This window comes from Anabrus simplex, chromosome 2 (genome assembly GCF_040414725.1).
Source record: "Anabrus simplex isolate iqAnaSimp1 chromosome 2, ASM4041472v1, whole genome shotgun sequence".
Taxonomy (NCBI): Eukaryota; Metazoa; Arthropoda; class Insecta; order Orthoptera; family Tettigoniidae; genus Anabrus; species Anabrus simplex.
Genome location: NC_090266.1, coordinates 929,160,656 through 930,038,630, shown reverse-complemented (window position 1 = coordinate 930,038,630; position 877,975 = coordinate 929,160,656). Strand labels below are relative to the sequence as shown.

Genomic DNA, 877,975 nt, shown 5'->3' with positions numbered 1-877,975 from the left:
TCACGGCTTTTGCCACTGACTGGAATCATGAATTTCAAAGAGTACCATTTGGGCTGGCGACGGGAGCCGCAGTCCTCACTTGGCTGCTGGATAACATGTTGTCAGACATTAAATTCAAATTTCATGATAATTACTTGGACGATTTGCTTAAATTTAGTGAAACTTTTGAAGAACACCTCGTTCATCTCAATGAAGACCTTGAAAGACTCCGTAAAGCAGGACTGACCCTTAAGGCTAGCAAGGTTACTTTTGCACAGCCCCAGATGTCCTTCTTAGGACATATTGTGTCTGAAAAAGGTGTCTTGATTGACCAATCTTGTACTCCAGCAATTTAAAATGTCCCAACCCCTAAAAAACCTAGCTAGGTTCGTTGGCATGGTCAATTTCTTTCATAAATTCATCCCCAATTTCGCTGAAAGAGCAGCTCCATTAAACGCCTTGAGGAGGAAAGATGCTAAATTTGAATGGGGTGATGCTCAACTTGAAGCTTTCTATGATTTGAAATCTGCCTTATGTAACGCTCCTGTGCTGGCGATACCAGATTTTTCTAAACGTTTCATTCTCCAGACTGATGCCTCATCTACTGGTATATCTGGTGTGCTCCTTCAGCAATTTGAAGATGGACGTCGTCCAATTTCTTATGCTTCCCGTAGTCTCAATCCTGCTGAACGTAATTATTCGATCTATGAACTAGAAGTCTTAGCTGTGGTTTTCTCTTTGGAAAGATTCATAATGTACCTCGAACACCTCCCATTTGATCTTGAAACTGATAATCAGGCACTGAGTTGGGTACTGGCCAGACCAAGAAGGACTGGTCGTCTTGCGCGTTGGGCAGTACGCATCTCAGCTTTTCAATTTGAAGCTCGTCACATTCGTGGAACTCAAAATGTTGTTGCTGACAGTCTCAGTAGGATGTTCTACCCTGGCAGTTCTGATCCTGAATCAGAGCCTGCAGATCCCTCTCCTGAACAAGTTTCGGCCTTTATTAATGTAGTGTTGTCCAATTCCCCTTTCCTTTTCAAAGATATTTCTAAACATCAGGAGGACGACCCTGAATTGAAGGCTATTATTGACAGGATTAAGTCTGGTGAGCATGTCAAACCCTATGTCATTAAGAATGGTGTTCTATGTTGTCCTGCTCGTGGTCGCAGAGACCCCAAAATTGTTGTTCCAGCTAATTTAGTTCCTGTTCTTTTCAAATATTTCCATGAATCTCCTGTTGGCGGACACCTTGGTGTATTCAAAACTAGAGAGAAAATTCATAAACACTTCATTTGGAAATCTATGGATGGTGAAATGCGCACCATGGTCAAATCTTGTAAAACCTGTAACATTAGTAAACCCGCTCATAATACCCGCCTTGGTCTGTTTTCATCTGAGCAAGCTTCTCGCCCGATGGAGAGACTATTTATAGACTACATCGGACCATTCCCGCGACCACGGACCGGCCATCTTTTCATACTTGCGTGTGTTGATGCGTTCTCGTGTTTTACATGGCTGTTTCCTACTGGCATGGCTAATGCTAATACTACTATTTCTTGCTTGAAACAGATCTTTGCTTCATTTGGATCCTGTCAATTTCTGGTGAGTGATAATGCTAGAGCTTTAACATCTGTTCAGTTCCGTAATTTCTGTTTTGACCTATCTATTTCTCATGTGACTACCACCCCTTATTATCCTAGGCCTAATTATGCTGAAAGAGTCAATCGAAATTTAAGATCTCTGCCGAGCTGAGTGTCTCAGACGGTTGAGGCGCTGGCCTTCTGACTCCAACTTGGCAGGTTTGATCCTGGCTCAGTCTGGTGGTATTAGAAGGTGCTCAAATACGCCAGCCTCATGTCGGTAGATTTACTGGCACGTAAAGGAACTCATGTGGGACAAAATTCCGGCACCTCGGCGTCTCCGAAAACCGAAAAAGAAGTTAGCGAGACGTAAAGCAAATAACATTAATTAATTATTAATTTAAGATCTGCTCTTATTGCCTACCATTCTTCTGACCATTCTAAGTGGGATTCCTCACTTAATTGATTATCATTTGCTTTCAACACTGCCGTTCATGAAAGTCATAAGCAAACTCCTGCTTCACTGATGCTAGCGTTCACCCCCAATTCTCCACTCTCTAATCTGTGGTATATTGGCGATCTTCCACCTGATGTCACAAATCCAGAAACAATCCGTGCTGCTTGGCACCATGCGCGTAAGAATTTGCAAGTATATTACGCTAAAGTTCAACGTAACTATAACCACGGGCGAAGACCGCACAATCTGTCTGTCAGTGACCAGGTTTATTTAAAGACTCATACTATGAGTAGTGCTACGGACCCTGTTATTAGTAAGTTGGCTCCCAGATTTCAGGTCCCTGCACGATATTGAAATTTTTAACTCCTGTGTCATTGTTAATCAGCGATCCTGAAAAGAAAAGGATCAGTTGAGTCAATTTGTCGCAAGTCAAGATCCCCTAGTTATGAGATGATGCTTTAGTATCTATTAGTAACTTAAGGGAACTTAGTTGTAGGCAAATTTTTGGGGTATATATCTGGCTGGATACATTGGCAAGTTTAGAGGTTATTTAAGATTTTTGTTGAAATAAGAATGGTCGTTTGAGATCATGTTAGGTATAATTTAGTATGTCCTTTAGGTTAAGATTTTCATTCATTGTCATAACTAGGGATCCCTTGTAAAATTTCCGGTATTAAGGTAAACTCCAGTAAACTTTCCTAATTTTGTTTGGTCTGTTATGTTTGGTAAATTTTTATATATTGCTTGCCCTGGGGGAGGCCTTGGAGTTTCCAAAGATTTGGGGCGAGGTTATCCTCCTCGCACAGAATATTAACAGTTTCTGTTATATAGTAATAGTCTTAGAAGAAAAACCGCCCTTCAGTCTAAAAAGACTTCTGCATAGCTGAGGCTATGGCTTTTCCTGTATTACTTCCTTTTCTGCTACGGATTGATCTCTGTTCCAGTGATCATGATAACCTGGTCCAGACAGGGAACCTGTCGTGCCTGTTGGAAAGGGCACTATGAATTCCTGACCTGTTTGCATCCAGCCTGGGAGTGAATTGTTGCAGAATTCCTGGTGGTGGCAGTTGTCCAGTACTGCACCATGTCTTACTACATGTTCACTGTGAGTTCACTATTCGAGTGAACTGAATGAAGCTTCATTGGAGACCCTGGTGGGACTGAAAAGGGGAAACCGTGTTGGCAGGCGGCCAATGTCAGCGATCCTATGGACAGCAATACCTGTAGTCGAGCTTAGGAAATTCTGCTCCCAAGGTACTCTTAGTAAAAGTCGCATCAAGATGTGGGTGATACGTGTTGGTCTCAGTGTGTTTTCACAAAATTCAGACCTCTAGTTAAAGCCGCCATTTAATGTAAAGTGTTGTTTTTTAATTTATTATCGAGCAGAGCTCGAGATTCGGCGGTGGAAGATGTCGCCGGTGGAATCATTTAATTCTTGACCTGTCATGAAACCGTCATTGAAGGAAACTAAGGAACTGCCATTTTGTTTTTTTGTTGCTGTAAATTCATGTAAATTTCTATGTGTTTTAATTTTTGTGAAATTTGTGGATTTAAAGATTTTTCAGGACTTACAGGAAAGACTGTGAACTGTTGATATTTAATAATCATTATGAGTGTTGGAAGACATTGATATTGGATATCTCCAGTAATATGTTTGTTGTAACCCATTTTTTGTATCACCCTGTAGTTGCCACGTGGAGGCTTCGATTACGAAAATATCATTGGCTGACGTTGTTCTTTCAGGTTTGTTATTTTGGATTATTAAATCATTACCTGTTTTATATGTACCTTGTATTATGTGTTCTTTTCTGTAAAGGGGGGGGTTACAAATTTCATCACGTACAAGAAAAATTACTAGTCATAACAATTAGTGGAATACGTAATATTATGACTTACTATCTGAAAAAAATACTGCCGGGGGTAAAGCACCCCTTGGTAAAAACAAAATACAACCTCAATGTTATACTGTATTGTTTTACTGAATGCTTTCGAAATTTTATGGAGTATTACATAATAATAAATACAAAAAGTGAACCTACGCAGAGAATATTTTCATGAAGCAAAACACCCATTTTACCCTCAATTCTTTATCTTTGGGTAGCCATGTGTTTAAAATTCTTGGAGGGTTGGGTGATTTGACAATGCAAGACAAACACAGTGAAGGGAAGTAGTAAATCAGTCAGCATTAATAGCACTGAAATAAAGCATGTTAGCTAATGAAAATATCTGAGGAAAGAAAAGTTAAGATAAACACAACCCTTAGATAAACGTATCTTAGCATAGTATCACCATACTCTTCGTTGGTTTTCTTTTCTTGTCTGAGTGTAATATTCGCTGGTTTTTAGGAGTTCCTTTGTCTTGTATGCAGTGATATGTTAATATAATATGGCTTTAGTCTCTGCAGCACCAAGACGACATTGTGTGAACAAACTGAACTCTTTCTATTATGTATGTGGTTCATATTTGTTATGGAGGCAGAAACATATTACATCCTTTATTAATCAATCAATACTGACCTGCATTTAGGGCAGTCGCCCAGGTGGCAGATTCCCTATCTCTTGTTTTCCTAGCCTTTACCTAAATGATTTCACAGAATGAATGAATATTTGCCCCAGTTTGTCCTCTTGAATTCCAACTTTATCTTCATATGATCTATCCTACTTTTATAAATGCCACTCAAACTTATTCGTCTACTAATGTCATTCCACGCCATCTCTCCGCTGACAGCTCGGAACATACCACTTAAACTGTATATAGGATAATATCTTTTGTTTATTTCCACCTATTCAATACATTACAAGAAGTTGGCATTTACTTTAAAACATTATTCAGATGAGACATGTTTCGCCTCTCACTGTGAGGCATCTTCAGTCATTATCAAAAACCTTATTATTTTACCAGGCATCTGGTTAAAGATATTCAAAAATGTGTTTGATGATTATAAGAGAGGTAAAATTTACGTTAGTTATAAACATGTTCATGAAGTAACTAAACATCTAATATATTGATAAAAACATATGTAGTTCTTTGTTGAATAGGACTTGTTTGATTGTACTATAGTAAAAGAAGGTGGCTTGAAGCCGTAGTCATTAATAGATGTCTAATACATAGTGGAAGGCATAAAATATCAGTTCTATGAGAATATACATTACATTCAATTGATACTAGAAACTAGTGGATTCAAAGGTAGTAAATATAAAATGTTCAATGAAATAACTATAGATCTAATAAAATGATAAACACATATGTAGTTCTTTGTTAATTAGGACGTCGTAAGATTGTACGGCTTAAAGCTGTAGTCATTAATAGATGTCTAATACATAGTGGAAGGCATATGAAATCAGTTCAATGAGACTATATAATACAAACAATTGATACATAAAAACTGGTAGATTCATAAGAGGTACATTTAAAAATGAAGGCGTCATGTGACTATAAAAGACAGTTGATGGCTTAAAGCCGTAGTCAAAGTTTGAAATGTAGGTCAAATAACTGCTAAATATATGGTAAAAAGATATAAGTCAAAATATACAGCTTAGTATAAAAATATGAAGGAAAAACATTCCAATTGCTTGACAAAAGTTACTTGACGTTGGCATGCGTTTGTCCGTGATATTTATTGGTCAACATTTCGTAGGTTATTTTAGATTTATTCGGCAAGATTGCGTTGACAAGAAGTTCACCAGATGTTTATAGTTGGCCTAATTTGTAAAAAAAAAGTTGCAGAGATGATGATGGGTGGAAATTCTCAACGTTGGTATGGTTTTCTGACGTGAAGGTTGGAGAGCTGTTGTGTTCTTCTTCGATGACAATGTTTTTTTTTTTTTTTTTTATAAAACGTTGATTGTAAATAATTTATACTTTTGAAGAGTATTATGGAAGTTTGATGAAGCTGTTGAATTATTGTTGTTATAGAATGGTTCTGAAATGAAGAAAAAACTGTAGTTAATTTTGACGAGAATGAAAGAAAACATGGGAAGGTTTTGTTTAAGTGTTGTTAGTGAGAAAATGTTGGTGCTTACCTATGGCGTTGTAGGCCCATTTAACAAGCTGTGTGAGGCGCTATTAGGATACTAATGGTCACTAATGGTTTTTACTCCTTGTGTTGTACGTATGTCGTCTGGCTAGAGGGGGATGGGTAGGAGGGGGCGGAGTTGTAGGCTTGTGATTCGTGAACGGGAGGGAGTTGTGAATGGTAGGGGAAGCGGAGGGGCGTGTATCATTTATTGGTTTATGAATGGCGCGTGGAGGGGAATTACGTAAGATGGGAGGGGGAGGGGGGTATGATGTATTTGTTGACGTAGGGGTGTTTGTTGATACTGTTTTGAAAATATTAAAAAACTTTTTGTCCTGAAGATTTACATTATTGAATAATGTTACTATTTGGTCATATAAAGGGCTTCTATTGTCTATTGGATCATTTAAATTCTTATTAGCATTGAATTTTTGGTCCAAAAATATGTATAAATTTTCGAATTCTGTCATAAGTCTACCTTTTTTTATTGTTTTTAAAATTTGAAGGTCCTGTTCAATTGTGGTAAAGTTGTGCCCCGTTTCTTTCATGTGATTGCTCATTGCTGAGTGTTTATTATGTTTCTGAGCATTGAAATGTTCTGTGTACCTAGTTATGAAGCTTCTTCCTGTTTGTCCTATGTATGAGCTGAGGCACTCATTACATTTTAATCTATAGATACCGGAGCCTGAGTATTTATTATTTTCTGAATTTATTGTATTATGGTTGAAGAACATTTTTTGGTTTGAATTTTGAGTTTTGAAAGCTATTTTGATCTCTTGATTTTTTAAGGTGTTGGTTACTTGGTGTATGATTGGGTTGGTGTATGTAAAGGTTGCGAACTTTGATTTTTCATTTTTTATTGGGGAGAGGTTTGTGGATAGTTTCAATTTAACTTTATTACTTAGTTTGTCTATGATAGAGGGATTATATCCATTAAAACTGGCTATTTCTTTTATTGTATTTATTTCTTTTTTAAAATTGGTCGCTGAAAGGGGAATTTTTAGAGCTCTGTACACCATACTATAAAATGAGGACTGTTTGTGTGATTGTGGATGAAGGGAACTTTGTTTAATAGTTATAGGTGTGAATGAGGGTTTTCTGTAAATTTGGAAATCAAACTTATTGGAAGTTCTTGTTATTGTGATGTCAAGAAAATTAATTGATTTGTGGTTCTCGTCCTCTTTAGTGAATTTAATATTGTTATCCAGATTATTTAAATAAGTTAATATGTTTTCACTATTGTTGAGATTTTTGTCAATTATTACTAGCGTGTCATCAACATAGCGTAGCCAGAGATTTAATCCATTGATGTTATTTATTATTTTGCTGTTTTCGAGGTTTTCCATATAAATTTCAGCAAGTATTCCGGATAAAGGGTCTCCCATGGCCAGGCCTTCCTGTTTGTATATTTTATTGTTGAAAGTGAAAAAGTTGTTTTGTAAGACGAAGTTTAGTACTTTTAAGAATTCTTCTATTTCTATTTTGCTTAAATTGCTATGTTTGGAAAGATTGTTTTTTATATTATTTCTATAGTTTTTTTAGCGGGAATGTTTGAATACATGTTAATGACGTCGAAAGAGCACAATGTGTGATTAGGTTTTAAGTTAAATTTTTTTAGAGTTTCACATAGTTCTATTGAATTTTTGGGGTGTTTGTTATGGAATTTGAAATGTTTTTTGAGAAATTTCTGGAGGAATTGTGAGGTTTTATATGTCGGGCTATTTTGGCTGTTTATGATTGGTCGAATGGGAACGTCCTTTTTATGTACCTTCGGTAGTGATCTGACGGTGGGTAGTTTGGGGTTCATATTAATGAGACTTTGGTATTCATGTTCATTAAATAAAAATGAAGAGTTTTTTAAAAGTGTTTTTAGATTACGTTGAGTTTCCTGGGTGTGGTGTACAAGTGCTTGCCATCTCCTTCTGTCTTCATACATCTTCTGTTCCAGTACATCCTCCCATTTGTGTCCTCTCTCCTCCACATCTGACCTTATAGTCTCTATCCAACATTTTCTTGGTCTTCCCTGTGGTCTTCCTCCTACGAGATTAGGGTCAAAATATTTTCTGGCAGGTCTTTCCCTGTTCATTCTCATTATGTGCTCATACCACTGCAGTCTGTGTTTCTTTATGACACTGGTAATAGGAACCTCAATACCAGCTACTTTCCTATTTACTTCATTTCTGATCTTGTCCTTTCTGGTAGTTTAGTTCATGGTTCTAATGAATCTCATTTCAGTTGCTTGGATTCTACTGAAGTCTTTGTTTAGTAGGGTACATGTCTCTAAACCGTACGTGAGGATTGGTACGAAGTAAGTGTGGTACATGATTGTTTTCGCTTTTTGTGGTATTTTGCAGTCCCAGAGAAGATTTCTGACTTGACTGTAGAAGTCTCATGCCTTCTGTGTCCTGCTGAGTATTTCCTGCCTAACAGTGTTGTCTTTCGAGATTGTGCTTCCCAGGTACTTGAAGTGGGAAGCTGATTCGATTTTTGCTCCTTCCAGAAATATATTTGAGCTTGTTCCTTCCCTGTTGATGGTCATTTCCACTGTCTTTGTTCTGCTCATCTTCAGCCCAAAATTCTTAAATGTGTTGTTCCATTCATTAAGTTTCTTCTGAACTTCAGCTTCTGTCTCTTAAAAAAAGGAAAGATCTTCATTGGGGTAACCACATAAATATGATTGTAAATAAAGGGTACAGATCTCTGCACATGATTATGAGGGTAATTAAGGGTTGTAGTAAGGATGTAAAGGAGAGGGTCTCTGGTAAGACCCCAAATAGAGTATGGTTCCTGTGTATGGGACCCTCACCAGGATTACTTGATTCAAGAATTGGAAAAAAACCAAAGAAAAGCAGCTCAATTTGTTCTGGGTGATTTCTGACAAAAGAGTAGCGTTACAAAAATGTTGCAAAGTTTGGGCTGGGAAGACTTGGGAGGAAGGAGGCGAGCTGCTCGACTAAGAGATATGTTACAAGTATTACAAGTGTTACAAGCAACACATCAACGGGAACAATTTTCACACAAGACTGTATCAAGTGTCCAGGATGTTTCTTCTCAATTAAGCAGCAGCCTAAAACTATGAAACAGCTTAATATTGTACTCTTGTCAATTCCTTGACGTTACATGAGACCCAAAGTCAAGACGCTAACAGTTTCATTCACAACGTACTTGACCAGTCTACCTACAACAATCGGCTTTTTAAATCTCCACTTGTGCATGATAACACATTTAAATATTAGTTACGTCAAGAACATGAAAATGAAAATCGTGGGTCAAATAAGCCCCATTTTAATATCACCCTTTCTCAAGACATATGATTTAAAAAAAAAAAAGATCCGTTTCATTTTACACTGACTGACAGTGACAATGCAACACCAAGGAGGAGTGGTTCGAAAGGGATGAAAGTTGGGGAAAAAAACCAGAGACGGCACGGATGAATAATTGATGTTTATTTCAAACCGATATGCAGGTTACACAATGCGCACGGCATCGACTCAGTAGGATGTAGGACCACCGCGAGCGGCGATGCACGCAGAAACACGTCGAGGTACAGAGTCAATAAGAGTGCGGATGGTGTCCTGAGGGATGGTTCTCCATTCTCTGTCAACCATTTGCCACAGTTGGTCGTCCGTACGAGGCTGGGGCAGAGTTTGCAAACGGCGTCCAATGAGATCCCACACGTGTTCGATTGGTGAGAGATCCGGAGAGTACGCTGGCCACGGAAGCATCTGTACACCTCGTAGAGCCTGTTGGGAGATGCGAGCAGTGTGTGGGCGGGCATTATCCTGCTGAAACAGAGCACTGGGCAGCCCCTGAGGGTACGGGAGTGCCACCGGCCGCAGCACATGCTGCACGTAGCGGTGGACATTTAACGTGCCTTGAATACGCACTAGAGGTGACGTGGATTCATACGCAATAGCGCCCCAAACCATGATGCCGCGTTGTCTAGCGGTAGGGCGCTCCACAGTTACTGCCGGATTTGACCTTTCTCCACGCCGACGCCACACTCGTCTGCGGTGACTATCACTGACAGAACAGAAGCGTGACTCATCGGAGAACACGACGTTCCGCCATTCCCTCATCCAAGTCGCTCTAGCCCGGCACCATGCCAGGCGTGCACGTCTATGCTGTGGAGTCAATGGTAGTCTTCTGAACGGACGCCGGGAGTGCAGGCCTCCTTCAACCAATCGACGGGAAATTGTTCTGGTCGATATTGGAACAGCCAGGGTGTCTTGCACATGCTGAAGAATGGCGGTTGACGTGGCGTGCGGGGCTGCCACCGCTTGGCGGCGGATGCGCCGATCCTCGCGTGCTGACGTCACTCGGGCTGCGCCTGGACCCCTCGCATGTGCCACATGTCCCTGCGCCAACCATCTTCGCCACAGGCGCTGCACCGTGGACACATCCCTATGGGTATCGGCTGCGATTTGACGAAGCGACCAACCTGCCCTTCTCAGCCCGATCACCATACCCCTCGTAAAGTCGTCTGTCTGCTGGAAATGCCTCCGTTGACGGCGGCCTGGCATTCTTAGCTATACACGTGTCCTGTGGCACACGACAACACGTTCTACAATGACTGTCGGCTGAGAAATCACGGTACGAAGTGGGCCATTCGCCAACGCCGTGTCCCATTTATCGTTCGCTACGTGCGCAGCACAGCGGCGCATTTCACATCATGAGCATACCTCAGTGACGTCAGTCTACCCTGCAATTGACATAAGTTCTGACCACTCCTTCTTGGTGTTGCATTTGCTCTGTCAGTCAGTGTATTTATATTTTTGAACATTTTAAGTTAACCAGAATAGAACTGCCAAGTTAAATCACATTTAATTTAAATTTATATTTTCAATCTTGACCAACCTACAAGCAACAATCAGTTCAAATCTCCACTTATTGTTGACGACACATCCTGTCACCAGACACGGTACGTCAAGAACTTAATATGATATAGGGGTCACATAAACCCCGATATGTAATCCTCTTTACCGAAAAGAAGATCCATTTTAGTTTTGGACATTTTTCATATTAGATAGATTAGGACCAAAAAACTTAACTGTATTAACTTATGTTACCCATCCTAAGAGTTCGTTAATGTTTGTATATATTGTATATAATGTATATATTGTATATAGTGTATATATTGGGTATGTTTATATTGGTTAAAAAGGTCCCAAACCTTGACCTAAAGGTTGTTTACAGGCTGAAGATGCCCAAAATAATGGGTGAAACATGTACCTGACCAAATAAGTCTACATAAAATCATGCAGATAATAACCACATTAAACGTGGAAAATATTGAATAGGTGGTTTTTTATTAAATTATCCTTGATATCTATGCCTAAGAGATATGTTCCGAGCTGTCAGTGGAGAGATGGCATGGAATGACATCAGTAGACGAATAAGTCTGAGTGGTGTCTTTAAAAGTAGGACAGATCACAATATGAAGATAAAGTTGGAATTCAAAAGGACAAATTGGGGCAAATATTTGTTTATAGGAAGGGGAGTTAGGGATTGGAATAACTTATCAAGGAAGAGGTTCAATAAATTTCCAATTTCTTTGCAGTCATTTAAAAAAAGGCTAGGAAAACAAAAGATAGGGAATTTCCCACCTGGGCGACTGCCCTAAATGCAGAGCAGTAGTGATTGTTACTTGATTCAAGAACTTGTGGAAAGATATGAGAAGTTACAACGTATTTATGATGAAGTCTACAATGAACTGCTGCAAAGGGAAAATCTACAGTAAAAGATATTGTGCTGGAAACAGAGATCGAAAATTGCAGTGAATACGAAATGAAATTTTTGTAAGGTCAGAGAAAAGATGCAGGTCTTACAAGTTGTAGATCAAGCTGTTTCTGAAGTCAATAGTTACTGTTCACATTCTTCCAATCAGAGGTTATGAAGACTACCAAAACTAGAGGTGAAAAGGTTTGATGGGATTGTGAAAGGTTGGTTTGAGTTTTGGGCAAGATTTACTAAAATACATGAAGATGGCAGCCTTAAAGATGAAGTGAAATTTGTTTATTTGATTCAGTGTATGGAACCTGGTTCACCTGCTCAGAAGGTGGTAGAAAATTTACTCCTTCCATGGAAAACTATAAAAAGGTTATAGAATTGTTGAAATCTGGATATGGGAAGGATGAGTGTACAGATTTTCTAAATAAGTTACTTTAAATCAGTCAACAGATCTGCTAAGGGCAGAATACGTAGTATCTAGTTTAAATCCCCTCTTATAGAATACTATGTTAAAGAACTTTATCTTTGGTGTTAAACAAAGACAGCTTAAGATCCATACCACTACTGTATGACAGTCTGGAAGGACAGTTGAGAGCGCTTGATTCATTAGGGGGTGACCAAGGAAAAATATGCGGCAATGGTATTTCCCCTTGTGGAGAGTGCCTTATCAGAGGTTATGTTTAAAACGTGGGACAGGTACCGTGTATCAAAATAAACGTCTACCAATGAACCTGACTGTTGCTTGACAGAACTGTTAGCCTTCTTAAAGACTGAGGTCGAAGGGGAAGAACGACTTAAGCTAAGGCAAGGTTCTTTTGAAGCTAATGAGAGGGTAGATCGAGTTGAGCAAGATGATAAAATCCAGATTAAGAAGAGGGAAGTACCTTTAGCAGCTGCTTTAATTTCAGTAGAGGATGTTTCGATTAGGGAAACAAGAACAGAGAAATAGCGTAGTGTGATAAACTGACATCTTATAATTTTTGTGTTTCTGTCTACAAAGGTACAGACAGGGTTTAAGCGTACAAGCTATGATTTACAATTCCTTGGAAGGGAATGAGAGTATTTCCATTTAAAAAAGAGGAAAATTCCCGTCATTCATTAAGCAAAAAGTAATACATTTACATAGTTCAACAAGTTTACTGTTTAATTTTGTATAGTGTTGCAGTGTTGGTTTTTACAACTTGCTTTATATCGCACCGACACAGATAGGTCTCATGGCGATGATAGGTTTGGAAAGGTCTAGGAGTGGGAAGGAATTGGCCTTGGCCTTAATTAAGGTACAGCCCCAGCATTTGCCTGGTGTGAAAATAAGAAACCATGGAAAACCAACTTCAGGGCTGCCGATAGTGGGGTTCGAACCTACTACCTCCCAGATGCAAGCTCACAGCAGCATGCTCCTAACCACACAGCCAACTCTCCCGGTCTCTTGTAGTGTTGTGTGACTTTCCCTGTTCAATGAATTTCTGAAAATAGGATTTAAAACTTAACAGGCATCCCATTATAATAGCTAGCCATCACCATAAGACCTATCTGTGTTGGTGCGACACAAAACCAATAGCAAAAATAATAATAAAAATAATAATAATAATAATAATAGCTAGCCTCTAATGGCGAGAGAGTTCCATCATGAGTGAAGACATAGATAAAGTATTTACTATCCAAGATTACAGTACAACAACAATGCAAATATACCTACCAGACAGATGTACAATATGCCTTCAAATAAGTAACCTGGTGATGCTATTCCCAATAAGAACGGTCTCCCCAAAGATGTGGTTCAAAAGCATCTCAAAAGGAGGGAAATTTGTGGAGCAGAGAATGAAAAGGGGGTCAAAATAATTAACTGGATGGGAAAGAGGAGAGTGTAGATGACATCCACTGTACCTGATCATGGCAATATTCTGGAAGACACCGGGAAGAAAGAAAGAAAGAAAAACAGGGAAGGAGATCCAATTTTGAAGCCAAAATCTGTGTTGCACTACAAGAAGATAAAAAAGGGTGTTGATCTTGGTGAACAAATGTCGTGTGTGTAAAATGGTGGAGAAAAGTTGTTACTGAACTTCCCTGGGGCTTCAGTTGTAAATGCCTAGGCAAGCGCAGTTCTGGAAAGAAAATATATTTCCATCATTTCAAGGAATCTCTTGCCTTCTCTATACGTTGGTACATTACTGCTACATCTTGTACACCTCCACCAAGGAACAGGGCACATACACTGGGCAAAGTGGAAGGACCAGCCAGAAAAATACCGCAACACTGCACAGTGTGCTACAAGAAGATATTTGCACAGCACAGTAAGAAAACTGTCGACAACAAAACGAGGAAGGTGGTAACATTCTGTGCAGATTGTCCAGGAGTACCAAAAATGTGTATCGAGTGCTTCAATGAAACCCATGTGAAAAATTGCCAGTGAATGTGTAAAATGCAACAGTGACAGTGTTTGTGTTATATTTCTTCCAAAAATCTGTAATTTTACTTGATGACTTTTCTGAAAATTATAAGCAAATAATTTTACATTTTTGTTCTGTTTTAACAGTAAATAACTGTTTAATTGGTTCTTTCATGTTTAGTAAATATTATGACAATGCCACTCAGCTATTATGCACCCCATTTAGCATCTTATAATCTATTTGGAAACAAACAGGAAGTCTGAGACGCTCCGTATCATCACTGATGTACTACATTTTTTGCTAGTGGTTTTATGTCGCATTGACACAGACAGGTCTTATGGCGACGATGGGATAGGAAAGGGCTAGGAATGGGAAGGAATCGGCCGTGGCCTTAATTAAGGTACAGCCCCAGCATTTGCCTGGTGTGAAAATGGGAAACCATGGAAAACCATCTTCAGGACTGCCAACAGTGGGGTTCGAACCCAGTATCTCCCGGATGTAAGCTCACAGCTGTGCGCCTCTGACCACACGACCAACTCGCCTGGTGATGTACTACATAGATTCAGTTTACACACTATTGACTACCAAGGCAAGTTCAGAAGTAGCATACCAGACAAGAGAAAGAGAAAGTTCTCCCGTTTTATCTGCTATTGAGACTGGGATCCTCTTCCGCCATCTAAACCGTTGACCATGTTCTACTTTCTGGTGAATTTATATGTCATACCCTACAAAGAGCCTTCATCTGGCCTCCAGAAGGAGGGCTCCTCTGCCCGTAGCCGTTAGTCCCCCCTTTGGGTGTCAAGTTTGGTAATGGCCACTTGACCCAGGACCAGACAGTCACAGGTAGTACCATCTACTGTCACATATGGTAGCAGGATGATCCTTTCGATGGAGATGATGTTTGAGGGAAAGGGAGCAAGAGGGAGACCTAGAATAACGATGAGTGATTCAATAAAGAGTGCAAGAAGAAGAAACCTGAACGGGGACAAAACGACGGAAGAAGAGAGGAAGGTGAAGTGCCAAAAATACCCTGACATGGCAGGAGCTGGATAAGGGGAAAGAAGGAAGGAACAATGCATCCTTTATAATGAAAATCCACAGCCTGTTTCCAGTCATTCGACCGGGTTAGGAATGGAATGAATGAAGCCCCACACTAGTGGCAAGGATAGGATTTGTGCCAGCTGCTGAAGCCTGTCACACTCCTCTGGGGCTAAGATTAATGAATGACAGATGAAATGAAATGACATTGGAGAGTGTTGCTGGAATGAAATATGACACGGAAATCCAGAGTACCCGGAGAAAAACCTGTCAGGCCTCCGCTTTGTCCAGCACAAATCTCACAAGGAGTGACCGGAATCTGAACCTCGGAACCCAGCGGTGAGAGGCCGATGCACTGCCGCCTGAGCCACGGAGGCTCTGCATCCTTTATATCCAATTTAATGGACATTCATTCTGTTTTATCAATACTTTCCAATTACAACATATTGTTTAAATTACAGAATGATTAACAGAACCAGAAAAACTGGAAGCTGGTATCAAAGTTTTGCTATCGCTACAAAGATGTAAGCTGAATTTTACTTACAAGCAAACAGATTTATCATTTCTTATACCAATGCTGGCCTACAATATTGTAAAAAAAAAAAGTTCTTGAAAAAATGTGAAAATATTATCCATTTAATTTTATGGTTGCTCCCTTTCAATGTAGTACTTGTATGAAGGGAAAGGAATTTTGACCGAAATGTAGCTAAGAAAGTAGATAGGATTAGAAATTACCAGAATCTCACCAACATCATCTTCAAATTCAAGCCATCAGTGATAGAAATTACATCAAGAATTGCACATTGTTCCACTCAGGAACTCATGAAAAATTTCTGCTCAAATTTTAAAAAAATACAGTATAGTAATTTATGTTAAAATGGTAAACAGGAAGCATTTTTTTAACATGAATATCAGTCACAAACTTGTGACCCTCATGCATGCTTTTCATTGTTACCTCAAAGTTCATGTGTAAGGCTGTCTGAGCACTGGAGAAAATTCACACTGGGAAGATGAATGGCACTGAGCTTTTTTTATATATTTTATTAACAATTGGTTTTATGTCACACCGACACAGATAGGTTCTACATAAGATTGGATGCCCTGTGGCTGCGATCACAATATTGAAACACATAAATTTTAAAGTTTACTTGCTATGCTTGCCATCAAGGAATGTATCACTGTTTAAATCATCAACAGACTTTTGCTTCAGCCCTCTTTGTTACACTCAGAGTCTCTAATATTATGCATCAATTCATTACAAACCATTAATCTCATCATTACTCCTTGTGTAAACTTTGTGATTAGCATCAATTCATTCCGAAGAGAAGGTTTGATCATTTGTTGGCATTACTCTGGACGCACTTTTAATTGTTCTATCCAGTTCTAATTTCTCCTCCTACCTTAAAGGCTACCTGGCATTCCAATTTACAGTGAATATCCTTTTACTGCTTAATTTACAACTGCAACCACATTGTGGTCAAGATGTCAGTATAGAAAGTCCTCACTTGGTTGCCCCAGGTTTGATTTTCACCTTACCAGGCGAGTTGGCCATGCGGTCACAGACACACAGCCGAGAGCTTGCATCCGGGAGATAGTGGGTTCGAACCTATCTGTCTCGGTGTGATGTAAAACAAATAGCAGAAAAAAAAAAAAATATATATATATATATTTTCACCTTTGCTACAAATTTAAGACTGGTTTGAAGGTCTAGTATGAAGTTCAGCCTCAGATAACACACTTGAAATGAGCTACCTCTACTCTCAGCCATTCTAAAAGTGGATTTCCGAGGTTAACTAACTTTAACTCCAGGTGAACAAACAATAAGAACATCACATTCTACTGGAAACTTTTCCCTCCACTCTGATAAACAGTCAACATTGAAAATATTATTTCACTTTGTTCTATTTTTGTGCATGTCAATCCTATCCTGTCTTGCAAAACTGCTTTTTCCCATCTAATTTATTTCTTTTCTAGCTTCAAAATGCATCAATTCTCCCTTTGTTTGACAATTTGTATTCATTACTACCCAAACATTGCTGCAAGTTCTGCTCCATGCATTTCACAAAAACCTATTTCTTATTCAATCTCCTTTCAGTAGCCCTTACCATATAAATGCTGCCTACAAAACCAAGGTGAACTTTCTCTTACTGACTCCTGTACCATAAATTCTTATTGTTACACTGAAATCTTCTTTTATCCTCTCAATGTACACTCAGCTGTGGGATACTCCCTTGATGATAAGTTCATGCTATAAGTAAGGTCCACAATTCACATTCTGTACTCCGCAATCCTCAGACACCATTGTAAAAAGACTATTTACACTGAACTTCCCATATGCCTTACCACCTTATGAAAAGACCTCTTTTATTGTTAGCTGATAAAGTAGAAATATACACATTTGCAACAAAAAAAAAAAAATGTGTACCGTACCATGAATGAATCACATGAGTACAATTAAGGTAGCCACACAGTATCGCCATAGGCTGATGTGTGCCATTTGCATTTAATGCTGACTGCTTGTGAAGATGTGCCACTTGAGGGCATACATGTCCCTCCCTTATTCATATATGCAAGAGACCGAATAAGGTCTTACAAGCAGTATGAGCTACAAAGCTAAGTTGTGTGAACATGGAACATGCCCTCCAGGCACATTTGACAAGCCTTTGACCAGCTAGATAAGTTAGAGCCTGCATCATTGGACTAAGCAGTAGTGGCTGGTGGTATCTGAAGCTGGATGTTGCACCAGAATTTTCAGTGTCATATTTTTATAGCGTACAGAAACAACAAGAAACTGAACTATCGTTTAGTAATGAACTAAATTCCTATTTCTTTTTTTTGCTAGGGGCTTTACGTAGCACTGACACAGATAGGTCTTATGGCGCCGATGGGATAGGATAGGCCTAGGAGTTGGAAGGAAGCAGCCGTGGCCTTAATTAATGTACAGCCCCAGCATTTGCCTGGTGTGAAAATGGGAAACCACGGAAAACCATCTACAGGGCTGCTGACAATGGGATTCGAACCCCCTATCTCCCGGATGCAAGCTCACAGCCGCACGCCTCTACGCTCACGGCCAACTCGCCCGGTTAAATTCCTACTAAAACTGAAATATATCTGGCAATTACAACCCAGGAAATAAGAGGCTAATTATACACTGTAACTACAATTTACTTTTAATAATAATGTTATTGGCTTTTCGTTCCACTAACAACTTTTTACGGTTTTTGGAGACGCCGAGGTACCGGAATTTAGTCCCGCAGGAGTTCTTTAACATGCCAGTAAATCTACTGACATGAGGCACCTTCAAATACCATCGGACTGAGCCAGGATCAAACCTGCCACGTTAGAGTCAGAAGGCCAGCGTCTCAACCGTGTGAGCCACTCAACCTGGCTCACTTGAATTGAAAACTTGCCGTCCTGTTTTTCACTGAGGCAAGATGTTGGTAATATTGTGGGTGGTCTGGTATCGCGTGGGAAATATATTACACAGCAAGTTCGCCGCGCGGTTCGGGTCGTGTAGCTGAGAGCTTCCATTCGGGGGATAGTGGGTTTGAACACCACTGTCGGAAGCCCTGAAGATGGTTTCCCGCTGTTTCCCATTTTCTCACCAGGCAAATGCTCTGGCCGTGCCTTAATTAAAGCCACGGTCGCTTCCAACTCCTAGCCCTTTCCTATCCTATTGTTGCCGTAAGACCTATCTGCATCGATGCAACGTAAAGCAAAAATTGTAAATTTAAAAAAGCGGAAATGAATTTACCCTCGTGAGAGGAGAGAAGTAGGAACGAATTAATTCCACAGAGTGGCGCAATCTAACGGGGACATTTGGAACTCTTTCTTGGTAGGGGACTTGCTAGTCTCATGCAACTCCCTGAGACCGAAACTGGCGAGTATGCTACCTGATGCTATGCAGACATCGGCTCGTCCCTGCTGAGGTACACTGCCCGCGCTGTCTGCTAGGGAGTTGCCGTAGGAAAGCAAACCCTCCTGAGTGTGATTCGAAGCCAGCAGCGTTTATTGGTCCGTTACGAAGCATTAGTACAGCGAACGACCAAAGGTGGTTGTTTTTAACATGTTTTCGAATATATGTTAGCTTTATTAAACTTCTTTTTTTTTTTTTTTTTTTTTTTTTTGCTAGTTGCTTTACGTCGCACCGACACAGATAGGTCTTATGGCGACGATGGGACAGGGAAGGGCTAGGAGTGGGAACGAAGCGGCCGTGGCCTTAATTAAGGTACAGCCCCAGCATTTGCCTGGTGTGAAAATGGGAAACCACGGAAAACCATTTTCAGGGCTGCCGACAGTGGGGTTCGAACCTACTATCTTCCGAATACTGGATACTGGCCGCACTTAAGCGACTGCAGCTATCGAGCTCGGTCTTTATTAAACTAAAACATTAGAAGAAAAGATGACAAATGAAGTGCAAAATTATTGGGAGTTGTGCAACATTGCAACAATACCACGCACCGCCCCTGGAACTAAGAGGGGAAGTTTTGACATGTCGGTGCATTGCTCACCACTTGAAAAATTCTGACTGCACTGTGCATTGGTGTCAGACGCAATGGGAATGTGAGTGTACATGCAACCACACATTGAGAAGGCTCGGGTTGACCCCGGCGGACTACTAGCAGGGAGGATCATTTCGTCGTGTGACATCGCTGCACACCATCCAGAGATGTGTCACTGCTGCGGAGGACATGCCTGTGTCCACCAGTACAGGGAACATTTTACTGCAAGCAGTTTTCTTTTTTCATTTCTTAATGTTGGTAGTACATATCAATGAAACTGGTGGCTATGGAACCAACACCAAGACATTCTAAAAGGGAAAAAAGCAGAAGAAATGAAAAATTAACCAAAGCCAAGGTGTCAAGTGCTTCAGAAAACAAGTGTGCTAAAGGAGGCAAGCAAACTGATAGAACCTATGAGGGAAAACACTGTCCAACGAGTCCTGGATTTTGTCTGAACTGTCATACCATTACACATGATAAGAATCTGTACAACAAACTCTGTTTTATTCTTTGCCAAAGTTTGCATTTTGTTTTATTTTTCTGTCTTCATTTTATTTTGAATAACGTTACATAGTTTGGAGTATTGTTGATCATGTGAATAAAAAAACATCTGAAATAACAGCATGACACTTAAAAGTGGCAAACAGCATACATGGATTACCCCATGATCCCAGTGCGGCTGATGCTTATAAGCGTTCTAGCATTTAAGGACCCCCTGGTGTTAAGAAATTGTTGAGAGTCATTATTTAGTACATACAGAACTCTTATTTTATGATTTTACATAAATATAATTTCAGCTCTAAGGTGACACAAGGGTTTAAATGAATAGCTGCAAATGTGTTAAGAATTTCATCAAACACTTGTGATGAAAAGTTTATTGATGTTAAGGCTTCTGAGTTCAACATTATTAGCTTATATGTTAACAATAATTTTTAAGAGCTAGTCTGATTCATCATCATCATTGTATGGCCTTAGCTACTGTGTGTATAGACAAGAAAAGGTTCCATCTTATCAATACAATTTTATTATTGTAAGAATTAGCTTACAGGACCGGTTTCGACTTTAAATAGTCATCATCAGCTGTACATGAATACCTTTACATATGTGTCAAGCATTAGTTAGTATGCCTTTTTCTAAAGGGAGATGCCATGGGGAAGCATCATGTCTAAGTGCCCAAATTGGGCATGTTGAGTGTAAAATGGTTATATATTATAATTCGGGTACTTAGGTATAGAGCTGTCTCCTTAAGACTAGAATTTGTTTGTGGAACCTAACTTAAGCTTGAATCTAAATTACAAATACATTAAACACATTAAAATACACAGTACATGTTAAAATCACACATTAAAATACACAGTACATGTTAAAATCCTTTAAAATAAAGAATATAAAACATTTCATAGAAATGAAAATATGCGTCTTGCGTGTATCTATGTTCTCGTTTTGAGTCCAATGTTGTAAATAAATCATTGCTTGCGTTTATAAGGAATGCTGTAGTTCTCTTAGGAAGTACATGTATTTTAGAAAAAGGCATACTAACTAATGCTTGACACATATGTGTGATTATTATATATAATAATATATATCAGCATACAGTTATAGATGAGGAAGGAGCCACCACTCTGCATCAAGAAATATTTACGAACAACGAAGACCACAACTTCCTCCAATACTTAAAGATAATATTCCACTCACAGCTGCACATACTTACCTCCATCTTTATAACTGGATTTTGTTAACAATAGAGGCTTTTCACCACACATACAAGTGGAGACATCTAAATATACAATAAGGTTTCCTAAGGGAACCATAGCATTGCCTATGAACGCAAGCACTGATTTATTTACAACATTGGACTCCGTGGCTCAGACGGCAGCACGTCGGCCTCTCACCACTGGATACCGTGGTTCTAATCCAGGTCACTCCATGTGAGATTTGTGCTGGACAAAGCAGAGGCGGGACAGGTTTTTCTCCGGGTACTCCGGTTTTCCCTGTCATCTTTCATTCCAGCAACACTCTCCATTTTCATTTCATAGCATCTATCAGTCATTATTAAATCACTTTGGGAGTGGCGACCCCATCGTACTAATAGCCTATATCTCCTTCATTCATTACATCCCTGATCCGGTCAATGACTGGAAAACAGGTTGTAGGTCTTTTCATTGGACTCAAAACGAGAACATAGATACACGCAAGACGCATGCATACATTTCTATGAAATGTTTTATATTCATTATTTTAAGGGATTTTAACATGTACTGTGTATTTTAATGTGTGATTTTAATATGTACTGTGTATTTTAATGTGTTTAATGTATTTGTAATTTAGATTCAAGCTTAAGTCAGGTTCCACAAACAAATTCTAGTCTTAAGGAGATAGCTCTACACCTAAGTACCCGAATTATGATATATATAACCATTTTACACTCAACATGCCCAATTTGGACACGTAGACATGATGCTTCCCCATGGCATCTCCCTTTAGAAAAAGGCATACTAACTAATGCTTGACACATATGTAAAGATATTCATGTACAGCAGATGATGACTATTTAAAGTCGAAACCGGTCCTGTAAGCTAATTCTTACAATAATAAAATTGTATTGATAAGGTGGAACCTTTTCTTGTCTATACATAAGTGAACTATCAATACGGAAATGAAACTAGTAAATCAAGATTAGCTACTGTGTGCAGGAATTTTGATCTGATGTCATCTTGGCTGCCTGCATGTCAGTTTTGACATTCTGCTTTACTCTAACAGATAGCAGGGAAAAGGACCTCTGTTCAGTGATCAACAGCTGGGTTTTAATTAATTTTGATGGGTAAATATCAAATATGCCACCAAAGATCTTTCACATGCTGACATTGTACAAAATGGAGTGCTGAATGAACTATTTTCTTCCTTCAAAAATCGGGCTACCTCTGTCGGTTTTGAATCCATGATCTTGGGATCCACAGGCCAGCAGACAGAGGAAGCTATTCTCTATTATGAGGGGGGATCAAATATAAACGGGATTTTATTTTTTATTTAAATTCATTTATTGAAAAACACAAGGCAATTACAATTTATTTTTCCACATAATTTCCTGCTTTGGAAACGCACTTGTCCCAGCATATGGGTAGCTTTTTCATGCCCTCACTGTAAAAAGAACAGGGTCATGTCACCAGCCAGTTGTGCACAAAGTCTTCCACACTCTCGTCATCTTCAAATCGTTGCCCTCCTAGAGCTTCTTTAAGCGGTCTGAACAAATGGAAATTACAGGGTGATAAGTCCGGGTTGTAAGGATGATCAAGTATAGTTCAATGCATTTCCTGTAGCTTGGCGACAGTTAGAGGTGCAGCATGGGGCCATGTATGGATGAACTGTCAAGTCGGTTGGTCTCGTCTTCTGCGGCGGTACGCAACCCTCGCTTTGTTCAACAGCTCACAATAGTAAGCAGCATTGATTTTGCATAGCTCATACAAAAAAATCGATCAGCAAAATGCCTTGCAGATCGAAAAAATACGGTTGCAAGAACCTTGCCAGCTAACAGCCGAGTCTTGGCTGATTTTACACACGTTCTCGTCCTTCCTTGAAGTTTTATGCCAGGCAAACACACGCGTCCTTGACAATGTTTGATCACCGAACTATGCAATCAATCTCTGGAAAATTTCCGCCGCTGTAACTCCTTCACGAGCAAAATTTTTTATAATTATGCATTGCACAGTGGAGGGGTGCACCTGTTGCTCCGACATCATGAGCATTACTGATGAAATGGTGGGAAATATCTAGCTCTCCCCACTCCTAACGGTCCTGCCTAATCATACCGGAAGGGCAGGGCCAGTCCTACCAACTGTTGATGTTCAGGAACAAAAATCCCGTTTATATTTGATCAACTTTCGTAATCTATAGGTGAATTATTTGGAAAGGAATGTTCCTTCATATATAAGCCAGCTCTCTGCAAAACTAATGACTAAACAAAGACTCAAAAGTACCAAATTAAATTTAGGATGACATCACTGTTCAATGATATATATTATATTCCAGTAATAGTAACAAGGTTAAAATGAGTATCTATGATGGTTATAATCTTTTACGCTACTTCAAATATGGTACATGAGCGAACATGGGCACATTTAAATCATTAAAACATGGATGTATTAATATTACAAAGATATTTCATATTTCACTGCTGTTGCTGAAGGAGATCTTCTAAGTAAATACATCGCTGTCGAGCTGATTTGTGTTGAGCTGTAAGACGCTGGATTGTTTCATCTTTCTTTGCAACTGCTATTTTCACCCTGCAATGAAAATCAGGACTTCATACAAATGTTTAAGTCTTCTAACAGGAATACAATAGATACCCATTATCAAGGAATGTAAAATGAAACAATCCATGCCTCCAATGTTTAAGCTTGCAGGACTAAACACTGCTAGTGTTGGCCAGTATTTGATAGTGATTAAGAGTGAATACTCTGATTTAGTTGATTTACTGGAAGGTTCAATGCCCTATCAAGGTAAACTGATCTTCTCATTTTATCCTGAATTTCAATGCAATACAGAAATATTATAGTTTGGAAAGGCTTTCGATAATATTATGTAATATTACCCTGAACAAAACAAATTTTACTTTACAAAAAAAATACATTTACCTGCTATAAACTTCCTGTAAATCCTCTTCTTTCCCTTTTGCCAGTCTATGAATTTCTTCTTCCCTATTAGCTATTTCTATCTGATGTTTCATTTTCAGGGCAGCATTATCCTCCCTTAATTTCATACTCTCTTGTTCCAAAAGAGTCATCTGATGAATCAATTCTTTCTTTACTGTCTCTCTCAGATCAGCTCGTTCAGCTGATAATCGGTCGGCAATCTTAACGTGAGATAAATCAGTATTAAAAATTATCACTTTATAAAATATAAATTTAAAATGATTAAAACACAGAGGTTTGATATCACATACACAGTGTAACAAAAGCTACATTTCAGCCTTAGGTGTAGAACTTAATGAAATGGCATTGAGACAGATTTCCTTAAATAATAATAATAATAATAATAATAATAATAATAATAATAATAATAATAATAATAATAATAATAATAATAATAGTTTTTTGCTAGTGGCCTTAAGTCGCACCGACACAGATAAGTCTTATGGAGATGATAGGACAGGAAAGGCGTAGCAGTTGGAAGGGAGCGGCCATGGCGTTAATTAAGGTACAGCCCCAGCATTTGCCTGGTGTGAAAATGGGAAACCACAGAAACCATCTTCAGGGCTGCCGACAGTGGGATTCGAACCCACTATATCCCGGATGCAAGATCACAGCCGTGCACCCGCATGGCCAGCTCACCCAGAAATAATAATAATAATTTATTATTATTTATTTATAATAAAATCTTATTACAATTTATAATAATATAATAAAATAATTTATTATTATTATTATTATTATTATTATTATTATTATTATTATTATTATTATTATTATTATTATTAGGGGCTGCCTGACCGAGGAGGTAAAGGCGTGCTCGGTTCACCCAGAAGGACGTGGGTTTGATTCCCTGTCAGGAAGTCGTAAAATTTAAGAAAAAAGATTTCCAATTCTGGAGGTGCAAATGGCCCTGAGGTTCACTCAGCCTACACAAAAAATGAGTACCAGGTTAATTCCTGGGGGCAAAGGTGGCCGGGCGTGTAGCTAACCACTCTACCCCACCAAGTGCCGAGGTTACGGATAGTGGAAGCCTTTACCTTCCACCCCTCCAGGGGCCTTCATGGCCTGTGCGGAGGTGACTTTGCCTTTTATTATTATTATTATTATTATTATTATTATTATTATTATTATTATTATTATTATTATTATTTTGAACTAGAAGGAAAATAAGGCTTATAAAACACACATGTTTTTAATGCAATGGCAATATTTAAAACATGATGATGATGATGATCACATAACTGGTGTGAAGAAACTATATAAGCACTAAATTACACAATCAATTATAGAGCAGTGATACTCACCACAGAAATTCTCTTCAGAATAATATGGCAGAGTTATATGTGACAGGCTTAGAGTAATATCATAATGATGTGCCATTCTTCCAAATTCCATTCAGCTACTATTTAAAGAGCTACAAACTTCTCACCTTCCTAGATTCATGAAGTTCCTTTTCAAACTGTCTTATGATTGTCTTCAGGTTAATAATCTCATCATCCTTTTCAGACAGTTTATGTTTATATTCATCAAATTTGGTTTTAAGAAATTCTTCTGAAGCTTCTGAAGCTTTCATTTCAGTATCATGCTTTTCTCTCAGCCTCCTACAAAAAGGAATATAATTGAAGGGCAGAATAAAATAAACTCTTCAAAGAACAAATATAAACATGTTGTCATGGCTGAGAAATGTAAGTGTAGAGACTGTGGGTGTGAACGGGCATTAAGGAGCATGAGGGTACAGCCAGTGAATTTGAGGGAAATAATTAGTTTTCTAACAGATGATAGAATTGAAGATAGGTTTTTTCTTACAATCTGCTTTAAGTGGCACCAACACAGATAGGTCTTATGGGGACAGTGGGATAGGAAAGGGCTACGAGTGAGAAGGAATGAACTGTGGCGTTAATTAAGGTACAGCCCCAGCATTTACCTGGTGTGGAAATGGAAAACCACAGAAAACCATCTTAAGGGCTGTCAATTGTGGGGTTTGAGCCCACTATCTCCAGAATGCAAGCTGATAGCTAAGTGACCTAAACGACGCAGCCACTCGCATGGTAATGAAGATAGGTCTCCCTCAAACAATGTACAGGATATGGTAGGTATACAAGTGAGGAAGGAAAGAGAGAAGTTGTGGAAGGCTAATGATTTAAGAGGAAGGCATTGTCTAAGGGGTCTAGTCAGGAAGAAAGTTCAGGAGAGATATTGCTGAGGAATAAGTATGAGTCAGTGCTTGTAGAACAGCAGAAGGAAGATAAGGAACTCAGAAGAATTACAGATGATGGGTGATGTAAGAAAAAATGGAAAGGAGGAAGAGGAAGGTGAAACAGAGTCATAAGATGGGGAAAGAAAAGGAGGAGAAAGTAGGTTCTGCAGCTGTCAGGGAATATAAGGGAGACCAGGAGGGGAGGGGATCTAAGGTGAGTGGAATTGAGGCTCTTGTCATTAGGGACTCCATTGTTTAGCATGTGGGGAATGTGTGTGAAGGAAAGGGAACCAGAGTAGTGTGTTATCCAGGAATTAGTTAAGGCAGATGTTGAGGAAAGTAGAAGGGAAGGAGATGGTAGTAGTTTTTCACATTGGTACAAAAAGCATAGGGCAAGCAGAATTAGGTACTAACATAGTTTGTGTTGGAGATTCATAGAAAAGGACTCGTACACACTCTAACGGCGTTATGTGATTTGGATATGCAATCTCCCTGTACATAGTTTAGTATTTCAAGTATGAGCTCCAGCTATCTAGCGGAGCTACTGGGAACTGCCATATCGCTTGTATTTATGCTTTTGTTTTGTACTGGTTTGTAGTAAGTAAGAATAAAGATGGCAGCCATGACGAAGTTAAGTGATTCGGTGTTTAATTTACTAGTGATATCCCCAACATTTAGTGATGTGTGGTTAATACAGTGTGGGAGAAGTTTAACGGAGCAGAGATTGTCATCAGTAGGATACTGTATAGAAGAATACCAAATAGAGCATGATCAGAGATTTCAATGAGACTATGAAGTGCGTATGTGTGAAATTGGGAGTGAGATTTGAAGATCCTAATGGGTGGGTAGGTGATACGGATTTGCGCTCAGATGGCCATTACTTGAATCATGGTGTTTATAAGGATTATAGGAAGGCACATTCAGGAAAACAGGGTGGGCTAGGCAGCGGTGATGAATGTATAGGGAGCTGGAAGTGAAATAAGGATGATATAAAGTGTTGGAGTTAAATTGTAGAAGTATTGTAAGAAACGGAATAAAGCATTATTCTTGATGTGGTGCTGATAAGGCCAGATGAGCTCTATACAGAATTTTTTTTACAATTTGCTTTTATGTCACATCGACACAGATAGGTCTTATGGCGACGATGGGATAGGAAAGAGCTAGTGGGAGTGGGAAGGAAGCGGCCGTGGCCTTAACTGAGGTACAGCCCCAGCCACAGAAAACCATCTTCAGGGCTGCTGACAGTGGGGTTCGAACTTGCTATCTCCCGGATGCAAGCTCACAACTGTACGCCCCTAAGTGCATGGCAAACTCACCTGAAACTGAAATAAGGATGATATAAAGTGTTGGAGTTAAATTGTAGAAGTATTGTAAGAAACGGAATACAGTAGAATGAAGTAATTTAATATGTATAGCAGATACTATAATAGTAGTTGAATCATAGCTGAGAAATGATGAAACTGAAGTGTTAGATGGTATAAGTAAAATGAAATAGAAAGGAAGGTTGTAAAAGTAGGACTATTATGCAGTACCATATTTATGATAAGACACTCATGAGTGAGTTTAAAAGAAGTAATTATGTCCAGGTAAAGGAAATGAATAATACTAGCGAAGTAATGAAATTTATCTATGATAACAAAAATACCGTACTTAAAGAAATATACAAAAGTTGAAAACTAGAAAAGCAGCTGGAATTGATAAGATTATTGAGTATATACTAAAAGCAATGGGTTGGGATATAGTACCATATCTGAAGTACACTGTGGAGCAGAAAGTCTCCCAGACAACCTCACTGAACATGCTCTGTGTGATATCCAGCTTTGCACCCGAAGGTATATAAGTGCAACAATAGTGTGGCAAAATCACAGACATGTTTTCTGTCAGAATAAGTCAACACAGAGAACTGAATAAGTTCAAACAGGGCATGATTTTAGGGACCCACAAGATGGGTATTCTGTCAGATTTCACAAGAGTTACATCTGCCTGGGTCCAATGTTAGCGATGTTATTGTGAAGTAGGAATATCAGGAGAGCATTGAACCCAATCACTGCTCTGGTAGGCCTAAGAAATTAAATGACAGGCACTACCAAACTCGAAAGGATACTGTACAAAGCAATCATCAGACATCCTCGTCAACTACTGCAGAGGACTTCCATTACAAATCTGTGACAGAACAATCCATCAAGATGTGATAGGACTCACTTTTGAGGGTCATGCTGCTACATGGTAGTGACTGATCACATTGAACACTTGAACAAATACATGACATTGCTGACAGTGGTGCAAACTATGCCAACATTGGTCTGTGGAGCAGTAGAAGATTATTTTATGGAGTGATGAGTCAAGATATATTCTGTAGCACCCATATGGCCATGTTTGGAGCAGCAAAATGAACACAAGTGTTCATAAAAACATTTTAGACAATAGCAAGTTTCCCACATTGTGGCAACAGTTTGGAATCATACCTTTTCTGTATCAGCATGTAATGCTCCTGTCTGCAAAACAAGGATTACTGCAATGTGGTTTGAAGAAAATCAGGTGGATGTGCTGAACTGGTCTGCTTAAAGCCCAGACCTGAACCTCATTGAAAATCTCTAGGATGAACGAGATCGGCAGTAGTGTAACAGGTCAATTTGTCCAAATACCCAGCAACAACTATTTACCAGGTTTCAGGAAGAATGGAAACAAATTCCACATTCAGTGTATCAGAACTTAGTGGAAAACCTTTCACAACGGTTAAATGCTGTAATGGTAGCAAAAGGAGGTCTTACACGCTATTAGCTACATGGCTGGCATCTTTGGAACAAACAGCAAAGTGTACTTAGTCGATTACTGTTTGCAAGAAGGAGCTATACTGCTACAGTAGCCCCAATGTAAAAAGGAAAGAGTGATAAACATTAAGCAGATAATTACAACTTGATGTGTTGCATGTAAGCTCTGGGAAAGCATTCTTTCTGATTATATTAGACACGTCTACAAAGTTACCAACTGGTTTGATGGAAGGCAAGGTTATCCAGTGAGATTCAACTTGGATTCCTGATTCCAGCAAGATATAGCAGATATTTTAGGTTTAGGGGGTCAAATGACCTGTATCGCTATTCATCTATCCAAGACTGAGACAGTAGATCATGGGAGACTATTGAAGAAAATGGGGGCTATTGGATTAGACAAAAATGTGATTGAACGGGTGGCTAAATTTCTAGAAAATAGAACTCAGAGAATTATTGTGTTGTACGTGGAGCACTATCTGATCTTGTAATGATTTTATAGGGGGGAGGGAGGAGTTCCGTAAGGCAGTATTACTGGACCTTTATGTTGTCTGAGTATATAAATGATATGAGTAAAGAACTGGAATCCAGATAAGTACTTTTGCAGATGATGCTATTCTCTATAGAAAAGTAATAAATAATTTACAGGATTGTGAGTGATTGCAAAAAGACATCGACAAAGTTGTGAGATGGACAGCAGACAATGGTATGATGGTAAATGGACTGAAAAGGCATGTTGTAAGTTCCACCAAGGGGATATGTCCTCTCGGTTTTAATTACTGTGTTGATAGAGTGAAAGTATCTCATGGGGATCGCTGAAAGTACCAAGGTGTTAACCCAGGACCGCAAGAGTTTTCTGATTTTCAAATTTGTTATTTTGCTTTTATATGGAGTCTATTAGGGAGTCTGAAAAATTATTTTTTTGGAAACTAGTTGCCAGGTTATCCAATGGGGGGACTGATACCATACAGCACTGCATGGTGTTTACCACAGATCTTGGATAAAACAGTATAGAATGTATCTTATTTTGTATTTATTTCCTTATGACACATATTAACCTTGATGAGTGGCACTTAAATACCTAAACGTTATTCTACAACTAATACACATTTCTATGTCTATTTATGACACTTTTATAGAAAGTGAGAATGATCAAGTAACTAAAATCAAAATTTCCTGTTAGACATATTTTATTTTAAAGTTTTTTGATCTAGATTAGTGCTATTGGACTAGACAAAAGAGTGATTGAATGGGTGGCTAAATGTCTACAAAATAGAACTCGGAGAATTAGAGCGTCGTACGTGGAGCATTAGCTGATCCTGTAATGATTTAAGAGGGGGGTTCCACATGGCAGTATTATTGGATCTTTATGTTTTCCGAGATATATAAATGATATGAATGAAAACCTGGAATCGCAACCTTTCGAGCTGTGTGGAATGTTAAAAACTATTTATGCAGAAGCATACACCACACTCAATGCACTCTGTGCAGATTCAAGATTCACACCAAGGTGCTGCATAGTGACGCTGTTAGGTAGTTCGGAAAATGGAAAATGTAGTCGTGCAGGCCATCCAACTTCAATGCGTTGGATGCTCTTTTTCCTATGGTACTTCCACATGATATCGGCAGATGTTTCACCAGTCTTGGCGGGGAATTCATAGACCGAGGGAGGTAGATTCATACAATCTCTATCCTTAACTACAACTGTCCAATCTCAAGGCCAAACTCCCTCATTTATATCCAGTAGTTGTGGAGTTTGGTATCTATGAGCTAGGTGAATATTGCCCAACACCATTTTTATTCTAGATTCCAAACATGTAAATGGATATATTTTTATCCACATGATCAGTGCTGCCCATACAGAGGTTGTACTACTTAATAGATTTGGATGTGGGACCGAGATTTTCTTCTTCTCAGCTTGACTTGACTTGCTTACACCGGTAATGAGTAGAGATGGGAATTATAGGCACAAATAGGTTAGAATGCAAACGTATGTAACCAAGGCGCAAGTGTATGTTACCCGCATGACGGTTCTGCGGTGAGATTTGCATAAATATTATCGATCTGAACTATCACAACCCCTAAAATTTATGCAACTCACCGACATAACTGTAGAGTTGCTACATTTCATTTGCACCTTGTTCAAATACGTTTACATTCTAACCTATTCGTGCCTATAATTCCCATCTCTAGTAATGTGCCATACACCTAAACATGATGATGCCACAGTAGCAACTGCATTATCCACCCAGCGAGCGACAACTAGCCCTTCCTCTTTACCTTTAGTAAACTCAAATCATCATCATCATCATCTTCTCCTTCCTATTCTTCTTCTTATTCTTCGTGGAAGTGGTCAGAGGGTAGTCCTTTGAGACCTTGGTTTTTTGGATGGTCCTTCTACAGCCATATTCTCTATAACATAGGTGTGTAATCAACTTCAAACCTGTAAATAACTTATCAAAGTAAAGTCAGTAGGGTAGGGTTTATACGGCAGCCGATAGCTGGTCAATCATGGATACAAAAGGTGCTGCGCCTTTACAAAAATTAGTCTCATACTCTATGTTTGGAAATTGGTTCTTTTCTTGGTAAACTTGAAAAGACATTAGAATAAAGAGCCAGTAGGAAGGAGGGTGAACGCTAGCTGCTGATTGTCAGAGCCAACAGGTGTCAGCAGATCATTTCCTTTACATAAATGCAGTTCGTTGCACATGTGGTATTTGTTGTTGACATTCTTTCTTGAGTTCACAGGGTGACAGAGAGAAACCATGCCAAGTGTTACACAAACAAGCTAGAGTGATAGTGCTCCGTGTGTATAATTTCTTCAAGCATGAGTAAGACCCCGCATCTGAAGCTGCCCCAGAAGCATTGCCATTGGTATTGCGAAGTGTCAGGAAAGAACAGCTGACACATGCAGCGTTGGATTGGGAACTGTACAGAGGATTACGAGTGAAGCAAAAGTCTCTATTTGTCGCCGGTGGTGAGTTGATAGAATCTATGGAATCAGTTAATACTGAAAATTTGTCATGAAACCGTCATTGAAAGACATTTTTGAAGAATTCAATTGAAGATTTTTTTTGTTGTTGTTGCTGTAAATTTATGTACAATTTTATGTGTTTTATTTCTGGTGAAAATTTGTGTATTTAAAGAATTTTCAGGACTTACAGGAAAGACTGTGTACTGTTAATATTTAATTATCATTATGAGTATTGGAAGACACTGATATTGGAGATCTCCAGTAAAATGTTTGTAACCCGTTTTTTGTATCACCCAGTATTTGCCACGTGAAGGCTTCGATCACCAAATCGTTGAGTTTCGCAATTGAATCCTCTAGAATAAATTTCCCACATTACCACATATGGTGCTGTAATGCTATTGGCAAAAATAACGCCAAATTGTATTGGTGAAACTTCGGGTCGAAATATAGGTAACTTCCCTGATTGGCTGTTTGAGTATTTCTCAATTTCTGGCCTTTTGGCTCCTTAGCAGGAGCAAGGCTCTGTTCAGCGTCTTTGGTTTTTGTACGTCTTAACGATCGGACGCACCTTGTAAGGTGGTCTGCTCAGCGGCTCCAGCCATCTCGGGGTAAGCATGTATTCTTTTCTCAAGTGTTAAATTAAAATGTAAATTCATTTGTTCGGAGTTTAACTTAGACCCTGGTTTTCACTGTTTTGATTTTGTAATGCCTTAGTTCATCAGCTAGGCATAATCTTTGTTTTGAAGGCAATTCCTCTTATTAACCTTTTGTGAATACGTAAACTTTAGTTTTTTTTCTTCCGAGTTGCCTCCAGTAATTCCGCGTCAATTTAGTGCACACCTGTTGAGTTATGCGTCCCTCACTGATGTATATTTGGAGAGGACTGCCTCTCTATAGGCCTCTGCGCTAAATTTGGTTTCCGTTGTTTCCTTTCCTTGTAACATTTTTCTACTTGCCTTGTACGATGTTTGTAATTATGTCATATTCCCCTTTAAATCTTCATTGTAAGTTTCAACATCGAAATTATGTTCACTTATCTAAAGGTAATAGTAATTTTGTGTAAATATTCACTTTTCTGAAGAAACACTGATAGGAACCTCGTGGTTCGATTTAAATTTTTTAAATTGATGATGTTATCCTTTTACTTTGTGATCTTTATACCTTGTTTAAATTCTATATGTTGAGTAAAGTCAGACAAAGGGTAAATGTTCTCACGTTTCTTTCCCTACAACGTCACGTAAGATCTCATCCTCTGTAGGGTTTCCTGGCCTGCTTCCCATACTTCCTTTCTCTAGTTGTCATTTTGGTTATCCTGCGTCGCCATGTGTTGTTGAAATTTAAAAATGTATTTCCGAGTGTATTGAACCCATGACCTTTGTGCCCAAAGAACATTATACATAAATTTGACAATCAATTAAAAGTTCGATTCTTGATAGCATGGATTTGACACGTGACGAGGGGGTGATTACCTTCGGTCCCACGCTCTGGGGTACGTGACGTCAGCCACACGTGTCGACGGCGGAAGAATCTCAAGTAATTTTTGTGAACTATTTCAAAGCGCGTGTACATGGCGTGACCCAAGCCAAGTCAAAAAAATATAGTGCCTATCAAAGGAGGTCAATCATCTCACAAATCGAACCCGTATAAATTTTAAATGTCCATGAACACTACCGCCAGAGATGTAGCAAGCATGTAGTCACTTTCAAAACTCTTGAAATTACAGTTTAGTTAAGTCAGAAAATTTATAGAAATTTTCTTGGCGGCAAAGGGAGATACTCGAAGAGAGGGGGTAACTGCTATAAATATGAAGGGACGCCATGACGAAGTCTCCTTCTCCGACATTTAGAGTACGAAGCGGATGAAAAACTGTTGAGCTGCTCTGTGAAATCAAACAACAAAAGTAGACTGAGTTCAACTGCAGATTTTAGCTATTGCGGCTGGGTTCTTGACTCCATGTGGAGATAGTTTCTTGAGTGGAAATAATTGTACCAGATAGGACGGTCAAAGTACTGAATAAATACTAATGTGATAAAGTAATTCGTGTGCAGAAGTAATTATAGTCCATCGTGTGCGCTCCACAAACAAGTGAAGGGGTTTTTTTTAATTTTTTTTTTTATGCTTTATTCCAGGAAACCTGAAGAAATATAATAATGGTCTGTAAAGCCATGAATGTAAAAATGGCTAAATAAAATGCCAGGGTCGCAGGTGAGCCCTATGACGAACACTGGCGTGACGACATGAGGTAGGTGACTTTCCATCTTACTACCTCTTATATCTTGTCTCATGATCTCTAAAAGTGTATTTGAATGGGGATATACGACGCAGTGGTCACCCCTACTAAGTTTTGTAAATGTGAGAATACGACTAAAACAGTCATTTGTTTTATTTTCCACTTGGATAAATTTTTGAAGTCTTGTGAGTGCCGTATGATGTTGTAAAAAGTTATTGAATAGGGTTTCGAAGTGATATCACGTCCAATGTAGATCGTCATCCGTGTGAGTGTACTGCCTATATTTTGTGATGTCAAATTAAGATGTTCATTCGACGTAAATTTTTCCTGCCTGCAATTTGACGTTAATAATGTAGGAATCCATGGTTACTCATTTTCAATCGAGTGGAAGCGTGCTGTCGGGTGAGAATCTAGGGTGATGAATTTGGTCACGGAGAGAAATGTTTTTCTGGGCCCATTTTAAACTGTGTCTGACTGACAATAAAAAGATCTAGTAGAATGTTTCAGTCATTTTTTCGTAAAATTCAAGTTATTAAATACGATATCATTTATGCGAAGTTATTCATGATTAATGCATTGTGCGATATTAGACGTCGAGATTTCTAGTAAGGATTTTATTCCAGTTCTTTGTCGATGATAATTGTGGAGCTGGGAAACAGAGGTTAGTTTTGTTGATATGAGATTTGTGAATCAGGTTGGACCTGTCATTGAAGCCGGGACACGATAGCCCGAGGTATATTTTATAATGTTGGGAATGGAAAGAAATACATAGAAATCCATAGCGGTATTAATTTGCGACGCGTATATTTATTGTGGGCATCTTGAAGCATAATCTGTGCATTTTGTTGGTTAGAATATCGTATTTGTTTAATTATGTCGGTAGAGTTTAAAAGGGAGCATTTTGAGAAGCCAGTCAACTGGAACAAACCAGGTGTTTCATGTTACTGCCAAGCGAACTTGGGGACGAGAAGCCTCAGCTGAGAGGGTTACACCATATGATAACGGGACAGGCGTGGAACTGAGATTGTATTCTCGGCCGGGGAGAACGTTAAAATGCTGGATTTAGTTGAAATTCATAGCCGGTAATAACCTGAGTATTGTGGAATACTGTAAAATTTGTTTAATTGGGGACGTAATGAACATTTGAAATCACGAACTTCGAGTATAAGGAACAGAGTAACCAAATTCAGGGTTGTCCAAAATATAGAGCGATGGTTGTGGTTATGGTTTGTCTGTGAGGGGTGCACAAAATTTATAAATGGTATGACGAGATATGACATCGTAATTATATGGCGAGTTGTTTGGTTTGTGCGTGGATTATTAGGATATCCAAGTGTTAATAACGGTTAGGACTACATTAGATTTAAAGTGTGAGATCATGAGACAAGATATATAACTGGACATGAATTATGTAACAATTCTTTTCCAGCCAGATAAATATCACAAGACTGAATTTACATCACAGCTGCGTAGGAATTTGTGAAGAAACCAGAGTCCGCGGAGATAGAATTTGTTGTTCTTTAACATTTCATTATATCATTTAATTTTATTTAATTATTAAATTCAGTGAAACCGCATTTTGAAATAACTTTAATCAAGTGAATAACTTGGAGATGCATTCTGGAAATGTCAGTTTGTTTTCTGGGGAATATTTAAATGTTAAGTAACGATTAAGGGGACATATCCGAAGGAAATGGATTTTACTGCCACAAAGTTTGTAAGCATTGCTATTGTTGTAATTATTGAACTTTGATTGATTGAGTAGTGAATATGCTGGGGATAGTAAAGTGGAAACTTTGGTCATCAACCGATGTAACTTAATTGTGTTTAGCCCTCAGCCTAGAAACTTGGATGGTCAGGGGGTCATCAACCTCAGTGACTGAGATTAGGGCCATATGCCACTGTAGCATCATTTTCCTTGCGGTCATCATCCACAATGACTTTAAAGTAACTTAGAAGTTTAGATGTCGGTCCATGACATAGACACAGGTCACATCGATTCAATTAAGGGTCCATGCCGTAGAACTACTGTATGGCACACACCGATTGGACTGCCTTAATTATACCCAGAGTCCAGAGTTCGTGTTACGAGGGCTGGACCATAACGAATCACTATGATGGTACATGTGGTCTCACATGGAAGCCGAATTTAAGGATTTCCAGACTTTCCTTTCTTAAATAATTAATAATTGAGACAATGGTTTCTAGTAAGAATGCCCATCAGGCAGTTACGTTAAAGTCTCACACCAGTGTTCTGACCTTTATGTAAAAATGATTGTGGTGTCCAGTGGACACAATTGACTTCTATGATACCGTTGACATATCAGATTGCTTCAGAATTTTCCTGAATAAATAGGAATCTTTTAAACAGACCTTTCATTCCAGTAGATAGATTAGAATTACTGAACCCTACCTTTACCTCAGCAAGTGACGAAGAACCCGATACGACCCAAGAGACAGATCTCATGGACTTTGCTGATAGGTAAGAAAGGTAGGTATCCCTCAATATGGACCAAAGGGTTCAGTATCATCGGCTGACGTTATTCTTTCAGGTTTGTTATTTTGGATTATTAAGTCATTACTTGTTTATTATGTGCGCTCTTCCATAAAAGGGGGGGTTACATCTGGTAGCAGAGCGTGGTTGTAGAAGAAAGAGATGAGAGAGCAGTAACCCTTAACTAACCTAAAATAACCTGGTATCATCTCCTAACCTAATGCCAGTGATGCTTCTTGTACACAAGTTGGCATATCTACCATTCCTATGGGAAGTGTTAATTCTACTGTCTTTATCTCAACCTTCGGTTGCGACCCAAGTTGTTTCTCTTCCTATTGTGCAAAGATATCCCCATGTCCAAGTGTCACCTGTAGCAAATGCTTCGGTGGTGTCACAAATGTGCGAAAATGTTTTGCAGATGCGAATATCTGTGCCGGTTTCAATGCAATCTAGCTGCAGTCCTAACCTCACTTTTAGTACTCCCACCCTTTCCCAGGGGCGTTCAAATCAAGATTTCTATATAACTGTGATGCCTTCTCTTAATCAATCCAGTCCTGTTCAGGTACCTCCTACACCTGTGGTTTCTCAAATGTTTGCTAATTTGCCTCACCCATTAACTGCTCTATCTGAGGGCGTATCTAAGTTCACCGCTAATTCAATCAAAGAGATAATTACATTTCTACGTTTCTTGGTGAAATTTAAAGATCAATGTATAGTATATGCTTTAAGTAGTGATAATTTCTTCCAAGTGTTACATCCTCATGTATCTGGAGCTCTGTCTGAACACATCATAAGAGCTATTTCTGAAAAGTGGACAATTGACCAATTTCATGCGCATGTGCTCGAGTTCTTTATTCCTTCCCGTGCATTGTCTTCCTTGGTGCAAAAGCATTATTTTCGTGTACAGCATTTGAATGAAACATTGTCTGAATACATTCAGGACATTAAGTTCAATGCCAGGATTTTTATGCTCAACTATTCTGAGTCTCAAACAGATGTAACCCCCCCCTTTTACGGAAGAGAGCACATAATAAACAAGTAATCGCTGTTATGAGAGATCTGACGTTTTGATATTAATTCAGCTGGGGCTTGAAGTTGATGTCCATTCAGGTTATCTGCCTCTATCCTGCTGAGAAGAATCTTCATCTGTAACTACAGTACATGTATGCTACGTTCTGCTCTGCTCTAAAATGCTGAAGGCATTTTACCTCTATCATATTTATTAAAAGTCTTGATTTCCACATTTTGTAATCTGAACACAGGCTGTTGTCTGTAAAGTGAATTAACCTCCTTATCTAAAAAAAAAAAAATGGCCTCCTCTGTGAACCATGTGACCTTGCCGCGGTGGGGAGGCTTGCGTGTCCCAATGATGCAGATAGCCGAGCCGCAGGTGCAATCATATCGGATGGGTATCTGTTGAGAGACCAGACTAACGAATGGTTCATCGAAAGGGGGGTAGCAGCCTTTCGGTAGTTGCAAGGGCGGCAGTCTAGATGATTGACTGATACGGCCTTGTAATAATACTCAACATGGCTTAGCTGTGTTGATACTGCTACACGGCTGAAAGCAACGGGAAACTACAGCCGTAACCACCTCCCGAGGACATGCAGCTCTCTCTGTATGAATGATGTACTGATGATGGCTTCCTCCCGGGTAAAATATTCCGGAGGTAAACTAGTCCCCCATTCGGATCTCCGGGTGGGGACTACACGAGAGGGGGCGATCATCAGGAAGATGGATACTGACATTCTGCGAGTCGGAGCGTGGAATGTTACAAGTTTGAATCGTTGTGGTAGGTTAGAGAATCTGAAAAGGGAGATGGATAGGCTAAAGTTAGATGTAGTTGGTATAAGTGAAGTACGTTGGCAGGAAGAACAGGATTTTTGGTCAGGTGACTACCGAATTATCAACACGAAATCAAACAGGGGTAATGCATGAGTTGGTTTAATAATGAATAAGAAAATAGGGCAGCGGATAAGCTACTACGACCAGCATAGTGAAAGAATTATTGTCGCCAAGATAGACACCAAACCAATGCCCACCACAATAGTGCAGGTCTATATGCCTACTAGTTCAGCGGATGTGTCCTATCATTCTATCTCTTCTTCTCATCAAATTTAGCCAAACTGATCTCCTCTCACCAATTTGATTCAGTATCTCTTCATTTGTGATTCGATCTATCCATCTCACCTTCAGCATTCTTCTGTAACATAACATTTCAAAAGCTTCTATTCTCTTTCTTTCTGAGCTGGTTATCATCCATGTTTCACTTCCATACAATACCACGCTCCAGATGACAGTCTTCAGAAACATCTTTCTAAGTCCTATATCAATGTTTGAAGTGAGAACATTTCTTAAGAAAGCTCTTCCTTGCTTGTGCTAGTCTGCATTTTATGTCCTCCTTACTTCTGCCATCGTTAGTTATTTTACTACCCAAGTAACAATATTAATTTAATTCTTTTAAGATTTCATTTCCTAATCTAATATTTCCTGCATCACCTGCCTTCATTTGACTGCACTCCATTACTTTTGTTTTGGACTTTTTCATCCTGTACTCCTTACCCAAGATTTCGTCCATACCATTCAGCAACTTATACATAACAACACAGTTCAAATGAAGTCCATCTGTGTATAGAACCCTATCTCCTGCCCACCTAGGAGGATCTATAAATCTCACTCCCAATTTCCCACATTCCCACTGCATAGTCTACTTTAAATCCCCAATCACTCTCCAGTCAGTATCCCTCCTATGCAGTATCCCACTGCTAACAATCTCTGCTTCCTTAAACTTCTCCCATTCTTCCGTAACCAGATCCCACATATACTCAGCTATGTTAATACATATTCCTGCTTGCCTTACGTTGTTGGTACCAACGAGGAAAATTATCACATTCTCCTTTCCTTCTATTTTTCTCAACATCTTCCTTAACCTAATTCCTGGATAACACTCTACCCTGGTTCACTTTTCTTCCCACATTTTCCTCAAATATCTAACAACTGAGTCACCTGCAACCAGAGCCTCATTCCCCCCCACCTCATTAGACCCCTTTTTCTCCTGGTTTCCCTTAACTTCCCTGATGCCTGATGAATCTGCTTCATCCTCCCTTCTCTCCCTCCCACTACACTGTTTCACCTTCCTGTCCCTAACCTCTAGTCCATGTTTCCCTTTCCTACTGTTCTCTTTCCTCTTGCCCAGATGAAACTGAGACTTTACTATGAGCATCGTTATTCAAAGAAAAAGAACACTGCAGATGTGTTGGTGGATAACTACGTATGTCGGGAAGAAATCTGGTATCATCAGAAAGTGGTAACGTGCTGTTTGTACAAGTGGAAGAAAAGAGACTAGGTATGGTTTTAGTGTGAATTTATCCAGAGCTGCCAGCGTTAGTTGTTCAGTTTATGGTGATAGACTGTATTTGTGGAGCTGACTTTTACCGTCATATGAAAGATGTGAATGGGAATGAGCGTGCATCATGTTGTAGAGTGTTCACATGGTATTGGAACTTCCCTCATAGAGGAGTAAGGATAAGCCAAAACCAGGTCAGACACAGTGGCGGCCTGGTGAGAAAATGAAAAAAAGAAAGCAATCACGGGATGCTTGTTCATAATCAAAGGCTAGTCTGAAATGCTGTTGAAGAATGGATCCACCATCAACTTGGACGCTGTTTACCTGAGGTATCCGTCATCAAGCGGACTGCTGGGACACTTGCTGGAAACAACTAGGTGACTATATTTAGGCAGATATGACACCCATGCATCACTCTTTACTTGCTGTATGTTCATGCTTTCTGCACAATAAATCATTACAGGAACCATCAAAAGTATCAGGTTCATTTAGGCCATCCTCAAAGACACAGCAAGTACTTGGCACAGGTGCAAAATAGTGTTTTCTATATTATAACAATTTTAAAATTCGGTATTTGTGATTCAGTATGTCCATCTGAATTTTCTATAGAAATTAACCAGTTCCCTTTATTCAGTTGTAGGTACTAAACAGATTACAATGATCTGGGGTAACATCATGAAATGCAAAACTATTGCTTTTCACTCTGTAGCAGAATAATTGGTTCATTCATACATTCATTCATTCATTTGCATGAACATTTAATTTTGTACATTCGTTCTCTTATGCAAACAGTCTGTCACATTTTATCATTTCATATTATTGCACGATATAGTGCATCGTATCATTTTTAAATCAGTCATTCATTTCACCCCATTTAATTCTTGCATATTTTTCTTTCCATCCTCCATTTCTTCCTCCCGCCCCCCACCCCCCACATACCCCATGTGGTGCAACAGCCCCGAAGGGCCATGGACTGCCAAGCGACCGCTGCAGAGTACGAGGTGTTGTGTGGTCAGCGCGACGGATCCTCTTGGCCGTTATTCTTGGCTTTCTAGACAGGGGCCGCCATCTCACAGCCAGATAGCTCCTCAATTATAATCACGTAGGCTGAGTGGACCTCGAACCAGCCCTCAGATGCAGGTAAAAATCCCTGACCTGGCCGGGAGTCAAACCCGGGGCCTCTGTTTAAGAGGCAGGTACGGTAACCATACACCGTGGGGCCAGCTTTCTTTCTCCTCCATTTTCATGTAAAAACTTGATAATTTTGTGTCTTATCTGATGTAATCTAATAATTCAACCCCAATACTCAGCATTTCATAATTGTTCACCACAAGAAGGTGGTGGTGGCGGCGGTGGCGTTAAATGGGCATAACATCTAGGTCATCAGCCCCACTACAAGAACATATTTATTATTTAAAAACTCATATCTTTATTGAAGTCTCTCCTAGAAAGAATGAATTATTAATAAAACTTACCATGGAAAACAATAATTTGTAAGCAAAGAACTAAAACTGCACGCTTAATATTCATAATGGAACAGACTCTCTGCCCCTTCACTTCTCACCTGAACCTGCTTTCTGTGGCTTTTTCCTGCTCTGTTCTAACCCACAAAGCATCTTTTTCAAACCTCTTAACCAAAAGTTCAATTTCTCTCTCCTTCTCCCTTTTACACTGTTGTCTGATTTCTTCTTGTTTTTCTAAGACAAGAGTTGCTTGTTTCTTCTTGTTATTATGAATCAATTCTTCCTTTTCTGCTTCAAATCTCTCTTTAAGTAACTTGATGTCAGTCTGAAAAAGATAATTCTTTTATTTGAAAAACAAGAGTAAAATTTATTACATTTTATTAAATATTATGAATAAAAACCGTACTAAAATTAATTTTAAAAAACTGAACATTAAATCATTTCCCTGGGAGGCTTGCTGACACAACTTATTAAAACATCTCATTGTGTAACAAACTTTAAATTAAGTTAGTATTAAGATAAATAGACCAGATGACCCATTTTCGGCAGGAAAGTCTCCCTTTTTGTAGAAATATCCCACTGCCCAATGAAACAGTTTACCCATCATGCTTTTGCAAAATTCAGTTTAAATTTCCTAGATGATGACACAGCTCCCTTTGGTGGATTCATTTTTGTGTTAAAGTATGTGACAGATGATGAAGTTACTGTGAAGAATGATTGTAAGGTACCTGTTGACAAATGACGGTTGAGTTATTATTGTATCTAAAATCAAAGACTCTGAGACATTGAAGTATGGTCAGTACTGTGCAGTTTCTTTTTTTCTTGCTACTTCCTTTACATCGCACCGACACAGATAGGTCTTATGTTGACGATGGGACAGGAAAGGCCTAGGATTGGGAGAGAAAAGGCTGTGGCCTTAATTAAGGTACAGCCCCAGCATTTCTGCGCAGTCTCAGGTACTAATGCTACTGCAGAAAGTGTTTTTGCATTAATTAACAAAGTGTGAACAATTGAAAATAATAAAATTCCATTGCCTACCCTGAAGACAATACCGATGAGTTGTGTTCAAATGAAATTTCACACAGACCTGAGTCAAATTTCATAATTTTCTGATTCTCAAACAAATATTTTTATAATGTAAATTAACTCTGCGACTGGTGCACATATGGTATATACTGTGTAGCAGACTGTCTGCGGTATTTATTTCCTACCACACAGATCTACTTTTTAGTATTAGAAATAAGCTAAAAGGAATGTACACTGACCTGACCAGGAATCAAATCCGGGGCCTCCGGGTAAGAGGCAGGCACGCTAACCCTACACCGCGGGGCCAGCTTTTTTGCTCCTCCATTTTCATGTAAAAACTTGATAATTTTGGATCTTATATCTGATGTAATCTAATAATTCAACCCCAATACTCAGCATTTCATAATTGTTCACCACAAGAATGTGATGATGATGATGATGATGATGATGATGATGATGATGATGATGACAATGATGATGATGATGATTTGTGTCATCAGCTTCACAGATTGGGTGTCCCACTTTGACATCCAGAATTTCTGGCCACATTATACAAAGAAACACTGAACTCTCGATTTACCGTAACTGGATCAACCGCGTTGTGGCTTAACCGCGATATCAAAAACACTAAAAATGAATGAGTGTTAGCAGTTACAGTAATACAGAATTACAAAGGGTCGGGATAATATTGCCAGGATGATGCTCTCATAACCAATAAACTTGTTTTGAGAAACTTGAGAAGCAAAATAAAGAAAAAGTGTTTCTCGGTACAAAAGCAGAAAACCATACCTGATTATTTTCAGAAACAGTAAAGTTAGGTAGTTTGAATATTTTCCTTTGCCATATTAGTTGCAACAAAAAGTGCTGTTTATTTTTCCATTTATTAATTTTACTAAGTGCTACTTTTACTGCAACGTATTTGTAAGTTAATAAAAAGCAATACAGTAGTATCATTTATTATCATTTTAACTGTAATTTTAGTACGCCTGCTCTATTTGTAACTTTTTTTCGCGTTAACTGCGATTTTATTTATCCTGGGAGCCTTAGCCCTACATTATCCTGGTTAATCAAGAGTTGAGTGTAAACACAAAAAGTTTCCAGTATTATTCTTCTCTGTGCACTGCTGGTTGAAAGAAAAATTGAATTTATTTTCTTTTAGAAATAAACTGTCCAGATTTGCCAAATATATAATGTAAACTTTATTTGATGGTATCTCAGAGAACATTGTTACTTTGAGTCATTATTATCTTCTATCTGCAATTTGTAATTAAATTAATTAACACCAGATGCTCTGAGATTTAACTGTCAAATTTTCTGATACTTAAAAGATAATTTGGTAAATTTTATATTGACTATATGCATTTCATTACCATCTCTTTATTAATTCACTGATATAGCAGAGTACAATTCAAGATACTTTGTCAGGATAAATTTTCATTAGAATCAAAATGGTACAGGAGGGCCGAGAATTTTCAAGTTAAATTGAAAAGATCAGATCTACAACCTGTTCTAAAACAAAATAAATGTGATGATGTAATCTATATACTGTATGTAAATAAAATTACAATTTTGTCTGTACATTTCAATTTTTTGCCTCATACTTTTCTTGTCTAGGATTAGGCACCCAGAAGTCGAAAGTATGTTCAGTTCACACCTTTTATCTTGTCTGTCTGTCTATCTACCTGTCCATGCAAAACATCATGAGAAAATAGCTAAAATAGTAATAATAATAATGTTATTTGTTTAACGTCCCACTAACTACTTTCTAAGGTCTTCAGAGACGCCGAGGTGCCGGAATTTAGTCCCGCAGGAGTTCTTTTACGTGCCAGTAAATCTACCGACACGGGGCTGTCGTATTTGAGCACCTTCAAATACCACCGGACTGAGCCAGGATCGAACCTGCCAAGTTGGGGTTAGAAGGCCAGCGCCTTAACCGTCTGAGCCACTCAGCCCGGCAAGCTAAAATAGAATCTCTTGAAACTCTGTATTTAAATTTGAAGATAGCCAGGTTCTGCACTACGTTATAACAGGTGGCTCATGGACGCCGTACTTTCTACTTATAAATGTCCCGCATGCATAAGTGATGTGTAGGGTGTCTACCAACTGATTTTAACAGAACTACTGCCAGCAGGCAGGTTACGTTAGAATATGAAGAGATAAGAAACAGAGTCACACTCGCAGCATGTTACTCAGAGCTGCCGGTCAAATGCACCCCTTGCATTAGTATACATCGTTTTCGACCGCATAGTTCTAGGCTGGTGTATGCTACAGCTGTACTATATTTGCTGTCTGCATATCGGCAGTAGCTAGTGTGATCAGCAGCGGTGAATACACAGACATTCATTTAATCTGGACAATCTGGTCGGAATGCAACAAAAGCTCCAAACAGACGTATGCCTTCTACATACGTACTTCACCGAACAGTATTAGTTTTTGTTTCATACATGAAACTCTTCCATCGAGTGGAATGTCTACACGTGTATAAATAAATAAGTTATTAGATTTCCTTTTCTACACCTTTGGCGTGTCTACAAACAGTAGCGGCGATTAGGGGGTGCGGCAAGGAGGGACAGTCGCTCCCCCCCTTTCCACTTTGTGGAGTACACATTACATTTTCATTCCACTTTAGCCAGCTGGAACTAGGAATTGTTTTAAAAAGCTGTTTGTACAAACCTTGTTATCTTATCTGCTAATTCCTTCGTTTATTTTCTTTAATTATTAACAAAATTATTGACGGAAATACGCACAAAATGCTGTTCGTCACCGCTAACCAATTTGTATAGCACTACAGCAAGTAATGGAGACTTTGCCTGTGCTGTGAGGAAGGGTAGTAGGGGTATATATTGTTTGCCGAGGTCGTGGCCACTGAGTTATAATTCACCCACTTGTCGCACGCATTCATCAGTCTGGCAGTCTCTTTAGTGTCTGTTAGTTTCTTAGTGAGTATTTAAATACTAAATTATTTTTAATTGCATAATCATGCCGTATTTCTATGTAATTATACCGGGCGAGGTGTCGGTGGGGTTACGGGCGTGCAGCTCTGAGTTTGCACTCAGGAGATAGTAGTTTCGAATCCCACTGTCAGCAGCCCTGAAGATGGTTGTCCGTGGTTTCCCATTTTCACACCAGGAAAGTGCTGGGGCTGTACCTTATTTAAGGCCACGGTCGCTTCCTTTCCACGCATAGCCCTTTTCTGTCTCATCGTCGCCATAAATCCTATCTATGTCGGTGCGACATAAAGGCAATTGTAAAAAAAAAAAATCAGTTGTAATCGTATTTCAACAGGAGCTAATACCAACGTTCCTAAGTTATTTCTTTGTGTTATGTTATTTATTAAGTAAATGCCCCGTAGTATGTTTGTGAGACCTGGTGAAAATGTTATTATACAGCATTGAATCAAAATATCAAAAAAACGATTATTACGAATAGGCCTAATCCATGGGGCTGATTAATTACATTTACTTATGAAAAGGCATAATACAAATGAAATAATTTAGTCCGGTGAATGTAAAGTTGGTATTCTCTCGCGTTGAAATTAAAATTACAATTAAATATATCTGTTTTTACAACTGACTTCATGTCGCACCGACACAGATAGAACTCCAATATAAATGGTCCGTTATTGGACATTATAAATTTTCCAGCTAACTCATTCTTGGTTGCCAGCGTTTCGCCCTCGTGTGCTAGGGTGGGCTCATCGGTTGGTACCTAGCACACCTACCAATACGCTGGCTAGTGCATACCGTGGAGGCCACTGCGTAGGCTAACTGGAGCCACCGGCAGTGCCAATGCACTAAGAGACTTTGTCTCATTATCAAAAATTGATGCCTGCTTGGCCATCAGATGATATAGATGTTGATTCCCATAGGGAATCTGAAATATTTGTCCTGAATGAGTAAATTTATAATACCAATATAAATGGTCCGTTATTGGACATTATAAATTTTCCAGCTAACTCATTCTTGGTTGCCAGCGTTTCGCCCTCTGATGGCCAAGCAGGCATCAATTTTTGATAATGAGACAAAGTCTCTTAGTGCATTGGCACTGCCGGTGGCTCCAGTTAGCCTACGCAGTGGCCTCCACGGTATGCACTAGCCAGCGTATTGGTAGGTGTGCTAGGTACCAACCGATGAGCCCACCCTAGCACACGAGGGCGAAACGCTGGCAACCAAGAATGAGTTAGCTGGAAAATTTATAATGTCCAATAACGGACCATTTATATTGGTATTATAAATTTACTCATTCAGGACAAATATTTCAGATTCCCTATGGGAATCAACATCTATATCATCTGATGGCCAAGCAGGCATCAATTTTTGATAATGAGACAAAGTCTCTTAGTGCATTGGCACTGCCGGTGGCTCCAGTTAGCCTACGCAGTGGCCTCCACGGTATGCACTAGCCAGCGTATTGGTAGGTGTGCTAGGTACCAACCGATGAGCCCACCCTAGCACACGAGGGCGAAACGCTGGCAACCAAGAATGAGTTAGCTGGAAAATTTATAATGTCCAATAACGGACCATTTATATTGGTATTATAAATTTACTCATTCAGGACAAATATTTCAGATTCCCTATGGGAATCAACATCTATATCAACAGATAGAACTTACGGGAAGGAAGCAACCGTGGCCTTAATTAAGGTACAGCCTTAGCGTTTGCCTGGTATGAAAATGGGATACCACGGAAAACCATCTTCAGTGGTGTTGACAATGGGATTCGAAACCACAATCCCCCGAGTGCAAGCTCACAACTGCGAGCCCGTAACCCCACGGCCAGATCGCCCTGTACAATAACATAGATGTACAGCATGATTATGCTAGTTGCTTTACGTCGCACCGACACAGATAGGTCTTATGGCGACGATGGGACAGGGAAGGAAGCGGCCGTGGCCTTAATTAAGGTACAGCCCCAGCATTCGCCTGATGTGAAAATGGGAAACCACGGAAAACCATCTTCAGGGCTGCCGATAGTGGGGTTCGAACCTACTATCTCCCGAATACTGGATACTGGCCGCACTTAAGTGACTGCAGCTATCGAGCTCGGTCATGATTATGCAATTAATAATCATTTAGTATTTGAATACACACTAAGAAACTAACAGACAACAAAGAGAATGCCAGACTGACGAATGAGCGCGGCAAGCGGGTGATTTATAACTCCGTGGCCACGACCTCGGCAAAAATTTGTACCCCTACTACCCTTCCTCACAGCACATGCAACGTCTCCACTACTTGCCGTACCGAGCTCGATAGCTGCAGTCGCTTAGGTGCGGCCAGTATCCAGTATTCGGGAGATAGTAGGTTCGAACCCCACTATCGGCAGCCCTGAAGATGGTTTTCCGTGGTTTCCCATTTTCACACCAGGTAAATGCTGGGGCTGAACCTTAATTAAGGCCACGGCCACTTCCTTCCCACTCCTAACCCTTCCCTGTCCCATCGTCGCCATAAGACTTATCTGTGTCGGTGCGATGTAAAACAACTAGTAGAAAACTACTTGCCATAGCGCTATACAATAAAGGAAAGATTTAGCATATAAGACAACAAGGCTTGTACAAATAGCTTTTTTAAAATAATTCCTAGTTCCAGCTGGCTAAAATGGAATAAATGTCATATTTACTCTACAAAGTGCGGGTGGGAGCGACTGTCCCTCCTCACCCCACCCCCTAACTGCCGCTACTGTTTGTAGACACGCCAAAGATGCAGTAAATGAAATCTAATAACTTATTAATTTAGACACGTGTAGACATTCAGCTCGATAAAAGAGACGATTGCATGGAACAAAAACTAATACTGTTCGGCGAAATATGTGTGTAGAAGGCGTACGTCTGTTTGAAGCTTCTACTGCATTCCGACTAGGTTGTCCAGCTTAAAATAATGTCTATGTATTCACCGCTGCTGATCACACTAGCCATTGCCGATATGCAGACAGCAAATATAGTGCGGCTGTACCATACACCAGCCTAGAACTATGCGGTCGAAAACGATGTTTACGATGCATTCGACCGGCAGCGCCGAGTAACATGCTGCGAGTGTGACTCTGTTTCTTATCTGTTCGCCCATTGGCAATAGTTCCCCTGTTAAAATCAATTGGTAGACACACCACACATCACTTATACATGCGGGACATTTATAAGTAGAAAGTACGGCGTCCGTGAGCCACCTGGTATATTATTTGATTAGTACACAGCAGTGTAGCAATATTAAGGGGACACACTGGAAATGTTGAATTTCTCTGTTAATATTAGCTGCATCAAAAATGGTGCAAAATAAAAGGTGTGCTAAATGTAAACAGATTTCACCGAGAGAACCAGTCGTGATGTAAACATAAGCACGTGCTTGGGTTAACGTTTATTGGTTAGTGCTGCCGCGGGACACCTACGCGGACACATGAAACTAGTTCGTATAGCCACATCATGGCTAATGCGATCCTAGGTGCAAAATGTCCGAAATATAATTCCTCAAATAATTTAAGTCAGAGAAATATACAAAAAGCTATTTGTATTCAAAGTTATTTAAAATAAACAAGCATTTCAAATTGAAGAGCACGAGGGACGCATTCGCTCATGCTTGACCCGCCATTTTGTTAAGCTGTGAGCTTGGGAAGCAAGCAGTACAGTGCGTGAGTGAGTGAGACATTACTTGTTCTTGTGCAATGTGGATCACCGAGTTGAGATCGTTAAGCATCGCAAAGGGAAATCTTTGAAAAGTGGCGAGAAGGCAATTGCATTGAATATGTTTCAAAAATTTTGTAAGAAATACCCGACTTTTAACTTTAAAGGATTTGTGAAGCTGACATCCGATTTCACTTGTGTTTCGGAGTGGAGCACTAATACCGCACGTAGCGAACGACTGCACCAAGGATTGGTAAGAACACCTGGGAAATCGAAGAAGCGCTTACTTGGAAGGCGTTCGTCCTTTATCATATTCTGATTAGGTAAAGTACCGGTACTGTACATTTTATTGTTTTAATATTGCTTCTTCTAAGTTCCTCGCTAGAATTTTACTTGATTAGAATATTAAATGTGTGAAGTTTTACTTATATGCGCTCTTATGATTGATTTATTATGTATTTACGTTTCGGCCATAAATTCAAATCTATCTTTCTTTTCTGATATGTTAAATATCGAGATGCCATTTATCATTCATTGTTGTTTATTTTTCGTGGACAGTGAGTATAATTTGTGCCGTAATCCGCAACACAATTGCCTGTCAACTACTGTACATGTTGACGTCAGTGGTATCCGACAACAATCTATATGTAGAGCTAATCCTGATGTAATAGCCGCAGTCAAGCGAAGTAACGACAGTTTCAAGACTGCCCACGTGGTTCCTGCCATGTGTCCGGAACTAGCCCAGTGATTCTCCAATCAGCATTTAGACCGCGGATGGATACATACGGATACACATTTTTCTTTGTTTACGTCAGAGAACATAGCAGTTATGATTTCTTGTTTGTCTAGAATTCTGCTTTGCCCTTACCCATTAAAGAAAAATTCCTCTCCCCTGAGGAGTCACTCCACAGAGTCAGCAGAATAGCCATCACCATCTAATTCGAGAAGCATCTACGATATCTGACAATTTGCACAAAATTCTATACGCTATTTCTCATTATCAGAGGAAACAATAACAGGAGATGACTAAATTACATTTCAGAGGATTCAACTGGCCACTAAAATCATCATTGGCTTCTCACTGAGGCGAAGACCAAGTTCTTCCCCTAACGACACACGCTGAAGCAGGCTTTGAGAAACGATTGAAGAGTGAACCTGCTTTTGTAGATCTAACTGCTGTATATGACACAGTCTGGAGGGAAGCTGACAGGGTGTAAGTTGCTGTCCCACTTAATAAACAACATGTTAACAAATAGATCACTCCTGCATAATAGGCATAGCAAAGTTTTCTAAACAATGGTCTCCCTCAAGGATAGTGCTATCTCCTCTGTTATTTAACCTCTACATTAAAGATATGCCTAACACCATCTCCCAAAAGTTTACATATGCTGACAATCTAACATTAGTTACTCAACACACTTGTAAGAATGTGATAGAGGCAAACTTAAGTATAGATTCTGCAACTCTAATGCAGTACTTCTGGAAGTGGTACTTATCACCAAGCACCAGTAAAACACAAATCTGTTTTTTCCACCTACACAATAGACAAGTATAAACTAAACTTAAGGTTTCAGTCGATGGAATTCATCTGCCCCATAACCCCAATCCCTGGTACAGTGCTGCTAAATTAAGGACAAGAAATTTCTTATAATACCAATATAAATGGTCCGTTATTGGACATTATAAATTTTCCAGCTAACTCATTCCTGGTTGCCAGCGCTTCGCCCCCGTGTGCTAGGCTGGGCTCATCAGTTGGTACCTAGCACACCTACCAATACGCTGACTAGTGCATACTGTGGAGGCCACTGCGTAGGCTAATTGTAGCCACCGGCAGTGCCAATGCACTATGAGAGACATTGTCTCCCATTAACAAATTTACTCATTCGGAACAAATATTTCAGATTCCTTTTGGGAATCAACATCTATATCATCTATATCAAGAAATTTCTTATTACAAGGGGTGATCAAATATAAATGGGATTTTATTTTTTATTTAAATTCAGTTATTGAAAAGCACAAGGCAATTACAATTTATTTTTTCACATAGTTTTCTGCTTTGGAAATGCATTAGTCCCAGCATATGGGCAGCTTTTTGATGCCCTCATCGTAAAAAGAACAGGGTCATGTCACCAGCCAGTTGCGCTCAAAGTCTTCCACACTCTCATCTTCAAATCATTGCCATCCTAGAGCTTCTTTAAGCGGTCTGAACAAATCGAAATCACAGGGCGTTAAGTCCGGGCTGTAAGGAGGATGATGAAGTGTAGTCCAGTACATTTCCTGCAGCTTGGAGACAGTTAGAGCTGCAGTATGGGGCCGCACATTGTCGAGGAAGAGGATGACTTGTCGAATCAGTTGGTCTCATCTTTTTTCTTTCTTTGCTAGGGGCTTTACGTTGCACCGACACAGATAGGTCTTATGGTGACGACGTCTCATCTTTTGTGGCGATATGCAACCCTCGCCTTGTTCAACAGCTTGCAGTAGTAAGCAGCACTGATTGTGTGTCACTCATGCCCGTCAATCATCGACAATAATGTCTTTATCCGCACAAAGGTTTTTGTCTGTAATGCTGGTCCGAGGACGGCGATTGTGTTGCAGATTTTCCACATGTTCTCGTCCTTCCTTGAACATTTTATGTGAGGCAAACACATGCATCCTCGACAATGTTTGATAGCCGAACTGTGCAGTCAATCTCTGGTAAAGTTCCACCGCTGTAACTCCTTCACGACCAAGAAATTTTATAATTATGCGTTGCGCAGTGGAGGGGTGCACCTGTTGCTCCTACATCATGAGCGTTACTGATGAAGCGGAAGGAAATATCTAACAACATGCTCTCCCCACTCTTAACGGTCCTACCTAAGCAGAGCAGAAGCGAAGGGCTAGTCCTGCCAACTGTTGATGTTCAGGAATAAAAATCCCATTTATATTTGATCGACCTTTGTATATAAACTTACTGGTTTGACATGGGGAACTTCTGCTTGCACCCTACATATATCAGCTTTGGGTTTGGTTCATTCTTCAGTAGAGTATTGTTCTTCAGTCTGGCTGAACAGCCCTCATGTTAAGAAAATTGATAGTCTTGAACCAGGCTATGCACCCCATAAGTGGTAATGATAATCCACCCCTCTCCATTGGCTGCCCGTGCTGTGTCCTATGTCATAAATTGACAGCAGCAAAGCACTGGGGAGTCATAATATCAAATCTATGTTTTCCAGTCATTCTACAGCCTCTTCAAAAGCTCTCACAAAGTCTTCTGTCAGACTGGCAAGACTTACCAGTCTGACGCGGTTGTATGGAAAAATATAATTGAATTGGGCTCTTCCCATTCAAAGTGATATAGCTGTAGGACTTCAGCAATTGAAACTAGACCTCCAGTAGCCTGAACAGCACAAAAACTGATCTCCACAGATTTCAGAATGGCAACTGAGTGGCATTTGGAATGGTGCAATAAGAATTCTCGAGAATGGCAATCTCCGTTTAATGCCCAGTACCCTCCAAAGGGATTTGATCTACCATGGAGAACTTGGGTTGTCCTCAACAGAGTCTGAACAAGTCATGGACATTATAGCTCTTTACTACATAAATGAGGTATGCGACATTACCCTACATATGACTGTGGTGATGAAAATCAGACAATCCAACATATTGTTACAGATTATATGAAAAGGTCATTTCCAGAATCTCCAGAGGACTTCGTGAGAGCTTCTGAACAAGCTCCATAACTAGCTAACTAACTAACTGAGGCAATCACAGTTCCAATCATGGCCTGTTGATGGGAGATTTTAAAAATAAAAGTCACATCCTATGATCACAATATTAACTTCTCATGTAAAACCGCAGCTAAATTACTTGCTTGCTTGCTTGCTTGCTTGCTTGTATTGTTCTTAGAACTTGCTGACTGAGAACACTCATTACTGACTACACAGTTTCTTTATTTCATGCACTTAATGAATTTGGTTCACTACTTACATGAAAGAGCAGACTAACATTGCCCATGTAAGTAACATCATGGCTAACTAATACTTGGAAAGTAATGCTAGGAGTAAGCACAGATTAAGTAGTATAATTCAGTGGAGATTAACAAAAGAAAAGTAACATTACAGTCAAGAAAATACCTGATATCCATCGCTAATTTTTTCCAGTTTCTGCTCATACTCTGCTTTAACGTATTCAAGATCTTTTGTATGTTCCCGTATTAAATTCTGTTTATTCATTTTAAAATCTTCCTTTATCCTTGACTCCTCCTCAATTAAACACTTTCTGTCTTGCTGAACTTCCATTAAAAGATGCTGGCATTTTTCCTGATAATCTAGTTTATCCAGTGCTGTCTGATTTTCAAACCTGAAATTTATGAAATAAATAAATAAATTAAAAAGATTTTACATACATACATACATACATACATACATACATACATACATACATACATACATACATACATACATACATACATACATACATACATACATACATACATACATACATACCTACCTACCTACCTACCTACCTACCTACCTACCTACATACATACATACATACATACATACATACATACATGTGTGCAATGTTTATACATTACATACAGTAAAACTTCCTGTATATGTTTCTCAGAGGCCTTAGTAACAGACAAACAAAAATGGTATAAGTGCAAAGAAGCTTAAATGAAAGTGTACACTAGACAAAAAAACACAGAAATAAAATTATACACACCTCGTATTAAAACATACTGTAATGTCCTATATACAATGGAAATTTAGACAGCAAAAAATATTATTTTGAAAAGGTCCCTTATCTTAGCTTGCTTTTGCTTTGCATGCAGCCACAGCAAACATCATGCCTTGAAATCATGATAACTGAGTTATAATATCCAAAAGACACTACGACATGTCAGGAAGTGTTTGATCATCTCTAAAGCATTCACAGTATCATTAAAATCCATGGGAATGTCTGTGGGCTCCCTGTCGTCATCATAACATTAATTTTCATTTTTATCAGCAGGATTGCACTGAATGTCTGGAACTATCTTGGAGATAGTCATGGCTTCAGTAGTTAAGATATTTTCATCAACATAAAACTAATCTTCAAATGATGCCTGGTCTTCTATTTTGCTTCAATACTAGTCATTGATAGAATCATCATCATCATCATCATCATCATCATCATTACCACCAGCTTCATCAAGACCTTAGCTGTCTCGAAATTCAGCTTTACACAAGCAGCAGAATATAAATTCCAAATATCATTACCATGCAGCCAATTATAAGAAAGCTAAAGTTTGTAAATTTACACAATTGAAAATAACTTTTAGATTGCAGCAATTACTTATTACAGAAAGCAATTCAAATTTAGGATAATATAGTGCAAAACCCTAGGTAATGAATTTTATTTAAATGCATTTTTCTAACACTATTTGTGTGTTTCATGGACTGCATAAACATGTGACTGCCTTAGAAATAATTACGAACATGTGGGAATAATGGAAAAAATTTACCTTAAAACATGCATTTTATAAATTTTATTACAACGGTTTGTATTGACTCTAATTTAACTTTGATTTAGAGATAGTTTCTGCCTTTCAATACTTGTTTATTATCTTACATTCACATATAACTAACAGTATAGATCCCACAATATACTTCGAGTCGCACATTAGCCAGGCCTAAGAGGTGGCCGCCGAGAAGTCGATTTACCAGCCTACCGTGAACTATGATAAAGACTTATATCACCTAGACAATATTTCCATCCATGGCCTCATGATCAGAGCTCGAGGCACAATCCCTAAATTTCTTGTACAGGTATGGGATTCTCTCGGTCTCAACCGGACATGATCTCACGACATCACTATCGCTGCAATACGAGGTTCAGTAACCATACTCCGCAACCATCTATATAACACTTGAAGAACCATACATCATGCCAGATTCCAAATCCGTTCCAAACTAATTCCTGAGCCTTGTGATGGGTATTTCTATCTGGCATACTAGCAAAATACTGTGTAGTTGATATACTTTGTCCTTGTGGCAGCCTCCTTATGGGAGAAGTTGTATTAATAATAATGTCTATCTTAGGACATCTCCTTTTGAGGGCAACTTCAGCTAAAAGCATACAAAATGTATACAAAAGAATGTATTAAAGCAAGTTTAAAATCCTTAAAAACTTGTGAAACACTGATTATATTGTACCCGTCCAAATGGTGTTTTATAGGATTTATAGAGGTTTGGTTCAATTCCCGTAAATTGATACAGGTATATGCACAAACAAGCATCAGCTGGTTACCAGGCCGTTCCGCTGCGAGCGAGCTAAACTAGGTCAGGCGGCCAAGGACATAGATTACGTCATACAGCAAGCGCCGGATACGAAGGGACAATGAATTCCAGAAACATCTGTACCAAATATGGAACGACGAATCACGTTGCAGAATAGCTGTCAACCAATCAGAAGCATCACTTTCAGCAAGGTTTCTTTGACTTAATACAACCCCTTTCCTCTTTCTTTCAGACTCCTCAATAAAACTATTCTTCTTCTTCTCCTTTTATGACTGCATAGGATCACTTTAGTCACTCCATCATTCAGGTCTCCTTGAAGGGATTGTTTGGGCTTTGCGGTCCTCCCAGTACTTCTTCAGATACTCCGATCTTCGTGTCCTTTCCTCGGTTGAAAATGCACGTTGTTGGTTTGTTTTGTGTAAGGATAAAGTAGAGGTTTGTATTCTTGAGTTTTGTATTCAATTTTATCTTATTTGTGGTGTCTTCTGTTGTAAGGCCTATATCCTTCAGATCCTCTCTTACTTCTCTGATCCATTTATATCCTCTGTGGTATTTTTTGAGACAAGATTGTGTTGTACTAGTTGTTTCAGAAGTCTTGAATTCTGCATCCTCATGATACGTCCAAAGAATCCCAGTCTCCTCTTATGCATAGTATCTGTAATGGGTTCTAGCTCTTTGTACATGACTTTGTTAGGTATTATCTACCACTGTCCATCTTTCTGGTATTATTTGCTGATGCAGGTTCTTCCAATCCTCCTTTCAGTTTTCTGAAGTCTGTCAGTCTTTGAATGTTTATTCTGGTGAAAAGGTGTTTCTGCTGCATATGTAGCTTCTGGTTTTATAACTGTGTTGTAGAGTTTTATTTTTGCATTGTAGATATCCCATGTTAATTTTTGTGCTTTAGCTAATCTATTTGTTCTTGTTTGGATTTAGGTTATGTGTTATTACTTCTCCAAGATATTTAAATTGAGTTACTATTTTGATTTTATTACCATTTATGCTAACTTCTTTTAGTTGTGTTGGTTTTTGGGGCATAATTTCTGTTTTTTTTTTTTTTTTTTTTTTTTTCAAATGATATTCTGAGGCCAATTTTATCTGCAATGTTTTGAAGTTCTGATACCTGGGTTTTTGTTCTTTTATGTCCCCTGCTAGTAATGCTAAATCATCGGCGAAACCCAGGCAACTTCTTTTGATTTTTCGGCCAATCTTTATTTTTGGGAGACATTTCCTAAACCATTCCCTCATTACCATTTCTAGAGCACAATTAAATAATAGCGGTGAGAGCCCATCTCCCTACCGTAGTCCCGTTTTAATTTCAAATGACTCTGAAGTTTCACCCCTAAACTCCACTTCTGATTTGGTGTTAGTGAGAGTCAATTTTATCAAGTTTATTAATCTGGGGTGTAGTCCAAGGTGTCTTAAAATTTTAAACAGAGATTCTCTATGGATGCAATCGTAACCTTTCTTGAAATCTACAAATGTTATCACCATATCTCTGTTTTTTCTCCCGTTATAGTCCATTATCAATTTAAGACTCGTGATCTGATCAGGACAGCTCCTCCAGGATCTGAAACTATTATTAATAGATAACACATTTCCTGCCAATAGAAATTAGACTGTTCCATTTAGAACTCCAACAAACAGATACAAATCACACATTAGAGGAATCTAATTAAGACTGAACATCTTATTATATCATGTACCAAGGATAAAAACACTTTACAACCGGAAGAAGAAGGAGTAGAAGAAGAAGAAGAAGAAAGGCAAATATCAACAACAAGTATAATATCAAGTTTTTAAGAAGAATTTTCAAGTTGATTTAATGCATTATTTATTTTCTGTGTCATTTTGTGTATGCTTTTAACTGAAGATGTCTCCAAAAAGAGAGGAAACATGTCCTAAGACAGACGTATATATTAAGTATTAGTTATATGTGAATATAAGATAATAAACAAGTATTGAAAGGTGGAAACTACCTCTAAATCAAAGGGTTGTAAAATATATGTCACAATTTCATCTTCTTTCCCAATGTTCACACAGTGGGTGGCATCCTGCAGGAGCATCTTGTGGTTATGCAGCTTGAAATTCTGAATCATGCCATGGTCCAACTGCTGAAGCTTACAAGTGCAATATGGAGGAGGTGCAGCACAGAAATGACATTCCAATCTGTTGGGCCTTTTTTGCATCCACGCTGCATAGCCAGTCTTTAAAAAACCTTTGCTGTTTTGCAAATTCTCCTACTGCTGGGCGTAGCTCTTTTCTTCCATTGCTATTAGTGCACAACAGAAGAGTCACATGCTGTTTGCTCTGTTTGCCCCCATGGAATTTTACACCTTAAAAAGTTACTGAGTGGTCAGGCATTATGTTAAAGAAAAACCTTGTCTCTTTTGCATTAAAAATGTCTTTAAAGAGCATACTGGGATGCAAGTTCCTTCAAAATATTTTTCTTGCAATCTGTTACAGTCTATCAAACGTTTGTTCCCACCGCACATACTAGGTTACTAATGCAATACCTAAACTTAAGTTTATGTAGCTAGCCCAGACAAGCTAAAACTAGCCTGCTGATAGGAATGCCTCCTCGTCACCATAAGACCTATCTGTGCTGGTGCAACGTAAAGAAACTAGCAAAAAAAAAAAGGAATGCCACCAGCTGTGTGCTGCTGGAATCACTGTAACAGGCATTCTTCCAAGTGCTAATGCTCTCTGCCCTGAATGTGTATTAATTTACTCTTAATCACATTAAACACACATGTGCTTTATTCAATTTCTGTTATTTTTTAAACAATAGAATTTAAGGTAGATACTCATGTTCATGAAAAACAGAACACCTTGAAAGGCTAGGGATAGGAAGTTCATATTCACAGGACATGTTCATTTTCTGCAGAAGCTTAGCATTTCAGTCACCTAGGTGCAGCATATATCCTGTTGCCTAGTAGAAACTGGGTCCTCCATGGGCACTGATAACTTGTTCCATGCGCGATGGCATCGACATGCATATGGCGCGAATGGCATCCTGGGATATAGCCATCCATGTTGCATTCACCTCGGTCCAGAATTCATCTTTGGTGGTTGCACTGGGTCACAGAGCCGCACCCGTCGTTTCACCATATCCCACACATTTTCGAATGGCGACAAGTCCGGTGATCGGGCAGACCAGGACAACAGTCTGACATCCTGTGACAACAAGAAGGCACGTGTTCATGCAGTAACGTGGTCATGCAGTGTCCTGCTGAAATATGGTATCTGGGGTGTCATGCAGAAAGGGTATGGCTACGGGTCGCAGAATGTCATTCACGTAGGTCAAACTGGTCACAGTGCCCTGGACACACACCAACTGTGATTTGTGATTGTACCCAACAGTACCCTACACCATAAGCAAGACCTTGAGGCATCCTGCATGTCTGCTCATCCGCAGGCACATTTTACCAGTCGGTGGTGGTGCGCCAGATATCGATATTTACCTTGAACCAGACGGCCGACATGGTTCAAATGCTAATCACTTATTCAGAACAAACTAATGCACATGTCCTGTGAATATGAACTTCCTATCTCTAGTCTTTCAAGGTTTTCTGGTTTTTACGAACATGAGTGTATGTCTACTTGCTTTCTTGGTCAAGAATGAAGCCATACTTTTCAGTGTCGACTTAATTAAGTATAACAAAAACTTTTCAGTCTGTCGAACATACTGCAATTAGAATTAAAGTTATATAACACTATAAACATACCTGTAAAAATACACAATATTATACAAAGAATGACATGTTTCGTTCTACAAGAACATTCTCAAATTCTATCAAATCACTTACAACATGCTTTTATATATATATATATAGTATTGTTTATATTACGTGAACTTGTCAATGATGGAGAGTTTAGTGATAACATGAACCAGTAATGACAAAAATAAATTTACAAGTATTAATATAATGAAAAACTTACGTAGTTATCTAGACCGCTGATGCTATGTCCGTTGTCACAAACCACAATTTCAGGTCTGTGGTCATGGAAAGTTTTGGGTAAAGCACACTGCTCGCGGAGAAGGAGGGGTCGTGTGGAGCGTTGTGGATCTCTCCTACTGGAAGTTGAAAACTAGTATACTGTAGCATGGAGAGGGGACGGGGAAGTAGGGCGGAGCAAGTAGAGCGCTGTGGAACATTCTATCAACACTGGAGAGGGGAGAGAAGGTTATTAACCTACTTCATGTTAAAATGTACCTTTATGTAATATGGATGAATGCAAATTCATGATTTTAGGTGAATAAAGTAAGGAATTGAAATAGAGACTAACTGAAAATGAAAAAATGAAAACCTACAACCTGTTTTCCAGTCACTGACCGGGTCAGGGATGTAATGAATGAAGCAGATAGCCTATAGGCTATTAGTACGATGGGGTCGCCACTCCCAAAGTGATTTATGAATGACTGATATATGCTATGAAATGAGAATGGAGAGTGTTGCTGGAATGAAATATGACAGGGAAAACTGGAGTACCCGGAGAAAAACCTGTCCCACCTCTGCTTTGTCCAGCACAAATCTCACATGGAGTGACCGGGATTTGAACCACGGTATCCAGCGGTGAGAGACTAACTATTAAATGTTATTATGATAAAAGCTAATTTAATGACTAAGTGTTGTCCAGGTGTTATGTGAGTAGAGTGAAGAGGGGGGGAACTTTTTAAGTGTGTATGGTCATTTAGGTTAGTTACATTAGCACTTTTTGCGATGTAAATTTTGATTGCTTCCTTTATATTCAAAGATTTACTTTTATTTTCAATGTGTAACATTTTTATATCTATGTTGATGTCTGTGAAATGGTGTGCTCCCTGAAGGGTGAATGCCGATTATATCTGATCACGTTTTTGAGTTCTTTGTATCTTGTGTGGAAATTATGTTTTGCTTGGCATATTTATGTGGCATTGCGGTTAGGTTCTTGGCACTTGAGTTCATATACTACTGACTTTGTGAAAGTTCTTTTTTTTTTTGTTTAGGTTGCACTTACTGATGAGTCTCTGTCGTGTGGTGTCATTCTAAAGGCTACTTATAAACTTTGTTTGTTGAAAATATTAGCTACTTTGTATGTGTTCTTGTTAGTGTAGTTGAGAACCACGTATTTTTCTTTCTCACATGTGCTGATTCCCTGGCAATTTTTCTTATGTTTATTTAATAGTTTATCTACTGTGCCTGGAGGGTGGTTGTTTTCTTTTGCGATGTGTTTAATGATTTGTATCTCTTCATTGAAATCCGTTGTGCTCATTGGTACGGAAATAGCTCTGTGTATCATTGTATTCAGCCCTGCTATTTTGAATGCGTGTGGGTGGTTTGACTTGTCAATAGTGTGCAATGTCTGAGTGGGCTCTCCATATACTTTGTAAGATAGGTTGTCATTATTTCTGTTCATTGTGATGTCTAAATAGTTTATTTTCTTGTTAGTTTCTGGCTCCATTATGAAACTGAGGGACTTGTGTAAAGAATTTAGCGTGTTTAATAACTGGTGTGCATTAGTGATGTCATTATCATACATGCATATGACGTCATCCACGTATGTACTCCAGTATAAGATTCCTTTTGAATGATGGCCCTTTAAGAAGATGTTTTCAAAGTTATTCAGAAAAATTTTGCAGTGGGTTTTTTTTTCAACTTGCTTTATGTCAAGTCATTCAGAAAAATGTTGCAGTGTTTTTTTTCAACTTCCTTTATGTCGCATTGACACAGATAAGTCTTATGGTGACGATAGGATTGCAAAGGCCTAGGAGTGGCCATGGCCTTAATTAAGGTACAGCCCCAGCATTTGCATGGTGTAAAAATGGGAAACCACACGAAACCATCTTCAGGGCTGCCGACAGTGGGGTTCGAACCCACTATCTCCCAAATATTGGATACTGGCTGCACTTAAGGGAGCTACCGAGCTCGGTACTATTTAAACTCACTTCTGTTTTAGTTCCTCTCTTTCCCTGGCAACTGCTTCTTCCTTCTCAAGAGCCAATTTCTCATGAAGCTGTTGCATTCTTTCTGCAGCATGATTTGAAACTTTATATTCTAATTGTTCCAGCTCCTGCTTGTGACACTTCCTTAGTTCTGAGATTTCTTGTTGATGAAGAGCATTCATTCTCTGCAGCTTAGGCTCAAATTCTCGAACTGCCATTTCCTGGAAGTACAAGAAAGTTACAATCACAAAAACTCTTAATTTATTCATTCAACAGAATTTCACTTCTTAAGAAGAATCCTTATTTTATGCAATATGCATGTAATTACTCTTTAATAAAATCAGAAATATCCTGAAGAATAGATTATACACTAAACAAGTTGGCTGTGCAGTACAGATTATGTACCTGTAAAACTTGCATTCCGGAGATAGTGGATTTAAATCTCATCTGTCACAGGTGAACAATGTAGTGGAAGTGGAAAATGTTTATTGAAGACTTTATTTGTAAAGTGTAGTGATTTGTTTTATTTGTAAGCCATGTAATGACCTAACCTATACAGTGTAATATTTGATAACAAACGTATTTGTAAATAGTAGCATTCAGTTCTATATTTACTGGAAGTATCCAGAAACTTTTGTTACATAAATTTTTGAACAGGGTGTGTTGCCTTTTGTTGGTTAGGTATTCTAGAATGTATTTTCTGACTGTTCTGGAAATGGAAGGCTCGCGATCGCGTATTCGAGAATGTAGGTCAAGTCCGCGACTAAAGTTGGAGTTGTGATTGGTGAATCTAGTGGCGATAGGGGGGCTCATGCATTCTGATTGGCTACTCCAAGGCCAGGGTTTACCTTTATAAAGAGCGCGAGGCAACTTTCGTTATGAATTCTGTCGGTCTTGGTCTATCTGTCTGTCTGTGAGCAGCCTATATGGTTATCCGAAGTTTTGACGTCGCCTCGCTACCGGGATGGCCCACCTTCGGGTAAGCACCCTTGAAGAATCCCGTTCCTGCTAAAATTTTCGTAATGTTCGTTTTGCTTTTTCATACAGGAGTCTGCCCTAGCCTAACCTAGATTCATCAAATTTATTATTTATGACGCCTTAGCTTTTCTGCTGGGCTTGCCTGTTCGTTTTCGAGGCATTCCTATTTCTTGTTTCACTAAATATGTAGATTGTAGTTTAATATTTTTACCTTGCGGTTTGCCTCTGGTAGTTAAGTGTCACTTGATGTACGCTAGAGTTTAGGAGAGTACGTTCACTTCACTGTAAATTGTAATTGCTTTTTACGTTGCTTTGTACAACTGGATTTGTAACTAGATGTATAGTTGGTTTGAAGTTTGAAACTTGTAGTGAAGCCATTATCAAAGAACTTCCAAGATATGTGTATCATGGAGCATATAGTTTGTAAGTTGCAAGTTTTTTTGGATTGTATTTGTAAAATTCATTTATAAATAATATTTTTCAAATGTAAGGATCACGGCGAATTATTTCGGAGTCTGCAAACTAAGCCATGTCCATGCCCTCGGTAAAGTCCTAGCTCCTTCCACCTTCCTGGTTTATTATCCACTAGTTGGCCCTACTGTTTACGTATGTTGTCGGCGGAGACCCGCATAGTTCAGCTGATGTTTCGCTGAGTGTGTAGTGGTTTCTGATATTGTGTAGTTGCTCATACTTTCAACCTTTATTGTGTTTGTGCTTTGTTTTTGTGTAACCACTGTAGTAAAGGTTACATCATCGCTAGCAGCACTTAAGATATCTTCCACGCCCGCTATATCTGAAAAAAGTTTTCTTCTTCTTCTCCCTGGCCTTTTCCAAATTATTTGGGGTTGGCACAATACGTGGATTTGGCCCAGTTTTATCACCAGATGTCCTTTCCTGATGCCAACCCCGTGTGGACGGATGTATTCACTAATGTGTGTTACTGTAGTGATCGGTAATGTGATGTGTTTTGTTGTGCATATATGAAGTGGTATGTATTAAAATGAACACAAAAACAGACCCGGAGCCAGAAAAATTAATATGATGTGGCTAAAATCTTTGGCTTGATCAGGAATCAAACCCAGGACCCTCTGAAGTGAAGGCCACTATGTTAACCATTCAATTAAGGAGTTGGACAAGGTAAATATACCGGAAAATTCTATAGTGTCTTTATTCCAACTTCGGAGAGAGAATTGAAAACAGAACTTCTCTAACAACCGCATCATAATACTTTTCAATGTCTATGCAGCCTCCAAATAAAGTCAATCAAAGTTAGAGAAGCATATTTTATATGACTCCTGTCCTGCTCCATAACTAAATGGTTAGCATGCTGGGCTTTGGTCACAGGGGTCCCAGGTTCGATTCCCGGCAGGGTCGGGAATTTTAACCGTGATTGGTTAATTTCGCTGGCACGGGGGCTGGGTGTACATGTCGTCTTCATCATTTCATCCTCATCACGACGTGCAGGTCGCCTACGGGAGTCACACAAAAAGATCTGCGTCTGGTGAGCTGAACTTGTCCTTGCACACTCCCAGCACTAAAAGTCATATGCCATTTCATTTTTTTAAATGACTCCTTTCTAGAAGATATGTCTCAACATGAAATATCCATCGCTACAAAGATATTCAAAATCAATACAACCAAATCAACCCATTTATTTTTATTGGTGAGGCTCTCAAGTATGTGGTTGTCTTCACTTATTAATATGTTATTTAAGTCCCACTAACTATGTTTTACAGTTTTCGGAGTCATCAAGGTACTGGAATTTTGGCCTGCAAGTGGTCTTTTACGTGCCAGTAAAACTACCGACACGAGGTTGATGTATTTCAGTGCCTTCAAATACCACTGGATTGAGCCAGGATTACCAGCACCTGAGCTACTCAGCTTGGCAACTTCAGTTATTTGGGCCTAATAATTGCCAAAGATTTAAGATTCAGATTGAGTGACACAGAGGTCTGAGTCCAAGATGACAGGTTTGATCCTGACTTGTTCCAGGGGTATTTGAAGGTGCTCAAAGCCTGATAAACTGATAATGGTCTATATTTCCAGCACCTTAATCTCCAAAAAATGCAATCGTAGTAAGTGGGATGTAAAAACCAGCAACATTATTAAAGATGGAAAAACTGAGCAAGCCACCTCATAAAGTACTCAAAAAGTATATATCATACATTTTGTCTGGCAGCCCTTATAAGGCAGATCCTCCAACAAGGATAGAAACATCTCTCATGTACGGTGTTGTGTGTCCTTCACGATCTCAGCTCTGCGCCTGATAGCTCCGCAACACGCCGCAGCCCGGATCTTTCCAGACTACGAGGTTACTGCAGTGCGCTTGCATGTGACGTCAGCCAGCGCTATAAAAGGAGCAGCATTCCGCTACTTCCCAGGACTCCCCAGTGTCTAACGCCAGATTACACTGCAAGTCGAACACAGAGGCTATCCCTCTTAAACATGTGTATCGAACAGGTGGACTGAATTCTGGTGATGAGGTTTCACCTCTGGGCACTGCCTCACCTCCCGCTTCCTGTAGCCACGTCGAGCCCCGATGCCAGTATTCTACTCATCCCTCAGTCCTCACTTATGCTCCGACATCAACATTAGTATTCTACTAATTGTGAATATTTATGTCAGCTCCTGACAAGCCTACGGCAATTACTAGCATTCTGTTAGTACGAACTTTCATTGCAAGTTACACTAGTCATTCTACAAGGCAGATAGTTTTCGACTATCTTGAACTCTCTCTTATTTGACGGACTATCTCCTCAAGATAGATTCGTGTGTACATAGAACTCTCATGTGTATAAAGTATATATTTCAACAGACCCTCAGTCTACTATTAATATCATCATTAATTGCGTGCAGGTTAATCCAGCTTCAAGAAAAGTTCAGTTATATTTATGTACATATTGTGTAAAATCTTATTGAAGCAATAAATTTATGTTGTGTTTCTGTATACCGATTCCTTGTATACAACACAACAAAATTTGGCAACGAGGTAAAAAAAAGTGCTCTGTATACTTGCCACACTTAACAAAAAAATTTAGGCAACGAGACAAAGTCATCCGTACGTATAGCCAACACATTGGGACCAGCACACATTCTACACCGGCACGCCAGCAACTTTAACGTCAAGCACACGTTCTGAGTGGTTTCGCCATTTCAGCACTCTAGCTACGGGACACAAGTTAGCAACTCTGCCAACAGTTCGCAATTCTACAGTACAACTCTGCCCAGTGTACGCCCCGTTCGAACTACGGACAGCCAGCCTACATTTCACGGCTCTCTCCCAACACCTGTTCAGCATGCGCCAGCTCTCTCGCTCTCTCTCACTCCCAGCCGATCGAGTGACGGTCAAGTTCACAGCCAGTCTCCTTACACGCTGCTTCACAAGTTGTGCTCTCTATCGCAAATCTCACCATGGCAACGACAGAACAATTCGCCGCTATCTTACAAGCTTTGCAACAGCAACAACAGCAATTCATGCAGCAACAGCAAACAGCATTGCTTACAGCCATACAAGCTCTTTCTGCTTCTGCACAGCCCACAGCAGTTCTTCAATTTTCTGCTTTCGACCCGGCCAAGGAAGAATGGTCAGTGTATTTAGCCCACCTTCAGCAACACTTCATCTGCCATTCAATCACGGACGAAAAGCGCCAACGTGCTCTCTTTCTCAGTTCGGTCGGAAATTCTACATGTAAATTACTGCAAAAATTAAGCCCTGAAGAGCAAATCTCAGAAGTGCCTTTCGCGCAGCTATTAGCTCGTATCAATGACCATTATGCTAAAGATCCTCACATCGTAGCCGCTCGCTACAAGTTTTTTCAAAGCAGGAAACAACCCCACCAGACTCGCACAGAATGGAGAGCAGAACTACGTGGTCTCGCCAAGCCCTGCCAGTTTATCTGTTCCAAGGACGGTTGTAGCAGGCCCTACACTGATTCCCTTATTCGGGACATGGTCATTCTCCATACTCCCCAGGACAAAGTTCGTTTCGATGCTGTAAAAAAGAGTAACCCTTCTTTAGAAGAAGTACAGCGTATTGCCACAGTCTACGAAATGACTACCAAGACTGCAGCGGAAATAGCTACTAAACACGAGGTCGCTCAAGTCTCTCAGCCAGCCCGCCAGTCGTCTGCTCCTTCGAACCGCGCAGTCAGATCGCTCTCTGCCAAGCGTTCTCGACAGGTTCCCTCTAGCTCTTCTACGCAGAAGCACACTTCTCAGAAAACGTCTCAGCTCCTGCCTTCCTGCAGAGGATGTTTTAAACATCACGAACGCCGTGACTGCCGTTTCTTCAAAGCCACTTGTGATCGCTGTCATAAAGTAGGACACATCAAGACTGTATGTAAAAGTTCGCTCCGCCCTGCCCATACTCATTCGGTACGGAAGCCTAATGCACAGCCACGACAGGACATGGAAATAGATCAGATCAATCTCATTCTTCCTACCAGGAATTCTAGCAAGATAATCGTTCCAATCTCTTTCTCTGATCGCTCTACTAATTTTCAATTAGATACTGGATCACCTGTCTCTATCATCAACCTTGCTACATATCACGACTTAGGCTCACCGTCGTGCTCTCCGGCTGACATGCAGCTTGTTACGTTTAACAAGAGGAAGATTGATATTAAGGGACAAATCACTCTTCCAGCCAGCTATAAAGGTATTCAGAAGGTCATTACCTTACTCGTAGTCAACAACTACACGGCATCTAACATTCTCGGCATGGACCTATTCAATTTATTCGGATTCCAAATTCATGACAACGTCAATGTAGTCTCGGCCTTGCAACCTACCTCTGAGGTTACAGATCTCCTCGAGCAATTTCCGGAAGTTTTCGACTCTACACTAGGCATATAATAATATAAGAGAATTTACTGGACTCCAACCTCCTAACAATTAGGTAACAGCTCAATAGCTTTCAAGATTTCCCTCACATGTAGGACAGCTCAAACACCGATTGCACTGCACAACATTTTCGACCGTTGCCCATTCAACCAACAACTGACTTTCCCACACTTCAACAACAAAATATACGCAAACCTTTAGTCAACTAGGAAGAACCTAATGATGTTTTTAACTATCTTCATTTGAAGGTGGTGTTGTTTTAACTCTGACTTAGCACAGCCTCATTTTATAATCAACAAAAGCTGTTCACTTGCACTGTGCACTTCATTCAAATAGAGAGTGACCAACGGAGTTGACTACCTCATGAATCCTAGGGCGAATTATTTTGGTTGGAGCCAAATTACAAATAGACAAATTGGAATGTTTTACCTCATCAATTTTAACAATTATAAATAAGTGTACAGTAATTATAAATTGTGTTTTATTTTGCCAACATTTGTATATACTACATAGAACTACCATCGAACTCAATATCATATAGACTTTGATTACTTTCATTTTTATACTGTGCATATGATGGCCTCATTTTAATATTAATAGTTTATAATTTTAATATACTTTGGATGAGGTAGTTATCCCAAAAGATGGCAAGTGCGAATACTTAGGTGTGAGATTTGAAAGTAATTTGCACTGGAAGGGTCATATTGATGACATTGTTGGGAAAGCATACAGATCATTACATGTCATAATGAGGCTACTTAAAGGATGCAACAAAGAATTAAAAGAAAAAAGTTACTTGAGTATGGTTCGTCCATTATTGGAATATGCAAACAGTGTTTGGGATCCTCACCAAGAATACCTAATAAAAGAAATAGATAGTGTGCAGAGGAAAGCAGCAAGATTTGTAATAGGGGATTTCAGGAGAAAGAGTAGTGTATCAGAAATGTTAAAGGAACTTGGGTGGGAAACTTTAAGTAAGAGAAGGGAGAAAACTAGACTTACAGGATTATATAGAGCCTATACAGGAGAAGAAGCATGGGGAGATATCCGTGAGAGGCTTCAGTTGGAAAATAATTATATCGGCAGGACTGACCACAAATATAAAATTAGAAGGAATTTTAGCAGAAGCGATTGGGGTAAATTTTCATTCATTGGGAAGGGTGTGAAGGAGTGGAACAGTTTACCAGGGGTAGTGTTTGATCCTTTTCCAAAATCTGTACAGATATTCAAGAAGAGAATAAACAGCAACAGAGAAAATAAATGAAGTGTTAAAGGGCATTCGACCGGTGCAAAGTAGGGGACTGCCTGTAGGGGTGAAGTACAGTGGGGACTTCGAGGGCCCTGGGACCGCTACGGTAGCTGTGAAGGCCCTTCAGGAACTCTGAAAAGTGGTGGCAAAAGGGGCTCTGGTTAAGACGCAGCAGGTCGTTATGCTACTTAGGATCCAGAACGGGTAAAAAAAAAAAGTAAATAAATAAATAAATGCAATGTAAATATTAATGTTATACCAGTTTTATAGTATCATTTGAAGCAATTCCACATACTGTATATCAGTTGACCATATTTGTAAGTAGTACAGGAGATATTATAATTAGAATTTTGTAATAATAATGTAATTTGTTTTACGTCCCACTAACTACTCTTTTACGGTTTTCGGAGACGCCGAGGTGCCGGAATTTAGCCCCGCAGGAGTTCTTTTACGTGCCAGTAAATCTACCGACACGAGGCTGACGTATTTGAGCACCTTCAAATACCACCGGACTGAGCCAGGATCGAACCTGCCAAGTTGGGGCCAGAAAGCCAGAGCCTTAACCGTCTGAGCCACTCAGCCCGGCAATAGAATTTTGTAAACAATATAAATTTATTAAGGATGAGCTGTGTGTTTAATAGAAAACATTGTTAGCGTAAATTGTATAATATTGTATTATAGGAAAAATTTTCTTCTCTTGTTAATTTAATATTTAGTGCTTGACAATAATGTATTTTAGTGTACCATTTGCCACCGAGGTAGACACCTCATTTGCAAATAAAGAGATTTTGATTTTGATATTAAGAAACCACTAGCGTATTTTACTATGTGTAACTAGTCTATTGTTATTTCGTTTAGGATAGGACTATGTACGTGTTTTTTTTAATGTATTCTTTCTTACATATTATGTTCATAATTTCCAACCAGACGTCTGGTTTAATTTTGAGGTGCTTTGATATGACTGATGATGCCCCACATAGAGGGCGAAACATGTCTCCATTTTAACGATGTTTAACTAAAAATGTTAACATCCTGTAATGTATTGAATAGGTTGGAGTCCAATAAATTCTCTTATATTATTATTGAGATTCTTTCAATACGGAAAATAAAATGATTTTCTACACTAGGCACCGCCAAAGACTACACAGCTCACATACAGCTGAAATCAGGAGCCAAGCCTCGCTTTTTCAAAGCCCGTCCATTCCCACTTGCACTTCAAGACCAAGTTACTAAAGAGTTGCAAAGATGGATAGAAGCCGGTATAGTGGTACCTGTCAATTCCAGTAAATGGGCCACTCCACTTGTCGTAGTTAAGAAACCCAATGGCAATATATGCATTTGTGGTGATTTTCGTTCTACGATAAACTCGCAGATTGAAACCGATGTCTTTCCAATTCCCCGTCCTGAGGACTTATTTCGCCGTTTAGCCGGTGGTCAGTTCTTCTCTAAAGTGGATCTCAAAGAAGCCTATCTACAGCTACTTTTAGACGAAGAATCCAAGCAATGTCTCATGCTGAATACTCCTCTTGGACTGCTCCAGCGTCTCCCTTTCGGCGTCTCTTCCTCCGCTGCTATTTTCCAGCGCTACTTAGCACAGCTAACCGCCTCCATTCCCGGTTGTGCTAATTACCTTGATGACATTCTTGTGACTGGCAAGGATCATCAAGAGCGTCTACATAATCTGCGCCTCCTTCTCACTAAATTGAAAGAAAATGGCCTCCAAGCGAACCTCGCTAAATGCAAGTTCTTTCAACCCCAAGTTCACTACCTAGTTCATATCCCCGATAAGAATGGCATTCGACCTAGTGAAAGGAATGTCTCTGCGATTGTCAACATACCTGCACCGCAGAACATCAAGCAGCTCCAATCCTTCATAGGCAAAGCAAACTATTATCACAAGTTCATTCCACGCTTCACTTCAGTGGCAGCTCCGTTGACCGCCTTACGCAAGAAAGGTGTTAAATTTCATTGGTCTCAACAATGCCAACATGCCTGGCAAACTATCAACAAGGCCCTTGTTCAAGCTGTCAAACTCACACACTTTCAGCCCGGCAAGCTCCTAACGCTCGCCACGGACGCCTCTGATTCCGGAATCGGCGCCGTTCTCTCCCAGAAGGATCGTCACGGACAAGAACGTCCTATCGCTTTCGCTTCAAAGACACTCAATGAGCATCAACGTCGTTGCTCACAGATCGAAAAGGAGCTTTAGCTATCATTTTCAGTATTCGCCGTTTCAACGAATATCTCTATGGCAACCATTTCCTGATCATTACTGATCACAAGCCTCTTGTACACTTATTCCATCCTGGTAATAAGATCCCTGAGCATTCTCTCAGAAAACTTCAAAGATGGTCCATGTTCCTTTCTGATTATTCCTATCAGATTGCCTATCGTGCCACATCCCAGCATTGTAATGCTGATGCCCTCTCTCGCTTACCAGTAGGTCCTGATACTGCCTTCGATTCTCAAGAATCAGGATGTCTTCAGTTGGACATCGAACTCGAGGACACAGTACCCAGCTTTCCCATTGACGCTACCTGCATCGCTACAGCAATGGATAAGGACAGTACACTCGCTACAGTACGTGCTTACATCCGCAACTGTTGGCCTCTTCAACACAAGCTTCCTTCCAGCCTTGTGCCTTATCATCATCTTCAGCATGTCTCACGACTCGTGCCGGAGTCATCTTATTAGAGACAGGCACCCTCTTCCGAGTGGTTATCCCACTTAGTCTACGACAACACGTTCTCGACTTGTTACATCAAAGTCATTGGGGCATATTACGCACCAAGCAACTCGCCCGTCAACACTGCCATTGGCCCGGTATTGACGCCGCCATCGAGAAGCTCATCCGCCATTGTGAACCATGTCAGATTCATCAGAACGCCCCGTCCTCTGACCTCGCTCCATGGCCTCCTGCTACTTCTCCATGGGAACGAGTACACATAGACTTCGCCGGACCTTTTCTCAACTCCATGTGGCTCATAGTGATAGATTCTCTATCCAACTTTCCCTACGTTGTTGACATGCATTCCACTACTACTACTACAGAAGCTACCATTCGTGAACTTCAAAAGATATTCACAACTGAAGAATTACCTCAAGTGCTCATTTCCGACAATGGACCGCAATTTACTGCTACTGCTTTCCAGAACTTCTGTACACATAATGGCATTCGGCATATTTTAGCACCGCCTTTTCACCCTCAATCTAATGGTGAAGCTGAGCGTTTTGTGCAAACTTTTAAGAAAAGTATGAAGAAAGCCGTATCTTCTGGTTTAAGTAAAGAGCAAGCCTTGTTACAACTCCTAGGAAATTACAGAACTCTGCCTGGTGCTGACAATGTCACTCCCGCTCAAAAGCTCCACGGACGCCTTCACAGAACTTTACTTTCTCTGTTGCAGCCTCTTCCTGCCCAGCCAAAGCGCTCACAACCTAAGTTCATCGTCAACGACAAGGTCTACATACGGACTTTCAAGTCCGATCCGCTCTGGCTACCTGGTATCATCTGCCGCACCTTGGACCATCGTCTCTACGAGATTCAGACTGCTGAGAAACGCATCTGCCACCACCAGGACCAGATATGCCTCCGATACCGTCCATGTCCTTCTATTGATTCTCTTGTAAAACCTGACAAATCTATTGCTGAACGAGTTCTAGATCACTTAATCAACATGGGTTCCTTTCAGGACGATTCTGCGCCCCTTCGCCCAGTCCAGGCTCCGGACACCACAACAGAGACGGCCGATTCTCCTCCCCAGCATCGCTCCCGCCGCCAGCGTCGCCGCCGCTTCGCGCCGTATCGGCGTAATTAGGAGGGGAGGGTGTTGTGTGTCCTTCGCGATCTAAGCTCTGCGCCTGATAGCTCCTCAACACGCCGCAGCCCGGATCTTTCCAGACTCTACGAGGTTACTGCAGTGCGCTTGCTTGTGACGTCAGCCAGCGCTATAAAAGGAGCAGCATTCCACTACTTCCCAGGACTCCCCAGTGTCTAACGCCAGATTATACTGCAAATCGAACACGGAGGCTATCCCTCTTAAACATGTGTATCGAACAGGTGGACTGAATTCTGGTGATGAGGTTTCACCTCTGGGCACTGCCTCACCTCCCGCTTCCTGTAGCCACGTCGAGCCCCGATGCCAGTATTCTACTCATCCCTCAGTCCTCACTTATGCTCCGACATCAACATTAGTATTCTACTAATTGTGAATATTTATGTCAGCTCCTGACAAGCCTACGGCAATTACTAGCATTCTGTTAGTACGAAATTTCATTGCAAGTTACACTAGTCATTCTACAAGGCAGATAGTTTTCGACTATCTTGAACTCTCTCTTATTTGATGGACTATCTCCTCAAGATAGATTCGTGTGTACATAGAACTCTCATGTGTATAAAGTGCATATTTCAACAGACCCTCAGTCTACTGTTAATATCATCCTTAATTGCGTGCAAGTTCATCCATATTGTGTAAAAACTTATTGAAGCAATAAATTTATGTTGTGTTTCTGTATACCGATTCCTTGTATACAACATACGGGAAACTGCATGTTATCATAGTGAAGGACAGTGTTGTGTGTGACGAATGAGTTGCAGGGGAACAGTACAAACAAACAGTCCCCGAGCCAAGCAAACTGACAGTTTAAAATTAAAATCCTCAACACAACCAAAGGCCACCACGCTGACCATTCACCATGGAGCCGGACACTCAAAAAGTGAATGGTGCATTCAAGAAGCTCTATCTAGAGTGGAAGAGCAACAGAATCTGCATCCGTACTATTATGAGTCCAAGACTTGGAAAGTACCTAATAATAATGATTATTTGTAAGTTGTAGAAAGTTGCCAACCATGAAAAGCACATTAGAGACTGAGATGACCATACATATAAAAAGGTAGAAAAGGAAATGGAACATGTATACACTGAGAAAGACAAATGATGCTATCTAGAGAGAGAGGCATCAGATTAGAAATTACAAGATGGAAAACAGAGACAGAGAAAAGTGGTGGAAATCTATCCACATTGAGGCAGTGGAAGTATGCAAGGAAATAAAGGGCCAGATAGAGATTCCTTACTAATAACCCATTTTTAACAAGGAATAACATGAATTATGTAACCAAAAATAAAATCACTTTTGTTACACTTCTCACCAATTCAGCTACACAATGTCGATAGGCTGACAGAGAGCTGAAAAGTTATCTCCTGTGTGCATTGGTAGCTTGAGAAAGCCCAGTGAATCCTTTATGGGAACCTATCTCGCTTATGGCCATGATAACTAGGGGATGTATTCAAGAGGACAAATTGTAGCAAATATTCATTTATACTTCCGTGCATTACTGAAGTTACTATAGAGGTGAACAATTGGACGGTCTATCTCATTCGTATCACCAGAAATCCCGCGCACTTGCCTAACCGCGACGATGGTGCTGGTCACATTTTCAGCAATGACAATGGCAGCAGATGTAATTTACTGCCAAGTAGCCGTCTTGAATCTTGCTGTGGGTTCCAGAACAATAATAATAATAATAATAATAATAATAATAATAATAATAATAATAATAATAATAATAATAATAATAATAATAATGTCTTGGGACCATCGTCAAAATGTGCGGACCACGCTGGAAATGTGTCCTGGATGGGTAATGACTACGAATGCAGTCCGGCCGCAGGTTCAGTACCTCCAAGGCACCCAAGACGACCCTACGCCGGATCTCCTCAAGGATTTGATCCATATTATAAATGCTTATAGGAAAAGTTGGCAAAGATTTAGGGATCCAACAGACCGGCTGGAATACCTGGACGTAGCCCGGGAAGTACGAAATCGATTGCTGGAAAGAAAGATTGAACAATGGGAGGAACTTTGCCGTAATCTACCAGAAAACGAGTCAGATTGCAAACTTTGGTGGATTCCCTCAGAAAACGAGTCAGATCGCGAATTTTGACGGATTATATATAAAACATACAGCATCCAATTATAAATTTCAGTATAATACTGTAGCAAAGCACGGGTATCTTGCTAGTTTCAAAATATTTTCCCTCATCCTATGACAATTTGCTAGTTATCATCTGTGAAAAGAATATGTGGTCGAGCATAAATACATCACTGAGTTACACAAAAAATTAATATTCATCAATATTTACTGACTGAGAACAGGAAAAATATCAGGGATGCTATATTTCAACACTACTAATCATCAGAAATGTAAGAATATCATCGGGCGATTGGACATGTGGTTAGGAGCATGCAGCTGTGAGCTCACATCCGGGAAATAGTGGGTTCGAACCCCACTGTCGGTAGCCCTGAAGATGGTTTTCCGTGGTCTCCCATTTTCACACCAGGCAAATGCTGGGGCTGTACCTTAATTAAGGTCACGGCTGCTTCCTTCCCATTCCTAGGCCTTCCCTGTCCCATAGTCACCATAAGACCTATCTGTGTCGGTGTGACGTAAAACAACTAGCAAAAAAACAAAAAATAAGAATATCAGAATCCTGTCCCACAGAAATTATTTTACACTAATAAAATTCCTTACATGAGTTTCTCATAGAGGTTACATCCCAAAATAATTTTCATCCAGGCTTAGCTAAATCCATTATCTCACACAAAGCTTGCCAAATGAGTTGAACCCTGGTGTATACAGCTAATAACACCCTTAATATTCCCCATTTTCACAATGCAGCCTCTGTTTCCCATGCTACTTCATCCTCATTTTCTCTTTATTAGGGGTTCTTTACAACATTGCCACACAGCTCAAAAGATGTTTGTGTACGATTACCTGACTGGTTCTCTGTTCTGTGTTTTTCTACAGGTATGTACACTGCCGGCCAAAAGTTTCTGGACAAAACATATGTGCCCACACGAATATGTTTAATGACTGTTTAATGACAAAATATATTAATGTAACCAAGTTTCGAAGGTTTTTGGGCAACGGTGACGAGTTTATGTTCGACGTTCAGCATCGGAAAAATGCATCCTACTGTATAATATCTACAGTGAAACATGGAGGGGCTCTGTGATGGTTTGGGGTTGTTTCACATTCAGTGGAGTTGGTAGACTGCACTGAATTCAAGGAACACTGGACAAGAACGGCTACCAATCCATCCTATCTCGTTATGCTCTTCCGTCTGGACAGCAACGTGGGTTTGTCCTCCAACAAGACACACGTCTCACTATTTCATGAATTATCTGCAAAACAAACAAAATTCTGGGGAATTGTTTTTAATGGAATGCCCCCCCCCCCCAAATGCCCAGACTTAAATCCAACTGAGCTGCTGTGGGAGGAGTTGAAATGGCAAGTCCAAAAAGAGTGTCCTTCTTCATCGGAAAAGCTCTGGGTCTCTTGCAGAATGCCTGGCAAAATATACCTGCATCAGCGTTAGAAAAACTTGTTCTGAGAATGCCAAGGATAGTTAAAAGTTTACTTGCAGCAAAGCGGGGTTTCTTTGATAAGAAAAGAGTTTGATGTGTTCTGAGGATCTGTGAGAGTAAATGTGTACATAACGCCTATTTCTTGCTCATATGTAATGTAAAAACATAGTTTTATTGTAAAATATTAGTTTTAGAATATATATTTGTCAATTCCCTGTACAGGTATGTTGTTTTCTTTTAATCTCAGTCCATTTTTTAACTGTTCAATGCTTGTCCGGAAATTTTTGGCTGGCACTGTATTTGATCTATTAGTATTCTGAAGTTTGTGTGAAAAGAGCTTCCAACAATGCACATCCTATAAAGGAAACCCTCACAACCTGAGAGTACAATATTTGGCTCATGTTTTGTCACATAAGTGAAAACAACCACAAATGTTTTCCTCTTAAAACATCATAATTTTGTCACATAATCTGTAAACATACATGGAAATAGTGACCAAACTGTCTCAAACACCTTATGTGAAACAGCAACAACTAGAACTATCAACTATACAACAACAGAAAACAAACAAGCACAATATTTCACTCTGTAAAACTGCTATAGTGCAAAATTCTGGATTCCTAAAATCATTGGTTAGAACCCAACAGAGGTAGTCAGATTTTTGAAGAGTGAAAAAAAAAAAAAAAAATATATATAAAAATTTTGCACTCCATGTCATGCGATGTCAACACATAGAAGGTGTCTGGTGACACATTAGTGTTTTCCCGATACAATTAACTTTGGAAAGACAGGCAAAGATCTGTTTCTCTGCCATTTGGTAAAGAAACAGTGCATCAGAACTGACACACAGGCAGTCTCAATGGCACATAAAATCGATATGCCTACACACAGTAGATGAGGACATAAAATTATTATTGTTATTATTATTATTATTATTATTATTATTATTATTACAGACATATTCATAAAACATTTTTATGCCACTCAGCATTCAGTCTGCAAGACTCTGTGAATTTACTAAACGCCACCACAATGCTCTGTTTGTCACTAGCTTTGTGGCCCCATTTAATTCTATACCTGTTATTTTTAATACATTAGAAAGTGAGACTAACCATCACTGTCTTGATTTCCCTCTACTTCTTTTGTCCTCCGTGGCTGAGTCCATTATTCTCCTAGGTAACTTATTCTACTCCATTTGCATGAATTGAACCCACCACCAAAGCCGATTAATACGTACAGCTTCATCAATTGAGTTCAATCCTAACTTAGCCTTTATCTCCTCACTGAGTACCCTCTTGCCATTTTTCCCACCTGTTTGTATCAGTGATCATCCTTGCTACGTTCATGCCTAATACTTCTAACTTACGAATAACATAACTGAATCCACCCAGCATCACTCCTATAAAGTTGGTCTGAAAACAGATCAGTGTAAAGGTAGTTTGGCGAGGGAAATGACTTCTTTATTGAGCACAACTGCAAGCTCACTGCATTAGCTTTGATGCTGCATGATTCAATCTCACCACTCTCTAGGCAACCCCGTTTCCCTGAGTGTACATTTCATGGAGCGCAAACCACTGAGTGGGTGGGAAAATGCAGCAATATAGCAGCCACTTCGTTGGACAATTCTGAGTAATCTCTCAATGCCAAAAGGTTTTCCATTTGACACAGACTCATTCCAGCATTCCTTAACCATCGAATGGAATTTTCATGACATAAACAAAGAAACCTACAATGCTAAATGTAAATGCTATTCACAAATCAAACATTGTTCACAAATTAAATGATGATTGTGATTATGATTATTTAACAATGAGAAAACTTAATGGTCATCAAATTCTTCTTTCAAACTTATTGCTTTAACATTAGTAACAGGTGTAAAATTCACCTTAATTTCTTCAGTCTTCTCGTCAAGCCATCGTTCCCATCGAAGTTTCTCAGCTGCTAAGTACAGATCCTTTGTTCTATGGAGCTCAGCACTGTGCTTTTCTGTCAAGTTTTTCATGCTAGATGTATAATGGTATTCATTTGTCTTTAATTCCTTACATACAGATTCATACTGTTCACTGAGACTTTTCTTGTCAGCAATCAGCTGAAACAAAATCAAGAGACAAATGTAAATGGCAAATCACCATCACCATAATAATAATAATAATAATAATAATAATAATAATAATAATAATAATAATAATAATAATAATAATAATAATAATAATAATAATAATAATAGTAGTAGTAATAATAATAAGTAAAACTATATATCTAGAGAACAGTTTGACTGCTTACATTTTATTCTGAGATGTGTAATTATCTTGATTTCATACCATGATGAATAGGAGGATTGGAAACACTAAATGCAAAGAAGAATTCCATAAAATCTCTCCATGTTTATGTACCTTACAGATGCTTGAATGTGCACTTTTGGTGACATGGCAGGCATTAATCCTGTATTCCAGTTAATGCCATACAAGTACCAGCAATTTATGGTTGATATCAACGAATGTTCGCGTGATCCTTTCTTACAGTTCTACTAAGTCCCGTGGCATAGGTGACACATACACACGATCTTTGATGAAACTCCATATGAAAAAAATTGCATGGGATTAGGTCAGGTGTTCATGGTCTCAACAGATGGTCCTGGCCAGACTGTACATTTAGCATCATACAAGCAACCACTCTCCAGGAATTTCTTTAACAATGCATGCATTGTTTAGTCTGTAACTGTTACAGTTTGATATTTTGCACAAAATCCCCATTGTACCATCACAACCAATTTATATTTAGCAAATTCTAAGATATAGTAAGTTTTCTTGTCACAACTGAATGCCACCCTGTTTATAATGTTCATTGTTGACTGCCCTGTAGTGACTAAATCTACAAGCATGCCATGGTACCTATTATGGATGCAAATTTGGAGAGATTTTGTATCTGTTGATATGAATAAATTTTCTATGTCTGCCATAGTTATTGCACTATGAAAGCTTCAAATTCCAGAGGAACTTATGAATAAGCCTGTATATTCAAAATTACTGCTAAAGGTTCTGAGAGTATTTAAATAATAAATTATGTTAAAAACTTGGACATAAATATTTTTGTGCACTGTTCAGAACTCTCAGAATGAATGGCTACTATTTGGCAATAACGACTGCACACTCTTACCCAGTCTTACCCATAACACCTGAAAAAGACATGCTGATGAAAAATACATAGAGTGCTACAGTCAAAACATACGCCCCTGTGATCCCATCTCTCTTAACAACATTAATATATTTTCTGCGTTTGATTTTACGTGCCCCAACAAATAATCATGTTCTCAGCACTAACAGTAAGAGCAAGATTGCCGGGCTGAATGGCTCAGATGGTTGAGGTGCTGGCCTTCTGACCCCAATTTGGTGGGTTCGATCCTGGCTCAGTCCGGTGGTATTTGAAGGTGCTAAAAAATGTCAGCCCTGTGTCGGTAGATTTACTGGCACGTAAAAGAACTCCTGTGGGACTAAATTCTGGCACCCTTGGCATCTCCAAAAACCATCAAAGTAGTTAGTGGGACTTAAAAACAATAGCATTATTATTAAGAGCAAATTTTACAAGCTTTGTCATTACAGCTGTTATCTGGTTATTCTATTGGCAATGAAATAACATACTTTTCATACACATGGCAGCACAATTACCAGCGCACACAACTAATCTAAAATTTGCATTTAGCCCTTGTGAGAGGACATGTGAATAGCCTGTTTGTTATAAAATGTGCATGATGATTGTAGCAGAGAGTCTTAGCTCTTTGATGGAATATTGTCATTGTGGAGTGTAAAATACTACAAGCAGTTATTTTTAAACCCCTGATATGATTTTTTTCTAGACATTAGATGATATACTCTCAACTGAAGAACACCTGACCAACAAATACATACAAGCATGTGAAAGGAAGTAATTGGTGAAGAAACTGGAGCTCTTGACATTGTGAATACATTCTACGATGAAGATAGGATAACTGATTTCATGGTTAATGAACATGATACAATCTGATATGATTAAGAGGTAGAATCTCCAGGATCATCTGACACTGAAGAAGGCAGTGGTTGTTCATAAACAACAAAATTGATACAAAACCAATTTTTCAAACTGTTATTCCATGGATGTGTTGAAGTTTAAAAGAAGCAGCTGAGCAATAAGAAAGAAATCCTGGCTCCACAAGCCTTTATGTCCATGGAAAGTCTATTGACGTTAACCCATCACTGGTTACTATATCTAATGTCATGCACTCAGTTTTCAGTGAGCATTTTTCTGCAACTGAGTTTTACAAGATTTGGCAGTTATAGCTATTATCTAGTTTATCTACTGGCAATGAAATAACATACTTTTCAGACACACTTATATCTGATACAAAAATACATACCACAAAATAAATTTATATTACAATGTGAATATTAAAATTAATTATGAGCTTGCTGTGTTTAGTTCAACTAGGGGTAACTTAGAATTTTTAATGCCTGACTCCTTTTATAAACTTGAATACCGCTACTTAAAATAATAAATTATACATTTGACATAAAATACTGAAACAGGAAGATAGTCACACCACTGGTTGTACAGTGAGGGAAATGCTCCCACACATGCTCCAAGTAAAACAACTAGCACCCTGAAGAAAAATGATTTACCTTTGAGAAAATTCCTTTCAACAAGTAAATGACAACACTACAAAAGTGTGAAAATGCAATTCCAAATTCAATGTGAGCAAAATGCTCATATAGCAACTCGTAAAAGTTTAAAGTTAGAACATTTATGGAGAACAAATGCTTGATCAAATATTGGTAGGTCTAGTAAAAAATTTACATACATTAACTAAATGAAAAAAAGTGACAGAATTGTAACAATTTGACATTATATAATGTAGGATAGTGTGTTCGGCAATGGTCTAAGGTACTGCTTACCAATGAATGTTGGATATGTCTTGTTTCTGACAAGTGTCAGCAACATGTTTGGAGAAAACCTGGAAATACTGCATGTTCCAGCCACAGTGTAAGGCAGGTGGACACCATACTCCTCCCCTGATCATTTAAAGCAACTTAAAAAAATACATAATAGCAGGAAAACATCCTCCAATCCATAGAGGAGCCCTACTGTAGATATACGGGGGGAAAAAAATTCTTACACGTGGACAACAACTCAGGTGTCAATCATATAGGCACCATCAAAATGTTTCTTTGCAATAATGATATCATCTGATAAAAGTGGTGTCATCTGAGGATGGTTGCACAGTTGTACTTCCTATTGAAGCAATTATCACCACCACTTTACACCAGCCCTGACATGAAACTCTATTGAGCATGCATAGAAACTCTTTCTGGATATCCTGACAGACTATTAATTTCCAAGACCTATACTGAATCACCACTGAAGAGTGGGTAAGATTGGAACAACATGGACTTGAAGGGCTAGGTAATAGTAGGGCAAGAAGATACCTGCATACATCACTGCGAGGAGGCAAGTTATTTGGTACTGAAGCTATTGAGGTTAGTGTGAATAACAGAATCTGAAAAAAAAAATGCTCTGTTCTTGTACAGATGTTTGTTCACTTATGTGTTGGTGAGCAATAAATACACTGACTGACACTGACAATGCAACACCAAGGAGGAGTGGTTCGAAAGGGATGAAAGTTGGGGAAAAAACAGAGACGGCACGGATGAATAATTGATGTTTATTTCAAACCGATATGCAGGTTACACAATGCGCACGGCATCGACTCAGTAGGATGTAGGACCACCGCGAGCGGCGATGCACGCAGAAACACGTCGAGGTACAGAGTCAATAAGAGTGCGGATGGTGTCCTGAGGGATGGTTCTCCATTCTCTGTCAACCATTTGCCACAGTTGGTCGTCCGTACGAGGCTGGGGCAGAGTTTGCAAACGGCGTCCAATGAGATCCCACACGTGTTCGATTGGTGAGAGATCCGGAGAGTACGCTGGCCACGGAAGCATCTGTACACCTCGTAGAGCCTGTTGGGAGATGCGAGCAGTGTGTGGGCGGGCATTATCCTGCTGAAACAGAGCATTGGGCAGCCCCTGAAGGTACGGGAGTGCCACCGGCCGCAGCACATGCTGCACGTAGCGGTGGGCATTTAACGTGCCTTGAATACGCACTAGAGGTGACGTGGAATCATACGCAATAGCGCCCCAAACCATGATGCCGCGTTGTCTAGCGGTAGGGCGCTCCACAGTTACTGCCGGATTTGACCTTTCTCCACGCCGACGCCACACTCGTCTGCGGTGACTATCACTGACAGAACAGAAGCGTGACTCATCGGAGAACACGACGTTCCACCATTCCCTCATCCAAGTCGCTCTAGTCCGGCACCATGCCAGGTGTGCACGTCTATGCTGTGGAGTCAATGGTAGTCTTCTGAGCGGACGCCGGGAGTGCAGGCCTCCTTCAACCAATCGACGGGAAATTGTTCTGGTCGATATTGGAACAGCCAGGGTGTCTTGCACATGCTGAAGAATGGCGGTTGATGTGGCGTGCGGGGCTGCCACCGCTTGGCGGCGGATGCGCCGATCCTCGCGTGCTGACGTCACTCGGGCTGCGCCTGGACCCCTCGCACGTGCCACATGTCCCTGCGCCAACCATCTTCGCCACAGGCGCTGCACCGTGGACACATCCCTATGGGTATCGGCTGCGATTTGATGAAGCGACCAACCTGCCCTTCTCAGCCCGATCACCATACCCCTCGTAAAGTCGTCTGTCTGCTGGAAATGCCGTTCGCTACGTGCGCAGCACAGCGGCACATTTCACATCATGAGCATACCTCAGTGACGTCAGTCTACCCTGCAATTGGCATAAAGTTCTGACCACTCCTTCTTGGTGTTGCATTTGCTCTGTCAGTCAGTGTATAACGGACATGTTACATTTGTATTTCTCATATTTATTTTCATGTTAAATATCTTTAACTGTTCTGTGAATAGGTAATGCAATATTTTATATGTTTAAAAACACTTCTGTCAATGATCCTCATGTTGATAATTCTGATGAAAAATGAAATGAAGGGCTGCCGGCAGTGACGTTCGAACCCACCATCTCCCAAATGCACGTTCACACCTACAGGACCCAAACTGTTCAGCCAACTCACTTGGTATATATCACTAGTTTATATTTGTTGTTTATATGTATTTTATGTACTTGTGAGGCCATACAATGATGATGATGAAGATGATAAGAACATAATCATGAGATGTCCTCCAGACTATAAGCTATCTCTTCACAGCGAGCGTAATGTATGGGTAAATGTTCATAAGAACTTCGGAAAGCTGTAAACCTTTCCAAAGCAAAGAATAACTGGGCATCTGACAGTGAGTGTGAACAAGGGTAGAGTTAGAAAGAGCTTCACATTTCCTAAAGTTACTCTTCATAGCTTCATGGATATTGCTTCAAATTCTGAAACCTGTAAACTGTTATCTGTTATTTCCAACTTACTAAAAGCGTCCAGCTGCACAGAAGAGTTGTTCTGAATAAATGCAGGACGGGTGGAGTTTAGGGAAGAGGAGATTATTATCAGTGGAATACTGTGTAGGAGGGATACTGACTGGAAGGTGATTGGGGATTTAAAGAAGTCTATGGAGTGGGTATGTGGGGAGTGAGATTTCAAGATCATAATAGGTGGGTAGGAGATAGGGATCTGCATTCAGATGGCCTTCACTCAAACCGCAGTGGTACATATATAAGTTAGGCAATTCGTTTAGAAGGGTTATAAGGAGGTACATTCAGGGAAGTGGGATGGTCTACAGAGTAGTGAATAAGGGTACAGGGATCTGGAAGTCAAATAGCGACAACATAAAAATGTTAGTGCTGAACTGTAGAAGTATTGTAAAGAAAGGAATAGAATTGTAATAGGAGTTAAATCATGGCTGAAAAATGATATAATGCATGCAGAAATTTTCTCATGGAACTGGAGTGTGTATCATAGAGATAGGATAGGAATGGTAGGAGGGTGAAAGAAAAATTTGAGAGCTACGAAAAAAAAAAAAAAAGTTGACAAACAAGAAATTCTAGGTGTATGGCTCATCTCTAAAGATAATAGGGAACTTGATGTCTTTAGAGAGTACAGACCGTGAAGGGTAGCGCTGATGCTGATTCTACCAAGATCTATAGCTGCAGTCGCTTAAGTGCGGCCAGTATCCAGTATTCGGGAGATAGTAGATTCGAACCCCACTGTCGGCAGCCCTGAAAATGGTTTCCCGTGGTTTCCCATTTTCACACCAGGCAAATGCTGGGGCTGTACCTTAATTAAGGCCACGGCCGCTTCCTTCCCACTCCTAGCCCTTTCCTGTCCTATTGTTGCCATAAGACCTATCTGTGTCAGTGCGACGTAAAACAAATAGAAAAAAATGCTGATTCAGAATTATTTGATAAGATAATCAGCTTTGTGGGATATGGAAAGGAATGTGATTGTAGCTGGAGATCTCAATTTAACAAATGTCAATTGGGAAGGTAATGCGAACGACAGGAAGCATGACCAACAAATGGCAAATAAGTTAATATGGGAAGGACAGCTGATTCAGAAAGTGATGGAATGAACTAGAGGGAAGAATTTTCTGGATGTGGTGCTGGTAAAACCAGATGAGCTCTATAGAGAAACTGAAATAATAGATTGTATCAGTGATCATGAAGCTGTTCTTGTCATAGTTAAAAATAAATTTGATAGAAAGGAATGTCTTAAAAAGTAGTATTATTAGGCAGTACCGTATGGCTGATAAAACAGGCATGAGGGAGTTTAAAAAAAGTAACTCTGATCAGTGGAAAATGGTAAATAAAAATGTAAACAGACTCTGGGATGGGTTCAAAGCAATTGTTGAGGAATGTGAAAAGAGGTTTGTACCTTTAAAGGTGGTAAGGAATGGCAAAGACCCACTATGTTATAACAGAGAATTAAAGAGACTGAGAAGGAGGTGCAGATTGCACAGAAATAGAGTTAAAGATGGCTGTGGAAGTAAGGAGAAATTGAAGCAACTTACTAGGAAATTGAATCTAGCAAAGAAGTCAGCTAAGGATAACATGCACCTGGGAGATAGTGGGTTCGAATCCCACTGTCGGCAGCCCTGAAGGTGGTTTTCTGTGGTTTCCCATCTTCACACCAGGCAAATGCTGGGGCTGTACCTTAATTAGGGCCACAGCCGCTTCCTTCCCATTCCTAGACCTTTCCTATCCCATCGTCATCATAAGACCTATCTGTGTCGGTACGACACAAAGCAGATAGCCAAAAAAAAAATTAGGATACATGATGGCAAACATAATTGGAAATCATGGACATTTTATTGAAAAATTGAAGGGTATGTATAGGCACTTTAAGGCTGAAACAGGTTCCAAGAAAAACATTCCAGGAATCATTAATGAACAAGGGGAGTGTGTATGTGAGGATCTTCAGAAGTATTCAATCAGCAGTAGGTAAAATTATTGGTTACAAGGATAATGTCCAGATAGAGGAGGTAAATAATACTAAAGAAGTATTAAAATTTACGTATGAAAACATTAACATTTACAATAAGATACAAAAGTTGAAAACTAGAAAAGCGGCTGGAATTGATAAGATTTTGGGGATTATACTAAAGACAATGGGTTGGGATATAGTACCATATCTCAAGTATTTATTTGATTATTGTTTGCATGAAAGAGCTATATCAAAGGAATGGAGAGTTGGTATAGTAACCCCTGTGTATAAAGGAACGGGTGATAGACATAAAGCTGAAAATTACAGGCCAGTCAGGTTGACATGCACTGCATGTAAGCTTTGAGAATGCATTCTTTCTGATTATATTAGACATGTTTGTGAAATTAATAACTGGTTTGATAGAAGGCAGTTCAGATTTAGGAAGGTTATTCCACTGAAGCTCAACTTGTACGATTCCAGCAAGATATAGCAGATATCTTGGATTCAGGAAGTCAAATTTATTGTATCGCAATTGACCTGTCTATGGCATTTGATAGAGTGGATCATGGGAGACTACTGGCAAAAATGAGTACAATTGGACTAGACAAAAGAGTGACTGAATGGGTGGTGATATTTCTAGAAAAACCTCAGACAATTAGAGTAGGCAAAGCTTTATCTCACCCTGTAATAATGAAGAGGGGAATTCCTCAAGGTAGTATTATTGGACTTTTACGTTTTATTTTATATAAATGATATGAATAAAGAAGTAGAATCAGGAATAAGACTTTTTGCGGATGATGTTATTCTGTATAGAGTAATAAATAAGTTAGAAGACTGTGAGCAACTGCAAAATGACCTTGATAATGTTGTGAGATGGACAGTACGCAATGGTATGATGATAAATGGCGTTAAAAGTCAGTTTGTGAGTTTCACAAACAGGAAAAGTCATCTCAGTTTTAATTACTGAGTTGATGGGGTGAAAGTTCCTTATGGTATTAATACAACAAAAGATCTTCATTAGGGTAATCACATAAATGGGATTGTAAATCAAGGGTACAGATCTCTGCACATGGTTATGACGGTGTTTAGGGGTTGATGTAACGGCGAGGGCATATAAGTCTCTGGTAAGACCCCAACTAGAACGTGGTTCCAGAGTATGGGACCCTCAACAGGATTACTTGATTTGAGAACTGGAAAAAATTCAAAGAAAAGCAGCTCGATTTTTTCTGAGTGATTACCAACAAAAGAGTAGCGTTACAAAAATGTTGCAAAGTTAGGGCTGGGAAGGCTTGGGGGAAAGGAGACGAGCTGCTCAACTACGCAGTATGTTCCAAGCTGTCAGTGGAGAGATGTTGTCGAATGACATTAGTAGACTAGTAAGTTTGAGCGGTGTCTTTAAAAACAGGAAAGATCACAACAGGAAGATAAAGTTGGAACTCAAGAGGACAAATTGGGGTAAATATTCATCTATAGGAAGGGGAGTTAGGGATTGGAATAACTTACCAAGGGAGATGTTCAATAAATTTCCAATTTCTTTGAAATCATTTAAGAAAAGGCTAGGAAAACAACAGATAGGGAATCTGCCACTTGGGCGACAGCCCTAAATGCAGATCAGTTGTGATTAATTGATATGATTGAATAATGAAAAAGGTTGCAGGTATTTGGATTAAAAATTCCTTAAAAATAAATCACACCACAGCTGATATGAAACATTAGTTTGGTTACTTCAAATTAATATTTTTCTCCCACTACAACTATTATACATTTTCTTGAAGAATATACGCATGATGTACTGATTTAACTGCTCTAATTTCATATCTTCTTATCTCCTGATTCTACTGACATCACTTTTGTCTCTCCAAAAACCATAAAAGTAGTTAGTGGGATGTAAAAACAATAACATTATCTCTTTTGTCACTGAATTTGCCCCCAATTCTAATGACCATAGTATTGAAAGCTTTTTCATTGAAATATTGAAATATTAGTCACAGGGTCATCGTTTTATTCCGCCAATTTGCAGCTGCACGTGGCCTTGGGCATGCAGAGCTCACCTGCCAATGCTCCAGTTCCTCAGGCAACCGATGTGCACACATTCTCGTGCATCAATATAAAGCAAATGAACAGACAAGGCTAATTTAGTGATGTTGTTTAGCAATTTAACACCTTAACAAATGATCATAAATTCAAACACATTACAATGCCTCTTATGAGATGTTGGCTAATTCTGTATTGCATACGCACAACTGAACGGCACCCCAAGCCGGCTGCTGAGTGACATAGTCCCATGGGCACAGACAGTTTGCTTGTCCATTAACAAATAGCAATAAGTTTTTTTTTTTGCTGGTTGCTTTACGTCACACCGACACAGATAGGTCTTATGGTGACGATGGGATAGGAAAGGCCTAGGAGTTTGAAGGAAGCGGCTGTGGCCTTATTTAAGGTACAGCCCCAGCATTTGCCTGGTGTGAAAATGAGAAACCATGGAAAACCATCTTCGGGGCTGCCGACAGTGGGATTCGAACCCACCATCTCCTGGATGCAAGCTCACAGCCGCGTGCCCCTGACCGCACGGCCAACTTGCCCGGTTAGCAGTAAGTTCAGAATGCAAGTTCAGCCAAGTACAAGGAAGTGAAGCAGGCCACCGAAAGGATTGAAGTGCCGGCAGGAGAGTGGTGTGTATCTGAGGCCACAGTGCAGCAATTAGTGGGCCAAAATAAAATGATCCTGAATCATACTGCTTTATTTGCATTTAATTTCTAACCTTTTAAGCTACAAGTATTTGAAAGAATTTTTAATCATAATCAGGTCACAAGCTGTCAAACAGCTTAGCCTCTATGATTTTACACATAACTGAATTCCACCATTCGAATATTGTTTTGCAATGAGTGATCTGCATTGCATAGAATAATAAAAATGTAACTTTTTATTGACTTTCACCACTACTTTAGACCAAGAATTCATTGCTTTGCTGGCCTTCACATCACCCATATTTTCAACAAGGGAACATCTAATTCTTTATACCACTCTCCTTCTAAATTATAGCATTAAAAAAAACCTAAATATCCCATCCATTAGTGCAGTTAATATATCAATATTTACTCCTCCCCTTTTATGTCTCAAACTTTCCATCATGGTATGAAGAACAATCCATTTCTGATATACACATCATATAATCTGAAACAATTCTGGAATTCATTAATTATTTCTATCCAGTTCTATAATACTTTACAACAAATTTCTACTAACTGAAAGAGTTTATTTACAAGCATATTATTTAGGAAACCACATAAAATTAGGTGACAATACATTAAAATGTAGAAAAAACAAATTATTTCACCGCACACTAACATACTGTATCACGTAAGTAGCCCACACTCATATGTGACATGAAACTCACTTGATCTATGAACTTTTGGTGATGCTCAATCATCGATTCATACTCTTGTTTTTGTTCTTTCAATTGAAACTGCTTATCATATTCAGCATCATAACTTGTTTGAGCAACTAGCTTTTTCTGCTGGTTCAGAGTTTCCTGAAGAAGGTTTAGTTTACTGGACTTGTCTTCAAGCTGTAGTTTCAAATGAAGTACCTCATGAGCTAAGTCCATGGTACTCTGACTAAGCAATTCCTGAAAGCTAGAAAAATGAATAATCAATATTTCATGATAATTTACCATGATAATTTACGTCGCACCAACACAGATAGGTCTTATGGCAAAAGATGGGATAGGAAAGGGCTGAGAGTGGAAAGGAAGTGGGTGTGGCCTTAATTAACGTACGCATCTTGCGTCCGTCCCGCCTTGGGTCCCCGGTCTCTCACAGTAAGTGCTATGTTATTGCCTTGTAATTAATTTAAACTCATTCTTATGTTTCGGTATTTTCCCACTTAACATAACTTCCGTGATTATGTCGAGTTTTATTTTGGTGTGCCGGAGTTTCCCCTAGATTTCCACTTATACCAAAATCTAGCATTAAGCTAGTCTGCAATGTGTTGTTTTTGCAGGCAAACCTTTTTTTCTTCGCTCAGTATTTTATAAAGAAAAGTAAATGTAACACTCTTTCTTGAATAACTTATTGTAATTTCGTTTCTTTCGAGGATGCCGTCATTCAATCTGTGAATGTCTTTTGTAAGTCTATTTAAATATCCTTTGTTTTAATGTGTGAAGTAGCAGCTACTCTGTCATTTATTTGTTTTATTTCATTTGAAATTGTATCTTTTCATTTTGTTAATTGTTACAAGTGAACTATGTAGCATGAGTGGAATGTAATTTTTTTAAGACTTTATTGGCGAAGTACTATATAATGTTTTATTTATCATGACCTAACCTGTACTGTTATTTGTAGAGCATAAGATAATTTAATGACCTAACCTGTACTGTATAATGTTGTAACATAGGCATTTGTAAATAGTAGAATTCTGTCTATAGTTCCTGGAAAGATCCAGAAAGTTACATAACTTTTGTACACGGTGTGTTACTTTGTTGGTATGTGTTCTAGAAAGTGTGTTCTGTCTATTCTGGAAAAATACGACTTTCGCGATCATGCGTATTCTAGAATGTTAGTCAAAGTTCTCGATTGAAAGTAAGGTTGTGATTGGTGAGTCTAGGTAGCGATAGGGAACACGTGCACGCTGATTGGTTGCCTCCAAGGCCAGTAATTCCTATATATAGCGAGCGAGGCAGTGTTCGAATGTATTCTGTATCCTGAATTCTGTCGGCCTCGGTTTATCTGTCTGCGAGCAGCCTATCTGGTTGACGTCCCCCGGCTTCGGGGATGACACTCAGCTCGGGTAAGCACTCTTGAATTCCGTGCCTGCTAAAATTTCCGTAATGTTCCGATTTGCTTTTCATACAGGAGTCTGCCCTAACCTCGCCTAGATTCACCAAATTAGTTACTTATGACGCCTTAGTTTTTCAGCTGGACTTACCTGTTCATTTCCGAGGCATTCCCGTTTTGTTCCACTAATAATAAAAAATTATTAGTGGAACAAAATGGGAATGCCTCGGAATAATTTTTTATTATTCTCTGTCAACCATTTGCCACAGTTGGTCGTCCGTACGAGGCTGGGGCAGAGTTTGCAAACGGCGTCCAATGAGATCCCACACGTGTTCGATTGGTGAGAGATCCGGAGAGTACGCTGGCCACGGAAGCATCTGTACACCTCGTAGAGCCTGTTGGGAGATGCGAGCAGTGTGTGGGCGGGCATTATCCTGCTGAAACAGAGCATTGGGCAGCCCCTGAAGGTACGGGAGTGCCATCGGCCGCAGCACATGCTGCACGTAGCGGTGGGTATTTAACGTGCCTTGAATACGCACTAGAGGTGACGTGGAATCATACGCAATAGCGCCCCAAACCATGATGCCGCGTTGTCTAGCAGTAGGGCGCTCCACAGTTACTGCCGGATTTGACCTTTCTCCACGCCGACGCCACACTCGTCTGCGGTGACTATCACTGACAGAACAGAAGCGTGACTCATCGGAGAACACGACGTTCCGCCATTCCCTCATCCAAGTCGCTCTAGCCCGGCACCATGCCAGGCGTGCACGTCTATGCTGTGGAGTCAATGGTAGTCTTCTGAGCGGACGCCGGGAGTGCAGGCCTCCTTCAACCAATCGACGGGAAATTGTTCTGGTCGATATTGGAACAGCCAGGGTGTCTTGCACATGCTGAAGAATGGCGGTTGACGTGGCGTGCGGGGCTGCCACCGCTTGGCGGCGGATGCGCCGATCCTCGCGTGCTGACGTCACTCGGGCTGCGCCTGGACCCCTCGCACGTGCCACATGTCCCTGCGCCAACCATCTTCGCCACAGGCGCTGCACCGTGGACACATCCCTATGGGTATCGGCTGCGATTTGACGAAGCGACCAACCTGCCCTTCTCAGCCCGATCACCATACCCCTCGTAAAGTCGTCTGTCTGCTGGAAATGCCTCCGTTGACGGCAGCCTGGCATTCTTAGCTATACACGTGTCCTGTGGCACACGACAACACGTTCTACAATGACTGTCGGCTGAGAAATCACGGTACGAAGTGGGCCATTCGCCAACGCCGTGTCCCATTTATTGTTCGCTACGTGCGCAGCACAGCGGCGCATTTCACATCATGAGCATACCTCAGTGACGTCAGTCTACCCTGCAATTGGCATAAAGTTCTGACCACTCCTTCTTGGTGTTGCATTTGCTCTGTCAGTCAGTGTATTTCCCTTCGGGTTTGCCTCTGATAGTTCTGTATCACTTTAGGTACGCTAGATTTTGGATAACCTGTAAATTGCATTGTACTACTGCATTGGTAACTAGATGTACAGTTGATTTGTAAAAGCCCTGAAGGCTATCATTGATCAAATGCTCGCTGACGGAGTGATACGCCCGTCCAAGTCAGCCTATTCTTCTCCCATGTTTCTGGTCCCTAAACCACAAGGTGGTTATCGGCCTGTAGTGGACTAACAGATGTTGAACCGTGAGGTAGTCCTCCAATCTGTCCCACTTCCTGATTTGCACTCTTGTTTTTCTTGGTTTGCCAATGCAAAAATTTTCACCACTTTCGATTTAAATCAGGCTTATTACCAGATACCCCTTGCCGAAGAATCCAAGCATCTCACTGCATTTGCAACCGGTTGGAACCTATATGAATTCGAACGCGTCCCTTTTGGCCTAGCAACTGGAGCGGCTGTCCTTACACGGTTACTAGATTATGTCTTATCGGACATTAAGTTCAAGTTTGTTTATAATTACCTTGACGATCTCGTAATTTTTAGTGAAACCTTCGAGGAACACCTACTCCATCTCAAGGAAGTGCTTGAAAGACTGCGTAAAGCAGGTCTAACCCTCAAGGCATTCAAGGTTTCCTTCGCACAACCCCAGATGTCCTTCTTAGGACATATCGTGTCGGGGAGGGGTGTCTCAATCGATCAGTCTCGTACTGCCGCCATCCAGAATTTTCCCCCTCCAAAGGACGTCAAGGCTGTAGCCAGATTCATTGGCATGGTGAATTTCTTTCGCAAGTTCATTCCTAATTTTGCTGAACGTGCAGCCCCAAATGATTTGAGAAGAAAGGACGCCAAATTTGTGTGGGGTGATGCCCAATGTGAAGCCTTCATGAACTTGAAATCTGCCTTATGTAATGCTCCTGTACTGGCTATGCCAGACTTTTCTAAATGCTTCATCCTTCAGACTGACGCCTCTTCCTCAGGCATATCCGGAGTTCTTCTACAGGAATTTCAAGAAGGGCATCGTCCTATTTCTTATGCTTCCCGTGCCCTGAATCCTGCTGAGCGCAATTATTCCATTTATGACCTGGAAGCCCTCGCTGTTGTCTTCTCCTTAGAACGCTTCAGAATGTACCTGGAACATCTCCCTTTCGATCTGGAAACTGACAATCAGGCGTTGAGTTGGGTACTGGCCAAGCCGCAAAGGACCGGTCGTCTAGCACGATGGGCAGTGCGCATCTCAACCTTCCAATTTGAAGCCCGCCACATTTGTGGCATGGAAAACGTTGTGGCTGATGGCCTCAGTAGAATGTTCCATCCAGACAGCTCTGACCCTCAATCCGAGCCAGTAGACTCATCTCCCGAACAAGTATCAGCTTTTGTCAATGTTGTTCTCACTGACTCTCCCTTCCTTTTCAAGGATATTGCCAAACATCAAGAGGATGATCCTGAGTTAAAAGCCATTGTCGACAGGATTAAATCCGGTGAGCATGTTAAGCCCTATTTTCTTAAGAATGGTGTCTTGTGTTGTCCTGCTCGTGGTCGCAGAGACCCCAAAATTGTAGTCCCAAATAACCTGGTCCCGGCTCTCTTCAAATACTTTCATGAATCCCCAGTGGGCGGTCATCTGGGCGTTTTCAAAACAAGAGAAAAAATCCGTAACCACTTTATTTGGAAATCCATGGATAATGAGATCCGTACCCTTGTCAAGTCCTGTAAGATTTGCAACATCAGTAAACCTGCCCCGAATACTCGTCTAGGTCTCTTGTCTTCTGAGCAAGCTTCTCGCCCCATGGAAAGACTGTTCATAGACTATATTGGTCCTTTCCCGAGATCTCGGAATGGTCATCGTTTCATACTCGTGTGTGTTGATGCCTTTTCGCGCTTTACGTGGCTGTTCCCCACTCGGATGGCTAACGCCAACACCACCATCTCGTGCTTGAAACAGATATTCGCCTCGTTTGGACCCTGTCAATTCTTGGTAAGTGATAATGCAAGAGCCTTTACTTCTGCCCAGTTCCGGAATTTCTGCTTTGATCTATCCATTGCTCACGTAACCACTACCCCATATTATCCGAAGCCCAATTATGCTGAGAGAGTGAATCGTAACCTGCGATCTGCCCTAATCGCTTATCACTCCTCAGACCACTCCAAGTGGGATTCTTCATTGAATTGGTTGTCATTTGCATTTAACACTGCTGTCCATGAAAGCCACAAGCAAACCTCTGCTTCCTTGATGTTGGCTTTTACTCCAAATTCTCCTCTATCTAACCTGTGGTCAATTATTGATCTTCTGCCCGACGATGCCAGCCCAGAAAAGATCCGAGCTAATTGGCACCGTGCACGAAAGAACTTGAAGGTTTATTACGCTAAGGTCCAGCGTAATTACAACCACGGGCGAAGACCGCACGATCTCTCTGTGGGTGACCAGGTATTTATTAGAACACATCCCGTCAGTAGTGCTGCGGACCATGTTATCAGTAAGTTGGCCTCCAGATTTCGAGGTCCCTGCACCATCTTAAAGTTCCTTACCCTGGTGACATTATTGGTGAGCGATCCCGAAAGGAAAAGGATCAGCAGAGTACATCTCTCCCAGATCAAGGTACCTTAAGTCTGGTAGGGAAGGGTAAATACCATTGTTGGTGACCTTGTAGATTTAGTTGTATGTTATTTGTAAGAATTTAGTTATAAAATAAGTTTATTGTAAGGTTATTTATAAGGTTTCAGTTATAAGATAATAATAAGTTTTATTGTAAGTTAGTTGTAAGTAATTGTATAAGTGAATACTTTAGGCATCCTCTAGTGTAATCGATTTAGTATTATAAGTTAGATAAGTTTTAGTTTAGGGTCACTACTTGGAATTTTCTTCCTTTTACGGTCAGGTTTAGGGCACCCTCCTGTAGTTTCTTTTCACCCCCACCATAATCTTGTCACGTGAATTGTAGATAGCAGTGCTTACCCCGGGGCTAGTGCCCTAATATCCCTGTGTGCGAGGGAGAATCCTTCCTGCATATTCATTAAGCCACCCATGGGGTGACTACGCGATCTTGAGCCCAGCAGCATACTTTTACCCCAAAGTATTCCCCTGTCTGCTGCGGTATGTGCGTTACAGTGGCTGCAGTGACCAGTTTCTTCGGACAGCAACCTGAAGTGCCAAATTGGGAGGCACACTGTGTGCCTTGGGCGTCAACATCCAGCACCACTATCCTGCGGGGAACATCCTATTGGTGGCAGGTGGACTGGACGGTGTCTCACCCCGGCTTATTTGGTGCAAGAGATCACTGAACTGCATCTCACTTAGGTGTCGGGTTTGGACTGACATTGAATGGAGGCTGACGGCAAACGGCCGTGTCGGCAGCCGCATCATCAGCAAGAACCTGTGGCCTAGCTGTGCTGTGACTGTTGTGGGAAAGTAGTGCAAAGTGTTAGCAACAAGTGAGAAGTTTTGGTATTTCTAACATTCGAAGAAAGTATGGTGTACATGATTTGGTAGACAGACTACAAATTGTCTAATGATATGTGAAAGAAGGCATTTTGAAGTGCAATGTGACAATCCATGTGGATTTTGTGATATTTATTCAAGAGGTGGATCTATATTATTTTTGAAAATTATGTGACAGTTTGTGTTGTTGGTTATGACAAAATTAATTTCAAGAAATTACGTGTGTTAAAGTAATGTACCTTTACTATCGGTACTGTGTGAAAACGTTCTATCGCTTGCTCCCCAGTGAGGTTATATTATTGGTCGAGCTGGGCTCGACTTTCGGGGGGAGGAAGATGTTACAAGTGAACTATGTAGCATGAGTGGAATATAATTTTTTTAAGACTTTATTGGCGAAGTACTATATAATGTTTTATTTATCATGACCTAACCTGTACTGTTATTTGTAGAGCATAAGATAATTTAATGACCTAACCTGTACTGTATAATGTTGTAACATAGGCATTTGTAAATAGTAGAATTCTGTCTATAGTTCCTGGAAAGATCCAGAAAGTTACATAACTTTTGTACAGGGTGTGTTACTTTGTTGGTATGTGTTCTAGAAAGTGTGTTCTGTCTATTCTGGAAAAATACGACTTTCGCGATCATGCGTATTCTAGAATGTTAGTCAAAGTTCTCGATCGAAAGTAAGGTTGTGATTGGTGAGTCTAGGTAGCGATAGGGAACACGTGCACGCTGATTGGTTGCCTCCAAGGCCAGTAATTCCTATATATAGTGAGCGAGGCAGTGTTCGAATGTATTCTGTATGCTGAATTCTGTCGGTCTCGGTTTATCTGTCTGCGAACAGCCTATCTGGTTGACGTCCCCCGGCTTCGGGGATGGCACTTTGCTCGGGTAAGCACTCTTGAATTCCGTGCCTGGTAAAATTTCCGTAATGTTCCGATTTGCTTTTCATACAGGAGTCTGCCCTAACCTCGCCTAGATTCACCAAATTAGTTACTTATGACGCCTTAGTTTTTCAGCTGGACTTACCTGTTCGTTTCCGAGGCATTCCCGTTTTGTTTCACTAAAATATGTATATTGTAGTTTAATAGTATTTCCCTTCGGGTTTGCCTCTGATAGTTCTGTATCACTTTAGGTACGCTAGATTTTGGATAACCTGTAAATTGCATTGTACTACTGCATTGGTAACTAGATGTACAGTTGATTTGTAATTTGAATTTACACTGCTACGAATAACCTAAGTATATCACTGAACTTATAGCTCATAACTTGGAATGTATTTGTAGAATTATCTTGTAAATAATATTTTTAAAAAACTAAGGATCACGGTGATTCATTTCGGAATCCGCTATCTAAGCCATGTCCATGCCTTTGGTAGGTTCCCAGCCCTTCCATCTTCCCGTTTTGTCGTTCACTAGTTGGCCCTACTGATAGTTACGTACTTGTTTTGTTGGAGATCCGCATAATGCTAGCTACTGTTTTTCCGAGTGTGTAGTGTTTTCTTATATTGTGTATTGTACTCTTACCTTCCCCTTTTAACTGTGTTTGTCCCTTGTTTGGTGTTACCACTGTAGTAGAGGTAACATTAATAAGTAAGAGTTGAGGGTGAACATCATGAACCTCTTCTTCCCCATAACGTCATACTTTCCCACGGACCTAAATAGGGCTCCTTCACATTGCACAATCCTTTCTGTAGTTGTCGTTGTTAAGCCTGTAAGTTATGATTACCTTGCGTATGTTTCGATTTTGCGTGTTTGGTAATTTAACCGTCTTATTTCCAAAGTTTAGATGTGAAACACTGTTACATTGATACTCTTCTATTTTCTCTATTTATTTTATTACTATTATTAAGTGTTCACACTCATTTTCCTAATTCATATTATTATTATTATTATTATTATGGTGTATGCGCTCCCCAGGTGCTACAGAATACATGGCGAATGAATGAAGAAACTTAATTTACACCATGTAACAATGTACCGGTAGTGTGTGTGTGCAGTACACAGAAAACAAAAATAGCAGTATTTCCTGCTTGTATGTGGCATACACTGCCCTATGTTTAAGCACAGAAGCTTCATATCAGTGTAAAAATATTTGTATGATGTAGGATTCAAACTATCAATATTACGGTCCATTAACTGGTAGGCTAGTGTTTAACCACACTGTCTGTGCCACAGCTGTGAGTTAGACTTGTATTAAAAATGTCTTTGTGTATGTTATTCCACCAATTCACTGTTTTGTATACCCTCCACGTCACTGTATGGTAGTTTTAAGAGTTTATTTCAGGTTTTGCTATATCCTTTTACTTGTCACGAAATCTTAATATAGTTACACAGTAGACTGATGTACATAAATGATTGGAAGGGTGTCATATATTTTGAACAGTATATAGTCACATGGAGGGAATGATAATAGTGTTCAGAATCATTTGCATGATGTGCTTACAGCGCATTAGTTAGCATATGGGGTGCTAGCGGATAAATATCAAACCCATGACAATTTCACATGTTTGTTGGACTGCAGAACAAAATATTGATAGGGGCAGCTGATTCCCCTGGTATAAACAATGATTATTTCTGACTTTCAATACAGAGAACACAGAAGAATAAAAGGACATCAATGATTGACGTTGCGGCAGATGGACTGAACTTCAAGAAAGAAACTCCTGTGTTAAATTAAATCTAAACTGGCACACCACATTAATAATAATGCTGTCAACAGAATTGTAATTAATTTTTGGGTACAATAGTTGCAATAATAACAACAGAGGTATGGAAAAAGGCATAGTTGGAGCAATAGCTCAATATTTGTAAAAATAATGAAGTAACAACAATGAAACAATGTGCTACATCTTATCTAAATGTGCAACTGATCATAGGTTAAAGACCACATAAAAGTAAGTAGGTAACAACCTGGGCACATTAGGTAGTTTCATATTGCTGTTCCCTGATGTAGAATCTTTCACTGGCTGCAGATATGTTTTAGCTGATCCTATTACTGCATCACAAGACTGGTCCACTTTGTCCAGATATCCCAGAATGTCTCTGTAAAACATATATATAGTTTTCAAGAAAAATAAGTATACAAAAATAAATAATTCAATCCATGTTATATAAAACAATAAAATTTGACAAATGTAATGGTAGAATTTCTTACTTCAAGTGAAATATAAACTGCTGGTCATTAAAATCACAACATTAGTAAGTACATATCCAGTCAACTCAATATGTACACAATACACTGACTAGGGAGGAGGACAATGACAATCAAGAGTGCTGTAGAGCTGTGCGTTATGTCTCAAGTACCCCCAGAAAGAAAATAAGAGGTGACGACAGAGAACTCTTGTCATGTAGCACATCAAAATCCAGTCGTCGTCGTCGTCGTCGTCGTTGTCTTGGACTATGGTATGGGATCTACAATCTGCTCACATACCCTGCAGTTAAATGCTGGAAAGATGTTGAGTGACCCCTTTTGAAAATACTGGTACTGCATTGTATCAGTTGTGTGCAGTTCTTATTCTGTTCAGCTTCATCCAGTCCTTCCTCTTTAAGTCAAATCCAGGAAGCACTGTTGTTGGATCTTGGATGTAATTTTGTTTTATGGGTGCAGCCTTTTATATTTGGCACCATTCTTCCTTCTGATGAAATTATAATTTGTATGACTGCACCAGATAGGTTCCGGGATTCGAGTTGATTCCTGGAAGGATCATTTAAAATGTCATGGGTTAAGGGGTCCTGTGGAGAATTAGGTCTGGATACTTTTTTCCATTTCTTTAGAGTTGCTTCCTGCCATTGTGATGGAGGAGTATTGCTGATGGCAGTGGCACAGGCAGAGCAGGAGAGAGGCTATCCCGGCAGAAGCCTCCTCTATTCTTACAGAAATACTAGCTGATGTACCCGTGCTTCGCTACGGGATTCTCAGAAAGACTGACTTGGTGGTTTTCCTAACTGAATTCAACATAGGTCATTACAAAAACGTCAGTAGGAATGTAGCGATTGAAAGGAATGTTATCATATAAAAAGCTCGTTCAAATGAAAAAAAACCCCCACACTTTCTCACCTTCAACGAACAGTACTACGGTGCCGATCTAAGAGTCCAAAGTTCCATTGCTGGAATAACCACCAGGTCGCAGACTGCCGTGAACACTCCTTTGTCATTATTCCGTTAAATATGCACACTACTCATTCCAATCAGTGGCTCAGAGTAGGGATTGTATAGCTCGAATATTATGATGAACCAGTGTGTTACGTACCAGATATATCAGAAAATGTATGAACCAGAGGAATGGCATGCTAAAGAAGAAAGTTATCTTACACCCCAGCTACTTCCCACCAATACACAGGCAGGCTGTTACAGCCGGTACGACCAGGCGAGTTGGCCGTGTGGTTAGGGGCGCGCAGCTGTGAGCTTGCATCCGGGAGATAGTGGATTCGAACCCACTGCCGGCAGCCCTGAAGACGGTATTCGGGAGATAGTGCTTCGAGCCCCACTGTCGGCAGCCCTGACGATGGTTTTCCGTGGTTTCCAATTTTCACACCGGGCAAATGCCGGGACTGTACCTTAATTAAAGCCACGGCCGCTTCCTTCCACTTCCTACACCTATCCTATCCTATCCCGTCGTCGCCATAAGACATATCTGTGTCGGTGCGACGTTAAGCAAAGAAAAAAAAAGAGATGTTATTCCGTGGTTTCCCATTTTCAGACCAGTCACACCAGGCTGTACCTTAAAGCCAAGGCCGCTTCCTTCACACCACTATTCATTTCCTATCCCATCGTAGCCATCAGACCTACCTGTGTCGTTGCGACGTCAAGCAAATTTTTAAAAAACCTCGGTGCGCTGCAGTAATCCTATCTATAGGGGATGAGAGGAAACAGAAGTCAAAAAGCACATCACAACAAACAATGGTCAATGTAATGTTATTGTTGATAAAGTTTATGAGCTTTCTATATTGCAGGCCTTCACATTAGTTTTCTTTCGACTCTGTGATATTAGGGTGTCTTACAAAATTATATATATCGTAGACTGTAGTTCTTTATTCTCAGACTTTACATACTGATTTTCACTAAATTCTGTTTACCCATTTTCTCGTGACTCGGCGCTGATTTGGACTTAGTAACAAAAATCCAAATTCATGAATATCTCCGATTATATGCGGTACGTAACAATGTATAAGACATAAGTGATCGGAAATTTAATAACTTCTTACATAACTACTACTAACTTACGACATAACTAAAGTTATGTTAGTTATGTAGTATCAATACGACCACTAATAACATAAATAACTTATTTGAGAATTACATTTCAGACCTTCCCCATAACTACCATTTCACTCAGTGTGAATAAAATCATTTCTAGCCTAGATTGCAGTGGTTCATCACCCGACATTACATACCGATTTTCATTAAATTCTCTTCAGCCGTTTTATCGTGATGCGTGTACATATATACACACATACATACAGACAGAAATTACGGAAAAGTAAGAAATGCATTTCGTTGTTACTGTGGACATGACCGATACAGAAATACCATTCTTTTCCAATTCTGAGTAATGTACAGACAAAACTCTTATTTTATATATATACAGATTTATCGATACGACCACTAATAACATAAATAACATATTTGAGAATTACATTTCAGGCCTTCCCCTAAACTTCCATTTCACTCAGCGTGAATAAAATAATTTATAGCCAAGCTTGTAGTGGTTCATCACCTGACATTACATACCGATTTTCATTAAATTCTCTTCAGCCGTTTTCTATTGATGCATGTATAATCATACATACATACATACATACATACATACATACATACATACAGACAGAAATTACGGAAAAGTAAAAAAATGCATTTTCTTGTTACTGTGAACATGACCGATACAGAAATACCATTCATTTCAAATTCTGAGCAATGTACAGGCAAAACACTTATTTTATATATAGATTACATTTCAGTCCTTCCCTAAACTACCATATCATTCAGTGTGAATAACACTATTGATAGCCTATATTATAGCGACCTATTCTCCGACTTTGGATACCAATTTTCGTGAAGATACAACCACTAATAAAATAAATATTTGACAATTAAATTTTAGGCCTTCCCCTAAATTACCATTTTTCTCAGCCTGTATAGCCTATATTGTAGCGACTTATTTTCCATCTTTGTCTAGCGATTTTCATTAAGACACGACCACTAATAACATAAATATTTGAGAATTAAATTTCAGGCCTTCCCCTAAACTACCATTCACTCAGCGTGATTAAAATAATTTATAGCCTAGATTGTAGCAGTTCATCAACCGACTTTACAGTCCGATTTTCATTAAATTCTCTTCAGCCGTTTTCTCGTGATGCGTGTACATACATACAGACAGACAGAGAGACAGACAGACAGACAGACAGACAGACAGACAGACAGACATTACGGAAAAGTAAAAAATGCATTTTCTTGTTACTGTGGACTTGACCGATACAGAAATACCATTGTTTTCAAATTCTGAGCAATGTACAGACAAAACTCTTATTTTATATATATAGATATTCAAATTTTAATAAGATTTAAAGCATGAAGGAACATTCCATCTCTGGTGTTTCTACCAACAATGACTTAACTGAAGAGTCTATTAACAATCCCTGCAGCTATCTTATCTGAAAATGAACTTACCAAAATTAAATCCATATGACAAGTGGGATACTGTATAAACATAGATTACTTTTGTCCTACACCCGATCAGCAAATTTATTCCTTTTCTGTCAACTGCAATGGGGGTATTATTAATTAAATGCAGCATCCTAAACCAAAGGAATTGGTTTCCACCCACTTATTGTATGTCTAACCCTTGTACCGTTATCGTATGGGGTCAGGCATAAAGTGAGATGAATGTTTGTAGCGAGTTTTTACGGCTGAATGCCATTACTGACGTCATCACATCGGAGGAGTTAATGAGATGAAATGAATGATGTGATATGTGATAGTAGGATGGGAGAGGGTAAAACCTGGTGCTGGCACATAGCCTACTCCTGTCAAATAGCACCGAGAGGTCTGTTCAAGGTTTTAAATCTCCACCCGACGGACGAATCACCATGAACAGTGCCATACGCCCTCACTCCGTATGAGCACTGCGCAGAGGTTTGGAATTTAATCCAGACTTTTGGTAATTTGGCAATTTAGTGCTGGCCAACATTCTGATGGTAACATTTTTTCGGCCAACGGGACTCGAACTGGCTAAGCACAGTGTCAGACTGTATAGATTTCACGTCTTAACACTCATGACCACTAGGTGGTATATGGTCTCCAGCTGCCTCTTAAAAGAGTATTGTAGACATGATATAGGCTTTTGGGCTTATGCCATGTGAAGAAATTAAAATTCAACAGAGAAATTTGCTCTGCGTCATGTGGCATTAAGATAGTATCAATATAAATAATGTGGATCTGACCATATAAATGAGAAGCCATATATGTGAACTACATGTCGGCAGGGCACAGCTAACCTTATATGACAAAATGTATTGAGCGCCTGGCATTTCCATGTTGGCAATACGTGTGTGCATCGGACTGTAAAGCGTATTCTGAGGCCCCCTATCCATGAACAGTGGAACTAGTATTGTGTACTGACTCTGATCTCCAGAGCGCGCAAATATTGCTAGACTTTACCGCTTCACGCGGGCTACCTCATAAAGTGTGTGTCTGCTGTGAGAACTGGTAGCGAGTGGACAGTTTGTAGCCATGGCCAACTTCCAATCTTCTAATATGGAGCATCAGCCAACTGGTGTCGGTTAAAAACATAGTGTAAATCCCTTTTAGGGATTAGTTTATTGTTCGCTTCTAACATTGATATGTAGTTGTAACTGATTTTGTTTTTATTTGTTAATACTCCCCTTTTTAAGTGTTTATAGCACATAGGTTGATTACCAGTAAGTTACCTTGGAATATCTCACTACGATGTAAGTACTCATTTTATAATACTTCTTCTGGTAATGTAATAGTTTTTTATTTGTCATTTATTTTATTTGTGTGCTTCTTGTGGTGGGATTTTCTAGGCCAGTAATCTCTTCTCTGTACGTCGTTTATGTGCCATGTTTGGTAACATTTAAATGATATGATATTGTTTGACTTGTAACCTTAAAATTTGCTTTGACCTTTCTGATTTTCTTTCCCCTGTGATATTTTTATTCTGCTCGTCTGGCGTGTGTTTCTTGGTATTATTTCCTTCAGGCATGTGTTGTTGCTATATCTAATTTATTGCTGGCCGTTTCTATGTAATACTTGCCAGTGTTCGTGTTAAATTTTATTTTCTCCTTCTGTTCTGGTTTAATAGATTTTCATTCAAATATTTCGACTCCATTATGCTCGTGTGCGCTGCATAATACTATTGGTCACAGTTTTTTACTTAATATTATTATTACTAATTAATTTTAGCCTAGTAAAGTTATATATCCCTTTTATATTTATAGCTTACAGTTAATCAGAGCTTCATATTAAATACCAGATTTCTGTCCCTATACACAGAGTGTTAGGGGTATACGTGCAGATATTAAGCTAGTCGGCAAAGAAAAATACATCTCACAATAAGTGCTATGTACTTTTTACCCTGTCCTATAAGTCTGCCCATAACTGAGCCAAATATTTCAGGACCTAATGTGTTTTGAACGGCCGTAGCAGGATACGCCGGCCATGTCATTCTGTCCACGCATAGTGGAAGTACAGTAGCAGAGTATAGGGCTTGTTGAACCTGTTTCTTATCGCAGGCCAACACATGTTGTTGTGCACTTCCCCTACAGGCTTGGCAAGTAGGAGGGGTTGACTCACTTGACAGGCCACTTGCTGCACTCGAAAACCGTTCTAGGGTACTCTGTGTGGAATATATACAGAATCCTTACAGTGACGTCAAAGATCCCTACCAGCACATACATGTGAATCAAGCGTTGTGTAGTTGTGTGTGATTTATAAGACGCCAGTGGCATTACTCAGTGATCCAAGCTGACAAAATGAAAGGAAATAATTAATAAGTAAATGAAAAATGGGCGCAACATTTCTGTGCTGTTATTGCGACAGTCTACGATGAATTTCTGACAATAGACAATGCGAGATGTCTATGCTTATTCATAAACTTTTCAGGTCAATGAAAGGACGGTGGACACTGAAAGAAAAGGCTATAAGTATTCAGTGAAATTGTTATTAATGAGACAAATTTCAAAAATCGTAGCTGCATCCATGCGTGAACATGGGAAAAAGAGTTACTGTGGAATTGCCGCCGGGCATTTGTAATAGAAGGCTTATTCTTCTTTTTCTTAATCTGTTTACCCTCCAGGGTTGGTTTTCCGTCGGACTCAGTGAGGGATTCCACCTCTACCGCCTCAAGGACAGTGTCCTGGAGCGTGAGACATTGGGTCGGGGGGGATACAACTGGGGAGAATGACCAGTACCTTGCCCAGGCGGCCTCACCTGCTATGCTGAACCGTGGCCTTGTGGGGAGCTGGGGAGATTGGAAGGGCTAGACAAGGAAGAGGGAAGGAAGCGGCCATGGCCTTAAGTTAGGTACCATACCGGCATTTGCCTGGAGAAGTAGGAAACTACGGCAATCCACTTTCAGGTTGGCTGAGGTGGGAATCGAACCACCTCTACTCATTAGGCTTAGTGGACCCCGTTCCAGCCATCGTAACACTTTTCAAATTTCGTGGCAGAGCTGAGAATCGAACCCGGGCCTCCGGGGAGTGGCAGCTAATCACACTAACCACTACACCACAGAGGCGGACAGAAGGCTTATTACTGGACAGTAAGTGCCGATAGGTAAAATGTTGACTGTAATGGACCCGTTTAATTAAAACTTCTGTAATAATAATGTTACTACTACTACTACTAATAATAATAATAATAACAATAATAATGTATTTACGTTTCACTAACTAATTTTCACTGTTTTCGGAGACGCTGAAGTGCCAGAATTTTGTACCACAGTATTTTTCAAACGCAAGTAAATCCACAGACACGAGACTGGCGTATTTCAGGAACTTCAAATACCACCGAACTGAGCCGCCTTCGAACCTGCCAAGGTGGGATCAGCAGACCAACGCTCTATCGCCCGAGCTACTCAGACCGGCATTAGAGCTTTTGGTCGTGCGGTTAGGGGCGCGCAGCTGTGAGCTTGCATTCTGGGGATAGTGGGTTCGAACTCCACAGTCGGCAGCAGGGAAGATGGTTTTACGTAGTTTTCCATTTCCACATCAGGGAAATGCTGGGACTGTACCTTTATTAAGGCCTCGAACGCTTCCTTCCCACTTGTATCCCTTTTCTCTCCCATCGTCGCCGTGAGACCTATTTGTGTCGGTGCGACGTAAAACAATTTGTATGTACATGTTTCGGTAATTTCGGAGACATGTCTGCAATTATAATATTCATAATAATTCAGGCTTGTTAAAAGTGCACTATTTTATTTAGCGTTTTCTGACAGATTACGAGCTACGAAGTTTGAGTGGGGCGATTAACTTTTATTTTCATAATAATTAGTAAAAATACACTAACACAGTTATTATAATAATATTGCCAGTGGCTTTACGATGGATGCAAGCTGACAGCCGCGCGCTCCTAATCGCACGGCCAACTCGCCCAGTAATAATAATAATAATAATAATAATAATAATAATAATAATAATAAATGTTTACGTGCCAATCGAGGCGCGCGGTGTCGCAATTTTGCCCACAGGTATTCTTTAATGTGCCTGTAAATCTACCGATCAGAAGTGGACGTATTTGAGCACCTTCAAATACCAGCGGACTGAGCCAGGATCGAACCTGCTAAGTTCATGAAATCAGTGCTTGAACCGTCCGAGCCACTCAGCCTGGCAACGTTAATTTTGATACGTTCAATAGGCACTGCAAAAGAAGCAGTAAGCTAGAATGCTTTAATTTGCCATTAAACATGTTCTTTTCATTTGGAAGCACGAAAGGAAGGTACGTTTAATTTATTTATTTTTATAACATGTCCATTATTGGTGTGAAGCAAAACGTTCGATGTGCTTTGACAATTCAATTCCGATACTACTCATTTGGAAATCCTATCCCATGCATTCTTTCGTTGAGGTAAGAAACTTTATTTACGTACACGTCAACATGGGCTGTTTCTGCATCCGGCGAGATGGGCTCCCAAAAATTCATGATATTGAAATCACACTGTGGGAGAATATTCCACGCAAGAAATTCGACAAAAACACTAGACCTGTCACGTGCCGGTTCGGTTGTCTGCTGTTCCTAGCGACGGGGATGTGGTTGGACTGGTTCCCGCCCCTACATGAAACCGGACTGGAGGTATGAGCTGTCTGTCTGACCTTGACCTGAATAACAGCTGTCAGAGATGAGAATTATCGACCGTACTAGTACGCGAGTTACTTCGTAGTAGTAGCGTCAGTGGTAGTAGTAGTAGTAGTATTTGAATAATGCCAGTGCATGAATACCACGAATACCATGATTTGCTGCTAGTGTATCGTGTGGCAGAACAGAACACGGGTCGCTCTCCATGAACCTATTGGGAAAGGCTTCCCAACAGACAGGTGCCGAACCAAGCAACGATAATTGCTGTACTGCAGCGTATTCGCGATACAGGTTGTGTTACATCGCGCTTTGAAAAACGAGGGCTTAACGGCCACGTGTAATCTAGACGCGGAAGAAGACATCCTGACAATAGTAAACGATGATCCCGGGCGCCGTACGCGTAGTATAACACGAGCCGTTGGTGTACCAACTTAGACCATACGTAGGACATTGCATGAAGAGCGAGTGCATCCTGACCACCTTCAACGGGTGCAGTATCTTTTTACGAGGGCCACGACACAGATAGATCTTACAGCGACGACGGGACGGGAAAGGGCTAAGACCGTGAAGAAGCAACCGTGGCCTTAATTAAGGAAAGCCCCAGCATTTGCCTGGTGTGAACATGGCAAACCACGGAAAACCATCATTAGGGCTGCCGACAGAGGGGTTCGAACCCACTATATCCCACTCATGGGCTGTGGAATATCCCCATTCCAGCACCGGTTATGAATTAATACCCGGATGGCTGTAGTAGGGGGTCGGTTACGTGGACTAATCATCTTTTTATTAATGTTACCTTGCTCCTGTAGATAGAGTACGTTACTGGAGCTTTCAGAGGACGTGTCGCTTCGACTACGCAGAACCACGTGGATTTTCCACAATAAAAAGCAAAGCAAAGTCATCACCATACAGGCCATGAAGGCCCTTGGAGGTAGGTAAGGGTTATTCTGCCCGAAGGCAGGTCCGAACCTCCGCAGAGGTGTTCCTGAGCCGGAGTTTACGTGCGATAGGGTGGCCAGTTCCTTTCCGCTCCTTCATTCCCTTACCCCCCACCAACAGCGCGTGGCAACCCATCCAACACATGGCCACGCCCAATGTTGCTTAACTTCGGAGATCTCACGGGATCCGGTGTTTCAACACGGCTACGGCCGTTGGCTGCCCTTGGAGGGGTGGAAGGTAAAGGCTTCCACCATTCGTAACCGCGGCACGTGATCGAGTAGAGTGGTTAGCTCTACGCTCGGCCGCCTTTGCCCCCAGTAATTAACCTGGTACTCACTTATGGTGTAAGCTGAGAGAACTTCAGGGCCATATGCACCTCCGGAATTGGAAATCTTAAATTTTAAGACTTACTGACGGGGATTCGAACCCACGTCCTGCTGGGTGAAACGAGCACGCCTTTACCGCCTCGGCCAGGCAGCCCCTGGATTTTACACGATGGTGCAGACATTTCCTCAACGGTGAACAGGACGATGTGGAACTATCAATTGGCCAGCCAGATCTCCAGACCTTATTCCAATGGATTTTTATGTCTGGGGAACATGAAACACAAAGTAACCACTTCGGATGACTTCCGTGAACGTATTGTTTAAGCAGCAGAGGATATTCTGAATAACCCTGGTGTCTAGGCTCGAATGCGTCGCAACTGGATTCGAAGAAGTGAAGCCTGCAGGCAAGCCCAGGGTATCACTTTGAACAATTGCTAGGAGTTTTACTTTGGTATGTCAGATGTTACGCCATTTCTGCAACGTAATGGCTTGGGAGTACAGTACAGTATTTTTTTTTTTTTTTTTTTTGCTAGTTGCTTTACGTCGCACCGACACAGATAGGTCTTATGGCGACGATCAGTACAGTATCGATATAGTATTTTGAGTCTCGATAGTTCGATATTCTCATAAATCCGAGCAGGAAAATTGATGTACCGGTAACAAAAATTATAAATCGAGAATTTCAGTGCACGAGTGCCTTCTACGTGCCGAAAGCTGAACACAACACACGGAAGACGTGCTTGTTAAAACGCTAGATATTCACCTTGAACGCATTTCGGCAGTCCTTCAATCCTACCCTGCATGTGGTTTTGGATCTTTACGTGTGTTCGAGCAATTTATACTTTGTTTCTTATTCACTACGAGTTAAAACAGAAGACACTTTGCGTTTTAAGGGCCGATGACCTTAAAACAGCAATCATCATCATCATCATTAACACGTATAAAAATTCAATAAAATGCTTGTTTTATATTCATCACTACTGAAATAGGAAAAAAATCAATCAAATTAGTTATTTCATTCCCACACCTCGTAGAGGGGTGGGTGGGCTGTCAGCTACGTGTGTGGCTCTTGGGTCATGGAGTACGGAAATAGAGTTGTGAGGATGAAATAATTCAAGTTGAACGTATGTCATGTACATACAGTAAATTGAATTGCAGGCCCGGTTTCATCAACACATGTTAGTACTTAACAAGGTGTTAAATCATTTTAACATACGATTTAAGAAAATTTGCGTTTCATCAACAACTGTTAACGTTAACAAATGTTAAACTGCGTATTAAAGTTAACATCAGCAATTTCCCATGTTAAATGGCTAACATTAGCATTTAGCAACCTGTTCCAAAATGGCTGCTGTGAATCTCCCTTTAGACGCGGAATCTCTATTTAGATCTTTTACACAATAATCATGGTCGAAGAAACGTTCAGCGACGTAATGACTTTGAAAATTTGATGGATACAAAATTTCTTAATAGACAAAGGTTATCGAAAATAGTCGTTGCTAAGATTGTTGACGAAATTCGAGTAAGTTTGGAATATCCTACGAAGAGAAACTTGCCTCTTTCTCCAATGTTGCAGGTACTGATAATATTACGATTTTATGCTCACACAATGGTCGGAGACAATGCTGGAATTTCTAAAGCCACTGTTAGTAGAGCGTGTGCAGCAATAACATCCATGATAAAGAGGTATATAACCTTTCCTTCAGTAGAAGAGCGTCAGTAAATTATCCGCGACTTCTATGAAATAAGCCGTTTTCCTGGTGTTTGTTCTAGGTGCAATAGAATGCACACATGTAAGAATCCAATCACCTGGAGGCAATTGGGCCGAAATATGTCGTAATCGGAAGGTATATTATAGGTTAATGTTCAGGTGATTAGTGAGCCTAACCTCCAAATCAGGGATTTACTTGCTAGGTGGTCTGGTTCTGCACACGACAATACAATATTTAATAACTCCCATATCGGAGCACAGTTTGAAGTGGGACAATTAATGAAGTGATTTTGTTAGGTGACAGTGGATACCCGCTACAAAAGTATCTGTTAACCCCATTGAAAACCTCGCGGACTTTCACACACGCCTCGTCCTTTTCTTTTATCGTCAAGCCATCTGTGCGCTTGCACTCAATAATTTCTATATATTTACTAACTAATTCAATTAACAACTCTTTTTCGAAGAAGGAAAAATAAGAACTACGATTCCGTTTCACTTCACGCGCCATATTTTACAGCTGTGCTCAAACAAAAGCGCATCGGAGCGCGCTGTAAAACAGCATTTTCGTACCACTGACTCCTTGATACGCACCAGTTCCCAATACAGGGAGAGTTAACAGTCGATTAGTTAACATTTCACAAGAAAAGTTTGATGAAACGCAAGAAACCTAACAAGATGTTAAATTTTTAACTCCGTATTAACTAACTACTTGTTAGTATATATTTAACATGTGTTGATGAAACCGGGTATATGTTAGTAAATACCTGACCTCGCAGAGAGGTAACCGCAGCAACAACACGGACCCCAGAGGAGGCCCGCAGAGCACCCCACCCAGGACAGAGACCCCCAAGCACCCCGTTTATTGAGTAAATTTTCATGGTACGATGTTGAAATAGTACAATGTTGACATACATACATGGGTAAATAAACAAACAAACAGACAGAAGTGGCTGGCCTTGAACTTGCTGGGCCGAGTAAGACGAGTTCTTAGTCCAGATATGTGAACAAAACAAGCACTGAGGTCATTGACCATGCTACACTCTTAAAGGCTACAGAGCAGATTAAAGGCGATGTATCACAAGGCCAAACGTAAACATGTAACAGAACGTAAGATGTAAGTGTGACATATGAGAAACGAAACACAACCCGGGCTGGGGAAACAAACACAGATCTTGCAGCACTGTCTTGAAGCACAGGACAGAAACATAGAAGTACACCGGCACACGACACAAAAGGTGAATTAAAGACGGAAAAAGTATTGTGTCACATGAAGCTAAAGAGAAGTTATAAATAAATGGAGGTCTCACAATGGTACATCTTAACTTAAAAGAGCAACTAAATCTAAATAATAAAAATAATAATAATGTTAAAATAACAATAATATTAATAACAAAACATCAAATATAAATAACAAGTATATGACTTAAAAGGAGAGTAAAAAGAGGAATAAGACGAAAATATTAACAGCTGAATAATAATAATAATAATAATAATAATAATAATAATAATAATCGGAGGGGGAAAACAGTAATAAGGAGAAGTTCAATATGAGTAGTAGCAATAATAATAAGACTGAAAATAATAATAATAATAATAATGATAATAATAACGGTAATGTTATTTGCTTTACGTCCCACTAACTACTCGTATTGTTTCTGGAGGCGCTGTAATTTAGTCCGCAGGAGTTCTTTTTACGTGCCAGTAAATCTACCGACACGAGGTTGACGTATTTGAGCACCTTCAAATACCACCGGACTGACCCAAGATCGAGCCTGCTAAGTTGGAACCAAGAAACCAGTGCTTTAACAGACTGAGCAACTCAGACTGGGCACTTTTATTTTCATAAATTTATTAAGCACTGCAAAGGCACCAGTAAATTATAATGCTTTATTTTACCATTACACATATGCTTTTCGTTTGCAAGCACGAAATAATAATGTAATTTTTTACGTCCCAATAACTACATTGACGGGTTTTGAGACGCCGAAGAGCCGGAATGTTGTACCGCAGGGCTTTTTTAATGCAAGTAAATCTATAGACACGAAACTGGCGTATTTTAGGACCTTCAAATACCCCCGAACTGAGCCTCCATCGAACCTGCCAAGATGGGATCAGAATACCAGCGCTCTATCGTCCGAGGTACTCAGCCCGGCATTAGAGCTTGGAGTAAGTTGGTCGTGCGGTTAGGGGCGCGAAATTGTGAACTTTCATTGGGGAGATACTGGTTCGAACTCCACTGTCGACAGCCCTGAAGATGGTTCTCCGTGGTTTACCATTTTCACATCAGGAAAATGCTGGAGCTGAACCTTTATTAAGGCCACGAATGCTTCCTTCTCACTTCTACCCCTTTTCTGTCCCATTGTCGCCATAAGACCTATCTGTGTCGGTGCAACGTAAAGCCAATTTTGAAAATCATCATATTTAGGACATTATACAACTGTAGAGATCCATAGTTATAAACGATGAGAAGTATTTTTGGGCAGACATTATTGGCGAGTAGTCTATAATAATAATAATAATAATAATTGTACCGGGCGGTACACCTCTACACCGTTTATTTAAAAGTTGCGCCAGTTGAAACTCCTCTTCTGGAGGAAGGTTGAACTTTATCTACTCTATTAATTCTCTACTTTCTCAGAAGATGTCACCACGTGGAAAATTTTGAGTTTTTGAACTGTGTCACTTTTGATGTGTTTTTGTTTCGCTTGAAGTAAGAAGTGTGAACTTTCTCTTCTAGAGGACACTACTGAAGATCAACAATAGTGCGACCTAGTGCGGAGTCAAAGAACTATTTTGTTGGAGAAATTTTTATTTCAAGAGTTTGTTCTTTGTTAAATTTCCTTCTGTCATTGTTTAAGTTGGCTGTATACCCCTCTTTTTCCCCCTAGTTTGGATCTAGCCAATCCCGAATTTCTTTAATTAATTTTCCACCAATAATGTGTTTCTTTTTCCTCTATGTAGGGGTTTCTTTTCCCGAACCAATAAAAAGTTTGAGGGAGGGTGTTTTCTTTCCCCTAACGACTAGAATCTTCCGCGAGGGTATTTAAACTGCTGATTTTAGGGTCTCCAGGCCACTTTTGTTCCATCTCTCAGTGTGTAAAGTACATAGCAGGAGGCGGGAAGCGCCTCTTTCTTCACCAGCTGTTCAACTTCAGGTAATGGCCTCTTAATAACATCTTTTCTAGCTAGAGTTGGCAGTTTAACTCTCGCGGCGGGTTCTAGGTCTTCCACCATGTAACTTTCCTTTCAAATGTAAAAGCAACTGGTATCTATTCTATCTTTCAAACTACATATCGGGATAGAGAGTGCTTAACCCTCTCGAGCTCCCACTCACATTGTTTTGAGGTGAACTTATTTTTCGCAACCTATTCTTCAGTAATGTAATGTAAGTTTGTGTTTTCTTAAGTCACCTCAGTAGTATGGGATTAGCCCTTGCATCAGCGGCCTAAGAGCCAACGTAGGTCTTAGAAACAAAGTGTATTAAGGAGTGCAAGTTCGCCTCCTCTCAAATTGTGATTTTAGAGGTCACGTAATTAACCTTCTTTTATTAGACCTCAGTAGATTGGGTATTTCTCCCCTGTGTTTTGGTCCGTTGAGGGCAACTTGAAGGTGGAGTTTGGTGTAGCCTTTGAGAGGCTTAAATTTTGAGAGCGTGGGGCTCTTTTGAAAATCGAGTGTCATATGCCTCGTGGAGGCTTTTTAGTGTAATTTGGAGCAAGGGCTCCGAGGTATGAATGGGGTTTTCTGCCCCTCTGTTGGAACTAGTGTCTTTGAGGAAAAACTGGGCTGATTGCCCAAGCATTGTGTTTTCGGGGCTCGAAGCCCAAATCCTGTAAATATTGTGACTCCCCGTTGATTTGCTACATTGTACCTGCCATGCTTGTTATATCTTTGTTTTGAAAAGAAAATATAACCTTGTTAAATTTTGAAATTAATTTCTCTTTAGTAGCTTGAGATCCATTCACCACCCAGCACCTTCTTTCACGCCTACCTACCGCTAAAACACGGTAACAAGTGGTAGCAGAGCGTGGTTGAATGGGTCTCAGTTTAGCCCCTTTTGTCGGCTAAACATTGCTTTGATTCGAACTCTAACAATTTTCTCCGTTGCTGGAATTTTTTGAGTTTTTCAAAATTGTTCTGTCATCATGCCCGGCCCTCGTGATGTTCTCCTCCTTAACTATTTGCGCAAAGAGGAGTTGATATACGAGTTAACTATTAGAAATGTGCAATCTGGAGGCACGGTTGCAATCGACACCAACAAGCTTAGAGAGTCCCTTGATTTGCCCATTTCCATCCCCAATTTGGGAGAGAAAGAAATTGATGACTCTCTTTCCACGATCGTCGAGAATATTACTGGGCTAGCATCTGTAGTCAGCTTTTTTGATGAAAACGATCCGTCTCCTAATCAAATTAAGCGGGTGCAAGGCAGGCTGTATCACTTTGCAAATAGAGTTAATGATCTGTTGTCTCTAAAGGTGAATGACGTTCAGAGGAAGGACGCTAATACGCTCCTTGAAACTATTTCTGAATTGTCTAATAAGGTCACTCAATTGCTAACCGGCGAAGTTCCTCCCAAAACTGATCCACCCGCCACGGTGAATGTAGGTAACGAGGAAGAGCCTCCTCAGGGAGAAGTCAATAGGAAAACCATAACTGCTCAAACTATCTCTGCCCCATTAGACAGCGGGTCTGAACGCCGTGCATCATTGAGTAACATCCGTTCTGATTTAACTTCGTTGCCATTGAAACCTTTACCTACTATGTCACCTGGGTTTAGCAGCTTGCCTCATCCATTGGCAATGTTGCTAAGAGGTATCTCTAAGTTTTCTGTCAACACCACTAGTGATGTAATTTCATTTTTAAGATTTCTAGTGGAATTTCAGGATCATGCTCTTGTTTTTTCTCTTTCGCCATGTCAAATCTTGCAAATTATCTATCCGTATGCTATTGGTATTCTCTCTGATAAAATCGTAAGAGCCATTGCCGAGCAATCATCTATTGAGGATTTCCATGCCCATTTGCTAGCTAACTTTATCCCGGCTAGGGCCAGGTCCTCCCTGATTCAGAAGTACTATTACCGTGTACAGCGCTTGGATGAAAACTTGGCTGATTTCGTACAAGATATCAAATTCTACACTAGGGTGTTTGCTCTGCACTTTCCTGAAGATCAGATTGTACAGGCTATTGTAGAGGGAATTTCACCTCCCTATAGGTCATATTTGTGTTTCGCGGCGTGCCCGCAAACGTTCTCTGAACTTGAAGCGTTAGCCGTCTCTGCGGAAGGAGTTAGGTATGCCGATTCCTTGCGCGTGGCAAAAGAACCCCCGCCTTCTTTTAGTAACACTCGGCCTCCACCTCGCCGACCAGTCAATCCCCGTAAATGTTATGCGTGCGGGTCGCCTGACCATTTGCGTAACAAGTGTCCACTGATCAAGTCAAGTGGGACAAGGAATGGAGCAGGGTCATCACAAGGCTGTTTTAAGTGTGGGGCCTTCTCACATATCGCCAAGAATTGCCCAAACTCCAATAGCACCCCCTCCTGCTCAACTTCTGGTGCAAATTCCACCTATGCCAATAATAAAAAGTGACTAACGGCTTCGGCTGAGTCGACTAATTCTGCTTTCCAAGGCTCAGCCCCGGGCAAAAAGGTCAAGAATTCAGGGAATGAGCAATCTTCAAATTCATTTTTTGAATGCCCCAGAGAGTGTCTTAGGATTGCGGCGGATACCCCCGCACCTGTTCCTTTTCTTAAGATTGAGTTAAATAACGAGCCTATAACAGCTCTCTTAGATTCAGGCAGTGTTTGTTCAATTATTTCGGCTGAATGGTATTCTAAATTGAAATCTGTTTGTAAACTCCCTAACTATGACTCATCTCCTGTTAAATATGTTTCGGCTAATTCATCTCCATTAGAAATTCTAGGTTCCTTACATGTCAAAATTCGTGTTTTTAAATTTACATGGAAATTCAAATTGTTTGTGGCCAAGCATTTGTCTTGCCCCATCATACTGGGAGCGGACTTCCTGTCTCACACTGGTCTTGTGCTCGATCTTCAGAGTAAGTCGTGCACATTCAAATTTGCCTCTAACTGTAAAATCCCTCTATTAAAGTGTAATTCTGCATCATGTTCATCTATTTCGCCTACCCAGGATGAGATGTTGTTAGACCTTAGACATCTACCTGAGGAGCAGGCTGATAGTATTCGCAAATTGTGTCAGTCGTTTCCCGAGGTGTTCTCTGATACTCTTGGTGTTACTGACCTTATTGAATACAAAATTGAGGTCACGGATTCGATTCCTGTTCGCTTTCCACCTTATAGGCTGTCTCCTCCTAAAATGAAAGCTCTGAAAGAAATCATCGATCAGATGTTGAAGGATGGTATTATTAGGCCCTCTAAGTCAGCGTATTCTTCGCCTATTTTTCTAGTCCCGAAACCCCAAGGAGGCTTCAGGCCTGTCATTGATTACAGGGCTCTCAATCGGAAGGTGGTGTTGCAATCTGTGCCCCTTCCTGACCTTCATTCTTGTTTTTCATGGTTTCGTAAGGCCAAGTTCTTCACTATCTTGGACTTGAATCAGGCCTATAATCAAATTCCCCTTGCCGAAGAGTCTAAACACCTTACAGCGTTTGCCACGGACTGGAATTTATATGAATACAACCGCGTGCCTTTCGGGCTCCCCACGGGGGCAGCTGTGCTTACTAGGCTACTAGATAGGGTCTTCTCCGACATCAAATTCGAGTACTTATATCACTATTTAGATGATGTTGTCGTATTTTCAGAGACTTTTGAAGAACATCTAGATCATTTGCGAGAAGTTCTCGATCGCCTTCGTAAGGCTGGGTTAACTGTTAAGTTGTCCAAGGTTGCCTTTGCTAAGCCCTCTATGTCTTTCCTAGGGCATATTGTGTCACCTGATGGTGTAGCAGTCGATCATTCTAGAACACAGGCCATCCGTGATTTTAAACCTCCCAAGGACATTAAAGGTATCGCCAGGTTCATTGGTATGGTGAATTTCTTCAGAAAGTTCATTCCTAACTTTGCTAATAGAGCGGCGCCCTTAAACCTTCTTCGTAGGAAAGGCATCAAATTCGAGTGGGGACCTTCTCAACAAGCCGCTTTCAAAGATCTTAAATTAGCTCTCTGTAATGCCCCTGTACTTGCTATGCCTGATTTCTCGAAGAAATTCATCGTCCAAACCGACGCGTCGTCGTCAGCAGTAGCTGCAGTCCTTCTTCAAGAGACTGAACTAGGGAGGCGACCCATCGCCTATGCGTCTAGGACATTGTCGGCTCAAGAAGCCAAGTATTCCATCTATGAGCTTGAAGGTTTGGCAGTCTTATTTGCCTTAGAAAAGTTCCGTCTCTATCTGGAACACGTTAAATTCGACCTGGAGACAGATAATCAAGCCTTAAGCTGGGTCTTAGGTAGGCCGCGTCGTACTGGTCGTATAGCCCGCTGGGCTATTCGTATTTCCGCCTTCCAGTTTGAGGTTAGACATATCAGAGGTACCGAAAATGTTGTTGCTGATGGACTCAGCCGTATGTTTCATAACGACGTCGAGACCCACGAAACGGTCGACAGTTCATCACCTCCCGAGTCCATACTATCTGGTGTTAATGCCATCTTAACAGATGCTCCCATGCTTTTTAGGGATATTGAGAAATACCAACGTGAAGATCCGACGCTGGCTCCGATAATGGAAACCCTTTCTTCTGGGGAACATGTTGTCCCTTATGTTCTGAGGAATGGTGTTCTATGTTGCCCATCGAGGCATGATAGGATGATGAAAGTTGTCGTTCCAGCTGTTCTTGTACCTATGATCTTCAAGTATTATCATGAGACCCCATTAGGAGGGCATCTTGGAATCTTTAAAACTCGTGAGAAGATTCGTGAAATGTTCATCTGGAAAGGTATGGACGGTGAAATCCGTGAACTTGTAAAAGCTTGTAAATCTTGTTTGATCAGTAAACCCACCATGTCCACTAAAGTAGGCCTTTTGTCTTCTCGTCAAGCGTCGCGCCCCATGGAACGCCTGTATATTGATTATGTAGGATCCTTCCCCCAGTCGAAGGGAAATGCCAACAAATTCATCTTTGTATGTGTAGATGGTTTTACCCGATTTTCTTGGTTATTTCCGACTAAGCTGGCTACCGCTCAGTCCACCATTACCTGTCTAAATTCTATTTTTGCTTCCTTTGGTCCGTGCCAATATATTGTATCTGATAATGCTAAGGCGTTCACATCAAATCTTTTTCGTAAATTCTGTTTTGACTTGTCCATCTCTCATGTAACCACTTCTGCTTATTACCCTCAACCATCTCTGGCTGAACGGGTTAACCGTAATCTCAGGTCCGCACTTATTGCCTATCATCATGAAGATCATTCTAGGTGGGACACGTCCCTGCATTGGTTAGCTTTTGCTTTGAATTCAGCGGTTCATGAATCACACAAGTTTACTCCAGCTTCTTTGATGTTTAAGTTTGTTCCCAACACGCCGCTCTCTAACCTCTGGTCTCTGAGTGACATTCTGCCCGAGACAATAGATCCGGATAATATTAAAGATCTTTGGAAGAAGGCTAAAGCCAATCTTAAGGTATCTCATGAAAAGGTTAGGGAAAGGTATGATCGTGGACGGAGACCCACCCCTTTGAAGGTAGGCGACCAGGTTATGGTCAAAAATTTTGTTCCCGCGGGCAAGCTTGCCCCCAGATTTCATGGGCCTTGTGTCGTTCTCGATTTTCTCACACCGGTTACCTTATTGTTAAGTAATCCAGCCACCGAGAGGATATTTAGAGTTCACCTGTCCCAGGTGAAACCGGTGTAAATTCTGTGTTAACTTGCTTCATATTATTTTGAAAGGATATGAAGGTTATATTTTTTTTGAGTTTCACTTTTAAGGCATTCGGCCCCTTCTGTAATATTTTGGTTTTAGATGTAAGCCTTTTGTACAACCTGCCCCGATCCGTTAAACTGCCATTCTGTCCCTTCCACGGCCATTACCACGCTCCCGTCTCCTGCTCCACTACACTCAGTGGCTGGCTTAGATGAAATGCCATGGATATCTGCACGCCGCTGGCCCCTCAATCTCTTTTCATGCCTGTGCCCTTAAAAGAAACATGATGGTCCAACACAATTCTGCCGCCTAGCTTTAATGTTTCAGCGCCCCCGCAGCCGCGCAGCGCCGTGCAGCGACTGGGGAGGGGGATGGGCCCCCTCCTCTCCAGCGAAAACGACATGTGCACGGCGAGCCGGAGCTCACCTCCCGGCCAAGGCTAATGTGCGGCGCACGACCTGCTACATGCCCGCAGCCTGTATCTGTTCACCGCGGGCGCGGCGTACTTCAACACCTCTGCTCCCCTCATAGTGCGGGCGAGCGGTATCTCAGGGTACTTGAGGGGTCCGAGCGGCCTCCGTTGGACGCAAGCTGCAACGGCCGGTCTGGCCATTCAACTTAGCCTACATCAACTACATAGACATTTCTGTTCAACCTTAATTCCGCTTCATGGGAATTCAACAGCAATATTTGGTGGACATTGCAAATTTTTCCTTCAATTTCAAGTATTAAATGTTTATCTTCAGAAATTCAACTTTTACAAACATAAAGACTTTACTTCACCTGCAACAACAAAATTTTGGAACCGAATTAAGAAATTTCTCAAATACTTCTGCAAGTTATCTTAATCTCAACATCAAAACTTGGAACTTATTTTCAAACAAAAGTTTATGTTCTTCTGTGTTACCCCTTGGAGGAACTTTTGGGGGGGGAGGTCTGTACCGGGCGGTACACCTCTACACCGTTTATTTAAAAGTTGCGCCAGTTGAAACTCCTCTTCTGGAGGAAGGTTGAACTTTATCTACTCTATTAATTCTCTACTTTCTCAGAAGATGTCACCACGTGGAAAATTTTGAGTTTTTGAACTGTGTCACTTTTGATGTGTTTTTGTTTCGCTTGAAGTAAGAAGTGTGAACTTTCTCTTCTAGAGGACACTACTGAAGATCAACAATAGTGCGACCTAGTGCGGAGTCAAAGAACTATTTTGTTGGAGAAATTTTTATTTCAAGAGTTTGTTCTTTGTTAAATTTCCTTCTGTCATTGTTTAAGTTGGCTGTATACCCCTCTTTTTCCCCCTAGTTTGGATCTAGCCAATCCCGAATTTCTTTAATTAATTTTCCACCAATAATGTGTTTCTTTTTCCTCTATGTAGGGGTTTCTTTTCCCGAACCAATAAAAAGTTTGAGGGAGGGTGTTTTCTTTCCCCTAACGACTAGAATCTTCCGCGAGGGTATTTAAACTGCTGATTTTAGGGTCTCCAGGCCACTTTTGTTCCATCTCTCAGTGTGTAAAGTACATAGCAGGAGGCGGGAAGCGCCTCTTTCTTCACCAGCTGTTCAACTTCAGGTAATGGCCTCTTAATAACATCTTTTCTAGCTAGAGTTGGCAGTTTAACTCTCGCGGCGGGTTCTAGGTCTTCCACCATGTAACTTTCCTTTCAAATGTAAAAGCAACTGGTATCTATTCTATCTTTCAAACTACATATCGGGATAGAGAGTGCTTAACCCTCTCGAGCTCCCACTCACATTGTTTTGAGGTGAACTTATTTTTCGCAACCTATTCTTCAGTAATGTAATGTAAGTTTGTGTTTTCTTAAGTCACCTCAGTAGTATGGGATTAGCCCTTGCATCAGCGGCCTAAGAGCCAACGTAGGTCTTAGAAACAAAGTGTATTAAGGAGTGCAAGTTCGCCTCCTCTCAAATTGTGATTTTAGAGGTCACGTAATTAACCTTCTTTTATTAGACCTCAGTAGATTGGGTATTTCTCCCCTGTGTTTTGGTCCGTTGAGGACAACTTGAAGGTGGAGTTTGGTGTAGCCTTTGAGAGGCTTAAATTTTGAGAGCGTGGGGCTCTTTTGAAAATCGAGTGTCATATGCCTCGTGGAGGCTTTTTAGTGTAATTTGGAGCAAGGGCTCCGAGGTATGAATGGGGTTTTCTGCCCCTCTGTTGGAACTAGTGTCTTTGAGGAAAAACTGGGCTGATTGCCCAAGCATTGTGTTTTCGGGGCTCGAAGCCCAAATCCTGTAAATATTGTGACTCCCCGTTGATTTGCTACATTGTACCTGCCATGCTTGTTATATCTTTGTTTTGAAAAGAAAATATAACCTTGTTAAATTTTGAAATTAATTTCTCTTTAGTAGCTTGAGATCCATTCACCACCCAGCACCTTCTTTCACGCCTACCTACCGCTAAAACACGGTAACAATAATAATAATAATAATAATAATAATAATAATAATGATAATGGTATTTGCGTTACGTTTACGGTTTTTGAAGACGATGAGGTGCCGGAATTTAGTCGCGCAGGAGTTCTTTTTACGTGCCACTAAATCTACCGGCACGAGTGTGACGTATTTGAGCACATTCACAAACCACCGGACTGGGCCAGGTTCGAACCTGCGAGGTTGGAGTCAAAAGGCCAGCACCTCAACCGTCTGAGCCACACAGCCTGGCAGGAAGCACGAAATGTAGGTACGTTTAATTTATTTTTATTTGTATAACATGTCCATCATTCGTTTGAAGTAAAACGTTGGCTGTGCTTCGCTAATTCAATTCAATCCCATGCTTGCTTTCAATGGCGTAAGGGACTGCCTTCTTTCTTCTACCTTTACGCAATGCACAACGGGGATAGTACCGTATTTTACGTCCCGGCGCGCCTATCCCAGACAATAATGATATCACACGCTCGTACAGGTCCAGCACCGACACAGGTTTTCAGGTCATTTCCATACTCACTAGACCATGGGGCTGATGACCACAGATATCCCAATCCCCTAAAGGACGTAACAGCAAATGAACCAGTATTAACGCTGACAATTTGATACATCTCCAGGGTCCGAAACCGATAACTAGGGTTGTCTGAAGCCCCTAAGACGGAAACTAAATACTAACAACAACAAAACCAGTCTGGCGAGAATGTAACGTAACATGGTGTACACTGATAGCAGCCTTCAGCCGTTATCGTAGTTCAGTTACTCATAAACATAAAACCAGTTTTCAGCCGTTATCGTAGTTCAGTTACTCATAAACATAAAACCAGTTTGGCAAGTATATTACGTAACATCTCGTGGCATTGCATAGGTAGCGTTCAGCTGTTACAGTAATACATTTGCTCTTAAACATAAACAGGAACCAGTTTGGCACGGATGGCGCGTGACTTGCCTGTTATCAACGGCAAGCTATTCATTCACAGAACAAGGCATAATACCTATTCTAAAAACATCGTATCCCTTTGCTCTCGAAAATAACTTCCGCAGATTACTAAAAGTTTTGATAGATAGTGGTTCGTCACATTGTTCGCTATTGCTACAAGAAATATCTGCACGTATACCCCTAACATTCTGTATATTGAAGTAAATTCTGGGACATACAACATTTTAAGTTGGTTTAATTTCAAGTTTGTAATCTTAAACTGTAATTATCTCAAGAAATTATTCATTTAATATATATTGTTTAGTGGGGTTTTATGCAATACCTTGATGGAGGGTTTTCTAACATTCGGTATCATTATCTGCTTGGCATAATGCTGTATTATCTTGTACTGCCAGGACTAATTCTGTACTGTGTCATTGTTGGTTTATCTTATCTCTCCCTGGGCTTTACGTAACTGTGTCATTATTGTCTTATCTGGGGATTGCTTCTGTTCTTGCGTGGCATCGCTTATGATTATTATGATTTTGGTTCTGGCGAGAGATTGTTTTTGACTCTTGGTATAAATTGACGCATTGTGTTACCTGATCTGACTTGGTTTTGATTGCTAGTGGCTTTACGTCGCAATGACACAGATAGATCTTATGGCGACGATGGGATAGGAAAGGCCTAGGAGTTGGAAAGAAGCGACCGTGACCTTAATTAAGGTACAGCCCCAGCATTTGCCCAGTGTGAAAATGGGAAACCACAGAAAACCATCTTCAGCGCTGCCGACAGTGGGATTCGAATCCACTATCTCGCAGATGCAAGCTCACAGCCGCGCGCCCCTAACCACACGGTCAACTCGCCCAGTGGTTTTGATTGTACAGACTATGAATATTAATTTTCTTGGTTTTCTTGTCTGTTAAATTTTATGTGGGATTTGAGTTTAATTAATTTGTGTTGATAATGTTCTTATCTGGGGCCAGCTAATATGTTAGATATTTTTTTGTCGGGATGTTCTATTATTTTAATTTCGTGTGATGTGTTATTGAACTGTTTTCTGACCGTGTTCTGGTGTAAGATTCCTCCACTATGAATTGTCCTAAGACACTCAACATCATCTCCTTGTTAGGTATGGGTAAAGAAAACAAATTTTATGTTAGTTTAAGGAGCTCCTTACCTAGTTGTTAAGTAAATTGAAGATGTTCATTTTAAAAAAGCTATATTTATTTTAATTTCGTTTCATTTTGGTTGAAAAGTTTTTATTTATATCAATTCAGATTTGTTTATTTATATTTTAAAATTTTTCATTTACCTTGTTTAGTAGCTGAAAAACCTTCTATTTTACGCATTTACTACCACTAAAGGTTTTCAATTTTTATGTAACGTAAATATTATTTTAGGAATAATAGTGTTTTTTTTTAAATGGTGTTATATATTTTGGGTAGCTAGTTCAGTGAACCCTGTAGATCTTAGACCTTTCTTTGGGGGTAATGGGCCATTCACCACAATATTCATACTTCCATGCATGTTCTGGTAAGTCTTTTTTTTTTTCCTGTGTTGCTGTTTTGTATTATTGTTGTTTGTTTTTTCCTCCTTGTCATGCTATGGCACCCTATAGTGTCTGCTAGCCTAACGTCATTCCTTGATCAAATCAGGGTCGCATTGCAGTCATCAGAAGATAATCTCGACTGTGCACAAGAAAGACTTCTTGAACAATGAGCCATCTGGTCTGAGCTTTGAATTTAGACGTTATAATAGAAGTGGAAATGGTACATTTGTCCGTCACCAGATGGCTCATTAATTAAGAAGACTTTCTCATGGACAGTCAGGATTTTCTTCTTATGACGCAGAGCAAAGTTCTCTGCAATACATAAAGAATTTCACCTTATTTTCTTGACATGGCATAGGCCTAAAAGCCTATATCATGTTTATAAGTACAGGCCATGAAAGCATCAATGGCAAGAGTATTGTAGTAAGCTCCACCTTGTCGATCGATCATGTAATATTGCTTATGGAGAGCTCAGTCAGCTATAGGTTTTAGTGTTGATAGTTCAGCTTGTAATGAACTAAAAATAAGCACAAAAAGGAAAAGGTCACCAATTTCTTCTGAAAATTAAAAAATTAATCACAAGCTAGTGGATGCAGTAGCGAGTGGTTGGTTGTTCCAAGAGCTCGGTATTATCATAGCGATAAAGTAGCTAATACCTGTAGAAATGTAGGTAATTTTGTGTGTGTGACACAAATATTGGTGTTTAGTGCATGTTTGTAGTAACTGAGATTAGTGGTATTTATTTACAATTTTTACAATGAGTAGTTCCACAGGTGTTCACTAGATTGCAAGTTGTAGGTTAGGATTGCATGAAAGAAGAAATATATATATTAAATATTATTATTTAAATATCAGTAGGCTTGTTGATAGTATACCTAAAAAGATGGGATATTAAAAAGAATTGTAACTTCCGCAGCAGTTATGTGGCTGCAGGCAATAGACAGCGTATTTCAAACAGCAGTTCAACTGTTCCGCGTATCACAAAGATAATAATTTCTCTAAATAATACAATACTGTAGTAAATTTTGTTTAAAGAAAGGATTTCAACAGAATATACAGTATTTCATTGGAAAAATAGTTAACAGTCATTGTATTGTTATCGATTATTGTCACTCATCATTTACAAATATTGCATTGTTGGCTACAATCATGAACAAAGGGTATGACATAGATGTTGATTCCTATAGGGAATCTGAAATATTTATCCCGAATGAGTAAATTTATAATACCAATATAAATGGCCCATTATTGAACACTATAAATTTTCCAGCTAACTCATTCCTGGTTGCCAGCATTTTGTCCCCGTGTGCTAGGTTGGGCTCATCAGTTGGTACCTAGCACACCTACCAAGAAGCATGGCTAGTGCATACCGTGGAGGCCTCTGCGTAGGCTACTTGGAGCCACCGGCAGTGCCAATGCACTATGAGAGAATTTGTCTCATTACCAAAAATTGATGCCTGCTTGGCCATCAGATGATATAGATGTTGGTTCCCATAGGGAATCTGAAATATTTGTACCGAATGAGAAAATTTATAATACCAATATAAATGGTCCTTTATTGGACATTATAAATTTTCCAGCTAACTCAGTCCTGATTGCCAGCGTTTCGCCTCCGTGTGCTAGGTTGGGCTCATCGGTTGGTACCTAGCATACCTACCAAGACGCATGGCTAGTGCATACTGTGGAGGCCTCTGCGTAGGCTATTTGGAACCACCGGCTGTGCCAAACCTTTGAAAATCAAAGGGAACATACACAGAATGGACAGCGTCTACTTTCGCCTAGGTGCTTTGTGTAACTGACGCGAACCGTAGTATTGCCAAAGTTTGACAAAAATAAGTAAAGCAGGGAATACAATGTCATGAATGTGGAAATAATTATTCTAAAAAATTAACTAAACAATATTTCGTTCACAAAATATTAAGGGTACACGCTGTCTACACTGTCTCCCCTGACGCTTCGCCCCTGAGTGTAGTATCTTATTAGAAGTCAGTGTGCTTATTCTATAACCTGTGTCTGAAAAGTTTGGTGAATGGTCTCATGAAATAAAGACAACGTAAGTTACACACAAAACTCTTTTACTAGCCTTCAAAGTAATCTCCAATAGCTACAACACACTTTTGACATCGACTGTAAAGCTGCTGGAAGCTGGCAGCACACGTTTCTTTTAGAATCATCAGGAGAACCCTTGTCACGCCTTGTTGAATACCTGCTACACTAAAAGGAGAACAATAAAACTTTGATTTCCACCTATTCAATACATTAAAAGAAATTATAAAATTAGGATCTCATCCTTATTTTATTGCTTAGTTGTTAAAACATAGGACATGCTTCATTCATATTTTAAACATCTTCAGATACAAATATTCTTACCAGGTTAAATTGATAACATTGTTCTAGAACTTACGCTTATGGGTTGCCATTAACAAACTTTTATTGTTCTCCTTTTAACAGACTTTCAATATGGAAAAAATGAGGATAGTCTCTTGCAACCTGCTACACTGTCGAACCAGTGGCCTTTCAGGGCTAATTTAAGACAGGGGAACAAAAAAAAAAAAATCTGCCGGTGCAAAATCCGAAGAATACGAAGGGTGTGGAAGAACAGTCACCTGGCGTTCAGCCAGAAACTGGGTCACGCGGATCGCAGTGTACGGATGGGCATTGTCCTGGAGGAGCTTCCACTGTCCACTCCGGTACATTTCAGGTCGAATCCGTCTGATGCGTTGCAGTAGCTGTTTCAAAACTCCCTCGTAGAATTTCGCGTTGACAGGTGTTCCCTGGGGTACAAATTTATTATGAATGACAACACCGCTGTCGTAAAAGGCGATCAGCATTATCTTAATCTTGGAGTTAGTGCGCCGACTTTTCTTGGGAGGCGGAGAAGACGCTGAACACCAAGTCACTAACTGTCTCTTAGTCTCCGGATCATACTGGTAGCACTACGACTCATCTCCTGTAATGATGGTTTTCAAAACCTCCAGATTTTGGTCACAAACGTCAATGAAATCTACCGAAGTTTCCATCAGAGTTTGCTTCTGCTCATCTATCAGGTTGTGCGGTACAAACTGGGCACAAATCTTCCGCTTTTTCAAATGTTCGTGAACAATGGTTCTTACACTGTCCTTGCCTACTCCCACTTCATCTGCTGTCATTCGTAAGGACAGTCGCCGATCATTCGCAAGCATCTGTTGCACCCGTTCGATGTTGTCTGGAGATGTGCTTATGGTTGGTCGACCCGAACGCGGCTTGTCCTTAACACCTTCCTTTCCATCTCGAAAGCGTTTAAACCAGTCAAAAACGAACTTTTTACTCACTGCTTGAGCGTGGTAAACTTGCACCAACATTGCGTGTGTTTCCATTGCCGATTTGCCTAGGTAGGAGCAAAACTTCATGTTAACACGTTGCTCCGTTTCGCACTCCATTGTGCAATGACACGAGTCCTCACGATGACTCCGTGCGATGTGTTGCAGTGTTCAACTCTATTGAAAACTGTGTTGAGTTAATCAATAGGGGGTACTTGGTGTCATGTCTCGAAAAACGTATGCGCGAGCGCATCATCCGAATTAGCATCGTGTACAACCTATGCGAACATTCACTGAACTTTTCAGACACAGGTTGTATTATCGTGAAATATTTATGTAGTAGAATCTCTAGCAACTCTCTTACTAGAATTCTGTTGTTGTAATTAGGATAGGCTCAACTGCAGTTTAGAATGGTGTAATTCTTGTGTATTCCTTTTGGTATTCAGTAATTAATGGCAGTTTTCATCCTGTTAGGGTGTTGTAGGATAAAAACATAGCACGACTAAGTAGTATTGTAGTGTAGTAGTATATTAATTACCTTATTGTCGTGTGATTTTTGTGTACTATCCTAGACAATATTTCTTTTTCATTTTTTTTGTGCACAGAATAAGGTTTTTTCTTTTTTCCTTTCATTATCCGTAAAGATTGACTAAGAAGTGCAAGTGTAGGAACTGTGTGTGTGGCCAGGCATTAAGGAGTATGAGAGAGGAATTGGAGAGTTCGAGGGAGATTATTAGAATTCTTTCAGAGGACAGGAAGGAAGGTAGGCCTCCCTCAAACAATGTACAGGTTACAGTAGGTGTAAAAGAGGGATGAGAAGGAAAGGGAGGGAATTGTAGAAGATAGGTGGTCTAATGTTTTAAGGGGAAGGACAATGCAGGCTAAGGGCTCTATTCAGGACAGAATTCAGGACAGGTGGGTGTGAGAAATTGGTACAAGTCACTGCAGGTAGAATAACAGAGGGAAGTTGAGGAACAGGGAACTGTTGCTGAGAAATGTGAAAGTAGGAGGAAAGGAAAAGGTAGGAAAGGGAAATGTAGAATAGACGATAGGAAAAGACAAGTGGAGCAGGGTCATGGGAGGGAGAGAAAAGGAGGAGAAAGTACCTTCTGCAGTCATCAGGAAAGGTAGGGCTGACCAGGAGTGGAGGGGATCAAGTGAGGTGGGTAGGGTTGAGGCTCTAGTCAGGGAGGATTCCATTGTTAGAAATGTGGGGAAAGTGTATGGAGGAAAGGGAACCAGGGTAGAGTGCTATCCAGAAGTTAGGTTAAGGCAGATGTTGAGGAAAGTAGAAGTGAAGGAGGAGGGAAAGGAGAAGGTGGTAGTGTTTCACGTTGGTACTAACAACATAAGGCAAGCAGGTATAAGTACCAACGTAGTTGGGGATGTGTGGGATCTCGTAAATGCACCATGGGTGAAGTTTAAGGAAGTGGAGATTGTTATCAGTGGAATACTGTGCAGGAGGGATACTGACTGGAAGGTGATTGGGAATTTAAATGTAACTATGGAGTGGGTATGTGGGAAACTGGGAGTGAAATTTCTAGATCCTAATGGGTGGTAGGAAGGGATCTGCACTCAGATGGCCTTCACTTACACCACAGTGGTACGTATAAGTTAGAAAATTTGCATAGAAAGGTTACAAGGAGGCACATTCAGGGAAATGGGATGATCTAGGGAGCAGTGATAATGATACAGGGATCTGGAAGTCAAGCAGGGATGACACAAAAAATGTTAGTGTTGAACTGTAGAAGTACTGTAAAGAAAGGAACAGAATTAAGTAATTTAATAGATATATACTTACCAGATATTGCAATAGGAATTGAATCATGGCTGAGAAATGCTATAATGCTATAATGGACGCAAACATTTTCTCACAGAACTGGAATGTGTAGCACAGAGATATAATAGGAATAGTAGGAGGGGAGTATTCACTCTGGTGAAAGAAGAATTTGTAAACTACAAAAGTTAAAGATGACAAGCATGAAATTGTAGAGGTAAGGCTCATCTCACAAGATAATACTGAACTTGCTGTCTTTGGAGTGTACAGGCCAGGAAAGGGTAGCGCAGATGCTGATTCGGAATTATTTGATAAGATAATCAGCTATGTGGGAAACGATACGGAAAGGAACGTGATTGTAGCGGGTGATCTCAATTTACCAAATGTCAATTAGGAAGATAATGTGAACGAGAGGAAGCATGACCAACAAATGGCAAATCAGTTAATGGGAAGGACAGCTGATTAGCAAGTTATGAATTTCATTTCTTGTCCATATTGAAGATCTACTTATGATACAAAATGATTATAATTTTATTATAGACCACCTATTCAATACATAAGCTAATGTGGAATTACATCCTTATTAAATAGTAAACATGGTACATGTTTTGCTCCTTTTAGTGAGCATCATCAGCCAATTAACATTTACTCAAGATTTTGATAAGATCATGAACATATTCTGTTGAGCTAAAATATGCTTCACAAGCATGAGTGATATATCTTACAATATTTCACTGATCATGTGACAATACAAAATTAATTCTTTAAGCTAAAACAAAATTGTCTAAAATCTTGGTATTAAAGCTTATGGACGAAACTCATCTGTGGACCATCTTTTTGAAACCTTTGTTTTAGATCTAGCTAATTATATTGATTCAATATTTCTTGAATTGTATAGTTGTCCTTGAACCTTCATTATATATTGAAAATTTTTATAAAGTTAATAAAAGCCTGTGTTATAAACCTTTGTTGTATTCCCAATATTCCTGGAGTAACACTAGTGCAATATGTATTGGCTGAAAATCCAAATATTTGTCCTTATGTCAGTCTTGTTATTCTTGAATGAACTTGTTAGTAAAATGAAAACATTCTAATGTGAAGTAGAATACGAAACAAATTTGACTCATATTTATAGAAAACCGATGTTTGCCCCGATAACAATTAAGAACGAGTCACTCCACCACAATTCTCACAAACAAGCAGCTTTTTAAAATTTAGTTTAGAGAGCCCTAAAAATTCCACTAGCAAACAATAGTTTAAAGAAAGAACTTAATTTTATAAAGGACCTAGCACTCAATAATGGTTATAAAGTAGAGATGGTTAACAAAATCATTAACAAGGTGAAAACAAATCTGGCCACAAACCTCATTCCAAATAAAAACAAGTAATTGAAATTTGCAACTTTTACATTTACTAACCCAGCCATATACGAAATTACTAATACCATCAAGAAACAAGATGTTAATATAGCCTTCAAATCCCAAAACGCGAACAGAAATATTTTTTGCAATCTTAATCATGTTAATGTAACCAGCAATCAATATCAGGAATCTAAAGGCTTGCGCGTGCAGAGTGCAATTATTCGTATGTTGGCCAAACTGGCCGAAGCTTTCTTATAAGATATCTTGAATATGTCAATGCACCGAAACACAAAAAAACATTCTGCAATGAGTGCTCACATGCAAGAAACTGGACACCATTTTACAAATAATGAAAGGGATTTAAGAATTTTAAGAAGGGTAGAAAAGAGAAAAGTAATGACAGAGTTGGAAAATACATTCACTTCAATCAGCAATACAACAAAATAAGAACTTAAATTATGACACTGAATTAAAGGATCCCCTCTTAGAACAATTACCAGAATGAATACGAATACTTAAGTCTGATATAAATAAATTCTATATTAATTTTAATCCGACAAAAGTTAGTAACTCACTGACGCTAGCAAACTCAACTCCTCCCACCCCACTAACCCTAGGCAGTCCCCTCGACCATCTACATTAGCTATCAATGCACCGCCTACCTTCGCTTCCCCTTCCCACTCCCCGCCAAAACGCAAGCTCACTCACACTCACTCATACAATCAAGGAGCACAAACGGAGCAACAAACAGTTTCACGAAGTTGTGAGTAACACTAGACAATTACACAGCAACAGGAAGGGTAAGTGATAATTCTCTCACTAAGGAGCATATACAGACTTATAGTTGAAGTCTTATACATATTTCTTTTATTACAGATATATCAACAAGCTCAATTCGAAATCTGCGGTGTTCATGCAAAATTCTACTTCTACAAGTTCATTCAAGAATAACAAGACCGACATAAGGACAAATATTTGGATTTTTAGCCAATACACATTGCACTGGTGTTACTCCAGGAATATTATGAATACAACAAAGGTTTATAATACAGGCTATTATTAAATTTATAAAATTTTTAAATATATAATGAAGGTTCAAGGACAACTATACAATTCAAGAAATATTGAATCAATATAATAAGCCAGATCTAAAACAAAGGTTCAAAAAGATGGTCAACAGATGAGTTTCGTCCATAAGTTTAAAAGACAGTTTTAAAACCGAGATTTTAGACAATTGTGTTTTAGCTTAAAGAATTAACTTTTTATTATTGTCACATGATCAGCAAAATATTGTAAGATGTGTCACTCATGCTTGTGAAGCATATTTTAGCTCAACAGAATATGTTCATGATCTTATTAACTCTTGAGTATATGTTAATTGGCTGAAGATGCTCAATAAAAGGAGTGAAACATGTACCATGTTTAAAATTTAATAAGGATGTAATTCCACATTAGCTTATTATGTATTGAATAGGTGGTCTATAATAAAATTATAATAATTTTGTATCATAAGGACAGCTGATTCAGAAAGTGATGGAACGAACTCATGATGATGATGATGATGATGATGATGATGATGCTTGTTGTTTAAAGGGGCCTAACATCGAAGGTCATCATCGGCCCTGATGGAACCAACTAGAGGGAAGAATATTCTGGATGTGGTGCTGGTAAAACCAGATGAGCTCTATAGAGAAACTGAAGTAATAGATGGTATTAGTGATCACGAAGCTGTTTGTGTTGTAGTTAAAAATAAATGTGATATAAAAGAAGGTCTTAAAATTAAGACTATTAGGCAGTACCATATGGCTGATAAAGCAAGCATGAGGGAGATTTTAAAAAGTAACTATGATCGGTGGAAAAGGATAAATAAAAATGTATACAGACTCTGGGATGGGTTTAAAGCAATTGTTGAGGAATGTGAAAACAGGTTTGTACCTTTAAAGGTGGTAAGGAATTGTTAAGACCCACTTTATTATAACAGAGGAATAAAGAGACTAAGAAGGAGGTGCAGATTGGAAAGAAGTAGAGTTAGAAATGGCTGTGGAAGTAAGGAGAAATTGAAGGAACTTACTAGGAAATTGAATCTAGCAAAGAAGTCAGTTAAAGATAACATGATGGCAAACATAATTGGCAGTCATACAAATTTTAGTGAAAAATGGAAGGGTATGTATAGGTACTTTAAGGCAGAAACAGGATCCAAGAAGGACATTCCAGGAATCAATAATGAACAAGGAGTGTGTATGCAAGGATCTTTAAAAGGCAGAAGTATTCAGTCACCAGTATGTAAAGATTGTTAGTTGTTGTTGTTGTTGTTGTTGATGTTGTTGTTGTTGTTGTCGTTGATGAAGTATTAAAATTTATTTATGATAACAACAACATTTACAATAAGACAAAAAATTTGAAAACTAGAATAGCAGCTGGAATTATAAGATTTCTATGGATATACTAAGACAATGGCTTGAGATATAGTACCATATCTGAAGTACTAATTCGATTACTGTTTGCATCAAGGAGCCATACCAAATGAATGAAGAGTTGCTATAGTAGCCCCTGTGTATAAAGGAAAGGGTGATAGACATAAGCTGAAAATTACAGGCCAGGTTTTTTTTTGGTCTTTGTTCTTTTGTTAAATTATATTTTTTGGTGCCGTTGATCTCTACAGATCTTTTGCCATTACTTTCACCATTTGAGAGTAGCCTATGTGTAAGTGAAATTGCGGAAGTGTAGAATGTTGAATGTGAGGAAAGGAACGTTAAGGACGACACAAACACCCAGTCCCCAGGCCAGAGATATTAATAATTTACAATTAAATACCACTGACCTGGCCGGGAATCAAACCCGGGGCCGTTGGGTGACAGGCGGACACGTTGCCCCCTACACCGCGGGGCAGGTCTACAGGCCAGTTAGTTTAACATGCATTGCATGTACGCTTTGGGAAAGCATTCTTTCTGATTGTATTAGACACGTTTGCAAAATAATAATAATAATGTTATTTGCTTTACGTCCCACTAACTACTTTTTAAGGTCTTCGGAGACGCCGAGGTGCCGGAATTTAGTCCCGCAGGAGTTCTTTTACGTGCCAGTAAATCTACCGACATGGGGCTGTCGTATTTGAGCACCTTCAAATACCACCGGACTGAGCCAGGAGTTTGCAAAATTAATAACTGGTCTGAGTGAAGGCAGTTTGGGTTTAGGAACGGTGATTCCACTGAAGCTCAACTTGTAGGATTCCAGCAAGATATAGTGGATATCTTGGATTCAGGAGGTCAAATGGACTGTATCATGGTTGAACTATCTAAGGCACTTGATGGGGTAGATCATGGGAAACTACTGGCAAAAATGAGGGCTATTGGTCTAGACAAAAGAGTGACTGAATGGGTGGCTATATTTCTAGAAAATAGAACTCAGAGAATTAGAGTAGGCAAATCTTTATCTGACCCTGTAATAATTAATAGGGGAATTCCTCAAGGCAGTATTATTGGACCTTTATGTTCTCTTATATACATATAAATTATATGAGTAAAGAAGTGAATCAGAGATAAGGCTTTTTGTAGATGATGTTATTCTGTACAGAGTAATAAATAAGTTACAAGATTGTGAGCAACTGCAAAATGACCTTGATAATGTTGTGAGATAGACAGTAGATAATGGTATGATGGCCTACAGGTTGTGAGTTTCACAAATAGGAAATGTCCTCTCAGTTTTAATTTCTGCGTTGATGGGGTGAAAGTTCCTTTTGGGGATCGTTGTAAGTACCTAGGTGTTAATATAAAATAATGGGATTGTACATAAAGGGTACAGATCTCTGCACATGGTTATGAGGGAATTTAGGGATTGTAATAAGGAAGTAAAGGAGATGGCATATAAGTCTCTGGTAAGACCCCAGCTAGAGTATGGTTCCAGTGTATGGGACCCTCACCAGGATTACTTGATTTCAGAACTTGAAAAAATCCAAAGAAAAGCAGCTCGGTTTGTTATGGGTGATTTCCAACAAAAGAGTATTGTTACAAAAATTTTGCAAAATTTAGGCTGGGAAGACTTGGGATAAAGAAGATGAGCTACTCGACTAAGTGGTATGTTGATACAGATGTTGAATCCCATTGGGAACCTGAAATGTGGTATGTTCCGAGCTGTCAGTGGAGAGATGGAGTGGAATGACATTAGTAGACAAATGAGTTTGAGTGGTGTCTTTTAAACTAGGAAGGATCACAATATGAAGATAAAGTTGGAGGTGAAGAGGACAAAATGGGGCAAATATTCATTTATAGGAAGGAGAGTTAGGGATTGGAATAACTTGCCAAGGGAGATGTTCAATAAATTTCCAATTTCTTTGCAATCATTTAAGAAGAGGCTAGGAAAACAACAAATTGGGAATCTGCTACCTGGGCTACTGCCCTAAATACAGATCAGTAGTGATTGTGTGTGATTGTGAAAACACAGATACAGGAATCCGAAATAAGTATCTCTCCCATTATTTGTGAATTCTCTGATGCAACCAACCCAAGGTTATATGTCACAAACATCTAACATGTAAGTTAGTGGGCTAGCCCTCCCCATCTTCAATTCCTGGCTATGCTACTGGCTGATGGTATAAGACTAGGGGATAGTGGTTGATCTTAGAATACCAGTTATTATTCCTATTAATTCACTGAAGCGGACATATATTTTTCTAGTGTGGGTACTGTGTTGCTAAACAGGAGCAGAGTATTTCACAGCAAGGTATATGAATCTCAAAGCTGGAGTGAAAAGCGTAGACGCTTCAGCTCCCCATGAGGTGCCAGCTTGTTTCCTTATGGTGTTATTAAGGGTCTTTATTTTCTGTCTGGTGTTTTCCCGATGATTTTTGTAAGTCAAAGACTGGTCCAATGTCATATCGAGTTATTTAGGGCTAAAATTATATGACTCTATGTTGGCAAACATTCACATTGAGCTGTTGATTTGGAATTCTATTGTTATATGAAATGCACAGACCTCAATTTTATATGAATATGAACAAAATCTTACAAATAGCTTTTTTAGTTCATTAACACACATAGCTGACACGATCCTAAGAATCACCTCCTGTCTGGCTACGATGGAACTACAGTAGATGAACAATACCTCAGTGGATTTCTGACAGCTAAAATAACCTTATGTTAATTTCATCGCCAGATTGAATGTGTATGGAACAATACTAATAAGGATAACATTTGTCACTTTTAGGATCATCCTGATGATAGATGCGAGTCTGGATCATTGCTCAAGAAGGCACCATAATACAGTACACTCATTTTATGAGGAAACTACATCGTTCTGCCACTGGTGGCACTTCTGTAGCATGGGATGTACAAAACGAAGAAACAAGACTATGCCTACAACCAAGCCCTGGCTCACACTTTCACACGTGTACTTGCACTGGCAGGAAGTATTGTACCGGTTATGACCTGTACATGAGTATTTTTTTAGTATAAATGACATTTAATTATCACGCGTAATGTTCTGAGCACGCCTGGTTTGTTTACTGTCAGCGGGGCAAGTAAGCGAGTGAAGGACAGCTGTGAGCTGTGACGTAGCCACAGGCGCTAGCTAGACCGCCCGCCCGTCACACCACGTGTTCCCAGCCTGGACTCGTATATTCTAGATTCCATGTCACATCTTCCAGATTGTTCGACGGGGAACATTTTGTAACTCCCGTAATAATTACGCTAGCGGCTTGAGCAATATGTCATCTTGTTTGGGATCACCTGAACGTCGCAATGCCCGAGTTTCAAGTAAATCCATCGAGGGATTCGGGAGATATTCAGTCAAGCCGTATTGTGACGTAGACGTCCCGGATCAAATAAAAGGAGGGCCCACTGTAGCCTGTTCACTCAGTTACAGCTGAGTAGTCAGCGTGGACACTCTCGCTGCTACTATTGTCGTGTAGTGACAGTCCTGACGAGGAACTCTGTAATTTTCTAAGTATTCATAAAGTGAACTTGTATTTTCTTTGAGTGTAGGAGAACGAATTCTTCCAAGTATTCTCAAGTGGACTTGCAATATTTCGAGTGTTAAAGAACATTTTCTAAGTCTTCATAATTGAACTTATAATATTTATGGGTGTTCGAGACTGGAATTTTTCCAATTATTCATGAAATGGACTTGTATTATTTGCGTGTGCTAAATTCATAATTGGACTTGTGTTATTTACGTTAAAGCACGAATTCTTCATAAATTGAACCTGCAATATTTGTGAGTGTTAAGAGACTCATTCCTCTGATAAACAGTGATTTATAAACTTTGCTAGTGATGATCTCTGAATGTGCTCAAAGTTCCCGTAAGCATAAATTTGTGATTTTGCCTGTACTGATTCAAAGACTTATAAACTTCGCCGGTGATGAACTCTAACTTCATTCAACGTCTTTAAAACATAAATTTAGGATTTCACCTGTGTTTATTCAAAGACTTGGATATCTTGCCAGTGATAGACTGCAAAATTTATTCGTGTGGATGGACTTGTGTTTTTCGTCCATGTTCACTCAAAGACTTGTACATTCACCAGTGTTGATTCAAAACTTATAAATTTTGCCAGTGATAGACTGTAAATTTATTCATGTGGATGGACTTGTGTTTTTCGTCCTTGTTCACTCAAAGACTTGTACATTCGCCAGTGTTGATTCAAAACGTATAAATTTTGCCAGTGATAGACTGTAAATTTATTCATGTGGATGGACTTGTGTTTTTCGTACATGTTCACTCAAAGACTTGTACATTCGCCAGTGTTGATTCAAAACTTATAAATTTTGCCAGTGATAGACTGTAAATTTATTCATGTGGATGGACTTGTGTTTTTCGTACATGTTCACTCAAAGACTTGTACATTCGCCAGTGTTGATTCAAAACTTATAAATTTTGCCAGTGATAGACTGTAAATTTATTCATGTGGATGGGCTTGTGTTTTTCGTGCATGTTCACTCAAAGACTTGTACATTCACCAGTGTTGATTCAAAACTTTATAAATTTCGCCAGTGATGAACTTTAAATCTATTCAGATTTTCATGTGGATGGACTTATGTTTTTCGTCCGTGTTCATTCAAAGACTTGTACCTTCGCCAGTGATAAACTTTAAATTTGGTCATAGTTTCATGAGAAGGGACTTGTGTTCTTTTTGCCAGTATTTATTCAGAGATGAGGACTTTGATAGTGGTGAACTTTGAAAGTACTCATAATCCTCGTATACAGAGACATATCATTGATAGACTTGACGAATAATAACCAGTGACTTCGCTAATAGGTTAATCACCCAAGGTTTTTATGAACTCAGATTTATCAGTACTGCGAGTGACCTTGGAGACATCAACTCTCTCAGTCACATTGGACTGATGTAGCAAATGATTATCTGCAACATCACCAGGATCATCGGGGTTCAACCTGGGCCTCGAAAGTTCGAGTCATCTCTACCTTCTACCAACCCAGACAGTCCAGCCGCTTCTGTATGGAGTCCCTGGAATCTTCTGGAACATGTTCCAACCTGCTCGGCTTGGTGAACTGGAGAATCCGAGCCATATTATAGGACTATGTGGAAGACAACTCATATCTGCCTGGAGGTGATGTGCAATTTCATGTCTTATATGAATAAACACATGTTCATTCAGAGTCAAAGTTTTCTTGTAGATAGGACCCTACCTCCTGTACCGAGCCCTAGCTACTAGTCACCCAGTTTTAACCCTGAGAACTTTATTCTTGCTTACTTTAAAATATTATCTGAGAGTCGGGCTCTTTTACCGGTATAGAGAGGAGGGTAATATACGTGACACCCTACACGTTGGGGCACGATAGCTAGGTTAACAGTGCTATCAATTAATAAACAATCACAACACCCTGGACGTGGTGTTCTTCTTTTTTTTGTTTACAAAGTGAAACTTATGCCCTGGACGTGGCAAATAATTTGTGTTTTATGTGTTCTTTGTCATATGGTTGATTTCTATGTGTTGATATATGATGAACTGAGTGCTTTTGAACTTTTAAAGCCACTGATATTGCAATTTCTATTTGAAATTTTCTAAGTGTCACATTTTGAAATATTTACATTGCTCTAAATATGGAAAATATACTAGCAGCAATTGAAGCCCTTAGGCTTAACATGAATGAGGTTAACGCCAATTTAGAGACTAGGCTTACTGCAACATGTGCTAGCTTAGAGAGACGTATTACCGAAACTAATACTAATCTTTCTAGCTTGGCTGAGGCTTATATTCAAACTAATACTAATCTTGCCAATGTAGACCAACGTTTAAATAACTTAGCCCAAACAAATGTTGAATCAAATACCAACCTAGATAGGCGCTTAAATAATTTAGCAGAATCAAATACCAACCTAGATAGGCGGTTAGCGGAAGCTGATGCCAGGTTAGATAAGCGCTTACATGACGTGGTTCAATCCCAATTTACTGAAATGAACATGAAATTAGAATCGCGTTTCGACCAAGCAAGTGTTAGGATAGAAGAAAGATTCTCTGAGTCCAATAAGAAAATTGATGACCGATTTACGGAAATTAATTCTCAGCTTACTCGTAACATCGAGGAGATGAGAAAAACTATTAAAGATAAAGTCTTAGAAGTTGTTAAGGAAGATTTACAGAAGGTTGTTCCTTCCGTTCAACAGCTTTCACAGGATATTGAGGAATTCAAGGCCGAATTTCAAGAGTCACATGGTCAGCTTTCGCAAATGCAGGCTAAAATTGTTTCTGTCCAAGAAACTCTTCGAGACACGGTTAAGAATGACATTTCCAGAGTTGGAAATGAAGTCACTTTATTAAAAGCTAAGCAGGGCGAGTTTGACAAAAAGTTCACTCAGCAAGCCGATAATACGACCACTCAAATTAGTCGTATTTGCAAAGATGTTGGTGAACTTAAAAATGAATTGAAGAACGATGTCAAACAAGTCGAAGGAATAGTCCAACTCCAGTTGGGAGATGTCAAAAATAATCTCGAACAACTAGCCACTAAGGTCGTTAATCTTGAATCTCGAGATACTTCCAGACCTATTTCTAGTTCGATAGAAGGAGTCGAAGGAACGTCATACCAGACGACTATCGTTAAAATCCAAGAGGAAAAACCTCCTAAATTCTCCGGTAAAGAAGATTATACTGCTAAAGAATTTCTGATTAATGTAGCAGAATATTTTCAAGAACATAAGATTAGCGAGGATAGAAAGCTAAGAACAGTTGCCCGATTACTCGAAGGCAAAGCTCTTTCTTGGTATTCCGTATTCAAATCTAATTTCAAGACGTACTCTGACTTTGAGAAAGCTTTAATTGAATGTTTTTGGAACGCAGAAACTCAACACCTTATCAAACTTCAACTGTATTCGAGAAGGTATAACACCTCCATCAATACTTATCGATACGCAGATTTTTTATTATCTCAGTTGAAGAAGATGCAGTATTTAGATCCTCCTCTGCCTGAGAAGGAACTTATTCAGGTTATTACATTACAATACCCTTCTCACGTTCAAGAGATCTTAGTAGCTGCGAACATTCAGAACTTGGATCAATTTGATGCTGTATTACGACGTCTTGACACTGCTCATGCACAGGGTACTTTGAAACCGAGCAAGAGTAAGGACATTGCTGCTCACCCAGTTCAGGTTAATGCTTCTGAACAACCACGACAAAGTCCAAAACGAACGGATAGAAAGGCAGAAAGGGATACTGAATCATCACCTACGCGGTATAGAGGGTTTAGAAAACACCCATACCGTGGCCAGATGCCATACCAAACCAAACCTACTTGGTTAAAACAAGAAAAAAACAAGATAGTAGAGACTCAAATAATTCGGACTTGCACAAACGATGGCAGGAAACACAGGACTACCTCCATCAGATGAAACAAGAGGGTCATCAACCTGGAGCGACTTCTCTTGAATATCAAGAATATCATAGGAGAAACAACACCTTTGGTCAAAATCCAGAATCCACAGGTGCTGTTACAAAAAAAAAAAAAAAAAAACTTAAATTTTTCAAAAATAAGATTGCCTGACAATGAGGAGGTCGGGTCATTTCACGTAGACATAATAAATTATTGGCACATCGATGATGACTTAGTGTTTGAGGACGAGTTACCTATTCGTCAACATGTCCAACGAAGTTTACCCATAATTAGTATTACCATTGGGGGATTCCAAGTATCATCATTAGTGGACTCGGGAGCGCAAGTGTCCCTAATTTCTGACAAACTGATAACATTGATTAAGGATAAATGTGATCTTCTGATTTTGCCAGTTGCTCAAGTGAAGATCAAGGGCATTATTCCTGACCGGAATATCAAATGCAAGCAGCAAGTATTCCTTGAGTTCACCATTAATGAGGAAGTGTGTGAACATGTCTTTCTGATAGTTTCGCCTATGAAATTCAACCTTATCTTGGGTTCAGACTTTTTATCTAAATATAAGGCTACTATTGACTACTCTGCCAACACCATTCATCTATGTAGGATTGGATCTGTAGAGTTGCAGCTGGTGGATGGTGAAGATTTTAGGCTTCAAGGGATTGATTTACCCTGTACACAAGTCGATGGTGTGATTGGCGATGCCGCCCCAGTCAACCAGGTACTGAAAGAAGAGGGTGATCCCGAGGAAGAAGAGGGACCCATGTCAGAAGAAGAAGGAGATCCCGATGACGAGGGACCCATTGATGAAATTTTAAATGACAAAGGGCCCGATTTTCTCACCTACATCTCCAGTGTAACTGAAGCCCCAGATTACCACCCTGACATAGCAGCGGTGGAGGAAGAAATCTATCAGGCTTATCCGGACGTCTTCGATGAGATGCCCGGAGAAATTAAGAATTTTAAGCACCACTTCAACGTCAAGGATGCTTCGCCTTATAAACGCAAAACGTATCCAGTGCCCGAGAAGTACATGGATGAAACCAGGACACTGATTCGTTAGATGGAGGCTGACGGAATTATCTCAAAATGCGTTACGCCTATATCAATCCACTTAATATAGTAAGGAAACCCGATGGTAATCTACGTTTGTGTTTGGACGCTCGTGCCTTGAATGACCGACTGGTCCTTGAATATGACCATACTCCTCCGCTTAAAGATGTCATCAAGAGATTTTATGGAAAGAAATATTTTTCAGGACTTCTAGATCTTTGGACAATGGTGCTTATGAGATCACAAGATTAGATGGCAACCTTGAAGGCATCTACAATGTTTCCAATCTCAAAAAATACTTTGAATAAGGTTAACTAAAGAAAATCCTCATCGTACTTTCTTTTCCCTGAGAGGGAGGGATATGTACCGGTTACGACCTGTACATGAATATTTTTTGAGTATAAATGACATTTAATTATCACACGTAATGTTCTGAGCACGCCTGGTTTGTTTACTGTCAGCGGGGCAACTAAGTGAGTGAAGGACAGCTGTGAGCTGTGACGTAGCCACAGGGGCTAGCTAGACCGCCCGCCCGTCACACCACGTGTTCCCAGCCTGGACTCGTATATTCTAGATTCCACGTCACATCTTCCAGATTGTTCGACGGGGAAAATTTTGTAACTCCCGTAATAATTACGCTAGCGGCTTGAGCGATATGTCATCTTGTTTGGGATCACCTGAACGTTGCAATGCCCGAGTTTCAAGTAAATCCATCGAGGGATTCGGGAGATATTCAGTCAAGCCGTATTGTGACGTAGACGTCCCGGATCGAATAAAAGGAGGGCCCACTGTAGCCTGTTCACTCAGTTACAGCTGAGTAGTCAGCGTGGACACTCTCGCTGCTACTATCGTCGTGTAGTGACAGTCCCGACGAGGAACTCTGTAATTTTCTAAGTATTCATAAAGTGAACTTGTATTTTCTTTGAGTGTGGGAGAACGAATTCTTCCAAGTATTCTCAAGTGGACTTGCAATATTTCGAGTGTTAAAGAACATTTTCTAAGTCTTCATTATTGAACTTATAATATTTACGGGTGTTCAAGACTGGAATTTTTCCAATTATTCATGAAATGGACTTGTATTATTTACGTGTGCTAAATTCATAATTGGACTTGTGTTATTTACGTTAAAGCACGAATTCTTCATAAATTGAACCTGCAATATTTGCGAGTGTTAAGAGACTCATTCCTCTAATAAACAGTGATTTATAAACTTTGCTAGTGATGATCTCTGAATGTGCTCAAAGTTCCCGTAAGCATAAATTTGTGATTTTGCCTGTACTGATTCAAAGACTTATAAACTTCGCCGGTGATGAACTCTAACTTCATTCAATGTCTTTAAAACATAAATTTAGGATTTCACCTGTGTTTATTCAAAGACTTGGATATCTTGCCAGTGATAGACTGTAAATTTATTCGTGTGGATGGACTTGTGTTTTTCGTCCATGTTCGCTCAAAGACTTGTACATTCACCAGTGTTAATTCAAAACTTATAAATTTTGCCAGTGATAGACTGTAAATTTATTCATGTGGATGGACTTGTGTTTTTCGTCCTTGTTCACTCAAAGACTTGTACATTCGCCAGTGTTGATTCAAAACGTATAAATTTTGCCAGTGATAGACTGTAAATTTATTCATGTGGATGGACTTGTGTTTTTCGTCCGTGTTCATTCAAAGACTTGTACCTTCACCAGTGATAAACTTTAAATTTGGTCATAGTTTCATGAGAAGGGACTTGTGTTTTTTTTGCCAGTATTTATTCAGAGATGAGGACTTTGCTAGTGGTGAACTATGAAAGTACTCATAATCCTTGTATACAGAGACATATAATTTTTTTTTTTTTTTTTTGCTAGGGGCTTTACGTCGCACCGACACAGATAGGTCTTATGACGACGATGGGATAGGAAAGGCCTAGGAATTGGAAGGAAGCGGCCGTGGCCTTAATTAAGGTACAGCCCCAGCATTTGCCTGGTGTGAAAATGGGAAACCACGGAAAACCATCTTCAGGGCTGCCGATAGTGGGATTCGAACCTACTATCTCCCGGATGCAAGCTCACAGCCGCGTGCCTCTACGCGCACGGCCAACTCGCCCGGTACATATCATTTTACGAGTGTTAAATTTTGAAAGTCTTGACGAATAATAACCAGTGACTTCGCTAATAGGTTAATCACCCAAGGTTTTTATGAACTCAGATTTATCAGTACTGCGAGTGACCTTGGAGACATCAACCCTCTCAGTCACATTGGACTGAAGTAGCAAATGATTATCTGCAACATCACCAGGATCATCGGGGTTCAACCTGGGCCTCGAAAGTTCGAGTCATCTCTACCTTCTACCAACCCAGACAGTCCAGCCGCTTCTGTATGGAGTCCCTGGAATCTTCTGGAACGTGTTCCAACCTGCTCGGCTTGGTGAACTGGAGAATCTGAGCCATATTATAGGACTATGTGGAAGACAACTCATATCTGCCTGGAGGTGATGTGCAATTTCATGTCTTATATGAATAAACTCATGTTCATTCAGAGTCAAAGTTTTCTTGTAGATAGGACCCTACCTCCTGTACCAAGCCCTAGCTACTAGTCACCCAGTTTTAGCCCTGAGAACTTTATTCTTGCTTGCTTTAAAATATAATCTGAGAGTCAGGCTCTTTTACCGGTACAGTATATCCCCTTAATACTGGAAAATCAAAACATATAGCAACTACAGAATAAAATAAGTTTATGAATTTAAATATTATTGTTAAAAATACTGTACATGTATACAGGTATACACCATTTATTTCAGATACTGTTTAAAATGACCTCCTTCTGCAGGAAAACATGCCTCACATCGTTTAAACAAATTATTTGCCACTTTCTGTAATTCCACTTCAGTAATAAACTATACTGCACATGTTATTTCAGCCTTCAGTTCTTCTATGCTACATGGATTATGCTGGTAAAAGTTAGCACTTTAATGTGTCTTGTGTATCATCGACTGAAGATGTTCATAATAGTGGATGAAACATGTCTTGATAAATAACAATGTTGTCTTGAAAATAAAGACAGATTATTGGTATTGTAAAGGTGGGGTTTTTGAAAGAGGATTTCACAAGTTCATACTTTTGAAAAAATGAGCTTTGAAATGAAATTTATTTCATGCAAAATTGTTCCCACATAAACATCTGAATTCACAGGGCCATCGAAAAATATAGACCGAATTATCAGTCATGCATTTACTGCACACAATACTATTTTAATGAGATACGATGGCACTCCCTGTACAACATATGGATTCCTACTACTCCACAATCACATATTTTGAGAATTTACATGTTCCAGGAAGATGGAAACATGCCCTGTCAAATATAAACATTTGCTGTGGATACAAATTTCCACTGTAAACACTTTCAAAAATCAATCACAGAACCTTATTCTAGTGGCAAAATCTGGCTGGTAAAGTTTCTGCACAAACCTTTATTTTATATGGCCAAAATTTCTGCATTCTGGTCACTTTGTGGGTCAGCCAGAAGGATATGTTTATTAACTGCACTTAACGACGTAGTGATTTTCTAGGACTTACTTCTAACCGCACCTGAATCTATTCCCAAGTTTATCTTCTGTTAAAATGTTTTGTGTCCCCTTTTTCTGTATATCACAAAATTAACCTGTTTTAAGCCACTTAATCATTAACTTCAAAACACAAGATTTTGTAGGAATGCTGGTTTCAGGATATGTATGAGTGACTCTCTGAATGCATCTTCTATAATTACCTCTTTTCAAGTAACATACCAATTCAATGTTGAACCGTATACTGTACTTAATTTTCCAATCGATTTCTCAATACACAAGCAAGTCACACACAAATTCCTGTACATTACTCAGAAGCAACTATTTAGCGTATGGCTTTTTGTGCCGTGAGTGTATGAGGGCATGTTCAGCTTGCATGATGCAGGTCTTCCTATCTGACGCCAGTGGGTGACCTGAACATCAGGGTGTGCGGAGGAGGAGGAGGAGATGATGATGATGAGATAAGGAGAGGGTGAAACCCGGTGTCAGCACATTGCTTTCTCCTGTCAAATAACACCATGCAGTCTGCTCAATGCTTAACATCCTCAACCGACAGACAAATCACAATTTGCTTCTTCTTTCTCCACCGCTTTTCCAACACATGTGGAGTCACGGGTGCGAACTGCGTCGCACATGTGGATTTGGCCCTGATTAACGACCGGATGCCCTTCCTGATGCTAACCCTATATGGAGGGATGTAATCACTATTGCGTGTTTTCTGTGGTGGTAGGTAGTGTGGTATTTTGTCTGAATGTGAAGTGGCAAGTGTTGGGACAGACACAAACACCCAGTCCCCGAACCAGAATAATGAATCAGAAGTGATTAAAATCCCCAACAGGCCGGAAATCGAACTCAGGACCCTCTGAACCAAAGGCCAGTACACTGACCAATCATCCAACAGGTCGGCCGGACAAATCACAATCAACAGCATCATATGACCTCACTTCATATGAAAACTGCAGAAAGGTTTGGAATGAATACAGGCTTTTAGCATAAAATCTAGTGATTAGAAATTGTATACCACCACCTCTCCTACCCTGCCAGCTAACATTCTGATGGTGAAAATTTCTTTCACCAATGGGACTCGAACCAACTAACCACGATACCAGACAGTATAGACTTGACGCCTTAATGATCATGTTCACCAGGTGGCCTAGAAACAAATATCTGCTGGGATATTTTATACACTTGACTTCCTATGCTGCAGTTGGGAGAGCTAAAGTCGTCTGGCAGAAGAATGATGCAAAGTTTCCTCATAAAATGAGAGTATACATACTGACAAGGTATTTAGGATCTTATTTATTCCTACATCTTCACAACAATCATGTAGTAGATAATACAATGGTTCTTGCTAATCTCATTTCTAATCTAAGTCTTATAATTATTCAGTGTGTTCCTATCTCAGTTTTGCACATGATAGCTCACTCAAATGTAACATAAGAAAACACTGGAAAATATTAGAACATCTGTCAAAACATGTCTGTCTGTTAGGTCATTAGCCCAGAGGCTGGTTGGATCCTCAAACAGCACCACCAAAGGCTATGCAGTTATAGGAAAACCTCAAAAACCAATGGCAGTACCAAAATGAGGTGTACTAGGCAAGACAAGGAGTGAGGTAGTTTGCCATTGCTTTCCTCACTGGGCCAGGCAGTGCTATTGTAGCACGACTGACCCTATGAGCAACACGTTTCATAACACTCAGGCGCACTGGTTGAACTATGAATGCTATTATTCAGCATCACCCGTACCCCATGTAACAACATATCTCTAGTGAATTATCATCTAATAAATGCCCTTCTACAAAAATATTTTGGAAAATCCTTTAAAATATTAGTACATACATGACAGTTCCAGTTCTGAGATGCTTCCTGATTTTCTCCAATAGCAATAAATTGTGAAATGCATCTGCCTGCTAATTCACACTAAGATAGTAAGTAAACTCATGTCCTCATCCTGAGGTGGTGCAGCTCTTTTCAGGCACAGCCCCATGGAGGCGAACTGCATGTACCATTTTAACCACATACCAGTCCTCCTGCCATTCTTAAAATAATCTTTGGCAATACTGGGAATCAAACCTGGGTCTCCAAGGATGGCAGCTTATAGTGCTAACTGTTATGATATTAAGACAGACCACACTATGGTGAATGATTTTGAATTTAATATTTTACAATTTGCTTTACATTGAACCAACACAGGTAGGTCTTATGGCAACTATGGGAAGGAAGGAGTGGGAAGGAAGTGACCGTGGCCTTAATTACGGTACAGCCCCAGCATTTGCCTGGTGTGAAAATGGGAAGCGACTGATTTAAATCAATTTACAAAGTGAAATATTTGGTACATTTAAGTAAAAAATTAACTCTAGAGTACTTTTTACAGGCCTTATTTTATAGGAAGTAATATTAAAAGGGAAATATAGCTCACTTACTCTAGTTTGCCACAAGTGGATGCAAACTTCGGTTTCAAAATTTCATCTGAAGACTGAGCAGAATATGAAGAATGCACATTATTGCACGTTTCCTGTACCTCCATGTTATGTACTGTAAAAGACATTTCAAAGCATGAATGACAGATAATTTCAAGATAAACATAGGAAGAATTAAAGCACATATGAAGAAGGCATATTGACTGACTGTTTCCTGTGCCTCCATGGTTTGTATTGTAAAAGATATTTCAAGGCATGAAAGACACATACATTCTAAGATAAATACCATAAGAATTAAAATCCAGATAGAGGGCTGAATTTTCCCTTACTCTCCTGTTGTATAGCATAGAGAGGTTACCAAAACTCTATGTAACTACATTGTGTATATATACACTTAAGTAATACCGTACTCAACTTGATATGAAACTTGTAAATAGAATGTTTTATATTTTGATAATTTCTTCAGCTATACCCCTGGTATATTTAGTGCAAACATTTCTTCGAATATGCAAATTTTCACTTACAAAAAAATTATGAAAATCATATCCACTATAGTTTCAATATTTTATTTATTTGCAGTACGTAAAAACCTATAGTTATAAGCTAAATTATTTTGAACATGCACTTCAAGGGCCTCAGTTATAGTGAAGAACATCATCAGATTAACACTGATGTCCATCTACCAAACAGCAAGCCCCATATTTTCTGCTATAATTGTCTTCAATAATATGGCTACATCCTCAGCCATCAGTCAAGAATCAAACTTGTAATTTTATAAGATTGTTGAGATAGTGATCATATCCAGTTCTCAGTGAAAATACCAAATATTCATCACACCTCTCATGGAAGATAATAGTTTTGTAACACTAGTTTAGTAACCAGAGAATATTTTAGTTCTTCAGAAAAAATAATCTTAAGATAATCTTGTCTTTCAAAAAATTAATCTCAAAAATGCTTGTACCATTTCAGCACCGTATATTCAATCTTAAAAAAAAAAAAAAAGAGGAGTTGTACAAGGTAAATGGAGAGAGAGTTCTATGGAAGGTCAGAATTGTTGTGCTGAGCAGGACTTATGTTAAAGAAGCTATTAAATATTTTTCTGAATGTATAAATATTCATTTCCTTCAATCTGAGAGTAGATGAGCAATGTATGTTCTAAAACAATGGGTGCTGAGTCAGCATTTTCCCACGAGGTCATTGACCCCTAGTTAAGTAGTAAGGCTATATAGGTACGAGAACAAGGTCATTGATCCCTAGTTGAGTAGTAAGGCTATGTAGGTTCTAGACCATTGAATGTGGAATAACGCCATTACCTTGCATATGAGAGCAAGCCTAACCTCACAGACTCCATTGGAGGGGCCTAATTGGTCAGGGGAAAAAATGGGGTGCTTTTGACCCCCTTAGGTGAGGTTATGACATCATACGCATATGTACGAGGGCAATGCTAACTTCACTGGACAACCTGCAGTGTTTTTGACCGCTAGGAGAGGTTATGACATCATACACTTACGTACGAAGGCAATGCTAACTTCACAGTCTACTTTGGAGGAGCCGAATCGGAAGAGCCCCCTTGGAAGAGCCGAGTCGGAAAGGTCACGGACCCCTTTGGAAGAGCCGAATCGATCGGGCATCCATGGAGGAGCCACAAATTGGTTAGGTGGCCTTCAGATGAGGTTAAGATGTCATTATAACATGTTAACCTAACCTTGCGCACGAACACAAATCTAACCTCACACACAGCCTCCCCGTGGAGGAGTCCAATCGGTTAGGTGAATGGTAGTTGAGGTTATAATGTGTTTGCTACGAGGAACGCCAACTTAACCTCAGACAGGTTCCCCTTGGAGGAGCCGAACTAGTGAGATGACTTGTAGGTGTGGTTAACACGTGTGTTAACCTAACCTTGGCCACGAACGGTAACCTAACATCACACACGCTCTTTGTCGTCTCCCCCTTGAAGTAGTAACGTAATAAGTGTGGGCGACTTTAAAATGTAGGCTTATCTTTATATAACCGATCACACAGGCCTTCTCCTGACAGAGCTGTGATGTCACAGTGTGCTAAATGACTATCAGATCCCGCTACAGACATATCAGTGTGCTCTCGCGGTAACTTCCTGAGTTACTGTAAACAAATGACTTTTAGATCCCGCTCGAGACATAAACAGGGGGGAATAACTAGTGCTCATGTGCGCATGTACATCAGCTTGAGGTACACTCTAACGGCGAGTTTGCAAGTTACTGTAAAACGGATTACTCACGCACTCACAGGCTCTTTGCCAGTCTCCCCCTTGGTGTGGTGACGGAGCTGTGACGTAATAAGCGTGAGCGATTTACACGTGCATGCTTATCTTTACATAACCAAACACGGAGAACTTCTCCTGAGAGAGCTGTGATGTCACAGCAAGACAAATGACTATCAGATCTCGCTACAGACATATCAGTGTGCTCACACAGCGACTTTGTGATTTACCGGGCGATTTAAAAATGCATGCTTATCTTTACACAACCGAACGCGCAGGCCTTCTCCTGACAGAGCTGTGACGTCACAGCGTGGGCGATTTGAAATGCAGATTGCTGGCTAAGGGTGCATGACGTTATAACCTAAGGTAAGTCCATTCCTTGTCCCGTTTCTCTACGGTGTCTGGTTTGTGGTGAGATGAATCTGTTAAGATGGATTTTTAATAACCAGATGCCCTTCCTGACATAAGCCTCATTAGGGAAGATAATAAGATGAAATGAATGACATGAAATATGATAGTAGGAAGGGAGAAAGTAAAACCCGGTAGTGGCACATAGCCTTCTCTCCATAACATATAAGCCAACTATAACTCATGAAGAGGTGTTGGAGAGGAGTAGAAGTAGATACAATTCATCGATAGAGAGCAAATATTATAATAGCTTTGGTAGTCTTGAGGAGAGAATGAATTAGTCTACACCTACTAAGCTCACCAGACAAAAAAAATTAGTCACCCCTGGAGAAATCATTACAAGCATAATTTAATACCATGTAACTCTGTTTCTGGACTTGATAACTGCCTGGATTTGGTCAGGAAGTGAGTCCACAAGGTTGTGCAGGTACGATGCATCCAGGTTAAGCCACTCACTGAGGTTTGATCACGCAACTTCACCAAATTGCGGGGATGCTGATGTCGGCGTTTTACCCGCTGTTCCAACACGTGCCACAGATTTTCAATGGGGTTCAAGTCAGGTGATTTTTCTGACCAACTGAGATGTAATAGGGTGGGCAGTGTTCATAAAACTGATCACATATGCGTCCAGCCCGATGAACTTTGCTGTTGTCATCTTGAAAAATCAGGGTACCAACAGCATATTCATTATGCAGATGTTGAATTAAAGAAAACACTTGATCATCCAGAATGTTTAAATAAATATGCTGGTTCATGTTAGTGGTCATCTCAGTTAGCGGGCCTAATCCATGACATGAAAAACACCCCCAAAACATCACAGACCCAACTTTGGCTTGAACCTGACCTTGCACAAATCGACAATGAAATGCTTCATTTGGCCTTCGGTGCACTCGATGACATGCGTCATTGGAATACAGGCAAGAATTTGATTCGCCAGATCACCTTACGTTCCACCAGTCAACTACTATCCAACGTTGAATGATTTCTAGCCCACCGAAGACGTGCAGCTTTATGTGCCTGTGTGAGCAATGGGCTCTTGCGAGGTGATGAACTCCAAATATTCATTGCATGCAGTTCCCATCACAATGTTCTCTTGCCAACAGGTTGAGATGGACCTTCATTCACTGACTGCAGCATTTCTGTCGGGTTTGGAAGCGAGATTTTGATTCACAAGCCATGAAACGCGTCTCCGTTCCCTCTCAATCAGAATCTTTTTTCTCACCACAATTCTGACATTGTATTTCATGGCCACGTGTGGTACACCACTACTTGTAGACACATTGAACAGTACATTGCAAAACACCAACAAATCCAGCAACTGCACACACCATGGACAAGGGCACAGAAAAACACGATTGTCCTTTTTGCCACTCTGTCACATTCTTACATCTACCCATGTTGTCGTACATTGTCTGCTTGAAACATCAATGTCTCACTGATTGCTACTGCCTTTTTCTCATGTGGAGGCAGTGCATGTGTGGTTGAGCACGGTACTCATTTGCTGTGCCATCTATACAGGCTTAACGATCCATCTGTGCATGCGCACTGGGGTGGCTAATTTTTTGCATGGTGAAATTTTGAAACAGGGACAAAGTTCTTACCTACAAGTAAAGAGGATCTGGGGTTTCATTCCTCGTTACACTACTTGGACCAGAGCCTTCTGCCTTGCTTTCTTCAATAAGGGAACACTAATCTATGAAATATTCTAAACTAAGATATTTACATCACACTTTAACTTCATCAAGTAGACCTATAGCATTCACATGTAAGAGTAAAATTAAATAAGGATAACTTACACGGGTGGACTTCCTCTTCATCTTCCAATACCTTGAGAATATTAACGATATCATCATAAGTAGAATTCATGGATCCAGTTTTAAGGAGATCAAAATTCGGGGCATTTAAAGCTAAATTTTCCTGAAATTCATTTTCTCCCAAGTCATTCTGTTTTGGAAGTTCAATTGAAATATCTCTTTTATTTATATTGATTTTGGATCCCATTCCTGTGCAACTTCTGAGGGAATTGATGAAGATAGGTGCTGTTCCATGACATTCCTCTGAAAAGGTCCAAAGTACATTCAGAAAACTTTAAAGAAATAGTCTATATATTATGTAAATATGGTAACATCACTAAAATTGTGATGCTCCAACAGTCACAGTCACGTCAAATTTCACTGTCGCTATTAAAGCAAACTACACTGACTGAGCAAATGTCATGGGATAGCGGAGCACTGATGCGCAGGTGTGTTGTCTGCACACCACATGCCTTCTGTGCCAGCGGCAGTTGTATAGGAGACCTTGTGAGCAGTGGCTGTGCATGTGACAGGTGTAACATGGAACGTCGTTGTGAGCTGACACCGTTCGAACAGGATATGGTGGTCGGTGCCTGACGGATGGGAAGTGCGATTTTCGAAGTGGTGCGGGAATTCGGCTTCACATGATCAACCGTGTCCAGGCTGTATCGTGAATGGTTGAATGCGGGTGTCACCGTCCACAAAAGATGAACGACCAGCTGTCCAGCCACCCTCGATGACTGTGACCAGCGACATCTGAGACGGATTGTCAATAGTGCAACAAATCACGGCTCAATTCAACACAGGCCGTGCTAGACATGTCTCCCAGCAGATAATCCATAGGAACATAGGTTCTATGGAGTTTGGGAGCCTGCGCCACACACGGGTGCCACTGTTAACCCAACGTCATCGGGCACGACGACGCGCATTTGTCGCCAGTCACCAGGGATGGACACTGGAACAATGGCGTAACATGATATGGTCGGACGAATCACGATTTCAACTGCACCATGCCGATGGGAGGCACCGTGTATGGCGCAGACCACATGAAACGATGGATCACGCCTGCCTCGAAGGTGTGGTCCAGGGCGCTGGGGTCTCTGTTATGGTCTGGGGTGCATTTTCCTGGTATGGAATGGGCCCCCTAGTTGTTCTGGAAGAGACTTTGAACAGTACGCGGTATGTTGAGCTGCCTGGAGACCATCTCCACCCATTTTTGGCCTTCCAGTGCCCAGACGGTTCTGCGGTGTTTCAAGATGAAAACGTGCTGCCACATCGCCCCCACGTCGCACGGGAATGGTTCCAGGAACATGCAGTGGAGGTTCAACGACTGCCATGGCCACCCAGGAGCCCTGATATGAACCCTATCGAGCATATCTGGGATGTCCTGGAACGCAGGCTCCATGCCATGGATCCTGCACCCACGAACAGACCAGCATTGGCGGCCGCTCTGCAAACGATTTGGTGTCAGCTGCGTCCAGAGGACTACCAGGGACTTGTTGACTCACTTCCACGGCATTTCACTGCAGTTCGCAGGGCCAGAGGAGGCCCCACACGCTATTAGGTGACTATCCCATGACATTTGCTAAGTCAGTGTATATTTTATGGCATCATGAAAAAAATCTATTAACCTAAATAACATTATTTTCAAACAGTCACATCTCATTTAACAGTCACTACTAAAGCAAACTGTCTTATGGCATCTTGCAAACAATTGTTATTTCTAACAGAATGCTTAAAAACTAGTGATACTCTTGACCAAAGCCCTCCTATTTTTTGTCCAACGATTGAAATCGGGTAGTGTTTGTTCATCTGCATTCAAATTCTTGCCTCAACGGTCAGCGTCAATGCCACCGGTTCACAGAATCCTTGGCTCAATTCAAAGCCAGGTCAGGTATTTTAACCATCTGGTTAATTCCTCTGACTTGAGGACTGGGTATTTATGTTTATCCCAATACACTCCTCTTCATACACATACAACACACCATACTACCAATCCCCACAGAAACATGTAATAGTTAAGACAACTCTCCACATATATAGTAGGGGTCACGAAAGTCATTCGGCCATAAAACAGGGCCACATCCACATGTGTGACACAGTTCGCACCCATGATGCCAAAAAGGTGTAGGATAAGCAGTAGAAGAACAAGATAAACAGAATTGTGCAAGCTCAATAAAGTATGTAAACCACAACGATAAAGCCATGCCAGATTCAAAATTATTCAGAATATTTATTTTAATTTGTGTGGGTACTGACTACTCAAACATATGTATATTCAAAACTGATGCATAAAACTTCTGAAGATGTCCTTTTGTTATCTTTCAACTCACATTTGCTTCCACGAAAATGTTTGATGAATATTTGTGTTCAATCTCTCTTCCCACACAAAGTCCAAATTTTCTTTTTCATTCCTGGAAACATATTTACATAAAGCATTTGCCTTCCACTGGCATTCCATCATGTAGCCATGTTTTGTGTTGTTAAGTGATTACTTCGTCCCTTTGGTTCCTTGGCTGAATGGTCAGCATAGTTGCCTTCAGTTCAGAGGGCCCCGGGTTCGATTCTCAATTGGGTGAGGGACTTTAATCTTAAACGGTAAATTCCTTTGGCCCGGGGACTCGGTGTTTGTATTGTCCCCAACATTCCTACAACTCACTCAACATACACAACTGTATCCTCCACCACATTAACACGCATTTTCCTATACATGGCAAACGCTGCCCGCACTCATCAGAGGGTCTGCTTTACAAGGGTAGCACTAGAGAAACAACAGCCACACAAAATTATTAAGATTGCCCCTTTGGTATCTATTTCTTCATTTTGGACAATGTTCTTTTACATGAAATCTCATAGGTAAATTGACTCTGATCATAGTGCCAGACATTATACGCCATTTGAGACATGTAAATGTTAGCTTGCACTCAGGAGATAGTGGGTTCCAATACCACTGTTGGCTGCCCTGAAAATGGTTTTCCATGGTTTCCAAATTTCACAGCAGACAAATGCTGTGGCTGTACCTTAATTTATGCCACAGTCACTTCCTTCCCAGTTCTAGACCTGTCTTACCATATCATTGCCATAAGACCTCTTTGAGTCAGAGTAAAAAGCAAGTAGCAAAAAAATCCATTGTTCACAGGATTGTTCAGTGAAGCAAAAGTATCTCAGTGGAGGATCATTAGCTGTGTTCACAGGAACTAATATTCATGAAAGACATAATGTTAAGAGACAGATTTTGAGAGAATCAGAGATTTCTCTGTTTCACTGAGAAAAATGTCGAATGAATTACTTCCACGCAAAACAAGATGCCAATTTACTTTGTAAATAGAGAATAAACCTGATAAAGATATACTGTAGATTAAAATTCTGGATAGCTGCTGACGTACAAATGAAATACTGGTACGTCTATAATGCTTTCCTACACCTCAGTACGGCAGATGGGCGTCCTATCAAGCAACCATTGGGAGAGTGTGTCACAGTCCGCCCTGTGGAATCTTTTATAAACAAAAGAGGAAAAGAGACAACTAACAAATTTTTCATATCTCCTCAAGTACCGGTGGTCATGATTCACCAAGAGAAACTTTGCTGGTAGGGAAAATAATTTCAGCATGCCGTAAAATACCTGACAAAGTGAAGAAGTCCAGAGCTGAACTTCATTCCACCATTATTTTATGACAGCCTGTGAACGCACTGCACACCTTGGCCATGTACCAAGGAAAGAAGAAGTAGAACTTCCTCTTCCTTAGCACAGTGAGTATGACACCTACTGCCACTGAAGTAGTCAAATCCATTGACTGTCAAGTTTTCCATTATACATAAATCTTCCTGCAGAGTAATCAAGTAATAAAACAAAAGTATACTAATTAAAAATAACATTATTATTTGAGAAATGGTGAATGTAACATAATTTCACTAACGTCTTTGTTTCTTCAAAATAGCCTCCCTGTGCTTTTAGAAAAGCCAAGCAAACTCCTGGCACTATGTTCCGAAATGTAGAAGCTAGTCTATCTCCTTCCACTACACTTGTAAATATTCCCATTGTAGGGTCTCACATTTCCTGCATATTTTCCGATTTCTTTATTAAGCTCATCCTACAAACGTTCAAAGGGATTGAGGTCAGGCTCTGAGCTGGACAGGACATACATTTCAGCTCCTTGTTTATATAATTTCTACACATATGGAAAGTATGTTTTGGGTCACTATCCTGATGTGGGACAAATCCATGACCAATGTGTCTCTTTCCAGAAGAAACGAGATGTCTCAACAGTACTGAATAATAATTTTCCTTTGTCCTAGCACAATCATCATATTTATAACCTGAAAATCATTCTCCATTATGCTTAAAAGTGGAAACAATGTACTGGCCCTTTGTGCGCTCTCTACGCTACTGATGAACATGAATGGCCTCCAAACACTTAAAACTTCATTATTCAGTGAATAGGACCTTGGCCCATTGCTCAGAACTACAGCTATTGTATTTCTAATCCCACTGTAGCCCTTTTTCTGTTCTGTTCAAATAAAAATGGATTATTTATACCTGTGCAACCAAAGAGAATATGATAATAAAATCTGAATTGGACAGTTAAGATAAAAACCAGAGCAGCATGCATAGAATTCAGTTCCTCTTTATCCAGATCCACAACAACAGCACGTTACTCATTCCTAGTCTTCTGATATCGACCTATGACAAACAGGCTGCATGAAAGGTAAGAAACACAAAACTGAAACAGGAATATCATTGCACAGTAACATACAGGGTGAACAAAAAATGCCGCACTTGGAGGTCGGCATGCGATTCCTCATCCCATTGCAAGACAAAAGTTTCTACAGCCAAATCAGATCTGGTGTTGTTGGAAAACACGTAAAAAATGAGATGCTGGCAACACTGTCACTCCTGTAGCGCATCAAAATGTAATAGAGAAACGTGCATCATCCCACTCTACCGTACCCACCGTCGCAGCTCACTGAGTAGACGGCTGGGTTATCAAACCCACATACACCATGGAGCTATGGCTCGAATCTACGTCGGGATTTTTTTCTTTTGTGTGAGTGATGTCAGGTCCCTAGTTCCTGTCGTGTAACTGCGTTTGTAAGCATGACAACCTGTAGTCACATGACAATAGTCAAACATATGACAGTGTGATCCATTCAACTGAATGCATGCATCGACTAACCACGCAGTGCACAATCATAACTGGTCCTATCAAGTGCATGTAGAGCGGCGACCTGATGGAGTACACAAACGGTGAATACGTCGATATGCTTTTAGTGTTGGGTGCATACGATAACCAAGCTTCTGCTGCTGCTCGTGAATATGCAGCATGGTACCCTCAAAGGCACCATCCTGATAAGAATGTTTCTCGCCGCCTTGAGCAACGCCCACGGGAAACTGGTAATCTTTGTCCACAAGTAGTGGACAGAGGTTGTCCAAGGACTAGACATACTCCACAAATAGAGGACGACATTCTTGAAGCCATTCACCAATCACCTCGGTAAAGTACCCGTAATATTGCAAGGCAGTTCCAGGTATCTCAAAAACTAGTTGTTGACGTACAGCACGACGAAAAACTGCATCCATATCATTACACTTTAACTCAACACCAGCGGCCAGAAGACCACATTCAACGAGTACAGTTCTATGAATGGCTTTTGCAACAAGTTGAAGATAACGAATATTTTATAAAGAATGTGATATGGAGTGACGAATGTAGCTTCACTCGGGAAGGTATTTTCAACCATCACAACAGCCATTATTGGTCTGACCACAACCCACATGTTACCCGTGAATGTGGCTTTCAAGCACGCTTTGGCATAAACCCGTGGGCTGGAATTGTGGGAGGAGTGCTTTTAGGCCCTTACCTATTGCCGGGAAAGTTGAATGCGCCCCGCTATCGTACGTTTCTGGGCAATACTTTGCCTGATGCTTTAGAAAATGTTCCACTTGGTGTTTAGCGACAGCTATGGTTTCAGCATGATGGTGCACCGCCACACTCTGGAAGGATTGGTCATGGAGGTCCAATGTTCTGGCCTCCACGTTCCTTGGACCTTAATCCACTGGATTTTTATTTGTGGGGACACTTAAAGGAACATGTTTATAGTACTCCACCCATGGACGTACAAGACCTAATAGCTCGCGTGCATGCTGCATTGGCAATGGTGGATGCAGGTGTGCTGCGTAGGGTCCGGCAAAGTATGCTCCAGCAAGTGGCGGAGTGTTTGCAAATCCAAGTTGGTCGCTTTGAACATCGGCTGTGAGGTAAACGTTGCTCGTAAGTGTACGTACCTGCTCTGTGAAGATAAGACTGGACGTCACACCTACACTATGGAATTATTGTGCGTAGCATAATGGGCAATCCAGTGTAGCCTACCTACTGTACTGTAATTGTGTTTCCTTGTATCACATTGGAGAGATGATGTTACTGTATCCACTATAATGTTCTATGTACTGGCTTTATTAGTGCCATGGAAAAAACAAAGTGGTCGTTTACGTCTGTAAGGAGTTCATGTTACGTTTGAATGTTTAACCCCTCAAGCGTGACATTGTAAAACTGCATGCTGCACCCACAGCGTGCTTTATTTCTAGCCTACTCCCAATGCTGAGCGTGGTGTCTAATGAAGTTCTATAATTTTCAAACAGGTGGATGAAAAATGATCAAAGAAACACACAATAACAATAACATATTACACTATAATCAATACTAAATGCCTATATTATGTATCGTAAAGCAGGATTCAAGGGTACACACTTGCAATTCAGGATAACACTGCTAGACCAAATGATTGCCAAATACTTGGCCAGGAATCTTGTGAAAAAACCTGGTTATCCCTGGACAGCTGGACATCAATACTGAAACTTTATGTGATAGATTTCAAAGCACGGGTCCACCCAAAGGCCTGGTTGTACTGGGCAATTTCTGCAGTCATACTTGGTGTCCTTTCTCTGTCCCTTCTTTGTGCACACTACACATTTCTTCCTCCCAATGGATTTGTATGTAGTTCCGTGGTTTTCAGCTGGAAAATGTTGTCCCGTAAGTCGCGTTATGTCCAAGTCCACATCAGATGGTCTACCTGATTTTTTCACAAGATTCCTGCCTAAGTATTTGGCAATCATTTGTCTACCAATGTTATCCTGAATTGCAGGTGTGCACCCTTGAATCCTACTTTACGATACACAATATAGGCATTTAGTATTGATACACTGACGAGGTGTCTGAAAAGTTTTTTGTACCAAACTTCAGTTTGCTTCTTTTCCAAAAGAAATGCCTCTAAAATTTGATCCTTAACATCTACCCCACCCATAAATGTATTGTATTCAGTAATACAAGTGGGTTTCTCTACTTCCTCCTGTCCCCCCTTCACATACATTGATACAGTGGTGCGTGTGTCCCCGTGACACGTAGTTAATTATTTCCGCATCACAAATCACTCGGCTTGGACCTGCCATGTTTACAAACTTGCGGTCCTTTAGCGCGAAACATGTGTGCAGATCTCTACGAACTGATAAGATATGCTACATCTCTCGGGAATAATTATTAGCTCTGAGTGTAGCTAAAATCTGCCTCTTCCTGTCATCTTACAATGAAGCAGATAACTATTACAAAATTCATGTAGCGGGCATTTCAAATGTCATGGCGCACCATTGCGCCGTACACGCTGTGACCGCAGCAAACCAATGGGCGCACCATTGCGCCACACACGCTATGGGGGTTAATTAAAGGTAACTGTAATGGTAAGACAGAACATTAGTGTATTGCATAGTGGAGGTGTACACTGCATACAAGCTGATGCATTAACTGAAAAAAAAAAATTGGTGCGAACGCGACTCGAACATCGGCGCATCCCCACAACTGGCATTTATGGCATTACCTCATCTCACTGAGCTAATGAGACAGCTCCAGCAGGGTGCCGAGTTCATGCGACCTGTGCTTGGGCACGCTGCACGCCGTTACAATGTTGCCAGAGCCTCATTTCTTAACTCGCATTTCTATTAAACCTATTGGTGGGACTAGGTTTTGCAAGATAACTTTTGTTGTGAATTTCGACGAGGAACCGCATGCCAACCTCCACGTGCGGCATTTTTTGTTCACCCTGTATAGACCTACTGTAAACAAATGTGCCTTACTTCTACAAGTGCATCTAAAAGACTGAGGCAGATTCCAATACAGGAAAATACTTCATCAGTTCCAGTACTGCTGCTGTCTAACGAAAACAACATGTACATTGAACGATCACTTTATTTCTAACACCTACTTAACACCTGCCTTTGCTGGTGATCACAGCTTGTAAACAGTGGGGGACAGATTTCACAAGGTGATACAAGTCGTCCAATCCAAGCCAGGCCTGTTACAGTATCTCGTGTAGTTGACTCACGTTTTGTGGAGGTGTAGGAGCAACCCTCGCAGAGCATTCCCGCGTATGCCAGGCATGTTCAAAGGAATCTACAGGCTGGGGAATTTAGGAACCATGGCAGGAGAATTAATTGTCAAGTTTCTCCAACCAATTAATTAAAGTACAGCTTGGTTGAAAATGGGAAACCATGGAAAACCATCCTGAGGACTGCATACAGTGGAGTTCGAACCCACTATCTCCTGAATGCAAGCTGACAACTACATGACCCAAACCGAGCAGCTACTCATTCACTCGGACGCATATTATTGGCTAACAGGTTGCTGAAGCCTTCACCTCTCAAAGTGTGTGTTATGCAGACCAATGGCCCTAGGACATTCCAGGAGAATGCTCCCCAGATAATGATACTGCCACCATCAGCCTAATGAATGCCCACAATACATGCGGCGAGGAGACCACCTCATGTTGCGTCGGTGCGATATAAAGTCAATTGCAAAAAGAAAAAGAACTTCTAATCTGTATAGTATAACAAAAGCACATGTATAAGATACATCCCAAGTTAAACAATAGACAAACTTGTGTATACCAGTGCTTCGGCAGGGACACATGAACAAGGATATATCACATAAATGCAGCTATTAGACACAAGAGCATACGTACATAGTACACAACCTTCTGCCTTGCAGAGCTTTGAAACAAGAAAGAAAAAAAAGTATTCAAGCAGAGAGACTGATAACAAACATTACTATAATTACTGCTAATGGTCATAAGGCAATAATATATGTACAATTTAGCACAAAATACAATAATGATTTGTTTTTACAAATAGTGTATCTCAGGAGATACATTGCCAAGCCCTGGGACATTTGTAACTATAACCTCAAATTGTAAATTAGTTAGTTGTTATAGTTATAAATTAATTATTTGCATTTTAATACATTATCTTTGGTGAAAATATGTTTAATTAATGTGTTTTTAGATACTGTTTCAGAAGAAGATTTTTTTTATACGTCACGTTCCAACAAGATACTCTCAATGCTGTCAGTACAAGGGGCAGAATCTGCCACAGAAGATGATTTAGATGGAAATGCAGCTGAAGGAAGTTTATTTCAAAACTAAGAAGAGGTATATTATCCTAATTTTGAACTTCAGGATGAAGACGTTATACACTCGGAAGATGAAGTAGGCCTAAGTGATGATATCGACATACGCAATGTCTTTGAATCATAAATATGATTCAGTATTTTTGTTAAGCATGGTCATTTATATGATTTTAGGTTTAATTAATCAATATTGTAATATTTTATCCAATGTTTGTTATATTTAATTAATTTGGTCTGAAGCAAAAGTTACTTTTTTATAGTTCGCTATTCTTATTTATTTTCCACTAATTGTAGGTACAATTTAGGGATGGTGAATGGAGAAAGACCATAGCCCCACGTACATGAAAGTGCCTCCATCACGACTTAAAATTACAATATTAAAATATACAATTACATTCTACATAGTGAGCTTATATACAGTTACCATATTTACATGGGCATATTTACATAATATTCACAAGACCTGTTCAACATTCAGGTAATACGACACACACTCTCTCTAGAATCCCCACTTATACTTTTTTCCTACTTGTTTTACGTCGCACCGACACAGATAGGTCTTATGGCGACGATACTTATACTTAAGCTGGGCCGGCTCACTCATAGCCACATACAGTCTCACTCACTCGGGATCCCATAAACTTTCATCCGTCCTCTCACTCATACTGAACATTCACACAGTAGAAAAATTATGTTATGTACAAAAGGTTTCATTATATATCCATCCTTTTTACCACTTTTACAAACATTTTCTGCAGGTAGTTCTTTTATCTGTGGTGAGAGTTCATTCCACAGCCGAGCAGAAAGAATAAAGAAGCCACTTTGATACGATGCTGTTCTTGCAAATGGAGGGAAAAGGGACACACATTGACTTATTTGAGCGGAACGATAGTTCAGCTGTAAGCGGTTGAAAGGGTTTATATGAATGTTACCTGCGAGGGATTTTCTCAGAAAAGCAATATCTATTTATTTACATAGGGTTGTTATGGGGGGCAGTGACCTGGCTGTATTTAAATGACCGTGTTGAATAATTAGTCATTCTGCTCGGCGTTGTACTCCCTCTAGTTTCATCATGTTCTCCACTGTAGTAGGGTGCCGGGAAGGAAGCCTGTACAACAGTTTTGGGCGCACTAATGACAAATAGTCTGTCTGAACTGCTTTCTTCCTGGCTCCCAGTAGAGATCTGCGGATGAATCCCAGGACTCTGTAGCTTTGCACCTTATTTCCTCAATATGGTTGTTCCATTTTAAATTGCTGCAAATGTGAATGCCAAGCCATTTTATTGAGATGCAAGGCATCAGGTTTTTACCACACAGTGAAATTTGGTGTTGTAACTCTAGTTAAGTGTACATTCTATTTATCAGAGCCACATTATCCAGATCTGACTGTAACTTATTTATGTCTTTCTCATTGCGAATGGCTCTGTAAATGATGGTGTCATCAGCGTACTGTGCCATAGAAGACGATACACAACCTGGCAGATCTAGCATAAATATCGTGTACAGAAGCAGCCCTAACACACTACCTTGAATCACACCCGAGGTGACTGAAATTTGTTCTGACCTGGCCCCACTGAACACAACGCTCTGCGTCCGACCTACCAGGAATGATCAAAACCATGACTGCACGTTGCCTTGAATGCCATACTTGTTATGTTTTAATAACAGCCGTTGATGAGGTACCTGATCAAAGGCCTTACTCCAGTCTAGAGTAACGCAGTCCACTTTGGATATATTAGACTGGTCCAGGAAATGTTGCCACTCATCAGTTACTGTTGTTAAAAGTGTAGTACAGGATTTTCCAGGGAGGAATCCATGTTGGTTGTTATTCAACAGGTTTCTCTAATTCAGAAAATCCAGCAAATGTTTAACAATTAGGCGTTCCATGCATTTACATACGCCAGATGTAATAGAGACTGGGCACTAGTCATCTACATTTTCCCTGTCACCGTCTTTGAACACGGAAACGACATTTGCTTTCTTCCATTCTTCTGGCACAGTCCCACTGTTCATTGAGATGTTAAATATTGTACAAAGAGAAGGTGCTAATGCTTCTTCACAGCGATGGAGAATTCTGGCCGACATGTTATCCGGGCCGTTCACAGCATGAGGCCTGTAAGATACTACTCAAAAAGATCCTAAAAATAAAAACTTCTAATTTTACACTATATTTCTGTATATTATACCTGTTTTCTAGAAAAACAATAAATAATAATTTTAATTCCAAAATTCTGGATTTACCAAGTTTAGAGTTAATAAGACAAGCTGTTCCAATATAAATAATAATAATAATTTATTTTCAGCAATCACTTACCAATGTTTATGGTATCACACTATCTTGAAACCAAAACTTCATCAGACATGCACTATTTACTGGAAACTGTGGAAACACTTACATATCATGCCAACTCTGACGCCATCTTAACATGTATCTTAAATTAAATTTTTTTTTGAATCAGGTATATAAAATAGCATGAAATAAAGGATTCTCGTTAAATCTTTTGGAATGTGCTCCATATTAATTCAGTTCAAAAAGACGTGGTCGGGAAAAAGCCACGTGTTACCATAGCGCAGGAAAACTCTTGCTCATGATTGGAGAGACACGCCTGAATGAGTTGGACATATTGAGACGGAGTGAGGATGAGGAAGGTTACATATATGTAGGAAGAACACGATCCAGTGAACATTATTTACTTGCTGTAACTGTTAAGCATTAATTAGTTCCCAATGCGATTTTATTTTGGTGTAAATAAATATCACATGAGATACGTCACTTCCTTGCATAAAAACACTTTATTGCCGCTACACCTATTCCTTAACAAAACACAGTTATACACAACACAACACTATTAAGGGAAACACACTGAAACAATTTACAGTTGATTCTGTCAAGTACAGATATCAACAAGTCCTTACACTGATCGTTCACTTCACCATCACAGTGTCGATTCTGAAAAGTACAGATGTTAACAAGTCCACACTCTGATTATTCACTTTACCATCACAAGGCAAGACTGACTTTCTTACTCAAGTCGATTGTGACAAGTTCACATATCAGCCAAATCCTCAGCTCACTGTAACAAACACCTTAACCCACACTCTACACTCTAAGCCACACTCTAACTCCAACTCTCCGGCCTCTAGGCCTGTCAGCTCGATATATATACCGTTCAACAAACAGTCTAGAAATATTGATTTCTGGAAATGTTCTTGCAACACACTAAATGGAACATATCCGAACATACAAGGAACAATCAATTGACCGCCTCTCGACTGTAGTAGATCAAACTCAAATATTCAATTATAGGTACACAAACCATAGTGACAAATTCTACAAAATTCCTAATGTTTCTACATGCATCTGGATAATAAATCATTACACTAAGTTTCCAGAAACCTCCATATGTATCGGAATGATAGTGGATTATACCCAATATACAAATATTACAGAGTTTTCTACAGTTTTTAACTAAACATATTTTAAGGTTAGATGTATTCACAATACATATTTGAGGTTATACGAACTTACAATACACTTAGCATTTAATAAAAGATAACTAATATAGGCCTATATTAAACATAATAACTGAAGGTTTTACAAGAGTTGGGTTATGTGCAGGATAGCGTACATATGGCAAGTTCTCAAGAAGATACAAACTGTCCAACAGTATCTGGGACATTGTGCAGGAAAAATTGATCAAGATATTTGTGAAAAACTGAAAAATGTTCTGCAAAAGAATTAAGGTTACCAGCCAATGTGTGAAATTGATAAAATACTGCACGGTAAAAATTTCAACTTTGGTGTACTTGCGGAAGACTTATTTGCCAGGAGACACTGACTATTTCAACTATCCACCCATGACATAAGGTTGAATTAGAAAGAAGTACTTCAATGTACAGAAATATTCTTCAGGACAACAGGCGATCCTTGCAGTTCAGGACACTTCAGATGGCTACGGTTGGTTACTACAGTCTTCATTTACAGTAAGTAAAGATTTTTACATTTTAATGTAATATTTTCATAAATTTAAGGTGGTTTTATAAGTCATTTTTCAGTATTTTTAGGTCATCTTTTCATGAATTTAACATCATTTTTCAGTAATTTTTAGGTCATCAACTTCTGAGCCCTAGTTATCACAGAAGATGGGAAGATAACTGAGGAGAATGGAAAGAGAGTAAAACAAGCAAATAGCTTCTACTAGAATATGAAGGGTATACTGACGATGACTGATGATGATTGCTGTTTAATGGGGCCAAACATCTAGGTCATTGGCCTGAAGTGTATAATGTGGAACCAAGAAGTTCCAAGGAAATGGAAAGAAGTTCTGTATTTGACCTATGTGTACCAAAATTGACATATGCAGCAGTTACATGAACAATAACAAAACTAGGTGAGAGTAGAATTCAGGCAGCTGAAATTAAATTTCTAGAGGTATTGTAGGGAAGACAATGAAAGGTAAAATCATAAACAGAGAGATTAGAAAGAGGACTGGAGTTTCAAATCTACAACAGGACAAGATAGAAACAAGCAAGCTGAAATGCGAGTAGTATGGACATATGATGTGAATGGGAAAAGACCGAGCTCAAAAGGAAGTATCTACAGAGACATCAGGAGGAGAGAGACCACAAGGAAGGCCTCGAAAGAAGCGGATTGATATAGTGGAAGAGAGTATAGAGAAGAGAGGAAGAAAAATACAAGAAATATGGAAGTAGGAAAAGAGTGGTGGAGAGACAAGCAACAATGGAGATCCTTGACTAATAACCTGACCCAGAAGAGAACTTTAAATGGGAACGGAAGATGATGATTATTATTATTACCTTTTTTTTTTTTACAATCTGCTTTTAAACTGCACTGACACAGATAGGTCTTACAGTGACGATGGGATAGGAAAAGGCCAGGAGTGGGAAAGAAGCAACCATGGCCTTAATTAAGGTGTGAAAATGGGAAACCACAGCAAAATATCTTCAAGGCTGCTGACAGTGGGGTTCGAAGCCACTATCTCCTGAATGCAAACTGATAGCTACGTGACTCAAACCGCACAACCACTTGCTCGGTATTATTATTATTATTATTATTATTATTATTATTATTATTATCAGGTATTATATGGTGAAGAAAACTTAATCTGTCTACCAGGACAACACAAGCTGTCAGAACACTTGCAGGAATAACAAGCCCTGTAGGAATAAACAACAAGTCTAAGACAAAGTAGAGTCTGTCTCATCTCTTTATCACTGTGATGAACGGGATTCAAGAATGAGTAAGTCATGTCACTGGTGGTGATAAAATGAAAGTTGTACATTTAGTTGGTTATGTATTTGTGTGGAATGACTTCAGACATACAGTACAAGAGCAGGCCAATCCCCGGACAAAGATAGCAGAAGAATATGGTCTCATGAAACATGAAGGAAAATGTTATTTGGTGATTAAGCACAGAAATGGTCAGTCTATAAACTTCAAATAGATGGGAAACAACTAAAAATGACTGATATTTTTTTCTTTACATCGCACCAACAAAATATAAACATCTTGGAAGTAATGGTGGAACTGAGTATTATGAACTCAACAAGTCCCAGCAGAAAGAAACTTGCAGGTTTGAAAGAGATCTAGCACACAACAGGGAAAGTGACTCTGAAGTGCACACAAACAATCTGCCAAATTTATTTCAAACCAATCTTGACCCATGGGTGAAAAACATGAACTACGAGAGAGAAAGAAAGAAAGAAAGAAAGAAAGAAACAAACAAACAAACAAACAAACAAACAAACAAACAAAGAACAAAAGAAAAAAAAGAAAGAATGGTAAGGTAAGCAGGATCCAGGCACCTGAAATGAGATTTGTCAAAAAAGCATGATTGGCAAGACAAGACAAGATAAAATAGAATAATGAACAAAAATCTGAGAGACATGTCCAAAGTAGAGGGACTGCAGGATGAAACAATGATACAGAGGTTGGTATGGTATGGATACACGTGAAGAATGAGTGCAGAAGGAATACCTAGGAAAGTGTTTGAGCTGCAGTGGGAAGAATGGTGGTTCAAAGTATATCTTTCAAAATGATTGGTCGTAGTCAAAGGAAAACAAATAAAACTAACTGGTTGAAATCAGTTTCAAATAATTTAGTGGAAAACAGAAAGCTAAAATTTAAAAGCAATTCAATTTCTGTGTGTACTGCAAATAATATTGGTCTCCTTTTTATGGGAATAAAAAAACCTCAAAGGCCATAAGATTAAACTTTCCTAATTTTATTGTGAATGATTCAACAGAGCACTTCAAGATTTCTGTTGTATTATTTCTCAAAATTACTGATTTCTCATTCAGAGCACAAAAGAAAGCTGCATTCTTTCCAAAAATTACAAGATAAACATTACAAGATATTTTATTTCTTCTTCTTCTTCTTCTTTCCCCCTATTTCTTTGAGTCGGTACTTTAGCCCAGTTTTATGGCTGAATACCCTTCCTATTTGCAGGGATGTATTCACTACGGCAGCTTTCTGTGGTAGTAGGTAGTGTGGTACGTTGTGTGTAAATAAAGAGATGTGTAATGAAACGAACACAAACACCCAGTCTTGAGCCAGAAGAATTAACCACACATGGTTGAAATCCCCAGTACAGCTGCAAATCAAGCCCAGCAAACTCTGAAGGCCACTATACTGACCATTCAGCCAAAGAGTTGGGCAAAGTATTTTCTTAATATTATTCCATATGGTTGGTTCTTTCTTTACTCATTACTGATTTGTAGAATGCTTTTTAGACCTTAATAATTACTTCAAAATCATATTAATACAATTTGAATGGAAAGAGGAAATGTGTTATATATACAGAAATGTGAAAATATGAAATTTTATCAACCAAATTTAGTCTTATAGAAAATAATTCCCTGACTAACTGAGACATCCCAAATTATCTAACTGCATAACATCAGAAGAAACACTGCTGAATAAATCTACAGTGCAAAATATTTATATAGTTCAGTGGCCAATACCGTGAACAAGACTTCTATTTATTCTAAGAGTGCACAAGTTCAGTCTGAAATAATGTGTTGTCAATTATAAAAGGAGACAACATGATGGTGATCCAAATTAATATTCATATTTATAAAAAACTGGTATATATTAAAGATACACTGAAGTACTCACCACCACTAGCTGATTTATCTAATTCTACATCTGAGCTTAAGTGACTTCCTCTTTGAAGTGTGTTAGAGTCCGTTGTTAGTGGTACTGTAAAAGAACATGCAGTGTTATCACATTTTCCTCTTAGATCTTCTTCTATAGGCTCTAACTCTCCTAATTCACAGCTGCTAATAACTAATGATTCACATTTTCTGTAGCAATCCATATTCTTCTCTGTATCACAATTGGACTGATTTTCCCACTGGGTATTGTAATTAGTAAAATTATTTTTCAGCACATTCTGTTGAGTTGTACCAAAATCTTCCAGAGATATACCTCTATCTCCACAGTCAGGACTAACAATTCCAACATCTTCATCATACTTATGTGCAGTATTGAACCAACCGTGATATTTTATATCAGTTGTACTATTTAACCCCTTAGCATTTGACTGATGAAATTCATGAAAATTGCTACCAAGAGGTGATTTTGCTTCTAAATGTAAACAAGGCAGCATATTTTCTTCTTCCATATCATCCCTTTCTGTATATTCTCGAAAATTGCAATTCTTTGATATAGGAAAAAACCTTCTATTAGCAAACGAATTCTCTCTCTCCCCCGACTGGATACATGAATCATTGATACTCTTCAGTTCAATTTCTCTCACACATGAAATTTCATTTGATGAAAATGATCTGACATTCTTGATGGTATTCATTCCCTTATGATCACTATTGATCCTATTTCTATTTTCAGGATTAAGAGAAATTCTCTTTGTTTCTTTCTCATGGTCCAAAGTAAATTTGTTATTTAAAACTTGTATTCCAGATTTGAACTGAGGTAATGGAGGCTTTGTAGTTAGCCCTGGTTGCAGAGAATTTGAATTCATATGCTGTGCCATTGCAATAATTCTTTCCCCAAGACTTGTTTCTGAATGACAAAGCTCATCACTTCTTATACTCTCCAAGTCATGTTCTGCTCCAAGATCAATGTTGATTAATCCAAATTCAGACCTCAGACCTGCAAAAAAAAATGAAAAGAAAAAAATCAATTACTACGAACAATTAAAATTACAATTAAACACTCACAACAAATTTAGAAACTACTTTTGTAAAAGACTTATTCTTTGAAATGAGAGGAGCTTTAAAAATATTTCCATCTCAAAAAAAGTACCTCAAACTATAGTATTTAATAGATACACTCCACCGTAATATATATGATTTTAGTAACTTTCTATTACTGAGCGAGTGGCTGCACGGTTTGGGTCACATAGCTGTCAACTTGCATTCAGGAGATAGCGAAACCCCACTATTGGCAGCCTTAAGATGGTTTTCCATGGTTTCCCCATTTTAACACCAGGCAAATGCTGGGGCTGAACCTTAATCAAGGACATGGATGCTTCCTTCCTACTCATAGCCCATTCCTAACCCATTGTCGCCATACGACCTATTGTGTCAGTGCGACGTAAAAAAGAAATGTAAAAAATATATTAAAAAATAAAACATTTTATTTACAAATATTCATACAATATTTATATCTTACTAATATGGTTAACTTCAGTGATGTCCAGCTCCATGATTAAATGGTTAGCATGCTGGCCCATGATCTAAGGGATCTCAAGTTCAATTACCAGATGAGTTGGGGACTTAAACTTTCATTGGTTAATTCCTTTAACTCGGTGGCTGGGTGTCTGTGTCATATTCAACATTAGAATTCATCCTCACAGACGCTCACATCAGCTATAAGGCATCAACTCGAAAGACCTGCACCAGGCCTCCCTGAAGGCCACACGCCATGCTGCACAACAGCTTCTCCAGGCAAAGGATGACACGATCTCAGTGAGCAATGAATTTAGTACAATCATGTGTCACCAAAAGATGTCAAAATGTTGAGGTTTATTCCTTACTAGCAAGATACCCGTGCTTCGCTACGGCATTACACTGAAATTATAACTGAATGCTTATCGTTATATATATAACCCGCCGATATTCGCAATCTGACTCGTTTTCTGACAGGTTCCCCCAAAATTCGCGATCTGACTCATTTTCTGAGAGATTACGGCAACATTCCTCCCATTTTTCAATCTTTTTCCAGCAATCGATTTCGTAATTCCAGGGCTATGTCCAGGTATTCCACCCGGTCAGTTGTGTCCCTAAATCTTTGTCATGTTTTCCTATAAGCATCTTTAATGTGGATCAAATCCTTGAGGAGATCCAGCGGTACTGAACTGGCAGCTGGACTGCAATCATAGTCATTACCCGTCCAGGACCCCTTTCCAGCATGGTCCGCGCATTTTGACGACGGTCCAGAACATTATTATTATTATTATTATTATTATTATTATTATTATTATTGATGTTCTGGACCCCACAGCAAGATGCAAGACCTCTACTTGGCAGTAAATTACATCTGCTGCCACTGTCATTGATGACAGTATGACCAGCACCATTGTCGCGCGTAGGCAAGTGTGCGGGATTTCTGGCGATACGAATGACATACTTCCGTGCATTATTGACCTTATTATAGAGGTGAACAATAGGACGGTCAATCTCATTCCTATCGTTTATTTCAAATGTGTTTAAATTTTTATTTATATGCCAGGAGAATCTACTGTAATCTAAGAACGTACTCCGAAGGAAAAGATGGCTCTTGAAAACGAACCCAGGAAACATTAATAATGATCGGTTTATGATCAGAATAAGTACATCGAAAAACTACAGCCTGTTTCCAGTCATTCCACAGGGTCAGGAAAGGAAAGGAAAGCGGCGACAACAGGAATTGTGCCGGCTGCCGAAACCTGTCGCACTCCTCTGGGGCAATGATTAATGAATGACAAATGAAATGAAATGATATTGGACAGTGTTGCTGGAATGAATGGTGACAGAAAAAACGTGTCCTGCCTCCGTTTTGTCCAGCACGAATGTCACATGTAGAGACCAGGATTTCAACCACGGAACCCAGCTGTGAGAGGCCGGCGCAATGCCGCCTGAGCAACGAAGGCTCCTTATAAATACATTATGAACAGTAAAATCAATTGGTCTCACCTCCGTTTACACCCCACCGCCGTTAAGTTTATTTACACCCCCCCCCCCAAAAATAACTAAAAGAAGGCGTGTTTCTTTATGTTTAAAGGAGATTCCAAACACCAATGTTCACGTCTATTACCTTTAGTTTTGAGATAAAAATAATTCACTATTTTCAATTTCACACTCCTCCCCCCCCCCAAGTGAATTTTCCGGCAAAAAATACTTGTATCTTTAATAGAAAAGGATCGTCTAAACACCAATTATCACGACTCTAACATCTTCAGTTTTTTTGATTTATGTGTCCTCATGAAAGGAATTCAATTCCTTTTCACTCCCGCCCCCCAAGATGATTCCCCCCCCCAAACGGGTTTTTCTTTGTTTTTAAAGGAGAACCAAATACCAATTTTCACGTCTGTAGGCCCTAACAACTTTAGTTTTTATTAGATGTTAGTATTCTCATACAATTAAGTCAATTAATTTTAAATTATCTCACCTCCCCCCCCCCCCCCCTCCCGCATTCATTGGATTTTCTGACAATAGGTGTTTCTTTACCCTTAAAGCAGATTCCAAATATCAAATTTCACGTATGTAATAACTTCATTTTTGAGATAACAGTAGCCTAATTAAAATAATTCAAACCGAGCTCGATAGCTGCAGTCGCTTAAGTGCGGCCAGTATCCAGTATTCGGGAGATAGTAGGTTCGAACCCCACTGTCGGCAGCCCTGAAAATGGTTTTCCGTGGTTTCCCATTTTCACACCAGGCAAATGCTGGGGCTGTACCTTAATTAAGGCCACGGCCGCTTCCTTCCCACTCCTAGCCCTTTCCTGTCCCATCGTCGCCATAAGACCTATCTGTGTCGGTGCGACGTAAAGCAACTAGCAAAAAAAAAAAAAAAAAAAATAATAATTCAACACCATTTTCAGTCCCTTTTACCCCCCCCCCCCCTCTCCACCCAAGTGGTATTTCCGAAAACTAAAAATACACGTTTCTTTATTTTTAACAGAGATAAAAATACCATTTTTCACTTCTGTAACATGTTACGTTTTTGAGATATACTGTATAAAAATTAACCCCCCCTTGTCATCCCCCATTAATTGGATTTTCCAAAAGCAAAAAAAATGTTTCTTTATTTTGAAAGGAGATCCCAAATACCAATTTTCAGGTCTGTAATATCTTCAGTTTCTGAGATTTCAGTATCCTCATTACAGGCATTCAACCCCTGTTTCACTCCTCCTATTGGGATTTTCCGAAAACAAAAAAAATTAGTGTTCCTTTCTTTTTAAAGCAGATTCTAAATACCAATTTTTACATCTGTAAACTTTTAAAGTTTTAAGATATAGACACACTCATTTTAAAAATTCACCCCCCTTTTCACCCCCCATTATTTGGAGTTTCCAAGAACGAAAAAATTCGTGTTTCCTTATTTTTAAAGTGGATCCCCAGTTCCAATTTTCAGGTCTGAAATATCTTCAGGTTCTGAAATATAAGTAGCCTCATTAAAGGCATTCAACCCTTTTTTCACCCTTTTCTACCCTTCCTATCGGGATGTTCCGAAAACAAAAAAATACGTGTTTCTTTATTTTTAAAGGAGATTCTAAATACCATATTTTACATCTATAAACTTTAAAAGTTTTGAAATATAGATACACTCTTTTTAAAAATTCATCCCCCTTTCACCCCCCATTAATTGGATTTTCCAAAACCCAAAAATACGTGTTTCCTTATTTTTGAAGGAGATCTCAAACACTTAAATTCACGTCTGTAATATCTTCAGTTTCTGAGATATAAGTATCCTCATTAAAGGCATTCAACCCATTTTTCACCCCTTTTCACCCCTCCTATTGGGATTTTCCGAAAACAAAAAATACGTGATTTTTATTGTTAATGAAGATTCTAAATACCAATTTTTACATCTGTAAACTTCAAAAGTTTTGAGATATAGAAGCACCCATTTTAAAAATTCATCCCCCTTTTTACCCTACCATTAATTGGATTTTCCGAAAACAAAAAAATACATGTTTCTTTATTTTTAAGAGAGATCAAAAGTACCAATTTTCAGGTCTGTAACATCTTCAGTTTCCGAGATATACGTACCGGTATCCTGATTAAAGGCATTCAACCACTTTTTCACCCTTTTTCACCCCTCCTATTGGGATTTTCCGAAAACAAAAAAGTACATGTTTCCTTATTTTTAAAGAAGATTCTAAATACCAATTTTTACATCTGTAAACTTTTAAAGTTTTGAGATATAGATACACTCATTTTACAATTTCACCCCCCTTTTTCACCCCCTTAGCGACGGAATATCCAAAAATCCTCTCTTAGCGAGCACCTACGTCTTAGTATAAATGTATCCCCAAACTTTCATTTCTTTATGTCCAGTAGTTTTGGCTCGGCGATGATGAATCAGTCAGTCAGTCAGTCAGTCAGTCAGGACAAGTTATTTTATATATATAGATGATATCCCACAATATTCTCATAGGTTGGTGAGTCTCCATGAGTGAGTAACATCATCCAAGTGATTTCAGAATAGGCCACTAAATGCTACTTAAATAATACCAGCCATCTTTGTTTCTGTCTATTCGATTACATTCTATGATCATAACTCCCGTTACAGGTCATGAATGTTAACTAGGTTCAATCTTCACTACAGCAATAACAATGCTATCCATTCAATGTCCATTCTAATTGTCTTAACAAAAGCATGGTAGCAGAATCTTTCCCTGAAGATGTTCTTTAATGTGGCATAAGCCAACAACAGGCCTTTGAACTGAGCAACAGTCACTGGCAGTCCAGGTTGTAGCGCCACGGTGCTTTTTTCTTCTGACTTATCAAAAGAAAGATGGCAGTTCATAATCCAAAAAATACTTTCCAGAAAGTAATCAACTGAGTCAAACGAAATGATAGTACACTATGGTGGAATGACGGCAGAAAAAATAAGGTAAATAAAGGACACTCAAGCCCATTGAATCTGTGGCTGCCAAGTACTGCCATTTTTCCAGTGACACCATTTGGTGGCATACAGAATCTCTCCACTAAACAGTCTACATTAAACTCTAAAGTGATTCTGTCGCATACAGTGATACAGTGCCTTGTAATCATGAAAGGTGGTGATTCTGAAAATCAAGTCATAGTAATAGTGCTGTACAAAGTAGGAAGACAGCATTCAAACATAATTTATATCCTTAAGAACTTGGTTTCTGGAGAATGTTTGTTTACTGAAAAAATGCTTTGGTGAGACTGACAGCATGTCTGACCACCCTTGTTTGGACCATCTGAGATCCTCTACAATATCACAGGCCATCACTCTTGTGAAACAAAGAATCTGCTGAATTTCTGTATGAAAACAAAAGGTAATGGCAAGAGAGATGAACATTTCCAGAAGGACAATGTTTAGAGTGCTAAGGTCTGAAAGCACTTTTTTGCCACATGGGACACTTTCCAACAAAACAACTGAAGGAGCAAAGACTGGTCAAATACCAAGCCCTACTTAAGCAGTGTGCAAAATAGTCACTGGAATATTCTCTTTACCGACAAGAACGTCATAATTTAAGGCACTTTAACTCTCAAATTTAACATGTCTATGCTCCAGATGCAGTCACAGCTCACCATGTGGTTCCAAAAATCCAGAGAACTCATCATCCAGCATCACTGATGGTCTGGTGGGGAGTTTCTAATGATAGAGTGTCTGCCATTTGCTTTTGCCAGCTCTTGCATTATCGTAGTGATAAAGTGGTTAAAACCTATTCATATTGTTTAATTTTGTGTGTATGTGTGATACATTTAGCGCTATTTATATATTGGTGTTTAGTGCTTGCTGGTAGATATTGGGAGTAATGATATTTATTTGAATTTTATATCAAGCAGTTCAGTTAGTGTTAATTAGATTATGTTTTCTAGGTTAGGTAGGCTATCTAGGTTTACTTTGTTTCAAATTTAGGTTTAGGAAATAATTTAGGTAATAATATTAACTTTTAAAAATGTAAATATCTGTAGGTTCATTGATATAATAGTTACGAAGGCAGATTAACATAATGAGTTGTAACTTCCGCAGCTTTTATATTTGTGGAGACAACAGACACAGTATTTCGTATAGATATCCGTTCAAACTATCAAGGAGGTAACAATTTATTCAATTAAATAATACAATACGCCTGTAAACTTTGATATAAAAAAGAAGTTAAAGAGAATATATGGTATTTCACTGGAGAATTACTCAACAGTCTTAGGATAGTTGACGATTGTTAATGATTGTTTGCTGCATTCCGACGAGAACAAATAGTATAGGGTAGCTCAGAAAACAAATACAAGAATCAGCTGAATACTGTATTCCAATAATTTGTAGTTCCAAGTCACCTGACATACTTTGCACCTTTGATTATTCATTGAGTAAACGTTAATAATCAGATTCCTATATCCCAATAACTGCAATTCAAGTCCCCGGCATAGTTTTGACAGAAGTACTTTGAGAAATTATTGTAGACAATCTCTTATTTTTCAGCATTTAAGGACACTTTTTTGTTCTTTTTGCTGGTTGATTTACGTTGCACCGACACAGATAGGTCTTATGGCGATGATGGGATAGGAAAGGCCTAGGAGTTGGAAGGAAACGGCCGTGGCCTTAATTAAGGTACAGCCTGGTGTGAAAATGGGAAACCACAGAAAACCATCTTCAGGGCTGCCGACAGTGGGATTCGTACCCACTATCTCCCGGATGCAAGCTCAACAGCTGCGTGCCCCTGACCACACGGCTAACACGCCCAATAAGGACACTTTTATTCTCTGTCCTGTGGAGTTGTATGCATTTAGCTTTGTTGGTAATCCTTGAGTAGTTCTTGCAAATTTCAAACTTTAATTGCAATTTTTATTTCTGTTTGTGATCAGTATACAGTAATAACCTATTGTAATTAGGATACATCTGAACATAGTTTACAAATTATTGTACTGTATTGCAGTATCTTATTAGAAATTAGCATGCTTATTCTATTAATGTGAAATATTTGTGTAGTAGAAGTATCTTTTGAATCCCTCTTGCTAGAATTCTGTTGCTGTAATTAGGATAGGCTTAACTCCAGTTTGGAATTGTGTAATTCTTGTGTACTCAGTCATTAATGGCAGTTTTCATCCTGTTAGGGTATTGTAGGATAAAAAAGTACTACAACTAAGTAGTATTGTAGTATATTAATTATCTTATTGATGTGTTATCTTCGTGTACTATCCTAGACAATATTCCTTTCCTTTCCTTTCATTTTTTTTTTTTTTTTTTTTGCACAGAATAAGTTATTTTCTTTTTTCTCTTTTTTTCATTATTTCATAAAGAACGGCTAAGGAGTACAAGTGCAGGAAGTGTGGATATGGCCAGGCCAGTATGAGGGAGGAGTTGGAGAGTTTGGGGGAGATAATTAAAATTCTCTCAGAAGACAGGAAGGAAGGTCAGCCTCCCTCAAACAATGTACAGGATACAGTAGGTGTAAAAGAGGGATGGGAAGGAAAGGGGGGAATTATAGAAGACAGGTGGTCTAATGTTTTAAGGGGAAGGACACTGCAGGCTAAGGGTTCTATTTGGGATCAGAATTCAGGACAGCTGAAAAATTGGTATAGGGATCTGCACTCAGATGGCCTTCACTTAAACTGCAGTGGTATGTACTGTATAAGTTAGGAAATTTGTTTAGAAGGGTTATAGGGAGGTACATTCAGGGAAACCGGGTGGTCTGGGGAGCAGTGATAAGGATACAGGGATCTGGAAGTCTAATAGGGATGACATAAAAATGTCAGTGTTGAACTGTAGAAGTATTGTAAACAAAGGAATAGAATTAAGTAATTTAATAGATATATACTGGTACTTACCAGACATTGTAACAGGAGTTGAATCATGGCTGAGAAATGCTATAATGGATGCAGAAATTTTCTCACGAAACTGGAGTGTGTATGGTAGAGATAGGATAGGAATGGTAGGAGAGGGAGTATTCATTCTGGTGAAAGAAGAGTTTGTCAGCTAGGAATAAGTTAAAGATGACAAACATGAAATTCTACGTGTAAGGCTCATCTCTAAAGATAATAGGCAACTTGATGTCTTTGGAGTATACAGACCGGGAATTAGATTAGGAATTATTTGATAAGGTGGGAAACAATATAGAAAGGAACATGATTGTAGCAGGAGATCTCAATTTACCAAATGTCAATTGGGATGGTAATGCGAATGACAGAATGAATGACCAACAAATGGCAAATAAGTTAATATGGGAAGGACAGCTGATTCACCAAGTGATGGAACCGACTAGAGGGAAGAATATACTGGACGAGGTGCTGGTAAAACCACATGAGCCCTATCAAGAAACCGAAGTAATAGATGGTATTCGTGGTCACGAAGCTGTTTCTGTCGTAGTTAAAAATAAATGTGATAGAAAGGAAGGTCTTAAAAGTAGGACTATTAGGCAGTACCATATGGCTGATAAAAAATGCATGAGGGATTTAAAAAAAATTAACTATGATCGGTGATAATGGTAAATAAAAATGTGAACATACTCTCGAATGGGTCTAAAGCAAATGTTGAGGAATGTGAAAACAGGTTTGTAACTTTAAAGGTGGTAAGGAATGGTAAGGACCCACTATATTGAACCATATCAATATACACTACCGGTCAAAAGTTTTCGATCACCTATCACAACTATGGATTTGTGGTTAAAACAGAGATGTAGTCTTAAATAATCTATCATAGCCCTGTTCTGATAATAAAACAATGACGTGTCTTTACCCAAGACGTGTCCACTCGAATAGGCCTCATTCTTTCAGCTGTCTGTGTAGCAAGCAGTTCACATCAGTTTACAGTACACTGTGTGCAGCTAGCAGTGTGTTTGTGTATCTGATCAGGTGCATACCATATTACCTCCAAACGGGACGGAAGCAGGAGATTGGAACTGAAAAACATGCTATATTGTAGCTCTGCATCATGAAGGGTATTCTAGTAGGACAATACCAACAAACGTTGGCGTAGCCCAATCTACAGTGGTATATACTGAACCCTTTAGGTCCATATTGAGGGATACCTACCTTTTTTACCTATCAGCAAAGTTCATGAGATCTGTCTCTTGGGTCGTATCGGGTTCTTCGTCACTTGCTGAGGTAAAGGTAGGGTTCAGTAATTCTAATCTATCTACTGGAATGAAAGGTCTGTTTAAAAGATTCCTATTTATTCAGGACAATTCTGAAGCAATCTGATATGTCAACGGTATCATAGAAGTCAATTGTGCCCAATGGACACCACAATCATTTTAACATAAAGGTCAGAACACTGGTGTGAGACTTTAACGTAACTGCCTGATGGGCATTCTTACTAGAAACCATTGTCTCAATTATTAATTATTTAAGAAAGGAAAGTCTGGAAATCCTTAAATTCGGCTTCCATGTGAGACCACATGTACCATCATAGTGATTCGTTATGGTCCAGCCCTTGTAACACGAACTCTGGACTCTGGGTATAATTAAGGCAGTCCAATTGGTGTGTGCCACACAGTGGTTCTACGGCATGGACCCTTAATTGAATCGATGTGACCTGCGTCTATGTCATGGACCGACATCTAATCTTATAAGTTACTTTAAAGTCATTGTGGATGATGACCGCAAGGAAATGAGGCTACAATGGCATATGGCCCTAATCTAAGTCACTGAGGTTGATGACCCCCTGACCATCCAAGTTTCTAGGCTGAAGGCTAAACACAATTAAGTTACATCGGTTGATGACCAAAGTTTCCACTTTACTATCCCAGCACATTCACTGCTCAATCAATCAAAGTTCAATAATTACAACAATAGCAATGCTCACAAACTTTGTGGCAGTAAAATCCATTTCCTTCGGATATGTTCCCTTAATCGTTCTTTATTTTTTAAATATTCCCCAGAAAACAAACTAAAATTTCCAGAATGCATCTCCAAGTTATTCGCTTGATTAAAGTTATTTCAAAATGCGGTTTCACTGAATTTAATAATTAAATAAATTTAAATGATTTAGCGAAATGTTAAAGAACAGTAAATGTTATCTCCGCGGACTCTGGTTTCTTCACAAATTTCTACGCAGCTGTGATGTGAATTCAATATTGTGATATTTATCTGGCTGGAAAAGAATTGTTACATAATTCATGTCCAGTTATATATCTTGTCTCATGATTTCACGCTTTAAAATCTAATCTAGTCCTAACCGTTATTAACACTTGGATATCCTATGAATCTACGTACAAACCAAACAACTCGCCATATAATTACGATGTCATCTCTCGTCATACCATTATGAATTTTGCACACCCCTCACAGACAAACCGATCATCACAACCATCGCTCTATATTTTGGACAACCCTGAATTTGGTTACTCTGTTCCTTATACTCAAAGTTCGTGATTTCAAATGTTCATTACGTCCCCAATTAAACAAATTTTACAGTATTTCACAATACTCAGATCATTACCGGCTATGAATTTCAACTAAATCCAGCATTTTAACGTTTTCCCCGGCCGAGAATACAGTACAATCTCAATTCCACGCGTGTTCCGTTATATCCCCGCTGTTTTCCCCCTATCAGCTGAGGCCTCTCACCCCCAGGTTCGCTTGTCAGTGATGTGAAACACCCGGTTCGTTCTACCTGACTGACTTCTCAAAATGCTCTCTTTTACACTCTGCCGACATAATTAAACAAATACGATATTCTAACCAACAAAATGCACAGATTATGCTTCAAGATGCCCACACTAATTATACGCGTCGCCAATTAATACTGCTATGGATTTCTATGAATTTCTTTCCATTCCCAACATTATAAAATATACCTCGGGCTATCGTGTCCCGGCTTCAATGACAGGACTCTAACCTGATTCGCACATCTCATCTCAACTCATATAAAACATTCCTCGGGCTTCCATGTCCCGGGTTCAATGACAGGTCCAACCTGATTCACAAATCTCATATCAACAAAACTAACCTCTGTTTCCCAGCTCTACAATTATCATCGACAAAGAACTGAAAAAAAATCCTTACTAGAAATCTCGACGTCTAATATCGCACAATGTATTAATCATGAATAACTTCGCATAAATGATATCGTATTTAATAACTTGATTTTTACGAGAAGATGACTGAAACATTCTACTTGATCTTTATTGTCAGTCGGACACAGTTTAAAATGGGCCTAGAAAAACGTTTCTCTCCGTGACCAAATTCATCACCCTAGGTTCTCAACCGACAGCGCGCTTCCACTCGATTGAAAATGAGTAACCATGGATTATTATTATTAACGTCAAATTGCAGACAGAAAAATTTTACTTTGAATGAACATCTTAATTTGACATCACAAATATATAGGCAGTACACTCACACGGATGACGATCTACACTGGACGTGGTATCACTTCGAAACCCTATTCAATAACTTTTACAACATTATACGGCACTCGCAAGACTTCAAAAATTTATCCAAGTGGGAAAAAAAAAACAATGACTCTTTTAGTCGTACTCTCACATTTACAAAACTTAGTAGGGGTGACCACTGCGTCGTATATCCCCATTCAAATACACTTTTAGAGATCATGAGACAAGATATAAGAGGTAGTAAGATGGAAAGTCACCTACCTCATGTCGTCACGCCAGTGTTCGTCATAGGGCTCACCTGCGACCCTGGCATTTTATTTAGCCATTTTTACATTCATGGCTGTACATATCATTATGTTTCTTCAGGTTTCCTGGAATAAAGCATTAAAAAAAAGAAAATACCCTTCACTTGTTTGCTGAGCGCACACGATGGACTCTAATTATTTCCGCACACGGATTACTTAATCACATTAGAATTTATTCAGTACTTTGACCGTCCTATCTGGTACAATTATTTCACTCAAGAAAACTATCTCCTCATGGAGACAAGACCTAGCCCCAATGGCTAAAATCTGCAGTTGAACTCAGTCTACTTTCGTTGGTTTGATTTCGCAGAGCAGCTCAACAATTGTTCGTCCGCTTTGTATCACAAATGCCGGAGAAGGAGACTTCGTCATGGCGTCCCTTCATATTTATAGCAGTTACCCCCTCTCTTCGGATATCTCCCTTTGCCGCCAAGAAAATTTCTATAAATTTTCTGACTTAACTAAACTGTAATTTCAAGAGTTTTGAAAGTGACTACATGCTTGCTACATTTCTGGCGGTAGTGTTCATGGACATTTAAAATTTTTACGGGTTCGATTTGTGAGATGATTGACCTCCTTTGATAGGCACTATATTTTTTTGACTTGGCTTTGATCACGCCATGTACACGCGCTTTGAAATAGTTCACAAAAATGACTTGAGATTCTTCCGCCGTTGACACGTGTGGCTGACGTCACGTACCCCAGAGCGTGGGACCGAAGGTAATCACCCCCTCGTCACGTGTCAAATTCATGCTATCAAGAATCCGACTTTTAGTTTAATTGTTAATTTATGCATAATGTTCTTAGGGCACAAAGGTCATGGGTTCAATACATTGCAGCAGTTCAAGCAAACCGATGCCAATGCAAGTGTTTCGTGATCTGGAAGACCCTGTGTAACATCATACAGGGAAGATCAGTTCATATGTGTACAGAGTAAACGTCAGAAGACTCGTACGGCACCTGAAATTCGCGAGGAAGTCAATAATGTGCGAGCTGCTCTGACCTCTGTCTCAACAGTGCAACACTGTCTTCGTGAACGAGGTTTAAAAGGGTGCATAGCAGCCAAAAAAAACGTTATTACGGACACAAAATAAGGTGAAAAGAATGCAATGGGCACAGCAACATAAAAACTGGAGCGTGCAGCAATGGTCAAAGGTGTTACTCATGGATGAATCAAAGTTTGAAGTATTTGGGAGCCATCGTCGAATGTTTGTTTGTCGACTTCGTGGAGCACATATGAAGAGTCAGTGTGTGACAACTACGGTGAAGCATGGTGGATGGTCGGTTGTGGTGTGGGGATGTTTTGCGGGTGATAAAGTCGGTGATCTAGTGCGAATTAATGGAATATTAAAGAAGGAAGGATATCACAGGATGCTGATCGAAATGCAGTTCCATCTGGCAAGAGGCTTATTGGTCGTGTGTTTGTTCTGCAGCAGGACAATGACCCCAAACATTCTTCTAAATTGTGTAGAGGGTATGTCAATAGAAAAGAGAAATGTGGGGAACTGAAAAATATGATTTGGCCAAATCAGTCACCAGACTTAAATCCCATTGAACTGTTATGGGATGAACTTGACAGGGAGGTCCGAAAACTGAGGTCAACTAATTTTGAAGAGCTATGGAATAATTTACAGAGCTGTTGGGCTGCAATATCTACACAAACACTACAAAATCTTATTTCCAGAATGCCAAGAGTTTGTGCAGCTGTTCGGAGGGCAAAGGGTGGATACTTTGAAGAGGCTAAAATATAAACCATATTGTATTGTACTTAATGATAGAGAGAGAAAATACATATTTTGTTGGTCTATTTAGTTTTTACGATGTGTTTGTACAGTGAAATAAAGTATCTAGTTTTGTGCATAGGTGATCGAAAACTTTTGACCGGTAGTGTATGCTCCAACTGTATACCATTTATTTATGGATAACACTGTGGGCTTATTTAATAATGCATCATTGCACGGGAGTCAAACAACGGCGTATGAAATCCTGCAGATCCATTAAAATCAGTGAGTAGCAAGAAACCATTCAGATCGTGCTCGCGGATCATGATAAGTACATGTGCGTATTGTTAATTGCCACTGAGAAGGACTGATATTGCCTACGAATAACTCCCCTAAATTAATGGTGTTCAGATCGGACTCATATCCGTACACAGGCTGTAGTCTAGTGTCAGCCAATCATTAAGGGCAAGATCCAGTACACGTGTACTACATGCAGAAGCCTGATAAATCATCTGTACTGCAGGAGTTTTCAGCATTCCAAGGACAATGATGGCAGCACCCAGAGTCGACAGAGTGATCGCTAAAACCCTGGATTTCGTCGTCATGATGGCCTAAGCATTGTGACACTAGCGGCCATGTGAACGCCTCTGATGGCTGAGAATCGACCAATCGATCAGAACAGGAATGAGAAAGCTTCCCCCTCCCTGCGTTCTTTCTTAGCCTTGCAGATTTCGGTTAGGACCGGGGAGTCCCCGTGGTATACTAGCACATGTCTCCAACGGCTACTCATGTTCGAGTGGCTTTCCATTAAAACTGCAAAACACTCTCAGCAAACCCAAGTAGTCAATATTTTCGCACACATGTATTTATAAATTCTCATCTATCTCTTTGAATAGGTCAAAATATGGAATATCGGCGCAGTGAAGGATTTCTCATGTAATATTTTTATGATTCCACTCCTGTGGTAACGAAATTGGTTAACCTGGTTGCGCTGTCTTGTGAGTCCCAGTCTTCAAATATCAGCTCTTGTTTTTTTAATTCAAACTCGAGGGACAAAGAGCAATGCAGCGGCACTCCCTCAACGACTTGTTTTAAACTTAAAAATAAGCGTTGATACTGGCTCGGTTTCGACTTGTCCCTTATACAGGCGCAGTCTAGCACTCAACAGGCCATCGTTCATTTTGTTGTCATTTGCACTTAATTTTATTCATGTGCACAGCACATATTCTGACTTTCCTGACCATTTTGGGTCAAACTTAAGGATTTTATTATTCATTTGTGATTTATAGTGTGAATTAAATTATGTCTTAGTTAATAAATCCATCTTAGCCCAATATCTTTTTTCTTATTCACGTAGAAATGTAGTCGTTATCTTGTCCATATACTTGATAGTATGTTTTAGCTATTGCAGTTTGGAAAGAAATAGAGTATGAAACGGCTGTGGAAGTAAGGAGAAATTGAAGGAACTTACTAGGAAATTGAATCTAGCGAAGAAGTCAGCCAAGGATAACATAATGGCAAGACTGGCAGTTATACAAATATACAAATTTTAAATTTCATTTCTTTTAGGGAATAGCTGTAGGAAGTTTCTTCATCACCAAAAACTTTTGTAGGAGGCTGTCCCATTGTTCACATATTAAGTTATCTGGCTTCTGGAGAGAGTATTCACCATCAACAGCACAGTCTATTTTCACCCATGTTTCACCAAGTTGCACGAATTTGTTTACCCGTGTACTGCTTTCTTCACATTCAATCAACTCCACTTCCAAATGGTCAGTAAAAAATTGACCTTAATGTCACTCATTTGTGCAATATGAGGTATTGTAATAAAGTGCAATGTTTTCTCCAAATCTTGAAATAGAGAAAATCTCTGGGAAATTATTTGTTTTGAATTTTGCGAGACGTCGGTGTACTTCTTACAAATAATTTTTGTGCCTTCAAAAGTTAACTGATTTGCAAAATTTGACATCAGTTCAAGTTGTACTTTAAGTGAAGAAAGTACTTAAAATTCTTTGTTTCAACATCCCTGACGAATACACATTTTCTCTGGAATAATTTTATGATCTCACACAATCTATCTGCAGTATGTCCCTTTCCTTGCAGTTCCTTATTCATATCATTGTATACTGCTGTAAAATCACGGAGAAATTCACACAGCCAAATATGCTCCATGAGTATTGGGAATTCTTCGTGCTTTTCTGTCATGAAGAAGCGAATTTCGTCCAAGAGCTCGACAAGCCTCTGAAGTACTTGCCCATGACTCAGCCAGCGAACATTATTGTACATTACAAGTACGCCACAGTGAGATTCCACTTTGTGTAGCATTTTCAAGAATTGGCGATTATTTAGAACATGGGCAGGTATGAAGTTCACAATTTTAGTTACCACCGAGAGTACTCTGTCAAATGACTGCATACCTTCTTTCACACATAGGGCTTCCTGGTGTAACATATGATGGAACTGTAAAATAGGGTGTTTTAACATTTTCTTTAAGAAATTGCACAAACCCATTATGAATACCCACCATACTTGAGGCAATGTTCTGTACGTCAAACCCCATTTTTAATACAAGTTCTTGCTTCACATCCTTCATTACATCTTTACCTATTGTTGTATTTCATAAACACAACAATTTAACTAATTACTCCCTCATCACATTTCCACAAGGAAATCAGACAAAAACAGCAATCCTTTCTTGTAAGGTCACATACGTGCTTGCATCAAGACATAATACATCTGGGAGTTATCCGAATCAGCTTTCAATTGCTCCGAAACATCTTCACTCATTCTTATTATTCTACCCTTGATGGTATTTTGGCTGGCTGGCATTTCTTTAATTCTCTTAATTATTTGTTGTTTATTAGGAAAGTCTTCAATTAATGTATCGGACATCAATAAGAAAGTCTCTTTCAAGAACTCATCGTCAGAAATCGGTTTCCAATGCTCTAATATGCAGTGAGACAGATGGAAACAACTGCACTGATATTATTCCTTGGCCTGAAAGATGATATAAAACAACTAGTTTGTTTTGTGCACTGTTCGATTTTCTGTGAAACGAGCTCTCTTCTTTCTTCATTTGGCATGGAACGAACATATAAATGATTTGTCTCAAAATGGTACTTTAGACCTACATTAAATGTGCGGGACACGGCGGTTTTCAAGCACAGGCAACACAAAGTTTTATTGCTTCTTTCTATCACTCCGAATTCCCTTGTCCACTGTTCTCGAAGAATCCGGTCACTACCTTTGTTAAGTTTCTGTTTTCTTCGGCACCAAAAACATGTTTGTGAGGTCCGTATACAAACGACATTCAATTAACAGTAACACACAACAAATAATTACGTGCTACTTGCTACCACACACAAGTCTGACTTCACTCACTGACTGACTGACTGAAGGCCAGGTTTTCGATATTTATTTCTTACACGTGAAACACTATGACTCTACGATCCATGAAATATGTATAGTCTGTAGCACAAGACTTATATAAAAAAATTTAATATGTTCATGTGGAGTGCAACCAAAATCATGTTCGCGTGTCACCTAGTGACACGCGTGGCATAGGTTTGCCATCCCTGACCTAGGAGAATAATGGGCTCTGTTATGGAGGGTGAGAGAAGTAGAAGTAGAGGGAGAATAAGACGATGATGGTTAGACTAATTTTCCAATGATTTAAAGATAAGAGGTATAGAACTAAATGAGGCCACAGCACTAGTTGCAAATAGAGGATTGTGATGACATTTAGTAAACACACAGAGGCTTGCAGACTGAATGTTGAAAGGCATAATGGTCTATAATGATGATCTATAAATGTATGTTTCTTTTGTTGGATCCGCTCTTTCAATACCTACATATACAATCACGAAAATTTCTCTTCATCAGCTTATAAATTCAAAAAACTTTATCTAAGACATTTAAAATTACATGATCATGAAATGTGCTTAAAAATACAATCTAAAAACTATGGTTGTAAGGTTCTCGTGGTTCTTACGCTTCACAAACACAATGAATTACAAATTATTATAACTTTCTATAAGATCATCACATGCCGTTCATCATGATAAAGTAACTTTAAGGGACTAAGTTTCTGAATTTGTGAGCCGATGAAGGGAATTGAAGGTTCTCGAAACATGTGCACTCTTTACAAAAAACAATATGTATATGAGTTTCCACCTTATCAATACAAATTTATTTTACATTAAGCAAGTAAAATGTAAAATAAATTTGTATTGATAAGGTGGAAACTCATATACATATTGTTTTTTGTAAAGTAATATCTATCAATACGGAAATGAAACTTATAAACAACACATGTGCACTCTTCGAATTAATGTAAACAACAATCATTGTGACTGTATATTTAAAAAAAGGAACACTAATATCATGTGTAATGTAATCGATGCGTGACCACAAAGATTTAAAGGTCTGTGTTCAAGAAAACGGTGTACATTTTGAATAATATACCAAAATTTCTTAGCATAAATACATGTTCTTTCATATCAAAAGTGGTATTTCTCTTTTCCAATCTGTGTTTCATATTATTGTATGTTGCAGGTCCAACCAGTCCTACTATTTTCAGGTATGTTGTAACCTAATTTAAAGAAATAATTTGTTACTGATGATGGAATTTAATTTCCAAAACCTGGTTCTAACAAAGAAATATTATTGTGCTGATATACAGTAGACTGTGTTTTTATTACTTGACTGTATTGTTAATCACCACCCAATCTGGACATGGGGTTAGGTTTGCTTAGCTGTAAGCTCGCATGTGGGAGATGGTGGATTTGAATCCCACTGTCGGTAGCCCCGAAGGTGGTTTTCTGTGATTTTTCCCATTCTCACACCAGGCAAATGATGGGGATGTACCTTAATTAAAGCCACAGTTGCTACCTTCCCAAAGCTAGATCTTTCCCATCCTTCCACTGCAGAAAAACCATCCAATGTGTTAGTGTAGAGTGAAAAGATTTTCAAAATCAAAATACGGCACAAAAATTAAAAGTTCACATGAATCAACATTTTATGTAAGCATTTGTTATTACTATATCTATATAGCTTTTATAGCAGATTTAAATTAATATTATGTTAAAATACAGTAGAAGTCCACTATAGCGAGTACGGTATATAACGAGAACTCCGTTATAGCGACGACTTTTTTCTGTCCCTTCAAAATTCCTATATTAAACTATGTATCGTCCTTCGGTTACAGCGAGAACCCTATCACTGCTGCATCCGTTATTACGAGCGATTAAGCGCGCGCGATTTTTTCCGTTACCAATATTTATACACACCAGCGATGATATTGCATGCGATAGATTACCTTCGGCATAGTTTCCTCTCTATGTGCACTAGCGATTTATCTCGTCAACATTCAAAGGCGATGTCGGAGTCGATTAGTAATACCCGTTGACAGCTGTTCTGTAAAGAAAATTCGAAATGAAAGAGAACATATTTTCGTAATGAATGCGTAAATAACGTGTCCGATAACGGTTGTTAACTCGTTAAAAATTAAGGCTGACTAAACTACCGCTTAATTTTGAGGCTAAATACTGCAGATAAGTAAGAATGGGAAAAACCTTGAGATACGGCAGAGTGCTTAATTGATTTCAGAGGTTAGTTTACATTTTGTTGCGTCTGGTTAAATTATGGAAAGGCTATTATGAAAATTTATAGCGAGAAAGTTATAATTTCTCTACTGGCGCTTGAAGTATGTTTTCATCATACATATAGTACGGTTCAGTTAGGATACGTGATGCTGTTTGAATAAGAAAACTGAAACGTTTGCAACTAAATGTGATCGATCATCTTCGGTACGGTACAGTTTGCTCACTTTGTGCATTTGCGATCTCTCTCGTTGACATTCAAAGGCGATGTTGGAGTTGATTAGAACCTAGTAACACCCATCAACTGCTGTTCTCTAAAGAAAATTCGAAATGAAAGAGGATAACACGTTTTCGTATTAAATGCGTAAATAACGTGGCTGATAGCAGTTAACTTGTTAAAAATAAAGACTGAAGTAAACGATATCTTCATTTTAATGTTATATACGGAGATTAAGTAAGAATGTGATACACCTCAAGATATGGCAGAGTACATCACTGATTTCAGAGGATATTTCATATCTTCTCACGTCTAGTTATGGCTATTTACATGTAAATTTTTCGCGTAGAGGTTATTTCTCTACACACGTTTCAAATATGTTTTCATGATAGGCTACATATACGGTTAGGTTAGGTGACACTGTTTGAAGAAGAAAGCTGAGGTGTTTGCCACAGAAATCTCTGGAGTGATACCGTATTTTTCCGAATCCAAGACTTTTTTTTCTCAGAATCTCATGCAAAAACTTAAGGGTTGTTGCATTCGCGGCCTAACAGTAAGTTAATTGATACCACTGGCAACTACCGCGGTAACCACACTGCTTCTTTTCACACGCGCACAGAACTCGTTGACAATAAACGACCGCCTCTTTACTACACATCGCTAGCCGCGACAACCGGTTGTGCAGTGCCTGTGTGTTTCTCAAATCTGCAGAATGGCATCAAAACATGCGACCCTTCGAATTCTTAGAAAAGCCATGCCTACTCAGTGGCAGAGTCATAACGCGTCTATTGTACTTGACGCTCAGTAAAATTAAGGTTTATAGACAGCAGGTATATTTTCGTGATGGACAGTCGTATTGTAAAGATACGTGGAAAAGGTATTGTCAGCAATTTTCAACAGGTTCTAGTCGATATTATGATGCCAATTTTAAGTTAATGTTTATTAAACACTCGAAAATGTAAAATAATTGTGCAGCCGCAAGAAAATACAGCATAGGCCTAAAAAGCCAATATTTGGCGATAGCGTGAAGACAAAGAGTTAAAAAAATGTGTACTGTACAAAAAATGCATTCAGTGGTCCGCAACAAGGACACTTTAAAGAAGTCGAAAATGAAATTGTGAGGTATGTGCACGAAAAATGCAAGCGCGGAATGGCCATAGCGTGGCGCAATAAACTCGTTCATTGACTTTCAACGTTCGCGATTAGGCCTATACATCGCTAGCCGCTGAATTTGGCCGAACCCGACAAGCGAGACGTGCGTGTAGCGGCAGCCGGTTATATCTGACGCTGCGTAAAAGTAACAGTTTTATAGACAGCAAGAATAATTTCCTGATGGATCGTTGTATTGTAGAGAAGCATGGAATAGGTATTGCCGGGAAATTTTCAACGAGTTCTCTTCGGTATTATGATGCCAATGTCAAGTTAATGGTCCTTAAACCCATGAAAAAAAAGAATTGAGCAGGGCCTACTGTACAACAAGGCATTCATATGATTTTACAAACTTCTTTTTGAGCCTGATTTAAATTTTTTGAAGGGAAAAGTGGGGTTCATCTTGGATTCGAATAAATACGGGAGTATATTTTTTTCAGAATGAAATTAAACACACACTTTCACGTAGTATCGGATTACGAAAAATAACAAACAAGTAAGCCGTAGTGTGGATATCATCTGCGGAAACACAAGTTTTGAACAAAATGATCGCCGTTTCGTACCGATTTTAATGTGCATGAAGGGTTTTCCGACTTTTATACAAAAATCGGATATAACGACAATCCGTTATAGCGAGTAAATTTTTCGCTGTTGTGAATTCTCGCTATAACGGACTTCTACTGTACCTCCTCTATGAATCATGTGACCTTGCCGCGGTGGGGAGGCTTGCGTGTCCCAATGACGCAGATAGCCGAGCCGCAGATGCAACCATATCGGATGGGTATCCGTTGAGAGATCAGACTAACGAATGGTTCATCGAAAGGGGGGTAGCAGCCTTTCGGAAGTTGCAAGGGCGGCAGTCTGGATGATTGACTGATGTGGCCTTGTAATAATACTCAACATGGCTTAGCTGTGTTGATACTGCTACACGGCTGAAAGCAACGGGAAACTACAGACGTAACTAACTCCCGAGGACATGCAGCTCTCTCTGTATGAATGATGTACTGATTATGGCTTCCTCCTGGGTAAAATATTCCGGAGGTAAACTAGTCCCCCATTCGGATCACCGGGTGGGGACTACACGAGAGGGGGCGATCATCAGGAAATGGATACTGACATTCTGCGAGTTGGAGCGTGGAATGTTAGAAGTTTGAATCGTTGTGGTAGGTTAGAGAATCTGAAAATGGAGATGGATAGACTAAAGTCAGATGTAGATGGTATAAGTGAAGTACGTTGGCAGGAAGAACACGATTTTTGGTCAGGTGACTACCGAATTATCAACACGAAATCAAACAAGGGAAATGCAGGAGTTGGTTTAATAATGAATAAGAAAATAGGGCAGCAGGTAAGCTACTACAACCAGCATAGTGAAAGAATTATTGTTGTCAAGATAGACACCAAACTAATGCCCACCACAATAGTGCAGGTCTATATGCCTACTAGTTCAGCGGATGACGAGGAAATGGAAAGAATATATGAAGAGGTAGAAGATTTAATACAATATGTAAAAGGTGACGAGAATCTAATTGTGATAGGAGACTGGACTGCAGTGGTAGGCCAAGGAGGAGAAGGTAATACAGTAGGAGAATTCAGATTGGGAGAAAGGAACGAAAGAGGAAGTCGGCTGGTTGAATTCTGCACTGATCATAATTTAGTCCTTGCCAATACTTGGTTCAAACACCACAAACGACGGCTGTATACGTGGACGAGACCTGGAGAAACTGGAAGATATCAAATAGACTTCATTATGATTAGGCAGAGATTCAGAAACCAGGTGTTGGATTGCAAAACTTTCCCAGGAGCGTACGTGGACTCTGACCACAACTTGTTGGCCATGAAATGCCATCTGAAGTTGAAGAAATTGAAGAAAGGAAAGAATGCAAAAAGATGGGATCTAGACAAGTTGTAAGAAATGAGTGTGAGGGATTGTTTCAAGGAACATGTAGCACAAGGGCTAAATGAAAAGGCTGAAGGAAACACAATAGAGGAAGAGTGGATAGTCATGAAAAATGAAGTCAGTAGGGCTGCTGAAGAGATGTTAGGAAGGAAGAAAAGATCAACTAAGAATCAGTGGATAACTCAGGAGATACTAGACCTGATTGATGAACAACGAAAATACAAGAATGCTAGAAATGAAGAGGGCAGAAAAGAATACAGGCAATTAAAGAATCAAGTGGATAGAAAGTGCAAGGTAGCTAAGGAAGAATGGCTGAAGGAGAAGTGCAAGGATATCGAAGGTTGTATGGTCCTGGGGAAGGTAGATGCTGCATACAGGAAAATCAAGGAAACCTTTGGAGAAAGGAAATCTAGGTGCATGAATATTAAGAGCTCAGATGGAAAGCCACTTCTAGGGAAAGAAGACAAAGCAGAAAGATGGCAGGAGCATATCCAACAGTTGTATCAAGGTGAAGATGTAGATAATTTGGTTCTGGAACATGAAGAGGCTGTTGATGCTGATGAAATGGGAGACCCAATTTTGAGGTCAGAGTTTGACAGAGCTGTGAGTGACCTAAATAGGAACAAGGCACCTGGAATTGATGATATTCCCTCTGAATTACTGACTGCCTTAGGAGAAACCAGCATGGCAAGGTTATTCCATTTAGTGTGTAAGATGTATGGGACTGGAGAAGTCACATCCGATTTTCGGCAGAATGTTGTTATACCTATTCCTAAGAAAGCCGGTGCCGACTGGTGTGAAAACTACCACACCATTAGTTTAGCATCTCATGCCTGCAAAATTTTAACACGTATTATTTACAGAAGAATGGAAAAACAAATTGAAGCTGAGTTGGGAGAAGATCAATTTGGCTTCAGAAGAAATGTAGGCACACGAGAAGCAATCCTGACTTTACGGCTGATCTTAGAGGATCGAATCAAGAAGGACAAACCCACGTACATGGCATTCGTAGATCTAGAAAAGGCATTTGACAATGTTGATTGGACCAAGCTATTTACGATTCTGAAGGTGATTGGGATCAGATACCGAGAACGAAGAATTATCTACAATCTGTATAAAAGCCAGCCTGCAGTGATAAGAATCGAGGGCTTTGAAAACGAAACAGCAATCCAGAAAGGAGTGAGGCAAGGCTGCAGTTTGTACCCCGTCCTTTTCAATGTTTACATAGAACAGGCAATAAAGGAAATCAAAGAGGAATTTGGAAAGGGAATCACAATCCAAGGAGAGGAAATCAAAACCTTGAGATTTGCCGATGATATTGTTATTTTATCTGAGACTGCAGAGGACCATGAGAAGCTGCTGAATGGTATGGACGAAGTCTTGGGTAAGGAGTACAAGATGAAAATAAATAAGTCCAAAACAAAAGTAATGGAGTGCAGTCGAACGAAGGCAGGTGATGCAGGAAATATTAGATTAGGAAATTAGGTCTTAAAGGAAGTAGATGAATATTGTTACTTGGGTAGTAAAATAACTAATGATGGCAGAAGTAAGGAGGACATAAAATGCAGACTAGCACAACCAAGGAAGAGCTTCCTTAAGAAAAGAAATTTGCTCCCTTCAAACATTGATATAGGAATTAGAAAAATGTTTTTGAAGACTTGTGTGGAGCGTGGCATTGTATGGAAGTGAAACATGGACGAAAACTAGCTCAGAAAGAAAGAGAATAGAAGCTTTTGAAATGTGGTGTTACTGAAGAATGCTGAAGGTGAGATGGATAGATCGAATCACGAATGAAGAGATACTGAATCGAATTGGTGAGAGGAGATCGATTTGGCTAAATTTGACAAGAAGAAGAGATAGAATGATAGGACACATCTTAAGACACCCAGGACTTGTGCAGTTGGTTTTTTGAAGGAAGTGTAGGTGGTAAGAACAGTAGGGGTAGACCAAGGTTTGAATATGACAAGCAGATTAGAGCAGATGTAGGATGCAGTAGTTACGTAGAAATGAAAAGGTTAGCACAAAGTAGGGTGGCATGGAGACCTGCATCAAACCAGTCTTTGGACTGAAGACTCAAAAATCAACATGTTAAAATAAGTAGGTTATGATAAGATAGCCTAAATACTTGGTTTATGCTTCAACTAGATGATCATCGTACCTTTATGCTAAAATCCATACTAAAAGGAACATCATTACTATAATGAAGTTTAAAACTAGAGTAGATGATCAGCATTTCCAATTTACATACGTTACTTACTTCTGACTCTCAACTGCCTGGAAGTTTCATCGTGGGTAGTTTTTGAAATCTCTGATTTGTTATATACTGTACAGGGAGTTTGGCACTTTCAAGCAGAATTTTACAAAAATTAATGCATGAAGTATCCTGAAAATGAATTTTAGTTTTAATTATTTCGTTAACACTATCCACACTAAATCTATTCTTTTAATCAGTCCACAAAGCATTTGTGATAGAAAACACTCTGCCTGCAGCAGCATTAGTACCAGGTAGAGCTAGTGCAAATACAGTAATGAGATGAAAATTTTTATAGCAGATATCTTGGGACACAAGGAAGTTGAAAATGAAACACCAATTTACCAAAACACTTAACAGTTCTTGGTTCATGGTTTTCACTTCACGTACATTTTTAATGTGGTTATCTTCCTCTAAGAGTTTCTCTTTTCATATTTCTTTCACAATACATTAATCAAAGTTTTAAGATTTTGTTGAACCGACTTCCAAAGAAGAGGATTTTTGAGCTGTACTCAGTTGAGTTTCAGCAAAGGAAATGGGTAAGCCCACTTTCCAACACAGTAAATTAATGTGTCATAAAATAAATTTGAAATATCCAAGCATTCGGATTTTTTAAGTAAGCCATCATCTTGCAGCATGACTGAATTTTCATAGTTTTAAATTTTCATCCTTTCCCAATTTCATTTACCTTGTCAATATTTCTAACACGTTCAAAACTTCATTTGCTGACGCATCTGCTGCCTCAATATCTTTTATGGTTGATGAAAGCACTTTCAATTGACTCTGAATAAAATAGAGCCAGAGCAGTGATTGAGGATCTCTAAAGGATTTAAGATCATAGAAAGAAAAAATGATTTTAGCCCCTTGTAAATATTAATAATTTTATTCACAACCAGTTCCAAGGGAAGTCATGTACTTTTTACACTACCAAGCACTTGTTTATACTCCACTTCAGCAAACTGGCAAAACTCTTTCACTTCTTCAACCCGAATGGTGGGAATGTGGAAATATTGGAAAATTTTGTTCAAAATGATTTCTATGTCTACTGGGAGACTATCAGCACAGGTTTGTGCCTCTTTATGCACTATGTGTGCTTCACATCCTACACCATGAATGTTGTTCTTCAGCAAATGTTTACGTCTTGTAAAATCATCGTGTTGTCTCTTTGTCCCTCCACCTCCGAAGTTTGTATTACATTTGTTGCCTCATAATGCAACAATTTTATCCCTCAGATGGAATTTATTAAGAACTTCCACGATAAGATTTGTTATAACATCAGCCATTTCACTTGTTATGTTTTGAAAGTCAGTCACCTTCACTTGGCAGAAAATATCTAACAAGCACTGGTATCAATTTTACACTTTTGTGATTAAAAGTGTCCACCATAACTGAAATGTACTTTGCATCTCTTTCAACTCCTCACAAATTTGATGCACTGCATATAGCACCAACACATGCACTATTATTGATTCACAGTTGGTTCTTGAACAAATAAGGTTCTTCTCAAACAGCTTCCTGATTATCCGCTGACTTAAAGGAATGGTTGTGTTCCATCATACGGAGAGCAGGCAAACCTTCCTCAGCAGCAAGACATTTTCCTTCATCATTTATAACGGTATTTCATAATAAAATACATCATACCTTGAGACGAACTTTTGCTTGAAACTGCTAGCTTGTGTTTTTTCACATTAATGTGTTGCACAACATCTGATTGGCCACCATGGTCGATTGAAAAAGTACTTTTACACAACGTGCAAAATAATTTCCTGCTTTGCTGTTCTAATTGCAGAAATGGACATTCAGCTTTAATTTCGTCAGAAACAACACGCTTTCATTTTGGCATTTTTATAAAACCAACAAGTATCTCTAACTGCTGATTCTAACCACACTTCTACATGCGGCAAGCAACCTGAAGCAATAGGCAATGCACAAAGAGACCGGAAACGACAAACTGCATGCCACGTGACATCATTACGTACTATCAACCGAAGAACTTCAAAATTCGTGTCTTGTTCAGTTTGATTTCATCAAAGGGTGTATTTTCTTTACTCTTTGGGTACAACAACAGTTGTTCTACACTTGGTTGTGTTACACGTTACTTAAAAACACGCTATCTCAAAATATATGGGACCATTAATTAAAAAAAGGGACAATTTGCGTCCTGTATGCATTTTGTCGGAACAATGGGATAATCAAGGGAGGTAAAATATGGTCAGCCTATGTTAGTATGACATTAAACCATTAGTTTAAAAAAATTGTTAATCATCAGCACTCGTTTAAAGAATGAGTTTGCCATTTTACGAAGATTATGGATCACAATACTAACAGTCTAAAAAGAGCCTGAAAGACTGCTGTAGTCAATTATCCCATGAATATTATGTGTGATTCAACTGATGTTTGGCTACAAACATTTAAAGATCTGTGTTCAAGAAAAAGGTATATATTTCGAATAACATACCACAAATTCTTAGGATAAATCCGTATACCTTCACACCTACAAATAGTATTTTTCTTTTCCAATCTGTGCTCAATATATTGTTATTATAACATGCAAAATTATTATGGTCATACTAGGTATATTCCTTTAGCATGAACTGTTTACCATTTGCTCTATTCTCTTCCAAATTCATCTGTGAAAAATCACTCTCCAATATGGGAAATTTTTCATCAATTTTATTTCTATGGTGAATGATGGGATGCTGTTCAGCTTCATCAAAAAGATCAAATTCTTTTCTTGGAAAAGAGCAGGAAAAGGCAAAATCTCGATGAGTAAATAGTGGACTATCAGCAGACTGTGGTCTTCTCCACCCTTTGAAGGAAGTTCTTGTTGACTCAGAACCCTGAAAAAGATGATAAACAACATTAATGATATTAACAAACAGATAGTTTTTTTAGCAACTATTGTATTACTACTGCATTGCATTAGTTCATTCAGACACAATGAGAGGATACAGAAATTCAAAAATCTCTCTAGACAGGAAACAAATGAAATGAAACTAGCATTTCATAAACAAGAAGTTTATGGCTGAAGTTTATTTATTTAGTGTATGATGTTTAGTGCCAGGTATTTGACCCACCAGGTGAGATCTTTCTACTTGATTCCCATGGGCGACCTACACTTCGGGTGGTGATGATGATGATGATGATGATGATGATGATGATGATGATGATGATGATGTAAGGAGAGGATGAAACTTGGTGTCAGCACATAGCTTACTCCTGTTATATAACACCAAAGGGTCTGCTCAAGGTTTAACATCCCCATCTGATGGAAGAATTACCATCAACAGCATCATATGCCCTCACTCCATATGAACACTGCGGAGATGTTTGGAATTAAATCCAGGCTTTTGACACAGAGCGTAGAAATTAAATACCACCACCTCTCTCACCCTGTCGGACAACATTCGGACGATGACATTTTTTTCCACCAACAGGACTTGAAATGCTAACCATGGTGTCAGAACAAATAGACATGGTGTCTTAACGATCATGGCTGAAGTAAAGACAAAGTTATGATGAGTTATATCATTCACTTATGAAAATCAAATATAGAAAAGATTTTTTATCCTAAAGAAATGATAAAAATTATTTTATCAAGCAGAGTTACCATATCATATCCACTGTTTTCTTAAAGAAAGAAGGAGAATATCATTAACATGAGCCAGCATAATAAAAGAGCTTACAGTTACCTGAACTCAGAAATCCACACCTTCAGCATATCTCGTCCAATAAACAAAGCAACATTCTCTATGAAGGGTCTATTGAGCTCTTACAGAAGGTATTTTACATTCTGATGGCAATTTCAAAGTTTTAAAAGTCAACTGCTTATTCTATTCTATTCCAGAAGGTACAAAACAGTTTTAATCTAGATAGGCCTACTTAATAAAACTGAAATTCTCCTTATCTGCACCTCCACTTATGACCTGCTCCACAAGGAATAGGAGAAACCCATGACACATCACGTTCCCTTCAACAAATATTCAAGGTTTATATTCATATTATAACACATTCCACTAAAACTAGAGTTATCATTAATGCAATGTATGCTCTAGTTTAATGTGTTACATGATTCATTCCATAATCACTGGTAACACTATCCTTCGAGCAAAAATTAACAGTAATGTATGGTATGTTGTTGTTGTTGTTAGTGATATCAGTCGAAGGACTGGTTAGACGCAACTCACCCTACCACCGAGCTCGATAGCTGTAGTCGCTGCAGTAGCACACGGGGGTGAAACGCTGGTGACCAGGAGTGAGTTAGCTGGAAAATTTATAATGTCCAATAACGGACCATTTATATTGGTATTATTATTAACAGCCTTAAACAAAGAAAAAAGGAAAAGAAGAGGAATTAGAGAAAAAAGAAATTCTAAGGAAGATACTTGGGTCAAGAAAAGCTGAGAGTACCAAGATGCGATGAAGTGATAAAAATGTTTTATAGCCGAACTGAAAAATTATCAGACACCCTCAGGAAAAGGAGAATTTCTTTTTATGATCCCTTGGGCCAAATGAACCCAAAAGGACTGACAAAATAAATATCTGACAATTTTGACAAAAATCCCAGAACACAAATAAGTTGATTCATCAATGTGAGAAACAATTTATCACAAATGAGGATTAGAAAAGCAAAAATTCTAGACAGGCTGACATTTTACAACAGTATTAGACAGTTTGAGGGTTTTAAGGAAAAAGACAGAAAACATGCAAATTTCTAGATGTATCTTTTTACTTACTCTCTTCTTTACAGGTGTTGTAACAAGTTATTGGAAACTTAGGAAGGCATGATCTTTTTTTAAATTTGTATGTTTTCAAACTGCACTTTTGCAAATAATAGTTAATTTCCTAAAAATGTACAGATAATTGTCAAGTGTCATGTGATTATATTGTCCTATTCTAACATACTCTAACACAGAAATCTTCTAAATCTTCTAAAGTTCAAAACATTAGGCTTATAGAATTACAGAATGAAGTACATTAAGTTACAACCATCATGTAAATCACCATCATCTTCCCTCCCAGAGCACACTACGTATGTCAGCACAGTAGAATTGAAATTCGAAATTTATTCCACTCTGACTACTGATTTTGTGTTCTTTATGAGTGTACTGACACATATTATATGCTTTAATAGTGTTACTCTCTGAAGGAAACTGGGAGTTCTGATTATATATACTGAACAAAGGTTCTAGATTGTATATGACTACAACCAAGTAGTACTGGAAATTGTGGCTTCTCAAAATATTCTATATTGAGTCAAACAAGCAGCTATGATGAACACGAATAAATACGCCAAGTCAATAAATGAATGACAGTGTGAGAATATGACTAGAGAAATATGCAAGTCTTATATTTATACTCAGCAATTACACAAGAAAATACTTCAGTTAATTTGCAGACATTAAAACAAGCATGTTGTTGTTTGAGTCATCAGTCCATAGACTGGTTTGATGCAGCTGTCCATGTCACCCTATCTTGTGCTAACCTTTTCATTTCTACGTAACTATTTCATCCTACATCTGCTCTAATCTGCTTGTCATATTCATACCTTGGTCTACCCCTACCGTTCTTGCCACCTACACTTCCTTCAAAAACCAACTGAACAAGTCCTGGGTGTCTTAAGATGTATCCTATCATTCTATCTCTTCTTCTCGTCAAATTTAGCCAAATCGATCTCCTCTCATCAATTCGATTCAGTATCTCTTCATTCGTGATTCGATCTATCCATCTCACCTTCAGCATTCTTCTGTAACACCACATTTCAAAAGCTTCTATTCTCTTTCTTCCTGAGCTAGTTTTCGTCCATGTTTCACTTCCATACAATGCCACACTCCACACGAAAGTCTTCAAAAACATCTTTCTAATTCCTATATGAATGTTTGAAGTGAGCAAATTTCTTTTCATAAGAAAGTTCTTCCTTGCTTGTGCTAGTCTGCATTCTATGTCCTCCTTACTTCTGCCATCGTTAGTTATTTTACTACCCAAGTAACAATATTCACCTACTTCCTTTAAGACTACATTTCCTAATCTAATATTTCCTGCATCACCTGCCTTTTGTTTAGGACTTATTTACTTTCATCTTGTACTCCTTACCCAAGACTTCGTCCATACCATTCAGCAGCTTCTCATGGTCCTCTGCAGTCTCAGATAAAATAACAATATCATCGGCAAATCTCAAGGTTTTGATTTCCTCTCCTTGGATTGTGATTCCCTTTCCAAATTCCTCTTTGATTTCCTTTATTGCCTGTTCTATGTAAACATTGAAAAGGACGGGGTACAAACTGCAGCCTTGTCTCACTCCTTTCTGGATTGCTGTTTCGTTTTCAAAGCCCTCGATTCTTATCACTGCAGACTGATTTTTATACAGATTGTAGATAATTCTTTGTTCTCGGTATCTGATCCCTATCATCTTCAGAATCATAAATCCAATCAACGTCATCGAATGCCTTTTCTAGATCTACGTACGCCATGTACGTGGACTTGTCCTTCTTGATTCGATCCTCTAAGATCAGACATAAAGTCAGGATTGCTTCACGTGTTCCTACATTTCTTCTGAAGCCAAACTGATCTTCTCCCAACTCAGCTTCAATTTGTTTTTCCATTCTTCTGTAAATAATATGTGTTAAAATTTTGCAGGCATGAGATACTAAACTAATGGTGCGGTAGTTTTCACACCTGTAAGCACCGGCTTTCTTGGGAATAGGTATAACAACATTCTGCCAAAAATCGGATGGGACTTCTCCTGTCTCATACATCTTACACACTAAATGGAATAACCTTGCCATGCTGGTTTCTCCTAAGCCAGTCAGTAATTCAGAGGGAATGTCATCAATTCCAGGTGCCTTGTTCCTATTTAGGTCTCTCACAGCTCTGTCAAACTTTGACCTCAAAATTGGGTCTCCCATTTCATCAGCATCAACAGATTCTTCATGTTCCAGAACCAAATTATCTACATCTTTACCTTGATACAACTGTTGGATATGCTCCTGCCATCTTTCTGCTTTGTCTTCTTTCCCTAGAAGTGGCTTTCCATCTGAGCTCTTAATATTCATACACCTAGATTTCCTTTCTCCAAAGGTTTCCTTGATTTTCCTGTATGCAGCATCTACCTTTCCCAGGACCATAAAACCTTCGACATCCTTGCACTTACATGTAATAAATATCATTTTTGGTCTGTATTGATGATATTTGATTGAAATAATAACATTAAGTTATTTATTAGACCACCTAATCAATACAAAATCGTCTTGAATGATTCACATAAATTTGTTAGCTAATAGTGGTACATGTTTCGCCTTCCCTGAAGGCATCATCAGCCATAGTCTTAACCTTAAATTAAAAATAAGCGTCTAAATAACATGTAGTAATGAAATGAATTTTAAAATCTTGAAGAGATTTGAAGTATAATAACATTAAAAATAACAATGATGGTTTGAAAATACAATGTGATGAGATATAATAGTGGAAGTATTAACAAAATTAACATTAGAAGGCTGCTAAAATAAGTACAATGGATAAAACAACAGATTGTTATACAACAAGTAGTAAGATTGCATAAAAGTAAAGTTGATAGTCTGGCGGTTATAATTAGACGATGGCGAAAAATCGTATATAATCAAAGTAAAGAAGAGAGAATAAAAGTCAAAGTTAGTCGAGAGATCCGAAGTTAATCATGATCTTGAAGATAAAAGACGAAAGTCAGATGCATATGGTGAAGTTGTAGAACACGTTGAGGATATGAAGTTGGTGAATAGAAGTTGAAGAACAGTTCCAAATAGGATCACTATGGACCATCTCAAAATTTGAAGTGATGTTCAAATGTTGTAAATTGTGAGTTTGTAGATATTCTAGTTGAAAAAGCATATAAAAGTGGAATCTGTAAAAGGAAGCAAGAAACGTAGAGTTAATTGTGTGAAAAGATATTTGAAAAATATTGAAGTAGAATCGTGTGCACTTACCATTTGACGGTGACAAAGATAGCTTGTAACATTATGAGTTACAAGTATTTGCAACAGTAGACTTCTTGCTACGTGTGTTATAACTGAAGTTTTGTGCTGGAGGGGGATCTGTTTGTGTTGACGTAACTATTGGAGGGGGGCTGCTATTGGTGGGAGGGAAGGAAGAGAGTGTATTACTGCGCGTGTTGTAACGGTGTAAGGCTATTGGAGGGAGCGATGTTACGGTGGGTGTGGCTATGGGTTTATTGGTTGTATTTGAATTAGAGGTACTAGCGGCGGGGGTAAGGGAGGGACGTATATTAGCTGTAGGGGAGGTGGGAACTCTAATTGATGTGAGGTTGAAGATTTTTAAGAATTTGTTGGTGAGGGAAGTTGATTCTCGTAATAAAATAAGAATCTGTTCATACAAGGGGCTTTTTTTATCAATAGTGTCATTTAGATTTTTATCTTTATTAAAATGTTGGTCGAGAAAGATAAATAAGTTTTCATATTCTGTCATGAGTTTGCTTTTATCGACTCTTCTAAGGATATGGAGGTCTTGTTCTATTGTGGTGAATTTATGCCTGGTGTCCCTCATATGGTTGGCCATTGCGGAGAATTTGTTGTGTCTTTGGGCATTGTAATGCTCGGCGTATCTGGTAGAGAAGCTGCGGCCAGTTTGGCCAACATAAGAAAAATTACATGTAGAGCATTTCAATCTGTATATTCCTGATCCAGAGTAACTATTGTCTGTGATGTTAATAGAGTTGTGATTGAAGAATAAATTACGATTAGTGTTTTTTGTTGTGTAGGCTATTTTTATTTCGTGCTTCATTAATGAATTGGTTATCGGGTAAATGCTATGGTTAGTGAACATGAATTTAGCGTATTTTGGTTTGACGGGTTTCAATGGAGTTAAATTGGTAGCTAGTTTCAGTTTGGTTTTATTGATGATTTTATCAATCATACTCGTGTTAAATCCATTGAATTTAGCTATTTCCTTGATGAATAGTAATTCTTTCTTTAAATTAATAGAGGACATAGGGATCTTTAATGCTCTATATATTAAACTGTGATAAGTGGCTTTTTTATGTGAGTTGGGATGTAAAGAATCATTTTTTATGGTTGTTGGAGAAAAGGTGGGTTTTCTGTATATTTGGAAGTCGAATTTGTTCAATGCTCGTGTGATTTTGATATCTAAGAAGTTCAAAGAGTTATTGAACTCATCTTCTTTAGTGAATTTAATATTATTATCTAAGTTGTTGAGAAATGATAGTATGTTATTGCTGTTGTTGATTTGTTTATCAATGATAGCTATGGTATCATCAACATAGCGATGCCAAAGACAGAGTCCGTTGATGTTATTAATAATCTTACTATGTTCGAGATTATCTAAGTATATATCGGCTAGTATTCCAGATAACGGGTCTCCCATCGCTAGACCTTCTTGTTTGTAAATTTTCTTATTGAAGGTAAAATAGTTGTTGTCTAAAACGAAATTAAGTAATTTTAACCATTCATCAATTTCGATTTTACTCAATGTGCTATGTTTCAACAAATTGTTTTTTATGATGTTAATAGTATTGTTGATAGAGATATTAGTATACATGTTGGTGATGTCAAAAGAACATAAAATGTGGTTTGGTTGTAGACTGAACTTATTTAGGGAATTACAAAGTTCGATCGAGTTCTTTATGGGGTTGGAGTTGTGAAATTTGAAGTGTTTTTTTAGGAATTTGTGTAGGAATTGAGAGGTTTTATAGATAGGACTATTGATACTATTAATTATAGGCCGAATGGGGACATCATTTTTATGAATTTTGGGCAGTGATCTGACTGTAGGTAATTTTGGGTTCATTACAGTTAATTTCTGATAATCTTGATCATTTAAAATGAAGTTAGAATTTTTAAGAAGGTTCTTTAAGTTACGCTGTATTTTGTTTGTTGGATCTTTGTTGATTAAGGTATAGGTATTGTCTGGAAAAAACGTTTGTTTTATTGATGTAATCTTGTTTGTTCATTATTACTATGGTGTTGCCCTTATCTGCTTTTGTAATTACTACGTTCTTGTTATGGATTTTGGATTTCAGGTTTAGAATTTGTTTCGAGACGTTGTAGTTATTATTAGATGTTATCTCATTAATCAAAGTTGGGAGTTTCTTTTTTACTTCATATCGTACGTCATTCTGTTTATCAATTGGGATTTGTTTATCGATATTAGTTTCGGTTTCAGCGATGGTAGTGATGATGTCTTCTGCCTTTTTGTGATTAGGCCAATTATGTTTGATGCCTTTATCTAATAGATTTAATTCTTGGTTAGAGAAGGTTGCATTAGATAGGTTGATTGTAGTGGGAATGTTAGTCAAATGGGAAGGGGACACTTTGTTGTTTGTATTTTGGTCAGGAGTTTTACATTTGTTTTCTTGAAGACAAAGTAATTTATGGTTTAGGGTTTTCTGTTTCTTGTCTAATACGTAAGATAGTTTGAGGTCAGTGTACCTTAAAAAAAAAATTCTTAAAAATCTTCAACCTCACATCAATTAGAGTTCCCACCTCCCCTACAGCTAATATACCTCCCTCCCTTCCCCCCGCCGCTAGTACCTCTAATTCAAATACAACCAATAAACCCATAGCCACACCCACCATAACATCGCTCCCTCCAATAGCCTTACACCGTTACAACACGCGCAGTAATACACTCTCTTCCTTCCCTCCCACCAATAGCAGCCCCCCTCCAATAGTTACGTCAACACAAACAGATCCCCCTCCAGCACAAAACTTCAGTTATAACACACGTAGCAAGAAGTCTACTGTTGCAAATACTTGTAACTCATAATGTTACAAGCTATCTTTGTCACCGTCAAATGGTAAGTGCACACGATTCTACTTCAATATTTTTCAAATATCTTTTCACACAATTAACTCTACGTTTCTTGCTTCCTTTTACAGATTCCACTTTTATATGCTTTTTCAACTAGAATATCTACAAACTCACAATTTACAACATTTGAACATCACTTCAAATTTTGAGATGGTCCATAGTGATCCTATTTGGAACTGTTCTTCAACTTCTATTCACCAACTTCATATCCTTAACGTGTTCTACAACTTCACCATATGCATCTGACTTTCGTCTTTTATCTTCAAGATCATGATTAACTTCGGATCTCTCGACTAACTTTGACTTTTATTCTCTCTTCTTTACTTTGATTATATACGATTTTTCGCCATCGTCTAATCATAACCGCCAGACTATCAACTTTACTTTTATGCAATCTTACTACTTGTTGTATAACAATCTGTTGTTTTATCCATTGTACTTATTTTAGCAGCCTTCTAATGTTAATTTTGTTAATACTTCCACTATTATATCTCATCACATTGTATTTTCAAACCATCATTGTTATTTTTAATGTTATTATACTTCAAATCTCTTCAAGATTTTAAAATTCATTTCATTACTACATGTTATTTAGACGCTTATTTTTAATTTAAGGTTAAGACTATGGCTGATGATGCCTTCAGGGAAGGCGAAACATTTACCACTATTAGCTAACAAATTTATGTGAATCATCCAAGACGATTTTGTATTGATTAGGTGGTCTAATAAATAACTTAATGCTATTATTTCAATCCTTGCATTTCTCCTTCAGCCATTCTTCTTTAGCTACCTTGCACTTTCTATCCACTTGATTCTTTAATTGCCTGTATACTTTTCTGCCCTCTTCAGTTCTGGAATTCTTGTATTTTCATTGTTCATCAATCAGGTCTAGTGTCTCCTGAGTTATCCACTGATTCTTAGTTGATCTTTCCTTCCTTCCCAATGTTTCTTCAGCAACCCTACTGACTTCATTTTTCATGACTATCCACTCTTCCTCTATTGTGTTTCCTTCAGCCTTTTCATTTAGCCCTTGTGCAACATGTTCCTTGAAACAATCCCTCACACTCTTTTCTTTCAACCTGTCTAGATCCCATCTTTTTTCATTCTTTCCTTTCCTCAATTTCTTCAACTTCTAATGGCATTTCATGGTCAGAGTCCACGGCTGCTCCTGGGAAAGTTTTGCAATCCAACGCCTGGTTTCTGAATCTCTGCCTAATCATAATGAAGTCTATTTGATACCTTCCAGTGTCTCCAGGTCTCGTCCATGTATACAGCCGTCGTTTGTGGTGTTTGAACCAAGTATTGGCAAGGACTAAATTATGATCAGTGCAGAATTTAACCAGCTGACTTCCTCTTTCGTTCCTTTGTCCCAATCCAAATTCTCCTACTGTATTACCTTCTCTTCCTTGGCCTACCACTGCATTCCAGTCTCCCATCACAATTAGATTCTCGTCACCTTTTACATATTGTATTAAATCTTCTATCTCTTCATATATTCTTTCGATTTCCTCATCATCTGCTGAACTAGTAGGCATATAGACCTGCACTATTGTGGTGGGCATTGGTTTGGTGTCTATCTTGATGACAATAATTCTTTCACTATGCTGGTCATAGTAGCTTACCCGCTGCCCTATTTTCTTATTCATTATTAAACCAACTCCTGCATTTCCCCTGCTTAATTTTGTGTTGATAATTCGGTAGTCGCCTGACCAAAAATCCTGTTCTTCCTGCCAACGTACTTCACTTATATCAACTACATCTAACTTTAGTCTATCCATCTCCCTTTTCAAATTCTCTAACCTACCACAACAATTCAAACTTTTAATATTCCACGCTCCGACTCGCAGAATGTCAGTATCCATCTTCCTGATGATCGCCCCCTCTCGTGTAGTCCCCACCTGGGGATCCGAATGGGGGACTAGTTTACCTCAGGAATATTTTACCCAGGAGGAAGCCATCATCAGTACATCATTCATACAAAGAGAGCTGCATGTCCTCGGGAGGTAGTTACGGCTGTAGTTCACGTGTTCCTACATTTCTTCTGAAGCCAAACTTTACTTCAGGAATGGATTTTCATAAGGTAAGACAGCAATGGTATCTTTTTTATGTATTATTTTAGTTAAAGACTACTATGGGAAAAGTAAATATGAGTATGCAGTAACAAAAATTAATATAAAGCTACCTGGTGTCCTAAGACTGGTGTAGCTGATACAGGCCTCCTTGAACGAACAGATGTAACAGCTAATGATCGCATGCTTGCTTTTCCACTCCCAGTCCTTGGTCTGCTACTCAGGCATATCTGTAAGAATAATGTATGTGTGTGTGAATGTTATTTTCTCAGCCTGAAGGCTAGTCGGATCCTCAACAGACCCACCATCAGCTGTCATAAGAAGCCTAGGTGTCAATGAAGAGACATACTACGGAAACGAGGAGTGAGATAGTTTCTCATTGCTTTCTTCACAGAGTCACAAAGTGCTACCAGTGTGCCAAGCCCAGTGAAATTCATACATCAAATGACAAAACAAGTGACACTTTAACCATCATTCATTAGAGGCTACATAAGGAATGGTATCACCAGTAATACTCATACCTCAGTCACTTTCATACTGTCAAGGCCAAGGATGAGGAAGACAGACATTGAAAGAAACCAACTTGATCCAGCCCACAACAGGAACCATGGTGCACTCTGCACCCCACCAGAGGATTAATAAACAATGTATAAATATTCTTTTAAACATTATAAATAAATAAAGAAGCTACAAATTTTAGTATGTATGTGTAAGAGCACCTCTAGGATAACAAAGTACGGTTTACCACAATATTTTTATGCTGAGCCCACAAGCAGACATGATGTACATAAAGAATTATTCAAGTCTCTTCATGGCTAAGAATGTGAGAATAACACTAGAATCATCAAGGTATACATTTATATTGAGTATAACCCATTATACTGAGGAGATACCGTTATCTGGCAAGCATATGTAAAACTAACATTAGGGACAAATGAAGTAAACTAATGTGGAAAATGGAAATTTCCTAACAGAGAAAATTCTTCTGAGTAATTAATTCACATAATTTAAAACTTCATTGTTGTTACTTAAAACTGTTATTTTCTTGCAGATTTAAAACTGTAGTCTTGTCCTACCTTGTAGCTCTGTGCTCCACAGGCATTCCAAACATCAGTGTTTCCAGACACTTTAATCAAAACAGTTTTACAATGTTTTTACTTCAAACTGACTACTTGATCATGATCACTAAGGCTCGGATGTAAAGTCCTAAAAGTCACCAAAATATGTATACATATATGAACTTAAAAATGACAAAATACTACTCAAAAATAAGTACTGACTATGTCATGTTTAAAATTAAAAATCTCAACTGCAAAATTTGTTGTGTTGAATTCTTCCCTGATTATTCACGAGTATTATTATTTTCATTCAAGTTTCTGAATATACACATTTAAATACTGGTGTCTCGTCACAAATAAGTGGTTTTAAATAAATACATCTTTAGGTCTTATTTTGACATTAGGTCATTTTGCTAGTGGTTTTAACGTTACACACTGAAGGCATTTAGCGACACAAGGATGGGAAAGGAAGCAGCCATGTCCTTAGTTAAGGTAAAGCCCAAGCATTTGCCTGGTATGAATATGGAAACCATAGAAAACTATCTTCCGGCCTGCCAACAGTGGGATTCGAACCCACTATCTCCCGAATGCCTGCTCACAGCCATGCGACCCAACTGCACGTCCAACTCACTCAGTACATTAGGTCATATTTTGAACCTTTTGGTAAAAGAACCATATTTGAGTTATATATGGATGGTTTGGAATCTGCTCTAGCTGCACATTTACAGTAGAAAAAGAGGAAAATCCTGTCACCGAGCCTATCACGTTCACATAACTAGGCATCATTTTAACATTATTTTATTCTCCCAGCCCAAAAAAGTAATTCATTTATTCATGACATGATCAACATAATACCGTCTATTTCTAGTGGGGGTGGGGGGAAGTTTGCCCTCTTCTGTTCGGAAATTCCCGGTAAAATGGCAACTGGGAACATAAATGCTAAACACAACTTTCTCAATTTGTTGTGTGCTTAGTTATTTACAAACTTCTACTCATAACATCTTCTGTACTTACACACATAATCAACTCATATACAGTATGCTGAATCACTTCAAATTGCTTTCTTTTTGTACCCTTTTGGTACCGTACCTAAGATGCAGAGATGATGAATTAAAAAAAATATATGATGAAAGTTTGTCACACTTATCACTTCAAATTAAATCGAATCAAAATGACTTTATTTGCAAATGAGGTGTTTACCTCGGTGGCAAATGATACGCAAAAATACAATATTATCAAGCAATAAGTTTTAAATTAAAAAGAAAAGAAAACATTTTCCTAAAATACAGTACTATACAATTTACACGAACAATTTTTCTATTAAACACACAGCTCATCCTGAATAAATTTATATTATTTACAAAATTCTACTCATAATATCTTCTGTACTTACACACATAATCAACTCATATACAGTATGCTGAATCACTTCAAATTAATTTTTTTTTTGGTACCCTTTTGGTACCTAACATGCAGAGATGATGAATTTCAAAAATATTTGCTGAAAGCTTGTGGAATCTATACCAAATTGTGGAAAGGTACTTATAAACCAGAGAGGTTGATGTATTAGCTATTCACAAATACTAAAGTAAATACTAAAGTATTAGATGAATAAGTGAAAAAAAAGTGTATGTCATGATTTTGTTCTGATTAATTTGCGCAGAGCTGTAATATTATGATTAGAGAAACTAGACCAAAAGAATGCTGAGGTGTAATTTGAAACTAGTTAGGTTATGTGTATAACTGAAAACAATTTTTCATGTATTATAGGCTAGGTTATGTCTTCAGGTTTAATTATGTGTATATAATTCACATATCATAGGTTAGGTTATAATTGTATTGGTTGTAAATAACCCTTGATACGTTCAAAGTCATTCAGGAAACTTCTGGTTATATGTACAGTATATTACTCAAGGAAGTTGGGTTAACCCTCTACTCGAAAGACCTCTCTAAATAACACTTAGAGTAAGACCGGTCTCGGAGACCGGGCTTATTTAACTACTGACACCACGTAAAATCCATGTATGTTTAGTTGATGAATATATGTTATAAACCATAAAAAGCACATTTTACAATCAATTAGTACACTCTAAGGTATTAACAGGTAGAGAAAATGGTCAAAATTGCAAACTTCAAGCTCAAGATTACTGGAAAGTACACTGTTATTTTACAAATTATTTTTATGGTGATACAATTAGCACTGTAACTGACAACAGTTACCTAGATTTTATGAACAAGATCGGCAGATTTTGAAAGAACATTCCAAACATATTGCGTTTGCACATCTAATGCACTTGTATGGCGTTTTCCTCTTCTTCTGGTATGGACACGTGCTGCAAGTCTTCCTCTTCTCAAGTCTGTCAGTTATAGTGCCTTCTGCAATAGGCAGGTCATCTTCGAGGTTAAGGACTTCTCGAATACTGTTCCTCAATTTAAGTGGGAAGTTTTGTATGGAAACTCGTTCGGCGAAATGAGGTTTCACCATTTCCATCTCAAGTTCATGAACAAAGTCAAATCTTTTCACAATTTTGTTCCCTGAATAGCACAAGTATAGAATATAGCTATTGACCATAGCTATATTGAACAAAGAATACTGCCATGGGCCATCGCCGGGTTCTTCTGTTAGATGAATAATTTGCGCACTTCATATCAAGTGTATCCACGACAGATTTAGTTGCATCGTAGTAACTGTTGATTTCTTGCATTCCATTTTCATCTTCACATCTGCTGTGATGCATTGATGAAATAAAGATTACAGCTCTATTCTTCTTTGGAACAATAGACAACAGTGTCAAGTCCTTAGTAAATCCATACACAGCGGAGTTAACCTTTCTTGAAGGTGATGGCTGGAATTCCTTAGGAATCACTCTTTTGTTTTTCCTCACAGTTCCCACGTATGATAGTCAGTATGATAGACGTAGTTTGCCAATTCCACAGATGAAAACCAATTGTCACCTGTTATATTGCGACTGCTTTTCTGCACAACCTTTGTAACTCTCAAGACGGACTGCGTTGGCTTTCCTAATTTACGTTCTTCACCTGTAAGGCCTATCCCATCAGAATCTTTACCTGTATAAATATAGGCATTATAAAGGTACGAACACTTAGAATCTGTTAAGCACACTACCTTTATTCCATATTTTCCTGGTTTCTTTGGCATGAACACTTGAAATGGACATCTACCCCTGAATGGTATAAGCATCTCGTCGACGCAAATGTTTTCTCCCAGGACGAACAACTTTTGGCAGTTGCCCAAAAATTTATCGAAGAATGTGGAGATTGGAGCCGCGCGATCTGTCTTCCTCCTGCTTTCTCTGTCTCTAGAGTCGTCGAAACGCAGAGCAAGTAGAAGGATCTCTAACCTCTTCACTGACAATGTACACCGAAAAATTGGACGTCCTGATGGTCCAGTAGAAAAAAAAGGGTGCATATTATCACGGCCTGACTTGAAAATGGAAGATAATGCCAGTAATCCAAGAAGAGCTTTAATTTCAACAGAATTGGTGTCCCTGTAATTAGAAAGATTTGATAGATTTTGAATTTTACCCCGTACGTTTGATAGTTTTTGGTTTGTCCATAGAACAATTTAATTAATCATATAATCATCCAAAAGAAGGTTGCAGATATCTGTAGGAGCTGCTTTATTACCCAAGGCTTTAGCAGCGGCAGCAAGACCAGGCAGACCTCGAATAATATTGTGCGCAGGTGTTTTTATAGATTGAGTTTGCGGCTGGCTGTACCAAACAAATTTATTTTTACCTAGATATACATCATTGGTTGTAGCAGTGTCAGGTGAAGTGGTTGTGGTTGTTATATTTTCATCTTCACGGCTGGCTTCGTCAGGGTTCAGCATTTCATCTTCTAACACCTTGGTGTCTGAATCAGATGTTACACTCTCACCTGTATTGCTGATGATGAAATCTGGATCTTGGTCAGAATCATCAATCTCCGAATCTTCCACCTCATCGTGATCATCTTCCAACCATTCTCCCAATCTTGCGCGAAAATCAACATCAGTTGGCCTCGTTGCCATTGCAATACGGCGAGAGACATTTTCCATGTCTGTGGAATGTAATAAGTACAATTACCTAAGAGAAATCTCCCTCAAATGGAACTTAGAGCTATGTTGTATTTGATAAATACTACGTTATACTGTAAGACTGTCAAGTTTAGCACGGAACAATGACACACTTGACAAATAACCCCGATAACTATGCACTAAACAGTTTTGAGACAACAAACACGCTGTAGCTTATTAGACGAAAGGTCAAAGAACACATAGCTCGAAGGAAAATGTAAAACATTTACCATTGTTGCCAATATCATAGAAATAAAATTATCTAGCGGCCTGACAGGCCCATCTTTCGGGTTGAGGGTTAAGGTTACATCATGTTTATCACTTATAACGAACTATGTGTTTTCCAATTGCTCAGGAAAACCTCCAGTAATGTGTGAGTTAACATAAGTGAGCTCTGGAATCTTAGGGTACCAAGGACAGGTAGCATAATATTCTAGATGTTTATAGGTATCTGTAGATTATTTGCCATAGAGACAAACTTGTTTCAAGACAATTCTAGAACAGAAAATTTCCAGGACTTCCCGATATTATAGAAGCATCCAGGTATTTTGTAATTATCCTATGTTGTAAGAGAGCAAAATTGTTCAGAATCCTAGCCAGTATAGGTACATTTACACTTGTGTAAAATGAAATCCCAACACAAAAAAGACAATAGTTTAGAGGAATGGTGGAATGCAATTTAGGCCAAGCAATTGTCTAGGTAACATATTTCTTTGATTTAAGTTTGCAGGTCACAGGTTCAAGTGACGTGGTATATAATAATCGCTGCAGTTGACACAATTTTCAATGCAAGCATGCAAACATGCATGCATTGTGTCATACAAGTGCCACATGTCAGTTTGTGGGATGGAGTTCCACGCCTGTTGCACTTGGTCAACCAAATCAGCAACAGTTAATGCTGGTATTAGACAATGCTGGATTTATCATCCCATAATGTTTCATACATGCTTAATGGGCAAAAGGTCTGGTGAACTCACAGACAAAGGCAACTGGTTGACACTCTGTAGAGCACGCTGGGTAAGAGCAGACGTGTGAGGACAAGCATTGTTCTGCTGGGAAGCACCCCCTTGAATACTGCGAATGAATGGCAGCACAACCAGTTCAATCAACAATCTGACGTAGAAATCTGCTGTCAAGGTTCTTGGAATAATGACGAGAATGCTCCTGCTATCAAAGGACATCTCCCACCAGACCATAACTCCTGGTGTAGGTCCAGTGTTTTGACGCCTCTGACAGCTTGGTTTCAAGTGCAAGCCTGGCCTCCTCCTTACCAACCTACAGCTATCACTAGCACCAAGAGAGAAATGGTAGTCATCTGAGAACATAACAGTAGTGATGGGCAGTCTGAGACAGGGTCTTGAGATTTCTCGAGACTAGCGCAAGCACCTGTTTCTTGTGAGTAATCTTGGGAGATCTTGACAGCACTGACCTGCATAATGTGGCAATTAGTAAGTTGTAGACCTACAGGTAGGCGAAACTGTATGTTGTTTGTGCAAGTATGCAAGTAGCCAACCATGGGCTTTCTCCCTTCCGTAAATACGTGTCAGTAAGCAACTAAGCTGTTCATTTCTACTGAGGTCTATTACTGACTCAGAAGGTATTACAAAGGATATACATTCTGGCACTGTATGTAGCGGTAAGTACATGAATGAGTAGGCTAAGTACAGAAAGTGACAGCTAATGTAGGATACATTGTTATCACTCATAATTTATCAAACCCCCACATTCAATATCCATCTGACCAGTGCTTATGTTTTTCCGTGGTTTCCCATTTTCACACCAGGCAAATGCTGGGTCTGTACCTTAATCAAGGCCACAGACGCTTCCTTTCCACTCCTAGCCCTTTCCTATCCCATCGTTGTCATAAGACCTAGCAGCGTTAGTGCGACGTAAAATAACTTGTAAAAAAAGTGCCTGTGTTTACCGACATTATGGTGACGAAGGAAATAATTCCTTACATTGTTATAAAGTATCCGCATCATAATTAGGTACTTCGGCATATGACTGTGCAATGTGTGACTGTGTGTAATTTAATACAACGTAAGTCATGGACGTGGGATTATTTTCAAGAGATGTCACATAGCACATTCTGCGGTTGTACCGCACAGCCAGCTCGCTCAGTCCTGCATGGCTTAATGTCGCAGCAGACAATGCTGTCTCTCAGAAACAGTCACATATTCGTTTTTCCTGTACCTGTTACCTATGATAAGACAAAAGGTGATAAATCATACAATTTATAAACGAGTATTTATGGGCACAGTCAAGTGAACGCTTAGTTATCAGAAGAGACTGCACGTCAACTGCTCATGTGTCATACAAAGTGCATCTTTTGGCATACTAGAGTAGTTTGTGATTCAACTGAACACGACAATCAACAACTAGCCAATGAAGCATTATTTGAAGACATTCTAATTTCTTGAGACGTACTTATCCGATTTTCAACATAATCACAACGCTGAATTTGTAATGACCGTAAGTTTAATCCTAGGTATAGAAAATAAGGTAATTCTATTTAAAAAGTGAAGTTATTACTGTAATCTCAGGAGATCCTGACAACCTGGAAAAGTACTGCAGATTCAACTGTGAGACCCTCAACACCATAAACGAAAGTGAAACAGAATGTCAATATCTTAAATGGTTCACGAGCTATTTGAGGTGGTCATCTTAGCTGAATAACCCTGTATAATTTGTTAACTGTATACAGGATGTATAGCTACCTGGATGCCTCGCAACTGTTGTCGACAGTGTAGCTTCTTGTGATTCAGAATGGACAGGAGGTGTTCTTTGTGATGATTACCCTTCCCTGACAGTATGTGTTTTTAAGTGCTAGATCATCCCAGAAGTATTTCTGTTGACAAATTTTAGTTCTTTTAAACAAACAACACAGGCAACTTTGTTTGGCGCTGTCAAGCAGAGACTGAAAAAATGAGGCAGCGTGGCAAGTCAAGAGCAATTTGCGGGAATCTGTAACTATAAAGCTAGGTGACCCTGAAACCAATCTATTTGCCACCGCGACCAATCTCTACCCTCTGTTCAAAACGTTGCCATTTACGGATGAACATCATCCAGCAAATGCAGTGGAGTATTTGTTGACAGAGTGCATGGCTATAGACCGATACATCGAGTCGTGTATCATATACACTGACCGACAGTGACAATGCAACACCAAGGAGGAGTGGTTCAAAAGGGATGAAAGTTGGGGAAAAAACAGAGACGGCACGGATGAATAATTGATGTTTATTTCAAACCGATATGCAGGTTACACAATGCGCACGGCATCGACTCAGTAGGATGTAGGACCACAGCGAGCGGCGATGCACGCAGAAACACGTCGAGGTATAGAGTCAATAAGAGTGCGGATGGTGTCCTGAGGGATGGTTCTCCATTCTCTGTCAACCATTTGCCACAGTTGGTCGTCCGTACGAGGCTGGGGCAGAGTTTGCAAACGGCGTCCAATGAGATCCCACACGTGTTCGATTGGTGAGAGATCCGGAGAGTACGCTGGCCACGGAAGCATCTGTACACCTCGTAGAGCCTGTTGGGAGATGCGAGCAGTGTGTGGGCGGGCATTATCCTGCTGAAACAGAGCATTGGGCAGCCCCTGAAGGTACGGGAGTGCCACCGGCCGCAGCACATGCTGCACGTAGCGGTGGGCATTTAACGTGCCTTGAATACGCACTAGAGGTGACGTGGAATCATACGCAATAGCGCCCCAAACCATGATGCCGCGTTGTCTAGCGGTAGGGCGCTCCACAGTTACTGCCGGATTTGACCTTTCTCCACGCCGACGCCACACTCGTCTGCGGTGACTATCACTGACAGAACACAAGCGTGACTCATCGGAGAACACGACGTTCCGCCATTCCCTCATCCAAGTCGCTCTAGCCCGGCACCATGCCAGGCGTGCACGTCTATGCTGTGGAGTCAATGGTAGTCTTCTGAGCGGACGCCGGGAGTGCAGGCCTCCTTCAACCAATCGACGGGAAATTGTTCTGGTCGATATTGGAACAGCCAGGGTGTCTTGCACATTCTGAAGAATGGCGGTTAACGTGGCGTGCGGGGCTGCCACCGCTTGGCGGCGGATGCGCCGATCCTCGCGTGCTGACGTCACTCGGGCTGCGCCTGGACCCCTCGCACGTGCCACATGTCCCTGCGCCAACCATCTTCGCCACAGGCGCTGCACCGTGGACACATCCCTATGGGTATCGGCTGCGATTTGACGAAGCGACCAACCTGCCCTTCTCAGCCCGATCACCATACCCCTCGTAAAGTCGTCTGTCTGCTGGAAATGCCTCCGTTGACGGCGGCCTGGCATTCTTAGCTATACACGTGTCCTGTGGCACACGACAACACGTTCTACAATGACTGTCGGCTGAGAAATCAGGGTACGAAGTGGGCCATTCGCCAACGCCGTGTCCCATTTATCGTTCGCTACGTGCGCAGCACAGCGGCGCATTTCACATCATGAGCATACCTCAGTGACGTCAGTCTACCCTGCAATTGGCATAAAGTTCTGACCACTCCTTCTTGGTGTTGCATTTGCTCTGTCAGTCAGTGTACTTCAACCAGTGAGCAATACATATCATCATCATCTGATGTATTTTAGGTATGGGCATCGTATGATGGTGTAGTAGCAGTAAAAAAAATATGAAACCATAACGCTGCAGCCGACGATGCTGTGGAGATACAGCATAACCTTGGAGAAGCCTATGTTCAGCGTACAGACAATCCTCCAGAATATTGGCGCTGTAACAAGAGCCGATATCCAGCATTGTGTGTTTTAGCTAGGAAATACCCCTCCATACTAGCCACATGAGTTCTAAGTGAACAATATTTTCCAGGACTGGTTTCCGTATTACCAAACATAAAAGTAGTTTTCAGGGGAAGTTGCTAGGCAAACGTATATCTTTTTAATAAGAATTGTGCGGCTGAGAAAGTAACTAATTTGTGTTGCGATAAAGAGGCCCACATTATTATTATTAACTCCAGAGAGCAGTTTGCTCGCACAAAGATATTGTAAACGTGTGGAGCATATATGGTGCAGTTTAATGATGAAACTTAAATGATGAAATTAGTGATGTGGAACTCGGACTCGAAACATATTCAATTTTCAGATGTAATAGGTCTTCTTTAACGAGTACGAAGGTATCCTATGGGGGGTAATGATCTGTATTAACAAGAGGTTTAAACCTACTCTGATACCGTGCATTAACACAGTTGAACAGTTGTTTGTGTCCCTGACTTTTAACACCAAAAAATTAATCATTGGTGCTGTATACATTCCACCCAAGTCTCCGGTCCAAAAATATTTCGAACATTGCAGTGCTGTTGAAAAAATTATGTCAAATCTTGACAACCATTTATTGCTCATTGTTGGTGACTACAATTTACCACATCATAATTGGATAGTAAATGAAGAAACATCTTCTGGCCTTATATCAGCAGGTAACCACACTATGCAGTCCAGTTTAGTTATAGACACTTTTTCTTATCTCTGTTTAAATCAGTTTAATGCTATCCCAAATTTTCTTAATCACTTTCTTGATTTGGTTTTCAGTAACTCCAGTTCCATCGAAGTAAAATCTAGTAATGAAAGCATTGTCCCCCTCGATAGACACCACCCAGCATTAGAGATTTCTTTACCTATAAATGAGCTATAAAATTCCTTGCCTGCTGATAGTTTTTATTTTGACTTTTTAAATGGAGACTATAATGGACTAAATTATTATCTGTCACAGTTCAGCTGGGAGGAGATGTTTCAAAATGTATCAATTGATAAAGCAGTAGAAATCTTCTATTCAGTACTACATTATGGCATGGAACTTTACATCCCTATACAGAATTTTAAGACTCCCAAATTCCCAAAGTGGTTTAATCATAAATTGAAGTCCCTGATTATTGAAAAGAAGAAAGCACACAAGCGATTATCAGGTCTCAATAGTGATTATCAGCATTTCTTGAAATTAAGAAATGAATGCAAGTCTGAATCTAAATCTTGCTATACAATGTATGTCTCCAACTGTGAACGAAGTATAACTTCCAATCCACAGAAATTCTGGCAATATCTAAGTTCTAAAAGGTCATGTAATAATATTCCTTCAACAATGCATCTTAATGAAGTTACAGCCGATACTGGAGAAAATATTGTCAGTCTTTTTGCTAACCACTTTTCATCCGTTTATTCTTCTTATCAGAATAGTAGTAGTATGTCATATGATTATCCTTTCTCTGTCAATCTATCAGTTATAAACATTAGTAAGGCAGAAATTTACAACAAACTGATATCTCTGGAATTAAAGAAAACTGTCGGACCTGATGGTGTTTCAACGTACCTGCTCAAGTACTGCTCATTTATTTTATGTGAAGCACTCTTTTATCTGTTCAACTTATCATTAAACCAAGGCATTTTTCCAGTGGAATGGAAGAAAGGATTTGTTAGTCCAGTTTTCAAATATGGTGATAAAACTGACATAAAACAATATAGACCAGTTATAATTTCTTCTCATATTTCCAAAATTTTTGACTCAATAATTCTTGACAAAATCACACCTCTCTTTAGAAACATCATCATTGATGAGCAACATGGATTCTTTTCAGGACGGTCAACCTGTAGCAATCTTCTTTTATTCTATCAGTTCCTCTTGGATGCAATAGAGAACTACTCCCAAGTGGACTGCATTTATACAGACTTCTCAAAAGCTTTTGACACTGTTGACCACGATATCTTGCTGCAAAAACTAACAGGCTAGGGAATTAATGGGCCTCTCCTCTCATGGTTTGAATCGTATCTTAAAAATCGCCTGGAGATTGTTAAAATAAGGAATCATTTTTCTGCACCTATTATTGTTACCAGTGGAGTTCCTCAAGGGTCTCACCTTGTGCCCTTACATTTTACTCTCTATATAAATGACATTAAAAATATATTTAAGAATTGTGAATTGCTCTTGTTTGCTGAAGATGCAAAAAAAATTATGCAAATTAATTGTCCACTTGATTGGTTAAAACTTCAAGAAGATTTACATCATCTGGAAAAGTATTGCATTCAAAATGGGTTGAAACTTAATCATGAGAAATATAAAATAATATCGTTTTTTAAAAACAAGAAGAAAATATCATTTCAGTACAAATTTAGTAATAACAACATTCTAACTCCTGATTCACAAGTTAATGACCTTGGTGTTTTATTCAGTTATAACCTATCGTTTAATGAACATATTGAAAATATTTGTAAGAAAGCATTTAAAAGATTGGGTTGCATTACTAGATATTCTTGAGAATTTTCAAACTTAACTACCTATCGATTGCTGTATGTGTCTATGGTACGCCCTATACTAGAATACTGTACACCTGTCTGGAACCCTTCTCATCAGACCTCTATCCATAGATTAGATTCAGTACAACATAAATTTCTTCGTTTATATTCATTTAGAGCAGGATTCTCATATGATAATGTTGATTATACATCCTTACAATAGTCCTTAAATATGCATAGCCTGTCACAACGCCGTGAATTATTGGATACACTCTTCATTTTTAAATTGCTTCATTCCTTGGTGAATTGTCCAAAACTCCTTGCAAAAATTAACGTACATGTACCAGACAGACACACAAGGTTCAAGAATACACGGTCTACAAATTGGCATAGAATTAACTATGCATTCAATGGGCCAATTGAATGAATGTCAAGATCTCTAAACAAACTGGATATTGATATATTTAACTGCTCATTGTCGAAATTGAGAAATCACTTACATAATCTCCAAATCTGACTATTACTTTCCTGTGATTACTTGTAATATAACCTGTGTATATATCTGTACATATTTTTCTACTTATACTCCAGTGAACTTTCTTTTTAGTGTGTTTTGTTTATTCTTCTCTACTGTTATGTAAAATGGTATTACCATTAATAAAGTATTAGTTTCATAATAAGTTGTAAGTTAATGAGATAGTTATTTCTACTAAAAGGTATATTGCACAGTACATGTGTGTTATTGTTGTATTCTAACATAAAAATATTTGTATGTGGTCTAATGTGCGAGACATTTGCCTGCTAACATCTTTTATCACATCATTATTATTGTCATTGATTTCTTCATTGTCTGGCTTTCACTGTGCAGTTCATGATGTATGTTTATGACTTGTTTGCAGTCAAATTTACTGTTTGTGATATGGTCCAAGAACCCAGATGAGTAAACTTATAAATAATGCTTTTGTACAGAATATTCACCCAGATAAGAATAAGTTAGTTGTAATACACTTATTCAAATATTCCCAGTAAAGAGGTGATTTATGTCTTAAAACTCTTGGATTATAGACATCGTACTAATAACAAATTACGTCTTGACTAGTGGCCAGGTTTTAGGGCTTGTGTTTCATATTGCACTTATTTTGGTCTCAGCTCTTTATATACCATACGCGAATTTTGGATTCACTGATGCCGTGAAATAACATCATAATAACCAAATAGGGCATAAACACCAGCATTGTAATAGCAAAAAGAAGGGCAATCTTGTATGTTCGTTTGTTTCTTTTCACTAAAACATTTACATGATTACAGGGTATAGATTTGTTTGGTTCTAATGCTTTGTTTTATGTATAACAAAGTAATGCTTGTAACATATTTTGTAATAGTCAGTCATTAGTACTAAACATTGTTCATGGTTATATAAGAAGAATAACAATTTAGAACTCAGACGGCAGGCTTTTGACAACATCTGTCGGCATACATGTTTCCATATGAGAACGTTATTTCACACAATAACTGCTGATGATATACTATCAGGCTTATGCTCATAATTACTGAGATGACATACAGATCGCAGTACGAAGGAATCAGTCTCAGGAATCTCACGAGTGTTTCGAGATCTTTGATGTCAGTATCGAGAATCTCGAGCGAGAGCATTACTTATCACTACATGACAGATCTCCACTCTGTCATCCAATGAGCTCTAACTTGACACCACAGAAGTCAAAAATGGCATTGATTCAGAGTTAGTGCCACAAACACTACAGGATGTCTGGCATGGACCTGTCCTTCAAGTAATTGATTTGTTACAGTTTGCTGTGTCAATCACATGCTAACTAAATTTATAATGGCCGCTGTAAATGCAGTATGATCCACAACAGGTATGCAGTGAATATGGCAGTCTTCCCCCTCCATAGTGGCCCATGTGTAGCCAGACCCCGGTCTTCTTAAGAACGTGCCTTCCCGTGACCAGTGTTGCCAACACCGATGCACTATGGACATAACCCTGCCAAGTCTTTCTGCAATATTGCAGAAAGAACATCCAGCTGCATGTAGCCCTATTACAAGGCCTTGTTAAAACTCAGCAAACTACTGATAATGCGTTCTTCATCTTACATTAACAACGGACGATGACAACTGCTCACAAAGTGTACAGCATGTATTTGAAGTAAACTTGCTTGCAAGGTCATAGGGTTGCTACTAGCACCACTCTTCATCGACTAGTGCATAAATTTGAATAGACGTCATTTTTCAGATATGCAAACCCCACTCCCAAATTTCTTTCTAGCACAACTCCTTCCTGACAATCTTACAGAGGCCATTTGAAAGGCACGAAGGCCTGTAACTATCCAGAAGCTTTGGATCTTTACCAGACTTCAGAATTGGTATTACAATTACCTCACACCCCTGAGATGGAAATACTCCCTCACACCATATTCTGTTGAATAGGGTGAGAATATCCTTGAGACATCAGTCACTGAAATGTTTAAGCATTTGATTGTGGATTCTGTCCGGTCCAGGAACCACGTCCCTGCACAGCGTGAGTGCACTCTGCAATTCCCACTCCGCAAAAGGTGCATTATAGGAATATGAAGCACTAGAGGCAAATGACAAGTGATGAGCCTCTGCTTCATGCCTGATAGGCATAAATGCATGGTTGTAGTTCCCAGAGCTGGATGTATCAGCAAAATGTGACACAATGTGCTCTGCAATGACTGAAGGAATCGTAACTATATCTCCTTTAATGGAGAAACAAGAGACTGAGGGAGTGTTCTGGACTCTGACAATATGGCAGAGTTTTGTCCACACTTGTGATGATGGAGTATGTGCTGTCATGGATGATGCATACTTTCCCACGTAGCTTTCTTACTCTCTTGAACCAAGAAATGGGCTTTAGCATGGAGGCGCTTGAATGCAATATGGTTGGCCATCGTAGGATTCCGATGATAATGCTTAAAAAGCCTGTCGTTGATCACTAGAGCCCGGATTATATGTAGAATAAAAATAAGTAGTATGTTGGGCCTACATTAATATGTAGATAAAATTGTCAAAATATGTAGTTAAATATGTAATAATTAAAAAATATGTAACTTAATATCTAAGTTTTATTTGATGTATTCTTGTACACAGAAAAGGAAACAAACCCCCCAAAAAGTTAAAAGTGCAGATGTTATTCAACATCTAATTTTCATTTGGGAGCGCAATTATTAACTAATTTTGTTCCAAATTTTCAGCGGTCATCGAATGCCTTCTGTCTGTTAGGATGTTCTTATATATAAGAAAACCTTTCACTTCACATGAAGTCACCGACGTGTATTTCAAATAAGGAATGATACTGGAAGATACATTCTCATTTTCAGGGAGTTGCACCCAATACACCCATACTTTGTCTTTGTCTCTTTCTCTGTAGTAGCACTGACATGTCATTGACCCACACTCCAAGCTGTACCGTTACTTCTTAAGGGATGTACAAAACATCAACATAGCTAAGAGATGCGTTCTTTGATAGAATACTTCACCTTATAGTATTAATTTATTATTTTCAGATGTTAGACACATACAGACCTTTTAAACTATTTTCAAGTGTTTAATTAAAAACTTAAATCGATGTAAAATTAGTTTTAAAAAATTGTGTTTTCCTTCAGATGCGCAATATCCTTCAAAATATTTAAAATATGTAATACTTTTGCAAGTTATGAATCTCATTCCGTATTGACGGTTATCACTTTACAAAAGAAAATATGTAATACTTATCAAAATATTTATTATGAATCGAAATATGTAACTTTAAACTCCTGGAATAATGGTTTTTTTAGTGTAATTCGCTGACATTTTAGCTTTTCTTGTAGCTACATATATGGGAACAGACACTTTACATATAATCAGGGCTCTAGTGATCACGTATAGCTACTGCAATTTTGTCAGTCCAACATGGGACTTGTTTCTGGTGATGGATGCCGAACAAAGAAGGTATTGTCTCCTCTGCAGCAGCCAGAATTCAGCTGTAATAGAAGATACGTGGTCATCCACAGATACCTAGCACTTCTTCAGCCAACACTGCGTGATTTGTAAACTCTGGTCAATTTGACTGTCGAAGTATCAAGCGCTTCAGTACTTCAGACTGTCTTTGATTCAAGAAAGCAAAAAATATCGAGAAATGGTCACTATCACATAGGCTATCGCGTACTTGACACTGTGACAGGGGAACTAGAAAACGGCTGCACAAGGTGGCATCAAGGTGGGAGAATGTGTCATGTGCGCTAATGAACTGAGTAGGTTCCCCTGTATTGAGCACACAAAGATCGAATTGGTTGATCAATTGCTTAACAAGCCTCCCCCTGGCTTAGGATGATGGAGAACCCCAGAGGATGTTACGGGCATTCACGTCACCAAGAAAAAGGAAGGGAGCAGACAACTGAGTGCTCAAGTCTTGGTTTACATGCATGTTAAGACTGTAGTCCAGTGGAAAGTACATGTTGCACACCACTGTCATTAAAGGCAACGGAGCACAAAATGCAACTGCACCCAACTGAGTTAATAGCGGCACATCTTCATTGGAAATGTCAGAACAGACTAAGGTACAGACATCCCCAGTCGCTGAGAAATCCACAGCTACTCGGTCCTTGGAATACACGTGAAATCCTCTCATAATCCTTTTGTGTACAGGATTCAAACGAAATTCCTGCCGACAGACTATGTAGGCCACATCGACGGATATCAATTGACATAATTCAGCTGGTGACATGTATAACTATTGCAGTTCCATTGCAACAGTGCCATTGTATGAAAGAGTAATGCAACAAAATTAGTACAATTGCCTGAAATTTTTTCGTCCAGCTATCTGCAAACTTCTGCCGTCATTTTTGTCATCTCTATCCACGATGCTGAGTGAATCAGCCTCCATTTTCTCCTCAGATGAGAAAGGGAGAGAGAGAAAGATGGTGACTGAACACTCCATGGATGGAGAGCAGTCTGATGAGAAACAGTGGGCCGTCTTCCTGGCATAACTAGGTTACCCAGAATGGGATCGAAAAAAAGGGTGCCAAGGCCTCTCACTCTTGCCCACCATTTCGGTATTGTTTGGAGGAGAACTAGCAGGTGGTTTGCCAGTCATCTTCTGGGATATGTTGACCTACGATCGGGTTGGAGATGGCTTCTTCTCCAACTATTCAGTGGAGCGCTGGGGCTTCCCCTTTTCCTACTGTTTTCTTCTGGGAATTGGTAGGAGGGCTGGAGAACATTCCAGCCCTAGCTGGGGAAGTCTTTCCGCCCGCCCTGGTGGGGGAGGACTTCCCAGCTGACTGTGGCTGGGAAGGGCCCTTCCCAGACATCGTCGGCAATAACACACTTTGTGGCTTCCCAGAAGGTACAGAGTCCTTCCTGCATCTTCAGTTTCATTACTAACTCCATCTTGCTCGTAGGCTGGACTTATAAATGGTTGTTGTGTACTTGGTGTTGGTACAAAATTCTGTCACGTGATGCATACTTTTGTGATCTTTTCAGCAAAGGAGACGGAGAACTTCGGAAGAGCCATGGATTTGAAATTTCTCAAGGAGTCTCGATAAGATAACTTATCCAGACTTTTGATCTCCTGCACATTCTCCTCATCCCTGAATGTGGAACTTTGAGATTGGGATATGCACACCTGTGCAATTGACGCACACAGGTAGTGATGTGCACTGGACACCATCATGCACGTCTCTTCGACACATTTTACAGGTCGCTGAACCTTGAATTCGCAATGAGGTATGGCCAAATTTTTGGCAACAGTAACACCTCATTGGTGCTGGAATGTACGGGTGCACAGTCAAGCAGTACACTGAAACCTTCATCCAATTTGGCAGAATTTAGGCTTCAAAGGTCGGGATTAAAGTGCCTGTATCGAGGAGCTTATCACCAACGCACCTCTTTAACCTCCTCACATCGGTTACACCCGAAGGTTTCTGATTATGTTATTAACGGAAGCCTTAATCAAATCCCTGTGGAATATAATTCTTTTGCAGGAATTCAGGGATTTGTGCTTCTCGATGTTAACCTCTACCTTTCTGAACATTTTGGCTTTGAGTAGCAGCCCGGACTGCTCAGGCATCGATGTTTGATCAGTACGGATCAGTCACAAAGTCTTTCACATCTTGTCAACTTCACCACAAACAATTTCTTGAGACACATTACTAATTAGAAAGGGACTCTCATCTAAAGAACTCTTTCCTTCGTTCCTGGAAGCAACCGAGAATCAAGCAAGACGTTCGTCACTTTCGTAATCAACCGGAAGTGGAGTGTATCTCTTGCACTTTCTAGCCTTCCAGGGTGTTGTTCTGAGGGTGCCACTTCGTGGAAAACAAAAAGGGGAGAGTTCCATTTTTGGTCCCTTGAGTAGCTAGGAAAATAAAAAGTCAAACTTCGGCAGAGCCTCCCATGCCTAGGCAAGGCTGTCACTTCAGAGGTCATCCAATATATGTAGGTAGGCCACTAGCGACTACTCTCCCAGTAGCAATGCATCACCTCGCCATAACCCATAACTTGTGACTGGGAGAGGATGAAACCTTCACACACATGCACACATTCAGAAAATGAACATTCTACCAGAAGGAGAAGCTGGCTGGACAGTCAGAGAAAATAAAATTAAGGTGGTTAGAATAGAAAGGAAAGAAATGGAAATGAAGGAAAAAGAGCACAGACACCTCTCAGGCAACTCGGGGGACACCTTGTAAGTCTGGCCCTACTCCGGGGCTAATACAGCATGGGTAACCCTGAGCTGGCACAGCCCTTGGGATCAAAGAGCTCACAAGACCCCACACCGACGTCAAGATCTTGATGAGAGCTCACAAGCCCCCACACCGACGTCAAGATCTTAATGATGATGCGTGTTGTTTAAAGGGGCCTAACAACTAGGTCATCGGCCCCTAATGGTATGAAATGAGATGAAATGGAATGGCAAATTAAAAGTCCAAAATCCTCCACTGACCAGTATTCAAAACGTGAGGACAAAGAATGATGGATATGAATTTAAAACAAACAGTGGATCCAACCCGCAATGTCTCGCATTCACAGAAACTGACATGAAATAATAGTATTACTTACCAAGAGACTGCGTCTATAGCTTAATAACGAATCAATGATGCTTTTAGTCTAAAGGGGTCCAAAATCCTAGTCATCGGCCCTTCATACTGGTACTTATCGCTAGAAAAGTAGAACCATGGTATTTGTCATGGTGCGGTACTAATCAAAAGTAGTGTAGACTCGTGGTATTCCACACAGTATGGTACTACTCACAGGTAATGAAATTCGCACATGTAATACAGACCTATGGTGTTTTGCACATTGCGGCGCCATTTACAGGCAACGCAAACCTATGGTGTTCATCACATAAGTGAACTAACCACAGGAACTCACGCTATCCCGTGGTGTTCCTCATATAATGGGTACTATAATGGGCAAGCCAGAACCATGGTGTCACTCATATAATGGTACTAATCACAGGTACTGTGAAAGCTGGCACCGAACTCTTTTGCTACTAATCATAAACCAATTTGGTACCTAACATAGTGGTACTACACGCAAGTAAAAGCGACCCATGGTGTTCCCCGCTTGGTCGTACTAATCACAAGTAGTTTCCTGGTTCTAATTCAATCATCCCTTTTAGTTGCCTCTTACAACAGGCAGGGGATACCGTGGATGTATTCTTCATCTGCGTCCCCCACTCACAGGGGGTGAAGTAGAAAGGAATTGGTCACCCCACTGCAAGTAAACTCCAGTTCAGGATGGCTGAACAGCGGCCCCTGGACTTAGTGGGGGTATTGACTAGGTTACCAACATCCAGGTTTGGACAAGGTACCTGGTTGACTCTTGACAATCAGGTTGGTGCATCACATGACAATCTGGGAAATAATCATGTAATCACTTGATGCTTGGTAAGTTCAAATCAGCTTGGCCGCTGATCACTCAGTTCCCTTGGAGCATCCAGTTATTGGCTGCTTACTTCTCCTGGAGCTTGCAGTGTAATCAAATGGAGTTGGCTTGTCACAGTAGAGCGGGTGGCACAATCATGCAATCACCTGATGGCTGGCAGATTAAAATCAGCTCCCTTGGAGATTCCAGCTTATTCAAATGGAGTTGGCTTGATTTTAAATTACCTGTGATGAGTACTCATGCGTGAGGCAGGCCAGGAAAACACCAGCATGTTTATCATAATGAATCTGAGCATAGGAAGTTTGTGCACACACATGTTGAAAGTTACGGCAATGCATGCACATCATACGCCTATATATACAAACTGGATTGTCTAAAATAATTTATTTTTGGAGCTATAATCCCCCACTACAACCAACAACCTTTTCCCTGGTAATCTTATCATACATTAACTACAAACCTACTCAATAGTACTGTTACTGTTTTTCTCTTTCTGATCTGAAACTGCACTATAGAGCATTCCAACCTTAAATTGGAGTACAGCAGTAATGGGATAATTCCGTCTCTTTCTTTCTCCCATGTTTTGCGGGTAGCGCTGTCCTACTCTAATGCAGCGGGTTTGCCAAATATCCGTGAATCAGTATGTTATCGGTTAAAATGGGTGAATATCGTGTTATGTGCAGAATTTCAAGGCGCATTTGATGCTGTTAACAAAAAAAAATGTAAAAAAAAGTAATTTAGTGTGAAAATGGTAATATAATGGAAAGTTTCGCCAAATGCAAAATCTTCATTGCATAGAACTTATCATGCCATAACTCCTATTTTATATTAATTATTTTGCTAATTTTTTCACTGCTGGTAAATAAACATTTCAGCTCGATGTAGATAAGTTTATTTTTAAATTTAAATGATAACAAAATGCAGTATATGCGTTTATTTTCAGTCATGTTCAGGGAATTTTATGTGTAGGCAAGAAAAAGTCTTTCCTATTGAATTTGCATGGGGGGTCAAAGCGAGGCAAATGGTCTTCAGATATGGAAGTTATTTTTAAAACAATCCTGAAGTTCCTATCTTGCTTAGTTATTAATTTGTGACAGGAAGAATATCTCCTTGAATTTTGGTTTTGCGCGTGACTCGGCTGGCTGTCTGGCAGGCTGGCTGAAGTACCGGTGATCTCCCAAACATGCGCTTTTAACATTTCCAGACAGTCGCATGCAGTGCAGTGCTCATTTCGTCAGTAGTATGTATAATAGTGATTAAATGCATATCAGTGACATATGTACAATTCTTGAGGGAAAGTGTATTTCGTTTGTGTGGTTCATGAGTTCGTGCTCGTGCGTGGGGATCTAATTTTGAAGAAAATGTGCAGAAGGATCATGGCGTGGTTAAAGCAAAGCAAACGCTCTTCGAATATGGAAGTTATTTTTAAATCATACCTCAAGTCCCTATCTCGCTATCTCTTAATTTATGACAGGGAGAACGTCTCGTTTGTTTACGTTTCACGAGTGACTCGGCTAGCTGAGCTTTTAAATATACTGGCAGCCGTGTGCAGTGGTGTTCATTTAATCAGTATTATAAGATTGATTAAATTAAGATCAGTGATATATATATATAATATTTAATGGCGTGTGGCCTCCGAAGAGGCCGAGTGCAGGTCTTTCCAGTGTTGACGCCGCATAGGCGACCTGCGCGTCTATAAGAATGGGGCCCCTACCTGTGATGAATTCTAATGCTGAAGACGGCACACACACACCCAGCCCCCGAGCCATTGGAATTAACCAATGAAGGTTAAAATCCCCGACCCGGAAGGGAATCGAACCCGCGGCCCTCTGGACCAAAGGCCAGTACGCTAACCATTTAGCCATGGAGCCGGACAAGATCAGTGATAAATGTATAGTTCTTGAGGACAAGTGGATTGTGTTTGTGTAGTCTGTGTAGTTGTCAGTTCGTGCTCGTATGTATAGTTCTTAGTTCGAAGAAAAAGTGCAGAAGGATGTATAATGGATCGTCAAATTAAAAAGAAATGTTCCGTAGGTAAACTCAGGGGAAAAGAACGCAATATTATAATGAGTGTCCTGGATTATTTTTTAAAGACTATGAACATGAGCAGCGCAATTAGTGAAACAGCTAAAGCTACAGGTTGTTCCGAAAGAACAATCTATGCTATAAGGAAGGAACACACACATGGTCCTTTGCGAACTCTCGAAAAAAGAAAAAAAAAAAGAGAAGGACGACAGAAAAATTAAATATGATGAAATTGTTAGAAGTGGATGCGTCGGGTGGTTCACTCTCTTTTATTTGCTAACATACCACCGACATTGAACGTGATTTTGAGTCGCGTGAATGGAGAAGATTCTTTGCCACGATTTTCCAAAACTATGTTGTATCGCTTCTTACATGATATAGGCTTCCGATATTTAAGACGGGGTAATAAAGCAGCTTTCACTGAAACCGATGAAATTATTAATTAGAGGCACAGATATCTCAGGGAGATAAAACGTTTGAGGGCACAAAATAAAGCTATAATTTACACAGATGAATCGTGGGTAAATATTGGGCAGACAGTGATAAAGGAATGGAAGGATACGACAGTGAAAAGTGCACGGCAGGCCGCTTTTGAAGGGGCGAGTTTGGGATTTAGGCCACCGAAAAGCCGAGGACCGTGATTTGCCTTAGTCCACGCGGGTAATGAACATGGTTTTGTTCCAAATGCTGAACTAAAATTTTTATGCCATGAAAACATAAGACAATTGGGCAAATTACGTGAACGAAGTAAAGAAAAATGAAAGAGTTTTGTGGAAAGCAGACGAATTACAGGACGATGTCGACGATGAAAAGTTTTTAATACGACTTTCTTCATCGTCCGGATCATCCTCAAGTTCATCTCCCGAACTCGTTTCATCCAAAGCGGGAACATCAGGCCTTGCAGAAATGTTAGAAGGTGTACGTCCAATGTCTGAGAGCAACGCCAGTGATTAAGGTATGTTGTATTTATTTTACCACCCTACAAATATTAATTTATGAATGAATGAACTTAAAATTACAAAGTTACAAACGAAAAATGTGGAACTGTGACGCCCTGTTTGAGTCACACTCGAGCGTGATCTTCACGAGTCGATTTCGCAACAGCGCGCTCCATCTACACTGTACTGCAATTTAAGGTTGGAATGCTCTATAGTCACCATAATGTTATTCTGTAAAGGTAGCCCTATATAATATACAAATGTTTTAGATAAGAAATGAAAACCTACCTGGGAACCACTCAAACTTAGATCAACTTTGAAGTTTTCTTTTTTGGAAGACTGGGAAGTGTGTATATCCATATTAAGCTGAAACAAAAATTTAAAATAATCATTAGAAGATATTGCAAACGTGCTACCAACTGTATATATCAGATTATTATTATTATTATTATTATTATTATTATTATTATTATTATTATTATTGCAGTTTTAATGGGCTAAACATCAAGGTCATCAGTCCCATATATATCACAGATTATCACCTAGAGATACAGGCTTGTATCTGAGGAACAGTGACAGAAGATAATCTCACCCCATCAGGTTTTTGTCATAATAAAGTCAGCAGATATGGTATCTTAATGGGGAATTTAATCGGTAGTCTGTCTTGCATAACTAGAATTTAAAACAAGACAAGTACCCTTGTTGCTGATAGAAACTGTACTGTCTCTTTTAAAACAGAACTGACATATTCATTTGAAATGTTCTGATGAAATGAAAAGATGGTTACGTATTGGATCTGTATCCCAGGAAACTGAAGTTTGCTTAATAAATATATTTTAAAATAAAATAAAAAATAAATAAAAATGACATAAAGACTCACTTCTAGTATAATTTTCATGTTATATTGATGATAAGAAATTTTAGAATAATCTTAAGTCTTTTACCATCTGTATTTATCTTTATCTTGTTTTAATCTTCCTTTTTCCTGGCTCTCATCATATCACATACCAAGACTGAAGCTATGACAAGATGGCCCCTCAGTGAGTGTTGAAACCCTCTCTCCTGGTGAGGCTTAGAAGCAGAAACGAGCTCATTGGGGGCTGAAAAGAAATAGACGTGAAAAAACAGGTACAGCGAGGGTGGCAGTGTTTGAGGATGTGAAGACTGTCCCTGTCCTCTTGTGTTTTCATGTTTGTGCTTGTATCCTCTTTCTAATGCTCCCTCTTCCCACACTGACCTGTTATTGAGTAATTACTATTAAGGGGGGACATACACCTTTGAACATAGAAAAATCGGGTGTGTTAAACTTTCTTTTCCACAGCAATGGAAATAAATACTAAAAGGAAACTTAGTATGTCAAACATATTATTGCTTAAAAATATGCCTACTAACAGGGAAAGTGGAAAAAATTGTAGATTTTATGGTTGACAAAGATATAGCATTGATGGGAATCAGTGAGACCAAATGAAAAGGAAAAGGTGAGAGGAAACTAAAGAAAGAATACACCTTGTACTATAGTGGAGGAAGAGAAGCCAAAAACTGTGTAGGTCTCATAATTAGAAAAAACCTAAAGGAATACCTAGAATTGGTGGAAAACATAAATGACAGGTTGATTAAGGTCAGATTGAGACTTGTAACTTGTGTAACAGATGCTCCACAAACAGGAAATACAGATACGGATCTAGAGGAATACCTTGAATATCTGGAAAGCCATATACAGGACAAACAAGTTGTGATCATAGGAGACATGAATGCCCAAGTAGGTCAGGAAAGAAAAGAGATGAAGAGATTATAGGTCCACTTGGATATGGGAAGAGAAACAAGGCTGGAGATATTTTGGTAGACTTTTGTAGAAGAAATGAGCTGATCATTGGTAATACATGGTTTCAAAAGAAAAACAGTCAGAAGATAAGATATAGTTGGGATAACAAAATCAAAACTCTGATAGATTACATTTTGGTCGAGAAAGGTAACAGGAAAATGTCGGTAAATGTAACAGCCTCCCAAGTGAATCTTTCGAAAGAGATCACAGAGTTGTGAGAGCTAAGTTAAAGATGGGAAAGATACAAAAGATGACTGAGATTAGGCAGAGAAAGCTAAGGGTGTGGAAATTGCAGGAGAAGGAAATAAATGAAGAGTTCCAGACACACCTTAAAACAAGTATACCACCGGGCGAGTTGGCCGTGCGGTTAGAGGCGCATAGCTGTGAGCTTGCATCCGTGAGATAGTAGGTTCAAATCCCACAGTTGGCAGCCCTGAAGATGGTTTTCCACGGTTTCCCATTTTCACATCAGGTAAATGCTGGGGCTGTACCTTAATTAAGGCATGGCCGCTTCCTTCCCACTCCTAGCCCTTTCCTATACCATCGTCGGCATAAGACCTGTCTGCGTCAGTGTGACGTGAAGCCACTAGCAAAAATAAAAAAAAACAAGTATACCTAAGGAAGACATCAGAAGGGTCGAAGAAGAATGGGCATACTTTAAAACAGTCATGGTGGAATCTGCAGAAAAGACCTATGGAAGAGTATCAAGAAGGAGGAAAGATCAAGAAACGCCCTGGTGGAATGACAGGGTAAAAGATATACTTAAAAGGAAGAAACAAGCTTGGAAAAGATGGCTGAGAAACAGAACAACAGATTGCATAACAGAATACAGGCACTGCAAGAAGGAGTGCTCCAAGGTGGTTCAAAAAGAGAAAAAGAAATGCTGGCAAAAATTCACTGAATCTCTGCAAGAAGATATAACTGGAAGCAAAAGGATCTTATTCCAGTGGGTTAAAAAGAAGGAAAACCCAGGTGAAGGTGCTAACTGCATTAAAAATGAACAGGAGGAAGTGATGACACAGAAGCAGGATATACTGCAGAGATGGGGAAAATACTTCGAACAGCTTTACAATGTGCAAAATACCTCGGTACAAGGAGAAATCGAAGAACCAGATTTAGTGCAGATGAAAGATAAGGAAAACGAGGTGTCCATGGCAGAGATTGAGTGGGCCACTAAAAGAATGAAAAATACATGTATATATACTCGAGCCCTGGCAGGACCTAGTGTTTACAGTCCACTATGTCTTCTGGTATGGGCCAGAGTAATTTTGTTACTTTCATTGATCTGTCTCTGTCTTATACTTGAGTTTGACAATATGAAAGTGAAAGCGATGCTAGCAATGCCATTCCTTCTGCAGCCAGTCCCTGCTATGAATGGTGTGAAAATGTTGCTCATAGGGTCAGTTGGTGCATGCATTTCAGTGGGCTTGGCAGACTGATATGTAATGGCAACTTCTGGCTCGGTGAGGAAAGCAACGGGAAACTACCTCACTCCTCATTTCCCTAGTACGCCTCTTCAGTGATGCCTAGGCCATCTATGACAGCTGATGGCGGAGCTGTTGAGGATCCAACCAGCCTTAGAGCTGAAGACTGAACATACATCTTTCGGCCTTCATACAAAAAAAAAAATTAAAAAAAATAAAAAAGCGCAAAATCATCAAATGCATTGTCCTAGTAATAGCATTGTATGAAAATTGCAAAAGCTGTGTTAGAATCAAAGTGGGTCAAACTGAATGGTTCAGAGTTGAGACAGGCTTAAGCCAGGGAAGTGTACTGTCTTCCTTACTCTTCATTATCATCATGTGGCACACCAACAATCAAAGAAGGGGGCAATCAAACAACTGAAGTCACAATATCGCAGCCCAAGTCTTAGACTGTCAGTGCTACCAATAAAGAGATAAGAGGTGCCTACCAGCATGGTATCACGCCAGCTATGGAGGGAAGGGCCTCAATAAAAACACAAACACAGGATAGGGAAGCGATGGGATCTGGACAAACTAATAGGTCAACGACCATAACAGAGGGTGGAAGGAGTTAAACGGATAGAGCAATTCACTAAAATGACATTCACTGTCACACTCAAGGACCAAGATTTAATACAATATAAGAAAAACAATAAGTCAGTGGGTGGTGCAATTTAAATATATAAAACAAATGAATCAATTAAATTTAAAAAGAAACTAATGACAAGGCTCATATTCAAAGAATTACCACCAAGCGTGGTCATGAAGCTAGAATACCTACAATCTCAACTATTTTAAAAGGTTCAATAATAATTTCTAGAAGAAGTTAACTTCAGTTTTCCCCTTAAACTTGAAGTTCATAACAAATTAGTGTTCGAGTTCAAACCTCTTCACTTTTAAAAGAAGATATAATGTTTTTAAAAAAATGTCATTTATACCTTAGGTGCAACATTCTGGGTACACGCGCCCCTTTTAATTTACCCATTTACAATTTTCCGAATTGTTATTAAACAATTAAAAGCCAACAGGCAATAATACAATAAAAAAATTACATGGTTTGTGTTGTGTGCCCGTCGCAATATCAGCTCTGCACCTGATAGCTCCGCAACACGCCGCAGCCCGGATCTTTCTCGACTCTACGAGGTACTACAGTGCGCTTGCTTGTGACGTCAGCCAGCGCTATAAAAGGACGCTTCATTCCGAGGACTCCACAGTGTCTAACGCCAGATTACACTGCACGTCGAGCACGGAGGCTATCCCTCTTAAACATGTGTATCGACCAGGTGGACTGAAATTCTGGTTGTGAGGTCTCACCTCAAGACACTGCCTCACCTCCCGCTTCCTGTAGCCATATCAAGCCCCGATGCCAGTATTCTACTAGGCTCAGACATTAACATTAGTATTCTGCTAATTGTAAATATTTATGTCAGCTCCTGACAAGCCTACGGCAACTACTAGCATTCTGTTAGTACAAACTTTCGTTGCAAGTTACACTTGTAATTCTTCAAGGCAAATAGTTTTCGACTATCTTGAACTCTCTTACTTGACAGACTATCTCCGCGAGATAGATGCGTGTGTACATAGACTCTCATGTATATAAAGTGTATATTTTCACAGACCCTCAGTCTACAGTAATACTTTCATTAATTGCTTACAAGTGCATCCAACTTCAAGGAAATTTAGTTGCATTTATGTACATATTGTGTAAAAACTTGAAGTAACAATAAATTTATGTTGTGTTTTCTGTACTGCTTCCTTGTATACAACAGTTTGAGATACCTCAGTGAACACGGAAGCGTTTCAAATGAAAACATCTACCCGCATCCCCCCCAACAGAACGATAATGTCCTCAAGTAACATCAGGTGGGCTAAAATTAAATTAAGAAAGAGCCCACGTCACAAGAGAAAACAATGAATGAGTGAAAGAAAACAATTATAAGGTAACACAATAATATTGAAGCAATTAAAACTCATCTCGTGACCCAGTTCATCACACCAACGGCATAAGTACACCACACAACAACGAGTGTCAGCACACCTCAAGTATAGTTACAACACTAACTTATGCTGCGACAATGCACGCTAATGAAACTGTTATTAAGCTAACAAAAAGATGGAAGCATACCACAACAATGCAATAAAATGGAGGGCAGCTTTAGAAAAATAACTATTAATTAAAATTTAAAGAAAGGAAAATTTAATAATAATAATAATAATAATAATAATAATAATAATAATAATAATAATAATAATAATAATAATAATAAAAGAAAAAATTAATTTAAAAAAAGAAGATGGAATAAAATTCAATTCAACCCAAAGCATGCTTCAGTATTCACTTGGGTTTAAAATAAGCAAACATTATATTGTGTTGTTTGAGTCATCAGTCCATAGACTGGTTTGATGCAGCCCTCCATGCCACCCTATCATGTGCTAACCTTTTCATTTCTACGTAACTATTCCATCCTACATCTGCTCTAATCTGCTTGTCATATTCATGCCTTGGTCTACCCCTACCGTTCTTACCACCTACACTTCCTTCAAAAACAAACTGAACAAGTCCTGGGTGTCTTAAGATGTGTCCTATCATTCTATCTCTTCTTCTCGTCAAATTTAGCCAAATCGATCTCCTCTCACCAATTCGATTCAGTATCTCTTCATTCGTGATTCGATCTATCCATCTCACCTTCAGCATTCTTCTATAACACCACATTTCAAAAGCTTCTATTCTCTTCCTTTCTGAGCTAGTTATCGTCCATGTTTCTCTTCCATACAATGCCACGCTCCACACGAAAGTCTTCAAAAACATCTTTCTAATTCCGATATCAATGTTTGAAGTGAGCAAATTTCTTTTCTTAAGAAAGCTCTTCCTTGCATGTGCTAGTCTGCATTTTATGTCCTCCTTACTTCTGCCATCGTTAGTTATTTTACTACCCAAGTAACAATATTCATCTACTTCCTTTAAGACTTCATTTCCTAATCTAATATTTCCTACATCACCTGCCTTCGTTCGACTGCACTCCATTACTTTTGTCTTGGACTTATTTATTTTCATCTTGTACTCCTTACCCAAGACATCATCCATACCATTCAGCAACTTCTCGAGATCTTCTGCAGTCTCAGATAAAATAACAATATCATCGGCAAATCTCAAGGTTTTGATTTCCTCTCCTTGGACTGTGATTCCCTTTCCAAATTTCTCTTTAATTTCCTTTACTGCCTGTTCTATGTAAACATTGAAAAGGAGAGGGGACAAACTGCAGCCTTGCCTCACTCCTTTCTGGATTGCTGCTTCTTTTTCAAAGCCCTCGATTCTTATCACTGCAGACTGATTTTTATACAGATTGTAGATAATTCTTCGTTCTCGGTATCTGATCCCTATCATCTTCAGAATCATAAATAGCTTGGTCCAATCAACATTATCGAATGCCTTTTCTAGATCTATGAATGCCATGTACGTGGGTTTGTCCTTCTTGATTCGATCCTCTAAGATCAGACGTAAAGTCAGGATTGCTTCACGTGTTCCTACATTTCTTCTGAAGCCAAATTGATCTCCTCCCAACTCAGCTTCAACTTGTTTTTCCATTCTTCTGTAAATAATACGTGTTAAAATTTTGCAGGCATGAGATACTAAACTAATGGTGCGGTAGTTTTCACACCTGTCAGCACCGGCTTTCTTGGGAATAGGTAAAACAACATTCTGCCGAAAATCGGATGGGACTTCTCCTGTCTCGTACATCTTGCACACTAAATGAAATAACCTTGCCATGCTGGTTTCTCCTAAGGCAGTCAGTAATTCAGAGGGAATATCATCAATTCCAGGTGCCTTGTTCCTATTTAGGTCACTCACAGCTCTGTCAAACTCTGACCTCAAAATTGGGTCTCCCATTTCATCAGCATCAACAGCCTCTCCATGTTCCAGAACCAAATTATCTACATCTTCACCTTGATACAACTGTTGGATATGCTCCTGCCATCTTTCTGCTTTGTCTTCTTTCCCTAGAAGTGGCTTTCCATCTGAGCTCTTAATATTCATGCACCTAGATTTCCTTTCTCCAAAGGTTTCCTTGATTTTCCTGTATGCAGCATCTACCTTTCCAAGGACCATACAGCCTTCGACATCCTTCCACTTCTCCTTCAGCCATTCTTCCTTAGCTACCTTGCACTTTCTATAAACTTGATTCTTTAATCGCCCGTATTCTTTTCTGCCCTCTTCATTTCTAGCGTTCTTGTATTTTCGTCGTTCATCAATCAGGTCTAGTATCTCCTGAGTTATCCACTGATTCTTAGTTGATCTTTTCTTCCTTCCGAACATTTCTTCAGCAGCCCTACTGACTTCATTTTTCATGACTCTCCACTCTTCCTCTATAGTGTTTACTTCAGCCTTTTTATTTAGTCCTTGTGCAACATATTCCTTGAAACAATCCCTCACACTCTTTTCTTTCAACTTGTCTAGATCCCATCTTTTTGCATTCTTTCCTTTCTTCAATTTCTTCAACTTCAGATGGCATTTCATGACCAACAAGTTGTGGTCAGAGTCCACGTCTGCTCCTGGGAAAGTTTTGCAATCCAACACCTGGTTTGTGAATCTCTGCCTAATCATAATGAAGTCTATTTGATACCTTCCAGTGTCTCCAGGTCTAGTCCACGTATACAGCTGTCGTTTGTGGTGTTTGAACCAAGTATTGGCAAGGACTAAATTATGATCAGTGCAGAATTCAACCAGCCGACTTCCTCTTTCGTTCCTTTGTCCCAATCCAAATTCTCCTACTGTACGACCTCCTCTTCCTTGGCCTGCCACTGCATTCCAGTCTCCCATCACAATTAGATTCTCATCACCTTTTACATATTGTATTAAATCTTCTATCTCCTCATATATTCTTTCAATTTCTTCATCATCCGCTGAACTAGTAGGCATATAGACCTGCACTATTGTGGTGGGCATTGGTTTGGTGTCTATCTTGACGACAATAATTCTTTCATTATGCTGGTCGTAGTAGCTTACCCGCTGCCCTATTTTCTTATTCATTATTAAACCAACTCCTGCATTTCCCCTGTTTGATTTCATGTTGATAATTCTGTAGTCGCCTGACCAAAAATCCTGTTCTTCCTGCCAACGTACTTCACTTATACCAACTACATCTAACTTTAGCCTATCCATCTCCCTTTTCAGATTCTCTAACCTACCACAACGATTCAAACTTCTAACATTCCACGCTCCGACTCGCAGAATGTCAGTATCCATCTTCCTGATGATCGCCCCCTCTCATGTAGTCCCCACCCGGAGATCCGAATGGGGGACTAGTTTACTTCCGGAATATTTTACCCGGGAGGAAGCCATCATCAGTACATCATTCATACAGAGAGAGCTGCATGTCCTCGGGAGGTAGTTACGGCTGTAGTTTCCCGTTGCTTTCAGCCGTGTAGCAGTATCAACACAGCTAAGCCATGTTGAGTATTATTACAAGGCCGTATCAGTCAATCATCTAGGCTGCCGCCCTTGCAACTACCGAAAGGCTGCTAGCCCCCTTTCGATGATCCATTCGTTAGTCTGGTCTCTCAACAGATACCCATCCGATATGGTTGCACCTGCGGCTCGGCTATCTGCATCATTGGGACAGGCAAGCCTCCCCACCGCGGCAAGGTCACATGGTTCGCAGAGGAGGACATTATATTAATTTTAAATATTCAGTCGCCTTTATGATGCTGATTATACAAACAGACTACTCACAATTTTATTTGTCACAGCTCCTGTTCAAAGAGCAGATCGTTATAAAACCACACGGTTCTCGTGACGTAGAAGTATGTCCTTTCAATTTAAATTACTCACTAGCCCAAATATAGCATAACAGGTTGGGCATATCTAAATTGGCAGAATTCAATAATGTTAACCACAAGAAACTTCAGTTCCAATGCCTTAACGTGGTCGTAAGTGCAAATGGATCTTCAGTCCACCAAAAAAATAATTAATGTCACATGGCGAGCAGACATGCTGGATTGCTTAAAGCAGCATACTGATGAAGTGTCACAGAATAATATGGCCTAAACATTTTGTATGGTATACAAGGTTGGACTTACCCACGGTGCTTGAGGCCTCTTCACAATGTAGAAATTTTACAACTTACAACAATTGTGGCATAATTCTCATGTATTATGGCATGCTTCGATGGTGAAAGGAATGGTCACATTAAAACTTTAAAATAAGAACTGCACACGAATAATTTTGTATCAACCACCCACCACCAACAGTAATTCAACTTGCGTCGAAAATACATATTAGGGTGGTTTGAATACACATACAGACTGTTTGCTGGCCATTGTAACAGGAGTCCTCACCCAAGACATCTTTTCTTAAGCGAAGCTGGCTCACAACTCGGTAATAGCAGCTTACGCCAGAGCGCACTGCAGAAAACAGTCAACAGCCAGTTGGTGAGCCAACCAGTACCAACTTCATAACGACAAAGCTCCACAGTATATTCAATGGTGAGGGATCAGCCCACCGTTATTTTACAATTTACACCAATAAGAACCCTAAATGTACAACAATTAGCTATCGCAGAGTCGCATTACATTGGGCAAAGTTAAACAATAGTTTCTTTTCACTTTTTTTTAAAATTCCACACGAACTGATTTTGGTGTAGCAGTAAGTCCACACAGTATCCATAATTATACCGCTACAATCATGGATAGAATTCTACATAATATCAAGGAGAAGATGATTGGCGAGCAAGTAAAGTCTATGCTCTTTGCTGATGACATTGTAGTTTGGAGAGATAATGAAGGGGAAGTACAGACACAAGTAAATTTATGGAATGAGGAGATAAGAAATTTTGGAATGAAGATTAGTACTGCACAATGCAAGACTTTGATAATGACAAGAGGTAACAGAAAATCCAGTGGGGTTATAAAAATAAAGGAAATAAACTTCTTGAAGGAGTGAAAATGTTTAAATATTTGGGCAGCATGACGTCACAAAATGGAAATTTGGATGGAGATATTGATTTAAGAATGCAGCAGTCTTCAAATTTCTACCAGTGTGTGAGAGACATTGTATGAAACAAAGATGTGCCAATGAAGTGCAAGAAGGTTTTATACTCGTCCTATTATAAACCTATACGGACATATGCTTCAGCAGCCTGGACATTGACTAAGCGGAACCAAAGTAAGATACAAGCAGCTGAAATGAGGTTCTTGAGGAGCATACAGGGAAAGACAAGACGAGATAGAATACAAAATGGGGACATGTCTAACACCCCGCCTAATATTTCTTCCCCTAAGTCCCCTACCTGCCCTTCACAACAGCTTCTCCATACGTATAACACAAGGAGTAGAACCACGAAAGATAAGACACCGTAATGTAACAAGTACCACGAGGTTTTGTAGTAGCAGTCAAAGGGATGCACCATCATTCAAATATTGTGAAATAAGAAAACATATCAACACCTCAAGATTTCTGGATTGACGTCCCTTTTGACTAAGCCATCATAAAAATGTACTACTGCCAATGTAAAATCTGATCGTCAAAACTAGACTAGTTCGATGAAACTACCTAGCATTTTACCATTCACAACTAATATATTACAAAAGCAAGCCTCAAATTAATACCTGAAGCAGAATTCTAACGCATCCAAGATTTTAATCTTCAGACAACAATAAATTTTTACATAAATTACAACTCAAATTTTAACACAAGAAGTCAATTAACAATTGTTTTTAATATACTAGAACTTGAAAAAAAATTTAGCCAAATTTTCATCATTATGAAGATATTACTGTGTTTTGGACGTCAATGTCATTAGAATGAACAAATATTCCAATTTTAGTATTGTCATTCATATTGTTAAACTGTCCATGTGTTCACAAATTCTTATGTTTATGTATTTTACACTTAATTTTAGAATTATAATTAAGCACAAATTTGTCAAATGCAAATTAACAATGACAGGCCAAGCAGGCATTAATTTTTGGTAAACCGGGCGGGTTGGCCGTGCGCGTAGAGGCGCGCGGCTGTGAGCTTGCATCCGGGAGATAGTAGGTTCGAATCCCACTATCGGCAGCCCTGAAAATGGTTTTCCGTGGTTTCCCATTTTCACACCAGGCAAATGCTGGGGCTGTACCTTAATTAAGGCCACGGCCGCTTCCTTCCAACTCCTAGGCCTTTCCTACCCCATCGTCGCCATAAGACCTATCTGTGTCGGTGCGACGTAAAGCCCATAGCAAAAAAAAAAAAAAAAAAAAAAAAAAAAAAAAAAAAAAAAAAAAAAATTTGGTAATGAGACAAAGTCTCTCACAGTGCATTGGCACTGCCGGTGGCTCCAAGTAGCCTACGCAGTGGCCTCCACGGTATGCACTAGCCATACATCTTGGTGGGTGTGCTAGGTACCAACTGATGATACCAATATAATGGTCCGTTATTGGACATTATAAATTTTCCAGCTAACTCATTCTTGGTTGATTTGTGTTTACGAGCTAGAAGACAGCAGGAATCATGAATTATGGGTACCTCGAATGATCCCGTAAAACGAGTACAGATATGTAGAACACGTATTTTAAAACAGGAGGTGCACGCATAGACCGGGAGCATGGTACTGTATAGGCTGGGAAGTGGGCGTCATAGGTCAAGTGTCGCAGTAGCTCACAAGGCAAACGGGTGGGGAGATATGTGATAGTTGACAGTGCTCGGGGTAGGAGGTCCGAATCCCACATAGGAATTTTTTTAAACAGCCAGTTGCCTGGGATGTGTAAGGTTGCATATTTGATAGCTTCCAAGGACTGATTTATTTATTTGACCCTGTAAAAGACTATGTATCATTGCATTGGGTATGATGCTGGGTTGGACGAGGATGAGGAGACGATGGCTTGTGGCTAGTTAGCTACGTCATACATGTTCCTAGCTTCGTAGACCACCGGTAGCTCAAATTATGCCCCAGTGGAACGATAACAACATGCGATGGCAGGTAAGTATGCAGCCACGCGAACTCCCCTCCTTCGAAGCAATTCACAACACAAAGATTATTCACTGCCTCGAGATTTATTCTAGCGACGAGTATGTGGATATGTTACTTATCTATGGAGAAGCTAAACAGAATGCATAGCAGGCATAATGCCTGTACCAAGAACGTTATCCCGATAGATGACAACCGACGGGCATGACATTTCGGAGTGTGGAAAGACACCTGCGGGACACTGCATCCCTGGGTAAGACACAGCCTGTTCGCGATCATATCGTGACGTCTGCTGACAATGAAGAGGTCGTGTTTGACGCTGTCCGGCATAACCCTCAGACTAGCACATGGGCCATTGCACAAGAGACGAACACCAGCCAAAAATCTGTTATGCGGATATTGCATACCCAACCGTTTCACCCGTACCAACTGCACTTACACCAGAAGCACCATGGTCATGATTTTGATGCACGGGTGGCATTCTGTCAATGGATTATACAGCATGTGGACACTGATCCTGCTTTTCTAGCAACTCTCTTATTTACAGAAGAAGCACGATTCCACAACAATGGAACCATTAACTGCCGTAATATGCATTACTGGAGTGTGAATAATCCCCACTGGGTGAGACAGACAGCTTTTCATGTACAGTGGGGCATGAATGTATGGTGTTGAAACATGGGTGATCACCTCATTGATCCCCATTTCTTTGAGGGACATCTGACAAGCCAATGCTATCTGCGGTTTCTCCAAGATGAACTACCACCATTTATGGGACATGTGCCACTCCTTGACCACTGTAGGATGTGGTTTCAACATGTTGGAGCTCCACTGCATGTGGCGGTGGTTGTCCGGAACCGTCTCCATGTAACATTTCCTGATAAATGTATAGGAAGGGGAGGACCTGTCTCCTGGGTGCCAGATCACTCAATCTTATGCCCCTGGATTTTTTTCTGTGGGGCCATGTACAACAACTGGTGTGTACTGTACACAGGAGCCGGCCAGTCCTTGTCACCTTGGATAGATCATCACCGAAGCATGCCGATCCATTTTGCCAGAGATGTTGCAGAAGGTCAGACGGTCCTTACAACATCGCGTGCAGCTCTGTATCGACCATGGAGGTCATCAGTTCGAGCAGGTGCTGCGTGGATAACTGAAATCCTGTCAGAGGTTTCCTAGTCTCTAACAACCCAGCTCCATACCAACGACCCTATTCAGGGCCAAATAAATAAATCAGCCTGTGAAAAATACTGGTATGAAGTATACAACCTTGCCACATCCCAGGCAACTGGCTTTAAAAAAGTACTTGCATGGGACTTGAACCTTCTAACCCTCGAGCACTGTAAGCTAGCCATGTGAGCTACTGTGACACTTGACCTACGGCGCCCACTTCCCACCCTATACTGGCCACAGACCATCATCTCCACATCTTTGTCCAACCCAGCACCATACATACCCAATGCAATGATACATACGGTCTTTTACAGGGTCAAATAAACAAATCAGTCCTTGGAAGCTATCAAGTATGCAACCTTACCACATCCCAGGCAATTGGCTGTTTAAAAAAAAATTCTTATATGCGATTCGAACCTCCTACCTCAAGCACTGTCCACTATCACATATATTCCCGCCTGCTTGCCATGTGAGCTACTGCGACACTTGACCTACTGCGCCCACTTCCCAGCCTATACAGTACTGTGCTCCTGGTCTGTGCATCCACTTCCTGTTTTAAAGTACATGTTCTGTGTATCAGTACTGTTTTACGGGTTCATTCGAAGTAACCATAATGAATTAATATTGGCACTCATTATTCCTGCTGTCTTCTAGCCCGTAAACACACATCTCGTTCTATTGCCCCGGTTTAGGCAGAGGGACCGATGACTTTCAGAATTGTAGTAGGCCTAAATGTGAAGGGATGCATAAAACTGGATCGTAAGGGGCTGGTGGACCACCCGATATAATCCAATCAGCTAAGTACTCGTAAAAAGATTATCACTGTATATTATCAAATACCTCTTCAATGTGCAAGAATAAGGCTTTTCGTCTTGTTCCTGCTGAGCTGAGTAGTTCAGATGGTAGAGCCTTCCGAGCTCAAGCTGGCGGGTTCAATCCCGATTCAGTCTGGTGGTATTTGAAAGTGCTCAAATAAAACAGCCTCAGGTCCGTAAATTTACTGGTATGTAAAAGAACTCCAGTAGGTCAACATTTTGGCACCTTTCTTCATTCTGATTCTTATTTCCTATATAATTTCACAATACAGGATATGATAAATTTCACTGGAAGTTGAATTTCAACAGAAAAATACAGATAACTGAAACATATGAAGCTTGAATTTGTAAAGAAAACAGTACAAACAGAGTTTGAGATACAGGAATATTTCCATAACATTATAATACCACTCATATGCAAAACAATCTAACTATTCCTCTTCCATACTGACATGCAAGACTTATGAATAAATATAAACACATAGAGATTTTCTATGTAATTCAAATGGAATGCTTTCATGTTCATAGATAAGGATGGTGTGCAGGCACTGTTCAACCAAGTATATCTACTGATCACACAAAGCCCTTCATTTGCCACAAAACCTGTGGGACAAGGGATGCCTTACATGCTATTTGCCAAGTAGCACAGAAATATCATCAAAGGAGAAAGACCATCCATTAGGCATTACTAGACCTGGGGAAATCTTTAGATCAGATCCCACATGGTCTTGCATGGCTATCAATAAGGTTACACAATGTGCCTTAAATCTACATTAACTGGATCAAGCTTCTGTACCATCATGTTACAAGTTCTGTCTACTGTGCTAGTAGATCCATGTTGGTGTTCCGCAGAGATCTGCCCTCTCACGTACTTTTTGATTTATGTATAGAAACCGTAACTAGAGACCTTTTTACACCTTGGACACTGCTGTTTGCTGATGACATCATGATAGCCAGCAACACTCGGAATAACTTAGAATGCCTAGTTCAACAAGGGAATGTACAACTCGAAAGGTATGGAATGAGACTCAACGTAAGTAAAGTGGAATATCTCAAATGTGGTGACCAAACCAGCGGTTCGCTCATGATCGATGGAAATGAACTGAACAAAGTCACCAGTTATAGATACCTACAGTCACATCAATCATCAAACATCACCACTAATCTGCATTTAGGACAGTCACCCAGGTGGCAGATTCTCTTTCTTTTGTTTACCTAGTCTTTTCTTAAATAATTTCTAGTAATGTCACCAAGTCATTCCCGCCTCCTCATCCAAGCTCTTTGTTTTGATGACATCACGATCAGAACCAGAGAAAGGATGTGGATAAGATGGCTCCTATTCATAAAGTGTATGAGGATTTTGTAATGAGATACCATGCATCCTACAGACCTCATGAGTACGTTACAGTTGACAAAATGATGGAGTCCTTCAGGGGAAGGTACTAATTCCATCAGTTTATGTCCAGCAAGCCTGCCTAGTATGGCATAAAAATATTTTCCCTAGCCGATGCTCACACTTACTACAAGATGGAAGTTTATGTCGGACGGCAACCTGAAGGACCTTTCTCAGCAGTGAACACCCCAGCAGAAGTGAAACAACATGCAGAACCCATTGAAAATACTGGATGGAACATCACAGTTGATAATTATTTTATATCGGTTCCTCTTGCCTTACACCTGCTAAAAAGTAAGGGACTAATGTTAGTGGAAACAATTAGAAATAATAAGGTCGAAATTCCGTCCATATTCCTCGACACGAAGAGACCAATGCATTCAACCGTGTTTGTTCATGGCAAGGATATGGACCTTGTATCCTATATACCTAAGAAGCAGAAGGTTGTCCTAATGCTATCTGTCATGCATCAAGGTAAGAACATTGATGAGACAACAAGAGACTTCAGCAAACTGGAAGTCATACCATTTTACAACATGACAAAAGAAAGGCTTGAAAAGCCTTTATACTGCTGCCAGAAAAAACTACAGCAAAAGATGGCCACTGAGAATCTATTTATACTCTGTTAGATATCACTGGGCTGAACAGTTATATCATATTGAGATTCAACACCAACTGAGCACAAAAGGAAAGTACCTGAAAATGTTAGCATCTGAGATTTGTAAACCACATCTCGCCAAGACAATTTCTACCGATGGCTTATACACTACATCACATCTTCGGATCCAGAGGGAATTAGGAGAGTACCATCAGTAGGCAGTACATCAAGAAAAGAGAATAAGAGAAAGGCAGAAGTGTACCTCTGTACAAAGAAGAAAAATCACTTCACTGTAACATACTACAGTATGGTGACTGATCGGCAACTATCTACAAAGAACACATCTCAGCCGTGCTGTACTGCAGGGGCAGACTGCATGAAGAGGAAAAGTAGCAAATTTGAAAATCAATGCTGGTAGGAGAGAAGAAAATGGGGCTCAATATTTGGAAATACTGTGTGTGTTTTCTGGTAAACATGAGCTACTGGATTGAGACATTATTGCAATACTGAAATGTACCTATAGTTGGGCCCATGAGAGTTGAAGTCTGACGTTTAGTGCTACCAGCAAGAAAAAGTTGACTAAAGTTGCTCAAAAATGGTCTGTTGCTATGGCAACGATAACAGAGGTGCCACATTTAAGGATGCTGTCGCCCCATGGGTTGGCCTGCTCTCAGTTGCTTTTGTGATATTATTCAGAGTAGTACTGTGTTAGTTGTTGCTGGTTTATGTAATAATTTAAGTGTTTGTTTCCTGAATATTATTTTCATTGTTAATTGTCCGGCTCCATGGATAAAAGGTTAGCATGCTGGCCTTTGGTCACAGGGTCCCAGGTTCGATTCCTGGCAGGGTTGGGAATTTTAACCATCATTGGTTAATTTCCCTGGAATGGGGGCTGGGAGTACGTGTTGTCTTCATCATCATTTCATCCTCATCACGACGCACATGTCACCTACGGGCGTCAAATCAAAAGACCTGCACCTGGCGAGCCGAACCCGTTCTGGGATCTACCGGCACTAAAATGCCATATGACATTTCATTTCATTGTTAATTTCTTTTCTGTAAGTTAATCAGTGGCTAGTTGTACAGTTCTATTCTCTATTTAACACGTGCATTTGTTGAGGCTGTTGTCAGTTTAGTGAATATAAAATCTCATATTTATCGGCAATGATGTGTTCTATCTTAAACGCCGGATTTATTTTAGCACGAGCTTAGGAACGGGTCAAAGTTTATTGAATTACATTAGGCCTGTATGAAAGGGTGATATGCCGCAGACTGAGGTAACTATGACAACGCAGCGTACTTCATAGTTACTTCAACTCTCATGGGCCCAACTACAGTTAGGTGTTTTATATGATTGTTGAATCTTTGTGTTGTCATCATCATCATCATCATCATCATTTCCCTTTATCCAGCTGTAGCCGGGTAGGGGCAAATATGGTTCCTCTCCACTTTCTTCGGTCTTTCCACCACTCCTCCTCCAACACTGTGTCCCAGTCCAGGTTTCTTTCTATAATGCTGCGTTGGATGGTATGTTTGTGTTGTATTCTTAGATAATATTACTCTGAATACAAGCAGTCAATTAAGGCGACAGAATATCTCACCCGCGACTACTAATGTGACAATAATATTGCCCATATATTTACTGAAATGCAGTACTTAAATGAAATGTACAGATTTTCCCAAAAAAGGTAATTTTTTTTGCACAGACATTTAAAAGATACTTCAGGACAACTAATTAAATTATTACTGTCAATGCTGAAACAAACATTTATACAGAATGCTTGAACTTGAGAAGATGAGGGAAAATCTCACACAGACCACTTATATCTAAACAAGCGCGCGACCACCGCCAGGTTAAGAAAGGCCTTTCATGCTTGAGTTAGTCTACATTTTAAGTCCTCTTTACTTCTGCCATTGTTAGTTACTCTACCAATAACAATATTCACCAAGTTCCTTTAAGACTACATTTCATAATCACCAGGCGAGGTGGCCATGAAGTTAGGGGCGCGCAGCTGCGAGCTTGCATCCGCGAGATAGTGGGTTCAAGTCCCACTGTCAGCAGCCCTGGAGATGGTTTTCTGTGGTTTCCCATTTTCACACCATTCAAATGCTGGGGCTGTACCTTAATTAAGGCTACAGCCACTTCCTTCCTACTCCTAGACCTTTATTATACCACTGTTGCCATAAGATCTATCTGTATCGGTGCGACGTAAAACAAATTGTAAAAAATAATAATAATAATAATAATAATAATAATAATAATAATAATAATAATAATTTCCTAATCTAATACTTCCTGCATCAAATGACTTCATTCAGCTGCACTCCACTACTTTGGTTTTGGATTTATTTACTTTCATCATGTACTCCTTCTCCACGACTGTATTAATAGCATTCAACAATTTCTCCATTCTCCTGCGGATAAAATAACATTGGAAAATCTCAGTTTTGATTCCTTGACTGCCTGTTCTACATAAACATTGAAAAGAAGAGGGGACAAACTGCAGCTTATCTCACTCCTTTCTGGATTGCTGCTTTTTTTCCATAGCCCTCGGTTCTTATCAATGCAGAATCAGTTTTGTACATTAAATGGGAGGATCTAAGGAGTCAGACAAAGATGAACAGCAAAGAAACCTCCATCATCTGCCACCAGTTCAGATGGACTGGTCACATTTAACACACAAATGACAACCGTCTCCCTTGACAAATCTTGTACATTGAACTTAGCACTGGCAAATGCTTCATGGTGCTCCTCTGAAGCACCAAAGGATATGCTCAGGAAGACCATGATAAGCACAGGCACAAATCTGAATACCTGGCATGCTCAGGCAGAAGACCGCACTCGCTGACACTCAAACATCTCAGCTGGCGTTGCATAATTTGAAAAGTATATCAAAGACAAGAAACAGAGGGTCGCGGAAGACGAAAACTTTGCCAAATCCAGCCAAGCACTCCACCTTACATTAGATGCAACATGTGGGACCACACATTCTATGCAAGGAATAGACTTCTAAGTCATTAATGGAACCGTCATAGTTGTACAAACAGAACAGGTGCAAAAGATACAGACAGATACGAGCACTGGCCACCAATGTTCTTTACCTAATACCAAAACAGACAGGTCTTATGACGACGATGGGATAGGAAAGGGATTGATGTGGGAAGGAAGTGACCGAGGTCTTAATTAAGGAACAGCCCTACTATTTGCCTACTGTAAAAATGAGAAACCACAGAAAACCATCTTCAGGGCTGCCAACAGTGGGGGTCAAACCCACTATCTCCTGCAGTATCAGCCACCGCCAACTCCATCCATACAGAATTATTTAGTAAACTAGCACCATAAGTATTTATATTGAATAACAAGACTGGATTCAAGTATCACTGTTATATTCATTACTTATGTATTAACCCTTATTTACATGAATACAAGAACAATATATAACTTTAATATACAGATGGGACAAATGGTTACTTTCAAGTATCAGATTCCTATGTATCTGTTACACTGCAGTATTAGGTTGGAGTATTAGGATATAAAAGTAACATAATACAAGTTATAGTCAACTTTTGGGAGGAACAGTCGCTATACCCGCTGTCTTTTACAGCCCTAGTCTCACATTAATAAATATATAAATAGGTGTAGAGCCTCCGTATCTCAGGTGGCAGCACGTTGACCTCTCACCGCTGCATGCCGTGGTTCAAATCCCAGTCACTCCATGTGAGATTTGTGCTGGACAAAGCGGAGGTGAGACAGGTTTTTCCCCGGGTACTCCGCTTTTCCCTGTCACCTTTCATTCCAGCAACACTCTCCATTCTCATTTCATAGCATCTATCAGTCATTAATAAATCACTTTGGGAGTGGCGACCCCATCGTACTAATAGCCTATATATGATTCGTTCATTACATCCCTGACCCGGTCAATGACTGGAAAACAGGTTGTGGGTTTTCATTTTCATAAATAGCAGTACTATATATTCATCTCACTTTCTTTCCTCCCACCTTCCCGTTCACCTGCTCATCCCCACATTAACTACAATTATTCCAAGAATTCTATGCAATGACCATTTACTCTCCTAGAATTAATACTTCAAAATCTTCAATTATAAAAAGCACCCTGATAGCTAGGTAGCTCTGTGTATTCCTAGATGTCAAGGATCTGTGTTAAACAGACACTGGGATGCTGTTTGTATGAGGAATGAGGAAACAATCCTTCTATCTGGCAAAACGTAAGCAGGGTTTAATCCAGTACTTTGTTCCTATTTATTTTTTATGTTGCACCAACACAGACGAGTCTTATGGTGACGATAGGATAGGATCAGGACTAGTACAGAAGCGATCGTGGCCTTAAATAAGAAAATTTTGCCTGGTGTGAACATGGGAAACTGCTGAAAACCATCTTTAGGGATGCTGACAGTGGGGTCTGAACCAATCATCTCCCGAATGCAAGCTAACAACTATGCAACGCAAACTGCGTAGCCAACTTGCTCGGTAAATGCAGTTACAAAGCTACAAAATCTTAGTCTTCCACCATAGAGTGGAAAGATCCGGTAAATAACTGTGGAAGTTGCTCGACCAGTTTCTTTTTACATGTATCACTCATTTTCTTTTGTACTGGTAAGAATGATGAGAGAAATTGTGGCTGCAATGCCCCACAGGTTGCAGTCAATGACGAAAATTCAGGGGGGACAGGTGCACGTCATGGCACTTGCGAAGGTCAGGACCTGATATTTAAATGCCATGAACACTATCAGAACTACATGCACTGGCAGAATTTTTAGAGTTTTAAAAAATTATTTCTTCTTCTTATTATTATTGAGTGCCTTCCTTCAACGTGCCTCTTCAAATTAGAAACCGTTTCCCCTTAACAGAGTTTTTGTCCATATAAATTGCACCAGGTCTTTTGTGCATTGTCCACAATACAGCATGAAACATGAAATGCAAAGTCAAAAGACTACACAGAAATGTTTCGAGATGCTACCCTACTGTATGTATTACCACAGGTAAGCCTATTATAACCCACTTCAAATAACTAAAGAATATCTGTAACTAACAAGTAACAGAATAAGAATGTCAGCACTGCTTGTAAACTGTTACAAAATTATCACCCGCACCTGTGCAGGAGTGTACAATTAAGCGGGCATCAGTGTTTCCTTATGGAGCCTAATATACTTCAGCCAATCAGGAATTCTCTTCTCTTTATTTTGCTGAGACAGTTACTTTCGTATTAGGGTCTCCAGTGGATCATAATGTTTCTGAAACAGTGTACTGTAATGGAACAGTATACATTATCATATTATGATATTAAACTCCCATCTCTAATTTATACTAGTTCCTCATCTCTTACACCTGTCCAACTCTTTGGCTGAATCATTAGTGCAGTGCTCTTTGATCCAGAGGGCCCCCAGTTCGATTCCAGGCTTTTCAGAGATTTTAATCTTCAATGGTTAATTCCCTTGTCTTGGGGACTGGGTGTTTGTGCTGTCCCCAACAACTCTGCAACTCATACACCACACACAACACTATCCACCACCACAATAACATGCAGTTTTGGATACACAGTAGATGCTGCCCAACCTTCTCAGAGGGTCTGCCTTACAAGGGCTGTACCTGGCTAGAAACAGCCACACAAAATTATCATTTCTTACAGCTAACATACAAATGTTCATTCATCTGGATTTGCTGCTACTTATGGCAAGTTCATTATCACAGGCCCCCCTCGATGTTATTCAAGAGCAATTTGAAAGCAAAACCATGAGAGATAATGATCAACTATTAGCATCAGGTAATAATTATACATAAATAATTTAGTGGTCTTAAGTACATTACTTTACCCAGATCCATCTATAGTGAGATAGAGTATTTACAACACACTATGTCATTCAGTATGGCTTAGATCAAAATTGTTTCTTTTATTCATCTATCCAAACCTTACTCTTAGCTTTGACAATACAAATATAGCAGAGGTATGAGCAATGCTAACAATGCATTTCAGTGGGCTTGGGAGGATATGTAAGAGCATGTCTGACTCAGTGTGGAAAGCAACAGGAAACTACATCACTCCTCATTTCTTCAGTACGCATCTTCAGGGATGCCTAGGCTACTATTACAACCGATGAGAGATCTGTTGGGAATCTAACCAGCCTTTGGGTTGAGGACTCAGCAAACATACAACTACATTACAACTGAGCTAGGTGGTTCGGATGGTAGAGTGCTGGCTTTCTGAATCCAAGGTGGCGGGTTCAATCCTGGCTCCAGTCCGGTGGTATCTGAAGATGCTCAAATTCATGAACCTCATATCGGAGGATTCACCGGCACATAAAACAACTCTTGCACGACAAAATTCTCAGCAATTCAACATCTCTGAAAACCGCAAAAGTAGTCCGTGGTATATAAAACGATTAACATCATCATTAACACCTACATTACATATATCGTGTAAACAGACAGATGTTGTCTTCCACCCTATTAGACTGTGGTCACATTCTGATACATGTATGATGTTTTACCTGCCTTATAGCAAACCTTGTAAAAACAGTCTGGTGGTCAGAAAGAATAACATCTTTCATATCGATGGAGGTAGCATTCACTCGCACTCTAGAATTCAGAAGAAATTACATCAGGGCCGAACTGTAGCCTGTTCTGGAGGAATGGAAGCCAGACACCATTTAAGCATAGCCTCCTTCTTTGAGACTGAAATTAATGGAATGTTAATCTGTTTCAATTGTCTTTTGATGTAAATGATTTTTTGTAGCTTTACATCGCACCGACACAGATAGGTCTTATAGCGACGATGGGATAGGAAATGCCTAGGAGTTGGAAGGAAGCTTTTTGTTTTTGTTTTTGCTAGTTACTATACGTCGCACTGACACAGATAGGTCTTATGGCAACGATGGGATAGGAAAGGTCTGGGAATGGGAAGAAAGCGGCCGTGGCCTTAATTAAGGTACAGCCCCAGCATTTGCCTAGTGTGAAAATGGGAAACCACGGAAAACCATCTTCAGGGCTGCTGACAGTGGGGTACGAACCCACTTTCTCCCGGGTGCGAGCTCACAGCTGCGCGCTCCTAACCGCACGGCCAACTCGCCCGGTTGGAAGGAAGCAGCCGTGGCCTTAATTAATGTACAGCCCCAGCATTTGCCTGGTGTGAAAATGGGAACCCACGGAAAACCATCTTCAGGGCTGCCAACAGTGGGATTCGAACCCACTATCTCCCGGATGCAAACTCACAGTCGCGCGCTCCTAACCGCATGGAGAACTCACCCGGTGATGTAAATGAGCAGGGGGGTGTCTTCCCGCATCGCGCTCACTTGTTTCTCTCCCTGGCCGCCTTCTGCGTGACGTCATGTGACACGAGACAGCACTCGCCCGTCCTGCTGACACGTATTAACACTACAGTCTAAAATGGTTATAACTTCTGAACCATTCATGCAAATAATGTCCTGACAAGGTTATTGTAATCCTTATAAAATACTGGAGGAAGCCAAGCCATTTATTTTGATGAGGAATTCGAGGATAATATCAAAATATTTATTTAATTTTAAGGAGTTATAATTTTTTAACGTGGACTATAGCATAAAATCGCTTCTAGAGGGCAGCCGGTTGGAAATAGGTATGTACCATCCCGGACTTTTTTGTAGAGGTTTCTATGCTCTACAATTTGTATGCTTACACTTGGGGTCTATTGTGATGGTACACGCAGCGTAAGCCAAAAAGCAAGTGACCGACTCGACCAACATTTTTGTCTCTTTCTACGTATTTACTGTATATCGGATCATGGATACTGTATTATTTCATGAGCCTCGAAATATATTCAGTTATTAGCACATAATAATTTTAATTTTATTGGTTTTACGACCCACTAACTATGAATTTGAGCACCTTCACTACTGGACTGAGACAGGATCAAACCTGCCAAGTTGGGCTAAGAAGGCCAGCACTCTACCATCTGAGTTGCTACTCAGCCCGGCTATCCACACATAATTTTATAGTGGTTCACTACGTGAACAGTGTTTCTATTAAACACACAGCTCATCCTTAATAAATTTATATTGTTTACAAAATTCTACTTATAATATCTCCTGTACTACTTACAAATATAGTCAACTGATATAGGCCTACAGTATGTGGAATTACTTCAAATGATACTATACAACTGGTATAAGATTAATATTTACATTGCATTTATTTATTTACTATTTTTTTTTTTAACCCGTTCTGGATCCTAAGTAGCATAACGACCTGCTGCGTCTTAACCAGAGCCCCTTTTGCCACCACTTTTCAGAGTTCCTGAAGGGCCTTCACAGCTACCGTAGCGGTCCCAGGGCCCTCAAAGTCCCCACTGTACTTCACCCCTACAGGCAGTCCCCTACTTTGGCTGTCCAAACTCCTTAGACCAGGGGATGGAATTAATTTATTCACACACATTTTTTTTATTTACAATAACCTGCACTGGTCGAATGCCCTCTAACACTTCATTTATTTTCTCTGTTGCTGTTTATTCTCTTCTTGAATATCTGTACAGATTTTGGAAAAGGATCAAACACTACCCCTGGTAAACTGTTCCACTCCTTCACACCCTTCCAATGAATGAAAATTTACCCCAATCGCTTCTGCTAAAATTCCTTCTAATTTTATATTTGTGGTCAGTCCTGCCGATATAATTATTTTCCAACTGAAGCCTCTCACGGATATCTCCCCATGCTTCTTCTCCTGTATAGGCTCTATATAATCCTATAAGTCTAGTTTTCTCCCTTCTCTTACTTAAAGTTTCCCACCCAAGTTCCTTTAACATTTCTGATACACTACTCTTTCTCCTGAAATCCCCTGTTACAAATCTTGCTGCTTTCCTCTGCACACTATCTATTTCTTTTATTAGGTATTCTTGGTGAAGATCCCAAACACTGTTTGCATATTCCAATAATGGACGAACCATACTCAAGTAACTTTTTTCTTTTAATTCTTTGTTGCATCCTTTAAGTAGCCTCATTATGACATGTAACGATCTGTATGCTTTCCCAATAATGTCATCAATATGACCTTTCCAGTGCAAATTACTTTCAAATCTCACACCTAAGTATTTGCACTTGCCATCTTTTGGGATAACTACCTCATCCAAAGTATATTCAAATTCAGTTTTAAAGCTCCTGTTTGTAAAAGTTGTAACAGTTGATTTGCCTCCATTAACCTTCATATTATTTTCTTCAACCCATTGTTGGATACTTTCAAGGTCCCTTTGTAATTCTGAACAATCCTTAATGTTGTTTATTTCCCTATAAACAATTATGTCATCTGCATACAATCTTATTTTTGATGTTATATTGTTCCCTAAATCATTTGCGTATATTAAGAAAAGTAACGGACCGATTATACTACCCTGTGCAATTCCCTTCCAAACTTTCTCTTCCTGAGATACATTATTTCCTACTTTGACTTTCTGAACCCTTGAATTTAGAAATGTTTTTATCCAACGTCCAATCCTATTCCCTCCAATTTCTTTAATAATATTCCATGTTCCACTCTATCAAAGGCTTTGGAAAGATCTATGGCTATGCAATCTAACTGACCTCCTGAATCCAACTGATCTGATATGTCCTGCTGAAATCCCACCAGTTGTGCCTCACAAGAAAATTTCTTTCTAAATCCATACTGGCTCCTCATGAACCAATTTTTATCATCACATATCCCTCTGATGTACTTCGATATTAAACTCTCCAGTATTTTACAAACTATACTGGTCAGGCTGATTGGTCTGTAGTTCTCTGGTTTCCTTTTATCACCCTTTCCAATATAAATTGGTATTATTATAGATTCCTTCCATTCCTTTGGTATTACACTATTATTTATGACATAGTCAAAGAGAAATTTTAAATAAGGCACTATGTACCACCCCATTGTCTTTAATACCTCCCCAGTAATTTGATCACTTCCTGCTGATTTTCCTTGCTGAAGCAGTTGGATTTCTCTGAAAATATCTTTGTTTGTGAATGAGAAGCTTCTTGTTTCCCTCTGTCTCTCTCCCTTTCTATCTTCTGTTTCGGTTTCCAACTCTTGACAATCATCTACTGAATCTCTAAATTCCCTACTAAATAGGTTTGCTTTCTCAGTATCTGTTAAATAGTGTTCACCCCCTTCTCCCACCATTGAAGGAATTTGGATTCCTTTTCCTTTTTGATTCCTGATATATGAACACAGCTTTTCCCATTTCCCTTTGTGGTCACTACCCTCTTGAAGTATGCCATTCATATAATTCTCTTTTGCTTCCTTTTTCACTCTATTCAGTTCCCTCATTAGCTGTTTTCTAGTTTCTCTACTCTCCCTACCCTCTTTGATTTTCCTGTTTACTATTCTACATTTTCTTTTTAATTTTCTTATTTCCCTTGTATAATAAACAGGGTCTGAGGTTGTTTTACCCTTCTTAACAGGTATAAATCTCTTCTCTCCTTCCCAAATGATTCCTTTAAATTTAGCCCAAAGTGTATCCACGTTACTCCCTTCACTTATCCAACAACTGAATTGTGATTTAAGGTAAGTCCCAAATTCATCAATTTTAGTTTTTCTGTACAATTTCTTGTCTTGTGTAACCCTCTTATTAAGCCTTTTTGGTTCGATTCCTACATCCATTATTACAGCCTTGTATGTATGTATGTATGTATGTATGTATGTTGGGTATTCAGCCCGAAGGCTGGTTGGATCCTCAACAGGTTCACCATTAGCTGTCATAGATGGCCTAGGTGTCACTGAAGAGGCGTACTAGGGAAATGAGGAGTGAGGTAGTTTCCCGTTGCTTTCCTCACCGAGCCAGAAGTTGCTATTGCACATCAGTCTGCCAAGCCCACTGAAATGCCTGCACCAACCGACCCTATGAGCGACATTTTCACACTATTCATAGCAGGGACTGGCTGCATAAGGAATGGCATTACTAGCATCACTCATACCTCAGCCACTTTCATATTGTCAAAGCCAAGGAAGAGACTGAGACAGGTCAATGAAAGTAACAATTTTATTCTAGCCCATACCAGAAGACATAGCGCACTGTAAACACTACATCTTGCCAGCAAAGGCATATTACAGCCTTATGGTCTCCTATTCCTTCAATCACCCCAGTTTTATCAACAATTTCCCATGGTTTAACCAAGAATATATCTAGTAAGTTATTGAGACGAGTCGGTTCTTGTACTACTTGTGTAAATTCTCCCTCCCAAATTAACTTATTTGCCAGTTTCTGTTCATGGGCTTCACTTGCAGCTCCATTCCATTCAACTTCAGTCAAATTTAGATCTCCCCCAATTATTACCATATCATTATTATTGTTTTTACGAGTATAATCTATTATGTTCTCAAAGATTTCCATGTCTCTTTCCTCTCTTCCAGGCCTGTATGTTCCTATAATTCCCACCTCCTTCATATTATCACAAACTAATTTTATCCCTAATATTTCATCCCTTTCATCGGTAAACCATTCACGTGAACAGTAAGTTTCCTTCACCAGAATAAACACCCCCCCCTTTTTTATCTCCTCGGTCTCTACGATAGACTGTGTACCCTTCTGGAAATACTTCTCTATTACCCACCCCTTCTTTCAACCACGATTCCACTCCTATCACCACATCAGTCTCATAAGATTCCATCAATGTACCGAATTTTAATTATTTATTTACTACACTTTGACAGTTTACCAAGAGCAATCTCAGATCTCCATTATTACAGCTTGTACGGTAAAAAGGTTTCAGATATAAACAACTGAATGAAAAACATATTTTCTATAATTATTGTTATGTGCTAATAGCTGGGCTGAATAGCAACTCAAATGATAGAGCGCTGGCCTTCGTAGCCCAACTTGGCAAGTTCGATCCAGTCTCAGTCTGGTGGTGAAGGTGCTCAAATACATAGTTAGTGGGATGTAAAATCCAATAACATTATTATGTGCTGATAACTTATATTTCTGAATATATTTTGAAGGTCATGAAATAATACATTATCCGTGATCCGATATACAGTAAATACAAAGAAAGAGACAAAAATGTTGTGCGAGAAGAGACCTGTTACTGGATCTCGGTTATTTCAACAGGAGGCCTCACACATCCCAGTCATGAGTGGTTAAAAAACATAGCCCAGTGCAAAATTTCATTTGGTGTGTTTCACGGTAAGACTATATCCAGATGTAAAAATGTAATAAAAACTCTTATTTCTATTATTAAGTCAAAATTTCCAGTATTCCACGACAAAATAATTTGTCTCTACGTAAGGACCAGGACATTTATTAGGATATGGCATTTAAATGCAAAGAGTAAAGAGCTAGCACTGAGAAAATATGCCAATAAGAAGGCTAAGCTTTGGGCTGGTTCATCAACTAATTAAGTCTCCTGACACGTACGTTTTAATACTTTAATACAATTCCATAAAGGTCAATATGATGCATATTTTCCTGTGCCATTTGATATAAATATTTCCTTCATCAGGAATAAATTAATTATTTTGAGTTGCATGGCAATATTTTATATCTTATCGTATTATATGTCATGTATTTGAGAGCTAATGTTCTACCTGCTCAGCATGTGACGAAATTTAACGCATTTTCACGTTTTTAAATCTATTGGAAGTACCGTTACTTATTGAATCGGTCTAAACCAGACTATTATTTGATGGAAGATTGGGAAGATGTTTCACATACACGAGAACTGACAGGCTTGCTATACCGTAATCTATAATCTTCATTTCCGTATTGACAATTGCACAATTAAAAATAGGAGAGGATTTCCACCAATCAATACTTATTTATTGTATATATTAAACTACAGGACCGGTTTCGACCTCATATTCAAGGTCATCTTCAGCTGAACCATATATACATATTAATATAATGAAGCTTTGATTAAGATTGTGGTGTTGAAGGAATGCCATATGATGATGGTGTACATTTAGTTACATACAAATGGGGCACGTCTTAGCGTGAGCTGGCGTATATGTCATTCTGTGCAATATTGCAACTGTATGTCTAAAATGTTGAAGGTCTTAAAACTAGTGTATAAAACACGTCTTTTCCTAAACTAACTTATATATATGTACAAGATAAAAACAATACATAAAAACACTTCATGTACATGAACATTCGTTCTTGCTTGGTGGTCAATACATCGACTAACTTCCGTATTTAAGTCTTATTCATAGTTGTACACTTCAGCTGCTATTCTTAGAGTTTGTAAAATTGCATGGATAAAAGTTTTGTCTTCCTGTGCGTATGTGAGATAAAACACTTTCAATTTAAAAAGGGTGCCAAATGTATGGATGAAATTCAAGTAAAATACGTTCAGCTCTGCTGTGTGTGTTGCCCTTTTATAAGAACCAATTCATGTTTTCTTATTGGCGTCCGTAAATTTGGGTGACATCTTAATCAAAGCTTCATTATATTAATATGTATATATGGTTCAGCTGAAGATGACCTTGAATATGAGGTCGAAACCGGTCCTGTAGTTTAATATATACAGTAAATAAGTATTGATAGGCTTGCTATACTGCGACTGTGTACCTTACTCGCTATTGTTCATATCGCGTGATGTCATAGTGCTCCAGCCAATGGGAGCTTCAACCGCCGGAGTAGCCTACCTAGTAGTGTAGTTACCTTGGTAAATGAACATGGCACTGAATGGTGACAGCCAGTTGATCATTCTTCTCTAATTTCAAATTAGTTAGATGAATGAGCACATGTTCAGTATTGGAAAATTTCAATGTTGACCATCAATTTGAATGTCCACTGATTTTCATAACTTGAATTACAGGTTAGTATTTTACTCTGTAATCTGTTATGACCCTTTCTGAAGGAATATTTGTCCTAATTATCCTGTTGATCAAATAATACATTATTTTGTATCAGTATTTTCAATTTACCTAGTTTGATAAAGAGAACAGTTTAACTACAGTGCATAGTGACTAATGTGAAATAGCTTAAAACTGCTCAGTAATCTTACAGAGTGGATGAAGAAAGAACAGAAACTTCTAAGTTTTGTAGATTCAATCGATGGTGATGTGCAGCTAGAAAGGAAGACGACAAAGGTGGGCAAAGATAGTGATAATTGTTACGGGGATACCGTGGTGGACAGGGATGAAAGAAGGTGCAGGCATGAATGGGTCTATCTAAGACAGTCAAAAGATTAATTAAACACTTTAAATCATCATCATCATCATCATCATCATCATCATCATCATCATCATCAATGTCCCACTTCAGTCGACCGGGTGTGGTTTAAAAACTTTAAAATTAGTGTTATATTCTTTTCTCAGTTATATTTGGGTTTTATCAAAGACAAACTTTATAATTCAGGTACAAAAGTTCATAAGATAGGCTAACAATTTTAGAATATCGCATAACAACCACCTTGAGCTTGAAGCTCCCAAATTATACATTCTCCATGAACGCTGCAGCTCCTTTCAAAAAAAAAAAAAAAAAACACAGTCAAGGAGACGAACCTCCCAATTTTTTTTCTTTATTTTCTTTTTGCTATTTGCTTAACGTTGCACCGACACAGATAGGTCTTTTGCAACGATGGGATAGGAAAGGCCTAGGAATTGGAAGAAGCGGCCGTGGCATTTGCCTGGTGTGAAAATGGGAAACCACGGGAACCATCTTAAGGCATGCCGACAGTGGGGCTTGAACTCACTATCTTCCGATTACTGGATACTGGCCGCACTTAAGCGACTGCAGCTATCGAGCTCGGTCCAATTTCTTTTACATAGTATTCAAAATATACAATGTTTCAAGAGCACCTTTTGCTCCACAATATTATCTAGGAGACTACTCTCCAAACATTATACCACACTGGCCTTCCGAAGGCACCATTTAACCATTACAGGGAAGGAGCGTCTTTGCTCTATTAAAATTTTACACTTGGAAACCTAGTTCCAGAAAGGTCCAGGCCTATCAAAGGCACAACCTACAATTCAAACAGTATTCACTGTCTTAGATGCTCACCAGTCTAACCTCTTAACATAAAAGAATGAAATTGTATTTTCCAGGGATATCGAATAGCCATTCTAACGGGCCTTTGTGTAAAACAACAAGTTAAAGTACATACATATATACATCATCATTATAGACTGTTATGTTGTTCAGCGTTCAGTCTGCAAACCTCTGTGAATTTACTAAACATCACCACAATCTTCTATTTGCAACTAGTGCTGTGGCCTCATTTAGTTCTACACCTCTGATCTTAAAATAGAAACCGAGTCTAACCATTGTTGTCTTGGTCTCCCTCTACTTCTCTTACCTTCCATAACAGAGTCCATTATTCTCCTACATAACCTATAATCCTCCATTCACTTCACTTCACATCACCCCACCACCAAAGCTGGTTTATGTGTACAGCTTCATCCACTGAGTTAATTCTTACTTAGCCTTTATTACATCATTCCAAGTACCCTCCTGCCATTGTTCCCACCTGTTTGTACCAGCAATCAATTTTACTACTTTCAAGTCTGTTACTTCTAACTTATGAATAAGATACCTTTGCTCCCGTAAAGCAAAGTTGGTCTGAAAACAGACCGATGTAAAGATAATTTGGTCCGGGAGCTAACTTCCTTCTTACAGAATACTGTTGTTCGCAACTGCGAGCTTACTGCATTACCTTTACTGCACCTTAATTCAATCTCACTTACTATATTACCATCCTGGGAAAACACACATCCTAAATACTAGAAATGATCTACCTGTTGCAGCTTTGTATCACCAATCTAACATTCAATTCTTTCAGATTTCTGACCTACTGACATCAATTTAGTCTTCGAAAGGCTTATTTTCATACCATACTCATTGCACTCATGGCAAAATCTGCCATTAAGACCAAGTCATCAGCATAGACCAGACGGCTTACTACATTTCCACCTTACTGAATCCCTCCCTGCCACTTTATACCTTTCAGCAGATGATCCATGTAAACCACGAACAACAAAGGTGAAATATTAAAGCCTTGTCTAACCCCTGTAAGTACCCTGAACCAAGAACTCATTCTACCATCAATTCTCACTGCAGCCCAATTGTCAACATAAATGCCTTTGATTGATTTTAATAATCTAACCTAAATCCCATAGTCCCCCAGTATGGTGAACATCTTTTCCCTCAGTACACTGTCATATGCTTTCTCTAGATCTACGACACATAAACAGAGGCTGCCTGGCCGAACCGGTAAAGGCGTGCTCGGTACACCCTGAAAGACGTGGATTCGAATCCCTGTCAGGAAGTCATAAAATTTAAGAAACGAGATTTCTACTTCCGGAGGTGTATATGGCCCTGAGGTCCACTCAGCCTATACCAAAAATGAGTACCAGGTTAATTTGTGGGGGCAAAGGCGGCTGGGCGTAGAGCTAACCACTCTACCCCATCACGTGCCGAGGTTACAAATGGTGGAAGCCTTTACCTTTGCTTTTACGACACATAACACAACTGTCTATTCTTCTTGTAGCATTTTTCAATTACCTGTTGCATACTGAAAATTTGACCCCGACAGCCCCTCTGTGGTCTGAAACCACACTGGTTTTCATCCCACTTCCTCTCAACGACTGATCACACCCTCCCTTACAAGATGCCAGTGAATACTTTGCCTGGTAAACTAATCAATGAGATACCTCGATAGTTTTTGCAAACCTTCCTGTTCCCTTGCTTATACATAAGTGCAATTACTGCTTTTGTCCAATCCAGAGGTACCTTACCAACACTCCATGCTAATCTTATTATTCTATGAAGCCACTTCATCCCTGCCTATCCACTATTATTCACCATTTCAGGTCTAATTTCATCTATTCCTGCTGCTTTATGACAATGGAGTTTATTTATTATCCTTTCCACTTCCTCAAGCGTAATTTCACCAACATCACTTTCCTCCTCTCCATGAGCTCCGTTGTTCACGACACCACCATGAAGATTTCCTTTTACGTTCAGAAATCAAAATAATATGGAGGCGGACACTTGCACTCCTTGAAATATGCAATTAAAAAATTAAAACCCTATTTGGGCTTCTGGACCGAAGTTACAGAGGCTAAGCCCATACTACCAAGGTGACTAGATGGAGAGAATATTTAAATTACAAAGATTTCAAACTGAAACAGGTTACAAAATCATAGTCACCTCAAAATCAAGTTGATAGGGAATGCAAGGGGGTATCACACTCTCTATTCCCTGATTTCGGCTAAATTATATTGACTTCTTTGAACGTTACAGTTTCGAAAATTAAAGTTACATTAGTAAAGATTGGAAACCTTGCCCTCGAGCTAGCTTTCAAAGACTATCTCTTAGATAGGACTGCCATTACCTTGAGCTGATGGATTACTCTGCGAAGGACGAGGCTCCCCGCCTCCTTTATAAACACACACACTAGACTGGAATAAGACAACATGGTCGAAAAATGTGCCAACTTTTATACCAGAGAGGAAAGATCCAGAAACTCTGGGCTAAGGCCCGACACACCCCCAATTTCCATTGGGTAATAAAATAGATATAAGATAGATGTAACTGGCTGAAAAATAAATATACAAAATTTTCTATTGGACAGCATCCAAAGTTGGCAGGAAGAGATAGAAGTGTTGCAAACTTTAACAAACACAAAACAAAGAATAAACAATTCAGTTTAGTAAACCTTAAAATAACAAAAATTAATTTGCAATCTTAATAGTCCCTCTTCACACCAGAGGGCATAACATAAGTTTTCTGGTAGAGACCTCTGTAGAGAAAAGTTCAAACTTCTTGCGCTAGTAGATGCGAGTTTTAGTTTTAAGATGTCATTTTCCAAGGTGCTTCATTTAAATGAACGGGGCGGGTGTACCTCCCGGTACAATAATAATATTAATAATAATAATGTTAACTTTTTACGTTTGACGGTTTTTGGAGATGCTGAGTTGCCAAAATTTTGTCTCACAGGAATTCTTTTACTAGCCAGTAAATCTACCAATATGAGGTTGACATATTTAAGCACCTTCAAATACCACCAAATAGCACCTGCCAAGTTGGGGTCAGAAGGTCAGCGTCTCAACCATCTGAAGATAAACCATCTGAGCCACTCAGAGTATAGGAGAAGAATTACCCACCTCTCAATACAAAATGAAATAGAATAACTAAAATTTACACTATTTTATAATGAAGTTTCTTACTTACGAAAACAAAGAGAGGTGTACTAATTTCAGAACCAATTCTTAAAACACAAAACTATGAAATTTCATAATGATTCGCACGGCAACAATAACTTGACTGCATCTGATGCATGGTTTTCATGGTGGAAACTACGTCACAGTGTAAGTCAGATGAACACCGAAAGGGAAGCATGGTCATGTGGTAGTGAATCTGGTGCACTTTTCCCACAGGCATTATGCAAAGTGATGATTGAAGGCAATCTCAATGAATATTAAATGTACAAATGTGATGAAGCAGCCCCATATTTTTGGCTGCTTCCTACCAGAACTCTTGATGTGAAAAATGCAACCAAGATGGCACGTAGTGAACTTTGTCTGTGAAGTTGTTCCATGTTAGCCTAGCCAAATCCTCATTTAAAGATTCATTTAGTTGTCGGGAGTAATCAAAACAGTTTAATTAGTGTACCGTTAAAAGTGTACAAAATTCAATATGACCCATAAAGCTGTGCAGAATAAGGTTTCCTCATTTGAAAATCGGATGAAAGAATTTCACGCCCGTCTCGGCCAAGCGACTGTGGCTGCTAATAGTGCTATCACCTCCCATGACATGCTCCAGGATCTTCACTCAGACTTCATAGATTTCCAAGCCACTGTTGGAGCTGAATTGGTCTCCATACAAGAGGAATTAGCCGCACTGCGGCAAACAGTGAAATTGCAGGAGGAAAAACTGGACCAAGCGGGGCAATACTCCAGAAGAAACTGCCTCCTCATCCACGGGATCAGCGAGTCCTCAGAGGATGATGTAGTGGCTAAGGTACTCAACATGGTGAAGCAGAAGCTAAACATGGAGCTTACCATGGACAACAGGGAAGTGGCCAATAATAGTGAAATTTACTCATTACCATCAATGTAATGCAGTCTGGCTGGCTAAACGTGCCCTCAAAGGAACGGATAATCTGGTCACAGGGTCTCTCACTGTCTCTAGGAAAGTAAAGCTCAACAAGGCTCATCTGGGAAGACAGGCCTGGTCACAGGATGGTTGAGTAGTGATAATGGAAAATGAGGCGAAGAAACACTATTTAAACACACCCATGGAGCTGGACATACTCAAGTGGCAAGATGTAGACAGTAAAAGACGATGACAATTAGCCTAATTTTGTATTATAGTGTTTTATTTTTGAGTGTGAATATGACTGAGTGCATGAAAAGCTGGAGCAATATCGGAGGAGATTTGAAGGTAAGAAGCATGCATTGTACTTTGTATTCTTTTTACAAAGGAAAAATTGTATTCTGCTTTGTGTGATGAGTACCGTTATAGCCACTGCCAGCTGTGGACCTGACTGCCCCCCTACCCAATAACCACTCCTATCCGAGACCAGAGACACCCCGGTACAAGAGGTCATTAGTGAAAGTATTTCAGGCCAACTCATGATCATTGAACTGCATTCACTTAAAATCTCAATTGCTACCTCCTCACCGCAAGGAGCTAACAGCTCTTATTGAAAATAGTAACGTACAAGTAGCTTGTGTTTGTGAAAGCTGGTTTTGCACAACTATTCCTATACATAAAGGACCATAATATTTACAGGCATGACCGAATAGATAAAAGAGGTGGAGTAGTAACCTTGTTCTGTAGAGACGATACTGAATGTAAAATTATATGCACTTCTGCCCACTGAGCTGACCCGAGACTGAGTTCATTCTTGCCGAGATCACTGTGACAACAGTGAAAGTCCTAATAAGAGTTGTTTATCGGCTCCCACAGGTAGGTCACCTCTCAGACATTGAAGACGTTCTACAGAGACTGCTTATGAACATATTTTATTTTTTTGAGATTTCAATACCAATTTACTGGAACAGACCAGTGATACAAAAAAAACCCAATAAAAACCAAGTATTTTCCACATAATAACATGACAATACCTCCACTAAAACCGACAAACCATACCTGATCTTCACATACACTAACTGACTTAATAGTCACTAACAACCCACAGAAAATAGCATCACATGGTCAGATCCCTACTCCCAACATATCCACACGACTTTATATATTTGTCTTACTCGCTCAAAGTACCTAAGTATAAACCTAGATACATCACATTCAGGGACACACATAAACTTAGACCATCTGAGACTTGATACCTTGAATAGTCCTTGGGATGACAAAGATATTGACAAAATTGAAACTTTCAGTTTACTTATACTTGGCCTCCTTGATAAACACGCACCTAAGAGCACGGCCACTGTCTCCTGACCTCCATCTACATGACTGACCGATGACACAAACAAATGATGTCTTACTGTGGTGCATTACACCAGCTCTACAGACGCACACTCTCTCCCAATGTGCTTGAACAATATCGGACACTTCAAAATAGAATTAAAGTAATAATCAGAAATATGAAAGTTTCTTTTTGCCAACACCTAGCTGGAAACTTAAATGCAGCAAGCATTTGGAAACAACTTTGTTCCATTGTTACTGAGAAAGCTTTGCTGCAGCCATATAATCCAGACATCTCTCTGGAAAGATTAAATGCTCATTTTTCTGAAATAAAAATTAAATCTGAAATGCAAACAATCTCTCAGATTATAAATTCTCTTCTGAACCAACTACCACCAATTAGGCCATTCTTTGAATTTTGCGAAGTCACAGAGACGGACATGAAAGACAAGCTACTATCAGTCACATTATCTGCTATAGGACCTGATGAAATACCCATATCCATATTGAAACACATTATTGACCCTATTCTTCCTGTCATTACACATATATACAACACCTGCCTCATAAGTTGCCTCTTTCCAACAATGTGGAAAAATACTATTGTAGAACCTGTTCGCAAAACTTCCTCACTTGTACTTGTAACAGATTATCGACCTGTTTGCATACTTTTGTCTCTCTCTAAGCCTCTTGAATGCATAGTACACGTGCAATTAACCGACTACTTAAATAAATACTCACTATTTGACACTTTACAGTCGGGTTTCAAATAGGGACACAGTACGGTCACTGTCCTACTGAAGTTTACAGATGACCTGAAATACGTTATGGACGAAAGACAGGTGACATTACTTGCACTTTTCAATTTTAGCAATGCCTTTGATACAGTAAATATAGAAGTACTGGTTGCTAAACTGAAATCACTTCACCTTGGACAGACAGCTCTAGGATCTCTCTCTCATATCTTACTGAACAAAAACAACATTTAATTCTTCAGATTAGGTCAGCTGCATGGGTGATGAATTATTCAGGAGTGCCACAGGGCTCATTACTTGGACCAATTCTCCTTGTTATCTATATCAATTATATATTGACATGGCTAAGGCACTGTAAATACCACTTGTATGCTGACAAACTACAAATCTGCTGTCACTCCAAAATTTCTGACATCAATTAAGCAAAACGTCATATGAACCCTGACATAAATAATATCTATGCATACGCTAACGAAAACTATATTTTAATTAATCCATCAAAATCCAAAGCTATTATTGTTAGGCAGGTGAAACAAATCAGTGCAGTAAAGAGCAAAAACATTCCTCCACTCACATTATCTGGTAAAATTATTCTGTATAAAAACTCAGTAAGGACTCCTGGTGTAATTATAAATGAGAGTCTTAACTGGGGAGAACACGTTACCTATGTCTGTAGAAAAGTGTACACCTCCTATCACCCACTAAAATATCATCAAAATACGCTGCCACTAAACACGAGGATTAGGCTTATAAATACTCTTATCCTCCCTATCTTTTCCTACTGTGATGTAGTACTAACTGATGCCATGAGAGATCAACTAAACCAATTAAAACGTGGTATGAACTCTTGTATTACATTTATCTTTCCCTTATGCTATGATGTTCATGTTACCCCTTATTATAATCAAATTTCCCCTTTTAATATTTGAACAATATAGAAATCTCCATGAGTGGTACTAATATTTTGACTATTAATTGAGAATATCCCATACTACTTATCTTCATTACTGAATTTCCTATTCTCTTTCCACCAGCACTCTTGCTATCTCTCTCAACATGTCAGCAGCATATACCTGTTCCTTTGTTGCAAATGGAGCTAGAATATGGAAATCTCTCCCCCATAACATTAAAGCCATAAAAAGATTAAATTCCTTTAGTAATCCTTCCGTAAGCATCTCTTCGATGTGTGTTGCCACATTGAATTAATCTTCTGGAGTGAATGTGTTTGAATGTATGTTTACTGTGCTTATGTTATTTTGTGTCATGTTACTTCTAGTTTTTAACCATAGTTTTAAAGATAAGATTAGGAATATTTATTGTGCCTATGTTATATTATATTACTTCTAGTTTGTAATGGTAGTTTCTAAAATAAGACTAAGAATATTTATTGTGCTTATGTTACGTTATTTTGTGTCATGTTACTTCTAGTTTGTAAGATAAGGTTATGAATATTTCTCTCAGACATACACTGTTAAAGAAGTGAGGTTAAGTGTAAGAGAGGACCATGAGTCAAACAAGCAAATCAAGCAACCATAAGCTTAAACGACTATTAATGTACGAAAAAGTCCGAGTCTGATATGTTTTAAGAATGTCAACATGATATCATTACCTATCTTATATGAGCACTCAAAAAAAACTTTGCGACGTAAAGCAATTAAAAAAAAAAAAAAAATTGCTTGGTTGACAAGTGACTTTCATTAAATGGTTCAATGAAGAGTTTGCTCCACCAGTGAAAAGACTTCTATGGTCACTCAAACTTGTAGAGAAGGTTGTGATCCTCATAGATCACTATCCAGCACATCTGTCTGCAGATCTTCTACAGTCAAGAGATGGGAAAATAAAACACATTTTCTTGCCATAAAAACACCAGAGCATAGATCCAACCATTGGATCAGGGCATTATCTGGGTGTTTAAAGCAGGAATGTATATTTTCACTTGACTTCCGCTTGCCTACCCTCACTTGGAAGCCAGCAGTTACCTTCACTCCCTATCGCTGCAGCTACCTTCACCACACTTCAAGCCAGACAGTGCAGACAGTAGTCCTGCTCTTAACTGCTCGAGTAACACAGAAGGAAGTTTTACTTGGTAAGTAGAAAACAAACACATTCAATCAGTATTTTGTGGGTTGCGAGTGTGTGCAGAAAACAGGAAGATTAAGGAAGTAAAGGGAAAATTGGAATCAGAAGAATTTATTGTATGGCGACCAAATTAGTCAAGCATGGGATAAATTTTCTTGTATTACTGAAGAAACTTCAAAGAAATTTGTTGATGTGTTCAGTGCAATATTTGTAAGAAGATAATTAGTACTGCATGGGGCACTACTGATTTACTGTCCCAAGAAAGATAAAATCCCTGAAACAAATGAGGTGTTGCAGATCACCTAACCTATTGTATCATACTTCAAAAGAAGAACCCTGTGCAGTCGATTTCAGTCCTTATTGAAACAATACTGTTGTACTTGCTGGAGTCTGTTCACTCCCAAATAGAGGATATAACAACAATCCTAGATGCAAAAAATGCCAGGGAGAAAATAACAGGCTATGAACAAAACATAGCTGTTCAGCTTATTTCTTTCTGCAGCCTTTCAGGGATGCTATATCACATAGGAATGTTGAAGATGGAGATGCCAAGTTAATTTTTTTTTTGCTAGTGGCTTTACGTCGCACCGACACAGGTAGTTCTTATGGCGACGATGGGATAGGAAAGGCCTAGGAGTTGGAAGGAAGTGGCCGTGGCCTTAATTACGGTACAGCCCCAGCATTTGCCTGGTGTGAAAATGGGAAAAAAAGGAAAACCATCTTCAGGGCTGCATTCAATGTTAATATGTTTGGATGATAAGCTGTTGCATTTACGTTGTAAGACAGACACAAAAAATAAACAATAACACAAATACATAAATAACACTAGCCTGCAAAAAGAACCTTTTTTTGTGCAGTAAAAACGAAAATAGGTGGTTTTTATGAATTTCTAAATGCAGAATTCGAGAAAAAGATTTGTTTTGGTGTATCACGTCTGGTTTAGGGCAATTTTACAAAATGTTATTTTGTTCTTACGTAAAATTGCTGATACTTAGTACTGATTAAATTTGATATATTAATGTAAATTTCAGCTTGCAAAACATAATCATATTTTTAAAGCATTAAATACACATAAATGCTGCTTTGTAAGCAAGTAGATGGTTTGTATTATATTTTTAATATATATTGAAATTCATGAAACTGAAGCATAAAGCACCTATTTAGTTTCGGCTGTACAGTTGCTTTTAAATTAATATAACCGTACCTTGAATAAAAATTACATGGTTAAACATACATAGTTTCGTTACTTACATTATGTGCACGTTAGATTCACACCTCCATCTTTTTCCGTTTTCCGAGGAATTTCTGGGTTTTTGAAGTTCTTGAATGATCTCTAGAAGGGTCGTCTCATGCAATCGGCCATCATATTCACATCCCAACGTCCCTGATAGCGTCGTTCTGCATCTTTGAGATCCTGGTGAAACCTTTCACCTTGTTCTTCACTGGCAGCTCCTAAATTTGGAGGGAAATTATCCAGACGCGAAGCTAAGAAATGAAGCTTAAGGCTCACATTACATTACATGTAATAAATATCATTTTTGGTCCGTATTGATGATATTTGATTGAAATAATAACATTAAGTTATTTATTAGACCACCTAATCAATACAAAATCGTCTTGGATGATTTACATAAATTTGTTAGCTAATAGTGGTACATGTTTCGCCTTCCCTGAAGGCATCATCAGCCATAGTCTTAACCTTAAATTAAAAATAAACGTCTAAATAACATGTAATAATGAAATGAATTTTAAAATCTTGAAGAGATTTGAAGTAAAATAACATTAAAACAGTTCTTCAACTTCTATTCTACAACTTCATATCTCAACGTGTTCTACAACTTCACCATATGCCTCTGACTTTCGTCTTTTATCTTCAAGATCATGATTAACTTTGGATCTCTCGACTAACTTTGACTTTTATTATCTCTTCTTTACTTTGATCATATACGATTTTTCGCCATCGTCTAATTATAACCGCCAGACTATCAACTTTATTTTTATGCAATCTTACTACTTGTTGTATAACAATCTGATGTTTTATCCATTGCACTTATTTTAGCAGCCTTCTAATGTTAATTTTGTTAATACTTCCACTATTATATCTCATCACATTGTATTTTTAAACCATCATTGTTATTTTTAATGTTATTTTACTTCAAATCTCTTCAAGATTTTAAAATTCATTTAATTATTACATGTTATTTAGACGTTTCTTTTTAATTTAAGGTTAAGACTATGGCTGATGATGCCTTCAGGGAAGGCGAAACATGTACCACTATTAGTTAACAAATTTATGTAAATCATCCAAGACGATTTTGTATTGATTAGGTGGTCTAATAAATAACTTAATGTTATTATTTCAATCAAGCTCCTATTACAATTGAGTTCCTTAAACTTTACCAACATTTTCCTTACAATTTCTTTGTATTGAGGGGCCTTAATGTTGCCAAGGAAGTCACTACATCTTTGAATGCGTTCCATGCCTCCTTCTCAATTTTTGTCATCGTGTCGGTGAAATTTTTATCCTTCATCAGTTTACGAATCTGTGGTTCATCAAATATGCCTTTTTTTGATTTTTGCATCTGATAATGAGGGAAATATAATGGATAAATATTGGAAGCATAGGCTACTTTAATCTAATGCCTTGATATACTGTTTCATCAATCCTAATTTGATGTGCAAGGGTGGAAGTAGAATTTTTTCACGGTCAATAAGACTTACATTCAAGACATTTTTGGATCCTGGTTGTAGTTGTTTCCTTTCTGGCCAATTCACTGTATCCCAATGTTTATCCCATGCCCTGCTATCCCATTCGCATAGTAAACAGGGAAATTTTGTGTAGCCTTTTTATTGTCCCAGCAACAATCCAATGATCTTCAAATCACCGCAAATTTGCCACCCATGCTTGTGATATTTAATTTTTTCAAGCACCAACGTTAAGGGCTCGTATGTTTCAGACATTTATGTGGAGTGTGCAAGTGGTACGGATGCCATAAAATTTGTATTATGGAGCAAAACAACCTTTAAACTTCTTTTGGAAGAGTCAATAAAAAAACGCCAGTTATTAGGATCATACTCTTTCTCTCCCAATTGACGTAGAAGATTTGAAACATCCGTACAAAGGACAAGTTCATCTTCTTGAGTATAATACTTTCGGAATTCTTCGTCACGATTTTGGTACCAGGAAAATGTAACACCATGTGCCACATATTCTTTTCGAGCAATCTTAAACCAAGTAATTCACTTTTTTCTTTGGTTAGCTCTAAGTTCCTTATCACATCATCCTACATACCTCGCGGTCTATTGCGTATCTGGGGGAGTTTGTTATGAATTTACCAGGAAGCCTCCAACTATAAAATGAAAATTTAGACAGCAATAAACCTATAATAAAATGCAAACAATAACAAATTAAATCACATAGTTGTATTCTAAAAAATGTTGCACGAGAACATCTCTCAACATTACATCTTACGAATTCATGCAGATACTAAAACACCGAATCGCGTCAAAACTAGATGTGATAGGAAAACAATAGCATCATTTTCGGAATCAGGGAAGTGATTTCCATAAGAATGACATATTTTCTATTTTACCGCAAAATCATGTTGGCTAGTGTAATTAATATGGTATAAAAAGTCACAATAACTTTTCAGATAACAGAACTTCTGAAATAAACTGGCGACCTGTTTCTAAATGAGAAGTTTAAAGTTTATATTCTTCATAAAGGAGCAGCAATTTTAGTGTCTAGTAACTCTTCCCCGAATAAGTTGCCCCAAGATGAAAGGCATAATGAACTCCATATAGATAACTGTGCATGAAATGTGTACAAAAGGTTGGCCTTATACTTGAGCCTGTCTCTAAGAAGACCAATGTTATCTTTACACATTTAATGTTTAGTGTGATCTCTCATGTAGCATATTAATAATTATTTTCAGTGTCGGGAACCACATCGAGGGAAACTGTAACAATAAGAAAAGAGAGACAGTTTGCGGACTGGGCAAGAGACCTATGAGCTCATAATGAACTTGACTGATACATAAATATAGATCCGCAGGTAATTTAATTTTGTGTGGCTATTTCTAGCTGAGTGCAGCCCTTGTAAGGCAGACCCTCCGATGCGGGAGGGCGGCATCTGCCATGTGTACTGGAACTGCATGTTATTGTGGTGGAGGATATTGTTATGTGTGGTTTGTGAGTTGCTGGAGACAGCACAAACAACCAGCCCCCGGGCCACTGGAATTAACTAATGAAGGTTAAAATCCCCGACCGGACTGGGAATCGAACCCGGGACACCCTGAACCGAAGACCAGTATGCTGACCATTCAGCCAACGAGTCAGACGATCCACAGGTTGACAATAATAATTTACTTCACTGGTGGGGAAACAGCAGAGATGCATTTCCACATTTAACAAACATAGCAAAGCAACTACAAGTGTCCCAAGTAAGAGAGTTTCTGGCTGGACGGGGATCTTAGTAAGAGATAAACAGTTTAACCTAGGTCCAGAGAGGGTTAATGACCGTGTGGTTATTAACGAAAACATATAATTGAAAACTGGCATTACTTATATTTTGTTATCTATGTTTACATTCATAAATTTAGTTTGCATACATATTTAATTGTTTAAACAAGTAGTATATAATTACTTCACCAATGTAGACCAATTATTGTTTGTTCACTACCCCACCACCCCCCAAGGCACAACAGCCCTGGTGAGCCTTGGCCTGCCAACCAACTTCTGATCAGCAGATGAGATGACGCGTGGTCAGCGTGATAAATGTCCGCCTCCGCAGCATAACGGTTAGTGTTATTAGCTGCCGTCCTCGGGGGCCTGGGTTCGATTTCCAGTACTGTCAGAAATTTAAGAATGATAGGAGGGCTAGTCTGTGGTCCAAATGGTACACGCAGCTCACCTCCATTGGGGGTGTGCCTGAAAAGAGCTGCACCACCTCAGGATGAGGACACGAGTTTACTTTAGCGTGATAAATCCTCTCGGCTAAATTCAGGCTTTGTAGACCAGGACCAGTATCTCACCGTCAGTTAGATCCTCGAATGTAATCACGCAGACTGAGTTGACCTCGAACCAGTCCTCAGATCCAGTTAAAATCCCTGACCTGTCCAGTAATCAAACCCAGAGCCTCCGGGTAAGAGGCAGGCACGCTACCTCTACACTGCGTTCATTCACTGATGTATTAATACTATACAGAGACGTACTGGTTTGTACATGAAGAACAATATTTGTTCCTTTGAAATATAATATTATGCTCCTTTAAAATATAGTTAGGAGATCTCTTCAGTTACTTTGTATACTGCAGATACTTGCATCGTCATAACATTTCAATGTATTTTGATATAATAATAAGTAAAAAATTAAATGAGTCGTGATTAATTTTTCTATAGAAGAACATTATTATTGTTTAATAATAGTGAATATTACATACAGTATAGCATAGACAAAAACGGTTTGTACGTAGAGAATAATAAACAGTATTCCCAGTCTTGATTATTTAGAAAATTGATGTAATAATATAGTAGTTATGAGATCTTCTCAGTTACTTTGTATAGATACTTATGTTGCAATCATCACATCACAATATATTTTAATATAATAATTGTTATTAAAAATAAATAGCCACGATGTTTTATGCTACTTCAAAGAGTGGAGCACACTCGTTACATTGTTTTAATAATGATAGCACAAGTAATTAAAATCACACTCGCCTACAGGCTCCGCTATATCAACTACAGTACTAAGCGATCACATTTCGTCTTGGCTAGGACAGGAATTCCCGTCCTGCCCAGGCTTGAAACAACTTGCTTGTTCTAATGCAGTATTCCCCACTCTTTTCCTGCCTGGCTGGTCAAGCAATAGTAAGCAGTATAGATGGGAGAAATGAACATGCCTGGTTTAAAGCACACTATCGCCGTGAACTGCTCAGTGATAACGAAAGGGACATCTATGTGCAATCTGACAATCTTAAGACCGTGGCGTATTCAGTGGGCCTCGCATGGAGAAGCGTTACCACAGCTACCATTCAGAACTGTTGGAAGAAATGTTCTACTGAAGAAACGGAAAATGTCACCGATGTAAAGGGCCCTGATGTTAGATCCTCTGCAAGTGATATTGAACCTGCACATAGTGCTCTTGGTTGTGATGTCACTCTTGAATACTTGATCAACTGGACTGAAGTTGACAATAGTGAGCTGCCTACAGAATATGTTCAAGATGAAAAAATAATCCATGCAGTTCAAAGGACAAATACAGGAGCGGCATTCTGCTACAAAACTTGGCCAAGTCCACAATTTGCACCCACAACCACACCAGGGTGTGGAGTAGTAGTAGTAGTAGTAGTAGTAGTAGTCTCTAAGTCTCTCCAGTATATTAACACATTATGTTGTTGAAATTTGAACTTCAACAGAAACAGCATGTATGCAAACAGAGACCCTTGAAATGTAGTGCTACCAGTCTATGCTCAAAGTTTCACATTGACCAGCTTAGAACACTTCCAAATGATTATTAACTAGAGTACCGGTACTTAACTCTCTCCCAGTAACTGTTAGCACACTGACAAAGGCAATAGCAGTGTAAGAGAGGGTGCAAAACACAGACAAGAAAGATCAAGGAGAGTGAATTAATGTCGTCAGCAACATCTTCTTCAGAAATGCAGCCTGTTATAACACAAAATTGTTTATCTTCCTACCACAGAAGGGATAGTACCATATTCAATTATTCACTGCGCAAGGCTTCTTTTTTTTTTTTTTCTCACTATTGTGTGTTTCCGTGGTGGTTGGTAGTGTATATAGTATAATCTTTATATCGCCCCTAGAAAGCCGGTGTGTTGTAAGCACCAAAAATGTCATTTTACAGGAGAGACAAAAAAAAAATGTTTTGTTTCTTCTTACACAAACTGGATTCAAAACCACTTTGAATTTAAACCATTCTTTACTAAGCGTATAATGCATTAGCCCCTATTTTAATGACATGGCTCCATGAACAAGTTTGGTTTTTAGAAAACAAAGATCCATGGAAAATATCAACTCCGAAAGAGAGGCCGATGACCTTCGACGTTAGGCCCCTTAAAACAACAAGCATCAAGCACCAAGCACCAACAATGCAACAGCGGTGCCTTTCTTCGATCACTTATACAGTTATGGAATAGCAAATACTCTTAACAGTGGTACACAGGAGTAGGGTAGTTGTACAAACCTAAGCAACTGAGTGAAAATATGCACAGAATTTCCTACATACAAATCGATCAATCTCAGTATGCAAAAACATCTTTCAAAATAATTAAAGCACACTGGCAGGTATTGACATGTACTCTTTTGTTCACCATATTGTTTACATGTTGTTAGGCGCTGATTGTGATGGAAAAGGGAACTAAAGAATAGACAAAAGCTAGCGATTATAGAGTTTCCGCGCGAATTTCAAAGTTGCGTGTTCTATAATACAACATAGTGATCATAATTGACTGGGTATATTGTTCAGCTAAAAAACAATGCTGTACATTAAATAAAATAATTAGCTAGAAGCACTACAATCGTTCAAAAAGTCATTTTACGCATGATGATTAGAGGAGTTATTGGGCTATTACACTAATATTATGCAATTGCGACGTGAAATTTCGATATGTATAGCAATTTTTTAACTCCTATAAAATTTAACGAGAGTAGAAATCACATTGCATTGCCGAGCATATTTGCTTAAAGTAGAATTATTCTACTGTTTCTATCAGCTGATTTTACGATTGTCTTTTATCTGTTTTTGCAGGTTTAGGGAGTTTGCGCAGTTTTGGTATTAAGCGTAGGTGTACAACTTCGTTTTTCTGTTGGCAATATGGGCATTATGTTGAATGACAAAGGGTGAACTTACTTTGTGGTTATTGTGATTGTGAAGCGATGAAATTTTCAAACTGTCTAGAAACTTGTGGTATTGATATTAATTTACCTCTCTGCTCAATCTCTGCCCATAATACAGAGGCGGATGAATATAGTATTACACTCCTATGCGACTATTGGAAGGTGGCCATATTCCATGTGAACAGATTTTGTACGTGTGAAATATTTATGAAGTTTTTTAGTTCTCGGTGTTCAAGTTGTGTGACAAGTTTGCACGTCTGGACTATGCACGAATTATTGTTCCACATGTTTACATAGCCATGGCTGCTACAAGAAAGTTGCAAGGTATGAAATTTCTCGTAATTAAATACTGAATTGCTGATCTACCGACCTGTTTACTAAAGCTCAGCGAATGTAATTCTTTATTATGCGTTAAATCTAGATGTTTGCTTTCAACAGGTATATTTTTATTTACTTAGGAAGCCAAGAATTACGTAATTTATATAAGATGGTGTGGACATTCTGTATCAACATGCTATTTTTCCACTGGTAATATTTTGTAAACAGATTGGTGCAGTGCTCAACTACAGCTGTGAGAATAGGGTTATGTCCGAATAGAGGAATTTTAAACTCATTGGTGTGTTTGCGTGTGGCTATAGCAAAAAATGAGCAGACACAGGGCTAGTAGTCTACCTTGGGTCCTAGTTTTCGCTGAAATTTAAAAAAAAATAGTATGTATTTCAGAAATATGTGATGTGTGTGTTTCAGGAGAAATAGATAGGTGTCTTAAGAAAGTGACAGAAGGTGTGGATACATTTGAAGACATCTGGCAAAAAGTTCATAATGCAACTAATAGTAACCAGAAGGAGAAGTATGAAGCAGATCTTAAGAAAGAAATTAAAAAGCTGCAGCGGTTACGTGACCAAATTAAGAGTTGGATTGCCTCGGGAGAAATTAAAGATAAGAGCACCCTTCTCGATTACAGGAAGTTGATAGAAACTGTAAGTTATTATTCGGTTTGTATTGCATGTATACTTTTAAGTGTGGATGTATTAGTCTCTATGAAATGGGAAGCTGTTTCTTTTGCAGTGATTTCTATGAAGTAAAAATATTTTAGCTTGGTGCAAGTCACATTTAACACAGTGAATTCTTCTGTGGAGACCAATGTGTTAACTGGTGGAATAATGTGACAGCGTTGCAGGCATTTGGAAAGTCAATTCTGAGTAGCCTCTTGAGGCCAAAACGCTTCCCATTTGACACTGACTTGTAATATCAGAGCTTAGTTTGACGTGATAAGTAGCACCATGCATTCTTATATTGACTATACTGGAGTATACACGGTGCCTTAGTGTCTCTTCGAGTGTGTGTTGACAAACATTCTGTTACCATATTGAAATGAGAAGTCAAAATTTCTTATTGGGGAAAGATAATGTACAAAATTACAGTGAATCTTCATTCTTTCTGTCAAGACTATGAAGGAATCAATGAAGAACTGGTAATCACTTTTTTCTTTAGCATTGTGTTTAATCACACTTTCTCGTTGGCAGAATTATTTAGTTTTCATGAAAATACTCTGTGTGCAATGAATTCAGGGGCAGAACTCTTGCAGATTGGGGGCCAGTGGGTAGGTCTACTTATTCATGTAGGATAATGATATTTTTGGTCTGGTTACTAATATTCCAAATGAAGCAAGGCGTAGGGAGTTGGATTTTGTTTAGGTGTGTGTGTATTAATTTCTTGGTATTGGTCTATATTGGTTAGGTTCTGACAAGTAACAGATTATTGATCTGCTTATAGTATATATGGAGGTATAGGCATTTTTTTTTAGGTATGTGTATGGATTCCATTTTCAGAATTACAGTGACTGACAACCGACAGGCTGTAAACACAGTCGTGTTACCTTGCTGGGACCAACCGTTGAAAAGTTTTACCAAATTTGAATTACCTTAGGTCATCCTCGAGAACAAAGATGTGAATTAATTTATTATTCCTGATGACCTTATTTTATTGGGCCATCCAGAATTTTTGTCACTGCTGAAGGAATTGTCATGTAAGTGATTTTGTCTTTGCTTCTAATTTTTCTGCTCTTGCCCTCCACCATTTTAATTCTTTTTTCTCTTTGCTTAACCTGTTCAAAGTTTCTTTCTGAAGTAAATATGGAGATAAATGGCCTCTCCTCTGTTCTGAGAGGAAAGGAAATGTTCATTTTTTGAGTTGATAAACAGATCCTGTAAATCCTGAACTATTTGGCAAATGCAGCAAAAACATTAATTACCCTCTGCCAGAAATTATATATGTACACTTATATCAAGCTTACCTGCTAAGTATAACTAACAAGGAATTGAACACGAGCAAACTTGAAAAAATAACAATGATCAGAATGATCCAACTACAGTCTGCGAAACATTTAGTGATAGTTCGTTTTACGAGGGTGAGGGATACGGAGAGAGCTACCCCGGTTCCGGTAATACTGCCAATTGAATGGAAATGAAATCTGAATTGAATCGATAGTATGATTGATCAATATGAATTTTCGAGACCGTTGTTTCTGCTTAGGAGTTCTAGGTTGTTCCTGTATGTTCCTTGATTTCCATCACTCCTGTTCAAGCTTAACCTATATTTTGACATTGCTGTGTAAATAACAACAGTATTCGAAGTGTTGCAATATTACCGCCAGATGTCTCACGGCGATGCATAATGGTTTCATATTTTTTGTGTCAGAGGTTGCCAATACGAATCTTGAAGATAACCGAGGTCTACCGATTCAGCACTAGGGAGCCGAAGTATCACGTACTGTACAATCTCTCAGATGGATTCTGCTAAATGCTTATTACAGTACTGCTTTCTGTATAAATATCTAAGAAGTTTACTTAGAATTTCCCTCTGCCCATTCAGAGCTTTAAGTGCATGTATCAGTACTGGAGTCATGATTAGGAATTTTATACTTGTAATTTACTTGTAGATTTCCATTTTTAAAAAAAGCATTACAATTTCAGTGCTTATATGACCATCAATGTTTGCTAATATTTGTAACTTTCTGCCTAGCAAATATATACGATAGTGTAACTTATGATCACACAAACACCACAATTTTTTTTTTTAAATGACACAAAGAAAAATATTTGTAGAATCATGTACCAGTATCTTAAATCTGCTTCATCTTTAAATTGCACTCTACAACATCAGCTATACTTCATATGCCAATTTTAGCTTTGCCTATTTCTACAGTTAGGCTATACCTTCTTCAGCTGCTCCCTCCTTTGGAAAGAACAGTCTGTTTTCTTTCTTTCTTCATATTGACTTTCCATTAAGTCCACAACCAACTGAACCACAGTCCAAAGTGGCAATGACATCAGTACCACAATTGCCACATGTGCATTGAAATGAAAGTAATGACAGACAACTTAACACTGTAATTATTTTTTAGTTGAAAGGCTAATATCAATAAATGCCAATACTCATTCCTGACAATCCACACTACTAAAAAATCCAGAATCATCTATTATACTGTGATATGATCACCAGGTACCCCAGGTGTCAAACACAGACTACGTAGCCATTGATGCTTTCACGGCCCATATTTGTGGACATGACACTGTGTAGTCTTTTGGGCTTATACCGTGACAAGAATTGTATAGGCTGTTGGGCTTGTGCCGTGTCAAGAATATTCTTGTATCATGTCTACAGACTATGTAACCGAGAACGAAGAATTATCTACAATCTGTATAAAAATCAGTCTGCAGTGATAAGAATCGAGGGCTTTGAAAAAGAAGCAGCAATCCAGAGAGGAGTGAGGCAGGGCTGCAGTTTGTCCCCCCTCCTCTTCAATGTTTACATAGAACAGGCAGTAAAGGAAATCAAAGAGGAATTTGGAAAGGGAATCACAATCCAAGGAGAGGAAATCAAAACCTTGAGATTTGCCGATGATATTGTTATTTTATCTGAGACTGCAGAGGACCTCGAGAAGCTGCGGAATGGTATGGATGAAGTCTTGGGTAAGGAGTACAAGATGAAAATAAATGTCCAAAACAAAAGTAATGGAGTGCAGTCGAACGAAGGCAGGTGATGTAGGAAATATTAGATTAGGAAATGAAGTCTTAAAGGAAGTAGATGAACATTGTTACTTGGGTAGTAAAATAACTAACAATGGCAGAAGTAAGGAGGACATAAGAAGCAGACTAGCACAAGCAAGGAAGAGCTTTCTTAAGAAAAGAAATTTACTCACTTCAAACATTGATATAGGAATTAGAAAAATGTTTTTGAAGACTTTCGTGTGGAGCGTGGCATTGTATGGAAGTGAAACATGGACGATAACTAGCTCAGAAAGAAAGAGAATAGAAGCTTTTGAAATGTGGTGTTACAGAAGAATGCTGAAGGTGAGATGGATAGATCGAATCACGAATGAAGAGATACTGAATCGAATTGGTGAGAGGAGATCGATTTGGCTAAATTTGACAAGAGATCGATTTGGCTAAATTTGACAAGAAGAAAAGATAGAATGATAGGACACATCTTCAGACACCCAGGACTTGTGCAGTTGTTTTTTGAAGGAAGTGTAGGTGGTAAGAACAGTAGGGGTAGACCAAGGTTTGAATATGACAAGCAGATTAGAGCAGATGTAGGATGCAGTAGTTACGTAGAGATGAAAAGGTTAGCACATGATAGGGTGGCGTGGAGGGCTGCATCAAACATGTCTATGGACTGATGACTCAAACAACAACAACAACAACGCTGACAAAGCCTGCAATACATGAATAAGGCAAGGGGCTTTTAGTTCCTCAACTACCATTTCAGATACCATCGAACCATCCGCTATAAAAAAATTACTAAAATTTCATTTCTTCACAGGCATCACTTGAGAAGTGTGGACTCTCTTACAGTCATGCTTTGTCAACTGCGTTAAACATTGTGAAGGCAATTTATTAGGAGGGAAGCCATCCTTTTCAATGCATGCTCAGTTAATGTAACTTTAAAGCTTTTCAGTCTGTCGAACACCAAATGTAACGCTTGCAACACTATAATGTACCTGTAAAAACAACACTGTTAAACAAAGTAGTGGTGCTTTTTTCACTGTTGCATGTTTCTTTGGTGGTTGGTTGTATTGTGTATATATGAAAAGTATTTTGAGACATAAATGTAGTCCCTTATTCAAAGGAATTAACTAGACAAGGCTAAACTTTCTGGCCCAGCCAGGAATCAAACCTGGGACCCTCTGAACCGAAGGCTTCAATGCTGACAATTCAGCCAAGAAGCCAGACAAATGGATAATCTTTTTGCCACATAAAATGTGCGTTACATACTGCACACGCCAGTCAAGTACAGGTAATATATAAACAAACTAGCCAAAACCCATCAAGACACGACTCTCAGTGGGGTAAATATTTATTGAAGGATTTCCTTAAGTGGAACATTCCTTGTACTTTTTTTAAATATTTTTTTTTACTATTTTCTTTACGTCATACTGACAAAGGTAGGTCCTCCGGTGACAGTGGGTTAGGAAATGGCTATAAATGGGCAGTAAGCCTTAATTAAGGTACAGCCCCATCATTTGCCTGTCATTAAAATGGGGAAACCACGAAAATTCATCTTCAGGTCTGCCGACAGTAGCGTCCAAATCAATTCTCTTCCGAATGGAAGCTGATAGCTACGTGACCAAAACCACAAGGCCACGTGCTCGTTGTATTCGTTGTACAATTACCTTTTGGGGTGTAAGGGGTGCTACTTAAATGTCAACCTCACCTGCTCGTGTTGCACCCTGCTTTAGACTGATGAGGCTCTGGCGGCCGAATGACTCCCGGGATAAGGAGTCCCCCTCTATCACAACAACGGCTCTCTAGAGAGGCGGAGGAGCTAGTAGAGGTTGGGGCACTTCCTTCCCCTTGGGGTGGGAAACTACCCCTAAAAGTGGATGAACCACTTATGTTCAATGGCGTAGAAGGTCCTAAACTGCGGACCGGGCATATGAGCACTCAATAATAACTCTAATGGCCAGGAAGGCGGATGAAGGCTGCAGCAGACTTGGATTATCTAGTTGTCGTAGTATCCATGCCACCGGGTAAAGGATGTGAGTCTCTCAAGGATCGTGTGATTGTTGATGTGCAGCAGCATTCCCATGTTAAATGATATCACGCACAGGCGTCTTCCGAAATTCGGTACCAATGTAACAAGTTCTGCGGCAGTCAGGGAGTTGCATCGGGGGCAGGATTGTGTAGTCTGGAAGCTCCTAGGCCTAGTGACAAACCAACACGGAGGTGACGGGTGTGTGATCGCAGTCTTGCTTGAGGAAAGGCTGTAAAGCAATTTGTGTGCTGCATTTGTGACTGAGTAGCCCCATTCAGGATCCACTCTGCTCACCCCAAATGGGGAGGGGAGCACCAGCCCTAAACATATTCAGCCTAAACGCAACCCTACTGGGAATCTGCGCCCAGAGCGAACACCATATGCAGTCGAAAGAAGTTACATATAAATTTTGGAACTTGGAACATCCACACTCTAATGGACAGTGACACAGATAATCATCCAGAAAGACAAACTGCAATTGTATCCCATTATCATAGAAGATGTAACATAGACATTGCAGCACTATGTGAAACTAGGTGGGCAAATGAAGGACAGATCAGCGAGCGTGGCGGTGGTTATACTTTCTTTTGGATAGGGAAAGATGTTAATGATCCCCACATTCACGGAGTTGGTTTTGCCATCAAGAATGAACTTGTTCCTACACTTGGTGTAATACTTTTGGGCATAAATGAAAGACTAATGACCCTGCATCTAAAGCTCACAAATAATCAGCGAGCCACTCTAATTAGTGTTTACGCTCCAACTCTCGCCTCTCATGAAGACCAGAAAGAAGCATTTTATTCCCAGCTTGACATGCTTCTAAGCAAAGTACCCAAGGCTGATGAAATCATTCTCACCGGGCGAGTTGGCCGTGCGCGTAGAGGCGCGCGGCTGTGAGCTTGCATCCGGGAGATAGTAGGTTCGAATCCCACTATCGGCAGCCCTGAAAATGGTTTTCCGTGGTTTCCCATTTTCACACCAGGCAAATGCTGGGGCTGTACCTTAATTAAGGCCACGGCCGCTTCCTTCCAACTCCTAGGCCTTTCCTATCCCATCGTCGCCATAAGACCTATCTGTGTCGGTGCGACGTAAAGCCCCTAGCAAAAAAAAAAAAGAAATCATTCTCTTGGGAGGCTTCAATGCCAAAGTTGGTAAGGAATCAGCACTGTGGCCTGTTGTAATTGGCAAGGATGATGTAGGAAAATGGAACTCTCCTACTCACCAAGTGCTCGGAACCCGATCTAGTTATCACCAACACCTTATTCCGACAGAAAACCGAGCTCGATAGCTGCAGTCGCTTAAGTGTGGCCAGTATCCAGTATTCGGGAGATAGTAGGTTCGAACCCCACGGTCGGCAACCCTGGGTTTACGTGGTTTCCCATTTTCACACCAGGCTGTACCTTAATTAAGGCCACGGCCGCTTCCTTCCCACTCGTAGCCCTTTCCTGTCCCATCGTCGCCACAAGACCTATCTGTGTCGGTACGACGTAAAGCAACTTGCAAAATATTCTGACAGAAAGATGAATTTAAGACATCTAGGCAGCACCCCAGGTCAAAACACTGGCATCTAATCGTCAGTCATTGTGAATGCCAGAGATCAACGTGATGTCTTAATCACAAGGGCCCTGACTGGTGCTGATGACTGTTGGACAGACCACTGACTGATACAATCTGTGATGGCTCTGCATGTTCATGAACGACGGGGGGGGAAAAAAAAAAAAAAAAAAAAAAAAAAAAAAACAGAAAAAGCTCGCTAGGCGCATGCTGAACGCTGATTGTCTGAATAACAGTGATACTAAAACCAAATTCCTCGAACTAAGAGAAAATCTTCCCGGTACATATCCTGACAGCGTCAAAGAACATTGGTCAACATTCAGGTATGTGGTGGTATAATCCTGCGAAGAATCAGTTGGTTACATCGATAAAAATCATCAAGATTGGTTTGAAACCAATGATGAAGAAATTAGGAGCCTCATACATACAAAGAGGAAAGCACACACAACATGACAGCTCAGCTCCCAAGAAACATCCGTATCAAGAAGCCAAAAAAGCTGTGCAAAGAGCCACTTGTCCTTAAAAATCAATGATGGGTTGTAAAGTCCAAAGAGATCCAACATCTGGCAGGCACAACAAAAAAATCCGGGCTTTTTTTGGTGCCACCAATGCTACATACGGTCCATCTACTCAGGGTATAAATCCACTAACATCAAAAGGTAGTTCTGAACTACTTAAAGACAGCTGCTCCCATAAACGCCCATTGGAAGAAGCATTTCCATGGACTTCTGAACAAACATATGTGCAGAAAGAAATATTTACTAAAATCCCTCAACGACCCATGCAGCAGCATATTGGCGAAACTCCTTCTCTTCAAGAAGTTGAAGATGCCATTAAACTGTTAGAGAACAAATAAGCTGCTGGACCAGATGGAATCCCTGCTGAATTCTACAAGGAAGGTGGCCTAGTCCTCACTGAGCATTTACATAAACTCGTCAAAGTCTGGAACTCAGAAACCATGCCTGCGGACCTCAGATATGCACTAATAGTGACCATGTTTAAAAACGAGGATACAACCCAATGTGGTAATTATCGTGGAATATCCTTGCTCTCTGTTGCTGGCAAAATTCTTGCCAGAAATCTATCCAATCGTCTAGCACCACTTGCAGAAGAGTTTTTACCAGAGACACAATGTGGCTTTAGACCCAATCGTGGTATTGTTGACACGATCTTCCGTGCTAGACACAGTCCTGGGAACAAAATTGCCAACAATATACGGCATTCATAGGTCTTGTCAAGGCCTTTGACACGGTTAACGGAGATGCTCTCTGGAAAACCTTAGCTCTATTTGGCTGTCCTCCAAAATTCATTAAGATATTTTGAGCCCCCCATGACAACATGTATGGTATCATCCTTACAAATAATGGACCTGGAGAACGATTTGAGATCCCTACTGTTGTAAAACAAGGATGTGTAATTCCTCCTGCACTATTCTCAATTTTTGTTGGAACCATACTTCACCTTGTTAAAGGTGAACTACCACAGGGCATAGAAATAGTGCACAGGTTTGAAGGTGGTTTTTTCAACCTTAGCAGACTGCGTGCCAAGACCAAGATTTCTACTGCCTGAGTTGTGGAACTCCGGTATGCAGATGACAATGTTGTTCTGGCCAGTTCAGAAGAAGACCTACAGACCGTCCTAAATGCTTTCACAAAAGCATACAAGAGCATTGGTCTAAATCTTATCATCCAAAAGACGCAGATATTGCATCAGTCCGCACCCAAAGGCAATTCTTCTGCTCCTACCATTACAGTCCATGTCCGAGATCTTGCAGAACATTCAAAACTTTGCTTACCTTGGCAGTCACCTCTCACCAAATGCTAATATAGATGCTGAAATTCAATATCGTCTGAATTGTGCTAGTGCAGCATTCAGTCGTCTACGACAAAGGATCTTTGATAACCGGAACATCAGTACTCGGACAAAACTTGATGTGTACCAGGCTATTGTAATACCAATACCCCTTTATGGGTGTGAAACTTGGACCACTTACGGGAGGCACGTAAAGTGCCTGGAGAAATATCATCAGCACTCTCTGAGGAGGATCCTTAGGGTTAAATGGCAAGATCACTGAACTAACATCAGTATCTTGGAAGAAGCCTGTACCATCAGCATTGAGGCTATGATCAAGAAATATCGACTTCGTTGGACAGGTCATGTTATTTGTATGCTTGATTTTTGCCTCCCAAAGCAAATTATGTATGCTGAACTGAAGAGTGGCCATCGACACCACGATGGACAACAAAAAGGATTCGGGGACGTACTAAATTCTGGCATGAAGAAATGCCACATCAACAGCACTAACTGGGAAACAAAAGCAGCTAACCGCCTGGTATGGTGTCGTCTTATCACAAAGGTCATAAGAACTTCGAACAGCAACGCCGGAGATTTGAAACTGAGAAGAGAATTGCTCGGAAAGAGCAGGCGCTTCTCAGGATGAATAACTCTCAACAACTGGATCTCAACGCTGACTAATGATGGGTCGTTCATGAACGAACTGACTGTTTTGAATGACTCATTGGAGAGAGGTAGCTCCTCATTGAGAGCTAGTCGTTCAATTACAAGTCTACTCTTGTATGAGCTAGCTCCCTCCTTGCGAGCTAGTCGTTCATTTACGAGCAGACTCTGTTATCAGCTGCGACTCCAAGAAAGAGCTAGCTCGTCACATCGATTCTCGTTCATTTCTATAGTTCAGTTTTTATGAGTTTCGACTTGACATTTGAATGTTGCCTATGGGCGGAGGCTAAGTGAATGAATAAACAGCCAATCATAAGCAGCCGATCGCTCCGATAGAGTGTGATAGACTCTAGTTCCGGTTACCAATGTTGTCGATAAGTTGTTCACTGAAACCACATGCTGTCAGCTGTGTATTGTATTGTGCTCAATTCTTTCCGCGGTCTTTGTCCGTTCACTCGATCATTCTTGACAAAGCACCAACAGCGAGAGTTAGCAATAATGAGTTGAGTGGTTGAAGGAGGACTCTATTTCAGTTTGTGGTGGCATAAGGAAGGGGGGATCTCATGCATCTTGTGAAACAAAACAAGGCCTGGTACCCAGTTTACTTAGTGGGTGAAATAGCCAGGAGGCATGGCCGTAAAGTTGTTTGCGTTCCAAAATACCATTGCCATTTTAATGCCGTAGAACTGATTTGCGACTCTTCACAGTTTTGGAAGTTGAACGACTTCTTTGGGAAGCCGTAGGCCATGTAAGTGCAGAAGACTGAATCAAGGTTGTGAGACACAATCAGACATAAGTGAAACCTATAGTGTATCTGATGAAACTTGGGAGTAGGAAAGTATCACAGACGATAATCTTGAAGACGTTATCTCGTTATGGTCAAGTGAGAGTAAAACCTCAACAGACAATGACAATGCCGATAGTGACTCGGAAATGAAGGGTGTATTCCCTTTGTAGGCATTTTCTTTCCTTCGGAGAAATTGAATTGATTAGCAACGCGAGCTCTTCTAGTTGGTGAGTAATATAATTTCATTTTCTCGCGTTTTATCTGTTCGAGCATTGATCTATTTTTATCTCATAGCTTTATCCTAAATATGTGGTGTGTTATTGTTAATTTTATGTGAGTTACGCAAGTTGCTACCAGGAATAATAAATTGATTCTGGACTTACATTCGAGTATATATATTTCCGTTCATGTGTCATGGATCAGCTGTTTGTATTCGTAACAATTTGACACCAATGTCTGACTTCTGGTTAAGTGTCAAGTCGAAACTCATAAAAACGCAACTGTAGCCAATACGATGCTTCAGATAATCATGTGACATACAGATGCCGCTTTCTTTTTTATAGACTAGGTACCCAGTTTAGCCTCTTCCCGTACTCAGTGCACCAGTGGTTGTGGTCTGTCTGCCATGTACGTTATTTGTGCCATAGTTCTGGCAACCTGCTATCTAACGAAACAATAAAAAGAAATAAACAACATGTCATTGAGCAATACTTACCAGTTCACTTCCTGCATGCAATCATAATCTATGAAGAGTGTACTGTAGATCCAGTAGGTTAAGAGCAAATAAACGACACCAAGTTCGGGTTAACTATCCTAAACTAAGCACGAACAACAGTCACTATCCAGAATATTGAATGTACCACCTGGCAAGTAGAAAGAGCGTAGTTTTACTGTCTGAAATAATTAAGAAATACTCTGACAAATCCTCACCTATTTCTTAAATGCGGATATAGTTATGAATCAACATATTGCCAACATTATTTGGTTTTACGGTATAGTGGATAAAATGATATACCATAGTTTTAAATCGAATTAAGGAAAATATAAATTAACGCTAGGTTCGGCTTTAAAATATGGGTTAAATGACTCGTGCCAAAGTGTATACTGCAGTATATTTTCAAATAATTATACTGTATGTGAAAAATGAAAAAATACAGTACGTAGTAAGAGATGCTATACAACAATGAATGCACAGAAATGACAAAATCAACATGAAGCACAAAATTACTTACCTTGGGGCAGTAGCATCAAATATGACACGTGGAAGAGGACCCAAAATAAGGGGACTAAAGGCCAGGATCTTAAATGAACACTTTAGGGGTTGCCAGGTCAAAGCAACTAAGACTACCAAATAAGAGACGAAATTAAAGGTTAAGTCACAATATTTACTTAAAGAATAAAGATTTAAAATTCATTAATATTTACAATTGAATTATCTTTTTAAAAAAAATAATAAAATCAATGAGAAATAAAACTTGAGAAGCAGATACCACTTAATAAATTACAAAATGATTAAATTGAACCATTTTGTTTTAAAACTGAGAATACTAAAGAGTTGATACCTTCATAGATTATTTCAATAAATTTAAATATTAGTCAAATTAAAAAAAAAACTGACATCTTAAATTAATAATTAATTATGTAATAATTAATATTTACATCTAACCTTGAAAAATTAGAACACTGAAAAGGTTGCAACCTATTAAATAAATTATAATTACTTGGACCATAAAGAAAATTCATAGATCGATACCATTAAATAGATGATCATCTATCTTAAACTAATTCCTACTTGATAAATAAGATACAGGCCCGCAACTAACTATAAACCTGTTTAAGATTGAAATGTGTTGTACATTCCCACATCAATAATTAAGCAATGACAAGAACACGGACACACGCACACAAAAAAAGTGGTTCCAACACCAAATAAAATTACACGGATAAATAAATCAAATTTAAATGTCAATAAATAATTGACAGAAAATTTTCTCATCCAAGTAGGATTTCACAAGGGAAAAATAATATAAATATTCCACAATTAAAAACGGAACGACGACACACACAAACCGAAGCTAGTAGCAAGCCAAGCTATAATTCATTAAAAGTAGCCAAAGCCCACAAAATCTATGTGTACCCACAAGACAAGGTAAGGGGTGATGCAACAAATAATAAAGGATAAGACAGTAAACAAGGAGAAGAATGAGACCTGAGAACGTTAACCGAATGAGATTTATAAAAATAAAACGCGACAAACAAATTTCAATTCTCCACAGGCTCGACGTTTTAGAAGATGAATAGTAATATTACTATCATAGATGACTGTATGAAATTATATTTACATTTCACTAAACTGTTGGCCAAAATCTTTGTTAACAGATTTAAATAGAGGAAGCCTTGGACATGGCCTGATGCGTGTATGAGGTATCATATAATTTAGACCCCAGAAAAACTTAAATAACCATCCCATACCAAAACTTTGGGCAACACACACAATTACAGCACAATTAGAAATCAAATATCAAGAACGATGGAAATTAGAAAGGAATACACTGACCCAAAATTTAATGAAATGAATGAAGAAACCCGTGCCGAAAAAAATCATCAGAAGGTCCAGCACAAACGATAACCTAAATAAATTTAAACAAATAGAACAACACACAGCCTCGTAGACACATATCTAGCGATTCCAAATTACCTCACAATTTAATTACCGTACCATTAGATCTTGAAATCTTAAGACCATGGTCTAACATTTAGAGCTAGTTACATTTTAAAAATCTTGATGATGATATTGTCCTTTTTAAGAAAATTTCACCTGCAGAAGTGAAAACAGTTCAGTTAAATAAACAAACCGTTGCCGAAAAGATCCATTAATATATAGGCCAAATTCACGACAAAGTTTTTTACTTCAAATAATCCACGGCCTTGGGAGAGCTTCCAAAATATTAAGAGTTACCAGTACTTACTTCTTTGTGGTAGAATATCAGATTTCACAACTTACGCCACACTTACAAGCTAGGCATGCAGGTAACGGTCAACACTCACATAAGATTTTTTAATATAATAATCTAAAGATAACTTGGAGCACACAATAAATAAAAATCTAAAGGCACAGCCTTAGTTCTCCAACATCCTAGCCTAGAGTGTCTAATTCCATTCTCCAGACTCTCCAATTACACCAAAATGTTTTCCAAAGCACACGCGACTATACAACCATCTTGGAGGCCGGCTACAAGACAAATCACGGCTACTCAGAAGCAGCCTTAGCACACAGTGCCGAAGTCAGTAATGAGCATGCGCGCACTTATTGATTCGCTTATCGAACAACGTAATAATCGCTGAGTACAGTAACACGACCGAACAGAAGTAGTGCCACTACTCGAACATACGTCTCATATGGTGCATTCAGACTTGAAAGACATCATTTTAAGAAGAATGGAATATTAGATGTCATCCATTAATACTGTATATTTGTTATAGTTTCTTCGTTACTGTATGTAAAGCTTTACCATTGGATTGATTGCCAATGTTGCCAGTGGTGCATATATTAATTTAGCATGCCAAACTGGACATTGTGTTGCCATCTGTTGTGGGAAATGTAAACTATTTGTGCTATCTCGTTCGTTCCTGGAAGTCATTAAGAGCGGCCTGAAGTCTTGAGGAGCGACCGGAAGTCATGAAGAGCCATCTGCCTTAAACCGGATGAATGAATGAACGAACAAACCTGGAGGCGGAGAGCGGCCTGACTTCCTTGGCTCGCTCCAACCCTCCCGCTCCCAAGAGTTGACTCTAACGACTCTCAGCTGGGAGCGGGAGCGGATGAGCTAACTCCCTCGAAAGAGCTAGTTTGACCCATCACTAATACAAAGTTTGCCACCACTGTGGAAGAATTTGTGGCTCGAGGATTGGCCTCCACAGTCCCCTAAGTACTCACAGACTCACCAGTAACATCTGAGGAAGACAATCATACTAGTCAGCGAGTGATAGCCTGTCATCACCTTTTTGGCATTATTGAAACTTTAAAATATCGCTCTCTTGACATTGCAATATTTAACTGGCTTAGGTAAATAGACCATCACGTCCCTTGAGGATCGTGATACAAAATGCCTAGCGAATTGGAAATTGATGGCTCTTGAAAGAAAATGGATATGTTTTATGGAATGTTGTTCAGTCAATTCGAGGGAGTAGAGCTCTGTCCAGCTTCATCTCCACTATTTCCAAATCTAAACAATTTCCGTACTTCAAGGAATTAGGACCTAATTAAGCAATCAGCTGGTTGAGGTAGTCTTCGTCTCATCTATAGCTACGTCTTCTCGAAATTCGGAACATGGGCGTTCCCCCATAGCAATGTGCACCACTTGCGCCCGAGTGACGCGAGAAATGTACAGGGGTTACCTTCCCATGGGCGGGGTAGATTAAAGAAGTTAGTCTGGCAAGAGCAATTAAGAGTAAGATTTGCCACACTAAGGGTGGCGTGCACCAACCAAGAGTAAGTTCTATTTCTGTAGTAAAGTACTCCTGAAGTCAGCATTCGGCGACTTCCATACGAGAGTAAATTAGTTCTGAAGTATTTTAGTGCTTTCAGATACTCCTGGACTAAATTACTACAAGAGTAAAATGTTGAGAGCACCATCTTGTAGTATATTACTAAAGACGTAAATAACGCACGGATATAGGTTAGAATTTACTCTCACGTCGTGGATGGAGTAAGCTAAGTTTAGACTTGTTGACTAATGATAATATCGTGCCGTATATGAGAGGAAAGACGTTTCAAACGTATTTATGGATTACTTAGATTATATTGACGATCTTGACGCAGAAAACGACGGGAAATGTAATAGTGCATAGGCCTACAGTGCATAATGTGCACACGGAGAGTTTCAGGAACATTTTTGGTCTTAGGAAGGAATCCTTTACTTCCCTTCTAAATCTACTTGGAGATCACTTACAGCTGAATTCCTGTCTTAATCTTGTTGTATCTCTCAAATTACAGTTGCTGTGTGCCCTACTAGTGTTTTGTACCGGAACATTTCAGTACAGTTGCCGGTGATCTAATTAACGTTTACCGTACAACTGCTGGCCGTATATTTCATCGCATGGTTAAAGCAGTAGTTGAGGCTGAGAGGGAGGTACGCTTGCAAATGATGATTATTGTTTGGAAAATAAAAGGATATTCTTCACGTTGGCAGGTTTCCACACACCGTGGGTGCAACTGACTGTGACTGCACGCCTATTCCCATATTTTGCCCTCTCGGTGACAACGGTGAACTTTTTAGAAATCGGAAGAGGTGTTTATATTTTTTTTTTCAAATTGCTTAGCGTCGCACCGGCACAGATAGGTCTTATGGCAACGATAGGGTAGGAAAGTCCTAGAGATTGGAAAGCGGCCGGGGCCTTAAATTACGGACCCAGCATTTGCCTGGTATGAAAAATGGGAAAATTTTGCTGTGGCGATCTGTATGAAGAAACCACCATCAGTCTTAATTTTTCCTGAGTGTCCATGACTTTCTGCTTTGCTTCCGCCTTCGCTTTTAAGTCCTTCCCACTTCCACAGAATCTTAACTTGCTCTTCACTGCATTTTCCGTCACTCGAAGCATTGAATTCTTCTGTCACGGCTTTCCATGAACTTCTTTTCTTATCCAGCATCTTTATGTTGTGTTTCTTACACCCTATATCCTTTGCGTAGACAGTCATTATCTCTATTAACAAGCATTTATCTTTTTCGCTTACGTTTTTCCCCCGTTTCCTATCGCACCATAACCTTATCCATTTACATTTCTTTAAAGAAGATACACGAACACAACACTACTCCGCAAGTAACGAACGCTACTTTTATAGTAGTAACTAAAAGAGTAAATTGTACTTCAACTCTCCGATGTTACTTCCGGAGTAAATAACTCCCGTAGTAATTTACTTCTGTAGTATGGACTTCTTTAGTAAATGCTACTTCTGTAGTAATTTACTCCAAGATGGTGCACGCCACCCTAAATATTGGAACGTTGACCGACATCATGAGCTAGCAGAAATGTTGAACAGACATGTTGATATTGCCTTCATACAGGAGACCAAGTGGAGAGGTTCCAAGGCGAAAGAAATTGGAGATGACTACAAACTCATCTATCATGGCACCAGCACAACATCAAAGTGGCAATAGTGCAATAGTGGTTGGCCTACGCTACCGCAACATCACAAGTGTCGTCAGAGTGTCAAATAGGCTCATGTCTGTCAGGATTGACTTAACAAACTGCCCATATCATACCTTGCTATGCACCTCAAACTGGATGCATGGAAGATGAGAATGATGAGTTCTGGAACAATCTTGATGCCGATCTTGGAACAATTCCTCCAGATAAGTTCATTTTTCTTGTGGGGGAGACTTAAATGGACGTGTGATCTCAACAGGATAGATATGGGCGATGCCATGAAGGATATGGTCTTGGCACGTGAAACGATGACTGATGTCGTATACTTGATTGTGCAGAGGCTCATTTTAGTTGTGACCAACACATATTTCAAGAAAAGGATAACACATGTAGCTACATATACCAGTGGAGATCATGCTATTCAGATCGATTACTGGATGGTTCGACAACAAGATCTGAAGATGGTAATAGATACCAAAATGATCCCATATAACTGTATTACCCCCCAACACTGTTTACTTGTTCTGGATATTCGGAAAACTGTCAAACATACCAAGAATCTTATGGTTAAACTTTTGCATATATTATAGTGTCTTATTAGGTACACGTTTCACCCTCTTTTAGGGGCATCATCAGCCGTAACTCAGCCTTGAAGTCTCTGGTCTTGGAACTTAACAATCCATGTAAGATATAAAGTTTACAAATAATAACCTTTTTTAACATTGTGACATCTTAAAATTAACACACTAAAAAACATCTAAAATATATGGACAGAACAAATGATGGTTAATGGAGGAAACTAGTGATAAAATACACTTTTTTAAAATTAAAATTTAGAACATGATCATTCTTACTTATGTGGAGTGTAGAATGTTGGAACTGTTGCTTAATCGTTCTTAACGACGGTCTTGTAAGGACAATTGGCCCAGTTGTGTTTTGGTTCTTAGCCTTAGATGTGGCTGAAAAATTATTCGTTCATACCATGTTGGACGTGCCTAACTGTTCTGGTATTGCCTGCTTGACAGACACTTTGACACAATTTTCGCAACATTAATTATTCTAACGTTACAGTGAATACCTCTTATCCAAGACTGAGAGTGAAATATGTACCTAATATGACTATAATATTATGTAAAAGTTTAACCATAAGAATCTTGGTATGTATTGAATAGGTGGACTTATTAAATATTTTTGATATATGGTCAACATCATTACGGAACAAATATGGGAGTTGTAACTTGTAAACTGTCAAATTTCGTAAGACATCTAAAACTGGACCTGAGCGTATCAAGTGGTGGAAAATGAATGTCCACAAGAACGAAATGAAGACAGCTTTAACCAACTTCGTAGTGAAGCCTGCCTAGTCAGTTGAGGACATGGGGGAAGATGCTGCAGAACAGATACATCAGGCAACAACAGTAACTCTGGGAAAACCAAAACCCAGGCAAAAATATATTGATAAACAGATCTGGTGGTGGAATGATGAAGTCCAACAAGCTATCAAGGAGAAAAAGGTAGCCTTTAAGGCTTGCGGGAAGACCCGTCTGGATACTGACCTTCAGAGATATAAAGTGCTGAAATCGGCAGCGAAAAGAGCCGTGGCTACTGCAAAAGATCGTTCGTACCCGGATCTGTACGACCAGCTTGACACATCAGCAGGAGAAAATAATGTTTATCGTCTTGCGAAGTCCCACAACCGATCAACCCAGGACATTGGATATGTCATGCATATCAAAGGAGCTGACAACAAATTACTATGAGACTAACAAGCCATCCTTCAACAATGGTCCGACTATTTTGCAGATATCAGCAACAAAGAAATTGATCTTCCACAGATTGCACGCTCTGATCCCATCTATGGACCTGTGCCTTTGGTTATGGCAGAGGTTGGTTGCCATAAAGAAGATGAAGAATGGAAAAACAACTGGCCCAGATGACATACCAGCAGAAATCTGGAAAATTCTTGGCGGCAAGCCCGCTGCAGAATTCCTTGCCACACTCTTCAACCAGATCATCATCAAGAACAAACTTCCCCGCGCATGGACAACTAGCATGACAGTCCCAATCTGGAAAGGTAAAGGAGACGTGAGCGACTGCTCTACTTACCGCCCTATTCAACTCCTTTGCCATACACAGATGATGTTCAAACGAGTGCTGGGCAACAGGCTCAGAAACATTGTCACTGTAACATCCGACCAGTTTTGATTTGTTAAGAGCTGCAGTACCATCGATACCATCCATGCCACATGTTCATTGATAGAAAAACATAGGGAGAGGCAGAAGTGTACACATGGCATTTCTAGTCCTAGAAAAACCATTTGACCAAGTCCCACATGACCTCATCTGGCGAGCTCTTCGTAGTCATGAAGCCCCGCAAGCCTATGTAAGCTTGGTATAACTTATATATCACAATACATCTAGTGTGGTCCAGGGTCCATCCGGAATCTCCCCGCCTTTTGATATCACCGTGGGTGTACATGAGAGCTTAGCTCTATTACCATTATTATTTATCCTCTGCTTGGATGCAGCAACAGCTGACATACAGACATCACATCCCTGGACTCTTCTTTATGCGGATGATGTGGTTCTTGCCCAATAAACACGCCTTGAACTCCCAACGCCAGACACAAACTTGGTGCGACAAATTAGCCGAGAATGGTCTGCGCCTCAACACCCAGAAAACCGAATACCTAGAATGTGGCCCCCAAACTAGCAGGACCATAAGGATCAATTATGAAGACTTACAGAAAACCATGCATTTTAAATACCTAGGGTCAGTTTGAACTGTGATGCCACTTTTGATACCCAAGCGGGGTAAATGGAGCTTGGCTCAAGTGGAGACAAATCACCAGAGTCCTCTACGATAAAAAGATGCCTCACCATCTAGAGGCAAAAATTTACAAGACCGTGGTACACGCAGCAACTATTTATGGGGCAGAATATCATCCAATGACAAAAAAAAAAAAAAAAAAAAAAAAAAAAAAAAAAAAAAAAAACCCATGAGCAGACTATTCATACAATAGGAATGAAGATGCTTCGATGGACTCTTGGACTGACTCGATGTGACCATGTAAGAAATGAAGATGTTCGATAAAGACTTGGCATCGCTCCAATTGTGGAGAAAGTGAGAGAAGCGAGTCTCCACGGTTGCTAAAACAGCTCTCCAAGTTGATCCGGGAGGAATGCGACCACGTGGAAGGCCTTTACAGCGGTGGACTGACAATATCAAGGTCGACATGCACGACAATGGTTTAAAAGCTGAAGATGTCAACAATAAGATGAAATGGAGGAGATATAGCAAAACAGCGGACCCCATACTTTGGGATAAACGCTTGGAAAGAGATAGATTGGGGCTTTGTCCCATTTTGTGCCATGCTAACTGAATATTTTCAGCTGTTTTGGAATTTAATTTTAATCCAGACACCAAACTCTCATTTAAATCTAGAGGAATTTTGAATGGAATATGCAATGTTCAAATTCTGGGCAGCAAAACATTGGCTATTCCTGCCAACGAAGTAGCTGACCAGCAAGACGTCTGACTGCGCGTGTGCCTATTCCCTTCCACCTCCCCGATCATGCCACCTGCTCAGCGCTCTCACAGTTCAGGCAGCCTTGATATACTGGTGAGCCTTTACTCATGTAACACCAGGACTTAACCACTCGATTGCTGCGGAAAGTAATACGGATTTGTAACGTTGTGTGAAATTGATTGCTCGCATGCAATTCCGCGCTAATCCAGGCACTGCTCACGCAGGACCGCATGATGATAGAAATAAAGATTAAAACTCCGATGTCATTGATGCTATTATGCTGAAAATAATGAAGATTTGTCATTTAAATATACAGTTTCACAGTATTTAAATTCGGAATACCCAGTGGCTCAAATGTAAGTTAATATTATGTAACTAGCTCATATCTAGATTATTCTAGTCCATTGAAGAGGTCCTAGGGAGAAAATTGATTCATTATCACAGTTTTCAAATTTTGTTGGTCTCTCCAAGTCTGGCAGCTGCAGCTATTATTTCCTTCATTTTTATGCCTCAAAATGTGATGATTTGGCTCAGCATAATCACACTCAACATCAAGATGTAATTGACAAATTCTGTACTAATTCCATTTTCTTCATACTAGTTCTGCTCTCCTCCATAGCTTCTCACTTTCGTATAGTTATGCAAATGGCATTTCCATAGCTTCTCACTTTCTTATAGTTATGCAAATGGCATTTCCATAGTACAATATTTTAAACCTCTGGCTGTACACTTGCTCTAGGCCTATGTGATAAATTGTTCATCTGAAATTATCTTCAGGCAGTGTTTTGTAGTAAACACTTCGGAACTGGATTACAAATAAGGAAGACAATTTAAGTCTACTCCGTGGAGGCTTTTCCTTGTATAACAAAAGAAGGGCCTTGTGGGAATTAGATTCATTGTGAGTTGGGAAAGAAGAATTTAGTAGTAATAATTCTTATGATGCTTTTAGAGAGAGCCAACTGTAGAATACATGGGCAGTATTATCTACATGGTCAGTATTATCATTGACCAGTGCTTAAATTCCTAAAATTATCTTTGTGAGTCCTTTAAACAAGTTGGGTATGTATTACAGCTCTTGTTATTTAATTGTAAGTTTGCATTCAGGAGAGGGTGGGTTCATATCTCACTATCAGCAACCCTGAAGATGGTTTTGCGTGGTTTTCCATTGTTCACACCTGAGAAATGCTGGGGCCATACTTTAATTGAAGCTACAGGTTTTTCCTTCCTAGTCCTAGACATTTCCCATCCCATACCAGTGTCGCTGAAAACTTATCATTGGTGGTGCCTAATTAAATACTAGCAGGTACCAATATCTGGATCACACCGAATAATTCCTAATTAATGATACTACAGAGAACAATCAGGGAAAGCTGTTTCTATCAGATTGTGTGCTAATGAAAGAGACATAAATTTTACAAGCACGTGTATAGTAGCAGACAAAACAAGATGACCTTGTCTGACACCACAGTCTGAAAACTGTTTTTTTTTTTTCTGGTTGCTTTGCGCCCCACTGACACGGATAGGTCTTATGGCAAGGATGGGACAGGAAAGACCTAAGAATGGAAAGGAAGTGGCCATGGCCTTAATTAAGGTACAGCCCTAGCATTTGCCTTGTGTGAAGTGGGAAACCACAGAAAACCATCTTCAGGGCTGCCGACAGTGGGGTTCAAACCCACTATCACCCGGACGCGAGCTCACAGTTGGCACTCCTAACCGCACGGCCAACTTGCCCGGTAGTTTGAAATCTTATCCCTTTGTATAGTGCTGCTGAGTCTTGAGAATACAAAGTTTCCAAATCCTCTACTTAATTACTGCTCGTTTAGAAATGACAGAAATAAATACTTACATTTACTTTACTTTATTCAGATAAGCACAGATATTAACAACACATATATTACAACAAGAGGTGCCTACACAGACCAGGAACAGGTACTGTATCGTATCTGTACTTATTAATGGATTTACGATGGACATCCGGAAAGTAATACCTGTTAGCGCCGCATGAAGCGCTGGCAACTTAGGTAGCCGCTGGGCAAGGTCAGACCGCGTCAGTGGCTTGTCTGTCTGCTCTGTGCGAGGTTGCGTGACGCTAGCATTGCCTGTGTTGTGTCTGTGATCGTTTAAAATGTTTAAACAAAATGAGAATCCCGCCAGTTGTGAAGTGAGGGCCATGATAAAATATCTTGATGCACGAAACGTTTGATCTTGTAATATTCATCACCAATTAACGGAGGTGTATGGAGACAGTGTGATGGACGAGTCGTCTGTTCGGCGCTGGTGTCGCAACTTCAACTTGGTGAGGGGGAATACACACGACGAGGAGCATTCATTGAGACCATCTGTCATTACAGACCAACTGGTGAGCACAGTAGACGAATGTGTGAGGAACGATCGGTGCGTCACAATTGATGAACTCTGTGAACATTTTCCTAATGTGTCTCGAACAATTGTTCATGAAATTGTCAAAGACCATCTGCATTATTCAAAAATCTGTGCAAGGTGGGTCCCTCACATGCTTACAGAGGAGCACAAAACCAAGCGTATGGCTGCAGCAGTGAGGTCTCTGGGACGTTATTCCGATGAAGGAGACTCTTTCCTGACTCGCATCATTACTGGAGACGAAACATGGGTTTGATATGCATCACCTGAGACTAAACGACAGTCAATGGAGTCAATGCTCAATGCTCATTCACCAACCAAACCAAAAAAATTCAAGACAGTTCTGTCAACCAGGAAACTCATGGTAACTGTTTTCTGGGATTTTATGGCCCGTTGAGACACAATTAATGCTAATGCGTATTGTGAAACATTAAAGAAATTACGGCGGGCAATACAAAATCGACGGCGAGGTCTGTTGTCTACAGGTGTCATTCTCCTTCATGACAATGCCAGGCCTCATGCAGCTGCGATAACACAACAACTTTTGCAGCAATTCAAGTGGGAAACCTTCGACCATCCCCGTATAGCCCGGACTTGGCCCCTTCGGATTTTCATCTCTTTACGAAGCTTAATGCCTAAATTTGCTTGGAGATTATGTGGACAAGTAGTGTAAAGTATGCTCTTTCCAATAACAATGTGTACATATGTTAATATTTACTCCTGTGTCTTTATTGCGCAAACGGGTACCACTTTCCGGATGGCCTTCGTATTATTATTATTATTATTATTATTATTATTATTATTATTATTATTACTATTATTATTATTATTACTATTATTATTATTATTATTATTATTATTATTATTTTGTTTTGGCTGCCTATGGACCGTGTTAATTCGAATTCAGCTTCATCTGTTTATGGGCTTTAATCCTCATCCTGTACTCCTTTATCCTTTCTATCTGTAAACTCCTCCTTTCTTCTGGCCATGGCGCTTGGGTACGGGACGTAACTTTTTCTTGAAACTTCTTCGTGGCCTTGATTCTCAGGTTGTAAGCATCCCTGTTGCTGATTTCCATTCCATGTATCCTCATTTCTTCCAGGTCCTTCATCTCCTTATACCAGTGCATCACAGTTTTCCTGGTCCCAAAATATTATCTAATTGGTCGGTCTTCCCGGGTTCATTGTATAGATATGTCCGAAGAACATGGCTCTCCTCTTCCAGATGGTATCTGAGATCTTTTCCATCTTGAGAGATAATTCTTGGTTTCCTTTGTTTCTGTATGATCCATCCTCTGTTCTCTTTGGGGTCACAGTATCTTCCTGAGAATCTTTCTCTCCACCAGCTCCAACTCCTTACCAATCCTGTTTTTATCAGGTTCAAACATTCAGCTGCACATAAAGTCTCGGGGCGGATCACTGTCTGGTAGTGTTTGCATTTTGCATTGATCGAGATATTCTTCTTGTTGTAAGTGTTCATAGTTAATATGCAAAGTTCATCTTGTTGATTCTCGATAACAGTGCCTGTCTTTCTGACAGGTTATTGTCTATCCACTGTCCCAGATATTTGAATTTCTCAACATTCTGAATCCTTTCTCTCTCAGCTGTCATCCATCTGTGTGTTTTGAGGTTGGTCATGTATTGTATCTTCTCGAAGGAGATCCATAGGCCTACTGTACTTGCTTCTTCCTGGAGTTGGGCAATTTGGTTCCATGCCTGCTCTATTGACTCTGACAGAACACAGTGTCATACACAAAGGTTAAACAGTCAGTTCAGATTCCTTTGTTCTTGCATCCTATTCATATAGCACATATTCCTTGTGTTTTGCAGCACTACTCTCTACTCACTTTGTCAAGAACACAACTGAATAGAGATAGTCCAGCTCCCTGTCTGACCCCTGTTTGAATCCCAAAAGATTCCGATAACATCTCTCTGAACTTGACATTCAACGTTGTGCCAGTCACTGTCTATTTAACAAGTTCTCATGTCTTCCTATCTAGACCCATTTCTTCTAGGATATGAATAATTTTTTACCTTACTACGGAATTGTAGGTCTTTTTGAAGTTCACAAATGTGAGCACAAATTTGTTTCTCTGTTTCTGTTATGCAGTGATCAATTTTAGGTTCAGGATCTGTTCTGCACATGACCTGCCCTTTCTAAAACCTTGATACTCGCCAATTTGTTGCTCCAATTGTTTTTTCTGCTTTGTGTAGCAGTGCCTTTGAAAAGATCTTAAATGTATCTGGTAGTAAAAATATTCCTCTGTAATTGTTAACATCCGTCTTGTCTCATTATTATTATTATTATTGTTTGTTCAGAAGGAAGCCATGCACTAGCCATGCGTCTTGGTGGGTGTGCTATTTACTAACTGATGAGCCCGACTTTAGCACACTGGGGCGAAACGCTGGCAACCAAGAATGAGTTAACTGGAAAATTTATCATGTTTTAAGTTCTTCAGTCTGTTGAAACATGAACAGTATAACATACCTGTAAAATTTGGATACACTGAGCAAATGGCTGTGTGGTTTGAGTCATGTAGCTGTCAGCTTGCATTTGGGAGATAGTGGGTTTGAACCCCATTGTTGGCACCCCAGAAAATGTTTCTCTGCGTTTTCCCATTTTCACACCTGGTTGCGATCATTTCCTTCCCACTCGTAGCCCTTTCCTATCCCATCGTCGCCATAAGACCTATCTGTGTTGGTGCAACCTAAAGCAGATTATGTAAAAAAAAAAAAAAAAAAAGTTGAACAAGCAGTACGGCAGGTTTCGTTTCACAAGAACATCCTCAGATTCTGTCAAATCACTTTTAACCATGTGTATATATGTACAGTATTGTTTACGTTGCATAAACTCGTCAATGATTGAGAATTGGTGATACTGTGAACATGTGAGATTGACTTACTTGACTAATTCCTGTTGTTCCTTGTGGAACATAGGGCATCAACAAAGCATCTCTATCTGATCCTGTTGCCAGCCAACCTCTTCACCTCTCTCCAGGTCGTGCCTTCTTCCATTGCCTCCATGTGTACAGACCTCCGCCATGTTTGTTTGGGCCTTCCTCTCCTCCTTTTGACCTGCGGGTTCCAATCCAGTGCCTCTCTCTCAATGGCTTCATTCCCTTTCCTCAGCGTATGCACTATCCATTTCCATATCCGCCGCTTTATCTGTGTGGCCATCTCGGTTTCACCCGTCCTCCATAGTTCATGATTGGAGATTACTTCTGGCCAGTAGATGTTTTGAATTTTTCTTAAACAGCAGTTGACAAAGGTCTGCAACTTGGAGGTAATCACTTTAGTCACTTTCCAGGTCTCGGACCCATATAGTAGAACAGCCTTGACATTACTTCGGAAAATGCGAAGTTTGGTCCTGATAGACATTTTGTTATTCTTCCATAACGGATAGAGCCAAACAAAGGCACCATTTGCTTTTTGTATACATTGAGGAACATCCTGTACTGCTCCTCCGTCTTTGGTAACTACATTGCCCAAGTAGGTGAAACTATCCACATCATCTATAGGTTCATCACTGAAGACAAATGGGTCTAGTTTGTTGGTGTTCATCCTTAGAGCCTTTGTCTTCTTTGAGTTGATCATTAGCCCCACCTTTTTTTCCTTCTTTTACCAAGTCTTCAATCTTTGATTGCATTTCACCATGTGCCACAGACAGGAGACACACATTGTCAGCGAAGTCTAGGTCTTTTAACCTATCAGCCAACCCCCACTGGATACCACATTTCACATTTCGCGTTACATTCCGCATTACCGCATCAATCACCCCCAGGAACATTGTTGGCGAGAGGATACAACCTTGACGTACTCCTGAACGTACAGATATAGGCTCAGATACACGGCCCTCATGAATGACTCTGCATGAATAATCACGGTATGTTTCCTGAATAAGGATGGTAATTTGTGATGGCACTCCATACCGCTTCACTTCCTTCCACAGAGCTTCTTTGTTGATCGAATCAAAAGCTTTTTCGAAGTCGATGAACACTGCTCCAGAATTATCCTCGATTTGGTCGAAAGCCTGCATGTTCCCGTCGGAGCCTCAAGTTGATATACTCCTTAATTCTGTTCAGCAGAACCCTGGTGAAGACTTTGCTAGGGATTGAAAGAAGCGTAATGCCCCTCCAGTTATTACAGTTAGACTTATCGCCCTTCTTTGGCAACTTCACCAGCAACCCACATTTCCAATCTGTCGGCATTTCTCCATTAACCCATATAACATGTGAGATTATGAATGTAGAAGTCTATTAGTAAATTGAAGAATGTTTTCTGTACTTATTTTAAGTAAGTTTCATGTCTGTTATTTCTTCCAACTACTGCTTGTTCGTTATATCACCAATTCAAAATAATTGATATGTTTATACAACATAAACAATATTGTACAAATATACGCATGGTTAAAAGGGATTTAATAGAAACTGTGGATGTCGTTATAGAATGAAACAAGTCATTCTCCTTATAATTGGATTTTTTTAAAATACAGGTATGTACAGGCGGCTAGGACTATACAATTCACTGGTGGTCCATAACCCGTTAGAGGAGAGATCCTCACTTGGACTATGTGCAAGTAGGGTAGCATCCTGCTTCATGAAGTTACCAAGCTCAGAACATTTTTTTTTTTTTTTTTTTTTTTTGCTAGGGGCTTTATGTCGCACCGACGCAGATAGGTCTTATGGCGACGAAGGGATAGGAAAGGCCTAGGAGTTGGAAGGAAGCGGCCATGGCCTTAATTAAGGTACAGCCCCAGCATTTGCCTGGCGTGAAAATGGGAAACCACGGAAAACCATCTTCAGGGCTGCCGATAGTGGGATTCGAACCTACTATCTCCCGGATGCAAGCTCACAGCCGCGCGCCTCTACGCGCACGGCCAACTTGCCTGGTCAGAACATTTTTAAGCAAGCCTCAGACCTATGGGAGTAACGGAGTCCCACTCCCATTGACAGGCGAGGGACTCCTTGGAAGCAACTTGGTGAGCAAAATGGAATTCGAAAGGAAAGGGTGATAGACATAAAGCTGAAAATTACAGGCCAGTAAGTTTGACATGCATTGTATGTAAGCTTTGGGAAGGCATTCTTTCTGATTATATTAGACATGTTTGTGAAATTAATAACTGGTTCGATAGAAGGCAATTCAGTTTTAGGAAAGGTTATTCCACTGAAGCTCAACTTGTAGGATTCCAGCAAGATATAGCAGATATCTTGGATTCTGGAGGTCAAATGGACTGTATCGCGATTGACATGTCTAAAGCATTTGATAGGGTGGATCATGGGAGACTACTGGCAAAAATGAGTGCAATTGGACTAGACAAAAGAGTGACTGAATGGGTTGCTATATTTCTAGAAAATAGGTCTCAGAGAGTTAGAGTAGGTGAAGCTTTGTCTGACCCTGTAATAGTTGAGAGGGGAGTTCCTCAGGGCAGTGTTATCGGACCTTTATGTTTTCTTATATATATAAATGATATGAGTAAAGGAGTGGAATCGGAGGTAAGGCTTTTTGCGGATGATGTTATTCTCTATAGAGTGATAAATAAGTTACAAGATTGTGAGCAACTGCAACGTGACCTCGAAAATGTTGTGAGATGGACAGCAGGCAATGGTATGTTGATAAACGGGGCTAAAAGTCAGGTTGTAAGTTTCACAAATAGGAAAAGTCCTCTCAGTTTTAATTACTGCGTTGATGGGGTGAAAGTTCCTTTTGGGGATCATTGTAAGTATCTAGGTGTTAATATAAGGAAAGATCTTCACTGGGGTAATCACATAAATGGGATTGTAAATAAAGGGTACCGATCTCTACACATGGTTATGAGGGTGTTTAGGGGTTGTAGTAAGGATGTAAAGGAGAGTGCATATAAGTCTCTGGTAAGACCCCAACTAGAGTATGGTTCCAGTGTATGGGACCCTCACCAGGATTACCTGATTCAAGAACTGGAAAAAATCCAAAGAAAAGCAGCTCGATTTGTTCTGGGTGATTTCCGACAAAAGAGTAGCGTTACAAAAATGTTGCAATGTTTGGGTTGGGAAGAATTGAGAGAAAGAAGAAGAGCTACTCGACTAAGTGGTATGTTCCGAGCTGTCAGCGGAGAGATGGCGTGGAATGACATTAGTAGACGAATAGGTTTGAATGGCGTTTATAAAAGTAGGAAAGATCACAATATGAAGATAAAGTTGGAATTCAAGAGGACAAACTGGGGCAAATATTCATTTATAGGAAGGGGAGTTAGGGATTGGAATAACTTACCAAGGGAGATGTTCAATAAATTTCCAATTTCTTTGAAATCATTTCAGAAAAGGCTAGGAAAGCAACAGATAGGGAATCTGCCACCTGGGCGACTGCCCTAAATGCAGATCAGTATTGATTGATATCAATATTAATGGGGCTTATGGAAGAAAGAAAGTAGAACTGGCCAAATCAGCAAAGAGGATGCATCCGGATGTGCTAGGAGTAAGTGATATTCGGGTAAGGGGAGATAACGAGGAAGAGATAGGAGATTATAAAGTGTACTTGACGGGTGTTAGAAAGGGAAGGGCAGAGTCTGGGGTAGGGCTCCTTATCAGGAGTACCATTGCACGCAACATAGTTTCTGTTAGGCACGTAAATGAGCGAATGATGTGGGTAGATTTGGCAGTTGGAGGAATTAGGACTAGAATTGTCTCCGTGTATTCACCATGTGAGGGTGCAGATGAGGATGAAGACAAGTTTTATGAAGCATTGAGTAACATAGTGGTCAGGGTCAACAGCAAGGATAGAATAGTGCTAATGGGCGATTTCAATGCGAGAGTTGGGAATAGAACAGAAGAATATGAAAGGGTGGTTGGTCAATGTGGGGAAGATATAGAAGCTAATGGGAATGAGAAGTGTTTGCTGGACTTCTGTGCTAGTATGGGTTTAGCAGTTACGAATACATTCTTCAAGTATAAGGCTATTCACCGCTACACATGGGAGGCTAGGCGTACCAGATCCATAAAAGACTATATCTTAACCGATTTCGAATTCAGGAAATCTGTTAGGAATGTACGAGTTATCCAGGGTTTTTTCGATGATACAGACCACTATCTGATCTGTAGTGAATTAAGTATCTCTAGGCGTAGGGTAGAGAAAGTGAAATCTGTCTGCAAATGAATAAGGGTAGAAAATCTCCAGGACGAGGAAATTAGAAGTACATGGATATGATTAGTGAGAAATTTCGAACAGTGGACAGTAAGCAGGTTCAGGATGTAGAAAGTGAATGGGTGGCATACAGGGATGCTGTAGTAGAAACAGCAAGGGAATGCTTAGCAACAACTGTGTGTAAAGATGGGAAAAGGCAAACATCCTGGTGGAATGATGAAGTGAGAGCAGCTTGTAAACTTAAAAAGAAGGCTTATCAGAAATGGCTCCGAACAAGGGCCGAGGCAGGCAGTTATTTGTACGTAGATGAAATAAACGGAGCGAAACAAATAGTTGTTGAATCCAAAAAGAAGTCGTGGGAAGATTTTCGTAATAACCTGGAAAGGCTAGGTCAGGCAGCAGGGAAACCTTTCTGGACAGTAATAAAGAATCTTAGGAAGGGAGGGAAAAAGGAAATGAACAATGTTTTGAGTAATTCAGCTGAACTCATAATAGATCCCAGGGAATCACTGGAGAGGTGGAGGGAATATTTTGAACATCTTCTCAATGTTAAAGGAAATCATCCTGGTGGTGTTACGAGCAATCAAGCTCATGGGGAGGAGGAAAATGATGTTGGTGAAATTACACTTGAGGAAGTGGAAAGGATGGTAAATAGACTCAATTGTCATAAAGCAGCAGGAATAGATGAAATTGGACCTGAAATGGTGAAGTATAGTGGGAAGACAGGGATAAAATGGCTTCGTGGAGTAGTAAAATTAGCATGGAGTGGATTGGACAAAAGCAGTAATTGCACCTATCTATAAGCTAGGGAACAGGAAGGATTGCAACAACTATCGAGGTATCTCATTGATTATTATACCAGGCAAAGTATTCACTGGCATCTTGGAAGGGAATTTGCGATCAGTCTTTGAGAGGAAGTTGGATGAAATCCAGTGTGGTTTTAGACCACAGTGGGGCTGTCAGTATCAGATTTTCAGTATGCGCCAGATAATTGCTAAATGCAACGAGAGGAATAGGCAGTTGTGTTTATGTTTCGTAGATCTGGAGAAAGCATATAACAGTGTACCGAGGGGAAAAGATGTTCGCCATACTGGGGGACTATGGAATTAAAGGTAGATCATTAAAATCAATCACAGGCATTTATGTTGACAATTGGGCTGCAGTGAGAATTGATGGTAGAATGAGTTCTTGGTTCATGGGTGCTTACAGTGGTTAGACAAGGCTGTAATATTTCACCTTTGCTGTTCGTAGTTTACATAGATCATCTGCTGAAAGGTATAAAATGGCAGGAAGGGATTCAGTTTGGTGGAAATGTAGTAAACAGTCTGGCCTATTCTGACGACTTGGTCTTAATGGCAGATTGTGCTGAAAGCCTGCAGTCTAATATCTTGGAACTTGAAAATAGGTACAGTGAGTATGGTATGAAAATTAGCCTTTCGAAGACTAAATTGATGTCAGTCGGTAAGAAATCTGAAAGAATTGAACATCAGATTGGTATACAAAACTAGAACAGGTTGATAATTTCAAGTATTTAGGTTGTGTGTTCTCCCAGGGCGGTAATATATATTAGGTGAGATTGAATCAAGGTGTAGTAAAGTTAATGCAGTGAGCTCGCTGTTGCGATTAACAGTATTCTATAAGAAGGAAGTCAGCTCCCAGACGAAACTATCTTTACATCAGTCTGTTTTCAGACCAACTTTGCTTTACGGGAGTCCAAGCTGGGTGGACTCAGGATATCTTATTCTTAAGTTAGAAGTAACAGATATGAAAGTAGCGAGAGTGATGGCTGGTACAAACAGGTGGGAACAATGGCAGGAGGGTACTTGGAATGAGGAGATAAAGGCTAATTTAGGAATGAACTCGGTGGATGAAGCTGTACTCATAAACTGGCTTCGGTGGTGGGGTCATGTGATTACAATAGTTTTTAAATAATGTGTTGTTCATGTCCACCTTTTCAATACAAATTGTACAATGTTTTAAATTACATATACTTTCATGGACTAGTTTTGACTTAACAGTAGGTCATTATTAGCCTAAAGCAGATCAAACACAAATGTATCGAAATTAAACAACGTAAAGACACAAAGGTCTTAAAAATGTACATACCATGTAAGATAAGAATTCGAGAGATGCGCTGCACTATGTTAAAAAGTAGCTCTATGATAGAGATATATAAAAATCCAGTGCGCCGTCCAACATTAAAAAAGTTATTTAAGAAAGAGATCCTTAAATTGCTGGTCAAGGATATCAATATAGGCTGGCTGTTTAAAGATGCTGTTTTCCATTCAAAGGTCAACTGAGCCGGAGATGTTCATAAATTCAGTACACATGGATGCGAAAGATAGGTTACCTAGGAGAATGATTGACTCTGTAATGGAGGGTAAGAGCAGTAGAGGGAGACCAAGATGACGATGGTTAGACTCAGTTTCTAACGATTTAAAGATAAGAGGTATAGAACTAAATGAGGCCACAGCACTAGTTGCAAATAGAGGATTGTGGCGACATTTAGTAAATTCACAGAGGCTCGCAGACTGAACGCTGAAAGGCATAACAGTCTATAATGATAATGTATGTACATCTTGATGACGGCAGAATAGACAGCTGCGAGAACCCTCTGTTTCCCATCTTTTTCATCACCAATGGACCATGGAGGAGTCGCACCCCAAGTATGTCCAGTGATCCTCTCCAAGTACCACAATACTACTACACTCGATTACTTTACTGTTCAAAATTGGTGCTTACTATAGTCTTCCAGGTATTGCAGATACACTGTGTGATACACATGTAATGGAATCTCACTGCCAAGTGCACTTGTGTTGTCAGGCAATCTGCAACAGGACACTTGGTCTAATTGCTGCAGACCAGTGTAGGATAGTAGTGCCCTTCCACATAGGATCAGAGTGCTCTCTAAATATGAACAGTTTGTGTTGTAAAACTCTTTCTAGGTGTTCTTCAGTACATTTCCACCAGTTCATATTTAATTTTTGTGTGTTTGTTTTTCCCTCATGACATACCCTGGGTTTGACCTACAAAAGCCGAAGCCTTACTGATCTCAGAATGTCATTGATATAATGACCAATGGTGATATGGACGTATATTAAGAGGTGGTTTGATGTCTTGGCCGGAAGCTCTGCAGACTATGGTGCAGTAGGTTCAGTCCTGATCATGATGTTCACCAGCTTGTAGGTGGACAGGGATCTGCCCATAATGTTCACTGGACCGGAAGCATGACGTATCCAACAGTGTTTTGCCATTCCTCTTTCCATTAATGACATGCAGTGACCATTGCAACCTGGTAGTGGCTTGCCAATACTAGCTTTTGGAGACAAGTATGCAAGTTGTGCTGTAAACAGTTGATTGTATACTGTTGCAGAAAACATCAGTTATTGTGTTACTATTCCCTCATTCCTTGCTGATGTAACAAATTAAGCAGAATGGTCTTTAGAGGATGGCTATTCTTTCTCGTATTTGTTCGTGTCAGACAGCCAGAATGTTCCCTCAGTGCTATCCATCCTTCTTCAAACCATTCCTTGCATTTACTCGGGAAACAGAAACATTGCACCACACTGACCATACTACTTCCCAGAATGATGCTTTTCACCCTCCTATGCCAGCAGATACGCTAAGTTAAAATACCCACGGTAAGTAAGCAAGCACTTCGATTTTGACCTAAATCTACATTGTCTATAACATCATGTGACTGGGGGTGTTCACCATACGCTTAAGGGCTCTTAGCTGTGAGCTTGCATCCGGGAGATAGTGCGTTCGAATGCCACTGTCGGCAGCCCTGAAGATGGTTTCCATGGTTTTCCATTTTCACACCGGGTAAATGCTTAATTAACGCCACGACTGCTTTCTTCCCACTCCTAGCCCTTTCCTGTTCCAGCATCGCCATTAAAGCTATCTGTGTCAGTGCGGCGTTAAGCTGATTGTAAAAATAACCTTCATGTGATATTGCACCTGGAGCCACTGTACCAGGTCCAAAGGTAATGCAATTTTAATAATTTGAACAGTTCAGTTTCCTGTGAAAGTTGGATGTTTATCTTGGCTACTTCAGAGTGTTCAGATATCTATCCACAGTATGGGCACAAATCCTTTTTTCTTCACAATAAGGATGGGAGGTCATCGGAGGTATTTATAGTTGTGTGTGGTTTCTGTCCATTGCTTAAATTTTTAAAAGTAGCAGAGACTTCTTTCATGAGCACTCAGAAGATTACGTATGATTTGTTCGTTTTTCAGCAAATGGAAAGATTCAAGGTAGTTGAACGGGAAACGAAAACCAAAGCATACTCTAAGGAAGGTCTGGGTGCTGCTCAGAAATTGGATCCAGCACAGAAAGAAAGAGATGAGACTGCTGGATGGTTAGCCACTTCTATTGATGCTCTTAACCTTCAGGTAAGGAAATATTAGAACTATGTAATAATGAAGTTTGCTTACTTCTTGAAGCCTATATTTGAACGTGTGTATTATGTGTGCAATAAGAAATTAATTATGTATAGGTTTAGAATTTATCGAATCCTACATATTTGAATTTGAAATTCTAAGAGTGAAGATCTAAATGGGAAAGAAATGTATATGGCATGTCTGTTAACTTTGAATTGTTTTTTGGAAGCATTTTAGGTGAAGTAAAATCTGAAGTGCCATACACACAGAGCTCAAACGCTTATCATTTCCTGAGTATCTATGGGACATTTCCCATGTTACACACACATTTACCAAAAAACAACAGGGTACATCTCTTTTATTTTCTGAGAGAACAATTCCCAGCTTTACTTCATTTGCAATTGCTATATCTCTCAGAGTACTTCCTGCTTCCTTCAGTCTTCGTTTTTCATTCTGTCCTCTATTTCTTCTTTTCCTGAACTTTTTTTTTTTCAGTATCTTATTCCATTATGGTGTCTCTTTCTGCCTTACCTTTCCTGACGTTTTCTTTCTTCACTGTGAGTTGCCATGGTCATAACCTTCATCAGTTCTCGACAATTTGTCTTACACTTTACAAAGGAAAAGGATAAATTTCATTTTTTCCTTTGTAAAGTGAAAACCGTCAATACGGAATGATTCTAATATCTTGTAATGCAATAATTTCTCTTTTCCATTAAAATGTAATTGAGCAGTGCTTTAGCTTTTTTGTGTTCCTTTCATGCCTGGTAATCTTCATACTATTTTTCTTCCTGAACAATATGTTTGATATGAGCAGTTGGTTTAATTGCCAAAGATAGCACAGAAATGGTTCAGCATCAATTCTCCTGTTTCGGAGCAGTTGCAGAAGTCTTTACACATATCCCCTTCTCGATTCTCGCTACCGCATCCATATTAGGTCCAAAGTTCCCTTCCTTACTTCTCTCTCCCCAGTTATGCTTTCATATCACCCTGAGGGTTGATAACCAAGTCGCAATGTCACAAGATTCTTACCAATGATAGTTACGGCCAGTGCATGTACAATTATAAAAAAAGAAAAATCTTGTTACTGTGGTTTGGATGTACACTAATACTATCTTCTTGCACATGTTTCTGAAATTTTTTTCACAGTCATACCTACCCCATTCCTTGCTTCTAGTCTTATGCTGTAAAACAGTCTATATCCATTCTTCATAGTACTTTTCTTCCCTTTATTTATACTTGGTCCAAGACTGGATTTGTCCTGCTCCTTAATGAATTTAACCATTTCATCAGGCTTACTTGTTATTATCGGGCTGTTGAATGTTCCCAATTTAATGAAGTCCCTATGGATGAGGCATAATATTGCTTGCCTACTTCATACAGCTGCTCCAATATTCAGAGAACTGAGTGTTGCTTGCAGGGAGCACCTTGCAATCTTCGGAGTGGTATTTTTGTCACCATTTTCATTATTACAATGGGGTTTTCACTTCCATAGCTATTGTATGCCTGGTAAGGGTGTCCGAATATAGAGAAAGATAGTGTAAAACAAAACCTAAAGGTTTCCACCTATTCAAATACTATTTGTTGTAACCTTAAGAAAAGTTACACCGAGCTCGATAGCTGCAGTCGCTTAAGTGCGGCCAGTATCCAGTATTCGGGAGATAGTAGGTTCGAACCCCACTATCGGCAGCCCTGAAAATGGTTTTCCGTGGTTTCCCATTTTCACACCAGGCGAATGCTGGGGCTGTACCTTAATTAAGGCCACGGCCGCTTCCTTCCCACTCCTAGCCCTTTCCTGTCCCATCGTCGCCATAAGACCTATCTGTGTCGGTGCGACGTAAAGCAACTAGCAAAAAAAAAGAAAAGTTACATGTATTTGTTGAAACTCATTTCGATCTTACTAGAGACCATCATCAGTCAAAATCATAGTTAAGGCAAAACATGAATATAGGTAAAATTTATTAAGCGAGCATGAAATTCAATGCAGGACAAGTGAAGATTTGAAAAACATATATCACAATCACATCTCCTGTGCATGCTCTCAGCCTTCCTCCGATTTGAAGAATGCACCTCACAGAAGACCAGGTGAAACACTTAAAATACCAGCACATGAGAAATCTTCTAGAACTCAGCTCAGCTTTAACAAGTGTGAACAGAATGATCTATCTATATTCATATCTTTCCTTAACTTTGATTTTTGACTGATGATGGTCTCTAGTAAGACCGATACGAGTTTCAACAAATATATGTAAATTTTTTAAATGTTACAACAAATAGTATTGAATAGGTAGAAACCTTTAGCTTTTGTTTTACACTGTATTGCTCTTCAAAACAGATTAATATGAAATGTATTACCTATGTAGAGAAAGACTTCTGCAACTGCTTTCAGACAGGAGAATTGATGCATTTTTGGTCTCCTTTTCTCCATCATTCTCTCTAGTGGAGCTGGCCCCACGGTGTAGGGGTAGCATGCCTACCTCTTACCCGTAGGCCCCAGATTCGACTCCCAGCTAGGTCAGGGATTTCTACATGGTTCTGAGGGCTGGTTCGAGGTCCACTCAGCCTTATATGATTGCAGTTGAGGAGCGATCTGACGTGAGATGGTGGCCGCGGTCTAAAAAGCCAAGAATAATGGTCAGAAGGATTCGTCATGCTGACCACATGACACCTCATAATCTGCAGGCCTTCGGGCTGAGGAACGGTCACTCGGTAGGCCATGGGTCTTCGGGGCTGTTGCACCATGGGGTGGAGGGGTTCTATCTAGTGGGACTCCTCCAATGAAAGCAATTGTGCTTTGTTAGGAAGTTCAGCTACTTTCAGATGCTTGACACATGGTGTAAAGTTGATGTATAGTCAGCTTTATTACTGTAGCAGATACCTGTTAAAACAGTGACAAAATCTCGATATAGCTAAAAACTTGATTGCTGCCTGGGAGACTGATTACCTCGGATCAAGTAGGGTAATTTCATTCGCCTTGACAAAGAATACTACAGTGTATTCGAAACGTTGACAAACTGTACAGAATGTGCAGAAAATAACACCATGGTTCAACCTGGAAGAACTAAATAAAACTTTGATAAAGCTGCTCTCCCAATTTGTAGATACTTCCCACTGAGCGATTCTGAAGATGGTTTTCCATTTTATCACCAGGTAAATGCTGAAGCTGTACTGTAATTAAGGCCGTGGTTGGCAATAACTACCAGAAATTAACGATACCTTTTCCCTCAAACTTTGTTATAAGTCTGGTATTATTCAAGAGTTCAGTGTATTATTCTCTTCAATTTAATGAAAGTTTCTTATTAATAATATCACAGTGGAAAGGAATGAAAATCCGTGAATAGTCATCCGTATAATAATGATGTATGTTTTACATCCCACTGACTACTTTCGTAGTTTTCGGAGATCTGAGGTGCCAGAATGTTGTCCTGCAGGAGTTCTTTAACATGCTAGTAAATCTATGTATACAAGGCTGATATATTTTAGCACCTTCACGCACCACCAGATTACGTCTGGATCAAACCCACCAATTTGAGCTCAGAAGGTCAGTGCTCTACTGCCTGAGCTGCCCATCCCAGCAAGGAAAAATTCATCCTATAAACTAGCTGGAAAATAATGTTCAAACTGTGACGGCAGAGTTTCAAGAACATACATCGCAGTGTTCTCCCCAGAAATTTTCGCCAGCCGGGTTGCAGGTATGAGTAACCGGAGGCGAATACTACGTAAAGGATGAATACGATACAGTTTTAATTTATTACCTCAGGACATTAACAACAATATCGGACAGATAAATATTAACAATAAAATGGAACTATTTTAGTGTTATTACCCCGAACAAGGCATAAGAGAGTACTGTATTTTGAACTTCTAGAGTTCTACTGCTTATTCATAATCGCATAGCACCGGGGCTTACCACTCTGTTGCTGTGGATTGCCCTATGGGTTTGTGACGTCATGAGAAATTAAGAGCTCGCTTGCCATTCCACGCCAATCCAGACACTGCTCGCCCACGACACTACCTGATAAGTCAACGTAAATATCTAAAAAACGTTGCATTTGATGCAATTATGCTGAGAGTATTGGAGATGTATCATTTAAATTATCAGTTTTAGGGTATTTAGGCTACATTTTAATTTGGAGCACCCAACGTCTCAAATGTGTATCAATATTATGTAACTAGCACATTCAAGTTTATGTTAGCCGGGCGGTCTGCAAAAAGGTCCTAGGGAGAACACTGCATCGTTGCATAGTTTTTTTAAGCTGAGATCATTTGCCGCTAAATGGCCGATGACCTTCGTGTCAGGCCCTTTTAAACAACAAAGCATCATTTGCCACTGAAAAAAGACTTGCTTCTCAGTGAAAATGAATGAAAATGAAAATCTACAACCTGTTTTCCAGTCGATGACCGGGTCAGGGATGTAATGAATGAAGCAGATATAGGCTATTAGTACGATGGGGTCACCACTCCCAAAGTTTGCTTCTCAGTATCAACTATTAATTTTATTAGCCCCATATAGGGCGGCAATTGTTACCTCTTACTTCCCTCTTAACCTTTTCCCTGCCAAGTTAAAGTGCTGTAGTACCAGGGTGCAAAATTAGAAAAAAATGGTTGCACGGGAGAAGAATCATTGAGCTTAACTACTAGTGTTGATTTCAGGCAGTACTTCGTGGGGAAGGGTGTATATAATTCCCCTGTAAGTAAATTACCCCCTCCTGCAGAAATATGTAAATTTTAAATCTTTTTATTTGAATTCTCTTGTTATAACAAAAATGATAAACATTGGAAGATTATTCCTTTGCAGACAATTATATTTTATTCGTCAGTCACTACAGAGTTCAATACGAATATTAGTAATCAGTAGGCACTTCGAACTAGGCACAGTTTCACTGAATCCCTAGGCGTATTCGGTGGAAAAATTCAATGTGAATCTCAGAAGTCTAGGCACACACTCTCCCCCCCCCTTCTCCCTGTGCGCCCCCCCCCCCCCCCCCCCTTCAGCATAACTGGTAGCCGGCCTTATGAGTTGCAATGTTGAGCATTAATTTCCCCCTTGAACACGTCTGATGGCAAGCCTGATGAGTTGCAATGTTGAGCAATAATTTATGTGCAACAGATGCTGAATTGTTGCCCGCATTGTGACCATGGAATCCTGTAGTGACAAAGGGAGTAGAACCTTATACAAAAAAATTAAACTAAATATAAGTAACTGATGGACTTTAATACTGGTGTTATTGTTTATTTTAAATATGTGCAGTAACTGACGGACTGTGCTGCTGGTGCTGTTGTTTATTTTAAATATGTGGAGTAACTGATGGGAACATGAAGTCACAACAGGCCCAGCAAGCCGGTGATGGATTAGAAGTTGCTTTTAAGAAAAGGAACATTAAGCCGGATGGATATATCAGAAGACTAGCCAATGGACTAAGATTTGGAACACTGAACATTACAACATTAACAAACAAAGTGGAGGAAATTGTGGATGTGATGGAGGAAAGGAAAATAGATATACTAGGCTTGTCAGAGACAAGGTGGAGAAGAGTACTAAAGAACTGAGGAATGGTTTCTGACTGTACTGGAGTGGAAAGGAGGAAGGAAGGGATAGTGGAGTGGGAATAGTAGTGAGAAAGGGACTGAAAGTGGAAGTTAAAGGGATAAGTGACTGAATTATGAAAATAAAATTATTTATAAAGGGAAAGAGCTTAGAAGTACTTCAAGTGTATGTCCCTCAGGGAGGCTGCATTCTGCAAGAGAAGGAAGATTTTGAGGATCAATTGCAGAAACAGCTAAATGACCAGCACGTTATAGTCGTGGGAGATTTAAATGTCCACGTAGGTATGGACAGGAGGGGCTACGAGAATGTGCTGGGACCAGAAAGTTGGGGGAAGAGGAATGATGGAGAGAAATTGCTGGAGTTTTGCAAGAGGAATGGGTTGATGGTAGGAAACCCATGGTTTAAGAAGAAGGAAAGCCACAAGATAGCACGGTATAACAGGGATTAGTCACTGAAATCAGTTGTGGACTGTATGTTCGACTGTGAGATAAGAAGGAACATCACAGATATGAAGGTAATACCATCAGTGGCCTTAGAACGTGAGCACTGGCTGTTGGTAATGAATCTACAAATACTGAAAGAAAGAAAAAATACAGAAGACCAGGAAAGAAAAAAAAAAGGATGGAAATTGAAAGAGAAGGAAACCAAGGAAGAGTATCAAGAACTAATAAGGAAGAAGTTGCCAACAGACGAACCAAGGACAGGAGAGGAGGAATGGGAAAGATTTAAAAGTACTTTGGTAAAAGCTGCTGAAACAACATGTGGAAGGATCTGCGGAAGGAAGAAATGGAAGGAGACACAATGGTGGAATGACAGAGTGAAAGAAGCAGTAGGGAAGAAAAACAAGACCTTTCGTGTGTGGTTCCGACAAAGAACACCAGAGACAAGAGAAGACTATACAAATGGATGGAAGCAAAAAAAGTGGTTGCAGAGGAGAGGAGGAAGTAGATGGGGAAGTGGACACAGATGATGGAGGAAGATAGCAATGGCAATCGGAAAATATTGTATGGAATGGTGAGAAATAAAAGAAAGAGTAGGCAGTGAAGTGGACAGAATAGAGGATGAAAATGGTAACTTAGTGGAGAAAAAGGAGGAACTTAAACTAATCTGGAAGGTATACTTTGAGGACCTCCTGAATATGGTTGGATTAAGTGAAGAAGATCATATTGAGGAAACTGATGACAGGTGTGAGGAGAAAATGGAGGAGTTAACTTGTGCAGAAGTGAAGGAAGGTGTGAAGGGGATGAAACTGGGAAAAGCACCATTAGTGGATGAGTTAAGTGTGGAGATGATAAGAGCTGCAGGGGAAATAGGTACACAGTGGCTATACAGGATGATGCGGATAGTGTGGAATGAGAAAAAAGTACAGGAAGATTGGAAGAAAGGTGTAATAGTACCCATCCATAAGAAAGGAGACAAAAGAAAATGTCAGAACTACCGTGGTATTACCCTGATGTGTCAGTGTGCCAAGATAAATGAAAAAGTAATAGAAATGTAAATAAGGAAGTCAGTGGAAAAAGAATTCAGAGAAGAACAGTATGGCTTTAGACAAGGAAGGTCAACTATTGACCTCATAATCACAGTGAGGCAGCTACAACAACGGCACTATAAGTATGGGGAAGATTTAGTGATGGCCTTCATGGACATAGAGAAGGCATATGACAGTGTCCATAGAAACAAGATCTGAGAAGCTATGAGAGTAAAAGCAGTAAATGATCAAATAGTGACAAGGGTGAAAAATATGTATGATTGAAGCAAAAGCTGTGTTACAGTTGGAACCAAAAGAACTGGATAGTTTAACAAATGGTGTAAAACAAGGAAGTGCCCTCTCACCTCTACTATTTATAGTGGTGATGGATAATATAATAGAGAAGGTAGCACAGATCATTGGAGAGAGAAGAATGAAAGTGGTGCTGTTCGCAGATGATCTGTTAATATGGGGAAAGCATGAAAGTGAAGTGCAGGAACAGCTCAGTGTATGGGAGGAAGTTGTGTCATCTTATGGAATGAGGTTCTCAGAACAATGGAGTGAAGTGCTGGTAACGGCACAAAACAAGAACCGAGTGTATAATGGCATGACATTAGGAGGGGAGCAGTTGAAAAGAGTCAACAGCTTTAAATACCTGGGAAGTGTAATTGAAGAAAATGGAGGAAACAGGATGGAAATCAATGAAAGAGGAAGGTGTGCAAATGGATTCTTTACGAGTGTGGGAGGATTGGATGTACCACAGAGATGTAAAGGTGTTATCTACAAGACTTAGTTTGTGCCAATTCTGGCATATGGATCAGAAACATGGGTGATGGAGGTGGATAAAAGTAGAATACAAGCAGTGGAAATGAAGTTTCAAAGGTGTCAAGTGAGGGAGTTCGGGAGATAGGAAAAGATAGAAAAATCAAAGCTGAAGTGGTATGCACGTGTTAAGAGGATGGGAGAAAAAAGGATACCAAGAAAGATGTTAGAAATGGAGATGAAGAGGAGGAAGACCGAGAGACAGATGGCTGAAAGATGTAAAGAAGAGCATCGAGGCAAGAGGAGGGAACTGGACTAGAGTGAGAGAAGAGAAGTGGTGGATGGACAGAAAAAGATGGAGAGGCTTATGTTCCAACCAGATCCAGCTTGTGCTTGGAAACTGCTCCAGATGATGATGAAAAGATCATTTATATACCGAGTGAGTTGGCCGTGTGGTTAGGGACACGCAGCTGTGAGCTTGCATTCAAGAGATAGTGGGTTTGAACCGCACCGTTGTCAGCCCTGAAGATCATTTCCTGTGGTTTTCCATTTTCACACCAGTCAAATGCTGGGGCTGTAGATTAAGGCCACAGCCGCATCCTTCCTACTCCTAGTCCTTTCCTATCCCACCGTCGCCATAGCACGAAGGTTGATCAAATATAAATGGGATTATTTGTTCCTCACCAACAGTTGGTAGGACTGGACCCGCGCTTCTGCTATGCTTAGGCAGGACTGTTAGGAGTGGGAGAGCGTGCTGTTAGATATTTCCCACCGTTTCGCCAGTAACGCTCATGATGTCGGGGCAACAGGTGCACCCCTCCACTGCGCAATGCATAATTATAAAATTTCTTTATCGTGAAGGAGTTACAGAGGCGGAAATTTGCCAGAGATTGACTGCACAGTTCGGTGATCAAATATTGTCAACTACGCGTGTGTTTTCCGGCATAAAAAGTTCAAGGAAGGACGAGAACGTGTAGAAAATCAGCAACACGATCGCCGTCCTTGAACCAGCATTACATACGAAAACATTAGTGTGGTTAAAGACATTATTGACGACGATCAACAGGCATGAGCGACGCACAGTCAGTGCTGCTTAGTACTGTGAGCTGTTCAACAAGGCGAGGGTTGCATATCGCCGCAAAAGATGAGACAAACCGATTTGACAAGTCATCCTCCTCCACGACAGTGCACGGCCCCGTACTGCAGCTCTGTCTCCAAGCTACAGGAAATGCACTGGACTACACTTGATCATCTTCCTTACAGCCTGGACTTATCGCCCTGCGATTTCGATTTGTTCGGACCGCTTAAAGAAGCTGTATGAGGGCAACCATTTGAAGATGACGAGAGTGTGGAAAACTTTGTGCGCAACTGGCTGCTGACACATCCCTGTTCTTGTTACGATGAGGGCATCAAAAAGCTGCCTATACACTGGGACAAATGCATTTCCAAAGCAGGAAGCAATGTGGAAAAATAAATAGTAATTGTCATGTGCTTTTCAATAAATGAATTTAAATATATATTAAAATACTGTTTATATTTGATCCCCCCTCATATCTATTTGTCATTGTGAATTAAAGCTAACTGGAAAAAAAAAAAAAAGATAATCTATTGATATAAAGTGTACTGAATATTGTGGATTCCATAATTTTTGTTCTATCTTTATACTCTGTCCCCAAGAAGCAAAATGTGCCCCCAAAATATTTTTTGTGAAAGAAAGCATGGTAACTACTAGTACACTAATTTGGAAAATCATGAGTGAAAAAATAAGAAAACTGAATGAATGAAGTGTGTAACTAGCACTGAGTAAGGAAAATGGGCCAGCTGGTGAGGCCTGTTGCGCTCCTCTGGACAATGATTAATGAATGACAAATGAAGAGATTATGGAAAGTGTTGCTGGGATGAAAGATGACAGAAGAAACAGAATAAACCTGTTCCAACTCCACTTTGTCCAGCACTAATCTCGCATGGAGTGATCAGTGTTTCAACCACTGGAGGAATGGTGGGAGGTTGACGTTATACCAGCCGCGCCATGGAGGCACTTTGGAAAATCTTAAGTCATTTTAAATTTAAAAAATTAAAATGCAGATTCATATTAAACAAAAGGAAACTGTTACAAGATAATAAAACTAAACTAAACTCACCTCAAAGAAATGTTCTGAGGTATGTCTCCTTGCTGTTCTTCAATGAGTAACGTTGATCTGCCAAGTGCTGTCCAAAGGTGACCCATTTTTAGTGATAGTAACTGCATCCCACAGTTTCAAATGGGGTCTATTGAGTATAATAGTCATCAGACGGGTTCGGAAGTTCATGACCTAAAGAAGTAAAAAATATGCATGTAAATATGCCCTAAAATCTAGCTAAATATGACCTAAAATACAATAAAATGTGACTTATTTTAGGGATAGGTAGCAAGTATTACTAGCATTAAACATACTAAGTAACAAAACGTGATAAGCTAGATAAGCTATAATACACCAGACACATTTAATCATACAAACTGACAGAGAACTTCAGTACATTAAAACGTTCAACCTTCATTCTGTATCATAGCCTTGAAGTGCAGCTCTCTTGGTTTTCGTCAATAAATCCAAGAAACCAATTATTAGCATGCCTTATGGTATCTGTCGGCATAAGGTAGAAGACACTGCCTAACAGGAAGTTTATTGAGGCCAGTCTGTTGCAATTGGTTTGTTAATGAAGGGGAAGGGAGCTGTAAATGGACTCTTCAAGGAAGAACTGGGCGAGAGATAATGTGGAATTTACTTGTTTGTTAATTGCTTCTGAACTAATGATATCTACTGGAGTGTTTCAAAGGCTGAAACACACTTTCTTCACATTCGGTGAGTTCATGTGTATTGTCACAGTCTAACCCAGCCCTGTCCATGGCGCCCAAGGTGCCCTTTTATGGCGCCCTTCGCAATTAATTTCCAAATTAAATTTTACTTAATATTTGAAAACAATACTTTTGCATTTCAATAAATATTCTTACTTTTCTCTTAAAAATACCGTCCTCAAAGTCAGGAAATTTGTTATATCCGTACCTCCAAATACACAAAGAGCTTTGAGTAAGCCATAAATGTGATCTAGGCCTAACTGACTCGTGTCCGCAATTAGTGAAGAGGTAGAAGAAAGGTTCAGAAAGAGAGCTATTCGACATGTAAGTAGTTGCGACAAAGGGAAATCCTCCACAAACCTCTCACTATGGGGGGCTAGCGCCAGGTATAAGGCCCTCTCTACTCACGGAGCCAAATATAGCCGCATATTTATTCTGCCTTATGATTCACTTGATTGCAATGCCATAAACTACCTACCATGACAGAGTTTCACCAGGACGACAATGGGACACCCAATTTGCCCACAAAGTAACTTTAATCCCAACAAAGCTGTGCCGTAAACAATGAACAGACGATTTATGAAAGTCTTGCAATTGGAATGTTCCCAGATGCTAGCTTTCAGGCGAACATTCAGTATTACTTGTGAGCTTATGAAGAGCTTATGGAATACGTTTTGAGTGCCTTGTGTTGTGATAAGTTGTACATTCAACATGTTCCGTGTGCTTTTTTTTTTTTTTTTTTTCATTAATATTTAAACTTTAAATTATTCAGTACCGAGCTCGATAGCTGCAGTCGCTTAAGTGCGGCCAGTCTCCAGTATTCGGGAGATAGTAGGTTCGAATCCCACTGTCGGCAGCCCTGAAGATGGTTTTCCGTGGTTTCCCATTTTCACACCAGGCTGTACCTTAATTAAGGCCACGGCCGCTTCCTTCCCAGTCCTAGCCCTTTCCTGTCCATCGTCGCCATAAGACATATCTGTGTCAGTGTGACGTAAAGCCAATAGAAAAAAACAAAACAAAATTATTCAGTTTATAATCGGTTATATTTCATTAAACATAACTCTTCTTAACATGGCTAAAAGGCAAAGAAATTATAACTTTAATAGTGAATGGGAGGGCCAATATTGCTTTATTGAAAACAAGGGAAAGTCTGTGTGTTTATTGTGTAATGGTAGCGTGTCTGTTCCTAAAAGAAATAATGTACAGCGACATTTTTTGACTAATCACAAAAAATTTGACAGTGAATTTCCTGTTAATTCTGAACTAAGAAAACACAAAGTGAATGACCTAAAAAAGTGAATTAGTATTGCAACAATGTCCATTTAAGAAGCCAGTTCAGCAAACGCGTAACATGACAATAGCTTCTTACAAAGTTTGTTACGTCCTAGCTAAAAGGAAAAAAGCTTTCAGTGATGGAGAAGTAGTGAAAGAAGCTATGCTAAATGCCGCTGAATCTCTGTTTGAATCTCCCAAAGATAAATCTGAATTGATATCTTCAATCAAAGGACTTCAGTTGTCTCACCAAACTGCTGCTAGGCGGGTTGAAGAGATTTCTAATAATATGGAATCTCAGTTATATCAGGATTTGAAATCGTGTGAACATTTTTCACTCCAGTTTGATGAAAGTGCTGATATGTCTGACACTGCTGAGTTGTGTGTATTTGCTAGAATGGTTTTTAATGATTTTACAGTAAAGGAAGAATTTGTCAAGCTATTGCCACTTCATGGACGTACTAGGAGAGAAGACATATTTAATGCTTTCATTAAATTCACCAAAGAGAGTAACTTACCACTGTCAAAGGTTGTCGCTATGACAACAGATGGGGCACCGTCTATGACTGGTAGAGATAATGGATTTCTTTCTCTTTGCGCTAAGGATGAATCATTTCCAAAATTTCTTTCTTATCATTGTATTATTCAACAAGAAGCCTTATGCGCAAAGGTTTTAAAGTTCGATCATGTCATGTAAATTATAACTCATGTCGTGAATTATATAAGATCGTCATCTACTCGTCATCGATTATTCCGAAATATTTTAAGTATGTCAGATTCGGAATATGGTGACGTCATCCTTCATGCAGACGTAAGGTGGCTTAGTAGGGGAAAAACACTTGAACGGTTTTGCTGCCTGTTGGATGGGATACGAGACTTCATGAAATCATCTCCTGGGAAATATTATCATGAACTTGATGATTTATCTTGGCTAATCGAACTAGCATTCTTGGCAGACATCACCTCAAAATTAAATGAGTTAAATCTCGAATTGCAAGGAAAAGATCATAATATTTCAGGTATGATAAGTATTGTCAATGCATTTAAAAGAAACTTAAGGTATGGATTGTCCATTTAAATAGAAATTCCCTTTCACATTTTCCAAATTTGAAATCTATGGCAGATACAGTAAATGGCGGCAAGCGTGATTTTTCATCTCTTGCTAAACATCTTGAAACTCTTGGGTCCGAATTTGGTAGCAGATTTAGCCACTTTTCAATGCTTGAACCAGTGATCATGTTTGTCAATAATCCCTTCGCTTCTGTTGACGTTTGTGAACTTGGAGGGAGGGTGTGTGAAATATTCGAAAATTATAGTCCTGAAGAATTAGAAATGGAAATTTTAAGCCTTCAGTCAGACCTTTCTTTGAAATCCTCCTACGCAACATGTGGCAATTTCTGGACTCTGGTGGACGGTAAAAAATATCCCATTGCCTGCAGTGTTGCTCTGAAGATGCAATCTTGTTTTGGTTCAACCTATCTTTGTGAAGTCGCGTTTTCGACTATGAACATAATAAAAAACAAATACCGATCCTGCCTGACAGACTCGCACCTGGATGACGCGTTAAGAGCAGCCTGTTCCAGTTACACACCAGACTTTCCTCAACTTGCAGCGAGCATGCATGTCAGATTTCACATTAATTATGTGAGTAAATATATTTTCATATAATTTTTAATTCTAGATTTATTATTATTGTTATTATTATTATTATTATTATTATTATTATTATTATTATTATTATTATTATTATTATTATTATTATTATTATTATTATTATTATTATAGTACCGGTGACAGTAGTTGAATTAGTGGAATCGTACCTGGCGCCCGCATACTCTTAGTTATCATGTGAATGTGCTCGCGTAGAAACGAACGTTGGACAGCCCTGGTCTAACCTGTCCAGAAAGATGTGCAAATTGACATCTGTACAGCAGGCTTCTTAGACCAACTACATGTCTGTTCCACGAAAAGAAAAAAAAAAAATTTTTTTTAAATATATTTGGAAATCCTGTGTTTGAAACTCGATGCAGATAACACATACCATGTTAACGACCCCTCACTATAAATAAAAATACTGAAATTATAACCGAATATATCCTTTTTATCACTAAAATGAGCAAATTGTGACCAAAACAATCAAAATGGCCAAAATATGCATTTATATGCAACATAAAATTGCTTTACACGGGGTCAAGGACCCGTCATTCGCACCTATTTTTCAGATTTTTGTAAAATAAGCTCAAGAAAGAAATAATATTTTTCCTTAACTTCCGAGCCTTAGTCACCGGAGACTGCAAAGTGTTTACCAACTAGCAATTTCTTTCAGTTGTTTTGATGTTCTGAGCAATGCTGAAACCTCGTTCACAAGTGCTGGTTGGCATAGGCACTGAACATATTTTTCTTATTAATTCTTTCAAATGAACCAAATCATTTAGGGATATACAGCCCATCTTATACTTTCTCCATTGTGACACTCATCCAAACCAAACAACTCAGCTGCATTGTCTACATCAGAATTACCATACAAACGACTCATATTATTACTTGTTTCTTTTTCAAACACTGAAAAGTACTTCAGTACTTCACTTGAAGGAAATCTTCTTTCTGCTTCGTCTACTTAACACAGAATTATTTGTCCTCTTTACTTTGTCAAACTCTCTCTTTTCATCTTCCTCAGAATTGCATTGGCAATACGTTAAATAATTTTCCTTGGAAGGAGTCAAATAAACATAGTCTTTTACATGCATTTCTTCAAGGGACTGTATTGCAGAATTAAGCTTGTTTTCGATTAGAGCTTAAGAAACTGATTGCATTTGCATTGTTGTAATTACAAGGGACAGTACACACCATACATCTAACAGAAAACCCAGCAATAGTCTTTTTTTTCTCTCTGCGACAGCTTTCTGTACAACCCAGCAAATTTACAATGATCTTTACTCAATACGTCACTATTTTCAGATTCGCAGATTAGGTACCACGTGATACAAGGGAAATCTTTGAAAATTTGCCAATAAACAGTCATTCTCAGTTGAAATCCAGTGAACATGGAAGAGCCTTTTGACTTTCAAGAACCCTGTGAAACACCTGTGACTGCTGCAGTAAGTCTCAGGTCTACTGAACAGTTTATTAAGTTTGTCTAGTGAGCATTCAGAATTATGAAGAGCATTCACAATACTAAAAACTTCTTTCAAAACAATGTCTATTCTATGAGTCGTACAATGAACACTGATCAACTGCAGAGATATCCTTCTTTTGATTCTAACAGCAACATCATCATTTCGGCCAGTTACCACTTCAGCGCTGTCCGAACCAAACCCGAGAAATTTATCTTTGAACATTTCTACATCTATGTAATCTTCTGAAAACGCTTGGACAATTTCCTCTTCCAGAGACTTGTCATCAGCATTTTGTGCAGGTACTAGCTTGTAGAAACAGCAGCGAGCGTCATTCTGTTCATTAACGTATGTAACATATGAAATGAAAAGTTCTTCAGAAAACCTATCCATAGACTCGTCCATAGAAATTGAAAAACAGTCAGTCACTTTGATGAAATTCACTAATTTTAAACTTAATTGTTCAGCAAAAAAATTGGTCATGTTTGTATTAGGATGTGTCCCGATGTCTAAGCCATTTGCAATCTGTAGACATTCTGCAATCACCTTACGAAACACTTCATCACATTTAGGGTTTTTTGTTAGATTATTCCTGCACATCATCTTCATATATCACTCATTGATGTTGAATAGTGACTGCTATCGACTGTATACTGTATTATCATTACAAGTTTAAAAGAAGTTAGTAATTAAACTATTCTTACTTTTTACCGTGCATTTCATTTCTAGATTCTCTACCTCGAGTGTTCGTTACCATGTACAAGCTTGCGGGTTGCAGATTGGTGCCACTGGTTGGCTTTTCAGTTGTAACATCTGACAATTTCATCTAAAATCCGGACAGGAGGGCTGTTCTATGTAGTAAGAGAGAAATCAGTGCTGCGAAGGAGAAACAAAATCAGCTTAGAATTTTGGCAGATCGTCCCTTTGTCCAGATGGGCCAGGCGAGGCGTGATTTGTCATGATTTATTGCTTTATTAGTGGAACCTTCCCCTACAAGGGCTAAGTGCTGACTGAACAAATTTGTCAGTTTGTACTCTCCTTAAGTGAATATTGTCTCATTCGCCTCCTATCGAAAACACACCCTCTCCAGAAGTACAGGAGAGGTGCAAGCTCGAGCTACTTGGAGCGATGACAATGGAGGAGAGTTTCGAGCAAGTTATATTTTTGCCTGGGTTTCAAATTTGATCTTGGCATAGTAATAATTATTTCACATAAATGATAATGTCACTGTTAGAATCACTAAACTGTCTTGTCTGTAAATGTTGGAAGTTTTTCAGTTTTTGGAATTGAAAATTTTGATTAGGTTCATCATGTTGATTTGAATCTCAGCAGTTCTATTAATATAAATTATTGTAAAGTAATACAATGTAATATATATATATTTCAGGGTCTGGTCAGATGGAAGAGAACCTTAATCTTGCCTGGTAAAATAAAACATTACTAACTAATATCACTGTCATCTTCACTTTTGTCATCAGTAGTGGTAGTAGTAGGTTGGGGAGGGATAACACTACTAGGCCCATATCTGTGTCACGTGAACTGTCACTGTCTATCTCGCTGTTTTCATCTTCACTAGAAGAAATATCACTCTCGCTGTAACTTCTGACAATGTAGTCTGAATGTCTTGATCACACAAGTGTTCAAAAATATATTTTGCCATCTTACCCTACATAATTTGCAGTATAATACACAAAAATACTATGTAAATAATACCTCGTGCCAAACACTTGCCATGTAATGTTCGTGGAGCACGTGACATAGCCATCACGTGCCAGCTTCGCAAAGACATAGACAATAAGTATGTTATAATCTCTTTGTCAGAGAGAAAATGGTTTGTACTTGTAACTAGAGATACCATGGATCAACCAACATGCATACGTGAGACATCTGTTGTGCTAGATTTACTGGCCAAGAACCTACTGCACTGGTGTAGCAGGGGGAGAGGTGATGCTCCCACGTGGCGCGTCCCAGTTGGCGGATAGTGGGGTCCAAACCGGCTTGCCGGCGGACTTGAGGGAAATAAAATACCTTTCACGGACCAAACACACTACCCCCTGCGGGTGGGGGACGCACATGTAGAATACATCTGCGGTGATCCCTGCCTGTTGTAAGAGGTGACAAAGGGATGATCAAATTAGAACCATGGGACTACTTGTAATTAGTACCATCACGCAGGGAACACCATGGGTCGCATTTACTTGCGTGTAGTACCACTATGTTAGGTACGCATTAAATTTGTGATTAGTAGCGACAGTGTGTGAATCATTGCACGTTATAAATTTCATAAGAGCCTGTATTTTCAAAGGTGGAATTATAAATTCAAATTTTCACAAGTTGAGTGTGTGAATCAGGATGAGGGTCTTACAGTACCTGTGATTCGTACCCCTATATGAGCAACACCATGAGATGAGCAACACCATGGTTCTGCCTTGCCTATGCTTAGTTCCCACTATGTGAGGAATACCACGGGATAGTTCGGGGTCCCTGTGGATAGTCCACTTACGTGAGGAGCGCCATAGGTTAGCGTTGCCGTTATAGGTTTGTGCGGTCAGGGGCGCGCAGCTGTGAGCTCGCATCCGGGAGAGAGTGGGTTCAAACCTCACTGTCGGCAGTCCTGAAGATGGTTTTCCGTGGTTTCCCATTTTCACACCAGTCAAATGCTGGGGTTGTACCTTAATTAAGGCCATGGCCGCTTCCTTCCCATTCCTAAGCCTTTCCTGTCTCGTCACCATAAGACCTATCTGTGTCGGTGCAATGTAAAGCACATAGCAAATAAAAAGTTTTCCGTTGCCTGTAAATAGCGCCACAATGTGTGAAATACCATAGGTCTGTGTTACATGTGCGCATTACACTACCTGTGAATAGTACTATAATGTATGGAATACCGCAAGTCTATGCGACTTTTGATTATTACCGCCAAATGACAAATAGTATGGTTCTACTTTCCTAGCGATAAGTACCATTGTGAGGGACCGATGACCTGGATTTTAGACCTGTTTCGACTACAAACATAATCGATTCAGCATCGTGCTATAGAAGCAGTCCCTTGGTCAGTAATATTATTTTGTGCCAGCTTCTGTGCATGTGAGGCACTGTGGGTCGGTTCCACTGATCGTTTTAAATTCATATCCATCCATTCATTCTTCATCCTCATGCTTTGAATTCGGGTCAGTGGAGGATTTTGGACTTTTAATTTGTCATAACATTTTGTCTCATTTCGTGCCATTAGGGACCGATGACCTTGATGTTAGGCCCCTTTAAACAAGTATCATCATCATCATCAATTCCACTCATTTTTGCTAGTAGTCTCCCATGATCCACCGTATCAAATGCTTTAGACAGGTCAATCGTTATACAGCCCATTTGACCTCCTAAATATAAGATTTCTGCTATATCTTGCTGGAATACTACAAGTTGAGCTTCAGTGGAATAACCTTTCCTAAACTCAGTGGCATGCAGTGATCATATTCGTTACCCCTGATGCAAAAATGTTTTTTTAAATGTAAGCAATCTTAGCCCACTACACTCTCTAAAGTCAACATTGCTATTTTATGAATTCACTTGATAATTAAGTGGAAATATAACAAGCAAATAGACCAAACAATAAATAAAGATATTTTAGGTATTAAAGAACTTTTGAAATTATAACTCACATGAATGATTTTTGGAGGTGAACTCAGCTGCGTAATTGCCGAGGAGCTGGTACTCTGTAGTCGGGAAGGGGGTTCAAATCCAGTCGAGATTTGTAATTTGAAGAATTCCTCTGAGATGATATTTTGCCATTCTGCCAACCGTTTTGCCCACTAACGCAGTGAGCACTAAATAACGAGATTATTAATTTCATGTTGCTTAGTGACAGAGTGGTCAGTCCTGAATCATGTCGACAACGTTGACATCCTCATTTAAAGGTGAACTCCATTCTTTTCTCCTGCATAGCAAAGTAGCGAACGGTTCTTTCAAAAAATGAATCTTTCTGGCGAACGTCTTCCAGTAATGCTGCTTCAATGGAAAGCAGTGCCAAGCTTGAGAGTTTTTTTCTCCCGTTCTGTTCCTTGAGTAGGTTTTTATTCTTTTTAAAGCTGAGAAGGTCCTATCCACCGACGCAGTAGACGCTGGTATGGTACAAATGATCGCAATTAACTTAAAATGTTGTGGGAAACAACAAATTAATGATCGTACTAAAAAGAGGCTCATTAATTCAAATGAACTCTTTTCATTAAACTCCTCGCTACTGTAGAATACCGTTAGTTCGTTTCTCAACCTTATTTCATAAAAATGGCCAGGGTATGAATTTAGAAGACTAGAAATTTCAGCTTGAGGTATATTTTTCTGATAAATTTCATACTTTCCTTTCTCTGCAGATATTAGTCCTAAGAAGTTCAAATTCCTATAATCCTGAAAATGCATTTTGAGGTGAGTGTCAGCATTATCAAATATTTCACAGTAAATTTGTTTGTAATTAGGACTGTTCCTTTTTAGACATGATACTGTGTTCTGCGAAACGTAAATAATTTCATGACGTGGTGTAAGCCCAAAAGCCTATACAGTATCATGTCTATAAGTATGGGCCGTGAAAGCATCAATGGCAACTGTTTCTTTTTGTTGCCTCACCTATTTCTTGTGCTGTTTCTGCATAGATGGACTCAAATTCGCCCCTTAACGAATAAATGGCCTTCCGAATTTCATCAACTTCCTCCGGCAGAAAATGATGTCAAAAGTTGTGGTCTGGAGGATATTGTAGAGAACATCACTGAAAGCAAACATTTTGTCAAATGTCCTAAAGAGAAAACAAAATGTGAAATTATTCAGCATGAGGAGGTAACCTTTCATTGGAGCTAAAATTCCATTCTCAATTATAAGGGAATTGTGTAGCATCGAGTTAAAAACTTCACACCAATCACTTCTGTGAATGAACACGGTGCTCACTAACCTGTTTGTATACCTCCACCTAGTAGGTGAAACAGTAGGAAGTCTTCTCTGCAAATACTCTTCCAGAAATCTATCCAGAAATCTAGCTCATTCAGGTGAACATGAAAAGAAAGCAGCAATACCATTAAGAGAGCTAAAAATTTTTTTGCATTCAGAGAACTTGTTCACAGTATGGGAAAAAACTAGATTTAAGCAGTGCGCATAGCAATGAATTAATAAAGCTTGAGGGTGTGTTCTTTTAATTAAAGCTTGCACTCCATTCATATGCCCGGCCATTGAAGCAGCTCCATCGTAAGACTGCGCAATTAACTTGTTATTACAGTCAAACTCAGTCAAATATTGTCTTACAATTTCTGAAATGCCTAAAGCTGTTCTGTTTTCACTGACGTCACTGTACGCGACAAATCTTTCCTTTGTTTGCCTATTGTAAACATAACGTAGAACAACGGAGAGTTGTGCAGTGTTGGAAATATCAGTCGTCTCGTCCATTAAAAATGAATCAAACTTGGCTTCTTTTAATTAAGATTTTATTCTTCCAGCAACGAATTTGCCACTGCATCAATTAAATCATTCTGAATTCTGTTTGATACACCCCTAAAAACTGTGGATGTCTCCAAGTGGGTTTCCAAGAGAAGGTCATATTCAGCAGTGTATTTTAACAGCTCGATGTAGTTACCCCTATTAACTGAGGTTTCAAGCTTTTCATGCCCTCAGAAAGAAAGTTCTTGTTTACAAAATAAGTACACAACATTAACGAAACGCTTCAAGAGTTTCCTGTCTTCGTTATGAAATGTGATTCCCTGTTTGAGCTGGTCATCTAGTTGTGTGTCCACCCTAACTTTATCAAACGATGCTAAGAGATAAGATGCTCTGTTGTGTCCTATAGACTCTTCGTGAGAAACATCTGCATTGGTAAAATTTTCCAGATAAATATACCCCGTTTTAGTTCAGCTTGTATTTCTGTCTTTACCAAAAAGAAGGAAAGACCAACAGAACAGAGCATTCACTTTGGTGCATCCTGTCAACCAAATAAAATTCTTCGTATGATGAAGCAGTGAAGTGCCTAGTGAAACCTTTTACTTGGTTTGTTAAGCTTGGTAAATCTGGAGTTGGCTTACCTTCCTTTATAAGACTGCATTTTTCTTGGAAAGGTCTACCTGAGAAAGGCCTTTCAAGAATATTTTCCACTACACACTCGCCCTGTTTCCAAATTGATATTCAGGGCAGTGACGACACCATCGTAACTTAATCTACAGCATAACGATGCATAGCACACGTTATATTCATGAATGATGGCACAGAACTCGCGAAAACTTTAGCTGTAATCCACGGGGAACACTACAAAAATTCACTATATACCACCATTACAGATAACCAAATACAACATTCGCTTAGCTCTGTGTTCTTGCTGGGCATCCTAAATGTTTTTCTGCGACTATCGGAAAACATACTGTACACATGCCATCAACGAATTGCTCGAAAAAACTTTATACATGCCGAAATCCAAAAATAAAATATATTCTTTTATATTACAATTGATTTCATAAACAGGCTCTATTTTTATTAGCAAGGTGATGTGTAAGTGGCTATATTGTTAACTTGTTGATATTTTTATTGTAGCCTCTAGTGTGTGGCGCTGAAGACTTTGAGTGTCACATATTAAAACTAACAGGCCCTACCTAAGCTAGCTGGCCTGTCACTGTAAATTGCTGTCTGGGGAGGGGCCACAGCTTCAAGGACAAGGAAGCTTCAAGTGCATGCTAGTGCATGCGTCATCCGAGCGACTTAAATTTCGCTTGGGTAGCTCTCTTTCGTGCCGGCAAGGAAACCCAGCTCGTTGGAGAAGCTGAACTGCGGTAGTGCGAGCGGATCGTCAAGAGAGCTGTACTTGGCTTAGATATTAGCAGTTTTTAAAACTTTATGAAAAGCATTCTAAGGAATAATAAGAAAATATAAATACAAAGTTATTTACCCAAGCAGCGCTGGGGTAGATGGGGTTCATTGCACGCCACTGCCTAAACCCAAACTGCCTTCTATCGAACCAGTTCTTAAACAGCATGCTTACTCATGTTTAAAATTATATTCCTTGTTGAATGACTATCTGCTAAAACCTGATTATGATCATAACAACAACAACAACAACAATTCATTTTCTTGTAACATTATTGTATTCAACAGCTGAAAAAGAACTAATGAGTCAACATTAACAGATCAAGAAGACACCAGCCAGTTGGTGCAACTGTTGTCATTCCTGGTGATGCTAAACTGTCTGAAAGAGTTTAATGTTCTGAAACTGCCGGGCTGAGTGGCTCAGACGGTTAAGGCGCTGGCCTTCTAACCCCAACTTGGCAGGTTCGATCCTGGCTCAGTCCGGTGGTATTTGAAGGTGCTCAAATATGACAGCCTCGTGTCGGTAGATTTACTGGCACTAAAAGAACTCCTGCGGGACTAAATTCCAGCACCTCGGCATCTCCGAAGACCGTAAAAGTAGTTAGTGGGACATAAAGCCAATAACATTATTATTATTATTATTATTATTATTATTATTATTATTATTATTATTATTATTAATGTTCTGAAACTATTGCAGACCACAAGGATGTGACTTTCCATTTCAAAATTCCTGAATGCAGGGATTGGAAACACAGCCATCTGGGTTAGAAGACAGTGGCAGTGCCACTTGGTTATCATGGCCCCCACTTTGATTTCAAGTCAAAATCCACACTTTAAGGTACAACTTGCACAGTGAGTAACACCAACATGTATAACCAAGTAAATGAACAACTTCAACTACAACACCACTGCCTACCGGCAAGTGCACGAGCACCATCCAAACTATATCCCACACATCTTTTCCAAGCAGTTTCATGCTCCTGCATATACTCATTGAGGAATAAGGAAAAAAGTTTTTCCAGTTAGACAAGTTGGCAGTCTTGGAAAATAACACATCCTCCTGAATGTCACTATTAAAGTTGTATCTGTCGTAATGAAGCAATTGTGCTTTGTTTGAAACATCTGTTTTGTCTCTCTGAAGTGAATAAAATTTACATTCTGTCATTCTACTAATACCTTGAGATTCCACATTTTTAGTCATGTCATTAATTTGGCAAGTAACTCCATCATCTGAGAGAGGTATTAAATCAATGTCCTTGGATAAATGTTTGCAAAACATTGTTTTAGGTGTATCTTTTGCTGTTGGAAGTATTAAGGCCTTGACTGTAGAATCTGATTTCATGCTCTTTGTGATATGAAGACTAATGGTGTATGAAGTTTATAGGGCCTTTTTGTTGTCTGACCTGCATTAGAAACAACTTTGATTACTTTCTTGAGTTTTTCCTGCATGTTAATGAAAACAAATAGATGGGTTTACCCTTCTTTCCAAGTGGTGTTCCAATTTCGCGCTTTTCGTGCTCTTATTCCTATGGAAAATTTCTAGACTTAGGATTTGGTTCACCTTCATTGCCACACCGAGTAAATCCATATTCCAAATAATTGTAGACTATTTTTGAAAATATCTTTCCTTTGAACAGCTATCACTAAGATTTCTGTAATGGTACTAAACTCTGCTGGTATTAATATCGGTTTCATTCAGAACTTTTGATCTGTTAGCACTGCCGACATGAAGTGTGTCATCATATTCCTTTCTTTTCAGTATCCTGGTTCGTAGCCAGTTTTCTTCTCGTCAAATTTAGCCAAATCGATCTCCTCTCACCAATTCGATTCAGTATCTCTTCATTTGTGATTCGATCTATCCATCTCACCTTCAACATTCTTCTGTAACACCACATTTCAAAAGCTTCTATTCTCTTTCTTTCTGAGCTAGTTATTGTCCATGTTTCACTTCCATACAATGCCACGCTCCACACGAAAGTCTTCAAAAACATCTTTCTGATTCCGATATCAATGTTTGAAGTGAGCAAATTTCTTTTCTTAAGAAAGCTCTTCCTTGCTTGTGCTAGTCTGCATTATATCCTCCTTACTTCTGCCATCGTTAGTTATTTTACTACCCAAGTAACAATATTCATCTACTTCCTTTAAGACTTCATTTCCTAATCTAATGTTTCCTGCATCACCTGCCTTCATTCGACTGCACTCCATTACTTTTGTTTTGGACTTATTTATTTTCATCTTGTACCCCTTACCATTTATTTTCATCTTGTACCCCTTACCCAAGACTTCCTCCATACCATTCAGCAACTTCTCGATCTTCTGCATTCTCAGATAAAATAACAATATCATCGGCAAATCTCAAGGTTTTGATTTCCTCTCCTTGGACTGTGATTCCCTTTCCAAATTTCTTTGATTTCCTTTACTGCCTGTTCTATGTAAACATTGAAAAAGAGAGGGGACAAACTGTAGCCTTGCCTCGCTCCTTTCTGGATTGCTGCTTCTTTTTCAAAGCCCTGGATTCTTATCACTGCAGACTGATTTTTATACAGATTGTAGATAATTCTTCGTTCTCGGTATCTGATCCTATCATCTTCAAAATCATAAGTAGTTTGGTCCAATCAACATCATCGAATGCCTTTTCTAGATCTACGAATGCCATGTACGTGGGCTTGTCCTTCTTGATTCGATCCTCTAAGATCAGGCGTAAAGTCAGGATTGCTTCACGTGTTCCTACATTGTTTTTCCATTCTTCTGTAAATAATAAGTGTTAAAATTTTGCAGGCATGAGATACTAAACTAATTGTGCGGTAGTTTTCACACCTGTCGGCACCGGCTTTTTTGGGAATAGGTATCGGCCGAAAATCGGATGAGACTTCTCCTGTCTCGTACATCTTGCACACTAAATGAAATAACCTTGCCATGCTGGTTTCTCCTAAGGCAGTCAGTAATTCAGAGGGAATGTCATCAATTCCAGGTGCCTTGTTCCTATTTAGGTCACTCACAGCTCTGTCAAACTCTGACCTCAAAATTGGGTCCCCCATTTCATCAGCATCAACAGCCTCTTCATGTTCCAGAACCAAATTATCTACATCTTTACCTTGATACAACTGTTGGATATACTCCTGCCATCTTTCTGCTTTTTCTTCTTTCCCTAGAAGTGGCTTTCCGTCTGAGTTCTTAATATTCATAGACCTAGATTTCCTTTCTCCAAAGGTTCCTTGATTTTCCTGTATGCAACATCTACCTTTCCCGGGACCATACAGCCTTTGACATCCTTGCACTTCTGCTTCAGCCATTCTTCCTTAGCTACCTTGCACTTTCTATCCACTTGATTCCTTAATCGCCTGTATTCTTTTCGGCCCTCTTCATTTCTAGCATTCTTGTATTTTCGTAGTTCATCAATCAGGTCTAGTATCTCCTGAGTTATCCACTGATTCTTAGTTGATCTTTTCTTCCTTCCTAACATTTCTTCAGCAGCCCTACTGACTTCATTTTTCATGACTCTTCACTCTTCCTCTATAGTGTTTCCTTCAGCCTTTTCATTTAGTCCTTGTGCAACTCGTTCCTTCAAACAACCCCTCACACTCTTTTCTTTCAACGTGTCTAGGTCCCATCTTTTTGCATTCTTTCCTTTCTTCAATTTCTTCAACTTCAGATGGCATTTCATGACCAACAAGTTGTGGTCAGAGTCCACGTCTGCTCCTGGGAAAGTTTTGCAATCAAACACCTGGTTTCTGAATCTCTGCCTAATCATAATGAAGTCTATTTGATACCTTCCCGTGTCTCCAGGTCTTGTCCACGTATACAGCCATCGTTTGTGGTGTTTGAACCAAGTAGTGGCAAGAACTAAATTATGATCAGTGCAGAATTCAACCAGCCGACTTCCTCTTTCGTTCCTTTGTCCCAATCCAAATTCTCCTACTGTACTACCTTCTCTTCATTGTCCTTCCACTGCATTCCAGTCTCCCATCACAATTAGATTCTCGTCACCTTTTACATATTGTATTAAATCTTCTATCTCCTCATATATTCTTTCTATTTCTTCTTCATCCGCTGAACTAGTAGGCATATAGACCTGCACTATTGTGGTGGGCATTGGTTTGGTGTCTATCTTGACGACAATAATTCTTTCACTATGCTGGTCGTAGTAGCTTACCTCCTGCCCTTTTTTCTTATTCATTATTAGACCAACTCCTGCATTTCCCTTGTTTGATTTTGTGTTGATAATTCGGTAGTCACCTGACCAAAAATCGTTTTCTTCCTGCCAACGTACTTCACTTATACCAACTACATCTAACTTTAGTCTATCCATCTCCATTTTCAGATTCTCTAACCTACCACAACGATTCAAACTTCTAACGTTCCACGCTCCGACTTGCAGAATGTCGGTATCCATCTTCCTAATGATCGCCCTCTCTCGTGTAGTCCACACCCGGAAATCCGAATTGGGGACTAGTTTACCTCCGGAATATTTTACCCGGGAGGAAGCTATCATCAGTACACCATTGATACAGGGAGAGCTACACGTCCTCGGGAGGTAGTTACGTCTGTAGTTTCCCGTTGCTTTCAGCCGTGTAGCAGTATCAACACAGCTAAGGCCGTATGAGTCAATCATCTAGACTGCCGCCCTTGCAACTACCGAGAGGCTGCTACACCCTTTTCGATAAACCATTCGTTAGTCTGGTCTCTCAACAGATACCCATCCGATATGGTTGCACGTGCGGCTCGGCTATCTGCATCATTGGGACACGCAAGCTTCCCCACCGCGGCAAGGTCACATGGTTCGCAGACGAGGTTTTACATGTAGTATAGTATTTAAATATGTTTTCCATTTACCAGTAGCTTTTAATTGCTAGAGGAATTTTTTTCACCTTGCAATATAACGGCCATGCACGAAGCACTGCAGATTGAGGTAAGGTCCACTGCATGTTAATTATTTTGTGCATATGTTGGTAATTTTGCTTAACTGCTTTTCTTTAACACTGTTGCATGTTTCTATCAATTCGAATTTTGGATAGTTCAATATTTTTTGTTTCACGTTAGGGCTCAAATTAAAAAAAGAGTAAATTGTAATAAATATAAAATATTTGCAATGCACCAATAACAAATTGTTTGTCAATGAGTAAAGAGAGAATAATAAAAACTTAACATGTAAGGAACTGTTGCAACAGAACAGTAATTCCCTTTCTTTGAAAGCGCGAATAGAGTAGGGAGTGTCATAAACTTAATAAAATGTCAACACTCGGAGACATTCCATGCAAGTTGCATTAAATTTCCAAATAATATAAAGCCATAAACAGTGTTGGAACATATGTATGTTCAGTCTCAGCCCTAAGGCTGGTCGGATCCTCAACAGGTTTCCCATCAGCTGTCATAGATGGCCTAGGCATCGCTGTAGAGGCGTACTAGGGAAATGAGGAGTGACATAGTTCCCCGTTCCTTTCCTCACCGAGCCAGAAGTTGCTATTACATATCAGTCTGCTAAGCCCACTGAAATGCATGCATCAACCGACCCTATAAGCAACATTTTCTCACCATTTATAGCAGGGACTGGCTGCATAAGGAATGGCATTACTAGCATCGCTCATACCTTTGTCGCTTTCACATTGTCAAAGCCAAGGATAAGACAGAGACAGGTCAATGAAAGTAACAAAATTGCTCTAGCCTATACCAGAAGACATAGTGCACTGTAAAGACTAGGTCCCACCTGCAATGGCATTGTTGGAACATACATTATGAAAGAAAACTTTTGCAATGTGTATCCTGTTATTTTGTTGTTCTCAACTATAGTGATATTTTTCTGTGTCTCGCAGACAAATGCTTGGTTTTACCAAATACATCTTCAGTCTTGGAGGAGCACATAGACTTCGAGGACCACTTGATTTTGGAGGGGTTTTATGTCAGTAAAATTTTAATTACTTCATAAAGTTTTAAATATTATGATTACTTACTTGTTTTATTAAAGTATATCAAAAGTATCTGGACACCCCTGTGTAATGCAGAAATGAACCCTAGATATCACGAGAGGCGGACCTGCCAGTTTAAAAATAGGCTAGGAATATTATGTTGTCAGTAGAGAAGTGGTAACAGCAGAGTTGGTCGGTCAGGAGAACTCGGTGACATTGAATGTGGACTAGTAGTCTGATGTCACCTGAGTAACAAATACATCACAAACATTTCTACCCTTCTAAAGTTGCCCAAATCAAATGTTGGTGATGCGATTGTGGAATGGAAACGTGAAGGAACAACCATAGCTAAACAAAGACCATGCAAACATCATTTAATGACGACAGGGAGCGTCGAGCTTTGTGGAGTGTGGTTGTAAAAAAAATCAATGGAAGGAATCACCCTGAGTTCCAAAGTGTTACCAGCAGTCTAGCCAGCACAATGACTGTTCGTTAGGAGTTAAAAGAATGGGGTACAACGTTCAAGCTGCTGCTCATAAGCCAAGCATTTGTGTAGTCACGACTAAGCATCGCATGAGGTGGTGTAAAGAGCGACACCACTTGACAGTGAATGGCTGGAAACGAGTGATTTGTAGTGATGAATCACGTGGTGACAGGTAGAGACCCTCTTAGAGGCAGCCCTGCCCAGGGACTGGCGCCCCTGCCTATGTGAGTCCCAGAGCACGCTGACCCGGTGTGAAACATCTGGTAAAGGGTCCCAGCTCAGTGTGATGAGTGAAGACCTCAACGGCAGCAAAAGCAGAGAATATGATTCGGCGGAGGAGGCAACCCATTCCTCTGGGGGTAGTACAGATGGAACCCACTGCCTTGTGGGATGATGAGGGATCCTCAAAGGCTTAAGGAGTAATCTCCAGAAGAAAATCCTCAATTATGTTAGGTCTAGCACACCAGTAAAAGAGCTTATTTGTAGTTGCTTTCAAAACACTTAAGAGCCTTGGAATGCATTTATCAACTAAATTAAGACGCCAGCATCAGCAGACTCATGTCAGGCCTGAAAAATGCAAAAATCCCGGAGGAGTCTAACACGGATTGAGACCATCAACTTATTCTCACAGTAAAATGTGAAGAACTAGTGGACCTCATGGAAAGGAGGAAATTAATGATACTGGGGCTGAGTGAAACCAGATGGAGAGGGAAAGGAATGAAGAAATTATAAAAACAGTATATACTGTATTGGCATGGAAATGACAATGAGATTAGGAGTGGTGTTTGTTTAATCATGAGTAAAGATCTAGGAGGAGTCGCTGACATTCAGTATGTTAGTGAAAGAATAATACAGGTGACTGTGCATTTAGGGAAAGAAAAACTAACTTTAATACAGGTGTGTGCACCTCAAACTGGATGTTGTCCAGAGGATAAGAACCAGTTTCTTTATGATTTGGAAAAGTTATTAGTTAAGAGAGAGTAATCATCATAGGAGATCTGAATGCACAGATTGGGACGGATAGAACAGGATATGATAACGTATTGGGACCTCGTGGATATGGTGGATGAAATATGGAAGGTGAATATCTCTTTGACTTCTGTATGAGGAATGGGTTGGTGTTGAAAACTAGTTGCTTCAAAAAGAGACAGAGCCATAAGATAACATGATACCCCCCCCCCCCCCCCCCTTGGAATGGACTACAAAAGACTTTAATTGATTATGTCATCTCAGATGAAGAAAGAAGCAGAATGGTTACAGATGGCAGAGTAATACCCAGCGAGAGCCTTGACAGTGACCACCGTCTATTAGTAGTGAACCTGAGAAACTTCTGTGTGCGAAAAGTACAGAACAGGAAAATGCCTAAAATCAAAGCATGGGAACTCCAGAAAACAGACAAGAGAACTGACTATCAGGACAGGATAAAAATCCTGTTCCCAAGAGATGAAAGGAAAAATAGAGAGGCAGAATGGACCAGACTAAGGGACACATTGGTTAAGGAAGCAACTGAAGTTTGTTGAAAGACAAATACGAAAATAAGGGAGAAGGAAACACCTTGGTGGAATGAAAGAGTGAAAGCAGCAATCAGGAAAAGAAATCTCTTGCAGAAAGAAAGGGATTGGGAGAAAAATAAACCGGATCTTACTAGAGACGAGGCAAAGATCAGAAACTTTGAACAATTATACCGAAACAAGAAACTGGACGTTAAAAGAACAGAAGAAAAGACCATGGCATGGAATATATTCACTCAAGAACTGGAGGAAGACAGCAGAGGCAATAAGGAACTACTTCTGTATAGTGTTATCAGAGGTAAAAGGAAACCAATGAATATCATAAAGGCACTTGAAGATGAAAATGGAAATCTGAAGAACCATTTCGACCACCTACTGAATAGACCAGTTCAAGAAAAAAATACAGAACTGGAAATCCAAGCCTACAATGAACCACCCCCCATCACCTGGACAGGAACTGAGACAGCCTTAAAATCTATGCCTAAAGGAAAATCTTCAGGTGCAGATAAAGTAAATGCAGATGTGATAAAAGCAGCAGGCATCCAGGGTATACAAAGGCTGCACAGAGTACTAAATGCCATATGGACAGACAACAAAATACCTGCAGATTGGAGCAAGGGCGTTATAATTCCCCTGTTTAAGAAAAGCAGCAGACTGAAACCCACCAACTATAGAGGAATAACCCTGCTGTCTCATGGGCTAAAAATTCTAGAGAGGATCATAGAAAGGATATTGAGAACCATCATTGAACCACAGTTAGAGGAGGAGCAATGTGGATTCAGAAGTAACAGATCAACTATGGATCTCATTTTTAGCACGCACATGCTGATAGAAAAGCATTGGGAAAAAGGCAAGAACCTGGTCATCGTATTCCTGGATATAGAAAAGGCCTATGATAGTGTTATAAGAAGATCTGGGAGTGTCTGAGGAAAAGAAATGTGTCTGAAGGACTGGTAAGAAAAATTCAGATGTTGTACAAAGACTGTACTAGCTGTGTACAAATTGGGGAAGGTCGATCATCATGGTTTGAGACCAAGAGTGGAGTTCAACAAGGAATGCACTGTCCCCACTACTGTTCATCACCGTTATGGACAATATAATGAACGTCAAGGAAACTCTAGGTGAACTGAATGCTGTGGCCTATGGTGATGAAATCATGATTTGGGGTGAAACAGAAGAGGAAGCACAGACCAGACTCAATGTATCGAAATCCCAGTTCCAGGAATAAAACCTCAACATCAGCAAGACCAAGACAGTGGTGATTGCAGTCAACAGAGAAGGGTGTCCAGCTAGTGTAAAACTAGGAGACCACCAGTTAGAGTGTGTGGATAGTTTTCCTTACCTTGGAAGTAATAATTTGGTCAGAAAGGAAATTACAAACAGAGTGCAAAAGGAATCAGAGTTCTACCTACAATTAAGAACTCTTTTACCGGATGACAAGATTCCAAAACCGGCCAAACTGATGATGTTTAACAGCTATTTCACACCAGTATTGACCTATGGTATTGAGGTGTGCACTTTCATGAAAAGAAATTCATCAAGACTACAAGCATCAGAGATGTAATTTCTTAGATCCAACGTTCAGAAGACCAAGATGGACAAGTTAAGAAATGAAGAGGTGAGGAAAGAAGCCGGAATAAGGACATCCCTATTAGACCGAATCAGCACATCCAGACTACAGTGGTACAGGCATGTGATGAGGATGGAGCCTACAAGAACAGCCAGAATAAATTTGGCAAGACAGGAGGGAAAAAGACCTGCAGCAAGACTTAAAACCCGATGGATGGACATGATCATGGTTGATCTAGTTACCAGATGGTGCGCAGTGGATGATGTTCTCCATGACAAGTTGTATATGGACAGGAGGAAGTGGAAGAGGCTCATTAACAGTACCGAGGAAGCTGGAACTATACGATGATGATGATGATGATGATGATGATGAATCACGCTATAGCCTGTTTCAATCCAATGGGGGGGTTTGGGTGTAGCGAATGTCTGGAGAACGTTACCTGCAATCATGTGTAGTGTCATTAGTGAGGTACGGAGGAGGTGGTGGTATGGTATCGGGGTGTTTTTTGTGGTTAGGGTGTGGCCCCTCATTGCACTTAAGAAAAATCTAAATGTGGAGGGATATGAACACGTTTTAAACCACTGTGTACCACGTACAGTACATGACCACTTCATAGATAATGATTGTATCAGCATGACAGTGCATCCCGTCATAAAGCTGCATCTCTGAGATTATGGTTTGTGGACAATAACATTCGTGAAGTGGACTGGCCTGTCCAGAGTTCCGACATGAACCCAGTGGAACACCTTTTGGATGAGTTGGAATGTCGACTTCACTCTAGACCCCCAGCATCCAACATCACTACCTTCTCCGGTTTCAGCTCTTGAGGAAGAATGAGCTGCCATTCCTCCACAGACATTCAGACACCTCATTGAAAGTGTTCAAGGCGAAGGGTGGACTCACCCCCTATTAATGTCTAACAATATGTAAATATGACACGGATAAAATCGAAGTGCAATTTCAGATAGGTGTCGGTATACTTTCGATCGTTGCCTTAAGACCAATCTGTGCCAGTGTGATTTAAAGCAAATTGTAAAAATAAGAACATAAACTTTTGATCAAGTAGTGTAAATCACTTTTCAACTTATGTTATTAGAAGTAGGTACGTATGGTTAGACTCCCTACTACGAGTGTTGTACTGAAACTTAATTTTACAAGCAATTTTACATGAACTAGAATTAGTTTTTTTGAAGAACAAAATACACCATCTTAGCCCTTCACTGCGCAATTTTTCAAATTTTGATGGAAAAAAAATATTTTATTACTTATAATGTACTAATTTGTGGAAAAATAGTAAAAAAAATTATATTTACAAAATGTGAAGATTATGGCTTAAAAAGGGGTTTGGGTCTCAGGAGGAACACTGCGCACTGAGGGTAAAATAATGTTTGAGAACTCTTAGAACACATAAATACTTTATTGCAGGGTTTTTCTTAAAGATGTAATTAAAAAATTAACCTTCCAAAGCAAAAAGCACGAGAAACTAAAGGGCACATATATACAGCATGTACAAAACACATTGTTTGAAAAATAAAAAAACTAATATGATAAATGAACATTCACGCTAATTATGAATAATGCATTGCACAATCAGGTAAATTTAGCATGTATGTTTGATTTCCTTTTATAAGCCTAATTATCACACAGATAGTAGGCTATTACATGTCCGGCCCCGCGGTGTATGGGGCAACGCGTCCGCCTGTCACCCGGCGGCCCCGGGTTCGATTCCCGGCCGGGTCAGGGGCTTTTAATTGTAATGATTAATATCCCTGGCCTGGAGACTGGGCGTTTGTGACGTCCTTAATTTTCTTTTACTCACATACAACATTTCACATTACCGCCATTCCAATTACACGCAGGTTCATTCAATATGGTGCCAGTAGGGGCAAAAGATCCACATGGATCAACGCCCCGAACAAATAGCATTTTATAAGAAGTAAAAGAAAATCTGCAGCAAGGATCAGTTTGAAAATAAAATTTATTTTTTCCTTTCAGTGGGAAATATCGTGTCTACTCAATTTCAATTAGTGTGATAACTGTGAAAACAGTTTTTCTTATTGTGTAGGCACAAATATACTGCACACTTTATGCACTTAGAATGTGTTTTGGCACTACAACCAGGCAATTTAATGCGCTGCTGATTCTCGGTAAATACTGACAAATGAGAAAGTTAATCACTCCGAACATCTTGTGGTGGTGCTGGTGTAGTAGGGCCTTTCCTCTCCTTTAGCTGTAGCAGCACTTCAACTTCAAATCTAAGCCTTCCCCGTGAGGGAGTAATGGGTTTTCAAAACTTGCAGAGTATTACACCAAGATCAGCAAGGAATTCAGCAAGTGTCATAATAGGCTGTATCCCTTTTTCAGTAAGGCATCTCTTAGACAAAAGCCAAGCATTTATGACTAACAGATCCAGCTCACATATTTCATCTGGTAGCACTGTTGTGCCAGAAAATTTGAGATCTTCGTCAGCCCATTGCATACATCCTCTTTTCCATATAACATTTCTATATTTCACTTTCTGTTGATGGCTTTGCTAAGGTAGAAATACGCTTAGGACCTCTCTGTTTTGCACCATCTGAGACAGACTCTACACTGACAGATGTTTGTGGCTCATTGGAATAAGGCTCAGTAGGTGGTTGTTGTTCGTTACCAAATGTTGATTGGTTAGGCTCAGGGCCAATTGGTGGTTGTCTGGAGAAAGCCTTAGGGGTTATGTCCTCAGAAAAGGGTATATTTTCCATCCTGAACTCTTCATCACTATCATCTGAATAATCCAGTCCATCTTCACTATTTTCAGCTACTGCAAGAATTTCTTCCAGTGCAGCAAACAATTGTTTATCAGTTAGTTTGTCATTATATGACATTTTTAATACAATACAAATATTATTAAGGCATAAACACACATTGAAACACTGTCAAGCAATTTAAAAACACTCCATTTCGGTCCCTGAACAAAACCAAGTCAATACTAACGAAATCATATAACCTCTAACATGGTCTCCATAAAAATATTCATGACTGCGCAGTGGGTCTCACAAGAAACAACAGTTTTCACTAAATTTTCTGCTGTAAAGAAACATAATTCCACAAAAAAAACATGTGTATATTATCCTAAAAGCCCTCAATTACACAGAAATTATTTTAACAACTGAAATTTGTCACTCTATGCACTTCCTATCAACAAGAGAAACACAGGTATTTGGAGTAATGGCTGTTGTCATGGAAACTCTATAAAATTTCTTTGTAGGTGATCCCTTTGTTGGTCTATGGTGGATGACTTTTGAACTAAAATGTCTGAATAGTCTAGGCCTCACAAGGAACACCATCCTCATGTGAAAGATCGGTTATTCAGTTACTCAGGGATGCAAAAAGTAGTATGGGTCTCGTGAGACCCACTGCGCAGTGTAGGGTTAATCTACATACTTTTCTTCTCTTTTCAATTTAATCTCGGTTTCTTCGCACACATTTGTGCCACTTTTCTTCTAGCTTGAAGATCCCTTGCAGTACAATTCGAGTCCAATAGGCAGCACACACTGACACACTGCTTTCATTTTGTTCTCCATTTGTCGTATAGAGTTGGTCTCGCATCTCCTTCACAGTTCCGAAATATGATAGCCAGAAGATGCTATGTTGGAACTCTAGGCTGGGTAAGGCATAATTTCCCACAACATTTTCCCACATTTCCCCATTGAATGAACTGAGAAAAACGAGAGCATTGATGTTACAGGGTGGCCATCTTTTCCAGAGTGTTTATCACACAATGCACGACGGAGTTACAGGCTTCTTGATATCTTTAACTTCCAATATTATTTCCTGCTCTGTACTCTGTTCTACTGCTAGTTTTTTAATGCCATTGTGTCTACAGTAGGATGTCTTAACTTCCTTAATTCTGTTATCAATTCTTCCAGTGTTGTGTTCATTGGAGACAGTTCGATGACTGGTTGAAATTGACTTTGTACACAGTACTGCCATAAGTTCTGTCAGTACTAAATAAAACTATACAAACCCATTAATATACAAGTATTCTGAAAAAAAAAAAAAACAAACAAGAAAAGGCTACAGAATGAACATGCCGTTATTTGGAAATGTGCAGCAACACAGCGGCAAATACTCATCAATAGCTGCACGAATCCTGTTTAGTGGAACTTTTTTTGACAGCTCACGCGATTTTTTTTAACATATCAATATTGCAGTGCCGATTTTGACGTGTTATCGCCTCAAGCTTCTGCCACGGAGAATTCTACAATGGATTGAGGTCCGGACTTCCACTAGGCCAGTCAGCAACTGCGATGAACTGTGGGACATTGGTTCCCAACCACTGTTGCGTCGTTTTTGCTGCGTCGTTTTTGCTTTGTGTGCAGGAGCGCTATCCTGCTGAAAAGTCCACAATTTCCCTTCAAACCAACTTCGAATTGATATGTGGTATCACCATTTTCAACATTGTCTGATAGACAGCTGCAAAAGTCTTTACTCCACCTTCACAAAAGTGTGCCTCTGATGCTTCCCGCCAGGAAACCGCCCGCCCCATACCATGACAGAAGCAGGGTGTCCGCGCTGCACACATGGAACTCTCTGTCTTGCTTTCTTGGAGGACCGTGCGAACATGAATGTTTTGATTGTTAAACAACTCTTCCACACTGAATGTGTTTTCATCTGTGAATAGGATGTCGCGATACTCCCCTTACATCGTTAAAAAGCCTGGGATTAAAGCCGGCTTATCTCCTTAAATTTTTCAGTTAGTAAATGCCACATATATCTTTTATGTGCACCAAAATGTATATCATCCTTCAAATTACGCGACATAGTTTATGGAGAGATATTCATTTCATGAAACAAATTTGTTTGTTTGCGTAAAGGATTGCGTCGAATCTTTGCACGAACAGCATCCACAGCTACTTTTCTGCATACACACCTAGCACGGCCCAATCTGACCCGATCAACAGTTGCACCCATTTGTTTAAACTGTACTGTTGTCTGAAACACAAATCGTTCATTGATACCGAGAGGTTTCAGGATAATTTCCTTATCTCTCCTTCCGCAACAAAATAATGCCAATACAGCGATACGATACTCATACACTCCCCACTCCATCTTTCACTGCTGCCCGCTTTTGGCACACTGCAAGCCGGTTACTGGCGGAGTCGTGAAGGCGACCTTGTGGATGACTATAGACGTTGTTGCTACGCTTCATTCACAATTACCACATTACAGTGCGTTGAGATTTTACTGACGGAACTTTTTTTCTTGAACCCACTATCTCCTGGATGCAAGCTCACAGCTTCACGCCTATAACCGCACGGCCAACTCTCCCGGTACTGACAGAACTTATGGCAGTACTGTGTACATTCATGTTTTCAACTTTGAAATGTTTCCCCCATCTCCTAACACTGCTAGCATCCATGAACATATTTCCTTAAGAACTCTGAAGTCTGTGGTGAATTTCAGCAACAGGAATTATGTTTTCAACATGTAATTCACTGACAGTTCTTTGTTGAAAAGAAATATCTCTGTCAGCTATTTTGTATCAACTGCCATTGCTGATTCAGTCAATGCTAATTATGTTGCAATGCCTCAGCACTTTGTGTAAAGTCTGTACATCACATTAATGCTTTAGAATTTACTAAATTGGTGAATCCTGACTATTTGAAATGGTTGCTCATTAAATTCAGTGGTGAGTTTGATTAGCATAGTGGTTTGGCTGTAAACTTTCTACCAGGAGTTTACATTTTTGCCTTACTCTTGCTTACCTCCTCCCTTGGCAACCAGAAGACACCTTAACTCCTACTTAGAAGGGAGGCAATGATATTTATAGCCACAACTTCCCTGACCACTTATCATACCAGGCAGTTCCATGAAGTCTTGGTACTCCTGCTTTTAACTGCTCTACTTTGTAAGTAGAAAACAAATTCACTCAACGAGTAATCAGTGGGTTGTGAATGTGGACAGAATCCAATGTACAAGATTAAGGAAGTAAAGGAGACACTAGAATCAGGAAAATTTATTGTAATCAAGAAAGACATCTTTACTGATGCTCATGTTGGTCGACCATGCGATAAATTTTCCTGTATTGGAGGTATTTTAAAAACAAAAAAAATATGGATATGCTCAGATATGCTCCTTGTGAGAAGATAATACTTGGACACTTTGGTTTATTGTGTCGTGTGTGGTCGCAGTGTATTTTATTATAATAATTTTTTAAATAAATGGAAAGGACATTTTATTTTTACTTCAAAAAGCTCTGAATACATGCAATATTGATTTAATAATGACAGTGCAAGCAACAGATCATTTTCTTTATTTTCGTGAGCAGCACATCACACTTAGCGCAAGGCTGTGCTATACTACCCAAAACAACAGTACTAAGGGATCGCATTTAGCCTTGGTCAGGACAGGAACTCCTGTCCTACCCAGGATTGAAACAACTGGTTTGCTCTAATGCAGTACACCCCGTTCTTTTCCTCTCTGGTTGGTTGGGTGGTAGTAAAGAGTACAAACAGAATAAATGAACATGCTTGCTTTCTACCAGGTTGATTCTGATTGCAATTTTTGCCTGAAAAATCATGCCAACGAAAACCAAAATGAGCCAGGATGGCTCCGGTGATCTCAGAAATGCCTAGAATAAGCTGAATTTTCTCCAGTCTGGCTTCTTGCGTGAATGGTCAGCGATAGTAGCCTTTGGCTCAGAATGTCCTTGGATCAGTTCCTGGGCGTGGTACGGATTTTAGTAGTATCTGGTTAATTTCTCTGGTCCACGGTATTCTTAATACACACCTCTTCAAATACAGACACTATACTACTCTAATAACCACTACAGTGACACATAATAGTTGAATACATCCTCCACTTAGGGCTGAGGGAGGAAGGGTATCTGGACGTAAAACTGAGCAGAGTCCTTGTATGAAACATATTTTGCATCTGTGATCTCGCCAGGGTGTGGGGAAAAGCGGGGGGAAAAGACATTGCTCATTAGACTTCATATGACCTTCGTATATTAACATTTTACTCGCACGTTAGCTCTACTGGGAATATTCAATTATCTCGTTTCACAGTAAGACTCAAGACTGAATGTTTCAGAACTTCATAACCTTTTTTTTTTTACTGTAATGTCTAGAATATTATCTGAAACCGTTCCTGGTTTTCATGTGTTCTTTTTTTTGCTAGTTGCTTTACATTGCACCGACACAGATAGGTCTTTTGGCGACGATGGGACAGGAAAGGCTAGGAGTGGGAAGGAAGCGGCCGTGGCCTTAATTAAGGTACAGCCCCAGCATTTGCCTGGTGTGAAAATGGGAAACCACGGAAAACCATTTTCAGGGCTGCCGACAGTGGGATTCGAACCTACTATCTCCCGAATACTGGATACTGGCCGCACTTAAGCGACTGCAGCTATCGAGCTCGGTATTCATGTATTCTATGCTGTTCATCATTCCATGGGAATTATTCCACATTTGCATAGACTTTAATTTTTATTTGCTAAATCATTTGTCCTTATGTAGAGAAACTTCAAGAACGTTGGTTTTTCTTTTAGAGATCACTTTTCACGTAGATTTCATTATGACATTTCCTTTTTAACCTTTATTGAAACGGACTGAAGTTGATTGATGTTTATAATATCCCTATTCTTTTGTTTGTATCTGCAGTTGGACCAATTTGAGTGTGAAATTGAGTCCTTGCTGGCAGGGAAGAAGAAGAGGTTAGATAAAGACAAGCAAGACAGAGTGGAAGATTTGAAAGTGAAGGTGGAGAAACATCGATACCACATCCGCAAATTGGAAACCCTTCTTCGTATGCTGGATAACATGTCTGTAGAAGTTAGTCAGGTGAGAATATTTATTACTAAGTTTGTCTTTTATTTTCCAGGTCAGTATTGTATTAAATCCCAGACTATTTATCATTAGTTCATCAGTAGGTTTTTGGTTTTTTTTTTGTGTGTGTGTGTGTGTGTGTGTGTGTGTGTGTGTGTGTGTGTGTGTGTGTGTGTGTGTGTGTGTGTGTGTGTGTGTGTGTGTGTGTGTGTGTGTGTGTGTGTGTGTGTGTGTGTGTGTGTGTGTGTGTGTGTGTGTGTGTGTGTGTGTGTGTGTGTGTGTGTGTGTGTGTGTGTGTGTGTGTGTGTGTGTGTGTGTGTGTGTGTGTGTGTGTGTGTGTGTGTGTGTGTGTGTGTGTTTTTTTTAGTTAGTTTCACAATCGACTATAATACTATATATGTGCATGTCAGCAATATCAAATCTTTTATGTTTTTCCAAAAAACAGACTTTTGGATAGGCCAGCTCTGTTCCCTGACTCTTCAAATGTGTGAGTGAATTTAAAATTTCCATTTCTGTAGACTTTCAGCTCAAAACCCTTCTGCCTGTTCATAATGGCGAAAGGTCCTCCCAATGCCAGGATTGTAACAATGCATTTGAAAGAATAAAAGATCTAGCTTCCGAAAACACATGACGCTTCATACTAAAGACAGTCCAATCCGCTGTTAAGAATGCAACAAGCCGTCTACAACTAACAGCAAACTCCGAACACACACATACTGGATTGAGACCATTCCAGTGCCGGAAATGCAATGAAAAGCCTACCCAGCGAGGTAATCTACAAAAGCACCCGTTTTTTTCATAATGGAGAAACACCATCTCAATGTCAGGAATACAATTAAACGTTTAGTCAAGCCCGTCTCTCAAGCAACACATCATCATGCATACTGGAGCAAGGCCTTTCTATTGTAAATAATGCAATAAAGCGTTTGAAACTAAGGGTAGCCTCCGACAACACGAAGTCGTACATACTGGAGAAAAGCCGAACCCCTGCATGAAATGCAGTAAGATGTTTTGTCTACTTCATAATCTTCGCACCCACTTGCTTCTTCATAAAGGGGAAAGGCTCTCTGTGTCAGGATTGCAACAAACTATTCGCTAGGCAAAGTGACCTCCGGCTACACGTAAAGATACATACTGGAGAGGAGCCCTTCTACTGGACAAAGGACAGCCTGCACTCTTCGTTTGGTGTTACATAGTATATGATCTATATTTCACTCAAACCTGGCGGAAGGTATACGTAAAACGTGACCCATTTTTATGGAGACAATCATAAAGGAAGACATTTATTACTTTAAACTTACATCTTTTCACGGTTTCTTGCTTGTGGAGTACATCCTTTACCCGAGAGGACTAGAAGTGTATATAGTATTTAATTTTTTAATTATTGATAGGTGAAAAGTTTAGTATGGTTAACTTTTATACATGTCGCCTGTTATGTGATTGTCATATATTTTAGTATTCCGTTGCCTCATTCAGAAAATCAAGTCGACATGGCAGTGATGTTAGATCACATGGCTTGTTTTAAATTCTTTTCTGGATAACAGCGTATGACAAGAATATTTCAGTCGTAAGTTATATGGTCACATACATGTTCACAATGTGGCTAATAATCTTTCCGACAAACAACAATCACACTGTGTACAATGCACGCACTGTGGAAAATATTATCGATCCGATAGGGGCGTAAGCATACACGTTAGCAGAGCTCACCCTGCAGTACACAGAGATACCCTGGTCAAGAAGCTGAGTAAAATCAGCATTTTACGAAATTCCCCAGAGAATCGTCAGTCCAATGCATACCTGCCAACCCTTCCGATTTACCCGGAAACTTTCCGTTTTTTAACTCGTCTTCCGATTTTCCGATTTATTTTTAATTCTTCCTATTTTTGACCAATATAACCTCCAGTACAGTCAACACTCTTTCCCTAGGATAAAGGATAAACTCTTATGTGCTTGTGTAATTTACCCAACCTCATTTTCAAGCGTTTTTATTAGATGCTTTATTTCGCGAGTGTATCATCCGTCACCTTCGTGTATCGCATTTCCTGCTTGCTACAGCAGAATGTGTGCTTCGCAGCTGGGGATTCGGGACGGCAATCGTTCTACAAGCGATAGAGGCTAGGAGCGCTAGCGACTCAGTTAATTGGAACGAAAGAATGAGTTTCTTATTGTGTGGTTCGCGCGCTATTAACATCGTTTATGTGCGTAATTTCGTTGGAGTTGTATGCCATGTGTTTTTTCTAGCGCTTCTGTGCTTTTCCCCATGTCAAAGTCGTATGTTAATATTGTATGAGACATACTTATCTGTTTTGTATGTGCTAATTTCGCGTATTTCACTGCATTTTTGTTTATTCTTACTTCATAATTTTAATAAGTTGAATGTATTTCAGGGAGTTGTGTCGGTGACAGTTACTGGTATTTTCTCTTCACGTTATGGCCAAAAAACATAACGTTATCTCAAAGTGTTCAGAGATACCTGTAAAATTAAATTTTTGTTCATTTTACAGACTAATAAAGGAAACTATTATGCGAATCGCCTCGGGAGATAAATTTTATTTCGACGTATCGAAAATTCGAGATATAGAGAATACTGTTTTTGAGTGTGTATAGCACATAATTGAATTATATGCATCTACGGGCTTTAAAGGAATACATTATGTTTAACGGTACCGGTACTTAAAACTATAGAAAGAAACTCTATTTTTCGGCAACACTTTAATTATAACCCTTATTATAGTAATTTTTTAGAAGACAGGATACAGTACATACAGTAGTGAAATAAAAAACATAGCTCCGTTAACACGTGTGGAAAAAAATCCGTTCGTCTCTTCTGTTTGTTGCGGTCAACCTTTCCTCCCTTCACGTTGAAATTTTGCGTCAATACCACGCAGCCGAGTTTCGTAAATGGAGCTTGTCATCCGTGACTTCTGGGCTTGCTGTCGTACGTGACCGGTAATTGACACCCGAGAAACGGCGAGGCTTTGCCGATGCTGATCACTAGAAGTTCGAGTTTTTCGGTTCCCGTCATATTACTTTCCAGCTTCACTGGAACCCCTTCCTACTTGTTAACTGTTCCTCACAAACTGCAAATACCGTATTGCACAGTTAATATTGCACAAAATTCGAGTTAGAGTATTTCTGCTTCAAGGGAGGAAATGTTTGCTTCGAGAAATCGAGAAATTCGTATAACCAAATTTCGAGAATAGAGAAATAAATACACGTGAAGAATAGGACAAACGGCCGGAAAATATAAGTTAGTTCGAGATACTGAAAATTCGAGTAATGGAGTTTCGAGATATCGAGGTTCGACTGTATTATTATTCGTATGTATGTGTCATAAATGAGAGTGATTAGGTACATTTTCTTGTAACCATTTTAATGTTTTTTTTAGTTTAAGATTTTAAATTTAATGATCAAATCACATTGTAACTGTAGGTATGCATGCTTTTTATCCTGTCCTTTTTTCACTTAGACCGTGGCGCTATATGTGTGATGAAATCCAAGAATTAAAAAATCTTCCTATTTTTGATTTCTAAAAGTTGGCAGCTATGCCAATGAAACCACAACCAATACCGCTATTACTCCAGCGCCGAATATAGAAGAGTACAACCGCGATCTGTTTAAATGGAAGTCAAAGTTTTCCGAAAACCTAACAGACGACCACTTGGACGAGGCTGTTAATGACTTTGTCCAATTCTTAGCTTCAGTACCACATATTCTTCCCCAGGCCGAAACACCCTGCCCAGAAATATTACGAACTGAGAAGAAAAGGGCAACTTAATTCTGCCCAACTTTCATATAGGACCTCTTCAAACCCTGAAAGATCAACGAAAAGGGGAAGAGAGAAGAGAAGAAGGAAGTACATGTATGAATCCACTCAGTTCTACTATTACAATCAGCATCGAAAAGCCATACACAAGGTGTTTACAGACGAACAACCAATTTGCAGCCTGAAAGAAGATGTATTGCACACATTCTTTTCGGACATATTTTCTAGACCGAACAACCACAAAAGACCAGAATACCCTCAAAAAGGCACTGAGAGTGAAATCATGGAGACTAAGGACCTATACAGTCCGGTCATATCTAAAGAAGACATTATTCAGGCAACACAGAAAATCAAGATAGACACCGCAAGCAGTCCTGACCACGTAATCGCCCGAGCTATTAAAAACAGCACGATTTCAGAGTTAATCGCAATCATCGCAACTAGAATGCTAACAACAGTGTTAGTACCATTGACTTTCAAGAAAGCCCGTACAATTCTGGTTCGTAAAGGAGGTGACATAAATGATCCCAGTAACTGGCGTCCAGTTACTATATGCTCAGTTATTAGACGAGTCATCGAGAAAGTTCTTGATAAACAGCTTCGGAACTACATTGTGTTTCATGACAATCAAAGGGGTTTCACCAATACACCTGGTACTTACATAAATACTTCAATTTTGGAAGCCGCTTTACAGCACACTAGGCAAGAAAAGAATGATGCATGCATTATATTTCTTGATGTTCACAAAGCTTTTGATAACATCGGACATGCGCATCTCCAGAGCACACTGGAGTCGGTCGGAGTGCCCGAAAAACTGACGAGACTGATAATTGCTCTACAAGAGGGAAACTTAACACAGATACAGACACGAAAACAGGGAACAAAACCCATCAAAATTAATCGCGGTGTGCTTCAAGGCTCCCCTTTGTCACCGGCATTATTTACCATCGCTACCAATCATATTGTGGAAGAACTATCTGAAGATTCTTTAGTAAGGAATTACGGTTACTCGATTGCAAACAAGAAGCCTAACCTCACTATAATGTGTTTCGCCGACGATACGGAAATATTTGGGAAAAACACTGAATCTGCTGCCAAACTAGCCCGGATCGCCATAGAAAGATTTAAGGAACTCGGCCTGGACATCAGCGCTTCAAAATCAGCTTGCCTTTCTATCAAGAAAGGTCGGCTAACAGAGGAGAATATCATTAATGACGACTGTGAAATTAAATCACAGTGCAACGGAAGTGCGATTCGTTACTTAGGTGTGAATTTCATCAATGAACTTAAACTGGATCCACAAGCCGTACTCGACAAGACGCGAAACAAGATTGACATCCTTGTTAGCTCACCATTGCTGCAATCTGACCAGAAATTTTCAATTTTAAATAGTTCAATATCACCTACTCTTATTTACCCACTCCAAGTTACCTCCATAAACAAGATACCTCAAACTTTTCTATCAGATGCGGATAAAATATTAAAGAGTGGAACTAAAGAATTATTACAACTACCAGCAGACGTTCTGGATCACATGGTATACACCGAAAGGAAGTATAAAGGCCTCGGTTTGTTTCGCGCCACTTGGGAAGCCAAACTACAGCATATTAACATCTGTAATAAATTATCGCTTGCAAATAACGGCTACATTAATGCAAATAGGAACTTGGAACAAGAACATACAATTTGTTTTCAAGATCTAGGCATAGAAATGAATGATCGAGTTATGTCCAAAAATAGCCATCTTCCCAATGTAAAGAAGGTCCGACAGATACTATGAGACAGAGAAGTTTACTCATGTTTTTAAAATTTGAAGGTCCTGTTCAATTGTGGTAAAGTTGTGCCCCGTTTCTTTCATGTGATTGCTCATTGCTGAGTGTTTATTATGTTTCTGAGCATTGAAATGTTCTGTGTACCTAGTTATGAAGCTTCTTCCTGTTTGTCCTATGTATGAGCTGAGGCACTCATTACATTTTAATCTATAGATACCGGAGCCTGAGTATTTATTATTTTCTGAATTTATTGTATTATGGTTGAAGAACATTTTTTTGGTTTGAATTTTGAGTTTTGAAAGCTATTTTGATCTCTTGATTTTTTAAGGTGTTGGTTACTTGGTGTATGATTGGGTTGGTGTATGTAAAGGTTGCTAACTTTGATTTTTCATTTTTTTATTGGGGAGAGGTTTGTCGATAGTTTCAATTTAACTTTATTAATTAGTTTGTCTATGATAGAGGGATTATATCCATTAAAAGTGGCTATTTCTTTTATTGTATTTATTTCTTTTTTAAAATTGGAATGTTTTTCCTTCATATTTTTTATACTAAGCTGTATATTTTGACTTATATCTTTTTACCATATATTTAGCAGTTATTTGACCTACATTTCAAACTTTGACTACGGCTTTAAGCCATCAACTGTCTTTTATAGTCACATGACACCTTCATTTTTAAATGTACCTCTTATGAATCTACCAGTTTTTATGTATCAATTGTTTATATTATATATTCTCATTGAACTGATTTCATATGCCTTCCACTTTGTATTAGACATCTATTAATGACTACGGCTTTAAGCCGTACAATCATACGACGTCCTAATTAACAAAGAACTACATATGTGTTTATCATTTTATTAGATCTATAGTTATTTCATCGAACATTTTATATGTACTACCTTTGAATCCACTAGTTTTTAGTATCATTTGAATGTAATGTATATTCTCATAGAACTGATATTTTATGCCTTCCACTATGTATTAGACATCTATTAATGACTACGGCTTCAAGCCACCTTCTTTTACTATAGTACAATCAAACAAGTCCTATTCAACAAAGAACTACATATGTTTTTATCAATATATTAGATTTTTAGTTACTTCATGAACATGTTTATAACTAACGTAAATCTTACCTCTCTTATAATCATCAAACACATTTTTGAATATCTTTAACCAGATGCCTGGTAAAATAATAAGGTTTTTGATAATGACTGAAGATGCCTCACAGTGAGAGGCGAAACATGTCTCATCTGAATAATGTTTTAAAGTAAATGCCAACTTCTTGTAATGTATTGAATAGGTGGAAATAAACAAAAGGTATTATCCTATATACAGTTTAAACCACTGATTGTCGCAGGGTTAGGTTAGGTTCTACAGGATTTCTACTTGACTGACTGTTGTCATTGAAAGCGCTGTTGTGACGACTGAACGCAATAAACATTAAACTGAATCAATTGGTGTACAAAGTTTTCATCCAGTAGATACGCCACGAACTGGCGAACCAATACCGTACATACAAAGCTTACAGGAATCAACAAAACAGGATATTAATTCATGGTACTCACTGTTCTTTAAGGAGAAGAAATATCCAGTCAACAATAGCTGCAGTGAACATGGTTTTTCACTATTATTGTCCGGCCCCATGGCTAAATGGTTAGTGTGCTGGCCTTTGGTCACAGGGTCCCGGGTTCAATTCCCGACAGGGTAGGGAATTTTAACCACCGTTGGTTAATTTCTCTGGCACGGCGGCTGAGTGTATGTGTTCTCTTCATCAACATTTCACTATTGTGTAAAATACCAACTTACTAGTTTTCACAAGCACAGTATGTTCAACAGCGACTCATGAATGATGACGGGCAGGATGTCCAACCTCACTAATCTATATTCCGGACTATTTCTTCTAAAAAAAATTGTATTTGTCCTCTAATGTGATTTTGAAATTTTTACTGAATATTTATGTGGCTGAAATGAAGGTGGATAAACTACATGGTCTCCTGTTTATAGGAGGAATGTATCCTGGAAATGAATCTAATAATTTTGGTTTCATATACATTATAGTTTCTCTAAGATATGTTGGTAGTAATTCAGTCATGTATGACGACGATGTATTTCATGGTAAAGACGAATTATTTTGCAATGCTATCTGTCTCAGTGGTAATGTACTATGTATCTGTACTAGTGTTGGCTACTGAGTGCATGATTCGAAGCAGTGTATCGATTCATTCAAGTGTCCGAGTGAATCGTTTCACAGGAACGGCGAGCTCACGGCACACTAATCATGCGCAATCACTTCTCAGTGAACCACACGACACACACTCCTCCTTATCGGCACACTAGACACTGGCGGGGAGCCGAGCTTCCGCTGCAGCGAGACACAGTTAATCGTGGCACACTGAAAGAATCGTACGCAGTCACGGATCGTTGAGACACAACACACACACACACACACAGTTCATTATCGGTACACTGTACATTGGCAGGGAGTCGAACTTCCTCTGAAGCAATACATACAGAGTCAATCACAATCAATCAATACTGATCTGCATTTAGGGCAGTTGCCCAGGTGGTAGATTCCCTATTTGTTGTTTTCCTAGCCTTTTCTTAAATGATTTCAATGACATTGAAAATTTATTGAACATCTCCTTTGGTAAGTTATTCCAATCCCTAACTCCCCTTCCTATAAATGAATATTTGCCCCAATTTGTCCTCTTGTATTCCAACTTTATCTACATATTGTGATCTTTCCTACTTTTAAAGACGCCACTCAAACTTATTCGTCTACTAATGTCATTCCACGCCATTTCTCCGCTGACAGCTCGGAGTCATGGTACAGTGAAAGAATCGCACGCTATAATGGACTCTCGAGCTCAGCTCATTTGAAAATAAAACCCACTCACATTCACTGTCCTCTTCTTACAGGGAGTTTTAAATAATAGATGGATTTATTTGCAGAGTTAAAGAGATAGTCAAAACATAATTCCAAAGTACCCAGCTTATAAGTAGGTAGGCTATTAGGTTATTCTAATTACCGTATTAGTTTAATCAATCAGTTGAAGTTTGACAATTACTTAAACTCATCTCTCTAGCCTCTACGCCTGGCTGAGTGGCTCAGGCGGTTGAGGCGCTGGCCTTGTGAACCCAACTTGGCAGGTTTGATCCTGGATCAGTGCGATGATATTTGAAGATGCTCGGCCTCGTGTCAGTAGATTTACTGGCACGTAAAAGAGCTCCTGTGGGACCAAATTCCAGCACCTCAGCGTCTCCAAAAACCATGAAAGTTGTTAGTGGGACATAAAGCCAATAACATTAAACATTATTATTTAGCCTACCCTATGGCTATGAGTCATGCTCATGACCACTCGAAATTGTCTGTTTTATATAGGGAAGGACTGCTCGGTATTCTCTCAGTTCGTATGTTGCATCATTACACAATAATTCGATAATCGAATCATGAGGTCACTGGCGTACGTGGACAGTGAGTATGTAAGCAGACTGATGCAGTAGCTTAAATAAAAAGATGTTTAATCAGAAAACCAGTGGGCTCCTGTACATCTCATGTAGCCTATACGAAATATGACGATTAAAAAAAACCCTCTGCTATTAGAAAAAGACATTTTCAAAGATGACCGAGATAGTTGACCATGCGTTTAGGGTCGCGTAGCTATGAGCTTGCATTCAGGGAATGGTGGGTTCGAATCTTACCGTCGGCAGCCATTAAGATGGTTTTCGGTGGTTTCCCATTTTCACACCAGACACATGCTTGTGCTGTACCTTAATTAAGGCAACGGCCGCTTCCCACTTCTAGCCCTTTCCTATCTCTTCTATTCTCTTCGTCGCCATAAGACCTATCTGTATCGATGCGACGTAAAGCAAATTATTTGATTTATTTTTATTATGTGGGCTACTTCTTGTGTGTGTGTGTGTGTGTGTGTGTGTGTGTGTGTGTGTGTGTGTGTGTATATATATAGTTGTGACTTTCAGAATAGGCAAGTATAGTACTGAATCTGAAAGTTAGATGATGCATAGGAAAGCAGTTCATAGAAAGATGACCAGATGGCAGCAGCAAGCATTGAATGATGTTGCTGCCGTCTTATCAGTACACAGGTGCAATAGGATTGATGACTCTGAGTCAGGAACTTATAACCGGTAAGTTAAATTCATGTAAGATGCAAATATATATGGTGTAAATAAATACAAGACAAAAGAAGTATAAATTAATTCCAATTTTTTTGATTACTGTGTTATGATTTAAAAGAAATGCATACATAGTTTTTGCTAGTTGCTTTACGTCGCACCGACACAGATAGGTCTTATGGCGACGATGGGACAGGGAAGGGCTAGGAGTGGGGAAGGAAGCGGTCATGGCCTTAATTAAGGTACAGCCCCAGCATTTGCCTGGTGTGAAAATGGGAAACCACGGAAAACCATTTTCAGGGCTGCCGACAGTGGGGTTCGAACCTACTATCTCCCGAATACTGGATACTGGCCGCACTTAAGCGACTGCAGCTATCGAGCTAGGTCATACATAGTTTAACAGGCGTACAATGTTTATATTAAATGTTTACATGGTGTATTGCTGTCACAGTGCTGTCTCCCGCTCTCTCTCTCTCTCTCTCTCCCTCGCCCGCCTCTCCTCACATCGCGCCACAGCAGTTCAAGATAATTTCACTCTGATTGGACACTGATCCCCACCTGCACATCTATACCGCCCTGTAACTCGTAGATACATTCAGGATAGGATGTAATACTGAAGGGTTTTACATATTTCAGTGTGCTCTTTCAGGTGGTGTATAAATTGGTTTGAAGTTTTCTTAACATGGATTGATGGTCCCTCGTTAGTACACCTAGTCTGCAGTACCAGCATAAAATAGCTATGTTTAGAAAAAAGGTAGCATTTCCCCGCAATTTTCAAATGTAACTTAGTTATATCAGAAAGGACAGGGCAATAAGAAATGTATTATTTCCCAGCAAAGTTATAAAATCCTTAATCTTATGGAATGGCTCTTGCAAGGGTACAGCTAACTCCTCAGCTCCTCCTCTTCTTTTTCTTCTTCTTGCTCCTCTGATTCACTGCTTCCATGACGAATGACTAGTTCCTCCACTTCAGGAACACCTCTCACCTCATTATTGTAGAACTCAACAATCTTCTTCTCAGTGTCTTTAACTTCATTTCTCCACATCTCTGCTGTCACCTGTAGGATATGTTGAAGTATCACATCCTGACAAGTATATGATAAACTCCACTTGCCTATATCCAATAAATACCATTTCCACTTGGCCTACCTAATCAAAAGATTCTTTCCGCACAGCTGTAGCTCTGTCCAATCCATGACCAGGTCTTGAAGCCACTGTTTTTTTATAATACTGTTTTGCCACAGACCATACAAATTTGATGGCATTGAAAAATGAGTGGTATGGAGGAAGTCATAGGACAGTATGGCCTTCATTGTGCAGCATCTCGTCAACAATGTACTTGGTTTTAAAGAAACAGAGAAATATTATTATGCATACATGAAAGTAAACATTATCTAAACTTGTGTTTAGATGCTTATGTACGTCTTTAAGTGACTTTGATTCATATGACACAACCTTTGCAGCTCATCTTTTGTAGCATTTTCTGGTGGAGAAACTCCATTCTGCCTTAAACATGACTATAAATTAAAGGAAAAATGAAAATTAATTTCTGTATCATCATCATCATCATCATCATTTCCCTTTATCCAGCTGTAGCCGGGTAGGGGCAAATATGGTTCCTCTCCACTTTCTTCGGTCTTTCCACCACTCCTCCTCCAACACTGTGTCCCAGTCCAGGTTTCTTTCTATAATGCTGCGTTGGATGGTATCCTTCCATCTCAATCGTGGTCGTCCACGGCCTCTCCTTCCTTGGATTTGCATTTCCATCACCTTTTTTGGCATTCATTCATCGCTCATTCGCTTTATATGCCCAAACCATCTTAGTCGGCTCTTCTCTATTCTATCATTCATTTTTTCCACTCCAATTTCTTCCCGGATTTTCTCATTCCTTATTTTGTCTCGTCTACTCTTCTGTATCATACTCCTCAAGAATTTCATTTCGGCTGCCTGTATTCGTCTCTCATCCTTCTTTGTCATTGTCCAAGTTTCTGCTCCGTAAGTTGTTATAGGTACGTAATACATCTTGTACATAGTATCCTTTGCTTCCATTGGCACATCTTTGTCCCATAACATATTTCTTACACTATGATAGAAACAACTTCCAGCTTGAATCCTTTTACTAATCTCAGCATCCAGTCGAGCATTCTCCATTAATTCACTCCCCAGGTATTTAAACGTTTCCACTACTTCCAGGGGCTTGTCTGCAAGTCTAATCTGACCTTTCCCTTCTTTCTCCCCTCTAGTCATAACAAGAGTTTTACTCTTTTCTACACTTATTTTCAATCCACATTCTTCAATCTTCCCATTCACCACATTCAATTGTTCTTGAACCTTCCTGTCGTCTTCTCCCCAAATCACAATATCATCTGCAAATAACATCATGTTCATTTCTCTTCCTCCATATGCTGCTTTTGCTGTTCTCATGATGTCATCCATTACTATTGTAAACAGGATCGGTGATAGAACACTTCCCTGTCTCAGCCCACTAGTTATTTTGAACCAACTTGTCCTGCCAACTTGTGTTTGCATGCAACTACAACATTCCTTATACAATGCCATGATCATTTTTATTAATCCCTGTCCAATTCCTTTTTGCACCAGACTGTCCCAAACTTTCGTCCTAGGGACACTGTCGTATGCCTTTTCAATATCAATGAATGTCATCACCATGTCATTCCCGTACTCCCAATGCTTTTCCATTAGTTGTCTCATAATGAAAATGGGCTCTATTGTTGACCTTCCACTTCTGAAACCAAACTGATTTTCCTGTATCTGCTTCTCAACCCTCAACCTTATTCTACTTTCCAGTATCCTTTCCATTATCTTAGCAACATGGGATATTAGAGTAATTCCCGTGTAGTTCTTCAAAACTTTCTTATCACCTTTCTTGAAAATTGGGATGATTATTCCTTTTTGCCAATCCTCAGGGACCTCCTTATTCTCCCAGACATTCCTGTGAACCCGATATGTCCACTGCAGGCCTACAGCTCCAGCTGCCTTTATCATCTCCACTGAAATTTCATCTATTCCAGCAGTTTTTCCATTCTTCATCTTTCTTACTGCCATTTCAATTTCATTCATTGTAATTTCGTTATCCATTTCTTCGTCAACTAATTGCCTTTCTTGGTCATCCATTGAATGACTGTCATCCGTTCTTATGTTCAGCAGCTTCTGAAAATACTCTCTCCATCTATTTCTTATTTCTTCTGGCTTTGTTAAAATTATGCCACCTTCATCCTTCCCAAATCTGGTGTTTACTTGATCTCTCTTTTTGTTTCTTAAGATACCATACAGTAATTTCTTGCTGCCCTGCGTATCAACTCTCAATTTCTGTGTGAATAAGGCCCAGCTTTTCCTCTTTTCTTCCTCCACTACTTTCTTGGCCAAATTCTTTGCCTCCACATATTTTCTTCTACTTTCTTCAGTCTTAGATGTTTTCCATGCTTTCCATGCCATTTTCTTTTCCTTCACTTTAATCTTTACCCTATCATTCCACCAGTGTGTTTCTTTGTCTTTCACATTTCCTGATGTTCTACCACACACCTTTTCTGCACATCCAACCAGTGCTTCCTTAAATATTTTCCATTCCTCTTCAACATTCCCCACCTCTGTCCTGGGTACCAAGGGTATTATTTCCCTTTGAAATTCTTCTTGTATGCTTTTCTCCTTCAACTTCCATACTTTAATTCTTTTCTCTCTTCTTAATTGGGGTTTTTCAATCTTTCCAACTTTCAATTTTCCTATCACAACTCTATGATCTCCACCAAAGGCTTCTTCAGGCATGGCTGTTACATCTACAAGGTTCTTCCGGTGTTCTTTCTCTATGATTATATAATCAATCATGGTCTTTGTTCGTCTGTCTCCCCAGCCATACCTTGTAATCTTCTGACTGTTCTTCCTAAACCAGGTGTTTCCAACAATCATTTGATTCCTCATGCAAAAATCCACCAACAACTCGCCTTCTGGATTTACATTTCTATATCCAAAGGGTCCTACAACATCTTCCTTTCATTGTCTTTCCATTCCAACTTGTGCATTTAGATCTCCCATCAATAGTACTTCCTTATCTTCTATCTGTCTCTCCACTTCCTCTAAGAAGTCCTCTAGATGTTCATCTATGCAACCAGTTTGTGGGGCATACAACTGAAATAGATCTTTCACGCCATTTTCAAACTGGAGTCTCATCATCATCATCCTATCGCTGACGTACTTTGTATATTCCAGATATTCTTGGATTTCTCTTCTAAGTATGATGGCCACTCCATTTTTTGCTTCAGGTCTTCCGCTGTAATACAGCCTGTATCCTTCTCTCAGAGGGATCTCCCCTGTACCCCTCTTCTTGGTCTCGCACAGTCCAAGTATGGCTATATCTTTTTCTATCATGAAGTCAACCAGTTCTGTCTTTCCCGTCAGTGTCAGTACATTAACTGTTGCAATTTTGATGTAGTTTGGTGCTGGTTGCCCATTTTTCACAGTTCCCCCAGCACCTGAAGAGCTGCGCGTCGCTTTTAGCAGGGGACGCCCTAACCTTTTCCGAGGCACCATATCTGCTTTGTCCATATAGGCTATTGTTACGATGGGCTCGCCACACCCAAAGGCGTTTTATACCTACTGCCAGGTTCAAAATTAGTCCGCCCCTAACATGGAGACAGACGCCTTTCGTAGCCGCTCCTCTGGAGTACAGACGTAGAGGGTATGCCCCTTCCGCCATCTCCGCCGTACCGAAGTCCACCTTCTCCGCCGTAGATGCCGTTGAGGTCTTCACTCGTAACCCTGAGCTGGGACCCATACCAGATGTTACACACCGGGTCAGTGTGCCCTGGGACTCACATAGGCAGGGGCGCTACTCCCTGGGAAGGGCTGCCTCCGAAGAGGGTCCCTACCTGCTACCTGTTTCTGTAACATCATTAAATATCATTCAGTAGAAGGAATATTTATTGTAGTATAATTACAACTAACTGATCCTTCCTCCATTTCTTTGTTGGTTGATCAACAAGCTTACAGTGATATGCTGCATTATCCATTACAATAACACAGGGTCCTATATTTCTTAATCCTACGACTAATTGTGTTTCCACCCACATCTGAAATTTCTCACTGTTCATAGCACCTGTAAGAATTTTAAGTTTTAGAAGGAAGTTATTTCTTCTAAAGAAAGTATTCCCTAAAAATATGAGATCACCCTCTTCAGGGATAGGCTTATTAATTGACAAAAATTATGATTTCTGTTGAATGATACAAAAAATGTCTGATTTTAAGTGAAACCAACTACTATGTAGCAAAGTCACCTGATGATGAAGTCAATGAATTACTACATACACTACTTTATCCTAACATCTCTCATGAATGTATTTCCATTAGTAGGCCTATATCTGGATTAGAAGTCCACAATCACTTGCATTAATGATATGAGTATAATCACCCATTTTAATACCTTAGAACAAATGTAATTGTTGCAAACACTGAACCTATATCAGGTAGTAAGAAATAAGAAGCTTGGAAGGTGTTCAACAGTGAGGTATCATGCACTGATTCAGGTGGAGATTGTCGAATGCAGAATAAATGGAATAAATAGGCCTGCAATACAAGTAATTTACTTATACAAATATCCAGTAATATTATATGAAAATACACTGGGGAAGTTTTGATTGAAGTACCTCTCTAAAGTTAATCATTGGCCTAAAGTGAATACCTGCAAGTCTTTTTTAATAACCAAGAGATCCCTTAACAGTGGAGAAGTCAAAATCAAGAACCACTATAGACCCAAGTTATAATGCCACTTCTGATCTAGTGTCAGTCAATTTCAATCAATCGGTTACCATTCATCTGCACTTAGGACAATCGCCCAGGTGTCACGTGTAGTTTACCTAGTCTTTTCTTCAATAATTGCAAAGAATTTGGAAATTTATTGAACATCTCCCTTGGTAAGTTATTCCAATCCCTAACTCCCTTCTTAAAAAACACATATTTGCCCCAATTTTCATCCTTAACTTTATCATTGTACTTACCTGCTTTTAAAATACCACTGAAACTTATTCGTCTATCAGTGTCATTACACACCACCTCTCCACCGACAGCTCGGAACATTCCACTTAGTCTCCTTTCTCCCAAGTGTTCCCAGCCCAAATTCGACAAAATTTTTGTAACACTACTCTTTTGTCAGAAATCCCCCACAACATCTCGTGCTTCTTTCTTTTGAACTTTTCCTGTTCTCAAATCAAGAAATCCAAGTCAGGGTCCCATACACAGGAACTATACTAGAGTTAGGGTCTTACCAGAGACTTATGTGCCCTCCCCTTTACATCCGTACTACAAACCCTAAATACCCTCATAACTGTGTAAAGAGAGATCAGCTCACTATAATAAAATGAAGTAAAATAAAGTAAGAACATACCAGGTACAAAGCCAGCTTTTGTTCCAGCATGAGCAATAACCAGTCTTCATCCCTCAGACACAGATCGACAAATTACTCCTTGAACATCATGTCCAGATTTGTGTGGTTTATTCTAGGAGTATGTGTGTGACCCTGAAAGAGAAATGCATATTTGAAACCAAAGACACATGATGGAGATAAATTATTCTATGATTTTTATATAACATAAATATTTACACTTCATAAAAATCCAAGTCTCATCCAAGAAAACAACAGGTTTTTGGTTTCTCACTGTCCTTATTATGCATGTATTCCCTCAGAAAACAGGATCTCTTAAAACAAATGTCTTCATTTTCTCTAACATACTCATTGGGATCCCCTTTACTCTACACAAATCCCATGGCCTTCAAAATTCTTCTTAATGATGTTTCTGATCCCTTGTACAAATAAGCGTCATAATTTGCTTTCATGTGGTCGAAAACCTTTCTTACAGTTACATCTTCTCCTTTGGGCAGAAAAGTTACAAGGGGCTCAAAAAGCTTTATGTCAATACATGCATAAAACATTTCTGGGAGGTTATATCACCTGCGTGCCAATTTCTATAAATAATGTTGCAATAGGTTCCTTGTGAAGTTACCTTACTGTTATGTAATTTATCATAAATAAACCTTGCTATTGTTTCCTTAGAAAAAGTGTCTATGCCAGTCACTGGATGTTCACGCTTCCGGCGTTTACGTGGGGTAGAAAATTCAACTCCCTTCTTGAAATTTCATATTACTTCTCGGACTAAACCAAAACCACTCTGTAAGAATACACACAAGGAAATATATTACAAACACATATGCCGTAAGTCAATATGAATACACGAAGGTTAAGTCTACAAACCGTATCAAAGTCGACACAAGACATGGTATACATGATTAGGTTATGTTAGGTTCAGAATGAAATACTGCTCCATTTCAACTGATTGTCATTATGTCAGAAACTTATCATAGAAACCAAGATAAAAACAAACACCCCAGTTAATTTTTAAACTCTTGTTATTAGGTCCGTATCATTACGACTGATACCTTCTTTGTCTTCTTTGTGTTTCATTTGCTCATAGCAATGTATAAGCATTTCTTGACCTGATCTTTGTAAAGGATGTAACGTTGCTTTCCTTTTCGGGGGAGTTCTTGCAGATTTTTCTTCCTTCTTAGACATCCCAATCGAATTCTGTACGCAAGTATGGTACGAAATAGGAACGTAATTAATAAAATGATGTGTTCATTATTTTACACAAACTATGTTATTAAATGCATTACCCGAACATGCCACAATTCTACTTACCTGGTATTAGCCAAATAGATTTACAATCCAACAAAAAAAGAAAATATGCTTTAAATATACTCGCAAATGTATCACTAGTGACTTTAACAGTAATGCAGTGGCAATACGTAATTCAGGCTGGAACGTTACCAACTTGCCAGATTAACAGTAAATGTAAGACGACGTATCGGCAAGTAGGGTCCCTAAACAGTATGGTTACCGACACAGAAAAATAACTGCAAAATACACAACAGCAAGAAAAGTAATTATAAATTACTACCTTAACATTACAGGGGAAAAAGGGTAATGTTGCACCCTTAGTGTATGGCCTTACATACCAAGGAATATAGCAGAGTATGGTTATTGCAGTGGAATTGTATCTAACTCTTCCACCTTCAACGATCTAGTCTGACTCAGGATAACTTTGAACTATATGTATCACTACCCAGAAGTCCTGTATGATTCTAAAGTTTTGCCACAACCCTTCAGAACACCTTGTTTATATGAATTGGCACGCTCGTGTAGCATCCTAGATCCTGATTTCTGGATTGCCTAAAGTGTTAGTGATGTATTTCATCAGATGTTGCTTTCACTACATTGTATATGCACTTTTCTTGCTACAAAAACTTATCTAACTCTTGTATGAAAAGATCATTGTGAAACTTCATAACCTTGTCCTGTTCTTTGGTCTTTTGTAATACATTATTTCTGTCTTACTCTACAATAAATGTGTGTTCATTATATACTTTGCCAATAAACTTGTGTACTTCTGTTATGTTTGGAAAGTGAAAAACAGCATTTAGGGAAATTGGTAGCATATATCATCATTGAAAGTTGTTCTAGGAGCATAGATTTTTTTGTTACTTTTACAGTGTGTACATCAACCTCTTATGTAATAACTAGCCAAGAAATCTCTGTGATGATATGTTTGTTTTTTCTTTTACTTTCGTACTCCCCAATTTCAAGCCAATCACTTTTTTGTCAAGAAATGTTGGTAAACACCATTTACCTTCTTGGCTATCTACCGTAGTTACTGAAGTAGATAAATATCTTTGAAAGTATTGTGTATGAGTTTGAAATTGTATTGTGAACTGTTGATGTCTTTTAATTTTCAGATAAGGAGGATAAAAGATGATATTGAGTATTACATAGAGTCGTCACAGGAACCTGATTTTGAAGAGAATGAATATATATATGATGACATCATCGGTCTCGATGAGGTTGAACTCTCGGGTGTAAGTATAAGTTTTGCCAAATGTTGAGAGCTTGTGTAACAGTAAGATCTGCGGTCTGTAGATATTTGCAGTAACCGTTAAGTTTGCATACATGGTAGCATTCTCGGTATATTTATGTATACAGTTGCTCAGTTCTACAGAAAAATTCTCCTCGGTTGAAAACTGAGGACTGTTTTTCCCCGCCTCCCCGTTATTATGTTACCATATTTACTCGCATATTAGACCCCTTTTTTCCCCACTTTTACCGCCAAAAATAGTAAAGGTGGTCCAATATGCGATAACCTCAAAATTTTGTGCTGCGAACACATGACTTCTGGGCTATAAAGTGTATGTGTAAACATTCTACACTATTATTTAACAGACTTAGAATGTATTTAAGTTATACTAGCTATTTTCGTCGGAAGGCAGTATTTCTAAACGTAAAAAGACAATAAATGGTGAACACGACTTTTAGGCAAGTCCGTTTTAGTTACTCATATCACGTCATTCGTTAACGTAAAAAGACATGGTGAACACGAGTTTTACGTAAAAAGACATGGTGAACACGAGTTTTAGGCCTACGGTACATTTAAAAGTCTGTTTTAGTTATTCATATCATGTCATATGTTACATCACATTAATTCCTCTGGTGAGGTTGACGTCAGGAGGGGCATACGGCCGTAAAAACTCGCTACGAAATTTCGTCTCACTTCATACTCGACCTCGTAGAAAAAAGGGATAAGGGTATCGTGTTATCATATAATTAAATATTGATACAAGAGAACTTAATGGCCAGTCATTTGTATCTGTCAGTTCAGCCAGTAGGCCTAATACACAGTAAACTTGATCACTGCTTTCATTTGAATTATAGCCTTGCGCCGCCAAATTTCCTGCCCTGTTTCGGCGTATCGGCATTCCAAGTGATGTCATCTTCGCTTCCATCTTGTCATTCGCGTCAACCGTGCTTCATTCTCTTTGAGCCATGCACTGCAATCGATAACATACGAAGTCCCGTCTTTGAACCTTTCAAAAATAATTTATCTCCCGTCTATAGAGTCTAACAGTGTGAATCTATTCCCAAATGGTTTCTGGAGATTGTCTCTGATATTCCCAATTGGTGTATATGTAGCAGAAGCTACTCCTTCCGAATAAAGCCGAGCTGTTGAAGGCATGCCAAATCATCAGCTGATAACTAGCGTATGTTACGAGTTGTACTTCCGTCCGAATGTAATACATGGTAACTGGAAACATTCTTTTGACAACTGTGGCTGTTGAAACACAGATCCTTACTTTTAAGTACATTTCATGCTTGTTCTCTACATTTATCACATCAGGATTTACATAAACAGCTGTCCATGAGATAAGACAGGCCACATTGTTTAGGTTAGGTATATTATCGCCCTGATAGTGCCAAAAGTTCCTCGACAGAAAGAATAGTAATAAATAACAGGATAATATACCGCGTTTATGGATATCTATAAGTGTGGCGGTAATGTGTTTTATTATCATAATGGTTAATTCCGTACGTTCGTTGTCTCTTTCTTTATTAACGCATACCCTAGTATGTTTTATTTGGCGTCTCCAAAAATCGTTTAAAATATGTGGGAACATAAAATTATTATTATTATTATTATTATTATTATTATTATTATTATTATTATTATTAGGTACATTGGCAAGTAAAACAATCATTTTAATTGGATAGCTTTTATCACGTTTTAAACATACTTCTCTCCAAATATATACCTACATTGGCCCAAGTTACGAGATATTAAACGACCACTTTGTTAATGATCTCGCCTGCTGTATAAATAGCAACAACCATGAATATTTTTCAACTAAAGTAATCTCATTTCCTCATCCCAAGGTGGTACAGCTCTTTTTAGACACATCCCCATTGGAGGGGTAACATGTACCTCTTTTACTGCATATCAACCTTCCGGCCATTCGTAAATCTCTGGCAGTACGGTACTGGGAATCAAAAGTATCCCGAGAACAGCAACTAATTGTGCTAACCATTACGCTGGCAAACATTATTAACTACAAACCACAGACATATAGCATGACTGATGCATGCTTGCAATGCGCGTGTCGGACACAAAGCTAGGCCTATTCACCTATTTGTGCGACGTCATCATAGCTGCAGTAGACCTATGCTACGGAGGCGGACATTTCTTAACTACGAAACACAGATGTGCCGAATGGATTTGACGCGTTTTCATTGCCATAGGTCGTACGGACGAAACTATTCACAAATTTGTGCGATTTTATCAGAACTGCAATAAGACTTGTACCCGCTTCGAAGCGGAATCGTTGTACTTCTCTGACAAATTACGTTGGGGGGTCTTATATGCAAGATTTATTTTTAAAATTTTCTTCATCTCGAAACGCCAGGGAGGTCTAATACACGAGTAAATACGGCATTTCTCCCGATTTTAGCTTATTTTTTTGGTGAACTACAAATATTTGTTTTCAAATCCCGCCATTTCAGCTTTTTTACACCAGTGGCCGTAAGTCCTTCGCTCATTGGCCGCTTTCGAACGAAATATCGATGTTTATTAATGCGAAAAATGTGCTCGAATGTGTGATGTTTATTGAAACCTGTATATCGCAATGCGTATATTGATTGTCAATCTCTTGTTCTCGCGTGCTATGTTCATGGTCGTTCACATTAGTCTAGTCGATTCTAGAAACCTAAAGGAAATTTTAAAAAAGAAAATTTGCTTTAAGTCGCATCGACACAGATAGGTCTTATGGCAACGGTGGGATAGGAAAGGCCTAGGAGTGGGAAGGAGGCAACCATTGCCTTAATTAAAGTACAGCTCCAGCATTTACCCGCTGTGAAAATGGGAAACCACGGAAGACCATCTTCAGGACTGCCGACGGTGGGACACGAACCCACTATCTCCCGGATGCAAGTTCACAGCTGCGTGCCCCTAACCGCATGCCCAACTCGCCCGGTGATTCTAGAGACTATTCGCTAGATATGGAGTCTTTTTTAGTAATTTAGTGACAGGATTTTAATGATAACGACTACCGACTTTTCTAGAGATTTTAGGAGCCCTTTGGAGACAATATTGTCTAATTTTAATTTATCTCAAAATAAATAAAATAAGAGTTTTGTCTGAACATTGTTCAGAATTTAAAAATGATATTTCTGCACCAGTCGTGACCACAGTAACAAAGGGAAATACACGTTTTAATTTTCTGTATTGTCCGTCTGTATGTATTTTCACGCATCACGAGAAAACAGCTGAAGAGAATTTAATGAAAATCGCTATGTATGTAAAGTCGAATAAGTCCCTACAATCTCAGCCATAAATATTTTTTTTCACACTGAGTGAAATGGTAGTTTAGGGGAAGGCCTAAAATTTAATTCTCAAATAGTTATGTTATTATTGGCCCTATCATTAAATACTACATAACTAAAGTGATATACAGTAAAACCTCGTTAATTCAAAGTCGTTGGGGCGCAAAAATCGGACTTTGAATTACGTGATTTCGAATTAACCGCCAACATGTACTTCGGAAATGCCAACCCTTGTGGCGTCACAATATATTCTAAGACCCGTTACTGCATGCAATTAACCTTGATTCACTGTTTAAAGCTCTCAAATGCCATGAAAAAAAACTATTTCCAAAATATATCCAACAAGGTGCATTTACAGTATTCAAATAATGCATTTGGATAACTCACCGGCAAACATAACCTCACGTAATGAAATCAAAAGAAAGAAAACATCATTCAAAGACGAGGAGAAATCTATACTGGCTCCCCTGTGCAAGTGCTTTATTCATTGGATTACTGTACTGTACTGTACTGTACGCATTTTAGATGCCTTGTGCTTGCACGTAAAGTACCCAATGCCCTTAAAAAATGGCGGCTTATCGAACTTTCCTATGACGAGGGGAGAAAGTCTCTCACTTCCGTCCACATTACAAAAAGAGTACAGTGACTATACTTGTGCGATTTAATGCCATGACGCTTTTAAGACCCATTAATGCATGCAATCACCTTGATTCTTAGTTTAAACTTTTCAGATGCCATGGAAAACTCTATTTCAGAAATTTATCCAAAGTGCATTTACATTATTAAAATAATGCACTTGTATAAAACAGTGACAGACATAACCTCACACAACAATAGGAAGAAAAACACGAATCAGACGAGGAAAAATTATGCTAGCTCCCCCGTGCAAATGCTTTATCTTTTGGATTACTGTACTGTCTACATTTTTAAATGCCTTGTACTGGCATTGAAACTGCCAGACGCCCTTAAAACATCGTTTATTTTCGGACTTTCCTATGACAGGGGAAGGAAGTCTTTCACTTCCGTGTGCACTGCATAGCAGCACAGTATATTTCCCAGCTGGCAATTCTCAACTTTAAAACCCTAAGTCTGTCTGGCCTCAGCAGTTAAAAAAATAAAACAAACAATGCAGTTTCATTAGCATTGACAATATTGTTTCGTGCATACGAATTGATTATAGACTATAAGCCACGCTTTTTTGCCAACTGTCGGCATCGCTAGTATTCGCAGATTCTACCTCTCCGCCCGCTGCCAGCTACGTGATATTGTGGCGTTCCTTAAAACGCCGAATACAAAATGATTACTATTCTGCTCGAACATAGCAAATAGGAAGTACACTGTTGACACGCCGAAGTAGGTGAAAGTCTGCAAAGTTACCCCTTCACGTTCCGGAAGATGCATTCTTTCATGACGCGGAGAAATTTTGAAATTAAATTACCGGTACTCTGTAAAATACTATTTTTTTTTTCAAAATATAAAGGCAGTTTCGAATTAAAAGTCTGAATTTCGGTAACGGGACCGGCATTGTTCTTCGATTTGCGAATTATCCGTATTTCGAATTAAGCGATTTAAATAACATGCTAAACAGTACGTCATGTTTCCGGGAACGAGAGCTGCTTCGAATTAGGCAAGATTTTGAATTTACCGGTTTCGAATTATTGAGGTTCTACTATTATTAAAGTTTGTATCATTTATGTCTTATACATTTTTATCGTACCAGCTGTGATAACAGAGATATTCATGAATTTGGATTTTTGTTTGCTAAGTCCATATCAGCGCCAAGGTACGAGTACATGGGTGAACAGAATTTAATGAAAATCGGTATGTAAAGTCGGGGAATAAGTTAACTACAGTCTACGCTATGAATAATTTTACTCACCCTGTTCAAAATGGTAGCTTAGGGGAAGGTGTCAAAAATGACATTTTTAATTTCCTATCTTATTGGTCATATCGAAATGTACTACATAACAAAAGTTATAGAGGATACAATTTCCGATTATTAATGTCTTATTCAGTTTTACCGTACCGACTATAATAATATTGGTGGTGATGGTGATTAAATTGTTATAAGAATGAGAAAACAGTCATGAAGGAATGATCACTTGAATAACAACACAAGAGGGAGTCATGAAAGAAAGGACTCTCTTTACATTAGATGCTCTAAAATCACAGAGTTTGAAGGAAACTAAATGTGAAGGCCTACAATATTAAAAAAATTGATCAGAAATAACATTACATTGACCATTGTTTGTTGTGATGTGCTTTGTGTCTTCTGCTGCCATTCATCTCTGATAGATGGGATTACTGCTGCGTACCGAGTATACCAGCCTGCCTGAATATTGGCGTGAAGTAGCATGTCATTCCTCTGGTTCATAAATTTTCTGATACTACAGGTACGTAACACACTGGATCATCCTAGTATTCCAGGTATTCGATCCCTGCTCTGAGACAGTGATTGGAATGAGCAGTGTGCATACTTAAACAGAATAATGACACAGGAGCAGTGGCGTGCAGTGAACACATTCGTTACCCCGGGTGCAAAAAAAATATATTTTGAAATATAAGCAATTGTAGCCCCACTACACTCTATAAAGTCAACCTTACCATTTTATAAGGCTGCATTTTTCGTGGAAAGGTCAACCTGAGGAAGGTCTTTCAAGAATATTTTCAACCACACACTCGCACATATTTCCAAATATTCACGGCAGTGATGGCACCATTATAACTTAATCTATAGCAGATTTTAAACAATGTACTTTCAGTTTCATCTGGTGACGCTTCGTGGTGGTTCGGTCATGGTTTTCACAGAATACCCTGGGACTGTTTGTTCTTAACTTAAAAAGCCTAACCTAAACGGAAGCAGCATTTAAGTGGTATTTTACCATCGCTGAAGATTTATAGTTTCACTCGCTTACTGAGTGTACATGCATCAACAACAAACGAGGGAAAATATTCGTCATGACGTATAACACACATTATATTCATGAAGAATGCCATGGCTGTTAGGTCATCAGCCCAGAGGCTGGTTGGATCCTCAAATAGCACCACCAAAGGCTATGCAGTTATAGGGAAACCGCAAAAACCAATGGCAAAGCCCAAATGAGGCGTACTAGGCAAGATGAGGAGTGAGGTAGTTTGCCATTGCTCTCCTCACTGGACCAGAATGTGCCACTGCAGCACGACTGGCCCTATGAGCAACACCTTTCATAACACTCGGACACTATTTGTGCTCCGAATGTCATTACTCAGCACCACCCATACCCCAGCAGCTTCCATATGGTCACAGCCATGGATGAGACTGGGACTTCAGTGGAAGCTACACTTTGCTCTGGGCTGTGCCAAGAGATGGATACAAAAGTACTCCATCCATCAAGAAATCCTTAAATCCAAGAGGAACATACAAAAATTCACTATATACCACCATCACAGACAACCAAATACAAATTCTTTTACTTTGCGCATAGCTCTTTGTTCATGCTGGGCAACCTAGATATTTGTCTGCGGCCATCGGAAAGCATACTCTACACGTGCCATCAGTGAATTGCTCTAAAAAATTGTACATGCAGAAATCCGAAAATAAGAAATTGTCTTTCATTAACTTTCTCTATTTTTATTAGCAAGATGATGTGCAAGTGGCTATACTGTTAACATACAGATATTTTTCTTGTCTCTAGTGTGTGGCGCTGAACACTTTTGAGTGTCAAGTGTTAAAACTAACATCTCTTACCTAAGCTAGCTCTCCTGTTGGCGTAAATTGCTTTTGGGGGAAGGCCCACAGCCCTGCCCCGCTCCCAGGATAAGGGAGTTTCAAGTGCATGCGTCAACCAAGCAGCTAAAATTTCGTTGGGGTAGCTCTCTTTCGCACCAGCAAGGAAACCCAGCTCGCTGGAGATGCTGAACTGCTGTAGTGTGAGCAGATTGTCAAGACAGCTGTGCTTGGCTTGGCTTGGTTTGGCTTGGCTTGGCTTGGCTTGGCTTGGCTAAGATGTTCGCAGTTTTCTAAACTTTATAAAAAGCGTTGTAAGAAATAATAAGAAAATGTTAATACAAAGTTATTTACCCCAGCAGTGTTGGGGTAGAGGGGATTCAGTGCACTTCACTGCACAGGAGTGATCACAGCTGTCTGCAGCCTGGTCATTCTAGCTCTAGAAATTTGAACTGTCGGATCGACACCGTAGTACTTTTCGTTAAAAGTGAGAGGGTGTTTTTCTTTCCATTTTATTTAATATTTCATATGAGAACATTGCTTTTAATGGCAACATTCGTACTGACGCCATTGTAATGGCCTAAGTTGACTTCAGTTGGGAAAACTATAAGGACAGTCTTTCTGAGAATTCCGTAGCGAAGCGCAGGTACACCAGCTAGTTATTTGATAAAAATAGCATTACACTTCGCATAATCGTGCAGGCGCTTGATGCAATATATTAATCTATGTATTTACTAAGTGTATTCTAGAAAGTATGTTCTGACTATTCTGGAAATGGAAGATTCGGGATCGTGTGTATTCGAGAAAGTATGTTAAAGTTCGTGATTGAAGTAGGAATTGTGATTGGTGAATCTGGGTGACAATAGGCGGGCTCATGCGTTCTGATTGGCTACTCCAAGGCCAGAGAGCGAGGCAGCATTTCGGGGTCTGTCTCGGTCTGTCTGTGGTCTGTCAGCAGTCTATCTGGTTGTCCGAAGTTTTGACGTCGCCTCGCTACCGGGATGGGCCACCTTCGGGTAAGCACTCTTGATTTCCATTCCTGCTTAAATTTCCTGTAATGTTCGCTTGCTTATTCCTATAGGAGTCTGCCCTAACCTCACCTAGATTCGCCAAATTAATTATGTATGACGCCTTAGCTTTTCAGCTGGGCTTGCCTGGTTGTTTTCGAGGCTTTCCCCTTTCCTTGTTTCACTAAATATGTAAATTGTAGTTTAATATATTTACCTTGGGGTTTTGCCTCTGGTAGTTCAGTGTCACTTGATGTATGTCAGAGTTTTTGAGAAGTACATTTAACTTCACTGTAGATTCTAATAGCGTAGTACGTTTCTTTTAAACTACTAAAGTGCATTGTACAACTGGATTTGTAACTAGATGTATAGTTGGTTTGAATTTTTGAACTGGTAGGAAGCTATTACACTAGCTTGCAAAATAAAACTGTTTTTGTGCGGTAAAAACAAAACTAGGTGGGTTTTATGAATTTCTTAATGCAGAATTCGAGGAAAAAAATAGTTTTGGCGAATCACGGCTGGTTTGGTTGCAATTTTTCAAAATATTATTTTGTTCTTACGTAAAATTGTTGATACTTAGTATTGATTAAGTTTGATGTATTGATGTAAATTTCAGCTTGCAAAACGTAATCATATTTTGAATACACATAAATGCTGCTTTGTAAGCAAGTAGATAGTATGTATTATATTTTTAATGTATATTGAAATTCGTGAAACTGAAGCATAAAGCACCTATTTAGTTTCGACTGTACAGTTGCTTTTAAATTAATATAACTGTACCTTGAATAAAAATGACATGGTTAAACATACATAGTTTTGTTACTTACATTATATGCAGGTTAGATTCACACCTCCGTCTTTTCCCGTTTTCCGTGGAATTTCCGGGTTTTTGAAGTTTTTGAATGATCTCTAGAAGGGTCGTCTCGTGCAGTCGACCAACAGTAATCGGCCATCATATTCACATCCCAACGTCCCTAATAGCATCGTTCTGCGTCTTTGAGATCCTGGTGAAACCTTTCACCCTGTTCTTCACATCCAGCTCCTAAATTTAGAGGGAAATAATCCAGATGCGAAGCTAAGAAATGATGCTTAAGGCTCATATTACAACAGAGTTCCTTAAACTTTACCAACATTTTCTTTACAATTTCTTTGTATTCAGGGTCCTTAATGTTGCCAAGTAATTTAGTCACTACATCTTTGAATGCGTTCCATGCCTCTTTCTCAATTTTGGTCATCGTGTCTGTGAAAAATTTATTCTTCATCTATTTACGAATCTGTGGTCCATCAAATACGCCTTCTTTGATTTTTGCATCTAATAATGAGGGAAATTTAGTGGATAAATATTGGAAGCATAGGCTACTTTTATCTAATGCCTCGACATACAGTTTCGTCAATCCAAATTTGATGTGCAAGGGTGGAAGTAGAAGTTTTTCACGGTCAATAAGACTTACATTCAAGACATTTTTGGATTCTGGTTGTAGTTGTTTCCTTTCTGTCCAATTCACTGTATCCCAATGTTCATCCCATGCCCTGCTGTCCCATTCGCATAGGAAACAGGGAAATTTTGTATAGGCTTTTTGTTGTCCCAGCAACAATCATCTTCAAATCACCGCAAATTTGGCACTCATGCTCATGATATTTAATTTTTTCTAGCACCAACTTCAAGGTCTCGTATGTTTCAGACATTTTTGTGGAGTGTGCAAGTGGACGGATGCCAGAACATTTGTATTATGAGGCAAAACAGCCTTTAAACTTATTTTGGAAGAGTCAGTAAAAACACGCCAGTTACTAGGATCATACTCTTTCTCTCCCAATCAACATAGAAGATTTGAAACATCCGTACAAAATACAAGTTCATCTTCTTGAGTATAATACTTTCAGACTGTTATCTTTGAAAGGAAACTGCTTTATCAGTCCATCATAAACATTGTATAAGGGCTGGGGCTTTTAACACGTTTGTTTATTCAAGTGGTCTAAGATGAAAGACAAACTCTCAACTGTCTTATCTTCAATCCTACATACCTCGCGGTCTATTGCGTATCTGGGGGAGTTTGTTATGAATTTACCAGGACATACACAACTACAAAATGAAAATTTAGACAGCAATAAACCTATAATAAAATGCAAACAATAACAAATCAAATCACGTAATTGTATTCTAAAAAAGTTGCGCGAGAACATCTCTCAACATTACATCTTATGAATTCATGCAGATACTAAAGCACCGAATTGCATCAAAACTAGACGTGATAGGAAAAAAATAGCATCATTTTCGGAATCAGGACAGCGATTTCCATAAGAATTACATATTGTCTATTTTACCGCAAAATCATATTGGCTAGTGTTATCAAAGAATCACTAAGTTGTGTGTATCACAGAACATTTATTCGTAAGTTGTGTGTTGGTACCTTCTGCATGGCAGATTTTGTTCGGAATTTATTTGTAAAATCCGTTTGTAAATAATATTTTTCAAATTAAGGATCACGGTTGATTATTTCTGAAACTGCAATCTAAGCCATGTCCATGCCCTCAGTAGGTACCAGCTCCTTCCCACCTTCCTGGTTTATTGTCCACTAGTTGGCCCTGCTGATTTTTATGAAAGTTGTTACCGGCGGAGATCCGCGTAGTTTCCGCTGATGTTCCACTGAGTGTGTTGTGGTTTTTGGTATTGTGTATTTGCTCTTACTTTCCTCCCTTTATTGTGTTTAGCGTTTGGTTTAGTGTAACCTCTGTAGTAGCAGTTACACTAAGTAATGGCATCTAAGTGCACGACTGATTCATATGTTAGAGCACGAGTTCATACTATTTTCAGAAGGCTTACCAGAGACCAATCATCGCACTCACATACTTCTTGTGAGGGAATAAAAATGTGTAATTTTTAGCCTTGTAGGCTTATATAGCAACGGTCGTGCTTTGAGACAATAAGTGTAATAAATACATCATAGTACTGTTATGCGCAAGACATGTAGAGTAAGCATCTTTTACCAATTTTATCTCCTCATTTTTCCTGATGTTCACATCAAAATCTCATGATTTTTGGTTTTGTAAAGTTGGCAGGTATGTAGAGGACAGTGTGGTACAAGAACAGAGCTCTCATGTTAAGCACAGTAGTTTCATATATCAAGTGTGTGAGTTTATACTGTGTTGCAGTTGACCTAGTAAACTCATCAGAGCATTTAGGCTTGCCTCATTATAGGCAAAACAAATATTATGTTGCAGTTGACCTGGTAAACTCGTCACAGCATGGAGGCCTGCCTTAGTATAAGAGTAACGAATATACTATGTATCTATCTCCAGATGTGCCGCCTCTGTTAACATAGTTAAAGACCAGATTGTTGCTGCTTACTATCCCACACTTTCCTATATTGTTCGCTTTGACCCTAGGCAACTACTGAGACGACCTGATCTTGTGTAAACTATGACGTTAATACCAATATGGTTGGTCCATTATTGGACATTGTAAATTTTCCAGCTAACTCATTCCTGGTTGCCAGAGTTTCGCCCCAGTGTGCTAAGGTGGGTTTATCGGTCGGTAAATAGCACACCCACCAAGATGCATGGCTAGTGCATACCGTGGAGGCCACTGCGTTGGCTACTTGGAGCCATCGACGAGACCAACTTAGCACACTGGAGCGAAACGGTGGCAACCAGGAATGTGTTAGCTGGAAAATTTATAATGTCCAATAATGGACCAACTACATTGGTATTATAAATTTACTCATTCGGAACAAATATTTCAGGTTCCTTATGGGAATCAACACCTTTATCATCTGATGGCCAGACAGGTATCAATTTTTGAAAATGTGACAGTCTCTCAAGTGCATTGGTATTGCCAGTGGCTCCAAGTAGCCTACACCGTGGCCTCCACGGTATGCACTAGCCATGCATCTTGGTGGCTGTGCTATTTACCAGCTGATGAGCCCAGCTTAGCACACTGGAGCAAAACGCTGGCAACCGGGAATGAGTTGGCTGGAAAATTTATAATGTCCAATAACAGACCAACTATATTGGTATTATAAATTTACTCATTCGGAACAAATATTTCAGGTTCCCTATTAGAATCAACATCTTTATCAACTATGACCTTGCCGGGCTGAGTGACTCTGACGGTTGAGGCACTGGCCTTCTGACCCCAACCTGGCAGGTTCGATCCTGGCTCAGTTCGGTGGTATTTGAAGGTGCTCAAATACGTCGGCCTTTGGCATCTCCGAAAACTGTAAAAGTAGTTCGTGGGATGTAGGGATGTAAAGCTATTATTATTATTATTATTATTATTATTATTATTATTATTATTATTATTATTATTATTATTATTATTATTATTATTATTATTATTATTATTAACAACTATGACCTTCCTCCAATATTGCCACAGTCACATGGTTAGTTGTAAAAGCTTTAAGACTTCCTCCTCTTTTTCACAACTAGTCACAAATATTTTGCTCATTTGTTGTTACCTCTTCATTTTTTAAAATTTAATTTTTCCTATTCTTCCTTTCAGATTTTACAACCAAATTGTAGAAGTTTTGATTTTCACCAGTTTTGCTTCACCAGTGTTCAGATAGTTGCAAAGTCATCTCCGTAGTGCCCATGAAGGCCTTTGGAGGGGTGGAAGGTAAAGCCTTCCGCAATGTGTAACCTCAGCACTTGGTGGGGTAGAGTGGTTAGTTCTACGCCCGGCCAACTTTGCCCCCAGGAATTAACCTGGTACTCATGCCAGACCTAAATGTATATTTGAAAATACGTAATGTGTTCTCCAGGAATACTTTCCTGTCTTTACTAATGCACTATTTATATATTCCTTACATAACCATCTATCATATCACTTGCTCATCTTCTCCTACTGGTTGAAATTATTTTCCATTGAAAAGACAGGGCAGTCCAGTTTCTGTCATATGTTTCAACTTGTTCTGTAGCTGCTTTGCTTAGAGGAGCCATTGTTTTTCTCTGCGCTCCAACATTAACTTTATTTTTTTCTTAAAATACCATTTATATAGAATATTCTCATGCACCACAGTGCAGACTGTACCCTCAGACACTTGGAGATCTCTGGCAAGGGGACGAAGGTCTTTCAGCTTGGTAGCATGGGTTGGCATCCACGGTTCCCCTAGATGAGTTTGCCATTGCTTCCACTTACTTGTGCCAGGCGCCTTTTTTCATGTTTCCTATCTGACCCCCCTTGGCCTAGTCTTATTCTTTTCCAACCCCAACAGTATTAGCTTTGCAAGGCTTAGGACGTCTTTCATTTTCATGCCCTTCGTGGCCTTTGTCTTCCTCTGGTGGACACCTTTTGTTTTTGAAGTGTCAGACACCTTCCATTTTTCCGTCTCATTAATATTAATATAGGATTATTGCCTAATTGTACTTCCTCTTTTAACCATAATCACCACAATCTCCATCTCTGGCAACGGTCCTCGTGGGTGTTTTTTGTGATATTTCATTCAAACTATATGTAGGATTGGGTCTATGTCAGTGTATAGACTCTCAAGGTATTTTAGACCAAAGAGACAATCCTACATATAATTTGAACGAAATATCACAAAAAATTAATATTTTATTACAAGAATTATTCAAACATAATTTCAAACCATGTTTCCCTTAAGCTACTCCTCTTCACCCGATCTTCCTTACGACCAAACTCCGCCCTCTTACCCCGCCTCCTGCCTTCCCTGTTCTGCCCCTCACAACTCCACACTAGGAGCAGCCGTCCATTCCAATACCTTGTTCAGTAGCGGGTCTACTACCAGCCACATCACACACACACACCACTCTATGGAACGCAAGGTGAGACAACCTCCTCTCTGTTTTGCAGCTTGAAGTCAATACCTAAATTCGCCACGACTTCTAATAGATTTTTCTCCTTCTTATAGATTCCATTCCACGAAACCACAATTTTTTAGCTCTTAGAAGATTAACATCTACAACATCAACCTTCATCAGATTTAACTATACTAAAATCAACAGACACATAAGTCAACAAAATTCTATTACATACAGTATCTACAAAAACTAAGAACTTTATAACAATATTTACCATAATGAGAAGAAGTACGCAAGAACTTTTCCACAAAAGAAGATCCCAGTGAGAGGACATAACTCTTAAAAGAAACTTCTCGCACCAATTTCCTTATATTTTTAATTGTTTTATAGCATTTTTGTGTACTTACTATGATCCAAAGGATTGGAACTTGTCTATGCTTTAAACTATTCAGTGTGTTAATTTTAGAGTTCACAACATTGTGTATTGAATAAGGTGGATAAAAGTCCTATATTTTAAATGAAGATCAGCATGGAAAAGAGTAAGACAACGGTATTGACTAGAGAAGAAAGGATCGATAGCTGCAGTCGCTTAAGTGCCACCAGTATTCAGTATTCGGGAGATAGTGAGTTTGAACCCCTCTGTCGGCAGCCCTGAATATGGTTTTCCATGGTTTCTAATTTTCTCACCAGGCAAATGCTGGGGCTGTACCTTAATTAAGGCCACGGATTCTTCCTTCCCTCTCCTAGCTCTGTCCTCTCCCATCGTCGCCATAAGACCTATCTGTGTCAGTGCGATGTAAAGCAACTTGTAAAAAAGAGGTGGAAGGGAAAGGATAGGAATTATAAAATAGAGGGGCAAAATTTCAAAATTATGGAGAATGTACTTGGTAGCAAACTGATGCAGGATGCAGTGCTGGATATGGAAATCAGTAAAAGGTTTCAACAACAAACTAACAACCAAACACCCTGGCGGAACGGCCCCAAAGGGCCTTGGCCTACCAATTGACCACTGCTCAGCCCGAAGGCCTACAGATTACAAGGTGTAGTGTGGTTGCCGTGACGAATCCTCTCAGCCAGTATTCTTGGCTTTCTAGACCAGGGCCTCTATCTCTTTGTCAGATAGCTTCTCAGTTTTAATCATGTAGGCTGAGTGGGCCTCGAACCAACTGTCAGATGCTGGTAAAAAGAAATCTGACCTGGCCAGGAATCGAACTCGGGGCCTCCGTGTAAGAGGAGGCACACTACCCCAACACCACGTGGTCGGCAAAAGTATTGAACGGGGAAATGCATTTTACCAGACTGTGAGAAACCTTTTCTGGAGGATGAAAGTACCATTGAAGTGTAGAGGTGTTGTATAAGATGTACTACTTCCCATTACTGACATACAGGACAGGAGAATAAAATCCAGGCCAGTGAAATTAAATTTTTAGAATTATGATAGGGAAGGCAAGAAATTACAGAGTAAGAAATGAGGGCATCAAGAAGGAAATCTGAGTGGAAAAGCTTTAGTACAGAATGGAGAGGGATTAACTTAGACGGTTTGGACAGGCCAAGAGGATGGGCATCGGAAGGATGCCGAAGTGGACGATGGTGATGTAGATGGAAAGAGGAAGGCCAAGAGGAGGACCCAGACTAAGGTGGTTGAAAACGATCAAGAATAGTATAATTAAAAGAAACCTGGATTGGAACACAATTAAGGAGGAACAGTGGTGCTGGTTAGAGAAAGATGGAAAGCTGCTATAAACATACCAACCCAGTGGGAGCGGAGCAAATGAAATAGATGTTGACCATGATTATGCATTTTTCATGATATTATTTAGTAAGTAACTTGTCCATGGATCCGAAATGGAAGTTTTTGCACCATTTATCTTGTTGGTGGAATATAGTTTATACTAAATGTAAACTTAATCTTCTTTTTTTCAGTCTTGATGTCTGGTATAATAATAATTTTGTGTGGCTATTTCTAGCCCAGTGCAGCCCTTGCGAAGCAGACCCTCCAATGAGGGTGGGCGGCATCTGCCATGTGCAGGTAACGGCATGTTATTGTGGTGGAGGATAGTGTTATGTGTGGTGTGTGAGTTGCAGGGATGTTAGGGACAGCATAAACACCCAGCCCCCGGGCCATTGGAATGAACCAATTAAGGTTAAAATCCTCGATCCGGCTGGGAATCGAACCTGGGACCCTCTGAACGAAGGCTAGTACGCTGACCATTCAGCCAGTGAGTCGGACATCTACTATGTGGTAATAATGGCATCATCGTTTCTCCTTATTCGGCTGGGTTGGGGCGTTGATGGCACTTCTCAACTGTTCTTCATATGCTAGTGTTGATCAAGTTGATCCTGCATCTCCCTCTTGCTGTCTTTCCCTCAAACTTAGCTTCCATCATCTGTTTTGCATCTTTTCCTCTTCCATTCCTTTTATGTCTTAGTCTGTTCTTTTCAATTCTTTCAGTCAACTTTCCTACTCCACTGTCCTTCCTTTTAGTTTCATTCCTCTCTCTCTACCTTTCCTTGTCTTTCCTGTCACACTTGTAATGCATTTCATTTCACTGTCATGAATTTCACTCACTTTTCTTCTTGTCACTGCCCAGATCTCTGCTGGGTACATCAGTATAGGTGTATCGAGTGAGTTTGGTCGTGTGGTTATGGTCACATACCTGTGAGCTTGCATTCAGGAGATGGTCTGTTTGAATCCCTCTGTTGGTAACCCTGAAAATGGATTTCGTGGGTTCACATTCTCACACCAGGTAAATGCTGGAGCTGTACCATAATTAAGGCCACAACTGCTACCTTCCCAATCCTATCTCTCTCCCATCCTTCTGTCACCGAAAACCAACGTGCGATGTTAAACTACTAGCACAAGAAAAATCAGTATGGGTGTATAGTACATTATTTCCTTACACTTTTTTAGTACACCTCCTTTCAAATTAGATGCTGCACATTCTGATAGAATTAATACACCTGTTGCACCCGTTTGCTAATTTTGCATTAGTTTGCTTCCTAGGTATTCAAAACTGTTCACATGTTCAAGGTTTTGAACTCCAGTATTTATGTTTCCTTTCCCCATTCTGTCACCTCTTGTTATCTCCATCATCTTGCTCTTCTCCATTTGAAATACCGTAATTCACAGTTTTCTCAATCAGTATGCCCAGTTGTTATTGTACTTCACTAGTGACTGTTCACACTACAATGCCATCATCATTTCTCTTTAACAAAATGCTTCCCGTGGCTTCTTCATAATTTCATCCATTACCTTTATAAATAATAGTGGTGACAGCACGCATCCCTGTCTCAGCCCAGTAACATTCCTAAACAATCCTGTCCTAACTTGGGTCTGGACACTGGTAAGTGCCATACATTCTATGTAGAATTTCCATTGTTTGCCAGCTCCTTTTCTTACCATTGTTTCCCATACCTCTTCCCTGGATACACCATCATTCGCTTTTACTGTATTGAGATATTTACCATCTTTGAGATTTTTGCCATACCGAGTAAGTTGGCCATGTAGTTATGGTCACATAGCTATAGTGAGCTTGCGTTCAGGAGATGGTGTGTTCAAAACTCACTGTTGGCAACACTGGAGATGGTTTTCCATGGCTCCCCATTTTCACACCAAGCAAATGCTGGAGCTGTACTTTAATTAAATGTATGGCCACTACCTTCCTAATCCTAGCCCTGTCCTATCCTTGTCACCGATGAACAGTTGATGTCTTACTGAAATTTTAAACCACTAGCAACTACTCCCAATGTCCTTCCATCAACTATCTCATACTAAAGATGTGGTACACCCATTGATCTGCCATTTCTACATCCATATTGCTCCTCTTCTAACTGTCTGTCCATCTTCCTCTTAATCACTTTTCTATTATTTTTGCAACTTGTGATGTGAGTGTAATTCCTCGATAGTTATTGTGTTAACACTTCTAATGTTGTAATGTCTGCTTCTTCAAGGACCCACACCCTGTACTTGTCTTTTCTGGATGATTTTCCACATTTAATAGTTCGTCAAAATACTTTTTCCATCTTCTCCATATCTCTTCTGGGTGTGTTAATAACTCTCCACCAGCCTGTTCCTCCAGCATGTTGTGTAGTCTGACTTCTTGTAACTCGATACAGCATCACTTTATCCTCATTAACATGATCTTCCATCTGTCATGTGAGTTCCTCACAATTTTTCTTCAGCTACCACTTTTATTAAAATCTTCTTCTACTTTACTGGTATTTCCATTCGCTATCTTCTATTTTATTTTTTATTTTTTAATTTCTTGCTCTCTGTTCCATTCTTGTTGTGTTTTCTTCCTTTCTCCCACTCCTTCCTTCATCTTCTCCTTCCACTGTAGTGTTTCCTGTTCTTTCATTCTTGCAGATGTACTGCCACAGATGTTGTCTTCACAACTTACAAATGCCTTTTTAAACTTAGACCATTCCTCTTCCACACATCCCAATTCTGTGCCTCGAATGTTATGTTTCAGGATCTCCTGAAAATGCTCCTGTACTTTTATCTTTTTATTTCCACATTTTTATTCTCTTTTCTTTTGTCTCCTTTATTCTTTTCATTTTTCCTGCTTCCATCCTTGCTACCACTACTTGATGGTCTCCAACAAAATCTTCTTGGAAGAAGAGTTGTGTCCAATAATTCATGTTTTTTTTTTTCCTTCTTTCCAAACTGTCTTTTTCCTTATCTCATTCCAACCATATCTTGTGATCTCCCTACTATTTTTCTTTCTAAAACACCCATCGCCTACAATCAAACCATTTCTTTCGCACAAATCTGCCAGATTTAGTCCATCATTCCTTTTCCCATGTCCATAAGATCAAATTAATTCTTCCTTCCCTACTTTTTCAATTCCCACGTGTGCATTCGTGTTACCCATCACTATCAGCTCCACATGATTACTCATTCCATTTTCTCCAGGAATTTTTCACTATCTTCTACTGTGTTTCCAGTCTGGGGTGCATAAACTTGCACAAAGTCCTTCATTCCATTTTGCATCCTCATCTGAACTTCACTTATCCTGTCTCTTATGGAATCCACTATTTCTATTTCAAGGGTTCCTTTATCACCCCCACTTCATTTCTTTACCCTTGCTTGGTATATGAGTACTATGTATTCCTTCTCCATTTTCTTTCTTTCTTTCCCCGTCCAGTTTACTTCGCTCAGTCCCATCATCGCTACATTGCTCTTTCTCATTGAAATCGGTGATCTTTACGTGTGGGCTGTTACTACAATGGGATCACCACTTCCAGAGGCATTATAGAGCTACTGCCTGTGATCTTGCAGGCCGTTCCTAACGTGAAAACAGACGCCTTCTGTAGCTGCTCCACTGGAGGACAGTGGGTGGGTTGCCACATCCACCATCTCTGGCAATCTGAAGCCCACCTTCTCCGCCTTCGATGCTGTCAAGTTCTTCACTCGTTAGCCCGAGCTGGGTCCCATACCTGATAGCACACACCAGATTTGTATGCCCTGGGACTCGCATAGGCAGGGGCACAACGCCCGGAGATAGGGCTGCCTCTAAAGTGGGTCACCACATGCTGTTACCATAAGTAATGATGACAGTTGCAGGAAATTACACTGTTATGACTAATTTAATCAAGGATGACCCAATCAGTGTACACACAATTATCATCATCATCATCATCAGGGTCCAGGGTCGGCTTTTCCCTCGGACACAGCGAGGGATTCCACCTCTACCGCTGGGCAGTGTCCTGGAGCTTCAGACTCTTGGTCGGGGATACAACTGGGGAGAATGATCAGTACCTCGCCCAGGCGGCATCACCTGCTATGCTGAACAGGGGCCTTGTGGAGGGATGGGAAGATTGGAAGGGATAGGCAAGGAAGAGGGAAGGAAGCGGCCGTGGCCTTATGTTAGGTACCATCCTGGCATTCGCCTGGAGGAGAAGTGGGAAACCACGGAAAACCACTTCCAGGATGGCTGAGGTGGGAATCGAACCCACCTCTACTCAGTTGACCTCCCGAGGCTGAGTGGACCCCGTTCCAGCCCTCATACCACTTTTCAAATTTCGTGGCAGAGCCGGGAATCGAACCCGGGCCTCCTGGGGTGGCAGCTAATCACGCTAACCACTACACCACAGAGGCGGACACACACAATTATACTTGACAGTAAATGACAACACTTCACTAATTAGTGGCTGTTTGCAAAAGTATCTTGTCCTCGCAGCGGGTCTCAAGCTGGCAGTCTTTATCTGAAACAGTGATCCCTCATAATCATGATTGATAGGTCCTGCCTTTAGCTTTGCTTCACATGCACTTGTCACTTCTCACAGCAGCTTCATCTAGCCAGGTTTGGATGTATATCTGCTGGTTATCACAACACACGACTGCTGTTCACTTATTATAAGTTAAGAACTTCATTTTCCTGTATTGAACTGAGATTCACAATTAGAATTAAAGATGGTTCAACCTATTCAATACAAAGTGTTCACAACATGTTATTTATTATTACTAGTACCGGTTTCGACGCTTAATGGCGTCATCATCAGCTAGAAATCACAAAGTGGGCAGGGTACATAACATATCATTGTATACATGATACATGCATTGCAAAGTACAAATGATTGACAGTTTTTACATTAAGAGCTAGATGAATAATGAGTAAAATATGATGGCATAATATAACGCATAGAGGCGTTATAGTCTGAGGTAGGTAGGTATTGTACAATAAAATTGGTCTGATGAATGAAAGTAAAAGTCTTAGTATAATAATAAAACGATGCGGTAAAATTGTCCACTCTTCAGTTATTATCAATGGAGATATATAAGTCCAGGTCCATTGTTGTGTGTGGTTGGCAAGACCATCAAATATTTGTTTAAGGCCGGTACGCCTGACGTTGAGTGGTTGAATAAGGTTGAATTTTGAGGTCGTCTCAGCTCAATATAGGTGATGAAGATTGTTCAGCGTCCTGGTTGTGTTCAACCACTCAACGTCACACGTACCGGCCTTAAACAAATATTTGATGGTCTTGCCAACCACACACAACACTGGACCTGGACTTATATATTTCCATTGATAACAACAGAAGAGTGGACAATTTCACCGCATTGTTTTATTATTATACTAAGACTTTTACTTTCATTCATCAGACCAATTTTATTGTACAATACCTACCTACCTCATTAGACTACAACGCCTCTATGCGTTATATTATGCCATCATATTTTACTCATTATTCATCTAGCTCTTAATGTAAAACCTGTCAATCATTTGTACTTTGCAATGCATGTATCATGTATACAATTTTATGTTATGTACCCTGCCCACTTTGTGATTTCTAGCTGATGATGACGCCATTAAGCGTCGAAACCGGTACTAGTAATAATAAATAACATGTGAACACCTTGTACAACACACTTTGTATTGAATAGGTTGAACCTTCTTTAATTCTAATTGTGCTGTTCACTTAGTTCAACTCCAGACAAGACTGATAACTTGCACAATCCATTCATCTGACTGCACCACATACTGAACTACTCAACATGTATCACTTGACAAGACAACACAAGTCATCACCAACAACTCAACTACCCAATACGATGACTTATTCTCAGCTGCATACATACATTATCATTATAGACTGTCATGCCTTTCAGCGTTCAGTCTGCAAGCCTCTGTGAATTTACTAAACGTCGCCACAATCCTCAATTTGCAACTGGTGTTGTGGTCTCATTTAGTTCTATACCTCTTATCTTTAAATCGTTAGAAACCGAGTCTAACCATCGTCGTCTTGGTCTACCTCTACTTCTCTTACCCTCCATAACAGTCCATTATTCTCCTAGGTAACCTATCCTCCTCCATTCGTCTCACATGACCCCACCATCAAAGTCGGTTTATGCGTACAGCTTCATCCATCGAGTTCATTCCTAAATGAGCCTTTATCTCCTCATTCCAAGTACCCTCCTGCCATTGTTCCCACCTGTTTGTACCAGCCATCATTCTCGCTACTTTCATATCTGTTACTTCTAACTTATGAATAAGATATCCTGAGTCCACCCAGCTTTCGCTCCCGTAAAGCAAAGTTGGTCTGAAAACAGACCGATGTAAAGATAGTTTCGTCTGGGAGCTGACTTCCTTCTTACAGAATACTGTTGATCGCAGCTGTGAGCTCACTGCATTAGCTTTACGACACCTTGATTCAATCTCACTTACTATATTACCATCCTGGGAGAACACACAACCTAAATACTTGAAATTATCGACCTGTTCTAGCTTTGTATCACCAATCTGACATTCATTTCTGTTGAATTTCTTACCTACTGTCATCAATTTAGTCTTCGAGAGGCTAATTTTCATACAATACTCATTGCACTTCTTTCCAAAATCCAAGATACTAGACTGTAGGCTTTCGGCACAATCTGAAATTAAGACCAAGTCGTCAGCATAGGCCAGACTGCGTACTACATTTCCACCTAACTGAATCCCTCCCTGCCATTTTATATCTTTCAGCAGATGATCCCTGTAAATTATGAACAGCAAAGGTGAAAGATTGCAGCCTTGTCTAACCCCTGTAAGTACCCTGAACCAAGAACTCATTCTACCATCAATTCTCACTGAAGCCCAGTTGTGAACATAAATGCCTTTGATTGATTTTAATAATCTACCTTTAATTCCCTAATCCCCCAGTATAGCGAACATCTTTTCCCTCGGTACCCTGTCATATGCTTTCTCTAGATCTACATAACATAAACACAACTGCCTCCCTTCCAAGATGCCAGTGAATACTTTGCCTGGTATACTAATCAATGAGATACCTCGATAGTTGTTGCAATCCTTCCTATTCCCTTGCTTATAGATAGGTGCAATTACTGCTTTTGTCCAATCTGAAGGTACCTTACCAATACTCCATGCTAATCTTACTACTCTATGAAGCCATTTCATCTCTGCATTCCCACTATACTTCACCATTTCAGGTCCAATTTCATCTATTCCTGCTGCTTTATGACAATGGAGTTTATTTACCAACCTTACCACTTCCTCAAGCGTAATTTCACCAACATCATTTTTCTCCTCCCCATGAGCTTGGCTGTTCGCAACACCACCAGGATGATTTCCTTTTACATTGAGATGATGTTCAAAATATTCCCTCCACCTCTCCAGTAATTCCTTGGGATCTATTATGAGTTCACCTGAATTACTCAAAACACTATTCATTTCCTTTTTCCCTCCCTTCCTAAGATTCTTTATTACTGTCCAGAAAGGTTTCCCTGCTGCTTGACCTAGCCTTTCCAGGTTATTACCAAAATCTTCCCACAACTTCTTTTTGGATTCAACAACTATTTGTTTCACTCTGTTTATTTCATCTACGTATAAATCCCTGTCTGCCTCGGCCCTTGTTTGGAGCCATTTCTGATAAGCCTTCTTTTTACGTTTACAAGCTGCTCTCACTTCATCATTCCACCAAGATGTTCGCCTTTTCCCATCTTTACACACAGTTGTTCCTAGGCATTCCCTTGGTGTTTCTACTACAGCATCCCTGTATGCCACCTATTCACTTTCTATATCCTGAACCTGCTTACTGTCCACTGTTCGAAATTTCTCACTAATCATATCCATGTACTTCTGTCTAATTTCCTCGCCCTGGAGATTTTCTACCCTTATTCGTTTGCAGAGAGATTTCACTTTCTCTACCCTACGCCTAGAGATACTTAGTTCACTACAGATCAGATAGTGGTTTGTATCATCGAAAAATCCCCGGAAAACTCGTACATTCCTAACAGATTTCCTGAATTCGAAGTCGGTTAACATATAGTCTGTTATGGATCTGGTACCTCTAGCCTCCCATGTGTAGCGGTGAATAGCCTTATGCTTGAAGAATGTATTCGTAACTGCTAAACCCATACTAGCACAGAAGTCCAGCAAACGCTTCCCATTCCCGTTAGATTCCATATCTTCCCCACATTTACCAATCACCCTTTCGTATCCTTCAGTTCTATTCCCAACTCTCGCATTGAAATCGCCCATTAGCACTATTCTATCCTTGCTGTTGACCCTGACCACGATGTCACTCAATGATTCATAAAACTTGTCAAATTCATCCTCATCTGCACCCTCACATGGTGAATACACGGAGACAATTCTAGTCCTAATTCCTCCAACTGCCAAATCTACCGACATCATTCGCTCATTTACGTGCCTAACAGAAACTATGTTGCGTGCAATGGTATTCCTGATAAAGAGCCCTACCCCAGACTCTGCTTGTCCCTTTCTAACACCCGTCAAGTACACTTTATAATCTCCTATCTCTTCCTCGTTATCTCCCCTTACCCGAATATCACTTACTCCTAGCACATCCAGATGCATCCTCTTTGCTGACTCAGCCAGTTCTACTTTCTTTCTTCCATAAGCCCCATTAATGTTGATAGCTCCCCATCGGATTCCTTTTCGTGCGCCAAGTTGTTTCCAAGGAGTCCCTCGCCTGTCAAATGGGAGTGGGACTCCGTTACTCCCATAGGTCCGAGGCTTGCTTAAAATGTTCTGAGCTCAGTAAATTCATGAAGCAGGATGCTACCCTACTTGCACATAGTCCAAGTGAGGATCTCTCCTCCAACGGGTTATGGACCACCGGTGAATTGTATAGTCCTAGCCACCTGAGCACAAGGAGGGCCATGACTCAGAATATGTCCGAGATGCCCACTCCCTTTCCATAGCAACTGGTATCCCGACTCTCAGGACCACTTATCAGGCCATTCAGCCGTTGCCCATGGTTCACGAACTAGGACGTGACTACAGTAACCCACACCATGAACCATTCTCAGCAAGCCTGCTTTTATTTACCTGGTGATAATGTTCTAGTATCTTTGGGGTGTGACCAGAATAGGAACATTCTAGTTTCACCTTCCAGACAGTCCACAGAAACACCAGACGAAAAGCGTAATAGAAGCCCAGCTGGGAGCACCCCAGCTTGACTCATTCATCCCTTCCAGCAAATACCAGAAGGAGCTTCCAGAGGGCTGACAGCCATATGACCATGTAACATTTGATCCCTATCGAGAGCAGATTGTCCTGATCAGTTATCCTCTTTAGCTATTCCTCTGTAATGCGCCAGTCAGTCCAGACGCTCTTCATCTTGCATCTTGAGCTCTGTTGTATGCTATAAGTGATGTCATTTATTCTCTTCAAAATGTGGTTAGAGCTTTCCTGTGCCTTCTGGAGCCTGGGGGAAGCTTTTCTTCCTTATGGGATTATAGAGCCAAACTAGGCTGTTCTCAGAATACCTGGTGGTGTCCATTCGGCCATATCATGCCTTAATTCAGTTTCTTTCTATTGTTAATCTCTTCCAAACAGTGGCATTTACATCCTCCAGTTTCCTTGCCACATCCAGATGGTACTGGTTGGCCAGGACATGATGGTCCTCAGGTCGGCTAAACACTAAATCCACTGTAAGGTGTACATCTCCAAAGAGTGTCCTTGCTGGTGTTTGACCCGTGGCCTCATGTATTACAGACCAGAATGCAGTGAAGAATAGAGAAGATAATGATCCCAGTCTCTCTCCGCTTCCATCCAGGCATCACAGCTCCAGTTTCCCGTGAACTCCACGGTGGTCCTTCAGCAGGGTACTTCATGTCCGTCCTCCCCTGTGGAGCAGAATTTGCTTTCTTCTGGACAGTGTCTTCAGGATACAGTTTTAATCTGCAGAATATGATTTGTCTTGTCGTGACCCTCTTCTGTCTTTTTCTGTCCTTCTCCTGATCTTCCATCTTCATCATCTTTAGCCTTCTTTCAGCTTTTTCTGGCCATCTTCCACCTACATCATCATCTTCTCGCTTTCTAACATCATCTTCTGTTTAGGGGTATGTGAAATCTGTAATATATTTAACATCTTCTATCTTCTTCATGATCATGTAGAAGAGTGCATTTAACTGACCCGTCATTTTCGTGTGGTTTCTGGCCTTAATTGTAATAGGCGTGCAAGAATTGCCCGAAGAGGAAACCTAACGATTTATGTGTGTGTGTGAACTAAATATGCACAGATGTTCTGGAATGTTCCTAACAGTGGTCGAAACTTGCAGTATTTGGTTTGCTGATTCACGTTGATCACAATGATGTCACTCATGGGTTCTTTTCTGTCTTCTGACACCATATAACAGGTGTTTCGTTGAACTAATTTAATCTGGGATGACAAATTATACTTGACATTGAATGACAATGCTTCACTAATTAGTGGCCTTTTTTAAAAGTCTAAAGCTTACAGCTTACAGTAGGTCTAAAGCTAGCAATCTTTACCTGAAACAACGATCCCTCGTAATTTTGATTGACAGGTCTCACCTTTGACTTTGCTTCATACGCACCAGTCGCTTCACACAGCAGATTCATGCATCCAGGTTTGAACGTAAGTCTGTTGGTTATCACAACACACGATTGTTATTAACTTGGCTCGATTCCAGAAAAGACCGATAACTCACGCATTCAACTCACGTGACTGTTCCACATACTGAACTACGCGACACACATCACTTGACAACACAGCTCACCACCAACAACACTACTACTACATTGCCTTTGATGCTTTCATGACTTGTACTTATAGACATGATATAGGCTTTTGGGCTTATGCTGTGTCAAGAAAATAAGGTGAAATTCTTTACGTTCGCAGAGAACTTTGCTCTGCGTCATCAGAAGAAAACCTTGACTGTCCACGAGAAAGGCTTCTCAGACAATGAGGCTTGAATTTAGACGTTACAGTAGAAGTGGAAATGGTACGTTCATTCATCACCAGATGGTTCCCCGGACGCGGTACAACGCTAGTGTTCAAAGCGGAAGCTGGCAGAACCATCAGAATCAGTCTGAGAAGGTCACATAACATAACAGGTGTACGCACATATGAAGGTATGACATTGACACAAGCCTAGAATGAAACATCTGGAGATGAGGAACATACGAATTTGGAAAACAGCGAAACGAAATAACAATAGTGAGGGACAGTGAAGGGAACTGCCTACATAAATCGTTAATGACTGGCAACCAGGTATTACTTGATAGCCAGTGTCCCTGTTGAAATTGTTAGGATTTCTACATTTCTACTACTACATGTTCACGATGAGCCTGCTTTTATATACCAGGTGGTGATATTCTAGTATCTTCAGTGTGCAGCCAGAATAGGAATGTTCTAGTTTCACCTTCCATAAAATCCACTGAGACAACAGACGAAAAGCACAGAAGAAGCATAGGCCATTACATGTTTCTCTCATCCCTTTCAGGAAATACCTGAGGCAGGGGTTTCAATTGGGCTGGCAGTCGCATTATCATGTAACAGTACTGACTTTATTTCCTTCCCCCCCCGTTAAGTGAATAATTACCTCATAGGAGTGGCTTCAGTCACTTTTAGAAAGACAGTTCTGTGCAACATACTGCCTGGATAGGAACACTAGATGTCTTATGTCCATTACCAGCACTGTGTGTAGAAAGGTAATTTACCGAGCTCGATAGCTGCAGTCGCTTAAGTGCGGCCAGTATCCAGTAATCGGGAGATAGTGGGTTCGAGCCCCACTGCCGGCAGCCCTGAAGATGGTTTTCCGCGGTTTCCCATTTTCACACCAGGCAAATGCCGGGGCTGTACCTTAATTAAGGCCACAGCCGCTTCCTTCCAATTTCTAGGCCTTTCCTATCCCATCGTCGCTGTAAGACATATCTGTGTCGGTGCGACGTGAAGCAAAAAAAAAAAGGCGATTTGTGGTTGTGTAGTGCTTATGATTCTAATTGTCTATTCATTTAAAATATTAGCGCTTATATTTCATAATGTTCCAGCATGTTAAAAATATATCCTTCAGGGTGATGTGGAGAATCTTCACACTTGTGTTGAGGTCTGTTCATTCATGAGCTATGTCTAGTAAGCAATGGGTTAATATGGATTCTGCATTATGTTTGAGTGTTCTGGTGTGTTTTGTTTACCTCATTTTGAAATGTTTACCAATTTGTTCAGTGTGGAAAGTGAGGTTTTAACTTCATTTGAGCCAGTAAACAACAGGTACCATCAAACAGATTAATCTGCACATATTCTTAGCACGTATTCAATTGGCCTATAATGTTCCCTTTATTTATATGCCTCGTAGTGGATTCATTGCTGTCACATTCATGGGACGGCTCAGGTTTCAGAAGAAATACTGAATGATCAATAATGCCTCATTATATCGATGTTGCCCTATGGTATGGTAAGTTACACATACCTATGTACTACATATTGTTTCTGGACTGAATTCTGCTTTTGTTCTGAATACTGTCTTTTAACCTAATTATCTGAAATGGCCTATGTGTTTTTTATTTAATATGAGTGTGTCATATGTCTTGTTGTTTTGATTTTAGGGTGTTTTGTGTATCTTGTTATGTACTGTATTTTGTATAGAAAACTGTTAATGAGTGTGCAGGTGTAATGCTGAGTATTTATGTTGGGTGGTTTGAAGTATCAGTGTAGGGTGTTGGGCATAGTGAGTTTTTTTTGTTATGTCTTGAATTTATGCTGTTACTCTTTGTCCTATGTGATAATTAATTCTAGGAAGTTGTTTGATGTGTTGTATTCATATTCTGTTGTCAACTGTAGACTAAACATCTGTTACGTAGTTGTTCACATTTTCTGATGTTTCCATTTGTATAGGAGAATAATGCCAAATGGGTACCAGTATGTTTTCTGATAATCGTAGTTGTTTGTTGTTATTATATAAGCTTTTTGTTCATTGTATTGTAGAAATTTTTCTGCAAGATTGCTTGAAATAAGTAAACCCATAGGAAGTCCAGTGGTTGTTGTCAAAGATGATGTAATGTTGCTTTGTGGTGAAGTTTAGAATGTTGATGATTTGTGTTAAGTTTCAATCTGTCTAATGTTTCTGCAACAGGTATGTTCTCGTGTTTGCTTAATTATGTCATTAGTGTTATATGCCGTCTCATTGTCTACTACTACTTTTAATTTTTCCATTGGTAGAGAGTCTGTTTTCCAAATCTCGTTACACTACCTAACACAGTCAACTTGCCTTATCTAGCTGTAGATTGACTATTTTCAGATCTTGTGATACATGATCCTACCCTCTTTGTTCGGGTCATCGTAGCCCTTTCATTACTTCCTGTGCAGTGATGTGTAGGACTGATCAGAGAATTACTTACTTGCATGGAATTGGCTGATGTGAAAATTCAGTTGTCAATATTTCATGCCTACGCTTTCCTGTGTTAGGCTTTTACAATTCTTTTAAGCCTGTGTTATTTTGTACATTTTGTTTTATTAATTTATCTTGTGTAGATGCAAGAAGATTTACTGACTTAAAAAAGCCTGTGTTTTGCTTTTGCTCAGGAATTGTGTGTTTGGAATTATTTATTTCTTAAATGGTGTTTTGCCATTCTGAAGTATCATATCTGAGTTCTAGAATGCTGTTGTTTGTAATGTATTCTCTTTGTATGGTGAGATTTTCTGTTTGCTTAGTAATTTATTTTTTCCTTTCTTCATCATCATGATCATTGTTTTACAGTTCCTCTTTCTTAAGTACTCTTTATAAGCCTCTTCCATTCTCCCCTTCATAAATGTTATGTCCTGTTCGTCATACATCGTCCATTATTCTTCCCCTATCTGCAATATCAGTCTTGATTCTATCAGTCCAGTGGGTTCTAGGTCTTCCAACCTGGCATATTCCTTGTACCGCTCTTTCCAAGTGCACTTGGGCTGTTGGTTACAATTTTTCTTTGCGTCGCATCGATACAGATATGTCATATGGCGGCAATGGGAGAGGAAAGGGCCAAGAGTAGGATGGAAGCAGCCGTGGCCTTAACTAAGGTACAGCCCCAGCATTTGCCTGGTGTGAAAATGGGAAACCATGGAAAACCAACCTCTGGGCTGTCAACAGTTGGGTTCGAACCCACAGCCAACTCGCTCGGTCACTTGGGCTGTTCTCGCGGGCTCCATCCTCATTCTATGTCCAAGTCACCACTGTCTAGAGGTACCCTTTCTGTGTAGTAGGGATGTCTTAATCTCAGCGTTCTGCCTCACTTCCTTATTTCATAACTTCTCCAGCGTGGTCTTCTGGATAGTGGGTCTCAGGAACTTCATCTCTGGTGCCTGCAGACTTGTTAAGTCTCACTTCGTTAGGGTGCTTGTTTAGATACCATAGGTCTCAATCAGTATGAAGTAGCTGTTGAACATTGCTAAATTTCCTTTCTTTGGAATCTTAACATGTTCAAGAAGGGGTCCTGTCATGTGGATAGATAGGGGAACTCTTTTGCACTGATCTGTTCTTGTGATCTGTCTTGTTTCTGGAGTTGTTAGAACAGTACACAAGAAGCAGGTATGCACAAGATATTCTTATTCCATGTTGTTATAATTCCTTATAGAACAATACACGAGAAGCAGGTATTCACAAGATATTCTTATTCCATGTTATAATTCCTTGTATTCATTGTTTTTTACCATATTTAATCTGCTCTTTCTTTCCATATTTAATTTTCAAGGAATGAAAGTGAAAGAATGGTATTTGCCATCAAGTGATAAGTTTGTTGTCATATTGCTACATGTCAGTTACTGCAACTTGTCCTTGAGGGCTTTGGTGTCCTCATCCTCTTATTACCGAGCTCGATAGCTGCAGTCGCTTAAGTGCGGCCAGTATCCAGTAATCGGGAGATAGTGGGTTCGAGCCCCACTGTCGGCAGCCCTGAAGATGGTTTTCCGTGGTTTCCCATTTTCACACCAGGCAAATGCTGGGGCTGTACCCTAATTAAGGCCATGGCTGCTTTCTTCCAATTCCTATGCCTATCCTATCCCATTGTCGCCATAAGACCTATCTGTGTCGGTGCGACGTCAAGCAAATAGCAAAAAAAAAAAAAAAAAAAAAATAGCATCCTGTTATTAAATGCATCACATGGAAGCATACTTTTCTGAATCCTCTTTGTTTTCATGGGATTAATAAACAAGTATTTTTGTCCATTTTATACACCTTTGGTTCTCTTATTTGGATGTATGTATTGTTGAAATGACCATTGCGGTAATTATTTTTAATTTATCTTCGGGACTGACATAATTTGAGTTGTTTTTTAGGTTGGCCTTCCTTCATCGGCGACAACAGATAGCAACAACAGTAATGATACGGGTTGTACTCCAACGTCAACAACTTCAGAAAACTCGGTTGGGGTTTCACCGACTCTTAGAGCCTTGCACAATCACTCCAGTGATAGCTCTAATGAAGAGAAAAGAAAGAACAAGGATGAACCTTCAAATAAGGTCAGTAGTTAATTGATATACTTCATCATAAAGTTTTTTTTTTTTTTTTAATGCAGAGTAGCAGTTCTAATATCTTGATTTTTTCCCCCTAAGAATTTCTGTGTAATTGTATTTCCATTTAGTATGAGCTGTTGATGTTCTGTGTAGTTTTCATTGCAGATGAATTGGGTTAGGATTTTAGGATATAGTCATTGCACATTTCATTGGTATTTAATATGAAGACTTCCAGATAATTATTGATTACTTTCCTGAAATCTCTCAGTGGTACCATAGTTTATTTAGATTTATTTCAATAATCATTTTACCTCATATTTAAAAAGCCATTCTTGTTACTTAGAAACAAGATTTTAAATTTCATGATGGGGAAGAGTATAACTCTGCTGTAGTTCAACACTCCTGAATAATAGTAAGTTCATAATCACAATATAGGAATATTTTTGTGCTGCTTTTTAATCTGGCATGTAGAGGATTCTTGCTTACTACATTTCAAAATGACAGCTAGGTTGAAACACTCTGAATAAATAGTACCTCATAATTTTCTCAGTTTCTTTTGCAGCATCTAGTTTTGTTTTTAACCACTCGACCCACTTTGATGAATTTTTCCGAAGAAATTCTAGAAATGTTGTTTTACACTTTTTATTTTCTAAATGTTATTCCAGATTATTATTTAGTGGAGCTTTAAACCAATATTTTTTATGGTTGTTGTTGTTATTATTGTTGTTGTTATTATTATTATTATTATTATTATTATTATTATTATTATTATTATTATTATTATTATTATTATTATTATTATTATAAATTTTCCCATTTGGAACCTTGCGAAGTACGAGGTAGACATTCAAATTAGCAAGGCAATTCAAGTTTACCATCAAGTAAGACAACTGCTGTGGGATAAACAAGTACCATTAAAAGCAAAGATGATATTAGCCTGTGACCTTAGGTCTGCTGTCTCGATGAGCAGTTTACTCACAGCACAGCGGAAGCTGAGCACTGCTGTTTGTTCTGAAGGTTCGACACTATAGCCTCACCTCCACATGCGTTATGCGTCACAGGCTCCCATAGGGCTGTTCGTTGCTGCCGAGCTGTCAGTGCCAACATTGTCTGCTAGAGAGCAGTAAACCTAGCAATCTCCGATAACAACTGACTGCGAGGTGTGAAGATGCAACATCTTAGGAAAAGGCATGCAGACTATAGGAATGCAGTGCAACAGTTGTAGAGAAGGGAGGGTGGGGTTGCGCAATAAAGCAAGTGTGCAAGGTGGCCGGCAGTAATGCCGCGAGAGACCTCAGTTGCGACAATGTGTCGATGGGGCGGGCAACGAGCAGAACAACAGTGCCAGCATATTGTTGAGGTTTGAGGTAAGGAGCACCTACAAGTGGCTGGAAGCTGATTAACAGTGGATCAGGCACCCAGAATGATTTTGAGTTAGAAACTACTAGAATCTTCTACAGGCCTTTATAAAGCACGCAACTTTTGCAAGTCAGTCAGTCTGGAATGTGTCTTAAGTGAGTGGGTCTATAGCAAGCGAAAGTAAGCTGTACGAGACAGTCGTGAGTCTGGGATGGACCAAGCGAGTTGTCCGTGTGGTTAGGGGCCGCAGCTGTGAGCATGCATCTGGGAGATAGTGGGTTCAAACCCCACTGTCAGCAGCCCTGAAGATGGTTTTCCATGGTTTCCCATTAACACACCACGCAAATGCTGGGGCTGTACCTTAATTAAGGCCACGGCCGCTTCCTTCCCATTCCTAGGCCTTTCCTATTCCATCGTTGCCATAAGACCTATCTGTGTCGGTGTGACATAAAGCAAATAGCAAAAAAAAAGTCTGGGATGTGTCATTCATCTGAAGAGAGTTAATCAGGCGACTACGTTGAGCTCACTGAGGCTTGCTGTTGGGAACTGTTCTTAACACTGCACTGTTAGAAACTGTATTGGGAACCAAGAGTTCAATGTGCTGATGTGCAGCATGATAGCCTGAGTGAGTGAGTTTGATGTGTTACTATCAAGAGTAAAAACTGTGTCGAATAGAAAACTGAACTGCAACTGAACTTCAGTTGTACTGTAAATAGTAGTTATGTAGAATTAATGGATAGAAAAACATGCTGCCTGTCTGATTACAGATTTATGTTCTTAAGAACTGCAATAATCAGCCACAATAGGTGCTGAATGCAATACTGTATTTAATCAGTTGCATGTTTCAGTTCTAGGACATCTCTAGGATTATTCACAATATGGTGCCTAGCTTCCAGGTCCTCATAGATAAGCTCTGTGTGTGGTTAGGGTCCTGTAGCTGACAGCTTGCATTTGGGAGATGGTGGGTTCAAATCCCACCATCAGCATATCTGAAGATGGTTTCCGTGGTTTCCCATATTCACAACAGGCAAATAGTTAATTGAGGCCATGGCCGCTACCTTTCCAGTTGTAGCCCTTTCCCATCCTTGTTACTAAACATTTGATATGTTAGTGCAACATTGAAACGCTGGCAAAATAACAGATACAGTCTTTGAAGTTAATCAATCAATTGCCATCGATCTGCATATAGGGCAGTTGCCCAGATGGCAGTCTCCCTGTCTGTTGTTTACCTTTTCTTTTCTTAAATAATTACAAAGAATTTGGAAATTTATCAAACATCTCCCTTGGTAAATAATTCCAGTGCCTAACTCCTCTTCCTACAAAGTAATATTTGTCTCAGTTTGTCCTCGTGAAGTCCAACTTTGATCTTTCCTACTTTTAAAAACACCACTACAAATGTCATTCCACGCCATCTCTCCACTGACAGCTCGAAATATGCAGCTTACAAGCCAATTATCACAAAATAATTTATTCTATCGTACCACCTATTCAACACATGCCACGTGCTACGTGGGTGAAATTTACATAATACTATGTACACTTCATAGGAACATGTTTCGCCCCTTGTTAAGGGCATCATCACCCTGTAGGTAACCGTAAGGTCAAAAGTCTGAATCATTAACCAATCATACAAGGAATACACTGAAAATACGTTACACTTTAAAATCGTCTTAAGTTAACATGCTACGATTATAATATAGAAAAATGTCTATTACAAACTAAGAGTATTGAGAATAAATAGTGTCTGTACTCATGGGAAATAAATTTTAAAAATGTAAATGAAAACTGAAAGAATATTTTAATGAAGATCATGACTTTGCAGGTCTTGGGCTAGTAACAGGCATGATAAAGATTGTAATCCTCTTTGGGTATAATAATCCCAAGAATTCTGTATCTGAACTTGATACGAAAACAATGTCCAATAGTTATAAACAACAGCTAGAGATTGAGAATAATTTAGGTAAGTTGAGTGTTGAGAATTAAATGCTGTAACATTCGAAAATTGATCGTATGTTTTTGTCGCGTAAAGCGGTGTCGTAAATCCAAGTTCAGGCTTATAAGCTGTATGTTTCGAGCTGTCTCCCCAACTTGTCCTGCCAACTTGTGTTTGCACGCAACTACAACACTCCTTCTACAATACCATGATCATTTTTATTAATCCCTGTCCAATTCCTTTTTGCACCAGACTGTCCCAAACTTTAGTCCTGGGGACACTGTCATATGCCTTTTCAATGTCGATGAAAGTCATCACCGTATCATTCCCGTACTCCCATTGCTTTTCCATTAGTTGTCTCATAATGAAATTGGGCGCTATTATTGACCTTCCACTTCTGAAACCAAACTAATTTTCCTGTATCTGATTCTCAACCCTTAACCTTATTCTACTTTCCAGTATCCTTTCCATTATCTTTGCAACATGGGATATTAGAGTAATTCCCCTGTAGTTCTTCAAAACTTTCTTATCTCCTTTCTTGAAAATTGGGATGATTATTCCTTTTTGCCAATCCTCAGGGACCTCCTTATTCTCCCAGACATTCCTGTGAACCCGATATGTCCACTGCAGGCCTACAGCTCCAGCTGCCTTTATCAACTCCACTGAAATTTCATCTATTCCAGCAGTTTTTCCATTCTTCATCTTTCTTACTGCCATTTCAATTTCATTCATTGTAATTTCCTTATCCATTTCTTCAACTAATTGTCTTTTTGGTCATCCATTGAATGACTGACATCAGTTCTTGTGTTCAGCAGCTTCTGCAAATATTCTCTCCATCTATTTCTTATTTCTTCTGGCTTTGTTAATATTATGCGACCTTCATCCTTCACAAATCTGGTGTTTACTTGATCTCTCTTTTTGTTTCTTAAGATACCATACAGTAATTTCTTGTTGCCCTGCATATCATCTCTCAATTTCTGTGTGAATAAGGCCCAGCTTTTCCTCTTTTCTTCCTCCAATACGTTCTTGGCCAAATTCTTTGCCTCCACATATTTTCTTCTACTTTCTTCAGTCTTAGATGTTTTCCATGCTTTCCATGCCATTTTCTTTTCCTTCACTTTAATCTTTACCCTATCATTCCACCAGTGTGTCCCTTTGTCTTTCACATTTCCTGATGTTCTATCACATACCTTTTCGGCACATCCAACCAGTGCTTACTGAAATCTTTTCCATTCATCTTCAACATTCCCCACCTCCGTCCTGGGTACCAAGGGTCCCTTTGAAATTCTTCTTGTACGCTTTTCTCCTTCAACTTCCATACTTTAATTCTTTTCTCTCTCTTAATGGGGGTTTTTCAATCTTTCCGACTTTCAATTTTCCTATTACAGCTCGATGATCTCCACCAAAGGCTTCTTCAGGCATGGCTGTTACATCTACAAGGTTCTTCCGGTGTTCTTTCTCTATGATTATATAATCAATCATTGTCTTTGTTTGTCTGTCTCCCCAACCATACCTTGCAATCTTCTGACTGTTCTTCATCCTAAACCAGGTGTTTCCAACAATCATTTGATTCCTCATGCAAAATTCCACCAACAACTCGCCTTCTGGATTTAGATTTCCATATCCAAAGGGCCCTACAACATCTTCCTTTCCTTGTCTTTCCATTCCTACTTGTGTATTTAGATCTCCCATCAATAGCATTTCCTTATCTTCTATCTGTCTCTCCACTTCCTCTAAGAAGTCCTCTAGATGCTCATCTATGCAACCAGTTTGTGGGGCATACAACTGAAATAGATCTTTCACGCCATTTTCAAACTGGAGTCTCATCATCATCATCATCATCATCATCATCATCATCCTATCGCTGACATATTTTGTATATTCCACATATTCTTGGATTTATTTTCTAAGTGTGATGGCCACTCCATTTTTTGCTTCAGGTCCTCTGCTGTAATACAGCCTGTATCCTTCTCTGAGGAATCTCCCCTGTACCCCTCTTCTTGGTCTCGCACAGTCCAAGTATGGCTATATCTTTTTTTTATCATGAAGTCAACCAGTTCTTCTGTCTTTCCCGTCAGTGTCAGTACATTTACTGTTGCAATCTTGATGTAGGTTGGTGCTGTTTGCCCATTTATCACAGTTCCCCCAGCACCTGAAGAGCTCCGCGTCGCTTTTAGCAGGGAACGCCCTAACCTTTTCCGAGGTACCATATCTGCTTTGTCCATATAGGCTATTGTTACGATGGGCTCACCACACCCAAAGGCATTTTATACCCACTGCCAGGTTCAAAATTAGGCCGCCCCTAACATGGAGACAGATACCTTTCGTAGCCGCTCCTCTGGAGTACAGACGTAGAGGGTATGCCCCTTCCGTCATCTCCACTGTACCGAAGTCCACCTTCTCCGCCGTAGATGCCGTTGATGTCTTCACTCGTAATCCTGAGCTGGGACCCATACCAGATGTTACACACCGGGTCAGTGTATTCCTTGTATGATTGGTTAATGATTCGGACTTTTGACCTTAAGGTTACCTACAGGCTGATGATGCCCTTAACAAAGAGTGAAACATGTTCCTAAGAAGTGTACATAGTATTATGTAAATTTCACCCACGTAGCACGTGGCATGTATTGAATAGGTGGTACGATAGAATAAATTATTTTGTGATAATTTGCTTATAGTCAGCTTCAGTACGGACCAACCATGAGAATTCTCTCTTGCAACATACAGCTTAATAGAGTAGCTTGTCTCCTTTCACCTAAGTCTTCCCAGCCCAAACCTTGCAACATTTTTGTAACCCTACTCTTTTATTGAAAATTATCTGATCAAATCGAGCTCCTTTTCTTCGGATTTTTTCCAGTTCTTAAATTGTATCACCTTATCTTGCTGTTCCTCGCTTAGCACCACCCGGGGGGGCACATACAGGGCAATCAGTAGGTAAAATCCTGCAGTCAAAGGTGATCGCCTATTTTAAACCTTAAACATCATTCACAAAATGCCTTATGTGTAACTCCAGTCTTTCACTCATGTCATTTATATATAAGAAAACATAAAGGCTCATTAATCCTGCCCTGAGGAATTCCCCTCTTAACAATTACAGCATCAGATAACACTTCACCTACTCTAATTCTTTGCATTCTATATTCTAGAAATATAGCCACTCATTCAGTCACTCTTTCGTCTAGTCTAAATGGAGTCATTTTTGCCAATAGTCTCCCTTGATATACCCTATCAAATACTTTAGATAGTTTAATCGCGATACAGTCCAATTTACCTCCTGAATCCAAGAAATTCGCTATTTCTTGCTGGAATTCTACAAGTTGAGCTTCAGTGAAATAACCTTTCCTAAACCCAAACTGCCTTTTATCGAACCAGTTATTAATTTTGCAAACCTGTCTAATATAACCAAGAATACTAACCCAAAGTTTACATGCAACACATGTCAAACTGACTGACCTGTACAAGAGTGAATCAAAAAGTAAGTTTCACTAGCTTGCCGTGAGGGCACGCTGTGTTTCGTGACCGTGGCCAATGTGGAGGAAGCTATAATAACTGCTGACACGTGCTCTCCATTGTTCACCAGCACCTTGGATTTCGTAAACTGTGTCAAGGATGGGTCCCACGTCTGCACACCGATGTTCACAAGGGTCGACATTTCCAGTCGTCACTGGCATCTTTGCAACGGTATTCTGTGGAGGGCAATGAGTTTCTGCGGCGAATCATCACAGGGGATGAAGCTTGTGTCCACCACTTAACCCCCCCCCCCCCCCGAAACAAACAGAACATCGATGGGATGGGTGCACACCACATCCCCACCACGAAAGAAAGCAAAGGTCCAACCTTCAGCAGGAAAGGTAATGGCAATAGTTTTCTTTGACGTGGAGGGTGTGGTGCATATGGAATTTATGCCGAAAGCCACGACAATCAACTTGGCTTTATATGGTCGAACACTGAACTAGTTGCATAAGTCAGTTAAAGAAAAGCGTAGGGGAAAATTGAGTGCCGGCGTGATATTATTGCACAATAACGCAACACCTCACACAGCCCACCAAATGTCCGAACTGCTGCAGCGAATCATGTGGGAGGTATGGCAACATCCTTCGAACAGTCCAGACTTAGCACCATGCGATTATCATGTGTTCGTTAAGCTGAAAAAGTATCTCGGTGGACGACAATTCCGAAGTGATGAGGAGGTGAAAGCAGCTGTTTCCAGGTGGTTACATGGCGCTAGAGGTCATTCCTATGCATCCAGAATCGAAAAGTTGTTTGGCTGTTCTGAGAATGTTTACAGCCTCTTTGGGACTATGTGGAAAAGTGAACATGCATTGTATGTTGTTATAGCCATGTTGCCTACGTGTAGCTGGTTTCATAAATGGCCGTAACGTGGAAGTATAATTTACTTTTTGATTCACCCTCGTGTTTTGCATCTTTATGTCTATCACCCTTCCCTTTAAACACAGGAACTACTGTAGCAACTCTCCATTTATTTGGTATAGTTCCTTTTCACAGACAGTAATCAAATAAGTACTTCAGATATGGTACTATATCCCAACCCGTTGACTTTAGTACAGTATATCCCCAGAAATCTTATCAATTCTTGCCACTTTTCTAGTTTTCAACTTTTGTATCTTATTGTAAATATCATTGTTATCATATGTAAATTTTAATACTTCTTTAGCATTAGTCGCCTGCTCTATCTGGACATTATCCTTGTAACCATCAATCTTTACATACTGCAGACTGAATACTTCTGCCTTGTATATATCCTCACATTCACACTCCCCTTGTTCATTACTGATTCCTAGAATGTCCTTCTTGGAACTAGTTTCTGCATTGAAGTACCTATATATAGCCTTCCATTTTTCACTAAAATTTGTATGACTGACAGTTATGCTTGCCATCATGTTATCCTTTGCTGACTTCTTCACTAGATTCAATTTCGTGGTAAGTTCCTTTAATTTCTCCTTGTTTCCACAATCAAACCTGTATCTCGTTAGTCTCTTTATTTTCCTGTTATAATACAGCGGGTCTTTACTAGTCCTTGCCATCTTTAAATGTACATACCTGTTTCCACATTCCTCAACAATTGCCCCACAGGCATGATTTGAGTAGAGACTCGTGTGTGAACATTGAAGTGGACAAGGTCAATACAGATATTGTTAAAATTTGTAAACATTTTCAGAATACTCAGGTTATTGAATGCAGCAGTTTTGAGAGATACTGTTATACAAAACATGGCCTCCATCTAAACAATTCAGGTAAACGAAAGATAGCAAATATTGTTCTAGATTTTATTAATCTTAAGATATGTACTGTAAAACAGGCAACTCCCTTGAGTTATAATACTGACCAGGAAAACTAGTAGAAAGAGCCAGCTGTACTTCAAGCTGGCTCAGTCAACTAGAAAAAGAAACTCAGGATAGTAAGGAATTTCAAGTTACCCAATTGCAACAGTCAAGTTTTAGGGAGGAAGGGGGTCTGAGATTGCTCTTGGTAAACTGTCAAAGTGTAGTAAATAAACAATTAAAATTCGGTACATTGATGGAATCTTATGAGACTGATGTGGTGATAGGAGTGGAATCGTGGTTGAAAGAAGGGGTGGGTAATAGAGAAGTATTTCCAGAAGGGTACACAGTCTATCGTAGAGACCGAGGAGATAAAAAGGGAGGGGGGGTGTTTATTCTGGTGAAGGAAACTTACTGTTCACACGAATGGTTTACCGATGAAAGGGATGAAATATTAGGGATAAAATTAGTTTGTGATAATATGAAGGAGGTGGGAATTATAGGAACATACAGGCCTGGAAGAGAGGAAAGAGACATGGAAATCTTTGAAAAAATAATAGATTATACTCATAAAAACAATAATAATATGATAATAATTGGGGGAGATCTAAATTTGCCTGAAGTTGAATGGAAAGGAGCTGCAAGTGAAGCCCATGAACAGAAACTGGCAAATAAGTTAATTTGGGAGGGAGGATTTACACAAGTAGTACAAGAACCGACTCGTCTCAATAACTTACTAGATGTATTCTTGGTTAAACCATGGGAAATTGTTGATAAAACTGAGGTAATTGAAGGAATAGGAGACCATAAGGCTGTAATAATGGATGTAGGACTGGTACCAAAAAGGCTTAATAAGAGGGTTACACAAGACAAGAAATTGTACAGAAAAACTAAAGTTGATGAATTTGGGACTTACCTTAAATCACAATTCAGTTGTTGGATAAGTGAAGGGAATAATGTGGATACACTTTGGGCTAAATTTAAAGGAATTATTTGGGAAGGAGAGAAGAGATTTGTACCTGTTAAGAAGGGTAAAATGACCTCAGACCCTGTTTATTATACAAGGGAAATAAGAAAATTAAAAAGAAAATGTAGAATAGTAAACAGGAAAATCAAAGAGGGTAGGGAGAGTAGAGAAACTAGAAAACAGCTAATGAGGGAACTGAATAGAGTGAAAAAGGAAGCAAAAGAGAATTATATGAATGGCATACTTCAAGAGGGTAATGACCACAAAGGGAAATGGAAAAAGCTGTATTCATATATCAGGAATCAAAAAGGAAAAAGAGTCCAAATTCCTACAATGGTGGGAGAAGGGGGTGAACACTATTTAACAGATACTGAGAAAGCAAACCTATTTAGTAGGGAATTTAGAGATTCAGTAGATGATTGTCAAGAGTTGGAAACCGAAACAGAAGATAGAGAGGGAGAAAGACAGAGGGAAACAAGAAGCTTCTCATTCACAAACGAAGATATTTTCAGAGAAATGCAACTGCTTCAGCAAGGAAAAGCTGCAGGAAGTGATCAAATTACTGGGGAGGTATTAAAGACAATGGGGTGGTACATAGTGTCTTATTTAAAATTTCTCTTTGACTATCTCATAAATAATAGTGTAATACCAAAGGAATGGAAGGAATCTATAATAATACCAATTTATATTGGAAAGGGTGATAAAAGGAAACCAGAGAACTACAGACCAATCAGCCTGACCAGTATAGTTTGTAAAATTCTGGAGAGTTTAATATTGAAGTACATCAGAGGGATATGTGATGATAAAAATTGGTTCACGAGGAGCCAGTATGGATTTAGAAAGAAATTTTCTTGTGAGGCACAACTGGTAGGATTTCAGCAGAACATATCAGATCAGTTGGATTCAGGAGGTCAGTTAGATTGCATAGCCATAGATCTTTCCAAAGCCTTTGATAGAGTGGAACATGGAATATTATTAAAGAAATTGGAGGGAATAGGATTGGACGTAAGGGTTACACGTTGGATAAAAGCATTTCTAAATTCAAGGGTTCAGAAAGTCAAAGTCGGAAATAATGTATCGCAGGAAGAGAAAGTTTGGAAGGGAATTGCACAGGGTAATATAATCGGTCCGTTACTTTTCTTAATATACGCAAATGATTTAGGGAACAATATAACATCAAAAATAAGATTGTATGCAGATGACATAATTGTTTATAGAGAAATAAACAACATTGAGGATTGTTCAGAATTACAAAGGGACCTTGAAAGTATCCAACAATGGGTTGAAGAAAATAATATGAAGGTTAATGGAGGCAAATCAACTGTTACAACTTTTACAAACAGGAGCTTTAAAACTGAATTTGAATATACTTTGGATGAGGTAGTTATCCCAAAAGATGGCAAGTGCAAATACTTAGGTGTGAGATTTGTGAGCTTGCATCCGGGAGATAGTAGGTTCGAATCCCACTATCGGCAGCCCTGAAAATGGCTTTCCGTGGTTTCCCATTTTCACACTAGGCAAATGCTGGGGCTGTACCTTAATTAAGGCCACGGCCGCTTCCTTCCAACTCCTAGGCCTTTCCTATCCCATCGTCGCCATAAGACCTATCTGTGTCGGTGCGACGTAAAGCCCCTAGCAAAAAAAATAGGTGTGAGATTTGAAAGTAATTTGCACTGGAAGGGTCATATTGATGACATTGTTGGGAAAGCATACAGATCATTACATGTCATAATGAGGCTACTTAAAGGATGCAACAAAGAATTAAAAGAAAAGAGTTACTTGAGTATGGTTCGTCCATTATTGGAATATGCAAACAGTGTTTGGGATCCTCACCAAGAATACCTAATAAAAGAAATAGATAGTGTGCAGAGGAAAGCAGCAAGATTTGTAACAGGGGATTTCAGGAGAAAGAGTAGTGTATCAGAAATGTCAAAGGAACTTGGGTGGGAAACTTTAAGTAAGAGAAGGGAGAAAACTAGACTTACAGGATTATATAGAGCCTATACAGGAGAAGAAGCATGGGGGGATATCCGTGAGAGGCTTCAGTTGGAAAATAATTATATTGGCAGGACTGACCACAAATATAAAATTAGAAGGAATTTTAGCAGAAGCGATTGGGGTAAATTTTCATTCATTGGGAAGGGTGTGAAGGAGTGGAACAGTTTACCAGGGGTAGTGTTTGATCCTTTCCCGAAATCTGTACAGATATTCAAGAAGAGAATAAACAGCAACAGAGAAAATAACTGAAGTGTTAGAGGGCATTCGACCGGTGCAGGTTATTGTAAATAAAAAAATGTGTGTGAATAAATTAATTCCATCCCCTGGTCTAAGGAGTTTGGACAGCCAAAGTAGGGGACTGCCTGTAGGGGTGAAGTACAGTGGGGACTTCGAAGGCCCTGGGACCGCTACGGTAGCTGTGAAGGCCCTTCAGGAACTCTGAAAAGTGGTGGCAAAAGGGGCTCTGGTTAAGACGCAGCAGGTCGTTATGCTATTTAGGATCCAGAACGCGTAAAAAAAAAATAGTAAATAAATAAATGCAATGTAAATATTAATGTTATACCAGTTTTATAGTATCATTTGAAGTAATTCCACATACTGTATATCAGTTGACTATATTTGTAAGTAGTACAGGAGATATTATAATTAGAATTTTGTAAACAATATAAATTTATTAAGGATGAGCTGTGTGTTTAATAGAAAACATTGTTAGCGTAAATTGTATAATATTGTATTATAGGAAAAATTTTCTTCTCTTGTTAATTTAATATTTAGTGCTTGACAATAATGTATTTTAGTGTACCATTTGCCACCGAGGTAGACACCTCATTTGCAAATAAAGAGATTTTGATTTTTGATTTGATTTGATAAACCCATCCCACCGACTGTTTACTTTTTTATTTGCCTTTTTCCACCTATCATAATTAGTTTTTTAAAACTCTCTTTTCAGTCATTTCAAGCATGTACATTGCAACCTTGATTGATCGTTTTTGCTGCGATCACAGAAAAAATATGATAGGTGCGGGGAAACTTTGGATGTGGGAAACACCAGTTATAAAGCAATTGCAAACATGGCACTTAAAAGTAAAGAACATAAATTATAGATGCACTTGAAACACATGATGATGAAAAATGTATGATAAAAAAATCATCACGATACTTTCTTTTAACATCTTTTGAAAAAGTTGTTATAGATGTTTTTTTTTTTTTTTTTTTTGTCTGATTACGTTTCATGCAGAACAATACACTTTCAATATTCAAGATAATTTGCTACACACTTTCATCGATATGGTGAGCGTAAACGTAGGCTTGAAGCGTTTCGAATGCACTCAGAGCTTCGAAAACGTTTGGCGGTGGTTCGACCTTGTCTTCTCTCTTGCTCTTCCATAGTGCACATTTGTCAGTTGACTCTGTGATATTGCCGCACAACTTGTCTACACTGAGAGCAGAACACGTGAGGAGTTCACTGTCTATTGCCACATACGTATCAGCTTCCACTTTGTTCATGCCCAGCTTTTCCCAATCACCGCATATAGATCCATCATTAACGACGTCAACATATTTGACACTTTGTTTATAGCCGCACTTCCGGAAGCAGTTATGAATTGTGACTGGCGAGATCTGATGCCAGGCAGATGTTACAAAATTAATTTTACAGGCACACGCTTATTGGTTCCATGCTGTTGCAACGCAAAAGGACAGTCATGTGATCTTTCACTCTTTTCCCACCAGACAGTACTCTCCTCTGACTGTTAATGTACAGTCAGGAAGACGGTTATAAAAGAGGCCCATTTTATATGCGTTGTAAATGTCTCGAGGTTCGTATACCTCAAGCAGCGCTAACAGATTTTACAACCACAGTCCCATACCTGATGTATCTACAGCAGCACTCTTACCTCCTAGCTTTTTATACACTAGCCTGTGCTATTATTTGAAGTGGGAGATTCATCTGTTGGAAGTGGAGTAATCTGTGTTGTTCATTGTTTCCGCGACCTTGAGAGCTTTCTTTCGTAAGATGCTGCCATCCATGGGGATGCCTGATGCTCGGGCTTGTTGATACCAGAGAAAGAGTACAACCTCCAACTCGTTGTAAATAGAATCTTCCCCAGTCTTTTTTTTTTTTCTTCGCGGATGTTCCGTGTTTTTCTATTTGGTCACGTATTTCATGTTTCTTACTCATAATGGAATTTAATGTTAATGTAGCTGAACTCATTCGTTCAGCATTGTCTGTAATCTTTAGCAAGGATTTTTATCAACTTCTTCAATAATTCAAACTCTTTCTTCGAGGGTTCTGACCAGCTGAAAAGTTTGCATTAATTTTAGTTATGCAAAAAATCTACAAAATACGACAATTCATTAACAACTCTACATGGCAGAAGCACACGCAAAGTGAAATACGGTACTGTTAGAACGTGGGTTACATACCCAACCTCGCTTATCTTGAATACTGCTGTTCGAACCTTGGGAAAAGTAATGGAGCGGTTCGGACGATGTCGTATAAGTTCAAACAGTGTTGCATCAAAGGCGCAACATGGGAGTAGATTTGGAACTAGAACTAAAAGGTTATACAGTGAAACCTCGTTAGTACATTTCTGCAGGGGACAACAAAAAAATAGTGTTAAGTGGGAAAACATACTGTCAAATATCCCATTAAAAACTATCCAACAGGGAGATGGTATCACTTTTACACATTAGTACATTTTACATTTTGTGTGTGTAGTGTTTCAGGAGATAAAGGAGAGCACTAAAAAGTGTGAAAAAGTCAAGAGAACAAATATCAATAATTCTCTACTGGAGCCTGTTAAAGTAACAAGAGACTATTAAAAGATGTGAAAAACACGGAAGAACAGATATGACCTTTTTCTTAAATATGTAGCTACAGTAGCTACATATTATAGTAGATCACTTTCTTCCTAAAACAATCGTATAATGAATTGTTAAATGAAGCCTTAGGTTTATGACCAGTGGGTAATTAAACACTGTTTTCTGATCACTTTGTTCGAGCATGAATTTCTCGTGAGGTTATACCCGCCACACACGATTACGCACCTTCGGCCGCCATCTTGAACACGAAACTTCGGCAGTACTCGGCATTGTTCCGGACAGACTCGCTGTTGTATAATAAAAACGTGCCAACTGTCAAACAAGCAGTTTGTATTTTTGTATGAATGGTACACCGCTTTACCATTGCCTGCATCTTTACACACCTTCTTAATGGGATAGGTCTACAGTATATGGAAGCCTTAAAGTTACTTAACGGCACCCACAGATGACCTGTCGAAGATTGCCATTGCTGCACTGTAGAGTTATTTTAACTTGTCGTACCACACAGATTTAAATCATCTCATCACAAGAACAGTTATTGGCTTTCCTGTACCTTCAGTTTATTGTGTTGGGTGGTGATGATGATAATCTTGTGTGGCTAGGTCTAGCCAGGTGCAGCCCTTGTAAGGCAGACCCTCCGATGAGGGTGTGCGGCATCTGCCACGTGTAGTTAACTGCGTGTTTTAATGGGGATAGAGGATAGTGTTGTGTGTGGTGTATGAGTTGCAGGGATGTTGGGGACAACACAAATACCCAGTCCCCGAGCCAAGGGAATTAACCATTTAAGGTTAAAATCTCCAATACGGCCGGGAATCGAACCCAGGACCCTCTGGAACAAAGGCCAGCATGCTAGCCATATAGCCATGGAGTCGGACATGTTGAGTGGTAAAAAGAAGTGAAGTGATTATTTGTCGCGTGACAGCCTAATTTGTCGCGTGACAGCCTACTTGCGGACTAATAGGATAATTATGAGAAGTTCAGTAGCGGTATCTATCTTGTTATAGCCTAATTATGGATAAGAAAGGGGTTGTGAAACCACTCGCTAATGAAGAAAAAATTAAAATCCTTCAATATGTAAGGAATCCACGTCTTAAGCGCGTAGAGTTGGCGCGAACGTTAAAACTAGCACGTTCTACTTTGAACACTGTTGTGGGCAACCAAGAGAAAATTGGAAATGCGTATAAGCAAAATAGAAACGGAAAAAGGAAACGAGTTCGCGAAGGAAAGTTTCTGAAGTTGGAAAGTATGATTTTGAATAAATAAATTTCTAGCTTCTGATTGGAATGCGAAATAGGCTACAAGCATAATCAAGCAAACTGGGTTATTCAACAGTCTTACGGACAACAAAGACCTTTCCATAGAACAAAAAATAAATCACTTTTCCCTTTGAGAAAAACAAATGATCATAGATATGTCTCTCGGTCATGACCATACACCAACGGCTGCACAGTTGCTGGAGTTACACTTCCGTTACACATTTTGTGGCGGGAACTTCCATGACTCATAATTTCGGATGACTCCCAGCCGTAAGCAATGCATGCAACCGGACGTCTTTGAAAAAGAAAAAAACTCGTGGAAACAATTCAGCGCTCTTAGCCGCAGTGAAATCTATTACTGTGCTTTAACTTAGCAATGTCCTGTCTTGTTCTAGTGTAAATTCTTTGCTGCCAATCAGTGACGCAAAACTCAACTTTACCTAAGCTAACAGCTTGCCCCTCGAAGGCGCAATCTACTCGGTGTTTGAGAATTCAAGGTCATTTCCTCTTATCGTGCAACTTTCTCCGACGGACCCGTTGCAAGGGCTCCTTATCTCTGTTGGAAATCACATTCCATACACAAGGGATGACAAAGAACATTTTTAGGTCGGGGGAATATATGATCGTACTACGTGGTTGTTGTGTTAGGTGAAGTATATTTTTATACAAACGTCATATGATGGGCATCTGGACTTCAAATTTACGATGTGCTAAGCGGAAAAACGTGTTAATGAGGAACGTACTAATGAGGTTTCACTGTATTTTTGTAGCATATTGATTCGCACTTGATGAAAATACAGATATATACAACGTGCTCATCTTGCTGACCTTCATCTGGAACTAAAGGATTTGAAGGAGGTCCTAGTTGTCATACCACTGGATTGCACTATAATGAGAATTAACATTTTTGAGGTTGTTCAGGAGTTGGTATAACACTGAATTTACCATGGGAGAAGCTCAGTTCTGTGGCCATGGACAGTAGATCACAAATGGTAGGACATAAGCAGAGATTTGTTTTGCATGTAAGGAATAATTTTAAGTGTAAATTTTCTGGAAGGGCCTACTGAGTAATTCATCTTCATCATCATCATCATCATCATCATCATCATCGTCCCACTCCAGTCGCCCGGGTGTGGTTAACAAGCCTCCTTCATTCCTTTCTGTCCTCCCACTTTTCCTGCTCCATTACTTCTGCCACATCCCATCCAGCTTCTCTAATGTCCTTCCAAATCTGATCCATCCACCTTCTTCTCTGTCTTTCAACTGGTTTCTTTCCCTTAACTTCTCTTTCCAATTCCCTTCTTGCTACCCGTTCCCTTCTCATTCGTTTTACATGTCCGAACCATCTCAGTCTTGCTTTCTGTATCTTCTGTACTAATGGTTCTATATTTAGCTCTTCTCTGATTTTGTTATTGTAAATTCAATCTCTTGGTTTTTTTTTAACCGATTTTCTTAAAAATTTCATTTCTACTGCTTGGATCTTACTATCTTGTCTCTTATTAGTTACAAGCGTTTCTAGTCCGTATGTTACAAGTGGTATGAAATACTGTTCACAGTATATAATGTTAATTTCGTTCGCCTGGGTAGTTTGTCATCCCATAAAAGCTCTCTGACTTAATGACAAAATGTTGTTCCTTTATTTAGTCTGTTATTAATGTCAGAGTTGATTTCATTACTTCCATTAATAATGTTACCCAGGTATGTAAACTGTTCTACATTCTCTAACCGTTCTCCATCTATGTTCACTTGGCTTCTCTTTTCCACAGTGCATGACTACAGTTTTCTTCTAATTACCATTCCAAACTCCTTCAGATTTTCATTCCGAATGTCCAGTCTCCTTTGTACTTCCTTTTCTCCCTTTCCCCAAATCACCACATCATTTGCAAATACTGAAGCATTCACTTCATCACTACTGATTATCTATTTTACACGTTTTATAATTTCATCCATCAATGTAATAAACAATAATGGTGACAGTGCACTTCCTTGCTTGAGACTTTTTGTTTTGTTTAAAAATGTTTCAGAATCACCACTCCCCACTTGTACACTGCTTTTACTCTGATGATACAACATTTTATCTTGTTAATTAATGATTTTGGTGCATTCCTTTTCAGTAGGCATTCCCATACATGTTTCCTCTTAACTGTATCATAAGTTTTTTCCAAATCAAAAAATACGAATATGATTTCCTTGTTCCTTTCCAGATGTTTTTCCATTATCGTTCGCACTGTAAATATCAAGTCCATTATTGATCTATTCGATGTAAAGCCATATTGTTCTTCCTCTGTGTTTCTATTATATCCCTCAGTCTTTTGTCTATGACTTTCTCCATGATTTTTAGCCCATGTGATAGTAGGGTTATACCTCTATAATTTTCACATTTCTTCCTATTTCCTATTTCCTTTTTTGAACAATGGTACAATGCTTCCTTGTTGCCAATCTTCAGGTATCCTTTCATCCTTCCATATGGCATTGAGGACTTGGTATAGCCACTGTAGTCCAATGCTTCCTGCTGCCTTAATCATATCAGCATTGAGTTCGTCTTTTCCACTTGCTTTACCTTTGGTTATTGCTTTCACTGCCCTTTCAAGTTCCAACCATGTTATCGGGTTCTCTTCTTTTTCTCCATCTGTTATTTCCATTTTCTCATCTCCTTCATCCGAGCAGTCATCTTCATTATAAAATTTTTCAAAGTACTTTGCCATCACCTTCTGAAGACCCTTTTCGTCATGTACTATGTGTAACCGGCACTTCAGCGGCTACACCGAACACAGTTAAAGGGGGAAATTATGTGCAGTTACAGGGTACCTAAAACACTACACACACAATAAAACATCTGATGAACTACCCGGAACTCCACCGATAACAACACAGGTAAATGTCAGTAGGGGCAACTTGATGATAATCAACCAGGAAAGTGGAAAGGAAACCGGGAAACCTTACCAAGGGCCATGGAGGTGAGAAGGTTGCAGTTTTCCAAAAAGCCAACAGTGATCTCTTGTTTTCAAAATATTATTTATGAAATCGGCAATACAAATTAACTTCCGAAACAAATTCGCCAGTACACCAAATATAGACACACACTACACACGATATACCAGTTCTTTTACGAATATAGTTTTAGATGTTCCTAGACAAGAGCTTTGCCTTGAGTTCAAAGAGTTAAGCAAATACATCTCAGTACAAAACAAATTCCACAAATACAATATTGAAGGTAAGAGGAAGCACAAAAGCACTAAATACTATCACATTTTAGAGTGATATCAAAACTTGCTTTTCACATCTGATCAACAGAGTGGCGATTAGGGCAAACTCCTGTGATACACCAACAAAAACTAAATGGAACTTAAAACCGGACAGAAAGCAACAGTGCTTACCCCAAGGTAGCCCATGCTGGTACTGAGGCGACGTTCACGACATTAAAAACTTTGGCAGACCGGGCGAGTTGGCCGTGCGCGTAGAGGCGCGCGGCTGTGAGCTTGCATCTGGGAGATAGTAGGTTCGAATCCCACTATCGGCAGCCCTGAAGATGGTTTTCCGTGGTTTCCCATTTTCTCACCAGGCAAATGCTGGGGCTGTACCTTAATTAAGGCCACGGCCGCTTCCTTCCAACTCCTAGGCCTTTCCTATCCCATCGTCGCCATAAGACCTATCTGTGTCGGTGCGACGTAAAGCCCCTAGCAAAAAAAAAAAAAAACTTTGGCAGGCCAAGACCAAGACAGCTCAGAGACTTAAGACTCCTCACGAAATGCTGCCTAGCCCCTTTTAAAGGGAACTCTGGCCTTGGAGTAGCCAATCAGAACACAGGAACTTGCCCGGATTGACCAATCACAAATTTTCAGTGGTCACGATCTTTGAACCATTTTCTCGAGCACAAACGATCGCGATCCTTCCATTTCCAGAATAGTAAGAACATATTTCTCGAATGCGTAACTAACAAAGGCCAACACACCCTGTTCAAAATTTCGTGTCACAAACTTTCTGGACTGTTCCAGTAAATATAGAAATGTAATCTACTAGTTACAAATACAGTATGTTACAAAAATATTTACACTGTACAGGTTAGGTAGTTACAAGGAATACAAATACAATATTCTATCACAACACACCAGATCATACAGTAAGTACTACTTAAAAAGGTTTACAGATAAAATCCACTACAAACACTTTCCACTTCCAATATATTCTACACCTGTGTCATCTTCCTCCCCCCCGAAAGTCACACCACGCTCGACTATTAACATAATATTACTGGGGGAAAAGGCGATCACTTCTGGAAACGTTCTCACTGTAATGTAGATCAGTAAAGACACCTGACAGTCACTTCGCAAATAACCTTGATTTTCTTTAAGTTGACTTTCCAACAATAAACAAAAACAAACTGTCACTACACCAAAGGTCCTTTCAGTAGCCTGGAGTTTACAGTTTACGTATAAATTTCAAAAATAATAAAGGTGTTCATTGATCCACCTATGCAATAAATACCACATAAATGTCCACATGGATAGTCACACTTCACTTCAAAATGCCTTTTGAACCTTTTACAATTGCTTTGACTATTTCTACTCTGTCCACCAAAGGATGTACACTCATTCCTTCTGCCCATTGTTTGTAATCCAGAACCATCTTGCACCACTTTTTCACACCAGTCACAGGATTGAGGTTGCCCAGCTAGGCCACAGGTTCTCGCTGTGGATGTGGCTGCCGACACGGCCGTTTGCCGCCAGCCTCCATTCAATTTCATTCCAAACCAGGTAGCTAGGTGTGTTGCAGTCCAGTGGTATCTTGCACCAAATAAGCGGATGGTGAGACATCGTCCAGTCAGGCTGCCTCCATAGGGACATTCGTCACCTGATGGTGGTGCCGGATGGTAGCGCCCAAGGCACACAGTGTGCCTCCCAACTCGGCACTTTATGTTGCCGTTGGAAGAACCTGGTCACTGCAGCCACTGTAACATAAACCAAACCGCAGCAGGCAGAGAATACTTGAAGCAAAATTATGCTGCTGGGCTCAAAGATCTTGCGTATAGTCACCCAGTTGGTGGCTTAACGAGTATGCAATAGGGGCCCCCCCTCGCACACCGGGGATATTAGGGCACCTAGCCCTGGGGTAAGCACTATCTATAATCCATTCATTTGACAAAATTACGGTGGGGGTGAAAGGAAACTACAGGAGTTTATCCTAAGCCTGAAAGTTAGGGGAATAAATTCCAAGCAGTGACCCTAAATTAAAACCTACCTAACTCATAAAACTAAATCCATTACACTAGAGGATACCTTAAGTGTTTACCTACACAATTACCTACAACTACCTTACAACAAAACTTATTGCCTTATAATAAACTTTTACAAATTGCTTACAACTAGATCTACAGGGTCACCAACAATGGTATTTACCCCTCTCTACACGACTTAAGGTACCTTCACCTGGGAAAGGTGGACTCTTGCTGATCATTTTCCTTTCGGGATCGCTCACCAATGATGTCACCGGGGTAAGGAACTTTAAGATGGTGCAGGGAACTCGAAATCTGGGGGCCAACTTACTGATAACATGGTCCGCAGCACTACTGACGGGGTGTGTTTTAACAAACACCTGATCACCCACGGACAGATTGTGCGGCCTTCGCCCGTGGTTGTAATTACGCTGGACCTTAGCGTAAAAAACATTTAGGTTCTTTCGCGCACAGTGCCAGTTAGCTCGGGTCTTCTCTGGGCTGGCATCGTCGGGCAGAAGATCATTAATTGAGCACAGATTAGATAGTGGAGAATTTGGAGTAAAAGCCAACATTAACAAAACAGGGGTTTGCTTGTGGCTTTCATGGACGGCAGTGTTAAATGCAAACGACAACCAGTTTAGTGATGAATCTCACTTGGAGTGGTCAGTGGAGTGATAAGCAATGAGGGCAGATCGCAGGTTATGATTCACTCTCTCAGCATAATTTGCCTTCGGGTAATACAGGGTAGTGGTTACATGAGCAATGGATAGATCAAAATAGAAATTGCGGAACTGGACGGAAGTAAAGGCTCTTGCATTATCACTTACCGAAAATTGACAGGATCCAAATGAAGCAAATATCTGTTTCAAGCACAAGATGGTGGTGTTGGTGTTAGCCATACAAGTGGGGAACAGCCACGTAAAACGTGCAAAGGCGTCAACACACACAAGTATGAAACGATGACCATTCCGAGATCTCTGGAACGGACCGATGTAGTCTATCAACAATCTCTCCATTGGGCGAGAACCTTGCTCGGAAGACAAGAGACCTAGAGGAGTATTCGGGGCAGGCTTACTGATGTTACAATTCTTACAGGATTTGACAAGGGTACGGATCTCGCTATCCATGGATTTCCAAATGAAATGCTTACAAATTTTCTCTCTTGTTTTGAAAACGCCCAGATGACCGCCCACTGGGGATTCAAGAAAATATTTGAAGAGAGCCGGGACAAGGTTAGTTGGGACTACAATTTTGGGGTCTTTGTGATTGCAAGCCGGGCAACACAAGACACCATTCTTAAGGATGTAAGGCTTAACATGCTCACCGGATTTCATCCTGTCGATAATAGCTTTTAACTCAGCGCCGTCCTCCTGATGTTTGGTTATATCCTTGAAAAGGAAGGGGGAGTCAGTGAGAACTACATTGACAAAAGCTGATACTTGTTCAGGAAAGGGGAAAGGAAACCGGGAAACCTTACCAAGGGCCATGGAGGTGCGAAGGTTGCAGTTTTACGAGAAGCCAACAGTGATATCTTGTTTTCAAAATATTATTTACGAAATCGGCAATACAAGTTAACTTCCAAAACAATTTCGCCAGTACACCAAATCTAGACACACACTACACGATATACCAGTTCTTTGACAAATATAGTTTTAGATGTTCCTAGACAAGAGCTTTGCCTAAATTTTGAAGAGTTAAGCAAATGCATCTCAGTACAAAACAAATTCCACAAATACAATATTGAAGGTATGAGGAAGCAAAAAAGCACTAAATACTGTTACATTTTAAAGTGATATTATAACTTGCTTGTCACATCTGATCAAGAGAGTGGTGATTAGGGCAACTCCTGTGATACACCAACGAAAACTAAATGGAACTTAAAAAGCAACAGCGCTTACCCCAAGGCAGCCCATGCTGGTACCGAGGAGACGTTCACGACATCAAAAACTTCGGCAGGCCAAGACCAAGACGGCTCAGAGACTTAAGACTCCTCACGAAATGCTGCCTAGCCCCTTTTAAAGGGACACGGGAGCTTGCCCGGATTGACCAATCGCAACTCTTTTCAGCGGATGCTATTTTTTAACCATCTTCTCGAACACAAACGATCGCGATCCTTCCATTTCCAGAATAGTAAGAACATATTTCTCGAATGCGTAACTAACAAAGGCCAACACACCCTTTTCAAAATTTTGTGTCACAAACTTTCTGGACTGTTCCAGTAAATATAGAAATGTAATCTACTAGTTACAAATACAGTATGTTACAAAAATATTTACACTGTACAGGTTAGGTACTTACAAGGAATACAAATACAATATTCTATCCCAACACACCAGATCATACAGTAAGTACTACTTAAAAAGGTTTACAGATAAAATCCACTACAAACACTTTCCACTTCCAATGTATTCTACACCTGTGTCACTAATGCCTTGATTTTTTCTTGATTTTTTTCTTTTTGATTTTATTACTCTGTATAATAATTTCTGATTCCCTCTACTATCTTGCTAAATTATGTTGGTAAACTCTCCGCAACATTTCTCCTTTTCTTCCTTGATACTCCTCTTTATTTGTAGTTTCAATCTTCTGTATTCCACATGTGACCTTTCTATCTTTCATCAATCAATCAATCAAGCAATCAATCAATCACTACTGATCTGCATTTAGGACAGTCGCCGAGGTGGCAGATTCCCTATCTGTTGTTTTCCTAGCCTTTTCTTAAATGATAGCAAAGAAATTGGAAATTTATTGAACATCTCGCTTGGCAAGTTATTCCAATCCCTAACTCCCCTTCCTATAAACGAATATTTGCCCCAATTTGTCCTCTTGAATTCCAACTTTATCTTCATATTGTGATCTTTCCTGCTTTTAAAGACACCATCCAAACTTATTCGTCTACTGATGTCCTCCCACGCCATCTCTCCACTGACAGCTCGGAACATACCACTTACAAGTAATAAATCTCATTGTAGACCGTACTGGACATCAGATATGAACATTAAAACAAGAATAATAGTTAACACCACCTTTCCAATACTTATCTTTCCTTATATTTAGGAAATAAACATTACAACAGGCGTTGTAAGATGGGACATGTTTCGCTTAACAGTCGTAAGCATCATCAGCCGAAAATAAATCTTCGCCTAAAGTTAGGTCAGGGCCCTGAACCTAGTGTCCTTAACATATATGGCACCCTAAGAATCAACATTTATATTTAGAAAATGAAAATAGGCTTAAAACTATTGTGAAAAAAACATAGAATGTTACAACATGGCTAAGAGGAAAAAAAAAAAAACAATTGAGTTGAGACAGAGGATAAGAACAAAAAGTATAATACAGAGCTGGTAGTGAAATAATTAAAATCATTAGGATATCATTGTTACCAGTCAGTCAATCAGAATGTTCAAACATAAAAACAAGAGTGAAAATATTTAAGTGTGTTCATCATGGCTGAGTTAGAAAAAACACGTAATCGTGTTGCTAGAGGTTAAAAACATAAGGTACGACACAGAGCTGGCAGTGTAATAATCAAACTCATGGCTGCTAGTCAGTTAATAAGAATGTTCATACATAACAAAACATGATGGTTATATTCGTTTAAGTGAAGAAATAATTGAATCCCACTCTTGTATAGATACGTGAGAACGGGCGAGAGAAATCATATATTGTGGCAGACATGGAGTAGTAACACTTCAAACAGGATTGATCACGCCTGAAGCCCGACGCACTTAAAACATTGTGGCTTATCGAACTTTCCTATGACGAGGGGATAAAGTTTCTCGCTTCCATGTGGATTGCAACGCACAACAATGACCCCCATCCCCCACTCTTGTACGATTATCTGGCTGGCAATTTCTCCTTTAAAACCGTAAGACCATTTGGGCTCGCATTAAAATAAAGCAACACAGTTTCATCAGCAATGACAATATTGTTCGGTGCCTACAAATTTATTATATGAGCCGTTTTTTTTCGTCAACTGTCAGCATCGCCAGTGTTCGTGGATTCGGTTTTTCCGCACACTGCCTTTTGCGTGATATTACGGCGTTCCTTAAAAAGTTGAATGCAAAAGAATTCAGATTTCATTCAACTTAGTAATCATGAAGCGCACTATAGACCCACCGAAGTGAGTGTAAATGCGGAAAGCTACGGTACCCCTCCACGTTCTGGAACACTCATTCTATTATGATGTGGATAAATTTAGAGTTGAAATTACTCTGTAACATACTATTGTTTTAAAATGTAAAGGCAGTTTCGAATTAAAAGTCTGAATTTCAGTAATGGTGTCGACATTGTACTTCAAATTACGAATTATCCGTATTTCGAATTAAACAATTTAAATAACACGCAAGACTGTATCTCACGTTTTACCAGGAACAAGACCTTCTTCGAATTAGGCGGGATTTTGAATTAACCGATTTCGAATTATCAATGTTCTACTGTATTACAATACAAAATGTGGTATACTATTACTTAACAATATTTGCGTCTAAAAACATGACAATTATTTGAAGATTACAACATAGGTGGTTGGTTTTTGATATTAAAATATGTTACAATAAAGATAAAAATCAGAAAGCACATTCCATTTAATTGTCAAATGGCGTGTTGTTAAAAACTTGAGGAAAGTTGAGCATTGGTAATTCTAAAAAAAAAATTTGTAAATAAAGTTTATTGGGTTTAAGGTGTGTACGTTAAATAAAACCAAAATTTATGACATGAATACAATAATTATCTCGCATTTAACTAAAATTGTCCAAAGCAAAAGTTGGATCTTCATCAAATTATTGGATGAATCATTGGGTTAATGAAGTTCATAAAAAGTATGTTCATATTTAAACTCACAGCATTCACAGAAAAGCTCTGTCTAACATTTAGTGTTTTTTTTACCGTCTTGCTTCTTTATAGTTATCTTCTGGGTCATCATTTGAGGATTACATATGCAAGATAACTCAGCTTCATCAGTCTTTAGAAGCACAATTTCATGAAGTGAGTAGATATGATAAAAAAAATATACGTATCAGCTGGGCACTCACAGTTTGTAAAGTTGGTATCCTGTCATACATTAGGAAACATTTCCCGGACTGCACAGGAATGCAGCAGAAATCGTGCCTATGTTTGGCTTGATGTACTGTTGCAGACGGCTTTTTTCTGCCATGAAGTGAATAAGAAAGCAGTGGCAATTAGTGCTTAAAGACCCATCAATGAAAAGCATCGTGCACATCACAACAGCAAATGCCTTGATTCCTGATATATCCTATCCTCACTTGTTGCATCAAAACACGTGTCAACAGTCAAGCAGCCAATAAACTTAGTGTCAAGTCATTCTGCTCGTGACGAAGTGAATGTACTGCATACTCCGACCTGTTCTACGTGCTTCCTTATCGCAGACCTCAACAATTTTCTGGCGCTATCATTTTGCTCCCTGTCGGCCCCGTCCACATTACAAGTAACAAATCTCATGTTTGTTCCATATTGAAGATAACAATCGGTAAAATTCTTTCAAGAATAAAATTTACTGTATCCACCTACTCAATATATTTCACAGTTTATAGTAATTAAATTCTACATGAATTACATACACTTTTCAGGTACATGTTTTGCCATTTTTGGGCATCTTCAGCCTGTTGACAATCTTAAGGGATACAATACAAATTGATGTTATTCTAAAAATAATTTTTGTAATTTTTTTTTTTTTTGCTAGGGGCTTTACGTCGCACCGACACAGATAGGTCTTATGGCGACGATGGGATGGGAAAGGCCTAGGAGTTGGAAGGAAGCGGCCGTGGCCTTAATTAATGTACAGCCCCAGCATTTGCCTGGTGTGAAAATGGGAAACCACGGAAAACCATCTTCAGGGCTGCCGATAGTGGGATTCAAACCTACTATCTCCCGGATGCAAGCTCACAGCCGCGCGCCTCTACGCGCACGACCAACTCGCCCGGTTAAAAAAGTTTTTCTTGATGCTGTTTACATGGGTTTAAAATGTGTACGTTAAATAAAACCAAAATTTATGACATGAATACAATAATAATCATCTCACATTTAACTAAAATTGTCCAAAGCAAAAAATTGGATCTTCATCAAATTATTGGATGAATCATTGGGTTAACAGAGGTGCCAACTGTTACGTATTATCAGTAATTATTACGGATTTCCCCGGACGATTACGGCATTACGGTCCAAGGGTAAATTATTACGGAAAAGCGACATTATAAGGAAAATATAATTTCTACGGAAAAAAATAAGGAAACGAGGAGAATTAAATCTTTTCGAGCATTGGTACTCGCCTCTCTTCGTTTCAAATTTTGTGAGTTGGCAAGGATACTTATTCGATCGTCACTTCCTTCTGCTACCCGTGAGCGTCGTGAAATTCATTGTGAATTAAGTAACTCAACTCTCCTATTCACTAAAATATGTAATCTTATATTATTGCAGTATTAAGCGTACCTGACATTAAGTCTCCAACAGAAAGAGTTTTCAGTGTTAATAGGAAAAACAGAATGCGTTCAGGTCTACAATAATCACATCTACACTAGAATCGCTTATTGTTCATAAGGTGAAAATGTCCTCACAGGGGGAAGAATGCTACGAGAATAATCCCACACAAAAGCACCTGCTGCGTGGGGAAACAATTTACAAAGAATGTTTTATGATAGAACTAACTGGTAATGTGCAAATTTATGGTATAATAATATATATCTTAGAATAGATTGTTGTTGGGAAGGGCAGAGAGAGTGACATTATCCAGAAGGGATGAGTGTGCTTTGGATTTGACTCCAAAGTTTTTCGGAGGGTAGGGGAGGGGAATTACGGAAAAGCCATTTCAAAGGTTGGCACCTTTGGGTTAATGAAGTTCATAAAAAGTATGTTCATCCAAAGGTGCTTTTTAATCACCTATATCGTACATTTGGTAGCAACAAAATCGGAACTGTGGTATGTAATCAATCATGCAAAGCTTGAATATCCTATGTGGAAAGAAGCAAAGTTGGATGGTACTATCAATCAACAAATCAACAAAGACCTGACTGTAAGAATTCAGCGATATTTAAAAACTTTAATAAAAGGATCTAATTTTCTTTTCAATGAACGAGAACAACAAAAACTTTTCAACATGAACCCCAACATCCCAACAGTTAGGGCCTTGCTGAAGATTCATAGGGAGGACACTCCAATGCTGCAGAAACAGCCCCACCTATAAAGTGTCTAAATTCATCCACGGCTTTTTTGAAAAAACATTATGTATTCAACAATAAGTACCCTTTAAAAAAATTCAATTCATATTGGGAAGTTTTGAAAAAGTTTAAAATCTGCAACGTAACCATATTATCTGTTCTAACGATATTGCAAACATGTTCCCAAACATTCCTACTAAGGAAACCATTAGAATTATCCATGACAACATCAATAAACACAGTGGCCTTAGTAAAATTGAAATTGAATTCATGAAGATACTAAATTTCGTTCTAAACAACAATTCCTTCTCCTTTAATGGGAAGTATTGAAAAACAAAACCTACAACCTGTTTTCCAGTCATTGACCAGGTCAGGGATGGAATGAATGAAGCAGATATAGGCTATTAGTACGATGGGGTCGCCACTCCCAAAGTGATTTATTAATGACTGATAGATGCTATGAAATGAGAATGGAGAGTCTTGCTGGAATGAAAGATGACGGGGAAAACTGGAGTACCCGGAAAAAAACCTGTCCCGCCTCCGCTTTGTCCAGCACAAATCTCACATGGAGTGACAGGGATTTGAACCACGGTATCCAGCGGTGAGAGGCCGACATGCTGCCATCTGAGCCATGGAGGCTTAAATGGGAAGTATTATCAGCAAAAAAGGCTTACCCATGTGAGACTCCCTTTCTGGCGTTCTAGCTGATATATACATGGATTCCACGAACCTACTATGCTGGCGTAACGGGGAGAGGTGATACTCCCACGTGACACATCCCAGGTGGCTTGCCGGTGGACTTGAGAAAAATAAAATACCTCTTGCAGACCAAACACACCCCCGCCCCCTGTGGGTGGGGGATGCAGAGAAAGAATTCACCCACGGTATCCCCTGCCTGTCGTAAGGGGCGACCAAGGGATGATCTAATTAGAACCATGATACTACTTGTAATTGGTACCATCACGCAGGGAACACCATGGGTTGCATTTACTTGTGCGTACTACCACTATGTTAGGTACGCAATAAGTTTGTGATTAGTAGCGACAGTGTGTGAATCAGGAGGTGGGTCCTACAGTACCTGTGATTCGTACTACTATATGAGCGACACCATGGTTCTGCCTTACCTATGCTTAGTTCCCACTATGTGAGGAATTCCACGGGATAGTACGAGTCCTTGTGGTTAGTCCACTTACGTGGGGAACGCCATAGGTTTGCGTTGCCTGTAAATAGCACCGCAATGTGCGAAACACCACAGGTGTGTTACATGTGCGCATTACACTACCTGTGAGTAGTACCATTATGTGTGGCATACCGTGAGTCTCCGCTACTTTTGATTAGTACCACAACATTACACATAGCATGTTTCTACTTTCCTAGCGATAAATACTGTTATGAGGGGTTGATGACCTGGATTTTGGACCCGATTCGACTATAAGCATAATGGATTCAGCATCGTGCTATAGAAGCAGTCCCTTGGTCACTACTTCTATTGTTTTGTGCCAGCTTCTGTGCATGTGAGGCACTGTGGGTCAGATCCACTGATCGTTTTAAATTCATATCCATCCATCCATTCATTCTTCGACCTCACGCTTTGAATTCTGGTCAGTGGAGGATTTTGGACTTTTAGGTTGTCACTTCATTTCGTCTCATTTCGTACCATTAGGGGCCGATGACCTCGATGTTAGGCCCCTTTAAACAACAAACATCAATCAATCATTTACATGGATTTGATAGAACATACAAAAATTATTTCACAAATAAAGGGTATTTGTTTTTGGCTTAGATTTGTTGATGATACTTTTGTGGTTATAAACAAAGATGTTTACCAAAGAAGATGAAGTCAAAAATTCTTTACATTTTTTAGATCTAACGATTACGCGTATGCATAACACCTTTGATTTTCAAATTTGTAGGATGCTTACTCATTCATTCATAACTATTAGATTCATCCCTGCACTCCAAGACTCAAAAACAAGCTGCTTTACATAGTTTAATATATAGGGCTTTAAAAATTCCTCTTTCTCCAGTCAATTTAGAAACAGAACTAAAATATACAAGACAATAGCTCAGTACAGTGGTTTTAAGATAAATATGGTCGATCATTTAATTAATAAAATCAAAATTAAACTGTTCTCCAATCTATTACCAGATGAATCCAAGAAAAATAGCTACGCTACATTTACATATAATAACCCGACTATCCATCAGATCACAAATGTTCTAAAAAAACAAAACGTCAATATAGCTCTCAGGACAGTAAATAATAACCAAAACATATTTTTCAGCCACAATAAGGTCAATAGTAACAACAACGGTTACTCAAGATCTTGGGTTTATAGACTAAAGTGTACACAATGTGGGTTCTCCTATCTGGGTCAAACTGGGAGGAGGTTTTATACAATGTATTTGGAACACTACAATGCTTCCAAACACAAGTATTTAACCATGAGCCAGCATATGTGTGAAACGGGACATACATTTACTTAATTAGAGAAAGATCTACCCATCGTTAGAAGCTTAGGCAAGGGGAAATTATTGAGTGAAATGGAAAATTATACTTTTTTTTTTTGGACCAAACATATAATAAGGATAATAATCTTAACAACGTCATTGACAACAAAAATCCATTATATGAGATAACTCCAAGGTTGATCCATACTCTAAATCAGAATAAGGTCCCTACTATTTTTCAATCGCAGCACACAAATGTTACAATGTTACAAAAATGTAATTCATTGTTCATAAATTCTGGCAAGGTTAATGCACTTATTGTACATACTGTACATATTGTAAACTGTGTAAATAGCATAAGGCAATTGTATTTAGTATTAAATTAGTTTACTATAAGTTCCAATGTTTATATTTTTAATTCTTGACCTTAGGATTAATGTAGGCTGAAGATGCCCATAACTAGGGGGAAACATGTCCCTAACTGGTATGTTTCATTCATGTAGAATTTAACCACTAAAAATATATATTTGTATTGAAAAGGTGGACACAATAATTTTAATCTTAAAAGAGTTAACTTATTGCACGCAAATGTTCCATTTACCACGCCCAATGTTAGGCCCGCCCACACCAATTCGGGTAACACCTCTTTAACAATGACATAGGCGCACAAGGCGCACAATGTGCAACCCACTCCCCTTCCCCCTCTTCGCTACATCCCTCCGTATTGCATCAGTACTTTACTAGAAGTAAATTTCTTTTTCTTTTTATTCAATTACAGAAAATATTCATAAATTGTTCTAAGGTAGAACAACGAATCAACGAGGAAAACAGTCTAATAAGAATGACATAAATAACCCATGAAGCATTTTGTTAGAGGAGCAGCTGCCTATGAAGGATATTTGACAACATAATTCCAACTTACACGACATCTAACCCACAATTATACTAAATTCCTTGAAAAATAGTATCATCCAACTTCGCTTCTTTTCATATAGGATATTCAAGCTTTGCATTATTGATAACATACCACAGTTCCTGTTTTGTTTTTACCAAACGTACCCCTTAGGTGATTAAAAAGCACCTTCGGATGAACATACTTTTTATAAACTTCATTAACCCAATGATTCATCAAATAATTTTATTAAGTTCCAGTTTTTGCTTTGGACAATTTTAGTTATATGTGGGATAATTATTATTGTATTCATGTCATAAATTTTGGTTTTATTTAACGTACATATTTTAAACCCATGTACACAGCATCTCGAAAAAGAAATTTTTTTACAAAATTTTTTTTAGAATAAGATCATTTTGTATTGTATCAAGTTCATATGTTTTACTCAAACAAGGCCTTGGAGGACTTGACTTTAAGATTCTCAATAGGCTGAAGATGCCCGGAAAGGGCAAAACATGTACCTGAAAAGTGTATGTAATTCATGTAAAATTTAATCACTATAAACTGTTAAATGTATAGTAGATGGATACAGTAAATGTTATTCTTGAAAGAATTTTACCCGTCCACATTGTCGTAAATCGCTGCAATTATTATTTCTCACAGGCATTATTGTTGCCCGCCTGACACTCGGCCTTCATTGACACAATGCTCCTTTCTTAAAGCTGTTTGTCTCGAGTAGCTCCACAATAAGGCACAAGCCGGTCTAGGTGGACAGCCATCATTTTCTCTGAGGGTGACCATTGAATCCTGCAGGCTACTGTACCATACCTGTCTTCAAAATATCCCGGGCTAGTCGCGGAAGAGCGCATGGTTACTGTTTGATAATCAAATGGGCAAAGCTAATTAAACTAACCTCTCCAAGAAATAAATACCGTAGGTACATTGACAGGAATACGGGTACATAAATCTCGTGAATAAGAGAAAGATATCGGGTAAAATGGATTTATTAATCTAAGACATTAATATCACCCACTAACACCACGAAATAACAAAACATAAAGCCTGATAGCAAATAACATAAAGAAATATGTGCCGCGCTCATGTCCATATCGTTAACACAAAGATTTATACACATGGGACTCGGCCCTAATAAAGAAACACACGACTTGGGAGTGACTTAGGATGATTACATTTATTTAAATTGAGTCGACGCAAACTTCGCTTCTGTGTCATAATCCCATTGGGATGCGCTTAGATTAGTGTCTCTACATGTCCGTGGTGGATAGTTTATCACACTAGTAATCGATCCAATATATACATATTTACATTATTAATAATAAAAACCATTCAATTACAGCGCTATTCCTGAGCTGCACTTATAACTACACAGACTCTAAAGTGCGACCGTCCGCGCAAAAAATTGACTGGCATAAACATCCAGCGATCTCTACTTAGCTATCGAGCTAAGTAAACACACAAAAATGATCTAATACAACGCTGATTACATCGACACATATGACAAAGAAAGAAACAAACAAATCAGGCATAAAAATCTCACACAAACACAAATCCAACCAGAAAGGCTTGAAAACACAAATAAATAAAATATCACATATGGAACCTGTAAATAAAAACATGAATATGCACAAAATCTCCACATGTGGTCATTGGGATCTCCCACAGCACCCGTACACATGGCTTGCGTCCAGACGTGAGAGACAAGGCATATCTATTCCGGGATACTTTCACTGTCACAAACAGCTGAGACCTGTAAACATTCCTAATTGGCAAAGGAGAGCTCGGGTAACGATCCAGGTAACACTCTACAAAGAAATGGCCTTGGGCTGATACGTTCAACTTCTCAAGAAAAGGGTGCTAATCGCTGCCTGCTAACTTTCATTCAAAGACAGGGATAATTCCACAACACTTGCATTTCCATTACTTCTTCTTACATAAAATGACCTGGGATCTCAATTCACTGACATAGACAATAACACGTCACTAAGGGCTTCAGCCTATTTCATATGAGTATACACATCAGTTTCCGTAAAATCCTGAGACCAACTCGGGCCTTGCATTTGGCAGTATATGGGTTCTTGACCCTCCTCACGTCATGACAACGGCAATTCTAGCCCCCTTCAAATGTCTCAGTCTAGCCCCGCTAAATTACACATATCTACCCTCATGATTTCTCACGGCTTATATTTACCAGCCCCCAGGTTAGCATTCATCTATCTTAATGTGCCTCTCTGGCGTCTTATTCGCCAGTCAGCTGTTTGTCAGGCTCGTTAGTCCTAGTATATAAAGACTCTAACTAAACAACGTTGAGTTTCTCCACGATTCTGCTTCAGGACCACATCTGAAATTCCCATGCACGATTAAAAAAATATATAAAATAAAAACTACTGCTGTAAGCTGATTTCCCATACGTCACTACCGGCGTGTAGCCTATGTAATTAATGACCATAACTTGTATAATTACCACACAATGTAATACACTTAAAACACACAAAACAATCCTATATCTACACTGGCATACCCTTAAATCCATCTAACTGGAAAAAAAATAACAAAATATAAAAAGCATGCATCAGCACAGGACATATTTACATTTAAAATTGAATTTAAAGCATCTGTGTCATCTGGCTTAAAATTAACATTAAATTAGTTATTTACAACAGATCTAAAGTAGTGTGTAACTATCACCCCAGGCGTGCTAAAAAATTGACATGAAAGCTTAGCTTTCGTTGGACTCAGCACTCGTGATGATCACATGGCCACAGCGTCGCCACGAACTTAGGCCATCATCACGTCAGTCTCCAGGATGTGGGAAGTCACTCCATTGACCCTTGGCGCTGCCTTCATCGTTCTGGTTGGTGATGCTCCTGTAAAACAGCTGAATTAGGCACTTCTTCTTCTTCACTGCTAGTAACACACGTGTGTAAGATCGCGCCCTTAATGCTTGGCCGTTAATTGACTATAGCCTGCAAGCGAATATTAGTCCGTTCCGCTCACCATTAATTTAAGGGCATCTCGGCCCAGACGCAATCAGTCCTTGGCGAGGCACTGCAACACACATGGATATGAATGTTCTTGCGATCGCGTACGTGAACCGTTATAATCGTTTGAATACCTTGACATGAATTATCTGCCGGGTTATAGGCGGCAACGAATAACACCGTTCATTTACCGTCCTTATAGCGTCAGATAATTATGCGCCACTCCTGCACTTGGTGTTACCTTAACGATCGTTACAGATAGGGGTAAGTATTTTATTATGCTCATACTGATATCACTCCCGGATCGAATTTAAACACTGCCATACATTGTGCCACAGATAAACACAGTTATAATTGTATTCGTCTCGAATAAGTATCACTAGCTCAGTTCTCAAGACATCAGAACAAAGCGTCCTCTGCTAATTGTGGTCTCGGCGTGCGATCGACAAACCGGTACGAGATTCAGTCTAAGAGTGAGTTGACGCTTCCCTGCTACTCGTGGTTATAAAGACTCGTCCAATTTCATTCAAAGACGGGGAGTCCCCTTTGATGAATAGAATGTCAGTTGAGCGGCCAGTTCTGTTTGAATGAGAAGCTGTTGATAATGCGAAATATAGCCCTTGGCCTTAAGTGGGCACCAATTATAACTTCAGGCATCAGAAAAATTACACTTGTCTTACTGGACACATCAGAACTGTGGAATATCGGCGCAATGACAGATTATTTTCATAAATAATGCTGGTTCAAACATGCTGTTAGAGGAGTCGGTTATCCTGCTATTGCGGTACGGCAGCTCGCAGAGTCCTTCTACTAGCTCATGATTGACCGAGTTCGAAACCTGCTGGGCAAAGAGAGTGGCAGCGGTTCCCAGCAGCAACGTTCAAATTTAAAAGAAAAGCATTGCATGAAGCTCTGTACTGGCTGCTCCCTTTGTGGTGGCGTGGTCCGGTATCTAACCATCTTCCAAACGACTCCCACACAACGCCATGTTGCGCAATGAGCCCACAGTGTTATGTAATGATTAAAATTATGCATATGAAGCATATGACGATATGGTTCACTACATCATTAATTTTGGTGATGATAGTGTAAGAACACGCCCTTGTTGACTTCCCTTTCATCCACACAATTCGGTAGAACAACACTCTGTCACCTTCCTGGAAACCTGCCGAATTTGCCTAAAGGTTATATCGGATCTTCATCTGATCGCTAGCTACATTCAGGTGTCATCGAGCATACTTGTGGATGATGTCATTGAGCCTCTCCACTAATTCAAAAGCGTAGTCTGTCACCTGTTATTCTTGCTCCGGGGCCATGACAAACATGAAGTCACACAGCAGGTGTGCTCCTTTCCTGAAGGCCACATTGGTGGGTGTTATGACTGCTGTCTTTTGAGTGGATGTACAGTAGGCCATCGGGAAGAGGGGCAGAATGGTCATCTCATGGACTAACACAACTCTCCTCAGATGTTCCTCAAGGGTCTTCACAAATCGCTCTACCATGCAGTCGGACTGCATTTGGAGAGGTGTTGTTTGGGTCTTGCATACACCGAGGGACTTCTATCATCAGTGTCAGTTTGAAGTTCCTGCCCTCGTCGCTGTACAGCTCTCTTGGGACAGCAAAGTGACAGAAGAAGTTGTTCACGCAGGCATCGTCTACTGTTAACCCTTCCTGATAGGGGGTAGCGTAGACCTCAGGCCACCTGGTGAAATATTCCATGGCCAGAAGCAGGTAGCGATTTCCAGCATTTGGCTCTGGAAAGGACCCTGCGATGTTGATGGCTGTCCTCTTGAAGGGTGCTCCGATGTTATACTGCTGCATCTGGCCCCTACTCCGGGTTCAAGTGCGTCAGCTCACTGCACAGGTGTCGCACATTTGGCATCATGTTTCAGCGACTCTCCTCATATGCAGCCAGTAATAGCCTTGCTTGACCTGATCCAAGGCCTTAATTACCCTAAGATAACCTGCCATGGTGCCTCTGTATAGCTCAGCCACCACTTCTATCCTTTTGTGCCTCGTAATTACTAGCTGGGCAACCTTCTTCTTGCCATCAACCAACTCCCATGTACACATCAACAGCGCGCCATTCACCTCTATGGACGTCTCCGATTATGTTAGCGTGAAGATCCCCCTTCCCAGTGTGTGCACTGTGCCAGCTGCAGAGCATTTCTCCGTCTTAGAAGTTCTGCAGTTTGCACTGGGTGATGAGAGAGACCACTTTCTCATATGTACTGACTCGTTAAGTTCTCTGCAGTCTATTGACATCTGTATCCCGCAACACCCTCTGGCGCAGCGGATTCATGCCTTCCAGGGAGGTTGTGTAATACTGGCACCAGAATCACTTTCATATGACTGAAGCCACATTGGAATTGTGGGAAATGAACTTGCAGAAGAAGCTGCAATAGAAGCAGCACTTTTACCACCTACATCTATGAACATACCTGCTACGGATATTTGTTGTTAGCTGCGTCAAACGATCTTGCTGTCCTGGGAATTTGAGTGGCTAGCTATCTGAACTCCCAACAAGCTGAGCACAATTAAGAAGACAACTGCTGTGTGTTGGTCCTCTTCCCGGCCTTCATGGAGAGGGGCCATAGTATGTAGGCTGAGGATAGGTCATGGAAGATCTACGCACTCTTACCTCCTGAAAAGGGATGACCCCCCCTCCCCCAATGTGTTCTTGTGCTGCCAAATTCATCGTGGCCACATCCTCACAGTGTGTGCTGATTTCTCTGGCCTAAGACGGAACCTTTGTCTGCAGGAAACGCTCAAACTCATACTAGCCGATGACTGGAATACTGCTGATCTTGTCATTCACTCTTATGGGAGTTAATTAATCAAGGGTTTCTAAATTTCAAGTTTTCAGTGTCCTTTTTGGCTTGATAAAATAATTTTTGTTGCTATTATTTTAAAAATTAGTTTTCAATTTCCTCTGTTCAAAAAATATTTTTAAGTTTATTTATTTCCTTATTTGTTTCCACTTAATGTGTTCAGAGAGGATGGTTAACTAGTTGTACTTCTTCTTAAAACAACAATCATCACCACCTCATCCCACTATGTTTTGTGTGTTGGGCTACACTCAATGATGTCTTTCTGTGCAGGTCACTTTCCAGACCCTACTTCCCACAGGATATGCTCATTGTCATTGTCCACATGCTGCTCCCTTCTCAGAATGGTGCGAACCCAGCCTTCTGCCTTTGCAGCTCTCGTGGCGTGGATGTCCAGTCTGCCAGCATTCCTCTCAATTTTGACAGTAGGTGCAGTTCTCAAGGCAAGATCTGCTGATCAAGTAATCTGAATTGGAATGTTTTCTTCCCTGTCTGTGTTCGGCGATGAAGTCGTACTAGTCATTGCACTCACTGAGCAGTCTATCGCTCCAGATTTTTAAAACTGAGGAGCCACATCAAGGCAGAATGGTCAGTGCGTAGATGGAACGTCTGACAGTACAGGTACTTGTGGAAGTGCTCCAGCTTGAATCTAATGGTCAGTAGTTCATAGCAGTTCTAGCAGTAGTTCCTCTCGGCCTTGGATAGAGTCATGCTGCAGTATGCTATCACTTTTTCCTTTCCATTTTGGATCTGTGAGAGCACCCCACCAACCCCACATTGCTGGCGCCTATGTCTACGACGAACTTTGCTCCAGGATTGGGATAACCTTCAATAAGTGCTGAGCAAAGGGACTCTTTCAAGGACTGGAATATGGCCTTTGCCACTGGTGATCAATTAAATGACCTCTTGCTCTGTGAGATGCACAACTGGCTTCGAGATGTTGGCAAAGTCAGCAATGAATCTCTGTAGTAGGTACACTAGCTGAAAAAGCTCAAGTCCTGCTTGGCCTTGACACAGACCAATCTCTTACGGCATCCATCTTTGCCTGATCAGAGACTATTCCCATGGATGACACAATGTGGCCTAGGTAGCATACCTCCTGCTGCAATAGCTGGCACTTCCAAGGATTCAGTTTCAAGCGAGTACCTAGTAGTCTCTGGAACACTCTCCAGAGGTTCTACAGGTGGTCCTGGAATGTGTGTCATAAAACGATGGTGTAATTTAGGTAGATCAGGGAGGTGTCGTGCATGAACCCCCTCAGTATGGACTCCATGAGACACTTGAATGTGGCAAGTGCGTTGCACAGTCTGAAGGGCATAATGGTGAATTACCACAACCCCTGGCCATTAGAGAATCAAATTTACAAGCTGCAGGAGAGATGCTCCAGAAATTTTTAAAGAGCTTTCATCAGTGTCTGCACAGACAATCAGAAAAATTAAGAAACAGAGATAATCAAGCTGTTCATCAAATGCTGTCCAATATAGCGATGAAGAGGCACTGGCATTTTTCGTCGATGCCAAACTGACTGTACGTCAGTATAAACTTGTTCAGTCTCTGGCCAAAACTAGAAAATGCAAATATTTATCCACCTTACCACACTCACATTCATAGAAAACAGAACACCTTGAAAGACTAGAGATAGGAACTCCATATTCACAGGACATGTTCATTAGTATGTTCTGCAGAATTGATTAGCATTTCAGTCATCTAGGTTCAGCATGTGTCCTGTTGCCTAGTAGGCACTGGGTCCTCCACGGGCACTGATATCTTGTTCCATATCTGATGCTATCGACACATATAAGGCGCGAATGGCGTCGTGGGGTATAGCCATCCATGCTGCATTCACCTGGATCCACAGTTCATCTTTGGTGGTTGGCATTGGGTCACAGCGCCGTGCCCTTCATTTCACCATATCCCACACATTTTCGATTGGCAACAAGTCCGGTGGTCGGGCGGTCCAGGGCAACAGTCTGACATTCTGTGACAACAAGAAGGCATGTGTTTGTGCAGCAGCATGTGGTCGCACATTGTCTTGCTGAAATATGGCGTCTGGAGTTTCATGTAGAAAATGTACGGCTATGGGTCGTAGGATGTCATTCATGAAGGTCGAACTAGTCACGGTGCCCTCGACACGCACCAACTGTGATTTGTGGTTGTACCCAATAGCGCCCCACACCATAAGGCCTTGAGTTGGCACTGTATGTCTTGTGCGAATGCAGTCATTGTGATGTCTCTCTTCCTGTCTGCGGCGAACCAAAATGCGGCAGTCATTTTCAAACAAAGAGAACGTGGATTCGTCCGAAAAACTATCTGCTGCCATTCCTGTCCCCAGTGATGTCATTCCATACACCATTGCAGTCTAGCATGTTTATGCTAGTCAAAGGTAGATGGAGAAGTGGACGAGGCGCCGGTAACTAAAACCTTAATAAACGGCGACAGACAGTCACTCCTGATAGTGTACAATGTGTTACACTGTTCCACTGTTGCGCCAGAGCTGAGGACGACGCAGATCTCTCCTGCAATGCCATTCGGCTGAGGTGTCTACCTTCTCGGGGGGTAGGGGGTCTGGGTGGTGCGACCAGACTCATCTTAACAAAGTTTACAAACAAATGAATTATACCACCTTTCTAATACTTCACAATCTTTATATTTAGGATACAAACATTATAGAGATGTTAAAAATTGGGACATGTTCCACTTAAACATAGTATCATCAGCCAGAAAAACATAACCCCAAAGTTTGGTCAGGGCCCTTAACCTGATTTCATAAAGTAGAATTGTTCACTAAGGTCTATTAGTTCACAATGGTAAAATCTGGATCAACCTTAAAAACTAGTCAAATTGCACTAAGTTAAATTATTATAACTGAATGATTAGAATTGCTTATATCGTAAAAGGAGAATAATATGAAATATGGCATCAAAATTATAATTTGAGCCTGTGTGAAGTAATCAAAGTCATTGCAATCTCAATAATATAATTACATACCTGCCAACTTTCCCGATTTAGGCGGGAGACTCCCGATTTTCAACAGTTTTTCCTGCCTCCCGATTATTCTATTATTTCTCCCGATTTTAGCTTATTTTTTGGTGAACTTCAAACATTTATTTTCAAATCCCGCCGTTTCAGCTTTTTTACGCCAGTGGCCGGAAGTCCTTCGCTCATTGGCCGCTTTCAAACGAAACATCGACGTTTATGAATGCGAGAAATGTTCGCGAATGTACGATGTTTATTGAAACCTTTATATCGCGACGCGTGTATCGATTGTCAATCTCTCATTCTCGCGTTCTATGTTGGTGTTCGTTCACATCAGTCTATATAGAAATAATATGAATCACCACCTTATCAATACACTATTTTATTTACTACCAAACTGGTAAATAGGGTCAATACCGGTTTCGACCCCTAAGGGGTCATCCTCAGTTGACACATATAAATATCTATAAAAACATCACATATAATAGTTAAAGTTTAAAATTGATGTGTTGTTAGTATACTGGTAAGTACATATGCATGTATTATGGAATTTATAAGTTTGTTCTATTAGAGCTATTATGTAGATTTTCTGTTTCTTTGTAAACAGTATCAAAAGTATTGTATTGGATGTGGTTCATCCATTTGACAAAATGCTAGTGGATTGAATATGTACATTTGCTGAGAGGTACATGCTATTCTATTTTACAATTTTTGTTTTACATAATATGGGGTAAAATTATTACATTTGCACATATATGGTGATATTAGGTACAATGTAGGGTGTTAAAGATGTACTATTTGAATTTTCAGTATCCTGATTACATTTCATGTAGTGGTTGTAAGGTTTACTGATTCACTTGTTTAGTTCAGTTAAATACATAATGACCTTGTTGGTTTGAATTCTTATGATTAAAATATTGGTATGTAATACCTAGTTAACATGAATCCTTAATATTAATATATAAGTTTGTAGCACCTCTTATTCCCGTTTTCAGTCTTAAAATAGAATTGTGTCTTGACACTTTATTTTGTTAGACATATAAAAGTCTTGTTAAAATAAAACTTTGGGGCTAAAACCGGTATGAAATACCTATTTAAAATACATTAGATAATGGTATTGATATGTGGTGCTATGTGCATATTCAAAAAATCTAAATGAAATATAGATATAAATTGGTGACAGTACTGTAGGTTCCTATCATTTACGTCTTATACATTTTTACTGTACCGGCTATGATGATAGAGATATTTTTAATGGACCAGCCGTTAACTACAACACAACAACCTACAGTACTGTCACCAATTTATATCTATATTTCATTTAGATTTTTTGAATATGCACATAGCACCACATATCAATACCATTATCTAATGTATTTTAAATAGGTATTTCATACCGGTTTTAGCCCCAAAGTTTTATTTTAACAAGACTTTTATATGTCTAACAAAATAAAGTGTCAAGACACAATTCTATTTTAAGACTGAAAACGGGAATAAGAGGTGCTACAAACTTATATATTAATATTAAGGATTCATGTTAACTAGGTATTACATACCAATATTTTAATCATAAGAATTCAAACCAACAAGGTCATTATGTATTTAACTGAACTAAACAAGTGAATCAGTAAACCTTACAACCACTACATGAAATGTAATCAGGATACTGAAAATTCAAATAGTACATCTTTAACACCCTACATTGTACCTAATATCACCATATATGTGCAAATGTAATAATTTTACCCCATATTATGTAAAACAAAAATTGTAAAATAGAATAGCATGTACCTCTCAGCAAATGTACATATTCAATCCACTAGCATTTTGTCAAATGGATGAACCACATCCAATACAATACTTTTGATACTGTTTACAAAGAAACAGAAAATCTACATAATAGCTCTAATAGAACAAACTTATAAATTCCATAATACATGCATATGTACTTACCAGTATACTAACAACACATCAATTTTAAACTTTAACTATTATATGTGATGTTTTTATAGATATTTATATGTGTCAACTGAGGATGACCCCTTAGGGGTCGAAACCGGTATTGACCCTATTTACCAGTTTGGTAGTAAATAAAATAGTGTATTGATAAGGTGGTGATTCATATTATTTCTATATAGTGATACCAATCAATACGGACATGAAGCTTATAAATAATAATAACACATCAGTCTAGTCGATTCCATTCTCTTTGGTCGATTCTAGAGACTCGTCGCTAGATATTGAGTGTTTCTTAGTAATTTAGTGACAGAATTTCAATGATAACTACTAGTGACTTTTCTAGAGATTTTACGAGCCATTTGGAGACAATTCAGACTAATTTTTATTTATCTCAATATAAATAAAACAAGAGTTTTGTCCGTACATTGCTCAGAATTTAAAAAGAATGATATTTGCTTACCGGTCGCGACCATCCATAGTAACAAGGGGATATGCACGTTTTAATTTTCCGTAATTTCTGTCTCTGTACGTACGTAGGTGCATACGCACGCTCATCACGAGAAAACGGCTGAAGAGAATTTAATGAAAATCGGTATATAACGTCGGGGAATAAGTCGCTACAATCTAGGCCATAAATAATTTTATTCACGGTGAGTGAAATGGTACTTTAGGGGAAGGCCTAAAATTTAATTCTCAAATATTTGTTATTATTGGCCCTATCGATAAATACTACATAACTAAAGTTATATATTATACAATTTCCTATCATTTACGTCTTATACATTTTTACTGTACCGGCTATGATGATAGAGATATTCATGGATTCGGATTTTTTTGCTAAGTCCATATCAGCGCCGGGGCACGTGAACATGGGTGAACAGAATTTTATGTAAAGTCGCGGAATAAGGAACTACGCTATAAATAATTTTATTCACTCTGTTCAAAATGGTAGTTTAGGGGAAGGTACCAAAATTTAATTTTTAATTACCTATCTTACTGGTCATATTGAAAAGTACTACATAACAAAAGTTACAGAGAATACAATTTCCGATTATTTGTGTGTTATTAAGTTTTACCGTACCGACTACAATAATATTGGTGGTGATGGTGATTAAATTGTGAAGATAATTATAAGAATGAGAAAAAAGTCATGAAGGAACAATTGCTTAAATAACACAAGAGGTTGTCATGAAAGAAAGGAGGACTCGCTTGACATTAAATGCTATAAATCACAGATTTGTGTATTCTGCTGCCATTTATCTCCGATAGATAGGATTACTGCTGCGTATTGAGTATAACAGCCTGCCTGAATATTGGTGGGAAGTAGCTGGGGAGTGGGGAGTTAGATCTCTCTCTTCTTTAGCATGCCATTCCTCTGGTTCATAAATTTTCTGATACTACTGGTACGTAACACTCTGGATCAGCATAGTATTCCAGCTATTCAATCCCTACTCTGAGGCAGTGATTGGAATGATCAGTGTGCACACTTAAACGGAATAATTACACAGGAGTATTCGTGGCTGTCTGTAGCCTGGTCATTCTAGCTCTGAAACTTTTGAACTGTTAGATCGACACCGTAGTACATTTTGCTAAAGTGAAAAAATGTGCTGTTTTCATTTTATCGAATATCTCATATGACAACATTGCTTTTTATCGCAACATTCATAGTGGCGTCATTGCAATGACCTATGTTGACTTTAGTTGGGAAAACTATAATGACAGTCTTTCTGAGAATTCCGTAGTAAAGCACGAGTACATCAGCTAGTTATTTGATCCAAATAGCATTGCGCTTTGCATAATCGCACGGGCACTTGGTGCAATATATTAATCTATGCATTTGCTAAGTAGCCTAATGGCATCTAAGTGCATGACTGATTCACGCATGCGTTCATACTATTTTCAGCAGGCTTATCACGGACCGATCATCTCACTCACATACTTTCTGTGAGGGAATAGAGATGTGTAATTTTTAACCTTGTAGCCTCGTATAGCTACAATCGGGCTTTGAGACAATAAGTATTATAAATATATTGTAGTACTGTATTGTGCAAGACATGTAGAAGCAGTTTTGATCAGTTGTATCTCCTGATTTCTCCTGATTTTTTCTGATTTTCATATCAAAATCTCCTGATTTTTGGTTTTGTAAAGTTGGCAGGTATATAATTAGTTCTTAGCTGTGTTCTTCAATCCTTCTAAAAATTTCAGGTAGAAGCCGATGACCTTCGATGTTAGGCCCCGTAAAACAACAAGCATCATCATCATCATCATCATCATCATCATCATCAAAAACTTCAGATTAAATGAAATATAGATAAATAAAACCACTGGTTAAAATCTCATTTCAAAATGTCGAAAAACAAGAGTCAGGTAAAAGGAATTCACAGAATAGTTGGTTGAAAAATGAAATTTTGTAAAATTGAGTTGAATTCCGTCTGAAAGAGCATGAATGTGTGGAAATTTGTCCAACCTTCTGCCGCTCCCTTGACAATAAAAAAAGATTCTTTACACCCTCAGTCACACAAACAGGCTACCTTTTACAGTCTGATTTATTGGGCATTAAATGTTCCACTTTCTTCTGTTAATCGAAAGAAAGAATTTGAGTATATTAAACAATTAGCTAAACTTAACAGCTTCAAACCTGATATGATTAATAAGATTATTGGTACAATTAAATAAAAACCGCTACAAAATTAGTTCCAGACGAGTCAAGGAAAACAAATGTTGCTACCTTTACCATTACCAATCCGGCTATTTATCGCATTACCAATCCGTCAAAGAAGCATGACATCAAAATCGCATACCGAACTCGTAACACTAATCAAAACTTATTTTTCAATTCCAACACTGTAAACAATACTAGGGATAAGTTTTCGTATTCTGGAATCTATAGACTTATGTGCGCCCAATGTAAATTTTCTTACATGGGACAAACTGGTCGACGTTTCAGAACTAGACACTTACAGCATTACAATGCATCAAAACATAGAAAATACTCTGCCATGAGCGTTCACAAGGAGGATACCGGGCACAACTTCACTACAATTGATCAAGACCTTCAAATTGTTAAATATGTAAACAAAAGTAATTTAATGACTGAGTTTGAAAACTCTTTGCAAGGTTTTGTATTGACCAAGATAGGTGCCTTAGGTACGTATCATGAAAGTAATGCAGCATCATGGATCTTAATTTAACAGGATCAAAAAATTTTGTCCCTCCTATTCATGCGGTTGCGACGAACCAACAATCCACGTTTTATTAAAAATGCACTGTCACAAACGGACCAATCGGCGATCCCTGTGATCAATTCAGAACACTCTTTGTCTTCCTTTTGGTTCACAGCAATATCGGTGAAAGACCAAGGAGAGTTTTGAAGAATATGGATTCCATCACTCAGGTCGCAGTTTACATTGGACTCGCTGTCAGGCGGTTTAAATCCGTCGAACATCCATGACAAATAGTTTGCCATGACATTCACTTTCCCATGAACGTGCACGACGGTGAATTTATAAGTCGCAGAATCAACCTAGCCGTCCTCCCGAGTCTTTTGATGTTGGCGCTCATCCACGATAAGGCTTGATTATCTGTATGGATGAATAAATGGTGTTCGTAGTAGGAATGACATTTTTTAACACCCAAAACTGGTGTGAAACATTCCTTCTCATAAATAGAATACCATAATTCAGCCCCATGGAATAACTTGCTGAAATACGCAATAGGAACCAGTTTCCCATCGTCAGCACGTTGATTTAATACAGCGGAAACCGCGACCTCGCTAGAGTTGCACTGTAGGACAAAATCCCTGGAAAAATCAGGACTTGCAGAGTTCGATAGCTGCAGTTGCTCAAGTTCGGCCAGTATCCGGTATTCGACAGATAGTAGGTTCGAACCCCACTGTCGGCAGCCCTGAAGATGGTTTTCCGTGGTTTCCCATTTTCACACTTTAATTAAGGCAACGGACGCTTCCTTCCCACTGCTAGCCCTTTCCTATACTATCGTCGCCATAAGACCTATCTGTGTCGATGCAACGTAAAGCAGCTTGCAAAAAAAAATTAGGACTGTGGAGAACAGGAGCTTCACAAAGGGCTTTCTTCAGCAGATCAAAAGCATGGGTTTGGGCTTCTCCCCAGACAAAATGGCAATTCTTTTTTTTATATATATATATATATATATATATATATATATATATATAAAGTTACGAGGGGCTGAAACCTGAGAATTTTTTTTGATGAAACGACTGTAAAAACTGACCGTACCCAGGAATCTTCTCACACCGCGTACATTTTTGGGCTGTGGAAAATTATGAATACATTTAACCCAGTCGGGATTAACGGCAATGCCAAAATCAGATATGATATGTCCAAGGAAATTCAAACGCTTGGAACAAAGAGATACCTTTTTTGGATTTATAGTAAACCCGTGCTTGCATAAACAAGATAGGACCTCTCGGAGGTGAACTAGGTGTTCCTCAAAGGTTGGAGAAAATATAAGATCGTCAAGATAGTTGAACACGCAGGAAAATTTCAGATCCTCAAGGATGCGGCTGAGCACTTCACCACCTATAGATATGCCCATCGGCACTTTATTGAACTCAAAAAGTCCAAACGGGGTAGCAAAAGCAGTATAAGGGTGGCTCTTAGGGTGTAAGGGGATTTCATATTATCTTGAATTGAAGTCAGAAACAGTGAAAAATTTTGCTCCATGGAATTATTGGGAGGCACTTTCAATGCCGGGTAAGGGGAAACTGTCAAAAATGGTGTTTTTATTGACCTTCCTATAATCAACAATAAATCTGAATTTTCTGAACTTACCATCCTTTTTAGGGATAAGGAAGGCAGGTCTACTGAAGGGAGACTTGGACTGACTGACTGACTACCTTCTTATCCTAAAGGTCATTGATACAATCTCGCATAGCAGACAGTTTGGGAGGGAAAGAGCCGAAAGGAGGGGATCTTTTAATTCCTTTAATTCAATTGAATATTAAAAAATGTTCGCACACCCGAAATCGGCAGGCAGGACATCAGAAAATTCCTCCAATAAACTGTTTAACATCAAATTCTGGTCATCTGTCAAACCACAAGAGGCGTTGGGTAGTTTGGAATTGGAAACGGCGCAAATGGCAGCCTTCCGAAGGGGTGCTTCAAAAGGGTAATTTTCGCCAGATTTAAAACAAAATGCAAAGGTTCGGGTGATAGAGTCAATGGATAAACCTGTAGATAACATAAAATGACAGGGACAGACAGACCAGGAACAACATTGAACATCCAGTTCCATGGCAGGTTTCAGATTTTGATACATCATTTAACCCAACCCACAGAACATACTTGCCGACCATCAGCTGACATAAATTGCCCTAAGCCCTCACTATCTCGGAGGTATTTATTTCAAATTCATGCCACTCAAAATAGATTGGTTCATGAAGGAACTACAAGATCCAGTATCTAACAACGCATACGATAGTGTCAGAAAGTTTAGACTCGCCCATGAATTTTCACTTACCATGAACGAAAGGGCTATTTGTTGAAAATCAACATGGAAATACCTATGTTTTTAGAACCAACTAGTTTTATTACACATTTCACTAGATTTCCTTTATACTGATCATGCACAGGGAGCTAGAAACACAATCAAATCATCAAGCAATTGCACTGCCTGTTCATTGATGTGTCCACCCTTTGATTTGATTACTGCTTTCCTGATGCGTGGCATTCTAGCTGTTAATTTTTCGAAAGTCTCGGTATTTATACATCCCCAGGTTTCTAACAGACATTACCACAACCCATCCACACTGCCTGGTGCCTTTTCTTTCACTTTCCTGTCAAGTTCTTTCCACAAATGTTCAATAGGTGACAGATCAGGTGATTGTGGAGGCCAAACCATTAATTCCAATTTTCCTTCAGCTTGTTTCCTTTCCAGATACTGCTTGCACAAATGAGAGGTGTGCTTAGGATCATTGTTCTGCCGTAGAACAAATCCTTCTCCAATCAGCTTCGTTCCAGATGGCACGGCATTGCGCGAAGAGATACAGTGACTTTTTTTTTTTTTTTCAGTATTTCCTCTAATTTCACCAAATCACCAACCTGATTATTTCCAAGACATCCCCACACCATCACATTTCCTCCTCCATGCTTCACAGATGGAATTATGTAGGATTCCATAACCCTTTCACCGGGGCAGCGACGAACATTTTGGCAAAGATTTGAACCGAATTTTTCAAAGTTAGATTCATCCGTCCAAGGCACGCTTTTCCATTTTTCAGCGGTCCAGTTAGCATGCATTTTGGCCCATTGAAGACTTTTCTGCTTGTGTAAAGTTTTCAACAATGGTTTCCGTGCTGCTACGCAACCAAACAATCCCACCTCAAGCAGAAAATTTTCCACTGTTGTCACAGACACTGGTTGTTCTCTTGTTTCATTTATCTCTGAGCAAATATCTGCTGCCATATGCTTTGTCACGCTTACTGAGGATTAAAATATGGTAATCTTCAATTTTAGAACTCTTCTTTGGACGTCCACTGTATGGTCGATCCTCATGACTACCCTTTTCGTCTCTGTGTTTGACTGCTCTGCGAACGCTGCACTCTGAAATTTTCAATTCTTCTGCAATTTTTCAGTTCAACCACCCAGTTTCTTTATAAGCACACGCCTTGGCTCTGTTTTCTTTTATAATATTAGCCTTCTTCTCCATATTCGATTGTTTGATGTGTGTTGTTACCGTAGCTATGCCCAGATAACAACAATGTAGAAAATAAGCAATCTGGTACAGAGATTAACATACAACTGCTCAGGATAATTTCGGCAGGCAAACTGTCAACTTCCAAGACAGCAAGGAAACAAGAAGGACAAGTAATCACGTGAGAGAGGCATGTTTATTACCTGGGAATGGGCCGGTAGTTATCCCAGTAAAAGCAGGAAGTAGAGCTGGCAACCATAAATCTGTTCACTTCTTTGAAAAGATAAAGTAAAATCTTGCTGTGTGCACTGAAATAGCTTTATGAAAGTGCTGAAAGCATCCATACATAAGTAACAGAACTAAAGTACCACTTTTCATCACACAGAAAACAGTTTAAGAAAATTATTAATTTTCATAGGTGAGTCTAAACTTTCTGACGCTAATGTATAGTATTCGCGATCCACAAAAACTGTTGGCCCAGGGTGTAGACGAGGGAAGACCCCAAATCTTTTTACACACATCCCTATCAGGCGCCAACGGCGAGCCATCACGCTGGTGCGGATTTAGTTTCCCTGTTGAGAATTGCACCTAGGACATGCATTGTGCGTAACACAAGGGAGACAGGCCCACAATACTTAGAGACATGCCCTAATTTCCCGCAATTCCAACATTTAGCTACACCAGTTTTCCTTTCTACAGTTAAGTTAGAATTTTGGACTGCATTAATTCTCCGACGAGTAGGAGAGATGGAGTTTGACCTATGATCGGAACTTCCAGGAGAACTGGTTGAGGAAGGAATCGCACCAAAGGAGACAGCTTTTGACGGAGCATGATAAGTGACGTCGGGGAACGAACAATCAGATGGCACGGGAGGCGGATGGTACAATTTATTCTGATAAACAGTTGCCTCAAACTCGCAACCCAATCTAATGATTTCTTCCACGCTCTCAACCTGTGATCATTTTATGTAAAATTTGTAATCGGGGGCCAGATTTCTATACAACTCATCAAATATTTCTGATTCGGGGCCTTGATACACAAACGGTCGAATAGCGTTAAAATGCCAGTGGCATAGTCGTCAAGGGGTTCTCCTACTGCTTGAGTTCTTCTGGAAATTTCCTGTTTCAAGCAATAGTCCATATCGGACAAACCAAATCTGTTTTATTTGCCTAGCAAAATCGTCCCAGGAGGCTTTTGCTAATCCGAACCATTTCAACGCCAGCCCTTCCAGCATTCCAGGGATGACTGGTATGAACTGATCAGGAGCTACATTTGGCAATATCTTCAACCCGTTCTAAGAACTCAATAATACTAGAACTATTACCTTTCCCCGAAAAATTCAGCTTCCATTTATGGACAATGTCAAAAACCGGGTTAATATTAGGAATACGTTCACTAATTGGCCAAGTAATTTGTGAATCAGAGTTCACGCCTTTTTCAACGAGAGCATTTTCACCACCGGCACTCATACCCCTCGCTTTGAGATATCTAGCACTGTCACTACCAGATACGTGAGACATGTTAATTTCATCTAATTCAAGACCCTTTTCTTTCTCTTTGTTGGAGATATCTCCAGCAAAAATTTCACTCTCACTGCTCATATTGAAGACATCTCATTCCATAATTAGAACAAAATTTCAGCAGCAATAGACACGCAAAAGATAACTCTCGTCCATATTGTATCCTATTTTCAGTTATCACTGCAGTTCTTCAGTAATGTGGAGATTTTATTTTACTGGTGAACAGCTGATAACGAGAACTGCTACTGTTTAAACTGATGACATACAGATGACACAATATATATGTGACACACTTGTCGCTTGTGGCGGAAAATACTAACTTCCAGATTTCTCTATGTCGGGAGCACTGGACCAAACTTGATGCAAATATCATCTTCTAACCAACACTTCACTGACAGATTTTAAAGAAAAAAATATGCTGGGATTATGTGCGTATATTTGGTAGTAGCAATAAAATGTTAGTAATGGTTTGTTTTACCAATAATTATTGCTTTACCTTATTTCCGATTTTGGCTTAAAATATGCAGAATGCTATAGTGCTATCTGTGTTTCTTTACAACACAGTTGATACTAGTTATCGATCAGTCATAGACTCGTTTGTAGTGATACCACCAATACATTGTTTGTAGTTGTTAGTGGTTCTATCGATTATTTCACTTTGTTTTAATGAATATATGATTTTTTAGTTAAAAGTTTTGCTCACATAAAGGACGCACCTATATTTTTTTAAAAATGGAGAAAAAGAAGTTTGTATTACTTAAATATGGTAAATTAAACCACCTTTTTAACCCTGATAGGCCTACCATCCTTTTAAAAGGACAGCTGGAACTATTTCATTATTCATCAGTCATTGTTGCTGGCTATAATAAGTTCAGTTTAACAATGTTGCAGTATTGGTGGGAATGGTATGAACTTGCACACTATGCATTTTAGTTTAGCTGAGTGAGTGTATCTGTGTGGTATGCGTCTCTAAACAAAACCCATATTACACTCGTGGAAGAAGTGTGCTGACGTATTCAAAGGTAATAAGATTGTTACAATTACCTCACTGATTCTTTTTTTCATACCTTATATTCTCTTGGCATGTAAGTATTATATTTTGATATCACGTAATGGTTTAGTTTTATGTTTGCCATACCAATGACAGGAGGGTATAGGTGCCCTATAAAAAGGACAGTAGGCAAATATGGGTCGACGACGACTTTCAATTTTGTTTTCAGGTTTATGACTCTTGATGAAATAGTGAGTTGATTGAAAGGAAGATGGCAATTTCAGTAAAACTGAAATGTCTTATAAAGAGAAAAGAATCTCTCTGAAACAACCACACCTCTTCCATGAGTACAACTCTGGAATGGGAGGGGTGGACAGGGGTAACAAGAATGCAGGCTTCTACAGAATTTGTAACTCACTGCATTGATGTGTGTGAACAAAATGCATGGCAGTTGCCCAGCCTGAACAAAGGAAAATTATACCACCTAACTTTCCTCAGACAGGTTATAACTGCCCTTCTAGAAACAACCCAGCGGACTACTGCAAAGGAAAGGAATCGTCCTAGTCTTGAGAAGGCAGATTCCAGGTATGATCAAACAAACCATACCATCATACTACAAGGCAAGCTGACGCAGCGCAGAATTTATCACATGAAGGCATTCTAGAACTGTGAGAAGGGCAATGTTGCATTACATATCAAATGCTTTGCCCAATACCATACAGAAAAAGACTAAGATGAGTAGTGTTGTCGTCCATCATTGAAATGTGAGAAGTGTTTGATACACTAGAAATTAAATGTTTTGTGCAGCCACAATGATCAATTACTTTCATGAGACTAACTTTGAAAATCACTTCGAATATACATAGGAGTTCTTTCCTTTTTATGCATATTTGTATGTGTGTGAGAAGTCGATGATAGTTTTAATGAATATTCATTTCTCTATTGTACAGAATACTGTACAATAAACATCTGACAACTGCATACACGTTACCGTATGTACGTGTAACCAATATACCCCTTATATGCCTACTGTACTTTTAAAAGGACACCTCTTTCTATCTAAATTTACATATTTTTTCTTCCAATTTAGGTTTACCTGTACTAACTCATGCATTAAATTAATTATATAACATAAAATCATGAACCCACTCACAAAAATATTTTAGGCATATCTGGGTTAATGTTAACAAAATCTTTGAATAGGTGTAGATCTGCTGTATCTTTAAAATCTGTTCCAAATATAGAACTTTCAGAGTATATATATCCCATTTTAACAAATATTTTGTAAATTGTCCCATTGTTGCAATATTCTTGGAATGTCCTTTCCAGCCTCTGAAACCCACAGCAGTGAGACCAAGTAATGCAAGTTCCTTGATAAGTTCCAGTAACTGTTCACAAGTTCCCTTGAAGTCGGTTCATAATTCAAGTTTGTCCAGTAAATCTGCATCAGGTGAGAAAATATTATGTATAGCTGTAAAAGTACCTGTTGGAGTTTTGAGGTATGTATAAGTTTCTCTTCTAAGCCACTTAAAATTCTAGCTACATTAATTAATGTGAAAATTTGGTCATCCGGTTGACATTTCTCTATTTGGAAGTTCAGTGGTTATATTCTCTATATGCTTTACTGCTTAATAGTATCTCAGTGACCTGTTTGAATGTTAGTTGTTACGTCAAGGCTGTTTCTTTCTTCCAATTGTTATTATCATGCTAGTCTTCTCCTTTTTTTTTCTCTCTCTCTCTCTCTCTCTCTCTCTTCAAAATGTTGCTTGCTTCAGTTTTTATGTTCTCATGAATGCTTGCTGTAGAGTGTTGTTGTACTCCTGGAACCATGGTAGTTGCCATGCTTTTTACATGAAACCATTTGCTGCCTAATTCATTTGTACATTCTGATTGGTGTACAGTGTCACATATTTTTATATATATATTCCATTTACTTTTTAATCTTTTTACCTTTCTGTTCCGGGCTATTCGTGGACCAACAGAGGTTAAAGAAGGTGCCGGGATGAATGGGTCTAACTACAATGTCAAGAAAAGAATTTAAAACCTAAACTGAAGATTATATTTTTGAAAAACAAGAAACTTAACAACTTTTCACTTAGTGAGATAACAATGACCTTTAAGGTCCAAAATGGCAATTAGAAACAAGACTTAGAAAAAATTTCAGAACCTTAACACTTGGGCTACAAGCCCCTAGTTTTACCATTTTTGAGCTCCCAGCTCAAATTTACAAAAGAGCACAAATTTATACAAGGGCAGAAATCCCCTAATTCATGGAGCACTGGCTCCCAATATACAATATCCAGCCTTCAAGAGGCATACAGTAATTTTACTTTGGAACAGAGCTAACAGGCTCTCAGTTTTCAAGCCTACTCAAGGCAACACCAAAAATATTTTACACCGTTTGGCCTTCCATGGCCCAACTTACAAATTGAAACAGGGGTATCTCGTACCCAACCTATAGGGCCTTCGTGTAAAAAGAAATAACAGATAAATAAATGGCCCGAACACAAATGAAGGGAGGCTAATGCTTGCACTCTTAGATATGAACACTTAAAACATAAGGGGCACTAGGCCGATGAAACAGGGGCTATTCCCAAACTATGGAGGTGACTCGTATAAGAATAGATTAAGACATTACGGAAAGGAAGAAAACCAGTATTTATTTATATCGTGTCAGAAGCATACATAAGTTTAAAATTAAAGATAAGGAAAAACATAAAACATAATATAAATACTCCAATGGCGAAGAGCCACATTAAACTATGTGAGCCCAAAACCTTGCAACATCAAGTGCATTTGGCTTCGCTTTAACCAGGTCTTCTGTTGTGCAGCTGAATGGGCATGAACTGCATTGCAGCAAATGGGCTGTGGTCTGCTCTTCTCCACATACACACAAGGTACTGTCCACTTCGAAACCCCATTTCTTCTGGTTTACCCTGCACCGCAGAACTAATCAAGAAAACCAGTTACAAAAGGTAATCACCTCAAACCAATATGAAGGAGAGCTCGAGAGGGTACATCACTCTCTATCCCCGATTTACCGTTAAAGATTTTATGAAGTTTTTACATTAGCAGCAGAAGTTACATCTGTAGGAAAACTAGGTTACAGGTTAAACTGCGGAGCTAGCAAGAAATAAAGATGTTATGTGGCCATTACCTTGTCGGTGTACTGCTGCCTGATGGAAGAGGCATCTCCTGCTTTCGTCCCTGGTCATGCAAGACAATAGCTTTCTAATATGTACAGGAGTGTGTGTTGTCACGAGCCAATCGAAGCGAAGATCGCCCATTGTTAAATGTTAAACAGTTAATTTATTGAAACCAATTGTTCACTACCAATAAAGTCTTTAGGACTATAACATTGTCCTTATATTAAGTTTAAGTATGGCACATGTTTCGCCTGTCATTGCAGGCATCGTCAGCCATGAATTCTAACTCCAAGTTGAAGCTCTGAATGGATGCTTACTAGGATTATTCTAAAACAATATTTTTATAACAATTTGCACTGAAGTACAAGAACATTGGGTCATATTGGAGTGAACAAGCTGTTCTTGTTTTAAATTTCTAATGTGACGTCCAACATAAGTTCACATCCAATGAAAAAATATTAACTGTCAACTCTCATATGCCGGTAATGAGAACGGCATGATACAAGTGGGATTTAAAACATCTGTACATTTTTACAGTCTATTAGGAGATTTTTTTTTTTTTTTGCTAGGGGCTTTACGTCGCACCGACACAGATAGGTCTTATGGCGACGATAGGATAGGAAAGGCCTAGGAGTTGGAAGGAAGCGGCCGTGGCCTTAATTAAGGTACAGCCCCAGCATTTGCCTGGTGTGAAAATGGGAAACCACGGAAAACCATCTTCAGGGCTGCCGATAGTGGGATTCGAACCTACTATCTCCCGGATGCAAGCTCACAGCCGCGCGCCTCTACGCGCACGGCCAACTCGCCCGGTATATTAGGAGATTAACTTGTACTAGTACTATTCTTAAAATTATTATTTTTTACACATTTTACACTAATATATACAACATATGGTACAATTGGAAAATTAACTGGCTGATCCCGTCATAAAGCTTCAGTGGGATGTCTACTCATGTCCACATCGTATGGGGATAATACAAAATATCAACACACATAATGCCGATGCTGGAATGGCCATTGTAATATATTGGATCATAATATTTAAACATTTCCTTTTACATTAGTAGGAGATCGCACACATTCAGCGTATATGGTTTTGGGATGGTTTAAATATTCTATAATAACATCACTTCCTTGAAGAATTAGAATCGCTGTTAAAGTGGAGTGCTGCTTAAATGGCAAGAAAGCTGGTAGAGAGCTTGATTGAGTTTCATTAAATAACAGATTACTTCATCTCCGTACAAACAGGCTGTATGTTGTTTACGTTGTGAAGCTTTTGAAGTTATTCCGTGTAAGCCTGAAGAGGAGTTAAACTGGATTCTATTTGTAAGTTTGCGTCTTGTGAGTGTGTTGAAATCTGTGAAATAAAACGAAAAAGTGTGTGAGTGCTATATTAGGATGGTTTATTAGTGTATTTAATATTCTTGACACTTACCCTTTAGACGTTGGGAGGAAGTCTGGTTGTGTATCTTGTGTGAGGTGGTCTGAACAGTTGCTTTATCTCTGCTTCTCGTATTGTAGGGGTGTGTCATTGTTGGCCGGGAGTGTGTTGGGTGGTGTGGGTTGGGCGGGGCGTTAAGATCGCAATTGGTACACGTGGGGGAAGGGGTGTGGCTGGGCGAGGGAGCAATGGCTGCTGTTGATATATGGGTATTAGCGTTGGATTTATAGTTGGAGATTTAAAAAAAAATTATTACTGTTTATCTTAAGAGATGACAATAAGTTAGGAATATGTTCCGTGATTGGGCTCTTTGTTTCTAATATGTCATTTAGATTTTGATTTTTGTTGAAGTATTAGTCTAAAAAGATGTTTCAAATTCAGTCATTAGACTACCTTTATATCTTTAAGATTTGAAGGTCCTGGTCTATAATAGTGAAGTTATGGCCCGTTTCTTTATATATGAATACTCGTAGTGGAGTGTTTATTGTGTTTAGATGCATTGTAATGCTCTAAATGTCTTGTATGAAAACTGCATCCATTTTGTCCGACATAAGAAAATTCACATTGGGCGCATTTGAGTCTATAAATTCCTGAATTGGAGTATCGGTCGTGTGTTGAATTTACTGTATGGGAGTTAAAGAATATATTTCTGTTACTATTGCGGGTTTTGAATACAATATTGATGTCCTGTTTCTTGATTGGGTTGGTGATCTGATATAGAGCCAGATTAGTGAAGGTAAAAGCAGCAAAACTGTTGTGGTTGTTTTTTTAAGGTCTTTCAGGGGTTAGGTTAGTAGCAGTTTTTAACTTGATTTTGTTTATAATTTTATTAACCGTGTTTGGTTTGTAGCCGTTAAGTTTAGCCAGTTCTTTAATATATTGTAGTTTTTTTTTTTTTTTTTTTGAAAAGTAAATTTGGAACGCTCTATGGATTACACTGTAGAAGGTTGCTAATTTGTGAGAATGCAGGTGCATAGATTCATTTCTTATAGTCAGAGGAGCAAAAGTGGTTTTGCTATAGATTTGAAATTTGAATTTATTATTGGCTCTATTTATGGTTATATCTAGGAAATTTAAAGAGTTGTTGGTTTCATCTTCCTTTGTGAAGGTAATGTTATTGTCGAGTCCATTAGGAATTTCTAAAATGTTGTTGTTGCTGCTGTTATCACAGGTCATTTTTCACCTAGCTTGCATGGGGGATGTTTCTCTTAAGCCAGCATTGAATTGCTCTACCTCAGTGCTTTGTCACTGCACATGAGTTGGTAACACTGAGGCCTAAATCACCAGTGCTGCCGGCTCTCGTACTCCAAGCGTTGCACTTTATTGAGTGCGAGATGTTCGCTAATGTCTTTGTTAGTATATAATACACTGACTGACAGAGCAAATGCAACACCAAGAAGGAGTGGTCAGAACTTTATGCCAATTGCAGGGTAGACTGACGTCACTGAGGTATGCTCATGATGTGAAATGCGCCGCTGTGCTGCGCACGTAGCGAACGATAAATGGGACACGGCGTTGGCGAATGGCCCACTTCGTACCGTGATTTCTCAGCTGACAGTCATTGTAGAACGTGTTGTCGTGTGCCACAGGACACGTGTATAGCTAAGAATGCCAGGCCGCCATCAACTGAGGCATTTCCAGCAGACAGACGACTTTACGAGGGGTATGGTGATCGGGCTGAGAAGGGCAGGTTGGTCGCTTCGTCAAATCGCAGCCGATACCCATAGGGATGTGTCCACGGTGCAGCGCCTGTGGCGAAGATGGTTGGCGCAGGGACATGTGGCACGTGCGAGGGGTCCAGGCGCAGCCCGAGTGACGTCAGCACGCGAGGATCGGCACATCCGCCGCCAAGCGGTGGCAGCCCCGCACGCCACGTCAACCGCCATTCTTCAGCATGTGCAAGACACCCTGGCTGTTCCAATATCGACCAGAACAATTTCCCGTCGATTGGTTGAAGGAGGCCTGCACTCCCGGCGTCTGCTCAGAAGACTACCATTGACTCCACAGCATAGACGTGCACGCCTGGCATGGTGCCGGGCTAGAGCGACTTGGATGAGGGAATGGCGGAACGTCGTGTTCTCCGATGAGTCACGCTTCTGTTCTGTCAGTGATAGTCACCGCAGACGAGTGTGGCGTCGGCTTGGAGAAAGGTCAAATCCGGCAGTAACTGTGGAGCGCCCTACCGCTAGACAACGCGGCATCATGGTTTGGGGCGCTATTGCGTATGATTCCACGTCACCTCTAGTGCGTATTCAAGGCACGTTAAATGCCCACCGCTACGTGCAGCATGTGCTGCGGCCGGTGGCACTCCCGTACCTTCAGGGGCTGCCCAGTGCTCTGTTTCAGCAGGATAATGCCCGCCCACACACTGCTCGCATCTCCCAACAGGCTCTACGAGGTGTACAGATGCTTCCATGGCCAGCGTACTCTCCGGATCTCTCACCAATCGAACACGTGTGGGATCTCATTGGACGCCGTTTGCAAACTCTGCCCCAGCCTCGTATGGACGACCAACTGTGGCAAATGGTTGACAGAGAATGGAGAACCACCCCTCAGGACACCATTCGCACTCTTATTGACTCTGTACCTCGACGTGTTTCTGCGTGCATCGCCGCTCGCGGTGGTCCTACATCCTACTGAGTCGATGCCGTGCGCATTGTGTAACCTGCATATCGGTTTGAAATAAACATCAATTATTCATCCGTGCCGTCTCTGTTTTTTCCCCAACTTTCATCCCTTTCGAACCACTCCTCCTTGGTGTTGCATTGTCACTGTCAGTCAGTGTATTTTATGCTGTGGGAAGTATATTATCTCAGTTAAGTAATGGCAAGTGCTAAGCACAGAGTTGTTCATAGTGAAGGGAAAGAGATAGCAGCAGTGCATTCACTGTCTACTCTCTCACACTTGCCCTGCTCTGTCGGTCACACCAGCTGATGGAACTACCACTTATATCAGTTCACTTCCAGGGTCTTACTTCAAGCTGTCTTGCTATAAGTCAGTTTAGCCTCATCACATACTTGACCTTTGGTGCAGAAGATGAAGGCAGTATGGTTGGTTTGCTCCACATTCAGCTTTTGGTCCTTACAGGAATCTACTGATCGAGGAAATCCATCCTGTAATCATTTGGACAGTTGGCTGTTCAACCAGAAAATGTCTGAAAATAGGGAGATAGATTAGGCATGATATTTTGCATTATTTTGCTTTATATGTATTGCTGTATCATTTTAATTTTTCTTTAACAATTTTCTAAAATTATTCATAAAACATCATTAAAAATATTTTTTTAATGTATGAAAAATATTTATATGAAAGGTAATATGTAAGTAGCTAAAATATTGATGAACATTCATTAATCTTTTATTATAGCCCTAATTACAATTACATAACGAATTACGTAATCATTTTTACTAGGCCCACGACATAGTTCCCATCCCTTTCTTTGTGAAAATTAACATTGTACATACTATGTTATAATGGACATCTCTCATTGTTCGTCTGGTCATTGACAGTCAGATTAGACACATTGGAGACGGCCATATTTGAATGTGCTACCCTCCAGAAATTGCATGATTTTTAATGGTTGTTGAAATGGTTACAATGCTAGGGTAAGCCATGATTATAACAACTTTTTGAATATTTAGAAAGATAACACTTTCTTCTAGATAAAAATGAGTTTTAATTATCATAATAATGCAGCATTTTTTAAATATTAAATTTATGAAGATAATAAGTTTTACGAACGAAAAAATCAGTCATAACTATGGAGGATAGTTCAGTTAATATTTCAAAATCTGTGTAATATTGTGGACACATCTACTAAAACACACTAATACAGATTCTAACCTAATTGGTCAATTGGTACAGGTATCCTTGTTTACGACTAGTAATTTGCTTTCCCACTGTTCGTTGTTTGACGACAGTGTTGCTTCGAATTGCTGCCAGGTTGTCATCTGTACATGGGAAACACATTTTTAGGGAGCGTTATAAAACAGTATTGCAGAACCCACTTCAGGGAGTGGTATAAAACTATGTTACACTTCACACCAATTTGAAATTAGCTCATTATCTATATTTATTTGCCTGAAGCACCAGAATCATCATGTTTACATAGTGTGCAAGTGTTGTCCTCATCCTCATTTTCAGAACTTGTGTCTTCCATAAGAACATCTATTATGGATTTGTTGCCAAAATTTTGTGCACTTGAATTAGACATGCTAACTATTCACAAGAATTATACAAACAAGCTGCCTCTCCAACACACACTCTTCTAGTCCGCATGTACCGTACATACTTTCCCGCCCATTTCACAGCTGAGAGTCAACGATGACGCAACCCCATGTTATCAATGCCTTGAAACAAGAGCTCTCGACTTATGCTCATAACTAGTACATTTTATGCTTATAGAAGCATTCAAAAATATCCTAGTGAAGTCACAGTTCGCTGAAATGGCAGCTACTATTTTTTAGCTACAGTGAAAACATAGCTCTGTCAGCAGCAATGAAATAGCGCGCACGTAGTTTCTATGAGCGGCATCTCCAGTGTGTTAACTTTGAAGAAAACCTCTCTCTGCACTAATGAATGAACAGGGAACTCAACTAGATTTTAATAGAGCATCTACAATGTTCAGGTGCATTTATTTCAATGCTTGCACTGACTGAATTATTTTAAGTATTAATTGGGGTTTTCTTCAATTTGTTTCAGAATAATATCTTTAAAACAATTGTATCCAACAGTATCAGACTATTTTAACAGTTTAAAGCCAAGCAATTTTTGTGCCTCTTCATGCATTGCCAGAACATTTTTGTAGCTTGATTAATGCCATCGAGCTAATGTAATTCATCATTTAAAAGTACACACAACATGTTATCATCATGTGGGAACTTGAGCTTTACAATTTTGCATATAACCAAGGCAGTAACATTTTACAAGAGGGATGTTACTTCATTTTTAACAAGTCATTAAACCCCTCAATAATTGTACTAACTACTTCAGTAACATGACATAAATCATTTACCTTCATCATATCATTAACTTCTGTTATTTTTGAAACCAGCAAATCAGAATGTGAATAAATAAACCTGATTTCAAAACAACATCCGCAATAAACTCACAATGTTCAAAAATAAATACTGCTTGAGATTTTACCAGGTTAGAGGCATGGAAATGGATTGTGGCCTTGATATGATGTGTTGTACCCCCTGTGGATTGGAGGGGCTGAGTACATCCACGGGTGCAGGGCGAATTGGCCGTGCGCGTAGAGGCGCGCGGCTGTGAGCTTGCATCCGGGAGATAGTGGGTTCGAATCCCACTATCGGCAGCCCTGAAGATGGTTTTCCGTGGTTTCCCATTTTCACACCGGGCAAATGCTGGGGCTGTACCTTAATTAAGGCCACGGCCGCTTCCTTCCAATTCCTAGGCCTTTCCTATCCCATCGTCACTATAAGACCTATCTGTGTCGGTGCGACATAAAGCCCCTAGCAAAAACAAAAAACAAAACATCCACGGGTAATCCATGCCTATATCACTAAGTTTACACAAAGAGTAATTTAAATACCACCTATTCAATGCAATTTATTCCACTATTGTGTGGTCAAATGCCCATAGCAATAACCAGAAGTTTAAAGGTACATGTTTCGCCCAATTTTTATTTGGCACCATCTTCTTCTTTTCTTCTATGGCTCTACAGTTCATTGTGAACCTAGGCCTCTTCAACAATCTTCGGCCATTTATCTCGATTCAATGCTAAAGCTTTCCAATTCCTATAGCCCATTTCCCGAAGATCTTCAGTAACTCCATCCATCCATCTGGTTCTCGATCGACCTCGTCCTCTCTGTCCCCCTGGATTTCCATTTAATATCTTTTTAGGTACTTCCGTATCACTCATCTGTGCTACATGCCTGGCCCACCTCAATCTGGCTGATTTCACTATTCTTCTAATAGGTGGGTCTTTATAAATGTTGTACAATAAATGATTGTACCTCCTCCTCCATGTTCCTCTTTCACAGACTGGGCCGATGATTCTTTGAAGTATCTTTCTTTCGAAGGCATCCAGCATTCCAGTATCTTTTGCTGTTAATGGCCAAGTTTCCAGGGCATATATGAGCACAGGCCTTATAAGTGTTTTATAGATGGTTAATTTAGTGGTACGGGTCAAGAGCCTTGAGAGAGAAGCCTTGTTAGAGCAAAATAGGCTCTGTTGGCTGCTGTTAAACTCGGTTTAATTTCATGAGAGGTATCATTTGAGTAGGTAACTGTCGATCCCAGATATTTAAACTGATCAACTCTCTCAAAGGTGTAATTGCCCACAGTTATTGAGGATGGCACGTTCTCCTTACATGCTTTCCCAGCAGCCATATATTTAGTTTTCTGCTGGTTGATGTTCAGTCCCATTTTCCTACTGGCCTGTTCAAGGGTGATGAATGTCTCTTCCATTGCCTTTCGAGTTCTTGCCACTATATCTATATCATCGGCATAAGCAAGTATCTGCACTGATCTATAGAAAATTGTTCCCCTATTCAGGGGGTTTGCATCTCTCATCACCTTCTCCAAGGCAACATTAAAAAGGAGACATGCCAGCGCGTCTCCCTGCTGTACCCCATTTTGAATATTTAATGTCTCTGACATCATTCCACCCGTTCTTACACTACTTCGTGTCCGACTCATTGTCATTCTCACCAGCCCTACCAATTTTCTAGGAATACCCAGTTCAGTCATAGCATGGTACATATTGCTCTCTCTCTATACTGTCATACGCTCCTTTGTAGTCAATGAAGAGGTGATGCGTGCCAATCCCAAATTCGATTGTCTTCTCTAAAATTTTCCTTAAGGTGAAAATCTGATCTACAGTGAACTTTCTTGGGATAAATCCATACTGATAAATCCTAGTCTCTCTCTGAACAATTGGGAGAAGACGGTCAAATAGAATGTTGGAGAATATTTTATATCCCAAGTTAAGTAGAGTAATTCCTCTATAACTGTCACACTCAAGCTGATCCCCTTTCTTATATACAGGACATATAATTCCTTCTTCCCACTGCTGAGGCATTTTCTCCTCATCCCATACTGAAGTAGCTATTTTTAGGAAAGTCTATTCTAATTCATTGCCACCTTGCTTGAGCAGTTCCGCTGGAATATAATCTGTTCCTGTTGCCTTGTTATTCTTCAATTTCTTCATGGCAGTTATCACCTCTTCTTAAGTTGGTGGACCTATATTTTCGTCAGGGTCATTTTCTCCTTGCGCATCAATTGAGTGTCCTGTTATAATTCTGAAGTTCACGAGTCTATCAAAATGTCGCCGCCATCTTTCACATATCTCTTTCCCCTCGCTAACAATTTTTCATGTTTCATCCTTTATCAGGCTAGTTTTGCCACAGAAGGGTTTCCGTACAGCATTTACCTCCCTGTAAAATTTCCTCGCCTCATTTTGATTTCTCAGAAGCTCCATTTCTTTGATATTTGCCTTCATCCACTCTCTCTCTTTCTTCTGATGGATCTTCTTTTCAATCCTCCATTTTTCTTTATAGATTTCCTTCAATCTTCTTGTACAATTTGATTGTAATGTCCTTCTGTATGCCATGTTCTTCTCTTCTGTTGCTATTTCACACTCAGTGTCAAACCAATGAGATCTTTTATATCTTGTTTCAATTCCCAGTGTTTCATTTGCTGACATCTCCACTGCATTTTTAATCGTTTCCCACTGATACTCAATGTCGTTGCATTCTTCAGTATTTTCAAGGATCTGTATTATACTCTCCTGGTATTGCTTTTTAACGTCAGATGATTCTAGAGCTGTTATATTGTATTTTGGTTTGTTGGTTCGGGTTCCTTTGAATGCACTGTAGATCCTAGCCCTAATTCATGCATGTACCAGGAAGTGGTTTGAGCCTATATTTGGGTATCTGAGACTCCTCACATCCAGAAGATCTGACTTGTGCCTTACATCTGTCAGCACATGATCAGTCTGGTTAACTATGTTTCTGTCCGGTGATGTCCACGTTCCTTTATGTATATCTTTGTGTGGGAACAATGAGGAGCCCACAACCATATTTCTAGATGCTGCAAATAATGTCTTCTTCCATTATCGTTACTTACAGTATGTTTGCTGTGGGGACCAATTGTTGGCTTATATATCTGTTCCCTTCCCACCTGAGCATTTAGATCAACAGCAACTATTTTAATGTCATGGTTTGGGCAACCGTCATATGTTCTTTCCAAAAGTTCATAGAACAATTCTTTCTCTTCTTCCTCAGATTCTTCTGTTCGTGCATGGGCGTTAATTATAGAGTAATTAAGGAATTTACCCTTTATCCTGAGTACTGACATTCTTGGACTAATAGGTGTAAACCCAATTACAACGTGCTTTAGCTGGTGGTGTACCACAAATCCTGAGCCGAACTCGTGCTCCTTCTCGCAACAACTATAAAATATACTAGCTTCTCGCTTTTCTAGGATTCCACTTCCGGTCCACCTTACTTCTTGTAGAGCTATGATACTCTGTTTCAGCTTCATTGTTTGGTTCAGCAGCACCTTCAGGGCTCCTGGGTGATACAAGGATCTCACATTTCAGGTTCCAATATATAAATCTGACTTACGCGTTATATTTCTTTTCTTTCTTTCATGCACTGATGTCGATTATCATTGTCCTTTTCACGCCAAGTTTGTCTCCATTGATCAGTCCGGCTTTCTTTCGTTGAAGTTTCGCAACTTGACCTTTTTTACAGAGCAGGGTGTCAGCCCTACGTCCATCCTCTTCCAGAGGACGGGTAATTTTTAATCAGGGTTTTCTTCCCTTAGCCTTTAGAGAACCAACCCCACATACTACAAGGCAGCAGCATCTTCACCATAGCCCCATTAGCCGCCACTTTTCAGGGTTCCTGCTGGGCCTTCACAGTTACCAAAGCGGTCACGGGGCACACGCAGTCCCCACTGTACATCACCCCACCAGGCAATCCCTTACTTTATGACGTTGCCCGTCTCCCACGACGTGGACGAGGGGTTGGACTTATGGGAGACATTGGGCACCATCAGCCTCGTTCAATTTTAAAACACATATTGGTCTGAGGAATCTTATCAAATCTTATGAGACCAATATGTGTTTTAAGATAGAACGAGTCTGATGATGCCCAATAAAAAGTGGGCGAAACATGTACCTTTTAAATTCTGGTAATTTCTATGTGCATTTGACCACACAATAGTGGAATAAATTGTATTGAATAGGTGGTATTTAAATTACTCCTTGTGTAAACTTAGTGATATAGCTATTTTCAATATGGAATAATGACGAGAATAATGGTTTGTAATCCATACCTCTCATAGAAGGCAAATAAAAGGGTCGTGTGGCCATCGACCCCTCTTTTATTTTTTCTTGGGGGTTAGTTGTAGATTGAATTAAAATTTTGATGTGCGTGCTGCTTGAGGAGGGGCCTCTTACTTGCGTGATTATGCTTTAAAACCTGACAGTATATAAAAAATCCAGTCGGGTGGGAGTGCCATGTACTCGGCTATAGTATCCACCTGACAACGCTTTAATCGCGGTGTGATGAGTTGCACAAAGATGTCCTCTGGTAAATTAGTCCTTCCCAATAGGTTGACCGATCCCTCAACGAAGCTAGTCGGGTTCTCCTCCAATCGCCCGTAGAATTCCAGGAGGCTCTCTATAATCACCTTCGGGTCTGGGTGTCCTGTATTGCCGGTTAGGTTTGAGGGAGTTAGAGGTGTGACTGTACATCCTGTTTGAGTCGATCTATTTTCTCCTGCGTGAAGGATGCTTTTCCTTATATTCTGCGCATCTCCCTTCATGGTCAAAATCCGATATTCTGTCCTTCCTTCAACAGCAGAAATACGGCTCCCAAGATTTCCCTCGACAGCAGATAAACGGCTTTCAAAATTTCCCTCGATGTTAAAAATCCTCCTCTCAATCTGTTGTTTTATGCCGGAAACCTGGATTTCCACTTCTCCTCCTTGAGATCCAAGATATCCCCTTCCAGGTGGCTTATTCTACTATCGATCTGGTCAGCCTGTCTCAGTTTTGACCTGAAGTCAGATACCGGCTGCGTTAATCGATCAGTGATGTCGCTAATTGATGAAATTTTGTCATTTACGGTGGGAATTTTCGATTCTAGGCCCTGTTCTACATTGTAAACCTGTGTGTACACTTGTGTCAATCTGCCCGGTTAAAACAGAGTTAGCTTGAGAAATTTTGCCTGTAAGTTTGTCATTTACGTCTGAAATTTCATCGGGAAGTTTTTTATTTAGTGCCTGCACCATGGTCATTAAGTTAGAACACATTTTAGGGATATTTACCTCTTCTTCTGTCTCGGAATATTCATCGACTTCGATGAAAAACTTTTCGGGATCTTCTCCTTCTTCCATGAGATCTTCCCATAGTCGCGCCTGTAGCGATTTCTTCTTCCCGTTTATCAGGAGATTCCTCTTGGTAAGTTCGTCTTTGAGTTGTTTCAGTGACATATTCTCTAGTATGACTTGCATTTTGATCTACTACACTTGTATTCACTCGTAAATTTTTACGTCCTGTCCCACGGTCGCCAGTTAACTTATCCACAAAGAAGCGCACGAGATGCTGTCAGTTGGTACAATTATTTTATTCACATCTATTTACAAATTAAACACACACATAACGTTAATCACTGCTGTCACAAACAAAACAAAACAATCACATCGCCATTTTAAAAACAACTGAACGTTACTTCTATATGGAGACTGCAACTATTGCTTGTCCCACGAGATAAATATTCTTGCTACACCATAAATCTACTGAACAATAACTCTGACCAATAACTTGTCATACCAATATAATGGTCCGTTATTGGACATTATAAATTTTCCAGCTAACTCATTCTTGGTTGCCTGCATTTCGCCCTCGTGTGCTAAGTTAGGCTCGTCAGTTGGGACTTAGCACACCACCCAAGACGCAAGGCTAGTGCATACCATGGAGGCCACTGCATAGGCTGTTTGAAGCCACCAGCAGTGCCAATGCACTATGAGAGCTAAAAGGCAACCAAGAATGAGTTAGCTGGAAAATTTATAATGTCCAATAACGGACCATTATATTGGTATTATAAATTTACTCATTCGGGACAAATATTTTAGGTTCCCTATGGGAATCAACATCTACATCATTTGATGGCCAGGCAGGCATCTATTTTTGGAAATGAGACATAGCTCTCATAGTGCATTGGCACTGCTGGTGGCTTCAAATAGTCTATGCAGTGGCCTCCACGGTATGCACTAGCCTTGCGTCTTGGGTGGTGTGCTAAGTCCCAACTGACGAGCCTAACTTAGCACACGAGGGCGAAACGCAGGCAACCAAGAATGAGTTAGCTGGAAAATTTATAATGTCCAAAAACGGACCATTAAATTGGTATTATAAATTTACTCATTCGGGACAAATATTTTAGGTTCCCTATGGGAATCAACATCTACATCAATAACTTGTCACCGTCAAAATCGTGTACTTATATATGTCCTGGCCAGGCTTCCAGAAAGATACGTTACAAGAAATACGTAGGTGGATCAAAAGGTTAGTTGCACAGCGCGCTGTGTGTCGCAAACGTGGGCACAGCGGAGAAAGGGACAGATACTGCCCACACTTCTGTTAGACAGGTCGCTGTGGTGTCTCGTCTAGTATTGTGTGAATAGCGGCCAAATGCAATGGCGCGTCAACTGGACGTTCACTCCAAATATGAGGTGCGTGCGACAGTCCGATTCCTATGGGCCAAAAGGAAGAATTGCACAGATTCGTCGTGAAATTAGTGCTGTGTATGGGGAGCGGGCCATTTCCCGGCAGGGTATCGTAAAGAGGTGTCAGTAATTTGAAGCCGGGCGCACGGATATCACGGACAACCATCGTGAAGGCAGGCCCGCAATGTCCAGGACCCATGCAAAGGTCAACAGTGTGAATGCGATCATTAGACAGAACCGGCGCATTAAACTGAGAGAAATCGCAACGCAGCTGGACATGTCGTATGGCAGTGTGTTCGCCATTGTTCACGAGGACCTTGGCTATCGTAAGCTGTGTCAAAGATGGGTCCCACGTCTTCTCACCGATGAGCACAAGGGACAACGTTTCCAATCCTCCCTGGCATTTTTGCAACACTATGCCGCAGACGGCAACAGGTTTCTGCGGCGAATCGTTACAGGTGACGAAACGTGCGTCCACCAATTCACCCCCCGAAACGAAGCAAACATCCGTGGAATGAGTGCACCTCTCAAGACAACGGAAGAAGGCCAAGGTTCAACCTTCAGCTGGTAAGGTTATGGCGACAGTGTTCTTTGACATGGAGGGTTTGCTGCACGTGGAATTCATGCCGAAAGGAACGACGATCAATGCGGCGTTGTATTGTCAAGCGTTGAACCGGTTGCATAAAGCGATTACAGAGAAGCACCGGTGTGATTTTGTTGCTCGATAACGCAACACCTCACAAGGCCCGCCAAACGAGAGAACTGCTGCACCATTTCAAGTGGGAGGTCTGGTAACATCCACCCTACAGTCCCGACCTAGCGCCATGTGACTTTCATCTGTTCGGTAAGCTCAAAACGGAGCTCGGTGGTCGACGTTTCCAGACCGATGAAGAGGTGAAGGCTGCTGTCTCCAAGTGGTTGTAGAACGCTGGAGGAAATTTCTATGCATCCGGCATCGACAAGTTGGTTGTGCGTTCACAGAAATGTTTGGAGTCTCTTGGAAACTATGTGGAAAAGTGACGTTACAGTGTATGCCGTTGTAGTCGTGTTGCTGTTGTATAGGTGGTGTAATAAATGGCCATAACTGGGAAGTGCAACTTATTTTCTGATCTGCCCTCGTACTTTCATGAAAATTCTAGAGTGCCTAATATATAGATTATAATGTACAGAATATTCTCAATCGCTTTAGTGCCTATTACCATTCTGGAAGTTACAGTGTGTTTCACAATTATGGATTACAAATTATATATACCAGTAACAATGAATTGTATGCAGGTTCTTACATTAATTGAACTGATATAAATGTCTACGTACAGCACATGTTTCATTACATTACCTCACAAACTGTGCAAACATATTGTATGTGCATATGATGTAATAATAATAATAATAATAATAATAATAATAATAATACTTCAAACTCGACACTTCTATTATTTATCCATGGATGAGAGAATATTGTTTTCAAATTATATCTGTTTATCGCACTTGCGTCAATGTTCACTAATGACTTCAATTCAATCCTACAAACAGATAGTAAAACTCTTCTTATGGTAAACTTATTTCTTACTGTTCCATGAATGCAATTGAATTGTGTAGATAACTTAATCAACTTTTTGTTCGCTGCTAACTACCTATGTAGATTATGATTCATGATACGAAGGCACTTGAATCTGTGCTGCTTAGAAGTCTGAGGTTTGAATCTAACTGCTGACTGCATCTATTCTGAATACAATTTCCCACACTCACTCCTGTCAAATGCTAGGACAATATCTTGCTACAACTTTCTGGGCACCTATTTCAAATCAAGGCCCGAAGAGTTACAGTTATACCCTGTATGTTACAGAGGTTACTGACTTGTTTCTAGATACCCAAATACCTAAGAAAATTCAGATCTAACACACACAAAACTTGCCTGATATAAGTTCTCATGGTAGCACACAAACTGCCCAATAGGTGGTTGCTACTAACATGATGTGCTTATTTTTAAAGATAGCAGTTGTGGAAGGGAATACAAGTCATTTGTGATCCAGTCTACAAAGGTTCAGTCATCAATCAGTCACCACTGATCTGTATTTAGTGCACTCGCCCAGGTGGCAGATTCTCTCTCTGTTGTTAACCTAGAATTTTTGTAAATAATTGCTAAGAATTTCGAAATTTATTGAACATCTCCCATGGTAAATTATTCCAATCCTTAACTCCCTTTCCTATAAACAAATATTTGCCCCAATTTGTCCTCTTGAATTCCTACTTTATTTTCATATTGTGATTTTTCCTACTTTTAAAAACACCACTCAAACTTATTCATCGACTAATGTCATTCCCTGCAATCTCTCGACTGACAGCTTGAAACATACCACTTAGTTGAGCAGCTCGTCCCCTTTCTCTCAGATCTTCCCAGTCCAAATTTAGCAACGTTTGTGTAATGCTACATGTTTTTTCGGAAATCACCCAGAACAAACTGAACGACTTTTCTTTGGATTTTTTCCAGTTCTTGAATCAAGTAATCCTGGTGAGAGCCCCGTACTCTGGAACCATACACTAGTTGGGGTCTTCCCAGAGACTTACATGCCCTCTCATTTACTTCCTTACTGCAACCCCTAAATACCCTCATAACCATGTGCTGAGATCCGTATGCTTCATTTACGGTCCCATTTATGTGATTACCCCAATGCACATCTTTCCGTATATTAACACCTAGGTACTTAGAATGATCCTTATAAGGGACTTCCCCCCCCCCATTAACTTAGTAATTAAAACTGACAGGACATGTCGTATTATTGAAACTCACAACCTGACTTTTATCATACCAGTGCCTACTGTCCATCTCACAACATTGTCGAGGTCTTTTTTGCACATTCCCACAATCTTCTAATTTATTTATTACTCTATACAGAATTAAATCATCCGCAAAAAACTTATCACGGATTCCAGTCCTTCACTCATATCATTTATGTATTAGAAAACATAAAGGTCCAGTAATACAGCCTTGATGAATTCTCCTCTTAATAATTACAGGATCAGATAAAGCTCTTAACCTACTGTTATTCTCTGAGTTCTGTTTTCTATAAGTATAGCCACCCTTTCAGGCACACGTTTATCTAGTTCAGTTGTACTCATTTTTGCCAGTAGTCTCCCATCATCTACCCTATCAAATATCTTCGTTAGGTCAATTGCGATATAGTCCATTTGACCTCCTGAATCCAAGATATCTGCTATATCTTGCTGGAATCCTACAAGTTGAGCTTCAGGGAAATAACCCTGAACTGCCTTCTATCAATTTCACAAACATGCTAATCAGAAATCAGAAAGAATACTTTTCCAAAACTTACATGTAACATATGTCAAACTGACTGGCCTATAATTTTCAGCTTGATGTCAATCACCCTTTCCTTTATACACAGGAGCTACTATAGCAACTCTCGATTCATTTGGTATAGCTCCTTCATGCAGACAGTAATCAAATACTTCAAAAATGGTACTATAGCCCAACCCAATGTCTTTAATACCGTATTTACTTGTGTATTAGACCCCGTCACGTATTAGGTCCCCCTTGGCTTTTCAAGACGAAGAAAATTTTTCAAAAAATCTTGCATACAGGACCCCCCAACGTAATTTGTGAGAAAAGAACGATTCCACTTCGAAGCGTTTACAAGCCTTGTGCAGCTCTGATGACATCACACAAATTTGTGAATAGTTTCGTAAGTATGACCCGCGCAATGAAAACACATGTCGAGGTCATGGGATACATCTGTGTTTCGTAGTTCAGAAATGTCCGCCTCCGTTGCGTAGGCTTGCTGCAGCTCTGTTGATGTTACACGAATAGGTGAATAGTTTCGTGTGCGACCTGCGCATTGCAAGCACACATCAGTCACGTATATAAGTCTGTGTTTTGTAGTTAAGAATGTCTGCCAGCATAATGGTTAGCACAATTAGCTGCCGTTCTTGGGAGCCCGAGTTCGATTCCCGGTACCGTATCCCTAGGGATTCATGAATGGCAAAAAGGTTGATTTGCGGTAAAAATGGTACATGCAACTCTCTCCCACTGGGGGCCTGTCTAAAAAAGAGCTGCACCACCTCGGGATGAGGAAACTAGTTTACTTTAGTTAAGAAATATTAATGGTTGTTGCTAGGCCTATTAATATAGGCAGGCGAGATCATTAACAAAGTGATTGTTTAATATCTCGTAACTCGGGCCAATATAGGGTTTTTTTGGGGAGAGAAGTAGCTTTAAAACATGATAAAGACAATCCAGTCACAACTGTTTTACTCGCCAACGTATCTAACAAATAATAATAATGTTATTTTTAATGTCACTACTTTCACGGTTTTTGGAGACGCCAAACAAAACATACTAGGGTATGCATTAATAAAAAATGGGAGACAAAGAACGTATGAGATTAAACATTACAATAATGAAACACATTACCGCCACGCCAGTAGATATTCATAAATGTGGCAAACTTACCTGTTATTTATTTTTATTCTTTCCGTCGTGGAACTTTCGGCACTATCCGGGCGATACCATACCTAACCTAAACAAAGCAGTCTCTCTTATCTCGTTTACAGCTGTTTAGGTAAATCTTGATGTGATAAATGTACAGAACAAGTATGCAATACGCTTAAAAATAAGGGTCTGGCTTTCAACAGCCCCAGTTATCAAAGGAATGCTTCCAGTCACTATGTATTACATTCGGAAATATAACTCGTAACATACGCTAGTCATCAGCTGGTGGTTTGACATGTTTTCAACAACATGGCTTTATTCAAAATGAGTGGCTTCTGCTACACATACACCAGCTGGGAATATCAGAGACAATCTCCAGAAACAATTTGGAAATAGCTTCACACAGTTTGGACTGTATAGTCGGGAACAAAATCGTTTTTAAAAGGTTCAAAAATACGAGACCTGAAATGCTCTCTGTCTCGATTGCAGTGTATGGCTGACAAGATGGCGGTGAAGATATCACTTGGAATGATGACACGCCAGTAGCAGGGAAATTAGCGGCGCACAACAATTAAAATGAAAGCAGTGATCAGGTTTGCTGTGTGATAGGCCTACTGTTCAACTAACAGAGACAAATGTCTGGCCATTGAATTATTTTGTGTCAATATTGAATAATATTATACCTTTATCCCTTTCCTCTACGTGGTAGTGTGTGAAGTGTGACAAATCTTAGTAGTAAGTTTTTACGGCTGTATGCCCTTCTTGATTGCGACCTCATCAGGGGAATTAATGAGATGAAGCGAATGACATGATATGAGTAACTAAAATGGATTATATTTACTTTATATGTAGGCCTATAAGTCGTGTTCACCATTTATTGACTCTTTACATTGAGAAAGATTGCCTTCCAAGGAAAATAGCCAGTATAACTCGACTACATTCATAGGTTTGTTAAAGAACAGTGTAGAATGTTTACAAGTACAATTTATAGCCTAGAAGTCATGTGTTCACTGCACAAAATTTGAGGTTATTGCATATTGGACCCCTGTTTTTGGCTGTAAAAGTGGGGGGAAATGGGGTCTAATACGCAAGTAAACATGGTATATTCCCAGAAATCTTATCAGTTCCAGCTGCTTTTCTAGTTTTCAACTTTCGTATCTTATTCTAAATGTCTTTTTTTATCATTGGTAAATTTCAATACTTTGTAAATATTAGTCAGCTCCTCTGTCTGTCTGTCTGTCTGTCTGTCTGTCTGTCTGTCTGTCTGTCTGTCTGTCTGTCTGTCTGTCTGTCTGTCTGTTAGGTCATCAGCCCTGAGGCTGGTTGAATCCTCAAATAGCACCACCAAAGGTTATGCGGTTATAAGGAAACCCCAGAAACCAATGGCAGCACCAAAATGAGGCGTACTAAGCAAGATGAGGAGTGAGGTAGTTTGCCATTGCTTTCCTCACTGGGTCAGAAAGTACTATTGCAGCATGACTGACCCTGTGAGCAACACCTTTCATAACACTCAAGTGCACTAGTCATGCTCTGAATGTCATTACTCAGCACTACCCATACCCTAGCAACCTCCATATTGTCACAGCCATGGATGTTGACTGGGACTTCGGTGGAAGCTACACTTTACTCTGGCCTGTGCCAAGAGATGGATGCAAAATTACTGTATCCATCAAGAAATGACAGCAGGCAGTCAGCTCCTCTAACAAGACATTATCCTTATAATCAACAATCTTTACATACTGTTGACTGAATACTTCTGCCGTCTGTAGATCCTGACATACACACTCCCCTTGTTCAGTAATAGTTCCAGGAGTGGCCTTCTTGAAACCTATTTCTGCCTTAAAATACCTATACATACTCATCCATTTTTCACTAAAATTTGTGTGACTGCCAATTATGCTTGCCATCATGATATCCTTAGCTGACTACTTCACTAGATTCAATTTTGTAGTATGTTCCTTCAATTTCTCCTTGTTGCCGTAATCATTTCTAACTCTATTTCTTTCCAACCTGCACCTCCTTCTTAGACTCTTTACTTCTCTTTTATAATATTGCGGGTCTTTACCTTTCCTTACCACCTTTAAAGGTACATACCTCTTTTCACAGTCCTCATCAATTGCTTTAAACTCATCCCACAGTCATTTTCCATTTTTATTTACCATTTTCCACCAATCATAATTATTTGCCGGGCGCTGGCCTTCTGAACCCAACTTGGGAATTTCAATCCTGGCTCAGTCGGGTGGTATTTGATGGTGCTCAAATACGTCAGCCTTGTGTCGGTGGTTTACTGTCGCATAAAAGAACTCCTTCGGGACTAAATTCCAGCACCTCGATGTCTCTGAAAACCGTAAAAGTAGTTAGTGGAATGTAAAGCAAATAACATTACATAATTACTTATTTTAAACTCGCTCTTGCCTGCCTTATCAGCTATTTGGTACTGCCTAATAGAAGTCCTACTTTTTTGACCATCCTTTCTGTCACATTTATTTCTACTACAAAAACAGTTTTGTAATCACTAAAACCGTCTATTACTTCAGTTTCTCAATAGAGATCAACTGGTTTTACTGGCACCACATCCAGAATCAGTTGGTTCCATCAGCTGTCCTTCCCAGATTAACTTACTTGCCATTTGTTGGTAATGCTTCTTGTCGTTCACATTACCTTGCCAATTGACATTGGGTGAATTGAGATCACCCGCTATAATCACGTTCCTTTCCATATAGCTTCCCGCATAGCTGGTAACCTTACCAAATAATTTCAAATCAATGTCTGTGCCACCCTTTCAAGGTCTGTACACTCCAAAAACATCAAGTTGCCTATTATCTTTAAAGATGAGCCTTAGACTTAAAATTTCATGTTTCATCATCTTTACTTTTTCGTAGCTTACAAATTCTTTTGCTAGACTGAAAACTCCCCCTTCTACCATTCCTATGCTATCTATGATAAATAGCCCAGTTCTGTGAGAAAATTTCTGTATCCATTATACTGTATAATTTCTCGACAATGATTCAAACTCCTATTACAACATCTGATAACTATATATCTATTAAATTACTTAATTCTATTACTTTCTTCACAATACCTGTACATTTCAAAACTAACATTTTTGTAATCCCTATTTGACTTCCAGATCTCTGTATCCTTATCACTGCTCCCTAGTCCCAGAATGTGCTTCCCTATAACCCTTCTAAACAAACTTCCTAACTTATAATGTACCACTACATTTCAAGTGAAGGTCATCTAAGCGAAGATCCCTATCACCACCGGGCGAGTTGGCCATGCGGTTAGGAGCGCACAGCTGTGAGCTCGCATCCGAGAGATAGTGAGTTCCATTCCCACTGTCGGCAGCCCTGAAGATGGTTTTCCGTGGTTTCCCATTTTCACACCAGTCAAATGTTGGGGTTGAACCTTAATTAAGGCCACGGCCGCTTCCTTCCCATTCCTAAGCCTTTCCTGTCCCATCGTCGCCATAAGACCTACCTGTGTCGGTGCGACATAAAACAACTACCAAAAAAAATCCCTATCTCCTACATACCCATTAGAATCTAAAAATCTCACTCTGTTTCCCACATACCCAATCCATAGTGTTCAATTAAATCCCCGATCACCTTTCAATCAATATCCCTCCTACACAGTATTCTACTAATAACAATCTCAGCAGGGCCAATGACCTACCTGTTCGGCCCTTTAAACAACAAACATCGTCATCAAACAAGAACAACAATCTCCACTTGCTTAAACTTAACCCGTGCTGCATTTACCAGACCCCACACATCCCCAAGTATGTTGGTACTTAATACCTGGTTGCCTAATGTTGTTGGTACAAATGTGAAGCACTGCCATCATCTCCTTTCCTCCTCCTCCTCCTCCTCCTCCTTTTCTACTTCTGGTATCACCCCATTTAAAATGCTTTCGTTTTCTTGCTGCACATGCCAATTATCCATGTATCAATTTCTTAAAATGTTGTGCTTCTTATTAACACCTTCAATCCTTACAAACCGATAATAAACTGCACATATCTGTGTTCAAAATGTGTGCATGTGCACATATTTCTCTCTCTCTCTCTCTCTCTCTCTCTCTCTCTCTCTCTCTCTCTCTCTCTCTCTCTCTCTCTCTCTCTCTCGGCTCTCCTTGCTAGGGGTCATCTCCATTGTGTGTGTGTGCCTTGTTCCTAGTATCGCAAATTAGTTTGCTATCCAAGAATAAATATTCACCTAATTTCTTCAGAATTTCATTTCTCTGTCCAGTATTGGCAGGATCAGCTTGACTTCATTTGACTGCATTCCTTTATTTTATATTTTTTTTTTTTCAAGCCTATCCATTGAATTCAGCACCTTTTTCCAAACCCCCTTGCCTAATATTACAATATCCACAGCTATTTGTGGTATTTAATTTCCAGCCCTTGAACTGTGACTCCTGTCAGGAATTCATCCTCAGTTTTCTATAAGACATTTACACCGATGAGTAAATGAATTAGAAATACATGGCATATAGTATCCCCTTTCGCCCTGATGACTGTGATAATGTGGCATGGCACAGACTCCAACCACACGCCGGAAAACTTTGGGACTTATACATGACGGCTGCCCAGCCTCCCGCAGTGCAGCAAAGGATATCAGTCTGATCAGACTGTTTGAAAAAAATAGTTATAGAAAATTGACAGAAAGGAATTATAATACCAGTTTTAAAAAACAGGAAGTTTGATACTTAATAATCAAAGAGGTATCACATTTATGTCTCATTTTGCCATAATAATAATAGTAATAAGTTAAATGCTGCCACTACACCAAAGTAGTATGTCGTGAAGCATTCTGCAGAGTGCTTCACCCTTGCTCATTCAGGTGAGACAGAGAGGATCCCAATAAAAGAGAGGAAATTCCTACAAAATATCCCCGGTGAATGTCAACATTCTAAACGTGAATATCACCCGAGGTTGCTACCGGTTTCTCGGTAATCAGGTACATGTTGGAGACAAATTGGACAGTGATTTATGAGCCCCTTAATACAATTTTAAAATGTTAAAATTATCAATATTTTTAATGGATCAGAATATATTTGATGTGGACAGCTTAGCTGAATAACCCTGTATATTTTACGATTGAATCACCGAGCCAGTTTTTGGTACTGGCACCATCTGTCTGTATAAAATGCACCCATGAAAACAAAAAAATTTTCTTTGCATGAGGCTGGAATAATACAAATGTTTGTGGGGAAAAGATATCCATTTCCTGTTTTTAGCATAGAGAGATTAAGATTTGGTTATCATCACAAGGTGATACTAAACATGATACCTTGGAACTTTCAAAATTATCACATCGCAACAGGTTTTATAGCTGCAGAATTTAGATGATACTGATATTACTGTGATTCTGTATTGTTCATATACGTCAGTCTTGATTACCAGATTCACTACGATACTCGGTACTACATGTAATCAGGGATCGTATTCAGTACAGTAAGTGTACTCCATTCACTTTCAGTTCCCATATAAATGTAGTAATCTCTAAACCTTCAGGCCGAGCATGGGTTGCTTGTTAGGCCAAGGCCCGTTAGGGCTATGTTTTGGTTTGGTTTAGGAATTTTCATAAGATTATAATTGTAGGCCTACGTGCATTTCATTTTCATTATTGTGATAATTAGCCAAGTTGTTGATTGTTTTAATTTGTTCCTGGATATTCAGTTTTCCTGTATTGTACACTTTTATCCAGTGGTCCCTCCACAAATGGAGAATTGAGGTGCCACTGTAGTTGTATATACTGTCTTGGGTGTTTTCTGTCCAGAAACTTTGTGAAGAGATGCTTGCGTTTCCGCATATTCAAAATTGCAGACTTCACTTTAGACACAAGCTGCAAATCTTGCAAGTGCATACTTAACACACTAAATTTAGTTTGTGTGCGCAACACTAGACTATCACACTACCATCAATCAGAGTATATCACAGGACGTAAAACATTTTACCCTATAACATGCTGAATCCGACACTAGCCACAATCATATATTTATTTAAACACTTTGTTCCACCTTGTCAAAACTATTGAGTGTTCTTGTTGTTATTAAAAGCAATACATGTTTCGAGAACTTAAAAACTGGTTTTGAAAAATGGTACATTAATTATATTCTTGAACTATGAAACTTAAATTGTTCTCTTCTTCAGCGGCATAAAATTACCAAACATACTCTTGGACTTGTTACATCATTACAATCCCAAATTCTTAACTTGACACATTAAAATAATTGTTAAACATTTATAACTGTTTGGATGTTTTGGTTAAATGATTTAGAAACCTTAAATTTATCACCTTATAAAATACTAACATCAGTTCAAATCTTAGAATACCTTTAACAGTACAAAACATATAATGAAAAATTTGCTGTATCTGTGCAAGTTTTGTCATTCCGGCTAACAGTTCACCTATTAAGAGAAGGATAGTTGTATCTAGTTTGTGTGTTGTCCATGTCAATAAAGGTCAAGGTCCTGTTATGTTTTTCAAGTATGTGACAAGAAGCTATATCAACCAATGAAAGATCAAGAAGGACCATGATGAAGTAAATAAAGTGGTTGAGACAGTAAAAGCTTTTATTTATTTATTTATTCACAAAGCACAAGATACAGCTACACTGAGCAAATTTCACTTGCACTGCCAACAGACTATTTAACCAACGTAAACTTTCATAATAAAATATAACAAACATAACAAAATATAACAAGATCAGGTACACAGCCTACTAATAACAACTGTCCAAATCGAAAACCATAAGAATGTCCATATTCATAGCCAAGTCGTCGTGGGTCAAGATGGCGGTATAATCCCTTCACATCAACTTATCTTTAAGAGGCTATTTACACACCTCTCGAATACACTTTTATTCGATGCTATATCGAGTTCTTGTCTCCTGTTAATATTGTTAAAGAGTGTCGGGAGGCGGATTAGGAAAGATCGTTGAAGTATTGAGTGCTGAGTGTGGGGAATGTGGAGAAGGTCTTTGGTTCGGGTGGAGCGGGAAGGAACGCGGAGATGCATCAATCTAGAATGTTATAGACAGAGACTATTTTAGCAAATTAATAATGTTAATCTAAGATTTGAATTGATGTTTGTATTTTATAAGATGATACATTTAATGTTTTAAAAGCATTTAACCAAAACACTTCAGCAGTTATTATAGATGTTTAAAATTATCTTAATATGTCAAGTTAAGAATGTGGGATTATGATGATGTAACAAGTCCAAGAATATGTTTGGTAATTTTATGCCATTGATGAGGAGAACAGATTGTTTCATAGTTAAAATGAACATAGTTAAGATAACATTTTTCAAAACCAGTTTTAAGTTCTCGAAACATGTACGGCTTTTACTGACAAACTGGTAATAGTATTGACAAGGTGGAACAAGGTGTTTAAATAAATGAATGTATGATTAATTTTAAGTCGGTACAGATCTAGATAATTGACCATTATAATTAAAATAATTAATACTGCCCACAATGTCATTAAGCTTGATGTCGTGTTGTTCATGTGTCCAAAATAGCTGTAGAGCAGGTTTTTTAATCTGCAGTAGAGAGACCGACAATTATTTCCACAGAAGCTGAAGGCTTTAATTGCTTTAAATATGACAGCAAAAATACATTCTTAACATTTGTGATTTCATCAATACACCACCAATTTCTGTCCTGAAATTTGCTCTTAATTTCTTCCACCCATTCATTCTTAACATTTGTGATTTCATCAATACACCACCAATTTCTATCCTGAAATTTGCTCTTAATTTCTTCCACCCATTCATTCATCATTGCTAGAATACTTTTCTCTTATAACCTTGGTAGAAGAAATACCTCATGAGACACAATATTATTGTTTTGACTTAGTAATTTGCTTGGTAGATATTTGATGACAGGTAACATTACACTTATTATGTGGGCTATGTGTAGTAATCTCACCTATACAAGTTGAAAATGAAAGTTCACAAATTTTATGAAAACTCTTATTCTAAATAAAATATGAATTTATGCAAATTAACTTATGATGAAAAAAATTTATGCAATCTTGTATGAATTTGTACATGAATGATTTCACACATTCATTTTCCAGCTTCAAAATTGGTATGTTTGCTTTTATAACTGTCTTTGATACAAGTTTCCCCAAGATATACACTGGTATTTTCTCTTTCTGCACACTGTTACAAAACAGGTGGTAATTGATGTCTGAATGCCTTAACATATTTCGCAGACATCAAATGTTTTTGGACGGAATCTTTTCTTTCCCACGACATCTGTGCAATAAAACCCTTGCTTTTTGTACTGAAAGTCTCTATCCCTTGCAGATATTTTATGGTAACCATTTGGAGAGTTTCAAATAGATGCAAAGGAATGGCTCTATCCGTGCACATGCTTCCTTCCATGTAGCAAGCGGCAAACAAAAACTGGTTACGATGTCAACATCTCACAGAATCTGGTCTTTCTTCAAACAGTGATTATAAATGTTGAAATTATTGATCTGCAATCTACAAACAATCTGTCATTGAGCATGAACTCAATACTATCAAAAAATTGTTTCATAATGGAAGTTTCATGCATACTTTTTGCTAATTGATTCAAAAATTGCTGTACCAAATGAATAGATATAACACGGGTAATCTTAACTCTTCTGTACATGACCAAAAATATGGCTTCCGATGGAGATACCTAAATAAAATTCAGGAAACTCAAATCGTAAAAAAAAAAAAAAAAAAAAAAAGACCAGTGTTTCACCCCAGTGTTGTACGCCGGTAGCGACACCATTGGAAGCTTTACATGTGATAAGCACAATACAGGATTTTTTGACAATTGAGTTTACTGAATCTGCTGTACATGTTAACAAGACACCCTTTCTTCTCCTTCTTGGCCTATTTTACAGTCAGATGCCCTTCCTGATGATGCCAAACCTATGTGGAGCCATGTGTTCACTATTGCATGTTTCTGTGATGGTTGATAGTGTTGTTTGTAGATGAAGAGAAGTGTATTAAGATGAACACAAACACCCAGTCTCCAAGCCAGAGGAATTGACCATGGGCAGTTGAAATCCTCAACCCGGCAAGGAATATAACCCGGATCCTTCTAAGCTGAAGGTCAGTACATTGACCATTCAGCCAAGGAATTAGACTTAATAGACATCCATTATTTTCCACTAACCCATTGTCAGCTGGTTCAGTATGACATGAAAATCAGTTTTTCTTATGAGAAACCAAATATATTACAGATACTGCTAAGAATGTAACTATTAGCAGCTGATACCTGGAGCCTGCTGAAACATTTTAGGAACAATAGTTTTTAAATGTTGCTTGAGTCCTATGCTATCTTTTAGAAAGAAAAGAAACTTAAATATGTGGGGTATAATTTGACTGCCCGCATGGAGGTTTGAAAGGATACAGTCAGAAACTGCCTTAGATTTTTCTTACTCCAATCACATAAATGTAAAATGCTTATGATCTAGTAAGTACTCTTTTGTTTTGTAAGTTAACAGAATGAACCTCTGTTTGAGTCGATATGCATATTCTGGCATGTTATTTCATATTTATGAATTAGTTTGGTACATCTAGCTTTTGGCACATTGTGCTTCAGAGTGTTTGAATGGAAATCTCCCATTCCAGGGCATGTATGGCATGCATTATATTAGTGGCCATTGTATGTGTCATGCACTGGAGGCTAAAGAAATTAAAGTGAATTATTATTATTATTATTATTATTATTATTATTATTATTATTATTAAAACGTAGACTTTCGCGACCACTAAAAGACATTATAATATATAATTTTGGGGATGTTAGGTCACGTAACGCTTATTATACGCTGTTTCATTTCAAACGTGCAGCCAGGATTGTGTTCAGAGCAGTGACAAAGATGTTAGTGGCAGTTGTCACTCCATAGTAACTAGACTCGAGACAGAAAGATCCTGTTAGAAATATAGTTCAGTCCAGGGCCTCCAGAGTCAAGAAGAAAAATGTTGAAGTTAATTATGGAGGGTCGCCATGATCTACTCAGTATATAGCCATCCCCTTTGTGAAAGTGATTTGGATTTTTAGCAATATCTATCACCTCACAAATGATTCTGGATATAAATTGTTTCTCTTTACAAATGACAGATGTTGCATAAAAACTGATTTGATGGTCATTATTACAGACGAGAATTATAGACACTAAAAACAGTTAAAATAGGCAGGCATATAGGCTCTTAAATTAGTCAAAATAGGCATTTAAATAGGCAGTAACATGTAAAATAGGCAACAAAATAGACATGAAAAATTACTTACTGTATAATTTAATAATACACTCAATTACTATAAAAGGAATTTACTAGCAACGTTTCAATGTTTTCCAGTAACAATCTTGTTCTCCTCTCATGCATAATGTTTTTGTACTGAGAGAAAAATCTCTCAACATTATGAAGTGATTGGACAAAACTTCAATGAAGTCTCTTCATCTGGTTTTATTTTGGTGACAGCGGCTGCCTTCCCAGAGGTTCGGTCCAAACTTCCCCTGACTTCTTCCACAATCCTAAATGACTCCACCAGGGACTCTTCTCCAACTTGGTGTTTGCTCCTGGCAGCTTGTTGAAATTTGAAGATGCTCCGGTTTATGCAGGGACATATTAGCTCCCAACATTGCAGTGCATAGGTCTGAAGAAAATGGTAGTTGGTCGCTGCCCAAAGTGGACTGGTAGGAAGGCTGCGTTGATACAGATTTCTGTACTCGTATCAGATGCATCGCAGTATTTCTAAGTTGATCTATGTGGTATTTTTCTCACATTTGATCTGAAAAGTAATAAAATTGACATAAATTACATTGTCCCTACATCATAAATTTCTACAGTTGGGCTAATTGACAGTGATGATTAGTTATATCATGCATTTGTTTCATAAAAAAGACTATTAGAGATGATGTTTCTAGAAGTACAAAACTTTAAAGTAGGAACAAGGGAATTAGTAGTTTACATGGAAATATGTCCTCAAGGATTTTCAGTTATAATTTGGCAGTATCGTGTGGAGTTCACTGGGTGAAAAATATAATAAAAAAGACGTGAAACGATACTGGAGTAGCGTAGAGGGGAGATCCGTCCTTTATGCTTGCCAAGGACCCACCAAGTTGGCCCTAGCAGTATTCTTACTTATATAGAAGAATGAAAATGGAGGCACTATAAATCTCAGATTTGTGACCCTAGTATTTGTTTCTATTCGTTGGCTTTGGTCAGTCGGGTCAGCTGTCGTGAAGACTATTTTCTGTTGCCTGCAATTGATCCTGTATCATGTGTGCCCACAAGGCCGCCACCCTCTTCGAAAATTAAAAACCGCATAATTTGAAATTGTCGTGACATGCGCACATAATCTTATTTTCGTCACAATTTTGCACTCGAGGGGATGCTAGAGGCTCGTTAACCTGGGAGCTTACGCCCCTCAGACTCTCTTTGCTTTCCCCCTTTCCCCGAAGCACAACAGTTACTAACCGGACCTAACCAACCCAGACCAATGGTTTTTTCGCTGACCTGGTCTTGTAAAGATAGTCTTGGTAACCTTGTAAAATGCTGTGGCATCGTCCTAGCCGGGCTGCTTTGGATCTGCAACCTGTGTTTCGCGAAGGCTTAGCAGAAGGGTAATATAATTCACAATTTTTTAAAAGGAGTTCTAAAAATTGCATTTCAGTTGTAAATCTCTATTTTCACAGGAAATGAATCTCAGTTCAAAATACAGATTTTACTTTCATCCATTCTGTGACAAGAGACCACCGGCTTTCTTACTCCTTGTTCAGTAATTTAAAGATTATTTACATTTGAGCAATATCAATTATTGCAAGTTCATGACTAATACAGCATTCTAACAAAACAAGGCCTATATATGCTACAATGAAATGCGATCATAGTTCTCAATCACAGAAAATGTAAAAGGAGCAAATGGACTTACCTCCTTACAGCAATCTTGACAGACTACCCTTCCATCCGTTGTGAAATTGGGATCCCCTGTGATCCACTGCTTCAGCCAGCAGAACTTCGATGATTTTTCATTGGGCATTGCAGCAAACACACTTCTTCTTCTTCCTCTTCACAATAAATCACAGTACGTTCTGAACATAAAGCGTACGCATATAACAGGAAGGTACAGGACATATGGCTTGTGTAACATACACTAGTTCGACGTTGACTGGTTCTGGCATATGTCTTAGGAGGTTGGAGGGGTTGAAGGCTTCGAGGTCAAATTGTTCCTCGTTTCTCCTGATGGAAATTTCCCTAGAACTATTTCTGATGACTTCTGAGAATTCCCATTTTTATTCATGGGGTAAACAGATATTGAGAAAAGAGAAGATAATTCTGTCGAGTACACTAGCTACAATATAATGCACTGGAAGAAATTTTTAAAAATTTTTTTTTAAATACAGTCGAAAGGCAACAAATAGGCAGTTATTCTTCAGATAGGCACAAACCTCCTCTGCGAACCATGTGACCTTGCCGCGGTGGGGAGGCTTGCGTGTCCCAATGATGCAGATAGCCGACCCGCAGGTGCAACCATATCGGATGGGTATCTGTTGAGAGACCAGACTAACGAATGGTTCATCGAAAGGGGGGTAGCAGCCTTTCGGTTGTTGCAAGGGCGGCAGTCTAGATGATTGACTGATACGGCCTTGTAATAATACTCAACATGGCTTAGCTGTGTTGATACTGCTACACGGCTGAAAGCAACGGGAAACTACAACCGTAACCACCTCCCGAGGACATGCAGCTCTCTCTGTATGAAAGATGTACTGATGATGGCTTCCTTCCGGGTAAAATATTCCGGAGGTAAACTAGTCCCCCATTCGGATCTCCGGGTGGGGACTACACGAGAGGGGGCGATCATCAGGAAGATGGATACTGACATTCTGCGAGTCGGAGCGTGGAATGTTAGGAGTTTGAATCGTTGTGGTAGGTTAGAGAATCTGAAAAGGGAGATGGATAGGCTAAAGTTAGATGTAGTTGGTATAAGTGAAGTACGTTGGCAGGAAGAACAGGATTTTTGGTCAGGCGACTACCGAATTATCAACACGAAATCAAATAGGGGTAATGCAGGAGTTGGTTTAATAATGAATAAGAAAATAGGGCAGCGGATAAGCTACTACGACCAGCATAGTGAAAGAATTATTGTCGCCAAGATAGACACCAAACCAATGCCCACCACAATAGTGCAGGTCTATATGCCTACTAGTTCAGCGGATGATGAAGAAATTGAAAGAATATATGAGGAGATAGAAGATTTAATACAATATGTCAAAGGTGACGAGAATCTAATTGTGATGGGAGACTGGAACGCAGTGGTAGGCCAAGGAAGAGAAGGTAGCACAGTAGGAGAATTTGGATTGGGACAAAGGAACGAAAGAGGAAGTCGGCTGGTTGAATTCTGCACTGACCATAATTTAGTCCTCGCCAATACTTGGTTCAAACACCACAAACGACGGCTGTATACGTGGACGAGACCTGGAGACACTGGAAGGTATCAAATAGACTTCATTATGATTAGGCAGAGATTCAGAAACCAGGTGTTGGATTGCAAAACTTTCCCAGGAGCAGACGTGGACTCTGACCACAACTTGTTGGTCATGAAATGCCATCTGAAGTTGAAGAAATTGAAGAAAGGAAAGAATGCAAAAAGATGGGATCTAGACAAGTTGAAAGAAAAGAGTGTGATGGATCGTTTCAAGGAACATGTTGCACAAGGACTAAATGAAAAGGCTGAAAGAAACACAGTAGAGGAAGAGTGGAGAGTCATGAAAAATGAAGTCAGTAGGGCTGCTGAAGAAATGTTAGGAAGGAAGAAAAGATCAACTAAGAATCAGTGGATAACTCAGGAGATACTAGACCTGATTGATGAACGACGAAAATACAAGAATGCTAGAAATGAAGAGGGCAGAAAAAATACAGGCGATTAAAGAATCAAGTGGATAGAAAGTGCAAGGTAGCTAAGGAAGAATGGCTGAAGGAGAAGTGCAAGGATGTCGAAGGCTGTATGGTCCTGGGAAAGGTAGATGCTGCATACAGGAAAATCAAGGAAACCTTTGGAGAAAGGAAATCTAGGTGCATGAATATTAAGAGCTCAGATGGAAAGCCACTTCTAGGGAAAGAAGACAAAGCAGAAAGATGGCAGGAGCATATCCAACAGTTGTATCAAGGTAACGATGTAGATAATTTCGTTCTGGAACATGAAGAGGCTGTTGATGCTGATGAAATGGGAGACCCAATTTTGAGGTCAGAGTTTGACAGAGCTGTGAGTGACCTAAATAGGAACAAGGCACCTGGAATTGATGATATTCCCTCTGAATTACTGACTGCCTTAGGAGAAACCAGCATGGTAAGGTTATTTCATTTAGTGTGCAAGATGTATGAGACAGGAGAAGTCCCATCCGATTTTCGGCAGAATGTTGTTATACCTATTCCCAAGAAAGCCGGTGCTGACAGGTGTGAAAACTACCGCACTATTAGTTTAGTATCTCATGCCTGCAAAATTTTAACACGTATTATTTACAGAAGAATGGAAAAACAAGTTGAAGCTGAGTTGGGGGAAGATCAATTTGGCTTCAGAAGAAATGTAGGAACACGTGAAGCAATCCTGACTTTACGTCTGATCTTAGAGGATCGAATCAAGAAGGACAAGCCCACGTACATGGCATTCGTAGATCTAGAGAAGGCATTCGATAATGTTGATTGGACCAGGCTATTTATGATTCTGAAGATGATAGGGATCAGATACCGAGAACGAAGAATTATCTACAACCTGTATAAAAATCAGTCTGCAGTGATAAGAATCGAGGGCTTTGAAAAAGAAGCAGCAATCCAGAAAGGAGTGAGGCAAGGCTGCAGTTTGTCCCCTCTCCTTTTCAATGTTTACATAGAACAGGCAGTAAAGGAAATCAAAGAGAAATTTGGAAATGGAATCACAGTCCAAGGAGAGGAAATCAAAACCTTGAGATTTGCCGATGATATTGTTATTTTATCTGAGACTGCAGAAGATCTCGAGAAGTTGCTGAATGGTATGGATGAAGTCTTAGGTAAGGAGTATAAGATGAAAATAAATAGGTCCAAAACAAAAGTAATGGAGTGCAGTCGAACGAAGGCAGGTGATATAGGAAATATTAGATTAGGAAACGAAGTCTTAAAGGAAGTAGATGAATATTGTTACTTGGGTAGTAAAATAACCAACGATGGCAGAAGTAAGGAGGACATAAAATGCAGACTAGCACAAGCAAGGAAGAGCTTTCTTAAGAAAAGAAATTTGCTCACTTCAAACATTGATATCGGAATTAGAAAGATGTTTTTGAAGACTTTTGTGTGGAGCGTGGCATTGTATGGAAGTGAAACATGGACGATAACTAGCTCAGAAAGAAAGAGAATAGAAGCTTTTGAAATGTGGTGTTATAGAAGAATGCTGAAGGTGAGATGGATAGATCGAATCACGAATGAAGAGATACTGAATCGAATTGGTGAGAGGAGATCGATTTGGCTAAATTTAATGATATAGATGTTGATTCCCATAGGGAATCTGAAATATTTGTCCTGAATGAGCAAATTCATAATACCAATATAAATGGTCCGTTATTGGACATTATAAATTTTCCAGCTAGCTCATTCTTGGTTGCCAGCGTTTCGCCCTCATGTGCTAGGGTGGGCTCATCAGTTGGTACCTAGCACACTTACCAATACGCTGGCTAGTGCATACCGTGGAGGCCACTGCGTAGGCTAACTGGAGCCACCGGCAGTGCCAATGCACTAAGAGACTTTGTCTCATCACTAAAAATTGATGCCTGCTTGGCCATCAGATGATATAGATGTTGATTCCCATAGGGAATCTGAAATATTTGTCCTGAATGAGCAAATTCATAATACCAATATAAATGGTCCGTTATTGGACATTATAAATTTTCCAGCTAGCTCATTCTTGGTGGCCTCCACGGTATGCACTAGCCAGCGTATTGGTAAGTGTGCTAGGTACCAACTGATGAGCCCACCCTAGCACATGAGGGCGAAACGCTGGCAACCAAGAATGAGCTAGCTGGAAAATTTATAATGTCCAATAACGGACCATTTATATTGGTATTATGAATTTGCTCATTCAGGACAAATATTTCAGATTCCCTATGGGAATCAACGTCTATATCATCTGATGGCCAAGCAGGCATCAATTTTTAGTGATGAGACAAAGTCTCTTAGTGCATTGGCACTGCCGGTGGCTCCAGTTAGCCTACGCAGTGGCCTCCACGGTATGCACTAGCCAGCGTATTGGTAAGTGTGCTAGGTACCAACTGATGAGCCCACCCTAGCACATGAGGGCGAAACGCTGGCAACCAAGAATGAGCTAGCTGGAAAATTTATAATGTCCAATAACGGACCATTTATATTGGTATTGGCTAAATTTGACGAGAAGAAGAGATAGAATGATAGGACACATCTTAAGACACCCAGGACTTGTTCAGTTGGTTTTTGAAGGAAGTGTAGGTGGCAAGAACGGTAGGGGTAGACCAAGGTATGAATATGACAAACAGATTAGAGCAGATGTAGGATGCAATAGTTACGTAGAAATGAAAAGGTTAGCACAGGATAGGGTGGCATGGAGGGCTGCATCAAACCAGTCTATGGACTGATGACTCAAACAACAACAGGCACAAACCCCTGAAATAGGCATTTGTATACACAAACCAACAAAATATAGCTAAAAAGACCCTAAAACGGATTTATATCTCAAAAGCCTACGTTTCTGAACACGGGAATAAAATAGGCAAATAGGCAAATTCCCATCTCTAGTCATTATGTATGTCATGTTCTGCCACAGCAGACTTCTCTGGCTGGCAAAGACATAAGTGCTTGCGATGTATCTTAACCCTTCATATATGTTTGGCTGGCATAAACCGATCCACAGCAACAAGGAATCATATCCAGCACAGTTTCAGCAGATTGCAAGCAATTGCCTATGGTGATATTAGGCTTAACCTTACCCAGGTGAAAACCCATACGTAGGTTACTTGTCTGTATCCTCGTGCTGGAAACCCGTATATGGGCTTGCACAATACTTCGAAATGTTACTGGCTCTCTGAGTTCAAATAGTTACACAAATAGTCAACAGATGAGGTAAGCTGTACTTCCAAACATTTTAAAGCTGGATGCTGGCATTATGACTGTTAGACACGTTCGTGAGTTACCAGCCAAATTTGTTGATGCGCAATTGCAGAAAATTGTGGTTTACATCTTCTGTTCCCCCCCCCACTTTTTGGCAAAATGGTTAAAAGAAAACCAATCAGAAGTAATAAGATAGACACAGTGGCAGCAAAGTGTCAGAATTGTCATTTGGTGACAGTGAGATTTCTTTCCGGCAGCGGTAGTGAATGCGAGAGCGGCACAAGTGACTGTACGGATGATAGTGCACATGCACCCGGCTTTGCCTGGACAGGCGTGAGTAATTTTGATCCTGGCACATCAACTACGATTCAAATATATAATATTCAGCAAGGGCCTATATTATTATCGTTGATCAAGATACTGATCTACTGGAGCATCTTCATCTTTTCTTTGATGTTATTTTTGAGATAATTACGAATGAAACTTGTATTCAGGGAAACACAAATAAGAAGAAAGCTACAACCCTGACTAAAAGGGCAAGAATTGCATCATGGTCTCCCCCGAGTGTTCCAGACATGAAATCACTTATTGGTGTGATTATTATTATTATTATTATTATTATTATTATTATTATTAATTATTATTATTATTAATTATTATTATTATTATTGTTGTTGTTGTTGTTGTTGTTGTTGTTGTTGTTGTTGTTGTTGTTATTATTATTATTATTATTTATTATTATTATTATTATTATTATTATTATTATTATTATTCTCTAGTCTTGTATTTAGTCAGTAAACCTTGATTACAGTAATAAACTTAAAATAACAATTTCACAAACCACATTATACTGGTAAAATTGTTCAGTGACCCTTGTGCCGTTCTTGCAGTAACAAATCTTCGCAAAATAATAAAACTTCATTCCTGGAGCAGAGCAGTGCTGAAATTCAGTGAAACCCAAAATATATGTTGTTTTTATACATGAATGCATAATTTAGGTTAGTTTTGGCAGTATTTACATTGAATTATTTTTCCCTGAAATTCACCCTGGGCCATAATACTTTGCCACACAAGAAGAGTTAAAAATGGTCATGATGTTGTGCCTTCTGAGAATATTGCCAATCTTATCCGTGACAGATTGTATGCATGGCAAGAGGGTCAGACTTAAAGGAGGAGATCACGTGACAATATGTCTTTTGGTTTAGGATGTAGCTCTTCATCAGTGTGTTTCCTTGACTACCCATTGCTCAGGAATGTTTTGGTTATGAACTCAAATTCACTGTTTAACGTAGCCTCCTCACGAACCTCCCTTACCCGGCCGATAAGGGTGTTATGCACAGCACGCTTTTGGCAAGGATGGTGGTTAGAGGACCCATGAAGATATTTACTAGTATAAGTGGGCTTACGGTAAACCGAATGACCTAAAGTTCCATTTGAGTTCCTAGAAACCTAAGCATCCAAGAACGGCAAATTTAATGTTTGGATGTATGCTGTTCAAGTGATCCAAAAATACGGATAATTCGTGTTCACCATGGGGCCAGGTAACAAATGTGTGATCGACATATCTCAGCCAGATGAAAGGCTTGAGTGTGGCGAGATTGAAGACAGCACTCCTCAAAATCTTTCATATAGAAATTAGTGATGGCTGGTGCCAATAGCAATCTCATGGCAACACCATTCATTTGTTCATATATTGTATCATGAAAACTGAAATGTGGTGGTGAGGACGAGGTGAAACAGATTAACAATGTCACCAGAAAAAAAATATTACTTTATATAAAGACCCTCTTTAAACCTATATCATAAGCAGTTGCTTGCGATCTGTTAAGATCCTATTGGTTTACACTGTGTTGGAATATACAGTATATCGTCCCTGGAAAGGCAAAGTATCATAAGTGACATTTTTGTCAAAATTGAAGTTACGATGTTTATACGTCAATCGGACTGCACTGCACATGCTGGCAAGGTGTTGTAATCGTCAAAAGAATCTAGAGGGTAAAAACAATGTTAAAAAATGAAATTATCGTAACCACCGTCAGTAATGCACGAAACATCAGGTTATTGTAAGCACCAGTCATATTTTAAGCTCCTGAGTTAGAATCTTGTAATTTTGCATACAAATTATCGTAAGCTTCAAGTTTTAATTCTGGAGGGAATGTGAGATGAGTCAGTTTCATTTTTAGTGACTGTTGTTGATCATTGCTGTAGTACATGTTTTATAACTGCCACAAATCAATTTGGCACTTGAAACATCAAGCAAAGCCTGCTATTGCATGTTCATTGATAGCTAGTATACTAGTGGAATGCAAAATAGGGGCGGGAAGGGAAGAAAAAGGGCGTGACATGACAGTTATCTTGTGAATGAATTTATGTGCGAGTTGCTGCAGAAACTGAGTGTACTTCTGATGACTGATGGGTGATGTCCAACAAGGAGATTAGCAGGCAGCACAAGACGAGTATCTAAACCTTACTTATGTCTTCAGACACAGTGATTATTACCACAAACAGATGAGGAGGACTGGTAAAAATATTCCTTTCTAAATATTGCATGTATTGAATATATGTTGTAATTTCATCTAAACAACAGTTTTTATGTATTGAATAAGGTCGATCCAAATTATAATAAAACTTATAAATATTGCACTGCAATCAGTGTAATTTCTACTTTGATTCTCTTATTGTATTGTAAGTCAATTTTCCTATTTTTTATCTACATTTCTTGATATAATTATCTAAGAAAATTATTCTCACGCCTTACATTCCTTCAAACCAATCCCCTCAAAATATCGTAAGCACTGAAAAAGCTATCGTAAAAGGACAACTTTGTTAAACAGTGCACTCGACAATGACCGGCAAACAATCGTAAGCAACATCTTTAAAACAAGTTCCTTTTCACTACAGTTGAATAAATACATGACCTAATATGACAATAAGATGAAAAATTTGTTTCTGGAATAGAATAAAAACCAAAACTGCATAAATTGTAAGTATTCGACTCGTCAATGATTTTTATCATCTCCTGTAAAATTCAAATTTTGTTGCTTTTGATACTTTCCCTTTTTTAGGGACGATATGATTCGCTGTTCCTGTGGATCAGTTTGTTTGCCAAACATGTAGGAAGGTAGCAACAAAGGTTAAGGAACATCACAGCCAGAGAAGTCTGCTGTGGCAGAACATGCCATAAATCTTCTCCTTCTTTTTCTACAGCTTTTTTCACACCTTTGGGTCGCGGGTGCAAAATGAGTCATACATGTGGATTTTGCGCTGTTTTATGGCCAGATGCTCTTTCTGACGCCAACCCTATATGGAGGAACATAATCACTGTTGCATGTTTCTGTGGTATTTGGTAGTGTGGTGTGTTGTCTGAATATGAAGAGGAGAGTGTTGGGACATACACAATCACCCAATCCCCGAGCCTGAAGAATTAGTCAGAAGTGATTAAAATCTCTGACCCGGGACCCTTTGAGCCCAAGGGCGGTGCGCTGACCCTTCATCCAATGATTCGGATAGAACATGCCATACATAATTACCATGAAATCATTTTTGATGCAGTATCTGTAATTTGTAAAGAGAAGCAATTTATACTCGGAATCATTCGCGAAGCGATAGAAATTGGTAAATACCCGAATAATTTTAACGAAGGGGACGGCTATATACTGAGTAGATCATGGCTGATCTCCATAGTTAACTCTTCAACATCTTTCTCCTTGATTCTGGAGGCCCTGGGATAAACTGCATTTCTAACAGGACCTTTTCATCTACTTACTATGGAGTGACAATTGCCACCGTTTATGGCACCTCTCCACCGTCCTCTATCCGACCACCATTGTTCATCCATAACTGTGTTCCAGCCCAGGTTTCTTCTAACTATACTATTATTGATCACTTTCAATCACCTTAGTCTGGGTCTCCCCCTTGCCCTTCCTTCTATCAGGGTTTCTGTCATCCAATTTGGCATCCTTCCCTCTTCCATCCTCTTAACATTTCCAAACCATCTCCATTCTATAGAAAACCTTTTCCACTCTTAATTTCCTTCCTGATATCCTCAATTCTTATTTTGTCCTTTCTTGTCTTTTCTATCATACTTCTTAAAAATTTAATTGCACCGACCTGGATTTTACTCTCTTGTCTATCCGGGAGATAGTAGGTTCGAATCCCACTATCGGCAGCCCTGAAGATGGTTTTCCGTGGTTTCCCATTTTCACACCAGGCATATGCTGGGGCTGTACCTTAATTAAGGCCACGGCCGCTTCCTTCCAACTCCTAGGCCTTTCCTATCCCATCATCGCCATAAGACCTATCTGTGTCGGTGCGACGTAAAGCCCTTAGCAAAAAAAAAAACTCTCTTGTCTTTTTGTCATTGTCTAGGTCTCTGCTGCATATGTCAGTATTAGGCAGTAGTACATCTTATACATCATTTTTCCCTTCATTACTACTTCCACTACACCAGGTTTCTCACACTGATAAAATGCATTTCCCTTTTGAATCCTGTTACTGATCTCCATGTCCAGCCCTACATCCTGCATCAGTTTCATTCCCAAGTACTAGAAGCTCTCCAATATTTCAAGGTTTTGTTCTTTTATTTTTATAATTCCTTTTCCTAGTCTTTTTCCTGTATTCAGCATCATTGTCTTAACTCTTTTCCATGCTTATTCTCATTCTATAATTTTCAGTAATCTCACTCAATATATCGAGTTGCCCTTGTACTTCTTCCCTGTTTGCTCCCGACACCACCACATAACCTGCAAACAGCTTTACCTTCAGCTCCCTGTCCCCATATTTTACCTTTGTCTCCTTCACAATTTCATCCATAACAATTACGAACAACGGTAGTAACAGCACACCACCTTCTCATAGAACAGTTTCATTATAAAACCACTCTGTTCTCTCCACATGTGTCTAGACACTGCTACTACATTTTTTGTATCTTGCTTGCACATACTCTATAATTTGTCTTCCAAATCCTTTCCGTTGCATTACTTTCCATACCTTTGCTCTGGATACACTATCATAAGCCTTTTCTGAATAAAGGAATGTCTTCGCCATATCAGGGGCTACCTGGCCAAGGCATTAAAGGTGTGCTCTGTTCACCTGGAAGGACATGGGTTTGATTCCACATCAGGAAGTTAAAATATTTAAGAAATGGGATTTACACTTCCAGAGATGTTTTTTTTTTGCTAGGGGCTTTACGTCGCACCGACACAGATAGGTCTTATGGCGACGATGGGATAGGAAAGGACAAGGAGTTGGAAGGAAGCGGCCGTGGCCTTAATTAAGGTACAGCCCCAGCATTTGCCTGGTGTGAAAAATGGGAAACCACGGAAAACCATTTTCAGGGCTGCCGATAGTGGGATTCGAACCTACTATCTCCCGGACGCAAGCTCACAGCCGCGCGCCTCTACGCGCATGGCCAACTCGCCCGGTCTTCCAGAGATGCATATGGTCCTGAGGTTCACTCGGTCTCCACCAAAATTGAGTACCAGGTTAATTCTGAGGCAAAGGCAGCCGGGCGTAGAGCTAACCACTCTTCCCCATTAAGTACCGAGGTTACAGATAGTGGAAGCCTTTACCTTCCACCCCTCCAAGGGTCTTCATGGCCTATACGGAGATGACTTCGCTTTTTGCTTCACCCATATCTCTTCCGTATTTGCAATGGTTTTGCATTAACTGCGTCATACTGAAAATGGGGCCTAGCTGTTGATCTTCCATTTCAAAAGCTTCATGTAATTGTCCTTCCATTTTCTCCTCATTCTCTTTCCTTGTACCCTTGTAAATATTTTTGCTACCCGAGATATGGGTGTGATTCCTTAATGATGATGATATATCTTGTCCCCCTTCTTAAACATATGTATTATTACTCCTTTACGCCAGACATTTGGTACGATTTTTCTTTCCAAATAGATCTAAATAGCCTATACAGCCATTGTAGACCTACATATCCTGCTGCTTTTATCCTTTCTACACACTGTTCATCCACTCCTGCTGCTTTTTCCACTTTCATTCATTTGACAGCAGTTTCCACTTCTCCCATTGTGATTTTACTCTTGGATTCTGTCTCCTCACACTATTCCTCTTCTCATCTATGCCGATTCTCACATTCAGGAGTTCAACAAAGTAATCCATCTTTTCCTTATCTCTTCTGGTTGTTTTATTATCTCTTATCCTTTCCCTTTCACCTGCTTTGTGTAGATTCTTTCTTTTCTCTTCCTTCTTAAAAGTCCAAATAGGATCCTTGTACTGCTATACACATCCTCTTCCAACATGCATAAATCCTTCCCAGCTTTTCTTCTTTTCTTCACTTACTACGTTCTTTCACCTTCATTTTTGCTGCCACTACTTTATGGATTCCATCAAAGGCTACCTCTGGCAAGGCTGTCACATCTAACAACTGTATGGTTTGTTCTTTTCTGCCAAGAAGTAATCATTTACTGTCTTTGTTCTTCTGTTTCCCCATCCATATCTTGTAATCTTTCTACTATTCTTCTTCCTGAACTATGTATTTCCCACACCTAGACTATTTCTCACACAAACGTCCACTGACTTCTCTCCGTCTTCATTCCTCTTTCCACACCCAAACGGTCCAGTTACTTCTTCCATTCCTTTTCTGTTGCATCCTACCATTGCATTCAAGTCTCCCATGACAGTCACTTCCACATCCTTTATTTCTCTCCTGTGTCTCCAGGAATTTGTCCATATCATCATCTTTACATCCAGTCTGGGTTGCATACACTTGGATGAAATCCTTTACTCCATTGTCTGTCCTCAACTGTATATTACTTTAGATTATCATCATCTTCATCATCACTACTAAGTGTCACAGTGCATCATTTAATTATTTTTTTTAATGTAGTAATTTGGAGATGGCATTTAAAATTGATGATGCTCGTTCGTGTTATTGAATTGCAGTATTTCCAGACTATATTTTATAGTATTGTAAAGAATTAAAGAATAATTTTGCTTTAATAATTGAAAGAATTTGGTTCAAATTATATTAATGAAAGCCTTATTCTGAGTAAAGAGGATACAGTAATAGGGATATTTTTAAATCCACGGTGTAACCCTTCATGAATTAATGTTATTTGTGTAGCAAGATTACTGTATAGCATCATCTTAATGTGTTCATGTTTACTGAGACCAGACCACTCTAGATGTAATTGTCCTTATTATTTCCCAGGTAGTAAAATGTTTCTCTGTGTCATCCTCACCGACGATAGTGTCCAAATGTAGCAACCTTTTGCCACCTGAATTACATATTCTTCTAATTGTTTTTGAAGGAAATCCTTATGGCATTAAATTCTACTCCATTAGACTTCTATATACATAATAGTTTTCAGCCTAAAAGACTAATGTTTAAGATGTAAAGACATCTTCTGTGAAATATTGACTATTTCTTACTGTATCCTTTTCCTGTGTTGTACAGGTATAAGTGAAGTGGAATTTATTTTTACATTTTATTGACTGTAAATCTTGGTTAGCTCTGTACATGTACACCAAGCACAAAGTTGGTGTCTTGGTACACCTATCAGATATGAAGGATGTAGATCATGTAATACAGTACTTATGAAATCCTTGAATCTTCAGAAATACTGTCCATAATTCACTGCCAATTAATTAATAAATCAATCACCACTGATCTGCATTAATGGCAGTCACCCAGGTGACAGGTTCCCTATCAGTTGTTAACCTAGTCATCTTAAGTAATTTCAAAGAATTTGGAAATTTATCTAACACATTCCGTGGTAAATAATTCCAATCCCTAACTCTTCCTATAAACTAATATTTACCCAAATATGTCCTGTTGAATTCCAACTTTATCTTCATATTGTGATCTTTCCTAGTTTTACGAACACCATTCAAACTTATTCATCCACCAATGTCATTCCATGCCATCTCTCCATTGATATTGTATCACATGCAAAATTATTGGCCACAGTGTTGTGTGTTCAAAACTAGTTTTCCAACATATGGAGATCACTGTCAGTTGGTGGTTGATATATAGAACAGGTGGAGTAGATGATTTGATCTGTAAATCCCATTGTCAAAAATATGTGATCTAGCAAGTTTGAAGAAATGCCAGTACAGGTGTCGCATGTATGTGCTTAGGTATATTATAAATTTAACACTTGAGGTGGTATTTTTTGCACATTTCCTGACTGTTTTGTATAAGTGATGGAAATGGTTTGAAATTCAGGATGCTTTCTGCTTCTCTTGCATCTTACTAGGAACCATGGACTGCTCTCAGTAATTTTGGACTGTTACTATACGACAAAATTCAAGAGAGTTAGTTTCTTAGTCCAGTTAAGTATAATTGAGTTGAAGTAGAAAAGGTTGTATGTGGTCTACATATAGTAAAGAAATGTACTTCTGATGGCTCATTACTGTTCAGTATTATGATAGATGAATGTCAGCAGAGCCAGTATTTGATTCACAGCTTGTAAGAGTTTAACAATTGCTTCTACATGGTGAATTTAATCCGTGAAATCTGTATGTACAGAAATTCACACACGATTCAACATATCTTTATACATACACTATGAGAATAGCAAAGAATTGCTAATTCTCTTTAATGTCTATAGATCCTGTATAGAGGAGTAATCTTGCAATTTGGATGGACATGTTTGCTGTTTGTATAAAAACTATATTGTGTATTTGGACTGTTGATCCTTTTAAAAATAAATTTTCTGTGTAATAATTTAGTATGGGAAAAGGAGAATTTGCTATATTTATAATGACTGTTAATCATACAACTGTTAAGAGAAAATTCTCGTGCCTCGTTTCATCAACCGTAGTGTTCTGTAGTTGCCTCCTGAAACTTGAAGGTGTTCCTTTTAATTTTCTCCTTTGTCTCCTATGCATTGGCATGTTAAATTTAACGGGGTTCACTGTAGCGTAAAAACAATGTTCTTGAATATCATTTGTTGTGTACATTCAGGTTCTCTGTCTCTCACTACACCTAACAACTGCTCCCCCAGTTCGGGTCTTAGCAACCACATCGGAAATTTCGCTGCAGTTGCTGCATCGAGTGTGCAAGCCAATTCCAACTCATCGTGTAAGTATTTAGAATATTGTGGAGTGGAGAGGACAAACATACAGTTCAGTTCAGTCCAGCTCTCTTTTACTGTACTGTATGTCTTAAGTTTTTCTGGATAATTTGAACCCAAGTCAAATATCAGAGACATTGTTTTGTTTTGCCAGACTTCACTGGAAAGAGAAGCTCTCATCATTAGCATTGTATAGTGTTTTGCCATAAATTAATAAATATGCAAACCATTCTCGACTATCTTCCTCTTGAAATGCAAAAGGCAGAAAATTCATTCACCGTAGAGGTAGAAATTGTAGATTATAATCAATTACCTTCTTAATTGTGCTCGCTTACTTTAACATACTCCGAATTGTTAAATTTTTTTGGAAGAAAAGCAAATTCTAATGGCATCGTTACAACTCTCTCCAAAAGGATAAAGGAGAAAAAGAAATTCGGAAGAGCTGCCCTTCAATTTTTGTCATTTCAAATTATTGTTGTGTTTATTATTTTCTAATTGTCTGTTCTTTCTGTATTTTCTGCTTCTCCTGCTGAATGTTGAATACACATTTGCTGTCAGTGCTTTCTCACATCAGCATATAATGTACATTCATGTTAATGTTCATAAAGCTTTATGCTTCTAATCAGAGATTTTATAGAAGTTCATTTTTTCTTTAAAAACTTATTTATGAATAGGTTATTTTATAAATTTAACTTGTTAAATCAAGTGAATCTCAACAATCCTTCACTACATCAAACAACTGTTCTCGTATTGGTCATAGCACCCTAAAATTTACTGCAGTTCCTGCATCAGATGTACAAGCTAATTTCAACTTATTGTGTAAGTGTTCAATAAGTTGTGGAGTGGAGAGGATGTGCACACATTTTAGAAAACCATTAGAAAATCACTTGCCTTCACTTAAAGCAAGAGGTGACCTCATGAATGAATGTTTTCTTACAAAGAAACTGTGCATACTGTACCAGTAAAATATAACCCGGCTTTACTATTTAATTTATAATCGCACGAGTTATGTCTCAGGGCATTTCCAGGTAAATTATAGCTAGGGCTTGGTACAGGAGGAAGGGTCCTATGTACAAGAAAACTTGAAAGTTCTTTAAAAGAACGAAGTTTATTCAAATAAATGCATGTTGAATTGGATATCGCCTTGGTGTAGATTTTCATCGTCCTCAACATCGCCTATTAGGTAACCCGTATTCCCAGGTCACCATGCTGAACCGGACTGGAACTCGTTCCCCAGGCCTCGTTCGTCACCATAGAATGGAGCTGGAACACCCAGGTTGGTCCAACATGGGATCGAGCTCGTACCTCTGAAGTTCTAGACGGTCTGCGACATTCTCAGACGATGCTGCAGGGTAATCACTAGTTTCGTTACTCACACAAGTGTCCACAATTGCACAGTCTCCCGACACACATATTTGACACAGTCTTGTTTAATATTGACGTAATATGACGTCGATCTTCACTAGTCCCTTGTAGATAGAATTTAAATGTTATTTAAAGATGAAGATGTGGATAGCATAGAGTTAAGAAAGGAAATAGATCACAGTTTATGAACATAAACTTTAGAAATAACGAAACTGAAGACTGTTCACACATTATGCACAGTTTCTGGTTGCTTTCCACTGAAATAGTGTCAGACTTGACACTAGAATAAATATACGACTGCTCTAGAGTTTATCCAACGGACACTGCTGTCAGTAAAGCATTAACAAATTATTAATCACTTTGAGAAAGAAATAACACTATCAATTATTATGCACAGTTCAAAATTGGACTCGGTTTGAATTGTGTATCGTTCACTTCAACCCAAAATTTGAAGAAATAATAAAGTTAGCAATTATTATACACAGTTTTAAATTCACTTCACTATAAATTGAGTAACGTTCACTTCTATCCAGAGTTTTTCACTTGTGTCGAAGCACATGAGTATAAATTGGGTAATGGGTAATCACTTGCATTTAGGGTAGTGAAAAGTTTAAACACTTTAATGATCACTTAATAAATGAAAGAAAATAAGCGGAGTTTTAAGATAATTCCACAGTTAATAATATAATGTAGTAGTGTGTCACTTTGAAATTCACAACACTTGTTTATAAAAGACTAAGTTCCACAATTGTAAAGTAGTAAGAAACTAAGTTCCACAATTATAAAGACTTGTCACACGTCAAAGTTCCTATACGCACAATTTCTAAGTCCCAATCAATTGTCAGAACTTAAGTCCACTGTAAGACTTGTCACGTTCGAAGTTCCCATATGCGCAGAAAATCTAAGTTTCAATCAACTTACAGAATCTAAGTCCACTGTAAAGACTTGTAGAATTCAAAGATAAATTGTGACAGCACTTTGTGTCTGCAAACAAAGTAATAGTGTAGCGTGGTGAGTCAGACTGGACTCCCAGCTATGACTGACTGACTTGGTTGCGTTGAGCTTGTCTTATGTACGATTTGTGCTTCTACGTCATCAGATATCATGATTTCTATGAAGTTGAATAACTCGAGAATCCCTCGATGGATTTACTTGGGTAGCACGTGGCGGAACAGGCGGGTAGCCTAACTTGTTCCTGCGTCCACGTCACTCGTACAGCTGTAGCTGCTTCAGGCGGGCTCGCTTCACCAAGCGTAGACAGACCAAGCTCGCAGTAAATGTCTTGTGTGATGATTAAATATTATTTCTTTAAAAAAAATACAGCATGTACAGCGCATAACTGGTACAATAAATACATACATATATACATTTTTATTAGAAATTGTTGTATCTTTCAGTGTTAAGTCTAGAAACTTCTATAAATTTACTAAGTACCTCCTTAACCCCTGCTTCCTCCATTCACCTCACATGACCCTGGTTTATGTATACAGATACTTGAAGCGGTCCGTTCCAAAACACATCTTATCCACCATAAGTGATTTTTCAGGAAAAGTGAAAAACCTGTAATTATTGTAATATAGGTCTCACTTATATTTAAATGTATTACCACGCGTTCAAGTCCAATGTTATAGGGTTGTCTTAGTGAATAATTATAAATATAATTAATAGAACGTCAATAAATTACATTTGTATTTTGGATAAGACAAGTTTTGGAGCATCCAAAAAAATCAAAATATATTACCTCACAAAACTTACCTTGAAAACAAGAAAGATGAAAGAATTGAGAATATGATGTAATGTGATGTACACTAATACACCTTTTTGCTATCAGTATAATGATATTCACTAATAATTTAAACTCAGCAGTGTGATTTATCACATTTACATCCTATCCATAGTATTAGGAGAGAATGCTTCCTTTATAGGCTACAGTGCACTCACAACAGAAGTAACTTGAACAATAAAACATCACTTTGTTGTTAATCTGGTTAATAATGCACTAAACTCTCAAATCTGTTCCCTCCTCTTGAGATCCATCAAAAACAACTTCTGTTTCTTCTACAAGATTGTTTTCATCTACAGAAATTGTGGTGAACAGATTCTTTTAAGAAGAAAGCAACTCATTTGTTTCCCAATCCATTCCAAAATGCTTTTCAAGAAAATTTTTTACGTCCTTTACTTTGGCAGGTTTCAAGTTTACTCCTGGCAATAATTCAGGGAGCATTTCTCGCAGGCGTTTTCCCCTTTTCATTACCGATTCTCCTAAACCAATGTCTAAGTTGTAATGAGGTTCTCCCCTAAAGGTGACATTTCCCGGTGAGTCTTTGCTAGTAACAAATCATTTCACTGAAGAAAATTTAAAATGCTAAGATGCAGGTTTTTTCATCAAATTTTCATATATTCACCAAGCAGTCTCTGCCAGACTTGAAGACTTCAGCATGTTCGCTAAGATGTCTTCATATTCTGCTGGATTACAGATGATAGGGCATTTCCGTATCTCTCTCATCTCGACTTGAGCAAATACCCTGTCAGGGGGCAGAAATGAGTGGCCTGTCATAGGAAAGACCAATTCAACACTTTCTATATTAGGTGGAGCTTTTGTGTGTCAAGAAATATGAGCACATTGCAATCATTGTAGAATTGTGGATCTGTCCTCCGTAGCCATCCGCACAAAGTTGTATAGTTGTGAAGTTTGACAAATCAGTTTGTGATAACCGATGGTAAACTTCAGACGACGTTACATTAGACCCCTTCTTGAATTACACAAACCTACTACACTGGCGTAGCAGGGGGAGAGGTGATACTCCCACGTGGCGCGTCCCATGTGGCGGATAGCGGGGTTCTAACCGGCTTGCCAGCGGACTTGAGGGAAATAAAATACCTCTCGCGGACCAAACACACAACCCCCTGTGGGTGGGGGACACAGACGAAGAATTCACACACGGTATCCCCTGCCTGTCGTAAAAGGCGACTAAAAGAGGTGACGAAGGGGATGATCAAATTAGAACCATGAAACTACTTATGATTAGTACCACCATATGTTTACAGACAAGAAAGATGTTCCACCTGTCAATACTATTTATTATGAGCAGATTCAAATCAGTACCGGTTTTGACTGTTTACAGTCATCATCAGCTGATATATTACAAAATTACAACCATTAGGCATTGGTATGTATCATAAAGATGTTGTTCATTAGATTATCCGGATGTCTAATGGGGTTGTGGATTAGATATATTCGTCATAACTGAAGATCTCATATTTCCCTGGGCCAATACGCCAATCCTGATTACAGTATTAATGACATTACGGAGAAAACCGTTATCATCTTCAATAGAGCTATTCCTGCCTTAAAAAATGATTACCTTAAAATAGTAAATAAACAGAACACAGCACGCCTCAGAAGACCGAATGGCAAGCCCAGCCCCACCCCTACCCCCACAATAGCCACTCCCCTTAACCCTCCATCCATACCCCTCACTACAGCGAACACAAGTCCCAGACGTACACGCAGCAGTGCGCAACAAGCTCTTAAACATAACGCCGCTCGACCACAACAACAACAAAGCAGCAGCAGCAGTAAGTACCTTTTCACTTCCATTGGCGTATTGGTCCAGGGAAATATAGAGATCTTCAGTTATGACCAATATATCTAATCCACAACCCCATTAGACATCCGGATGCTCTAATGAACATCATCATCTTTGTGACACATACCAATGCCTAATGGTTGTAATATTGTAATGTATCAGCTGATGATGACTGTAAACAGTCGAAACCGGTACTGATGTGAATCTGCTCCTGCTCATAATAAGTAGTATTGATAGGTGGAACACCTTTCTTGTCTATATACATGGATCCAATCAATACGGAAATAAAACTTATAAATAATGATTAGTACCACCACGCGGGGAACACCGTGGTCGCCTTTACTTGTGCGTAGTACAACTATGTTGGGTACCAAATAGGTTTGTGATTAGTAACAAACAAGAGTGCGACGGCTTTTACAATACCTGTGTTTAGTAGCACTCTATGAGCGACGCCATGGGATGACGGAAGCCATAGTTCTGGCTTGCCTACGATTGGTACCCACTTTATGAGGAACACCACGGGATAGTACGAGTCCCTGTGGTTAGTACACTTATGTGATGAACACCATAGTTTTGCGTTGCCTGTAAATGGCGCCACAATGTGCGAAACACCGAAAGTCTGTAATATATGTGCGAATTTCATTACCTGTGAGTAGTACCATAATGTGTGGAATACCGCGAGTCTACGCTACTCTTGATTAGTACCGCAACATGACAAATACCATGGTTCTACTTTTCTAGTGATAAGTACCATTGTGAGGGGCCGCCGACTTGGATTTTGGACCCCTTTCGACTACAAGTATCATCGATTCAGTATTGTGCTATAGAAGCAGTTCCTTGGTCAGCAATACTTTTCTTCTACGCCCGCTTCTGTGCATGTGAGGCACTGTGGGTCTGTTCCAGTGATCGTTTTAAATTCATATCCATCCATTCATTCTTCGTCCTCACGTTTTGAATTGGGACCAGTGATGATTTTTGGGCTTTGAATTTGCCATTTCATTTCGTCTCATTTTGTACCATTAGGGGCCGATGACCTCGATGATAGGCCCCTTTAAACAAGCATCATCATCATCATCCTTCTTGAATACATGCTCCATCTATGTGAATGTAAAAACATTCTCTTTTGTCATCCTGGCATGTGAGGTACCCCGCACAGTGGTAAAATTATAGGTGTACAATTGGCGACTGTAATGGGAAATTCGATCTGGAACTTTTAGATTCACAAGATTCTTTGGCAGCCAAATGAAAATATTGCCATGCTCTCTCTTTCTTCTTGGAGCTTTTTGAAAAAAGCTGCAGGCTTTAGTTTGTGTACTCTTAAGTTCCAAGATGAAATCATTCCTCAGTGATACGTTCGAATTTTCAAGTTTAATTTTCTCCTTGAGCATTATGCACTTTTAGCACGTATCAGTAACTGGTGTTCCGAATCCTATGTTGTAGCCACGCGTAAAAATCTCACGGAAGAACCACCGCTTCACCGTGAGTTCTTCAGGCAATTTGTTGTTATACATTTTGTAAAGCTTAGCGATGCTTAAATTTCGTGGTAGATACTGTCTGACCAGTGACTTTCTGCGGCAGTAGTGACTTTCACAACACTGCAAACTTTCAATGAAACGTTTCACAGAGTGCCTCTTTTCATTGTACTCTGGTTTGATCCTAGCTCCTCCCCTCTTTTCTGTTGGAAGTTTCCCTGTCGTGAAGTAATTCCTGGAAATCTTCTGAACCCAATCTTTGCTGACATGCAATACATTCAAGAATGTCTTTTGACAGACCCGAATGTGAAACTGTTCTGTATTAGCAAGTTTTATATAGTACTTAACACTGACACCTTTTCTTGAACTTCCCTCCTTGACAGTTCTTTCCCTTTTGGGCTTCTCTACACTCAGATACTTTAAAATGAATGTATCTTGTTGGATCTTATTGTTACATTCATAAAAGTTTTCATGAAACTGCTGAATGTCAATCATCTGCAATTTACGACATTTGAAGGTTGGGCCATTGTGACTACATTGTGGGTAGTCTGGAGGACTAGTAGCCCCATGCCTGCAATGAAAATGAATGATTTCTCATCAAGGTACTGTATATAGAAAAATTGCTGATGTTTAAAATTTCATTATACAACAATATGTTACTTCTCATTGCAGTGAAACCTCGTTCCCTCCTCGTACATTTTATTGCTTAGTATGATCACATTTTACATGGCCCTGAAAGCATTCTTTGTCCATCCCTTGTGGAATGTGAACCTCCCTTGATCTCTTGTCTAGGCCACAGGACGGGCAATGTTTGCGTGATAACAAGCAGGTAGCTTGACCTTGAAGCTCGTCAAGTTTGTGAATACTAATAACCCTTTGTACCTATGGGTTTGTGTATTCAGTGTTCTGACATGAAAGTTGAGATATAGAAGAGAAATTGTTAAGTCGTTAACTAATGACGACAAAATTAATATACTTCCAGTAGACAAGATTGTACCCTGCAGAAACATGCTATGAGGTTTCACTGTATTTTAAAAGTCGCAGCTCTCAACTAAACTATTAGGATGTAACATTCATAGCATACCTATCCTTTTTTCCCTTAATTTTTCTCCATGAATCAGAATCGCTCTTCCTTCTTCTCCCTTTACCTTCCGCAACAAGAGCAATATTTTCCATCATCTTAATACACTGCTCACAGCTCAAAACTGCATGAAAGACTAACACAATTCAAGAACAACTCAAAGAACGGAAAGACTGGCATAAAATGCGGGTAAATTGTAGCATGAGTCACGTGCTGAAATTATCCCTTCCTATTGGTTGATTGTATAAGGCGAGTTTTGGAATGACAAGCCCCATGTATAGGGCGAGTTATGGAACAAAAGCCTAAGTTTGGTGACAGATTTCTATGGGAAAAGGCGAGTTTTGGTGCTTAATATTGTGATAGAACTGTCACAAACTTCACCAAGAAGGCGATGCTACTTCTGACTTTTTTTTTTTTTAATGGATAAGACAAGTTTTGTTTACTCCGGTATACTGGCCTTTGGTCCAAGAGGTCCCCGATTTGATTCTCATCCGGATTGGGGATTTTAATCTTCATTGGTTATTTCTGTTCTCATTCCTTTGAACCCCATCCTCATATATGCAAAGGTTGACCATCGGCATCAACTCAGAAGACTTGCATCAATCCTCACCAGCGACTCCATCACGCTGCTGCTGCTGCTGTTGTTATTATTATTATTATTATTATTATTATTATTATTATTATTATTATTATTATTATTATTATTATTATTATTATTATTATCTTTTCGGTATTACAAAACATAGAAATCAAAAAATAATAATAATAATTCACGGCATTCAGGAGAACAATAATAACCTTTTAAACCAGATAAACAACCTTGAACACATACACACGATAAATGCAGAAAACAGCCGAATGTAATTATGAGTTTAGACAACATGACAACTAAAGGAACGGAGGTGGGAAGCGGCAGGAACCTACCCAGGGCGTTGGAAGGTATTGGCATTACTGGTGAAATGAAATTAGCGGTGATTTGATGTACGCATTACATTTTACTCAAGTAATAAGGTCAATAAAATAAATAACAATACAATCGGAACCCTCAGTGACCCAAAACATTTACACGCTTCATGGCGGTGATTTTGAAAACATACCAAAAGTAGGAATAGTTTAATACAATTTAAAAAAGTAACACATGTTCACAAATGACGCCTACATGTTAAGACATAATAATAATTAAAGTAATACATGTTCACAAATGATGCCTACATTTTAGGACCCGATAAAAATGGAAAAGCAACACATGACCAAAAGAAAAAGGTAAAAATAATAAACATCTTAACACAGAGCCCGTTCAGCAAGCAGCCTTTCCTAAAACACTTCAGGACAAGGAACTCGTCCCAAACGAGAATATATTAAGAGGAAACTGACGAAACTGACTTACTAGAGGCACTTCCTGGGGAATATTAAAAGAGAAATAAAATTTTACATATAAAACATTTTACGAAACGAAAGAAAAGGGAAGTGCCTCTAACGCAAAATGAATATGACTAACCACACGGGCTGTCGTGCAAAATTAAATTTGGCGAATGGGAGAAATTTTGGTCAAATTGCGGAGGTAAGGAAAATTAAAGCTACATTTAAAACTTGAAAATCCGAAATAAGGAGATCGTGCTTACCTTTGGAGGGCCGAGGACGCATCAGGTGGGGTAGACAACTTCACCCGTTGCCGGTCAGAACCACAAGACGGAGAGAACAAGCTTGGCTATGGCCAAGTGGCTGAGCCGGAAGTGGTGAAATCGCAATTCTTGCGTTCGCCAGTAGCAAATGGTTTTATTACGGCCAATGATGGCCCAGAAAAAACTGCTGACAAAATACTGTGCGTAGCTTCGAGAAATTTCCATACTGATGCAACCAGAAATTCCTCGAAGCATCCTACAAACCTTACAGTGCAAGTACACCATATCTAAAAAGTTATAAAAACCCTAGATTTATACGTAACATCGCCGCAAACCAAATAATTAAATTTTTTTCTTTAATACATACAAACCAAAAAACAAACAAGACATTTTTCATTTTAACACACACATAAAACAACCTCTTTTTAAAATATTACACTTTGAAGTTCAACAAATAAATATTTGAACATACAAAGAAAACATACAGTACTTTTCTTTTCACATTCAAATTTTTTCAAAGTTCGATAGATGTTTCTTACTAACATACTCCCCTCTCCAAAACTCGAGCATAGCTCGAGACCAAATTTATTACACTTATTGGCAGTCATAGTTTTTTTACATTGAATCAAAAATGTTTATCTCGAGTGTTTTTCATTAAGTTGCGGTATTCCTAACATTACATGTAAATACAACATAGGAAAATTCAACCCTGTGAAAATATTAAATGTTCAATTATTATGTCCACTGAAAATATCTTGTGAAAATATTTGATTTGATGATCGACACTTATGTCCACTGTAAAGGTATAATCAATTGTTAACGCAGGTCGTATTCACTTTCTGTAAGCAGATATCCACTACCTTCTTGCTGTCAAGTTCTAAAATGAGTAGATCTTGCACTCGTTTTTACTCTAGTTATAAGACTGACTACGGGTTATTGCTGAATATGTGGCTGTCGACACGGCCGTTGCCACCAGCCTCCATATAATATCGGTCCCAACTCTGTGCACAGGCATACTTTGAGCCAACGGGTATCAGGCAGCAAAATGGGGCGCAGTCTAGCACGACTGCCGCCATCTAGACATCTGGCCGCCGGGTTGCAGTGTTGGACGATAGTGCCCAAGACACATATGCCCCTCCAATAGGCACGTCAGGTTATTGTCAGGTAGACATGCGACTGTCGTCATCTGGACATCTGACCTCTGGTGTTGGACAATTGTCACCAAGACGTACAAAGTGCCCCTCAACTAGGCAGGTTAGGTTGTCAGGTAGGAATAAAGTTGTCGCCAACTGGACATCTGGCCACTGGGTTGCGTTGTTGGACGGCAGAACCCAAGTCATTCAACGTGCCTCTCCACTAGGCACAGCAGGTTGAAACAGATATTGCAGCCCCCTCCAGCCACTGCAACATAAATCCATACGCAGCAGACAGGGAATTCAAAAGCCAAAGCCACCCCGGTGGACAAAAGCTACAAGCCACCTAACTGGTGTCTCAACGACCTCCATCGGGAGATCCCCTCCCACAGGCTTGGGACTAAACCCCTCTTCCCTTAGGGCAAGCACTATCAATAATTTCAAAATGACAATAGAGAAATATTGGAGGGAAAAGCTACTGGAGTTTACCCTTTTGCCAGAAAATTTTACAACGGATCCCTAGTTATGAAAATGAATGAAGATCTCAACCTTACCTAGAAGTCATTATACTAAATTATACCTAACATGGTCTCAAACAACCATCCTTATTACAACTAAAACAATTCCTAATTAACCTAAAACCTGTGTCTGAAAAGTTCAGTGAATGGTCTCATGAAATAAAGACAGCGTAAGTTACACACAAAAAACTCCTTTACTGGCCTTCAAAGTAATCTCCGTTAGCTACAACACACTTTGAACATCTACTGTAAAGCTGCTGGAAGCTGGCAGCAAATGCTTCTTTTGGAATAACGTTTTTTAGCACTGAATTCCTATGGGAAAGAATAAGAAATGACCCAATCTAACTCAACAGCATTAAAGAGCATATCCTAATTGGCGGGAGAGCGCATCAAAACGTATTCTGAACTCGACTGCATTTAATACGTTTTGAAACGATGCTCCTCATTTTATACTTTCACCAACAAGCTCATAACTTGTTTATATTCTTTTAAGCATTGTATTTTTACTTCATCCCATTAATGTCACTTATTAGTAAGGGTCTATTATATGTACTACATACTTGTATATCTTTGTTCATACGACCTGTTTCAGCTGATGACGGTGTCCATAGACACCAAAACCGGTACTGAATAAAAAAATGTTGTGATCATATTAACATATTATGTATTGAAAAAAGGTGGATCAATCAAATTTCCGTCTATTGTATGCTGTCACATCCTTACATGTTAACGTACAGTGTCCGCTTGAAACATTTACATCTTGCTAAACGCCTACTGTCTTATTCTCGTGTAGAGGCAAGTGTGCGAGGGTTGAGCATGGGAATCATTTGCTGCGCCATCTGTACAGGCTTTAACGACCCATCTTTGCGTGCATTCTAGGGTGACCAGTCTTTTGTCCGGTGAGCTTATTTTCTCTAGGTACTCTATGCCTTTTGGCAACAGCCAATTGATCTCGCAGTATATTTCAATAACTTGATGCATACCAAAAATGTGGTCCTCACAGCTTCTCTATGGTCTGAAACCACGCTGGTTTTCATCCAACCTACTTTCCACCATTGATCACACCCTGCCTGCCAAAATGCCTATTACCAGCAAATTGGCCATACAGTCAGGAGCGTGCAGCTGTGAGCTTGCATCCGGGAGATAGTTGGTTCAAACCCCACTGACCGGGCAAGTTGGCCGTGCGGTTAGGAGCGCGCAGCTGTGAGGTCACATCTGAGCGATAGTGGGTTCCAACCCCACTGTCGGTGTCCTGAAGATGGTTTTCTGTGGTTTCCCATTTTCACACCAGGCAAATGCTGGGGCTGTACCTTAATTAAGGCCACGGCCACTTCCTTCCCACTCTTAGTCCTTTCCTGTCCCATCATCGCCATAAGACCTATCTGTGTCGGTGCGACGTAAATCAAATAGCATTAGCTTTTTAAGTTTACAAACTGTCCTGACTTTATTATTCCACAAATATGTTAATTTTTCCCATATCTACACACACTTGTTCCTAGGCATTCTGTTGCCATTTTACTACAGCATTCTGTATCCTGAATCTGCTGACAGTCTTTGGGACAATCCACAAATCATATCCATGTACTTCTGTCTAATTTCCTGGTCCTGAAGATTTTCTGCTCTTATCCTTCTTTCTCTATCCTCAGCCTAGTGAGACCTAGTTCACTGCAGATCAGATAGTGGTCTGTATCATTAAAAATCCCTGAAATACCATACATCCCTGATAGATTTTCTGAATGTGAAGTCACTTACGATATAGTCAAATATGGATCTTGTGCCCCTACCCTCCTGTGTGTAACATTGAATAGCCTTATGCTTGAAGAATAGATTTGCTATTGGTAATCCCATACCATCACGAAGCCCAGTAAATGCTTCCCATTCCTATTAGCTTCCATATCTTCACTACATTTTTATCCATCACCTTCTCATATCCTTCAGTTCTATTTCCTGTTCTTGCATTGAAATCATCCATTAACACTATCCTATGCTTACTGATAACCATGACTACAGTATCACTCAGTGCTTCATAAAACTTGCCTTTGTCGTCTACTCCCTCACATGGTAAATACACTGAGAAGATTCTCTTCCTAATTCTTCTAGCCACTAAATCTGTCCACATTATTTGCTCATTTATGTTCCTAACGGAAACTATGTTGTGTGTTTTGATATTAATGACGAACAATCCCAAGCCCAACACTGCCCTTTTAACACCTGTTAAGAACACCTTATAAGAATAGAACAGAATACTCCCCTTCCCCAGTCTCGGATTACCCGTAACTGGGGAGGGAGTACTCATTTATTGTATTCCAGAATATGTTTTAATATATGCTTATTTCAACAAAACTTTTACAGTTACTTGTTAACTCTTTCAATCTATTTCTAGATTGTCTTTTTTTTTTCTTTGCAGATTAATTATTTATTTTGTCGTAGACGTTATCGTTATGATAGTCTGTCATACATGTATTCTTACCCTCCCTAAGTTGTGTTCGTGCTTAATTGTTATAGTACTGGGCGAGTTGGCCGTGTGGCTAGGGGTGCGCAGCTATGAGCTTGCATCCGGGAGATAGTGGGTTCGAGCCCTACTGTCAACAGCCCTGAAGGTGGTTTTCCGTGGTTTCCCATTTTCACACCAGGCAAATGCTGGGGGGCTGTGCCTTAACTAAGGCCATGGCCGCTTCCTTCCAGCTCTTAGGCTTTTCCTATCCCATCGTCACCATAAGACCTATCTGTCGGTGCAACGTAAAGCCACTAGCAAAAAAAAAAAAAAAAAAAAAAAAGTTATCCCTCTCATTCATTCCCTTCTTGTTAACATTTCATACCTTGCTGTCATATTTTCACTTATTTTACAAAATTCAACCAGTGTTCTCTTACTGTTCCATTCTGACCTTATTGTTTGTCTTTCAATGTATTTCACTCTTTGAGCCACCGTTTTACACAATCCCTTATCATTCCTTCATAAATGTCTTTCCCAATAGTACCCCATTCCTGTATCATCCAGTAGTTCCTTCACTCCATCCACCCAGTAACCCTCATTTTGATGTCTCATTTGGTGCTGTTATGCAATCCTTAGAATTTCACCCCCTGCCCCCATCTTTAACCTCACCAATATTTAATTATTCGTTTAACAATATCTGCCCGTATACTCATCCCTTCACACATCTTTCTCACTCCGCTATTTGCAGTACAGCTTGGCAGTCCAATTATTATTTTGGCAAATTTACTTACAACTCTATCTAATGTTACAATTCCATCATGTACTCACCATATTTCTGCTCCATACAATAACTTCGCTTTAACTACTGAATTAAATGCATTTTCCTGAACTCCATATTCGATGTTCGGCATCTTTTTGACCAATATTTTAATACTAGCCAGAGCACTTACACCCTTCATTTTTGCTCTTTTTATCTGTTCTGACCATCCGCCATTGCTGCTTATGATCGTCTCTAGGTATTTGGTTTTTTTTAACAACTTCTAATTTTGTCTTACCCATCCACCACTGTTCAATTTTTGAGAGTTTGTCACCCTCTTTTATACACCATAACTCTGGTTTTCTTTGGATTGATTTTTAGATTCCACTCTTTACAGTAATTTACTGTCCCATTAATACTATTTTGCATTTTGACAGGGGTTAATGTGAGCAGCAGGATATCGTCTGCAAAGATAAGACCCGGAATATCTTGGTTCTTGAGACATGGAGATGCTCCTTTCTCAAAGCCTTTGGACTGGAAAATGTCATTAATAAATAATAAAAACAATATTGGTGATACTTTGCAACCATGTTTGAGACCCAGTTTTGAAAATATCTCTCCCACTACTACCCCATCTTTCACTTTGATAGAACATTTAAATTCCTCATATGTATTTTCAATTGCCCTTACCATCTTCCTTGATATTCTGAGATGATTCAACTTATAAATTACAGCCCGTCTACTCACCAAAAAGCTTTTTCTAAATCGATTGCCGTGATGTACAATTTGCCTCTTTTCTTCATGAATCTATCCATTAATGTTTTAACAATCATTATGTTGTCGCTTGTCCTCATTCCCTTCCCAAATCCTGATTGGAGTCTCGACAGGACTGAGCATCCCTTTGCCAAATTTACTAGTCTTTTTCCCAGTATTCCTGTATAAATCTTACTTAGAAAATCTGGTAACGTTATACCTCTGTAGGTACGTGGATTTGATCTTTCACCCTGTTTCTTATATACTGTATATATATATATATATATATATATATAGGGCAAATAACTCCCTCCTGCTAAAATCTTGGTACTCTCGCTCCTTCAAATATCTAATCAAATATTTTTACTATACTTTTGAGGATAAAGTTGTTTTTACTTACTTCTTTCCAGAATTCATTATTAATACCTGAAATTGCTCCAGCATTACCTTTTCACCCTTTCTCTATTAAATCTTTTACTTCACGAACTGAAATTTCCTGGTCGAAGGTAGGCAGGGTGAACTCTAATCCTCTCGTTATCCCAGTCTTTTCTGTGTTGGGTTTCCAACTACCTCCCCATCTAATAGTAGTCTAAATTGCTTGATCCATTCCCCATTACTTATATTCACTTGTGTTATACCTGTTCTATCTCTACAAATTGATTTATTCTATTCAGTACTTTCTTACTGTCCTTTCTTTTGGAATCTCTGTTTAGATTTTCAGCTTGTTTCCTCTGCCATGAATACTTTGTGTTTGCTAATAGTTCTCTATACTCTTTTCATTTGGTACAGAATGCAAGTCTTGTTTCAAGACCCCCCCTACCTTCCTGTATGATTTTAAAGCTTTTATTACTTCCACCCTTTCCTTTCTGCATTCTTCGTTGTACCACCCAGTGTTTCTTGGGTGCCCTGTTCCCTTCACTCGCATCTTCTCTCGTGCTATCAGTATAGTATTTTCTGTAAGCTGAATTGATGTATCTATTTGGTTATTTGCAATCGTAAGCCCTATCCCTATCGTCATAATTTTGAAACTTCTCCCTTTAAAATAATCCTGAAAGTCTTTCCTAAGGTCATCCCTCCATCTATACTTGGCACTAATTTTTTTTTTTAATAGTTCCTTGATGACAAGCTGTAACTACTGTAAGCTTATTGAAATATTGAACAGATAAACGTTGACTCAACTAAGTGAAAATAACAAGGATAATGGGCGCCACCTGCAAAACAATTGCAGGAATATTTAATTGTGTAGAGCAACGAGCCACTCTCTCTCTCAAGGCGACGGTCATCAGGCTGACGAAGCTCCAGACTTGCTTTGTAACCTTACCTGTTTGCTATATAACCCCTGAAATTAAATTTGGCTAACATGCCAGGTTCAGCCTTACTCCACTGACAAAAGACTCGCTTAAAGTTTGATTGTATGACTTTACTCCCAGAATAAGAACTAATATGTGACAAACACCAAAAAATAAACACTTATGCAACCCACTTAGTGCTTGCTGTTTACATAGAGCTAATATACACAATACCACCCAACAAAATCATCTCTTCACGAGATTTACTCGTTTGCCGTCTTACAAAGGCAAATTACACATCATTAAAATCTTCAATAAACATAGAACATCGAATAAGAACTAATATGTGACAAACACCAACAAAATAAACACTTATGCAACCCACTTAGTGCTTGCTGTTTACATAGAGCTAATATACACAATACCACCCAACAAAATCATCTCTTCACGAGATTTACTCGTTTGCCGTCTTACAAAGGCAAATTACACATCATTAAAATCTTCAATAAACATAGAACATCATTATACTTTTAACGTACCTCCAGGTAAGAGCTCCTTCGCACTCCACTGTTACCGTGAATTCTAATCTGGTAGAGAAAAGTACGACGACTATTTCTCTACATATGGATGCAACCTTCTTAAGACGAGCATCCCTAACCTTATTTACACTTCTTCGTCGACGTCTTGAATTCTTTCCAATTGCTGGCTGGACAGAAAGTGTTACATCTCCAGAGGCAAGCAAATAGCAAAATTCTTCATCAACTGAAGCTGCATACTCGGGAGACAAGTTCCAAACAAACACTTTCTTTTACAGAAAGTCCACTGCAAAGCCGGTAAGTTGTTGAGATTATACCATGATCGCTCCGTAACAGATACTCACGTACAATAGCAGATCGTATAGCAAACTGCGCAAATACGTCGCTCCCGCAGACCAGTACAAATGAGAAACACACAGTATCAGCATCAGAGTCAGAAACACAATGAGAATCAGAATCAGAGACACAATGACTCGCCGCACACACGTACCCACTTATATGTGCTTGCTACGCGTGGTAATCGCGTCCTGAAAAGTTATTGGTAGCAACGCTCACACCGGCACTTCTTCCCACGTCACTCTGTCAACACAAACCTCGCTCAAAACAAAGCCCTCGCATTGGCTAACGAGTATATGATGTGACATAGACCGTCCACTCATGTATGTCCACATTGATTCACTCCAATTCTTCAACCGATACAACCTGCCGTACCCCGTGTTTTCAAGCCACCTGTTGCAACACCTCCAACTGACTTCAACCGTCCTTCCCGATATAGTCGCAGTTTTCCCGGTTGCACAATCCTTACGGCTAGGCCATATTTACAGACTCTTACCCAAACGGAAATTTATACAAAATATAATGATGAACATATGCAATATACCCTAACTATACATTCTTCTTATAATATTACGTTTTTACATGGTAAATAAACAAAATTACATGATTTTAACCTAACAAACTATATACGAAAATTTCCTAACCTAAAAACTCGGGGATCGTACATACGTACGGTTACAAAGCCACACTATGCTCTTCACCACTTATCAATTTAATGAGTATTGGTAAGTGGTTGGATTCTGCCCAGTCTTTAACTGTTATCGTTTTGACGAGTGGTAAGCCTCCTTTGAACATAATACTAGGTCTCTAACACTTCCTCCTGTTTGTTACATGTGTGCGTCCATATGAAAAGGGACCACATGTCGGGTATTGAGATAAAGGCACTGTCGTGTTCCATAATATGCAAGTAATATCAGGTAATTGAATTGAATTGAATGCCTCTGAAAGAAATTAAGGCCTTAAATTAGCATGTAATGTTACAACATAAGATTTCATAACTTTTCAGTAGAGCTGTTCAAAAATTTGCTTACTTTGACACAAGTAACTACTGAACTATCTGGAAGTTACGGTGTTACATTTTCATGTTCGCCGGTATTCTGGCGTAGTTTTTAAAAAAATGAATATTACCAACAGATATTATTTACAGTTTTTTTTTTTTTTTTTTTCATGAAGATCTATCTATCGCTGCTAAGCCTCTGAGGTTTTCTCAGAGTTGGTGGTTTTCTCTTCTGAGCCTTACTTGTATTTTTAGGCGTTACCCTTTTTGAAGAAGAAGATGATGATGGTGTAATTATTGACAGAGGAGGAGAAACAGAAGCCGGCTCCATAAGATTTTCACTTGAGGTGGTTGTGGCGGCGTTGTTGGAGCAGGGAAAGATATTACAGCAGAATATCTTCTGATACGAAGCGTCTAATTTTTTCATGGAGATACATCTATCGATGCTAAGTCCTTGAGGTTTTGATGACTTGCTGAAGGTCACTGAAGTCATGCGGTGGATCTTCTGGAAGGATGGTGTAGGTTACTTTGTCAGAAACTATGGATTTCTTTGTCAACACTACACCAGGGTGCTCTTTCATACACACAAACTGATGTATCTGGGTTATTTGTGGAATGTTTTTCATTCCAGCATGAAACTTGTTTTACCAGTCATAAGTAGGAATTGTTACATTTCCAGATTCTGTGCCAACAGTGACAAGAATAATAGAGCTAGAAACCTGACAACTTTTACAGGCGACATTAATTACATCTTCAATAACTGCACTTTCATTTTTCCGGAATGCTCTAATGAAACAACCAAAACACAAATCAGGTTGAAATATCGTTTGACCCACTGGCAAAAATGGAATTTTGCAACTGCTGTTCTTTCCTGTCATAACTTTCCACATGAGGTATCTCATTAAGGTGTTTTTGTTTTGCCCTACACAGTTATCAGCATGGAATTCTAAATGATCCTCACCTAATGAAAATTTTTCCAAGAAGTGATATACAAGGGATAAGACTGCATTTACTCCTTTACCCATAATACAAACTTCTGGAATAATGTACAAAACAGATTTGTTAAGCGGTTCACACACTACACCAAAGAGACCCACTTTATAGCCTGTAAGAAAGAAAATGGGTCCAACTTATTGTGGATCGTATGGTAAGTGCACCTGTTGGGCAAAATCAAAACTATAATGCATTATGCCTTTGTAGGAGTTTCCAGTTGTCTAATCCCATGTCTACAATTGTCTATGGTGTTTATATAAGCAGTCTGCTTTGGTTGGACGTGATTAAGATGTTGTATATCTTTCTCCATCAGATTTCTTTTTTCATCCTCATCCATAATTGACAGTTTTCCTATTACAGTTTGATTGCTTCTACAAGTCATACAAAGATCAGTCTCGGGTTCCTGAACTGCTATATTACTGCAAAATGTACGCCAGATGGAATACCAGGATGAGAGTGATACAGGAATTTTCTGTAATTATTTACACCTGTCAGAGTATAATGAACGTACTTCTTGGAGATGCTGGTTGGGAGAAGCATGAGATCACTTCTTCGTTTTGTATGAATCCGGCCTGGCATGGCAAGTCCATTTTGTTCACTGAAATTATTCATAAAGTTGACTGCATATTTACGATCATCAAACAGAATAGATTTTATCTGAGGAGTCTTTAATACATTTCGCTGAATTTTAGGCTGCACCCCTTCCTTCTTGAATTGTTCCTTTAAATTTTTTAGCCTCTTAGAGCCAGAAGCAAATACAAATTGAAAGAATGTCTGACACACCTCGTAACCTCTGAAGTGATAAACTGTGTAAGTTTCTTTCCTGTCATAATTTTTTCTCTTAGTAGCTGTGGTCATTTGCTGATTTCGTACTAATGCTTTCATTGCACCCATCATTAATATGTTGTGGTGATTGACATGTTCTCCACAATTCGAATTCAGTTCCTGACATTCTATTCTCAAAGAATTAATAAAGCTTTCGGAAAAAAGGCCAGTGCAATTTCTTGTACAGCCACAACCCTTGTTTACAAATTCTTTAACCTCCTCCGTATATTTGGAGGCTGTTTGAACCTTGGGAACACCATGTAGAATACTTATGTCCGCATCAACAGAGTCCACCTGAAACTCGTCTGTTGTGGAAATTTCAAAAGTTTCACCTTCTTCAATATCACTATCCTCACCACAATTTTCACTTTCAAACTCGAGCGGTGCGCTGAAGTAGTCCAAATAACATTTGATGGTTCCGGCAGCAAGTCACTGTCTGTATATTGTTTTAAAGCTCTCACAACATCATCTGCTGAATCACTAGGCCCTGACACAGTAAAAATTATTACTCCTTATTTTGGAACCAAATCTATTTTAATTTTTTTTTTTTTAATGGGCTTAAATTCACAACTATATGAATAATACGGAAAACATCACACTTCTCCACACTATGAAATACACAGAAATGTTTGGAGCAGACAGAATGTTTATTAAACCTATTACCTTTAAAAGTGCCCAGCTAGGGTTTATTTATCATAAGATATTAGAATCGTCATATCTTATGTTCGCGCAGCTATGAGCGCGAGCAAGTGTGTGGAGCCTGGCGTACGATGCGATAAGTGGTCCCTTTTCTTAGTATTAAATAAACCTCATGTTTTAGCAGTGATTATTGTCAGAGGGCTTTTAAATTCACGCAGTGAGTAGATGACGGTTTAAGCAATACGTAGATATCAAAACGAAAATTCAACATGTCACTCCCTTCAGTGTTTTTAACAATTATTTCGTGAACTGTTGACTGAGAAGTGGTCTCTTTTCTTATGCACGCACACATATATGTCAGGTTACCCACTTCATCTCCTGGCTATCACCCATTTAGAATATACAGGTCTTCTGTACCACATAGTTCTAGTAATTTTTTTGCCGTACCTATTATACCCTTCATCTTGACTTTTTCTCTTATTAACTACTTTTGCCACCGGGCGAGTTGGCCGTGCGCGTAGAGGCGTGCGGCTGTGAGCTTGCATCCGGGAGATAGTAGGTTCGAATCCCACTATCGGCAGCCCTGAAAATGGTTTTCCGTGGTTTCCCATTTTCACACCAGGCGAATGCTGGGGCTGTACCTTAATTAAGGCCACGGCCGCTTCCTTCCAACTCCTAGGCCTTTCCTATCCCATCGCCGCCATAAGACCTATCTGTGTCGGTGCGACGTAAAGCCCCTAGCAAAAAAACTACTTTTGCCTCTACCTCTTTACCATACACTGGTTTTTGATCTGCAATCCTCGCATTGAAGACCCCCATAAGTGTAATACCTACATCTTAATACGTTTATTTCCATTCCCCACTCAAAGAAAAAAATTTTGTTTGCAGAGGGCTGTAGACAAAACCAAGACATAAGCTTATTTCACCCTTCCCATTCGTCTGTATTTTTATCAAAAGAACTTCGCCGGGCTGAGTGGCTCAGACGGTTAAGGCGCTGGCCTTCTAACCCCAACTTGGCAGGTTCGATCCTGGCTCAGTCCGGTGGTATTTGAAGGTGCCCAAATACGACAGCCCCGTGTCGGTAGATTTACTTGCACTTAAAAGAACTCCTGCGGGACTAAATTCCGGCACCTCGGCGTCTCCAAAGACCTTAAAAAGTAGTTAGTAGGACGTAAAGCAAATAACATTAAAAAAGAACCTCTTCCATTTTTGTTTCTACAAGTTCAGTTTTCTCTTGTATATCATACCTTATCAGGCTTAGTATTCCACCAGGATACCTGCCCATTCGAACTCTTCCGTCTCTTGTCTTGCTACGTATTTTAAAAACGTGCACGTGAATTTCGTATCCCGCTGCAGTACATTTTCAATAAAGGTAATAATGTCCATTTCGTTCATTAATTGTTTCACCTCTTCGTTTCCTACCTTATATTCACACATCCTAGCCTCCATTCTAGTTATTTTTCATTTTTATTCTCTGACAGGTTGGTAGCCTTGCTTCTTGCTACCCTTGATTTCTCTACTTCCAAAATGCTGCCTTCTAGTGAACTAATAATTTTCTTGTCCATACTATCTTCATATGAGTTGCTCTTTTTAGACCATAAGTCCTTTAAACTTAAGATTTACCTTTGGCCATTGTTTCTCTCCTCATGTCTTCTGTCCCTCTGCTGGAACCTGCAGTTGACTCGAACCGGCAGTCCACTACTCTGACGCCCGCAACTTCTGCAGGTACAGCTGTTTGTTCGCTTCCTTTCTCCGCCCTTGCAGTGCACTGAGCCTGTAGCTCAGATAACACTTCTACTTCTGCTGCTACTGCTGCCTTAGCTTTCTCGCGTGCGCCAGCCATGACACTGACCTTACGCATTGCTGACATCTCTGGTTGTTGCACCATCTTGTGCAATTGCTCAGCAGACCACTTCCTCAACCAAGAATTGCCTACCACCACAAGGCTGTTTCTGGTGAATAAATGCTTTTAGCCCTGACTTCCTTGCTCGAGATAAATGTAAGCATAGTATTTTCATATTTTTCATTTCTTCCGCATAAAGTTCTTTTCTAACATAAATTTTTTATCCTTTCAGGTGTTTCACGTTATCCAAAAATTTTTGGGTTTTTAGGCTTGACACCATTCATACTTTAATTGGCATTCTTCCCGTATTTTTTCCTATTCTACAAGCATTATCGTTGTCACTCTCACTACATTCCACTTTGACTTTTTGGCGTATTAAGGCAGTTACTTCATCCAAACATCTCGTTAACATATTCGTTCTCCGAATCAGCCAGTCCATATTGTACCAAGAACCGCCAGTGGTCTGGAAACATAATTTATTTCAGCATGAGGTACTGCGAAGTAAACAAAGTCTCAGCTGGAACTTTCGAGTGAGAGCGAGTAACTACGTCACGAGCTTAACGCAAGGAAGTGACATTGCTATGATGCGCCGATCACGTGTACATCGCGTGATTGCATGGAAAGGAATGGTATAAAAGGACAGGGATTCGCCAAGTAAAAGTCGGTTCATAACTCGCAGCTGAAGGAACAACATGATGTTGTACGCGAGTGACTATGCCGAGGTTTGAACATAGCCGCTACGAGTGAGGTTTGCCGGTAAGAACTCTGCCATAATTGTCGTCAAAAGACTTGTATTCAAAGTGCCACTTTTGGACTTACAAATTTTTCGAAAATTAAAATACGAGCTTAGTTTTCACGAACTACTAGGACTATTTCGAGACTGTGTGACAGTAACTTAAACTGTGGTATAATGTATTTAAACTTCAACTCAGTCGAAAGCGAGTGTGTAGAACTTGTATTCACACCAGATTTATCTTTTACAAGATATTAGATTTATCTTTAACTTGGAACATTTGTAATTTTAAAGCGGGTGCATATTAACACAATTTTCTGGTGAAATAAAAAATACTTTTAAAGCAAGTAACGCAATGAAAGTGTTTAAAGATTGGTATTACCGGGAGAGTTGGCCGTGCGTGTAGAGGCGCGCGGCTGTGAGCTTGCATCCAGGAGATAGTAGGTTCAAATCCCACTATCGGCAGCCCTGAAAATGGTTTTCCGTGGTTTCCCATTTTCACACCAGGCAAATGCTGGGGCTGTACCTTAAGGCCACGGCCGCTTCCTTCCAACTCCTAGGCCTTTCCTATCCCATCGTCGCCATAAGACCTATCTGTGTTGGTGCGACGTAAAGCCCCTAGCAAAAAAAAAAAAAACAAGATTGGTATTTAATACAAGTGTGATTAACTCTAAACAGCATTAAAGCATTCGTCTCGGGTAAACAAGACAGTGCCGCATTAGACGACTTCTTCAAAACACTGTAGCTATTTGAACATACAAACATGCATGTGTTTAGAACACTTTTACTGTTGTAAATATACCTTTTCTTCCTGTCATACCAATGATTATATTAGAACTGTGTTTTTCCTCTGAACAGTTATTCCGATAAATGAGCTTTCATAATTTTGCTGCTAGTGTTAAGAACAGTGAACAAGTGCACATAACAAAATACCGTGCATACATTTATGAAGTTCAAATACGACTTATTTTGAATGGGATACTACCAAGCAATCGCAGTCAGTTGAACTTTCTCGTGTTCGCTACACTACACAGTGACGCGCGAAATCCTGACGAGTGCCTATTTCTCGTAATTATCATATCTGCCTGCCGCTACACAAGCTGAATCTCGAGTCGACGTGGGACGTGTCAACAAGGGAATGGAACTGGGGCATCAACATGGGATATGGAGCGTGGTGCTATGGTGGTGACTTCACGACACCGGCTGCCTATGGTGACAACTTGCTGTTCGCTGACCAGCAGCTGTCTACATTCCAGTCCTGAGTTCCAGTAAAAACAGGTGATATGAAGTGTATTTTAAACCACTTTCAAAACAAGTGCATAAAATTCTACAGAACAAACTTTCTTCTTGCCAACAAACTTTCTTCTTGCCAAGTGGAATAGTAAAATCAGTGACTTCGTTTAGCAGCTTTATGAACAATTATTACAACGCTCATTGGAAACTAGACTTTTACTAAATTCTAGTTTGCGTTATTTCCGAAGTGTAAAATTTTTCATACGTATAAAAACTTTTAGGGATAACTTCACAAACTTCGAAAGTGAAAGGGTATTTATTTTAAAGTGAAATTTATTATTTAAAAAAGACTGTAGGGGAATAATTCAGCATTTGGAATTTTGAATTTGATATTCTGGTGAAAGACATTCATTTCAGTTAGTTTATGGTGACTTACGTAAAAACAAATTATTTTCAAAATCTCAAGATAAAGGCAATCTTTTGTGAATATCATGTTTTTAAATCAGGTAAACATTGCATTACGAAAATTTTGTAAAATAACTTGCTTTAATGTTTAAATAATTTGCCAACGAAACAAATATTTCATGAAAAGGAGCAGGAATAATACAGTAGGAAACATTGCCCATAAATACATGATGGTGAATAAATTGAGCTTTAAGCCCAACTATTATTTTGCTCGGCGTACGCCTCTCTGTACCTGCTCCATAAGAGCTGTCCACCCCTACGTGAAGATTCTCATGCCCAGATCCCTAATCATTTCCCGGTACAATATATTATTATATTTCTCCTCCTATCTTTCCTTTTTGCATTGATTCCTCCCTCTCAAGCTTTCTTACCTATACCTCTAAGTCCAGAACTTTATTCTTAATTTCCTCCAACTCGAAGTTATTTTGCACCAGACATTCCTTGATCTCACTTAGTTCCGTTTTTAAATGTCTTCTTGTCTTGCAGTTCCTTATTCTGGTCCATCAATAGATCCTTCATAACTTCCTTCAGCTTCTCAGTATCCTCCCAAGACAGTCTACGGCCTGGATTCAACTCTACACTACCAATCACCAGTAGTACCATCAAAACAAATGCTGTTAACACAAACTGTATAAAGTTACAGGGACTGTTGACATTGTGAATGGATATTACTTTCATCCTACAATGTCATCTCCCTATAGCACACCTGTATAGCTCAGTCGACACTCCCATTCTTCCGCATATCCACTCTTGTCACACACTCAGCACTACACATCCGTTCACCTCACTGGTTGGATTACAACTGAAGAACGCCTTATAATCTATCTTTATATCAATTTTTCTTTCTTCCTTACTTACTTTCTTACGTTAGCCCCATTAATATTGAAAGCACCCAGTCAAATTTTATTTAGCTCACAAAGTTGTTTTGAAGGAGTCTCTGGCCTATCTAGTGTAGGTAGGACTCCCATAGGTCCTAGACTTGCTTAATGCACTTTGGTGAATTTTTATAAAATAGGATGCTACCTTACAGATAGTCCAAGTGAATTTTTCCACTCTTAATGGCTTAGGAACCCCTAGTGGATTGTATAGTCGTAGCCACATGAGCGCAAGGAGGGCCATAACTCAGAATATGTCCAAGATGCCCACTCCTATTCCATCGCAGCTAGTATCCCGACTCTCAGGACCACTTACTAGGCCACTTTACCGTTGCGCTTGTCATTAAAAACAACTTGCCACAGAAAGAAAAAAGGGCTAATCCTACATTATGTAGTTGAAATAGTTTCTTGATAATTAAGGTAATTTGCAAGAACAAGAAGGTGGAGTGTAGTATTGGAAAAGATCAAACAACAATCAAATTAATTTAAATATAGAGAGATAGAACATGGGAAGGGAACATATAATAGGAAGAAGTTTAGTGTGAAAAGAGTGAGCAGCAGAAGAGGACAATCATGAAAACATACAAGGACAAGGACAACCTCCAAATCTTCATACACTTCATTTGTTGTACATCCATTTCTTCTCATGCTACAAGCTCATTTCTGCTTCCCAGCTTCATCAGCAGGGCAGGCATCAACATTCATTGATGGACCATCTGGACAGATCATTAGTCTTGATACTGCAAGTGTGGGATGAGGAGACCGGGCGAATTGGCCGTGCGATTAGGGGCGCGCGGCTGTGAGCTTGCATCCGGGAGATAGTGGGTTCGAATCCCATTGTTGGCAGCCCTGAAGATGGTTTTCCGTGGATTCCCATTTTCACACCAGGCAAATGCTGGGGCTGTACCTTAATTAAGTGCACGGATGCTTCCTTCCAACTCCAAGGCCTTTCCTCTCCCATCGTCGCCATAAGACCTATCTGTGTCAGTGCGACGTAAAGCCACTAGCAAAAAAAGCAAAAAACAAAAGTGGGATGAGGAGAATGCTGGATAATCACAGGAAAAGGGAAGAGACAAGATAAAGGTGAATGCAGGTAGTAAAAATGACTTTGAGGCGAGGACAAACACAAAAGGAGAAAAAAGATTCTAACGTAGGAATTAAATTAACTGTAGTAGTTGAATTAGTCTATGTAGGGCTCAAAAGGAAACTCTGCTATTCCCAAACTAACTAGTCAAAATAATTACTGTATATGATGAGAAGATAAAGAATAAATAATCACCAATTTAAAATATCTGTGATTCAGTATACATACCATTACTGGAGGGCGAATCCAATCTACATTTTCAGAAGAAACTGAATGATTATATACAACTTTCTCATAAGTAGTAAGTTATTAGTTATCTTCCCAAGAGCCTATCCCCATTCCCCTGATGTTACCTAACATATTTTGAATAGAAGTCAAGCTATGCCAAGGTTGAAACTCATCTAATTCCCTGGAGGGCAATATGCCTCTCTGCCAGTACTGATCAGACTACTGCTCAGCTCAGCAGTCTGGTTGTATAGCAGTCTATCTACAGAAGAGGTAGAAAATAAATGATGGAGTACCAATAGATACTTTCAGAATTATAGGACCTATATTTTTCTGTGAAACAATAAATGCTGACAGATATATAGACCTCATTCTCAAACCATTCTTTCAAGAGCTGACGGAAGAAGAAAGGAGTAATGTTTACTTTATGCAAGATAATGTGACCGCACACACTGCTAATCGGTCTACAGAGCTGCGAGCACTCATCCAGGAGATAGTGGGTTCGAACCCCACTGTTGGCAGCCCTGAAGATGGTTTTCTGTGGTTTCCCATTTTCACACCAGGCAAATGCTGGGGCTGTACCTTAATTAAGGCCACAGCCGCTTCCTTCCCAATCCTAGGCCTTTCCTATCCCATCGTCGCCATAAGACCTATCTGTGTTGGTGTGACGTAAAGCCACTAGCAAAAAGAGGTGATAGGGAAGTTTTTTAAAATCGTGTGGTTAATTACCCTCCTAAATCTGCTGATTTAAATCCCTGTGATTATTACCAGTGGGGGTTGCTGAAGGAAAAAGTATAGGTAAACAACCCTCATACAAGAGAAGAACTACAAGAGAACATTACATATGTTATTTCGAACATCACACGCTGAGATTCGCAGAGTGTCTGCAAACCTATTTACGAGGTGTCAGGCGTGTTTGACAGCTGAGGGACAACATTTTGAACATCGAAGTAATGCCAGGTAGGTTTTAAACTACTAGTTTCACTAGAAATGGCTTTCCATAAGTGTGAATTGCTGCAATGTAGTAGGGAGGAAAAGCGCGCATTATACTGGCTAGTGATGGAATGTAATTGCGCCAGCCATGCCATGCTCTGGGTTGTGCTGCGGAGCGAGCTAAAAAAAAGAGCCTGTATTTTTCTCTTTATGTGTGATGAATTATCTAAGATTTCTGAACGACTTCTGTGTGTCGCATAGTGAATCGGAGAGCGATTATTACAAAGTGTGCCTTTTAGTCACAAATCCAGCTTCGTATATGTTGAAAGCTGGTCAGTGTCCTCGGGTATTTTTTCCAAATCTCATCCATGTCACATGTTTGGCCCATGGATTGCATCGTATTGCAGAAGAGGTACGTACCCTATTTCCATCTCTCAACAAAGTAATTTTAAGTGGGGGAAAAACTTCCTGAAAGCACGGTTTGTTTACAGTTGTACAATACTCATCTGCCTCAGGTTTCTCTTCTGGCGGAACCTGTTCTCACAAAATGGGGAACTTGGTTATCCGCAGTATCGTTCTGCCAGGAGAACTTTAATCAAGTGAAAGATGTAGTTAAAAGTGTTGATGATAGTCGTACTGCGTGTGTTTGTGAAGCAAAGTGTGCATTTGAATCTGAAACTGTATATAAAGGTATCAGTTTCATCTATGCGCATTATTCATCACTTTCGAAGGCGATTATGGGCCTAGAAACTCGCGGTGCACCTCTACATAAATTCCTTCAGTTAATTCAAAACACCAATAGTTCTTTAAATGGTGTACCTGGTGAAACTGGAGAAAAGGTTAAAAGGAAACTCAGTGCGGTGTTGGAGTCAAACCCTGGACTAAAGTAGATTCAATCCATAAGCAACTACATAAGTGAAATCAGACAGTCTTTGCCAGAAGAATGGTCCGAGCAGTCAGTGCCAGTGAACAAGTACTACCCGGTTACGTCCGTTGACAGAGAATGATAATTATCAGCGTATAAATTTATTCCGTGTAATTGAATCCAATAAATACGGAAATGAAACTTATAAATAATAAATTTATTCCGTCCGACAACAGATCATTGACCCCTGAAAACATTGAAAAAAAATGTATAACCAGCTGCCATGCGTCATCTTGCTAGGAATGAAACACATTTAATACTTTAATGCTGAGTTAAAATTAAATACTGCATTTGGTTTGTGTATTTATTTTTATTTTTAGTGCATATTTTCAACATTTTCAGTGCATATGTGCATGCATATTTTTGGAGATTTTAGTGCATATTAGTCAGGGCCCTACTCATCACCTTTTGTTCTCTGAAGCCTTTTCAATGTCTGTGTAACCGATGTACCCAGTTTAATGCATGCACACGTGCACGCGCACACATGTTCGTAAAGATATGACTATAACAAATCCTGTTGTTAACAAAGTGATGTCTGCTAGCACACTGCCTTGTCAAGCTTTAAATATACTATAGGTGTTTGCTGCCATCTGTTGGTGTACTACAGAGGTAGTCTGGCAACATTTTGATACCACTCTATACGTACATATTCATTCCATAAAGTATATATAGACCATTGCCCATAGAGTGTGTTATTGTTCACTGAGTTTGTTATTTCCTCTAATTGTTGAACAAAGACCAATAACCGTTCAGTTTTATGTGCTGGATTTTCCTGTAACCAAACTTCTTTAAATCATTGCCTTATCTTATTCAAGTGTTCAGTTTACAAATGCTGTTACAAATTTATTTCAGACAATAAAGGCATGTATAAGTCTCTTATGTCCTTGCTGACAAACTTACAATATTTTGCTTTGAAAATTTTGGCCTCATCACAAAATTGAACTTATTCTCAGAGACATTCTCCAGCTTAATTCATACAGAGGCATTATGCTCCAGCTTCTGATATTTGCTGGTGTGATATACTGTCATTTCCATAATTAATTTAATTTGGGCCCAAAATTTATTTATTACCGGGCGAGTTGACCCTGTGGTTAGGGGCGCACAGCTGTGAGCTTGCATCCGGGAGATAGTGGGTTCAAATCCCACTGTCAGCAGCTCTGAAGATGGATTTCCGTAGTTTCCCAATTTCACACTAGGCAAATGCTGGGGCTGTACCTTAATTAAGGCCACGGCCGCTTCCTTCCAACTCCTTGGCCTTCCCTATCCCATCGTCGCCATAAGACCTATCTGTGTTGATGTGACATAAAGTCACTAGCAAAAAATAATTTTAATATTTGAGAAAAGGAGTCAGTGTTACTCATTATCTCAAGCCATTCCCTCCTTTTGCTTACCTATGTCAAAAGTTGGATTCTTTTATACTTTTTACACTTTATATTCTGTTCTGCATTGGTTGCACTTTTCAGTCTTTCTAGAAAATATACGTTGGGCCAAATTAATTTACATTAAAAGAATAAGTAAATGTTTAATTAGTACTTCACCAGACTGAAATACTAGGCATAGTAGTCATCTTGGTTTCAGAGTTCATGAAGTTTATATCGTTTTACATGGTATAAACCAAAATTTATCATGTCTCCAATGAATTCATTTTAATTTCAGGAACAGAGAAATATATAATTTATTAGGAAGGAACAGGTGAACCAAGAATTTTCTTTGTACAGAAAAATTAAGTTATTGGTTTTACGTCCCACTAACTGCTTTTACTATTTTTGGAGGCCAGGAAAGAATATGTATGGCCAAATCTAGAAAACAGAAGATTTACTAATACCAAGCGATGCTATGATTTTCCTTCCTTCTTTAAGTGCTTTATTTTCTCAGTATTTTAAGTCACATTTTCATAGAAGCAGGTTTGTTGTGCACCGTGAGCTGATCAGGGCCTTATCACATCGATAAAAGCATAAAAATCATCATGCTGGTCTTATCAATATATGCAGAAAATATAAACTTTCTTATACATATAACAAGTGTTTATAATAATATGAGGGGTTGATTGCCACGTTGATTCCAAGGTGGGAAAAGCAAGCCAATCTTTCCCCACCTGGGAGCAATCGTCACTGCCAGGCTCTTGGCCGACTGCCACACACTCACCGTAGGAAGGAAGGGCTTGTAGTGGGATGTGCCAGTCTCCCTCTAAAGTCACTAGAAGGTCTTAGATCACTAGCCCAGAATATTCACCATCTGGATAACTTTAGAGAACTCCCACTCTCAAGAAGCATCTCGGCTGCTTAGCCCAGCCCATATATGGCAGACAGACAAGCTGAGTCAGTACTGTTGTGGGGTCGATGCCATGGAGTACTGTGTGCACTATTGCTGTGAAGTCCAGTTGAGCGAGTGCAATATGGAGTCAAACAGACTGTTACGTCGTGAAGTGTGTTCAGTTCTGTTGTGGAGCAGAGTCTGTCTTCAGTGAAATCAGGAGTGCCTCTAGTCATTGTCATGTCAACACTGTGTCTGTGAAGACTGTTGGAGTGCTCGACCGATGACTTGTGACTGACAAAGCAGGATATGCATAATTCAAAACTGTTTAGTGTGTAACTGGAACTAGAGTGATTGCGTTAACTTGTAGCTGATAGAGTGAACAACCGGTGTGACTGAGTTAAAATGAACAGGAGAGCGCAAACTGTGGAACTTGGTGTGTCTGTTAGTAAGTAGCAAATACATTTTTGCCTTAGAACCAAACACTATCAGTTTGTGTTTATTTCCTATCCCTGTCATGTTACACCAAGTATAATAATTTTATGATTACATGTATAGTAAACAGTATATAAGTGATTTTGTGGTGTTCTAGGTGTTTGGAGTTGCTTGAAGGGGCATGAATCATTTGGGAGAAAAAATATATTGAAACGTTAGTTTTTTCAATTCTCAAGCACTCCATGGACGATGAGGAATACATGCTCCAAATTTATGCAAAGTACAGAAAACTGGTCAGTAACATACTGTATATCTGAAACAAGAAGAAGTATGTGTGTTCAAAATATTTATCAATGAAGAAGAGAAGTTTGAAAACATACTGTTACGAATAAAACATAGTCGGTTTTATCACTCCAATTTATTTCAGGATGACACAATAAATGCGCACGCACACACACATAATCCTATTCAACCATGACTGACCACACTCACTAATTGCTGGCTGTTTACAAGTCTCTGCTCTTCTCACACAGCAGGGGGTCTAGCCCTTTCTTATTACCTGAGAGGGCTATAATCATTTTGACAGGCACAGCTTATTTTCACTTTTCCAAGTCCAGTCACCCCATACCACTGGTGCGTGCAGACAGCTTGGTTTGAACATGCTACTGGCCACACAATGCACAATGACTCTTTCATGGTTCGACTCGAGTAATTGACAGTCACATACATTGAACAGCAACAGTTCAACAGTGCTGTACAGCAGGACCGTGCTCCTCACAAAACAACCATTAACATAGTTCCAATTACATTGTCGATAGCTGTTCCAATTGCTGATTCTGTGATGGTCCTCAGTCCACAGAAGTGCATGTATGCACGCGCACACAGTACTCTAAGGTAGTACACATAGTATTCCATTCCACATGCGACAATACCTTGACTCCCATGGGATATTCATGGCAGCCAACAACCGTCCCAGTCCAGCTACTCACTCGATACTCAGACAAAACAACCACCTCTTGTTCAGACTCCGGTGGGACCCTAGTGACAGCCAACACTGCTGTCACCATCAGGCCAGCCACCGAATTCCAACACACCAAGTCCAACTCACACCAACATTGAGTGACTGTGGCTGGCCTCCTGTTTATAGCTTGGGTGATGCGTACTGGGATATTTGCGATGTGGATAGAGATAGTGCATTCTCTCTGCACCTCGCAGAAACACATGAGGAAACCAGACGGAGAGAACAGTACACGGAAAGGCCAGCTATTCCCTCCAGGCCGGCTGGGAGCTCCCCAGTCAGCTGACTCACTAGCCCCTTTCAAGAAGTACCAAAAGGGGCTACCTCAGTGCTGGCATGTAACAATACTTCCAATTTACCCGTGAACAGTTTGCTTCAATTTTAAACCTTATAAAATATTACCTGAGAATTGACTCTTACAACAGAGTGAAGTCTCCTGTAACACCAGCTGACAAACTGTCTCTTACTCTGTGTCAACTTGATAGTAAACAAAGAAAATTGGTCTCTTTTTGTTGAATGGGTTTCCACAAAATTCAAAGTAGGGACAGTCCAAATTACATAAAATAAAAATTATCAGTTCTTACAAATAATATGAAATCAACGGTTGAACATTTTGCAAATTTTTGTCCAAGTTACATCATTTTAAACTGCATTTGTGAACCTTGGATCCTTCATGTCCCACAGAAATACACAACTACCTCCTAACTAAATCAGTTGTTCATCCTCCTCGTCACTGAAACGTATTTGTGACATTTTGAAGCAACAACACCGAGCTCAATAGCTGCAGTTGCTTAAGTGCGGTCAGTATCCAGTATGATATAGATGTTGATTCCCATTGGGAACCTGAAATATTTGTCCCGAATGAGTCCAATAACGGACCATTTATATCAGTATCCAGTATTCGTGAGATAGTGGTTTCGAACCCCACTGTCGGCCGCCCTGAAGATGGTTTTCCGTGGTTTTCCATTTTCACACCAGGCAGATGCTGGGGCTGTACCTTAATTAAGGCCATGGCTGCTTCTATCCCACTCCTAGCCCCTCCCTGTCCCATCGTCGCCATAAGATCTATCTGTGTCGGTGCGACATGAAGCAAATTGGAAAGAAAAAAAAAGGAAGCAACAACAAACAAACCATTCACAATATTGAAAGGTGCACTGCAACACAGAAGGCCACTAAAACACAGCTTACCACACCATGGACTTCTCCAGAACGAGTCGACTTAATACACCTGGTTGGATTTTGCTCAGTAGTACACATCATGCTTTATGTGAATATGGTTCCTCTACTTTTCTAGTGTTGAGGAAAATGCAGCATTAAGTTGTCTGATGATAATAGAAAATTCTACATGATATTAGAGATATTTTGTCCCAAATCCTGAATTATTGAGACAAGTTCCAATTTGCCATGACAGAGTTTTCTTTTATTTATCTTTGCGTTTGCCAGAGAAGTAGCTTACTGTCTGTAAGTGAAAGATTTCTTTTACAGTATCCCCTGTCCAGTATATAGGCTACTTAAAGCTTGAAAATGATGCCCTAGATGGATTTGTTTTATTCTGTACAATTGTCTTTGTGTGTAATTTTTGAGTGTAGACAACTTCATTTCTTGAGGCTTTAGGATGTTTCTTTTTTTGCATTCTTTTTAGGAATCTTGTTTCTTATTTTTAACTAAGTAGTTCAGCTTCATGTATTGGCAGTAATCATTTAAAGAAATTGCGTGTAATTGATTAAAGATTTTTATAGGATTTTCTTGAAGTTCTTATTAAAATAAAGGAAACTCTTCTCGCCTCTTCTCAGTGTGGTTTTGAATTCCATTATTGTTTAAATATGAAATATATTTTAAAAATGCAAACATGTTCAGCTTTCGGTGTGTAATGTTATATTATGCATCTGTTATTTTTTAGATTTTCAAAATGTTGAGTCTGCTTGTCTACTGTTGTGATGTCAAAATAACTGTAACTTGTTAACAAAAGGGAAGTTAACTCTGCAGAAGAAACTGGAGACAAGTAGACAATGAATGATCCTGCTGGCTAGAGGAATTACATTGTAGGATATATATTTTGATACAAATGTGAAACACCGATGGCTCCTCTGCCACCCTTCCTGGTTTCCTGTATTAGCATAACCTTCCAACTTCTAAACCTCTAAAGGTCTGAATATTTACTGTGTACTTGCATGAAAGTGTGAAAACACCTCAGTCTGTCATATCTCGTGACAGCTACTAAAAATGATTCATAACCGAAATTGTCTGATTGAATCTGTGGTGCTGTTGCTGATGAGGAGTCCATTCCATCTTCTTCTGGGACTCCTCGAAGAAAACTCGTTCCTTGGTGTAATAAAGAAAATGTATCAGCTATAAAAGAACGTTGTCGTGCTTATCAACACTATTTTAGGTGGCCTACAGTGGCCAACTTTGTAACTTGTAAAAAAGAAAATTTGCACTAAGGCACGAATTCGAATTTGACAGAGTAAGAAAGCTACCTGGGAAAGATATGTGTCGTTCCTGATGGCACATACACAATCGTCTCTGGTGAGGACAAAACTTGGACGCATTTTAAGACTACAAGGACAATCTTCATTACCGGGAATTTCCATTGCCTGCAGCATCATCACTGATCAACCCTTGGTTGTTAATCATCTAGCAATTCATTTCGCAGATGTTTCTGGTTCCGGGAATTACCATCCAGATTCCTGGTTCTGAAGCGGTAGGCAGAACACTATCATCTGAGTTTTGCCACTCAAGCTTCAGAGGATTACAACATGCCCTTTACAGATTGGGAACTCAGCAGCTCCTTGGCACTTTGCAAGAATACATCTCCTGGACCAGATAATTCCATAACCAGATGTTGAAACACCTCAGCAAGGATAGCCTCTTACTCCTTGGGGTGTTCAACCGAATCTGGATACATGGGGACTTCCTGTCATAGTGGTGAGAGGGAATAGCAATTCCTATCCTTAAACCTAACAAAGACCCTAAGTATGCAGGAAGTTACAGACCTATTAACCGGGCGAGTTGGCCATGCGGTTAGAGGCACGCAGCTCTGAGCTTGCATCTGGGAGATAGTAGGTTTGATCCCCACTGTCGGCAGCCCTAAAGATTGTATTCTGTGGTTTCCCATTTTCACACCAGGCAAATGCTGGGGATGTACCTTAATTAAGGCCACAGCTGCTTCCTTCCCACTCCTAGCCCTTTTCTATCCCATCGTCGCCATAAGACCTATCTGTGTCGGTGCAACGTAAAACCAATAGCAAAGAAAAAAACAGACCTATTAGTCTCACTAACTGTTAATATAAACTATCTAGAGAGGATGGTGAATCTCTGACTTCTGTGGTGTTTGGAGAAAAGAGAATATTTTTTGAGTACCAATGTAGTTTTCAAACTGCTTGCTCCACCACTGACAACATGGTACACCTGGAGAGTTCTATCCAGGACACATACTTCCGGAAACAGCATTTGGTGACTGTTTTCTTTGATTTAGAAAAGTCCTATGATGCCATTCAGGTGCTATTCTCTGAACCTCATCCAGGGTCTTTCCTCGCTTCCTGATCAGTCCCAAGATGTACTCTTCCCATTCAATCCGTGGCCTTCCTCGTGTTCTTCTCCCTGTTGGTCTGACTCGCCACACCTGCTTTGCTTTCCTTTCATCTTCCATTCTTTCTAAGTGACCAATCCAACCCAATCCTTTCCTCTCAATGACATCCATTATTGGCTCCTGCTGAAGCTCATCTCTCACTGGGGTGTTTCTAATGTGGTCTTTTCGAGTTTTACTGGCAACCTTCCGCATATATCTCATCTCAGCGGCAACCAAACGGCTGAACAACAATAAAGGTGTTTTAATTTAATCCACCTATTCAATACTTTTATTTCCACTTATAGTGGTTACATAAATAGACTCACAGTTAAATGGGACATGTTTTGCCCTCAACTAAGGGCATCTTCAGCCTAAAAACAATCAAGAGTACAACTAATGTTAAAAGTGGAAGCTAAAAGTTTAGCCAGTTAATAAAATTTGGGACATAAAAATGTGGAAAATGATACAATATATAAAGATGCTAATGGAAACACTGTCAGTGATTAAACTAAAATCTTGTCGGAGACTAAAACTTCTTCCATTAAAATTCCAATTAAAGCAGTTCATTTAAAATGTTAGTGGAAAACCAAAGTGGTATTAATATAAAGCCAACGACATGAAGGCATGAACATAAGCATAAACATGATTGTCATAAATATAATATGTCCAAGGCCGCTGATGAAATTCGTCAGCATGAAGTGAGACAGAAGCATCAGTTGAAAAATTGTAAGTGGCCCTTAGCACCGTAGGTAATGGTATTGGCTGAAACCTTGCCAGGAAATGTCAGTAGATACTGAAATAATATTTTCTGTAAGAGAAGGAAAAGGTGAAATAAGAAGTTGAACGTAAGGAGAGAATTCGGATTACAAAAATTGAAACAGATGAGGACTTGCATGTTAGTTGAAAGTTATTTGTTATCTACTGGTGTGTTGGTTGCTGCCCTTCTTTTGGCTCTGAGTCTGGTGTTGTAACTGTGCTGCAGAGGCGGCAGTGAACTCGGAGGGGAAGGAATAGGGGAGTGTGGAAGGGAGGAGAGGATGGGTGGAGTCAGTTGTGACGAAGCTGACAAAGGGGCGGAGTCAGTCGTATTGCTGGAAGTAGGCTTAATATCTGTAGGTATGGGAGGAGTATTAGAGTATGAAGAATTAAATATATTAGGTATCCTAAATTTATTCGAACTAACTGACTTTAATAATTTTGGCATTAATTCATGTAACATACATTTACTGTCCGTGGTTTCATTAAGATTTTGTTGCTTATTGTACGTCTGATCTAAATAGATATATAGACTTTCTAATTCGTTCAACATTCTCCCTTTTTCTATGTTTCTAATTATCGCTAGGTCTTTCTCTATGGATTCAAATCTGTGACCAATCTCTCGCATATGCAAACTCATCGCTGAGTATTTCCTATGTTTTTCCGCGTTAACGTGTTCCATGTATCTTATCATAAAACTTCTCCCAGTCTGTCCAACATATGAAAAATTACACTGAGTACATTTGAGTCTGTATACTCCTGATCCCAAATAATGATTTTTATCATAATTAACTTTTTTATGATTAAAGAATATGGACTGGTTAGTATTAGTAGTTCTGAAAGCTATATTAAAATTATGTTTCTTGAATACGTTAGTAATCTGGTGTATAGCTGGATTATTAAAAGTGAATGTAGCATACTCAGTTTTTTGGTTTTTTTTCTGGTATCAGATTTGCAGATAACTTGTTCTTAATTTTATTGATTAATTTGTTGATCATTTCTGTTTTGAAACCATTTTGTTTAGCGAGGTACCTAATATAATTTAATTCTTTCTTCCAATTTTTGGGAGATAGAGGGATTCTAAGTGAATTCGGGTGCAAAGAAAAGTTGTAGGTGATTGTATCGGTTTTGTAAATATTCGGAAATCAAAAGTGTTAACCTTACGCGTAACTGTTACATCTAGAAAATTCAATGAGTTATTGACTTCATCCTCTTTCGTGAATTTCAAATTAGGTTCGATTTCATTTAACTTATTTAAGATTTCTTGACTATTAGTGACATCTTTGTTTATGATTACAAACGTATCATCTACATATCTCAACCAGAAATCAATTCCAGTAAAAGTATGTTACATGAATTAATGCTGAAATTATTAAAGTCAGTTAGTTCGAATAAATTTAGGATACCTAATATATTTAATTCTTCATACTCTAATACTCCTCCCATACCTACAGATATTAAGCCTACTTCCAGCAATACAGTTGACTCCGCCCCTTTGTCAGCCTCGTCACAATTGACTCCACCCATCCTCTTCTCCCTTCCACACTCCCCTATTCCTTCCCCTCCGAGTTCACTGCCGCCTATGCAGCACAGTTAAAACACCAGACTCAGAGCCAACAGAAGGGCAGCAACCATCACAATAGTAGATAACAAATAACTTTCAACTAACATGTAAGTCCTCATCTGTTTCAATTTTTGTAATCCGAATTCTCTCCTTACGTTCAACTTCTTATTTCACTTTTTCCTTCTCTTACAGAAAATATTATTTCAGTATCTACTGACATTTCCTGGCAAGGTTTCAGCCAATAGTATTACCTACGGTGCTAAGGGCCACTTACAATTTTTCAACTGATACTTTTGTCTTACTTCATGCTGACGAATTTCATCAGCGGCCTTGGTCATATTATATTTATGACAATCATGTTTATGCTTATGTTCACGCCCTCATGTCATTGGCTTTATATTATTACCACTTTGGTTTTCCACTAACATTTTAAATGAACTGTTTTAATTGGAAATTTAATTGAAGAAGTTTTAGTCTCCGACAAGATTTTAGTTTAATCATTGACAGTGTTTCCATTAGCATCTTTATATATTGTATCATTTTTCACATTTTTATGTACCGAATTTTAATAACTGGCTAAACGTTTAGCTTCCACTTTTAATATTAGTTGTACTCTTGATTGTTTTTAGGCTGAAGATGCCCTTAATTGAGGGCGAAACATGTCCCATTTAACTGTGAGTCTATTTATGTAACCACTATAAGTGGAAATAAAAGTATTGAACAGGTGAATTAAATTAAAACACCTTTCTTGTTGTTGAACTGTAAATTTTCAATACGGACCAAAAATGAGCATTATAACATGTAATAACCAAACCGCTGTCCAGTTTTTTATGCACTGTCCAACTCTGCACCAAACTGGACGGTTGGCAGGTACACAGCATGATATACCCGCATTTTTGTGTTTCTAATAATTTCTTTCTTCCCTATGATTGTGTTGTTTATACCATAGTAAACTTGATTAGCTTTTCTAATTCTGCTGTTTATTTCTGCCTCAAATTTTCCATCCTCTCTGAAAATGGTGCCCAGATACTCAATTTGTTCTACTTGCTCTATATCCTCATTGTTCCACTTGATCTGAAGCTGTACTTTTTCTCCTTTGGTGAACTGCATGACCTTGGTTTTGCTCGCATTCACTTCCATCCCATGGTCCTGGAAGGCATAAGCCCATTCAGTAAGAGCTTGTTGGAGATCCTCCTCTTTCCCAGCCAAAATCAGATTGTCATCTTCATAGACCAAGGATTGGACATGTATTGGTCTCATGTTCCAGTTGCCTACCTTAATTATTTTAGTTCTTCTTTTACACTGCTTAATGACATGGTTCATGAAGCTCACAAAGAGAAGAGGACTCAAGCTGTCACCCTGGTTTACTCCCTTCGCCATTTCAAATTCCCTAGAGCATTCACCAGCTATTCTCAGCACTCCTTGGACTCTACTGTACATGCTCCTAAGCGGTATAAGAGTCTTGGTTACCTTTACGTCTTCAAGTGCTGCCCAAAGCTGTTCCCTGGGGACCAAGTCAAATGCGGTCTTTAGGTCGACAAATGCAGCTAGAACATCCTTCCCTCGACTAAGTCGTTTCTCTATAACGGTTCTTAGTATGGTCGTGTGTTTGTCGATTTGGCCTGAAAGTACACAGTTCTTCTTCCAACTTTTACTATACTTCTTGTCTCAGCCTCCTCTCCAGTATGTCAGGGCCGATGACCTCGATGTTAGGCCCCTTAAACAACAAGCAAGCCAGTATGCGAGAGTATATCTTTCTGGCCGCACTGGAAAGACAAATTGCTCAATAGTTTGCACAGTCCAGAGTGCTGCCCTTCTTATGGATAGGAACAACAATAATAGATAGATTTATTTATCATCAACATGTTATTTTTCCAATTATAGATGATTCAATGAAACATAATATACATCAAATACACCTTAAATAAATAATACTAATTTCCTAAAATAATAAGGCAACGATGGTTAGACTCAGTTTCTAATGATTTAAAGATAAGAGGTATAGAACTAAATGAGGCCACAACACTAGTTGCAAATCGAGGATTGTGGCGACGTTTAATAAATTCACAGAGGCTTGCAGACTGAACACTGAAAGGCATAACAGTCTATAATGATAATGAATGAATGAATGAATGAATGAATGAATGAATGAATGAATAACCAAGTTCAAACTAAATCTAGAGACCTTTATGTATGCATATTTATAACACCTTAAATAACTAACTAAATAAATAAACTTATAAAACTAAATCTCCTTAAATAATTGACCTTATTAAACTACATCTAGTAACATTTACATATTTACAAGTACATATTTTACAGATAGGGCGTTACATTCATGAGGTCATTAGGGCACGTCTGATTTTAGACGGGGTGAGTGAAAAAGGTCCACTGATTCACCCACCTCATTCAGTGATGTTAGTGCCCTCACACATAAGCCATGAGTTAGCCCGAGCCACAGTTCTTACTTTAGGCAGATGAATAATATTCCTTTGCCTAGTATTGCAATGAGGAACATGTAATGGAATCAGCTCCAATAATGTTGAGCAATCCACTCTATTCGTCAGACACTTATGAAGAAAGAGGGCATTGGCATATCTGCAGCGAGTGCACTGTCCTCATGCTCATAGTCTCACAAAAAGACTCGTAATCGGACAAAGAGAGAGAAATACTCAAACCCTTGTAGCTGATCCATTTCATGAGCCTTATTTGGACTCTTTCCAAGTTTTGTATTAAATACTGCTGAGGGAGTAGCCATCCCTCGCAACAGTATTCTAACATTGGCCTGATCGGAGTGCAAAAAAAAGTTATTAGAGTTCTAGGAGAAACAAATTCGGCACAGTTTCATTTCAGAAAGCCAAGTAATGTAAACTCTTTCGTAGAAATGTAGTCTAAATGTTTCTCGAAGGAAAGACCGTAACAGTTTGGAAGTGTCACACCGAGATCATTTATTTCATTCACACGAGCTATTTGGAAATTGCAAAAATGGTAAGGGAAATTTACTGGTACCAACTTACGTGAAAAAGTAATTGCATTGCATTTTGAAGTATTCAAACCAAGCAGCCACTTTTTACACCAGTTACTTAGGAGGTTTAAGTCAGACTGTAGCAATTTACAGTCCAACTCACTATTGATCACCTTAAAGATCTTTAGATCATCAGCATAGATAAGGCAATTACTGTGGTGTATCACTATCACTATCAGCCATATTCAATCGTTTTTACGATGTGGCCTCTTTAAGTCCGAAGCAAGGTAGGTTTTCATGAGGTCTCTCCATCTGGGACGGTCTTGAGCGATGTTCTGCCAATTGATCCCAGTAATCTTCCGGATGTCTTTATCCCATTTGTCCGGTGGTCTTTCCCTTGGTCTGAGATGATCTTTCGGACACCACTCAAGCACAAGCTTTGTCCACCTACCATCAGTTCTCCGAGCAACATGGCCTGCCCACTGCCATTTTAGGGTAAACACCCTTTCTAAAATGTCACTGACCTTTGTGACTGACCTGATGTAATCTGCTCTCTTCCTGTCTTTCTTCGTCAAGCCTAGCATGAACCGTTCCGCTCTTTGGGTTGTTCTGAGTTTTTGCTTAACAAACTCGCTCAATGTCCGGGTTTCACAACCGTAAGTCAGTACGGGGAGAACACTCTGGTCAAAGACTATCTTCTTTAGGTGGGGTGGCATGTTGGATTTGAAGATTGAAGAATTTCTTCCGTAGGCTTGCCATCCTAGTTTGATACGTCGGAAGATTTCCGGTCTTAAGTCTCCTTTCATGTTTACAAGTTGCCCAAGATAGACAAATTCATTGACCTGTTGTAATGTGGTGTTTCCCACATGCAGCTTTCCTGCTGGGGCCCATTTGTTGAGCATTACTTTGGTTTTAGAAAGGTTCATGGATAGTCCCACTTTTTGACAGGCTCAGACAAGATCTTGTATTAGAGTTTGTAGTTCATCGATGTCGTTGGCCAAAAGTGTAATGTCGTCTGCAAACCTTAAATTGTTCAGCCTTTTCCCATTGATTTTGATTCCTGTGCTTTGCCAGTTGATTTTTGACATGGCCATTTCTAATACTGCTGAGAACAGCTTGGGAGATATGGGGTCGCCTTGTTTAATACCTCTTTGAATGGGAAAATCCGTGGTTGGCAGATTGATGTTCACGAAGGCTGAAGAGGTTTCGTAGATATGCTGGAGAACTCTTATGTAGGCAGCATCGACGCCGTGTTCAGCTAAGGCTTGCATAACAGCAGCGTGGTTCACAGAGTCAAAAGCCTTTTCAAAGTCCACAAAGGCTAGGCAGAGCGGCATTTGATATTCATTACTTCTGCTGATAACTTCACGAAGGGTGAGTATGTGGTCGATTGTTCCAAAACCTCGGCGGAAACCTGCTTGTTCAATTGGTTGGGCAAAATCAAGCGTTGAACTGATTCTATTTGTCAGTACCTAGGTGAAAACCTTGTAAAGGACAGAAAGCAAGCTAATAGGACGATAGTTTCTGATGTCATTTCTGAATATGACAAAGAAAAGAGGGCCCAGTAAAGAGCCTTGGGGGACACCTGAAGTAGGGTGGTACGGCTTGGATATAATGCCATCAGCTTTAACTTCGCAAACCCTATTAGTGAGATAGCTTCTAATCCACTCCAAGGCACTTCCTCCTATTCCATATGCTGACAATTTGATGAGTAGAGCATCATGTTGAACTGAATCAAAGGCTTTGGAGAAGTCCGTGTAAACAACATCCACTTGTTGCCTCCTATCCAGAGATTCTGAAATGAAATTGATGTACACCGCCATACTGGACATGGTAGAGTGTTTCTGTACAAAACCGTGCTGCGCTATATTAATATACTGTGAAACTGAATTGTACAATCTCTTGTACACGATCTTCTCTGCCACCTTTGAAATCAGGGACAATAACACAACAGGCCTATAGTTATCAAACATCATTTTGTCTCCTTTCTTGAGCACTGGTATAACGTAACCTTTCCTCCACTCACACGGAAAATACCCGGATGAGAATGACATATTTATTATGATGCTAAGTGGCCTACCTAGCTCAGATGCACATTCTTTCAAAACTATTGCGGGTACGTCATCTGGACCACATGATTTGGTGGTATCCAAAGATGCAAGAATTGAAGATACCTCTGCTGGAGAGGTCACTATTGAAGTTAGGCCTATATCACACACGGACAAAGTGGATAGATTACACTTTGCGGCAGGTGAGTGATACTTTTCAAAGGTATCAGCAAAACTGTCCAAGATGCTCCTCTTGTCCTGTGATTCTTTCCTGTCCTGAAGCATAGTAGATGGCAGGCGAGATGACCTCTGTTTGCTGCTTACAAAATTCCAGAAACACTTCAGGTTGGCAGCTAATTTTGATTCCATCGAAGTTATATAGTTACTGTATTTTTTGAGCTGAAGACGCTTACATTCACTGCGTGCGGTCGAAAATTGCACATAATCTATACTATGGCCGTTTTTTTAACTTCCTTCTTGCCCTCTTCTTTTCTTTTAATTTATCTATTACCTCAGAGTCGTACCAGCATGGGTACTTCCGGGTGTTAACTATCCTGGACAGTACAATGTCTTTTATTACAGCGCGAAGGAGGTCATAGAAAAGGGTTAACGCCTCATCGATGGAGGGGGAGTCTTCGATTAAATTCCAGGGACACAATGAAAGGAGATCTTTCATTTGAGGAAAATCGGCCTTAGTCCATCCGAACATAAACTTCCTCTGTGGAACGGGGCGCATAACTTGCGGTGAAGAAAGAGTGAATTCTACAGCTCGATGGTCGGATGTAATTGCCGTTCCAGGTGTCGACAGAATTGTTCCGAGATTAGAACAAGGTCCAGGAAGTTCTCGTTTCTTGTTGGGAAGTGACACATTTGCTTGGGTCCAAATTCACGGACGATTTCAAGAAGTAAGACGACGTCCACACATCTTTGTTTTATAATGGGACCAGGATTCCAAGCCAAATGCCTGATGTTAAAGTCTCCGCAAACTACAAGAACATCCTGTTGGCTTAAAACAGCTGTCACATTCACCAGTGTTGCTCGAAGATTACTCATCCTAGCAGTCACTTTGTCCGGTGGCAGATAGCAGCACGCTACAAACGCAGACCTTCCTGACGTTGGGGTGGCCTTGACCACGACACACGCCCAGTCTCCTGCCAGCTCTGGCCGAGAAACTGGCCTCAGAGCAGATTTCACAGCAATCATAATCCCTCCCCCTTTCACTTTGCTACTGTGGACCTGATGTCTGTCTTGACGAAACACATAGTAATCAGTAGACAACAGTTCATTATCACCAATAGAATCATTTAACTAACTTTCAACTATACAAATACAATCTTTGCTGGCGTCACTGAAAGGGAGGTTAAAGTCCGTCAGAGAATTACACATGCTCCCTACATTTTGGTAGAAAAAATTCATACTGCTGTCATGCTGGGTTCCTGGGTTCAGATGTATGTTGCTGGACAAAGCCAATAGAAGCACACTAATCGCTGAACCAGATATTTTCGGGCTAGAGTTCGTCTGTTGTTTTCTTGCAGGTTGTGACGTCACCAGATACATAGTTCCATTTAAAGCCAGCATGTGGGACGAAATACGAAGCTCTGAGCCATTCACTAAAGCGTTTTCCCAATGGGTTTCATATTTCACATCGAAGTCTAGCACATTCTAATCCCGGTAGCAATCTCTAACAGGCGTGATACTACATTTGAGCACTACTGATAGGCAAAAGACACAGAGCGATACTGACACCAGCTGCCTTGCCCACCTTCATTTCAGTGACAGCCTCTCTTACTTCACTTTGCATAATTGTCTCCCCTTCTTCTAGTTCTTGTTCTGCCCCGTTACCGGCGTCTTCTTGTGAATTCTGGTCTTCACGGAACACATCCTCATAGTAAGTGCTCCATGTATCAAGAATGTCCCATGGCCTCGTTTGCATCTTCTGGTTCCTGTCTATAATGTTTCTGATTCTCTTTCCAGTTTTGCCTTGGAGGGATCTTAGTATCTTCCAAAACTTCTTCTGATTATTTATGTATTCTGATTCCATTTCCTCACCAAATTCCTGCCAGTTCCTTTCTGTTGCCTCTTGTGCTTGCTGCTTAGCTTCATTACGTGCATCAACATAATTCCTCCAGTCCTCTACCCTTCTTGTTCTCATGTACTCCTTCCAAGCTACCTTTTTCCTCCTTACACCATTCTTGACTTCTTCAGTCCACCACTTTGTTAGTTTCCTTTCTGTGTTCACTGTAGTTTTCCCACACACCTCTTCTGCTACGTTGATAATATTCATATTAAATTCCCTCCATCTCTCTTCTAAATTCCAACCTCTCTCAGGTTCTTCTTTTTCTGTTTGCTGAAGCTTTTCCCCCAACTTCTGTACATAATTCTGCCTTACCTCTTCCTCTCTAGATGCAGAAATTCTTATTTTCTCCAATCGAAGATAAGGTGTGGGTGTAGCCTTGAACCTTGTTTTCAAAACCAGAAGCCGATGTTCTGTACTCATTTCTGCTCTGCGGAAGACCCTTACATCTAGTGCTGCATAAGTCATGTTCTTAGTGCATCAAAAGTAGTCAATGCAACTCTTTGCTCCTCAGCCTACTGTCTCAAAAGTTAATTTATGGATACTTTTATGGGGGGAAAAGGTGTTGCCAATCCTTAGCTCTTTATCAATACAGAATTCCAACATTCTTTCACCATTGGTATTGATGATACGTTCTGCTCCATGTTGGCCCATACATCCATGTCCTCGATGTAACCTATTTCCAATCGTAGCATTCCAGTCCCCCATCACAATACCATGTCTACTTCTTTCCCTGGCTTTGTCTATAGCTTTTTGCATTTGAACATAAAATTGCTCCTGATCTACTTCTTGGGGGCATAGATCTGTACTAGCATAATACTTTCTTTTAGTTTCACATCCACTGTGATAACTCTGGAGTTAATAGGTTCCCATCCTGTCACTTTGTTTTCCACTGCTTCATACATAATGATGGCCACTCCTTCTTTTGTCCGTTCATTCCTGCTGACTCCTGAGTATCTCATTACATGTCCCTTATCCAAATTTATTTGGCCACTACCTTTTCTTTTGCTGGGCTGAGTGGCTCGGATGGTTGAGGTGCTGGCCTTCTGACCCCAACTTGGCAGGTTCGATCCTGGCTCAGTCTGGTGGTATTTGAAGGTGCTCAAATACGTCAGCCTCATGTCGGTAGATTTTCTGGCACGTAAAAGAACTCCTGCAGGACTATTTTCTGGCACCTCGGCGTCTCCGAAAACCTTAAAATAGTAGTTAGTGGGACGTAAAGCAAATAACATTATTATTTACCTTTTCTCTTGGTTTCACTGACTCCAAGTATGACACGCTTGTAATTTTCCAAATCTTCGACTATTTCTACCTCCTTCCCTGACAGCGAGGTCACATTCCAAGTACCAATTCTCATATACCTTTTTGCGCCAGGTTGTTTCCTTGTTATCCGTCCGGCTACTGTCATGTTTCTCTGAATAGTTAATTTCGCTCCACGTCGGTTATTAGCCCTACGGAAGCTAGCATGATGAGGGGGCTGCCCTCTTAGCTGTCATGCCAGCCTGTTTTCTGTCATGGTATCTTTCCTTAGCCTTTGGGGTCCACTTCCTATCTGCAAGGCAGCAGTTTTATGGTTCGCAGTTCCTCTGCCACTCTGCCGTTGAGATGTTTACAAGGTTCCTTCCCGTTGAGATGTTTACAAGGTTCCTTCTTCCGCCTTCGTAGCCATTGACTGCCAACTTCTGATGAATTTATGTGCCATTTTCTGCACAAAGGCTTCATCTGACCTCCAAAAGGGGAACTACTCCGCCCGTAGCCGTTGGTCCTCCTCCTGGTTGTCAGGTTTGGTAATGGCCGCCTGACCCTCGGCCAGACAGTCACAGGTTGTACAGTCTACTGTCACATACGGTAGCAGGATATTCCTGATCTGACCGTCTAGAAGGCAACTTACCAGTTTTTATTGCAAATTTTTGTTCCTTAGTCTGTTCTTTGTCCGAGTAGGGAGGACATATTCTCAACATCATGTTCAGGAAAATGGAGTCCCACAGGGATCGGTTCTCAGTGTCACACTGTTCGCAATTGGCATAAACCGTATTGTCACTGCTGCTGGGTCAACAGTAGTACCGTCGCTGTATGTGAATGATTTTGCTCTGCATTATAGCTTACTGAGTGTGGCAGGGCAGAGCATCAATTACAGTAAGCTATAATAGGTCTTTTCTGCTCTGATGGCAGGCATCCTACATGCTGTCAGGAGAAGCGGGGAGCATGGGACCGACCAATCCAGCACGACGCGAGAGGCCATTAAGGGAAAGGGACAGAGGCCACTGCTACAACAACCTTGCCGGTTGTGCCTGCGAGCGCATTAAAGTTGTATTAAAATCCACATAACTATGAAATACAGACCTTCGTATGTTATAGTTTGAATATGGCCTGTGGATGAGTTTTATTTATTTATTTACTCTTTTACACCTTCGATGTAGTATGATATGAGTTAATTAATAATGCATATAACAACTGCATTGACAACAGACTGAAAAAAAATTTGTTCAAAAGTACAGAGTTACACAACACATTTTCATACTTTCTTATTTTCTTACTTTACCTTACCTTATACCAGCTGTAGTATCCATGTTACAGCACTCTAACACTCATCATCATCATCAAGGCTGACACCCTGAAATATCCTCATCACTCGACTCCTCACTGTGGCTTTCGTCTCGCAGATTTATGATGATATCATCCATGACTGTGTCCAATACCACGTCACTTTTGTAATCATTCTCTTTAAACTTTTCAGCATGTGACGCACAAACCTTCCACTCCTTTTCGGTTACTGTATCGAGCTCCTCTTCCATTAAAGATTGAACGTCAGCTAGTTTGAACGTTTTGTTCCTTTTCCCTACAGCAGTGTTAACGTTTCCCCAAACCAGCTCTATGGGGTTATATTGACAGTGGCAGACGAACAATTGTATGACCCCTTCTGTCAACAAGTGCATCAATTTCGTACATTTTTGCCTTTGGCTTGACTAGTTTCACAAGAGACAATAGTGCGACTCTGGTGTGATTGCTGTCATGAGGAATATTCCTAGCAGATAACCATGATATAATATCAGCTTTTCGTGTGTTCGTTGTAGGGATTCGTTCTAACTGTACCGAATGGTAGCTGGCATTGTCCATTACAATCACTGCGTCTTTGATGTTCCTTTCGTCAAGATTGTCTAAAAACTTCAAATACCACTCTTTAAAAACCATAGCGTTCATATCAGTGTGGTAGTCGTCGCTGGTCAATTTCACCTTTGACCTGAAAACCAATTTACATTCCTGTAGAAAGCCAGTGTGACGAACCTACGTGACAAACAATTATTCATCCACCTTTCCCCACAGGAATTTAAACCTCCTGTACCCTCTTTATCTTGCCAGATTTTCATTGGAGCATAATTCTGATGAATGTAAGTCTCATCTAAATAAAATATATGGGGTGAAGGGTCCTTATTCTTCAGAAGATGAATTTTCCTCAAAAATGTTACTCTGGCTGTTACTATATCGGCTCTCTTCATTAAAAATCTTCTCACGTCGTTGCTTTTTTCTAAAATACTGGAACCCCATAGACTCTCTTCATTAAAAATCTTCTCACGTCGTTGCTTTTTCCTAAAATACTGGAACCCCATAGACTTCAGTATCCTCTACAATGAAGTAACTCCCCATTTCAATTTTATATCTCTTTCCAAAACACTACATAATTTGTTCAGTGTCGGGTATTCACCCTTTACGTAATAACTGAGGAGAGTTCTTCTTATTAAATCTTTATGGAATCTGTCGATTGTCTTTGTTATACAGTTCCTTTTGATTTGTTTGCTCGGTGATTGAAATGAGAAGGAACCAGTTGACTGTCTTTACCTTTTTTTGCGTCGCACCAACACAGATAGGTCTTATGGCGATGTTGGGATAGGAAAGGCCTAGGAATGGGAAGAAAGCGGCCGTGGCCTTCATTAAGGTACAGCCCCGGCATTTGCCTGGTGTGAAAATGGGAAACCACAGAAAACCATCTTCAGGGCTGCCGACAGTGGGGTTCGAACCTACTATCTCCAGATTACTGGATACTGGCCGCACTTAAGCGACTGCAGCTATCGAGCTCGGTTTACCTTTCTTTGCGTTAAACGGTTCGCATACTAACTTGACAAGCTTCCGACACTCTCTGCTGCACTTTGTACATGCTCACTAAAGGGCCATTATTTCCTGCTTCCTTTTGAAAATATTCATGAACATAGCTGATCATTTTTCTACCCTGGCTCCTTATCTTCTTCCTCTTCGCCATTGTAAGGTATTTAGTGCAGTTATTATATACAACAACAACATAGAGCAACGCAAATAGAAACTAACTAACATCACATCACATGCCACAAACACGCTAATCGAAGAATGCAGTAAAGGATGCTGCAAGAATTACTCATAAAACAAGAATAAATCCTAAAACAAACTCATACAAGTTCTTTTTAATACCCACTCGCACACTGACAGACTACTCGGCAACGCAACAGTTCGTAGAGTGAAGTGAGCGCAGCAAACTCCCTGGGCGACTGAGTCGTTCTCAATGCCACCGCTAGGCGATCCTTTGTCTGATTGGGCAGTGACATACTGCCCACACCTCACATCCCCTGACAGCAAGTAGGCCGCCTGCCATCAGAGCAGAAAAGACCTGTAGGAGAGTGGAACAGTAGATGTTGTTAGGACATGGCTTTTGGTTTTCAACTGCAAAGTGCTCTGTTGTTCACTTCACTTCTGCTGGAAGCGCACCCTTCACCCCCAACCTGAGCTGGGGGGGGGGGGGGCATGCGGGCGCTCTTCCTGTTGTTGACACATATTGATTTCTTAGGCTACTATTCACCAGTAAATTATCGTGGGAGCACACGTATATGAGTTATAAGTCAAATACACTAAGAAACTGAATATCTAAGTTTTTTAGCAGTACTACATGGGGGGGGGGGGGGGCAAAGCACACAGTGCTCCTACAATTTTATAGAGCACAAATTTTATCCAGGTTAGACTATGGCAGTGCAGCATATGGATCAGCAAGGCAAGGAGTCCTTATGAAACTGAATAGCATCCTCCACAGTGGAGTTAAGTACCGAGCTCGATAGCTGCAGTCGCTTAAGTGCGGCCAGTGTCCAGTATTCGGGAGATAGTAGGTTCGAACCCCACTGTCGGCAGCCCTGAAAATGGTTTTCCGTGGTTTCCCATTTTCACACCAGGTAAATGCTGGGGCTGTACCTTAATTAAGGCCACGGCCGCTTCCTTTCAACTCCTAGGCCTTTCCTAATCCCCATCGTCGCCATAAGACCTATCTGTGACGGTGCGACGTAAAGCCCGTAGCAACAAAAAGTGGAGATAAAGTTGGCAGCGGGAGCATTTCATACAAGCCCCATTGCTAGCCTGCTCGCCGAATCTGGTGTGCTGCCTCCATACCTTAGGCACCAACAAATGCTACTGTCCTATGCTGCAAATTTGCGACAGATGCCACTTCACACAAGCTATCCCTGCATATTCTACAACTGAAAGGCCATACGCTGCTTATCCACGAGCGATGCAGTCGGTTCATATATGCTTGGAAAACAGTTGCAGATTGTCTGATGCACCTTTAGTTCCTTGTCTCGTTAGATGACTGAAAAGGGTACCTCCATGGTTAATGCGATGACCTGAAATCATTCTGGATCTACACACCGGTTCAAAAGTGAATACAGACCCCTCCATTTATCGGAGGCTCTTCCTGTCCGTTGTTAGCTAGTATCCGGGTTTAGTAGTCATTTACACGGATGGTTCGAGGGCGGAAGCGAAAAAGTCTCTGTGTTTGTTGTTGATCATAAAAGGTTTCTTTTTCTTCTACCGGAAACCTGTAATGTGTTCACAGCAGAACTCTATTTTATCCTTGAAACTCTGCCGTATGCTTAACGTATTCACAAAGACACACACAAATTGCTGTCAATTGGTACAGTTATTTATTCATATCCATTTACATATTAAACACACACATAATCTTAATCACTGCTGTCACAAACAAAACACTCACATCACAAACTGCTATTTTGACAATTGCCTATCACTGCACATGGAGATTGCAACCTTAAAACACAGTTGAAACAGATGACTGCTTAAAAGCATGTCACAACACGTGGTCACAAGTGTTCCAGGAATTCCGTGGTGGACAGAAGTGAAAGAAGGTGCGGGCATGAGTCGGTCAAGATAGGACAATCAGAAGATTGATTTAAAACTTTAAAATTATGGTTATATTTCTTTCTTTCTCAGCTCTCTTTTTTTTTTTCGGAACTAAGACTTTACAAAATTCAAGTACAAAAGATCATGAGATTGGGTAACAATTTTAGAAAATCAAATGACAATTAATTAACAACTTTGAGCTTGAAGCTTCCTAATTATGCACTCTTCAAGAGCACTGCGGCTCCTCTTGAAAACAGTCAAGGAGACGGATCTCCCAGTACCTTTTACACAATACTTAGAGCATCTTTGCTCTACAAGTTTATCTAAGAGACCGTGCTTCAAACCTTATAACTGTACAGCCTTCTGAAGGCGACATTTAACTTGTACATTAATAACCGGAGCATCTTTGCTCTATAAATTTTACACTTTAAAGGCCTCTCTAGGCACAACCTACATTTAACAAACAGTTTTAACTGTCTATGCTCCACAGTCTGATATGCCTATATTAAAGGTAAGAAATAAGGTTTAGCAGGGGTATTTAGTACCCATTCTACCAGGCCTTTGTAGAAAACAACAGGTTAAATTACTGACCCCAAAATCAAAATTCTGTGGAGGCGACCTCTTGCACTTCTAGAAGTTTACAATTAAATGGTTAAAACCCTATTTGGGCCTGTGGCCCGAAAATACAGAGGCTAAGCCTATGCTACTTAGGTGACTAGATGGAGAGGATATTTAAGCTACCAGATTACAAACAGAAAGCGGTTACAAAATCATAGTCGGCTCAAAATCGACTTGAAGGGGAATTCAAGAGGGTACTGCACTCTCTATTCCCTGATCACGGTTAAGTTTCTTAGGCTTGTTTGAAATTTACATTACAAGATTGAAATTTAGACTATTACTTAATAAACCAGGACTGCCGTTACCTTGAGCTGATGCACTGCTCGCTGATGAACGAGGTACCCCGCCTCCTTTGTAAACACACACACACACTAGACTGGAGCGAAGAATAAGACCAGGTGGCTCGAAAAAGTGCCAGCATTTATACCTGAGAGGAAGGATCCAGAAAACTCTGGGCTAAGGCCCGACACACCCCTAAATCTTAATGGGTATTTTAAATAGATATAAGAAAACACTTATTGGCTGAACATTATATATACAAAATTTCCTCTTGGCCAACATCTTAAGTTGGTGGGAAGACCAATAAAAGTTGTAAACTCTAGCACACCAAAACAAAGAAGAATCAATTCGGTTTAGGAAACCGAGGAATACAAAATTACTTTATCATTTTAGTGGCCAATCTTCACACCAGAATTCATAACATAAATTTGTAGTAGAGACATCTCTTGACAAAAGTTCAAATTTCTTGCACGAGGTGTTGCAAGTTTCAGATTGGAGATTGATTTCTCCAAGGTGGTTCATTTAAATGAACGGGGCGGGTGTACCTTCCGGTACAACAAGTATAACCTGTTAACTCATAACTCTAATGAACAATAACTCTTCTCTACTGCCAAGATTGCCTCCTTACATATGTCCTGGCCAGACTTCTAGAAAGATACATTACAAAAAATACCTTCTTGAAAACTCTCGAGTGCTTAATACATATAGGTAGTATACAGAATATTCTCCATCGTTCTCGTCTACCCAGTACCATTCTGGAAGTTGCAGTGTGTTTCACAATTTTGTAGTGGTTTACAAATTATATATACAGGTAGGGAATAAATTATATACAGGTTCTTACATTAATTGAACTGATATAAATGTCTGTATACAGTGCATGTTTCATGACATAACCTCACAAACGGAGTGATCGTATCGTATGTACATATGATGTAATACTAATACAAATACTACCAGGATATAACACTTCATAGCCATACAGTACAAGTAATATTAATAATAATAATCATAATCGTAAAGTAATAATTCAAGCTCGACACTTGCATTATTTACCCATGGGTAACAAAATATTGTTTTCAAGTTATTGTGTTTATCACACTTGCGTCACGCTCTGTCCAGTGAACATCGGCACGTAATGCTGTGTATTGACTCAATGAGCTCACTACTGTCTATTGATGCATGTTTCCCGCTGCCCCTCTAGTGCAGTGGAACCAGGATCTGCTGGCTGGGTGTTGGGGTGCTAGCATCAGAATTTCATTCTTATGGCTCCCAAGCCACATGTATGAAGCGGGAAACGAGTTAGCTCATAGGACTGCCGAGGGGGCGGTCACATTGCCCCCGTTGCCTTACAAGATTCCAGCCAGTGATATTCATTCTCAGCTGAAACATTTGGTTATGTTCCATTGGGAAATGGCGTTGTAAGCCACCCCTCTGTCAAATAAGCTGAGAACGATTAACGGAATTACGAAGGTATGGAAGACTTCTCTTTGGGTTTCTCAGGAAGGAGGAGTGGTATTATGTATTCTTTAGATTATCCACGGTATTGCAACGCACTCCCACTTACTGAAGGGGGAAGCTCCTCCTAGGTGTACTTGCGGCGGTCATCTGATTTTTTGCTAGTTGCTTTACGTCGCACCGACACAGATAGGTCTTATGGCGACGATGGGACAAGGAAGGGCTAGGAGTGGGAAAGAAGCGGCCGTGGCCTTAATTAAGGTACAGCCCCAGCATTTGCCTGGTGTGAAAATGGGAAACCACGGAAAACCTTTTTCAGGGCTGCCGATAGTGGGGTTCGAACCTACTATCTCCCGAATACTGGATACTGGCCGCACTTAAGTGACTGCAGCTATCGAGCTCGGTCATCTGACTGTTTTACACGTCCTTACGGAGTGAGAGGATCTAGTCTATCTGTGCCGTGGTCTAAAACTTCCTAGTACCATCTCTCTCATTCTTCCAGACGACGAGCAGTCAGTAGACCTCGTCATCCATTTTATGAGGGATAGTGGTCTTAATATTTAAAAGTCAATTTTCTATTTTTTTTTTTAATTTTTACTTTATTACAAAATTATGTTTTTAACCTGCCTTTGTGAATTTTTAATGCATTTTTCAAACTTTATAATTTCATTGTAACATAATTTCACTTCAAAGGCAATGCCTTATTTGATTTTATTACGTTTAAATCTGTTTTTATTTTTCTTATAAGAAAGTAAGACATTGCAAATTAGATCCACTGATTTTTTTAAAATTAAATGTCATTTTTAAATTCTATTCAGTGGATAAATTTTGAAATTTTAATTATTATTAAATTTCATCTCGTACCATTAGAGGCCAGTGACCAGATGTTACACCCCTCATGACTCATGATCGGAGCTCGAGGCACAATCCCTAAATTTATTGTACAGCTATGGGATTCTCTCGGTCTCAGCCGGACACGACTTCACGACATCGCTATCGCCACAATACGAGGTTCAGTGACCATACTCCGTAATCATCTATATAACATCTGAAGAACCGTATTGCAAATTTATTCCTGAACCTTGTGGTGATTTTTCTACCTGGCCCACTAGCAAAGTCAACAGTAACTTTGAAGACAAAATACTGTGTAGTCGACATACTTTGTCCTTGTGGCAGCCTCCGCATGGGGGAAGTTGTAATAATAAATAAATATTATTATTATTGTTATTATTATTATTATTATTATTATTAGACCTATTAATTGAATCTCTGGCATGGTAAGAGCCTATAATCTTCTGAAATCTCACATTCAGAGTTGTTTCAGTATCAATTGACTAACAAACATAACTGCTCTCATCACTCCTCTCCTTTTTTTCTCTTTCTGATTCATTTAAAATGTATCAAATAATCATTGTCTGTCACCAGATATCCTTCTTTAATGCTCTTTTTTTCTTTTTCTTTTTCCCCATATTTTGCTATATATTCACAGTACTGTTTTCATGTGTTATTGTGTTTTACTGCCATGAACTACTGTGATAAAGCTGTTCAGAAATGTACTCTTATATAGCTATACAGTTCTTCACATTTCAACTGTGTATGACACAAAAGTAGAAATTTCATTGTATTATGTTCTCATAATTTTTGACTGAAGTTACAGATTGGAACCCCTTTAAGATAGCATTAAAAGTTTAATTATATCTCTGTTTGAAATTTTCTTGGACGTCACATCCTCATATGAGGTGGTACGTTTATTGTTTGTTCAAAATCGAAAACTGTGTGAACCCATTTGGGTTCACAGTAAGTTTGTGTTTCAAAACTGCATAAAGCCTCTTCTTGCCGTCTGTTCAAGTCTTTGTAAGTAAGTGCATATTCCATCTTTCATTCATCAATTCCTGTTTTAGTGTGACCCCATACAGGTTCGTTAGGAGTGCTTTGTAAGTTGGGCTGTCACTGTCCATCTTGTGGATAGACAGTTTCCTTTTGCGTGAGTTGGTTTGTTCATTACTCTCTCTAAATCATTACATGTAAATAGAGCAGTAAAAGCCTGAATGCAGATAATCTTGATGATTTATTGAACAAGTCTGACAATGATATCACAATAGTAAAAGTGAATTTAATGGTTCCACCTTTTCAGTACAATATGAAATGTTGTACAAAATTGTTGTTCAACATGATTTATTTTAGGTACTGGTTTCAGCTCTTTTTTTAGAGTCGTCATCAGCCTCAATTACAAACTGAACAAGAGGACAAAACCAAAATATATAACAGTATACATACAATGATACATAGTATGTGACAAATGTTTACACTTAAAAGTAAGGTAAGGTGAGGGTGTATTCTGCCCAAAGGCAGGTCCGAACCTCCGCAGAGGTGTGCCTGAACCAGAGTTTTCGTGCGGTAGGGTGGCCAGTTCCTTTCCGCTCCTCCATTCCCTTACCCCCTCCACCAACAGCGTATGGCAACCCATCCAAATATTGACCACGCCCAACGTTGCTTAATTTCAGAGATCTCATGGGATCCGGTGTTCCAACACGGCTACGGCCGTTGGCTTAAAAGTAAGAGTTATGGATAAAATAGTTAGCAAAGTTTGTTACGAATGAAGTAACTGTTATGCTCAACAAGTCTTAATCACAAAGCATTTAAGTAGATCAAGCTGGCTTAATGAATGGGTGTACACATCAGACGAAATAAGGAAACTCCTCATTTTTTGCATGTGGGTGGGTTTTCTCCAATTGCCATTCTTTGCATGTTACTGGAGTGATAAGACTGTTTTCTATGCGAAAGTTGGTGGTTGTGTTAAGAGCAGAAACAGGTTTCAGTTGTTCTTGATATTCTGGCATTTTGCGAACAATGAGCAGCAGGTAACCAAATTGCAAAAAATACAACCCCTTGTGAACATGATAGAAAACAGATTTCAGGAAGTGAAGACTACAGATACCGTAAATATATCCGCAATTCAATGATCACTTACTTGGTTAAGCCTGTGAATGTTTTGGCACCAGGGAGTAACTTGGTGCTATTAGCTCATGGCACTAGACGGCAATCCCACAAATTGTTGTATGGTGTTCAACTTGTAAAATTCATTAGACCCTTATTGCTGTATCTCTGCTAAGGAGATACACTGTTCAGAGATCCCTGCTCTGGTAAATGTTATTCTAACTATGGTTTTCATATTGGCCTTCTCCAAGATGTGCATATATGAAGTCTCTGCTGAGCTGAGTGGCTCAGGCAGTTACGGCACTGGCTTTCTGAAGCCAATTTGGCAGGTTCAATCATGGTTCAGTCGCTGGTATTTGAAGGTGTTCAGATATGCCAGCCCTGTATCGGTAGATTTACCGGCACATGCAAGTCTCCTGTGGGACAAAATTCTGGCACCTCAGCATCTCTTGAAACTGTAAGAAAAAAATGTTTGTGGGACATAAAACCAATAACACTATTGTTATTCCCATCTATTCTTTCCTTTAAAATACACTCCACTACAGATATCACTGTTGCTCAGACTTAAAGAGGATTATTTATTAAATATTTCCAGCTGATAATTACATTGACCTTTGTTTGACTTTCATCACTTTTTTATATTTACAAGCTGAAATCTTAGTACCAGGCGAGTTGGCTGTGCGGTTAGGAGCGCGCAGCTGTGAGCTCACATCCAGGAGATAGTGGGTTCGAACCCCACTGTCGGCAGCCCTGAAGATGGTTTTCCGTGGTTTACCATTTTTCACACCAGGCAGATGTTGAGGTTGTACCTTAAGGCCACAACCACTTCCTTCCCATTCCTGGTCCTTTCCTGTCCCATCATCACCGTAAGACCTATCTGTTACATAAAATCAGTTTCATGGTCCGTATCGCACTTCAATAGATCCACAATTAAGTATTTATTATTTTCCACCTAATCGATACAATGATTGCTTAAGGCAATTTAATGGTTAAAAGTGGTACATGTTTCGTATTTTATCAACATCTTTCAATTGTAGTAATAATTTATATATTTTCTCTTGAGTTTTTGTTTGTTTTAATGTTGTCAATCTTATGTTAATTTTAAGGACACTTCCTCTTAAGCATTACTTTGTCAATTTTATATATTTTTCATCTAAACAGTGTTATGTGGCTGAAGATGTTGATAAAATACGAAACATGTACCACTTTTAACCATTAAATTGCCTTAAGCAATCATTGTATCGACTAGGTGGAAAATAATAAGTACTTAATTGTGAAGACCTATCTGTGTCGGTGCGACATAAAGCAAATAGGAAAAAAAAAAGAAATCTTAGTAATAGCATAATTCATTTGTAATAACATTTGAACCACTGTCAACGTACGATACCTAACTTGGACATCTGTTTCTTAAGAATTGCCGATTATGTGTATAGCAGACTTCCTCAGTAGGCGCATTTGAATTATATGTAACATTTATTAAGATAGCAACAGCAACACTTTTGAAGAAAATGTAAACATATGTGCATTTTGACGCATCTTTTGGTCAAACACTAGTATTTTGCAGAATTTACTCCAAATATCATAAACATGAAACATTAAATTAGGGCTAAAAGTAGATCCTTCTTTGTCCATTACTGTAAGTGATATTTCAGCGCAGTACATTAATCATTGAACTCTGTAATTTTTCTCAAGCTCTTATGTCTACCTGTTGAAGATACGAAGCATGTTTAAAGTACAGTTTTTAAATATGACCACTGCAGTGCTTCGGTTGTCATTCAGAGCATGCGCGCTCAGTATCTACGTCTGTAGTCTAACCACAAACACCGTTACAGTATCATTCGCCCATATTTACGTTCGTGCGTATTCAAAATGCCTGTGAAGTACGCACTGTGATGCATTTTCTAAATTCTAGTCATGAAAGCTGTGAAATTCATTGGCAGATTAGTGAAGTGTAAGGAGAACACACTATGATTGAAGGAATGGGGAAAAAATGGGTTACAGCATTTAAAGAAGGCCATACTAATGTCTACAACACTTAGGTTATTGGGAGTTGTGCTCACGCTGGATACCGAGGTGCTGACAGAGGTGCACAAAACCAAGCGCGTAGGCAGTGCCCTGACTTTCCTTGAGCAGTACATTAATGAAGGTGGTGTGTTCCTAAGCTGAATTGTCACCGGTGACAAAACATCGGTGGCTTATGTTACGCTGGAATAAAAACTGCAGTCCATGTAATGGAGTCACTCAATATTGCCCAAGAAAGTGAAGTGCAAGCAAACAATTTCAACTTGCAAACTCATGTGTAGTGTGTTTTGGGATAGTCAGTGTGTGTTACTTGTGGATTTTTTGGACCAGGGTGACACAATTGATGCCATGACTTACTGCGAGTCCTTACGTAAACTCCATCGTACAATCCAAAACAAACGGCGTGGCATGCTCACAAGGGGGATTCTTTTGCTTCGTGACAATGTGCGACCTCACATGGCTAATCAAACCCTAGACCTCATCACTTCATTTGGTTTACCTAGCGCCTAGTGGCTACCTCTTGTTCCTGCACTTGAAAAATCCTATAGGATGTCAGCGCCACGATGATGATTTTTAGATTTTAATGTTACACTATTTTACATTTGTCTTGATCAAGTTTCAACCCATTTTGTAAACAGTTATATGTTGTGTAGTTTAATAGTTCAAAAAATGAGACATATGAAAACTTTCATGGCATTTTGATGGACTGTACGGATTTTCTTTACATTTTATCATTGTTCTAAATGGTGGCAGTTCGCAAGAAGCCCTACATACCCTCAAAATATCAACAAAGAAAACTATTCTTTTTGCCCACAAAACCACCGAGTTCAAGACATTCATATACTTTTCAGATAGATATTGCCAACGACCGTAGCCGTGTTGAAACACCAGATCCCGTCAGATCTCCGAAGTTAAGCAACATTGGGCGTGGTCAAGATTTGGACGGGTCGTCACGCACTGTAGGTGGAGGGTAAGGGAATGGAGGAGTGGAAAGGAACTGGCCACCCTACTGGTTGTCAACTCCAGCTCAGGCATACATCTACGGCGGTTCGGACCTGCCTTCGGGCAGAATACACCCTTACCCTTAGATAGATATTCAACAAATATAGACTAAACAAATCATGACACATGCAGGGAAAACATCAAAGTATGAACAGCAGAGCAAACACTGCCAACAAAGAAACTCAACAGCTGCATCCAGAAAGGAATCTTTGTAGGTTATGAAATGTCAGTCAATTGAACACTGTTAGTATAAGTGCGCAGTTTGTACTTTGGTGATGATGGGATGATGATATACATGAATATAAAAAAACCAATAATAGATAGGTAACCTGTTACCTTAGCTGCCTTGCGCATAGTCAAAATCCATTCTTCTCTTCTGCTCCATGAAGTGGTTTACGACATGCTTATTGAAATCAGGGATGACCAGCATCTGTCTCTAAATGGAGCACGTAGGAAGTGACAGAATGAATTTCCTAGTGTACGCATTTTTGTTGTTATAACCCTTCCTTTTGTGTGAAATGGTTTTAAATTTAATCAAGGAGGCATAACTTCTTCAGTTCTAGCCTACGTTCAAAACTTAAATTACTGCCATTACTGAAGGTGTTATATTCCAGTTAATCTACCGACACGAGGATGGTGTATTTGAGCTCCTTCAAAAGTCACTGTACTGAGCCAGGCTTGAACCTGCCAATTTGGAGTCAGAAGGCCAACGCTCTACTGCCTCCCTGCCCTCTTCCTTCCCTTGGCATGTCTATATCGCTGTTCATGCTCCTCCCGCACCCCTCTTAAAACCCATCTCTAGGAACTAGACTTCGGGCTCCCCTGCCTCAGCTGAGCACCTCAAGCCTAATGAGAAAACATCGTACTTGCTGTACAGCAGCCATGGTCTGAAAATTTTACCTTATCTTGAAAATGTTGTTGTTTCTTGAGTCATCAGTCCATAGACTGGTTTGATGCAGCTTTCCATGCTACCCTATCCTGTGCTAGCCTTTTCATTTCTACGTAAGTATTGCATCCTACATCTGCTCTAATCTGCTTGTCATATTCATACCTTTGTCAACCCATACCATTCTTACCGCCTACACTTCCTTCAAGAACCACCTGAACAAGTCCTGGTGTCTTAAGATGTGTCCTATCATTCTATCTCTTCTTGTTGTCAGATTTAACCAAATCGATCTCCTCTCACCTATTCGATTCAGTATCTCTTCATTTGTGTTTTGATCTATCCATCTCATCTTCAGCGTTCTTCTGTAACACCACATTTCAAAAGCTTCTATCTCTTTCTTTCTGACCTAGTTATCGTCCATATTTCACTTCCATACAATGCTACGCTCCAAATGAAAGTCTTCAGAAACATAATTCTAATTCATATATCGATGTTTGAAGTGAGTAAATTTCTTTTCTTAAGAACGTTCTTCCTTGCTTGTGGTAGTCTGAATATTATTTCCTCCTTACTTCTGCCATCGTTAGTTATTCTACTACCCAAGTAACAATATTCATCTACTTCCTTAAAGACTTCATTTCCTAATCTAATATTTCCTGTATCACCTGGCTTCGTTCGAGTGCACTCCATTACTTTTGTTTTGGACTTATTTATTTTTATCTTGTACTCCTTACCCAAGACTTTGTCCATACCATTCAGTAGCTTCTCAAGATCTTCTGCAGTCTCAGATAAAATAACAATATCATTGGCAAATCTCAAGGTTTTGATATCCTCTCCTTGCATTGTGATTCCCTTTCCAAATTCCTCTTTGATTTCCTTTACTGCCTGTTCTGTGTAAACATTGAAAAGGAGGGGGACAAACTGCAGCCTTGCCTCACACCTTTCTGGATTATTGCTTCTTTTTCAAAGCTCTTGATTCTTATCACTGCAAACTGATTTTTATACAGATTGTAGATAATTCTTCGTTCTCGATATATGATCCCAATCACCTTCAGAATCTTAAATAGCTTGGTCCAATCAACGTTTTTGAATGCCTTTTCTAGATCTACAAACGCCATGTACGTGGGCTTGTCCTTAATTCGATCCTCTAAGATCAGACGTAAAGGCAGGATTGCTTCCCGTGTTCCTACATTTCTTCTGAAGCCAAATTGATTTTCTCCCAACTCAGCTTCAACTTGTCTTTCCTTTCTTCTGTAAATAATACATGTTAAAATTATGTAGGCATGAGATACTAAACTAATGGTGCAGTACTTTTCACACTTGTCAGCACTGGCTTTCTTGGGAACAGGTATAACAACATTCTGCCGAAAATCTGATAGCACTTCTCCTGTCTCATACATCTTACACACTAAATGGAATAACCTTGCCATGCTGGTTTCTCCTAAGGCAGGCAGTGAAATGAAATGTCGTATGGCTTTTAGTGCTGGGATATCCCAGGACGGGTTCGGCTCGCCAGGTGCAGGTCTTTCTATTTGACTCCCGTAGGCGACCTGCGCGTAGTGATGAGGATGAAATGATGATGAAGACAACACATACACCCAGCCCCCGTGCCATTGGAATTAACCAATTAAGGTTAAAATCCCTGACCCGGCCGGGAATCGAACCCGGGGCCCTTTGAACTGAAGGTCAGTCCGCTGACCGTTCAGCCAACGAGTCGGACAAGGCAGGCAGTAATTCAGAGGGAATGTCATCAATTCCAGGTGCCTTGTTCCTATTTATGTCTCTCGCAGCTCTGTCAAACTCTGACCTCAAAATTCGGTCTCCCATTTCATCAGCATCAACGCACTCTTCTCGTTCCAGAATCAAATCATCTACATCTTGACCTTGATACAACTGTTGGATATGTTCCTGCCATCCTTCTGCTTTGTCTTCTTTCCCTAGAAGTGGCTTTCCATCTGAGCTCTTAATATTCATACACCTAGATTTCCTTTCTCCAAAAGTTTCCTTGATTTTCCTGTACGCAGCATCCACCTTTCCTAGGACCATACAACCTTCGACATCCCTGCACTTCTCCTTCAGACATTCTTCCTTAGCTACCTTGCACTTTCTGTCCACTTGATTCTTTAATCGCCTGTATTCTTTTCTGCCCTCTTCATTTCCAGCATTCTTGTATTTTCGTCGTTCATCAATCATGTCTAGTATCTCCTGAGTTATCCACTGATTCTTAGCTGATTTTTTCTTCTTTCTTAACATTTCTTCAGCAACCCTACTGACTTCATTTTTCATTACTATCCACTCTTCCTCTTGTGTTTCCTTCAGCCTTTTCATTTAGCCCTTGTGCAACATGTTCCTTGAATTAATCCCTCACACTCTTTTCTTTGAACTTGTCTAGTGCCATCTCCTTGCATTCCTTCCTTTCTTCAATTTCTTCAACTTCAGATGGCATTTCATGACCAACAAGTTGTGGTCAGAGTCCATGTCTTCTCCTGAGGAAGTTTTGCAATCCGACACCTGGTTTCTGAATCTCTGCCTAATCATAATGAAGTCTATTTGATACCTTCCATTGTCTCCAGGTCTCGCCCATGTATACAGCCATTGTTTGTGGTGTTTGAACCAAGTATTGGCAAGGGCTAAATTATGATCAGTGCAGAATTTGACCAGCCGACTTCCTCTTTCGTTCCTTTGTCCCAATCCAAATTCTCCTACAGTAGTACCTTGTCTTCCTTGGTCTACCAATGCATTCCAGTCTCCCATCACAATTAGATTCTCATCACCTTTTACATATTGTATTAAATCTTGTATGTCTTCATATATTCTTTCGATTTCCTCATCATCCGCTGAACTAGTAGGTATATAGACCTGGACTATTGTGATGGGCATTGGTTTGGTGTCTATCTTGATGACAATAATTCTTTCACTATGCTGGTCGTAGTAGCTTACCTGCTGCCCTATTTTCTTATTAATTATTAAACCAACTCCTGCATTTCCCCTGTTTGATTTTGTGTTGATAACTCGGTAGTCGCCTGACCAAAAATCCTGTTCTTCCTGCCAATTTACTTCACTTATACCAACTACATCTAACTTTAGTCTATCCATCTCCCTTTTCAGATTTTGTAACCTACCACAACGATCCAGAATTTTAACATTCCATGCTCCGACTCGCAGAATGTTAGTATCCATCTTCCTGATGATGTAGTCCCCACCCGGAGATCAGAATGGGGGACTAGTTTACCTCCGGAATATTTTACCCGGGAGGAAGCCATCATCAGTACATCATTCATACAGAGAGAGCTGCATGTCCTCGGAAGTTAGTTACGGCTGTAGTTTCCCATTGTTTTCAGCCGTGTAGCAGTATCAACACAGCTAAGCCATGTTGAGTATTATTTCAAGGCCATCAGTCAATCATCTAGACTGCTGCCCTTGCAACGTCCGAAAGTCTGCTATCCCTCATTTCGATGAACCATTCGTTAATCTAGTCTCTCAACAGATACCCATCCGCTTCATTGGGACACGCAAGCCTCCCCACCGCGGCAAGATCACATAGGCATAGATATCAAGGATAATTTAATTAAAAAAACACCTAATTCAATACTTTCCACGTTTAATGTGGTTATTATCTACATGATTTTATGTAGACTTATTTGGTCAGGTACATGTTTCACCCATTATTTTGGGCATCTTCAGCCTGTAAACAACCTTTATGTCAAGGTTTGGGACCTTTTTAACCAATATAAACATATCAATATATACACTATATACAATATATACACTATATACAATATATACAAACATTAACAAACTCTTAAGATGGGTAACATAAGTTAATACAGTTAAGTTTTTTGGTCCTAATCTATCTAATATGAAAAATGTCCAAAACTAAAATGGATCTTCTTTTCGGTAAAGAGGATTACATATCGGGGTTTATGTGACCCCTATATCATATTAAGTTCTTGACGTACCGTGTCTGGTGACAGGATGTGTCGTCAACAATAAGTGGAGATTTGAACTGATTGTTGCTTGTAGGTTGGTCAAGATTGAAAATATAAATTTAAATTAAATGTGTTTTAACTTGGCAGTTCTATTCTGGTTAACTTAAAATGTTCAAAAATTAAAAAAATGGATCTTTTTTTTTTTTAAATCATAAGTCTTGAGAAAGGGTGATATTAAAACTGGGGCTTATTTGACCCACGATTTTCATGTCCTTGACGTAACTAATATTTAAATGTGTTATCATGCACAAGTGGAGATTTAAAAAGCTGGTTGTTGTAGGTAGACTGGTCAAATACGTTGTGAATGAAACTGTTAGCGTCTTGACTTTGGGTCTCATGTAACGTCAAGGAATTGACAAGAGTACAATATTAAGCTGTTTCATAGTTTTAGGCTGCTGCTTAATTGAGAAGAAACATCCTAGACACTTGATACAGTCTTGTGTGAAAATTGTTCCCGTTGATGTGTTGCTTGGTCTTTGGGAGGGATCTTAAGGATATTTGTTCAATTAATACTAGATGGACCTGTCTGTTCCGGCAGCGCCTGTCTTAGAAATGGTGATAAGACAGGCGCTGCCGGAACAGACAGGTCCATCTAGTATTAATTGAACAAATATCCTTAAGATCCCTCCCAAAGACCAAGCAACACATCAACGGGAACAATTTTCACACAAGACTGTATCAAGTGTCTAGGATGTTTCTTCTCAATTAAGCAGCAGCCTAAAACTATGAAACAGCTTAATATTGTACTCTTGTCAATTCCTTGACGTTACATGAGACCCAAAGTCAAGACGCTAACAGTTTCATTCACAACGTACTTGACCAGTCTACCTACAACAATCGGCCTTTTAAATCTCCACTTGTGCATGATACCACATTTAAATATTAGTTACGTCAAGAACATGAAAATCGTGGGTCAAATAAGCCCCAGTTTTAATATCAGCCTTTCTCAAGACTTACGATTTTAAAAAAAAAGATCCATTTTATTTTTATTTTTGAACATTTTAAGTTAACCAGAATAGAACTGCCAAGTTAAAACACATTTAATTTAAATTTATATTTTCAATCTTGACCAACCTACAAGCAACAATCAGTTCAAATCTCCACTTATAGTTAACGACACATCCTGTCACCAGACACGGTACGTCAAGAACTTAATATGATATAGGGGTCTCATAAACCCCGATATGTAATCCTCTTTACCGAAAAGAAGATCCATTTTAGTTTTGGACATTTTTCATATTAGATAGATTAGGACCCAAAAACTTAACTGTATTAACTTATGTTACCCATCTTAAGAGTTCGTTAATGTTTGTATATATTGTATATAGTGTATATATTGATATGTTTATATTGGTTAAAAAGGTCCCAAACCTTGACCTAAAGGTTGTTTACAGGCTGAAGATGCCCAAAATAATGGGTGAAACATGTACCTGACCAAATAAGTCTACATAAAATCATGTAGATAATAACCACATTAAACGTGTAAAGTATTGAATTAGGTGGTTTTTTATTAAATTATCCTTGATGTCTATGCCTAACGTCACCTTCAATACGGAACAATAAGGAGAGTTGTTACTTGTAGTAAGGTCACATAGTTCGCAGGGGAGGATCTTGAAAATAAGAAGGCTAAATGTTTCAACCAAATTAGCAATAATAATGTCCAGATTGTATAGCTGAATAGCACACCATGATAAGTTTGATTTTGCTACGTTTGTCCATCTCTGTATTTAATCAGTTAGACAGAAATTATGTTAGATGTTTTGGAATGGCAATGGGTGGGCACCCTAAAGCCATTTATGCACGAATCGCCACTGGTTCCAAGTACCTATTTCAAAATGATGGGGCTGTTCACAAGCGATCTTTAGTCTCAGAGTTCTGAGTACAGGATATGGAGAAAGCCAGTTAAATACAGAAATAGGAGAGACAGAAAAATAGAAGAGGTTTTTACTTTACCGATGGTAGTAGACATGGACAAAGGTAAGGTAAGAAGGAGAAAACAAACCCATAGAGTTTTGTTTTGCTTTGAATTACATTCTTGCATAGTTCATTAGAAGTACCATACCCCTTATATTAATTTTTTTTTTTTTTAATCCATCATAAGTTTGAGTAGGAATACTTCTTATCCCTTCAGTTCCTTTGAAGTTTTAAATGCCAGATAATTAGAGAACAGAGGTGATTTCTTCTCTGGAATTAAATACATCCTGCCAAGGCTGTACCATAAATAAGGCCACCACTACCTTCCCAGTCCTAGCATTGCCGAAAACCTCCAATGTGTTAGTGTGACATTAAACCTCTAACAAGATATATACATCTCCAGGAAATCCTTGAACTCTGCAGAATTTTTTAAACTTAAAAATCAATTAACGCTTTATTGTTGCATAATGTGAAAAGTTCTCGCTGCATAGATTCTGTTGACTGGTATCTTATTGTTAACATTCATTGAAATATTTTGAATTCAAGTATTGATGGTATTGATACATTTTGCTTTAATTTGTCGTCTGTTATTTATTACATATCTGTTCTTTATTTTTAGCACATATTGCGGAAAATGGACGACGATCTTCCAGTACACCATCAGGTATTGGTCAGATACCATCTTTGCTACAGATTGCAACCTCTCCGCCTATTCCAAACTTGATCTCGCATAACCATCAACAGCAAAATACCCACCATCACCACCACCATGCAGTGCATTCAGGTTCTGCAAATTCACAAGTTTCCATTGGTAGTCAGTCAACAAATTCCTTGCATCATCAGTCTGGAGCACAAACTGTTTCAACTAACCCTCTAACGGCAGCAATTCAACAACATGCCAGCAAGCAGCGAGAAAATCTTGCAAATTCTATCGATCACCATTTACAGCGAAATAATTCATCATCCCCTCTGTCATCAGTAAGCAGTGCACCATCACCTGTGGCTGCAGTATCCTCTCCTTCACCAGCACAGATGCAGTCTGCATCATCACATCAGCTGACTCATGTGCCAACTCTCAATGGGCCAATTGCTTCAAAGGTAGGAGTATTTTAAATTAATACTTTACTTGAAGTTTTGTATAATTGTAGAGTATTTCAGTGCTTCTATTAGCTTACAGTGCTAGTCACCTGTGTTGTTTCTTAACTAGTTTTTGAAACTAGTGATTTTTGAGTAACTGTGATGTATTTCGTACAATGTTCTTCAATGTAGTAATAAGATAATATACAAAATGGGATCATAAAATAAATTATATGTTTAAGGAAAACACATGTACAGGATGGCCAGTGAAGCAATGGAGAGAAAATGCAAGACACTGAAAATAATTGATAAAAAAGTTCAAAATATTCTGTTTTAAATATCACATAACCATTAAAAGTTAGAAACTTCATTATGTTCTGTATTGAACTGGGATTGCAGTAAATTGAAAATGTTAAGGATCCACCTTTTCAATACAATAACAATTTATTGATGTGAGTTAGATCACATGTCGTTTATACAAGATTGGTACTAGTTTTGAGGCTCATTGCGCGTCATCATCAGCCAATGAATCAATTGAGCAATTCACAACTAATCAAACAACAATATAAAACACATGACAGCACCTACAAGTTAAAATTGTGGTACAAGATGATGAGAGTATAAAGTATCAAGACCATAAAGTAAAATTCTGTAAAATGTGAGAAGGTAACTCAGCTGTTAAGTCAGTGAAGAAAATAGTTCAACCTGAGGCGTATAGATCATAAGGGGTATCTTTAGTCTTGTTAAAAAGAAACTGCAAAACATGCGTTACCCATGGGTAGAATAAATCTTGTTCTCTTAATCTGTGGTATTCAACAGGCTTAACTCTGGTGGTTCCGAAACAAACAGTGTGATAGTGTGAAGATCTTAATATTAACCAATGTTATGATTCCCAGTTCAATATGGAATCGTGGAGATCTGATGAAAAGATTGAAAGCCAAATTAGGCATGATAAAATTTACATAGACGAAAATAATGTCAAGTGAAAAGAGATGTACTCACCTTGAGCAGCTTCTTGGTGCAGTTGTTGAATGGAGTGGAGCTGGGCTACAGAAGAGTGTAATAATAGAGGCCGAGTAGCGGAGACTGAGGGGAAGGGAGGGGGGAAGAGGAGGAGCCAAAGCAAAGCCACAGAAAAATCTGTTTAAAGAGACTAGTTCGTCAAAAAATGTAATTGAGAAATTCCACCTCCCTGTGGTTAACCTGTCTGAAGTAACTTTAAATGAGGAAGAAACCGCTATTCTATCGAAAGGCCCAAAACACAACTGGCCAAACATGAACAAAATAAATATAGCTACTAATTTAGTTACTGAGCCTGAAGCTGCGATCAAAAAAAATGCCGCTAAAACAACACGACGAACTCAGACTGAAAGTAAAAAGAGAATTGGAAATTTTTTTTTAGAAATTTGCTACATTACAGCAAGAAAATATACTGTAGGAAATAAACTCACCTATAGAGTGTTCTAACCTTAAATTGCAGTACAGCGTAGATGGAGCACACTGTTACGTAGTCGACTTGTGAAGATCACGCTCGAGTATGAGTCAAACAGGGCGTCACAGTTTCACTTTTTTCGTTTGTAATTTTGTTTTAAGTTCATTCATAAATTGATATTTGCATACCTGCCAACCCTTCTGATTTACCCGGAAACTTTCCGCTTTTCAACTCGTCTTCCAATTTTCCGATTTATTTTTACTTCTTCCTATTTTTGAACAATATAACCTCCAGTATGGTCAGTACTCTTCCCCAAGAATATATTACTGTGTGCTTGTGTAATCTGCGCAACGTCATTTTCAAGCGTATTTATTTGATGCTTTATTTGGCGAGTGTATCTTCCGTCGCAATTGTAGGCCACATGTTTTTTCTTGCGGTTCTGTGAATTTTTCCCGTGTCGAAGTCGTATATTAATAATGTATGAGACATGTTGATCTGTTTTGTATGTGGAAGTTTCGCGTATTACAGTGCTTTTTTGTTCATTCTTAGTTCATGACTTTAATTAGTTGAATGTGTTTCAGAAAGCTGTGTTGGTGACAGTTTCTGTTATTTTCTCTTCACATTATGGCCACAAAACTTAACAAATGTTATCTCCAACTGTTCAGAGATACCTATAAAACTGAATTTCCGTTCATGTTAGTCTAATAAAGGAAACTATTATGCATTTTGTTCCGTGTTTGTTACATTTTCTTGTAACCATTTTTATGTTTTCTTAGTTTAAGATTTTAAATGTAATGGTCAGTTCACCTTGTAACTGTAGATATGGATGCTTTATATGCTGTCGTCTTTTCATTGAGACCATAGCGCAGTATACATAATGAAATCCAAGAATTTAAAAAATCTTCCTATTTTTGATTTCTAAAAGTTGGCAGGTATGTATTTGTAGGATGGTAAAATAAATACAACATACTTGAATCATTGCCGTTGCTCTCAGACATTGGACATACACCTTCTATAATTTCTGCAAGGCCTGATGTTCCCGCCTTGGATGAACCGGGTTCGGGAGATGAACCTGAGAGGATGATCCGGACGATGAAGAAAGTCTTATTAAAAACTGTTCATCGTCAACATCGTCCTGTAATTCGTCTGCTTTCCACAAATCTCTTTCATTTTTCTTTACTTCGTTCACGTAATTTGCCCAATTGTCCACCGTAATGTTCTTATATGCAGCGGTTATTAAATTTTCCATAACATTTTTCTTGAATGATATGATACCGGATGTAGTTTTTCACTTGGGACCACACCATGTCAATAGGGTTTAACTCGTAGTGATAAGGCAGGAGACGTAGAATCTGCCGACCTGCAGCTTTTTCCATTTCATCTATTCTCTGCTTATCATACAGGGTCCTATGCTGAGAAGCGATGTGCGACAATTCTCGCTTGAGCATCCCGTCCTCAAAAGATATTTCTTTTTTACGTAACCACTGTACAATGTCATTGTTTCACCAAGAAGCCACCGGCAAAGGTTCCAACTTACAGGAATGATAAGCGGCATTATCCAGCACGATCACGGCACCTTCGGGAGTGTTCAGCAACAGTTGTTCCGAAAACCACTTCTAATAAATTTCACCAGTCATTTCCTCGTGGGCGTCCGCTGTGTTTTTATGGCATAAAAGTGTTAGTTCAGCATTTGAAACAAAACCATGTTCATTACCCGCATGGACTAAGGCGAATCGCGGTCCTCGGCTTTTCGGTGGCCTAAGTCCCGAACTCGCCCCTTCAGTGGTGGCCTGCTGTGCACTTTTCACTGTCGTATCCCTCCATTCTTTTTTCACTGTCTGCCCAATCTTTACGCACGATTCATCTGTGTAAATTATAGCTTTATGTTGTGCCCTCAAACGTTTTATCTCCCGGAGATATCTGTGCCTCCAGTCAAAAATTTCATCGGTTTCAGTGAAAGCTGCTTTGTTACCCCGTCTTAAATAACGGAAGCCTATATCTTGTAAGAAGCAATACAACGTAGTTTTGGAAAATCGTGGGAAGGAATCTTCTCCATTTACCCAACTCAAAATCACGTTCAGTGTCGGTGGTATGTTAGCAAATAAAAGAGAGTAAACCACCCGGCACACTCCACTTTGCACAATTTCATCATATTTAATTTTCCTTGCATTTTTCCGCAGTCTTCTTTTTTTTATTTTTTGTTTTAGTTGTCAAAAATAGCAAGGCATCTTCTGAGCACCGGGTGAGTTGGCCGTGCAGTTAGGGGCGCGCAGCTGTGAGCTTGTATCCGGCAAATAGTGGGTTCGAACCCCACTGTCGGCAGCCCTGAAGATGGTTTTCCTTGGTTTCCCATTTACACGCAAGGCAAATGCTGGGGCTGTACCTTAAATAAGGCCATGGCTGCTTCGTTCACACTCCTAGGCCTTTCCTATTTATTGCATATACTTTCCTATCCCATCGTCGCCACAAGACCAATCTGTGTTGGTGCGACGTAAAAACAAACTGTAATATCACAGTAACCTGAGCAAGTGGCCATGCATTTTGGATCACTTAGCTACTCCATTTGCATTCGGGAAACAGTGGGTTCAAAACCCACTGTTGGCATTTCTGAAAATGGTTTTCCATGGTTTCCCATCTTCACACCAGGCAAATGCTAAGGCTGTACCTTAAGGCCATGGTCGCTTCCTTTGCACTCTTAGCCCTTTCCTGTCCCACATCGTCATAAGATCTGTCTGTGGCAGCGCGACATAAAGCAAATTGAAAAAAAGAAATCAGAGTAAACTTAATGCTGAAGCTCAATAGCAAATGTAACATCCTAATAATGCAAAGGTATGCACCAACATCAGCCTCTTCTAATGAAGTAATTATGCAATTCTGTGAGCACCTGGCAACAGCAAAAATTGCAGATAAAACTAACTTTACAGCCATAGTGGACAAGTTAACACAGAAGTTGGATTAAAAGCCATTGCAGATCCCGAATATATTGGCACTTTTGGTGTGGGTAAACGGAACCAGGGGGATCAAGCATTGATTAATTTCCTCAACAAAGAACATTTATACTGCTTGATTACCTTCTGCCGAAAGCGGCCTAGAGGACTTGGAGGAGCATAGACAATAAAATCAGGAATGAAATACGGTATTTTACGTGTTGACCACAAACAGATACGTATGTACATGTATGACAGTATTATATCATTTTGACATGGGCAGTGACCATAGGCTAGTGAGGACTAGACTACAAATGGACACACGACAAATAAGAAATGTCTGATGGACAAGAAAAAAATACATCCTACAATATCTGAACTTGGAGAAAAGAAAAAATTGTTCACCTAACAGATCAAGGGGGATATTACGTCCAGTGGAAGAACTGTATTATCTTGAACTGGATTGTCTGTCAATTGAAAACAGTATCCCAAATACCACAAAGAACGTATGCTCTCTCTATAGTCGGAAGAAAACCAAAATCACTTGGAATACTGAGCAACTAACGGAAGATTAGAGAAGGATGAGCAGAGACTGATAAAGATATGAAGAACTGAACAAGAAAGTGAAGAAAGCTATCATAAAAGGCAAGAGATGGTACAACACTGAAATGATCAATAATGTTGTTAGGAACAACATAAATATGCATGTCCTCCATTCCAACTGGTCAGTTAAAAAAAACAGGTGATCCATAAAATGAAGAATACCCAAGGGCAGGTATTCATGGAAAAACAAATGTTGTTGAAGATTTCTACAGAGTACTCTGCAGCCAGTGTGTATCATCTCTAAATGATCAAAAAGAACTACGATTAACAATCCAGAATGTGAGCTCAGGGAAACGGTTAGTGATCAATGGGCCAGAATCAAGATGAGTTTTAAAACAACTGAAGAACTGCAAGTCACTAGGATGAGACCTCATAACAAGCAAGATACTGAAATCTGGTGGAGAAGCTCTTGAAGAAGCTCTGCTGATACTTCTGAACAGATGTCTTGAAGAGCGCAGAATTTCCAAATCATAGCAGAATGCAGAAGTACGTGTGCTATACAGAAAGTGTGATGGCACAAATATAGAAAACTGAAGACCTATAAGTCTATTTTCAATACTTCATAAGCTGTTGACCAAAATTTTGACAAACTGTCTCACCCAGAAGTTCTACTTCCATCAGCCTGCCAAATAAGCAGGCTTCAGAAAGGGCTACATTGCAACTGACATTATTCAATAGAGTAATCGAGAAATGTACAGAGTACAACATCCCTCTTCACCTGGCATTCATAAATTATCAGATAGCATATGATTCAATAGAGATTTGTGCAGTGTTTGAAACAACTGATAATGCACGTATTGACTCCAGGACTCTTAATCTCATCAGGTACATTTATGAACATTTCACTCTTCATGCTAAACTCGAAGAAGACGGAGTGACTGAAAAAATCCCATCAGTAGAAGCTATTCACCCTGGTATTAGAAAATGCATTAAAGAGTCTGTCATGGGATCAAAAAGGTACTAACATTGATAGTATCTATCTGAACCACCTTTGTTTCGCTGTGATCTCTTCCTTGTCAACAACAGTCCTGGGGAACTGGAATCGGTGCTGCATGAACTCCAAGTAGTCTCCCTAACTACATGTATGTCACTATTGACAAAAAGTACTTGAAACTGTTCAGGAGTACATGTACCTAGTACCCAGCATTAACAGTGTGTCTGCTTATACTGGAAATACTGGACGTACTGGAATTATACTGGTATTTAATATAGGTACTGGAAATCCTGGAAATATACTGGAATTTTGAACCATATACTGGAAAAATTATTAAAACAATGGAACAAATATTATCATTCTTTATAATCTACCCTGGATATTTGCACTCCAAAAGTCCAGATAATAAGAACAATTGTTTAGCTTGGCATTGTAACTTCAAGTAATTTTATTGAAGAGTAATACAGTGAAACCTCGGATTGTGAGTAACTTGGTCTACGAGTGTTTTGCAAGACGAGCAAACATTTTAAATAAATCGTAACTTGATAAGCGAGTGAGGTTCCACAATACGAGCGTCACGTGTGCCTACGTTTTCGCCTCCCCTGTTCGTTTGTTGAATGGAAGAAATACCTTTCAGAAAATAATCTGCTGCTCAAAGTCTTGCTGGTTATGGACAATGCTTCTGCTCATCCTTCAGGCCTTGAGGATGACTTACTGGAAGAATTCAAGTTCTTTAACACTACTCCAGCCTATGGATCAGCAAGTCATTTCGAACTTCAAGAAGCTATACATCAAATCACTATTTCAGCGATGCTTCGAAGTGACCGAAGGAACAAACCTTACCCTCCGAGAGTTTGGGAGAAATCATTTCCCCAACGTGAACTGCCTGAAGTTCATCGATAAAGATTGGGATGGAGTCACCAAGAGAAAGCTGTGGCCTGACTGTGTTATTGGACGTGACTTTGAGGGGATTGTTGGTGACAATGAGCCGCCGATTGTCGATGAAATTGTGTCCTTTTGGAAGACTATGGGATTGGAGGTGAATGACGTGGACATTCAAGAGTTGGTGGAAGAACATAGCCAGGAACTGACCACCAACAAACTGACGGATCTGCATCGCGAACATCAGAAGGTTATGGAGATCTCGTCCGGGGAAGAGGAGGAAAAGTCAATGGAATCTCTCGCTTCAACTGAGATTCGGGAGAAGTTCAAAATGTGGGAAACGGTGCAAAATTTTGTAGAAAAACACCACCTGAATAAGGCTGTAGCAGTGTGAGCGATGAATCAGTTCAGTGACAATGCAATGTCACATTTTTGTGAAATCCTCAAAAAGAGGCAAAATCAACAGTCATTGTACAGGTTCCTCGTTAAACTTGCACGAAAAGAAAACAATTCCATTGAGCCAACAGATAGCAGTGATTCCGTTAGTGAAATTCGTGCTACACAGTAACTCTTCTCATGTCATCTCTCGTCTCCCTCACACCAACAATGATTCTATTATAAGGAAAAGTGCACTTTAATTTGTTTTAGGTTATATATTGTTTTAGAAATGGTATGCGAATAAATATTTTTGTGTTGTGGACGAATCATCCGTGTTTCAATTGTTTCTTGTGGGAAAACTTGCTTTGATATACGAGCGCTTTGGATTACAAGCATGTTGCCGGAACGAATTATGCTCACAATCCAAGGTTCCACTGTACTTACATAGTACAGTAGTAAAAGTACAGTTACTAGAATAATAACTTGTGATTTCAATAACTTCATTAATCTAACTTACGTAACTTTTGGAAGCACAGTGCCGATCTACTCTTCAAGAACTTGCTCCGTACTTCAAGTACACATTTGATCTACGACTTTTACATAATTTTTGGATCTATCAATACACAGTGCTAATTTCTAAAATTATACAGTGCCTCATAAACTACAACCAAAAATACGTATTTGACTTTAGACTTCTGCATAACTTTGAAATCTCAACGCACAGTGCTCCCTTATGTGTTATAGTGCTCCATAAACTGCATCTGACAGCATCATCTAAACTTCATTTTTATCTGTGCATCTTATTTGTGTTTTTTGGCTATATTTCAACACACGGTGCTCCTTAAAGATTTTAGTGCTTCACTAGCAGAAACCAAACATAATTATTTAAACTTTGCAATTTATTTTCTATGCATTGTTTTACACTTATTTGTAATTGGCTGATGATGACCATGAATACTGGTCGAAACCGGTACCAATTTTAATTAAATAGGAATGTAAACTTACATTTCTTATCTTAATAGTATTGAAAGGTGGAATATTCTTTTAACTGAATATTGAACTCTCTTCAATACGGAACAGTATGAAATTCTTATCTGCTCTGCATTGCATATCGAAACGTGATGAGATTTTTTGCATTTTGTGCATGGCGTCTTTCTCTTCTAGGGGCATACTTTCATACTGTGACCTCTATTGAGGCACAAGAAGCATCGGTTGGTTGCTTGAGCTTTTCAGTCCGCTGAGCTATGTTGGAGGTCTTTGTGCAGTGTTGGGCCCAGTGTCCTTGTGTCTCACAGAACACACAGAATTCAGAAGGTAGTCGCTTTGTTTTCGTTTCCAGGCATTTCGATTTTGTGTTTACGTGTAGTGTTGCAGCCGTGGTAATGAAGGTATCCGGTGAACTGAAATCTCGCCTGATCTTTTCTGTGATCATAGCGCCCTCTACCTCTTAATTTAGGAACTTTGTGAATTTCCTCTATTCTGGAATATATTATCCAACGGCAGACAATATCTTCAGGGAAAGCTCGTAGAATTTTTGGGCCTAACATCTGTCCGTAGTGATCTACGTTCTCACCTAAGGCTCTTAAGGTTTAATATGTCAATTGCATTCCACATAGAGGGTATTAAGAGCAGGAGTGTCGTCTGAAATTGGTTGCAAGGCTTCGAGATAATCCAGATGGGCTAGAATGATGAGGTCTGTGTTTCCCTAGCGAGAAATTCTGTTTTGTTTCTTCATATACATCAGTTGTCAGTAGTATTCCATCAACCAGGTTCTTGGGCTCCCCTTCCAGATATCCACGAAGGAAAATGTGCTTATCGATGTTAGCGAGAGATCTATTGTTATCGATAGATGACTCAAATTGTTCCCAACAGTATGTCCAGTTTTCAGTGTCACCTGTGAATTTTTCTAATTTTACTGCAGGGAGTTTTACTGTGTGTGTAACGGGTGTTGGCGGTGTAGATTTTTCTTTTTCGATGGCCTGTGGTTCTTTTAGAATCACTTTCTTCGCGAAGTCTTCATTTTCTTTACATTTCCTGATATGGGCCCTGTATTCAGCGTCTCTTAACATTTCCCGTATGGCATCATCGATAGCAGTGAGATGGTCTAACCCTTTCCTGGCCAGTGGGTGATATAATTCCCACTAACTTTTTTCTGCTACAGGGCCATTGGGTAACCTGATTCCCACATTTCATTTGTGCTGCTGTCTGGTGTGGACATCAGAAATCTAGAATAAAATCCTGCTCTGGCATATTTGCAGTTTCTAAGTTGGTGGACGTGTTTGTTCGCATGTGTGTAGTGTAATGGCTGCCAGGAGCATGCATTTTTGGGAAGTGAAGTGATTTTCTGCACCAGAAAGATGGATCTTAGTAATTCTAAGTTATTTATGTTATCACAAATTATTCTGAAGTGCTTCAGACATAGATTGTGCATATTTTTTGCCTCAGTATGGGTAAATAAATAGGATTTATGTAAAGGTGAAACACAGGAACATAAGTTCTTCATCTTGCCATGATTATTCATCTCCAGAATTCTTTTTATTTTATTTTATTTCATTTTATTATGTTACTGAGTTCCAGAAATTCCATGAAAAGTAAAATGTAATGTATTAGTAGCTTGTTTCATGACAAATAAAGGAGTTCAGATTACCTTTGCAATGTATAATTGTGGATGTATTTGTTACGGGGTTACCCGTGGAATGCAGAGGTGAAAGAAGGTGTGGGCTGGAATGGGTTTATCCACAAAGTTGAGATATGAATTAAAATTGCATTAAAGGTTATATTTTCGAAAACATCAAAACTTAACAATTTTCACATACAATTTCAACAAATAACAAATCTAATCAGGTACAAGACCAGGAAAGCCAAGATTTAGAGACAATTTAACAATCTGGGCCTCAAACCCAAATTTTACAATTTCTGAGCTCTCAGCTCACAATCACATATTTACCAACGAGCAGAAACCCCCTAATAACATGGAGCACTTGCTCGAACCCTTGAATATCAAGCCTCTCTGAGGCACTTTTACCACAAATAAAAGAGCTGACCCGCTCTCAATGTCCTGAGCCTATCAAAGGCCACAACAGACTTTACCATTAACTGCCCTCAAGGCACACTTACAAAGAAACAGGGGCATCTTGTACCCAACCTACTGGGCCTTAGTAGAAAAATAACAGGTTAAGTTAATGGCCCAAAATGCAAAATGAATGGAGGCGAGAATTTGCACTCCTACATGAAACTTCTTAAAACCTATGAGGCACTAGGCCGATGAAACGGGAACTATTCCCAAACTATGGAGGTGACTTGTATACAGAATAAATTTAACACATTAAGGAAGAGTAGAAAAACGGTTACGAAAACGTAGTCACCTCAAATCCAAAATGAAAGGGAGCTCGAGAGGGTAAGGCACTCTCTATCCCCGATTTAGAGTTATAGATATATGAGGTTTTTACAGAATTCTACATGTTTAAGAGATAGGTTACATGGTAAAGGTTTCGGACCTTCTCCGCGTGTTAAACTGCTGAGCTAGCAAGAAATAAAGATGTTAAGCGGCCATTACCTCACTGAAGACTGCTGCCTGAAGAAAGAGGCGCTTCCCGCCTCCTGCTACACGTCCAGACACTAAGTTAACTGTTGATGATGTGGCCGAGAGACAAGAAAATCAGCAGTTTTTATACCCTCGAGGAAAATTCAAGACCTTTCATGAATAAAACAGCCACACCCACTGGCTTTTATTGGCTGGCTAAAAGTTACACATCAAAATTGAAGAAGAAAAGACACGATTGGTCAAAAATTAATTACAGAAATAATTGATTGGCTAACTTCAAAACTGGCGGAAAGAAAAGATTAATATTGCCAACCCACAAATGAAAGAAAGAAATTTAGTTATAGGAAAACTTACGAGTACAAGATATCTTCACCAGGGTGCATGATCATAGTTTTAGTAGAGACATCTATAAGGGAATGTCCACACTTCTTGATCAATGGAAAACAAAACAAGTTGAACTCCACACAGTATTGACAACTTCGTAATCACAAAATTTATTGTAGTGACGTCTTCTGAGAAACTAATGAGTTGATCCAGTTTTTAAAGTTCAGAGTTTCTCCTGTAGAGGAGTACTTTAAGGCGGAAAATTCAAATGTGCGGGGTAGAGATGTACCAGCTGGTACAGACCTCCCCCCCAAATGTCCTTCCATGGGGTGACACAGAAGAAGTTTTTTTTAACAAAATTTAATCATCAATAGAAGGAAATTTCTGCTTCCTTGCAAATAGATTGTGGGAGAATATGGAGGAGATATTAAGAATTTCCAAAGTTTTGTAGAAGAATTTTGAAGAACATTTAAAGCACCAAAAAATGTTTAAAGTCTCCTTTGTTTTGAAGTAGATAGTTAGGAGTTAGTTGAACTCCGGCTTGAGAGTGTCTTTGTTGCCGTAGAATGCAACCACATGATGAAAATTTTGACGGCAAGACCAGCCGCCGCTGCCGATGTCCAGTCGAGGTCCTCCGGACCCCTCAAGTACCCTGAGATACTTCTTTCCCACACTATGAGAGGGGTAGTCGTGGTGAAGGACGCCACAGATGTGAAGTTTATTTACAGTCCCCAGCTAAGCTGGCGGTTGGTGCGCCGCACATTAGCCTTTGCCGGGAGATGGACTCCGGCACGCCGCACACAGGAAGACATCACGGGGGTGGAGTGGGCCCTTCCCCACTTCGGCGGCTGTACTGTGACGAACGGCTGCGGGGCACTGAAACAGTCAGATTTCATTGGTCACTTTTATTTTCGGGTACAGTCTTTTTGGTGAGGCTGATGGGTCAGCGGCGTGGAAAATTATAGCCACTGGTATGGTTTAGCAGGAGACGGGAGCTTGGTAATGGCTGGAAGGAAAAGGACAGCAGAATAACCAGAGGGGAGGATCATACATCAAAGACTTATTTCTATAACAATTAAAATAAATTGGGGCAGAATGCCTCTCAAACCAAATATAACCTTCACACTGTTGCAAAACGTAGATGGCAAATTAAAAATGACATTACACAGGTTTCACCTGAGACAGGTGTACCCTAAAGATCCTCTCGGTGGCTGGATTGCTCACTAATAATGTAACAGGAGTAAGGAAATCTAAAATGATGCACAGCCCATGAAATCTGGGGGCAAGCTTGCCCACGAGAACAAAGTTCTTAATCATGACTTGATCTCCTACTTTAAGATTGGTGGGCTTCCATCCACGATCTTACCTTTCCCTAACCTTTTCACGGGAAACTTTAAGATTGGCCTTAGCCTTCTTCCATAGATCTCTAATATTATCGGGATCTATTGTCTCAGGTAGAATATCACTAAGAGACCAAAGGTTAAAGAGCGGTATGTTGGGTACAAACTTAAACATCAATGCAGCTGGAGTGAATTTATGAGATTCATGAACCACCGAATTCAAAGCGAAGGCTAACCAATGCAGGGATGTGTCCCACCTAGAATGATCATCATGATGATAGGCAATTAGAGCCGACCTCAGATTACGATTGACCCGTTCGGCCAGAGATGGTTGAGGATAGTACGCTGATGTTGTTACATGTGAGATGGATAGATCAAAACAGAATTTACGGAAAAGATTGGAGGTAAAGGCTTTAGCATTATTGGACACTAAATATTGACACAGACCAAAAGAAGCAAAGATGGAATTTAAACAAGAAATAGTGGACTGAGCGGTAGCAAGCTTAGTCGGAAACAACCAGGAAAATCTTGTGAAACCATCTACACACACAAGGATGAATTTGTTGGCATTCCCCTTTGATTGGGGGAAGGGTCCTACGTAGTCGATATAGAGGCGCTCCATGGGGCGCGACGCTTGATGAGAAGACAATAGCCCTTGCTTAGTGGACATGGTAGGTTTACTAAGCCAACAAGATTTAAAGGCTTTTACCAATTCACGAATTTCACCGTCCATACCTTTCCAAATGAACATTTCTCGGATCTTTTCCCGGGTTTTGAAGATGCGTAAATGTCCCCCTAATGGGGTCTCATGGTAATACTTGAAGATCATAGGTACAAGAACAGCTGGAACCACAAATTTCATCTTCTGATCATGCCTCGACGGGCAACATAAAACACCATTCCTCAATACATAAGGGACAACATGTTCACCGGAAGAAAGGGTTTCCATAGTAGGGGCCAGCGTCAGATCTTCACGTTGATATTTTTCAATATCCCTAAACAACATGGGAGCATCAGTTAGAATGGCATTTATGCCAGGAGGTATGGACTCGGGAAGTGAAGAACTATCTTTCTTCTCGGAGGTCTCGACATCATTAGAAAACATACGTCTTAGTCCGTCCGCCACAACATTTTCAGACTCTCTTATATGCCTAACTTCAAACTGGAAGGCAGAAATCCTGATGGCCCAGCGGGCTATGCGACCAGTACGACGCGGCCTACCTAAGACCCAACTTAAGGCTTGGTTATCCGTTTCCAAGTCAAACTTGGCGTGTTCCAGATAGAGGCGGAACTTCTCTAACGCAAATAAGACAGCCAAACCCTCAAGTTCATAGATGGAATACTTGGCTTCTTGAGCCGATAATGTCCTAGATGCATAGGCGATGAGTCGCCTCCCTAGTTCAGTCTCTTGAAGAAGGACTGCAGCCACCGCCTACGTTGACCCATCAGTTTGGACGATGAATTTCTTTGAGAAATCAGGCCTAGCAAGGACAGGGGCGTTACAAAGAGCTAATTTGAGGTCTTCGAAAGCGGCTTGTTGTGAAGGCCCCCACTCGAATTTGACGCCTTTCCTACGAAGTAAGTTCAAGGGCGCCGCTCTGTTAGCGAAGTTAGGAATAAATTTCCTGAAGAAATTCACCATGCCAATGAATCTGGCAATACCTTTGATGTCCTGGGGAGGTTTGAAATCACGGATGGCCTGTGTTCTAGAATGATCCACTGCGACACCATCGGGCGACACAATATACCCTAGAAATGACATGGAAGGCTTGGCGAAAGTGACCTTTGATAGCTTCACAGTTAACCCTGCCTTACGAAGGCGATTAAGGACCTCTTTCAGATGATCTAGATGTTCTTCAAAGGTCTCTGAAAATACGACGACATCGTCAAGATAATGGTATAAGTACTCGAATTTGATGTCGGAGAAAACCCTATCTAGCAGTCTCGTAAGCACAGCTGCTCCCGTGGGGAGCCCGAAAGGCACACGGTTTTACTCATACAGGGTCAGCCAACTGCGAGTACGTGTGATGTCAGGTAACACGTCACACACACTGCTCGGGCAGCAAAACGAAGTACTTAGTACTGTAACTGAGAAGTGAAGGCTAGAGGGGTGAGGGGAAATGCAACTTCATTCATAGAGGGAGGCCCAAGGGCTGCAGGTAGTACAAAGCGGTATGTGTAGTACATATTTCTCTCCACATAATTTATTGTAACGTAACTTTGTTATGAATTAATATAAAAGTTATAAAGCAACTTTATTTCTACATATACAAACTAAACTAACTTTTTCCGGTAAATCTTCGGAACTGATATTGAACACAAAATTGCTGTGTTTTACAATATCACCCACTGTAAAAAAATAGTGCTAATAGTAACAAACAGCACAGTTTTACAACAAAAATAGTACAGAGAGTAACCTGTAAACTCAAAACATACGTTTTATCTCATGATATCGATACTCAGTTGCCACTCGTGGTTTTCTTTGATTTTTGTAGTCTTGTTTCGTTTATTAGTTTTGCAATATTTGGAGTTATTGTTTGAGGAAACACTAAGTTTAAGAGCACTCTTCAAATCGTGATCTGACAACTGGCTTCAATATTTTGGTTTTGTTGATTTAAAATAGAAAAGATTCATTCACAGGCATACGTGGAACCTAATATACTCAACATTCCCACTGCAAACCTATGCAATCGGGGAAACCCTTCTTTTTAATATTATGAGCCCAACTACTCCAGAATTGCGCCCTACCATAGAAGGTGCACCATCTGTTGCTATTGAAACTAGTTTGTTCTGTGGAAAAGAAGCATTTTCAACAACACTTACAATGCAGTTGAGAATGTCGATGCCTTTCGTGGTATTCTTCATAGGCACTAAGTCCAGTATTTCCTCCCAAATTGTTAAGTTTTTGTCAACCCCTTGTATGAAAACGGCTAGCTGGGCCGTGTCAGAAATATCTGTGCCCTCGTCAATTGCTAAGGAGTATGCCCGGAAGCTTTTTGTCAGTTCTGATAATTGTAGGTGGACATCATCAGATAGGTCTTGAATTTTTGTCGACACTGTGTGCACGGACAAGCTGGTAGCTTCGAACTCTTGAATGATATTTAGACAAAACTCCTCACCTGCTAGAATTAAACATTCCTTTACGAATTCACCACCACTGAACGGTTTAAGTTTCTTTGTAATTAAATATGAAATTTTATAACTCATTCGAACTGCTGACTCACTGATCGAATGCTCGACATGGTTATTTATTTTACCTTTTAGTTCTGTAATTACACGTACCCTTTCCTTGCCTTGATACTGATCATAATCTGCAGCGTGATACAAACTTTTAACCACGCCATTTTCAGTTGTAGATAACGTTGATCTAGACTTACAGTTAGTTCTCTATCACACTGTAAATCTAATAACTCTAAGAGATAAATTTTTAAATAAGAAGGATTTGTGTGGCTTGTTGAGAAAAGTATCTATAAAAGCTATAGCCTCCAGCATGTATGGCACTTCACGTGTTTACTACAAAGCGAGGCTGTCTCTTCGTCTCCAGTCTACGACAGCGGCTCCCCACCTTCTGCGCTCTTATGTCACATGGTCTCTCCGACGTCACACGGTCTCTCTTACATCACACGCCAGCCAGTTGGCCGAGCCTGAGCTAGAGGGATTTGGTTATATGCCTGATTAAGGTCTAAGATGGTGAGAAACTTAGCTTTGCGAAACCATGACAAACAAGAGTGAAGGTTGGGAAGGGACACAGATTTTAACACCACCTTCCGATTCAAAGCCCTATAGTCAATCACAGGCCTGAAGCCACCTTGGAGTTTCAGGACTAAGAGGCGATGAATATGCCGACTTAGAGGGCCGAATTATACCATCTGATCTATGATCTCCTTCAGAGCCTTCATTTTAGGTGGAGATGACCTATGAGGTGGAAATCGAACTGGAATCGAATCCGTAACTTCAATCTTGTACTCGATAAGGTCAGTAACGCCAAGAGTATCGGAGAAAACATCTGGAAACGACTGACACAGCTTACGAATACTCTCAGCCTGCTCCTCAGGTAGATGTCGAAGGTCTAACAACATCTCATGCTGGGTAGGCGAAACAGATGAACATGACACAGAATTACCTTTCAGTAAGGAGATTTTACGATTATTGGCAAACTTGAAGGTGCACGACTTGCTCTGAACGTCGAGCACAAGACCAGTGTGAGACATGAAATCTGCTCCTAATATAATGGGGCAAGACAAATGCTTAGCCACAAACAATTTTACTTTCCAAGTGAATTTCGAAATGCGAATTTTGGCATATAGGGAACCTATAATTTCTAATGGAGAGGAGTTTGCCGAAACGCATTGAACCGAAGACGAACAATAATCAGAAAATTTACAGGCAGACTTCAATTTAGATTACCATTCAGCCGAAATAATAGAACAAACACTGCCTCAGTCTAATAGAGCGGTGACGGGTTCATTATTTAGTTCAATTTTGAGAAATGGTACAAGCGCGGGGGTATCCGCCGCAATCCTAAGACATTGTTTAGGGCATTCCCCTGCCAGTTTAGAAGAACCTCTATTCTGTTCCAAGCTTTCGGAGGCTTTAACCGGGGTTGAGCCTTGAAAAGATGAATTTGCCGACTCAGCCAAAGCCACTAGTCATTTTTGATTATTGGTGGAAGTTGCACCAGAAGTTGAGCAGGAGGGGGTGCTATTAATATTAGGGCAATTCGTAGCTATATGGGAAAACGAGCCGCATTTAAAACAGCCTTGGGATGACCCTGCTCCATTCCCTGTCCTGCTAGATTTAACTAAAGGACACTTGTTCCGAAGATGGTCAGGCGACCCACAAGCATAACATTTGCGGGGTGTGATGGTTCGGCGAGGTGGAGGCCGAAAATTACTTAACAACGGAGGGGGCTCCTTCGCGACGCGTAAGGTGTCGGCATATCTAACTCCTTCGGCTGAGTCAGCCATAGCCTCTAACTCGGCAAAAGTTTGTGGACGCGACGCGAAACACAAATATGACCTGTAGGATGGTGAAATTCCTTCCATAATGGCCTGAACAATTTGATCTTCTGGGAAATGAAGAGCAAATACCCTAGTATAGAATTTGATGTCTTGGATGAAGTCAGCAAGATTTTCATCCAGACGCTGTACTCGGTAATAATACTTCTGTATTAGATAGGACCTTGCCCTAGCCGGAATGAAATTAGCTAACAGGTGGGCGTGGAAGTCTTCTATAGATGATTGATGAGCTATGGCTCTTACTGTTTTGTCTCAGAGGACACCTATGGAGTAGGGGTAAATAATTTGAAGAATTTGACACGGGGAAAGAGAAAAGACAAGAGCGTGATCTTGGAATTCAACAAAAAACCTTAAGAATGCAATGACATCATTAGTGGAATTAACGGAAAACTTGGAAATACCCCTAAGCAACATCGCTAGAGGATGAGGCAAACTACTGAACCCTGGCAACATAGTAGGTAAAGGCCTAGGGGCGGAGAAGCTGTTTCAGAGAGTGCATTATTTAAAACAAATGGTGGAATGGATGTACGACGACCGGACTCAGTTTCTAATGGGGCAGAAGTTTGTTGGGCTCATACGGATTTTCTACTTTCTTCCCCCCTTGGAAGAATCCTCCCCTTTAGCTATGTTTGCAACCGTGGCCTGATCGGTCTTGGGAGGAACTGTCCCAGTTAACAACTGACTAACTTTATTGGACATTTTAGAAAGGTGCTCTACAAGATTACTAATCTCCTTACCCTGAAGTTCATTTAACTTAAGAGACAATAGATCGCTCACCCTATTATAAAAATGGTACAGTCTAGCCTGTACTCTCTTAAGTTGATTTGGAGATGGATCACCTACTTCAAAAAAACTAACTACAGATGCTAGCTCAGTAGTATTGTCGGTGATAGTGGAGAGAGCCTCATCAATATCTTTCTCTCCCAAAGTTGGGATACTAATCGGCAAATCGAGGGAAGCCTTAAGTTTGGTGGTATCAGCTGCAACGTGTCTCCAGATTGAACATTTCTAATGGTTAATTCATAAATCAATTCCTCCTTGCGTAAATAGCCGGGATGGAGGACTTTGCGAGGGCCAGACATGATGGCAAAAGCTTGACAAATTTAGAAATTTGGGAAAGAAAATTCAAGCAACTGAGAAAATTGTTAGAGTTCAAATTAAAGATTATGTTTAGCCATCAAAAGGGGCTAAATTGAGACCCATTCAACCACGCTCTGCTACCACTTGTTACGGGGTTACCCGTGGAATGCAGAAGTGAAAGAAGGTGCGGGCTGGAATGGGTCTATCCACAAAGCTGAGATATGAATTAAAATTGCATTAAAGGTTATATTTTCGAAAATATCAAAACTTAACAATTTTCACATACAATTTCAACAAATAACAAGAAGTCAAATCAGGTACAAGACCAGGAAAGCCAAGATTTAGAGACAATTTAACAATCTGGGCCTCAAGCCCTAATTTTTACAATTTCTGAGCTTTCAGCTCACAACCACATATTTACCAAAGGGCAGAAAACCCCTAATAACATGGAGCACTTGTTCGAACCTTTGAATATCAAGCCTCTCTGAGGCACTTTTGCCACAAATAAAAGAGCTGACCCGCTTTCAATGTCCTGAGCCTATCAAAGGCCACAACAGACTTTACCATTAACTGCCCTCAAGGCACACTTACAAAGAAACAGGGGCATCTTGTACCCAACCTACTGGGCCTTAGTAGAAAAATAACAGGTTAAGTTAATGGCCCAAAATGCAAAATGAATGGAGGCGAGAATTTGCACTCCTACATGAAACTTCTTAAAACCTACGAGGCACTATGCCGATGAAACAGGGGCTATTCCCAAACTATGGAGGTGACTCGTATACAGAATAAATTTAACACATTAAGGAAGAGTAGAAAAACGGTTACGAAAACGTAGTCACCTCAAATCAAAAATGAAGGGGAGCTCGAGAGGGTAAGGCACTCTCTATCCTCGATTTACAGTTATAGATATATGAAGTTTTTACAGAATTCTACATGTTTACGAGATAGGTTACATGGTAAAGGTTTCGGACCTTCCCCGCGGGTTAAACTGCTGAGCTAGCAAGAAATAAAGATGTTAAGCGGCCATTACCTTACTGAAGACTGCTGCCTGAAGAAAGAGGTGCTTCCCGCCTCCTGCTACACGTCCAGACACTAAGTTAACTGTTGATGATGTGGCCGAGAGACAAGAAAATCAGCAGTTTTTATACCCTTGAGGAAAATTAGAGACCTTTCATGAATAAAACAGCCACACCCACTGGCTTTTATTGGCTGGCTAAAAGTTACACATAAAAATTGAAGAAGAAAGACACGATTGGTCAAAAATTAATTACAGAAATAATTGATTGGCTAACTTCAAAACTGGCGGAAAGAAAAGATTAATATTGCCAACCCACAAATGAAAGAATGAAATTTAGTTATAGGAAAACTTATCAGTACAAGATATCTTCAAGAAAAGTTCCTTCACTTTGCACCAGGGCGCATGATCATAGTTTTAGTAGAGACATCTATAAGAGAATGTCCACACTTCTTGATCAACAAAACAAGTTGAACTCCACACAGTATTGACAACTTCGTAATCACAAAATTTATTGTAGTGACATCTTCTGAGAAACTAATGAGTTGATCCAGTTTTTAAAGTTCAGAGTTTCTCCTGTAGAGGAGTACTTTAAGGCGGAAAATTCAAATGTGCGGCGTAGAGGTGTACCAGCCGGTACAGTATTAATCGTTTGGCTTTCACTGTGTACACCCCTTATTCGACCTGAAATTATGGTTACAGCTGTATTCAGTGTAAATTATTTATACTTCTATGTGGTATAAGATGAATCCACATATTCACATTCCATGTCCTGATTTGTGTGTGCTAGCGTTTGGTTATTGGGAAGAATTGTTCCCACATTTGTGTCACTTAGGCATACTGACAGCCATTTGAATATGTAGTTCCCACATTTTTTCTTTCCACAGTTCCAGTGTTTGGAAAAAAATTAAAAATAGCCTCCCATTCCTTGACATTCCATCACTACAAAAACATGTTTAGTTTGAAAAAATTCATTTCTTATATAATTTGGCCAGGAAAGGACTAAGGCATCTTGGAGTCTAATGGAATTATATTCGTATTCTGAGAGGTCATCATGAGTTGCGCTATTTATTTGCTGTGCTGAATTTCGTCACAGCTGTTCTTATGGTCCTTCGCTTTGTTCGCAAGAGTGCTAGCTTATTCACAGATTTGTCATCTGTCATTCTGTAGGGTACGGCACCGGTAATAGTTCTTGATTGACAGCTGCTTGACTGGCCATGTTCTGGAGTGATTACGTACTTCTACCAGCCTGCAGGATGTGCTAGTGGGTACAAGAGTGCTTATGTTAGCCGCATAAGTGTGTACTTGATCTTAAAGTTCAAACTCTGTTAATAATTGATAGGGGAGCATTCATGTAGTTTAAGTCTCGTCTCCCACGTACGTAAGCGACAAATGATATAACCTACAAGCAGTTCCAAGCTGGCGGATAGATTACACTGATAATTATATTTGACTGCTATACAATATACCAAAATATCGTGAATTAAATTACTTACCTGTAGTGAATGTGTAGTAGTGTGTTGCCGTTGATAGCGTGACGTAATGTGAGCTGACGTGGCATGGAGTTTTCTTGGTATAATGTTGTTTCTGATGTCGAATTTCCTTCCTTATTGTAGAAGGTGATGAAAAGTCTGAACACTATATACAACCAAGTGAGTGTCACTTGTTTCTATGTGTTTTGGCACCAAATATTGGGTTTCGTGATATAAGAATCCTGCACTATAATATGTCTTACAACACATCCATCTTTTCTTCCAACCGTCAACTATCAACAATATATTCCAAAGAGATCAGAAAACATAGAAAGGAAATACATATAGATAGGAATTATGAAGGCTCATCCTCTCAGTTCTCCACACACTCCGTACTTGCTAGACATGAGTCCTTATGACTTCGACCTCTTTCCAAAGTTGAAGGAATCCCTCCGAGGCCGCCGATTTCTTGACATGCGCATCTGGACTCTGTGCAGTAGGGAGCTTCATTGTTGTCATCAACAGAGAGCATCTTGCCAGCGGTCCCCAACAGCTTCCCGATATTTGGCAGAAGGTAATAAACTTTGCAGGTGACTACATTGAAGGAATGTAATGCAATTGTACTCGTAAGTTCATTAAATATTGCATTCTATTAATATTGCCACTACTTTATTTACAGCCCTGGTATAAAAGAAATTTGGTACATGTTTAGACCATATTAGGTCATCTTCAGCCAATTACAAAACATTGAAATGACATCTTAAAAGCTATGAAATGTGTTGATCAAATGAAATATTGAAATGATGAATGAAGTTTGTTTGCAACGATATTGCCACCCAGGCAAAAAAAGAGAACAAATAATTATCTCAGTCTTAACATTTAGCAGTCATATTTAAATAGAGAATGTTTTCTCAGCGGGTCTGATTTAAAAAGGAGCAAGTTTTACAAGTTTCTCATAAATGCTTTAAATTAACAAAACTTTAAATACAGGATTTAATCTTTATATACAGGGCTGATTTGGTACCGATTTTGTTTTTCTAATTGGTTTCACACCTACACCTTTAGTCTTTAGTCCTTAGTCCTGTAATAGACTCTCGTGTGATACATTACAAAGGAAAAAGATTGATACTTTAATTATATAGCTTTTAATATGTTCACTGAAGATGGCTCTAAAATGAGCCGAAACATGTCTGATTGAATTATTCCATCTAAGATGGATATACATGTATTGAATAGAAGGATGTAATAAATCTTTTTCCTTTGTAAAGTGGAAACCGTCAATACGGAATGATTTCAATATCTTGTAATCTCCTGTGATACAGTACAAAACAAACGCCTCGTGCACCCAGGTTTCTTTTCACAAGTTGCACAAAAGTACACAGTTTCCCATCGACGACCCTTGATTTTCCTATTTGAACACAGTGCATAGTCCTTTGTGTTGCTTTTCTCATTGGAATAAATGAAATGTGGTTTCCCGTTCAGTCTTTCACATTTGTCTTGATTGAAGATCTTGCTTCGCTGATCTTAGCCCAGACTTTTTCTCGGCCGATAGTTCTTCCACCAACTTTCTCTAAACTTCTTCAGAAATATCCAAGGAAAACATATCACTGTCAGAATTCTCCACTGCGTTAATAATGTCTGAATCACCCAAAATGGTACGTTTACTTTTGCTATCTATATTACTGGTAGACGCCATGATGCTCAGTGAGCACGCAGAACATAAACAGAAAGACTTGGTTGTTTTGTGCTGAAATTTGAGAGTAGTATTTCGATATATATATTGAGATATTTCATTAACTCCTTTGAGAAATTAATACAACCACCGATATTGCACAGCGGAGCATATGTCTTAATGTGATCGTAAATCGCATGTTGCTTTCTGCCCAACATTCAGTCTCCTCGAGAAAAACATAATATCAGGGCCAGTCGATCAGTGAAGCTTAAAAGTAGCAAAAATAGGAAAAGACATCTCATTTTTAAAACCATGTTTACTAAACAATTTGACTTCCAAAGTTCTAAAGTTTAATCATAAAATACCAAGAATACAAATTGGGTGCAAAAAAACAAGCAAAGATAAATTCTTTACAACTTAAGAGTGAAATAAAATTCTTGCATAAGAAAAAATCTGTTTTAAACACCACTATAGAACAAGAGTGATCAGATTAGTAGATTAGAAATACAGGAATTTTCAAGTATTCTAAATTTCATCTCAAATAACAATTATTGTACTTCTAACAATTATATTTACCAACAGAAGGGACTCTCAATGGTTTCACCAGCCTCAGGTGTTTTAGTGGAAATCTACATAGACCATTTAGAAAAATCAAAAATAGTTAATAATATAATTGGATATTTTTTATTTATTTTTTAAGCTAGATATGTTGACAATATCTTTGCTATTATCGATCAGAGAATCGCTAACAGTCAAATCTTACTGGAGCAACTTAATTCTCTAAATCCCCACATAAAATTCACCATAGAATCAGAAATCAACAAATCCCTAAGTTTTCTGGGCCTTAAAATCACACATTTTCAGTAAATAATAATGTTATTTGTTTTACGTCCCACTAACTACTCTTTTACGGTTTTCGGAGACGCCGAGGTGCTGGAATTTAGTCCCACAGGAATTCTTTTACGTGCCAGTAAATCTACCAACACGAGGCTGACGTATTTGATCACCTTCAAATACCATCAGACTGAGCCAGGATCGAACCTGCCAAATTGGGGTCAGAAGGCCAGCGCCTTAACCGTCTGAGCCACTCAGCCCGGCACACATTTTCAGAATACCAACTCAAACACTCAACATCATCAAGCAAGACTCCCTTCATCCTTGTGCTTTTGAAAGGGCTACCTTTTACAGTATGATCCATACAGCTTCTATTATCCCATTATCCAATAAAAATTAGAGAAAAAAATAAACAAAATACTATAGAGTTTAATGGTAGCTATAATAGAAGCTTTGTTGACAAAATTATCAACAAAATTAAAAACAAGCTGAACACAATGCTGAAAAGAAGAGCCTAAGAAAGGAAGAAAAAAAAGATTTTGTCACTTTCACATTTAATAACAGTAATTCATATCAAATCACTAACATATTAAAAAAAATCAAAACTTCAGTATTGCATTCAGGAGAAGTAACAATAACTCAAAGCCTTTCTGCAACACACAGACATTAAACTAGAACAATGAACCTCTGAATTCTGGCATTTACAAACTGAAATGATCCCAAAAAGATGTTAGTTATGTAGGTCCAACCGAGACATTTTTAAATCTGATATAAAGAACACGTAAACACCAAAAAGAACAAAAAGTTTTCAACTGTGATCACATAATAGAGTCCAGTCAACTCATTTTCATCCATAGAATGGGATTTGGACAACATTCACATAGCTAATAAATCATTTACTCAACATATTGGAGAATATTGATATATACCTCGAACAACGAAACATACTTATTTTTAATCTGAACAGAATTTCCAAAAAAAAAACTAACATTTTCTTTGATGAAATAATAATAATAAATTCAACAACAAGAACTAATAAAGCAATTACAGCACAGGATCAGCTATCCAGTACTTCCCCTCCAATTCCTTTCTCTTTCCCTTCTCCTTCCTGGGGCCGATGACCTTCGATGTTAGGCCCTTTTAAACAACAAGCATCATCATCATCAACCTTCTCCTTCCCTTCTCCACCGCCTCCTCTCAATAACAACAGCTCCCAGACACTGCCCGCCAGTGATTGTTCCAACGTCAACGGAACATGATATGACAGAGCCTGTTAAATGAGACCAAGGGAAAGGAGAGCAAGTACTTCCATATTTCCCTTAATTTGTTTTCTTTCATCTTCATCTTCCTTTTCCAGGGTGTCCACCCATATGGAAAACCTGGGAAACAGGGAAATGTCAGGGAATTCGACAAATAACGGGAAAACCTGGAAATGTCAGCAAATTCACGAAAAAATCTGGAAATTCTTTCTTCTGCCAGATAAAATTGACGTACCGTATTTAACTGTGTAATATGAACACATTTTTCAGTTTTTATAACATTAATCTAGGACATGTCTTTTATGCCAGGAAGAAATTTTAATGAAAAGTTAATAAAGTGTGATCTCGAATGTGAAGTAACCAATAATATCAATAGCTATATGACTGATTGATCGAATTTTCAATGTTTTGATCTGCTTACTACTGAATATTCTGTGTTGTTGGGGAATGGCGAGCTTGATGAATTAGGCCTATATTGCGTTCTCAGTTTTTCTAATCGCTTCGCTTCAATGCATGGCTTCCACAACAAAATATGCATATAGACAAAATTACACAACCCGACGGATGACTGTGTTTGTTTACTATGTGATGACGTGTGTGATAGTTACTACCTCACAAAATGTAAAAACAGACACAAAACACTGACTGAATGCAGAAAAGTGTGAAATTCTCTTAAACTTAATACTCATTATTATTATTATTATTATTATTATTATTATTATTATTATTATTATTATTATTATTATTATTATTATACCGGGCGAGTTGGCTGTGCGCGTAGAGGCGCGCGGCTGTGAGCTTGCATCCGGGAGATAGTAGGTTCGAATCCCACTATCGGCAGCACTGAAAATGGTTTTCCGTGGTTTCCCATTTTCACACCAGGCAAATGCTGGGGCTGTACCTTAATTAAGGCCACGGCCGCTTCCTTCCAACTCCTAGGCCTTTCCTATCCCATCGTCACCATAAGACCTATCTGTGTCGGTGCGACGTAAAGCCCCTAGCAAAAAAAATTATTATTATTATTAAATTCGCTGACGTAGGTAAGCCTTGTGTAAATGTGTAGTGCATCGCAACACCATTTGGGCTGCGCCATGTTGAGTTTCTAACCTATCTTTCGTGCGAGGGCTTCGGAAGTTTTGAGGCACAACTAGTAGCTTGTAATATCACATATAAGTTTGTGTATACAGAACAAGATTTAAAATAGTGACATCACATTGTAAGATGAAGGTTGTTTGTTGGTTAAGAGATTTTGAGTTCGTGAAGTATGTTTGGATGTATTCGGTCGTGATCCAACCAATCCCAAGCTGCTGTTCATATCGATTTATATCGGTTGAGCGCAATTTCTAAACCTGGCTGACAATTGTATTGTCTACATCACCATGTGGTTAAACCTCGCTCTCTGTGTGTGGTATAGGTTTAATAGTGTTCAGTGTAAATGTAATTTTATTTACATCTGTGTGTTGGTTAGTATATACTGTAGTTAGTCTGTGTATCATACCTCATTATAGTTTGTGAAAGACAAGTGGCAAGAATGTGACTCGGCAAAAATTAGCACCGTGGTCTCGATCAGCCATATAACATCCTTCCTATGACAGTCGTTAGCCGTGAATAATTTCTTTTATTCTTAATAATAATGTACCTATTCTTGTTTTAGTGTCGGATATTGTTAGGAAGTGTGCATGCACTATCTTAGAAGGATTTGTGAATTTGTTTTCACTTGTGATTCGCGTGTGATTTTCGTAGTACGGTATTACATTTTACGAGGGCTGTGTGCCGAAGTTATATTGCATCAACTGTTATTGAAGCAGTAGAGTGCTGGCAGCATAGGTAAGGCAATGCTCACATGTTTTGCGAACTGTCAATTTAGAAGAAAGCCATGCAGAGTATAGGGCTATTTAAAAGATTTTTACAGTATCCTTATCTTACTTCTTTTTCCAGCTAACAATATCATCAAAGCCAAGGAAAACTTTGTTTAATGAAAGGTGGCTGCTTGGTGATACCTTCAGAACATGGATGAAACTCATGCCTCAAGACAAATTTTCAGCATATTGCATAATATGTAAAACATTATTTTCTCTTAGCAACATGGGGAAGCAGGCGTTTAAAAAGTCACATGGGAGGAAAGAAACATGCCAGTAGTGTCAAGTTCAGCCAGTTCTCGTCATCCCTTTCAAGTTATTTTAAAAAGGAACATTCGAATAGTGAAGTAACAAAAGACTTAAACTCAGTAGATAATACCTGGCTGCGCACAAGTTTCCCTCTGCCTGCCACTGCTACCACAACAAACTCTATCACATATGACTCTTCTTCTTCTTCTTCTTCTTCTTCTTCTTCTTCTTCTTCTTCTGCTCCTCCTCCTCCTCCTCCTCCTTTTCCTCCTCCTCCTCCTCCTTCCATTAAAGAAGGATCACCAGAGATGAGATGTCTACAGAATTATCTTTCAAAAGGTCAAGTAACCAAAGCCGAGATTATATGGTGCATGCATACTGTCATGCAACACCATTCTCTACGTGTGAGTGAAGCTAGTGTACGTTTGTTGCCAGTAATGTTTCCAGACTCTGAAACAACTTCGATAGTTCAACTGCACAGAACAAAAGTTGCGTATACAATCGCTCATGGTTTAGCTCTCTATTTCCATAAACAAGTTCTTGAGATCGGTAGGAAGTGCACACATTTCACCGTTGGGTATGACGAGTCACTGAATAAAGTTTCTCAGATGGGCCAAAAGGACCTTGTAGTTCATTGTTTCAATCCTGATACTAATGAAGTATGCACTTCTTATTTTGACTCCATGTTTCTTTTTTATTCTACCTCCTCAGATTTGTTAAATGGTTTTTTGCAAGCACAGCAAGGATTCTATCTAAAAAAAACTTACAAATTTCAGTGGATGGTCCAAATGTTAATAAAAAGTTCTTTCAGGATTTTGGTAATTTATTAAATGATGAACTAGATGCTCCTATTTTGTTGAACATTGGATCTTGTGTCTTGCATACTGTGCACAATTCATATAAAATGACAGTAAAAGAAACCCAATGGAATAATATTATTGCAAAGTTTCTTTGTGATCTTCACTTCTTGTTTTGCTACGCTCCTGCACATCGTGCTGATTATACACATTATTCATGTTCAAACATATTTCCTTTGAAATATTGTGCTATAAGATGGCTTGAAAATTTTCAAGTCATTGAACATGCTACAGATATCCTACCTAATGTCAAAAAATATGTGGAAGGAACAAACAGAGATAAGAAAATCCCGAGCTGTAACAGCTTCAAAATAGTATCAACTTCACTTAAATATAAGCTTCTTAAGGCCAAGTTGTCATTTTTATCATCACTTGTTGGAGGTTTGGAACCATTCCTGAAAGTTTCAGACAGATCTTCCATTTGCATCACTCCTTTATGAATCTTTCATTAATGATAAATGTCATGACAAGGTTTTTTAAGTCTGAGTCACTGCAGTCTTCAGAAAGTGTCCTAAAACGAATTTCGACGGTAAAGAAAATCTTCTGCCTGCATCTAAAATTGACATAGGTTATGCTGCTAAAGCAGCACTTCATGGCACTCCTGGATTAAATGATAGAGATATGTTAGTGTTTCGCACAGATTGTCTAAGAGGAATGGTAGCTTTGTGCAAGAAGTTACTGGAAAGGTCACCGCTGGCATATCATCGTCATCATCTGCAGTTTCCAGCTGTTGGCCGGGTCTGCTCACCGCTGGCATATAAACTGACTAAATTAATATCTTGTTTCGATCCAAGTGTAGCCAAGTAGCCTCTTAAGCAGCAGACTGCCAAGGATAGCTTTAAATGACTTTGTTGAAAACAAATGGATCTCGGGTAATAAAGCTGATCATGTACCAAGGGAGTTCAGTTCTGTTTGTGAGAATGATACTTTAAAAGAAGTGAATTCTTTATATTCTAAAGAGGAGAGGTTAGATCACTTTTGGCTTCGCACTGTTATTCCAACAGTAAATTTGAAAACAGAAAAGTTGGCTTCATTTCTCAAAATGATACTAATATTGTTTCATGGAAATGCTTCACTTGAATGTGGTTTTCCTGTTAATAAAGAAATTATAGTAAAGAACATGCTTCAAGTATCTCTTGTAGCACAGAGAATGATATATGATGCTATCCCAAACCCTGGTGGAATTGAAAAGGTCTCTATTAATAAGAACATGCACCATGCTGAGAAGGAACATACATGCTTCGTATGTTCAAAATCTAAAGGAGAAACGTGAAGCATTGGAAGTAGAGATTCTTTGCAAAAAAAATAAGAGAAGGGCTGCTTTGTTGCTGAAAGAATTAGAAGAAAAGAAGCGGAGGGTGATGGCAGAAGCTCGACAGTCATTGGTGGCTATGAAGAAATTTCTTCGCTGAAGCAGTAGTGTTAATAACATTTTTTTTAAAACTTAAAGTGAATTTAGTTAGACTAAATTCAACTTCCAAGTTTTGAAATTTAATATGCACAATAATTGCTCATTTATTTTTTTGGGTGTTAAGTTTTTAAAATGTATTTTAATATTACTGATACTTCCTTTATAATTTTGTTTTTTGTCATTGTGTGTCAGGGAAAAAACTGGTTTTTATTACTGGAAAACAGGGAAATGTCAGGGAATTTTAAAATCTGGATTTGGTGGACACCCTGTTTTCTCTGTTAGCATACTTATTTAAATCGTTCTTTTTCTAAATTTCTCTATTCATCATAGAATGTACTGCAACACTTATTTAAATCCTTCTTTTTCTAGATTTCTCTATTCATCATAGAATGTATTGCAACACCACTTTTGAATGACAATCGACACACCCAGCGTTCCGGATTGACGTTTATTGTTAGAAGCATTTTCTGTATGCTTTTAAAGTTCATCCATTACATTGAACAAGAGAAGTGTTCCTCAACTGACATGATAAACTTTAAAATGACAAAAAACAAGTTCTGTTTCTAATAAACACATTGTCAGTTTTAACTGATCATGTAGATCTTGATTCCCATGGGACTCCAAGTAGCCTACACAGTGGGCTCCGTTATATGCAGTAGCCACGCGTCTTGGTAGGTGTGCTAGTTACCAACTGATGGGCCTAAATTGGCACTCTGGGAGAAACGCTGGCAACCAAGAATGAGTTACCTGGAAATGTTATAATTTCATTTATATTGGATTTTTAACTAAACTGAAGCAAGAAGATTACTCTGTAACAGACACTGCGCAATGTGGGTTTTTTAAAAAACATTTAATGTAGTAATTTTGTTCATCGTTGCACTATTTCATTTAAATCATTTCATAGCTCTTAAGGTGTCATCTCAATGTTCTGTAATTGTCTGAAGATGACCTAATAAGGTCAAAATATGTTCCAAAAATTGTTTATATGACTTAGTTTCTCTCTTAATTTGAGTGTTAATCTTTTATGTAGTGAAAGATTTTACAAGAATTAAAAAAACCAAAAACTTAAAGTTAATAAGGAATCGTCATGAAATTTGTTCGCAATCTGCTTGCAGGTGTCAATTCCCCATTGTTGTTGGTTCAGCTTGAACTGGATATTCTCCTATGGTTTATCTAAATGTTTGTTCCTTGCCTAATTGGACATTGAAGCCACCTAAAAGAATTTTTAGTTTTTTAAATTGTTTTATGTCGCACAGATATAGATCTTATGGCCACGATGGCTAGGAGTGGGAAGAAAGTGGCTGTGGCCTTAATTAAGGTACAGCCCCAGCATTTACCTGGTGTGGAAAAGGGGAACCACCAAAAACCATCTTCAGTGCTGCCGATACTGGAGTTCGAACCCACTTTCTCCCAAATGGATGCTTACAGCTGCACGACCGTAACTGCGCAGCCAACTCAAACAGTCCTAAAAGAATGATTGTCGTCTTAATTCCAGACAATGCATTATCATTTTGAGTCCAGGTCTCAACTTTCTCAGAATTGCTGCAGTTGTCTTGATTGATAAGAGGATGAGCATTGTTAGCTTTGTTAGCACACTTGATAGTGAGAGTTGACAGATGGAGAGAAATGGCTTTAAAGTCCACTGCAATTTAATTAGCAGAAATACATTAATCGTAACAGCTGGAGGAAACAAGTCTCAAAACATGAACAAATAGCTGTCCCCTTTAACATTGGTGGAGAATGTATTCCAGCCATGTTTGATTGTACCCCATTTAGTTTATGCCATAATTTTAGGTACCGACTGGTTAACTTGTCATAAGGCGAAATTAAATTTTGATCTAGGTAATGTCAGTCTCTTTTGGGGAAAGGGTAGCAGGGAAGTCAAATTACCATTTGATGTTGTGTCAGAAATAAGTGTGAATAAAGTGGGTTATAGTACCGAAGGGTCTAATCTGCCATGTGTCTATACAGAGAGATTCTAGAGATGAATTTTATGAGGAGTGGAGAAATGTAATTTATAGAAAAGTCAGGATGATGAACTGGACAGTTTTCTAAGTTTTTCTTGTTATATCAGAGATATTTCACCATTGTGAAATGTATTGGGAAATGTGTTCATTCATTAAAGGACAAGGAAGGAAACCTACAACATAAGAAAATTTTAAGGAATATGTCATGTGAGTTTGTTGATTAGTTCTTGTTATTATGTTAATTAAATTAGCAGGTGTGATCTTAGCCGTGGACTTGAAGATCTCATATCCATACATCATTGGGATATCTTCTGATATGATGTGTGTCTTTTGAATTGGCTAGAATTTGGCAGTGTGTTTATCCAGAGCTTTCATGAACTCTATCTGTTAGCTAACTCTACTAAGTGTCTGGATATTGAGAGTTCCTGTATAAAAGCTCCTATTTGAGCTAGAATCTTCGAGATGAGGGACTCGTCAGCTGGTTCTTGATGTTCGCACTGGGTGCAATGCTGCCGGAATCCAGCGTGATACTTTTTCTGCTCGCTCCCAGGCCCTGAATTTCCTCATAAACGTTACCGGCTGGGATATTATTTTCATTTTGTACTTTCTCCATAGTGGTGGATCAAGTGTTGAGAAGGTAATGGTGGGAGCTTGATAATGGTTAGTCATGGAGCAGAGGTTTGATTATGAGTCCTCTTTTCCTTGGCAAACATCTTTCCCTGCAGTTTACAGAGCGTTACCAGCCCGGGATTTCATTCAGGTTGACTCCCTAGGTCTTTAGTCCCATCCACTGTTGGGGATACCCTCCTCTTCCACCTTTGGGCCGTTAACACAGGATTGGTCCTTAACAGTTGTCACCCAAGTGATCACCCACCTCGGATATTCTCCTATACTGCTGCTGTGTCATCGCAACACCATAAGAAATGTATTACAATAAAAACAGGACACATTCCTATAATTCCCAATGCCCATAACTAACTATATAAGAAAATAATCACTGAAAATTGTTACTATGGGCCCCAGTATATTTAAATCAAATTGCACAATGAAATGAAATAAAAAGATATTGCCTCGAGGGCTAAATATTTAATATTACTATTTACAATTAATTTATAAGGCCCAGGCCTGAATCTAGTCTACATCTCATGCATAAAAATCAGTTTAACTTAACTTGATTAGCACCACGTTGATCACTGCGACCCCCTCCGACTCGTTACGGGTTTAAGTTAGGTCATCATGTCATCATCTCCAAAAACAGCAAAAAATGTGCTGAGTTGATTCTTGTAACTTCATGGTGTGGTCGTCTGTTCTTCTTTCTTCTCCATCTTGATCTTCAGTTAGCCCATACACTTTAACACTCACTGCTGAAACCTAGGGATTGAATATTTATTAGTGATATCCGCGACTAGGAGATTAATCTGCTCACTACATCACTCCTAATTAAGGGAACCAGCCCAGTTTGTCATGTTCATATGCGGCTGACTTTAATTTTGGCAACTACTTAAATTAACTGCGCAAAACTGTTTATTACCAGCACAGTTCCGACACTCCTTCAACTAATACTTTCATTCACTGTCCGGCACCTGGTCGCTAAGACATGTGCACTGTCACTTTGCACTTCACTGAATGAGAATGACGCCACACGCTTCCCACTCAACTCGTGTAGTTTTAGGTAACGCTATACATCTGGGATTCCCCTTGATCGTAGAGGCGCGCGGCTGTGAGCTTGCATCCGGGAGATAGTAGGTTCGAATCCCACTATCGGCAGCCCTGAAGATGGTTTTCCGTGGTTTCCCATTTTCACACCAGGCAAATGCTGGGGCTGTACCTTAATTAAGGTCACGGCCGCTTCCTTCCAACTCCTAGGCCTTTCCTATCCCATCGTCGCCATAAGACCTATCTGTATCGGTGCGACGTAAAGCCCCTAGCAAAAAAAATTCCCCTTGATACAAGGAAATGTATCCGGTTGATGGCTTTCCAACCACACAACGGTCAATTCAAATGATTAAATATTTACAAAATGAGCATTGTCATAATATAATGAGGGCTGATTATGTTCCATAATTATGAATGAAATTTCTATTGTTCTCACATCTGCGCAGAAATTATCTCAGGTGTAAATACCTTCTTATTCTCATATGGTAAAGGTCCTGGAACTCGTGAATTTAGACTGGTTTATTTGGTAGCAATGTTTCCTGTTGCAAACGATTGCATCAATCTCTCTCTCCGAACTACAAGTAACTCGCTCTAGCTCAATTTTTACATATGGCTTCCCTGTATTTGAACTTGCACAACTCGAGTTTCTGCTCTTTCAAGGTAGACTCATCCGCGACCACGCCATCCCGGCGTACATCTATTCGCTTCCCTGTTGTTACCTACTAATACATGCTTAGCGTTAATATTTCAATTAAATGAAGCTGATATGGTTCAGTACCAACACAGTATCATACCCGGTGCATTTTAATATTTCCAACCTTTTTTTTTTTATAAGGTTGTATATCTTCTGAGCTACTTCACAAAATCACAGCTGTTGATGCGTGGTCCTAGCACAGAATATCAGCCAACATTGATTTTTCTTAATAAAGCAATACTATTCGTTGCTGAGGTGATTTGCTAATGTATGGATGGTGACTTGAGGTAAGATGCGCTCTACCACCTTGTGTGGCATTGGGTGATGAATGTCTTCCTAAAAAGTGTTCTTTAATACTTTTTAGAAAGGTTGCATAATTATGGTACGTGGATTTACGAGGACGGTTTGAAAAGTTCTCCTAATCACCGCTAGATGTCAGTGCTAGAGCAACGAGGTTCCCGCACAATAATCGCACATCCTTTGTGAGTGAACACGTGGCGCGTCAGTGCTCTAACTGCAGGAGTGTGGTAGTGACGACTCTTTGTTGTTGTTCCCGCGTAGTGATTTGTGACAATGGAAAAAAAACTGAGATTCGAGCAGTGATTAAATATTTTGTAAAGAAAGGTATGAAAGCAAAGGAAATTCATGCCGACTTTCAGAACACACTGGGGGACTCTGCTCCTTTATTTTCAACTGTTGCCAAATGGACCAGCGAGTTTAAATTTGGTCGGGAAAGCTAGGATGATGATCTGCGTAGTTGACGGCCAAACAGTGTAACGACGCCAGAATTTATCGCAAAAGTGCATAAAATGGTCATGGAGGATCGTCGACTGAAAGTGCGGGAGATTGCTGAAGCTGTAGGGATGTCTTCTGAACAGGTATATTATAATTTAACCGAAGAATTGGGTATGAAAAAATTATCTGCAAGATGGGTGCCATGGCTCTTGACATTGGACAATAAACGCACCGGATTGGAAATGTCCGAACAAAGTCTGGCCGCTTTTCAGTGCAACCAACAAGGTTTTTTGCGCCGGTTTGTGACTACAGATGAAACTTGGGTCCACTACTATACCCCAGAGACAAAACAGCAGTCAAAGCAGTGGAAACATGCTGATTCACCCCCACCAAAGAAAGCAAAGGCAGTGCATTCGGCTGGAAAGGTCATGGCCTCAGTTTTCTGGGATGCAAAAGGCATTCTGCTGATAGATTACCTTCCTACTGGCCAAACAATTACGGGGCAATACTATGCAAACCTCCTAGACCAACTACAGGAAAAGATACGCAAAACAAGGCCTGGTTTGGCAAGGAAAAAGGTCATCCTTCATCAGGACAACGCTCTGCCGCACACAAGTGTTATTGCCATGGCAAAACTTCATGAACTGGGGTACGAATTGTTGCCACATCCACCTTATTCACCTGATTTGGCACCATCAGACTTTCATTTATTCCCCAAGCTGAAAATTTTCCTCAGTGGACAGAGATTTTCTACAAGGGAAGAACTGACAGCCGAATTGGAGAGGTATTTTGCAGGCCTGGAGGAATCTCATTTTCGAGGTGGGATCAAGGCATTGGAACATCGCTGGACCAAATGCATTAGTCTACAGGGAGACTATGTTGAAAAATAACAGCAGTTCCACCGAGTTAAGATACTTAATTCTAGTACATTCCGAGAACTTTTCAAACCACCTACGTAAGTAATTCATTTTTGTGTTGGTTTTAATAACCATAAAACCAAGAGCAGAGAAGTGAGTGATTAAATACCTTGTTAGGCAATGTGACGGTGGTTAATTTAGCACATGGCTTTTAGTGCGGCAGTGCCCAAGAATGTATTCGGCTTGCCTGGTGCAGGTCTTTCTGGTTGATGCCCATGGGCAGCGTGCATGTCTAGGTGTGAGATGATGATGATATAGGGAGAGGGTGAGTCTCTATACGGTACACAGCCCTCTGCTGTTGAATTACACCAAGGGGTCTGCTCTAGGCTTTACATCGCCGTCCGACGAAAAATCCCCATCAACAGCGGCATATTCCTTCGCTCCATATGAATTCTGTGGAAATGTTTGGAATTGAATCCAGGCTTTTGGCATGCAATCTAGTGATTAAAAATTGCACAGCACCACCTCTCCTACCCTGTGAACAAACATTCTGTTGTTGAAAATGTATTCCTCCAACAGGACTCAAACTGGCTAGCCACGGTGTTGGACAATGACTTGACACCTTAATGATCATCTACTAGGCAGGCTGTGGAGGTCATGTGAAGCAGCCAGACAGTATTTTTTAACTTGCTAGTAGTGGAGAGGTTGCTGTGGCAGTGAGAATGTTGCAGAGTCTAAGGTTATTGGAGGAAGGCTAATGATCCCACTCATCTCACAATCTTTTCAGCAAAGGACTACACCAATCACTTTGTTCAGGGGCTGAGTTTGCTAATGTATACTACTTACTCTTCTATAAATATTATTTAAGTTGTTATGGTTGTTTGTGACCATTTCTCATTCTGTGAGAAGAAAAACTATTACTGCTCTTTTCGTGAAATGCATATCACTTACTGACACAAGTTTGAAACGTCAATATTACAGCACTATCTTGCTAGGAGACCATGTCCATGATAATATGGAGAAGACTTGTGAAAGGCACAGCATGAAAAATATGTTCATATCTTATATCAGGGAAATTATTTACATCTTCTTAAAACTATTGATTGAAGCTTTAAAATATGTAAATTGATTGACTCTAAACCAATTGGAAATGAAATGTACTAACCTGTATCATTAGTGTGCTGATAGTTTGTGCGTCATTTTAATAAATATATATATACAGTATATATATAGAGAGAGAGAGTGATTGAGGGAGAATGTGCATGGGGTTTCCGGTACTTACAGTAATGTCTATATTGATAAAAAGCAGAACAGTTGAATGAGGTGGCTACTTTGGCTAGACGTTTTACCCCTATCACATTTGAAAGGTTATCTAATTACTCAGTCTTCACATCACTGATGCCATATCTATGCTGTTACATCCACAAGCCTCTGTCACTACTGTTTTTCTTCACGATCAAGTGTCCAGCTCTGCGAACAAAGTCTGCTTGTGACTGGAGAAGCTTATAAAGAAGAAGCCAAAGAGAAATGAACCTCTCTATCCAGTAACTTAACAGAATAATGTGTTGTATAAAGAAATACTGAAGAACAATAGTTTCAAAAATTGCTGCTGGATTTCTTGTCTGTCCTCATATTTACAGATTATCTGTTACCTGCTACTATTAAAAACAGTGTTTTAACAAATATAAATCATATTTTGTAAGATTTAATGCGATTAATTGCTTGTTTATATAAAATAAATCTCTATGCCTTCATGTATAGAAAACTTTATGTTCGGTATAAATGAACCATCAGTATTCTTCCAAACTTCAGGTCCTCTACATCTGTGAAAAATCTTTATACAAAGTTTCCAAGAAATTCAAGAAATGGTCAATTTTATGTCCTGTGTGCATTTGGTTTTTCATGGAGTACCTCATATATTTATTACCTTTTATTGTTGGACACTTTGGTTTGTAATTTTGATTTGTATGTTAGATACCGTTGCACTCATGATTAACAGTTCGAACATCAGTAATTAAATTTGAAACCAAATTTCTCCTGCATCTTGAAGTCCAGTTCTGCAACAAGTCATGTGGGCACATGAAACCTAAATACATTCAAGAATCTAACTAAATTTTGGTTGGTTTTGTTCTTTCTTGACAGGTTCCTGAGGGTATGTCCTCCCTAAAGTCAATAGCCCAGCAAGTGATAGATAGAGCTGGACTAGAAATGCCCTCATCTGAAGCAAACAGGGGTTTGTTTGACAGCAAGTGTCAATCACTTATGACCTCTGAAGCTAACATCCCTCCTTTATTAGGAGTTGCTCCATTGGGACCTGTTCCATTGCAAAAAGAGCATCAGTGCCAATTCCAGGCTATGGAAGCAGCTTATTATCATATGCCTCATCCTTCAGATTCAGAAAGGATGCGCCAGTATCTTCCTCGTACTCCATGTCATACTCCTCTGTACTATCCTCAGGTATGCAGCTAAAATACTTAATTGATTTCTAGCTATTTTTAAATTCTTATTTCTTGATTTTTAACTACCTTTTTAATGTATTATAACAACTACTTTGATATTCTAGAAAATGTAATGCTTACATGTTTCTGTTTTACCATGGAATGGTTTAATTATTATAAAGACTTAAGTGTCATTATTGTTATGAAATTAAAGCAACATCATCGCCTGTTCTGTAGAAGAAATTACACTGCAAGAAATGTTCGGAATATTGCGGTATAAACCACCTTGTGTGGTAGGGGGTGTGTGTAGTCCTGTGGTAGAGAGCACTGTATAAACACTGGTAAATCAGTTGCTTGTTTACAATATAGCAGATGCTGCTGCCTACAGGTTGTTGAGCCTAGAGTGAACCATACGATTTTAGGTAAAGACTGGTAGTAGCGTATACAGTGTAGTATGTAGTACGAGCATCAGCTAGTGTTTGTTTTGTGGCAATGCATATTTCCTAGTTTGGCCGAGCCAGAACTGTGACATTGATTCAGTGTGGGAATACACAATCATCATAGAGATTATGTAAAGTTCAGTGTGGAAAAGGTGCCACGAGATCAATGAAGTGACTGACAGACCAAGGGAAGGTCAATTGAAATAATAACATTAAGTTATTTATTAGACCACCTAATCAATACAAAATCGTCTTGGATGATTTACATAAATTTGTTAGCTAATAGTGGGACATGTTTCGCCTTCTCTGAAGGCATCATCAGCCATAGTCTTAACCTTAAATTAAAAATAAGCGTCTAAATAACATGTAGTGATGAAATGAATTTTAAAATCTTGAAGAGATTTGAAGTAAAATAACATTAAAAATAACAATGATGGTTTGAAAATACAATGTGATGAGATACAATAGTGGAAGTATTAACAAAATTAACCTTAGAAGGCTGCTAAAATAAGTACAATGGAATAAAACAACAGATTGTTATACAACAAGTAGTAAGATTGCATAAAAGTAAAGTTGATAGTAATGGCGGTTATAATTAGACGATGGCGAAAAATCTTATGTAATCAAAGTAAAGAGGAGAGAGTAAAAGTCAAAGTTAGTCGAGAGATCCGAAGTTCATTATGATCTTGAAGATAAAGGATGAAAGTCAGATGCATATGGTGAAGTTGTAGAACACGTTGAGGATATGAAGTTGGTGAATAGAAGTTGAAGAACAGTTTCAAAAAGGATCACTATGGACCATCTCAAAATTTGAAGTGATGTTCAAATGTTGTAAATTGTGAGTTTGTAGATATTCTAGTTGAAAAAGCATATACAAGTGGAATCTGTAAATGGAAGCAAGAAACGTAGAGTTAATTGTGTGAAAAGATATTTGAAAAATCTTGAAGTAGAATCGTATGTACTTACCACTTGACGGTGACAAAGATAGCTGTAATATTATGAGTAAGAAGTATTTGCAACAGTAGACTTCTTGCTACGTGTGTTATAACTGAAGTTTTGTGTTGGAGGGGGATCTGTTTGCGTTGACGTAACTATTAGAGGGGGGCTGCTATTGGTGGGAGGGAAGGAAGAGAGTGTATTACTGCGCGTGTTGTAACGGTGTAAGGCTATTGGAGGGAGCGATGTTCCGGTGGGTGTGGCTATGGGTTTATTGGTTGTATTTGAATTAGAGGTACTAGCGGTGGGGGGAAGGGAGGGGGGTATATTAGCTGTAGGGGAGGTGGGAACTCTAATTGATGTGAGGTTGAAGATTTTTAAGAATTTGTTGGTGAGGGAAGTTGATTCTCGTAATAAAATAAGAATCTGTTCATACAAGGGGCTTTTTTTATCAATAGTGTCATTTAGATTCTTATCTTTATTAAAATGTTGGTCGAGGAAAATAAATAAGTTTTCATATTCTGTCATGAGTTTGCTTTTATCAACTCTTTTTAGGATATGGAGGTCTTGTTCTATTGTGGTGAATTTATGCCCGGTGTCCCTCATATGGTTGGCCATTGCGGAGAATTTGTTGTGTTTTTGGGCATTGTAATGCTCGGCGTATCTGGTAGAGAAGCTGCGGCCAGTTTGGCCAACATAAGAAAAATTACATGTAGAGCATTTCAATCTGTATATTCATGATCCAGAGTAACTATTGTCTGTGATGTTGATAGAGTTGTGATTGAAGAATAAATTGCGATTAGTGTTTTTTGTTGTGTAGGCTATTTTTATTTCGTGCTTCATTAATGAATTGGTTATCGGGTAAATGCTATGGTTAGTGAACGTGAATTTAGCGTATTTTGGTTTGACGGGTTTTAATGGAGTTAAATTGGTAGCTAGTTTTAGTTTGGTTTTATTGATGATTTTATCAATCATATTCGTGTTAAATCCATTGAATTTAGCTATTTCCTTGATGAATAGTAATTCTTTCTTTAAATTAGTAGAGGACATAGGGATCTTTAATGCTCTATATATTAAACTGTGATAAGTGGCTTTTTTATGTGAGTTGGGATGTAAAGAATCATTTTTTATGGTTGTTGGAGAAAAGGTGGGTTTTCTGTATATTTGGAAGTCGAATTTGTTCAATGCTCGTGTGATTTTGATATCTAAGAAGTTCAGAGAGTTATTGAACTCATCTTCTTTAGTGAATTTAATATTATTATCTAAGTTGTTGAGGAATGATAGTATGTTATTGCTGTTGTTGATTTGTTTATCAATGATAGCTATGGTATCATCAACATAGCGATGCCAAAGACAGAGTCCGTTGATGTTATTAATAATCTTACTATGTTCGAGATTATCTAAGTATATGTCGGCTAGTATTCCAGATAACGGGTCTCCCATCGCTAGACCTTCTTGTTTGTAAATTTTCTTATTGAAGGTAAAAATAGTTGTTGTCTAAAACGAAATTAAGTAATTTTAACCATTCATCAATTTCGATTTTACTCAATGTGCTATGTTTCAACAGATTGTTTTTTATGATGTTAATAGTATTGTTGATAGGGATATTAGTATACATGTTGGTGATGTCAAAAGAACATAAAACGTGGTTTGGTTGTAGACTGAACTTATTTAGGGAATTACAGAGTTCGATCAAGTTCTTTATGGGGTTGGAGTTGTGAAATTTGAAGTGTTTTTTTAGGAATTTGTGTAGGAATTGAGAGGTTTTATAGGTAGGACTATTGATACTATTAATTATAGGTCGAATGGGGACATCTTTTTTATGAATTTTGGGCAGTGATCTGACTGTAGGTAATTTTGGGTTCATTACAGTTAATTTCTGATAATCTTGATCATTTAAGATGAAGTTAGAATTTTTCAGAAGGTTCTTTAAGTTACGCTGTATTTTGTTTGTAGGATCTTTGTTAATTAAGGTATAGGTATTGTCTGAAAAAAAGGTTTCAGTTTTATTGATGTAATCTTGTTTGTTCATTATTACTATGGTGTTGCCCTTATCTGCTTTTGTAATTACTACGTTGTTGCTATGGATTTTGGATTTCAGGTTTAGAATTTGTTTCGAGACATTGTGGTTATTATTAGATGTTATCTCATTAATCAAAGTTGGGAGTTTCTTTTTTACTTCAACCGAGGGTGACAACTTCACATCAGGATTGGTATATCCATGTAACAGCGCAGAGGAGACTAACTTCGACTGCTCAACAATTACGAGATGACTTCTTTAGAGCAACCAGGCTCCGTGTATCTGCACAAACTGTATGCAGTCGACTGCATAGTGCCTAATTAAGGGCAGTTCATCATGTTCTACTAGAGAATTATAATCGTACTGAGAGGATAAAATGAGCCATCCAGCATATTAATTGGGGGTTGGATGAATGGCATACATCAAGAGGGTAATGACCACAAAGGGAAATGGAAAAAGCTGTATTCATATATCAGGAATCAAAAAGGAAAAGGAATCCAAATTCCTACAATGGTGGGAGAAGGGGGTGAACACTATTTAACAGATACTGAGAAAGCAAACCTATGTAGTAGGGAATTTAGAGATTCGGTAGATGATTGTCAAGAGTTGGAAACCGAAACAGAAGATAGAGAGGGAGAGAGACAGAGGGAAACAAGAAGCTTCTCATTCACAAACGAAGATATTTTCAGAGAAATCCAACTGCTTCAGCAAGGAAAAGCAGCAGGAAGTGATCAAATTACTGGGGAGGTATTAAAGACAATGGGGTGGTACATAGTGCCTTATTTAAATTTCTCTTTGACTATGTCATAAATAATAGTGTAATACCAAAGGAATGGAAGGAATCTATAATAATACCAATTTATAAAGGAAAGGGTGATAAAAGGAAACCAGAGAACTACAGACCAATCAGCCTGACCAGTATAGTTTGTAAAATACTGGAGAGTTTAATATCGAAGTACATCAGAGGGGTATGTGATGATAAAAATTGGTTCATGGAGGAGCCAGTATGGATTTAGAAAGAAATTTTCTGGTGAGGCACAACTGGTGGGATTTCCGCAGGACATATCAGATCGGTTGGATTCAGGAGGTCAGTTAGATTGCATAGCCATAGATCTTGCCAAAGCCTTTGATAGAGTGGAACATGGAATAATATTAAAGAAATTGGAGGGAATATGATTGGACGTAAGGGTTACACATTGGATAAAAACATTTCTAAATTCAAGGGTTCAGAAAGTCAAAGTAGGAAATAATGTATCTCAGGAAGAGAAAGTTTGGAAGGGAATTGCACGTATAATCGGTCCGTTACTTTTCTTAATATACGCAAATGATTTAGGGAACAATATAACATCAAAAATAAGATTGTATGCAGATGACATAATTGTTTATAGGGAAATAAACAACATTGAGGATTGTTCAGAATTACAAAGGGACCTTGGAAGTATCCAACAATGGGTTGAAGAAAATAATATGAAGGTTAATGGAGGCAAATCAACTGTTACAACTTTTACAAACAGGAGCTTTAAAACTGAATTTGAATATACTTTGGATGAGGTAGTTATCCCAAAAGATGGCAAGTGCAAATACTTAGGTGTGAGATTTGAAAGTAATTTGCACTGGAATGGTCATGTTGATGACATTGTTGGGAAAGCATACAGATCGTTACATGTCATAATGAGGCTACTTAAAGGATGCAACAAAGAATTAAAAGAAAAAAGTTACTTGAGTATGGTTCGTCCATTATTGGAATATGCAAACAGTGTTTGTGTTTGGGATCCTCACCAAGAATACCTAATAAAAGAAATAGATAGTGTGCAGAGGAAAGCAGCAAGATTTGTAACAGGGGATTTCAGGAGAAAGAGTAGTGTATCAGAAACGTTAAAGGAACTTGGGTGGGAAACTTTAAGTAAGAGAAGGGAGAAAACTAGACTTATAGGATTATATAGAGCCTATACAGGAGAAGAAGCATGGGGAGATATCCGTGAGAGGCTTCAGTTGGAAAATAATTATATCGGCAGGACTGACCACAAATATAAAATTAGAAGGAATTTTAGCAGAAGCGATTGGGGTAAATTTTCATTCATTGGGAAGGGTGTGAAGGAGTGGAACAGTTTACCAGGGGTAGTGTTTGATCCTTTTCCAAAATCTGTGCAGACATTCAAGAAGAGAATAAACAGCAACAGAGAAAATAAATGAAGTGTTAGAGGGCATTCGACCAGTGCAGGTTATTGTAAATTAAAAAAAAGTGTGTGTGAATAAATTAATTCCATCCCCTGGTCTAAGGAGTTTGGACAGCCAATGTAGGGGACTGCCTGTAGGGGTGAAGTACAGTGGGGACTTCGAGGGCCCTGGGACCGCTACGGTAGCTGTGAAGGCCCTTCAGGAACTCTGAAAAGTGGTGGCAAAAGGGGCTCTGGTTAAGACGCAGCAGGTCGTTATGCTACCTTACGATCCAGAACGGGTTAAAAAAAAAAAAAAAAAGTAAATAAATACACTGACTGACAGTGACAATGCAACACCAAGGAGGAGTGGTTCGAAAGGGATGAAAGTTGGGGAAAAAACAGAGTCGGCACAGAAGAATAATTGATGTTTATTTCAAACCGATATGCAGGTTACACAATGCGCACGGCATGGACTCAGTAGGATGTAGGACCACCGTGAGCGGCGATGCACGCAGAAACACGTCGAGGTACAGAGTCAATAAGAGTGCGGATGGTGTCCTGAGGGATGGTTCTCCATTCTCTGTCAACCATTTGCCACAGTTGGTCGTCCGTACGAGGCTGGGGCAGAGTTTGCAAACGGCGTCCAATGAGATCCCACACGTGTTCGATTGGTGAGAGATCCGGAGAGTACGCTGGCCACAGAAGCATCTGTACACCTCGTAGAGCCTGTTGGGAGATGCGAGCAGTGTGTGGGCGGGCATTATCCTTCTGAAACAGAGCATTGGGCAGCCCCTGAAGGTACGGGAGTGCCACCGGCCGCAGCACATGCTGCACGTAGCGGTGGGCATTTAACGTGCCTTGAATACGCACTAGAGGTGACGTGGAATCATACGCAATAGCGCCCCAAACCATGATGCCGCGTTGTCTAGCAGTAGGGCGCTCCACAGTTACTGCCGGATTTGACCTTTCTCCACGCCGACGCCACACTCGTTTGCGGTGACTATCACTGACAGAACAGAAGCGTGACTCATCGGAGAACACGACGTTCCGCCATTCCCTCATCCAAGTCGCTCTAGCCCGGCACCATGCCAGGCGTGCACGTCTATGCTGTGGAGTCAATGGTAGTCTTCTGAGCGGACGCCGGGAGTGCAGGCCTCCTTCAACCAATCGACGGGAAATTATTCTGGTCGATATTGGAACAGCCAGGGTGTCTTGCACATGCTGAAGAATGGCGGTTGACGTGGCGTGCGGGGCTGCCACCGCTTGGCGGCGGATGCGCCGATCCTCGCGTGCTGACGTCACTCGGGCTGCGCCTGGACCCCTCGCACGTGCCACATGTCCCTGCGCCAACCATCTTTGCCACAGGCGCTGCACCGTGGACACATCCCTATGGGTATCGGCTGCGATGTGACGAAGCGACCAACCTGCCCTTCTCAGCCCGATCACCATACCCCTCGTAAAGTCGTCTGTCTGCTGGAAATGCCTCCGTTGACGGCGGCCTGGCATTCTTAGTTATACACGTGTCCTGTGGCACACGACAACACGTTCTACAATGACTGTCGGCTGAGAAATCACGGTACGAAGTGGGCCATTCGTCAACGCCGTGTCCCATTTATCGTTCGCTACGTGTGCAACACAGCGGTGCATTTCACATCATGAGCATACCTCAGTGACGTCAGTCTACCCTGCAATTGGCATAAAGTTCTGACCACTCCTTCTTGGTGTTGCATTTGCTCTGTCAGTCAGTGTAAATGCAATGTAAATATTAATCTTATACCAGTTGTATAGTATCATTTGAAGTAATTCCACATACTGTATATCAGTTGACTGTATTTGTAAGTAGTACAGGAGACATTATAAGTAGAATTTTGTAAACAATATAAATTTATTAAGGATGAGCTGTGTGTTTAATAGAAAACATTGTTAGCGTAAATTGTATAATATTGTATTATAGGAAAATTTTCTTCTCTTGTTAATTTAATATTTAGTGCTTGACAGTAATGTATTTTGTGTACCATTTGCCACCGAGGTAGACACCTCATTTGCAAATAAAGAGATTTTGACTTGATTTTGAATGGCTTAATGTCATGTTTGCAGATAAAACAGGTGTATCACGTAGGTCAGATACATGATGACAAAGGGTGTGGAGATGTAAATAATGCAGTGAAAAGTATCAGCATGTTTAAGAGATGCATGCATTTGAACGTGGTGCTGTAATATCTTGGGGCTGGGATTATGCAGATCCCCTAGTCTATAAAGCCAAGAATAATAGCCGAGAGAATTCATCGTGCTCACCACACGACACCTCGTAATCTGCAGGCCTTTGAGCTGAGCAGCGGTCGCTTGGTAGGCCAAGGCCCTTCAAGGGCTGTAGTGCCATGGGGTTTTTTTTAATTATGTAGTTCTGTCCTGCACCTTTGATACCGATTCGAGGGATGTTAAATGCCCAGCGGTATACCAATGAAATTATCCGACCCTTTGTACAGCCCTTTAGGGTTGAAAACTGTGCTGAAATAATTTTCATCGACAACTATGCTTGCCCTCAATTAAATGCATCAGTGTTGAACTTGATGAGAGAGGCAGATAGCAACTATACGAATTGGCCAGCCAATTAATGGGACATTGCCTTGAGCGTGCATGGGACAGGTTGAAAACAGTAACCTAGAAAGTGAAACCTTTTCGTTTTTACTATTTATTTGTGTTAGATGTTGGAAGGAAAACATTTGAGTTTTTAAAAGTTCACATTTCCAGGTTGTGTGTGTCTATGATACAGTAAACAATATTCTGTAACTTTATTATTGCAATGCATCTGTAATTGTACAAAGTTTTGAACCCCTGATCTTATAAAAATGAGAACTTCACCATTTAATTGATGAAGTAAATTAATAATAATACAGTACAAAGTCCGTTATAGTGAGAAATCATAACGATAAAAAATTTACTCGCTATAGCGGATTGATGTTATATCCGATTTTTTTCGGTATGAAACAGCAATCAGTTTGTTCAAAACTTACGTTTTCACAGATTTCGATGCTGCGACTTACTTATTAGTTATTTTTCTGATTCCAAGAAAATGTGAACGTGTATGTTCAATTTCATTCTGAAAAATTAGAGTAATATCACTCCAGTGGCTTCCATGACAAATGTTTTAGTTTTCTTGTTATTTTCTTATTCAAACAGAATTATCTAACCTAACTTAACATACATATTTCAAGTGTCAGTAATAATAAAAATTTTCGTATTAATAGACATGCCAGTAGCCTTTCCAAATTTTAACCAGACGTGAGAAAATACAGTGAAACCTCAGTGGATTTCCTCATTAAGATGATTTCTCTCTAAGCATGTCATAAATTCGAAGTCCCAGTTCACATCGTATTAAATCTATACACAGTATAAAAATACCTCACACATCATGTCACAAATTTTCACTGTTACCGTTTAGTACGATCACATTTTTCCTAGCCCTGTAAATGTTCTTTGGGATCCCTTGTGAAAGAAACATGATTTCCAACACAGATTAAAACACTCGCAACAGGAGGCCAGACGGAAAAAGTTATGCAAGAACGAGAAATGGCATCAAATTCCTGAAATTTACAGGATAAGAAAGTTGTTGGCCTCAGGAAAGTTTAATTTTGCTCTCCAGTTTTCATTATTGCTGAATAACCCAGAAAGCCTGTTTATGTTTGTGTTTCTCATTCCATTCAGAAAATAGAAATTTATTGTGTGTTGAGTGATACAGTGAAGGGTAGCGATTATTTTTTGCGTGATAGCCTATAGCAAACAGAAAGAGGAGAACCCGAGAGAGGCTGGAACTTAGAAGAGAGATGCAGGAAATTTGAGACTAATATTATCAAAGTAGCAGAAGAAGTCTGTGGGAAAACTACAGTAAACACACAAATGAAACGAACAAAGTGGTGGACTGAGCAAGTCAAGGAAGGTGTAAAGAGGAAAAAGGCAGCATGGAAGGAGTACATGAAAACAAGAAGGGTGGAGGACTGGAGGAATTATGTTGAAGCACATAATGAAGTTAAGTGACAAGTACAAGAGGCAAAAGAAAGGAACTGGCAGGAATTTGGTGAGGAAATGGAATCAGAATACAGAAATAATCAGAAGAAATTTTGGAAGATACTAAGATCCCTCCAAGGCAAAATTGGAAAGAGAATCAGAAACATTAAAGCCAGGAACCAGAAGATCCAAATGAGGCCATGGGACATTCTTGATACGTGGGGCACTTATTACGAGGACATGTTCCGTGCAGACCAGAATACATAAGACTATTCTGGTAATGGGGCAGAAGAAGAACTAGAAGAAGGGGAGATAGTTATGCAGAGTGAAGTAAGAGAGGCAGTCACTGAAATGAAGATGGGGCAAGGCAGCTGGTTGGGATGGAATTTCATCAGAATTGATGAAGTATGGAGGAGAGGCTGTGGTGAACTGTGGTGATAAGGATATGCCAACAAGCATGGAGCATTCAGAAGATTCCAAAGGATTGGGAGAAGAACATTATTGTTCCTATCCATAAGAAGGGGAGCACTCTGGACTGTGCAAACTATCGAGCAATTTGTCTTTCCAGTGTGGCCGGAAAGATATATTCATGCATATTGGAGAAGAGGCTGAGACATGAATTAAAGGAAGAATTGGAAGAACAGTGTGCTTTTAGGTCAAATTGACAAACACACGACCATACATACACACTAAGAACCGTTATAGATAAACGACTTAGTCTTGGGAAGGATGTTCTAGCTGCATTTGTTGACCTAAAGGCCACATTTGACTCGGTCCCCAGGGAACAGCTTTGGGCAGCACTTGAAGAGGAAAAGATAATCAAGATTCTCTTATGCTGCATTAGGAGCATGTACAATAGAGTCCAAGAAGTGGTGACAATAGCTGGTGAATGCTCTAGGGAATTTGAAATGGCGAAGGGAGTAAAGCAGGGTAACAGCTTGAGTCCTCTTCTCTTCGTGAGCTTCATGAACCATGTCATTATGCAGTGTAAAAGAAGAACTAAAAGAATTAAGGTTGGCAACTGGAACATGAGACTAATATATGTCCAATCATTGGTCTATGCAGATGACGTTCTGATTTTGGCTGGGAAAGCAGAGGATCTCCAAAAGGCTCTTACTGAATGGGCCTACGCCTTCCAGGACTGTGGGATGGAAGTGAATGCGAGCAAAACCAAGGTCATGCAGTGCACCAAAGGAGAAAAAGTACAGCTTCAGATCAAATGGAACAATGAGGATATTGAACAGGTAGAACAGATTGAGTACCTGGGCACCATTCTCAGAGAGAATGGAAAATTAGAGGCAGGAATAAACAACACAGTTTTTTACGTCTCCCCTCCTCTCCCTATCTACTCCTTTGTTTACAAGGATTGCCTGCTTCCTACAAGCCAGTGCTTGTTCCCTATCCACTCCTTTGTTTACAAGGATTGCCTGCTTCCTCCAGCAAGTCAGTGCTTGTTCTTCATCAGACATTCGAGGTGAGTCTCAAATAAATTTTCTCCTTTTTAATTTCTTTTCTGTATGTTTATTCATTGCTAATTCTGGCTATTATTTCCAGATTTACTTCTTAGCCTGAGGTCCTAAGTCAACTTAACCCGACAGTACTCGCGGCCGCATGTATAACGCCGTTACTCGCGGGTGAGCGCGGCGCTTACCTTGTGTATGTTCGTTTTCCTAACGATTTCTTTTGCCAACGTTCATTCAGCGAAGATGATTTATTCATTATAATTGCAGTTTTGAAATAATAGTATACATGCTTGCGTTTAAATATATGATTCATGGAAATTTAGGTTAATCTTACTAGAATTGGGGTTCGCTCACTTTATTCAAGTTAGAATGTATTAATTTCTTGAAATCTGGATAGTAGCGTGACATATAAAACAATGTTTCTGCCTATAGAACTGTCATTGTTGAACATGTTCATAAATTAGGCAACTGTTCATGTTCTTGTGGAACAGATGTTTCAATATAAAGTCTCAACACTGTTGTCACCTTTATTCCGTTTCCAAGTCTCTTTGATCCGAATGTGGAAAATGGCATGGTTTACAGTTACTATGTGGTCTCCACAAATTGGTGCACTGCATTTCACACATCTGGCTGCTGTTTACCTGTTCTTCTTTCTTGGACAGTATGCACACTTATCCTTCCCGAAGATGTCACCTGTGGAGGATCAGGCTTTTCCCCCAGAACTTTCAGAATTTTCAGGCACAGATCTGAGTGAATTCCAGATTTTGCAACTCTTTCTTCAAGATGGAATTTTGTAAGGTCCACGGCGAGTGTCTTCAGGTACTTCCTTCGCAGTAACTCTTCAGATGTGTTCGAACGAAAAATAATCTGGCTGTTGATACCGGCAATATCCAACATTGTGAAAAATATTCTTAGAGGTCATCTGCAGCACACTCTGGATACAGAGTACAAAGACTTCATTTCATCAACAACATCAACCCCTCCTTTTGTCAAATTAAATGTAAGTCCTTCTGGTTTCATAAGGTCCCCAGTTGTTTCATCAATTACTGGAAATTTGTGCATACTTGATATGAGTATTATGTTTCTATTATTTTTAGGCACATACGAAATCAGCATGCAATGATCCCCAAAAGCAAAAATGCTGCTACGAAGTGTGTTTTTTTAAGTATGGTCCGTTTTGTTGTAGACACTAGTAGTTCGCATGCATATCAATTCGCCCACCGTGTGTGAGGTTCGGTCAGTGATGCGGTTTTTGTCAGCAAGGAACCTGTCTGCTGCAGAAATTCATCAACAGATTTGCGAAGTGTACGGTGATACTGTTATGAGTGAAAGCAAAGTGCGTAAGTGGGTACGACAATTCAAAGATGGCCGTGACAACGTCCATGATGAGGACCGCTCCGGTCGCCCTTCTTTGATTACAGACGATTTGGTGGCTTCAGTTGAAGCGAAGATTCGTGAGAACAGGCGCTTCACAATAACTGGTCTCTCAAACGAATTTCCTGACGTGTTGAGATCAGTGCTTTACAACATTGTTTCTGAACACCTAAGGTTTAGGAAACTGTGCTCGCATTGGGTCCCGAAACTCCTAACAGAGGACCACAAAAACCAAAGATTTGAGTGTGCGATGAAGTTCTTGGCTCGTTATGACGAAGAAGGTGACGGCTTCTTGGGTCAGATCGTAACTGGAGACGAAACATGGGTTTCGCATATCACGCCTGAATCGAAGCAACAAAGCATGGAATGGAGACGCACACACTCGCCTGTAAAAGTGAAGGCCAAACAGACTCTGTCTCAGCACAAAATCATGGTGTCGGTGTTTTGGGATAGGCATGGTGTTTTGTTGGTCGACTTCATGCAACAAGGAACCACTACAGTAAAACCTCGTTAATTCGAAGTCGTTGGGACTCAAAAATCGGACTTCGAATTACGTGATTTCGAATTAACCGCCAATTCGCAATTCAGATCTACCAACCCTTGCCGCGTTACGAAATATTCTAAGGCCCGTTACTGCATGCATTTAACCTTGATTCACAGTTTATACCTTTCAAATGCCATGAAAAAAGAACTATTTCCAAAATGTATCCAAAAAGGTGCATTTGCAGTATTCAAATAATGCACTTACATATCTTACTGGCAAATATAACCTCACGCAACGAAAAAAAGACAAAAAAAGCACGATTCAAAGACGAGGAGAAATCTATGCTGGCTCCCATGTGCAAGTGCTTTATTCATTGGAGTACTATACTGTATGCATTTTAGATGCCATGTATTTACACAGAAAGGTCCCGATGCCCTTAAAATCAAACCTTCCTATGAGTATCCTTGTACGATTTCCCGCCATGGCACTTCTCTCGGATTTCAGAAATGTAAACACTTGCCGGGTCACAAAGTATTCTAAGACCTATTAATACATGCAATCACCTCGATTCACAGTTTAAACCTTTCCCAATGCCATGTAAAAACTATTTCCGAAATGTATCCAACAAGGTGCATTTACAATGTTCAAATAATGCACTTGGGTAAAAAAACAAACATAACCTCACGCAACGAAAGAAAAATATCACACATTTCAAAGACGAGGATAAATTATGCCGGTTCCCCTGTGCAAATGCTTTATTTTTTGGATATCTGTACTGTTTGCATTTTTAGATGCTTTGTACTGGGATGGAAAGTGCCCGACGCCCTTAAAACATTGTAGCTTATCGAACTTTTCTATGACGAGGGGATAAAGTTTCTCGCTTCCATGTGCATTGCAATTGCAACGCACTACTATGACCCCCATCCCCGACCCTTGTACGATTCTCCGGCTGGCACTTTCTCCTTTAAAACCATAAGACCGTTTGGCCTCGCATTAAAATAAAGCAATGCAGTTTCATCGGCAATGACAGTATTGTTTGGTGTCTACGAATTTATTATATGATCCACGTCAACTGTCGGCATCGCCGGTGTTCGCGCATTCTGTTTTCCCGCACACTGCCTGTTGCGTGATATTACGGCGTTCCTTAAAAGGTTGAATACAAAAGAATTCCGATTTCATTCAACTTGGCAATCATGAAGCGCACTGTAGACCCACCGAAGTGAGTGTAAGTGCGGAAAGCTACGGTACCACTCCACGTTCCGGAACACACGTTCTATTATGACGCGGATAAATTTCGAGTTGAAATTACTCTGTAACATACTATTGTTTTAAAATGTAAAGGCAGTTTCGAATTAAAAGTGTGAATTTCGGTAATGGGGCCGACAATGGACTTCGAATTATGAATTATCCGTATTTCGAATTAAACAATTTAAATAACATGCAAAACTGTATCTCATGTTTCCGGGAACGAGAGCTACTTCGAATTACGTGCGATTTTGAATTAACCGATTTCGAATTATCGAGGTTCTACTGTATCAATGCAGAAGCATACTGCCAAACCCTGAGAAAGCTACGCAGAGCAATTCAAAACAAAAGACGCGGCATGCTGACAAAGGGAATTGTCCTTCTCCATGACAATGCAAGACCTCACACTGCCGGTCAGACCCGCGATTTATTGGACAATTTTGGCTGGGAAGTTTTAGACCACCCACCCTACAGTCCTGATCTTGCGCCGAGTGATTACCATCTGTTCCTCCACCTCAAACATCACCTGGCAACCATTACATTGACGACGACGTGAAAACTGAACTCTTGGTTATCAGAGCAGGCGGCAAGTTTCTATGAAGAGGGTATTTTAAAATTGGTTAAGAGGTATGATAAGTGTTTGAACAAACTTGGCAACTATGTTGAAAAATAGAGTGAAGTATGTACTTTCTGAAAATAAATTTACTTTTGTGAAATAAACTTTCATTGTGTTCTTATTTTCAAACGGACCTTACTTAAAAAACATGCCTCATATTTACAGGCCTGGATCTAGTGTTGACTAGTTCTGGTGGAATCTCCCGCTTATTTTTCTTCAGTGTTGCGACCATTGTTAGGTTCTTCTCCCGTACAAGCTCATTTACAATCCCTACGGAAGAAAACCATTTGTCGACAGTCATGTTCCAGCCTCTGTTTTCTGTTGGCTGAACAATTCTTCTGGCGACTACTAGGGCTATTGTCTATAACAAAGGGACCTTCAGGCTGTCTTCCCACATACATCTCCATGTTTGCAGTATAAAACATCCGAGAACAAACCAAGGCAAAAATTTTGATTCCATATTTGGATGGTTTGTTTGGAATGTACTGCCTGAAACTGCACCTGTGACATATTCCCCAACACTGTAATTGTCTTCACATTGCTGAACAAGACCTTGAAATATTTCTCTGATTGGCGCCAACTTATCCAGAGCTTTCCATTGCTGCCTAGTACGAATATCATCGAACCTCAGGGCACTAAGAAGCTAATAAAATCTATTGTAACTCATTACCAGGCGAAAATACTCTGGTGCTGTCATATTAGTTGCCCATAAGTCTTGGATATTTTGATGTAATGATTTCATAACTCCTGCTAAGTATAACACACCAATCAGGGCCTATATCTCATTCACATTTGTGTCCAAGACAGGAGTGTAATTTTGTCTGAACTTCTCCAAACGAACGTTTGTGTAGTTCACAATTTCAGTAATCACATCGTTAGGAAAGAACAAGTCCCATGACCGGAGAACTGTCGCTGTGTGCTGAGCACGTTTTCACACCTCCCGGATGAATGACAGTATTCTTCTTGCTCTTTCGCCTGTTGTGTGGAGGGGAATGAATGTTCCACACCGTGACATAGTCTTTACCAACATATTGAGGTCCGATGTGCTCATCGAAATCAGAATTGTCAGCGGCTACTTCACTCCTAGTGTCATGATCACTGTTTTCAATCTCTCCCTCCGAATCTTCACTATCATTGTCTATTATCATAGGAGAGCTTAAAATTTCATCATCAGATTCCTCTAATGACCACATCCGAATGTGTTCTTCACGTTCCATACTCAATGTTAATAAAACATTACTCGGCACTCAGACTCGCACTACTTTGCACATGCACAAAAAGTTACACGGATCCTCGTGGGTGAGCGCTGCGCTCGCTTCCGTTCGCGTCTGCGCCAAGATTGAAATCAAAGCATCTGGGAAGCACTCAAGTTTGCTGTTTCCTGTATCCATCAAAGGGGATACTCAGAAAGGAAGGTAGACAAGAGCGTGGGGTCCCAATTTCCTCTAGGTTAGAGCTACAAGCTGTTAAAAGTTAAACTGAGCACAGAGCTCACCCGTGAGTACTGGCAGGTTAAAGATATCATATTATGACAAGAAGATCATAACCATATATTTTGTTATTATATGTATTTTAATGTTTTAATTATTCCTGCAACATTGTTTTTGTCTGATACACATATGTTTTAGTTATCACATAATCTGTTAATTTGGATTTGGCTGAAGATGGCCACTAAGTGGCTGAAACTAGTCCCAAGACTGATGTAATATTATGTACTTGAAAATTATATTGTATTGCAACTTCCGCAAGCTATTGAAATACTGAACAGATAAACGTTGACTCAAATAAGTGTAAATAACAAGGATAATGGGTGCCACCTGCCAAACAATTGCAGGAATATTTAATTGTGTAGAGCAACGAGCCACTCCCTCTCCCAAGGCGACGGTCATCAGGCTGACGAGGCTCCAGACTTACTTTATAACCTTACCTGTTGCTATATAACCCCTGAAATTAAATTTGGGTAACATGCCTGGTTCAGCCTCACTCCACTGACTAAAGACTCACTCTAAGTTTGATTCTATGACTTTACTCCCAGAATAAGAACTAATATGTGACATACACCAACAAAATTAAACACTTATGTAACCCACTTAGTGCTTGCTGTTTACATAGAGCTAGTATACACAATACTACCCAATAAAATCATCTCTTCACGAGATTTACTCGTTTGCTGTCTACAAAGGCAAATTACACATCATTAAAATCACTAATAAAAATAGAACATCATTATGCAACCCACTTAGTGCTTGCCGTTTACATAGAGCTAATATACACAATACTACCCAATAAAATCATCTCTTCACGAGATTTACTCGTTTGCCGCCTATAAAGGCAAATTACAAATCATTAAAATCACTAATAAAAAAAAAATGAACATCATTATACTTTTAACATACCTCCAGGTAAGAGCCCCCTTCGCACTCCACTGTTACCGTGAATCCTAATCTGGTAGAGAAAAGTACGACGACTATTTCTCTACATATGGATGCAACCTTCTTTAAGACGAGCATCCCTAACCTTATTTACACTTCTTCGTCGACGTCTTGAATTCTTTCCAATTGCTGGCTGGACAGAAAGCGTTACATGTCCGGAGGCAAGCAAACAGCAAAATTCTCCATCAACTGAAGCTGCATACTCGGGTGACAAGTTCCAAACAAACACTTTCTTTTTCAGAAAGTCCACTGCAAAGCCGGTAAGTCGTTGAGATTATACCATGTTCACTCCGCAACAGATACTCCGAACAATAGCAGATCGTATAGCAAACTGCGCAAATACGTCGCTCCCGCAGAGCAGTACAAATGAGAAACACACAGTATCATCATCAGAGTCAGAAACAGAATGAGAATCAGAATCAGAATGACTCGCCGCACACGCGTACCCACTTATATATGCTTGCTACACGTGGTTATCGCGTCCTGAAAAGTTTACTGGTAGCAACGCTCACACCGGCACTTCTTCCCGCGTCACTCTGTCAACCCAAACCTCGCTCAAAACAAAGCCCTCGCATTGGCTATCGAGTATATGATGTGACACAGACCGTCCACTCATGTATGTCACATTGATTCACTCCAATTCTTCAACCGATACAACCTGCCGTACCCCGTGTTTTCAAGCCACTTATTGCAACACATCCAACTGACTTCAACCGTCCTTCCCGATATAGTCTCAGTTTTCCCGGTTGCACAATCCTTACGGCTAGGCCATATTTACAGACTCTTACCCAAACGGAAATTTATACAAAATATAATGATGAACATATGCAATATTCCCTAACTACACATTCTTCTTATAATATTACGTTTTTACATGGTAAATAAACAAAATTACATGATTTTAACCTTACAAACTATACACGAAAATTTCCTAACCTAAAAACTCGGGGATCGTACATACGTACGGTTACAGTATTATCAATATATATCTTATAATTGTACTTGAATACGAAAAAAAAATGAAGTTTATAGGTTATAATAATTGGCCTTGTTGTTAGAGGCGTGCAACTGTGAGCTTACACCTGGGAGATAGTGGGTTCAAACCCCACTGTCGGCAGCCCTGAAGATGGTTTTCTATGGTTTCCCATTTTCACATCAGGCTGTACCTTATTTTTATTTTGTTTATTTCTTTTCTTTGCGTTGCACCGACACAGATAGGTCTTATGGTGACGATGGGACAGGAAAGGCCTGGGAATGGGAAGGAAGCAGCCGTGGCCTTAATTAAGGTACAGCCCCAGCATTTGCCTGGTGTGAAAATGGGAAACCACGGTGTACCTTAATTAAGGCCACGGCCACTTCCTTCCCACTCCTAGGCCTTTCCTGTCCCATCGTCGCCATAAGACCTATCTGTGTCAGAGGAAAATAAAGCCAATTAAAAAAAAAAAAAAAAAACCTGTACCGTTACATGCCTCGGTCTCGCATTTCAGAATAACCTAAGATGGAATGTACACTTGGACAAAATTTATCAAAATGCACGCCACAGGTTTCATTTCCTCTGTTCTTTGGGGAGCTGGGGTCTAAAAGCAATACAAATTATTAACACCTATAAAGCCTTTAAAGCCTTTCTTCAACCTGTAAAAACTTAACGCCTTCATCTACTGAATTGCTGCCTATCCAATCAAGTACCTGGAAATACTTAAACTAGTCAGAGATGCTATACGATTAACTAACAGGCTCTGACCTGAAACAAGAACAGATATAATGAATGACCTGTACACCTTTCCTACAATCCTTTCTCATCTCCACTCCATCAGACTTCACTACGTCGAAAGATTCGTCTTCTGTAACCTTCCCCAACCACTGGAAGCAGTTAGCTTATCCCCGCTAGCCCACGATATCCTTCAGAATCAACCAGCTTCCACCACCAAACATTTATTCCCTGCACCAATCTCAACCTGCACTTAAATCATATTATTAATATTCACTAAGAAGCGTCAATACAGATGGCACCTGCCTGGGCACGATACCCATCTCACCATTAGCTGGCTATTTGTAATGGTATAGCTTACGGTGATACCACCACCATCTATTGTTGCAGTTGTAAACTATGTACTACATACAGTAACCCATGATATGAACAATTTTAACAAAAGTAGCGCTGATTGATGACGACTTTGTGCAATTTTATTTTTCTCTGCACTCAGTGAATAAAATATTGTGCCCGTCAATAGTACTTCAAAGTCAAGTTAATAGACAACACTTGCCCTAGCTCAGTCATTGAAACAAGAAACCTCTCATTTGGTGCTCAGTCCATTGATGGAACGTATATTAAGCATTGTCAATACACATGGAATATCTTGAAGGATTCAGGAATTGACATTAGCAAGGTGAATAAAATCAAATAAACATTTCATTAACATTTATTGTACTCTTAGGTCGTATCTGATTACATGTGATGAAGAAATACAATCGCTACTTTTACTTGAATAAGAAAACATATCCATCACATGTAAGCAAATGGGGTGGTACAATTAATTCCCTATATTCCTCACAAAATATTTTCTTCTCATTTCTGTGATTGAATATTAATTTTAATGAATATTATTACTCATCCTTAACATTAATTGTATAACATCTTCATGTCTGCAAATGTTCTGCAAAATTAAGAAAATAAAAAATAAAATTAATTGCTTGCATTGATCTGACGTTAACACATTTGTGAAATGAAAAATAAATTTGCAAGTTACTTAACGAAGTAAGTGAAATAAGCATTTTAAATCATTTACAAAATCTCGTTTAGTTTTAAGCACTCTCTTGAAAGAGAATTTGCAAAATAATCAGACTCATTGACTCGATTTGAGCATTGAACGTTCAATAAATAAATGCAATTATTTCAGCAAAAGAAAATAATGTATATGCTTCACCATTCAGCAACCAACTTGGACAAGACCAGGTTGATACAATTTTTAAAAAAGTACAATGCTGAATCGTGCATAATCAGCTCAAAAAATCACATAAATAAAGTGCTAAAATATGAGAGCATGACATAAATAATCTCAACTAAATATGACTACAAGTCCATGCAAATACCATATCTTAGAAAATATACGAAGTATTTCCCTCTAGATTTTCCTTCAGTTCAAATTCTCTCATTTTTATGATCATTATTATTAGATTATGGGAATTTTTTTTTTTTTAATTGTTATTTTAACAAATACATCGCAATTGGGAAATATCCTGGTAGCAACGGTCACTTACATCAGTGAGATAATAAAGTAAAGCTAAAACATAATTACCCAACAACAATGACAAGAGTACAAAAAATACTTCCATGGAAAGAAAATATTGCAAGAAATACTACTAGTTTTAACATTCTAGATCCAGCAGAAAATCACAAATTCAGTGTCTTGTCATGACAGACAGGTTGGAGACCTCGTAGGAGGTTGGTAGGTTGGCTGGTTAATTGATTGGAAAGTTCCTGAGTGGTTGGAACGAGTTGGTTAGGGATCTCCAACTAGGTGAGGGGAAGAAGGATAAGAAAAGATGCTGCTGCTCCCATGATGAATATTTACTAGTCTTCAAAGACTGAACTATGTACAATACGTACAGATAAATAATAATACTAATAATAATAATATGGTATAGTTTTCTCACTGTGCATTTGCGAGCTCTCTCGTCGACTGCTGTTCTCTAAACAACATTCGAAATGAAAGAGGATAACACGTTTTTGTAATAAATGCGTAAATAACCTGGCCAATAGCAGTTGTTGACTCGTTAAAAATAAAGGCTGAAGTAAACAATCTCTTACTTTTAATGTTATACACTGAGATTAAGTAAAAATGTGATATGCCTGAAGATATGGCAGAGTGCGTCACTGATTTCAGAGGATAGTTCATATTTTCCTGCGTCTCGTTAAATTTCGGAAAGGTTATTCCCATGTAAATTCCTAGCGAGGAGGTTATCATTTCTCTACATGTGTCTGAAATGTTTTCATGATAAATATACGGTTAAGTTAGCTGACGCCGTTTGAAGAAGAAAACTGAAATGTTTGTCACAGAAGCCTCTGGAGTGATACCGTTTTTCTCCGAAACCAAGACGACTTTTTTTTCTCTCAGAATCTCATGTGAAAAATCATGGGTCATCTTGCATTCGCGGCCTAACAGTAATGAACACCACTGGCAACTACCGCGGTAACCACGCTGCTTCTTTTCACACACGCACACACACACAGGCGCGCGCACACACATAACTTGTTGACGATAAACGACCGCCTCTTTATTATACATCACTAGCCGCGGCAACCTGCTGTACAGTGCCTCTGTGTAACGTCACTGCATCTTGGGAAATAGTGAAGAGAGAATGACGTTCTACTAGCCTCTACCATCGCCCTCTAGTATACATCAGCCTCCCCACTTTAAGAATACATGCGAACATCAAGAAGTACTCACTTTCTCCACCGGAGCGCTGCAAGCATGGCCAGTCAGAATGAGCGGCACGCAGTTCCACACAGCTGTTAGGCCTACATTCTGATGATTTTCCTGTTGATCGGCCTACTGTTTAGGTATTTCACCCTTTCAAAACATTCAGTCACTTCATCTCCAATGTTTTTTAAGATACTCTGGATAAGAGTTTTGCAGATTACCTGACCTAATTTCTCAGCATGATTAGAACTGTCATTTGAGTCGCACTTTAAAACCTCCGGACTCTTCAAAACAGGCATAACTACGGTAGTTAAAGTCACACAATCTCCTGTATTAACAAATTTTGCAGCTTCACACACGAAATCATTAACAGTGTTTATAATCCACACCAACTGTTCTGATGGATAGAAGACGACTTTACACCGATCTTGCTTAAAAATTATGTCCATTAGTGGAGAACTGCATTTTTCTTGCTGAATTAGGCTACGGCATGATTCACAAGTTACTTCTTTTCTTATTTCCTTCACAGCAAAACCACTCAGGAAAGCAAGCGATGCAAGTTTTAATAGACACTACCTCCGGACCTGTAAAAGAAATAGGAGTATTAAGTTTACTGCATAATAACATTATGGTTATTATTTAGAATACTGTTATCTAATAACCAACAGTAAATAAATTTTGTAAAAGTGAGTATACGTACAATGCGGCTTGTGAAGATTTTGCAGGATTTCTGTCACTGTTCCTGGAATGTTAGGGATCACTTCTGATGGGACTGATTGAGATGACTTGACACAGCTAATAACATTCATCTCACGAGTATGTTGATTTTGGCCGTTTCAAAGGAATTCCAATCTTCAAAATTTTGTTGAGGGCAAGTACTACAGCCCTTGAATCCAGCATGTCATTGTTGCCTGAAGTTCTCCTCAAAATGCTAAAGAACATTTCTAGGGAATCACTGTTAAATACTCTAGTTAGCACAAAATGAAAGCCAGTCGACAATAAGTATCGGATACAGAGAACTGTATGTAGGATGCTAAAAGGTTAGTTTTTTCCACCTATTCAATACATATAAATTTTATACATTAGGAATTTATTATTGATTCCACTTGAGACATGTTTCGCCCTTCATTGAGGGCATCATCAGTCAAAATATCACCTCAAGGTAAAAAATCAGGTAACTGGTTAGTAGTTGACATGTACAAATTAATACATATTATTAATACAATTACAAAAATTAAGTATGGGAAGTAGTTGTACAAAAGTGATGGTTGAACATATAGGTTTATAGATGAAAAGTCGGCACCAATGCCTAAAATTAACATAGTAGAGTTCGGCAGTGGTGCTCTGGAGAAACAGTTGACGCAATCATAGGAAAATAAAAAGTTAAAAAATATTTACATTAAAACAATTAAGGGAGAAAAGGTGTAGTGTTCGGCGTCAATGTTTGTAACCAAAAATTAATGTCAAAGGTTGGTAACTATACAGTATTTACCTTGTTCAATTGAACAGTTGAGATAAAGTTTTAAAAATATTTACATTATAACATTCAGCGTAAATGTTTGTAATAAAAACTAATGTCAATAGTTGGTAACTATATAGTAATTACATTATCTAATTGAATAGTTGAGAATTTACAAATATATACATAATTACACAAGAGCAGCTGGTGTGCAAGGATAAAAAATTTTTAGTACCAAGTGCGTCCTGATGTTTTAGAGGTTGGAAGAAGGAATTAGTATTGACATTTCAGAAATATGTAGAGCAGTTTATTTTAGTTAAAATCACCGGGGGTAGGGAAATATTTCATAGGCAAATGAGGTTTTATAGGCATCAAGCTGGAAGTTTTTCAGTTGCAGTGCCGAGATCGGTACAGAGACTGGTCAGTGTGGATGGAGATTCATGGGTATTCCGTGCGTTTGAACGGCAACAATGGTGACAGTTATTAGTGGGTAATTGCTAGTTATATGGGTAATTGCTAATTAGGAAAATGTTGCGGGTTGAAAATTTCGCTTATTCTTTTAGTTGACTTCTGTAGCATCGAATGTGATGTGAAGACATCGGTGTGAAATGCCGGTGAGACAAATTGATATTGTTCCGTGGAATAAAGTATGGCGGACTTCGGGATGAAGTTATTGTTCTTTTCTGGTCTGGTGAGATAGAATAGAGTTGCTTGTGTTGTGAACTGCTGTGGAGAGATTAGAATGTATACGGCAACTGCAGAGTCAGAGCTTTAAAGCTGGGGTGAGGCATCTTCTCATTCTGACTGCGAAGAGGAGCCGTAGTGGCACGCCATATTTGTGCCGATGTGCGCTGGGTTCCGGCGCGTTGTTGAAAGTTGTATTGTATGCAGTGGAAGTTATCTGTAATTGAGATGTTAATAGTATTAGTTAGTGTGTAAGAAAGGTTTATGGTAAGTAATGAAGAGTGAATGTTATGTTACATACCTGATGTGTCGCTGAGAGGTAATTGATGATGAGTATTGGTGGACTAAGAAGGAGGCTCAATCGGTAATACGCACATGCGGTTAGCAATGGCGGCGGGAGGGGTGGAGAGCTTTGGGGGGGGAGGGGCATGGGCGGAGTCATGCGCAAAGGTGAGCTGTCAGAATGGAGGAAGGTAGAGTGGAGGGGCGAGCTTGTTGTGTATTGGGAGTGCAGGTTGATGTAGTGTTGGTTTATAAAAAGAGGGGGGGGGGGGGGGAGGGGGTATAAGGAACCGAAAGTTACGCGGATAATATTGATGCCTATTTGTTATTGTGATGAATGTTATTTGCTTGTGTTGGGTGTTGTATTGTTTTTGAAGGTCGAGTGGTTATTATTTCTCGTGTTGTATCGGTGGGGTCGTGGTGGAGGGGGAGGTGCTTGGGTGGGAGGATGTGTGGGCTTGCTGTCGTTGTGTGTGGGGGAATTGGTCGGAAAGGGGGAGCTGGGGGGTAGGGGGGTAATTGTCGACATGCTGGGTGAGTTAGTTAATGTGGTATTGAAGATTTTAGACAAGTTGTTGCCTTGAAAATTTATTTTTTGTAGTAAGGTAGGAATTTGTTCTTAAATTTACAGCTTTATCGAACACATTTAACCCTTGCACAACACTTATCCCCTCTTGAATGGCAATCTTTCCTAAGACATACTGACAATAAATTAACCAACGTACTAGAAAAGAAACAGGACACATTAAACCTCAAACTAGCCCATCTGAAGGGAACCAAACCAAGCACATCAAACCACAATAAGAACAATAATACTACATCCATTATTTCAAACAACACCCCTACTACCATCAATTTGTCTGACACCACCTTCTCTGACATAGAAATGAACCTCCTAAACAGAGGCCTAAAACACAATTGGCCTAACCCCAATACTATCGATGACCTAACCACCACTATTGCAGAAGTAGAATCCAACATTAGTAAACAGATCACCACAGAGAAACAAAATGACGTTAGACACGAAATAAAAAAGAAACTGCCCTCCCTAGTTAATGAGTTAAAAACCAACAAAAACACTACCCTCTCAAAACAAATCCATGCTTTAAAGACCAAAATAAACACCAATAACGTTATAGTAACAAAAGCCGACAAAGGTAACACAACTGTACTCGTGAACAAACAGGACTACATCAAAAAAACTGAAGAATTCTTTTCCGACACAACCTACACCACCATCAACAAGGATCCTATACCAAAAGTACAACGCAACTTGAAAACCCTTCTCAAAAATTCAACTTTCCTCTTAAATGACCATGAAATCTTTAAACTAGTCAACATGAATCCAACTTTACCCACAGCCAAGTCCTTACCCAAAACCCACAAAAAAGACATCCCCATCCGACCAATTATCAACAGTAGAGGCAGTCCAACATACAAAACTTCAAGATTTCTACACTACTTTCTCAAAAAACACTACAAATTCAACAACATAAAGCCCATTAAGAACTCAATTGACCTATGTCAAACCCTGAATAAATTTACACTGCAACCAAACCACATTCTATGTTCCTTTGACATCACCAACATGTATCCGAACATCCCACTTCTCGAAACCATCAACATCATAAAAAACAACCTCTCCAAACACAGTGGACTAAGCAAAATAGAAATTGATGAGTTCATTAAAATATTAACCTTTATTTTGAACAATAATTACTTCACGTTCAACAACAAGATTTACCATCAAAAGGGCTTAGCTATGGGAGATCCTATTTCTGGCATTCTAGCGAACATCTATATGGACAACTTAGAACACAATAAAATTATAAATTCCATCAATGGTATTCATCTTTGGCTCCGCTATGTCGACGACACACTAGTAATCATCGATAAACAGTGCAACAACAGCGACAACATCCTCACATTCCTAAACACTTTAGACAACAACATAAAATTCACAAAAGAAGATGAGGACAACGGCTCAATCAATTTTTTTAGACATCAACATCACACGAATGGACAACACATTTGAGTTTCGCATACACAGAAAACCCTCCTTCACCCCACTAACAATAAACAATAATTCCTTACACCCAAACTCCCATAAACAAGCCCCTTACTACAGTTTAATATACAGAGCTTTAAAAATTCCCCTTTCACCTACCAATCTGAAAAAAGAACTTGATTACATAACAGATATTGCCAAGTTCAATGGCTTCAACACCAACATGATCAACAAGATCATCAACAAAGTAAAACTAAAATTAACAACTAATCTTTCCCCAACAAAACCCAATAAACACAAATACGCAACTTTCACATACACTAATCCAGTCATCCACCAGATAGCCAACCCCCTAAAAAAGCACGAAGTCAACATTGCTTTCAAAACGCAGAACACGAACCAGAACATATTTTTCAACCAGAACTCTGTCAACCCAAGAAGAAACCACTACGCGGGCTCAGGTATTTACAGACTCACCTGTTCACAATGCAACTCCTCGTACATCGGACAAAATGGCCGAAGCTTCCAAACCCGTTATTTAGAACACTACAATGCCCAAAAACATAATAAATTTTCCGCAGTGAGCACCCACATGAGGGACACTGGCCACCACTTCACCACAATGGAACAAGACTTAACAATCCTAAAAAAAGTCGAGAAAGGCAAACTAATGACTGAGTTTGAGAACCTATACATCTATCTAGACCAACACTTCAACAAAGATAAAAACCTCAACGAGATAATAGATTTAAAAAACCCCCTTTATGAACAAATTCCCACCTTACTACAAAAAATAAATTTTCAAGGCAACAACTTGTCTAAAATCTTCAATACCACATTAACTAACTCACCCAGCATGTCGACAATTACCCCCCTACCCCCCAGCTCCCCCTTTCCGACCAATTCCCCCACACACAACGACAGCAAGCCCACACATCCTCCCACCCAAGCACCTCCCCCTCCACCACGACCCCACCGATACAACACGAGAAATAATAACCACTCGACCTTCAAAAACAATACAACACCCAACACAAGCAAATAACATTCATCACAATAACAAATAGGCATCAATATTATCCGCGTAACTTTCGGTTCCTTATACCCCCTCCCCCCCCCCCCTCTTTTTATAAACCAACACTACATCAACCTGCACTCCCAATACACAACAAGCTCGCCCCTCCACTCTACCTTCCTCCATTCTGACAGCTCACCTTTGCGCATGACTCCGCCCATGCCCCTCCCCCCCCAAAGCTCTCCACCCCTCCCGCCGCCATTGCTAACCGCATGTGCGTATTACCGATTGAGCCTCCTTCTTAGTCCACCAATACTCATCATCAATTACCTCTCAGCGACACATCAGGTATGTAACATAACATTCACTCTTCATTACTTACCATAAACCTTTCTTACACACTAACTAATACTATTAACATCTCAATTACAGATAACTTCCACTGCATACAATACAACTTTCAACAACGCGCCGGAACCCAGCGCACATCGGCACAAATATGGCGTGCCACTACGGCTCCTCTTCGCAGTCAGAATGAGAAGATGCCTCACCCCAGCTTTAAAGCTCTGACTCTGCAGTTGTCGTATACATTCTAATCTCTCCACAGCAGTTCACAACACAAGCAACTCTATTCTATCTCACCAGACCAGAAAAGAACAATAACTTCATCCCGAAGTCCACCATACTTTATTCCACGGAACAATATCAATTTGTCTCACCGGCATTTCACACCGATGTCTTCACATCACATTCGATGCTACAGAAGTCAACTAAAAGAATAAGCGAAAGTTTCAACCCGCAACATTTTCCTAATTAGCAATTACCCATATAACTAGCAATTACCCACTAATAACTGTCACCATTGTTGCCGTTCATACGCACGGAATACCCATGAATCTCCATCCACACTGACCAGTCTCTGTACCGATCTCGGCACTGCAACTGAAAAACTTCCAGCTTGATGCCTATAAAACCTCATTTGCCTATGAAATATTTCCCTACCCCCGGTGATTTTAACTAAAATAAACTGCTCTACATATTTCTGAAATGTCAATACTAATTCCTTCTTCCAACCTCTAAAACATCAGGACGCACTTGGTACTAAAATTTTTTTATCCTTGCACACCAGCTGCTCTTGTGTAATTATGTATATATTTGTAAATTCCCAACTATTCAGTTAGATAATGTAATTACTATATAGTTACCAACTATTGACATTAGTTTTTATTACAAACATTTACGCTGAATGTTATAATGTAAATACTTTTAAAACTTTATCTCAACTGTTCAATTGAACAAGGTAAATACTGTATAGTTACCAACCTTTGACATTAATTTTTGGTTACAAACATTGACGCCGAACACTACACCTTTTCTCCCTTAATTGTTTTAATGTAAATATTTTTTAACTTTTTATTTTCCTATGATTGCGTCAACTGTTTCTCCAGAGCACCACTGCCGAACTCTACTATGTTAATTTTAGGCATTGGTGCCGACTTTTCATCTATAAACCTATATGTTCAACCATCACTTTTGTACAACTATTTCCCATACTTAATTTTTGTAATTGTATTAATAATATGTATTAATTTGTACATGTCAACTACTAACCAGTTACCTGATTTTTTACCTTGAGGTGATATTTTGACTGATGATGCCCTCAATGAAGGGCGAAACATGTCTCAAGTGGAATCAATAATAAATTCCTAATTTATAAAATTTATATGTATTGAATAGGTGGAAAAAACTAACCTTTTAGCATCCTACATTCAGTATCTTCAATACGGATAGCAATGATTTTTATCACTTGCAACAGAGAACTGTAGAACACGTAATTAGCCGAATAGCCTCGTAAGTTTCATTGCTGAGAAAACTCGCTCCTTGCTCATGGCATGCTTCCTTCGCATCCTCAAGATATACCAGAAACTCACTCTCCAGCCAGTGAAGCCTGTCACCATCTGTATTGAAAAAATGGACCTTGTCAGGGCAAAACTTAGCGTTGTTGTGACTGCTAACATCATAGATATTGAACCATTTCTGAATCATTTTCATGAAGTATATAGTCGCTGTGCAGTTGTGGAACAAGTGGGCTTTTGGATGTCCAGAATGTTTTTGGAGATATTCCAGAGCTGTTATTACTGGTGTAGAAAATATGCCCTTCGCACGTTTCACATTAATTTTTTCTATGTTTTTTGGGCTCACATGTTTTCAGGTCAGAAAGCGAACAGGTTTTACCACTTGACTTGCTTGCAATTCATATAAATTCTTCACGTGAGAGCCACTTATTGTGTCTTCTCTGTCAAACATGGTCTTCTCTAAAAATGTGTTTCTTACGTTCTCTAAAATGTGACATTGGTCAAATGCAAGAAATAAGGGTCGGTTCGGGTCATTTGGGTGAGTAATTTGTGGCTTCATAATCTTGCTATTGGAAAGTCGTCCCATCGTATTAACATTGGTCTTATGATTATCGGAAACTAGACATATTACAAGAAATCCACAAGCCTCAATCTCTCTGATAACAGACAGTGTCAAATTATACAGTTCCTTGCCTGTGGTTAGTTTGGTAAAGAAGTACGCGGCTGGAAGTCTGTACTTAGTGCATAACCCTGCTATCATAAAACAAAGCAAATTATTGGCAAGAATTTCAGATTCCCTCACATTCTTGACGTTCTTAATTTCGGATATAGTATTATCTGGAACAGATTTAAGACCCAGTTAGGCCTAAATCAGCAAAGGTAGCTGTGTTTGGTGATAGCCAAGGAAGGGGAATTGCAGGACTGATAAACGACGAGAATATAGCAGCAACCGGAGAAATATATCCAGGAGCTTCTATCAGCAGTGTCCTGGAAAACGTAGAAGCAGCAACTAGGAACTTCGGGAGCGGCGATGCAGTGCTTATCATCGGTGGGACGAACGACGTAGCTCACGACGACGCCAAGAATGTAAGATCACAACTTAAACATATACTAGGGTAGCTGACCCACACTAACGTCTTTGTAGTGAACGTGGCCCACAGGCATGATTTGAGTAGAGACTCGTGTGTAAACATTGAAGTGTACAAGGTCAATACAGATATTGTTAACATTTGTAAACATTTTTTGGAATACTCAGGTTATTGAATGCAGCAGTTTTGAAAGATACTGTTATACAAAACATGGCCTCCATCTAAACAGTTCAGGTAAACGAAAGATAGCAAATAGTGTTCTAGATTTTTTGCTAGTTGCTTTACGTCGCACCAACACAGATAGGTCTTATGGCGACGATGGGACAGGGAAGGGCTAGGAGTGAGAAGGAAGCGGCCGTGGCCTTAATTAAGGTACAGCCCCAGCATTTGCCTGGTGTGAAAATGGGAAACCACGGAAAACCATTTTCAGGGCTGCTGACAGTGGGGTTCGAACCTACTACCTCCCGAATACTGGATACTGGGCGCACTTAAGCGACTGCAGCTATGGAGCTCGGTCTAGATTTTATTAATCTTAAGATATGTACTGTAAAACAGGCAACTCCCTTGACTTATAATACTGACCAGGAAAACTAGTACAAAGAGCCAGCTGTACTTCAAGCTGGCTCAGTCAACTAGAAAATGAAACTCAGGAAAGTAAGGAATTTCAAGTTACCCAATTGCAACAGTCAAGTTTTAGGGAGGAAGGGGGTCTGGGATTGCTCTTGGTAAACTGTCAAAGTGTTAATAAACAATTAAAATTCAGTACATTGATGGAATCTTATGAGACTGATGTGGTGATAGGAGTGGAATCGTGGTTGAGAGGAGGGGTGGGTAATAGAGTAGTATTTCCAGAAGGGTACACAGTCTATCGTAGAGACCGAGGAGATAAAAAGGGAGGGCGAGTGTTTATTCTGGTGAAGGAAACTTATTGTTCACATGAATGGTTTACCGATGAAAGGGATGAAATATTAGGGATAAAATTAGTTTGTGATAATATGAAGGAGGTGGGAATTATAGGAACATACAGGCCTGGAAGAGAGGAAAGAGACGTGGAAATATTTGAGAATGGAATGGAAGGAATCTATAACAATACAAATTTATAAAGGAAAGGGTGATAAAAGGAAACCGGAGAACTACAGACCAATCAGCCTGACCAGTATAGTTTGTAAAATACTGGAGAGTTTAATATCAAAGTACATCAGAGGGGTATGTGATGATAAAAATTGGTTCATGAGGAGCCAGTATGGATTTAGAAAGACATTTTCTTGTGAGGCACACCTGGTGGGATTTCAGCAGCACATATCAGATCAATTGGATTCAGGAGGTCAGTTAGATTGCATAGCCATAGATCTTTCCAAAGCCTTTGATAGAGTGGAACATGGAATATTATTAAAGAAAATGGAGGGAATATGATTGGACGTAAGGGTTACACGTTGGATAAAAACATTTCTAAATTCAAGGGTTCAGAAAGTCAAAGTAGGAAATAATGTATCGCAGGAAGAGAAAGTTTGGAAGGGAATTGCACAGGGTAGTATAATAGGTCTGTTACTTTTCTTAATATACACAAATGATTTAGGGAACAATATAACATCAAAAATAAGATTGTATGCAGATGACATATCAATCAATCAATACTGATCTGCATTTAGGGCAGTCGCCCAGGTGGCAGATTCCCTATTTGTTGTTTTCCTAGCCTTCTCCTAAATGATTTCAAAGAAATTGGAAATTTATTGAACATCTCTCTTGGTAAGTTATTCCAATCCCTAACTCCCCTTCCTATAAATGAATATTTGCCCCAGTTTGTCCTGTTGAATTCCAACTTTATCTTCATATTGTGATCTTTCCTACTTTTATAAACGCCATTCAAACTTATTCGTCTACTAATGTCATTCCACGCCATCTCTCCGCTGACAGCCCGGAACATACCACTTAGTCGAGCAGCTCTTCTTCTTTCTCTCAATTCTTCCCAACCCAAACATTGCAACATTTTTGTAACGCTACTCTTTTGTCGGAAATCGCCCAGAACAAATCGAGCTGCTTTTCTTTGGATTTTTTCCAGTTCTTGAATCAGGTAATCCTGGTGAGGGTCCCATACACTGGAACCATACTCTAGTTGGGGTCTTACCAGAGACTTGTATGCCCTCTCCTTTACATCCTTACTACAACCCCTAAACACCCTCATAACCATGTGCAGAGATCTGTACCCTTTATTTACAATCCCATTTATGTGATTACCCCAATGAAGATCTTTCCTTATATTAACACCTAGATACTTACAATGATCCCCAAAAGGAACTTTCACCCCATCAACACAGTAATTAAAACTGAGAGGACTTTTCCTACTTGTAAAACTCACAACCTGACTTTTAACCCCGTTTATCAACATACCATTGCCTGCTGTCCATCTCACAACATTTTCGAGGTCACGTTGCAGTTGCTCACAATCTTGTAACTTATTTATCACTCTATAGAGAATAACATCATCCGCAAAAAGCCTTACCTCCGATTCCACTCCTTTACTCATATCATTTATATATATAAGAAAACATAAAGGTCCGATAATACTGCCTTGAGGAATTCCCCTCTTAATTATTACAGGGTCAGATAAAGCTTCACCTACTCTAATTTTCTGAGATCTATTTTCTAGAAATATAGCAACCCATTCAGTCACTCTTTTGTCTAGTCCAATTGCACTCATTTGTGCCAGTAGTCTCCCATGATCCACCCTATCAAATGCTTTAGACAGGTCAATCGCGATACAGTCCATTTGTCCTCCTGAATCCAAGATATCTGCTATATCTTGCTGGAATCCTACAAGTTGAGCTTCAGTGGAATAACCTTTCCTAAAACCGAATTGCCTTCTATCGAACCAGTTATTAATTTCACAAACATGTCTAATATAATCAGAAAGAATGCCTTCCCAAAGTTTACATACAATGCATGTCAAACTTACTGGCCTGTAATTTTCAGCTTTATGTCTATCACCCTTTCCTTTATACACAGGGGCAACTATAGCAACTCTCCATTCATCTGGTATAGCTCCTCCGACCAAACAATAATCAAATAAGTACTTCAGATATGGTACTATATCCCAACCCATTGTCTTTAGTATATCCCCAGAAATCTGATCAATTCCAGTTGCTTTTCTAGTTTTTAACTTTTGTATCTTATTGTAAATGTCATTGTTATCATATGTAAATATTATTACTTCTTTGGCCTTAGTCTCCTCCTCTATCTCGACATTATCCTTGTAACCAACAATCTTTACATACTGCTGACTGAATACTTCTGCCTTTTGAAGATCCTCACATACACACTCCCCTTGTTCATTAATTATTCCTGGAATGTCCTTAGACTGTAATTGTTTATAGGGAAATAAATAACATTGAGGATTGTTCAGAATTACAAAGGGACCTTGAAACTATCCAACAATGGGTTGAAGAAAATAATATGAAGGTTAATGGAGGCAAATCAACTGTTACAACTTTTACAAACAGGAGCTTTAAAACTGAATTTGAATATACTTTGGATGAGGTAGTTATCCCAAAAGATGGCAAGTGCAAATACTTTGGTGTGAGATTTGAAAGTAATTTGCACTGGAATGGTCATGTTGATGACATTGTTGGGAAAGCACACAGATCGTTACATGTCATAATGAGGCTACTTAAAGGATGCAATAAAGAATTAAAAGAAAAAAGTTACTTCAAATCAAATCAAAATCTCTTTATTTGCAAATGAGGTGTCTACCTGGGTGGCAAATGGTACACTAAAATACATTATTGTCAAGCACTAAATATTAAATTAACAAGAGAAGAAAATTTTCCTATAATACAATATTATACAATTTACGCTAACAATGTTTTCTATTAAACACACAGCCCATCCTTAATAAATTTATATTGTTTACAAAATTCTACTTATATCTCCTGTACTACTTACAAATATAGTCAACTGATATACAGTATGTGGAATTATTTCAAATGATACTATACAACTGGTATAAGATTAATATTTACATTGCATTTATTTATTTACTTTTTTTTTTTTTTTTACCCGTTCTGGATCCTAAGTAGCATAACGACCTGCTGCGTCTTACCCAGAGCCCCTTTTGCCCCCACTTTTCAGAGTTCCTGAAGGGCCTTCACAGCTACCGTAGCGGTCCCAGGGCCCTCGAAGTCCCCACTGTACTTCACCCCTACAGGCAGTCCCCTACATTGGCTGTCCAAACTCCTTAGACCAGGGGATGGAATTAATTTATTCACACACACTTTTTTTTAATTTACAATAACCTGCACTGGTCGAATGCCCTCTAACACTTCATTTATTTTCTCTGTTGCTGTTTATTCTCTTCTTGAATATCTGTACAGATTTTGGAAAAGGATCAAACACTACCCCTGGTAAACTGTTCCACTCCTTCACACCCTTCCAATGAATGAAAATTTACCCCAATCGCTTCTGCTAAAATTCCTTCTAATTTTATATTTGTGGTCAGTCCTGCCGATATAATTATTTTCCAACTGAAGCCTCTCACGGATATCTCCCCATGCTTCTTCTCCTGTATAGGCTCTATATAATCCTATAAGTCTAGTTTTCTCCCTTCTCTTACTTAAAGTTTCCCACCCAAGTTCCTTTAACGTTTCTGATACACTACTCTTTCTCCTGAAATCCCCTATTACAAATCTTGCTGCTTTCCTCTGCACACTATCTATTTCTTTTATTAGGTATTCTTGGTGAGGATCCCAAACACAAACACTGTTTGCATATTCCAATAATGGACGAACCATACTCAAGTAACTTTTTTCTTTTAATTCTTTGTTGCATCCTTTAAGTAGCCTCATTATGACATGTAACGATCTGTATGCTTTCCCAACAATGTCATCAACATGACCATTCCAGTGCAAATTACTTTCAAATCTCACACCTAAGTATTTGCACTTGCCATCTTTTGGGATAACTACCTCATCCAAAGTATATTCAAATTCAGTTTTAAAGCTCCTGTTTGTAAAAGTTGTAACAGTTGATTTGCCTCCATTAACCTTCATATTATTTTCTTCAACCCATTGTTGGATACTTTCAAGGTCCCTTTGTAATTCTGAACAATCCTCAGTGTTGTTTATTTCCCTATAAACAATTATGTCATCTGCATACAATCTTATTTTTGATGTTATATTGTTCCCTAAATCATTTGCGTATACTAAGAAAAGTAACGGACCGATTATACTACCCTGTGCAATTCACTTCCAAACTTTCTCTTCCTGAGATACGTTATTTCCTACTTTGACTTTCTGAACCCTTGAATTTAGAAATGTTTTTATCCAATGTGTAACCCTTACGTCCAATCCTATTCCCTCCAATTTCTTTAATAATATTCCATGTCCCACTCTGTCAAAGGCTTTGGAAAGATCTATAGCTATGCAATCTAACTGACCTCCTGAATCCAACTGATCTATGTCCTGCTGAAATCCCACCAGTTGTGCCTCACAAGAAAATTTCTCTCTAAATCCATACTGGCTCCTCCATGAACCAATTTTTATCATCACATACCCCTCTGATGTACTTCGATATTAAACTCTCCAGTATTTTACAAACTATACTGGTCAGGCTGATTGGTCTGTAGTTCTCTGGTTTCCTTTTATCACCCTTTCCTTTATAAATTGGTATTATTGTAGATTCCTTCCATTCCTTTGGTATTACACTATTATTTATGAGATAGTCAAAGAGAAATTTTAAATAAGGCACTATGTACCACCCCATTGTCTTTAATACCTCCCCAGTAATTTGATCACTTCCTGCTGCTTTTCCTTGCTGAAGCAGTTGGATTTCTCTGAAAATATCTTCGTTTGTGAATGATAATAATAATAATGTTATTTGTTTTACGTCCCACTAACTACTCTTTTACGGTTTTCGGAGACGCCGAGGTGCCGGAATTTAGTCCTGCAGGAGTTCTTTTTACGTGCCAGTAAATCTACCGACACGAGTCTGACGTATTTGAGCACCTTCAAATACCACCGGACTGAGCCAGGATCGAACCTGCCAAGTTGGGGCCAGAAGGCCAGCGCCTTAACCGTCTGAGCCACTCAGCCCGGCCGTTTGTGAATGAGAAGCTTCTTGTTTCCCTCTGTCTCTCTCCCTCTGTATCTTCTGTTTCGGTTTCCAACTCTTGACAATCATCTACTGAATCTCTAAATTCCCTACTAAATAGGTTTGCTTTCTCAGTATCTGTTATAGTGTTCACCCCCTTCTCCCACCATTGTAGGAATTTGGATTCCTTTTCCTTTTTGATTCCTGATGTATGAATACAGCTTTTTCCATTTCCCTTTGTGGTCATTACCCTCTTGAAGTATGCCATTCATATAATTCTCTTTTGCTTCCTTTTTCACTCTATTCAGTTCCCTCATTAGCTGTTTTCTAGTTTCTCTACTCTCCCTACCCTCTTTGATTTTCCTGTTTACTATTCTACATTTTCTTTTTAATTTTCTTATTTCCCTTTTATAATAAACAGGGTCTGAGGTCATTTTACCCTTCTTAACAGGTACAAATCTCTTCTCTCCTTCCCAAATGATTCCTTTAAATTTAGCCCAAAGTGTATCCACATTACTCCCTTCACTTATCCAACAACTGAATTGTGATTTAAGGTAAGTCCCAAATTCATCAACTTCAGTTTTTCTGTACAATTTCTTGTCTTGTGTAACCCTCTTATTAAGCCTTTTTGGTACGAGTCCTACATCCATTATTACAGCCTTATGGTCTCCTATTCCTTCAATTACCTCAGTTTTATCAACAATTTCCCATGGTTTAACCAAGAATACATCTAGTAAGTTATTGAGACGAGTCGGTTCTTGTACTACTTGTGTAAATCCTCCCTCCCAAATTAACTTATTTGCCAGTATGGTTCGTCCATTATTGGAATATGCAAACAGTGTTTGAGATCCTCACCAAGAATACCTAATAAAAGAAATAGATAGTGTGCAGAGGAAAGCAGCAAGATTTGTAACAGGGGATATCAGGAGAAAGAGTAGTGTATCAGAAATGTCAAAGGAACTTGGGTGGGAAACTTTAAGTAAGAGAAGGGAGAAAACTAGACTTACAGGATTATATAGAGCCTATACAGGAGAAGAAGCATGGGGGGATATCCGTGAGAGGCTTCAGTTGGAAAATAATTATATTGGCAGGACTGACCACAAATATAAAATTAGAAGGAATTTTAGCAGAAGCGATTGGGGTAAATTTTCATTCATTGGGAAGGGTGTGAAGGAGTGGAACAGTTTACCAGGGGTAGTGTTTGATCCTTTCCCGAAATCTGTACAGATATTCAAGAAGAGAATAAACAGCAACAGAGAAAATAAATGAAGTGTTAGAGGGCATTCGACCGGTGCAGGTTATTGTAAATAAAAAAATGTGTGTGAATAAATTAATTCCATCCCCTGGTCTAAGGAGTTTGGACAGCCAAAGTAGGGGACTGCCTGTAGGGGTGAAGTACAGTGGGGACTTCGAAGGCCCTGGGACCGCTACGGTAGCTGTGAAGGCCCTTCAGGAACTCTGAAAAGTAGTGGCAAAAGGGGCTCTGGTTAAGACGCAGCAGGTCGTTATGCTATTTAGGATCCAGAACGCGTAAAAAAAAATAGTAAATAAATAATTGCAATGTAAATATTAATGTTATACCAGTTTTATAGTATCATTTGAAGTAATTCCACATACTGTATATCAGTTGACTATATTTGTAAGTAGTACAGGAGATATTATAAGTAGAATTTTGTAAACAATATAAATTTATTAAGGATGAGCTGTGTGTTTAATAGAAAAAATTGTTAGCGTAAATTATATAACATTGTATTATAGGAAAATTTTCTTCTCTTGTTAATTTAATATACAGTGCTTGACAATAATGTATTTTAGTGTACCATTTGCCACCGAGGTAGACACCTCATTTGCAAATAAAGAGATTTTGATTTTGATTTGATTTGAAGATGTGATTTTGTGACCAAAGAAAGTATCTAGCTTTTGTCATACTGCAATTGTTGTTTTATTGCCATTTCATCCACTATCAAGGAACATACTCTTTCAGCCTCATTCAAACGTTCAGATTCTAAGGTTAATCTCTCTTTCACAAGGATATCTTATTCATAAGTTAGAAGTAACAAACATGAAAGTAGCAAGAATGATTGCTGGTAGAAACAGGTGGGATCAATGGCAGGAGGACACTTGGAATGAGGAGATAAAGGCTAATTTAGGAATGAACTCGATGGATGAAGCTGTACGCATAGACTGGATTCGGTATTGGGGTCATGTGCGGCGAATGGAGGAGGATAGGTTACCTAGGAGAATAATGGACTCTGCTATGGAGGGTAGGAGAAGTATAGGCGGACCAAGACGACGGTGGTTGGACTCGGTTTCTAACAATTTAAAGATAAGAGGTATAGAACTAAATGAGGCCACAACACTAGTTGCAAATCGAGGATTGTGGCGACGTTTAGTAAATTCACAGAGGTTTGCAGACTGAACACTGAAAGGCATAACAGTCTATAATGATAATGTAAAGTATTAATTTGGGGTGTAGTCCAAGGTGTCTTAAAATTTTAAACAGAGATTCACTATGGATGCAATCATAAACTTTTTTGAAATCTACAAATGTTATCACTAGACCTGGGATTTTAAGGCAAATGCCTATTTTGTTCCTTACGAAATAACATGATTTTTTTAAAAATATGTTGACGTTTCATGATAAATCCCTTACATTAATAGAGTTTTATAGTGCCCTAAAATACCTATTTGGACCTTTAGAGCCTATTTTATTATTTTAGTGCCTTAAAATGCCTATTTTCTACATTTAAAATAAAATTTAACTTCTGTAATTTTTACAATCACACAATGGATATCCCTGGAATGAGCAAAACAGCAGAGGGTGGGTTTTTCACAGAAATGTGCTCTTCCCAGACAACTGTCACCAAAGGAATGCTGAGTGAAGGGTGGAGGGGGAGGATTTTCTAGGAAGAACAAGGAGCAGGTAGTTGAAGGGACATACTGTGTCAAGTCGCCAGTGAAAGAACATCTGTTTAAGTGAATATAGTTCATCATGCCTAAAACGAAATCATCTAAGATTACAATGGCTTGTACAATTTCTAGGGAGACTTTTGATGGCAAGATTATTTTCTACCAGTAGTGCAATAAACAGGTATGTGCATATATCTTAAATTTCATGTTAATCTAAAACTAAGGTTTTGATATTGGCTCCTCTAATTAATTGTAGAGACCTAGTCCAGGCGACCTGAGTTCGATTTCCAGTACTGGCAGTAATTCTGAAATCTATGAGGTCTGGAACGGTGTTGACCCAGCGTCGTGAGGAGATTTGAGAAGCTACAGTGGGCAGGGGTCACGGAGGCAAGGCAATACGGCTGAGGGATGTATCGTGCTGACCACACGCCACCCAATGTCTGCAGGCCATGAGCTGGGCAGCAACCGTTATTGAAAGCCGACGCCCTTCGGGGACTGTAGTGTTCTTGTTCTTAATTAACTTTAGAGTATTAATGGCTTAATTTAAATAGTTCAAAATTACAAATTTTATTCAATAGCTCACCTTTTCTATTCCTCATCTTGGTCTCTAATTGGCATCACTTTATTGTGGTTTAGATTTCACGTGAGAAAAAATGCCACCTTAAGCAGCATGCAGATACTGCCAGTCACAAAGCGAAAGCAGCCATGAAAAGTAATATTAGACAGACTCTGCTCACACAAACTATACCGTATCTTCTATAACCCATAATGGTTTCTATGCTGATATGTGTAGAGCCCTAGTTGCAGCAAATATCCCCTGAAATGCTATGCATAATCTGGTTTTTAGAGATTTTTTACAGAAATACACCAAGCAGCACATCCCATCAGCATCTACATTAAATAAAAACTACTTAATATTTGTTACAATGAGATAATTTTGTCAATCAGGGAGGATATTGGGGAGTCTTGCATATGGTTGTGTGTGGACGAAACCACTGACTCTGTGGGCAGGTACATTGCTAACCTTATAGTAAGGAAACTGGAACCCAATCAGGCATCTACCGCTCACCTTCTTTGCTCTAAACAGCTTGAGAAAGTCAATAGTCAAAGCATTACATACTTCATCAACAAGGGGTTGCAATTGTTGTATCCTGGGAGTGCTGATGATTCTAAAGTCCTTCTCCGTGTCTCCGATGCTGCTCCCTACATGATTGCCACTGCACCTCTCCTCAAAACTTTCTATCCTTCTTTAATTCATGTTACTTGCATGACCCATGCCTTTCATAGAGTCGCAGAAACAGTTAGGGCCGAGTTTCCTGCAGTAAGTACTCTCATTTCAACAATAAAGAAAGTGTTCTGTAAGGCTCCATCAAGAATAGCCATCTTTAGAGGGAAACCTCCCTCTATTCCCCTTTCACTACAGCCAATCATCACCCGTTGGGGTTCCTGGATGGAAGCTGCCCTGTATTATGCAGAACATCTTGAGGAAATCATGACTGTGATAGACAATTTGCCTTTAACGGACAACTCTGCATGTTTGTCGTCTGTCAAAGAGCTGTTAAATGATTGTTCCAGTGTTCAGAGAGACATTGCCTATATTGAGCCAAATTTTTCATTTCCTCCAGTCACCATTACAAAAATGGAGGAAAACGGAAACCGTCTCAAACAGCAATTTTCTGTAATTGAGGAAGCTGAGAATAACATAAAGTGCTAGGGGCAAGGTAGGGGATAAAATAAGAGACAAGTGGTCTAGTGTATAGGTCGGCCGCTCGTTCTTGGCCGGCCACTTGCGCACGGGAACAATAGAGCGAGTATAGAAGATCATGTGACTTATCATGTGACTTACCCATTCCAGTCTTCGGGCTCCCTTCGCCCCGCTCGTCTGTCCGTCCGTCGCCATGCTGCAGGCTGTATAAGAAGCGGTCAGAGCAAAGCAAAGCAAACCAACTTTCCGCTCACACGAAATCTTTATACACATTATTCTTTACACTAAAAGATTCACATCGCTAGTAGGCATTACTGTACGTTCCAGTTAACTAAAAAAAGAATAATATATTTCTTTCTACTGAGGTATACTAATACTAATATTCACAGGAGCTAATAGTGGAGGGTTTAATTCAGTTCCTCTACACCTGACATCGCTGTGTCTTCACTGTCTCCTGATTGTATGTTCTCTTCTGATTCACTGTCACCGTCACTGTCACTAATGTCACTACTGCCATTAACTGTGAACGCTATTCTTTCAATAGCATCTTCGATTAGTCCTTCCCGTGCATAATATTCTAATTCATTTTCCTCTGTGCGACGGCAAACCTTTCTCCATTCCTCTTCTCCGATTTCTGATAATCTTTCCCTGCACAAAGCGATAACATCGTCCATTTTAAAAGTGGTGTTCCTATTTCCTACCCATTGTTTCACGTCAGCCCATATCATTTCTATGGGGTTTAAATCAGGATGGTATGGGGGTAGTCTCAAGGTAGTGTGCGCATGTCTTGCCATAATTTCATCTATGAGATACTGCTGATGGAGCGGTTTGTGCAATTTAATAATGTTGTACAATTCAGCCTTTAGCATACTCTCTTCAAACGAAATTCCTTTCCCTCTAAGCCATGCTTTCATGGTATCTTTCCTACTATTAGAGGTTGGAGTTTTGTTCAGACGAACGTTATGGTAAGAAGCATTATCTATTACCAGCACAGATTTAGGTTGTAAATTTGGTATTAATTGTTCTGTCAACCAGCGCTGATAATTTTCAGAGTTCATTTCATTATGGTAGTCTCCCGTCGACCGCCCCGATTTGAACATTAATAGAGCGTTCGGTACAAAACCCAACGAGCCACCGGCATGAACGATTATTAATCTACTGCCCTTCGATACAGGTGTCATCAAACCTGCTGCCGTGTCATCACTCCAGTTCTTAGGGCTTGAATGGCTACTATGAATGTAAGACTCGTCTTCATAAACTATGGGACGACCCTCCTCTCGATATTTCTTAATCGCCTTCAGGAACTGTAATACCAATATTGGTCCGTTATTGGACATTATAAATTTTCCAGGTAACTCATTCCTGGTTGCCAACGTTTCGCCCCTGTGTGCTAGGCTGGGCTCATCAGTTGGTACCTAGCACACCTACCAAGACGCTGGCTAGTGCATACCGTGGAGGCCACTGTGTAGGCTAATTGTAGCCACCGGCAGTGCCAATGCACTATGAGAGACTTTATCTTCTTATTAAAAATTGATGCCTGCTTGGCCATCAGATAATACAGATGTTGATTCCCAAAAGGAATCCGAAATATTTTGTTCCGAATGAGTAAATTTATAATACCAATATCAATGGTCCGTTATTGGACATTATAAATTATCCAGCTAACTCATTCCTGGTTGCCAACGTTTCGCCCCTGTGTGCTAGGCTGGTATGCACTAGCCAGCGTCTTGGTAGATGTGCTAGGTACCAACTGATGAGCCCAGCCTAGCACACAGGGGCGAAACGTTGGCAACCAGGAATGAGTTAGCTGGAAAATTTATAATGTCCAATAACGGACCATTTATATTGGTATTATAAATTTACTCATTCGGAACAAAGTATTTCAGATTCCTTTTGGGAATCAACATCTGTATCTTCAGGAACTGTATGTTGTTTCTTGTCTTTTTCCATTTAAAACCCATATTCTTCAATATGAGTTTTAAACTCGTTTTCCCTCCTGTAAACTTTATGCTATCCTCATCCTGAAGTCTAGGAAGGAGTTTGCCGATTGTTGGCGCACATTTCTCTACAAGATAAAAGTCATGCACTGTGCGGCGAATCACAGACACGTCGAAGTCATCCACACCAGTAATACGTTTCCTTACTGCGTGCTTTTTCCGAGGCGTTCCAAATGATGTTCCCATTTCTTCAGCGGCTTCTCTTTCCCTAATAATCCGTCTCACAGATCGTTCAGACACACGAGTCGCCCTTACGACCCTTTCCTGAACCCTTTTCAAAGGGATCATCACTTCACCGGCCGCTGCTTCTCTCTTCATAAATTCGTGTAGATTCGAAATTATTTCACGTGATTGACTATGCAAGGTTTTCGACCCTAGTTTCGAATGAACGGGAGGCATTGTAAGGAAGTAAAAATGAACCACTAGTCACTATTCTTACCGCTCGCGTTACCCTGGTGTCCGCACGCTGTCAGTTCGAGGAGAGAACTGAGGCCATAATTATTATGCGCATGCCCTGCGCGGGGAGATCACTGCACACGTCAAATGTACTGGTCACCTTTTTTTTTCTTCGGGGGGGCCCCCGAAGCCCGCTCCCCCCGCGTGACCAACGACTCAATCTACATGGCCTCCGACATGCTATTATTTCTAAGAAGAAGAAAGAGATAGCAGGGAAGGGTGGGAAGTGATACAAGGAGTATCTGCCTGTTCCCATGTCAGACACGCTACCAGGCAATATTGTATTAGGTATATGGTGTTGAAGTTTGGTATTGAAGGGTCAGGGAAAAACCACATAGGCAGAAAGAAGAAAGAGCCTACATGTAAAACCTGACATCTTTTGATAGCACATGCAAGGATGTGGGCTGGAAAAAGACCATAGGTTGTGTTAGTTAAGAACAGGTAACATGCACAAAACATAAACTAATTCCTTGCCATTCCATCGTCTGGGGATCAGTCCGTCTGGGCACTGCTGTGACTAGCACGGTCCTTGCCGGCTGCGGAGCCATGCGTCAAGTACCACTAGGGCCCGCCGCACGACTCCACCTCCTTGGGGTACCTTGTACCCAGTCTCTGATCCCGGAGAGTGAGGCCAAGCCCGCCGGGGCGGGGGCCTCCTGAAAGGGGGTGGGTCATGGCGCCGGGCCTCCTTCCTCTCTGCCCGCGCCATGGCCCGGTAGACAGGGCAACTGCGATGGGAGGCCGGGTGGCCCCCCGAGCAGTTGGCGCACACCGGCGCGGCTCTTAAGTGCTGCGCAGCGGTTGCACCTCACCTCGAGCCCACAGCTGACCTGACGGTGACCCCACCTCAGGCAGCGGAAACACTGCAAGAGCTGCTGAGGGGGACATTTTACTCTTACCTGACTGCCGCTACCCGCTGAGGTCCTCTCCTGATTGGCTCCTCGGTTGACTGCTGTCCTGGGAGCAGTCTTGGGTTGCGGCTGGGCGGCCCTCTCCTGGTGGGCCGGCTTCGCCTTCTGCTTCATGGTCCGGCGTCGTCTTCTTCTTCTTCCCGGGCGTGTCTTCTCGGCAGGAGAAGAGGCCTCGTCCTGGTGGCCCTCCTCCCGACCTGGTGACCCCAGGGTAGCTGATGGCTCCGCTGCGTCGCCGTCTTCTTCCTTCTCCTGGCTGGCGGCGGCGTCGGTCGGTGCTAACGCCTGACTGCGTTCCCTGTCCTGTGGGGCGCACATCGAGGTCTGCAGCTCGATAGACGTGCTGGCAGGCTGGGCCTGGACAGCAGCCTCAGAACGCCAGGGGGCGTCCTCCTCCACTGAAGTCGCACAGTCGCGGCGCCAGAGGGCGTCATGCCCCACCTCCGTGGTGGCGTCGCTGGTCACCTGCTGGATGGCCAGGACTAGGTCTGTGTTAACCGCCCTATTCCTTAGCCTCCTCGGCGTCTCCCTGGTCTCCGTCGCGGCCTTGACTGCGCCGGTGTTCATCCCTGGCATGCCGTCCCTCCCTGGTAGACGGATGACCTGGAACAGAGTAGAAAGCTCCTTCTCTGCGTCTCGCATCCGCTCCTGGTCGTGATGCCGGATATGAGGCCTCCTGGTAGGAAGCTCCTGACGGCCATGGTTGTCGAGATGACCCTGCCTCCTCGGCGAGGGCGCCGCATTCTGTCCAGGACGAGGCCCCGTTCAGAAGTTACAAGGCGCCCCGGCCTGTAGTGTATGAGCAGCGCCTCGTACTCCGGGTCGGTGTGGCCTTCGGAGAAGGAAAAAGCCATCAGGGGGGTCGCACCCGTCCCTGTACGGCTCCGTCTCCCCCTGCTACAGTTCCGGCTCGGGTGCAGGCGACTCGTTGTCCTCCGCTGCCCAGCAGTAGTGCGGCGATCGCCACACGTCCGTCTTCTTCATCCTGGTCCTCCTGAAAGAGAATAAGCGAGCACTGAGAAGTGCTCAGCTCAGACAAAAGCTCTTTCGAAGTCGTACTAATAAGTACAGCTGCCTGGTTAGCACTTGAAAGTACTGAGCGCCTGGCAAGGAGAGAGAAAGTGGAGCGACAGGCACGTACGACCTCTCGCTACGACAGTCAGCTGCTCTCTACTGGTTACCGTAGTGGGAAGAAACTTATAATGTTCGTTCCAACACGAGTCCCTGACCGTCCGACGCATGCGCAGTTGAGTGAAAGCGTTCCAACACACACCAAACCAATCCCGGACTGATACATGTACTCAAATGCGGCGTTCCAACATACTTCGAACTGCAGTTACTGACCGCCAGAACTCGTCCGAGGCCTGTGGCATGAACCGGTAGTACGGACATGCGCAATGGAATACATGCGCGAGAGAGGAAACTCACTGGACAGACCACGTGCGTTTCCACTCCTGTTCTGTTCCTTGTTCTTCTCCCATGTGGTTTGTTAACATTGCCATAACCTCTAAGCGGTAATAATTTTCTAAATCTGTTAATGAATTATGTTCATGTACTTGTGAATTGAGGAGTAGAAATAATAAATTACTAATAATTAGTAAATAACGAATTAATAACTACTAAATAAAAAATGGAAAGGTACGGGGATTTCGTTGAATCTTCATCCAGTGGAGATCAGTTGGATATGCAGTTATCCGCGCCAAGGAAGCGAGAAAATTATTTGCGTAAGTTTTATTGTTGCCAGTGGAATTCTCGAGGTTCTTTCTCATCGCGTCATTCTGATTTCATCGTCCAAACTCAGTAGCGATTATTATAGTTGTTTTTTTCTAATGGTAGAAAATGACAGGGTCAGGGCCACATAAAAGTTAATTAGTTATTTAAAACTTGTAGGTAATTCTGGTACATCAAAACGGAAACCTGCTTACCACTTGTTCCACTGCTTTCCTCTCACCCTAGTGGTGCCTGGAAGCGAACTGCGTTGTAGGCCTACATGTTGTGGAGGGATGTATTTGCTATTACGTGTTTCTCCATTGGTTGGTCGGTTGTTGGTTGGCACTAAGATGTGTGTCTATAAAGAGCATGTATTGAGACGAACACGAACACCCTGTTCCCGCGTTCGTGGAATTAACTGGACCTGGCCAGGAATTGGACCCGCGACTTCTATGAAACGAAGTTTGTGACAATGACCTTTGAAAATAGTGTATTATGATGATAAAAAATAAAGAACGAGCAAGTGTATTTATTTTATACCGAGTGAGTTGGGCGCGCAGCTGTGAGCTTGCATTCAGGAGATAGTGGGTTCGAACCCCACTGTCGGCAGCCATGAAGATGGTTTTCTGAGGTTTCCTCATTTTCACACCAGGCAAATGCTGGCTGGGGCTGTACCTTAATTAAGGCGACGGTCGCTTCCTTCCCACTCCTAGCCCTGTCCTATCCCATCTTCGCCATGACCTATCTGTATCGGTGCGACGTAAAGCAGCTTGTAAATTTATTTTTACATTTGTAGTTTGAGATTTACGATGCCTAACAAAAATGTGGCAATATTAGCAGTTCCCTTACACAGCATTTTCTGCCGACTATTGGGAGCTGAAAACGTTTATTTTCTTCCTTACATCCTCAACCATAATCTTTAATATCATTCAGAATCTCGCTATATTTCCTTAATCGCAAATATTTAGATATGTATAAACATTTATGCTTCATCCAGTTCTTTTATCAAAGACTATAACATTTCTTTGATCCAATTTACTTAAATCATAGTTCCTTAACAGTGAAATACATGCTTAAGGCTTCGAGGCAGATATCCCTCCCTAACCAATTAAAACGAATATAAACCACGTGTGTGTATTTCATTCTTTATTAATTTTTAAAATACTTGTTGTACCGTGTTCTATATGTATACTGAATTTCACCAGTATTTCAGTAATTTACCCTTTCCTTTTTCTCACGAATCTACAAACAATTAAGCAGGGCAAGGTAATACGCGCCAGACTCTTTGTTTACACGTCAGATTGCTGTCCAGGAAGGCAGGAAGTGTTCCAACACAATCAAGTTCGGGACCAGCTGCTGACCAATCCCAAACCGGCGCATGCGCACAGGGCGATGCATGAACCCGCCGGGGACCGTCAGAAACTCGTGTGTTGGAACGAACCTATAGGCTCGCTATGCGTGGAGAGACCACTGCGCACGTGAATTGCACCGGCCAAGAACGAGCGGCCGACCTATACTGCAGAAGAACCTAGGTTTTTCAGTGCTGAAAAGGGTACATCAGGTAATGGATGGGGAAAAGGTAGACTTACCAAGTGAAATTGAATTGAAAAATGTGGGTAAATTTTCCTATGCCCCTCTAACATCTGTGAGTGTGGAGCGCTCTTTTTCTGCTTTCAAAATGATTTTAACAGACAAAAGACACAGCCTGACTGTGGAAAATTTGGATAACATTATTGTTATGTATTGTAAAGCAAACTACGAATGAAAGTACTATAGGAATGTTCCTCACAAATAATAAACACATACTCCATTCGCGTTTACACCGTTATTGGATGCCTACAGTACTGTAATTGTGTACAGTGATTTTAGTATTAATGTTTTAGATCAGTACTGATAATGATATATCACATAATCCATAACTCTTTTTTACACATGACTTTTTTTATATTGTTTAAATGTCTTTTTTATTCTGTCTTAATTTTGCAGTTATTCGGTTAAGAATAGGGATACTACACTTGTTAAAGTAAAGAAAGTATCACGTTACAGTTTAAGTGTATATTGTAATATTTTAAAGTCTATTTCCTGCCCATCCACACATTTTTAAATCATATTTTAAGTGCCTATTTTCTCTTTTAAATGCCTATTTACTTGCTTTAAAAGCCTATTATAGGTGCCTAAAACTAATTTTTTTAGAGCCTAAAATCCCAGGTCTAGTTATCACCATATCTCTGTTCCTTCTCCTGTTATAGTCCATTATCAACTTAAGGCTCATGATCATCTGATCAGGACAGCTCTTCCAGAGTCTGAAACCTCCTTGATATTCTCCTAGTCCTTTCTCAGGTTGTAAACTTATCCTATTAAGGATGATTATTGAAAATATTTTATATTCTAGGAGTGAAATTCCACTGTAGTTATTAGGGTAGGTTTTGTCTCCTTTTTTGTGCAGTGAGTGAACGAGGGCTGTTGTCCAGTGTTCTGGCAGTTCTTCTTTAATCCAGATAGAGGCAAGTTGTTGATGGAGGCAACTTTTGATGAACTTCCTGCATATTTACAGATTTCCGCAAACTACGAATGAAAGTACTATAGGAATGTTCCTCACAAATAATAAACACATACTCCATTCGCGTTTACACCGTTATTGGATGCCTACAGTGCTGTAATTGTGTACAGTGACTTCCTTTATTGTGGGGGGATTGATGTTTTCTGGTGGTGTTTTTATTGGGGTTTTTTGGGGTGCTGGTGTCCAAATGGAGTTCTGTAGGTTCCAGAAGCTTATTGATATATTTAGCCAGAATTTCTCCTTTGTCTTTATTGTTATGAGTAGAGCTGGGATTTTTATGTAGTATTAAGTGGCATAATATGTACATAAATATGTAACAAAAAGCTCCAAAATATGTAGCAAAATATGTAGAATGGGCAAAATATGTAATATTATATAATTAATATATAATTAATAACTTACCATTCTCTCAGTTACAACACACTAAACACGCTTTGTATTACATTTTGCAGCACAGTGAACAATTAAGTATTTTTCAATGTTCTTTGGAGTCATATTATATGAATATATCACACACATATTCAATAGAAACTTATTATTTTAAACACTCAAAGCACGTTTATTCCTTAAATTTTGTAGCACAGTGAACTATTAAGTATTTTTCGTTGTTCTCAGGGGTCGTGGAAAGGCGTTTGTCACTTAGGATGTTCTTATGTGCAGAGAAAGATCTTTCGACATCACATGATGTAACTGGGGCAAATTTTAGGAGAGGAATTTTCGCTGCAGAAATGTCCTCGGGAGGATCAACGTCATCTCCATTTAGAATTCGGCAACACTGTGAAATGGTGAATACCCAGGATTTCTCTTCAACACTTTTTGCAATTTACTCAATACAATTGCACCAGTTTCCCCATGCACAGCACTTAGTTTTTCAATAGCATCCTCTATGATGGCAATAGAATGTTGCAGTGGCTGTCCTGATGTTTCTAGACGTTTGATAGTTTCTGGAAGCCAGCAGAAGTTGCCCCTGAAGTAGGTGATTGAGGAGACCACTTTGGAGTGACTAAAGGCAGTTTGTGATTCACTAATAGATACAGCATTTTCAGGATAAAAAGAATCTACCATAGTCTTTATAGCATCTAGATGCTCACTATAGAATTTAACTGCTTCTATCCATGTCCCCCACCTCGTTAACACTGGTTACGGCGACAGTGGTATCTCTGGCAATTGCTGTTTGTAAGATAGCACTCGTTGTGGAGCTTTCAGAAAAACCTTTTTTTGTTGCTGAAATTAATCTGTTCATTTGTGGAAACTTAGCTCTAATATCTTCGGCAACACGTTGCAGTCCATGAGCCAAGCATGTAAAATGGAGCATATTGGGATAAAACACCTTCAAAGTAGTTGCAGCCTTAAGCATATATGCTGCAGCATCAGAATACATCACTAATACCTTTTCCTCTTTCATCTCAGTCAGCCACAGAGCTCTTAATCCATCATTCACAAATCTCGCAACAGTTGAGTGATTTGTATAGTCTAGCTCTTTACAGTAGATCAAACATGGTTTTGAGGCGCTGTCAGGTTGTAGCTTCCCCACCGCAAGATTTTCAATAAATTTACCCTTAGCATCTGTTGTTTCATCAACAGCAACCCATATGAAAGAATTTCCTATATGCTGTCTTATGTTGTGCATTGCCTCGTCGTAGCAGACTTGAAGATAATTCTTGCGTAGTGTTGATTGGTTAGAAACATGTTCCTTGCAGTATTTTTCCAGAAAAGATGTGAATTCAGGCACTTCAAGTTTATACCATGGAATATTGGCTGCAAACATTGCACTGCATAAGTCTTTATAAAAAGGGTTACTTGAAGGTGAAGGCTGCATCTGTGTTAAAAGGATTTGTTTCTTTTATAGACCTAACTGTTGGGTTTTTTTCTATGCAGAGAGCACTTCGTGCATGTTGCTCAAGCTGGGATTTCATGGAACATGCGATATGTTTGTTGCATGCTTGGCAAATCACTACTTTGCCATCAGTTGCAAAGGACTCGTCAACTGCAATCCATGATTTTAACTTTGAAGCCAGCGAGGATGCTACTGGTGCCATATTGACTCTGGAGGAAACTGATGTTCTTCAGTTGTTCAAAAGAAACTAAAACCTAATTGAGAAATTTCAAAGGAAGGCAGCTCTAACAACAGATTTGAAAATTCCTAAGTACATAACAAAGAGGTCACAGAAATGCGCTTAAAAAAATATTCCTGGAAACTCCAACATGAAAGTTACTAGTTGTAAAGCAATTAACTCTACAAGAGATGAAAGATTTAAGACTGGCACATGTAAAGTAACAGTTTTCCTGCAGCTAATTGGAACCTTTAGAATAACCTATTTTGCAAGGGTCTCTACCTGCACCTATCATCCTCTCAAATACCTGTCACTCATAATTGCCTTAATGCCCCTGTTGAGAGGACAGACAACAGCCCCACATTAAGTGTGAAACTTCAATTCAGCAATTTATTATATATGAAAACAGGAAAACGCTAAAATATGTCGTTTTATGTAATATCACTAAGAATATGTAGAATACCCACAAATATAAAAAAATTTGTAAAATGAAATTTGGTAATAATAACCCTAATATAATGTTTTGTGAACATATGACTTTTTCCAGCACCTAAATAGCAAGGAACAAAATATGTAATTACATAGAAATCCCAGCTCTAGTTATGAGCCAGCTTACTGATTTCATCCTTCATCAGTAGGCTCATATTTTTGGAGCTGTTTTCTGAAGGTTTTGTAGTAGTCCCTTGATTGAGTTTTATTGAGTACTTCTTCAGTTAATTGCAGTGTGTCCTTATGATGATGTATTTTTCTTTTTCTTAAGACTTGGGTAGTTTCTTTTCTCTGTTTTACTAGATTTTGATAGGATATTTCTGATTTTTGGGACTGATGTAATAGCCATGACTGATGTCTTTTCTCCACTGTTTCTAACATTCACTGTTCCACCATTCTTGTTTTTTACGTGGTTTAATAGAGCCAGGTCTTCTGCAGTTTGTTTAAGGTTGTGTACTAAGTCTTGAAGTTTATCTGTGATTTTTATTTTCTCAGTTACTTTTTTGTAATTTTCATTGTTGATTAGCTGGGGTCCGCCTCTGTGGTGTAGTGGTTTGTGTGATTAGGTGCCACCCCCGGAGGCCCAGGTTTGATTCCCGGCTCTGCCACGAAATTTGAAAAGTGGTACGAGAGCTGGAACAGGGTCCACTCAGCCTCGGGAGGTCAGCTGAGTAGAGGTGGGTTCGATTCCCACCTCAGCCATCCTCGAAGTGGTTTTACGTGGTTTCCCACTTCTCCTCCAGGCAAATGCCGGGATGGTACCTAACTTAAGGCCACGGCCGCTTCCTTCCCTCTTCCTTGTCTATCCCTTCCAATCTTCCCATCCCCCAACAAGGCCAGTGTTCAGCATAGCAGGTGAGGCCGTCTGGGCGAGGTAGTGGTCATCCTCTCCAGTTGTATCCCCTGACACAATGTCTCGTGCTCCAGGCCACTGCCCTTGAGGTGGTAGAGGTGGAATCCGTCTCTTGAGTAGAGAGAAAAACCAACCCTGGAGGCTAAGCAGATTAAGAAAAAAGGAAGATGATTAGCTGGGTAGGATCTATTTTTCTTTTAGTTTTAGGGGCTTTCTTTTGTAGTCTCCTCTCGGGAGTGAGCTTAATTTTTATTTTAACTACGTAGCGATCTGAACCTGTGTCTATTCCTTGGAGGACTTTGACATTAGACTGTAGATCTCTTTGTGGTGGTATTTGTCCATGCAGATGTGTTCCAGTTGCCATTCTCTTTTAGTGTAGTCAGGGTGTTTCCATGTTTTGAGTTTTTGAGGTTTTCTCTTAAAACATGTAGATTTTGAGATTAAATTATGGTTTCTACACAGGTCAACTCGTCTCTCTCCATTTTTGTTTTCTTGTGTGCTGGCCATTTTCCGATGATGTCACAGTATTTTCTTTCTCTGCCTAGTTGAGCATTTAAGTCGCCTATTAATAATTTTACATGGTGTTTGGGGATATTATCTATGGTCTGGTTCAATAGGTCCCAAATTCTTCTGTTTCCTCATGGTCTTTTGAGGAGTTGTTTTCATCATTGGTGGGAGCATGGGCATTTATTATAGTATAGATTTTATTAGATGCCTTTAAGGTGAGCGTTGAGAGTCGTGGAGACTGTGATTTGAATTCTTGAACTGAGTTTATTATTTTAAGGCTGACTAAAAATCCTGTTCCAAATTGTGGGACATCCTTCATCACTCTCTTCCCGGCTATACCTTTATAAAGTCCGTACCCTTGAGATTCCAAGGCATCCTGGTCAGTGTTTCTAATTTCTTGTAATCCCATGATAAGAATTTTTTGTGTTGGTCCATTATGTCGGTGATCACTTTAATTTACCGGTTTGCACGGGTGAGTTTATATTGTGTTTAGAGAAGTAGGTTATCTGCTTTGGTTTGGTTCTTGACTTTGTCACGTTTGTGTATGTGGTATTGGAGTATTTCCATGCATCCGACTTCACAGTATCTTTTAAGTAGCAGCCCACCGTATCCGAATGCTGCCTTCTCCGAACTCTTGGTTCAGCCGGTGGAGTATTTCTTAAAAGACCTTCCATGGTTGACTGTCAAGGGGTCACCAGTGTGGGACTAGGTCCCGAATACTACTCTGGATGTGATCCAGTGAGGTGATAATGAGGCCGCTCCTCTGGAGTACAGACACCTTGTGCAGCCGCCCCTAACCTGGAGAACAGGCGCTGCATAGTGGATTCTAGTGGCATTTCCTCCGCTGTGGGGACCATCACCCCACCTAAAGGGCTCATTTGCCCAAAGCCGTTGGCCCCCTTAGGGAGTCAGGTTATTCCCGCTGCCCAACACTCGGTGTTGGCAGTTTTACAGCTGGGTGCCAGACCAGCAAACCCTCCTCCTTTCTCATTCCGGACTTGGGACTGGACAATGGCAGACCATAGTGTTATATATATATGTCAAAAAAGAAACGGTGATTTGGTAGAATCTGATAATGACCCTTCAAGAATGAAACATGTCATTCTAATTTAGTTTCTTTTTTCAGGTATAATCTTTTGTGGAATGTCTTCCTTTTTAGGTATTTAAAAAAAATTATTCATAAATTAGTTTTGACAGACTGAAGAACTTTACAATTGTAGATTACGGAACATATCTCATCTTATTACTCAAGAAAGAACAATCTATGACTAAGAGAATGTGGGGAAAACCTTTGCATCCTTGAAGCTGCAGTGCAAAAAATATTACAGAAAACTGCTACTTCAGAAATGTTTTAAGAAGTTGATTTACTCCTACTATGTCATGTTTGGTGTCCATTGTTGCTGCAGTTTTTATACTTGATACTGGGCATACAATTCTGTTGCTTGTACACCATCTCTGGTGATCACATTTCTTGCAGTGTAATGGGACATCCCATTTATGAACAGAAGAGGTACATTTATTTCCAGTGGCCTCTCACTGTATAAAAGGTTACAGCTTCTTAGGCTAATTGAAAAGTTTCATTGCTGAATGGTAGTTTTTAAATTTTTAATTGTATTGAGCTAACACATAATTTTAATTTGTTATTCTATATATTTTTAGGTTCCACTGCCACTCTCTGACTCCGTGGAGTTTTTTCAACGCCTGTCAACAGAGACTCTTTTCTTCATATTTTATTATATGGAAGGTACTAAAGCACAGTACCTAGCTGCAAAAGCATTAAAGAAGCAGAGTTGGCGTTTCCATACAAAATATATGATGTGGTTCCAGCGGCATGAGGAGCCCAAAATCATTAATGAAGAGTATGAACAGGTATGAGTTGTATAAAATGATGTTCAAAAAGGATGAAACATGTCCCGACACTTATTAATGTCACCCTATTTAAACATAATTTTTTTAGTATTTTAAAGGTGGAACCTTTGACTGTACCTTTAAAAAAGTAGATACGAGTTTATAGATCTTTGTCTAAAAGCTGATAGATAATAATATTTTTAAACATGAATCTTTACTGTATTTGTAAGATTTTATTACAATTTCAGATTATGAGCCGGGTTACCATATGTCCTCAGACATATCCTCTTTTTTTATAGTAAAAAGAGAGTCTGGGGAAGTTATCTTCTTTGGAGTGAAAGGTCTGAGTATTTCATGTTTCCTACAAGTACTTTAAATGTAAAATGTTAAAAACTAAAAGTAACAACTCCAGTAAGTTACAATCAACCCGCTAGATGTCAGAGTAAATAGATTACGATTTACAGGATGATCAATAATAATCAGTACTCACAAATTATCGATTGCGGCCAATCAGTCATTATCGGTTAAAACAGTTGAAAATAATCTTGTGTCTTGCTCATTGTGTCTTCTTTTCATTGCGGAATTGTGGTGGGTGCAGTTTAGTTGTTTACCTGGGTGTTGTGTTCCGGATGATACAGCAAATAAAGTGTCAAGTGCTCACACAAAACAGAAGCAATTGTGAACTCTGTAATCTCTCCCCATCCTGTGATAGAAAAATTAACACAGACAGGCCTTCCATTCTGTGCTGCAGCCACTGATTCAAGCAGTCTTGCACTAAAGATGTTCCATTTGATGGTTCAGTACTTCGGCTGGGGAAAATTAAGTGGTAAACAGATTAAGCTTCTGAACACCAAAAGTTACCCAAGTGAAAAAGCTCCAGCTATTGCAGAGTATGTTTATAGTACTCTTACTTAGTTTAACCCTGTAAGCCTCTACGTCATAAATATTCCGATATGGCGATTTTATGTTGTGCTCGTATGTCGGGAATGTTCTGACATAATGTTTACTCCAAGAGTAACATGTTTTAGTGGAAGAATTTTAAGCAAATAGTGATTCTCGGGCACTATCTAGACTTTAGAGAATCCATGATGTTCGTAATATAATTCTTAGTATGGTTTGCAACTTGTAAATATGATTTTTTCCTTTGACTTTAGTAGCATGGTTTGGATAAGTAATCCACAGAACATATATCTCGAGCACTGTGCTTATAGTTGGAAGGCACAAAATGACCGCTGACTAATCAAGTGGGCTGAGCAGTACTGACATTAGCACAATTGTGAATGATTTGAACTTCAGTGAAGATGATTGTCTTTCAGAACTTGATTTGGGAAGCGAGTATTGGGATGCTTCAGAATTATCTAGTGAATCTGAAGAAGGCTCCAGTCATCATAAGAAGATGACAACTTTTACTGGGTAATCTACAAACCTACCCATGCTGATTTTATGAAGTTCTCACATAATTTGACTGCAGGTTTCCAACCACCACCTGATAAGTCTCATTCAGTTCAGATAGATTTTTTCACGCTATTTTTCACAGACAATATATTGAAAGAGATATTGGATGAGACAAACAGGTATGCTAAACAAAACGTCCAGAACACACCACTACAGAAGAGAAGTGTTTGAGCCACTTGGAAGGATGTAAGCATGGCTGAGCTTCAAGCATTTCTGGGTGTCATTATAAATATGGAAATAAACTCAGAATTCAGGACTATTTCTCTGAGAATCGGTCAAGGGCGTATTTAGCAGAGAATTATTTTTTCAGGTGTTTTGGATGTTCCGCTTCAAAAACAACACACACACCCCCCCCCCCGTGCAGGCCCCACCAGAACAAGGTGGGATAAAATCCACAACCTTGGAAAGCAAATGCAGTTTTCAAGATTTCTATATTCCAAACCGGAAGGTATTAGTTGATGAAAGTACTATTAGCTTCAAGGGTAGTGCAACAATCCTCCAGAAGCTAAAATATGGGGGGCTTTGCATAGATGTTACTACGGATCCTCCCACAGGTTGTGTGATGCTGGGGCTGTACCTTAAGGCCACGGCTGCTTCCTTCCCATTCCTAGGCCTTTCCTGTCCCGTCGTCACCTTAAGACCAATCTGGGTTGGTGTGACGTAAAAAAAAGAAAAACAGGTTGTGTGCATCATCCCAACCGTGCTACAGTTCTGCAACTACAAATTCCTTTATTCTTCTTGAAAAACCCTTCGCAACAAAAATTGTGATTCAGCTTTGCCAACAACTCATTCCAGTCTTGACTGGGACTCCTGGATTTCATATCTTCACAGACAGATTCTACATGATATTTACAAATGTTGTTTAAAAGATCCTGAGACTTTCTCTTGTTTGATCCTTAAGAATTCCATTATCTCCCTTTCCACTACACTGAATAAAATATCGTTGAACATTTTATTTATAAAAACATTCTATATGCTTTGTTTTTCCACTTGTTCAATACCTGTTTTATTAAAGAACATAAAATAAGTATATTTTCTTCATAGAAACTGACAGGAATGGAAAGCATTTACTGGATGACATCTGTGCTAGTACAGAATTAGCAGTTATGAATTCATTATTCAAGCATAAGTCTATTCACTGCTACACATGGGATAGTAGGGGGCAACAGTGTACTGTATACAGGGAACCATACATAGATGAAAGAAACAGAGCAAAACAAATCATTGTACAATTGAAGTAGTACTCATGGGAAGAGATCAGAAATAACCTGGAAAAGCTTGGTCAAGTGACAGGGGAAACCTTGTAGGCAATAATAAAGAATCTTAGAAAGGGAGGGAAAAGAAAACTAACAGTATTTTGGGAGAATCAGGTGAACTCATAGTAGATTCCAGGAAATCACTGAATAGTTGGAAGGAATATTTCAAAAATCTTCTCGTGTAAAAGGAAATCTTTTTGATGAAGTTCCAAACAACCGAGTTTGGGAGGAGAATGATTATGCCTATGAAATTATGCTCAAGGAAGTGGATTGGATGGTAAATAAAGTAGGTACAGTGTTAGTTATATCAAACACAGTAAGAGCTGGTCCTAAAATTCTTAATAACAGTGACGTTAATATTTTTCATCGACTCACAAGACCTTTCTGTTGTCATATTGAGGTTCGTGTAGGAAATTTCTCTTTCACACACACTCAAAGAAATAACTACCGCATTCAGAGTGCGTTGAATCTTGCGCATTTCCTTGGGTATATCCTCTCTTAATTTCAGATCTCTGAAGGATGGAATGGTGTCCCTGCTTTTGAGTTGGAATGTTCTTGCCACTACAATTTTTTTTTTTTCCACGAGGAGCACGGGCCGATGTAGATACCATGTGGAATAACGTTCTGTTTTGAGAGTTGAAACAACAAAGTCTATATGCAATTTCTTGTATGATTAAACACTTAACATCACTTTCATCAATTTCAAAATAAATGGATGAAAAATACATCAGCACAAGAATGTCAAATATATTTTCATTTCATTAACGTGATGCATATTTTATTGAATGTATAATTCACACTTCATTTTCCACGTAGAGGTTCCGGAACATGACATTCTGCCTGAAGAAATGCCCTGCTTGTATTTTGTATTCTTTCTGCTATTTTAAGTGTTCATGCAGAATACAGTTTGCAGTGTAGTTTTCTTTTAGTTTAAAATCATATTTTTAAATTGATAAACATACTCGACCATCACTTGTGTGTGTTATGGCTTGCTGAATTTAATACAGGGAAAGGAGAACAACACTGGGCACCCTTTAAATAACACTTTCATCAGTGGTAACATGTTTCTCCTCATTATTTGTAACTGCACTACTTTCCTATCAGATAACAAAAGGTGCAGTACTATGAGACAAATATTTGCTTAAACAGGCAAGTTTGTGGGGGTTTTTTTTTCTCTATATGCTGCTGAATATTGGATCAGCCACTACTGTGTAGTCAATTGAAAATGCAAAATTCTTTTTAACTTTATTGCAATAATTGCTTATGTGATAACTCCATTTAAGTTCATCCATAAAACCACACTTTTGTTCTAGCAGTTCTAGTACAAAAAAGCTGCTCTGTATCAGTTATCATATTATATGTTAGAGTTGCGTTGTGAAACTGGAACAGCTGTTCGTACTATTACCAAATAGGTTACACAGATAATAGCAGAAAGCAGGCATTAAACTTGCAACAGTGACTGTGACTCACTCTGGTGGCTCACAGTGCACACTAACAACTGGGCATCAACAGCTGTGAAGTAATACAGTGCAAAAGTGGATAATATTTATTTTAGGGACAAATGGCTGAAAGAGGCAGTATTTCCGCTATATATGATTGTAATAATTATGGACAGTGTGCATGAGTCTTTCTGCAGATTTCCAAAAAAAATAAGGAAATGTAAGTATGAGTTCAAATGTTAGCAGCATTCATGACGTCAAACACAAGTTAGTGAATTCCTTAATGAGCGAATGTTAGTGTAGATGGTATATGTGACAATTCTTATTTCTTGTTGGGCCACAAATACTTTGCAGTCCTCAGTAATGCCATTGTAAATAAAACAAATGATTCCTATACATCTCAACAGAAAAAAAAAAAAAAAAAAAAAGAAAGAAAGAAAATGTCAAATTACGGAAAATAACACATTTGTAATTTCATGTTAATGAAGTGAATCCTCCTAAAACAGTACAGGGTTTATATAATTATGGTATGTGCATAGTTGTCACTGCACATACCTGATCTCTAATTACACAAAAAATAGAATATATGTGTGCACTAAATAAATTTAGTGCAAATAGGGTTGCTTGACCTATAGTTGTATGTACATTTTTAAGGTAATTTTTCATTACTAAACATTAATTTTCAGAAAATAACATGTGTTACATAGACTAAGTTATTTTTGAAAGTATATAGTTGTCAGTTTTCATGTCTTACCTGGAAATTGCAGACTATATCTCATGTAAGCAGAAGTGGTTTTGGTCTAGCTGTAAGTCTAAAATGGATGTCACTTTTCATACTTCATCTCATGACTAGAGCCCGGATTGTATGTAATTACATATTCTGTTTCCATATATGTAGCTACAAAGGAAGCCAAAATGTCGGCGAATCACACTAAAACAACAAAAGTTCCAGGAGTTTAAAGTTACATATTTTTACATATTTCGATGCATAATAAATATTTTGATAAATATTATATTTTTTAAATACTTTAAAGTTTATTGAGGAAAGCAACGGGAAACTACCTGTTACGTTTCTTCAGTGATGCCTAGGCCATCTATGACAGCGGATGGCGGAGCTGTTGAGGATCCTACAAGCCTTAGGGCTGACAACTGAACATACAAAGGATATTGCACATTTGAAAGAAAGCACAATTCTTTTTTCACTCATTCTACATTGATTCAAAACACCTGAAAACATTTTTAAAAGCCTGCACTTTTCTAACATCTAACGATAATTTAATAATTTAAAGTGAAGTATTCTGTCAAAGAATCGCATCCCTTAGCTATGTTGATGAAGTAACAGTATAGTGTAAAGTGTGGACAAAGACATGTCGCTGCTGCTACTATGGAGAAAGACACAAAGTGAAAGTTGCCCTGCAGCTGGGTTGACTGCTTGACAATAACAACCCGTGAAAGAAACCACTTCTAGAACCACATTCTGAGTCACAGTTAGTGAATGGCTATGCCACCAGTCGCATCAAAACTAGCATACATACATACAGTAGAGTCTCGATTATCCGACCTAAACGGGACCTGGAGTACGTCGGATCACCGAAAATGTCGGATAATACACAATATCTTTGAAAATGAACTAAAACAAACAGGAAGGCTATACTGTATTACTATGTTTTACGGTAATCTATTTATTGACTTATCAATTCAATTGTACAGTACATGCAGTATTGAACGAAAACATTTCAAATGTCTTACGAAAAGAAACTTGTCAACAATGTCTTCTTGCCTGCTGATTCACGTTTTCTTGCTGCGAGATCCCGCCATCGACGATAATCCTTCACTGTGAGTCATTGTTTTCTCCTTTTCTTCTGCAGTGCGTCGTTCTTCTTGTTCATCATCCTCATTTTCTTTAGCATTCACAAAACCAATAATATCAGGGTCAGTTAGTTCAAACAGCTGATCTTGTGCACACCACATCTTGAGTCGTAGCATCCTCACAGCCAGGAATGAAATTCAGTAAGGGAACAATGTTTTCCATATTTTCTTGTACCACCTCCTCTCGAAGTTCAAACTCACTCAACAATATGTTCCAAGACTTTCTAATGTCGTTGTTTCAATTTCTTCTCAAGACTGCGCTATCCAGTATGCCACGTCTTTCATGTTCTTTCATTTTAACTTTTCTGTCCATGTCGTTGCAATTGTCCATTTTCTCTATCAGGGATGAAAGGAGTTTCCGCCGATATTTCCTCTTCAATGTTTCCAACATATCTTGGTCCACTGGTGCCATAATGACGTCACGTTAGGAGGGCAGAACATGACTTTGATGTCACCTTTTCTAAGTTGCTCTTCATTTGGGTGTGGTGGAGCGTTGTCTAGTAGAAGAGCTTTTTTAGGAAGATTGTTTGAAGCTTGAAATTTTTCTACATTTGTAACAAACTGTGTAAAGAACAGTCGTTTAAGAAGTCAGCAGACATCCACGCAGCCTTCTGCATACCTGCCAACTTTCCCGATTTAGGCGGGAGACTCCCGATATACGACAGTTTTTCCCGCCTCCCGATCATTCTATTATTTCTCCCAATTTTAGCTTATTTTTTGGTGAACTTCAAACATTTGTTTTCAGATCCGGCCATTTCAGTATTTTTACGCCAGGGGCCAGAAGTCCTTCGCTCATTGGCTGCTTTCAAACGAAATATCGACGTTTATTAATGCGAGAAATGTGCGCGAATGTGTGATGTTTATTGAAAACTGTATATCGCGACGCGTATATCGATTGTCAATCTCTCGATCTTGCGTGCGCAATGTTCGTGTTTGTTCACATCAGTCTAGTCGATTCCATTCTCTTTAGTCGATTCTAGGGTCTACTCGCTAGATATCGAGTCTTTCGTAGTAATTTAGTGACAGAATTTCAATGATTACGACTAGTGACTTTTCTAGAGATTTTACGAGCCATTTGGAGATAATTCTGACTAATTTTAGTGTATCTCAATATAAATGAGAGTTTTGTCTGTACATTGCTCAGAATTTAAAAAGAATGATATTTCCGTACCGGTCGTGACCATAGTAAGAAGGGGAAATGCAAGTTTTAATTTTCTGGAATTTCTGTCTGTATGTATGTATGTATGTATGTATGTATGTATGTATGTATGTATGTATGCACACACGCTCATCACGAGAAAACAGCTGAAGAGAATTTAATGAAAATCAGTGTATAACATCGGGGAATAAGTCACTACAATCTAGGCCATAAATAATTTTATTCACACTGAGAGAAATGGTAGTTTAGGGGAAGGCCTAAAATTTAATTCTCAAATATTTGTTATTATTGGCCCTAGCGATAAATACTACATAACTAAAGTTATATATTATTAAACTTCCTATCATGTATGTCTTATACATTTTTACCGTACTGGCTATGATAACAGAGATATTCATGAATTTGGATTTTTTTTTTGCTAAGTCCATATCAGCGCCGAGGTACGAGAAAATGGGTGAACAGAATTTTATGTAAAGTCGGGGAATAAGGAACTACAGTCTATGCTATAAATCATTTTATTCACTGTTCAAAATGGTAGTTTAGGGGAGGGTGCCAAAAATTTCATTTTTAATTACCTATCTTACTGGCCATATTGAAAAGTAGCCTACTACATAACAAAAGTTATAGAGAATACAATTTCCGATTATTTATGTCTTATTCAGTTTTGGTGATGATGATGCTTGTTGTTTAAAGCGGCCTAACATCTAGGTCATTGGCCCTATTCAGTTTTGCAAGACACAATTCTCATGATTGATCTGTATTGAAACTGACAAGTAAATTATCACAAATAATTTATTCAATTATCACCACCTATTTAATACAAGCCACGTGCTACATAGATGAAATCTACATAATACTATATACATTTCTCAGGGACATTAATCCATGTATGAATAGATAATGTTTCAGACATTTGACCTTAAGGTTAGCTACAGGCTGATGATGCCTTTAACAAGAGGTGAAACATGTCCCTGAGAAGTGTATATAGTAGCTGGGTAGTGTGGAATTAGATCTCTCTCTTCTTTAGTATGCCATTCCTCTGGTTCATAATTTTCTGATGCTATTGGTACGTAACACACTGGATCATCATAGTATTCCAGCTATTCAATCCCTACTCTGAGGTAGTGATTTGAATGAGCAGTGTGCACACTTAAACGGAAATAATTACACAGGAGTGTTCGCGGCTGTCTGCAGCCTGGTCATTCTAGCTCTGAAACTTTGAGCTGTTAGATCGACACTGTAGTACTTTTTGCTAAAAGTGAGAAAATGTACTCAATTGCGACGTTCATACTGGCGTCATCGTAATTACCTATGTTGAGTTCAGTTGGGAAAACTATAAGGACAGTCTTTCTGAGAATTCCGTAGCGAAGCATAGGTACTTCAGCTAGTTATTTGACCCAAATAGCATTGCGCTTTGCATAATCTCGCGGGCGCTTGATGCAATATATTAATCTATGCATTTGCTAAATAATGGCATCTGAGTGCATGACTGATTCACACATGTGGAGCATGAGTTCAAACTATTTTCGGTAGACTTATCAGAGACCGATCATCTCACTCGCATACTTGCTGTGAGGGAATAGATATGTGTAATTTTTAGCCTCGTAGCCTCATATAGCAACAGTCGGGCTTGAGACAATAAGTGTTATAAATATATCGTAGTACTGTATTGGCAAGACATGTAGAATAAGCAGTTTTGACCAATTGTATCTCCTGATTTCTCCTGATTTTTCCTGAATTTCATATCAAAATCTCCTTATTTTTGGTTTTGTAAAGTTGGCAGGTATGCTTCTGATTCGTGTTATGGACTGGAAGAGCATTAACAGAAAAGCTTTTAAATGTCCTAGGCTTCTTTGCTTTACTGATCGTAAGCAATTTTGATCTTAAGTTCCCAGTAATATTACTACAGGCAAGAACAGTAACTCTTTCTTTACTACGCTTGTAGCCAGATTCAGACGTCTGGTTTTGGGCTGCGAGAGGTTTGATGGGAGCATCTTGAAATTGAGCCCAGCCTCATCACAATTAAAAATCTGATCAGCGGTTAGTCCTTCAGCAAGAATTATTTCCTGAAATTCCTTTTTAAATTTCACAACCTCATCGTATTTAGCCGACAGTTTTTATCCACAGATATTGAGCTGCCCAATGCCGTACCGTTTTTTCCACCGATCAAGCCACCCAGAACTGTCAGTGAAATTAGGGTCCCGCTCATTAAACTCCTTCCGGAAATACACCGCCATTTCTTGCAGAATGAGGCCAGATATTGCCAGGCCCTTTTCCCGGTTTTGAGTGAACCAAAGAAATAGTGCTCACTCACTTTTTCCTACTCGCATTTTGAATTGTTTATCTAATTTTCAGTGCATCACTTGTTGCTCTGGTAGAGCACCACTTTTCAATTTCTTCCCCCTTACGTTTCCAGTCTCCCACTGTAACACGTCCAACACTTTCTTCCGTTTACTCGCCATACTCACAGAGGATATGAAAACTAGAACATCCGCACCCAACCAATACTACACTGAACAATGACTGAAAACTCACTGCACCTGTCCTTGAGAAAAAACCGGTCCTACCGCATGACTGCAAATTAAGCCTACCAGTGTCGGATAACACGGAATGTCGGATAAGCGAAGGTCGGTTGAGCGAGACTCTACTGTACATACATTATCATTATAGACTTATGCCTTTCAGCGTTCAGTCTGCAAGCCTCTGTGAATTTACTAAACGTCGCCACAATCCTCAATTTGCAACTAGTGTTGTGGCCTCATTTTGTTCTATACCTCTTATTTTTAAATCGTGAGAAACTGAGTCTAACCATCGTCGTCATGGTCTACCTCCACTTCTCTTACCCTCCATAACAGAGTCCTTTATTCTCCTAGGTAACCTATCCTCCTCCATTCACCTCACATGACCCCACCACCGAAGCTGGTTTATGCGTACAGCTTCATCCATCGAGTTCATTCCTAAATGAGCCTTTATCTCCTCATTCCAAGTATCCCTCCTGCCAATGTTCCCGCCTGTTTGTACCAGCAATCATTCTTGCTACTTTCATGCTTGTTACTTCTTATGAATAAGATATCCTGAGTCCACTCAGCTTTCGCTCCCGTAAAGCAAAGTTGGTCTGAAAACAGACCGATGTAAAGTCCGTCTGGGAGCTAACTTCCTTCTTACAGAATACTGTTGATCGCAACTGTGGGCTCACTGCATTAGCTTTACGACACCTCGATTCAATCTCACTTACTATATTACCATCCTGGGAGAACACACAACCTAAATACTTGAAATCGACCTGTTCTAGCTTTGTATCACCAATCTGACATTCAATTCTGTTTAATTTCTTACCTACTGACATCAGTTTAGTCTTCGAGAGGCTAATTTTCATACCATACTCATTGCACCTCTTTTCAAGTTCCAGGATATTGGACTGCAGGCTTTAGGGACAATCTGCCATTAAGACCAAGTCGTCAGCATAGGCCAAACTGCTTACTACATTTCCACCTAACTGAATCCCTCCCTGCCATTTTATATCTTTCAGCAGATGATCCATGTAAACTACAAACAGCAAAGGTGAAAGATTGCAGCCTTGTTTAATCCCTGTAAGTACCCTGAACCAAGAACTCATTCTACCATCAATTCTTACTGAACCCTAATTGTCAACATAAATGCCTTTGATTGATTTTAATAATCTACCTTTAATTACATAGTCCCCCAGTTTAGCGAACATCTTTTCCCTCGGTACCCTGTCATATGCTTTCTCTAGATCTACGAAACATAAACACAACTGCCTATTCCTCTCTAGCATTTTTCAATTACCTGGCGCATACTGAAAATCTCATCCTGACAGCCTCTCTGTGGTCTGAAACCACACTGGTTTTCATCCAACTTCCTCTCAACGACTGATCGCACCCTCCCTTCCAAGATGCCAGTGAATACATTGCCTGGTATACTAATCAGTGAGATACCTCAATAGTTGTTGCAATCCTTCCTGTACTGAGCTCGATAGCTGCAGTCGCTTAAGTGCGGCTAGTATCCAGTATTCGGGAGATAGTAGGTTCGAACCCCACTGTCGGCAGCCCTGAAAATGGTTTTCCGTGGTTTCCCATTTTCACACCAGGCAAATGCTGGGGCTGTACCTTAATTAAGGCCACGGCCACTTCCTTCCCACTCCTAGCCCTTCCCTGTCCCATCGTCGCCATAAGACCTATCTGTGTCGGTGCGACGTGAAGCAACTAGCAAAAAAAAATTTAAAAATAAAATAAAAATCCTTCCTATTCCCTTGCTTATAGATAGGTGCAGTTACTGCTTTTGTCCAATCTGAAGGTACCTTATCAACACTTCATTCTAATTTTACTACTCTATGAAGCTATTTCATCCCTGCCTTCCCACTATACTTCACCATTTCAGGTCTGAATTCATCTATTCCTGGTGCTTTATGACAGTGGAGTTTATTTACCATCCTTTCCACTTCCTCAAGCGTAATTTCACCAACATCATTTTCCTCCTCCCCATGAGCTTGTCTGTTCGCAACACCACCAGGATGATTTCCTTTTACATTGAGAAGATGTTCAAAATATTCCCTCCACCTCTCCAAAGATTCCCTGGGATCTATTATGAGTTCACCTCAATTACTCAAAACACTGTTACCGAGCTCGATAGCTGCAGTCGCTTAAGTGCGGCCAGTATCCAGTATTCGGGAGATAGTAGGTTCGAACCCCACTATCGGCAGCCCTGAAGATAGTTTTCTGTGGTTTCCCATTTTCACACCAAGCAAATGCTGGGGCTGTACCTTAATTAGGGCCACGGCTACTTCCTTCCCACTCCTAGCCCTTTCCTGTCCCATCGTCGCCATAAGACCTATCTGTGTCGGTGCGACGTAAAGCAACTAGCAAAACACTGTTCATTTCCTTTTTCCCTCCCTTCCTAGGATTCTTTATTACTGTCCAGAAAGGTTTCCCTGCTGCTTGACCTAGCCTTTCCAGGTTATTACCAAAATCTTCCCACAACTTCTTTTTGGATTCAACAACTATTTGTTTCGCTCTGTTTCTTTCATCTATGTACAAATCCCTGTCTCCCTCTGCCCTTGTTTGGAGCCATTTCTGATAAGCCTTCTTTTTATGTTTACAAGCTGCTCTCACTTCATCATTCCACCAAGATGTTCGCCTTTTCCCATCTTTACACACAGTTGTTCCTAGGCATTCCCTTGCTCTTTCTACTACAGCATCCCTGTATGCCACCCATTCACTTTCTATATCCTGAACCTGCTTACTGTCCACTGTTCGAAATTCCTCACTAATCATATCCATGTACTTCTGTCTAATTTCCTCGTCCTGGAGATTTTCTACCCGTACTCGTTTGCAGACAGATTTCACTTTCTCTTCCCTAGGCCTAGAGATACTTAATTCACTACAGATCAGATAGAGGTCTGTTTCATCGAAAAATCCCGGGAAAACTCGTACATTCCTAACAGATTTCCTGAATTCGAAGTCGGTTAAGATATAGTCCATTATGGATCTGGTACCTCTAGCCTCCCGTGTGTAGCGGTGACTAGCCTTATGCTTGAAGAATGTATTCGTAACTGCTAAACCCATACTAGCACAAAAGTCCAACAAACGCTTCCCATTCCCATTAGCTTCCATATCTTCCCCCCATTTACCAATCACCCTTTCGTATCCTTCAGTTCTATTGACAAATCTCGCATTGAAATCGCCCATTAGGACTATTCTGTCCTTGCTGTTGACCCTGACCATGATGTCACTCAATGCTTCATAAAACTTGTCAACTTCATCCTCATCTGCACCCTCACATAGTGAATACACTGAGACAATTCTCATCCTAATTCCTCCAACTGCCAAATCTACCCACATCATTCGCTCATTTACGTGCCTAACAGAAACTATGTTGCGTGCAATGGTATTCCTAATAAAGAACCCTACCCCAGACTCTGCCCTTCCCTTTCTAACACCCGTCAAGTACACTTTATAATCTCCTATCTCTTCCTCGTTATCTCCCCTTACCCAAATATCACTTACTCCTAACACATCAAGATGCATCCTCTTTGCTGACTCAAGCCAGTTCTACTTTCTTTCTTCCATAAGCCCCATTAATATTGATAGCTCCCCATCTAATTCCATTTCATTCGCCAAGTTGTTTCCAAGAAATCCCTCGCCTGTCAAATAGGAGTGGGACTCCATTACTCCCATAGGTCCGAGGCTTGTTTAAAATGTTCTGAGCTCAGTAAATTCATGAAGCAGGATGCTATCCTACTTGCACATAGTCCAAGTGAGGATCTCTCCTCTAACGGGTTATGGACCACCAGTGAATTGTATAGTCCTAGCCGCCTGAGCACAAGGAGGGCCACGACTCAGAATATGTCCGAGATGCCCACTCCAATTCCGTAGCAACTGGTATCCCGACTCTCAGGACCACTTACTAGGCCACTCAGCCGTTGTCCATGGTTCACAAACTAGGACATGGCTACAATAACGCACACCATGAACCATCAAAAGTAGCGTCAAAGTTAGAAGATTTTGATTGATGAAGCCTTGATAAGTGATGGTACAATCGTGCTATGCGCAGAGTGTGTGACCTATGTATTGTGTGCTTCATAAAGTCACAATTAGAACAGCATTTAAAAATTGATCTTCATGTGAGAAATTTTAAAAAATGTGCTCCATTGAAGAAACACGTTCTTCTTACAAAAAACACCCTGAGAATGAGCACGTATCTTCCAGTATCATTCCTCATTTGAAATACGCACCAGTGACTTCATGTGAAGTTGAAAGTTCTTTTTCTGTATATAAGAACATCCTAACAGACAGAAGGCATTTTTTGACCACGGAAAATTTGGAAAAATATTTAGTTACTAATTGCGCCTCAAAATGAAAATTAGAGGTTGAATAACTTCTGCACTTTTAACTTTTTCTGTTTTGTTTCCTTTTCTGTCTACAAAAGTACATCAAATAAAGCTTAGGTATTAAGTTATATATTTTTAATTTATTACATATTTAACTACATATTTTGTCAATTTTAGCTACATATTTATGTACATATTTCTCATTTTTATATTACACATAATCCGGGCTCTACTCATGACTAATAAAATGTTACAACCTTAGATCAAACATGTTGTATTTGAAAACATGTTCCATAATTCCTTTAAAATTTAAAAGCAATAAGTTTTCGTATAAAAGTGAAATTTCAAGATCTTTGATTCAGGTATCGCCGGGCTGAGTGGCTCAGACGGTTAAGGCGCTGGCCTTCTAACCCCAACTTGGCAGGTTCGATCCTGGCTCAGTCCGGTGGTATTTGAAGGTGCTCAAATACGACAGCCCCGTGTCGGTAGATTTACTGGCACGTAAAAGAACTCCTGCGGGACTAAATTCCGGCACCTCGGCGTCTCCGAAGACCTTAAAAAGTAGTTAGTGGGACGTAAAACAAATAATATTATTATTATGATTCAGGTATCATGTTATAGTGGCCAACTGGAGCAAATGGCAGCTGCTAGCAGTTATAACTGCGAGGCGCTGGATTGCGTGGCTGGTGCTGTCTCGACGAAAAGCTTTCATTTTCGAGAGAGTTTCCTCTATTATCTTTGTAACCTATGTGATGCTGCTGCTACTACGTGACATACCTGTGACTAAAGAATCTGTTATTGCTCAAAAATAATACAAACATGTTTTGGAGTGTAAGGAGATAAGAGAATTAATTTAGGTTTAGCACATTGAAGACTGTGCCCGTAGAAACTACGGGTGCGTTATTTCATTGCTGCTGATGGAGCGCAGAGAATTTGCATGCGCATGATATCGCTGTACCTAAAAATAGTAGCACCAAGTGAGTTGGCCGTGCGGCTAGGGGCACACAGCTGTGAGCTTGTAACCTAGATAGTGGGTTCGAGCCCCACTGTCGGCAGCCCTGAAGATGTTTTTCCGTGGTTTTCCATCTTCACTCCAGGCAAATGCTGGGGCTCTACCTTAATTAAGGCCATGGCCGATTCCTCCCCACTCTTAGGCCTTTCCTATCCCATCATCGCAATAAGACCTATCTGTGTCGGTGCGATGTAAAGCATGTTGAAAAAAAAAAATTTAGTAGCAGCCATTTCAGCGAGCTTTGACTTTACCGAAATACTTCTTTTGGTTGCTTCTATAAGCATAAAATGTACTAGTTACGAGCATAAGTTGATAACACAGCTACGTTCCTACATAACATGAGGCTGCGTAGTCGTTCACTCTCAGTTGTGAAATGAGCAGGAAAGTACGTGCATACAGGGACAGTAAGAATGCATATGTTTGAGAGGCAGGCTTGTTTGTGTCATTCTTGTGAATGTCTAATTCAAGTGTATGAAATTTAGACTATGAATACATATTGGATGTACTTACGGAAGACTCGGGTTCTGAAATAGAAGATGAGGATAACAATTCCACACCATGTGAACATGACGATTCTGACGCTTCAGACATGTAAACTTGGATAATGAACTCGTTTCAAATTGGTGTGAAGTGGGTTCTATAATGTACTTTTATACTGCTCCATAAATATTTGGGTTGTTTCCCATACACAGATGACAACTTGCAGCATTCAAAAGACCTGCACCTGGCAAGCCGAAGTTGTCCTTGGACACTCCCAGCACTAAAAGCCATGCGCCATGTCATTTCAACTTGTAGCAACTCGATGCGAGCCCGTGCTCAAGCAATCAATGGCGGGAAACTAATGGCTGGTTGTAAACAAGGATATCTGTGCCAATTGACCAATTAGATTATAATCCATATTGGTATGTTTTAGCAGATGTGTCCTCAATATTTGTCAAATTTCGAAGTATTAACTTAACTGGCATCCATACCTGCATCAGAATTTTTCCTTCTTACAAATTGTACAAAATTGTGTTGATTATCCTCCTAGTCAGTACTCAATATTATATCCAATTAAGATGAAATTTTAGATAGACATAGGATCGTCCTCAGTAAAATATATATGATAAACTAAAAACATTAGGAACCCACAATATGAAGGGCTTGTTGAAAAGAATTTTTTCGTTTGTAGAATTTATCTTCTTAAACTTATATATAAAAATTGCTGCACTATTATGATAATTAAAACTGATTTTGTGTAGAAAGAAGTGTGATCTTTCTAAATATTCCAAACATTATTACAGTCATTGCTTTCCCTAGCATTGAAAATATTTCAAAAACCATTAAATATCTTGTGATTTCTGGAGGGTGGCACATTCAAATATGGCAGTCTCCAAAGTGTTAATAAAAAAGTTAAATTACATTTTTATTTGATTTGATCACAATATTATTAATTTTCTTTAAACACAGCACAGTATTTTAAAACAGTGGGATGGTCTGAAAATTACAGATTTGATATGCGTCCCATATATTGTTTGTTGGGATATTAGGACACTTTAAGAGAAATATTTTGTTTTCTCCTGTCTGCTCTTTCTATTAATAATAATATGCCTTCTTGTACTAGTTAAACTTTCTCTTCTTTTTTCAGGGCACGTATATATACTTCGATTATGAAAAATGGGGCCAAAGGAAGAAGGAGGGATTTACATTTGAATATAAGTACTTAGAAGATCGTGACCTGAACTAAGAATTTTTGAGAGTCGTCAGCGGTCTCTCCCTTCTGTGAATAGTGACTCACATTGGTCAATAAATGATGGTGATATTCATTAAAACATTTGAAGTGTAAGTAAATTACAGTGAGCAACAAGAAGTGATATTGTACAGTTTTGTCTGCTCCAACCTTTGCCAAAAACAAAATTTCTAATAGTCCTTTCAGTGGTTCACGAAGACTTTTTTTATGAAAGTAACTTAGATGTTATCAGTATTGAAATCTTTCATCTGGGCATCCGTCCAGAAGACTTGTGATGGTGCTTGAAGGATCTCCTGAAGTTACGCAGCTTTATGGTGAGAGGAATCAAGAAGTATTGTGTGCATTTTGTGAAATATTGCTTCCAGTTCATAAACTCCACAAATATGCATACATTACATTAATGTAGATAGAGAGAACCTCACGTTTATTTGGTGCAAGTTAAACTGTATAGAGTTCTTGTTGTGTAAATTATCTGAAGTACAAATAATGTTCTGCGGCAAACACTGAAACAAAGATGTGCCTCACTTCTCCAGTCACCTGGTCTCTGCATTGTACTCAACCTGTGTGCAGGAAAGTTATTGTTAATTTTCACTTTTGTATGTTAAATTCAGCTATACAAAAGGGAAATGTACAAATTATTTATGTAGAGTAAGTATTATGTAAATTAATTTTTTATTATTATACATATGTCAAATGACAGAGGCCATGGTGTGTGAGTGAAGGGTGCTCGGCAAAAGCAGAAGTTTTTTAAGTAGCAGCTGAATTATCAGGGAGTTTCGTAATGATAAAGTTATTGTTAATAAAAAGAAAAGAATTTAAAAAAATGTGTATATGTATAAACAAACAATTTGTATGCATGTGTACATTTATGTATATATAAACAGAGTTGGAAAGTGAACCTCTGAACTTTCTCTCTAGGGATTCTGAGTTTAAAATTCAGCCCTTTATAATTTTTTCAGTGCAGCTGTTGTCGATCATTCCTAAAAGAAATTACAGTTTGGGAGACTGAAGGATAGTCTTTTTCTATTCAGAGTGTACTGTAGATAATATCAAAAATTTCCATGATACATTGGGATTGGAGAAAGTTTTAATCTTGATTCATCTATCATCTTCATTCCTTGGCCTCGTTCCAGTTTTGAAACCAGATGACAGTGAAGTTGTTGCTAAATACCATTTACTATATCAGAGTTGACAGTATTACTACATTTTGATTTTGAATTTATTTAGCTACTTCCATTAACACATTACAACTGCTTTGACATATTGATATATTTTAAGTATTCTATTTTTAATTTATGATGCTACCTGCTTGCTTGCTCTCTTTTTAATAACATTTCTCCTTGCTTGCTTTCCTCAATTCTCATGCTGCTCTTATTCCAATATTCTCTCTTCGTAGGGGTATTGCCTTTCTTTAACCAGCGCCAATGACCTAGATGTTAGGCACCTATAAACAACAAGCATCATCGTCATCATTTAACCTTTTGTTCATTGCTAGTAGTCCTGTCCTTTAGCAATTTTATGAATTTTTCTCATTTAAATTACAGTGTAGCAATTCCAACACACTTTTTACTGTCATTGGAAGGCCACTGCTTTTTCCAGTGGATCAGGTGACTTTCCTGACCAAAAGAAGGGGCACAAGAGATTTTTACTCTACGTTGAGCCTGAAAACAGTTACCCTGGAAGAATACTTCACACATTAGTAGACTACCTGCTAGCAGTATAACTTCTCTTTTTAGGTAACAGAAGTTCCCTGATGGCTGATTTCACCCAAACTAATTGAGGCTGTTGATAAAGACTGATACTTTCGCTACCTACTCCGAATTTCTATCCTCAATCTCTGCATCACAGATTGCTGCAAATATTCAAAATGTATTTCATTTTTGTACCTTTTTTCTTTTCTTCTTCAGTTTCCTCTTCCAGTTCGATGTATTTTTTTCATTAGTGTAAGCATTTTTATTTAGGTCTGTTAATTTTCATTTCCTCACATTCATTATTTGAAATGTTACATTTAAAGTTCTGAAAGTGTGTCCTATTCAGGTATGCCTTAATTTTCTCTGAGCTGTTGTATTCCAGTCTCTTGTCTCTTGTCTCTTGGAGGTTCAATTTTTTTTCTGGTTGGGCACCAAAAATCTAAAGTCAAGTCGTCCATTACATTTGTTTACCAAATTGCTAAGAGCACTAACCGAACTCCAGCTCAGCACACTTCATGACGCACTACCATCTAGGTCTTTGTCCGAGTCGTTGGCTGAACGGTCAGCGTACTGGCCTTCGGTTCAGAGGGTCCCGGGTTCGATTCCCGGCCGGGTCGGGGATTTTAACCTTAATTGGTTAATTCCAATGGCACGGGGGCTGGGTGTATGTGTTGTCTTCATCATCATTTCATCGTCATCACGACGCGCAGGTCACCTACGGGTGTCCAATAGAAAGACCTGCACCTGGCGAGCCGAACCCGTCCTGGGATATCCCGGCACTAAAAGCCATACGACATTTCATTTCATCTAGGTCTTTGAAGATTTTGAACAACAACATGTGAACTGCCCAACAAACCCTTTCATTCCTCTTCATGCTAGACGAGTTGTTATGGCTGTCACCACTATTATCATGAACCATTCATCTCATCCTGCAGGTCGCCTATGGGTGTCAAATCAAAAGCCCTGCACCTGGCGAGCCGAACATGTCCTCGGACACTCCCGGCACTAAAAGCCATACACCATTTCATTTTCATCTCATCCTGAGGGACACTGAATCTCAGACACTGGAAAGTACAGTAGAAGTCCGTTAGAGCGAGAATTCACAACGGCGAAAAATTTACTCGCTATAGCGGATTGTTGTTTTATCCGATTTTTGTAGAAGTCGGGAAAAACCCCATACACATTAAATTCAGTATGAAATGGCAATCAGTTTGTTCAAAATTTGAGTTTTGGCGTATAATATCCACACTGCGGTTTACTTGTTTGTTGTTTTTCGAAATACGATATTACGTGAAAGTGTGTGTTTAATTTTTCTGAAAAAATATATACTATCGTATTTCTCCGAATCCAAGACGACCCCCACTTATTCCTTCGAAAAATTTTAATCGGGCTTAAAAAGTACTTTTGTAAAATCATATGAATGTCGTATACAGTACGCATTTTTAGACTGTAGACGCCGAACATTGGCTTTAGTTATGCCGTATTTTCTGCGGCTGTATAATTATGCTTTATTTCAGCGGTTTAATAACCATTCACTTAAAACTGGCATTATAATATCGAAGGGAATCGTTGAAAGTTTGCCGGCAATACACATTCCACGCGTTTCTACAGTACGACAATCCATCAGGAAAATATTCCTGCTTACCATAAAACTGTTACTTTCACTCAGCGTCAGATATAACTGGCTACCGCTTCGCGCACGTTTTGCTTGCTTATTTGGCCAATTTCAGCAGCTAGCGATGTATAGGTCTTAATTGCGGACTTTGAAAGTCAACGAACGAGTTTATTGCGCCGGGGTATGGCAATTCCGCCCATGCATTTTTGTGCTCATACCTCACAATTTCATCTTCGACTTCTTTAAAACGTCCTTGTTGCGGGCCACTGAATGATTTTTTTTTTTTGTGCAGTACGCATTTTTAAGCTATCTTTGTCTTCACGGTAACGCCGAATATTGGCTTTAGTTAAGCCTATGCCGTATTCTCTTGCGGCTGCACAATTATTATACATTTCCGAGTGCTTAATAGCCATTAACTTAAAACTGGCATCATAACATCGACGAGAACCCGTTGGAAACTTGCCGGCAATATCTGTTCCACGTATCTTTACAATACGATACAATACAATACGAAAATATTCCTGCTGTCTATACAACTTAATTTTACTAAACGTCAGAGGTACAGTAGACGCATTATAACTCTGCCTCTGAGCCATGGCCTTTCTAAGAATTCGAAAGCTTGCATGTTTTGATGCCATTCTGCAGATTTGAGAAACGTTTTTGTAGAGGATAATAGAATGTCATTACCTCTTCACTATTTCACGAGATCCAGTGACGTTACACAGAGGCATTGTACAACCGGTCGCCGCGGCTAGCGATGTAGGCCTGCCGGGCTGAGTGGCTCAGACGGTTAAGGCGCTGGCCTTCTGACCCCAACTTGGCAGGTTCGATCCTGGCTCAGTCCGGTGGTATTTGAAGGTGCTCAGATACGTCAGCCTCGTGTTGGTAGATTTACTGGCACGTAAAAGAACTCCTGCGGGACTAAATTCCGGCACCTCGGCGTCTCCAAAAACCGTAAAAGAGTAGTTAGTGGGATGTAAAACAAATATTATTATTATTATTATTATTATTATTATTATTATTATTATTATTATTATTATTATTAGCGATGTAGGCCTATGATAAAGAGGCGGTCGTATACTGTCCACGAGTTTTGTGTGTGCGCGCGGGGGGGGGGGGGGGGGGGCGAAAAGTAAAAGCGTGGTTACTGCGGTAGTTGCCAGTGGTGTTCATTGCTATCAGGTCGCGAATGCAAAACGACCCTAGATTTTTCACATAAGATTTTGAGGAGAAAAAGACCGTCGTCTTGGATTCTGAGAAATACGGTATCACTCCAGAGGCTTCTGTGGCAAACATTTCAGTTTTCCTCTTCAAACGGCATCACCTAACCTAACCGTAAATGTATTATGAAAACCTATTTGAAACGCATGTAGAGAAATGATAACCTGCTCGCTAAAAATTGACATGGGAATAGTTTTCCGAAATTTAACTAGACGCGAGAAAATATAAACTATCCTCTGAAATCAGTGATGTACCCTGCCATATCTTGAAGTGTATCACTTTCTTACTTAATTTCAGTATACGGTATACCATTAAAATTAAGAGATCGTTTACTTCAGCCTTCATTTTTAACGAGTAACAACTGCTATCGGCCGCGTTTTTTACGCATTTATTACGAAAACATGTCATCCTCTTTCATTTCGAATTTTCTTTTGAGAACAGCAGTCGACGGGTATTACTAATCGACTCCAATATCGCCTTCGAATGTTGACGAGAGAACTCGCAAATGCACATAGCGCGAAAACTATACCATACCGAAGATGATCGATCGCATTCTGTGGCAAACGTTTCAGTTTTGTTATTCAAATAGCATCACATATCCTAACTTCTCTGTACTAAATGTACAGTACATAACAGTCTTGTTTGTACACAAACTCATTGCAACGAAATAACTGCTAAACTTTTGTATACAATTATTGTGATGTATTTTATTGCCCATATCGTAATAGATACACTAATAAACATTGTAAATAATAAAAAAACTGATCTGTGATCTTACAATTTAACACAAATTCAAGCAATGTACAAAAACCGGGAGTTTCATCATGCAACAATCTTGTTTGTACACTTACAGAAGATAACAAAATGTTCACACAAAAACACTCGTTAATACCCCGATGAGTATCCTGTGGCCTTAATAACTGCTTTGCACCTTCGCTGCATTGAATGAACCAGTTTCTCACATATTTTTGGGTCAGTTTTACCCCATTCTTCGTTGACTATACTTCTTAAATGTTCTAATGTTTGAGGTTTCCTTGCATGAACCCTTCTTTATAGATCGACCCACAAATGTTCTATGGGATTCAAGTCAGGGGATTGGGCAGGAGTTCGCAGTTGCGATGGTACGTTCCATTTCAGCCACTGCTTGCAAATATCAGCAGTGTGCTTGGGATCATTGTCTTGCTGAAATATGTAGTAAGACCCCAACCCCATTTTTACTGCACTCTGTTTGACATTGTTCTTTAAAATGTTTAAATAACCCCATCTGTCCATGATGCAATTGATAAGTTCTATATTTCCCACTCCACAAGACGACATGCACCCCCAAATCATAATTGATCCACCTCCATGTTTTACGGTGGGTAGCGTATTTGCAGGTTTATTGGCTGTATTAACTTTTCTCCATACATAATTGTTTCCATCCGAACCATATAGAGATATTTTGGTCTCATCTGACCAAATAACTTTGTTCCAGAATTTGCAATCCTTGTTTTCATACTCTCTCTGCAAAATTTCATTCTGGCTTGTCTATTTTTCTTAGTAACAAACGGCCTTTTCCGTGGTCGTCTACCGTGATAATCATATTTCCACAATACCCTACGAATTGTCTGACTTGACATTTTCTTCTTCGTACTTTCTTCCACCATTACGCGGATCTTATGCGCACTTAATTGTGGATTCTGTTTTACTTGTTTCACAATATAACGTTCATCTCGCATATTCAGTACCTTTTCTTTGGCTTTCCTTGGCAAATTCTTTGTGGTTCCTCTATATCTGAATTTATTCAACACATAGTGTATTGTGGAATGAGGTTTATTTACTTTGCGTCCAATTTCACGCAAAGAATACCCTTGCATTCCGAGAGATACAAGTACATTTTTTAGTTCGGTCACTTAACTCTGTTCTTTTACCCATTAGACCTATGTAACACACGGTCTGGTGCACTAACTGCGAAACTATACACACTAGCACAGCACAGATACACATCAGCTAGCTAGGAGTGTTCCCTAGCGATGAGGTAGCTAACGTGTACAAACAAGACTGTTGCAAGCAAATAGGCCACTACACAACATATACCACTCATATTTTTTTTTAAATGGTGTACCGAGACTTTTGATCGCTAACATCAAGTTCTCAACACCTTGTGCAATAACTTATCCATGTCTTGTGCACTGGTTATGTACTATTTAGAAATTATAAAGATATTATATCTGCTAAGTGGGGTGGACAATCAAGACTGTTATGCACTGTATGTTGAAAGCATACTTCAAGCGGAAGTAATGAAATTATAACCTTCTCGCTATGAATTTACATGATAATAGCCTTTCTGTAATTTAACGGACACGAGAAAATATAAACTAACCTCGTAATAAATGACGCACTCTGCCATATCTTGAGGTGTAAGCCTATCTCATTCTTACTTAATTGCGGTATTTAGCATTAAAATTAAGCGATCGTTTATTCAGCGTTTATCTTTAACAAGTTAACAACGGTTATCGGACACGTTATTTACGCATTTATTACGAAAACGTGTTCTCTTCTTTCATTTTCCTCGCGGAAGAGCAGTCGGCGGTATTACTAATCGACTCCGACATTGCCTTCGATTGTCGACGAAAGAGTTCGCTGGTGGGCATAGCGAGAAAACGGTACGGTACCGAAGATGATCGATCGCATGCAGTATAATGACGGGGTGCATAAATATCGGCAACGGAAAAATCGGGCGCGCATAATCGCTCGTAATAACGGATGCGTCAGTGATAGTGTTCTGGCTGTAATCGAAGGATAATACACAGTTTAATATAGGAATTTTGAAGGGACGCACAAAAGTTATCGTTATAACGGGGTTCTCGTTATATGCTGTACTCGCTATCTACTGTAGATTCAGCAAAAATTCTATGCCTAGCATTACTCTCCATTCTTCCTGCATTACACTGGTGGACTTACAGGACCTTGATGTTTATGGCAGCACAGAAAGTGGCCTTTGTTAGCAATGTTTATCTTGGTTTCTTCACTTTCATTCCATGTAATGCTAAGATGATCCCTTATTTCCATTCCCTGATTTCCTTGCTCCATTTTAGTCCAAATAATTAGAGCTATTATGTTAACACTAGAACCGCCGGAGCAGTCAAAATGACCACTACACATTTTCCAAACTTCATTTTGACTACAGTTGTTATTGTAGGATATTGAGCTGCAGTGACTTTTCCTGATAAGTGCCCAGGAAAATCCATATTAAATATAGTTAATTTTGCATCAATAGATGGGGCGTTAGTAACGGTTATACCTACTACCGCCGGAGTGGTCATTTTGACCGCTGTATTAATTATCATAATAAAATGTATTGTAACACATACCATTCGTTGAGATATAATCATCATCACCGAGCTCGATAGCTGCAGTCGCTTAAGTGCGGCCAGTATCCAGTAATCGGGAGATCGTGGGTTCGAGTCCCACTGTCGGCAGCCTTGAAGATGGTTTTCCGTGGTTTCCCATTTTCACACCAGGCAAATGCCGGGGCTGTACCATAATTAAGGCCACGGCCACTTCCTTCCAACTCCTAGGCCTTTCCTATACCATCGTCGCCATAAGACCTATCTGTGTCGGTGCGACGTAAAGCAAGTAGCAAAAAAAAAAAAAAAGAGATATAATCATCTACTTATAATTATCCTATCAACAACGGTAACGTACAAAACCACAACAGTGGAACTCGGATATATTACGAATTGTGCGAGCAATATTTCCGCCGCATCTTCGGTAGTGTTATCATTCGTCAGCTTTTGTCAATTCGTTAGCTTGTCAAAGTACAGTAAACATGTCCCCTAACCATCAGTTGCTGAGTCTGTTGCATGACATTTCTGAAGATATGCCTGATGTAAAATGTGGTCGAGATATAAAAGACCTAAAAAAGAGAAAATGCATACGAAGCTTCCGGCCAGTCAAGTGATGACTCGGAAAGCACTGATTATATCTTGCTGAAGACCAAATTGTTCTGGCTGAAGGTAAGTTGATATTAGTACGAAGGACATACTATATTGTTTTACACTTTATTTTTTTCTACCCAAATTAAGTACATTACACATCAGTACTTACGTCCACCTTCTCAACATAATCTCCTTGTAACTGTATGCACTTTTGCCATCCATGTGTCAGTCTCTCCACACCTTCCTGAAACCATTCTTTTGGAGTGATGCGTACCTATGCTTTGACAGCTATGTCCAGTTCTGCAAAATCCGCAAAACGGCAACCACGGCAGAGGTTCCTTCATGTTCCTGAACATTACTTCTTTTGCAGTGGACTGCCCCTGAGCCTCCATTGCATTGATTGTTGTTTCGTTAGTGGCCCATGGTAATGGAGCCGTGTCTCATCACTAGTCTCAAGCCTAGCCATGAGATTGGATGGATCTTGATCAATGCGTTGCAAAAATTCTCTGCACATGTCCACACGCCTCGGTTTTTCGTCTGCAGACAAGAGTCTAGGGACCCACGTAGATGACATCTTCGGCTAATTTCAGTGGCTACCTCCATTTCCGTAAATGTGATGCATTTGTTTCCTTGGATGGCCTGTTCGACCTGGGCAATGTTGGCTGGTGTTGACACTGTCACATTCCTTCCAGAACTGGTTCCATTGTCCACTGATGTGCGCCCTGTTATCCAACGGTCCATCCAGTTATAAACTCCTTTCCGTGACAGTGCATGTTCTCCGCAGACTGCCACCAAGCGCCTATGAATTTCTGTAGTGGTCAAACCTTCTTTCCATAGGAACCAAGTCGTATAGCACTGTCCCTGTTGTCTCCTCCTATGCTGACAGTATTGTTATGAAATGGCTATGACGAGTGCATTTGTTGGCCCCTGTTAATGTGCTGCTACCAAACGGTGGAACAAGACACTAGTTACACGTCACCACCTTCAAAGTGAAATGTGAACCATACCCGGACGTACAAAAAATAAAGTGTAAAACAACAAGAGTACACCCCTCGTATTATTATAACTGTCAGCATAATAAGTTTGATGTGTTCCTTGATTTATACCGTATTCATATTATGATGATGCCTTGCATAGGCTGAATACTGACGAGTTTTCAATTATTCTATTACAGCCGTAGAAACAGGAACCCGTAAAGCATGGTATAATACGGGACGCAACAACCAAGGTAAAAGCCTCCCATGGCCATGTAATGTGCCATAAGGTACTGATGGCATCAGGGAGGGGACTGTAGCAGACTGGGAAGATGACACTTGGTTGGATTGCTCGCCATACCCCTTAAAAGAAAATCCAGGGCTTACTCCATATTCAGAGTGGCATGTTTCTGACGATAGTGTAAAAAGTGTGTGGCGTCTTTTTATTGATAATTCAATATTGAAACTCGTAAAGCAGTGTAAAGAAACAGAGGCGAAACGATAATAATGAGTAACCGTGCGTATCGAGAACAAAAATCCAATAATTCCAATAGCGGTCAAAATGAGCGCATCGGCGGTTCTAGTGTTAAACACTGTTATAAGTCAGGTTTCAAATACAGATTTGCAGAGTTGACTATACCTCCAAATGAAATGCTAACTTTTTTCAATCACTTTCCTCTTCTAAAGTATATAGAGTTTTCTTCTATAATGTATTCATTTCTCCATTTAATCTTCACCATTTAGGAATTGCTCATACTTTTTTGTGGTTATGTGATATTTTACACTCATTGAATTTGAACTAATTTTTTTTTTGTATTTACGTCCTGCTTCCCAGCTGTGTATTTCTCATTTCTTGTCATCCCTATGTTTAATTATATTTACACCTTGGTAGCCTAATCTTTTATACTGAAAGAAACTTCTTCAGAGTTTATTGTGCACATTTCATACAAAAAATTAATATTTGCAGGGTAATGACATGAAATTTATAAAAGCATGATATTACATACATGCTTTGTTAAAAAATAGTTTTTCTTAATACTTCAAATCTTACTCAAGTGTTGGAGGCTGTGGTGTGGAAATATAAAGAAAATTTCATTCAATATTGAGGAGGATTTATTTGATTGCTGTTTACTTAGAGTGGGTCTTGCTTGTACCCTGATATGATAGCTCAGAAATGTCATCTTATAGTTTTTGTTTTCTTACAAGATAAACTTAATTTAGAATATTTCTCAGTCACACTGGAGAGAGAGAGAGAATGTGAGTGTGTTCAATTTCTTAACTCTGAGATATATAAGACAGGAAGTGCCCATTGATGTGAACAGCAAAAGTGATTGAAAATAAGGATGCCAGGGACCCTACTGTACTTTACGTGCATTTAAGTTAATTTTTATTCATTATTGCTTAAGATATTTGCTTCAGTTCTTTCATTGTCCAAGTCGTCATTTTGGGCAAGTCTGTGTGTTGACCGTTACCACTATACCCTTATCTGTGGTAAGGTAGGATAGATGCTATGAGAAGTAATAGATGTGCAGAATGGGTTCTATCACATTTCAGTAGAAATGAGCCTTTCTCTAAAGGTTTGTAATGTTTAATTTATGATGTTTCTTTCTTGATATCTTCAGAATGTTGATAATAAGATTACATATATATTTCTCAAATTGTCATAACGAATGTTCTGGTGAAATCTATAATATTTGTTTTCAGTGGTGTAACTGAAACTTACACTTTGTCCAACAATTATTAGGAATTAGTTTTCTAGTTTAATAATGAATCCCTGGGTGTTGTTTTTAATTGCAGCTTGCTTTGCACATTTTTGTATGTAACTTGCTTAGATTTAAATTGGAATCTGAATTTCACCCTTCTGGGTCTTTTGCTATTTACAGAACTTTTTCAATTTGGTTTTTAATGAGAGGTATTGGCAACATTTCCTGCAACATCTTGCAGGATGCCATGCTCCCACTGGAGTTTTCATCATTTGTTGGAGTGATTTGTACCTCAGTAGCCCTACTTTGGGTCAATGTGGAATGTACTGGATCATTTTGAGAGACTGTAGTGGATAGAAGAGACAGGTCTGTTCAAGGAATAGCATTGTCTTGAGATACTGAATGCATGATGACATTTCCATTCAGAGGAAAATTACGTGTAGCTCTAAAACAGGAAGTGCTGATCATTAGAGTTGCAGTAAAAGATCATGCTGTATTCAGAAGCAAACCAAACTTAAGCTGCCTGATTTGCCTGTTTGGATTATTTTTTACAAACTTTTCATAAATCTGATAGAAATATGACTTCAGAAGCTTAAAAAAATCCATGATCTAATGGCTGCAAGAAGTGAGTTGTGTGGCTTGATAGGCAAAGTAATATAATGTCATTCAGCACTGCAGAGTCAAGCATTTCAGCAGAGTTCATGTGGGATGTCTATCTAATGTAAGAAGTACTTCTCCAAGGGGTTTTCGGGGAGCAAAATGATTCTGTGGCCAATCCATAATGATTTCAGAATTCACATATGCTAATTTGGGGCCCATAGTAACCCCTGAACCAGATGGCTTGCCAGCTTGAAATTCACATTTCTTATTCTCACCTTTGAATAAGCAATACGGTGGATTACCTTCAACATTGCAACAAGCTATTACAGATAGAGTTTCTCCTTTCTCTCCAGAAGCCAAAACTTGAAAATCTTTGCTCCCCGTTGTGGCAATAACTTTGCCTGGCATGTTCAACTGTAGTCTTGTTTCATCCATGTTGAAAGTACGTCCCAGTTTACCCCTGCAGTTCATATTCCTCAATTAACTCGATCCTGAAGGCTATGATTTGAACCATTTGTCCTGGTTGTGCAAAGCCAGATGCCTGTTATTTCTGATTGTGCACGACTAGGTTTTTTTTTTAAGTCCCAAACTTGTCTTTTCATAGTTCTTTGTAGCTAGCCTACATCAAAGAGTAGGTTTTGGAATGTTAAACTGCCACTCCACTTCCCCAGCTGGCATCTTCTCGATAACCATGACATGGACTGCTTTACGGAGGTCATGATGGGTCCATTTTGCTCTGTTTTCCATATATATATATTCTGTGCATTTTTGAATCAACAGAAAAAATTAGCAGCATTAGAGAAGAAAATTTAGTGAAGCATTGGCTGCGCCATCTCACTTTCACTGCTGAAAGTGCACCACCGTCTCTCCCTCTGCCACCGTGTGTAAACTCTCCTGAACTCATGGGAGAGAAGGCACATCTACCCATTTTCTAGCAGCATGGCTTATGACATTTGAAAAAGTGCTGATGCATAGACAAATTATCCTACTTCATATTCAAACACCTATTATGTCAAATATACTAAATGTTGTGGTCATAAAATCCTAAGGACATAAAAGAAAGTTCTGACACTTGACATATCTAGCTCATACAAATATGTATGTCAGAGAATGGATATCCCTTTCAGACCTGAAAGAAAACTGGTGGTGTGAATTTTTGTTTGTACATCAAAAACTGACTAAAATGCTCTTAAATACATATATTTTTAGTTTATTCTACAGAATAAAAATTAACATCTGAAAAAAAGCACCCGCACAATTGTGTGTGTCAGGACTTACTTCACTATGCACAAAAAAGAAAAATTACCTCAATGCATGTGAATATGCACATGTACATGATCAAATGTTCTATTTTACAGTGTGGAACGATTTTAAACAATTAAAATCTTATACATTACATTTCTCTTGTAGAGTACGAGGTTTTCTTTCACAGTCCTCTTTGTGACAGCACCCAGCACTCCTGCATGCATTGCCTGTAAGGAAACCTAGCCCGCACATATGTGCGTATCAACATTCAAAACCTCATGGTATTACGTACGATGTTATAAGTTCACAATTTACGTTTGCTACACAATCTACACACTTCATTGATTATATTCTGATTTTCAGTAAAGCTTCTAGATTAATATGAATGCAATAAATAAATGCTTACTTTAGGCATTACTGCTTCCCGCCATACTGTATCTTTGAACTTTTCTTCCTGCCGTCTGGTGGTCAAGTACAAAATAAAAACAGCTGAAGTACATGCTACGTGTCCCGCACAAGCACTGCAGTCCGGTCTAGCACCAAGAAAACGTCAAATAAACTCTGACATAAATAAAATACAAACCCGCACAATTGTGCGTACACGGTCTGAAAGGGTTATATCACTGAAACATACAAGGGAAAAACAAGCCCTGCTTTCATTCACGACCTCTTCCTTTCAACAACCTCCAAATGACCTTCCCCCCACTGCCACTTTTGCATCCTCGGGTTTGATAACCTCTTGACAATTTACTGTGCCTCTCCTAACAAACCAGGGATGTCCTTAGTATTGTGCGAGACACTGTGTTAGCATAATAGGTAACCATTCGGCAATTCATTTTTATTAACTATGTGCCCTAACATTTAATCACCACCTCTTTGTAGGAGAGTGCTGAATGTCACCCAGCTCTTTAAGCGGTTAGAATTTAATTTATGAAAATGTTTTATCACAGCAAATGTAAAAATATTTATGTTCAAAATATTAGGTCAAGTGAGAAAAATCGAAAATGTTTGGGTTTTTGTTGTGGTTATTGTGGACATCTTAAACATTAGCAAAAGATTATTTATTTGCCTCAAAATACTAGCCCGAGTAATAAGAGAGAAACCTAGTTCTGATTGAAGTCATGGCTGATATATTTCAATTGTGAAGTAGTATTCTTCACAGTCTGATAATATATTGTTAGCAAGAAGAATAATTGTATATGTTTCATCCAGATTAGTGTATATTATCACTGACCAGAAATACGAGAACTAGTGCCATCTGACTGCATACTACTACTTCTCATAGACTAATTTGTGTTCACTTCTCTTCTTTTCTTTTTTTCTTTTACTTCTTTATCCAGAGTGAGGAGATGGAGAGGAAAGTGTCATTTGTTTTGTATTATTTTTATACACTGCCTGATGTGTAGTTACTTGTTTCTGTTATAAATATTGCTGTATGGTTATTAATGAAGCTCTGCTTCTGTTTGATGTTACCATGATATTGCATTCTTAATCCAGAGAGGTAGTAATCTCACCTGTTGGGTTTCCCCAGTAAGAGTTATTTTTAATGTGTTCAAATATTTTTCCTCCCTCTCTCTCTCAGCTCTTTTGAACATATCTGTAGAGGTGTACTGTACTGTATGTTTAATATCTATCCTGCCATGGAAACAAATTAATGGTATTATTGCTTTATTAAATAAGAAGTTAAACACTCCTATCATAATATATTCAGTCTCAACGAAATCCTGAGAGTTCTCATTCCTGAGTGTTAACTGCTGCATTTACTCATTTTTTGTGTCCAGTTTTATCTCAGGTCACAGTGGAATGCATAGCATTTACATTAATATGTAATGCTGTGGAATACCTATTATATAGAATATCACAAGACAAAGTGCAGATTTCTAGGCTCTTATTCTGAAAGCTACTTATCCCTTGTTCTGCAAAATACTATCAATCAGAGATTTTCTAATTGGGTCCAACCTGAAATTGAAAATTGTGCAGATGAAGTTTGAACTCAAAGAATCAAATACATGCATATTAACCAATAACATTACATTAAACCTTATTTAACAATGGTAATATCAGAAATCCATCAGGATAAAGGACTGAATTGTATTGCTTCTTACAGACAGTAGGAATTGTGTGTTCTCATTGCTTTTGGTCAGATGGTTGTAGATCCAAATAAGTTAAAGCTCTGATTAAAATAAAGTAGCATGATCTCATACATTGATTTTTTAACTTAATTGTGTTTCATTCCTGTGAAATGTGGCTTTGACCTTTCAGGATTTTTTTTGTTCTGACGGGAAGAAGGCAGGTCATGATTTACTTTAGCGTGGAACATTTGTCGTAGGTTGAGAAACGTGGATTTCAGTTATATGAGGAAATTTATAATTTGAAAGTTTCAGAGGATTTTGTGAATTTAGTTCTTTGAATTTGTAGGCTATGATTTTTTTTCTTCATAGTAATTCTTTGACCGCATGACTTAAAATCTTCAAATTGTGTTACCTGCTGAAACTCAAGCATAATTTACTGGGTAACTGAAAATTTTTACACTGTCAAAATCAAAGTACTTCCACTTTGGATATTTGGAAGTCTATGAAAGAATTACAAATATGCTGAATGTATACAGACAAATTGAAACTAGCTTCTTGAGCTGAAGATTTTGTGATAGAGATCTGTTTTATGCAGTACACATGAATGTAAATTGAAGTGTGGATAAATATTAGCTGTGATATGAGGGAAACTCAGCTAGAGTACATTTTGATCTTTTTATGTACTTGTGTAAATTATAGTTAAGAAACTCTTCTCCAAATTTCCAATGAATTGTGCATTTTATTATGCAGTGAAGTAATATCTATATCGAGTGATCCTATTCACTGGGTTATTTCCAGATTTGGAGATGAATTTTGCAATTCTTTGCTGTGATATATTTTAAGGCTCATACAAACTTTGAATTTAATTGTCTCATTCAGCTTTGGGGCAATTAATGATATAAAAACTTTATTTTCATGGAGAAGTTAGATGTGAATTGATGCTTCATTTGGCTATAATGAGTGATTTGGTGCATTAGTGTTTAATAAACACTGTGTTCATTTGGTCAGATCATCATTTCCAGATTAATGCAAAAAAAGTATATGTATTGTTCAAAACTTCTCTCTTATTTAAGCTCAGTTCTGTAAGACAAATTTTATAATAAGACAAATTAAACTTTATATTCATTTTATTAATTTTCTTCAAAATTAAATATTTTGCCCTTTTTTCCATGGGTTTATTTGTATTTTTTTTAAACATATTTCATTTAATATGAAAGGTGCTATTTAAAATACATTTCTATAAATGACTAAAAGAGATAACCTGATATCGTTTATTACTGTTTTGTTACAATTTCTCATGAAATGTCATAATCCACCAATAAAATTTGTAGAGGTATGCCTCATTACTACACCTGTAGTGAATTTTCCCCATGCAGTTCTTGGTTCCACAAGCTGAGGTTTTGCTTAATTTTGTAGTATTTTATATAACTCTTTCAGACTCCACTTGGGAAGATTTTTCTCTCATTCAAGAGAATGCTGTTTTCAGTTTTGAGTGTATGTCCATACATTTTGTAATTTCTGATATGGAGAAGAATTGATGGAAATACTATGAAAAAAAAAAACTTGCGATCGGTTAGTAGTTGTGTGATGAAGCTTTTTGGTTGCATGGTTGTAAGGTGAGTTTTCTATCATTTTCCTTCCTGACTGTACTGTATATCTAGTTGTGGTTAGAGGGAATCATTGTATACAAAAGGCAGTGTCTAATATTGTATAACACACACACAGACTCATCATTCATATTTTGGGTGAAACATCAGTTTGTTCATTATTTAGCAAAATGAACTGTAATCCAAGCAGGATTTTGTGCGTGGAATATAACACTTACTCTCCCCATAATACTTTGCTCTTTCTAAAGGTGTATACCAAATTTTTATTGCTATTATCTATATGAAGTGCTCTGTCACCTTTGCTCTTCGTAGTAACAATGGAGGAGATAATGACAAAAATGGCAAGGAAAATTGGAGAAGGAAAAATAAAATTGATGATGTTTGCAGATGACCTGTTAGTCTGGGGAGAAAAGGAAGAGGATATCCAGGAACAGTTACATGCTTGGGTAGCTGAGGTGGAATATTATGGAATGAAATTAAATGCCCAAAAGAGCGAGATAGTGATCACAACTAGAAAGAAGGAGAGACCTACGAGAGGGATAATGCTTGGAGGGGAACAGCTTAGGAAGGTAGAGAGTTTCAAGTACTTAGAAAGTATCATAGAGGAAAGTGGAAGAAATGATAAGGAAATAATCGAGCGTGGAGGACAAGCAGGAGCATTTCTGAAAAGTGTCAGAAGCCTGGTTTGGAGCAAGGCTGTCCCTCAGAGAAGCAAAAGGGTGATATACAGGATGTACTATATACCTATTCTGACGTATGCAGCTGAGACTTGGGTAATGAGGCAAAGAGCTGACAAGATGGGATAAGATGAGAAATGAGAAGGTTCGAGATATAGTAAAAGAAGAGCCACTACAGAATAGGATAGAGGCATCTAGACTTAGATGGTATGGACACATGAAGAGAATGACAGGCGAAAGGCGAGGTGGATGCACGAAATGGAGATAACAGGTAAACGACCAAGAGGAAGACCAAGAGACAGGTGGATAAAAGGAGTGGAAGAGTGTGTATAGAGAAGAGGAGAGGACTGAGCAAGATTGACTAGGGAGAAGAGGAGATGGAGAGACGTCTGTTCCAAGCAGACCCGGCCAACAGCTGGAAACTGCAGATGATGATGATGATGATGATCTATATGCACATTTAGTTGCTTGAATAGCTATTAATTTATACCAGGTGTATGTTGCAGCTAGTGGTGAAAGTTGTATTTGCTGATTGTCGAAACAAGGTCTCAATCATATGACTCCTACTAGATGAGAAATTCTCAAGAATGTATAAATATGCATTTGAAATAAGTCTGCTCTTCCATTTTAAAAAACTAAGAGTAGTCAATTGTGTGTCAGATTAAATTTAAATTACAACCTGTACAGCTTTGGAAATATGTGAACCTTTAAAAAATTCAGATTATTATCCTGGTGAGAATATTGTTGCAGTTGTCTTTCCCTCTTTTTTTTTTTTTTTTTTTTTTTTACAAAATTGTGAAACCAACACTACTGGGAGACAAGACAATATAGTCATACTTGGTTCACTGAAAGGAATACGTGCAGTTATATTCCCTTGCAAATTTATAGCAGGCAAAGCTGAAGGGGTGAAAATAATTAAAATTTAAAAAAATGGAATGCAACAAATCTTCAATTTGAAAATACTGAACAACAAAGAAAATAGAGAATGTTTGAATAGGTTTTCATGATAAAAGAAGTCAAACTACAGAAGAAGTCCATTATAGTGAGATTCCATAACGGCAAAAAATTTACGCACTGTAGCGGATTAATAATACCAATATAAATGGTCCGTTATTGGACATTATAAATTTTCCAGCTAACTCATTTCTGGTTGCCAGCATTTCGCCCCCGTGTGTTAGGCTGGGCTCATCAGTTGGTACCTAGCACACCTACCAAGACGCTGGCTAGTGCATACCGTGGAGGCCACTGCGGATTGTCATTATATCAGATTTTTTTGTAAAAGTTGGGAAAATACCTGCACACATTACAATTGGTATGTAACGGCGATACGTTTGTTCGGAACTCGCATTTTCGTAGATTTCCATACTACAACCTACTCATTTTCTAATTCCGAGACAATGTGAATGCAGATGTTCAGTTTCATTCTGAAGAATTGGAATAGTATCATTCCAGTTGCTTCTGTGGCAAACTTTTCAGTTTTCTTATCCAAACAGTCGCCTAACATAACTTAACCTCATATATATCATGAAGACATATTTCAAGCACCAGTAGAGTAATGCTAACATTTAAGCTATAAATTACTGGGGATAGCCTCTCTAAAATTTAACCAGATGTGAGAAAATACAAATGTCGCCTCGTAGTGCGCATTCCTCATTAAGGTGATTTCTCGCTTAGCACGTCATAAATTCGAAGTCCTGATTCACATCTTATTAAATCTCAGAGTATTTAAAAATACTTCATTTATCGTGTCACAATTTCATTATTACCGCTCAGTATGATCACATTTTAAGGGGCAGAAACACATTTTGTAGGCCCAGAAGCTGTATGCAGGATTTCCTATGGACATGCCTGACACTACATAGGAAAATGGGTACAAAAGAAACAAATGGAAAACTGGAAAAATACTTCAGGATGCAGGCTTGCAAAGGAACTGATAAAAGGACCAAACAAGAAGCATACTGAAGAACTGTTGAAAGTCAGCAGAGAAAATATAAGATGGGTAGTAGGACTGTTGACAGGACACTGCCATCTGAAAAAACACCTACATAGAATAGGAGTAATAAGAGACAACATATGTAGGAAATGCAATGAAGCAGAGGAATCAGCTGAACACATACTTTTCAAATGTGAGGCTCTGGGTAGAATCAGACTCTCCACTCTAGGACTACCAGGTGAAGAGAGAGCAAAAATCCAAGAAGACCCAATAAGAACAACCTGCAGCTTTGTGAAGGGAGCAGGTATATCTTGATGGGCATGAAGGAAAAACATGGTAGCAAAAGATCTTAGAGGTTGACGCTAATTAGGAACTAATATTTAAAAGCGCCATGAAGAAAAGAAGAAGAATGATCACATTTTTCCCAGTAATAAAATTGTTATTTATCATCCCTTGCAAAAGGAACATGATTTCCAATACAGATAGAGCCCTCGCCACAGGAGGCAGGTCGGAAAAAGTTACGCGAAAACGGGAAAATGGCCTTGAATTCCGGAACTTTAGAGAACTTTTGCTTCGAGAAGCAAGCCATTAGCCTCAGGAGAGTTCAGTTTTGCTCTCCAGTTTTCGTTGGTATTGCTGAATAACCCAGTAAGCCTGTTTGTGCCTGTATTTTGCATTCCATGCAGAAGTTAGAAATGTATTCTGTGTTGAGTAATGCAGTGAAGGGTAGCAAATATTTGTCGCGTGATAGACTACGTAAGGATTAGGAACATGATCGTGTGAAGTTGACTAGCATGGTGCATATTTGTCTTCTGGTAGCCTCATTATAAATACTGAAAAAGTCATGAAATCGTTTAATACCGAGCTCGATAGCTGCAGTCGCTTAAGTGCGGCCAGTATCCAGTATTCGGGAGATAGTAGGTTCGAACCCCACTGCCGGTAGCCCTGAAAATGGTTTTCCGTGGTTTCCCATTTTCACACCAGGCAAATGCTGGGGCTGTATTTTAACTAAAGCCATGGCCGCTTCCTTCCCACTCCTAGCCCCTTCCCGTCCCATCGTCGCCATAAGACCTATCTGTGTCAGTGCGACATAAAGCAAATAGCAAAAAAAAAAAAAAAAAAAAAAAAGGAAAAACCACACACCTTCTAATACACTGTTTTTATTTTATAAGCCCCAGTGGAAAAGATTTTCATATTTGTTCTCTCGTCTTTTTCACGCCTTTTAATATTCTCACTGCATCTTTGGAAACAGTAGATTGCCTATTTCTTTCACTGTACCTGTACATACATGACGTAAATTGCACGCATGTCGGAAAAAATGATAGTGGTTATATATTCGTGTTGGATAGTTTTTATTTGTGTGTTCAGTACGTTTTCTCGCATCTTTCCTTGTCTCCTGCAGAAATGCCTGATGAGGTTTTACCGAATAAACTAACCTCCAAAATCAGTCGTCCACTCTTCGCCGTATCTTGAGGTGTACTACATTCTTGCTTAATTTCAGTACATAGTTTTAAAATTAAGCAATTGTTTACTTCAGCCTTTATTTGTAACGAGTTCACTACTGCTATCAGCGATGTAATTTACACATTTATTATGAAAACATCGCTTTCATTTCGAATTGTGCTTATAGAGGACTTGTTTATATGTATTATTAATCGACTCCGATATCACCTTCGAGTTCAAATGTTGATGAGAGATCTCGCTAGTGCACATAGCAAAAAATCTATACTGAAGATAATTGATCACGTTCAAAATAATCGCTGAAGTGCATAAATATTGATAATAGAGAAAATTATACATGCTTAATCGCTTGTACTGGGTAATAATGGATGCATCAGTGATAGGGTTCTCACTGTTACCAAAAGATAATACATAGTTTAATATAGGGATTTTCAAGGGACAGAAGAAACATGTCGTTTTAAAGGAGTTCTCGCTATATGCTGTACTCACTATAGCGGACTTCTGCTGTATATGAATTTTGGGTTGAGAAAATCTGAACTGATAACAGAATTTCTTTATTAGCTCATGAGTTGGAGATACAATATAGGACTACTTCTACATAATTATAGTGAAAAACAAAATTTCAACAATATTATGCTATACTTCAACATGAATGAAAATTATTCTCATTCAATCACAAATAACATAAAATGAAAGTAATGACAAAAACATGCTGGTGTTAAAATTACTACCTGAAGTAGTGTACCTTTTCTCTGTTTGTTGCCTCTAATCCTATTCTGGAGCACTTCTTGCCAACGACCAACAGTAGTTAGCAAGTATAGCAGAGTTTCCGTCTACCCTGATACTTTCATTCCATTGTTGAAATGTCTTGATTGAACTGTTCAGTTTGCTCATCATTCATTGCACCACAGTTTTCTGGAAATAAAATTACATAGAAATTGAAAAAGTGAATTTGGAGAGAGGCATTATCCACAATAAGTTTATGAATTTGCCGGGCTGAGTGGCTCAGACGGTTAAGGCGCTGGCCTTCTAACCCCAACTTGGCAGGTTCGATCCTGGCTCAGTCCGGTGGTATTTGAAGGTGCTCAAATACGACAGCCCCGTGTCGGTAGATTTACTGGCACGTAAAAGAACTCCTGCGGGACTAAATTCTGGCACCTCGGCGTCTCCGAAGACCTTAAAAAGTAGTTAGTGCGACGTAAAGCAAATAACATTATTATTATTATTAGTTTATGAATTTAAGGACCGGTGAAGATTCCTTCCTCAACTGAGGCTTTTCTCAGCTGTGGAAATTTTTCTCTAAGGTACTTGAATGCCTCTCCATCTTCAGTAATGCCTTTATAAAGTTCTAATCAAGGCTCAGTTTCATATGTAATGTGGGCAGGAGGATTTTGCTTTGATCAACCAGTACACTGTACTGGACGTTCTTTTTTTCCTGTTGCAGAGTTTCCGTTGGAGATTAGTCTTTTCTATGTAGTATGAGAATCTAGCCCACTGTCCCCACTCATACCAGCAACAGCACTACTTTGTGAATCCCAACTTCATACCCAGCAATTTTGCAGTCACCTTCAGGTCTCCACAAATCTGTATTGCTTCTGGAAGTAATTTCGTATTATATGTTTCCTTCATATGGACAATATGGAAAGGAAGGGAATTTCCATTGCCTAGCAACACAGCTTTTTAACTAAGTTTTGACAAGTCTTAAAAAACATCCACTTCTGCTGTGTCTTCTGCTCCTCCTTCAGAGCTGTCATTGAACCATTAGTACGCAAAATATAAAATCTTCATACCATCTCCTGCACACTGACACATTAAGTTCTAGAAGATTTTCTGTTTGAGACTAGAAACTGGAAGCCGAGTCTTGTCGTTTGATAGATCTAGATCTGGAATTAAATCACTCATTATGTTGAGTAAGTATGTATTAGTGTAAGAAAAGAACAAAAAGTGATAAATGATGACATGTAGAAAGATAGGAACATGAAAAGGAACACACAATATGATAGACACATTGACCGTACTGCATGGGAAGAGGAAGCAACAGAATGAGGTGACAAGGGCAAACATATAATGCATAAGTAACAAGAATAATCTCCACATTTATGTACACTGCCTCCTTCAAATAGGCTCTTTCCTCTTCAATCCCAGCTTTTCTTCTGAGATTTTCTCAGTTTCCAAAGAGCTTATTTCTGCTTCCCAGCTTCATCAGGAGGGCAGGCAACAAAACTCATTGAGGTGTGATCTTGAGAGATCTTGAGTCTTGATTGGGGGCTGAAAAGAAATGGAATAGAACTGGGATTGATGAGGTGAGAGCTCTTCAATTTGAAGCTGATAATGTGGAGAATTTTCCTTATCCTTTTGTGTTTTCGTATATGTCTTTGTCATCTCTTTCTGTAGCTTCCTCCTTCCACACTGACTTGTCATTATAGTTATCAAGTTATGATTCCATTTCATGTTCCTATCTTTTTGTATGCGACTGGAGTAAATCTGTATGGCTTACTGAGTCACTCGGGTTCAAAATTAGGATCCTGTGATTTTGAAACCTCAGGGTTACCTCCATACTATCTTCATGCAAGCACAGCCTGTCCTCTTCTGTGGAGTGAGGTACAGGCAGATAATCCCCATGTGGCACTGGTCAGATAGTTATGATCGGATGTTCAGATATTTTTTGTCAACTTCTTTCTTAATACAAGGGCTGTAAATAAAGTAGTGGCAATATTGATAGACACTGTGGACGGTTTGTCCCTCAGGCACAACATGCGTAAGAATAACACCCTCACAGCCTCACAGTCGTATGCCACAGTCGGCATAAGCTGGTTTCTTGTCTAAATTTCTGTGGACGTGGCAAACCTCGGTGACACTATTCATTCGCTTGATGCTTTTTCTATTTGTAGGCTTGTGCCCATCTCATCTATGACACAGAAATGAGTCTGCTTTGTTGCGGTTTCTGTCCAGGTGGATGCCAGCCATTGCATATGGTGGCATTTCTGTATGCCGGTGAGATTGATGTGGAAGCCAACAGGACACAATTTTCCTCATGTTAAGACATTTTGTCAGTATCTGCCACTATAAATGGTCCGTTATTGGACTTCATTAATTTTCCAGCTATCTCGCTCTTGGTTGCCAGCGTTTCGCCCCAGTGTGCTGAGTTGGGCTCATCAGCTGGTACATAGCACACCCACCAAGACGCATGGCTAGTGCATACCGTGGAGGCCACTATGTAGGCTACTTGGAGCCACCGGCAGTGCCAATGCACTATGAATGTCCAATAACAGACCATTTATATTGGTATTATAAATTTACACATTCGGGACAAATATTTCAGGTTCCCTATGGGAATCAACATCTATATCAGTATCTGCCACACCGTTTGATGACTCGAGTCCAACCTCTACGGATAATTCCCGATCAGTCCATCATTGATCATCTATGGAAATGAGACCACTCACAATGTCAATCTTATTTTGTGGAATGGGCGGCCGACCTATGCGGTTCAAATCCTAAGTCTCATTGTCTCATTCTGACCCACACGAAATGCCTTGACCCTTTGTGCAACCGTCCTATATATTAAGGCATTCTCGCCACAGGCTTCATGTAATCCTTAATAACATTCTGATGTATTTTTGCCACAGACAATCTCTGTTTTTATCTACAAAAGCCAATCACCTTTTGAAAACATGCTTTAGAATTGTGAAATCGACACTCTTCACTTCAACGCCACACAATAACACTCCCAACTAAATGGCAGTCAGATGCACACTACACATCGACAACAGCGCCACCTGACCGCTCCCATATCATATTTGCACATGCCCAATCTCCTGAGAGTGTCTGGACTAAATTGCCACTGCTTTCTTTATAGCCCTCATATACAATGCATAAGAGGGGGTATCTTTCAGAAATAGCTAGTATCTTCATAACTGATGGGTTGCTCTCCAAATGATTGGGTTGGCAAAGGGCTTTGAATGTCTGTTTTTATGGATTCATCCAAGTAGATTCAGAGAACATGAAATACAGCAAGCATTAGATGCTCACATTTTGTCTTGATCCCAGACTCTGAGTCCAAAGTAATGGTGGTAGACTGTCTTCATGAGTGGAGTAATTGGGCATTTCCGGGTGGGAAATGTTATATTACATGAATCTCAAACTATCAGGATTGTTAATATTTACATGGCATTCTAACTTCATGAATAAACTCGAACTGAAATAATTCTTGTTCCACCTTATTCAACACTAATCAGATTCTTAAAATCTTTTTCTTGTTATTATTGCACTTATTTTTAATATTTTGATCCAAAAAATATGTCCAATTTGTTAATGTTAACAGTAATAATAATAATAAGCTTAAGATTCTAGGAATCTTAGTATTGAATAAGGCGGAACCAGAATTATTTCTTTTAGAGTTTATTATATGATATTGGTGTCAATACAGAACAGTGAATATGAGATTAATCTACTGCAGCATCTTAGCTTCACCAGTTAAGTATAACCACCAAACAAAACTGCAAACTGTGAAAGGAACAACACACCAACCTGCTGTCCAAGAAAATTGTAAACAGATAAACAAAATAAGGTCTGCAGTGACTCCTCATTCCTGTTCTCAGGTTTGCTAATCTCTACATTTGCCTTACATACTACCTTATTTAGCCTCTCAGAACATCAAGAGCTTCCTTATATATATATCTCCTAATGCATTATACATAATTTATATTATGGAAATGAGAACATTTTAAAGTCATATTAGTTTTTAACATGCTGAAATCAATAAGGAACATTTTCAAGTTATTTTCAACGTTGACATCTGAAATATTACTACCACAGTAGCAAACTGTATGTACTTTTTTACTAGTTGCTTTATGTTGCACCGACAAAGATATCAAGAAGCGATATTTAAGAATAACTTATATATTGTATTTAAGCAGTCTGCCTATTACATACATATATAATTTCTCAAATCCTAGTGCATGTTTCTTCCCCTAAGGGACATCAGCTAGAGTAAATCACACAATATATCGGATACATAAATTACATTAATAGATTGATAAGATAAAATACACTTTTATACACAAGGACATTTAAAATAAAATATTTAAAAACTTGATTAAAATTTAAAATTGATGTGAATTGTTCATTAAAATTCTTGATGACAAAGTTTGTAGAAACTAACATTTGTATTTGTAAAATCGTAAGATGAACATTGATGTGAGTAAAAACTTTTGATTTAAAGTTTTTCTTGATAAAGGATCCTTAAGATCTTTGGCAGAAATTCCTCTGTTGAGGTAAGGTCTGTCTCAGATAGTCAATATATTATGGCGTGTTTGATTGGCAAATCTTTAAAAAGAATCCCATTCCAGTGGAGATACTCTATCAACATTGCAAAATATTTGTGATTGGACTGAGCATCAAACTGTGTTCCATGACTCTAATTTGCTGTATATCTTGTGAGTTTTGGAATGATATTTATTCCGTAAGTGGCTGACGATATCAAAAAAAAAAAAAAAAAAAAAAAAGAAAAACATGTTCCACTATAATCAGAATTGTATTTCAATAGGTAAATAAATATTTTACAGTATTGAAAAGGCAGAATTTATCTCAAATATATTTATCACTGCCAATACGGGCTTTTAACCATGAAAGTTATTTCGTGTAAAAAGCAGTATGTCATAAAAGAACTCCTGTAGGATTAAATTCCAACACCTCGGCATCTCCAGAATCCGTAAAAGTAGTTATTGGGACGTAAAGCCAATATTATTATTATTATTATTATTATTGAAAAGCAGTGTGTTCCGAGCTGTCAGTGGAGAGATGGTGAGAAATGATTTTTTTGCTATTTGTTTTATGTTGCATCGACACAGATAGGTCTTATGGAATTGGGAATGATATTAGTAAATTATTAAGTTTGAGTGGTGTTTTTAAAAGCGGGAAAGATCACAATATGAAGATAAAATTGGAATTCAAGACGACAAATTGGGGCAGAAATTTGTTTTATAGGAAGAGGAGTTAGGGATTGGAATAAGTTACCAAGGGAGTTGTTCAATAAATTTCTAAATTCACAGAAATGATTTAAGAAAAGACTAGGTAAACAGCTGATTGGCACTCTTCCACCTGGGAGACAACCCTAAATGCAGATCAGTTGAAAATAAAATATTTTAAAAAATTATAAATATATTTTGTATGAACTTCAAATTGTCTCCGATTGATGAGAATCTTTCTGCTGCTTAAGTTATATTGGCTTTCCTATGTCAGCTCATTGTTTGATATTGCAATTCGTGTACTTCCTTCCAAATGTTTGTCGGTAAGTCGGGATCGTTCTTTGGACTTCAAATGTTTCATCAACAAAAATGGCTGTTCATACTTGTGGGTGAAAATAAAGTTGTCATTTTCATTGCATGGTCACTGAAATGATTGATTTCTTAATTCAAATAGAACCTGTAGAAGTGATGGAGTGACATCGTCAAAATTTTGCTTTAAACTCGGGGTTACTGTTTTTTGCAAAGCAATGTTTATTCACTTTACAAAAGAAAATATTTATAAAATCCTCCTATCAATACAAGTCCAGTCATCTGTTAGATGAAGCAAAGTCAATACATGTTTCCGCCTAATCTCAAGGCCATCTTCAGTAGTAAAACAATGATTACATAATATACAAACAAATTAAAAATCGTAATGATGTGAAGTGACAGTGATCATGATTAGTGAGTTAAAAACACATTGAGGTACAAAGTCCTCTCGTCTAATAGATCTTGCTGACTGTTAAATAAAAACACTATGCTGAGGAGTGTAGTGAGACCGTCAATACTACGAATAAAACGTGTATAATATCTGTAATGAGAAAAAAGGAATATATGAGTGGATGAAGAACAAGTTAAAAATGATGTACGAAAAGAAAACTCATATGACTTACTTGTAACTAAAAGTTGTCGTCTCGAATGGAGATGACCTTGTCGGTCTCAAGTCACATTGACAACTAAGCCTGTGTGTGGCTTACTGTGTATCTGTGTCGATGTGGTTGGGAGGGGCAGGGAGGGAGGGACGTTGTGATTTGCGGAAGGAGGGTGTTGATGGAAGGGCGGGTCTTGTTCTAGAATGTCGGTAGTGAAACTCTTTTTTATTAATGAACTGTTCGCAGATGAGCGGGACAAAGGTTTCCAATAAAATATTTTTCTTTTCGTTGATTTCATTTAAGTTATAGACGGGATTGTTATATTGGTCGATATCTATATATATATTCTCTAGTATATTAAGTAAGGGACCTTTCTGTTCGTAATGCAGGATCTTTAAATCTTGATCAATTGTTGTGTATTTATGATTTTTCTCTCTACAATGTTTGCTCATGGCTGAGTAGCGATTATACTTTAGGGCATTAAGATATTCGGAGTATCTTACATTGAAACTGCGGCCTGTTTGCCCAATATACGTTGAAAGACATGATTGGAATGTTAATTTGTATATTCCAGAGTTAGAAAATTGTTTGCTGTTGACGGTATGAGAATTAAAAAACATTTTTGTATTGGTGTGAATGGTCTTGAAAGCTACTTTTAACTTGTGTTTTTTAAAGATGTTTGAAATAGGATATATATTATTATTATTATTATTAAAGGTAAATGTGGTGAACTTCTCTTTATGGGAAGATTGTTTTTCTAAGGTGGTCTTGGGTTTATTTCTAAATTTATTGAGAATTTTATTCACGAAAGCTTTATTGAAACCATTACCTTCGGCTATTGCATAAATGGTGTTGATTTCCTTTCTAAAATTCTTACGGGATAAAGGAACATTAAGAGCTCTGAAAATCATACTATTGTAAGCTGTCTTCTTCTGTGTCCCTGGGTGTAGAGAAGTTTGGTGGATTGTGTTTATTGTGTGAGTGGGCTTCCTGTAAATATTAAAAGAAATGGTTTTATTCTGATTGCGAGTAATAGTTAAATCGAGATAATTAAGGGAATTGTTGTTCTCGGATTCTATCGTAAACTTTATGTGTGGATCCAGGTTATTAAGTAATTCAAGAACGGTGTTGTTGTCAGTAATGTGAGAATCCAGGGTAATAAAAGTATCATCCACATACCGAGTCCAATGTTTGATCCCATTAATTTTACCTATAATGTGAGTGTATTCGAGGAAATCTACGTAAATATCAGCGAGGATTCCCGAGGCCGGTGACCCCATAGGAAGCCCCTTCTGTTGGTATATGATGTTATTAAAAGTAAAGAAGCCATTATTTAATGTAAACTTGAGCATCTGAATAAACTCTTCTATCTCCCCTATAGTCAGTTTACTGAATTTGGAAAGATTGTTTTTTACTATTTCGATGGTTTTATTGACGGGTACATTCGCGTACATATTTACTATGTCAAAGGAGTGAAGGGTGTAATGTTTCGGTAACGTGAGTTTTTTTATTCTATTGCAGAATTCCAGGGAATTTTTAACTGACGTGTTAGCTTGAAAGGAATAATGTGTTTTAAGAAAATTGTGAATAAATTGGGATATTTTGTACGTCGGACTACTTCTGAAGTTAATAACGGGCCTTATGGGGACATCCGCCTTGTGAATCTTCGGTAACGCTTTCGCCGTAGGTAACTTGGGATTCATGATGATCAATTTTGAGTTTTCTACGTCATTAAACAAAAATAAAAAGTTCTTAATTAAAGCTTTCAGATCTCTTTGTATTCTATTAGTAGGATCTTTTTTTACTGCGTTAAAGTTATTGTTAGTAAAGAAGAATTGTGCTTTATTTACGTAGTCACTTTTCTCCATAACTACAGTAGCATTACCTTTATCTGCTTTAGTTACTATTAAATCGTTATCTTTAATTTTCTTTTTGAGATTGCGTATGTTGGTGACTTGTTCTTTATTGGGTTTGCCAGAACCGGTATGTTTCTGATCGAAAGATGAAAGTAACTTTCGCTTAACTTCATATCTAACCTCATTTTGAACGTCTGTAGGTAGCCTATTAACCGCTAATTCAGATTCAGCCAACGTAATGATCAAATCGTCGTGGTTGAAGGACGTGTCCCAGTTATGTTTTGGTCCCTTATTTAATATCTTGAGGTCCTTAGGATCAAGGTCAACTTGACTGAGGTTCACTACCGGCGGGTGAAAAACGTTCGATTCCGCGTGATTCTGCGTGTTTGCGGTATTGTGGGAAGCTTTTATCAAGTTATTCCACTTCTTGTCAAGAGTGCTTTGTTTTTTCAATAAAACCTTATCGAGTCTATTGGTGACGTGAGCCTGAAAAGAAGTCCATTCGAGAGGACATAATAAGGTCGAAACTTCTAAATGAGTGTCGTAAAGATTGTTGTTAAGAGTTTTTTCTTTTGAAGGAATTTAATTTCCTCTCTTATCCAAATTTTATCCGTTTTTCGTTGAGTCGCGCGGGTTTTAGCCGTGTCTCTATGATTGTTCTTAGTAAATTTTAAGAAATTAGGTGTGACGTCATTAGTTACGCATTTTCTTAAAAAACATAAATCTTTACCTAATTCGGCAACCTTTATCTTCAAATTACAATATGGGTTTGCTTTCTTACTAGCCTGGATGGCGTTACCATTGCAAGTTATGAATCTCATTCCGTATTGACGGTTATCACTTTACAAAAGAAAATATTTATAAAATCCACCTATCAATACAAGTCAAGTCATCTGTTAGATGAAGCAAAGTCTATACATGTTTCAGCCTAATCTCAAGGCCATCTTCAGTAGTAAAACAATGATTACATAATATACAAACAAATTAAAAATCGTAATGATGTGAAGTGACAGTGATCATGATTAGTGAGTTAAAAACACATTGAGGTACAAAGTCCTCTCGTCTAATAGATCTTGCTGACTGTTAAATAAAAACACTATGCTGAGGAGTGTAGTGAGACCGTCATTACTACGAATAAAACGTGTATAACATCTGTAATGAGAAAAAAGTTTTTTTAACTTGTTCTTCATCCACTCATACATTCTTTTTTTTTCCACAATACCCCACACACGCAGAATCACGCGGAATCGAACGTTTTTCACCCGCCGGTAGTGAACCTCAGTCAAGTTGACCTTGATCCTAAGGACCTCAAGATATTAAATAAGGGACCAAAACATAACTGGGACACGTCCTTCAACCACGATGATTTGATCATTACGTTGGCTGAATCTGAATTAGCGGTTAATAGGCTACCTACAGACGTTCAAAATGAGGTTAGATATGAAGTTAAGCGAAAGTTACTTTCATCTTTCGATCAGAAACATACCGGTTCTGGCAAACCCAATAAAGAACATGTCACCAACATACGCAATCTCAAAAAGAAAATTAAAGATAACGATTTAATAGTAACTGAAACAGTTAAAGGTAATGCTACTGTAGTTATGGAGAAAAGTGACTACGTAAATAAAGCACAATTCTTCTTTAATAACAATAACTTTAACGCAGTAAAAAAAGATCCTACTAAATGAATACAAAGAGATCTGAAAGCTTTAATTAAGAACTTTTTATTTTTGTTTAATGACGTAGAAAAATCAAAATTGATCATCATGAATCCCAAGTTACCTACGGCGAAAGCGTTACCGAAGATTCACAAGGCGGATGTCCCCATAAGGCCCGTTATTAACTTCAGAAGTAGTCCGACGTACAAAATATCCCAATTTATTCACAATTTTCTTAAAACACATTATTCCTTTCAAGCTAACACGTCAGTTAAAAATTCCCTGGAATTCTGCAATAGAATAAAAAATCTCACGTTACCGAAACATTACACCCTTCACTCCTTTGACATAGTAAATATGTACGCGAATGTACCCGTCAATAAAACCATCGAAATAGTAAAAAAACAATCTTTCCAAATTCAGTAAATTGACTATAGGGGAGATAGAAGAGTTTATTCAGATGCTCAAGTTTACATTAAATAATGGCTTCTTTACTTTTAATAGCATCATATACCAACAGAAGGGGCTTCCTATGGGGTCACCGGCCTCGGGAATCCTCGCTGATATTTACGTAGATTTCCTCGAATACACTCACATTATAGGTAAAATTAATGGGATCAAACACTGGACTCGGTATGTGGATGATACTTTTATTATCCTGGATTCTCACATTACTGACAGCAACACCGTTCTTGAATTACTTAATAACCTGGATCCACACATAATGTTTACGATAGAATCCGAGAACAACAATTCCCTTAATTATCTCGATTTAACTATTACCCGCAATCAGAATAAAACCATTTATTTTAATACACTGACTGACAGAGCAAATACAACACCAAGAAGGAGTGGTCAGAACTTTATGCCAATGCAGGGTAGACTGACGTCACTGAGGTATGCTCATGATGTGAAATGCGCCGCCGTGCTGCGCACGTAGCGTACGATAAATGGGACACGGCGTTGGCGAATGGCCCACTTCGTACCGTGATTTCTCAGCCGACAGTCATTGTAGAACGTGTTGTCGTGTGCCACAGGACACGTGTATAGCTAAGAATGCCAGGCCGCCGTCAACGGAGGCATTTCCAGCAGACAGACGACTTTACGAGGGGTATGGTGATCGGGCTGAGAAGGGCAGGTTGGTCGCTTCGTCAAATCGCAGCCGATACCCATAGGGATGTGTCCACGGTGCAGCGCCTGTGGCGAAGATGGTTTGCGCAGGGACATGTGGCACGTGCGAGGGGTCCAGGCGCAGCCCGAGTGACGTCAGCACGCAAGGATCGGCGCATCCGCCGCCAAGCGGTGGCAGCCCCGCACGCCACGTCAACCGCCAATCTTCAGCATGTGCAAGACACCCTGGCTGTTCCAATATCAACCAGAACAATTTCCCGTCGATTGGTTGAAGGAGGCCTGCACTCCCGGCGTCCGCTCAGAAGACTACCATTGACTCCACAGCATAGACGTGCACGCCTGGCATGGTGCCGGGCTAGAGCGACTTGGATGAGGGAATGGCGGAACGTCGTGTTCTCCGATGAGTCACGCTTCTGTTCTGTCAGTGATAGTCACCGCAGACGAGTGTGGCGTCGGCGTGGAGAAAGGTCAAATCCGGCAGTAACTGTGGAGCGCCCTACCGCTAGACAACGCGGCATCATGGTTTGGGGCGCTATTGCGTATGATTCCACGTCACCTCTAGTGCGTATTCAAGGCACGTTAAATGCCCACCGCTACGTGCAGCATGTGCTGCGGCCGGTGGCACTTCCGTACCTTCAGGGGCTGCCCAAAGCTCTGTTTCAGCAGGATAATGCCCGCCCACACACTGCTCGCATCTCCCAACAGGCTCTACGAGGTGTACAGATGCTTCCGTGGCCAGCGTACTCTCCGGATCTCTCACCAATCGAACACGTGTGGGATCTCATTGGACGCCGTTTGCAAACTCTGCCCCAGCCTCGTACGGACGACCAACTGTGACAAATGGTTGACAGAGAATGGAGAACCATCCCTCAGGACACCATCCGCACTCTTATTGACTCTGTACCTCGACGTGTTTCTGCGTGCATCGCCGCTCGCGGTGGTCCTACATCCTACTGAGTCGATGCCGTGCGCATTGTGTAACCTGCATATTGGTTTGAAATAAACATCAATTATTCATCCGTGCCATCTCTGTTTTTTCCCCAACTTTCATCCCTTTCGAACCACTCCTCCTTGGTGTTGCGTTGTCACTGTCAGTCAGTGTATTTACAGGAAGCCCACACACAATAAACACAATCCACCAAACTTCTCTACATCCAGGGACACAGAAGAAGACAGCTTACAATAGTATGATTTTCAGAGCTCTTAATATTCCTTTATCCCGTAAGAATTTTAGAAAGGAAATCAACACCATTTATGCAATAGCCGAAGGTAATGGTTTCAATAAAGCTTTCGTGAATAAAATTCTCAATAAATTTAGAAATAAACCCAAGACCACCTTAGAAAAACAATCTTCCCATAAAGAGAAATTCACCACATTTACCTTTAATAATAATAATAATAATATATATCCTATTTCAAACATCTTTAAAAAACACAAGTTAAAAGTAGCTTTCAAGACCATTCACACCAATAAAAAAATGTTTTTTAATTCTCATACCGTCAACAGCAAAAAATTTTCTAACTCTGGAATATACAAATTAACATTCCAATCATGTCTTTCAACGTATATTGGGCAAACAGGCCGCAGTTTCAATGTAAGATACTCCGAACATCTTAATGCCCTAAAGTATAATCGCTACTCAGCCATGAGCGAACATTGTAGAGAGAAAAATCATAAATACACAACAATTGATCAAGATTTAAAGATCCTGCATTACGAACAGAAAGGTCCCTTACTTAATATACTAGAGAATATATATATATATCGACCAATATAACAATCCCGTCTATAACTTAAATGAAATCAACGAAAAGAAAAATATTTTATTGGAAACCTTTGTCCCGCTCATCTGCGAACAGTTCATTAATAAAAAAGAGTTTCACTACCGACATTCTAGAACAAGACCCGCCCTTCCATCAACACCCTCCTTCCGCGAATCACAACGTCCCTCCCTCCCTGCCCCTCCCCCTCCATTACCCCTCCCAACCACATCGACACAGATACACAGTAAGCCACATACAGGCTTAGTTGTCAATGTGACTTGAGACCGACAAGGTCATCTCCATTCGAGACGACAACTTTTAGTTACAAGTAAGTCATATGAGTTTTCTTTTCGTACATCATTTTTAACTTGTTCTTCATCCACTCATATATTCCTTTTTTCTCATTACAGATATTATACACGTTTTATTCGTAGTATTGACGGTCTCACTACACTCCTCAGCATAGTGTTTTTTTTAACAGTCAGCAAGATCTATTAGAAGAGAGGACTTTGTACCTCAATGTGTTTTTAACTCACTAATCATGATCACTGTCATTTCACATCATTACGATTTTTAATTTGTTTGTATATTATGTAATCATTGTTTTACTACTGAAGATGGCCTTGAGATTAGGCTGAAACATGTATAGACTTTGCTTCATCTAACAGATGACTTGACTTGTATTGATAGGAGGATTTTATAAATATTTTCTTTTGTAAAGTGATAACCGTCAATACGGAATGAGATTCATAACTTGCAATGTTTATTCAGTATTAAAAAAACATAAGAATAACAAAATACAAAATAAATAAACAACAATTGAATGAACATGTATCAGACTCAGGTTGTGTCACCAACATGCCTCCCACCCAATTAGAGGAGCAAATTACATAACCGGAACCAATAAAACTTCAAATAAATAACAATAAAGGAACAGACAAAGCAAGAAAATGGTTCAGGATATTTTGACCATTAACAGAACCATTTGAATTATTGTTGAGCAAATTATTCTTGAGGAATTGCATAAAGTTTTTTAATAGGGTGTTTTTACATGCCCTTTGAAGTGTACACTGATACAGCATGTATTTGCCCATCAGCACCAGGATGAACCACCTCAATTACTTCAGTCTGCCAGACAAGGGTGGGTAGGTTGGCCTCCTTCACGATTACCAATGTACCGTCTTGTAGATCATTTACTGCATTGCTGAAGTTGGGACAGATAGTCGCTGGACCATCTGTTCCACACCTGTTGTCTGCATCGCTGGACGAATTGCCATCTTGACAAACGTGACACTGGACCTGGAAGCAAATCTTGCTCTGGCATGGAAATAAGAGGTTCACTTGCTAACAGTGGCCAGGTGTTAAGAAGAAGAAAAATACATCAGTGCTTTTAGGTAAAGAAGTGATGAGTCTGGAATTGAGGCAGGCTTCAGTCTGTGTGAGCGGTGTGTACATTTCTTCAAATGTCAGAACTGTGTTCCCTGTTACTGTCCTTAAATGGTATTTCACTGATTTTATCCCGGCTTCCCACAATCCACCAAAGTGTGGTGCTTGAGGGGCAACAAAATGCCAGTACTTCATTTTGATGGCTGCGAGACTTGAATAGAAGATGCAATTCCTTGCGTTCATTTTTTGCACCCACAAAGCATGTGGCATTGTCACTGTAAATATTATTACATCTACCTCTCAGTGCCAAAAATCTTTGTAATGTAGCCATGAATGAACACCTCTGTAGCAAGACTGCTCACCAACTCAAGGTGAATTGCTTTAATTGCCAAGCATACAAATAAGGCAGTATAACATTTTAACTTCACTTTGCTGCTACCATGCCTTGTTTGATGTACAGTGGTCCACCATAGTCTATACCACAATTTTAAAAATGGCTTGGTTCAACTCCTGCAGGAGACAACTGACCCATGAGCTGCTCTGTTGTAGTAGCCTTTACTCTGAAACAACGAAGACATTTATGAATTATCTTTCGGATGACAAATCTCGCATTGGGTATCCAAAAACATTGTCGTCTTAGATATGTAAGAACGAATTGAGGGCCGGTGTGTAGTAACCTTTGATGTTTGTAAAATATCAACAGTTTTGTTACATGATGCTTTGCAGGCATTATCACTGAATGTCTTTGATGATAGGGCGCTGATGAGTTCTCAAGCCTACCGACTACCTTGAGCGCATAATTTGCATCCAGGAAAGGCTGCAGAGATTTTAACTTGCTATCAACGGGAACTGACCAACCTTGTTTCAGCATTTGGATTTCTTTATAATAAGTACTTGACTGAACATTATGGACAATGATGTTCGTAGACTTATGAAGCTCTGTGGTTGTCAGTCTTCTAGTCAGGTGTCTCATTTCACTGCATTTGAGATTGGATATAAATCTTGGAACATATGCCAAATTTCGCAATAATCTTGACTATAAAGAGAAAAAATACAGAAGGTGTTCCCGTGACAAATGCACAAAAAGTTGACTGATATTAGTATGTTTTCTATCTGGAACTTCCTTTGCTTCAGTTTCTTGTGATTTTGGCTAAATGGTTTGAGGTTCTTTAAGCCATGAAGGTCCTGCTGACCACAACCGAGTTAGCTTCAAATTTTGAGGAGCAGGTCCTCTTGAAATGATGTCGGCAGGTTATCTTGAGTAGGAACGTGTCTCCAATTCTTCATATCAGACAGCTCTTGTATTTCAGAAACACTATTTCCCACATATGTCTTCCATGAGTTAGTGGATCCAGCTATCCATGCTAAGACTATATTAGAATCAGTCCAATAGAAATCACATTCTGCTCTGTCTTAGGTAGCAGTCTTCATTTTCTTCATTAGTCTAGCTAGGAGTAAGGCACCACATGGTTCAAGACGTGGTAAGGATATTTTTCTCAGAAGTGCTACTTGAGATTTTGCATTTAACAATGAAACAAGTACATTTCCTTTGATGTACACACATCGAAAGTAAATGCAAGCACCATAGGCTTGCTCCAAAGCATCTGAAAATCTATGAAGATCTGTAAGGGTGCTATTACTATTTCCGAGAACATAACGAGGAATGTGTATATTATTAAGAGATGAAAGTGTGTTGTGTATTTGCTGCCACTTTTCTTGGAGCTCCTCACATAATGGTTCATCCCAATTTACTCACAGTCCCACAAATGTACTATTACAGGACATAGTAAGCCAAGTGGGTCATATTTTGTGGCTGTATTGGCCAGTATTTTCTGTTTTGTCCAAGTTGTTTTTTCGTGTTTGCTTAGAGGCAAAAAACTGGATTTGATCACTCAATGGGTGCCATAACAAACCAAGGGTTTTTATGGGTGCATCTTTACTGTCAGGACTCAATGGAAGCCTAGTTTCTTGAAATTCTTTGTGGTGGTACTATCTTTCTTGAGCACAGAGTGATGTGGCTTATAGTAGGAGATTGACTCTGCCAAATTTTGTCAACAGGTTCCATGTGACTTAATTCAGCATATTGATCCATGAACTCAGCATAGGATTTCCTCATGGATGATAGGGGCTTCAGTCTCCTTTCCATACTTTTGAAACAATGCCTGGCATTTTTGAAGGAATATCCAAGTTGCTCTGGCTGGATTCACAAAGGTAATTTCACTATATATCTTCTCGTTTTGTCTCAAGTTTTGTGCTTCATAAAAATTTCCTCACAAAGTTTTTCTTCTGTGAAATTGGAGAACCTTTAAACTTTTCTTGTTGCCAAAAACGTTCCACCTTAGTGTGAGGAGGGTCACGAGTTGCTACACTACTAATGACAGATAACTTTTCTGACATGTTTGCATTAGGTATGCAACCTGCCAGCAGCAAGCCAAATACTGTATTGTGGATGGTAGGATGTCCTTCTTGGGTAAACTGGCCTGGACGTAAAACTTGAAGAAATACGCTAGCTCCTGGCAGTAGGTCAACTTCTTCTGATTCGTTTAATCTGGGATCTACCAAACTAATTTTAGAGCATAAATACCAATCTGTACAATTGATGTGAGAAGAAGAAAGCTGTCCAGTAATTGTACGCAGCTATAATCGTGCATCCTAGATTAAATGTGAAATTGGCAAATGTGTGTTGTGCTATAGCTAATTCCTTGAATAGGAACGTGGAGTTGACAAGACAGCTACACTTCACAGGTGTGGTAATTTCTTTTTAAAGACCAATATGATTGTTGGGAAATGTTACTGGTATCATTGTGTAGTAATGTATGATGCTTTTTGTTGCACAGTTTGCAGTTTTGAGAGAAACAGTGGCTGGTTTGATGACCACTCGTCAAGCAGTCGTAACAAAGTTTATGCCACTTTGCATAATACACAGTTCAAAAAAATTAGGGGGACATGTTTTGTAACGTCTGGTATGTGAACATTAATTTGGTAGATGAGGTTCCAATGGCCATACAGCATACCTTGAGACCTTAGCTACTCAGGGTATGTCAAATTGAAGTTATACTCCATCTGTAGGCATAGCCATGCATTAAAATGTCAGGTGACCCGTCAAAACAAAGTGAATAGCGGTGCATCCGTGTGTAGTTGTGAGGAACACAGACTACTGCGGTCATTTGAGCACGTTTGTAAACCAGCACATTCCATGAGATATCTTAATGAGGTTCAAGTCGTAAGGGCCATCACTTTGATCCAGGAAGGATGGACTTTTCGTCGTGTTGCTGTGGATCTCAGTGTCTCTCCATCAGTTATTCAGCGCTTGTGGAATCGCTACAGTGAGACAGGACAGTTCACAAGGAGGGTTGGATAAGGTCGTGGACGCATGACAGCCCCCCAGGATGACCGATATCTGACCATCTGTGCATTGCAGCGTCGTTCAGCAACTACCAGAGAACTGCAACAAGACCTCAGGAGGGTCACTGGAGTCATGGTGTCTGACCAGACAGTAAGGAACAGGTTAAGAGAAGTGTCCGTACGACCCAGACGTCCTGCTCGATTGCCCCGTTTAACGCAGCAACAATGCGCAGCTCGCCTTCTGTTGCCCGTACCCACGTCAACTGGCAATTTCACTAATGGAGACCTGTGTTATTCACAGACGAGTCCAGATTCCCCTTGACACGTATGATAGACGTCAGTGTTTATGGAGATGCCATGGTGAGCAGTACATGCCAGATGTCGTCCAGGAAGGCGGCCGATTCAGACTAGATTCTGTGATGGGTGTGGGGTGGCATCAGTATTGATGCCCGTACAGATCTTGTCGTCGTCCGTGGTAATCTTACCGCTGTGGGGTACATCGAGAAGATACTGCTACAGTATGTGTTGGTTACTGCATATGGTGTTGGCCCTGAAATCATACTCGTGCACAAAAAAGACAGGGCTCGTGTAGCGCGCATCACCAGAGCTGTCTTGCGAGAACTGGACATTCGAGAGATGGAATGGCCAGCAGTGAGTCCCGACCTTAATCCCATCGAGCATGTGTGGGATAGGTTTGACAGAAATGTTCATGGGTGTCCTGGTCCACCACAGACTCACCAAGACCTCAGACAGGCTCTCATTGAAGAATGGGATCTGATACCAGAACGTGACCTCCGTCGAGTTAAACGGAGCATGCCACATTGGTGCCAAGCTGTGATAAATGCTCATGGAGGACATACACAATATTGAAGCTCTCCAACTGTGATAAAAGTCCACCGTGGAGGACTATTATCACTTTGTTTTCGCCCCTATTTGGACATTTCCGTTTGTCCCAGTGTGCAGCACACTTAATTTTTTCCTGTCGGAATCGGTTCACGGTTTGGTTCACAGAACCATTTTTTGTACTGTTACTGAACATAACCTTTTGAAACTTTTATTTATACTAACATCCAATGGCTATAACCCAAAAGTCATTCATCCAAGATTAATAACAAGGTCACTGGCTAGGCTGTGGATCTTCCTTTTTATGTTGTCAGTGAGATGACCATGAAATGCATCAAGACAAAGTATTGATGGTAGTTTGGAAAGCCCACCAGGACAGAGTTTCCATAACGTTTCAGAGCCAGTCTAGCATTAATGTATCCACAAAAACGCACACAAAATGCTGTCAGTTTGTACACTTATTTATTTCACCTTAACTTCACATAACCTAATCAACTGCTGTCACAAACAAAATACACACATCAACAAACCACCATTTTAACAAATGCTTATCACTAAGCAGGTGCCCCATGGAGATCGCAACCTTAAAACAATTGACTGCTTATAAGCATGTTATAACACATGGTCATAAGTATAACTCCTCTTAAACCATGACTCTTACTAAAAAATAACTTGTCTCTACCATCAAGACCACCTCTTTACATATGTGCCTTGCCAGGCTTCTAGAAGGATACATTTCTCGTAAATTCTAGAGTGCTTAAGGCTCAGTTATAATGTACAGAATATTCTACAGAGTTCTCGTCACCGAGTGCCATTCTGGATGTTGCAGTGTGTTTCACAATTCTGTTGTGAATTACAAATCATATATACAGGTAATAATAAATTATATACAGGTTCTTACATTAACTAAACTCATATAAATATCTATATACAACTAATGTTTCATGACATAACCTCACAAATAATCTTATCGTAAACTAATAATGATACTAATAAGTGGATATACATCACAAGTCATAATAATAATTATTATTATTATTATTATTCAGATGTAACTGTGGAGAGATGGAGTAGTCCAACTGACGTTCCCTAACTGTGAGGAATAATAGTTATCGCTTTTATGGCTTTTAGATACATAGCAGAACTCGCCACAATACGTTTGTCTTCTGATGTTAACCTTGAGATTAAGAGTCATTGTTCAATTAGAGTTTTTAAATTCTTTAAATGCTGTTCTCAGGAAAAGGGCTGGACAAAACATAAAAATCCTACTTTTTTCTATATTCGTTGTACGGATTACATAAGTACTTTGACTCAAACATGTTTAAATTTCAATTTCAATGTATATAGTTTCAGACTACATTTCATTCATATTTTTCACTAGAATTTTAAATACTGGGTGAGTTGGCCATGTGGTTAGGGGCGCGCAGCTGTTAGCTTGCATCGGTTTCCCATTTTCACATCAGGCTGTACCTTAATTAAGGCCATGGCCGATTCCTTCCCACTCCTAGCCATTCCTATCCCACCACTGCCATAAGACCTATCTGCAGTGGCGGCTCGTGAAGAAATCGTCCTACGTGCTACAAAAAACAAGCTAAATACGCTGTTTTAAATCTGCATATTGCCATGGTGAACAACGCATACTTCAAACTTGGTAATAATAATACTACTACTAATAATCATAATAGAAATAGTAATAATAATAATAATAATAATAATAATAATAATAATATTACAACTTTTCTCGCAATTTATTACTCAGAACAAACAAAAACAACATTAATTTGGAAGTAGATGAATTCTTCGACAACTGTCTACGAGATAAATAATTCATTGAAGAAATATTGTTTTTACTAACCTAATGGCGCAACTTACATCAGTGCAAATAGAATCGTGGGAATATAGATCCCCACTAAGAACACTAATTTAATTTTACTTTATATACACTGCAGTGGATAAGTAATTTGATAAATCTTCGTATAAACTTTAGCACTAACACAATGACAGGAAAAACACGCACTAGTAATATAACCGCGAGATTAAAAACTGGACAAAGCAACTGAAAGAGCTGCCAACTGATTCATTGAGACCTCCCCTATTAGGTTACCAGAGTAAATGTCCGGCTCCATGGCTAAATGGTTAGCGCGCTGGCCTTTTTGGTCACAGGGATCCCGGGTTCGATTCCCGGCAGGGTCTGGAATTTTAACCATCATTGGGTGTACGTGTTGTCGTCATCATCATTTCATCCTCATCACGACTCTCAGGTCGCCTACGGGCGTCAGATCAAAAGATCTGCATCTGGCGAGTCGAACATGTCCTCGGATACTTCCGGCACTAAAAGCCATAGGCCTACGCTATTTCATTTCACCAGAGTAAATTACATTGTAATGCGGGATAACATTTAGGGTCAGTCAAAGATTCTTTGACTCACCTACGAATTCCTTATTTTTGACACAAAAGGAAGATGGATATTTTAATAAGCATGTGTGAGATAGATTGCCTCCACTTACGCTTTACTTCCGAACCCAGACGATGCTACTCTCTAGTGGCAGATTCGCTTACCACGTTCAACATAAGCACGGCCGACTGGATCCCTCGCTGCGCTTCGGGTAGCAGGAGACATCGAGTAATTCTACCCCCTTGCGGGAGAGGAAGTAACTATAAACGGGATCAGTGAAAGTTGATCCCGGTTTACGGTATACTCCGCCGGCTAGGGGGAGTGTTGCAAGCTTGGCAGCGCCTGCGTATTGCTTCCTTCAGGCTACAGGCAAGGGCTCACTTCACATGAGCACGAGCCTTGTTCCCCGGGAGAACGGCGCTATGTGTTCGACAGATCTCGTCCTGATTTTCACAAAACACAAATTCATATCGTACTCAAAACAACGAAAAGGCACCGGGATAATTGTACTGTACATAAATAATATTCCTTACAGTTCCAAGCTACGGGCTGGAGCCCGGTAGCACGTACTGACCGGCCGCCACTGCCTATCTGTGTCGGTGCGACGTAAAACAAATTGCAAGAAAAAGAAGAAGAATTTGAAGTTAAAATTCAGTGAGAGAAAAGTATTTTGAGTAAATACATTGTAAATTGTTCATTGCTCAGGTAACAACACTTCATACTTTGGCTTTACCGTCATAACAGTAATGATTCTTACTTGTCAGTGTTTAAATGTTAAAGTTCAGATTATCTTGGATAAAAATGTGTTGTGTTGCTGTCATATGGCAAATACGACTCCGCCTAAAGGATTATTCAATGAAAGAAAATTTAGGGGTAAAAAATGCGTGATTAGCTGCCACCCCGGAGGTCCGGGTTCGATTTCTGGCCCTGTCACGAAATATCAAAAATGGTACGAGGGCTCTAACGGGGTCCACTCAGCCTTGGGAGGTCAATTGAGTAGAGGGGGGATCGATTCCCACCTCAGCCCTCCTAGAAGTAGTTTTCCATAGTTTCCCACTTCTCCTCCGGGCAAATGCGGGGATGGTACCTAACTTAATGCCACGGCCGCTTCCTTCCCTCCTCCTTGTCTATCCCTTCCAATCTTCCTATCCCCAACACAAGGCCACTGTTCAGCATAGCTGTTGCAGTCGCCCGGGCGAGGTACTGGTCATCCGTCCCAGTTGTATCCCCGAACCAAAGTCTCACGCTCCAGGACACTACTCTTGAGGTGGTAGAGGTGGGATCCCTCGCTGAGTCCGAGGGAAAAGCCAACCCTGGATGAATAACATATTAAGAAAGGAAGAAGATAAATACCCGAAATAGAAACGGAAAACTAAGATGAAAGTGCTAACTACTCTGAGCCACTCCGTAGTTTTGTCCTGGTCTACAGAGTATTCGTGAAATTATAGTGTCCCTTTGCTCTTTTTTTCCTGTTCGAAATACAAAAAGGCACACAGCAATACATATTCGAATATTTCCAAACACAGTTAAAGAAAAGCAAATCACTACACCATTAAAAAAAGAACGAATTAGCACATAAATTAAAATTCTTGTTTAGGACGAAGTTACAGCGAGAAAACACTTTGAGCCACTCATTACATTTGTTCTTGTTTGCAGAAAATTTCTGCTCGAAGTACAAAAAGGCGCACAATTATGTCACAAATTCCAAGAGTTGTAAAAACAATTTGAAAAATATAATCACCACACTACACAATAAAAAATTAAACTCACTAGCGCATAACTATCAGCTCAAATTATCAAGCCTATAAGCACCTTGTTGCGAACACATTGCCGATATTTACCACAGCAAAACAATGTAAATAAAACTGGAAATGCGGCACTTTGCGGTACACAGCTTCCTGTCAATGAGTAGGAGGTCAGTGCTCCAGCTGCATTATGGTGAAACTTTCCAATTACAGCTTTATGCTGGGCTTCACAAGCGATTGTCAAGGCCGGTATAAATAAATAATACAGGAAAATCGAGGTCGACGAGAGAGACGTCGGTCTGGAGGAAAATAGAGGCCGGTATAAGGAGGGATCCAGTCGGCCGTAGAGCCTCGTAATTTCCACCCGCAGCAGCGAATTGCTATAGGCACGGAGCCTATACTGTCTATACTCTCCCACGACTGCCTGTACTTCAGTTTCCTTCTGGGTGTTTTAACAGTAAGTTTTAATTTTTTGGGTGTCGAACGACTTGCTTTATTTCAGGAATCGGCAGTTATCCGCAATCTTTACTTATTTAACATTCAAAACAAACGCGAAATAAAATAATATATACTTAATTAATACATAGTAATCTAACCAACAATAAACTGAAACATTGCACTGTCACGCGAAATAATTTGTAAGTACCTACACCGCAATATTATTCATGAGTTTGACGAAATCGCATTAGCATATCCATAAGATTAACAACTAGGCAGTCATTGCTAGGTCTCGTTGGCGCAGGGGATAGCGCGTTGGACTTCTAATCCAAAGGTCGTGGGTTCGATCCCCAGAAGGGACGCAGATTTTTAACTATGAGTGAACTTCAAAAACAAATATGAATGTCCGATACTGAAATAGAGGATGAAAACTGATAATAGCAATTTCAGTCGTTGATTTTTAAATTGGGGCAAATGATCGTTTATAGGAAGGGGAGTTAGGGATTGGAATAACTTACCTAGGGAGATGTTCAATAAATTTCCAATTTCTTTGCAATAATTTAAGAAAAGGCTAGGAAAACACCAGACAGGGTATCCGCCATCTGGGTGACTGCCCTAATTGCAGACCAGTAGGCCTAGTGATTGGTGGTTACATGTTTGGCGTTACACCACACTTGACACTGGTTAAGAAACGATTGACGGAGTTCGGTGTGGGCTCATCCAAAACCAAGAGTGTGACTGTGAGTGTGAACAAACATACGACTACCGACTACGAGATCCACAGTTGATAAAGTTTTAAGTAGGGTAATCCCAGCTATTGCTAATTTGCCTGGCTGGCACGCTCTGTCGTCGGGTTATGATGTCGTGTTCCAAGATGCTCGAGCTCTTACCCACATTAGACACTACAGGTTCAGGATTATACGGGAAGCTGTGGGAATACGTAGAAATCCCAACAATTTCAACAGGGACACTGGCTATCAATTGAGTAATACTTGGTTGCCAGCCATTAAGGATTTACGTAGGTAGTTCCCTTCCTTGCCCCTTCACTGTTGTTATTTCGTCTGGGTGTTTTCTAAATTCGTACGTTCCTCATCGCCATATGTCACTGGCGTAGCCAGGGGGGGGGGGGGGGGGCAGGGGGCCGCCGCCCCCCCCCCCCACCAAAATGTTTCCTGAAACTAGAGCGAGGATCAGCCATTGTTTTACGTACGGTACGAACAACTTAAAAACTTACGCCGAAATGTTAACTTAACGTACCGTAGCGACGAAAATATACTAGCAAGGCTCACTAGGGCCGTACATAATTCTCCATATTTGTACTGCTTGAATGAAAGAAAAACACTCAGGATTGTGATGCGCGGGGATATTTCTCTGTAGAGGCCTCAGTATTGAGAATGTAACTGTGTGTTGACAAATGTCAAGACATGAGGAAAGGGGCAATTAACAAGGGATTACTCAGTAGGGGACCGGAACGTGACCACCGAGATAACTGGGGCCACGGCCAGATACAGTTGCAAGCTTACAACATCGTGTCAGCTTTTGCACATCGGTTCCAGGAAACAACAATGTCCTAGGTATCCTCAGGTTGTACCGTGGTTGAGAGATGTGCTGTGTTCAAGTTGCAGCGTTGGGAAGACTGTGGCAAGATTGTGAGCTGCACGTTAGTTCCTCATTTGGTGCCATATAAGTAACTTCTTTGAAGAGGGACCGTTTCGTCACTGAGAAACCACAACTATGTGCATCCTCGGTAAGTTATGAAAAAAAAATTTTTATTTTAATTCGAACAGTAGCAAGACAATCGCGGATGCGTGCCTAAGTTCGATAGGTAGGCCTATATATTTTGTCAAATGCCCGGGGACTGATTAGAACCTCAAATGGCACCATCATAAGTGCGGGTAACTATTTTGTACTTGGCGGGCGTGATAACTAGCCGGCCCCGTAGTGTAGAGGTAGCGTGCCTGCCTCTCGCCCGGAGGCCCCGGGTTCGATTCCCGGCCAGGCCAGGGATTTTTCTCTCCACCTGTGGACTGGTTCGAGGTCCACTCATCCTACGTGATTAGAAGTGAGGAGCTATCTGACGGTGAAATAGCGGCCCCGGTCTCGAAAGCCCAGAATAACGGCCGAGAGGATGCGTCGTGCTGACCACACGCCCCTTCGTTATCTGCAGGCCTTCGGGCTGAGCAGCGGTCGCTGGAGAGGCCAAGGCCCTTTCAAGGGCATTAAGTGCCGTGGGGTTTGGTTTTTGGCGTGATAACTGAGTTCCAATTGTTCTATATTCTCATCAGGACGGCCCAGGCTTGAATCGCAGTCGATGCATGAAACATTTTTAAAATGCGAAGTCACGTTCTATTGACACGGATTCTACTTAAAACACTAGATCCCGTCCCGTACTTTTGAGCCATAACCGCATCATTTATGGTGGTGTATTTCGAGTATCCAACCATTCTTCGGGCTTACCTTGTACCTTAAATGGTGAGTGGATGCAGTGGCGTACCCACAAAATAATTTCAGTCCATGCCAGTAGCGTGGATATAACTTTTCCTTGGAAGGAGTTGTGACAAGATTTTTTTATTTAGAATTAGCTTTACGTCGCACCGTAGGTCTTATGGCGACGATGGGAAAGGAAAGGGCTAAGAGTGGGAAGGAAGCAGCCGTGGCCTTAATTAAGGTACAGCCCCAGCATTTGCCTGGTGTGAAAATGGGAAACCACGGAAAACCATCTTTAGGGCTACCGACAGTAGGGTTTGAACCCACTCTCTCCCGGATAAAAGCACACAGCTGTGCGCCCCTAACCGCACGGCCAACTCGCCCGGTGGATATGAAAAGAAAGCCGGTCCTACTGAATGCGGTGACGGATCTTCAGTAGATATTGATGGTTTTGATTATTGTTGTTGTTTGAGTCATCAGTCCATAGACTGGTTTGATGCAACTCTCCATGCCACCCTATCCTGAGCTAACCTTTTCATTTCTACGTAACTATTGCATCCTACATCTGCTCTAATCTGCTTGTCATATTCATACCTTGGTCTACCCCTACCGTTCTTACCACCTACACTTCCTTCAAGAACAAACTGAACAAGTCCTGGGTGTCTTAAGATGTGTCCTATCATTCTATCTCTTCTTCTCGTCAAATTTAGCCAAATCGATCTCCTCTCACCAATTCGATTCAGTATCTCTTCATTCGTGATTCGGTCTATCCATCTCACCTTCAGCATTCTTCTGTAACACCACATTTCAAAAGCTTCTATTCTCTTTCTTTCTGAGCTAGTTATCGTCCATGTTTCACTTCCATACAATGCCACGCTCCACACGAAAGTCTTCAAAAACATCTTTCTAATTCCGATATCAATGTTTGAAGTGAGCAAATTTCTTTTCTTAAGAAAGCTCTTCCTTGCTTGTGCTAGTCTGCATTTTATGTCCTCCTTACTTCTGCCATCGTTAGTTATTTTACTACCTAAGTAACAATATTCATCTACTTCCTTTAAGACTTCCTTTCCTAATCTAATATTTCCTGCATCACCTGCCTTCGTTCGACTGCACTCCATTACTTTTGTTTTGGACTTATTTATTTTCATCTTGTACTCCTTACCCAAGACTTCATCCATACCATTCAGCAACTTCTCGAGATCTTCTGCAGTCTCAGATAAAATAACAATATCATCGGCAAATCTCAAGGTTTTGATTTCCTCTCCTTGGAGTGTGATTCCCTTTCCAAATTTCTCTTTGATTTCCTTTACTGCCTGTTCTATGTAAACGTTGAAAAGGAGGGGGGACAAACTGCAGCCTTGCCTCACTCCCTTCTGGATTGCTGCTTCTTTTTCAAAGCCCTCGATTCTTATCACTGCAGACTGATTTTTATACAGATTGTAGATAATTCTTCGTTCTCGGTATCTGATCCCTATCATCTTCAGAATCATAAATAACTTGGTCCAATCAACATTATCGAATGCCTTTTCTAGATCTACGAATGCCATGTACGTGGGCTTGTCCTTCTTGATTCGATCCTCTAAGATCAAACGTAAAGTCAGGATTGCTTCACGTGTTCCTACATTTCTTCTGAAACCAAATTGATCTTCTCCCAACTCAGCTTCAACTTGTTTTTCCATTCTTCTGTAAATAATACGTGTTAAAATTTTGCAGACATGACATACTAAACTAATAGTGCGGTAGTTTTCACACCTGTCAGCACCGGCTTTCTTGGGAATAGGTATAACAACATTCTGCCGAAAATCGGATGGGACTTCTCCTGTCTCATACATCTTGCACACTAAATGAAATAACCTTGCCATGCTGGTTTCTCCTAAGACAGTCAGTAATTCAGAGGGAATGCCATCAATTCCAGGTGCCTTGTTCCTATTGAGGTCGCTCACAGCTCTGTCAAACTCTGACCTCAAAATTGGGTCTCCCATTTCATCAGCATCAACAGCATCCTCATGTTCCAGAACCAAATTATCTACATCTTTACCTTGATACAACTGTTGGATATGCTCCTGCCATCTTTCTGCTTTGTCTTCTTTCTCTAGAAGTGGCTTTCCATCTGAGCTCTTAATATTCATACACCTAGATTTCCTTTCTCCAAAGGTTTCCTTGATTTTCCTGTATGCAGCATCTACCTTTCCCAGGACCATACAGCCTTCGACATCCTTGCACTTCTCCTTCAGCCATTCTTCCTTAGCTACCTTGCACTTTCTATCCACTTGATTCTTTAATCGCCTGTATCCTTTTCTGCCCTCTTCATTTCTAGCATTCTTGTATTTTCGTCGTTCATCAATCAGGTTTAGTATCTCCTGAGTTATCCACTGATTCTTAGTTGATCTTTTCTTCCTTCCTAACATTTCTTCAGCAGCCCTACTGACTTCATTTTTCATGACTCTCCACTCATCTTCTATAGTGTTTCCTTCAGCCTTTTCATTTAGTCCTTGTGCAACATGTTCCTTGAAACAATCCCTCACACACTTTTCTTTCAACTTGTCTAGATCCCATCTTTTTGCATTCTTTCCTTTCTTCAATTTCTTCAACTTCAGATGGCATTTCATGACCAACAAGTTGTGGTCAGAGTCCACGTCTGCTCCTGGGAAAGTTTTGCAATCCAACACCTGGTTTCTGAATCTCTGCCTAATCATAATGAAGTCTATTTGATACCTTCCAGTGTCTCCCGGTCTCGTCCACGTATACAGCCGTCGTTTGTGGTGTTTGAACCAAGTATTGGCAAGGACTAAATTATGATCAGTGCAGAATTCAACCAGCCGACTTCCTCTTTCGTTCCTTTGTCCCAATCCAAATTCTCCTACTGTACTACCTTCTCTTCCTTGGCCTACCACTGCATTCCAGTCTCCCATCACAATTAGATTCTCATCACCTTTTACATATTGTATTAAATCTTCTATCTCCTCATATATTCTTTCGATTTCTTCATCATCCGCTGAACTAGTAGGCATATAGATCTGCACTATTGTGGTGGGCATTGGTTTGGTGTCTATCTTGACGACAATAATTCTTTCACTATGCTGGTCGTAGTAGCTTACCCGCTGCCCTATTTTCTTATTCATGATTAAACCAACTCCTGCATTTCCCCTGTTTGATTTTGTGTTGATAATTCGGTAGTCGCCTGACCAAAAATCTTTTTCTTCCTGCCAACGTACTTCACTTATACCAACTACATCTAACTTTAGCCTATCCATTTCCCTTTTCAGATTTTCTAACCTACCACAACGATTCAAACTTCTAACATTCCACGCTCCGACTCGCAGAATGTCAGTATCCATCTTCCTGATGATCGCCCCCTCTCGTGTAGTCCCCACCCGGAGATCCGAATGGGGGACTAGTTTACCTCCGGAATATTTTACCCGGGAGGAAGCCATCATCAGTACATCATTCATACAGAGAGAGCTGCATGTCCTCGGGAGTTAGGTACGGCTGTAGTTTCCCGTTGCTTTCAGCCGTGTAGCAGTATCAACACAGCTAAGCCATGTTGAGTATTATTACAAGGCCGTATCAGTCAATCATCTAGACTGCCGCCCTTGCAACTACCGAAAGGCTGCTACCCCCCTTTGTACAATCATAGCTTCTGTACTCACATAAACCGGCAGGATTATTGAAATTGTTCGTAAAATTGATAATTACGTTCTTCGTTTGCGAGGAAGTAGAATCTTCATTTAATTTGTCTTCTTAAAAAAAGGAACTACTTTGGTACGACACCCCATGAAGGTGACTATCTTCCAGGTCGTAGATATTTCGATTACGGGAGACTCAAGGCGAACTCTACTGGAGCCAAAAACAAGGCTGTATCTTCCCCATCCCATGCCTTTCTTAACCCTTGTCAGTGCCGGGAATCGAATGCAGGATGCCTTAAACCAAATTCTAAAATGAGGAGACCTAAAAGTAACCAGCCGGCCCCGCGGTGTAGGGGTAGTTTGCCTGCCTCTTACCGGAGGCCCCGGGTTCAATTCCCGGCCAGGTCAGGGATTTTTACCTGGATCTGAGGGCTGGTTCGAGATACACTCAGCCCACGTGTTTTTAATTGAGGAGCTTTTTGACAGTGAGATGGCGGTCCCGGTCTAGAAAGCCAAGAATAACGGCGGAGATGATTCGTCATGCTGACCACACGACACCTCGTAATCTGCAGGCCTACAGGCTGAACAGCAGTCGCTTGGTAGACGATGGCCCTTCGCGCCTTCGGGGCTGTTACGCCATGGAGTTTGTTTTGGAAAAGTGAACAGAGAAGGAAGCGACACCCGCGAAAGGCTCTTTAGCTTCCAGGTAGTTCTTCTGTCCGGCCTCGTGGATTTAGGACAGTTGGAAAACGTACGCCTTAATAAATGCTCCTCAAAAAACTTTTGTAAAAATACTAACTGCATCTATTTATAACAATTATCACAAAATCCTCATTTTCATGTGGCTCAGTTGGTTGAGCCGCTGTCCCTCTGAGTCCGAGTTTGCAGGTTCAAATCCCGGCTTGGGTCGATGGGCCTTAAAACGGTGTTGAAATGGTGAATGGCAACAGCACCGTGTCGTTGGTTTCTGGCACGTTAATAAATATTATACATACGAATATCAGCGTCACAAGACTGTAACTTTGTACTGCTGTGTCCTGTATCCTAGGCTTGCGAGGGAAAGTAATTAACAATTCGCTTTACGTCGCACCGACACAGATGCGTCTTATGGTGACGGTGGGATAGGAAAGGCATAGGAGTGGGAAGGAAGCGGCCGTGGCCTTAATTAAGGTACAGCCCCAGCATTTGCTTGGTGTGAAAGTGGGGAAACCATTTTCAGGGCTGCCGACAGTGGGGTTCGAATCCACTATCTCCCGGATGCGAGCTCACAGCTGCGTGGCCCTATCCGCGAGGGAAACTAATAGGACAAGGTAAACCCTACCTAGCATATGTTGTGACGTGTATTTTTCTTTACCAACTAACAAAATATCTATACCCATACGCTTTCCATTCTATATTTATTTATTTATTTATTTATTTATTTATTAGTGCCTTCTGTACAGTGGCGAAGTTAGGGCTCCAGGCCCCCTCGTACACTTAACCATATACTAATCAGAATCTTTAATAAAGTACTGAGATATTGTATAGGCTTTTGGTCTTGTGCCGTGTCAAAAAAAAAAAGGTGAAATTCTTAACGTTTCGCAGAAAACTGTGCTCTGCGTCCTCAAAAGAATTCTCGACTGTCCACGAGAAAGGCTTCATAAACAATGACAATTTTGAATTTGGAACGTTATAACAGAAGTAGAAATGGAAATGGTACGTTCATTCACCACCCGATGGCTCCCAGGACGTGGCACAACGCTAGCGTTCGAAGCGGAAGCTGACCGAACTATCACAGTCAGACTAAGCGGTTCGCATAACGTGTTTGCGTAACATATGACAGGTGTAAGACATAGACATAAGCCTGGAATGAAACATCTGGCGACGAGGAACGTACGGATTTGGAAAAACGCCGAGACGAAATAACAAAAGTGAAGGGGCAGGGAAGGGAACTACTTACGTAAATTCTTAATGGCTGGCAACCAGGTATTACTTAATTGATAGCCGGTGTCCCTGTTGAGATTGTTAGGATTTCTACGTATTTCCACAGCTTCCCGTATAATCCTGGACCTGTAGTGTCTAGTGTGGGTGCCGGGCTGAGTGGCTCAGGCGGTTAAGGCGCTGGCCTTCTAACCCCAACTTGGCAGCTTCGATCCTGGCTCAGTCCGGTGGTATTTGAAGATGCTCAAATACGACAGCCTCTTGTCGGTAGATTTACTGGCACGTAAAAGAACTCCTGCGGGACTAAATTCCGGCACCTCGGCGTCTCTGAAGACCATAAAAGTAGTTAGTGGGACATAAAGCAAATAACATTATTATTATTATTATTATTATTATTATTATTATTATTATTATTATTATTATTATTATTATTATTATTATTATTATTATTATTATTATTATTATTCTCGAGTATCTTGGATACTGGATCTTGGATGATGTCATGTTCCAAGATTCTCGAGCTCATACCCACACTAGACACTACAGGCCCAGGATTATACGGGAAGCTGTGGAAATACGTAGAAATCCTAACAATTTCAACAGGGGCACCGGCTATCAATTAAGTAATACCTGGTTGCCAGCCATTAAGAATTTACGTAAGTAGTTCCCTTCCCTGCCCCTTTCACAATTGTTATTTCGTCTCGGTGTTTTTCCAAATTCGTACGTTCCTCGTCGCCAGAGGTTTCATTCCAGGCTTATGTCTATATCTTACACCTGTCATATGTTACGCAAACACGTTATGTGAACCGCTTAGCTTCCGCTTCGAACGCCAGCGTTGTGCCACGTTCTGGGGGCCATCTGGTGGTGAATAAACGTACCATTTCCACTTCTTCTTCTATTATGACGTTACAAATTCAAAAGTGTCATTGTTTAACAAGCCTTTCTCGGGGACAGTCAAGAATTCTTCTGAGGACGCAGAGCACAGTTTTCTGCGAAACTTTAAGAATTTCACCTTGTTTTCTTGACACGGCACAAGCCCAAAAGCCTATACAATAACATATCTCTAAGTAGTGGCCAATCAACCAATCAATCAATGATCTGCATTTAGGACTGTCGCCCAGTGGCAGATTCCCTATCAACTGTTTACCTAGCTTTTTCTAAATGTTCCAAAGAATTTGTAAATTTATCGAATATTTCCCTTCATAATTTATTCCAATTCCTTACTTCTCGTCCTATAAATGATTTTTTTTTTTGCTAGTGGCTTTACATCGCACTGACGCAGATAGGCCTTATGGTGACGATGGGATAGGAAAGGCCTAGGAGTTGGAAGGAAGCAGCTGTGGGATTCGAATTCACCATCTCCCGGATGCAAGCTCACAGCTGCACGCCCCTACAGCCAATTTGCCTGGTAATGAATATTTGCCCCCAATCTCTCCTCTTGAATTCAAACTTAATTTTCATATTGTGATCTTTCCTACTTTTAAAAGCTCCGTACAAGCTTATTCGTCTACCAATGTCATTCCATGCCATCTCTCCTGTGACAGCTTGAAACATACCACAATCTATCACCTGATCAAACATTAGTTTTCAATACGGACCAAAGTATGTTCCTCCTTTACTTGTAAGCAGTGCTTAAGGTTGGCTAGGATGGCCATCCTGCTACTTCTTAAAATACACTCAACCATCCTGTTACATTTTTTCTTTTTAGAGCAATTGTACCATCCCAGAACATTTTAACATAATTTGCTTCTTTCAAGACTTATATTGAAAGATTTTATTCTGATGGATGCTGGATAGTCAGCAAGAATATATATTTAATAAAACCACCAAACTCATAGCAAATCCATTTCTAAATGTCAAACTCTGATGAACACATCACCATTGTGTGTGTGTCTCATCATGCTGCTTGGTGATACGACTTTATACTCTCCCTTCCCTTTGCTTTAAGCACTAGGAGAAAATAATACTGAAGCCAGCTTACAAAATTAATTTCTTTTCAAGGCAAATGGCAGATTAGCTTCTGTATTTTGGCAAGTGTATTTCTTATGAACAGTGCTTGAATTTTGATGACATGTCACCTTTTAATTGGTGCATCATAGATATTGGTAACTTACATACAAATCCTGTTCAATGCCCCTAGACTACTGAAATGTGAATGTGTCATTTTTTGTCATTCTTATATTTTATTTTTAATTATATATACTCCGAACGAGTTACAGCCGCCGATTTTATTTTTAGGTCTTTCTTGCCTTCATGTAATTATTTCATAATTTTTTATTGTTTGTTTTTTCTTATTGGTGATCTTTAAGTATTTATCCATCTTTTATGTCATCCAACCAGTTTATCCATCTATGGTTCGACTCGTTGGCTGAATGGTCAGCGTAATGGCCTTCAGTTCAGAGGGTCCCGGGTTCAATTCCCGGAAGGGTCGGGGATTTTAACCTTAATTGGTTAATTCCAATGGCTCGAGGGCTGGGTGTGTGTGGCGTATTCAACATTAGAAATCATCCTAAGTAGGGCCCTCATCTTCACAGACATGTAGGTCGCCTAACAGGCCGTCTACAAGAAAAAGACCTGCACCAGGCCTCTCCAGAGGCCATACACCATTAATTAATTAATCTATCTATGGACTATAAAGTTAACTTGAATATTTTGGAAGTTTGGAGGATAATTATCTTTATAAGGAAGTTATTTTCCTTTTCAGATCATTTCTCTTTACAGAACTATATGGTGTCAAAAGAGTTACGACCTATAAATCTTCTCACATTTTGTTTCTATCGAAAACAAAGATTCCAAAACAAAGGAATGAAATTTATATAATTTAGTGTTTAACAGTAAACAGTTGGCATTTTAGGTCATTTTTTGAGAATTTTGAGGTAATTTTATAGGTCTTTTTTAGCACTATCTATCTAGGTATTCTGCCTTATGGCAGGTCTTGTCATGGGATGAACCTCTTCCACTGTTGCCTGTCCTGCGCCAAGTTTTTCATGTCCGAATATTTATTTCCTTGGATATTGTCCAACATTTGATATTTTTTCCTTCCTCTTCCTCGTTTGCCTTTCACCATTCCTTCTATTCCTTCTTTCAGTAAACAGTCCCTCCTCAAACAATGTCCGATCCAGTTCATTTTTCTCCTTATAATGGTTGGTAACATACTTCGTTCTTCTCCAACTCTTCGTAATACCTCCTCATTCCTTACCCGGTCTTCCCATTTCACTCGTTCTATTCTCCTCCATACCCACATCTCTAGTGCCTCCAATCTTCTCTCATCTTTCTTTCTCAATGTCCAAGTCTCTGCTCCATACAGCGCTATGCTCCAAATGTAACACTTAGCAAGTCTTTTCCTCAAATCTTTGTTTAGTGGTCCACAAAATAATTTTGATTTTTTCCTAAAGCCTTCTTTTGCTCTGGCAATTCTTTTCTTAATTTCTGTTGTGCAATACATATCATCTCTGATCATACTTCCCAAATACTTGAAGTTACTGACTTGCTCTATTTCTTCTCCTCCTATACTAATATGACAAGTTCTACCTTTTCCTCCAATTATCATACTTTTGGTCTTCTTCTTATTAATTCTCATTCCATATTCTTCTAGTTTCATGCTGAGTTTATCTAACATTTGTATCATTTCACGTTCGCTTTCTCCCATCACAACCATATCATCTGCAAATCGTATACATTCTACTCTCCTACCTCCAACACAAACTCCACTATTTCCATTAAAACTTTCATTGATTATTTCTTCGAGATAGATGTTGAACAGTGTCGGTGATAAAGAGCAGCACTTTTAGGTCAAAAAATCCGAGCCCTGGTTACGAGTATATTAGATGCAGTTCATCTTTTCTCGACACATGGATAATTTGTTAACTATGACTACATGCAAATGCTATAATTCAACACAGTTGTGTATACTTGAGTGAATATTATGTTGCAGCTGGGAAACAGATTATCCTCCTGCCATTTTAAAAAAATCCCACTCCAAGCAATGTCTATACATCTTCCTCTGGTTGTGGGGGAGATCATTTTTGGAATTTTACAGGAATTAATATGGTGATTTTTAAGCCATCACAAGACGTAGTTTTATATGGATAACCTCCATGAAAAGGTTGAATAAGGAAAAGAGCTCTGGGATATTATACTACATATAATCATTATTTTGATTCAAGTGATCAATCCTTGTTACCACAGATAAATGATTTAATATTAATACCAAAAATGTTTTGGCTGTATGATACGACCAGTATGGTTAGTTCATTTTGATTTACTTTTATTCTTTAGAGCTTAAGATGTGTGTAAGCTGGTAACAGCAAAACAAGGGGAATTACAGTTTTATGAAACAGAATCTTATGAGCATATGGAACAAATCTGCAGTTTTATACATGCATCAGAGAAGTGACAATTTGCAAAAGTCACATGGAATGACCAGAATTTAATCCTTGATTGTCTCTGAGCTACCTGTTGCCACAGTCGGGAAGTGATTGAATGATTACTTTTCACAAAATGTAATTTTTACTCCAATTTACTTCATGAAACTAAATTGCAATTGTTACATTCTAGCAATCAATATACAAGGCGTTATGCCAAGGATATAATGCAAAGGATTCGAGCGCAGTCATTCATTTACTCACAGCTTCTTGTGCTTACTGGTCGAGGATTAGATAATCATGTACTGCGTGGTCTAGAGCGGAACGAATAAACATGAGATTGCGAATGAATGAAGGATTTCTATTCCCCTATTTGAATTGCTGTTGTTTGAGTCATGAGTCACAGATGGGTCTGATGCAGCCCTACATGCCACCCTATCCTGTGCTAAACTTTTCATTTCTACGGAACTACTATATCTTACATCAGTTCTAATCTGCTTTTCATATTCCTTGATCTACCCCTACCGTTCTTACTACCTGCACTTCTCTCAAAAACCAACTTAACAAGTCCTGGGTGTCTTAAGGCGACACTCCAGAGATAAACAGATATTTTTACCTAATGCATGGATTTTCACAAAACTTTGTGGGAATGTCACTTACATAAAAGTAGAGATATCACGAACATTTCTTTCATATACAATTAATAAATTTTGTTGAAATTTTTAATTCCAATTTTTTCATGAAATTTAATTAACATATTATTGTAAATTTGTAATTAGGTACATAATACTTCTTTTAAAAGCACTACTGTACATATCAGTTTTTCTATACATAATTTTAATATAAGGATTTATATCGTGCTAAAGTTGTGCAATTTTTAAGTTCTAAAAATTTGGACTTAAAAATCCCTACTACTTGAAAAATTCTGCACTCAAATTCCATATGCAGGTTTCTTAATATACTGTGATACATATACCTACAAATTTTGTTACATTTGGCAAAATATTATGGGAGAAAAATTGTTTGAATTCAGTGGAATAACTTCATGACAAGAAAAAAGAAACTCGATCCTTTTCAATTTCAGTCATAAAAAATATTTCACCAAAATATCAATTTTTATCTCCAGAGTGTCACCTTATGATGTGTTCTATCATTCTATCTCTTCTTGTCAAATTTAGCCAAACTGATCTCTCACCAATTTGATTCAGTATCTCTTCTGTTGTGATTCCCTCTACCCATCTCATTTTGAAGTAGTTATCCTGAAAATAATGTAAACATGAATCTGATATGCAAACTTTGCCTAGGAGTAAACATTTGTGAAAGCATTAATGGCAAAATACTGAGATAGTTAAAATAGTTAAAACTACATAAATTAATAGAATTGAAAATAAATTTAAATAAATTACTAACTAAATGAATATTAAAAATAATTAATATGAAAAAATCTTGAAAATTACTAATCCTCAGGCTCACACATTTATACTTCAACCATTCAGTCAGCTGTCCTCAGCAGGTAGTTTCGGCAGGTGACCTTAAATCGTGATAAAGGAAAAGCTAGTTTCTCTGACGTGAGCTGGCAGGGAATTCCATAATCTGGCAACAATCACCACAAATGAGCTATTAATTTTATTTGTGCGGTTCAGTGGAATAGAAAAAATGAACCTACAACGTGTATTTAAGTTGTGAAATAATGACAGAAAGGTGAATTTATAAGAAATATACAGTGGCTGACTTTCACCTAACACTCTAAACAGCATCGTAAAAGTGTGTAGCTGTCGACGTTTTTCAGAAATCAACCATGAGACAGTCTGATAGTATGGGGTGATATGAACATCGTACACGATATTGTAAATAAATCGCAGGCAGGAATTCAGTGCTCTTTGAAATGTAAGTGTTTCTTCTCTCGTCATGTCAACTAAAACAACGTTACAATAATCAAGAATAGGGAAAATGAATGTCTGTATTAGTTTGGCTTGTAGCTCAAATGGAAATACATCCCTCTGCCGTTAAGAGGGTGAAGCACTCCAAAAAACTTGTTACGTATTTCTTTCGTGTGATTAGACCAATCAAGTGTTTTATTCATCTTTATGCCAAGATTTTTAACCGTTTTACTTTAGGGAATAATGTTACCATTCAGTAGGGTAGGCGGAATTGCGACATTGTTTGGGCAGTTCAGTAATTTTCGTGATCCAATTATGATTGCCTGCGATTTTGTGCAGTTTAGTATAAAAGAGTTTCATTGTGCTTATATATTGAATCGTCGGAGGTCATTGTTAATATCTTATCTTGCAGTGTCGATATATTTGAAGATCGTCAGCATGGAGGTGGTGTGTGTTATTTCCTGTCACAGATGGTATGTCATTGATGTAAATAAAGAAAAGTAGGGGCCTAGAATACTGCCGTGAGGCAACACTAAATTTCATTTTCCATTTACAGGCCTTGTCGTTTACTGTTACACACTGTTGACGGTTACTCAAATAAGAACTAAAAATAAAAACCTTAAGCACAGCCAGGTCGAAATTTAGCAGTGCCATTTTCTTTATCATTGTCGGAATTACTATAGTGTCAAAGGTGCTACTGGGGTCAAGAAGGATAAGTACAGTATAGTGAGCAGCAGGGGCGGCCGTACCATATGTGCTGAACTGCTGCAGCACATTGTCTATTTGAAAAATAAATTACTTTAATAATATTATCTACAATCAAATACAGTGAATTGAAAAAGACTTCAGCCAAAGAATAGGTAATCATTCAACTCCCCTCACAACTAGGTAACTAGGCGTGCGCTCCACGCCGGGTGCTGTGCAGCTTTCTTTTATTGACAATATCAAACTCTACTTACATACTAAACGAGATACACAAACTTCTTATCGTTTTTTAAACAAAAATATTAGAACAAATTTAGGATAATTCCGCAAACAGAACGTTGATAAGTTGCATCTAAACAAATTAAAATGTAAGACGAGAAAATAAAGTCGTTCACAGCAGAAAAATTAAAAGAAACAAAAAAACTTTTTTCCTTCTGCACACTAGGAGCAAACTTAATTATTCCTGTCATTCGTTATCCAAATCCTTGAGCAGTACACAGCAGGGGCGGCTTTTCAGGCGAAGTAGGTGAAGTGCCACTTCACCATTTATTTTTACCAGAATTATTTTTTTTAAATTTACTTTTCTTATGACATTTGTTGGTTTTACGGAAAGAAAATGTTTTTTGTACGGCGTTTGGAGCACCAAGAGTTCGCATTACTTGATGAGAACCAGGGAAACTCACGAAAGCGCCGGCTGTTGGCCACCCACAGTACGGCGCATGAGCTTGTGTGAAGGCGAGAGATTCAGCAGCTGGCTTTACCTCCCAAGTGCCGCTTGGCCTTGGCGGTTGCCATGACAACCGTGACGTCACCCGCGTACTCAACTCACTGCGAAATGTACAAGTGAAGTTGCGGGAAGATCGGAATATTTTGTCTTCGCTGCGTCATCCTGTGTGAAGTACGAGTACTTACGCCTCGTGGTTCATTCGTAGTGTTGTGCTGTTTTATTTAAACATGTATCCTGTTTATGACATAGTGTATTTTATTAGAAACACCATTTTCACGTTGGAGAAACGAAGATCAGAATGAAGTTCTACGTTTTGATCGCCCTACTGAATCACTGCAAATTTGCGCTACAAAAGAAGTGAAACATTCTGGTATATCTTACAATCTTAGTTTCAAACGACCGTGGTTTAAGGAATTTCCATGGTTGTGCTCCTCTCCAGCTCTACAGAAGTTGTTTTGTTGGGCCTGCTTGCCTTTTATCAATAAAAATAACGTTTAGAATAAAGAAGGATTTTCAGCCCTTTTGAACATAACACGTTCTTTACATACCTACGCACTCAGACTCTGCAGAACATAAAATACGGCAGCTAGATTTCAAGACATTGGAAACAAACCAAAATACGATCTCTGATGTCCTGAAGGGAAATGCCAGACTGTATATTGTAATTGTACAGTTCAGTGAAAATGTACATTTAAATAGGCTTTTCCTTCAGTTGGGAATTGATGCAGTGCTCTATTTAAGTAAGCAAGAACTAGCTTTTCGTGGTCATGACGAAACATTAAATTCAATAAATCGTGGTCACGTGCTGGACCCTCCGCCAGTCACAGGTACGAGGTACGAGTACAAAACAACCAAAAACAGCACGTAGTTCCTAAATCTTGTCCTCCTCTGTGGTGTAGTGGTTAGTGTGATTAGCTGCCACCCCGGAGGCCGGGGTTCGATTCCCGGCTCTGCCACGAAATTTGAAAAATGGTACGAGGGCTGGAACGGGGTCTACTCAGCCTCGGGAGATCAACTGAGTAGAGGTGGGCTCGATTCCCACCTCAGCCACCCTGGAAGTGGTTTTCCGTGGTTTCCCACTTCTCCTCCAGGCAAATGCCGGGATGGTACCTAACTTAACGCCATGGCTGCTTCCTTCCCTCTTCCTTGTCTATCCCTTCCAATCTTCCCATTCTCCACCAAGGCTCCTGTTCAGCATAGCAGGTGAGGCCGCGTAGGCGAGATACTGGTCATCCTCCCCAGTTTTATCCCCCGACACAGAGTCTGAAGCTCTAGGACACTGTTCTTGAGGCGGTAGAGGTGGAATCCCTCGCTGAGTCCGAGGGAAAAACCAACCCTGGAGGGTAAGCAGATTAAGAAAGAAAGAAAGAAAGAAAGAAAGAAAGAAAGAAAGAAAGAAAGAAAGAAAGAAAGAAAGAAAGAAGTTCCTAAATCTGTCGCTCGAAACCGAACGGGTAATAGCTCTTCACCATACTTTACAGCCACGAGCCGCCACTGGTACACAGTTATCCACCACAAAACACTCTGCAGTTAACATAACATTGGCAGATATTACACAAGGGAGATAACAGGTAGGCACTCAGAATTTAAAAAGATGTGTTCCAAAAGCTTCTTGAAGACACTTCTGTCTGACTATCTTCCATCGGTCTTTCCTGAGATGATCCAGAAATCCAGGTAAAGTCACACTTGTATGCTGAGCGTACGCCTTGATATTGTAGTGAATGGCTCCGGCTGTTATCCATATGCAAGCGTTTCTACTCTCGTTTAGTTCCAGATTCAGCATCTCTGTCACTGGTTGTTGTTGTCCCTGATATCCTGTAGATAGCGTTTAGTGTCCATCTCCAAACTAGTGCCGCATGTGGTAATTCGATGCACGAGACTGTCCGTCTGATGACATACCAGATATTTGTCATCAGATACTTGTCCATGCCGTTTCAATTTCTCACCCGTCGGGATGATTTCATTTGTGTATATGTAGAGCGATACACTCCATTCAGTCGGGATCCATTTGTTCCAAATATTTTCCCAGATCTGCTTCCAGTCACGATGTGGGTATTTCTGTTGTACTAGTGGAATACATTTAGATTACTTCAATCTGAAGTTGTATATATTCTTATCTTTATCCAACTTTCCAGCTGTAATTTCTGTTTCTGGAAGTTGTTGTAGAATGGAGAGAGCGTTCCGGAAGCAGCTTCTAAAGGGATCTTGTTGCAGGTTTGTTGTTACACACAAATTGAGCACTGCACTATCAAATACATCTCCTCTTGAGTACAATGCTTTAATGATATGTGACAGAAAGAGTGCTGCGCATTTCGTTTCGACTGCAATTAGGCGCAAGCCACCATCCTGTTCAATAAGATGAAGTTGATCTCTTCTTATTCCGTATCTGTATCCTTTCCATAGATAAAATCCAATTTCCATTTCAACACGTTGGCAAATGGCATGTGAGGCGGGAAGATTTTTGGCAAGGTACTAGAGCTTCGACAGCGCAAAGATATTTATATGCCAAACATTTTGGAAAATGTTGAGTCGCCTTGAAAGTTCCTCCTTTAGCTGAAAGCGTAGGGTGTTTAGAGCAGAAGTCCAATTATACTCTATCATCTCTGAAATATCGTTACTGAAGGCAATGCCCAATATCTTGCAGTGGTTAACAATTGGAATCCGGGAGCTGGCAAATATTTGTCGATTTTCATTTGAATCTAATAGCAATAATGAGGATTTGCTATAATTCACTTGTGCCCCAGACACCGTACAGAAGGCTTCGAGAGCCTCTTGCGCATGATTAGCATCTTCGTCACTGGTCAACAGTAGGGTAATGTCATCCGCGTATGCGCATACTGTGAAGCATTCGTTGTTAATACTTAGTCCGGTTAAAGAATTTTTCAAACTTTGAATCATTGGTTCTATTGCTAAAACAAAAAAGTGCCATTGATAATGGGCATCCTTGTCTAATTGACTTGTTTATCGAAAAGTTTGCTGAGAGAAATCCATTTATCATAACTCGTGAGGATGCCTTTCTATGATACTGTTTGGAAATCGAAACTTGTGTAAAACTTTCCAAAGATAAGAGTGTGCTATCCTATCGAAGGCTTTGCTGAGGTCAATGCTAGCCAGAGCTCCTGAAGCATTGTCACACACTGAATGATATATGATGACATCACGTATTGCCAGTAGATTATGGAAGATGTTTTTTCCAGGTATAGTGCAAACCTGTCCATTAGTAATTAATGCAGGGAGGATAGCTCTGATTCTGTTCGCTAAAATCTTGGCCAGTAGTTTATAGTCGGTGTTTAATATTGCAGTAGGTCTATAGTCACTGATATACCTGCAACTGGAGAGTTTGGGAATTAGGATGATAATTCCCTCTGCACATGTATCACTTATGTTGTGACTGAAGGCATAATTAATAACTTGTGTCAGGTCTTTACCGATAATGTTCCAAAATTTCTTATACCATTCATACGGGATCCCATCATAGCCTGGCGTCTTATTTGATGCAGTATGGTCTAACGCGCGCTTCACTTCTTCTTCGGAAATATTATTAGTAAGATGTGCGATATCATCTCCTTCTAGATGACTCTGGAGATGATGAAGATATCTGTCAATATCGAACTCTGAGATGCTGTCTTCTGCAAACATTTCACGGAAATATCTCTCACTTTCTGCAAGGAGCTGTTCCTTTGTAGTGAACATTGTCCCTTTACCATTATCCCATCGATTAATAAATTGCTTATTGGCTGATCGTCCAATCTTGGCAATGTGATAGAAAGAGATTTTCTCTTTTTCGATGAGGGAAGTGCTTTTTACGTGCTGATGTAGTTGTTCTAGGCTGCTTTTCTTAATACCTAAAATAGTTCTCTTAATATAATTTAATGCAGAAGAGACATTTTGGCCTTCCTGTTCCTTGTGATGCAGATCAAACATAACTCTGTCATAGAATTCAGTTTTCCTACTTGTATCCTGGTTGTGCTCATACGCTATTGTCCGTCCGAGAGCTCTAATGGCAGGTTTAAGTTTATATGTCCACCAGTCCATCACGCTACTATAGCGATTTTGTGCTGATTTGCAATGGTGATAACACTCCGTGAAACGTTGGACATCCTCAGTATTATTGATAACAGACCTATTCATCTTCCATATTCCTTTCCCCACGATGCATCTGTCACTCCTTGTTGTCTTCATCATAACGAGAACGCTATGGTGATCGCTAAAGGCGACGGGAATCACCTTACAGCTATCGAGGAGCTGTACTTGTGCCGTAGATACGTACATCCTATCTATCCTGGATTTCGGCTCCCCACGGCAAAATGTAAATTCGACATGTGAGCCGTGTAGCTGCTGCCACACATCCTTGAGCTGCATAGACTATATTAGTGTCTGAAGGCCTGGACTAAAGTTAAAAGTACCTGTTTGGTCTCGTGGGTGAAGAGTGCAGTTGAAATCACCTACTAGAATTATTGGACCAGGTGTCACTAAATGGGGCACTATTTCATTTGTAAATAATAGGTTTCGGTCCTGTTTGTACTGTGACCCGGATGGGCTATATACGTTTATCAGTCTTGTGTTATTATAGGTGGCAGACAGAAACCTTCCCGTAGGGTCCATGATGACATCAGTGAGCTGAATTCCTTTCCTGTGTACTATTGCAGTTCCTCGGAAGTTATCACCTACGTTCGTTATATAGTCATAGTTACATACGAAATGGAAGTTTGTCTCATTAACTTCCTGGAGGAATAAGATATCAATATCATATTCCTTCACGAACCGACTAAGCAGCGCTTGAGTTGTAACACTCCTTGCTCCATTAATAACCCTCAAACGTTGTTGTGGGGTCTTTTACGATACCAGTAGAACTGGACAGCCCTGGCGTTGCGTCTGCCTGCTACTCTGACCTTCAACATTCCTTGTACCTTATCAGCAGTGCAAGCTTGACTTGCAGCCGAAGTGGATGTGTAGTGGTGTGATTTGTTTTCCCAGTGCATAAGTTGAAATATCAAGTGGTGCCATTATTGACTCCACGACAGCGTAAGTGTTTGTATTTACGTTTGATAACAACGTCTACACCCGTGACACTTCGTGTAATTTTGAGTATTGTTTAATATTATTCTTTTCTTTTCAGTGGTATTATGGCTTCTACATCTCGTGGACGTATGCCTGTGCTTGATCCTAATTTTCCTGACTTTGTAAACAGTGTGTTAGAACAAGATGATGTAAGTGATCGCAAAAACGAAAACGATCCACATTATAATTCTGAACATGATACAGATTCAGAACAAGACTATGATTCTGACGATGCTAATAGTGATACAATTAACCAGCCCAGTAGCGGAACAGCTAATTTCTTTGGTAAAAATAGATACAAATGGTCATCGAGTGAACCCACTAGGAATGTGAGAACACCTGCCCACAATCTGATCATCAAACTTCCTACTGTCAAAGGGCCTGCAAATGCATTGGGGGATTCATGCAGTTCGTTACAAGCATGGGAGTGTTTGTTTAGCACAGATATGTTAGAAGAAGTAGTCAAGCGCACTAATGAGAAACTTTATTCCTATCGTACTCAGTTTTCTGCCCAAAACAGAACTGAACTAAGGGACACCAGTGTCACAGAGCTTAGGGCTTTTTTTTGGGCTTCTATATTTCAGTGCTATATTTAAATCTAACCATGAAACTTTGGAATCAATGTTTGCCACAGATGGTACTGACAGGGATATTTTTCGTGCCATACTATCGAAACAGAGGACCTCACTTCTCATATATTGTCTAAGATTTGATGATAGTACCACCCAAGATGAAAGGAAGAAAACAGATCCTGCTGCGCCAATATCATGGATATTTCAGAGGATGATGGAGAATAGCCGGAATTGTTACAACATAGGCTCGTATGCATGTATAGATGAGATGCCTGTTGGCTTCCATGGTAGGTGTAAATTTAGGGTGTACATGGCAAGCAAACCAGAAAAATATGGTCTGAAGATCATGATTCTATCTGACGCCCGCACAAATTACCTTCTAAACGCCTACTTATATACTGGGAAGGACAGTGATGGCGCTGGCTTGACAAATGAAGAAAAGAAGTTCACCAAACCAACTCAGTGCGTATTGAGATTGGCAAAGCCACTGAATGGCTCGAATCGTAATATTACAGCCGATAATTATTTTGGATCTATGGAAGTGGTTACAGAGTTGAGGAATCGTAACCTGACATACGTGGGAACGCTGCGGAGAAATAAAAAAGAAATACCACCCGAATTCCAGCCACAAAGGAAACGAATTGTTGGTTCAACGGAGTATGGATTTACAAATAATCGTACTCTAATTTCGCACGTCCCAAAAAAGGGTAAAGCTGTCATCTTAGTTTCCAGCATGCATCACTCAAGAAGTACCGACCCTGAAACCGGCAAGGAGGAAATAATTTCATTTTATAACAGTACTAAAGGTGGAGTGGATTCTCTCCACCAGAAGTGTGTTACGTACAGCACAAGCAGACGAACACGTAGATGGCCCCTTGCTATTTTCTATGCCATGTTGAACATAATTGTAGTAAATTCATACATACTACACACATCATTCAAGAAGTACACTCCTATTTCTTGATTTGACTTCATAAAAACACTGGCTACACAGCTTTCTGAAATGTATTTCAACGAAAGACTCATCAATAACCGGCTACCGAAGGAACTCCGTATGGTAATCTCCAGGATTTTGAAAAAGCCTTGTCCTAAACAGCAAGTAATTTCTCAAGGATTAAAGAGGAAACGATGTGCATTGTGTCCCCGTTCTACTGAAAAGAAGACCAACCTCTATTGTGTCAAATGTGATCGCCCAGTCTGCCAAACTTGTCGCTCTGTAGTGTGTAAAGAGTGTGGAGATGATGATATGTCATGAATATTGAACACTTGGGAAATCAAGCTAAAAGTTATTTAAATTTAAATTTCATTATGTATAACGTAACTGCAACTATTTAACATTACTCTTAATATAACACTTTAAAATTTGGTGGTAATTATCATATTCATAATATATTTTTTAAATATTCATGTTCCATCGATTCATTTTCATTCAGAGTCATTTTCTAATAACTTTCAATGCTACTTCTTGTATGAGAATTTTGTTTAAAATATTACAAATTATTCTGGTGTACATATATTACTACATTATATATGAATGGTTATGATATAAATAATATAAAGCATGTTATAAACCATTAATTAATGTGGTATCATTTTCGACCCCACAACAACGTATATTTAACAGGTCAGCCACAAAAACGTTTGAGGGTTAAGGGTGGCATAAGTTGTAAGAAGATTCACCATAACAGGACAGAGAGGGAAAGCAAAATGCCAAGAAGCTCTATTCATGTTTGCGTAGACGGTTATTTATAGATACGACAGGTAGTGGTTGGTGCAGAGTCAGTTAGGTACAGACGATTTAGAATTAGACCCTTTCCGCTCGGCACTCTTCTTTCTTGTATGTAGACGTGGGTCCTTATAGCTTAAGGGAGTATGTGATGGTTGACTGTCCTTCAAGCTTTTGTCCGCCGTGGATGACGTACTGTGTGTTTTATTTATGTTTCTCATTCGAGGTGAAGACATCTTACTTTGCTTCTCTTCGCCAATACACGCTTCAGTTTCCACACCTTCCTTTGCCATTCTGTATCTATTAAGTCCCGATCGGGCGTATCTTCACTGCCCATAATTTCGGTTTCCATCCTAGAGGGGAGAGATGCGTTGTTCAGAGTCTGGCTAAGATTCAGGATTAAAGGGGTGCTTGGAGTATCTATCAGGTAATTCACGGACTCCTGGGCAGGCGTGGAGTTAACTGTGGTCAAGGATATGGAAGGCACGTCTTTAGTTGCATTAATTTGTTCATCAATTTCAGGAGGTAGGGATTTGGAAATGCTATGTTCCAGCTCAGTCTTCATACGTTTATTCTGACTCTCGGTGACCGAAGGAAATTCATTCCTATCAATAGCCAGGTTGTATGCTGTGTTTTCCTCATTGTGTAAATCTGCCCACGGGGCTTGTTTACTGGCGTTGTTGTGTGGCTCGCTTAGCGAGGGTGAAACTGGTATAGTGGGGTCACTGACGGGGGAGTTAACAGGTGTGAGTGTGGCATTGTTTACATTTCTTCTCTCTGCCAAGTGATTCTGGCGAAGCGGACAGTCTGGTTTCAAGTGACTGGACGAATTACAAGCAAGGCATGTTCTAGTTTGGCCGTCATAAATGACCTGTGCATGAAAGCCTTCAATATATAGGAAGGAAGGTATTAGGTCTTTTAACTCCATTCTAATAGCACGTATACCGTTGCGAACTTTGAAGGGGTATTGCTGTGACCACTCCTCTTCCCTGTGTTCTACCACTTTCCCGTATTTATTTAACGCTAATGAAATGGACTCTATAGGCACTTCCGGGGGAACATTAAAAGTATTCGAACATTCTTTTGTACCCTGTCAGCTGGCATCACAGTAACTTTTCCTATACGACCATCACATAACATTATTTTCTGAATCCCTGAATAGTGACATATCAAACGTTCGTAAATCACTGTTGAAATTACCTTAATATATGCTGCGGTTTCCAGATTGTCCAGCTGGATCATGTCGATTTGATCTGATGAGAGTTTCAGCAGTGACTGGATCCAATTATGTACGTCCCACGCCGAAGGCTTATTCTCACGTTCAAATATGCATTTCAGAGTATTCCTCCTTACAAATTTTGTTGCCTTGATATTACTTATCTTTTCACTGTTTTACTGAAAACACAATTAAACGAATTCACAGAAGTAGAACTCCAAACAAACTCGTAGTTTTCTTAACAAGCACACTGTTGTGACACGAGCGACTAGCAGGAAAATGAACCTCAGCGAGAATTTCTAAGCTTTTTTTCAGAAAGCAGGAACTCTGCCTTTCGCGCATGCGTGTCTAACTTTTCCGATGTGTTGTTGAAACAACAGCCAAGACATCACTTCACACTTATAAAGACTGAAAATATATGATATTTTATCTTCAGTTGTTGACACATTTCTTGCTCGGCTGCATGGCTCAATGGCTAGCGTGTTGGCCTTTGGTCACAAGGGTCCCGGGTTCGATACCCGGTAGGGTCAGGATTTTTAATACCATAAGATGTTGTCTTGTTTTATTTGTTCCAGATGGGCTCCAAAACTACCGGACCGATTGACCTGAATTATGGTAAAGGATACAGCTTGAAATATCGAGTCACTTTTGATTTTCATATATATTTCAGGCAATCAGACAGTAATATTGCTGCATAATAATATTTATACATACGTGACTGCTCGAGCTGCTTCGAACAGGTTCGAACCTCGGCGCGTATCGGGTTGGCCCGATCCCGTTCGAACGCGGGTATCGTTTTTCCATCACTAGCTCGAATACGTCAACCTCGTGTCGGTAGATTCAATGGCACGCAAAAGAACTCCTGCGGGACTAACTTCCGGCACCTTGGCGTGTCCGAAAACCGTAAAAGTTGTTACTGGGACGTAAAGCCAATAAAATTATTATTCTTTCTTGGCCCTTATATTTTTCTAGCCCGATATCCCCAGCGCTTTAAAGCAGGATGTAAGGGGTGTTTATTTCCTGTTTGGGGCCATGACCATAGAAGTAAAGAACTACATTGTTCGCTATTGGCTTTACGATCCACTCGCTACTTTTTCGGTTTTCAGCATCGTTTTCTTTAATTGCCCATCTTCTTCTTCGTCTTAATCTGTTTACCCTCCAGGGTCGGTTTTTCCCTCGAACTCAGCGAGAGGTCCTACTTCCACCGCCTCAAGGGCAGTGTCCTGGAGCTTCAGACTCTGGGTCGGGGATACAACTGGGAGGATGACTAGTACCTTGCCCAGGCGGCCTCTCCTGTTATGCTGAACAGGGGCCCTGTGGGAGGATGGGAAGATTGGAAGGGATAGACAAGGAAGAGGGAAGGAAGCGGCCGTGGCCTTAAGTTAGGTACCATCCCGGCATTTGCCTGGAGAAGAAGTGGGAAACCACGGAAAACCACTTCCAGGATGGCTGAGGTGGGAATCGAACCCACCTCTACTCAGTTGACCTCCCGAGGCTGAGTGGACCCGGTTCCAGCCCTCGTGCCACTTTTCAAATTTCATGGCAGAGCCGGGAATCGAACCCGGGCCTCCGGGGGTGGCAGCTAATCACACTAACCACTACACCATAGAGGTGGACATAATAATGCATTACTGGGAGATAGTGGGTTCGAGCCCCACTGTCGGCAGCCCTGAAGATGATTTTCCGTGGTTTCCCATTTTCACACCAGGCAAATGATGGGGCTGTACCTTAATTAATGCCACGGCCGCTTCCTACCCAGTCCTAGCCCTTTCCTGTCCCATCGTCGCCATAAGACCTATCTGTGTCGCTGCGACGTAAAGCCAATAGCAAAAAAAGATAAAAATAATGTATTACTCATTATTAATGAGAAATAATAGCTCGTAGCATACGAGAAACATGTTAACTATCGGTACTTGAAAGTAATGTTTAACAACATTAAGCTTGCAAAACACGGCAAAGTTATACATAAACGCATTTCTGGAGAGCGGACAAAATGTAAAATGCATAAATATTACCAATCTGTTGTTCGTACTGCCAGAAAGACTTAAACAAATGCTCTTTCCGTTCACTGAGAACGTTGTGTTCACCACCCCCACACATAAATATACTGAGTGTACCTAGTAGTAATCTAATACGACGAATGGTCCGTCCGCGCTCCGCTTAGTCGAGGTGTGGTGTCGCCTGACAGTTCGAACAGGTTCGATACGGCATCTAGCCTACGTAGCGTATCGGGCCGACTCAAGCCTGGTCGAACTTCCGTATCATTCGCCCATCACTACTTCACAGCTATTCGTTCGACCTCAGAGAAGCAGCACTGGTCACACTTGCACTTCGACCGAAATGAGAACGTGGCAGGTGGCAGTGGTAGTATTTAAGAGGGGATCGCCCAAAGCAAACGGGAAAACAAAATACTGTAGAGGAAGCCATCGGCTGTTCCCGCCAGGTCTTTAAATACTCCCAGCTTGCCTATTCCATAGCCGCATATGTAAATCGATGAACTATAAAAATTGTGCTTTTTACGTTGTCAAAATAAGGACATGATATAGTGATTTCCTTTAATTACAAAATGTATAGTTTATAAATTTCACTATAACAACAAAACACGTGATTTTGCATTACGATGTTGCTAGTTTTATCCCAATGATTTTGGTAACATTGGGAAGTTCTATTTTTGCGCGCTCACACCAAATGTTTCTGAGTTCGTGAATGTTTTGTCATTGCATGTGTTATTGTGTGTTTAATTAGTTTTATATGAGGAATGTGTATACTGTATGTGTTGGGGTTGTTTGCGTGTTTGTTCAGTATGGAAAACTCGGTGGAGAGCCTTTTGAAAACCGCATATGTTTCTAAATATTTTTATAATTTGGAGGGGGGATGGGTTACAGCACAGAAACTGATTTTCTGCGCCAGCCGCCACTGGTGAGCAGTCGTTTGTCCATAGCGTTTCTAATGTCTTCACTAGCCTTTAAAAGTGCTGTCGCGGTACAGTGACCCTTCTTAAATCCAGTTTGCAAAGGGTCCAAAAGAGCATTTTAATTTAGGTATTCCAGAACTTGCTCGTATACTAAACGTTCAAAGGCTTTAGGAAACGCAGGGAGTATGGACACAGGACGATAGTCAGAGGGTGGTTGTGGGTCTAAACTCTTAGGTACCGGTATAATATTGGCTGTTTTCCAGATAGTAGGGAAAGTTCCGTTTAGTAAACAATAGTTCAGTATGTGCGTCAGTATAGGCAGGACAGCACCCTTAATGTTATGTTATGTACACCTGCAGCCTTTGATTCAATCGAGTACAAAGACTTTTTAACCTGATTTTCAGTGACACTGTGAAATGCGGATGGTGGATTGGCTGGAGGGGAGGGTGGTGAGTCGGTGCAGTTAATTGGGGTAGGTTGAATATTTATTCTACTAAAGTAATCGTTCAGTTCGTCAAGTGGAATGAAAGGAGTTGTCTGTCTCTGTTGATGTTTTCCTATTCCCAGAGCTCTAAGTTGGTCCCATGCGCGATTAGAATTTAAGTTGTTAGCTAAATTCCGGAAATATATATATTATTTCTGGTTAACTACTTTGTGCGATTTCTTAAGATGCGGTTAGATTCTAAGTATCTGTCATCGAAGGTTTGTTTATAATGTCGAAATAACGAGTTACTGTGGGCCATCATTCTCTTGGCTTCAACATCTAGCCATGGACAAGAAGGGCGAGAAACCTGTATTGGACGTGTGTGTCGCATTGCCGCATTATTTGTATATCATGTCACTTCTTTAATGCTTATCACATGAGGAGCATCGTTTCAAAACGAATTAAATGCAGTCGGGGTCGGAATACGTTTTGATGCGGTTTCCCGCCAATTAGGGTATGCTCTTTAACGCTGTTGAGTTAGATTGGGTCATTTCGCATTCTTTCCCATAGGAATTCAGTGCTGAAAAACATGATTCGGAACAAATCGTATTATGTGCACCACGGCGAACGGTTCAAAACGTATTATGTTCACGATAATGTCTCCCAGCCTGCATTTATCCCTCTCTTTTGTTGGCTGATACCGCTATTTTTATGTCGTACTTGACAGTGTGTAATTCCTTGCATGCCCTTTCACTTTCGATCACCACGGAAGGCTAGTTATCCGTAGGAGAGTGTTTCCGTGGACCTGAAAGTGAAAAAGTGGTTCTTCCAGAATATTTTCCGTACACAGTTCAACATTGGGTTTGGGACACCATCCACGGATGCTTGTAGTTACTGAGCTCGAATGGTCTTTCAGATTAAATCTGAAAAATATAGTGCTAAAAAGAACCGTTTACTAGCTGATTTTTTTAAGGTGGTAGTCAGGGGTTGGGCTTTGGGTAGTTAGTAGTGCGGTATCGTCCTGCATGTGTGCTGGCTATCCGCGTACGTGTAGGATGATACTGAGTAGATGTAGAGGTAGTAAATGAAGTTAAGTAGTTTTAAGAGAGATGTAGTTGCTATTATTGCTTGTTTTCCTTTGTTTCGCTCTGTCTGTCTTTATTGCCTGTAAGCCGATGGTGTACACTAGGGTGGGCAATAAAGATATGTATGTATGATTTGGGAGCGGATAACATTCGCCCACAGGTTTTTCACAAACTTATCAGGGAACGACCTGCTGACACAATGTCCTTCTGCTTTGATTTGCAGCAGGTACTTCCTAAATTATCAATTGGCGAAGTGTTCTATTCGCGCCAAATATCATTTTATGCACTGTGTGTTAGCGATGTCAGTATTCAGAATCCAAAATTGTATGTATGGAATGGGACTGAGGCTGGAAGAGGGGCCCAACGAGGTGTCATCAGCTGTTACTTCGTTTTTATATGGGGTACATTTCGATAAATCGATCACCTGTATCAGGCTGTTCGCAGACGGATGTGGAGGCCAAAACAAGAACGTGCATGTTATCCATTCTCTAGTTTACTGGCTACAAACCGAAGCTCCCGCTAAAATCTCTATGATTTTTGTCATCTTTCCTGTCAGAGGACATTCTGTTTTACCCGCAGACAAGGTTTTTGGCGATGTAGACAAGTTTCTTCTTAAGTGCTCTGACATCGTTACTCCCGAGGAATAACCAGAGATCTATCAGTCTGTGGGGACTGTAAAACATCTAGGAAAATAATGGGTTATAAGGGACTACAAGATCCTCGCCAAGCATTTTAAGAAATTGGACAGCATTAAAGAAATGAAGACGGTGATCCTGAAGAAAAGTGACAAATATGGTCAGTATCACGTTACAGTAAAAATGGAACCGACGTACAGGTTTGATGACCCCTCAAAGCGATTCTGAAACGAGGCATGAGGCTGGGCCAGGTACATGAACCTCCCGTAATCGATAAACCGAGAGCATTACCTGATGCTATAAAACTGAATGTCGAGGACCTACTTAAGGACAGATTTGGAGACAACTGGAAGGAGATCGACAGTTTACAATTTTATGTTTCAGCACTAAACATCGGTTCAACGTCAGATACTGGTAGACCGACCCATGATGACGACTGTGACTGTTTGCATGAGGAAGAAGTATTACTTGCAAGACTGTAAACATCCCTATAGCATTAACAATGTGTTAATAATAACTTAATATGCTGTACATGATGCGCTGTAGCTAACAATAAGGTCAATAAAAATCTTTGGAATAAATGAACATTTCAAATCGTATTATGTGAATAAAAGGCTGTATCAAAACGTATTTTGTTCAGTGAATTGGTTCAAAACGTATTAAATGAAATTTTATAATTAGAATTATGCCTTCATATATTGGGAAATGATTTGAATCATGATTGATTCGGGAACATAACCTCAGTACCTAGATTTTGCCGTTTAGAGTTTTGACATGTCTTATTTCGTTAGAAAGTAAAACTTTTTTCATTTCCTGTAAAATTATAATCTGTGCACTTAATACGATTTAAAACGATGCTCCTCACATGACCATTATTATAATAACATTACCGTATTTATTCTAAGCCAGAATATTGCATCTTTACTCGAACTGTTTATTCTTGCATTCATTTCACTTGTACTCGGAATATATGAAAAGCTGCTGTTATGTTGGGATGGAAGTAAGAGAGGTAGCCGGGGGGGGGGGGGGAATATCTTCCAAGGATTCCAGACACCCCAGGAGTTTTAACGAGTGTACTTTTATTATTTTATATATAATGTGTATTAATATTAGCTTCCAGAATCCGACTCATTGGTTGAATGATCAGTGTTGAGGCCTTCGGTTCAGAGGGTCCCGGTTTCGATTCCCGACCGGGTCGGGGATTTTAATTGCGTCTGATTAATTCTTCTGGCTCGGGGAATGGGTGTTTGTCCCAACACTTTCCTCTTCATATTCAAACAACATACTACACTACCAACCACCAAGGAAACACACACCAGTGATTACATCCCTCCTTGTAGGGTTGGTGTCGGGAAGGACATCCGGCCGTAAAACACGGCCAAATCCACACGTGCGACCACAGTTCGCACCCGCGACCCCACAGATGTTGGAAAAGCGGGGGAAGAAGAAGAAGATTACATTCCGGAATCCGCATGAATCCACCACTCTTACCTGGATCCAAGGACACTCATTTCCTTTTTAGATATTCTACACCACCTAAAGTATGGAAGTTTGGACACCTATCAAAATAAAATTCTGGATGAATGAGCCCCCCTCCCCCAAACTGAAATCCTGGCTACACTACTGCCATATGTTTCTTTCCAGGCTTGTTTCAATGTCATACGCCTGTCTATGTCATATGTTACGTGCACATGTTAAGTGACCCTCTTAGACTGATTCTGATGGTCCGTCAGCTTCCGCTTCGAACGCTAGCGCTGTACCCGCGTCCGGGAGCCATCTGGTGACGAATGAACGTAAAATTTCCACTATACGCGCGGAGCCTGTACTGTCTGTACCGTTGCCTACGTTATAATGCACGGCCCGGTAATAAAGCCCGTAAAACGCTATCTAAGTGGTCACACTGAAGTTCAATGCCGGACCGCTAGGATCACTTTCTTGCCCCCTGTCTACTAGGTTCGCGCCTTACGTGTTTATTATCTGAGTTGGTTGTAAATGTATTATGCATTCGTCTGATGTTAGGCATTCGCAGTTCCACTCATGGTTTATTCACGAGAAATTAAAGGTAGTGGAATTTCGTTTCACAAGTTTCCAGTGAATGTTCAATGTTTGAAATATTATACAGAGGAAGTATTACGCATGAGATACGACTTCAAGCTGATGAAATTAGGCCTCTGTTCCTAAGTTTTGATCCGAGTTACGTCATAAGAATGGGGCGATCCCAAAATTTGTCACTGGGCTTTTTGTAAACAATGCTACCGTGACTGGCGATCATTTGAGAGGCCTATTCAAACTCAGAAATCTTAAATTAGGAAACCAACCAGAAAAATAATTTGCCCAACAAATTTGGAGAAAATGAATGTAGCAAGAGATAAAAATTTTGTATTTTCCCCTGAAACAATCTCTGGTTTGAAAAGTGTGGAGCTGGTTTGTCCCGAGAGCATTAAATACAGTTTAAAATAAATCATTTGTTTTATGGAGCATTTTATGACATTATTTGATGCGCAAGACGTCTGCAACACCTCACATAGGACATATTCCAGAAATGAGAAGATGAACGCCTGAGTTGGTTAATTACCGTAATGATTTTCTGTCATATATTAAGAAAATTCAAATGCATGCAGAGAAAGTAAAACAGATTCACGAGGGAAATGTATCAGGCATAGATCTTGACTAACTAATCCACTGTGGCCTGCGTAAAATACCTCATAAGTATACATTTGCATTATGCATTACGAGGAACCTAACAAGCGATGACATCGAGCTCTCCTTCAGCTATCTAAGACGCCAAGCGGAATAAAATGACATTACGGTTCGTGTGGCAAAAGAACAGACAGACTGTAAAGGCTGTTTAGAACATATCTCTTATCCAGCTACTCTAAGTCCAACATTGTGTCTTATTCGTTTTCAAGATCGAGGAGCCCTCAGATACCGAAAATCATCGTCTGTGGCACTTCTGCAGTGAACGACGGAATTCGTCACCTCCGCTACGCAGTACTTGCCCCGAAGAGAGTTACTAAAAGGTGTACATTGTTTCCCAAAAAACATGTTCAACAGTGAAATTTAGTGTAGAAAGTGTAGCCTCTGTGGTGTAGTGGTTAGTGTTATTAGCTGCCACGAAATTTGAAAACTGGTACGAGGGCTGGAACGGGGCCCACTCAGCCTCGGGAGGTTAACTGAGTAGAGGTGGGTTCGGTTCCCACCTCAGCCATCCTGGAAGTGATTTTCCGTGTTTTCCCCACTTCTCTTCCAGGCAAATGCCGGGATGGTACCTAACTTAAGGCCACGGCCGCTTCCTTCCCTCTTCCTTTTCTATCCCTTCCAATCTTCCCATCCCCCACCCAGGCCCCTGTTCAGAATAGCAGGCCGCCTGGTCATCCTCCCCAGTTGTATCCCCCTACCCAGTGTCTGAAGCTTCAGGACACCGACCCTGGAGGGTAAACAAATTACGATACGATACGAAGTGTAAAGACGACAAACCACCTCTTTTTCTACTATGAAAAATTCTGAGACCTCTAGCCACTCAAGTAGAAGAGAGAAAGTTTTGAAACTTGATAAGAAGCCCCGAAAAGGAAAGTTTTGAAACTTCGATAACACATCCAAGCCAACGCAGCACCGCTCTATAAATAAAGTACTGTCAATACTCGCAAAAATATTCAGTTCTTTTAATTTAGGTTATAATTTACTTATTGACATATACGGCTATTCGAATACAAGGGGGCAAGAGCGCGATCCTAGCGGCTGAATGGTGAACTAGGCTGCCACCCGTTTCCGTGAGTGCATTTCAAGGTCTTGTATTATGGCGTAGGTAACGGTCTATACTCTCCCACGACTGCCTGTACTTTTGTTTCCTTCTGGGTGTTTTAACAGAAAGTTTTAATTTTTTGGGTGTCGAAGGACCTACTTTATTTTAGGAATCAGAAGTTAACCGCAATCTTTACATATTTAACATTCAAAACAAACGCCAAATAAAATAACCTATGCTTATGTAATACATAGTAACCTAACCAACAATAAATTGAAAAACTGCACTGTCACGCGAAATAATTTGTAAGTACCTACACCGCAATATTGTTCATGAGTTTGACGAAATCGCATTAGCATATCCTTAAGATTAACAACTGGGCACTGATTACTAGGTCCCTCTGGCGCAGGGGATAGCGCGTTGGACTTCTAATCCAAAGGTCGTGGGTTCGATCCCCACAAGGGACGCAAGTTTTTAACTATGAGTGAACTTCAAAAATTTTGAACTATGAGTGAACTTCAAAAATTTGCGTCTGGAAAACAACTGGGAAAGTCCGATAATGAAATGGAGGATGAAAACTGATAATGGCAATTTCAGTCGTTGATTTTTAAATTAAAGGTCGTGGGTTCGATCCCCACAAGGAACGCAAATTTTTAACTAAATTTGCGTCATTGAAGTTCACTCATAGTTAAAAATTTGCGTCTGGAAAACAAATATTAATGTCCGATACTGAAATGGAGGATGAAAACTGATAATAGCAATTTCAGTCTTTGATTTTTAAATTGGGGCAAATAATCGTTTATAGGAAGAGGAGTTAGGGATTGGATTAACTTACCAAGGGAGAGGTTCAATAAATTTCCAATTTCTTTGCAATCATTTAAGCAAAGGCTAGGAAAACAACAGATAATGAATCTGCCATCTGGGTGACTGTCCTAAATGCAGACCAGTAGGCCTAGTGATTGGTGGTTACATGTTTGACGCTACACCACACTTCACACTGGTTAAGAAGCGATTGACAGAGTTCGGTGTGGGCTAATCCAAGACCAAGAGTGTGACTGTGAACAAACATACGACTACCGACTACGAGATCCACAGTTGATAAAGTTTGAAGTAGGGTAATCCCGGCCGCAGAGTGAGACAAGAATATCACGTGTCAGACTATTCAGGCGCTTCTTTGGTTAATCTGAAACCAGCTCAAAGTTGAATGACAACATTCAAAGTTTGGGGCTCCCCTGGAGAAATGGAGGCCACACCATATATGTCCAGGAAATGAGGTATGTTCAAACAGAAAAAAGAAAAGAAAAAAAAAACCAAAACCAAAATCTGAACATTTCCAATAATAAAACCTATTCCTTTAAAAATGTAGCAAAACCGTAGGTAAAGCGTACGGTTTCACATTCGAGCCATACACCTTACGCAGAGGGTTGAAAACAGTAAATGTGCGGTTCAAACCGTACGGTTGGCAACGCTGGCTACGAGTACATCGGGATGAACAAACTGGCAGTTTCTTTCATTCAGCGTGTAGCCGTGTTAGAGGAATGTTCCTTTGATAAGGCAATGTAGCGGAAACAAACAGCGTCTTATGTAACCCTTCTTAAGAAAGGGACGGCCCTAGCAGTTGATCTGGTGTTGCTCGAGCCCTCTCACTCCCTCGGATAACTAGTCCTGACGTTACCTCCAGTGGCGTACGCTGGGATCAAGACGTGGCTATCACTAGACTTAGGTTACCTCTTTTCGATGGTTGGTTTAGTGAAGTCAAGCCTTCAGCGTTTTGAGCTGCAGCCAAGAGCTAACGGAGAAGCCTGCTGTGTTGTCAGGGCTGCTTCACAAGCTACTGCCCTGGCCTCTGTTACTGCCAATGCTCAACCCCTGATCAGTGGAGAAGGTGGTCTAAGGTTTAGCAAATTAAAGTCCGGCTTTGTGGCTAAATTGATAGAATACTTGTCTTTGGTCTGATGGCCCCGGTTCAATTTTCAGGATCAATCCCCTCATACTGTTAATTCCCTGGCTTGGGGACTGGGGTTTATGACGTCTTCGCCATTCATTTTATCCTCATTAGGTCACCACCAAGCCTATGCAGATGCCAAGCACTATTATTATTATTATTATTATTATTATTATTATTATTATTATTATTACCGGTACTATTACATAAATACACTGACTGACAGAGCAAATGCAACACCAAGGAGGAGTGGTTCGAAAGGGATGAAAGTTGGGGAAAAAACAGAGTCGGCACGGAAGAATAATTGATGTTTATTTCAAACCGATATGCAGGTTACACAATGCGCACGGCATCGACTCAGTAGGATGTAGGACCACCGCGAGCGGCGATGCACGCAGAAACACGTCGAGGTACAGAGTCAATAAGAGTGCGGATGGTGTCCTGAGGGATGGTTCTCCATTCTCTGTCAACCATTTGCCACAGTTAGTCGTCCGTACGAGGCTGGGGCAGAGTTTGCAAACGGCGTCCAATGAGATCCCACACGTGTTCGATTGGTGAGAGATCCGTAGAGCCTGTTGGGAGACGCGAGCAATGTGTGGGCGGGCATTATCCTGCTGAAACAGAGCATTGGGCAGCCCCTGAAGGTACGGGAGTGCCACAGGCCGCAGCACATGCTGCACGTAGCGGTGGGCATTTAACGTGCCTTGCATACGCACTAGAGGTGACGTGGAATCATACGCAATAGCGCCCCAAACCATGATGCCGCGTTGTCTAGCGGTAGGGCGCTCCACAGTTACTGCCGGATTTGACCTTTCTCCACGCCGACACCACACTCGTCTGCGGTGACTATCACTGACAGAACAGAAGCGTGACTCATCGGAGAACACGACGTTCCGCCATTCCCTCATCCAAGTCGCTCTAGTCCGGCACCATGCCAGGCGTGCACGTCTATGCTGTGGAGTCAATGGTAGTCTTCTGAGCGGACGCCGGGAGTGCAGGCCTCCTTCAACCAATCGACGGGAAATTGTTCTGGTCGATATTGGAACAGCCAGGGTGTCTTGCACATGCCGAAGAATGGCGGTTGACGTGGCGTGCGGGGCTGCCACCGCTTGGCGGCGGATGCGCCGATCCTCGCGTGCTGACGTCACTCGGGCTGCGCCTGGACCCCTCGCACGTGCCACATGTCCCTGCGCCAACCATCTTCGCCACAGGCGCTGCACCGTGGACACATCCCTATGGGTATCGGCTGCGATTTGACGAAGCGACCAACCTGCCCTTCTCAGCCCGATCACCATACCCCTCGTAAAGTCGTCTGTCTGCTGGAAATGCCTCCGTTGACGGCGGCCTGGCATTCTTAGCTATTCACGTGTCCTGTGGCACACGACAACACATTCTACAATGACTGTCGGCTGAGAAATCACGGTACGAAGTGGGCCATTCGCCAACGCCGTGTCCCATTTATCGTTCGCTACGTGCGCAGCACAGCGGTGCATTTCACATCATGAGCATACCTCAGTGACGTCAGTCTACCCTGCAATTGGCATAAAGTTCTGACCACTCCTTCTTGGTGTTGCATTTGCTCTGTCAGTCAGTGTATGTTGAATTTTGCAGCGGTCGTACCCATCGTTCCCCGGTTAATTAGCTTCCTCGGGAGATCACTTGTGGTGTCCGACCCATGATCACGGCCTCGATTCCAACCAACAAAAGCAAAGCAAAGTCACCTCCGTACAGGCCATGAAGACACTTGGAGGACTGGAAGGTAAAGGCTTCCGCCATTGTTAACCTCGGCACGTGATGGGGTAGAGTCCAACCAACAAAAGAGAACACTAAATCTGAAAGACTGCATTTCATTTTAGGAGATCTACCAATACAAAGAAAACTATATTGCAGTCCTGCAGTGTCTTCCTACAAGGATGTAGATATAAACGGGAGTGAAATACCAGCACTCTGTTATCTATGTAATTAAGTGAGAAGTACGAGATGAGGAAGTACATGCGATGAGTAACGCATGGTTGATAGCGATCTGACGAACCGAAGCTTGGTACAGCTTTTCTCCCCGGCCACCGCTCCTCCTATGTGATATACAGAAGCAAGCCATGACTGGTGAGTCGAAGGGAGGAGGAAGAGAGTCTGGGCTGCAATATCAGTTTCCGATGCATTGCTCTCAGAATTACGTGCGACGTATTTCTCACTGCTTTGAAGTTTTCTAAATGGAACGATGTGTCAGATGTTTACATTATAATGTGCTTTAGACTCCCATCATTCTCAACTGAGGTTTGGGCTTCACTGATAGCCTTGGTAGCCCTCAGTATACGCCACTGTTTCCTACCCACAAGGGTTATCTTGCCAGATTTAGTAGCTAACCGTTCGGATTTGAAGAATAACTTTTTTTAAACGTAGACTTACGTTCCTGTACATCGAAAGACAAATTTTTAAGACGCTTTTAGTGTTTGGGTAGAACGCGTAGGCTATATCACCGAGAGTATCTAACTTACGATCATGTTTAATTTCTCAATTGACAGATAAAACAGGAGGCTACCTGTTGAAAAAAAATAAAAAAAAATCTGAAACATGTCCGCTTCTGTGGTTTAGTGGTTAGTGTGATTAGCTGCCACCCCTCAGAGGCCCGGGTTCGATTCCCGGCTCTGCCACGAAATTTGAAAAGTGGTACGAGGGCTGGAACCAGATCCGCTCAGCCTCGGGAGGTCAAACTGAGTAGAAGGGGGTTCGATTCCCTCCTCAGCCATCCTGGAAATGGCTTTCAGTGGTTTCCCACTTCTCCTCCAGCCAAATGGCGGGATGGTTCCTAACTCAAGGCCACGGCCGCTTGCTTGCCTCTTCCTTGTCCATCCCTTCCAATCTTCCCATCCCCTCACAAGGCCCCCGTTCAGTATAGCAGGCGAGGCACTGGTCCTCCTCCCCATTGTATCCCCATACTCAAAGTCTCCCGCTCCAGGACATTGCCCTTGAGGCGGTAGAGGAGGGAGCCCTCGCCGAGTCCGAAGGAAAATCCAACCCTGGAGGGTAAAAGGATTAAGATGAAGACCTGAAACGTAGTTTTCATGAAACAGCGCTGAATATGTGACGTCACACGCATACTCTGTTGTTGTTGAGGATTGTAATTAGACAGTGCCCCGCCATCTACCAGGTAGTTCAAGAAATATTCATTTACAGACATATATGTATCGATTGTATGTATCGAGTTGAGTGAATAACGAAATACACGTATTGAAGTTGTGCTTGGTGTGTCGTGTTTTATCCCCTAATATTTTGGTGCCGAAAGCCGGGATTGACTGTTACAATACGTGATACGGTTGTGCGAAAAGACGGACGACAACCTCCAGGAATTTGGATTACCTCGCAGCGAGGGAAGAGTTTAAAAACGACGATTGTGTAACCAGCCACTCCAGATCCCACGAACACGTTATCACAGAGCTAAGTCACATGGACTTGTATGTGGGACATATACTTTACAAATTAATTGGAAATAATGCATGATTGCAAATATAATATCGAAATCTATATTATCTTAAAGATAATGCATCACAACAAGACAAAACCATTGTATTAATGAAAGCATGATGCCAGCGGTATCTAGTAACAGTGAGATGTACTAACATGCAAGACGAATGTTGCAGATTTAGCGCCATCTGTCACCTATTCACTGTACCGTACAGTAATCTCAGTCTACGGTCTTCATCTAACGGCTACCGAGCGTACTACTGCTGCTAGCCTTCACTGTTGCTTCATCCCTCTCGCGACAACTACCCTCCTGTTCTAGCGAGTGACGCTTGGACTCGCGACAGTCGAGTCTGGCGAGTCCGAACCTCTCCGAGCAACTAGTGCGAAGTACTCGAGTCTCCACGGTGACGTCACGATCCGTAACTGCGACCTGTTGCCGAGCAGTCGGAACAAATAGCTTAATATGATAATAGTGGAAACTCCTGCGAGAAACTGGCGACACCGCTTCTGCGTGCCATCTAGCGGTTCGAGGGGCTAACTACACATGCTACTGCTGTCAGCTGTGTATGTTCCAACTGTCTCATTTGTACCTCAGGTTGTTTTGTGCTTGTTATGTATCACTGTTTTGGAAATGGCAGGAAGATGAGTTATGGGTGTTTTAATTACAAAAGACATAGTGGTCGCAGGTCATTTTACAGATTTCTTAGCAACAAAGTGCTTTGAGTATAGGCCTATCTGTTAATGTTCACGTGGCTGTATTTGTTTCTATTTATGTGAAGCTTCTTTCTTTGAAACATTGTTATTATTAAACCTATGCATTTCATCGATTTTTAGGTGTACTCAGTGAGCTGTGAAGAGCAGAAGGGCAGATTTAGATGAAATTCTGAGGACCAAATGAAAATGCAGACCATTATGTCATGGGCTGGGCATGTAGCAAGATTCCCCATGCTGAGTGTTGCGATATATTGTCATCTTATGATAATGATTATAGCATGGGAAATTCGCACATAGAAATGAAGAAGTATGATAATTCTAAAATGATGTTTCCAAATATTTTGCGCGGAAAAGTTAGGGGTTAATTTATTTTCACATTTTTGCTTTACATCGCACAGACAATGGAATTGGAAAGGCCTAGGAGTGCACAGGAAGCGGCCGTGGCCTTAATTCACGTACAGCCCTAGCATTTGCCTGGTGTGAAAATGGGAAACCACAGAAAACCATCTTCAGGGCTGCCGACAGTGGAGTTCGAATCCACCATCTCGCAGATGCAAGTTCACAGCCGCGCGCCCCTAACCGCATGGACAACTCACCCGGTTATGTGCTAAAATATCAGGAAAATTTGAAGATAGTTTTTGTCAGTTTTTGTTAGAAAGCACACATGGAATTAGAAGAAAATTAACTGACAGGCTTTTGTCATTGAATGAATGTCATGAAGGTATGTAACAGCTGTATAAAATTACTGACTAACAAGATTTTCAAAGTCCTTACAAAGGCATATGTGAATAAAACAAATGATTCAACTCAGAAAAATCTTGCCAGTAAAAATATCAAGCTGAAAAAGGTATTGCATGTATGATTTGCTCTTGGAGACTGTTGGTCCTAGTCATAACATGACGATCTAATGTTTTGATTTGATAATACGTTTGTTTTATTCTTATCACTGGTTCTTTCAGATCAAAATCCACAGTTTTCTTTCCCTTTATTACGTTACAAGAACGACGCAAAAGCCTTAAAATTTGCATTTCGTTGGGTTCGAAGTCGAAATGTATAGTGTTTTAATAGCGCGTTGTGTTAGTGTTCTCTTCGAGCCGCTAGATGGCAGTACAATGCGCTGCTCCGCGTGTTAAGTGAGGAGAGTTTCCACTATTATCATATTAAGCTATTTGGTCGGAATAAATACTCCAATCATTAAGTACTATGACAACAGCTAAGTACACTGACTGACAGTGACAATGCAACACCAAGGAGGAGTGGGTCGAAAGGGATGAAAGTTGGGGAAAAAACAGAGACGGCACGGATGAATAATTGATGTTTATTTCAAACCGATATGCAGGTTACAAAATGCGCACGGCATCGACTCAGTAGGATGTAGGACCACCGCGAGCGGCGATGCACGCAGAAACACGTCGAGGTACAGAGTCAATAAGAGTGCGGATGGTGTCCTGAGGGATGGTTCTCCATTCTCTGTCAACCATTTGCCACAGTTGGTCGTCCGTACGAGGCTGGGGCAGAGTTTGCAAACGGCGTCCAATGAGATCCCACACGTGTTCGATTGGTGAGAGATCCGGAGAGTACGCTGGCCACGGAAGCATTTGTACACCTCGTAGAGCCTGTTGGGAGATGCGAGCAGTGTGTGGGCGGGCATTATCCTGCTGAAACAGAGCTTTGGGCAGCCCCTGAAGGTACGGGAGTGCCACCGGCCGCAGCACATGCTGCACGTAGCGGTGGGCATTTAACGTGCCTTGCATACGCACTAGAGGTGACGTGGAATCATACGCAATAGCGCCCCAAACCATGATGCCGCGTTGTCTAGCGGTAGGGCGCTCCACAGTTACTGCCGGATTTGACCTTTCTCCACGCCGACGCCACACTGGTCTGCGGTGACTATCACTGACAGAACAGAAGCGTGACTCATCGGAGAACACGACGTTCCGCCATTCCCTCATCCAAGTCGCTCTAGCCCGGCACCATGCCAGGCGTGCACGTCTATGCTGTGGAGTCAATGGTAGTCTTCTGAGCGGACGCCGGGAGTGCAGGCCTCCTTCAACCAATCGACGGGAAATTGTTCTGGTCGATATTGGAACAGCCAGGGTGTCTTGCACATGCTGAAGAATGGCGGTTGACGTGGCGTGCGGGGCTGCCACCGCTTGGCGGCGGATGCGCTGATCCTCGCGTGCTGACGTCACTCGGGCTGCGCCTGGACACCTCGCACGTGCCACATGTCCCTGCGCCAACCATCTTCGCCACAGGCGCTGCACTGTGGACACATCCCTATGGGTATCGGCTGCGATTTGACGAGGCGACCAACCTGCCCTTCTCAGCCCGATCACCATACCCCTCGTAAAGTCGTCTGTCTGCTGGAAATGCCTCCGTTGACGGCGGCCTGGCATTCTTAGCTATTCACGTGTCCTGTGGCACACGGCAACACGTTCTACAATGACTGTCGGCTGAGAAATCACGGTACGAAGTGGGCCATTCGCCAACGCCGTGTCCCATTTATCGTTCGCTACGTGCGCAGCACAGCGGCGCATTTCACATCATGAGCATGCCTCAGTGACGTCAGTCTACCCTGCAATTGGCATAAAGTTCTGACCACTCCTTCTTGGTGTTGCATTTGCTCTGTCCGTCAGTGTAAATGATGACCATAACGTGAAACACGCGAGTGTAAGACCGTAACATGTTTGTTTCGAAATGCCATTCGTTTTGATTGTCACAAAATGACATTTTACTTTTTCTTCTTCGTCTATATTTAGTTGGGCTCTTTCATTACAGCGCCTCTGTAGCGTAACGATTAGTGTTATTAGCTGCCATCCTTGGGGGGGCCTTGGTTCGACTCCGGGTACCGCCAGATATCTTAGAATGTCAGAAGGGCTGGTATGTGGTGGAAATGGTACATGCAGCTCACCTGCAATGGGGGTTTTCCTGAAAGGAACTGCACCACCTCGGGATGAGGACATGAGTTTGCATTTTTGCATTATATCGCCCATTGCTAACTTGAGATACGGAGTGATGATTATGAACATAATTAAACTATTCATTATAGGTATTACATACTTCCTCCAGGGTGGTGGTGGTGGTGGTGGGGGTGATTGTTTTAAGAGGAAGTACAACTAGGCAATCATCCTCCATATAACACTAATCAGCGAGGAAAAATGGACGGGATCCGAAACGTCGAAAAATTAAAGTATTGGCCAAAATAAGTCTAGAGCGTAAAATAATACCCTTTATAATAGAAATAGATTAGTCGAAAATGTACTTTTGTCCTTCCTGTCTCTAAAATTTCACACTGTTCGCCGGTAAAATGAAATGGCGTATGGATTTTAGTGCCGGGAGTGTCCGAGGACATGTTCAGCTCGCCAGATGCAGGTCTTTCGATTTTACTCCCGTAGGCGACCTGCGCGTCGTAATGAGGATGAAATGATGAAGACCACCCACACACACACACCCAGCCCCCGTGCCAGCAAAATTAACCAATGATGGTTAAAATTCGCGACCTTGCCGCGTATCGAACCCTTGACCCCTGTGACTAACTGCCAACACGCTAACCATGTAGCCATGGAGCCTGAATGTGTGCCGGTGATATTGTGGTTCATAAGCACCTGTGTCCACACGTTCCTTAGTTTACGTTACAATAAGGTTTTGTTGTGTAGGCCTATACATTCATGTAAATATGGCCTAATGTACATGTTCGGTTGTATATCTTGTTGTGCAGTAGAACAACGCATGCCCTAGTTCAACGTCAACAACGTTCAATTGATTGGGCATTTGGTGAGGTATCCAAGAATAACATAATTATATTGTTTCCACCTCCGGTATTTTGTCCTGCCGTATAATATCGTACTTATTTTTCGGTAAGTTACTGTATGTACTGTATGGTACGACTGTTACAAACTATCCACTTCATTCCCGTATCGATAATGTAATCCAATCAATAAATGAAAAAAAGTTCCACTTAATCGATACTTTCTCTTTTTTATCGATTAGGTGGAACCTTTTTTCATTTATTGATTGTTACGACTATTTCAAAGAGTGACTGTGTACACACTTCTTTAAAGTGATGTTCATTACCGCATCGCAAAATTAGTTTGTACATTATATCACTTTGCATTATTGGGAAACGGAACCAAATTGTCCTTGGCTTACCTACAATATTATGCATCGCGTTGTTTCCACACACAGCTCGCAGATAACGCTGCCAGCGTCCTCGGCCTCGAGTCCGGACTCGAATACCTCGAGTTTTACGGTCCCAGACTCGATTCTTCGCAAGTCAATTTGCAGCCCATCACTAGTGAAGTGGATTACAGCCAGCCGGCCCTTTCCTTTACTGCTTAAAATATTCCAGCTGACCAGAACACTATGACAGAAGACAATTTACAACTGAGAAATTTGAAATAGGGTTGGGCAGACCGGAACATTCACTTGTTCCGCAACATTAGGAGCTTGAGGCGGAGTGTTTCGGTACAGAGTGCCGGGACACGGGACACAGGACTGTAACTGCGTCCTAGAGAGAACTTCGAGAGGCAACAGGACATGCTTCGCTTCAGCTGGAACGTGCCTGAACCGAACGTGCTGTGCCAAGGCCGCACTAGATAGATTAGTTGACCTTGGCTGTGTCTGCCTGTCGATACGGTACCGGCTGTGTGCCGCCCTGTGCTGGAGTGTCAACATTTTTTTTATCCAGTTTATCTTTAATTCCAAAGCGATGATCCATATTTTTCTTGGGCTTAAAAGTTTCCTTAAAGTCCAAATTAATTTTTAACATCAATCCCCGAGAAAATGTTGAGGGAAATTTTCGAGATATTGAAGAAAGTAAATGGAAGTTGAGAGGGAAGGAATTCGAAGTGCAGAGAGCATAACAGCACGAAAGTACATCAATGTTTTCATCCAGTTATATTTTTAATTCCAAAGCGACGACCCATCTTTTTCTTGGGCTTAAAAGTTTCCTTAAAGTCCAAATTAATTTTTAACGTCAATCCCCGAGAGGGTGTTGAGGGAAATTTTCGAGATATTGAAGAAAGTAAATGGAAGTTGAGAGGGAAGGAATTCGAAGTGCAGAGAGCATAACAGCACGAAAGAACATCAATGTTTTCATCCAGTTATATTTTTAATTCGAAAGCGACGACCCATATTTTTCTTGGGAGTAAAAGTTTCCTTAAAGTCCAAATTAATTTTTAACGTCAATCCCCGAGAAGGTGTTGAGGGAAATTTTCGAGATATTAATTACTCACAATACAGGCCAATTATATTTGAAAACTGGTGAAAATATTCTTGAATTAGTTACTTTTAAACACCTGCACTGCCATTGTAACCGTGTTATGTGTATTTTATATAGAGTGGAAAAATCTTAACCTAAAAGCAGCCTTTAAACGTGATTATTGGGCGCGAATTTCAGTGTTCCGACTGTTCGTTCATGTTCCCTGCAGCTTTATGCTGGACCATGGCCATAACTACACACAGGCACACACCACACAGCACGTTCCGTACAGGCACATTCCCAGTTCCCACTGGCGTGGAGCATGTAATGTTGCCTCCCGAAGTTCTCTCTACACTGCGCAGTTACAGTCCCGCGTCCCGTGCGCCCGCTGCGCAGTTCAGCTAGTAGGCGAAGGGCAGTGCATAGTGGCACTTCTGACGGGACAGCGAGTCAGTGTCTCCGGCTCGCTTGAGAATATTTCGGAACAATTGACACTCGGTGTTCTGGAACAGCGGAACATAATTGTGCATCGACACAGTTTGCCGAAACAGGGACATAGTGCCCAACCCTAATTTGAAAAGGAAAAGGACGACTTCCAGGACACTGATAAATAAATTTAGCGCTGCAGTTAACGAGGCTACTGTGGGCACAGTAATTGACTACCGGTACGAATACAATAGCATAAGACTTTAAGATACACTAGATAATCTCATCAGCCTGGGCTCTGCTAATTACGACCTTTTATCCGACGAAGAATATGAAACTGATGCCGCCAAGTGCGAAAAGTACATTGACACAGGCAAGAGGGCAATGAGAGTGTTCTAGGCGAACTTCTTGTTGCCGCCACAAGAGTGCAGTAAGGACCGAAGGGATCCTGGTGCATACGAATGGGCGGACATGCTTCATTCTTTCTAATGCAATCAGCTGTTCTGTCAGGCATCGAAATGAGTGAAAAAAGAATTATGGGAACTGGAGTTTATTTCAGTTGAAGGCGGAACTCAGAAGGAGAAATGCGAAAGTTCATGGAAGGAAGAGTGAACTTATTTTTTTGTTGTTTGGATTATAGCTGCTGTGTATTTTCTTAACCTGACATAGGCCTAGGCCCAGTACAATGTCAATTTTATGGATCCTTTAATCGTCAATATCCGCGTAACATTTCGTATTTTATCCTTTACAGGCTCGAAGATTGTGATGCCACATTTAAGGTGGAAAATTGGCAGTATGAGGAGGAGGATATTTTCATGATGAAAGTACCAAGAACAGTAGTATACAAGGACGTTAATGAAAGTACAGACCTTCCAACTGTGACAGCCCAGTGTTTTTCAAGATATTTAAAGAAATGTGAGCAACGTGATTCAGGTATGGTTAGTAAAATGTACAAAGAGAGGTATTTGTTGTGCTTGCGTTGGACACAGGAAGGTGAATGTATATTTTTAAAAGGCAGAGTTGCATCAGAGTATAGGAAAAATGTGGTATACCATGTATACTTGAAAATAACAGACTTCTTAAGTGAGGAGTGCCAGTGTGAATGTAGTACTGGTATGGGACTATTTGCTTATTGCAAACATGCACGTACTACATTATATGCTTTGTTAGATTTCAATACCAGCAAGACCTTCATCTGCCAGGAAACCTGTACCGGCCAGCTACAATCTTTCCACAAGTGCAAAAAATTGAAAGCCTCCCCAGTTAAGGCTAATGCGCTAGTTTTAAAGACAGTCCAGGTCAAGTCACCTGTTCAAGATATAAGAAGTCACGATCCCCGGCCACACCAGTTCCGAAATACTTCTTCATATAATGAGTAGTTCAGAAATTTATCCATAAACTTCACTGCAAATTACCCATCCCCAAATCCCATGCCAATCTTACAGTTGTATCCCTCTGCACATCTTAAATATGTTTATAATGATCATGATTATTTTGGATCTGGTGAGGAGAAATTTTAACTTCTAGAAAGTTGAAAGATGTTTCTCCAGGGGATTGTACTGATGTGGAATTTAAAACTTGGGGACAGAGTGCAAATCCACTTTGGTTCACAGAACGGTCCATCAGAATACCTAGCTTATTATTTAAACGTGTCTGTCACCTTACTGAGAGGACTGACACAAAACAATTCTTAGCTCAACTAACATCAAGTCATGAATTGTCTACACCTGCTATTGTTCATGGAAGAAAGTATGAAGCTGTGGCAGGAAAAGCTTTTGAGGAACTTTACTCTATGAAGGCACATGAGTGTGGATTATTCATAAGCACAGAACATCCATACTTGTGTGCTTCACCTGACCGAGTTCTGGATGAGAATGAACTTCTTGAAATCAAGTGTCCATACTCATGCAGAGATGAAATGGTTTCCTGTGAAACTGTGGAATACTTGTATCTTTGTGATGTATCAGGAGACCTACCTTTGAAAACTGATCACTCATACTACTATCAGATACAAGGGGAGCTGTACTGCACTGACAGGAGTCTTTTTAGACTTGTAATATACACCTTCAGGGACATGAAAATTATCCTTGTTCATGGGAATGAAGAATTTATTAAACATATGATTTCTTCTCTAAAACTCTTTCACAATAACTAACACAAATCATATATCATAAATAAGTTTCTCTACTTAGGCAGTGAATAAGAGATGAGTTCGTAAACATTGTATCACACAAGGAATGTTTTGTAATCTTTATGCTGCAACATCATTTACGTTAAATGAAATCACAATTTAATACATTTAATTGATTTTGTTAAATAATTTCTGTTCTTAAAACTTAATTCCTAAAATAATAAGCACCTGTGCTCATATCCTAAAAGGCTGTAAGCTTACAACTGATCAACAAATATAATGGAAATTGCTACACATCACTAGAAGTTCTGTGTTTATAGGCATTGTATTTTAAAAGTTACTTAAAACTGACTTCACTGTTACTAATCAAGCATGCTTCCCAACAATATTTCTTCTAAAATTGCAGAGCATATAACAAATAAATATGATTTCTGATGACAAGGAAGTATGTGAGGGACTCATTGGAGATTGCAGTACTTTATATGTTTTACCCAAGCCTATTAGTCTCTCAATATGTACCCTTTTACTGGCTATTTTCCTGTCTCTTCTTAAAGTTTCACTTGGAAGCCTATTCATTTTCTTTAAAAAATCTTGGGATGTTAACAGTGACACCATGAGGCACAAGCATTTCTTGTATATCAAATCCCTCATCAGCCATAATGAAATCACCAAAGCGAAATTTTTCCAGAATGTCACTTCTTTCCAACATCTGTCTATACAAGTTGCACCTCCATAGCATTGTGAAATATATGAAATCAATCCACCTGGTGTTGAACCAACTAAAACTTTTATTGTGTTTCTATTTTTGTAAGAGGAGAATGTTGCTTGTTGCGCTGTTGGAAGAGGTGGTTTTTTGATGGAGCATTCAGTTGAGTCTATGATCAAACGTGTGGTTGGATACTTAATTTTAAAATCAGTTGGCATATGAAAACTCACCAGCTGTTTTGAAGGCCATAAATCTACCTCTTGCCACTGGAGATACATGAATCTTATCGAAGTGTTAAAAATGTTTGAGACTTGAGAGACAGAAGTAGAAAACATGAAACTCACCTCTTTGTAGGGTAGATTCCTTCTTAGAATGATCGTAGTCAAAAAGAATAAATCTAGAACTTCTAAATGGGTAGGTGGTGGGCTATTTATATAGTTAAGATGATATAATGCAGATCCTAGGGAATAAAAAACAAACATAAATCTCACATAACTTTCTAAACCAGTGTAATAGTGCAGCATGTTGTCATTTCCTTGAACATTATTTATAGTGTATGGGACAAATTTGCTTTTAGTTTGGGTGGAGTGAGATTCTCTAGAAATTTTACTTTTTAACTGTAGGCCTATTTCTTCAGTCTGTGTTGCAGTACTTGTAGGTTGTAGCCTTGCTGTATTTTGGTTAGGGGGATGGTCAGTAGTAGAAACCTCTAATTCTTCACCATTTGGAAAGGGACAAATGTCATCAATAACCTCAAAATCATTCTGGCTACTCGCAGGAGGTACACAGACACTGCTATCTTTGACTCCTTGGATTAACAGTAACTGTCTCTTGTCATGTCTCTCTTTTCGTTTCTTTGCTGTTTCACTGCCTTCCTTTGCTTTTGCCCATGCAAATACTGAAGACACAGCTGTCTTTTGCAAGGTCTTCTTAACCCTAGAATACCAACCCTATTTCGCCACACATTATTAGTAACCCTTCGTAAATTTGACTACTCCAATTTATAATTGTTATATTTTCTACGTAACAGCTTATATTTGGCAAGATTTTTGTTATTTAGAATTCCTATAGTGTCGTAAACTTAACATGAATCAAAATACGTAGATATTAGGTAATTTTATGTGATCATTTATTAAATATAGAAAACTTGACACACAAAAAATAGTAAATGAACACGTTTTAAAAGAAATTAATTTTATAACACAACATATTCAAATAAACCCTTAAAATTAAGAATGTTGGTTATTTACATCGCAAAGAAACCAAAACTACCAAGTAAATACATTAAATAATTATAAATTTAAAAAAGGCATGAAGACACATTATGCTTATGAATTCACACTATCACTAATCGTTCGTCAATATGACGACACCCACCCAATTATTACAAGTATGAGCAAAGATACCAACAATCGCACATGCCACAGTCAATAACTGCTCGAAAAAATCATCTACACAAAATAGCGGCAAGCAAGCATGCGCGGAAGGCAATAAACTATACCGTTCTGCTACCTACCGTGTAAAATTTACGAAGGGTTAGTGTTCTAGGGTTAAGAGGTATATTGCCTCCTGAAAATGAACACATTGTGGTATGTTATGGAATTGCAGATCGTACTTTGGGATTAAGATTTAATGTAAATAAGTTAAGAGCAGCTATGACTTCTGCAGATCTTTCTAATATGTAGGCCAATAACTGTAGGCCTACTGCACATGCCTGTTATATGTACAGGATTAAAGGTTAGAATTAAATAGGAAATTTCTGAGGCGATTACTTAAGTACCAATCAGGCAATTAAGGGACCATTAGTTTCTAAACTATGTTACTGATGATTGAATTACATGGCTACCTCGCCAAGTAGAGCTTATATAATCCTTGGGTGCCAAATGTTTCTAAATTATGTTACTGATGATTGAATTACATGCCCTACCTCGCCAAGTAGAGCTTATATAATCCTTGGGTGCGAAATGTTCGAAACAAACAACACTGCTGCCAGTTGGATTCCATTTAATCCGCCGAATTTGTTTTATCCATTGTTTTCTCAAACTGGGATCCTTTGGGAACCTATGCCCTCCTCTGTCTTTACAGAGTGGTACACAGCACGTACTTGGCATTATTCACGCTTGTAAATGTCATAAACTATAACATTTACTTAACATTCGCCTTTAGCCGCATTACGTATGGGACGTGTTGTGCTTATGCTGCACTCTGGTGACAGCTTTTGACTGATACACGCCCATTCTTAAAGCAAAACGCGCAATCGAAGAGAGACTTTCCTTATCGGTCGCCAGTCTGAACCTCACTCCGGTCACTCCAGCAGTACCAACACCGCAACCATTTACGCATACCGTGAAACTCACTTTCATCAGATTAGAGCCATTTTCTGGAGACTTAGAGAAGTGGCCCCGCTTCAGGGAGCAGTTCCAATCATCAGTAGACAGCAATCCTTCAGTCTCTAGTATCGACAAACATATCTTCCGCCGCGGGTACCTAGAGGACGAACCTAGGGATTTGGTTGGTGGAATACCAATAACTGGCGACCGCATACGAGGAGACAAAACAGATCCCAGTTTCACGATACGGGGACAGGAATCGTATAATCCAGGCTCACCTGGATTATCTAGAAGCCCTGAAATTTATATCACACGCTTTTCCCGATGCCTTAAATAGCACTTACATTGAGTGTAACAGACGCATACAGGCATTATGAGCATTAGGGGAAAAGGTTGACGACTACGAACGGATGTTAGCTCCCAAGATATTACGTGCGTTTCCGGAGGATATCGTCCGCCGGTGGATCATATATTCTAAGGGAGAAAATTTCCCAGAAAGTCATATAACGAAACTTAAAGAATTATTGAATGGCGAGGTGGAAGGTGCCATGACCTCATACAAAATTAGAGGAGACTGTACCTTTTCAGACACGTTCGCACCCACAGCTGCTACGCTTCATATGAATCTATCTATCTATCTTAATCTGTTTACCCTCCAGGTTTGGTTTTTCCTTCGGACTCTGCTAGGGTTCCCACCTCTACCGCCTCAAGGGCAGTGTCCTGGAGCGTGAGACATTGGGTCGGAGGATACAACTGGGAAAATACCAGTACATCGCCCAGGCGGCCTCACCTTGCTATGCTGAACGGGGGCCTTGTGGGGGGATGGGAAGATTGAAAGGAGATAGACAGGGAAGAGGGAAGGAAGCGGCCGTGGCCTTAAGTTAGGTACCATCCCGGCATTTACCTGGAGAAGTGGGAAACCACGGAAAACCACTTCCAGGATGGCTGAGGTGGGAATCGAACCCACCTCTACTCTCACCTCTTCCCGAGCCTGAGTGGACCCCGTTCCAGCCCTCGTACCACTTTACAAACTTCGTGTCAGAGCCGGGAATTGAACCCGGGCCTCCGGGGGTGGCAGCTAATCACACTAACCACTACTCCACAGAGGCGGACTTCATATGAATGCGAAATCGAAAATGACGGACAGAAGAACGAAGAAGGGACCATCGGCATTCTGGGTATTCTGCGAGTCACGAGACCACTGGGCACAAGACTGTTCCAAGGTGCCCAACATTAAGGAACGAACTGATAAGCTAGGAGCTGCTCATCGATGCTTCTTGTGTATCAAGCGAGGACACAATACAAAAGACTGCAGCAAAAGAAGCAAAGTAGCTTGCTCAAAATGCAAGAAATCGCATCATGTGTCAATCTGCAACGAGGAACAGGAAGTTTCAGTAGGAAAGATCGACGTAGAATTGCCTCACTTCACGCATCTCCAGACTGCCAGTATTTGGATCACTGGACCGACTGGGTTGAGGAAACGTGCACGTTGCCTATTCGACGCAGGAAGCCAATCCAGCTACATCAGCATGGAACTGATAAATAAATTGAAGCTACGCGTCGTGGAACACAAGGCTATAACCGTTACAGGTTTTGAATCACCTCACTCTACATCCAGGAATCGTCGTCTCATCCAGTTCAGTATTACCGGCGTTTGGACAAACGCTACAGTAAACCTCTCAGCGTTTGAAAGCGAGAACACGTAGTCACCACACCCAGCTGTCCCACACGATGTCCAGTCCTTACCGCGAATTATGAAGCTGCAGCTCGCGATTCCCAAGGATGACGGACATGATCACCCTATTGAAATCCTAATAGGTGGAGATCAGTATTGGAAGGTGATGAAAGATGATAAACTGATTCGCCTTTCAAGTTCCACAGTGCTCCTTCCTTCGATATTCGGTTGGGTTTTAAGTGGAAAAAATCCGGTATCACTGTAAACCATGTCACTATGTATCACGTGCACTTCAATGACAAACCTACGGCATTGGACCACAAAATTCGCTGCTTCTGGGACCTGGGGACCTTGGGAATTAAGGAAGAGCGGGAGCGATCACTAACGACGAAAGGCGCTGCCATTCTACAATATTTTCTCGACACGTACCGAACAGAAGACGGACGGAGAGTGGTTTCTTTGATTAGAAAGAAAGACGCATGCCAGTCTTCAAACCGCTGCAACGCAGAAAAGGGTTTCCAAGCACTTCAAAGAAAACTTAATGGCAGTTCCGAGTTCCGCGAAATATACCACTCTCTAATGATAGACTACATTGAGAGAGAGCACGTCGAGATGATCGACACTCAAGACACCACAGGCGACATCTTCCACCTTCCTCATCATGCAGTGAAGAAAGAGAGACACGGAACAACCAACTGGAGGATTGTCTTCGACGCTTCATCCCACGACAAGGATTCACCATAACTCAATGATTGTTTGGAGGCAGGGCCTAATCTCTTGTCAGAAATACTGTCGACACTGATCCGTTTCCGGATGTTTCAGCGAGCGAACATCGGGGACGGAGCTCAACAGTTTTGCAATTGTCCTTGGACAAGAGTGACAGGAACTTAACCAGGTTTTTCTGGTTTTGCGCCGAGAAGGACCAAAAGGGAACTTGGTGTACGACAGATGACGTAATCACGTACAGATTCACTCGTTTACCATTTGTTCTCTCGTGTAGTCCCTTCCTCCTCTCTGCTACCCTGCGTGAATTGGCTACCATGTTCAGTGATCAATTTCCCACGGCTGCGGAACTGCTTGACAATAGTACGTTTACAGATGACTTTGCCGCCAGTTCCGAAGACGAATACTAGGCTATAACCTTGTACTACGAGATGACGGTACTGTTGCGACAGATACGCCTACCGATGGAAAAGTGGGCTACGAACTCCGTGCTTCTCAAAGATACATGGAAAGCAGAAGGGCAGGAAATCAAACGGGAAACTACAGTTCTGGGCGTCAGTTAAGTCACCGAATCTGACTCACTGTTCTTCGACCATCGCGACGTCACTGACAGGCTGCAAGACGAACCCGCTACCAAGAGACAGGTGCTTCACACTATATCCAGATTTTACGATCCGTTCGGCATCCTCCCTCGCGCGCGGCTGTGAGCTTGCATCCGGGAGATAGTAGGTTCGAATCCCACTATCGGCAGCCCTGAAGATGGTTTTCCGTGGTTTCCCATTTTCACACCAGGCAAATGCTGGGGCTGTACCTTAATTAAGGCCACGGCCGCTTCCTTCCAACTCCTAGGCCTTTCCTATCCCATCGTCGCCATAAGACCTATCTGTGTCGGTGCGACGTAAAGCCCCTAGCATCCTCTCTCCGGTATCCATCGTGGGAAAAATCCTTTTCCAGGACACGTGGTGTAGGGGCATAAAATGGGACGACATTCTTCCCTCAGACTTCGCAGCAAGATGGCAAATTTCGATTTCAAGCCTATCTCACTTGTCAGTCATAACGGTCACTCGTTGGCTAGGGATGTCTAGTCGAACACAAGAGGCTTTCCAGGTTCATGTTTTCTGCGACGCATCCGAGAGAGCTTATGGAGCTGTGTTGTACGTTAGAACACGACTCGATGACAATATTACGGTTCGTCTGGCATGCAGCAAAAACAGAGTGTCACCAATAAAGAGAGTGACGCTGCTAAGACTGGAGCTACTAGCCGCTTTGATGGGTTCACGCTTATTAAAATATTTCTGTAAGTCAACTGGATATGACGTCACGAATGCAACGATGTGGAGCGACTCTATGGTAACACTGGGTTGGATACGCAGTGACCCCAATCGCTGGAAGACGTTTGTCTGCAACCGTGTCACGGAAATTCAAGAATATCTGACTCGAGCTCAGTGGCGGCAGTCCCACGGATAGTAATCCGGCAGATCTCGTGTCACGTGGAATGTCACCGCAAGAAATACAGTCTTGCGTGATATGGTGGCAGGGACCACCATGGCTCACCGAACATCCAGATACTTGGCCTCCCAATGTATTCCCAGAGGATTCACTTCCAGAAATCCGAAAGACGCACCAGCAGGTGCTAACGATGAGTGCCTGGAAACCTCTCATCGAAGCCTCAAAATACAGTTCTTACTGGAAGGTGTTTCACATAATGGCATGGATTCTACGTTTCATCCATAATGCAAGAGACACTGAAAAACTCACCGACCATCTGACCGCACGCGAATTGAAAGCTGCAAGCCTGCTTTGGATGCGAATGTCCCAGCAAGAGAGCTTTACCGCCGAGTACAACGCCCTGAGTGACAAAAGAGACCTCCCAGGAAGATCCAAAGTACCCTTTCCTTCTCGACGGTTCCCATCCATTTGTAAAACTGCTGATAAAACAACCCATATACGCCTGCATCATTTGGGAGTTAGGATTGTGTTATCGGAGCTACGCAAGGAACTTTGGGTTCTCAAGTCAAGATAGTCAGTCAAGAAGGTCATTCACAGATGTTTACCATGCAAAATTGCCAAGAACGACCGAGGACGTGAAATAGAAGCTCCTTTGCCAGCTGCTCGTGTACAACTCACGCAACCTTTCGCCGGCCCACTTTACATCAAGATGGGGAGCTGGCCACAGAAATCTCACATCGTCCTTTTCACGTGCGCTATGACAAGATCTCTGCATTTTGAACTAGCATCGGACATGAGCACTGGGAAGTTTCTAATGGCGTTTAGACGGTTCTGCGGTAGAAGAGTACCACATACTATCTACTTTGACAACGCGAAGACGTTCCAGGCAGCTAATAAGGAACTGGCCATTCTCACCCAACTGTTCACTAGTCCACTCACGAGCCAGCACTTCATTCACATTCAAGTCTCCTGGAAGTTCATTGCTCCACGGGCGGCTTGGTGGGGAGGCTGGTGGGAAAGGATTGTCGGAACGACCAAACGGTGCCTGAGAAAAGTGTTGGGACGGTCGCAGTTTGACGAAAAGACACTTTAACCTTACTGGTGGAAAAAGAAGGCGCCCTAAACTCTCGACCTCTTATTCAAGATGGCGCCGAAACACTGACGCCAAGCCATTTTTTAAATGGTGAAGAACTGACGACGTTGCCCACTGGTCCAGAGCCCAGAATCCCCAAAGACCTCACAAGGGAAGTGAAACTCAGACAAACGCTACGTGAGGACTTCCTGAAGAGATGGAAGGAGTATCTCCTCGAACTCAGGAACTACCATGAAGTCCAGAGGCCGAAAGGAAGACTGACGGAGTGCCGAGTAGGAGATATTGTCCTTCTTCAAGACGACATGAGACCAAGGCATATGTGGCGGAGAGCTGGCATCACAGGGAGAAGACCTGGACGAGACGGGAAGGTGCGGACCCTCATCTTACGGACAGCTGACAGGACCACTATCTGCAGGCCCATACAACTGGTCATCCCCTCGAGATCGACCGGGGTGGGGAGAATGTTGAGGATTGTTAATAGACAGTGCCCCGCCATCTACCAGGGAGTTTAAGAAGTATTCATACACAGACATATATGTATCGATTGTATATATCGAGTTGAGTGAATAACGAAAAAATGTATTGAAGGTGTGTTTTATCCCCTAATAGTTATAAGATAGCGCTATGTTGACTCGGCTCGAGTCACCTTAACCGTAATTCAATGATGACGAGATACCACATGTGAAGGAATATATCAAGGTCTTCACACCCCACCAGTCAGCAGGGAGTTGCGATGAGGAATAATGTTACTTATTGCCACTGAAGTATTCTTCTTTATCTCCTTTTGAGCTTTCTTTCATCACGTCATATTCTGACCAATCAGATCTTATAACAACAGACCGACTTACCTAACAACAATCCAGCCGCTAGCTGAACACAATAAGAATTAGCACTCAAGGCCTCAATAGGCCGCCGGGCTAAAATGCTCACGGTTCAGGCACTGCCTGAATCAATGAGAAGGTGCTGCGTGTGCGCGCTCTGTTGGAGGTTAGCTGTCGTTCTGAATACGCCGTGGTCAGTTGTATAGAATAACAGGTTGATTATATACGTAATATTTGTCTTTTATTTCTAATAAGTAAATCTACAAAATCATCAAAACACTGCGGCCGTTACAATAATGACAGCCTGCCACCATTTCTTTTCTTTTGTAACATCTGAAGCCATCTCTTTCCAGTTTCGGCACAGTTAATTTATAACTGTTAGGTTCTTCGGTCTGCCGAAACTAATTTTGAATAATACGAGGTTTGTCCGGAAAATACGTATAAATCCGTCGGGGTGACGTATCACGTATCGTGGAGGCGCCGCCAGGTGGCACTGCTGTTGTCGCCAATCTTCTCAACGCTCAGTTCGAGTCGGAGAGCTCTGCGTGTCAGTAGCAGTGTGCGGCTGCTTGTTGAAAGTTACCCGTTTTCACCTGTCGTCGGTATGGAGCTCTCTCTGATTGAGGAACAGCGCATCAACATCAAGTCTCAGAGCTCGTGTGGCCCGAGTTCGACCGGATTTGGCACAAGGGGGCAGGTGGATCCTTCATCACGACAATGCGCCCGCTCACACGTCGCTCGTTGTGCGTGAGTTTTTGGCCCTAAGCTCAATCACCGTGACAGACCACCCGCCTTATTCACCCGATTTAGCCCCTTGTGACTTCTTCCTGTTCCCGAAATGCAAAATGGTGCTTCGGGGGCGGCACTTGGGTGATGTGGAAGCCATCAAGGGAGAAACGACACGGCAACTGAACAGCATCACAACTGAAGACTTTCAACAATGTTATCAACAGTGGAAACGGCGTTGGCAGAAGTGCATCTTGTCTCAGGGAGAGTACTTTGAAGGAGACCATATTGTAATACCTGAATAATTGTCAAATAAAGTTATTATTCAACTTTTATACGTATTTTCCGGACAAACCTCGTACATGTACAAACTACCTGAAAAAGAAAATATATGGTTTTCGTGTTATACCTGAGGCATGCCTCACTCCCGAAAGAACACCAACAGACTTCATTAAGTCACACTCAAATATTTAGAAAAGCACACATACCCATGTTTATTTTTTTTAAATACTTAGGACTTTCAAATCACCCAGTTAATTGTCCGTGCGGTTAGGGGCGCGCTGTGAGCTCGCATTCAGGAAATAGTGGGTTCGAACCCCACTACTGGCAGGCCTGAAGATGGCCTTCCGTGGTTTCCATGTTATACCTAAGGCAAGCCTCGCTCCCGAAAGAACACCAACAGACTTCATTAAATCACACTCAAATATTTAGAAAAGCACACATACCCATGTTTATTTTTTTAAATACTTAGGACTTTCAAATCACCCAGTTAATTGTCCGTGCGGTTAGCGGCACGCTGTGAGCTCGCATTCGGGAAATAGTGGGTTCGACCCCCACTGCCGGCAGTCCTGAAGACGGTCTTCCGTGGTTTCCCATTTTCAAACCAGGCAAATGCTGGAGCTGTACCTTAACTAAGGCCACGGTCGCTTCCATCACGCTCCTAGCCCTTCCCCATTCCAACGTCGCCACAAGTCACAGTGAAGCGAGGGAGCGGACACATTTTGCAGGGAAGGGAGGGTCCATCGACGTTCAATTGTGATTACGAAGCTTTCCTCCACTACTCAGTGAAAGGCTAATTGGGGTGCAGTATTTAAAGGAAAGCGCTATAATTGCCAAAAAAAAAAAAAAAACCCCTGACCTTTTCAAGACATTCCGGATTGATTTATCATGCACTCGATATAAACAGTCAGTTTTATTTTCTTATATTTGTTAATTCAAGGAAAAGTGACACGTTATAATTTTTTGTTGCAATTTACAAAGGTATGTTTCATGGTGTGAGTTAATGTAGTGACGTCCTACTTCATGAACCATGGGCAACGGCTGAGTGGCCTAGTAAATGGTCCTGAGATTCGGGATACCAGTTGCTACGGAATGCGAGTGGGCATCTCGGTCGTACTCTGCGTCATGGCCTTCCTTATTGTCAGGCGGCTAGGACTATACAATCCACCGTAGTACCTAACCCGCTAGAGGAGAGATCCTCACTTGGACTATGTGTAAGAAGGGTAGCATCCTACTTCAAGAATTTACTGAGCTCAGAACATTTTGAGCAAACCTCGGACCTATGGGAGTAACGGAGTCCCACTCCATTTGAGAGGCGACGGACTCCTTGAAAACAACTTGGCGAGCGAAATGGAATTCGATGAATATTAATGGGGCTTATGGAAGAAACTGGCTGAGTCAGGAAAGAGGATGCATCTGGATGTGTTAGGAGTAAATGCTATTCGGTTAATGGGAGATCACGAGGAAGAGGTAGGAGATAATAAAGTGTACTTGACGGGTGTTAAAAAGGGAAGGGCAGAGTGTGGGGGTAGGACTGTTCATCAGGAAAACTATTGCACGCAAAATAATTTCGCCAAGGCACGTAAATGAGCGAATGATATGGGTAGATTTGGCAGTTGGAAGAATTAGGACGAGAATTGTCTCAGTGTATTCACCATGTGAGGGTGCAGATTAAGACGAAATTGACAAGTTTTGTGAAGCATTGAGTGACATCGTAGTAAGCGTCAACAGCAAGGATAGAATAGTGCTAATGGGCGATTTCAATGCGAGAGTTGCAAATAGAACCGAAGGATACGAAAGTGTGATTGGTAAATGTAGGGAAGATATGGAAATTAGACAGAAGTACACTGATATGATTAGTGAGAAGTTCCGCACAGTGGACGGTAAGCACATTCAGGATATAGAAAGAGAATGGGTGGCATACAGGGAAGCTGTAGTAGAAACAGCAAGGAAATGCCTAGGAACAACTGTTTGTAAAGATGGGAAAAAGCTAACATCATGGTGGAATGATGAGGTGAGAGCAGCTTGTAAACGAAAAAAGAAGGCTTGTCAGAAATGGCTCCAAACAAGGGCGGATGCAGACAGGGAATTCTACGTAGATGATAGAAACAGAGCGAAACAAATAGTTGTTGAATCCAAAAAGAAGTCGTGGGAAGATTTGGGTAATAACCTGGAAAGGCTAGGTCAAGCAGCAGTGAAACTTTTCTGGACAGTAATAATCTCAGGAAGGGAGGGAAAAAGAAAATGAACAGTGTTTTGAGTGATTCAGGTGAACTCATAATAGATCCCAGGGATTCACTGGACAGGTGGATGGAATATTTTGAAAAATCTTCTCAACGTAAAAGGAAATCTTCCTGCTGGTATCTCGAACAACCGAGCTCATGGGGAGAAGGAAAATTATGTTGATGAAATTACGCTTGAGGAAGTGGAAAGGATGGTAAATAAACTCCATTGTCATAAAGCAGCAGGAAGAGAGGAATTTAGACCTGAAATGTTAAAGAATAGTGGGAAGGCAGGGATGAAATGGTTTCATAGAGTAGTAAGATTGGCATGGAGTGTTCGTAAAGTACCTTCAAATTGGACAAAAGTAGGAATTGCACCTATCTATAAGCAAGGGAACAGGAAAGATTGCAACAACTATCGAGGTATCTCATTGATTAGTATACCAGGCAAAATATTCACTGGCTTCTTGGAACGGATGGTGCGATCAGTGGTTGAGAGGAAGTTGGATGAAAACCTGTGTGGTTTCAGACCACAGAGGGCATGTCAGGATCAGATTTTCTGAATGCTCCAGGTAATTGAAAAATACTACGTGAGAAATAGACAGTTATGTTTATGTTTCGTAGATGTATAGAAAGCATATGACAGGGTACTGAGGGAAACGATGTTCGCCATACAGGGGGACTATGGGATTAAGGGTATATTATTAAAATCATTCAAAGGCATTAATGTTGAAAATTGGGCTGCAGTGATAATTGATGGTAAAATGAGTTCTTGGTTCAGGGTACTTACAGGGATTAGACAAGGCTGTAATCTTTCACCTTTATTGTTCGTAGTTTACATGGATCATCTGCTGAAAAGTATAAAGTGGCAGTGAGGGATTCAGTTAGGTGGAAATGTACTAAGCAGTCTGGCCTATGCTGATGACTTGGTCTTAATGACAGATTGTGCCGAAAGAAATGAAAATCCACAGCCTGTTTCCAGTCATTCGACCGGGTCAGGGATGGAATGAAGCCCCCATCTAGCGGTGAGGATAGGAACTGTACTGACTGCCGTAGCCTGTCTGTGCCGAAAGCCTGCACTCTAATATCTTGGAACTTGAAAATAGGTGCAATGAGTTTGGTGAGAAAATTAGCCTTTCGAAGACTAAATTGATGTCAGTAGGTAAGAAATCCAAGAGAACTGAATGTCAGATTGTTGATACAAACCTGGAACAGGTAGATAATTTCAAGTATTTAGGATGTGAGTTCTCCCAGGATGGTAATACAGTAAGTGAGATTGAATCAAGGTGCAGTAAAGCTAATGCAGTGAGCTCGCAGTTGTGATCAACAGTATTCTGTAAGAAGGAAGTCAGGTCATGTACGAAAATATCTTTACATCGGTCTGTTTTCAGACCAACTTTGCTTTACGGGAGCGAAAGCTGGGTGGACTCAGTATATCTCATTTATAAGTTAGAAGTTTTATTTGCTATTTGCTATACGTCGCACCGATACAGATAGGTCTTATGGCGACGATGAGATAGGAGAGACTTAGGAGTGGGAAGGAGGCGGCCGTAGCCTTAATTAAGGTACAGCCCCAGCATTTGCCTGGTGTTAAAATGGGAAACCACGGAAAACCATATTCAGGGCTGCCGACAGTGGGGTTCGAACCTACTATCTCCCGGATGCAAGCTCACAGCTGCGCGACCCTAACCGCACGGCCAACTCGCCCGGTTAGAAGTAATAGACATGAAAGTAGCGAGAATGATTGGTACAAGCAGATGGGGACAATGGCAGAAAGGTATTCGGAATGAGGAGATAAAGGCTAAGTTGGGAATGAACTCGATGGATGAAGCTGTAGGCGTGAACTGGCTTCGGTGGTGGGTCATGTGAGCCGAATGGAGGAGGATAGGTTACCTGGGAGAATAATGGACTCTGTTATGGAAGGTAAGAGAAGTAGAGGGGGACCAAGGCGACGATGGTTAGACTCAGCTCCTAACGATTTAAAGATAAGAGGTATAGAACTAAATAAGGCCACAGCATTAGTTGCAAATAGAGGATTGTGGTGACGTTTAGTAAATTCACAGAGGCTTGCAGACTGAATGCTGAAACGCATAACGGTCTATAATTATGTATGTATGTATGTATGTATGTATGTATGTATGTATGTATGTATGTATGTATGTATGTATGTATGTATGTATGTCTAAAAATGTACAGGGTTTAACCGTACAAGCTACGATTTACAATTCCTTGGATGGACATGGCAGTATTTCCATTTTATAAAGTAAAATTACTGTTGTTCATTAAGCAAAAAGTAATATAGTTACATAATTCAACAAGTTTACTGCTTGATTTTGTACTGTGTTCAAGTGTTGTGTGACTTTCTCTGTTCACTTATCTTAAGAAAATAGTACTTAAGATTGAACAGGCGTCCTATGATACTAGTTAGCCTCTAAATGGAGAGAGTGAGTACATAGACATTTACCATCCAAGATTAAAGTACAACAATTTAAATATATCTACCAGATAGATGTACAGTATGCCTTCAAATAAACAACCTAACTGATGTTATTCCCGGTAAGCATGATTGGATTGTTGGTGAGTTTATCAGATAATTTAAATCCAAACAACTACAGGCCGCAGCTTATCCATCGTAACTCCGTATTAGGCCTACAGTATATATATAAGAAATGTTAAAGCTCCCCTTAAAATGCAATAGTGGAAACTCTAATACGTTACGTACGTTACAATAAATACTTGAGGTTGTAGGCCTAACTCTTTATTGTATCCGGTCAAAATACGTAAACTGCAGTGAACGTAAATAATATTTCTTACAACATAAATTGAAAATGGCGTGGATTTGTGCCTCTTTCTTTCATTATTTTCTACCTCCATTACAAACTCGGGTACCGCCGCAGTGATCGAGAGTGACGGGGAGAACTTCGCCCAACCTTCACGGCCTGTGACGTAGCCACAACGTCACTGTGGTTGAATAGCATACGCTCATCGCCTACCAGCCCGCCCACTTACAGTGCTGTGCGCCCGCGGGACGGAATGCCCAGCGTGAGCACCTCTAGTCCAGTGCATAGGTGGTCGCAATTCGGCCCAATGAGCAGCGTTCCAGCTGAGGCAGGCTAAGGAGCGGAGTGTGCGCTCTGACGGAAGGTACATCCTAGCAGCTGTTTGCACGGCTCTCAGGGGCACGTAGAAACAAATATAAAATGTTAATAGTTTTATTGTGCCTAATATCTCGTTCTATTCAGCGCTTTAGATTATGGCGAGGAAACAAAATAAGTTATTTTGTATACAAATGCCATCTGCTAAGCAAATACGTTAAAATATATTAATTTCATTAGGTTATGCGTAGGAAACTTTATCTATTAGTTTGGCCGCACTAGATAGACAGGCCACAAGGCTCGGACTAAGGCTCTATAAGATGGGTATGCTTAGCCGCCATTTTGGTTCATACGTGTGCAATGCGCCATGTGATCAAACTCTAGTTTCTCCTACGAGCGCTCGCTTCGTCACATTGAACGTATTGCTTTAATCACCGCGTGCAGGGACAGAGTAGTGTCATATTTGTGTGGATGTTTATTACATAATGGTGGGTTATTCTGCACCTAATTGTAGTAATGTCTCTACTGCGGGATACAGGTTGTTTAGATTCCCTTCTGGTCTGCATTATGCATCCACTCCCTATGCTACACCTTCTATTTCAACTGCTGACTTAAACCTGCATCCAGCTCCCACTGACACTTCTACATCCCTTAATTCAGTCACATTGATCATTCAATATTCAGTTCTGCCCTCAAAGTCCAGGAACAGGAGTTCAACATCCAAGCACCACAGGTACAATATTTTTCAAAACTAACTTCATATGACAGAAATAATTTGTTTAACGTTGGTGGTAGTACAACAAATGCATTTTTGTAAACTAAGATCTGTGGTAGGCTTATATGCAGACAGGTACATGACATTTCAGCGTTATTTTTGTTCGATGAATATTTTTCTTGTTATTTCGACAACATTGAAAATAGTGCCGAATCAATCTTACGCAAGTGTGAAATACCGACTGAGATCATGTGGTATCAAAATATTCTATCACAATTTATATATCTTCGACACTGACTGATTACCTCGTCAAATTCCATGATTTAAAATTGACAGTAGCCTATATCAATACCACGGTGTCCCTCATTTCATTAGACGGTACCGCGGCGCATAGCTTACGAACAACCTGTCTACTTATCAATAATATAATAGCAAAACAACGATTTATTAGTAAGCTATTTCTTCTAATATTTCTCCAGTGAGAGTACATGCCTAGATTGTTTATTAAAAGGCAAATTATCAACGACCTTGTTTTTATAATCACCGTCTCGAGTAAAAATTACACAATAATGTACGAAATACACTAATATTTATGTTGTGTAACCGTTTGAGTAATACTGAGAATGAGTATTTTTACAGTATGTTAGTTTAGCCTTATTTTCTAGCGTCGAGAAGAGTAAAAAAAGAGGAATATATAAGGCTGGGGCGGTCAACTGCCTTACTAACGTAGTGCAGGAATGAACCATAATGGCGGGCGAACATACCTAGTCTTTAGAGAGCCCTAGCTCGGACCGTGACGTCACAAGAGTGGCTGGCGTTCAGCATGGTAGTGTAGGGCCCGCTCTCACTTTCACCATGATATAGTTCATTTATTCAACCTTAACGATATAATTGAACACTCCTTCAATTGTGGCTTTACTTAGGCTTGTATACTACACGAGCTTTATGCGGGGAGAAAACTGGCTGGGCAGTATATGTACATTTGTTTACGTAAAATTATGCTGACGTCTGTCACTTGTAACTGAACACGGTATCATGTAAAAGATTAGAAAGCATAATACGTATACAAATAATTGTAATGTTCATCATCATCATCATCATCATCTGTATCTGTTTACCCTCCAGGGTCGGCTTTTCCCTCGGACACAGCGAGGGATCCCACCTCTGCCGCCTCAAGGGCAGTTTCCCGGAGCTTCAGACTTTTGGTCGGGGATACAACTGGGGAGAATGACCAGTACCTCGCCCAGGCGGCCTCACCTGCTATGCTGAACAGGGCCCTTGTGGAGGGATGGGAAGATTGGAAGGGATAGGCAGGGAAGAGGGAAGGAAGCGGCCGTGGCTTTATGTTAGGTACCATCCCGGCATTTACCTGGAGAAGTGGGAAACCACGGAAAACCACTTCCAGGATGGCTGAGGTGTGAATCGAACCCACCGCTACTCATTTGACTTTCCGAGCCTGAGTGGACCCCGTTCCAGTCCTCATACCACTTCTCAAATTTCGTGGCAGAGCCGGGAATCGAACCCGGGCCTCCGGGGGTGGCAGCTAATCACGCTAACCACTACACCACAGAGGCGGGCAATTGTAATGTAATTGCAATTCACAACAATAGTCTGAAACCTTTTTTAGAAATTAAGCTGCAACTTAAAACTTACCTAACAATTCCTAAGGTTTCAGTTTATACATTTTTTTATTTTCCTGAGGATTTCTTCTTCTTAGCCATGAGTTTGTCTACGGTAACTTTTCTATTGTTATTCAATAATATATTAGAAAAGATGTATATACATTTGTCAACGAAATGTTTAAAACTATTTATTTAATCACTGCACGTTGTAAACATGACGTTTTCGTTTTCCAGAACATTGTTGACAATCGAAATCAGAATTTTTCTCTGAGAATCCTCATGTAAAAACATTAGTATACAGGTTTATATTTTGTAGCTCTAAAAGAGTCTGGTACAACACCTTTTGGTCCAGGGCAAGAGTAAACCAAGGCCGCACTAGATAGACATTTTTTTGTCTGACTCAGGGTTGTCAAAGTCAGGATAAGTTGTCAGCTTGATTAAGCCAGTTATTTATTAAGATTTTAAATAAATGACCAGTATCAAACAATTATTTATTTTTTGTGTTTCGTAAAATGGGTTTTGAAAAGTGGTTTGCAAATTGCTTTTGCACAGCTTTTTAAACATTTTCCTACTAACACTGTTATTATTAGAAATTATGCATGCTACCTTATGAGCTATAGGCCTATCTGTTAATACTTTAAATACTTGCAAAGTTAGTTCTTCTAAGAAATGTCACGTTAGGTTCTTACATGGAAACAAATCAACAACGTCTTTATTTTTTTAAAGACTGGTTGACAACATAAAAGCTGTGCAGTTGTAGCTAATGTAGTGTTATTTTCTCCTCTTTTACTACTAAAAGCAACTCCCTCTACCTTTCCTCCTACCGGGAGATTTGGCCGTGCGGTTAGGGGCGTGCGGCTGTAAATTTGCATCGGGAGATAGTGGGTTCGAATACCACTGTCGGCAGCCCTGAAGATAGTTTTCCGTAGTTTCCCATTTTCACACCAGGCAAATGCTGGGGCTGTACCTTAATTAAGGCCACGGTCACTTCCTTCCAGCTATCCCATCGTCGCCAGAAGACCTATCTGTGTCGGTGCGACGTAAAGCCACTAGCAAAAATAAAAACAAAAAATAAAACCTGTCCTCCTTTATAGTTCAGCTCAAGTTTTATGTAGACTCCATCCAACAAGTTATACAATCTTTCATGCTCCTTTAACAATTTGAGTTTCTTTTTCAAGTAATTCCAATGTGAATCATCAATACCCGAATTTCCCGTGCCTAGTTTTGCAGTAAAAGACTGTGAATAACCGGGTGAGGCATTGTAAGAAACGTTGACTGTCTTATCTTCTTTTACGCCCCAGGAAATGCGAAAAATATTGAAGTGAGCCATGTTATTGGTATACAGGACTAAGATACTTTCTTTGCAAAGGCTATATTTAACTGTTCCTTACAGAATTATACTTCTATTTTGTCGTGGACAGTCACTTTTGAGTTACAAGCAGGTCTAAACAGGAAGTTATAAATATTTTTCTAATATGACCATTTTAATATCTTGCCCCCGTCACCTAGTGCAGGTATATCAGGGTTATCATTCATGAAAATAATCATGTTTAATGGCTTTAAAATCAACAGCCTCGTTTAATGTTAAGGAAGTGCCAATTTTTGGAATATTTTCCTCAGTCATATACATTTTGAAAATACAGAGACTTTGGCTGTTAAAATTGACGAAAACTTTGTCCAAATCTAATTTGCGTTTAATACTGAAATTACCCTGAACGTCATCGAAGTCCTTGATCCTGTCATATTCTTCCTCAGCTTTCTTTTTACTTTCCTCTTCCCGTTTTTCAATTTCTTCTTGTCTTTGAATTGGATTTTTGCTCGGTGTTGGAATATTTTTAGACAGATAGGCAGGCACATTTTCAAACTTAGGAACAGCGTCGTTTGAGAGTTTTAAATGGTTAGGTTTTACATTTAAAATAGACTCATCAGGTCTTTTAACAGAATCGTCCCTAATTACGAAAATCGTCGAAGTGTTTTATGCACACAACTGAGCTTGCTGAAGGGACGAATTCGGCTCGATGGATGGCTATGATCCACTTTTGTTTCTGAAACAAGTCAGTAGGAAATTTAAACACTGAAATCCAACCAGCTATAGAACACGACGTGGCCATAATTCACAATGTTCACACACGCTTAAATCATTCAACACCATCGATAGCCTCACTGCTGCGAGGTTCAGATCAGCCTACAAGTCACTGGCGAGAAGTGAAGCGGCTGGCGACTTGTTTGACGTAGCGTCCGAAGTGGAGGGGGAGCCTTATGGCCTGTCTATCTAGTTGGTCTTGCTCGAACCCACTATCTCCCGATTACTGGATACTGGCCGCACAAGCGACTGCAGCTATCGAGCTCGGTACTTGCGAGTTATAGTGAATGTGTGCACCTGGAGGCAGTCAAATCCCTGGCTTCAACGGTACCTGTTATGATCATTCCGATTTGTGCTGTGATCTGCTGGTTACATCTTTTCGTCTTGTTCTTAACAATAGGCTTTGTGGTTACAGCAACTTTAGACACATTCATTTCACAAACAAACAAGTAATTCCAATGTGCCTGATAAACTGCACAAAATCACTCGTAAAATGTTGTGAAATACGTTACGAGTAACCTCTAAAACATTCTTAGTACACATAAACAAACTTTCATGGTGAAGCCATGGAGAAAAAACTTAAGGAGTTCTCGTCATGTTCACACTCACAGTCACACTCTTGGTCTTGGTCTTGGTCTTGGATTAGCCCACACCGAACTCCGTCAATCGTTTCTTAACCAGTGTGAAGTGTGGTGTAGCGTCAAACATGTAACCACCAATCACTAGGCCTACTAGTCTGCAATTAGGGCTGTCACCCAGATGGCAGATCCCTGTCTGGTGTTTTCCTAGCCTTTTCTTAAATTATTGCAAAGAAATTGGAAATTTATTGAACATCTCCCTTGGTAAGTTATTCCAATCCCTAACTCCTCTTCCTATAAACGATTATTTGCCCCGCGCACCGGTCCGAAGACCTCACTAAATCATTCAATCGGTAATAGCGACGGGCGGTGTGTACAAAGGGCAGGGACTTGCGCTTACTGGGAATTCCTCGTTCATGGGGAACAATTGCAAGCCCCAATCCCTAGCACGAAGGAGGTTCAACGGGTTGCCCGGTCCTTTCGGACTAGGAGGACACGCTGATTCCTTCAGTGTATTCAGTGTAACGCGCGTGCGGCCCAGAACATCTAAGGGCATCACAGACCTGTTATTGCTCAATCTCGTGCAGCTAGAAGCCGCCTGTCCCTCTAAGAAGATGTGTTGTCGCCGGTAGCACGAACGGATACCGGATCCGACTATTTAGCAGGCTAGAGTCTCGTTCGTTATCGGAATTAACCAGACAAATCGCTCCACCAACTAAGAACGGCCATGCACCACCACCCACCGAATCAAGAAAGAGCTCTTTCTGCACACCCAGTGTTCATGCTCATATGCGGCGCTCAGTAATGTTGGTAACCGCTCGCCCTTACTCGGGCGTGAGAATGTAGGGCCGAATTCATAGTCAGCACTTATGTATAAGTGGAACCCTTAAGTAATAAGGGATCACTTATAATAAGTATTCACTTATGTGAGTTTACATTTCATAGACAGCACTTAAAGAGCACACTCATCGATACAGTAAGTATCACTGGAGATGTGGCAATGCTGTATATTATGCCCATGCTTCCTGGATCGTGTAGTTCTGGCTACCGAATTGTGGGATGATCTATTGCGTTTTGTTTATCGAAGGACATCGCACGACCGCGCGCGACATTTTTGAGGTTAAAAGATTGTCTATATTGTATTTGCTTATCAGAATGGATAACAAAACAGCGAGCAGAGACGGCACCTGCAAGAACATGAACATAATATAGAACAAGCAGACCGACGCAGTTTCCCATCCGAATATGTATGACGTGGGAAAACTTGTTGTGGACAATGCAAACAACGAAAATGCCCAATCTAATTTTCTTCTTCATATAATATGTTTATAGTTATCCAGGTACTCGAACATATACAAATATTCATCCGAATGTAGAATATCAAGGCTTACAACGCTTTTAATGATTTGACAAATATATCCGTAACCGTTATGTTGTAATAGGCCTAATTACAGTACTTCTCCAAAAATTCGTAAATAGTATGTTTGCATGTGCGATGCCATAATTTCAGAAACTTCTGATATAATCCGGCAAATGATTGGTTGATAACCTGATATAATTAGCACAAATCAACCTTAAAATAAATGGTGGTAGTGCAACACATTCATTTTTCTTATAACTTCTTTACTATTCCATAGGCCTACAGTCTTGATAACTTATCAACTGTTAACACGTTTCCAATTAACTAAGCAAAATACCGGTAATGATGATGGTAATAATAATAATAATAATAATAATAATAATAATAATAATAATAATAATAATAACATGAAATTAAGAGGTGGCATAAAATATCAAAACAATATCTTCATTAATGGTGAGGTAGTGAGTCCTCCAGAGGTTATGTTCACTCTCTCAATCAAAGGAAGAAGAATATTCATAATTCTCACTTTACTAAAACGAAACCTTCTTTAAATTGTTGGTCTCATTACATTTCGACAGGATTTTCCTTCTCTACTGTGTGCACGGAAAGCATTCTGTGAATGAAATGCAACATATTCAAGCAAAATCATTATCCTCCATCTTGCTGCAACATAAGTGAGTCACTTAAGTGTGTGTGGGCGGTCCACTTATAGCAATAAGTGGGACACTTAAGTAGGTAATATGAAATGAAATCTGGCTTATAAGGGGCACTTATACATACGTGCTGTCTATGAATTCGGCCCGTAGTGTCGTACGCCTCTCGTACGGTCCTGCCGGCCTCGGCAGCGAACGAAGTGGAGATGTGACTATGGATGGTGAAGGGACCCGATCCCTAGTGAGGGCACGCCCGGCCGGGTGAGAGCCCGTGCTCGGCGGCCTATGAAATGTTAGTTGGCGGCCACGCGGCTGGCCAACGGAGCAAAGCAAGTCTGTGTCCCGCAGGCCGCACTCGTCGGCGGCGGGCTACGACGCTCGGTTTCGGCTCTCGAGCCAGCCAGCTCCCTGGTTGATCCTGCCAGTAGTCATATGCTTTTCTCAAAGATTAAGCCATGCATGTCTCAGTGCAAGCCAAATTAAGGTGAAACCGCGAATGGCTCATTAAATCAGTTATGGTTCCTTAGATCGTACCACTTTACTTGGATAACTGTGGTAATTCTAGAGCTAATACATGCAAACAGAGTCCCGACCAGAAGTGGAAGGGACGCTCTTATTAGACCAAAATCAATCGGTCGGCTCGTCCGGTCCGTTTGCCTTGGTGACTCTGAATAACTTTGGGCTGATCGCACGGTCCTCGTACCGGCGACGCATCTTTCAAATGTCTGCCTTATCAACTGTCGATGGTAGGTTCTGCGCCTACCATGGTTGTAATGGGTAACGGGGAATCAGGGTTCGATTCCGGAGAGGGAGCCTGAGAAACGGCTACCACATCCAAGGAAGGCAGCAGGCGCGCAAATTACCCACTCCCGGCACGGGGAGGTAGTGACGAAAAATAACGATACAGGACTCATCCGAGGCCCCGTAATCGGAATGAGTACACTTTAAATCCTTTAACGAGTATCCATTGGAGGGCAAGTCTGGTGCCAGCAGCCGCGGTAATTCCAGCTCCAATAGCGTATATTAAAGTTGTTGCGGTTATAAAGCTCGTAGTTGGATTTAAAAATCAACGACTGAAATTGCTATTATCAGTTTTCATCCTCCATTTTAGTGTCGGGCTTTCATATTTGTTTTCCACCCGCAAATTTTTGAAGTTCACTCATAGTTAAAAATGAAAAACTATGAGTGAACTTCAAAAATTTGCGTCCCTTGTGGGGATCGAACCCACGACCTTTGGATTAGAAGTCCAACGCGCTATCCCCTGCGCCAAAAGGACCTAACAATTAATGCCTACTTGTTAATCTTATGAATATGCTAATGCGATGTAGGTACTTACAAATTATTTCGCGTGACAGTACAGTGTTTCAATTTATTGTTGGTTAGGTTACTATGTATTACATAAGTATAGGTTATTATATTTGGCGTTTGTTTTGAATGTTAAATATGTAAAGATTGCGGTTAACTTCTGATTCCTAAAATAAAGCAGGTCCTTCGACACCCAAAATATTAAAACTTTCTGTTAAAACACCCAGAAGGAAACATTCTTCTTGCTAGGGGCTTTACGTCGCACCGACACAGATGGGTCTTATGGCGACGATGGGACAGGGAAGGCCAAGGAGAGGGAAGGAAGGAGCCGTGGCCTTAATTAAGGTACAGCCCCAGTATTTGCCTGTTGTGAAAATGGGAAACCACGTTAAACCATCTTCAGGGCTGCCGACAGTAGGGTTCGAACTCTCTATCTCCCGAATACCGGATACTGGCCGCACTTAAGTGACTGCAGCTATCGAGCTCGGTTTTGGTGAGTGTTATGAATCTCATCAGCTTATGCAGTTGTAATGAACAGAGGATTTTAGTTTGTTCAACCGAACGTTCATGAAACAGATGTTATGTTATTATAAACTACACTCGGGAAGAAAATAGGAATAGAGTAACTACTTCTATAGCTGAATCTTCTCTCCCAACCTGAAGTATTGCACTGATAATCAGTTACCAGTGACTTGTGAGGGGAGTGACCCACGAGGTGTGGAGAATATTGACAATTTTTTACTTTGGTGATGTTAACAGTACTTCTTTTTTACAGAGATTCCTCTGCTTTGAGGAGAAGTAGTATGATTTCTCAACACGACTCACCGTATTAAACTTCAAAGGTTTGCAACATTGGTTAACTTGCTCAGGCAGCATATTAAAAAAAAGATATTTAGGTAATTTTTACAAACTTATTGTCTCCTTTTATTACCGTACAGTATTTACAAAACAATAACATTCCATTCCTTGCTTACATTTTTCTCTTCTTTTCCGAAGCAGTTCCATACATTTCACTTCGTTTCCGTACATTTTTTTTAAAGTCCACAACGGTATAGGATCGAATTTTGAAGAAGTGTGTAACAATTTTTTCTTTTAAATGTTGGTGCATTTATCATTCAAACTTTTCTCCGTTACAAGATTTGCACAATTTTGCATTATATAATGCTTATAATCCCTATATACGACCTCACAGTTACAAATTAATTTCATAACTTCAAAATTTGGTTTCTTTAAACCACCCCAATTTTAATATTTCAGAGCTTGAGTCAGAAAGCTCATGGCTTAAAACCTGTTTGCATATAGGCCTACCACAAAAATGCATTTGTTGAACTGCCAAACAAAGCAAAGTCACCTCCATACAGGCCATGAAGGCCCTTGGAGGAGTGGAAGGTAAAGGCTTCCACCATTGTTAACCTCGGCACGTGATGGGGTAGAGTGGTTAGCTCTACGCCCGGCCGCCTTTGCCCCCAGGAATTAACCTGGTACTGAGTGAACCTCAGGGCCATATGCACTTCCGGAAGTGGAAATCTCGTTTATTAAATTTTACGACTTCCTGACGGGGATTCGAACCCACGTCCTTCCGGGCGAACCGAGCACGCCTTTACCGCCTCGGGCAGGCAGCCCCTGTTGTACTACCACCAACGTTAAACAAATTATTTCTGTCATACGAAGTTAGTTTTGACAAATATCATAACTGTGGTGTTTGGATGTTGAACTCCTGTTCCCGGAGTTTGGGGGAAGAACTGAATATTGAATGATCGATGTGACTGATTTAAGGGATGTAGTATTGTCAGTGGGAGCTGGATGCAGGTTTAAGTCAGCAGTTGAAGTAGAAGGTGTAGCAGAGGGAGTGGATGCATAACGCAGACCAGAAGGGAATCTAAACAACCTGTATCCCGCAGTAGAGACATTACTACAATTAGGTGCAGAACAACCCACCATTATGTAATAAATATCCACACAAATATAGCACTATTCCGTCCCTGCACGCGGTGATTAAAGCAATACGTTCAATGTGACGAAGCGAACGCTCTTAGGAGAAACTAGAGTTTGATCACATGGCACATTGAGCATTACGAACCAAAATGGCGGCTAAGCATAGCCATCTTATAGAGCCTTAGTACAGACTGTTGCCTACGCTATAATACAAGACCTTGAAATGCACTCATGGAGACGGGTGGCAGCCTAGTTCACCATTCAGTCGCTACGATCGCGTTCTTGCCCTCTTGTATTCGCATGGCCGTGTATGTCAATACATAAATTATAACCTAAATAAAAAGAACTGAATGTTTTTGCGAGTATTGACAGTACTTTATTTATAGAGCGGTGCTGCATTGACTTGGATATGTCATCCAAGTTTCAAAACTTTTCTTTTCGGGGTTTCTTATCAAGTTTCAAAACTTTCTCTCTTCTACTCGAGTGGCTAGAGGTCTCAGAATTTTTCAGAGTAGAAAAAAGGTGGTTTGTCGTCTTTGCACTCCGTATCGTAATTTGTTTACACTCCAGGGTCGGTTTTTCCCTCGGACTTTCCGAAGGATCATACCTCTACCGCCTCAAGGGCAGTGTCCTGGAGCTTCAGACTCTGGGTCGGGGGATACAACTGGGGAGGATGACCAGTACCTCGCCCAGGCGGCTTCACCTTTTATTCTGAACAGGGGCCTGGATGGGGGATGGAAAGATTGGAAGGGATAGACAAGGAAGAGGGAAGGAAGCGGCCGTGGTACCATCCCGGCATTTGCCTGGAAGAGAAGTGGGAAACCACGGAAAACCACTGCCAGGGTGGCTGAGGTGGGAATCGAACCCACCTCTACTCAGTTGACCTCCCGAGGCTGAGTGGACCCCTTTCCAGCCCTCGTACCACTTTTCAAATTTCGTGGCAGAGCCGGGAATTGAACCCGGGCCTCCGGGGGTGGCAGCTAATCACACTAACCACTACACCACTTTACACTTTCTATAATTAATTTCACTGCTGAACATGTCTTTTGGAAAACAGTGTACACCTTTTAGTAACTCACTTCGTAGCGGAGGTGACGAATTCCGTCGTTCACTGCAGAAGTGCCACAGACGATGATTTTCGGTATCTGAGGGCTCCTCGATGTTGAAAACGAATAAGGCACAATGTTGGACACTGAGTAACTGGAGAAGAGATATGTTCTCAACAGCCTTTATAGTCTGTTTGTTCTTTTGCCACACGAACCGTAATGTCATTTTATTCCGCTTGGCGTCTTAGGTAATGCATAATGCAGATGTATACTTATGAGGTATTTTACGCAGGCCACAGTGGATTAGTTAGTAAAGATCTATGCCTGATACATTTCCCTCGTGAATCTTTTTTTTTTTTTTACTTTCTCTGAATGCATTTGAATTTTCTTAATATATGACAGAAAATCATTAATTAGTCAACTGAGGCGTTCATCTTCAGTACTAAAATATGCTCTTTTGTTCTCATTTCTGGAATATGTCCTGTGTGAGGTGTTGCAGACGTCTTGCGCATCAAACAATGCCATAACATGCTCCATAAAACAAATGGTTTATTTTAAACTGTATTTAATGCTCTCGGGACAAACCAGCCCCATACTTTTCAAACCAGAGATTGTTTCAGGGGAAAATTCAAAATTTTTATCTCTTGCTACATTCATTTTCTCCAAATTTGTTGGGCAAATTATTTTTCTGGTTGGTTTCCTAATTTAAGATTTCTGAGTTTGAAGAGGCCTCTCAAATGATCGCCGGTCACGGTAGCATTGTTTACAAAAAGTCCAGTGAAAAATTTTGGCATCGCCCCATTCTTATGACGTAACTCAGATCAAAACATAGGAACGGAGGCCTAATTTCATCAGCTTGAAGTCGTATCTCATGCGAAATACTTCCTCTGTTTAATATTTCGAATATTAAACATTCACTGGAAACTTGTGAAACGAAATTCCACTACGTTTAATTTCTCGTGAATAAACCGTGACTGGAACTGCGAATGCTTAACATCAGACTAATACATAATACATTCACAACCAACTCAATTAATAAACTTGTTTGAAGGAGCGAACCTGGTAGACAGGGGGCAAGAAAGTGATCCTAGCTCTCCGGCATTGAACTTCAGTGTGACCACTTCGATAGCGTTTTACGGGCTTTATTTCCGGGCCGTGTATTATAACGTAGGCAACGGTATAGACAATAAAGGCTCCGTGCGTATAGCAATTTGCTGCTGCAGGTGGAAATTACGAGAACTTCATCAACAGCTAAACGTAAGAAGCTGGAATATGTGTGATGTTTACATACCGGTACATATATTCAATCATTTTACAGTGGCCCTCTATTGCTGAATCCCTTTGTGTGTTTTTGTCTAAAGCTATTATTAGAATCTAAAACCACTTTCCCTATGTGTTGATCCGGTCATGTTTGTGATTGAGATAGCCGACTTGATGGATCACACTGGCGTGAAGAGTAGAACCTTGTGTCCCTGTACATTCTCCATCCCAAGTTTGTTTTGTTTTTGACACAGTATATGATGCCTGTGTTTGTTTATTCAGCTAATTTCTTATCTTCCCCACCCCCTTACAATTAATATATCATCCTTCATAGTTTTAGCTTTACTCGATAAAACGACTAGCGGCTGGGTATGACGCGAAAGCGGAACATAATAATTTAATTAAGAAAGATAATAAGTGGTGTATTGGTTACAGTGATTAGCTGCCACCCCCGGAGGCCCGGGTTCGATTCCCGGCTCTGCCACGAAAGTTGAAAAGTGGTATGAGGGCTGGAACGGGGTCCACTCAGCCTCGGGAGGACAACTGAGTAGGGGTGGGTTCGATTCCCACCTCAGCCATCCCGGAAGTGATTTTTCGTGGCTTCCCACTTCTCCTCCGGGCAAATGCCGGGATGATACCTACCTTAAGGCCACGGCCGCTTCCTTCCCTCTTCCTTGTCTATCACTTCCACCCCCACCCCCACCCCCGCAAGGCCCACAGCAGCTGAGGCCGGCGATGTACTGGGCATCCTCCCCAGAGATGGGGTCCCTCGCTGAGTCCGAGGGAAATCAGTTATTGCTGACACCATGTCCAGGATTATACGGGAAGCAGTGGAAATACGTAGAAATCCTAACAATTTCAACAGGGACACCGGCTATCAATTAAGTAATACCTGGTTGCCAGCCATTAAGGATTTACGTAGGTAGTTCCCTTTCTTGTCCCTTCACTATTGTTATTTCGTCTCGGTGTTTTCCAAATTCGTACGTTCCAGGCTTATGTCTATGTCTTACACCTGTCATATGTTACGTACACGTTATGTGACCCTCTTAGACTGATTCTGATGGTTCCGTCAGCTTCCGCTTCGAATGCTAGCGCTGTACCGGGGAGCCATGTGGTGACGAATGAACGTACCATTTCCACTTTTATTATAACGTCTAAATTCAAAAGTTCTTTGTTTAAGAAGCCTTTCTCGTGGACAGTCGAGATTTTCGTCTGACGACGCAGGGCACAGTTCTCTGCGAAACGTAAAAATGTCACCTTAATTTTCTTGATACGACATAAGCCCAAAAGCCTATATCATGTCTACAGTATTAGAAGTTAGCTGCACTCTGCTTTTCCCGCGCTCCTGCCGTTAGCTCAAGGAGCGGGACCCTCATTCCCCACCATGTTCTAGCGTTTCCCAGAGTGTGGTCCGCGGACCACCAGGGGTCCCCGAAAGTATATCTAGGGAGCCAAGAATGAATATTTTGGATAGGGAAATTATTTTCTTCTTTCAGGAGGATTTTTTTATGTGGCAGTGATGTAGAAGTGCGCTCCTTATAATTTCGTGTAATTGTTGTTTGAACAACTTAAACATTCATTTGATTAGTTTCGACGGTCTTTATAATTTATCAAACAGTGTAAGACTATAACTTTAAACACAGTAGTTACGAACATTTTATACTTTTCCTTTTTTTTTTTTTGCTATTGGCTTTACGTCTTACCGACACAGATAGGATTTATGGCGACGATGGGGCAGGAAAGGGCTAGGACTGGGAAGGAAGCGGCCGTGGCCTTAATTATGGTACAACCCCAGCATTTGCCTGGTGTGAAAATGGGAAACAACGGAAAACCATCTTCAGGGCTGCCGACAGTGGGGTTCGAACCCACTATTTCCCGAATACTGGATACTGGCCACACTTCAGCGACTATAGCTATAGAGGTCGGTACTTTTTTCATGAGTGGTCTTTGGTATAAATATGAAGACTCCAGTTCCAAATCTGCTTCCTTCCTTTTACTTTTTTTTAGAAAAAGTGAGGTAATTGCGGTTTTAATCTCTCAACAAACTCTTCTAACAAGTCCTTTACCCATTTCATGGCTGAACATATTCTTATTCTGCGTAACATAGCTTCAAAGTTGATGTAACTTTTCGAAACCCTCTCCTCCACAACGTGTACTGCTCCAAAACTCTCTCTTTCCCTCCATGAATTATTTTCAGAACTTCTTCAATCCATGAGCAAGATAACTATTATTTGTTGTTTGGGTTCCAAAGCTCTCTCCATCCTCCTTTTAATTTTTCTTCCACGAACCTATTACGCTGGCGTAGCAGGGGGAGAGGTGATACTCCCACGTGGCGCGTCCCAGGTGGCGGATAGGGGGGTCCTAACCGGCTTGCCGGCGGACTTGAGGGAAATAAAATACCTCTCGCGGACCAAACACACTACCCCCTGCGGGTAGGGGACGCTCATGCAGAATACACCCGCGGTATCCCCTGCCTGTCGTATGAGTCGACTAAAAGGGGCGGCCTAGGCGCGGACATGGATTGCGGTTTGGTATAATCTGTTGGACCTCCTGTGGATGGGAGGGGTTGAATACATTCACAGGTAATCCCTGCCTGTCGTAGAAGGCGACTTAAAGGGTCATGTGGCCATGATCCCCTCTTTATATTTTATTATTTTTCCGAGGGTTAGATGTAGACCATTTCCAAATTTTTATGTGCGTGCTGCCCGGAGATGGGCCTCTTACGTGTGCGATTACGCCCAAAAGCCCGCAATGAACCACCCAGGACTCTTGCGGGTGGGAGCGCCATGTACCTTGGCAGTAGTATCCGCCTAACAACACAGGTCCCCGCACAGCCGAATGCCAGGACGACATACTATTATTAATTATTTCTTATTTTTTCTCTATATTTAGTGCTCTGTACACGCTATGGGGTACATGCTATTGCGGGTGACTGGAGGAAGGGAGTCCTAGTGCTCATTGCCTCAGTCATCCCGTATTAGGCATCGTCTAACATCGGACCCCGGGCAGTACCTGCTATGACCAGGTGGGTATTGCCTTGGCTGCTTGGTTCGGCTACAGAGACCCCTGATCGGAGTGGGTGGCATTCGGGGAGGAAGTTTTCGGGCATGGCTTCCAAACGAAGTCGGCTCTCTCAAGGTGGTCCCCCACCTAAGTTTTTAACTTTTGCTTCCCTGAGAGGTTCAACTCCCTGGGAACATGCGCAGCGTGAAGGAATGGGATCCAGCTTCCCTAGGTTTCTGGTCGCTACCAGAACCGATGGGCATGATTTTAAGCTGGTGAAGTCGATCCTTTTTAGTAGACACATCGAAGGCGTCTACGGCGAACTTGAGGACCTCAAGAAAATGCGTAACGGTAGTTTCCTTATGAAGACTCGTACAGCACTGCAAGCTGATCAGTTGGTTAAGTGCGACCACTTTGGCGAAATCCCCGTCAAAGTGGAGGAGAATAAGTCCTTGAATCTGGTTCGCGGAATCATCTTTCACCGCGACCTTATTTTGAACACTGACGACGAGTTGATGGAAGACATGAAGAACCGTGGCGTGACCCACGTCCGGCGCATTACGCGCAAGGTCAACGGTGAAGACTTTGCCACTGGTGCCTTCATTGTCTCTTTCAAGTTGTCAGTGTTACCAGAGAAAGTCAAGGTAACAACCTATCGTTGCGATGTGACGCCGTAGATCCCGCCTCCTATGCGATGCTATCAATGCCAGCGATTCGGACATATGGTATCTCGTTGTTCGAATCCGTCTGTATGTGGTATATGTGGACGAGTAGCTCACGGCGCGGAGGAGTGCACAACTCCGCACAAGTGCACTAACTGCTCCGGTTTTCATTCTCCTCGGGATCGGAACTGTCCGACATATCTGAGTGAGAAAAAGATCCAGGAGATCAAGACCCTGGATGGTCTTTCCTACCAGAAAGCGCGCCGTAAGTTTAATTCCACGAATACACCTGCCCATACACTCGACTATAGCATGATAGCTCAGAGTCTTCCAGGTTCGTCATTTACAACATCGTCACCTGTCCAGACCGCTGCGCCCAAGGCGACTGTTGCTGCTCCCAGCAACGTCGCACAGAGTCAAAGCTCGAAGGGGGGGGACCACCCCACCTTCGACCAACCAGAAGTCTGTGCCGGCTGGCAATTCCCAGTCGGCACAGCAAGAGGGGAAGGCTAAGTCTCCCCTCCTTAAGAGGTCAGCGAAAGCCGTGCCCCAGCCGGCGGAGGCGGCATCGTCGACCAGGTCTGGGAGACCATCTCCCCGCCCGTCTAAACTCGAAAAGAAGAAGGAGGCGAAGAAGGGCGCCCTTGCTAAGCGCTCTCGCACTTCCCCTGCGAAGGAAAAGTCATGCCCGCCATCTGTGGGGTATGAGTCTGCGCCAGGAGGTACTCCTGCCCCCAAACCTGCGCGCTCTCCTCGTAGGGGATCTACTCGCCCCCGAAAAGCGTCGAAGTTCTGGGCGGCATCCCCGCCGTCTGTTGATGACGGGATGGATGTCGCGTTGTCCTCTACGTCTACGGACATAGATGTTGACAGTGTTTAGGCTTGCGAGCATTTTGACGCTCAAAACCTAACACTCCTTATATCGTCCACACTATGGAACTGTTACAGTGGAATTGTAACGATCATGATAGGCATCTTGCTGAGTTACGTCAGCTCATTAGTGAGTACGCAGCGAGTATTCAGGAGACCAACTTCAGACCTGGTCATCGTACGGTCTTGAGAAATTTCAGACTATACTCTACAGAACGATACTATGCTCACCGGGCTTCCGGTGGCGTTGGCATTTTTGTACGTTCTGATACCTAGAGCGAAGAGGTTCCATTAAGAACCCCGCTTGAGGCTGTAGCTGTTAGCGTTTCGCTGCCTGTCATAGTAACAGTGTGTAATGTTTATTTTCCACCAGGCCAGCATCTTAACACAACTGATGTCGCTGATATTCTAGATCAGCTTCCACCTCCCTTTCCCTTATTGGGAGATTTTAACGCCCATCACCCCATCTGGGGCTCTGAAACGCCTTGCCCCCGGGGATGAGAGCTGGAAACATTAACAACAGAGCTGGATTTATTTATTTTGAACAGAGGGGAACCAACTCACTTTAGTGTACGTTATGGCACATATTCTCGTATAACGTAAGTCTATGCAGCCGAACGTTGGTTCCACTGTTTCGGTGGAATACACACGATGATCTCTGTGACTGACCATTTTCCCATCATCCTTACTTTGTTGAAACATAAATCCGTCGAGGCTCCCCCTCGATGCATTCTTAAACATGCTGATTGGCCAAAGTACTAATCACTAGCTGTCTTTAATGACAATATCAGGCGGAGCGTCGGCGAGGAAATAACTTACGTCACCCAAGTTATTCTTGCTGCTGCTGGGGAGTCCATTCCGTTCTTCTCGGGGACTCCTCGCCGAAAACTCGTTCCTTGGTGGAACGATGAAATAGCAGCAGCCATCAAAGAACGCCGTCGCGATCATAAACGTTACCGTAGACAGCCTACTGTGGCCAACTTGGTAACATTTAAGAAACTCCGCGCTAAGGCGCGAGTTCTTATTGGAAAAAGTAAGAAGGCTTCATGGGAGAGATATGTGTCGTCTATGACGTCACATACTCCATCATCTTAAGTGTGGACGAAGCTTCGACGGATTTTGGGTATTCAAGAATCATCTGCTGTACCGGGAATTTTCATTGCAGGCAGTGTCGCCACTGACCCTCTCGCGATTGCTAACCATCTCGCTAGTTATTTCGCGGATGTCTCTGGCTCCGGGAATTACCATCCTGATTTCCTCCCTCTGAAGCGGGAGGCAGAACGTCATCACCTTAGTTTTGCCACCCAAGCTTCAGAGGACTACAACGTGCCCTTTACGGTGTGGGAACTTCGCAGCGCCTTAGCGCTTTGCAAGGGCACGTCTCCTGGACCGGACAACATCCATAACCAGATGTTGAAACACCTTAGTGATGACAGTCTACTATATCTCCTTCGTGTGTTCAACCGAATCTGGATAGAGGGTGATTTTCCGTCTCAGTGGCGAGAGGTCATAATCATTCCTGTCCTCAAGCCTGACAAAGATCCTAAGTATGCAGGAAGTTACAGACCGATTTGTCTTACAAACTGCCTGCGTAAGCTATTTGAGAGGATGGTAATTCGCCGACTAGTGTGGTGTCTGGAGAAACAAGGACTCTTGTCCGAGTACCAATGTGGTTTTCGAGCCGCTCGCTCGACTACTGACCACTTGGTACGCCTGGAGAGTTCTATCCAGGATGCGTTTCTCCGCAAACAGCACTTGGTAGCTGTTTTCTTTGACTTGGAGAAGGCCTACGACACCACATGGTGATATGGTATCCTTTCAGTCCTGCATCAGTGGAGATTCCGAGGTAACTTGCCGGCATTTATTGCGAATTTTTTGTCCCTCCGTCTATTCCGTGTCCGAGTAGGGAGGACCTATTCGCCGTACTACGTTCAAGAAAATGGAGTCCCACAGGGATCGGTCCATAGTGTCACTCTGTTCGCGATTGCCATAAACGGTATTGTCGCTGCTGCTGGCCCAGCAGTAATACCGTCCCTATATGTGGACCATTTTGCTCTGCACTATAGCTCGTGCAGTATGGCGGTCGCAGAGCGACAGTTGCAGCAAGCTATTAGGAGGGTGGAGCAGTGGACCTTAGAACAGGGCTTTCGGTTTTCTGCCACAAAGACTTCTGTTGTCCACTTTTGTCGTCAAAGTACTCTTCGCCCCCCTCCTGAGCTTTATTTAGGCAATGTCGTTCTCCCAGTTGTTGACACTTACCGATTTCTTGGGCTCCTTTTCGATAGTAAATTATCGTGGGAGCCACACGTGGGGCAGTTAAAAGTTCAATGCACTAAGAAGCTTAATATCCTGAAGTTTCTTAGCAGCACTTCTTGGGGGGCTGACCGCACGGTGCTCCTATGATTCTATAGGGCACATATTTTATCTCGACTAGCATATGGCTCAGCAAGACCAAGCGTTCTTGCGAAGCTAAACAGCATCGACCACAGCGGGGTTAGGTTGGCGACGGGAGCTTTTCGTACAAGCTCCATAGCTAGCCTATTCGCTGAGTCTGGTGTGCCGCCTTTACACCTGAGGCGCCAGCAAATGCTTCTTTCGTATGCTGCTAATTTGCGACAGATGCCACTTCATCCCAGCTATCCTTGCGTATTCAACAATGGCAACGGTTTTCTGTACGCTGCTTGTCCTCGAGCAACGCGGCCGGTTGGAATACGCTTGGAGAGCAGTTACAGATTGTTTAACGTACCTTTGGTTCCTTGCCTTGTCAGACAACCAAGTGGGGTACCTCCGTGGGTAGTACGGCGACCTGAAATAATCCTGGACCTACACACTGGCCCGAAGGAAAACACGGACCCTTCGATTTATCGGAAGCTCTTGCTGTCCGTTTTTGGCCGCTATCCAGGTTCAATCGTCGTCTACACGGATGATTCAAGGACAGATACGAAGGTGGGCTGTGCGTTCGTTGTCGACAGTGATAGGTTTCTTTTTGCTATCTCGGAAACCTGTAGTGTGTACACAGCAGAGCTCAATGCTATTTCTGCAGCTCTGCGGTACGCACTGTACAATGAGCACCGACACTTTCTTGTGTGTACTGACTCCTTGAGTTCGCTTCAGTCTATTGATACCTGTTTCCCTCGGCACCCTCTGGTGCAGCGGATCCAGGACCTGCTGGCCGGGTGTTCGGACTCCGGCACCAGAATCACGTTTCTGTGGCTACCAAGCCACATGGGCATAGAGGGAAACGAGTTAGCAGATCAGGCTGCCAAGGAGGCAGTTACACTGCCCCCGTTGCCTTTCAAGGTTCCAGCAAGTGATATTCGCTCTCAGCTGCGACATCTGGTTTTGTCCCATTGGGAGATGGGGTGGCAGGCCATTCCACTTCCCAATAGGCTGAGAGCAATAAGAGGAACAACGAAGGTATGGAAGACTTCCCTTCGGGCTTCGCGGAGGGAAGCCGTGGTATTATGTCGCCTTCGGATCGGCCATGGTATCGTGACTCACTCGCATCTTTTGAAAGGAGAACCTCCTCCGGTGTGTACCTGCGGTGACCATCTTACCGTGATACACATCCTTACGGAGTGTACGGACCTGGTCGATCTTCGCCGTAGTCTTAACCTCACGAGTGCCATCTCCCTTATCCTGCGTGATGACGAGCACTCAGCAGACCTCGTCATCCGCTTTATGAGGGTAGTGGTCTGTTTTATCGTGTGTAATGTTGTGTTTTGTGCTAGTGTATTTGTGTCAATTGCGCTTTTATCCTATTGACTTGATTTTAGTTTGTGTTGCGCATTTTAATGTGTTATTTTAACGTCTAACGTATATTATGTATATACATTTGTACTACCAGGCAATGCCTTATTCCTTTGTCTCCTATATTTTCTCTTATTTTATTCCAAAATAAGGCATTGCGAATTGGATCCACTGATTGTTTTAATCTCATACTCATTTTTCATCACCTTCTTTTAAACTCTAGTCAGTGGATATGTTTAAAAATTTTAACTGTCACATATCATGTCGTCCATCTCGTTTCATTAGGGGCCGATGACCTTCGATGTTAGGCCCCTTTAAACAACAAGCATCATCATCATTAATTTTTCCTACAAGGTCAGTTGAAGTTCATGTTTTCAAGAATTACTTACAATGTATAAGCCATATCGATATTGTTACGAAGATAACTCCATCTGTTTCATACTCTAATTTATTTCAGGGTGGTCTAATAAATGTACACACACATATTTAAACACAAGCAATTATAACCAGTTATGAATGGCCACACTCCTAATTATCAGTCTGTTTACATATCTTTCTTCTATACACACAGTAGGAGGTCTAGCCCGCTCATCTACCTGCGGCCACCTTAGACTCACTTCACTTCGCCAAGTCCAGTCAATCAACTCATGACAGCGGCTGTGCGTAGATAGCTGGATTTGAGCACATTGTCACTGGCTATACAACAACACACGACGACTGTTCGTTGGTTCGAACTCCCGAAGTGAACAACAATGAGCAACAGCTCAACAGTACCCAACGACAGGACGATACTCGCGACAGCGAATATTAAGCCACGTCCAATTATCCTCACACTCAAGCTAACTGCTTCAATCGCTGATTCACGGCGGTCTCAATCCACAGAGTGCACACACACACACACACACACACACACACACTACTCTAAGGCAGTACACAGTATTCTGTCCCGTACGCCGTCTCCCATGCAGCTACTCACTGGACACTCCGACACCACAACAACAGCACCTGGATCAGACCTCGGTGGGACACTAGCGACAGCCAATACCTCCGTCTCCCTCAGCCCAGCCACCGAACCCCAACTCACTGAGTGTCACACTGGCTCCACCTCGGAGCCAACTGTCGCTCACTCTAACACTGACTCCCACACTGAGTCCAATTCTGACTGACTCTCCGGGGCTCGTCTCCCTTGTTATAGATCGCGTAATTTGATCTAGAAATTTCACGATGTCACTGGAGGCAGAACAGTCCCGTTGAATCTCAAAGAAACTCACAGGTAAGCCGGCCGCCGGAGAACAATACACGGGAAGGCCGGCTCCACCCCATAGACGGGCTGGGAGATTTCAGGTCGTCTAAGTCACCAGCCCCTTTGTGGAAATACCTAAAGGAGCTACCACGGGGCTGACATGTAACATTTCCCCCCTTCGAGGGCTGATCGTCCCGATCAGTAACCTTCTCGGCTGTTCTTCGGTATGGCGCCCGTCCGTCTAGATGTACCACATTCATCTTGCACCTTGGCGTCCGTCGTACTCGGTAGCTGACCTCGTTTATTCTTCTCAGAACGTGGCAAGTGAAACACATTGTGATGTCCATCATCACAAGTAGATGATGTTTTACTATCAGCACAGTACCAGTCTCTACTCAGATCCGACCATTACTCGTAGACCTCTTCGACGATTCTAAGACCTCTTGAAAACACCTCTTAGCACTGCTTCCTTCACTTCTTAGACATCTGACCACCACTCTTAGCTCTCACCACCACTCTTAGATCACTGACCATCACTGTTCCTTCTTCTCACCACTGTTGCATCGACTTTTATAACCTCGTGATGACCACTCATCTCCCTATTCTGTGGTCATCCCTTCCACCTCAACATACGGTAGCTGGCGAATACAGACACTTGGTCGAAATCACTTGCCCACCCACTGATGCCATCACTCATGTGTCGTATTAGCTTGCCCACGTGGACTGCCGATGACTACCCTGCATGTGTCAGCGGAAAACGTACTTGCTCAATACAGTCTCGGTTAAACATAGCCTCGATTGCAAAATAATATGCCAGCTCATCTTGCCAGAGTTACAAGTTACAGTATGACTATTTGAAACCAACAAATCTCACTTATTAATATACAGAATAATTACAAATAAAATTCACTTAACCAATGATTAAATAACATAATATGCGTGATACCTAATTATTACAGACTAAATGATAATAAACAGAATATATAATCTAATGAATCGGCTCAATTAATGTTAATAATAATACTAATAAATTATGAATGAAGTCTATAACCCTGTTGTACGGTTACAGAACGCCTCCTTCATGAAATAATCGATTAAATGAATCGATTGATTCATGAAATATTAACATTATCACCTGAAATCCGGTACACTGTAGATACATGTATAAAATGCCCTTTACAAATTTGATGCATAGTATCATCCATCTGGATGTTCATTGTTACACATATAAAACGTAGATCAATTATCATTTTCACTTTGATTATACAGTATTATTTACATATAGAGATTACATTCCTTTTTCACTTCGGTCGTTCCAAACGTTCATTTAGTGTCCAAAAATAATTCACGTAGACATTACATTGTATACACATTCTCCAAACACTGGAGTTTATTGCACTGCCGTGCTTCACTTAATATCACAACACACGCTAATTTTACTGAAGTTCTGTTCGTAATGCCAGCTTCATAAAACATGGTGAATTAACATAGTAATGAGAATAAATCAACAAACTCACATGATATATTTCTTCAGATTTCTTATATTGTATGTGCCTACGATATTTCCTTCTTTGTCTTGCATTTCCCAATCCGTTTCACTACGGTGAAGTATCCCTGATATAACAAGAAAAATTTAGAAAATTGACCAGCTTCTGCTGATGACGGCAGGGGCACCCTGAGTAAAACCTTGTCACCAAGCTCAAATTCATCCGATTTAGTCTTCTTCTGCTGGCGAATTCGTTTTTCTCCTGCTTTCTTTAAATTCTCCCTAGCTAGCAGGATATAAAAATCCTTAGTTTTCACCTCTCCCAAGTCCAAGCCTAACATACTCGCAATTTCATCAGTAGGTTTCCTGCCGTGATGAATTTCATAGGGCGTAAATCCAGTGGATTCGTGCAACGTGATGTTACACCAACGTTCGACATTACTCAACTGTGAAAACCACGAGTTGTGTTTGTCATGCACATATGCCCTAAATATACGTCCTATTTCACGCACCGTTCTTTCAACCGTATTGCTTTGCGGGCAACGTACCGATGAAAATATAGTTTTGATCCCCAGTTCATTTAGTTTGGTATTCCAGATCTTCGAAATAAACTGGCTGCCATGATCAGATAATATTCTGAGGGGACATCCGAACTCAGGAATATATCTGTCCACGACCTGTTGAGACAACCCCTCCCTGTAGCTTTCCTCAATGGGTACATCTTGACATATTTGCTGAAGGCATCAATCAAGACAAATACAAATTAGTAACCATATCATGATTTAACTAAAGGTCCGAACAGATCAACACTAATAAGCTGCCCGGATCCGTCAGCAATAAGCCTGCCTAGGCCAGAAGTCTAGTCGGGTGCTTAGAGCGTTGGCAGAGATCACACGTTGCGAGTATTTTCCTCACGTGCCTTCCCATATTTCTCCACACAAGTTACCCTGAATAGCATATAAGACCTTATTTGCTCCAAAATGACCCAGCTCCTTATAAAAAAACCAAATCATATCCTCTAGCAGGGCTTTGGGTACACAGACTTTAAACTGCCCGGAATAACATTTCCTAGTGAGAAAACCATTACATAATTTATACGTAAGTTTACCGTTCTCTAGAACAGTACCTGGTTCCTTATCTCTAAGCGAGGTCAACCGTCCACCCAACTCTTCTTCTCTTTCCTGCTCGGCCAACAGATATCGAAGTCTATCCCTTTCTCCTATATTATCAGTCATAGAGCCAACACAAATCAAAATACCTTCTTTTAGCTCTAAAGAGACAGTATTTGCCTCCTTAGGGAGATACCTGCTGAGAAAGTCAGCCATAACATTATCTTTACCTTTAATATGACGTATCTTAAAATCATATTCACTTAAGGCTAAAATCCAACGAGTCATACGATTACTAGTTAGTTTGTTAGTATTTAAGAACACCGAGGCCTGATGATCAGTCCATATCTCGAATTTATTACCTAAAACATACATTCTAAACTTACGTAATGAATACATGATTGCAAGAAATTCAGTCTCAGAAATTCAGTTTCTGCCATACTGAGCCCACGACTTGCCAAGGAAACGATGCCTAAATTGCCGTTATCATCTCGCTGACATAAACATCCAGCAACTCCCTTTTCTGAACCATCAATCATGGGAATAAATTCACGATCTGGCTCTTGATATTTCAACATAACTGCTTCATTAAATCCGTCCTTCAACTTCTGGAAAGCCTCATCATGTTCTTTCCTCCACTTACACTTCGCACCTCCTTTCAATAGCTCACGAAACGGCTCTAACAGCGCAGAATATTTACCCACGAAACGTCGAAAGTAATTACACATGCCCAGAAAAGATTTCAATTGTTTTACATTACGTGGAGTAGGAGTGTTGTTTATCTTGTCTAATCCCGTCTGTTCCGGTTTTACCCCCTGTTCAGATACAGTGTGTCCCAAAAATGTGATTTGTTGTGAACACAATGTCGATTTACCCAGTTTTAATGTAAATCCCCCTTCCCTGATTTTATGTATAACAATCTGTAAGTTTTTCATGTGTTTCTCATACGTGTGGGATGCAATTACAATGTTGTCTATGTACATGGCCACAAAACTATCCGTGTCCCTGCCTAATACTTTACTCATGGCCCTAATTAACGCTGCGGATGAAGTACGGGTCCCAAAAGGCACCCTGGCGAACTGATACAAGCAATTCTTGTACGCAAAAGCAGTAAGTGGACGGTCGCTTTCTCTAAGTGGAATCTGCCAGAAAGATGGCGACAAATCAAAAGTGGAAAACCATTTTCTACCTTCAAATCGTTGAATAAGTTCCTCTACCGTCTCTGCCCTTTGCTGACCGGCTTCAATTCGCATATTCATTAATCTGGTATCAATGCAAAGTCGTACCGTGTTATCTTTCTTAGGTATAATTACAAGTGGATTTAAATTAGGACTACATGATGGTTCAATTATATTATAATCTAGCATAATGTCAATCTGCTCTTCAACAGCGCTAGCGTATTTCAACGGAATGGGATATTTCGGTCCTACAAAAGTTGAGTTATCATGAACATTAAATTTGTGTTCGTAAAGATGTGTTCTACCAGGCCGGTCACTAAAAACATCAAGATGTGATATCAACAATTCACACAGTTCGTCCTTTTGACTTTCCGCTAAATTACATTTCTCCGCTGTCTCATAAAAATTATCTCTAGAATCTCTCTGTATAGACACATGGCAGACATCAATATTTTTCCTCATATTAGGAACTTCATTAGACCCTTCGTTACTAGAACACACTTTATTCGCGCTAATTTCTGACACAACATCATATAGTAACCTGACTTCCGTGCCACTCTTTCCCCAAATAAGACTGACATTACTTAGATCAAAATTTAATTTAGCCTTGTGACACGTTAACCAGTCGGTACCTAAAATAACGGCATAAACTAAATTTGGTACAGCTAAGCATGGTTGGAAAATACATTCTCCACTTATGTTAACGGGGACAGCAATTTGTTTATTTACCCTCTGAGACTTGTTTTCAACAGCTGTTACTATGAACGTATTCCTCACTGGAATTTCCACAACCGCATGCTTCTCTCTCAAAACTTCCTCATACAGCTCGGAATTTACGCAAGATTTCTCACTTCCAGAGTCCAACAAAATCTTAAACTTCGTGCCCCATATCAGCAGTTCAATCGTCGGTGTAACAGTAACACTACTTAAATTATCCTCATTACATAATATTAGATCACTTAACAAATCTTGCCTTATATCTAAATTTAAATTACACTTATAAAATTTATTTTCTACGATTGTCGTCACTTAAAACATTTGAATTATTGCTACTTTGGTCACAATCATGTTCACTTACAACTATAGGCTGGTCGACATTAACTGACTTATCTACCTTATACCTGAACTCAGTGACCTGTTTATATAACCCCTTGCGCGATTAAATTACTTGGTTCAGTTACGACTTGTTGGTTACACACCTCAGTCGGCCTCCCCTGTTGCCTATTACATCTAGCTTCATTATTATTATTATTATTATTATTATTATTATTATTATTATTATTATTATTATTATTATTATTATTATTATTATTATTATTATGGCCTGTACTCTCCCGCCTCCCGGTTTCTGGTTGATTTCCATAATCACGCCTCCCAGTCCTGAAATGTTCCGAACTATTTTGATAATTTCTCTCCCTGTGGAAATTATTATTAGGTCTCTCCTGATATTCTCTTCTGTAGTTACGATTATTCATAGGCCTTTCCTGATTATTAAATTGGTTACCCCTTCCTTCAGCATTCCTATATTGTGTCCTACTGTTGTTCAGGCTACTACCTAAAGCATCAAAACTTTCGAACAATATTTCCATTTCCTTAATCGTCTCAACTTTTTGCATACAAACATCTCCTCTTATTCTATCGGGATAGTGCTTAGCCATAAGTCTAACTATATCAGCCTCAGGTCCAATACATTCTAAATTTCTCCACACCAAAACATGAGCCAAAAAATATTCTGTCATTCTAACACCCTCGTTAGAATTATACCTGCCAAACATAACTCTGTCTCTCTCTCCCTTTACTCTGAACACCTTCACTGCAAAATTTAGCTATGAATTTCTCCTTAAATTCAGTTAAACTAGACATCGAGCATTGTTGGATGCGCTTGAGAACGGTTGGCTGTTGAGAGAGCTCTTGCATTATTGTAGTGATAAAGTAGTGAAAACCTATTGAAATAGCTTAATTTTGTGTATATTTGATTCATTTAGTGCTGTTTATATAGTGGTGTTTAGTGCTTGTTGGTAGAAATTGGGAGTAGTAATAATTATTTAAATTTTGTAACAAGTAATTCAGTTGGTCTTCAGTAAATTACGTTTTCTAGGTTAAGTAGGCTAGCTAGGTGCACCTTGTTTCGAATTTAGGTTTAGGTAATACTTTAGGTAACAATATTAACTTTAAAAATATTTGTAAATACCGGTATCTGTAGGTTCGTTGGTTGTACTTACAAAGGCAGATTATCATAAGGAATAGTACCGTAACTTCTGCAGCAACTTCTCCGGTATTTCGTATAGATATACGTTCAAACTATCGCGAAGGTAATAATTTACTACATTAAAAAACACGATACGCCTGTAAACTTCCATTTAAAAAGAAGTTAAAGATATTACACGGTAATGGTTAACAGTCGTATTGTTATTGATTATTGTCGCTCCTCATATTCAAATATTGCATTGTTGGCTACAGTCGTGAACAAAGGGTGTAGTGTAGTCAAGTAAATATAAATAAAAATCAGCTGACCTTGTATTCCATTCATTTGTACTTCTGAGTAGGTAGTTAGTATCCGTAATTTATATTTCGCTCCCTCGATCTTTCAGTATTTATGAGCGGTTAGCTAATAATAATAAAGTTCATATATCCCAGTAATTGCAGTTCAAGTCCCTGGAGTAATAGTAGTAGAAGTTTTGACAGAAATATTTGAGAAATTATTGTAGACAACCTCGTATTTTTCAGTAGGCCTAATTAAGGACACTTTTTTTTCTCCGTCCCGTGGAGTAGGGAAAATAATAGTAATCCACCAACTGTAATAATCACATAACCACATTTCAGTAGAATTGTAGTGAAGATAAGGTATAATATATTAGATAGTATCTTGCCAGTTATATTCGTGTTTTTCGTGTACGGCAATCCTTTTGATACTTAAGCATTTAACCAAACGCAGTATAGTGTAGTGTAGATACATTGTAGTATAGATAGCCTACAGTACGGTACATTTAGATAGTGCCGTATCTTGCCTGCTATATTCGTGTGTTATCTTTCGTGTGTATCTATTAGACCCTAATACTAATAATAATTTGTCTAAGCATTTAGCTTCGTTGGTAATCTTTGAGTACAGTAGTTCTTGCAAATTTCATTTCTGTTGTGCTTAGTAGTGACATACGGTACGGTACCGGTATCGTAATTAGGATACGTCTGAAAGTAATTTAAAAATTACTGTAGTGTACTGTCCAGTAGTATACGAGTAATATCCTATTAGAATTTAGTTTGCTTATTTTATTATTGTAAAATATTTGTGTAGTACTGGTGTAGTAGAGGCATCCGTAGAAACTCTTACTAAAATATTGTTGAAATTAGGATAGGCTTAATTGCACTTTGGAATTGTGTAGTTCTTGTGTATTACTTTCGATATTCAGTAATTAACAGCAGTTTTTATCCTGTTAGGGGTTGTCGGATAAAAAATAATAGAGCACGACTAAGTAGTATTGTAGTGTAGTCGTATATTAATTACCTTATTGTTGTGTACTATCCCAGACAATATATCCCTCCGTTCATTTATTTTTTTGCAAACAAGTTACTTTATTTTTTAATTTATAATTTTCCCCCCGTAAAGAATGGCTAAGGAGCGCGAGTGTACTTACTGTGGGTGTGGTGAGGCATTGAGGGGTATGAGGGAGGAGTTGGAAAGTTTGAGGGAGATAATTAGGATTCTCACAGAAGACAGGAAGGAAGATAGGACTCCCTCAAACAATGTACAGGTTACAGTAGGTGTACAAGAGGGAGGGGAAGGAAAGGGAGGAGTTGTAGAAGACAGGTGGTCTAATGTTCTAAGGGGAAGGAGATTGCAGGCCAAGGGCTCTATTCAGGATCAGAATTCAGGACAGGTGTCTGTGCGAAATCGGTACGAGTCACTCCAGGTAGAACAACAGAGGGAATTTGAGGGACAGGGAACTGTTGCTGAGATGCATGGAAGTAGGAGGAAGGGAAAAGGTAGGAAAGGGAAATGTAGAGTAGAGGATAGGAAAAGACAGGTGGAACAGGATCATGGGAAGGAGAAAAGGGAGGAGGAAGTAGCTTCTGCAGCTATCAGGAAAGATAGGGCTGACCAGGAGGGGAGGGGATCAAATGAGGTGGGTAGGGTTGAGGCTCTGGTCATGGGGGATTCCATCGTTAGACACGCGGGGAAAGTGTGTGGAAGAAAGGGTTCCAGGGTAGAGTGTTATCCAGGAATTAGGTTGAGGCAGATGTTGAGGAAAGTAGAAGAGAGGGAGGAGGGGAAGGAGAAGGTGGTAGTGTTTCACGTTGGTACCAACAACGTAAGGCAAACTGATATGAGTACCAACATAGTTGGAGATGTGTGGGATCTGGTAAATGCAGCACGGGTGAAGTTTAAGAAAGCGGAGATTGTTATTAGTGGAATACTGTGTAGGAGGGATACTGACTGGAGGGTGATTGGGGATTTAAATGAGACTATGGAGTGGGTATGTGGGAAACTGGGAGTGAAATTTCTAGATCCTAATGTGTGGGTAGGAGATAGGGATCTGCGCTCGGATGGCCTTCATTTAAACCGCAGTGGTACGTATAAGTTAGGAAATTTGTTTGGAAGGGTAATAGGGAGGTACATTCAGGGAAACGGGATGGCCTAGGGAGCGGTGATAAGGGAACAGGGAACTGGAAATCAAGTAGGGATGACATAAAATTGTTAGTGCTGAACTGTAGAAGTATTGTAAAGAAAGGAATAGAATTAAGTAATTTAATAGATATATATTTACCAGATATTGTAATAAGAGTTGAATCATGGCTGAGAAATGATATAATGGATGCAGAAATTTTCTCACGGCACTGGAGTGTGTATCGTAGAGATAGGATAGGAAAGGTGGGAGGGGGAGTTTTCATTCTGGTGAAAGAAGAATTTGTAAGCTACGAAAAAGTTAAAGATGAGACACATGAAATTCTAGGTGTAAGGCTCATTTCTAAAGATAATAGGCAACTTGATATATTTGGAGTGTACAGATCGAGAAAGGGTAGCACTGATGCGGATTCGGAATTATTTGATAGGATAGTCAGCTATGTGGGAAACGACATGGAAAGAAATGTGATTGTAACGGGAGATCTGAATTTGCCAGATGTCAATTGGGAAGGAAATACGAACGACAGGAAGCATGACCAACAAATGGCAAATAAGTTAATATGGGAAGGACAGCTGATTCAGAAAGTGATGGAACCAACCAGAGGGAAAAATATCCTGGATGTGGTGCTGATAAAACCAGATGAGCTCTATAGGGAAACTGAAGTAATAGATGGTATTTGTGATCATGAAGCTGTTTTTGTGGTAGTTAAAAATAAATGCGATAGAAAGGAAGGTCTTAAAAGTAGGACTATTAGGCAGTACCATTTGGCTGATAAAGCAGGTATGAGGCAGTTTCTAAAAAGTAACTATGATCGGTGGAAAACGGTAAATAATGTAAACAGACTCTGGGATGGGTTTAAAGAAATTGTTGAGGAATGCGAAAACAGGTTTGTACCTTTAAGGGTGGTAAGGAATGATAAAGACCCACCTTATTATAATAGAGAAATAAAGAGACTAAGAAGGAGGTGCAGACTGGAAAGAAATAGAGTTAGAAATGGCTGTGGAAGTAAGGAGAAATTGAAGGAACTTACTAGAAAATTGAATCTAGCAAAGAAGGCAGCTAAGGATAACATGATGGCAAGCATAATTGGCAGTCATACAAATTTTAGTGAAAAATGGAAGGGTATGTATAGGTATTTTAAGGCAGAAACAGGTTCCAAGAAGGACATTCCAGGAATAATTAATGAACAAGGGGAGTGTGTATGTGAGGATCTTCAAAAGGCAGAAGTATTCAGTCAGCAGTATGTAAAGATTGTTGGTTACAAGGATAATGTCGAGATAGAGGAAGAGACTAAGGCCAAAGAAGTAATAAAATTTACATATGATAACAATGACATTTACAATAAGATACAAAAGTTGAAAACTAGAAAAGCGGCTGGAATTGATCAGATTTCTGGGGATATACTAAAGACAATGGGTTGGAATGTAGTACCATATCTGAAGTACTTATTTGATTATTGTTTGGTCGAAGGAGCTATACCAGATGAATGGAGAGTTGCTATAGTAGCCCCTATGTATAAAGGAAAGGGTGATAGACATAAAGCTGAAAATTACAGGCCAGTAAGTTTGACATGCATTGTATGTAAGCTTTGGGAAGGCATTATTTCTTATGATATTAGACATGTTTGTGAAATTAATAACTGGTTCGATAGAAGGCAATTCGGTTTTAGGAAAGGTTATTCCACTGAAGCTCAACTTGTAGGATTCCAGCAAGATATAGCAGATATCTTGGATTCTGGAGGTCAAATGGACTGTATCGCGATTGACATGTCTAAAGCATTTGATAGGGTGGATCATGGGAGACTACTGGCAAAAATGAGTGCAATTGGACTAGACAAAAGAGTGACTGAATTGGTTGCTATATTTCTAGAAAATAGATCTCAGAGAGTTAGAGTAGGTGAAGCTTTGTCTGACCCTATAATAGTTGAGAGGGGAGTTCCTCAGGGCAGTGTTATCGGACCTTTATGTTTCCTTATATATATAAATGATATGAGTAAAGGAGTGGAATCGGAGGTAAGGCTTTTTGCAGATGATGTTATTCTCTATAGAGTGATAAATAAGTTACAAGATTGTGAGCAACTGCAATGTGACCTCGAAAATGTTGTGAGATGGACAGCAGGCAATGGTATGTTGATAAACGGGGCTAAAAGTCAGGTTGTGAGATTCACAAATAGGAAAAGTCCTCTCAGTTTTAATTACTGCGTTGATGGGGTGAAAGTTCCTTTTGGGGATCATTGTAAGTATCTAGGTGTTAATATAAGGAAAGATCTTCACTGGGGTAATCACATAAATGGGATTGTAAATAAAGGGTACCGATCTCTACACATGGTTATGAGGGTGTTTAGGGGTTGTAGTAAGGATGTAAAGGAGAGTGCATATAAGTCTCTGGTAAGACCCCAACTAGAGTATGGTTCCAGTGTATGGGACCCTCACCAGGATTACCTGATTCAAGAACTGGAAAAAATCCAAAGAAAAGCAGCTCGATTTGTTCTGGGTGATTTCCGACAAAAGAGTAGCGTTACAGAAATGTTGCAATGTTTGGGTTGGGAAGAATTGAGAGAAAGAAGAAGAGCTGCTCGACTAAGTGGTATGTTCCGAGCTGTCAGCGGAGAGATGGCGTGGAATGACGTTAGTAGACGAATAGGTTTGAATGGTGTTTATAAAAGTAGGAAAGATCACGATATGAAGATAAAGTTGGAATTCAAGAGGACAAACTGGGGCAAATATTCATTTATAGGAAGGGGAGTTAGGGATTGGAATAACTTACCAAGGGAGATGTTCAATAAATTTCCAATTTCTTTGAAATCATTTCGGAAAAGGCTAGGAAAGCAACAGATAGGGAATCTGCCACCTGGGCGACTGCCCTTAATGCAGATCAGTATTGATTGATTGATTGAAACCAAGACTTAGTCTCTCCTACGAAAGCATTAGATAAGATTTCCAATGCAGCTTCCCAGCTAATAATACTGTCCCTTAATTGAACAGTAAATTTCTTCTCTATTACTCTCATAAATTCCATCGGGTTGAATTCTTTCCCAGAAATCTTAGGTATATCATGATCCCTAGTGGTTAAACCGTTCGTTACAATTATCTCCCGTACATTTCTACTATCACGCACTTCTTGCTGGAGTACTCTCTGGCAACTCAGAATTTTTCTTTCACTGTTTCCTCAGCCTTTTCTTCAATATTTCTTAATTTTTCTTAATTTTTCCTGAAACCTTTCCTCCGATTCTCTCACCTTCTGTGATAATGATTTTTGTTCACTCCTTAGTTCACCTACTTCTCCAAGTTTCCTTTCCACATTTTCTACCTTCTACTAATACATTTCCTTGTTTCTTGCCCCACTGTATTGGTTATCTTTTCAAACCTTTCTTCCACTAACTCATTGATTTCCCCCTTATTAGACTTGATCTTGGCGCCTAATTCATCAATCTTATGCCCTTGTTTGAAGCATGTCTCACTAACTTGCTCGATTATGGAGATTGCTCCGACCCAATTCCATCTCAGCTCTGATATCACTACACTCCCTGTTTACCTTACTTTCTGAATTATTAATTTGCTTAATTACCTCTAACACCTTATGATCTATCTTATCGCTAACATCATCTATCTTCTTATTAATAATATTTATGACATTACTCTGAGCTTCAATTTTCTCACACATAATATTATTCTCAGATTCAATTTTTTCACTAATGACCGCCTCAATTTCCTCACTCATAATATTATTCTGAGATACAATTTTCTCACTAATGATATTATTCTGCTCATTCATTTTGGACATCAGCAAATTAAATAAACCAAGGTCAATCCCCCCTTTGCTTCGATCTTGCGTGACAGCGTTTTCCTCAGTTTCTACTATTTTCTGGCTTTCAGCAGGTCCCACCTTAGTCACCAACTCCCTATTCATGTTAACACCTTGAATTTCCTTGGACACAATAATATCAGCCTCATCACCTGACTGTATATTGCTATCCTTGTCCATCTTCTGTTTCCTACCAATTTTTCGCGATCTCAAAGCTATTTCCCCTTGCACTTCCTCTGACATTACCCCTTAAATACAAAATTCAACAAAATGAACTTCCTAACATTACTCGGTGAATTTAACATGTGTGTACTCATTAAAAGGACTGATCCATGCATATTGCCATTCAGAATCAGTTTTTCTGAACCTTTCGAGCTCCACGTACAGGCGACACGTTGTGTCTACTCCTACCACTACTCTAACACCTTAATCCCCTTCACACAATATACATTACATTTGTTGAGCGCCATTTGTTGCAAAAAACAACAAAATTCGGAGAGCATGCCTCTTATCTCAATTATCACAAGGCGTGATGTGATAAACTCACACATCTAGCAATATACAGGAATATGGATCAGGACAACTGTAGATTACGGTTGCATTTCCACAATTGAGGATTGTACTTGGAAATAGAATCACTTGTTATTCTTAAAATGAAACAGTTTATGACTATAATTTACGTCACAATGAACAAGGATTGCCGTACTTACATTTAACAAAAAATGTATACCCAGAGAGATTTGTTGTTACAATCAAAAAAAAGAAAATTTAATCTAAACAAAGAAAGCTATTGGCATGAACTCGAAGTGAAATATGATATCGCCGCTGATTACAATCTTCTTCAGGTTATTAATGCATAACATGTCTGATGCTGTAATTACCTGATGTCTGCACACACCGCTGTTGAACATGAAATTCCTGGAAAAACCAATGAGCTGAAGTCGGGAGCAGTCTGCTGTTATCTTCTTATGTAACCTGGAGTTGACCTACATTTCCTTCCCGAGTGTAGTGACCTTCAATGCGGTTACATCCACTCAATTGGAAAATATTATTGAAACACATTGTGAAGTCCATCCTCACAAGTAGATGATGTTTTACTATCAGCACAGTACCAGTCTCAACTCAGAACCAACCACCACTCGTAGACCTCTTCGACGATTCTAAGACCTCTTGAAAACACCTCTTAGCACTGCTTCCTTCACTTCTTAGACATCTGACCACCACTCTTAGCTCTCACCACCACTCTTAGATCACTGACCATCACTGTCCCTTCTTCTCACCACTGTTGCATCGACTTTTATAACCTCGTGATGACCACTCATCTCCCCACTCTGTGGTCATCCCTTCCACCTCAACATACGGTAGCTGGCGAATACAGACACTTGGTCGGAATCGCGTGCCCACGCACTGATGTCATCAGTCATGTGTCGTATTAGCTTGCCCGCGCGGACTACCGATGACTACCCTGCATGTGTCAGCGGAAAACGTACTTGCTCAATACAGTCTCAGTTAAACATAGCCTCGATTGCAAAATAATATGCCAGCTCATCTTGCCAGAGTTACAAGTTACAGTATGACTATTTGAAACCAACAAATCTCACTTATTAATATACAGAATAATTACAAATAAAATTCACTTAACCAATTATTAAATAACATAATAATATTATTACAGTCTAAGTGATGAAAAACAGAATATAAAATCTAATGAATCGGCTCAATTAATGATAATAATAATAATAATAATAATAATAATAATAATAATAATAATAATAATAATAAAAATGATGAATGAAATCTGTAACCCTGTTGTACGCTTACAAGACCTAACCTATCTTTATAATGAATCCCCAATATAATACGTAAAAAATAATGTGGTGCCGTAATTTAGCTCTGCAGTATTTCGCGTATTATCAGAATTCCCGAATACAGAATAAAATCCTTACTTACATTTTACGTTCGATGCCCCTGCAGGCCTAACGTTTCGTTGACCGCGCGTTAACCTCCTAGGACTTGACATGGTTCCAGGGAGATGCTGTAAGACTTAATACATAATACGCTTTATTTATTGAGATGTAACGCTGAAAAGCCACCTTAGGTCCAGGGGAGCTGAGCGACCCCGCAAGATATCAGCCAAAGAAAGACAAGGGCTTCGAAAGGCGTGAAAATTAAAGACTCCTTAGCCCTCGTAAACCTAATAGAGTAAGGGTCGGAAAATAACAAGAGTTAACCGAGGAAGGTCGGATAGAATAGACGAAAGTGAGTGGCCTAACACAAGTAAGTAGAAGCGTGCGTATACATGGCCTCTTATGGCACTAACCCGGTGGGGGCTGTGCTAAGGCTTTTTTTACGTATTACCGTAATTCGAGGTTCTGTCTCCTAACCGGATGCCCTTCCTAACTAGCAACTCTCGGTGGAGTGATGTAACATATGTAGGAGGGTGATGGCATACTGCTGTAAGAAACGACTAAAGAGGGGGTGCTGGAAGGCTTTTAACTTCCGAGCGTGTTATTAGCGACTAGAGGACTTCAAGCTGAGTCTGGCATTAAATATAGTTGTTTAACTTTTATGAATAGGGAATAGAAGGTTTACTGACTTGAGAACAACCTTCTACTCATAGCCACGAGGCTTTGGGAATCTGCTGACTGTGTAGCCGGTTACGCTATGTAAGCAACACAGCTATCGCACAGATGCATGCCGTTACAATTAGTATGAATGAGATATCTGATCCGAGCACACTGCGACTCTTAGACTTTGAACACGACCCTGCATCTGTTGGCATAAAAGGGTCTATAGATGAGTCTGGCATAAGCCTAACTCTGCAGAGCTACTACAGGGGTTTACAACTTGTAACTTATAACCTATTATTTATCAACTTAACATTGGAAACAAGGCTAGTATGCAAGGTAGCGGCTATACTTTATTCGTTTAGACTTAACTAGAGGGCTGCCTCATGGGCTCACATCTTGTAACTTATGACCTAAGGCCTCACAATGGTTTTAAACACGGAATGTAGTATACAGGACATGTTATTTCTTTTTTCTTCTTTGTCTTTCTTCTTCTCCTCTTTAACCTTTTTCCAAATATATTTGGATTAACAGGACGAAAACACTTAGTTCTCAAGCCGGAAAATGTAATCACGCTCAGTTAAATTTATGACCCCGCGGAAAATTGAACCTAAGCCCTTGTTTATGTAGATGAAGAGCAGTTTATTACGACAAAATACTTAGTTCTCAAGCCAGAAAACATAATCATACGCCGTTAAAATCACGACCCGGCGGGGATCGAACCCAACGCCTTGTAAACTTAAGGTTAGTATGCTAATGATATAACCGAGGAGCCTTGTATCTAATAAAATCCATGACCCAGCCTGGAATTATATCAGCCTATTAAACCTATTATGTGAATTACGAGGGGTTATTAACAGTGTGTCTCTTATTACTCTTAGAAAATTTACATTTAATCTCTACTAATAAAATGTTAGAATTTTCTATCTTTAAAGCCGCAACGTTGTCGCAACCTCTATTGGTCAACACTTGGTTTCTTTCGATCTTAACCGTTAAACTATATATTGAACCCATGACCTTTGTGCCCTAAGAACATTATGCATAATGTAACAATTAAATTAAAAGTTGGATTCTTGATAGCATGGATTTGACACGTGACGAAGGGGTGATTACCTTCGGTCCCACGCTCTGGGGTACGTGACGTCAACCACACGTGTCGATGGCGGAAGAATCTCAAGTCATTTTTATGAACTATTTCAAAGCGCGTGTACATGGCGTGACCACGCCAAGTCAAAAAAATATAGTGCCTATCAAAGGAGGTCAATCATCTCACAAATCGAACCCGTAAAATTTTTAAATGTCCATGAACACTACCGCCAGAAATGTAGCAAGCATGTAGTCACTTTCAAAACTCTTGAAATTGCAGTTTAGGTAAGTCAGAAAATTTATAGATATTTTCTTGGCGGCAAAGGGAGAGATCCGAAGAGAGGGGGTAACTGCTATAAATATGAAGGGACGCCATGACGAAGCTTCCTTCTCCGGCATTTTGTGATACAAAGCGGACGAAAATTGTTGAGCTGCTCTGCGAAATCAAACCAACGAAAGTAGACTGAGTTCAACTGCAGATTTTAGCCATTGCGGCTAAGTCTTGACTCCATGAGGAGATAGTTTTCTTGAGTGAAATAATTGTACCAGATAGGACGGTCAAAGTACTGAATAAATTCTAATGTGATTAAGTAATTCGTGTGCGGAAATAATTATAGTCCATCGTGTGCGTGCAAGCAAACAAGTGAAGGGTATTTTCTTTTTTTATGCTTTATTCCAGGAAACCTGAAGAAATAATAATAAATTGTGAAGCCATGAATGTAAAAATGGCTAAATAAAATGCCGGGGTCGCAGGTGAGCCCTAAGACGAATACTGGCATGAAGACATGAGGTAGGTGACTTTCCATCTTACTACCTCTTATATCCTGTCTCGTGATTTCTTAAAGTGTATTTGAATGGGGATATACGACGCAGTGGTCACCCTACTAAGTTTTGTAAATGTGAGAGTACGACTAAAAGAGTCATTTGTTTTATTTTCCACTTGGATAAATTTTTGAAGTCTTGCGAGGGCCGTATAATGTTGTAAAAAGTTATTGAATAGGGTTCCGAAGTGATATCACGTCCAATGTAGATCGTCATCCGTGTGAGTGTACTGCCTATATTTTTATGATGTCAAATTAAGATGTTCATTCAACGTAAAATTCTTCTGTCTGCAATTTGACGTTAATAATAATAATCCATGGTCACTCATTTTCAATCGAGTGAATGCGCGCTGTCGGATGAGAACCTAGGGTGATGAATTTGGTCACGGAGAGAAACGTTTTTTTTTAATGCCAATTTTAAACTGTGTCTGACTGACAATAGAAGATCTAGTAGAATGTTTCAGTCATTTCTCGTAAAAATCAAGTTATTAAATACGATATCATTTATGCGAAGTTATTCATGATTAATGCATTGTGCGATATTAGACGTCGGGATTTCTAGTGAGGATTTTATTCCAGTTCTTTGTCGATGATAATTGTGGAGCTGGGAAACAGAGGTTAGTTTTGTGAATCAGGTTGGACCTGTCATTGAAGCCGGGACACGGAAGCCCGAGGAATGTTTTATATGAGTTGAGATGAGATGTGCGAATCAGGTTAGAGTCCTGTCATTGAAGCCGGGACATGATAGCCCGAGGAATATTTTATAATGTTGGGAATGGAAAGAAATTCATAGAAATCCATAGCGGTATCAATTGGCGACGCGTGTAATTAGTGTGGGCATCTTGAAGCATAATCTGTGCATTTTGTTGGTTAGAATATCGTATTTGTTTAATCATGTCGGCAGAGTTTAAAGGGAGCATTTTGAGAAGTCAGTCAGGTAGAACGAACCGGGTGGTTTATGTAACTGCCAAGCGAGCATGGGGTGAGAGACCTCAGCTATGATAGCGGGAAAGAAGTGGAGTTGAGATTGTACTGTAATTCTCGGCCAGGGGAAACGTTAAAATGCTGGATTTAGTTGAAATTCATAGCCGGTAATGATCTGAGTATTGTGAAATACTGTAATTGGGGATGTAATGAACTTTTGAAATCACGAACTTTGAGTATAAGGAACAGAGTAACCCAATTTCAGGGTTGTCCAAAATATAGAGCGATGGTCGTGATGATCGGTTTGTCTGTGAGGGGTGTGCAAAATTCATAATGGTAATGACGAGATGTGACATCGTAATTATATGGCGAGTTGTTTGGTTTGTGCGTAGATTATTAGGATATCCAAGTGTTAATAACGGTTAGGACTAGATTAGATTTTTAAGCATGATATCACGAGATAGGATATATACAGCTGGACATGAAGTATGTAAAATTCTTTTCCAGCCAGATAAACATCGCAATATTGAACTCACATCACAGCTGCGTAGAAATTTGTGAAGAAACCAGAGTCCGCGGAGATAAAATTTGTTGATCTTTAACATTTCGTTAAATCATTTAAATTTATTTAATTATTAAATTCAGTGAAACCGCATTTTGAAATAACTTTAATCAAGCGAATAACTTGGAGATGCATTCTGGAAATTTTAGTTTGTTTTCTGGGGAATATTAACATGTAAAGTAACGATTAAGGGGACATATCCGAAGGAAATGGATTTTACTGCCACAAAGTTTGTGAGCATTGCTATTGTTGTAATTATTGAACTTTGATTGATTGAGCAGTGAATGTGCTGGGGATAGTAAAGTGGAACTCTGGTCATCAACCGATGTAACTTAAATATGTTTAGCCTTCAGCCTAGAAACTTGGATGGTCAGGGGGTCATCAACCTCAGTGACTTAGATTAGGGCCATATGCCATTGTAGCATCATTTCCTTGCGGTCATCATCCACAATGACTTTAAAGTAACTTAGAAGAGTAGATGTCGGTCCATGACATAGACGCAGGTCACATCGATTCAATTAAGGGTCCATGCCGTAGAACCACTGTGTGGCACACACCGATTGGACGGCCTTAATTATTCCCAGAGTCCAGAGTTCGTGTTACGAGGGCTGGACCATAACGAATCACTATGATGGTACATGTGGTCTCACATGGAAGCCGACTTTAAGGGTTTCCAGACTTTCCTTTCTTAAATGATTAATAATTGAGACAATGGTTTCTAATATGAATGCCCGTCAGGCAGTTACGTTAAGGTCTCACACCAGTGTTCTGACATTTATGTAAAAATGATTGTGGTGTCCAGTGGACACAATTGACTATGACACCGTTGACATAGTAAATTACTTCAGAATTTTCCTGAATAAATAGGAATCTTTTAAACAGACCTTTCATTCCAGTAGATAGATTAGAATTAATGAACCCTACCTTTACCTCAGCAAGTGACGAAGAACCCGAAACGACCCAAGAGACAGATCTCATGAACTTTGCTGATAGGTAAGGAAGGTAGGTATCCCTCAATATGGACCTAAAGGGTTCAATATATAACATGTAGCGTGTCTGCCTCTTACCCGGAGGCCCCGGGTTCGATTCCTGGCTAGGTTAAGGATTTTTACCTGGACTTGACGGTTGGTTCGGGATCTACTCAACGTACGTGATTAGAATTGAGGAGCTATCTGACGGTGAGATAGCGGCCGCGGTCTAGAAAGCCAAGAATGCCGGCCGAGAGGATTTGGCCTGCTGACTACAGGACACCTTGTCATCTGCAGGCCTTCGTGCTGAGCAGAGGCCGCTTGGTAGACCAAGGTCCTTCAAGGGCTGTAGTGCTATGCGGTTTGTTTATATGTAATCTTTTACTCTTACGTCTGATCTCTATTGATAAATTGTCGCTCTCTTCTAACTTTAAACTAGTTACCTATGTGACGTTTATTAATCGAATTTTCTGTCTTCTAATTTCTCTTCTAACTTTAAACTCGCGACGATGTGTACCCTGTGTTGTTCATGATCAATGACTGTTTTTTCAATGTACCTTACAGTAATGTAATCTATTCGTGTTGTGTATATCTATGGTTATTCTTCAATAAACAACTGCATTGAATGATCTACCAGGCTTATCGTTTTTATTATAGTCTTTCTACTGTGAGTGGTTACAACCTAAGCAGCTCAACATTGTGTATTATTCCTGCTACAAGTACACGGAAAACTGATAAATGTCTTGTCCTAAAACGAAAATTTACCGTGCCAATGGTCATGAGTTAAAACTTTGTGTTCAGTACTGAAAAAAAAATGTGTGCTACACACATGATACTGAATGGAACCTAGGGCTTACGTCTTATTGTAAGGCAAAAGGGCTCCTCCTTATCCGTTTGTCAAAAGGGTTTCCTCCTCCTGGCAAAAGGGCTCCTCCTCCTCCTCGCAAAAGGGCAAAAGGGCGTCCTCCTCCTGGCATAAAGGGCTCCTCCGAAGAAGGGCAAAAGTGCTCCCCTTCCTGGCAAACGGGCAAAAGACGTATTTCTCCTAAGATAGTATAACAGTGAACTGTATGAGACATTATTTGACTCGAGAGTCTTCCAATAACTGGGCTAGAATTGACTATTTTCTTGTGCACTTTCTCGATCTTTCGATCACCACTGTGAGAAACCCAGTGAACATTAAGGACCTTTTATGATTATATCAAGTAGTACAGACTAGTGTGTTGTAAATCCAGCCATAAAATCACCTTAATCCATGAACAATGTTATTTCAGAGACTGTGGTAGAGACTGTTATAAATAACATTTTTCAAGTGCTTATGGACTGTGTTCATTACTTTACAGTCGAATCTCAGACATAATTATTGACAATTATGAACTGTGTTAAATCTCAATTCCATGAACTGTGTATATAAAAACTGCGTTTTCCGTAGCATGGACTGTGAATTCTAAATCAACACCGTAAAATTAATGTAAGAATAGAACTGTGCATTACAACTTATGTCGGTGTGTAGTATTAATCCAGGGACGTATTTTCCTTGCATGCAAGGCATTCATTGCATGCGTTATGATAGCGCAGAGGACTGTCGGAAGTATGATTTTAGGTTGTTTTAAGGAAAATGTTTTTAATTTCATCTCTCAGAAGTTTAAAAATTCCCCGCAACTGCACTAGTTCGATTGCTTGACTACGCGTGGCGCTGGTGTAGTCTCGCCATCTATTCTACTGTAGAAAGAAAGAGACAGCAAATGTAGGAGTTAAGGACGTAACGCATTCAATCTTAAAATTGCATTCAGTGGTAGACATAGTTCTGAAACCCTCCGCATGATGTCACTGCACTCGGCTCTTTGTCACTATTTACGTGCTACCCGTGCCGTCTGTCAGCAGCTTCGGATAAAGTCGGAATGTCCAAAGCATGAAGGTAACGGTCGAGTGGCAAGCGCGGATTACCCCCTGGCGAGATGAGCTCTCTTCGGTACGGATCCCATGCGGCTGCTCCATTTTCCAAGACAGACCTTACGACGATAGCCAGCTGAAAGTTTTGTGGAGGTTTCTTAAAATGTATACTCTGTTGCTGTTAATCCATTCAAATATTTGCCAGTATTTCTCTACCTTGCTCTATTGCAGAAGCAGAAGGTCCTTTTAGTCAGCTGAACTTCGTGAAAATAAAATTGCGTACCGGTATCAGACTCCATGCAAGAACCGCTTCACGCAAAAAACGCACTTTGAAGTGTTAGGAAGACCTGTTACACATAATTATGAATTCTCTGAAAGTGCCTTGCGTAAGACACGAACCTCAGCTGCATATTCATATTCCAATAGCAACTACATCAGAAGAGGAACCTGAGTCTTCTCTTAATAGGTATGTTGTAGTTATCCATCCAATTACTATTTCAATATTCCCCTCATGTAGACCTAGTTTACAACATTTCATGTAGTGACATCTTAACCCAATTAGTGACTTCAAGATAATTGGCAACACTGAATCTAGCAGCTGCCCAAGTTGGGTAAAGACTACCCAACACACACTTAAACTGAGCAAATAGAACTATTCAATTTACAGTAGTATTGGCTTTCTTGGATAAACAAATAAGAAAATAACACAAATATTATCACCTTACTCTTAAGAGTGTCAATTTGGAGAAAAATCATTCCATTGGACTGAACACAATTTATAGGCTAATCTAATAGAAAAGTTAGGGCATATGAGGTGGAATAAAAACATTTAAACCGGGCGAGTTGGCCGTGCGGTTAGGAGCGCGCAGCTGTGAGCTTGCATCCGGAAGATAGTGGGTTCGAGCCGCACTGTCGGCACCCCTGAAGGTAGTTTTCTGTGGTTTCCCATTTTCACACCAGGAAAATAACACACCACAGCCAATTACTTCGAACTCCTAGCCCTTTCCTATCCCATCGTCGCCATAAAACCTATCTGTGTCGGTGCTACGTAAAGCAAGTTGTAAAATAAAAAAATAGAAACACATATAACGCAGGATGTCATTTCATCAGATAAAAAGGGCGTTTTTCAAATTCCTTAAATCACGCCAAATAAAAATAAAATCAATTTATAAATATATGCAAGTACCAGGCTATATAGCCGTTGTGCCTGAAAATACTGCTATGTGACAATGTTGTCGAAGTACTGACACGCGGCACAAACAGTATATAATTATGAACGGCAATTCTTTGATAGAAATTCGCACAATACTGAACCTTAGATAATTAAACCTCACGGGCCGGAGTTCTAAGCTGAAATATTTCACACGATTTTTCTGGGCACCACACAATGATGGCAAAAAATGTTCATTTTCTTGTGATTTTCCTAAAAAGCAATTAAGCAAATTGATCGAAGTCTATGGAAAATATTTTGATACAGTACGACTTTAATCCAAAATGAGGGCAATGTTCATTTCTGGACACTTCAAAGATAAGACTGTGGCCCAAATCCGGAAGTTCTGGCCAGTGGTCTCCACAGTGGTCTTCGTGAGCTTTATAAATTGTGTACATTGGCGCTTCCGCCCGCAATTCTTTAAGTCAAAGTCGTCTCTCTGCATCAGGAATGATGTCTATAGTGGAAATGGAGAGACATTCATGCATGTGGGGCTACGCCCTTTCTCCATTCACAATTCCTGAATTATATCTACAATTTGTGAATAATAATAATAATAATAATAATAATAATAATAATAATAATAATAATAATAATAATAATAATAATAATAATAATAATAATAATCTAATAATAATAATAATAATCTAATAATAATAATAATAGAGACGGATCATCTTGTTGAGTTGAAAGCATGTGAGGACTTCTACAGTGACGTCACCAAGGAATTCTGGAAAAAGAATCGCACGGTCGAATTCACTTTCATGTAATTAGGGTGAGTAGAATTGGAATTTACTAAATACATTGTGCTACTGCATGGTTACTAGTTGCTTGCCTCCGAGGGGAATACAGGATACGCCACTGGTATTAATACCCGTGATATTTGAGCTCCATAGTGCCAACTGAACTTTCCATGTTCCGACATTACCTCCAAGAACAACGGAAATCTTGGCAAAGTGCTGCGAGATTCTACTACATCGAACGTCACTTCCAACGAGGGACTTACGTGGTTTCTTCAGTTAGGCACCCATCGAGGGACGTCAACGAGGGAGATTGACGTGGTATCTTCACTGAACATCGCCGGTGCTGAGTTCGAGCCTTGGCTGCACTCTGCGGAATGTTCTGGACACCAAGTCGCCGTATAGCACAACTCCAACACTTGTAAGCTGATCTTCTCGTATTCTGAGTGAGTAATCCAACTGACTGACTTTTTACAAAGCACTTAGTTCATTACAGTGCTCTAACAAGTGTTCGTGTGAATATCAACTCGTAACCTATCATCATTCAAAAGAAGTTCATATTTTGCTTTTAAACTATAAAGTTCTTTTTCAAAGTAATTAATTGAATTCATTTCACCTAGATGAACTATAGGATTTACAAGTGCACTATTAATTTCATTTTTCAACTCAAATGAACTGTAGAGACATACAGCAAGTGATCAAATATTTTGTTTAATCTATCAAATTTTTCATGACAGTGTGTGTTCATTTTATGCTCTAAATATTAGAAAGACTGTAGGTCAGCACCACAAGTGATGAACTTGATAATATTCAAGGTGCTAAGTGATATTTTTGTGTTTGCATTTATATTATATGAACTGTAGGTTGTACATGATCTATGAAAGTGTTATATTTATTTTGGACATCCTCAAACAAATAGACGTCACAAAAGATAGTAACGTCAATCTTTTATATTTCACTTTCTGGAAAATATTAGCTGGAAATTTAAATTTGAAATTCCAATTGCAGGGTGATATTTCTGTGAATATTTTTAATAAATTCTATCAAAAAGATTTACCATCTGTTATTCGCCCTGCGATACCATGCGTCTCTGTACCTGCTCCAAAACAAACCGAACACTACCTGAGATCCTTCCCATGCTCTAGCCACACAATCATTTCCCGGTACAATATATATAGTTTAAAGGTTAAGCTCGAAAGAAACCAAGTGTTGACCAATAGAGGTGTCGACATCATTGCGACTTTAAAGATAGAAAAGACTAACATTTTATCAGTAGAGTTTAAATGTAAATTTTCTAAGAGTAATAAGAGACACGCTGTTAATAACCCGTCGTAGTTCACTTAATAGTTTGAATTGTCGGCGGCTGATGTAATTCCAGGCTGGATCATGGATTTTATTAGATACAAGGCTCCTCGGTTGTATCATTAGCATACTAAATTAAGTTTACAAGGCGTTGGGTTCGATCCGCGCCGAGTCATGATTGTAACTGCGTATGATTATGTTTTCTGGCTTGCGAGCTAAGTGTTTTCGTCGTAATAAACTGCTCTTCATTTACATAAACAAGGGCTTAGGTTCAATTTTCCGCTGGGTCATAAATTTAACAGTGCATGATTACGTTTACTGGCTTGGGAACTAAATGTTTTCGTCGTGTTAATCCAAATACACTGACTGACAGTGACAATGCAACACCAAGGAGGAGTGGTTCGAAAGGGATGAAAGTTGGGGAAAAAACAGAGACGGCACGGATGAATAATTGATGTTTATTTCAAACCGATATGCAGGTTACACAATGCGCACGGCATCGACTCAGTAGGATGTAGGACCACTGCGAGCGGCGATGCACGCAGAAACACGTCGAGGTACAGAGTCAATAAGAGTGCGGATGGTGTCCTGAGGGATGGTTCTCCATTCTCTGTCAACCATTTGCCACAGTTGGTCGTCCGTACGAGGCTGGGGCAGAGTTTGCAAACGGCGTCCAATGAGATCCCACACGTGTTCGATTGGTGAGAGATCCGGAGAGTACGCTGGCCACGGAAGCATCTGTACACCTCGTAGAGCCTGTTGGCAGATGCGAGCAGTGTGTGGGCGGGCATTATCCTGCTGAAACAAAGCATTGGGCAGCCCCTGAAGGTACGGGAGTGCCACCGGCCGCAGCACATGCTGCACGTAGCGGGTGGGCATTTAACGTGCCTTGAATACGCACTAGAGGTGACGTGGAATCATACGCAATAGCGCCCCGAACCATGATGCCGCGTTGTCTAGCGGTAGGGCGCTCCACAGTTACTGCCGGATTTGACCTTTCTCCACGCCGACGCCACACTCGTCTGCGGTGACTATCACTGACAGAACGGAAGCGTGACTCATCGGAGAACACGACGTTCCGCCATTCCCTCATCCAAGTCGCTCTAGCCCGGCACCATGCCAGGCGTGCACGTCTATGCTGTGGTGTCAATGGCAGTCTTCTGAGCGGACGCCGGGAGTGCAGGCCTCCTTCAACCAATCGACGGGAAATTGTTCTGGTCGATATTGGAACAGCCAGGGTGTCTTGCACATGCTGAAGAATGGCGGTTGACGTGGCGTGCGGGGCTGCCACCGCTTGGCGGCGGATGCGCCGATCCTCGCGTGCTGACGTCACTCGGGCTGCGCCTGGACCCCTCGCACGTGCCACATGTCCCTGCGCCAACCATCTTCGCCACAGGCGCTGCACCGTGGACACATCCCTATGGGTACCGTATCGGCTGCGATTTGACGAAGCGACCAACCTGCCCTTCTCAGCCCGATCACCATACCCCTCGTAAAGTCGTCTGTCTGCTGGAAATGCCTCCGTTGACGGCGGCCTGGCATTCTTAGCTATACACGTGTCCTGTGGCACACGACAACACGTTCTACAATGACTGTTGGCTGAGAAATCACGGTATGAAGTGGGCCATTCGCCAACGCCGTGTCCCATTTATCGTTCGCTACGTGCGCAGCACAGCGGCGCATTTCACATCATGAGCATACCTCAGTGACGTCAGTGTACCCTGCAATTGGCATAAAGTTCTGACCACTCCTTCTTGGTGTTGCATTTGCTCTGTCAGTCAGTGTATATTGAGAAAAAGGTTAAGGAGGAGAAGAAGAAAGATAAGAAGAAAAAAGAAATAACATGTCCTGTATTCTACATTCCGTGTTTAAAACCATTGTGATGCCTTAGGTCATAAGTTACAAGATGTGACCCCATGAAGCAGCCCTCTAGTTAAGTCTAAACGAATAAAGTATAGCCGCTACTTTGCATAGTAGCCTTGTTTCCAATGTTAAGCTGATAAAAACTAATAGGTTATAAGTTACAAGTTTTAAACACCTGTAGTAGCTCTGCAGATTTAGGCTTATGCCAGACTCATCTATAGACCCTTTTATGCCAACAGATGCAGGGTCGTGTTCAAAGTCTAAGAGTCGAAGTGTGCTCGGGTCAGATATTTCATTCATATCAATTGTAACGGCATGCATCTCTGCGACAGCCGTGTTGCTTACATAGCGTAACCGGCTACATTGTCAACAGATTCCTAAAGCCTCGTGGCTATGAGTAGAAGATTGTTCTCAAGTCATTAAACCTTCGACTCCCTGTTCAAGAAAGTTAAACAACTATAATTAATGCTAGACTCAGCTTGAAGTCCTATAGCCGCTAATAACACGCTCGGAAGTTAAAAGCCCTCCAGCACCCCTGTTTTTAAATCGTTTCTTACAGCAGTATTCCATCACCCTCCCAGCTATGTTACATCACTCCACCGAGAATTGCAAGTTAGGAAGGGCATCCGGTTAGGAGGATAGAACTTCGAATTACGGTAATACGTAAAAAAAAGCCCTAGCACAGCCTCCACCGGGTTAGTGCCGTAAGAGCCCATGTATACGCACGCTTCGACTTACTAGTGTTAGGCCACTCACTTTCATCTATCCTATCCGACCTTCCTCGGTTAACTCTTGTTATTTTCCGACTCTTACTCTATTAGGTTTACGAGGGCTAAGGAGTCATTATTTTCACGCCTTTCGTAGCCCTTGTCTTTCTTTGGCTGATATCTTGCGCGGTCGCTTATCTCCCCTGGACCTCAGGTTGCTTTTCAGCCAAAAAAAAAAAAAATGAAATTGCGTATGGCTTTTAGTGCCGGGAGTGTCCGAGGACAAGTTCGGCTCGCCGGATGCAGGTCTTTTGATTCGACATCCGTAGGCGACCTGCGCGTCGTGATGAGGATGAAATGCTGATGAAGACGACACATACACCCAGCCCCCGTGCCAGCGAAATTAACCAATTAAGGTTAAAATTCCCGACCCTGCCGGGAATCGAACCCGGGACCCCTGTGGCCAAAGGCCAGCACGCTAACCATTTAGCCATGGAGCCGGACTCCTTTTCAGCGTTACGTCTCAATAAATAAAGCGTATTGTGTATTAAGTCTTACGTCATCTCCCTGGTACCATGTCATGTTCTAGGCGTTTAACGCGTGGTCAACGCAACGTTAGGCCTGCAGGGGCATCGAACGTAAAATGTAAGTAAGGATTTTATTCTGTATTCGGGAATTCTGATAATACGCGAAATCCTCCAGAGCTAAATTCCGGCACCACATAACTTTTTACGTATTATTTTGGGTATTCAGTATAAAGATATGTTAGATTTTCCTGCGTGATTGTTCCTAACTTGCACACTTCGAGGGAAAAAATTAAACTTTGTATTCTGTGTCAGCAAATACATCCAAAGTTAGTCAACTTGCACGTGCGGTTATTTTTTCCTGATAATTTCATGCTAGATTCTCCGTTATTAGAACTTCGAAGATGCTTCCCAATATTACGCCGTCTGTAAATAAAGCATTTGTATTACACCTCATACCATATCCCTAGTCCTATGTGTAGCCGTAAGCTTCCACCAATCTCAGCATCAAAGTTCCTGAATCATGTCTCTTCTCGTCTAGTTAGGTTGAGCGTAAGATCGAATCTCAAACTTAAGACTGTAACGCCCTTGTAAAGTTAAGCCTGGCGTCATATGCATGGGTTAACCTACCACTCTTACCCATAATCAGGTCAGCAGTTAAGTCTTAAGAGGTTAACGATAGGCCATGTAAGGCGTGGTACTGGTCATCCTCCTGAGTTGTATCCCCCGACCCAGAGTCTGTAGCTCCAGGACACTGTCCTTAAAGCGGTAGAGGTAGGATCCCTTGCTGAGTCCAATAGAAAAAACCGACCCTAGATAGTAAACAGATAAAGAATAAAAAGGTGAAGAAAGGAGAAAATTAGAGAATGCCCCTGTAAGGCTCTGTGTATGTCTATTTACCCCTGTGTCATAGCACAGCTCTCCCCTGTGTTAGCCAATCCCTTTTAGTCACCCTTACGACTAGCAGTATACCATTAATAAAATTCTACCCCTCCACCCTACCTCATAAAAAAATTCAGATCTAAGTAGAATAACGTTATCTTAGTAGCAAGAGTTGTAGTTACGTCACTGCGAACAAGTTTTGACCTGCAGCTGAAAACTCTATGTTCTCTCAAGTTAGGTGTCTTGAGTCATAACTCATAACACACGGCCGCATTCCTTTACAACACCAGATCGGAAAAATACAGCTTAGCTCGCAAAGTCATTTTTTTCTTTCTGATGGGATGTGCATGTCTCCACATTTACTGCAGTCACTACACCATCGTCCTCAGTAGAGTAAAAGGGCTCTTCCTCAGAAGGGCAAAACGGCTCCTCCTCCTCCTCCTCCTCAGAAGGGCTAAAGGGCTCCTCCTCATCCGTCTGGCAAACGGGCAAAGGGCTTTCCCTGTCAATAAAGTACATGTATTAAGCCTTACACTATTCTTCCTAGTCCTATTAGTACAATGTGTAGCCGCTATATCCTTATGTACAAAGCATAAGTATTAAATCTTTTACTATTTTACTAGTTCTGTATTACTATTCTGTATAGAGTTCAATTCTAAGCTTTTTTGCTAGATGGATGAGGAAGAACTTTTTTACCCTTCTGAGGAGGTGGAAGATTCCTTTAGCCCGTCTGCCAGACGGATGAGGAGGAGTCATTTTGCCTTTCAGAGGAGGAGGAGGAGGAGCCCTTTTGCCCTTCTGAAGAGGACGAGGAGGAGGAGCCCTTTTGCCCTTCTGAGGAGGACGGGGAGAAGGAGCCCTTTTGCGCTTCTGAGGAAGAGTCCTTTTACCCTTCTGAGGAGGAGAAGTCCTTTTGCTAGGAGGAGGGAACCCTTCAAGAGGAAGAAGCCATTTTGCCCTTCTGAGGAGGAGCAGGAGGAGCCGCTTTTCACTTTTGCTAGGAGGAGGAGAACTTTTGCCCGTTTCTAGGAAGGGGAGCCCTTTTTCCCTTGTGAGGAAGAGCCCATTTTAGCCAGGAGGAGGACGCCCTTTTGCCTTGTTGCGAGGAGGAGGAGCCCTTTTGCCAGGAGAAGGAAGCCCTTTTGGCAGACGAATAAGGAGAAGCCCTTTTGCCTTATAATAAGACGTAAGCCCTAGGTTCCATTTACTATCATGTGTGTAGCACAGTTTTTTTTAAGTTCTGAACACAAAGTTTTAACTCATGATCATTAGCACGGTAAACGTTTCGTTGTAGGACAAGACATTTATCAGTTTCCTGTGTACTTGTAGGAGGAATAATCACAATGTTTGAGCAGCTTAGGTTGTAGCTGCTCATAGTAGAATTACTATAATAAAAACGATAAGCCTGGTACATCATTCAAGACAGTTGTTTACTGAAGAATAACCATATACACAGCACGAATAGATTACATTACTGTAAGGTACATTTTAAACAGTGTTGCGAGCTGTTTGTGCTTACCTTACGTAATAAAATTCTCCCCTTCGAATTGGTGCTCTTTTCTCCGTCTGCTGTTACGAACTGTCGGCTTCCCGGCTGCTTGTACTACTGCTGTCACTCCTCGCCTGCATGGCGCATCCACTCTGACGTCACGCCTATAGTATGTTCTCGGTCTACCCCTGTCGCATATATATATGACCTTGTGTCGTTCATTCGGCACAAGGACGAGTTGACTGCCGTAGGGAAAGCACGTACGTCCTTCTCGCTGCGCTCTCTCTCTCCTTTCACCGAGAACTTCGAGAGAATACACTACCTGTCCCAGCCGGTTACCGCCTCTCGGTACCTAGGGTTAGATAGGGATTCCGTGGCCCAGGAACCCCCGTAACAAGGGATAATCCCGCGTCCACTAGTTCGATTTCGTATGTCCCAACAGTTACACACACGGGACCAGGCTTGTTTTTCAAGAAAGAGCAATGTCACGCTTCATAAAGAGCAATTTGTCGGCAAGCCTGGAACCATACAGACAAAACTTCAAGAACTTCAAGAAATGACGGAGAGTGAGGAGCTGTCGTTATTACGGCCATCAATACATCAGCGGAGGGCAAAGCGCAGTTATCACAGCGCCGCCCCCCCCCCCCGCCAAATACTCCCACCGGCAATATATTGTTTAATAATAATATATTGAATATGAATATGTCTGCAGGGTGGAATGCTACAAGCGCGCATAGCTTGTCGCTACCGGCCCTCGCTCGGGTCAATGACCCGGCCGAGCGGGAGCTGGAGGTGACTCAGCGCCTAGCGTGCTCCGAGAGCAGGAAGCGAAATGTGCAGGAGCTGGGAGCAGGCTTTACCCCTGACTCACAGCAAATAAACCTGACGGGAAACGTTTACCTGACGGGGCAAGCTATGCGCAACTTTGCGTGCGCCACCACCACCACTACTACCACCACCACGACATCTCCAATTACCACCCCGTCAGTACAAGCCAGCTCGCACATACCAGTGCAGCCGCTCCCCAATCGGCCGGCCAGCCACAGGGCTGACCCCCGAAATAAGAGCAGGCGAAGCCTGGAAGCTGAGCTGGAGTGCGTGACGTTGTGCTCGGGCGACCGGGAACCGGGGCTAGCCCCTGATGTGCCGGAACCCGAACACGGGAAGGAACAGTCGTATGGCTCCACTGAGCTAGCGGCTGCGGAGAAACACGAACACAAAATGGAGGCTACTCCTCCCCCTAACATGAACCGAACCCTCAAACCCAACCCAGTGGTCAGCCAGTCGGACGCCGGGAAAGTAGGACCCAGTTCCGCAAACCCGAGCACGAAGACAACAGCGCACAAGGGAAGGAATAAGAGGGAGAAACGGACTCGGCGGATGGCGCCAACTAAAGTCCAACCCCCACCCGGGCGAGCGGGAAACTCGGACTCGGAGCCGGACGAGGCCCCACTGGTGATCGACCTTTCAGGCGCATCCCGGGAGGCCGAATCTGAGAGCTCCGAGGGAGAGAGACTCAGCCAGCACGGGGTGACCGAACCCGAGGTCCCAGCCACCCAGCCGGGAAACCAGGGTAACGGCTTCAGGGAGGCAAAAGGGAGGAAGAGGGGGAAGGGAAAGGGGAAAGGAAAAGTAACTCAGCCCCTAAGCCGCAAGGCCCAGGCAGGCGGGAGAAATAAGCCAAGTACCCGAGTTGACAGTAGCACCGAAACATCTAACGGCTCAACCCAACCCCAGCACTCCACACACAAGAGGCAGACTCGTCAGAGCCCACCTCCACCACCACAACAGAAGAAACAGATCACCCGTAAGGGGTCAACCCCCCACCGCTTACGGTCTACACTACCAACACAAAAACACTCGAAACGGAGCTCCTCAAAAAGCTGCCGCATGAAGAGAGAAAATATTATTTCTCTAGGCCGAGAGTAGACGCACATGAAGCGATCCGGCTACATATGACGAGCTTTGAGAGCTACGAAACCGCTATCGAAATGCTAAAACGGCTAAATATTACATTTGTAAGAATATTGCCCAATAGCACTATGAAGCGGTTCGTAGTGAGGACCCCCTTTAACGGAAGTAATGCGTACGAAATCCAGCTTGCATTGAAAGCTCAGGATATCCCCGCATTCTCCGTTGTGCGGATGCGAGCAGGGAACAGGCCAGCCAAGGGCAACCTATTCCTAGTTGCAGTGGCGGACACCCCAGACGCGGACAATCTGCGGAAAATGCGGATGCTCGCGAACATGCTGGTGTCGGTCGAGCCATACCGCCCCCCAGCCACTGGCCCCCAATGTGGAGTGTGTCAGAGGCATGGCCATCCAGGGGCGGCGTGCCGACTGGAGCCCAGATGCCGCAGATGCGCCGCCTCCCACTTGTCCCGCGACTGCCCCCACGGCAACGACCCCGCGTACTCTAAGTGCGCTAACTGCGGGGGAAAACACGCGGCCAATTTTAAAGACTGTCCTAGCCGCAAGGACTACGAAGCCGCTCATCAAGGCAAAGGGCCAAAGGGTAATAAGCGTGGCAACCCTAAGGCCCAAGCAGGCCCCTCAGGCACAGGCGCTTCACGCAAAAAGAACCCAGGCCCATCAGGTACAAAGGACCCTTCAGGTCTCGCAGGCCCGTCAGGCACAAAGGGCCAAAAGCAAGGTCCTTCAGACAACCAGCGCCCATCAGGCGGAGGCATTTTAAATTTCAAGCCCGTACGGACGGTAGGCAAACACAACCACGGGCCCTCAGCCCAACCAGCCCCCACCACCGTCCGAGCTAAGACCTCAAACAAGAACAACAAGAAGGCCCAGCCCCAGGAAAACAAACAAAGGCAGGCTAAGTCCACGCCAGCACTTCCCGAGCTGCTAGAAGGCCCACCCCAGGCCAGCTCCACCCCCCGCAGAGAACCTGCCGATAGTCAGCCGGCATCCGCACCACCACCCCCCTCGCCCCCACCTCTCACCACACCACAGTTACAGGCACAACAGCCAGCGGGGAACATGGCAGTAAAGGCGTTCAGGGAAAGGATAGAAGAAATCCTGAAAACTTTCTTTCCGAACCTGAACCTGTCGATAGCCATAACCACTGGGGTTATGATGGCCAACATGCTCCCCTACCCCTGGCTAAGGGACCTGGCTAATGCAATCTCCGAACTCCTCACCCCGGATGGCTGAACAACCCAACGAAGATAATAATAATAATAATAATAATAATAATAATAATAATAATAATAATAATAATAATAATAATAATAATAACAATAACACGCAGGAATTTCGAGTTCTAATATGGAACTGCCAGGGCGTCAGGTCTAGGAAATATGAACTCGAAGCCTTCCTAGCCGCGAACTCAATACACGTAGCTCTCCTAACAGAGACCTTCCTCCCTCCAGGGAGGAAGTTCACTATAAGAGGCTACAAAATGCACAGAAGCGATAAGGCTAACAAAGTTGGAGGAGTGGCAGTCCTGGTAAGGAAGGACATCAAGCACATGGAGGTAGACATACCAGAGCTGGTCATGCTAGAGGCATGTGGAATAGCCCTACCAGTGCAGGAAACACTCATAAATGTAATAGCAGCATACTCCAGACCGACAAGCCTTAACACTCAGGACATAGAAACAGTACTAGGGCTAAATCGAAACACAGTGCTAGGAGGGGACATAAACTCGAAACACGCCACCTGGGGATGCCTGAAACCAAACCCAGCAGGCACAAGGCTGTATGACCACATGCTATCCCAGGACTATGTGGTAACAGCCCCCAGTGAGCCCACGTTCCTAGCACCGAACGATCACGTATCCGACATACTTGACATAGCCCTATTGCGACATATTCCTCAAAGGCATAGCATTAAGGTAGTGAACGACCTGGGGTCGAGGCACCAACAAGTGATATTTACACTAGAGGCGAACCCAGAGGAATATGAGAAAAACCCCAGACGCCGGCTCAACTATAAAGCAGCCAACTGGGACAAATTCGAACGCAAGCTAGACACACTCCTACAGGGAAGCGAAGGCATGCTAATAGACAGCACAGCCCAAATTGACGAAGCAGTCAAAACCCTCGTAGAAGCAATTCAAACAGCCACAACTGCGAGCATACCGCTAAGCAAACACAGAGAATCACCTCTTTTCGAGATTCCAGCGCACATAAAGGAGTTAATACGCAGGCGCAACAGCCACAGGCGTAACTGGGCTCGACATCACAGAGACGAAGACCGCGAGATGAAAAACGAACTAAACACGGAAATACAAACTCAACTACTGGAATACAGGTCGGAAAAGTGGAACAACCACCTCAAACTTTTCGACACCAACACCAGGCCAGTGTGGAACTTAGCGAGACACTTCACGCGAGAATCACACAACATCCCTACCATCAAGGGACCTAACGGCCCGGTATACGAGAACCGTGACAAAGCCGAAATCATAGCGGACTCCATAGAGGCGGCTTGCACCCCAAACGAAATACCATCTGACCCAGCCTTCATCGGGCAAACTGAGGCAAAGGTAGCAGAATTCTTTGAAAACGCACCTAAGCCGGAGGTTAAGAGGACAAATATACACGAAATTAAGTGGATTATAGGTCATCTTAACTCCAAGAAGGCGCCAGGCCCAGACGAGATCCAGAATATAATAATTAAGAAATTAACTCACAAAGCCCTAACACTACTTACCAGCATCTTCAATGCAATGTTCAGACTCCAATATTACCCTGAACAATGGAAAAGGGCTAGGATCCTCGTATTTGGAAAACCAAGCAAAGACAAGTCAGACCCCAACAACTACAGGCCCATCAGCCTTCTGGACGCCCTCAGTAAGGTATTCGAGAAAATACTACTGAAAAGGTTAATAGGGCATATCAAGGAAAAAGGTATAATTCGCAACGAGCAGTTTGGCTTTAGGAACGCACATTCTGCCCCACAACTGCTCACTCGATTCATAGAACAAGCCACCATAGGTCTCAACAAACGAAGAGACACAGGAACGGTATTCCTTGATATCCAGAAAGCATTTGACAAAGTCTGGCACGAAGGCCTACTAGCGAAACTAATAGACCACGAATTCCACCCAGGCTATATAAGACTTATTAAATCTTATCTGGAGGGCCGAGAGTTCAAAGTAGACGTACATAACACGCTGTCAAGTACTCGCAGGATTAGAGCGGGCGTAGCCCAAGGGTCCCTTATCGGCCCAATCCTCTTCGTCCTGTATACAAACGACATGCCTACTACTGAACTCACTACCACACACCTCTACGCTGATGACACCGGTATCACAGTTCAACATCCACAGCTAGCGTGCGCTCGAAAGAGGCTACAAGTAGCACTAAGAACTCTCGAGCCTTGGCTAACGAAATGGCGCATCAAGGTCAATGTTGACAAGTGCCAAGCAGTGCTGTTCACTAAGAAGAACAGACTCACACGCAAACCAGTCAACATAAAAGCGCTAAAGCTTTTCAACGAAGATATAGTGTGGCATGACAAAGTCAAATACCTAGGAGTAGTCCTAGACAGAAAGCTCACCATGCTACACCACATCAATGATATTCAAAGAAAAGCACACATACGACTTAACCAGCTATATCCTATACTGAACAAAAAGTCCAGTATTAACACGGAAGTAGCCATAAACATGTATAAGGCCCTAATCAGACCAATAATCATGTACGCAGCCCCAGCGTGGGGGTTCACTGCAATGACGAACCTGGATAAGCTGGAATTAATACAAAATAAATGCCTACGAGCAGCGACCAGACTCCCTTTCGACACGCCAATACGCCAACTACGCAGTATTGCGAAAGTCAGCTCAATAAGGCACCAAATACGTAAACAGACACTAAACATGTACAGAAAGTCATGGAGTAATAAGATCAACCCGTTAATAAGCGGGATCGGACGCTACGACATTGATCTGTACAAAAAGTATCCTACACCGAAGCACATTCTGTTCAGCCACAGGGTTGGGTGGGCGAGGGGCCGATAGCCAACCCACTCCCGCCAAGCTGACACCTATATACCACATAAACCAACACACTGCAGACACCTATGTACATATGTAAATATGCCTCATATGTTTCAGCTGTCCTAGACCCAGGGACCAGGCGAGGAAGATTGACAAAAAGTACAACCTAAGAAGACGACGGCAACGCAGCCAAACGGCCAAGGACGTATCAATCCACCCCGTCCCCCGACAGAGACATGGGAGCGGAACACCGCCCGCGCCCTATAAACATTTTAATAAGTTATCTCAATCCTATCTAGGTTGAACGCTGGACACGAGAGCAGGCGAACAGCCGGCACTCCAATGAAAACTTGTATATACATATGTTATTAATAACCTTAGTTTTAGATCTGCAGTGACAAGTGTGTTCAAACAACACCGCATAGAGGGACATCGACAGGAGGAAGAAGATAGCCCCTTACATCCAAGGCTTGGCTCTAATTCCCCCCTCTCCAAAAGGAGACTTGGCACCAGGGACTGCTGGCTGCTGGACAATGGGACGAACCTGTGGCCCAAAGCCCAGACGCTAGCAGACCCGAGCCGACCCGGCAGTGACAAGAAGGACTGATCCCCACAATAACAAAAATTGCAAGGAAATGGTTATGATTGCATGACACCTATTCCTAACTAACACAACCTCTGGACTTTATCCAGCCCACATCCTTGCATGTGCTATCACAAGATGTCAGGTTTTACATGTAGGCTCTTTCTTCTTTCTGCCTATGTGGTTTTTCCCTGACCCTTCAATACCATACTTCAACACCATATACCTAACACAAACTCTTGCCGTGGTAGCGAGTCTGACTCGGAAACCGGCAGATACTCCTTGTATCACCTCCCACTCCTTCCTGCTATCTCTTTCTTCTTCTTAGAAATAATAGCATGTCGGAGGCCATGTAGATTGAGTCGATGGTCACGCGGGGGGAGCGGGCTTCGCCCCCCCCCCCGAAAAAAAAGTTCATTCGGCAAGTCAGTTGTGGCATAACCTTCTTAAAGACAGTGGGAGCTGGAACTCTGCACACGGCTGGACCGTGTCCATTTTACTTGTGAACTTCGTGCTGGACTTCTGTCAAGCGTGAGCAGACACTGTTACTTTCTATCATTTAACGTGCCCTATCTTGCTATACTTGGGCTTCGCCGTAGTAACGAAAATTGAACTTTGGTCCCTTCAGGACACATCTGAGTATTCGTGTAGCGCAAATGTTCTACCTTTTGGACATTTATATTCCTAAAATGTGGTGTAAATGGTGTACTGGACAGCTGATCTAAAATTCTAGTCCATACACATTCCTACCTTCTGAGATGAATTTTTGCATCGCGTCTGTCAGTGCTGGGGACTTGGCGGCTTGATCCTTATCCTATCCCATTCCTCCGTTTCTTATTTCCTTGTTCTATCCTTTACCTTCTACCTATATTTATTTCTTTTCTTATCCCATCTATATGTTCATTTTGCGTAAAAATGGTGCTTGCTCAAAAGATGTGGTCTGCTAATTTAATTTGTATGTGCATCGGTTAGCTTCAATTTTATTATCGCTTCTGCGCATGCGTGTGTGTTTTAATCCCTTCTGGGATCATTTGCTAGAATTCCTATTTTTTTCTAATCTACCAAAAGGATCACTCCCTGGACTAGAGATTGGTTTATTTCAATTCTGAATCTCTTGAATTGTTTGGCATGAGGTTACATTACAACGTCCTATTGTAAACATTGTATCAATTTCTGAGCTTATCTAGCAAAGTGTATGACACTACCAACTTTGCATTCTACTGGCACGAGCCTGAAACTTTATTTGATGTACCTCCCTTCTAGCGTATTGTGTAATTTAATGCAAAGAAACTGTTTTCAGAATCTATGGGTTCCCCCCCCCCTTCTTTTTCTCTTTCCCCTAATTGAAGTGTTGGAACGTATGTCCAAAGATTGTAGTGATTGGTGCTTAGGAATTCGATTATGACGATGTAATCAAATTTTGTATCACCTACGTGTCTTAAAATCAAACTTAACGCTTTTATTACTCCATATGCTGGTTCATACTATTTGTTCTGATGTAAAGATAATTTGTTACCCCTTTGAGATTGGTATAATATATTTGTTATTTTCAAACTTGTTTTCCAAAATTCTCTTTCACGAGTTCCTTTTCCCCATTACTTCTGTTTCCACGTGTACCTACCACGGTAATTCTCTTGGGTAGCGGCCCTTTAACTTGTTTATGCACATGTATGGAGCTCTAAATTGCGCTGTTTACAGTAATGTTGACACGATGTATTGAACTGTTATATTCTCATGCTGCACGCTTCTCGGCACTCTGCGCGCTTGTGTACTGTCAATTCTGAGTACTTTGATATCTTGTTGTCTAGTATCCCGATCAAGGGCACTCTCTTAAAAGCAAATCTCAATTACAACGCAATTTCTACCAAGTTGATAGTAAGCAAAGACACTATCAAGTACAGAGAGCGTTACAACAGTCATTGATCATGAACAACAGAGGTTACACATCGTCGTGAGTTTAAAGTTAGAGATAAACTATTTACCAACAGAGATTAATTTGCTATACCTATCAAAGTAGAAGCGTTCTTGCAGATAACAGTCGATAAGGGTGTTGCTGCTGTCAAAAATGTACCAACTTCAGCTGACTCACTAACTCATGCTCTTCAGTTAAACGTTCTTCTGTCGAGTCGCAAGGTTAAAAACCAGAAGAAACGAAATTTCGATTAATAAAAATGTAAGTAAGGATTTTATTCTGTATGCGGGAATTCTGATAATATGCGAAATCCTGCAGAGCTAAATTCCGGCACCACATTATTTTTTACGTATTATTTTGGGTATTCAGTATAAAGAGAGGTTAGGTCTTCCTGCGTGATTGTACCTAAGTTGCAAACTTCTAGGGGAAAAATAAACTTTGTATTCTATGTGTCAGCAAACACATCCAAAGCTAGTTAACTTGCACGTGCGGTTATTTTTTGCTGATATTTTCATGCTAGATTCTCCGTTATTAGAACTTCGAAGATGCTTCCCAATATTACGCCGTCTGTAAATAAAGCATTTGTATTACACCTCATACCATATCCCTAGTCCTATGTGTAGCCGTAAGCTTCCTCCAATCTCAGCATCAAAGTTCCTGAATCATGTCTCTTCTCGTCTAGTTAGGTTGAGCGTAAGATCGAATCTCAAACTTAAGACTGTAACGCCCTTGTAAAGTTAAGCCTGGAGTCATATGCATGGGTTAACCTACCACTCTTACCCATAATCAGGTCAGCAGTTAAGTCTTAAGAGGTTAACGATAGGCCATGTAAGGCGAGGTACTGGTCATCCTCCTGAGTTGTATCCCCCGACCCAGAGTCTGTAGCTCCAAGACACTGTCCTTAAGGCGGTAGAGGTAGGATCCCTTGCTGAGTCCAATAGAAAAAACCGACCCTAGATAGTAAACAGATAAAGAATAAAAAGGAGAAGAAAGGAGAAAAATTAGAGAATGCCTCTGTAAGGCTCTGTGTATGTCTATTTACCCCTGTGTCATAGCACAGCTCTCCCCTGTGTTAGCCAATCCCTTTTAGTCACCCTTATGACTAGCAGTATACCATTAATAAAATTCTACCCCTCCACCCTACCTCATAAAAGAATTCAGATCTAAGTAGAGTAACGTTATCTTAGTAGCAAGAGTTGTAGTAACGTCACTGCGAACAAGCTTTGACTTGCAGCTGAAAACTCTAAATGCTACTGCGCAAGATGGCCGTCACGCGCATTCCACCTCTAGCTACGCGCTACGTCCTCTGACACCTTCAAACAATAGGATGTCGTTATCTTTTGGAATACTGTCGAACGAGGTTACTAAAAGGGGTACCTGGCTTGAGAGAGCATGGGTTAGCGAACTCGGTGGTCTTAAGCTGAGTCTAGGCATGATGTGTGTAATAAGCTGTTGTCTATCTAACCTCCAACTCTTGTAGGATACTTTATTCAGAGGTGGTGGGGTTGATCGGAGTAAAGCTCCTCCAGGGGCACCCTTGCCTTAGGTAGGAGCCGATCAACCTGTGCTGTTGTTGTGTTTGTATTAGCGAACTAGGGGTCTTTAGCTGAATCTAGGCATGTTGTGTGCTAATCTGTCGTCTATCTAACCTCCTTGACCAACTCCTGTAGGGGCACTTCAGCCCTAGGGTAGCAGAGTAAATGTTACTTCTAAGGATTTGAACGTGGAGTTGACATATACTCAAAACTAAAGAGCTTATGTGCAATTCAATCCTTACTTTGATTGAATTGTGCGCACGACGATGGTGTACTGACTACAGTAAATGTAGAGACATGCACATCTCATTAGAAAAAAAAAGACTTTGTGAGCTAAGCTGTATTTTTCCGATCTGGTGTTGTAAAGGAATGCGACTGTTACGCCTCCATTTTCGTGTGGCTCTGGTCTCAACTGGCACGCAGTAATGAGTGTGCATTTACTACGCACCGATGTTCTGGAATGTTCCCGATGGCGGTCGAAACCTGCAGTACTTGGTCCGCTGATCCACGCTGATTACAACGATGTATCACACATGGGGTCTATTCTAACTTCTGACACCATTTTTTACGAATATAACTCCATCTGTTTCATTACTCTAATATATTTCAGGATGGCCTAATAAATGCATACACCAGTGGCGTATACTGAGGGCTACCAAGGCTATCAGTGAAGCCTAAGCCTCAAATGAGAACGATGGAAATCTAAATCTTATTGTAATGTAAGCATCTGACACATTCTTCCATTTACAAAACTTGAAAGTATTGAGATAGAACGTCGCTCGTATTTCTGAGAGGAAGGCATCGAAGACTAACATCGCAGCCCAGGCCTTCGGCCCACTTCCCTCGACCCACCCCGCGAAGCTTCCTGGCGAATGTCGGAAAGGTACGGGGGAACGAGGGGATCCTAACCCTAAGCTGGACTAGGCTTCGGTTCGTCAAATCGCTGCCGCTAACGAGAGAGAAGGCCCAAAGACTCCAAGTTCTCCGGAAGTGTCCGAATTGATGGGATTCACCCATGTGCTACAGTATCACAAGTTTGTTTTTGCATGTGCAGGACATCTTACGGGTTGCTTATATTTGGAAATTATTGGTATATTTCAGTTGATCTCAGAACAATTTTAGTTTATCTGAAGTTATAGATATAGTGTTTAACGTGACTGTGACCTTGTGATGTTACTTTTGTGAAATGGCTGAACCGTGTGTAAGTTGTTGGATAATACATTCTCGCAACTGAAATATGAAGATAAATTGCTGATAATTAAAAATGGTAAGTCTACCCCACCCCTTACACAGTTACAGTGTGAACAGGAGGAGAAAAACAAGAATCCATACAAAGGTGTTGTGTATTGGCAGTAGCAGAGGCTAGGTCTTGTGAATCATCCTAAACACAGCAGGCTACTCCGATGGCTATTAGCTGCAGCTCAAAACCCTTAAGGCTTGACGTTCACTAAACCAACTATCGAAACTGGGTAACCTAAGTCTAGTGATAGCCCATGTCTTGATTGCAGCATACGCCACTGGCATACACACATATTTAAACACAATCAATTCTAACCAGTTATGAATTGCCACACTACTAATTACCAGTCTATTTACAAATCTTTCTTCTATACACACGGTTGGAGGTCTAGTAACCCGCTTGTCTACCTGGGGACGCCTAAGCCTCACTTCACTTCCCCAAGTTCAGTCATCAACTCATTAGAATATTGTGACAAAGAAAATATACATGTAGATCTTATGACATACACTTATTTGTCATTAAAGCGAACAATGTTGTTCATTTCATTAGGTACGAGATGGAGGTTAGGAAAGCACTGTTTATGTCTTCCAAACATTTCTTCAATTAAGTCATTAGATGATAATTACTACTTCTCCTAGTGTAACTTTTTTACCAATCTATTCCGTATAATATATTTTATAAATAATTAATCTAAGATAACACTACTCATAACATAATCACAATAAATCTAATAATTACTTACCAGTTTTCGTCCCAATTCTCGACGCTATAGAATGCCGTACAAAATTCACGGTCTCCTTATTACTATATCCAGGGAGTCTAGAATTATACAACACTTTGTTTCCATACACTAGGCAAATTAATGTTTCGATTTCATCAACAGACCACAATGTTACGTCCGCCATTATCGAACGACTGCAACTGAAAAACGGACACGTTTGTTTTCACAAACCAGTCGACCTTCGTCGCTCGTAGTTGATCGCTGACGATCGATGCTCTGTGACTGGTGCCACTGCCCTCTGTAGGTTTGTTTCCTTAGTCGGTTGATCGCAGTCATTCGATCGATCCTGTGTGACAGCCCCCTAATTCATTGTTTCAGGAAAAAGTTGTGCCATAATATGGCAAATTCTGAGGGCTGCTTATCGAACTTGGAGAGATAACATCCTCCCTCTTCTCCCAGGTTCTGCTGTACAGAAAACAAAAAAATGGTTCTACTTCAATGCCCTCAACTTTCTGGAACCCTTCATTGCTGGAAGAAGGTACAATTTTGTAATTTATTAATAAAAGTAGGCCTACACTACCTGTATAGATCAGTGTTCTAGTTGTGAAAGAGTGAGAGGAAGATTCAGTCTGTAGGCCATAAGTTCTACCCATCTGTTCATTAATGTATCAGATATAACTGAAAGTAATATAATGTAATCTAACCTAACAATCATCTTAATAAAATAATTATTGAAACTAATAATTTCTTAATCAGAAGGCTTGTGTGCAGACTAAAATGTAGCTCCAATTTGAAAGAACTGCATTAACATGTTGTTCATTTTTTTCAGTTCTATAAGAAACACATCTATGGAAGTGGCACCTGGTGTAGGAGAGCTTTCTCACCAAGCTAAAATAGAGGAGGAGGCAGAAATAATTTGTGATGGAAGGGTCTAATTCCTGCAGTTCAGAAATTATTGAAGGGACTTCAACATCCAGTCCAGTGACGTCTGCTTCTACAAACAGCTCTGCCAGCAGTTAAAAATGAAGGAAACAGAAATGGGAAAGTGACAGTGATGTGTTAAGTAAATATTTAGTATTTAGAAAAGATACTAAAAACTGAAAAGAAAACATAATGTTATTTTTAGTGTCTTCATACTCCTTCATTATGAGCAAGAAAGAATCTAATACATATTATGTCTTTGAGAAATTTTCTACTTTTAAAAAATTAAATCAGTTTTCCTTATACCGGTACTTATCTATAGTAGTATAATAGGGGGATTCGGCGGCCGCCTCCGCCGCAATGCTCCCAGTGGACCCCTCCGCCTCCGCCTCACGGGTGGCCCTCCCAGTGGCCCCCTCCGCCTCCGCCTCACGGGTGGCCCTCCCAGTGGCCCCCTCCGCCTCCGCCTCACGGGTGGCCCTCCCAGAGGCCTCCTCCGCCTCCCGCGGGAAATTTGAATTGGTAAACAAAGCCACGTGCTTTTTGACAGCTGTCATCGACAACAACGCATCGCTAACCTCAGTACTGCCATCTTGACGGGCCTAAACCTCAGTAGTGCCAACTTAACCTAACTAGCGCGAGGTAAACAAAGCCACGTGCTTTTTGACAGCCACATGCTTTTTTGGCAGCTGTCATCCGCCATCTTTAAACAACAAAGCACTGTGCTGCCCTCTATATCGCAGTAGCTGCAAAATTCGTCACCTGTCATCGGCAGTGCTGCCATCTTGACGGGTCTAAACCTTAGTGCTACCAACTTAACCTAACTAGCGCGAGGTAAACAAAGCCACGTGTTTTTTGACAGCTGTCATCCGCCATCTTTAATCTATAGAGCACAGTGCTGCCCTCTTTAGCTACTTACCTTTGAAATGTGGTGGCGGATAATTTGAAAAATGCTTTTTGACAGCAGCCATCTTGCATCGCAAACCTCAGTGCTGCCCTCTTTAGCTAGATACCTGTGGTGGCAGACAATTCCACGTGACAGCAGCCATCTTTAATCAAGAGAGCACCGTGCTGCCCTCTATGTGGTAGCGGCAAATTCCACGTGCTCTACAAATCAACATGCTTTTTTCTGACAGCTACCATCCGCCATCTTTAATCTATAGAGCACAGTGCTGCCCTCTTTAGTTTGAAATGTGGTGGCGGCAAATTCCACGTGCTCTTGTTTGGAAACAAAGCCACGTGCAGCTGTCATCCGCCATCTTTAATCAACAGAGCACCGTGCTGCTATCATGCGGGCAATTTCATCACCTGTCATCCGCCATCTTTAATCCACAGAACACCGTGCTGCCCTCTTTATGGCTACTACCTTAAGCACGTAGTAGCGGGCAATTTGAAAAGTTCTGCTAGTTATCATCCACCATCTTTAATGAAGACAGCACCGTGCTGCCATCTTTAGCTAGATACCTTTGAAATGTGCTGGCGGCAAATTGAAAAATTCCACGTGCTCTTGTTTGGAAACAAACTCACGTGCTTTTTGACAGCTACCATCCGCCATCTTTAATCAACAGAGCATAGTGCTGCCCTCTTTAGTTTGAAATGTGGTGGTGGCAAATTCTACGTGCTCTTGTTTGGTAAATATAGCCACGTGCAGCTGTCATCCACCATCTTTATCCAGAGAGCACCGTGCTGCCCTCTTTATCGTAGTAGATGTAAATTCGTCACCTGTCATCCGCAGTGCTGCCATCTTTAGCTAGATACCTTTGAAATGTGGTGGTGGATAATTTAAAAAGAGAAATTCTACAGCGACCCTCTCTCGACGCTAATTGCATAAGATGGCGGCTATACATGACTCCTTAAGGGTGCTTACGCAAGACGGCTGCTATACACAGGTTCTTATGAGACACCCTTGGGATGCTTGCTCAAGATGGTAGTTATACATGGCTCCTTATGAGATGCCCTAGGGATGCTTGCTCAAGATAGCGACTGCTCTTATGGGACGGCTTAAGTGTCCTTGCACAAGATGGCTTGAGACGCCCTAAGGATGCTTGCGCAAGATGGCGGACACAAGATGGCGGCTATACACGTCTCCTTATGAGACGCCTTAAGGGTGCTTGCGCAAGATGGCTGCTGCTCTTAGCTTAGAGGCTAACGTGTCGTGCTAGTTCGATTCATTAAATTTGAGGCTTAAATGCATAATGTTAAATATCTCGAAAACGGTGCATCGTAGAGCAAAACGGACAAAATTTTTCTACCCAATACCTCGGTTCGCAGTATGGGGAACAAGTAAAACATAGTCTAATGATGAGATCAACGGTTCGGTTCCTACTTAGGCCCTTTGGCATTCGCTCTGTTTTAGCTTGTATTGAAGCAAGTATTCGTAACATGATCAGGTTTAGCTATGGTAGAGAGTATAACGTGCCGTGCAGGTTCGATTCATTAAATTTGGGGCTTAAATGCAAAATGTTAAATATCTCGAAAACGGTGCATCGTAGAGCAAAACCTGATACCTAGGTTTGCAGTATCAGGAACAAGAAAAAAAAACATAGTCTAATGATGAGATCGACGGTTCAATCCCTACTTAGGCCCTTTGGCATTGGCAGCTATCTAATTCTACAAGATGGGGGCCATACATAGCTTCTTATGAGGCAGCTTAAGAGCGCTTGCACAAGATGGCTGCTGCTCTTATGAGACGCCCTAGGGGTGCTTGCGCAAGGTAGCAGTGACAAGACGGTGACTATACACAGCTCCTTATGATACGGTCTAGAGGTGCTCACACAAGATGGTGGCTGCTCTGATGAAGAAAGCTAGCTTTGCATCGTGCAGGTATCTTTACAGCACTAAACCTCATACCTTTGAAATGTAATTTGAAAAATTCTACGTGCTTTTTCTTAACAGCAGCTATCTTTAAACAATAGCGGCTATACATAAGCTGTTAAGGCCTCCTCTTATGTCAAGGCATAAACCTGCATCGGGATAGCTAGAGTAAGCACGTGCTGCAGTGATGACGTCATTATGCATGTTTAGACTTGCAAATCACTAAAGAAACATAACAAGCCTAGAATCGAAAACTGCACTCTATGCTGTTAACTTTATCATGTGATCGGAACATTGATTGAAGTGTTTAGAACACTAAATAAGTAGAACAGAACACTGTACTCGATACAACATGTCAGGGGATACCTTTGTTCTAAGAAGATTAGATTACCGCACATTCCTTGTAGGGCTAATAGGCTAAAGGGCTAATGGGCAAAAGGGCAAAAGGGCTAATGGGCTAAAGGGCTAAAGGGCTAATGGGCTAAAGGGCTAAAGGGCTAGGGTGCCTCTCCTCTCTTTATCCGGGCTTGAGACCGGCTCTACAACTAGAGGCGGAGTTAAAACCCTAAGGAAGGGAGAATGTTGGGAAATAATCTATACGAATATAGCTACTCGATCGACTATATACTACAGATGGATGACTTAGGTGAGGGTAAGCGCTTACTTAATAATACCAACACGACGTAATTCATGCTCTATTTCAAAAATATCTTCTTTGTACTGTGTGTAACCAGCATCATGATAGGCTCTTAGCAGTTGTAAACGTTTTACCAGTACGTTGGGGTCTTTACAGTAGCTTATATCTACATAGGGTAACAGAGGCTTGTTGTGAACTTTGAGTCTATATGCAGACAGTTGATGTGCAGGGACTTGTTTTGATATAATACGTGCTTCAGCAGTAGCGTTTCTAGGTACAAACATAACTTGTTTCGATAGCGATGAAGCGTTGAAATTTCCTTTTTCTTTACCTTGCATCTCTTCTTGAGATGTTTGCACTTCGACAGAACGTGTAGTAGGCTTAGGAAATGAAGTAAAATCATCAAGCTGTAATGGCAATGAATTTTCTTCTTCTTCTACTTTCCCTTTACTACTGTTTTGATCAACATCATTATCCTTATTATCATAATCATGATCTTGCCTCTCTTTATCTTGAAGTTTGTGCTCAGTAACAGAACTTGCAGCAGGCCTAGACAACAAGGGAGAATTAAAAATCTCTCGCAGAGGTGTACTTTTTAAACATAAATCAGTGTTCGCTGGAATATGGTCGAGCTTTTTGTATTTTGTTCCCGATGAAGCTACATTACACGCGGCTTCATGACGTTGAGCGTTGTATGCGTTCTTGAACTCTCTTCTACAATGTTTGCATTGAAAAATCGTCCTACATGATATCTCATGACGTCTTCTGTGATAGCTTCGGGAAAATGCTTTTCCACACTCTTCGCAAATATACCTAGAAATAGGTTTTTCTATGACGGACTTTTATCTTCTGCTAACAGATTCTTCTTTAAATCTACTCGACATTTGTTACTCTCAACTTCGATGATGCGAACAGCTTAGCGATTAACAGTAAACTAACACAAAAGCGTATAACCAAGGTAGCAACAGTAAGGTTTAAGCCCATCAAGATGGCAAGAGTGAGGTTAGCGACGTTCTGCTGTTGGATTTTAAATTCCGCGCTATAACATGCATAAGGTGGCAGCCTTGAGGTTTACTGCCGTAAAGATGGCAGCAGTGAGGTTAGCGACGCTCTATTGTCCTTCAAAGTGAGGTTAGGGTCCGTCAAGAAGACAGCTGTCAAAAAAGCACGTGGCTATGTTTACCAAACAAGAGCACGTGGTCATGACGTCACGGTCACGTAGTATGCTGCTTCAGCATGCAAAGTTCAATGTCTACACCTACGTAGTTAACATTCTGCTATGTTCACTTACACATAACTATTTTTTATGCTTTAAGTTCGTGCACATAGGTTATGTTAAGATAGCAGCACAAGTGCAAGCGATGGTCGCACGCTCGCGTAGAGGTTGCTTAGTGCGATAGTTGATGTATGCATTATCAAAAGGTGATATGTACACGCTTGTAAACCTTGCTATTCTTACTGCTACTATGTTCGCAAGATTTTCAAAGATCGCTATTCTTTATGCTTTAAGTTCGTTCGCATAGGTCATGCTAAAGTAGCAGAGCAAACACATGCGAACGTTGTACATTCTAGCGGGATGTGTTTAGTACGATAGTTGATGCATGCAAAATCGATAGGTGTTGTGTACACACTTTGAAACTTAACTATTCTTCGTGCTTTAAATCCGTGCACATAGGTTATGCTAAGATAGTTGCACACTCTTGCGGGAGAGGTTTTGTACTCTAGTTGATGCATGTATAATCGATAGGCAATGCGTACACGCTTTTAAAACATTGCTATTCTTACTGCTGCTGCTGCTATGTTCACAAGATTTTTATACATCAGTATTCTTTATGCTTTAAGTTCATGCGTATAAGTTATACTAAGTTAGCAGCATACTTGTAAGGTTGTTGCACGCTCTAGTGGAAAAAGTTTAGTAAGAAAGATGATGCATGCAAAATCGATAGGTGATGTGTACACGCTTTGATCTTGGGTATTCTTTGTGCTTTAACTTCGTGCACATAGGTTATGTTAAGATTGCAGCACACACAAGCGATGATCGCACGCTGTTGTGGAAGAAGTTTAGTACAAGAGTTAATGCGTGCAAAATTGACTGGTGTTGTGTACACGCTATTCTTTGTGCTTTAAGTTCACGCACATAGGTAGCAGCACACAATTGCGAACGTTGTACACTCTAGCGGTAGACGTTTAGTACGATAGTCGATGCATGCAAAATCGATAGGTGATGTGTACACGCTTTGGAGTATAGCTATTCTTTGTTGCATGCAAAATCGATAGGTGACGTGTACACGCTTTGGAGTATAGCTATTCTTTGTGCTTTAACTTTATACACATACGTTAGCAATACACATATGCGATCGTTGTACACTCTGGCGGTAAAAAATATTCGATGCATGCAAATCAATAGGTGATGTGTACACGCTGTTAAACATCGTTATTTTTGTGCTTTAAGTTCGTGCGTATAGGCTATGCTAAGATAGGAGTACAATCTAGCGGAAGAAGTTCAGGGTGATATGTACACGCTTTGAAACATGGTTATTCTTTGTACTTTAAGTTCATGCACATAGGTTATGCTAAGATAGCAGCACAATCTAGAGGAAGAAGTGTAGTACGAGAGTCGATGCTTGCAAAATCGATAAGTAATATGTACACGCTTTGAAACATGGCTATTCTTTGTACTTTAAGTTCATGGGTATAGGTTATGCTAAGATAGCAGCACAATCTGGCGGAAGAAGTTCAGGGTGATCTGTACACGCTTTGAAACATGGTTATTCTTTGTACTTTAAGTTCATGCACATAGGTTATGCTAAGATAGCAGCACAATCTAGAGGAAGAAGTTTAGTACGAGAGTCGATGCTTGCAAAATCGATAAGTAATATGTACACGCTTTGAAACATGGCTATTCTTTGTACTTTAAGTTCATGTGTATAAGTTATGCTAAGATACCAGCACAATCTACCTGAAGAAGTTCAGTACGAGATTCGATACATGCAAAATCGATAGTTGATGCGTACACGCTTTGAAACATGACTATTCATTGTACTTTAAGGTCATGCGTATAGGTTATGCTAAGATAGCAGCACGATCTAGCGGAAGAAGTTTAGTACGAGAGTCGATGCATGTAAAATCGATAGGTGATGTCTACACGCTTTAAAACATGGCTATTCATACTGCTGCTCTGTTCCTAAGATTTTTAAACATAGCTAATCCTAATGCTGCTCTTAACGACGTAGAGCTAAGGATTGATTACGTGACCGTGACGTCATGACCACGTGCTCTTGTTTGGTAAACATAGCCACGTGCTTTTTTGACAGCTGTCTTCTTGACGGACCCTAACCTCACTTTGAAGGACAATAGAGCGTCGCTAACCTCACTGCTGCCATCTTTACGGCAGTAAACCTCAAGGCTGCCACCTCATGCATGTTATAGCGCGGAATTTAAAATCCAACAGCAGAACGTCGCTAACCTCACTCTTGCCATCTTGATGGGCTTAAACCTTACTGTTGCTACCTTGGTTATACGCTTTTGTGTTAGTTTACTGTTAATCGCTAAGCTGTTCGCATCATCGAAGTTGAGAGTAACAAATGTCGAGTAGATTTAAAGAAGAATCTGTTAGCAGAAGATAAAAGTCCGTCATAGAAAAACCTATTTCTAGGTATATTTGCGAAGAGTGTGGAAAAGCATTTTCCCGAAGCTATCACAGAAGACGTCATGAGATATCATGTAGGACGATTTTTCAATGCAAACATTGTAGAAGAGAGTTCAAGAACGCATACAACGCTCAACGTCATGAAGCCGCGTGTAATGTAGCTTCATCGGGAACAAAATACAAAAAGCTCGACCATATTCCAGCGAACACTGATTTATGTTTAAAAAGTACACCTCTGCGAGAGATTTTTAATTCTCCCTTGTTGTCTAGGCCTGCTGCAAGTTCTGTTACTGAGCACAAACTTCAAGATAAAGAGAGGCAAGATCATGATTATGATAATAAGGATAATGATGTTGATCAAAACAGTAGTAAAGGGAAAGTAGAAGAAGAAGAAAATTCATTGCCATTACAGCTTGATGATTTTACTTCATTTCCTAAGCCTACTACACGTTCTGTCGAAGTGCAAACATCTCAAGAAGAGATGCAAGGTAAAGAAAAAGGAAATTTCAACGCTTCATCGCTATCGAAACAAGTTATGTTTGTACCTAGAAACGCTACTGCTGAAGCACGTATTATATCAAAACAAGTCCCTGCACATCAACTGTCTGCATATAGACTCAAAGTTCACAACAAGCCTCTGTTACCCTATGTAGATATAAGCTACTGTAAAGACCCCAACGTACTGGTAAAACGTTTACAACTGCTAAGAGCCTATCATGATGCTGGTTACACACAGTACAAAGAAGATATTTTTGAAATAGAGCATGAATTACGTCGTGTTGGTATTATTAAGTAAGCGCTTACCCTCACCTAAGTCATCCATCTGTAGTATATAGTCGATCGAGTAGCTATATTCGTATAGATTATTTCCCAACATTCTCCCTTCCTTAGGGTTTTAACTCCGCCTCTAGTTGTAGAGCCGGTCTCAAGCCCGGATAAAGAGAGGAGAGGCACCCTAGCCCTTTAGCCCTTTAGCCCATTAGCCCTTTAGCCCTTTAGCCCATTAGCCCTTTTGCCCTTTTGCCCATTAGCCCTTTAGCCTATTAGCCCTACAAGGAATGTGCGGTAATCTAATCTTCTTAGAACAAAGGTATCCCCTGACATGTTGTATCGAGTACAGTGTTCTGTTCTACTTATTTAGTGTTCTAAACACTTCAATCAATGTTCCGATCACATGATAAAGTTAACAGCATAGAGTGCAGTGTTCGATTCTAGTCTTGTTATGTTTCTTTAGTGATTTGCAAGTCTAAACATGCATAATGACGTCATCACTGCAGCACGTGCTTACTCTAGCTATCCCGATGCAGGTTTATGCCTTGACATAAGAGGAGGCCTTAACAGCTTATGTATAGCCGCTATTGTTTAAAGATAGCTGCTGTTAAGAAAAAGCACGTAGAATTTTTCAAATTACATTTCAAAGGTATGAGGTTTAGTGCTGTAAAGATACCTGCACGATGCAAAGCTAGCTTTCTTCATCAGAGCAGCCACCATCTTGTGTGAGCACCTCTAGACCGTATCATAAGGAGCTGTGTATAGTCACCGTCTTGTCACTGCTACCTTGCGCAAGCACCCCTAGGGCGTCTCATAAGAGCAGCAGCCATCTTGTGCAAGCGCTCTTAAGCTGCCTCATAAGAAGCTATGTATGGCCCCCATCTTGTAGAATTAGATAGCTGCCAATGCCAAAGGGCCTAAGTAGGGATTGAACCGTCGATCTCATCATTAGACTATGTTTTTTTTCTTGTTCCTGATACTGCAAACCTAGGTATCAGGTTTTGCTCTACGATGCACCGTTTTCGAGATATTTAACATTTTGCATTTAAGCCCCAAATTTAATGAATCGAACCTGCACGGCACGTTATACTCTCTACCATAGCTAAACCTGATCATGTTACGAATACTTGCTTCAATACAAGCTAAAACAGAGCGAATGCCAAAGGGCCTAAGTAGGAACCGAACCGTTGATCTCATCATTAGACTATGTTTTACTTGTTCCCCATACTGCGAACCGAGGTATTGGGTAGAAAAATTTTGTCCGTTTTGCTCTACGATGCACCGTTTTCGAGATATTTAACATTATGCATTTAAGCCTCAAATTTAATGAATCGAACTAGCACGACACGTTAGCCTCTAAGCTAAGAGCAGCAGCCATCTTGCGCAAGCACCCTTAAGGCGTCTCATAAGGAGACGTGTATAGCCGCCATCTTGTGTCCGCCATCTTGCGCAAGCATCCTTAGGGCGTCTCAAGCCATCTTGTGCAAGGACACTTAAGCCGTCCCATAAGAGCAGTCGCTATCTTGAGCAAGCATCCCTAGGGCATCTCATAAGGAGCCATGTATAACTACCATCTTGAGCAAGCATCCCAAGGGTGTCTCATAAGAACCTGTGTATAGCAGCCGTCTTGCGTAAGCACCCTTAAGGAGTCATGTATAGCCGCCATCTTATGCAATTAGCGTCGAGAGAGGGTCGCTGTAGAATTTCTCTTTTTAAATTATCCACCACCACATTTCAAAGGTATCTAGCTAAAGATGGCAGCACTGCGGATGACAGGTGACGAATTTACATCTACTACGATAAAGAGGGCAGCACGGTGCTCTCTGGATTAAAGATGGTGGATGACAGCTGCACGTGGCTATATTTACCAAACAAGAGCACGTAGAATTTGCCACCACCACATTTCAAACTAAAGAGGGCAGCACTATGCTCTGTTGATTAAAGATGGCGGATGGTAGCTGTCAAAAAGCACGTGAGTTTGTTTCCAAACAAGAGCACGTGGAATTTTTCAATTTGCCGCCACCACATTTCAAAGGTATCTAGCTAAAGATGGCAGCACGGTGCTGTCTTGATTAAAGATGGTGGATGATAACTAGCAGAACTTTTCAAATTGCCCGCTACTACGTGCTTAAGGTAGTAGCCATAAAGAGGGCAGCACGGTGTTCTGTGGATTAAAGATGGCGGATGACAGGTGATGAAATTGCCCGCATGATAGCAGCACGGTGCTCTGTTGATTAAAGATTGCGGATGACAGCTGCACGTGGCTTTGTTTCCAAACAAGAGCACGTGGAATTTGCCGCCACCACATTTCAAACTAAAGAGGGCAGCACTGTGCTCTATAGATTAAAGATAGCGGATGGTAGCTGTCAGAAAAAAGCATGTTGATTTTTAGAGCACGTGGAATTTGCCGCTACCACATAGAGGGCAGCACGGTGCTCTCTTGATTAAAGATGGCTGCTGTCACGTGGAATTGTCTGCCACCACAGGTATCTAGCTAAAGAGGGCAGCACTGAGGTTTGCGATGCAAGATGGCTGCTGTCAAAAAGCATTTTTCAAATTATCCGCCACCACATTTCAAAGGTAAGTAGCTAAAGAGGGCAGCACTGTGCTCTATAGATTAAAGATGGCGGATGACAGCTGTCAGAAAACACGTGGCTTTGTTTACCTTGCGCTAGTTAGGTTAAGTTGGTAGCACTAAGGTTTAGACCCGTCAAGATGGCAGCACTGCCGATGAGAGGTGACGAATTTTGCAGCTACTGCGATATAGAGGGCAGCACAGTGCTTTGTGGTTTAAAGATGGCGGATGGCAGCTGTCAAAAAAGCACGTGGCTGTCAAAAAGCACGTGGCTTTGTTTACCTCGCGCTAGTTAGGTTAAGTTGGCACTACTGAGGTTTAGGCCCGTCAAGATGGCAGTACTGAGGTTAGCGATGCGTTGTTGTCGATGACAGCTGTCAAAAAGCACGTGGCTTTGTTTACCAATTCAAATTTCCCGCGGGAGGCGGAGGAGGCCTCTGGGAGGGCCACCCGTGAGGCGGAGGCGGAGGGGGCCACTGGGAGGGCCACCCGTGAGGCGGAGGCGGAGGGGGCCACTGGGAGGGCCACCCGTGAGGCGGAGGCGGAGGGGTCCACTGGGAGCATTGCGGCGGAGGCGGCCGCCGAATCCCCCTATTATACTACTATCTATCAATATTTATTGGAATCCTCAGTGAGTTATGTCTATTAGCACCTGATGGGAGAGTAACCTTAACTCCAATTTTTACTAATTACACTACCCAGCATGATTTTTGCGGCAAAGCATCTGATACGTGATATGAACTAAATAAGGTCTCCTGATTTCAGAAATGGCATTGGTGCTATTGTATCACATCTAGTTTTCGTGTTATATGCCATTTACTGTCTGAAAATGTGTCATTGCGGCACAGTGCTGCTTTGTGATAACAGCGAATCGGCTGTTGTTAGAGTGGTCGTGGTTTGTTTAAAGGCTGTACTACTTCATAACAGAAACATTCTAGCTTCGATTCCTGTGGCACATTCCGTTTCCCTAAAAGAAAATTATACCACAATGCAAACTGTTTTAGATAAAATCAAATATCATGAGCACCGGTGGGATGTGTGTAGTGACTTGAAGGTATGTGGTATTCTATTAGAACAACAAGCAGGCTGCACTAAATTACCTTGTTATTTATGTGAATGGGACGGCAGAGCTAGGAACGAACACTGGTCTACCTTCCTGGCCCAAGAGTCAAGTTTTGACACCTGGTGTGAAAAATGTTACAAATGATGCCTTAGTTGAGCCACAAAAAATATTTTGCCATTACTACACATCAAACTGGGAGTCATGAATTAGTTCGTTAAGGCCTTGGACAAAAGTAGCCCCTATTTCAAGTACACTGCAAGCAAATTTCCACATTTATCTGATGCAAAAGCAAGGAAGGCATTTTTAATGGACCACAAATTAGAAAGCTTCTGAAAGACAGAAACTTCGAACAGACGATGAATGCCGTGGAACTTGCTGCATGGAATTCAATAAGAGACGTCATAATGAAGTTCCTAGGAAATGTAAAGGATGAACAACACAAAACAATAGTGAAAACGATGTTGGATGATATGAAAGAGTTGGGGTGTAGAATGAGTCTGAAGCTGCACTTTCTTCATTCTCATCTCGATCACTTCCCGGAAAATCTTGGGCCTGTTAGTTAAGAGATGGGAGAGAGGTTCCATCAGGACATCAAGGAGGCAGGAAGAAGATACCAGGGGAGGTGGGATGAACCAAAACCAATGATGGCCGACTACGGTTGGTGTTTGAAAAGAGAAGACAAACTTGATGCAGTCGCTGGGCAGCCAAGCGTTCATTCCAAGGGGACATCTAGGACTGTTAATGTTTATTTTGTTCACATTTTTTAATTCATAAAGATACAGCATAAAAGTTACATTGTTTGCTTGTAAATCACGTTAAATTGTCAAAATAAATTGCTTTCATTGCCTCAGAGTTGTTTGTTTATGTGTTTTGTGTAAATCAGTATTATATTACAATAAATGCTAAATAGTTCATTGTAATTTTATACTCAATAAGTATTCATTGTATATAATAATTTAAGACAATATTCAACTATTTCAAAATATATATAATAATACAAAAGATTAGAAATATTTCCAAAATTATCAACATTTGTCTGTACTTTCTATATGCAATATTCAGGTCTATCTCTTATATTGATATACCTATTGCGAGAAAATGTGTCGTGATACGTTGAAACGGACAACGGATTCGTGTTCAGCGACCCAAAATTAGTTAAGATCACCTATCACACCTCTTGCCGCAAAAGGAAAGTTTGAAAATGCTGGGTTGTGTTATTAGCATTATTACAACATCTTAACTTCTATATTTTATGTGGTAGAACATGTATGGTTTACAAAAAAATGGAGTATTTTGAAATACTGGTACTAGGTCCTTTCTGTGTGTATGTAGTAAGCAGTGGCACAGCACAGATGGTCTGAAACCAGACCGGTGTATTGATAGTTCTGTCCAAGAGCTGACTTTCTTCTTACGGTATACTGTTGATCGCAACTGTAAGCTCATTGCACTAGGTTTGTACAGCACAGATGGTCTGAAAACAGACTGATGTATAGATACTAGTAGTTTTGTCCAGCAGCTGACTGCCTTCTTACAGAATAGCCTACTGTTGATTGCATGTGCAAGCTCATTGCATTAAGTTTACGGCACCTATATTCAATGTTACTTACTATACTGCCATCTTGGGAGAATACACATCGTAAATATCTATTTGAAATTATCTACCTGTTCCAGTTTTGTATTCCCAACCTGACATTCAGTTCCCTTTTAGGTGTCTTCCCTACTGCCATCACTTTAGTCTTGAAATGACTAATTTTCATCTCATGTTAATTGCATCTTTTTTAAAGTTGCAAGATATTAGATTGCACGGTTTCAGTAGACCAAGTCGTTCGCATAGGATAAACTTCTTACTGCAGTTATACCTGACAGAATCCCTCCCTGCCACCTTATACTTTTGCAACAGGTAGCCTTTATCCCCTCATTCCAAGTACTCTCCTGCCATTGATACCCGTTTGTACCAGCAATCATTCTCACTACTTTCATGTCTGGTACTTATAATTTATTAATAACGTATAGGCCTACTGAGGGCATCAAGGTAGACCCATTTTTCAATTTATTGTGCTGTAGAGCCATGTGAACAATGGAAAACAAAGATGAAAAATTCATATGTAACTATTTGACAGGTGTATCTACCAAAGTTTTGTAGATTTTAATCTACAAAATAAAAAACTGCATTTTGTATGATGTGATATTACTCTGTAAGTTAATCTGAGATCTAACAAGGGTGTCCGGACATTTGCGGTCACGGACAATTGCGGTCATCACAAAATCACGGACATTTGCGATCACTGAGATAAACTTGTGCCCCCTCGTAGAAATTCCCCAGTTGTCACAGGACATTTGCGGTCACTGCAGCAGGGGATGGGCCTCATTAGCTTAATCTCCCGGTATCCCCGCTAACCTGCCTGAGCTATGTAATGCTCCCTCCTTGCAGATCAACATTTTTCTCTCGCCGGCATTACTTAGAGAATGATACCTTCAGACACAAACACAATTCTATATCAAAACTTCCTGGTGTAAGTATTTACTGTTGTGTGCTGTAATGGATTTGACATTCACTAATAAGGCAACTGGTTATATGTACAGAAAGTATAGGGAAGGTCAACATGAAATCGTCACCTGGGTGTGTCTGGAGGAGAACAAGTGATGTCGTGTTTTTGGTAACATACAATTCTGTAGATGATAAATAAATATATTCTATTTCCTATCCGGCCTCTCTTGGTCAACTCTTGTTCTCTTCCGACCCCACTGTACGATGTTTGCCAAGCCCAGGCAGTCTTACATTTTCACGTCCTTCGTGGCTTTTCCCTTGTTTTTTTCATAAAAGGGAGTCGGACCTATTCGAAATTTTTTCTGTTTAGTTTTAAGGGAGGATGGTGGCACCGTTCTAATTTCCCACAAAAGCAGTAATCACCACCATCACGAAAACTAAATCATCATCGCCGGCGGTGTGAACGGTGTTGTACACATGTTGACTTGGCCCTGTTTTTCGCCCGGATACCCTTCATAATTTCAACGCTGTGTGGAGACTTTTCTTGATTTCAACCCTGTGTGGAGGGATGCATTCACTATGGCGAGTTTCTGCGGTATTTGTTAGTGTAGTGCGTTAACCAGATGCGATTAAAATCCCCGAAACGTCCTGGAATCGAACCCAGAACCTCTGATTCGAGTACCTTGACGCCAATCATTTAGCTAATATAAAAACGAAATATGAGTAAAAAATTTGAAGTACACACAGAAAATAATAATTTTATTTGTAGGCCTAAAGATTTTGTTCCAAGGCTTTGTAATATTTCACAAGCTCGTATATTTGATATTTAAACTCTAATACTCCACAAAGTGAATTTTTATATACAAACATCAGAGGCTAATTCAAAAAATAAGTTTCCTATTTATTTATCGTGGAATAATTAAAGGTAGGCCAAGGTAAAAGACACTGTTTTATTCCGCACCAGTCCTTCATTTCTAGAAAAACAAAAGTTAATCCATCGTTAATTAATTAAATGAACGTATTTATTTATTTATTTATTTATTTATTTATTTATTTATTTATGTATTTATTTATTTATTTATTTATTTACACTGACTGACAGTGACAATGCAACACCAAGGAGGAGTGGTTCGAAAGGGATGAAAGTTGGGGAAAAAACAGAGACGGCACGGATGAATAAGTGATGTTTATTTCAAACCGATATGCAGGTTACACAATGCGCACGGCATCGACTCAGTAGGATGTAGGACCACCGCGAGCGGCGATGCACGCAGAAACACCTCGAGGTACAGAGTCAATAAGAGTGCGGATGGTGTCCTGAGGGATGGTTCTCCATTCTCTGTCAACCATTTGCCACAGTTGGTCGTCCGTACGAGGCTGGGGCAGAGTTTGCAAACGGCGTCCAATGAGATCCCACACGTGTTCGATTGGTGAGAGATCCGGAGAGTACGCTGGCCACGGAAGCATCTGTACACCTCGTAGAGCCTGTTGGGAGATGCGAGCAGTGTGTGGGTGGGCATTATCCTGCTGAAACAGAGCATTGGGCAGCCCCTGAATGTACGGGAGTGCCACCGGCCGCAGCACATGCTGCACGTAGCGGTGGGCATTTAACGTGCCTTGAATACGCACTAGAGGTGACGTGGAATCATACGCAATAGCGCCCCAAACCATGATGCCGCGTTGTCTAGCGGTAGGGCGCTCCACAGTTACTGCCGGATTTGACCTTTCTCCACGCCGACGCCACACTCGTCTGCGGTGACTATCACTGACAGAACAGAAGCGTGACTCATCGGAGAACACGACGTTCCGCCATTCCCTCATCCAAGTCGCTCTAGCCCGGCACCATGCCAGGCGTGCACGTCTATGCTGTGGAGTCAATGGTAGTCTTCTGAGCGGACGCCGGGAGTGCAGGCCTCCTTCAACCAATCGACGGGAAATTGTTCTGGTCGATATTGGAACAGCCAGGGTGTCTTGCACATGATGAAGAATGGCGGTTGACGTGGCGTGCGGGGCTGCCACCGCTTGGCGGCGGATGCGCCGATCCTCGCGTGCTGACGTCACTCGGGCTGCGCCTGGACCCCTCGCACGCGCCACATGTCCCTGCGCCAACAATCTTCGCCACAGGCGCTGCACCGTGGACACATCCCTATGGGTATCGGCTGCGATTTGACGAAGCGACCAACCTGCCCTTCTCAGCCCGATCACCATACCCCTCGTAAACTCGTCTGTCTGCTGGAAATGCCTCCGTTGACGGCGGCCTGACATTCTTAGCTATACACGTGTCCTGTGGCACACGACAACACGTTCTACAATGACTGTCGGCTGAGAAATCACGGTACGAAGTGGGCCATTCGCCAACGCCGTGTCCCACTTATCGTTCGTTACGTGCGCAGCACAGCGGCGCATTTCACATCATGAGCATACCTCAGTGACGTCAGTGTACCCTGCAATTGGCATTAAGTTCTGACCACTCCTTCTTGGTGTTGCATTTGCTCTGTCAGTCAGTGTATTTACTGGCCTCCGTGGCTCAGGTGGCAGCGCACCGGACTCTCAGCGCTGGGTTCCGTGGTTCAAATCCCGGTCACTCCATGTGAGATTTGTGCTGGACGAAGTGGATGCGGGACAGATTTTTCTCCGGATTTCCCTGTCATGTTTCATTCCAGAAACACTCTGCAATATAATTTCATTTCATTTGTCAGTCATTAATCGTTACCCCAGAGGAGTGCGACAGGCTTCGGCAGCCGGCACAATTCCTATCCTCGCCGCTAGATGGGAGCTTCATTCATTCCATCCCTGACCCGGTCAAATGACTGGAATCAGGCTGTGAATTTTCATTTATTTATTTTTGATTTATGTATTTATTTATTTCTGGTAGTCTAACGTCACGCTAAATATTTTTCGGAGAAAATGCGATGGGAAAGAATTAAACTCAGTGGCTCGCACGGTTGAGGCTCTGGCCTTCTGGCCACAACTGGCAGGTTCGATCCTGCCACCCCACGCTCCCAAGTTGTGAGCGCCCGGGGCCCCATTTAGTCGCCTCTTACGATAGGCAGGGGATACCGTGGATGTATTCTTCGTCTGCGTCCCCAACCGACAGGGGGGCACAACCTCCAAATTCGAGTACCGGTACATACAATAATTTGGTCGACAGTAAATTATATGTTTTAAAATGCTGATTCCCATCACACTTTATCCAGGCTTTAGAATGGCATAGTTATTGTACTGAAATAATTTTGGCATGTTTAAAATCAGCTGAACTAAAGCTTCGTCAATTATTTTTGTCGCTTTTAGGTAAGCGTCGTTATAATTTAGTTCCTTTGTACAAGATAATCATAGTTAAGTCGCTTTTCAAGCTTAATGAGAAATTTAGGAAATACACAAACACACCCTCACTCGCACTCAATTAAAAATGTTGATCTGCAAGGAGCGAGCAGCTGTTCAGGCAGGTTAGCGGGGATACCCCGAGATTAAGCTAATGAGAGCCATCCCCTGCTGCAGTGACCGCAAATGTCCTGTGACAACTGGGGAATTTCTGTGAGTGGGCACAAGTTTATCTCAGTGACCGCAAATGTCCGGCGACCGCAAATGTCCGTGACCGCAATTGTCCGGCAACCCTTACAAGAGCCATGCACCCTACTCTGTCAAACATTTTATATAATCAGTATTTACAAACAGTTTTGACAGGCAATGTCAGCTATAGCAAAATGAAATCAATTACCACGTGAGCATCAGCCCCAAATAACATTCTGCTGTAGACTGCAACAGTATTTAATTGTTAGAAAGGCACACACTTCACTTCTAAAAATAAAAGACAAGGTCCTTGTTATTAGCACCTATTATTGTTTGCAGTGTTTGGTTCTCATTTTTGCTGAAATTGAAGGCAAAGTTTTTATTTTCCTTCAACTGATTCATAAGGAAATTATTTAAGAATGGATATATAGGCTTGGTAGTTTTCACATCAGTAAAGAAGTTACATATGAACAATATACTGGTACAGAAAGGCAAAATCAACATTGAGGTAAGAAAGAGAGTCCTATCAGACCTTTGTGGAAAAAGTTGTCACTCTGTACCAAGCAGTTTACCAGTAACTTGGATGGAAGTGCAGGATTTAGATTAATAGGTTTATCATTGCCAAGTGAACAATTAGATCAGCTTGCCACTGCAAAGTTTGGGGAGACAGTACTTCATGCTTAGTGATGAGGGTAAAGACTGATACTTGTCACAACTACATGCAAATTACACACAAGGTCTTGTTTATTACCCTCATCACTAAGAATGAAGTACTGTCTCCACTGCCAACTTACTCATTAGAACAATATTCCAGAAGCTTTTCCTAAAGTTATTAAGCTAATGTACAGAGCACTAGCCTCACCTGAACTCCTCAAGAAATGCATACACATATGTAAATACACAGAACCCTAATGAGGATTTACTTTGGAAGAGATGTCCATAGACAACCTTTCTTTACAGCCATTTGGTAAAATTAGCTGCTTTTGAAGCTGCTGTAGTCTTCAATGATATAAATTAATACAGTATTGTCATTCTTACAAAGTTTGGATTTGGACCTGGATTCTTTGCACAAAAGACAGCACAGAAATTCAGCTACACGCTTGCCATGAAAGCAATATGCTACTATTCTGAACATGGCACAATAACAAAGTAGAGTAGAGACAAGAAGGCAAGAAGAGATTTGCAGAGGATCATGAGGGGGAGAAAGAGTGTAAGGAACTCCATGAGGGAGAGAAAGAGTGTAAGGAACTCCATTGTTTTTCCTTGTTTTTTCCTCATTTTCACAATATTCAGAACATATTGCATTTTTCTTTCTTTCAAAATTATTTACAGGATTACTTGACACACTATTTCTACATTAGGTAATGTAAATTTTGACGAAGCATTTCTTGATATGTCTATTATTTTGGTAGGTGGGATCTCACCAAGGGGTATGAAAAAAAAAAAAGCTGTTAACCTCAAACACCTCAAAATATCATTTGAAAAGGCAGTAATTATGTCCCAAGAACCAGCATCATTAAAAAAAATAAGCATAAGTGGTATGAGTCTAATATTTGAAGTACCATATAATGAGCCACTGTTGTGAGGCTTTTGTTGGAATTTTCACCCTGTCAAGAATTCCTGGCTGTAGTGCTCTATGTATGGCATCACATATAGGAACAAATCCACTGATGTATTGTGAGCAATCCTAAATCTGTAAGACGCAGACATGTATGAGTCACCAATGTCCAGAATCCTGTAGGCCTAAATAAAAGTATTTCCATTGTTGATCGTAGTACCTTCAAATTATGAATTCAAATTGATGTACATAAATGTATCCATCCATTGTTTTCAGTCCTTCTTTATCAATACCTTATTAGCAACCTGTAGAATGCAAAGAAATGTACCTGCCACTAATCTTTTATTTGATATATTTTGCCACGGACATAGTTGTTTCGGAGGTGAATATCGCTTCTGACTTTAAACCTTAAAAGATAGTTGTGAATATTGAATTTAACGATACTGTCAGCCTTTCCTCAAAACTTATACTTTCCACACACACACACACACACACACACACACACACACACACACACACACACACACACACACACACACACACACACACACACACACATACACACACACAGACAGACAGTACTCTCACAGTCTTCTGTCCCGTATGCCATCTTCCATGCAGCTACTCACTGGATACTCCGACACCACAACAACAGCTCCTGGTTCAGACCTCGGTGGGACATTAGCGACAGCCCTCAGACCAGCCACCGAACCCCAACTCACTGAGTGTCACACTGGCATCACCTCGGAGCCCAGCTCTCGCTCAGTCTAACACTGACTCCCACACGGAGTCCAACTCTGACTGACTACCCCGGGCTCGTCTCCCTTTTTAATAGCTCGCGTAATTTGATCGGGAAATATTACGATGTCACTGGAGGCAGAACAGTCCCGTTGAATCTCAAAGAAACTCACAGGTAAGCCGGCCGCCGAGAACAATACACGGGAAGGCCGGCCCACCCCCACAGGCCGGCTGGGAGATTCCAGGTCGTCTGATTCACCAGCCCCTTCCTGGAAATACCTAAAGGAGCTACCACGGGGCTGACACGTAACAATATCACCTCCTGGTAGAGGACGAGAAAAACTGAATGTTCGTCAAAATGGCGGAAAAACAAAGAGAAGAGGTAAGGGTACAATTTTTTTGCAAGTTGCTTTACGTGGTACCGACACAGATAGGTCTTATTGCGACGATAGGACAGGAAAGGGCTAGGAGCGGTAAGGAACGCAACCGTGGCCTTAATTAAGGTACAGCCCCTGGTGTGAAAATGGGAAACCACGGAAAACCATTTTCAGAGCTGCCGACAGTGAGGTTCGAACCCACTATCTCTCGAATTCTGGATACTTGTGACGTACCCACTTGGCCCACAGATGTATGACAAAATTATAACGTGGCGGGTCACTTTAATATTAAAATAAATAAATGATATGTCATTGTTTCTCCATAAACAGTATCCCAAGGGCGCCAGTCTTCAAGCTTATGGCTTGAAAACAAAAGTAGATAATTAATAATAATAATAATAATAATAATAATGCTTAATGAGACTCAAAAAACTCCCAGGGGTGAGGTGAACGGAACACAAATCATTAAGTACACTAACTTGGAATTTAAGGATCATTAATAATCATTTCATAAAATACAAATTAAAACAGCTATTTATTAAGATGAAAAACGTGACGTAACGGCGTTTTAACGACATCTGAACTTACGGAAGCAAAATAAAAATTGAATGAAATTAATTTTAAAAATGAACTGTTGCGCGAAGACTTGCAGTAACTTAAGCCATAAGCTCACCATATGTAGACTCTGTTGTCTTGAAGCTGATGATATGTGGATCTCGTACCGGCTACCTTCTCTGTTGTTGGATTCCAGTCCTACTTCTACATTTCCTGTCCTTAACACTTCCTACTGTACTCCTTACATAAAGTCGTAATGAGTCCTAATTTTAAGTGCAAAACCACCATGGGTTATGTTCATGGAGAGAATACATTCGTATTCTTCCGTATTACGGAACAGTAGCGTAGCTAAATTCATAATAAAAGCTCTCCTCCCCTATACTAGTCAGAACCGGTCTCCCGTTGACTACCTCTCGTCATTGAGATAACAAGTCCCAATGAGAGTAACTTTTGAGTAGAATATACTCAGATGCGAAGTGAACTAAGTTAAAATCTTCTCCGATGTGCAGACGTAGAATCGTAGCAAGAGTGTCTTCCAAGAGTGAGAATCAGAATCAGAATGTCCGAATGCAAATGACAATCTGCTCACGAGTAAGAATAAGAGTATGAATGTGAAAACGACTGCTAATGCTAATAAGAATCCGAATCTCCTCTCCAGCTCTTGTCGGTGGTATATATCGGTTCAAAAGTCTCCTTCCATCAGCCATATCACATGGTCCAGTAAGATTCGAGGTCTCATCCCTTCTCCAATGTATTGCTGTGAATCCATCACGTTGCTTCATTACGTTCATTCACATAGGCTGAACTTTCCCGCTGAAATAAAGCGTCCCGAAGCGGAGTTTGAAAAGTGGGTGTTAATAATGTATCAACTGTCTCTTCATGAGGTAGAGAGGGTAAGGTCTCTCGTAACCTAGATGACGTACTTTTCCTGGAATTGGGCTGAAATTAGCCTGCTGACTCTGGTCACCTCACAACGGCTATTGGAAAATTTACTGCAAGTTATAAATATGCATGATGTTGAAATACTTTACCCAATAATTTGTTCGTTCAGAATACGTTATATCCGCGATACAAAGAAATGAAATGATGATTGAAATGGATGATAAAACCCTATATATATAAATTTAAACATGACCTATCAGTGATTAAATATACACATCTTATCAATTAATTACATAGTTCAATAATTAAAAATATGCAGTGATGTGCCAAACATCACATACTGGCCGCACTTAAGCGACTGCAGCTATCGAGCTCGGTCATATAATTTTTAATTCCGGGGGTGCGCGTCCTAATGCTTTAAACAATTTCGAGTAAATTGAATAGTTAGTATAAATAATACAAAATAATGTCAGTATTACTTATTTTTAATGTATTTCTTTTTAATAATAATAATAATAATAATAATAATAATAATAATAATAATAATAATAATAATAATAATAATAATAATAATAATAATAAGCCTACATGAAATCTCAATATTTCGAATAGAGAATCTGAGTCGGAAATTTATGAACACGGGCAGCATCCCTAAAGAAAATAGAGGTGGTGAAAATGATAAACGTAGTAATGTTTTCAAGAGGCATAACCAGTCAGTTATTACTTCCATTAACAATCTACACTGCTGTTTGTGGAAAGTGAAACACCAAGACCGAGAGCTGTGATCACAATGCAATTTATTCCACATATTAGGGACATGACAAGACATAAATGATTACAATTACAGAACTGTACATGCATGGTGACCGTGGAAATTCAGTACGGCGCAGCGCCACCGTGCGCTGCAATCAGAGCCGCTAGACATCGTGGCATGGAATCAAAGAGGCCCTGAATATGCTGCTGGGGAATACTCTGCCATGTGGTTTGTAGGCGCATCCATAAATCATCAACAGTGGCTGCAGGAGGACCTGAACGAACAAGGTGCCGACCGACCATATCCCAGACATGTTTAATGGGTGACATATCCGGCGAACGGGCAGGCCAGGGAAACAGTGGTATCCGTTGTTCTTCGAAGAAGGCGTGCACATTCCTCGCCACATGCGGCTGGGCATTGTCCTGCTGGAATATGGCGTCTGGAATGGCCTGCAGGAGGGGCAGTGCCTCGGGCTGTAAAACCTCCCTGATATAGCGGTAGCTGTTCAGATTGCCCTCAAGACATAGGAGGCGAGATCGCATGTTATAGGCAATAGCGCCCCAAACCATCACACTTCGTGTTTGTCCGCTATGCTGCTCAACAATACAGCCTGCCCAATGGCGTTCACCACGGCGACGTCTAACGCGTATGCGGCCATCACTGTAGGACAAGTTGAAGCGGAACTCATCCGTAAACACTACATTTTGCCACTCAGCACGCCATTGTCGGTGTTCACGTGTCCATTGCAGTCTACGGCATTGGTGGTTGCTGGTCAATGGAAGCCGGCGCAATGCCATGCGTGCCACCAGTCCGGCCCTCAGAAGACGGCGTCGAACCATTGATGCAGACATCCCCACACCCGTTGCAGTGCTCCAATATCTAGCCAACACTGTGGACGAAGCTGTTCTGTCCATTACGGCCATGCGGACAAGATGGCGATCATCACGCGCTGTGGTCACATTGTGTCGTCCAGTGCCCTGTCGGCGCTGTGTAAGGTCCTCTTCTCTCCACTGGTTCCACATGAGCCTCACTGTTGAAACAGCATACCCCATTATGAGCTGTAATGTCACGGAACGACAGGCCCATCTCCCGAAGCCCTATCATTCTGCCCCGTTCAAACGCACTCACATGCTGATATTCCCTCCTGTGGTGTCGGCGAGGTATAGTGGCACATAGGTACACGTTTCCACTTCGTATGATGGCTCCACACTGACTAAGCATTGTGTAACACTGTCCTGGCTGGTCACACACAGAAGGGCACTGCTGGGCCTACGTGCACGCCATCTCTCTGCAATTCAAAACACGTATTAAGGTTCCACTGTTCTACACGTCCTCTGATTTTAGCGTGTTTCAGACCATTGCTTCTGAGTGTTTCACTTTCTACAAACAGCAGTGTAAAATGAGTTAATTAGCACTATGGTAGGGAAAGGTCTGCACGGCAGTATCTTCCCAGTGAGAGTAGCATTAAAAGAATTGTGGAAAACTTATTGCACAGAAAACAAGGATCTGTCGGTTAAATATGATTCTTTAGAAACGTGTTTGTTACATCCTTCAATATTGGCTACAAATCTCCTGCAACGGATGCCTGCTCTGAGTGCATCAGACTTAACGGCCTAATTGTCGCCTGTAAAGTGCCTCATGAAGAAGCTGAACTCATGATAAAGTTTAGTGTGCATACGCAAAATGCAGGAGCATTTTATAAAGACATTAAAACTCCCGAAGAAAAAACAGTTCATTTGCCATTTGATTGTCTGACGAATATGCTTCTTCCCCAGGTTCCTGATCAATTTGCCCATTTTTCTAGACAGTTGTATTTCAATGATTTATGATATCTGCTTACAGGAATGTATACTGTATAATTATAATATTACTTTAATCCTAATGATAAAGTAATTTTCAAAACTCTCTTATTCCAGTGTACAATTCCAATACTTTCTACATCCAACAAAACATCTCTAAAAACTTCGCAAATATAGAGCCTTGATTTTCATAATTATAAATATAATAAATGTGTGTTCACCCAGTTATAAAACTAAGAAAAGTTGATCTCTACCACAAAAAAGAAAGGAGGTATTAGTTTTCCGCGATTTTTACAAAATTGTTCATTAAGGATGTAGGCAGTTTTGGAAGTGGAGCCTTCATGTCATCATAATACGAATTTAAAATAAGCATGGTCAATGATAAGCTGTAGGAAAATGAATCTTCTAGTTCCAGTGAAAAAGAAATTGATGGAATGTTGTGATGGATATCTGTAGTACAACCCATGACAGCAATTTATTGTAAGTGTGTTATACTGTGAACTGAGTGGCCAAAAGTCACGTGAAGACACTGAATGTGATGTTAATAACGAGTTGATCCTCCGCGAGCCCTCAAAACGGCAGCAATGCGGCGAGGCATCGACTCTGCAAGGTGTTGGAATCGTTCTGGAGGGATCTGGACTCACGCATTTTGCACCCACAATTGCTCTTGAACAGTAGTTGCGGGGTTGATGGAGCGTAAACCAGCATCGACAGCATCTCATAAATGCTCGATTGGATTAAAATCGGGGATCTGGAGGGCCAATCCATGGTTGTAACTTCATTGGAATGCTCCTCCAACCAACTGCGTGCCACCACAGAGAGGTGACATTGCGCATTGTTCTGTTGAAACATGGCATCTCCATCAGGGTACTCTAGGGCCAGAAAGGGATGCAGATGGTCTGAAAGAATGTCCACATAACGTGCACCTGTCAGCGCTCCCTGCAGCCGGACAATTACGCCACACTCTCACGCGCCCATCAGCTCGATACAACTGAAACCGGAATTCATCGGACCATACCACATGCCGCCACTGTTCCATGGTCCATTGCCGATGTTTGCGGGTCCATGCACGTCGTTGAGCTCTGTGTCGAGGTGTCGGGAAAGGGACATGAGTTGGTCGTCGGCTCGTGAAGCCTATGCGGTGCGGTTGCCTCCTTACAGCCCTGGTAGAAATGGGTTCCTGACTCCCAACATTCAACTGGACGGTGATCTGACCCACAGTAGCCCTTAGAGCGCCCAGTATGGTTCTGCGGAGGCGACGTGATGTCCGTTCGTTAAACACCTGTGGTCTTCCCGTGTGGTGGTTTTCGCGGGTGGTAACATTCTTCAATATTGAAGATCCTCCCTACCGAGCTCGATGGCTGCAGTCGCTTAAGTGCGGCCAGTATCCAGTATTCGGGAGATAGTGAGTTCGAATCCCACTGTCGGCAGCACTGAAGATGGTTTTCTGTGGTTTCCCATTTTCACAGCAGGCAAATGCTGGGGCTATACCTTGATTAAAGCCACGGCCGCTTCATTCCCATTCCTAGCCCATCGTCGCTATAGGACCTATCTGTGTCGGTGCCACGTAAAGCAACTTAAAAAAGAAAGATCCACCCTCGAAAACCTGAATTCGCATGTTATCTCCGCAATGCTATGACCCACATGACCCACGCGCCGTGCCCCGATGATCATTCCACGTTCAAAGTCGGTTAATTCGCGACGTGTTGCCATCTTCACGACACTGGTGTCTATGACAGATAGGTCAGCTACGCCGCAGCTAGCCGCAACGCTCAGGGGTCATACTAAGGTAAGGTAAGGGTGTATTCTGCTCGAAGGCAGGTCCGAACCTCCGCAGAGGTGTGCCTGAGCCGGAGTTTACGTGCGGTAGGGTGGCCAGGTCCTTTCCGCTCCTCCATTCCCTTACCCCCCAACTAACAGCGCGTGGCAACGCATCCAAATCTTGAATGTTGCTTAACTTCGGAGATCTCACGGGATCCTGTGGTTCAACACGGCTACGGCCGTTGGCCAGGGGTCATACACGGTACATTTTATAATGGGACACACCTTCCCATGACATTTGATATTTAGACGTCCTCTTAAATAAATTCATGCTGGGCTGAGTGGTTCAGAGGGTTAAGGTGCTGGTCTTATGACCCCAATTTGGCAGGTTCGATCCTGGCTCAGTCTGGTGGTAGGCCAATTTGAAGGTGCTCAAATACGTCAGTCTCGTGTCGGATATTTACGGGTACGTAAAAGAACACCTACAAGACTAAATTCCGGCACCTCGGCGTCTCCTAAAATCGTAAAAGTAGTTAGTGGTATGTAAAGCCGATAACATTATTATTATTATTATTATTATTATTATTATTATTATTATTATTATTATTATTATTATTATTATTATTATTATTATTATTATTATTATTATTGTACCGGATGGTACACCTCTACGCCGCACATTTGAATTTTCCGCCTTAAAGTACTCCTCTACAGGAGAAACTCTGAACTTTAACAACTGTATCAACTCATAAGTTTTCTCAGAAGATGTCACTACCGTAAATTTTGTGATTACGAAGTTGTCAGTACTGTGTGGACTTCAACTTGTTTTGTTTTCAATTGATCAAGAAGTGTGGACATTCTCTGATAGATGTCTCTACAAAAACTATGACCATGCACCCTGGTGCGAAGTGGAAGAACTTTATTTGAAGAAATTTTGTATTAATAAGTTTGTTCTTTACTAAATTTCGTTCTTTCATTTGTGGGTTGGCAATATAAATATTTTCTTTCCGCCAGTTTTGAACTTAGCCAATCCAGAATTTCTGTAATTAATTTTTGACCAATCGTGTCTTTCTTCTTCAATTTTGATGTGTAACTGTAAGCTACCCAATAAACGACTCTGGGTGTGTCTTAATTATTCATGAAAGGTCTCGAATCTTACCCGAGAGTATAAAAACTGCTGATTTTCCTGTCTCTCGGCCACTTCTTCTACATCTAGCTTTGTGTATGGACGTGTAGCAGGGGGCGGGTAGCGCCTCTTCCTTCGGGCAGCAGCTCTTCAACAAGGTAATGGCCGTTTAACATCTTTATTTCTTGCTAGCTCAGCAGTTTAACCCGCGGGGCAGGTCCGAAACCTTTAATATGTAACCTATCTCTTGAAATATGTAAAATTCTTCCGTCCTTGTAAAACTTCATATATCTTTAACTGTAATCCGGGGATAGAGAGTGCTTTACCCTCTCGAGCTCCCCTTCATTTTTGATTTGAGGTGACTACGGTTTCATAACCGATTTTCTTCTCTTCCTTAATGTGTTAAAAAAAATTCTTATACGAGTCACCCCCCTAGCTTGGGAATAGCCCCTGTGTCATCGGCCTAGTGCCTCTTAGGTTTTAAAATGTGTATTTAGGAGTGCTAATTCACGCCTCCTTTCCTTTTTTGCATATAGGGCAATTTAAATTAACCTATTATTTTTCTTTTAAGGCCCTGTAGGCTGGGTACGAGATACCCCTGTTTAATTCTTTTTAGTTGTGCCTTGATGGCAAGTGATTGTAAAGTATTGTGTTGCCTTAAATAGGCTTAAAAGATTGAGAGCGGGTCAGCTCTTTCTGGGGTTTCGAAAGGTGCCTCTAGGAGGCTTGACATTACTAGGTGGGAGCAAGTGCTCCATGTAATTAGGGGTTTTCTGCCCTTTGGTAATTGGTGGTTGTGAGCTAAGAGCTCAGGAATTATAAAACTTGGGGCTCCAAGCCCAGATTGATAAATCGTCTTAAATCTTGGCTTTTCCTGGTCTTGTACCCGATTTGAGGGCTTGTTGTTATTTGTTGAAATTCTATGTGAAATTTGTTAAGTTTCTTCTATTTTGAAAATATAACCTTTATTGAAATTTTAATTCATCTTTCGGCCTTGTAGTTAGACCCATTCCAGCCCGCACCTTCTTTCACCTCTGCCTTCCACGGGTAACTCCGTAACAATTATTATTATTATTATTATTATTATTATTATTATTATTATTATTATTATTATTATTGTACCGCTAGTTCAAATATTGCGCCAGTTGAAACTCCTCTACAGGAGAAAGCCTGAACTTTAACAAACTGTATTAACTCAACTGTTTCTCCGAAGATAGCTCTGTGTGAAGTTCGATGTGTTTTTTTTTTGTATTTGATCAAGAGGTGTGGACGTTCTCTACCAGATGTCTCTACTAAAAACTATGATTAAGCACTCTGGTGCGGAGGAATGAACCTTCTTGAAGAAATTTAGTATTCATAAGTTTTGTTTTTACTATATTTTGTTCTGTTATCTTTGGGTTGGCAACATTAATCCTTTCTATCCGCCTGTTTTGAATTTAGCCAATCCCAAATTTCTTTAATTTATTTCCAACCAATCATGTACGTCTTCTTCGACATAGATATGTTGCTCTAAACTATCCAATAAAAGCGAAAGGGTGTGTCTACTCATTCCTGAAAGGTCTTGAATGTTCCACGAGGGTATATAAACTGCTGATTTTCTTGTCTCGGTGCCACTTCAGTAACATCTAACTTAGTGTGTGTGTGGAAATGTAGCAGGGGGCGGGAAGCGCCTCTTTCTTCAAGCAGTAGTTCTTCTACAAGGTAATGGCTTGTTAACATCTTCATTTCTTGCTAGCTCAGCAGTTTAACTCTCGGGGGAGGGGGGTTCGAAACCTTTACTATGTAACCTACCTTTTTAAAATGTAAATTCTTTTCTGTCTATGTAAAATCTATAAATTTATTTTACTGTAAAGCGGGGATAGAGAGTGCTTTACCCTCTCGAACTCCCCTTCATTTGGAAATTGAGGTGACTACGTTTTCATAACCGTTTCTTCTCTTCCTTAAAATATTAAAGTTTCTCATACGGGTCACCTCCTTAGCTTGGGATTAGCCCCTGTGTTTCGGCCTAGAGCCACTTAGGTTTTAAAAGTGTATTTAGGAGTGCAAGTTCACGCCTCCAATCCCTTCTGTACTTTGGACCAGTAACTTAACCTGATGTTTTGTTTTCTTCATGCGAAGGCCCCGTAGGTTGGGTATTAATTACCCCTGTTTCCTTGTGTGCCTTAAGGGCAGATAGAAGTGAAGTTTGTTGTAGCCTTTGATAGGCTTGTAAAATTGAGAGCGGGTCTGCTCTTTTCCTTAACATTGTAATTAGGAGTAAGTGCTCCTTGTTCTTCGGGGTTTTCTGCCCTTTAGCAATTGTGGTTGTGAGCTGAGAGCTCAGAAATTAAACTTGGGGCTCGAAGCCCAAATCTTGTAACGAACTGTAATTTGTTAAATTGTTGAGCTGCTGCTTGGTACCTGTTATACTCTGTTATTTGTTGATTTTGAAAAGAAAATATATATCCTTTGTTAAAGTTTTTAAATTAACTTTAATTTTGTAGTTGAGACCTATTCCAGCCCGCACCTTCTTTCACCTCTAACTACCACGGATATCTCCGTAACAATTATTATTATTATTATTATTATTATTATTATTATTATTATTATTATTATTATTATTATTATTATTATTATTATTATTATTATTATTATATCAATAACATTCTAGCGGATCCGTTGTCTGTAATGTCATTTATTTCTCCAAAGTTTGATATATTTATCCGTTTCAGGTCAATTCAACATCGCATCAATAGTTTTTAGCTTTTGTGTTTGTTTGTTTGTTTGTTTGTTTGTTTGTCCTACCATCACAGGTAAACGGCTAAATAGATCTCAACCAAACTTCAAATTTAGAGTCTACTCATCCAGGAGCAAGTTTTTATATGCATATCATTTAAAAATTACTGAATAGGCTGGTGGCATATAGGAAGACCAGAAAGGTGTTTTCCAATTTTCGCTTACACTATTGAATATATCTCGACCAAACTTCATATTTTTGAGTCTGTTCGTTCAGGAGAAGGTTTCGATATGCATATCATTTAAAAATACTGATAGTCTGGTGGTTTATAGCAAAACTGGAAGAGCTTTTTTCAGTTTTCTCTTATACTATTGAATATATCTAGATCAAACGTCATATTTAGAATCTACTTATCCAAGCACAGGTTTCGATATGCATATCATTTAAAAGTCACTGAACAGACTGGGGGTTTATGCGAAGACCAGAAGGGTTGTTTTCCATTCTCTATTACACTATTGAGTATATGTAAAATCTGTTGACAATATGGGTGAAACGCCCCTTCATTTTAAATAATTGTTCTACCAAATTTCGCTTACTCTTCAAATGACGGAGAAAATTACTCTTCATGGGCTTCATGCTCTGCAGCCAATGACGGACATCATCACAGACGTAAAGTTATATGAAGGATCTATAACAGCAGAAAATCAAAGGATGCACCATATTTCTCTCGGCTTTAAATTACCCCCACCAAATGTATCTGAACACCGAGGTAACATGAGGTAGAACTTTTCCCTTTGGTGCCTGTCTGTCTGTCTATTTGTCTGGTTATCTATCTGTTTGTATATTCCTAAAAGTGGAAAACTGCTGGACTTATTTTAACCAAACTACGTATTTGGATTCTACTCACTCAGGATTTTGTTATCAGTTGCATATGATGTCATGGTAATCACATGGAGTTGGTATATGTAGCAAATAGTTTCGTTAACATTAGGTGTATCTAAAGACTGTATACAACAAACGTTTAAGAATACAGTATGCTGTTTCCGTTCCTTTATGCCATGTACGTATTAATCGTACGACGGATAACGCAGATGATTACAAAAATGAATGTTTAGTTCGAAGTCCCGTGGGACATGTCGTGCATGTCACTTCAATGTGAGCAACGGGAAAAACGAGAGCCATTTTACTCTTTTCGATAGGACAGATACACTCATGTTGATAAAAACCAGGACACCTTGAAAGATTAAAGATAGGAAGTTCATATTCACAGGATATGTGCAATAATACACTGACTGACAGTGACAATGCAACACCAAGGAGGAGTGGTTCGAAAGGGATGAAAGTTGGGGAAAAAACAGAGACGGCACGGATGAATAATTGTTGTTTATTTCAAACCGATATGCAGGTTACACAATGCGCACGGCATCGACTCAGTAGGATGTAGGACCACCGCGAGCGGCGATGCACGCAGAAACACGTCGAGGTACAGAGTCAATAAGAGTGCGGATGGTGTCCTGAGGGATGGTTCTCCATTCTCTGTCAACCATTTGCCACAGTTGGTCGTCCGTACGAGGCTGGGGCAGAGTTTGCAAACGGCGTCCAATGAGATCCCACACGTGTTCGATTGGTGAGAGATCCGGAGAGTACGCTGGCCACGGAAGCATCTGTACACCTCGTAGAGCCTGTTGGGAGATGCGAGCAGTGTGTGGGCGGGCATTATCCTGCTGAAACAGAGCATTGGGCAGCCCCTGAAGGTACGGGAGTGCCACCGGCCGCAGCACATGCTGCACGTAGCGGTGGGCATTTAACGTGCCTTGAATACGCACTAGAGGTGACGTGGAATCATACGCAATAACGCCCCAAACCATGATGCCGCGTTGTCTAGCGGTAGGGCGCTCCACAGTTACTGCCGGATTTGACCTTTCTCCACGCCGACGCCACACTCGTCTGCGGTGACTATCACTGACAGAACAGAAGCGTGACTCATCGGAGAACACGACGTTCCGCCATTCCCTCATCCAAGTCGCTCTAGCCCGGCACCATGCCAGGCGTGCACGTCTATGCTGTGGAGTAATTGGTAGTCTTCTGAGTGGACGCCGGGAGTGCAGGCCTCCTTCAACCAATCGACGGGAAATTGTTCTGGTCGATATTGGAACAGCCAGCATGTCTTGCACATGCTGAAGAATGGCGGTTGACGTGGCGTGCGGGGCTGCCACCGCTTGGCGGCGGATGCGCCGATCCTCGCGTGCTGACGTCACTCGGGCTGCGCCTGGACCCCTCGCACGTGCCACATGTCCCTGCGCCAACCATCTTCGCCACAGGCGCTGCACCGTGGACACATCCCTATGGATATCGGCTGCGATTTGACGAAGCGACCAACCTGCCCTTCTCAGCCCGATCACCATACCCCTCGTAAAGTCGTCTGTCAGCTGGAAATGCCTCCGTTGACGGCGGCCTGGCATTCTTAGCTATACACGTGTCCTGTGGCACACGACAACACGTTCTACAATGACTGTCGGCTGAGAAATCACGGTACGAAGTGGGCCATTCGCCAACGCCGTATCCCATTTATCGTTCGCTACGTGCGCAGCACAGCGGCGCATTTCACATCATGAGCATACCTCAGTGACGTCAGTCTACCCTGCAATTGGCATAAAGTTCTGACCACTCCTTCTTGGTGTTGCATTTGCTCTGTCAGTCAGTGTATGTTCTGAAGAAATGATTAGCATTTGAACCATGTCGGCCCTCAGGTTCAAGGTCCACATCGATATCTCGGCGCGCCACCAACGAGTGGTAAAATGTGCCTGCGGCTCTCTTTGTCTCTATAAACCGAAAGCAATGGATCAGTGTGATTTGAGCAGATGCGCAGGATGCCTCGCAGACGTATGCGAGAACCGTACCGTCATGTGCATGAGAGAATGTGATGCTTCCATCTGGGAAGCTTCTGCTTGTGTGTCGAAGTGTGTCGGCAATGCAGCGGGTGTGTACAGAATGGTTCATAAAAGGCCTTAGAACACGACGAGATGGGTCTGGTCCCACCACCCATACCACCCTGCGAGATGATCGACACCTCATCCGAATGGCATTGGAGGACAGATCTTTGACCTCCTCGGCTCTGGCGCAGCAGTGGAACAATGTAACACATCGTACACTATCAGGAGTGACAGTTCGTCGCCGTTTATTACGGTCTGGGTTACCGGCGCGTCGTTTACTTCTCCGCCTACCTTTGACTAATGTGCATAAACATGCTAGACTGCAATGGTGTACAGAACGACATCACCGGGGACAGAAATGGCAGCAGATAGTGTTTTCGGACGAATCCAGGTCTTGATTGATTGAAAATCATGGCCTCATTTTGGTTCGCCGCAGACAGGGGGAGAGGCATTACACTGACTGCATTTGCACAAGACATACAGCGCCAACTCAGGGCCTTATGGTGTGGGGTGCTATTGGGTACAACCACAGATCACAGATGGTGCATGTCCAGGGCACTGTGACCAGTTAGACATACGTGAATGACATCCTGCGACCCGTAGCCATACTCTTTCTGCACAACACCCCAGACACCATATTTCAGCAGGATAATACGCGACCACATCTTGCTGCACGAACACGTGCCTTCTTTTTATCACAGGATGTCAGACTGTTGCCCTGGCCCGCCCGATCACCGGAATTGTCGCCAATACAAAATGTGTGTATTATGGTGAAACGACGGGTGCGGTCCTGTGACCCAATGCCAACCACCAAAGATGAACTGTGGAACGAAGTAAATTCAGCATGG

The 877,975-nt window shown here is 40.0% G+C and overlaps 2 protein-coding genes and 3 non-coding genes across 6 annotated transcripts; 3 read left to right on the top strand and 2 right to left on the bottom strand.

Moving 5' to 3' along the window:
- Window positions 1-22,267: 22,267 nt before the first annotated feature.
- Window positions 22,268-275,879, bottom strand: LOC136863193 (centrosomal protein of 131 kDa). Its single transcript, XM_068226334.1, has 18 exons — window positions 275,753-275,879; window positions 269,798-269,998; window positions 230,118-230,267; window positions 229,456-229,536; window positions 206,025-206,141; window positions 195,627-195,864; window positions 167,528-168,523; window positions 150,945-151,205; window positions 146,505-146,616; window positions 98,081-98,212; window positions 88,919-89,156; window positions 77,995-78,198; window positions 61,679-61,896; window positions 53,602-53,827; window positions 41,953-42,176; window positions 25,809-25,980; window positions 24,323-24,540; window positions 22,268-23,971 (listed from the first exon to the last, which is right to left on the bottom strand). Exons 4-18 carry the CDS (start codon window positions 229,525-229,527, stop codon window positions 23,857-23,859), a joined length of 3,543 nt encoding a protein of 1,180 aa, XP_068082435.1. The 5' UTR covers window positions 229,528-229,536; window positions 230,118-230,267; window positions 269,798-269,998; window positions 275,753-275,879; the 3' UTR covers window positions 22,268-23,856.
- Window positions 275,880-276,364: 485 nt separating this feature from the next.
- Window positions 276,365-674,513, top strand: Not3 (CCR4-associated factor Not3). Of its 2 annotated transcripts, XM_067141697.2 has the most exons (12): window positions 276,365-276,729; window positions 277,153-277,385; window positions 310,653-310,808; window positions 349,720-349,899; window positions 368,361-368,480; window positions 399,268-399,450; window positions 452,064-452,184; window positions 497,503-497,619; window positions 564,817-565,295; window positions 602,416-602,730; window positions 656,591-656,800; window positions 673,444-674,513. In XM_067141697.2, the coding sequence occupies exons 1-12, from the start codon at window positions 276,705-276,707 to the stop codon at window positions 673,540-673,542; spliced, it is 2,238 nt and encodes a 745-aa protein (XP_066997798.1). In that variant the 5' UTR covers window positions 276,365-276,704; the 3' UTR covers window positions 673,543-674,513. The 2 variants fall into 2 exon arrangements, with proteins under 2 accessions (XP_066997798.1, XP_066997799.1); XM_067141698.2 differs by lacking the exon at window positions 602,416-602,730.
- Window positions 674,514-717,994: 43,481 nt separating this feature from the next.
- TRNAR-UCU (transfer RNA arginine (anticodon UCU)) lies at window positions 717,995-718,067 on the top strand. Its single transcript has one exon. It is a non-coding gene; the product is annotated as a tRNA-Arg (tRNA).
- Window positions 718,068-751,123: 33,056 nt separating this feature from the next.
- On the top strand, window positions 751,124-751,196 carry TRNAR-UCU (transfer RNA arginine (anticodon UCU)). The gene has a single exon. It is a non-coding gene; the product is annotated as a tRNA-Arg (tRNA).
- Window positions 751,197-787,943: 36,747 nt separating this feature from the next.
- On the bottom strand, window positions 787,944-788,016 carry TRNAR-UCU (transfer RNA arginine (anticodon UCU)). The gene has a single exon. It is a non-coding gene; the product is annotated as a tRNA-Arg (tRNA).
- Between the last annotated feature and the right edge of the window lie 89,959 nt (window positions 788,017-877,975).

Bases quoted from the DNA above. Each gene is read 5' to 3' on its own strand.
- LOC136863193 (XM_068226334.1), bottom strand. From the start codon at position 229,527: ATGGATATACACACTTCCCAGTCTTCCAAAAAAGAAAACTTCAAAGTT. The intron at 98,213-146,504 runs GTAAGTGAGCTA...TATGTTTTACAG, and splicing joins TCCACTTGTGGCAAACTAGA to AGACATTCTGGGATATCTGG. The intron at 42,177-53,601 runs GTATTTTCTTGA...TATCTTTTTCAG, and splicing joins AAATTAGCGATGGATATCAG to ACTGACATCAAGTTACTTAA.
- Not3 (XM_067141697.2), top strand. From the start codon at position 276,705: ATGGCTGCTACAAGAAAGTTGCAAG. The intron at 276,730-277,152 runs GTATGAAATTTC...TGTGTGTTTCAG, and splicing joins TGCTACAAGAAAGTTGCAAG to GAGAAATAGATAGGTGTCTT. The intron at 565,296-602,415 runs GTAGGAGTATTT...CTTTCTTGACAG, and splicing joins ATGGGCCAATTGCTTCAAAG to GTTCCTGAGGGTATGTCCTC.